At 43.3% G+C, this 1120110-nt stretch overlaps 16 protein-coding genes, 7 long non-coding RNA genes and 2 other non-coding genes across 41 annotated transcripts; 14 read left to right on the forward strand and 11 right to left on the reverse strand.

The window, feature by feature from the left end:
- Positions 1–132324: 132324 nt before the first annotated feature.
- Positions 132325–164840, forward strand: LOC134158915 (uncharacterized). The gene is made up of 3 exons (XR_009962951.1): positions 132325–132545; positions 162604–162665; positions 163197–164840. It is a non-coding gene; the product is annotated as an uncharacterized LOC134158915 (long non-coding RNA).
- Positions 164841–169145: 4305 nt separating this feature from the next.
- On the forward strand, positions 169146–178865 carry LOC134158916 (uncharacterized). Its single transcript, XR_009962952.1, has 3 exons — positions 169146–169266; positions 176015–176158; positions 178789–178865. It is a non-coding gene; the product is annotated as an uncharacterized LOC134158916 (long non-coding RNA).
- A 7751-nt stretch (positions 178866–186616) lies between these two features.
- LOC134158940 (uncharacterized) lies at positions 186617–189426 on the forward strand. Its single transcript, XR_009962962.1, has 2 exons — positions 186617–186707; positions 188134–189426. It is a non-coding gene; the product is annotated as an uncharacterized LOC134158940 (long non-coding RNA).
- A 3549-nt stretch (positions 189427–192975) lies between these two features.
- LOC134158941 (uncharacterized) lies at positions 192976–216109 on the forward strand. Its single transcript, XR_009962963.1, has 3 exons — positions 192976–194706; positions 195311–195455; positions 215066–216109. It is a non-coding gene; the product is annotated as an uncharacterized LOC134158941 (long non-coding RNA).
- Positions 216110–251948: 35839 nt separating this feature from the next.
- IGF2 (insulin like growth factor 2) lies at positions 251949–269318 on the reverse strand. The gene is made up of 4 exons (XM_062609385.1): positions 268765–269318; positions 260941–261103; positions 253889–254055; positions 251949–253454 (listed from the first exon to the last, which is right to left on the reverse strand). Exons 1-4 carry the CDS (start codon positions 268867–268869, stop codon positions 253212–253214), a joined length of 678 nt encoding a protein of 225 aa, XP_062465369.1. The 5' UTR covers positions 268870–269318; the 3' UTR covers positions 251949–253211.
- A 20157-nt stretch (positions 269319–289475) lies between these two features.
- On the reverse strand, positions 289476–293272 carry INS (insulin). The gene is made up of 3 exons (XM_062609339.1): positions 293172–293272; positions 292423–292626; positions 289476–289715 (listed from the first exon to the last, which is right to left on the reverse strand). Exons 2-3 carry the CDS (start codon positions 292607–292609, stop codon positions 289579–289581), a joined length of 324 nt encoding a protein of 107 aa, XP_062465323.1. The 5' UTR covers positions 292610–292626; positions 293172–293272; the 3' UTR covers positions 289476–289578.
- Positions 293273–309411: 16139 nt separating this feature from the next.
- TH (tyrosine hydroxylase) lies at positions 309412–327059 on the reverse strand. The gene is made up of 13 exons (XM_062609386.1): positions 326914–327059; positions 322162–322365; positions 318514–318688; positions 317647–317735; positions 317373–317440; positions 315632–315682; positions 314630–314775; positions 314078–314213; positions 313875–313944; positions 313476–313532; positions 312794–312889; positions 312492–312625; positions 309412–309634 (listed from the first exon to the last, which is right to left on the reverse strand). The coding sequence occupies exons 1-13, from the start codon at positions 327001–327003 to the stop codon at positions 309475–309477; spliced, it is 1476 nt and encodes a 491-aa protein (XP_062465370.1). The 5' UTR covers positions 327004–327059; the 3' UTR covers positions 309412–309474.
- Positions 327060–385488: 58429 nt separating this feature from the next.
- On the reverse strand, positions 385489–387202 carry ASCL2 (achaete-scute family bHLH transcription factor 2). Its single transcript, XM_062609340.1, has 2 exons — positions 386391–387202; positions 385489–386283 (listed from the first exon to the last, which is right to left on the reverse strand). Exon 1 carries the CDS (start codon positions 386930–386932, stop codon positions 386402–386404), a length of 531 nt encoding a protein of 176 aa, XP_062465324.1. The 5' UTR covers positions 386933–387202; the 3' UTR covers positions 385489–386283; positions 386391–386401.
- A 6790-nt stretch (positions 387203–393992) lies between these two features.
- Positions 393993–429249, forward strand: TSPAN32 (tetraspanin 32). 2 transcript variants are annotated; one of them, XM_062609387.1, is made up of 9 exons: positions 393993–394131; positions 396244–396358; positions 397661–397758; positions 406324–406398; positions 419500–419601; positions 421034–421126; positions 422702–422785; positions 425005–425096; positions 428873–429249. In XM_062609387.1, exons 1-9 carry the CDS (start codon positions 394066–394068, stop codon positions 428892–428894), a joined length of 747 nt encoding a protein of 248 aa, XP_062465371.1. In that variant the 5' UTR covers positions 393993–394065; the 3' UTR covers positions 428895–429249. The 2 variants fall into 2 exon arrangements, with proteins under 2 accessions (XP_062465371.1, XP_062465374.1); XM_062609390.1 differs by lacking the exon at positions 428873–429249 and having other exon boundaries at positions 425005–428698.
- A 6411-nt stretch (positions 429250–435660) lies between these two features.
- CD81 (CD81 molecule) lies at positions 435661–469210 on the forward strand. The gene is made up of 8 exons (XM_062609391.1): positions 435661–435804; positions 445954–446068; positions 457995–458092; positions 461010–461084; positions 463565–463672; positions 464591–464689; positions 465021–465110; positions 465777–469210. Exons 1-8 carry the CDS (start codon positions 435739–435741, stop codon positions 465837–465839), a joined length of 714 nt encoding a protein of 237 aa, XP_062465375.1. The 5' UTR covers positions 435661–435738; the 3' UTR covers positions 465840–469210.
- A 6545-nt stretch (positions 469211–475755) lies between these two features.
- On the forward strand, positions 475756–479961 carry TSSC4 (tumor suppressing subtransferable candidate 4). 3 transcript variants are annotated; one of them, XM_062609398.1, is made up of 4 exons: positions 475756–475841; positions 476286–476412; positions 477243–477315; positions 478362–479961. In XM_062609398.1, the coding sequence occupies exon 4, from the start codon at positions 478450–478452 to the stop codon at positions 479473–479475; it is 1026 nt and encodes a 341-aa protein (XP_062465382.1). In that variant the 5' UTR covers positions 475756–475841; positions 476286–476412; positions 477243–477315; positions 478362–478449; the 3' UTR covers positions 479476–479961. The 3 variants fall into 3 exon arrangements, with proteins under 3 accessions (XP_062465382.1, XP_062465384.1, XP_062465385.1); XM_062609401.1 differs by lacking the exon at positions 475756–475841 and adding an exon at positions 475863–475965; XM_062609400.1 differs by lacking the exon at positions 477243–477315.
- Positions 479962–482755: 2794 nt separating this feature from the next.
- Positions 482756–524086, reverse strand: TRPM5 (transient receptor potential cation channel subfamily M member 5). Its single transcript, XM_062609402.1, has 24 exons — positions 523944–524086; positions 522775–522955; positions 521061–521227; positions 517958–518138; positions 514386–514450; positions 512354–512545; positions 510939–511041; positions 510018–510136; positions 509046–509396; positions 506568–506699; positions 505325–505448; positions 503194–503339; positions 502336–502448; positions 500979–501074; positions 496724–496982; positions 495234–495352; positions 495025–495157; positions 492549–492723; positions 489937–490105; positions 489086–489264; positions 487237–487369; positions 485534–485606; positions 484485–484575; positions 482756–482929 (listed from the first exon to the last, which is right to left on the reverse strand). Exons 1-24 carry the CDS (start codon positions 524058–524060, stop codon positions 482829–482831), a joined length of 3519 nt encoding a protein of 1172 aa, XP_062465386.1. The 5' UTR covers positions 524061–524086; the 3' UTR covers positions 482756–482828.
- KCNQ1 (potassium voltage-gated channel subfamily Q member 1) lies at positions 505800–902562 on the forward strand. Of its 6 annotated transcripts, none has more exons than XM_062609397.1 (18): positions 505800–506674; positions 590505–590595; positions 632767–632893; positions 634652–634730; positions 635690–635786; positions 636423–636563; positions 645252–645362; positions 648801–648896; positions 651703–651825; positions 652940–653081; positions 654383–654409; positions 656265–656330; positions 659596–659716; positions 785193–785268; positions 792131–792225; positions 792874–792920; positions 793743–793804; positions 902067–902562. In XM_062609397.1, the coding sequence occupies exons 2-18, from the start codon at positions 590593–590595 to the stop codon at positions 902265–902267; spliced, it is 1614 nt and encodes a 537-aa protein (XP_062465381.1). In that variant the 5' UTR covers positions 505800–506674; positions 590505–590592; the 3' UTR covers positions 902268–902562. The 6 variants fall into 6 exon arrangements, with proteins under 6 accessions (XP_062465381.1, XP_062465376.1, XP_062465378.1 ...); XM_062609392.1 differs by lacking the exon at positions 505800–506674 and adding an exon at positions 547780–548307; XM_062609394.1 differs by lacking the exons at positions 505800–506674; positions 656265–656330 and adding an exon at positions 547780–548307.
- A 24720-nt stretch (positions 902563–927282) lies between these two features.
- Positions 927283–928543, forward strand: LOC134158919 (uncharacterized). Its single transcript, XR_009962953.1, has 2 exons — positions 927283–927387; positions 927769–928543. It is a non-coding gene; the product is annotated as an uncharacterized LOC134158919 (long non-coding RNA).
- A 7159-nt stretch (positions 928544–935702) lies between these two features.
- On the reverse strand, positions 935703–937225 carry CDKN1C (cyclin dependent kinase inhibitor 1C). Its single transcript, XM_062609403.1, has 3 exons — positions 936702–937225; positions 936478–936604; positions 935703–936366 (listed from the first exon to the last, which is right to left on the reverse strand). Exons 1-2 carry the CDS (start codon positions 937171–937173, stop codon positions 936483–936485), a joined length of 594 nt encoding a protein of 197 aa, XP_062465387.1. The 5' UTR covers positions 937174–937225; the 3' UTR covers positions 935703–936366; positions 936478–936482.
- An 11207-nt stretch (positions 937226–948432) lies between these two features.
- On the forward strand, positions 948433–1021015 carry SLC22A18 (solute carrier family 22 member 18). 2 transcript variants are annotated; one of them, XM_062609404.1, is made up of 10 exons: positions 948433–948601; positions 956023–956120; positions 958681–958826; positions 959553–959685; positions 996224–996339; positions 996819–996929; positions 1002139–1002239; positions 1011782–1011883; positions 1015501–1015621; positions 1020728–1021015. In XM_062609404.1, the coding sequence occupies exons 1-10, from the start codon at positions 948533–948535 to the stop codon at positions 1020913–1020915; spliced, it is 1185 nt and encodes a 394-aa protein (XP_062465388.1). In that variant the 5' UTR covers positions 948433–948532; the 3' UTR covers positions 1020916–1021015. The 2 variants fall into 2 exon arrangements, with proteins under 2 accessions (XP_062465388.1, XP_062465389.1); XM_062609405.1 differs by lacking the exon at positions 948433–948601 and adding an exon at positions 953822–954408.
- On the forward strand, positions 1006878–1008655 carry LOC134158951 (uncharacterized). Its single transcript, XR_009962964.1, has 2 exons — positions 1006878–1006974; positions 1007198–1008655. It is a non-coding gene; the product is annotated as an uncharacterized LOC134158951 (long non-coding RNA).
- A 1460-nt stretch (positions 1021016–1022475) lies between the features above and the next one.
- PHLDA2 (pleckstrin homology like domain family A member 2) lies at positions 1022476–1023941 on the reverse strand. Its single transcript, XM_062609406.1, has 2 exons — positions 1023397–1023941; positions 1022476–1022911 (listed from the first exon to the last, which is right to left on the reverse strand). The coding sequence occupies exon 1, from the start codon at positions 1023829–1023831 to the stop codon at positions 1023433–1023435; it is 399 nt and encodes a 132-aa protein (XP_062465390.1). The 5' UTR covers positions 1023832–1023941; the 3' UTR covers positions 1022476–1022911; positions 1023397–1023432.
- Positions 1023942–1043433: 19492 nt separating this feature from the next.
- Positions 1043434–1071460, reverse strand: NAP1L4 (nucleosome assembly protein 1 like 4). Of its 5 annotated transcripts, XM_062609408.1 has the most exons (16): positions 1071328–1071460; positions 1069427–1069467; positions 1067545–1067576; positions 1065618–1065679; positions 1064048–1064147; positions 1062857–1062998; positions 1062665–1062751; positions 1061005–1061124; positions 1060186–1060257; positions 1056451–1056590; positions 1055054–1055199; positions 1053700–1053722; positions 1052966–1053085; positions 1052653–1052682; positions 1051443–1051499; positions 1043434–1044701 (listed from the first exon to the last, which is right to left on the reverse strand). In XM_062609408.1, exons 3-16 carry the CDS (start codon positions 1067556–1067558, stop codon positions 1044663–1044665), a joined length of 1152 nt encoding a protein of 383 aa, XP_062465392.1. In that variant the 5' UTR covers positions 1067559–1067576; positions 1069427–1069467; positions 1071328–1071460; the 3' UTR covers positions 1043434–1044662. The 5 variants fall into 5 exon arrangements, 3 of the variants coding, with proteins under 3 accessions (XP_062465392.1, XP_062465393.1, XP_062465394.1); XR_009962965.1 differs by lacking the exons at positions 1069427–1069467; positions 1071328–1071460 and adding an exon at positions 1050294–1050331 and having other exon boundaries at positions 1051443–1051520; XM_062609409.1 differs by lacking the exons at positions 1069427–1069467; positions 1071328–1071460 and adding an exon at positions 1050294–1050331.
- On the reverse strand, positions 1058983–1059102 carry LOC134158963 (small nucleolar RNA SNORA54). The gene has a single exon (XR_009962969.1). It is a non-coding gene; the product is annotated as a small nucleolar RNA SNORA54 (small nucleolar RNA).
- Positions 1062320–1062447, reverse strand: LOC134158962 (small nucleolar RNA SNORA54). Its single transcript, XR_009962968.1, has one exon. It is a non-coding gene; the product is annotated as a small nucleolar RNA SNORA54 (small nucleolar RNA).
- A 3588-nt stretch (positions 1071461–1075048) lies between the features above and the next one.
- Positions 1075049–1076757, reverse strand: LOC134158955 (uncharacterized). The gene is made up of 2 exons (XR_009962967.1): positions 1076503–1076757; positions 1075049–1076455 (listed from the first exon to the last, which is right to left on the reverse strand). It is a non-coding gene; the product is annotated as an uncharacterized LOC134158955 (long non-coding RNA).
- A 644-nt stretch (positions 1076758–1077401) lies between these two features.
- On the forward strand, positions 1077402–1083562 carry LOC134158956 (glutamine-rich protein 2-like). Of its 4 annotated transcripts, none has more exons than XM_062609411.1 (14): positions 1077402–1077489; positions 1077684–1078518; positions 1078656–1078792; positions 1078920–1079011; positions 1079163–1079277; positions 1079446–1079634; positions 1079885–1080010; positions 1080186–1080260; positions 1080588–1080752; positions 1080909–1081030; positions 1081353–1081418; positions 1081713–1081802; positions 1082067–1082220; positions 1082398–1083562. In XM_062609411.1, the coding sequence occupies exons 2-14, from the start codon at positions 1077687–1077689 to the stop codon at positions 1082638–1082640; spliced, it is 2406 nt and encodes an 801-aa protein (XP_062465395.1). In that variant the 5' UTR covers positions 1077402–1077489; positions 1077684–1077686; the 3' UTR covers positions 1082641–1083562. The 4 variants fall into 4 exon arrangements, with proteins under 4 accessions (XP_062465395.1, XP_062465397.1, XP_062465396.1 ...); XM_062609413.1 differs by having other exon boundaries at positions 1082401–1083562; XM_062609412.1 differs by having other exon boundaries at positions 1079888–1080010.
- A 12024-nt stretch (positions 1083563–1095586) lies between these two features.
- Positions 1095587–1108055, forward strand: LOC134158960 (glutamine-rich protein 2-like). Its single transcript, XM_062609419.1, has 11 exons — positions 1095587–1096004; positions 1104908–1105023; positions 1105151–1105242; positions 1105397–1105511; positions 1105678–1105866; positions 1106143–1106265; positions 1106441–1106515; positions 1106849–1107012; positions 1107169–1107290; positions 1107613–1107678; positions 1107973–1108055. Exons 1-8 carry the CDS (start codon positions 1095587–1095589, stop codon positions 1106915–1106917), a joined length of 1197 nt encoding a protein of 398 aa, XP_062465403.1. The 3' UTR covers positions 1106918–1107012; positions 1107169–1107290; positions 1107613–1107678; positions 1107973–1108055.
- A 2322-nt stretch (positions 1108056–1110377) lies between these two features.
- LOC134158961 (uncharacterized) lies at positions 1110378–1119964 on the forward strand (the record flags this gene model as incomplete). Its single annotated transcript, XM_062609420.1, has 13 exons — positions 1110378–1110516; positions 1110632–1110985; positions 1111232–1111336; positions 1112076–1113060; positions 1113198–1113313; positions 1113441–1113532; positions 1113687–1113801; positions 1113968–1114156; positions 1114438–1114560; positions 1114736–1114810; positions 1115140–1115304; positions 1115461–1115582; positions 1119841–1119964. Coding segments are annotated over exons 1-13 (2640 nt in total), but the record flags the coding sequence as incomplete, so codon positions are not given.
- Positions 1119965–1120110: the final 146 nt, after the last annotated feature.

Below are 1120110 nucleotides of genomic sequence, written 5' to 3' on the forward strand. Positions count from 1 at the left end.
AGCCCATGTCTTGAACACTTCTACCCGGGTGCTCTCCTTTGTTGTTCTGTGTCTGAACTTCTTGTTTGGACAGCTAGCAAGATGTTTACAAGGAAACAGCTGTTCCCCAGAGAGGCAATCCAAGTAGGATTTTACGTACCCCGTTCTGTTCATTAGTTACCTCTTTCCCCCTGCTATTTCCCTCCTGCATGACAGTCCATCTCCTTCTGTGGTTTGTGCTTACAACCCCAGTGATGCTCCCACCCCCTTTTTTGTCCAGTTTCCAAGGGGGATCATGCATGATCAGAGTTAGCCAATGCTTAAACAGAGAGATGCTGTTGGAGAGGAGGGAGATAAGGGAGGATTTGCTACTCCCAGCCTGCCAGCGGAGTTACAATAAGTAGATGTGGAAAAACACTGAGTTCACTGAAAACAGTTCATATGTTTGCCATACCTGCAAAGCCAACACTTCCAGAGTTTTGTAGTGACATGTGTAACTCCATGTTAAATTAGGAGCTGGCCTGCAGTTTTAAAGTAGGACGACTGAATTTGTCTTAAGTGCAAGGTTTCTCCTCTGTGGTACACATCCTTCTTTGCTTCCCCTCATTTTTTAATATGTATTTTTTTTAAAGGGGCTGTTTCCCAAACTTCCAGATCAGTGTGAAGCTGATCGATCCAAAATCCTGGGCTTCAGTCCTACAATATAATATGGAGTTTACTATTTTTTCTTCACTTTCCTTAGTGTTCACCCCCAGTGTAGGTAACTTCATCCTCTTCACCATGGTGAAGATAAAATGAAAAGAATTCATTTACTGCTGCCATATATCTTCCTAACTGGCTGGTCAGCTTTGACCAAGCAAACAGTCAGGTATGTGATAGTTCTGGATAAATGAGGCCATATTCCATGTATTAGGCATATCAGCCTCTCTGCCTTCCCTGTTAACAGTCCACATGAAAGGTTGGAGTCACCAGCCTCTGTATTGGCATTGAGGACCCAAGCTGAGAGGAGTTTACTTGCAGTCCCAAATATGCTCTAGGCTGAGTGAGTATTGAAAGCCCTGGATAGGTCTGTCATGCTTTGCTATTCTGTTATTTCTCTGTGGGTTATTAATTTCTAGCTCATGTTCAAGACAGGTTTCTGCCTGGAGTGGCACAAAAGGGAACAAACAGAGATGAGTATACCCATATCTATATGAAGTTGTTGCAACCACATTCTGGCAGGTATTCAAGCTGCTTAAGAGAGCAATGTTACCAGCTACCTCTAAAATAGTACTCCTGTGAAATTAAGATTAAAAAAAGAAAACTCAAAGTCCATTATTTTGCTTTAATACTCCTGATTGCCATGAAGTGGGCTTAAAAAGGATCTTGAGTCTTTCCTAGTCCCTTGTTGGCTAGTGTTTCTGAGGAAGTGCCAGTGCTTAATATGATCTGGTGCTTCATTGCTTAACAAATCCCATCCCCCCAACTCTACAGGTAGGGTAGAAGATAACGAAGATGATACTTGAATATGAAAGGAAAAGGTTGTTCATGTACCTGAGAGAAGTACAGCGAGTGGGAAAACTAGGATGAGGACTCAGAATTATGTAGTTTTCTTCACTAAGTTGTGCTCCTTCCAGCACATCCTGATTGATTATTTTGGTTGACACAAGGGATCAGCAGATCCTATGAGGTCACATCTAGCCCTGCTACCAGAGGTGTCGAGCTGTCCTTGGCCATGTCAGCAGTCATACCTGTGGGCCAAGGGTTGGATATATGTGTAAATAACTTCTCCAAGGACCAAAGTAACGATGTGGTGAAGAGGCTGATGTTCGCTGTGGTGCAGGAGAAGCCACGTCCTGCACTTGGCGTGCACAGCTCTGCAGCTGCCGGCTTCTTTGACGTGCAGGGGAGACAGTGACGCAGTTTCTTTCCCCTCTGAACATGTGCAACCCCCCGAAGACAGTAATGTGCTGGAACAGTTAGCTGATGCGCAACTGACTGTGTTGGCCACTCTGGCAGAGAGAGGCGTCCGGCTGCAGTGAGTGTTGTCCCAGCAATACCAGTGCACTCCAGAGGGAGCATGCAGTTGCTTTTTTATTTGTCCATGTTTCTTATTTTTAAAACAAACCTGAATGAATTGCATAGACAGTGAAGTGACTGAGCCAGTGGCTCTTCCAACTACATCTTTGAAATGAGTTTTGTATTGTAGGCTATGCTCATTTGGGTGCTACAGACAGGTTCTTTGAAGTGGATCACATAAGAGTCTGTGGGTGTCTGCAGGTGACTAAATTACCGTGTCTTGTAACCACTTGTCACCTGATCTTTGCTACATGACCTCAGAGGGTGCAAATGTTTGTCTCCACAGTTTGCTTGAAGTAGGAAGGCACATAGTGCAGCTCAGCTGGTGAAGTAGTTAGATGCAAAGCTGTGGTGGCTTCACCTGTATGTTAGCCACATTCATCAGTGGCCAGTTGTATAGTCCTGTGCACCATCCAGAGGCTACTGGTGGTTAAATGAGAAAAGGCTAAATAAAATACATTGTAGACTGGAATGGAATGTGGTGGATTCCAGTAAAGAGATATGCTATTCCATTTAGTGAGTATTCCTTACGTGAGCAAAGGAAAGCCAAATCACAGGGAAGGTAGGTGGCTTGCCTTCGTGGCTGAACATGCCTGAGAATAGGTAATCCAGAGTTTCTGGTACTTGCTTCCATACAGGGACCCCCAAATTATGCAGCTGGTGACAGAAGGGGGTATTTAACAATTTGATCCACTGTTGACCACTGTTGTTGGCACTTCTGAATAAATGAAACAGTAGGAAAATTTTGCTTACTTTATTCAAGACCATCTTGGTGTAGGAAATGTCTTCATGGCTGGGGAGTTCCCACTCCATCCAAGTTATTCTAATTACATCAAAGTTAAGGGTTTTTTATTTCAGGAAAGTTATTTCACTTACTTGAGCTTTTAGGTTGTAGGACAGACTATTGCTTCTTCAGCTCTAGTGTGTTTGTGGAAGGGCTTGCAGAGAGTGGTAAAGGTTGGATAGAGGACGTCTGCTTAATGTGTGAAACAGGGAGAGGTACACAAAGCAAGTACTATTTTTGCTAGGAGGAGTGAAAGCTGTAAAACTGTTATCTTGACAATAAAATGCTGCTTTCTCCTGAAGTAGAGTTCAAGGACTGCTCAGAGTCCAATTTAAAACAGTTGTCTGAGAATGGCTTTCCAGGGTGGCTTATATGCCAAGGCTCATAGGTACCACAGCTAAAAAGGAACATTGTGATAATCCCTTTCGACCTCCTGAGTAACACAGATCATAAAATTTCATGCCGTAGTTTCTGTGTGTAGGCCAGAAGCTTGTGGTTGAATATTACATGGGATGGTTTTCAAGGCTTGAACCTGACAAGCGTTGCAGGAAGCAGTAAGTTTCCTTGAGTAAGTAGGGCCCAAATAGCATGAACGTCAGCAACATGTTGTCATCTGTCCTGTGTATTTATTAAAGTGGTTGTAATGGGGAAAACCAAGCATTGCTATTTAGGAATTGTGTGTTTGTAGAGAAGAGAGGTAATTCTCATAAACATTATTTTCTTTAAATGCAAAAGGTTTTAGACTAGCTAAGAAGACATCCTGGTTGAGCCATTTCTCACGGAGTGATTTATGGCTGTTTAGACAGAATTTGGCTCTTTGTGTATATTGTTGGCTTATCAAAGTGTGCGCTGCTGCTGTGGACACACCCAGCTTGCAAAAGTCAGGAGATGTATCACTCTGTAACTAGGACCTGGTGCAAAACTAATTGCTCTTAATTACAAACCAGTGCTAATCATCAGTCTCTTAACTTTTTGTGCCTTTAGTAAATGCTGGAAATGAAAATCGATTAAAATTTCAGAGAATTTGTGCAGTGCAGAATTAGGCACTGCATTTTCTTCTGTGGTGAATGAGACTTAGGAGAGCATTTTGAGGTCACACATGGTATTCTAGGTAGGTAAGTATATCATGCCTAGGATCTGGCCCTTGGTGCTATCTACATTTCATTTTCCAAAGTTCTTGGTTTAGGAGTTAGATCAGTGTCAGTGATTCAAGGCTTGGAAAACCTCCTTTCCTGAAAAATAAAGGCTTGGGAAACTCCCTCTGTTGAATCAGCACGGTTTAGAAAGTATTTTGACTGACTGTCTGTATGGACATACCTGGAAAATTAAAACTTGGAGGGAGAGCATAGTTTAATGCAGCTGAGCAAGTGACATGAGCTGACTAGAAAGGGAGTGGCTGTGGAGTGGGCTGGTGATACCCTCTTTAGTGTTGGGATTGGCCAGGGAGTTGTTCTGGATCATCTGGCACATTTCCCTTAAGCCTGTGCTGAAAACATTGAACTGCTGAAGGCCTCTTAAGTCATGTAGTCTGCGTCCTCAAATGAAGAGAGCCTGCTGCAGATTGAGCCATGCCAGTGCTTACATACATGGCAGACCCAGTGTGTGGTGTGTCACAACAGCTGTCAAAGACTGATCATCATACCCAGAGTCTCTAAACATCCTGTTTATCCTTGCAAGGAGGAACACTTGATTGAAAGATAAATACCAAAAAAAAACCCAGCCCAACCCCAAGACTGGTGCTAGGGACAATATTTGCCCTTGGGCTAACAAACCTGAAAACAAAAGAAAATAAACATGGAATGGAGGCAAACACATTTCCACACGGGGCCAGATTCTAATAGGGATTTAGGAGCTTAGCTTGTTTTGGCATGCTTGAAAAAGAAAAAGCCGTCTGGGTGCCAGGATTCTTAGGGCTCCGTATGTGTGCGCGTGCATCAGGGGAAGAGTGTGGGGGAAGATGGGGTGTCTGTGGTGATGTGCAGGGGGAATGGTTAGGACGTTGGAGCTGCCAGAAAGCTTTGTGCAGGGTCACCCTTGGGGCAAAGCTTGCACATTTTAACTTTTTGTTTTAAAAATCAAGCATGCTGAAAAAAAAATTCTTCAAGTTGGCAGCAAGATTTTTTTCTTTTTTTTCCTTCCCCCTCTGTTTGTTGTTCATTTGTTGCTGCACGGGAGGTCTGTTTACTTTGCTCAAGAGAATGAGGGACCCAAGAGACACTGCTCTGCATGCAAAGCTTTTATGGAAGGGGCTAGGGGAAGAGAAGGGGAGGAACTTCCAAGCCTTTTGAAACAGAGGTGAAAGAGTTTGCAAGATATTTCTTTTGCTTCTTTGCCCAATGCTTGTTGGACCTGATGTTGCTACTGGTTATGCAGACATAGCTGGCCCGTGGACTTCAAAGATGGGTCCTGCTTTTAAGGGCTGATCTGGCAAATCTCTACAGGGTGAGCATGAGGAGGTCTGAGAAACCCTAAGACTTGATGTTGAGGCTCTTGAGTAGCCATCTAAAGCAGCAGTGGCAGCCAGTTTGCCTGTGGGATCTCTCTGGTTGCTTTCAAACCAGAGATGTTGCTACTCTCTCCACCACCTCTCTGTTAACCCTTCTGAACAAGCTGTCCCTGAAGTTTGGGATGATTTCGTCCATGCCGTTAAGATACTCTAATGATGAGCCAATGCAGTCCTTCATTCCAGGGATTTAGTGTTTTAAAGGGGACTTTTCCAGAGCTGTGTGGCAGCATGCTGCTGCTGATCTTTGTTGCTTTAGATGACTCAGTCAGCTTCTGAATGCTGCAGTTTCCCCAGCTGTCCTTAATAGTGATTGCGACCCAACTGGATGTCCAGCAGAAGGAGAGGTAGATCTGCATTACTTCTGCTTGCTGGCATCTGAGTGGATGAGGCAACTTTGTCCAGCTGTATCCTCCTCATGTCTTATAATGCTGAAACAAATAGAAAAGGACAGTAGGGAGAAAACTAAGGGTGCTGTGCAAGGGTGGGTGAATGTCTCTAGATTTAACAGATGACCACATCTCTTGCGATACTTCTTTCAATAGTATTCCTCTAGGTTCTGGGCAGTGAGAGTGGTGCACGTGATGTGGTATGCATCATACTCAAGTGTGAGGGAGGTCAAGGGAATAGTTGATGGGTAATTCAACTAGAGCAGACTTTGGAGCTGTGTGGTGTTCTGTCATTTGGAGTTTTCCTTTTGAGTGGTTACAGAGGACAGGAACTGATGGGTCTCGCGTATACCCTCAGTCTTGTATTGGAAGCTGCTATTTTCTACTAAGTCAGTTCTGTACTCCTGTAATGCAGAACAGAGAAATTTCAATTGGCAGAGAGAACTGCCTCCCTTTATCTCTTTACTTCCTGTTTTAACTGACAGGAAAGCTGCTCAGCAGTCCCAGGACATTTTTCTATGTTGTAAAGGTTCCCTTAAATACTGGGAGATACCATGTTTTGGCCATTTTGTCTCCAAGAGAAAGGGGAGTTCAAGAGCCAGCTGTGATTTTAGTTAAGGAAACAAAAAAAGACCTCTTGTGAAAAGAGATTGAAAAGCCTATAAATACTAATTCTAAAGAAGGGAGAAGCGAGGGGCAGCCTGATTAGAGATGGGCTACCCAGAAGTACATCCTGTTATGATATATGTGAGTGGGGACTGTCAGTGAAATGAAAAAGAGAGCAAGATAGAAACTGACACAGAAATATTTTCACTCGACGTTGGGTTAGATTAGTGTTGTGCAATTCCTTGCCACAGAACGTCAGGGCCAAGAACTTTGCTGGATGCAGACACACTTTGGCTGTTTCTGTGGATAACCAAGATATCAAAGAGCTAATGGTAATATTACAAGACCAAGAGTTTTGGGAAGTTGTCAGTGCCACATGCGTCAAGGCACAAGCTGACTCCAGCAGATGGAGGTGGGGATAGGAAGAGACTTTTTTCCTTAGGAAGCAAAATAGCCTGCAAGCTGTCTCTTGTAGGGTTTCTTATTCTGAACCCTGGATCAACCTCTGTTGTGTTGCAGAATCCCAGCCGAGATGAAGCTTGGAAAGATGGCAAGCTTGGCAGCTGTTTCAGCTACAGTACGTCTAGTTGCGTGTTAGACCTGGTGTGAAGGTAGAGCATCTTCCGCATCCTTCAGCCACGTGTTGTGAAAGACTTGCATTCTCCCCTGCCTCATGAAGAAAGGTCAGTAATGTGGCCTGGGAATTAGGAGAGTGAACTTTACTTCCAAACTGTATTCAGCTAAGCTTGGGTCATTCCTTAACCTCTGTTTCTGCCTTTGTTTTGTGTCACAGAAATAATCTAGGGCTGGTCCTTTTCCTCTGCCCCAACTTGTCTTTCTGGCTAACATCTCAGGGTCCTTAGTGAAAAGTGCCCCCTCCATTTCTTCTGTGGTTGAGTATGACACATTACACACAATATTGACATACTGAGGTTGAAGGCTGATTTCATAATTTGTTGTGGATTTTTCAATCACTCTTTTAACTGTCTGGGAAAAGTAGTAAGGGTGCTTTGAACACCTTAGCTGTAGAGCCATGGCTGTTCAGTAACAATGCCTCAGTAAAAGAGCTGCTGATTTTTATTGTATTTTGTTTTAACTGCTTTTAATAGCTATAAACAACCTCTCTTTGGAGTGTCTTGCAACTTGTGACCAGCTGGGTAAGGGGCCTTCATGTCAGTTTCAAGCCTGTGGAGAGGAGAGCATAACAGGTCCCTGGCTGCTCCAGCCACTTCCTGCCTGCCAAGGAATCCTGGAAACAGAGGTCCTTATTGCACAAGTAATTAAGGGTTCATCAGCTCTACCCCTCCGATTGCTTAACGCCATTGTAGTAAGGGACAAATACTCCTGCTTGCTCACTGTTATTTGTTTTCTGCTTGCTCTGTTTTTCTTGGCTTGAGAGGAGGAATTATGAAGATTGTTGAGCAGGATCTGGGAGTGCTGCAGTCTAATGGGTTTGGCTGTGGCCCTGGGTGTGTTGTGGAACACTCTAGTACTGAGACGTGGAGTGTCTTCAGGGCCCCCTCTCTTCCTGCTTCTCTCCCAAATCCAGACACTAGAGAGATGGTTCTCAAAAAGCAGGTCGTAGTTGCCCAGACCTTGTCAGGGGGTGGGCAAAGAAGACAGACAGGGTTGTCTGTAGAGCTGTGCCTCTGAATGGTTGAAGTGCCTTCTGCCCTCCCATTAACAGATACAGGGATTTTACTACAGCTGAGCTGGACTCCAAAAATGTGAGACTAGATTATAATGCGAGGGTTTCCTGCAGATTTTCTTAAAAGGACTCGTTTCTCTTTCTGTGGTTTAAACTCAGAAGTTCAGATTTTTCTGTTTTCTCTCCATTATCGTATGCAAAAAATGACTGTCTTTTAAATAGACACTGAGACTCACATATGGGCAGGGGCCTTCAGATAAAAAAAAAAAAGTACCAAATATTGTGAATCCTTGACAGAATCACAAGAGCAGGGCAGACAGGGTGAGCCACCCACCCATTAACCATCTGTCCCTTGAGATCTGAAAGTCTTTTAACACTGGGGAGCACAACCCCTAGACAAGGGAAGTCATGTTGCTGTACTCCAGTTTTTCCTTTTGTGGATGCATGTTCATCAGCACAACCACCAAAGAAACAAGCCCCCATTGCACTGACTCTCCTTGTGCTTCAAGAGCAGTGGAAGAAACACCTGAGAAGAGAACTGGCTTTGAGCCTTGATGGTCCAGTAACATCATAAGTGAGCCTCACAGTACAGGTGGTACAAGGTGGGCATTTTCTTCCCTTCTGGGAATGTGAAAGGGGACAGAGCTTGGACTATGCTTGTCGCCTGCAATCCAAAAGCCTCCTCATTGCTGAAGATGTTTTGCCTGGGAGAGGCTGGCTGCAGGGGCTTGGCTGTAGCTCAGGAACAGCTTGAAGGGCACATGTTAGGTAGGCAGATGGAGCGGGTGATGGAGATGATCTGCTGAAGAAGGGGAAGTGTGGAGTGAGAAGGGGAATGATAAAAGGGCAGCCATGTGGGCGACCCTGTGGGAGCAGAGGAGGGCAATAACTCATCTTGAAAGGAGCAGGGGGCCAGCAGCAAATTTGCCTGGAATAAGCAGCTGAGGCAGAAAAGGGCTGGTGGAATGATTAGGTCTGGCAGACTTGAGGCTGTTCTGTGTGTGTCTGCAGGGTTGTTGAATAACTTCTTGGTTAGTCTGCAGAGTCTGTCTAATCAATGGCCCCAGTGCTGGTCACAGCTCAGGATGCTCCAAGGTAACACTAACCTTGCCGCAGAGCAGAGGGGTTTCACCAGAGGTCCCAGGAGCACTGCATCTTGACACGTGAATGCAGCCCCCAGCGCAGCAGCCTTACAACAGACACTGCGTAATGGCCTGTTTTGAATTTGTATTTCATTTGCCTCCCATATGGGATCATTTTTTCCCTTTATTTTTTTTAATAGCGTTTTTCCTAGTCATAATAATCAGTGTTTCCCTGCCTTGCACTGCCCCCCCCCCCCGCCTTCATTTTTCACAGCTGGCTTTGATTGGTTTCAGTCCTGCAGATGCTCCTTCGGACCAAGAAGAAGGGGCAAAGGTTCCCTTCCTTTTCAGTGTGAGGCAGACAGCCTTGCTGGAGGGGTGGGAGAGGCTGGCGTGCTCCTGGACTGTCCGTTTCTTTGCTGCTGCCCCCGCCAGCCTCTTGTGCATCTGGTGAGGTTTGCCAAATTGCGAGATAATTTCTCTGCTGAAGGCCTGGAGAACATCACAAGTTGTTGATGATGTGCATGCCCCTTCTCTTGCTCTGTGCAAAACCAACTGTGCTTGTGAGCGGAAGGGGTAGATCACCAGTGGCTTGTGCTCGCAGGGTGTGGGTACAAAGGGCCAGGGTGCATCTGTGGTCTGCAAAGAGCATGCTGAGACTGACTCAGACTTCTGTGTCTATGTGCTGTCAGGCTTATGGCAACCACAGCCCCTCGTATGTGACTGTGCCAGGTATGTGGTCCTCTCTACAGGGCATAGTTAACCTTGCAACTCTGTGTAGCGCACCACCAAAAGGAGCTGGCAGATGCACCAGTGGCAAGCACCCCAAGTGCTTGAATTGGCATGGGAAAAAATAAGTATCGGATGGAGAAGCAGGCTTCCCTGCTTTTTAGGGCATGATCTGAACACAAATCGCATGGCAGAAAGGAGAAGCTTCCTTCAGGCAATGTAATCCGCAATTGCCCGATGTGGGGTTTCTAGCAACTTCCCTTGAAGCAGCTTGTGCTGGTCACTGTCAGAGATGGACAGTTGAGTCGACAGTTGCCTGGCCAATGTGTTATGGCTATTCCTGCATTCCAGGCACCATCCAAGAGAATGAGACATAGCATTGCACAAGACCAAAAGAAAGTAAATGTTTACAGGCACAACGCACATTTCAGCTTGTTACATGTTCCTGAGCAGTGAAAGAAATGAAACAATAATTAAAACAGGTCCCAAGTCTCAGTGTGTATCTTGGCTCGCAGTGCAGTCATCTTGGAGGGCTGCCTCTGAGTCTCTCAGATCCCAGCCTGAGCAGTACCACTGGGCCGTTGCATCCAGGTCAAGGTCTTTCCAGTTAATCCAAGTACATTGTCTTTCTGAGAACTATGAAAGCCTTTTGGAGAGGTGGCTTTATAGCTTGTGATGGATTTTGGTGCATGACGTTTTCCTCTTGTATGGTAGCTGTCATGCAGGTATCTCCCAAGCTGACTAGGAAGTGTTTGTCTTGGGTATCCCAAGTGTCAGTGTAGGGGAAATTATAGATGGGTTTATTCCCATGAGGGGAAGGTGGAGAAAGTAGAAGAGCAGAAGAGAAGTGGATGGACATTTGAACTGTTTCTTCCCTGAATTATCCCTTTTTAATAGTCTAGTTTGTGTGTGTTTGGGAATTAGAGTGCAACAAAGCAGATGTAGTGAAGGGCTATGTCAGCACACCTGACAGCTGAGCCAGGAAGCAAGCATGAGTAGCTACCTCTGCTCTCCTGCTCTGAGCACAAGGTTGGTCATAGCACAGCTTGAAGGCTGGAATGTCTCCCTGCAGTAGCCAGGTGGATGGAGGACAGAAGAGGGCCTCTGCTCTGGCTGCTCTGCCCCTCTTTTTCCTAAGGAGAAAAGTGGAGGGCTGTGGTGGGGGGATTGTTTTGCATGAAAGGATGAAGCAATGGAGTAATAGGAAGAGAGTGGTGAGGCGACTGAAACACCCTCTCCCCAGAGGTGCTTTGTGGGTAAAGGTACCTCCTCCCAAGCTATGAAGCTCTTGCAGCGTTGTCTTGGCCTTTACACCAAGAGGAGAACTGAAGCCACCCTGAAGGTTAGTCCTTGGCAAGGAGGATGGCCTTTTTAGCAGTGATCAGCCCACTGTGTGCATGGCACAGGAAGACAGACCTCAGTGTATTCATTATGCTGGTCTCAGATGTAAACTTAATACCCACTTATGAGCAATAGCCCTAGTTGCTGACTCACGCACATCGCTTTTCTCAATTGTCTCATTTGAGCAGTGAGCTGGCCAGATATTGTTCATTTTACTTGAAATAATAACTGAGAAGCCTGCTGAAGGTATAAATGTCTAGGCTTCCTCTCAGAAACAGTGAAATCTGAAAAGCACACAGTAACTTGTGCAACACACTGTCTATGAAAGCACACCTACAGCACTGGCAAGTGCCTGTGTTATCAGGTGGGACAAATGTTCACAGCCACTTCTGAGTCTGCGAATAGGTTGGATTTGGTTTTTAGTTTGTAATATAAAGGATACTTTGAAGAGTTGGCAGCTACATGCTCTTAAGTGACAGAGTTATTTAAAGATCTTGTTATGAAGAAATGCTGACTTTTCTATAAGGCAAGTTGCAACCTGCTTCTATGCAATATTTCGTTACAGCTTTTCTCTATCCCAGGGAAAACCAGGTTTGGGTTGGGACTTGCTAGAATATTCTGAAAGCAAATGATAATGTTTGAAAGAAGTCAGGGGAGGAAAAAGTTGGCCAATGTGCTTGTCAGTCACAAAGTTATGAAAACTTATTTTGATCTAAGAATTTGATATTTGTGTTCCTTCTGCTCAGGAACAACTTGTCACCAGCTCCTCAAAGTTTTTGTGGCGCTAAATATTCTTAATAACTTGGATAAAAGCTATCGTTGAGGAAAACGCAAAAAACCTGAGCACTGTTAAAAACACTTACTGTTGTAGAATGTGCAGGAAGTCTAGCCTGGGAGTTAGGGTCACAAAACTAGTCCCATCGCTGATGATGGGAAGTTGTTTTGTCCTCTCTTTTCCATTGAGGTTTCCATGGCTATAGTATACAGAAAAACAGATGGCCATGATGACATTTCTCTAGCTGAGAACTATGAAAAATCTTCCTGTAAAGATTATCTGCTTTGGTCTTCTTGGGGTAGTAAAGGCTTGTGTTTGTAAAGCGGAAGAGTCAGCTTTTCAGAAGTCATTTTTTACAGAGTGCTTGACACAAAAGCCATAATTCTGGGATTCTGGTTCCCTTGTTAAGTCCTCAAGCTTTCAAATTCTTGGAGCTAATTTTCATTGACAATAGGAACATTCCTTGAAAAATGCTGATGTAATGAAGTACGTGCTACTTGAGATTAAAAGATTTATTCAGTGACTCCTTTTTGAAACTTTTGCAAAGTGTCTTAACATTTTTATGTTTCTCCAACTGCCAACAAAATCACATTGCACCACACAGTTTGCAACATTAGTCAGATTTTGACATTGGCTCACGCAAGACGCAGTTTTCACAGTCAGGAATCATAAAATGTTACAGAAATTGCCATTATTTGAGAACTAGACACAGTTCAGTGAAGCAGATGGACTTGCTAACAGTGACTTAGGAGGTCTGTAGCACAGCTGTGTTGACACGGATTATAGACAATCAAAATTGTATATAAAGTGCATGCCATAGTTTTAGTTTTAAGCATATTGCTAACATTTAATGTGAAGTGTGTAACCTTATATGGTTTATGTATTTTTGTACTGTAGCTGCAAGTTATGCTAAGGCCTTGACTAAACCTTCCCAGAAATCTCTATTGCTATTTGTAATGTGGGCACACAGACTGAGAGTGCCAATAAGCCTTTGACTGAATCTTGATTAATGTAAATACTTTAAGCCTGTAGGTGCCATTCCAGCCTAGGGAGCTTCTTACAGCTTTTAACCATGTCCATATCAGAGTTAGTGCCCCTTGCTTCAGGTGATTTCCAAAGACCAACTGGAGAATGTTTGGACTCACTTGTGAAGGATAAAGGATAGAGACATTTCCTGAAGCCCCCAGCTGGCTTGTTTGCAACACCATTCCAATAAAAATTAAGCCCTCAGACACAAACTTAGGGAAGGAAGGAAGAAAACAGAATTCTGATATGTTTCACAACCATACTCTGATCCCAGGAGAAAGGTTGGGTAAGAAATGCTGTGATCTTTCTTACATGTCTGTCTTCAGAATTTTCAGTTAGTTCTCTTTTATTAGTCAGGTCTCTGGGGTTAGGTGAACAAGTTGCCAGATTGTGTGTTGCTTTAACTAATCTGTTCCTTATCTAAACTAGCAGAGAAGGGATGCGGGAGCAGAGCATGTAATCACGCAGAAAATGGGATGTGTGGTGAGGGGAGGAAGACATTGTGAAGCACAGTGTGTTGCAGTGGGATCTAGATGGGCGAGATGGATCCAAACACCGAGTTCTCCTGACTCTGGTGCATGGTAACTAACATCTGGTACCTTAGTACCTCTTTTGGTGGCAAAATTTCCGGACTTCAGTTTGCCAAGAACATGTGATGAACATGGTAGTCCCCATGTGGAATGGGACAGGCAATTCCAGTGTGGAGTCTAGCTTCTTTCAAAGAAATCCTTGTGTGAATAACCCTCCTGTTCTACATCACTGACAGTACTTGCTAGAAATTCTGCCACTGAGCAAACAGTAACTGCAAAGGCATGTGATGAGAAAGGAGGAACAACAAAAAGAAAACATCCCCAATGGTTTTTCTTATTCCTGTTATGGTAATGCTCTGCAGTGTCTTCTCCTTGTAGATGGCTTCTTCAAAGTAAAGGTAGTGGACATAATTCTGCTGGCTGGACCTATATGCAAAATGAATTTTATTTCCTCCCACACCATTCTGTCTAGACTCCATATGTTACAGATAGCCACAAGGCTAGTAGTACTGCTGCTATTAGGAGTTTGCCCTTATCGTGAGGGGAAGGATTTTAATCTGTCATTCCCCAATTTTTACCTGTGGACAATTCCACGTCTTAATGTAGTGTCTTGTGAGGTGTTAATAGCGAAATGCTTATTTCCAGTCCACTCAAGCTTGCCCTTTCCCCAATATACTTCATGTCTTTATTCAGTGAGCTTCATCAGAGCTTTCCATCTCCTCCTTTTGCCTGTTGGCTCTGTGTCTGAATGCTACCATGGTTCTTGGTACCTCCTTGGCTCAAGTATCTTTTCACAGCAACAACAGAGAAGAGGGGCTGATATCCTGGCTTGTGTTTCAGGCTGGCAGGCATTTGGCTCCTGCTGCAGCTCAGCTTTTGGTGGACCTCTTGTCCTCCTCGTCCACACTCTACACAGGGAAGCACTTTCCAAAGCCCTGTGCTGTTCTGCAGATGCATGATCTTTTCCACCTCCTGTCTGCTCCAGGTGTGTTTCAGTGTCCTCTGGTTTAGCATTCCCTGTGCCTTTCTCTATGCCATATTTTGTATTTTCTATCATCATGTCAGCAGTGTCTGAGCATTCTCCATCTGCCATAAAGTTTGTGCTGGGCTAGCTGGCTGCTAACTGCTTTACCAGGGTGCTTTTCTCTGCTTTTTCTGGTGCAGTCATGGTCTGCACCATTCTTAGGGGCTTAAGTCTCAGTATTGCAAGCTGAGTGGTTTAAAGAACTGACTTCCTCTTGATTTGCATGAATGAGCAGATCCTCAGGAAAGCCTTGTCTAAATCTCAGTTTTTCCAGAAGGCTTTTTTAACCTATTTCCTCCAGTCTTCCCTTCTGTATATCTTAGCTTTGTTTCAGCTATCCTATCACGTGTTGTTCAGTGTTACTTGGAGGCCAGGAGCCAGGGAGAACCTACTTCACTGCTTGACTTCTCAAGAACTCCAGAATATGCCTGTGCAACATGAATCTCTATATTTTTAATGGGGCCTGTCCAAGGTATGGTTTCCTATCGTCATCTGGCCTAACTGGGTTACTGTTAAACCTACTGCTATAACAGTACTGCAAACACTTGTAGACTGATGCCACTACTGCATGATGACATTTCCCTGGCTGTCCAAATATTTCCTCTGACTTGTATTTTCTGTAACGTATTTTTTCTCCTGTTTTCTATGGCTTACTGAACCTTTCTCTGCTTTCTTTTCCTTTTTTCCCTATACTCCAGCTATTCTTGCAACACATGCAAAAAAAGTGCACAACTATCCAATAATATTTGACTGTAACTACCTATCTGTTTTGCTGCAAATGTGAAAGTTCTCTTCACTTGCCTTTTCAAAACAAAACTATTTGAGCATAGAAGAAGTCATACTAAAAAAAAAAGTGATCCAGTCAGCCTTTAAAACACTCAGGACCTTGATTTGTGGTTCCCATAAAATTGCGCATCTTCAGGCAGATTTAAGAGATGAATTATTGCCTTAAGTGGCAGAAGAAATGAAAAATAGAGGAACCTTGTCTTCCACCAACACATGTTCTGGGGGTTACCAATGATGTCATACCTACGCCTGTGCCCCCGTGGTCCCAGCTCTTTGTTTTTAAGCAGAAATATTATTTCCTAATCTCAGTAAAACAATCCAGACAGTGTGCTGTGGTATAATTACTGTATCCTTCCCTTGGCTGCAGTTGCTGGGGTTCTGGCTCTGCACATTGGAGGACCATCTAGGCTGTTTTACACTTGCTTGGTTATGCGCTGCCAGTTCATCCGCTGTACATCACAGAGATAGCTTGTCACCATGCCTATGCAGGATGATGTATTTGCCTACTGATGCTAATGCAGATGTGTCTTTTTTGTTCTGGGGGGTGAAAATCACAGGTACCAACAGCTTTAGACTGTTGCAGAGCTGCTGCTGCTGCAGCTGGAAAGGTATCTGATCATGCTTGATCTTGCTTGGTCTAATAGCCTAGCAGAGTTCACTCAGCATACCTTAGCTCCTCCCAGATATTTGCTCCACGACATGATGTAGGCCAGGCAACAGTGCTTTTGGAGCCCTCCTGTGCAATAGCATTGTAACCTGTACCATTAAGAGCACCATTAAGATTCCATTAAGGGATTATTCTTAATGAGTATCAGAGATGAGATTCATCTCTGGATCAGGTAGATTAGAATGGTAAGACACAAATTAGCAGAGTATTGATGAGCTGAATCATCTTGCATGTGATCTGTTCTTTGCCTTTTCTGCCTGTTCAGCAAAACTTGAGAATTTGATCTGATCTCCTCTGTGGCCTGTAAAATCATAATAAGAGCTTTAGTGACACCTCTCTAATTAAAGTTGAATTTAATTTTGCACTTCAAGCATGACTTAAACATTTATTGCTCATGAAAAATTATACCATATCCTTCCCAGTTTACGCCAAGCATTCTTTGAGTATCAAATGATATTTCTGTGAGATACTTCTTGTTGCTTTTGCAAATAGGAATTAAACAGGGATCTGCTACGCAATCCATGCATACAGGGGCAAATTTTGAGTGAGTTTGCCTTACCTCACTAAGAACATGCATCTCCTCTCGCTGTGGTATCTGTCAGCTTCCTGGATTTACTTCAAAGTTTGTTAATCATAATGGAAAGACTACCAGTTACTTCACTAACTTTTGGTTAGGAATTCTTTTGCATTGTCCTTTTAGCATTCAGCTTTCCTTTGTTGAAAGGAATGAAAATTTTGATGTGTAAGGATCTACTCTTATTTCCTAGATGAAGACCAACTTTTGTCTTCAGTTTAGATTAAAATTGCTGTGTGAGAGCCTATACTCATTAGAAGTACACAATGGGAGGCTGGAGAACCAAGCAGCTTGATTCAGAGATGGACAGTGATAGGGCTGGCAATAGACACGAATTCCAAAAAGGGAAAATTCTATTAGATATGAGGAAAAAACCCAAAACAGAATCCTTGAGGATTGTGGAACACATGAATAATGGCCCTGTGGGTGTTGCGGGATTGATATCCTTGGGCATATTCAGAACTTGAATTGACATGCTCCAGAGCAACATGCCCCGAGCTGACCCTGCTCCAAGCAGGAGGTGGGACTAGATGATTTCCAGAGGTCCTTTGTGACTTGGAATAGTCTCCGATACCAAGGTGTACCTATTTTTGAGGTGTAGGGGGAGAACATGATCTTGTTAGGTGAGGCTCTTCCATACTTCTTAATATTTATCTTACTGGTGAAACTCAACTGTGATTCCGTTCAGGTATCACCTTGCCAGTGGGGAAGTATGAAAGGAACTTCTCTGGCAGGGCCAGGTGGACCTGGATGCACAGGAGAACCAGGTTATTAAAATACAGATTAATTGAGCATAGCTCACAAACTTCAGGGTTTGCCTGCAAACCTTGAAGGATAAATTTCTTCTCATTATTTTGGTTATTTCACTTTATTCTCATTGTGTGCCTTTCTTGTATTTGGTCTCTCCTTTAAAAAAAAAAAGAAAACCGACTTGTAAACTTGTCTAGTTATGTGGAAGGTTTTTTTTTCATAGAATCATAGAACAGTTAGGGTTGGAAAGGCCCTTAAGATCATCTAGTTCCAACCCCCCTGCCATGGGCAGGGACACCTCACACTAAACCATGCCACCCAAAGCTTTGTCCAACCTGGCCTTGTACACTGCCATGGATGGAACATTCACAACTTCCCTGGCAACCTATTCCAGTGCCTCACCACCCTTACAATAAAGAATCTCTTCCTTATATCCAATCTAAACTTCCCCTGTTTAAGTTTTAACCCGTTACCCCTTGTCCTGTCACTACAGTCCCTAATGAAGAGTCCATCCCCAGCATCCTTGTAGGCCCCCTTCAGATACTGGAAGGCTGCTATGAGGTCTCCACGCAGCCTTCTCTTCTCCAGTCTTAACAGCCCCAACTTTCTCAGCCTCTCTTCATACAGGAGGTGCTCCAGTCCCCTGATCATCCTCGTGGCCCTCCTCTGGACCTGCGCCAACAGTTCCATGTTCTTTTTATGTTGAGGACACCAGAACTGCACACAATACTCCAGGTGAGGTCTCACAAGAGCAGAGTAGAGGGGCAGGATCACCTCCTTCGACCTTCTGGTCACGCTCCTTTTGATGCAGCCCAGGATACGGTTGGCTTTCTGGGCTGCGAGCACACACTGAAGCCGGCTCATGTTCATTTTCTCATCAACCAACACCCCCAAGTCCTTCTCTGCAGGGCTGCTCTGAATCTCTTCTCTGCCCAACCTGCAGCTGTGCCTGGGATTTCTCCGACCCAGGTGTAGGACCTTGCACTTGGCATGGTTAAACTTCATGAGGTTGGCATCAGCCCACCTCACAAGCATGTTGAGGTCCCTCTGAATGGCATTCCTTTCCTCCAGTGTATCAACTGAACCACACAGCTTGGTGTCATTGTCCCAACAAAGATATTGTACAAGACCAGTCCCAATACCAATTCCCTGAGGGACACCACTCATTACTGGTCTCCAGTTGGGCATTGAGCTGTTGACCACAACTCTTTGCATGTGGCCATCCAGCCAGTTCTTTATCCACTGAGTGGTCCACCTATCAAATTGATGTCTCTCCAATTTAGAGACAAGGATGTCGTATGGGACAGTGCCAAATGCTTTGCACAAGTCCAGGTAGATGACATCAACTGCTCTACCCCTGTCCATCAGTTCTGTAGCTCCACCATAGAAGGCCACCAAATTGATCAGGCAGGATTTCCCCTTAGTGAAGCTGTGCTTTTTCCTTTTTATTTTTTTATTTTAAATAAATAGTCTGCAGAATAATCTTCTCTCCTAGGCAAACAAATGTCTTCTTCAGAATTAAACATGTATACACAAGAAAATTCCACTGAAGGGGATAAAACCCCATTCTTGGCTTGTGCCTCTCTCCAGGGCCCAATCTGATATACATTGTTATGTTATCCTTAGGTGGTCTGCTGTTGTCTTCCTCCTCCTGAGCAATGTGCCAGCAACCATACGTGTGTAAGTAGCTTCAACTGTATATTGAACTCTCTGCTGGCAGACTGACAGCGTGGTCAAGGGGACAGCAGGCTTGAGCTGGGTGTAGTACCTGGCTCTGTGGCTGGCCAGTTGTGTAACCTCAGTCAAGTGACTCCATGTCTATCTTCCCTTTGCTGTCCTTGATCTGTTACACTGTGGATCCCTCTGAGCGCCTCTACCCTGTATGATGCATGCTGTGGAGATGTCCAAGGTAGCTCTGGTGCTTGGAGGGATGTAGTTGTCTCGATGTGATACTGCAGCTGAGTCAAGTGTGGCTGGCTGGGCTTGGCCATGGACCATACCACTGTGGCTTTTCTTCCTCTTAAGAATAATCTAGTCTCTCTGTATGGGCCTCCATCACACTGGGTGGATGTCCCAGCTTGTTTGGAATCAGCTCAGGATACCTCTGTGAGGAAGTGTTGCTCCTGTGACCTAAGCATATGAATCCCTGGTGTCCAGAAGTTGATTCTCCTGGGCTGACAATTTCTCAGCTCAGCCTTCCAGGCTCGTGCATGTGTTAGAGTTGGTGCACCTGGCTCGTTTTTGCCATATCTGCATAGCATAAGGCAAAATTAGAAGAGAATGTCAATTCCGTTTACCCTCATGATAACCATAAATCATGCTCGGATTTTCTCTGTATGCCTACCTTGAAAACTTTGGTTAAATCTAGGGCAACTACTTTTATAGGATACAGGCAGCTACATAAAAACGTGTGCAGTTCTGGTGTCCTCGACATAAGAAGGACATGGAGCAGCCTGGAGAAGAGAAGGCTACATGGAGACCTCATAGCAGCCTTCCATTATCTGAAGGGACCTACATGGATGCTGGAGAGGGACGGTTCATCAGAGACTGGAGTGATAGGATGACAGATAATGGGTTCAAACTTAAACAGGGGAAGTTTAGATTAGATATAAGGAAGAAGTTCTTTACTGTGAGGGTGGTGAGGCACTGGAACACGTTGCCCAAAGAAGTGGTAAATGCTCCATCCCTGGCAGTGTTCAAGGCCAAGTTGGGCAGAGCCTTGGGTGACGTGGTTTATGGTGAGACATCCCTGCCCATAGCAGGAAAGTTGGAACTAGATGATATTAAGGTCTTTTCCAACCCTAACTGTTCTATGATTCTGTGTATTGATGGTTAGTGGAGATCAGCACCAAAGATGGTAGAATATCACCAACTGGTCCTAGTTGGACATTTGGTAAAAATCATGTGTTAAATTGAGATTGGAAGAAGCATAGCTACTGTTACCTAAAATCTTCTAAAAATTGTTTTGCCTTTATTTCCATGATGTCCCTGCAAGATGATTAATAACAAGCAGGAGTGTTTAGTATTTTGTGTTGAGCCTGCTTCTTCATCAATGTAACTTAATGTGATGATCAAGTAACACCACAATCTCACTGAGAATATAGTCATGATCTGTGTGCGCTCAGGATGCTGTCTTTATACTAGAAATACATCTACATCATGTGTATGCAATGTGCAGAAATCTTTCCAGTCCAGATCAAGCACTGGTTAGGATTGACCAATACACAGATTTACATATGTCAAGTGGAAGTTCTCAAAGAACTCAGTTAAATCCATTTCTAACACTCTGTAGGTTAATTAGGAAGCGGTTCAGGACAAGCTAACCCCGTTCGAATAGTTCTTTGCCCTGGTGCAACTGAATCAATGTAAAATTCTCCATTAAGTGATGCTGAAATTAATGGGTAGACCAGAATATGGGTGACCAGGTCTGAATTTGCCTGGAAAAACAATGGAGATAACAAAGCACTGTATGAAATCTCAAAGGTTTTTGACCCATTTAGTTTTGTACCCATGTTGTTCTTGCATTGTGCCATGACTCAGTGGGGTTGGCTTTGCTTTGGAGCGAGAGAGGTGGTTAAAATATGTCTGTAATGTGTGTGCTGGGGCTGTGACTTCTAGCATTCCACATGAGCAAGAGATGCCAGGCAAAGCTGTGAGCAGATTTGCGCAGTTCAGTGAGGACAGAGATGATCTGGGCAGGAGTGGTCACCATTTTTGGTATGCCGGAAATGTGAGGGAAGAGCCCTCTGTGGCAGAATTCCATCTGCTTTTACTTATTGTTCCCTTTCATATTCTATGGGGTTTTGGTTGCTGTTTATTGTTTCTTGGCGTCTAGACCCTCCTCTAGGCTTTGTAAGCACTGAAGACACCCCTCCCTTGGTGTTTGGAGACGCTTCTATGCCTCCAGCTTTGACCGTGGCATGCTCCATCTGCTGTGACTGGGGGTGGAACACACAGCTCTGCCAGGGATTGGCCTTTCATTCTTTTCCTCGGGGAACAGCCATGATGTCTCCGTATCTCAGTGTGTTCGGGGAGGAGAGATCACTCCCAAACCCACAGAGAGGTGCAGCTTGGTCTTGTTCTGCATGATTACGGTCCAGTATAACGCTCTTCCACTTGTATTTCAAGGTTTTCCCCCTATTCTCAAATCCAGTCAGTCACTTGTGCAAGCTGTGGGTTCCTCATATTTCGTTATCATTGTTCTGGGGTTCAGGTCCCACTGAAACTGGTGGAGCGCTTTCCATCAATGGAAGCCTTTTCCACTGACAGCAGTAGGAGTTGAGTCAGGCATTTGAGTGCCAGAGCTAGTCAAGGGTGAGCTGGTGGATGCTTCTGAGAAATAAGATTGTCTGCATACTTCGGTTTAGTGATGAGAGACCAATGATAGGGTGGATACATATTTGTAATGAGTGCTGAAGGTCTTCCCCAGACACCAGCTCCCTCATCTGGGATGAGGAGACCATCTAGGAATGAGGAAGTTCCCAGACACCACCAGAACCAGAGCTGAAATGTGAAGATCAGCCTGTTTCCAATCAGTCTCACACGCACTCCATCCCGACTGCTCTTGCAGAGAGTGCCTTCCACTGTGATGTCTTTTGGGTGGGTTGTTGGAGGCAAAAGTTATCAGTAGCTCTGCTCTTGGTGAGCAGCAGCCAAAAGTTCTTGCTTACACTGTGGTCTCCACTGAGCCACCCTCAATCCTGCAGTGTGCTTTCCTAAAGTATGTATTGATTACCTGTTGTGTATTTTTGAGGTGGAAATTGTCCAGTGACCGGGCTTAGAAAGGCATGTGAGACTTTCAGTAGTCGTCTTGTGTCCTGTCTCCTGATGAGTTTCTCTTTTATGATGGACAACCCCAGATTGTTCAAAGCTCTCCTAGTGAGTGGGGTTTGCTTAAACCTTTGATTGTGCCCATTGCTTTCTCTAGTCTGTTCCCAGTCAGTGCACATCTTTTCTGAAGTTTGCTGAAGTAAGACTAGATGAGAAGCTCTGGCTAAGGCCTTGCCGTGCTGACCAGAGCAGAAGGATTACTCCATATGGTTTACAGGCTGGACTCATGTTTGTACAACCCAGGACAACATTTGTCCTTTGTTCGTAGCAGTGAGATGTAGCTGACTCATGTTAAGCTTGCAGTCCAACTTCCTCTGTAATTTTCTCAGGATTTGTGGACAGTTTTTCCCCATCCTTATCTCTATTGAATGGGATCCAGTACTTTTTCAGATGTTTTCCCCACTGCCAAAATCAGAATTCAAACCTGTTTCAGGCAGTCCTTCCCAGCTACATAGCAGCTGTGTATTTTAATATCTAGTGGCCAAGGCTGTTAAAGAAAACTCTGAATAAATCTGATTTATAAGAAACCCCTGGGTTAATCCCCCCATTTTGACAGTGACCCATTGGTAGAGTCCAAGTATTTCCTGTCACTTTTGCATCTGCTATGTGAAAGTTTATTTGAGACCATTTATTTGATGTCTTAAGAGGATGTTATGCATCTGAAGCTTTACAAGTCGAGGCATGTAACATCAGCATGTAACGTCAACAGCCTCTCTGCTATACATGTGGCCTGTCATAAGAGAGAAATTAGCTTGGCTGGATGCAATTTATTTCTGATTAAATCCATATTAGCCAAGAATTTACCTTGTTATCTTCTGTACTTATGAATAGTTTGTGGTATTTATTTATTATTTATATATGTTTCGGACTTCTTTTTCGGGAATTGTGGCTAACCTGACTTTTCCTCCTTCTGCAGTTCCCAAGCTCATTTAATTTAGGGGATGAAGTTTGCTTTGTTCTCTCTGTTGTGCACCGTGGCCATACTTGACAAGAGATGCATAGGTAATTAATTGCCAATTGTTTCAGCCAGTTCTCTAAACCCTGTGAGTCAAAGTTTGTCAGGTCCTGCTCCTTCCCCATTTTAAGTTGAGGTACTACCTGTCTGCCATTGTTTTTAGCTGTGCTTCTTGTATCTGTTTATCCATAGCTGCTGCTGGAATTCTGTTTCAGCCCCTCACTAGTGCGCATGGGGACAAAGTTGCATAAAAAGTAGCATAGAGATGGTGCAGTGCAGCTCCTTGTCACAGTATGGAAGTCAGGCAACAGTAACAGACTGGAAATCCTCTTTTGGAGCAAAGTGTATATAAACAGGGAGTTGCAGGCTCTTCTTCCAAGTTGGAATGCAATTAAGTAAACAAGGGAAATGCAGGTTGCAGGGAGAACCTGTAGTAGCCTTTTAGCTGAAGGTGCTTATACATGGTAATGGCCTGGGAGTCTGAACAGGGCTCTTACACCAGTCCGGAGAGGAAAGTTGCGGCCTGAGAGTTCAGACTGGGGGATAGACAAACAGAGGTGGCCCCAGTATCTCTTGGAGTAAAGTGGTCCTGTCTTTTCTGAAACTGAAAAGTGGCCAGGTTTTGGTCTGCCTGGCCACTTTTATGATTGCTGCAGTGATCAGATGTCTTATCTACCACGGACATCTTGATCAGAGAGCCCTTGGTGGGAAGGGGTTGTTAACCACTGGGGCAGCAAAGAGCACCTCCTTTGACTTGTCTTGCTGACTGAATTGGTCTGCAGTTCCCCACCTCCTTTGTTTTCCAGGTCATGGTAGCTGGAGCCAGGCCTTTATTCAAGAGGGAATATTTGCAGGACTGAAAACTGGATCTAAAAGAGGTGAAGAGACATCTATAGATCTCCAGGTCAGAAGATTGTCTTGGGGTTTGCACCACACCCACTCTTTTAGGAGCCGGAATAACATATACCTGGGCAGGCTGTAAATCAAAATCCTGCACAGAAAGGATCCTACCATGTGCTGTCTGTAGGTGCAAGGATTTTTGGCCTCTTTCTTGCCTGCCTGCACTTATTGTTCTGGGTAGTTGGTGATTTATGGCCTTCCTCTTTGCCTCCACTGCCACATCCAAAAGCCATCACTACCTTTGCTACAGCCAAGCAGAGAAAGCTCCAGTGGTAAGGTGTAGAGTGGTTTTTCTGGCTTTTACTAGCCCTTCTTGTGAGTTTGAGACCCATCCCCAGTCTCAATTCCAGTTTTTGGCCTGGCTGCAAAGCCCATGTGGAGGGGCCAGAAATGTAGTTGTTGCAAGCTCTGGGCCTGATAAGCCAAATAAAAAGAGCAATTTAGCTAAAAAATAAATAGAAAACAACTCAGTCCCCTGATTAATTTTGCTCTGGGAATCCCCATAGTGTTAGGTTTCTATACCTGGCCTTGTTTCCACTTCATCCTCCCTCTCTGAAGAGCCTTTTTGTCCTTAATTGCAACTATAAATAAATCATCGTAGCCAGAAGTAGTATTTTTCCAAGTCTACAACTCCAGTGTCCAAACTCTTCAGTTTCCAGGAATTCACTTCACCTTACCCAGAACTTGGGACAAAGAAGTGAAAACTGCATTCAGCCTCTATAGTGCTAGCTCCAGGCCTGAGAAGTTTTCCTCCAGGTATTTATGTGCTAGATCCAGACCTAACCTGCAAAATAGAGTGAAGACCAGTGCATCAGCAAGCCGCCTGTCTCCCTGGGCCATCTGTTCCCAAACTGCTCCTAGGCAGCCCTGTGTTTTCAGGTCTCTCTGCACCTCATCCCTGTGAGTGTATCCTCAGGAAGAAAACAAACACTGACCATGGGGAACAGATCACAGCAAATCAACTGAGCTGAGGAAGGACTTTGACCTTCTGCCACCTGCGTCTGGGCACATGGGCTCCTGGTAAATTCAGTTTCTCACCCATTGTTAATTAAGCTGATAATGGGGAAAGCACTGACAGAGAGAGAAGATGCAGTCACAGCCCGGGTGCAAAAATCTCCAGATGGCCTTGGTTATGTCCTGGGTAGCACATGCTGGTCTGCCCTGCTCTTGTTATCTGCACTGGCTCAAGTGAGTCATGATTTGTCAGTGCAGTGCAGGGTGCTCTGGGCTGTTGCAGAAGTCGGCGGACTTCAAGGAACTTGTTCCAGAGGGGACAAACCACCCTACTTTGGGACTGAGTCAAAAAAGGGTTTTGTTGGAGCTCATAGTAGTCTTCAGTGCATGAAAGTCAGTTAAGAGATCTAGGACCTGCTCTTGCAATGCTGCTGATGCTCTGCTCCTAGCTTAGCCGTGCCCATCCCAGAGGAGAATGGAGGGTATGTACTGTGGGCCACACAGCCCAGCTGTGCTGGGATCTGGGGAGGGGACCAAAACCCCGTTCAGATATCTCCAGGATATAGAATAAGCTGGATACTGGTCATAAGTTTGTAATGTGCTTTCTTTTCTGCTGTTGAAATACCTGATTGACTCATGAAATTTGCCTGCTTGTGCAAGTAGGTCTTTAAGTACAGGGGGGAGCAAACTGGGAATGAAAACTGCTTTGTAAGGATAACATATTAGTCTTTGTTTAAGCCTAATTCCCTCATTGTCACAGAAACATGTGTGATGCTGGTAGTCATCCTTGTGGATTGTCCTCTTGTTCTTCAAAGATCATTAAACACAATTACAGGAAAAGAGATCTTTGTTTCTGAGCAATTCAGCTTTTATATAAGTGTTCCACATTTTCTTCAAAATGCTTTACCAATTGCAGCTAATTTTAACCGTTTGGTTAGAATGAATATAAGCCAGCCTTTTCTGCTTACTGATTCCCCTTTTCTGCTTACTGATTCCTGTTTGTTTTCATGGGAATCGAATATCTGGATCCTTAAGTTACCTTTAAATATACCAGCTTCAGATCACATTTGTTTCATATGGCTTTCTCACTGCTTAGTGTCTCATGGTGAAAAACCTCCCATTTTGGACCATGATGGTAAATTCCTAGAGGCCTCTGTGAGGGCTGAATTTCACATGTCTAAATGCAAAGAGGGTTTGTATTAATGAAACAAATCTTCTTTCTCCAGCTCTGCTGCTGGTCTCCTGCTTGTTTCTAGATGAGTAGTTGCCCCTCCTCATGGAGGGGCTGGCTTGCGAGTGAAGGGGAGTGGGACTGCCTTTCTCTGCAAAGGGGTTTTCAGGGCCAAGGAGGAGAGGTGTTTGGGGAAGAACTGAACTTGGTGCCACAATAAAGGGAAGAAGTTTCACAGCCAGTGGCAGAGGGAGGGATGGTCCAGGCAGGGACTGGATGAGCGGAGTCAGCAGCAGCTAAGGTCTAACTTGGATTTGGTCCTGCAGCTTATGTATGTCAAGGCCTGTGTTTGTTTGTAAAGTACCTTTCTGATCAACAGGGTTTTAGTGATGGTAGTATTGTCCAACAAAGGCCTCTATTTAGAAGATGTGGGCTTTCTGAGACGGTAGAGGCTATGAAAATATAATAGTGAAAGGTATTAAAAAACCTTGTAAGGAAAAGAGAGGAAGGGCAGAACTGGTTGGAAAGTGGAAAATATTTCCCATGATGAATTATAAATGAAAAGAAACGTATTCCTGTACTTTGAAATTTCTGCAGCATTTTTTTCCCCATCAGAAATGCTAAAACCTAAGAGAAATTAAGTTAAAAAGAAATAAGTAAGATCTTAAGCAGCTCCTCCCTCCAGGAAATGAGCTCCTCCATCTCCATTTTCTAAGAAAATATATATTTAGAAAATAAACTGGTTTTCTGTTTGAAAATAAAACAAACTATCAAATATAAAAGGTTGACCAGCTCTAGGAAAGTCTGGTCTTACCCTTAATGCACTGATTTTGGACTGAGAGACCTGGGTTTAATTTCCACTTCTGCTACAAACTTTTCTTGCATGACCTTGGGCTAATCCTTTAATCTTGCCTTGCCTCTGTTCCTCATCTGTCAGATGAGGCTATGACTTCCCCACCTCACAGTGGTGTTATGAGAGTAAACACATCCTCTGTGCCCTGCACCTCACCTTCCAGCCTGCTCCTCTCCTGGGGCAGGGGGAAGGGAAGGGTATGATCTGCCCTTTGGAAGCCACTGACTTTGCTCCCCCCATGGCCATTGATAGACTGGTGAAGGCAAGGCTGAGTATGACACCCTGCAGGTTCTAAGTGTCCTTGGGGAGCAAGGAACAAGGGAAGAGAAATGTTAAGCACGTGTGAACTGTAGGGAGGACAGATTTGTTGTCTGCCTTGTTTTATTTTTGTTTTGTGTTTTTTTTTTTCCCTGTAAATTTTCCCAGTGCTTTTTACTATCCCTCAGCCTAGCACTCATGAAGCATCCATAGCGCTCTAAAGGCATAAGAACCAGCCCCGTTTAGGGCTGGCTGCTTCCTGAATTAGCCTACATTTGCAGCAATTACCTTCTTTCCTTTCTAGCCAAATGTTCCTCTGAGCCTAAGGCCCAGCTAATTTTTTCTTTCTGTCATCTCTGGTTGTGCTGGGCAGCCCTCCCTTCCATACGGGAAATACAGAGATGCCATTCAGGCACCTCTAATCCCGCTTTCACTGCTGCACTCATTAAAACATTCCTTTATTTACTTTAATTTTATTCTCTCCTCCCCACCACCTTTTCTAAACAACCACTTGTATTATGCTTTTAATTGCCTTTAGATTTCCCTTGTGGAACTTCTCCGGCGTCCGCATAGCCGTAGGCAGAGTGTGCAGTGCTGGGAGCCTTGCACATGGTCTGTGGGCTCACTATTGACTCAGTGGCATGCTGTGAATGAGTCAAAGATCTGTGGGGATCGCTGGGGGTGGACAAAAGGGTGGGAGGATCGAAAGCAGGGGTGGACAAGAAGGAAAAGCCAGTGAAACAAACATGCTCCACCCTCCTTGTGTGTCAGTGGAGCATCTTCCCTCAGAGCAAGGAGAACAACTGGAGCTGAGGACTGGAAAGCTAGGCTACCCTGCCATGGTTGGGAGCCTGCATCATGGCTCTGTGAGCACGAGCCGTAATATGGCCACATACAGGCATGACTTCATCTGTTTCCATAAGATTGCTTTCTCCCTCTCCCTTTCTTTGGCTGGTAATTGAGAAACTCATGAGCTCACCTCCTAGGAGCGGGAAATAAGAACCGCAAGAGGAAACGAGCTGGAAAGTATACACGGGGCTGAAAAAAAAATATAGATTAGGTCGAGGTGGTGGTGGAGCAGGGGGGGAGTCAGAGATTATATGGAGAAGAAAAGGGATTCCTCTTGTGTGGGGCCATTGCCTTGCAGGGCTTGGAGCACCTACCTTTGAATTGCAGGCAAGGGCAGGGCTGGGGCAGCCCTGCTGACACCTGTGTAACCATGCTTCAGCTTTGAAGGGAACCCCTGGGCACAAAGGTCGATGAGCCAGGGTGAAAGGAGAGTAAACATGGTGGTGTCTAATCTGAAGTTTCTTGATGAAAGCGCATCCCATTTCTTCTTCTGGGTGCAGCCTGTGGGACCTGCTGGTGAGGAGGGGCATAGCCCAGGTGTAAATGGAAGCAGAGGATGAATCCACCCAGGATGTGAGGCTTTCAAGGGCTTGGGGGAGGATGGGAGAGGTAGGAGTGGTGGGTTAAGTGGAGTTATCATCTGAGTGAGGTCTTCCCTGGGCTGGCGGATCTTACAGTGATGGCTGCTGTTTGGTCTGGCCTTGGATCATGGTTACAGGTAGGTAAACAGCACCTATTGCCAGCCCCCCATCTCTCTCCCTTGTCTCTGTTTTTACCTAAAATGACCTTTCAGATGAGGAGAAAGAGAATGCTTCTGGAGGTAGGCTATTCTGGTTGGCTTCCACCTGGTTGCTTGATGTTTTGTGGCTTTTGAAATGGAGATGTGTGATAGACGGGGTGTTTTGATGTGATCAGTTTGCTGAGGAGAGCCTTGTTCCTGCAGTGCTTTAAGTTTCTTCCTTGGCACTCACTTTTCTCTTTCACTATGTGTCCTCTGCTTGTTTCTACTCCTTACCTTAAGGATGTCTGACATCTTTTCCTGCTGCTGCTTTTGAGGTGCAGTTTGGGACCAGCTCTCTTCCCTGAATAGAGTTGGCTTTTGAACCTGAAGGCCTTATTCTTTAGCTGATGGGTACTGATATGATGTTGCCTTTTAGTTGTCACTCAAACACAGATTACTGCAGCCAAGACACAGCAGAAGGTAAAGAGGGATGTACAAATAAATGGTGCTAATTATCTCCAGAAAGCTGGGCTCTTGGGGGCCCTACATGCAGGTGAGTGCAGCTGACAGTTGGAGGAAGCTAATGAACCAGCTTCAGAATCTGTGGAGAGTTTGCAGCATGTCCTTTTGATGGAGAGGGCTGCTGCGATTCACCCAAGGTAGTCTGAGGGGCTTGGAGCTTTGCAAATTAGCTCTCTATTCTGATCTTGCTTTAAAGTCTAAATGAAGACAGGTCAGGATTTAGGACCAGCTGTCCTTGGCGTGTGTATCCGTGTCTCTTGACCTGTTTCACCTCTGTATGGTGATCCAGGATCTTTTTATTTAAGTTTTGTAAAGTATTTTAATGGAACCCCTGGCTGAAGGGAAGCCTATGCAACGTGTTAGGGCTTAGAAGTCCTGTGCTGGCACAAGTGGGTGCCCCATATACGTTATACGCTATTTATGTTTCCACTGCATTTTTTCCCCTTCTCTTCACCTTTCTCTCTCTCTTTCTCTCTCTCTCTCTTTCTCTCTCTCTTTCTCTCTCTCTTTCTCTCTCTCTTTCTCTCTCTCTTTCTCTCTCTCTTTCTCTCACATTTATTCCTAAGTGAAACACTAATACAGTAATGTTCAAACCCACAATGTTTGAATGGCCTCTAAATTAGGCAAAACAAGCTTGCCCAACCCTAGTCAAACAGACTGGGCTCATTTCCTAATTCATACGCTCTCTGTTCATTTCTGTCCTAGTCTAGGAGCACTGGGGACCTTGGAAAGTTTGATGTTAGCAGAAGAAGGGTAGGTGATGAGGGGAGAGGAGGAGGCTGGATCAGTATCTAGATGCTTAATAAGCAAAGCCGTTTATCCTAAACAGGTGCTGCATGTGAAGAAGCTCATGTTGGAAATGCAGCAGGAACCAAGTTCTTTGGATGCCACTCTTGGTTTTCAAGGGTTTCTCTTTCACTGGAGAAACCTGGAAAGTACTGAAACTACAGTTAATGAGCAGCAGAGCAGCTTGGTGTGTTTCCAAGAACTCACTGAAAATGGGTTGGATTTGACCCAATTATGGGTCTCAGAGCACAGGTCTAGTTTGCATTGGACCTGATTACTTTTATTCTTAATGTAGAGTACCTAAACACCAACAAACTTGTTCCGTGCAGTGCACACCACTCTTCCTGTAAGGACTGAATGGTTTTTGTTAAGTGGAGTTTCTTGGGATTCTGAAAAGGATGGAGTATATGGACTGCTATTACTTCCCCTAAATATGGGCACAATTGTAATAAGGCTTACAGCTGTGGCTTGCAGGCATGTCTGATCTTAGAAGAGGCTAATTTCCCTGACAAAGCTTGGCATCCCTGTCCATATGTGTGTACCTAAACTGACCTATGGATGCCAGTAGAACTTTTTCCATCTGCTGTTCTGTTTCCTGCAGATTGCTTGGAGTTTGGGAAGGCCTGTGGCCCAGGCCTTGCAGTCCTCTTTCCTGCTGTTAGCTTGGGAGTGGGCCATGAAAAAGACAAATTATTCTGGCACTGAGAGTTCCCTTCTAACTGACATCTATCCCAGGGAGAGAGCAGGCTATGCATCTGGCGTGTTACAGAAGTGCCGTGGGTTCATATATACACCAACTGATCTGACTGTATAGTGTATTTAATCCCATTACAGAACCACAGGGGGGCTGTGGTATGCACCAGTTTTCTGCCATGGGGAGAAATTATATGCTTCACCTAACCCAAAGGGTTCAGCCCTGATAGCAAGTGTTTTTTAGGGCGTAGATGCTTTAATTCTAGATTTCCAGTACTCTAGGGAGGAAACTAAAGGGCTCTGTCTCCCTTGGAACCTTTAACACTAGTTGGATATTGCTGTGCAGCTTTTTATCCAGTGACTTGTTTGTGGGGCTCTTGCTGGAGGCAGTATGTTGGTGTGTTCTCAAAGCTGGTCATGGAAAGCAGTTTCACTCCAGAGCAGTTTAATCCAGTGGCCTCCCCAGCAAGCAAACATGGCTTTAGAGTAGGGCACAGATCTGTGGTGTAGTCACGACTTGGTGTTACCAGGTCTAGACTGATGATGAACCTATTTGCCTCTGTCTGGGCTCATAGTGAACACCCAACCTTCTCTGTGCAGCACACCAAATGATAGCATGGCCTAAGATAAATATTTATTTCTGCCTTCTGTTCCTGTTCACCTTGCCTTTCTACCTTCAGGCTGTAGGGTATGAATCAGAACCTGTTTGCCTGGCATTTTAAGTCTTTGCATTTCTAACCAATGTCTCAATACCTTTGCTTTTGCCTTGCTTTCCTCCTTGCCCCAGCCTGGCATGTCTCCTTGTTTCTTGTCACGCCCTTTGCCTGGAAAAAGTAGGCACACCTGCCTACTTTTAGGCAGGTTATAACCAAGAGCGTTATCCACTCTGGTATTTTAATTTCTTTTTCATTGGCCCATTGCATGCGTGTTGATCGCCTTTGCAGCTGAGGTCAAGGAATTTCCATGTCGTACTTGGAGAGAGGGTTTCCCCTTCACAGTCTCTGCCTCAATCAGGCGCTGGTTCATGTAGAAATAGCTTGGCTGCTCTTGGAAATAGGTCTGTGTGAAATAATATTATCTCTTTGAGGTCAGGAGAAAAAAAAGTCCTTCTATACAGTCATGCCTACACTCTTAAAAAGAATTCCACAAAGCTTGGTCTGTTTCCCCCCCTTACACTCTCCTCCCACCCTACCTTTTTCCTAAAACACTGGAGAATTCAGCCTTGGAGTCTGACGGCACCGAGCATACAGCATGTACTGTGCCTTTTGAAACGCTGGCTGCACATAAAAGCCCTGCTTCACACTGGACTCTGTTGCTTTATTATGTTGTGTGCACAGTTTGTTGTTGTTGGGGTTTCCCACTGGCAGATCCATGGTGAGGAAGGAGTGCAGGTGGGATTAGGAATAGGAGGTGTGGAGAAGAGCAGCTTGGGCAGTGAGTGTTGTGTGCTGTAGGTTGCTGTACTGGGGCTCCCACTTCCCAGACTGGGAGAGGAACCTGGGAGCAGCTTGCTGTTGAATGTTGTGCAAGTAACCATGAGATTATCTGGGGGGTCTGCATCGTTGTTATTGGGTTTTCTTCTTGTGATGATCTGTACTTCCTGGGAGAAGGGTAGGTGGAGGTGAACACATGGGAATGGAAGGAGGGAAAAACATCCCACTGTCCCTGGACAAAAGGGCAAGTTAGACATGGGTGCTGGCGTTTGGAGTGTTGCATGGCAGCGTTGAATGAGGCAGCTCTGTCATGGTTTGGTTGCTCTGTCTAGAGCCAACTGTGGTTGTAAACATTCACCTGTGGTCAGCATCCACCATCCTTCCTTTTATCCAGATGACTGGTGTACATGCTCAGGCACAGCCTAGCAGCATTGTAATTTCCCCTTTGTCATGTGGAGAATGAAGGAGAAAACCCCACGAAACACCTCCCTGACCTCTTTCCAGATTGTTACAAGTTTTTTATCTCCCATTTTCCTCTTCCAGGTGGCTTTTTCTCCTTCATCCTCTCTCTGCAGTTCCACCAGTATCGGGTTCCTCCCTGGCTTTTTTCATTGCCTGTGGTTACCCTTAAGTCTTTTCCTAGCCCCAGGAGTTCAGTGGCTGCCCAGACACATGAGGCAGCAGGCATGTATGTATCTTATACATTTAATTCATTCAATCTTGTGTGATGGCAGTGTGGAGAGAGAAGGCGTAGCCCTCTCTTGATACTAGCTTAACTCAACCTGGCACCTTGTGTCAGCAAACACCATGTGTTAACTAGGCAATCTGCAAAATGTTGGCGAGCTTTCTTTTTCCTGTTGTAATGATATTTTTTGAGTGTTGTAGGTGGTCACTTTTTCCTTAGTGTAAGAAAAGACAAATGGGAAAACCTTCATTGCCTCACTCATCATTTTATACACTTTTAGTGCAAGCTATTCTGAACCATTTGGACCTTAATTTCTCCTCCTGATGACCTTGGAAACCTTTCTGTGCCCTTAACAATTTTTTGGCATCCTTCTCTAGCCTCCGTTCCTGCTATCCCTGCTCTGAAACGGGGCGAGTAGACTTCAGCTCACTTCTCAAAGCATGAACGTGTCATTGATTTATGTGGTGGCATTTATAACATTTTTGGTATTGTTCTTTATCCTATTCAACCTAACATTTTTTTGTTCTTTTATTTTTTTGATGGCCTCTGTGCATGGAGCAGATGTTTTCATTGAGCTGTCCGCAGTGACGCCTGGATCTTTTTCCTGAGTGGTTACAGTTAATTTAAAACCCATCAGTGTATTACCTCAGCAATCCCTTGATGTCACTGGTTAGAAGATCCCAGCTGGCTGCTGCTCTTAATTCTATTGCCTGTCTGTTTCCTATTATTTTTTATTATGCTTACGTTTACTTGCATGCTGTGCCAGTTTTTAAAGTGAGGTGGGCACAGTCATTTACAAGTGGCTAACACAGGCTCTCAAATTCTTCTGTTCATGTACCTAAAGTTAATGTTGTGTTTTCACAGAATGTAAATGCTTTTCCCATAGCAGATACTACTGAGTAATGCTAGTACAAGAAGACAAAGAAAGATGGGCATGTGTTTGCACATGCCCATCTTTGAAAGCTCTCCTCGCTTGCAACAGAGAAATATGGATCCCTGCATGAAAAAGCAGCTTGTATAGCATGTCCTTCGGGATCGTGCCAACGAGCAGTTCATGCTGAGCAGCCCTGAATATTTGGCGCTACTCTCTTTCACATAAAATTGTGTGGCTTCAATAAACTAACAGGGAAGGGGAGGAATCCTGGATGCACGGCAAGTTGAAAACCATCGACACAGGTTTATGCAACATAACGGTGCCCTTTGAGGTCTCTGCCTATGTGTGGTTTCATTGTGTATCTGTTGCACGGTTTTGGAGACCTTTAAAACATGACATAATACTTTCCAATGTGTGAGATAACCTTAATAATGCACGGAGTCCTACAGTGCTAAAAGCAGAACACTGAGGGGGGTTCTGTGGTCTGCTGTGGCCTCCAGTGAAGTCACGTAGCCTGGAATAGGGCATGCAGGGACATTGCACCAGGTTTACATTAGAAAGCTCCATCCTGGAAGCCAGTGCAATTTCACTCTTGACTCCCAGAAGAGCAGTAGTAAACTGGTGTTAATGAGAGATACTGGGAGGCTGCAGGAAGGAGCCAAGTGCTGTAATTCTGCTTACTGATTGGAAACTCTGTGAACTCCATTCTTGCTTTGAATAGCTTTGCAAACAACCTTTGGCAACATTTTACCTCTTGTTTTGGAAGCCATGTACCTCAGCTACTGTGCCACTGAGGACATAGTCGCAGGAAGATGGGATGGTTTACACAGGAAAACAGAAAGACAGCTGCAGTATGGCCAGTTTCCTACTGTGAGGAAGATGAAACCAAGCTAATTTTGCTGAACTATGATTCAGTTCAATCCAGAGATTCCAATACTATGCAGTAAATATCATAAGCTCCTTTGAGGTAGGAAAAAAATCCCTGTGATTCAAAGGCATGGGGAGGAAGTGCCCAGCAAGAGACAGAGGTAAAATGGCCAGTAATGATGGATGAGGAAAGGCCAGTTGGGTATTGCTGAGCAGGACCTAAGAGCAAAAGAGATGAATGGCTCTTGGTGATCAGGCTCTACTAAAGTCTGTGCGATGCGAGTAAGAACAAAAGCCAGCCACACTTGGCTCTGTGACACGGAGAGGGAATGATGACGCACTGTTGTCTCACTCTGCATTGCTCCTGGGAGGGTGATGGATGGTGTTCTCAAAGGATGAAGCTGCAGTTGAGACTTCGGTTCCTGAAAGAAAAATTCAGCTGGTCCCTCCCTGCAAAGGGCAGGTGGCTTGTCTGGCTGCATCGGTGCAGCTCATGCCGAAAAGTAATTGTGAGCAGTGTGCTACGCCCATTAACCTCGGTGGAGAATCACTCCCATTAATCTTAAGGTAGAGAAAGAGCAACACATCTGATAAGCCAGTGTGCAGGAGAGATGGGCTAACTGAGTGCATAATCCCAAAGAAATGCTTGTGTTGCCACTGACATTTTGAATGTAATGGGGCTAAGCAGCCTGGGAACAGAAGCAGATGCAAAGGCTTTTTGTAAACACTTCAGTCCTTGATGTGCTCCAGCATGTTGCTGGTGACCATGGCAAGTTTTGCTGATTCATAAGAGCAACCCAGAAGAGTGGGAAATGCTCTCCCAATGCATTTATATGCTGGTAAACTTGACAAGTGTGTCTGTGGTGAATGCAGTGAGGACATACAGAAACCTATTGCCTGAGCCAGGTTGCCAAAAAGCTGGAAATGGAAGTGAGGGAATACTCCTGCTTAAGGTTTTCTGAAGTATTACTGATGGGCCAAGAATGTCACTGAAGAGCTATGTGTTACAGAGGTTGAAATAACCTGGTTATCTTCAATGAAGGAACAAGAGTGACTCTGCCCAACAGGTGAAAGATGGAGGAAGCCTGACTCTGTCAGCAAAGAGCACAGGACTGGTCAGAATAAATCCTCTTGCTTTTCTTTTACAATCACATTTCCAACTTTTTCACTGCCCAAGGACAACTAGGCTGAGGCTGCAGTGGCCTGAGCAAGCCAGGCTATCTGTCAATGGGAACACGGGAGGAACAGATCTGCAATAAGGCCAATTGTACGGGGGAAGATAAAAGTGTGGAAACCTGGAGGCAGTGTTGCTTGTAACTGCACTGGAGGAAATAAATTGGCTTCCCTGTTGAAAAAAAGGCCTATAGCAAACCAAGCAAACCTATGCAAGAGATGTCAGACCAGCCCTGGCAGTGAGGAGGCTGAACTACGCGGACTTGAAAAGCAACTGAAATGCTCACGCAGTCCTAGAATGTGTGATGGGAAGCACGCTCCTCAATTCCAGTTTTTAGTCTCTGTTGTTACTGGAATAAACTGATAGTCCTTTATCAGCTTCCTTTTCCCATAGACATAGCTGATTTTGCTGGAGCAGTTCTTTTGCAGATATTGCTCTACCACAGCATGGTTTCCAGTTCCCTCTATTAAAACACAGGCTCATTTCTCTGTGAATCAGCTCTTTGCTAACTTATTTGTAAACCATAACAGAGCAGAATATTCCTAGTGCAGAGCCAGACTCCTCATGCAGTCGTCTGGTTGATGACCAAATTCAGAGGTTATTTCTTTCTGCAGAAACTGATCTCTGTGACATCCTGATATTTATTGCTGGGTTGTATTTTTTTTTTGCTGGGGAGCTGCTTGCTGGTCTGTTTGGGGTTGGCAGCAGCCATTTTCAGCCTGCCTCAGAAAGGTAACATAATGGAAGGCCTGCTGCACTACTGATTGGCACAATTGGCCTCTTCAGTATTTCTTTGTGAGCCCAAATCCACAGGAACCTCTTTTCCTCCCACACCTTTGTCTGCCTACTTGGTAGGAGCCCTCAACCCCAGAACTCTGTGTGTGTGTACTTGCTTAGTAAATGAGGACTTACAGATGCAATGCCACAGGGAACGATGTGAACCAGGAATGTACTGAAGCCAGAGGCATTGTAACCTAGAGCTGCTCTGAACAATGTGGAAGAAATGCTGTCAAAGCTGTGTCTGTGTGAGCTATTATATCCCCAGCTAGCCCCTCTCCAAAAGTTTGCTCAGCATGCTGACTTTCCAGGAGCTTTCTTAGTGCTTGGAAAAAGTTAGCTATCTCCTGCCAGAATCGAGAGAGGAACACGACTGGCTGACAAATACCATATGTTCCAGGCTGGCCAAAGGAAACCTAATTGTATTTTGTTTAGCTTGTCTACTTAACTGGGTTTCTGTAACAGGACTCAGTTAGCTGGGTTTGGTTTTTTCTTTCTCTCTCTCCCTTGTCCCCAAACAAATGGGTCCACTCCCTTCTACACAGGAACTGTCCTGGGACAGTTCTATATTTTGTCCTGAAAATGTGAGACACAGCCTTCTGCCACTTCCCTAATGGAAGAAATCAGTTGAGAGCCAAGTAAAGGGAAAGGCAGTTGCCAACAGGAGTGATCAGCAATTGCAGGGCTAAAATCTTATTCTAGGCAAGGAGCATCCAGTTCTGAGAATGCAACAGAAATGCTTATGCTGACCAAAAGATTCTCCCTCTTTTGTTGATTGTTAGTGTATCAAAATGGGAAAAGTGTGTGTTTGTAATCTGGAGGTGGGAGCACAGAACTGTGGATGTCTAATCTAAATGTAGATTTTAACTCTTTAAAGTGGCTTAAAATTAAGAGCTGAATCAGGCTGTAGAAGCTAAAGACTGATCTCTGTTCTGAGACCACGGGGGCTGAGTAATGTCCCCGAAGGGTACAGATCATAGTTTGCAAAAGTTGTGGTTGGGCTGATGCTGAGCAAGGTTCAGTTCCTGGAGACACTGAGCCCTGAATCGAGCTAGAACAGACTAGTTCCCTTTTGTCCCCTCTGTTCCACTACACTACATCATTTGAGTTGGTCACTTCTCCCTGACATGTTTCATTGACTCTAGCCAGCCTAAATGCTTAGGAGGAGGCACCATCTTACATTGCATGATTATGCAGCATCTAGCCAAACCTCCACATGATGAGACAGAGTGGAGATTGCTGGATGTTGTGATGTTGCAGAGCTTTGGCTTTGCTAGGTGAGCTTTGGCTCACCTAGGACAAGGATCTAGCTGGAAACCTCATACCCAGTCTTCAGGTTGTTGGAGCATGTAGACATGTTCTCCGCAGTTTCCTGAACAGCCTCAGCAGTAGTGCTAACAGGGATGTGCAGCAAGATTTGCATCAGATAGGAAAGAGTTGTAAGTGGTAAGTATATGATGTTTTGGCAGGGCAGCAGGAAAGCATGGGGGCCTTCATTTCTGGCTGAGCAGAAGAGGGGAAATGGAGCTAAAAAGCAACTGCCACTTTAAATAGATCTTTCTTCCCCATCTCCTATTTATCTCATGCCTTCCTGTTTACAGCATCATTTCCCACAGCTCCCATTCTGCTCATTTAGAGATCAGGTCAACCTAAGGTCTGCCCCATTTCTGAGCACCAAATCAGTGCAAGTGCCTCCATTTGATGCCACCCAGGAGATATGGGCTATTGGTCACTTCCCTCTCCATTGGCTGTGTGCTGTCATGCCACATGCAAAGTGATGGCATGTCCCAGTTTTAATGGAAGACAGAAGTTGGCATGGTTCTTGTTCCTCTGAACAAGTCTCTTGCCCTACTGTGTCCTTTCACTTCTGACACACTTGTTTATCCACAGGCTGCCCCGTTGTTCTGCCATGTGCTTTGCTGCCCACACAAGCACACTCAGCTGCGTGCTCAGCGACCCACCTATCTAGATATTCATACATGCTGAATCACCCTTCAATGTACACTCATAGCCATGCTCGCAGATGGACTCTGATTCTTGTGAGCCAGACTGAAGTTCTCTTTCAATCTGCCGCCCCTTTGTTCTCAAGACAGGGGATGTTCTTTCCTCCTGGATGACACATAGGCCTTTGTAGTGTGTTTGCTAAACCACCTGTTTACACTCAGGACCATGGGGGAAAGCTGATGGTGCCTCCAGCCATGTGGAGGGAAAGGATGAATTTTGGCATCTTATTTCTCCAGCCTATCCATGCTCCCAGATCTGCTCTTGAAGGATGCCAGCATGGTTAACTCTAGAGCCTCCTTTTGCTGGGATGAAAGACTGTCTCACTGCCATTTCATGTCTGAATTTCCAGTATCCATCCTTGGCCTGGTCCCACAGTCTATAATCCTAAGCTTGTGATGACCACAACTTGTGATGAGAAATTTCAAGGCTAAGCCCTTGCTGGAGGCTTTCTGTCCCACACACGTGCTAGGACCATGCGCAGTCCCGCTGGTGCTACAATGTGCGTATGTTGGATAAGATGATCTTCAAAACATTCAAAACGAATGTCCCCTCTGACCACCCTATTCACTGTGCAGCATGTTAGCTCCCTTTCCCTCCCTCCTGATTCCTCTACCCACGTTGGACCATTTAAGAACTAATGAAGGCCAGATGCATGTTCTGCAAATGTAGGATCACTGAATTTTAAAGTAGATGCTGGCTCGATGCCTTCTTGTCCTTCAAATCCTCAGTACAACTAATAACAACCAGAGGCAGCCTTCCTCCGTCTGACTTAGAGCCCACCTCAGCAATGACGTCCCTGTGACCGCAAAGGATTTCTCAGGGACCTGGAGAGGGACCAGCTTTTGGCTGTGGAGCCCCAGGATCTGGTTTCATCTCTCACCAGCATTGGTGGGATGAACTCATTGTGATTGAGCTGTCCAGCAGTGAGGTGGCGGACCAGTCCAGTGCTAGATTTCTAAGGGAGAAGGAAGGATTTTGATGTGTTTTGGTGCATGTAAAACTAAGGGATGGATCGTTCTAGTGGGAGCTGTCCATGCATTGAGATAACAGAGCAGATGTGCTGCATGACTATTGCAGCCTTGTACTACAAGGTCTCTCCTGAACTGCTAACCCTTCAGGCAAGGATGGGTCAAGGCAAGATGGAACACTGTTTTTCAGACTCAGATCTGACCTGCTGAAATGCCATTGCCACATCAGCTGTGCTTCTTTGCTGCACAAGCAGAGATTTTCTTCTCATGAAGTGTCTCTTAGCCATCCCTGCTGGCCAATAGATCCAGGAGGTTGTTGCAGGGCTGTTCTTTGTCCATCTTCATGCAAACACATGGTGTAAGCTGGGGGTTGTCTATCTTAATGTGGGTGTCTCTGTGCAAGTGTATGTGAGAGGGTATTAAAAAGAAGGGGATTTCTACAGCTTGCAAAACTGATTTTATTGCTTCTTGGAGGGAGAGAGCCTGTACACCAAGTATTTAGGCCTAAAAATCATGCAATTTATTTGTGGAACAACACAAGGTTTTGCACACAACTGTTACTCAGTGTTGCCCCTTGGCAGGAGGCTGGAGGTTGGTGGGCATAGATAACCTGCAACAAGGTGTGGTGCTGCATGACTTCATTCACCGCAGCTCTGCCATTAGCATGCACAAATAATTGGACTGTGACCTTGTTCTATCTTAATGACCCTAATTTGAGTCTGTAGTGATTTATGGGAAGGCTCTGTGGCTACTTGCTGCAACTCATGACAGATATTTCCACCACCCATCAGTCTCTGGCTTTCTGGGACTTGTGCAGCTCCCTAGTAGTGGGTGAGATTTCCTCAGAAAAAAAAACCTTATCCCAAAACAAGCCCAAACTTCTTACATATTCAGCACAGAACCTTCTCTCTCTTTCCCTTCTCTCCCCATCCCCTTCAAACATACCTGTGGGTAGAGGTGGTGTTATTGGAGCAGCCTGTTTGACTGCTATAATTTTTTCCACTCAGATCCATTGACTTCTATTTCATGTTTTTGTTGGATCAACACCTTTTGCGAGCAGTTAAAGTTGCTTGTATTTGAATAGTTGGAGACAGTGTGTCACCCTGCTATCTTTTCTTGGTTTCACCTCTAGAAGGCAGCGATGATATGTCTATATACAGTCACCCAACTGAAATACCTCTCTATGTCCCTCTCAGTGGGGGTCCTTTATCTGTAAGCTCCTGTATAGTGCCAAATGTGCCCAGAAGTAAAATAACATGATTTTAGAGTGTGCTTAGGGCAAATGTATAAGAGCGGTAGGAATTGCCATTTTTCTAAGTCCTTTTCTCATCTGAGCGAATTTTTGCTGCTCTGATGACAGAAACAAAGGAAGGTCATTGGTCAAAAAGTGGGCTGTTTTGGGGTATTGTTCTCCCTTTTTCTCCCCTTTTTCTTTATGACAGTCTGGCAAAAACAAACAAACAAACAAACAAACAAACAAAACAACCAAAAAACAAATCAAAACCCAAATGACAAAAACCCAGAGAAAAGAGGGGGGCAAAATTAAAAAAAAGATCTACTGTGCAGGGCTAATAGCCCTGATGCTTCCTACTAAACCCACACTCTTGGTTTGAGCCCCAAAGGTGGTATTGAGCCTGCAGTTCCTCCCTCTCAGGGTCTCTCAATTTCCAAGAGTCTGCCCTCCAGTCCCCTGTTGCTATATCCACTGTTGGCTGGCTTAAGAGAGAGCAACCTAGGGACACACACAAGAGCTGACTGAGCAGTAATACATTAACAGAGGGGATGAATGTAGGACTCTTGATGCAGATTTTCTCATTAAGACCATTACTTGTTTTTTTTTGTCTTCTGTTGAACTGTTGTTTTTCATGGGATCTCCAGGACTGAAGAATTTTAAAAGCAATTGGCATATAGATAGGATTACACCCTCTGTTGTATGGTAAGAATTCATTTAGTTTGCCTGGAAATAAAGTACCTATAGAAAGAGAAACATAGGCATAGAATCTGAGGTGTGAAAAGGAAATAGAACCAAATCCAGTGAAGTGAGAACAATCATTTCATGCTTCTGAACATTTGCAACTCTTGTTGAATATCATCGTGAAGCTTGTGATGTTTGTGTATTTTGTTTGAGACTTGTGGTCTTTATTTGAGCTCCCGGAATCAAGAGGCTGAATGAGATTCTCAGCTTTCTATTTATTTTTATTTTTTTTTAAACTAGCATTTCCAGTTCTCTTGATCCTAGAAGAAAGCAACTTCACTTGAAAATATGAAGCCTCAAGGGTCCAAATGAGAAAACAAACGAAAAATACTCGAAATACTTTTGGGTTGGTTAAGTCTTATTATTTTGAAGCCTGTATCATTCTGCTCTGGGGCCACACACAACATTTCTGAAAGCTGGCAGCACTCATACTTTTTATCCAAAGGGTTTTACAAAGTGTGTGAAAGTTAGCGGCTATGGTGAGTGTGGGTCTGCAGAGGTGATATTGCAAGCAGCACCTCACAGGCCTGTGGGCTCCTTGTGCATGGCAACATGCAGTCCCTGCCTTGCCAAGTTCATGAACTAGTCAAGGTAAGCAAGGGTGTCTGAAGTGCTGTTTTCCTCTCTCCTGTTTTCAGTTATCTATCTATAAGGAGGCAGTAAGAGAACTGCCCGTGAAGCTGAGGAGAGAGGTAGGAATGTAAATCCAATTTGCTGCAGTTAGTTATGTGGTCCACGACAAAGCAGTGCTGTGGTTGTGGGAAGCGAGAGGAAGGTGCTGAACAGCAGGATGGTGCCTTGTTGTGCCCTGGGTGGGATGAGGGGATGAACATTGTGCAGGGCAGAGCAAGGGCAAGAACAGCTCCCGCAAATGGAGAAAAACAGGGGCTGCACAGTGCCAATTGCAGACACTCCTCCTCACCACGGTGGTTGCTGTTGTTGTTGTTGTTTCTGCTTTTAAAACAATATGCAAGGAACCATCCAATATCCCAGGGCTTTTGTTTATCTAGATTTTTATGAGGAAAAAAAAAGAAGAGGAGAAGAAGAAATGAGAGGGGAAACACATGCATTCCTTCCAACCGAAAAGTCATGAGTTTTGATTCAGTCTAATTACACAAGTGATATTTTTATAACCTCTGTGAAGTCTCCTTGCTTTCTTGGTGTGTCTCCATTGTTTATGTGAGAGTGGCCAGGTAGCCAAAGCAAAGTAGTGCTGCAAGAAAAATTCCCTTGGCTTTGGAATATGCTTCACTCTCTTTTTGGCTTCATAAACAGACCTGTTTTCAGACCTCTCTTAGGTTCTTTTGTTGCCTCTTCCTCTGAACCAGGGTTACTCATATTCTGCCCAGCCCTGGACCATGTTGACAGCTTCATAGCATCCCTTAAATATGAACAAACTAGCACATAATATGGTCAGATCTACAGTAAATTAAGTCACTGCTGCTCTCCCGTGTCTCCTTGTTTGCCATGGTGAAACATAGCCCATGTGGACCCCTCCCCTGGCTGGTAAGGGAAGCCCCAGCCCAGCCATCGTTTTCCCAGTGCATGCATACTGATTCCTTGTGTAGGCAGGGCAAGGCTATTTGGGAGTCTGTGGGGTGGAGGGAAGGTGTGAGGTGGATGAAACCACTGTGCTCTGTGGTGGCATATCTTTCTGAGCAACAAGGATGTAATCAAAAGGTAGTGTCCAGCTTCTGCTCTATCCATCCTGAGCATGCATTTGAAATGCACAGTATCCTAGTTTGCATAGTAGCCAGATGAGTCCTTTATACAGAGACCACCATCAGGAGGTGAGGGAAGAGAACATCTGCCTCAGGATTTCCAGGCTATTATGTGTCTGTGTCTGCTCTGCCTATCTGCTCAGGAATGTGAAAGTTTTTGCGGCAGGACACATCCATGGTGTGGTACAAGAGTAGTGCTGCTCTCTAGAAAGGAGGCATGCAGTTCACTGGTCAGTTATATCATATTAGAAAGGAAGATCCCTCTTTAGCTTCAGCTGGCAGTCAAAGTACTCTGCAGCCAAATGCAACTGGTACACCCTGCTTAGTCTTACATGACCATATGCACTTCTTGGTCTGGTTGAAAACTGGCCCTCCCTTTCACAGGCAATGGCTGGGCTTCATGTATGTCTCTCTGTGCTCCTATTAATTGTGATTGCTAATTATTTTTGACTCATTTTAAGCTATATTGACTCAGCCAAAATCCTGAAGCAGTGATTTTTCACAGGTTTGTCAGGCCAGGTCTTGAGGCTGACACCTGTTGCATGAATGCTCTTCGAAACTTGTGCCATTAGTCCCATGGATATGTAGCCTTTCTAGGGCAGCCTGGGTTCTTAGTGCTTGAACCCACGTGCAGTATGATTATGTGCTCTCTCTTCTCCATTTACCTTTGCAGACTGCAAGCCATTTGAAGAATGCTTCAAAAAAACTGGCCCTAGTTTTGGTTGTTCAGTTATATATAATACCGGAACTAAATCGCAGATGCTTGTTTCCTCATCTTGTTGCTTTTGAGATATCACCCGTTACCCTGTTACAAAAGACCTCACTCAGAGATCTAGCCTTGTTTAGTTCTTCCCTCAAGTATTTGGGCACCATGGTCACTTTAATGGTGGGCTGCTTAGACCTCCCTGTTGCTGCTGAGATTTGGAGAGTCTGGACTCTCCAAATCTCACAGTTCATTATATCGTATCAAAATCTCGTATAGAAATCGTATCGAAATCTCACAGTTTCAGTATATCGTATCTTACTTGATAATTGCTAACCCCACAGCAGAGGGATCTTCTGAGAGTCTGGACTCTCCAAATGGACTGTTTCTGTGTATGGGTCTGCATGGTTGCTCTGATAACACTACTACGCACCAACTTCACAGCAAGCCTCTCTGCACCTTCTATCCCTCATGAAAAAATGAAGCTGAGGTCTCAGCTGGTGAGTGATTAGCACTGGTCTCTTGCAAGGAGGCTGTCAGGTCCAGCCTAACATTGCAAGGTCTTTCCACATCTACTGATGTCACTCTGTTTTTTATGATGGGCTGCCATCCATACATTGCATGTTTGGAACAAGAGGTACTAACTCTCCTCTTGGGTGGTGGTTTGGAAGATGTGGAAATAAGTGGATCTTCTCCAAGTGTAATTTTTCAGGGGACTGCCTGAAGAATGACCTGAAACTTTTAGCGGAGGCATGGGAGGCAGTGGTGGGTGGGCTCAGGAAAGACAGGAACACAAAGAAGACAGGTGAAAATAGATGGGTAGAACTTCAAAGTTGGCACTTGGATTCCTTGGCTTTCATGTGAGTTGAAGGCATGTGTGAAGGAAGGTGAAGACTTACACAGGAATATGGGAGAAGGAGGTGATTCACCTGGGAGAGGGAGTGCTCACCTTGAGGAGCCCACAAATAGGAAGGTTTGAGACAAGCCATGGTGGGAAGAGATGGCAAGATGGTATGAGGTGAGAGGAGCCAAATTCAGTGCTTCTTTTAAGCAGAGAATGCTCTGCTGACATCTTATAACTTCAGGCAAGTACCAGCAAAAACATCTGGGCTGGATCTTGAGCAGTATAAATCTGCTTGGGGGCCATTGACTTCAATGACGCCACACCGATTTATGCACGTGAAAGGTTTGGCCCTCTGCTTTCAGTCCTCCCTGCTTTTGGGGTCCTGGGGAGCTTTCCGGCTGAATTTGTAGGGGTCAGTGCAGAGGGTTTCCTAGTAAATGAGAAAAACACTGTCCTTCCACCCCACTTCATCTGCCTGGGATTTCCGACTGAAAGGCACTGACTAATTCCATTTGGCAGGCTGACCATGCTTCAAAGACTGCAGATCCTGAGACTTTTAACTTACAAACAAAACCATGTATTAAAAAAAAAAAAAAAAAAAGAAAAAAAACGGAGTTAAAGAGAAAAAGAAAAGACAGCTCTCCCTAGGGACAATCTCTGTGAAATCCAAAACAAGGTCTCCGCGCCTGCCCTGGTGCTCTGGCTGACGCCAGTGTTTTTTTCTGTCCCTTTTAAAGCCGAGGTGGTGTGTTCCCGACTCCTCCAGTCGACACCTCTGGCTCCCTTATTCCCCTCGGTGAGTGGCAGGGGGTGGGGGGCGGGGGAGGAGGAGGCTGGAAGGGAAAGGCCAGAGCAGAGGAGGAAAGAAATGCCTGGTATTGATCCGCCATTGCTGGCCAGACTGCAAGAAATTCCGGTTTGTGAAAAATGTTGTGGTTTAGAGCATTTGTTTTTGTTCCCCAGTAGGATGAAACCAAGACTTTCTGGAAGGGGGGAGGGGGGGGGGGGTGGTGAAAAAGAAGAAAAATGACTTTTTTTTTTTGTTGGTTGGTTGTTGTTGAGGAGGGACAGCCTTCCTGATGTATAGATGCCCACACTTTAGGGCTGGGGAGGCAGTCCTCTCTTTACAGCCTCTCATCATTTGCAGCCTGTGCTCCTCTAGTAGGATAGGTCAAGGACTGGGAATGAAGGGAGACCTCCTTCTGCCTCCAACTTATCATACGCTCTTGATGGAAAAGAACCAAGGGGTAATCTTCAGGACAGCAACCTGACCCTGTGACACTTGTGATGGAGTTTGGCAACAAAACTCAGTGAGTGCCCACCCTTTGTGACAGTTCTGCCCTTGCAGAGTTTTTGTCTGCTCAGCTGGGTGCGTTTCCCCAATGTGGGTGTGAGGAGCAGGCTTCACAGCTCCTGGGAAGTGAAGAGGGTCCCCTGACTTCACGAATGTGAAGTAGGAGGCACTGAAGCAGAGTTCATACAAAGGAGAGTTTGGAACCATTACACACCCCCCCCCCCCCCCCCCCAAAAAAAAAAAAGAAAAAAATAAAAAAAAAAAATACACTTAAAGATGCTACTCTTTCCTTTTTTTTCCACAGCCCCCTGGTCTTGGGTAACGGCAATTCTTTGCAGGGAAGAGTAGGAGGAGGTGAAAAACAGAGAAGAGCCAGAACTGGAAGGCTTGAAGATGTCAAATAGTAGGACATAGGCAAAGCATGCAGCTCTTGTGCCTTTCAGGCAATTCGTACAGCATGGTGAAGGGAGATCTGAGTTTACGTTTAGGTGAGTAAAGAGTGTCTTTGAGCAAGGTAGTAGATCTAGCCCTTCTGCATCTCTCCTAGAAGCAGAAAGCAAATTGGCCAGCAGAGCTGGGAAGGGGATGGGACAGTGCTGCCCTGGAGGGTGCTGTGAAAGCTGCGATTCAGAGGTACCATCTTTGCTGTGCCTGTGCAGTGTTGGTCAGCTCCCAGACCCCACCATGTGCACTTGAATGTGCCTCCCAGGCACCTCCTGAGAGAGCTCACCCCACTGTCTGAACAGCTGCCATAGTATCCTAGCCCCTGATTTCCACCCTATCCCCACACCCCCCAAGAAACCATCCCAAGCTGTGTCACCAGTTGACAAGCTGGGAATGGCAAATCATCCCATGCTTGCAGCTGGCAGCCCTTGCTTGCGAGCTGCTTGCCTGTAAAAACTGTTTTCTGAATGTCAGCATGCAAACTATGCAAGCAAAAAGAGAGGGCAGGGGGAAATGTCTGCTGTGAGTCAGAGGGCTCCTCTGAGGGCTGTGGAATTGTGGGGAAGGGGGTGAAGTGGAGGACTGTGGCTGCTATAGGCACACCTATGTACCACCAAGCCACAGGCATGAGATCTTGATGCTCATAAGCCTGGGAGGGCTTGCAATAAAACCTGAAGTGTCTGGTATTTTGACTGTCAAAAGCCACATCTTTCAAGGTGAACGCTTCGGAGCAGCCACAGAGGGTAGAGCTGAAGTTACTAGGTGAAGGCTACTAACAGAACAGATTTATTCCTCCAAAAGGGATTTCTTGGCAGTGGCAATATCCAAAGCTTTTTCACTAGTTTTGAGCTTGTTTTGCTGGTGGGTCCCTCCACTTCTTGGCATCTACCTCTTTCACCCAACACAGCTCTTGGGACCTTCAGCCACACAGATGTTGACCTTGCTTTGTTATTGTGAAGGAAAAGAGTCTGAAACCTGCTGTGAGCCAGTGTCTAAACATTTCCTGGCCTCTTCAATTTCCCCTGTAATGGTGTTGTGTGTCTCTTCTTATAGAGGAGGGCTTCCTACTGAATGAGACGAGTTGATGCTGTTGGGATAAGAAGGCTGGGAGATGAGTCTTGGCTGCCAGAGCAGCTTGTAGGCAGCTGCTCTTGAAGATCAAGGCTGTCTCAACTTGGTGAGGCATGTGTAAAGCTGTCCAGTAGCATCTAGAAGTGCCCAACATGTTGTGGACTTCCCAGGTTCTGTAAGTTGCTCTCTTCCATTTCCTACTGGTAACAAGAGATGAATACCCAGTGAACATCTGGACGGGACTCACCACCATGGCTGGGTGTTTTACTGGGGTATTCTTGCTGCCATCTATATGTGCAGAATAGTGCCAAAGTAGGCTTTTTCTCTTTTGCTGCATTGACTCTTGCAGTAGGTTTTGATATGGCTTCACCTCATCAGCCTGTGTTGCTGATGAGCCAAAGTGCTGTGTAGTAATGCTGAGTACCTGGTAAACCTGTTAACACTGAAGTACCTAAGGTTAAAGCTGGAAGTCCTCTCCCAGTAAAGCTGAAGGCTAAGGTGAGTCTGGAACACTGCATTTCATTACTTGTACAGACTTAGCTCAGAAGAGAGTATGAGCAAAAAGGGAGTAGGGAGAGTAGGGAAAAAAGCTCACTTCTTTCTCCATGCCGAAGTACACAGTTGTGCTGTGCACCTCTGCAGGCTGCATTGGAAAAAGTCAATGTGATCTGTTTTTAACACTTGATAGCCCCCTCGTTAATTGTTGGAAAGCCTGCCCCATAATGCAGATCCTGCACAATGTTACTGTGAGTGATACATATCTGTGTATCATATAGCACTGCAAGAACTGTTGAATCCTGTGAAACTCATTTAAAGGAAGATACAACCATCTTTCTTCATGCCATGTTCTCCTCTCTGAAAAGAAAATGTAGTGGCATACTATGCATTGAAGAAAAACTTCAAGTCAAGGCAAAGGAGAGTTTCTTCCTTGTATCCTACCTGAGGTGTAGACGTCCCTTGTATCTCTTGGGAAGTTGTTCAATGCTTCCTATCATAAGACCCTGTATTCAGTTTCTTATGCCTTTGCTGATCTCTGACTGTTCTCACTGGCATTTTTTGGTGCCATGCATGCATCTGAGGCTGGATTTTTCTCAGGATGGTGTCATTTCAAAAGTTTCAGCCATTTCCAAGAACAAGATGAGAAAAACCAAGTTATTTTCACCTTTGAGAAAAGATAAGAAGCAGGATTTTTTTTTCTTTTTGTGTTGTCATTTCACTGAGGTGCTTTCCTGATTCCCCCCTCATGAATGAGAGGCTAAGATGTCACTGAGGAACCTCATTTTTAATGCTGACTGTTTGCTAGACATGCATTCCAGGTAATTTGTCTGAGCTGAGCTTCCTCCATCCTCTCTGGAGAAAGATGGGGGTGTTCAATCAGCCCATCTGAAAGGAGGTACCTAATAGAAGTGAAATGAATTGCACCCTGAGGGTTAATGACAGAGATAGTTTAGAAAAATTGTTTCAAGTAGACTCAATTTTAGACAGATGAGTTCAACCCTGTGAGGTTGAGGAAGAGCCTGCTGTTGTTCTTGTGAAAAGCTGATTCTTTTCAGCTGTGTTATCTTTTTGCTTTTCTCCAAAACATATATCTCAGTTTGCTTGCGGTAGTGAGAGTCTGGTAAATGCTTTGATGAGTTCACTTGAATAATGCATTGTTGTGGCACTCATCCCAAAAGCAAGGGAGTGTATTTCATCTGTGAACCTTCTTAATGATTCTCATGGCACCATGATACTAGGGAAAAGGTGAAAAAGCTGTTTGTCTCTACTATGATCTTGGTGACTTCAGTTATGTTGGTGTCTAGGAGGCAGGGAGGAGGCGTGCAACCAGACCTCAAATGCAGAGGGTATGCTGGGATCTGAACATGGTGGAGAAAGCAGCAAAGGGAGCAGCTAGACACACAAAGCCTGGCACAGGAAGACAAAGGGGAAAGTGAGGACTGGCAGGAGGTCTGGGACTTGAAATGCTACTGAAAGCCAGCCGGGAAGAGGAGGCTGTTACCCAGAAAGGAGCTAGAAGGATGGAAAGACAAAATAAGACTGAGGGATGGGGAGAGCACATATGAGAATAGAAAAGGTTGTTGATGGGGCAGGGAATGTCAGGGTGGTAAGCAGAGGTTCAAAATTCAAGAAAGGTCAAATCCAAGAGGGTAAGAAATGTGGTTGTGTAGGCAGCAGCACAGAAAGAGGCAGAACAAGGACAGGCTGTGGGAGACAGGCAGAAAAATTCAGGCTTGGATGGAGACCAGGGAAGAATGATTTGGGATGTTCTGTGGAAAAAAACTGTGTCACAATGACCATGTTCAGAGGAACCAGTTACTGCTGCATGAATAACCTGGATTTTGGCATTTATAGGGCTTGTAGCTGCTGGCATATACCAACCTTTGTGGCTATAATACTGAACAGACTGAATGTATTTTTTCATCTGTATTTTTCTCTCTGCTCTATTTCTTGTGCTAACCTTTCCTTAGTGTTTTTCTCTACTGATTTTTCCAGCCTTTCATGTGCAAACTTTGGGCCCAAGCAGGTTTATTCTGAACTGTCAAACATATGCTGCTCAAGTGGTTTGAAACATTGAGTGAAGTGTGTTCATCTTTCACTAGCTGGAGTAAACACATGTAAGAAAATGGTTTCCAGGAAAAATACCCTTGGAATTCTGAGGAAGAGCCTATCATCTGTTTACTCGGATGTAGTCATTTTCTTCTGGCTGTCACGCGTGTGTGTATTGGGTATCTGTATTATGCCTGGATCTTTGTCTAAATGATAATAGAGCAAATAGTTAAAATCAAGGGGATGTAATTTGCAGAAGACCTGGCCCTGATCTTTCAGCTCAATAAGACCAAAAGGAGCCTGTTACAAGGTCCAAGGTACAGCTTGACTTTAACACCTGCTGAAGTGCTTTCAGTTGCTGGGATTCCTGGGTGGCAATCTGTAGTTCATGCCCTTGCAAGGGGTCAGCAGAAATGGGCATTGTGCTTCTCCTAGCCTTAGAGTCTGTAAGTTGATCTTGGTCTCTGCCTGGCAGCGCATTTCAAACCCTGGCTGAAATTGCGTGTACTTCTTGGACAATCTTGCCTTTTTACGTACTTGCTGTTCCATGACCCTCTGGCAGAATCACTTGCCCCCATTATTCATACTGACGTGGTTCGTAATGCACAGAGCCAGCCTGTGGCATCCAGCCTGCAGATTTCTCTAAGGCTGCAGAAGGAAAAAAAATACAAGTGCAAGCATAAGCACATGTGTGCAAACACACTTTTCATGTGTTTTCATATACTGGATGTGCAGGCATATATTTATGCATACTTGTCTGCACACACACATGCATTTTTTTGAATGCTTGTTTTGTGTCCTACTGGATGAAAATATGAGAATAGAAAACGTGTCAATAAACACAATGGAGCTTTTCAGAGTGTTTTATTTGAAGCTGCAGCTTACAGCTGCTTTCCAGTGTTAGGATAGGGAGAGGAAAAAGAGGTAAGAAGGGAAGGGAAAAGGGAAAGCAAAAGGAAAAAGGGAAGTGGAAAAAGGAATAGACTGGAGAGAAAAAGCAGAAGGGGGAGAGGACAGGAGAGAAAAAAAGGAGGAAAAGAAAGTAGAAGAAAATGTGCAGATAGCAATGCTTGCCAAAGTTTGTATACCTTAAAATCTGAGAGGTCCAAAAGTTGTTGACCTACATTCCCTGTTTAAGAAGCATAGTACAATAACACACCATGGTTTGTTTAAAACATGGCAACTTGACTTGAAGCTTATGTTTTGGAGAAAGATTTCGCAATGGTGCTGAGGAAAGAAAGTGAAAAGATTTAGCTGTTCCCCTTTACTATCTCCCTCCCTCTGCCTTTTGGCATGTTTGGAATCAAACCCACTTGCCTCTGAACTATTGTAACATCGCTGTTTTGATGGAGCTAGGCTTGAATTAAAACTTAAAAAAAAAAAAAAGTAAGAAAATTCCTCAAATCCACTGGGACAGGATGTTAGCATTTATAATAAAGTGGGTTTATAGACTGAATGGTTTGACATCCGATATGCAGACTGGTGCAAGTTCATGATGCAGAGTGGTCTGCAAGGGGACAGCCATCACGTGTTGTTCTGACTCATTCAGATGGATTTTTATTTCTGTTTGATTTTTTTCATTCTTTCATTTAATTTTGAGGGAGCAGAGTCAAGTGTTCCAGTGCAGGGCCTGGTGCATTAACGGTATAAACAGTATTGTGGACATGTTGGCAAACTCTCAGTTTGACTTGGCCTTGCTGGTCTCTAAAGAGTTATATTATTGGTTATTTATGAGTATATGGATGACCTTTGGGCAGTGGGGAAAATGTTTATGAATCTAAAAGGCTTCACAAACTTCAGCACAAAAGCTTGTTTGGTCCAAAAAAATGTGAACTGTAAGTGACTTCTTCCTCATTCAGCCTTGCTTGTTCTCTTACTTTAAAAGCCTTTGGTCACCCAGACAAGCTGTAGAATCAAACCACGTAGCACAGATGAGCAGTCACATGTCCTGAATAGCAAAAGGAGAAAATCCAAGTGGAAAGCATGTGAGTAACTCCAAGAGAGCAGCTGGTTTTGTTCAATGGTCTGGTGAAGGCTGAGTTATTCAAAGAAGTCAAAGGGATTTGGGTACTGCTGACCCATTACGTTTGTGGACTTCCTAACCCGCAGGGGTATACTTCTGAAAGTTGTAGATTCACTTGGGAAAAATTAGGATCAGTTTGTGGATAATTTGTAAGTGGAAGAAAAAGCCAACCCAACGGCTGAATTTCTAATCACTCTTACTGATAATTAATAACTTCTGCAGTTATGCTTTCTGAAAAAAATCCTGGATTGTCTGTTTCTTCACATGTAATTTCAGGAAACTGAAAATACATGGGGGAAAAAAACCTACATGCTCTTTTTTTTGAAAGTCATCACAGTTACTAAGGATTTTCTATTCATTTTTCAGGTGTTTTTTATTTTTCTGTTGTATGTTGTGTATTTGTGCTTGGGATTGCCTTAATCCAGGTGCAGGACCTTGCACTTGACCTTGTTGAACTTCATAGACCCACCTCTCAAGCCCGCCAAGGTCCCTCTAGATGGCATCCATTCCTTCCACTGTGTCATTGGTACCACACAGCTTGCTGTTGTTGGCAAACTTGCTGAGGGTGTGCTCAATCCCACTGTCTAGGTGCCAATGAAGATGTACAGTGCCGGTCCCAAAACCAACCCCCGAGGAACCACTGGTCTTTCACATGGGCATTAAGCCCTTGACTGCAACTACAAAGGGCAGTTCTCATTCTCCCAGTCCCTGCCTTTCCTTTCTGTGACTTGAGCGATTTGTCAGAAGCACTTGCTGGTGAAGACCCAGACAAAAAGTCATTGAGTACCATGGCCTTTTCCATATCCCAGGTAACAAAGTCTCCCATTGTCTTCCAGAGAGAACCTATGTTTTTCCTTCCCTTCCTTTTGTCACCAATGTACCTATAGAAGCTTTCCTTTTTGTCCTTGACATCCCTGGCCAGATTTAATTCTATGAGAGCTTTAGCTTTTCTAACTTGATCCCTGGTTCCTCAAACAATTCCTCTATATTTCTACCAGGCTACCTGTCCATGCTTCCACCTTCTGAAGGCTTTCTTTTTGTGTTGGAGGTTCTTGTTCATCCATGCAGGCTTCCCAGCAATCTTGACTGACTTCCTCTTTGTTGGGAGCCATCGCTCCTGAGCTTGGAGGATCTGTGAATATTAACCAGCCTTCTTGGGCTCCTCTTCCCTCCATGGCTTTATCCCATGGTACACTACCACACAGATCCCTGAAAAGTCCAAAATCTGCTCTCCTGAAGTCCAGGGTAGGAGGTTGCTCTGCACCCTCTTTTCTGCCTTAAGGATCTTAACTCCACCATTTCATGGTCACTGCAGCCAAGGCTGCCCTAGAGCTTCCCATGGTGCGGTTTGAAACAGCAGGAGAGATACAGTTTTGGGTGAACATTTCGACTTTGTTGTTCTAATAGATGTACATGAGTGTCCCTCTTCAAAACCTTGTCCCAAATGCTTTTCCCTTTGAAATAGCTGTGGCCATATGATTAGAGCAACCTGTGACCTGCTGTGAGAAAGGTACAAAATAATTTATTGGGAAGGAAGCTAGCAACCAGATTTGTCAATTCTGGGGCAATCTTCCTGTATTTGGTGTTTTTTCTTCTCCAAAGACTAAGCTCCTGGAGTCATGGGATTTATAAGACCTGTAAGTTTGAGTTCGGAAAAAGCCCAACCAAACTTTGCCCTTATACATGCAGTGTTTGAAGCCATAAATCTTAAAAACTCAGAAAAACAGATGTCAGAGAAAGCAAGGTCTGTCTTTGGGGGTTTTAAATAATAAAGGGCTTGTGATTATTTAAAGCTGGTTTCTCAGTGTTCTGAATGTGTCTTGTGATGTATGGAGCTGGCGACACCAACCAGGTACTAATAAAATGCCTAGATTTCTCCTTAAAACACTCTTTATTATAGACAATATAATAAAACCAGGGTATAACCCTCACCTATGTTTCATAGCTAGATTAAAACACCTCTCGAAAGAGATCCCTTCCTATTATGTTCAGTCGTGCTTTCCATGAAGGGAATCTTGCCATGGAGCTATCCAAGTGTTGGTATGGCTTGTTTTCCCTCTTTTTTTCTTAACAAACCATCCCCTGACTTCTAAATACCAGAGCAAGGAAAATCAGTCTGGGAGATGAAAGAGAGGGGAGACCTCATATTTCCACCTGCTTGGAGAAGAGGGTGCTGGAAAGGAAAAACACTCTTTGCAGCATGCCTCAGGACTCGTCCCAAAGAAGAGGCAGCTTGCTGGATGGAGGCCTTTGATCAGATATGCTTGACTGCTGAGATATGCTTGCTGGCATGGAGGGAGAAGGAGTGGAGGAAGAGTAGCCAGAAATGCTGGGATGGAGGAGAGAACTGTGCCAGGTTTCTCCTAACAGCCTCTAAGGTGGGGGTGCCCCAACCTTCCTCCCCTACCTCCAGCTGGCTATGGTTGTGCTGTGCCCACAGTGGGACTGAGGTCCAGGGAAAGGGAGGTGGATCAGAGCAAACTGCCCTATGTGTCTTTATTTTATGCTGATTTAGGGGGTGCCTATTGCTGCCTTTATTGTGCACACAAGCTGATGCCCCTTCTGTCCACTGTCCTCACCTCTATGTGATGGCCAGCTACTACTCTGCTGGTTGCATGAGGGATAAGGAGCTGCAGGCTGCACTGATTTAGAGGACATGGCTCCTGTGAGTCTGTCTCTGTGCCATGCAGATGGTGTTTATTCCTGGAGCATCTCTCCTGCAGTGCTGAAGCAGCTCTAGCCCCATTAATTACTGGAGAGAACAAACTGCTTTGGGCTGGCAGTGGCACTTGGCAGCATGCACAGCTTGTAGCCCTCACCTTTCCCTCTGCCTGGCTGGGGTGGGAGCACCCATTGTCCTGCCAAGTTTTCCTGCTGCTTACTGCTGCCTGTGTGGGTATTCTTTGCAAGGAAAGTCTCATGCCACTTGGCTGTTCTGCTCCATGTTCGTGTCCTATTGTGTTATGAATAATTTGGAAGCTGTTCTCTGCCTCATCAATTCCCTGCCATGCATTATAGCCACTGAGTTTGGATTCAGTGGCATTCACTCCTCTCTTCTACTCCCTGGCAGATGATGCTGAATGGTTTTCAGAAGTTATACCCTGGACTGTAAACTTGCAACATGGTGGATATGGCTAATGTCAAGGCTTTATCTCTCTGACTCCTTTTTGCTTTTCTGCTAGTAGTTACTCAGGAGAACCCTAGAGGAAGCCATGCCTCACTTTCCACCTCTTTGTAATTCTTTGTATATTAAATGTGTTAAATAGCTGGTGTCTGAGAAGCATGGCATTTTAAGTGCTTAACTAAGCTTGCTTCAAAAGATGGCAAGGTCTTGCTGTGCCATTTGGGGCATTGCCTAATACCAGGCTGACTCTGCCAGGTGTCGCATGGATGTCACTGACCCTACTTGGTCCTACCTATGTGGTCATTCAGGCAAAGACCATTAAAATGTTAGTCTGAAATTAAAACCCCTGGCATTCATGGAGATCTTTCACAGACCAGTAGGTGTCAGGACTTTGGATTTGCACAGGCAGGTAGCTTGGCAAGCCTGCCCTGTCAGATCACCTTGTGCACAGCACTAAAACCCCAGAAGAGAGATGTTTCTTCCACAGCAGCCTGAAATTCACATACAGCAGCTGAGAAAGAGATTTGTCTTGTTTACAGGCAAGCAAGGATTTTGTATATGCATGTGTCTGACTGACAGCTGGTGAATGCACCTATCTGACTGTTTCATGGGTCCATCTTTGTGCAACATGCTTTTCAGGCATAATTCTTCTTTTTATTAGAGCAAGCTGGCAGTGAAGGAAATGGGAATGGTGTTACGTGGTAAGGGGGCAAGGGAAGGAAACTGGTGGTAATTCCTTCTTTAATCAAAACCAGTTTCAGAATAAACAGAAAAGACCTTGATAAACCTTTCTTTCCTGCAGAGGACTCTGTACAGCCTTCCTCTTGGATCCAACCCCAGCTTTTGTCGCAGTTGAGTTTTGGAGGCTGTTTTCTCCTGCATCCACCAGGTAGCTAGTCACTCTCCACCATGGGGAACAGTGCTGAGGAAAATTTTGTCTAGCCCTACCTTTGCTATTTGAGCTTCAGAGCTCAGGGTTTGTTATTTTAGTATTTCTGGTTTTCTGCTTTTGAAGTTTCAGAGGATTGCAAGTCTGGTATCTTCAGGCAAATGTTTTGTGAGCTTTCTGCATGGACTCTCATCGCTACTCTCTGTGCTGAGATCTTTATGGCAGAAGCAACCAAGAGAGTCATTTAGTCTGACATAGTGCAGCACCGATAACAGGGCAAGGCACATTTGTGCTGGGGTCAGGCAATCTCCTCTCTGTTCCTACGTTTGTCCTGGGCATCTGCACAGCTAGGCCAGACAGAAGGCTTTTCAAACAGCACGGTTTGGGATCTTGGGTGAAGGATGCTGTGCTGTTGTAAGGTAAAGGGAGATGTGGCTGGGCAGGTTACTGCTGCAGAGGCATTGAGATGAATCTGGGGAAGGCAGGCACCGCTGTGCTAAGCGTCTGGCTGACAAGGCTGGCTGCTGGTAGGGCTGCCTCTCCCTGCATCTGCAGGCTCATTTCTTAACCTGCTGTCAAAGACACTGCCTTTTCCTTTCTTCCCTTCCCCTCCCTGGGAGCCCAGTACAGCTTAGGAACTGGTGTAGCAACTGTGCCGTTTTCCTGAGCTCAGACAGGCAGTACCTGGAGCAGGCAGGTGAGCTGCAGAAGGTGTGATAAGAGTTGTTTAGTCTGGGATGCTATTAGCAGAGGCAAGCAGCAACCGGAGTGCTCAGGGGCTGAGGGAGGGAAAACATCTGTTTTAAGATGGAACAGCTTGAGAAAAGGAGTGGGACCGATTCTCCCCTAACTCCCCACCAAGAAGGAAAGTAGAAACAGGAGTGGGGTTGTTTGTCACCTGTCTACCACTCCCTAGGGTAAACTCTGTGTCTGCAGTACGTCGGAGGGATTAGGAGCTGGGAGGAAGGAAGCTAGCTCTTTTTTCAGGAGGGAAGAAGGAAAAGGAGGATTTATTTATTTATTTATTTATTTTCCCTGGGAGGGAACTGGAGATAAAGGGTCTCTGAGGAAAGCTGTTAGTGGAGAAGGGAAAAGTGGGGGAAAATTGCCTCCTGCAGAGAAGGGGAGGCAAGCTCCCATCCAGCTGCCATAGAGCTATTTGTGTTGCTTTTGCCTCATTTACTCCAGTGGGAAATCAGGGTTAACTGCAGACACAGCGCAGAGGGGGACAGCCCATTTGATGGAGTGGAGACACTCATCCAAACCTGACAGCTGCCTAAAAGGCATTGTAGGAAGCTTGTTCAGTAAAGACAGCCGGGTGGAGAGAAGCACATTCAAGCAGGAAAAGGACTGCATGGCTGGAGTTTGGGAGGGGAGAAGTTGGAAAAGCTGAGCACTAACACCAGCTTCACCACTGGCTGCCCATGGGATACTGGGTAAGTCACCTGACTCCCTTCCTAGTCTCTTCTTCATTGCCTGTCCAGAGAACACATCCAACTCTCAGTTTTGTTGGGTGACTAGGTGTAGCAAGGTGTTTTGTTTGGGCTTCTCTGTGCAGTGGTACTTAAGCACTGCGTCTGCAAATGCTTGTCTGCACGGGGGTTTTTGGCACCACCACAATACAGTTAGCTACAACGGTACCTTCCTGCCCTCCGTCACATGAATGCAAGCTTCTAGAGATGTTTGGCTGGAGAGCTCTGAGAGGAGAGGGAGGGCACAGTTAGTGCAGATTCAAAACTAACTTTGTGCCCTGAGATTCAGGGTCACTTGAGGGATAATTAGTTATAATTGACAAGGATTCATTTCATTGCAGTACCATTTCACCTGCTCCTGCATCTCAACTCTCTCTACAAGAGCAGATTAAATGCAAGTTTTGGCCACTTTCTTAAGTGCAATCTTGCTCTGTGCCGATGCTGCAGCTGTGAAAGGGAAACACAGGGACATGGGGTACCGTGAAGTTGGCTGGAGAGGTGTGCCTCAGGAGACAGGGGCATGTCCTGAGCTGGAGTAAGTCCATATGTTGCTCTTTCCTTACCCTCTCTCCTCCACGTCTGTTGTTGGTCACCATGGAAGCTGGGTATGGAGGCAGATGGACCTTTGCTCTGTCCTTATGCCGTTAACATATTGATGCAATTATAAAAGGCCTGAGCACCTTGGCCATGTATGTCCCAAATCTCTCAAAGGGAGCCTGCATCCATTAGACAACAAAAGAGTTCTGGCAGTCTCACATGGAAGTGTGGGATTTCATATCGAAAGCTGTGAGTTGCACAGCTCACCTGCTTTCCAAGAGCCCTGTTAACCCTACTGATGGGCTCGCCCACAAACCCCCCCCCCCACCAGCCAACCTGAACTGGCCATCCGTATTCCAAAGAGATTTTTCATGCTCATCTTCCCTTCCCTGAACTTGCAGAGTCCATGCTGACCTTACCAAGGGTGCTGTGCATGGGTAGGGCTCTCCAGCTGCCCAAGGGCAGTTTGGAAGAGGATCCTTTTGAGAATCAAGTCCCACGTCTGAAAAGGGTTTGCTGCCCCCCTATGGATTTGACGGGCGCGGCTTGGGCCAGGGCACCAGGGTGGAGCAGGTGGTGGCTGGTGGAGCCAACTCCACAGTGGAGTCCTGTGTCCTCCTTGCCCGGGCTCCCCCTGTGCTCTTGACCAGCTGCTAGGCTGGAGTCTGGGCTCCCATTCAACCGATTGCATAAACGTAGGAGAACGACAAGGTTTCCCCCAAGCAGCTCCATCTGTGCAGGGCACTTGTTAAGACTTCCTTGGTTGTGCTGTGCTTTGCTGGAGTTTATGCCAAACCCAATACCTGCGGTTTGAAAATAACATTTGGGTGTGACAGCTCCATTATTTACCTAGGAGCCAAGATTGTCTGGTAGGTAGAGCCAAACGGTTGGAAGTCTGGGGCAAGACATTCTTTTCTCATCTACCACTGTGTTGTGCATTACGTCCTGCTGCCTCAGTTTCCCTGCTGGTGAATCAGGGATAATGAAAACCAGCTCAAGATAGCTTCTGCAAAGCTTAGATACTTCAAGGATCTCAGTTAGGATTCCTCCAGAATCATGAGCATTATAATGGGAGGCAGAATGAATAATTGCATCTCCTTGTTGGTGACCAAGCTTTGAAAGAAGCTATTGACACAGAAACATGTAATAAAAAGCATCCTGAAATACCCAAGACAGTGGCATTGATATGTTGCTGGCTTGCCCTTTATTCTTGAAAGAGAATCATTGCATCCTCTATTCCGCTTAATTTCCAGCATTGGTGGCTTACTCTGCTTTTCACTTCAATGACAGCTAAGTGCCAGGCATCGTTTCTTCCTGACTGTCTACATTAATCATGTCTTAACCTATGCAAACAACTATAACATACATGGAGAGTCACCTTGTATAGTTGGCTGCTTTTGGTTTGTGGTTGTTTTTTTAAAAAGTCATACCTTAGAGATTTTCTTCAGCGTCTGAAAATCCTCATTCATATGATCCTGTCCACTGTGGACAAATGTGGAGAAGAGTCTTGTGACAGCCTCATCTGGGACAGCACAAGCTTCAGGAGGTGGGAAAAAGTTCACATCAAAATGCTTTGTCCTCTGCTGAAAGTGGAAGCAATGTGGTGTGATGGACCACTGTCCTGGCTTAAAAATAGCTGTTTCCAAAGCCTTGCCTTTCCTCTCCACATTGCCCTTAAGGGAATGTTTAATACTGTGGGCAAAGACTGTTTGATAGACCCTCAACTGATGCAACTGATGCAAGAATGGAACTTGTGTATTTCTTTTCTCCCTTATGATGTACAAAGAAATGTCCTGAAAATTGGGGTTTTCAGACTCCCTGAAGATCATCTATTTGCTGTGTGCTTGAGCCACGCCAAGCACAATAGCAGTTGGGTTCCCAGATGATGGCAACCGAGCCATAGAGGTGTCAGTAATTTCAGTTTCCTGGAAGACTTCTTGGAGTTCTCTCATGGGTACTGGGAATGCCCTCCCACTGTAATCTAAAGGCATAGAGCTATTGCATCTAAATACATGTCAAGTTTTCTGTCAGTTGTTCATTAAACCCTGGAGTGCCACGATTTTGTTTTGAAGAAGGCTACATTCTTGAGTAGTGTGAATCCAGGTGGTTTTGCTGACTGTCTTGCAGCTAAGCTAGATTTCTGCCAGCTGGGAAACAATCCTGAAGAGCTTAAAGCAACCTGCCTAGAATTTACTCCCAGCTCCCCCTAGCTTGTGATGACAGGTTTCTATGCCCATTTCCATCCTGCAGGTGGCCAGCAATTTCTGGGCCAGACAAAACTGGAATTTTTAGGATAGTTCAGATCAAACCTTGTCTTGGAGCTAAACTCTGAAGATGTCTGGGGCTTCAGTTTGGGCCATCCAGTAACAGGTCTACCTACTGAATCTGGAGCGAGCAGCAATGTTTGAAGAGGTTCCCCATGAGACACCTGGTGGGCATCTAGTAGGAGACAAGACCATCTTGCCTCACCCAATGACTCTATGGTTGCAGAGCTGGGCAGGTCCCTGATGCAGGATGAAGGATTCTTGATGGATTATTGTTTTTCTCTTTTTCTTTGCCGCCTTCCCCCTTTGTTTTATATGTTACTGAGGCAGGGAGGACAAAAAAAAAGAAAAATGGAATTCCAGAGTGAGCAGGAGACAGGAACTAAAATTAGCCAAAGAGCTTCCAAACAAATACATGGCTTATACTTAGGAGATCTTGGTTTTGTTTACTATTTGAATTTCCACTCTTTGTCCTCAGATCAAGCTTCAGGAGAGCGGGGAGCATCGAAGGAGGCCTCAGATGTCTGTGCAAATCTTAAAGGCTGTGAAAGGAACCCTGATGAAAGGTTAAGGCAGTGGGATGGATGACACCCAACAAGAGGCACGTACAGCACTTTAGATGGCTTTTTGCTGTAGAATCCTTGTTTCCAGAGAATTTAACCCTCCTTGCAATGGCTAAGAGAGGCAATCACAAGGGGAAGGCCAATCTCTGTGTTTCCCCAGTGGTGATTGTTACCTGCACCATGAGACAGTCTAAAGCCTGGTCCAAGCAGGTCAGACATACCTATCTGGATGTCATATGAGAGGATCCCTTTTCTAGCAGATACACAAGAAGCCCAAGACACCCAGAGAAAATACATGCGTTCTCTCACTTCTGTTAAGCAAAATCCAGCCTAGATGATTTCTAAGACATGAACTGGTAAACTTTTAACACATTAATGATCCCACTAGAGCATATGGGCTGCATATGTAGGATTAAGCATAAGCTTAATAAATGCTTAATGCATTAAAGTTAAATGCTTTGCTAGGCTGAGTGAGGAATTCTGGTATCTTAAGGTAGAAGCTAACTTTGAGAAGTCTTTGAGAAGTCTGAGTGGGTAAAGTTTCTTATTGACTACCATAAAAGAGAATTTTTGCATCCTGTTTGTTTACAGACTGCTTAGTTTCCAGTTCTGGTGACTGCTGAAACAGGTTCCTCATGTAGATCGCTCCCTGGTTTGAAGCCATGTAGTTGTTCCACTGTTCTCCATCCTGTAAACATCTCCTAGAACATGGCACACTGCTTCATTTGTCTCTTGTTAAGTAGAGAATGTGATTATTATTATGCACGAAGTTGTCAAACCAATCTCCAGTCTCCAGACTTCACCAGGGATCAGGCAGCTTCACCGAGATGCCGTCGTCTCCTTGACAGCTGACACAGAGAAAGCTAAGAAACATTTAAAAAAATAAAAGTTAAATATACTGTACACCAGCAAAAGTGCCAAAATGCAGGCGGAGTGCATGTCAGGGAGTTATTTATAGTGGCTGAAGTCTGAAATCTACTGAGGCTGAAGTTAAAATATCAGCTGGGATCCCAGCCCAAGGTTGGTCACAAATGGAACGCGTCAAAAAGTGCTCAGGAAATGAGTAGAGGCCCTGCTAAGCAGAGCCAGCTCTTCTGTGGCTGCTCCTTCCCGCCTGGAGCTCCAGCAGAGAAAGAAAAGCCCTGCTAGGAGAATGCGAGCAGCTGAAGGGAACAAGTGTCATTGCAGTGCAATGTCCTCTGGAAAGCCAGGGAGGAGCTACACAAGTATGCTTCAGGCACTGATGCCCTGGGGAGCTGAGGGCCCTCATAGCAGAGGCAGGGAGGAAATATGTGGCAGACCTAATGTCTATCTCGCAGTTATTGTGGGTAGTAATAAGACCAGAGTGCATTAAAACATCAGGCTATCTTCAGCTGATAGATCGGTGTTTCTGCACTGACTGTGATAATTCTGTGGTGGGAGAGACTGGACGAGTGCCTGGTTTGTTGGCAGCAACCTGTAGAGTAGCTTAGACCAGGTGGGACCCTCGTCTGAGCACAGACAATGCAGGATCAGGGCTGAGAAGGGTGTGCCATCTCAGTAGCCAGGCCTTTGGCAGTAGACAGTGAACGACAGGTAAGAGTAGCTTTACAAAGGCAGGGAATAGGCATACACTGCTGGTGTAGCTCATATGGGTGTCACCAAACCAAGCAGGAGATATTTGTAACTACTGCTTCATGCTTGCACACACTACATGTGTAAGAGCATGAAGCAAAGGGAGCGTAAGTAGAAAGAGGGTTAGCTTTGTGGGACACCTGCCTGTTGTTAAATTCCCACAAACACACACACACAGACTTATTGGTCGTCTCAGGACAGGCACACTTCCCCTTCCATTTCTCAGCTCTTTGGTGTGTCTCCTGAGACAGGCAACAGCAACATCTTGTGCTTGTATGCTGCCGCTGCCTGGGCTTCTAGTGTCATCCTCCCTACAGGTGGATCCACCTAACGCTGAAAGAAAGGTGGAGATTGATACAGATCATGGATTGACACTTATTCCTCATGGTGGAAAGAAGAGTGGGACTCATCTGTCTTCTGTGATCACAGCATGTCTATGATAGGACCTTTCCTTCTGAAGTGTTAGGTCAGACTTGTGTAAAGTGTCCTTCATGTGCAGCTGCTTGAGCTCAACTCCTGCTGGGTCTGGGTAAGTTCCTTTGGGGTTAGCCATGACCAAGGGAGGGACTCGCTCCATTTGCTAGTCCACTCTTTTTCCCAGCACCCCTACAACATCTTTAACTGACCTGATTCTCACAGACTTAATTGTGAATGCCGATGCCTTTCAACCTGCTAGTCCTAGTTCGAACCCAGATACAGTTAGCAAAATCTCTGAACTGTACCACAGCTTCTCTGATCTATCCTGTGGCCTCTCTTTCATTGTTCCTCACCTGGAGCTGGAGAATGCTCGCTGTGCAGGAGAACACACACCCACCCTGGGAGATTCCTCCCCACCGACAAGCGTGGTGCCCACCTGAGAGTGCGAGGAGGGAGGCTGTGGAGAGTAATGCTGTGTGATCTGGTGTGGAGCACCGCAAGCTAAATGAAGTGTTTCTCCTCCCTGGGGAACACTCACATGCTCTGAACAGCAGTAGCAGCAGCGTGAGGATAACCCCAGCGTGGGATGGGGGCTGACTCATCTCTCCAGAAGAGCAACAGTGTTTATTAATCACTGCTCCTTTGAAGTGGAAAAATGGAGAAAACCTCTCATGGCCAACGTTGTCATTAACCACCTAATTGTTCTGCTGGTATCTTGCTTAAGGGGTTTCCTTTGGTCTGTGTACATTAAGAAATAGTTTCTCATCCTACCGTTGTTGCACCCAGATGATAGTCATTAGCAATGTACCATGCAAACCCATTGTATATGCTTGTCTTGATGCCTTTCTTTTTCCTTTTTTTTTTTTTTTAACCCTTGTGTTCATCTCTGCTGAAGTGACTTCATCGTTGGCAGGAGAATGACAGCTCTTTGGGTTAAAGTCCTCTGTTTTTCCCAAATCATGCACATGGTGAACTTTGAAATAGCACATGTTTCCTTACCCAAAACATGCAGTGAGTCTCTTCATGAAACAGAGTAAGTTCCTTGTTAACAGATCCTTCAGTTATCTTTTCCATCGTAGGAAATAGTGCCACAGATGATGAAGAGCTGGACACACACTCTGCCTCAACATCCTTTTCTGGGAGAAGACCCATGTCGTGGTTTAAACCCTAGCCAGACAGCTTGTTCACTCACTCCCAGTGAGTAGTGCCAGGCTGGAAGAAATTGAGACCCCCTGCCCCGTGCTCTCCCCTTCCCCACTCCCATGGGTTGAGACAAGAGCAGTCCAGCAACCAATGTACAACACAAATCACCACCGCTACCACCAATGACAACAATGATAAGAGAAAATAACAAGGGAAGAGAATACAATACCACCCGCCAAGAAACGAGTGCAACCAGAAGCCTGTGTCCTTCTGGGTAACTCCCTGTTACCCCCCACCCCGGGCATAACGTGCTGTGGTATGGAATACCCCTTTGGCTAGCTTGGGTCAGGTGTCCTGTCTCTGCTTCCTCCCAGCTTCCTCTCCTCCCTGGCAGAGCATGAGCCTCACAAAGTCCTTGGTCAGGGTAAACATCACTTAGCAACAACCAAAAACATCGGTATCACCAGCACTGTTCCCAGGCTGGAAGTCAAAACACAGCACTGCACCAGCTAACACGAAGGAGAAAAATGACTGCTACTGCTGAACCCAGGACATTATCCACCCCTTATTCCATACCATTCATGTCATGCTCAGATCCCACATTTTCAATACACCATCTCTTTCCCACATATATACATCCATATACACACAGACCAAGAGAAAGAGATCATTTTCTTAGTGCATGGACCAATCCCTATAATGCTGCCGAGTCCATTCGGTCCATGATGTCAGGTTCCATCTCTTGTAACAATCTTTCAGGGCAGGAGAGGCTGTGTGCAGTATTGGATCATTGCCTGATGATGCTGGTCGTTCCTTTACTGCGGAACTCATCCGGTTCTATCAAAGTTCATTCTCTGTTGGGATGATGGTTGGAGGGAAGTCAGGGCCAGTCGCTGGTGACCTGAAGACATCTAGTTGATGGGCTATAAAAGTATTACACAGCAGGCAACAGCATACAATTGAGTTCACTGGCTGTTTTCCCCTAAAATCAAATCCCCTTGAGGTATACATTGGACTTCCCCATCTTCCCTCATTACCCACCAAGTATATCCAGATCCCTGAGCAAAAGCAATCCCACGAGTGGGTTTGCCTTTACCTGAAGCAGGAATAACCCAGACTGTCTTCCCCAGCAAATTCTTTATGTGCACCACAGGAACTTTGTCCCCCTCTACAATATGTAAAAGTTCTGACTGGGCTGGGCCAGCCCTGTTGGCAGATCCTCTGGTGTTGACCAACCAGGTGGCCTTTGGTAAGTGTGTATCCCAATGCTTGAAAGTTCCCCCACCCATTGCTCTCAGTGTAGTTTTTAACAGCCCATTGTACCGTTCGATTTTCCCAGAGGCTGGTGCATGGTAGGGGATGTGATATACCCACTCAATGCCATGATCTTTGCCCCAAGTGTCTATAAGGTTATTCCGGAATTGAGTTCCATTGTTGAGAAACAGATTTTGTGGCGACATGGCACCCCAGAGAGAATTGAGTCAGACATAATCTAAACATTACTTAGCAACAACTGAAAACATTGGTATTATCAGCACTGTTCCCAGGCTGAAAGTCAAAACACAGTGCTGCACCAGCTACGGAGAAGGAGAAAAATTGACTGCTACTACTGAACCCAGGACAACCCATCAAACTGGTTTGCAGGCACTTGGTGGGTACTCAGCCTCAGCTGAATTACAGAATCACAGCCCCTCCCACCAGCTTTGAGCATGCATATCCCAGATACAGCTGGTGGTGGGTTGAAGATTTTGGAGGCAGCTGGCACACCTAGCCCTAGTTATGGACATGTCTACTCTTCAGTACACACAGATTTACACAAGGGCTTAAACTTTGTTGGTGCTCTGTGCCTCCTAGACTTTGCTTGTCTTTGCTCAAAATACTAGACTGGCTTTAAGTCCTGTGACTTGGCAGAGGATATATGGGTAAGCTTTAATTTGATCTGCAGTATGAGTAAGAAATATCACTTTGTATTTGTCTGTCTTGATATCTATGTGTCTGTGAATATGGCAGAGTGGTAGTGTATCTCGGTGAGTAAAACATGGTATCAGTGGAGGGCAACTAGTTCTGGAAATTTTTGTTTAACCATTCATCCCAGGCCAGGTCCAGCTAAATGTTCAGTTTCAGGTACAGATCTCACAAAAATACATTTCAGTAACATTTCAAGATATTTCTTACTGTAGCTAACAAAACAAAAAGAAGTTTTGAAATGACAAGTAGCTTAATGCCAAGAAAGACATGTTCAGTCTCACTGGCATTGCTGCTCCCTTCTATGCCACAGTGCACACTGTGAGCTTTGCAAAAGCACGTATTTCCTTAACCCTATTCCTGTGGAAGTCCATACAAGTGTTAGTGTGTTTGTCACCAGACCCCAGAATATCTTGCATTGTGCATAATGCAGTAGCTCGATTCAGAAAGGTATTTCCATGCCCTGAGCAACTGTGTTGTAGCTGGAGTGCAGAGAGTGGCTCCTGCTCTGTTCGGTGCTGCAAGGCTGTGCACTGCAGCTAGAGGGGGTGAGCAGGCAGAAGATAGTTCGAGCTAAAATTTCACATTTGAAACTTTGATCTTGCCTCTCTCTTCCCTCCTTCCCCTGATCTCAGTGGCACCTGCCTTAATTGCAGACATACCTGTCTCCGGTAGGCTTCCATGTGCATGTGTGTTCCTAATACACATGCAGATATACATACTATGTGTGTCTCCATATATACATATGTATGTGTGTGTCTATGCATGCACAGCATATCTGACAATTACCATTAGCAGCTATGATTCATGGTGAGACATAATGTGAGGTCTCAACTGGTGGCTGAGGTTGGAGTGCATGAAGTGCTGTGCACACGTCATGAAATGGCCCTTTCTCCAAAGATCTTGCAGTCCAAGTATATGATTAGGAACAACAGATGGATACCACAAACAGACAGGCGGCGTGGGTGGGGGAGGAGCACAAAATACCACTGAGATAATTAAGATGAATGATTAATGACTCGAATGGGTAAGAAGGGGCCAAAACATGCTAGCTGAATATTCACTGGTGATGCTTCACAGGAACCTCAGTAGAGATGGACAACAGATATATTGTATTTTGGACTTGTTCATCATCCAGACTGCTAAATTTTTCTCAGTCCATGTTTGTAGCTGTTCAGCTCTAACGTGATGCTGTAGCTACACTGTAAGGATGGTGTAACTACAGTGTATTCTGTATGGAATGCAAACCCAACCACACTGAAACACTAGTCCTTACAGGAATTTTGATCTCATAGGATCTGATCCAACACCCACTGGAGTCAGTGAGCTCTTGACCTGTATGGGGTTTGGGATAGTCCCCGAATATCCAAGTGGGCTCCAAACTGGGCAAAACGATTGGGATGTGTATTTAAAATGATAAGAAGAAACGCTTTGTGTGAAATGCATTTAATAGATTACTGTTTGCATGTACACATTTTTAGTGTGTGAAATCAGACTGGTTTTATATCTGCTGCATCTATCTTAACATGTGGTGTATGTTACAGAGGACTGATCAGTTACATGATTAAAATACATGGAAAACAGATTCACAGCATGCTTAACACTAGCAGTTTCATGTTTTTGAAGTGATTTTTAACCTCAGTCTTTTTGGTTTTATTGTTGCTTGTTTATTTTCCCTTGAGATATTGTCTATTGATTTCCTAAGTGGGTTTGGTTTGTCTCATGAAGCTCCTTCAATTGTTTTTATGGTAGTTGAGTGGCCTGCTAATCCTAGAGGTCACCCTGCTTTCTCCTCACTTCGACAGATTGGATGTTGGTAGAAGAGGATCACGTGCAGCATCTCCCCTTGGCATGGACAAACACAGAATGTCAGTGCTGCTGGGCTGGCAGGTTCCACCACCACAGCATTCAGTAAGAAGCAAATTCAGGGCAGCAAAGGATGCAGAAGGTGTCAAGGAAAGATTTATTGCCTCATCACACAGAATTTGGTTGTGTCTCTGGTGTGCCTAAAAGCTTGTGCAGAGAGGCGAGAGGTGGCCAGGTGGTTTTTAAGATCATTCAGCTCCCCTCTGGAGAGGGTTCCATGTGCACAACATTGGTCCGTTTCTCTGAGTAAGCTCAAATAATTGCAAAGTCATTTCCAGTAAGTCCCTACCTCTAAGGCCAGGGTTGCTTTGACAACACTCTGGGTGGATCATCTGTGGGAACTGAACCTGGAGCCTCTGGAAGATAAAGGACAAGTCTCTATTGTTAGAGCTAGAAGCTGAAATCCTTTTCTATGACAGCAGGAGCAGCCTCATTTGTGCATCCCTCTGCACTCAGAAAGATGAAAGCTCCACCTGGGGAGCACAAGTTATGCTGTGACAGAGGTCACAGGGGCTGGGCCCAGCCTGGTGTCCACAAATGTTGCATGTGTGCTCATTGTTTGGACTGCCAGTTGTATCTGAGGTGGAAGGCCCATGTGTAAATGGGTACATGTCTTCACAAGGAGGTACTATGGACTTGCATGCTTTCCTCAGTATGTAGGTGTTTGTTGTATCTATTAGCATGGGTTTTATCTAATATATATGGAGCATGGATTTGTGTGCATGTAATGGACCAAAGGGAAATATTTGCAGGTGTTGTCATATGTATGTGAAAAAATCTTACGCTCCTTTTCAAGCAGAGCTTTTCAGACAGCCAGTCTCAGTGTGAGGATTCAGAGAAGGATGCTGGCTCTGATGCCAAACTTGTGGTTTCCTTTAACTCATTTTGCAGGGCCTCCTTTTGCTGCCTAGAAAGCCTTCACTTGAAATGCAATTACCCAGATGTAGAGAACAAAACAGGCATAGCACAGCCATACCAGAAAAGAGGAAATTTCCTCAGACTGCCCCTTCATCATCAACAGTGCCACATTTTCTACACTTTCCAGATAAAGAGGGAGAGACTTGTGCTGGATCCTTGTGTAAATGCACAGCGGCACAGCCGCACAGCCCTATTCACTTCAACAGAGCTTTGCCAGTAAACCTTAAATCATAAGGCAGGGTCGGTAGCTATAAGGTCAGATATAATCTCTTCAGAAATGTAAATTAGTAGTTCTATTGGAATCAATGGAGCAATATCAGTGGAGAATCTGACACTTTGTATGCACCCAACTGATGGCAACATTGTATTGAACTTCCTCCTGAAACCTGCCTTGCTTTTGCGAACTCTTACATCCATTCTGATCTGCCATCCTTGAAAAAACGTATTTATTTTTCATGATTCATGGAGAGGCTGGTCTCTGACATTTTCAGCATTTCTGGTTCTCTCTTGCATCCTTTCCGTTCATTCAGTTTGCCAACCTGTGTTGCCTCCTCTTCATTTTCTCCCTGCTTCTTCTCGACCTCTTTATTCTTTCTCTGCATTCAGCAGTGCAAGATGCTGGGCTTAACTGAACTAAAATATTCCTATAGAGTGGATTGGCACACTTGTTCACATCATTCTTCCTCTACGATTCCTTTCTGGATCTTCACACAGCAATGGACTCAGTGGTTACTTCTTCACTGGGGCTTCCTAAGAGCCTGTCAGTTCTGAATCAAGTCACTGCTCAGAAGGGAGCTGCTGACAGTGGTGGTCCATGCCAGGTATTTGGAGCTCAGGTATCTGCTTTCTCCTTTATCTCCAGCTATAAGAAGTACTGACTGTGATGACAGTATTACATTTTGAATATGAGTCAAGAAGACCATGGTGGTTCAAAGGCTGGTGGGGCACAGGAGTGTGACTGGAGGAAGGTGCTGTGAATGGGTATTATCCTTCTGAGAGTTTCTGTCAGAGACCATGTGTGCCTGGAACAGCTGAAGTGCATGAGAAAGAAGATTTGAAGGAGCTGCAGCTGAGACCGCTTGTCTTCAGCTGATATGCTAGAGAGGCAAGGAGGTTACTGGTGTGATGGAGTTCTAATAAGCAGGAGACCACAAAGGGCAGGTGTCCATTCAACATGAAGGACCTGTGTTTGTCTGATACGAGGGTAGAATGGAAGAAGGGGATTAGTAGTACTTCAGACCTAAAAGTAAAGGTTGGTTTTGCTGAAAAGGTGAAAGAAACAAAAGAGATGTCAGTAAAGAACAGAAAAGCAACTAGCCCCTCGAGAAGAGAGGTGTAGTCCACAGTGACAGAGCTTAAAAAGGAACAAGAACATAGAGAAACTAGGATGTTGAAGACAGAAAAGAATATCTATAGCTCTAGGAAAGAGAATCAGGTAAATAAGCATGTGGTGATGGATAAATATCAGTGTGTTGGTGGGTGTGCAGATGAGAGAAAGACAGTGTGGGTGGTATGTTAGTGGTAAGATAGTGCCTAATTTTTTTAGAGTATGGAGTCAGATCAATAAGAGACAGCTAAAATATATCTGTGTCAAATGTTGTAAGTCTGGGCAACAAAATGTAGGAACTTGAATTAATCATACTGGGTGCGAAAGTGAGCATCTTGGAGTAAATGAAAGGATAGTGAAACATAAATATTGTTGATTGTGATTGGCTGCTCAGCAAAGATAGAGATGGAATATAACCTTATCCATGAATGTAGAAATACTGTGATATTTTATTTTTTCTGCGAAGAAATGAGTAAGGGTACCATGGATGGAAACTGGATGTGTGTGGGTCAAAATAATTTTGGCTATGAGTTTCTAGCACTGAGACCCTTTCATAGGCCCAAGACTCATTTGATGTGTTTGGCTTATATGGCAGTTGGTTCATACAATAAGACTGAATTTACTGACCCAAGAGTGGGATTAAGATGAAGAGATGTTTGGAAATACGCAAGTTGTATGGTAAAGGAAGGAGACAATGTTCAAGCTGGTGTGTATGAGCAGGGAGATGAAATCAGGGATGCATAAATAAAATCTGTTGGGTGTGGGGGGGGAGGTGTTGGCTGAAGATTGATGCAATCATCCCCTAACCTTGGGCAGCAAGGCAGGCTCAGAAATCTCCCTGGTTAGCAGCCATTTTATAAAAATGTGGGGCCATCACCTCTAGCTGCATAGAAAAATTGTACTCAATCCCCTGTTTGTATGTGTTTGCCCAGTACCCCACATCTGAAAAGGGTGTAAGTTCTCCATACACTCCAGCTGTTTGAAGTCAGATGACCTCATCAGGTTGTACGAAGATGAAAGCACTTCTTACAGAGAGATGTTTGTTCCCACAATGGGACCCTCCCTCTGGGAGGGGGTCTAGATAGCGGTCCACACTGGCCTCCTGTGAGGAACAGATGATGAGGTGTCTCCTATGTATCACTGCAAAGTGGCAGTTGTGGCATCTTCTGAGTTTTATTGAGGAAGGTCTTGATGCAACATGATGCATAATGTGAAGAGGCTGAATTCTAGAAGGAGCCATTAATCAGTCACTGTTTGGTCTTGTGGTCCCTGTTGTTGTCATTGTTTATTCACGTATCAACTTATTTTGGGTGAAGAAAGATCTAACTCGTGAGTGCAGCATGCACCAACAGAGGAGCAGAAGTCTGCTGTGCGTTTCTGTTGTGTTTGCATTTTAGCTTCTTGTACTAATCTTTCTTAGGAGGTTTCTATTGTTTTCTACTCTGTTTTCCTGTTCCTCGAGGAACTGCTTTAATAAAATACCCAGACTCAGTCCTAGATGGAAAGCAGCCAGAGAGTCATTCTATTAAGATTTTAATTTCTCATGAACTGTTAGCAAGGAAGTGTGACAAAGCCATCTGTCACAGTGGACTGGTCTACTTTTGGCAGATGGTGACTGCCATGGCTTGGATCAAGTACATGTTCCTCTGACTTGTGCATCCATGTCTATTGTACATGTCTTCTGCATACCTAATTGATAGTCAAACTGCTCATTAACATGTTGCAAAGAATTATGAGAAGAAGGAGGCATTTCTTGGGAGAATCCATCTTTTTTTTTCTTTTCTTGAGCTCAGCTCATAGTGTTTCATCTCTTCTGATTGTTTTCATAGATTGGTTTGGGTTGGAAGGGACCTTAAAGATCATCTAGCTCCGACACTCCTGCCATGGGCAGGGACACCTTCCCCTAGACTAGGTCTTGTAGCATTATTACATAGCTGTGTTTATTCATCAGGATAGGTCTTGGTGTGAGCACATGTTGTTTCATGCTGCAGCTTCTCTGATGCTGGAAACCGTTTTGAAGTTGAACAGGGAGCATGCACCAAGTACCCAACTGTATCTGAGTCTATCACTGATGGGGAGAATGGCTGGTGTGAAACTTTCCTACTGAAAAAAACTTAAAGCTGTTGCGGATTTCTGGCTTAGCTTCAAGCGAGGTAGGTGTTAAATCACGTGCATTGAGCTCCAAATCGGTAGGACCTGCTGCCTTTAAATATGCACAAAGTTCCCCTGTACCAAATAACTGAGCAGATGCAACAGAAAACATGCTACTCTACAAGCTGGTTCAGCTAACATCTGTGACTGCTGTGTTACCTATAAGTAGGTCATGAATACATCTGCTTGAAGCCTCCAGGGAACTTAAATTTTTGTGCCACTAGTCTTCAAAGAGGTGAGGTAATGTACCCTACTTGTGTCAGTCACTGCTTGTTTGTAATGCACGTTACATTGCTGAAGTCCAGGTGTTCTGTTCTGGAATTGAAAACCCTTTGCTCTTCGAAAGGTTGGTAGCATACAAGTCACAGACATACAGTTCTGATCCTTGTTTTGTGCACAGAGAAGGGTGTTGCTAACACTCAATTGATTTAGGCATTCTCCTGGGTCACTACAGGCTGCTTTTGCTGCAACTCTCTTCCTTGATCTTCACCTTTGGCTTTGAATAACATCAGGTTTGCAGTTTTGCCAGCCTTCACCTCAGTGCTTTACAGGGTGTCACTTTAATGCTTGGCTCTTTTAAAATAAAAAATAAAAAGTCCCTTAGTGTTTGGGTTTTTTCTCATTAATTGAGTTTTAACTGAAAGTCAGCAACTGAAAAAAAAATATGGGTATGTGTGCTAAGGCAAAAGACAGCAAGGAAATAGTTACTGATAGGTTTGGTAACTGTCCTCCTCATGTTGAGGTTGCATTAGCAATACTCTGTATCTTTAAATCAATGATGGAGTTGAATATGTAGTCCCAGAACAAGCCTGTATTCTCCTGCCAAAACACTGAAATGTAGAATCTGCTTCTGCCAGTTACTTAAAACATACAGTATTTCTTTCTTTGAGCATTATACTATCACTTATTGTCACGATATGGCATCCTATTCAATCCCAAATAATTTGGCAGGCTTGGAATCACTGGCTTTTCCTCCCTCTTGGATTATAGTGATGTTGCTTGGAGAATGTGTAATGTCTAGGAAAGTCATCTACTCCCTCGTTTTAGTCTGTCTCCAGTTACGATAAGAGATGCTTTCCTTTTACGTTCCTGCTTAATGAAGCCCTTCTGTTGTGGTGGTGCGGGGGATGCCACTGAAAGAGTTAAATAGCTTTGAGGATTTGCCGAGTTCCCAATTCTAGGTTGTTCTAAGTCACGAATTCTGGGTCACTAACAATGGGAATTGTTCTGAATAATCTGATAATGTTCTCCTCAGTTGTGTTGCTTTGTTTCAGGGTGTTGTCACTTCATATCTGTCTGGAAGTGAGTTAGTGGAAGGAGTTCTGGAATAATTCAAAACTTTTCCTTTGCTTTTTATCTGAAGTCTCTGGCCTGTGTGGATATGAGCTGGGATGCCCAGCCCTCCTGAAATGCAATGGAAATTCATTCTTCTCTCTCCCCCCACAAAAACTCAGGCATCTAAGTCTGGGAGTTAGATTTTTATTGAACTTTCTTTTTATTTGCAGATATCTGGCCTGTCAGAGTAGGCCCAGCAGCAGAGAATGACATGTTCTTAATGCCAGAGAAACATCATCTTTGGGAAGGAACATAAAGCATGTGGTGAATGCCACAAACATCTAGTAGATCAGACGGTTCATATGGCATTCCCTTAGGAAATACTTCTCATAACTCGATTCAAAAGGATATGTCTTTGTTACTTGGAGCCATCCAGTATCTCCTCTGATCCAATGATTGTTTTCAACTTTAAAAGCTCTCGTATTCCACCTGTACATGAGGGATGGGAGTTTGTTAACTCTTTTTGCTTTATGCAGCATTTAAGCACGGTCGGAATGTTTCCTCTGTAACCTCTCTCTGAAACCACTGGCTCCACCAGACACACCTCAAGTCTTCTATTTATTTATATTTCATGCGCCCCTGGGGTCTGATGGCTTCACAACAGTCAAAAGTTTTGGAGTTCAAAAGGCGGACCTATGTCTAGGAAACAAACTCATCAGCTGGAGGCCAGATTTTTCCCCTGCCTTAGATCAGTTTTGCACAGTAGTCACTCACCATGAATTTACACTGAAGGGTTGGACCTGAGGCAAACTCTTGGCTGTTGCACTCAGATTGCTGAGAGTTTTTGCAGCCCTTCATGGAGCGTTTTTAGGATATATAACCATTTGTTGGTGTTCTTATCTGGGTGTGCAACTGAGACACAGTATCAGTTTTCCTAGGAGGCGGAAATATAGGAGGAATAATCTGATTTACAGGTGAACTTTGTTCTTCTGGATATGCCTTTTGAGTGTATTGTAGTTACTGCATCTGAATGCTTTATTGCCTGTCAGCTGAGCAAAGGTAACTGAACCCCAGTTGCGAGGCTATGTGCGTTAACTCAGCTCTCACCAAAGCCCCTTTCCTTGTAGTCCTCCTGTGTTAGGAGCTCTAAATCTTTACTGGTGTATCTGCACACCCCTGCCCCACTCTATGGGACTCAAAACCAAATTCTGCCCTTGATGCTACATGTGAGCTCACTGCAAACCTGAGTTTCTCTTAGCTTTGCTGGCTGAAAGCAAAGGCAGTCTGCAACCTGCCAAGAGAAACTATGAACCATCTTCAAAGTTTAGGTCATGCTTCTCCTCACCCAGGAAAACATGCAGTATAGGGAGACATGGATCTTATAAAATATATCTCCCCTTTGGCTGGGATTATAATAACAAAATGTCTGAGTCACCACATGGTACACTGATATGAAGCAACTGCCTGCAGGAAAACCAAGCCATGCATTTTTCTGAAAAACTAGGGGGAAAGAAGAACAAAAAAAACATTTATTTTCATTCTTTTGGCTAGCCTAATTTTCTTCTATTTCTCATTAACCTTTAGAAAATAAAGCTAGCTTTCCTGAGGGGAAAATAGCACTTATTTGCCTCACCCCACTAGAGCTACCCTTCAGAAGCCAAATTTAGCTAAAGGCATGCAGTGGTTTCTTGGCCTACTGAGTTGAATCTTACTTCTGGTCTGCAGGGGACCTGCTTTTAAGCCCCAGAAAAGCTATTGCTGAGACTACGGAAAATTGTCCATCGCTTGGGCCAGATGCAAAGTCCCCTGGAGGCTGCTATAGCCACTAGGAGTGCTGATGAGTTTCTTGTTTATCCTGATTGCTGTTCAGACCCCAATACCACAAAGAGGTGCCATATCCCTTTCAAAGTTTGAAGCATGGAATTCCTCTCTGACCAAAACATCTGAAGCTGCTTATCTAGGCATTCTACCCTCTAAGGAGAAGCACCTCCAGAGGTTGGTTTGTCTTAACTTGCATGAAGAGCCCAAGATAACTTCCTGTGTATGACTTCATTTCTCCAGAGATTGTAACAGGAGACTAGCTAACTAGCATAGATATATATTTTTGTCAGCTAGAAATAGATGTGATAAATACCATACAAATTTGGTAGCTTCTGTATGTGGTTTCTCTTGTCACAGGTCTTCTTATCCTATATATTCACAGAGGAATATTTTGAAACTCTGATTTCTTCATCTCCAGATTTGTGTAATAGGTTGCTTGGTTTTCATTCTGTATTATGTAAAATCATCATAGAATAGAATCATAGAAACATTTAGGTTGGGAAAGATCCTTAAGGTCATAAAGTTCAGCTGTTAATATAACACTGCCAAGTCCACCACTGACCCATGTCCCTAAGCACCACATCTACAGGTCTTTTAAATACCTCCGGGGATGGTGACTCCACCACTTCCCTGGCAGTCTGTTCCAAGGCTTGTCAACCCTTTCAGTAAGGAATTTTTCCTAATATCCAGTCTAAACCTCCCCTGGCACAGTTGGAGGTTGTTTCCTCTTATCCTATTGCTTGTTATCTGGAAGAAAAAAATGATGCCCACTTCACTCCATCATCCTTTCAGGTAGTTGTAGGGAGCCATAAAGTTTCTCCTGACACCCCTTTAGTCCAGGCTAAAGCACTCCAGTGACCTCAGCTCCTCCTCCTAACACTTGTTCTGTAGACCCTTCACCAGCTTTGTTGCTATGCTGCTCTTTGGACATGCTCCAGCATGTCAATGTCTCTCTTGAAGTGAGGGACCCAGAACTGAACCCAGGATTCAAGGTGCGGCCTCACCAGTACTGTATATAGGGAGATGATCACTGCCCTGTCCCTGCTGGCCACACTGATACAGGCCAGGATGCTGTTTGCTTTCTTGGCGGCCTGGGCACACTGCCAGCTCAACTGATGCCAGCTACTTACATTAAGGCTTCCAGTATGCCTAGACCTTTAAAGGGTGTCATTAGAAATTTGAAGCATAACTGGGTTTGTGTACAGAAGTGTGTAAAAGTCTGTAACTCTTGCTTGAGATTGTGTGGAGAATTTCTCTTCTCCCTAGAGCGAAGTAGCATATGTTTTGACAGCCTGGAGAATTGGGAACATGACCCAAAGGTGTACCAAAATTGCACTCTAGAGGTGTGATTTGGTGCTGATACTAGACCATTGTATTGGCTTGGTGAAAACTTGGAGGGCTGCTTCTGTGGAATACCTGGAAGATGCAGGCTAGAACTAAACTGTGTCCTCTGTTAGCTTCGAATCTGGCATGGCTGGTGGCATTCAGTGACACTTGAGTGGTTAACCCATGTGCAGGTAGTACTTCATCTCTTTATGTTTCTCTGGAGTAAATGGTTATGTGACATTTTAAGGATGATCTATGTGGCCTAGCACAAAGACTTGAAGAAACACTAGGAGCATCAAAGTCATGTTAGTGTGATACATTCCCTGGGCCAGGTACAGCTTTAGGGAAGTACCTGTAGTGATGACTCTCTGCATCTTTTCCCAAAGAATCACAGAATCCTAGAACAAGGAGTAGAGTTTGTCAGGACTATTAGAGTGAAACAACTGTTTTGTCAGATGTTGCAGATCTGTACTTCCCTTAGGGAGAATTTCAGAAATATTTCAACCTGAATGATTTCCAGTGAGGCAAATGGAAAAGAGTTGGCATAGTCTATCCCATGCGCTGCTCCCAAGCCAAGCTTTCCAGAGGCATACATGCTTGCTGGGTAATTGGTTTTCCAGGCTGTGGGATTTCATAAATAGGATTCATCCTATCTGCCTTCCCTGAGCAAAAGGATGGGATGCATCAACCTCTGTATCTGACTCCTGGAACTGCTGTTGGAACTTGCCTAATTTACCTAACTTCTGGGCCTTAAAGTAAGTCACAGATCCCTTACCATGCATCTAAATCCTATGTAGGGAAGATGCAGAAAAGGAAAGCATGATAGGAAGAGTCTATGTTTGATTGCAGGGAGGGATGAACATCAGTTTTCAGTGGATCAGAAACTTGTCCATACCTGTGGTTTTGTAGGTGCCTAACTTGCTTAAGGGCCAAATGCAAGAATCATTTGTTATATGTTGCAACAACAACTTTATTGGTCAACAAGCTTGCAAACACATGACAGACGGTATCTTCCCTGTAAGCCACTAGATGGTGATCTTTATACTTGTTAGCCACGTGCCCAGGTAGGTGAAGACACTGCTTTTTCTAGAAAAGGTGGCTTTTTTTTTAACCCCACAAAGAGACCTGACTGCATTTCCAGCAGGGAGAGTGAACATGGGCCCACTTGCCTGAAACCAAAACAATTTGCTCTGATTGTGAGAATGGAGAGTGAGATTGGTTTTGGCCAAGGTTTGGATGGAGAAGAGGCTGGTGCCGCCTCCTGTCCTTGCTCTGCAAACCAGGCTCTGGCCATTTAGGGTAGCAGAGTCACCTCAAATGTGCTAGTGCTGGGCTGCTGGGTTCAGCCATCTGGACTCCTCCTTTGTAGGGTGCACATGCAATTGGGCTACACGATACAGTAGCTGTGGGCTCACATGCTAACCACCTGGAGGTTGATAGGATAGGCACTCCTATCTTATTTCAGCTCAATGGTGTAGTTCCTCTTGGGAAGCAGACAAGTAGCAAGGAGTTTATTTTAATCAAAAGGTAACCACGGCAATATTTGTATTGGAAACCACACAACAGGATGCCTCCATGATGATGTCTGTACTTGAATGTGAGGTACAGTATTCATCTTGTGCAGGTTCTGATGTGGCCTTCCTGATCACAGACTAATATAGGTTGGAAAGGACCTTCAGAAGACATCCTGCTCAGGACCTTACAGAGCAGGGCCAAATTAGTTCAGGTTGCTCAGGGCCTCGCCCAGCCCAATTTTGAACCTCTCTGAGGATGGAGGTGCCACAGTCTCTCTGAAAAACCTGTTCTAGGGCTTCACTAAATATGAATCCTTTTTTCTTAATATCTAAGTAGATTTCTTGAAATTGGCATTATTTAAGCACAAAACTATCTGTAAGTGACCAGTGCATAACTGCACAGTCACTGTGGTGGAACAAAATGATATTTCAGTCACTTAGGTCTACAAGGAATGTTAAACTATTGGCCATTCCCAATGGGATGCTAAGGATCTAATTTATCATCACCCTGTACATTGAAGCATCATTTGTAGCAGCTGAAACTTTTTATGATAGCAGATTTTTAAAGGCACCTTCGGTCAAGGAGGTGGGGCAAGAAGCCCTTGGAGAAGCTGCCAGATCAGCTGTATCCGTACCAAATCTTCATAAAGACTTGAGGTGGGGGGAACTGACTAATCTTTTGTAGAGTGCAGTGCTGTTTGCTGTATTTATCAGTGATGTCTGCTTTGTCTGGTTCTGGTCCAGGCCATATGTAGAAATTGCCAAGTTGGCACTGTTAGGATTTGTCTTCTGTCCTCAAACTGGTGACAGACAGTAAAGGGTTAACTGCCAGTCAGAGAAGAGCTGTGCCATATAGTCTTGATGCACAGGAGACCAGTGAGATTAGCAGAAGAGTTTGCTTGGGGAGGCCTTTAATTCAAAGCAACAACACACTAATTAGTAAGCACTTGGAGTTCATGGCACTTGACCAATCTGTCCTATGAAGTACCACCAAGGGTGCTGAAGCTTGGCCAGAACTGTAGCTGCATCACTGTTCTCCCATGTGAGACGAAAGCCATGGTTTGCTGGGGCTTGCAGCTGTTGCTTTAAGATTTATGTCTTTTCTTGGAGGAGAGGGCAATTGTTGGAGTGCTTTAGAGGACACATCAACCTGCAGGATTCTTGGCTCCTCCTGCTGTGAAAGGTAGCAGAAATCTGGATGGGCAACCTGAAGAACAGGCTGGCCTGGTCCTTTTAAGGTACACTGTCTCTCCAGAGGTTTTCCAACTGCATTTCTGCTGAGGTCCACATATAGATGTCTATAAAGGAAGGCTTGTTAGTCTTTCCCAGGCAGATAGATGTTCCAAAAAAGCTTGCCTCTCCCTCCGCCTGTGCTGACTAACCTCATTCCAGTGAGATTACAGTCAGTGTGACCAGAGAAGATCTAACACAGACAGACCTATTCTGGAAGGTGAGCCTCAGCCAGTATCCAGGACCAGTCTGTGCGAAGAATGCTTGTACAGGCTTGGACTAAACTGCATCTAGTTTGTGCCTTGTGCAGGGCACAAAACCAGCAAACACCAGTTGTTTTTGGAGCTCCAGAGCACCACCTGGGCATGACTATGTGTCTTCTCCCATACTGTAAAAGCAAATTGCTTGAGAAAGGCAGTAGCTTAATATGAAACTGCCTCGAGCAGAGTAGGAGTGTGATTCCCAGAGCCAGATGAAAGACAAGCATAGCCTGAGTCTGCGTTGTGCCAACTGGGATAGCATCAGTCACTAGATCTCAGTCTGGACCAGCTTGCCACTTTCTTGTTCTTCCTGGTTTTGAGGATGTCAGCAGGTGACAAGGCTGGGACTGTTGCTTATAGACTCTGTGGTTTTCCTTCTGTCATTCTTGAGAGAGGTGAGCAGTTATGATTTGCCAGCTTGATTAGAAATGCTCATAGATATATTTACAGTGGGGATGATGACTATGGCCCTGAAATCTCCCCCTGCAAGCTGTTCTGCTCTGTGATGGACCCCCAGGGATGGCTCCCAAAACCTTGGCTTGCAACCTCATCCCTTCCTTTCCTTGCTCTTGCCTCGCTTCGCGCTCTCTCACACACACTGTGTGTCCACACACACCCCTCTCTGTTTTTCTTTCCTGTTTGGCTTCCTCTCGTTGTATTGTTTTAAGTTGGTGGCTGGGCTGATAGCCAGTCTAAATTTCATCTGCCTCTCTTCTCCTTCTCTTCCTCTGCCCCCTCCTCCTCTCCCCCTCCATCCCCAGAAGTGATACTGTTTACTTTCTCTGCTGCTTTCTCAATGTCTTTGTATGCACTGCAAGGGATATAATCACCAGCTGTGGAAAGCTTTCTGAAACTCGAACTTATTCCTCAGTGCCCCAGGGCTAGAGACCTCACCATTATAAATAAATAAATAAATAAATAAATAAAACAGTGCTGTCTTTAAAGACAAGAAAATGCATTTTTCACATCCCGGGCTGGATCTTGAATAATCATGCCTGCTTTCTTCCTCTGTCATGGGGCTATTCTATAGATGGATAGATAGCCGGGGGAAGAAAACAAACAAAGAAAAAAAGCCCTCCAACCTCCCCACAAAACAGCAACCAACCAAAATCCCCAACCCAAAATCAAAAAGAGAAAGGCCACGCTGAAGAGCAGCTTTTTTTTTTTCTTTTTCTTTTTTTTTTAAATTTTTTGGGGGGAGGGTTGGGGAGGCGGGTAAAGGGGAACTTCTGTTTTGTAGTGCTGCTGTTTTGCTTTATTTCCTCCTTGCACAGGAGGAAGAGTCCAGCATGGAAGTGTCAGACTTCGAAGGGCACTTTGTCTGCTGGACAAAGCCTCTGCAGCACTAAGGTGAAGAAAGATTAGAGGATAAAAGTGTTTGCCAGGATCTCGTCTTCCTTTTCTTCCTCTGTGTGTGTGTGTGTGTGTCTGTGTCTCTCCCTTTCAGGGAGGAGGTGAAAGGGAGGTCAAACTGTGCCTACTGACCTCTGCCCCTTGCCCCCTGTGAACCAGAGGGAAGCCTTTGAAGTTGTAAAGTGTCCACAAAAACAGCAAACCAAACATGCCGCTGGCTTTTCCCTCCCCTTCTCCTGGCCGCCAGCTGCTTAATGGAAGGTGACAGTGCAGAGGCAGCACAGACAGGGGCTCCATGCACTAAACCTCCACACTGGCCCCAGCATGCACCTAATTGGCACTGTAAAAAGGCCACACACCCAGCACTGAGGAGAGGGGGCACCAGTGAAGGGTGAAAACAAGCCCTTGCCCATCCCTCCTGGTTGCCCTGCCATGCATCATTCTGGGGAGCTGTGATGTGGCTCGGGGAGACCCTCTTCCTGGGAGTGTTGGACTGAGGTGACTGCAGCAGGCCAGATAGAAGGTCTCTGTGGTGGCCAGAAAGAGGTGGGAGAGGTTCCCCGGGTCCTAGCTGGCAACTCTGAGGCTCTTGCTGGCACATTTCATGGGCAACCCAGGCAGCGCCCTTGTGGGGTCCCTCCTTCCTCTGCTCCTTCTGCTGTCACAGGCACAACAGGATGGTCAGGGTCTGCTGCTCCATGAGAAACAGGCAGAAGAAACTGGAAAAGTACTTGCCTTTCTTTCTGTTGACATTTGGACCATTTTCAAAAGCAGCCCCAAAAGCAACGGCAGGTTGAAGTTTGTTGCACATTGTCTCATGTGGCAATAGATAGGGCCGCCCAAGCAGCTAGCATATTAACATTGAATGAGGGATGGGGTATTTTACTCTAATATAGCATGATATCTGTTTTATTTTTACCATTGTCTTTGAGATCTGTGTCTTACCACTGAAAAATGCAACCTGCAGCATTTTGGATGCCCTCAAAGGACATGAAGGTTGTTCTCCTTCTTCATGTGTGAACTCCTCTGTTTCCCGGTGGCTGAGGGCTGTCTCTGGCAACGAGCAGGGTGGCAGAGCCCCAGCTTCTGGGTGATGCTGCGAGCCTCTGCCTGAAGGAGACCAAGTCCTGCACAGTTTGCCATGAGCCCTAGTTTTCCTTGCAGCAAACTGGTGCTTTATGTAAGATGCCAGGCTATTGCTTTGGTAGATTGCTGCTTGTTTTGTGTTTTTTTTTCTTATTTTTCTGCTGGTCCAACAGCTCTTTCCTCTTAGTATATCACTGGGACTTGATGCTGCCCCCACTTGCATCTCATAGGGTTCCTGCCCCATGAGCTGGAAAGCCCTAGGTCAACTGAGAGCTTCCTCTGACAGCAGGCAAGCTGTTAAACTTTGTCGATTTGTGGGTCAGACACATCCTTTTATAACAAAATTGACCCTTAATCCCCCCCCAAACCCTGACCCTAAAACCTTAGAAAACAAACCTTGGTGCTAGGTGAGGAATAAGAAACTCCAAACCAGCTGCTTTTCCCCTCTAATGCAGGTAGGTTCACACTGGCCTGAGAACAAGTGCAGCCAGGAGCAATGCATGGCTTCAGTAGTTTCTGCTGCCTTTTTCCTGTGCTTAGTGTGGGTTTTACCCTTAGATGCTGGGCAGGAAATCCCAGCCCAAATGAAGTCAAACTGAGATTTGTCATTGACTTAGTGGAACCTGGGACTTTGCTCCTTATCTACAGTGGCAGCATTCAGGGATTCATATAGAATAAAACTCCTCTGGCTCTCATTCTTCCTATGCTTCTGAGTCCCCAGATAAGCCCTGTGGGTTCCAGCTGGCATTTCTGATCTCATGCATCTGGGGCCTGATAAGGTGTTACAATATCCAATGTACAAAATCCTTTTCAATTTTACCTTCTCTCTTCCTGTATATGTGGGTTTTTCATGCTTGAAGAGAATGTCGCGTTCTTGACTGATAACCTGTCAAGAGCACAATAGTTAACTACAACTAAATAATTAGTGTGCTGTGTGGTGATGCCGACTAGTGCCTAATGCATCCAGAGCTGAAACAGCTTTTTTAAAATTCAAATTCAGCCACACATTCATGACTACTACTACTGTTTCTATGGATTTAGTCTTTCTGAGCTCAGTAAAAGAGTGTTTCTTGTTTCCAGTTATTATATGGTTCTCTCTGTAGCACCTCTATAGGAGATCTGATTTTATCATCTGGTCTAGCTGAGATTTTTCTCTCTCCCATTGAGAACAGGACTGTTTTTAAGCACGTCTGCTGATGGGCTAACTTGATTCTCCTTCTATCTTCAGCATGTGCCAGACTTCATAAAAGTTCTAAAATATATAATAAAGAAAAGTAGCATTTGTCACAGCTCTGCCATTCTAGCTACAAGGCAGCATCAGGTTGCCCATCTCAGATTCTCCATCACTTCCCTCTGGGCTCATAGTATGCTTGCCATGTACAGAAGTTTTCAGGAATTCGCTGTCATTGTGTAATATTGGCCACTTAGTGTAGGAGACCAAGTCAGGTTGCCTAAACAATGAGTATGGACTAAGAAGAGGGGAAGGCACCTCTGGGGTTGGTTTGGACCACATAAGTAGAACAGGAGCTAGGTTCCTACCCTCTGGGCTCTGAATCACATTCGAAAAATGTCTGCCTCTCTCTGTGAACTTGCAGGGAGTCTTAGTTTCTAATTCGGACATCTCAGCAAGGTTCACATGGTGAAATAGTGTGAGGACCCCCCTACGTGTTTACTTGAACATCCATTGGAATAGGTCTGTGCTCACAGTGTCCTGAGGCTCCTCTTTGAGGGCAGCTTCTCTAGGAATGACTGCTTGTTACTGTATTTTTCATCTCAAGGTCAAACTTCAAAGTAGGACCTGCTTTCAACAGATGTATTTATGTATGTATTTATTTGTTTCAGGGGTAGCTCTTTTCTATCTCTGCTTCAGGCTCGGGTGTCCTTGCATATGTTGAAGAACGTTTTTTATTTTCCTGAGTGTGTCACTGCCATGGTTTCTGTAACTGCCCACTTGTTGCAGTATTGCAAGGAGCCTTTTGTCTCTGTGGGTCCCTGCTCTGGGTTTGCACTTGTGTAAAATCTGACATTGTGCCCTAGAGAAACATGCCTCGTGCTTTAGTGCTAACTGTGCTTGAGTTTGTTCCCTGCTTGCCAACACCTTTACTTAAGGAGGGTACACAGTGGTGGCCCTCGAATGGTTCTATCCATTGGGAAGACAAGTCTGTCTTCTCCGGTAACCTGGTTTTAGCCTGACTTTGTGTTACAGCACAAGTTTCTGTCTTCCTAGAGAGTCTGAGTATTACTACCACTGTGGAACACCAGATTTGTGGCCGAGGATGCCAGGGGACTGAATAGCCACATTTTGCTCCTTGATCAGATCATCAAAGCTCCTCCATGCTTGGCTCTATTGCTGACTTCTCTGGGTGCACTTAGGTACAGTAAATTCACCTCTGCCTGTCTCTCTGTGGCTGTCTGCAGTGCCAAACAAAGCAACTTTGGAAAATTCTTCATGGGTTATAGTAATGTAAGGGTTTTCCCTTTAAAGAGTTTTCTTAGTGTTATTTCCTAGTTTTGCCTGCTGTGTCCACATTCGAAAGTGAGCTCTCCTGTGAGTGGGCTAACCCCACATCAGGAAAATGGACCTTCTCCAGCATGGCTGGAAGCTTTTCCAAATGTCTTTCTTTGGCAGCTTGTGGTCCTCTCAACATTCCCAGTGCATGGGCACCTCTTCTGTCTTGAGGCTTAGCACCTATATCAGTTTCAGTCTATGCGGTTTCATTCTCCTACTTGCTGCCCTTTTGCCACTCAGGTGTTTAGGCAGCTTTCCTTGTTCCCTTTTTGTCAAGCACTGATTTCATCTTGATAGCCCACATAATAAGTGTTGCAAGTGACCTGCCTTTGTGGGGCTTTTTTTTTTTTGATGAAGCACTAAGCTACAGGTTATTAATCTTAGCTAAAATCTCCAAAGCATCCTGTTGATGCAATGGTCAGCATCTGATTCCAAAAGACTCTGTATAATTTTTCTCTACTTTGATATGTTTGAAGACTTTGGGAGATGAAAGAAAACTGCCAAAGCCTCCTCTTTGTTTATTAGTTTCTTCAGTTGCCTCTTCCACTGCCATAAAGATGATGATAAGCTCAGCAAAATGTTCTAAGATCATCCAAAACCATGAAGGCCACATGGTTGCACAGACTGAATGCTGAGCTGTCATGCAAAGGCATTTTGTCAGGATATTACTCTAGCAGGTGTTTTTCAGCTGCTTGCCGCTTATCATTATGTACAGTGTCATGAGAACCTAACTGGTGAGATAATATTGTTAATGCATAGCATGAATGCAAAATCTTCAAACTCTCTCAGTGGAGCAGTGTGACCTCAGGTAAACAAAGGTCTGGTAATCTGTTTTCCCTGCCTGGTACTCCAGTCTTCAAGGGAAAGTCTGTTGCAGCCTATGTGGCATGAGACTCAGTGTTGTCATGCTACTGTGTGATTTGTTTACCACTAAGTTTTCAGCTGGAATCCAAACCAGAAAAGCAGACTTAATCTCTGCCTTGGATTTTTTTCCCCATGGATGACATTGAAATCACAATTGCCAGCCTTTGAGGAATGGGTTTTTTAGTCACCATATTTCTCTCTCTTCTCAATTTGTATCACCATCATAAGGTAGACAACAGGGGTTGTAACCCTGGCAGAGAGCGAGCTTATATTTCAGTATCTAGCACGTGAATTCTTGTGCACCAGCAACCAGTGTGAGCTCCAGGACCCGCTAAAACAAGCACAGTTCTGGGAAGCATTGACTGCACCATTATTAGTGTCCCTGTATTTAAAGGGCAGGTTGATTTCTGCTGCTAGGCACCTATGAACACATAATATGGTCAACCCGTTCTTTTCTGAAATGTACATTTTCATTTCAGGTCTTCACTCAATCCAACTTTAGGATACACAGACATAACAATGGGTTCAGTGCTGCACATGGCCCCCATGATGTGCCATGTGGGACTTTCACTGGGCATGAAGCTTTAACTCGCCTTCTAGGGGGAACCTAAGTAAGCCAAAGCCCTGTTGTTGCCCAGGCATTCACACACACAGACTGAAACAAGCCATCAAGGATTATTCCTGGAGTGATTAGGGGCAAGTTCAAACAAGCCTTCATAATAACGCAGACTATTTAAAGCTTCTGAGGGTTGGGATCATATGACAAAGGGCAGGGTAAATGAAAACAGGGTAATTTCTGATGCCATGAACATGCTAAAATGGGAGGTGGGGAATGTCTGTGGGTCTGTGGGGGGAGTTGACTGGAAGGAGGGGAACATTATAATAATAGTTAGCATTTATGTAACGGTTCACATATTTAAAACACTGTACAAACACTGACTGGGGAGGAACTGGAATGCACTGCCTGATACCCAAGGAAGAGTTTTTTGTTTTTTTTTGGTATAGAGCTAGGGTAACAAGTAGCTTCAACTAGGGCAGAAGCAGCATGACTTGTCTGGCACGTGCATGGGTGTCACTTATTGCAGCAGGGCCAGAGGGATGCAGGAAGAAATGAGCATGGCTCTGGTGAGTAGAATATTCTTTGGGGACAGTGGGGAGATCTGGCTCTGTCATGCTTTCCCTTGTGTCCTTATAAAGGTCTGAGGGCCTACAAGTGCCATTTATGGCTCCTTGAAGTGACCACATATTGCTTGGCAAAATGTGAACAAATAGGTGTTGTGATCAGCATCTGTGATTTCTTTCCCTGTGGGGTCAAGCAGCTTGGAAGGGTTTGAAGTCAACAGAAAAAGACATTTCCCTGTATCTACACAGTGATGAAGTGAGGACAAATATAATAGCCTACCAGTAGCAGGCCTATGAAGGAGCATCAGAATCCTTGGATATCCTTGCTTAGGAGATGCATGTCCTTCATCAGGTTGTCCTTCCTGCATTGCTGGAGATCATCTGAGATATAACCAGAACAGCAGCAAATCCTGCCATCTGCAGCAGACCTTACTTGTGCTTATCCTCCTAGCATTGACCCTGGGATTCACAGAGGACCTGGCGCTACCTGCAGTCTTTTACCTGTTGCTGGAAGTTTTTATGGTGTGGTTGAGAGACTCTTGTGGGTGCCTCAGTTCAGGATGCCTGTGAAGCAAGTGACTCCTCTTTATACATGACTGGGGTTGGGTTGAGTGGATGACTGAAATGGCAAGGAAGATGGGAGGCATCCAGAACTTTTTTTGTGGCTTCCTTGCTCAGCTAAAAACTTTGTTTTGAGTTAAAACCTCTTTTGTTTCCATGTTGAATGAAACACTCAAGACTCTGGAGTAGACAACACCACAAAAAGAGTGTATATCAAGATAGAATCTTATTTCAAATGGAAAATTCAGGTTTTCTTCAGCAAAACAAACATTTTTATTTTTTTTTTTACCCACTCATGCTTATCTTCTTCCAAAAAGAACTAAATCACAGATTCCAGTAGGAGTGTGATGATTGTTTTCACCTACTGTATAAAACCGTTGCTCAGTGAAAACATATCCCTGAAACATTTCCCTTAGTGCTCTCTCTGAACATCTCTCTGTGCGTCATTGTTTCTTCATGCAGGAGGCATGACTGGGCTCATGCTACACTCTACTTCTGAAATCCTTCTTCTGTGTTTTGATTTTTAGTTAAAGACTTAATAAAAGACTGCAGAAGAAGTTGGGAAAACAGATCAACACCTTCTCAGTCCCAGTTCCTCCAATAGAGAGAAGAAAGCATCTCTCAAATTTTCTGCTTACAACTCCCATTTCCCAAGAGCCAAGCAGCAGAAAACAGCTCTGAGAGCTTCCAGTTTTGAAAGATATCAATGAACATATTTTGTTAGTTCAAGTGTTTTTCATTTCCCCCCTGACCTTCTCATCATGTGAGTCTTCAGGGTGGAAATGGCTTGAGAGAGCTGCTTTGCTGTCTGGCCCTTGTTGGAGGTTCCCATATCCCATGTGCCTGGGTTTACAGTGTATAGAATTATAGAATTATAGAATAGTTAGGGTTGGAAAGGACCTTAAGATCATCTAGTTCCAACCCCCCCGCCATGGGCAGGGACACCTCACACTAAACCATCTCACCCAAGGCTTCATCCAGCCTGGCCCTTAACACCACCAGGGAGGGAGCATCCACAGCCTCCCTGGGCAATTCCAGTGCCTCACCACCCTAACAGGAAAGAATTTCCTCCTTATATCCAATCTAAACTTCCCCTGTTTAAGTTGTAACCCGTTACCCCTTGTCCTGTCACTACAGTCCCTGATGAAGAGTCCCTCCCCAGCATCCCTCTAGGCCCCCTTCAGGTACTGGAAGGCTGCTATGAGGTCTCCACACAGCCTTCTCTTCTCCAAGCTGAAAAGCCCCAACTTTCTTGCTTATTCTTCATGTGTGACATCTGAGTACTATTTTGCCTGTTTTCTTTTCTATTCAGGCTGCTCTGCAGCACTTTGCTATCTCTGTTGTCCCTCTGATTCTGAAATACCTTCTTCTCTCTACATGGAAAGACCTGTCTTGGTTTTTGAGAGCTTGCTGAGCTGTTTCTTCAAGTGCTGTGCAGGGTTCCTCTGTTTTCCTTGCTTATGTCATCAAGATGCACTATATGTATTGCACTTCTCAGTACTGTCAGTATTTTCTTATGCCGATGTATTCAGCCATTGTATATATGAACCGAGTATTTGAGGGCTACATTTTCCTGCCTTCTCTTGTGTGCTCGATTGTTCAATACCCAACCTTATGGCTTGGAAACCTCACAAGAAGTGCCTTTGTCTTACTGACAGACTTGGCCCGGCTTGCAAATGTCAACCCAAGGTGTCAAAGTGAGTCACTGCGCACACACGTGTCTAGAGAGGATTTTCCATGCAACATGATGAAGTCATTGACAGCGGTGTTGTGCAATTGTTGGTTATGAATCACGGAGATTACTGGCTGAGGAAGGCTCAGGCTGTGGAACCAACTCATGTAATTACCTATAATGACATGAACAGCCTGGAGAAGAGAAGGCTGTGTGGAGACCTCATAGCAGCCTTCCAGTACCTGAAGGGGGCCTATAAGGATGCTGGGGAGGGACTATTCATTAGGGACTGTAGTGACAGGACAAGGGGTAACGGGTTCAAACTTGAACAGGGGAAGTTTAGATTGGATATAAGGAGGAAGTTCTTTACTGTAAGGGTGGTGAGGCACTGGAATGGGTTGCACAGGGAGGTTGTGAATGCTCCATCCCTGGTGGTGTTCAAGGCCAGGTTGGACGGAGCCTTGGGTGGACGTGGTTTAGTGTGAGGTGTCCCTGCCCATGGCAGGGGGGTTGGAACTAGATCATCTTAGGGTCCTTTCCAGCCCTAACTATTCTATGATTCTATGAATATAGAACAAATTAATCAATAACTGACATATTCTTTCCATTCACTTGGTCCCAGTTGTCCCATTGGGCAGCCTAAGGCTTTGCACATGCTGTTGGCAGCCTGTGTGAGTAATCCACTGCTTTTGCAGGGGAAGGGTATGAATCTCTGTCATGTAAGTGAGATGTCAATGAATCTGGTTACTGGCAGGTAAATAGGGAGCAGTAAGACTTCCTGGTGTGAACTCTTTTCTTTGTCCTCCCCTCTTCCCCCTTGCTTATCTTTTTTTTTTACTTTTTGGGCTCTTTTGTGTGTTTGTTGGGTTTATTTTTTCCCCAGTTTCTTAATCCCTATTCCTCTCTCTGCTTTTCTGTCCTCTTTCTTTCACCCTCCCCTCACTCCCCTGCTTTTCCTCCTCTGTTTCCTCTCCCCTTTGTTCTGCACAGAAAACACTTGTGACAGATACTTTTCACATTTGCCAGCCAAAATTCTGTGCTCTTTTCCTGTAAATATTTCAATTTCATCATGAGACAGCATTAGGTTGTTAGCTTTTTCTTTTTTTTTTTTTTGACTGAATGGGCAGCATATTCTTCTTATGTTTGTTTCTTCTGGGAGATTTTTCTTGGTGTTTTTTAGTGTCTTAGGTTTTTATTAGTGTTTCCTCTTGCCAATGTTTTGCTGCAGAGTGCTGCCTAGTCTTACTATGAATGTTTTGGTATGAGGCAAAGAGAATTCATATTTCTGGGAGATTCATTCCCTTGGTATGTGCTTTGGGCAAGACCCTCTCTTTATGATGTGCCGAAGGCAAAAAATAATTCTCATGGATTCCTGTGAGGAGCAGGACTGGGTCCTGCTTTAGCACCAATGGAGGATTGCTCTACCCCACACATGTTCTCTAGGGAGAGGGCTGACTTGGATAAGAGTGAGTGAGATGGGACTTGAGTCTGCTGTCTCTACAGGACAGTATTCTGCCGAGTATTCTTTAGTGTGAGGTGTCCCTGCCCATGGCAGGGGGGGGTTGGAACTTGATGATCTTAAGGTCCTTTCCAACCCTCACAATTCTATGAGATGCACAACAGGCTTGCTCTCAGTGCTCAAAGGCATCAGTGTCACAAGCTCGAGTCCCCACTTCCCTTTCAGTAAATTGTTGAAACCTCTCAAAGCTCACAGTCAGTACTGCCAGCCTCAGCAGCAGTCAAAAACCATGAGTCAAGTCTTGACAAACCATGCCATTGGATGAAAAGCCATGAGGTTCGAATATGTACCTACTTCTTTACTGCCTGCTTAGTGAGCCTGAAAGGACATCAGAAGTGATCTCTGAGTTTTCATGTGCAAGCAAGAAGGCCAGAAAAATTTTTTATTAATAAAAATTATATATTTCACCTAATTGCAATAACTGAAGTGTGGGAAACTGATTGACTGGTGAAATATCTGGGGTAAAATTGAGACTGCTGCCATTTGCCAAGGTGAGCTAGCAGCCTGGGAGGGACACAGGTAGCGCAGGGAGGTGATGGTGAGATTCAAGACCTTGTCATCAACTAATTAACGTAGGTCTTTGGGCTGGAAACCAGGGGGCTGAGTATGTGTTTCTGCTGCTCATAAATGAGAGAATTGATGGCTTTAGAGAGAAGGAGGCTGCAGACTGCAGGGGCCTGAGGCTGAGTGTATGCTCTGTGGAAGTTGCATTGTTTTGGGCAGGGTAGCTACAACAGAAGTAGGTCTGTTAATGGGTGGTTGCAGTCCTGTGTTACAGAGCCTGATGGCTGCTCTGAGATCCGACATTAAAATGCTTCACAGAAAAATAGCGTGTGGTATCCAGTGAGCTGAGCCACTGGACCACATCTGGGCTGTGTTTGAGAGCCAGGTATATCTGCAGATAGCAAGAACGTTTCTTGCATGGATAGTGTGTGTTAAGGGAGGCAGAAGCAATACATATGGTCTCCTAATAGCGTTTCCTGCAAGTGTTTTTGAGCATCTCTCAGAAACAAAGTTCCATTTTCTGATTTGACAGTAAAATGCAAGCAAGGCAAAAATTGGACACCATTTCAGAAAAGCAGCAGAAAACAGCTCTGAGAACTTCCAGTTTTTAGAGATAAAAATGAAAATATTTTATTAGCTTAAGTATTCTTTATTTCTCCCCCTCATATTACCATCATCTTTTATTCTGTTTTGCTGTGAAAAGGGAGGCAACAGAGGAAGACTGAAGAAAAACAAGGCTGAGAAAGTTTCTTGTTTTTGTGTTTTACTGAAAAATTAGAAATATTTGATGGAGGGGAGAAGAAAATGCTCATAAATTAATTTTCTTTTGAAGAGAAACCACTGTTCATTTAAAAAAAAATAAATAAATTGACCAATTCTGTTTGAGCAATTCCATGCATGGACAAAGAAGATTGGTTTTAAAATTCAAGTTCTGGACTCAGAATCCATGGTTCCTTTTAAATATAAATGTAGGTAAATATGTATGAGGTAGAACAGTTCCTGTAGAATAATGAGGCTATTTATTTGGAATAGCCCTTCCCCCACCCCTTATGTTCTGTTTGGATTTCAGTGACTAACTGGAATGATGATTAAAACCTCTGTGTGTGGACAGCAGCCGCTTGTCTTCAAGGGTAGTCCAACTTCCATCTCTACCATAAATAGTTAACTATATACAGTTTGCCATGTTTCTTTGAAGAAGTTTTTTGGACAATTTTAACCTGATTTTCCAGGAATCTCCTCTCCCTTGTACTTGGAAAGTGCTATTAAGTAGTGCTTTTCTCTTTCCATCCCTGTAGCACATCCCAAGGGTCTGGATAAAAGGCAAAGTCCAATGATTCAACACTGAACATAAGCACAGCTAAGAAAAGAGAGGAGGGAGGAGAGGGTTTATGACCAGGAGACTGTTGAACAATGTGGCCTCCTTCATATGCATGCAGTTGTGGTGTCTCTTCCTAGATCACCCTGGCTTGGAGCTAAAGGACAAAGCCATGCTGTACATGAGCCCTGTCTTTTGATGCAGTGCCAGTGTGTTGGGCTGTCATTCAGGAAAGCCAAGGTGGAGACGGAAGCTGAAGTACTCGTGGCTCTTGAGCATATCTGTGTATGATCAAGCAGGTCAGAGAAGCATCTTCTTTTGAAGCCCTCAGATAATCATCCTCTCCTCAACAATTCTCAATGCTTTTTCTTTTTCAATGCTTTTCTTTCTGTCCCAGTGGGGTACACTGCCATTTCTCAACAATGAATGTATTTTCTTTCCATTGAAATGCTATGGGGTTACAGTTTTTCAAATTAAAAACTGAATGTTTTTGAAAGTTTATTTCCCACATGGACATTTCTGTTGACTTGCAAAATCCTTTTCTGTTCAAAGTGTCAGTAGTAGATTTTTAACCCGTTCTAAGAAACTTCCTTCTGTTAAAAATGATGGATGTCCTAAGCTCTCTTAGCAACTGTTTGTCTCTATTTCCCTTGCTGGAAAAATGATTTCTAAAATTGGTTTTCTTCCCTTTTCTCCCCTTAGCACTCTCTTTGTGTCTCCATAATTTTCCCCTTCCCTGCACGGCACTAAACTTTGGTAAAAGTGATATTTCTGAACATGGAAAGTAAGAGAAATAGCACAGTAATTTAGCTGGGATTATAGAAGTGATTTAAGCCAAGCCTGATCTATAAGGAAAAGTTTTCTGGAACCAAAAACTGTCATGCTCCTGCAGTTTTTTCAAGCTTAATAGCTTTGTAAGTCCAATGTACTGTTCTACAAGAACTTCTGAATGGATCTTGTTTGCTAATAAATTCCAAATAATTCTTGCCGACTCTTGGGCTTCTTCTCTACTAGATTTTATTATAAGACTTTTTACATAATGGGACAATACAAACAGGAGACTTGGAGCCACAATTGCAGAGCTCTTTGTTCTGGGGTTGGGAAATCAGTTTCCAGATGTGGACCCTGTTGGCAGTTTTTTTCCTTTATTCTCCTCCGCTCCCTCCCCCCCTTTCTTTTGTGTGTATGTATGTGTGTGTATGATTTCTTTCTCTCTTGGCCAGGAGTGAGAGGGGGAAATTAAGATGATGAATGAAATAATGAAAATAATAAAATAACAATGGTCAAAATCCCCTTTGTTCATGAGTCATGACTCAGTTGAGGGCAGCAGCAGGAGTACTGCTGTGGGTCTGCTCTGATACCAACAGCAGATACCGCTATAGGGACACATTTAGGTACTTTGGGTGGAAAAGGTGGAGTCTGGGGAATGCATGGAGAAATCTGCAAAAGACTTAGAAGGATTCTTAGGTCCATGTTCTCTCCCACGCTCCGATTTGTTTGCACCACTCTGGAAAGACAACAGATCTCCCCAGCTGAGGGTTTTCCCAGCATGGGGTAGTCCACAGATGGCAAGCTGGCTTCTAAATTATCTTCCCACAGCACAGGGTGTGGATGGGGTGGGCTGTCCCCAGCTGATGGAGGAGAGAGTTGCTCTGAAAATGGCTCCCCAAAGCAGGGATCAGTAGCAAATGCTCCAGGTGTTGGTGTGAGTCAGGGTGTTTCCTTTCTCCCTTCTGATTCTGTCCTCTCCAAGCGAAAATTAAAAGCCTATGGTACCACATAGAAGTGATGTTGTGTGCCTGCCCACCACAATCCCCATGACTGGCCACCAAAAGGGACCCACTGTCTGACTACTGGAGAAAGACCCAGGGCTGGAGATGTCTGCAAGACAGGGCCTTTTGCCAGGATTGCATGAGCGAGGACAGTAGGATTAAGATATATTAGCGTTGTACGTGCTCTTTTATCTACTGAGGCAATGAAGTCCTAGTAAGTGCTATAACTTCCATTGTTCTGCAGGCATTTGTTTCATTCCATTGTGGGGAAGGACACCAAAATGGTTTCTTGTTAGATATCTTGTAGCAGAGCTTTAGCCAAAGATCTCTAGGAGTGAATTCTGAGACAGGGAGCTGAGAGCAAGGCTTTAAGTATAATGGGAAGAGGAGGAGTTGCATTCTCTCCACATGCAGACACTTCTGTGGTGCATTATCGAGTCCCCCTAGAACCATTCAGTGTTGCCTGCATAAGATAAGCTGGACAGATGCTGAAGGAAAGGGAGGGGAAGAGGAACTGAGCTCCAATAGCTCTAAAGTTGTGGGTTTGTTTTTTTTTTTACCTCTGAAATCACTGCTTTCAAGTTGTGGAGACATCTGGAAGTAACAGCATACATGTGTAGACTGTGGTTTTGAAGGAGAGAAGATGAGATTCATATGCAAAGGGAATATGCAGTCCCTGTCCTGACAGCATGACCTTGGAGGCAATTGAAGACAAACTGGAGGTAGAGGAAGAACTCCCCAGATCAAAGAGAGAGATCCATCTATCTCTGACATTCCTTTTGAGGGAGCTGGGAGGTTATTCTTGAATGTAATGGACATGCACACAAGTTGTAACACATGACTCACTCTGGTGGTTATAATGAGATTTGCACCCTCTACTTGGGTGACATGAGGCACCATTCTCAAGTCAGGTGAGTGATGGATGCCTAAAATAATCCTGACTGTGTCTTTACAGCTTTGGTTGCAGCTGGACGTGTAAGAGTGTGGCCACAAAGAAAGTACAGCTCTGAGCCCCTTCACTGGCTGTAAAGATTGTTGAGGTAGAAAGCTTGGGAGGTATCATGTAGCTTTGATATATCATTAGGGTTTTTTTCTTTATTCCTTTGCAGTTTTGGGTTTCCAGCGGTTTAACCAGATTTTGATCATGAATCACACTGCTGCTTTATCTACCTTTCCATTAGTTTTACCCTACTATCCATCTTTATGTCATGTGAAATGTTTTCATTCTCATCATTGGGAGGGTCCATGGAGTCCCTTGTCTGGTCCTGCTTTTGGGGATTTCAAACTCTGTTTTGGATATAGTTTTATTATTAGGCTTTTTTTCTTTTCTTTTTAAGATCTACTAATATTCTGTTTATGTTCTGTATAGATAGGTTTATTTCAGGAGGCCTCTCTAAGATTGTCTGGCATTTTTGGGGAGAAAGGGAGAGTTTGAGTAGGATATCCTTGTTCTTACAAAAAAAGTTTTATTCAACAACAAAGTTTTTTTGATGTTTCCTCTCAATTACTGAATCAGAGGGGCCACTGTGATGGGGTAACAAGTGAAAGAGAAGGTAGCGTTTGATCTTTCTGTCACAATCTTTTCTCTGATGGGACTACATGCTGTCTCATGATACGATGGACAAGTATTGTAGAATGGAGTAAAAATTTTCCATTAAATGTTTGTATTGAAATCTCAAACCCAAAAGCATACCCTTGCTATCTTAGTATCTTAGGGGACAAGGAGGAACCTGATTTTTGCAGTGTCAATGTCTGTGGTTTTTTTTGAGTGTTGTTTCCTTTTATGTTGTTTCCTTTTGACTTTCCAACGCTGTGAGAGAAGTCAAAATAGCAAGAGAAGCAGAAGTGGCAGTTCACGAAATTGCCGCTGGTTGCCAGCTAAATCTCAGCCTGGTATTTCTTACTTCACAGGCACTTCCGAAGAGCTGGTGCCAGCAAATGGGAAACTGCATCCATGCAGTTTGGCAACATGTAGGCAGGCTGAATCTGCATTTTCATTTGAGCTGACTCCTGGAACTGGGTTACTGTGACTTTCAAAGATTCTTGACAGAATCAGACCTTGGAAACAAGAAGGATAAGGATGCCTGGTTTCCTTCACTGTCCATCTTGGTGGTGCAGTAGTCAGATGAAACATGAGTGATGCTTGCAAATGTGAGCAGGTAGGAACAACACTTGGGTTGGAAGAAACCAGAAGTTAGCTGACCAAAGATATCCATGCTGTATTGGCCTCCTTGGAACTGTAACCAAAAGGGAATCATCTGCATTTCATTTTTCTCATTTGTATCAAATCGGGGCATATTTCCTGAGGATCTGAATGGAGAATAATTTCTCACAGGAGCTTACTATTCCCTAAGTCATATAAAACAGGACACAGTGTCCATGTCGATGAGCAACTCAGCTTGGTCTTTAAGCATTTTCATGAATCCTTTTTATCTTTGATTTGAATAGCTTCAATTGCAGGGCAAGATGGAATGCTAGAAAGAATTAAGAGGAAAAAGGAGAAACAATAACCTAAACCAAGCACTTATATTGAAAACAGGACCCAGGAAAGAGCAAGTAACTGCTGACTCTGTAGGCCAGCTCGCTCTCCTGCAGATTTCTTTCATCAATGAGACAATATAGTAAGAAAACAGGCGCATGTTTCATATTGCAGAGAGCATCTTGGCAGATGAATGGACATAAGTATCAGAGATGATCTGACTGACCTTAGCCTACAAATGTTACCCCAGCCTTGTATTCATAAGTGGACTTCTGGTAGTTTGGTCAAGCAATGAAGGTGCAATCACTCTGCCAAGCATAACATTTGTGCAGGGCTTGCACAGGGTAATTGTCCTAGCACACAAACCCTAGATGCTGTCAAAACCCTCTGTTACCCAGCAGGAAAACTGGAGCAGTTTCTTTAAGCACTGCTTAAAGAAACCAACCAACCAACAAAAAAATAAATTAAAAAAAAAAAAGAAGAAAACCCCAAGAACAAATAACTGTCTTTGAAAAGATAATTACTTTTGATGTCTGCATGGCCAGCTGTGACATCCATCTGCTTTTCTTCTTCACAGCATGTCCAGTGCTGCTGAAGGTATGGGTGAGAAATCCATGTGGTGGTTTAAAATTCAGCGTTTGCCTTGAAATGAGAACTTCAGGCAATATCAATGCGGTTGTAGAAGCATCGTTTCTTTAGCCTCAATAATGGGAAGACAAAAACCTCAGTCCATGTGTTTCAGTAACCAATTGTTAGTTAGCAGCTACTCACAGTCTTATTTAATCCTTGAGTGCTAATAGAGGAGTAGCAACATGATTGTTTAAAAATGCAGTCTTTAATTAAAAAACTTTTCTGAGGTTTATTAGTTAAGAAACAAATGTATCTAATAGGTCATAAATAATATATCTGTCAGACAACATAAAAATAAAAGCGATGCATGGGCCAAATACTACCTCTGGTTACATTGTATAACCCAATGGAGAAGATAAGTGTAAATTAGAACAAGACTCAGTCTTATAATTGTAACTACATAGATTAATAGACAGCTTTGACCACAAAAATGTAACTGAAACTGTCAAACTTCTGACTCTGTGCCAGGTACCTCAGGGCTGAATTTTACATCCACTGTAATGTGTTGTTTAGGGAGAGGACTCAAAGGAAGAAACATACCTCTGTCCTGAAAACCCCCATCTTGAACTGGGACAGCTGCCCAAAAGTGGTGTGCTGTATCACAGCATCTCTCTCTATCCATCACATTTGTCCTCCTGTGGTTTTTATTGATGCTTTGCCCTTTTTCTTCCTTCCTTCCTTCCCTCAGTGCCTCAGTCTTGAACCTAATAAGAGGTGGCATTGCCGCCTTTGAAGTTGAACCTAGTCCTCCCAGCTGTTAATACTGGCATTTTGTGCACAAGGCAGCCATGGGTTTCATGCCAGTCCTGAGCTGCAAGCTCTTCCTCTGCCCATTAGGACACTCAGTTTGGATCCCTGAAGCTACAGCCTTTGCTCATTTGGCTCGGTACAGTGGTAGGAAAAAATCAGTGGTACTACTCCCTTGAAGGCTGATTCTGGCAATGAAAGGAAATTCCTGGATTTGAATGCTTGTCTGTTTACTTATTTATTTACTTTCGTGTTCAACAGTGGGAAAATATTTTCATCTTCCTCCTTGTCAAACCACTTTATTCATCGCAGCGGGCACAAGAGTGCAAAACTGGACTGTAAGAATTTCTCCTCATCCTGGATCTCTCTTGAGCCTCAGAGAAATGCTGCGAGGCTGGGAGAAGACCTGCCAGGGATTTGCCAGGAAGAAACAGCCACCCTCATTCTCCAAGGCCACCACAACCTCCCCCTGTAGCCTTGGGATATGGGGTGCTCCGCGCCCCACAATGCTGGTCTGCAACACATCATTGGCAGAACTGCCAGAGCTTGCCTTGCCTCGTTGAACGGTGAGCATGCCCTGCCACTCCGTCTGCTCGCCTTGCTTTCTGCTTTATCCTGTCTGTGAACTCCTGACCTTGATTGCTCCCTCTCCTCGCCCATGCTCCCTTCCCTATTCCAAGCTCCAAGACGGTCTCGTGTTTCTTGGAATCCGGCAGCACGAGGGCTTCTTGTTGATTGGTATAAACAATCTTAAAGGTCACATTCCCCCCCCCCCCCCCCGCAGAGGGAGTTGGGGGGGTTGTGTGTCTAAAATAAAAGGCTTCTCTCAAATTAACAACCACAAGGATGTAAACATGGAAGCCAAAGGGAGCTGCTCACCAGCAGTGTGAGCTGTGCCAGAGAAGGCCCTCGGGGTTTTCTTAGGAAAGAAAATGTGGGCACAAGATGCAGCATGCTCTTGCAGCTGGCTGGGAGGAAGAGGTCACAATGCCAGGGGATGGTGGCAATCATGCCCTGCATGAATGGTGACATTGGATTTGAGCAGCTGTGTTTGTGCCAGGGTCACCTCGCTAAACTGGGGGGGAATGCAGAAGTCCTGGTGGCTTTGAGCTGTGGGGGCAGGAGGCCTGGAGCTGTGAGACAGTGGACAGCATTTCACTCAGCCAGGTGCTGGGTGCCATCCAGCTCCTAAAGCCAGTCCGCTGCCTTTGTGGATTTCAGTGGGAATTGGGTCAGAGCCCTGACTGGGGAGAGGCTTGTGGAAAAAACAAGCAGAAAGCAAACGTAGGTGCTCAGTTGCCTGCTCAGAGCTCACGTATGCTTTTTGGCTGAATCACAGCCAGGTCTCCACATGACTCACTTGGTTACATGAGTTCAAATATGGCAGGGAACTGCAGTCTCAACCAGCTTGGCTGTGCCAGGAAAACTCTTTGTAGGTGCAGCCTGTCCTGGGATCAGAATCTCTTAACCAGTTTAGTTTACATAATCCAGGGAGAGAGTTTAAATGTAAAAGAGCAAGACCTCTTCTTATCTTCATAATTTGCCTAGTGTTAGAAAGACTTTGTAGGTTTAATTCTTCCTATACCAACCTAGTTTGAGGCTTGTTAACACTGCTCTGCACTGTGCTGCCCATGAGTTGTTCCCCCCTGCTGCACTGCAGGAGAGCAGGAGCCATTTGGGATGTGGCATGGCAGCTGCAGGGTTCTTGCCAAGGCTTCAGAAGTGAGCAAGCTGAAAAGGTATGTTTCAGAAACATGTCTTCAGCAAACCCAGCAGAACTTTGTACCCCAGCAAGCTTCTCCAAATTAAAAATTTATGTAAAGTTTGAAGGAAGAATTTTCTTGAAGAGAAATCCATAGACATTGCTAAGTGTGTGGTGACTGCATTCTTCTGAAGAATTTGCTGAATTGAAGAGGACACTGGACAGAAGTATCAAATATGTCTGCCGAACCGTACTCCTCCTTGGGTGTCTATTGTGGCCAGTGCTAGAGACAAGATACTGATCTTTCAGTCAGCCTTAGTAAGGCCAGTCTTTATTTGTCTGCCTCAGCTTTCTGTGGCCTGAACCCCTCTCAGAAGGAGAGGCACAGCTTAATGCAGTGTGCGTTAGTGAGTACCTTCATAACCCTGCTGCTTTGGCTGGTGGATGTAGGCGAACCAGGCCAGATGTAATACCAGAATCCAAGAGATGAGAAAGTTTTACTAGCCATTCTCCTAAAGAAGTAAGCTCTTTGTGAATGTATTTTGCGCATGAAGCTGTGTTCCTTCTTGTCCCTCCATCTCCTTCTTTAGACTCTTCAGCTGGTTTCAACCTAACATAGGAAGGGGGTAGAGATCTCAATGATAATCTAGTGTTTACAAATATAAGGAAATTCACAGCTGGTGAGGAGGCAAGTCCCACTAATGGATGGAAATTTCAGCATTTAATCAGACATGAAAAACCACACAGGGTGAAAAAAACCCAGCCATGGGAAAATCTTCCTGGGCCCAGCAAATATGTTGGACACCAAGGTTCATTAGTTCTACTGCTATTTTTTTGTATTTGTGTTATTTCCCTGGATCTCTACTTATCCAGATTCAAGCCCTGAATGGAAGCAGAGTCTCAGAAACAGCAGGAAAACAATTAATTTTTTTTTTTTTATTTGTATTACAATAGATCTTAGATGCCCAAACAGAGATCAGGATCCCTTTGTTCTTGGGTACTTTCCATCTCATACACAATAACAGACAATCCCTGGTCTGAAGTGCTTAAAAGCATCAAATGCAGGCTGAGGAGTGAAACTGGGTCACCAGATCAGCTCACCTCACACATCAGGTTTGCATCCAGGATCTGGGACTTTGAACTTGCTTTCTCCTGAGCAAGAGCCCTTGGGGCCACATGGTTCCAGCTGCCCTGGTAAGAACTGTCCAAAGGCTTGCTCAGATTAAAGCTGAGCTTATTAAGATGTTGATAATGCTCTCCTGCAGTTAATGCTTGAAAAATTAGGTGCCGAGTATTTGCCTCCATGTCTAAACCAAAACCGACTGCCTGCGTCCCTCCACTTGCTTCACAGAACTTTTATTAGATGCCAAACAGTCCATTTCTATCTTCTGTGGAGTGGGAAATGAAGGGAGGTGGCAGGTCTGAGAAGATATGTTTGTGTTTCAAATGGTATGGGTATTTTAACTATTGTCTGCTTTGTTGGTCTGTTGCTAAAGGGCAACAAACACCATTCCTGTTCCCAAATGTTGAGTGTCTGGGAGATGAGATCACACTGTCTGAGGGTTATTTGCTGATACATCACCTTTGTTTAAATTCCTACCATATTATGTTTTCTAACCAAAAAAGTGCCTGAAAAAAATTACTGGTGGCCCAGAGTGACTGTAAATGTTTAGTTTGTCTCAACACAAGTTTGAAAACTGGGGGAAAACTCCTCAAATTTAAAGTTTTATTATGATTTCAGATGAAGACTTTGGGGAGGTTCGTTGAATACTTAGTGAATGGTTAGAGAGGGAGGGCTCCAAAACAACTAAGAAAGAAATGAGTTATTTAATAGCCTGGCCTTCAGTGCTACAGTGGACAATTCCAAACTATTCTTGCTGAAAGCAGCAGTTTTATTTAAATTGAACACTTCAAGGAGAATTACATGTTTCATGAACAATAAACTGTTGGAGGAGCTGCAATACTAACCCTGGTCACATAAGCACTTCTCAAAATTTGATATAGTTTTAGCCAAGAATTCTGAAGGGCTTTTAATGCTTTCTGAAGCAAGTGCTTGTAAGATGCTCCAAAGTGAGATCCATAAAACTATAATTTTCCATGAAAAAAAAGAGGGGAATGGAGAAAAAAGGCCAAAGACTGCTTTTGTGAAGCACCAGTATCTTTTAAGAGATATGCAGTGAGGAGGGCTAGTCTGGGATCTTCCTTCTAAAAGAGATTTGGACTCTGTAGAGGAAAGAAGGGAAAAACTTCTTGCCCAGAGGATATGAACCATTGTGGGGATTTTGCTCTTATCTGAATCTTCAGTTTCAAGCAGTCAGGAGAGCTGATACTTTCTGTGACACATCTCATCTCATCAAGCACTTTATTTTCTTCCTGTTGAAGATTTCCACAGGAAATCTCCAGCCAATCATAATATTAGGCGTGATTCTTCCTTCATTTCCACTGCACTAACAAGGTCAGAGTGGCAGAGGTAGATCTATTCTTGCTAAAAACTGAGGCTGTCTAGAACTGGTCCTTCTGCTGGAGTGGAGTGGGAAGCAGTTTGGAGAAGTCTGCATGCATATTTTCGTTAGAGTTGTCACGCTCAGGGGGAAGTTTGGATCCACAGGATACGGAGGCAAAGCAGCCCACTTCCCCCATGGCAAAGCTTCTCTTTTTTTCAGAAAGCATCCCTCCCTTATGTCTTGGCAGGACTTGGGTCATGCTCCAAATTCCACCCTGTCCCTCTGCTTCCTGTCCTTTTACCCATCACCAGAGTGATAAAATAACCATCCAAAGGCATTGCAGAACTGATTGCTCTGCTATACTTCTGGAAATTAAAAGTAATGTTGCAAAAGCCGTTTTTGTGGGAATTTCAAAGGGACCTTATTGGTGTGAGCTGCCCTGTGTCTCAAGAGTTTCAGTGTTCGAAATCTTTTATGCTCTGATGAAAACCCCAGCCTTAATGCTTAGATTTAGATTTTGCATAGATTGCTGTTTAGCAACACGAGAAGTGGTCTGGCCTGTCATGTTTGCACCGACAAAGATGTCCCTTAAGAAATGGATCCTTTACATTCGGGGTTTTGGATTGATAGGCTCAAGCTGAGAAGTTGGACTGCTGGCTTCACAGGAGCAGAGGAAACTGCCCCTAGGAACAGATCACCACCCAGATACAAAAGAAAATCCACCCAAATGTGGATTTTCTGGCATTTTTGAAGCATCTGATCTTGGTCACTGTTGGAGGTAGGATACTGGATTAGAGAGAGTGGTTTTCTCCAGTTTGGTTGTTTTTCTGTTTCTCTAAATCCATGGCTCCACGATAGAGCTCTCAGTAGGAAAAGCTGGCTTCTGCAATATTTCACAGTGAGCTGTGGGACTACTTTGATAAACCAAGCTGTCCTAGAAGTGTCATTGTAGCTGTGATTGTCTATGATCATAAGCAGAGAGGTTTATAGCAAGGTCAGCAGTATCAGTTGGTGCAATAAAAGACAATACCTTTGCCTTCAAACCTTGCCTTACTTAAACTAAGGTATTTGCTAGGGCAAGTTAAAGAAAAAATAATTCCAAGCCTGGAAGAAACAGCTTGGTGTACATGTTTCAGCTCACATAAAGAAAAACCTACTGTTTGAGATGCCGAATGCTGCAGAGTGAAGGAAACTGGCTATCCTGATGGGAAGGTCTGGTGATCTTGAGAGTAAGGATGCTGATTTGAAGAGCAAGTTTTTAATCAGCAAAGGAGGAATGAAGTAATGTGCAAAGGCACATTTGCTGGTTGCTTTCCCCACATTGACACCCTCCCCAGCCTAGCCCATGTTTTTTTCCTGGTGCGTCCTTAAGGTTGTGCTTTAGAGGTTGGAAAGCTAAAGATTTAGAGAGGAAACAAACGAGGGATCTCATGAGATGATAAAGGTGGTTGAAATGTCAAGATGGGGTTTAGAAATGTGCTTGTGTTCTATCTCTGGTACCCTTAAGAGCAGGTTATGGAGAACTTTTTCTTTTTTACTTCTTCCATGCTCTTGAGACAAGTGGCAGTGTCCTTGATTCCCTGAGGTGATAGATACTGCACAAGTGTCTCATGGACATTGAAAGTCTCCTGGATTTATTCTGTTTTTTTGAGACACTTGAGCACATTGAAGAACTTTCTCTTGAAGTTCATTATATCATCCTGGGCAACCTGCTCTAGGTGACTCTGCTTGAGCATGGCAGATTACATGACCTCAAGAGGTCCTTTTCTACCTCAGCTATGGTGTGATTCAGCCTCTTGGAGTGTCTTTCTAACTCTGCAATGGATTAATCTGGATACTGGAAGCAGCATATTTCCAACAGTATAGCAGAATTACCTTGTATTAATCTTTTCTATGTTCTACCTAGCTTATTTGTAACTTCCATGTTCTCTCACACTACGCTTCAGTTGAGACCAACTTGTAGGTAGCAAATAAGGGTTAGGAGGTGATGTTCTGCAGACACAGCTGGCAGCCACCCCACCCAGGTCATTTCTTCAGAGTACCTCTTGCCCATTTCTCAGTGCCTCCCAGCACCTTGCCATCCTGTCTGTGGCCCTGGCTGGGCTCAGCATGCCAGAGGAGACAAAGCTTCCTCCCGCATAGCTTGGGCATAGCTCAGCTACATTCTTCGATGACTGTTTTTCCCCAGTGACCTTACTCTACAGCTCTGGTGGTCAGTTGACTATTATGCTGTGAGCTTGCCCACATTCCTCCACCCACACAGGCAAGCACTGCCCCCTGGGAAGGGGCGGCGAGGCATGGAGGAATCTGGCTGTCTGGGGACTTATTCAAGGGAAACAGAAATTCCAGGCCTTTGGGACTGTTTTGCCCACCACTGCTGCAGCAACTGGGTGGTTGGAGCTGCTGCTTGAAGAGGGTCTGACCGCTGCAGTTGCCACACACCCTGCAGTGACAGGCATTCCCATAGCAAGCCAGGAGGCTCCCCTTATTGCCACGTTACTTGGTCCTTTTCTCACATTGAGAGGAAACCCTAAAGAAAACAGTGTGAAGAAACCTTCACAGAGTGGTGGCTGGTTGTCATGTTTGTGGGAGCCTTACAGTAACAGGTTTAGCTCCCCAGATTCCCTCTTTGAAGCCTGGGAAGGTGCTAAGCTAAGGATCTTTAAACACTGTAAATCATACAGCTTTCTGGGTTTGAGAGCCTTTTAATTTTGACCATTTAATGTGCAGCTTCTAAAATAACAGTTTTATTTCCCTATATATGTGCAAGAGAGGCTAGACATGAGATAGATAGGGAGTTGCAATTCAGATGATTGTTCAGCTCCGGAGCCAGCTCAGACAGATTTCAGTGGAGAAGGGTTTGTACAGTAACGGGAGAAGGTTAGAATCCTGCTATTTTATTATTGCCATGGTTAGATTAGAAATGTTACAAATTTGTAAAGAAATGGCTAAGTCAGGAAAATTTATGATTCTCAAAGCTCACTCAGGCACTTACACATACTGTGTATTTTCTGACATACTCCCACCAGCATAAATATTAATAGAGTAATACTGACATTTAGGGCCTGATCCAAGTCTTATTAAATTCAGTGGAAACACTCCCATTGTCTTCAGTGGAAGACGTATCACGGTCTTGAAAAGAAACAAAGGAAGAGAAAATACCAAGTGGGCTTCATGGGGCTAAATAATGTTGTTATCGAATCAGAACTCCTCAGCTTCCTGAGTCTGAGCATTTCACTCTGTGACCTTTAACGTTAAATTATTGCCAAAACAGGAAGACAAAATTAAGGCTTGATAAGGGTTGAGATGGTCACAGATTATACCAGCCTAACTGATGGAATGTGACAATTTCTTCAATGGGAATGACTTGGGCTTGAATTGTTCATTGGTCGTTTCGATTTATTCAACCTCTCAGCCCCATAGTTTGCAGTGGCAGGGATTACTAGAAACTCTGCAAAAGAAATTCTTTCTCCCACTTAGTTTATAACCTCTGCAGGTGCATGAAGTGTTACAGAGAGAGGATTAACTATTGTGAAATGGCTCCATTTAATTCATGGAAGAGATAGCCCAGAATCGGCTATGTGGATACCATGTGAGGGTCTATTGCAAAAGCTTTTTTGGCATCAAAATTTCTCTCTCCTTTTCTAGATCAAAATCTTTTCCCCAAACCTTTCTGCACAGCAATCAGTTACAGCTGTGTTTTGCAAAGCCAGCGAGGGAATTTGGATGTCCAGTTCCCATAAAGTTTAATGTGAATTAGGTTTCCAAGCAGCCTTGAAAGTTCAGCTGAGTTGGGGCTGGAACCTCCTAGTTTTGATACAGTTCTGTACATGGAACCCCTGCATCTCTGGATTAAAAAAATAACAAAAAGGGAAATAGAGGCAGAGCACAGGCCTTGATGAAACACCTGAATCAGAGCTCACAGCAACTGCAAAAGCCACACTTTATGTCAAAAGAAGCAAAAAGTATTTTTTCCAGCATTTTCCAATAATTTTAGGACCAGGTTTCCAAGAGAGTCCCTCTTTGCACCCAAAGGTGCACAGGTCAGGTATTCAAAGGGCCCCTTTATGAAGACAAAAATGCTGCACCTCAGTGCACTGACTTCTGAAAATCTGGCCAAGGGTGGAGTGATCACAGAAGACCCTATACTCAGGAGTACCTGGCAAGCTGCAGGCCAGAACAAGCTGTAGTGTACGTTTCCCTGGAGAGGTTATCAGTGAATGTGTGAACTTTCTCAGCTGTGGCCACCAACAGAATTTCCAGTTCCTCCTCTTGTCAATTAGGAGGTTCGTGTCTAACCTGTGGAGCACAGGTACTTGCAGGCAGCTTGTCGTCTCTACTGCTAGAAGAAAACTATGCTGGGAGTAACAACTGGAAGAGCCAAATGAAACAGCTCAAGAATTGCAAGAGCAAAATCTGGGTTTAGACTTTGGCTCCACCACACGACAGTCTCCTAGCTACCAGTATCTACAGAGGTGATACCTTCACTGTGTTCAAAATATGTCTGAAGAGAACAGAGTTGGAGAGAAGGAAAAGGAGAGAGAAAGCACTTTAGTGCAACTAACTGATGTAGAAGCCTCGAGGAAAGAGGTGGTTATTTAAGCTGCAGACTTCTCAGAAAAAGACACTTTAGAAATACTTCCTTTAGCTACACCAGGGGTCTACACATCTTAGCCAACAATCTGGAGCCACAATGGTGAACAAACGTATACTGAAAGTAAAAAAGGGACTTTGAGAAACAGGGTCAAGGCAACTTAGATGATTAGCTTTCAAGTGCTAGTACTCAGTGGCCACAAGAGCAACAAACTGAAAAGATTTCCATCTTAGTAAAAAACAGAAGCAATTGTTTACGATGAGTCCTGCTTGGAGCCTCCAACATTGTAAAACTAAACCTGTAGTGACCTGAGTGAACATAAAGGTTTTACAGGGCCAGAAGGCATATGCATGTTTGCAGTGTTGTAATAGAGAGGCGAATGCAACTGGAGTACTTGAACCAGTCTCCCCATATCTTATGTTTTAAAGCTGTGCTGCACATTAGCCCGCAAGTGACAGGAATGTTATGCTGCACTATTTGAACTTTTGTCTTACCATTTGCAATATTTGTCTGCCTGGCCTTTTACTGTTCTGCATCTCTAGCACCTTAGCTCTGGGGAGTTCATGGGGTTCCTCAGCTGCTGAAATTAGCAGGTACTGAAGGAAATGGTGTTGGGTGCTCAGGGGTGGCTTTCTACCCAGGCATGACCTGAGTAAAGGTTTCTATGCTGCTGGTTGATCAGATGAAGTATACCAGAAATAGGAGAAGTTCTTGGTCTTCCATTCTAGGTGTTCTTGATGACACCAAGCTCAGTGGTGCTGATACTCTGGAAGGAATGAATGCCAACCTTGACAGGTTAAAGAGGTGGGCCCTCATGAACCTTATCGAGGTTCAACAAGGTCAGGTGTAAGATTCTGCATCTGGGTCAGGACAATCCCAAGTACAAATACAGGTTTGGTGATGAGTGGATTCAGAGAAGCTCTTAGGGATATTGGTGGATGAAAAACTAAATATGACCTGGCAGCGTGCACTTGCAGCTGAGAATGCCTATAGTATCCTGGGCTGCATCAAAAGAAATGTGACCCGAAGGTCGAGGGAGGTGATTGCCCCCTTTATTCTGCTCTTGGGAGACCCCACCTGGAGTAGCTGTGCTCACCTCTGGGACCCCCAAGATAAGAAAGACATGGACCTGCTTGAGCAGGTCCAGAAGAGGGCCATGAAGGTGATCAGGGGGCTGTAGAACCTCCTGTATGAGGACAAGCTGAGAGAGCTGGGGTTGCTCAGCCTAGGGGAAAAAAAGATAAGGCTCTAGGGAGACATTATAGCAGCCTTCCAGTACTTAAAGCAGGCCTACAAGAAAGATGGGGAGCGATTCTGTATCAGAAAGTGTTATGAGGGGTAACAATTTTAAACTGAAAGAAGGTAGATTTAGATTAGACATTAAGAAATTCTTCCCTGTGAGGTTGCTGAGGCACTGGTACAGGTTGCCCAGAGAAACTGTGTCTGCCCCATCTCTGGTAGTGGTCAAGGTCAGGCTGGGTGGGGCTTTGAGCAACCTGGTCTAGTGGAAGGTGTCTCTGCAGGTGGGTTGGAATGAGATGATCTTTATGGTCCTTTCCAACCCAAACCGTTCTGTGATTCTGATGGTGTCAGATAAATAATGATGATGGGTAGATACTGTAGGTGAAATTCTACCTTTGTTACTCATGTTACCGAATATTGACTTACCCTTTCGCTACAAAATGATGTCTTTTTGTCACCTGCATTTTTTTTTGCTTTTTTTTTTTTTATTTCCAAAAAACTTTTTCAGAAATTTATATCATAAAGTGCTGCTTGATGTGATCTGGACATTGTCAGATGGGTGTAGGTGCTTGTAAGCCTTAACCTACTGCAGGAAAAAAGATCAGTGTGGCTTAGGTAGATGCCTGTGCATTGTAGATTCAGTGCTTGGTGGCTTTTTGTTCAGCTTTACTCAACTAGGAAAACTCCTTTAATCCTTAGAAAGCTAGAATGGAAAAAAGAAGTGAATTAGTCTGACTGAAAGGTTCTCACTCTGTGAAGGCGAAGTGCAGCACTGCCCAGTGCAGAGATGAGCTGTGGCTTCATTTGTCCTGCAGCCCTTTTTCTCCACATGTAATAAAAGTTCCTTCTCCCCACTCCCCTTTGCATTGTTTCTTCTCCTCTCTTTTTTTTTTTTTTCCTCTTCCCGTCAAATATTTAAGCAGAGATTTCCTTTCTGATGGTGTGCCAAGCGGCATTCCAGCTCTGCCCCCTTCAAAAATGAAAAGGCTGACCCCCATTTCCATAACCAAGGAAGGGACAGGTAGCCTTTGTTTGTGTTCCAGAGCATGACTGTTTTTCTTAGGTTCACACCAAAAGAAGAGAAATGATGTTGTTATTCAAAGGAGGAATTAGCCAGTGACCCTAGCAAATGAAGTAGCAGCAGCAGTGAAATGGGTGGTATGAGCCAAATGCTTTTTGGTGATGAACCTTTGGCTTCAGCCAATTTCTTTCCTTATCCTCTTCCTCTCTCTTCTTTCCCCACAAGATTTCCCTTTTTTCTTGTGTTTGAGGCACGTCAAACCCTGGAATAGCCCTCACAGGCATTAGTCACCAGTGATTAAAATAGCCACTAAGCAAGCAAGAGCCTGCAATGATTTGTGCTAAATTGGGTGTATCTCTGTTTGTAGCAAGGGTTGCTAATTTGCAAACCTCCCTTGTTATTATCATTGTTTTTGTTAATAGAGCCAAGGGCCTCCAGCTGACATTAAAAGTTTCATTTCATCCATTGCTCTACAAAAGGAGGGAAGGGGAAAGTTTATCATCTGGATGGGCACTGTAAAAGTCGGGAGAAATGAAGGGCTCTTTGGTCCATATAGCTGAAGCACAGAGGTCCCATCAGTGAACACCCAGGAAGGGTAAAGAGCAGACCTGAAAAATGGGTTCAGGTCCCCCCAGCTCTGAGCAGATTCTCAGTCAGGAGACTGCTCATCACCTCCCTTCTGACAGCAGGGGACTCAGTGGCTTGGTGCAGGCAGGGCTGATGCCAAGATGTGTGCTGTGCTGGGGGTGAAGGTGGGAAGAACAGATTGTGCAAGCTGAGAAGAAATCAAAAACACCAAACCAAAAGGCCACACTGCTGGGGTTTTGTGACAATAAACTCATCTGAAAGGGTGAAAATTACAGAAACTGTAATTGCAGATGTGTACTTGCCTTTCCTCACCTATAAGATGGAGACAGTAGTGTGACCTCACAGAGACCACAAGTGGTTTAAGGGTCCAGCTTTATGCATATACATGACCTTGGACCACTATCAGTGACCCGAATGAAAAGCATGTTCATTAGTAAGTATGACTAATGTAATCTAGTGGCTGAATCTATTAGCAAAATACATCAGGTTTCCTTATAGTCATTATATTAGTGGTTTTAATTTTATTTCTAACACCTAGAGAACTGTAAGGATTTACCCCATTTTTACCCCTTAACTCCAATAGCAAAAAAAAAAAAAACCTGTGGTTTTATTGCTCAAAGTCTTGGGTTCTGTCCCTGCTGATGGCTCATACATAATACATGTCTTTGATGCAGAACAGAAATTGGAAATCTTATAAGAACAACTTAGATCAGGCTGCAAGTGTATCAGAGGGTTTTTTCCCTCTGTGTATCTGCTTCCAGCTGAGAGGAAATAGCAAAGAATGTGTTTAAAAGCAATGGAATTAGTTGAACTTCTTTGACTCATAATAAAGATTTTGATTTTTTTTTGAGATTTTAAGTGAAGTTTTGTCTCTGATTTTGTTTTGTCTGTAGTACTTCACATATCTCTAACTGTATAACAAACTACAAGGTCTGAACAGGATTGCTAGAGGTCTGTGTTGCTCTGCAGTGAGCATCACTCCTGCTGCTCACACTGACAGTAATAGTGGTGGATTTACAGAGAGGGCACATTTTAAGTATTGGCTGTTAATTTGTGTCTTAATGTGTGGTGAATTGAGCTAAGCAGAGGAATAAATATGCAGTCAGTTTAAATACAGCAGTACATAATTTGAGGCATCTGTCACCAGACTGAAACTGCGAGCACTTTGCTCAGTGAAGGGGATCCCTGATTCAGGAATGCTGAATAAAGAATAAAAAATGAAGATTTGAACGATCAGATGTGATTAGTGTCCTTGCCATTGACAGAGCTCAAGCATGGGCTTCAAACAAAGTATGTTTTCGGACTGCAGGGAGAGTGTGTGGGAAATGTACCAAGCCACGAGTGCGGAGAGCCGAGGAAGTTGAGTGATGAGACTTGGGAAGGCTTCAGAGTGGCTGTGAATGGATATGCAGGGGAAGGGCAAAGCAAGCGTGAGCTGTGAAAATTAGTCAAAATGTCTCTTCAAACAATTTATTTCAGTTCTCCTGTGAAAATGTCATGGGGATGGAGAATAGACTTTTGGCTACTGGCTTCTCCAACAAGCAGCATGGAGGTTTGCATTTGGTAATGCTGTGAATCCAGAGGTGAAAGTAGAGATGGTGGGTTCCACTCCTCCCAGCTGCAGGATTCAGGGGGCTGTGCCTGTCAGGGCACTACCCTGGTGTGCTGACAATGAGCATCTAATAGAATGTGTGCTATTATAACCTGGATTGTCTCTTTGGGGTTTTATCCTGCCCAGTGTTTTTTAGTTCTCACTTGATTACTGAGAGGCAAAGATGCAAAGCAGTGAAGCAGCAAAGCAGCAAAGCTACCTTTTCGTTATACAGTTCCAAAGAGACAACCTCAAAATATTCTCAGAATCTACCTCAGGGGAAGGAAGTCTCCAAACTGCCTATTAAGATATCACCACAGCACCTCATCTTTTTGAGCTAAAAGCTTTCAGGAGATGCTTCCCAAGCCACATCCCAGCTACAGACTTTCTTCCTCAAATACCCTAGATGGGGGTGTAGGGAGGGGGGTGAGAGGAGAGGGGAAAAGAAAAAAAATAAACAAAAGAAATCAAAACCCCAACCCATCCCACTATCCAAATGCTGTTCTGTCTGCACTGATTATATAAGGTGATAAAGTGAGGAGTGAGCTGAGGTCAGAGCCTCAGGACACTGTCTTCCTGTGCCATGAAGGAGCTTTTTGTGTGTATGTGCATGAGGGATGATGGTTACACTTGGTTCTTGAAAAGCCCTCAGACACTCTCCAAAGAATACAAAATTTAAAGCAGCGTAAAGTGCTCCATCAAACATGTTTTACAGTCTTGACATCACTGCCTGTTAAATGTACCCCAGTGGCTGCTTCTGAGAGCTTTTGCTTTTTTCTTGCTGCTGGACAGAGTATTCATGGAAAATGGGGACAGTTGTTTTATAATCCTGTCTAGGTGGGGGAACCTTGGAGAAGGCTGCTTCACCCAAGGTCACTCAAAACATGTAAAATATATTCTGCCTCCAAAAATAAACAAGATAAATAAATACACTTGGGCCAGGGTGTGAAGCAGGAGTTAATAAGGCATCTGGGACCAAGGACTTACTTTCAAACTGAAAGCATTGTGGTCAGATAGAGGTGTTTTCCTGAAGCTTTTAGTGTTTCTCGACAGTGCCCATGGGTGGGACCAGGCATGGTGGAAGCCAAAAGAGAGATTTCTATTGGAGATCAGATGGGAAATCAATATCCTGGCTGAGGCTGGATGGCCTCAGAATTGGTGAGTTCCCAGGGGCAGCAACCATGATGTTAGCTTGCATGAAGGTACTACATCCTGATCCCTTGCTGACGATCTGCTTGTTGATGTAGTAAAAGAACTCTCTGCTGGTCTATTTAGGGCATCTCCATTGTATTTCAAGCATTTACTCACTTATATTTCATCTTGTATGAAGTACCCAAGACTAGGGCTTTCAAGTCTGTCCAAAAGACTGGGGAGCTTGAGTGCCACTGGCTGACTGGGTTTAGGTGTGGTACTGGTGCAGCAGACATAAAATGCACTGTGACAGGACATGATTTCAGCTGTCATTGTGCCCTGACATGAAAAGGAATATCTCAGATTTGTCTCAGTAGTTGCTTTCCAGCAATATCTCAACTCTGCCTTAGCCTTTGCACAGCAGTATGAGATTATTAGCCTGTGGCATTTCTTCCTTTCTACAGATAAACAGAATGGAGGAGAGAGGAAGAATGACTAAATGCTATAATGTTAGGAGCAATAGGACAAAATAAGACAGGGCAAAATTGCAGTTCAGTCTGAAGGAAAAAGATTTATGACGTGTAATGCTTCAGCCGTAGCTAGGACTTGAGTATGGTGGGTCTGAGCGCATAGTCAGTTCTGCCTTGAATCTGTTTACAGTCCAGAGAGATGACAAGTGAGATATGACAAGTACTGTAATCTTTTCTCTTTGGAGGGTGAATATGGATATAGAGGGTTAAATTTTTGTCTTTGTGTGTCAGCAGGACCTTTGCTGCAGACAGGAGTAGAGTTTCACTGTAAGCCATTTGGCCAAAGTGTGTGTAGTGAGTCCCCCTCAGTGCCTTACACATCCTTTTGCATGCAGTCCAGTTTTCACCTCTAAAACGTGAAGGATCATTGTAAAGTACTCATTTTAGAGGTAACCCGGGCTTGTGCATGAGTGTTGTGCCTAATCTTGTGCATTTCCTTGTTGTCCCTTGTCCCTCTGTGTGCTCAAGCATGGTCATATGCATGCCACTGCAGGCCAAAATCTGTGGATAGTCTGTACTATAGCTGGCAACAGATTTTCCCTCCTGAGATGTCACTCCTGAGCAGTCACCCCAAGCCATGATCAGCTCTGATGAGCAGAACATGCTCTGGAAACACATGTGAAATGTGGGTGCAAACAGAAGGATGGCTCTTACATTCAGAGCCCATTTGACCCTGCAATGTGAATGCAATCAAGTCCTTTTGCCAGCAAGCAAGCCTGAGCAATGCAGCTGTTATCCAGGTAGTCTGGGACATTTTCACAGAGATGTGTCTAGTGGGGATATGGAAACTCAGATGTTTCCTTTCAGCACTGATGCTCGCTCCTGAGTTAGCTAGTTCGAGGTTGGAGCCAGGCTGCAATCACTCAAGTTATTTCTGCAATGAGGAATATGTGCAGAGTCAAGCAAAACACATCTTGGAAGAAATGAATTACCAGCCAAATATAGATTATTTCATTTTGAGGGACATTATCCAGTCTACTTAACTTCTCAGTCATTCAGCAACTTTTAATGTGCATTAATGCCTGTATTTATTGTAACCACACATACTAAAAGTCCAGCCTTTATTACGTCTTTCTTGCTTGTTACTGCATATAATGTTAGAGAGGACAATGCCTTTTCTGTTTTCTGAGACACTGAATGTACAAACTCCTTATGTTGTTAAGTGTTCTCCCATGGATTTTATCCCCTTTTTGTGTAGTAATAGGCAGGAGAGGGTAGAGACAGAGTGGTGTAATTTTCATGGAGGGCTAGTTTCTTTTAAATGAATCTTCTGGCACTGATTCAAACTGTATAGATACTTGTGATAGCTTTGATGTGATTTAAGCAGGTGCTGAAACTTAAAGGTAAGCTTTGTGTTTTGCAGAATAATTGTCCTAATGCCTTATTTGAGGATGGAACTGTCAAACTGCTCAGTTGTGCAATCTGCCTGAGCCAGAGTAGTATGGCAGGCAAAGACAGCTCAATCCAGTTAATGACAAGGCCAGCGTAAGTACAGCAAAACTCAGAGACTCGCTAATAAGCTTCTTAGAAACCTTGTTGAAAATTGGTAGTCACCAAGTGATAAAATATGGAAACTTTTTGTCTGATAAAGCTAAGAAGTGGTGATCTTTCCTCTGAAATACTGCAGCAGAAGCACTAATGAGATAAATGTATTTATGCCATGAACAAAATGCCTGATGAAAACTAATCCGAGAGACGGAATAAGTGATTGAAATGGGCCAGAATTGTCAGTACGCTCCATCTGCTTTGCATCATTGGACCGGGCAAAACATCAGACCATATTGGTGTATCTGGCAGATGTCATGTTATTTTTATGTCATCCTTATTCTTCCAGGGCCTGATCCAAGCCCCACTGAAGTCCATAGAAATGAGTGGACTTTCCTTTACATCAGCAAGCTTTGAACTGGTTCCTTCCTTGCTCACTAGTAGCGTCAGGAGTCCACGGTGGGTGTTGGGGGCATTTTGATAGAGCAGTTGGACACAACTGTGCTTTTGCCTTTTTATGATTTTGTTACTGATGTATGGTGGTGGCTGGAGTCCAGAGATGTAACGAAATGGGGAACATAACAAACTACAAAATGCATAGTAATTTACCAGCTAATAAGACTGCTCACAGAAGCACTGAAATTCAATGAGATTTAGAATCCCAAGGACCCTATTATTTTGGAAAATGAACCATATGCTTTCAAGGCGTTTGGGCAGCTCTGAAAACTTCATCACTTCTATGAAGAGCAGCACAGACCTTATGTAATATCACAGGCAGCAGCCAGAACTGTTAAAAGTAAAACCCCCAAAATGGCCTGATTTTCTATTGTTTCTGAAGATGCAAATTCCTCTTTTCCTGATGTTAAGTAACTTTTGGGTGTTGTCCTCTGTTAAAAAAGGAGTCTGCCGTATGTTGCGAAAAGATGTTTTTAAATTCCCTCACATGCCTGTCAATCCAGACATCCCTCCTTATTCCTGTTATGTTTATTTATATAGACACATATAAACCCAAAAATCTTGTACTTATTAATCAAGGTGATTCAGCCCATGCCTCCCACTGTCTTTCTTTGATTCCAATCTTATTCCAAAAAACAGCCCTAAATATCACTGAAGTTACTCATAAAACATGGTACTGCTCTGCATGAGTAAGATTATTTGAATCTGGCCTGGAGTAAAGTTACTAATTCTCAGTGAGAAGCAGAGCTAGACAAAGATTGCAAAACACTGTCCATTAATCTGTTCTTGAATTTTTAAACATATTTTTTGGTCTCTGCGCACTCGTGGATCTCTGAGCTAATGAACTTGTTGACAGGAATGTTCACCATAACAACCCATTTACAGCAAATATTGCAAGATCTTTGCACTCTTTCCTTCATTCAAAATAATACCAATCTCCTTCCCCAAGAAATGACCTTCCTGTTTTAGAATTTTGTCATTAATTGTGAATATTTACATTGGTAAGATGTTTTGTTTATTTTTATGAATCCTCCTACAGCAAGAAAACAGAATTAAACCACTTGAACTAGAATTTAACAAAGAAAGACGTTAGAGGTCCAATGCCAAGAGAAAGAATGGCCCAGAGGTTGGAGCTGTGGTGGAAGATGTGGAAGTCAGTCCTCTGTCCACCAAAGTCTTGGCTGCGTCAGAAATCAGCAGTGCTGCACCTCAACTCCCCATGTAGGAACACTCTACCTTGAAGGGCACTGAAAGGTTAACAGCTTTCAGGATCTCAGGTACACTGAGGTATGCATGAAGGATACATAATACTGACAAATCATTTGCTTGTGACCCAGCTATATAAAAAACAAGAAAAGAAGTGTAGAAATGACTTAATTACAAATTCCTTTACCTAAAGATGTCCTTTGTCGACTGGTGGATATTTTCTTTGAGGAGATTATTCATGGAGCAAGGTTCTAAAATAAAAATTGAGGAGGATGGAGCAAAGCTGGGCTTTGGTGAATACATCTAAACCCTAGACACATTGCAAACAATCTGAGCCTGTTCCCAGGCAACTCCCAAGCAGAAAATAGTCACAACTGCTCTGAACGCTTTCTCTATGATTTGTTTGCATACCTGTACGGTATTCTTCAGAGCCAGGGGGCACAGTTGTTAACCTCAGTTTGCTTTGGATCTGGCCTGTAATGAGAGCTATACCCACACCAAGCTTCAAATTTCAAGTAGTTTGATGTGGCCTTTTACAAAGAAAAAAAAATGGTTAGAATTTTTATTACAGTAAGAAAATGTAATTTTTCATTCTCTCCTCATTTCATGAGGTCTGAGGGGATTTTACTCTCTACCTTCAGGCAGAGACCAAATCTGAGAAATTGCAGACCAATTCTGGAAAGTTCTCAGGATGTGCAAATTAGGGACTCATGATAGAATCATAGAATCATAGAATGGTTCAGGTTGGAAAGGACTTTAAGATCATCTAGTTCCCATCCCCCTGCCATGGGCAGGGACACCTCACACTAAACCATCTCACCCAAGGATTTGTCCAACCTGGCCTTGAACACTTCCAGGGATGGAGCAGTTACCACTTCTTTAGGTAATTCGTTCCAGTGCCTCACCACCATTACAACAAAGAACTTCTTCCTTACATCCAATCTAAACTTCCCCTGTTTAAGTTTGAACCCATTACCCCTTGTCCTATTACTACAGTCCCTGATGAAGAGTCCCTTCCCAGCATCCTTACAGGCCCCCTTCAGATACTGGAAGGCTGCTATGAGGTCTCCACACAGCCTTCTCTTCTCCAGGCTGAACAGCCCCAACTTCCTCAGCCTATCTTCATACGGGAGGTGCTCCAGTCCCCTGATCATCCTCATGGCCCTCCTCTGGACCTGTGCCAACAGTTCCGTGTCCTTTTTATGTTGAGGACACCAGAACTGCACACAATACTCCAAGTGAGGTTTCACGAGAGAAGAGTAGAGGGGCAGGATCACCTCCTTCGACCTGCTGGTCATGCTCCTTTTGATGCAGCCCAGGATACACTTCCCTGCTCAAACTGTAGCTGTGCCTGGGATTGCTCCAACCCAGGTGTAGGACCTTGCACTTGGCATGGTTAAACTTCATCAGGTTGGCATCAGCCCACCTCACAAGCTTGTCAAGGTCCCTCTGGATGGCATTCCTTCCCTCCAGGGTATCAACCAAACCACAGAGCTTGGTGTCATTGGCAAATGTTCTGAGGGTGCACTCAATCCCAGTTTTCATGTTGCCAACAAAGATGTTTAACAGGATTGGTCCCAGCACTGACCACTGAGGGACACCACTCGTTACTCATCTCCAGTTGGGAAGCTGCTGTTCAATGTACCTTGTTACATGTGCTTCTGGGAATCTACTTCAGACCAGGTGCCCCCTTCAGCCCTGCTTTTTTCTGATTTATAACCTTCAATCAGAAGAAGTGTCTGATTAAAATGATGGGAGGTTTTTCCCTGTTGGGACCAGGATGGCTAGAAGGTAGTCAAGATACGGCCTTGCATAGCTGAGAACTATCTGCCAACTTCTGGAGTGTGGCATCCAGTAGAAAAATGGTTCCCAAAGCCTGAGAAAGTCCAGCAGGGTCTTGCTGTTTACTCAGAGGGCTTTGCCACTGAACCTATCAGCCCCAGATGCATGGCGACTCAGGGAGGAGGAGAGGAATGGCAGCTGAATTCAGGGGTGCTCTCTTTTGGCAATGTCCTGAAAACTAGGACAGACTATAGCCTGGGCTTTTGATGATGCAAGATTTTTATTGATCAAGAGTTAGCACTGATCTGCTTTTGCAATGTTCAGTGTTCAGAAGAGTGTGGTGTGCCCTTACCAAGAGCAAATGTGAGCCTTATCTGAATGCAGCTGGTATTATTTTCAAGCCCAAATTAGATGCTGTGTTAGACATTCTGGCAAAATACACCAGCAGGATAGAAAAAAGTCCATAGAACTGAAAAAAATTGCTGTGAATTTGCTATTGTTACATCCACCGATTTAGGAAAAAAATCAGTGTGAAGGCACAATCCCTAAAATAAAAGAAAGAAAATGTCTTGTATCCACTGGCAGGCACTGGAGCTCCCCAGCAGAGGCAGAGGCTGCCTGGGAGCAACAGAAACAACTGCACACAGCTTCTTAGCCACAGTAAACAGCAGCGCAGCATTCGCCCATCCGAGGGAGAGATGTGCACTTTGCCATAGGTGTAGGTGGCTGACGCTTCTGTCTCTTCCTTGGCTATAGACACCTACCCCTAATTTGAGATCCTGCACTGCTCCAGGCAGAGCTGGAGGAGACAGAAGGCGTGAATGGACAGCCAAGACCAAGCACAGCCAAGGGACTGGCTTGGCTCTGGAAGGCAAAATGCAAGCTGAGCCATTGGAGCCGGCTGTACACAGATGAGAAGGAAAATGCACAAAGTGATAAATAACTTTGCTTGGGCCGCCAGGAAGGGCTGCCAGAACATTCTCGCTTGGCTATGCTGTGACTTGGCTCGCCTGCTGCCGCCGCCCCCCCTCCTGCACAGACGAAGTGCCGGGCCAGAGCCATGCATGCATCTCTGGGCTGGCTCACCCTGTCCCCTCACTACCCAGCCTGCCCCTCACACTGCTCCCCTCCAGAGCCCACCCTCCATCCGGATGGGCATCCCAGAGGTACACCCAGCAAGAAGGTGTGGAGATATAAAAGTCAGGAGGCTTTCCATTAGCTCGGGTTGTTTTTGGAGGAGCCAACTCTCCCGTTGCTCCCCCAGCAATCTGGACAGCATCTGCCTTAAGCGGCACTATACTGTACTGCGTCCCTGGGTGGCTAAAAAACCCTTTCCAAGGGTCAGCTCTGCACCCTTCCTTACAAAGGCAAGTAGCGTATACAAGTGGTCTGGATGGTTTTAGCAGAGGTGGATAGCTGCTTTCTCACCTGTGAGTACCTGGCAGTTGGCAGAGCAGGGATAGATGCCTGGAGTCACAGCATGGGGTGTGCAGAATGGGAATGCGCTGCCAGTGCCATTCGTGGCAGCATGGAAATCAAAGCAGTGTTTCCTCCAGCACCCTGTGGTGCTACCAACTTGGTGCCTAAGTAGAATGGATCTTATAGAGGATTTGTCAGGGAAAAAGAAATGTCTGCATTTCTCAGTTTCAGCTGGCAGCTCCAACTTGAGAAAAGCTATTGTTACAGGATTTCCAGCTTCTCATTGCCTGTGATGCACATTGAACATATGTCTTTGTTTAGTTGCCCATTATTTAATCTAGATTTTTACCCCCTTGGGAGACTATAGTGAATTCAGGGCAGGGCACATGAATGGTTTAATTTATCATTTTCCAATATAGACTGTCTTGCACTTCTGTATAGTGAAAATAATTTGTTGTCAGGTTATCCAGTTACCACCTCATTTTATATGCTCCATAATAAGCATAAGTAATGATCCATACTCGTAAGAAGTCTAAATAATCCAAACATTGCCATCTCATAGCAGATAATTACTAAATATTTCCAACAGCACTGAATCATCCTAATCCCTGGGAGAGCAATGTACACATTTTCAGAGAAATGGTTTGCCACTAGAAAATCCCTTTTCGGGAGTACATGGTTTGCTTTTGAAACCCTATAGACTTTGGAAAAATTCAGTTTGAGGGGAGATACACTATTTTATTGGAATTTTGTTGTTGTTGTTGTTGTTCTAAGTTGCATCTCTTTTCCCTTTTTCCTCTTACTCTCACGCATTCCTTTTGCAGTGGATGTGTCTTTCCAGAGGACATGGCTCATTGCAGTAGTACGTTGAAGATTATGGGCATGTCCTTACGTTTAACCACAAGTAATTTTTCCAACATATTCAAATGCCTAGAGTACTCTGATTAGTTCACATTCACCTCAGATTTGTCCTGCATGCCACAAAATGCCCAAGGATCCCCATAGTCACTGAAAAGAGAGGAGTGCTCTTGGAAAGTGTTTCATCCCCCCCAGGATCTAGATGATCCTTGGCTGTAGCTGTCTCACCTCCTGACAGCTGAGGTGGTATATTATTCTCCTAGTTAAATGGGGTCCTCAATTAGACAGATGAGTTAGGTGCCTAAAATGGCTCAAGCTGAGCCTTGGCAGAAGCACTTCTTTTGTTCTTCCACTGTTTGGTGTTAAAACTTTTTACTCCTGTGCAAGCAGGAGACCCCAGTACCATTCCTTACACTTTAGTGTCTGTTTTCTAATCAGCCAGTCTGATGGGGTAGCTGCCCTTAGGGATTTAAAACCTAAGTTACTTCTACTGTTTTTTTATGGCATGACTTGGCATGATGTGACATCCCTGTTTGTCTTGAATGAGGGACTGACCAGTGACTCGGACTGCCTGACAGACTATAGTCAGAGACTAATGACTGCCTGCACACTGCTAGGAGGAACCCCCTGGGGTGGCAGGGGGACCACTGCCAGCTCTGCTCTGAATTAACATCTTCACTAAGGAGCAGGCAGGGAGATTAGGAAGCCATGGACAGAAAGACAAGCTATACCAAACCCCGCAGTGTTCTAGCTGCTGAGAAGTCAGCCTTTTGAAAATAGCCTGAGTAGGTTGTTCAGGTCAATCAAGCAGATAAGTAATCAGGAACCCACACTATTCCCCAGTGAGCTTTAACATTTCAGATGGATATAAACATAGGAACTTATCGGGGAAACTGCAATAGCTGAAACTGAACTGAAATTGTTTGTACACAGAAATGATCTTAAGCCATACACTTATTATATTGTGATTTCCTAAAAGAAATTGTAAGCTTAGGTAGAAAAATCACTGCCGTACATATCCTCAAGCTGCTAAAGCAAGGCTGTAGAATAAATGGGGTTCCCTGCAGTGATTTTTTTCAGAGAAAAAATTTGCAGAATAAAAACAGGGGTTTTTGAGAGCTGCTTTGAAGCACCTCTCTGAAGGAGAAACACCTCAGGAAAACTCTCAGGTGACAAAAGAGGAAGAAATTAACAAAATAAACTCTAAACTTGAGTCTTTCTCTTTTTCTAGCTCTTCTTTACAACTGTATTTCTAATCTTGTAATAATAATAATTTTAAAAAAAGTATTGCTTTGTTCAATTAGAATAACATTGTTTTCTTCTTTAACCTTAAGTAGACTTTTGAAGGAATTCAGATAACTCTGGAAAGCACCAGGCTCACTGGGTTTTTTAAAATATTTCTGAAACCAAGAGCGCTTTAAAGGGTTTGACTTTGCAGAATACATCATTATTCAGTTCTCTGACAAATGGATCTGGTTCCTCCTCTTTTGAACTTGCTGTTGTCTGTTGTTGGGGTTTTGTTTGGCTTTTGTTTCATTTGTTTTGATTTTTTTTTACTTTTTTGGTCACAGAAGGCCCAGATATTATAGTCAAATTATGTAATTTGACACTGGAGTGGGACACCTCCCCAAAGGTTTGTTCTGGCAAACCTGATCTACATTTTTAAAGAGCAGTGAATGGCAGTACAAATGGATATAGGAGACAAACCAATTAGCTCCTGTTGTTTAATCAGCTGTGCAGGCTGGGCATGAAACTCCAGCTCAGGAGTGCTGTAGCTCTCTAGGGCATTAGTGCCATCAGACAGGAAAGCAGACTGGTTGGAAACATCACCAAGAAGTGATGTGTAGAAGCCTCTTAGATTTGCTGTCTTGCTTCAATATAGGAGACTGCTAGGCCTATAGCAGATCAGTGCTGAGCCATTGCACAATGGTGTTCTGGAAACTTGGGGTCTTTTTGACATTTTGTTCCTGATCTCTTCTCTGTTCATGGTCAAGTGGCCATCAGCTATGGCCATGGTTACCTCTGTCCTTTATTTGCAGTCAGTCTCACCAGGAAGAGTTCCTAAACTAAATGTTTGTTCAGGGCTGGTAGCATTTTGTAACTTCTCTAAATTATGTACATCAAATTACGATATTTTTAAAAAGGTGGTGTTGGGGCTGACAGAGGAGCCACAGACCTCTTCTGATGCTCCTCATCTTGTTGGGCAATATTCTTGCTGGCTATTCACATGTTACGCCCTGTCCTGGGTTCAGCAGTAGCAGTCATTTTTCCCCTTCTTGGTAGCTGGTGCAGTGCAGTGTTTTGACTTTCAGCTTGGGAACAGAGCTGATAGTGATGTTTAGGTTTGGCCAAGGACTTTGTGAGCCTCATGCTCTGCCAGGGAGGAGGGGAAGCCAGGAGGAAGTACAGACAGGACACCTGACCCAAACTGACCAAAGAGGTATTCCATACCACAGCACGCCATGCCCAGGATGTAACTGGGAGTTAGCCGGAAGGGCTGGGAGACTGCAGGGTTGGAGGAGGTATCGGTCGGAGCTTGGTCGGGCTGAGGGGGGGCAAGTTATCGGTCGGCTGGTGCTGAGGTGTTGTATTCTCTTCCCTTGTTATTTCCTGTATCATTATTATCATTGGTGGTAGCAGTAGTGATCTGTGTTATACCTTAGTTACTAAACTGTTCTTATCTCAACCCGTGGGAGTTGCATTCTTTCCGATTCTCCTCTCCGTCCCTCCGAGAGCAGGGGGAGGGCAAGAAAAGGGGGGGAAGTGAGCGAACGAATTACCTGACTGGGTTTAAACCACGACAGCCCTCACCCAGGGAATCTCTCCTTCCATGGTACATGAGAGATGTGGGGTTAAAGATGCTGTAGTTCCGACTTTCTTCTCAAGACCTTCTTTAGGAGGATACGTACTGCAGGTGAGATAAAGGATACAAGTCATAAAGCTTTTCTGTACCTACAGACTACAGCCCATATCTGTGTATTTATTTTAAAAATGTGACATTGTTTTAGGTTGACTTCTCTACATTTTCAGGCAGAGGTGCAGTTAACATGACCTCTGTTCAAACGAATGTGGGTGTTATTCATATATCAAATTGCACTCTCTTAATGAAGTCACTATGAAATAATGTCTTGAGTGATAGCGATATGAACTGGGGTAGCCCCAAAGTGATGTGAAATAACCATAACGATAGTTAAGCTTTCTGGGCTGTTGCTGTGGCTACTAGCCTATTTGACTTGCCATTGAAGTGGAAGAATATTAGCCAGGAGACAACTCATTTCTGAGACTCCCACATGACAATAGTACTTTCTGCCAAACCTCCCTCCTCCCAACAGAACTGAAACAAGACAGACGTCAAACTGTTACTGTTGTCGACTCCTGCAACGTGTCCCAAATGGGAAATTAGATTTCAAATGTCATTAGAAGGGGTATTTTAAAACATATTTAAAAGTTTTCACATAGGCTTCTAAAAAAAAAAAAAAACCACCAAAACCCAAAACCCCAAAATTGTCATGTTTCTACAGAAATTCTTTGTATTTTTCAAAAGATAAACTGTACTAAACTGAAGTATTTCAACCAAAACCCTTAGTATATGTTCTGCAAAACAGTACTGTGGTGCCCTTTAGGAGTTCAGTCTGAATGTTCCCCTTATCTCACATGGATCAGAGGGGGTGATCTGAGAAGCTCTCTAAATGTGTACCGAGATCCAGTGATCCAATATTCACGCTGTAAAATGGCTCCTGTTGACTTACACCCTGGAAAAAACGTACAGTCTGCTCTTGTCCTTCAGGAGTCCTTATTCTTCTGGTAGATTTTTCCACTCCTTCTTCCAGACACCTAGGAGGGAAGCTGTTAGCAGGAAGGCACTCTTAGCATAACCTGAAAATAAAGCCCTTCGGATGTTCTCACCTTGGATGTATAAGAGGGAACCTGCTCATATCAGTACCTGCTCTTCAAAGTCCAGACCAGTGTGTTCTGCTGCATGTCTGAAAGGACTTCCCTTCCAAGAACAAGTCAGCAATGCTTTGGACAATAGCTATGAGGATGTTCTCACATGATATTTGTAGAGATGACGTTGAATGTATGTAGTTAACAGAGCAGTGTTTTTTCAGCTGAAAATCATGTGCATGATTGTAGCTATAAAGCCTCACGAAATCTCAGGGTTGCAGTTCTCAACAGCAGCATTTTAGAGATTCAAAGGAAGGGTGAGAACAGCAAAGTGTCCCAGTATCCTAAACATTTCACCACAGATGAGTGTCATGCTTTAGATGTTTTGTTTGGCCTAGTTTGTGAAATATAGGTATACAACCAGAGCTCTGCATCCCAGCACTGAGAGGGCTGGGGTTTGTACAGACATGCCACCAGGTCATGGTCATCTCCAGAGCAGTTATTGGAAAGGACAATGGTCTTCAGCTTTCGTTTCTCTGACTGCTCCTGCCGTGGAAACTTGTAGCAGTGGTGCTCCTTGAGCGAGGCTGAAGTGGATATCTGGAATGGAGGCAGCAGCAGAAAGGCTACAAGAAAGTCCCTCAATTAGCAGGCCATCAGGATCTCAGCACATCTAGATGCTATTTCTCAGGGTGCCCAAATAGGGAGACAAAGCATGGTGAGTAAATTTGTATGACTCATCAAGGTGGGACAGGATAGAGAAGCTAATCCCTGTCAGCTCCTAAAGAGTACAAAAAAGCAGATCCAAAACAAGCACATCATCACCAATCTCCAGAGAGTCCAGGAGACATGAGAAGATCATGATAGCTGGTGTCTCTCATCCTCCATATCCTTGCAAGGGATCCTGGGCTGGCCACTTAGAGACAAGCGTCTTGGTGCCAGCTTGATGGACTGGCTGCTTGGATATGTCTTGGTGCCAGTGACTATGTGAGTGTGAGGGAAACTGGTCTTATTTTAAGAACATCCCCCCTCCTCGAAGATCCTGCAATGATCTTTGCTGCATTGTTGCAACATTATTTCCTACATTCATTTAAAGAGGAAAAAATAGCTCAAGACCCCACTTTCATCCCAACGTGAGTCAGTCCTCATAACTGCACATAACAGTGTGCAGCCTTGGTCACTCCCAGCAGTGAATCCACATCGGCACTTGGGGCACTTGAAGTAAGGGTGTGTTTCAAGAAGGAGTTGAGAAGAAAGAATCTGGCAGGAAAAGGACAAAGCTGCTTGCAGCTATCAAAGTGGCTGCAAGGAGGTGTAGACGTGGGAGATGCTTAAGAGCCAGTGTTCAGTGCTCTGTCCCAGGGATGGCTGGAGAAAACCCAGATGCTAGGGGTGGTCTCTGCTGCAGCAAAGTGCGTATCTGGAGCCTGCTAAGGAGGAAAGGCAGTTTGAACACAGATTCGTGTTGTTGTATAGTTGAATCAAAGCATAACGCAGCTCCCCCCTCGTCCTGCCTCTCCTCCTCTTTTCATGTCCCTTAATACATAAAAATAAATATCCTTTATGTGAATAAAAGTAGAAGGCGCCTCCCCTAAGCATGTTTTAAAATAAGCCAAAAATAGTCCCAAAGTCTCAACCAAAAGTGAGCATAGCCAGGATTTCTGTGGAAAATATCTGTAGCTGGAGGGGGGCAGGGGGAAGGCATTCAGGCAGGGTCTGCCTGGGCATTTCTCCTTGCCCCCAGCCCAGCTGCCTGCTATCCGCCTGCCACCCTGCTGCTGTGGGGAGGTGACCCAGCCACAGATCTGGGGCTGGGTTGCTGGCCGGGCAGCTGGCCTCCCTGGGAGGCATCAGAGCCTCCGCTGTGGGCTTCCCTGTCCTTCGTCTGACAGTTCTTGGCAGCTCTGGCGCAATGTGTTGTTAACAGCAGTCCTAATTAATGGGGAACATGTGTGTGTTGCAGAAACCTTTTTGTTTTTTTTTCTTCTTCTTCTGTTTGGTGGAAATACCATAAAACTGTTATATGTGCTGTAAAAGGGACAGGAGGGGGTTTACTATCTTCCTATCCCAAAGGTTTCCTTTACCTCAGATCAACCCATTTTGGGAACAGGCACTTCCCTAATCCCTGGGTGTCTTTTCCTAAATGCTTTCACACATCTGCACCCCTCTGTCCTGCATTCCTGCCATACCATCATCTTGTCCTAACGAAAAATAGCAGCCTTCGGCCCTGCCAAGTCCTTCTTTTTTTTTAAGGCAAAATCCTGTTTATCAAAAAGAATTTCAGAAGTTTGTTGACTTTTTCCATTCATTAACTTAAATTTTTGCAAAAAATGAAGAAACTTTTGCTTTCCCAACTGTTTTCCCTTCTTGAGTAATAAGAAAACAAATGTTTATATACCATCTGCCACCAGCATGTTTTACAGATGATCTGGCAGTTCACCTCTAGCTCAAATAAGGGTCCCGTGTCGTAGGTGACTTGTTCTCCAGCACAAAGAGTGTTTTGGTTGGCTTGGGAATAAACACAGGGAGAAGAGAGCAAGGGGATGCATAGATCTGTCCTCAGCTGGTGCTGAGCACCAAGAGAACAACTGAGCCCAGTGCAATGCAGAAGGTCTCCAGTCTCCCGTGAACATGCCAGGACCCAGGGAATAGAGGTACAGTGGTGCAGGGCTGTGCTGAGATAATATATTCTGAGTCAGTTGGATGTTTGCAGTCCTTTGTGGTGTCCTGTTGTGCAGAACACACATACTCACACTGTTCATTGCAGTCAGCCCTTGACCAACAGCAACTTTGAGACCTCCTAGGGCAAATAATGATAAGATAGGACATACCTATAAAGCTGTGCATGGTCTTTCCTTGAGCACCAAGCTGTAGTGATACCTGTACAAATCCTTTCACAGGGGCATGATTAAGACTTAAGACATGGGAAGAGAGCCCTAATTAATCTGGTCTCCTTAAAGGGAGGGAAATACTCCTGTTTCTATTTTATAAACGCTGAAGTAGAGGGTAAGACAAACAAAGAAAAGCAGTGCTGGTGGAAGGTGGGGAAGAAAGCCATAATGCACACCTGCCCTTTGAAGTTTCCTACTGCCAGGATGAGGAGAAACAGCTGATTGCATTCTGGATTTCCCTAAGATCTGTAGAGACTTTCACAGCTCTGGTACTGGAGCATCCTCCGTTGGCGGGTTCTCCTGAAGCCAGATATATATGGTGGGTTGCAGGCTTGACAAACAGCACAAGGGCTATGGAGTTGTGCTTTGGACTTCAGGTTGCATGCACACACTGGTAACTTGGAAAAAACCTGTCACATCCTGACAAGTCTGGCAGGAAATACTATCCTCGCCTGTATCCAGGTTCCTGGATGTGTTTGCTGAAGGTCCTGGGAGACTGGATATCAACAAAGAACAGCTGTCCAGTCTCTTCTGGAGAAGGACATTTCTGAACACAGATGTGGGGAGTGCCTGTTTTGGAAGGTGTGGCTTCACCCAGCTACTCCTTGAGCCTTGATTGCCATGGTAAGGCTTTCGGACATGTATAGTGTACATAGGAGGGGAGCATAATGATGAATAGCAATCAGTATGCAGTTTTGGCTTAGGGGGAAGTTAAATCTTACATTTTCCAGGAGAATGTTATTTCTGGTGGTTTTGGTGTTTTGCATTAATGAACAAGTTCTGAAATTCCACAGATAACACATTTTCCTATATTTGCCCCAAAGGGGGGGGGGGGGGGGGGGGAGAGAAAGCCATTCATGAAACATTGCCCTTTGTTTCTTGTGGAAGACAGCAGAAAATTTGAGACCAGAGCATCAAATGTTTCACTTCTCATCAAACCCATGGAAATGTCATTTTTTCCAGGTTTACCAGAGCTGCAAGTATGTTCACATAAGCTGATACTACCAGTATGGCTAATGGACTAGATCCACAGCCAGCACTAGCTGGCATTGCCCTGCGGTATACTTGTTACCTTAGCAGCTTGCCAACCATGGTATCATTTTCCAGATGATTTGCATTGAACTATGACGATTTATATTCACTGAGGATTTGGCCAACTGACACCCACCCAGAAGGACTTTGTTTTATGGAGCTTTACCCATATCTTACAAACCAACCTGATTAAAATGCCCCACCTTTATGTCAGGTCATCAGTACCATGATGACATTTCTTCCATGGCAATGCATTGTGTGACTTTGTGACATATCTGGCAAAGCTCCACTGAGAAGGTCCAGTCTTGGTAAATACAAAAAGGAAGAGAAGCGAGCAAATGGATGAAACCAGTGAAATCCCTAAGATTAAAGAAGAGATGGGGTCATTTCTGAATGACTAAAACACACTTCGGCTGAGGTTACTGGTCTATGGCAACCTTGAAATCTTATAGACACTGTGTTTTTTCCCCACAGCCTGCCAAGACCTTGCTGACACATCCAGCATAAAAAAAGAATCAGCGTACACTATATCCTGAAAGGTTTCTGGGTTATCCTCCTCTAACATATTTAATGCTTGAGCACGCAGAAGCAGAGGGCTCCATCTTTTTTATTTTTTTTTAGTTTTTGTATTTGAGAAGATAGTTCTCTTCCCTTCTATTCCCTTCTATTCACTTCTATTCCCTGTTTGGTTCCCAGATTGAACCTGTCCAGTTCCCATCCTTTGTGCTTTCAGGAAAGGGAAGCTTTTCTAAGTGTCTTATTTATGATGCCTTCAGAGCTCATCCATCCTCTATTTGGGCTTTTTTATTTACTGAAGACAAGTCTCAACTTTTTCCTTCATTTCTTTGATGCTCTCTCATCAAGGGCATGACAAGCACCCAGTCCTTCAGTGAGCACTCCCTTCCCTACAGTTTGTAATTACATATGCATTTAATCTACATGCAGCTTTAAAAGAAATACACTTAACAACAGACACTGCTCTTTTCTGGACACTGATGTCTGAGCAAATAGCACTGCAAACTTCAGGCGACACAACCCCATTTGCTTTTAGAAGTGTAAGCTAGTGGTCTGCTGTAAAGCTGGGAATTAGAGTCCAAAAGATAGGGAAAGGTACCACTGGCAGACTGGGAATTAGAGTGCAAAAGATAAGGAAAAGTACCACTGGCAGGCTTAGAAAGAGGTAAAAAAACAAAACAGGTGGATTTGGGGAGGTTTACCCAAAGAAAAGAACAAACCCACCCATTCTGGATTTTCCCAAGATCGGGAGAGTGTCAAACAACGTACATCAACTGGGTGCGTAGCTGGCTTCTCATCACCACCCCACCAAGCCTGCCTGTCTCCCCTAGCACTTCCCTCCGCTGGCAAAGTACCTCTGCTGCAGCCAGGGAGGAACTTGTTGGGCTAAGGGAGCTGCTGTCCACATTGAGTACACACAGCAGGAGTTATGCTGCAGCATTTTCCCACCAAGTGTCTTTCCTGGCTTGTTTTGGCTCTGTTTGTAGCTATACATACTATTTTTTTTTTCTGGATGCTGGCTTTGAAATCCACATTGCCTTTTTCTTCAATTCTCTTGACAAATGGCTCTGTTTAATCTAGGCCTCCCCATATTTCCCCTCTATTTCTCTTTCTCTTGAGTCTCAACCACAACTGGGGCTGCAACCAAGGACTTTGACAGACATTTTCAAAGCAATCTGTTTCAGTCTTCAGTTCAAGACCAGTTGTAAGTTATTCTGTGGCCAGCCTTTTTTTGTTTGTTTGTTTTTTTTTGTGCAATCTCTGCTTTAGAGCATATTATTTATGTTTCTTCTTTGTGGGTAGAGAAAAAGGCATTCCTCTGATTTCTGGCCTGTGGTATCACAGATAGCTTTTCTCCTTGCCAAGTAGATCAGGCACCTCAGGACTAGCAGATGTCAGACATAAGCTGCCTATCTGACTCGTCCCACAGCAATCCTATAGCTTTCTAGGTACAGCATGGAGTACTGTAAAAGCTTTCCATATATTTAGTACTTCAGCCTTTGTAAAATACTCAGCTACTTGTTTCAGCTGCTGACTGTGGACTTTTTTTCTTATTCTGGTGTTCAGTAACCACCCAGGGCTTGCATAGTTTTTTAGATAGACCTGGTTCAGCTACGTCTCCTTCCAACAGTAACAACAGCCCCTGACAAAGGCAGCTTGCCCTTTATAAGGTAGTGCAGGGCCCCTTTGAGATCCTGGCACATCCCCCCAGGACCTGATTTGTGTGGTGGGAAGGGGTGGAACCTGAAGTTAAGAAAAGGTGAAAGAGGCAATGAGAAAGGACATTTGGATGTCTTCATGTCTATAAAGGAAGGAGTTAGGAATTGGGATAGAGGAAGAAAACAAACAATGTGTTTTCTGGGGAAAGAACAGGAGATGGTGTTGTGGCAGAGATGCTTTTCTGAAAGTTTCCATAAATCAGGGATGAAGACAACTATGGCTGGTAGAAATATTGATATTGTCTTCCTAAGCTGGTATAGGCACAGACAGATGAGGAAAAGTAGGGGTGAGATCTTCAGAAAGATGCTTGTCTGTCTGCCTCTATCATGAGAGAAAATATATAGGGAGACTGTATGGTGCAAAGAATTTAAAGTAAGTAGGGGCTTTTCCATTCTGTCTCTTATGCCAGTCCACAAGGTGAAGGCCAGCAAGCTGAGCCACAGAAGGCAATCTCTAGCCGAAGTACTTCACAAAATTGTTGTGCGGGAGAGCTGAAGTGGCTAATGGCGCAAGAGGCTGCAGAAGAATCATAGAATCATAAAATAGTTAGGGTTGGAAAGGACCTTAAGATCATCAAGTTCCAACCCCCATTTAAGGGACACCTCCTACTAAGCCTCCCAAGGCTCTGTCCAACCTGGCCTTGAACACCACCAGGGATGGAGCATTCACAACCTCCCTGGGCAACCCATTCCAGTGCCTCACCACCCTAACAGTAAACAACTTCTTCCTTATATCCAATCTAAACTTACCCTATATAAGTTTGAACCCATTACCCCTTGTCCTATCACTACAGTCCCTAATGAATCCCTGTAGCCCCCCTTCAGATACTGGAAGGCTGCTAAAGAATCTGGGTGATGACAGGAGATGTGAGAAAAGTGCTACGTGTACCTCAATGCACTGCAATTAGGAGTTAGGTAATACGAGGAGCTATATCTACCTGAGGCACCATGTTGTTGGGAGCGGGTTGTCAGTGCTTCGCAACAGCCCAGGAGTAAATCAAACTTGATTCCCCGCATTTAGTGAAAACTTGACAGGTGGGCAGGAGGGTTGAGAATGCAGCAATTCCACAGGTTTTGGGAAACAAGTGATCTGGGAGAAGATGGGAGAAAGCAAACTTCTAAACCTCTAAAACCACATGGGATTGCTGATTCTCCTCCATAAGACTGATTCAGATCTGCTTGAACTGTGTTAGCTCTTATTTGTAGGCTGTAGTTTGGCTTATCAAAAAAAAAAAAAAAAAGAAGAGAGGGAAAAAATAGACCCCAAACCAGAAACAAACGAGAAGGGGAGCAGACCCAAATCCACACCACATTGAGCGGCTGTGTAATAGCACCTTGCAAATGGGTTCACCATGGGATTGCAGATGACTTAATAGTATATAACGGACCACAATGCTCAAGTGACTCATTGCTTTTGCTATATCTGTTCAAGATCACCATATTTAGTAAGAGAGATTTGCCATCACAAAACTTCTAATAAATTCTGTTGCTTCGCAATATCCATGGTGCTTTTGAGAAAAATATGGCATACCTCGTGCTCTGAGAATGTCTCAACCCACTCTGCACATGTGAACCATCGCTATCATCCAGCCTCTTCCCATGAGGGGCTGATACTCCACTGCATTTGCATTGTGTGTTGCTTCATTATGTTGGACTTCCACTTCAGTAGGTTGAGAATGCTCCATCCCTGGAAGCATTCAAGGCCAGGTTGGATGGGATTTTGAGCAACCTAGTCTAGTGGAAGGTGTCCTTTCCATTGGATGGTGGGGTTGGAACTAGATGATTTTAAGGTCCTTTCTGACCTAAACCATTTTATGATTCTATGAAACAAACCACTTCAAACTAAGGTCCTAAATTCCCTACCTTCCCCTCTACCTCTTAACTCCATTTACCCGTATTTCTTAAATGTATAGCAGCAGCTTATTTATTAGCGCTCTTCAGAAAATAATTGCACTGGTGACATTAGTGCAAAGAGTGCCAGTCATATCAAAGGCCTTCTGTACACAGCATCACATACACATGCACAAGAAGTAGGAATGCTCTGATCTACAAACTCTTGGCTGTGCAAACAAACTTTCTAAAATCACTTTTATATGTAATGTTTTATTTTTACATTTCAGCCCAGACTAAGCTCTGTCAGCTTGCCTTTCTCCAGAAAATTCTTTAGATGCTCAGCTGAATTCATTGTCACAGCTGACCTCAGGTTCTTAATTTTCACTAATTACTAATATTGGCAATTTCCCTCTGATGTCAGGATAGGCCTTGCTTGAGGAATGACTAAACAAGACCCTCAGGGTAAAGTGCTCCATATGTTTTAGGAGAGGGGTTTTTTTTTGTGTTGCTTTAGTGAGAATGTGGGAGAGGGTTTTAGAAAACTTTCTAGCTCAGCTTTCTTGGGTTACTTTTTCCATGAAAGGTAACAGATGCTCACTGTGACGTGAACGTTATTTCCATGCTTACAGAGAAGAAATAAGGATCAGTGTGATCGAGACTTAAAGGTTAGTTTATTTCAAATTATTTTGTGACGTCAATAGGCAATGATATATATAGCATAATATTTTCCCTCCTTACCACAGGGCCTTTAAAAGTATATCTTTGTTGACTTAGTTGCCATAGCAGTGACTAACATGGATATATATATATGTATGCACGTGCATATATGTGAGGAGGGATTCCCCAGCCCTAGGGTTGATTGTGTTGGCTTCTGTGGTTGTATTTCCTTTTTCTTCCCCTGCTCGAGGTGCTAAAAGACAGCTTGTGAAGCATCCTGGAGTTGGGAAATCAATCTTTTCAGTCAACCATCTTGAAGCGTGGGCCTTATTGTGTTTTGCAGGGCACTGGTATTTAGTGCTTATCTCCTAAAACAGGTAGCAATGTGTGGGCAGAGCAAAGCTCCCACATTACCCCCTCAGTGCCAGGATGATTCGTGTGGAAGCAGATGATGGAGATTTGCAAGGAGATGGGGCTCCACAAATAAATTAGGAGGCTATTAGTAGTAAATGTGCTGTTTACTATTTAGATGGTTTCACATGTGCTCAGATTGTGCTGAAAGGCCTTTGACATATTTAGTTTATCCTTACCTTAGAATAGATTTTTATCTCTGTGCTCATGTTTCAAACTGTTTCTCCCTTTCAGCAGCCTACTAACGTATTTCAGAGATCTTCTTGTCTGTGGTGTCTGTTAGGGTCGTTGCCTGCATTTTCTCTGCCCTGAGCTCTGCACCCTGTAAATAGCAGGAGTGTGATCCAGGCCTGGAATCGCCCCTGAGTTCAGCCCTTGGGAAGCAAAACACTTTCAGAGGGTTTCTTGATCTCTTTTTGGTGGAGCTCAGTAGTCACCTAAATCTGAGCCCCAGTGAGTGGAGGCACACTGGGTGGTTTGGGTGCAGGGGTGAAGCTGCCTAATTGCTCTGTGCTGCAGTCATGTCTCCAGTGTCACCATCCTGATGTCTCTCCCACCTCTTCTCCTCTCCTGCAGTCAGAAGGCAGCAAACTCTGAGCAGGTAGCTGCAGAGAGGGAGTGAATGTGGCTTCCTTTACTCTCTGAATATCTTTTGCTTCTCAAGTGACAACAAACCTCAGGGCAGTCCTGGATGTGATGTGGATGTAAGCTCCCTCCTTGTGGCTTTTGGGGGCTGGCAGGAGTAAAAGGGGTGGGAAAGGTTAATCACTATCTGAGAACAAATCATAGAATCATAGAACAGTTAGGGCTGGAAAGGACCTTAAGATGATCTAGTTCCAACCCCCCTGCCACGGGCAAGGACACCTCACACTAAAACATCTCACCCAAGGCTCTGTCCAACCTGGCCTTGAACACTTCCAGGGATGGAGCATTCACAACTTCCCTGGGCAGCCCATTCCAGTGCCTCACCACCCTAACAGTAAAGAACTTCCTCCTTACATCCAATCCAAACTTCCCCTGTTTAAGTTTCAACCCGTTACCCCTTGTCCTGTCACCACAGTCCCTAATGAACAGTCCCTCCCCAGCATCCCTCGAGGACCCCCCAGATACTGGAAGGCTGCTATGAGGTCTCCACACAGCCTTCTCTTCTCCAGGCTGAACAGCCCCAACTTCCTCAGCCTGTCTTCATACAGGAGGTGCTCCAGTCCCCTGATCATCCTCGTGGCCCTCCTCTGGACCTGCGCCAACAGTTCCATGTCCTTTTTATGTTGAGGACACCAGCACTGCACACAATACTCCAAGTGAGGTTTCACGAGAGCAGAGTAGAGGGGCAGGATCACCCCCTTCGACCTGCTGGTCATGCTCCTTTTGATGCAGCCCAGGATACAGTTGGCTTTCTGGGCTGTGAGTGCACACTGCTGGCTCATGTTCATTTTCTCATTAACCAACACCCCCAGGTCCTTCTCTGCAGGGCTGCTCTGAATCTCTTCTCTGCCCAATCTGTAGCTGCACCTGGGATGGGTGAAAATCTTCAAAACTACTGGCAAGTCCCATATATTTGTTGGAGCTGCAGTCAAACTGGACTTGGCCATGTGCTGAAGGAAGAGCGCTTATACATAACACCATCCCAAAGAGCAGAAAGAGGGGAATCTGAGAACCTGAACCAACCTATGGTTTTGTGTTTAAACTCTTGCATTCTTAATGCATCTTTCCCCCCAGTGTTTTTTTTTATTGTGGCTTTTTCATTTTACCTATCCAAACCTATGCTTCTACATCTCCGCAGCCAGCCAAAATTCAATTTTTCCATTTTTGCTTGTGTGTGTTGCTACCAGCAAGTAAGATGTTGGAATGAGAATTTGGCTGGTCAGTGTGTTGATGACAAATGAAAGGGAAGCAAACACAGCTTGCTTGTCTGCAGCTACAGTGGTTCAGCAGGGCTGGCAGTAGTAAAGACATGTTATTTGTTGATAAAATACATGAAGCCAAGCTCTGAGAAGGAGCTGACACGGTGCTATCATCTGCCTGTTCCATCTGCACCTTCAGAAATCCTAGCTTGTTGTGCTGGCTTAACCTGGAGGAGTTGGAATGGTGCATAGCTCCTGCTGGGTAAGATCAGGAGGGATGATCCTGGAGGGGCTGTGAGCACTTCACAGGTAGCCCAGAAAAAATCGCAATGTGCCACTTGCAGAGGTGATATGCATGTGCACGCATATTTACTCTTTGCCAACATAGCATGCGTGTCTATGTGCTTAGTCTTTATACATATTTACATATAATGTATATACACATACATATATACATTATACATATATGTGTATGTTGATATACATGCATTGAAGTGCCACGTAAAGGAGTGAAGGCAGCATACGCCAGCATGCAGGACAGCTAACTGGTGCTCTCTGACTTTTAATCCCACCCCCACCAGTTCCCTTCAGGGTTATCTCAATAATACTGTTTAATGTCTTTCCTTTTGTGTCACTGCTCTGTTGAGACTGAAAGGTCTTCATGCAGGGACTGTCCCTTCGTGTTTGCATGCCCAGTACCCAGTATGGGAGGCCTTGTCCCTAGCTAGGACTTCTGTAATACCAGATAAGCACAGCTACTGAGCATACTGCTGCCTTAAGGCATCTTGAGGAACGGCTCCCAGAGACATTTTGAAGCAGAAGGAGGACTTGTTCTCTTAGTCGTGTAGTGGCTCCTAAGTTAAGGATCCTTGGTGCAAAACAGTGAAGAAAAAGGTATCACTACTTTGTTGCAGAAGTCCTGCCTCTAGCAGAGCAAAGATGTAGCCCAGTAAAAATGATGCTAGTGTCTTCCCAGACTCTCTCTTGATGCTTTGGGCTACACTGCTCAGTCAAGAAAGGATCCCGTAAGTGCATGCAACACAGTACCACTTGCAAAAGGATGCATGCATGGCAGGCTGTAGGAACCAAGGAATTTCCAGAAAGCTCAGCAGCTCTCCAAGCCCTTGACTTACAGCGTGTATCAAATCCTCATAATTATGGTGGTAGCCAGAACAGTAAGAGGCAAACCTTGGACCATAAAGCTGGCATCCTAAATAGCCAAGAGGTGCAGGATGGCAAAGAAAGTGCAGCCATGGAGGGGAGACATGACTTTCCAAGGTTAGATGGTGGGGTGGCAGGGTAGCCAAGAACAATGGCCTGGGAGTCAGGTCTTAGCAACATGACCACATTCCCTGCAGTAATAAGAGTCATAATGAACCTTTGCCAAGAACCAGCTTGGCTCTACTCTGAATGGTCACCATTTCTGAGGTTTTTTGGGGGGAAAGAATAGCAGTTCAACAGCAAATAAACCCATTCTTTTCTAGTCCTAGAGGTACTAAAAGCAGTAATAATGGGGAACCAACAGTATTGTTGATTTTCTTCATTGCCCCAAACCTACCAGGAGGCAGAAAATCTTCACCTCTGTTTGTATCTTTCAAAACAAATGTCCTTCTAAATCTGCTGCTGCATCTCCTTTGACGCATCCCAAGTAATGGGTGCTTCTACAAGACTTCTGAGCTTTGCATATTATGGACACCATGGTGGGGAAACAGGACCATAACAAATCTGGCTTCTCACCGATTTAAAAGGTTGCTCTGGTAAGTCAAAGCCCTTTGGTATGGAATGTAGTCCTCATCCATTCATACATCTAATTTTAATTATATGATATACTGATAATACACAGCAACAGCCTCTCCCTTGAAAATAAAGCGTCTGACCCTCAGCTACTTTCTACACAAACAGATTGGTGTGGAGTCTATGGATGTTAGGGACACTGGTCCAGACTCTAAACAACAGAGCCCATTTAATTTCAAGAGCTGAATCTCCACAAAATGTTCACAGCAAAGCCCCAAACTAGGTGCAATAAATCTAACACCAGCCAAGTTTGCAAACCCAGGCTGAATTGCAGGAAAGCCCTGGGCCAGGTTTGTAAGAAGCCCTGGGCCAGGTTTCCAGTTAGCTTTGAAGACACATTTTAAAGAGGCTCCTGATCAGGATTTTGATCTTCCCACAGGCTATGCTTCAAGGTATTTCCACCAGCCAGGATTTGAGCTCGCTGCTGCCAAATTCCATACCTGCTTGGGGCAGAGCAGCAGCAATGTCCAGAGGCAGGTTTCAGCTGTGCCTAGCTCCCCTTCCCGAGCAGCACTGGTGCCCCAGGGAAGGTGCTCTCAGCCCAGCCGGCAGCACAGGCAGGGCTGAGTGGCAGGCAGCTTCCCCTATAGATTGCAGCTGTTTCGTTTTCATCGGGTTTCAGCACTTGGCATTTTGGGCTGAATTTCACGCCAAGTATTCAAATCCAAGAGGCCCACAGGCCTTGTGGACATGCAAAACCACCAATGTAATGAAAATTGGTTTAAAATTGATTTACTTAAAAAAAAAAAAAAAAAATTCAAGCCACCATGTGGAAACATTTAGAAGAGTCAGTTATGAAGTTTAACTAAATGGAAGTAAATGCCTTTGAATGTGTCCATACAAAGCACTGCACTGGTGAAAGTCAATCTATTTACTGTGAATTTTAATTAAACCAGTTGCTCTCTTATTTAATAACCAGCAGGGAGTAAAGTTGCCAATCACCGATCACCCTGCTTAGACTCCCAGGTGTGGACAGAGTCTCCCAGTCACCTTTGTAAACTTTCCCGACACTTAACTTTTTCCTTTTTTGGGAAGGTGTGTGTGGAAAATCCATGTTCCCGTCCAGAACCTTAAAGATGCTTATTAAAATGTCTAAGCACCACTGATTTCAAAGAGGTTCTAATGCCTTTGAGGATCTTGGTTCACAGACTTCATTCCTATTAACCTGACAGGAGGTTTCTGTTCTTCTTGGTCAGCTGAATAACTTGGAGCTGTAGGATCCTAAATGATTTAAATCCAGTAGCGGTTTATGATATCTTTTAGGTTTCAAGGCTATGGAGTACTGTAACTGAAAAACATATGGTAGGGAGATGCTCCGTAACCCCAAACTCTTCAGTCTCTCGTGGACTTGTGGAAATCACCTCTATGCACAGTAGTGCTTGCTTGATGCCAAACCTCTTTGGTTAACACAGCCCATCAGGTTGTGTGATTGCGCTTATTTTGGGTTGTTTCTGTGTCACCTGGGCAACTGCCCATTGAACAAAAACCTCTTGCTAGTCCTTCCACTAGGTTTAAATGGGGCAAAGAGTTGTCTTCAGTTTCCAGGTAGCTCCATCCTGACAGTAGTGTGGAAGAGATTTGCAGCTGATGTTGCAGCTGATATTGCTGAGCTCTCACAGTAGCACCAGTGATCTTTGTCTCATGGTTATTTCATTCTGTTTGTTTTTTTTTTTTTGTCTCTGGGGTTGGTTTTTTGTTGTTGTTCTTCTTATTTTTGGTGTTTGTTTGCATTTTTTTGCTTGCTGGTGGTGTTCCACAAACCCTACCTGTAGTGCCATGAGCACAGGATGTCTCTGCTGCCCATCTTTCCCTTGCACATCTACATGCATGCACAGCTATGCATATAAACACAGCAGCCTCAAAAGTGATGTGATCAAAAGGTTTCAGAAAAGCTCTGCATTTTATGAAATGTTTTGAGGCTCAAAGCCCAAAGGGGGAACTCCATCATGAACTCCCCATGTATAACCGATCTGGGGAAAGGGATTAAAATGGGACAGAGCCTCTTGCTTTTTCTCCCCCCTCCTCCATGGCCCCTTTCAGAAAATTAGGGGCCCCTCTCTGAGGAGAAACTGTTGAAAATTGCACACTGCTTTCCCTTCCCTTTCCTCCTGAACATAGCCAGAACAGCAATATACATTTCTGAGGTTTGGCAGCAGCATCTGAAAGCATGATTTTTTTGCAAGAGAAGGACTGGCTGATGGGGTCCTAAATGCATGTGGACTTGGGGGATGCTTGGAGAAGGGAAGGCACCTGTACCCTCTCTTCCTGCCACTGCTATTAGAGATCTTGTTCCCATTGTTTCCAGGTTTATTCCCGGGGTTGTGATTATTGATGATCACATTTATTCCCTGGGTTGTATCATCATGGAACGAGACCTGTCAGCTGATATTTGTGTCTGAACCTTGGTTTCATAACAAAAGCAGAGACAGTTGCTCTTGCAACAGACCTCTTTTGGACTGAACAAAAGCATGTACAACCCATGCGCGGTCCATGCAGTCAAGAAATACAATGTTAGCTAAGCTAGTCTGGAGCTAGCGATGATATTGTTTTATGTGAAGTTTTCCTCCACTGTAAGATCACTGCCTTCCTTCTCCCAGACTTGTCTCTGTCCACCTCTTGCCTGACATGCCACCAGCCCCCTTAGCTTGCTGAAAGCCCCCTTAGTCAGCTTTGGTTCTTGTTACTGTGATATCCAGACTGCTATCTTGCACCACAGCATGCACGCATGTTTTTAGGACCATGATGAAGTCTAGTGATGTTGTCTCTTACGACTCAGAGGAAGAAATTTCCATTCCATTTCAGAATTATCATGGAAAGATTTGAAAAGCTTGGGGGATGGGAAGGGAAAGTTTTGTTGCCCAATGAATCTGAAACTCAAAGTATTTTCATGGCTTGCAAGCTGAAAAGCCTTTCCTGCATTTCTTCCTCTGCACCTTTCTTTCCTGTAAAAGGAGAAGAGGAAAAAAGAGGACAAAAAAGGGTATTCTTTCCCCTCCTGGAAAAGGGTTGCAAAATGTCAACCTACAAATGAAATTTTGTCCAGAAATTTGCTAGACCTACATCCAAAGCTGATATTTTGTTAGAAAGAAACCTTTATTTAACAAAAAATCCAGACTAGTTCCCATTATGTTTGTGCTCATAAATGAACATTTTTATGTGTTTTTTTTGCCCATGTTTGAACAGCATCTAGGACGCGGAGGTTCCAGGGCACGCCTGAAGCCTCTGAGTGCTGCAGCAGCTTGTGTGATGTGCCTCAGTGTTAGCTTACAAATATTTCCTCATTGTCTAATGCAGAGCATAAACACATACATTTAGCTTGTTGCCTTCCTCAGCTTGGGATGCAAGGAGGCATTCATTATCCAGCAAGGGACTGCCCTGTGATTAAATTTCCTCCACAAGCCCATGGCAGCAAGGTAGATGGAGCTATTCCTGCTGCCCCCGAAGTTCAAACCCCCATCAGAGGGGCTGCAGCCATCAGCGTGGGAGAGAAGGGCTGCTGTTATTCATGTTTTTACATGGCTGGGTTCCACTTTGGCAGACGGGAGAGACTGCAGTCTGAAAGCCGTGGGCTGATAAGTGGTTTTTGAGAGATAAGATATGAAAGACTCTGTAATTCTGGATGTGAGTGTTGAGTAGTTTATTTGTGTAAGTCCAGATGTTCAGTAGAAAGAGCTGTTCCAGCCCTTCAGCTGCATATGTCTGCATGCACGTGTATGGTCTGGTGTGCTCGTGGCACTGGCAAAGCAATGGTCCCTGGGTGCAGTGAATGAGGCACTGTTTCCTGTGGGATTCAAGGGAACCAGAGGGCTAACATTCAGGCAGCGCTCTATTTCCATTTTGCTTTGACACAGCCATATTTCACCCACAGGATGAGAATGCTTTCTGATCATGGAAGCTCCGTCCAAATATACAGCCCAAATTGGCAAGGCAGGGGAAGCCCCAGAGCATCTGCACCCTGAAGGCACTGCAACTCAGGCACGTTTCTTGGTCACAGGGGCTGCCTGCTTTGCTAATCCCATGAGACAGTAGTTTATTACTGGCCTACTAAATGCTAGTGCTGGTGTGGATATCTAAGGCATCCAGAGCCCAGAGAGGCTCAGTTATAGCCTCCCTGCTTTCTCCCTCAACTCCCACATGAGTAAGGAGCAAGCAAAGCTGCATGTGTACACCTGTTCCAGAAAGTGCTTTTCTTACAGAGGGCAGGCTTGTGTCCAGATCAGCTGCATCAGTTAACTGCTCTTAACCATGAATCATCACGGAAGGAGAGCTGTGCCTAACTAGAAGTGTATCTTATCAGCCGCCTATGTCTCAAACATACAGTTGTGGGCTAAGAACTGTTTTAGTAAGAGGCAGATTCAGGGCTGGGTTCCCAGCATCTGTCAATTTGGGGTAGCTTCCCTAAAATGGATGTAGCTATATTGATTTAAATAGGGTGGGAATTTAGCCCTGGATATTGTGCAAGTACATGAACTGTCAATGGCCAGGATTTTTCCAAGGAGACACACAATTTTTTATTGTGAGCAAGATCACTGCAGACAAAGAAATAGATAAGCAGTTGGATTTTTCTTTGGGCTGCAATTTTTTGGGGTAGATGCATTAGTTCAATTAACATAAACTTGTTTAGTTGGTGTTCGAAAATAAACAGGTAAACATCTGTACTTTTCAGCCTTTTCTGAACCAAACTTTCCATAATTTTCGTGTTTGTCTCTAAAAGCAGGCTGTATGTGGGACTCTTGGATATTTTGATTGGCAAGCATCACCAGGATTTTCAGGTGTGCCCAAGAGCAGGTTGTTACAGACCTAGGAGTGAGGTCATAGAGACCCCTTTCAAGTCTGCAGGGTGGGTTGTCCCCCAAGAAGGCCTTTTAGAGCCTCGCAGGCCACTTGTGCATGCGTACCTTCTTGACTGCCTTCCACCCTGGCAGGATGATGACCCCAGGATGGGGGTACGCCAGGCAGTGGGTGGTAATAGCTTCTTGAGCATCCACTGTTCAAACCAGTGCAGTTTGTGTGCTGGAGACTCACATATCATATAGTGGCTAATACTTGCCAGTAGGAGTGCCCTGCTGAGAACCAAGAGAGGCATGGTAGGCTCATGTGGGAAACATGATTTTGTTTGCAAAGAGCTAAGATAGGAGCAAAGGTGGGGAAAAGACTGTTAGGCACAGGAATGACCTGGTGGCTGGCAGCATAGAATCATAGAACAGTTAGGGTTGGAAAGGACCTTAAGATCATCTAGTTCCAACCCCCATGCCATGGGCAGGGACACCTCACACTAAAACATGTCATCCAAGGATTTGTCCAACCTGGTCTTGAACACTGCCAGGGATGGAGCATTCACAACTTCCATGGGCAACGCATTCCAGTGCCTCACCACCCTAACAGGAAAGAACTTCCTCCTTATATCCAATCTAAACTTCCCCTGTTTAAGTTTTAACCTATTACCCCTTGTCCTATCACTGCAGTCCCTAATGAACAGTCCCTCCCCAGCATCCTCATAGGCCCCCTTCAGATACTGGAAGGCTGCTATGAGGTCTCCACGCAGCCTTCTCTTCTCCAGGCTGAACAGCCCCAACTTTCTCAGCCTATCTTCATATGGGAGGTGCTCCAGTCCCCTGATCATCCTCATGGCCCTCCTCTGGGCTTGTTCCAACAGTTCCATGCTCTTTTTATGTTGAGGACACCAGAACTGCACACAATACTCCAAGTGAGGTCTGACGAGAGCAGAGTAGAGGGGCAGGATCACCTCCTCTCCTTTTGATGCATCCCAGGATACAGTTGGCTTTCTGGGCTGCAAGCGCACACTGCTGGCTCATGTTCATTTTCTCATCCACCAACACCCCCAAGTCCTCCTCCACAGGGCTGCTCTGAATCTCTTCTCTGCCCAACCTGTAGCTATGCCTGGGATTGCTCCGACCCAGCTGCAGGACCTTGCACTTGGCATGGTTAAACTTCATGAGGTTGGCATCAGCCCACCTCACAAGCTTGTCAAGGTCCCTCTGGATGGCATTTCTTCCCTCCAGCGTATCAACCGAACCACACAGCTTGGTGTCATCAGCAACCTTGCTGAGGGCGCACTCAATCCCACTGTTCATGTCACCAACAAAGATGTTGAACACGACTGGTCCCAACACTGATTCCCGAGAGACACCACTCGTTACTGGTCTCCAGCCAGATGTTGAGCCATTGACCACAACTCTTTGCATGCGGCCATCCAGACAGTTCTTTATCCACTGAGTGGTCCATCCATCAAATTGATGTCTCTCCAATTTAGAGACAAGGATGTCATGAGGGACAGTGTCAAACTCTTTGCACAAGTCCAGGTAGATGACATCAACTGCTCTACCCCTGTCCATCAGTTCTGTAGCCTCATCATAGAAGGCCACCAAATTGGTCAGGCAGGATTTCCCTTTAGTGAAGCCATGCTGGCTGTCACCAAGCACCTTGTTGATTTTCATGTGCCTTAGCATGCCATCCAGGAGAATCTGCTCCAAGATTTTGCCAGGCACAGAGGTGAGACTGACTGGTCTGTAATTCCCTGGGTCATCCATTTTCCCCTTCTTGAAAATGGGGGTTATATTTCCCTTTTTCCAGTCATCGGGAACTTCACCTGACTGCCATGATTTCTCAAATATGATGGCCAGTGGTTTCGCAACTTCATTCGCCAGCTCACTCAGGACCTGCGGATGGATTTCATCAGGTCCCATGGACTTGTGCATGTTCAGGTTTTTAAGATGGTCTTGAACCAGTTCCTCTCCTACAGTGGGCCCAAGGTCTTCATTCTCACAGTCCCTGCATCTGCCTTCCAAGACTTGGGTGGTTTGGTCAGAGCCTTTGCCAGTGAAGACCAAGGCAAAGAAGTCATTCAGAACCTCAGCCTTCTCCAAATCCTGTGTAGCCAGTTCTCCCAAGAGCTTCCTGAGGGGGCATACATTCTCCCTTGTCTGTTTTTTATTTGCTATGTACCTGTAGAATCCCTTCATGTTATCCTTAACGTCCCTAGCCAAGTTTAATTCTAACTGGGCCTTAGCTTTCCTAACCTGGTCCCTATCTTCCCGGACAACATCCCTGTACTCTTCCCATGCCACCTGTCCTTGCTTCCACCTTTTATAAGCCTCTTTTTTCATTTGAATTTTCCTCAGCAGCATCTTATCCATCCAAGGAGGTCTCATGGCCCTCCTGCTGCACTTCCTTCTAGTTGGGATGCAACACTCCTGAGCTTGTAGCAGGTGATCCTTGAATATCAACCAAGAGCCTTGCCCCCCCTGCCCTCTAGGGCTATATCCCATGGAACCTTACTAAGCAGGTTCCTGAAGAGGCCGAAGTCTGCTCTTTTGAAGTCCTGGGCAGTGAGCTTGCTTCACGCTCTTCTCACTGTCCTGAGGATCTCAAATTTGACTATTTTGTGATCGCTGCAACCAAGGCTGCCCTGGAGAGTCACATTTCCAAGGAGCCCTTCCCTGTTGGTGAGCACAAGGTCAAGCATGGCACCTCTCCTTGTCGGCTCCTCTATTACTTGCAGAAGTGTCCTGGGTTCAGCAGTAGCAGTCATGTTTCTCCTTCTTGGTAGCTGGTGCAGTGCAGTGTTTTGACTTTCAGCCTGGGAACAGGGCTGATAGCGATGTTTTGGTTTGGCCAAGGACTTTGTGAGCCTCATGCTCTGCCAGGGAGGAGGGGAAGCCAGGAGGAAGCAGAGACAGGACACCTGACCCAAACTGACCAAAGAGGTATTCCATATCACAGCACGTCATGCCCAGGATGTAACTGGGAGTTAGCCGGAAGGGCTGGGAGACTGCAGGGTTGGAGGAGGTATCGGTCGGTGCTTGGTTGGGCTGAGGGGGGCGAATTATCGGTCAGCTGGTGCTGAGGTGTTGTATTCTCTTCCCTTGTTATTTCCTTTATCATTATTATTATTGGTGGTAGCAGTAGTGATTTGTGTTATACCTTAGTTACTAAACTGTTCTTATATCAACCCGTGGGAGTTTCATTCTTTTTGATTCTCCTCTCTGTCCCTCCGGGAGCAGGGGGAGGGCAAGAAAGGGGGGGAAGTGAGCGAACGAATTACCTGACTGGGTTTAAACCACGACAAGAAGAAAGTTGTCTTCCACACAATCGAGGAACCTCCTGGATTGCTTGTGCCGGGCCGTACTGTCCTTCCAACAGATGTCAGGGTGGTTGAAGTCACCCATGAGAACAAGGGCCTGTGAATGTGAGGTTTTTCCCATCTGTCTATAGAGTGCTTCATGTAGCAGATCCCCATAGTAATGTCTCCCATAGCTGTTTTCCCTTTAACCCTGACCCACAAACTCTCTGTTAACTGCTCACCTGTCCCCAGACAGAATTTTCCCCAGGCAGAGCATGACCAGCTCATGGTGCTGTGTCAGTGTGCCCCCACTCTGCCGGTACTCTATCTCCCCAGGTCCTCCTCACTCACTGCAGTATTTCAGACATCATCATCAGCTTCTGCTGGCTGCAGCCCCAGAGAAGCACTACCACAGTGCTATTCTGTTCCACATTACAGCCTGGGATTCACCTCTTGCCATTAGTACACGTTCCTTGATCTGATTCACAGTGGCATCTCACTCTGCTTCTTATTCATTACCCAAACATCTTGGCAAGCAGGGGCCTGTTAGTGGCTTTGGCCACTTGGCACAAACAGCAGATTCTTATGGTAAACCCAGAGACACTTTATGGAGGTGTAATATCTTGGGTTTGGTTACCATTGCATTTTTGTAGTGCAGAGGCCAAAAACACATCAAAGAAGTGAGTCTGGCAGCGAGCACCAACCCTAAATTCATTACACTCCAATTAGGCTGTTAAGAAGAGATAAAAGAAGCAGCAAAACTGTATGTCTTCCTCAACTGCTGTTTGCTGAGGCTCCTTCTCTCTTGTGGCCTGGGTCCCTGGGTATCTCAGTCCATCAGCATCAGCAGTGTTGTGTGCTTGGGGACAGCTGAGGCATCCTTTTCATCAGAGCCATGATTGGATCAAAGGGGTTTAGCCAGTCCCTGTGGAAGAGCAAAGGGATTTTTTTGTGCATCTCCCTTTGTAACTAACTGCTTTTTCACCATTTTGCCTCATTGATCTGCTCCCCTTCTATCTGCAGTTGTGGGTTAAAGAGCAAATGTATTTCTGACATGTGGATTCTGGTGTGCAGGGATGACCTCTGTGTCAGTGCCAAGGCTGGAGAAAGGCACCTTAGAGCTCCATTCCTCCTCCTTGAGGAGAGAGTAAGGTACAAAAAAAGGGACTGATTTCTCCCTTGGTTGACTTGAGATAGGACAAGTATCTCAGGTGGGACAGGAGCATGCTAGTCAGCACTTTTGTTTTTGCTGAACAGCAAATAGAGGGGAGAAGAGTGAGATAACTTACTGGCTGTTTTTGGTTGTGCCTAAGGTTCCATGATGTGTTGGGATCCAAATGTATAGACTACTCCCTCATGCCCCAATCTTTAGTGGCTAATAGTGTTCAGGGAAAGGAGATCTGGTGGGAACAGGTACCAGAATGTGCTCTGGATGGCTGGGGGCATTTCCTGGCCATTTGCTCTGTCTGGCTCTCTGAAGGCCTGCAAGATCACCCCATCTAGGAAATAACTTCCCTCCCTCACCCTATTATAATTCTGTCTTTGAAGGTTTCACAGTTTTAGTTGTTTGAAAACCTTGTCTCTCAGGGTTCCCCTTCCACATTCACACAAATGATTGATAAAAAGACTTCCAGAAGAAATTTGGTTTTGGCTGAAAATCGCATCCAAAACCTCTCCCTGTGGAGGAAGACAAAAAGATCACTGCAGGAAGTTTTCAGCTCTTCTGCCAGGAGCTGCAGTTCTTTGGAACTACTTAGGTGACCCATCAGCTGGCAGAATGGCTTCTTATATTCTCTGCTCAATCCATGTGACTGTTTTCCAGCTAACAGGCAAACAGTGCTCCAAGAAAGTGTTGTCAGCTGAGTTACAGCAATGTCAGGAACTAAGGACAACCCTTTATTGGTAAGGCATTTTGAAATCAGTGCCTCATATGATGATTATCAGAAGCTTCCTGATGCATCCTGGGTGCAGCATGTGCCTTCACGTGGTCATGCCTGCTGTTGGGGAGAGGAGTATCAGGGCATTTCCTGCCCTGCCAACAGCAGCCAGAGTTTTAGCCTCAGCAATGCAATTATTAAGCAGGTGGAAGCCTTGTTGTTTCCCGTTTGCAATGTCTATGCTAGAATATTTTATTAATGAAATCACTGATGTTTATTACCCCCTAAATGATCTCTTTCTCCAGCAATCTTTGAGGGTTATTACCACGAACACTTGCACAACAGATGTTAAAAGCCATCAGTTTAAATCAACATATACTTTTACTAAAACCAAAACCGAATGGTTGTTTTTTCTAATCCCTGCATTCCAGTCACTAAAGCTGAGATAATCTTCTGGAGAAGCTAATGGATATTGTTAATAGCTGAATTGAATTTATAAAGAGCTGTGAGAGAACAAATAGGAGAGCAGAGGCAACCTTCAGCAGCAGTAATGAAGGCAATCTGTTGTGCTTTGCTAGCAGCTTTATTCACACCAGCCATTTCAGCCGTTCAAGATGATGCACAAGATGAAATTAGATATTTCTAATTATTCCTTGCATTTTTCTTCTGACTTAGGATCCCAGGTTTAAAGGGTTCAGCAACTATAATATTATGAGTGTGTATTTGTTGTCAGTCATCTTTTCATTCATTGTGGTTTGCTACAGAATTCTAGACAGGCTATTGTCTCTGGTCAGTTTATTGCAATGTGATACTTTCATAAAGGTGACTAAGGATCTGATATCTCCAGACAAAACTTATTTGTTTTTTCCCCGCTCATGGATGGAGCTAAGTCCAAGCAAGAACACATAGCCTAGGTTCAAGTCTTTCTAATGTACCAATGACTGCTGAGGGTGAAGGAGTTGCTTAATTACATGAGTGATGCAAGGATCAGGTGAAAAAGTTTGCATCCTGATCGTATTGAGTGAACCCTGCAGTTGGTATGGTCCTTAGTGAGTTCTAAGAAACTAGCGATACCTCACAAGATTGAAACATTTACACTTCACAGTGCCATTGGTCAGATATAGTCCATACTAAAGCGCATAGTGACACAAGATAAGGAAGGCAACATAAATGATGGTCCCAGTGTGGACTTGCTTTCTGTTTTCCACCAAAAGCAGATTTCCAGTTCAGGCTTATTTATATATATGATCTTCTCAGAACATCTCCTGTGAGTTGACATGTTTCCAGCTGATCTAAACTCAGAAATCAATTCTAGCATGCAGACTTTATTGGAAAATTGTGTAATAAAACACGTCTTGTGACATTTCATCAGGTACTAGAGAAGGGCTTTCTCCAAGAGACTATTTCCCTGATACTTTTTTTTTTTCCTCACTTTGGATAATTTTGTTTTAAGACCTGCTGTGAGTCATGGACATCGTAGTGGATTAGGAATGGTGCCTTTGGCATGTTTCAGAGTACTTGGTTTGGAAATAACCATTATGGTTTCTGCAAACAGCATAAACTGAAGATATGCAGTGTGCTCATTCCTAGAGCTTCAGAGTGCGCTAAAGGATGGCAGGGCTGGCAAATGTGCCTCCCTGATTTCAAAGAAGGGAGGAGGCAATCTAAAAATAGGGTGCTCCCACCCCAATATCCATCTGTAATCATCTCCCTCTATGGCTGCCTACCATTTGCAATAGGTATCCAGTATGCCTCTAAAGGACATCCCTCAATGTCTTCACCTTTCTTGGGTGAAACAGTGAGTGGGAACCCCTGTTTTCCTCTTTTCTTTGTTTTCTTCCCTTTCCCCCTTCTCTGTTTCTTAGTACTGCAGAGCCTGATGTCACTCTTTCGACAGATATGCAGGAGGTTCTCGCTGGGATTTTCCTCCCTGGGATAACGCACAGTGTTTACTGTCTGTTGCCTTTCTGGTGGTCTCCCAGCCTCCAGGAATGGGAGTCATGAGGTCCCTTTTACCCCCAATTCCATGGTCTGCGGTATCTGTTGTTTTCCAAGTGCTGGAATCTTTGTCCCTGTTACGTAGCCCCAAACCTGACCTTGTCGGAGACCACACACGGGTGTCTCTGGATGAGAGGGGAATGTATGGAATGTTTTTCAACGAGCAGTTTATGAAATTCCTTTCCTATATGTTTCAGAAATTCTTTACGTTAAAGAGCACAAACATTTCTCCAAGGAAACTAGAGTTCGCAGCAGCTCAAATACAGGCACTTGTTTTTAAAAACATTCTTTATTAAGAAAGAGGAAAATAAAGGAGGGGGTGGGGAAAATAAAAAGATGAGATGTAAACAAGGAAGCCCAATTCCCTGCTCAATATATTCACAGGCAGGCATAACAGCACAGTGGGGCTGCACAACTCCAAGGCTTGGCAGCAGGCTGTATACTCTTCCCAGGGTTGCCAGCTAGCAAAAGTGATAGAGAGCTGTATTGACCCTGTGTCTCTCATAGGGTGCAAGGGTTGAGACTCAAAGAGCCTCACTCACCCTGAAGCACTGAACCAGGGGTCTGAGCCCCCTCTTAGAAAACGTGGGGAGATAGAAAATGGAAAAGCAAATACTGATTGTGGAGATGCTTGAGACAGGCAAAAGGGGATGCTGAGGGCAAAGGGATGTCTTAAATCAAAAAACCTCTCATAAAGAGAAAGCATATGGCTTTTGTGTCTGTTTTCTCTCTGACAGTACTTTATATATTCACACATTGAAAATAACGAGATCAGGTATTTAAGCAAAACTTGGCAGAGGAAACTAGGTCCAAGAACATAATTTTTAAATGCGACTGAAGTGCTGGGAGAAGAGGAGGGAGGGCTCCAGACTGTGCACCCTCTGTGGCACAGGGCTGAGTCCTCTCAGGCAAGCAGGAGAGGAAAACCAGTTCTGCTTGGGTGTGTGCTACAAGCACTGAGCTATTGTATGATAAGGTGGTACCACCTCTTCCTCTATTTGTGTTTTGAAAGAAAGTGGAGTTGCTGTTGTGTGTTTGAAGGGCCCTGGTGTTGGTGGGCACAATCCAGGGGAACCTGGGAAGGTCTGGCTGGAGCTGAAGAGGGGAGGTGGGCATGGAACTGCCTATCAAAGTGGAGGTGGTTTGGGGCATGCTTCATAGCAGAATTATTAATTTTGAAACTCTTTGGTTTCCAGGGACTGAGGACCTTTGTCTGGGACTTGCATACCTCAGTCCCACTTTAAGCGCCTAGGTCCTTCTTTGGATCTAGGCCTAATCTGCTAATTCAGATCCAGCTTGCATGCGTCAGAACTGTAAGCCAATATAGAGCTGGCAGGAAACAGCTTTCCTATCCTGTGAACATTTTCAGGATTTTTTTTATTTCTTTTTAACCAAACCTGGGTTTAAAACATGGGCCAACAGCCAGAATTCTGAAGAATTTTGCAAAATGAAAACCCAAGTTCTGAATCCTTTTCCTCTAACATCAGCTAAAACATTTGATTTCAATACTGACTTCTTCTTTGTGTTTTACTCTTTTATTACCAGTGGTTTAATTTTAAAAACAAAAGTGGAATTTAAAACTGGAGGCAGTTGGTTGAACTCTTTCCCCCCATCAAAAGTCTTGGGTTTGATGGATTGGCATATTCTGATCTGAAAAGCACTTCATCAAGAAGCAACCGTAGGCCAATGAACTACAGCTGTTGGCATCTGATGGCAGTGGTCTGTTAAATAAGTATGTCAGTGTAGCAGGACAGATGAAAAACACAGCAGCTGGCACACACTGGCTGTCTCAGCAGAGATATTACCACCTCATAGGCACAGGAGATGATTATTCTTCTTCTGAGGCATGGTTTCTTACCTCCTGGTTTAGGAACATGTGCTAGGACTTGTAGTAGCAGGGGGCAAACTATGGTGCCAGAGAAGGTCTGGATCTGGGACCTTTTACTGCTGCAGACTGTTTGAGCAATATGTCCAAAACAGTATCTTTTAACAATTTGCAGTATGGCTAAGACTTCTCCCACTGTGTATAATTTTTAATTTGAACTGTCTTTTTTGTGCTGTCTTTTATGTTGCCCTCTATGCCCAGCAGTAGTTCTTCCCTGCTCTGGTTCTGATCCAAAGATCATTGGCATCAACCAAAGTCATTCCACCAGTTTCACTGGGTTTTGGAGCAAATCTCCTGCATGCTAAACAACCCCTATCTCATCTTTCAAGTACTTCCTGCAAAATATGCTTCTTTCACAAAGCTCTTAAGCACAGCTTATCCCATGTAACATTTGTATTGCTTTGAGATAGACTTTCAGCCAGTGAACTGTACATGGGTCAATTAAACAAGATTCACTGATCTGTTTTGCTTGGTGTTTGCTCTAGAAGACCATGAAAGCAAAAAAACGCATTGTTTATTAGTACTGAGGATGAGTTTAAAAGTGTGATATATACCATCTAGAAACAGGTTTTGTGTCATAACTCTTTCCCTGTCCTATAATATTCTTGAAGTGATTTGTAGTATGTTCCCACATAGATATGATTTTTGGAAACAGAGTGTGGAAATGTAATGAACATGTGTGGGTGTGAAGTGGCTCACTTCAGTGTCTTCTTGATTCCTGTGGTCAATAAAAAAGACACATCTAGCAATGTGAAAGGCCCTCTGAGCAGCAAAAGCCCAAGAGGTGTCAGATCTATATTATTCCATCATCCCAGGTGTCATCTTTCCTTGGAAGATAGTGATTGCTGTTGACTGGTCATACAGCAACACTTACCACACAGTATCACAGTATGCTAGAGATTGGAAGGGACCTCAAAAGATCATCTAGTCCAATCCCCCTGCCGGAGCAGGAACACCTAGATAATGTTACACAGGAATGTGTCCAGGCGAGTTTTGAATGTCTCCAGGGAAGGAGACTCCACAACCTCCCTGGGCAGCCTGTTCCAGTGTTCCATCACCCTCACTGAGAAGAAGTTCCTTCTCAAGTTTAAGTGGAACCTCTTGTGTTCCAGTTTGCACCCATTACCCCTTGTCCTATCACTGTTTGCCACTGAGTAGAGCCTGGCTCCATCCTCGTGACACTCCCCCTTTATATATTTATATACACTAATAAGGTCACCCCTCAGTCTCCTCTTCTCTAAACTATAGAGACCCAGCTCCCTCAGTCTTTCCTCATAAGGGAGATGCTCCACTCCCTTAATCATCTTAGTTGCCCTGCGCTGGACTCTCTCCAGCAGGTCCCTGTCCTTCTTGAACTGAGGGGCCCAGAACTGGACACAATATTCCAGATGGGGTCTCACCAGGGCAGAGTAGAGGGGAAGGAGGACCTCTCTCGACCTACTAACCACCCCCCTTCTAATACACCCCAGGATGCCATTGGCCTTCTTAGCCACAAGGGCACAGTATTGGCTCATGGTCATCCTGTCGTCCACTAGGACCCCCAGGTCCCTCTCCCCTACACTGCTCTCTAACAGGTCGTTTCCCAACCTATACTGGAACCTGGGGTTGTTCCTGCCCAGATGCAGGACTCTACACTTTCCCTTGTTATATTTCATCCAGTTATTCCCTGCCCAACTCTCCAGCCTGTCCAGGTCTCTCTGGATGGCAGCACAGCCTTGTGGCGTGTCAGCCACTCCTCCCAGCTTAGTGTCATCAGCAAACTTGCTGATAGTACACTCAATTCCCTCATCTAAATCGTTGATGAATATATTAAATAATACTGGTCCCAGTACTGACCCTTGAGGCACTCCACTAGTTACAGGCCTCCAACTAGACTCCGCCCCATAGACTACAACTCTGGCTTCTCTCCTTCAGCCAGTTCACAGTCCACCTCACTACCTGATCATCCAGACCACACTTCCTCAATTTAGCTGTGAGGATGCTGTGGGAAACTGTGTCAAATGCTTTGCTGAAGTCAAGGTAGACCACATCCACCGCTCTGCCATCATCCATCCACCGTGGTATTTCCTCATAAAAGGCTAAGAGATTGGTCAAGCATGATTTCCCCTTGGTGAAGCCATGTTGACTGCCCCTCATAACCCTCTTATCCTTGATATGCCTTAAGATGGCACCAAGGATAAGGTGTTCCATCACTTTCCCAGGGATGGAGGTGAGGCTGACCGGTCTATAGTTACCCGGGTCCTCCTTCTTGCCCTTTTTGAAGACTGGAGTGACATTTGCTTTCCTCCAGTCCTCAGGCACCTCTCCCGTTACCCAAGACTTGGTAAAGATGATGGAGAGTGGTCTAGCAATGACTTCCACCAGTTCCCTCAGCACCCACGGGTGCATCCCATCTGGATTTATGGATGTCCAGATTGCTCAACTGGTCTCTAACCCATTCCTCATCGACTAAGGCAAACCGCTCCGTTGACCTGACTTCATCTAAGGTCTCAGGGGTACAGGGCTCTTCAGGACTGCCTGCAGCAGAGTAGACAGAGACAAAGAAGGCATTCAGTAACTCTGCCATCTCTGTATCTTCTGTCACCAGGGCACCCATCCCGTTCATCAGTGGGCCTACATTGCCTCTGGTGTTAGTTTTATCTGCCATGTATTTGAAAAAGCTCTTTTTGCTGTCCCTGTGTGACAGACACTGTAAATAGACCCATTCAGGCTGTGCTGAGAGAATTTTCCATCATCCCTTGCCATTATTCTCCACTCTTGTCCATTCTTCATGCCACAGACTCATGTTACCTGTGCTGTTTTTGTTCTCTCTCCTCTTCTTTGTCCCTCCCATTTCCATGATGAATGCTAGTACTACACTGACATTTACTGGCCCAGAGCTACTTTTTGGGTAGCACAGGTGACATGCAAGCACAAAATAATAGCCAGCCCTTTCCCTGAAAAGATTAGAAAGGGGGAGAAGATGCACTGGATTCAGAAAGGTGCTAGCCCAGGACTGAATGCAGGTTGAATGAAGAGAGATACCAAAACCAATAATATGGTCACCTTCTCTCCTTATCGCAAGAGCTAAACTGCATAATCCTTCTTTCTTCTCAGTCCCCTTGTTTTACTGTTACCCAAGCAGTGGTTCACCCTTACTGTGGTATGTAGAAATATGAATCTAACAGATCCTTACCCCTGGGGCCAACATCTTGCACCTTCATGGTGTGTTGAGCATATATGTGAATCTGATATTCCTGCCTTGAGTAGCTTGTGATCTTGTCAGGTTGAGCCACATACACTGAGGTGGGAAGCAGGGCAGTCTCCAAGAGCATGAAAGAGCAGGCAGCTGTTGGTAGTATTATGAATGGTTAGGGTTAATTGTTCCTTCAATCAAAATTGTAGGGATCTGTTGATGAGGAGGTGGGCAAGGGAAGCTGTGGAGAAAAATGGTTATTTGGAGTTACTGCAAAAAATGGGGCTGTTAGGAGGACATGTAGGAGTGATAGGAGGCTATGAAGAGGGCAAGTAATCTGACCAAGTTTACAGAAGTAATGGAAGGGGCAGAGAACAGAGACTGACAACATCTGGGACCCTGGTGTGATTAAGTCTTAAGATCAAAGCAGAACATGCTGGAACTATTGAAATAAAGTACTGCAAATGATCTAACTAGAGTATACTGGTTTCAAAAATGTTTGGAGATTTAGCAATTCTCTCTACTGGGGAAAAAAAAAAATAAAAATCAGAGAGACTGAAGAAGAAAAAACTCTCTGATCTCAGGGGATACCATAATTTTTTAAGCTGAAAGAAATCTTTGCTCTCACTGAGCTCCCACTCTCCTAAACCTGTGGACATTTCAAGAGCAGGAAATACATTGAAAAAACTCTGTTCATACTTGCCTCTCCTCCCCTTACTAACTTGCTTCCAGATCCAGACCGCTATATCCGGAGTACAACCTATGTTGCTGGAGTGGGGTTTTTGCTGTACAGTGAAGTTGCGAACATGAAGACAGTTTTCCAACAGAAAAGAGAACAAACAATGAAACCCCTCAGCCTATCTAAAAGAAGTGAACACAACTTCACTTTTAAAGCCATCTGTCAAACAGCTGGCTTCAGAAGAAAAAATTACAAAGCAGGAGTGTGGAGGAACTCAGGGTTGTTGGGTTATTTCCTTCTTCGTTTCATCTGGCTAGGATTAAGTATTTTGTTTTTATCTTCTAAATGCATCAAAATGCCACCATAGGACTGTATGACTTCATATGCAGATAAAAAAAAAAAAAACAAGATAAGAGAGTTACTAGTGCTCAATTGAAACCTCAGCTGGTTTGAGCTCGGGGCTGAAGCAGAGGTGAGAGGAGCACAGCACTGACTCCTAGGCAGGGGGGAGAAGCCATCAACTTTCTCTGTTTGTTGGGGAAAGATGTAAAATTCTGGGTTATTCCAGATGTCCAAGGGTAAATTTAGAGAAGAGTTAGAGAATAGGGAAGGTAAATTTCACTGGCTGATTCAAGGTTGGTGTATTACAAAATCAGGGGAATCAGAGCTAGAAAAGAAAACATGTTGTATTAAGTCATCTTATCCGGTCCCTGCAACCAACCAGTGTATGCTTCCTCCCATGGGCTTTCCAGACAAGATTAACCCTTATTGAATAATGAATGATCATTGCTGAATACAAAATGAAACTGGCTTCTGGATCTGGACCCATTTCCTCCCAATCCCTTTCCAGCTCTACCCCCCAAAAAGGCATCTTTTCCTCCTCCTGATTCACATCTCCTCTGTCTTTCACACCCTGCTGTGATCCCCAGACAGATATCTTCTTCCAACTCAAAAAGCAGGACAAGAAATGTCAGTATCAGGAAAGACAAAGATTTAGGAGGAGACTTCAAAAGTGGGTGTTCAGAGAAGTTCTTAATCCCTTAGGAGAGATATTTCTTTCTTTTCCTGCTCTAAAGAAACCTCCTTCCTTCCCCCCATCTGCCTTTGCAAATGCTCAGCAAAGACGATGATTTACCAGTTGTTATCTAACTTGGAGCTGTTGATTTCCTGAGGATGAAGGCCCAGTGTACAATATGACAACAAGGTCTTACATTTAACTGCAAAGTCCCTTGACACTGCAGCATTCCAGCACAGCAGGCTGGAAAATGTGTTGCAGCTCCGTATAAATTGAAGGGGGGAAGAAATAAAAAAGGGGGGAGGGCGGAGGAGAAACATAATGAATTAAATATGGAAATGAATAATATATTCAAGGACAGGCATCTCCTCTGTGTCAACTTAGTATTCAATTCCATTTATTTTATGTTGTCCCCGCATGATCAACTTGCAGAGTTGCACAGATTTATGTGTAGTGAACGTGGAACTGTTTTGTTGAGATTATCTGAAAAAGGCTGGAGGCTCAGCCATGAAGGAAGAGAATAGGAAGGGCTTGTAGGGCTTGGGGGGCTTAAAAAGCAGCCTATGAAAAGAGGGAAGTGTGTGAAACTGGCATTTGTTGCTGGTTTAACTGTAAGGACATGACAACTGCCATTGAAATTAAATTTAGCCTTAGGTTTTCCAGACCATTGGCTCAAACAAAGGAGAGTTTCCATCCATCAGAGCTGCTTCTTCAGGCAGACATTATTTTAGTGTTTATGAGGATGTCTAAGACTACAAAATGAAGTTGGGTATCCCAGGAGGGTTTTTCAAGAGACTGGGGAGCTACTTTAGTGCAGAAGACTAAGTCTGAAATGATGGAGCTGTCCACCCTCACTTTCCAGAAGTGACTTCTACTGCTTTGATATAAATATGTACAGCTTGGGTTTTTTTTTTCTAATATCCCATAATTTCTAATGCAGGCTTCTATTCCTTTGCTCTCTAGGTAAGAATAGACTGTGTGCCTCTATATTTTTCTCCTGGAGTGTAGATCAATTGCAGATTTTTTTTGTAGGAGCTGCAGTGAATATTTTATGAAGTATATTGAACCAAGAATGAGTTACCTTAAGTTGATTAACTACCATATATCAGCTGCTCTGCAGTAATTGTCCAAACACATGCTCTTAAACTTAAGTGAAACTTAAAACATGCTCTTAAGTACTCCCATGTAATCATATGTGTCAAAGTGCTAAAATGTCCATTTGCATCTGACAAACTCCAAATGGCTTGTGATTTCATTACATCTCTAATATTAAACTACCTGCACAGCAAGGAAATCATATCCTGCTTCAGAGTTGCATTTGTCTAACATCAGCCTGAATTTTTTCTGAATCCTTTTAGGTCTCTGGCTGAAAAATTTGAAAGGTTGGTAAGGTGTCTTTTGCATGCAAAAGTACCTACATATAAAAATATCAGGTCACTTTTTGACTAATCACAGTAGATTAAAGTTACATACTCATTGCATTGCAAGACTTGTTTTCTCTAGCAAGATCATGTTTTGTGGCTTTAGCTTGACCTCTGAGATCTTTCCTGAACTGGGAATGCCAAGACTGAAGATACAATTCTTCCAACGGGTTTAACAGTGGCCAACCCATGGACAAAACCACTTCCCTTTTCATATGTGAGAATCCCTTTTTGATACACCTAAGTATCACATAAGTCATCAAACTCTGCAACAAAATCTCATGCTGAGGTAGTTAATTTTTATGTTCTTTATGCACAGCTTTGCAGGACAGAGGTCTGCCCCCCTGTAGGGGCTTGGCTTCAGCCCTCCTAACTTCAGCCAGATTTCCACCCACCCCTAACCCCCAGAGTGCCATTTTTTCTCCATTGACTGTAGAGGAAGGCTAGGCCAGTTAGGCTCTTAGTTTGTATGTCTCTATATGGGCAGGAGATGGGTGGGGTTGACTCTCAGCCTTTATTGTCAGGTGTGATATGTTTCACTTGCCTCTAGTAAGATGCACATATTGAATTGTGATAATTTAAGCAGGTAATTCTTGTAACCCCCTAATTAAGCCTGCTCTCTTCTTTACTATCTCAGCAACTTTTATACTTTCTGCAAATCCCACTACCACAGATTTTGTATTATCTAGATTATTGCTGAAAATTCCAACCTTATTGGACTAACCACTTTTCTAAAGCATCTTGCTAATTATGGTCCCATTCATTATATTGCTTCCCCATTAATAACTATGTGTTAAAAGTTGTCGCTGAAACATGTTGGTAAGTCTAATACATGCCTTATAATATCTACACAGTGCAAAGTATTTGTTTCTTAACTAAGATCTCATGAGATATCAAATCATATGCCTTGGAGAAAACCAAACACACTCTGCTAGTGTCTTTGCCTTTATCAACATAGGCCTTTGTCCAAAGAAAGGCAACAATCTGTGCTTCTCCTAAGTACCAAAGCAATTTCACGTCTCTGTAGGTCTGTTTCTAACAGAAGCTGAATTTACTGGCAGCTGGAGCTTAGCAAAAGTCCCATCACAAACCTCTGGAGCTCAAATTTACTGCCTTTATTCCCATCAAGAGATGTCAGCATTCATGTCCTGTTGTTGTTGGCCAGCATCTCCATAGTTGTCCATATCTTGCATTTCAAAGAGTGTGATCCTTTCTTTGAGGAGGTATCAGATTTCCTTGAAATCAAAGACTCTTTCCCTCTCAAGTTCTTGAAAACTTCAGCCTACGCTTCAGATACTTCTAAGGGTGATCTGCCATGTTCCCCAAATCTGAGGGATTTGCTTATTTACTTCCAGATGTTCAATATAGGATGGGCTGGCAGTGGAAAACCTGGTAGGACAGCTGGCACTGTTCTCCAACATGATGCATAGGCAATAAAGACTTATCCACGTGTCACACTTTTCATATATTGCTGCTCTTGGAACCCATCGTCTCAGGGTTTGCCTGTCTTGCTCTGTCATGATTAATTTCTCTTGCTAAGGGCCTTGGGGCAGGTACCTGTGATTTCAGGTTTTGCCCTTTTTTTCCTCATTGTAATTGTAAAGGGCCCACAAAGTCACAGACATCCTCTAGTACTGAATAAATAATTAACAATGCTAATTATTTTCACTCCAAAACTTAGTCTGCAGATTCTTAAGAGAGAGAATGGTGTCAATGCAATCGCAAAAGTGCACATCATCGCCAGATGGAAATCAATACATGGCATCACTGTAAGACTCCACATGGTAGCACTTGTCAGTAATTCTCTTCCAGTCTGTCAACGCAGTACTCCATCACACAAACAGGAGGAGCATGTTGTGGGTTTGTATATTTGAACCTCTCTGGGGACACCACTAATATAAAAAGCATTGCCACCAGAGGCTTTTTCTGCACTTAACGAAAGGAAATACATTTTCCTTCATTCTCTTCTCAAGCTTGTAGAGGCCTGGACTCAGATTGCTTAGCTATGCTCTTCTTTTGTGGACAGCAGCACTGCTATCCACAAAAGCTAGTGGCAACTGTGATGACATGGGCTTCTACGCCCTGAAAGCTGACCTAGGACCAGACTTGTTACACTTTGGCTGCATCTACACAAAACTTTAGTATCAAGTCTGAAAATCTAGGCATGAAAGCAATGGGTTGATGTTGCCCATACATAGGACCTACAGGCCTTGCATGGAGCTGCCATGCCTTGTCACTTGGAGGAGAAGTAACAGCAATGTGTAGTGGCCCATACAGTCACTGCAAGGGTACAAGTGCTTAGCCAGCCGTGGGCATGCAACAAGGGGGAGATGTTCTTGGGGCATGTGACAGTCCACAGCTCGTTAGTCAGCCATCTTTCTTCATTCATCTCCACTGGGAGCTCTCCACAAGGTGGCAACGTAACACCACACATTCCACCATTTCCTCTGGCAGATGTCCTCTGATTGAAGTTTCCCTCATCCCAAGAGTGGTGGCCTTGGTTATGTGCGCCCATTGCAGGCATGAATGCAGGCAAAGCCTGGCTCAAATTGAAATAAATGCAGCTGGTTGGCCTGATGGTTCTCTGCCAAGTCTTCAGAGATAAAGAACAAAGTCCAACTTACACAGCTTCGCCACTAGTTGTTGACCATGGTAAAAGATGAGGCATGAGAGTATAGTCACCAAGCCAGAGCAGGATCGTGGTGTCTTTAAGGAAAATGGCAGACTTTTAAGAGACCAAATCTGATATCATTGCAATACTAAATTTTGCTTTATTAAAAAAAAATACTCCTGCTCCAGAGTGTAGGATAGGTGTTGAAGCACAAGACCACTGTGACATGAATGAGCAAGCCAAAAACTGTCTGCACTAGGTTATACCTGCTTCCCATTAATTTAAAAACAGCCAGGAAAGATGTTAGCTGAAAATGAGATGTGATCATTGATAGATTGCTTATATCAGTTTAAATCTAGCAGCAATAACAAAAGAAGTACAAATGATGGATATATAACACTAGTTTCTTTCTACACCACAGATCAGGATTTTGTGAATTATCCCCAGATTTCAGTACCTCCCCTCCAGCTTCTGTTCTGTCTCTTACAATAAAGATTTGCTTGCCAACTTCTTTGAACGGGGAAAGCAAGCCAAGTCAGTCCTGGAAGGGGTTGAGCTGTGTTTGTTTTGCTGTGTTTTGGGAAGCCCTCTTTTGAGATGTTTCAATGTGCTTGGTCCCCCTTAAGTCTCTTTATCTTTGTAGGGGGTCTCTGCCCTTTAGTTGATTCCTTGAGTAACCCTCCCAGAAGATCTGGGGCAGTTCAGGATGAAAGTGGAAAGGATCCTTTAGCAGCTTCTCACCCATTCAGAGAAGGGACTCTGTCTAAAGCTGGTGTTCTGCTGCAACTACAAAGTTGCGTTGTTTTCTGAAGTACCAGGTATTGATCATGGCTGGAAAGAGAAGAGCAGATTAAATGGATCCAATGAACTGATCTGGTACAGCAGGCTTTAAGCTCTTTGAAGCCTACGAGGGCATTTCCATTTCCAAACCACAAATTATTTCCAGAAACTGGGAAACAAGAGGAGGGAAACAAGAGGAAGGAAAGCTTGCACATGGCAAGCTCAACAGAGAAGAAAAATCCTTTGCAATGAAGTCATTGGACAGAAAGTAAACTGCCCACAAGCCCTTTTACCAGAAAAGTTTGGATCAAGAGTCCGATGAATAGGGGAATTATACATAACATGTAGTATATGAACAGTCAGGGCAATAAAGAGGCATTATCCATGGGCTGGTCTCAAAACTTCCACTGAACCCGTTAGTGCATGAGTCAGTCACAGAGAAGATGGGTCTATGTGGTCCCTGTTCCAGAGCTAGGTTAGAGGAAAGGTGGAACTTTTCACAGAAAATAGTTAACGCTTTGCTTTATCAGGCTTGCTAAACTTTGCTTAACTTGTGCAATGATTCCTGGCTCTTCCGTATGGCCTTCACCTTTGAGTACTACTGATTAACTAGTACCTAGTTTGCATACGATCTGAGTTCCTCTTACACTTTTCTCCTCTTTATCTAACGGAGTTGGTTATTTTAACCCTTTGACTGGGGACTTGGTGGCTGGTACCTTCTCTGAAAAGCTTTTTGCTAAGGAAGCAGGCAAGAGAGACTGAAGATCCTGGGGGTGAAAACCAAGTTCTTTTAAACTGTTAAGGCTCTGAATTCTTTGTGTTGCAGTAGCCTCTTGTAGGCATAATCCAGCTGGGGGGGGGAGGCGGGCAACTCTATGAGGCACAGGACCAGCATGTAACGAGAGGGCTGCTCCTGCCCTAAACAACTTGCAGCCTGAATAGAAAACACAAAGAATGGGAGGAAAACTAGAGGCACAAAGAAAAGCAATGACTTGGCCAAGATTGAGCAGTAAATCAGTGGCAGAACTTCGAAGAGTTCCCTTGAGTCCTAATCTAGTGACCTTTCTAGTGGGGCAGGCTGCCTCTGGCTTTTCACTGAAGTGTGCAAAGCATTGGCTTTTGATTTGCAAATAGGTTAGAGCATACAGTATCTTATGCCAAAAACTTCAGCGCAAAGTTAACATTGCCTAATGGTGTCTCATATTGTTCCAGAATGCATAGTGGATAAATCCTCAGCAGGATATGAAAAATTAATGCAAATTTAAACTTCTGAAAAGTAGGAAGTTTAAAGGTTTGTGCTATACTGTCAAAATAACCTTAACTCTGTTCTCTTCCAGAATTACTGCTATACATGCTCATGCAGAGTGAATCTCAGAGGAAAATTCAAGAAACAAGGCACATGAAAACATGCAGTACAGACTAATCTTGTCTTACAGCAAGAGAGATGGAACAGACAGCAGTGTCTGTTCATACAGCTTCCTATAAGTTCCTAGGCTTTAAAGCCAGTAAGCCTTTGCTAGACTGTCTGACCTTATACCAACCTTTAGACTTTTTTTAAATCGCGTGTATTGAGCCAGATACACTGAGGTTGCCCACAGCATCTTCAACAAAGGCACAAGTTCAGATCCTGAGTGCAGTAGTTTCAGACAGACAAACTATTGTCCGGTTGTTTTCAGGGGGTCTTGGCTCTGGTCCTCCCCTGCACGAACTGGCTTGCTAACCTTGGCATGCTCAACAGCGAAGATGCATTTTGGGATTCCGAAGCATGCTGGTTTAGAAGTACTTAGAATAGTCCACCTAAAACCAGAAAGTGATGCTTGGTATTATCTATAGCTGAGCTGAGATTCCTCTAATATCTGGATGACTCTAATGCCCATTTTACTTTGGGGGAAAAGGGTCTAGCAGTGCCACAAATTGGTTGCAGTTTAGAGAATAGTTTGCCTTTTCAGGCATTATGCTCCCTCCCCATCTATCAGCAAGGTGTTTACCAAAACCAAATCACTATATATATTTAGTCATGATGATTTCCCATGGACAGAAAGGGCTAGCAGGGGTCTTTAGACCCAGCAGCACCTGCAGGGATGTTCTCAGTAGATGGCTGCAGGGCGGTGCGGAACTGGGTGGAGGGCTCTCACGTGTCCCTTGGACTTTGCTGAAAGCACTGAAGCATGTGCCTCAGCTCTTCGCTTGGCAACTTTGCCTCTCTTATTCTGCTTGTAAGCAGTTTGGGCATGGTCTGGTGCTACAGGTAAGAGTAAGATGCTGAAGTGTAATATGATAGTAGAAGCCCTGTTTCCTGGTTTTACTGAGTTAGGTCTAGAAGGATGAAAATTCTGTTTTTCCATCTGCAGCACATCTAACTTGTTATCAGCTAAGAAATGGGCTGGGTAGGGAGAGCTCAGGCTTTTGTGTTACTTAATCACGTTTGATACTACAGCTAGGTGAGATGTCGGCAGGGAATTTATTACATGTCTTTTCCCTGTATGTATTCAGGTGCTTTGAGGAACTTCCCAAATTTACCCACCACGCGTCACTCAGTTGAATCATTCCTCCAGGTGAATTTCAGCCCCAGATTAATAACAACTTGAGTGCAAACATGATTCACTCATTTTGACTGCATGCCAAAAGCCTTGTGTCCTTCTCTTGCCTGGAGGAGGGCAGCTGTTTTTATCTTTCTTAAAAAGAAGAGTGAGTAAGGGAAAGGAAATAACGTACAGTGTATGGCAATTGTGAGTTACTTGTGTAATGAACAATGTCTTTGCAATGCTACCAAGTCACTGGGACTAAAACCCAGGCGCCAAAGGGAAAGTGACTGAAAGGGGACACCCACACAGCCTACCCATCTGGAACTGCCCCATCTAGTCCTCATCCTTTGCATCTCAGGACTTTTCAGTCATGACATGGTTTCATTGTCTCCATCCCGTGGTGATGCAACATGTCTATCTCTTAGTGGGAACTGAGGCACAGGCTAGATGAATGTCTTGCCCCGTATTTAGCTGGAGCCAGGCTCCAAGTCATTTATAATGTTTTCTTCACTGCCACTAGGCACATTTCCCTGAGTAACTTTTTTTTTTCTCTCTCTCCAGGGTAGGAGGAGGCTTCCTAATGTGTCGCGGTATCTGTAAGGGATACGGATACCCATTTCTGCTTGGTCCCCATACTGTTATTTCCTAGAAGCTAAATATCTGTCTATGCCCTATTCTTTGCATTCTTCCCTACATACCCGCTGCCAGCTACTGTCAGACCCAAAATACTGCACTGCTTGGACATTTGGTCTTATGTAATATGGCATTTATGTTCTTATGAAGTTTGGGAGGTTTCCTGTTTTTCATTATGGTCTCCACTGAGCAGGCAACATGCAAAATGATCCCAGCAAATTTGGTGGGTTTGCTGAATGTCTCTTAAACGCTTTCTCCTACATGCAGTCCTGCCTTCAGTGAGGCTGACAGTTGACTGAGCTCTCTACCACCCACCCAAAAGGTCTTTACCTTTCGTATGTTGCATGTTCACCATAAGGCTACTAGTCCCACTAGTGTAAGTAAGGGTTGTGCAAGTGAACCATGTCAGACCCTGAAATCCTGATTGTTTTTAATGGCCAAAGGAGCTGCTGCAATAAGAACCTGATCTTCCATGTAAGACGGGCCTCAAAATTTCTTCTGCTAATTGTTGCTTCTGTCCCAGCCACTTTTAGTTGTGGTTGAGAAGGTATGTGGATACCTCCTCAGCAATGGCCAGAAGGGTTGATATGGGCCTTTATCACAGAAAAGGGTAGTGAAGGGAAGAGGCATGCAGTGAAGCTGAAGTGATGCAGCAGTGGCCTTTTGACAGGGATGCGGTTTTCAGAATGTCTCCTTCTATTTCTGGCAGAAGATGTCAGGGCAAATGAATCCTGGAAGCCCTCAAGTGCAAGTCTGGATATGTTCTGTCTCCATTTACCAGCTCTGCTGAAGGAGAAATGACTGCCATGCCACTGTCCCATCACTCAGCAGCTATCTGGCAAACTCTCCCTTACATCAGCACTGCAGCTGCCTTGCGTGCTATCTGTTGACTATTTTCTTTTCCTCAACCTTTATGCCCTGAACTGACCAGTTTTTAGAATTTACAGGGTAAGTGTCAGACATCCCATTGAGAACTGAACACTGATGAAAAAATGCTGGAAAGCTGATGGAAATTGCTAGAAAGCAGCATTATTTATCCACTGGAAAAGTATACTACATACATTGTCAGAGCAAGCACCACATCTCCTGGCTTCCCTATTGTCCTCCAAGCCTCTGCTGAATTTGATGCTTGTTCAAGGTCAACCAGCCACTTTTGTCTCCTGGCTCTGTGCTGTATCCTCTTGCTTTTGGAGATTTTCTGCAGCAGGACCAGCCAGCTTCAGGAAAGAAGGGATAAACCTCCCTTGTTGGCACAATTGTTTTTGCTCAGGTTCAGTTCAAATCTTCTCTCTTTCCCCCATCAACACTCTTGGGCTCACCAGTTTCTTTGGGGTAACTGACACCCTCAAGTCCAACCAGTTTGAGGGATGAGCAAGGTCAGAATTTTATTTTAGTGCATCTCTCACCTTGAAAAGTGTTAAAAAATCATGAAATAATTGCTAGAGTTGGTTGGAAAATTTATTTTACATGTTTTTTTTCTGCCACAAAGGCAAATATGTTCAAACTGAAATGGTGGGAAATGGGATGGTTTCACCTGATTTTCCAGCTTACACAAAGGTTATAAGTCTTCTAAAACCACCCCACCCCACCCCCCCCCGCTTTTATTTTTAATGATTAGAGGTTTGATGTTATTTTACATTAAAATAACATTAACCAAACCTAATTTTTACTAGATAAAAGAAATTAAACAAAGAGAAAAAGGTCAAAATCAAATATTTGAAGATTATTTTTATGTATGCCAATTTTTGTTTTGCTTTGATTTATTTTTGTTTTTTTTTCTGGTGGTCTGTGAACATTTTTGAGATTTTCTTCCAGTTTTATTTCTGATGTAGAGAGGAAAATCAGTTGAAATTTCAAAAGCTTTTATGAGAAGGGGAAAGTCTTCCCTGCCAAGCTCTAGCTGTGGCTTGAATACATCTTAAAACACTGACTGTAAAAAACTGTGATCTGATTTACCAGAGAGGGTTTTCTTATGTTGCTGCACCTCTGTGTAACCTCTGAAGAGTAAATAGCAGGCAGCTATTGCTGATGGTTTCCACTTGCACCAGCTCTTAAACTTCTCTAAGATAGAGTATATTGTATTTTGGAGATGGAGATGTGTTAGAGTCAGCCAGGAGGATTTGTAAACAGAATTATGAGAAATGGGAGTCAATGAATAGGAATGATGATATGTAGGAAAGGATTGGGAAATACGAAGTTAGGGATGACTCAGTGTGAAGGTCCGCACCAAGCAATCGCCTGTGACGAGCAGCAAATGTACATGAGAGCTTCAAAGCAGAGGAGCACTGAGTCTCCAATGCAGACTGTGTGAAAACCTCTAGAGGTTTGTAGCTCAGGGACTTTTTGAACCAGGAGCTTCACCTTTTTGTTTAAAGACATGGCTAGGAAATATCAAAATGCAGTGTGAATACAAATAAGAATCTAATAATTGTGACTTTTTCAAAAGCAAGTGGAACTGCTCACTGGGGCTAATGGAAAAGATCATGTAGCACTTTGGTTTTTAGACCATCTTTCTTTTCACCACCTTTTCCTAGCCACAGTTTTCCCTCTCGACCAAGCATGCCAGACCTGTAGTTTTGAATTTTGTCTGAAAAATGGGTTGTTTTGAGTAAACCTTCACCCCTTCTTCCACTGAAGTTTCTATGAAAAAATATAAATCTCAAACTGCAGCTAAAATCTTTTATTCTGCCCCGCTTTTAACCTTATCTCTACTCTCTTTCTAGCGGGTAGGTAATCAGAGAGATGAAACACAGCGTGGCTTTGTCCCTGAAGAACATCATCTGCTCTTTCTTCTCCCGCACATAAATCTCACTGGTGTACCTTGCCCTTTACGATGTGGTAAGACTGAGTGACCAGCATACACTTAGCAGAGGAGATGGCGAGGTTTTAAGTACAGATAGTTTCCAAATGACCCCAGAGAAGTGCACATATCATGTTGTTAACAACCATATTCTGCATGGCAGTGATCCAGGGCCCTGTAATTAGATATGAATATTACAGTTGGCTTCAAAACACTATAGAAATTAGAAATTGCTGTCTGTTGGGGAATTAGAGCATCATTTTATTGGACAGGGGAGAGCAGATTGGTGGTGGGCTCGTTTCATGTTTTTGTATTTCAGGCAGTTTGCCTGCTTGAGAGGAAGCTATTTATTGATCCCTGCCTGCGAGGGTTAATAAATCTCTGTTCAGATTGGTTCAAACTCTGGCCAGGTCAATCTGAGGCAGATAACTGCTTCTTAACTAGAGGCACTCTGCGAACCAGCTGGGGGAAGCTGCCCAGCTTCTATTGGTCTGCAATAAGAAACTGGGGGTGTGCAGACCCTTGACCTTCTTTCGAGCCTCTGGTGTTTGGGTAGTTTGGATTTAATGTATAGAGAGTCCTTTTTTTTTTTTTATGATATGGCATTGAGGTCAGCAGCATTTTTTCCCATCCCTTCACATTTCCCATTATTCATGCATGCCACCTTCAGTGGGGGGAAGCGTCTGCTTGGCAAACAGGCTGGTTTCATTACCCAGTCTCCTCCCCTTGCCTCCTGAAGGACATCTTCATTAGGAGCCTCTGTGTGTGGAAATCGGCTTATGCTCCACACAATATGCAAAAGCCCCCTGGAAGGATTTTATGAGAGGTCACACGCTCAAGCCTGTCTGTCACTGGCCACCCAGGGGTGGCCACCCCACCCTCTTGCCTCCCTGGGACTTGCCCTTTGATTCCTCACCCTGAGCAGCAAATGCCTCTGCTTCAATAGATGTAATTTCCAATTGTCTCCATGAGCTTTGGAAGTCTCTCTATCACACCCTGAACAAATATGCCTTTTTTTTTCTTTTTTATTTGTTCTCTGAACTCGCTGCTGAATAATCGGTTCTTTCCCCACTGCCATGCTTCTGCTCTAATCAAGGACAGATTCTTGTGAAAATAGATTGGTCTTTCCCCCACCCACTGTGTGTGTACGTCTGTTTTTTTAAAAAATAATTTCCTAGAACTGGTAGATCTGGCTGGCCCCTGGGTCTCTGCTGGTGCAGGAGGGTTAAAGGGAGAGCTGGGTGGCCTGTTTGCTCTCAATTTTAACCATTTCATCATTTGCAGTGAAAACCCTTTCCCCTACTCCCATTCCTCAAAAGGGTCACTCTCGGTGCACGTGGTGTAGAAAGCTCCACTGAAACGTAATCAGCAGCACTGGGCTTAGGTAATGCCTCCTATCAGCCCTGTCAGGCAGCCCTGGACTGTGGGTGGATCCCAAGAGATGCTGGATGCATCCTGTTGGGTGCTGAGTGCCCTGAGCTCTCACTGGTGATCCCAGGTCTTGAGGTTCTAGGTTGTGTGCACACCCCGAAGGCCTGAAGCTCCTGATGATGCGTTTCATCATTGAGGACATCACCTTCCCTGGGCTTCTCAGGTTCCCTAGCTTCTTGCTACGTGCAGAAAGGACCAATTCTCACCTTCCCGCAAGGGTCCTGGGTGCCTGGCAGTGAGACAGCAGGGCCAGATGCAAACCTCACATCCAGAGGAAGGTGAACTGCAAAACCTGAGGAGGGCACTAGAGAAGTGCAGAAACGTCGAGCAGCCAGTGCATGTGGCTGCCATCTGCAGAGCCCCCAGTTCCTGGTGCTGGGCTTTTCCTCGGAGAGTGAGGTGAAAGGGGGGGGGGGGGGGTCTCAGACTCCTTTTTGAGCAGCTAAGGTCTTATCAACACTTTCCTCCCCGTCTGATCCATGATTACTGAGCCTTCATGTGTACACACTGGATGTATGTGCATATAAAAATATATGGCTGTATAATTAGAACCAGCCAAGAATATTTGGTTGAAATGGTGGTGGAGAGGGGGATTCAGGGGTGTCCAAATATACTGATCCGTTAAGAGCCAGAGCTCTTCATGGAAAGTGTCAGGTTTGATGAATTTCCCACAGAAAAAAAAAAGGAAAAAGAAAAAGAAGAGGTTTTGACATATTTTAAACATTCCAATGCAGCATTTTTAAACCATCACCTCCCAGTCTCACTTTTTCTCTGCTCACAGAGCTTTTTGAGATCATTCTGAACCAGGAAGAACAGGGATTTGAAGTATGGCCAATGTCCTAAACACCAGCTAAACAGCATCATTCAGTCCCTCTCTCTCCTTTCTCCCAAGAAATGCTTCCTGATAAAAGCAGTTGAAGACGAAATGTTCCATGTTTCGGGGCAGGGACATGTCAGCTTCAGGCAAATGGTATATTTGACTAAAGGAGGCAACAGCCACCCATAATTAAAATGTTTCCATTGCATGTGCACTTCAATGACTCTTCCCATCCCCAAGATGCACCTATCATCCTGCCTTAGAGCAGCTCTTTGGTTGAGTCCCTTCACTGAACTGGTCTTTCCTTAGTTTCTGCATTTCCCTGCATCTTTCTGTCTTCCCAGAAAGCTCCCTGCCTTTCTTAGTGGCACAGAACCTCAGCCTTGCCATGGGAAAAGGAGGCTGGAGGGATGACTGAGCTCGCAAAGGCAGAGATGAGCAAACAGTAGGAAATGTGGCAAACCCATGCAGTTTCAAGAATCTTTTGGGAATTAGGACCCACTTGCCTGGAGCATCTAAGCCATTTATTAGGACCATATCCATTTTGGGGAGGGGGGGTGGTGGGTAGTGTCAGCCACGTGGCTGGCGCTTTTGCCCAAGCTATTATTCATGCTTGTCTAGGTAGAAAGCCTTTGTGTGGGAGCACAGATCCTCAAAGGTTTGGCTTGACTGGAGAATCAAATGCCTAAATACCTTTGAGGATAGCAGCCTTAGTCATTACGTCCACTACATCCACAGCCAGCTTTAAATCCACTCTGGAGAGCTTACAAATGCTTCTTTATAAGCTTTTCAAGCTGGATTTTGACCCCAGCTGGCTTCCTCCTGTGTCGGCAGCACCCTTCTTCCTCCAAACCTTGGAGCAAAGTGCTCACCTGAGCTGCTGTTTCAGTGGGTCATTGCAGGATGGGCTAAGTGGAGGTCGGCAGTGTGAGCTACAGCTGAATGAAAAGGTAATGTAAATGTCTATTCATATATAAACAATACATCGATAGCTTTATATGTTTCTATATGTTTAAATATGCATGCTATTCTCATCCTGGTGTTCCTATACCTTGAACTAGTTCACAGCTGGACTGAAGATAGGGGGAGAAATGATCCATTCCTGGTGTCAATCTGAGCTGGGTGACAGCACCTTGTCACTGTACCAACAACTACATCTGGGATCAGTGGGATGGAAACAGAACATCAATGTTTGCTCCCTTGGGACCTAGGAAAAGGCTTTCTCCTGTACATCACACAGGAGCTTCCATCTGCAAGGCCTCCTGCACCTTCTTTCCCACTGTCAGGTACAAGCTTCTGCTTAAGAACTCCAGATTTGATGCAGCCTGAATACATATTACTGTTCTTCTTTTTATTGTCCATCCATGTCCCCCTCAAAGCAAATAATAGCAAAAAAAGAAACAAAAATTCATGTAACAGATTCACTGTTAAAAGGAACTTATACTGTAGAGTATTCAGATACTAATGGAATACCTGTAAATGTTGATAATATTTCTCCAGTCTTTGGGGTATTTGGGATCAATGTTTGAATTTCTCTTTTTTATATATTGTGACAAATCTAAACCCAGAAGGAGGTCTGAGAATTGTTCTCGGTCATTCAAACAAGAACAAATCAAAGCACCCCATGAGGGTGCTTAGCTGAACCCCAGCAGAGCAGAACTTACCCCACCAGAGTGCAAACAGTGGTGACACTTCCAGAGGAGCCCAATCATTTAACTTCTGGTGGTTCCACGGCCCGGGGAGGCTCAGCATTGCAATGCCATCTAGTTGTGCCTCCACGCATCCCCCAGAACATCATCATTCCCTGTCCTACTTTTTTCTCCAACAAAACCTTTTCTATTCTTATTTTTCCTGCTCCTTGTCCTGGTTTTCTGCTTGCCTCTACATGTACATTCAGGGCTTATAGCTTTTTCTGGATGTTTTCTTGTAAACATATTTTTTGGCTGCAACCCACCCATTACGCACCCAAAGGATGATTGATTGGCAAATGTCTTCAAATCAACAGAAAAATCGACTGCTCTACTCTTTTATTTTCCTCTCCAGCAATCCCCCTGGACTTCCTTCTCTGCTGAGCCAGTGCTCAGGCTTGCCTGCTCCCCAGGGACACTTAGGGAAGCTTTAAGGATTCCCTGTATTGATTTTTAGGTCCCAGGAAGCCCTGGGAAGAAGAGGACTGTCGAAGTGCATTGCGCCTTATGGTGGGGCCATGCATTACTGCCCCAGAGCTCTCACGCGAGGTCCACGATGGAGCTGGCCATACCAAGGGCTGCGCAGCCATGCTGGTGACATGCACACAGGCATGCCAAAGAAACGTGCCATGACCACCTCTGTCTCCAAAGCAGGAGAGCATCCCCTGAGCCAGCAGGGGCAGCAGCTCCTGGCTGCTCAGGCAGCTGCACGAGCTGCACAGACCCTAATGCTTCTCATTTATTCACCTGCTTTTTTTTTTCCCTTTTCCTCCCTCCACCCTCTCGCAGACAGATTTCCCTCAGACAGGACCTCCCTGTGGCCGCCTCTGAGGGTGTTGTTCCCTCTGATGAGCTCTAGGCACAGCATAGGGGTGGGCTGGGGGCTGAGTCTGCCGGAAGGGCATTGCTTTGTACCTACCAGATGTGCTGAATTTCTCCCTCTGGCTCCTTCTGAGCAGCCCCCTGCTTCCTCTTGACCTTGCTGTAATTTAGATTCTCAGCCTTTTGCCAGTCCCTGCAGCTGATTTATTCTCCTGATGTTTAATGTTGGATTTGCCTCCTTGGAGGAAGGTTGTATCCACCTTGGAAATATTTGCAGAGCAGAACTTGTCTTTTTTTATTATTATTATTTATTTTTTGCTCACTCCTTGAGAGCAAACTTGTGTTATGGTATGTGGCTAGCCTGCAGTTCCTCAGCTAGCAAATTCTCTGATGGTCTTGTGTCTATGCGAGCATTTGCGTTCTGTCATTAAGCCTTTAGAGATCTTGCCAGCCATTGGTTTGGCACCCAGTCATTCTCAGCAGGACTGGTTGCCTGTATCCTGTATTTAGCTAATGCTCTGTCAACCACAGGGTGAAACTCAGCCAACAAGATCTCTATCAGCCTTTCAAGGACCAACAGTTCTGCCATGTGGACTGGAGTCCTGCACCCTGGGCTGATCTATTTATTAAAGCGCTCTGCCAATCAGTAGACCTTGTCAAAAATAATGTTTCCCCTTCTCCTCTCCCTCCTCCCTGGAAAATGTTGATGTGAGTGACAAAATGTTTGTTTTCATTGACTTATTCCATGGAAATTTACAGGTTCCATTGGAAAATGAAAGATATGTTTTCAGCTGTGGAAGATGTTTCACTTTAAGTCTTTTCAAATTTCCAATAAAAGGAAAAGAATTGAAAATTTTCAAGGAAAGGCATTAATCACATGGGTTTCACTGAAAGCAGAGCTTTCCAGCAAGACTGCTGTTTGCTTACTTTCACAGTGACTGAATGGTTTTCCTACCTCAAAGGTGCTCCTGCAGGATGGCTATAAGGTTTGCTGTGGCATACATTGCCATCTGCTTTCCTGGACAGTGTTGGTTGCAACAAAGCCAATCAGTTAATACAGATGTCCAGTCTTGCATTTTGACCACAATATCATCCTTTCTTGCTCATCTGAGCACATCTGGTCCTGCCTACCCCTTCCACCAAATCTTTCCTCATGTTACCCTTCTAGCCCTAAACACGCACATAGGAGAATGTCTTTATTTTCATCCAGGCCATGGGCTTCCCACTTTATGGACCAGAAACTGAGGCATTGAGTCATACCCAGCTCATTAGGTTCTGCTCTGCTGTACAAGCATGAGGGAAGGTGGAGAGGGTTGATCAGATAAAGCCTGGAAGCACTCCATTAGTGAGATGTGCTCACAAAGCCACTGTGATCACTGGAATTAAGCTTTAAAATATTCTGAGCAAATATTGTCTCAGTTCTGAGAATTGCCTTTGTGTGTGTGGGCATGCGTGCAAGTGCATGCGCCTGTTTTAGCCAGATGCTCTGGCTCAGCCTCCTTGAGTTTGGCAGAGGCTTCTTGGACCCTGTGGCTTCAGCAGAAGCTTGGACCTGTGGCCTCAGCACCTAGTGGCTTCCTCTGAGATGGTCTCCAGCTTGATGGGAGATATCAGGAAGTCATTTAATCATGCGGATGCTCTGGGAGCAGCTGCACTGGTAGGAGAAAGCTTTGGAAACCAAAGAGCCTTCCCCATACCTGTCAGCTGTGGGAGAGGCATGCTGCCTCTTGCCTGCCCTGCCCTGGAGGCACAAGTCTCCAGGACCAAATACCTCTTTCCTGGTTGTGTGTGATGCATGGCCTTTTGGCCACTGGGCTTCTTGTTGTCCCTTTAGGGCATATCCATCAGCTGTCTTCTGTCTTCCAGTACCTCTCTGAAGTAGCTTGACTCAAGAGACTGATCTTTACAAACCTGGGAGGAGAGGAACATGTACAGGCATTTCTGCTCCACGCTCATTTTATCCCAGCCCTGTACGAGCTGCCTTTGTGAGGGAAAGCAGTGGCATTCAGAATACCATCTGAAGCAGTAAGAGAACAGTAAAGACAGCACCTCTCACTGCATCTCTTTGTGCCTGACCACCCTCTTCTGTCTTTGCTGGCTGGTAACTTCGGGATTCATAACAAGGCAGCAGAGGTAGAGTGAGACACTGCAGACTGATGTCTGGGCAGAGCATGATACTGCAAACCCCCAGCCATCATACTGAACCAACAGGGAGAGAGCCACAGGGTCCGTAAAACAGACAATGACAACCAAATAGGCCAGAAGTAGAGCTGACCAAGCACATCTTCAGATTTCTACATCCTCTTCCAGTCTCATGTGACCATGTCCTTGTGACTGGTGCTGGGAAGGGGACACGAGAGTTGGGTTTTGTTAGTGCAAACCTTGGGGCAGTTGGTAGTTCACTTCAACACTTCTGTTGTGTCATGCACATAATTGCCAAAGAGCTGGTAGGGGAAATGCGCGAAGAGTGGGTTTTCTTTTAGAGAGTGCAGTCCTGTCAAAACTCCAAATGTCTTGAAACGTTTTTAGGATGAAAAGTTATGTTTCTTTTTTTAATCCTGAAATAACTTTTTATAATGTGGTGCATTACGTAATAAAAAATATAAAGTAAATACGTTCAACCAGACCTGACCTGATAAGAAAGCTTGGTGTGTTTTTTTCCCCCACAGAGATTTAAGTCATATTCAGGTTTTATCTGGTATTGAAGAGAAAATCCTTCTGATCTTCAGTGACTCCAGATTACAGTTCCTCACTTCCTTTTCTTGTGAAACTAAGTCTTGGTCCACCATGGAACTTAACTTAGTAGAAACGTTTTGTTTTAGGATGAAACCCTATTAATGCTGCATAACCATTCAGTTGGAGTCCTCTTACAAAAGCCTCAGTCCCCCAGCTGGAAAATAGGAAAAGTGCCATGCAGCTGACATGACTGATCACGCTCATGCAGGCCAAATCAAGCGTCATATCAGTGAGGAAGAGGAACAACCCTGTGCCTAGGGCAGCAGTCTGGGACATGAGATCTGGATTCTCTGTTTCCTGCAAACTATTCCTGTGGCCATGGCCCCATCACCTGAGATCATCCTCATTACATAGAAGTCCCCCATGGCCATTACTGCCTTGGTAATGGCTGTCAATGTGCTATTAGTACTGATTAATTGCACTATGTGCGCAAAACCCCAACCTGATGACGAAGGTAGGCAGAAGTGATGGAGGTGACTTGGTATTGCATACCAGCTCCTCAACAACAAGGAAATATGCAAGCCTGTTTCCTCTTGTATCCTATTTCATTATGAAAGCTCTGGGGGGAGCTAGGAGAAATGCAACGGTTGGAAGTCTGCAGGAAGCTCACCAGTCGAGGGGCTGGTGGGACACTAGACCTGGTGGACTTGGGAGTGAACAGGAGTAAACCCAGCAAGGGTTAGGTGAGGTGAGCAACTTTTATTTTTGAAGCAGCACAGAGAGAGGGGAAGAGGAAAGGACAGAACAGCTGTAAGGACATATTTGTTGCTGACTGGTCCAAAGGAATGTGTATAAACAGCTTTAGATGTATTTTCCTGAGCATGCTAAGTGTACTTGCTGCCTCCTCTAATTGGTCCTGCCTCAAGTTAGCCAGGACTAAGAGTTCCCATGGGAAGTACGCTTCACTGACTCAAACGGTCTGACAACTGGTGTCCCCAGTGCAACCTGTGTTACTGATTGCCCCCGAGCTGTCCTTTCTCACAGCCTCCTGCCAGAGTGCCCAGGGCAAGCTCATATTTGGCCCTGCCTTAGGGTCCACTGGCTAGATAGCTTTACCGCAGGGCAGCAGCAGGGCCTGGCTGGTACCAGCACTGGATCTGGCAGCACAGGTGTAAAAGGCTGCATCTCCCTCTGGGGAAGGCTGGTCCGTGTGGCTGAGGATGCTTGAATTTATTTCCTGAGCTGGTCACAAGCTCCTTGACTCAACCTGAGGAAGTTGCAGACAGAGGCTCCCGGAGCAGGGGCTGCACTTTCCTGATGGGCTGGTTCCTGCGCAGGCACCGACAACTGACACCAGCAAAGATGGTTTTGCATGTGCAAATGCGCCTGCACACAAAGTGATTGTTCCCAATATGCAGCCACTTTTTCTGAAGAGTTCAGTGCAAGCAGTCAGCAAAAGGAGGGAAAAAAAAAGAATAAACCAGTTTCTCATGGCAAAATGTCATTTTGATGGAACTGACATTTTTTGCAAAGCCAGTATAAATTTCAATGTTTTGTTTTGTTTGTTTAAAAAAAACAAACACAGAAAATGTCCAAATACGTAATATTGACATTTTCAGAACCAAATGTTTTGCTACTCCATCCTGGCACAGTTCTTAAAATTTGAATGAACTTTTTCATAAAAATACTACAAAGAGACTAAAGGAAATAACGATTTTTACATTCCTCTAAAGTACTGGGTCTTCCACAGATTTTATCTTTTTGCTCTGACTCAAGACTTGAGCCCATCCATCAAAGAGAAAATGAGTTGCCATTTTTGGGGAAATGCATGGTTTACTCCACTGGCTAAGCCAGTTAGTTGTGAAAATGTTTCCAAAGAGCCATACCTGTGTTTGGTGATCTTTCAGGCAGCCAGCATCCTCCTGCAAGCTGAGCTGTGCATAAGCCTGTAAAATGCATCCTTGATAGGGTATCGGCACTGTTGGCCTCCCTCACAGGGAGCATCAAGGCAGAGGCGGGGTACAACACAGGTTATCACCTCACGTCCAAAGGCAAGATAAAGTGAAAATTGAATCAAGCCACTGGACTTTTAAGAATTGCTCTCTTTGAAGGTGCTCAAGTGCAGGAAATGTTGTGGAAGGGAGGAATTAGGGGGGAGCTGCTGGATGCAGAGTGGTACAAAAGCATAGCATGGGGTCTGCTGCTGCCTTGCATGCTGCCAGACTGTGGGGCCAGCAGAAAGTGCTGATAGGAAGCACTGGTATGACTCTGACCGGTTTTGAACTCCTGTGTTAATACTGACTATAAGTATTGATTAGGATTGCAATTCTCCATCATCCATTATATTGCTTTGCATATACAAATAGAACCAAGAGGGAGTGAAAAACTGAGCAGTGGGTTTGCATTTGGTGACCCTAATTAAGCTGGGTTTGGGAGCTCCAGCAAGGCTTGGTTCGCAGTCGTGCTGATCCTCTGGTTTTCCTTCTGTTTCACTCCCATCTTTCCTTCAAAGCTCTCTTTCCTTCAGTGTTTTCTGAGTCCCACCAGCCTCTGACGTGTCAAACACAGCTCTCAGGACCTGGCGGCAGAGCCTCCCCACGTGCCCAGGAGCTGATGCAAGTCACACCCGTCATTCGGCAGAAAATGTTGCAATAGGGTAATGAGGAAATTTACGCAGGACCACTGAAGGGAATCAGTGACAAAGAAAGGCAGAAAAATCAGCCCCAGAAGAGATCAGGTTATCTCCCACCAGAAAGGTTGACCTTCAGGAAGCGTGGTGGGTCGAGCACCAGGAAGACACAGTGTCACACATGACACATGTGCTGACCCTCCAAGAGCTGTTTTTATTTCATGTGGTGCTCTGAGCCCTGAAGACCCCCTGTTTGGTCCCTCAGGGCACGTTAGCAGGGGTTGCTGCCACAGTTCCAAAGAAGTCAGATTTTAAAGCTGGCTGACGGGACTACAAAAGCCTTGAGTATAGTCATCTGCTTTTGATTTCTTCTTCCTTGAGCTATTCCCCACAATGCTTTTTTCTCCCTTTCTATCCATCCCATGACATCTCTCCCCCCTCTCCTCCTGAGGCCCCCACCAGCCCCAACTCCACCCATTCTCTGAGTGTCCCAGTTAGGAAGCAAAGAGGTAACTACGTGCCAGCTAGTACCTTCTTATCTAGTCACAGTATGTTCCCCTAAGAGAATTTTTGGCCTGGGATTGTGTGTGTGTGTGTTTTTATATGCTTTATTTTTATCACAGAAGGGATAGACAGTACATTATGTCTTCAGTCCAGGAGGTTACACATTAGATAACAGACAGGCAGATATACTACAACTGCTCCAGCCTGTGGAGTTATGTTCCTGAGATAGTACAGGGAATGTAACAGGTAAACTGCTTCCAACCCCCCACATTCAGGCAGTGGATTTTCTGTCAACAAAACCAGATCCAAGCAGAGATTTCAATGTTGATGCTCCTGCAGCCAGAGAATAAAGTCCACAGTGCTCCCTCCATCTCGGTCATGCTTGTACCTCCTCACCAGTCCCAGCCTCCCATCTCCGCTGTCCCATCTGCTCTTCCTCTGGCTTCATCCTCATGTTTCTCTGTCAGTTTCTGATCTGGACACGTGGTACAGTTCAGCGATCATCTTGGACTCCTCCAAGAATACAGCTAGATTCAAAAGAGAATGGGGGGGAGGAGGGAATGCAGGAAACGGTGGCATCAACAACTTCATGATAGGAAATGCTAACTAAAGTGGGGAAAGGGGAATTTTAAAATATTATATTAACAGCTAGGATTGGAGATGGTTTATCTGTGGCTGCTGCTTGCACCTTTCTTAAACTGTCTGGGCTAGTTATAATGCTGTAGACTGAATGATAGTTTTTAAAGGGTTAAGGGTGAGGCACAGTATGGTGATTCCTTTTTTTCTGCCATTGCAAGAACAGTGTCCTTACCACACTGTGTCAGGCTCCAGCAAGCATCCAGGATCTGGTTCACCAGTCTCACCACCCATCACAAAGCTCAGAGGCACCTGGCCACTTCCAGCATCTTTAGTCTGGTAAGGGAGATGTTGCAGAGCCTTTGAATCATCCGGCAAATTTGTGCCTGCCCTCACCTCCCTTCAGACCTTTGTCTCACATTGTGAAGATTAACAGCATATTGCAGCATCACCATGCTGCTGTGGGGATGGTGGTGCTGGGTTTATTTTCTCAGGAGAAACAGATAAAGGTGGCACCAGCTACTACCCAGCACTAAAGCTAAATCAGTAAATTTATTATTCTTTTAAACCTGACAGACGTGACAGGGGATGTTTGGGGTTTTGATCCAAAGCTTAGCAAAGCCCGTGACCTCTGTATCAGCCTGACAATGAGCAATTGTGGCTGTGCTGCTCCAGCATCCATCAAATGCAATGATTAAGTGGTTGATGGCACCTGAGAGATAAAAGTCACTGTAACTAAACATTGTCACAAGATTTATGTCTCCCACTTAGAGAATATTGTCTTAACTTAGGCTTTAGTTTTTGGGTGTTTCCATGGTGGTCTCAACCTAGTGTCTGCATCCTTTGCAAGTATTACCCAGACTTTAATATATCTTTCTGGCTTACCTGTGAGATAAAAGCAAGCTATCATCCTAATTTCATAGTGGGGGAAATAAAGTACCAAGAGATTATCCATAAAGCATAATCACTCATTTTGATACCTAGCATGAGTCATGTAAATCTCCAGTGCTCTGCGTAATGGGGCTGGAGGACACCTTTGCATTTGCTTTTACAGAGATACTGCCTTGGAGGTCATGCCGGCAAGCCTAGCTCTGGTTGCCTGGGATTATTCATGTTGCCTGGACAAAATGGTCCTTTCCCTTTGGTACAAGAGGCACTTCAGTAATGAAAAGCCTTGCCCATTCCCAAATGAGCTAGCTGCTTGAGCTCAGAGACCAAGAGTACGTTATTAGCAAAGAAATGTCAAAATTGGCGTGGTCTGGAGCAACAAAAGACATGTGAAGCCTCAGAAAGCTTGGCTTGCACATGTAAGAAAGAGGTAGCATTGGGTCTGGTAAATCCAAATGATCCCTCTCATCCTAGGGAGATCAGCTCTGCATACTGAGTGTGTGCTGAGAAGTTGCTGCAGTGAAAACAGAGCTGGTGTTCCCAGGGCTGGGGACAGAAATGCTGGAGCTGCCTGGGGTGAATGGTTCCCAGAAGGTTTTGGTGAATGCTGAAGGGGCCCACAACCCATCAAGAGGTAGATGGGAAAGACAGACAAACAAACTGATCTTTTTGATGCCCCCTTACTGCAGAAATCCCCTTTTCTGGCTCAGCTTTTGGCATGGCTTCTTGCTGACTGATGAGCAGCTTGGACACCAGAACATATTCATGGCAAAAATGAAGTTCTCAGCAATGACTTCTGCCACTCTTAAGGCCCGATAACTAGTCAGAAGTTGAGATCATGCAAGTCCCCCAGCCCCCCCAAACCTTCCCCTCTCCCGGGCTGGCTCCTCCCCATGCACAGTGCAGGAAGTTGCTGGGACAGCACCCATGCTGCCCGTACGCTCTTCCCCTCCTGTGCTTTGCAGCACTAGGACTGTCAAAGTCGGCACATTTCTGAGGCTGAGCTTCTCACAGTGGCTTTGGGAGCAGGTTATTCTGCCTGCCTTTAGCTTGCTTTTTTATTTTCCATGTCTCCCAGCTGCTCTGCATGGCCAGGAGCAGGGCTGGGATGTGCTTCTCCCAGTGGGCATGGTGGGCATGGGTCCCTGCTCTGCTGTACAAGCAATAATTAATTGCTGTCCTCAGTGAGGAGTCCCTGTGCCAGCAGTAATCAGCACAGGCCTGGAAGTGAGTGGCAGAGAGCTGCATACTCCGCACTGGCACAACTGTGTCAACAAAGTTATGGCATTGACCATGGCTTTAGTACATGGGTGTTGGGAAGCAGATAGTCTCTGCGATTAGGGTTCCACACAGGTTTTTGTACCCCCATCATTGCAGGGCTGACCGGGTGTGTGCTTGGGCAGGGGTCTGTGACCCAGAGGGTGCTCCCCTCAACTGGGGTGTCAGGCAGGGTAGCAGAAGTGCTTTTGTTCCAGCTAAGCTGTATCGGAAATTTGTTTTCTTTTCATCCTCTGTCTAGTTTTTGGCTCTGAACTCAGTGCCCAAGACACACAAGTCAAAAGTCCAGCGGGCCAAGATAGCTGTGTCTTTATGGGAACTGTGCAAACAGGAGCAGGTGGGGAGGGAAGAGGAGCCAAACAGTGGGGTCTCCCCTCTTGCTGCCCAATATTTTTGGTGATCTTTATGTGCCTGTCCCTGACTACTTTCAGTGATGTCCATGGTTGCTAGGGCTGAGCTGCAGCTCCCTTGTTTAAGCCAGATCTCCTCTATCCACTCCATTTGACTAATTCTCCACTTGATAAATCCATCATTTGCAGTGACAGAAGACAGGCCAGGGAGCATCACTGTGGTCTGCGATGCAGCACACTCCTGCATGTTTCCAGGCTAAGGTAATGTCACTACATCTCCCAGCATCTGTGCAGCAAATGGAATCAGAGTCCTCTGAGGGGATGGGCTGAGGAGACAGCCTGCCCACCAACTCAGCCCTGCAACAGAATGCAGTCCCAGGACCAGCTGCAACCACACAAATAAAAACCCAAAGACTGATAAAGATTTTGCAGACAGAAGACATTTGGAAATTCTGATGAAAAAAGCATTTGACAGTTTGCAAGTTAGAGGTAGTAATTATCTATTTTGCCTGTGTGACTTTTTCAGCAAGATGGGCAATGATATCACATGACTGATGGGATTTTCGCACTCTGTCCCATGCTCTTATTTTCACCATCTCCCACCTCTTATCCCAGTCACTCAGGAGCTGCTCCAGTGTTCACATGTTTAAATGGACAAGAATACAGATCAGTTGGACCTGGAAAATCAAGCCTTTTGTGTTTAATATATTTCCACCTCTGAGGCAAGGCATTGATACTGGCTGAAAGCAAATGCTTCCAAATGGTGTCTCATCACTTACACTTCTCCAAAGAGTCTCCTACCCCCTGTCTTAGTGCTTTGTGTGTCTGGACTTACTTCAGGTACCGAGCAGAGATTGAACTTGCAGCAGTGCACAAAGTATTACATTCAGTGAACCAGAAATAAAACCGAAAAAACATTCTGAGAAGTTCCCTGAACATTCTTAAAATAGATTTTTCCATCTTTTAGGGTCGCATACAGAACCCTGCTTGATTAGGTCTGGGAATCTGTTGTTAATTTGCTCATTAGAAGGTGTTTTTAAAGTGGCTTTCAGCACTCATGAGTTTTGTGCTCTTTCTAAAACTCTCACTAAACTTCCAGTAGCAAACTCCAGGAGAGGGGAATCAAGCACTTGGTATGTCCCCTCAATCCCCTAAAATCAACCCTAACCTTCCCCAGCTCCCTTCTCTCAATATCGTGCCAAGGCAAAGATCAAACATGTGCATCCCCAAATCGGCCATGATTGAGAAGCCCTGGGTGGAATAGATCTGAATGACTTTTACTTATCTATCCCGGGAATGTATCCTACTGCCTCTGACAGTTTGCATGAGCACCAGCAAAGAGTCCTATGCAAGTGACGCATGCAGAGGAGCAATGTGGCTGGGAGTGCAGTGGGGAATGCCAAGGATGCCACAACAGGAAGCATGGAGACATAACAGATCCAAGTGGGGTAACTGAGTCAGATGGAGCAGGAATGTGATTAAATTACCCCTGCGGGATTTGGCTGAGATGCCAAGGCATGCTGAGCTCATTCCCCATCAGAGGGAGGAAGTGAGCAGAGCAGGTCTAGCTGTTTATGTTTTGTTTTATCAGATAGGACCAAGCAGCAGCAGCAGCAGCAAATGTTGCGGTTTGGGGAAAGACGTATTTCAGCTCATTTCCCAGTTCCTTCTGTGTCCCAAAGTACAGCTAGTGGAGGAAGAGCGAGCAAATGAAAGTCTCACTGGGTCTGCTAGTGTAGGAGATTGAGCCACCTGCAGAGTTTTGCCAGGAAGCCAGCAAACACTGGAGGGGCAGATCCTGTGCATCCCAAAGCAGTGGCCATTGCCTTGCCAGGTGCACATGGAGCCACCTCTGAAGGAGCTGCATATGGCTTTAGGTTTGCATATGCTTGCCCCTCTGCGACACAAAACCTGTCTGCTCTGGCTGACAAATGGGTCCCAAATCCCTGATCTGCATCCACGAGGGTCTTGAGTAAGACATGGGGATGATGACAACGTGCATCAAGTGGCTCCTCTACAGCTGGTCTGAGCTCTACAAGCTTGGTCCTGCCCAAGAGAGTGGGTTGAGGGAAACCTTTGCAGGCTAATTCAGTGTGCAAGCTACAGTGCCTTGTTTGGTCTCCTTCTTCATTGTGGTCAGGAGTTTTTTCTTTTAAAGATTTTCACCTGAAAATGCAATTTAATCCAAAGTAAAACTATCTGCAGAGAAAGAGCAGCTTTGATATAAGCAAATGCGCACAGTCTCTTGTCAGTAGTTTCAGGTCTGGGGAATTCTGCACCAAAATTTTTTTAGGTTCAATTAAAGTATTACAAATGCAGTGAACATGGAGTAAAAAAGTTGGGAAAGGTCAACACTGAAATGTTTTCCTGCCATTGACCTTCTCTCAATATATTCCTTGTAACTCAGGCTTCAGTAAAGTTTCCCAACTTTTGGGTTTTACTGATTCAGGAAAGAGAAAAAACATTTTGAGCATTGGGAAAGAGTTTCCCACTTAGTCTGTTGGTTATTCCCTAAGTATCAAGGCTCTTTGCTCTTGTGCTGTGCTACATAGCAAATATGCACATACTAAATCAGAGATACAGCTTATCCTAATATCCAGCTGCTAAGCAGGCTGAGACCTGTGTGACAGAAATAGGGCATGTTTTCAGATGCCACTTGGGAAATACTAGATTTTACACAAGGCATGAAGATTGTCTCCATGCTGGTAAGTGTTTCTAAAATGCAATCATATTTTGGGGGGGTGGTGGTGATGAGAAGAGCTTGAGATTCTCTTCTGCATTAGTAAGTCCTCTGAGTGTTCCTTTCTCAGGTTTTGCATGGGCCTTAAGTGCCTTATATGAGGCTCTGAGAAAGCAAGACCACCAGTCCATTGATATAGTGTGGCTTGTTCCCTTTTCTTTCTGAGTCCAATTTGGGATTATTCCTACCAGGCCGTTTGCACTTTAAGCACAGCTTCACAGAATCACAGAATCCTAAGGGTTGGAAGGGACCTCAAAAGATCATCTAGTCCAACCCTCCTGCAAGAGCAGGGTAACCTAGAGTACATCACACAGGAACTTGTCCAGGCGGGCCTTGAACATCTCCAATGTAGGAGACTCCACAACCCCCCTGGGCAACCTGTTCCGGTGCTCTGTCACTCTCACAGTAAAGAAATTTTTCCTGATGTTCACATGGAACCTCCTGTGCTCCAGTTTACACCCATTGCCCCTTGTCATATCACTGGACATCACTGAGAAAAACCTAGCTCCATCATCCTGACACTCACCCTTTATATATTTGTAAACATTGATGAGGTCACCCCTCAGTCTCCTCCAAGCTAAAGAGTCCCAGCTCCCTCAGCCTCTCCTCATAAGGGAGATGTTCCACTCCCTTAATCATCTTTGTAGCTCTGCGCTGGACTCTCTCCAGCAGTTCCCTGTCCTTCTTGAACTGAGGGGCCCAGAACTGGACACAATATTCCAGATGCGGCCTCACCAAGGCAGAGTAGAGGGGGAGGAGAACCTCTCTCGACCTACTAACCACACCCTTTCTAATGCACCCTAGGATGCCATTGGCCTTCTTGGCCACAAGGGCACATTGCTGGCTCATGGTCACCCTCCTATCCACCAGGACCCCCAGGTCCCTTTCCCCTTCACTACTGTCCAGCAGGTCAACCCCCAACCTGTACTGGTACATGGGGTTGTTCTTCCCCAGATGCAGGACTCTACACTTGCCCTTGTTGAATTTCATCAAGTTCCTCTCCGCCCAACTCTCCAGCCTGTCCAGGCCTCGCTGAATGGCAACACAGCCCTCTGGTGTGTCAGCCACTCCTCCCAGTTTAGTATCATCAGCAAACTTGCTGAGGGTACACTCAATTCCCTCATCTAAATCATTGATGAATATATTAAACAGCTTCCCAAGTTCCATCACTTACTTAGGACACAGTCATGTCCAGCAACACCAACAAGAGCGGAAGCAGATCTGTGGCTCATACAAAAGCTGGAAATGAGTTTTTCAAGAATTTGGAAAGCAATTTCTGTAAGAACTGGTTTGGGCCAATAACCGAGGCATCCCTCATCACAGATCAAAATCTGTAAAAAGGACCTCAGCAAAACTGCTTTACCTCCCAAATACATTTCCTTTGAATGACTCCTGTCTTTACCAGGTTTCACACTGTTTATAGGTTAAACCAAGGCAGTTTTTCCCCCTATCTGGCAACATTGCAAGTCTTGCACAGTATCTGAGCAAGAAGTGAGGTTGCTTCCAGTCTTCTATGCAAGTCAGGGTGTTTATTTAAAAGTTTCCAGATACATGGGCTGTGACAGAGCTCTGACCTTCACTGTAATTTCTGAAATGGTTTCTTAAGGGTTTCAGTTCACATCTGAGAAGAGGATTCAGGTGGCTCTTGGTACATTCATATCCCTGTGCTTGTATTTCCTTGTTTTAAGCTGTTCCCTACCACATACATGCTGAGGTCAGGATTCAGCTGGTGGCCTTGCTGGTGGGAGAAGCAAAAACTGGCCTGCAGTTCCCTCTCTTAGTTTTGCACTAACTTGGGAGTGCTGACTTTGGTGAAAACTTGGTTTTGTCAGTGTTCAAAGCTGCTTGCATGTTACTCAAGAGGCAGAGAGGCAGTAGACCCGAACTGGTTAAAGTCACTTCTCTGACAGCAAACTTTGCCCTCTCCCCAAAATGCTAATTTCTAGTGCCAGCCCCAGAAAAGCTGCCCAACTTCTCCCCACACACACACACACAATCCTGCTTTCTGACAGGCATTAGATGTTGTGGCACTTTTTTCTTTCCTCAATTGAGAAACACATCAGAGCACCTTTTTAATACTTCTTTCACTAACAAGCTGAGGATGCTAAACAGGCAGCTGAAGAGCAACCACGGTTTTAGTGCCAACAGGTGTTGCTGTATGGATCTTGGGATGTTTGTGAGCAGGTTTCTTTGAGAAATGGGGCAAGTCCTAGGGGTGGTTTTGCCATGATCAGCTTTGCCGGCTGTCCTTCCACGTAGTGACAGCCAGGCAGCCAAAGGATCAGCCATTCCTGTGCCACGAGTACTTGTGAGTCCCTCTGATCAGGAGGGACTGATCCAGATGACGGCAAAGGATGGGAGTAGAGGCTGAAAGGACCTATGCCCCCCAGCAGCCTTCAGCTGAGCTCAGGTGTGGCAGCTGGATGTACATCACAGTAGCCCTTAAAAGTCTCTTTCTTATGACAGCTGAAACTGATGTTGCTTTAGGTCAGACGTTGCCTCTGAACCAGCACCATTCAGTTTGGCCTGGATCTAAAACATGCTCTTCCCTGGGGACCTGTTGAGAGGAGAACCAGAGCTGCTCCGAGCTGTTCAGCCCTTTGGCAAAGAGCCATCATTTACAGCCCTGATCACAGCCATGCTACTGCGCATGGTAGCCAAGAAGACCTGCAAGAACTGTAGGCTTGAAACATGCCCATGAGCCATAGATGACTCTCCTTTGGTTCATTAACTCCCGAAAAGACTTTAGCCAGGACCAGCTTGCTGAAAACACCCTCAAAACTCAATGACACAGAGACAAGAAGGTGGCTGGTTAGGTATAACTACTTAGCTACCTTCCTAACCATTGTTGACCCTTATTAATGGTTAAACTCTCGCTGTGTCATAGCTTGCTGTTCCTGGCCAATTCAGACTCTTTCAGGTGGAAGGAAGGGTGAAGAGTGGAGGAAAATCAACACCAAAGACCTGTTTGTATTCCTCAAGACACCCATGTAAACAGCACCTCAGGTTACCTGTAAGTGGCATTTGCTTTCCCGTTAAGGGATATTTATTGAATTCAGAACTGCATGAATGAGTAGGGCCTTAGCCTTGTCTTGAAATGGGCGAACATGTATGTGTGCTTAACTCCCATTCTTTGTATTTACATGGCATCCTTCCCTCATCTCCACAGTACCACAGAGCCTCAGCTTTATGCTTATTTATCTCCATGGTCTCTTGAGGACTTCTTAAAAAAATGAGGTATGGCTGATTTACCCAAAATCAGAAAAAAAAACCTGGTGTCAGCACAGAGGATTGAGTTGAGTATTTGTCAGCATGGCAAGTGGATCCTTCTACTGTACCTCAAATCTCACGGCAGCCCTTTGGCCTTGGGCACCTGCCCTTCTTTTTTTGTGGGGGAGGGTGATGAAGCTGTGCCAGGCTCATGCTCTCATGGGGCTATGTGCCTCATGGGCGCCCATGCATGGCACACATGGAGTCACAGGGGCTTTGCCTGGCCACGAGGCTATGGGCAGGTAACTCATGCCCCTGCTTGGACACTGACAATCTCAAACCTTTACTGACCTGAAACTGCTAACAGTAATAGATTTGCTAAACCACATGTTTTTCCTGTTGCAGTCATATGCTCAATGAGAATTAAGCTGAGTCTGCTTCCTTACTCTTTCTCTTGCCCAGTGGCCATGACGTGATGTTTGAACCATGTATGTGTGAACCTGGGTACAGGTCTTTGCCTATCAAAAAAGATAGACAAAGACCTGTACCCAGCCTTTGCCTGAGACTTGAACCAAACTACACTTGGCCCTTCTGTCAGTTTGAAAAGTTCAATCAACCGTTTTTTCAACTTTCACATTCCTCTGCCCTCTTTGGGATTTGACTGAAGCCAAAGGCACCAAAATACCCTGAGAAATGCTGTCTTGTCATAATTTCTGACCTGCTAAAACCAATTTTTCTGATTCTGATAAATTCTTACAACTTCCAGGCCAAAAAACGATTTGGGCAAGGTTCAAGCTGACATCCAGGCCAACACTTTCAAGTACTCTTATTGACAGGTAATCAGTCAAAAATCTCTCTCCTGAGTTTGGTGGCACCAACATGAAAGGTGCATCAACATGAAAGGTACACCAACAGAAGATTTGAAGTCAGTATTTGCCATTTCAAAGCCTGATGAAGGATGGAATGAGCAGAACCTGACAGTTTTCACTGCCTGTGTTTAGCAGAGGACAAAGGTTTTGCTTTACCAGAGGTGAGGATATGTTGGACAGCTGTGGCAGCCCCTCATTCAGATGTGCCACTTGATAACCTGACCTCAGGGTCAGGTTATGCTGAGATTTTCTGGGAGCCCACTACTAAACTGTCATGTTACTTAATTAGCTTTATGCTTTCCTTTTTTTTAGTTCTTCTCATTCTTTTATCTGGCAGGCATGTTGGTTCACAGCATGCTGGGAAGTTGGGCCAGTGCAAGTGCTTTTCCATGCAAAGACATCCCGTATGGGCAAGAATGGGGTCTCTTGGGCTGTCCTCCCTATTCCAACCCTGATCTACTGCCATATGCTCCTGCAGATGCTATTGTGGTCTTTGTCTTTTCCTGAAAAATGACTTGAGCCTCAGATGGAATGAGGGAGGTTTGAGGGCACATGCCCATAGAGCACTCAAGCAGCTGAGCAAAAAGCATTATGCAGGAGATAATGAACTTTTTTAGATAACTAACAAACAACGTCAGCCAGTTACATTTCAGCTTCCACCTACCTAGCCCTGCCATCAAGATCAGGCATTCCTTGCCTTGCAAGAAAATTAACTGAGGGAAAAGAGGGAAGTGGAGGTGGAAGTTCTTCTGTTTTACAGCTGTTAATGAAATATCATCTAATCACCTGCAAAAACAAGAATAGTCACTTCTCCTGCTTCCCAAACACTTGTCCACATGATGCTGCAGCTCGTCTCAGAATTTTGCCCCCTAAAGGATGACACTGACGGGAAGGGGGAGCAGTTTAGTTTCAGGAAGGTTATTGCCTCATAGCACAGGGGAGACAAGGGCTTGAGGGCTTGAGTCTGAGCTTGACAGCCTCTCAGTTGCACATCAGGTATCTTAGTCAAGCAACCGGCCTTCCCTCCCTACCACAACAGTATGCAAACAAACCAGCCAGAGTTTAAAAGTTATAAAACAAATCAAAACCATGTAAGTATGTAAGTATTATACTAGTACCCTGTTGCCTAAAGAAGTAAAGGCAGAACTGGTCAATACCATTTTGATGGTGAGGTACATGCATCTGTATGGATGCTGTGTACAGCAGGACCCTGTTTCCTGAGGAACAGCTGAAAGATGAATAAAGCACTAATGCCTCTAGTGGGATCAAGAGAGCACCAGATTCAGCAGCTCTGCCTCAGGCAAAGAACAGGTGAGTCCCTGAGGATGTAGGTTTGCTTCCTTGTTGGCTTTTCCTCCTCCTCAGGAGAGACAGGGTGAGTCCCAAGATTATCATCCTCCCACAAGCAGCAGTCACACCACCTCGACCATGCTCTGAAACCAGAATGAGATGGTCCTTTGCCTGGTCACACTCACTGGGGCCTCATCAGCTGCTTCATCTCCCTCCGGAGGGAAATCATGAGGAGGCACAGCTGGTTCCTTACTTCATCTCAACTCTCTACTTTTTCTCCCTTTTCTCTCTCTGCAGCTGCTCAGGCTGTTTGTCACCACATCCAACATACTCAGTGTCAGTGTGCAGTGGGAAAGGATCTCATCTCCAAGCTATGATGGCTTAGCGGCTGGAAGCCAGCACCTTTCTTCCACCAGATACCGTCCAACCTTGAATCCCACCATCCAGATTTGCAGAACAGTGGCCCGAAGCAAAGCTCTTCCTTGACTCTGATACTTCTATCCAGATGATGGGTTAGTTTAGACAGTAAAGAATTTTTCTAACATTACTAATGTGAAGAAATAAAGAGCTATCAAACCAAAATGTAACTGACGCCCAGTTGCCTTTTATCTGGCTGTGCTTTATTTGCACAAGCTGAAGAACTTCATGGTGCCAGGAGGAATGTGATAGAAGTTCTTTGTCTCATAAATTATTTTGGCCCAGTCTTCCCCAGGGATATAGGGCATGAGAGCAAGAGCTGGCAGCATGGGTTCTGCTCCCAGCTTTGGCACTGACCTGCTGCATAACCTTGGACAACTCACTTCACCTCCCCTGAGCTTCTGTTTCCCATCCTCTCTTTTGTCTGCCTTGTTTATTTGGAGTGTCAACTCCTAGAGAAAGGAATTCAGCCTCCCTGGCTGCTTGCAGATTGCATAGCATGAGGGAAGCTCAATCAGACTTGTTCCTGGGAGGTATTACAGTAAAAAAATTCATTATGATGACTGAAAACTAGCATTTGCTAAACAATTAAATGGGCGGTTTCAATTATTAAGTGGCATACATGAATTAACAGGACATCTCTGGCACTTCCCAGTGTTTGTCCACGGGTGGCGACTGCTGCATCTTTCCTTTTCTGTGGCTACACCAAAGGCCACAGTCCCATAAATTCTGACATCTTCTCCCTGTCCCAGCTGCACAGTGGGAGGAGTGGAAAGCATCTGTTGGAGAAGAGGAAGAGTTCATTGGAGGTAATGAAGAAGGCTACTCTCGGAGTCCTCCCTTTGTGAACATCTGGGCAGATAACAGTTCTTCTGAGAAAGATTGAAAGAGCCAGTGAGGCCTCCTGGAAAGGGCAGGGAAACCATCTGCCTCAGAGCTGATCAGGGTCAAGGGCAGAAAGGCCAAGAGAGGCTGTGCGGTCTAATGCAGACCCTGTCACCTAGAGGTTGTAAGTGAAACAGATTAAACCAAGGCTACCAAAGACTATCTTTGAGTGAAACCGTGAGATCCTTGATCCCAGAATATACCTCTTTTAGGCAAGTACTGCAGCCTTGAAATACATTTAACCATATGGATGGTATCAAGAGATGTAATAAAAGGCTTGCCATTGCATCCATGGCTCTGGAGGAGACTACGTGCTTACCCACTGGTTTCGCCTCTATTCAGCAAGTCCCCCTGGCAGTGCCACCACTGTCTTACAGCCAAGAGCATGCCCTCCTCTTGCCACAGAGTGACCCATGATGGACACACAAGGACATCACCAGATGACAAGAATCACATAATTTGCTCTATTGGCTACTCCACAGCAATAGCTAAGAGCAGGTTAACTGGTGATTCACAGGACCTGTGTACAGGTTGCCCAAAGAAGTGGTGAATGTTCCACCCCTGGCACAGACAATCTAAGAGAATAGGCTCCACCTGGTCTTAATTCCCTTATCACCACTGCAATAGGAGCTCAGGAAACTCCACAGATGGATGAACACATGTAGAAAAGCAATGCTAAGGTGCAGGGCGAGTGTGAGTGAGGATTACCTTGTGCATTGCCATCAAGGGTGTTTACAGATCTGTGTTTTGCCACTAGATCCAGCTTGCTACGCACCCTGATGACTTCAACGCATAAAGCAGGCAAAGGGCAGTGGTTGCATATTTTAAAAAATATAATAAAAGAAGGGGGGAAAATATCTGTTTTTCAGAGCTCGCATGTTGCTGTTAAGCAGCTACTCCTTTCCATGACAGACACTGCGGCTCAGAGACCACTGCAGACATGCAGTTGCCAGGGTCTGAAGGGCAAAATTCCTGTGTCTCAGTCTCCAAATTCCTCAAATAAGTCCCTCCAATTTTTATGTTTTCATAAAGACATGGCCTGCTGCCGGGTGACCTGGAAGAGGCATCGCAGTGCTTTGTCAGCACACTCGCCTCACTGCAGAAGCTAAGGACCAAGTTGTCTTATTAATCATTTTAAAAAACGATGAGGAAAAAGAAAGGCACAGTTCTGGCTAATTGGGGGGGGGTTGGGGCGGGGAATGAGGTCAGAGTTCATTTTTCTCTCCGCTGCTGATTCACAGTTCACTGGCTGACAAGGAAAGAAAGATAACAAGAGACTGGAGATAGTTTAGGGAACAACCTCCCTCTTCCAAGGAGAGGTGGGGGAGTTCAGGTTTCTGACATGGATGGAGAGGCAGCTGTGCTGGCTGCCAAGCTACAGTACTTGGAGGGCATTCCGTGAGCTACTCCATGAGGGGGTGGAGAGTTTTGGCCCCAGCACACGTGGAGCAAGGGGGGAGACTGTCTTGATTTTTGCCACCCCATAAATATGCTGACATTGGTGCTGGTCTCAGGGAAGTCTGAGCTGGGAGGAATCAGGAGCCTTCTATCATCAGTGGCCATGCAGGAATTCAAGCGGATGTATTTGATTCAATCTCACCCTCAGGGTTTATCCACTCTCTGTTTTTTTGTTTCTTTTTAATTTAACATCTATGCAAAAGTATATGTTGGAGGGGAGAGCAGAGTCCTGGTGCTCCTTCCACTCTAGCACAGGGGTGACGATATGACAAAGCCTGCCAAACCACCCTTCCCTCCTTCCATCCCCTACAGTCACTCCCGCTACGAGCGGCGATTGCTGGAGTAACTGAGACCTCCTCAGGAGCGTGAGATCCAGAATCATTCATTTTATGGGGCCCTCCTGCAAGAGCAAGGGATTTGTTACCCTGATTCCTGCTGGGGAAGCGCTCCCACAGCCAGAATGTGAAACACAATACAGCGCGGGCTCTGACATTCAAGCTGGGTTATTTGAGGCGAGTTTGTTATACGGGGCCTACGCAGCACAATTCCAGCAGTAATTATACAGGCTCCTTGCACCACTCTGACTAGTTAAATGCTAACTCTAGCCTGAAATCACAAAGCCACCAAGTGAAGCCAATGTGCTGTGGCTGGGTTTAGGGGTAAAGGGGGAGGAAGGGGGTCAGGAGAAGGAATCGTAACCAAGAGGTGGTTGTTTAGTGGAGATCCCTGCGCTGGAGGGCATACGCTACTATGGGAAATTTGCTTCTGTGAGCATGAGCAATGGATTATGGCAGGTGGCTTGGGACCTTCTTCAGCACTGGCATTTGTGGTAATTCCAGTGTTAATGCTAGTGTTAAACTTTCTGCTACAGAAAACGAAGTGACAGCTGAAGCCCCTAGGTCAACAACGCAACATGCACTAAAATCACTAGGGTTGTGCTAACAAGGCAGGAAAGTTTCAAGAGGATGTGAGCAAATAGTGTCAGAAAAAGCCATCACAGAAATAATGTCAAGATTGCTCAAGGCAGATAAACCTGTTTGATTCTGGATTCACACAGGTGGTTCTTCCTGATGTTCTTGCCCATTATAAGACTTATGGCTGCAGTTCACTTCTGGTTTTGAACTCATTTCCACTATAATTATGATCCAGAACTGGGAAACACAACATCAGGCATCCTCTACTCATCTCGCCTCACTTCAGCTGTCTGTAGTGTAGGTCTTCACAAGTGACCTGGGCATCCAAACTCGCGTTATAGTCACGTGTAGTCTAGTCAACACAGAGAAGTTTGCAGTGTTTCATGTCATCCTAAAGTGGACACCTACACCTGTTTGGAGGAACTGTCCCACAGCTTCATAGAAAATAACAGCTGAGAGGCTGTGGCTCTGTAATCACCACTGTTAGATTTGACCAAAACAAGAGCAATGTCTCACATTGTAAGTACAGGGGCTGTGTTCAGAAACAGAAGCTATCTCCTGAGGCAGAGTCTGCTGGACAATGAAAGAAGATCTCACTCTTGGGCCATGGGGAGTCTCCAGGTAGCATCTGAATTTCTTCTGTGACATTTTTAGTAGCACATTCAAAAACAAGGACATGCACACTGGACAACAAGCACAGCTGCTGAGAACAGAAGTCCATAGAAGGAACGGGAGCCCTTTGTAAAACATCTTCCATTTGAAGGATTCAGAGATGTCTTGGCAGACACGTATAATCATAGAATAGTTAGGGTTGGAAAGGACCTTAAGATCATCAAGTTCCAACCCCCCTGCCATGGGCAGGGACACCTCCCACTAAACTAAATGGGAAAATCCTCCATCAAGCAAATTGTTTTTAATATCTGTATAAACACACCTTCTTAAAATCAAATTCCAGATACCAATGATCTCTGTCTGTTTACTTTAACTACATAGTTAATATTTCAAAGTTCTCTGACTTAACAGGCATCATCTGGGCATCTAATTGCCGGCTTCTGGCTACCCTAGAGCTATGGACACTATGTGGTATCTGGAACTCCTATGGATGTCACAAAAGCAAGGCAGAGCTACCCTGCTGCTACCAGACTTAACACACACTGATTTAATCGGCACATGCTCAGAATCATAGAATAGCTAGGGTTGGAAAGGACCTTTGGATCATCCAGTTCCAACCCCCCTACCATGGGCAGGGACATCTCACACTAAACCATGTCACCCAAGGCTCTGTCCAGCCTGGCTTTGAACACTGCCAGGGATGGAGCATTTACCACTTCTTCAGGCAACCTGTTCAGTGTCTCAGCACCCTCACAGTAAAGAACTTTTTCCGTATATATAATCTGAATTTCCCCTGTTGAAGTTTAAACCCTTACCCTTTGTCCTATCACTACAGTCCCTCTTCAGCATCCTACAGAGCTAAAACGTTTCTTCCAATGAAATGAGGAGCTAAGCTGACTCTTCTGAACATGATCCCTGGTGAGTTGTACACAGGTGTTGGCCCAGCTTTGGGAAAGCTCTGATGAGGAGGAGAGTGGGAGGTCCATCACTTCCACAAACCCATCTTCCTCCATCTTTGCTCTTCTCTTTATCCTCAATCTGATATGTAGTAAGAGGGAAGGAAGTGTGGGAGACTAGTCAAAGTGTAGATCCGAAGTGTTTGCTGAGAACATTTGACTTGGAGCTCTATCTGAGGTGAGATCAAGGCAGTGTGGGTGAACAGAACAAGGGTTACAAGCTGTTTGTATCTGTTTGGATGCCAGCAGTTATTCAATAGCCTGTACTACAAAGGTCAGGCCAGGTGATCACAACAGGCTGTGAGTCTGTATCAAACACAGGGCTAGTCAGCCTAGGCAGAGCTGTCTGGAAGGTGTTGCCTAAAGGTAGGATCAAAACCAAAGTCCTGAAAGACTTCTTTTCCTCAATCGGGCATGGCAGAGCAGGCACAGGTTGCAGGGGTGTGTGTGAGGGTAGAAAGATGTTGTTAAGCCCCTGTGAGAAGGTAGCCTGTTTCCTGAAGGCTGCACAAGTCCCCACCAGCATCACTGGTGGTGCAGAAGCACCAGCGGCTGAGCAGGTAAAAGGTGGGTGGGCCATTCAGGCCAGACACTAGCTAAAGGCTCCATCATGCTCAGAACCACAAAACTAACCTGAAATGCTAAGACATGTGAAAAGGAACAGCAGATAACGAGGGCTGAGCAGAGGGTTATAGTCATCTCCAAAGACTGTGTCCCCCACCCCCTGCAGACAGACCACCCATCCCTTTCCTTCCCAATCCTATTTTCTCTTAATGCAAGATAATTCCTAATAGCTTTTGCTATGGACATAACAATGTGTTGTCTTCCCCCCCCCCTTTTTTTTTCTGGTTGGGACATCAATAAGGACCCTTCTGCATTTAGACATGAAGGAAGAGAAGGAAAACAGTCTTGTTTTCAATAAGACAGGGTCTCTTCCTCCATTGCTCAACTGCCCATTTGCACAAGGCTTTCTGGCCCCATAGTAGACTGTTTCCCTGGAGAGTGCCGCCGACAAGGGGAGGCGAGGCGGTGTTGGAAGGTAGCCTGAGGATAATAGGCGTTATAAAGAGGAATTTTTTTTCCTGCTGTTTTTGTTTGTTTTACCACAGAGGCTCAGAGGAGCTGGCCAAGAGCCTCACACAGCAGGTGCTGCCTGGGAATGTAAGGGGAGCAAAATTCCTACTAAATGGAAGCATTATTTGACACCACTGCCTTTCGCAATCTTTTTCTTTTGTTTCAGACAAACTCCAAGGCCTCCTGGGCTTTGTGGTCAAAGCTGAGTTGGAGTCTTCTGCAGGGGAGGAAAGGGAAGTAGTAAAGGGTGTCCCCAAACATGCCAAAGACTTGGGTGACAGAGACCAACCCTTCTGGAAACAATACTGCTGGGTTCCCACAGAAGTAGCAAGAGAGCCAAGAAAAAAATAAAAATCCCCTTTGGCTCCCCCACAGCAGTTTTATTTTTTTTCTTTTTTTTCTTTTTATTTAGTGAAGAAGAGGTTGAGCCTGCACACCCACACCGAAATGGTCTCACCATTTGGAGACCTCTGAGCCTGGATCCACAGGAGCAGATCGCAGCTTTGCCCAGCTTGGTTATTTCTCTCCTATGGCTGTTGCAAGACTGGGAAAGAGTAAGTGTGGTTGGGGGAAAGCAGGCTAACTCCTCCTTCAGCAGAGGTTTCCCCTGTGGCTCAATCCTTCAGCTCCTCTCATTTTCTTCTGTCACTCAGCTCCTCGCCTGTAAAACTGGTAGGAGCTATGTGGGGATCATATATTGACAGCATGGGATGTAGAACTATTTCATAAGTGATGGATCTGTAGGAATATCCAGAAAGAAGGAAATCAGGATTTTCCAGAAATGACAGGCTTTGCCACAGACTTTACATCCTTTTTTATTTTTTTCACAAGCACGCAAGCTGCCCCTGTCTGAATGCTTTCCTCCTACCAGCAAAGACTCAGTTTTCATAGCCTTGTGTTTGGATGCCCCGGTTGATGAAATTAACCTGCAGAAGGGCCTGGTGATAGTTTGTTTCCATAAGCCTATGAACATGCCATTAACTGGCTGTGCCTGCAGTATTCAGGTACATCTGTCTCATGATTGTCCTTGAGCAAAAGGACAGTGCTGTTTTCTCCATGCCTACTTGCTGGGGTCATGCTCACTGGTGGAGCCCTAGGGTGATCCTTCAAGGCTGGTGCTATTAATATTAATGATTTTCTTCTCCTTGCACACTCTAGTTCTTGGGAAGCCAACGGTCCCTCCTGCGCCAGCCTGGATGCTTTTATGCCACGTTCCTTAGCTACAATCACGTGCCTGCTCTCCAAAACAAGTACAAAGCATGACTCCCAGTTAAATGGATGACATGGTTCTTCAGGCCCAGAGGTAAAATCTAGGAGCAGAAACATGACATCGTGTACTGCAAAAGATAGAGAAATATCAATGTGAGACAATAATAATCTGATTCTTCCAAGCACTTCCACTGCTCTTTATTAAGTACACTAAAAATAATGAAAGCCAATGACATTTGGATGGAGGGCAGAAAGTCATAGAGTTCAGAAAATGAAACTGAAATTGAAATGAGCCTTTTTCAGAAGGCCGTTCATGTAGCATTGAAATTTCTGCCCACTCAGAAAGTAGAAGGAAGGATAATACTGAAAAAAAAACACCAACTTTAAAGCTTCTGGTGTAAACTGGCACGGGTGAAAAAAGTCTGCACTTGACAAACTGCAAGAATGATCAAGCCCTTCAGGATCAGGAGTCCTGGTGAACGGTATACCTACTGAAAAACAGCAAGGTTGCAGAGTAAGATTGCACAACTAATTTCAAAGCTGCCAAATATGACCTGGTGGTATGAGAGACAGGTTTATCCCCATCTCCATGTCAAAAGGGGATGGAGAGAGAGTAATAATGTGCAACACATCTGTCCAGGGAGATGGGTGAGGTGTTCAAAAGCCCTTTGGCAAGGCTGGACATGGCTGTTGTTTCAGCAAAAAACATTAGTTTGGTTCTTGCATCAGCAAGCTCAATTTCTGTTCATTCTTCTAAATGAAGGCATTTTGAAAAATATTTTTCAAATATTCCAAATAAGTATTCTCTGTATTAAGTAAGAACAAATAATAGTGCTAGCAACACTGCAAATTTATTTTTTTTTTAATAGCCAAAGCTGCAGTAGAGTCACAAACACTTATGATACATCAGCATTTTATCCAGATGTCAGGCAAATAAAAACAAACTCCAGAGTTTGAAAAATGTAGCTTGCCAGGCAATGCTGCTTAGTTACAAAGCAGAGAAAGGTGCAAAACAGACAGCTAGATGTGAAGCCAAACAAATGCAGATTAGAAACAAAGCATGTTTTTTAATTCATGTGAGCTTCAAAATCAAGGTGGTGAATCTCCAACTTCTGATGTGTTCGCATTCTCATATCTTGTTGTGTCCGGAGCTGGATGCTTTTCTGGAAGATGCAGCAAAGCTACTGGGCTCAGTACTGGGCTAATTGGCTGCAACTGAATGGCTTTGAAATATAGGAAGTCATACCAGATGTTCTCATAGTTCCTTCTGGCCTTAAACCCTGTGAATCTATGAATGAGTTTCTGAATCTGTGAAATCCCAAGTCCTAAGAATACAAACATATGAGTAGAGTTATATTTCTGGCCTCCAGATCAGAAGAAAGATATTGAATGTGCATTGTTGCGATAAATCAAAGAAGCAGCTAAATTGGAGCTGTAATAAAAGTCAACTGCAGATCTTTGTGCAAAAATTGGTCATATGTCATATGAGGACAAGGTTCAGAGAAGCTATTTCTCAACATCCAAAATGATTGCTTTTTGGAGAAGCCCTTTCCAAACACTGTGGTGGAGATCCTCCTCCAGACTTGGACCTCGATGCCATACAGGAGCTCATTTGACAAGTGATGATCAATGTGGCACTGAACACTGTTGACCACAGTGTAATTGAGGTGGGCATCCCTGCCATGAAAACCATCAGTGAGACATTCAAGTCCAGAGAAAGGGCATTTGTTTTGTTGGACTTCCTTAAGGGGAAGCTTGTCAAAACTTAGTAAATTGAAAGGAAAAGTCAGCAAGAGAGCTACTCAGCCATGGTTGAAGCACAATCACACCAAGCACATATCCACCCACTTCCCTCGTCTGAAAAAAGAAGAGCAGCAAGAACAGCAACAATAACATTAAAAAAACAACAACTAAACCACCAAACAAAAGAACTGTGATACTTCTGAATGTTTTAATAGCACTTTTTAATTTCATTTGTTTGGGGAGGAAATCTTCTATATGCCCCATAACTGGACTCAGGCGACCAAGGTTTGAGTCTCACCACTGAAATACTTTCTTGCCAAGCTCTGAGCATCTGTTTCCTGTCCTTTACCATCTCTCTCAGCTACGTCTTTGGCTGGAGAAAGGATAGGAGCAGGTGGAAGCCAGCTGGGACCTAGTGTGCCTCATCAGCACAACTTGGGGTGATTCCTAAGATGGATGGTTGGCAACCATGATGGAAATCTCCCTTCTCCATGCATGAGGATGGGCATGTTTATATGGCTGCTTTAAAGAAAACCTTCAAGAAATGAAGATCTCACTTGAAGGAAACTCTCAGAGAAAAAGCATGTGCTACCAAAATTCTCTAGTGAAGCACCTTTATTATATAATACCAGACTACATGTGTCGTGCAAAGTACTGTATGTCATTTTCAGAGGGCCCGTTGATACTCTAAAGTCACCACCAATGTCACGCAACACTGGATGAAGCCACAAGGATGGCAGTATCACCAAGAAGTACATAATGCCAATGACAGTGGAACTAATGTGGAAGCGATTATCCTTACATTATTCAACACTTCCAATTGCTCTCTGGTTTAAGTGGCTATATGATGTAATAATATATAAATACTGTAATGAAGGGTTTATATATAGCCACCCTCAGTGTTACCAGTGAAAGTATTAATGCATTTTTCCCACACTATGTTCATTGACTGCAGCAGAGCAACCAATTTTCAGGGACTGTCTCAAAAGAGTGTTTAAGCCATTCCTCAGTCACAGGAACGGGTGAATGTCTAATGCAGCAGGGAAAGTAATAAGTTTTAAATATGGGGATTAAAAAAAAAGCAAAGGCAAAAAAATAAAGGTGAAGAGAGAACATGACTCAAATGGAAAAATGTTAAAAAGTCTCTAAAGGTGGCAACTACTTTCCAGCCTGGGGACCAAAGGACTCCCTGGAGCAGTAGAAGCTTGCACCCAGCTCTGATTTGAGACACGAGCATTGAGGGAGAAGTGATCAGACCTCGGGGCTGTGCCAAAAACAGGACCAAAAGCAGCTTCAGGTCTCAGAAATCGGGAGTGAAGCCATTCACACCACCAGTCACACTCAATTTCTAACAGTGTTTGCCTTAACTGATCTGGTGTTCCTGCCTGATCCTCCATGTAGCTTTCCAAAGCACCCTGGAGGCACCAATAGCTTCCAGATGTTTCTCCTCCCTAAGGGTATTATGGAGAGGAAAATGGCAGTTCTTGAATGGTTGAAGATGCAGGCTTTCAGAAGGACTATGTGGCATTTGCAAAGACACTGCAACACTCCCATTCCTACGCTCCATCTGTAAAGAGAGTTCCCTTTCACTCTGAACACAGTGAAAATAGGAAAAGGCAAAAAGAAAAATACTCCCTTTTCCCTTGTGGGAGAAAAGTGTGATTTCATCATTGTGAAGTGTGGGTTTCTTGGGTGCACAGGAGAAGCTACAATTACCTGGAAAGACAAAGCGGTGGAGATGGGATTTCTGGCTTTCTGGTCCACCTTCCTGCTGTGCTGCACTAGGTCCTGCCCCACTCCTGATCCTCTCATGTCCCACAGCTTTATGCTGGTCCAGGAAGAGCCGCTTTACAGAAATTTACCTGCTACCTTCATTTCCCCTACTTGGCAATGAGCTTTCCTTGCCTTTAAATCTACTAATTTATGTGACACATAATTCCTTACAGAGTGCAAAATGTCTTTCCAGTTATGGCTTTTTGAGCGGTAAAGACATGGCAAGATTTGTAGAGAAAATGTCAAAAATTCTCTAACCAGTTTAGGACTTTCCCATTCATCTTTCTGACAATATGCCACTCTGAGAGCATGAAAATCATGTGTATCCGTGTGGGCTTTCAGTGTGAAGCAGAGCAAGAACTGGGGCATCGGCTTTTCGTGCAAGAGTGACAGCAGGAGGGGATGTAGCTTCCTCCACCGCATTGGCATGCTGCCTGCAAGTGCAAGAAACTGCCTTTTTTCCCTGTTTCACAACAAACAGAGCTGTGCTGTAAACAGCATTCATCACAGAGGGAGTTTCACTGCGAACTGGATGAATGCTAGAAAAATACTATTTACAAGTCCTCCCTCAAATAAAAACCATGTGTTTATTTTGGCACTGACTGTGATTTTCCTAGTGATTGCTTCTGGCAAGTGATCAGGCAGGTACAACAGCACTTGCTGAAATATTCAGAGGATCGGGGCCTGTTGCAGCTACTTGTGTAAATACAGATCATTGAGCAAACACTTGTGCAAATCTGTGTTCACACAAGTCTGTATAGAGAGGGGTTTGCATAACTGGTTTTGAGAGCTGCTTGTGGGTTTGGGACTCCTGGAGTCAAAGCGGAGAAGCTCTGCAATGTGACGGAGGTAAACAGGGACACACGCATAAACTCACCAAGGAGAGTGCAAATGAAAAAAAATAGGGCATATAACAAATAGTTGAACTGCAGTCAGGCTGCAGAGTTTACAAGCAACCCAGAGACTGAGAAATGGCCAGAGAAACCATTCACGTAAGAACAGCGTGTCAGACACATCTGTGAAGTTCCTGCAGCCTTTGCAAACAGAGGCCTGAGTTCAACAGGATTTACTTGGAGCAGTTCATACAATTACAATTAGGCAAGCGTGTAAATATCTTACTGGAACAGGGCCAGAAGACAGGACTACAGTTGCATGGTTAATTGAGTTTGGCAAGTAGTCGTCCAGCTATATTTCCTCCAGGATCAACGCATGGAGCAGATTGATTGGTACTGGAAGAATTAAGTATGGGAATTGCAGGAAAAGAGCAATGGGAGAGCTGACTGAGCTGGCTAGCAGAGATGGGCAGAGGGGCTGATGTTCAGTCCCCTTAGAGCAGGGACCCAAGGCAGGTGTCACTTTGCACAAACATGTCTCCTGATGCTGTTGGAGACTTAACTGTATGCTGGCTGTAACTGATGTGTCCGCATGTGAAAGCAATTGCGATGGCTGGAAAGGCTTGGGTTCTGTCTTGTTTGTGTTGTTCATTTCCTACAAATGCAATTACCAAGGGATAAATTAAATTAGGTTGTAACATTATTTTGAACATCTTTTTTGGTTTGCTTTATTTCAGATTTTCTGAGAGGCCAGTGTTTACTGTTAAAAGTACAACTTGGCAGATGTACAATCAGGAGTGAGCAACACGTACCACAAACAAAACCATTAAGACCATTTAGAAAATCTTTCCAAAAGACAATCAAGTGTTAGGGACTAATTTCCCACATGGTTATCACAATTTTATGTCAACGTTAACACCACTGAGTTCAGCTGAGCCCTACAGGCACAAAGCTTGTGTGATGGGTTGGAAAACTGTCCCAGTTTAGCATTATGTATACCGTATTATTTAAAAGACAAAGAAGCAAGTCCCAAGAGTGTGCAAGTACCCTGAAATCTCTGAACTCAGCCATTTTCCCACTGAAATCAAAGCCAGACCATCTGTGTACTGGGAGGGGCTAGAATCAGGTGTCCCTTAACTGCCCCTTGGAAGGCATGGCCACCAACACTGCACTTTTTGGGCTTGATGTGACAGGATGGATGCTCCAGAGAATGGAGAGAAGAAATCCCCTCTCAACCACCAATACCTTCTTATTTCTGATTACTTCATGTTTCTCCATTTTTAGAACAATATTTCAATTATTCCTGGCAGAGTAGGAACTATTTTAAAAGCTTCTTAAATCAGCCAGTTCAATTTTTTGTTCTTGTCTATATGTGTATGGATAGAGAGACGTGTATATCCAAAAAAAAAAGATGGGAGGTGGTTTTTACCTGGTTGATCACTGCAGGTGGGGGTGGGTGTGTGTGGGGGGGGGTGTGTGTGTTCATTTTTAGGTCTTTTGTAACAGCAATTATACTAGACACGCTGGGCTGGCCACTGGGATGAGTAAAACAGTTTGGGAGAGGAAAAGGTTTGTGAATATTTCAGGGTAATTACTCGCAGTTAGTTCCAGAACCAGAAGAAAAAAAAAAAAAAATAAATGAAAAAACACAAACAAAAAAAGGCAATGAAAAAGAGAGAACAGCTTTTGCCTGTTACTGATTTCCTTTTTGGTTTCAGGGGCCATTGTTTGTTTTAATGACAGGAAAAGAGAGCTGTCAGAAGACATTTGCATAGTGCAAATAGGGTCACAAATCAGAGGGACTGCATAGATCATTTAGCAGCAAGCCAGCAGCCATTGGTGTGCAACTGCAAGAACAAGATTGTTTTCTGGAATATGGGGAAAAGCTGATAGTTTTTCCACATGCAACTGAGTGCTAGAGTAAATTTGGGGGAAAAAAGCTTCCTTCTTGCAGTGGGGTCTGCTGGGCTCTAGTGAAGGTGTAGCTGTTTGTTTATTTTCCTAGCTGCATGCTTAAGACGCGTTCTTTGAAAATGTAGCTGATGGGTCTGTTTGTATGGACTGCACTGCTGGTGACTTAGACCAGGGGTTTGTGTTCATTTGGGAAAAGAGAAAGAATCCTGGCCATCAGAAATGTTTACTATATCAGGAAATGAATTCACTACTTGAGGGTTCCAGTGGATATAAAACAAAAATTAAAACAAGAGCCTTGTATAAACCCACTTTGTATTGTCTCCTCCATAAACAGCCCCATACGTGACAAAGCTCAGAGTGAGTGAGAGAGGTAGTTTTATTGGGGCATGTGGAGGGGAGTTAATTGCTGTTGTGTTTTGATTTTTTTTTTGCATATGTTGGTGAGTTTGAAGCAAAATCTGGTCTCTTCTTCCTCCCGTTCCAGGGAGAGCTGAGCCTTTGCTGAGAAATAACACTAGGCAAAATGACTTCAAGCTGTCACCATTACACAACCTAAACTTTATTTCTTCATTAATGCATTACAGAGCAAAAAAACAATGAGAGCATTCCTCTGGAATGTGTGTTTACCGAGCACAAAATGATATGTTTACTGAAATAGCAGTTGCTGCCGGGTTACCCAGTGGGAGAGAGCTTTCTCTTTCCGCAGCAGTACGAGATCCCGATGCTGCTCTGCTCTATAGCCCTTGGTGCCTGTGATTTTTCCCCCTCCACCCCATTCCCTGTGCAAGGCAGAGGGGGTCCTGAGGGGAGAAGCAGTTATAGTGCAACCCAAGCTGAGGTTCAGCATCATCCAGCAGCACCTTTCCGGTGCCTCTGGCACATCCTGGAGAAAAGGAGAAAAAGGAGGGAGATTTCGAGACATCCCTTCCTGGAAGAAGCATGAGTCAGAGGAGAAGGGGCTAAGCCCGGAATTTTGGGGTGGGTGGCAGCCCACCTCCTGTCGTGGGAGCACGAGATATACTCGGGGTGGAGACAGGCACCAGTGGCCTGTGGGTGAAGGGTCCCTCTCCAGAGAGCGGGCAGACACAGTGGCTGGGGCCTGGCAGAGCTGCTCCTGGGTACAGCTGCTCTGAGGGAATGCACTGCAGGAGGAAGGGTCAGAGGGCACGCAATGTCCTTTGTGGTCACAGTAATGAAAACATCATTCCTGATGTTTGGGATGTGATGGGCACATTGCAAATGCCTCAAACAAAAACAGCCAGGGGAGGGAAGAAAGGGAGTCAGATAGACAAAGGAAAATAAAAACCATGATGGAGTTTTTCTGCTTTATCCCAAGTGTCAAAGCAAACTACATGTGTACACATGCAGGTGCACACAGACACACACCCTCCTATGCACACAGTCTCATCAATTTAAAGGTGACTGGGTATTTTTTCCTCTTTATTCCACCAAGATTCAGACAACAAAACCAATAATTAAGCTTTTGCTCAGTACAACTGCCAAGCAGACATTAGGTTGGCTGCAGCTCTGTTTCGTGTGGATATAGCTCTCCAGTGATTCATAACCAGCCCAATCGGAACAGGGTTCATCAGTGCCCCAACCAGCAAAAACACAACTACACTGTTTTCTCTTCATTCCCTTCTCCTTTAAAGAGAAATATACACACATGTGTGTGGAGGAAAAACAAAAGCAGAGAATGCTTTCTAACCTGGTACAGCATATTACACTAATTAAGGGATGCTGTTATTCATGCATCATTCATGACCCTGCCAAAACTGGGAACAAACAGTCCCTACAATCTGGGTAGGACTGTCTGAGCTGAGCTTCACAGAGTTTTCTGATCTGTAAAGCCCAAATAGGAAACATTCTTTGCCACTGGTAACTCCCTGTGGTTGGCAGTATCCTGTGGGATATGTATACTGAGTATACGGGGCAGTATACTTGCCCTGTTCTGCTTCTTTGTGATCACACATTGATGTTCTTGTCCAGCAGTGACCGCAGGGCGCGTGAAAGGACCCACACCATGTCATGTGCTGTCATCTTTATGCTGGGTTGCAGTAAAGACCTTGGAGGCTCTGTGCTGAGTCAGTGCCTGCCATGGTGGGAATGTCCCTGGAAGCCTGGAGGAAGTTGCACCTGAGCATCACCTTCACCCTGAATGTAAAAGCATCTCCTTGCTGAGATGCCCTTTGTCCTGGTGCTGCAGTGGTGTGGACTTTTTGCTGTCCCATATGACACCATGGGGACATGGAGGCACTGCTGCCCAGAGAGACAGAGGTATTGTCCCTCCCAGTCCTTCTTGCTGAGGTGTGGAGGAGTACTGGGGAAGTCCTTTGAAATGTCTCCAGCCATGGCTGAGGAAACTAGGGAAGCATGCTATTTGTGTACATGCCATGTATGCGTCTCAGCACCGTGTTGAGAAGGATTGACAGGAGCTGCAGAAAGGCTGAGTAAAATTTTCCAAAATACCTTAATGATGTAGAAGCCTCCTGTCCTATTTTTAAAATATGACTGGAGCACGTGAGGCCCAGAGCTTTAACGGTACCTCTGCAAATAGATCCTTTAGAGCCAGGCACCTAGAAGAGCTGAGCACCTCCATCCCACTGCCCTGGTGATCCATCCTCCCTGCTGGTCTGGGGTCCCCTCTGCTCTCAGTCATGTCAGTTCTGCCAGATATCAAACAGGTTGCCTCTTCTGCAAGTCCAGCAGGGAACTGCATAGACCGCTGTCAAATATCTGTTCCCCCAGCAGACATCCCCTCTTTACCCTTTCACCAGTTCCACCAGAGCTGCTTCATACTTGGCTTTTGCTCCCAGCCATGCTGCCGCTGGTTTTCCCTCCTTCCTTTCTTTGCTGATCCAGAAGTCTCTTCTGAGTAGTAACTCCTCCCCAGCACAGCCAGCTTCCAGCGGGACATCCCCAACCCTCCCAGCTGCTGTACGCAGGCATGTTGCTCTAAGCAGACCAGAATGGGTGGCAAGGTGACTTTAGTGGTGTCTTTTCTTGCTGGCCAGCAGGCTCTGCTAGCTCCAGCCTGGCTGTCTAGGCCCAAAATATCTCAGGCTCCTTCCGCAGCAATGAAATGTCGCCTATTTATTGCTGCTGATTATTGCTAATGACAAAGGCAGGTGGCTGGGGCAGGCAAGAGGAGAACAGCAAGGCTCAGAGAGATTGGAGAAGATAAAAAGGTCAAAAAGCAATTACTTCAGCTGCCAGCTTTCTGCAACTTTGGAAGCAGAGCATTGTTTACGTTAGATGTAGCAAGCACAGGTTTCAACTGCAACAGCACACTCTTCCCACTCTGTGTTTTTGCAAAACTTTCTGCCTATTTGTAGCACCTCTTGCTGTATTGCTCACACCAGCCCTTGCTCAAGAAAGATACTGGAGCCATACATCGGAGCCGTATGTTTCATCAGCACAAGTGAGGCTTGAGCAGAAGCTATTGCCAGAGGCAGAAATACTCTCATGGATGCAGCCAGTAGAATAGGTGGAAATTTTCCAAATTTCTTTTTGCAGAGGGAACATTTTTCCCCATGAAGAATGTGAAAGCAATAAAGAGAAGGCTTAATAATGACTTTTATGACATGTCCTTTTCCATGTCTAACTTCTTATAATTGTCTTCTCTGTCTTATGATGCCCTTGTGGAGGCCTGACTCTCTTGCTGATGTCAAGGCAGGGATAATGAGGAAAGAAATATTGTCACTCAAGCTGTGATGCTGAAAGCACCTTCTTGTCAGCGCTCTGATACAAATAACCATATAGATACCAGGACATGCTCCTGAAGTTTCTGTGGTTGCGCAAGAGCCCTTCTTGCCTCTCAGCTGCTGTGTCGGTGCAGTGCTCTTGACTTTCCTATGTCTCTCCCAAGAAAATCCTTCCCCTGTGGACCAGAAAATGGCACTGAGGGTGCTGCTTTGTAATGGTGCTGTGGTTGGTGAGCACAGAATGAGAGGCAGGTACGAGAAGACAAGGGTTTGTAAAACACCAGTGAGAGGCAGGCTGGGTGCTGGGAGGGAGCACAAGCACCATTGGGCTGAAGTGACCCCCATGCTGCATGCGCTTTGTGAGAGGAAACACTAAACTACCCAATACTGCAGCAGGATCCCTAATGTGGTAGGGGAAGAAACCTGTTAATAGCAGGATGTCAGCATAATGCAGCAAGCAGCCCAGGAGCTCGTAGTGATGCAAGCATCTACAGCATGAACAGGTCCAGAAGAAGGATGAACTTCTGAATGCCCTCCAAACACCAGCCCTACAGTACAAATTCACCTAACTTTTAAATGCCAGGATGTCTAATTTGCTTTTCTTTGAAGTTGTAAGATGATGGAAGAGCGTCGGTGATATGTGAGCTTGTCTTTGCAGCCAGTCACCTGCTGAACCCAAGCGACACATCCTTTGCATACAACAGTTACATCCCTGCCAGTGTGTTGCAGTGCCATCCCCCACACCAGGGAGCTGTGGCCAAGGGGAAGCCATGACAGCTTAGATGAATGCCTTTGATAAATGGCCACCCTCCCACTTCCCTGCTGCATGGACCAGATAGCTGCAAGCCAAGGCCATTACTCAGCGTATCATCAGGTGTGTAGCTGTGTCCTGTGCACTCCAAATTGGCAGGGAGATGACTATTGGAAGGAAGCTGAAGCCAAAAGGGCTGTGGCATCTGGCCAAATCCACTGTCGATTTTAAAACTGATTCCGCTGCTCCTCCTGTGGAGCAAAACAACCATATTTTTCATTTTGCAAAGGACAAAGCTCAACAGGACTTGATGGAGTTTTTTCTTTTTTTGGCTTTTTTTTTTTTTTTTTTAATTGCGTTTGCTAGGAATTATTCTACATTATTCTTCTTGCTGTCAGGAAACAGGCTGACTCCCCTCCCAAGTGGCGAAGTTTGGCTCCTGAGCAATCAAGCTGCATAGGGCTTTTTGGTCACTGGTGAGGCTACTGTCTTACATGGTGGCCCATGAACATTCTTCAAACACTTGGCATTGAAGAGCTTTGCAGTCTGCCTCTGCAAGCTCCCCTGTCAATGGCCGGTAAGTGGGTAGCACACAGAATCATAGAATAATTAGGGTTGGAAAGGACCCCAAGATCATCTAGTTCCAAACCCCCTGCCGTGGGCAGGGACACCTTACGCTAAGTCATATCACCCAAGGCCTCGTCCAAACTGGTCTTGAACACTGCCAGGGATGGAGCATTCACAGCTTCCCTGGGCAACGCATTCCAGTGCCTCACCACCCTAACAGGAAAAAATTTCCTCTGTATATCCAATCTAAACTTCCCCTGTTTAAGTTTTAACCTGTTACCCCTTGTCCTATCACTACAGTCCCTGATGAAGAGTCCCTCCCCAGCATTCCTATAGGCCCCCTTCAGATACTGGAAGGCTGCTATGAGGTCTCCACGCAGCCTTCTCTTCTCCAGGCTGAACAGCCCCAACTTTCTCAGCCTATCTTCATACAGGAGGTGCTCCAGTCCCCTGATCATCCTCATGGGCCTCCTCTGGGCTTGTTCCAACAGTTCCATGTCCTTTTTATGTTGAGGACACCAGAACTGCACACAATACTCCAAGTGAGGTCTGACGAGAGCAGAGTAGAGGGGCAGGATCACCTCCTTCGACCTGCTGGTCACGCTCCTTTTGATGCAGCCCAGGATACGGTTGGCTTTCTGGGCTGCAAGTGCACACTGCCTGCTCATGTTCATTTTCTCATCAACCAACACCCCCAAGTCCTTCTCTGCAGGGCTGCTCTGAATCTCTTCTCTGCCCAACCTATAGCTATGCCTGGGATTGCTCCAACTCAGGTGTAGGACCTTGCACTTGGCATGGTTAAACTTCATGAGGTTGGCATCAGCTCACCTCACAAGTGTGTCAAGGTCCCTCTGGATGGCATTTCTTCCCTCCAGCATATCAACCGAACCACACAACTTGGTGTCATCGGCAAACTTGCTGAGGGCGCACTCAATCCCACTGTCCATGTCAGCGACAAAGATGTTAAACAAGACTGGTCCCAACACCGATCCCTGAGGGACACCACTTGTTACTGGTGTCCAACTGGACATTGAACCATTGACCACAACTCTGTGTGCGGCCATCCAGCCAGTTCTTTATCCACTGAGTGGTCCATCCATCAAATTGATGTCTCTCCAATTTAGAGACAAGGATGTTGTGTGGGACAGTGTCGAACACTTCGCACAAGTCCAGGTAGATGACATCAACTGCTCTACCCTTGTCCATCAGCTCTGTAGTCCCATCATAGAAGGCCACCAAATTGGTCAGGCAGGATTTCCCCTTAGTGAAGCCATGCTGGCTGTCACCAAGAACCTTGTTGATTTTCATGGGCTTTAGCATGCCTTCCAGGAGAATCTACTCCAAGATTTTGCCAGGCACAGAGGTGAGACTGACTGGTCTGTAGTTCCCCGGGTCATCCATTTTCGCCTTCTTGAAAATGTGGGTTATATTTCCCTTTTTCCAGTCATCGGGAACTTCACCTGACTGCAATGATTTCTCAAATATGATGGCAAGAGGCTTCGCAACTTCATTCGCCAGCTCACTCAGGACCTGCTGATGGATTTCATCGGGTCCAATGGACCTGTGCATGTTCAGGTTTTTAAGATGGTCTTGAACCAGATCCTCTCCTACAGTGGGCCCAGGGTCTTCATTCTCACAGTCCCTGCATCTGCCTTCCAAGACTTGGGTGGTTTGGTCAGAGCCTTTGCCAGTGAAGACCAAGGCAAAGAAGTCATTCAGACCCTCAGCCTTCTCCAAATCCTGTGTAGCTAGTTCTCCCAAGAGCTTCCTGAGGGGACATACATTCTCCCTTGTCTGTTTTTTATTTGGTATGTACTTGTAGAATCCCTTCCTGTTATCTTTAATACCTCTAGCTAAGTTTAATTCTAACTGGGCCTTAGCTTTCCTAACCTGGTCCCTAGTTTCCCGGACAACATCCCTGTACTTTTCCCATGCCACCCATCCTTTCTTCCACCTTTTATAAGCCTCTTTTTTCATTTGAATTTTCCTCAGCAGCTCCTTATCCATCCAAGGAGGTCTCCTGGCCCTCCTGTTGCACTTCCTTCTAGTTGGGATGCAACACTCTTGAGCTTGTAGCAGGTGATCCTTGAATATCAACCAAGAGTCTTGGGCCCCCCTGCCCTCTAGGGCTGTATCCCATGGAACCTTACTAAGCAGGTTCTTGAAGAGGCCAAAGTCTGCTCTTTTGAAGTCCTGGGCAGTGAGCTTGCTGCACGCTCTTCTCACTGTCCTGAGGATCTCAAATTCAAGCATCTCGTGATCACTTCATCCAAAGCTGCCCTGGAGCGTCACATTTCCAAGGAGCCCTTCCCTGTTGGTGAGCACGAGGTCAAGCACGGCACCTCTCCTTGTCGGCTCCTCTATTACTTGCAGAAGGAAGTTGTCTTCCACACAATCAAGGAACCTCCTGGATTGCTTGTGCCGGGCCAGACCGTCCTTCCAACAGATGTCAGGGTGGTTGAATTCACCCATGAGAACAAGGGCCTGTGAGAGTGTGGCTTTTCCTATCTGTCTATGGAGTGCTTCATCCGCAGGTTCTCCTTGATCTGGCGGTCTGTAACAGATCCCCACAGTAATGTCTCCCATAGCTATATTCCCTTTAACCCTGACCCCCAAACTCTCTGTGGACTGCTCACCTGTCCCCAGACAGAGTTCCATACTCTCCAGCCTATCCCTAAGATAAAGGGCAACTGCACCTCCCCGCCTGCCAGGCCTGTCTTTCCTAAAGAGCCTGTAACCTTCCATTCCAACATTCCAGTCATAGGAGCCATCCCACCATGTTTCTGTGGTGCAGAATGATCATACCCCCATAGACGTGCACACGTCTCTAATTCCTCTTGTTTGTTCCCCATGCTACGGGCATTTGTACAGAGGCATCTGAGCCAAGCTATGAATGAAGCCGGCTCATTGGCTGGAGCAGCTGGGATATCTCTACATTGCTCCAAGCATTTATTATAGGTTCTGGCAACTGACTGGATGTGTTGGAATGGAATGATGCCCCCCTCCCCCAACACATCTAGTTTAAAGCCTCCTTGACCAGTCTGGCAAGCCTCCTACCAAAACTGCTCTTTCCCTTCTTTATCAGACCAGCTCCACCAGCCCCCACTAGACCTGGCCTACAAGCTTGGGTCCCGTGTTCAAGACACCCAAACCCCTGACTATGACACCACCCTTTTAACCAGTTATTAACCTGGCCAATCCTCCTAGCTTTTTTTAGGTCCTCCCCTGTACCCTGGAGAATTGATGAAAAGACCACCTGAGCTCCAGAGCCCCTAACCACCTCTCCCAGGGCTCTGTAGTCCTTCTTTATGTTCCCCAGGCTACTACTATCTATATCCCTAGCACCCACATGTATCACCAGGAGTGGGTAATAGTCCGTGGGACTTACTAGAGCAGGCAGCCTCTCTGCCACATCCCTGATCCATGCCCCCGGTAGGCAACACACCTCCCTTGAGACGGGGTCTGGCCGGCAGATGAGTGCTTCTGTCCCTTTCAGTGTAGAGTCCCCTACTACTACGACCCGCCGCTTTTTCCTAGTAGCACCAGTAGAGATCTTTAGCAGTGCATCAGCCGGCTGTTTCTGGCTCGAGTGCGCTTCCTCATTAGCCCCCTGCAGGACAGTAAAGCGGGTCTGAGTGGGGACAACAGATTTAGGGGGAAGCCCCTCGCTTTTGGTTGTCCTTTTCCTTCTTTTTTTTGTTTTTTTTTTGGTCACTAATTCCCAGCTACCCGGGTTAACAGCCTCCTTCTGTCCTTCATGAGGTAGAGGTGAAGCTCGAGGCCCCTGCACAGTTTGGGCGTGGAGCAAGCATTCCTGCTTCCTCTCAACTTCCCTGACATCTCGCAGCCTATTAACAGCATCCCGCAGCTCAGCCCCTGCTGCAGGAGGACCTCCACCAGGGAGCACCGAGTGCAGCCCTGCCCATTGTGCACCCTCCCCTCACCAGACCAGTGCAGGCACTCTCCTCTCTACACCTCGAGCTCTGCCCTGCAGCCTCCCCTCTCATCGGCTCTGTCTGGGTGCCTACGCTGGCCACTGCCGGGGCAGAAAGAGCAGAGCTCCCGGACCGGGCCCTGATCATACGACGAGTGCTCACCACTGTGCTCACCACTGTGCTCACCTGCCCGCTCACCTGCCCGCGCGAACTCCCTCACCGCGCTCCTGGTCGCTCTCGCTCCCTGGGTCAGGTTTTCACCCAGCCAGGGCTGGTGCCGCTGCTCCTGGCTCCGCCCCGTGTGAGTCAGCTGCTCGCTCTCGTCAGCTGAGCTGCCGGCTCCTGGGCAGGTCCTGTCGAGGACTTGAGGCTCCCTCGGTGGCTCTCGTCGCTCTGAGCTGAGGCTCCTGGACGCTGAGCTCCCCCCGGCTCCGGTGTTGAAGGCGTCCTCTCTCTCGCTACTCACCTCAGCAGTTGACACCTCTTGGGCCTGAAGAGAGCAAAACCCTGCTACCATAAAATCTCTAATAAAGCTTCTGGTTTGGTTTGTACTTTATATGTGCCGCATTTCATCCCACGAGAGCGGCTCCAAGATGCTCAGGACATGTGCTGAATGGTCCGGGGTTGCTGGGGAAGGTCCCCTGCTCCCCAGCATCTGCCAGGGAGATCATCATGCCAGTCCTGCATACTGAGAAATACACAGTCCTGCAATGGGAAACTCGTAAATCTGTAACCTCCTTCTCTATTGCTTCAGTGGAAAGTACAGGAGGAAGCATCCCACAGTATGTTTTTTCTGGTGGGGCTGAGTGGCAGAAAAGGGTTGCGAGAAGGGATGGTAGCATGAACGGAGCAGGAATCGGCACTTTTCTTATGCCCCCTCCTCCCCCTTATCCATTGTGATTATGCACCTGACCCATCCACCTTCATCTATACTGAAAATATGGTGCTTGGCCAACCTCCAGCCATCCTCTTTCTGTGCTGGAGCAGGTCTCATTTGGAGGAAATTTCTCCTGCCATGGAGAAACCAGAGCAAGAAGCAGTTTCCAGGTGTTCATTCCATTATTCATTGTTATCCTCCCCTTGGGCCGCCCTGAACAATTTCCTTCCCATGCCCTCCATGTACATCCTTCAAATGGTTTTAGGATATGGCGCTGAAAAGTAAAATTTCAAAACACCAAAAACCCAAAGCATTGAAAACATTTAAATATCTTGCTCAGCTCTTTCCTCCCAGTACCATTGTCTTAGGAGGGCTGGCATGGGACCAGACTTCTTTCTTATTACCAATCTTAACTACTCCACTGGGCATCGAAAAATAAAGCCCTATAAAAGTCACTAATTAAATAAGTTCTCCCATCTGACCTAATACAAGCAACATGGGAGGTTGCATGTTTTTTATTTTTTTTAGGGGTTGTTTTTTTTTTTTCCTCTTCTCTTTTTCCCTCTCTTTTGTAGAGCCCACTTTTCTGATGGGGATTTGTTGTTTTTCTGGTAAGGGAGAGGGATTTCAAGGTCATGGAATGAATAAATGATGATAATGCGCGTCTGTGGGGGGAAGCGAGCACAGTGAGTGCATGGTGAGTGAGCGTGGCAGCAGCTGAGGTGCTAGCTCGGGGGTAACAGGGCTGGGGTTGTCCCTCCCCATGGCAGCTGTGTGGATGCTCAGCATCCCCGCTATTGTTTGCTAGGGCACCGCTCCTTGTTTTTAATGTTCATTTTTATTTTCTTCTCTCACAACCCAGGAGTGCATGAATATCTCGCCTGAATGTCCCCCACCCCAAGGCTCAGCAATGGGCCTTGTGGGGTGTGTGCATGCCCCAAAGCAAGCAAGACTGAAGATTAGTGGCTGGATTTCCTGTTATTCTTGGGAATTTCAGATGGATTTGTGTAGCTAAATATTCACCATGCTTGGCTGTGGTGGCTCCAGCACTGTGCTCCTGCTCTTTCTCCACTCTTCCTCCATGCTCCCTGGTCATGAGCCCACAGCTGAGGTGAGCTGGGTGGTCTCAGCCCACCGTGCCGCTGTCAGGGCTTCACAGGGTAATGTTCTTTTCTTTTCTCCTGACTCACTCACTAACAAGCTCACCTCTTGCAAGAGCATCCCGAGGTTTTCTAATAACAGGAAGCCTGCCCCAGGGTCCAGCTGCATGTGGGAAGAGGTCTGGCTGCTTCCAATTTCGAGAAACAGAAGTGTCATGAGTGGCTCCCATCTCAGCATGCTTACTCCCTGGTATCCTCCATGCTACCTCCAGCACTACTGTAATTTTTTTCACTTTCTACCTGAATAACCCAAGGGATTGCAACTGGGATTGACCACTGCAGAGACAGACATCTCAGGGGGGGAAGGCTGCAGCTCCTGCAAGGTGACAGGTAGGGGTAGGGATGATGAGCCCAGGGAGATGTGCATCTCCACTGTGGCTGCCCTGCTTCAGGTCACCAGAAGTCCCAAAGTTGGTGCTGCAGTGAAGTGGACACTCAAGTGTTTGAGCACACACCACCAGAGGATTTCCCATATCTCCCTCCCTTCTTTAATGCAGAACTATGGGCAGTGAAAGGTCATGCCCTTTAACAAAGTGAGGGATAGGATCTGCCCAGCTAGACAAGCTCTTTGGCTGCTCCTCCTGCCTCTTTTCACACCTGGAGAGCCAAGCAGTGCAGACCCCCAGGGATGTCTCACAACAGCCCTGATTTAGCTTATTCTAGGCCATGCTGAGAATTATTAGCTGCAGGAGTCCGTCTGTCTCCCTTCCTCATTGAGGCTAGTTTTTTTTTTTATTATTATTTTAGCTTGGTGCTTCATTTCCCTCCCTACCTGATCTATTTATCCCATAGTTTTTACTCTACAGCTAGAATAAATAAAGAGCATCTGAGAGGGGGCTACAGCTATCAGGGAGGACAGGGATTGGTGCACAGGGCTAGAAGAAGGTGACGGGAGCCTTGCCTGGTGCTGGGCACTTTCCTAATGCAAACTCACAGAGTATTATCCCTGGGGCCAGGACCATAAGGAAGCCATGTAGCATCCACACAGCTTTATTGCCATGGCTCTTGTGGTTGAGTGCCGCTGTTGGTTTCCAGCACAAGGCGCTGCCGGACAGTGCAACCTTTCTGCAAACCTGCACAACAGCAAAGCAACCTACAGCAGCTTCACGGAACCAGCAGGCTCATTGCTTAACCCATGGGAAGGTTTCACATGATTTCTCTGTGACTGGTCACTTCAAATCTTCCAGGAAATGCCCTCTGGCTATTAGTGTTACATGAATATTCCTGCATACTCATTTATTAATGAGAGGCCTGTGGAAATTACAAACCCTAAACAAATGCAGGAGACTGTTCATAGAACAATTAAATTTGCTCTGTACCAGCTTGCGGCCTGGAAAATCATCCCTGAATTGGGCTCATGTCAATCTAGTAATGAGACAAATATGCTGTGTGACTCAAATGGCAGGGTTCTCCTCTGGCTTTCTGAGCTGTGGTGAGTGCTTTTGGTTAGGGGCTGTGACCCTGCAAATTTCAATTCAGTTGATACTTCATGAAAATTGCATTATTTTTCTGTGCATCACCTATAATCTCAAAAGGCTCCCTGCCTCATGGATCTTGTGCTAAATATGTGGCAGAAAATATCAGAGATACCTGCACAGGCCTCTTATTAGGAGACAATTTCCAGAAATGAAGAACAAATAAGCTGCACACCAAAAGCCAGGATAAGAAGGGCATGAGCACAGCTGTGATGGAGTGAGCTTTTCTCCAAGCTTCGTAAAACACCCTGGCCAAAGAGTTAGCAGGACCTAACTGGCTTCTTACTCTGCAACTCAAGGAGGAAACACTTTGAATTTCTATGTTCTTTATATATTAAAAATATAAGACACATACACTGTCACTAATTTATTGCCTGAGCAAAATTTGATTAGGAGAGAAGCCAAGTCTTGAGTGCAGAAAGTGCAGAAAGAAACTGTCCTCCAGCAATAGAAATGATCGCTGAATATTTAATATGATGTAGAGCATCACAGCACACCTCAAATAGGAAGATTAGGAGACTTGGCTCTCCCTCTGGTGACTTTGTCTGGACCACTGAGCTCTCTTGTTGCCATCCTGCATTGCAAGCATCCTTTGCGATGCCTGTGTGCTCCTTCAGGCTACACAGTGGGGATGTCTTTCATTTTAATGTGGGTAAAGACTGACAGTAATTACAGGTGTTTGGGGGCTGCTCTGGGAAAAGCAGGAGATGAGTCACGTTGCTTCTTCAACCAAGAAAGGCTGTGGATAAAATATAATCATTTAGCCTTCTGCAGGTGTTTTCACTGGGAGGCATTGCGTGTCTCCTGCAACCTCTTGTGCTTTACAGTCAATGCAGTTCAAGCTAAAAATGTTTTTAGTAGGGAACTTGGCACTGGATGGGGTGGTAAGAATCAGGAGAGAGCTGCGGAGCTTGGGGTAAATACATGAACCATTTGTTACTGAGCAGTAAAGGAAACCTGCTTTTTCTGCAGGAAAATGCTGTCGGCTCATAATGGACGGCCAGGTTTAAGGCAACAGGGAAACAAAATGGATTGTAAATATATTATAGCTTAGCCTCCAACAACAAACCTACAGAAAGAGCTTTTGGTTGGTTGGTGCGTAGGGATTTTAAAAGGAAAAATAAGCAAGATCTGCTCTACAGAGAGGGTGCGAATGGGTCAAAGTACAACACAATCTTGTTGAAAGAAATTAATATAAAATACAGAATACAGGCATATTATCTGGCATTCACACATAGCTTAAATACAGTGCCTCAGTTCAGCTGTATATTTGCATCAGAATAAATCTATAATTGAAGGCTTGGTAAAAAAGACTAGTCTTTTTTTTTTTTCTATTTTTTGTAATATTTCAATGGAAATATCCCCATGTTCCTAGCTTGTTAGGGTGCAGTCATGGAGGGAATAACCCATTACATACTTCATTATTTTCCAGATAGCAGCGGAAATCTCCTAGGAATATTTGAAATGTGAAGGGTATTATAATATCTAAAATCAAGTGACATGAATTTTGATGATGTGTCAGCATTTACAACTGGTAATGCTAATGCTGATTTTTGGGGAGCCATTATTCAATTTGCACCTCAACAGCACGTATGGTGAGTATTCCCTTACAAGCAGGTGCTCTGATCATTTTATAAATAATACAACAAAATAAAGCATAGACCCCTATTTTTTTACCTTTCCTTATTTGCAAACCAAAGCTTCAAGATTACCCCTGATATTTTGTAACATCAGCCTCTGAGACACAGAAATGTTGAAGCAAATCCCCACATGTTCAGAACTGCAAGCAGTATTCAGTGAGATAAAATATTCTTTATGACAGTCTAAAAATCTGAATTACCCAGTCTAGTACATGCTGAAATCTACCATGGTGCGTTAAAGCTATGACAAACAACCTCTGACAAATAATTTGGTCATAATTCCTAGTTTAGCACGCGTCATGGCAAAACAGTGCAATTGGAAAGGGGTGCTGTTGGGCAGCAGCAGATGCTACTTTTTAGTGTCAGACTAAGTTTGATTTCATGCAAACCTACTTTATCCATTTTTCTCTGACCCCCCCCCCAAAAAAAAAACAACAAAAAAAAAACAAAAAAAACAAACCCCCACCACTTTGCTTTTTCTAGAAATTCTCTTGATTTTATAGAATGTTTGAAACTTGAGAAGAGACTGGATATGCTTTGTCTCCATGAGAACTACATCCTGATAGATTTAGTGGAGAATGTGTCTGTGCTCCATGAATCTTCCCCTTGCAAATAGCCTAATGTATTGTTTCCAAATACTAATTCTCTCAACTTCTTAAAATCCCTTGGCACTTATTGTATTCATTCCTCGCAAGCAGTAGTGAAAACAAATGTTCTCTGTGTAAACAGACTTTGACAGAATGTGGGAACTTAAATAAATATGGTTATAATATGGTATAAAAATCAGCTTCAAATCTGAAGCAAACTGAAAGTGCATGGGTAAAGAGTCTTGTCACTCAACTTCAAAGTAAATTCCCAAGTATATACTGAGATGTATTAAGACAGGTAAATACCAACTCTGAGGCTCCTAACTGCGTCATATGTTTGAAGACACTAGAATTGTGTAAATATACAACGTTAAGTAAAACAGTTGCTCTAAAACGTCCTTTTGCATAAAACATGCTCTCATATCTGTTTTTCTCCTTCGAGAAAAATGAGCATCCTACTGCAGCTGTTTTCCTCAGCTGGCCAGAGACACAGGGTGTAGCTCTTCATTGGGGTGAGCAATGACGTCATAGGAATGATGGCAACCAAAGATATTTTGAAGGGTTTACATGGCTTATTTAACTTGGGGGAGGGAGGAGGGAAGTTCTTACTCCAGAAAGCACAACTGGCCACAAAGTCTTCCTATCTGGTACCCTGGGTGGTTTTCTGAGGCATGAGGCCAAAGGCCAAAAAAGCAAAACCACCCAAAAAGTGTAATAATTACTGTTCGGGGCAATGGCTGCATGAAATGGAACTTATGAATAAAGACAAGGAAAACCCATTAAGTAATACTACTGACATGCGTCTGACATCGCCAATAGCCAACCAGCGCTCGCCACTTATGCTCTGGATTTCTGAAATCATTTCTTAGTGGAATAAGGAGTTTCTAATTCATAATGTCTTTCTACAGATGCTGGAGGATACAGGTTTGCCAGCCATTCATGTTCCCAGCCCGTGTGCTGTTAATAAAGCCAAGGTTTAGTTGAAGCACAGTAGTGGTCCTCTGTTGTATCTGTACTGGAAACAAGTTTCAGATTCATGCAATAATATAAATTTGCCGTATACGAGCATCTCTTAAACACCTGTCCCTGACAGTGCCAAGCTACTCTGAGAATTACAGGGGGAAGAAATGAGAGAAACCATTTTCCACACAAGATGTAGCGCTGCAGTGGCAAATACACTTTTTGATTACATAGTGCAGACTTCAGTGCCAATTTCAGAGGCAAAATAAAGGAAAATAGGGTTCAAATGATGCTACAAGCCTGGAAAATGTGTCTGGACCACATAAGAAAAGCATAAATGGAAGATTTGTGACTTGAGGTTTTAAGTCTTAAGGTCCAAACAGCTGCTTTGCTTTCATAGTTTAATAGCAAAGCAGTTTTAAGGTGAAATGAAATCAGAGCTGAGAGGATCAGCTGAATAATGCAGCTGCAGGATGAAAGCTGGATACCTGCTTTCTAGAGGGTGATACTGTGGTCATGAAGATGGGGATAGTCCTGCAACCAGGCAATATCTCCCCTCCAAAAGCCTGCAGCCCTTGTCCTCACCTGTGTTACGGTATTGACAGTTTCTATTGGGTGTGAAGAAGACACTTTTCTAGATGAAGGCATTATCACTGCCTGACCTTAGGGTGAAAATGGACTCTCCTCTCTCTCTGTAGGTACAGTGCGGTGTGAACATACTAATGGCTCTAAAGAGTCGATCCTTTTTTTTGCAAGATTATAACTCTGTGACTCTAAAAGTGTTTCTTTTCACTGCTGAGGTCCAATATGCAATTAAAGAAGCTGCCCCTGCTTTTGAGGAGCAACATAGTATTTTGACAGTTAAAGAAGAAGTCATTAGCAAAATTCAGATATTAATCATAGCTAAAAGAGGCACTTTAGAAAGTGCCTGGTTGTTAACTGGTTTTTACTCTTTTGGAGGTGTTTTCAATGTAGAAGTAATTGTACATCAGCTGTGTGAGTTGTACTTGAGTACAACTGTATATTGGAATGGATGCTATTTCTGAGACTTCAAGAGCCCCCACATGCTTTTATTTAGCCTTCCTTATACAGATGCTGTACCCATCTTGGCACATGTTGTGGTGGTATTTCCACGCCCCTTTGATCGCTGAACCAGGCTGCACGATGTGATGATGCCTTACACACCAGGAGCAGGCAAAACGCAACCTTTCTGTCTTGCCTGTACAGGTGCAGATGGTGAAATGGCTGAAGACTGAGTTGGATGAGGTCTGGCATGTTCGTGGGAGTTTCTACTCTGCTCCATGCCAAGTAAGCTTAGCTTAGGTCTCCTCCATGCAATCAGGCATGCGAGGCACCAAGGAGCAGCACAGCCCTGCAGAGCAAAGTGGATGGGGTTGTGTGGCCCCCTGTTTCCTCCATGGGGATGCACCAAGCCCAGCCCCGCATGCCAAGACCCTTCTGCACTCTGTGGAGGGATGCCCAGTGAAGAGTGGCAGTTGCTTGCTCGTCAATATCTCAAAGCCATGCTTCCCCAGGGGTTCACAGTGGGAAGGGTCCATTGAAGGAGAAGGCTGGGGCTGCCTGGTGAGGTGAAGAAAGCCAGCTCTTGGACCACCCCATGGTGGGAGGTGGACTTGTTTATCAGCACAGCTTGCCTGGTGCCACCCCTTTTCATTTTAGACTGAGTCAACCCTCCAAACACTAATGAATGTGCTCTTGTAAACAAACACCATGGGTTGTTCTTTTTTTTGCTGTTGCTGCTGCTGCTGGGTGGTTTTCTTTTTTTTCCAGATAAAACTGCTTTGCCTTCAGAAAGCAAGGAAATGTAACCTTTGCAGACTCTTGAGCAATTTTTGAATAGTCCCTCTTGGGATGGAAGCCTTTGCTTTCCTGGAGAAAGAGGCACAACCATGGGCTGTAAACAGCTCAGAGACAGTGGTGAGGGCACAGTGCAGGTAGGAGGGCTGCCCAGGGCTGCACCCCAGTCCTATTCTGCAAACCATGGCATTGCTGAGCCTGGTTCAGGGGTATACCCAATGAGGGTGCAACTGCAGCATCAGATGGTGTTGACAATGACAGCACTCAAAGGAAGGCAAAGGTTTCACAAAGAGCAGGAGAGCATCAGGAGCATTAAAAATACAAAGAGAGAATCAAAACTTTTCCTTGACCTCACCATCATTGGTGGCATGTAGAAAGAGATGTGGCAGGGATGGGCAGTGGAGTCTACAGCAGCTTGTCTGTCTATTTGGTGTTTCTCATCTGTTTCCCTCTTTGTTAAATACCTATTTTTATTTTTTTTTTTTTTAATTCTGCTCTTTTCATGCTTGTGTAGCTCTGTTGAGTGATTCCCTTTGCCCTGACTGAGCATTAGAGCGTATCCCAACAGCTGGCACCTGGTTAGCCCTGGAACCTACTGATGGCTGTGGAAGGATGCAGTGATCCCTTCCCTGCCTCTAGAAGGGATAGGATGCCTCTGATAGCAATGCCAGTTTTCCCATTTTCTCCTTTCCTGTCCCCTCTGTCAGGTCTGTTAGCCCAGCAAAAGCACTTAGATGCTTGCACATCCCTGTTTGTTGCTTGAGTGCTGCTCTGCATGGGAAGAAACTTTGCTCTTTCTTGAAAATGCCTCTAAATGTCCTTTGTTTGTGTGGCCACAGAGCAAATTAGAAGTGGTGAGACCACCTCAAAACTCAGAGGGGATTCTGCCTCTGTACATCACAGTTTGGAGGTTGAATGTTATGAATGTTATGAAACTGAAGATGACTAATCTCACTGGGACATTTCCTAAGGATGCTGCCTTCCCTTGGGTGAGCATGATCTCCAGGGTTTCTTTCATTCATTCATTAAGCTGAGTGACTTAAGTATTGTCAACTGTAAAAAAAAACCAGTTTTTCTGTGCTTACTACAATAGTCCAACCACGAAGTGGGAGTGTTGGTAAAGAAGGAATTATACTTTGTGTTAGAATCAGCCAGAAAAGTTACTTTGCCACCAGCTTTTCTCCCTTCTTTCAGTTTTATCCCTTTGAAGGTGTTAGAGACCAGTAACCCCACTTCACACTGTACTTTTGGAGTCAGTGGTCTCCTCCTTGACATGCATAGAGCAAGCTTGCAGCAGCACAGCATCTCTGCATCCCAACTTAACTACATGTGACAGCATAGGAACACCAAGGAAAGCAAGCTGCAAGTTCTTCTCCCTTGCCTCACCTCTCCTGCCACTGCAAGACGTAGAAGTTGAAAGTTAAACTTTTGAGTTACAAGTGATTTCCACTTTGGTGAATTATTTGCTTTCCTGCAGTGCTTTTATAAGCCTGTTTATAATACAATAGACAATGGGAGAAGTTGCTGGGGCTCCCAGTGGACGCATGTTGACAATAAACCCCTGTAACAGAGGTCAAATGTGTGTTCCCAGAATAGTAGAGAACTCGCTGCTTGAGGAGCATAACACTGAAAATGAGCCGATACAGAAGAGATGTCTTATTGTCCAAGCCATTGAGTCAGCTTGGCCCAAGAAGACTAATTTTCCAGAAGATCTGATCTCTTTACTTACTGCAAGGATATGACAACATGTCTCTTCCACTGGTAATGCTTATGTCTGTGTGAAGGTCCCTGCAGTCATAGATGTAAAGCTATTTGAAAAGATTCAAAAAGTGCAAAGAGGCAACACCACCCTGAATGTCATGTTCTTGACCAGGTGCCCCCTTTGGGGGAAAGCCTTTCTCTCCAAGTGAGACACAAGAGTGAGTCAGACAGGGTGGGGTGGCTTTGCACGGTAAGGGGGGGGGAGGAAAAAATTATAAAATGCTATTCCTATTTTTAAGAAGTTGTAACTTGGCTTTACTTTTCCCTCTCATGAAGCCTCCTTAGGCAGGAAAGCATTTTTAACACGTTTGCAAAAAAGAAAAAAAAAAAAAAGAAAAGAGAATACTGACCAAGTAGCGTTTTCTTCTTTCACTGGTCACTTTTCAGATCTTTGTGGATGCCTAAAAGAATTAAGAGTGTCTTCTTTTCATGTATGGTTGCAGATATATTGATTGTGCTCTGATGGCCAGAGGATGACAGGATGACTGTCTGAATTAGAACAACCCATGGCTGTTTGTGTCAAAGATGAACTGCTGGCAGACAGACCACTCATGATGAGCTTCATGGTTGAAAGCCTGTCATACCAAGCTCTCCTTGGTGCTGTGTTGACTTCAAGGTGGTATGAATAGCAATGTGAGCATGTATGTGAGCTCCTAGGTTGACAGGAAGATTTGCACAGGCTCCAAAAGCATTTTGGCAAGCAAAAACTCTCTCCTCGAAAAAGCATGTGTATCACTCCACCTACAAATTGATCCAAGAACGGCTGTGGGACAGCCCAAGTCTCCTCCATGCGCCATCTCCAAAGCAGCAGGGAGGCAAGATTGCCATCATGCAATGGCAACTGTCCTATGTTTAATGCCTATTTTTACCATTCTTGCCTCCATTTTTCCTGGCACACGAAGGGCTGGAAGCAAAGGCACCCCACCCTGGAGTGGTGGGGGATATTACAGCGGGATTGCGGTGCCAAAATTATGGTTAAATCCTAGGCTCCCCTCAGTTGGCATCACAACAGTTTTATGACTTTGTCTTATGACTACCCAAAACTCTGGGCTAAGAGACAGGTAAGCTGTTTTTTTTTCATTTTGGAGCCCATTAGTGAGCAGTCAGCTGTGGAGACAGGAAGCAGCTGCTCCATAAAGATCAGATTGGTGGGCTAAATACCTTTTCTTTTGCAGAATACCATGCCACCAAAGCCAGTGGAGTTACTTAAAGACTTTGAGACACCCAAACAATGACCGCACAACCAACCTAGCACGGGACTTTCCACCCTGGCCAACCCATCATGCTGTTGCACAGCTGTGTCTCATCCAACCTCCAGTTCAAATGAGTGTAGACTGGGGTGTGGAGGGTGAGAGGGTTAATAGCACCCCACAGAAAAACTGGATGTCTAGTGTTTCCAACCAAACCAGAGACTTGAGTATTTCCCAACCAAAATATTGTTTCTTCTTGGTTACTGAACTTCTACAGCCAAATTCACAGATCACGCATCCAGCCCAGTGCATTGACGTCTTTGAAGCAACTGGCTCATTTTGAGCAAAGTTCCTTGAGGGTTTGTTTTATTATTTTCAACTGTCTGGCCTAGAATATATAGGAGGTAAGATAATTAATAGGTATCCCTGGAAATATACATATGTTCCTGGAAATCCTCTTTTACCTTCATGAATTCCATTGCTAGCAGCAAATTTTGCCTGAAGAAAGGAAGCTAGCAGTGACAATTCATGATTCACACACCCTTTTGCTAGTATAGTCTTGTTCAAGTAACTATTCGTTTTGCTCTTTTAAATTATGTGCAGGTTGGTTTGATGGGGACATTCACGTTCTTAAAGTCTTCACTGTCCAGCCACATAAGGCCTTTCTTCACTTGTGCATACCATGGGAGGGGAAAACCCTTATGATTGATGGCTTGACTTGGCGAGAGAAGATTTGGGAAGGGCTTTAACCACGCTTCCTACAAGCACGATGACCAAGGGCATGTGGGATGTGCAAATCTGGTTGGAAAAAAGGGTGCTTAGGCAATCAGGAAGTGTCCAACCAGGACATCTCCTGAGTGATCTTGAGCTACCCATGCGCTGATCCCCCCACATGCAAGGTTGGATCTGCAGCTTCCCATGCACCTTGTCACCTGCCATTTCGACCCTTGCCTGTCCATACAGACAAGTGAAAGTGAGCCCTTCCAGCCTGCACAGTGGATTTTTTAGGTGAAGCGCAGCTTGCGCAGAACTAGCCCCACCCTTTACACCTGAGGTTTAACTGCCATGGCCTAGCTAGCTAGGATGGAGACAGCAAAGTCCACAGGTCCTAGGTTTTGTAAGAGTGTCCTTCTCTTTGATGGAAGACCATACAAGGCTAGATGAGCTCCATCAGCCCAGGCTTGAAGATAAGAGTTTTCCTTCTCCTATCCTTCTCTAATGAAGATTCGGGAAGACCTTCACCCACACATTCTGATCAAGACTGTCATTTCCTGGGTCAATCACAAGTGACCAATGACGCAATCAGTCTAGTACTAGAAGATTGATGATAAGTCTTCACATCCTTCCTGGTTTCTGTGTCAAAACCTTCATGTAACCAGAATTCTAGGAGGAGGGGGAAAATCTTGTTAGAAGCTGTCCTGGGTTCAGCAGTAGCAGTCATTTTTCTCCTTCGTGGCAGCTGGTGCAGTGCTGTGTTTTGACTTCCAGCCTGGGAACAGTGCTGGTGATACCGATGTTTTTGGTTGTTGCTAAGTGATGTTTACCCTGACCAAGGACTTTGTGAGGCTCATGCTCTGCCAGGGAGGAGGGGAAGCCGGGAGGAAGTGGAGACAGGACTCCTGACCCAGGCTAGCCAGGGAGGTATTCCATACCACAGCACGTCATGCCCAGGGTGGGGGATAACTGGGAGTTACCCAGAAGGACACGGGCTTCCGGGTGGGACTCGTTTCTTGGCCAGTGGTATTGTATTCTCTTCCCTTGTTATTTTCTCATATCATTGTTGTCGTTGGTGGTAGCGGTGGTGATTTGTGTTGTACATTGGTTGTTGGACTGTTCTTGTCTCAACCCCTGGGAGTTGCACTCTTTCGATCCTCCTCCCCATTCCTCCGGGAGCGGGGAAGGGGAGAGCCCCAGGGCGGAGGGGGGCTCGATTGCTCTCAGCCCGGCACCACTCACTGGGAGTGAGTGAACAAGCTGTCTGGCTAGGGTTTAAACCACGACAGTTCTTTTGGCTCCCAACATGGGGCACGAGGGGTTGAGATAACGGCAGATCTGACCGGGTTAATAGTCACTCGTCACAATGCTGATTTATTGGCTCTCAAGGTTGTTCCTCTTGATCTCACAGTTTCAGTATATTGTACCTTACTTCCACCCGGTATTTACTGTATTAGTATTTTTCAAGTGTGGGGCTTGGGCTAAGGTTTTTGCCTCATTGTACTTTATGGTAATGACTTGTAATACAATAGAATCATTGATCATGAAACTGATCTGGCTTATGTTCCCGGTGTGGTCACCACCTTTATACTTTGGGAGGTATATAATAGAAGTGCTTAGCAATTACACATCTTTTTTCTCCTTCTCAGGTGCTCAACCTGTGAAGGAGACATCCTTTTACCCTCCCAGTCCTCCCCCCCCAGACCATTTACATTTGAGAGTTTTGAAGTTTTTGAATGGCCTTTTAATGCTGTTGAGACTTGTTTGCTGATGGTGATGGGAATCACCATGCTAGCACGCATACAGAGTGTGTTTTGCCCATGACTGATTTCAAGAGTTAAGCAGAGTCAGGTCTGGGTCTTGTCTGGGGTCAAACGACGATGTAGGAGGACCAAGAGATTTTCCCTGAGGCTGGAGAGTCATGAGTGGCAGGGTGTGTGGGATAGTATGGGCAAGTATCTAGGTCAGTGGGCCCCTCCAGTACTTTGGAATTTCACTACCAAACAACTGCAAAATCCAGAAGAATTAGTAAAACACTTAAATGAGGTGTGTGGTCATTCTGGCCATACCAGAGATGGACAAATCATGGCAACGTGCTGGGGCTTGGCCTATGCTTACAGGGCCTTGTTCAACACTATCCAGCACCTTCAAAAACAAAAGAATGTTGGCGGATCTGAGGGCAAAGCAACAGACAACGCAGCTACTCCAGCTCCTAGCACAGCAGCTACACCACCCCCAGCGACAAGTACAGTCGCTACTCAAACTTTGGCTGCAATGAACAGCGCAGCTACTTCAGTAGCAAGTACAGCAGCTGCTCAAACTTTGACTGCAACAGACAGCGTGGTTACCCCAGCTCCAAGCACAGCAGCTGCACCATCCCCAGCAACAAGTACAGTCGCTACTCAAAACACAGTGATAATCACTGCAGCCAAACCAGAGGACCAATTCGTACCAATATCAGTTGCCCCTGTACACAAGAGAACAAGCAAAAAAGAGGTAAGAAGGGTGAAGCAAGATGAAGAAACAATGAATTCACCACCCGGTCCAGCATCTGATCAGGAGTCATCATCACATGACGAAGAAGAAGAAGAAGAGGTAACTTCTTGACCTCGGACCTCAACCGAGCTGCGGAATATGCGAAAAGATTTTACCCGTCAACCAGGGGAGCACATCATCACCTGGTTACTCCGATGCTGGGACAATGGGGCCGATGGTCACTAACTAGAAGGTACAGAAGCCAAGCAGCTGGGATCACTTGCTAGAGAAGGGGGAATTGACAAAGCAATTGCAAGAGAGAAAAAGTCCCTCAGCCTTTGGAGGCGGCTCTTGGCAGCTGTGAAAGAAAGGTTTCCGTACAAGGACGATGTTACGAGTCGTTCGGCCAAGTGGACTACTATAGACAAAGGCATCCAGTCTCTGAGGGAATCAGCCATCATAGAGATGATCTATCACATCAAGCCGAATAAAGGGGATACACCCATAGATACAGATGAAGTTGAATGTACACGACCCATGTGGCGAAAACTTACACAGAATGCACTGTCATCATATGCCCATTCATTGGCAGCAGTAACCTGGAATGACATAGTACCACTAACAGTGGATGAAATGATTCATAAACTCTGAGAGTTCAAAGACAATCTCACCCCTTCCATCATCTCAGCTGTGGAAAAACTGTCCCAGGACCTCAAACAATTGAGGGACGATCTATCTGATTTATCCAGCTCCTCACGTGTACCAACACACGTCTCAGCTATTAACAAAAGGCATCCTATTGTTTGAGAGAGGAGATACAGGAGGTATACGCCACGGGCTACCCTATGGTTTTACCTGCGGGATCACGGAGAAGACATGACAAAGTGGGATGGAAAACCTACTTCAGCTTTGGAGGAACGGGTGAGTGAACTGAAGAGGGGAGCAAGGGTCAAGACTGATCATCCCATGAGAGCTATGGCTTCAGTCTCTGGTGAGCAGTTTCCCAGATGGAGTGGAAGAGCTGATTTTACTCCAGCTCCTGTGGTAACGAAGAACAATCCCTTTTACCACGACTTAAGTTTCCAACGCTGTGATGACCATTAGAGGAGCCCTGCCTCCAGCCAGGTGGAGGTAGGGGACAATCGGATTTACTGGACTGTGTGGATCAGATGGCCTGGCACATCAGTCCCACAGAAGTATAAGGCTCTAGTAGATACCAGTGCACAGTGTACCCTGATGCCATCAAGCTGTCAAGGGGTGGAACCCATCTATATTTCTGGAGTGACAGGAGGATCCCAAGAGTTGACTGTGCTGGAGGCTGAAATCAGCCTGACTGGGAGGGAATGGCAAAAGCATCCTATTGCGACTGGTCCAGAGGCTCCATGTATCCTCTGCATAGACTTCCTCAAGGGAGGGTACTTCAAAGACCCAAAAGGGTACCGATGGGCTTTTGGTATTGCTGATTTGGAGACAAAGGAAATTGAGCAGCTGTCCACCTTGCCTGGTCTCTCAGAGGACCCTTCTGTTGTGTGGTTGCTGAAAGTCGAAGAACAACAAGTGCCAATTGCGACCACAACAGTGCACCGGCGGCAATATCGCACCAACCGAGACTCCCTGATTCCCATCCATCAGCTGATCCATAGACTGGAGAGTCAGGGAGTGATCAGCAGGACCCGCTCGCCCTTTAATAGCCCCATATGGCCAGTGCGAAAGTCTAATGGAGAATGGAGACTAACAGTAGACTATCGTGGCCTGAATGAAGTCACACCACCCTTGAGTGCTGCTGTACTGGACATGCTAGAACTTCAGTATGAACTGGAGTCAAAGGCAGCCAAGAGGTATGCCACGATTGATATTGCCAATGCATTTTTCTCAATCCCTTTGGCAGCAGAGTGCAGGCCACAGTTTGCTTTTACTTGGAGGGGTGTCCAGTTCACTTGGAACTGATCGCCCCAGGCGTGGAAACACAGCCCTACCATTTGCCATGGACTGATCCAGACTGCACTGGAACAGGGGCAAGCTCCAGAACACCTGCAATACATTGATGACATTATTGTGTGGGGCGATACAGTGGAAGAAGTCTTTGAGAAAGGGAAGAAAATAATCCAAATCCTGCTGAAAGCCGGTTTTGCCATAAAACGGAGTAAGGTCAAGGGACCTGCAGAGGAGATTCAATTTTTGGGAATAAAATGGGAAGACAGACATAGACAGATCCCCACAGATGTGATCAGCAAGATAACAGCAATATCTCCACCAACTAATAAGAAAGAAACACAAGCTTTCTTGGGTGCTGTGGGGTTCTGGAGAATGCACATCCCAAATTACAGTTCGATTGTAAGCCCTCTCTATCATGTGACCCGGAAGAAGAATGATTTTAAATGGGGCCCTGAGCAGCAACAAGCCTTTGAGCAAATTAAACGCGAGATAGTTCATGCAGTAGCCCTTGGACCTGTCCGGACCGGACCAGATGTAAAAAATGTGCTGTACACTGCAGCTGGGGAGAACGGTCCTACCTGGAGCCTCTGGCAGAAAGCTCCAGGGGAGACTCCAGGTCGACCCCTTGGCTTTTGGAGTCGGGGATACAAAGGATCTGAGGCCAGCTATACCCCAACTGAGAAAGAGATACTGGCAGCCTATGAAGGGGTTCGAGCTGCTTCAGAAGTGATTGGCACTGAAGCACAGCTCCTCCTGGCACCCCGGTTGCCCGTGCTGGGCTGGATGTTCAAAGGCAGGGTCTCCTCTACACATCATGCAACCGATGCTACATGGAGTAAATGGGCTGCACTAATTACACAACAAACAATAGGAAATCTCAGTCGTCCAGGCATTCTAGAAGTCATCATGGACTGGCCAGAGGGCAAAGATTTCGGAATGTCACCAGAGGAGGAGGTGATGCGTGCTGAAGAGGCCCCACCATATAATAAACTGTCAGAAAGTGAAAAGCAGTATGCCTTGTTTACTGATGGGTCTTGCTGTACTGTGGGAAAGCCTCGGAGATGGAAGGCAGCTGTATGGAGTCCTGGACGACAAGTTGCAGAAACTGCTGAAGGAGAGGGTGAATCGCATCAGTTTGCCGAGGTGAAAGCCATCCAGCTGGCCCTGGACACTGCTGAATGAGAAAAGTGGCCAGCACTTTACCTCTATACTGACTCATGGGTGGTGGCAAATGCCCTGTGGGGGTGGTTGAAGCAATGGAAGCAGAGCAACTGGCAATGCAGAGGTAAACCCATCTGGGCTGCTGCACTGTGGAAAGATACTGCTGCCCAGGTGCAGAACCTGGTGGTGAAGGTACACCATGTAGATGCCCATGTACCCAAGAGTCGGGCCACTGAGGAACACCAGAACAACCAACAAGTGGATAAACTGCTAAGATTGAAGTGGCTCAGATGGACTTAGATTAGCAACATAAAGAATTATTTTTGGCCCTGTGGGCCCATGACACTTCAGGCCATCAGGGCAGAGATGCAACATGCAGATGGGCCTGTGATCGAGGGGTGGACTTAACAATGGACACTATTGCCCAGGTTATTCATGAGTGTGAAACATGTGCTGCAATTAAATAAGCCAAGCGGTTAAAGCCTCTTTGGTATGGAGGACGATGGTTGAAGTATAAATATGGGGAGGCCTGGCAGATTGACTATATCACACTGCCGACAACCCACCCAGGCAAGCGCCATGTGCTTACCATGGTGGAAGCAACCACCGGGTGGCTGGAAACATACGCTGTGCCCCATGCCACTGCCCGGAACACTATCCTGGGCCTTGAGAAACAGATTTTGTGGTGACACGGCACCCCAGAGAGAACTGAGTCAGACAATGGGACTCATTTCCCAAATAACCTTATAGATATTTGGGCCAAAGAGCATGGCATTGAGTGGGTATATCACATCCCGTACCATGCACCAGCCTCTGGGAAAATCGAACGGTACAATGGGCTGTTAAAAACTACACTGAGAGCAATGGGTGGGGGAACTTTCAAGCATTGGGATACACACTTACCAAAGGCCACCTGGTTGGTCAACACCAGAGGATCTGCCAACAGGGCTGGCCCAGCCCAGTCAGAACTTTTACATATTGTAGAGGGGGACAAAGTTCCTGTGGTGCATATGAAGAATTTGCTGGGGAAGACAGTGTGGGTTATTCCTGCTTCAGGTAAAGGCAAACCCACTCGTGGGATTGCTTTTGCTCAGGGATCTGGATATACTTGGTGGGCAATGCAGGAAGATGGGGAAGTCCGATGTATACCTCAAGGGGATTTGATGTTAGGGGAAAACAGCCAATGGACTTAATTGTATGCTGTTGCCTGCTGTGAAATTCTTTTATAGCCCATCAACTAGATGTCTTCAGATCACCAGAGACTAGCCCTGACTTCCCTCCAACCATCATCCCAACAGAGAACGAACTTTGATAGAACCGGATGAGTTCTGCAGTAAAGGAACGACCAGCATCATCAGGCAACGATCCAATACTGCACACAGCCTTTCCTGCCCTGAAAGATTGTTACAAGAGATGGAACCTGACATCATGGACCGAATGGACTCGGCAGCATTATAGGGATTGGTCCATGCACTAAGAAAATAATTTTTTTCTCTTGGTCTGTGTGTATATGGATGTATATATGTGGGAAAGCGACGGTGTATTGAAAATGTGGGATCTGAGCATGACGTGAATGGTATGGAATAAGGGGTGGATAATGTCCTGGGTTCAGCAGTAGCAGTCATTTTTCTCCTTCGTGGCAGCTGGTGCAGTGCTGTGTTTTGACTTCCAGCCTGGGAACAGTGCTGGTGATACCGATGTTTTTGGTTGCTGCTAAGTGATGTTTACCCTGATGGAGGACTTTGTGAGGCTCATGCTCTGCCAGGGAGGAGGGGAAGCCGGGAGGAAGTGGAGACAGGACTCCTGACCCAGGCTAGCCAGGGAGGTATTCCATACCACAGCATGTCATGCCCGGGGTGGGGGGTAACTGGGAGTTACCTGGAAGGACACGGGCTTCTGGGTGGGACTCGTTTCTCTGCCAGTGGTATTGTATTCTCTTCCCTTGTTATTTTCTCATATCATTGCTGTCGTTGGTGGTAGCGGTGGTGATTTGTGTTGTACATTGGTTGCTGGACTGTTCTTGTCTCAACTCATGGGAGTTGCACTCTTTTGATGCCAGCGGGGGGGGGGGCCTCGATTGCTCTCAGCCCGGCACCACTCACTGGGAGTGAGTGAACAAGCTGTCTGGCTAGGGTTTAAACCACGACAGAAGCTCAAACAACGTAAACAAGTAAGAGTAGAAGATAATCTGCAGACCCAACTAATCAATGTTCTCCATAGGGGATACTCAACTTCATGTTGTCTGATTTGGAAATAAGCTTGAATTGTTTTTTCTCCAGTTCCTAGTAAACAGGTAGCAATGAAAATGTTTGGCAGCTATGTAGACATTAATAACCTAAGGAGTTCGGAATTTCTTTGCAACCAACTTGGAGGGAAGAGGGGGAAGAAGATAAACCAATCAGTAAAGTTGGTATTGTATCATCATCTTCAGCCACAAGCATTACAGTGCACTCACAGCTCTTTCTTCTCATTTCCAAAATGGACCCTAGAGATATTTTTATTTCTGGGACACCACTATGGGCAGCGGGTGTCCCACCAAAGCCACTGATTCACTTGCCTTATTGACTAAACTGTTCTGTAAGTAAGAAAAGCAAAATCTTCCCCTACCCCACCAATGCTTTACAAAGTTGCTCAGGAAAATTTGCAATGCATGAAGCAGCAACAGTGCCATATTAACTCGCAGACTTCAGATGTTGTGCAACCTGAAGCTTTCCTAATTGTACTGTCCTCAACAATTCCAGCCTATATGCACACATCCCCACACTCAATCAAACATGTGCAAAATCCAGGGTGATTTAACCTTTACTTTATCAAAACTAAACATTTGATTTGCAATCAGCCAAGAAAAAAAAAATAGTAGTTCCTGACCTTAGCAATGCAATTCCTTCAAATCCAGATCATAGGACTTTGACATTTGGCATCAGCATCTTGGAGAAGAGGAACAGGGACCTGGTGCTACTGGACACCTTGCTGAAAGCCACCTTTGTCCACCACTGGACAAGAGTCAAGGTAAGGGTGCCACTCAGCAGTGACCAGTGATCACACATTCAGCTGTCTATTTGAATTCTGCTCAAGAAAGTAATCGTTGGCTTACTCAGCTTGAATGCTCCAAGTGCAACTGCTGCAACTGTGTGAACTGAAATGAGTGTTTCCTTATTCACTCTGATGAAAATTATTTTTAACATAGCTTAACTGGTTTGTACCCATCTATGCGGGGGAAACTACTGTTTTCCCAAAGCCTCTGTAGCTGGTCATGATAAGGCAGTCCCCCAACTGATTAGACTATGCAGTTCTTTCCTTCTCTAGGAGTTGTAGAGAAAGTGTGGAAGAGGATGGGTAAAGCTTTCTTGCACTGATCAAGCAAACATGAAATATTATTTTTCAAGAAGTTTTACAGCTGTGTTGAGCCTCCCAAGTTCTGACCTAAGGTGGTTCTGCAGTGTAGCTAAACCTTGGTTTAAGCAGGTTCTCCTTTCAGGAAACTGAGCAACCAGCAGGGTTTCCACAGATGGAAAGTGGAATGCTTCATGGTCCATGAGCTGTGAGATATTTGGGTGAACTGGTTCCTACTGGTTCTTCTGCTGCTGCCTCAAAATCATCTAGTTGCCTGCTGTGTTACTCACTTTCTGGCTGAAGGCATCAACCCCTCTATTCTGTCCTTACCTGCATCTCACCATTGTCTGTTGGAAGTTACTATCTTTTTTGATATTCTGTCTGAACTGCCTGGGCGGTTGCTTTCTAAGCAACTTTCAGTGTGCTGCCAACCAATCTGGAGGGGCAGTATCCTGCAGCAGGAGAGTGGTTGAAGATAGTAAGTTGTCCAGCTGGCTCAGTTGCTTTTGGAAGATGTGTGATCAAGCTGTAAATAGAACCATTTCCTGTTCTCTTCTTCCCAGGCTTTATCTTGTTTATTCATATGAATGGTACCTGGGGAATAGCTGTGCCTGGCCTTGGTTTTAATTTGTATTTCAGCAGCATCAGGTCATTACATTGGTGCAATACCAGATTTGGAAGGAATTCATGCGGATGGCCTATTCTTGATAGCCCTTTAACTATGGCCAGATGGAGCATGAGCCGCTTGTGGCCACACACTGCATGGTGAGGAGAACATGTTAGCGTACACTGCTGGGAAGACGTCAGAGCTCTCATTGCAGCTCATTTGATAGATGGTTTGACTCCACAAAATATAAGCCAGAACAACCAGATAAAAAGGTGTAGGGTGTTTCTTGGAGGTCTCTAGTGTCCAAGATAGGTGAACAGCTTTTTTCTGCCTCCATCCTTCCAGAGACATTTAGGGACAGTGGGGTGGGGGTGGGAAGCACCAAGAAGCTTTGGGCTAAGCAGATGATGTGGAAAAAGAACCCTTTACAGCAGTGGGTTCAGCATGCCTCCATGGGATATCCCACTCATTGTGGCTTTGAAAAACTGCTTTTCACTGTGCCAGTTCCCCACATCACCCGTAACTCTTGTAGCATACAGTAAGCCTTAATTGCTAAGCCATACACTTTGTTAGCATCTTTCCTGCAAGGATCTCAAAATACTTAATACAGGGAAATATTTCTCTCAGTTTTTACCAAAAGGGTACCTAAAGCCAAAGGATAAAGTCACCTTCACAGGAATGCTTTCAAACCCAGCTTCCTGACTGCTTTTCCAGGAGCTGTTAAAGATTAGCACTTTCATCCATCAGCTGGATTTAGTTCTGATTCCTGTGGCCAATAAAATCTTTTCAACTTCCCTCTCAATGCATCATTGAGGGCTCTCCACTTTAGGACTTAGGGGGACACTTAACTCCATCACTTAACTCCATCATTTCTTCCATGGTTTAACCCCTTTGTGTCATCATTAGACTCAGGCTGAGCAGGAAGAAAGAGGTCTGAGCCACTCAGAGGTGAGGGTTAAGCTTCACTAAATATTTAGCTAGGGCAATCCAAAGAGCCAAAGAACAGCCACCACCTGCTTTGGGAGGCAGCAGTAGGGGGGTAAAATGCTTGGGGTTGCTGAAGGGTGCCCCAGTGTTGAGGCACAAAGGGATGCCTTCTCTTCCAAAGCTGGAGACAGGGTTGGAAGCAGGATGGTTGGTGTCCATGAGAGCATGAGGCATGAGGTAGCCTCTGGGCATTGTTTCCCATTTCATTACCATATGACAGAAAATGTTTTTAAAGGAAACCTTGTGTATTTCACTGCCATTTAATAAAACTGTAGAAAGGAAGAGTGAGTCCAGCAGCACGTTGGGGAGATGGGGTTAGCTGATAGCCACTCCAGCAATGCGATTGGCTCAACACCCCTCACAGCTTTACGTGATCTCTGGGGCCTTAGGGTCTCCTGCAGCTGGGCCCATCTCAGCAGTACATCCCAGGTGATCGTAGCAAAACAAAACCTCACTTTCTAGGATTAAACTCCAGGATTTCCTTGCTCTTAAGCAACCTTCAGCTCTCTGGAGTCAACAGCAACTTGGCCAGATCCTGCTTTCAATTACATACAGATGTAAAACACAGGGTAACGCAGTGCTCTGCTTTCCCCCCTGGGCTGAGCTACTCCACTGGATGCTGTACCTTCCTCCACCCATTGGGAGGCCAGAGGGATCCCCTCAAAACAGTGCAGTGACCCACTCCCCAAAGTTGCACTGGGACGTCACATGCCTCCATACTGTCTGGCTCCTCTGTGGCTGGGAAGGGGTTTGGATGCGATTCATTCATTGCAATCAAAACCCAGCAAGTACTGGAAGAAAGTTCAAATGTATGTGAAATAACTTGTCCAAAAAGCTGGCAAAGGCAGCTTATTTTTCCTGTCTTACAAGAAGTTATGCAATCAAGTGATTAATTACCCATGGCACAGTCTGAGGGGTGAAAGATTAATATTCCTGGAGACTGCTGCTGTTGACCTTGTGTTATACCCAGGATGGGAATAGTCTGAGCTTCCCAGAAGAATAAACCTTGCCCAATGGTGAGACTGTCTTCTCCATAGCTGAGTGAAGAGGTTAAAGTTCTATTTTTCTTCTTAATTCTGTCCCTCCAGCAGGAAATAGTACCATCAAAAGACTCCCTCCCATCTCCCAGATAAAAAGGAAGTTCAAGTTTCTTACAATTCTAGGGCTCTACCTCACGCAGCTGCGGAAGTGGGAACCCAGCCTCTCACACAGGCACTGCTGTGAAATGGCTTAGCAGCATTGCATGTGTTAACTGGTGGGGCGCAAGCCATGACCCAGCGCCGGCTGCAGACAAAGCTGGAAACCATCTTAACTGGTTGCAGTTAGCCCTGGGAGGGGTGAACCTCAAATTCAGTCACAACTTTAAACGACGGTTCTTGCCTGCCTCCACTGAGTGCTCATTAACGCACATTGTAATATTATTTCTTTCCCGGGGAAAGAACTATTTCCTGGGATGTGACAGAAATTAATCCTGTGTGTGGTTGCAGTGCTCATTCATTCATTCTGCTGATCATGTGCAGCTGAAGGGTGTCACGTTTCTATGGTGTAGGAGGACATGCCTTCTCAAGCACATTGCTCACCCTACCTTTCTCTCTCTCTACACAAGACCCATGGTGTGCAGGAATCACTTTCTGCTGAAAATCCTGCAGCAGTTTGCTGTCAGCAACGTTAGCTTAGACCAAAAGTTATCTGGTACTTTTGTTAAAAGTCTGCTTTTTAGTAGTTTCTAACTTTGCCAAACCAAGTGTTCACTTCAGAATGAAGTTATTTTCCAAGAGAATGATGCAGCAAACCATCAGTCATTTCAGTCATTGGATGTGCAAGGAATAATGTGTAGATTTCCCTATATATAAAAACTTGCCCAGTTTGTTGTTAAGCCATTACAACCCTGTTCTTTGGAGTATGTCTTAGCATATCCTACCTCTCATGGCTGAATTTGTAGTGCAAATACTCTTTTAAGGAAACAAATGCTTATTATTCGATTTTAAGCTATACTTAGTATATGAAGAGTGAGTAGAAGACTTGTACAATTTTTCTTTCTCAAGTTTAATGGTTTCAATCAAAGCCACTTGGCATGTAAAAGCTCCTAGTGAAGGAGAGAACAAACCATAAGAAAGGAAACCAGGAAAAACAGGGCAGGGGGCAAGGGGTTACTTCATGTGCAATAAATAAAACCTCCCATAATCTTTGGTCTTGTGAAAAGGTCAACAGTACTGGTGCCAAATAACTCCTTGCAGCAGGAAGACTGGGCAGCAGTGAGGTTGCTGGGGCCAGTGGGCACCTCTGAGCTGAAATGGAATGGAAAGGATGAGACTGCTGAAACAATGAGACATTGAACAGCGGCTCAGTGGAGGGCTTGGAAATGGATGGTGTTAATAGCCTTCAAAAATTCTGTAACAGACCTGACCAGGGGCAAGGTGGAGCTTTGCCCAGTGGTGGCATCAGGGGGTATGACTTGTGTCTCATCACTGGTCTGGAAGAGGTGTAGCTCCTCATTTGCTCCTGGTCCTCTTGTTAGTCTTGGGTTCACATAATCACAGAGTAGCTGAGGTTGGAAGGTATCTCATGAGATCATATACTCCAAGTGCCCAGCTCAAGCAGGGTCATCTAGAGCAGGCCCAAAACCCTGACCATTTGTGGTTTGAGTATCTCCAAGAATGGAGACTCCACAACCTGTCTGGACAACATGTGCCAGTGTACAACCACCCTCACAGCTAGAGAAAAAAATAAATTTCATATTCAAATGGGATTTCCTTTCTTTCAGCTTGTGCTCGTGGTGTTTCTTCCTGACACTGGGCATCACTGGGAGGAGTCTCTCTCTGTCTTTCTTTCCCCCGATCAGATATTTATACATGATGATAAGATCCCCCTTGAGCCTTCTCTTTTCCAAGCTGAGCAGTCCCAGCTCTCTCTGCCCCTCCTTGTATGACAGACACTGTGATAAACTTTGGGGCTCTTTGCTGGACTTGTTCCAGTAGATCCATGGTTTGTTTTGGGGCACCCAGAACTGAATCCAGCTTACAAATGCTAGAACATCTCCCTCAACTTGCTGGCAGTGTACTTCCTAATGCAACCCAGGATGCTCTCAGCATATTTGCCATGAGGCCATATCGACTGTTTCACGGTCAGCTTATTGTGCATCAGGACCTTAAGGTCATTTTCTGCAGAGCTGCTTTCCAGCTAGCTGGTCAGCCCCCAGCTCATATTAGTCTGTGTGGTTATTCCCCTACCCATTTCCCTATGAACACTGTGAGATTCCTGATGACCCTTACCTCCAGCCCCTTGAAGTCCCTCTGAATGGCACCACAACCATCTGCTCTATCAATCATTCCTCCTATTTCTGTATCACCTGCATACTTGTTAAGGGTGTCCTCTGTCCCATCACCCAGGTAATTGATGAAGATGTTACACAGTGCTGGCCCTTGAGTGCACCACTAGTGACTGGTCTCCAGAGGGGCATCATGCTACTGATCACAGTCCTGACAGTTCAGCCAGCTTTCAAGCCACCTCACATATTTCATCAGTTTGTCTATAAGGATGTTTCAGGAGCCTCATTAAAACTCGCATAAACAACACCCTCTGCACACCCCTCATCCACAGAGCCACTCATCTTATTGTAGAAGGTTATCACAATGGCCAGGCATGATTTCAGCATATCAGATTCACCAGAGTGTGAGGTTTTGAGAAACTGGAGAAAGGGAACCGCACCTCTTCTCCCTCCGGCCTTGGTTTTCATAATAGTTGGAGGGAAACTGGTGTTTTAGCTTTTGTTGTAACTAAGAATGCCTGTCTCCCTTCTGAGGAGTTATGTAGGAAAGGCAGAATTTACTGTAAAAGCTTAGTTACATGTGCTAGAATTTTAGTCTCTGTTTTGGCATGGACTTAGAAAAATAATAATCATTTAAAAATAAACCTAGCTATTGTATTTAACCTTGGCCCATGCAGCCAGTGATATTTTGTGAGACGTTCCAGCTATCCACAGATTCTTTTCACCAAAGCTTCCCTTCAGGAAACAAAATAAATTAATCATACAAACAGGAAGCAGCTGTCTTTTCCTAAATAATAATTAAAATGGGTCCCCTTAGCAGAAAGGGGAATAAAGGGGAGGGAAAGGACCCAAAATATTGGCTGTTTAATTTTGACCAGCCTGCAGAGGACAGGCTTAGAATAGCAACACAACCTGCCAGGCTAGGAGGACTTACCTTCTTATGAGCCATTTTTAAAATCAAAAACACAGAGTAAGGTCTGCATGAGGGGCAGATGAGCAAGACAAAGAAATGTTGCTCTCTCAAGGCACACAATCTCTCCTCATTTGGTAATATTCATATGGAAAGAGACATTAATCATCGTAATCATTGATGCTGCTCTTCATTGGCTTTCATCTGCTATCAGCAATCACTAGGAAGTTCCAGGATGTTCCTGATGGCTATTTTTTCTGTGGGTTTTGGTTTTTGTTTTTTTTTTGGTGTGTGCATGGTTTTGTTGGTTTTTTTTTTGGTGTGGGTTTTTTTTGGGGGTGGGGGTCCTAGACTGTTAGCTTGACACAGTTCCTTGAAATTCCACTTTAAAAAGGAAGTACAGGAGAGTTGGAAACTCTGGGCTCCTTCCAGCCGGCTGGGAGGAGGAGGTGGTGGCAATGAGTATGGTACCACGAAGGAGGTCCTGCTGCAGACCCAGGGCTTAAGGCTTTCAGAGGGACCTTTCCTCTGTGGGCTTAGAAGCTGAGCCTGTGGGTGGCCACAAAAATATATTGGTCAGAGGCAAGGAAACTAGTGGAGCAGCACAAGAGCTAGGAGTTTTTCTCTTTTATTATGACAGGATGAAGCAGTAAGTTGATGCAGCGTAGCAGTGCACTGGGGAAGGTGCATTTCTTAACAGCACAAGATAACACTTTATAAAGAATAAAGTTTGAGTTTGTTAATCTCAGAAGACAATGTCAATACATAACTGTACAACACGGCCCTGAGAGAAGACTCGGGGTGCACCTTTAGTTGGTGCTCTGTCATTCGCAGGTGGTACTGGGTGACTGGTGGCACTAATCATAACAGGATTAGCTTAATGGATTTTTTTATAACTGCAACCAGAGAACCAACACAGAAAAACCTGTTCCATAAACCCAGTAGGTTAATCAGTGCCTCCTCCCAAAATACAAAGCTGGTGGGATAACTGAGGTTTATCCCACCCCAAAAAATGAGGTTTTACTTATAAGATTTCAGGACTCTGTCTGGCAGGAAAAGAGCCTTCTATCCACTCCCAGACATATTACTGAGTTGCTGAATATGGCAGGGGTTTACAGGTGAAAAAGGAGATGGCAGAAAAAAAATGGTGAAAAGCCTTATGACTCCTTCTGGTATTTGAAGATATTGTCAGACTACCAGTTTCTATATCCTTTGAGATGTAGAAACTACAGAACGACCTCATGCAGTAGAGTCATGTCTATGCATCAGAGTTGACACCAATTTTGATTGAAAATTTTCTAGAACCGGTTATTTTTAAGATGTGAAAGCAATCTTAAGGTGGACCTGAAGATGATTTTGACACCGTCCCTTTACTCTGACAACCCTATTATCCATACATTTCTTCCATCTTTTCCTCATTATATTGTGTGCTACAAGTTCAAATTGGTATCCTCTGAATGAAGCAAGAACTAATACATGTTCATTTTTAACTGGGCACTTTAGTCTCCTTACAGTCCTATATCTGTAAAACTAAAGGGACAGAGCTAATCTCATGGTAAAACTGCAAAACTTTTTTTAGCAAGACAAAGCTTAAAAGTGTAAGGAAGCTCAGATTGTCCAAAATGCTTAGCAGCCTTCACCAGGTGGCATGGAAAACTTTTCCAAAACTCAAGTTTATCTTGAGTTACCTTCAGATAAAGATGGTGTCTTCATAGGCACCATGGAAATTCCCACCCACATTGCCTCTGTGAGAAGGAAACTTGTTACGGGTCTCTGAAGAAAAACATAACATTTCAACACGAGGATTTTGTAATTCCCTGCTGGAAGTACAGTTTTGTCCTGGCTTCATTTGCCTGTTCTCACCCAGGATCTCTGCTGTAATATCCATTAGTAGATAAGATGTAGGGTCTGCATCTTTCCTGCCATGAGGCACAATAAAAGGGTAACATGAGCCAGGGTATTCTCCTTCAGATGCTCAGAGGGAAGTCAGGAGAGCTGATGGGGCCAGCACAGCTATTAAGGCAGAAAACTTCAAGGACGACAAATGAAAGAGTTAATATTTCGCCAGTGGTACAGAAATGCCTTCATGGGGTCCCAAGAAGCTGAGCAGATGGCAGCGTGGACATCACCTTGGGGATGCATGCACTTGCATGCAATCAGTGGGGTTGCTTGTAATGGTAAACTTTAAAAATTTTGGAGAAAACACATTTTATTCAGCGTTTAGACTCACCAAGCACATACAGAAAAAAGGATTAAAAGGGAAACGTCATTTGAGGCCCCTTGGCTCCCAACAGTACTTGTGCCCTCATTTTTAGTTCAAACTAAATTAATCTATTAAGGTACAGGAAACCTAATTTCACTCTGGCTCTTCTCAGGCAGATCCTGGAATACCAAAAAAGGCAGCTAGTTTTTTATCACAATGTACAATTCAAGGGAAGTGAGAGGTATTATTCATGTGGGTGTGACCTGATGGCCATGCTGATTCACTCTTCCACTCCAAAGCCCTCCCTGTCCTTCCTAAGCCCTGCAGCACTCAGGGCTGCCTTTACAAGGGTCCTTATTTGGTGAAGAGGGCTACATATTTTGGCCTACCCTCTTTCCTCCCTGCTACAAGTTATTGTGGAAATGGCTCACAGAGGGGTGTTTTGGTTGTTTGGATTTTTCTTTTCTTAAAGATTAGGCTCCCCATGGCTAAGAATAGCTCCTGCCATTATGTGAGCAGCAGCAAAAAGTAAAAAGCATATGAACAATGCGAATACTACCGGAGGCAGAAATCCCACTCCACCCGTCACAACAGCAGTCCACTACTGGAGATCTCTGGGTGGCACTTGGCTAATTTTGAAGCTCCCTCAAGTGGGATCCACAGTTGGTGTGACAAAAGGGGTAGCAAAGTTAGGGCAATTGATGCGCACCATGTAATCCCTGCAGTATTGCAAACATGCTGACAATCAGACATCGCCAACCCCAGCGAGTTTTGAACTGTGATAGAGCTAGATTTTCTGTTTCCACAACAGATGGCTTGCTATGAAGCCCCCAAAATCTTGAACTGATGTATTTATCTCAGAAGACAGCTTTCAGTGTAGCTTGCTTTGCCTTCTAGTTGTTTGAAAGAAAGAACAGGATCTATGGGCTCAAAGTATATATCTTTTCTCCTTTTTTTTTTTTTTTGTTTTCCAAAACCATTTTTTCTTAATTCCCTGTCAGGGGTCCCTGCCATCCTGATTACTCCTGGTTTGCAGCAGTTTCTCAAAGAGACCTAGGACAGAAGACCTCAAAGGAGCAACTGGGAAGATGTGAAGGGAAGGCTAACAAGGCTGCTCAGTTTTTATTCAAAGACTTACCTTTCAAATACTATTTTTCAGGGAAGAGAGGGGTGAAAAAGGCTCTGACTGTTGTAGCTACAAATAAAGCCTTCAAAACATATCCCAAGTAGGATGAATAAAGTCCCAAAGCAGTTCATCTGAGACATGCACTGTGTCGGCAGCTTCAGCATGTTTTAACACAGATGCCAAAAAAGGAATTAATTTCCATAGCCAAACTAGGAATAAAGTGGGCAAACTGGTGACTAGAGTGAAATTATAATTTATTGCACACTGTTGAGTTCACAACAGTTTCGACAGTGTTTGCTGAGATAGGGACAAATGGGACAACAAGGAGGAAAGAGAGGTAACAGTGTCCAGCATAAATATTATTGCCAAACACTTGATAACATCAGACCCCAGAGTGATGGCCTTCTTGGGGATGATGCATATAGCAGGCATCACAAACCTTCAGTTATTCAACAGATTTGTCTACCAGCAGGCAGGATCTTATAAGCTGCTCTATCAACTGCAACCTGGAAAAAGGTGTGTGTGGTGCCTGAACTGCAGTGAATGTAGAGTAGATGAGGATGCTTGAAGATGGTGACCTTTTGGAAGTAACCATGCAACATGATAAAGCCATCCCTCATGAATATGTAGGTACATAAGGACATAAAAAAGGCTCCACCAGGTCAGACCAGAGGTCTGTCTAACCTAACATCAGGACCCCAACAGAGGCCATGAGTGGAAGCCTAGGGAGAAGTCAGAAAAAGGGCAAACATATACAATACTTCCCCTCAGTGCTCTCCCAGCCTCCAACTATTTTCAGCTCAGGAACTTCCTGAGCCAGATACAGTTTCTATGTATTTAGTAACCCTCAATGGATTTCTCTTCTGTGAACTCTCCTTGAATCCATATAAACTTCTTATATCCACAACACCCTTTGGTAAGAAGATCCACAGATCTACCTGTTGCATGAAAAGCCATCTCCTTCTGTTTGTTTTTCATTCTGCCTCTTAACTTCATGTAAATCTGCCTGCTCATGTACAGGAAGACAGCAAAGCCTACCCCATTCCGGCTCCCATGCCACTCACAAGCTCAGAAACCTCTCTCATATACCTTCCAGACATTTCTTTTTTCTACCTGAAGATACCTGTTTGAGTTGATAAGAAAACTAATCCATAAGGCGGAATTTGCAAAGGACTTGGGCTATTTTTATATATGGCTTCACTTGTCTTCAGACTCCAAAGGGTCTTGTCGTGTCTGTGATTAGTGGAGTCCCTCAGGGGTCAGTGCTGGGACCAGTGCTGTTTAATATTTTCATCAACGACCTGGATGAGGGAACCGAGTGTACCCTCAGCAAGTTTGCTGATGATACTAAACTGGGAGGAGTGGGTGACACACCAGAGGGCTGTGTTGCCATTCAGCGAGGCCTGGACAGGATGGAGAGTTGGGAGGGGAGAGACTTGATGAAATTCAACAAGGGCAAGTGTAGAGTCCTGCATCTGGGGAAGAACAACCCCATGTACCAGTACAGGTTGGGGGTTGACCTGCTGGACAGTAGTGAAGGGGAAAGGGACCTGGGGGTCCTGGTGGATAGGAGGGTGACCATGAGCCAGCAATGTGCCCTTGTGGCCAAGAAGGCCAATGGCATCCTAGGGTGCATTAGAAAGGGTGTGGGTAGTAGGTCAAGAGAGGTTCTCCTCCCCCTCTACTCTGCCTTGGTGAGGCCGCATCTGGAATATTGTGTCCAGTTCTGGGCCCCTCAGTTCAAGAAGGACAGGGAACTGCTTGAAAGAGTCCAGCGCAGAGCTACAGAGATGATTAAGGGAGTGGAACATCTCCCTTATGAGGAGAGGCTGAGGGCGCTGGGACTCTTTAGCTTGGAGGAGACTGAGGGGTGACCTCATCAATGTTTACAAATATATAAAGGGTGAGTGTCAGCATGATGGAGCTAGGGTTTTTTTCAGTGATGTCCAGTGATAGGACAAGGGGCAATGGGTGTAAACTGGAGCACAGGAGGTTCCATGTGAACATCAGGAAAAATTTCTTTACTGTGAGAGTGACAGAGCACCGGAACAGGTTGCCCAGGGGGGTTGTGGAGTCTCCTATGTTGGAGATGTTCAAGGCCCGCCTGGACAAGTTCCTGTGTGTTGTACTCTAGATTACCCTGCTTTTGCGGGGGGGGGTGGACTAGATGATCTTTTGAGGTCCCTTCCAACCCTTGGGATTCTGTGATTCTGTGTCTTGCAGTTGTGACTGAAAACCTCCAGCTTGCTCAGAGCTTGAGTTCCAGCTCTAATGCTGTAAGTGTCATGTGTTGGGCAGAGCTATGGGAATATAATTAATGGCCTGCACTAAATTCCAGGGAGGAACAGTTCCTAACTGTTCTGTACGGGTGCATGAGCCGTTACTAGAAGCATCTTCACCCTCCCTCACACCTCCCCAGCTTTGCCAGTAACCAATGTTCCCAGATTTACTTCCAGGGGTCTTATGATGTTATTCAGGCATACAAGCTGCATTTTGTAGACAAATTTACAAAGTTTCTAGCAGTGACCAGCATCTTAGCCTTTTCTCTCATTGTGTTAGCATGTAAATCTATTGTAAGTGCCCAAGGAAACCAAGAGCCTGCTACCTGCATAAACATCTCTGAGTACATACCAAAGGCATAGCATGCTCTCTGCTCTGTGTGTGTGTGTGTGTGTGTGTGTCACAGTAATCTCTGATCACGCCATCTAAAATAACCCCATGCATGGAACCAGGAATAGAAAGGGAGGAAGGATGCATTTTATGTAAATGTAGTCAGAAAGTCTGCAAGATAAATTGCTTCAAGTGGTTCTAAAGATGAAGAAATATGACTCACTTCCAGAGGGAACTGTTTTTGCTGGACTGGGCTGAGGGTGGTATTGTGTGTTAGGCAAGTACATGATTGCCATTAGTGTTTCACTGAGATACGTGTGGATGGGTCGAACATCCAGTAAACGGTATGTTGGGCATTCAGAGTGGGTGTGCTTCATGAACACTGAAGAAGCTCTTCAGGCAGAGGATGCACCTGTATTTTTGCAGTGCAGATACTTATACATAGCTTTTGCAACCAGTGTCACTACCATAAGGATGCTTGCCATGCTCTTGACAGAAAAAAGTCTATGGGCACCTTTGTCCAGGCAAGTAGGAACCTCTTGACTGGTTGAGAGCAGTGGTGCATTTAATTAAACACTCCACTTCCCAGAAAACCAGTGGCAACAAACACTGCAGAGGACAAGGTAAAAGTGCTCAGTGTGGGCTGCAGTGCTCTAGCAAGCTGCCAGCAGAAGTCTCCTCTGCCCCAGGGCTATCAGCACTCAGTTCCTCTGAAGCATGAGGGTTTAGTGATGTTTATCAACACTTCCCTGTAAAATGCAGCTACGTGTACCCTTATTCATCAGAGAGATAGCCATTCTTTCCCAGTGTTTTTCTTTCGCTAACTCCTCGCAGCAACTAGCAATTTCACTGAATTAATCTGTATCTGTTGACGACATCAGATATTTTATTTCTGACCATCTTTTCTCTCCATGTGTTATTGCCTGCTGAAACTAGGGCCGCTGTTGCATGTAGGAGATCTGAGGGATGCCTTCCATATGCAGCTCCGTGGCATGTCCCAGCCCTATGATGCCAATGGGACAGCAGTGGCAGGTCCCTGCCCCTTAGCCAGGTATGTAGTTTTGGTAGCATAACCCTACTAGAAACATATTGTGGCTCGGGTGTGTTTCTGAGCAGGACCCAGCTATCATTCATCAACGGTTGCATTGCAGCAGTCCAGACTCTGAATTTTCCAAAGCCCTGCTCCCATCCACATCCATTGAGGAGAGGAATGCAAGTTCACCCGGAAACCACCTTTCCCTTTCCACCCGCGCATTTCTGAGCGGGTTTGGTATTTCCCATCTCTAGATACCACATTTTTTCCACTGACTCTGCAGGCAGTGCCAGGACTTTCAGCGAGAGCCTAAATCTGTCAGCGTACCAGGAAGCGCAGGAAGTCAGACACTGAAACTTCCCATCCCGTTTTCAGCAGAGGGGTCAGCGCCGTCTCTGCCCTGCAGCACAACGACCAATTTACCGTCATCCCTTCACTGCTGGGACAGGAAAGTGCTTGCAGACAGACTCCATCCCTAGCGCCCCCAGCCCTCTGCAGAGATCCCTGCCAGGGTGCAGGGGTACCCACGGACGTGTGAGTGCTGCCTCTCTGCAGCCAGGGGCTTTTCCTTTCCCTCCGCACCTTTTCCTCCGAAGATGACGGGTGAGCCAGGCTCGCTTGCACATGCTGGGGCTGGTGGCAGGGTGGCACAAAGCCTGCATTGTGCACGCTGGCTGCCCTGAAAGGCAATCTGATTGTCTTCCCTGGCTCGGAGCAACAATTTGCTGGCAGTCGGGCTTGTGCCATTATATAACTGGAGATAGTCTGACTTGTTAAACAGATCTCCAGAACATGTCTCTCTTCCCTTATTTTGAAGAAACAATAAGCTTAGAGCTGGCTGACACCTTGACGCTGTTTGCAAGGGTATGAACAGAGCCTTTGCAGGAAGGAATTCACCCAGGGCATCACCTCCTCTTTGTGCATGGTAATGCGAAGTCAGCAAGGGAATCCCAGGAAAGGCAGAGACAACAAACTTGGGCTCCTTCAGCTGCACATCATGCTGTGTAACAGGCTTTCCTCCAGCTGGGAGAGGAGCTGTACAGAGAAGGCTTTTCAGCAATAAGCCTGGAAGAGCCCACAGGGTTAAACAGAGGGAATTTGATTTCCATGTTCACTTTGCCTCCTGCAGCTGCCCAGACCTACCTATGTTTACTAGCTGGTGAGGCAAAGGCAAAAGTTGTCCTTCTCAACTTCCATCCCTGAAAGAGTGCATATGCATGCATGACTTCCAGGCTGGTGAGGGATGCCCAAAGGCACTTTCCCCCAACACCTGCAAGAGCTGAAGGTGAAGGCATTATGTTGTCATGGTCATCTGTGCACCTCAAGCTCCTCAAGATTTCCTTCCCAGTCTGGGTGCTCTCACTGGGGCTTGTAATCTTCTTGGGAAAGAAAAAAAACTGCTCTTCTGAGCTTCATCTTTCTATGCTTCTGCATATGGTAACATCAATGGACAAACTGTTTCTCACTGACTGCAGGGAATAATTTAATCATGTTAACTTCGGTACAGGGCTTCCCAGACAGCTGTTTTGCTGCCTGAGTGTGAAACAGGGAGCAAGAATGGGTCAGCAAAAGGAGAAATGATTTGTTTGGCTGGAATTTCCCACTAGTTTTTAAATACCGATTTGTAAATACCAATGAGGTTGAGAGGAAAGAGCTTCTAGAGCCTGGTCAGAACCCGCCTGAAGGCAAGTGTCTGCAGTGCAAACCTCTCTGCACAAGCACTGAACCTAAATATCCCAGAACCAGAAACAGGCTATTTATCTTGTTCAGCTCCTCCCCTTTCCACACCTTTGATCTCAATGCTAAGCCTGCCTTTTCTGTTCCTCTTTTCTGTCTCACTTTCCCTGGGCCTCTGAAGCTCTGGGCACTGCATCCCTCCTCCAGAAAGAGGGTAGAAAAATATTGGGAGGTTGCTGCTCTATTATAACTTGGCAGCTGCTAGCTCTGCATGTCCATCTTCCTCCACTCCTCTCTCCCCCACTGTTAGATTCGATTTCATAAATAAATACCCTGCGTATTGACGTCAGTGTAGGCCTTGAGAAATAATACTCCTGCCGCTTTCTTTGCTAAGCATGGGGAACAGAGGGGAGCGGGAGGAGGAACAGAAGCAACAATGTCTTGGAAGATGAAGTCTTAATATTCTCTTAATTGCCTCCCTTCCTTTGCAGCTATGCCCCAGCTGTGAAGAAAACAAAGATTACCATTATCAGTGTGCCCTTCTGGCTTGAGAGGGGAAAACCAAGTATCCAATATTCCTGTTTCTGGTGATTTTTAAATTTATTTTTTTTTCTTTTTTATGAGGGGGGGATGATGGGGAGATACTTTGTCCTAGAAGTTGGAGGGGCACCGTCAGAGGTCCCTGTTCTTCTCACATGGAGCTGAAGAAAATTATATCCAAAATACTGGCTGAGCTTGGCATAGCACCTTGGTGAAATGAAGGCAATGGTTCTTTCACCTATGGAGAGAAGACAAAAGACAGGGCTGACATTAGACCAGATATCATCAGGATGGCTTCATCTGGTGGTCAGGAGATGGTTTCTAGCCACCAGATGTGATAAGACACCATTGGCTTGCCAGTAGAGGCAGTAAGCCAAGAAACCTGGGTGCTTTGGGAAAGATCTCTATTATTACATTATTAATTTCTTTAATAATATTTGTTTCCAATAACAAGCTTTGTAGCAAGATCCCCAGGTCTTGACTGCCTTCCTAAATCAGTTCCTTTCAACTCTAACACAGCTGAAGCTTGTGGTCTTTTACAGCATGGCCTTCATCTAAACAAACTGGTAGGAGGACAGAGAGGCACAGAGATTGTCCCAGCACTTCTCCCACAGAAAAGCATGAAAATACTTTATTATTTCATCTTACTGTCCCAAATTGTAGGCTCTGCTCCTCCTAAAGCTGGCCAGCAAAGAAGCACAAACATGTTCATGAAATAGATGTGAGAGCTCTGAAAATCAGTACAAGCCGAATTTATCTCTAGTAATTTTGTAAAGTGAAAGAGGTGATCTATTGCCGGTGACAGGGTGTAAGTTCAGCATGTGTCTCTTGCTGCTATCTGTCAACTACTCAGATACTTTAAATAGTGTCTTTTTTCCATCTGAAACTGTGTTATGCTTAATTCTTTCCAGCCAATGCTGCTTGCCATGTTGCTCTTTGGAGAGCACACATGGGAATGGATGCTCTACAGTGGATTGCTCAACTCCAGTCACTGCTGCACACTCTGCCTGTCCTGGAAACCCAAACCCAGGGATGCAAACAGCCAGATTAAGATAAGAACAGCCCATTTTGAGTGTCAAGTTTGACCTCCCATGCTGCCCAACCCAAAAACCGCTCTAGTTCAGAAATTTCCTGCCTCCAGGCTATTGCTTGCTGCTGAGCCAGAGCCTGGCAGGTTGGAAACCTCAACTATCAGTCCACTCTTGGCTCTGGCAGGGCTCTCTGCAAATGCTGACATGATTTGAATGAACATTCCTTGGGACATGCGCAGCTGGGTGTGTAGCAGGGAAGTGGGCCCCAAGATTACTGCGAGGACCTGTGCCTTTCTGCGAGGTTGAAGTTGTGTCTCCCACAGCACGCTGCCCATTGACAGCCAGAGAATCCTCGGTGCCCTGAAGGGGTGAGAGCCACTCCCAGCCCCTCAGTGGCAATGACAGGCAGGACACGGGGTCTGTTTGTCTTTGCAAACCGGGGCTCTCCCATTGCCTGCACTGGGAGCTGTGGAATTGCTGTGCTATCCCAGCCTCAAGGTGTTTTACAGCTCTCTTGTTCTTAAAGTGGGGGAAAAAAAAAAGAAGATACCAGATGTCAGAAGGTTGTTTTAGCTGCTTTGCTTTATTGATAGATACTGCATTACAAATGAGAAGTGCAATACATGCAAAAACCATCTGAATCTTGTCTACTGTTGAGTAAACGCAGGCGAAATAACCCCCAATACATTCATGCCTTTCCCAGGCCTCCCCACAGCCACGTAAACATCAGTGGACAATAATACATGCAACAAGGAAATCAGGTGTATTTAAAAAAACAAACATGGTTCTTCCCTTCATTTAGTGCAAGTACATCACTGAAAAAACAATGTTTTGAGAGAAGGTGGAACGAAAGGGAGAAAGCTGCTATGAGATACCAAGATAGAGGAACCAATTTGGAGGCTCAGTCCATCCTGATGGCACTAGTATAACTCACTGAAAGCTGGGAAAACAGCTCAGCTGATTTCTGGAATATAAAATAAAATAAAATAAAATAAAATAAAATAAAATAAAATAAAATAAAATAAAATAAAATAAAATAAAATAATGCTAAAAAATACTGTAGAAGGCAAAAAGAAGGGAAAAGTGTGCATTGGTTAGTGGAGTTTTTCCCCCTGTATCTGCCCCTACCCAGAGACACTGATTTACAGATCTTGAAAAGACTCTGTCCACTTCATTACAGCAAGTTGCACTTTCCCTCTTTCCCACCATCCCTGTGTGTATCATACTGGGAAAATGCCCTCTGAAGAGATGCTTTATGACAAAAAATTTGGCCTTTGCTCCCTGCAGAGCTACATGATAATACTGAGATCCAGATCTAGGGCTGGGCTAGGATGAGGGGCTGACTTTCACAGTCTTTTCTGGGACTCTAATATGTCATTTTAGGACTTCTCTGCTGAAATTATCCTTTGCCTACCCACCTTCTTGTATATCAGCAGAGCATTATGTGGAAGTCCTTGGACCAGCTGGGCTGAATGTGGAAGTGTGTTGACTGTCCAGACCTTCCAGGTGTCCATCCCCAGGCATCACTGCTGGCCGCTGCTGCAGCCTCCCATGCTTCTGCGACCCAGCAGCTAATCGGTTGGAGCTGTATCTGTGTGTAGAGGCATCATAACAAAGATCAGAGTCAATTCTGCCCAGCCATCTGAGCAAACATGGTATCTTGGGTTTGTTCTCAAGCCTGCAGCCTGAGGTTTTCAAGCTAAGACCATGATTTATCTGCCAACCTACAAAAAGATTTTGCAGGCAACAGGATAAACTTGAGCTGAAGCCAAGGTCGTTTCAACCTATTTTCCACCCACTGGCCAGGACCAGGCTCAGAGGTCCGTGTGGCTGCTTCAGTCTTTCCTTGCAAGTGAAGGCAGTCCCTGCCAAGCCAAAAGGCAGGATGGCATATTTTGAACAGTCTCCTGGTATCAAAAAAGAAATGAGCTGCTCTGATCTGGCCCCATGGTGACCCACAACAGGATAAGACAGAAAGCAATGTTAAAGATGAGCTGCGCTTGGAAACAGCATCATCACCCTTATGCTGCTTCCAGCATTGCTGCTTTGCTCTGTGGGGTATGCAGGCAAGAGATTTAGCTGAAGTTTTGCTTGGTTTTATCATCTCTAAATGTCCCCCACGATAGCTGTTTACACAGCAAAGAAAAGTTCCAAAGGCAAACTTTCCAGCAGTGGCTACCAGAAGCTGTGATGAATTCAGTCCTCACCCTTCACAGGGACACCTTTCAGTGCAAAGAAAACCAGATGTCTGCAGTAGATGACGGGACAGGGACAGGAAGGCAGTCCTTTCTCCACCTGCAATGAAACACATGTCCAAAGGAAGAAGCAAGCCCTGCATCTGTGCAAAAACCCTCCTGACCAGCCACAAAAATTCCAAATTCTGAGAAAAAAAGATTGTTTTGCTTACTGTGATATTTTTAAAGGAAACTGGTATAAACCATTTATTTTTAAATGCCTAAATCAGCAACTCCACTTCTGAGCTGGAAAAGTCATCTGAGGCAGGAGCCTGGGCTTGGTGAAGTCCTTACTCATGTTCCTTACCCCACAGTGACACTTGGGGTCTTGGCCATGCCAGACGGACTGTCCCAATTTGGGAGATTAGGGATGCTTGGGCACTGTTTTGCCCATCAGTTTTTCTACTACCAGCCTGGAACGTTAGTATTTTACCTCCTATTTGTGCATGATGGTTGCATGTGATAAAAAGCAGCACATGAGGATCCCTGAAAACTTAAGAGAGGCTTATATTGACTCCAAGAAACCAGAGAAGCACTGTCTACTATGAAACCCAACTAGATACAACATTCTTTTTCTTTTATTTGTCTTTGGGACATCTTCAGCTCCTGTCCGGCTTTAGGGTATCTGGGAACAGCCTAAACCAGTAAAAGCTAAGCAAATACCAACAACCACTGGGAAACATACCCTAAATCTCACGAAGAATCACCAAGCGCTTATTTATCTCAGTGGGTTCAGAGGGACATCTGCTATGGGATTGAGGTTTCATGGCTGTTTCTAAGGGCATATCACCCTCTGTTTCAGGTTTGAGCCCTGAAAAAGAGAAGCTGCCACACACTCTGCTCCTCCACAAAGAGCGGCACTCAGCGTGGCCTTCTTCCCACCCAACTCTCACCCCAGGAGCAAAAATAAATGAAAAGCAAAAGAAAAAGTCAGGCTTCATATTCTGGATGGATATTTATTTGCTTAAACAGATTTTGTTGGGGTTTTTTTCTTTTTTTTTTTCTTTTTTGGTACAAAGCATCCAGGAAAGCTTTTACTTCTCTTTTTAAAAAATAAAAACTAGGTTTCTTTTAAAAAAAGACACATGAAAAGAAAAAAAAAAGAAGTCAATCATTTGCAATTGCTCTGTTTTTTCTGCCTTCCCCACCCACTCCCCTTCCCCCCCCCCCCTTTTAATTTGGACCGATTTTCATTCTTTCCATATATATTTAATAAAATAAATAAAGGATTTTCTTTGTCGTGTATTGCAGTGCCATATTTTTTTAAAACAAAGGCTTCATGGCTCAACATTGCAAGGTAATAACAAACAAAAGGATTACACATTAAAATCCTCCCCCTCTCAAGACTCCCCCTAGCCCTCCCCTCCAAACCACGAAATAGAATACAATTCAAGTAGTCTTTTTTTTTTTTATGTTTTAAATGTATGGATATATAAGACAAAGCAAGTACAGAACTGGTTAACAGAGTGTCCCCATTTTATTAGCAAGTGAGAATATATTAGGGAGATGTAATTGATTCCCCCCTTTTTATGGTTCCTAGACAGATAATATATATTATTTTAAAGCCAACCTATTTTACAGCCCTCGACCACCTCTCAAACCCATCCACTCACTGAGTCCCAGGCCTCAAGCCAGAGACTTGCCTTTCCCCTCATCCCATGCAGCGGTCCCAGCCCTGCAGCCACCCGGTGCAGCCCTCCTCTTCTGCAGCCCTGGGGGGGGGGGGGGGGCACAAGGAGAAGGGTGGGGGGCATGGGGCAGGAAGGGCGGGTCCGGCGAGAAGGATGCAAGGGGCAAGAGAAGGAAAAGGAGATGGTGGGGCATGGAGCTGGTGGTTCTGCAGGGCCTGACGGTGGTGGCCGCTGTCCCACCCGCTCACAGGAGCACTGCAGGGTGGGGAGGAAAGTGGTAGGTCCCCTGTGGCTCTGGAAGCCAAGCTCTGCTGGGGGTCCATGCAGAAGCAGGGCCTTGAGTTGTAACTGGCGATACCTTCACCATTCAAAATAGTTTGCCTCTAGAACAGTTCCCTTTTAGTCTAAATTGTGGTGGTTTTGGTTGTTTTGTTTTTTTTTTTTATTTTTTTTTTTTTTAAAAAAGGATGCGTGTCGGTGTATTTCTGTGTGTGCGTGCATCTGTGTACATGAGTAACAGCCAACTAGCTCATATGGTCATGACCAAGCTATATTTCAGAAGAGAAAAGAAACACATTTATCACACTTTTCCTAAAACGAAAAGCTAAAATTTCAAGTTCAGTATTCGCTATCTTGTCCTTCCCTCCCCACCCTCCCTTGCTATTTCTGGGTTTTTTCTCTTCCAACTTACTTTAGCACCATAACACATTTTAAACATTACAATCCTTCTTCAGATACTACACAAAATGTCCCATAAAAATAGTGCTTTTTTGCCAAAAAAGTTATATAATATATTATATATATAAATCAACTAAATCCGTGGCAAATGTGCAATGCAGACGCCTCCTCCATTTAAAGTGAGCAACAGCTCACTTTTTTTTCTTCTTTCTCCTTTCCTTTTTCTTCTGTCTTTCTCGCTTTCTCTCTCCTCTTCCTCTCCTTCTCACGATGATTTCAAAAAGGTGCAAGTCGATTTGGAATCTTGTAATGAAGCACACACACAAAAATGCAGATGGGGGCTCCTTGGAACATCTTCTCAGGTATGTTTTTCTTTTAAAGGTGCAAAAGAAAGTTATAAAAATAAGACAACCAAAGGAAAAAAAAAAAAAAAAGGAAAAAAGTGGGGTGGGAATGAGGCAAAAAAATTCTATCCCTCAGTATTTCTTCCCATTTTACTGTATTTTTTCACTTTATTGTCAAGAAAGACACGGAATGGATTCTTCTTCTCGAGAAAAAACAAAAAAAAAAACAAAAAAAAGATTTTAAAAGATATTTTAACTTCAAATCCTTTTTCCCTCTTGCTCTTTCTTTTGTCTTCTGGCGTTGGCACCGGGGATGTCACGCAGCGCCCGGCAGCAAAAAGTTCAAGTGCCAAACTGTCCCTTTGCAAGTACAGGCTTGGAAATACTGGGGGCGCGGGGGAACGAAACAGGCCTGGGAAACAAAACAACCCTCCCCCCCCACCCCGAAAGGACGATGCTGCGGGAGCTGCTCGCCGCCGCTGCCGCTGCCGCCATCCCCTCCTTGCTGTGTCAGTTGTTTGGTTGGGGCCGGAGCGGCGTGAGGGTGCTTCACCACCCCGCTCTTCGGCTCGGCGGCCCCGGGGACGGAGGGGCTCGGGGGCCGGGTCTCGCCAGTCCTCCCGCCCTTCCCCGGGAGATCAAAAATCGAGACGGCTGATCAGGGTTCATTTCTGGGGGCCGGCCGTCTCCGGGGAGGCTCGCGCCGCAGGGGGCCTCTGGCTGGGCACGAAGATGAGGGGACGGTGCAGAGCCTTGGCTTCCTCCGCCGCTTGCAGGCCCTCCGCCTGCCACCGGTACTGGCGAGCCCGCAGGATGCCGGGCACCTCCCGCTGCAGCCGCTGGGAGCTCTTCTTCTGCCACACATCGTACTTGGAGTACTTGGCATGCGAGGGCTTCTGGAAGCTCTCCTGCAAGAGGATGAGGTAGCAGTGTTAGCCTCTCTGCAAGCCCTCCAGATGGGCCTCCCCTCTTTAAACTCCATCCATCCCATGGAAACACTGTCCCATTCCCGGAAATACTCAAGGTCAGTCTGGACAGGGCTTTGAGCAACCTGGTCTAGCTGAAAATGTCCCTGCTCATTGCAGGGGATTTGGACCAGATGACATTAAAAGGTTCTTTCCAACCCAAACTATTCCATGATTTGTCCCACCTCTGGCCCCCCACCTCATTAAAGCTGACTTTCCACAGGGTTTTTAGCATGAGTTGCCAACGGTGACCATCTCAAAGGCTCTGCAGGAGCAAGACTTTGCATCTGGGGTTTGTCGTCTCCCATCCACGGCCTTCACATCTTTTCTCTTGCTGTCTATGTTGGAGAAGCATTGCCATTCGGGCACAGACCTACCTTGTTGAGTGCCGGCAGGCCCGCCAGAGAGGTGGCAGAGAGGTCACGCTCGGACTTGACAGACTTGGCGCAGTAGGTTTCCAGCAGAGCCAGGTCGCAGCTCCGAAAGCAGCACTCCTCCACGATCCCGCGGTTGATCCGCCGGTTATTTCGCCCCACTGGTCTACCTGCAACAGCAGAGACCCCAGTGTTAGCTGCCAACCTGGACTGGACCCTCTACCCACCTCAACAGCAAAAACATCCCCTTGCGGGCATCCCTCCACCAGCAATCAGAGACTGGTGGGTCCACACTTCAAAACCAGCAGCGCTTCTCCCAAACCAGCCGACATGTGCCTGCAAACCAGACGATTTTCACATTAAGACTGTCCCAGACTAATGCTGTTAATGCCAACAGGGCTCCCCACGTGCGCGCAGCACTAATTAAAGGCACTTTCTACGGTGGTGATTTATTCCCCTCATATACCTTCAGCACAGGCAGCCTTTCTGGGCGCAGCTAAAGCAAGGAAGCCCAAGCCCAGCCGCCAGCACTGCGCCGATTACTGTGACCGTCTCCGATGTTGATCCTGGCAAGCGAGTTTTATTAGAAAGAGGCAGCACGGCATTGCAGCTGCCAACCTCCCTCCGCCGGGTTGACACTCAGGCAGGTGAAGCGAACCAAGGCGGCTAAATTTTACCAGATGGGACAGCTCTGAGACAGCTGCAGAAAGAATACAGGCTCCCGCACCTGCCAAGAATAGCTATTAAACTTAATCTTTTAATAAGGGTTCCTCTCCCATTTCTGCCTGAAGAAGGATGAGTAAGCCCGTGTCCAGTGCAGCAACAACCGTATGCATTTCGTATAACTGCTTAATGATGGCCAAAGCACTTCGGAGGAAAATCTTACATCAGTTTTACTGGTCTTCCTTCCACTCTCAAAATAAAAGACATGGGCAAATTTGAATTTCTCATGCAAAACAAATTTGCTTGGGAATTGTGACTTCCAAAACACAAACTGGCCCAAAACAAAGGGATTTTCTCTGCACTTCTGTGCACGATAAGTTATGTGCTTGTGCTGTTCTGGGGTTTGCAGCCAGGGCTCCACACACTGCCATCAGCACCTTCTCCCAGCACAAGGTGCTCCAAGGGAGAGGAGCAGAGCTGTCATCAGCAGGGCTTGCAAGCAGGATCCTGTACCACATTCCATCCAGGAGAATTTGGGCGTGGGAAAAACTGAGAGCAAGTAGTGGAAATGCAATGCCTAATGCTGCTCACCATGCCATGCTGAGCCCCTACCTCCCTGCAGGAACAAACGAAATGGTCCATGCTGGCCCTGTCCACAACCTGTAATCCACTCCTGCACCATTAATGAAGCAGGCACTCAAGTATTTGGCCTGGTTGAACGTTCTGGGGCCCTAGCTTGCAATTACCCTGAGGAAAATTTCCATCTGGGTGCCCACCCAAAGTGCCTCAGGACAAAGTACAAAGCACAGGAGTTTTCTGTGTATGCAGTGCAACCCTACATGTGAAAAGCAGCCCTGTATGTGCAATATAAACATGCATGTGCAATGCTGACCTGCATGTTCAGTGCAGTCCTGCATGTACAATGCACCCAATGTGTGCAATTCTGGCATGCAAAACCCCACAACCATACTTCACCATGGACTCTGCAAGAGCAAAGCCCCCGGTGGCGGAACACCTGCTCTACCTGCTCTGTTACAATCATTTGTGGCCCCATCCACAGGGAGCCCTCTGCTCCATGCCCATGCATTGCCACTGCATTCATAGGTCATGAGAGCAAGTGCAGCATCAGGGCGCAGGGTGATGGGGCAGCTGACCCATACATGCAGTGCATCTCCGGCAGTCGTGTCAAATGTTTTGCTTTTCATATTCATCTCCCCTGAGCCACCACCCTCATTTTCTTTTTTCTTAGGGAAAAAACTCAGACATGACCTTTAGCCAGCCCTACAGGAAGGTGAAAAGAACAGTTCCCTCTTGGTAAAGGCTCAGCAAAGGGAGCACTCTGAGGAGTTTAACTTTCTCTCTGTAAATGCTTGTGGCCAACAAGCACACTGAATTAGTCCCTCCCTTTAAAGGCAGGGCAGGTGTGTTGGGTGCCTACAGCTGTATGAATGATACCAGTGAAGGCAATCCAGGTTGCAATGCCCAAGGAAGATGGGAGAGAGGAATCAGATTAGGGGCAGGTGCATGTATTCTTCTATATGCATGCAATGCCCAGCAAGATGTATGGGAGACTTATGCTGCTGCTGCTGCATCCCGCAACACATATGGCCCCCAGTCATCACCTACCGACCCCACTGCCAAACCTGCATGTGTGGCAGGTTGCTGAAGCATTAGGTTGCTCCAGAAAGGCATCCTGAGCATGGGCAGAAGGAGAGGTTGGAAGGAAAAGAGAAAAAAATCAAGTCACCCCCTCTTGCTAGCACATCCCCACAGGGCTGCCTTCACACTCCCGCTGAACAGAATGTTGCACAAGTGACAACACGCACAGTTTGGGGAGAATTTGAGGTTTTGAAAGGTTACACGTCTCCTCTCAAAAACAGAAATTGCCCGCTTGCAGCTATGTGTTTGTTTGGAAAGAAGAGGGTGGAAAAAAAAAACAAGGAAATCGGGACCATTTCACCACCTTGCCAACATGAGCACTTTGTGGCATGGGAGCACGTGGGAAGATCACAGCAGCATGCTTGCAAACACCCTGGTGTGGCACCACCAGGCTGAGCTCCCGGCAGGGACCACCGTGGTGGCATGGCTCTTTTCTCCCCACTCACTGCCCCTGTCAGATCTGTGGGCACACGCACAGCCACTAGCCCCATGGCTGCCCTTTCTCTTGCATGAAGCCACTGCATGCTGCTCCCCTTGCTGGCACTGCTGCCAGCTCCACCGCGATGGTCTGATAGGGCACATTTTCCATTACATAATTGTTGGTACAGACCTCGCCAAATGCCAATATGGTCCTCTGTGGGAGAGTTACTTTAGGAAAAAAAAACAGGCAAACAAAACAAACAGGGATTTAGTCCCTGAACGTACCTGGAGACAACAACCCCAGGAAGAGATGCCAGGTCATTGGTGGTTAACACCAGTATCGCTGCTGACCTGGACTGGGAAAAATGTTTGTTCCATAACACAATTTACGCACGGACTAAAGGTTGAATTTCCTGGCTTCTGCCCATGGGCGGCATCTTGCTTTACTGCCACTGCCAAATCCAGGGAAGGATTTGCTCCTTTGTCCCCTGCCCACATGGGAGAGCTGGGCGGGCAGCAGTCTGCATTGCCACATGAGCCACTTCCCACTGCAGCAATGACCACCTCCTCCTGAGGAAGTGCACTTCCTCTTGGCCTTCAGTGAATGGCTATGCCCTCTTTTCTCCAAGTTGCGCTTCACTACAACCTCCCACAGCTCTGCTGAGGGGCCGAGCCCTGCAGTGCAAAGCCCAGTGATGCTAAGTCCAATGATTCAAAGCCCTCTGGCTGCCCAGGGTTATTCCCATCTGGCAGCAGGCTATTCTGACAGAGAGCTGAGCATCCCAGTGGGAGCACAAAGCCAAACCCATTCCTGGGAGAACCCAGTGGCCATGTACCTGCAGCACAGCTATTCCTCTGCACTGGAGTGGGACAGGAGAGTTCCTTCCCTGGCATCACCACCCTGCTGCTCCAGGCTCCCCACTCTCACCAGGGCCGCAGGGAAGGGTGCGCGGTGCCAGTGCCACCCTGGCCGGGTCCCCTCTTGTCCGGTCAATCAGGCCGCAAGCCGAGTGGAAGGGGACTTTGGGTGTAAACAGCCCCTGCGCCCCTGTTGCAGGAATGTTGGGAGCAACAAGGGGGCCTTTGTCCGGCACCAGGCCCCGTCCCAGTGCCCCTGGTCTGTCCCTCCCCCACCCCAGCACCACACTTTCCCCCCTGCTTTTTCCTAGTATTATTCAGAGGAGCGGCGGGTGCGCAAGAATGTGCCCTGTCAGCACAAGCGGCTGCAAAGAGCTAAATTCTTATCAGCTGTTGGAAAGGAGGAAACGGGAGCTGTTGTTTACAGAGAAGTCCGATGCCTCTCCCCCTGCAGCCCCTTCTCCCCTCCCTGCCAGCACTGCATGACAGCAATTCCGTGGCCAGGGCTTCCTCTAGGTCTGCCCCACTTTCTTCACTCAGAGCTGCACTCAGCATCCCTCAGTGGGCCATGCTGCCATTGCCAGGACGGGTGCTAGTGAGCACGGACAGGGGGTCCCAACAGAGCAGAGCCACAGTGGGATATCACCACCTTGCTGGCACCTGCAGATCAGGTGCCCAAAAGCCTTAAAAGTCACAGAGGGGAGGAATCACAACTGGGGCAGAGAACAATGCATGTATGGCTCCAGCTGCAGCTTGCCCAGGCACCCCTGGGATGTGGCACAGGGCTGGAGTGGTGCACACTGCCATGCTCACCCTGCATCCCATGGCAAGAAACACTGGTGCTGCTGGCTTCTTCCCCTCCTGGTGTAGCTCTTTTGCAGCCCCAGCTCTTAGAGTCAGCTTCAACATCTTCAGCCCTGAGCACTAGCCAGCCATGGTACCTCCAAGGGCACCTGGGGGCTGAGACTTGCTCCCCAAGCCAGCAGACAGATGGGCACCCCCATTATGAGGGGGTGCACCCTCCTCAGTCTGGGCTGCATACTACCCCATCGCCAGATGCCAGGAGAATGGCACACTATCAGCACATTGTATTCCCCTGCATGGGTGCAAACAGTGCTGCATTTCAGAGGTAGCTTCGCTAGCTAAGTGTTCTCTTGTAAGAATGTAGAGCATCGGTTAAGATCTTAAATCACTGCTGCAGCAGAAAACCAATAATGCATTTTTGTATCATTTTTGGGGTTTATTTCCAAAATTACCAGTTGGATACTTGCAACAAGCCCCATCCAGCAGGGCTCACCTGTACTTGCAGGACAAGGCTGCCCACGTAATTTACCTCCTGTACAAATGAGTATGAGCAGCCTGTGCTAACACAAGGTCACATGTCCCGTGCTTGAAGTATTCATGACAAACCCAGGTCCAGTTTTAAGATGTAAACCCATGATCATGTAATATAACCAATGCCCTACTGAGCCTACATGGTGATAATAGTGCAGCCATGAGGGTTTAGGAGCAAAGATGAGTATGGTCAGGAGAATGAATCACTTTATGAGGACAACAGATGGAGGTAGAGGGGAAAAAGTGAAGCAAGATGTGGATATCCAAACCCTTTGTCAAAGAGAGCCATCACCCAAATGTCTTCAGCCCTGCACAGCACATGCTGGACAGATGCTGAAGTGGTTAAAATGGGACTTTGTTTCATCCCCCAGCACCTGAGCTGTGCAGAAATACTCAGAAAGAAAAAGGGGGGACAGGAGAGGACAAAAAAAAAGAAAAGGCAAGAATTCCCTTGCAAGCATCAGATTGGCCACTTGGCACCAAGCAACTTCTCTGCCTTCAAAAGTGTTTTTATTTTGGCCTGGACTGCTGGGTTACTTGAGGTGAAAGGAGGTCAGTTTGTCCGTAAAACAAAAGCCCCATTCCCTTTCATCCCCAGAGAGGGGGAGGAGGGAAGAGAAACCATGGGATGGAGATGGGCTCTCCTCTATATATCGGAGGGAGAGGAAGAGGTGTTACAGCAGGACAGCAGCTTGCCTCCTTGACGCACCAGTAAGGCCAGTCCTGGACTCACTGCCTTGTCTAAGCTACGGCGCAGGGCTCGCTGGGAGAGGAAAGGTGGAAGGGAGAGATGAGAAGAGGAAGGGGAGCTGACATGCAAACCCTTGCCACCCAGCAAGAGGAAGGAAGTGTCCCCAGGGTGTTCCCAAAAGCACCACCTTCCCGCAACACCCTGAGCATGGTACAAACATCTGCTGCTCAGCTGGGATAGGGCAGGGTGATCACCCCAGTGAGCTGCAAAGCCACCTGCGGCCCGACCACCTGCCCAAAGTTACACAGCTGCTGCTGGATGGAGGATTCCTGCACTTCTCCCTGCCCAACCTCAGCCAAGTCTGGCTGAAGACCTAAGTTGGGAAGGGACATCCAGGGTAGTCTCCTGCAGCACCCTGTTCTCTGCACAGGCACACTGGAACAAGAGGGAGGCTGGCTCTCAACTCCACTACTCCAAAACCACCCTGTTACGTGAAAATGATTTTTTATTTCATTTTCCCAAGGCAGAGGCAAGACTGCCAAGTGCATGGCACCATGTACATCTGGTATCACCTTCCTCTTCCCCCTGCTTCATTTGCATCTTTCCTGTAGTCAGTCACTCTTCGGCTCAGTTCACAGAAGGTGGCAAGACACAGGGTCTTCCCTCTACCAAGATGAGCAGAGGACCAAAACACCAGAACAAGGCATGAAACTCAAGACACCTTTGCAGATAGATTACCGAGTGTCCATTGCTAGTGATTTTCTCTTCCTCCCTGTTTGCCAGCTAAGCCATTGTATTGCTAATGCCAACAGTCCAAACCCCCAAGCATCATGGTGGAAAGCCCATTCCAGCCAACTGTCCTGAAGTCACCTGCACTCTGTGGATGACTGAAACACTGCATTTTTTTGCACAAGATGTGCTGCAAAAATGGTAAGACATCACTTTTCAGCGACAAGTTCACCACTGGGTATCCAGCAGGCCACAAAGCGTGTTTTGGGAGCAGCCTAGAAACTGCTGTCATTCCCAAACAAAGCCTGCACAGAAAGGTGGAGTGCCCAGATCCATGCCTGCTCTCAGGTGCAGCACGTAGGCAGCAAGGTTTAAAAATAAGCCAGGGCCCAAGCTCAGCAGAGAGCTGGCTGCAGACATCCTTATTATTTTAACACCCTTGGTGAGCCAACCACCTATGGCTCCCCAGCGATATTTGATTTTCCCAAGCATCAAATGCTGGACCCACTTTCCTCATGGGACTGAGCATATTCCTTTTCTCATTCATTTCCAGGCCTACCGCCATGCAGAAGGAAACCACAAAAAGCCTTCCCAGCCAGACTGGGAAACCCTTCCTTTCCCTCTCATCCCAGCTCCACTGAAGCAAGACATGGGGTGGGAGCAGCATCCTGCCCGCTGACAACAGCGGCCCAGCACTTACTGAAGTAGAAGCCCCTGTCCCCGCAGACGAACTGCAGCGTGTCCACCAGCTCCCCGCCACACAGGGTCTCCGCCGTGCCATACGCTGCAGCTGAATCCAGCGCATAGGCCAGGAAAGCCAGCAGAAGCAGCAGCATCCTCCTCGCTGCACACATCCTCTGCACCTGGGGACAAAGGCACAGTGTTAACGTGGCACGAGACACCCCTCTCTGCCACCTACCCTAGGCAAAGCCCCTCACCACAGCATGCCTGGGGTTTGATGCCCAGACATGTCAGGATGCTGCAGAGCAGGACCTGCAGCCCTGAGCTGGCCACTGGTGCAAGGCTGGCTCCCTGCTCTCACCCCACCAGCCAGCTGCTCTGATCAGACAAAGTTTGGATTGAAGCAGTTTTTTCCATTGTAAAATCCCACTTCAGCCTACCTCTGAAAGGCTTTTATTCCCCCTGCTCTTTCAACAGCATGATTTTTTATTTTACACCCCTTTTGCATGAGAGATCATCCAAATGATTATTGGAAGGCATTTCTTTTTCATTTCTGATTATAGGTTTTCATGACCCACATGAACACATGTTCACCCAAAGCAGAATCAAATGAAGTTTCAACCTGTCCTAGAGCTGCTTTTGAGAAAAGCTGGGTTTTGCCAAGGAGCGGCCTTTGCCCCGAGCGTGTGAGAGACTTGTACAGCCGAGGCTCAGGCAATCGAGGGGCTGATTGAACAACCTGTGTTTGCTGATGAGAGCTGGGACCAAGAAGACATCCCTCAGAATCAAAGCAGTCCCACAGAAAAGCTGCCTGAGGCATCACCAAGGAGGGCCAAGGGGGTATTAGCTGGTGTGAAGGATTAAAAAAAAAAACTCCCTGGATATTTCCTAACTAACCCAAAGATTTCCCCTGACTCAGCTCCAGCAAACAGTTTTACCTCCATGTCAGATTCTGCAGGTGTAAAGAGAGGGTACTATAGCCTCACTGGATGAGGCAAAACCCCTGGATGCTTCAAGGCATTACAGTCCCTCAGTGATGACCATTACTGTATATATACAGCCAAATGACGATGGTGGCCAGACAGGTGAACACAAAATGAAAAGGGGAAGCATGGCAAGACAGCAGCTGGCATGGGGTAATGCTAAATCTCAAGCAGAGCATCCCCGCTCCCTGCTAACACTCAGACAAGATGCTGGGTTTCACATCCAGCCTTCATCACCATAACATCTGAGCAACTTGAGAATATTATCAGTTAATGAATATTACCTCACTGCCACCACCACCCCCCCCCACCACCCCCCCCCCCCGGGATGCTCAGAGATGGAGCCGAAGCCCAGGATAGATTGAATGACTTGCCCAAGGTCACAGGGGAAGTCTGCAGTGCAGCCAGGAAATTAGCCCAGCTCCCCCAGGGCACCGCTACAGTCCTGCCAGCAATAAAGCCACCCTTGCTACCAATTTTTTACTAGCACATAGCTCAAATTGTCGCTGATAGAAATGCGCTGTGCTTACAAGTCATAAACTCTTCTGAGCAGCGAAATGACAGGAATCAGCATTCAGAAAAGCCAAAACAGAGGTTTCGTCCGAGTGGGCTGAGGGGGGCATCCTCCCTGCACATGCTTCAATGCCCATCGTATTGCTCAGCCTGCGCTGGCAGAGACCCGCAAGGCTGTCAAAATCCCTCCAGGGCTCTGGACAAGAGAGGCAGCAGCCCTAGGAACAAACTGGGCTCAAACCGGCAAGTGATGGGACCTGGACCGGCTTTTCCAGTAGCACCAGTCCCCAGAGCATGCTGAGGGGGCTTTGATCTCTATTATATAGGAGCAGAGGGATAGCACTAGGCTGTGCTTGCACCACACTTCCTAGCTGCAGTGTTTTGCCACCAACACATTTTCACCTTGATTTTTTTACCAAGCGGCCAGCCAACAAGTGTATATTGGGCCTCCCCAGCATGACCACAGCATCATCTTCACTGCTTGAGCCATGCCCCTGATGCGGCAGAATTGGCAGCCAGATCTCCAGCTGACAAGAGCCCAATGATGCTTTTCTTTTCCCCCTTTTTTTTACATGCAGCTCCTGATTGCTGGTGTCCCCAGGGTGCAGGAAGCACTGGCAGCTCATTGCTGGGGCAGCAGATGTGTGCCAGCCAGTGCTGCTGTTGAAGCTGCTGACATGGGACTTCAGGACACCCAAATAATCCCTCATCCCCAATTAGGCTCATGCGGGCTGTGAGCACAGTGGCTAACAAGCAGTCTGCCTGCTGGCCTTCCCCAAGCCAGACACAGCCCCCCAGAAGGGGCTTGCTTGGTGGCATGGGTGACAAAGGCATTTTTTCCTCCACATTCAGTCTAAAGAAAGGGGTGAGATGCTCTGAAGCAAGGGGAGAGCAAGTTTTTGTCAGCGGGGCGATATCTGATGCTAGGGAGACCTGATACCTTCTCTGGAAAAAAATACTGTGCTCCTTGGAAAATACCCACTCCTGCACAACCTGCACCACAAGCAGCCTTCTCTGCCTCCACTGCGAGCTCTGTTAGGGTGACCATGCATCTTGTAACCCTGGCCAAGAAGTTCGCCCAAAGCCATGAGGACAGTTAGGGCCCCAACACTGTCATCCAGAGCCAGGCCAATGTGGAGGTGTGTGACGCACTGATGTCCCCCTTTGCCCATGCGTCAACTTCCAGTCCTTTTCATCGCTGTCACCTTGGCGTCTCCTCCCTCCCTCCAGCAGCTGTGTAACAAGAAACTGGGCAGCAAATCAAAAAGCATCTTTATTTACTACCCAGTGCTGCAGTTTCTCTCCAGCTTGATGGAACTGCAACCCAACCCCATAAGCACTTCCCTCTTGCTTTGGACCTACAGAAGAAAAGGCCCCAGGGTTCACCCAAAAAGGCTAGACAGTCTCCCACAGTGCCATCACCAGCTCAGTGCATCCTGATGACCTTTCAATTGATCTTTTCCCACTCCTGCTCCTCCTTAGCAAGCATGAGCAGCATCCCACTCACAAAAGCTTGTACCCACCCTGCCACGGCTGCTGGAGCAGGCGCTGCTCCCCAAAACAAGGTGGCACGGCACGGCTGGGTACCTGCAGCCTGTGATCTGGTGCAAACACCATGCCAGCTGCACAGGTTGCATGCGGCTTCTGTTGTCATGGCCAAATCCTGCTCAGCACAATGAAGCAAAGCCCTGTGAAACCATCCAAGCTTTCATTCTCCACTGGAAATGGGAGACAGCACTGCATTTGGATTCTAGTCCAAGCGTTCGGTCAGGGACAGCCCTCTCAGCTGTGGGACAGGGTAAATGCACACCAATGGCTGGAAAACCCGTCAATTTTTATCAGAATGCCTCTCTCATGTAAGACATAACAGGAATAAGGCAGCAGGGTGCTTTCCAAAAGAACAAGGTCCCATCTCTGCTAGGAGAGAGGCTACACCCACCAAAGTTTCATCCTTGCCAAAATGGGTTGAATCAGCAGGGCCAGCTGCCATTCCACCTCACATGCGCGTGGAGAGCTCAAACGTTTCAGGATCCAGTTTTAACCATGGGCAGTGGGAATGGCAGTGCAAGATATGCCGGATCCCCAGCAACCTCAGTGCTGAATTCCCCCTAACGAAGTCTCAAACCCCATGCAGTGTGCCAGAGGGTGATGCAAGAGGAATTTCTTGGTTGCACAGGTGTCCTTTACCATCCTGGGAATTGCAACTAAAGCTCCTCTGAACAACACGTGTCTGAGAGTAGCCATCTTGTTGCCAAAGAGGCTAAGACAAGCCATTGGAGCACACCACTCACCTCTCCTTGCCTGGAGCAGATCGGCTTTGCTCTTCATCTTTTGTGTCTCTCTCCCGCCTTCTCCCATGTCCCCAAGTCCCCACATGACCCCAGGCTGCCACGTGAGCCAGCTCAGAGCTGAGCTGCCATACCCGGGATGATGCTGCTGCCTTGACTCCTGTGTATTTCCCCCCTTGCAGCACACACTGCTGCACCCATGGCTGGAGACCCCCAAACACCTCTCAGCAGCCATCCAGCCAGCAGGAACACTCCAACAGAGAGGGTCTTCTTGAAGTGGCTGTGGCATGCCTGAAGTGAGCCCAAGGGGCAGTTCTGCAGCAGAGCCCCCCTTCCACCTGAGGCTGTTAAAGGATTTTTTCAGGATTTGCTGCAGAATCAGCTGGATCTGCGATTTCTGTCCAGCTGCTGGGGAGTAGGGGCCAAGAGGCCACAATGTGCTAAAAGGCCCAGTTGCCAAATCTCAGAGGACAGCTCAGGCATCCCTTGCATCCAGGCTTGTCCTGAGCCAACCAAACCACGATGCCTCTCTTGGGCAACAAACATCTCCCCAAAAACAGAGACTAAACCTCCTGTCTGACCTAATTCCTTCTTCAGTCTGGCCTTCATTACAATTTAATATGAACAGAACAACGTAGGAGGGAATTGACAGATGGCCCAGTCTGCAAAATTTGGATTTGGACAGCAAAAAAGAAAAAAGAATCTCACTTCTCTGTAGAGCAGTGCAGTGTTTATAAGGGAGCACAGCTAAAAGTCATCAGCCCGAACCCAGTGGTGTGTGCAGGAGGGGAAAACCCCAGGCTGCACATCCCAGCCTCCATCAGCCTCCACCCCTCTAAGACAAAGCAGGCAGACTGAGGTTGTGCTCTTCTGATGACTGCCTGTGAAAGACATTGAGCATCTATCTCTCTGTGCTACTCCTCTTGGTGGGCAGCTTCAGCAGAGCAGGCAGCTGACCCGGTTTTGAGCGCAGGTCTCCTGGAGGGGCTGGACAGGGGTACATGCCAACCTCACACGTGCCAAGTGAATGCCACGCCTGCCCACAGGCAACCTCATGCATGGCACCAGGCCACAACACCCCAAGGTGCCAAGTAGCAAACAGCTGTTGGAAGCCAGCGGGGAGAGTCAGGTGTCCTGGCAGCTGAAAAACACCCAGGGGCTGCATCTTGGGCAGAGGCACAAGGAACAGGTACCCAGAGGGACAGGAGCTACTGTGTGCTGTGCTGCAGAAGAGCATTCCTTTCCATCTAAAAGAGAAAGGAGGACATTTCCAACCCACAACTTGGAAGAAGCAAGCTTCAAAACACAAAACTTTCAACCATGGAGCTGTCAGACAAACAAAACCAACCTAGGACCAGAGGTTTTGCTCAGACTTGAAAAAAATAAAAACCTCACGATCCTTGGCACCTGGCTCACATGACATTCATATGGCTGAGGTTGGCAATGCTGCCACTATTTTTAGCCCTCACTTTTTTGTCTTCACTGCTCATCCCCATCAGCAGCGACCCCACATCAGGGGTCACCTTCCTGCCTCCAGAGCCTCTCTCCAGGCAACTGGGGAGGGGCACCTGCCTCCTCTGCCTGGGGACAGGGGAGCGCTGCCCACACCCCGTGTCTATACGTGCCTCAGCAAGAACTACCATAGCTATGGAAAAATCAAGCTGAAAAAGGTGAATGGGGTATTCAGTACCATTTACTCACCCCACTGGGGAGTAAGGCTGTATTGCACAAATTTTGGTATGCAGCCCAGAAACATTTGATTTATTGCATTAAAAAAAAAAGGAAACACAATCTTGCTTAACTCTTCTAAAGACAGCTGGCAGGACCCAGTGAAGGGATTTAAGTCCATTTTAGTAGCCTCACTTAACTCCTTTCTTTATTGTTCCTCTCTCCTTTCTGCATTCCCATCTAAAACCTGGAGTATATCAGGGAAAGTTAACAGCAAGTTAAGCTGTTAAATCAGAAGTTGTGGTGACTGGAGTCTGTTGGCAAGTGATATTCCCACAACACGTTGAACTTGCTTTATGCCTTGGCAGAGCGGCTTTAACCCTTTCAGAGCTGGGCTGCAACCTCAAGGCAGATTTCTTCCCCTGGTGCCCCCACCTCTCCTGACACCTTACCCAAATGCGTTGAGGGACACCGGTATCTCTTTGCCCCATTTAAGACACACAGCAGCCTCTAAAAGCAAAGGCATCCAAAGAAGGGTCGGAAAGGTCAGTCCCAGGACACGAGCAGGGAGAGGGTGGGCCACTTACAGTGCTCGTATGCACTGCTGGAAACACACCAGCTCCTTGGTCCCTCTAAAAATAAGACCTCACCTGCTGTGTTTGCTTTATTTAAAAAAAAAGAAAAGTACAGAAATGCTTTTCTCTGGTGTTCTGTGAGGAAAGCCGGGCTCACGCTGAAGCCCATAGGAATCAATGGGAAGACACGCACTGACACCTCCGGGTTGCCTGGTCAAAGCAGCAGCCCTCCAGCCAGACTGCAAAAAGGATCACCTGTCAGAAAAAACGCTGGGACACAGACGCAGACACATTTTGGCTCTCAAATTTCATGAGGCGGTGGGAGGGGACCCACGGTGTCAAATCTTTTATCCCTTAATGAATTTTCACAGGAGCCGGGATAGCCCCTTTGAAAGGCTGAGTGAACTTGTGTGGGTGTTGACAACATGAAACAAGATTTACAGCTCTGACCCATTCACCCCCACCAAAATTGTCAAGTTGGGTCCAGAACAGCTCAGTGAAGCTCAAATCAGAAGTGTCAGTCAGTTTTATTCCTCCAGATGTCCTTAGCACAAAGTCACCCTCACAAAAGCACGCGACCCAGGCTCCTCAACTCCCCTCTAAATCAAGGCAAGACGAGGAATAAAAAAAAAACAACACGCTGAACCCTGCGAAGTGAAAGGGAAAACCACACACACACACTCACACACAACCTGACAACAAATAAACCCAAAGAAAACCAGGCCTCAGCCTCCCAAGCATATCCCAGCATATGGAAGAGAACGACAGACTTTGTATAGGAAGCCTCGGCTCAAGGGTTGAGAGCAGCGGTTCTCCCGAGGTGCCTATTTAAAACCACCCCCACAACCCTTGTTTTTACACTTGATTGCTCCACACTGCCGGTGTGAGCCCTGGGTCACTAGAAACCCTGCTAAAGTACCACTGGCTCAAGGCAAGGCAGCCACATCTGCTGGTACGGTTACGCTAAATCCGAGTTTCCTCATGTGCCCCAGTTCCCTACTGCTCAACAGAGTGCTAAAACCTTTCCAAGTTGTGCTCTTAAAACAATTACTGTAGGGAAACGCAATTGGGCAGGAAGAAGAAGAAGAAAAAAATAAAAATCACACAAAGTCGAAGGCTGCATGCCAACCATTAACTCTCACTCCATTTTGGCTTCGCTTTCGTGTTTTTCCTCTCTGTATTTTTATCCCTCCGAGACCCAACACACCGCAGTGTTTTGCAGAAGAGAGTTTAACAATCTCCCCGGCCTCCGAGGCCGGAGAACTGTCTGTCCCTGCCCGGGACCGCGCCGCTACGACCACCTCCCGCTCCCCACACCGTCCAGCGAGCGGCGGGACCGCCACGGGCGCCTGGGCCCGCGCAGCCCCGCCTGACCTCGCGTAGCCCCGGCCCCGCACGCCCCTCCGCGCCTCCCCACGCGGGGCTGCCCCGCGCTGGCACGCCGCAGCTGCTCGGGTGCGCAAACGGTGCGCTGCTAACGCCTCCCTCCCCCACAACCCGCTCCGGGCGTGGAGCCGAGGCGCAGACTGTCCTCGCCGCCGCCGCCGCCGCCGCCGGCTGCTCCCCGGGGATGCCCCGCGCACCCACCGCAGCGGGCCGCCCCGCCAGCCCGCGCCTCGGCCGGCTCTCGGGGTCCCTCTAGCGACACGCGTGGGGACGGCGGGCAGCGGGGACGGCGCAGCTCGGCATGGCACGGCGCGGCATGGCACGGCACGGCACGGCACGGGTCTGCCCGGCATGGCGCGCGCAGGGGTGCCCTCCTGCCCCTGCCCGCGGGGAAGCTGTGAGGAGCCGCGCGGAGCGGAGCGGCGCTTACCTTGGAGATGCCGCTGCTACTCTCAACTTCTGGCGGCGGCGGCGGGCCGGGGAGGAAGGCAGGCTGCCGGCAGCGCTCATCCGTGTGTGCCCCGGCGCTTGACATGCTGCTGCTCTCCTGCCCTGGCAGTGATCGCGGCTTTGGCTCGCCTTCCCGCGCCCTGGCTCGCTCTCCTCGTCGTGCCTTTTGGTATGTCAAGTCCCTGCTTGATTTTGTCTGAAGGATGTTATTTTGTTACGATCAGGTATCTTGTTATTCTAGAGAGCGAGCGAGCGCTTTCCTTTTCTTTCCGGTTTCTTTTTTTTTTTTTTCCCTCCTTTTTTTTCTTTTTTTTCCTGTTTTCCCCCTCCTTTTTTTTTTTTCCTTTTTTTTTCCTTTTTTTTTTTTTTTTTTTTCCCTTCTCTTTCTCTCTTCCTGCTTTGGCTGCCCCTTGGGTGGCTCTCACTTTTGTGTTTACTGACTACGTCCCCCTGGCTGGGGCGGAGGGGCTGGCTGCCTGACTGACCGCTGCTCCCAGCTGGCTGCCCCACGAGCGAGGAGACAGGCAGGGCGCTTCGTCTGCCCCCCTTTTATACCCCCCCAATGGGCATGCTCTATCGTCCCCAGCGAGCACCAGCCCGGCCACGCAGCCAATAATGTTGCAGAGCGGTCTAACCCCCTCTCTTCCCTCCCTCCCTTCCTTTCTTCCCTCCTTCTCCCTCGTAACCCTCCGGAGTCCAGCTCGGGGAGGGAAGAGGGGACAGAAAGTTTCTGCCGCACGGTTTCTCCGCGGGTTGCTCCCGAGTGGGGGCTTTGACCCACCCCGGCTGGTCCCGGAGGGTGGAAGGGCGGGGGGAGGCTGAGAGCATCCCCCGCCATCCCCGCAGGTGAGGGGAGGAGGTGAGGGGCTGCGCTCCGAGCCCATGCCCCAGATGCTGGGGGGTACCCTCTGAGCGCCTCTCGCTGCCGAGCAGCGAGCCCCAAGCCCTGGGAGGGAGATGAGAGGGTACAGCAGGGGACTGCTCTGCCTATCCCGCTCCCGGGGCTCTGCCTAGGTGCGTACAGGGCACAGGTGTCCGCACCCTCCGTCCTGCCCCGCACTCGCCCCGAGCTGCTCCGAAGGGCTCCCCGGTGAACGCACAGCCATTCAGGGGTGCCGGCAGCAGGGTTCCCCTAGGCTTGCACGCCTGTCCCGCGCTAAGTGTCCCAGTGCAGGAAGGAAGTGGCAGCAGCAAGCGCCTGCATCCACCCGGGTGCGTCCTTGTGGACAGCATAGAAACTGCCCCCCCACAGGGCAGCAGAACTCGGGTTTGCACCCCTCAGAGCACCTTAGCGGGAGAGGTTCCTGTTCACTTGGTCACCTCTGCTTTCCGCGGGCTTCTGCAAGCGAGCACAGTTGCCTTTAAGGCAAAGGGACTTTTCCCAGGCTTCACCGTGCGTGTACAGCAGCGCGCGGGCTGAACGCGCTCCCACTGCTCTCTCTGCCCGTGCTGCATGTCAGTCACATTGTGCTGCATTAATCAAAACTCACCTTCTCGCAAAGACCTGCCCTCCAAGTCTGCCCCACTGGGTCAGCAGGTGTTCCAAGGGAAGGGACCACACTCACAGCCCTGGCCAGCACCCAAGTGCCCACAGCCTCACCACTGCTTGGTGGGTGCTCCTCTGCAGGGGCGCATACTATCCTTGATGTGGAGAGGAGCGGAGCTGCCTGAAACTGAGCAGCAGGTTGGTCCATCTCGGGCAGCACTTGCCATAGTTAGTGGCGTGAAAGGGCAAGGATACTGCAGGCAGTGAAATAAAGAAAACATTTTTTATCTTCTTTTTCAAGTTTGCACTTTTTTCTGTCACAGATGGGGGCTTGGTGCATCTCTGAACATGTCCAAACATGAATTGCCCTAAACATGCCCGAGAAAATGTGTGCAGGACATGTCCTTTCTCACTAGGCTTTGGACATCCTTCCTTCCCCAGCATCCTTCTGTTCTCTGATCTGTCCTCTGGGCTCTGCTTCTCCAGGCTGTCGCTGGGCATCGTACCCAGCAGACCTGGTCCCACGGCTGCTGGCTTTGACCGAAACATCGACACACCTGGGAGAGAGAGGTGATGCTGAGGAAGCGATTCTGTGCACACCACATTCAAACAAGCATCGAGTCTCAGTTCCTACACTGATATTTAAGCATGTAAAGAAGTGGCCTGGCCATCAAGGAGACTGAGCATCTGCTGGCATGTGTGGGGGCTCTAGACTTTTCCTGAAAAGAGGCATCTCCATCAATGCTTACCTTGGGCTTTAGGAGTTTCTCCTAGATGCCCAGCACTTAGTAAACCCTGATAGTGGGTCCTCAAACCGCTCAGCAGAGCTGGTCTCCTTAACAAAGATTAACCACCTTTCCTCAGTGCAAAAGCAAAACCCCATCAAAGGGAAGGACCCAACCTTGGCAGGGGGGTAAGCAGGGCTGTAAGCTACTGTTAATAGCTAAGGAGCCCAGCTCCTTTCCCTTCCCCCAGCTCACCACAAGGACCTCCTGAAAGAAGACAAAAGAAAGCTTGGAGGGTTAATCTCCCTGAGAAAAACAGCTGATTTTCCAGTAAACAACTGCAATAGCAAACAATGGGGGTGAAAAATAGCGATCATAAAAAAGTCGCCTTGGAGGAAGAGAGAGGTGTCTCTCCGGCTGGGCGAAAAACAAGGCAGCAGTTTGGTGAAGCTGCTGCAGCAACTGCAGCAGCAAAATAAACCCCACAAGTTGCCACTGGGTCTACTTGTGTTTGTGCCTTTTGATCTTTTAATTGCTTCTTAGTTATCCTTCAGTGCAAATAAATAGTGCATTGTGTCAAGAAAGAGGAGGGGGGCAGGGAAGGGAAGAAAGAGACACAAAAGAAAGAGCTGTGGCCCACAAGAGAAAAGGAACAGGTTCTTTCCTCTCGCCTTTAAAGGAGTGAATATATCTGTATTTGGCTGGGAGAAGGGTGAGAAGGGGATAGGATTAGAAATCAAAGCAAAATTGGAGAGAAGCGCATTAAGCCTCGGGCATCCTTACAGTAGGAAGAGGGAGGTGGTAAAACCCTCTGGGAGTTTATTCGGTGAGTTATGAGAGGATCCACGAGTGTAATATTGTTAAAGGTCAGCCTAAACCTAATTTAAGCTAGGGACGTGTGACCTCCGCCCTTCATTTAATACAGTCATAAGGAACATTACACTGCAGATAGCTGGAACAATAGCTGCCTCCACCCCGAACTCCAGCCCCTGGCACTGCCTGCAAGGAAGACTTGTGAAGGAAAGAAGGAGTTACCAGGAAAGCCAAAGACATGGCTAACCTAAGGACAGAAAGGCAGAAAGAAGGAGAGCAAGGCCTCTGGATCACAGCACTGACAACCAGGGGCTTGCCAAAACACAGCACCCCAGGAAGCATTTTGGTTTGAAAGTAGATGGGCTGTAGCAAAGCATCACCTGAAAACATTGGAAATGCAACAAAAATAGCCCACCATGTCTTGCAGTTGTCAGACCTCCATGGTCATCAGCACAGTCTGGGAGAGAAATTGTAGAGAAACCATGGTTGTGGGTTCCCATTAAATTCACAAGGAGTAAGGACAGCATTTACAAAGCAAAGTCAGCCAAAGCAAGCCTAAACTAAATGGAACTTAAGCAGGAGCTGGAACAAAAGCGACATCTGAAAGGTGCCCTAAACCAACCAGGGGATGCCTGGGACTTGGAGAGAAAGCCTTTGCTGCTGCAGCGGTTGTGGAAGTGTCCAGACAGACTGCAAAGGCCCCTGATGGCACTGCCCATCTGAGCTGATCAAAGCAGATCGTGGGTGGCCACCAACATACAGAAGTGAGCCGGAAAGCTTTCCAGGGAAAGGGGGAAGAACAGGAAGGCTTGGGCCAGCCCAGACCTTGCAGGCAGGGATGTGAGCTTCAGCAAAGGCAGAGGAATGTAAATAGCTACAGAATTGCAGTGGTTGTGGGCCAGGGTGGATGTTAGCAATCCAGGCAGATGTCTTCAGGGATGGGGACATTTACATGACTTTTTCTTTTTTCTCCACCTATAATCCAAAGAGGGAAGAGGTCACCTAATCCCAGCCCAACCAACACACCCTGTGGTTCTCATTTGGTTTATTTCACAATTATACCACAGATGTCAGGGTGAGATGAATGGAGATTTGAGGTGCGTGGTTCAGGTACCTACAGTATTACAAAGGTACCCCAGTTTGTAAAGCACCTTATATTCTCATATGTCAAGAGTGAGGATAATCAGGAGAAATTAGACTGCTTTGCTGGTGTGTCCAACAGATCTGGGCACTGCAGGTTGAGACGTCAAAGACAAGACAAAAGGAGGGTGAGGGTGGTCCCTTGGGTTTGGGTCTCCTGTCATTGAAGACTAGGAGAAAAATTCATCCCTAGTGAGAATGGAGAGTGATTAGGCAGAGTCCTATATACAGCTGTTTAGTGGCAGAGGAACAATTGTACTTGGCCCAGAGGATTTTTCAGTGGCATTAAGAAAGTGATACCTTTTGTTTTGTACAACTCAGGAACCTGGCAATAACACCGTGTCCTTGCATGCTGCTAAAATATATTGATTCTGGGCACACTAAACTGTTGGAACAGGAGAGATTCATTGGCAAAAGGGGATGTGATATATAGAAGGTCCCTGTGTGAAACTGAAGTCAAAGAACTAGGTGTGGGAGAAATAATTCACCTGGGCCCCTGGTCAACAAGGAGCAGACAAGAGCAGAGTCTGGGCAGGTCTGCTCAGGGCTTCTGTCACCCTTGGGTAGGGAGAGCATTCTGGGGCCATGCTTGTAACCCAGAGGGTCTCTGCTGCAGGACTGTGGGCAGGGGAAACGCATCGGCAGAAGATGTTTCTTTGGCATGTTCAGAGTGAAAGAGGGATTCTTGTTGCAACTCCTGCCCAGGTCTAACAATTCCTTGGAGCACTTGTTAGACTTAGGTGTTCAGGAGGGGTGTTGGCAGATGCATCCCGAGGACCTGGCAGGTGCTGAGCATAGCACAAATGAAGTTATTCCAAGGTAAGTTATTACACCATGCCAGAGGAATTTGTGACAGTGGTAAAAGGCACAAGTGTTTTCACCCCTGTTTATGTGGAAGACAAACTATGCATTTTTGTGGGCTAGACAGACTTGGTATTCTTGTAGCATCTTTTAAAATTCAACCTCCCTAGCAATCAGAGAAAAGCTCCAGGCTGAGCAGCCTCACTTGGCTCAAGAGGCTCAAGAGGTAGGGTGGTGTCATGGTGTCCAAGTGTTAGGTAAGAACCGCACAAGCAAGAATGACATTCAGCAAGTGAAATGTGGTGGGTTTGCTTGTCGGGGTGCTGTTTGCAGCATTTCCCAAAAGAAGAAGGCCAAGGGGTCCCAGGGTCAGATGATCCCAGAATGGGAGAGAAGTGTCACCTTTCTCCCCATGACCTGTGCAACAACGAACAACTCTGGGTCATCCTTGGTTGCCAAAGTTTACTCCGGTTCAGCTAACAGCTTTTCAGAAGGGTTGTTGGAGAAAGGTGGAATAGGGTAGATAAGGAATGCCCACCCTCCTCCCAACTTCTCATTGCAGAGGGAGCCTGGAAGGCTCCAAGTTTTGTCTGATTTTTTGTGTCAAAAATGTGCAACAAATACAGTAGCAAAGAAGGAAGATGGGTCTGTGCCTATATTAACAGCTAAGTACATCACCATTTCCTGGTTTTGTTATTTTTTTAAAAGCATTTCCATGAAAATACTTATTGGAATGTCACGGGGAAGAAGAGGTCCAAGCTTGTTTAAGGACCAATAAAATCTCCAGCAGGTACAATTAGTTCTTCCAAGCACCGGGAGATGAAGTTAGCTCTTTATAGCATTGTACAAATATGTGTCTGTCTACGGAGCAAGCTCTGAGCCAAAACAGCTTGTGAATGAAATGCATTGTGGGAGGCAGTGGGAAACCTTTCTGACTAGAATCAATTTTGGGGTGAAGGCTGTGCGGCATAGCTGTCCCCCTGCAAGGACAGCCTAATAAGTATTCTCTAGTATGGCAGTGCTAGCAGGCATCATCATGTCCCCCAGGGAGGAGCTGAGCAGTGGAAAGGTGGGCTGCAGGGATTCCACCCGCCTCTGAGTGGGAGCACACCATGCCAGCTAAGGGTAGCACAGCACCTTGTTGTAGTTTAATCCCAGCTGGCAACTAAGTACCACTCAGCCACTCACTCCCACCACCACCCTCACATACTGCTTTGCCCTCACTCGCAAAAACACAGGGTTCACTCTTAAAACTGTTTCATCCTGCTCCCAGGAGTATCAGTATGAACCAGTCAGTCTGGCCGCGTGTTGCTGGATTCAGAAGCAAAGGCAGGTGAGCTCTTAATAAATTCTCCTTCCTCAAAAAAAAGGAGACACAGCAATTGTTGCTGAGGTCCTCTCCAGCAGCTTCAACAGAGCAGCCACCTCTGAGTGGCCGGTGGAAATGCCTGTGATGGGCCATGCTGGAGAAGGATGAAGTCCTTACACTGATTTTAACTTGGTAAAGCTTCTTGGAGAGCTTCCTGTTATGATTGCCTCGTCATTCAGTCGGCTCAGTCATCAAAGCTGCGCAGGTGAGCAGGATGGTATTTCCAACCCTCTGCTGTGTCCCCTGGCATTTGCTACTGATGCAGCTCATGTATTCCAGATGCAGCCTTTGGAGGTGCACGCTTTGAGCACCTATTCAAGACTCTGCAGAAAATCAGATGGAAGAGCCAGCTGGAAATATCACCTTCTGGTGGGCTGTTTTTCCAAGAGCCTGAGAGAGGCAATGGCACTGAGCACAGAGGGTGATGCATTTTAGGGAATGTACATGGGGCCCTTATTTGCTGTGGAGAGGTGGAGTGGTGTAGATATGTCTCTGTTGTGTAATTAATGGCTTTGAAAAAAAACCCTGAGCCTGTTGGCTAAGCCCAAATACCTCTGAGGGGTTCAGGAATCCCAGCTATGTATCTTTCAGGCGTTTCTTCCTGTTTTTTTTGTTGTTTTTTTTTCTTCTTCTTCTTTTTTGCATTGCTGCTGTACTTCAGAGCAGGTCTTTGTTCACAGCTCTCATTGTCTTTGGGCAGAAGGTTAGGTGGCAGCATCTACCCCAGGCCAGGGCTTCACCCTTTATCAGGACCCCTGTCTTCACCTCTGATTGCCCACTGTGGTGGGAGTCACCCCCTCATTCCTTCAGGCCAGGAGCTTTTGGGGCAGGATAAATGGGCTATGAGGCCCAGCCACTGGTGCTCAGCAGTCTGAGCTGAGCAATGAAGTCCTCAGAAGGGCTGGGGTCCCACAGGAAGCTGGCTGTGCATGTGCAGAGAAGGGACAGTGTGGACTCACCCAAGGCTCCCGTGCCCCAGGTGTAGCCTTCCTCTGCCACTGCATCCATATATCATCTTAATTTCCCTCTGGTTTGCATCCCCCATCATCAGCTCAGGACAGGAATAAATCTGTCCCACTGCTGATTCATTCCCTCAGGGGCTGGGACTTTCAATACCTGTGGCTGGCAGTGGGTGTACAGGAGTCTGCAATAACGTCCCCACTCTTTGTGCCCTCCGCTCTTTCCCATTCCTGAAACAGGTGACACAGGGACACACTGTGCCCACCAGTGCTGCCAGCATCCCCTCCAGACCACGTTCTTGCCATGGGTGATGGATGCCCACGGGGATGTAGGATGTGTAGGCAATTTGTTTTCTTGCTTAAACAAAACACTCTCTTGTAATCATAACGAAGGAAGGGAGGCAACAGCACTTGGCAAAGCAACTTACATTAAGTGCACTTCACTAGAAATGTTTATACTGCGCTGCTGAAAAATCCACCGAGCGCGGCGATAGTGCGGCATGGTGCTGGCAGAGCACAGGCAGCTGAGCTGGGGATTGCACCCCAAGCCAGGCCCCAGCCACAGTGGGCTTGGGGCACAATCCTGGCAGAAGGCTTCCAGGGTCTCTCACATGGGGACAGCAGGTGGAGGGTTGGGGGTTGGGTTGGGGGAAAGTGCATGGGGACTGCTTTGGGCTTCCTGCTTCTTGCCTGTGGTTCCACCTGGGATCACACACCCTTGGAAGCCTCATCTCTGTCTCCTTTCAGCCATGGGAGCTATTTAACCTCCAAAGACAGGTGTATAGATGGGGTTGGCATCTCCAAGTAGTGCTGCAGGGCAAATAAGTACAGTGCAATTTGGGGTAGGGTGGGGAGAGAGAAGGTGTTTTGCGGTTGTGCTGTAGAAAGGGTCTGGTAGGAGAAGCAAAGGTTTTGTAGAGATCCCAGTGCTCCTGGAGCAGGAGACCTGAGAGGATAGGATCCTTTGGACTACTGAGCTAATGACTAATTACTAGGAAGGTAACCCCCACCAAAAGAAATGCATGTATCTTTTCAAAACAGCAGGTGGTATGCCTGCATAGCATGTGCAGGCGTGTGTGTGCACACATGTATTTTTGTGCTGAGGGGGAAGAGTGCTTGGCTAAGTAGGTAGAGCCAAATGGCAGGTGATTCAGATGCTACCCCCTATTTCTGGCACCACTTTGGTGGTGCCACTTGAGTCCCTGCCTGTTCATCAGCTGAAGATAGCAAGCTCCAAACAGGACCTCTATGAAGCCTCTGTGCAAGCTCCAAAGTCAAGAGGCAAAGGGTTAACTGAATTCCCAAGGCAGGTGGGAGCGCGAGTAAGACTGGGTGATATTGCAGACATGTTATTTGAAAAGCTAAGAAATTGTGGAATTCCTCACCTAATTCAACTTCCCCACAGTTTAAAGAAATCTGCAAAGCAAGATATCACTACAGGGAAGGGAGACCCCCCACGAACGTTTCCCTGCATAATCCATACGTGGATATACACACCGTCAGCCACCTCCCATGACGCTAGGCTTCTAACCCCTGGTAAAGCTCATGGGATGCAGCCCCTACAATCAACCCCCTAATGCCTTGACCCATATGAGCTGAAGGTGGCTCCTCCATCCCTGTGACATTGCGTGTGTACAATGCATGGCCCTTCCTCACCCTGGAACAGACCCTCCGCCTTTATCTGGGCTGAGTGCAAGGACATGCTGCTTATGCCATGGTAGCCAGAGAGTAATGAAAACACCTGAATGAACAAATGTTTGATGAAACAACACAAAAATGAGTGGAAATAATGCTCTTGACCTGGTAGGCCCCAGTTTATGGCACCCCTAGTTATGAGAGGTGGCTGCAGTGAGCCTCTGTAGCTACACAAATACCTGGACATGACTGATGATTAGTAAGGGTAATTACAGCAATGCAAATTGCATCCCTGGTTCAAATGTGCCTGCCAGTCCTCCTTTTATTTTTCCAAGTGGGTCTTTTGCTGAGGCATTTCAGTCCACCAGGTAGATCTTCTTCAGGCAGAAGGTTATTTTTGGGGGGATGGGGGTTTGCTTGGAAGTACAGTGAGTAGATTTTTGTTTAGATTTCTTTTATTTTTATTTGCATTAAAGGCAACCATTTCAAATATGTACAGATCACACGGGTGTTTTTTAGTCAAAACAAGCACAGTAACCACAAGAGGTGCCAGACTGGAACAACCTCTTCCCCACTAACCTAATCCAAAGGAGAAAAAAAATGAAAAAGAAAAAGATGTTTTCCATAGATAGGGTGAATTCCTTTGTCTCTGTGTCTGATATAAGGAGAGAGAAAAATCTAACAATAAACAGCAGACATCCCTAAAAGGGATGTTTAGAGGAAAGCTGCTTTTCTTCCAAGAAACCTTAGTGTCGAAGCTGGGGAATTATTTCAGGCCAGACCTGCTGGATCCCACTCCACACCTCCTGTCATTAGAGGTGATGAGTGCCTGCAACTGCTGTTTCTTAAAACTGTTTCACTGTCCCTTTCTGGGTGAACCTCAGTTTCCAGGGAGTCAGCCCAGGGGCTTCAGGCTCAACTGGGCAGGCTGAGTACTGCCCTTGCTCCCTAATTGACTTGCCTGGACATCATCTCCTGTTTGCTTGAGTCACTGGGGTGCTTCAAGAGCTCCCATCCTAATCCCTGGTGGAGACCCCACTCGTGCAGGTTGTGCCCCAAGCCAGAGCCATCTTGGAGAGGGCAATGTATCTGGAGATGCCTCACTGGTGTGTCATCCCCCCTCCCAGCAATGCAATTAGGGCATAAAACCCCTCCACGTGGCTGATGCCTTTTCCACAGCCTCTTTTCCCACCCACAACCACCCTCACCGTTCCTGGAGACCCACATGAAAGCAGTAATAGCGCTGTCAGGGTATACAAAGTAAAAGATGACTCACTGTGAAGTCTTTGCTCCCACCTTCGGGAGGCAACCAGATAGGGAGCAATCTCCTGGGGAAACAGGGTGGAATTTAAGTCAGACTGATTTTTTTTATGAAAACCTTTCATTTAGTCCAAACAACCGGCTTGGGATGTTGCCACTTGGCTTTTAAATTAAGCATAATTTTCTGGGCATGATTCTGCCAGGATAGCAACTGCTGGAGACAGGTTCTCATCTTGGGAGTCAAAATAGCCCCAGATTCCCACAATAAAATGGGAAACCAGCCCTTGAGCTTCACTAATTGCTTTGGAGGGTCTGCCCTGGCTGATGGGTAATTCATGGGGAGGCGAGAGCCAGGGAACATGAATAGTTTGAAAGCAGGCTTTGCATGAGGCCACTGCAGAAGCCTGGGACAAAAGAAATAACTTCCACCACGTTCAGAGGGTTTTGGTGGTTTTCCCCACCTTCTAGGCTTGCCACTGACACATGGCCTCTGGGTACGAAACATGCCATCCCCTGTGACCTACCTCACTCTGCCCACCAGTTTCCAGCACCAGGATTGATCCTGTGATGCTTTCAAAAGACCGTGTGCTATAGGGAGAGCATTGTGACCTCTTTAGCCCAGAGGGAGCCTGGAGCTCCCTTGCAGACAGCAGCATCCCTACATCTCCATCTCTGAGACAAAGTCAGGGACCTGCAGCCTCGCAAGAGGTTTCCTGCAGGACCTTTGCTGGTGTGTTGAACCTCACTGTGCCCTGGTGAGTCCTCAGGCAGGGTGCCCATATCTCTACTGGGCTGCCCAGAGGGTACACAATTTGGTGATCAGAAATAGTTGGATAGAGTGGTTTGCAGCACAGGCTTTGTTACAGGGGCACTATGTGGTAGCCAAGGGGAAAGACATCATCCCACTCCCGCAGGCCTGGGAGGTGAAGTCTTCTCTTACTTCTGCACCAGGCACTGGGTGTTGTCAAAAAGGGAATGTGTATTAGCACATGTGGAGGATACTATAGAGCAGGACTGATTTTGGAGGAGTGCTCATATCTAAAATGGATTTGCTAACAATTTGTTTGTCTTTCTGAGTTGAAGCTAACTGTAACAAAAGTCAAAAAAATCACAATTTGAGCCTTGTTGCACTGATTATTTTTTTTTTCTCTATTTCTTTACTGAACTCATTGCAGCTTTCGCCATCCCATGTTTCTGAAGGCCTCCCAGTCCCTGTTTGCTGTGAGCGAGACAGGCTCAGGTTTTGAAGAAATCACCCATATCACAAGCAAGTGCTGGCTCTCTCCCCTCAGATTTGATGAGTAGCTATAAACTGGAAATACCAGGCTGCCCTGGGTCAAAGCATCACCACCTAAAAGCTGGGACCAGCACACGATATAGTTGGTAAGGCAGAGAGTGTCTTCTGCTGCAGAGCTGCATGAGATTTCTCCTGAAACAGGAGGAAGATTAATGAGAAAGCAAGTGAAGGGAGCTTTTTCTTTCCCTGGGGTTTATTCTCCTCATTTGATCCTGGCTAAGGAAACCAAATAGTAACATCAGGTTTTGAGTGGAGAAAGGGGGATCTTCCACATGCCATGGCCAGAAGATTGTACCCAGCTGCTCCCAGAGCAAGGACCTGATGCTGGGGTGAGCAACCAGTTTTCACTGAACAAGCTTCATCTTCCATGGAGTCAAGGAGTACAAATCTTTCACGTTGACAACTGAATTATCCCACTGAGTAGTTGCCTCTTGCCCACCAAACACTATTCCAATCAAAATGGGCTTAACTTCACCTTCCAGACATTTAATGTTGCAAGGCATTTGGCCACTGTGCATCATGAGGACTCTTTTCAAACCCACCATCTTGTGGCAAAGTCTCTCTCAACCTGTTTTTGATGAGTAGAGTGAGCTTCTTTGCTCTCCAGAAGAAAGGGAGGTTTTAGGCAGGTCAGGTCATTCCCACTGCTCTTTTCTGCTTCTTTTCCCAGCTTTCTTTCATCCCTGATGTATTTAGCAGTGAAAATGTGGCCCATTGTCTTTTATCAGGCTTGCAATAAGCTTCGAAAGGGGTGTTAATCATCCCATGGTTGTGCTTACTATACACAACATCTTCCCAACACTCAGCACTCTGCTTTTCCTAGGTAACCTCACTCTACAAGTGATTTACTGACATATTTATCTCATCCGGGATTCCCTCCCGGGCTTGTCCTGGCTCAATCCTAGAGACACCTGACTTAGTTACATTACTGATCTTAGAGACAAGTGGAAAAATCACCCATTGGTTTTTGAAGAGTCTTCATTTAAAAACCTGGGGGATCCCCACAGTTAGAAGGGGACTGGGCACAAGTCTTTGCCAACGTGCACTTGGGTAACTAATTGTATTTCTATTACTGTATGTGAGTCTAGAGGTCCCAAGACCACTGAGGCATTTCATGAAGAATAATTTAGACCCTTTTCCTAAGATAAGGGGCTGTTAAAGAGGCTGCCAGGTGTGAAGTATTTAATTCACCAAAGTAGTACAAATCAGCTGTGTGTTGCTCTGTTTGGCCTAAATTCAAATGAAGCTCTACCTAAAGCATTCAGGTGGTGGGTAGAGCTGAGCCCAAGCTTCTTCAACTGCCAGCCCAACACAGCCCTCCTGGCTCTGACATCAACATGAGGCACAAGGACTGAGCTGGTGTTGGGGTGGAGGTATGATTCCTTTGGAAGTACAATGCTATAGGAATAATTCTTTGATAATTCATTCGCAGGAACACCTTCTGTTGGAAAGCAACTGTGAGAACCCAAAGCCAGAACTGAATTAATAGGGGAATTTCACTTGACAGCTTGGAGCAGGCACTGCAAAATGACTGAAGTCTAATTGTCTCCAGCATATCCCTTGGTGGGGATCCTTATCTCTGGGTCACCTGCTACCCGGGGTCTCCAGGGGAATTTGTGGCAGATCCATTCCCTCATCCTCTCGCAACTGAGCATCACCAGGCAGGTGGCTGAGCTAGGGCAAACCTTTTTTTCAGCTCCCGATCGCTCCAGCCAGGGTTTAACACGTCCCAGCGCTATCCAAGCCGTCCCAGCGCTCGGCTGAAACTCAGAGCGCTCCCTCTGCTGGCTACAGCATCAGTTCATAATTCACACCCCCTCGTTAGGGCCTCATCCCCACTGGGGAGAGCTGCTGGCAGGGGTAATGCCTATCCCAACGATCAGAACAGCAGATCAGTGCTGTGTCACTGCTGAGGAGGAGGACCACGATCCCATGAAATGCCCTGTGAGCTGGGCAGAAGTAAGGATCTGAGCACCAGTGGTAATGCTGGGTGGAGAGACATTCCAGATTTCTTTGAAATATTAATATTTTTATTCAGGAGATATATTTATGCTTTGGCAGTCCTTCAGTGCCAGGGAAAGGCAGAAGAGCTCAGGGTTTTGTTGCACAACACAAGCTCTTTGGGGCAGGAGATTATTGTAGACTTAAACCTAAGTCTACTCAGAAGGGGATTTCTGACATGAAAACAGCTGTTCATCCATCCCAAACACTCTATGGGTACATGCTGCATCAGGGGAAATATTGGGCAGGTAAAGCTTCTCCAGGGTACATGGCGGAGAGGTGCACTGCAGGCTGGCAAGTGAACAGGGGTGAGGGTACCCTGGGATGTGAGACCCACACTCACAGTCTCAGCTTCAAGAGCCCAAAGGTTCAGAAAGGCAACCAAAATCATTGCTGGAGAAATGCAACCTTAAACAAAGACCAGAGCAAGAGGAACAGCAACCCAAGTCATCATTGCTCCAAGTCACTGGCCATGACAGTAAGGGCTATTGTCATTGTCAGGAGCCACATGTGGGTCAATGGGCAGTCTGTTTGCATTGCTCCAGCTATCATCTTGCTGCCCCAGATCAATTAGTCCCACAGCATTGGTGCAAACTCTTACTCTGGCATCCCATCTCCAGTGGTTTTTCCTCCAACACCCTGCATGGTTTATATTTATTAATCTTTCCCCCCCTATTATTTGGGGTCCCTGGTGCCATGCCACCTTGCCTTGCCCTAGGCAGTGCAGACAGCTACAGGCAGGGGTGCCGGATCCAGCTGTGGGCCACCCTGCACTCCATCCCCTGGTAGCAGCTGGGACTGCAGGAGAAGGAAAAGCCGTCATAGGAATCTGGCTTTTACAGATTCCCAACATTTCTGTGGTGCCCTATTTCAGTGGCAGAGCCATGGATACTCGCTTTGCTCTGAACAGATATGTGAAACCTCAGGATCTTTTCCAGGTTGTGAAGACTGTGAAGCCCAACAAGAGAGGATGAATTCCTCAGGAAAGGTTCCAGAAACTAAAACTGCAAACAGGCTAAAGGAAGAAATCAGGATGTAAAAAGCCTTTTTGGAGATGAAGAAGTCACAGTGATGCGAGGTTAGAGAGGGCCAAGGTGAATGGCTTGAAAGTCACTCCCAGTCCTATGTTCTTAAATGGGATGAACAGAGAAATGGGGTAGTCAAAGCAACAGCTCCACGGGGTGAAGATTAAAGTCAAGCATCTTGAGAATGACATTGAGGCTCTGTAGTCAAAACCATAAAGGAAAACTGGGCAAGATGTCATTGCTAGGTGCAGCTCAATGTCCCCATGGTGAGGTCAGTAATCTTGCAGGAGCAAAGCAGCAACTGCAGGGATGCTTTCTGAGAGACACTTCAGCCTTTGATAGGGTTCCCACCTCCTTGGCATAAGCCTGGCTGAGCCAGGTGCCCCCTCCCCACCCTGGCTGCATGCCACCAGTTCCTCACCACTGACAAAGACCCGTGCTTCGGTCAGCCAAAATTCACCTGGGTGCACACTGATGCACTTTGGACACCGGCCTTGTAATATCTGTTCTGGGACTAGGACTGAAAAATAACTCTCTGCATTTCATCGAAATTTTGTGAGGTCAGGTTTTTTCCTCGTTTGAGGTGGAAAGTCATTATTTCAGGACAGGATGTCAGCATTCATTAAAATGTGGCCAGTTTTAGGTTGCAGATGTTTAAAAAGTTACCAAAAAAGCAATTTCAAAGGCAGGAGAGGAGCAGGCTGCAGTTTGCATCCTTGGTCAGGTCTTGAGCTGTTTCACTATGATTTCTCTCTTGCCACCGGAATCAGCAGAAGCCCAAGGGCCAGGAGAGAATTTATTAAGAATAAGTCTTAAAAATCCCACAAATGTTCCCACACCAGGAAAAGCTGGAAACTTGAGTCTGCTGACAAGCATGTCTGCAGAGCCAGGACCCTGCTGGGTCCCAGCCTCCAATCTGGAGGTTTCTGATAAGTGGAAAAGAAAGAATAGAAACATCCACAGAATGCTTTATCATCAGTGCAGGGCTGGTGGTGTCATTTGTATTTGATTTTCCATTTTATGATTAGAAAAGAGGAAGCTGTGTTATTTTCTGATGAAAAGTTGCATTTCAGAAGTTGGTGGTTCTGTATATCCCTAAAATCCAGCGTTACAAAGCCCAAATGACAACAACCTGAACATCAAAAGCCAAATATATATGTGTCATTCATTTTCTTCCAAAATCTGAAAACATGTAGTAGGAAATTTCAGTGTGAACAACTACACACATCCCGGAAATCCTGGCATTTACCAAGCAGAAAAAAAAAAAAAGGCCATATTTTGGCCAATTCCTTCTGCAACAGAAAGGAGGTTGGAGGAGCCCAAATGGTTTGTTCACCTCTCACTGCTGCTCCTGAAGTTGGCTGGGGATGGAGGGAAAGGATTGAGTCTCAGATCATTTCCTTGTGTGCTCCTACGGGCTTGCTTTGCTTCCCGTTATTGTCCCGGACCTGCTCCCACCCTCTCTGCCCAACAGGACTGGGGGGGGGGGCGAAGGCTAGAGCCAGCCTGGCACTGGACTTGGAAAAAAAACCGCCTCCTTCCTCCCTGCGGCATGCAGGAATAATTTAACCAGAGACAATGTGCTGGTGGTGACTTCCCAGATCAATTTATAGCCTGACTTGAAGCTTTCTTCCTGCCCAGGGTGAAAGGAGAAGGAGGAAAGGCTATTTTTTGTTCAGAATAGGTGTCTTTGGTGAGGTCAGTCTGAATCAGAGGGAATTTGGGTTGTTACACTGAATGTGCTCAGTACATGCTTTCCAAGTCAAGTCATTACTGCAAGCCAGTTATTAAGGCATCATGCTGCAGATAAGGAGAGGGGCTGTAAGCAGGTTTAAAATTTCCTAAAAAGCTCATCAGATGGTTAGGAAAGAAAAAAAAAAGAGAAAAGAAAAAAACCCCAGAGTATAGTCTGGCTAATTCTTACATAAAGTGAATCTGTGTGTTCCCAAGGTAATAGACAGCATTCTTCTATCTGTGGCTTCCAGGAAAAGGAAATAATACAGTCAGATTAGCTCTGGGAAAGTGAAAGACTTCCCTTCCTCTCCAGATAAACTGGAGCAGCACAGCCCATCCAGCAACCTGGAGGACATGATCTGTCACCCAACCACCAGTGACCCTGCTGGTCCGTGCTCCACAGTGTCTCCCCTCCATTGCCATTTCTGTGCTTGTCACTCCCCTTTCCTCAAAACTGGAGTGGAGCCCTTTTGGTAAGTGTTCACGCACACAGGAAACGGGCAACTTTGGTCCTTTCTTTTCTAGCAGTGTTAACAACTCATCAGTCCAAAGAATTTGTCTTGCAAACTCCTCTCTGGCTCAGCTTTCTACTCTCTATTCAAGCAGCATGAATGAACTGAAACCTTTATTTGCATTCTCTTCAAATTGCCCTCCACCACTAGCATGAGACCTTTGGAAGTTTGTTGCGAGAGTAGCAGAGCCAAGGTATTTTAGCCGGGCATGATGCCCCACTGCTACCGCAAAGATCACTTCAAAGCAACTGCTGAGTCAGAATAAAGGGGGCTGGATGCATTTGCGTCCCAAAGATCACAATGCAAAGCCCGGCAGGAAGAGGAGTGGGGAGGGAGGTCAATGGATGCAACATTCCCTGTCCCTGAGTCACTTCTGTAGGAATTCATAAGATCTGGCATCTCCCAAGCATATCTGAGACCAGAAAAGGGCCTGAGCAAAGGCACAGGGGTCTGAGGGGGGTGTTATAACGAAACCCCATCCCTGACTACCATTAAGGACATCCTGGGCTGTTGCTCATCCTCAGGTTGGGTGGGCAGGGGACTAAGGCTGCCCTCCCAGCTGCAGCTCCGGGCCAGTGAACTGGTAGCACCGTGTTTGCAAACTGAGGAGCAGTGGTGCTCCAGTGTGGAAAGGGTGAAGGGTTTCCTTCAGGCTTCCTTCCCTGGGGTCTCAATAAAAAGAGAAAAAAGTACCTTTGTTCTCCCTTGGCCTTCACGTTGCTGCACCTTTTAGAAAGTGAAGAGCTGTCCCTTTATGTTGTTTTCAGTTCTGGAAAGTGAAGTGTATTTGTAAGGACTTTTTTATGATTATTATTTGTATGTTTCCTACAGCTTTTAAATTGATGCAGTGTTTTCTCCTGGGGCTCCCAGAGAGTGGTGTAGCTCACCCTATGCTTCCTGGAGAGCTCTTGCTTTGGGGAGGAAGGGAGCAATGGCATCTGCATGTGCTTTGCAGAGTCAGACTGTCTGTGTCCCCAAAGTGGATGTGGGGCCATGTCTCCCTCCCTGACCCTAGGTGGTTACCACTCCATCCTCTACCTTCTCTACCAAAGGACCTGCTGACTACTTTTCACAGGAGGCACAAAGACAGGTTGGGAATGTTCATAAGAGCCTCTTTCTGCTCCTCTCTTCTGCTCCAGACCCAGGTAATCACCAGCTGGGCTTCTGATGTGTCCAGACCTCCATCTCACCTAGCATCCAAATCTGCCAAGAAAATATAGGACTACTTCTTGAGCTGGGTAGGAGAGGATGGTCCTTCCCCATCTTGAGGTTTCAAAACAATTCCCACTCTGCATTTGCTAAAACCTACTGGAATTTTTCAGCAGAAGAAGAGTCCACCCCAGGGTAGACCAAAGCCTGGTGGTTAGTATGTGGTCTTGGGCAATCAGGCACAAAGGATGAAATCCCTGCTTTGATGCCTGCAGCGCAGGCACCTGAACTCCCATGTCCCTTCATCCCTTCAAATCCTACCTTGCTGAAACCAGTCTGGTCCTGTGGGAAGTCCTGATTTTGATGAATCAACATTTTCCAGGAAAAAGAAATGTGGCATTTACACTTTCCCAACCAGTCCTAATTGAGAGCATTCAGAAAAAGCAAACGAGCAAACCAAACAATAACACAGAGCAGGAAATGCACTGGGCATCTGCGAACCACTTTCCTTGCCTAGCATCACTGCCAGGGCAGGAGTGCCAGTAGATAAACAGCTCTGGCATTGACGCAAGAGCCACCATGCTCTGCTGTGGGAGCTTGACCTCACTGCAAGTGGGTGCTGGTCTCTTTGGTGCTGAACACATGTAGGCCATCTCTGTAACGCAAAATGCAGCTCTGATACGATGAATTAGGACTCTAGACAGCTCCACACTGTGCCTGTCCTTGGCATGACCTGTGCTCCCCATTCCTGGAGAAGCCAGAGGTATCTCCACAGATTTGGCTATATCCATTGTCTTCTAGCTTTTTCCATCACCACTACGCAGCACTCGGAGAAGTGCTAGTACCAGTATGGCAGTCAGGCATGTAAGGCTGCTCCTGGTGTAGGAGCAATCTTCATACTTCCAACCTTTCTCATCAGCAGATCTGTACAATTTTGTTAGGTATGTATGGATGGAAATCTCAGATTTGCACTAGAAACTCTCCGTCTTGTCTCAGAATAGCTTCTCTGCTCCCTTGCTTTCCATGGACCCCTAATGCTGAGTGCAGGTTCTTGGTCCTAGGTGAGGCAGGACAAGTGTGGGTGACTCCAACAAGTCTTGAGTTTTCAGCTGTGGAGGGGAGCATTTTTCTTAGATGTGCTTTCCCTTCAGGCCATGCAAGTGAACCTGACGTTCTGCCCTTGGGATCAGAGTGGCATCTCCTTGCAGTGGACAGATGTAGGGGATTGCTGGAACTCTGCTACACGTTGAATATGATGGTGGTCTTACCATGAGCATTGTCTCCGCTATTCTCACTGCAGTAATACACCAGCAACACAATGATCTCATGGGGCACCAGGGCAGGTAGGAGAATTGGTTCTAGGGAGCCCCATTTAGAAACCGCCAGAACTGCATGCTGTGAGTCTCACTCGGTGGGAGCCAAGTACCTCAGAAACAGCAAGTGTCTTGCCATCTTTCATAACCACAAGATTTTGGCCCAAGGCTGCCTGTCATAGTTGCAAGCTGTGCTGCTGGGAATATTTGGCAGGGCCCAGAAGAAGGGACAATGGAGAGAGGTGGAAGGGTGGTCAAAAGGAAGGAGCACTGGCAGAGCAACACTGGTGTGGCAGCTGCAGGAGGGGGCCCTTGTCACAGACTGTTGGATGCACTAAGGGAGCCCATATGAAGGGTCACCACTGTTGGTGCTTTCTAATTTCCTACCTATTTTATGTATATGTCTTCTCAACAGCTCTTCCAGCTGCTCTTCCACTTTGCAGTGGTTTTGTCAGTTTTGTGCTCATAATAGGAGCAGAAGCAACGCATCCTGGGAGGATGAGGTGGCAGCTTCCTTTTGCACAGCTCCAATAGGGGCAGTCAGGTCTAGCCTGGGAATAGAGGCTGTCAAAATCATAGCCTCCTCTGAGATCATCTTTCAAAATCTGCCACCAGCAAAATGCAGCCCTGGTCACTGCTGCCACCTCTGCCAGACTGCACCCATCCCACAGGGACCTCCTGCGTGGCTTCCACTACACTGGCCCAGGAGTCCCTCAGCAGAGGGGACATGGCCCTTCCCCACACATTCTGCCCCCACAGCCAGGTGGCATTCCATGGCAGCTTTCCCTCTCAGAAAGCAGAGATTCTGGGGGCAGTTACTTGAAAGAAGTTTGCATCAACAGAAGCAGGGATGCTGCCCCAGTTCTTGACCAATACACTCAAAACTCCTTTTGGGTTAAGTTGGCTTTCTGCATGTGACTTGTCAAATACTTGTGAATGACAAGCACGTCCTGCAGCAGGGAGTCTGCCTGGGCCTGCCACAAGAAGAAGGGGGAACTGGACACACTTTCTAAATTGGTCATGGCGTTCATCCATGATTTTTCTGGGTACAATTTATAGGTGACTTCATTCTTTGCTTAATCTGAACTGTTTCCATTACGCGGTTGAGGAAGTTTGGTCTCCCAGCTGCCTGGTTATATTTGGGCTGCAAACTGCAGGAAGTTCGTCAGCATGATATTGCCACAGATATTCCCCTGTAGCATTTTCCTGGAAAGAGAAACCTCTTTGCCCTCTCCTCCTTGTATCCCCAGGATTAGGGGTTCTGGGTGCAATGTGTACCCACTCTAGTGCTATGTAATCCTCCTCCTTTCCTCCCTCCCAGGGAGTTCATTTGAATGGCGGACGGATAGTGTGAAATGATGGATGGCTCCAGTACCTTTTAAAACTGCCTAATCCAAACACAGAGGACAACACCCTAAATTAAACATCAGTTTCCCCACCCCAAGACCCAGACACATGAATTGGCACAGTCCTTCAAATAGATCCACAACATTTATTCAATTGCTTTGAAGGTGCAGTAGCACAAGTGCATGTTTCTACCTGTGGCCTGCAAGCTCCCTGCCACTGGCCTTGCTGCTAGTTGCAGTAGTTTTCCAGTTGGTAGAGGGAGCAGGTGTTGTGGCAGCATTGCTCAACAATCCCTCGCTTCACTTTCTGAAATTCCTCTGGCTGGAAGGGCAGGTCTCCTACTTCACCGTGCAAAGGACCGCTCACTGACGGGGAAAAAAAGGGTAAGCCATGGGACATCACAAAACATCATCTCTGGATGCTGAGTCCTGCAGACACCCCCATTTGAAGACACCAGATTTTTAAGCCAGAGTTAGCTGGAAAAGCAAAGTTGCAAGTTTCCTTGGGTTGATGCTGCTGTAGCACCTTCAGGCTCTGTGTTTCCTCTCCCAGAATAATCCTATGGTGCCCAGAATCCTATGGAGTGGATAGCAGCATGAGGTACAAAGGGATACAGGGGCTTTACTGAGGAATCTGTGTGGAGAAGAGAAACCCTACACCCTCCCTGGGGTAAGCAGCAAGTAAGTAAGGTGATAAAATGGGCCATTCTGCTCCAGATAGATGAGTTGCTTGGGACTGCATCCCCATCTCAGCCAGTTACCCACTCTTCAGGGAGCCAAGGCAAACAACTGGGATGTCCCTGGGATTGCAAGGACAGGCCAGTCCTGGGTCTGGATGCATTTCCCAGCTGGTCCTGAACAGCCTGTTCCTGTTGGCTGTCTGGATGTAGCCTCAAGCTGATGGCAAAAGAATTTGTGTATGCCCATTTTGTCAGCTGGGGACAAAGTTTTAGAAGGAATGGTAAATTGGGGTATCTGGAAATAGACAAAACTCAACAAAATGCCTCGTTTGCTGGTGGGAGCTGAAAAACTTATGAACAGAACTGTTCAGGTTTTAGTTGTCCAATGAAAATACGGAAAATGGCAAATAAACCAGTGATTTTTCCTGTAGGGAGAGAAGACACCATAACAAAAAAAAAGAAGAATATGCATGGAAAGGAAGAATGAGACATGGTTTCTAGAGCAATATGAAAATACAGCACAACATGCAAAATCCCCAAGCCCCCAGAGCATGATGCAAGGAACGAGGCACAAGAGTAACAAGAAATCATTGTGCTAGTGTGCAAGGGGGAAGATTCAGGAAAGATTTTGCCCAACATTAAGTAGAAGAGGAAATAGCTAGTCAATGTTTTGTGATTTACTTGTCTTCATCCTTCAAGCTGGTTGTGAGCAGACTAAACATAACCAGCTTCTGTGACAAAGAAGTGGTGGCTCAGGCAAAAGTCCTGGAAACAAACCCAGAGAGTCCTCAAACACTTTCAAACTGGTTGGCCTTAATTAAATTCTCCATACAGTATTTAGAGAATTTGGATAACAAAATTTCCAACCCACTCATGGTGGTCTTCAGAAACAAATAATCAGAGAAGGGAGCAACTAACAGCCCAGCCGGCTATTCAAAACGAATCATGAAAAACTCTTGTGCTTGTTGGGTTCTTAGAGGAGCCAAAGCTGAAAGGAGCTGTGATGTCCATTTCTAGGAGAGACATTATCCTTGCTTTACAGCTGGAGCATTACAGGTCCTAGTCCCACTTAGATACAAACACCTTATTGAAGGGGAGCTCTCTGGGCTGCCTCATCCTACCTGTGTTTTCTCACAGACACAAAGTGCTGAACCAGAGGCAGTGACCCAACACCACAGGGTGTGCAGTCATGTCTGTCATCTCCTCCTGCCTCCTGGCTCACACTTGTCAGTGGTCCAGGAGTCCTAAAAAGGGGAACCAAAGCAGCTCCAGCAGCATTTCACCACCATAAAATAAGAGATGATATAAAGCTGTGAGGGCTGCAAGCCTCTTGAAGAGCAAGATGAGTACTAAAAATTACCTTAAAAACTGTAAAAGCACTGAAAAGACAGAATGCTGTTCAGTAAGAAATGGGAAAGATGCTAAAGGTAGGCAGGTCATTCAGGATGAAGGTTTGACTGCGGTAGCTGTCCTTCAAGGACTGCTGATCCACCTGAAGTCAGGCTAGGGCATCCAAGGGAGGCAGTGATCACTGTCAATCAACAGTGCAGTGCTGCTTTGAAAAAAGCAAGCTGTCTGTGTAGACAGTAACGTGGTGTGAAAAACATGCAATATTGTTCTTCCAGTTTTCTCTACTTGGCAATAACAAGGCCTCAGCTGGAATCCTGTGGGCTTCTCTAGGCATCATCACCACTCAGTAAGGATGTGGATCAAGTGCAGAACAATTCGCATGGACAGAAATCTAGAAAATGTGACCTCAGAAGGTAGTGGGAGTGTGTAGATGGGATTTAGCTGAAAGCAGGTTAAAACAAGACATGGGGGCATCTTCAAATATTTTGAAAAGCAGCCATAAAGAAGAAATGAGTAGACTCTTCTGCATGTCCACTATGGAGAGGACAAGAAACTATTTACAGTAAGGGATGATCAGGTTGATACTGGGAAGAAACACTCAAGAAGAAGGTCAGTTAAACATGGGAACAGGTGGTTTCAGAACGCAGAAGAAGCTTTCTCACTGAAAGTTTTTATGAACACACTAGACAGGCACGGATCAGAAATAGGATAGGGACAACTGATCCTGTCTTGGTTCAGAAAGAGGCTCCCTGAGTTCCTTCCACCTTCATCTTCTATGAATGCTCCCAGGCCAGTGTAACGGCCACACAAAGAAATAGATGAGTTTGGGCTTTCAGGCACAATTCCTTTTGCCTCATAAATCTTTCCCTGCCTGCCTTCCCATCTGCCTTTTTAACCTGAAGAGCTTTTCATTGGCAGTGTGATGCTGTTGGTATGCTAAAGGTATTCCTGGAATTCCGCATCAAGGACATTCCTGCTGTCACTGTCAAAGACAGGCAGTTGTTATATTTTGCATCACATAACATACAACCGTGTTCACTTACCTAGAGGCTGCTTAACATCCCGTCGGGCTTTGGGGGAGTAGAAGAACCCCCTCTCTCCACACACCAGGTAGAGAGCCTCCACCAAGTGGGAGCCGCAGAGGTGCTGGGTGGCAGCTGCCTGGCTGGTCCCCGCGCCAGAAAGAGCAAGAAGGGCCAGGAGAGGCAGTGATAGGATCCAGAGAGCCATGGCTAGCAGGGTGACGCCTAAGGTTAAGAAGCAGAAGAGACACTGGGAGGTGTAGGAGGAAGAAATTGGTTGTCATCAAGCAAATTATGTCCTTCAACTCCTTGGGCAGGAAAATGAGACCAAAGTAGCAGATGGACCTTATAAAGATGCCCTAGTTTGAGGGGAAAGGAAAGCTTTCTGCATCAGGCTTTACAAGTCACAGTGACTAATGATCATAACCAGAAGCCCACCTCTATCCACATGCTCATGTACGTCAGTCCTGTCCTCCCTGCTGTTTTTCCCCAAAAGGCCAAACTGGACTGGAAAAGCCATCCCACCAAGTCCTGTAGCACACGTGCTCAGGAGAGCCGAGATAAGCAGAGACCTTCAGAGGAAAAACCCTCTCTGACAAGTCATAAAGGCCTGTTACTTATGATGATGGCCCAAGAACAGCCCAATGTGCTCAAAGACCTGAGGAGACTTGATCTAACAAGCTAGCAGGTGTCACCACCACAGCTACATCAGCTTAAGAAAACAGCTCTAAGAAACAGGTAGAAGCTAAAAGGGTGGCAATCAGACTTACCTGAAGAAGTGGCTGCAAGAGATGGAGAGAAGTTCGCTCTGAGAGGTGAAGAGTGGTTGGTTGGTAGTAATATGCCTATTGTCTCTTTCCCATATTTATATGCTTTACATTGGCCCAAATAACACAAGAGCTAGTGCGAGCCCCACCTCCTCAATGACACTCTAGCCAATTTTTTTGCTGCTTGTGCGCATTAATTTCCCTCCAGGTAGCATCCACAGATCCTTATGCAAGTTAAGATAGAAGCAACAGTGCAGTTTCCATCTCATTTCATCTGACCTGTTTTTGCTTCCCTGAAGCTCTGTCCTGAGCCATCAGTGACCCTTTTAGCGGGAGATAATGGTGCTATTACAGCCACAATGATTACTAATGACACTAATGCTGGCAATAGGCACTGCTGGCATTGAGGTAGCTCAACAGCTGTTTCTAAAATGTAAAATTAAAGGCAAACATGTTAATATGTTTGACTTATATCACCTTGGAAAGTATGCAGCGATGGGACCAAGTTGTCGTGAGACCATGCCACTGTCAGGTGTTAGAAGAAGGGAAAACACATTATTGTGCTGAGGCTATCTGCAGCCCCACTCACTGGCCACGTGGTGCACAGTGAGAGACACGCGTCCACAGCTTGGGCTGGGGGAGAAATAACATCTGCATTTAGCAGGAGACGTTTGGGTGCTCATTTTATCTCAACATGGTGCCATAGTTAGAGCATTTGAAGTTTTGTATGTGAAAAAAAATATGTCTTTCTCCCTCCACCCACTGAAAGACAGGTCCCCTCCATCTGCCAGGTGCCCCTGCCAATTCCTGTTTGGGATTAAGCAGAGCAGAGATTGAGTATCTGCCATTTGCAAGTGAGAGCTCAGCTTTTCTTTCTGGGGCTCTGCCTGAAACTGTGTCTTCAACACCAAGAAACATTTTTGGTAAATTCCAGTGAAAGCCAGGAGATAGCCGATTATCTCCGTTCTGGCTGGTAAGTTCACTTTTAAGAGGAAGCAATGAACCAGCCTGGTCCACTGCTTTCACAGGTCTGATTCTGGCAACAGATCTAGGTTTCTCTCTCTCTTTCACAGCATGACCCCATTTTTCTTTTGATGTCTCCGTGACTTTTCTGTCACCAATATGCTTGTTCATTTTTGTGCTTAAAGTATGCTTGTTTGTGGGTTGTTTTGGGTTGTTTTGGTTTGGGTTTGGTTTTGTTTTTCCCAGCCTGAAAAGGACTATTTTAAGTGCTGGGGATGGGATGATCTTCAAACTTTCCCTCTAGATTTTGAGACTACAAGTGCTCAGCACACCTGAAAAGGAGACATTTTCATCTGCTTGATCTCTGCTGCTTGTTTAACTTAGTATAGGCCTGATTCCTCATAAACAGTATAAATTAGAAGGAAGTTCACTAAAATCAGCAGAATGCCTTGGGACTTAAACCAGACCCTTGATTTGTTGAGTAGCCAAAGCAACTCCATCCATCAGCATCTAGGAGGCAAGAAGTCCCATATGTCCCTGTCATGGTTTTAAGTGTGAAATATCATATGGTTGCTAAATGACTGTGATTGCAAAAAAGGCTCATGAAAGGTGCTAAATCTCTGATGAGCATACAGGGAGGGGATTCATTTGCTCAAACGGATGCGAGACAAGGTTATCAGTTACATCCCCTGGCATGTAGGTCTTTTGGCCTCCTGCTAATAAAGCCAGGTTGTGATGCTCAACTGGAGTTAATAGCATTTCTGCACTATGTGTAACATTATCTCTGTCTCCCCCTCAAAAAAGATATTGGATGTACTTGAATGACCTAGTGGTATACCCACGAAGAGGGTCTTGGGTTTCAGCAAGATGTGAGTACAGGGAATTCACTTACTCAGACTTTCTACCAGAAGAAGATGGGGAATTAGCAGCCACACAAGATAAAGCCTGGCATTTTACCCCAATTGAAGTAGGTTGTCAAGGCCAGGAGCAAAAGCCTTGTGCTACTCACATTTCCTCCAGAGCAAAGATCCCCCACCCAGCATCTCACATGAAGGGAACAACTTAGAGAATCACCCCACAGATGCCCGTAGCAGACATTTTCTTGTGGTCACCACACTGCGTGAGGTCCAATAGACCTCTGTCCAGTGGTGAACTTGGAAAGCCTCCAGGGCAGGATGTTCCCAAGTTAATCACACACTGAGATATGTCCTTCAAGGTTTCCCTTCTTGGACTTCTGAACATTACCTGAGCTCACATGAACTCATGTTTTATTAACAGTAGGACTCTGTCCACTATCTTCTCCTTTCTGGGCAGCTTCACTGCTAGTCTTTCCCGTTCCCTGGGGCTTACCCCACTGTTGTCACAAAAATGGCTATTTTATTTTGTGTTAGAAGTGCCAAGTCTTGTGCTTCTCTTACTCTTGGCTAACTAAATACTGGAGGTAGCTTTGAAAAGCTCATGGCATTTCTGCAGCATGGCCCAGCAGGGGAAGGGCTGACTGTACCCAAGCATTCAGGAATTCCTCTTGGCTCGCTGTACTTTGGGTGCAGAAATAAGCCAGAATATTTACTGTAAGGAAAAAAGTTATCACACTGGCTCTAAGTTTAGCAAGAACTATTCTGGGTTTTTTTTAAGAAGTTTCCTACTATGATTTTTTTCCCCCTTCAAAAATACAATCACTTTGATTATTTATTGGAAACTGTATTTTCCTACCATAAATGGTCCTTTGGAATATGAAAAATGTTGTCAGTGATATAAATGGATATAAAACGGATATAAACTGTGGAAAAGTTTTTCTTAGAGGGGAAACCTCCCATGTCAGCAGCGAACTGAGAGAGAAGGCCAACAGGGGAGCCTGTTTCTTGATGGAAAAGCTTTTCCTACAGAAAAATCTCAGCTCACTCCTTCTAGGCTGGGCTTCCTTATGGGTTTCATGTGGTTAGGCAGTGACCAGCTAAACACTCATGCATTGTTTCAGCTATGCATGCCTCCCGTGACACCCCCCCCCCCCCCCCCCCCCGGATGGTTCCTGATGGGCTCACTTGGCCAAAGGGTGGGAGAGGCTGGGTAGGAATGGGTTGCTCCTGACTCCTGCCCTTCATGCTAAACCACCTCCAGACGTGACTCGAAGCCACCTCCTTCACTCACACCCCTCCAATCCCGAGTGGTTGCACCAGTGGGAACGAGGTTTAGGCAATCCCCAGTGTCATGTAATCAAGTTTTACAGTCCGTTGCCAGCACAATAAAATCTTTACTACTGTAGATGTCTAGCATTTTCGAACCCTGTCCTGAAAAAATAACAAGTCCACTACAGGGGAACTAGTTAACAATTACAAGTTTGTGCAAGTTTTACTGACAGCAAAGGTCAGGTCTGGAGGCAAGCAAGTTCTTGGAAGGACCCAGGAACCCCAAAATTCCACTGGCACCCCCTGCCACTGCTCTCACACTCTGCAGCCACCACTGAGGCTGCTCTGCCCATCCCCAGATGTGTGCTGCCGGGAAAGCAGAGCAGAGAGCAACACAGCAGTGACCGCCTGCCTCCTTTTCTCCGCAGGGCAAGTTTGGTGACTTGTGAAACAAATATTCCCAGAGGACACACCAAGGAGGCACTTCCTGCCAATACACCCCTGTGTTGCACCAGCAGCCTGAGACACCCAGAGGAGTCTGCATGCCCAAGAGCAGCTTTCAGGGGTTACCAGCGCCTGGGAGGTGCCACCAATAGCTGGGGATGTGTAGTTGGGACAGTGTATTCAAGCATATGGGCTGTTTGAGCATACGGGCTGTTTGAGAAGTGTAGGTTTTCACATGGCACAGGGAATTGGGGACCCATCAATTGTTGCCTCCAGGGTTTGCTCTGCTCAGAGCTGGCAGCATGGCATGGAGTGGGGAAGTCGGCATCCTTGGTGCTCCTTGTCTCTGTGTGGCTTCCAGCAGCTGTGCTCCCCTTGGCATGTCCAAGCACCCATGGCGTGGCAGCATGTGACCACCCCACCAGTGGCAGTGGTCCAAGTTGAAGGGCAAGGATATGAACCTGGCACCAAAGAGGGTCCATAATCATGGGAATACTTACAACCAAATCCTGTGAAGCTTGCAAAGATATGTGGCAGGTGGGGCAGCTGCCATGCCTCCGGAGGGAGAGGGGGCTGCTATTGCAAAGGGTGAGGCTCTGTGGCTTATCTGGAGGCACACAATGAGAGATGCCCTTGCTTAAAAGGGGCATTGTGCAAGCAGAGAAGGGGGCCACTCACTGGGATACAAGTAATCTCAGCTTCTTCTACAAACTAATCCGGGTGGCCGCCTGGGTGCAGGGCATGTGAGCTGGCCCCATCGCATTGCCAGACATCAGGCACAAGGGAAACACTCCTGCCAGACTGTGGATTTCACAGTTTTCCAGGCTCTTCCAGGCCAGGGACATTATCTTGTCACTTAGAGCACAAAGGGTTGATTCATAAAATGGAGGGTGTAATCCAAAACCCAGTGTAACCAACCAGGTCTGACCCACTTCGGATTAGCTGCTAACAGCAAAGAGGTCCTGAGTACATCCACATCTCTGGAGTTGCAGCTGACTGGTAGAAGTTGCTCCAGGGAGCAACTCCAAAGAGTCAGTAGCTTTCAAGTGCGCTATGGTTCTGAGAACAGCCTCCTGTGACCCAAGCCCTCTGGGTACCCCTCCTGAGCACATCACACCTCTTGGCAGGTAAATGCTGACCTTCTCCAGCCCAGATCACTGGGGACTGTGGAACATGCAAATTGGTTTGGCTGTACCTTGCTCGGGCCTCCCAGGCTTCTGCAGGCTCAAATAGCTATATAAGTACAGCTACCCAAGCAAAATGGACCAAATTTAATGACCTCTAGAGTAAAGCTCCCAAAAATTTTTCCCATCCACCTCTGGAAAAGCATATGCAAGGTTATAAATATAGATGGAAAAAACACGTATGCTTCTTTTAACACTGTTAAAATATTACTGGCTGCATATTTTCTGAGAAGGTAGAGGAGAAAATAGCACCTAAGAGCTGCTAATAGTTCCTAGACACAGCTATTAGCAGACTCAGCAGAACAAATCAGTTTGTTTATCAATGAGGAGAAGATGAAATCTGTGGCTATTAATGGCCCAAAAGTAATCCTTGGCATAGATAGAGAAACATTAGAAGAGGTGGTGAAACACTGCTAGAGGACAAGTAACGAACAACAAAAGTAACAAATAACTTTTGGAGTGGAGCAGTGCTGGAAAAGTAACTTGATCAGCACCAATTAAAAAATACACATTTTCAGCACTGATACCATATCTGTCCTTCTTCATGTCATGGAAGTCCAGAACCAAACAGGCTCTTGACCTGGCCCTCAGGAACAACCATGAGAGGGGCCGTTAGTCCCTCAGGGTGCTTTTTCCAGCGTCCATAACTGTAGGCACTAAAATCTCATGGTGTCACCACCATGGCTTCCACAGCAGGTGGCATCATAGGCACCACTTGGAAAACAAAGTCACAGATGACCTAGATAAGCCTTTGGTAAAATAGGGAAGGAGACCTGGTCTTCGGTCATGATGCTGGAAAGCATGGGCAGGCCACCAGAGAGCAGCAGACATAGCAGAAAGTGATGGGTGCTAAAACCAGCCGAGGCAGCAAAGAGATAAAGAGAGAAATGCCAGAAAATGGATGAATAGTTTTCAGTGGCTCAGACTGGATTTGTTCCCTACTGTAAAGTGGTCTCAGGAATTGAAAATAAATGGTCATGTTGCTTCCGTGTTTTCTGCCACTGCTCATCTCCACAGCTGTGGATGTACTGCGGACATCTGCCACAGTTTCCCAATGATAAAATTGGGGTCTGGAAGTGATACTATAACAGGACATTGTGGAATAATGTACTCGTTCTTGCACCACACTTCATGTCAAGTTTAAACATGAGACCCTGTTTTCTGGAATAAACTTAACTTTAAAAACCCTTGTTTTGCTATGAAGATGCATTTGGAGATTTTGGCTAACACTGCCCTGATGCCACTGTCCCCAGGTGTCACTTTTCTCCAGGACATGTGGCTTGGAGGTGTCTTTCACTCCTTTTCTTTCGCAGAGTGGTCTGAGCTTCAGCACTTTGGATGCCTCCAGCTGGGTTGGCACCTGAGACAGGAGTTGTGATTTCTTCCTCCTTCCCCCTCACTCCCACAGCATCACCCACATGGGAACTGGTGTTTGCTGACCAGCACAGCTCTGTGCCAAAGGGCCTTTCTGAATACAGCATTCAGCAGCGAATAAAACCCAACCCACTGCTGCTCTTGTGAGCAGTGGCTGCTCTCAGGTATCCATCTTCCTGGTGTTATCACTAGCTACACTGATGATTCCTAGCTCCTGGGATGCTCCTTCAGAGCTGGGAGGTGCTGAGGACTTGCAAAAGGGTTGACACCCTTCCTGCTCATGGTTGGCTGGACCCCACAGTAGAGTGCTGTGATCTCCCCTGCCAAGGCATGGGGACTCCCAAGTTCGATATCATAAATTATCACCGGGTAAGTGGATTGTTTTGAGCACTTAAAGCTACTTTAAGGATTTGGATGCACACTGGTAACTGGTCTGTAGGCTTGCCTAGGGGTTCCTAGACAAGAAGGTGTAAATCCTACTGATAAGGCTTGTTAGTATTAAGGGGCTTTGGAGGGGAAGGCTGGGGGTGTTTGGAGCCAGGCACAGGGATCTCCAGGGGCTGGGAGGGGTGAGCCCACCGCTGCAGCCTCCTTCTTCTGCTGGGGAGCCCCTGGCTGGGGGTAGGCACTGGGGTGCCGTGGGCAGTCGGGGTCAGGCTGATTTACAGCAGTGGAAGAGCCGGGGCTGTTAATTCAAAGTTGCCGCTTATCGGCGTTTAGAATGTAAACTCCGATCTGTTGGTTAGCGATTTGGCCTTTGCTGTAAATAGAGGGGCCCCGTGCTTTGCTCTGACATTTTTGTCTTTATTATCTTGTCTCAGCCTCCAGGGGAGGTGGGAGAGTTATTTAAGGCTGACCTTAGTGGAAGGAAAATGAACAACTCCCTTACCCCACCCTGTTTTTCTCTCCATAACAACTGTTGCATTGAACGATCTGTGTGAGATACTTAATCCTCCACCATCCCTGCAAATATTTTGTAGATCAATTCACCCTGCTGTGCCTAGAGAAAATAATGGCAAAAAGACCAAGTAGTACTATTGTTAGGAGTGAAAAAACAGATGTTTGCATCGTTATCTCTCCCGGAAAATCAGTGAGGATGGGCCTTGACCCTGTCAAATGCTGGAGCTCACCACTGAGCCTGTCTTGCATCGCTGTGGTTCAGGTCTAATTCAAACCTACATTTCACATGAGCTTCAAAGCCAGTTGCTCCACTCCAAGCAAAACCTCTGAACGTCACGTACAGAAACACATGATAGTGGCTGTTTTGTGCTGGAGGGAGTATTTTGGATTTGGGGAAATTTAGATCAGGACCCAAACCCTCTACAGTTCTGGAGGAGAGGATATAGGGGATGCACAAAAAGTCTGGGTGGGCCCCACCGCTTTGGGACATACAGGGTTTGGGGAGGCTTGAAGTATAGAGATCAGCATGTGCATGTGCTCAAGCTGCGCCAGGGTGATATACACCATGTACAAGATGGTTTAAGTGAATTAATTAACAGAGACATCAAGAAACCCTCATTCATTTGAAAGACACACTTGGAAGTCTGAAAAATGTCTAATCTCCAGACACTCATTTTACTGACCTGCCACCACCAACGCTACCAGCTGCACAATGAGAGTGCTGCAAGGATATGGTAGCTCATCTGGCATGCAGCCACATAGGGTTTTAAATCCCTTACCTAATTTCTGCAAACCTCTCTATTCATTTAAAAAAAAAAAAAAAAAGGGCACACACACACACACACACACACACACACACCCCTGCCGATCAGTTTTTAAGGCATTTCAGATATTTTCTGCTTTCAGTCATGTCAGAAAAATGTCAGAGGTCCTCTTTTCCCTAGAAAACCTGTATTTTCCCAAAACACCTTAATGAACAAGTGTAGGAAAACTGAAAACAAATTCTTTGCAGTGGAAAGAGCAGTACCTTTTCTGGTCCCTGGGGGTAAAAACAAGTCTGATTTGAGCTGGATTAGAAGTACAAATGACAGCTCAGGTCAGCCACAGCCTCATCCGAATCAATTCGTTTCCGGGGGGGTAGTGCGTGTGTGTGCACATACCTGTGGCTACAGGATCTGTAAATAATTGAGTTCTTCTGATCCTTACCATCACAGCACAAGAAGAAAGATTTGGTCCTGAGGGGGCTGACAGAGGTTCAAGCCCCAGATCTGCCACTTAGACGCTTCTTCCCAAAGCTGTTTAGGCATGTAATTACTTTTCAGGCTCTGCGCCTGGTCTGAGTCTCTCTGATTCTCTGCCTTCTTTTATCTGTCAGCCTTTTACAGGGACAGGAGTACTCCTCTACTTCCCAAGCATATAATGAAGATGAATTCATTACAGCTGTAACACTTCAACAACACTGTGAAGATACAGGGTATCAGTACAAGTCCTAAATTAGGAAACTCCCTCTCAGAGGGTGTTGGGGTGCCTGCATGCATGGTCCGGACCTGTGCAGGCAATGCATTAATCTACTTCTGTCCATGATTTTGGAAGGGATTTAACCAGAGAAAGAGTATGACTTTCATGTTAAAGCCAAGTTAGCAGCAGTGACTGGAATTAGTTCCCTGAAACATAATGATAACTCTGGAGTAGCAAATACTTCTGTGGCCTTGGGCATCTCTTCTGGTCTCCGGGGGTGCATTCCACTTCCTGGGCATCCTGTATGCCATCCACCACTCCCACATGGATGCAGCAGATGCCTTGGGTCATCTAAAATAGTCCTTATGCTTAAGCAAGCAGGGTTACTCCAAGAATGGTGTTCAACACATTTAGGATTGGGATTGCATAGCCTGGTTACATGCAAACCAGACCATGTTACCAGGCACAGTGCACACACCGGTGTTCCTACATGGCCAGCATTACTGGAACTGAACAGAAATAGTGAGAAATGCTGGGAGAGAAAGCATGTAGCGAAGGCAAACCCCCTGGTGTGTTACTATTTAAAAGAGACCTCCCAACTACTATTCCATGCATAGTTGTGCAATTGGTAATATCTTGGCAAAGAAAGGCTTAGATCAGCTCATCTGCAAACAAGGGACCATTTTCCATGTCCAAAAGTTAACATTTTGCATGAGTTCAAGCTGGGGCTCTCCTGCTGTAACAGGCCGCAGGTTGGATTTTGTGTACGGCCTGCAGGCAAGACAGCTGACTTGATTCTGGACAGCAGAAAGATGCAACAAGCCAAACTCAGGATGCTAGACCAGAAATATATCTTTTTTATTCTTAATATCATGTCAGCAGCAGCACGATTCCAAAATGAAAAATAATTCTGTTTCATATTTCTTTACACAGAGAGACAGACAGATCCACCCACAGCAGCAGCAGCGACAACAGCAAGAGACTGCTCAGCAAGGCACTGGGACACGCAGATACCAGAGGGTACAGTGGGGACTGGCTCCAAGGAAGGCTTTTCTCTTTTCTTCCTCCCTCACCGGCCCATGCTCCATCTATGGGAGGGTTTAACCTGAGCTGACCCATCACCTTGGCTTTCTCCAGGTCATTTTTTATAGAGTTTACAGCCACATTTGGTGAGGTCTAGGGAAATGGCATAAAGGCTTCCATGACCCACCCAAAGGACACAAACTCGTGCTTAGCTCTAAGCAGGCACATAATACTACAAATCTGCTCCACTGTCAGGTAAAGGGAATTTATAGCATCTTTTGGTGGAGGGTGGGACTGGATAGATCCTCAGTCTTTTCCTCTGAGCAATCTCATTCAGGGCAACTCTATGAATCTGACCAGCTTTGTGCACAATACTTAGGGGATGCCTTAAGATGAAATTGAAAGCATGGGAAAAAAACCTAAGATGACTGAGGAAAAAGCCTAAAAACAGAAATAGTGGAGGGCTACAGGAAATCCCAACAATATCAGAGATTACAGCAGGGGCTGTGGGCACCTCTCCAGCCCACAGGAAACTGATGGGTGATAGAGACCAAATGTTCCCTGATACGGGAGAGTGGATGAAGGGAAACTTGAGGATACGGTGCTTCTAGTAGTGGGACTGGTATGGGAAGCAACAATAATCTGTGTCTAGTGAGCCAGGGCAACATCAGAATATCAGCTGCTTCAAGGGAAAATTGTGTTTTAAAAGACTCTATCAAGTGACTTGAAATAAGTTTGTCTTTAGAAAAGGAATACCATCTAGCGGCCCAAAAAGGCAATAAGGAAGTGCAATGGCAATTAGAGAATCAGATTAATTTAGAAAATGAGAAGGAAAAAACAGATGAAGTAAGGAGAGGGATTAACATATATAGTGCAGTGATTCACCCTGGAGCAAGGAAGAGCTCAAAAGGGACCTGATCGTAGCAAAAGCAAAACTAAAATTAGACACTTGCAAAAGCAGATTGGGATGCAAAACTTAAAAATAACTGCTGTAGCTGAAGGAAGTGGTGGAGATAACTGGATTGGGAGCCATCAGAGGAAGATGATTTCAAGGATGATATGGGAAAATGAGAGAAGAAAGAGAGGTTGAGAATAGCAGCATATCCCACAGAGACTACAAGTGCTGCCCCAGGGCAGACAGGTATGGCAGATCAAACTGCTGTAGCTTTCAAAATGGAAAAAAATATTGCCCAGGTAGGTGCAAATACGAAGCCACTGACAGAAAGTACAATAGAGGAGTGTAGAAATTAGAGAAACTGCTACAGATTTTGGATTAAATGCAGATTCAGTGGTAAATTGTTTAAAGCATGTGCTCCAACAGCTTCATTGCACATTGGGCACTTCCTTGGTGAATATTTAATTATGTCATCATGGGCATTTAATCAAATTGCCCCACAGAGTGGTAAGACAAGGATGTATCTGGCAGCATTAGCATCACTCCATAAGCTCGAGGAAGAGGGACTGTCTTTAATGAACTGATGGGGAGCTGCTCACATGTCAGCAGGACATTATACCATTTACCAGCCACCCACTCCAATTGAGCACAGGTATCTCCATTGTCCCTTGGCAGCCCCAGGGCTGAGTCAGACTCCTTGGACACTGGATGAATTAGGAGAGCTAGCGGCACAAAAGCACACCCACAATTTACAGCAAATGCCCATATGGCAAAATACAGGGGAAGAAGCAGTTTACAGAGTTGCTTTCACGTTAAGAGATAAACGAAATACTTCTACACATATCCCACAGGGCCAAGCACCTGCCCTGCTGCACATGCTTGTGTTAGGAAAGTGTTTGAATGATGATATCCTGAGGACAAAGAAAAGAAATAGTCTTATGTAGATGATATTTGGGGGACTGCAGCTACAGAAGAAAGAGGCACAACAAGGAAGTAGCTGAGTTTTAAAATTAATAGACCAAATGATATTTAAAATCAATTTGAATGCCACACAATTAACGCAACCCCAGGTTAACTATTTGGGAATTGGAACTGGTGAAACAAGAAGATGGATAGATGCTACAAAGGTTAAGCCTTCTGTGAAATAAACACATTAATCAGCCCCAACACTGAAGAGTGTTGGGAAGATTCAATTTCTTATGGCAACATATCTATAACTGTGTTAGTACCTTGTGGTAGTATATTCATCTTTGCTAGTACTAGCAGAGCATCATGGAAACGACAGAAAAAAATTCAGGAAGGGAGCTGGAGCAAAGAGCAGGACAAAGATTTATCTAACATGAAAGAAGCTGCTTGAAAAGCTCCTGCATTAAAATTCCCAGTCAAAGGAAAGTTATTTGTAGTAAGAATTTCAACATAAGCTGATTCTGTGGGAGCAGTACTGTTACAGAAAATAGTGAAGGAAAATGGATACCAGTAGCATATGAGTCCTGCCCTCTCCCAAGGCCAGACCAAAATTTCTCTGGTTATGAGAAAACCTGGTTAGAGGCAGTCTTCGCTGTGATGATCTTTGAGGCTTTCCCCTCAATAGTCCAGTTGTACCCTAGTCTACTCATACTCTGCTCTTAAGCAGAAAGAAAAGAAATGGGTCTTAATGGGGATATCCTTTTAAAGGAAGCCAGTAATAAACCATGTGCACTTATGGGAGTGCTAAATTTGAACAAGGAGGAAAATAATCCAAGATACTACTATTAGTGAAATGAGGAAACAAATAGTGGGGAAACTAGAGAAAGGATCATGCCAAGGAGCTTACAGACTGTTGATAACAGACAAACCCCTCTACACAGTACCTCTACAGAAAGCTACTATGCTGATAATAGAATAAAATACTGGGTGGCTGATAGGGAGAAAGGCAACGGCAAGCACTTAATGGGACACCTATGAATAAAACAGGAGGTTTATTTTGCAAGCTTAGAGGGAGAGTGGTAATAAAATATAGGTAAAGGAAGTTGAAGTACATGGAAAGACAAACAAAATACTGAGAAAAATTTCGTGAACAAACAGATAAATTGATTCAGAGTTTGTTTACTGCAGCTCCAACCAGGAATCAGCTAAAAGAGAAGATGGGATGGATAACGTGGTGGGCTCAAAAAGAGCAAGTTCTCTTGGACTGTTGTAATAAATTATGTAAAGAAGTACAGGGTACTCTAGAAAGACTGGAAAGAATTTGCATTTAGCTCCAAATGCAGCAAGAAAGAAGACAGAAAAACCCATGCATGAGCTGTGCAATGATACAAAAGTGGACTACTAGTGGAAAGGTGTCAACTGCATTAGCTAAACCAAGGACCTTGGCAAATACTGCAAAGGGATCATCCAGATAAATTGTCAAAAACTAAAGAAGGGCATCAGTATCTGTTCCTGTGAATATCTTTTCAGGATGGGTTGATGTGTTCTTCCTGAAAGGAGTACAGTGGCTGGAACTGTTAAAGCTGTTAAAGAAAATTGCCCATAGGTACGGAACAACAGCTGAGACAGGATGACAAGAAGAGTTGTAAGTGAAGTAACTCAAGCCTTAATGAGTAACATGGGAATTAAGCGAGGACTGCATATATCCTACCACTTGCAATCCTCCCAACTGGTAGAAAGAAATGAGTCAGACTATTAAAAATAGACTAAAGAAAATTGTATGACAATATCAAAGAATTATAGGGTGAAAACTCAAGCTCAATATTAGCAGCTTTAGGAAGCAGTGACAGATTATGCACTGGCTTATGATCCTACCATATTTTGTTTGTCCCAGAATACTATGGTAGGATAAAGAAAAAAACAAGGCTCAAGTAGAAGAAGCAACATGAGAAAAACAGGTAAAATGAGAAAGGACAAATCCAATTTATATATGGCTTATGAAATAAGGGGCCAAGAAATGTATTTGAAATCAGATAAAAAGAAACAAGCCTTAGAGACAAAACAGAAAGGGACCTATTAAGTTACTAATAGGATAAGTCCTCTAAGATATTAAATAGATGAGGGCAACGGTAAAGACAAATGGGTTCATGTTTCTCAGATGTCCCCCTAAGGGGCCAAAAAATTCTGGAATCTGTCATTAATTTGTCAAGAACACAGACACAGAAAATGCCCCAACTAGGAACCTCCGGCGCCTGCTCAGCCTAAGCCCCAGCACTTAGAGCATGCCCCAGCACAACCTCATCTCTCGGAAGCAAGGGAGCGCAGCCTGTGTGGTGTTTACCTCCTGTGTGGCGACAGCAGATCTGTTTATGTGCTTGCATACTAACGGGGCTGGCTTATGCTTTGAGTTTTGCTTATTTTCTATTTTTGTAGGGCAACAGATTTTACTACAGCTCCTTGAACAAGCAACAGCTGACAGAGTGATGGAGTAGCTATGCAAACTCTGAGGCAAAGCGGAGGAGCTGAGGGCTCCTGCAGTTGCAAGGATTTTTAACTTGGTTTTTCATTCCATATTAATAGCTTTGGTCTTTTTACAAATTACATTAATTTTAGACATTTAACAAGGCAGATAATGACTGTGAAGTGCTTTGGAGAACTAGAGGCAACCACCATCAGACCTTTTTGGCCAGATCAGAAAGCAAAAACCTCCATGGAGGCTCCCTACTCAGTCCTGTCCAGGGGCCTGGTATCACTGCAGGGTTTGCAGCATGCTTGCTGCACTCATGGGCAGTAATCCAGGAGCTGGAGACTACTAAAGGAGAGAAGAAACAGCGACCTGCAGGCCAGTAACATGGCATTGCTATTGTTAACAAAATCATAAGCTGTGCATTAACTGGACAGGCTTCATTGTTACATCTCGCCTCTTTGAAGGTTTATTTTCTTTATTTTAGTCTGTTTTACTGGAGCCACCTATAAGATTTTCATGCCTAGATAGGTAACTTATGACCTAACTGCCTTAGTCTTGCATAGCTTGTTCCAACTACTTAATCTAATAGTAATAACTTAAGACCCCAAATTAAAAATTGTTACAGCTCTTAAGGGAGCATTGAGAGTTACATCTTAAGATCTGGATCCACCCAGATTGGGAAATCATAGCTGAAGCTTTGGAAAAAGTGCTCTAAAATTACAATAACTGAATGAACTCAGTAATTTTATTCATTTACAGGACAATCCTCTGAGGAGGAGCAACTTGAGGAGAGCAGCTAGCCCTAGTGTTGAACTGCTGATTTCAGTAATAGCCTTTTAAGCAATTTAGGAGAAATTTAGGAGGGGGTTCAAATAAGAAAGGAAACAGAAAGGAGGTATTGAAGCAGATGGGAGACTAAGCGCTGTCAGTAGCTAAGTAGTTAAAATTTGAGAGAACTGGGGTTAAGCATGCGTATGTGAAGGTCTGAAAGGGGATAAAATGTAATGGATTGTAAACTATTAATGACTGAGTCACAGTAGAAGTAACACTGGAAAGAAACAATATATTTAAGTATTGGAGGATACTTATCCTTCATAGTCAAAACTTAACTGTTAAACCTTGCATTTATCTTAAAGAGGAAACTATAAAAATCATATATAGTGGATAAGGATGGTAAAAGTCTATATAGAAATGTTATAACTGATCATGAAAACAACTAAGTGTAATTCTCCCCTTCACTGTCCCCCACAGCTGTTCAGCTGCCTCCATGCATCCCAAGCCCAGCTCTGATACTGCACAGTTGCATAACCTTGGGCCAAACTTCTGAGCAAACTGCTAAGTTATGAGACAGCCTGAAAGAAGATAAGAAAGGGAAAAGCAGGGGGAGGAAAACTGAGAGCTTTGGGTCAGATCAAGCCATTAATATCTACAGTGAAAGCTGAATGAAACTGGGTTTGAGCATCCTAACCACATGTTACCTTCCTCAGAAATGGCTAGCAATAACATTAGTCATACACCTGAGCTACAGCAGGTGACAGTGATACTGGGATAGCTAAGAACAAGGTAATGCTGTACGTGTCTGTGTAATAGACTGGAAAAGTGAAAGCATGTGAAATCCTCCCAAGGACTGGAAAACTTGGGACACCAATGGCCTCACTCAATCTGCAATAACCAATAAACTCAGGGACACCAAAAGGCTGATGAGGCTACTCAGGGCCACCAGCACACAATCACACCAATAGCTGTGACTGCTATCTGCTATGAAGGATTGCAGCTGGACTCTTGAATACTCTCTGTAGTAGGGGTGCCCATGCTCTGGTCTGGCCAGGACTTGCTCTGTGGTGCTTCTGCTGGGGAGGATGCCGGTAGATAAGGACTGCTGTATGCCAGACAGGCAACTCCTGGCTTAGGTCAGTTTAGAGGTACAGAGCAGCTTATTGCAGCCTGAAGGGGTGGTACAGCTCAGGGTTTCTTGCCGAAGCATTCCCCTGTGTGAGAAGCTGAGGGGAGGCTGGGAGCTGGAATTTTAAACATAGGGTTGGTTCAGGCAGTAAAGCTTCTCAAGCAGCTTTGCATTTCCTGACTGTGCGAGGCTGTAAGAGGCAGGACACGGTGGGGACTGAGGGTCCCTCCTGAAGTTGCTACAGGATTTGCTTTGGGGCTAAAAAAAGCAGAAAAGCAGATTAATTTATTCCCTCAAACTGCAAAAAAAATAGGTTCTCTCTCTCTCTGATAAAGAAGCTTTTCTCCTCTTCCTTGCACCCAGGAGCCTAGCACACAGTTCTTGACCTCAGCTTTGTAGCTTGGCCATACCTTTGGTCTGTGCTAAGCCTCTTCCAGCAGTCAATAGAACAGCTACACCAAAAAGCCGGCAGCCCTTCGGTATGTCTGCCTACCCTCCTCTGAGCTGGCCCTACGTACAAAACTGGAAAGCTCTTGGGGTTGCGTGATGACAGGCAGCAGTGCGAATGTTTGGAGAAGACGGGCAAGAGTTGTCAGGCAAGGGCAGAGCAGGAGGTTTTGGGGTTGCGAGGGAAGAGGAGAAGGAAAGAGCCCAGTTCTCATATTAACTGATAACATTGAGTGCATTAATCAGCGAGTGGAGCTCATCCCTTACGCTCTCCAGGGAGTGACAGATCATCTGAGGGCTATCCAGGAGCTCAATGCTGTGGGTGTAGGGCTCATATTTCACTGAGAAGGGCCGCTTGATGTGTGCTGCGTAGCTCCTGTAAAGAAAGGGTGCAGATGGTTGGTACAAGAGATGGGTCCCGAGTCTCCCCATAGCCAGTAACATTCACTCAGATTGAAACAGGTTAGTGCCTCCTTTAGACTGTTTCTAGACAAAAGCTCTGGTTTCCCACCTCTCCAGCTCCACAGGGCTACTGCAGTAGTTGAGATCTCTCCTGTTAAGCAAGGAAGACGGCAAGTTTGACTGCAGGTTTCAGTGGGCTGAACACATGGGTTTGCATCAAACTGGAGAGTACACTGCACTGGTGAGCTCCATGGCCATTGCCAGGCATCCTCTAATGCAATTTATTTTATTTCTGTTTCAAAAATGCCAAGGAGATTTAGAAGCTAACTGCAAGAAAAAAACATAGCATTATAGTATTATATCCCTAAATCCTTTCTGACATTCATTTATTGACTAATCTCTCCTAGGGGAGGGAGGAACTAGCTGCAAACTGTATTAAGAATAGATCTGACAAGCAGTGGCTCAGGCCTGGGTGAGAGTATGTGCATAGCATTACCAGAGCCATATGCTTGAGCAAAGTGGTATTACTGAACCCAAAGCCAACTGGAGTTTAGATCTCAGTGATGAGCATGACTTTACTTGACAGCTCTCAAGAACAAGACCTTGCTGCTACCTTTCTAATGAAGAACTACATGCTCAGGTGAAAACAAATCAAGGGTAAGTTTTCTCCAAAATTGCTTATGTTCACCTCAGATTTGTACACTTGACAAGGTAGGGTGTTTTTTTTTTCTTTCGTGGATGTGTAAATATGGAGCTGGGGATCTATATTTAGGCTACAGTCTCACGCTGGAAAGGCCTGGGAAGATGAGGGGATGAACAACACTAGCAACAGGCATGCTCCTCGCCTTTACTGAGGCTTCACCCTTTCGCTTCTGAATTGCTTAGCTTAGGGTACCCTCTTGTGGCTACCGTGGGTGTGCTCTGGCGGTGGACTCTGGGAAGCGTATCCATTTCTTAGATGCTCTGGCTGGTATTGCAGGAAAGCCTAGTCCTGAATTGTCGGATTTTGAGGGAAAACGCCAGACAGTGTCAAAGGGCAACATGGTCAAAGCGGCAGGCTGGTGCTTGCAGGGAAACCAAAACAAGTGCAAAGGAAGGGGGTTTCTGCATGCTCACATTGACCACCTCCTAAAGGTGTGGCTTATCTCAGTTCTAGCAAGTGAGATCTTGTTCACTCCCCTTATTAATGCTATCAGCCACAGGGATGACTAGTAGCACAGCTGCTAATTGTTAGAAACTTGCCCTCCACGGGTGTGTTCACTTGATGCCTTTTTGAAACATGCAAGTATGACATGGGTGCTTGGAATGATACTGAGGGTGTGTGTCCATGCTAGAAAACTGCTGGGAAGTTTCCTTTTGGGGAAAAGAGGCTTTTCTTGAGGGATAACACTGAAAATCAGGTCTATGGTGGCAGCTGCCAGTAATGCAAAAAAAATATAGATGTTTTAATTTTTTTGCCTCATAGAGTAACATCTGTGTGGTCTCTGAGCTCTTTCAAGAGGATTATTTACAGTGCTTGTCACTATCAAACCCCTCTAGTCTAATCTTGGCTGTGTATGGGTTGCATTTTTCCTTTTTAGATGCAAGTAAATGACTCATAAGGCAACAGTTGAGGATTTTTGTTGTTTTAAAGCAGCCTAGCATGTATGAGAGGACAGACTTCCCCAAGTGCTTGCTTTTGAGCAGCTGGACTCCAGGTTGTATGAACAGTACAAGTGAGGGCAATAAAAGCAGAAGCTGAAATATAGCAGTCCTCACCACATCATTTCTGTGATATACCCCACTTGCAAGAACTGCAAAGTCATGTATATTGTGCAACACTTTGTCTCATCCTTTCCTAAGCTAAGACAAAATGGTAAAGGCAAAGTTTTCCTCTGTCAGTCAAATGTTAAGGGATTGAGCTTTTCTCCTTGAGCGATTCAGGATACAACCAAGAAAATGCTTTTCTGAACAAATAACCATGTGTAGAGCTGCCACTCTCCATCCTGTTTGCAGCCCCATGGAACAGGGAAACCCAGTTATGCTGCTAGGATGCTTTCTGGGGTCTGCTAACCCATGCTAATCAGCCTAGGAGACAAAAGTTCCTTTTTATCCATGCATAAATCTATCTGCATAAAGCAAATCTTTCTTGTTTGTATATGAACTACTAATTATACCTGGAGGTTTTTTTGCCAGTTGACTGATAAATGAGCAAGTTGCCCAGCAGCTGCTCAGAAAGCGTTTTCCTGCATCCTTAATTCAGAGAATGACACAATTTTGAGCAGTTCTTCACCCCTCTCCTAAAATTTGTACCCACAGAGCAAACTTTAACATGATGCAGAAGCCTGTTTTCAGAAAGACACATACTGGTGAGATGCTCCCAGACAGTACCTGACCTCTATCACTTGGCCCTTCTACAGCAAGGAAGCAGAGGGGATCCTGGTGTGTGGTTTGGGTCTCCAATTTCTGGACCACCTTTTATGTTGCTTGGACTCCCTTAGGAACTGGAGATAGTCTGTAACTTCTTCCTATGAGAACTAAGCATACAAGCTAGATTTTTCCCTTCTCTTGCACTCTCAGTTCTGCTACCAAGAATTCCTCCCACTCCATCACACTCCTTCACACCCATGCTGTTGAGTCCGGCATATTTTTGGGGGGCTCTTGGGCAAATCTAAGGGATGAAGTTGGAGTCTGTGCAAACTGGAATATCACTTTACTTTAAAAGACCTGATATCAGTTTCCAGAGTGCTTCTGAGACCTGGAACTGAAAGCAGACATGGTTTCAAGCCCTGTTTCAGTATTTTATAGCTTAATTGCCTTCTGTTTGTGTCTCTTTCACTGTCCAGTCCTACCTCAGTTTACTTTTGGCATCGCTGAAGCTCTCAGACACAAAATATACGGACTGGTAGTTCTGGTCCTGGTAGGGTTGAACAGCAGCAGCATCGGGGTCAAAGTCCCGCACCTCTGGTTCATCTGACAAGGAATGCTATGGACACAGCAGAAAAATGCTGTCATGAAATTAAAGGGATCTGAGAGCACATGTGATAAACAGAGATGGAGAACAGATTTGGTTTAGTCATTTGAATTATGCAAAAGAAGAAGGTGTTTTGCTTATAGGATCTAGGGCAGAGAGGCAAGTTATGCTGGGACTTACTATGAGCTCCCCATAGGAAGACAGGAGCCCAGCTCCATAGGCTTTGACTATCCCATTCTGTCTGCAGAGCCCAAACTCCACCGTAAACCAGTAAAGCTGTGAAAGGAGAAAGAAAAATGCATAGGAGACGCAGCTCATCCACTTCATCTCCCTGCCACTTCAGAGCCCTTGCATCGTGGCCAGGATCTGGGGTTGTTTAAAATGAAAAGGAGCCTGTCACTTTGTCCCTTCTCCTTACCTTGCACCCATCACTGCCAGAGCAAAGTGCTAAACTAAGCTGCTGCTACACTGGGACAGATGGAAAATGTGTCCCTGGGCTGGTCCCCTGAGTACCCAGCTGCTGTTTAGTGCCCTTAGAGCAGGACAGGTCACCTTGCTGAGGGAGAGGCAAAGGAAGTGGATGTCATCTAATCCCATCCCAAAGAGTCCCAGCAGTGCTGTCATTAGAAATATGATGCTTGGTGATACCCTGCAGCCCAAGAAAATTGGGTTAATGTGGAAGCTGTCTGTCTCCACTCACTGTCTCCACTCACTGTCACTGCGAAAGAGTAGCTCTGGGGCAGCTCAGGTATGGGCTCTGAGCCTGCAAATCTGGGAAGGCCAGGCTGGCCCACTCCCCTTGATACCACAGAAATGCTGCTGAAGGGGTTGGGGCCCCCATCCAGCAAAGAAGAAAACTTACTGTCGAAAGTTTCTCAATTTCTTCATCAGTTGCTCCCAGAGATGCCAGCCCAATGTCCTGGGAAGAGAAGGGAAGGGGCCAGCATCAGGACAGATTCAGTCCTACGGACTTATGCTTGGATGCTGTTCTTACTGCCTTGAGACAAAATATATTGTTGCCCTGCACTGCTATGTATCTGCTGGGGCTTCATCATGCTCAGACTAAAAACAGTTTACTGCAGAGCCTGATATTTTCACTCTGTGTTAGGGTTCTCAGTCCTTCACTAGGGCTCCTGAATATTGTGTTTAGTATAAATAAATCCTAGTACAAGAAGCACTTAAGTGGTGAGACTGGGTTTGGTTTGGGTTCCCACATTGTGCCTTGTCCTCTCAGGGACAAGGGAACAGATGACCACCTTACCTGAGAGAACTGGGCAAACGTCTTGTCAGCCAGCATCGGGACATGCCCCAGCAGCTCGTGACAGCAATCCCTGCCAATGCCCAGGGGGAAAGGAGGAAAACACAGTCAGCAGCAGACAGAGTTTGTCCATTAGGGGAAAAGTTAACTGTTGGGCAGGTGGGATGTCTGGGCAGGGGAGGCCACTGTGACTGGGTGATACTCACGGCTCAGGGGAGTGCATGGGAGAGGATGCGTGGCGGATGTACTGTGTGCACTGGAAGACACGGAAGGCCAGACTGGCGAGGAAGTCCCGCGCCGACAGCAAGCCAGCCACTGGCCGTAGCTGGAAGCCGGTCCTCTCTGAAACAACACATACTGTCTCTGGGGAAGCGCGTGGTCTATGTGCTGTGCTGGTGTCCCACATTCCCAGCACAAACAGCAAAAAGATCAGTGTTGGAAACTAAAGGGCTTCTGCTGTGCCAAGTATAATCTTTTTGCTCCTACTAGGGAGTAACATCTGCTCTTTAGGTGTTCATTGGGACCATTTGACTACAGGCTTGACCTTCAGTTGCAGCTCACTGTGTTTGGCTACAGTCCCCACTGCCTGGGGTCTCCCACTGTTCCCTGTGTGCAACATAAGAAGCTGTCACCAGCCCTCCTCCCAAATCTTAGCTCGCATGTTTCTCCTTCGAGTTTGAGTTTCCCAGCTGTTTCTGCCACCACCATGCTGGAGCCATGGCAGACCCTTTACCTGAGTCCCCCAGACTCATACCTACCTTTCAGGAAGCAGGAGACCTCCTCCAGCTGAGGGATGTTATTCTCATTGTAGCCACAGTATTTCTCCAGTAGGTTAAAAGCTTCAAGATATTCCTTGCAGGCATGGGTGGGATACAAGCTCTTCAGGGTGCTGTACACCTCCTTCCTTCAGGAGGAGAGGTGGCAGACGTTTAGTGGCTTGATATGTTTAGTCCTCTCCTGTCTTCTGGTTATATGCTATCAAAAACTTATACCTCTATTTTTCTTGTCCTTACACCTTTCTCCTCCACTAAGTCTGTGTGTGCACACTGATAGGGGTATATAAACATACAGATGCACATTCAAATGAGCCTGAGTAGTTGTATCTGCACAGACCTGTTTCTTACCTTGAAGTTCAGAAGATTGTATAAAAGGTATTAACTGGAATGAAAATATTCCCTGTAGGTTAGCTCCTACAGTTGCCCTAGGAAGACAGTCACTATAACCAGGAGATTACCTTGTTTAGGAGCCTGTGTACTCACTGATATGAGCTGCCTTTCTTTTCAGTGATATTCCTGGGAATAGTCATGTTCAAAGGAAGCATTTTCTTAAGTGAGGTACAATGAAGATATTCACCCCAGCACTCATATTTCTTTCTGCAGCTATGATAAGCACCCTTTGGAGGCCGCTACTAAGCCAGGTCCCCTTAGAGAAGTGGGACTCCAAATTATCTACCTTCCTCTCCTTTGGGACAGGTTTCTTCAGAGGAAATTCCTGGGGACTGCAGCATGAAAGTGCTCTCTCTGCAGCCCCAAGGGAGGAAGAGACAGAGCATCACTGTTGTGGAGGTAGCTTGCTTTCCTGGATGCAGTGCCTAACATAAAATGCTGTACAATAAGTACCGAGTTTCATAACAAGCCATTAAGTAGGGTGCTTGCACTGCTGATGCATTTTTCAAGAGGTCACTCCCTAACCATTTAGGTTTTGATTCCCAGCTTCTAGTGGTGAAGACAATAAAGGTGACAGATTAAAGCAGTGCTCACCAAGTAGCAATCTCCTCTGCCGTGTACTCCACTTGAGGGATCGGATCCCCACTGCAAAGCAAATGCACCATTACTGACAGCAGCAGGGCACAAGCCAGGCTCCTCTTCCCTTTGAGAAGGAAGCACTTCAGAGAAGCTCTGGTCTGAAATTCAACAGTCTTCTTTAAACCAAACAAGAGGGCAGCAGGAAAGACAAAGCCTTAGTACTGCATCATTCGTACCCATGCAACAAATACACAGACAAAGAGAAAAGCGTTAGTCTAGCCAGAGGTTGTAAATGAACAAGAGATGAGCAAAAGCTTGAAGGCATAATATTTTTCAGGGGGGAAAAAAAATCGTTTTCACTAGAAAAAAAAAAAAGAGAGAAATTTTGTGTGAAAACAAATTAATTTCATGTCCCTGAACTTCATGAGCCTGATGACTCCAAGAATGAATCAGTGGCTGAGAAATAAAAGCAGCTAATGAGAAAAACTAAATGCATTTGAACTGCAGTTCAAATTTACTGACAAGTTTGATAGTAACATTCATATAAATAGGAACTAAAGAAGACTGACACTTTTGCCTTTCCTCCATCATAATTACCAATTGCTTTTTCTAAATCCTTCTGCTCTGTATTTGAACAAATGAGATATTCACATATTACAGTCATAAAGCATAGTTCCTTTTCCATTAACAGCCTAAAGGGGTGCTATGCAGAGGCTCATAAATGCTAACCTGCAGATGAGATGTGAGAGAAGACACCTGAAGTGGGTGCATCATCTTAGGACAGTATTTATTTTTGTGTCCCTCAGTGACTTTCTGTGCATTTAGTATTAGCAAAGGATAAAAACATCAATGTCTGTATTCTGGGCTTCAAATCTGCAAAGAACATGAAACCTAACAGAGCAGAAAGCAGTGCTGGGATCACATTGGTTGCAGGGGTAGCTCAAGAAGGTGACCCATATAATTTCCATAGCCTGCCTTCAGCACAGCTTGCTACAGAAATCTACATTTAAAGTCATGCTCAGAGAGGGAGATGCTGCAGTGAAAGACAGTGTTACCAAATAGGACCTACAAAATATTTTAGAAAACCACCTGAGTATTAGAGCTGTGTTTGATGCTGTAGCAAAGATGTTGAGTGCTATCACTGCATTTATCAGAACAGAATTATGAAGTAGGAGTACAAGAGATAGTCTTAAATCTATATATGACAATGATGAGACCATTACTGGAATCTATTTAATTTATTGCAGAGAGTTAGGAGGTGAACCATTTAGTCTATAAATACCTTCATAGCAAAAAGAAAAATAAAATCTGATAGCAGAATTCAGTCTAACAGATGAAAAGCATATATGATCCATTGGGTGAAAGCTAAAGCTACTGAAGTTCAGTTTAGAAATAAACTCCACATTTTTTCACAGCCAGGATAATGAACCATTGGAACAAGTTTTCTGGGCATGTGGCAGCTTTTTAGGTACTTGAAACAGTGAACTCAAAACTAGATGTCATTCTAAAAGAGACACTATATTTCAAAATGAAGTTTGAGGTCTGAAGGAATTATATATGGCTTTTTCATGCACAAGATTTATTCTTATTAATTTAGGAATTAATCACTATAGACATTTTCTAATAAGAAGAGACTGGAATACATAGAGAAAAGACAGACACAAAACATAATAGAAAAGAAGATAGTACAATGACTTCCCAACAGGTTGCATTGACATGGCATTCTCCTTGTATGAATGTTAACAAAGGGACTTACTGCTTATAATGAAAAGCGATTTCCGCTATTGATTTCCTTCTCCGGCGATATACTTGGTCAGAGTAGCCCTGTGATGATAAATAGGAACAGAGACAGGATTTTTAATTACTGAAATTTCTCACCCAGCAAAGTTCAGCACTGACTGAAGAAACTTCTCTCATGGTGGTGATTGCACTACCACTCCCTGATCAGCTGCACAAAGCAGTGTTGTCCAGCTAGCTGCTTCTGAGGGAAGGCTCAGGACAGGAGAATGTGCCCACACAGACTAACTTACTGGGTGATCCAGATCCAAGTCAGGGTCAAACTTGGTGACCAAATGGTGGCACTTGTCCAGTTCACAGATTTTTCTGGGAAACCAGTGAACTGTGGGTAGAGAGAAAGAGAAAAACTGGTTGTGGAAGTGAAGATGGAGCATCCCCTGCTGAGAAGCGGTTGTGAGGTTTAATAAGATACATCTGACATGATGTACCGAATGCAGACACACAACAAACACATGACACAGTTGCACCTTCTGGGCAGTAGATCCACACTCCCAATGCTCTTGTTCTACACTCAGGTCTAATGCCATGATCTGTACCTCATGACTTCCCTGCCCATCTCTCAGTGGAATATCTTATGACAAAAGTAAACAAGAAGATAAAAATTGGATTTCACTTAAAGATTCTAGACTTCACATTAAAAACAAATCCAGAGATCCAACTGGTGGTAGGGCAATCACTGCAGATCTTTTACAATAAGAATAACCCTGTCTTCAGAACAGGATGGCATGGGAGTGTCTCGTAGTTTAGTGCTGGATCTATACACAGTTCTTGACACATAGGTAGGAAACTACTTCACATTTATAATATAAAACACTGGAGTAGGAATGGAGAACTGTATAGGAGAGGTGTGAACAAAGGATGAAATTTCATCTTCTATTTCTGTTTTTCCAGTCTGCACCACAAGAATGGGCTATGGACTCTGGAGTCTATTGAGAAATGGACAAGGGGGGAAATGGCTTTCAGGATTCAGGTGTGCCAGAGGCAGTCTTTTCAGCTTTGTTCAAATTCAGCATACAATAGCCCATCACCTTTTCTGGGAACAACCCTGTTTCTACAGCCCAGCCCCTCTGCAAAAGTGAAACGGTTTGTAAGTTCCTTACATTTGTCTTCCTTAGTGGTCCTCACATCTTCTGTTACCCTCTTGATGGAGCTAATGAAAGTATTGAGATCAGAGCTATGGACTTCACAGCGCACAAAGTATTCCAGTTCAGCAGACCCTTCTCGGGGCTTTCGGCTAAGCCTGGTCTCCAGGTGGTGAATTTTAGCTTCAAATGTCTTTTGGGACATGGAAAAGGAGAACAAAAGCATTAAACAGCACTTGAAATACCTGCTGGTACTTCCCAAAGATGTCTATATGAATGCATCTGGGAGGGAGTCCCCTTGTCTTTTTCTTCCTTTTTTCCCCTCACTGGGATAAACATATTTATCCATCAGTTCCACAGTTTTCCTTCTGACCAGTAGGGCTGGTCAATAACTATCGTAGAATCAGAATCATAGAATGGGTTGGGTCGGAAGGGACCTTAAAGACCATCCAGTTTCAACCCTCCTGCCACAGGCAGGGACACCTTCCACTAGACCAGGTTGCTCAAACCCCCATCCAGCCTAGCCTTGAACAATTCCAGGGATGGATCATCCAAAGTTTCTCAGGGCAACCTGCTCCAGTGCCTGTCATCACAGTAAAGAATTTCTTCCTAATGTCTAATCTAAATCTACCCCCTTTCAGTTTAAAGCCATTACCTCTTGTCCTATCACTACTCTTATAAAAGTCCTTCTCCAGTTTTCTTGTAGGCCCCTATGGGTACTGGTAAAGAAGATCATATCAATAGTGGAAACTGATGCCGTGAAGTAACTTCGCCTATGGCTTCCTTTCCTTCAAACTCCTACTGAAGGCAGACGTGCTTTTTTGCTGGTGGGGGATAAGGAAGGGGTTGGCGATTGCGTAGCAGGGGCTGGCGCTGCCGGGGCTGGGGCTGGCCGTGGTCCTGAAACGGCGCAGCTTAGCCGTACCCAGCCCTCAGTAGAGTTGATTTGGGGCTCCCTAGCAGAACTGATATAATTTGGACTCATTGTCACAACTGGCCTCCCCCAAAGAACAGAGAGCAAAAAAAAAAGGATTCTGTTCTGGTAGATTCTGAATATTTTCTTTAGTCAGTGAAAGCTGGTAGTACAAAGCCAAGTCCCTGGGCAATGACGCAATCTCCCCAAACTCTCTGCAACTCTCTTCCTTGGTAGAGGAAGAGAGATGATCTCTTTTATTAATCAGAGGCAGAATGATGAGAAGGAACAGATGCAATGCCACAGGTAAATTAAATAAGGAATGTGTTTTTTAATGTACCTACCAACTTCACTATTATATTGTCCCCTCAACAATCAATACCTTTGCATTAATCTGACAGCTGTGATTGCATTACCTATGCTTTGGCTTCTTGTAGCACATACAGAAGAGTGAAACCAGTTTCCCTGAAGCCTGATTCACGATGAGGCAAATGTCATTATGCCCGTCTGCTTTCGTATCCTGTACCTGCATTGCCAGAGGGATCTGGGAAATGAATCTTCCTCTGTTGTGGCTTGACATGCTTGTCTTTTTATTATATTTAAAGCTCTCTCTGTGAAAAGCTCGAAGAGCTTTTTACTAGGAAATCTTTTGATGCAGCATGTAAATTGCTCCAGGAAGAAACAAATAGTATTTGACCATAAGCTGCCCTAGCTTCTTGCTCGATGTTTTAAAAATTGTTTAAATTATAGACTTTAAATACATTGTAACATAAAATCTGCCAAGTACCAGAGGCTGCACTTCTATGTTTCATACCTTCTAAGCAGTCTGTTGCATTTGAAATGTTACACTGATGGATTTTTCATGCCTTATCTGGCATCTGTGCACTTCTAGGAAGGAGATCCCAACCATGGCAATACCAAGACTTGTTTGACAAGCTTGTCTTAGAGATTCTTTCAGTCTTGAGACAAGAAAACAAATTTTCCTGCAACAATCCTTTGAGGAAATGCAAGAGGTTTTATAATTGCTCAAGATCTTATCACTTTCTGTATGATTATCAGAGATAGTACTACATGGGCAATGAACAGTTAGATTGCCCTACAATTTCAGGGAAATACTTATACCCCAAATGCACCTTTTGTATGTTTACAGCTGTTAGGTAGGTTTTTTGTTGTATAGTGTTGCTGGTGATCTGTTTTTACACCAGAAGAGGTTGATTTCATGCAAAAGAAAGGGCTATGTAATTATGTGAATTAACACGTGAGCTAGTAGCATGCCCTTGTGACAAGAAAGGCCAACCATGTACTGAATTATAGAAGCAAGACTGTAGACAATAAGGTCAAAGGAAGTGATTTCTCCTCTGTCTGGGATGAGTGAGACTACATCTGTAGCACCTTGTCCCATAAGATGGAAGGCATTAATGTACTTTATGCTACTCACTATAGCATAGTGGAGAGCTGCCAAGAAGTTCAGGGGGCTGGAGCAAAATCTTATATGAAGAAAGACCAAGGGAACTGTTTTTTTTCAGCTTTAAGAAGTGAAGGAGCAGGGGATATTGGTTCACTGCCTAGTACCTGTAAAGCAGACAGAGTCAGGCTTATCTGAAAAGTACACATTGGGAGGACTAGAGCTGGAAGCAAGGACATTAAAGAGGAAAAGAAAAGAGATAAAGCTTTTTACCATGAAGAAAGTCAAACACTGCCAAGGGGTCCAAGGAGACTGTGGGTTCTCTACCTTGGTGATATTCAAAATGCAACAAGAACAATCCTGATCAACCTGCTGTGACCGAATCTGCTCTGAGCAGGAGGTTGGACTAGAGACCTCCAGAAGCCCCTTACAACCCACATGACTGATTAATAGGAACAAATTGTTCTTTCCTCTCACTGCTGAAGTCAATGAAATTAAACTATTGTAGATAAAACACATCTCAGAGCCTCAGTTTGCAAAACACTTTTGAATCCTTCTGGATGAAAATGTACTACATAATGCAAGTTGTCATGTTTTGATTACTGTTTAAATAGGCAGCACTTATCTCAGTCTTTCCATTCATGGTACTGAGATCCTAGATAATGCAACATTATATTGCTGGCTAGAGGGAAAAATCTCAATTAGTTACCAGTTTCCCTTGGTATTAAAGCCATCTACAGAGCACATCTCCAGGGAACAAACAGAACCCTTAACATATGAATCAAATTCATCCCTGAAGTAGGGAGGTGGTTTTGAAATCAATATGCCAGTTTTATATTCAGGGTGAAGTTTTTCCTGTAACTATTTGACCAAGGGACAATATGGCAACAGCACTCAGAGGCTGACAAAGCCTTGACCCACAAGTTAGGTGGGTTTGGTCTATAGCCAGGCAGGGCACAGATCTTGCTTTGAATGGGTGATCAGAGCCTTGCGCATGAAGTTGAAGTGATGAGCAGTGGAGGGGGCTGTCAGGGAATGCTACAAGACACATGGGTGTGGATTGTAGGTGTGAAACTGTGTGGTTTTATCCAGAAATGAAACAAAGTTAAGCCCAGAGCTTAGCAGCACTACCAGATAAAGGTATGGCTCATTCTGAGTGATGAAAAATAAGGGCATGCTAGGCATGAACAAAGCATGACTGTAGGGATATCAGAAAATTAACTTATAATTTGCAGTAGGAAGGCATAGTCTGAGTTTTATTTAGTAGACTCAAATGATACGTCTCACAGAATAGCCATGAAACCTGTAGTGTGTTCCTTGAGTCCCCTACAACAGGTTAGGTACTCACCTCAAATACCTTAAGTGCACGGGACAGTGGTGAAGTCTTGGCTCCCTTGAGCATGAAGAAGAGGTTCAGCATTGCTCTCCCATCCTTCTCCTCAAAGACAATGGTCTCCGTAGACTCTGCAGCATCAGTGGCTGCAGCTGCAGCCTCTCTTTCCTTCCTGGCATCTTCAATGAGACTTTGACGCCTACCAATGAACCGTGGAGACTAATGGCAGAAAGAAATAATTAATACTTCTGATAGAGCTGTATGGGAGGTCAGAGGCTTCACTGGTAGCTGGGTGAGATATGACGTGTGTCTCACAGAAGGTAGAAGGGGAAGGTTAGACTGACTTGCCTGACTTTGTAGAGGAAAATATAGTGATAAGGACTGAGGTCTTAGAATTGAACTTTTGGAAAAGTGGAGCTTTAGGAAAAATCTGTGTAAAATACCCTTGTAGCGTGACTGGACAGTGGGCTTCCCTCTTCACCTTCCCTAGCGACAGTTTCCAATATCCTTCAAAAAAATAAGAATCAGAAACAATCTTATGCAGATCTCAGGTGTCTGATAAACTCAAATGGAGAGATGTTAGGTAAATTTGAAGTCATCTGAGAAAAGATAACTATGAGGGACAGCTGTAGCCCACAGCTGTGGCATGGCCTGGCCAGGAAAAATTAACTGTTTGCAGGTGTATTAAAAGGGCAGCTTAGCTAAACTGCTCCCAAGATCCAACATAACATTTTCATTTGGCATCAAGTGGATGCTTGCCCATTGAAATGTAGTTGGAACCACATCCGTATACCCCAGAAAATAAATTCCTCCCACTGATCTATAGATTTGGTTTGTCCCAACAAACTCCTGCAGATTTCTGTTGCTTGGAATTGCACCTAAAATGCCGTAACTCTGTGCCTGGAGTCATATTAGGTCACTCATTTATATTTATAGTGAGCGACAAACTATTTCAGTCACTGCTGTTTCTTTTGTTATACAAATAGCTCACATACTAACTTATTTGTTCATGGTACTTCACAACCAGTTTTTCTTTTAAAGCCAGCTCAGCTGGTTCCAATTTTCTGTGTTCAAAACCCAAGCCAGCTGACAAAGCCCCAGAACATGCTAAAAGAAACCTCAGCAGCACTAAAAAAAAGGACGTAAAGACATCCAACACTTGCATATAGAGTGGGATTGGCTGCATTTTTCCCTCTGATTACATTGAAAATAACTGGAAAAAGAGATGCTAATCAAGCAGCACCTTCCCTACCTTGTGACAAATTGGAGAATGTTTTCTTCTTATAAAGACAGTCCACTCAACTACTAAGCCCTTTTTCTCTCTGATTTTCAAAGCCCACCATTAGCAACTAATGCTTCCTGAGAAAATCCTCTTGGATGCTTCAGCGGTGTAACACTGACATTTAAAATTCAGCCTGAGAAATGCAGCACATCTAGGTGCCAGCCTACGCACTTCTATTCGGTCCTTTCTTCAATAAAGATACCCCTCTGAAATGATATTTGCTGATCCTCAACCCTTTTATTCCTTCTGGCACAGAAAAAACACCTTCTAACAAATAAGCACATACCACTGCTTGTCTAAACTGATGGTATTCACCCCCAAAGAGAGAAGATGTCTAATAAATATCCTCATCTGTAACTCTTACAGTCTCATGAAAGCATTCAGCTTTAAGCATGTGTTTTATATCACTACTGTGCTTAAAGCTAAGCTGGTGTTTACTTTAAGGTGCCTGCAATAAGCAGGGCAAACAACCTTTTGCTAACCACCATAACAGGGCTGTGCAGCAGTCCCAAGCCAGGCAGTGTGTTAGCTAAGGATGTTTTATCACACTGTGCCCAGAGGAACAGAGGTGCAGCAAGATTTTACTTGTGGGGTAGAGCGGGGGAGAGAAGGGAAAACAGGCCCCCATGTTTACACTGTAAATCAGGTTAAAATCTGTCTGTGAAGAGTTCAAATAGCAAGAAGACTTGTTTGATTGGAAAGCCACATGAGAGAGGTAGCCTTGACCAGTCAGATCCATGTGCTGCAACTGGGTGGCCCGTGGCAGTCAGGAGTGAGGGGTCCTGGAAGCTTCTTAGCTCTATGGTGGCATATTTGGGGCAGGTAAATTTAAAAATAAGAAAAAAAAAAAAAGACATTTCTGGGGAAGAAGAAGTCTAGGAGGGGTCAGCCCTCCTGCTGCCTCCTCTGCCAGGTAGAAGCTGCCTGGCTGGATGCCCCCCATTTCATCATCCTCTTCTCTGCCCCTCATAATTTACATTCCTTTTGCTGGAAATTAGGAATTTGGCGTATAAACTAACCAAACTGATATCTCACGACAAATGCCTGCCTTTCTTCAGAAGGCACCCTCACATGGTATTTCCAAATTGCCTTGCAGACAAGCTCTCTGAGTGCATATCTAGCTACAGTGAGAACTTTAATGCAGTTTTGCAGAGCATTTATTTGCCTCACTGAGGCTGGAGTCTGATATGGTTATGCACCTCTTATGAAGGGTTAGTTTGCAGATCTTCTGAAGGATTAGTTCATTTTTCCTTCCTTGAATTTGCTGCAAATCAGAGTCCCTTACCTGAGTAGTCTCATTAAAAATACTGTGTTAGGAGTTAAAGTACTGTGGCTTTTTATTCCTGGTACATTATTTGCAGAAAGCAGGATGGATTGCAGAGGCTATTTCCCACCCAGCAGCATGGGGACATTAATGTCATACCCTTGCTTTCCTGGGCGCTCCTTCCTGCTGGTTTGCCTCCAACTGCTGTGTTGTGTCTGGCTCCACTTGTGTGCTCTGTAATCAAATCCTGCTCCAGCTACACTCCAAGGGTGTCTTGTAAAAACTACTAGCAGCAGAAAAACTAAATACATGACAAGAGATTTTTCCATGGTGTGAGTTTGATGTTTGGCTGGCCCAGGTGACATGTAAAATACCTGCCTGTGTAAATGAGTTCTAGGATTGTAAAGGTCATTTTCCCACCTGGGTGCTAGTCCCTGGGGTTTAATGGCACGGAAACACCTCAGACCTGCTGGAGCTGGTGCAGTGGTGGGCAGGGGCTGGGCGGCCGATCACCCATGACCACACAGACACCACACACACACAGACACTGGGTGGCCAATCACCACACATGGCCACACAGCCACACAAAACATCCCTGACATACAGATGCAGTCACACCTTTTGCCTGGTAGAACCCAGTAAAATAAGTGATGTGGTTTTCAAGATCTGTGCTAGGTGAGAGCAAAGGGCAAAGCCTTTCATGCAACCTGCTCTCAAAGTGATCCTTACAATACTAAGTTGGTTTTTTTTTATTTTTCTGAGAAATTCCATTCAAAGAAGGGATACAAAGATGGGCTGAGGTTATCCCTGGAGGACAGAGGAGGAACCACTCATCCAAAGCAGGTTGTTATACTCCTGCCAGTATACCTCGTGAACCCAAATTCCTCTGGCCCCTTTGTTCAGTGGCCTGTTTCCCATCAAACATGAAGCAGCACCCCCAGAGTGTGTAATAACATGACACTCTCCCCTTCTCCAGAGAGCAATGAGCATCTCAAATACTTATTTGATGAGCAGCCTGGAAAATACCAGGCTTTCAAGAACCACTTAAGTGTTCATTACTCTGACAGAATGAAAACAGTTGTGTGAGAGGGAAGCCTTCCCTGATTTCCATTTGTTTTAGAAAGCAAGTTTACCTCCTTGTTTCCTAAATATTTCCCTTCTTTTACAGCATGCTCCACTCTCCAAAACACCTCTTGCTGCCTATGCAATGGCTGATTTTACCAAGTCAGAGCACCACACAAGGTAAGGAGAGTGGGTGAAAAAGACAGCGGGCATAGTGGAGGGAAATGAGGAGCTCTATAACCAACCTGCTGGAGTTACCCTGAAGACTTCTGCCAAACATATCTGCTCCCTAACCTGTCTCGGTTCCCGCATTTCCTTCTGTGAAGCATCCTGAGGGGGTCCCTTCCTGGTGCACCCACTGCTACGGTCTGCTCTGGCTCCTCCTGGTCATATCCGTGACCCACAGGACGGTTCTGTTCTGGGAGCCTCAGGCTCCTCCTGCCTGCCCTGGCATTTGGGTTAGGAGGTGAAATGTCCCTGTCCCTATAGACAGTCCAATGGTTTGTCCAGACTTGGCTTTCTAAAGGCACTTGACAGATCAGCAGGAAGTTTTCATCTCCTTTCCCTGACACATACAGATCTGCTGTGTGCAGAAGCATCCCACCAGCTAAACCGAAGGCTGAGTCCCCATCAGGGAGGACTGGGAACAGAAAAAGGGGGAAGGATGTGCTGGGAGAGAGCGTAACTGTGGATGCAGCAGCAGTGAACAAACTGATTAAACTGCCTGTGCCTCATATGTTGTCTGAAATAACAGCCACAGTTTTACATTATGCTAGAACGAGTGAAATCACTACAGTTTATTGCCTTGAAACCAGGAAAACATTCAGATTTTCAAATTGCCTTTCACGCTGTGGATTCAGTGTTATTCCTGCCTTAATTCTATGGGTTATTTACCCTGCTTTTGGTTGGGGGATGGTGGAGGTTGAATTAGTTCAAGATTTCATCCCCTAAATGTTTGCATTTCACATGTACCTGTATGTAGAGAGAACTGTTCAAGTAATTTCCCTTTGCCAGCCTGAAGCCCAGAGGTGCACATGTGGGGGAACTCCCACAAAGACAGTGTTGGTCCATCTGTCCCTGCCTGCCTCTTCCTATAGCTTAAAGGAGAGGCTGCGGTTTTCAGAGGGGGAGGGAAAGAAGTGGGGTAGGGTTGTCTTACCATGATGGCCTCAGCTTGCTTGGAGTCCAGCTCTGACACTGCCCTGCGGAAGCCTTTGGCTGCAGAGGTGGAGATGTTCGGGGTTGGCATCTTTGCTCTTCTGTGAGCTCTGCTGTCTGCTTTCCAGCTCCTTGCCAGCTCTTTATAGGGCAGGGCTGACGTCAAAGACTCTTTCAAACCTTTTCTCCCTCCGCCACCTCCCCATCACCACCTCCCTCCTTTCTCCCCCTCAGGCTGAGAGGAGGAGGGGACATGAAGGAGAGAAACGTTTCTGTCCCATTAAATCTAATTGCTACAAAGATTGCAGACACCCTGCCTTTGGAGACCAGACACTCCCCCCGCCTGTTTGTCTGTGCCTAAAAGATTTCTATTCTGTTTTTTTTCCCCCTTTCTTGATGGAGTTAATTCTTGTGCTGTGTTTCAGTCCACATTTGCTTTCCCAACTTGAAAGTTGCGTGAAAGGATTTTGATCTGCAAAAGGACAAAATAGAAGGCAGGAAAAGATTCAACCCTCTCTAGCACTTTTTTTCCACTTATTTGCCTTGTCATTGAGGCAGTAAAGAAATAAGAAAATAACACTGATTCCCCCAAGGCAACCGTGGGACTGGATGCTTCTCTCACGTATGCACCTTCTGATGCCTGTCTCCTGAAAGCTCCATACATTTCAGTGGTCTTCCACCACCTCATGTCTTGGTTTGGCCACGTAGCACTAACAGCAGGATGGCAGAATCAGGCCCATTGAGCCTTCAGAGATGAAAAAGGCTATAGAGAAAATAACCTGGAAAAACCCTTTCAGTCCTGCCCTCTCAAGGGCTTTGCTGCTCTTGAAGTAACTCATAAGAAAAAAATGCCTGCAGACAGCTGGGGCTGTGACAGTGGGTGGCAGCTCAGGACCCATCCCAGGACTCTGCTTTGCTGTGAGTAAACATGGCCTTTTCCTCCCTGGGGATTTGCAGCAGCTCTCCTATCCCAGACAAGTGCTGTGGGAACCCACAGTCTTGCTTTGTGTGAGCTGCTGCCACACTGAGGACAGGACATGGGCTGGCACAAACCCCTGCAAGCAGGAAAGCTGGTGGCCTTTCACCAACTGTCTGCTGGAGAGCTCACCCACAACCTTGCTGATCACGGCATTGCTTTGGAAGACCTCTGCTGAAGACACCCAGTTAGGGTGGATGGCTCATTCTTCCCATGTGGGACAGCCAAGTTCGTGACAGTGTGCTGATGATTTTTGCAGTGACAAAAGCCCTGGAAGATCCCATTGACCTCCTCAGGGCTGCAAACCTCCTGACATTTGCCATCTGCAAACACCAGGATCAGATAGTGTGATCAATGCTGCCAGCCCCACCAAGGCAGTTCGGGTTAGGGTTAGGGTTAGCTTGGGAAGCTCTTGCTGGCTAGAGGTTAGTGGAAGCTGAAATAAGCAGCGAGCAGCAGCTAAAGATTTGGTCCAGTAGTGAGCCAAAAATAACTTTAAGTCAAGTGGAGCAGCTTCTCTTATTACAGGTGCTGAGGACACCCTGCTGTTTGGCACAGCGGAAACCAAAAGAAGGAGTTAATCAGACATCAAGGCTCCTCTCCCTCTGCATCCTCCCATGTGGTACCACCTCGCACACTAAGAACCATCCTTGCTTTTTCTTTAATTTCATCCCTAATCCCCTCCAAGTCTCCTAAACCTTCTGTTTGTCCTCTGCTAAACCCTGAATGCTCAAAACACAAAATAAAAACCCACCAAACTGATGGAGGGTAATGCTGCCTGGTGTTTCAGCATCTTCTCAGAAGATATTTTGGGGCAGATCCCGAATTGCCCCCACTGCCCAGCTCCAGTGAAGGAGAAGCATGGCAGGCCCAGTTACCTCCTAACTGCTAGGGTGGCTTTGAGGACCCCCTTACTGGGGGGATACGAATTAACACAATCCTATGGTTGATCTTTTTTCTGCCACTGCCTGAGGGGGACCATGGTAGCTGGACGAGCTGGGGTGCTGGCAACACCGTACTGAAATACCAGCACTCAATTCCAAGCTGCTGCCCAAGCCAGACATCCTTGTCCTGTCTGTGCTCACTGTAGGCTGCACCTTTTCACAATCGTTTTGAGCCTGATATTTCCAACAGGTGCACAGAACAGAAAATCTTCAGCATTGCTTTGTGTTGCCACTGTAAGACCACTGTCACCTAAGGAGTGATGGCTGGCATTGACAGCCTGGTTCAATGCCCTGCTCAGGAATTCATTGCCTCCTGGCTAAGAGAAGGAAGGCTTTTGGGGATGACTGTGGGACAGCATTAATATGAAACATTGCTTAGCTCCTGCCAGAGTTAATCTTTCCAGGACACTTAAAAAGATTAGGATCTCATGCAGATTGCCACCCATGCTCTCTTATGTTTCCATGTTATGTCCTGACTTTTTAGAAGCAAGGCTTTTCTGAGGGACCTCACAGACAGGATTTTCAAGCGGCATGATGCTCATTTTCATGCTATCTTACCCCAATCACATCCAGAGTGTGAAGAGGGATGCCACCCAGGCAATCCTGCAGAAGTCAATCATAGACATTTATCCTGGATTTTACCCCACAAGAGATCTCATCCTCTCCAGATACCAAATTTTTTTTTTAAGTTTATCTTCAGTATCTTTTCTGGTATAGGGGGAACTAAAGTCAAGCAGACTGTCAGAAACAGCTGCCTCAAACAAACAGGTATCTATCGTAGGTTGCACCAGTGTCTTGCCTTAGATAGATTGAATCCACTCAGCTGTTAGGGCTTCTTAGTAAGCAGGAAGTAGATCCCATAGGGAAACTCATACAAAACTCTCATATGAGTTAAAAGCAAACTAAGACCATATTGGTCATCTGAAGATAATATATGAAGAGTGGCCACAAAATTAAGCTTGTGTATCAAGCTTAATACATCAACGAAGAGTCCTCACTGGGCTTTCTGTAAGTCCGTTAATGCCAGTAAGGTAATCGTATAAAGAAAGTAAAGATGTCTCTTGCAGCCATCTCCTGTTTGCTTTGCCAAAGAAGTTGTCCTTCAGCGTTGTCAATGAGAAACAAAGAAACTTATAATTCTGTGTGAACTCTTCTGGATTGCACTACCTTTAAAACACCATATGAATTAATATGAATATGAAATTTTGGCATTTTTTGTTTGAGGTTCAGTTTGATTTTAGGACAAAGAAACATTTCAAATTACTTAATGAATTTCATCCCTTTTTCTGCATACTGCTTTCTTACCTTAAAATCAGAAAGATAAGTCTTTTTGCTAGCCCTTTTTGTTTTGGTAACTGACTTATTTTAAAGGTCTCTTTAGAACAGCGTGTGCCAGGGATTACAAACCTAAAATCAGCCATCAAAGCAAGTTTTAGTTATCCAAATTTGTAATCAGTTTGCTGAAAGGATAGCCTTAAAATGTCAGTTCATGCAAAGAATTGAGAAAATTGGTAAAGTACTTTAATAAATATGGGAACACAGAGTCACTCAGCCTCCCTGCAGGGTGTAACATATTCAGAGATCACATATGAAGGCTCTTTGACAAACAGTAGCTTTAAAAAGTGCTGATAACATTGGAAAAGTTTTCAAGACTATTGTATGAATAGATGAAATTTCTTTGAATATATTTTCTCTTTTCCTTCATCTCACTACATATTGTCTCTCTCCTTGTGAAATCTAGCACTTTATTTAAGATTATCAGTTCTTCTACTTAGTTATCTTATCCCAAAGTCCCTGATTTTTAATTCCTCGTCTTTATGTATAAAATGAATTAGGCATACAACTTTTTTCTTCTTTAAACCCTGCTAATCTGTCCCCTGCCATCCTTGTCTGGTGATGAGAGTCCTGCATTGTACAGGAACACTTCCCAGCATGGAGGCTCCACGTAGCCAGTGAAGTCCTGCTTTCTATGCAATCAAGGACATAACTTCCAGGTTGCCATGAGTGACAGTAAGACTTTATCCCTCTGATAAAGTGGAAAAATCAAATTGGTTCTCTTGCCCTAGAGGAGTTGACAGAGGAGGTGAGCTGGGAGAACCACGTGGCAGCAAGTTCTTCTTTGAGCAGAAAGGTGTGCAGCAAGTGGACATCATTCACTGCAGTGTTATAAGCAAAGCTCCAAAAGGATAGGCATTGCTTTTTCCCAGCTAGTCCAGTGCAAAGCTCCTTAACACATTTTCCACTTGTGTCCTTCCCAGGCAAAGTCCCACTTTTTGGAGAGCACCCACAGCTTGGACATTTCCAGATTTTTGTGTGCCTGCTTCTTTATAAACCACCTGTTTGGGTCCATGTTTAAGTTCTGCTGCTATCAGACATGACTTCCGCAAGGGGTTGGGGAGGAGGTGTGAGCCTGTTTGGTTAAACAAAGCCACGCTTGTCTCAGCTTCTGTCATGTTTGACTAACTACTAGATTTGCTAATGAGGAAGAGGAGCCTTTAGGAGCCCTTATGAAGGAAATACAACAGATGCATGGATCTTCATCATGCTTTGTTTCTCACACCCTGACTACACAACCACCCTTGAATGTGTGTGGGTGTCATGTGTATCCAGCTGTGTGTTTTAAGGGATTAATCTGACATAAAGCAGAAACAGCAAACACTGTTGGACACTACTTCACTGCACCAGCCCCCTGACAGAAAAGACCATAAATTGTGCCTCCCTCAAAGGTAACGCAGACCCAGAAAGACTCCAGAAATGGCATTAAGGTACAGAGTGCTGTTAATCCTTGGGAGGCTCATTTCACTTTCCACTGGATGCAGGATTGGCAGTGCAGAGAGAATCCACTTTGACTGCATCCATGTGGTCATTTTTTGCATCCTCAAGCATTGTTTGCAATAATCACCATTCCTGAGTACCTAGGGTATGGGGATCAAGAGGAAAAACCCTATCTGCCAAGTTACTGTTCTTCATCATCCAAGTTGGAGACATCTTCATGAAGCAGCCTGTGGTCTTGATACAAGTCCAAGGGTGAATCAGTGGCAAAGGCACTTACAGTCTAGCCTGGCAAGGGTGGGGGTCTGTCCTGTGGCCCAAGGAGCTGCAGGGACAGGATTTGTGCTGTGAGAGTGCCCTACCATGAGTCAAAGAAAGGGACAGTGTATGCTGATGTGAGAATGAGCTGCCTTTTCCCATCACAATCAATGCAACCCTGATGGCTTTGTGGGGTTCCCAGGCCCCCTTGTTGCTTTTTCTTCCTCTTCCCCACCACAGCATGAATAATTACAGTCTGCCACATGAAGCAATTACAGGGAGGGTTAGACAGTTCCATCAAGAGATGTTTTCTTCTCTTCTCCTTTCACAGCTCCATTCAACATCCCCTAGTGCTACAAAGGAGTTTAATAGCCCATAATGACACCTCAGACCTTCACATCATTTCAGCCTCCCTTGGACTGGAGCAGCAGCAGGAGGTAAAAAAAGATAATCAAAATCCTCATCTCCCTCTTAAGTTTGCAGCCTCCTATTATCTAGAAAACACCGACTTCAGTGCTCACATTCTCTCACAACTGATGAGCCCAGGGGAAAAAAGGCTGCCAGCAGCAGAGATGACCTAACCTTTTAGTAAGGGCAGTGAGATGTCTTCTGCCACCCTCGGAGAAAAGCTCAGCCAGATCAGACAGTCCTGGTCTTTCATTCCCCTTTGTAGAGTTGACCACTGGGACAAGAAGAGGCCTGATGAAGGCATCATTCTTCCAGCCAGTGGGTAAATCCCAAGGCAAAATAAGAAAGCCAACTACATTACAGAAAAAATGGCAGAAGATACAGTTTTCCTGAAGATGAGAAGATGGAGTAGGGGTGTGCAACCTCCTCCGGTGCCTTTCTGCCTCAGTATGTGTCAGTACCTTTTCACAGTGTAGTGTACAGGATAGATATGCCTCACAGACACAAACCAACGACTTACAAATCATGACCAGTACCTTCAGCAGCTAAATGCATACCTCTATGTCCAAGACCTCACATTTCAGAAGGCCAGATTAGTCTTTAGCTAAATCTGAGACTATTACTATTACCCCCCAAAATACCCTCCCACCTGCAGTTCTGAAGCATGGGGCTGCCTGGTCTCAAAACTGTTTTCATCTCCACATTCAGATCAAATTTTTCCCCAAATTTTGCCTCAATTCTGCTCAAATTTTGCCACAAAACTCATTGAATCTCCTTTTGTTCGTCAACAATGAAAGTGCAATTCTGGGAAGTTTTTACAGCAATCAATGTTTCAGAGGAAATTAACCTTATTTCCATAAAAATAGTAAATGGTTTGTGGAAAGGGTTTTCAGAGGGAAGGGAAGTTGCTTAGATGGAGGAAAACACTTAACATTTACCCAGAAACAGAGAATTAAGCCTGGAGTCTTCAGAAACAAAAGCGGCAGCAATCTCTCTGTATTTCAGGAAATGGACCTGGAAGAGGAGAGTGAAAATTCAGAAATATTGTACTGATGATTCATCCACTGCTGCAGAATCCAAACCAACCATCTTGTCTCAGATCAACGGGGAAGCACTTAGGAGCAATTTCCCCTTGGAAATGTGGGCAGCAAGCAGACAGACAGGAGCAGCTGGAGGTAAAAAATGCAGTATCTCTTGGAGCATGCATTTTGTGGGGTTGTAAAATTAATTGCTGACGCCTCTAACTCACAGTATTTCAACTCGTAGACAACTTCTTTAACAAGGTCATCAGAGAATGTCGCCTTTATGCAGAAAGGCAGCCTATGTGCATTGCAACAGGTCTCCTCCTGCACTACCAGTCCTCATGATTTTAATTTATGTTTGTGATACCAAATAACTTACTCCCAGTTCCTGAAGTCAGCTTTCTTTAATCACAAATAAAATGCAGACCCTTTGAGAAGGGACAAAAGGTTGAAGAGGAGCCTAGGAGCTACCAGAGAGGTAGAAAACCCTCCAGGAAAAGTAATTATATGGAGATCTGGCACAGAATTTTTGAACATTGAGCTTGATAAATTTGCTCTTCTGGGAAAAACAAAGCAAAACAAAAAAAGGTTGAGCAGGTAAACAATTCCCTGAAAGTATCAGAAACATTCTGACAAGACAAATCAAATGTCCAGCACTAATCCTATTGCCAAAAACATAGAACTACCTTTCTGACTGCTCACTGCGTGGCTGTGGGCAAGTCATTTAACTCATTGCTTTAGTTTCCTGCCTTCTGCCTCAAGGCTTGTAATCACTGTAACCTTCAGCTGTGAAAAAAACAGTTAATAGTGGACAATAGATGCAGAAATCAATGAAAATATTTGGCTCTTGCCTCCTTTCAGTCCTCTTACCTGCAGTCTGGTTGCCCATCAGGCCTTTGCATTGCTGAATACATGAGGAAAAGGGACTCATGCTACTGCTTATTTTTGATCCAGAACCTTGGAAGTCTCAGCTCTATGAAGTTTGAGCAACCTGAATCTTCCAACTCTTTCTCTAGGCAAAGAGAGAAAGTTGAGGGCATGTCTCCATTTTACTTAAAAGTTCATTAAGTCCCCATCCTACTCCGTTAAGTAACTCTTGAAAGGGGTCTTGAAAGGGGTCTTTTAACCTCTTCATGGCTAATGACAGCGGTGCCTGGCCTTATGTGTTTAACCTTCTTGCTCATCCCCACACCAGGGAGTAAAACAATTTATGTAACACATGGTGGTATCAGAACAGAGAGACAAGTCATGACGAAGGACCCATAGCAAGTTCCGGTTCCCTTCTCAGAAGGACTGGAAATAACTCATGATACTGTGTGTTGGTGTGGTCTTAGCATGGTCAAAGCTGATGGCATGGGACCAGAAGGGACTTCAACCCACTGCCACCAGTCACCAGCCCACTGTTGGGACCTGCACTGCAAGGCTGCAAAACATGGCTGCGATGGGTCTGGACCCCACATCTGTTCTTGGGCCATTCCTCTGAGTGTTGTTTTCCTCTCAGTTTTCCAATCACCCACCCTCACTGCTCTAGCCATGGAAGCAAATGATTCTAGAAGCAGCCAAGGAGTTTCCATCAGTGGTTTGTCAGTGTTTGCCCAACACCCTCCTTTTACATGAACATGTCACTTCTTTGACGTAGACAAATCTCCTTCCCCCCTTCCCATCTTCCATAACAGCAGCTCCAGGTCAGCAAGGTGGACCAGAGAAATCCAGCTCAGTGCTACTTCCGCATGAACAGAATTGCTGACTTCTTACCCATTTGGTTCCCTCTCTCCTCCGGCACTGGAAGATAAAAACCATCCACCTGTCAAACAAAAGGTCTGATGTGTTCTTTAGCATTAGGAGTCACACAAGGGGTCTCAGACCTATGAAAATGTCACCATACTGACTTCATACAAATGTTTATTCATCATCTGTTTATAGGCAGAAAGGCATTTTGCATTCAGCATCAAGTGGTTGAGATCTATTATGGAAACACAACCAGTTCGGAATTAGAAATTGTCACCAGCATTTCACAGTGAAATCAATGCTTTCCTACTGATTCACATCTGCTCAGGATCTCATCTGTTATTCCTAACAGGTAGTCATCAAGTAAATACATAGGAAAGAGCATGAGAAAATATTTTTCTTTCCTTTTTAGAGGATGAACGTAAATGTATTACCCATGGCAAGGTTCATTCTACCTAGCAGGCTTAAGAGGATGACTCATCAAAGCCCTGTGCTTCTCTTCTGGATTTTCAAGGTGTATCAACAATGTTTTATTGATCCACAGTAAAGAAAGGAAAGAGTTTGAGATCCATACTGGTACAATATGCCAAACTTCAGTAATTCTGCTATTAAGCTACTGGGATGACATGATGGAAAAGTAGGGTAAGCAAGATTACATTTCCTATCAACCCAATCATAGGACTGTCCTCTTCACATACAAATCCTTTAATCTAGTGGAGAAGAGAACATAAAGATCAGTAACAAAGTTAAAGAAGAAAAGTTCAAGTCAGTAGGAAGGTATACACTTTTAATAGTAATGGTAAGCAAGCCTGATGGGCACTGGGAAAGCCATGTTCCCCTGAACTTGAAGTGTCCTAACTAGAACAAGTACTTCACCTGAAGATTGTGTTCATCAGACAAAGAGACAGGACAAGGTAAGACTAAAGGGGATGGCACAACCTGTGTGTTGTGCAGGAGGAAATACAGCTGTCATGACCCATCACCACAAAACACAAAGCTGGGATCAGGGGTACCTGTCCCCAGCCAAGAAGACAGGGCAGACCCCTACCAACTCCTGCCAGCACAACATGACAAAGGTGCTTCTGCCTTGCACCATGCCAAGACTGGTCTTGGAAATCTCACTTTTTTAGTGAGAAAAGACAGGTAAGAATACATCATCCCTGCAGAGGAAATCTTTAGCCTTCCCACATGTACCAGTTGGGAAAATGCGTGTCTCTGCATCACTTAATGAGGTGGAAATGATGTGTTTCTAGTGCTCATCCTTCCCCCTTACCCTGTTGGTGAAGGCACTGCCTGCCTCAGGAGAGTTAATAGTACTTTCACTTATTTAATTTGCATCAGGGACGTGCTAGATGGCAACGAGGTGTGCTGGTACGGGAGGAAAAGTACCACAGAGAAGAAGAGGTTAAAAACTCCCCAGATCTTCATTGTTCTGTCTCCCTTTTCATTCCTACCCCAAAAAAAACCATCACCAGAAGCAAATAAATGCCTTTTCTGGGGGGAGCCAATATGTGCTTTTCTCCAGCAATCTCCTTTTGCTTATATTGCTTCCTTGCCTCTCCTGTGGGTTTGGCTTCCCTCAGCTCTCTGACCCTTCCTTCCTGCCTATGTCTCACCAGCGCAGTGACAGAAGCCTGGCCATAGCCTAAAGGGATTTGTCTTGTGCCTTTAGTTCGGTTTCCCTTATCTGTCCCTGGTAGGGCCATGTGTTTTGTCTCTACTCCCCCTCCCTGCAGATGCGTGGTTGAGGGCAGTGAGAGACAAGGGGTCCTTGTAAGTGCCTTATGATAATTTCAGAGCAGCAACTGCCCTGAAAATCTAAATTCCTCGCTGACATTTCCAGTCTAAAGCTCCCACTGACTCAGCTGCTGCTTGTGATATTTAAACAAGGATTATCTCCTTTTTTATTCTTTTCTTTTTTGATAATGGGATGGCAGAAGGTTAGTTTAACACTTTCATATGGTTTGTTTGGCTGCAACAGATCCAGTGCTCTTCAGGAGCACCAAATCTACACTTCCCAAGTCACTCATTTGGCATGACTGAGATAAATAACAGCTTCCATGATAAAAAAACAAGGATCTTCCCCTGGATTGTCATGTTTTCTAAATTTTTCTTCAACATGAGCTTTAGTATACAGGGAAACTTACTTCTTTGGGTGTAAAAGGTTATCCCATTGGCTCCAGTACAACCACATTCGACTTACCCCTCAGCAGCACTCAGGGAGAACATACACTAATCAAAGCTCTCCGTCAATTCAGAAACTACCTGGCAGGGAAGAAACAGCACAGCTAGTGTTGTTTCCAGACACCCCATTTCAGTGCTTCAAAAGGGCATCCAAAATGCATAAAGTCAGTCCCCCTCATGACAACACAAAAGTGACACCCAGCCCCAAGCCTTAGATCATACCAAGAAAGGCCTCCATGCCCCAAAAGAGGACAGCCCTAGGACACACAGACTCTGGGAGGCTACCATCTAGCTCAGTCTCTGGGGCTGTGGGATGCTGCAGCCTCCTTCCTAGCTCTCAGAAATGGGAGCGGGATCGATGCGCCTGATAACCTGTCATTACGACACATGCTGAGCCAGATCAGTTCTTCTAGTCCCCTTCCATTAACCAGCCATTTATTCCTGAAATTGGCCAAGAAATTGCTGAGGATGGGACAAGGGAGAGATGAAGGAGAAACCGAGGGGGCCGAGGCTGGGGTAGAACCCCAGCACTGCATGAGGGACCAGTTTCTTACCCTGGCACTGGGGCTTTGCTAATGACTGAACAAAATATGACTATTTCTCTCTGCTTTTCAGAGAGATGGAGGGATTAGGATGTGGTAAGGGTACTTTCCCATACCCCATGGTGGAGGTTAGATTGTGGTAGACTAGACAAATTTAAGCAGTGCAAACACATTTGAAAGCATGAAGAAGGCAAGCACACGGCCATGGGCTGGATCCAGTGAAAGTCTGGGATGGGAGCAACAGTCTGCCTGTGCGCATGGGTGTCAATGGAGGAGTGGCAGGGGGCCCCATGTCTCACCGCAGCCCCTATCACACTGCTACAGTTGGGCAAAGCAAACACATTCCTAAGCGGAGACACTCCCACTGCCCTGCCGATAAGAAGTACAGGGCAGGTGCAGAGCCAGCTGCCTGTTTTTCCCTATGTCCTGTGATGCAGGGCTGCTTTTCAGTTCCGGCAGTGGCTGGAGAAGGCCTCCATCACTGTCTGGACTGCATCACTCCTGGGGGAGGCCAGCACCTTTGGACACCTTAAATGAGCAAATGATGCACAGCTGGTGTGTCCCCACTGTCTGTTTTGGGTCACCATCCCACCCTTCACATCTCCATTCCCAGTGCCAGATCTTCCTCATGTGGCAGCCCATGGTCTCAGGAATATCATCCAGGGCAAAGGCAATACAGGTCACACCAGACCTCAGTTGGGCGTATAACCTGGTCTTCATCTTGTGATGCCCTCCAACTTGGGGCATGTGTTTGCACTCCTGGCATGTCCCCATGGCAATCAAAGCTGCCAGGCAGTGAACATCTGAGGCTGAAGTGCAGTGCTGCTCACTGTTTTACTACTGGAGAAGAAAGCTCCAGAGAAAGAGCATACGTTTCTCTTCCAGCACAACTCAGGCAGCTGGAAGTGGCATATGACACTGGCTGTGTGCAGGACCTCCTGACACTATTCTCTCTCCTAGATTGCAGCAAGCAGCCACCAATGCATGGTCAAAGCAGTGCAGCTTGGGCACAGTGATAATAGTGGCTTGGGTGAAAGGGTGAGACCAGTTATACTTAGAGTATCTTTCCTAGCTTCTTCTTTTCCCAAATTAACATCTCCCACCTTGGTTCAGATCTATTTGAAAGGCCTTCTGTGCAAGAAGCTCTTACAGTATGTTTGGGGCTAGTCAGGTGAGAATGTGTTTTGAATTGCTCTATCAGGGAAGTCCATGTCCCAAGATGGAAAACACCTCGCATATAGTTTCCACAGGTTTCCTTTTGGACTTTAGTCCCAGCCCCAGAAAGGACTAAGGATTCTCTGCATGCTCAGGAAAAGCTTAAAGGTTAGACTTGACTTGAGGTTAGTCTCCATTCCCCAGATGGAGACTGGACATGACACACCGGATGGCCAGATGGCCATGGTACCCTTTGGAGGGACCTTGGCAGGCTCAAGAAGTAGTGAGATGGGAACCTCAGCAAGTGACAATGCAAAGTCCTGCCCCTGAAGGGGAATAATCTCACACACCACCACATACTGGAGGCCAACTGGCTGGAAAGCAGCTTTGCCTGAAAGGCCCTATGGTTAGGGGTTAGGGCTAGGTCCTGGTGGACTTAGTTAGACCTAGCCCCATGCAGCTGCCCTGCCTGAACAGGGGGCTGGACCAGGCAACCTGGAGATCCCCTCTCACCTCAACCACTCTGCTGTTCTGGGGTCATCAATGAAGAGAAAAGAAAAGAAAAAGAAATAAAAGAGCAGAACTTGGAAATGGTCCTCATGAAAAGCCCCCCTGATAAAAACCCCAAATAAATAAATAAATAAATAAGAGGAAAACATAAATTTAAAAAAAGTCTCCCTCCAGCTGTTAGCTATTCAATGCACTTTGCAGTTTGCTGAGAGAATTTTTATGCAAGGACCACTTTATGCTCCTGTTAATAACATGACACTTCACTGCCTTGTAATTGACATGACATATCTGGTTGCTACTGGATCAGCCACAGGACTCATTGCTTGGTGCCATCGGGTCCCCAGTGCCTGCAGGGCAGCCAAGAGCCATAAGGACAGAGCAATGGCTTGGCCAAGCGATCATGGAAACAGACTGTACTTGTGACGTGCCTGGTGACCTGTCACCTCCACTGGAGATGGCATGGAGTGACTCAGTGCTCCAGGCTGTGCCCCACACTGAGTCATGGCCCAGGAGCCTCCCCCCCACCCCATACTCCAGCCATTGCTGGCAGAGGTGCAGCAGGAGAAATGATGGCTCATGTGGCTGATGCTACCATAGGAGAAGGCTCCTCCTCTCCTTCCAGAGCCCCCAGAAGATGGGAATTATTTGTCCATCTCTGCAAGGTGCTTTGGAGGTCCTAGAACAGGAAGATGCTGCATTTCTGTTCAATTGTGGCATGAAAAGTCATATTCATGACCTTTTAAGGATCTTCTGTAATTATGACAGCATGTGCTGCTCCCCTCCCTGTCTCCCATAATGGTTACCCCATCAGGCCTCTGACATGCAATAAGCAAAACAGGCTGTGTTACCCACAGGTGCCTCACCAGGTCTCACCATCTCTCCGTTATTCTCCCATCTTGCTGTAGGTGGTAGAATTGACCATAGGTAGGTCGGTCTCTGGGCTTCTGTTCATGCTAGCAACACCTGAAAAGCAGATCCCCTTCTAGAGTCTGCAGCTGTGCAGGACACATCTGCACGAACATGGCTGGAAGAAACTTGGTCATAAATGTGTCTGATGTTGCAAGTCTCTCCTTACCCTTCCTCGGGAGCCTTTCCTCTACCCCAGCACAGGTTGCTGGTGATCAGCCAGGGGTTGAACCAGAAGGCAGAAAACTGGAGCTGCTCTTGTGGGTCCTCATGCCAGGCAAGCTCTGCTCTCTGTGGGCATGTTAAAGGAGGATTGCAAAACCTCAGCAGCTCTCAGGGTTTCTCCTCTCTGCTTGACAGCCACTTCTACTGGGAGATGTCCATAAGGAAGAAGTAGTTTCCTGAAAAGAGGGGTTTGGAAAAGCTCTCTTCCTTTCAGTAAACACTCATTCATTTAATGGGTGGAGAAGGGCATGAGGGAGCCTGAAATCTTATTCCCCTGCCGATTCTGCAGGAAGCTAAGCCTGCTGACTCCAGCTGGACACACAGCCCCAGCCTGTAGAAGCCTCCTGTCTCTCATCTGCTCCTGACAGTGGGTTCACTTGCCCTCTTTCTCTCTTGTTTTTACCCCCTTGTTTGGATCCTGCTTCAGTTCAGGGTGACTGTCGATAATCTCTGCAGATGGGCCTTTCTCTCCCCATCAGCCCCACCTATGTCACAGCATCAGATAGAAAACCATTCCAAAGACAAGTGTTGCCTCATGGATTGCAGCCTCTCTGCTCCCTTTCTCCATGGCCAAAACCCAGGACAGCCAAAAATGCTTCAGTTCAGACATCTGCATTGAAGTGACTGCTGTGAGCCTGATTTTGGGAAAAGATGGATGCTTAGGTAACTCCTGAAAAGTTGTCTGTCTGCTGTGAATAATGGGGCCACAGGCTTCACCTGAAACTGGTTTTGAAAAGTCTTAAACCCCCTGATCCTATTAGTGTATTTTTTAAAACCTGCTTTTTCCTTTCTTCCCTGTTGTCCCTATTTTCCTTATGACTGGAGCCATGGGGCAGTTTTCCTTCACCACATTTCTTTTCAGCATTTAATAGTTACTTCCTGAAGTGGCTCAGAGATGTGCTGGCATTTTGCAGCCTTTTATTAGGCAGTGGTCCGCTTCCAGTTCCTGAAGAGGTCTTAATCACTGTGGTTGTCAGGAGGCAGGGAGAGGCAGGGAAGAGTAATTGAGGGTTTAGACAGTGCTGCACTTTGTGAGACACCTACCATCAAAATCAGGCAGGTCTATTGATCGGCATCTCAAGTGGTCTGCCTCTCCTATTAGCGGTTTCCTGGGCAATGCACGGGATATTGAAGAAGTATAGATTTTTGGTTGCACTTTGCAGTGACACTGGAGGCAGCTGGAATTGGGAGGTGCAGAAAAACAGGAAGACATGATCTCCTTATGGGAAAGGGGAGGGTTGCTGCCCCAGTGCAAGGGCAGGCCTTCATGGCACCATCAGCCTGTGGGGGCTGTGCATCTGATCTGGTCTGGGACATGGAAAATCCCTTTCAAATAATCATAGCATCATAGAATGGTTTGGGTTGGAAGGGATCTTAAAGATCATCTAGTTCCAACCCCCCCTGTCATGGCCAGGGACACCTTCCACTGGACCAGATTGCCCAATGTAGGCTTAATTTAAGGTACCCCAAATGACAGGATGAAATCTTTTCTGTTTAGTGAGAAGTTAAAATGCAAAGAAAAGTTAGTATAAAAAACCATGAAGAACTAGGTCCCTTTTACTTGGCAAAATATTTACTATTTACATGGTAAATAGGAGGATGGCTTCTTCCCTGGCCAAAGCTGTATGGTATCTTAACCAGTGGTCTGAAAGAAAAATAGAGTGGCTGGTAACCTTTGCAGACAGGGAATGAACAGGTGGTGCAGTGAGTACTAGGACATCTGTAGTTTTCTTTGTTGTGTGTTTTAAGATGAAAAATGGATTAAACAGATGACCCTTGCAAGATAGGGACGATCTCTGCATGTCTGAGACTATCAGGAGGGCATTGCTTGTGATGGAGTGACTTCCTAGCAGGGTGCAGCATGAGGGGCTGTGAAGTGCAGAGCAAGGAGCAAAGGTTGGAAGGTGCCATCCCATCAGTGGGGAGACCTTTACTATAATCCTTGTGCTTCTATGGGCCACTTCCCGTGGCAGGTATCCCCAGCCTGTTGCAAAGCCGGGGCTGCTATGCACAAAGTGGTCTGTGCTCTGCTTCAGGGCTCCACCACCAGCACTGGACCTGACACCCGTTGCCCAGGTAGAGCTGGATAAAGGCGGGGGGGGGGGGGGGGGGGGGGGGGGCTTGTGACAGAGGGCACATAGGTAGGAGGAATATGTTGGGGCACAAAGGGGAGATGTCATCATCTTGTGGTCTCATCCCATCTCTCAGGACGGGTGAACTGTGTCCTGTGTGCGTAAATATCCCCACAGCAGAGACGATCCTGCTGTTCTGCTCCGACAAAGGCCCTGGGGAAGGTGAAGGCGGGGACCGGAGTGAGGGGACGTGCGGTCCCCGAGGCTTCCCGTGCTCCCCGCGCCCAGCGCGGAGGAGGGGGACGGCAGCAGTACGTCCATAGCGCACCGGGCGGCGCTGCGGACACGCTGGCAGGCTGGAGCCCTGCTCCCTCACATCCCTTCTGCAGCTCCCCCGTGCTTTAGGAGCTGCGGGTCGGCCCAGGGAGGAAGGAGAGCACAGCTGCCCCGGGCACTCAGCCTTGCAAATGGCAAACACACGAGGAGCCTCCCTGTGCAATACATCACGCTAGAGCTAGGGACAGGCCCGGTGACAACATCTGGGTCTCCCTATTTGGAGACTACAGCTGTTCTTGCTGTTGCTGTTAAGTGTCCAGCTGCAAAGCCCCTCTCCAGGTCCACACCAGACTACATCCAAAGTTTTTCATGGTTTACTACAAGATATAAAGTCAGTGGGTTGTTGGGTTGTTTGTTTGTTTGTGGTTTGGGTTTTTTTGCTTGAATTTACATGCTGCAAATGCCCTAGGACACAGCTTGCGCTTGCAGGATTATTTCCGCATGGAAAATAACCCATGGGGTGAGTTTCTCACTTGAAGAGTGACAGACTTCTAAAATATAATAGAAAGTATTGTTAATCCTATGGCAGTCTCCTGAGGTTGACAGTGATCTCCAGTTTGTGACAATCTGCCTTCTAGTCTCTGACAAATTTTGATCTGAATCCAGTTTAATCAAAATTCAGACAGCTCTCGTTCTGCTTTCCCCATATTGCATGCCATTGCTGGGCTCACATTGTTTCTGACCAATGGGGACCTGCAGATAGATGGGTGGTACACAGGTGACACATTTTTCAGAAAGGAGGTTGGGTAATGATTTACGGCAGTCCTTCCCCCAGTGCCCAGTGACCCCTCCATTAGCCCTGAAATAGCAAATAGGCTTTTTGGCACTGAACAAATCCCGTCGCAGCATCTTGGCTCCCTCCCTTCCCTTGGGGCACATGGCTCTGGGGGACCGAGCTATGACAGTCAGCAGTTCAGGCTCTTAGGAGGTGGGACCCTTGTCTACATCTCAGACACCCATTAATCCCTTCCTGTTAGCTGTTACAGCAAAGTCCCCTGAGTAAGGCTGTCACTACTGTTTTGATACTGGTTTAACACAGCCTTGATAAGGCCAGCTACCTTACCCTTGACTGGCCACAGGAGAGCAGTCCCCACCAAAAGGCAATTTAGTGACAACTGTGAGCCATGCCTAGTGCTATATTTCTTCTGTTGATGTTCCCAGCCCTTCACAACCCACTTTTCTATACTCTAAACCACAAGAAAGAGCAGCCTTTGCTTGAAACATGGATATTCCCTGTTTTTGCTCTCCTTGGGGCTGCACGGCATCAGCAGCTCCCTCTGCCAACCCAGCAGGACTGGCTGGTGCTTTGTAAACATGCTGGGCAGACGCACCCACCCAAGAGGGCACATTTTCTGCCAGGATGCTGGCAGAGCACCAGGGCTAGTATTGGCTTCAAAGTTTTGGGTGCTTCTTAAAGATGCTTCAAAGTTTTCAAGGCTGTCATAGGTTTGGATTTCAATTCCAGCAGCCAGCTCTAACTCTGTTTCTAGTCTGTCCCACACTGTTGTCACCACTGCAGGATCTGAGCCCTCCTCATTCACTAATGTGTTTCTCAGCCCCTGCTATAGTGTCATGCAGCCCTGTTCTGTGCTGGTTGCAGCATTTTGCAGGATCAGTCTAAGTGCTTGAAGGATTGTAAGAAACTTCACCATCATTTCTGGCAGACAGACAGGCTTACCGGGCTGTGGCAGGCAAAGGCTGCTTTTCCATGTCTTACAGCATTTCTTCTGCTGATGCTAATGGAGGGAGCATAGCCCACTTGTGAGATGTGATGTTCAGGAAGGGGGGAAGGAAGCTGGGGAATCAAGAAAGGGAAAACTGCATCAAGCTTGTCAAGAATGTGATGGTTGTCTTTTCTGCCAAGCAGAAGGCCTGCTGGGAAGCTTGTAGGTCCTTTGTCACATGCCTATGAGAAGGGACAAATGGTCACCTGCAGCACTGGCTCTGGCTGATGAATGTGCATCTTCTTGGAAAGGTGTAGCTGGGGGTCTCCACCACACACACCACTCCCCCCATCCACCCCCGCACCCCCTCCCTGTCCCCAGCACAAGCTCTGTCCTTTTACCTGCTCTACAGGAGAGCAAATAGCTCAGGTGCTGAAATAGAAAAGGCTGGGGTCCAAAGATAGCTATTGCCCTCGCTCTGCTCATGCTGTATGCATTTGCGCATAGTATGTTTCCATCCCAGCAGTGCTTTCTTTGGATGACCAGAACAAGACCAGAATAAACAGGTTTGGAAACTCTCAGGCAAGCATTGACAAGGTCTTCTTATCTGTGACTCATTCAAGGAAGTGGGAAACAGAATCTGAAAAGAGGAACATGTTCATAAAGCTGTGTTCACCAACAGTTTTTTTTTACCAAATTGGCACCTGTAATCAACCAGAAGCATGACTGGCACATTTCCAAGTCAAGGAAGATATACAACACTGGCTATCAAGTCTGCAGGTCAGAGCCTGTCCTATCTTGTGTGTTTAGCCATCATCTCCTCTAATACATCCCTCGAAGGCAGATTCTAGGTAGCCCTGTAATAAAAGTAATAGCATTAATTATCATAATGAAGAGTAAACAGGACCTGTTCACTTTAGAGTCAGAGAGGCAGGCAAAGTTCTCAGGTTCACAGAGAAGCATGTGGGACACAACTAAAAGAAAGGGGTATGCAGCAGACCTGCAGTGATGCTGCATATATGGCACTTTGGGGGTCCAGGCTTATGTCCCAGCCCTGACACTGCTCTGAGCAAGGATGCAATCCAGCTACATTTTACAAAGCCAGACATATGTGCATCTTGCAGAGCTGTAGGGTGGGATCTGCCACAGGGTGAATTCCTGCCCTGTGAGGGAGAACATTATTAATGTAACTACTAACCCAGTAAACTCATCCTGGATCTCGCAGGAGTTTTTTACAGGCAATTGCCAGTAGCAGGTCTCCCACAGCACTGATACACCACCTTTCTCATCACCTCCTGCCATTGTTTATACCACAGCAACACACTCATCCTCACTATCTGCCCCTGCTTATGGTTATGTAAGCCCACTGACTGATCCATAAAATGGGTTGAAACCCAAAGGTGTTGGGGAGCAACAAAATGATTAAACATCACTGCTGCCACAGCCAGTGGACAGCACTTTGACTGGCAGATGTAGCAGGACCACTTGTTTCAGAGGCACCCCTTTGCAGAGACCACTCTGCAGAGGAGACCTGTAGCTGCAAGAAGGGGCGGGTGAGAGCAGGAGGAAGGTGAGGGAGGTACAAATCTCACCAGATCCCTCTGAGACACTGTAGCAGCTCCCTTGAAGTCCCTGGAAGCCCTCTTTCTGCAGCATACAAATGCATTAATGTGAGCACTGCTGTGTGGGATGCTCGGCTTCCCAGCAGCTCCAGATGTGCTTTCCCTGCTTCCTTAACACCCACTGACAAGGGTCCATAAGGATACACAAAGGGGTGGTGGGAGGTCCTACCAGCCACTTACTTACACAAAAGGCTAGGGCACCAGGACCACCTCCGTACCTGCTTTCCATCCGGGAAGAGGCAGTTCTTCCAGAATTTAAAAATATCTCCCTGCTAGAATCTACTTGGCACTTGCAAATTTGCCAGCACAGCTGACTGCCACTCCAGGGGATCGCTCAAGCAGATGCTGTGTGTAAAAAGCATCTTCTGGGTTAAAATAGTATCCTGTGTCCTTGCCCTAGGCTTGTTGGGAAGGGCTCATACTTCCAGGTAATCCGGCAGACCTTTGGGCTTCAAGAATTTCTGCTGGGAATGTACAGCTTGCACCAGAGCAAACCCATCTGAAAGAGCGCAGGGATGCCAGGAGCTGGGTACCTCTTGGGGCTTCTGGTAACTGCTGCCTGCCAAACGGAAAATCTGTGTTACTGAAACTGTTCTAACCTTCTAAAGCTAAAACACCACCATTTCACCTCTTTGACCCCCTTTGGAGAGCTGCTGAGAACAGCAAAGATTCGAGAATATTTAGACTTTACTTCCCTTGGCCCTGGATCTGAGCTAAACCAGCAGTCACAAAGAGGTTTCCTTGAGGACTGCCATTCCTTTCTTCTCCAAATGCCCTCCCTGATACTTCATAGGGATCTTGCTGCAAATAAATGGCAACTGTATCACCAGTTCCAGCAGCCTCTGAAAGGGAGGTGAAAGTGGGAATGTATCCATCCTCCAGAAAGGAGAAAAGCATCTCAGCATGTCTTTCAGGCTGTAAATAGTTAAATGTTGAGAGAGCTTGGAAGCAGCTTGCAGACTCGCCTAGAGAGCAGCACAGACACAAAATGATTAAGAGAGCAAAATGGCAGCTTGGCACTGGAGGGTTTCAGGAGCTAGAAGAAATTAACAAAAACAAAATCAAGGTCTATGAGGAAGTTCCCACAATGGCTGGGAGTGAAAGCCTGATCTGCTTGCAGATGTGGGGGTTCCCAGCTGCTGTCATCTCCATCCTGCCCCCTCTCCATCCTCACCCTCTGCCCTGAGCCTGTTTCTCTCCCTCCCTCCCACGGGGTGCTGTGGCTGTGGTGGTGCCCTTCAAAGCACCATAAGGGACAGGGAGCCTGGGGGCTCCTTGGCTGTGCTGAGAAGTGACACTTGGAGACAGAAGGAGAAGGGAAAATGACAGGATGCCATCCTCCCAGGATCCGGGAATCAGTCAACCAGGGAACACGGGCAGTGGAGGGAGCTTGAGCAGGGTGGCAGCTTTCTCTCTGCTTGCCCTTTCCACAGCCACAGCGCAAGCGGAGCTGCAGCTGCTCAGGATGCTCAGCTGGTACACACACAGCATCCCATGCTCAGGGACGGCCGAGCTGAGCCAAGGGATACCATGCACAGCACTCCCCTCCCACCACACCAACTCCTGGCTAAAAAATGCTGTTTTGCCGCCCAGCATAGGAGACCTCATGGAGCTGTGTCAGAGCTGGAAGGAAGGCTAGGCCCAAGGCCAGCCTCTGGGGCTCCCCTTAGAAGTCCCTAGGGTTTTCCTACTCTACACCCTGTGCTCTGAGCACCAAATAGCCCAGGCCAGGCACACCAGTTACTTTCCTGATGCCACCCACCTTTGTACCATAAACCGGTAGAAAAATCGTGTTCTCTGGTAAAATTATGTTAAGTCCCACAGGAAACCTCCTGATATTTTTAAGGAAACAAAGTACAGCACCAGCGCTGCTAGAGTGTAACAAGTACTTCTTGCGGCCTGCAAAACATGTATGCTGAGTGGTTACTCTTGTCCCTAAAACATGCTTCCTTCCCTCTCCCTTGCTTGCAGGCAGCGCAGTCAGTTCCGAGCCACTGTCTGTGCGCTATCAGCAGCTGGCTGCTATTCCCAGAGGGTCTTCTAGAGGGTGTTCTGGACCCCAAAGAGGTCCTTCCCATTACAGTAACTTTTAGGTATGTTGCTCAATCTGTAGTTCGGTTTATATCTCACAAGCAACTTTTCCAAGTTTTCCAGAGCCCTTCTTATCTTCTGGCAAGCGTGTGCTTCTTTTTCAGATTGCTCTGGGTTGCTGGAGCAGGCACAGTGATGTACCATGCAGAAAGATGGGTGCATTGGTACTCAGGGCCTGCTTGCTTGCCCTGCCAGGGCAGCTCTGTACTATAGTGGTGGGTGCTGCCCTGGGGTCATGGGGCAAACTGATTTTGTAAGTGCACCCCTTTGCTCCAGCCACCACAGCAAGGAGTCAAAGGCACGAGCTGAGGGGCTCCTCAGGCCAGGGGGCAGCCAAAAAATAGTTTTCCTCTCACCCTGTCTAAACTGCTGGTTGTGCAAGGATCTCAGAGCATGGCAGGGAAGAGATATTACACTCAGGGGCAAGAGCTTTCCTCCCTGCCTCCCAGGGCATGTGCTTTGTCCTTGATTCATTCAAACCCTGTCATCTCTCAGCCCCATGGGTTGCCCACAACCCTCCCACACCAATAGCTGGTTGGAGTAATAAACCCAAGACCCATTTGTGCCCATTAGCTTCCAGCATCACTTCCACAGTGGTGATGGGAACAGCAGACACCTGACCAGCAGCATCTCCACAGGCCCTTGGTTTAAGTCTATCCATCTTTGGGTATGTTTGTGCTGTTTCAGATGATGCTCAGGGAGGGTGGTGCAGTTTCTCCTCACAGCTGGCTGGCAGCTGGATGCTCAAGCATTCCCCAGTCGAGTGCATGAAGCCTGGCCCAGGGCTGGAGCGTGCTGCGCCAGCCAGGGCTGCTGGGATCCAGGTGAGATACAGCCTCACTCAGGGTGATGTGTTTTCAAACCTCTGCCTGCCAAGGTACAGTGCTTGCAAGAGCTACCAGAGGAGAGAGGTGGGTGGTGAGAGCAGGTTTGGGTTTATTCTGAGCCAGCTCTGATTTTGGAAAAGTTGTATCTCCATTTCAAACCTGAAAGCATCCCTGCCCCTTCTCCAGGGGCCTGGAGTGCCCTTGCATTAACCTCTCCCATGCAAGGAACCCCTCCAGGTTTTGAAACTTGGATGTCATAACCTGTTTGTCCTGTTTAAAGCATAGGGTAGGGCTGGGGAGCTGACAGATCCTGAGCAAGCTATACCTCCAGCTATCCTGTGTCCCCATGGCTCAGCAAGGGAGAGAGAGGGGGAAAAACAACCCTTAGAGCCTCACATTTTTCTGTCCCAGGGTTGGGTTGTTTTTTTTTCCCTTCAAAAATAGAAGTGAGCTGGCATTTGGATGCAGGTCTGAGCTCTGAGAGGGCAATTCAGTGGTGTGTTGAGCAGTGTGTTCACCTGAAAGGTTTGCTCCCAGACACAAGCCCATGTGTGAAGGCTGCTGACAGCGATCCCTAAAACAAAAACGTTCCTTCCCTATCTCCAAAATCAGGCTGGCATCTCTCATCCTGACAGACACTGGCAACTTCTGCATGCAAAGCCATGGGTTTGCAAGTGCTCAGGCATACCTGCAGCCCGGCTGCTCAGACCATACCTGCAGCCCGGCTGCTCAGACCAGCATGCCTGCCTGGGCAGAGCCACAGGCCAGTGGTTAGGGCTGGATACCGAAAATCCCCTCCTTGCTTCACCATCTGGCTTTGCATGCCCCGGCCACTGCTCATCCCCAGGCAGACCCCACTGAAGAGCTTAAAGCATGTCAGTTTTTGTGCTCATGCATACTGCAATGCCCTCAATGGCAATGCACCAGACACATACACATTCTGTGTTGCTTTGCTGGGGGATGTGAAGCTTTGCTGGTTAGCCAAACATACACCTGGAAGCATGTGCTCTTTCCATATGCCATGTATCTATACTCCTTTGATGCAGGCATGGCATGCTTAATGAGGGAGGTAAGCAGTACATGGATGTGACGCTGTTGGTATCCACAAGATAAGCAGTTGAAAGGGAGATTTTTACATGTCAGCAGCATTTTACATGTCAACAGCACTGTATCCAGCACATGTCTTCTCTGGGACTTCTACCACTTCAGATCTCTGAGATGTCTGATGCAACTTACCACTTGAAAAAAGGATAGGGCTTCAAACCTTTCTTTAAAAAAAAATAAAATTTTCATCTGTTTAAGGCATGGCAGAATTGTCAAAATTGCCCTTAAATACTTGGGATCCTACGTATTTGTAATACATTTGTAGAAATAAGAGATTTATGTTTGTTCTGTTCTTTAACGATGAAGATAGTACCAGTCTATTGGTTTGTACCTCGATGTGATAAAACCTGTGCTGTGCTCAGACCCAAATGCATTCAGCAGTGGGCCAGGCTGCAGAAGTTGGTAAGCCCACAGGTAAGGTCAAGCGTAATCCCTGTTTACTGGTCAGGATCTGGCCCCTGCCTGGTATGAGTAAGATGTCTGAGCAGTTGGCCAGAAAATACTTAAAAACCCACTTGAAGTGGCAGTGGGCAGTTACATGTTACCACACCTTGTTTTCTTCCGTGATTCTGTACTGCTCCCCTTGGAAACGTGGTTTTATCCCACGTACAGATACAAAAGTCCTCCCTCACGCACACAGGCACGTAGAGAGGTGAAGCTGTAGGACTTGGCACCCCTGGGGAGGCAGCATGCAAGGCCTAGTGGCTTAACACATGCCCAAAACAGTGCCAAGTGCCATCACCTTTTGGTAGCGGCAAACAGAAAGCCAAGCACCCTGACCACCCAACAGGAAACATCTGCAATCACTGAATCATAAAGCAAGCCGGTTGTGTTTTATCTCCTTTCTTTTTTTTTTTTTTTTTTAATTTTTATGAAAAAAATAAAATGGTAAGTTCACTTTGAAACTCATTCTTGACTTTAGCAGGTAGGAACTTAAAACAAACTTGTTTATGCGTTTATGCCCCCCCCCCCCCGATATCTCTTTTTGCAGGTGGCAGAGGCAGGCTCAGCCTGATAAGATTATCGATACAGGGGCAATGCAGTACTGAGCAAATGTGGTCATTAAGCAGGAATCTTAAGAAGTTGCTGATATTTGCCTAATGCCCTCCTCCTCCTCCTTCCCCTCCCAGTGGTCTCAGGGGCCAGGCAGTGGCCAGTCACACAGGGAGGGAAGCAGAGGGGCCTGGGGCAGAGTCAAGCTTGGCCAAAACTCAAGCAGACACAAGGGGAGCAAGATTCAACTGGTTCCTTGTCATCAGGATTGCAGCCTGGGCTGGATGCAGGCCCCAAAACGTCTTCAGGGCTGTCTGGTGAGCACCTACATTAGGCTGGCTTTGGGACTGCGGGTCTAAAGAGACTACTGCAGAGTACTTCCAGATTTAGGGTCATTGTTATTGCTCATTGAGAGCAATAACTTTCACTGGGGGTAGCGCATGATAAAAGTCTTCGCCATCAGGAGCAAAGATAGGGGAACAGGCATGCAACAAGCACGGCTCTGTTCCACCTTTATTTGAAGACAAGCGGTTAGTCAACCAACTTTTGTTGGCCTTTTTAGTGGTTTAGTGGTTGCATTAGACAAGTTTCGCTCTTGCCTTTTTTCTTTTCAGGAGGGGACAAAACTGCCACTGTGAAAGGAAACCAGTTCTTCAAACTCTTTCTGTTTTCTGCTTTTTGGCCAAGCATTTTTATGTGTCTGGATTCAGAATTTCCTTCTTCCTTATTTATTTTTAATTAAAATAATAGTAACTGCCAGTTGTTGGGGTGGAAATAAGGGGGGAGAGGCTTAGAATGAGGGAAGGGATGTCCTCTCCCTCCTTGGTCTGCTCCTTTCCTCCTCTGGTGGAGCAGGTGGGATAGCCAAGTACACCAGGGCTCCAGGGCTCCTTTACCTTCTTCAGTTTGGGGTTGGAGTTTTACATGACATTGGTGATATATAGCGCTAAAGAGCATAAATGTGGAAGGTTTCAGCTGAGCTAAAAGATGGTGGGGAGAACATCTCCAGGTGAGAGAGGGCACAGATTTGGGAAACTCAAAGTCCTTCATGAAAGGATTTCTGGTGTCTGTAAGAGTCTGTTCACTATCTAGCAGCAGTAGCACCACCAGGAGAGAGGCATCTGGAAATGTAAAGTGGGACTGCTATAATTTGGTATATCTATAATTTAGTTTGGTTATATTTCTCAGCTTGGCTCTAAACTTCCTTTAGGAGCTTAATGAAGGGTGAGGATAGGTCTCAGTCTCCATGGCTGCACCCACCTGCATGCAGCATGTCCTCTTTCCGGGGAAGCCTTCTCTTGCCTCATCTCATCTGGCAGGACCATTGCAATTACTTAGGGCAAATGCAAACACGTTAGTATTCAAAGCACCCTGCAATATCAGCTCGTGTAACCACTATATAACAAAACACAAAAACCGCAGATTACAGCCCATGACACAGGGCATTGCCCAGCCCTGTGACTTGCCCAGGGAAGAAATACCAGATGTAAACATGAAGGCACCACAATCTCTTTTGCATGTTAACTGAGCAGTCAGGGCAATCATGGACATGGCATGCCAGCTCAGTTTCAGTCAGCTTCCTGATTTGATCCCGTGGCCTGTACTGGGAGATGTTTCACCTCTGTGTCCTCCAGACCTGGGAGGCTTATCCTCATACTGGCTCAGGTACTTCTTCTCCTTCACCTGCACAATCAAAACTACCAAGATTTTCCCCATCACCAATTTCTTGGTGAAATGCATGGCAAAACTCACCTCCACTAGCAAGACATGGCTTGAGTGCACAGGGAGGAGATCTTCATGGACTCTTTACCAAAAAAAGAGTGACACCTCTTTATATGCCATGCTGAGGGTTGCACAACTGTGTTGCAGGTGACAAGGCAAGTTGCCATCTATCATATTTAAGCACAATCCTGCAAAGATGTGAAGCAAACAGGGAAGGATGTATAGAAACAGAGAGTGCAAGTGAAGGATGAGAAAAGGAGTTGGTGTGGCCTGCAGGGATGGAGGACCAGATGAAATTGGTCAGGGAGCACAAGGCAAGACAGGACAGGAAATGCAAGGAGGAATGAACAGCACAGACTGGCTTCTTCCCTTGCTAGAGACTTGATTGCTGCCTCCACATACGTGGGCTGGCGGGGAAAGTGCAGCAGCGGAGATGTGGCAGAGAGCACTGCAGAAGCAGACCTCTTTTGCTCAAAAGAGCACAGTGTGCTAGCCATAAGCAGGGTATCATTTGGTCCCTTCTAGAAAACAAACAAAAAAACACCCCAAATGAAACTCTCTGACATTCCAGAAATAACAAATCTGCATCCCTCAGTGTCTAAATCACACAGGCAGAAGCTCAAGCTGGAACATGCTGGCTGTTTTCTGCCCTGCGCTGCATTTTAGCCAGCTCTCCAAAGCAAACTGAAAGCCATGGCTCCTCCTCCCAGGGAGCTGAACAGCCAGCAATAAAGAAAGACGCCCTAAATTACTGCGAGCAGAAGAAGTCTTGCTCAAGGCTGTGCGGTGCCTCGGCGGGGATCCATGTAAAGCAGCCGGCATGAGAGGACGTGACACGACCTGCCACAGGAATTGTACTGAAACTCGGAGCGTGTCAGAGCAGGAGAGCATCAGGGTAATGACTGACGAAGATTAGCCTAGATAGCGAGGAGGAATGGTATGTCAAAGAAGGAGGGGGGAACCGATACGGCTATGGGGATGAGAAGACAGGGTGGAGCCAGTGACTTGGGCTGTTGCCCTGCCAAGGTACATATATGTTATTTGGGCAGTCCTGTTCCTCCTCTTCCCTGGCAGGTAACAAAAGGCATGCACACCTCTATGGAAAGGTTGGATGAGGAATGCTCCACTGGCAGCGTGGAGCTGGTCCCCAGTAAAGCCCCCACCAGAGAGGATCCCTCCACCCCAGGCAAGGGTTCATTGCAGATGCTGCCAAACCATAAGGGGAGTTTCCTAGAGTAAAAAAACAAAAAATTAAAAATAAAATAAACAAAAAATACAATACAATTAAATACAATTGGGTGATATGATTTAGCGTAAGGTGTCCCTGCCCACAGCAGGGGTGTTGGAACTAGATGATCTTAAGGTCCTTTCCAACCCTAACGATTCTATGATTCTATGATACTATAAAATAAAAAAAAAAAAATTAAAAATATTAAAAAAAATTAAAAAAGGCTGGTAATCCAACAGCAGGTGTATATGAGAAGGATATTATCCCTCCAAAGCTAGTCGTGGAGGGATGGAGGTGGAAGGGCTCACAGGGGTTTCTGGGTTGCTGAGGATGAGGGAGCTGGCCAAGCAGTCACACTGCATCAAGGACAGGCTGGCTGCCCTCTCAGCTAGGGCCACTGCTTCACCCAGACACCTTTACACCCACAACTGTTCCCATCACTGTTGCACAGCAGGACCCTGTCATCCTCCTCTGTGGTGGCCTTCAGCTGTAGAGCTGCTGTCTCCACGTATTAGATTTGGCTCTCCAGTCCAACATCTGCACCAAGCAATGAGTATAACTGTAATTTTTATGGCATAGAAGAGGAGCTCAGGAACATGCCCTCTCTAAGTAGAAGCTGTGCTCTGCTGCACCAGCAGGCTCAGTGCTGCATTCTGGTATAAGGAGTATTATCCTGCCAGTGCAGCTTGATTTACCAGGCTGCAACACTCCTGTTACATACCTTTCTCTGTAGGTTGGCTGCTGATATGTAGAAATAAAGCAAAGCTGCTTGAATATCCCTAATAAGTGAGAAAAAGCAAAGGAAAGGGCAGGGAAGGAAAAGGAAGGGAAGGCTAGAGAATCATGATCTAAAGTTAGGATTTTATCAAAACCAGGACAGGCCATTGCAATTCCTGATGCTTACCACCTACAAATCACCTAAGCAGCCAAACCAGACTCACAAGCCAGCACATAAAAGGTAGTGAGGGAACCCTTTCTTGCCTTCATAACTTCTGTGTCTCCCCACATACTCAAATGTTCTTTTCAAAGTCTTTCTTCCTGATCATCATGTCTTGAGCAGGTCTTCACATGGCACCTAAATTTGCCAAACTCCTGGCAGGAAGATGTCAGAACAGACCAACACCTCTCTACCACAAAGATGCAGTGTTGGTGCCCTTTAGGACCCAGGCTGTCCTCCCAGAAGTAGCTTAGGTCTAGGAGTATCCTTGAAGGGCTCTCACAGAGTGCAGCAGCACATAAGTCACATTGTCAGTTCTTCCTTAGGCCAGCACTTTTTCTTGGTGCTGTTGGCATTGTTAGGTTTGTTTTCTTATAGCAAACCCCAGTGACACCATTAGGATGCTAAGAAGAACTTACCACTCCAAACCAGTGAAGAGAAGGGTATTAATTTGCTGTGTTGCTTGCCCACAGCCCACACATCACTGCTGATCCTTTCTGATAGAAACCCAGGACTGGGGGCCATAGAGCAACCAGGGGAAGGCTTCTGCTAGACAGCAGCCCTGCCTGCAGGAGGAATGAGGCTGGGGCCAGCCGATGGGTTAGTGAGCATAGGATGAACCCGCAGGACCACTGCTGCTGATCACAGAAACATGCCACAAAGCACAAATTAATCCCAAGTAGCAGAGGTTCAGGTAGCAGCTCATTCTCCATCTTTCCTGGGAATTCTGCAGGGTGTCTGCAAGCTCTAATCAGCTTTAAAAAGCACTTACCAAATAGGGAGCACTTGTACCTCTCCACACAAGTATATATTCCTGACAAGGGGGCTCTAGGAGACTCACTGCCTTTTTGTGCTGCCAGGAAGCACTGGGATGGCTTTCAGGGACAGGGAACGATGCATCAGGCTCAGACTCTGCTTTGTTGTTGTCCCTCGCTTAAGGAGGGTTAAAATACGATTAGGGCACCCAGAAATAAGGAATCTGCAGGTTTGCACTGCTCCATTCCTAGAAACAGTGTAAATCACTACTTTGCTGGTGCCTGGCATGGGAAGAGTGACATGTGTAATGCACTGAGCAGGGCTGCCCTAGACCAAGTGGCATCCCAGGCTGGAAGCTCCCTGACAATGGTGAGATACCAGTGTGGTCCCTAGTCCCATCTCTCACCCTGTGGGAGTATAGACTACCACCAACTCACTTGCATGCAGTGCAATACTTGGGGTTGCCAGCAGGTCATCCACTTGCCACTGTGCCACTGTCCTTTCATCAAAGCACTGTGATCTGTGATGTCCCGGCATGCAAAATGTACCTTTTGCACATGCAGTGCAATACTTGGGGTTGCCAGCAGGTCATCCATAGGTTATAATCTACAGGTACCTTTGCATGTTTCAGCAAACATCACTTTGTCCTTCTGTGAAACATCCATAAAGACATAGCTGACACCCAGCATTTGCATGGATTTGATTATATGGAAGAGTAGCCTCAAGCCTTTCTGTTGAGAAGCCATACGGAGGACATCTCATTTGCCTTCTCCTGTTCACTTCCTGACTCCGTGCAAACAAAGGTTTTGACTGATGGTGCAATGAAAGACCCCCTTGGCAAAGCATAGGTCAGAAAGATGGCAGACCAGGGGAGATCACAGGATTGCCATTCATGACATTTCCTCACCATGTCATGTTGTGCACAGACTCCTAGGTGCGCAAGGCAGCTGGCAGTCCAAGTTTGCAGGGTCCGTGCTCAGCCACCAACATTTCTGCATTATCCTGACCCAAAAGCAAAATGGTAGTGATGACTTGCCAAGAAGTAATTGCATGAATTTTCATGAGCCCCATTTTCTTTCCATTTCTGCCTATCTCCACTGTGCCTTGGGGAAAAGGCATAAATGAAGATCCCTTAGATAGGTCTGTCACACTGATGGATCTATTTTGCCATTTGAATGCGGAAAAAAAAATGGTGTTTTCACATTAATGGGGTGAAAGATGCTCTGTTCTTTGAAGATTGATGCAAGAGCAAAGCCTCTGAGCTTTCTGCTTTCAACAGCTACACAATGCCAAGATAAAGTGTAACTGACCCTCAATGCAAATTATGTGATACTGGAAGAACAGAAACACTTCTACAAGAAAGACTTTTGTTATAAGTAGGAGAGAGCCTTGCTTGCTGGGTGGAAAGCATGCATATGAGAAATCAGGTGTAGTGCTTAAGCACCATGTATATATTCAAGTCTTGCTTTGGTTTGATGCTACCTCTGCTTTTGCTGTCTGAACCTCTGACTTCCCACATTCACATCTCTCTGTTTTGTTTTCAGCTGAGATGAACAACAGCAAATGGTCATAAACAAGCAAGATGGGAGGGGAGAGAGGACATGCACACTCATGGGTAGTGAAACAGTGTTAGCATGAAGGGGAGTGCAAAAGGCACCACTGCAGACCTGGTAGAGGGAAATCATATGCTGGGACCTGTTTAGGCTTAGAGAGTTGTTTTTAGCATCAGTGCCATTATTAGTCCCACATGCCCCATAAACAGAAATAATGTGGAGCAAGATGTTAGCAGGTCACCACTGGGGGGGGGGGGGGGGGAAATGCATCAGGACAAATGGCAGTCATCTTCATCTAGGGACATAAACAGGCAAGTCATCCATACAGCGAGTGCAATAGAGACACAGAATCAGTGAGAGAGCCATTTGATCACTTATTAAAGTAATATTCAGTCAAATTGTATGAAGCTGAATTTCAAAAGGTAACTTAAGTGGCACCAGACTTTGGGCAGTCAAAATATGTACTGTTCAAGCAATGTGGGCAGTGTGTGCACGGGGCCCAGTGCTTGCAGCTCATCTCTCTTTCAGGATATGCATGTTTTGTGATCATATTTGAGGCACCTGTTTTTGACAACATAGCCCCAGGGCTTTATTTTATAGCTGCCTTCAATGATAAACACTACCTTCAACCAGCTGAAGAATGCAGCTACAAGCATGGCCAGCTGCAAGCAGAGCAATAGCTCATGAAGTCTTTCGTATTTTGCAAAAAGATATGAACCCCATCATCTCTGTTGGTATAAAAAAAGCCAAGGCAAGGTGGAGTCCCAGAGATTGTGCAATTAATCAGTGGTGTAGTGTGGCACCTCGGTTGCAGGCATTTGGTACACCACTGATGTGTTTGCAGAAAAGGTCTCAGGAGCCACTCATAGGGCTAGATATTTCACATTGTGGTTTAAACCCCAACTGGCAACTAAGCACCACATAGCTGCTCACTCCTCGCTCAGTGGGATGGGAGGAAGAGAATTGGAAGGGTAAAGGTGAGAAAATTTGTGGCTTGAGATAAGAACAGTTTAATAACTGAAATGAAAACCAATTATAATGATTATGATAATGATGAATTGTAATGAAAAGGAAAATAACAAAGAGAGAAATAAAACCCGAGAAAGACAAGTGATGTAAATGAAAACAATTGCTCACCACCAACCAGCAGATGCCTAGCCAGTCCCCAAGCAACAGCCCCACTACCAACTTTCCCCCTACTGTTATTGCTGAGCGTGACATCATATGGTCTGGAATATCCCTTTGGTCGGCTGGGATAAACTCCGTGTGCACCCTCAGCAGGATTACTGTTGTGGTGATATGAGGAGCAGAAACTACCTTGACTCTGTGTGAACACTGCTCAACAAAAAGCAAAATATTCCTGTATTATCGGTAGTTTCCAGCATAAATCCAAAACACAGTCCCATACCAACTAATGTGAAAAAATTAACCCCAGCTAAAACCAGCATAGCAGCAGAGCAAGCACAGGGATCTTTCCAAAACTATCCCGTTAGGAAGGCTTGAGTGCATTTATGATACAGTTCCTCAGCACCCCTGTAGATGAGGTTTCATTCACTAAATTGCACCAGCCTAACCAAGCAGCTGGGGCCTTTCTTTAATAGACTTAATTCTCTGAAGGAGGGAGCAGAACTGGAGCTGCACCGAGGCAGGCAGCACTGCTGCCCCCCAGCCCTCTGCCCTGGGATACTTCTGATGCCTCTTTAGCCCAGCAGGACACGTGTGCAATGGGAAATTGCCTGGGTTTGGGGTTAATAGGAGGGACATTGTTTTAAAGGACTTCTTAAAATTATAAAACTGAGTCGTATGGTAAACTTTGTATATGCACACATACAGCAAAAAAGACTTTAGAAGTCTTTGGAGGATTCAAAAGAGGTTTAAGGGCTGAAGTATTGACCCAGGTGCCTAAAGACACAAACAAGTCAGTACCTAAAAATGTAGATTATAATCTAGTAGGCTTCTGAAAAGCTCAGTAGGTGCTCAGCAATATGGGCCTGAATCAGTTAGCAAACCCAGCCCTTGGTCAGCATTGCTAATATGCACTTAGCCAATATAACATGTCTGAAGAAACATTTTCTCCATGTTATACTCAGCAAAATTTTACAGCATCAGTATAGCTCCTTTGAAGAGATCCTTTAAGCACACAAGCAGCATGGAAGCAGAAAACATAACATTGCAGAAGCTAAAAAGGACAGGCTCTTGTCCTCTGCTGTGAAAATGAACTACAGCTGGGGGTGACAGATATTTCTTCTCTGAATCAGTCGTGGGTCAGGTTTGCTGAGATCCCAAATCAGAGAAGCAGAAACTCCCCATGGTGACATTCCTCCCACTTCTTTGATTTTGCTTCACTCATACAACCTTTCACAATCAAAACTTCAGCTTCTACTCAGCAATGCTCTGAAATGCTGCCCTGGAAGAGCAGAACTTTGAAGTGTTTCTTGTGAGTAAGCTTTATCTACTTAGGCAATGGGGATGAAAAGTATGATTATTCTGGTCTAAGTGTAGTCTAAACTGAATACTAATTTCACAGACCAGTTATTATGGTAGATTTGTAAATGCAGTGGATCAAGATGTTTTGAATGAGTGGCTTATGGTATTCATGCTCTCAATAGGGCTTTCCCCTTATGTTTCCAAAGAAAGCTCTCAAGATTGGTTAAGGTCTGGGCATTTTGGGGTTCAGCCTTCATCCTTTCTCGCAGAGGTTGGCACCAGGCTTGTAACAAGCCATGTTGCACAGGTGAAGCAAATTATGAACATCTTCACCGACAATTGATGGGACCACAGTGGTCCAACACCACTCCAGCAGGACACAGCTGAAGGAAGAAAGACCTCTGAGACAGCAGGACAGGGCTTAGCCTTCCCATTGAAGAGTGGATTGCATTGTGTGGTTCAGGGGTGACAAGCAGCATGTCCCTGAGGGAGAGCTTGCAGTACCGTGTGCCAACATTGTAACCCATCCTCCTCCTGAACAGGATGGAGGGGACCTATGAAGCCTGGAGACACCTGCAAACTCAAGGAAGTGGTGAGGAATGTGGGGACACCAAAGACCACATCCCCTCACCTGGGCCAGGAAGGATGAGTGGTCAGGAGGGGCACTAGTAAGGAGGGCCAGCCAAATACATCAAAACCACGCATGCTCTCCACAGTCTGACTCGTGTTTCCTGGAAGAAGTTTTATTGCCACTGAAATGCTTCATGTTCTGTGAAGCCTTTGCCAGCTGGAATCGTCTCTTTGCACCTGTCTTTTTGTTTACACAAATCCCTTCCCTAATAGAGCTAATCACTTTGCTTTGATAAATCTGCCAGGCCCCCGATATGAGCTCCCTTGGCACTGAACAAACAGACCATTGTCTCGCCAGGGCCAGCCAGCCTGTTAATGGTTAAACTGGGAGCTGCCGGGATGAGGGGAAAGAGGCATTGGCCACAGGCAGGCTTTTTTTTTTCTTCCCCACCCTCAAATCTGCAGGTTTCCCTATCCTTTACTGGGGCTCACAGCTCTGCATGAGTCCCTGCTGCCAGCTAGTGGTCCTAAGTGTGGTCTCTAACTTGGGGAATGCGCAATTCATTGGGAGCACCTAGTGCCACACTATGGTGTAGGATGGCCATCCCTGAAAGAGGAGTGATGGGGCAGGGAGAGGTGCTTTAGGTTGTGCAGAGGGGGACATTAAGCAGGAGACAAAAATTTACGACAGACTGAGGACCAGACCAAGAAAATGAGGTCTAAGAGTGTACCAAGTAGGGATGGGTGACTGTCAAGAGGAGAAAGTTGGACATAGGAAGCTGAAAGCTTGGGCATAAAATAACAAAACCCAGCTCTGAAGCAAGGGACAGGATGCTTTTGACTTTAGTAATGCTTCTCTCCAGCAGCACTTTCCTTCAGCAGCTCTCCTGCAGCTTTGTAGACATAATCAATGCTGAAACCTCCAACTAAACAGAGCACTGCTTTGTCCCCAGTGCTCTGCTGCACCCGCATATTCCTAGTTTAAGGTAGGTGATACCACCATGAATACAATTTTGCTGCAGATTTTGCTCCCCTGAGGATGCACTACAAGAAGTGCTCCTCATCACAGGGCCTTGGCTGATCATGTCTCAGCTTGTGCTGCCAAAGCAGTCTTTTTGGACAGTTAGCCAACCAACTACCCAGACTTTCTACATGCAAATGATCAAATGAAGCAGTTTTGATGTGCTGTTTTATGTAAGACATGCAAGACAAAATTTGGTCTTGCAGTCCTTCTCCAAGGTAGAGTAGTAAACAAGCATTAGCCACCAGCCCTTGCTGGTATTAGCTGCATCTGTAGGAATATCTTTGAATGTAACAACCAGGAAAGCTCTTTAGCAAGTTGTAATCAGCCCCGTGATATTCACATGAAACCAATATACCCTTTACACCAGCTAACAAATCCATCAGCACCAGCAGATGATTTCTTGATTGCTTTGCTTGGGCCTGTTGTGTGCCTCAGGCAAGCCTTATTTGTTTAAGCAGGAAGACAGGAGATGCCCTGGAGGCAGCTCTGGCAGCCTTAGCTACACACCAAGCACCGGACAATTCAGCCTCTGTCCCATCTGCATCCTTTCCAGCACACTCGCAGCCCCGCTGCTATCACCTAACCCTGTGTGCCTTGATGTCTTTCCTGGCTAAAAGGGAAGAAGTAGCTCCCAGGCTATTGCTGCTCGGAGATGCTGTGTATAACTGGTGCCCTTAGGGTCTCAACCTACTACATGCATTGGTGCATCAGTACTGAAGGTCCTTGGAGCCACGCACATGAGAGGCAGAGAGTTTTTCAGCCGAGGCTGGCACAGGTTTCAGGCTGGAAAGGGGGAAGGGAAATGACGCCAGAGTTGCCACAGCATCATCTGCCCCTGAGCCCCTGCAATCACTGGTGCTGCTCATTGGAGATGCTGTTCATTTGAGACCCAGAGAGAAACTCCCTGCCAGGAGGGGTGAGGTGGATTGCCAAACCATATGATTAGGGACTTGTTCATGCACAACCTAATCCTTCACCACTGCTTGTGTGGGTGCAGGAACCTTCCAGCTCCTTAATACCCACCCCCAGGACAGGACAAAACTTGTGCCTGAGGAGCTCAGCGATGCAGGAGAGCGGCGAGGTCAGAAGCCTGGCATCACCCAGCAGGGATTACACACGGTACACAGAGAGAAAACAATAGCAGGAACCGAGTGATACAAGACACTAGGAGGTTTAAACCACCAAAAGCTTTAGAAAGCATGCAGGTCCTTCCTCATGCATCGCTCAGGAATGAAGCAGTAGGGGGAAGGTGGAGCAGATGCAGGACTGGCTCCCCGAGGGTTTGGGTGCAAGAGCTGGCTTTGCCACAGCTGCCACAGTCGCTCCATACCCTGCACCCAAGGATCGCATCCCCTCCGGCCACCGCAGGCACGCAGCACCCACCACGACACAGCCCCAGCCGGCTCGGCTCCCTGGCTGCTTGGGGCGCAGGCACACGGCCACACACGCGGCAAGAGGAGTTCTTTTTCTTCTCCTTCCCCAAACAATTAATGTCAATGCGGAGAGGCAGGTGCTCCTGGCGCGATGCCCTCCGTTTTGTTTACAGAACACTCCTTGAAGATTATTTGTGTTGAAATCGTTCAGCTTTTTTTCTCTCCCTCTTCTTTTTCCCCTCCTGTTTCCCTCCCCCTGTCTTGTTAACATTCTCCCAGCCAGTTTTCGTGCCCTACGGGCCCTGGGCCACAAGCCCTGCTGCAGCCTGCAAAGTGGTGGGGAGCCCTGGCAGGGCTCAGCCCCTCGCTCTGCCCCAGCCTGGGGGAAAGCGGAGAGGGTGTCCCGGCAGCGTCCCCCCATTTCTTTGTGGCTGCGGGGAGCAGAGCAAAGGGGCCATTGTCCAAGGGCTGCTGCTGACCCCACTATTTCCATCTGAAAAGCCGCTTGTGAAAGGGGCAGCTTCACCTCCTCTCCACCCCCTCTGCTTCGCTGCAGACCCCCTCTTTACCCACTGGACCCCTTCCACACTCCTCTGTCTCACTGTGCATTCAGACAGCCTGCACCTTCCTCATCCCTCCTGCCCGTCCTCCTCTCCTCTTCCTCTAGCCTCACCCTGAACCAGCATCCTCCTCCTCTCCCCCTCTTCCTCCAGCGCAAGGGGGATTGGGACAGCCTGTCTCCAGTGAAGAAGACAAGGAGGTAAGAGCAAGTAGGGCAGCTCCATCCAAAGCCCTAGGGGGGATGCAAAATGCTCGTCTTGCCCTGGAGCATGAAAAATCCCAGCTGTGGCTCTGAAGAGCCTTTCACTTGCCTTTGTTGCCCATCTGAGCCATAGAAATCTTTCAGCAATGTTTATAAAAGGATAGCACGGGGTCAATGGAATAAGCACAGCCTCCTTTCTTCAACCCTCTCAAAAAAACATGCCTTTTTAATGGTAAAATGCATGAAAACTTAGGGAACTGGCTGTATCATCTTCCTGAGAGGTATGTATAGCAAAACCAAAGATTAGAAAAAAATAATCACTCAAGTTCCTGCATTAAAAGCCTTTATTGCCTTTCAAATCCATTCACTTGGGTGCACATTTCTACCCATCACTCCCACCATATGCCAGGTGGATGGGGGAGAGGCTTTGGGAACATCCCTCACTCCTATCTGCCACTGCCTCATCCTTGCTTGGAGTCCTGCTCAGGGACCGCAGAGCCACTGTCACAGGCTTGTGGCATTTTGGAGTGAGTCACCCAGGTGAGACAGACAGATTATAGAGAGCATTATGATCATCTTCTCACCATTTCAAAACAGAAAGGATCCAAAACAGGTTTGAGGCAGTGTTTGAAGGTTGCAAAAGATTGAGACAAAAAGAAACAGTGCACTCATTTTTGTTTCAACAAGGAAAGAAGAAGTTGGCAGCACTGGAATCTGTCATAAAAAATCACATTGACTTCACTCCCACCAAAATTTTGCCCCACATGCTGGGGATGGCTCTGCTCAGCAGCAGCCCGTGCTCCTCCCTGCAGTACAGAGCAGGGGTTCCAGCAGCTCACTGCCTGAAAGAGCCCATTGCAAAATGCAGCGAGAGCATCCCTTATTACCCACTCAGAGGGAGAAGGTGACCTTGAGCGGCATCTGCATCCACTCAGCTCCTCCTTCAGGCTCCCAAGCAGCAGTGACTGGGCTGAACTCTGTTCCACCCAGTCGCTGAGTTCTGGTAAACAATGAAGGATGCTCTGGGTAAACTGTTGCAGTAGTATAGTTCATCCAAATATTTCTCTGCCTGTAAAATAAGCAAACAAACTACAATTTAAGTTGATTGGTAAGAAAAAATGGCACATTGCAGAATAAACTCCCCAGGCATTAAGAAACCACACAGAGGAACTGCCCAGCACAAATTGAGGCATGAAAGTTTTTATGCTTTTGCAATGTATAGCCACCAAGTTAGCGGGACATCTGGGTGTAATGGCAGTGGAGAAGAGATTTACACAGACTGATGTGCTATTTCCAGCTGGGTCTTTAACAAGAGAGATGTTTAAATCTTCATCTCAGAATGACAAGCCCAATTACTTGCTGTCACTTCTGTATGGTCATGTCGCTGTTTCTGTTGCTGCTGTTGGTCATAGCCCTGCAGCAAGCACTTCTGCTGATGAAAATAAGTCCAGCTATGTTGGTTTTGGTAGTGCTTTGTCCCATTTACAGTGACTAGGGTCAACATCTCTGGAAGGTTTATCATAGCAGAAATAGTCCAATCAGCTGGGCAGTGAGGACAAATGCCCGACAAGCCCCTGGACAGTCACCCAGCAGCTAAGGCAGCCAGCAAAGAGCAGCCCGGCAACCTGGAAGTGGCTCCTCCACTTGGCAGAGGCTCTCAGCTGGCCTTGCAGGCAGGGAAAGAGCTCTCAAGCCACCAGCAGCTCCTGGAGCCATGGTTTCCCCCTGCTAACACCAGGCAGCACCTGAACCCACGGTTCCAGGGGTCAGATTGTTTCTTTTATTTTTAGCTTCAAGTTTCTTTTGTTACTTGTCCTGGAGTAACATGGGCTCTGTCTTTGTGGGGGATTACTACTCAGTTTAGATGATCAAAGTCACTCCGTCCAGGGTAGCATGAAACCCTGGCAGCAGCATGCTGCTTGTCAGGTTGCATTGCTCACACAAAGCACACAGTGCTTCCCCTCACCACCACCACTTTTACACCAGCAAAGGCAGCACTGCTCTACCACACTGCACAGCCACAGCATCTCTCCTCATGCCAGAGCCAGTGGTGCCTGTCCATCATTTATGTAACATTCCTCTTGCAATCCTCACCATAGTGCTCACTAAGGCTGCACCCCACAGGCTTTAACCCTGTCCTGGGCCAGACAGTTGGGCAAGTTGGATCTATGCTTTCAAGGAGCCATCCTGCATCTTCCTTCTTCAGGTGTCTCCATCCAGCACGAGGACAGGGCAAGAGAGATTCGCATTACAAGGCTGTCAACAACCAGGAAAGCAACTGAAGTGTTTCAATAGTGGCTTCCTTCTGAAACCAGAATAAAAGCCAGCAAGCAGTTTCAGCTAATCCTTCCCTCGGCGCGTACGTTGTTTGTGTACATCACGGCTGGCTGGCTCTCCATGTATGCACAGGGTAATGTTAACCCCCCGCCAAAAAAGAAGAAAGCAAGGCAGAAAACCAGTCCCCCAAGAAACGATAGAAATCAGTGGATGGGTTTTAGCTGTGCATTCTTCTTACCCAAGAAAAGCGGCTTTGCAAAGGACTTTCTAACTCATCGTCTGGCCCAAGACTTCCTTGTAAAAGGTTGTTGGGCTTGTTGCAACATATTCCAGGTGTGTAAGTGATGCCCTGCCTTGCGCCTTTCACAGCACAGAGCCCGGGGCCTCGAACTGAGCAGGGAGGAGGAGGGAGGGAGAGGTGCGTGTGTTCAAATTAAATGAAGCAGAAAGAGAAAGCTGGAACCCGCAGCGCCTGGGGCACCACTAATTGAACAGGTTGAACCTGACAGCAGTGCAAAGGAGGCAGCAGGAGGGATCTTCCAGCTCCTGGCTGGTGTTGCAGAGTTGGGCATGGTTCAAGAAGCCAAGCTTTTGAAGCTGAGGTGGTGAGAGAGGGGGGACAAGGTGAGGATCCCATTTATTTGGGGCTGGAGGAAGGAGACTTCAAAAGAAAATACAGATTATTCATTAACATGACAAAGGGAGGCAAATGAGAGACAGGGCAGGAATGCTCTTACTCTGCTTCCTCCTGAAATCCCTAGCTATTGCTCAGGACTGGAAAAAGGGAAATATAACCCCCATTTTCAAGAAGGGGAAAATGGATGACCCAAGGAATTACAGACCAGTCAGTCTCACCTCTGTGCCTGGCAAAATCTTGGAGCAGATTCTCCTGGAAGGCATGCTAGGGCACATGAAAATCAACAAGGTGTTTGGTGACAGCCAGCATGGCTTCACTAAGGGGAAATCCTGCCTGACCAATTCAGTGGTCTTCTGTGATGGGGCTGCGGAACTGATGGAAAGGGGTAGAGCAGTTGACATCATCTACTTGTGCAAAGTGTTCGACACTGTCCCACACGACATCCTTGTCTCTAAATTGGAGAGACATCAATTTGATGGATGGACCACTCAGTGGATAAAGAACTGGTTGGATGGCCGCACACAAAGAGTTGTGGTCAATGGCTCAATGTCCAGTTGGAGACCAGTAACAAGTGGTGACCCCCAGGGATCGGTGTTGGGACTGGTCTTGTTCAACATCTTTGTCAGTGACATGGACAGTGGGATTGAGTGCGCCCTCAGCAAGTTTGCTGATGACACCAAGTTGTGTGGTTCGGTTGATACGCTGGAGGGAAGGAATGCCATCCAGAGGGACCTTGACACGCTTGTGAGGTGGGCTGATGCCAACCTCATGAAGTTTAACCATGCCAAGTGCAAGGTCCTACACCTGGGTTGGAGCAATCCCAGGCACAGCTACAGGTTGGGCAGAGAAGAGATTCAGAGCAGCCCTGCGGAGAAGGACTTGGGGGTGTTGGTCAATGAGAAAATGAACATGAGCCAGCTTCAGTGTGCACTCGCAGCCCAGAAAGCCAACCATATCCTGGGCTGCATCAAAAGGAGCGTGACCAGCAGGTCGAAGGGGGTGATCCTGCCTCTCTACTCTGTTCTCGTGAGACCTCACCTGGAGTATTGTGTGTAGTTCTGGTGTCCTCAGCAAAAAAAGGACATGGAACTGTTGAAACAAGTCCAGAGAAGGGCCACGAGGATGATCAGGGGACTGGAGCACCTCCCGTATGAAGACAGGCTGAGCAAGTTGGGGCTGTTCAGCCTGCAGAAGAGAAGGCTGTGTGGAGACCTCATAGCAGCCTTCCAGTATCTGAAGGGGGCCTATAGGGATGCTGGGGATGGACTCTTCATCAGGGACTGTAGTGATAGGACAAGGGGTAATGGGTTAAAACTGAAGCAGGGGAAGTTCAGATTGGATGTAAGGAGGAAGTTCTTTTCTGTGAGGGTGGTGAGGCACTGGAATGGGTTGCCCAAGGAAGCTGTGAATGCTCCATCCCTGGCAGTGTTCAAGGCCAGGTTGGCCAGAGGCTTGGGTGACATGGTTTACTGGGAGGTCTCCCTGCCCATGGCAGGGGGGTGGAACTAGATGATCTTAAGGTCCTTTCCAACCCTAACTATTCTATGATTCTATGACTTACTGGGTGCCCTCTTGCTAGGATGAGCTCTGTCCCACCAGGTACCTGGGGAGGCAGAGATGTTTGGTGAATGAGCAGAGAGCCACTCAGAGTTCCAGTGGTCTGCGGATCTGGGGGCTCCTCCCAGGCCTCATTCTTCACAGATCCCAGCTAACAATACCTGCAGAATCCACTCCCCTTCCTTTGCCAGCAGTGCCCCAGCTGCAAGGATGTCATTCATAAGCAAGGGAACAGGGACAGCTGTATTCTCCTTTAAAGTCTTAAATTAAATTAAAAAAAAAACTCCAAAACCCTAGAAAATTCCCATTTTCAGGCTTTTTTTCAAGACAGCCTCACTAGACAGCTGCATGAGGTTTGCCAGCTATTCATTCTGGAGAGACTGAAGAAAGAGGCTGATAACGTTTTTGTCCCAACTCTGATTTGAAGAGGCAGAGAGGTCCTAGAACATGAGGGCTTGCCTTGGAAGATAGGGAAAGGTGGGGAGGGCAGTGGCAGCAGGACTTGCAGATGTCTGCAGAGCCCAAGTGCTGAGAGCAGCCAGTGCTCTCCACATCCCTCTGCCGTCCTGGGCAAGCCACGAAGGCTGTCGCCTGCTTTTTAAATAGTGTCAGCTCACTGGGAAGTGGGCTGACAAGGGGAGAGGTGGTCAGAAATGCAGAAACTTTCGAATTCAACAGCAGTTCTCCACCACTGCTCAAAGGTGCCAGGCAAGGGCTTGCTTGACTTTGCAGCAGTGGTGGACAGCAGCTGGAGGAAACATCCCCGTTTAAGTAGTGATGCCCAGGAAATTAGAGAGCCGCAGGAGCTCTGGTCTTTGCCATCTCCCAGGCTCTGGGATTGCTATTTCAACCACCAGAGGCTGCAGGAGCCGTCACCCATTGCCACTGTCCAGGGCTACAAGCCACAGGCTGTGGGGCTTCACTTGCTCATCCCCTGGCTGCTTCCTGCCCTGCACAAGAGCCACATTGCCATTCTCACTAGCAAGGTGCTTCCTCTCACCCTGTCCTACATGGGAACCAGTGGTGATTGGGGGCTGCAGAGGACTGTGCCCACACTGCCATTATGTCCTTGCATCCACTTCCACTTTCTGCTCCTGTCTCAGCCCTGTTTGGAAAGAGAAAAAGCTCCCTTGTTGGGAGAGAAATGGTTCCTAACTGCAATGCTTGCAGGGCCTAGAGGGCCATGCCTCTGGTTTTGCCTTTTTCTTTTTGCTTGTTTTTTGGTTTTTGTTTTTTTTTCTTTTCCTGCTCCTCCTCTCTGTGGCCTCTACATCACAACCCAGTAAAAAACAGCCAGAGGGGAGAAACATTGCATTGAGGAGACAAACCCTTTGCTACTAATGACTTCAGCAAAAATAGGTGATGGGTAATTCATTGTCCTTTCTGGACTTGATTCCAAGCTGCTTTATGAGCTCTGCAGGTCTCCCCACCCTGGGTCCCCATGGCAGAAGTGGTCCTGCGTGGTCCTCAGGACAAAGTCCACTGACATATCTCTGTCCCCTGCTACCTAAAACAGGGCAGTGGGATGCACCCCAAAGTGCAAAGAATTGTTTCATTGGGACTTGGGCTGAAAAGCTTGGATGAGCTTGTGGATGATCTCTTCAGGGCAGGGACTCTGTCCACCTGGATGCTTGCTCACTGGAGAGTACACTAATTCAGACCTGTAGGCATTACTGCAATATAAATTGCAAATAGTCATAATAATAATTAATAAACATGCTGAAACAAAACTGTTCTCCTTGTTTAATTAGCATCGGACTCCAGCAGCTTTATCTTGAGGTGAGTGGCTACTTGGTTGGTGCTCTGCCTTCGCACTGTGCCTTGCCCTCCATGGCTAGGGCAGGCAAGTCTTTGCTGTGCAAGTGGGAAGGTCTCTTTTTCACACAAGCTCCTGCTGAATGACTTTGAACCAGCACCTTGTGGACTGCCTCTCACCTGAGACAAAGGCTACAGCAAGAGAAATTGCAGCTGTAGAAGCCCAGTAGCTATCTTCACCTTGATGGGAAAAGAGACTGAACCCATTCAGGGGCAAGCATTAAGAACCAAAAGGAAAATAAGAAGTGGAAAGCTTTTGGGTGAGCAGGCTTAGAAAGAGGCTCATGCATGGCTTGAAGTGAGAAACTGGCGGTTCCCTGGAGCAAGGGACACATGTTTGTACACAGTACATGGTTCCCTTAAGGAGCACAGTGCTGCTGGGAGGCATTGCAGGCTCAGGAGCAGAGGGATTACCTGGGGGCTGCAGAGCCTCCTTAGCACAAACCAAGCACTGGCAGGTGACATCCAAAAAACCTTCAGATAGAGCTGGGGAGCTACAAGCATTGGGTATCGAGTCCTCACCCTGAGGTGACAGCCAGGTCTCTGAGAGCACTGAGCAGCACTTTGGGTGAAGTCTCTGGAGCATGAGACCTGCTTCCAGCTACCCCATGCAAACATATTCCTGGCCGGAGACATGGAGCTAGCTGCACTGAACACCAAGCAGGAAGGCAGCTGGAAGCAGGCAATGAGCTCCGGCCTTGCTCATGACTTCCTCCCACCCCACTTATTGGGGGGGCTAAAGGCTCAGCCCTTGACCCCTCACAAGCAGATGAGGCAGAAAGGCATCCCTGAGGGCTCGTGCAGCCTGGGTGGGAGTAGAGTGAGCATCCTCTGGCCCACACTTCAGTCTCTGCAGCTTTGAAGAAGCGGATCTGTAATCTTTATGAGACCTTGGAGATAGGAGCACCCTGGCTACATGCTAAAACACACCAGCCATCTGCTCCACTCTCCCTCTGCCTTCCCCCCAAATCCATCCCTGCTGACCCAATCTGAGCCACAGCTATTGCCATCACAGTGAAGATTTGTAGGGCTGTACCTGCCAACAGTGAGCCAGGTAAATTCATGGTCCTGGGCTCCTTTCTAAGGCAATTAGGAAGGAGGTAATGGAGGAATGGCTGTGCCAGGAGCCCAAGCAGCATCCAAGCTGAAAGGGTGGAAGGACAAACAGACAAGCAAGGCCGCTGCCATCACCCTAATACTTTGCACCTCCAAGAAATGCCCTGCTCAGCAGTGGGGCTTATTGGGGAAGTATGGACTGGGGAGGCCATCAGAGCTAGTGCCAGGGTCCAAGAAAGCATCTAATTCCCAGGATCCTGTTGCTGCCTGTTCAAAAAGGGATATAAAATGTTCACAGCATGCGTTGTGGAGGGCAAAGTGGGGAATATAACGAAAAGTATCTTTTGATTCCTGAGCTGCCTGGCCATATTGGGCTCCTCTTAAAAGCCAGACACTGCTGTGGCCCCAGAGCATTTCTGAGCAGAGCTCACTCTGGACAGCCTGAAGAGTTTGGGCTTGACAAAACAGGACTGAGCCGGGGGTACTGTGGACCAGCGTGGTTCAGGGAAGCTCCATTGGTCCACTGGCCATGCCCCTCTGTTGAGATGCAGGAGATAGGGCTGTAGCTCACCCAGCTGCCTGGATACACTGGGGATGCAGACATACACGCAGGCTCTTGCAGGCTCAGGCTTCCTGATGGGGATCTGCTGTCCTCCTGTTTTTTTTAATGAGAACATCTTGTAATCAACCCTGTAAAATTCAGGGTGGGGAGCTGTTACTTATTAACGTCCATTGTCTCCAGGGAAAGTGGGACTCCAGGGATCTGCTGGCAAAATCAGAGTCAGATGAGCTGCAGCATGGTATAGTATGGCAGAGAGTTATGCACACTGCATATGCATGTACCCACATGCACACACGTTCATCCTCTGGCTATCTCGCACAGGATGCCATCACAACCCTCCTCTGCCACCATGTCCTTGGGTCTCTGCAGGTCCTCAAAGTTCTTTGCAGCAGCCTGCAAAGCCGGAATGATAGCAGAGGTGCAAAAGTCCTTTCTGGTGATTAATACTTCATGTGTACAAAGAAGGTCTGTGGTGAACGGAGGCTGGAGCCGGGATTAATTGCATACCTTGAAGTGGAGAGATTTATGTAAGGAAACAGACTTGGCAGGCTGCCCCACTCCAGGCTGTGTTTACCTGCCTGCACCTCCACACCTGTCATGCTGCAGCAGCAAAATATTATTTAATAACATTTGAAGGCACATCTTAATAGCTGAGCACCCTCCCCACCTTGCCCCACCTCCCTGGGTGCCGTTGAGAAGCTCTGCCTCACTCTTCCAGACTCTTCAGCAGGCTCCTTGGGCCTGGAGTCAGCCCACTCCCCCCCCCCAGCACTCACCTGCAAGGAGCAGCTCCGTGACACAGTTCAAGTGCCCATGATCCAGGGTGAGGAGGGATGGGTGGAAGATGAAACAGACTAATGCTGGAGGCTGACTCCTGAACTGATGCTAGCTCAAGTTGCTTCCACAAAAATCCATAAGCAAAGAGAGCTTTCCTCCTCCTGAACTTGAAAACACCAACTGGACACACAAGTATTTGCATGCATGCAGGACTGCAAGTGTGGTTTATTCATATGTATATATACGAACAACACATTTCAAAATGTTCATAATGTCCATTCAAATAAGAGACAAATGTCGGATAAAATCCCACTCAGAAATGCTTGAGCTTGAGGCTGTTTCTTGAAAGGGATTTGGCTATTGATTGCAGTTTGTTTGTTAATTTGCATACTTATCAGCAAGTGCAAGACCAGAAAGTGCCCCATGAGCCTTTCATGGGAGCATGCACAGCTTTATTTCTTACCAACAAAGCCTCTTGTTGATTATAAGCAAATGAGGGATCACTATGGGCTCTTGAAGAAGGGAAAGGAGAAGTGCATCCCACCTGCTGGAACACAGTCTCTCCCACCAGAGCTTCCCTACTGGGATTACTGGGGTGGTCTCTACGGAAGGTGCTGGCTGTTTCACATACTCCCCTGCTGCAGCAGCCAGTGCATGTCCCATTGGGTGCTCACCCCAACCCAATGGCCTTGTCTGCCTGAGAAATGCCAACCCCGGCAACGAGCCACCAGTACACAGGCAGGCAGGCCATCAAACACTCTCACCCAGAGGAGTAAACTTTGGCTTTGAACACCTTCAAGTAGAAAATACCCTGCATTACCATGCAGCACGGCCGTGAAACGCCGAGTGTTAAGTGCAGGTGTAGTTCAAACAGTCTTGTCGGCTTTTCCTCCTCAGCCTGCTGCAGCGTGCCAAACCACAGTGCCTGGGAGCCCCATGCACCCTGCTAAAGCTGATCCCAGCTCAAGGCAGCAGCTTCATCTTAACCAGAAACCTGAAAAAAAATCACAGGAGGCTTGTTTTCATATCGATACAGTACTTCTGTAGCGCAGGCATGCAAGGTGCACAGTGCCGCATCGGGGCAAGCCACACTTGCAAGGATGTCAGTCTAGGTTCAGCTGAGCAACCCTGAATACAAGCATTTGGCATAGGCAGAAATGGGAGCACCTTCCCTTTCCACCCTGCTTCAGTGCAGGGATGAACAATCCCAGCAGAAGCAAATGAATAATATTGTAATACACTAAGAAATCATTGCCATCACTTCTTGAAAGCAAGGACTATATTTCATCTGTGCTGGTACAGCACTACCAGAACCAGAGTTGCCTGACCCTACCCAGACAGGAGGCAAAATGGGGAGAGGTCAAATGAAACTCTGTCCAAATGACAATTGCTCCACAGTTTTACACTTTCTCTTCCTGCAAGACAGTTCCTTTCAGCACTGTCGTTGCCACTAACCCTGACTGTCCCAGTCCTGGTTCCCTCCTGCATTATTGAAGGAAAACACTGGGGTTTGGGGATTTTTTTTTACCCCTGCAGAGCAAACTTCAAAGCAGCGATTGAGACCTTGCCATTTCAATATGAAAAGACCAGGAGACCTGTTCTCCAGGGTCCCCCATACATACGCATCCTGCTTCATGTCATCCGATAATCTCAGCAGGGGGCTCCGGAGGGGGATGGCTGCAGGAGCAGGGGGACAAGGTTCCCAAGGTTAATCGAAAACTGCCTGCCCCATTCATCACAGCAGCTCCTGATTGATGGACACCATTAATCACTGCCCAGAGAGGCTGGAGGTAAGGCAGGAGCACTGGGGGGGCTGTGGGGACAGGGAAAGGGTGCCAGGATGGGAGGACTGACACCCTGACTGTGCAGACTGGGAGACACGCAGCTGCATATCTGCTTGCCTATGGAAAATATATATGATAGGGTTCCTTTAAAGTCAGAGAAGTGTATCTGTCCCTTCACTCACTGCAGTATATACATGCTCTCCTGCAATGCAAAGGGCAGAAGCAGAGGCAAAGAGAAGGTCTTTCCAGCTCTTTGAAATTGCCTGTGGCTTTCAGTTTGGGGTAGGATTTGGGATTCTAGCAAAGAGGAGGGCTCAGGACAAGGTAGGGGTGGACTTGTCTCACAGCTGTAAGGCAGTTAATAGAGTTTCCCTTTTCTTTATGGACTGAAATCTGCCTAAGTTTTACAGGAACAATGAAGGCAGTAAAGCCACCCAAGTGGGGTCAGATAAGGAGCTAGTGTGGGCAAGTGACTACATTTAGAGAGAGGATACCAGCATGTTCATTTTCTACCAATCCTGATAATTTAACACACTTTTTCTTTCACACTGGTCTTCCTGATGCTCGCATTTCAAGACAGGCTGAGGCTCTGCCTATAGTAAGTTAGTGTTAACTACCTGGCTGCAAGTGATAGCAAGGGCTTGCAATAGGGCTTGACACACTGCAATGGAACCTGCTGTTACCCAAGCATGGCATGCTTTCTGCTGCAGAGGTATAAGCCATGCCCGGCCAGCGGCGCCAGGAGGCTTCCGGTGATTTGCTTGTCCCACTGCCGTTGCTTCTGACAGGCTGAAGAACAACTCATGTTGATCTGACATTTCTCAGTTGTCTTCTTCATCCCACCTCCTGCTGTTCCTTGTGTTGGCCGCAGTAGTTAGTGCCTCAAGAACATGTGCACACACCACTCGTTCCCCTGAGACTCTTGTTCAAAGCAACAAGAGAAGTGTGGTTTCTAATAGAAATATCCTGCAAGCTCACTTTTGAAACTTTTTACATTAAACAGCTGTGTGACATTTTCAAGTTTTGGTCTTGCAATGTCAAAGGCAGAGGCATTTGAATTCCATACAACTGCTAGGACAGGAAAAACATATTATCCAGCTTTTGCGGGATGCAGTTAGTGTCACTTACAAAATGAAGACTTGATGGCCAGTGGAGGAGGCTATGGGCTTTTTCAGTCTTATCTATGTATCAGATCAGGTATGGTTACCACCAGCAGTAAAGCGGGATACATTTCTGATACTGCCTCAGATAGTACAGACATGATGCAAAGGCCACTGAAAGCTACAGCAACCTGGACTGCAGTGATGAATTCATTTGGGATAAATAGGTGCTACTTCGGAGATGACTTCTTAGACGGGTGGAAGTGCTTCAGCCCCCATGAGCACTCAAGTATATAGGGCAGGAGGCAACTCGTCTACCTGTGATCACTTAAACCTGGCTATGACTGATGCATCTACTCAACCACAGACCCACCTACAGCTATCAGAAGGAACAGGCATCACCCAGGGGCGGCTGATTGCATGTCAAATAGTCATCCTACAGCAAGTAGAATGAATTACTTTCAGAAAATGCTTCTGTCTTTGTGGGCTATTAACACAGATGACTAGTCAAATGACTAACTTAAGGCAGACACCACAGTCCTAGATGGCCGAAGGGAGATATTTGGGTCGGATTTTTATCCTCTCCCACTGCACCCAAGGATGCCTCTTTCACCACAGGCTGTTGACTTTCAAATAGAGTTTCTGCAACATCCCCTGGCAGAGAAGAAATCATCATAAAATGTTGTTTTCTTTGATTTTTTTTCTTTCTATAACTAAAGTGGTCAGGCTTGTGGACACAGTCACTATTTTAAGTATAGCTATTTCGGATCCCCAGGTAGGACTCTGTAATTCAGGAGTTATGCTGAATTAACTTACTCTACATCAGTTATCTCCTCCCAGAAGCACTTCTTCCTTTCTTTTTGTTCCTGGCCATAACTACATTTAGTTCTTTCACAAAGAGCATCTTTTAGCATGAGAATTTCTCCCCAGAGAGCTAATAATCAGCAGGTACCTTATCTTAAGCCCCTATTTTAATCTGAATTACATTCCCTGTGTAGACTAGCATTTTATATATATATATATATATATATACATATAAAAATCGGTGTAAAAGTGAGTGTCATCATTACCCAGTCGCAGTGTGTCTGGGCATTTCCAGCATGGTCCACGGCTCTTTGGGTGTCTATGGAAAAATTCAGCTCCATTGGGAGCCTGCACTTGCTCACCAGCTTTGGCAGCCTGGGTGAACTGACATTTTCTACCATCACGTTATCACTATTTTACCCCTGCCTTACAAAATCTGCCTGTTGAACTGCATCAACAGGGATGAGGGTGGGCTGGACATCTTGTAGCATGCAGCTTCTTTGCATGAAGGGAGGCATGGTCCTTGGGCCTGGAAACATCTCTAAGTCATGGTTGTTTTGCCATCCTGGGTGCATGTTTCAACGGCAACATTATTGTAAAACAGCTTTGTGTTTACCTTGTGTACTGAAAAGATAAAATCAGCATTTATATGCAAACATGAACCAACAAGGAATTTCAAAATCCTGCCATTTCACTCCTCTGAGAAGGAGAGCCAGGGTTATTGTGTAACCAGACACATCTGAAAGCTGGGGATTTTCTGGGTCTAAATTCAATTTAGATTATAAAAGACTAATTTAGTATCTGACTGTATCACCTTGGGCAGCCAAAATAGGATCTGAAACACGTGGAGACAAGGACTTTGGGGTGGAGAGCTCTCTGTTTCAGACAACCTGGGGCACCACATGGATCTGAGCTCTCCCTGTTCATATAAAGACCGTGAAGTAACATGGGACAGACTCTCAGCCAGGATGAGCCACTCAAGCCCACTCTGATTTCCCCATCTGCCCCAGGGGATGAGGGGTGTTCATGCTCCTGCCCCAGCCCTGCCTTTCCAAGGCAGCCAGAGTGCACAGCTGGAGCAGAGCTCAACAGAGGTGCGGCTGCTTGAATGTCAAGGCCTGAAAGCATCAAACATGCAGAATAAGGGATTTTATTGGGATTTCATAGCTGGAGTGCTGTATCATGCCTCCGTGCATTTATGATTGCTCAGGAACACATGCCAGGCTGGGGGGAGGGGGTGGTGGTGAAGGAAGGGCAGCTGGGAAATAGGGGGCTCATGGCAGAGAGCTGCTCATGGTTTTCTAAAAGAAAATAGCCACTGTAAAAACTTCAGGGCACAGGTGTATCCATCTCTTGGAGATCTTGATGGTTTTCAAGTACCCCAGAGAAAAAGGCTGACTCCATTTAACACAGAGCTTTAGCCCTAGATATGCAGCCTCAGCAGTGGGGAGCATGGCCCTGTCACTGGCTGATCAGAGGCATGTGCCTCTTGCTCCTCCAGTGCAGCCACACCAGGCCCAGGGCATCATTTCTAAATACCTTTACTGGCTGTACAGATTATATGTAATGAGAGCCCAACGCAATAGATGCTTGCTTTCAATGAATAAAATGACCCCATGGGAAACACTTGTGAACATGACCACCTTCCTCATAACACCCAACACTGTGCCACTGGTCCCAGCGGTGGGTTCCCATGGTCCCAGCAGTGCTCGCCACACAGGAGCACAGCTCCAGCAGGTAACTTAGCTCTGTCAAAGCAAGCAAAGACTAATAAAGATTGATTAACCAGCAGGAACTGAAGGGAAACAAATGGAGGCGGGAGAAAAGCAACCCACAGGCACAACAGGACAAGCTGCGGGTAGGCTTTTGTTGCACCCAGACCAGCATATGCTTGTTTCCTCCCCTAGCCAACATCCCTGGTGCAGGCTGTGGCTGGATATTTGCCCCTGAAAGGCCCCTGTGCCCATGCCTGAGTGCCTTCAGCCACCTCAACCCAAACCTGGCTCTTTCCCCTCCCACAGGGCTGGCGGCTATTGACATTTATATAAGGTGGAAAAGAGGACATACTCTCTTGGGGACAAATCTGCAAAACTTCTCTGCAACTCCACCTTGCTGCAGGTTGCTGGACAGATTGATCTACCCTGTAATAACTTCCCCGTGCTCATGCTTCTGGTGCTATACCTGCCTTGAAGGGGCTAGTGGGGATGTAAAACGGAGTATCTGCCCAAGGGCCAGCACTCTCCCTCCTAGCTTCCACCCTTCCCTCACCGCGGGGTTTATTTACCCGGGGGCACGAGGATAAATGGGGATAAGGAGGTAGAAAAGGTCGCCTGGGTGGCGGCCACAAAAGGGGACATTGTGCCTCTAGGGAGGGGGCGGAAAGTCCCGAGGAGCCGGGAGCACTTTGTTGCAGTCTGGATGAAAGCCGGGAGAGGTGAAGGGAGTGAGGAGGGGGAGCAAACAGGGGGAGGGGATAACACCAAAACCCAAAAGGCAACAAAGCCTCTTCCAGCTGGGATGCAAGGTAGGACAGTCCCTTTATTTAGATGAATAGAGCTGGGCACAATGCGGGGTGGCCGGGGGCCACCCTGCCCCTGTACCCCACCAACTCTTTCAAGCCTTCCCTGCTTCCCTCCCTCCTCAGCATCTTACTTTACTCCATTTTTCCCATTTGCTTTCTTTGAAAGAGGGCCACGGCTAATCCAGCTGCGCAGCATGGCTTCATAGCAGAACGTAGCCTACACTGAGCTCCTTCAGTGCTGTGGAAACTTTGGCATCTCTGTATCAAGTGCCCTCCTCAGTGGCTGAAGAGAGCCCCCGCAAGACCTGGTTATTGTAACTTGTACAAGGATACAGTGATGATGCTACTTCATTGAGTCAAGGCTGACAGTGGTGAGAAGCTGGGATGGGAAGGAAGCAGCACGATGCAGGTGGCTGTTTGGTTCGCTTACAAGGAATAGTCCCAGTCCTGTCCCCCTAAATGCAGCAGAAGCAAACAATTTGCAGGCAGCTTGTCTTGCCTCCTGCCCCAGCCCATTGTCCCCAGCAGCCCAAAAAGCTCTCTTCCTCTGTTCCCTACCCAGCTCTCTTCTCCTTCTCTGATTTCTGCTATGAACACATCAAGTGCAGCCCTTGTCCTACACCCCAGGTCCTACCAAGGGTCCTGTCCATGTAGGTCAGGCCCAAATGGCTATCGGATGTGCAAGACACGGACACTGCCTTTGCTTTCTCCAGCAGGTTTTACTGCACAGAGGGAATTAGTTATGATTTCTGCTGGGCCCAACAGAGTGCTCAGAGGTCCCTTTAATACATTCCGTACTTCTGTTTAATGACAAGTCTTGCCTGCCAGCAGCCATTAGCTCTCTTCAGCATCATAAACAGAGTCAAGTTCAGCACTACACCAGGTCTGAACTTGGCTTAAGCACCAGTTTTTCTGCCAGTATATCACTGTTTTCAACTCCAGTCAGCACTGGTTTGAAGTTATTACTGTCTGGTGGCTGGGTTTTTTTGGGTGGTGTATGCATCCTAAATGAGCTTTGTGGTCTCCCCACTTCAAAAGCGTCTCTGCTCTCACCTCTCTTTACTGGCTGTCCGCTAGCAAGACCAAAGACCAAAGGGCTATGAACTACCTCAGCAGCATCCCAGGTCCCTGCAGCATGCAGGGGATACAACCTGCAGGACAGTCATATGGGCTGCTGGACAGGGGTTTGGGGAGAGTCAGGCAAGGAGACTGTGCAGAGCTGTGCTGCCAGGGAGCACCCAGACCTGGTCCCCATCCTTGCCTCCATGCAAATCAGACCGCAACACATTGTGCACTGCAAACTTCAAGCTTCTTGAAGTAGGTTTCACTCTTTCTCTCTGCTGGCCAGTTTGCTCTGATGCCAGGTGCTCTAGGTAAGGAGAAGCAATGATGGCCATGCTTCTGCTGACACAAAATGGCTTCCCTTCATTAGGAGTAAATCCATTCTGCAAGTAGACTGGTGTTAGGGATGTGGGAGCTGGGAGCCTGTGAGGAGGGTTTTGCAGGTCCTGTGCTGGTAAGAGGATGTTGGTATTTACTAATACTTCTACACTAGATTTTTATTTACATAGTGGGTTTCACCTGCTCTTTCTGCAGGTTTATGGTTCTGCTAAAGGGACTGTGGCTCCTTTGTGAAGCCTTGAAGGAACTCTGTGTGGGATACAGAGAGAAAGGGAAAATGTGTTGCAGTATTGCAACACTTCCTACTAGTATTTAATATCCTGACAAAATTCACAATTAAAAAAAAAAAATCTCGAAGTGCTTTACTCAAGGGAAAGATATTTACTGTGTTGTAAAAGTGTCAACATTTCATTTACAAATTGGTCATTCTTTTGGCAGTGACTTTAACAGAAAATTCCCCTTGGGCTATCCTGCCTCTCTATTGGTTTTTCTTCCCCTTTTAAGAAAAAACACCAAAACAAACAACTTAAAAAGCAAGCACAATTTACTGAGTCTGGTGACTGGGTAACTATTGTACTGCAGGCTTCAAGTGGTGGGGCTGAGAGCAGGAGATGAAAGGAGATCAAGATGGGAGGGAGAGACCTGAGGCTTCTTCAGCAGTAAGGTGGATGCTCAAAGGTCAAAGCTTGAAGTACTGCTCCAGTCTCTGCAGCCAAACAACTGCCTTACCAGAAGTTTCTCCTTCTCTAGTGTTTATATCTCTGATCTTCCTAACATCTAACCATAAACAGAAGCATTTATAGAGTTGGGGGGAGGGGCTCACAGCCTAGGACTTGAAGTCATTTCTCCATGATTCTTGCTCTGATTTACTGTGCTATACCTTCCACTCCTGACAGCTTTCTTGAGATTGTTTCTCCTTTTCATTTATGTTCCTCTACATGACTGCTTATTCCCCCTCTATTGTAAAACAACACCAATAACTTGGGCAGATATTAAATGTCTGTCTTGGCTTCGCTTTTCCCTGCTCATTGTGTGTGGATGCTAGTATTGGAGCCTACCATGCAGTTGGGGTTTCTCTAAGGATCTCCCTCCTGGCTCACCTGTGTGTAGCACAGCCATGTTAGGACTAGTGTGGGTCACTTCACATCCTTTTGCCACCTTGTTGTGCCCTGGGCCAAAAGAGATGTAGCAATGGGAGTAAGGGGGCAGGCAGCACTCTGCTGAAACTGAGGATTTATTCATCCTGACCTAAACAGCGATCTGTTACTGTAGTTTCTCAAGAACAGGGGAGAATCTCCATTTAAAATGCAGTGGAAATCCCAATCTTCAATGGTTTTGACACACTTTCCCTAAGCTAAGGATGCTGATTTCCCCTTCAATTTTCCACTCCTGATGAGTGACAGCAGAGATGCAAAGCAGCCCTTCTTACGGGGAAGTGCCCTAGCTATGTCACTTCTTCCATTCTTATACTAGCTTTAGCCTCTTCCTCACTAGGTTTTTATTATGGGAAAATAATGGATGGAAGAAATTATTTGGGTATAATAAAAAGACTGAGCACTGGTAATTGTGAAACCTCTCCATTCCCTCAGACTCAGACACAGGAGTCTACTTGCTTCTCCAAAGAGCAAGCCCCAGAGACCAGCTTGAGAAGACCTGTGGTGAGCTCCCAAGGTATGCTCTGAAAGAGCCTGACACAGCTCCTCTGTTCATGTGTGCCAGGGTGTGCCCAGATCTCAAAAGGAGCTGGGAATTTAAGCCATTTGTTATACTGCTAAATAGCCTCTAAAGGGTGCAACATTATTTGTGATTACAGCTGGTGTTTTTTGTTTTTATTGATAGTCCCATTATTCCCAGGTATACTTTTGGCTACTGCTTCATAGATGGTAGTTTCTGGGAAGAAAACCAAACCCCTGTTGGCTGATGCCCAAAGTGAGCAAAGCCAGGCCAGCTCTGTCTGCCATTGACTGGGCTGCCTTTCTCTCTTAACTCCTCACACCCCCAGGCTCTTGGCCCACATCCCATCCAGGTAGGAAAGGACTGTTAGCCAGCTATATTGTGACCTACATGAAAAGAGTGAAATGACCTGGGACTAGTCTTAGCACACAGCCGTCTGCCCACAAATCATGGCAGGTGAAGAGCCTTGGTATGCAAACCAAAGGCTCATGGCTGATCCCCACAGACTGGAGGGGAGGCAGGAGCAAGCTAATACACAGCAGCTCACCTCACTGCCTGCTGTGCTTGGTCTGTAATGGGATCATTACAAGGTGTTAATGTAAAAGTGAGCGATTGTGAACTGAAACCAGCTGTTGACCGTACTCTGCAGAAGGATCTGCGGTAAAGCTGGTATTCACTGGTGATATTATGTGGTGGTAGGAAGAGGAGAAAGCCCTCTTTCCTTGGACTTTTCTCTCTCAATGGGCTCAGAGGCAGTGCTCTCCTGGAGACCCCTGTGGTTCTGCAGTCACTTGCCCTGCAAGGAGGACCAGCAATGCCATCCTGCCATGGAGATGCTGCTGGGCACCCTCTTGCCTGCTTCCTAGCACTTCTTATGGTGCACAAGCCTCCAAGCAGGCTGCATAGCTGTTTCCTACAAAACTACTCTTTTTAATATCACATGAAGGAATTTGGAAGGAGTGTAGCCATGGAGCTGAACTTGAGGTTGCCCATGCAGAGTGACAGCATCATTTAAACACTACAGTGCAATAATGCATGGTTCATTGCAAGGAACCACGTGCTGGGCTTTATGTGCTTTGGGTAACAAGAATAGCTTCAGCCTGGTCAACTCAAAATGCCAAAGGAATGGACCATCGTTGAAAATTGGAGAGTTTTTTCAGCCCAGGGAGGGGGGCAGCTAATCCTGCCACGATCCTGAAACTCATTTCTGCTTCATTAGACATATCTGTGACCTGTGGAACGCTGCTGAAGACTCATCAGTGGATGCAGATATGATTGGTTTGCCGAAGTGTGTTTTGTAGCTGCACATTGACAAGCCTGTGCCTCCCGGCTTGCTGCTGCCGCCTTCCCCCTGCCTCCCCTTCCCCCTTAATTCTCAGAATTCCTCAGCATATTTCTTCTGCCTGAATCTGACTCTCCTGAAGCCCTGTACCTTACGGCTGGGTTTGTGTCTTCCTGGGGAGCTGCAGTTTACATTTTTGGCATGAATTTCTAGCTACACATGTAAAGAAAAATGATGTGCTCATCACAGATGTTCACTATCCCTGCTGCTGGTGTTTTGGCACCCAGGGTTCCTGGAAGCCCTCACAGCAGTCCTCGGTTGCTGACAGCTAACATGGACCTGAAGGTCACATGAAGGTGACTGCTCCAAGCTGAGAAGGCAGATCTAGCGTTATTCTTGCTGCTTAGAGGTGACTCTTATGGTCAAAGGGCTTTCCTCTCCAAGTCTTTGCTTTGGCACTATTTTGCATAAATGAAGTAGAGAGATCCAGGGGGTGAGCTTTTAGAGTTGGGCAGTCTTCTCAACATGGATTGAGCAGTCTTCAGGCAGCTGCTGAACAGAGCGGGAGTGAGATGGACAGGTTGAAGGTATCTGCTGTCTCTGCAACCAAAGAACCTATCTTGCATCCTCCTTAATGCTTTCTTTAAAGGGCAAAATGATTCAATACCGTTCTCTCTGGTTTAGCCTCTTCAGCAGCTTGATCTCCTAACCTACTAGTGACTTGTGGTTACCACAGCTGGGGAAAGAAGTCGTTTTGTCCATCTTGTGTTTCTAAAACAGGCACACATCCTTCTCTCTGCACCCTTTTTCCCTTCAAGTGCTTTGAAGACTCATGACCACCTGTATTTTTTTCCAAAGTAAATTGTACATTCCTGATTTTCCTCTATTTATTTTTTACTGAAACACTGGCTGACAGCATTAAGGTAACTTGCGATGCTGACTAAGCTTTTTTTTTTTCTTAATATTGCTGAAATGAAAACTGTTCACAGCTAATTCCTTGCCTCTACAGATACACTTGATGCTGCTTTAATGTTGCCGCAACAGTGATCTGATGAATGTAGCAACGATGCTGGGAGTTACTTGACTGAGAGACAAATATTGCTTTTGGAAATATGAAAATGATTGGTGTTGCTACAGAAGGAAAACAAACACGCTGCCAAACAGTAGTAAAATGTTCTAAACAAATCCATTCTGCCGTAATGGGATGCTTGTGCAGATAAATGCAGCAGTCTTGATTTCTAAATTGCTTGGAAAGGATTGCATGTTGTTGCTTTAGGCTGATAATAAGTATGAGGGAATCTGCATGGGTTTATGCCTGAATGAATTTTTGGAGGTCATCTGTGAGGATGAGGCCCCAAAGCCCTCACTGGGAAAGGTATCATGTCACCTACCTCACCAGCTTCTGCTGCTGCCAAGCATAGCAGATCATTTAACACCCAGGTCAGCTCACAGCTCTTGCTCCTACCTGTGGGGCTGTTGAAGAGACACACAGGACACAACCTCTGCAAGCAATTTATTAAGCATTTGAATTCCCAGGGCTTTTCAAATACACCATTTATTGAAGCAACTTTGATTAGGGAATGAACTTGAAGCACCACAAGGATTGCTCTTTTTTACAGGCTGCTGAATGTTACTTGCTGTTAGAGCCTGCATTTTCCCATGGGGATTTTTTGCTCTTCAAATGGAATCATGTATGTGGAATACTCTTGTAAATCTGGATTACAAAGCACTCACTACTATTACTGAATTTTGGACTGCTGAGTGATAAACTCCTGGAAACTTCTCTTTGCTGTGTTAGTACTGGGAAAGTAGATTATACACACAGTCTCTGTAAAGTAGGTCAATTTTAATAACCCTTTCTCCTATGTGCTCATTTATCATATTCTATGGGCCAGCCCATTTTGCTCCATTCAGCTATTAACATTCACTAGAGCTATTTAAGGGAAGTAACAGCCTCTGCTGTAGTTTTTCATGCCACCGTCACTGACCTGTTTTACAGCTATCTTGCTTCAGCATGAGCCCAAAGTAAGGGACAGAGCTTAGGAGTCTCTGACAGCCGTTTCTGAGGAGCAATTCGTGTTTGCTTATTGCCTTTAGACAAAGTACATGTACAGTCAGCTGAAATTAGAGCAGGTTAGAGTGAGATGCTATTGGTTACATGTGTTTTTTTGAATGACAATGCTCTTCTCAAAGATGCTGCTCCCTTGAATAAAGGCACCCTAACCTAATGCCTGAGAGGCTGGCAGGATGAACAGATTTCAGATACCCACTCCCCCTTAACCTTCCCATGACTTTCCCACTGCTGTAGGCCAGGGCAGCACAGTCTGCAGCACATTCTGCATGTCCAGGAGACAAGTTTCCACCCCTGAAGTTGCCTTGCCTCCTATACACATTTACATCTCCCCATACATCATCTCTGAGGTACTTGCATCCAATACCGAGTTCATAAAACTTGAAAGGGGGAGGAAAGCAGGCCTGGAGGTTATGCTGTGCTGCATCTTATTCCCTTCTGCACATAAAACATGGTCCAGCAGAACTGTCTCTCTTCTCTGTCACTTATTACTCCCTCCTCCCACCCTCTCAGCCTGAAATTACCTTGGACATTTCTGTCCAATACATGCATCTTACAGCCCCAAAGCCATTTATAAATAGATTTTTATTTATAAAGTCAATTTACATAAAATACGATACTCTCTTAAAAACTGCGTATATACAACTTAAGAAATCATAGCAAGTGCATACAAAAATGCCTTCAACACATTTTTTTTAAAAAACCCAAACTTCAGTTTTCAGAGAAGTGTACCTTCACACCAGGCAAACTCGGACACCACGTTAAGACACAACGGAAATTTACAGTCTTTTACTAAAGTGTTCAGAGAGAAAAAACAAACCAACAAAACAAAACACCTTTTTATCTAAACCGTGTATGCTTCCAAAACATTCTAGCTGGTAGTGTTCAAGAACAAGGGAATAGGACTTGCTAAAAAATAGAACCATCTCACCCCTTTTCTCTAAAGTTTCTTGTACAAAAATAAGTCTTCATACACCAGTGTTCCCATAGACAGTTCAAGTTACATGTAAAATAGAATCTGACATGATAAAAAATTCCCTCCCCCTCCAGAAACAAGGAAGCATCAAGTGGTTTTAATTTCTTTTTTTCCACCGCTCCAAAGCGTCACCAGAGACCAGCCGTGGGGGGAAGCGGGGTCGCAAAGGCCCCCTTCTCCGTCGGCCGCTCCCGGCGGGCAGACAGAGCAGCTGCCCGGAGCCGGTGGCAGAGTCCCGCAGTCATTTACACCATTGCACTTTCCACAGCCCGAAGACGACGGGTGAACCCGGCGAGAAAAGCAGCCAGCAGGGAGTGAGTATTTTGAGGAGGATGCTGACTGCTCCCGAGAGCGAGGGCGCCGAGTCACTGCTGGCTGAGAGCGGCTGCGGAGAGATGTACAGAGAACCCCGATGGGTGCGTGCCTCGCTGCCCCGTGCGCAGGGAACGGTAGAAGCGGCCCCCGTCCCGCCGCCCTCCGGAGCCCCCTCACCTGCAGCCGGGTCAGTAGCTCCCGAGCCAGCTGGTGAAGTCCAGCAGCTCCCGCTCCTCGGGGCTCAGCGCCGCGTCGTAGCCGCTCTCGTCGGAGGAACAAGGCGAGCCGGGCACGGAGGAGGCGAAGGAGGGCGAGGCAGAGGAGTAGCCGCCGCCGCAGCCGCCTTCCCCGACGGCCGCCCTCCCGCGGCCGTCGGGGAAGGCGGCTGAAGCGGCGTCGTGCTCATCGAGGAGCCGCTGCAAGGCGCGGATGTATTCGACGGCGGACCGGAGGGTCTCCACTTTGCTCATCTTCTTGCTGGCGGCGCTGTGCGGGACGTGCTGCCGGAGAGCGGCGAAACCCAAGTTGACGAGCCGCACGCGGTTGCGCTCCCGCTCATTCCGACGGGCCACGGCGGCCGCCGCAGCCGCCCCGGTACCCGGCAGGGCGGCAAAGGCCAGGCGGCGCTTGCAGCGCAAGAGCTCGGGGGACGGGGGCCGCCGGCGGCCGCGGGGGGCGGCTGGGGGCAGGGGCGGCAGCGGCAGGGCCCCGCCGTTCATCGCCGGGCGGCCACGGCGGCGGCTGGCGGGGAGCGCGGAGTGGAGAAGAGAAAAAAAAAAAAAAAAAAAAAAAAAGCTTTAAACCCCCGAAATTTAACGGGGAGAGGGGGCCTGGGCACCGGAGTTTGTTTATTCCTACACACAACAGCTCCCCCGCGTCCCGTCCGCTCCCAGCGCCGCTCCCGCTCCTCTGCGGTGGCCGCCGCCGCCGGGACGGCCCTTATCAACGCGCCGCCGCTCGCGAGCCCCAGCCGGCCGCACGCGCCGCGCACGCCGCGCCACGCGCGCCCGCCGCCGCCGCGCCACCCCCTCCCGCCCGCCCCCGCGCGAGCCCCCGCCCCCGCGCGCGCCCGGCGCGTGGAGCCGCTAGCCCCGGCTAAACCCCAGCGCTGCCCTCCGGCCCGCCGCATCTCGCCCCTGTTCCGTGGCCCGGGGGTGCGCTCACACCCCCACGCACACTTTGGAACGTTCTCCTTTTCTCGCCCCGTCTGGTTTTTGCGTTTTTAATATTTTGTTGTAATTTTCATTATTTACGGAGGGAGGGGCTCCCCTGAGGTGTTCCCCCTGCCTCGGTGGGGTGCCAGCTCTGGGTCCAGACCCGTCCAATGCGCCGTTTCCCCCCCCAAACCAGACGGCGCACTCGGAGGGGCGCCAGCGCCGTGGGAGGCGGGGAGCGGCCGCGGAGCGGCGGAGTGAGCAGCCCTACCGTCGGACACGGGTTGGTTTGCTTTGCAAAGCGACGGGATACGCCGGGGCTCGGCTTTGTACCAAACAAAACTGAATACAAACGTACAGCAGTTGCGTGAGTCACCTCGCCAAAGCCGTTCTCTGCAAGACGACTTTCAAGGCTTAAACAAGAGTTTCAAGGATAAAGGTGCGGAGAGAAGTAAAATGCAAAACTTTCGTGGCTCGGGGTCTACAGCCGGGCTCCCCTCTGCCGTGGCCAGCAGTCCTTCCCGCTGTCCCCCAAGCCAGCGATGCTTCCATCTCTGGGCGGAACAGCAATAGGGTGCAGTGCTTGTGGGGAGATGAATTTATGGGGAGGACAAAGGTGCTGCTTCTTCATATCCTGGGAGCTTATGGTGAGAAATAAATTGCAGGGTGTTTTGCTAATTAAATAGGGTGGGTGAAGGGGGTGCTATGCACACCTGCTGCCCAGGGGTTGCAGACCACTCTCGGCTTCAGCACAGTTTGTCAGATGTTCTACCCCTGGGTCTTTGCTGCTGCCCAGCCTTAAGACAACACCAACCAAAACCAGTGTGATGCTAAAACATCCCCAACAGACCCTCTCCGACAGACAGTGAGGCTCTGCAGCATGATTCAGGTATCAAAGTAAGGATCTGTACCCCCGTGGCTACCCTGACCCACTCTGGTGATGCTCCTAGGGTGTATCCAAGCCAAAAATAGTAATCCTTGATTTCTCGATGTGACATAGAGGGGACTTTTTTCTACCTGCATGGGTATTCAAGGAGCAGTATGGCTCCACTGCATTGGAAGAGGGATATTTTTCCTGGGGATCGATTGCAATGGCAGCAGGTTGATGGAGGAGTGAGCCCTGCTGCAGCATCAGAGGCAGCTGGGCTGAAATTCCTGGAAGTGACATGAAGGAGCCTGCAAGTGCTTTGCATTTTTGACAATTCCACTCAAGCGTACATCAGCCTTAGCGCCCAAATTCAGTGGCTTTTGAGACATTTTTGGGCTTGCCATAGACCTGGAAGGGAAAACTGTAAGCCGCCACATGGAGCCTCTGAAGGGTTTGGTGCAGGTGGGAGCGTTTTGCCTGTCGGGTTCCTGGGAAACTGTCGTGGTTTAAACCCAGTCAGGCAACTTGTTCCCTCACTCCCCCCTTTCTTTCCCTCCCCCTACTCCCAGAGGGATGGAGAGGAGAATCGAAAAGAATGCAACTCCCACAGGTTGAGATAAGAACAGTTTAGTAACTAAGGTATAACACAGATCACTACTGCTACCACCAATAATAACAATGATAAAGGAAACAACAAGGGAAGAGAATACATCTCAGCACCAGCTGACCGATAACTCGCCCCCCCAGCCCGACCAAGCTCTGACCAATACCTCCTCCAACCCCGCAGTCCCAGCCCTTCCGGCTCACTCCCAGTTACATACTGGGCATGACGTGCTGTGGTATGGAATACCTCTTTGGTCAGTTTGGGTCAGGTGTCCTGTCTCTGCTTCCTCCCGGCTTCCCCTCCTCCCTGGCAGAGCATGAGGCCCACAGAGTCCTTGGCCAAACCAAAACATCCTTGTTATCAGCTGTGTTCCCAGGCTGAAAGTCAAAACACTGCACTGCACCAGCTAGCAAGAAGGAGCAAAATGGCTGCTACTGCTGAACCCAGGACAGAAGCACAGTCTAAACATGGTTGTGTGCTTGATCATCTCCTCAGCTCAAGCCATGGTGCTTGTCTTCAGCACCTGCAAAGCTGTTCTGGCTGGCACAGGGGCTTCCCTTGTGCCCATCACCTGCCACAAGTGAGAGTAAAATGCAATTGATTTCGGGTGTCATGGCACATTTGGCACAGGTGTCATCAGGACCACAGCAGACAGATGCTGGGTCAGTGCCACTGTGACCTACATGTTACAGGCAGCTGAGGGGAGATTTTAAATTCTTTTTTACCAAAACTTTCTGGACATCAGTGGAAAGCAATAGAAGTCCTGTTGCAGTAAGGCTTGAGGAGTGAATGCCAGAAATAAATGGCAATGGGCAGTTGAGCAGCCCTGTGCTTGGTGAGAAGGCAAGTCCCTTTTTGCCAGGCTGGGCTCTGCTCACATTGGTTTTGCTGGGAGCAGGGCTAGAACTGTGTTATCAGGGCCACCATTTGCACAGCTGGCTCCTCAGCAATTAGAAACACAAAATCATAGGATGGTTTGGGTTGGAAGGGACCTTAGAGATCATCTCGTTCCAACCCTCCTGCTTGACCAGGTTGCTCAAACCTTCCACTTGACCAGGTTGCTCAAAGCCCCATCCTACCTGGCCTTGAACACTGCCAGGGATGGGGCAGCCACAGCTTCTTTGGGCAACCTGTTCCAGTGCCTCACCACCCTCACAGTAAAGACTTCTTCCTAATATCTACCCTAAATTCCCCCATTTAAGTTATGGTTTACAATTAGATACTGTGTGGAAAAGAAAAAAAGAATTAATTCTAAGTAGGAAGGTGTGCTTTAGAGGTATGAGTACAGTTGTTTCACTTTTGAGGAGGGGGGAAGAAGTTTACTTGAGTTTATTTTTGTCAGGAACTCCCTGTCCTCAGCATATGCTCTTTTCAAATGTAAACTTTCCTGGGCTTGCTGAACTTCATTTAATAACTCTTCTGACAATTTTTTTTTCACCTGTAATTAATTTCAAAATGCCTGGGAATCACTGGAGGATTTATGGAAATAATAATTAAAAAAAAACATCATTTGGAGGTGGTATGATTTCTCTCTGGTTTTGTTTCTTCCAAGGAAGCCTCCAGCCAGCCTTGTTTTCATTCACAGCAGAGTTGTATGGTGCATCTGAAGCTTAGCAAAGCCGAGCACCTCCCCCTTTTCTCCTCTCCTTCCCTCCTTGAAAAGAGATAGCCCGGGTTTAAAAGTTGATTTTTAGCTTTGATTGTGCGTATGTGCTATATGAATGCTAAGCAGCCTTCACAATGCATCCTTATGATGCACCCAGAAAGGCAGACACAGGCTGTGAGGTCTCCCTGGTTTCCCATCATTCATATAGCTTCAGTGTAGCTTGATATGGACGTGTTTTATTTATGAGTGAGCTCTAGGGTGAATATAGGTGTCTCACGGGCAGTAGCTGAGGGACTGAATGGCCTGAGCCATGACACTTGTAAATCTGCCACAGCTGGAGCTATTTTCTGCTGTGGAGGAGAGCTACTTTCCCTAACACAGGTGTAGGCTGGCAAAGGAGGAGGCTCCTGAGAGGCAGGAGGGGCCTGGCATGGATGTGTCCTGCCTGGACAATGGGTGTAGCTTTGCTTCTTGGGGCAGGTTCCTCTCCCCTGCCTCCAGCCTATCCTCCCATACAGGAGCATGAGTAGCAACACCCCAAAGCCAAGGGAGAGGTTTCTCTTACCTGCAGCCTTGCTGGGGTTCAAGCAGCTGGGGCTGGGATGCTGCTGTTACATCACTGGTGTCTGCGTTGACAGAGCGAGAGCCAGAAAAGTGGATGGTGAGAAAGCACTAGCATGAATACAGCCTCTTCTCCTCCATTTGTGCTTAGTCTTCCAGGTTCACCTCATGCAGTATTAACACATTAAATCCCTTGGCTCTTTTAGGACATCCATCTGATAGTGTGAGCAACAATTCCCTCCAGCTCAGAAGAAGGCTGGATGTGTTAGCTCTGCAAAATATAGGTGTGGCTTTGTTCCTCTTTTTAAATCAATCCTTTCCTCCTGGATGAGGTGGCATGTACTTCTGACACCCACGCAGCTGCGGATGCTGGTGTGTATTTTCACAGCCTAACAGAAGGCTGCAAACAGCCACAAGACTGGAGGAGAAGGGCACCTGGGCTCGCCTGGGTATTTTTAGCCTTGCTACCCTCTTTCTGTGCTCTGGCTGATAACCAGAGATAAGGGAGGAAGCCACAGGTAGGAGCTGTAGTCACCTTCAGTTTTTGCACTGGCTTTGAGGGTGATAAGTTGTGCTCTTGCAAAGGGAACCAACTGATAAAACCCAGCAGGGCGGCTAGGAGGCCGAGTCTTGCCAGAAAAGCCACACTGCCATCCCACCCATGCAGTGGCTGCAAGGGTGGTTCCCTGGCATGCTGGCAGCCCTGCTGCTCTTCCCGCTGGGATGGGGCTAGGGGAACACTATATTCACACTGGAGATGTGAGAAGCATCAGAGGACATGGGACAACTACTCAGGAATAAGCAACCGTACCAGACAACCAGAAACCATACCAGAGAAACATCAGTTTAAACCCAGGTGTTTAACGTTACAATCTGCTCTGAGAGCTTGGTGAAGGTTCAGGGAAGGTGCCTGTTTTTACGGCTGGAGAAAAAGAGGTAGAGCATCTGTTGTGAAGAGACTAGGAGCCCTTCCAAGGGATGTAGATGATGGTTCTGTGACCTCTCAGGTGAGGTGCGAGGCTTCTGCAGGGGCAGATGAGACCTTTGTGAAACTGGGAATGGAACCTCTCATCTCTTCCCTTCAAAAGTCCACTTGCATCACCCAGGCCTTCAGGAAGGGTTTCTGCTGGCCTGTGGGGACCTCTAGCGTGGGATTCGGCTTTGCACAGGCCTCCCCGGTGGCATCGTTTAGGGCTGGTTAAGAAAACCGGGCTGCAGGGGAAAATGAAGATGGGCCGTAAGGTTTTTCTCTTGTCACTCGCTGTGAAACAGGCTCCAGGTGTGTTCACGGTAGGTGGCAAGGCTGTCCCTCGCTTCTAGCCGACCACTGCTCTTGGCTGGGCTTCCCTAGCTGATTTTACACACAGAGCTGTGCTTTGTACCTTCTTGCAGCCCTTCCAGATTTAACCTGCAACTCCACCTGTGGACCAGCCCTACTGCTTTTGTACCACTGGTTATTTCCCTTGAAAATGCAGGTAACAATGCAACCATCTGTTCCATAGTGCCAGAAGAAGTGACCGGTGCTAACAGCTCTGTGTTCAGACGCAGTCCTGACTCCACCCCAATGTTTTATAAGACGCTTTCCCAACTTGCCTGTCCCCAGGGGACCTGCTTCTGGACACGGGTGTATGGGCATCAGCTGCATCACCAGCCTGTTACCCTCTCTCTGTAGTCCTCCCTCTACTGCTCTCCTTCCCCACTGTCTATTCGGTGGTCTTTCTCAGGTGATTTCCAGCTGGTGGCTGGAGGAGGAAGGTCTCTATGTGTACGTGGGTACATCAGCATCCCCTGCTGCACATCAGAGATCCTCACCAGGGTAGAGACCCATGAGCCATAGGGGATGCCTGATTTTGGAAAGAGCTGTGGCAGCTCTCATTGCTGTCTCAGGAGGCTGCAACCAAGATGTTTTGCAAGAAAGCTTACACGAAAACTAGCGATGTAGTCAGAAAATCATTACATGCTTTTTCCTGTTTACATGGTTTTGTGCAACACACTTTCTCTTGCTCCCATTTGCTCTCCAAAATGCATCTTCCTTCCTTTTTTCACTCCCCTCCACCACCTTCTATATCATTTTCCTGTAGCTACAATTACTGATGTGGGATGGTTTTACTTTTTCTCCCCCTTTCTTTGCCACATAGGGAGGGTGCCACTATTTTCCACTTGTCTAGCTCTGAAAGTAAGGATGATTAAGACATTCAGCCATCAAGCCTCCCTTTGGACAGATTGTTCTTGAGGCTTTTCTGCAATTTACTTTCAGGAAATATGCATGCAGCAGGTAGCTGGTTTTGAACACCAGAAGTCACCTGAGTCTTCTGTAGCTGTGGGTCAATGGGCTCTTCAGTGCTACGAGAGGGGAAAGAACAGAGTCAAAATGTCCGTGGACAGTGAAGGTCTCCTGAGAAGGGGGTTATATTTATGTATTGACATTTTCCTGAATAAAATGCTACCAACGGGATTTTTATCTATCATCTGCAAATAAAAATTTTAGTAGGGTCTCAGCCAAAGGTTATTGCCATGTGGTGATTTCTAAACAGAGAGGGAATACTTTCATGCAGATCCTGCTTGGGGGTTTTGATCTCTTTTTTAAACAACAGGTTGGGGCTGAGTTTTTTTTTTTCTAATGTTTTCCTAAACTTTTTCCCAAGATAGTATTTAAACAGATTAAAGGAAAAAAAAAAAAAAAGTTAGTGACAGTGTTCATTAAAGCAAAACTGCCTCCCGGTGACAGTGCCAAAAGGAGCATTTCAATACTGATTCACGACTGAAGAGTTTCAGAAATTGTTTTAAGAACCATTGCTCCAAACTAAATGAAAGGCTGATTTTTCTTATGCTTTTCCTCCTTTCCCAGCTGGCTACATGTTGGAGCTGATAGCAGCCCACCAAAAGCCCAGGCAGAAGGCAGCTGCTCTAACCAGGATTTAACTAGTCGGGCAGGAGGAAGTGCAGCAGCACGTGGTGGGGACTACACTTCCCGAGAGGCCCTGCTGTGGCCATGCCTCCCTTTGGGGAAACCCAGGCTTTATCAAGGGCTGGAGGGACGACTCTGGGGACAAGCAGCCATGGGACTGAGATGCGGGACGAAGGCCACCAAGTGCCAGCTGCTGGTGACCAGCCTCTGTGTCATGGTGAGCAGGCAGGTTTGGGGCGATCTCTGCAGAACTGAGGTGAACCATTGCTTTTCCTGTCCCTGGTCAGGGAGAGTCAGGCTTTCCCATGCTGTTTTTCACGGGTGGAGGGCAAGCAAAGCTAACTGCCCGAGTTATCGTTGCGCCCAGCACGGTTATCGCTGGCTGCCATTATCGTGGTCCCTACCCCCCCCTTTCCCCCGCTGATAGACTTCTGGTTTCTCACGGCTGTCGTGCCGCTGCAGCTTTCACAAGCCAGTGGCCACCTCGAAGGAGAAAGCAAAGGTCGCTGCTGGCAGAATGGGTGGTCTTCAGCAAAAAGGTATTTGCTCCTGTCTCCCTGGGGCAAAAGAGGGAGGATGGACCTGCTGCAGTCACACTTGCTGCTGGGAGGATCGTAAGCTGCAGGTGGAATTGGCCAGGATATGAAACCACAAGGCTTCAGTGGAGGTATATGTGAGAGGTCTGTGGGTCTGTACTACAAAGTGAAAGCAATTCTAGGGATCCTTTTTATCAGCTTTTGAAGCAAGTTCAAGGGGAGCTTCTCAACATTTGCTGTTACAGCTGATGTGAGACAGTGGAAACTGAGAAATGCTTCTCCTGGATGTTGAGTTGTGTGTGTTTGTTGACTTTTCACTTCATCAAAAGGCTTAAAAAAATAATAAAAAGAAAAACAAGCTTAAAGAAAAAAATAATCTGTATTTAGTTCAAAGAGGGTTGGTGGCTTGGAAAGAGTGTAATTTAAAGGTAATAGTTTATTTTGGGCCATACATGAAATGTAGTTTGTCCAAATTTCAAGTCTGTTGGCTGTAGTGACTATACATCATTCTCTCTTCCAAATAAAAAATATGTCATTTGGAGGAAATCAAAGGAGGATTGCTACCAAGCATGTTCGGAGGAGATATTAAGGCACAGCTGCCCTGGATAGCTAGGATCACATTATTGCGGTTGGGAGGATTTTAGAGTGTTGTTTCTCAGATATCTAAGGTAACCGGTGTTGCACTTGGCGTTTTGCTGGGTGTGGGTTGAGATATGCAATAATGCGCAGCATGGAGGATGAGTGGCTGCCAAAAATTAAGTTATTTATAAGGAGAAAATGCTAAATTTTTGATTTATTTAGTCTCCAAAGCTGTAAGTCTCCAGCAAAAGCTACTAGAAAAGGTCATACAGAGGGGATTATGTTGACACCGGACTCTCATATCTGACACAGGGATAGCTGCCTTGTGTTTTCGTATTGTAAAAGCAAAAAATAATGAAAGCTTATCTTAGGAGCTAGGAGTGGCCTCAAATCTTGTATTTTCCAGGTTCATTACACTAAAGTTGGAGGTGTTTTTAACTGTGCTGCTGTTGGTGCCTCCTTCTCAGCTCTGCCACTGGTTGTGCTGCAAGGCACATGTGCCATCAGAAGGCAGGTGCATCAGAAATGTTCCCTCTCTATTGCCTGGACCAGCTCTGGGCAACACAAAGGGTAACATGCTGGTGGTTACCCTGTGCCTTAGTCATGCCAGTGCTCTCAGGGATGGGACAGAAACATGAGTGGCCCAGCACCACATTGTGGAGACAAAAGCCAGCACAGATTACTTAAGAGTACTACAAGACTCAGCTTTTTGCTGAGTATGTGGTGCGTTTTACAAATACACAAATATGTATATACAAAATATTGTATATTTTACAATAGGAAATAACAGCTAACAGCAGGCAATGGGACTAGCATTGCAAAGAACAATGCAGAGAACATCACCTCTGCCCAAAAGCACTATTGAAGCTGGCAGCCCTTAAAACTGCATGTGCATACTCTGCAGAGCCGATGAGACTGCACAAGTGTGCTGCAAGAACATCAATCCTCTGGGTTTTCTTCACATGGTGGGAATTTCATTCAATGACACTGGCCAAGAGACTGTGGGCTGTGCAGTGTCACGTGCACTCATTATGCAACAGATAAAATGTGCTTTAGTATGTTTAAGTGTCTGGGGCTTGTCCTTTTATGTGTATTTTGGGGTACATTTGGATGATCAGGCTTCCTGAATCTGCATGGAGCCCAGGAGTATCCAGATACACCTCACAGTAGGAACTGCTGCCTGTAAATCCTTTCCTAAAAACCTTCTTTTCCAGCTGCTGGGGTTGTCCATTGCCACGCTGAGCACAGTCACCCACTATGGGCCACATTTCACCCTCATCAGAGACATCTCCCTGGAGAGCAACTCTTACAGAGTCATCCACCACACAGGTATGTCACGGTCACATCCCAGTAAGACCTTTGGTAAACATGGGAGCTGAAAGATCCCCTAAGGCAGATTAAGGAAATGCAGAGGTATCACAGAAAGAGGCAGAGGCTGCCTTTTGGAGGATGCATCAGGGCTGACACAGTCCCACAGGCACTTTTTTTCTTTATCAGATCTGTACACCTGGCACCAAAAGTGCTGCTGCATTTGCTCCTGTCCCTCTATTCATTGTCTCCCCAGCTTTCCAATGTGCTGCAGTGAAAGCTCAGGGGGAGCTCAGCCACAGATGGACCTAAAGGTGCTGTGGGGCTGGAAGGGCCCTGGGGACATGGGGAGGGGGACTCTTACAGGAGTTGAAGTAGAGCTGAAGATTGAAGCTGGGAGCCAAAATGCATGGGAAAACCTGTTTTTGTTTTGAGGAAATGTAGGGGGTTTTCCCTACAGAAGGGAGAAATATGAATTGAGTCTCGGGTACAAGGCTAGAGCAAAGAAATGAGAACAGCCCAGATGCTAAAATGCCCTGCTCGTCTCTGCTGCACTTGCATCTGCTGCTTTTCCTGAGCTGTACTGTGGGCTTAAACATATATGGGCATATACCCTCTCTAGATCCTGGTTTTCAATTTCAGTTTAACATGGCAGGTGTTAAAAAAACAGTGTTAGCCCAAAGCTTAGGTATAGCCTTCCCCCTTCCCTACACATAGCAGATTATATAGACTGGCACTTAATGCAGCCTCACAGGTTCTCTCTTCCTGGCTACCCCTCTCTAGCAATGCTTCCACTTGCTTTGCTTGCAAGCACTAATTCTTTGCAGTTAGCTCTGAGTGAGGGTTGCAAAGCCCTCTGCAGTGCTGTGGCCCCTGGGGTACCAGCTGTGACCCTGCCTTAGCAGGGAGGAAACCAGAGGGCAAGTGTTGCACCAGATTAGCAGCACACAAAGTCCTGATAGGGTCCATGGGACAGCTGCTGCACAGCAGCACCCCACATTCAGGGGATCCTTATCACAGTTCTGAAATAATTGACAGCTTGTGGTCTGTTGGGTGGACCAACACCCTTTTAGGGTGCTTCCCTCTGCTGAAGCTGTGGGAACTGCTCAGGGGTTTGCAGCCCTGCTAGGCAACTACAGCACACACAGATGGGGGGCACTGAATAAACCAGAAAACATTCCAGTTCTGCAGCCTGGTCCCCTTGGACCAGCTCCCCAACATTCACTTTCTGCTCCCTCCTTGGGTGAAAGCATTGGACAAGGTCTCTCTTAGCCCTGAAGTCTTTGTGTCTGACCACAGCTCCCACGTCTGACTTCCTTCCAGCTTTCTACTTTGGGATCTGCATCAGCATGACCCTGATCCTCGCAGCCCTGCTGGGCTCTGTCGCCATGGTGCGGGAATCGCAAAGCCTCACTGCCATGGTGCGTATCGAGTGGGGCTTTTTGTAACCTTGGGCTGGTACCGTTAAAATGTGGGGGGTTAAAATGGGGTTCTGCCAGGGAGTGTGCACGCCTGAGGAAGGACATCCTATTGCTCCACCCTGTGCTGCAAGGGCGCGCTTCTGTAAAAGGCATGACCTCTTCCAGCTGAGGATTGCATCCTTCTGTTCCTTGTTTCTTTTGCCAAGATGCATGTATGCAGCTTTCAGAGCAGGGTCAAAGGCATGTGCTTCTCTGCCAAAGCAATTGCAGTGATGATGATTCCCACTGTATTTTCTTTCTCAGCAACTCAACACGTGGCTTGTGTGGGGAAACCTTAACAATGCCATTTTGAGTACCAAGTTGTTCCTCTGATTTGTGACATCAAAGTCAGCTTCCCTCCTTCCTCCCTCCACCAGTGGGTGGTGTGAGGCATACAGAGCATGGCAGCAGGGACAGGGGCTTTGGGCTGGACCCTCAGTTTCAGCCTCAAAGGAGAAGGTGAAGGGGTACCAAAAGAACTGAAATGGCACCTTTCTGTTCTCCGTCATCCACAGAGTGCCTGTTTGGGCCTGGACCATGCCAGGATTAGTGAGCTCAGCTCCATTTAAAAACACAGCTTGCACACAGGGCTTGGTCTGAATGGAACAGCTTCCAGCCTCAGGGCTGGAGGGATGAGCAGAAAAGCACTGCTCACTGCATGTTTGCCCATACTACGTGAAAGGCAGGAGTTAACAGGTAGGTTGCTGTGCATGAAGCCATACTTAATATAAAATAATTGCACTGCTGTCATACATAAACTAGCTTTGGGGAGATTTATTTAATCTATCTAATTGGGAAAAATTATACTGATGGCAGAAATGAAAAGCTGGCAACTTAAAACTTGGTGCAAGGCAGCTACTGAAGTTAATGTTCTCACCTTCTCAATATGCAGTCTTCCTTTCTCTGTTTGAGATGTTCAAAGGGGCCTGAGTGACACAGTTCCCATGAATATGGCTAGCAGAGTATATATAATTTCCCCCTATTTTGCTGACATATACTTTAACGTCTGCCTGCAATTACCACATCTAAAACAACAGATGAGTATGCATGGGCCAGTGAAGATTGTCACAGCTGCCTGAAAATACAGTTGAACTTCTCTATAATGTTTATTTGCTTGCCTTATTCTCTGTGTGGTATGGTTTGGGACATGCCACTATGTAAAACATGCTGTTAAAGTTATAGCTGTTTCCTGAACAGTTAAATTAAAACATAGCAGCAAACTCCACAGTTGCTGTCCTCTTGAGGGCACCTGATGCTTCTTTCCCTTCCCCCTGCCATGGGGATGAGGACCCGAATGTCCTTTACTCCAGATACCCATCGACTCCCCCAGACTGACTGGTTTGGTGTAACACAGCCAAGAAACCTCCGGCTGGCAGAACTGCCAACCTAGCCATTTACTTTTGTGCTTCCTGGCATGTCCTGTTCGCTTTGCTTTAGCATGCACATTTTGCATCCTTTGGGAGAGTTGGCTGTCTTCATTTTGGATGTCTGATGATGATACCATTGCAGTGAGGACACAACATCATTGCCTTGTGGGAAGAGGAGGAAAGTGCAAGTGCTTTCCCGCGGCCATGGCAATGAGGCATCCCACTCTGCCCGCAGTAGGGGATAATGGGATGCCCCTTGGTTGCTTTTAAGCTCCGTTTCAGCCGTCTTCGACAGCGTGAGGGTCCCCAGTGCGAGTGAAGATGGCAGGGCCCAGTGCCAAGGCAGCGGTGCCAGCCCGCTTCCGGCGAAGGGGGCCCTGCACCACCGCGTTTCCCGGGAGCTGCCGGCCGGCTGCAGCTCCGGCTCCGCCGCTGGAGGGGGCCGCGGCCCCGCCGAGCTCCGCTGTCCCCGCCCCGCGCTTGGCACCTGAAGATGGCGGGAAAACGCAGGGAGGAGGGTTGCTACAGGCAGTGCGGCGGTGGCAGAGTGTCCCCAGCTCTCCAGAATCTAGCAGGGGACCTGGCAGATACCAGGTCACCAGCAACCTTATTCTCTCCTCCTGTTCAAACTGCTCATCAGCATCGTAAATAGGGGAGCTTTGCTTATTCCTTTAAATTGCAAGCCGTCTACTGCCGTTGTCTTACAGCAAGGGCCAGCCCATTGCTCGTTTTCCCACAAGGTCCTATCCCCTCCCAAGGCTCGTGTTTAATCTCTGATCTGGAAGCAAGACATGCAGGCAGGGAGAGCCAGCTCGATGGCTGTGGTGAGATGTAATCACAGGCAGGAGTGGGGTTCAGCCCTGGGGGGGCTCTGAAACTTGCCGTTGGTGTCACAGCCTGCCCTGTTGATCCCCACTGGGCTGTAGCTCACAGAAGTAATTGCCACCCCCAGCCTGTAGCTTTTTTCCCACTTAATAGGATTTTTAACCTTCCCCCACTTGATTGTAAAGGATTTTCCCTCTCCTGCAAAGTGTGTGTCTTAGAATCATAGAATCGTTAGGGTTGGAAAGGACCTTAAGATCATCTAGTTCCTATCCCCCTGCCATGGGCAGGGAGACCTTACGCTAAATCATATCACTCGAGGCCTTGTCCAGCCTGGTCTTGAACGCTGCCAGGGATGGAGCATTCACAACCTCCCTGGGCAACCCATTCCAGTGCCTCACCACCCTAACAGGAAAGAATTTCCTTCTTATATCCAATCTAAACTTCCCCTGTTTAAGTTTTAACCCATTACTCCTTGTCCTGTCACTACAGTCCCTAATGAAGAGTCTCTCCCCAGCATCCTTACAGGCCCCCTTCAGATACTGGAAGGCTGCTATGAGGTCTCCACGCAGCCTTCTCTTCTCCAGACTGAACAGCCCCAACTTCCTCAGCCTGTCTTCATTCAGGAGGTGCTCCAGTCCCCTGATCATCCTCGTGGCCCTTCTCTGGACTTGTTCCAACAGTTCCATGTCCTTTTTATGTTGAGGACACCAGAACTGCACACAATACTCCAGGTGAGGTCTCACAAGAGCAGAGTAGAGGGGCAGGATCACCTTTGACCTGCTGGTCATGCTCCTTTTGAAGCAGCCCAGGATATGGTTGGCTTTCTGGGCTGCAGGCACACACTGCCTGCTCATGTTCATTTTCTCATCCACCAACACCCCCAAGTCCTTCTCCGCAGGGCTGCTCTGAATCTCTTCTCTGCCCAACCTGTAGCTGTGCCTGGGATTGCTCTGGCCCAGGTGTAGGACCTTGCACTTGGCATGGTTAAACTTCATGAGGTTGGCATCAGCCCACCTCACAAGCGTGTCAAGGTCTCTCTGGATGGCATTTCTTCCCTCCAGCATATCAACCGAACCACACAGCTTGGTGTCATCAGCAAACTTGCTGAGGGCGCACTCAATCCCATTGTCCATGTCAGCGACGAAGATGTTAAACAAGACTGGTCCCAACACCAATCCCTGAGGGACGCCACTCGTTACTGGTCTCCAGCTGGACATTGAGCCATTGACCACAACTCTTTGGTTGTGCGGCCATCCAGCCAGTTCTTTATCCATCGAGTGGTCCATCCATCAAATTGATGTCGCTCCAATTTAGAGACAAGGATGTCATGTGGGACAGTGTTGAACGCTTTACACAAGTCCAGGTAGATGACATCAACTGCTCTACCCCTGTCCATCAGTTCTGTAGCCCCATCATAGAAGGCCACCAAATTGGTCAGGCAGGATTTCCCCTTAGTGAAGCCATGCTGGCTGTCACCAAGCACCTTGTTGATTTTCATGTGCCTTAGCATGCCTTCCAGGAGAATCTGCTCCAAGATTTTGCCAGGCACAGAGGTGAGATTGACTGGTCTGTAATTCCCCGGGTCATCCATTTTCGCCTTCTTGAAAATGGGGGTTATATTTCCCTTTTTCCAGTCATTGGGAACTTCACCTGACTGCCATGATTTCTCAAATATGATGGCCAGCGGATTCGCAACTTCATTCGCCAGCTCCTGCAGGACCCACAGATGGATTTCATCAGGACCCATGGACTTGTGCACGTTCAGATTTTTAAGATGGTCTCGAAACCAGATCCTCTCCTACAGTGGGCCCAGGGTCTTCATTCTCACAGTCCCTGCATCTGCCTTCCAAGACTTGGGTGGTTTGGTCAGAGCCTTTGCCAGTGAAGACCGAACCAAAGAAGTCATTCAGAACCTCAGCCTTCTTCAAATCCTGTGTAGCCAGTTCTCACGAGAGCTTCCTGAGGGGGCATACTTTCTCCCTAGTCTGTTTTTTATTTGCTATGTACCTGTAGAATCCCTTCCTGTTATCTTTAATACCTCTAGCTAAGTTTAATTCTAACTGGGCCTCTCTTGTGTAGAAGACCATTTAATTCAGTCTTTAATCAAGGAGAGGAGACACCAGTGTATCGGTGCCTGACATCTGTGGCTGTATAGGAAACCAAGCTGCGCTCTGGGGAAGCCTGCATAGCTGTGGGTAATCCACCACAACGCCGCTTGGTAAACCAGCTACCCTGGGGAGACACCAGCAAGGATGCAAATGGGCTTAGAGGAGCATTGCCCTGGTCACTGACCTGTTGGGTTGATCCCACCTCCTCCTTGTGTCTCAATTTCCCTACTGGCCTTTTTTCCCCCCCCTTCTATTTAAATTATAAATGCTCACCCTGCCTGCCTATCTGAAGGTTTGTGACTATGCAAAGGAGGGGCCTCAGTCTTTGCAGGCCTTAATGGTGCTGTCCTAATAACAACAGTTGGGTGCACAGTGGTTGGAAACCAGAACAGGTCAAACTGACTAAAGCACTCATATTTTAGGAGCTTGTCTTGCTGCTGCATTAGCAGCACCAACAGACCAGACGGACACTGCTGCGCATTCACTGATGCTTGTGAGGTTTCTAGAGAGTAACTGAGAACTTAAGGATAAAAATTATGTTCTAAAACCTGCATATTATCGCTAAAGCTCCTCTTAGGGAGAGTGGTGACAGGCTTATTGACTGTCCTCAAGTTCTGGCAAACCCTGCTGTTTAGTGATCCATGGTCCATCATGTAGTCAGTCCTGAATGTAAACATCCTGCAGCTCTCAGGGCCCCTGAAGGCCATGTTGCTATTGAAGGGGAGGAGAAGGAAGGAAAACTGCAGTTTTGCTAGTACTGCTTGTACAAAGAAAAGACTCTGCCTCCAGTGGGGTTTAAGGAACAGTGTGCTGTTATCTGGTCAGATGGAGACAGGGGAGATAAAAAAAAAACAGGGAGCAACTAGAATATCCCTATAAGAATAAAATTCTTATACCTGAAGTTTCCAGCCTAAAACCCCCTCTGTACAGCAAAATTCATGTTCAGGATGGAGTAGCTATTCCACATACCAGGTCAAAATAATTTCTGTGGCAAAAAGGCCTTAATGAATGCCTGATAGAGCCGAGTTTTTCACCCAGAATGATGTCAGTAGGGCCAGCGTACAGCACAAGCTGTTTGCTTTACTGTGCCCAGGTGTATCATTGCAGACAAGTGTGTAGAGAGTCCTTAATAACACTGCAGCTCACTTCAGCATCTTGCTTGCACAATGAATATGTCTCGTGTGCAACCCCTCTTGGTTCAGCACTCCCAAGCAAGGCATCCAGTGGTCCAGTGGAAGCAGGCATAGGCAGAGACAATGTGTCTAGCTAGAGCTGAAAACAGATTCCTCTTTTGGACTGTCTCATGTTTGCTGCATGGAAAGGCAAAACCAGTGTGTGTTCTTAGATGAACTGGGTCAGGAAGAGAGGGATACAACCGGATGGGTGCGATCTGAAATTAGCTCCCATCTTCCTTGACCCTGGGCTGTGAAGTCTGGCAGGGAGCTGACCCTTGCAGTGGCCACAGCAGCTGGAGCTGAACAGAACACAACACAAGTCGGCTCCTTCCCTGGGAGGGCAGGGGTCTGGTAGAGCTGCTGAACCCAGTCTGAGATTAAGGGACCCCCTTAACTGTCAGGGCAGCTCCAGAAAGGTGAATTAAAAGATACACCAACCAACAGAGAAGGCTGTGCATTCTGTCAAGTCTCTCAAAGACAAATTGTTTCTTGTAGCAAGGATGGAAACAAGGTCATCCATAAAAGAATAATTGATGCCTGGCTGGTGACAGCCCTCCACAGGGTGATGTGGCTGCCTCCTGCAAAGGGAACAAGCAGCAGTCTGCAGCCAGCTCTGAGGAGCTCCAGGAGTCTGGGAGATGGTGAACCAGCCTTGACCCTTCCACATTTTGTATGCGAACTATGCGATGCCTTTTCCTTTTTTCTTTTGAATGTCTTCTAATGTAATTAGAAAGTTGCTTTTACAAAAGCCTTTAGGCTGGGAGGAGAAAAAGCAGCCTATAATTCATTTATAAGATGTTCTTGGAGACGTGTAATTGCTCTGCACTGGCTGGTTGGAGCAGGTTCCCAAGGGGCTGCCTCTTGGTATTCCCAGAGAAGCTAGACAGAAATAAAGGGAGAGCTGATGCTGGAGGTGAAGGACTGAGGTGTGGGGTGGAGCTGAGGAAGGGAAGATGAGAAGGGAGATCTTAATCTGCTGGGGTTTTGGCCCCAGAGAGATGTTGTAAGAGCTGATGGGGGAAGGAAGGGAAAGCATGGGCAGAAAACTGGGTGGTGCCACTGACACACTTCTCAGTGTTCTCAGTCTCCAGGTTCATGGTGGGTCCCCTCAATTAAACACTTACTGGAATGATGTGTGTAAGAGCTTTCATATTGCTGTCAGTGCTGCTTTTTTTCTGCTATTGTTTTCTCTCTTTTTTTTTTTTCTTGTCTTTGAGCTTGATTTTGGTGAAAACATTGACTTCTTATGCCTTTTGTTTGGGGTGAGATTGCAGGAAGAGGTGCAAAATGCAGGGTATGGTCCTAGTGAGGAGCAACCTGAAATGCTCCTGCAGTCTCACCTCCTCCATTCAGTTTGTGCTGTACCTTCAGAGGTTAAACCACCTACCTTGGCTGGGTTTGGGCTTGGTTGTGACCTGCTTTGGTCCATGCCATCTCACCCTGCATGCTCTTCCCCATCTTCACTACTTGTATCCCCCTTGTCATGTCAGTGTTCGATCAGACTTTCATCTCCTTTGGGGTCTTGTGTTATCCTATCTCAGCTCCTGGCAAGGCTGTGAGTGATCTCACCACCTATATGGCCAGACAGCTGCCAAAAATTAAAAGGAAAGACTGGACGTACATAATTTATGCTTTTCTTAAGAGCAGTTCCAAGGTTTCCCCCAGCGTTTGATGCAGAGCCTGAAACAAGGCAGCCACAAAAAAGTGGAGTAATGCCAATGGCAGTCTTGTTGCTGGAGCAATGCCCCTGGGCCGGGCATTGTCCTGCCAAGCAGAGAAATGCAGCAGGCAGCTCATGGACAAGAACCAACAAAAAGCAATTTACTGGCATGTTCTCATTCATTTCCAGGATTTGATTTAATACATTTTCCTTTTGTCCTGCATATGGAGGAATTTGGGAGTTTTGAGAGTTATCGGAGTTTGTTTGGGCTTTAAGCAAAAGGTTTTTGTTGAAACAGGATTGGCAGCAGCAATGTTCTTCTTCCTCTCCTTAAGCTTGAATTTGGTAAACTTTCATGAAAGATTTAATCTTTTTAAAATCATACTATTAAAAAACTCATAGAAAAAAAATAGAAACCAAAATAATCTGTAGTCAGTTGGATAATTTTTCCCTGCTACATAACTTCATAACTTTGTGTTGGAAGAGGAACTGTTTCATGGAAAAACTTGTAAGGACAATAATTTTTGACTGGTGCTTATTCATCATTTTTTGCCATTCCAAGACTAAGCTCTGGATTCATATTTGGTGAGCCCATTTGGCCTTCAAATGCTTTACAAGCACTCTTTTTCTCCATTTTTTTAATGTGAATGAGATCCTCTGGTGCAGCTGTCACAACAGGCAAAGGCTGTTTACATCGGGGTGGGTTTTTTTTTTGACCAGATTTGTTCAGATAAAGAGACAATGCCCATAACTTCCAGCTCTGGAAGCCTAGGGAAGAAGACAAAAGTCAAGCCACCTCCTCCATTATTTCCATTGTTGTTTAGACTCTTCAAGGTCATTTGCTAGCCTTGATTATATTTCTGTCATTCTTTTGTCTAACTAGGATGGTGCTGGTTTAAGGAAGGGTACTCACTTCTTCATGGACTATCCGTGTGGGTTTTCCTCCTTTGAAATTGGTAGCCAGGTTTTAAACATTGGGGATTCAATCCTGTGAGTAAGAAGATGCTATTCTGGAGTATGGTCCTTCTGCAGAAGAGGAACATACTATAACTATAATGTTTGTCTCTCTTTTTTTTTTTTTAATCTTTCCAAGGAGAATTTGGGCAGAATAGGTTAACTGCTCTGCAGGAAAATGGGTGCTTTTTTTGGTCAACCTCTTCAAATGACCACAGGTTAATTAGAAGGCTCCTGATGGAGAATCACATTATTGTCCATCTAATTTCTTTTAAGTAACCAGCATTATGAGGAATATTAAAAGAAAGTGATGTTTAGCTCTAACTTTTAACTAAACTTCTTCAAACAAGTGTATTAAATACATCCTGATGGTGTTTTCAGATGGGTATTTTTTCCCCCATCCTTTAACTGATGGTATTTTCCCTCTTCATCCTCAGGGATTTTTCTGTTTTGCTCTGGCCTTCTGCGGATTGGTCCCAGCTGCCTGCTGGAGATACACGCACAGCACGGAGGTAAGCATCAGCTGCTAGGAAATACCACCAGCATCTCATCAGATAGGGATTTTTTTTTGTAGCAACTTTCTCCCATAAAAGGGACATCTGGTGTTAATTAAGACATCTAAGCCAAGACCTATCAGATGCATGCTGTGTTCCACCCATCTCTTACAAGAACAGGGCTGCCTTTATCAGCTGCCTCTCCAATGGGGTCACTGAAGGGAGAAGCCATGGAAACCCTCACAGAGGGCAAACACTTTGTCCTGAAGGCAAAACAAAATGCAAGTCTTGTTTTAAATAGCTTTGGGATTTTTTTTCCAAGGGTTGTTTTGGTTTGTTTCAAATGAAATGCTTGCCTTTTGAAAAGTCATTTCCAGCCAGCTCTAATTCCTGATAATGCCACTTGGGAGCCTCTATTCAAAGGTCGTGGTGGATTGTGACGGTTCAGGTTGTCTCTGGCAATATCCAGGGTATGAGTTCATTAACTGGCAGCAGTGGTACAGTAAAAACTCTAGTGTGAAAAATGGTGTTTGGGCTGTTGTCATGCTGGACCAGAAAGATAAGATTGTATGAAGCCAAATATGCAAGAAAGTTGGGGTTTGAATTGTTACCCCTGAGCTTGCTGGTGCTGTAGTAGATGGGTGGTGTAGGAGATGAAGGTTCCAAGGAAGCTGAGTTGAGGCACACAGAGTTGCTTAGGGTCAGCCCTGGGCATTGCAGTGGGTATCCGTATCCAGGGGCTGGGATATCCCTGGGGCCACGGTAGGAGGCTGCTGGGGAGAGCAGAAATTGATCTTCATATTTAGTAGCCAAAATTCTCTGTTTCCTAAATCCAGAGAGAAACAGGGAATATAAATGAGGAAAGATTTAATTAGGCATGTCACTTACAAAACACACGGAGATTCGGTTTTGCTTGAAAGGTAACTTGTCTCACCAGTGATAGAAGTGCAGATGTGAGAGAGAAATGCAGATCTGACTGTCCCTCCAGGACAAAGACAGGTAGTACAGTGCTCCACAGAACTGATGGGAGCAGGGGGAAGACTCCTGAAGTCTCATTATAGAGCTATTTATTTGTCTGACTTTCTCAAAGTAAAGAGCAAACTTAAAGCAGGTGCTCTCGCCAGCCCCCTCCTTCTGACAGTACTGTCAGAAATAGTTACTTGTGGTAGTACAAGGGAAAAAAACCAAACCTGGCCAAATTGACAGTTGTCTTGAAAGCCTGATGGGATTCATGCAGCTACCAAAAAAGGAAGAGAATGTGGGGATGTAAAACTGAATGTGGATGAATATGCCCATTTCACGTGCCTGAATCAGTGCTTCTGAAAGCAACAAGGGGCTACTGTCCCCATGTTCATAGCTAAAACAAATTTGCATTTTCCCATGAAAAACACTTAGACTTTCCAGTGAAAAGAAAATCAGACTGTTCAGTTTGGAAATGCCAGCTCGGAGCTGGCATTGGTAGATCCCTTCGTCTCCCTGCACATGGGTGAGGTGATGAATTTAGGTAGTGCTGAAAGCAGAGCCTTCCCCTCCTTCTGCAAGCAGGGAGATGGGATATGGGAGGTCCCTCCTACACCAAGCCACCACAGATACTCTCAATGGTTTATTCCTCTTGATAACCAAAATTATAAAAATATTTAAATTTTCCACTTCCTTCGAAAGCAGACCCCTCTTACAGAAAATCACCCGAAGTGGAAAAGCCATTTGAAAATTTGTTTTGATGGTTATTTTCAAGAGGCAGTAGATAGAAATGTTACTTGAACATGATGAAAGAAAGATGCCATTTTTGATCTGTGGCTGTTTCAGAGCCCTGCTTACAGCACTTCTGACAGAGCAACTATGCAGGACAGGGAAAAAGGACAAAAAAAAATAAAAAGAGTTATTTTTAAATATTTGATATCCTCAGACCTGGCACTGTAAACAAAGTGTGAATCTTCTCATTTCCCATTCTTTTCTGCTTTTGTGACCTTCTGTAGCTCCTTCAGAATTCTTTCAGACAGATGCCACTTGTTTAAATCTCAAGTTACCTGCATTCAGATAGACTTGGTGTTACATAGTCTTTATTCTGAAAATAACATATACCAGACATGCAGCAGTAAGTAACTAATCTGACATTTATCATGCTTTATCCTAAAATGTTCTCTGTTCAGTATTGTAATTACTCCTCCTCTGTCAACCCATACATGTGGCCAGTGAACGGGTTTTGTGAGATCTAGGTCTCCTCTGTACTGTCTTCTCAGGCTGCTTTGCTTGAAACTTTCTTCAGAGGAACCTGTTTGCTCTTCCCTTCTCCTGCTGGAAGAGGACATTAATCTTTTATGCTTTGTTAGTGAGCAAGGGGATATCTTCTGAGATGGTGATTTTCTAACAGGGCCTGGGGTGCAAAGCTGGAATTAGCAGTTGCAGCTATTTAATAACAACCACTGCTACACTTGAGGCTTTTTCTTGAAAAGAGCAGCTTTCCTGCTCCCTTCCCTGCATATGGGATCAGCGCACTTCTCCTGTCTCAGGATCTTCCTTCTAATGAGCACCTTTGCAAAGCCAGGAGCAGCATTGCCTGGGTCTTCAGGAGGCAAATCCTATCTTTGCATGCACAAAAGCAGCATGTGCATCTCTAGTTTCTGCAGATATGAAAGGAGTGACCCAGCACTTCCCAGTAATTTCTTAAGTGGGATTCTAGAGATCCTTCTAGTGGCAAACCAAGCCTGTGGTTTCTTCAGGGTGTGTTTGTGTCTGTAACTGCTGCCACTGCTGTGTGTAGGAGCAAACTTGTGCAGAGTCCAGTCTGTCTCATCTGAAGTCAATGCTTAAATGCTGGCTTAAGTCATAAAGACTTTAATGGGACTTGAATACGAACTGAAGGTGCATTCAGGTGTTTCCTGAAAGCAGACCCAAAGCATACAGATAGTTTTCCTTTGGTTTACAATTCAGTGGTGCTGGATCAGAATTGTGGCCACTAATGGGGGTCTTATTTTCAAAAAGCTGTGATTTGGCTGTGCTAACACTGTGAATAATCTGATATCCTCCTTGCTCTTGCTGTTATTCTGCCAGGCACAATCACTTTAAGGGAAGCAGAAAGCTTTGTCCAGTCTCTGAAGTCCATGGGAAAGAAAAAGAGAGGGGGAAACCCCTCCCCCTTCCATAGGGTTTTTAAATATTGTGAGTCTTTCCTGGTGTTTATGTTCTCATCACACAGTAACAGCCCACTCCCCCCAGTGAGACACTGCTCGCTTTTGTCTGAGGCGCCACTCAGGCATTTGTACTCATGGGTTTATAATTTATCACTGCCCTGACGCTGAACCCGCATGGCCCCATTTCTGCTGCTTTCTGTGGCACAGTGTTAGCTGGAGGTTCTGTCTCCAGCAGCGTCAGCCCGCAGTACCTGAGACCACTCGGATGGTCACCATCACCATGGCACTGTCCAACCTTCACGCTGCTGTTAGGATGCTTATCACAGCAGAGCAGCCAGCACCAGCTGGAAGGTGACAGTGCTCCCCGAGGGCTAGCTCTGTTGCTGATACAACTGGGTTTTTTAAGCTAAAACTATTTTCAATATCTTTCAGTACTTCCTGTTGGGAAGCGGTCTAAAGTGGCACTGGTTTCAAGTACTGTGGGTGAGAGAATAAGGATTACTGGGATAATTTTCTACGATGTTGGGAGGTTCATAAATTGCTATGTTGTTCATCTTGAATGACAATAGCATAAAGGGTCAGTGTGGGCCCTTTGCAGCCTGTTGGTTTTGCAGTTTTAAAATGGACACCTTCCATATGAAGGCAGGCTAAGAAAATCGGAGCTATTCAGCCTGGAGAAGAGAAGGCTGTGTGGAGACCTCATAGCAGCCCTCCAGTATCTGAAGGGGGCCTACAAGGGTGGTGGAGAGGGACTCTTCGTCAGGGTTTATAGTGATAGGACAAGGGGTCATGGGTTCAAACTTAAACAGGGGAAGTTCAGGTTGGATATAAGGAAGAAGTTCTTTACTGTGAGAGTGGTGAGGCACTGGAACAGGTTGCCCAAAGAAGTGGCAAATGCTCTATCCTTCGCAGTGTTCAAGGCCAGGCTAGACAGAGCCTTGGGCAACATGGTCTAGTGTGTGGTGTCCCTGCCTATGGCTGGGGGGTTGGAGCTAGATGATCATCAGGTCCTTTCCAACCCTAACTATTCTATGATTCTGTGAAATACTTAGTTTGTTAAAAAAAATAATAATAATAAAAAAAAATCCAACAACAAAAAGGCAAACAATTCCTCCCCTCATGCCCAAACCAAAAAAAACAGGAGGACCTTGATATACTGAGGCTGGTGTCGCTTGCAAGGGGTGCAGCCATAGATCTGGAAGATTTAGTGAGAAAAACTCATGAGGGTTGATTAACTTCCTGCCTGGCTTTTCTATACTTCCCTGTAAAGTATTTGGTGCTCTGCCAAAATCACAAAGTGACGCTCCTGGCTGAATCCAGGTATCACAGAGATGGCTCTGATGCACCCCTGCCCACTGTCTGAGTGGGATGTATAGCACCCATGCAGCTAGAATTTTGCTGTTCTTTTTGAGACCTGGAGATGGGAAGTGAGGAGGAGGTGAGAGTGTAATAGCTCAGCACTTTCCTTGTTTTAAATATTTTGTGCAAGGGCCTGATGGAAGTGCTAGGATCAGAAGTAAACAGATTTGTAAGGCTTTTCTTTTCCTGAATTTTTTGTTCTGTGATGGTATTTCTCCTTCCATGTATTCCCTCAGTGACAGACCATAAGATGGTCACGGTTTGCATGGTCCTCTTTCAAAACCAGACAGTGGGGGAAGTCCATATATATATAAAAATGTTTACATATCTATATATAGATATATAATCTTTAGATAGATATTGAAAAGAAAAAGTGAAAACCATTTTGCTAAAGGCCTCATCTGGGTCTTCTCGCTTGAGCAGTTCAATGACCACCACCAGTCGGGGGGAGCAGCACCTTCTTATCTTGTGCAGTTTTCCATGGAAGGCCTCAAAGGCCGCTCGGGTTTGCAGCACTGGGTGTATTTCTGCCGCTGGGATTGATTGGCTTGAGGAAGGCTGGAGAGGAGGGAGCTGTGAAGGAAGTATACAGCTGCAGCAAGCTGTAGTGACTGCGTTGGATAAGGCAATGATGTCCTGGTTGAGCAGGGTGTGGGGAGGAGCCCATCTTACCATGTGCTCACTCCAAGTGGTGGGAGTTGCTCTACTGCTTGGCGAAAGTGCCCAGCGCAATTTTACCTCCTCTATTTCACTGCAGTTGCACCATTGCTTTATTGAAACCCAAGCAGTTGCATCTTCCTCCTTTAACCCCATTTCTGACATGCTGTGAAGGTGTTCATTTCTGCCTGCCAGGGAGGAAAGGGAAGACAGAGTAGCAAAATGTAGACATGTGGTGGGTGTTTTTTTACTGCAGCAAGGAAGGATTTTGAGTGAATCAACCACTTTGTTCCATTTTCCCATCTTAACTGACTAACTTGATGTTTATAGCTAAGCAAGGGAGTCTGCAGTAGCCACTGCTGAAGGGGTATTCCTGAGTGATGCTAGTCAGTATATCCGTCGTGGTGACACTGAAAGAACATGAATTGCTGAGGTTGCCATTTTTTCTGAGGCTGCAGCACATATGCTTGGTTTGGTACCTCAAAGGCATGAAGAACAACAGGAGAGGAGTTTCCCCCTCTTGCTTACTGTGCTGCTCTTCCTGCTCTGCTTTGTCGAGGGTGTTCCTGTTAAGCAGACAGGCTTGTCTCTGAGATAATCCTGACATCTCCTTTCACTGTATTGTCCTTGAGCTCCAGCTTTGCAGAGGGAGTTTTGGCTGCTGACTGTTTCAAAGATGTTTCACTGAGTAAGTCTCAGTCCGTTGTTCTTGACATCAGTCCAGTCTACATTAGTCTTCTAATGTACATCTAAGTGACTAGCTCGGGTTGCTTAGGCACAGGCATTTGCTGGCAGCAGGATTCATTGATATTCTGGTTTGCAAAGCGATCAGGAACTGAAGGCTGACCTCCTTGTCTGATGTTTCTGTTCCAAATCCAGTTACAGGTAAAAATTATCCTTGATAAATAACCTGAGTCAAGAATGTCAATTTTCCTTCTGAAGGAGGTAAGACTGAAATTTGCTTTAGTTTCTAATAGCCAAGGGTAAGAACACTAATGGTTTAGAGTAAATGCCTTCCTGCAGGCATAAATTCTGCTTCTTGGGGGATAAAGGATTTAGAGGATGATAAACAATCTCAAAATTCCTTCTTCCTTTTTTTTTTTTTTTTACTTTAAGTGAAAAAAACGACTGCACTGAAACAGTCTCATCAATCTTGGTGGTGATTTTCCATTTGTTGTATCCAGCAACCCATTGATATAATCCCTAAATGAGTGTTTCATTAAGGAACGCAGGCAGAAATGGGAGGCAGCAATTATTTTACTAATTTAGGGCTGGAACATTTCACCCATCTTCTTCCAGGAAAAGAATTGTTCTCAGGTGCTCCATACTGCTTCACCTGGAGTTTTTTCTTAAGCTAGAATCCAGCTGATGCTTCATCTTCAGCTCTTGGTATTTTTCACTGACGAGAATCTTCCAAGGGAGAGCTTTGTCCAGTAATACTCCTCCAGTCACAACATGTCACTAGGAACAGGAAAATCCACTTAACCATAATGACCCTTATGTGTGTGTGGAGTGTAAGACCTTCTAGAAAGAAGCTCAGTCTTTCTCTTCCCCAGCTGTATTGGTCCATTATGTGCTAACTAAGGTCTGAATTAAGGGATGGGGTACAGCTGTGTTTTTCTTAAAGCATGTTATTAACAGAATTGGCATAACCACTGAAACTCAAAAAGCATCCTGTTGCCTAGCCATGAAGAAAGCACCCCAATTTTTTTTTTTTTTTCTCCAATACCTGACATAAGAAACACAAAAAAAGAAAATAATTTTGAGGGAATGGACTCAAAGTAGCCCATCAGTTGAGTGTGCAATGGGAATCTGTTGTGGGTAGTAACTGAGTACAAAGGAGTGCTACAGGCCAGCTCTCCACTATGTTATGTCCCAGAGCAAGGGGAAATGCAGGGATGAGCTTACATCTGCTGGATAAAACAATATTGCAGATAAGGATAGGTTGTGAAACTGTCTGGTGACTGTCTTATGCTTTCAGGTTTTATTTTTTTATCTCGTAAGGCATGCATGAGTTAGCCTGCATTTAGGCCTGGATAGATGCTGCCGTGTGTGACCACTGCTTCAGAGCTCAGCTACAGCTCTGAGTATATACATCCCAGGCAGAAAAGTTGCTAAGGTGATGGTTCATTAGTGCAATCTTTTGCTCTTGTATGTCTCTTCTCATTAAAGCAGACCTCTTGTATGTTCTGTGGCACAGTCTCCTGCATAGAAGGAAACAGCCAGTGATAAATACTGAGATTTAGTACTTTATGCCTACATCTGAAACATTTAAATGAGAAAGATCCCTGCAGTACTCTTTGAAAACAGACCTCTGTGTTGTATGAAGACAGCAATTTTCCCCTTCAAAATCAAGTGATCCTAGCAAACATCAGAAAGATGATGTAGAGAAACTACAGTCAATTCGCTCCTTTAAAAAATGGCTTTGTAGTTTGGTATTCCCTTACTAACATCTAATCAGCAAATTGTACTTTTAGGCTTGTCCAGACACGCATTCCAAGAGAAAATTACTGCTACAAACGTTTTCCATTTAATCCTTTGTGCCATCAGTTCTTTTAGGCTGCTTTACAAAATGGAGAAAAAGACCAGTAAATAACTGAGAAGCCAACTCACAATCAAGCTCAGAAATAGGGTGCAAGTGAAGTCTTTAGCAGTCACTATGTACCTGGAGATAACCATCATCATCATCGAATAATTAGAATTGGAAAGGACTTTAAGATCATCTAGTTCCATCCCCCATGCCCTGGGCAGGGACACCTCACACTAAACCATGTCACCCAAGCCTCTGGCCAACCTGGCCTTGAACACCGCCAGGGATGGAGCATTCACAGCTTCCTTGGGCAACCCATTCCAGTGCCTCACCACCCTCACAGTAAAGAACTTCCTCCTTATATCTAATCTGAACTTCCCCTGTTTAAGTTTTAATCCGTTACCCCTTGTCCTAGCACTACAGTCTCTAATGAAGAGTCCCTCCCCAGCATCCCTATAGGCCCCCTTCAGATACTGGAAGGCTGCTACGAGGTCTCCACGCAGCCTTCTCTTCTCCAGGCTGAACAGCCCCAACTTTCTCAGTCTGTCCTTATACTGGAGGTGCTCCAGCTCCCTGATCATTCTCGTGACCCTCCTCTGGACTTGTTCCAACAGTTCACACAGTATCACAGTATGCTAGAGATTGGAAGGGACCTCGAAAGATCATCTAGTCCAATCCCCCTGCCGGAGCAGGAACACCTAGATAATGTTACACAGGAATGTGTCCAGGCGGGTTTTGAATGTCTCCAGGGAAGGAGACTCCACAACCTCCCTGGGCAGCCTGTTCCAGTGTTCCGTCACCCTCACTGAGAAGAAGTTTCTTCTCAAGTTTAAGTGGAACCTCTTGTGTTCCAGTTTGCACCCATTACCCCTTGTCCTATCATTGTTTGCCACTGAGTAGAGCCTGGCTCCATCCTCGTGACACTCCCCCTTTATATACTTATAGACACTTATAAGGTCACCCCTCAGTCTCCTCTTCTCCAAACTATAGAGACCCAGCTCCCTCAACCTCATGTCACTGACAAAGATGTTGAACAAGACCAGTCCCAGCACAGATCCCCAAGGGACACCCCTTGTTACTGGTCTCCAACTGGACATTGAGCCGTTGACCACAACTCTTTGTGTGCGGCCATCCAGCCAGTTCTTAATCCACCGAGTGGTCCATCCATCAAATTGATGTCGCTCCAATTTAGAGACAAGGATGTCATGGGGGACAGTGTTGAACACTTTGCACAAGTCCAGGTAGATGACATCAACTGCTCTACCCCTGTGCATCAGTTCTGTAGCCCCATCATAGAAGGCCACCAAATTGGTCAGGCAGGATTTCCCCTTAGTGAAGCCATGCTGGCTGTCACCAAGCACCTTGTTGATTTTCATGTGCCTTAGCATGCCTTCCAGGAGAATCTGCTCCAAGATTTTGCCAGGCACAGAGGTGAGACTGACTGGTCTGTAATTCCCCCGGTCATCCATTTTCCCCTTCCTGAAAATGGGGGTTATATTTCCCTTTTTCCAGTCATCGGGAACTTCACCTGACTGCCATGATTTCTCAAATATAATGGCCAGTGGCTTAGCAACTTCATTCACCAGCTCCTCCAGGACCTGCGGGTGGATTTCATCAGGTCCCATGGACTTGTGCGCGTTCAGGTTCTTAAGATGGTCTTGAACAGGCTCCTCTCCTACAGTGGGCCTAGGGTCTTCATTCTTCCAGTTCCTGCCTCTGCCTTCCAAGACTTGGGTGGTTTGGTCAGAGCCTTTGCCAGTGAAGACCGAGGCAAAGAAGTCATTCAGAACCTCAGCCTTCTCCAAATCCTGTGTAGCCAGTTCTCCCGAGAGCTTCCAGAGAAGGTCCACGTTGTCGTTAGTCTGTCTTTTATTCACTATGTACCTATAGAATCCCTTCCTCTTATCTTTCACATCCCTAGCCAAGTTTAATTCTAACTGGGCCTTAGCTTTCCTAACCTGGTCCCTAGCTTCCCGGACAACATCCCTGTATTCTTTCCAGGCTGCCTGTCCTTGCTTCCACCTTTTATAAGCCTCTTTTTTTCCCTCTAAGTTTCCTCAGCAATATCTTATCTATCCACGGAGGTCTCCTGGCCCTCCTGCTGCAGTTCCTTCTAGTTGGGACACAACACTCCTGAGCTTGTAGCAGGTGATCCTTGAATATCAACCAAGAGCCTTGGCCCCCCCTGCCCTGAAGCATCACATTTCCAGCCAGCCCCTCCCTGTTGGTGATCATGAGGTCAAGCATGGCACCTCTCCTTGTCTCTATTACTTGCAGAAGGAAGTTGTCTTTCCATAGTCTTCAGCCTCTCCCTAACATAAATAGCAACTCTCCTCCCCGTCTGCTGGGCCTGTCTTTCCTAAAGAGCCTGTAACCTTCCATTCCAACACTCCAGTCATAGGAGCCATCCTGCCATGTTTCTGTGATACCAACTATATCATGTCCCCGTAGACGTGCACACATCTCTAATTCCTCTTGTTTGTTCCCCATACTACAGGCATTTGTATAGAGGCATCTTAGCCGAGCTCCAACTGAAGCCGACTCATTGGCTGGAGTGGCTGGGTTATCTCTACATTGCTATGAGCATTTATTATAGGTGCTGGCAACTGACTGGTTGTGTTGAGATGGCATGATGCCCCCTTCCCCCAATACATCTAGTTTAAAGCTTTCTTGACCAGCCTGGCAAGCTTGCTACCAAAACTGCTCTTCCCCCGTCAGCTACACCAGGCTCCAGGAGACCTGGCCTCCCAAATCCGAGTCCCATCATCATCACCATCACTGTAGTAGAGCTGGTGACTGCTCATGGTTTCTTCCCTTATTGTTCCAACAGCTGGAGCAATTTTATGCCATAGCTTTGTTATGGGTGAATTGTTCTTTCAGTTCTTTCCTATTCACTCTTATCCTTCAAACAGGTTTAGTCTCAGTGTTTTATGTCCTTGCACAGTACAAGGAGGAAGGTTCAAGCATGCACCACTGCTTCAGGCAGGACCTCTCAAGATCAAATCGATACTCTCATGGTTTTATGCAGTTGGCAGGAGCTCGCCAGTCTGGCAGCTGCCAACATCTGGGCAGCTCACCTGCCTTCCTCCCAGGTTGCTTTGTGCAGCACAACCACCAGAGAAGCTGCTGAGGAGGACATAAGCCTCAGGTGGGCCCTGGGTTTTGTTATCAGCGCAAAACACATAATGAGCATTGACCTCCCTGCATAGTGGATTGGTTCTGGTGGCATTGTCAGAGCCTGCTTTGCTGCTAGGGAGCCTGTGACTACCATTGCAGATGAAACATCACTGGACAAAGTCTCATCTTCCCTTGCTTTAAGTTGAATATGACTGTAAAGTAAGCAGCCAGATCCAGCCCAAAACTCACTGCAATTGAGCATCTTTAACAGTTTTTATGAGGTTTTGGGGAATGAGTCCAGCCAAGGCAGAAGGCTTAAAACTACCTATCCCAACATTTCTTGGCCCAGAGTTTAGTAGATCTGTAGAAGTGGTTAAACTTCTGGATTGCCTTCCACACTTGAACCCTTGCCTGAGTCTAGCAAGTTGACTGAAGCCTTTCTTAATTTTTAGTTTTTTAAGTCATCTACATGTAGACCTTTTGTAGGTAAGGTCAGCATCCTGAGCCTAATGATAAATATAAAAATGAGAAAATTGCATATGCAACACCACTACCTTACGGAGACCTATTTGTATGTTGCCATGACATAAAATAGTCTTTATTCCTGCATCTTAAACTGGGGTTGGGATATTTGAAATATAATAATTTCTTGGGTTAGGGAGACAGCTGCTCTGTTCTTCCTTCCTTAGCAACACGAGGCCACAGGAGGAGGTCAAAAGATTATTCTTTTTTCATTATTCTTTATTCAATTCTTCAGTGGAAATGGACAGTCTTTTTATTGAATCCATGTATTTCATAGCTGCTGATGGGAAGCTGGTTTGTGTCCCACAAGGAGTTAGAGAACTTTGGATGTTCTCCTTTTTACTGGAGTTTAAGGCTTCCTCAGGGGAAGGATGGTGCACAAGTCTGCTAGAGATCCTTTCTTACTGCTGCAGACTCCACTCGATGTACTTCGATACATGGGGGTGACAGAATGAGCATCCTCCATCCTTACCTGCATGGGAAAGCTCAGCACAGTGCATCTTGCTGGGAAGGATTTTTTCCTTGGCTCAGAATATCTGTGGTACCTCCATCACTGGACCTCTTGTTTAAGCTGGATTGCTTCTGCTTCACCTACAAATTGCACTGTGACAAGTGATGGAGCATCCTGGAGCAGTGGCAGTTTTGCTGCAGATAAATGCTGAGAAACTCCCAAGCCACTCAATTTCTATGCCATGATAGCTGTGGAACATTTTCTGATGTAAGCTTTTAAACTCTACCTGGTGGCAGGGAGATGAGTTGGATACAAGTAATCTCAACCTGTCTCTCTCTGGTTATCAGCCTCTGTCAGTTGATTGCATTTTGGACAGCCGAGCGGGGTAGAGCAGTATTGCAGTGATGGCTGTAATCACCTTGAATGACCCTGGTTTCACCCCTGAGGAGACAGTGTTCTGTTTTTCTTTTCCCCTAGAGCAGTTTCCAAGTTCAGCCCCTTAAGACTGAGCTGAAAAGCCTCACTTTCAGGAGAGATGGCTCTGCTCCTGGGGTGCCCGTCCCTCTCTGTGTGGCCACTCACTCCATCTGTCTCATCAATAGATTTTCCCTCCTGGAAGCCAAATGCTGCCTGCAGGCCCCCTCAGATCGCTGCTGCTGTGCAAATGAGGGAAAATGAAAGCAAGAAACAGAGGTTTGACTCCAGGCACTGAAGGCAATTGTCATATTTTTTTCTTCAACACCCGAGTGGGAGTTGGCTGGGATCTGTCAAGCTGCAAGTTCTCACACATTGGGTAAATATTTGTGGTCTGATTCACCACTGAATCACTCCGTTATTTTTTTGGCCCTGTTCAGGGAAACTGCTTTGTCACTGGGATAACACCAGCTCTCTGAGGCCCTCTCACCTTCATATTTTAGCACCTCATTGTCATGTGTGCCTGTCCTCACAGTGACATCAGGATGGGGAGATGGTGTTGTCCCTTCCTGGCAGAGGAAATCAGAGGCACACTGGTCACAGGCACCTGAGTTTTCTCTGACACTAAACCCAAAACTGGTGGAAAGCTCCAGCTGTCAGCTGGTGAGACCTCAGTGTGATGCTAAAGTGTCCATGCATAGCATAAGGTGGTACACATGCAGTATCACACCCTCTCTCATGCGATTTGCCATGTTTTAGGTGCCCCTTGGTGAATGGAGGTCATAACCAGCTCCTGCTGCTACATGGTAGTCATACAATAGCTGCACTGCTTGTCTTGCTATACCTGGAAGAGCTTCTGGGGGAACGCAAGAGTGTTTTTCCCTCCAGAGACAACTGTGCCAGTGTTTTGTGTGTACAGATCTCTTCTTTCATTGCAGGTGGAAGAGAGCATGATGGATGTGTATGATCTTGTGTATGAGGAGGTGAGGAGGAATGCCTCCAGCTTCAGGAGGCACGAGCTGACTGCCATCCACAAAGCAGTAAGTTGTCTTTCTCAGCCTTAGCAGAAAACCTTGCCCTAGGGTATCTTCCCAAGGTTTCAGCAGGCTGAGTCTGATGCCTGTGCTCTGCCTCATGGATGCTGCAGTCTCATTTTCCCTCAGGAGTAGAGTACTCCAGCCTGCTAAGAAGTCTGCTCCTCCCTTCCTACTCTTCCTCTCCAAGGTCTGACCAACCAGATTACCAACAGGAGGAGAGGGCCACCTCCCTGAGCATCATTCATATGTGAGATCATCAGCACTTCTGCACAGTAGCTGTTACACATATTGTCTGTCTAAGCAGGCCCTCTGCTGTGTTCCCTATCTGTAGTACAAGAAAGTGGACATACACCTCTTGTGTCCCTGGACAGGCAAAGAGAGGGAGAGAATTCCACATTGTGTAGCAGAAGTATTTGGACTTGGTTATTTCTGTTTATCCTTGAGCCTATGACTGAGGAGTACTGGAGGCTACCAGGCCTCTTGCAATCCTGGAGACTGCTAGCAAGCTCCCAAAACCTACCACCCAGGATGCTGTTGGGGCAGGGGACTTCTCTTTAGCTTGGTAGGTGGGCAAGGGTGGTGACCCAGATCACAGGGAGGACGTTTGCCCTCAAAGCCACAGGAAATGAGGGTGTCCCCCGTGGTGAGAAACTCCTGAGTTCCTGCTGAGTAAAGGAGATGCTGTTCCATCCACCTCCCACTCAACTCCCTTTATCCTCCTGTGTTTTATTAAATCATTGTAACAAGTACTTTCTGAAGCTGTTTTCATCCATGCTTCTCAAAACACAGAAAAGGGCAAATGTTTCTCATTGCGATGATGGTGGTGGCCCTCAGCCATGACCAGCCAGAGTGGTGCTTGCTCTGCAGACTTTTGGAGCAATACACCTAGAGTCCTGCTTGTCAAGGAGAACCAGGCACAATACCCAGCTTTATCAGTTCATCAGTTGCTCATTTTAGCTACTTTAATTGATGGAGAAACAGTCCCTCTACTTCCATGGGCATCCCCTTGCTAGAGCTCCAAGCTGGCCAGTTCACCCCAGCTATAGGAAGCCATTTCCATAGTGGGTGTTGCTGGGGATCCTCCCAGCCCATAACAAACACTGGGGTCCTTGCATCCCTGGGTTTTCCAGACTAGACACTGTGAGAGCTGGTGTGACCGTGGAGGGAGGGCTTGGCCACAGCCTCAGGCAGCAGTCCTGGAAAAGCACAGGCAAATTTGGGGCAAGATCCATGTGCGTCCTCTGAATTTAACCTCCATTGGTGTAGTTGTTGATTGCATACCTACATGCTTCGCTCCTTGCAGCCCTGCTTGTGTAGCCCTGCCTGTGGCAGCAGGGGGGAAGCGTGGCCCATCACTGATGCCTTCTGCTGTGTCAGCTGGTGGCAAGGAGAGAGCTCCGGTGTGTGGCTGGCAGATCTCTCCATCTTTTTCCAGTTCCTGTGCTGTGGGAAGCATTCTCCGTTTGGGGACACAACCAACATTGACAGCAAGACATGCCCACCTGGCCAGGCAAATGATGCCGGACAGGTAAGGGAAAGGTTTCCTCATCCACACAGTGGGGCTGTGCTGCTACTCAGTAACTGTTAATGACAACTGTGGCTTTTCCACAGTTTGGGGTTACTTTGGTTGGGGGTTAGTTGTGGTGGGGTTTTGTTGTTTCAGTAAGGAGGAGCCCCAGTGGATCACAGGTGTCAGACTCACAGATGTGATTTCTTTTGCAGCTCTAGAAACCCTTCAAAATGCCTGTGTTTACAGCCTGTCACCTCCCTTCAGCTTTCTCTTCATCTCCTGCATATGCAGAGTGTGAGATATCATGGCATGTCTGAGCTCACATGTTGGACTTTTCCACTTGACACTACTTTCTGAGGCTTCAGAAGTGTCACACTAACAATAAATGTGGAATTTTCTGTAATTGCTTTTTCCCAGGGCATTAAATAAGTACTAAAATGAGCACCTCATGAAGCAGAGTGATGATGCCCAGCAGTAGCGTCATCAAGTATATTTCATTCCTCCTCTTTTCAGTAGCTCAGTGAGGTTGATGGAGAAGCCACCAGTATTAGACTGCCTCTGTGCTGAAGCCGTAACATAGACTTCATACTCTCTGAGCAAAGTTCATCATCTCTGATGTTTTTTCTTCCACAGGAGTAGCCAAATCAGCTGAAGTAGCTGAAGTTTCCAGCATCAATATGTGTGTTGATGGAAAACAAAACCGTTTTGCTACAGCTATACAAAAACTTTGTTAGGCAAAGATGTCACACGCTAACAGGACACCATGATGCGCAGGCACGCATCAGCCAGTGGCGCAGCCTCTCAAAGCACTGCATCCAGGAAGCAGGGGCAGAATAGACCAAAGAGCTCAAAGAGCAGAAAGGGAGGGAAGAGTTAAACCAGGCACTATGTGGGTGACTGTTCGCCTCCTTCCCCCCCCCCAGGTTTTGTGTTCCCTCTGGTAGCGAGCCGGGGGAGGTGGGCTAGGGGGATGCATTTTGCAACCCAGAGAACCACAGTGCTTGGTAGCTGCGCTGCATTCACTCCTGGCTTTGCGTGCTCTTACTTCACTCTGCAAATCACTTAATCAAGGGCAGGCTCTTGCGTTTTTTAAATGGCTCTCTTAGCTAACACCTCCTGGATTTCCGTGGGGCTGCTGGCATGCTTAAAGCTAATGTATATTAATACTTGCGAAACCTTGCAAAACTGAGCAGTTCATTAGTGTCTTTGAGGAATGTATTTAGCATTACAGTGTGCTCTGCTTTTCTGTCTTGTCTTTTCCCTCTTTTCATTTTCCAGTGGTTGGAAACAAAAGGAAGTTTGCATGACCACACTTACCCGTACATGCACAAATCCCCCACAGTCTGAAACACATCATACCAAGGAAATTGTAGGTGTATTGTAGCAATAGGAAATACACTGCAGATGATTGTCTTCCCATGTTGCAGCCAGCAGCAGGATAAAGGAGAGCTGATCACACAGCAGCCCATTTGTGCAATGCTGCATCCTCCTCTTGTTTCCTTTTCTATCCTGGCTTGTGGCAAGTGTTCTTTGCAGGGACAAAGCCCCACAGCTGAGCTGCTGCTGCACTGCAAAGGGTCTCTCTCTCCCTAGGACTGCCTCCGAGAGATCCAGTTCTTCCTGAAGAAGCACATGGACTTTGTCACCACACTCCTGGGCATCACCATTGGCTTCACGGTATCTGTTTGTTCCTTCTCACTTTGGCCCCAGGAGGCAGGCTCCAGCATGGAAACATATCCTAAATTAGCCCCCAGAAGCTAGAATTTTGGGTAATTTTGGAGACTGGGGTAGAGAAACAAGCAGTGGTGGACTGCCCTGTGGAAATTATGAAAGGGCCAGGACCTGTCTTATTCAGGCTGATGGATGGAGGTTTTCTCCTGCAGGAATAGCCTTGCTGCCTGTTTTTTCTGACCAAACCAGGCATGACAGGTGGGACTGGGGAGCAGCGGGAGCTGGCATTTCACCCACCCAGGTTTGCCTGTGCATCCTCTCCTGCAAGTGAGATGCTGTGTCACCTGGCACAGGGCTTGCAGATGAGGTTGGAAGCCAGCAGTAGTTATGGAAAAGGAGATGCAGTAAAAGCTCTGTATTAGGAAACTTGCTGCCTCTCCTTGCCCAGCACTCACTGGCTGCCTCCCAGCTCAGCTCGGGAAGTCACTTTGTTTGACCAGAGCTGGAAGGTCTTTAAAGCTACTGAGCACCAATAGCGGAGCTGGAGAGTTGTGTGGGAAGGGAAGGTCTCATCCTCTTAATGACCACTAATTAGCCCAGGAAGGTGCATCTTGGGCAGTGGGTGGTTAAAGCACAGGCTTGTAAGGAGCAGAGGAGAGTAGCATGTTGCCTGGGCTCCCAGGTACCGTCTTTGAAATAGGATCTTGCAGAGGAGGGGTAGGATGATTTGGGTAGAAAGGGTCTGTACTGAATTTCTGAGTCTTATTTGGGGGAAGACAAAAGGAAAAATGAGATACTGCAAGAGGAACATGTCCTTAGGTGGTGAGGGAGCTCGATGGCCGCATGGGGAACGTCCCTTCAGAGCTGGAGAGTGCTAATTAAAACAAGTTTGCTTGCATGCTTGGCAGAGGTGTATTGCTGCAATTACCTCTACACAGGGGCCCTGCATGTGTGTTGAAGCACACCAGAAAAAAGTACATACCAAGAGATTTGTTTCTTCACTAAGAAGGGAGATTCGGGCTGCTGTGGTATCTCCATGCTGCTCTCCAGCTGGGGCAGCCTTTCCTGCCTGATTTAATTCCTTCTGTCTGCCTTGGCACAATTATGAGTTAGAAGACTTTTCTTCATCTAAATAAAGCCCAGAGGAACAAGCACTTTTGTGTTTTATACTCCTAGTAGTAAATTAGGAAAACCATCAGGCATTGCTATGGCTCTATAAATGTAAAGTCATGTGTGAATACATGGTGTCACTTTCTAATTTTTCTCAGGTATAGGAGGAATTTCACTGCAGCTATATTCAGACAAAAGTGGGAGCGGGTTTTATTATATATATCTCTTTTTCACAGCTTGATGCCATAGCCATATAAGGCAGCTCTCTTTAAAGTGTGTCCTAGAGGAAGTCTCACTGCACAGTTCACTATTGTGATGGCAGGATGCAAGGGAGGCATGCAACAAGGACTATAACTGCTCTGATGTCACTGTTCCTCAGCCAACAATGCATACGTGGCCCCATATCAATCCACAAGCAAAGGCACTTGCATGTTAAGGCAGAGGCTTTGGGGGAAAAGCACATTGTTTATCCTTCCGACAGCAGCCTTACCTTTGATATGTTGCCTGTGTAATCCTGGTTTGTGATATATTAGGGAGAATGTTAAAATACAGAGGAAATGTACTGTCCTTTGCCTTCTCAAGTGTGCACGTGCATGGGGTGGGGGTTGGACTTTAAGGTTTTTTGTTTGTTTTGTTTTGTTGGGATTTTTTTACTCCAAACAATACATGAGGATTGTTTGGGTTTTTTGTTATGGTTTGGTTTGGTTTGGTTGTTTCTCCCTATGTTCTCTTTACAAAAGGATGTTATTAAGAGAGAGATCTGTTTGTTTGCAGAGAGAAATGTTTTGTGGTTAGAATTTGAAATCTGAATTTCCTGGTTTCATCTCATTTCTTGGTATTTTCAGGGCCAGGTTTGAGCCTTACTGTGCTAATTCTTATCAGATGCTTTTTAGCCACATGTTGGTCTTTATTTTTTTTCTTCCTCTTCCCCTCCAATTGGTGCTCACCGTTCTACCAGAAAACAGCTCTCAAGAAAAATGTTACATCCCAATACATAAATTCAGAAGTGCCAGGTGGACTAATAGGCAGCACTTATGATAGCTTATTTGCACAAGTAGAACATCATAATCAGTTCAGCATTTAATTGTGTGCCCATCTCATGTGTTTCCTTTTAGGTTTATGGAATGATCTTGACTTCATTCCTCTGGTTCTCCATCCACTTCAGCAGCAACCTGGATAGGAAAGGAAAATACATTCTGCGAGAGAGGTAGAAACCCATCACCTGGGCATCCCCACCAGGCAGAGCCAGATTTTGCACAGGAAGATGTCTGAAGTCACACACAGAATCCCCTGGGAAGGCTTTACATGGGTTCAGGCAGTGGGGTGTGTGTGTCATGCATTTCCCCTTCCTGCACTACTAGCTGTTGTGTGTTTCTGAGCTGGTCAGAGCAGATGGTGCTCTGAGGAGGGGCAGTGCCACACCTTCACCAAAAATGAACAAGGCCTGAGACACACTGGAGGACTGAGAAACTGGAGCAGGTTGCCCAGAGAAGCTGTGGCTGCCCCATCCCTGGCAGTGTTCAAGGCCAGGTTGGATGGGGCTTGGTGCAACCTGGTCAAGTGGAAGGTGTCCCTGCCAGTGGCAGCGTGGTTAGAACGAGATGAACTTTAAGGTCACTTCCAACCCAGACTGTTCTGTGATTCTATGATGCACCTAGGCTTGGAGATGCAGATCAGCTCACCAGGAGACATAGGGGCTGTAGCTCCACAAACAGGACACAAAGAGCTCCTTAAGACAAAGATGGAGAGAAAAGCCCAGCAAAAATCACAGCATTAAACCAAACTTCTCTTGTGCTGTCATCTGAGCATTCCCTGTGACCCCCAAAGATGTGATATTTCTAGGAAGATGGCTTTGGATCACAGCCTGGGATAATCTTGGACTATTGGCAAATATATGGACACAAGGTGTGTCACTGGTGATGGGAAATGTGTTCTTGTAGCTTGGATGCTCATATTGATTGACTTTGGGCATGTTTCTGAGCATGCTCAAGTATGTAGGAAGCCAATGACTGTCAGCTGTTTTTCCCCTGTTTTCAAATATTGCCAGACTTACACCAGCTACCAGCTTTTGGTAGAGATCAGGAAAAAAATCAGAAAAACAGTGCATGAGCTTTGAAACAAATAACCAGCAAACAGACACTCTTATTCCTCTTTATTAATGCAATACACCATGATTTTTTAATTCCTAGCACGTAGTCAACCTCCTAGAGCTTGATGCCACACTGTTTTCACAGGGGCTTGTTCAACTTCTATCCTTAGCTCTGTGTTTATCTAGCTTCACTAACCCACAACACTGCTGTGCAATACAAAAGGACTTTGATATTACACATACATGCAGGTCTGAAGTTTAAATCTATAAAAGAACAGGACTGATCTTCAGCCAGGTCAAACAATACAATGTCCAACTCCATGTCCTCTCTTTACATCATCACCTTATCAATAATAAACAGAAATTTTAAAAGCCTCCATCAGCACTCAGTCTAGCTCAAGTGGTGGCTCCCTGGTGTGCTTTGCCCTCATTGCAAGGAGGCAGAGCCACCTCTGAGCTGAAACTCATCATTGCAATAGATTTAGCACGTGCTGGAAAACCTGCTGTAAACTGTATGGCTATGTGCAATGTCTTGAACCAACAACAGCTTTCACCCCTCTCCTTTGTTGTGGCTTTTAGCCATGAGAAACAGTAAGTAGCAATTGTTTATTGAGATAAATGTGGAAATCCCTGTGATGGAGTTCAGGACAGGTCCTGTCCCTCAGGCAGGAGCTGCTACACATACAAGAATAGCAGTACAGCGTACAGCACCGGGCTAGTATTTTAACATGGCTGCAATTACCTTGTGTTGGAAGGAATTGTGCTGGGGGGGAGGCTATCATTCCTTGTTCCGCTCTTCTGGAACCAGTGGAGCTTCACCGTTGACTTCACTGTAAAAAGCATCAAGTTCAAACTGCTCCAGAATGTTACTCAAACTACCTTGTAGCAGTCACCAACACACCCCAGTCTAGCAGGGACTTAGAGGTTATATACACTTGCCAACATACCCACATTCTATTTTATTTCTCTCCAGTGCCAGACAATCTCCCTTGTGAGCTCCAGCTGCTATTGTCCAGGCCACCACTATTGTTATTCCTTAGCCCAGCTGGCAGCTTGTGTGACTCATGGTTGCTTCAATAAAGATGAATTTCTTGCAGAAGGCCATCATTCCTTCTCTTTTTCTGCTGTGCACGAGGCTGCCTGCATTGCTCAGGGTTTGCGTCATGCAGAGCCCTCAGTAATTCTTTCAGTGCTGGGAAGAGATATTCCCCAGGCAGCTGGTGCTCGCCTGCCCCAGCAGCATGCCTTAGCACCCAAGAGCGAGAGGATGGCATTGGTCCTTTGGAGGAAAATGAGCTCTTCACCAGCCTGATCCTGCCCTTGGCTAGCTGCTGGCGCAGCAGGCAGGTGCTTTATGAGGACTAATGCAAGCAGAGGCAGGAAAAAAGCTTAAGGACCCAAGCAATTGAGACTGGAGTATTTATATAAAAGAAATCTCTACAGTTTCACCTTTTTAAACACTGTGTAGTCAGCTCTTGCTCATCACTCTGTGTTGGCTGGACACCTGATGATATTCTACACTGGAAATCAAGCAAATCAGTGTAGTCTGTGTTACTGGTGTGGGTTACCTGCTTAAGCCGTATCAACAAGGAGAAGAAATCTTTGTTAAAGCTTCACCACCAGGTCTGCCAAAAGCTTTAGGTGTTGAGATCACTATAGACAGGCATAGCATACATATGATAAAGTAAACCTGGAAGGCTATTGTATCCCCCTCCCTCAGCTCTCTCTTCCCTTGAATTGTTTATGATCAGTAAAATGTCACCAGAAGCAGCAGACAGACACCTCTCTAGCAGTGACCATGTAATGGTGTGTGTGCATAGCTGCTGTTTTTACACCTCTGTAATGATTTCTGGTGCTTGCGGCAGGGATGAGAACGCAACCTGCACCAAACCATCTCACAAAGGGAATAATGAACCTGGAGAGTTGTTGGTTCTTCTTCCCAGGCATCAGCAGACTGGGAGCATGCAATTTTTGTCCCAGGGAGCTGGAAGTTCCCTTTCTTCTTCTGACACCCAACTAGCTGGCCATCTCATGATCTCTATTGCCATTCCACCCACCACTGGAGTTCCCTAGCAAGGAGCAGCGCTTTTAATGAGCAGCCACCTGGCCAGACACACTCTCCTACCAGAGCTCGTGCTGTGTGTAGCACAGAAAATGGCATCCTGCTGTCGTTTTAAGGAGCAGGAATGTGGATATCTTCAACTTCTTTGTTTTTAGAAACCTAGTGCAGAAGAGTGCAGTTACCCTTTTGTTTGCAGCTGTAGAAATGGCAGCACCCATGGGATGGCTGGAGGGGTGCTGCGAAGCTGGGGTGAGGGGAGGGGGAGTTGAACAGGTTTCTTTACACCTCTGCCAACAAAAAATCCCTGTCCTGCAGTCAATGTGCTTGCACTCTTTAGTCCTTAAATTGCTGCTTGCTATGGGCAAATTATAGCTCTTGTGCAGCCAGAGCAAAACTCCAGGAACCTCTTGGTAAGTATTGCCGAGATTGACCCAGTGTTGAGAAGAGTGAGAGAGGTTTTACTGGGATAAGGGCTTGGAAGCAAGCAGAGGGGATGCAAAGCCAGCAGCCAGGCTAGGAAACACCTGCAGAGCCAGTGAGCCTTACTAGGGCTTGCAGAAGCAGAAGCTGGTTGTTACAAGCATGTCAACACTCAAACTCTGGTAGGGAAAAAATCCCTATTTATGTAGGCATATGCAGGAAGAGAAAAAAAAAACAACCTGGAGACCAAAGGTGCAAAGTTAAATATTTAACTGTGAATTGGCTCCAATTAATTGTCAGTTAAGCCCCAACAATCATCTACTGGTTCCACCAAGTTTACCTGAGCAGCTGCAGTTTGGCCTCTGTATAGGTAGGCATTACCTTGTGTGCATGAGTTATTCTCTTGTTTTAGACAAACCCCCAGCTGTAGCTGAGGACTTGGGAAGAGGAAGCAGACTAAGGGCAGGCAATTACCTACAGGGCTGGGGAACATCAGCCATGGCAGTGGTAAGAAGCCTTTTGTGCTGCTTTCCAACCTTGCTGCCCATGCACCACTCCAGTCCTGCTCTGCCAGCATGAGCATTAACTTCCCCTGGGGCTTTACATGGGGCTTACTGCATGCCCATGGGTGGCCTGACCACAGCTTGCCTATGAGACAGAGGACCTCTCTCAGAGCCTGCTCCGACAGCAGCAGATGCTGTTTTCCAAGGTACTGCTCATGGAGAACTGCAGGTGAGCATGGTGCAGCTTTACGCAGCAGCAAAGGATGCTCAGCACTTCTGCAAAGCAGATGTTTCAGTACCTGACAAAACCTTGTGAAAAGCAAAGATTAAGCAGTTTACTGACTCTCTAGAGGGATTTGATGGTAAGGAGAGTGGGAATCGTTCAGCCTCACGGTGCGCTGTCTTGGCTCCAAAATGTTTTGCTATTTTCTGCCATACTGTCTGTGTGTGTCAACTGCCAGTTCCACTGCTATCAAGATACAACCTTCTCATGCAACAGTCCCTTTGCGGCACAACTCTCATGTCTGCAGCAAGCTCCTAAAGGAGATGCCACTGAGCAAGTTCTGTGTAAGTAAGCATTGTAGGTTGGCAAACTTGGGTGGATCTTTGCTGTGCTGGGGTGGTGAGGAAACCATCTCCAGCCAAGGTAACGCTGCATTTCCGAGCTGCAGATATACAGGATATTTTCTAAAAAAAAAAAGAGTTGCTAGATATGTATTTTCAACAGGTGCAGAAGCAATTTGTTTGCAAAAGCAGCTGGCTATAATTCTGCTCCAAAATTACAGCCAGAAGTGATAGATGCTGCACACATGAGAACTCCACCAGCACAGCTGAAGGCAGATGAGGTCAGAAGCTGCTTTGAATACACGGTTGCATCACACGTGACGTGTCATTGCAATTCTCTTTGAGTAAAATGCTGTAGTAGGGTGAAAAGAGATTTTTCTTTTCCTTACCTGTGTAGTTCCTCTTCTGGGGGAGTGAGCAACCGGCACCGAGCATCAACCTTGTCCACTGGGAAATGTAGCAGTGGGTGGGATGAAGGGGGAGATTGCAGGAGAGGAGGGGGAACCCCAGAGCAGCCTCCGAGGCGGTTTTGCTAGAACGCAGGCAGTGTGTGTTTTGCAGCTTTCAGCCTCAGCTGCCGAACCGGTGACTGGCTGCAGGCCTGACGGTGGTGAGGCTGCTCCACTGCACTCCATGCCGAACATCTCACCCCCACCACAAACCCAGTGCTATCTTTAGTCACGTGGCATTTTGGGGGTCCACCATATACATTAGTGCCTGGAGGCAATCTGCATATCTACCCCTGCTTGGAGGGTAGTGATGAAAAAGAAACCCATCTCTTTATGTGGAAGACATACAGGGCTGTTGCTCAGCTTGTAAGGAATCATCAGCACATCTTGGAAGAAATACTTTCACACGAGCCAAGAGGTGCTTACCCACAGCTAATACCCTTCCGTCTAAGCAGATGCCATTCCCTTAGGCTTCAGCAAGTGAAAAGGAAAGATCCTTCCCGACATTCTTGCCAGGAAGATGCATATCCCTGTGTCACTCTCCCTGGAGTCACTGGCAGCCATCTGGCTGGGTTGTTTATGTTATCCCAAGGCAAAATCCCCCCTTTCTCCCTTCAGCATCACCCAGTGCTATTGTTTACCCCCCATGTGCACCAGCGTGCTCATGGATGGGCTCACTTTCTTTTTAGCCCTGTTGGATCAGCAATAAGCTATTCCAGTCTTTATTCACCTACTAATGAATTATACATTGATTATACAATAGAAGCTCTCTACATCGATGGGCTGGGCTCTTGTTCTCCCACATGGCATCTTGCAAAGCGCAGCTAAGCCCAGCTGCAGGTCAGCCCTCTCTGATGCCCTGAGAAAAATGAATGTTCACTGAGCGGGCTCATGAGCTGAGGAGATTGAGTGTGTCTGCACAGGATAAACTCATTTGGGTTTGCCCTTCCTCTGCCGTAACTCCAGTGGGAGTCAATGCTGTTCTTCCTCACCACCCTCCCCTTCCTTGTCCTCCTTATATAACCTAACCCATCACCATAGATACGTTGACATAAATATTTAAAGATGGCAGAGAGACAGACCATGCAGACAAGAGCCATTTGTTGAGTTTATTAGAAGCAGTAACTTCAGGCACTGCTACAGGTTTCTGCTTGTTTCACTGCCTCCCAAAGGCTGCCAGGCAGATACAACCTCCCCAGGCTATCACCGTGCTTCAGCTGAATTTGCAGAACAGGGCACAAGGAGTTTTGGATGAGCAGGTGCCAGCTGCTCCTGCTGGGGTACAGAAAAGGTCTTCTGGAGATGTCCCCCTAGATACACAGATGAGATTCTTGACATGATTTTTCCTACTCAAAATGAGGCCATTGGCTGGCTGCCCAAGGCAAGCCTCTTCTGGGGTGATGGAGATCCACCTTCCCACTGCCATGCCCTTTTTCAGGTCTCTGCTTTGAAAATAAGTATGGCAGGGTGTCGGCTGCCTCCAAAGTTACTCTTACATGCTCTGGGACTATTATCCTCCTGCAGGATGAATTTCTGAGGTTCTTTCACGTACCTCCAAATGTCCTATTTAAGGATTTTTGGTGATGCTGCTGTTGTTTCAGAGTTTTTTTTTTACCAGCACAGGTAAATTGTAAATCTAGGCTATTTCTGTCTTATTTGCCACAGAAAATAAGATGCAGTGGTTAAAAGCTAACTAGGACCTCACCCACAAAATTACATGTGTTTTATTCTCATGGTTTGTACATCATTTTTGTGCTGGCTGTGAGGAGGGCAGGGGGATTGCCATGCAACCAGATTACCACATCAGCAGCCATCCCGCAATCCTCAGTGGATGAGGGACTCCCGTCTACTTTACAAAATCTCCTGGAGACGCTGGGTGTTAGGTGTTTAGAGCCTGCTTCCATGCTAATCCTTCCACAGCCTCGTTACCAGCTCCCCAGGTACTCATGCGAGGTGGGGAGGATGTGGGTCTGTTCTCTCCCCTCATCCCCCTCCATCACTTTTATACAACACAAAGTTCTTTTGTGGAATGGAGCTGCTGGAAGGCTGCAGGCATCTCCCTGGGAGAAGCAGGATCAAAATACCAGGGACTGAGTTTGCAGAGTCCTGCTGGTAAGGGGCAGCCTGCTAAATCCAGGGCTGGGAGGAGGCTCAAGCCACCTGCTTTAACAGACCCTGGTGACTCCTGCCCATAGGGTCAGCTATCCCCAAACCCACAGGCATCACAACTGACCTATAAACAAGTTCACAAAAACACCAACAACACAAGCCCAACAGACAGAGGAAAACCACTGCAAGCACCTCCATTTTCTGCTGCTTCACTGTCTGCAAACCCAATTGCAAAAGCAAATTCAAATGGGCAGAGGAATTCTATTTGGGGTATGGGGTTTTGTTTTGTTTCTTACTTTTTTAGTGTTTATTTTTCAGCACACAAGTCTTGCAGGTAGGTAACTTTTTCACAGACCTGCCTGCAGCTGCCTGCTCTGCAAAGAATTGTGCATTAGCATGGTGCATTGCTGAGCCCTTGAACCAAGCCCATCCTCCCAAAGATGGAAGTCATCAGCCCTATTCATAGCGCTTACACTTGATACCCGCGTGTGACATCGATACCTGAACTGAATGTGTGCAAATTAGTTTTACTTATTTATACAGCAGCATTTTATAAAGAGCTGATAAAGCCACTGAGAGTCTTTGAAATGCAGTTTTGGTACTTTATGGACTGTACAGCAAGTAGTACAGCATGAGAAATGAAAATACAACACCTGAAATCACACATAATCTGGGGAAACAGTATGTATTATCTTGACACTGTTATCACAGTGGTGGTTATTTTCTTCCTGTACATTGAGGTCAAAGTTTTCAAAGGTACCCAGCTGAGCTCCTAAAATAAATAAATAATAATAAAAACAACCCTAAACAAAGCAAACAAAAAGATGTTTGGACAAATCTTGAAATCCTTTTCCACTTCCAAGTTTTGGAGAGGACTTCCTTTGTACAGCCAGATGCGTGAGCCCAGTTTATACCCAGTAAGTTTTAGCCTGTAACTGGGAGCTTTTTGATGCAGGAGATGGTGGGGCTGTGCCCCTGCTCTCCCTGTCAGAGCCACATCCGTGCCTCAGCTCTGCGCAGGATGGGATCCAACATAGCCCAAAGGAAAGTCCCAGAAACAAGACTGTGTTAACTCCAAACCAGATTGTTTGCTAATACAGTTTTTGGAGGGTATGAAAATGTTTATTTCTTGGTTTCCATTTTCCTTCATTTCCCAGCATAAGAGAAAAAAAGGCAGAAAGCAGGAAAAGAGAAGCAACAGTGACAAAAAAGAAACAACAATGAAGCAATCCCAAGCTCCCCAGAAGCAGATTCAATGCCAAATTCGTGGCAGTGATTGCATCTGGGGTTGCCTGCTCTCCAGTGCACAGAAGTTGATTTGAGTCATATTCCTTCACAGCCGTGGGGCTGCTGCTGCTGAAGGTCTTATCGGTTTGCAGCTGGTTCCTTCCTCTCCCTCACACAGACTCTCCAAGCAGTGCCTCTGAGAGTTTTCCTGGAAACTAATGCATGACGGGCTCTGTGATTCATGCAGCCACCTATCTTCAGTGTCTGTGTAGGGTTGGGGGGTATTTTCATTTTGATATTTATAGCTGGACAGGATGAAGATGCAGAAAAGAAAATGTTGTGGGATGCTATGATGTAGCAAGTGAGCAACTTCAGGATCCTGCTGTTACCCTTTGGATCAATGAGCAGGAGACACACAGGATTGTGGCTATTGCCACAACCAGATGGGTCGTACTGATAATTTGGAGTAGCAGTTACATGCATAAATAGCCTCATGAGCCTCCAACTTCTTTGGTAAGGCTGGATGAGTGAATGTGGCTTAGAGACAAAGGGTTTATGCATCCATGGCAAGCCCGCAATCCAGAATGCACTCAGCATAAGTAATTGGAGAATGGGGCCAACTTCTATTCATTCCTGGTCCTTGCCACCATGGAGCATCGTGGGCTGTTACTGCAGGGGCAAAGAAGGGTTTGATGAACATGACAGAGCTCTGGACCAACTCATCCTTAAGGACAATGGGAAGATTTCGGAACAAGTTGACTCATTTTCAGCATACATGTGTAGGAAATGCGTGCTTAGCTAACAGCACATTCCTGCCTATGGGATGCATGGCAGGGAAGACTCCATCGTGTGTGAAAATGTTTGGCTCAGAAGCTTTCACTAGAGGCACGTGCCCAGGCAGAAAGAGGGCAGGTTTCCACACATAGCACTGCAGGCAGGCACTGAGTTCATATTTAGCACGGTAAGGTCCTGAGCTTTGATGGAGGTGCGAGCTGCTGCCTTTACCAGAACTCCTCTTACACTCTGATTATGTGACTTAACTAGCCTGCCCCTCCCTGAAAGAAGTGAATGTACTTGCTGGGATGATAGTAGTTTATATTTTGAGGGATGAGCAAGTGGGTCAAGGTAGGTTTTGGCCAAAAGCTTGGGAAATTTCATCATGTTGCTGTTGCACAACTTTGTTTTTTTCTTAACTAAAATCTAAGATTTCTAAGCCATAATGTGAGGCTTACTTGCACTATTGACATGTGTGACCTCTTTGCTGGGCAGCCCTGAAGCCCCCAGATGCTCAAGTGATCCAGTAATCAATAGATAGCATCCTGAGTGGTTCTACTGAACCTGAAGCAATTATTTGCAGTAATATATCCAAAAGCTCAGGCAAAAAGTGTTTGGCAGATCAGAGCTTAGGATAAAATAGGTGGGGGGAATGAAGGTACAAAAGTAATGTTAAAATGTAAAAATCTTTTTCTTTTTTTTTTTTTGAAGGAGGTCCCCTCATGGTTGCATCCCAAAAATTCTGTATACAGAAATACAAATCCTGCTGCACCCTGCACTCATTCATGGTACCCTAGGCTTTACCCTAGGCTGCCTGGTGAGGTTAGGGGACGACACTAACGTTTGAGGGATGGCGGACAGGTTTGGGAGATGCTCAACAGAAAAAAAAAAAAAAAAAAGGAGAGGAAGAAAAGAAAAAAGGCAAAAAAGAAAAAAAAAAAGGGAGTTGGGGAAGACAGGCTGAGAATATGGGCTTGTTCAGCTTGGACAAGGGAAGAGTCCAGGGAGACACTAGAGCGGCTTCCAGTGCCTAAAGTGGCTGACAAGAAATCTGGAGAGGGGCTTTTTACAAGGGCACGTAGTGATAGGACAAGGGGGAATGGCTTCAAGCTGGAAGAGGTTAGATTTAGATCAGACATAAGGAAGAAATTCTTTACTGTGAGGGTGGTGAGGCACTGGAACAGGTTGCCCAGAGAAGCTGTGGCTGCCCCATCCCTGGCAGCGTTCACAGAGCTTTGAACAACCTGGTCTAGTGGAAGGTGTCCCTGCCTATGGCAGAGGGGTTGGAATGAGATGATCTTTACGGTCCCTTCAAACCCAAACGATTCTGTGATTCTGTGAAGACAATAGAAAAAAATTAAAAGGGAAAAGGGCAAAACAAGAAAAGGGAAAAGATGAGAAGGAAAAGAGGAAAAGGAAAAAAAGGTGCAAAAGGTAAGGAGAGAAGGGGGAGGAAACCGAGACAAATAAAAACTGCGTGCGCGGAAGAACTGAGCCCCATGTTTCGGGAAGGGGGGTGTCAGTGCGCGCTGAGCCGTCACCCCCGAGGGGCGGGAGGCGGGGCGTATGGGGGGCGTGCCCGGGGGTGGGGTATTCTCTTCTCCCGCTCCGCAGCCGCCTGCGCCTGGCCGTAGAGATTGAGAGCGGCCGCCATGGGGGTGGAAGGTTGCACCAAGTGTATCAAATACCTCCTCTTCGTCTTCAACTTCATCTTCTGGGTGAGCGCCGGGGCGGTGGCTGAGCCGCCGCAGAGCTTGCAATAGCGGGGCTCCAATATGGCTTTTCTGCCTGCGCTTGGTTTTACCCTCTATCCCGCTCCCCCACCATTAAGGCTTACTGCCTGGGATATATCTTAAGGGTTGCTTTTTCGGGGAGTGGGGTGTGTGTGTGTTTTTATTTTTTGCTTTTTTTAATGCACGTGTATATATATATTTATTTGCACATGTTTATCTATGTGTTTTTTCTATATAGGTACATATATAGGTATAGAATCATAGAATCTTTAAGGTGCTCGGGTCCAGCCGTTAGATGTGTTTGTACGCATCCGTTCGGAGCGGAAGGGTGGGGGGTGCTGCGCGGGGACCGAGCTGGGGTGGGGCGGGTTGGAGCGGAGCGGGGGGGTGCAGCGGGCCAACAACCCCCTAGGTCCGCTGGTCCCAGGCTCCTCTGGCTGGGAGCTGCGGTGGGAAAGCCGGGATGCAGCGGTGGAGACAGGGATGGGCAGGATGGATACTGCCAGGCGGAGGGAGGGGAGGCGCTGGCCCAGTCTTGCCTGCAGAGGAGCCGGAGAGGAGAAGGTGTTCCGAAACCACGGGGCTGGTTTTACTCCCCCCGGCCCGAGAGCTGGCAGGGAGTGTATCGGGGTAGGTGGTCCTGGCACCGTGTTGGGAGCTGGCTTTGACACCCGCGTGTGGATGGTGCCCAAGCTGGGGACTGCTGCCCCTGCGGCCTGGGAAGTTATTTTAGGGTGCAGATTTTGCCCAGGCTGGAGAGCTGTCCTTCACTGAGAAAGTTTCTAATGAAATAATCCATCCAGACATGCGGGTGATTTAGCAAAAAGCAGCATACCCCCGTTTTCTCGCAAACCAGGTTTTCCCTGGTTAGAAAAACCCTCCGGCAGCCGGGGCTGGCGTGGCAAGAAACGCTCCGTGCCTGCTCCAGCGCCCGCAGCAGCACAGTGTGCCCAAGCAGGCTGCTTTTTTCTGTTTCTGGGTGGTTTTGTTGTTTTTTTTTCTGGATAGGCTGTTTTCCATTCCCCAAAATGCTGTTTTTCTTGCAAGCAAGCCCAGCCCCACCTCACGGACGCAAGGCACAGCTTGCTGAGCGCTGGCTGCGTGGTCAGGATGTGGCCCGTGTCAACACCCTTCTTTGTCGAGAGGGAATTTGGATGTTTTCTTAATCTTTGCTCGCAGCAGTGAAGACAGAGAGGAGGGCTGGAGAGGTGGGGATAGGATCAGTGCCTTCCAGAGCAAGCCGTCCCTTAGCATGGGGAGTACTGTGCCCAGCGGGAGCCTCTGCCTGTTGCCTTCTTCCCGGGGTGCACGGTGAAGCTGTTGGGTGGTTCCCACCTGTGGGAGGTGCAGGGCTTAACTACTGTATGGGAGTGAGTACTGCCAAATCTGGCCTGATTTCAGGCCTCCTCGCCTTGTTTCTGGGTATAGTGCTGACCAGGGGAGAGATGACGAGCTCTGACGACGGTGGTGTTAATTGATACCTGATGCATTGCCAGCTGCAAGATGAATGTGGGACAGACCTGGGAGTTTATTTTAACCTTTTCCTCCACCTTTAAAATGGCAGGATGGAGGTGGGTAGGCTTTTCTCTGAAGTGTTGTACCTTCTGAGTTACCATTCTTATCCTGGGGATTCTTCTTCTCTTCTGGACCCAGTTTCCTGCCATTCTTGTTGCTGAAGCTGCCGGGTGGGTATGCGAGGGAGGAAGGGTCTCCTGGGTGGCAGGAAGGATGCTGGGGGCTCTGTACAGCTGCTGTTCCTGAGCAAGCTCACTTGCTCACCACAGTCTGTATTGACAAAACACCTTATCTTTCATAAATGGGCATCCTGCTTCCAACAGGAACAGCTGAGCTGTTTAAGTTCCCAGTTAGGACTTCTGGTGCCGTGCCCTACCCCTTGAAGGGAGCCTGATGCCTGTGGAAAGATGCTCCAGCTCCTCCCAAGGAGGGGTGCCTGTGAGCTGAGATCCACCAGCTCCCTAAACCACTCCCAGCACCGGGCTCCTCCATGGCCAGTCCCCCTTGGACCACCTCCTGTGCAATAAGAAACCTGGGCTTCATTTGAATTAAAAGTGCTTTCTGCAGGGCTGGCCATCTGAAGGGTGGTTGAACACCCGGTCTTAGGGTTTTCAAGCCCTTCTGTGGTGTTTTGTAAGCCAGTAGTTGAGTAGTTTACCACGAAGGGCACACGGTTAGCAGCCAACCTTGTGTGCCTGGGTCTGGAGGGATGCCTTGGTTGCCACCAAAGCGTGAATGTCCTTTTCACAGGATGGGATTTACAGGCTGGACATGGTCCTGAGCACCCTTGATGCAGGGTGGCTGTGGCAGGACGCCAGCAAGGTGCATGACTGGGCACTCGCAGCCCTGTGGCCTTGCCAACTGGCTAGCATGCAGAGGCTGCTGGGCATCACACACGCATGAGCTTATCGCATGCCTTGTGTCCAGTCAAGGTCGGGCACTGTTGATGAAAACAAGTGGGAGGCAGAGCCCAAAGTTTGGCAGGCATCACATCTGTGCTGCAGGGGACCTTGCTGCCGCACCCAAGAGGAAGAAAGGAAGCAATTCCCAGCCTTAACGGTGTTAACAAATAAGGCAGAAACTCTGATAACTTTTTAAAGTAGCCCTGCTGTCTTGCTGGACTGTAAATAAACTGACACCCCTCTGGTTTCCTCGCAGTCCTTCCTCTGTCAGCACAGGGGGTTTCACAAAACTGCTGTGTTGAAAAGCAAGAGGAAAAGGCAGCCCTGCTGCCAGCTCCCCAGGGCACCTTGGCAGCCCTCTCTGCCTGGGATGGTTTGGGTTTACTTTATTCTTTGGGGTTGTTTTTCCTTTGTGCATGCATTTTTGAGTAGAAGATGCCATGTGCTTGGTCCATAGTGGCTCTCGAGGAGGGAGCTGTACAGACCACACATACAGATGGGTGCGCATCCCAGGAGTGGATGTGGCCAAAGCAGGGCTGGGCTGGGAATGTGGCAAGTGGAGCTGCTTCTCCATCCCACACTTGGTAGACAGATGAACTTTTACTGCTTTTCTGAATTATCCAGGTCTGATGGCAGAGCTCAGTGCATGGGGCTGGACTGACCACTGCTGCAAAGAGTCCCTGGGGAGGATGAAGGAAGCCAGAGAGCTATTTTAAAATTTAATTAAGCATAACCAAGGAGAAATTGGCTTGCTCGGAGAAGGATCACCCAACTTATCGGCTAATACAGCCTATGGCAGCCTTCCAGCTCTAGAGCACTGCTGACTGCCCTACTAGAGAGGTGCCTAATTAAAAGGAAGAGCTTGCTCCTAATGCCATTTTCCAGGCACCACCTAACTCTTTTCTCTTGCTTGTATTGAGGGGATGTGGTGCAGTTGGGATGCAAAGAGGAGGAAGGGCAAGAGCAAAAGCAAGGTGGAAGTGAAAGTCTGTCTGGACAGTGGTGGTTGGAAGGGAAGGGATGGCAGGCTTGAATACTTTGTGGTACAACACTGGAAAATCTCTTGGCTATCCCTTGGAGTCCACAAAGCGTGCTAAAAGAAACTTGGCCCTAGTGATGAGAGGTGAGGGTGGAGGGAGGTGGCGGCTCTCTGTGGTGGTGGTGGTCCCGTGGTGACAATGCTGCTGAGTGGCTCTTGACCGTTCCAGTGTGATGAGGAGGGCAGCTGCGTACTGCTGTATGCAGGTTTAAACAGGGAATGGTGATTGATGTGGCATGCAGCTCTGAAGCAAATTAGCCTGCGTTTTGTTCTGGGTGCAGGCTTGTACTGAGCGCTGCTGATAGTGATAGTGGCTACCAGGAGGCTCCACTGCAGAGTATGGGGCTTCTTTTTTGATTATTGGTCTCCCTGGGAATCGCAGTGCTTGGTGAGTGTCAAAGGTGTGATGCCAGCCCAGCATCTTCTTCCACGAACTTTGGGTTCAACATCCTGGGATGATGTACAAACAAGAATACTTCCACATATGCTTCACCTGGCAGCTATTTAATATCTGTCTTTGAAGGGCAAAGGAGAGGTTTTCTTTGCAGGCTGTCTACCTGGACCCAAGTTGAAAGAGCTGATGGCTCTCTGGGATTTTAGCAGGTCTTTTGAAGGGACCAGTGCCCTGGCCTGTGGGGGTACTCTTATTTCCGTTAATGGGCTGGGCTGCCACTGGGAGGAGGGAAGATCGCTGGTGGGGGGAGATTGTTCTGTTTTCCTGAGGTTATTCTTCTGTCAACCACCCTAGTGCTTATCTCCTGCAAGAGCGTTAACCCATGTGCAGTGCCTTGAGAAACACTTTGATCCTGTACTGAGCAAGTGTATCGTTAAAAAGAGGAAGCAGTTGTATTACCCTTGTAGTTAAATGCATATGTATTGGGCCAAATTGATTTTGAAGCAACACCTGAAACTGTTTTCCTCTCTGCTGAGAGCAATTAAAACCTGCTGGTAGATGTCAGCGTATAGCGATACTCCTGTCCACAGAAGGAATCAGGCTGTGGCAGGCAGGGAGCAGTCTGCAGGCTCACTGGAGGACCCCACTCCTGGAATTTGGTTCCAGATTCCTGCTCTCCTCCCATCCATCAAGCTGTACTTGGCCTTTGGTGTGCTGCTCCTCGGGGAGTGTTCCTCTGGAGCTTGTTTTGAAAAGCCCCACAGTGTTGTGGGGCTGTTAACTTAGGCACCAGCAGAGAATTTCCCCCTGGCCAGCAGCTCTATTAATAGCCACTACTGAGAGGTGGTGGTGGCTGTGCTGCTGGGAGCAGAACCTTCCTCCTCCTGCCTGCAGAATACAGGTTTTTTCCCAAATGCCCATTCTGCGGTTCCTGGCCAGGCCTTGCCTGCAGACTTTCAGCCTGACTTTTTGTGGCCATCCAGTGCAGTTGCTGTGGAAGGCAGCAGAAATGATGCGCCTGCACTTCCCAAGAAGAGCCCTGTCTGTTGGTGCAGATGGAGAGTGCTTGTGCCGAGCTTGGTGGAAAAGGTTTTATCTTGTGTGGCTGTCAAAGTACAACTGCTTTTGTCTGATTTAAGTCACTTCTGCTTTCACCCCTCCAAGACATCTTGCTGGGGATCCAGACATGTTGGTGCTCCAGGGTATCCCACAATCCATCCTGACAAGCAGCAGGGACCATCTGTAGCGCTTCTCACCTTAAAATTGTAAGTGAATTTTTGGTATGAAGTCCTGCTGTCATAACACGAAGACCATCCCAGCATCAAGCCAAAGTTCTCAGGTTTGTGGGCTGCCATTCAGCTTTCAGCTGCACCCCGAGCCTTTTCAGTGCTTCCTCAGGGTACCTCTATGTGCAATAGAAAAGAAGTTCAACTAGTGTTTTCTAGGAAGGGTGCTGGCAGGTTTAGTGCTGCCTGTATTTGTGTGCCTGCCAGCAGTAGTCGTGTGCTCCTCCCCTGCCTGCCTTGCTCTTCGAGGTGGTGGTGCAGAGCATGTAAGGCCCTAGCATGCATCTTGCCAGAGTGCATATTGCTCTTCCAAAGATAATTTCCATCAAGTTACGAATTTCTAGCTTCTTGCATTCAAACCCAAATTAGCAGTTCATTCCTGGCTGTGCAAGTGGCTTCTTGCATGGCAAGATACTTCAGCCTTGGCAAGCCATTTTGTCCTTCTGTGTCCCACTTCCCCACACTTAAACGGAGGAGAATTCAGTTATACTACATCTCAGTTGCTTTGCAGGTTGTGCTGGAGAGGAGCTATGGGGGGCCTTGAGTAGGATCCAGGTGCTGCTGCTGCCTACCAAAGGGCTCAGCTTTGAGGCCGTGTAAGGGAAGCTGCAAGCCTGTGTGTGTCAAAACTTGTTGAAAATCTCTGATCATCTACCCAAATCATAAACCAGCCTAAATCTGATGAGCTTCATTGGCAGCATCTGGCTTCTTGTTAGTAACTGTGCTGCCCCATCCCTGGCAGTGTTCAAGGCCAGGTTGGATGGGGCTTTGAGCAACCTGGTCTAGTGGAAGGTGTCCTTGCCCATGGCAGGGGATGGGAACCAAATGATCTTAAGCTCCTTTCCAACCCAAACCACCCTATGATTTCACAGTTATAGTGGTGTGGGCTCTGCCAGTGGCGTTTCTGCAGCAGGGCAGGAGGTTCTTCCGGCCCTGTGGCTCATGCGGTTTGGGAAGCAGCGTCTCAGCAGCAGGACTGGCCATGGCTGCGGGAAGCGGCACTGCTAAAAATACAGCATTGTGAAACTGCTGGCACCTCCACTTCCCTCCTCCATGGCTTGAGCTGCAGGATGTCTGTGTCTCTTTGACACTTCCAGCAAGCCACCCTATAGCCGGGACTACCTCTTCCTCCTGCCCCCCTGCCAGGAAACCTATTTTGGAGAGGGGCAGAGGAAAGGGAGCAGGAGGAAAAGGGCTGGGGGTAGCGGAAGGGACAAGGGGGCGATGCGCATCCTGGCATGAGTGTCTGGGCAGTAACAGGCCAAGGTGGGAGCAGCTTGGACATGGGGTGCCCCATGTTAAAGGGGGAACAGGGCTATTCCATGCACCACTAAACTATGGAGGGGAGGAGTGACAACCCTGAAAGATGGGCTTGTTCCCTTGCCCCGCAGCTGGATATAGGAAATTTTAGGGTAAGCATATTGGTCAATGAGGCTTAATCCAGGAGGGAGTCCTGCTATGTGCATGGTGGATGGGGCAGCAAATTAGGGCTGTGCACCTGCCATCGTCATGACGCTCAGACAGTGGTACACTAACCCCTTAGGGGGCTGCTTTTCCCCTCCCCTACACAGCATCCCATGGGGGCTTTTCCCTGCCGTGCCAAATGGAAACAGTGTCCCTGCAAAAAGCAAGCCTTGGGAAGGCAGGATCCAGCTGGAAAAGTCTGGCAGTCTGTGGAAGAAGCAATAAATCTCTGGAAGCTGGAAAATAGCAGTAAAGAGGAAAGGCTGGAGCCTGCTGCGCCACCTCTGCTGTGCTGGAGGGCTGCTGGGGCGCCATCTCCATGGCCAGCCGCATCCTGGGAAGCACTGGGGATGCACCTCTGACAGTGCTTTTGTCTTGGCAGAGGAACGGCCAGCTAGGGAGTTTGGCTTGTGGAACACAGGTCTCAAAGTGCTGGTGTTGCTGAAGTTGCACATCTTAGAGTGTTGCTTTTATTGAAGCAGTCCCCAAAAATGTAACTGGAAAGCTTGGGGTACACCTGTGACAAGTGATGGCCCCATCCTCCAACACTGCCATGTGACAAGCTGGGCACACAAAAACCAGTGGTATCCTGCATGAGATCACAGATACCTACAGCAGAAAAAAACCGCAGGAATATTTAATGTATGAGGGAATGCAGCCTAGAGATGAGCATGATGCTGCCATCGGTGATTTGAGCTGTTATGGCTCGTATGGTCAAACAGCAGTGGTTGTCAGATGGGGAGGGAAGAAAATACCAAGCTTATATCTGGAACAAGTTGTATTAAAATGAGATTATCCCAAGCAAGGTGCAGTGGAAGGCAGGGTTACTGTAGCGAGCTGATAAGGTTTTCTCCCTTCTGTCTGCTTTCCTTTGGGAAGAAAGATGCCTTAATTATTCCCTGTGCTTCTTGGTGGTGGAAGGTTGTATGGATTTAATGGAAAAAGTTATTCACCATAGCTTAAACCCTGTTTTCATTAGTAAGTGAATGTCATTTTCTCTTAAGAAATCCAGCTGCTGTTGGATTAAAACTTCCATTTGGAGGTCCTCTGTGCTCTCTTAAAAAAGCAAATGGAGTCAGGCAGAGTGGGAGAGATGTGGGATGTTCCTAGGGCGCATTCGGGATGAAACTGGGAACATCTGGAGATGGTTCAGCTGGCTGCCATCAGCAGACTTCACCACTGGGCTAGGTTTGATGAGTCTGAAGAGCCCTTCAGCTGATGCTGCTGAATGATTGAGAAGTATCTTGAGGGTAGCTTGCAGGCTGCTTTCCGTTCTGTGTCAGATGCTTTAGGGCAAATTTGATCAGAAAGCAGCTACTACTCCTTGTGTTGGTGTTGCCCCAACCTCTCCATGGGTGGCAGGGGGTGCTGGGGTGGGTACTGCTGGGTGCAGAGGACAGCATGCCAGGGCAGAGCAGTGTTTCCTTGCACAGGGAAAAACAAACCCAAGAAGAGCTGCTGCCTTTTCTTCATCTCTCCCAACCAGCACAAACCCCCAAAGCTTCCTTGGGATCTCTTCTCCCCTGGGAGCCCCTGAGAGACCTTTTCTTTAAGAGTGGCACTGATTAATTTGGGGACATTCTTCTTCTCCCGAGAGGATAAACACTGACTTCGTTATGCCCTCAGACAATGAACGAGCCATGCCAGGCTGGATTTGGGTAACTTTCTGCAAAGCCACAAGCTGCCTTATTTGGAGTTGGATTTGAGCACATGCCGGCTGTCATGACTTTTCTCCATAGCCAGTGTTTGGAGAACCTCGGGCTCTCCCAAGTGCAAGAGGGGTGATGGACAGTGCCAGTGGGGAAGTTGCATTGGTTGCTGTGGGAGAAGTGTTAAAAGCTGATTGTTTTGGAAGCAAACTGGGGAAAGATTTCTAAAATCTTCCCTCCTGCTCCAGGGTGCTGAGCAGGGATTTTCTCCCTCTGGTCCATAGAAAATCCCCAGGGTCGGCTTGCCCTGTGAGTTTTGCATTAGTTGTGTGGCTCTGCCTGGCTTCTGTGGCACCCCTGTAAAAATCCCTTGGCTGGGACTTGCAGAAATGATCAAGGAGGAGAACCACCAGCTGACCTCCTGACAGCCTGTCTTGCACATCCCAGTCCCTGTGTGTTCACTGTGGCTCTGTTGTGCCTCACAACTGAGGACTTTGCACTTTCACTGAACAAACTCTTTTTGTGCTTTTTCTCAATGTGACTGTCATGGGGCCTCTCATGCCCATCGCCAACCTGGCTCTGACCCTGTTGAAAGAAATCATGTTTGCACTTCTCCAATCTTTGGTAGTTAACTTCCCTTTATTGAGTGGCTTCTAGGGTTTAGGACTCTCAAGATTACATCATCATTTGAACAGGGGCTTCCAGCCTTTCATAGAAGTGATATTACATTCTTAAGGGTTTGTTGTTTGGGGTTTTTTACATGTGTTTATATTCCCCTCCCCTCGTGGTTTTAAATGGAAGAGGGGATGGGTGGCATGGAGAACACAGGGAGTCCTGCTGGAACTCTGGCTGGACTTCCTCTCAGTGACACCTTCCCTGCTGCAGTGCCCCCACTCTGCTTCCCAATCCTCCCCTGCCGTTCCCAGCCCCGCCCTGAAAGAGAAAACAGTCATCTAACTTCACATAACTTGGACATAAGTATTCCAGTGGTAAGATGGGTCGATGCTCCAAGCACAGAACATCTCCTGTGTTGGATGTGTTTTTGCCCTTGCCCTGGGGGCTTCCATGTGTGTGTGAGTGCTCTGCTCTTCTGCTGGAGCACAACAGCAGGCAAGGCAGCAGTTTCAGCCTTGTTGACTTGCAGAGCTGCTCAGCTCTGTTGAGCATCTTCGTGGTAGCCTCCAAAAGCGGTGTGGTTGTGCCTTGGCCTGTACTGAGGCTTTGCTCTGCTTCAATCCCTGTATTAGGATGTTAAGGAAAGCCTTACCTGCCAGAGGAGCACTAGGTCTGCTCAGAGTGGAAGCCTGACCATGAATGGAAAGTAATGGGCACATGAGACTGGAGGCTGAGGGGAAAAAGCTCCTGCTTTCTAAGCCACAATCTCCTCATCCTTTCTACCAAGTTCTCAGCAGATAAAACAAAACCCTCTTTGTACATCACAGAGAAATGAAATGGGGTGATGACAGCCTGTTGGGAAAAGGGTCTAGTTGGGGCTCATCCTAAGTTCTGTTAAAAATCTCTCCTAAAAGCCTGAGTTGCATGTGTCGTGCTTCTTGGGTAAGGCTGAGCCTTCCATTTTAATTAACAGAAGTGCTTTTAGAAAAGAAATCACCTGCAGGAACTGGAAGGGGCTTTGCACATCCCCAGAATGAGGGATCTTTTCACAAAGCAGGGAAGATTGTGTGGCTCATGTGGTATGGGGCACAAAGCACGTTGCAGGGGTAGGACAGTGGTTGAGAAGGATGCTCTCATACGTGAAAAGAGTAAATAAGACTTTGCAGAAAGATGAAAAGCAAGCCTTCTGCTCCCACCTGAAAACTGCTGCTTGGGGTCTGGTGCTGCTGGAGCAGTAGGTAACATCTGCTTCCCTCTGCTTTCTCCCCAGCTGGCAGGAGGCATCATCCTGGGAGTGGCCCTGTGGCTCCGGCATGACTCGCAGACGACGAATATCCTCTACCTGCATCTGGGCGAGAAGCAGGCCCCTAACACCTTCTACGTCGGTAAGTAGGTGTGAGCATGCTGGCATCATATCCATGCATGGGTATCGTGCCCCAGGGGGAACTGCAGTGTGCCCAAAAGCAGGGCGGAAAGCTCCAGGTGAGCAGCAAGAAGGTCAGACTGAAATTACCTCCTGCTGCCCCTCTACTGCCCAAAACATCTCCTGCCATGCCAGTCAAAGCATATGTTGAATGTTGGCTGCGGCCCAAGCACAGAACCCGAAGTCACAACAATTGAAAGCACAAAAGACGAATTGCAGCATAGCAGGTTCTCCCGCTGTTCTCTGCTGCTGTCCCCAGAGCACGTTTGGGAAGAGGGGGGACTTCTTGGAAGCGTATCTCATTTCCTATCCAAAGGGATATAAAAGTAGCTGATGGAGCCCCTGGCAACGGAAAGTGAAGCTCGGTGAGCTCATGACTCATATTCTCCAGGAGGGGCAGGTGGAGCCTCTGTGTGTTATGGTTAAGCTTAGCACATTTTTTATTAATTTGACAGCATGCTGGCTTGCTGGGAGATTAAATCCCCTATTTTTGCCCTGTGCTCCAACGATCCCTCACAGACGAGGGGGAGACGCTTGCAGGACGGGCTGGCTGCCAGGCTGGAGCTGGCTTGGAGCGCAAGCTGCTGGGGCTGGGGACAGGACCCGTCTGATCCAATGTCCTGTTCTCACCTAAGGCTGAAATTACCTTCTGGAAAGGATTCTCCTTTGGTTTTCCCTGCTTGCCTACAAAACTGCATGCCTGAGCCCGCTCCCTGACTGTGCCTCGTTACAGGCCTGCTGTAAATAGCAGTGGGTTTCCCTCTCTTGTTGTCTCCCCTCTCCTGCTGCACACCCAGAGCTGTGTTTGCAGCATTTCCCTTTTGTAGATTTCAATTAACAAAAAAAAAAAAGGAACTCTTAAGAAGTTAAGCTCCTTTCCAGGAACCAGACCAAACATCTCCTTCCTTCCGGAGGCCAGCAACTGATGTCTCCCTAGTTAACACATTTCTCCCAAAACCTGGGGGACCTGGAATGCAGGAGCCAAGTCCTTCTGTCCCACCTGTTGTGCATCTGTTGCTCTTCCACCTCTTTCTGTTTTGTCTTTGTTCTCGGCTTTTGCTATTTAGAAGGCAGTGGGGAGCAGAGTACGGGTCCCACCACTGTGTTGGCCTTGTGACACCCAGGAATGGCCCATGTTTTGAGGCTGGATGTCTTTTTAAAGTTATATTCAGCAACAGATTGGCCTGGATTCCTTCTGGCGGCTGTAATTTCCATGCAGTAATAACAGCAGAGCATTTCTTTCAGCTGCTGCCTTTCCCAGCCAGCCCTCTGGAGTCTGAAAGATGGGATTTCTTTTTGCTTTTTCTTTTTTTACCCCTTCCCCCTCTTCCCCCCCTCAACTGATACTCCTCCGTCTTTCCTCTGGCATCCAGTGTACACATGCACATGATATTTCAGCTCTGGGAGTGGAATCCTCTGTGGAGTTGGCCTCCAGAGCTGGGGCTTTTGGGGGATTTTGTTTTTTCTTCCTTTTTCTTCTTGCAAACCATTTTTTTGTGTCTGGCGCAGGGCCCTGGTCCTGGGATCTGTCAGGAGGCTTTTAAAAGCCAGCCAGGCTTTGCTGCAGGACAGGGGGAAGCAATAAATACTGTCAGAGGAGGAAAACTTCTACCGTAGGGTTTGTACTTAGTGAGGAGGGGGAGCGGGAAAGCAGTGCTTTGGTGTCTCCTAATTTCTCTCTGTGTCCTTTCCCCTGCCCCAAACTTGGAGCTGTTTTGTTAAAAGCTGTTTTCTCAGGTTGTCTACAGGAGAAAACAGATAATTAACACAGCTGGTCAGTGCATGGGAATTGATGGCAATGGGGAACTGGGAGAAGGAGGATTTAGGGAGCAGGGCAGTTACTAGGGTACTACATGTGGTGCTTATCTGCCTTCAGCCTGCTATGGGAGCAGGAGGAGAGGAGCAGTCCCTGCTCTCAGCTTCCCTTCCAGCCAGACTGGACCACTGTGGCAGCTGCTCTTGCAGCCCCATGCGCACAGGCAACTGTTCCCCACTCACTTATCCATCCACAAGGAGGGAGCTCCTGGGGTTGGGGTTGCCCACAAGCAGTATTTCCCCTCCATTCACACTCTTCCCCTCAGCACCTTGGCACTGCATCCAGGGAGTTGTTTTGTGTGCTGGCTTGAGAGGTTATTAAATGAGCTCTTGTTCATGGGCTTTTCCTCAGCACGGCTCGCGAATCCTCTGATCCTTAACCACTTGTTGCAGTCTTGGCTTTTGGCACTTCCATTCTGGCTGTGGACCCAATGCTCCAGCAGATGGCAAGTTAACTGCTTCAGTGCTGTCAAGACTAAGTGCTACCGCAGATGGGGATAGCTGGAGCACCACACTTTCATGCTTTTGTGATAACGAGAAATACTTGCTCTTCCTCTGAGCTAGGCTTATGGTCTAATATGCATTTATTTGCTTTATTTGTAGATGAAAACCTAAAATCCTTCTTGCCCTTGTGTACGACTGCTCCTGAAGTGCTCTGTGTGTCTGGGCAAGGTGTTGATAGCAGGTCAGAAAACATTCTTCAAGTTAGCTAGAGGCATTAATAAGTTGGATGCTGACAACTGGTGAACCACATCTTAGGTGTTTATTGACCGTACACTTAAAGTAACATTTAAAAACAAAACAAAACTGTGATTCAGTTGGTTATGAGAGCCCGTGGGAAAAGGCTGAGCTAGTCCATCTCTGTGCAGATACCAGTACAAGCTGGAGCAGTCTGACCTCTCTGCAGCAAGTTGGTTGCTTTAAGAGCCCTTGGGGATCTTGAAGAGGGAAGTGACACTGACCTTCCTGCTTTTGCCCTATCTCAGTGGGATAATAGTGAAGATAATGGATTTGGTTATGTCATGCCCAGAGATGGCCACTGCAGGCAAAATGCTTTCAGGAAGATAGGGACAAAAGCCCTGGCTCTTGTCTGCCTCACCGTTGGGTTTCACACTTCCCCATTTCTAGAGTGCCTGTGTGCTGGGAGCATCACTGGGCACTCATCCCTGCTGCCTGCCCTTCCCGTGCTTTCCCTGACACTGCCCGGCGAGGAATGGAGCACGGCAGCCAGATGGTCTCAGCTTTGCTCTTGCCTGCCAGATCCAAAATAGGAAATCTGCCTCCAGCTACTCCCAGCAAGTGACAGGGTGACACAACCCATGGCTCCAATTAGCTCGGTCCTGGGAGTAGGGCCAGAGGTGAGGAAGAGTACCAAGGCATCCAGAACTGGGGTGTGTTTTTCTGTGTAGCTCTGGGGGTGAGGAGGGGCACTGGGTTTGCTTCTGTTTAGCGTTTTTGTGTTTTACTAGTAAATCGTCTCGTGAGTGGTATCCCAGAGCAGGGCAGCACTGGCAGTCCTTGGGAGGCGTGCAGTGGTGGGTTAAGCTTTGCTGCTGCCACCACTCCCCTTTGCTTACCATCCTGCTGGGTATTGCTGCCTCAACAGAAAGGCAACAGGGTTTTTTATCTTTTTATGTTTGGGTCTTTTTCCCTAGCAACCAGCCTGATGATTGTGGATCTGGCTGCCAAGCAGGTCAGGCAGCAGCAAAGCATGTGGAAGACAGCAATGGCTTTGGGCTGATTTGAAGGCAGTGAGTGTGCCCACAAAGCGGTGTGCTGCGGTAGCACTGGAGGGGAAACCAGCTAACAGAAATGCAGGCTCTCTAGCAAGGTGAATCATAGATTCCCTTCACTGTCCTGCTTTGTACAAATACAGTCTAGGATAATGATTTCTGTCCTGGAAATGAGTTTGAGCTGCTTTTCATGTAGAGTGGGCTTGAAGAAATGGGCCAGAAGGCAAAGGAGATGCTTTGAAGTCTTCCTTGCACATTGGTACACATGTGAGTTGAACCGCAGTTGCATCTGCACACTTGTCCTTGAAGTCAGCATGACATCCATTGCTGACAAGCATTTGTGGGTGTCCTCAGGGTTTTTGGAATTGCTGTCCTGAGGCTTTGCTGGCCTCGGGGGGGGTCTGACCCTTGCAGAGAGGAGGGACTGCTGAGCAGCAGTGCATACATGGATAGGGGTTGGAATGCCTGCCTAAGCTTCCCCAGGCCTTGCCTGCTGCCCTTACAGCTTGGGAGGATGCTCTGGCCACTCTTGCTGTGGGTCCCAGATGTGGCCATTGGTGCAGAGCATCCCAACAATCATCTAAATAGACTTGTGTGGGCTAAATGGTCATGAAGGAGCTGTCTCTTCTATCCATAATAGCTTTTTTTCCCTTAATTAGCCTTAATTGCCTCAGTGAAAAAACAGTGATTTCCAGGGTTTCAAATAGGTTTTTCATTGCAGAGAGAGTTGCACTTCAGCTCTGGTGTGTTGCTAACACTCTGGAAGCCAGCAGTTCTACAGTGAGTGTGGACCTGATGTGAGCAATGGGAAGTTCTTTGTTTCTCTTCATGCTCCTATCCTTGTTCCCATCCCTCCTTAAAATATTAAGCATCTTTTAAAGGTGGTGCCAGCTTCTGTATATTGTGAGGTTAGATGCAACAGCAAATCTTTTGCTAGAATTGTTGTGAAGGGGATAGAGAAGAGCCCAATAGTCTTGGTCTCTAGGTCCCATAATAATTGCTAGCAAAATAACACCTTCAGTTTTGAGGTGCTGCAGTAATCCCTCTGGATGCACACAGCTGGATCAGCACTGGTTCTTCTATCACCCTTTTGTGCTCAACTTTTCCAAGGCTTGGCATGTAACTGGCTTGCCAGTAGAGACATGAACTGCAGCTTATGTGCTTGGCAATGGAAACCACAGCCTTGAACCACAGTGAGCAAAATGTATTATTTAAAAAATAATACGTATATGGATTTTTTTTTTAAATGGGAATACTTGCCTTTTTTCTAGTTGGAAATAAACTTTTTTACCATTAAGGGCAATTTAATTATTTAGTCGCATAAAGAATAAAAAACAACTGAGATTTAGTGGGTCTGGATTTTTTCTCTAATCACTGTCAGATCAACTGGATGTTTTCTGACCTGCTTCAATAGTACTGGAATTCTTTTTAAGATAGTTTTGAGGCAGAACACTTTGTCAGCCGTCCCTTCTTAAGTATCTGGCTTACCCCTTATATGTGATAACACAAACTATCCTTTTTTTGTGTGTATTCTTATGGCAGAATTCAATTTCTATTAAAGAAAACAACTTGTATTTAATTGCATGTTGGTCTACCTTTGTTGTGACTAACTCCTGTGATTTATTTACTCTGCAGACTAAAATTGGTTAAGATTTAAGGTCATAAATTGATACCACTGGGTTATTTTGGGTTTGGATCCATCCAACTACAAATAATGTAGCTGTCCTCCTTCTTTGTCCCCTCCCATTGGCCCATTGTGCCAAAGGTGGCTTCTTGCTCTTCAGAGCTGTTTAAACCTGTATCTCTGACAGTTTCCCTTTGAAAATCTGCCATATGTTTAGGCATGCAAAGCCCACAAGAAATCCTCCAGCAGGATTTGGGCTCCGTCAGCAGCTGAGACCTCAGGACAGTTAGAGATGTCCAGAAGTGTGTTATAGGCTGGGGCAGCAGAGGATGGGCCAGTTTGTTCCAGTCTGGATCTTCTGTGCTGCATCACCATCATCCATCCAAGTCCTGGAGATGCACAGTAGATCTCCTAGCTCTCACAAGCATGCTGTTGTTTCAAAACTCGAGTCTCCTTCCAGTGTTTCCTGGGTAGGCAGAAGAAATCTGACTGTCGCTTTGGGTACAAGAGGACATTGTCTGAGTCTTTCCCCATGTCCCCCTTGCTTTTGTGGTAGTGGTGTGTCCTTTGCTTCCTTCTTGCCTTCTTCTTGCAGACAAGGGCAGCATGTGAAGTCTTTCATCTCTCTGTGTGAGCCACGCCGCCCCAGAAGAGCTCTCCATACTTTGTGACCCCATTGCTCCATCTGGAAGTCATTAGCAGCCACAGAGCAGCAATGTTTTTCTTGGGAAAGAGGGTGGATGGGAACGGAGGGGCTTCCCTGTTGTCATCGTCCAGAAAACCTTTTCTTTTTCCACCCCCTCTCTCTTGCCCCACTTCTAAGACAGCACTGTTGGCTCTGCTGGGCAAATTTCACTGGGCATCTGGACAAAATGGCTGGGAGACCCTCCTTCGCTAGCTGCTGGTGCAACCACCCTTACCCCATCTTGGAGGCACTTTCTGCTCCCTGCCTCTGTCTCGCCCCCAGGTTGCAAGGAAGCATGTCATGGTGGTTTTCTTAAGCTATGGAGAGTGTGTTCTTCCAGGATGGGTGGTGTGGGGTAGTATGGAGTCTCCTTTCCACCACCATCTGATGGTCCCACCCTTCACTGCAGCAGGAGTGATGCGAGCCCTGTGCTGTTCTGCATCTCCAGGCCAGGAGCCATGGCACGGTAGGCATTGCAGCCTGCCCTCCCTCCGTCCCTCTGAGGCTTGCAAAACTCTGGGATGTGCAGTCTCCTCCCTGGGAGCCTAACTATTGGGGAAATAAACATGAAAATCTTTCTTTCCTTTGCTCTCAGCCCCTTTTTAAAGCACATCCTGTGGGGAGGGCAGGCATGGCTTGGAGAGCTGCCCAGGCTTGGTGTGATGCTGGGGGGATCGTCTTTGTTTTGTTTTGTTTTTTGTCTTTTGGAAACATTGTCATGGTGACCTGGGGAAGAGACTGGCTTCCATTAGCTTAATGACTTAAAGCTGCTGGGAGAGGATCAAAATGGAGGGAGAGGTAGGTTGCTGCCTTGGAAAGTCCATGCCTGGAGCTGCACAGCATCTCTGATGGGGATGATAGGGCACAGAAGGAGGGCTGGTTGGGGGTGGCCTGCTCCCTGCTTATTTTAGAGGGACTCTGCTGTGCTTGTTCTCCCTTTTATTTGTTTTCTTATCATGTTCTTTTTTAAGGTCTGTTATTTTTCTGCTTGTTTTTTTCTTTTTACTTCTCAGCAGGGACAGGACATAGTTTTTACAACCCTCCAGGCACCAGCTATGTTGCTTTAATGCCAGAGCAAGTACTGCCGTACTGTCCCTTCCATTGTCCCAGAACTGAGCATCCCACTTCCTACCTGGTCTAGAGGCAAAGGGCCTTCCAGGGAAATACCATCTGTGTTGGCTGGGAACTAAGCTGGCCTCTTGGCTGTTTTGTTTTTCTTTTCACCCTAGCCCCATCCAGAGAGAAGTGCTCAGTTACTGTCAGTCCCTGGGTCTCATATTTGGGGGCTTTCTTCATGGCTAAAAATTCAGGAGGTCCCTGCAGCCCAAAGCGGCACATGCCCTGGTTGTATCAAGGCGGGGGGGGATGATGATGATGATGTTTGGTCCATTGCTTTTGCTTATTCTGATGCATCATGTCCTGATGCTCTTGAGCGAAGAGACAGTTGCTGTGCTATTGCTTTGAATTCAGACAGGATTCTGAGTCTCTCTGTAATAGAGGTGAAGCAAAGACTGGTTGGCCCTTTTTCCTAAAGCTTTCTGTTTTAAGGCTCCATCTCAAAAGGAGGTAAGGGGACTCCAGGCACTGCTTGTCTGTGCAAATCCTTCTGACTTCCCAGCCCCAAGGTACAGGTTCTGTGCCTCATGGTGTGCTTTGGTGGGTGGCTGGTTGTGCATGGCAGCTTTAGTAGTCTTGCTTACTGCTGCCTTATTGGAGAAATGTGTCACAGGGCAGAAATCACACTGTAGTGTTGCTCAAGAATTTGAGGCACGTTGGTACTGTGAACCTAGATATCATTTGCTTACTGTGCCTGTTGCTGCAGCTCCGGCTATTCCCAGGATTACCTATTGCTGCTTTGGAGGGAACTGCATGACTGCAGGCACTGCAGTTTGCATCTTATACCTCTCTAATTCTGTTTGTTTATGGCCAGCAGCATTTCTTGTTTGAAAACCCCTGAGAAAGCTGCAATACAAATGAGCTGAGAAGTGGCGTGTAAAAGGCAGATGACGCCTTGCTCATGCAAAGTTGTGCCGGTTTGGGTGGAGCCCTGAAGGGATGAATACCGCTTTGGTGAAGAGTTTCTCACCCAGGACAGGCTAGCAGCAGTTAATCTTATGTAGTGGGGACGCTTGTGCTGGAGGGAGGCTGCTCTGACTTTAAGGAGGATAATGTGCCATTCAGGGTGGGGATGACAGGTGCTTTGCTCACAGATGTGGAGCCCAAAACCACACTCTCCGTCATGCTTACTGTCTGCCAGAAATGAAAGCTAAGATGTGTCAGGCTTATTTCTGGGAAGAGGGCTTGGTCGTTCCCATCTGGACTGTGATTGCTGTGAAATAGCCCTCAGCTGCCTGGCACCCAGTCTGGAGCAGAGACACCCCCCTCAGTCCCATCCCTTGAGGAGAAAGAGGGTTGTGGGAAAACAAACACCACCCAAAGTGTGTGGTTGGGTGCTTTGGTTGCTTTTGGTTGCTTTTGCAGTCTTCAGCGTGGCATTTCTGTGGAGAAACACTGCTAGCTTTCATTGTACAAGATGCTATTGTTGCATTACATATTTTGTGCTTGTTTTTAAATAAACTCCGGAGCAGAGTCCTGCTCCATTGCCTCCCAGAAGGCTGTCGTGCTCTGGTAGTACTCATGAACAAAAGGCAACTCCGTAACGGCCACTTGTTTGTGCCTAGGAATGAAGCTGACCCTTATCCCAAAAGTCTTCCATTTTTTTTTTTTTTTTGTGGTTTTCTGAGTGCAGGCCAGTCATTGCTGCATGCTCCCCTGCCTGGCTGCACATTCCTGCTGCTCCCACCCCTCCAGTCGTATCCGCTGGCCTCTGCTCAGGAAGCTGCACATGGTGCACGTCTTCTTCCCTTCCCTCCTTTACTTCTTGTTGTTTGCTTGCTAGACAGCAGTGCTGGCTCTGGCGAGGAGTTGACAAAACATGAGCTGGGAGGGGAGTGGGAAGCCAGGATGTCACTTGTCTGTCTGAGGTCTGCATAGACTGTCTGGGGTGGGAGTTCAGCAGGTCGGGTTTTGTTTTGTGTTATTGAAGCTGCACAAAAACCAGCAAGAAGCAAGTACAGAGGCCTCTGGAAGACTGCTATAGAATGGCAAATGTCTCTGTTCCTTCTTGGTCTCTTCCATCAGTTGAGGTTCTCGCTGGGCTTTTATCTCCTACTTTTCAGAGCAAAACTTTTCCAGCCACCAGTGGCTCCTGCATTTTCCTGATGATCTCTATATAAGACAGACATTCAATGGAACAACCTCTGCAGGGCCATGGTAGAGTCCATCACTGGAGGCTTTGGGGATATAATTGGTCAGGGGGCTGGATAGTCTCATTTAAGCTCCTTTTCTCACAAAAGGTTTGACCAGGTGGTCTTTCAAGGTGCCTTCCAACCAGGGTAGCTCTATGACTCTGTGATCTCCTGGCTATATTTGTTCAGCCTGGAAGTTGCTTTTGTTGTTTATTGTGCTGAATCTGAGAATAAAATCTTCTCCGTGGGAGTGACCTGGTTGTTGGTGTCCCTGCAGCATCATGCTGCTTGGTCTCCAGATGCGCTACATCTGCTTGTTGTCCACCTACAAGGGTGGTTAGCATAAATACTGGCTTCTCAGATGTTGAAATTATTTGCCCCCAGCTCAGCTTTGTCTCCTCTCTGTTGGCCTAACAAGGGGAGAAGTCAGAAGCTGCTGCACTCAGGGATGAGAAAAGTTGGTTTTCCCAGAGCAACTTGGTATGAAGACTCTCCTGTGGAGCCACCCAGTGCTGTAAGATGGAGAAACCTGATGCAGTTTGGGTTGAAAACCCAGACCAGCAGCATCCCTGGTACAAGCTGGAGTGGTGAAGGCTGGTTCTTGGGCATTATCAGGTTCTGGTGACAACAAGCAGACCTCTCTTTTTTAGAGACCACTACCAATAGGTTGTTTTTGAAATAGCAGTTACATAGCATCCAAAAATCTCCATTGGTCTCTCTGGGGCTTGGCAGGCATCCAGCACACAGCCTTCATTTCACAGGATGTGTTCATGTCTTCCCATCACTCCCAGCCCCTTTGGGGCCCTCTGCCGCACTGCTCACCACTCTGGCTCTCTGCCTGGCTGCCACCACCGCTCCACCTCACATCATGTCCAGCCACTGGGATAAAATCACCCAGTTCTCCTTCAGGCAGGCCCATAAAACTCCAACTGCTGGCCTGTCCTTTCCAAGAAACTCTCCTGGGAGGTGTCTTCTGCTTGTGTTTTCCTTCTCTTCACACCTTCAGGTAAGGAGGTGTCTCATCCCCACTTGAGGTTCTTCAACAACCCAATTGCCTGTTGGGTTTTTGGGGCTACTGGGTGCTGCTGAAGCCTGTTGAGTAGACATCCCTGCCCTTCTGCTAGCAGTGTTGCTGTGAGGATGTTGGTGTCGGCGGCCACAGATGCTGTCAGGTTTTGTGAAGAGGGGCTTCCTGCAGGGTCAGCACATTCCATTGTGCTGGCGCTTCCCCTGCAGATGGCTTCCTCCCTCCTGTGGCACCTAAATATAGCGCGAGGCATTGTGCAAGCATGGTGCTGGTGAGAAAGGTCATCAGGAGGGTCCCAGCCAGAGCTGCTGGGGTGGTGGTTCCATCACCACCTCTCACCACATTGCTCCTTGCGTTGGCAATTGGATTGTTTCGGTGCTGGTGACTTTTTTTTTTAAAGAGGGAAGAAACGGGAGTCAAAATTCACCCTTTGCCAAGTTTGACATATCCATGAGGGGGTTTTAAACAAGTCAAGGCTGTTGTTACGTATCTGGTTTTTTTTAGAGAAGGATTTAACTTGGCTTAACTCTGCTCTCAGCACGTGCCCTTTAGACTTTGCACTTCAATTATCAGAGATTGTTTAAAAGGTAGAAAGATAAGAAAAACCTTAAACATGAAGGGCATGTACAGGCAGTTTTAATCCTGACCTCTGTTTATACTTCAGTGCTGTTCCTAAGGGGGAGTTGACAGACTGATTAATAATTATGAAAGCATTTTGACTCATAGCAGAAGAAAACATTTCATTGGAGGGACATGTCTCCCAAGCACCAGCAAGATTCAGTGTTGTTGCTGTTACCTCTGGATGCCCCGTATATGTTTATTCTTATTATGAGTTCTCCTTTTTCCCTCACTGTCAGTTAAAAATGGTGACTGCAGTCTTGCCTCATTTGTAATTATTTCTTTATTTTTTTGTATGTGTCAAATTGCTTTTGGATGGAAAGTAGGATTCACTTACAGAGTAGTGGAACCGCAATACTCGAGAGTATTAATTAATGTCATGGTTGGTGAGACCGTGGTGATTACTTGCAGTAGCAGAGCTGAGCCTTGAGCTGAGCTCTTGTTTCCTGAATCAATAAACTTTCATTCCTATGTTTTTCGAGCTCCCACACCCAGTGCCTTGTTTCCAAGCTTTGAAGTAGTTGTGGAGTAAGATGGCTGTGCAGATTTAAGAAGTTGAAGTGAAATACATCATCTTCTCTGTAGAAGAATTTACAACAAACAAAAAGCCAGATAATATTAAATTAAGAAGAGATGCTTAAGCAGTGCTTTTCTCTTAGTTTTGTGGCTCGTCTGTCTTTAAAATGCTAGTTGGATAAATTTGTATGATGTTTAATAGAAATAAACCATATGCCTTATTGTTTATTTTAAAGATATGCTAACTAATCATTTTCATCTCCTCTGCTTAAATATTTAAAACAGTATGCTATGGGAACTCGCATACTACAGGTTTGAGGAAAGCCTTGTCTTGCCTGCTGCATCCTCTGCCTATTACTACTTGAGTCTTCTGTTTCCTGATGGGATGTGGGCTTTTTAAAGTTTTGTTGCTAGCAGCCTCACACAGTTTCAGACCTGATCTGTGTTGTGTTATGTTGTGTTGTTCTACTATGTCTGCTGCCACCTCTGCTCCTATCTCCCAGTCTTTAATTCTGCACACATATAATTAGGCTGCCCCGGGGCCAGAATGGCCATCCAGGAGCTGGGATACTGCTGTACAAAGCTTTACAGTAACGCTTCTGCTTCTCACTCTCACTTGCAGGAATCTACATCCTGATCGCAGTTGGAGCTGTGATGATGTTTGTGGGGTTCCTGGGATGCTATGGTGCTATTCAGGAGTCTCAGTGCCTTCTGGGAACGGTAAGAGTGCAAAGCTTTGGATGCTGCTTGGCAGCTTGGTGTCCTGCCAGGCAGTACGTGGCCATGCATCCCTTGCTGGAGAATCTTCCAACACACAGGGCTGGGAAGATGCATGAGGACAGAGACGGAAATAGCTGATCTCTGCAAGGGGCATGGCAGTGCTGCTTGGCTGAGGGCATCTCTGCCCAGCCCGCTGAGCTCTGCCTCAGCTGGCAGGCATGCTGCAAGCTCCTGCTTGTGCCTGGCTGCAGTAAGGAGGCTGAAGCCAGCAGCATAGCAGAAGAGGTGCAAACAGCAAGAGCCAAGATTAATTTTCTCTGTTATGTGTGAACCACCCCCCCTGCATTTATTCCCCCCTGCACAGTCTGGCTGTCCGACCAAGCACCTACCAACCCTTTTTTCTTACCTGCTGTCCCCTACAGCTTCTCCTTTCGCTCTGTTTTAAGGCTGCCTGTGACAATTCCAGTTCTTTTAAGGAGTTATCCACTATTTTTATCTGTTTGGATGAGAACACAGCAAAGATTTCCCACAATATCTTAGTGAGGATGTCCTGGAAGATCCATTACTGAAGTGCTGCAGGCGTCCTTGGTGTGAGGCAGCAGCTCAGGATTCCTGGCATGGGATGAGCTTAATTGTGTAAACTGTAGCCACACCAAAAGCCTTTGCCTTGGGGGTAGGTAAGGGAGACCTATTTATTTAAAGCAAGTTCTGATATGTAGTTCAGCTTTAAACTCAATTTAAAAAAAAAAAGAAAAAGAAAAAGGGGTAAAACAAACAAAAAAAGCCCACAAACAACAACAACAGCTGGGAGGGATTTTCCAGCGCTTGGCTTTGTTGGGCTGGAAGATTCTTGGTGGTGGTGTAGTGACCCATGGGTGTGGACACAGCTGGGACAAAGGGAAATGGAGCTACTTTGCCTCGCTTTCACAGCTGACTTCACCTCTGGTTGCTTGTTTCCCAATAAGAAGGGGGTGCTTCTCCCCAGCTTTTATAAAGCACTTCTGAACACTGGTGGATGAGAGCTGCATTAGGAGTTTGCAGGCATTATCACTGAGCTGAGAAGAGGAGGAGCAAGTGCACAAATCCGACAGGGGTGGTTGTAGTAAGGTCTGGCAGCTTTGGATTATCATTTTTGTTAGCACAAGTGATTACAGAACCTGAATTACCCCTCACTCCCTCCTGAAGTTGGAAAGAGGATTAGAAGGGCAGATGGTACAACATAGCCGAGGTCTAACAGGGAAACCGGCTGCTTTGGCTGAAATTAGCAGCTCTGGCCACTGTGTGCTTGCCTGTGTTTGATCGCACCTTGGCCTGACAAGAGAAGGCTGGAGATACCTCATGGTGACGCTTTCCACTGTCCAAGGCTCCCACCACGCTCCAAGAACATTTCCAGGCAGTGTCCTCAGGGTGTTGCAGGGAAACAGCCACTTCCCCTCTCCTGCAGCCAGCCAAGGAAGTGACTGTAGCCTTGCTGCAAAAGGGAAAAGTACCAGGAAGTTCCATGCCATTAAAATCCTGTGCCAAAGGCAGCATGAAAGCTGAGCAGCAAGACCCAGGGAAGGCAGAAGGGAGCCACTCGATATGGAGGGCATATATGACCGCTTGGGCAGGAACACAGCTGTATTCACATGGTGGCAAGCTGCACCTCTGGTGCTTTGCAGCCACCTTCCAGAACTTCTGCAGGAAGTTGTACCTCCAGATCTGGGGTAAAGGAGACATCCTTCACAAGAGTGAGCCCTAGTGCTTAACCAGAGAATTACAGTGGCACTGTGCCCACAATTTAGGGTGATATGGCTTCTTGGGGGAATGTGGGATCCAGTCCCTCAAAGATGGTCCAGAAGATTCAGGGATATGTAGGTATTTAAATAGGAGTTGTTTATTTGGGGACTGGATACGGATGTTGGAAGTTTTTTCCTACTGTCAGGTCAATAGTCCTGTTTCCATTTTGCTGCTAATCCTTTGCTTTTGCATGTGAGAGCCAGGTCACAGCATCATTCTGGAAACTCCCATTTACTCTGTGAAGAAAATGTGTGTGAAACAGAGACTTCCCAGGAGTCAGGGGCTGTTGTCCCACCGCATAATGTGCTTTTGTCTTCCCCTAACTGCATTCATCTCTTTTGCCTTTTTACTTCCATGGCAGTTCTCCCAGTTTGGGGCTTTTCCCAGGAAAAGTCACCGAGGGTCATGTTATCATGGAGGTAATGTTGCTGCGTGTGGAGCGTGCCTCTCAGTGCCTTCTCACTTGACTCTGATGTATGAGCTTTATGGCTTCCCATTCCCAGTCTAACAGACTGACTGTCACAAGGTGTTCCTGAGATCTGAACAAAATGATGGCGGGAGGCTTTGGGGGAATGGCAGGGAGGAGTGTTGGAATTGCACAAACGGGGTGGGACTGTGGGAAAACATCAGTGTTAGTATTTCTGCAAAAAACTACAGTAGCCTTGCAGGGTAGTGGATGCCAAGAGAAGCTGGCCATAAATCACACCCTGATACCATGCAGCTCCTCAGCAGCTGAAATGTTGCTTTTAACCCTGCACTAGCAATTCCCATCCTTGGGGCATCTGTAGCAGAGCAGGAAGCTTCTCTGGATGGTCCTGCAGGTTCACGAAGAGGAGAGATGTGTCTTGCGGTGCACAGAGCATCCTCATCCATGCCAGTCCCTGTGTGGGAAGGGCTCTGGTAGTTCCTGCTCAGGCATCCCACTGGGAAGTCTGGGCGTGGGGTGGCATCTGGTTTGTTATAGGAAAATATGTTTGGGCTAAGCATGTTTATGAGTGATAAAAAGGTCTGAAGTCAGGCGACACCTTGTTCCTGTCTCTGTCAGTAGAAGTGCCACTCCACACCTCTACCCACCTAATGGTTGTTTTTGCCTGTAGCCAGTTATGTTAAATGTTCCTCTCTTGATTTGTCTTTGCAGTTCTTCACTTGCCTGGTGATCCTGTTTGCCTGCGAAGTTGCAGCTGGAATTTGGGGATTTGTCAACAAAGACCAAGTAAGACACCTTCAGAGCCTGCATTTGTGGGACTGGGAGGCTGGAGCAGAACCACAGCAGATCCCAGCACAAGCTGTTTTGCTCATGAGCTGCTCCCAGACTGAGTCACAGGGACTTGGATTAGCTGCAAGACCTGGGCAGGTCACCTAACTCCTCATGGCCAGGCTGATGAACTTTAAATGTGAGCAGCTGCCCCTTACAGCATGTAGTGCAATGTCTGGAGTAAAAATAGCCCTTTCTCACTTGGGTCTCCTCCTTGCTGCCACACTGTCAGTCACAGAGTGAGTTGATTCACGTATGAAGTCATGAAGGAAAGCCATCTGCACATACTAAATGCCAGAGAGCAAAGAGCAAACCCAGCTACCTGTCCCCGAAGGGAGGGAATGCCGTAAGGAGGGAGCCTGCATCTGTGTTAACAGGGTTGCTTGGTGCTTCCTGCTCTTTGCCAGTATCACATAACCCACGTCTGGCTGTTGGTCAGCCAGGACTGAGATTGCTTCTGGTTAGTAATGCTGATCACTGCATGCATGAGGGGCAGAAGTTTCTGTCCCAGGCACCCTCCAAGGGACTGCTCAGATGAGGTCCTCTGGCCAGAAGGGGGGTATAGCTAAAGGGTAGGACTTAAATTGCAGCTTTACACCTTCTCTTCACTGCAGTCTCATGTGCTCACACATACTGAGTTTGGTCTTGAAGAGCAAAACAATCAGTGTATGAGAGCTGTCGCCATGTTGTTGGCTGGGTGTTGATCCCTCAGCCATTAAGGCTTTGCACAGAACACAGGATAGACTCTCTGGCACAGCAGGAAATGAGTTTACTAGGAGATGTAAACTAGACATGTAAGTAGGTGGTGGCCTGCTCAGCTTTCACGTGCATGTAGGCTGCAGATGACCAGCTCAGCCATGAGTGGGAACACCCTTGTAGTCATTCACCAGAGAGTGCATGACTTCACCGGAATAAACTCTTCCATGGCTAAACATATTATGCAGGCAGGGTATGTTTCCTAGCAGAAACTAATTGGTGAACTAATTAACCTTTGCAGAGGCGCTGTGTTTCATGGAGATGTTAGTTTGTGAATCCTGAAGAGTCCAAGATGTGCAACAGCAAAAAAAGCAGAGCCTGAGTAAGGAGGCAACACCCCCCCAATGTATGTTGCTTTCCATCCTGGGGAGAAGGTGCTTGGCCATCAGAGCATAAAGCTGAGAAATTTAGGAGTTGCCAATATAAGAGCGATGACTTCAGTCCCTAAAATTAATTTTGCAGTTTAAAATGAACAGTGGCAGTCTGTTGGCGTCAGCTGCTTTCACAGCCTGTGTGATGAATGGGGCTGGTTAGAAGTCCCTGCTCACAAGGCAGGCGGCTTGCTTCACCTGACTTTGGCCAGAGTCGTCTGGGGAGCAACACCTGCTGGAGGGAAGTGCTGTGATCTGGCCACCAAGAGCTGCTCCCAGCAGGGGCTTCATTCCACCTGGGTTTGCAGCCCCTGGGGGGACAGTCATCTCCTCTCACACAGGCACAGGGTTGCTCTTCCACAGACACTTTACGTACAGGATGGGGAGGCAAGAAATAGGATTATTAGTTTATATTTTTCATGTACCAGAATCAAATACTTTGATTGGAGAACATTGCCCTCCAAAGCAAACTTTCTTGAGCAATGACAAAGAAATGCTGGGATAATTGATTGAAATTGTGCTCCTTCTTGCTGCTGTTTCTTTTTTTGCTAATCCAGCCTGCACTGCCAAGAGAAAGCATTTTCCCTTCCGTACTTGCTCCTATTTTTTTTTTTTTTGTTTTGCTTCTCTTGCCATGTCCTCTTTTCATCTTTCTCTCCCAAATTATTGGAGGGTGTTAGAAGAGAAGCCACAAGGCCAGTTTCCCTGAAAATGAACCACCCAAATGAGGCTTTAGTGTCCAATACCCCCCAAATTCCTGCCAGACAGTAAGCCTAGGTGCCCATATCTACTGCAGCTTTGCTTGCACACCCCACCTCCTCCTAACTTCATCAGCATGTCCTGCCTGCTTCTGAAGCCTCAGTGGGACATGTGTTACCTGCTTCCTTTGTCTCCATGTGTCGGGTGTTTCAGAACAAGCTGTTTCTGAGCCAAACAGCAAATCCACATGGGCTGAAGGCTATCTCAGATCTTGTGGTTCACCCTCTGGGCCTTGTCTGTCTTTGCCTGATAGAGAATGCTTGTGGAGCACTTGGATAGCATTTTCTGGAACCTGCTGAGTGGTGGATCAGGTTCTTAATATCTGCTGCTCTTAACACCCTGAGGCTGGAGGGACTTAGGCCCTGTGAAAGACAGGGCTATTTTCATCACACACCTGTGCAAATAAAAGGGGTGCAAATCTATTTAAAAACTGCTCTTCTACCTGTGTGTGCCATTGGAGGGAACCTTTCCCTTTCAGACACCGAACCCATCCACTGGATGGGTTTCCTTCTCCTCTGCCTGAAAGGGAGTTTTTCCTCCTGTCTTTCCTAGATAGCCAAAGATGTGAAGCAGTTCTACGATCAAGCATTTCAACAGGCACTCATGGCAGAGTCAGACGCAAACAACGGCAAAGCTGTGGTGAAGACCTTTCATGAAACGGTAGGATGTCAGCAGTCTTGCTGCATACTCTGCTCAGGCCACATGCAGTTGGCCAAAGCACCTGCTGATAGATAGGATCTTGCATGCTGTGAATGACACCCAGTTAACTTCTGCATGTGGTTTGTCAGTGGTGAGCAATGGCTGTCTCTGCGCACAGACTGATCGTCCGCACTGAGGCAGAAGCAGTAAGTTGAGCTACAAGTCCTTGGGCGGGGAGTGAAGGCAACACTGGATTTTTTGATGCTTAGGAAGTGGATCAAATGTGTTTGTGTTCTCAGCACTGGGATTTTGCTGCCTGCTTACCAAGTAGAAATCTCCCCTCCATAGCAGTTTCTTGCAGCCAGAGGAAATGAGAATGTGGGAGGAAGGAGGATTAAAAACAGGGGTCAGGAAAATGAATAGGAAAAGCAGGGTCTAAAGCAGATGGTCCTACATGCCTGTCAAGTTTGCTGTTCTTACATGTCAAGAAGGAGAGTTGTGCCCTCTTCAGTATTCTGCCCTTCACACTGTGCTGGGAAGTCTGCCTCAAGCTCTAATTAAGTTGCTTTTCATTTACCTCAGTACCCCTGATTTAAGTAAAATAAAATGGAAGAAAAATATTGCTCTAAGGAACTATTCCCAATACTTCCTCTGCTCAGCAGGAAGCAAAATCTCTGGAGAGAGCTGGGTTCACTCTCCAGGATACCAACATCAGCTCTGTCTGCCACTATTGCAGGAAGCAGCTGCATTTCATGGAAAGAAAAAATTAATTTGGAGAGTTATTCCCCCTCCCTTGTTTTCCCCTCCAAGATGCTCCCTCAGTTGTGGGTAGCTTCAAGGATGTTTAATGGTGGGGAGAGCACTGCATGAGTGTTTGCTTCTCCTAATGATGTTTTTTTGTTGGGTTGTTTGGGGTTTTTTTCCCCTCTCTACATACAGCTGGACTGCTGTGGTCCTGATAATGTAATAGGAGCTACCGCTCCCCTGTGGAGAGAAGACCTCTGCTCAAGAAAGGACTCCATCCTGAAAACCTTTGAGGTAGGCATGGTTGCTTTTTGCTCAGTGCAGCCCATGTGAGGAAACCTGGCTGCCAGGGAAATTTGGGGATTTACTGGGAATTAGGTTAAAGGGTAGAGATTTAATTTGTTTGGTGATGGTGTAGAGGGATGTTGGAGGTTCCTGTCAGTTCTTTCTTTGCTGTTCCTGCTTGAGGGGCTGACAGGCACAGAAGGGTGAAGTCTGGTGGGAAGTCCTAGAGTCATGACCCAGGAACATAAGTGGGACTGGAGAAAGCAGACTTGCATCTCTGGGTACCAGGGGCAGGCAAGGGGAGAGCAGGCTCTCTGACCAGCATGCTTTTCTGCTTCAGACCGTCAACTGCCACAAAAAAATTGATGAGCTGTTCTCCGGGAAGCTGTATGTGATCGGTATTGTTGCCATCGTGGTCGCTGTGATCATGGTAAGTGTGACTGTGTGGTGCCCTGCTGTTGTGAGATGGGAAAAAGCCACCTCAGGATGCCCTCATCCTGTTCCAGCTAGGCTGGATCCATCCCTCTCCTCCACATGCCCCTGAGGCTCAACAGCAGTGGCAGCCCTTTGCACGCCAGCTGCTCTGGGATGTGGCAAGACAGAGGGCTTCGTCACCCCTCTGTGGGGTTGGGATGTTAGAGCAGGCTTCTGGTGAGCACCTGCAACCCCATCCAGAAGGGCAGAGCACCAGTGAGCCTCTTCTCTGCCTCCAAACCCCCTTGTTTCTCAGGCTGCCATGCTTTGTCGCTGCAGTCTGCAGTGGGAGGGGATTTGCATTCTTTGACGTGGTGGGATTGCTCCCCAGTGAGTGGTGGGTGGCATGGGCTGGTAACCCAGTTCGTGCGCAGAGGCTGGGCTGTAATACCTGGGGGGATCTTGAAGCATTTGCTGCATAGCTGCCATGCTTGCAAAGTAACCACCACTGCTGCCAGCTAGAGGGGAGAACACATCTTATCTCGAATGACCAACTGCTAATGAAAACTGAAGACACAGGACCTCCGCCCTTGTCTTTGGCATGAGGGTGTTCATATGGCACGGGGGAGCTCCTGCATTGTTCTGATTGGTGCCTCACTGGTGCTCCTATGTCTCCCAACAGATCTTTGAAATGATCCTGAGCATGGTGCTGTGCTGTGGCATAAGGAACAGCTCCGTCTACTGAGCCGTGAGAGATGGGGAGGGGAAGGGGGGAGCAGGGCAGATGGCGCTAGAGGGGACCCCAAGTGCCACCAAGTGACCATGAGACATTTCAACAAAAGACAACTATGTATATAAATACTTCAATATCACCGTACAGTACTCACCATTTTTATTTTGAAGTACTTTTTTTTTAATAAATGAAACTCTCCCATATCCTTGTGGCTGAATTAGTTACACATCAGTTTTGTGTGATGGGGAAAGTAGCTGTAGCAGGAGATGAGTCTTTCCTCCCTCTTCCCCACCCTCTGTAATTCAGAAATAACGCTGGCAGAAGATGTACAGGGGAGAAAGCTGCAGCCTGTTATCAGAAAACTTTGCCTTGATTTTTACTCTGTTTTTCAATTCCAACTGTTTTTATACACATAATTGGATGCTGAAGCAGAATTTAGCTTTTTTTTGTTCATTTGTACTCATCTTTTCCTAGCATTGCCCCACCTCCCTAGGAGAGTGGAGAACAAATAGCCCCTGTCGCCTTGGTGCGACATGTTCCAGGGTAAATGCAGATATATTGTTCCTCTCCAACCTGTTTGCATCAGTATGCCAATTCTTAACAGAAGTTATTCTTAAATTTTACTCTCTGATGAGTGGGAATGTCTTTGGCTTTTGGGGTTTTTTATTGGTTTTTGGTTTGGTTTTTTTTTTGGTTCAGCTGTAACTTTATAAATTGGCTCATTTTCATTGATTCACTATATTAAAGGGTCAGTGTCTGGGGGTGAATTTTAGTTCTAGTTTTTCAAATATAAAAAAAAATTGGGTCACTTTTAACCTTCTTCGGTGTTATTTTATAAACATGTTTTGGGAAGAGTCTGGTTGTGTACTAAGTTTCTGCTGTTAGGCTAATTCTTGCATAAAAATGATATTGGATAAAAGAGGAAATTTTTTTTTTAAAAAAAGAAGTCCTCAACCTTAGAAATCCTGCATTTATGTATTGCAGGATGATGCTTGGGGGTTCCCAGCCATATGCATATGTGTTTAAACTATCATCTTTGCATCACTCTCTTGTGTAGTTTTCCTTACTTGTATTGTTGCACACTGTAATATTGCTGGGAAATTGTCATAACCTGACCTGGGGAGAAAATAAAACAGTTTATTTTTAAGACCTTCCATTTACATCAACGGCAGGAGATAAGCTTATCAAAGCAAGGGAATTGAGGATTTTAGATTGTACCAGGTGAAACACTTTCTTGTAGCCTGGTAAGCTTTGATTGCCAATTCGATGTACGTGGCTTCTGTTGTATGCCACTCCACTACCACGTAGATAGAGGGGGAGAATAACCCAGAAGCTATGTAATAAAATCAGAGTGTCTCTAAAAAGATGATCTATATGTATAGTTCTATAGATATATATTTTTAAGCAAAGCCTTTTCCTTAGCCATACAAGCACTTGAGCTAGAAATTATAGTATCTCTCAGCTCTCTGCCACCTTGAAGCAGATAAGGGGAGGAAATGAAACCACTGCTCACCATCCCCACTTCAGGAATATTTCTATTTCTGAAAGTATTTCACTCACCCCCTTCATTGCAAGAAAGAGCTTTAGACAGGATAGGGAGCGAGACCTGTGATTATTTTAAATGAATATCTTATCCACTGCATATGGCTGCCATGGCCTTTGCCACTACAGGATAGGAAATTCCTGCGCTGGGGTAAACTGATCCATTCGGAGGCTTCCCTCCCCTTCTACTCCCCCCTTTCCTCTTCCTACCTTTTAGTATACAGGGCCTTTAAAAAGTATATAGGTGAAAATAAATATATATATATATATATATATCAAGTTGTGCTGGATAAGAGGAGGAAGTGCTTTAGCATTACTTCAGATTGAGGGGTTGGACATAAAAAGATTCAGCCTTAGAAATAGCCTTAAAGCAACACTGCCCTGAATGTCCACACTGTGCACATCAAGAATGAGACAAGTTTTGCAGTAGGTAACACCTTCCTGGTTCCCCAGTGTAGCTCCTTCAGGTCATGTACTCTGTTCTGTGGCTGTATGTATATGCATCAACCAAGCATGGGTGTTTACATATATGTGCATTGGGATTGTTAGCATACAGAATGGATGTGTAACTTGCTGCCTTTTTTGTTGAGTGTTGATAAATGATATAAATATGCCATTAAGCATTTCAATTTGTTTCCTTATACCGTATTTTTTATATTGTTCAGTATTCAGTTGATGCTGCATATGTAGCTGGAGCTCTGTTTGAAGATGGACTGGGTCTCGGTGCAGGTTAGGTGTGTCCTTGGACATTGTAGCTTTAGGAGTCTGGGTTGTTCCAAGCAGGAGCAGTAGGGAGAAAGTGGTACTTGGAGAGAGAGAGTCTGAGAGCTGTGGGAGAAAGAGTAGCAGGAAGTTAACCTCAGACAGTGTTCCACCTGGACTTCAGTTTGCTTGCAGTCTTATTTCAGAGGCTGTTTGTCGCTGTGGGGAGCTCTAGAGGCAGCTCCCTTGGCCACCTCCTGTCTCTGGCTGCTGCAGGAAAGGTGCTGTGGGAGGGGAACAGCCAGTGGCTGGGAAGGTCATGGGAAAGGGCAGAGGGGTTTTGCAGGGAGAGGGTAATGCTTTCCATAGAGTTACGAGTGGAGAGTCCCCATGTTCAGTGGTCATCAGCTGTAGCAGGAGGGGTCAGCCCTGGGAGAAGAGGGACAGAGAGGACCTATCATGCTTAAGAACTGAAGTAGCTGAGAAACCCTCACAGAAAAACACTGCTCACTTGGGTCTCCACTAGTCTGGCCTTCTGTGAAGCTGGACTCGTGTTAAAACGAGCTAGAGAGGGAGCTGTGAAGGGCTGAGGGGACTCGCCCTGTTGGAAGCACTCAGGATCCAAAAGAGACAGGGCTCTCCTGCCAGTTGGTCAGTCCCAAAGCTGGCTGAGGTGAAGAGGGAAAAAACAGTAGGTAGGACCCCTGCCCTGCTTTAGACCCTCTCCTGCATACCTGCACATTTGTGTGCGCAACATGGGGCGTTGTTCTGCTCCCCTCTATGCTCCTAAAAAACAAGCTGTGGATGAAATTGTGGGCTGTAAATGCAAACCCCTCCCTCTCCAGGGAAGCATCCTCCTGGACCTAGCGACAGCTGAGAAAATGGCTGTGAGCTGAGGCAGGGAGGAGGAGAGAGACTGATGGGGGAGAGTTGAGTCAACTGTCCAGGTCTGAATTGAAAGACCACGTCGAAAAGTCAAACAGAGCCGCTTATAGCTTAACTGAATGCTTGGGATTTTTTCATACTGTGGAGCATGCCACAAAGCAGTGTGTTTAACTTCTTTCTGCCTTTTTTTCTTTTTTTTTTTTTTTTTAAGAAATGAAACAAAAATCAATTTAATAAATATTTCTCATAGTGTGCATTGTGTGATGAACCACTGTGGTTTTACAACCAGTTAACCTTAACACCAGGATGCTTTATGAACCAGGCTTCAACAGCATGGGTTATTCCAGCCTCTGTGAGGGGGGCGTGCAAGCAGGCTGGGGATGCATCCAGAATGGTGCTGAGGGAAGGCAAAAAGGTTGCTTGCTGGCAGCGGTGGCTGCTGCAATTGTGCCTTCCTTTAAGGGAAGGGAGGGCACAGCTGTGGAGGAGTTACTGTGGATTGCAAAAATAGGGTGACTGTGTTGAAAGAGGGCTGCAGTGGCAGTACTGCACACACTCCAGGTCTCCTGAAGTGACCCCAAATGGCCCAAAATGCCCTCTGCTGCCAGCCAGTTGGGGGCTGGTCTGATTTTCATGGATGGTTTGGTAATGCCACCATTGCTGCCACCACCCATCCCTCTGAACCACTAGGGGAAAGCCCGGCTGAGAGCCAGGGGAGAGGCCAAGTGCTGTGATCCCACAGCTGCCTGCCTTTCTCTGCCCTCGCTTGGACTTCTTGCTGTGTTTGAAGCAGGAGTGTCCCACAGCAGCTGCCAGCCATTGCCCATGGTGGTATGGAGAGGGAGGGAGAGCAATGTCCAGCTGCTGCAAAGAAAAGCAAGAGCTGCTCCCAGCAGCTGTGCATGTGCTACAAGATCATGCCCATCTGTTGTTCTTTCACTTGTTTACCTGAATGTTAATGGAGTCGGACATAATGACTTCTGGAAAGAAAAAAAGTTGTATTTAAAAACAATAAAAAAAAGAAACAAAGCAAACCCCTTGTTACTGGATTTTTAATGATGTGTTGTCAGATCTTGTTTCTTTCCATCACACACAGATTTGTGTCATGTCTCCCAGAGGAACAGGCTTGTCTCGTTCTTGTATTCGTGCAAAATTTGGGCTACAGGCAATGCAGTCCTTAGCTGACCCTTCTAGGTGATTTCCTGTGAATGTGATTCTCTTTCCTTCATGCCTTAAAACATTTGGATTGTGGTGTTCTGTTGTTGCTCCAGATGGGGATAAATTATTCCTGCCTCTGGAGCTAGAATTAAGTTGATATGAGTCACTGTCAGGTTTGGGATGGTGTTCAACAGGGGGAGAAACAACCGTGGAAACGAACAGGCAAAGCACAGCATGTATTTGGCATCCAAGGCGTGTGCCTTGGAACCTCTGCCTGGAAGCATAGCTGGGATCTTAAGCTTCCCTGGCTGAATGCAGTCTCCTCTGTTTGCACTTCAGGTCTGAATATTAACAGTGGCGTACTAGGAACAGATGAGCTGTACATGATGCTTGAGCTGAGATGCTGGGAGAGGACTGGGCATACCAGGCCCCTTTAAGAGACTGTTAAGTGAAGACATGGGTTATTCTTGGAAAACAGCAGTCCTGCTGTGTAGGAGCATGTGAGGCCACATGGATAAACCACTGTGAGGGGAAGGGGTGGGTGGAATGTTTGCAGCCTACTTGTTCTCATATTGCACTGACAACACTGGCTGAAACTTCCCTGAAATATTCTTCTCCAAAGGTCTGAAAGACTTGGAAACTCACTGGAGACCTTACTGTGGACTTCTGATTCCTAGGAATACTTTTTTTTTTTTTTTTTTTTTTTTTTGAAACAAGAATTTTCACCAAAAACAAACAAAAACACCAAAAAAAAAACAAACCAAGCATGAATTTTTGTAAACTAGACGTAAGTTGGGATTTTTTTCCAACAGAATTATTTTCCTCCCCACTCCCAAACTGTTTCTTGGAAAAAAAACAACCTCTAGACTGTTTCTAATTAGAAGTTTTGGAGGTTATTTTTTGCTTTTGTGAGCTCTGTTTCTTACGCTGCTTCTGGGCTATTTGTGTTGTAAGTAGCAACGTGCCTGATTGTTTCCTAGGAAGACAACTGTGACCAATATGTATCAACTGGTTATGTCCCTTCCCTAGTAAGAGGCTGTCTATGCTCTAACCAAGATTTGCAGTGTTCCCACAGGAGGGAAAAAACCCCAGCCAGCTCTCAGCAAGCACTGATTATGGTGCAGGTTTCTGTAGAGGAAAGCACTCTCCCTGTGCCTGCCAGCTACCCTTGCCTGGCTCTGATGAAGGATGTGCTCTGACCTGGTATTTCCCTTGCTGGGCATGGCAGCGTGGCCCTTCCTGTCAGGAGAAAGGAGGGAGTTTCAGCTCCAGAGCAAGCTGCTGACAACAGAGGAGACTGTTCTGAGAAAAAAAAAAAAAAAAAAAAAGGTGAGTGTTTTAACAACTTCATTTGCTGGCAGGGCTGAAACTGGCTGCACCAGAGAAGATTCAGGAGGCAAGCAAGAGTGGAAATATGGCCCAGCGAAAGAACATCTGCCATCAGTGGGTGCCAGAGCACAGAGTGAACTAACAAACTACCTGACCAAGTCATGATTAAGTGAATAAAGCCACAGGCTAGAACCCCCAAATCCCAGCTGTACCATGCTGTGCAGTTGAACTAGAGGCTGTGTATTGTTGTCCGACTCCCAGCCTGGGAGCATCAAGTTACCTTGCACTGGGCATAACCAAAGCAGGAGGGCACAGAAGTGCTGTTCTAGTGCGAGCTCTTGAGGCAGCTTCTGGCAGCTTGTCTGAAGCACGGGCAGCTTGATGCTTTTGCTTCAGAGCTTAGGGACTTGGAGCAAACAGAAAACAACTCCCAGCGCTGAGACTGCTGCATAACTGAAACCCATGATGTTTTCACACTTGCAGATACACTATAGGGTACACAGACTTTACAGCCAGGTGTACTAGTGTGGACTGCCTGGCATTTCTCCCTGGGTTTTAATGACCCAGTGCCAGTGGTTGCAAGTAACATTTCTAATTAATCACACCTTTTCTTAAAATAAAGAAAACATGTTTCTTGGCCCTGCTCTGCTAGGGCATTCCATCATATTGGAACACAGCTTTGCTAAGTACCAAAGAGGTGTTGGTGTTAGGCCAGGGGAGACGGTGTGCACACAGTCCCTCCCTGCCGGCTGTGAGGAAACTGCTAAGATTTCTTCGAGCAAGGGTTAGTGGTGGTAAACCCAAAACCCTGTGTTGGCTACAAAGTTGTGTTGGTTAACAAACTCCTACAGATCATGTTCTAACAAGAGGACTAGGGAGTTCTAGGGTTTTGTGGTTTGGGGGTTTTTGCTTTATGTTAATTTCAAGGCCCTCAGCTGGTTCTAAGGACCTCTCTGAGCCCTTCACTACTGTTACTAGAATGAGGCATGCTGGGGCCAGTGGTAGGAAAGAGAAAAAAAAAGAAACCAGAATTAGGAGAAGGTTGGGGTTTTTTTTTAGTACAAATACTCTGTAGCTAAATCAAAATTAACAGAGACCCCCAACTGGTTTTGTCTCTTTGTAAAATTTCAGTAATTGCCGAGAGTATTAATTTTGCTCTTGACTTCAGTTCCCTCCCACACAGGCAATGTGTCTAGCAGAAAAAGGGTTGTAGGCTCTCCCTGCAGATCCTCTCCAGACCAGCCACAACATTGTTATTGTGAAGAATCAAGCTGATAAAAACCTTTATAGTGACTGTCCACATTAAAACTTGCTCCACAGGAACCAATTTTATGTAGTTATCTTAGTGGGAGAAAGCACCAACATGAACAGCACTGGAATAAATCAAACCTGCTTGCAGGTTAGCCAGAAGCAAATGCAAGCACAAGGGTAAGCAAAGCTTGGTGTAGAAGAGGCAGTGTCGAGCACTCAATCCTGGAAACGCACCCTATGGGGGATTTCAAGGCCATCTGTAGGCTTTCCTTCCTGCAAACGATTTCCCAGCAGAGAAGGATGTGGTGGGTACTACTGTGCCTTTTGCTTTTTTGTCTGCAGGAAAATACTCCTTCCCCTCCCCATTTCTCCTCAGGAGTCAGAGCACCAGCTGCATGTGGCAATACCAGATTAACTTCCACAGTCCTTGTGGACATAGGAGATGGTGAAAATGCATCTAAACGCTCTGTCTGGCTTGCAGGATCTGGGCGACTGCTAGGAATGGCCTGCCACTTTCCCTATAGCTGTGAGGAGAGGAGCCAGGCGCCTATCCCAGGCTCTGAGCAAAGAGCAGCGGAAATACTTACCAGATGGGGGCCAAATGACAGATTTATTTGCAAGGACGGAGCATGAGGTTCCCAGTACCAGGGCTGATACTGGTATGTATCTGTACACACTGCTCCTGCATGCAGGGACGCAGTGGCTTCCTTCAGACACATGGGGCCATCTCTGTGAAGGAGCTGGACCCTCAGAGCCCACGCACCAGATGCAGCCCACTCGCTTGGATCATGTCCTGCACTGCAGCTCCGATCCAGCCCCTATCCCTTGTCAAGCCACCTTAGTTCATGCCGGCGAGGGGAAAACGCTTCACCATCTGTTCGTTTTCAGTCTGACTCATTATTTTTATTTCAGCTGTCGCCAAGCAATAGCAAAAATCCCAACACATAAGCATATCGACTGCTGCAGACTGTCTTGTCCTCAGCCACCAGAGAAAAAGCAGCTCATCCCCAGTTCTCTGCAGTGTGTGATAGTAAATTTTCTGCAAAAAGGCAGGAAAGAGGAAAAGGGTACAGTCAGCTTCCAAAGGTGACCTTAATCATCAACATACACAGCATTCAGACAAAAGACAGGAACTTGTAGCCTCTGGAAACAGAGGAATGGGGCTTGTCTCTGAAGGCACCCGCATCCACAGATGATGGAGACAGTGGACGTGATGTTGCCCAATTCTGCCCCTCTAGCCCCTAATCTAGCACTGAACCAGGGCTCTAAACAGAAGAGCACCACTGTTTGCACCAGTCTATGGTGTACCCCGTTTGACTCTAGCCTCACAAAAAGTGACATGCCACAGTTCACATCCTTTTCTTGCCTGCTCAGAGGCTCACTCCTGTGTGTGACTGACACCCCAGACAGTGCTATGCAGCACCAGCAGGCTTCACCCATAGGTTACTCTTGGCTCCCTTTGTCTGTTTACCACCCTCCTCCTATCCATTCCTCCTCGCCTACCAGAAGACTTGTGTTTTCCCTTCTTCCTCCCTCCAGCTGGGAACGCACTTGTATGCCTGTAACCATACTACCATATGTGTATACATTAAAAAAAAATAGGATCACCAAATGGGGAAACACCTCTCGAGCTGTTGTTTTAAAACTAGAGCATGACTCCAGCTAGACAGAAGACATTGTATGCTAACTTCATCATTGCTGCCAAATGTATTCCAAACACAGCCCTCATAAATTACAGTAGTTAGCAACAGTCCAGCAGGCAAAAGTATGTATTTAAAGACTTTCAATACAAGTGAAGTGGCTACAGTTTATATTATGGGTGAGTCACAGTGAGGCCCCAATTGAAGGGATCCAGTGAAGTCTCCTTGGCCACAGCCACAGCATTACCTCTAGAACACCCACCAGCAAAGCAACCAGTGTTGAGGGGAAATTAGTGCCACTCGAATCAAAGCAAGACTACAAGGTAATTTCTTTTGTTGCAGAATGACAGCATAGATGAGCTTTGCAAATGGCCTATAGAAAATCCTTCAGAATGGAGTGACCTGAAGGTATGACATTACAGGCTCACAGCCTTTACAGGAACTAACTTAATGATGAAGCCACAGGGTCAGGCAAGGCAGTTAAGAGAGCAGCAGCCAGGAAAAGGGTGGAGATGAGTCCTGCAAGGTGCAGGGCCACGTCCTGGCACAGTTTGCAGGCACTGCAAACCTGATCTTTTTAACACATGCTAAATACTGCAACCGCTTGGGAAATGTATTTCCATTGAAAATGTGAACTTTTTGTGAAACAAGAAAAAAAAAAATAAATCAGCATCAGGCATCACTGGCCAACACCAATAAAACATTTTCAGCCACGATTCCACTTCTTGACACATGCACAAAAAATGTGCTTGTGGGATAGAAAATGGAAATTTTTTTTTTAATTGATGGGTTTTATGGTTTTATGCCCCGAGTGACTTGGGGTTTTCTGGTTAGAAAATAAATACATTAAAAATGAAAAAAACAACCCAACAGTAAAACCAGACACTTCCCTGAAATTTTCATTGTGGCCAAACCCTGCTTTCCTGATGAGAAAAACGCTCTGCTTGACACGTTTCTTTCCAGACCGCTCAGGGAGGGCTGCCGAGCCCACCCCGCGGCGTTCGTGCCTCAGCCACCGCAGCAGCGGACCCAGCACGCCAGGCTCTCCGGAGTGCACCGCTGAGGCCCCAAGCGCGTCCCTGCGCAAGCGGCAGCGCCCTCCTCTCCTCACGGGCTGCAAAATGGCGGCCGGCGCGGTACGCCTTGGGAGCTGTAGTCCACCCCCACGGTGGCGGAGCAGAGCGCTCAGCCCCGTTTTCATGATGTTTTACCCACGCCCGGCTCTCAAAATGTCCCCCGCGGGGGTAGAGGCGGGCGACTACCGCTTCCAGGACGCAAAGGAGAGACGCGCTGCGGGAAGCGGCCTCTGTCTCCTGTTCCCCCCCCCCTCTTCCGGGACGCTTTGCATGCTGAGAGTTATAGTCTTCTCGCCGCACACGAGAAGTCCTGTGGCGGCCGGTAGGGACTCAGTGTTCCAGCGTGCCCCGCTGCCGTGGGCGGACGTGTGGGGAGCGGCGGGAAAGGCGGGCTGGCGCTGTAAGGAGGCTTCGGGCCGCGTCGCGTCCGGGTATGGGGCACTTCGCCGCCGGTTCTGGGTGTGTGTTTGCGGGTGGCGGCGGGTTGGCGGCCTCCTTGCGCAGCGCTGAGCGGGAGCGCGGGGCTGCAGGCGCCCCGGTGTCGTGAGGAGAAAGGTGTGGGGGCTGTGTCAGCCCTGGCGTGCAGAGAGGACTGGATCGCGGCCCGGGGAAGGGAGCCGGGCTGTGGGCTGCACCTGTGCCGCTGCGCTAGGTCCCGGGCTCTGTCGTTTTCCTTTGCCTGCTGGAGGTGTGAGCCAGGGCCTGGGACTGCTGCCTCCTTCCTCGTTGTGGCGGCCTGTGCCAGCACCGTCCCGAAGGTCCGTGCTGTTGTCGATGCGAGGCTGGTGGCAGGCTTTGCTGCAGCGCTGCCTCTGCAGTCAGAGCAGACTCGTGGCCATGGCTTGGAGTGACAAGGGTCTCTCTTTTCCTCACAGATTGCACAAAGACACACAGAGACTGTTTGAGTAAGACCAGGATGGAAGAGTTTGGTGGGGACCCTCTTATCCAGAGAGATGCTGTCCTGCCTGAGTTGTGCTGTGATTACTTCACCATAACAAACTTGTGAGTCTGTCTCGTGTGCTGTAAGAGCCAGTATGTTTGGCTGCTAACACGTTCAAGGCTCACATGCCTCCTTAGGAGCAGTTTTGTTGTTTCTGCCCAACTGTCCTCAGCCAAGAAATAACCAGGAGCATGTGATGAACACTTCTGTTGCCATCTGCAATAGCTATTTTAGCCAGTTTTGTGCTTCGATGTCTCTTGAGTACTAATCATTATTTTTCATGTGTTACAAAACTAAACAAAGGAACTAATCAGATTATTAGATCCTATTTAGGGGTTACACTGAAGGCAGGGTTTTCCAAAGCAGTCATCACATCCCTTTGGTCACAGAACACAGCATTTGGTCTGTTGAATTCTTCAGAAGTTTCTCTGTGTTTAATGCCTCTGACCCTAACTGTGAATACAACCTTTCTTTGAAAACAGAACTCTGTGGTAGCCACGGTGTTAGTACTTAAAAGTACTTAATACATGTGATGCATCACTATTATTTATATATTTTTGTAGCTGCATTTAATACTGTACATTTTGTAGTGGTTTACTGTACATGCAAATTACAATTTTTGGTTTTTAAAACCTCTCTTCTGTTCTACAGAATAAGGTTGGCAGTGTGAATGTGGAGGTTGAGTAAATATAGTGGTGCTGCCTTATTAAGCTGTGTGGTGTTGTTTTGCCAAAAATCCAGGAATATCTACAGATTTTTATACCAGCATGAGTTTGTGTCAGATTTAGAACTGAGTTCTGCAGCTTTTGATGACTCAGGGGGAAGGAATTATTTTTAGAACTCATTTTAAAACTACATTTCCAGTATCTTGATGGAAATGTTTGTTTTCTAGGGTGGAAGTGCTGAGATCTTTGGTGGCTTTAACTGACCCTCAGGAGGGGAAGCTGACTCAGTCTCAAGAGAAAGTGAGTGACTAACAGACTTGCCATGTCTGTTTACTGCATCTTTTCAGAAGAACCTATAATTAGGTAGTTGAGCTTATTCTAATAATATATTAGGTCTGTTTCTGTAACTCACATTTTTGTGAGTTGAGCTGAAGTGTATGTTTGCCAACACTGATTGCCTGGCCAGTGGTAGTGTGATTATCAATGCCTCTGTTCTGCAAGTTTCCCTTCAAGCAGGTGGCAGAATGAATCAGTATTCCAACCACTACTTGAGTCAGGCTTTAAATCACACTGTATTTTTGCTGACTGAAGGGCCAGCTTTTGCAAACCTTTGGTTGCACCTTCCCCTTGTTTCCATGCCCAAGCATGGCATGTGTGATTATTTGTCTTAATCTAGTGGGATTGATTTCTGGACGTGGCTCATTTTCTGGTTCCAGCAATCTCATAATAACATGAGAGTTCAGACCTAAGGAAGAAGTGGAGCTTGTACTTTATATCACTTTACAGCAGTCTTGAAACTTTAGCCCTGGTATATCGTGGCTTCTGTACCACTGACCTTGACAAGTGATAGTGTCCTTTATAACAGGCAGAATGTAATGATTACTGAGAGAGGAGGTGCAGTGGCTAATGCAATAAATGATCACAATGGCCAAAAAATGTGAGAGATTAGGATATGTTTTATGGATTTATACAGTATGATTAAAACAGGGTATAATTTGTAGAGGTCATTCCTGTCTCTTGGAAGATATATAAGACAGTTATGGGGTATTTGGATTTGCTCATCTTTATGCTCATCTTTTAGTAATTGGACTTGCTGTAACCTTTAATGAAATTTGGTGGGCAGCACTGTTTTTAATTACTTCAAATTCTTGTATTGAGTATTGTGTAACTCTTAATGTGCATCAATTCCTTAAATAATGTTTTTATTTGAAGGAAATTGCCTAGGAGTCCCTGAAGTGCAGCTGCCTGTTGTATTGCAGTAGTAATTGTTTTGCACAGCACAAATTGATAGTCTCATACTTGGTTCTCATTTCACAGTTGAATTCTTATGCTTCTTTGTATTCTAGGCACTAAACTCGCTGGTCATTTTGAAACCTGTATTTGCAACTGTTCCTGGGCCTACATCAAAGACCTCAGTGGAGTGGCGGCTTGAAGATGGGAGATCAGGATGCAGGTGAACCGTTTCTGGGGATAGCGGCTGGTGGGGCCAAAGACCACGAAGGAGCTGTACCCTCAGACACAGTGTCCCTCAGCGATTCTGATTCCGATGATTTGGGGTTAGCAGATGAAGCAGAAGTTGATACAATATCTCCTGAGGAGCCGTCTGTAGATGATGGGGATTACAGATCAGATGACTCTTCAAACAGCAGTCACAGATCTCCTGTCCAGCCATTCCATCTGAGGGGCATGAGTTCTACGTTCTCCCTCCGTAGCCAGAGCATTTTTGATTGCCTGGAGGAGGCAGCCAAGTTGTCTGTGCCCTCAATGCCTGAAGATAATGTTGTTGATGGGAGGTTTAAACGTCCATTGTCTCCAACCACAGCTGCAGGTAGCATGGTTCTAGAGAGCCTGGGAAAGCAAGTCAAAGCAGTGCAGGCTCCCAAAACCTCTCCTGCAGTGCCTGACTATGTGGCACACCCAGAGCGCTGGACCAAATACAGCCTAGATGGAGTTTCAGAGTCTAGTGACAAGACTAACAGGGCAGTGGCCATGGAATTTCTAGAAGGTCTGAAGAAAAGAGGGAAGGAACAAAGCTCAGCTACCCAAGATAGCTACACCCCATACTTCAACCAGGACCCTTCCAGCTGTGGAGCTGGGAGGATTGTCTTCTCCAAACCAGCAAAAAGGGGTGTGGAAAAGAAAACATCAGCAGCAGGGGAAGATTATAAGAAATACATGAAAGTGGATATGAAAGGAAAATCTCTTAGGAAGACTGATGATTTGAGGGAAGAAGATAAGGTAGAGCTGGGACACATAGATAGTGGAAGTGGTAAGGCAACAGAGGAGGAGGAGTGCATGATGGCAGGGGACCTGAATGCAGAAGGTAATCTTAGTGCAAAGTTTAGTGGTGCAGGTGAAGAGCCGTGGGTGGGAACAGTTGGATTCCACTGCAGTAAGAAAAAGAATAGGAAAAATTTCCGACCTAAAGCGGATGATGAAGGGGAGGAGGAAGAGTCCTGAAGAATGGAGTTCACTGGAAACATCCAAGGACTTGTATTTGGATATGTCTGGTTTTTTTTTTCTCTTTTTTTTTTTTTTTTTTCTGGTCTGGAAACCACATGATAGCTTTTTGTCCAACAGTTTGCATTGTGGCCACCAAGAACATTTTATGCTGTTAGAAATTAAGCTCCCTAAAACAAACTCTTCAGACTTCATGTTCATGAGAAGTCTGTGGGCACAGGGTAGTTGCAGGAGTGAATAAGGTGTGCTTTGTTTGCTTGAGCAGCTCCCTGGGGATTGTGCTGGAACTGAAGTAGCCAAAGAAAGGTGTGTTAGCTGAAAGGCTTCCTACTAACACCCACATTCAGAGCGGTTCCCAAATCCTGGAACAATGACAATGAGTTTGTGATACAGAGATTTTTAAACAATGAAAATAAAAACCTAGTCTTCCACTGGATGTGCTTTATTGTGTCCCCGTCCCAGGGAGGAACACCTTTACAACCTTTTAACCTTTGTTTCTGTTATTTGTTTTTCTCCCCCTTCAATACATTGTTCTCTCATTGCCATTGAGAGTGAAAGCACAGCAGCACCCAGTCATGAGTTTGGAGGGACTGGTGGGAACTGGCAAACCCAGTTTTTTGGGGGGTTTAATATTTACCTTATTTAGTGTTAAATGATAAAGATTTAGAAAACCACAATGTTTCCTTTGGAGAAGTACAGCTGGATACACCCTGCTGAAGACATGCTCAGGATGGCTTCAGCGAAGTCTCCCTATGTTGAGTGTAGGTCAGAATTTGCAGTAGCTTCAGTTGTGAGGTTGGGCAGCAGCTTTTCCCCTTGATGATGATCATGGTATGATGCCGTGATTCTTAGCCTGCAGGTTTGTATGTCCTTTCCAGATGGCACTGCTTCCACACTGATAATGTGTGTTCATTTGGTGGGAATGAGGTATTTATACCAGAACCAAATACTCTTTTATTCTTTGGGATTCAGTAAATTTTCAGTGGTAACTGGATTGTCATCTCTTTGAGCCATGCTGATTAATACAGCTGTAGGAGTTTTAACAAATACTCAGTTTATTTGATTTTAGAATTCTCTTGAAAATCTAGAATGTTACAGTAATGTAACATCTTGTAACTTCTCCCTTAAGTCTTAGTTTAAATTCCAAAATTGACATTTTTAATATTTTCAATCATTTGACAATATATAGTGAATCACCTCATAGGATGAGTCACCTTATACAATGAGTCACATTGTAATGAATGTCAAATATAGTAGTTTTTCAAACAAAATGTTAATAAATTTTATAAATAAGGTTGGAAGATTAAACTCCCCCAAAGGCTGTATGATTTGAAACTCAAATTAGTTCAGGTCAGTTTGGACTGACATTTTTTTTGCCAATATTCTGAATTAACCAAACCCAAAGTTGTGTAGTGAAAGAGTACTTCTTTGGAATTCGTGATCTCCTTGTTAAACTGCTTGCTTAAACTGTGAAGGATCTTTGAAGAAGTTACTTCTTGGGGGGGGGGAGGTGTCATCATCTTACCAATAGTTGACTGGTAGGCCCAAGTGATTTACATCTTTGTGTTTGAACAGATGCATCATTTGCCAGCACAAGCAGAAAACAATGCAAAATAAGTAATATTGTTCCATCTTCTGAAATTTGCCTTTTAATTTTAAAAGCAGAATGTATTTTCTCATGAGTATACAGTTTGATGCATGTTCATTAATGGATCATTGCTAAATACATCAGTTGTTACAGTGCATGTGTGTGGGACATAGCAGCAATTCCAAACGGATTTTGATTTTTAGTGGATAATTAATGTGGCTGATGACAATTAAAATAGTAGTTGTTTCAGAATGGAAGCTGCTGCCAAGAGCAGGGCATGCTGGTTGCAAGATAGGTGTTATTTCCTAACAAAAAAAGCAGCCCAGTACAAACTTACTGGGTTTATGACTAATGCTTGCCTGGGGCGAAGAACAGGTAGGACAATACCAAGATTTTGTCACTGTTGATGGCGTCACTGAGGTCTGCGGCACAGCTGAATAAACCAGACAAATGCCTGTTTTATGATGACCTTGTAACAAGACTATTACCTATTAATAAAGGATTTATGCTGGAAAGGTATTTTTATCAGATCTGAGATCTTCCCCAACCTCTGGTAATAGAGAAAGCTTTTGCACAAGCTACATTCATGTTGCATAGAAGCAGTGTTACATGCATGATGAAATGAAGTTCAGTTGAAGCTTATCAGTGTAAGAAAAACCACAACCCAATGCTTCCCACTTCTGATGTTGTTGATATTATTCCAAAGAAATTTCCTTTTAAAGGACAGTAATGACATTCATTTTATTGGTGTATCTTTTCATACAAAATTCTATTAAAGACAGCTTTTTTTATGTTGAAGCTGTACATGCCAGTTTAATGAAAAAAATGACACAGCCCAAATTCATAGTCTGTAGGAAAATTCTTGCTACATATTGCTGCTTTAAAGACTCCCAAGTCATTTTTTTTTCCGCCCTCATCTTTGAGAGAGAAAATTAAAGTGAAATCAGAAAATGGTTTAGCTGCAGATGCAGTGTTCCATGCGGTATGACATGTAAAGGGAAAGGCCTTTAGCAGCACCAAGCTGACAGCAGCTAGGATCTGACATTGGAACAGAACAGCAAGCAGCAGAGGCTGGGGTCAGCCTGCGGGAGGGTCACCTGCTTTGTGTTTGGAAAGTGATTGCAAGCCAGGGCACACTTGAGGACCGTGTGATGAGATTCCAGTTTCTGGAGATGAGGCAGGAGGCCTCAATAAGGAATACTAGCAAAGAAGTATCTCGCAGAAGCCAGCATGGGAAGAGAAGGCGGTGAGTGCAATCGTTCAAGGGTTGTAAGAACTACAGGAACTGTATGAATTGTAATGGTTCAATGTCCCAGGCCCTTTCCTGTGGAAACTATTACTTGATTTCCTTTCTAAGCAACTCAAATACAAGCTTGCTTTCTTGGCCAAGGAAGTGGCTTTCTTTTTAGTGTGTAAATGATCACCCTTCCAAAGGGAGGTGTGTGGAAATGAGCAATGATGACAATGGATTGAGGGTGAGGTGTTTGGAGAATAGAAAGCTGATCATATATAGAAAATAAGATGTTAGAGTCATGCTGGAGGAGAAAGTTTTTTGTGTGATCTGTGGAATGGAGTTTTGGACTGAGCAATATAGAATCAGGAGGGAAGAAAGCTCAAGCAACTGGAGGAGGAAGACCAAGAAGCCCTCTGACAGTGGATTGCTGTAAAGGCTTTGAAAGCCGAGCCTTAGGCTTTCATGAGATTAGGATTTTACTGCTAAATAGAGTAGGACAAAAGGCTTAATCTGAAGAGATGAGAATAAAATCTAATTATCAATGTATGTGATGTCAGCCTCAGACTGATCTGCACACTCTTCTCTTTCACTTCTTTCTGGCAAATGCACTTCTGTGTCGGCAGTCATCACACCTAGCGGGATCATAAAAATCATATGCTTGCTTAAAAGCCTTAAGAAAGGGGCACATGATAGTAATTGCTTAAGAATCTTCAAAATGTTGAAGATAATCCACAATAAAAAGATCCCATAGGTTCTATTACTTTGCGCTTGCTCAGTAAATGATGAACGTAGGTTTCTTCTTTATTTTTCAGCTATTGAAGTTTCTCGTATTTACATAGCTATGGTATTAACATGCCTGTGGAACATGCTGTAGGATGTTTTTTCTTACTGAAATATTGATAGTGAAGCAATTTACATATGTGTTTTATAAGCTTCTAAGAAAAGTCAAGTTTGAGGTTTAGTTTGAGTCTGAGTGATGTGAGGTCTTGTCATAGAATCATAGAATCATAGAATCGTTAGGGTTGGAAAGGACCTTAAGATCCTCAAGTTCCAACCCCCCTGCCATGGGCAGGGACAGCTCACACTCAACCATATCACCCAAGGCCTCGTCCAACCTGGCCTTGAACACTGCCAGGGATGGAGCATTCACAACCTCCCTGGGCAACCCATTCCAGTGCCTCACCACCCTAACAGGAAAGAATTTCCTCCTTATATCCAATCTAAACTTCCCCTGTTTAAGTTTTACCCCGTTACCCCTTGTCGTATCACTACAGTCCCTAATGAACAGTCCCTCCCCAGCATCCCTATAGGCCCACTTCAGATACTTGTCATGTCACAACAGAGTTGCCAGCTACTTCTTTTTCTCATGAAGTATGTACATGTTCAGTTTATGTTTTTTGGAGGGCTTTTTGTATAATAGACAGTAATAGGTAGATATTGAAATAGATCATTAAGAAGAATATCCAAAGTCTTTATTGTGTTGGATATCCTGTGGTGCTGAGAAAAAGTCTGTCTCTAGTATTTTTAAACTCCAAACAGTGGAGCCCTGGGTCACCAGATAAGATTCTTAACTGACAGGAGCAGTTGCAGCTCTGAAGGCAAATGAGCTGTATTAATTACAATAAAGTAGGTGGTTTCCTTGATTTTCTTTTTAACTATTATCATTATCTACATATTAAAAGTTTTGGTAATACTTCACACTATTTAATTAGCTCAAGAAAAGCCCAAGACAATCCTCTCAGAAATCATGTAGCAAACAAATACTTACTAACATGCTCAAAGTTGGGTGAGATCATTCTAACTCACACTAAGCACTTGGCCAAAAGCTTTTAAATATATTTTGCAAACAGTATTTTTTTTTTTCGTTCTGAATTACAAATATTCTGTTCCTTGTTAGGTCTGTTATCAACAAAACCAGATGAAGCAGAGCTTGGAAACAGCGTAACCTTTTGTGTATGTTCACCCAAATTGCCTTAAGCAATTCTCAGCTGCTTCCTCAGTTCAGAAAGGCTTTAAAACCATCTTTAGTTCCAGACTAGGTTTAGTTTAACTTTCATTTACATAGAAATTTTGAAAACCTTCACCATATGTTACTTCAAAGTTCTCAATCTGTATAGAGGCCCTTTCATTTTTTAACTAAATTGTTCAGTAGTCATTAGCTTCTCCATAATTGTTTTCAATACTTACATGTATAGTTTGGAACTGGTTGGTTGCACAAGAGGTTGGTTTTGATTAAAGCCTCTACCATTGAGGAGATAACAGCTGTACAGTGGCAAATCTACAAAATAGGTAGTGGTTTCTACATCAGCTCATTTTTGTACTACTTTACCTATTCTTAAATTTGTAAGAATGATAATCCAGGCAGCACATTGAAGCAGCTTCAGAGAGACCACATTATATACATATATTTAAGAAACAGTTGAACTGTCCTGAAGGAAGATTTATATTAAATATGTTCCCTTTTTTGTGAGTATATTGCATTATCTCGAGCTGGCACAAACTTATTAAAGCATTTCTTTTGTGTTCCTGTTGGACCAGTATTTGGTGTCAACATTGTTCATTGAATAGCAGGCTTTTTTTCAGCAAGCCATAAAATGGATGAAAAAGGGCGGGGAAGCAGCGATGGGAATATTAAGATAAAGAACTTCCAGCAAGGCCACAGTTACACTGGAGAGTTGTAGGGACAAAGAAAACAATAACAGTTGTGCTACTTAGCACATGGTAATGTTCTTTTAAAAAAAGTTTGTTTATATTTCAAGGGTTTGTCATCAAAGTTTCCTTCTGTTGTTTGTGCTTCACATTTGTATCTTAGACACTTTCCTTTAAGATGCTGATATCTACAAAAATTAGAAAAACTGATGTCCAAGATCAGTCTAGGTCAGATCATACTGAATATATGTATTTTCCAAGTTGACAACTTTAGAGACAGAAAAGGTTGTGAGAAGGAGGAGAATGGAGGGGGGAAGGTGGAGCGTTTCATTCCAGAAGCATCATTAACAAAGGAAATAAACTCTTCTGAAGTAGGCTAGCAAAAAGCAAGAAATGCCCCTTTCTCCTTTCCACCAGAGGCTGGAAATGTTTCTTTACAGAGCAAAAACTATAAGGTAAGTGAAACTATAATACAGATCCATTTCTCCTTCCCATTATTCCAAAATAGGGTCTGCCAAACCACTGTTAAATGAGAAACATGGTGAAATCCTAAAGTTAATATAAATACCCATAAAACTGTTGCTTACCTGGGCTTCTATAGCTTTAAACCGCTTTTCTTGTTCTTTCAATCCACTAAAATATTTAGACAAATTGTCCACTCTGTGGAAACAAAGCAGACATGCTGAGCAAAATGGAAAGGCCTCAGAAGAAATCCTAAAACGCAAAACCCATGTGACTTACTAGAGCCATGGGCTCTCGCTGGACTGTGTAGAGAACTTCTATATAGTGCCTCCAAATCATTATACTGTCCATATGCTTTCTGCATACTTCACCTCTCCCATCAGTTCCTTATTCTTAGCAGCTGATAATCTACAGGATCCTCCAATCCCTCTCTGCTTTGTCCTAACAGCTATTTCAAAGCTTCCTTCCAACAGATTATATTCTGTTCAGGTCTGTGTGAAAAAGCTGCCACTGGATGGGTCTAATGCATTTTGGGATGAGTTCATTGCAAAGTTCAAAGAATCACTTTCTGAGAGTTCCATAGTATCTCAGATAGACACTGCTGCCACCTAAGAGCAAAGATAAAAAGTCACAGGTTTAGCAGTGTTCATCTGAACATTTTCCTGTCTCTGGCTCTGAAATACTGTGAAGCCAGACTCATTCTTTTCCCCTCCAAGCAGTAGCTTAATCTAGAATGTACTATCTATAAAGTGTCCTAGTTTTAAAGCTAGAAAGAATATAACTGTCCCCTTTGGAAGCAGCTACACACATATTTATTACTTGGCCTCAACAATTGAGCTCTCCTTCCTGGGGTTTGTCAGTGATCTACTTATGAGAATAAAGTTTAAACCAACAAAATATTTCTACATTACGAAGAAGTAGGAGTCTGTATAGATTAGAGGGAGAAGAGTATTTTCCCAGAACGTACTCAAGTACATTGTTCTGGTTGCCAGCTGTTAAGATGAGTTAGACAGATGGTGTTTGTTTTGAAAGAGAGCATGGAAAGGAAACAGCACAAGAACGTTTCTATGGAACTTTCTTATGACAGCTTTCACACCTATCGTGTCTGTATTTGAAGTCAGTTTTATCATCAGAGGAAAAAGCTGAAACAGGTATTAAAAGCTGCTTTAAATAATGCTTTGCTGTCTGATTTTCAGTATTACCTTAGATGTTTCTGTTTTCCCTGCAGGTAACTACGTAGTGTCTCACTTAAAGGAGTAAACCTCTGAATAATAATTTAGGAATTTACTTTAGAATACTAAGCCAATTTAAGTGATATTCTTAGTGAGGAGATATTTTAGAGAAGTATTTAAATAGAGACTCAATTAAATACAATTTTAAAGCCAATACCATTTATTTCTTGTGGAAAACTAGTCTCATGCCATAAAGCTGTAAACAGCTGTTCTGCATCTGTGGGCTGGGGGATAATTCAAGATATCTCAAATTTCCATTCAAAAGTCTAATTCAAAAATTTATGTTGTATTCCTACAGGGGATGGAAGTACGTGCACTACAGTATAGCGAAGGAAGTATTTTTCCACCATTTCTTCATGAATATGATGTTCATTGAGCTTGACTGCAGATTTGGCTGGAGCTTACAGGTCTGTAATTGTACATACCAAAAAATACCATGCCAAAAAATCTTCTGATATTGTAGTGATGCTGGCTTCGCACATTTTTCCATGGACTGCATATTTCCTAACTGCATTTTAGTACAAGCACCTGAATGCTTATCTCATTCAAAGCTGAAGACTTGCAACGTACATTTATTGAGAGTCAGAATAACATACTTATTAGATGTGGCCTTCAGCCTTTCTTCATTGCTTTCTTTCCTTTCTTGTTCAAGGTTTACAAGATAATTTTCTTTTTGCACCAGCTCCCATGTTACGATTTTTTGATCTAGGCCAACTGGAAGATCTCTTTCTGTAGGAAGAAAAAAAACCCCAAATATTGTACTCTCTTTCTTTTACACTGGTAATAGAAGGCTGCTATGCTAAAGAAAAAGGCCCTTTGCCATTGCAGGAGTGTCATGTTATGAAAATACAGTGTAAAATAAGTATTTTCTACCCTTTTTTTCTCTTGTGATGGAAGGCAATAGACTTTTTTGCAGTTGGATATGACTCCTGAGTTTTCTAAAGAACAGCATGGACCAATTTCTGTTGTTCCATTTCAACTCATTTACAATCTTGTTGGACTTTTGACGTATTTTGGCCTCTAAGTATTAAATGAGCAAAGCTTCATCATGTAAACATCTTTATTAGAACAGTTATAAATAGGAAGGATAAACTGAATAAATTCCTCCACCTTGAAATATAAAGCCTGTTGTTGTTGTCAACTATCCAAGCAAACAACAGACCTCAATTTCACTGGCATATTTTGAATGTAACATACTAGTTTTGTATCTTCCTAAAGACTGGTAAAAGGGTATACTTGCTGCATGCTCCAAACACTACTGAATCTATAATCTGAGCAGTCAGGTATTTCCTTTCTTTTGGGAAAAAAAATATTTTTTATTAAGAATCTTCAGCAGTATGCTTTGATAGCTAGAAGGGGTGTGTCTGAAAGGGAGCTTAGTCAAAGGGTTGTGAATTGGTCCAGTCTGACTTACAGCTGGGCTACAAAGCCCATTAATCAGCCTGTGCATGAGGAGTAAATCGTTTGCGACCACTATAGAAAGCCCCCAGATGCCTTCTATAATTAGGTGTTCATGTGCCTTTTGAATTATAACTTTTAAGGAACCATGATTTCTCTAAGCATGTTCTCTCTCTCAATTTGTGTCTCTGTACTGGGAAATTCCACTGATCCTAGTAGATTTTTAGACTTGGTATTTGGGTTTTGGTTTTGTTTTGTTCATACTTAATAATTACCAAAACTCAGGAACAAATGAAGTAACTATTTATTAAACCTATCCATTGTTATATCTTCAGAAATCAAATAATAGAATCATTTAGGCTGGAAAAGACCCTTAATATCATTGAGTCCAACCATAAACCCAACACTGCCTAGTCTACAACTAGCGTCCCTGAGTGCCACTTACATGTCTTTTAAATACATCTAGGGGTGGTGACTCAACCACTTCCTTGGACAGCCTGTTGCAGTGCTTGATAGCCCTTTTGGTGAAGAAATGTTTCCTAGTATCCAATCTAAACCACTCCTGGTGCAACTTAAGACCGTTTCGTATTATTATATCACTTGTTACCTGGAAAAAGAGACTGACCCACTTTGATACTCTCTACAACCTCCTTTCAGGTAGCTGTAGAGAGTGACAATGCATCCCCTCAGCCTCCTTTATCTCCAGACTGAACAACACAGTTCTCTCAGCCACTCCTCACAGGACTTGTGCTCTAGACCTTTCACCAGCTTTGTTGCTCTTCTTTGGGCACACTCCAGCTCTTTAACTGTTGTATATCAACACTTTTGCTGTAATAACTATGGTGCATAGAGAAGTGCATTGTGAGAAACTCTATAACATACAATATAAGCCTTATTTTTTCATTTGTAGTCTTGTGGCACTCTCTGTTAAAAATAAATTGTGACTCTTGTCTTACGGAATCTTAACTGCTCTTCTGTTTTGTCTATGCAGTATGTCCTAGAAGAGTGTCAGGGTCTCCAGTTGCTAGATGGTTGTTATCAACTTACCCAGATGTTCCTTTTTATGTTCCTTTTTGTCGAAGATTCTTCTGAGAACCAGAGTTATGTGGTTAATAATGATAAATGGTGGTGCTAAGGCAGGCCGGCCATGATACTCAACAATCAGGTTGTAGCGCTGAATTTTCCAGAAGGTGTCTGTATTGCCCTGAACAACTTGAAAAGTGTAACTGTAATTTGGGGGAGGGGGAGGGGAGGAGGGGAAGGGGAAAGATATATAATTGGTTTTTACTGCAACATGCTAAATCTTATTGTTAGAAAACCTAGTCACACTTTTACTTTAAAAAAGGAACAGAAAGCTCAGCAAGTAGTGTTAATTTAATCTAAAGTTTGTGCAAATGCTTAGATGTTAAAATAATTGCAGTTGCAGTCTTCAAATATTAACAAATACATTAGGTTTTGGGGCTTTTTTTAAAGAAAGGCAGTTCCACCCAAACACTCTGTGTCAGTTCTTCAACCCAATGAATCATTATTAGCAGTGTTGACATCAAGCATTTCCTCTATGTGCAGATCACCCACTATTAAATCTGCCAAGTTTAGAGCTGCTTTGCACCTGCAGACTGGTGCTGCAGCACAGCCAGGGATCCAGGACCTTCTGTGCATATTTAATTGAATTTTTAGCAGTAAAAGAGGCTTCTTGTCATCTTTACTGTGGCTTGAATGAGGATGATAACTTAAGAACTATATGATCACAGAAGTCTACCTATCAATCCCCAAATAACATTAATTAGGAAAATTACTAGTGTACTCCAAAGTGAATAGCCAACAGCAATGTAGTAAATGTGGGCATTCAGTTAAACCTTTACAGCCTTTGTCCTGATACTTACTGAACTCACTCTTACCTGAACATAGCAATCAGGAGATTCATAAGGAGAACATTTGTGACGAGTAGGAAGATGACCAACAGAAGTATGACAAGCCAGTTGGCATAGCTATTAGGACATGATGGCAAGTTCTTGTGCAGAATCTCCAGTGGATTAAATGTACAGTTCCTGGGATACATTCGTGATGCTGCAAAGGATGATAGAGAAATAAAAGAATAGTTTTGACAAATCCTATAGACACGTGTGAGTAAAGACAAAAGCTTTGCATTTTGGAAAAAAATAATAATCTGACTTTCAACAAAGAATGGCAAGAATCACAAATTGTTCCTGAGGTTTGAAGTAACATATTTCATAGCTTTTTCAATGAAAACAAAGACTGAATTAATAACTCTAACCATGTCTTTTCTTAAGAACCAGCAACGTGAGTAGATGCATGTATTTAGTACCTTTACTGTTAAGATACAAATTAAGGACAGTGATAATAATGATTACTAGAATGAGATTTAATCTTGGCTGCATATAAACAGCAGCATAATTTTTTTTTTAATATTTACAGTCATTAAAATCTTAAAGCCAATATTGTGGTAGTATTTTTGTGCTGCCTTTGTTGACTATTAACAGGACTCTAAATACGAGACTCTTAAACCCTAAAAGAAGAGTTCTTTAACTGCTTGAGCTACTGAGCTAATTCTGCAGTTGAAAGATCACTTATGTGAACTAATATCCAGTGTCTTAAACCTGTGAAAATGTTATGTACATGAAGAGACATTGTTTTAATGTGCAAGAGATTTGCACTGGAACTTGGCTGCTCATCAGTGGCAAGATGGTTGTCACAGCTGCTTTTTTAGTAACATTCAGCAGAGGGGGGTTGTATTGACAAGGCTGTAACTGTCTTCTTAGTAACATTCGTCAAAGGAGGATTGTATTGAAAAGGCTGCATCCTTTTTAGACTAGTTTTGAGTTCCCAAAGTCAAACCACCTCTGAGTATCAAACAGTTGTGTTCACCCACATACTTGTGTCTTCTCAGTCCTTATGCTAGTATGAAGGTTAGAGGAGAAAACACAGTAAAAGCTGGGATGGGATTCTTCGTTCTAAATTTAAACTACTTTTTATGTCTGGACTTGCAGTCAAGTATGTCTGGGCTTGCAGTCAAGGTTAGTAAGAATGATTCTACTGCATCAGACTACAGGTCTAGTCCTGTATCCTGTCTCCAGCTATGAATTAAATCCACAAATTTAGAGCAGCATAATGATATTTATTTTTTTGTTCTCCATATTTTCCCTAATAATTTTTTTCCCTACTGCCATAGATAACACCACAATCATATTCCTTAGAGCAGACAGTTATATCAAAGCTCACAACAGCTGGGACTGCTTTCACCAAGTGCATTATCTTGTATTTATCTACAATGTGTTTCATTTGATGATTTAGCACTTGTGAGGCTCCTCTGCAACTCTAAGGTGTCAATTTTAGGTTTTTACTACCCAGTAATTCAGTTTTGCCAGCAAATTTTGTCCCCCTCATTACCCATCTCCTTTTCTGTTTCATAAAGATGCTAAATAGAATAAGCCCTAGAGGGCCCTAGGACAAATGACTCCCTTCTGAAGTTGCCCGTGTAATTAATTATATTTTTTTCATTGTCTTTTAACCATTTATTTATCCAGGTGAAGACACCCCTTTGGCGTCTCAATGGAGAGAAACACATGTTTCTGGGGAATCCTACCTCTGACCTATGTCCAAATAAGATTAATCCAATTCCAAAAATATTTGTTTCTCTCCAATTACTTTAATGGGAATAAGAGTGACTGGTTGTGCTGTACATGCTTGCACTGTAGGCATTTAAAGTTAAGTGAGATGAATCACACCTCTGCTCTCGTCTCACTTAGATGTTTTTGAGTTTTGTAAGACTGCTTTTTCTTATTAAGCAGAGTGAACATAAAAGAATGCTTACTGGTTTGCTTATGTCTGTGGGATTTTTTTTTTGTTCCTTCTATATTACCTCAAGTTTGAATCCTACTTCAGTATTGCCACTGACATTTAGCACTGTTATTCCGGCATAATGCTGTGGCATTACTTCAGACTTTTTGGGGGGATGACCTATTCTGTATTTTACCTGCTTACCTATCAGAAATGTTGACTTTGAACTTTTATGTCCAAGTATTTCTGTGTCTTGTGATTAATTTTTATGTTGTTTTGTTTGAAATATTGCACATGTGCAATTACTAGCTTTACTTGATCTGGGAAGCTTTACCTCCAGAGTCAATAAAAGCTTCAGAAGAATATTTATTCTAAAACATAAGTGTTTGCTTATGGTCAGAGCTGTACTGCTTTAATACTGTCATGTTAAGCTACTGCCAAAATTTATGGAGGGTGCTATTATTTCAGAATGTATGCCAGCATTTAAAACTGCAAATCCTTATGTGAATATTCCAGATAGCTTGTCTAACTGTTCTGTAATGTAATTCCACAATGCTCGTTATCTCTTTGCAAATACACTGTTTATATCGTGGTAGTGTGAAAACTTTGGCCTGCAGGACAAGGACTTGAACAACACTGGGAAGGAATTCCATGCTCTAATCAGAAGTGTGCAGTCAAAAATGGCCAAGTCAGGGTAGAAAGAAATCCTCACTGTCTATTTCATCCAGTGGAATCTGGCCAAATATCTGAAGGTAGGGACGATAAAGCACCCTTCTGAATATCCATTCCACTTGTCTGTCATCAGGATGGAGTAGAGCTTGAGTCGTCACACCATAGGCAATGAGCCACACACTCAAGAAAAACAGAAAGAAGAAAACATCTTTCATCTGAAAAAGGAGAGGGGAAGGGGAAAAAAGGAGAGGTGACTGTAATAGCAATGTCGAAGAACAGTAGTCTTTCTATATGGAAACGGCTCATAATTCTGTTTCTTTACAAGCTTGTTTGGGTTAAAGGAGGTGGAATAGGATACAGTTGCATGCACAGAATTCCTTTTTTGGTCTTAATGTTATATTGTTCTTGGCCTGTAGCAGCATTTTACTTTGACAGCTTATTAGATAAAGACATGTTTTAAATTTCAAGCTTGCTTTTGAATCATCTAAAATTTAATGTTGAAACACACATCTTTTAGGTGAATCTCATTGTACCTTTTAGATGCAGATTTTCTGTCAGATCTCACAGTACCATTGACTGCTTCACTGTGAATTACTGGAGTTCTGCTGCAGCAGTGAATCGTGGTTACACTCAGTACTCAGTGACAAACACTGAACCATTGACACAGCAGACACTGAAGGCTGCAAGGATCGGGTAGCTTCTGTCCTGTGTTCTCAAACTAAGTAAGTAATGCATCTGAGGGATTGTTTTCAAGACTTCCTGCTTTTAAACATTGTGTTTCTCTACAGAAGCAAAAGTAATTGAATCCTAAAACACTTACTTGAAAAAAATAAATCTAACATGCATTTTGAGTGCAATAACTTTTCCCTGGTGGAACACTTCATCCTCTTCCCATCTAATCTGACAGAGTTCATTAGAGTCTGTAGATTAATTTCAATTAGATTATTGGATTATGTGGTCACCCAAAAGCATAGGCATTTGAGAGCTCCAGGATGTTACTTGGAGTTCTGTTAAGGAGCACGGTATCTAAGAGAGAGCAGTGGCAAGTCTGGAAATCTGTTTTTTCCAGTCTGCAGTCTCTCTGTGAACAGGCCTTGTTCTAGCATTGAACTGCAGTTTTAGCAGCTACCAGACTTGTTTCAGCCATTCTGTAGCAAGGTTAAAAAAGGAGAAAGACAATGAGAGACAATCTTGGATTGCTTCTCTGTTTAAGTAAAGGAAATGATTTTGCTTGAACCCACTTGATGAACCTCTCAAGAAGGGTATCATTTACTGAAGTAACTTTCAGTGTTATTTCATTTGATGTAAGGTTTAACACTGAACTACCAAAGCTAAAGCATTGTGATGGCTTGGACTGGGGGAAGATGAAGGGTCCCATTTCATGGTTTTGTTTAGGCTGCTGTTTATGTTCTTATTTCCATCTTCTTCATCTGTGTGTTACCTTATAAGACTTCAGATACCAACATAGTAGACATACTACAATGTTTATTCAGAGCCTAGGTTTAGCTTGGTATGCAGCAAGGAAGGGTCAGGAGCCGTAGATCTGACTTGTTCTCTTACAATAAAAGTCTGCTAATGCTGTAAGCTAGATAATGTTCAAGAACAAATATTTATTTGCCATTTACCCTTTTGCTCCTCCAAGCAAATGTCATGTTAGAGTGACAGTTACTGCATTTGTAGACAAATCCAAATAGCTTGGTAGTTATGTTTATTCAATGTACAGGTTTGTTTAGACTGTAGGGCTTTTACTGAGCTCTGCTATGAGTCACAAATCAAATATTTGTAGATTCTATAATAGCACTTACAATCAGATGAACTATTAGTCAGTGCAGCATGAGTTAATTGGCTGACAAGATGAACATACCTAATAAAAAGCTACTTCAGCATACCAATGCATAGCCAAACACAGTAACTCTGCTCCTAATGTCTCACTTCCTGCAGGAGAGTTGTAATAAATAAAAATCTTTTATCAACATCTTCCAACATATGCTGACAAAGTACTAACATATTTTCATTGTAACTTGGAGCTACAAAGTACATGCAATAACAACTCCTGTGGGAAACTTGCAACTATCCTTTTTTCAGAGTTTTTTCACACTTCTTGCAAGTAACAGTCTGTTTCCCCAAGCAGAGCAGAGTCATTCGGTAAATGGTCTGCCGTTCCATACAAGGCCTGTTTTCTGTCTGAATTCACACAGCTTATGAAGTAGGAGGAATAGCAGTAAGTTAAAGACACTCTACTCTTCATTTGCCAGATCTGAGGATAAATGATTAGGTAAGATACAAGAATTAATAAATTGGAACCAATGTGTTACACTACAGAGCTTTTTAGAAAGATCTGTTTCAAATTTACCGCATCTAATACTCATGATAAATAAGGGAACATATGCAAAATGACAAGCCCTAAAAATAAAAAATAAAGACAGATTGTAAACTGATTTCCTCTGGAAAAAGATTTTCTGCTCTCCATTATTTAGAAAGCACAAGTATTTATCTGGGGCAGACTACACACTTACCATCCTTTCCACAATTATGATTTTTGGTCCAAGTTGTTTGTGAATTGCAAAAATATGTATAAGTCTAAGTGTAAACACCATAAAATCAATGGCAAGTATTGTACGTCCAGCTTGAAAAGTAGAGTTCAGCATCCTGCAGAGCACATGAAATAATCAGATCTCAGCAAGTATTACTGATGCTGATCACATCACATGGAACAGATATATACCTGCAGGTTACCCCAATTATGAAGAGGAAGATAGTCACCATATCACATTTATTCCAGTTATCCTCCACATACAGTTTACATTTTTTAATTAAGTTTGTGTCTTCATCTGTATAGAAACTCTGAAAAAGAGAAATAACCATTGGTATTGATCTGTTTCCAGTTTCACTATTTCATTCTGAGGTTTAACGTAATACCTGTTTCCTTTTTCTCTTTCGTTACAAAGTGCAAAACTAAATTCCTACTGTAATAAGAAAAAAGCTTGTAAACATAAGCTTGATTTACCATCTTAAAACAGAAAAGTGGGCTGAAAAAGAAAAAAAATAAACCTTTTTTTTTTATTGTGACATTAGCCTTAAGAATTTTTGAGGCCTGATTTAAGATATTGTCAGCATTCAGGCTGTTAAATAATACAACTTTCAGTCAAAATGTAGTTTCTAGACACTACTATGTAAACAGCATGGACAGATTCGGCATTTGTATACTGGAATTGTCAGTGAGTGCACATTTGATTATCTAGGCAAAGAGCTGGGTTTCTTAGCTGTGTTTTAGCCTGGCACTCTTCATGTTTTACAGGTTTATAATGAAATGTTCTTTGATCCAAGTATTTTCCATGTCTTCCTCTGGTTATAGCATTGTGGCATAATGTCAAATAAATTGTAACAAACTGGGATCCCCTTCACTGTCCCTATCACTTAAATAATGAATACTTATTTGTTATTTCAGAGTTAAATGTTTATAACCGCTTTTTCATGTCTAAAGCACAGCTTTATGCACCCATAGTTGGCAACACACTAGCACAATTGCTCACACATTATTTCAGTTGTTGAGCTGAGGACATTCCAAAGCCAGTTATTGGGAGAGTAATTGAGAAGTTTTTGTTTGTTTTTATTTGTGGGTTGTTTTTGTTTGTTTGTTTGTTTGTTTGGGGTTTTTTTAGGGTTTTGTTTTTTTTTTTTAAGTTTTTGTTTGTTTAAGTTAAGAAAAGCAAACCAGAAGTTATCTGCTAATCTTTCAAGTTGAGAAGCATTTTAGGAAAGACACAAATAATCTGAATTCATTTGCTTATGTTTTTTAAACAGTCCCCAGTGGGGAAGAATCTCTTAAAAGGATGCAGGGTTGGCTGCTGTGTTTCCAGGTGCAGAATATAATTTCCAACTTGCATTATTTGTGGTGGGAAAGCCTAGTTCTGGGGAGTGAGATCAGAGATACTTTGTGAAATGAAGGACACCTGAATCATAGCAGCCCACTTGACTTGGCTGTGCCTGGAGAAAAATGGAAGAGCAAAGGTGGAGCTACAGATTTATATGGTGGAGGAAGAACTTACTCTGATAGAGAGAGGTGGAGTATTTTGGGTAAGGTAAGTTTTGTATCGCTCTTCTGTACGAAACTACACCTGATACTTGAAGTCTTCAAGCTTGTACAGTTATGCAGATTGCAATGTGCAAATATGCAAACAATAGCTGCAAGTTTCACTATCATATGTTACTGACCTGTCGGATTTCTTCCAAGACCAGGGTAAAAACCCAGAAGTAAAGTATAATTTCTGTAGCAGATGGTCCCTCAGGTGGAGGTGGTTTAAAGTCCAGTAAAAGGACATAAGTAAATAGAAACAGAAAAGCAAAGTACATTATAACATTCCCCATAAATACAGTTACAGGGGCAGTCCAGAATTTTCTCCATCGGGTAAACATGAATGTCACCCATGCTGTGTTTTCGGGAGGATTCTGCTTCTCCAATTTACCACTTTCTCTGCAAAACAAGAAGAATACAGGCTTGGTGATGATTTCCTCGAATTAGTTCATTGGAATAAGCTCAGTGTTATTCTGTATCAAGATTCTTGTAAGATACTAACAGGCAGATGCTGGGGGTGGCAAGGTGTAAGGCTGCAGAAGTCAGAAGAATCACATTACGATAGCAGAAATATTTAAGGCTAGAAAGAAGATTTTGAAAAACAAAGTCAACCACACTTAAATTCATATTCTTGTGATTTCAGTTTTTCTGTGTTACTTTTATTTTAACTTCATTTTGTTCCTGCACATAGTACAAATGCTGTGCAAATGCACGAGGAGGGGGAACTGAGCTGGTTTCTTTTCACAATAGAATCCTAGAAGGGTTTGGGTTGGAAAGGACCTTAAGATCATCTAGTTCCAACACCCCTGCCATGGACAGGGACACGTCACACTAAACCATGTCACCCAAGGCTCTGTCCAGCCTGGCCTCGAACACTGCCAGGGATGGAGCATTCACAGCTTCCTTGGGCAACCCATTCCAGCGCCTCACCACCCTCACAGAAAAGAACTTCCTCCTTATATCTAATCTGAACTTCCCCTGCTTCAGTTTTAACCCATTACCCCTTGTCCTATCACTACAGTCCCTAATGAAGAGTCCCTCCGCAGCATCCTCATAGGCCCCCTTCAGATACTGGAAGGCTGCTATGAGGTCTCCACGCAGCCTTCTCTTCTCCACGCTGAACAACCCCAACTTTCTCAGTCTGTCCTTATACTGGAGGTGCTCCAGTCCCCTGATCATTCTTGTGGCCCTTCTCTGGACTTGTTCCAACAGTTCCATGTCCTTTTTTTTCTGAGGACACCAGAACTGCACACAATACTCCAAGTGAGGTCTCATGAGGGTAGAGCAGAGGAGCAGGATCACCTCCTTCGACCTGATGGTCATGCTCCTTTTGATGCAGCCCAGGATACGGTTGACTTTCTGGGCTGCGAGTGCACACTGCTGGCTCATGTTCATTTTCTCATTGACCAACACTCCCAAGTCCTTCGCCACAGGGCTGCTCTGAATCTCTTCTCTGCCCAACCTGTAGCTGTGCCTGGGAATGCTCTGACCGAGGTGTAGGACCTTGCACTTAGCATGGTTAAACTTCATGAGGCTGGCATCAGCCCACCTCACAAGTGTGTCAAGGTCTCTCTGGATGGCATTCCTTCCCTCCACCGTATCAACTGAACCACACAGCTTGGTGTCATCGGCAAACTTGCTGAGGGTGCACTCAATCCCACTGTTCATGTCACTGACAAAGATGTTGAACAGGACCAGTCCCAACACCAATCTCTGAGGGACACCACTCTTTACCGGCCTCCAACGGGACATTGAGCCGTTGACCACAACTCTTTGTGTGCGGCCATCCAGCCAGTTCTTTATCCACTGAGTGGTCCATCCATCAAATTGATGTCTCTCCAATTTAGAGACAAGGATGTTGTGTGGGACAGTGTTGAACGCTTTACACAAGTCCAGGTAGATGACATCAACTGCTCTACCCCTGTCCATCAGCTCTGTAGCCCCATCACAGAAGGCCACCAAATTGGTCAGGCAGGATTTCCCCTTAGTGAAGCCATGCTGGCTGTCACCAAGCACCTTGTTGTTTTTCATGTGCCTTAGCATGCCTTCCAGGAGAATCTGCTCCAAGATTTTGCCAGGCACAGAGGTGAGACTGACTGGTCTGTAATTCCTCGGGTCATCCATTTTCCCCTTCTTGAAAACGGGGGTTATATTTCCCTTTTTCCAGTCATTGGGAACTTCACCTGACTGCCATGATTTTTTAAATACGATGGCCAGCGGCTTAGCAACTTCATTCACCAGCTCCTCCACAACCCGCAGTGGATTTCATCAGGTCCCATGGACTTGTGCACGTTCAGGTTCTTAAGACGGTCTTGAACAGGATCCTCTCCTACAGTGGGCCTAGGGTCTTCATTCTCACAGTCCCTGCATCTGCCTTCCAAGACTTGGGTGGTGCAGTCAGAGCCTTTGCCAGTGAAGACCGAGGCAAAGAAGTCATTCAGAACCTCAGCCTTCTCCAAATCCAGCACAGCCAGCTCTCCCAGTTGATAGCTTCCAGAGAGGGCCCACATTGTCCTTAGTCTGTCTGTTATTCACGATGTACCTATAGAATCTCTTCCTGTTTTCTTTCACATCCCTAGCCAAGTTTAATTCTAACTGGGCCATCCTATATAATAAGGAGGAAAAGCAAATGGCCAACGGAGTTTGCAAGTCAGTTAATTACTTTAGCTCTAAATATTTCTTGGAGAGCTTGTATGCAGAAATTCTTGTTGTTGCTCTGACTTTAAACAATTCCTTTTTTATAACTCAGTCTCAATCCAACCTTGCTATACTTGCAATTATGCAAGTATTTTGGTAACTGAATGGAAACTTGACCTCTATACTTGGTTTTGCTGTGTTTTGGAACATGAAGTGCTATCTATTGGCAATGGAAATTATCCTGTGGAGAAAATGCAAGTTCCCTGTATTTGATAGCAATCTCATCTTAGTGTGAGGTTTTGTTTCTGCAGAAATTGCTCTCCTATGTAAGCTAAGGATGCTATTGGATCTTTAATTTTGTGATTCTGACTCTGAGAGGTGTGATCTCTAACAAAGGATATGCACACTAGGGTGTGTCTTCAGTTTCACCTCACAAAAAATACACAATGACTTTGCACTGGTTTTTCATTTCCCCTGACATTCTTGGTAATTATTAAATATATTTGTTACAAGGAAAAGTTTCTCCTCACAGCCAGTCTTTTCTATGTGTCTGATTCTGTACTATCTCTCAATTTATGGCATCTTAAGACACATCTCCATGGTAACAGGATAATATAAACATAATTGCAGCTTTACTGTTGAAATAGATATTGAAATAGATCTGGGAGGGGGACAGCCTCTGTTAAAATAAATTACGAAGATAATAGCAATTGGAATGCACAATGTAATGACCAAACCACACTTCAAGCAGGATATGGAAGTGCTTTGACATTGCTTACAAATAGCTCCCAAGTGGCAGATGCTTTTATGCCTATTTTATAGGTTAGGGAGGACAGAGAAGAGCTAATGATTTTCTCCAACATACTGGCAGTTTAATGCCAGAGCTCAAAATGGAACTCAGTAACTCTGACTTGATAAAGCACTTCATGTTGTGGATGATACTTCCTCACTACACATTGTTCATGTATTTCTGAAGTTCTCTTTTAAGTTGTTGAAAAACATATGCTTAATACAAGTGGCTATTTAGCCATTACGAGGACTTTGTGCTAATCAAAAGACAGCCTACCCCGACTTAGGTCCTCCTGGTCTCAGTGTGTGGCACATGTAGGTGTGATTCATAAGTTCTGAATCGCAGATCTGTGACCAAAAGCAACTGACAAAAATCTTTGTGCCCAGTTACCCATTTGTGTAATGCTCCCCCTAATTCGTAAGTTTGTTGTACTTCAGATTCCTTAGGGCTAATCTTTCAAAACACAAATGAAGAGCACTAGTATGGTGGGTAACTGACCTTATATAAAATTTCCAGGTACTGTTGTTTGCAAATAACTTCTGTTGATTCCTCTGTAGGAAAGTATGTAGTGATGCATTCAAATAATGTGAGGTTTTGCTGGGAACCTTCTTTCTGTTCAGCTCCATAATTGGATAGGGATTTAATTCCTAAATCCAATGTATATCAGCCATCATGAGCTGGAGGGAATCTCAGGAAACGTTTTCTGATTCCCTAAGTATTAAGTAGATTCCTCGTTCTGTAGAAATTACCTTCTTGGAACAAGGAAAGTCATGTCTCCAGGAATATCTTCTATATTGCTTTTAGAGAGCAACAACAGCAGTAATCAAAGGCACAGCACTTTCTGAGTACTAATGAATTGTTTGGTCCTTCAGCTGTTCTAATTAGTAACTGGTCATTAATCCATGAGAAGTGTCTTGTTCTCTGATTGCTGTCACAAGAGTCATATTAACTAATGGTTTTAAACTTACCTATCATCTCCCCTGGAAAAAAGCAGTGTCCTCTCTGTATCTAAAGCGTCCGGCTCTCTAAAGGGCTCTGGCTCGTTCTTGGATTGTTTTTCCTCACTGTAAGAAAATAAACTCATTAGATGATGGTTAGCAATTGGCATTCATACAGAACTGCTAGCATGTACTTAGCTTGGACTTGCTTCACTGAGAAGCTATCATCAAATAATGCATAATCTTTACCTCTGCAAAGTCTCTGTTTATTTGTAATGAGAAGGCTGAAGTCACTCACAAGACTCAGAGAAGTGATAACTGGCATGCTTCACAAAAACGAAGCAGGATGCTAAGTTTCCTCAAATTACTTAGGATTTAGCAGAAATAAACCCCTCAGTCCTAGAAGTCAATACCCCAACGCTCCACTCCTAGTTACTCTTAGGAGCAATTAAGACAGTAAATGCCAGAAACAGCAGGGAACATGGTGTCAACATTTGCATTTCCAGGGAAAGAAGGCAAAAAGTATCCTCAACAGAGCAAATTTGGAAAGGCTTACTTTGATTATGAATTATGATTTAAACATTTCTGGGAAAATTCTGCCAAAATTTCACATTAAATTACTTGATTTTGTGAGTCTGGCAGCCACTACGACAAGGTGGTCGTCTTTAGTCATACCGACAGAAGCAAAGTCTTAAATCAGCAGCACCAAACAAGTTTTCCTCTTGCTTTTCTAGTAGGTTAACAGTTAAGAAACATATATTTCATATCCACATGCTGATTCTAATGATATATATATGATTCTCACAATATTAGGAGGTTTTCAGCATCTTCGCTCTGACAAAAAGCTGAAAACTATGAATTCCAAAGCTATGCCTGCCGCAGATTAACAAAGAGATCTCATAAGACATTGAATTTGAAAATCTGTATTGATTTCACATCAGTTCTGTGGGTTTTGTTAAGCTTGAGTTATGCTTATGGCTGATAATCCTGCTTTAGGATCGCTGTTTAAATAGGTAAGATACTGAGGTTTAAAGCAGGTATCTCCAAAACTAGAAAGAGACGGTGCTATAGCTGGAGAGAGTTTGCACATTACTTTGTAGAATCTGGAGCTGACAGAATTCCAACAGGCTTGTCTGTGGATTGTGCAAGATAGAAGTGATCTATGTGAAACCATTTCATTGCTCTTTTAAGTATTAGAATAGGCACTAATACAAATCGCTCAACCCAATAGAAAACTGATTAGGTCGATAACGATGCAGTCCTCCTGTTGACAGTTTGAAATGATCTTACTGTTTTTATCACTAGGTGAGAAACCTTGAGTCTGGATGGTTTTTTATGCCTTATTTTTCATCCCTTCTCTCTTGCATCCAAATAGTTACATTTGTACCTGAATGCTATTAAGTTTGTGAAGATCAGAAAAGGACAATAGAATCCACAGATTAACTTCAGGATTTGTGTGTTTGTAGACATGTCTCCCCACCATATTTTTGTCAGGAAGGCCTGAAAGTCAACAAAACAAGAGATGGCTTTAACATAACAAAACACACATGCAGGTGAAGTGCACCTATGTTCTGTGGCTCCTAAGACAGTGAATGTTCTGGATACCTTAAGAACAGGCAGACCTTCAGAGCAAACAGGTGCTCTGTGTGTCCTTCTGCAGATGTTCTTAAGCATGCAGAGAGTTATGAAGAGGATAGTGGAAAGAATAGAAAGTCAAGTGGAATTAAGCAAAATCCATAGTAGTAAAAAAGTGCAAGTCAGACACTGGGAGCTAAAAGTACCATCAGTCTTAATTTAGCTTTGTGGAGAGAAGTTGGGTTGTGAGGGCAAAGCTAAATAGTAATTTAATTTAACTTTCATCAGGGAGCTCTTCCTTGAATCTGAACATAGAGTTACCTCATATCTTGGAACAGCTTCATTATGCCTCAGGCGTAAAGTGCTTTCCTGATGCTTCTCTATGAGCAAGGATGGAATAAAGGCTAAACCTTCTCAGTGAACTGGTCTGTTGGCCATAAGGATGAAAGGGAGGAGAAAAGAGGAACTGTGTTGCTTTGTCAAGGATGCAGTATAACGTACTCTTAGTATGACGCCAGGGAGAGGGAAGAGACCCCTTTCTGAAGAATATCTCTTCAGGGAATGCATTTCATGGGGTTGTTCAGTTGCTGTTCTACCCTTTTCTGTATCCAACATCATGTTTAAAAGCCCTGGGGGTAAAGGTGGTGAGGGAAGGGGCTGTAAAACTTACCTGGACACCATCATGTGCAAAGAAAGACTTTGCATCTGCTTCTGTAGCCAGCTGAAGGCAGGTGATTCTGTTCCAGTAATGATTTTTTCTCACCAACAGAGCAAATGCTCTCTCCTCACTGTTGTGGTAGCATTCACTAAATAGTTCTGTCAAATGAAGGAAACATAAACAAACAGATCTTGTAATTAAAAAAAAAAAGTAAGGCAAGATAGTGATGTGTGTAGGGTGCAGCATGGTGGCAGCAAAGCCTGGGCACTGCCATATGTTCTTGCTGCACCAGAGATTTCTGCCAGGCTGAAATAGCTGAAAAGAGCCTGTGAGAGATAAGAGGAGGTGTGAGGGAGAGAGGAATGATGCTGGACACAAGAGTAAGTCCCTATGGCTTTATGCACGTGTGTACAGATGAAATAGATTCACCTTGGTGGAAAAAAATCACTGTAATTTTGAAATTCCCACTATTTGCAGATAGGTATGGGGTAAATCTATCACCTCTTTTTATCTGCTTCCTTCTCAGCCTGGGGCCTCTAACAGGTTTGGGTTTTGGGTGTGTGTGTGGCGGTGGTGGGGGAGTGTTGGGCAGTTTTTTGGTGTTTTTTTTTCCCTATTGTCGTTTGAGATTAGAAGAAATTTTTCTTTGACAAGAAATTCTTGGTAGCATGACAGTATTTGTTATAGTCTCTCATCTGTAGCTGCCTCACGTGGAGCTTTAGGCAATATCAAGCAAAACTGTATCTCTTGGGTGATCCTCTTAGACTTTGAAGGATGAGTTGCCACCTTGTCCCCAGTCTCCTGAATAGACTAAACAAAAGGAACAGCTCATCTTTGGCTAGTAGCCAAAAAATCCTTGGGTTTAAGACATAGCTATCTGACATAAAATAATACTAGACTTGGTAGAATGTTGTGGTTATAGTTGTTTCCAGAGAAGGTGGTCTTGGAGCTCAGAAATTAAGATAAACAGTACAGACAGTCAAAGTTTCCTCATTAGATAAGATCTGACTTCTTGTGTTTGTTTCATTCTGCTCATTCACTTGATTGTCTCAGTACCTTACCTAGGATAGCCCTACACACTGTGAGGGCTGGGGAAAGGATCATGTTCATATAAAATAAGCCGATATACAGACTTCTGTGACAGTTGATGTGGTATTTATAATTTTTAAAGAATGTTCATTTTATGTAATATCGACCTGTCATGCAGGCAGGAAATTAACTGAGCATCTGATCTAACACTTACCAAAGCCAAGGAGCAGACTTCTGTGTATTGGATTAGGCCCTGTAATTCTATGACTAAATTACTTGAGCCTCATGATTATATGAGAATCTGCCTTTTATTTTTTGTAAATAATAAAGGCCCTGTGAGAAGAGGAGAAAATGTGATCTATGTATAAATAATGTAGCAATATCTGAATTAGCCTTCAGCTGCTTGATATACTAGCTCTAAGGGGAAAGAAAGCCTCTGTGTTTCCATGTGTGGCATACTTTAAAACCCTCTGTTCGCAGCACTGCTACCTTCAAGTATGGATTGGATTGCCGTCAGACCAGCAGAGAAGCTTGTGTGCAGGCATCTGTTATAAAACCAGGCAAAGGTGAGAGGGCTTGATATTCAGGCACCTGCAATGCCTGAATGCTTACTTTTGTAGGGAGGGGAGGCTTGCCTGCGGAGAAACCAGTCTGAGCCTCGCTGCAGTTTTGTTGTGCAGTTAGACCTCTTCTGGATGAAGTAATGTTGAATTATTTTTAGCAACAAAGACCTTAAAACTTGTTGCTCTAGTGGCTCTTAGAGAGCAAGCTTGATATTGCAGGAAAACCAGGCTGCTGTGAGGCTGGAAGCATTTCAGTTATTGTCTTGCCCATTGCTGGAATGCGTCTTGTAAATTCAGGCACTTAAAACCAACATGCAGCAGAAGAGTAATTTCTTCCATGAATCCCAGGAACCAGTCTTGGATTGCTGATTTTCCCCAGATGATTGTTTTTTAAGTCCTTCTAATGTTTGGGACTGCCTGTGCTACAAGGCTCTTAAATTTTTCATGACAGTTGACCTTTTACAACTGAGAGTATCTTTTTCATTTGCTTGCCTTTAAATGGTAGTTACTTCTTAAATTTTTGATGCAGTTACACAGGGGCTGTTACTTACCAACAGCGAGCTGCTCATACTTGGCCTCTTTCATTATACGTTCTACTTCAGTCTCTGTCTCCAGGCGGGACATCTCTTTAAGGATCTTGCAGGCTGCCAAAGCTGAAGCTACACCTTCCTGACCCTGTAGAATTGAAAGGGGTACTGCTGTTACCATCCACTGGAGGGCATTTCTGAACTGGGGAGAGGAAGACTTCTCTAAGGAACACACCTAATAACAACAAAAAAATCATGCATGTCTCCCTTCAAAGAATCTTCCCTCAAATACGAACTTGAAAATCCAAAATGTTGATCAAAACAACAGTTTCAGTGGTATTTTAGAATTGTAAACCACATATTGGTAGTTCTTATGCCCATAAAGCTGGAGACTTCAGGGTTTAATTGATCTTGGAAGAGTCTGATTTGGGCATTCTTCGCTTTTCAGTTCAAAGACTGAAAGAAGAATGCATTGTGGAAATAGAGCAAACCAGTCTCACAGTTACCTTGCTGAGAAGCTCCATAAGGATATATGGGAAAGGCTGGCAGTGGCACACAGCAGAAAAACGTGACTTCTGGTAATAGAGCTCCACAAGTACAAAGCCCTGCAAGGTGCAGATGTGTCTGTGTGCACACACACTCAGTGGCTGAAGAGCTGTATGCAGTTTGTCCTTCCCCATGACCTCCTGCCCTGTGCCAGCTGCAGCTGTCTGGAAGCTCAGGGATGGAGTCTTGATAACTGTGTTTGACTCTGTGGGGATGCACTCCAGATGCATGAGACAGGGCCTTGGTTGTGGAGGATTGTAAAACAGGAGCCAATTATGCCAGCCTGAAGCTCAGCCTTTGAGAGTGTGATGCTGTTGTTCCCTACGCATACAGCACGTAAGCTAAAGATGCTGGATTGCACTGTCTTCCCTCTGGACCACAAGGACCCAAACAATTGATCTATTGTAGAAGGAACAAAACCTGAGACTGAAAGTGGTGAGTCATCTGCTGCAAGGCAGAGGAGGGTCAGCTCTGCAGCTGAAGTAAATTAGCAGTGTTTCAGGCTGTGCTTATTTACACCTGCTGCTGCTCTGCCTTCTTCGTCAGGCCCTCTGGCATCTGCTGAACCACATGGAGATGAAAAGACCTATAAATGCCACATCATTTCATATTTTAGAAACAAACCTGTCTGTTGTGTGAGCTGTAAGGCTGAGCAGAAAACTTCTCATATACTTGAAATATACCGACATTTCACCTGAAGCAGCTACAGCTCAAAGCTTACCATAGCCCAGAAATAGTTCGCCATCTTGTGCCGGTTTTGAAGTACTGCCCAGACGAATAAATCCCTCCAAGGATTTTCGGTCTTCTGGTTCATATCCAAGTGCCCAGGTAATGGCTTTGTATTCATTTTATCCTGAAATATGGTTTATAGAAATTAAAACCTGCTTTGCAGTCTCATTCTATGCAAATGACATGATCTAAGCTGCTCTTAGCCTTGCCACCTACTTCATATTCTTTTCATTTTTCTTTTCTGTAGGACTGAGAGGTAATCAGTTCATTCTGTACTGAATCAAAGGACCCTCGTGTCCCCAATATAACTCAATATGTGTGAGAACATTCTGGATGAAACCACGACCCTATTGAAGTTGATGGTAAAGCTCTCGTTGACTTTATTAAGGCCAGGGTTTCACTGCTGGTGTGTAATACCATACAAAACAAACCTGTGATTAACTATCTGAGGTTGCCTTCAGGTCTGTTGGATTCTGCTCAGCTGCCACAGAGGACATGGTTTCAGAGAAGAGGGAACAAAAGGCATTTTATTTCAACAGAAATAAACCTCACCAAGGTCCTATACAGGACAAGAATAGAGTATGTCAATGCCCTCTTTTTAGTCCTTTATTTGAGAAGCCTCTCCCCCATGTGGGGAATATTTTAAGTAGAGCACTGCTTATTCCTTTAGCATTTGATGAAAAAACTCTCAAGAGGAAGTGTGGCAGCTGAGGTCAAGTTCTGAAAATTAAGTGTATTTAAAACCTGCCTTTACATCTATTGTGTAAATTAGAAGCAGCTGGAGTAGATTTTTTTTTTTTAATAGAAAGGTTTTGTGAGGATATATTTCTTCATTGCTTAAACTTTAACAGAATCACATAGTTTAATGGCATTTTTGGAGGGGTGTTTGTGGCTTGGTTTGGTTTTTGTTTGTTGTTGGGTTTTGTTGGTTTTTGGTTTTGTTTTTTTTGTTTGTTTGTTTGTTTGGGTTGGTTTTTTTGTTTGTTTTTTGGTTTTGTTTTTTTTTTCTAAACACTTCAGTTTGTAGTGGGCTATTTAATCAAATAAACTGTATTGAAATCCTTGCAGGAGTCAAAGATATCCCAAAAGTCACATGAGTCTTTGTAATCACTAGTTCCTTTCTGCTCTCAGTGGTAACAGGATTGAGCCACTGGTGGCAACCATTGAAAGAAGCTTCAAAACTAAACCAGCTAGTAGGCAGGGTGATCTAGTATCTGAATTGGGCCTTATTTATAGCACTTGGATTTAGGTCACTTACTGCCCAAGCCACACAGGTCAGTCAGATTTTGGGAGCAAACTTTTATTCCTGTAGAATTTGTGAGTCTGCTTAATGACTTCAAAGGTATTGCCCCAAATTCTGAGCAAAGAAATCCTGACTAGATTCAAAGTTAGCTTTTCTCATTGATTTAGCTAGGCTTTATCAAAGCAAAAGTGAGTGAAGCTCTTGAGTGAGAATTTTTTTAAAACTTATTTTTTTAATTTAACCAGTTTTAAGATTGAGCTAGAACTTGACAAATACCCAAAGGTTTAATTGTTTAGTTTGTTTAGAACTCTGGTCTTAATGAGATTTCTCTACATGTTTCTGTTTTTAAATCATTTGCCCAAACTGATTTCCAATGATCTTGCAAAAACTTTGGTGCTTAAGAGTTTCAATGTTAAGTACACTGTCAAAATGCAAAAACGGTAAAACTGTTGCACAGTTGTGGACAGTGTACCATCCCTTTCTACAGTGCTATCCACCACGTTATCCTTGTCATGTGTTGGCCAGGGTGCTGATCAGGGTGCTTGCCAGGGCCATTTCACACAATTGTACTTATTTTTGGCTATGTGTTATGTTACTCAATAATGAAGCTATAATAATCTAAAGGCAAATATCACGTACTGCATAGTCTATTCCTGCTTGTCTTTTTCCTAGAAAATGCTGTCTTTCAGATACGTCTGCTTGAGGTTCTGTATGAGAAATCTGCCATTTTAAGGTCCAATTACTTCTTAGTAAATGTAACTGTCGTTTTGTATTCCCCATATATCTTTCATTGAAACTGTTCTTATGTATGTGGGAGTTGTAAGATCAACAAAATTCTCCACATGCAAGGTGTTAGAATGATGAACCGTCTGTGGAAGTTGTACTAGAAGAGCGTGAGATACAGGTGCCTCTGCAGATCCTGAAACAGAGACTGTATCTCAGCACTAGTTTAAGGTACAGAAAAACCTTGCATAAAATCCCACTTGCAAAGGAGGAGAAAGAGGAATCACAGGCTTGCAGATTACTTTCTTTTCCTTTTAAATTTTGCAAAGAAAAAGATCATACCATTTTAGTTGTAATAATAATGAGCTGAAAAAGGAATGAGAAAAAGTGCCGGATTGTCTCATCTTCCCTTTCCTTCCCTACCCACAAAGGCCTGACCTAGCTAAAACTTTTCAAGTTGTAATTGCAGAGGATCAGGCCTATGATAGAAAGTTGTAACTTTACCGATTTCTTCTTGCCTCCATATCTGGGGTCTTGATAGAAACCTTTGCATGCATCATGAAGAAAATCCTTGAGAACTCTAGAGACTTCGCTGAGAGTGAAGAGTGGGCAGTTCTCCCTCTGCTCCTTATGATGTTGGCCAGTGAGGCCTGTCAAGGTCAGCTTGCTTTCTTCATGTTTCTTTAGGAGAAGTTCATAGAGGAGACATTTCTGAGAAATGGAACAGTAGAGCCTCTGCAGACGACTATATGTCAGGAATTCGGATATGTTAGCCCCATTCTCAATAAATAATTTTACAAATTCTGGTTTGTCATTGACCAGAGCATCCATCATCACTTCTTCCAGGTCACAGGACTAGATTGAGGAAGGGGAAAAATAAAAAAGGTTTTTTTGGATAATCATGGATGGAAGAGGAGGGAGGTAAGATTCAACATGAGGACATGTACATGTTGTCTTCCACCAGTCAGCAGTGGGTAGAAGAAGAGAGGTAAAACTCTCTTATTTCTCTGTGACAAAATGTCTGTGTAAGCATTAATGTTAAAACTTGAACACAAATAGCATGCTGTGAGAGTTGTGGTGATCTTAGGTATTAACTGCTCTGGGTATTTATACAGCAGCTGGAAACAGTGATGTTCTTCCTACCATCTTCTAACAGTAATATCTGCATGTTGCTTTTACTTTGCAAACTCAGGTTTGTTTGATTTAAACATTTGTACAGAAGAGGTGGGAGGGAGATTCTTGCCCCCAAAGTGTTCAAGAAAGGGACCATGTCCACTGAATTATTTCTCTGTCTTTAGCCATTTTCATATAAAGGACCAGAAAGACAAACAGCCTAAGAAAGCATACTACCACTGCTGAATCTTTTCATGGAGAATGCAGGTAGTGTTAAAAACTGAAGCTTCCTATTAGGATGTTTGTGTCCTGTACACATTGGATTATACACTGTTTGTCCTCTAAGACAATAAAACCTGGTACCTTCCACTCCATGTCACCATTGAATATTTCACTTTTAGCAATGTCCACTCTATTCCAGGCCACTGCCAGCTTCAATTCATCCAGGTACTCCTGAGGCTCCTGACTGTGACTTTTACAGGCTGGCAAAAATAGAAAATGCAAATAAACTCAGTACTTTACAGCAGTTCTGTTTAATTTAATATAGCATTGGTAATTTGATTAGCAATACAAGCTCTCCTTCAGCTACGGTTGCCTAAACAGGAACTCTTCACAGCATTTCCCCCAACTTAAGAAATATTAATATTAAAAATATTAATTTTTGCTAGATTAATTCTCCATTAAAACACTAAATATTTTTAGGATTTTGAGAGCGATCCAGGCCTGCAGAACCTGCAGAAAGTGTGGGAACAGGACTGGCTATTGGTTTTGTCTTGTTTCAGTTAGGACATTTGGAATAGAATGTCACCATTGGTTCCTTCCCTCCCCCACTTAAATTTAGGGGAAATGGATTGTTTCTGGAACTAAGGTCACTGAAGTATATTTGCTTTTTTTTTTTTTTTTTTGAGGAGGAGGGTTGGGGCAGTAGGGGAGGTTGTAGCTTTTGCGTTGTTTTTTTTTTTGAGGGGGAGGTTGGGGAGGTGTTTTGGTGGGCTTTTTCTTTGGGGGGGGGGTGTTTTTCAGTGGTTCAGCTCTTCTGGAACCTCTACTACTAAGAGAAGCAAGTAGCAGTAGCATGAGATTAAAATGTGAGCACTGTTTTAAAGCAAACTTACAGAGAGCTATGGTAACCATCCCAATTAATCTGTCAATAAGCAAACAGAAGAACTCTGCATCAGAAATTAATTCTGATCCAACAGCCAACTGAACTTGCTCTAGACATGAAAAATATTTATGGTATAGAAAAAGACAAGTATTACACTCTGCTGTGTCTATTGTTCTTACCTTTTACTAAAGCTTTCAAAATGACCGTGTCTAGTTCTTCTGAACCATCTTGCTCAAAGTTGTGCAAAGTTAAAAGATTTTGGTGGGAAATAATGTTCTGAATCTACTGGGAGATGAAAAAAATACTTTTATGCGTTGTCCTACTTCTGTATATTAACGCCTAAGAGCCCATACGGTATTTCACAAAAACTTATATTCTAATTGTAATGCTGAGGTTTGGCAAGAAGACAAGCATTATTAGTTTCCTATTTATAAATAATTCCCAGGGCAAGAAGAAGTAATTGACTTTTCCAAAATGACCTAGCAGGATGGGAGGAACCAAACTTGGGTATACTGAGAACCAGAGCAGTTCTTTAATTAAAAGATCCTTCCTTAACTCACATTCTTATTTGACTCATAGTCATCCTGTGGCCAGCCTACCACTACTTTTGTTTTACCTTTTCCTGCTTTGACATTTAAGTTTTGCTTTCAGAGTTGTTTATTTAAAAGCATAGTCTCCAAATCTTCTTTGAGTAAGTCATCAAATATTGATATATACAATACTCTTTTTCTTCTGCTTCTCTATTTATCGAGTTTTCTTTCTCGCAGTGCAGCTGCACTGAGACTTTGTGAGCATCTGGCAATATTGCTTCTAGGTGCCCTTCCACCCTCTTGCGTTAGTAATTTGGAAAAGTGCTCCCTAATGGAATTAATATGTGCAGCTTTTAGAGTTCAGATTTATGGCAGGAATTGCAAAGAATAAGTAGTGGATCAGGTGAAGTGGACTTGGTTTATCTCAGAGACACAGAGAGCTCTTTAATTTTCACATACAGACAATCTCAAAGTGGTGGTAGTGTTGGGCTTTTTTGTTTCCTAAACACTTGCTGGTTCAAGTCTAGCAAGTGTGCCTCAAGACAGAGAGTTAGGAAAAATCTGTGAATCTGGGTGTTCTTTCTTTTCTTTAAGAACATGCATAACTGCCAATAGATGGGATAATTTCTAAACACCCTTCATTCATTTTAATCTATTAGTGCTTATCCACAATTAAGTTTCCATTTAACAGCTGTAAATCATGAATTAGGTCTCTTCTGTTACAGCTGCACAAGCTCCACAGCTGTGGAGTATAAATAATGCTTCATGTCCTCCAGGACTGTGGGGCTCCTCGGTGCTGGCTATGACTTGAGGAAATAACTAAGGAAGGACAGAGCCCTATGTGTTCAGCTGAATCATTAGAACAAAGTAGTTTCTACAATCAGCTGAGCACTTGCTTTTCATGTTAGAGAGGTATTCTATGACACTAGTGTCAAAGCACTGAAGTCCTCCAAACTTCTGGGCAGCTAATTGTCAAACCTGCACTGAATGGACTCCTGAACCTAGAAATGGTTAGAGAGAACTTGTGAACATGATGTACATAATTATCAAACATATGAGCTCACTGTTGCAGTCCATTGGAGAATGTCCTTCCACAGGAAGCTTTTTGAAGGGAATTTCTCCTTAAATTGCTTTTCAACAGCTTTTGGCATGACAAGCTGTGGGTCATTCATGAATGCAGCTAAGATGTCAGCTGTACCTCCAGACCCAGTTAAGATAAGCCAGGGAGCAGAATTTTCCAGACTGCTGCACATTCTCTGTAGTTTAAAAAGTACATTTTTAGAATTCATATATGGAAAGAAAACGTTATTAAAAATAAGGATTTCTTGCACACTAAGAATAAATGCATACCTAGACCAGGTTCACTATGGCATCACTCCAGACTCTCTAAGCTATCAGGAGTTTTCTAACTCTGTAGCAGGTCGTCCATGGCTATACTGCTTTTGTGACACAACTGAGTGGCTAAACAACCTGATTTGGACAAACAGTACATAAAACTTCCTTATCCTTGACTTCTTCCCTTCCTCCCTCTCCCCTACAGTTTGCGTTTCAGCATAGTCAAGAGGAGCACTACACAGATATCCTCCAGCAGGCTCTTCTGACTGCTTAACCTGGTTATACATTCTAAAAATTGGGAATTTGCCTGTGTGAATACAACACTGAGCCACAGAAAAAAAAGCACGGAAGCACAGCAGCTGCAAGAGTTAAAGGCTGATAACTTTATTGCTTGTGCAATTAGAAGGAGTCAGGCAGGTTGCAGAGAGGGAAGCAGAGGCCGTGGTATCATAATTGCAACAATGAGTATTGCTGCCAATTTCATAACTCTGGAGTATTTTTTACTCCAGAATTATGCAAGAAGTTAATGAGAGTTTAAGAATCTAATTATTGACTTTCTTGTTGTATAGGGTTTGTTTGTTCTAGTGTTTTGTTCTTAACAGCTGTTGTAGTCCTTGATGTGTATTATCCAATTTCTATTTAAGAAATTGATATCCTAAAAAAGTGCAATCGGTTATCCATTCCCAGCATGTGTAAATTCTGGGCTCCAGCCAGTCACCTTTGGTTTCCAAGTCACTTTCATTGTTCTTTACAACTTTGAAGAGAAGATTATAGCTTGTGATATGTGATTTTTCAACACCCAAAATACAGAAAACACTGCTGTATTTAGCTTAGAAGAAAAGCTCAAGATAACATAATCTTTGTGTAAACAGTGAGATTCCTAATACCAGTGTATGTTTCAGTCAAGCTGACAAAGATCTGACAAGATACAGGACCGGAAACTGAAACTAGGAAACATCAGCAGAAATCAGTCATTCTGAAAGAGGTTACCAGCTTGCGTTGCAGAGTCTCATCATTTGGAAAGTTTAAATTATGGTTAAACATCTCTCTGAAGGTACTGTATTCCTTTTCATCTGAGAATATCATCTAAAAAAAGCTATGTGGATGTACAAGCTGCTACAAAGGAGTAAAATAAAATACCAGTAAGAATGAAATAGAAATCAAAGAGTATTTCCTAGTTAATAGGTTCTTTATGTTGTAGAACTACTCGGAAAAAAATCAAAACTGATCCTTCACTGGAGAAGGTATAGAATTGTTAACAGGTATCACTTGAGTCTTCTATCCTGCAATGTACTTTTGCTCAGTGGAACTAGGATACTATAGTTTTAAATGGCATATCTGGCAAATGTGGTCTTATACTTCGTCTGTGCTCTGTGACAGTGGTCTCACTGTTGCTGGACATCAGTGAATGATTAATCTTTTTTTTGTAGGTGATCTTGAGTAATAGCACAGTGTTTCTCTCTCACTAAATCTGGATATGGCTTCTGTGGGTTTGTTTTGGTTTTAGATTTCTTATTTTCACTGTATAAGCTGGCAATGGAAGCTTTAATGGTCAGCTGGTGCCTATTTGAAAAGAAGTATTTATCCCAAACAAACGCTGGCAAATTTAATATTAACAGAACTCAGCTCACAATGGTGTACAGATTTGAATTTTGACTTTATGGAAAGTGCCAGTACATGTGTTTGTTATCCATCAAAATTTCCTGTTAATTAGTCAGCACAAGTTAATTTATTTTTCTAAAGTTACAAATGGCTACTTACCTTGAGTGTGCCTGGTCCTCCGTTTACCAGTAAGCAAAGCACAGGAATCTCAATACTACCTGTTCCTGTAAAACAGATGGTTTAATTTTTAAAAGGTTAACAACTTTAACAAAACTATTGTGGTTTTGCTGACCCTTTGAAAGTATTTCTCTTGTTATATGCTGTTCTGGCACCTACCAGAACATGAGCCTGCAGAAGGCAGGCAACTGCAGAAGCAAGTAGCAAAGGAAGAGAATAAATAACACTATGATTTAGCAGATCAAGTCCTAGTCTAAGATTCAGGACATAGGCACCTTCTTTGCCTTGGATGTCTTGCATGATTCCTTGCAAGCAGACCATTCAGTTCTCAACTCAGTACACTTGAGCTGCAAAATAGAGATACTGGCACTTCTGCGTGTCATAGCACTGTTGACTTCTTTGTTTATTTACCGCAAGGTGATCAATAGTGGAATAATGGAGCTGCATTAGGGTGCAAGATAAGATTGTTAAGTCTTCAGAAAGGCAGCTACCATTATTAATATTAAGATATGTTTAGAGGTAAAAAGCTGTCAGTTTGTCCCAGATGTAATGCATGTGCCTTGCATGTGCAGCAAGGTGTAGTGAAATCTGGGAGAAAAGCCTGATAAAAGGAGGATTTAAAAAATTGAAGAGGCTGATTATGTAGACCAGTTAGGATGAGATGAGTCAGATACAGAGTACGTGTTTCCTATCAACTCTTATTACTCTGCTTAAACAGTTTATAATTTCATTCAGCACAGTCTAATGTGGTCATTATTAATAACAATCTTATACATTGAAAAGAAACGCTAATGAAATATTTAACATGTCATGGCAGCAGGGGAAGAAACAACATAAACATCCCTGTGCTTAACCACACACAGGGACCCACTAAATGGTTTGTACTGTAAATGCTGAACTCTGTAACCTGAAGGTGACTACAGATTGGCCTAAAAGAGCTCAATCAAAATGGCAGCATTATGAAATGAATGCTGCTTTCAGTTGGAAGATAAATGGCATTTGGTTCAAACAATTTTTTGATGTTTCCCTTTGTTGGTCCCTTTGTAGAGCACTGTACAGATTGACACTTACTATTTGTATCTGTTGTGGGATGACTACAGAGATAAGGTAATGCCTTCTTTGTCTCTGTCTACTCTGCTGAAGGCGATCCTGAAGAGTCCTGTACCCCTGAGACCTTAGATGAAGTCAGGTCGACGGAGCGGTTTGCCTTAGCTGATGAGGAATGGGTTAGAGACCAGTTGAGCAATCTGGACATCCATAAATCCATGGGTCCAGATGGGATGCACCCGCGGGTGCTGAGGGAACTGGCGGAAGTCATTGCTAGACCACTCTCCATCATCTTTACCAAGTCTTGGGAAACGGGAGAGGTGCCTGAGGACTGGAGGAAAGCAAATGTCACTCCAGTCTTCAAAAAGGGCAAGAAGGAGGACCTGGGTAACTATAGACCGGTCAGCCTCACCTCCATCCCTGGGAAAGTGATGGAACACCTTGTCCTTGGTGCCATCTTAAGGCATATCAAGGATAAGAGGATTATGAGGGGCAGTCAACAGGGGGAAATCATGTTTGACCAATCTCTTAGCCTTTTATGAGGAAATAACACGGTGGATGGATGATGGCAGAGCGGTGGATGTGGTCTACCTTGACTTCAGCAAAGCATTTGACACAGTCTCCCACAGCATCCTCACAGCTAAATTGAGGAAGTGTGGACTGGATGATCAGGTAGTGAGGTGGACTGTGAACTGGCTGAAGGAGAGAAGCCAGAGAGTTGCGGTCTATGGGGCTGAGTCTAGTTGGAGGCCTGTAACTAGTGGAGTGCCTCAAGGGTCAGTACTGGGACTGGTATTATTTAATATATTCATCAGTGATTTAGATGAGGGAATTGAGTGTACTAGCAGCAAGTTTGCTGATGACACTAAGCTGGGAGGAGTGGCTGACACGCCAGAAGGCTGTGCTGCCATCCAGCGAGACCTGGACAGGCTGGAGAGTTGGGCAGGGAATAACTTGATGAAATATAACAAGGGAAAGTGTAGAGTCCTGCATCTGGGCAGGAACAACCCCAGGTTCCAGTATAGGTTGGGAAATGACCTGTTAGAGAGCAGTGTAGGGGAGAGGGACCTGGGGGTCCTAGTGGACGACAGGATGACCATGAGCCAACACTGTGCCCTTGTGGCCAAGAAGGCCAATGTCATCCTGGGGTGTATTAGAAGGGGGGTGGTTAGTAGGTCGGGAAAGGTCCTCCTTCCCCTCTACTCTGCCCTGGTGAGACCGCATCTGGAATATTGTGTCCAGTTCTGGGCCCCTCAGTTCAAGAAGGACAGGGAGCTGCTGGAGAGAGTCCAGCGCAGGGCAACCAAGATGATTAAGGGAGTGGAGCATCTCCCTTATGAGGAAAGACTGAGGGAGCTGGGTCTCTATAGTTTAGAGAAGAGGAGACTGAGGGGTGACCTTATTAGTGTCTATAAATATATAAAGGGGGAGTGTCACGAGGATGGAGCCAGGCTCTACTCAGTGGCAAACAATGATAGGACAAGGGGTAACGGGTACAAACTGGAACACAAGAGGTTCCATTTAAACTTGAGAAGAAACTTCTTCTCAGTGAGGGTGATGGAACACTGGAACAGGCTGCCCAGGGAGGTTGTGGAGTCTCCTTCCCTGGAGACATTCAAAACCCGCCTGGACACATTCCTGTGTAACATTATCTAGGTGTTCCTGCTCTGGCAGGGGGATTGGACTAGATGATCTTTCGAGGTCCCTTCCAATCTCTAGCATACTGTGATACTGTGATAAGGTAGAACTGAGCTATAGCCAGGACATGATTGGCAAGTAAATTAATTGTTTTAGTGAATGGCATAGCAGTGCCATTTCTCAGTAAGGTGATGTTCTAGTTTGAAGAGTGACCTCTATGACAATAGGTTTCTCCAGATGTTTATGGCTTCAGATATTCTTCATTTACCATAAAGTTAGATAAAATTTAGCTGGAGGAGGGGTAGGGGGTGTGGATTCTGACTTTATGGTGGGAAGGTGGGAAGTCCTTAATTGCAAAGAATATTCAGCATATCAAATATTTCCTCTGAATAACCTCTTGGTATTCTTTGAAATAGGGAAATTCTACTTGACCTTATTAAAGTGTTTTACTTCAGCAAAGTCACATAGCTTTGCTGAGCTTTAATATAAATGAGCTTAAGTCAACGACTTTTGTGTATATAAGATACCACCAAATTTAGTATGTTCCAGAGGAATATTTGTCAAATGAATCAGCATTTTCTGACAGAAAATTGTTCCACTGAGACTTGTTCAGTCAGATTTGGTTTGCAAGCACAATGAGGCTACTTTCTAATTCTCAGGATTTTTGGTTTAAAAAGCAGCTTTCTCAACTTCAGAAGTCACTTTAGTTCCGCCTCTTACATAATGACAAATGTGTTTACTTGATCTTATCTATGTAGATGATTGTCTAATTTCAGAATTGGTTTTGCCTTTGTTAAGGTTGAGGCCCACAAGTATAACTGTAACATCAGTATTATTCAAGTTAGCACAACTATATAGAGTCTACTTACCACCATACCCAGTACGCTGCTCTGAAATATGTTTTTCCAAGGTGAGACGTAGCTGAGTAGTTGCATCTGGCTCATCTGGTATTGTGTGATCCACCAAAATAAAATGGGAATGGTTGTGGTCCAGGGAATACAATGGGCCTTGGATATTATCATCTGATTGGTAGAGTACAAGACTCTCATTCTAGAGAGAGGAGGAGAGATGTTAGTGTTCCCTGCAAAATACAGTCCATAGTTTTATGTGCTTTATCTCCATTTTTGTGTTGTGCGTGTCAGGAGACAGCACACCATCTTTGAGACACTTGACTCTTGAAAAGGGTAAAAAAGAAGAATGTGTTCCTTCTGAAAGGTGACAGGACTGAAAGCTGAATTCCTTGAAGTTTGCCTTTTGGGCTCTGCAAAATACAGTGATATTGGTCATCATCTCTGGAGCACAGACATTCATCCAGAGGTTTTGGAAATGTTTGTTGGACAAATGGAAAGGGGCATGTGACCCCACAACTGTGGATGAGGCTGTAATGCCTCTGAGGGCTAAAGTCTCAGCTGGTATAAACAGGGCAGACCTACTCATTTCAGTAGCCCAGTAGGTAAGTTAGCCTGCTGTGTGTCCGTATGAATTTCAATGCAGCTTTATTTAACTGACAAATCTAAGTTACACTTTGGAAATTGCATCCTAAAAAAGTGAGTGACAGGAAGACATTAGGAAAGTGCAGTCTTACTATTTTTTTTATTTTGGGTGAGGGGTGTTACATCTTGAAATAATTTATTCATTAATTTTTGCATAACATCACGGTCTGGGTAAAACAGAACCTCTGTTGTAGTCTTCTAAGGATTATGCTACATATGATTTTAGGATTGTGCTACACACACCATTTTCAAGCTCCTCTTACTTCTGTGATAATCTTTCTGTCCCACTGTTGCATGTTCACTTTGATATACCATTCCTAACAGCAAGCCAGGCTGTACATGCCTTGTTGTTATTCTTTTTCATCTTCATGTCCTGTTGCAAGTAAGCCAAATTAAAGCAATTGTTTAAAATCTGCATTTCCTTCTATTATGCTTCTTTTCCGACTCCTGCAGCCTTTGGGTTATCCAGGTTCTTCTCCACAGCCAAGGCTAAGGCTGATGTTGGAGCGGAAATAAATATATCACCAGGAGCTCATAGCAGCACTAATAATGCACAAAACCATAAAGTAACCCAGCGGGACAAGTTCCTTCATGCTGTGGGTGGAAGAGTTGAGCATGCTGCATAGCATGCCCCTAAGTGGCTTTCTGAAATGAAGCTGCGTATAGTCATGCTGGAGAAGGGAAGTATCCTTCAAAGCAACATGAAAAAGGCTATAATCAGGCATGTTCTTTATGGCTTCTTTCCTTGTCAGCAGTTCTGGGAAAAGTGTGGCCATCAGAAGCTGTCCCAGGAAAAAAAGCAGTAAATTTCATGTCCTTTACAAACAGCAAGTGCCACAGATTTCTTTTACCTTCTTTCTCTGTTTCTCGTTTGTTAGGGCAAGCTTCTTGACTATTTGTCTTCAGGTTTTGTTTTGACAGAGGGTGTGCATATATGTTGCTGCCTTGTAAAATAAAGCCTACTTGACAAAGATCTGGCCTTTGATTAGGACCTGGAGGTATAACAGCTGTTTAACAAAGGCCCTCAGGGATTTTCATGTTTATTCTCTGAAAATGTGGAAGTGATTTTTCAATGTTTAAAGTATACCATTAACACAGAAGAGATGTGAAGGATATGCTGACTTCAGGGCTTGTTCTTCTCCTTGGTAGTGTGGATTGTTAGCTCTATTTTATAAAACAAGCTGCTTGTGTTAATGCCAAGTATGAAGACAAGTGGGTTTAGATCAACATCCTTGTCTATAGTTCCTTTGTCTTAAGGTTACTGACTAAAATCAGAATTTCTTTGGGTGGAAGCAGTGCCAGAAGTCACAGTGTTCTACATGAAATATTCCTTGACAAAGAATTTGGCCTTTAGCTAAAGGAGTGAAAATGCAATATAAAGATTGGTGCACTTGCTTTGTAGCTGCTGATTTGGAAAGATCCAGGTACATTTCAACCACTTAGCCTGGGAAACAGGTGAAATAGTTTGCATTTGCCAAAGCAACTGAACAAAACTCATGAATGTAACAAACCAAAACCTCTCCTCTGTGGTCCTTTTGGACTAGTTCAGCCTCACAAATAGGTTAAAGTCTTCCAGCTACAGAGTCCCACCTGCTAAAGCACAGAAGCTGTCCTCGGCAAAAAGAATGGAGAAAGGGGAAACCAAGTGACTATTAATAAATTGCTGATAGTATCTGGCAGTCTCCCATCTGCTACCTGGTACTTGCTAGCCTGTCTGAGAGAAGAACCAGGTGCAAGTTTAAAGGCCTGTGTGTGTCATTTGTTTCTTAGTTTCTGCAGGGAAGTAAAACAGCACAGAGGAACTATCATTCATTGCCGTTACACACCTACTTCATTGTTATAATATTCTGCTTAGGACAAACTTAGGAGGTTTGTTATTTGTGTGCTTGCTCTCAGCTTTTTTTGTCACCCTGAACTTAGATTGCTTTCACATGAATTGTGAAGTCCCTAGAGTTCCCAATAATTAGATTAAATCCTCCATGACTAGCAGTTCTGGCCTGGTGTGTTGAACAAGTTTTTGCATATTAGATACCAGTTCAATGGCTAGTTAAGAAAATTTGGTCTTGTAATATTTATGGCTTGTATTCTGTAGCAGAAAATATACTTTTTACAGTATTTATGAAGCTTGGAGTAAGTGCTTCTGTGGTAAGTGGACAAGGGAAAAAATATTAAAGGTGCCCTATGATGCATGATGTTTTTCCTGTCATTAATCCTTGCTCTCGTGGCTGAGCTTGTATCTAATACTGTCACCTACTGGATACTTGCAGAATTGCTGCGAAGTATACTGAGCGGAGAGCGCACAGAAGACTTTTAACTGCTCTTCTTCCTCTTTTTCTCTTTTCCCGCCAAACACACTCTAAACCTCCACTTTTGTTTTTAAGTTAGATCAATGTTGTTCTGCCTATTACTTCCACATTTTTTGAAGGTGCTGCTTACTTCTGGACAGTCCTGTCTCATGAGTAGAATAAGTGAAAAATACCTTTGTGTTGTCCAGAATTTCTCTGTGCTGAATTTTTCTCAGTGAAGTTATTCCTATGGCAATCACTCTGGCTTTGGATGAAGTACTGGCCAGTGCATGATCTCGGACTGCTTGCACTAGGTGTCTTGTTATTCCTACACGTAAAGCATTGGTAAAAATCCAGGCACCTGAAATCAAAAATGGTTAGATACTTTCTTTAAAATACAACATGTTTGTGTGTCAAGTAACATTAATTGGAGTAATGGATTTAAGGTTTTTTTTCCAGGTAAATAAACTGTAGACAGGTCTTGATGGACTGTAACTTCTGGAATTAAATACATAAAAAGTATGTAAGACTCTAAAAAGGAAAATAAGATATTATATGCCCAAGCAAACATGCTTCACATATCATGTGATACAACATTGCCATCTTTACTCCGATGTCAGTGTGGCACCAAGAATGCTGCGTCTGGTCTAGTGTCACTTACTGTCTAAATCTGAGCAGAAATATCACTACACAAAGCAGGTCTGCTTGTTGCATAAGGAACATCAAAGGGACAGGATAGAGGAAGCTGTTGGCTTGAACTGAGGACTCAGTCCCAGTAGTAGAACTGGTAGCAGAAGAGCTTGTCTATAACCTGTCTAAAATGGTGTTCTCATTTTCTTCTTTTTGTGTGTTGGACAGTGAATTCAATAGAATTATTCTGCAGAATTTACAACAGTATTGTTATGGTGACAAAGAATTTTGGAGAACCCTATGTAAATAGCTAACCAACCTCTTTCAGATGTGTAAGGAACTGGAGATCTTGATGCTGTCCAGTCTTAAGTCTTGAAGGCAAATGGAGATAGAGAATATCTGTATGGTACAGAAGTACCAAAAAGGGCTTTAGTGCTAGGCTGTTTCATTACAAAAAGTGAAACAGTCTTATCTGGACCAGTGAAGCTGAACCAAGAGCTTGTTGTAAAATTATTACAGATATTTTTACTTAATTTTGCAGATAATTTTTTTGTTCTAATTTTACAGGGAAAAAAAGATGTAATCTTAAATGAAAGCACTTCTGTGCATGTGCCCAGACATTAATTGTCTTCGTTTTGGTTTTAAATGTTTTTCACTACTCTTCTAATTTTTGTGAACAGCCAGGGAGAAAGTGAGCTGGTTTGTTTTATGTTATGTATTACCAAAGTCTTTTTGTTTAATCTTGAGTCTAATCTTACACTATTTTACTAATGAAGTTTGTTCAACTCTTAGATTTTTAAGAAAATAATCTTCAAAAAAACCTGTTGTAACATGATTTTGACTGGTACCTAAAAAGTGAGAATGGGGAAAACAAGAATTATTATTTTTGACTTAAATTCACTCTTGTTGAAGTCAAATTGCTATGTGTTCTTAAGACTTATTTTGCTATGGCACCAAAGAGGGACAACATACTTGGTCCTATCTCATGCTGTCTTTCTAGTGTCATATCTGAAGGAAAACACTGTTCAGTAATTCTACACTTCAGAAATGGTTGCTTAAAGTAATTTTGTTTGAAATAACTTGCTTTTGCTATTTCTAATACAATAGTTTTCATTTTAAAAGCTATTCTAATACAGGTTGTAGGTTGAATTCAGCAAAGCCTCAAACTCCTAAAAATAATCATGTAAGAAGGCTGACTGACATTAAAAGATCACCACATGCTAGGTGTGAGACTCCAACAGGAATATAAATTGCTTCTTTAAAGTCTAAAGCACTAACCTGTGCTTTGAGCTGCCTTTATAAGTCCTTTTTTAAAGGTGTCCCATAGCCAAGGCTTCACCTGGAAATTTTCTTCTTCCCCTGCTAAAGAGATGACCAAATTGGGAGCAGGTAGTTTCCATTTGTTGAGCATAACTTCGAATATAATTCCAGGATGAATGGTATTTGGGACCTTAATAAACTTCAATAAACAAAACAAAAAACACTGAGTAACAATGGGACAGACAGTAGGATACAGTAGAGGTATTGTTCATACTGAATGCAGAGGGAAATTTAAAATCAACTTGATTATTTAAGGAAAATTTGAGCAATTTATTTGGACATGACCTGACAGAGAAATAAATACTAGGATGAATTTAGCAGGCTTCTGTACAAATCCACTAATTTGGACAGTTTGATGGGTTAATTCCCTGTTGCAGACTGACAAATTGCACTCTCCTTTAATGCTGCTATTCCTCTTGAACTGCTTTCAGTTCCATGGCAGCCTAGCAAAGCCAAAAAATTTCTTGCGTGTTTCTTGTTGCTGCACTAGCTGAAATATTTGCCTGATTTCATGTCTGTTTTCCAAGGACATGTTACGTGAATCTGTTGCTTCTACCTGTTTTGTAAATATTTCAGCTTTGTGCTTAAGACTTTATAATGAAAAAATTCTTCAGGTAGATTTCTAATCCTACAAAATTCTTCTGCTCTAGCATCTAATGTATACAAGGAACCAGCAAGGAGGTGGGTCTGTCCATGTAAATTCGTTTTTGCATACTAGCAGAACAGAGAGGAAGACCTTTAAGGAGAGTCTTGAAACAGCTCAAAAGTATGCTTAAAATATTGAAATCCATAGGGATTAATTTGGCGAAAGAGATTAAAACAAGGAAATAACGCAAAATGAAGGAAGCTGAGCACATAATTGATTTGTTTGGATTTTGTTAAAGAAGGAAGTGATCAACTGTACTTGTAGCATGTCAGTGCAAGTCAAGTAATTGGTTTCTGTATACTAATAGGCCGTATTTGAAATAACATTCATGGTCAGGAAGTTATGGTCCCTACTTTGAATATGATGTGCCTCACACGGTGGCACATTGACCCTCACTGTTACACTTTCTTCATTTAATGCCAAGAATTAACAGCTGAACAACAGCAATAGTATAAAGGGTTAAAACTTCTCAGTGCTGTACCTTTCCACGTTTTTTCCCAGAAGCTGTGAAGTCTATTTCTCCTGTGCAGTATGGTGGTTCTCTTTTGAAAGCTTCCTCTTTGTCACTGCTGCAGAGCTTGGTTTCCATTTCCTCCATTGAATTAGTAAGGTGGTTACCAGTAGACCAAGATGTTCACTGAGATGACAGACAACTGGAAAATGAGGAGCTGCTCAAACTTAAGAGGCCACAAAAATTCATTAATTTACATTTAGTTGTTTTCAGACAAATATTTCATTCTTCTACTATTATGCTTATAAGGCTCAGCTGAAATTGGTGGTGTTTGTAGCAAATGTTGAACTTTATATAAAGGAGGAAGCAGATTCCACACCAAAGCTATGTAAAATAGGTTATGAAAAGGCATGAAGGGGTAAGGCTCAACTCTCATTTAGCAGACAGAAAGCTGAGTTGAAAGATCCTTCAATCCCTCCAAAGTCATGTGGGGTGTCTCAGAGCCCAAAGGTGATCTTATTTCTACAAGAAAGAAAGAGAAGCCTTAGCGACAAGCTATGCAAACAAGAATAGGTCTGTGTTAGAGTCTGAATCATAGTTTCTTAGTGTGTTTATGCATCATGCTATTATGACTTACATTGTCCAACGTGGACGCTAAATAACTAAGTGGTGAGATTGTATTTCTCTGAAAATACTTTAGAAGCAATTTACTCCCCATCTGCTGTAGGAATAGGCTATTTATTCATAAGCCAAAGTATCTAAGGCCAAGCTGTACTCAACAAGAACATACAGTTCAAGAAGGAAGGTGGTTTTCTCTCTATGTGGTTTAGGAATGATGGTGAGTAATCTGTCCTAGAGCAAAGGTCATACAGCAAGAGCTGTGCTTCTGCATTACATAAGACTGGGAAAAGCTCTTCTTTCTTCTCCTATATTCCACTTTGACTGAACTGATATGATTTGAAAAATACAGGTTTCAACTTGTATGCTTTATTTAGTTTCTTTTCTAAAGAAAAGCAATGAAACAGCTCTCCCTTCTGTCTTCATCAGCATATTCAAGTACTTAGTTCTTTAACAAATCCTTGTGATAGTAAACCAGCAATGGTTATTAATACTGCATTAATCTTTATTTCCTAATCTAAGAGATTTAATGTGGATTTAAAGTGGGTCAAACCAGCAAGTCTTTTTGTGGGTCTATCAGGATGCTCCAGCAGAGGGAGCAAACCCTCTCTTGGGAGCCTGTATCCTGCTGCTTCAGCACCTGCTGCCTCTATGATCTTCTCTCTTTTGGGTTTTTTTTTGTTTTCTGTGGAAAAAGTTGTTTGGAGTTGCTATGGACTCTCACTCATAATTTGTTTCCTCTACAGCTTTCCCACACCTCTGTATCCATCCCGAAACTTCTGTCATGCCAGTCACTTCTGGAGACAACTGAGTGTTTATTCTGAACACTGAGACTAATTCAGTTAAGAGTCTTACCTAAAAGAACTTTTGGATTTTCAGCAACAGTGGTCAGAGCAAAACCCACCTCTTTTTTGAGTCCTCTTTTCCACTGAGGATACAGCTTTATCTCCTAAGAGCACAGAGACAGTATTCTGGGGAAAAAAAGAGTTAATACAGAGTTATAACAACATATTTTGATTATTCTGAAGCACATAAATCACTTCCTGGGAGTCGCTGACAGAACAAAGATTTTGATTAGAAAAAAGTATTCAGTTCTGAATTTTCAGAGTATATTTAGTCCATTTAGTCACCATTCATCACTGCCCCAGATAGCGCACATTTATTTCTATCTACACACAAGCAACAAACTTGGAATAGGAAGTCATTTACAAAGTAATCTGATGGTTAATTTGACCTCATAGATAGGCCCCAAGTGGTTCATTTTAAGTCTAGCTCTAGACCTAAGCTTGCAAAATTTCATGATGTGGTTATCCATGACTTCTATTTTGGAATAAAGACACTGAGCTGCTGAGATTTATAAGGAAGATTCTCACATTTGGATTTTTTTTTTTTCCCCCGGAAATAACATGTTACTTGATTTTTAGTTTAGGATTTCTGTTGTTCACTACCATTGAGAATCAATATGAAGTGAAGGAGACAAAAACAGATGAGATGCAGAAACACAAGCTTTGTTCACAAGTTTTTTGTAAGACTGGAAAGTGAAGAAGGCAGCTGGTAACTGGCACTGCACAGTGCACTACTATTTTCTTTTAATCAAGCAGTGAACCATGACAGTAGAGACTGTGAGCTTACTTTTGGGAAGTATTATTTCATCTTTCCATCCTGTTCTTATACCACTTTTGCATCCCACAGCAAGGTGCTGTCTGTGATGGGATACAGAGCTAAAGGGAATTAGTTATGAATTTCTACTACTTGGCCTTGTGTTCATATTCCAAGCCAGGACATCTTTCAGCATCAAGAGTAGAAAAGCAATACTGACAGAATGGCAAAACAAACCCCAAAATTGTGCAAGATTCTGAATTGTATCCATGTAAGACTATAATGTATCCCTATATGGAGCTGAGAATCTACACTAGAGATTGTGGACTATTGTGGAATGATATTATCTAAGTTTCTGCATGCAGCTTTCAGGAGCTTTTACAGACAAAGGCAATGAGCAATGCCAAGTAGCTTGCTTGCTTTGGTTTGGCTTCAGTTTTAGTAAGATTTGACACGGACAGTTTTTCTTGCTTTATCTTCTACCTCTTGTTTGACTTCCAAGGAATAAATATGGTGACTTACAGTATGATTGCACTAACATACAGGTGAGACCTTCCACGTCAGTGCAATGTTCCACCTAATGGTGCTAACAGAGCAAGGAAATATTGCTTTGGTATTTAAAGGGGCGGGGAAGAAGATTTTAAAGGTTGTTTTATAGATAATGTGCAGGCAGGGGAAAAAAAAAACAAAACCCAACAAAAAAAAAACCAACAACAAACCAAAAAACCCTCAAACAAAGCCAGAAGTTGCTTATATTCTGAATGTTGCAACATTGAGGAAAAAAAACTGCTGGATAAGATTTGCAGATGTAGTTCTAAGCACAAAGGATGACCATATTAAATGTTTCCTTACTTTCCTTTACAGCTGTATCAGCTATTGCAGTGTAACTCCTTGCTCTCATGGTCAGAATTGCAGAACACTGAATGGACCTGTTCAAGTACTGCACACCACCTAACTACCAGTTTGCGCTGCAGTGGAGCTTTGCTACATATTGATCAGTCAGCACACGGGCTGCATTATGTCCCTAATATTTGAATATATATTCAGAATAGGATATAGTTGGCTTTGTTATTTCCTCCTGGATTGTTAAAATTTCCATTTTTTAAAAGTATGTGGGCATCTCGCCTAGTGTCCTCTAACAAGCAAAGTAAGCAGGTAGTAACAAACTATGTAATATAATCACAGGTTTTTGGAGTGCCTTTCTCCCAGGTTTAATTCAGTCTTGTTCTGCTTGGTTCCAGCTTTCACATAAGTCTCTGGTGGTTTCAGCGGCTACTGCTTTGAGACTTCAGGCTGCACTACATTGTGAGCGTGTCAGGTCACAGTAATCGGGTCAACTCATTGTGGTCAAAGTCATGACATGCCACTGCAGTCAGCTTAGCTGTGGTCAGTTTCATCACTGCAACATAACAGAGTATATTTTAATTACAAGGGTCTGGAATAAGTCCATGCCTTAGGAAAGAATAAGCAGATACCCAGAAAGAGGAACATGGTCTAAAAGCTTTTTGGATGAGAGGAAAAGTAGGGAGGAAAGCAAAGGAGAGACAAAGGCTATAAATACAGCTGGATGAAAACCCAATGACCAGTACTTCACAAATTTTTCCCTTTCCAGATGCTACTTTCTGTTAAACTACTTTTAAAAAATCCAACCTATTTTTAATCCCAATATTTAAATTTTTTTCCTCTCCATTATCTGAAAGAATTCCATTGTTTTAAATCTGATAAAAAGATTACTTGGACAAGCAATCAGAACTACTTAAGGGGGAGAGGAAAGCTACAAAAATCTTGCCTGCTGTAATATGTGCATTCATATTTTAAATTTTGTGTACACACACACATACATATTGAAAAATCTGATTTTAGTTCTGGGTCAGACTTAAGTACAGATTTTTCTATCTAGGCTGCTGCTACTTATTTAAATTTGTAGGTCAAATTCTGCCCTAGATGTTCCCATTGACTACAAACATCTATGGAAAGAATGTACCTTTAATGATTACCAGATTTGAAGTATAACCTAGAAATCCATTCCTAACAAGCAAAGCAAGTTAAGATAATTATAAGGAAAAGACAACTGCCAGTTCCACCTACCTCTGGAAATGTGAGTCAATGTCATTTGCATTAGGGATGGCCTGATTAAATCATTCCAGGTGTCAGCCAGTCTCATGAATCATTATTTCTTTAACCTCATAAATAGGGAGCTGTTAGAATTGTACCACTGTACAAGCAGCACTTGTGGCACTGGAGCTTGCAGGTCCTAATACTGTTTAGTCCTTTATTTGGATGGTCCTAACTTCTTATTTGGACATCCTAGATTTCTGGGATGTAGAAAACTGTCAGGGAGGTATAACTTCAGGGGAACAGTTGTGATGGCTGTAGGGAAACTCCAAAGTGGATTGCTGCAGGGGTGCTTTCCTAAGGGATTTATCCAGGAAAAATGATATCAGAATTGCAAAGAAACATTTTGAGAGCTATGTACATCTCTTTCAGGACTGTTTTTCCTCCTGGCTCTTCTTCCTGACTTTTCTGCCATTCCTTCTCTCTCCAGCCTCCTTTTCCCTTACTTCTCTCCATGTTTCCTCCAGCTTTCCATGGGTTCTTTCTAGCTATTGTTGCTGCCACTTAGCCCACTGTGAATGTGTAGCTCTTCCATGTGTGGTAAGAAATAACAGATGTTGCACCTCCAGATATATGACAAGGGCATGGGTCCACTTCAGCCTTCTTTTAGATTTTAACCAGGATCAGTCTGTGTCAATGGAAGGAAGAAAGGTCAATCTAAGCCTTTCAAACATACATTGTGAAAATGGGTGCAGTCAAGGGATGGCTTGACCTCAATTGTTATCTTCAAGGGTAATGGTTCGATTAAGAGAGTAGGCGTATGGTAATCATTAGTTCTCAGGACTTGGCACCAGTAAGAAATCTCCATATTAGTATGCTGATCAGGGACACACCCTGGCTTTTAATTACTAGCAGATTCCTCCACCCACTCAAGGAGTACATTGGAATATGTAGGTGAAATGATTAAATGCAGTAATAAAAGTAGTCCCAGTATTGCTGATGTTAAAACAGTCACAAAGCCCACCCTTAGCTACAGTGGCCGATGGAGCAAATCCATTGGTTTATAAACATTGAAGGAAGCTTTCATGTGGAGCAGAAGAAGACAGTGCCAGTTACTGTGCCCTTGCTGGTGCAGGATAGGATAAGCTACAAATCCTAATGAAAAGTGTACCTTAACTATTGGTCAGAAAAAGAGGGGGCTCACAATAATAATGCAGGTGAATAGTAAGGGGGAAACTGCAACAGCAGCATACAACAGACTTCACTTGAGCAGGAAAAATTATCTATTAAGACATGTAATGAGATACCACTGGCTAAACTGCAGTCCTTTGAAAGAAGCTAAGGGTTACAGACAGAGCAAAGGTAAGTGAGCAATATTATGCTGTTGTTACAAAAGAAAAATGCTGTTAGGACAGTGTAAACAGGATAGCCTTCATGAAGTCAGCATTAGCTGCACTATTCTGTCTGGTTTTGGATGCGAGATTTCAAGGGAATTACGAACCAGCCGGAGAAGGTTTGAGCAAGAGAAGTAGCAAGGACAGAAACCTTGCACTAAAAGATAAGGAAAGCTTGAGCAAATCAGAATTGTGTAACCAAAAGCAGAGAAGATTGCAGGAAGGGAAAAGGAGAATGTAATAGCCTACCACTGCAAAAGGATGATGAGAAAGATCATTTATATTTGTGGCTAGCACAACAAGTAATGGGTTCAAGAGAAGAACAGTAACAAGGCTTCCCAGAGATAAAATAGTAGCCACACTCAGAGAAATACTTCCTTGGAAAGAATTAAACCCTATACCACTGGTTAGGGAGCAAGCAGAACAGCCAGTACAAAATCCCCAGTTGTGTATTCTGTATATTGTGTAGTCTGTAAATTGTGACCCAAAGAGCTTGACCTTAACTTACATGTTATTGCAACCCTGAGAGCTGGAGATGCATCCATAGCTCTGATCCTCAAGATACACATATGCTTATGCACATATGCTTATGCAACTGCTCCTACTGACTTTAGTGCAAGTACTCATTCCAGGAAAATTCCATCAGTGAGTTTACTGGGCCATTGCCAGCAACAGTGTAATGGAATTATTTGCTTTCAATAGTTGCCATGTTTTCTTTCCTGTTTTGAATTAAAACATAATAAATATGAAGAACAAAGCAGGTGCAGGGGATCAGGATAAAGAAAACCAGAAAAATGAAGGGCAGAGTAAGGACTGCAAAACTCATGTTCAATTTCAGCATGTGCTCCAAAAATGAAGTGGATGGACTCTAACTCATGAGTACGTTTAAGTGTGAAGAAACAATATTTCAATCACAATGGATGCAACAGAAAAGAGGAGGTATAAGAAGGCATTAACTAGAATCCAGGAAAGGAACCTGCCATGGAAATATGTTTATATGACGTGAGACAAAAGGAAATATTTGTTAGGGAAAATAAATGTACGTGTATCTGTGTGAAAGACTGACGTATGTACCTCTATGTGCAGTTATATACATTATCTTGCTTATATTTATGCTGCAGGTTTGGAAAATGTTTGTTGGGAATTGGTACATTCAAATGTACTAATGATGATGCATGAAATGTTTCTGCTTCACAGCCTAATGACAAAGCAGAACCATCTGCCATGATTGCCAAGGAATTGCTAAATAAAGCATGTTGTTTCACCTAGGCATGGTGAAATACACCAGCAGAAATCATGGCCAGCTGTCCTGCACAAGGCTTTGTCATGCCTGTAGCAAATAAATCTTTGAGACCTGAAGAAATAGAAAAAAGGAAACAAAGAAATGATTGCCACAAGTGCAACTGGAACTATAGTACACTACACATCCCTCATGCTTCCTTCCTCAAGGAAGCATAGAAGTGACCTAGTAAAATAGAAGTTTAAGTTTCCAGATATATTTATGTGAATTGGCCCCATCAGATTTCAGAAACATCAGTGTTATCAGTTTCCTTGCTAGCACAGCCGTTGTTATAGAATGTTATTTCAAGTAAGTCCTCTTTACTGTATCTGTGCAGTCAGAGGAGGAATAATATTTTGAAATGTCATCAACAACAGCAAGCTATGAAAAGATGTGTGGGAGGAGAGCCTTGTCACTGAACTAGTGTAGGCTTTCTAAGGTATGCCTCTTGAGCCTGATCCTTCTTGTAATTGCTAGGAAGGACACAAGGGTGCAAGGCAAATCAGGTATTCACAGGAGTTTTCCTACAATTTTCTAGGAGAGTGGATTGTGCTTTGGTTTGGCTGGGGTCAGCAACAAACCTTTAACAAATGAATGTGCAAAATGCTAATGCAAATATAGGTACTTTGTCTTTTTTGTTTCCATCTTCATTTGGTTTACACAGTAAAGAGCATCAGAGGCTATTTGAATAATGTGCTTTTAGTGAGTTTGCCGAAATTTGCATACAGATGTCAGTGAATTTCATAGAAGAGGATTTATTCTGGGGAGAAAACCTGAGAAGGTAGGGAGCTGATAAAAGGGAAATAAACAATGGAAGGTGCAGATGGAACAGACGAGAGAAAACACATAGCAACACTGCTTGATTAAAATAAAGGAATTGGCTGTGCTTACATAGCATGTTGTGTATAGGGTGTGGGGGGAGGCTGACAATAGCTTCAAATACTCCTGGACCTTCACTGCTCTGTTCCCATAGCATAGCATGCCACTTTGAAGCTGTGCCAACAAATGTTTTTGTGTGGCCTCACAATGAATCAGACTGAGTTCACTTGAACTCATTTTTATCGGGTCATTTTTCATCAGGATCGGCTTACTAATGTGGTATATAGTGTGATACACAAAGTCCTGAAAATAATGTATTGCGAAACCACAACTGTAGTTCATGCTGAAAGAAGAAGAATGTGGAAGTAGTTCCAATTCTAGACAAGTGCTTCAGGAGGGACAATATACAGGTAAGGCAGACAAAACCATACCTGAACATTTTAGTTGAATATGGACTCTATGTGGACACTGGTGAATGAGTACTATTGAAAACAAAGGACACAATAAACACTACTGCAAGCAGAAGTATTAAAATAAAAAGGACCAATGCTTGGGAACTGGAAAGGCTTGAAATAATTCAATGTGGTTTTGCTGAGATCAGCTAGTATTTTTCATTTGTGAAGATCATAATATACCATACTTGTAGAACCTGAAAAAGTTCACAAATGTTTCCCTTGATGCCAACAGCTGACTTCACGAATTTAGCCCCTAGCATTAAGTACCAATCTTTACAAATTCCGTAAGTTGTGCTAAAATAATCTTTACCTATTTTCAAGCTTGTCATGTGTACAGTATTTTTTTTTCTTTCAATTTCATGCCTGTAGCCACACATTTTTTATGGAACAGAGCAATTTTTATGGGGGGTGGAGGGGAAACCTTCACTGTGTTTCCTTGTGGGACTGCTTTCATCATCTCCTGTTTATAAGAGCTTGTTCAATACTTTAGGCAAATTTTGAGAGCTGAAAAGGGAAGTGTATTCAAAACCAAGACTCCATTGCATAAACCATATACACAGTGTACTTGGAGAATTCCAGACCTTAGGAAAACATTGTAGTCTGTTTTGTTTCTTAAATATAACAAAGCTGTGGACACAATTTTGACCATACTGAATGTTCTGCAAAAATGGTAATGGCAAAATTGTTCATCAATGGTTCTATGCTTTTTTTTTTCCCTTGATAAGACATGAATCTCTACCTTTTTCAAATAACTCCAAAATTTGTGTTGCATTTGGATGTGGTGGTGAATTTCAGGAAGTCTCATGCTCAAGCACCCCTGAGGTCACTGGGCTGTGTTGCACATTTAGAAATTGAACCCACTGAATGCACTATAATGTGTATTTTAATTCTTTTCCATAAATATGGATGTAGTATCTTGTATATAGCAAGGCCTGCCAGCCCTAGATTTTAAATATATGCTTGTTGCCCACTGCTAGGAAGCCTAGCCTTTCTTTTTTTCTTCTGTATAGTATCGATTTTTAACCCACATTTGCAGCAAATCATAGCCAATTTGCCCTTTGGCACTCTTTCTTGGGTTACATATCAGATAGGTTCAGATCAGGTCCAAATGAATAAGGATATTATAAAAATGCAGGGCACAGAAGAAAGTGTCTGAATGTGACATACAGATGACCTAAGGTTGTTAAGGACTGCTTTACTGTATAGGAGAAAGAGGTACCTCACATATATGTTTGGGATACTCAAGATCATCTCTGCTTGTAGACGGACAAGAGGCATGTGCTGGCACAGCGATTCCCAGCATGTCAAATTCACTGTACTAAAAGCATCTGTTGCTTCCCCATATACACATGCTTTCCCTGTGTCTTAACAGTTCTGTTGGCAGGTGTACTCATGGCAATAACCAGTTATAAACAGGAGGTAAATCTTCAAAGGTGGTCAATTCTGTGCTTGGCAGAGGTTAACGTGCTGTAGGAGATAAGTAGAATAACAGATGTTTTCCTTCACTTGATGTTTATAGACATTCAAAGCCTTTCTGAGCTGTGTTAAGCTGTCTTCTGCCTCAGTCAGCATAATTTCGTCCTGAAAAGAGCAATTACAGAACAAACCCTACCTCCTCCACCTCTTTTCTACAGTGTATAATACAATATTGGGGGTGCTGTGTGGTACAATACTTATAGATCTAAGGTGCTGTGATAAGAGGGAAAAAACCCAAAACAGATCCCATTGCTTCCATAAGCACAAGGTCCTGCTTTACTGTAGTAGCAATGTAGCTACACATATCAAATACATGATGGGACAAGTTATGTAGTGCTCTAGGATACCACAACTTACTGGGATGACTTAGTATTACACTTGCCATACAGTCAAGCATAGGTAGTGTAAAATGGTAAATAATACTAAATGTGAAACTGAAGCAGGGTACATATTAATACGAGGTGAAATAATTAGCAGACATTCAGTTTACTTCTATGAAGGTCTTAAAAAGCCTATTTTGAAGGTAATAGACCTAGTGCCTTGAGAATGTGTACCTAGTTTTATTTACATGAGCAGTTCTCTTGAGCTATTCATTAGAATAAAGAGCATTATATACCAAAGACAAGGATGACTTTCACCTTTCTTGATTTTAGTTTTTTAACCCACTAGGAGAAGATGCTTTCCCAGATGAAGAGTTAATAAAATTAGCCAGACTCTGACTTGACAGCATTTCTGTCTGTGTCCTCTGTGGCGCTGTCTGAATGTAGGGTCTTTAGAGGTAGTTAACTGCCTTTTATCAGAAAACTTCAAATAAAAAGGGCTTTTTCTGCCTTAACTCTGCCACCTAACATTCAGATACTCGGTTGTTCCCAATGCAATCTTGTAAAATAAAAATTACCTTAAAAGTTTAAAAGAAATTAAAATCAAAATAGAGTTGAAGACATCATCTGTGCCCCAAGATAGTGTTGGGAATTGTCTTCAAGGGCTAAGGATGAGTGGACAGTAAACACATGAAAAAGAGTAGAACAGTGTATAGTTATATTCGTGCATGCTCATGTCTTAAACTCATGGGGCTGGCAGAAGAATCCGACAGCGTAGAACCCTTACAATGCAGGAGTGTAGAAGTCATGGACCTATCTCTGTATGTTGCTGTCTCAGAAACAGCTGTATAGTAGACAACTGCTTTACTGTAACAGTTATGCTGTCTGCTTATATTAGGCCAAAACCATAGCCATATATATAGCCATAGACTCTAGATACAAGAATCTGTGAAACTTGATATTCCTAGTGCAAGCTAAAAGGTTGTCTTAACAGTGAAGAGCTCAACAGTAGAACATTGTTGATGCTGAATTGCAGAATGGGACAAATGCAGTAATGTAGCTACTATTTGGTACTACTTTGTAAGGTACTTTACTACTTTAGTAAGGTACTACTTTGGTAAGACAACCAAAGTACTGAACAGAAAAAAAACTACAGAAAGCAATCAAGAATATAAACAAAGGACAGCAACAAGTAGCTTGTGAAATTCCTGATATGGAAAATCTGGAAATTTTACATATACTTTATTATTCAAAAGGAAGAAAGAATAGCAGTGACTGTTTTATATCACTGCTGATTACTCACAGACCATGAAGGGGAAAAAAAAATTGAAGTAATGATCTCTTCTTGGATGAATCACAAACATCTTTTAATATACATAGTATAGTTAGTGATCCTACCTGCTGGCTGTCTTTTGCAACAGGCGTGCACATCCATCTGAAGTGCTGAAGGTGGCTATTGTTATCAACACTGTTTGCTGCCACTCCCTTTTTCTAGTTGGGAAGAGGAAGGTGTTACCAGATTACCTGGCGCACCAGTCCTATGACAATAAAAGTAAACATTGCTAGTGTATAATGATACTGATAGCTCTTCCCTGGGATGAAAATAAGCCCTGTGCAACAGATGAAGATGCAAATAAGAAGTATTTCTCTGTAGCAGTAGTGGAGCATGGAGCTATCAGAAACAGACAACAAACAGGAATGTACTTTAGCTGTGAATGTATTTTTTAAATTAACTTTTCAAATTATTGCAATGACTTGGTAGTTGAGTAACTGCATTGGTAACTAATCCTATATTCCCTTTGAGAAGAGTCACGCGCTTTCCCCAGCTACAGAAATCTTTAACAAATTTCCGAGAGCACATGTGTGTTCAGTCTAAGTGCTCTCTTAATGATTAAGGTTTCCAAACAAACACTGTCCAGTTGTCTTCACTGATAACTTAAAATTTTGGTGCATAGCATGTGAATCTTGACAGTGAATCCATTTAAAGGATTTATTCTGTATTTAGAACACAAATGTTGCATTATCATGCTTCCTTAGGTAACTTGCCTATGGGGCTTTCTTGATACATAACAGACCTCATTTGGTATGAACTATTGCAGCTCAGTTAACTGCTCTAAATCAAAGCTACTTTGAAGAAGCCAAATATATGGCCAAGCTTTTCAACTTTCTTATTATCATGTTAATGTGTTTCTTCAAAAACTTTTTGTCCTTCACTATCAAAATAAGTGGTATGATTCCTATATATTTGTACTGCGGCTTTGTTTTTTTTGGCATAAGTTGATGTATGTCATAAATATTCAGTGTCCTCAAGACAGATTTTGCTATTTTTATAGGCTTTAAACTCTCCTTTCTTCTGCAAGTCTGGATTCCTCTACACTTTTTATTGTAAAACCTTTAGAAAAATGTATCTCTGATGCATCACTTTGATTACAATATAAACCGACATAAAACAGTCTGATATCTAAATTCTGTCTGTTCAGAAGAACAGCAGATTTTTTTTCTCTTATGATAACCCATGTAATTATTCTGGATTGCTTTAAAATTTCCTTTATATATTAATATGCCACATTTTTTTTAACTATCCATATTTCTATTAATGCTTTTATTTCTAGGAGTACAATTGTGTTAAATTCCATTACATATGAGTAGTAAAAAGTGCTTTATCTTCCATCTTTGTTACAACAGTGATACTTGCTTGAAGTATAAACCTCTGAAACTAAGCAGAACCTTAATCAAGAAATGTTCTCTGAAAGCTGAACCAGATTGTAACATACGGTGTTGAAGGCACTGGCTATTTTTGTCCAGGTTTGACTACTGATTTGACAGAAAGCATTAGGTGCTGAGACTGTGAAAGTCGTAGCCCAAACAGGAGTTCTTCTCTAAAGTAGAACTGAGTGGTTTGCTTAGTTTAATCTACAATTAAAGAGTAATACTGGGTCTGAAACAAAACTCTTCATTTACAAGACCCTGAGTGAGACTCAGTCCCTCCTAGACTATACTTCTGTCTTCTCTGTTGAAATCCTGTATTTTTTTTATCTATCTATTTAAACTGCAGTATTCTGTCAGGCAAACTTTTTTTTTTTTTTTCCCCTTCCTTCATGTTCTCCCTGTGCTCAGAAGCAGATGTATTTATTATGAACCAATTTCCTGGACAGTTTCATTACCTTTTCTGGGGAGTTCTAATATGGCTTGCTGGCTGTTCTGTCCATTATTCATATTTGTGCATCTGTCTCCCTTCCAGGCAGCTTTCCAGGTTTCATGTCAATCTGCTAAGAGGGAAATAATGCTTGAGTATGGAGATTCATAATTGATTACTATCTGACAGGTGCCTGAGAGTAAAAGTTTTGTAAGCTGCTGAATGCACCTGCTATACTGCAAATTCATAACACTTTATTCAGCTCTTCCCACTGCCTTGTTCAGGCTGTGTATGTGCAATGATTTATTACTTACATTCCTTGGCCTCGTAAGGTGAAATTTTCATTTGAATGTTCATTGAATTAAACTGTGTCTTATAACATTTCATAGAATCATCGAATGGTTCAGGTTGGACCTAAAGATCATCAAGTTCTACCCGCCTGTCACGGCCAAGGATACCAGCTTTCTCACAGCCCCATCCAGCCTGGCCTTGAACACTTCCAGGAATGGAGCAGCCACAGCTTCTCTTAGTAACCTGTTCCAGTGCCCCATCATCCTCACAGTAAAGAACTGCTTCTTAATATCTAATCTAAATCTGCCTTATTTCAGTTTAAAGTCATAACCCCTTGTTCTTTCACTACATGCCCTTGTAAAATGCCCCTCTCCAGACTTCCTACAGGGCCCCCCTTTAGGTATTGGAAGGCTGCTATAAGGTCTCCCCAGACCCTTCTCCAGGCTGAACAAGCCCAGATCTCTCAGCCTGTCTTCATAGAAGAGGTTCTCCAGCCCTCTGATCATCTTTGCGGCCCTCCTCTGGATTTGTTCTAACAGGTCTATGTCCTTCTTATGTTGGGGGCCTGAGCTGCTCAATCCTCAACAGATTCCCATTGCTCCCCCTTCAATTATTAATTGCAGCCCCTGATGTGCTGATGGGCTGCATTTGTTTTTCCTTTGTACAGCGGTTGGGCTGTAACTTAGAAGATCAGTGTTACTGGTGACAATTAAGTCTGTTACTATGTGTCTGATAAGTCTATTTCTGTGTTTGTTCACATGGTGAATTTTCACAGCAATGGCAAATGCAATAAAAAGGAAGAATCCCTATAGTATCAGCAGCAGTTAAAGCATTCATTGAAGTTTGTGTTTCTATTCAAAATACAGTGTCTTGATTTAAAATCCCAGTGTTATTAGATCTGTCTGCACACCATAATTTTGTAAGATGTTCCAAGGCACCCCTACCTTTATACTGACTAATCCTGTTTCTTTTCTTCCCCAGAAAATCTGGATACTTAACATGCAACCACATTTAGTATTACAGCCACAAAGGAGGACAGGGCTATTATCCCATTTACAAATAAAGAACCTGAGGCACAAATAAGAACAATGACACACCAGAGGTTATACAGGAAGTCTGTGGGAGAACTGAGAGCTGAGCTCTGGTCATTCAAGTCTGAGGTTAAAGACTGGAACTTTCCTCTTTGATGGAGGACTGAAAATACTTTCTTGAATTCAATATGCTTGCAGGAATTTGGGGCTGTCTGATAATTTCTTCTTATTTATTTTGCAAATCTGGATAACAGATCAAGTAAAAGCCCAGTCTATTTCTTTGTTGTTGTTTTTTTTTTGTTGTTGTTTTTGTTTGTTTTTTTTGGTTGTGTTTTGTTTGGGGTTTTTTCTGCATTGACAGCTACCCATCAAACTACTAAGTTTATTAGGGTTTAATTTCATGTATCATTCCTTGTAATGGTAAATGTCAAATATTCTGCTGTTCTCTTTCAAATATTTTCTTAGATTATTGTTGGAGCAAGTCCAGAGGAGAGCCACAAAGATAATCAGAGGGCTAGAGCACCTCTCCTATGAAGACAGGCTGAGAGAGCTGGGCTTATTCAGCCTGGAGAAGAGAAGGCTCTGGGGAGAGCTTGTAACAGTCTTCCAAAACCTAAAGAGGGCCTACAAAAAAACTAGTGAGGGGCTTTTTGCAAGGGCATGTAGTGATAGGACAAGGGGGAATGGCTTTAAACTGAAAGGGTAGATTTAGATTAGCTATAAGGGAGAAGTTCTTTACTGTGAGACGGTTTTGAGGCACTGGAACAGATTTCTTAGAGAGTTCTCTTTAAAAATGTATGTACCCTAAAAATGTTTACACATCAGAATATTCTATCTTCATATCTGAGCAAGACAGGCCTCTCAAGTAAAAGACTTACTGTGTCAGAGAACATTCTGATAATAAGTTATTGCTTCTCCTTGTCTTAAAACAGACCTGTAAAAGGCAAAATACCTCAAAATCAGCTGTGAATGTGGTTGAATGGCAAAGTTGAGCAGGCTTGTAAGCAGTAACATAATTTTCTAACTGTGTGAAATAGTTTTCTTGTTCTTAAAGTGACAATTACTTTTCCTTTTTCTTAATGTTAAAAACATTTTTTATTTCTCAGTTTATTTAGAAGGAGGGATTGTAAATGTTAAGAAATCATTTATGTCTATTATGAAAACATCTGAAGAAAAAAATCCGAACTCAAACCAAATGCAAAACACCTGTAGCCTACAAACTTGATACTTTAGCCACTAGAGGGACCTCGAGGAATAGAATATACAAAAACATTTGCAAAGGTTATTTTGAAGTACTACGTGTCTTTTGAAGAAGAGCGAAAAAGCTTTGCAGGTCAAACGAACTGCCTTTTTTTTTTCTTTATAATGAGTTATATATTTCTAACATATATTTATACTCATAATGAGTCTGAAACAATGGGAAATATGAATTAACTACCTACCTCATAGCCTTTGTCAAGAAAAAGCAATTATTTTTCACCTGGTGGGGTATGACTTTGGAGGATTGTTTCCTCTTCACTGAATTAATGTGGTTAGTACATCTGCTTTCAAGAGACTTGTAATTTAGCAGTAAGTTTATGTTGTGTTGCTCTTCTGACTAGCACAAAGTAAATAAAGTTATTATCTATTCAGAGTGTCTAAAAATAGGATTTGGATGTGGTGCAGAGAGTCTGAAATCAGTAAGCTTATTTTCTCACTGAATGGTACTTTAGCAGAGCCCTGAACTTACTTAAAATTTCAATAGAGCTTTAATAGCCCCATTTAAAAATGTTAGTGCCTCACCATGCATGCAAGTGCTTTCCAAAAAGTAGTTATGCTAGCAGTTGGATCACTGGATTTGTAATTAGCAATCACAGAGATGCCAAAGGTACTCTAATGTTTTACACTTCTGCAATACTATACGATACTGTAGAAGAAGCGTTGGTGTTCTTCACACACAAGATTTTGGGGCTCTGCAGAGCAAAAATCAGCAAGTTTTAGCTTTAATGTAGCTACTGTAAAACATGAAATCCTGCTAATGTAACTGACTAGGCTTCTGAGACACTGAAGATGAGGACACAAAGAAAAGAAGATGAGGACACAAAGAAAAGAACTGCAATTAACCCAATTAGCAAAATGTCAGGGATGAGACTAGAATTTGGCATCAAATCCCAATTATGGAACAGGTTTAAAGATTTTTTTGCAAGACTGTGTTGCATTGTTTAGCTTTACTTGTTATAATGGTACTAGTGAAACGAAAACTCTTATTTTGTGAAACAACCTGAAAGTCCAGTTTCTCATAACTGACTGTTGTGGTCTATCCACTGCATTTTATAGTTTGCAATTTGTTTACATTCAGAGGTTACTTGCTGAGAAAAAGTGTAAAGGCAGTGGAAGAGACGTTGCTAGTACCTTTTCTACTATTCTTTACTGCTTTTTTTTTTTGAGGGCTTGGGGCATTAGAAGGCTCGTTGCTGAATTATTGTTTGAAAAATTTTCATTTCTACCAGAGTTAGCATTCTGTTTCTTGCATTGCATGTGTATAACCTCCCACTGGTTTTGTAGTAAACTACCTGTAATTAAAAGATACACTGAACCACAATTAAGCTTAACTGGTAGACTGATGGTTCCTGACATCAAAAGTGGATTGCCAAGTGGATCCTACTGAAGAATGATTATCTATCCATGTCATTCCATACGTGTGAAGTGGATGTTATGTATGTTACAGATTAACACAATCACAAGCAGGAAGTGTTCCTTGACCAGGAAGAGATTTAGTGATAACTAGTGATTTCTTTCTCAGCTGTATGAGTGAAACCCTCCCTGAAATACCACAACATCCTTTTATTAAGCACAGTCACTTCTGTAAGTATAGAACAAAAATTTGGGGGGGCATTTCAGAGGTTCAGTTAATTTATTTGGAGTTTATTCAGCAGTGTTGTTTGATACTGACTTTAGTCTAACCAAGAGAGGGTTTGTGACTAATGCAAGGAGGAGAATTTTCTTTTCTTGCGAGAAGATGATGGAACAGTCTTTCCATTTGAAGAATGCCATTAGTCACTCTGACCTTGAATACCTCTGCATGTGCAAGAATGTGCATACAGTATCCTGTATGGCATTACATGAGTAATCAAATGCCTGTTGAAACTAACATGCTTCTGAGATTAAAATATACCACATCTGCCTTAATGATGAAAATGAATGTTGCAGTGTTTTGTCAGCCTCTTTAGTTTTCTACTTTGGAGTGATACTTAGAAAAGAACGTTTTTTCAATTATGAAAATTGTTGAATGATTAACCACATCAAAGAATTGGGGATGATAGGACACTACAGGCAGCTGCTGAAACAGACTGGAGAGAATACATATGCATGTGTGTACCAGTGTGTCTGGCCAAGATTTCATAAAGGTATCCCCTCTTAGTTTTACCATGCTTTAAAAAGTTTCAGATTTTTATTTTTCCTACTGACAATTTATTCAAGTTTTGCAAGTAGTTTGGCAGCAGGAGAAAAGTGTTAAGAGGGATGTTTATAACATGTGAATCACCAAAGCAGTTAGCTTCTAGCTCTGTTTTTTTTCATCCTAACTGCTAGTGAGCCCTTCAAGGACTCTGCCCTGAAGTCCTGCTCATAAAGAAGTAAACTTTTAGGACCTGAATCCTTCAGAATCACTTATACTTGGAATCTTTTTGTCAAGCAGCAACAAATCAAATAGAACAGGCTAACACTGATTGTGGAAAAAATATTTATATTTATTGACACAAACCAAAATTCCAATTGGCTGGTACTGGCATTTCATATAAATGAATGTTCATTAACAAGAAAAACTGAGAGTCTACCAAGTATTGTTGCAGACATATGCTTGCTCAGTCTTACCTGGAAGAGGTCTTACTTTTAATTTTTGAACTAATTTTTTGTTGTTGTTGAAGACAAAGAATACTGTTCTAAATAGCAGGGCTAATCCTATGGACTTCATTTTCGACCACGAATCCCATGCAAACAAAACAATAAAAAATAGTTTGTGTGCCAAAACTCTAAATATATGCTCAGCACCTTTCTTGAAACTTCAAGACTTAAAACCTGAGCATTGGTAGAGCATAGCATTCACTCAGAACAGCACCGATATTGTTTAAAAACCTATGAAACAATGTAAAAAATGATTACAAATGTAGATACAGCCGTGCAGTAAGACAGTGTTCAAACAGACAGTGTTAATCAGGATTGTCAGCTGCTGCACTGGATAACCTCCAAACTCCAGATATCTGGTGCGTACCACTATCTTCTGCAATGTTGCTTCTCTCTGCTAACTAAACTAACTGCATCCACAGTTAAAAATAACCCAACCAACAGAAAGGGGTGAAAATTAAAAGCCAGTTTAAACTTTCTGAATAGAAAGTTATCTGCTATTTTCTGTCTGTCCCATTTGTCTTGAAAGAGACTGATAGAAGAGCAGATTGCATAAACACCTTTTAAAAGTTTGTCTTTTTTTGACAGTGATTAGCCCTTTTTGTGAAGTGATTTCATTAATGTGGTCTCTGACTTCATGACTGAATCAACTTCTGAATTGTTAGGTTGCTCCTGCAGTGTTAATATAATTCAAGAGGAGGAACATGTGTTTCTTTTTGTTTGTCCATGTTTTGTTTGTCCTGTTCTATCTGTAGACAGACACTTCAGATGCCACTGAAGACAGCATTTCAGGAGGGATATAGCTATATTGTCCAGTTTTCAGGAAATAATTGGAGTGTATGGTCTGGGACGTGTTTTGCCTGTCAACTAGGCTGCTGTAATCTTTAATTCTGAAGGATGAACATCTCCTGTGTCTTTCTATGTAGCAGTTGTCCCAGTCAGTAGCACCGTACTGTTGCGCTTTTTGTGCTTTTGAATGTGTGTCAAAGGTGTCGCTTTCTCTAGACTTTCTTACTGCGGAAGTTCTTGATGGTGCTACTGCTTTTGTTGACTCAGAGAAAGCCTAAACAGCAATGGCTAATAGATGCCTAAATTGCAGGTAGAGCAATGACAAAGTAACTGTGGATCTTCCTGACCAAGGAAGCAGGAATAAATTCACTTGAAGGAAAAGGTGAGCAGAACTAACCTGAGGATTCTCCCTAGCCATACAGCTATAGGAGGGCAAGGCACTAATGGAGAAGGACAAAGTTATTACTGCACATTGTAAGTATTCTATCTTAATGGTCAGGCTTTTGGGGCATACTGCAATTTCAAGTACATTGCACTCTCCATATCTGGAGTTTCTACTGGTGTGCTAACTTTTGACGAGCAAGGTCTGTTATCACGGTAAATCTGCTGGATTTATACAAAAGAAGCATAAATGTATTCAAGAGCCCGGAACAAAGATTTTGCTTAAATTTAAAACCTAAAGTTATGCTGGCATCATAAAAGCATAACCATTGTTTATTAACAGATTGTGATCAGCTAAAGACTGGAAAATAAGATTACCAAGGTGTCCAGTGAAAAATACATCTAGGTACTCAGAAAACTGTTCTTAATTGCAATGTGATGATATATATCTCCCTGCCTTGCCACTTAAATGGCTAAGCCATGGTCTTCCTAGGATTTAAAAATGAAGCAAAAAAAAATAATCTCTTTCCACTTTCCTTGTCTCTGCTTTGAACCATAAGCCTGAGGTTTATTTGTTTGACATGTTATTGTGTTTTCAAGCTTTTCTTTGTGTCTGAGGTTGAGTTACTCAGTTGCTTTGCATCTTATTGATCTGCAGTTTTTAATAGGAATATTTTTAATGTAATAACATGCCTCTGTGAATAGGACTTTTTAATTGATTGTGACTAAAAAAATTATTGTCATACAGTTACTGCTATATGAATATGTATAAAAAATCTAGGACTTTATTCTCAGTTCAGGACTGAACTGCATTTACTTTCAGCACTGGCTGTATTTTTAAAATGAACTACTGACTTGATTAAACTGTGGACTCTTCAGTAAACAGAATGCAACAAAATATTTGCTCTGATTCAAGAAAAATAATAAAAAAATCAAGACAAAACAACTCTTTCTAACCCTTCCTTGAAAAAAGTTCTTCAACATGTTGCCTACTATAGCTGGACAGAAGTGGAAAGTGACATTTAAAAAACAAAACAAACAAAAACCATCCCCCAAAGCAAACAGCAAACAAGTTGATTTCCATGCCAGTGCAGAACTCCTGCAACCTGTAGTTATAAGTGTTAAAGGCCTTCAGAAGACAGAGAACACTCAGATACTTACTGTTTGTTTGAGTCTTAGCTTCCACAGGGAAGCAAATCACATGTAAGATCAAGGTGTCTCTTTATAACTATCTGCAGCAATTCCAGCTTGTAAACATTCAGAGGTGGTTTAGCAGTACGATCTTACATGATACTATAGCAGGCACATAAAATACAACACATAATGAGCATATCTGACAATGCATGCATAATATTGGTCATAATTTGGTACCAGACAAGAGAAACACAGCTCCGAACTGGTACAAACATTTCTGATCTACTGAAGCCCAATGGCAGAAATGCTTTACTAGTCCAGCTCCGATTAAATTACTAGAATTGGAAGCTTTAGCAGCAGCTTTGTTGGCATGTTACCATTATACTTTAGTGACTTATGACATCTCACTTCTAGAATCAAAATCCTCTTAAAGACATAAAAATTTAAAACAGTACTTTTAACTGTGAAATAACAAATATCACTGTTGTTATCAATTTTGCTACAGTTCTGTATATACTCAAAATAGACCAAATTATTATTGTTCTAAGGAACAATTCAGTGTAGTAGTTCCATCTTAATATTTTAAACCTATATACTCTTTATTCAACATATTTTCCTACTCCCTTCACTGTCAAAGCCTGGCTACATGGCTCCATAAACATATTTTAACACTCATCTGCCTCCTTTTCCCATTTTTAGCTCTTCCATGTATACACTGTAATCTCTGTTTTTTTTTTTTTTCTATTCTTCGACTTAAATTGTTGTTTGTAAAATGAACATGATTGATATGAAGACATGGCTACTTACGAAGGGAAAAACCAGAAATTGCCATTACTATGCTGTATTCATCTTGAAAATGTTGCAAATTATTATACAGTTTTGATAACTTAGTATATATTAAAGATAATTATTCCCTGGATTCTCATCACTAAGTACCATTATTTGACACTTAAGTATGCTCTTGCCTTCACCTGTGCCAGACAGATGTTTTAGTATTCTTTAAAATGAACTAGCTGTGAAGCCTCTAACAAAATTATTTTTCTTACATAAAATAAATGTCATCATTCATCAGTAACAAACTAAAAAAGGAATTTTTAAATTCCTACATTTGTGATGATTCTTTGAAACATTTATTCAGTGTTAGAGGTCCAGACCAAAAAATTATGAAAATATTTCTGACCTGAAAAGTGGTTCAATATATTGGACTATGGAATAGATTTGAGAATTAATTTGCAGTGAGAAAATTGTTGAAAGAAACTTGGGTTTCTTGGAACAGTTTCTCATTGAACACTGAGAATCAAATTTAATACTTAACAATTTTCTTCCCTGGTTAGCTATTTAAGTACCTAACACCTCTTTAACTTTTGTTTTGGAAGGAAGTTGCATAAGTACTTCAAAATTTTAATTTTCTTAGGTTCAGATATATTGGGGTTTCTGGTCTTTGTTAATCAATGGATAAATAACAACATAATGCCACAATATTTTTTTAAAGCCTCTGAAAACAGTTTTTGAAGAACAACATAAAGTACATATGAACATCCAGCCTCTTGTTTTGCTGAAGTCTGTAAATTATGTTTTGCAACTGGCTTCAGAATAAAGTCCTATATAATCCAGACAACATGTTGGTCTTTAAAACAAAGTGGAACACTTACATAAAGAAACACATTTGTTAATTTTTATATCAAGACCTTATCATACTAGTCCTCAAAACAGGGAGCCTTCAAGGATAGCAATGACATTCTTTCTTCTATTAGCCATTTTTCTTGCAGGCTTATTGCAAGCAATAACGGTTTCTTGAAATAGAGAATCCTGACTCTATTTTGAATAGATGCAGGAAAAGTTCCCTTACAAATGCTGGTTTTATTAAGCTAGCTTATTCTTGCTCTGGTGGAGGGGGGATAAAGCCAAGTTTTTATGTTGCTGGTTTAGAAACAAGTTTTGCAAATTCTCTTCTTAACAGTTCTGATTTTGTATTCCTAATGAAGGAGCCAGGTCCTTCACAGGTGTAGTGAAGTAGTTTACAAGAGCCCACAGTCTTGCTTGTTTACACTACTGAAGGAGCTTGCCCAGTTCCCCAAATGTATGTGCAGCCTGACATTCGAATGGAACTGCAATTAGCAGGGTTGTTTTTGTTTAACTTTATTTAGCACCACCTTATCTTCCCACAGCATTCTTGTTCAAGTACCAGTATCAACCATGAACTCAACACAGCTCTTACTAGTTCTTTTCTATTTTGGGCTAGAAGAAAAAAAAAACAACAACAAACCAGCACTCCAGATCAAAGAGCACCCTCTTTGCGAAATTAACTGGTGCAAAACCCTATGACAAATCGATTCACACCACAGTTAAGTCACTCATAAGTTACTCCGCTACACAGGAAAGTTATCCAAAGCCCTCAAAATACCTTGTTATTAATAGTCAAGCACACACACCCTTCCACAAAAACAGAATGTTTTTGTTGTTGATGAGACCAGGCTTGTAGAAGATGCAAGTCTGCAGAACTATGTTTACTGTGTTCTAGTTTGTCCAATTACTCATCTATCTGCTGCGTTATGTTACAGTAACACCAGGAACTGCAGCGCCTGTTGGCAAGGCCCTTACTGTTACGCATGTTAAAAAGAGCCTCCTGGAGGATCCCAAGTCCCATATGCTGAAATTCTGTAAAAAGCGACAGAGCAGCCAGCCCTGAAAGCTTTGGTGGTCCTAAATCTGAGAGAAGGGGTTGTACCCTAGGAGCTCAAGCCTCTGCCAGGACACAGGCCCAGGCAACACTTACTGGAGCACTTGCTTCCCACAGCTTCCAAGTGGACTGAGAAGGCGGGAAACCTAGACGGGCTTCTGGGGAGCTGGTGTGCTCCCCCCGGTCCCTGCTCTATCACCTTCTGCAGCTCAGGCAACCTCCACGTAGCCATGTTGGTGACAGGGGGACAAGTGAAACACGTCGCAGCCAGCAATGAGGAGAGAGGCCTGACACGCAGAGGGTATCTAGCTTTCATCAGGGCTCGCTGTCCGGCCCGCGCTGTCCCTCCCGCGCTCTCCGGGGCTGGGGCAGGTGCGTCCCCAAAAGCTCTATACCGAGTCCGAAGCTGAGGGGACGCCCACCTCCCGCGCTGAGGTAGCATCGCGCCCGCAGCGCCTCCCGGCGGGCAGCATGCCGAGTCGGTCTGGCCGCTCAGCAGCTTCCCCTCACCTTTCCCGGCTAGGAGCCGCCCCGGAGGGGGCGGGCTAGCGGCGGCGGCGGGAGAGGGTGCCCAGAGCCGGTCCGCAGCTCCCTGGGGCAGCGCAGCACTGCACTGAAACCGCCGTGCACACCCGGTTTCCCTGAGCTGCCCCAGCTATGTCCTCCAGCTCTCCCCCGGGCGAGCAGAAAAGCCGGAGCCTGGGCCGGCTATCGCTGCCCAGGAAAGGCAGTATGACACTCAGCAAGAAGTCCTCGGCACTGGAGCTGGCCGAGAGCACCTCTAACGCCCACTACGCCCCGCTCTCCGCCGCCCAGGGCGGACAGCCACCGGCGGGCTGCAGCTCGGAGCTGGAGCGGGAGCGACCGCTGCGCCTGAGGAGCGAGGTGGTGGTGCTGAGCGCCGACTGCCCCCGGCCGCCTGTCAGCCTCGACCCCCGCGTCTCCATCTACAGTCTCCGCAAGCCCCTGCTGAGCCGCAGCAGTATCCAGGGCAGGGTCTACAACTTCTTGGAGCGGCCCACGGGCTGGAAGTGCTTCGTGTACCACTTCACCGTGTGAGTACTCTTCCCCTCTCCCCGCCGGGCCCACCTGCTCCATGCCGTGCTCCCGTTATAGCGGCTAGTTCCGTCAGCCGCGGCTGCCCGGAGCGGGGAATCCGCGTTCTGGCACGGCCATCGGTGCGAGAGGCTCTCGGGGTGCGAGGTCACCGCTGCCGCCGTTCGCCTTCCTTCTAACCCCCTTGGGGTTGGTAGCCCCGGCGGTCCCTTCAGCCGCAGAGGAGCAGCACGGTGCTCGAGGCTCTGAAAATTTGGCAGATACAGTCCTCTGAGGTGATTTTTTTTTTTTTCACAGAAGTGAAGCACAAGAACAGAAGGTCACACTCTGAGGGAAAGTTTATCTTATTTTAAACAGAAATGCTGTATTTCAGTTCAGGAACTCTTCGGTATATCAGGTAAAGCAGGAGCTGGCTTCAGGAAATTTTCTTAAGAAAGTTAGCCTGAGAATTGAAATAAATTGTTAAGCCTGAGTGTGGAAACAGTAGGTAACTGTTTCTGTTCTTTAGTAATTTTTACTGCAGTGACTCCCAATTTTTCAGCTTACTGCACAGCATCTGTTTCTGACTGAATAGGTGTAGTGTATACAGTGTTGCAGCCCTATTGGAAGAGCTCAAGAGACAGGTGAAGCTCCTTTTCCTTGTCTTTTTTATTGTGCCTTGTTCAAACTCCTTGTCCTATTGGGTACGAATGCCATCACTGTTATTTTTAAACAGGAAGGAGGATGACAACGTTTGGAGGTTGTTAAAGCCACATTGGCTGCGGGCAGTGAAACTACTTTGAAATTAAAAACTACTTTGGGTATAATATTCTCTATGGAGGGCTGTGGACACCCTGAGCCAGCATGTGATAGATCTCTGTTGCACAAGGATCTCTCCACGTGTGTCTCTGAGAGAAATCTGTACTTCTTAATCAGGATGTTGTGGAAGGCCTGCATGACCTTTGAGCAATTTGCATATGTTAAAGTAGGTAATAAGGTCAGGGAGGGTGGTGATGTCTCTTTATTGTGTGCATGCACAAATATATGTGAATATTTATGCACAATTTTTTATATTTATACACTACATATACATGTTTATTACAACAGCTGGAGGTAAAGACACTTTATAGTTAAAATCCTAAGACAAAAGACTTTGATAAAAAACAGTTTTCATGATCTAATTATTGTAGTATGATTTTAAATTCTAAGTACTATTTTAAGTTAATTCAGGATTGTATGCTTATATTCCACATTTAAGGATTCTGGAGTCTGTAGGTAGTCAGGTAAGTGGTGCCAACATAATTTTAGTGGAGGGAAAACATCTGAATATATTTAATTGTGAGATGACTGTGTGCAGCTGCTGAGATAATTGTGGGCTCCATTTTCTTTAGTGTTATGACAATGCCATTGGATGACAAAACAGTTAATGGCCATAATGATAAAGTGTCTAATAGTTGTGGTTAAACAACGTAAACCACTTTTAGGAATAGGAGGTTTTTGTTGTTGGTGGTGTTTTTTGTTGTTTTTTTTTTTTTTTTTTTACCCTCTAAGAAGGTGTTTAGGCAGACATCTTTCAGGTGTCTCAAATTATGTATAAAAGAGACAGTAAATTTCATTCAGTATCTTAACACTGGCCCTAGGAAAATCCTAGAAAAAGAGCTGCTAGGTCTCTAGCTAAGAGTCTAGCCTGAATTTTAACTTCTTCCCTCCCCAGATATTAGCAGCGCAAGAATTAAGGTTTTGTAGTTCTACTTTAGGAGAGAGATTGTACAGGAAGTCATAGCCTGTCTCTCCCACCAGTACGCACTTATGTATGGTGTAAGTATTAGCCCCAGCATTTCCCCTCTTTCCAGAAGAGCTGTTGTGATGCAATGGTGAATGACAGTGGCAGTAAATATTCTCAAGCCTCCTACTAAGCATTGTGCAAATTCCTTCTCTTAGGACTCTGAAGAGACAGAAGAGGGTACTAACACCCTTATGTTTCTTGCAAGGCAATCTGCAAGTACTCTGTGTGTGTTTTTAGGCAGCCCCACTCTGATTTCCACCAGCAGAGGGAATTGAGTCTCTATTGCTCTTAGCCATCCCAACTTCTCCTTATTTCTGTGCTAGATAAGCCTGCACTTTTTTGCCTGTTAATTATTTTAGGTTTCTGATCTTTGGTCCATACCTCTCCAACTGTTTTGTTTCTGAGCTCCCAAAGCAACTTCTTAGGATCCTTACTTTCTGCTGCACCAAAGAATACTGTCTTTGAGTCCAGCCCCTGCTAGCCAGACGCTGAGTACTGGTAGATAAATAGTTGTTACAAAGCAGAAGTTTGTTATGAAAATGAACTGACAAGCCAGACAGTTTGTCTGATTCAGAGAAGCTGCTGTATCTTAGCTTCTACTCTGGAGGAGGCATGGGACCTGATTTTTGTCTGTGGTTTGCTAGCTTTTTGGAAGGAGTTGGTTACAGGTGACCAGCTGCAGAGCTAAAAAGACTCAGAGTTGTTAAGACACCGTCTCATGCACTTCTCTCCCACTGGAGGAAGTAACTTGATTCTTTTATTGTCAATATACAAACAAACATTCATAGAGATCTAAGCTGGGTTTTACCTTGTCACGAGCAAAGACCTTGATGGTTCTCTCCTGCCAAAATGAGCTAGTATCGTTTGCCTGTTGCCTGCTTATGACTCCCTCTGCTGGCTACCTCGTGCTTTATTCCGGGGGCTTTCAGCTGCCTGGGAGGTCGCAATCGCTGTTTTAGATGCTGAGGGGAAGGAAAGGGAACAGGAGTGGTGCTAAATCAGGGTATAAAGACTAAAGCCGAGTACAGGGTCCTGACCAAGATCTAGTCCAAAGATGGGAGCAACAAGCACTACTGGCTTCTTCATGTTCTATCCCACTGTTCTAGGTTGTGTGAAGTGTGTGGCTATGTTCTTAATTATACTCTGAAATGATTAAATTTAGGAACAACTCTTGGTATAATCAGTGTTACTTATTCTGGACCTGTATCTCTGGCTGGTTGTTGAAACACTCTTTATCGAGCGATAAGAGCTACATCTACTGATTGCCTGTCACACTCTTTTCCTGCTCAGGAATCTTAGCCAGTGGTATCTTGAATACTAATAGCTAATAACTGATATTCAGAACTGATTTTCCTTAGTTTTGTATTATAATGCTTAGAAAAGGGGATTTGAATACCTAGCTTTAATTCACAGATTCTACACTGTTATCTTTGTTTCATATTGTTTAGATTGCTGTGTGTTTTGGTCTGCTGCAAAGCTCCTTGTGGATCATTTGATCTAAAGGATGGAATCTGGTTATCTTGTACAGCAATATAAAAATGTATATGCTTTCACTCTTGTTGATGTTTTTAATCTTCCAGGATAATTGTATATCACAGTTGCTGATTAAATCAATTGAACTCTGTGTAGGTCTTTTCTGACATTTGTCTTATTTGCTCAGACCCAGAACAGAAACATCTCAAGTGAGTAGAATAAGAAATGAATTGTACCTCATTATATTAGATATTTATAGGCTGTGAAAATAGTCTCTGTGGTGAGAAGGAATGAGGAATTGGTTATTAATTCACCACTCAAAAAACAGTGTTGTATTAAACTTCATTATATGAAGTATATGGTATATGTACAACTAATTCTACCAGTGCAAGTGAATTATGCTAAATAGCTGAAGATTTACATGTGTGGCTTCTGCAAACACAACTGGTGGTTGCTTGGAAACTTGTATTTTTCAGGCAAGAGATCGCCCTGTGATATGGCTGCATGTATGGTAATGTACTGTGAGAGCCACCAAACCCCCCCTTGGCTGTCAGAGGTGAGGAAGTGACTGAGTGCCACTGTTCTCAATGACCTTCGGAGCTAGGGCATCTTATCACACTTATCATGGTAGTGCACCTTGGCATAGTGGCTTTGAGAGGTGAAATGTTCTGTGGCCTTAACAAGTCAAGTTTTAAGGCTATGTGAAGAGAGGTTGGAGGCACAAAAGAAGTTGAATTTTTAACTCATAGTGGTCTGCTGAAATCCTGAGGCTCTGTCCCAGTGTGGAAAATGGCTGTAAAGAATAAGTGAAGTCTTTAGACATTAAAAAAAAAAAAATTAGATTTAATTGCATGAGGGAGGAGCTTCTTATCACCCCCTTTAACAAGTTTAAAACATCTTAAAATGTGCCTGAAGAAACTTAAGTTATGAGCTTTCTGGTGATTTCTCTTGTTCTCAGTATGGCAAATAATGATTTCTGGCAGCATACACTGCATGTTGTTCTTTGAAGTCTTGGTCATTACTGGAAGGAACAATTTGGAAACTGATGGAGCCTTGGTCTGTTCCGATATGGCAGCTTTCCTTTGTTGCCATGCAGGATAATCAGCCTCTATCTTATCTTTGCATGCGTGTACCTGGTTCAATTTACTTTGCCTTTGTATACGTTTGGTTTAATCAGCAATGATTGTCATTAAGTTTGTTTGAACCCCAAGATGTTTACATAAGCTTGGAGTGGCTAGTGTTTCAGATTTGGGAGACTGGTCTCTAGAAGCAGGCAAACCCTCAGAAGTGTGGCTTTGTATGTACACATGCAAAGAGGTAGATAGAATATTCTAGTTGCTTGTGTATCAGGACTTAGAGTAATCAATTATTAAAGGCAACGTGGTGTTTACATAATGCTGTTTACATGGAATAGTACGAGGAAGATGCATAACTCAAATTTAAGATCCCATTTTTGTCATGTTTTCAAATGTACTGCAAATATCCTTCCAAACCTGCTGGTATGTACTTGGTGTATAAACTGTTGAGGAAGGAAAAAGATCCGTAAAATAATTACTGTGTGCTTGTGCTCACACGTGACAAAGTATTCTTTCAGTCTGAGTAAACTGAGTGGAAAAAAAAAAGAAAAAGAAAAGAAGTAAAACATACAGAGTACTAAATTTTGGATACAAACATTGGGGTGTTGAGAGATCTTTGTGGCTTGGAGCTAGACTTTTGGATTATTACTTCTGTTTTAAAAAGGATATTTAAATCTTCCAAAATAAGCATGGCTTTTCTAAGTGGAAGGAAAGAAAAATAATTTGATACAGTCATATTCTTTCTGCTGTAGTCACTTGCAGGATGATCCAGGTTTATCTTTGGCCTGTCAAGACAGAGGGAGTTCAGTTGAGGTTGAATTGACCCCCTTATTTTGGCATGTTTGAGAGAGAGATTTTGCTGCTTGTCATGCAGAGGCTGATATAAACAAATGTTTGTTTTATTTCTATATGACTTTTGTCTCTGAGCTCCTATTGCTTGCAACCAGCATTTAGTGAGTTTTTTTGTATTATTGTATTCTGGTATTCTCATCTGTTCGTGCTAGATACAATTGCAATACCAGGAATCTGCCACTTTGTCACTTCACATGTTCAAGAGCATGGTGTGTTACATCTGTGCAGTGCTGTATATAAAATTTATATAGATCTTTGAGGTTGCACACATGCTCAGGAACTACAATTGGGAAAAATTAAGTGGAAATAAGATGATATTTGTAGCTTCCCTCCCACCCCCTGGTCCTACTCCACAGCCTAGCGTTTTGATTTGCAGCAAAGTGGACATGTTTGCAACCTAGCACTGTGTATGGATTACTGGTTTTGGTAAGAATTTTATCTGAGATAAAAACTGATTAGAAAGCAAACTTTACATATGCCCAGGGAGGAGGGAAGACCTTTTGCCTGTCCCATTATTGTAGCTAGTTGTACATGTAAGATAGTGTGCTAATGTTTAGAAGTTGCTGTTGCAGGGTCAGCCCTGTTTGCTGATCAGCCAGACATAGGAGTTTTGAGTCTTGTCAAATTTGGGATGCAGGTAAGATGGAGAAGTGATTTAAAGGTTTTGCTGCTTCATCCTTCCCTGCTGCATGCCACAGTGCAGCCCTTAAGCTACAATATTGCATGAAGGTGCATATCTGGGACTTGTGTGATTGAGATAGTATTTGGGTTGGCTAGTATACAGCTTTTCACTCTTGCCTTGTGCCACGTTTCCCTACCTGTAACTTGACAGAAGTGTCATTTTTGTTGAGGACTGTCTGGCTGTTCTGTGCATGAGACCTATTTAAATCTGTGCCAAGATTCCAGGAGTGACAGCATAGTTACAGCTCAGGAGGAGTACCCATTTCTCTCTCCAAGTGTAGGCAGTAGGTAATGCCTGGAAGTCACTTTGACTAAACAGTCATCTTTACATCATTCATCCCATTAAATGATTGCTGCATGACAATGATTGTGGAAACGTGTTTTTATTGTTGAAAGGGAATGAAGGTGTAAAGCTGGGTATCTTCTAATTAAAATGCCTTTTGAAGGCACACAACATCTCTAGCAGTAATTCCAAAAATTGATTTCTGTTCTGAAATTTATAGCACTATATGGTTGGATACTTGGAAAAAACTTGAGTGTCATCTTGACCTAAGGTCTGCAGGCAGGCACAAAAGCTCCATAAAGGGAGGAAATTCTGTGGGGGCAAAGAGACTTTGTGATTATACTGATGTTTAGGTTTCCAAATGACTGATGGAAGTAGAAGGCTGTAAACTTCTGGACATTAATGCTTAGTGAAGATGGGTTGTGTGCAGTGGAGAAACAACTCAATGGAATGCACACGTAAAAGTTACAAATGTATTAAATTTGGGCAGCTTTTCCTGAGGGTAGGCCTTTTCTCTTTTCCTATCATTCTTCCAGTATAACATTTCAAGTCCTTCTCTGGTGTTTGCTTTCCTCCAGGAAAAGAATTATTCCACCTTTAAAAGTTGCACATGAATGAACTTAAGAAAACCAGTAAGTGCAGTATTCACGTCTCTGTGTGTCTGTCAAATGGTTGGTTGGGCAATTCTGGCACACTTCCTTGCCCTGGCTCTTCAAGTGCCAGGGTAAAAACATGCAAGGCTGTGTAGATAGGCCTCTTTCAAAACTTTAATTGCTGCTGAATCAAGGCTAGAGTTGAGATTCAATTGCAGTGAATTAATTAGGCTCCAAATGCCTGAGCGCTGGACGTATTACAAATAATGATGCCAACATATGCTGTAGGGAGCTGTGCGCAGGCACAGTGCTTTGCTGACTTTAAGCTTGGCAGTACCTCATTAATTTTGTGTGTTAATAGTTTAATGTGCATTAGTTGCTGAACACAAAAGCTGTGAACACTTGCTCATTCGATTCCAGATGGAAAATAGTGTCTTGTTGGGGGCAAGGTGTTTTATGTCTGCCACCAGGAGGTCCAGACAAATTTCAAATGTGTTGGAAAGTTGCCAGTTACAAATAAACTTGATGGGTAGGCCGAGTTACAGAAGATGAATGTGCAGATCAGTGAGTTTTTAGGTAAGGTACTTGGTCTCCTCATACAGTCATGCATTCTGGCATAATGGCCTGTGAGAACCATTGTAACGCCAGTAATGATAATGGGAGAGCACATGTATTTGCAAGCTTCTATTATGATAGTAGCTACTGTATTTTACCTCCTACAAGAAAGATATATGTGTGTTTGTGTACATATTTTTTTTTTTTTTAATAACACAGGAAGTGTTAAATGCTTTAGTAGTCAAACTTAATGTTATTTTAAATCTTTAGTGTGATTTTTTTTTTCTTTTTTTTTTCAAATAAATAGGAAGTTCTAAAGCTGCTCTAAATCAAGTAATTTTCTTTGGCCATCAGTTAGTGCACATCTAGAGGACTAGATAGGTGCTTGGTATGAACTTTTCCCTTGTCTGGCATGATCAGTTTTTGAAGACACATGGATTTTCATCTTCTATTTTCCCCTACTTAATGGTACAGAATAGTAAAGTAACAGCTGTTTTCTATGTTCAGAGAGCTGTAAGAAATTGCACAGAATGCAAAGCACGTTATAGTGTGCAGGTATCATGTACGTGCTTAAAAAAAAAAAAAATCCATGCCCCCCCCCCCCCCGAAAAAAAGGTGAACAAAAAAAAAGGCAAACAAAAAAAAAAGCCAAGAATAACCATGAAAAAACCTATAAACCCCCAAAGGCCTGTCCCACACTTCTTAAATGTCAGTTTCCTCCCATAACACCCTCACTTTACAACAGAAAACTTGGAACCTGGAAAAATTACGGTAAAAACTAGGCAAGCATAGGGGAGTCAGTAATTTCTTACAGCTTAGGAAAACCATTATGGCAAAAGCAAGTTTTTATTTTGAACTGCTTTAGTGTCAGAACTGAAAGTGGTGTAATTAACACATTTTCTCAAAACTAGCTGAATTCTCTTTTGAGTTTAAAAAAAGAATGTGTCTTTGTGTGGGAGGTCATACAGGGAATGCATCAAGCACTTAAACTGCAGCCTTGGAATTTTATCATTTTTATCATTTTGAAACCTATAAACTACTGAAAATAAGGAACTATACCGCAGCTTGTTAGATGACCTTTATGTATCTTTAGCATTGTGCCTAGAGAAGGTCTGTATAGTTTTTCTCATATATTCTTCAGAATCAACATGATGTTTTAGTATTTTATGAAGAATGTTAACTAAAGCCAAAATAAATCCAGGACAGGATTTCTGCATCCTTTAAAGTTTCTACTGCTTATGCTATTAGGACAATTAAAATTACTTGCCAGATGAATGTTTGCTTTGTCCGTATGGCTGTTGTCTCTTTCCTGTAGTAAATATGTTAAGTTACATAACATATTTACCCAGATATTGCACCTTATCACCAACAGTTTTTTTATAGATTTCTAAAAATAAATGGTATGTCTTTCCTTACTTGCGTGTGTTCTAGGCTGGGCAAGAGCACAGGCTCGTCCCCTCTGTTTAGACCATAGAGTGGTCACGCTTGCAATAGGCTGCTCACTGCCAGGCAGCATTCTTCAACTGGCACAGGAAGATTTCCCCTAGGTTGGATATGTGTATCTCTAGTGGTCAGAAGTCACTAGTTCCCTCTGCAAATGTACTTCTTCAAGTCTTGGGGGTATAATTAACTTTTTTCATTTTTTAATGGTATTTTTTTCATTGCAATGTTAATATTACATAATTTTATACGGGTTTGATAGGGAAGAAAATTGGCTTACAGTTTGAGAACAGAGTATAAATCATCATGTTGCTTCCCTGGAGTCTCTCCAGGCACTAGGTTTAATAGCAGAGTTCATGGTACTGCTTGGAAAGATTACAGAACCCTTGCTCATCCCTAGTCCAACAAGGGCTGCAGCCTTTGTAGTGAAAGTATCTTCCTTCTGAAAAGTAAGGAATTACCTTCAAAGAATGTTTGTTCCTGCAGCAGCTATACCCTTCCCAGAAAACTGCATTGTCTGATGGGCTGGAATTGGCTAGACTCTTTCAAAATATAACCCTTGAGGGCACCACAGTCCCACTAAGAGCTGAAGGAGAACAGATGTGGGAAATAGGTGCTGCTGCTAATTTCATTTTTACACCCTTCAAGTGCCTCTGTCCAATTATCTGTACAAGGCAAAGAAGATAGGGGACAGAGACAAGAGAAAAGATCTTTCACCCTATAGCTTCAAAAAAAGAGACTGCCCTGTGCTGATCATGTTAAGAATCAGTGGTGTTCATATTCTATAGCATGAAGGTTTTATCAGTCCTTTAAAAACTTTGGCAGCTAGTTTATAATTATTTTTTCCCACAATGTTATTCTGAGTACATCTAGTTGAGGTTATTTGATTTGTTTGGTTCTCACTCCTGTCTTAGAAGACACTGAAATACAGTCAAACCTGACAATGAGTAAATAAATAGATGTGTACTGCTATATCTGTAGTGTGAGTAAACTTGTATGCTGTTATCTTATCTGTGACCCAGAAAGTATTGATAATGAACTATCTCAGCACTTCACACAAAATAAACCTGCTTACTTGATGTTTTCTATGTCAGCAGGTCACTCAGCATCCAAGCACTAAACAGTTTGAGCTCCCAGTTTCAACAGTATGTAAAGCATGACAGGCACAGACATCTGGCTCTTCAACAATTATGTTCGTTGTATGCCTTCATAGTTCTGTTCATTCAAGACACCTTTTTGTAGCTTTTATTTACTATAATGACATGGTCTAATTTGGACAACTATGTATTTGAACCATAAAAATGAGAAAAATGCTATAAGAATGGGGGAGAAAACAAGGCTTTCAGATTCTGCAGGTTTTGCAGCAATACAAGGTTGTAGCTGTACTGTGTTAATGCTTGCTGGTTTTGAGCATGTGAATTGCTTGTTGCACTCTGTCAAACAATGAGGTTATTTCTTGATGACTTTGTGGCAGGGTTTCTTTTGTGTGGCTTTAATATAAAAAATTATACATCAAGTTTCACTCTCTTGCCTACTTTCCCACAAGAATTTGTTTGCACTGCATTCTGTGTTTGATAAGGAGCTGGAAGAAAAGATAAATCTTTCATCAGATATACTTGTGTCTTGAGTAGAGGTAACACCACATGGGTTCACTTGACAAATATGACAAAGTGGCAGTGTTACACAGCTTATGATGGGATGCTTGTGTATCTACAGTGGTTGGATTGTATGTGTAATTTCTGTTTCTAAAAGCTCTGATTACTGCTTAGTAACCTCTTTTCTGTGTATTTTTTGGGGGGGGAAACAATCCACAATTGTATGTTCTATTTTCTTTTCCTGATTTAAAGAAAAAATATAAAAATTAAGAGCATTAATTTGATTTTAACTTTGTCATTCTCCTTCCCCATGCTGAAGCTTTATTTTTTTTTTAAACTAGTGCTTGCCTATGTTGAATTGATAGTTTTACCGATAAAAGCCTAAGGCTCTTTGTCAGGTAAATCTCTGATGTGCAATTAAGCTACATGATGTTCCAGACTGCGTGCTAATATGTGCACCTAGGTGTGCATATATATATGTGCACAACTCTTGAGTGTTACCAAGCTGTTTGCAAAAGTCATTGTAATGGAGATTGAGGCCATCATTGTGTCCTTTTTTACTAATAGGAACTCAAAGCATGAGATTAAACTCAAGTTTTGCCCTTAGCTGATCTTATGTTTTAGAAGAATTGATTAGTCATGCCTCCTGTTTGTTTAAATCATAGTCATAGATCAATTATATGTCCTCTATTAAAAGGGATGTTTTTATGAGCCCCTCATGTTTCAATTGCCACCTGTTTAGAGGAAGAAAAAAAAATCAATACAGCTTCATTTAAAATTGTTTACTTAATGATCCAAAACTCAGTAATAGGGAGCTTGATCCAATCCATCAATTGCCACTAGCTGTGAGTGTACTGGTTGCACCTGGCTTCAGGATGAATGCAGTTTCAGAAGGAAAGGAGAAAAGCAGTCTTGCAGTGTTAGGAAAATAACAGCCATGTGTATCTTTGGTTTCACCTGCCCCCATAACAAATGCAATCTGATGATGCTTCTTGCTAAAATTAAGTGCTCTGTGTGTTCATTAGAATTGTGGTCTCCTGAACACCACATCTATTTGTTAAGCAGACTTCATTGTCATTGTCCCTTTTATATGGTGCTTCTTCTTGCCTCCTCCCATCCCTCCCAAATATTCAAGCCATATGGTACGTAGAAGATACTTTGTCTTCTGAATTTTAGCGACCAGTGGCTGTGGAATACCACAACCACAGGAAAATTGTAAGTTTAGGACAGGAACTGAAGGCAGAAATTAAATCAACTGGAGTAAAGTGCCGCATAGGCAGCAAATGATTAACCAGAGTAAAATTTGGATCTCATATGATCACTGAGATTAGCCTTTACATTACCTTTTACCTTGTGAAAAAAAAAATGGTATTACAGGGCATGTTTTCTTTTAAAAGGTATTTAGTAATTGAGCTCTCCTTTGAATAAGTGGATTTCCTCTATAGTTAAGAGAGGCCATGGTGGTCGAAAGTTTCTTCACTTTTCCATCTTTTATGTATCTTATGAGAAATACAGGAAAGAATAAAGTTGGCTGCTTTTTTTTTTTTTTTTTTTTCAGGATACTATTGTGATTCAAGGAAGACAAATAGCCATGGGAAAGTCAGACAATGTATGCTTTCATTCTCAATGTGTAAACATGACTGCTTTGTATTAATGAGCTGAAATGATTGAACATGTGAAATGAAATAGAGAAAAATAGCATAGACACTAAGGAAGAAGGACTGCCTGTAAATTTACTTCTTCCTTACAACTCTTCTGAGTCAGCTTTATTAGCTGCTTTTGTATCACTTTGTTTACAGAAGAGGAGAGGAAGAGACTAGCTGTAACACCCCATGGACCTGAATGAAACAATGAGATTTGCTGGTTGTAGCTTTCTCTCCACTTTGTATCTCCAAGAAATTTGATACTAGTCCAGATAGTTTTAAAAGTTGTCTCCACTGCTCTCCTAGACCTAAAAGTCAATTGTAATTGAGCTGTGACTGCTAGATCAGGCTGGATAAAGCTGTGTTAAGCATGAGGGTACAGGGAACATATATGCAAACTCTGTACTTGTGCCAACTGGCAGGGCATGAGTTGGTTCTGGCCCAAAAGCTAGCTGCACAGTGTAGGGTTGTGCCTGCGCTAGCAAAGTGTCTGAGCAGGGCTTGTTAGCGGAGGTAGGCGCTAGCAGTTCTAGCTGGTGTTGAGACCAAAGTTGGTGCTGAGCCTGACAGAGGTAGTCACTACACCTAACTGGGTAGGCACCGCCACTATGTATTATAATCTTCTAGGGCAGGGATCTTAATGCCTTGTAGGTGTTTACAGCCTCTACTGCTGCGGTAATATTCATGGCTCTGAGGTAAAGTGATAATACAAAGAGGTAGCCAGTCTGTACTTCTGAGTTTACCCTGCTCTAATATTGCGCTATATACTATATATATACTTTGCTTTCAGTACCCCAGGATATCTCTTTAATGCAATAGCATCACAGACTGACTGACAACTGTATTATAGATAAGGTTCGATTCTTCTTCCTCCCTGACCCACAAGTTAAAGTGAAGTTGTAGGCTGTTTGTTCTAACTGTTGTGAATAACAGTTGACTACTCTCTCCCCTGGCATCCAAATCTAAAGCTGTTATCAGCACTGCTGTAGCTCTGTGAAGTCACAGTGGTGTTTAATTTAAGGGGAAATTGACACCTCTCTGGCAAGTGCTGGAATGTTCCAGTCTGTCCTTGGGGTGCTGTTGGCATCTTTCACAGCAATAAACCCCCAGTCAACAGTCCTGATCATGGGCAAACACCAGCCAAGTGCACAAAAGTGCTTATCTCCTGTTAGGCCAGGCATTCATAAAAAGCAAAGTCATAAAAACCTTCAGTGGCTGGCAATTCCAGAGCTTACTGTTAGACTTGAAAAGTCCTGAAAAACACAGGCTTCTTATCAGTTTTAATTGCTGGGCAGTGGAGAGTTGCCATTTGTTTAATGTCATCCAGTGTTAGCAACTCTGTTTTACACTGTGTGTTAGAGAGATGTTCCTAGCAAGCAATATCCTGCTCAATGTAAAATTAAATTCAGTGCAAATACTTTGTTTTCAGGAAAAACTTGGGTTGAACAACTGAATTCAACAGGTAAAGAAATGCAAAATGGAGTCTTAAGAATAACTGGAGATGCTTAGTGCAATGTTAAGATTTTGGATTTTAGACAGTAGGGTTTTTTTTTCTGAGCTACAGATGCTGCTATATTGCAATTATTTTGCATTGCTGCTGAAACTAACTTCTGTATTACATAATCTTTTTAGATTGCATTTTTAAACATGTGTTCATGCTTATTCATTTATGTAAAAACAGAAATTTCAAAGTTAGTGACCACCAAATGCTGGATTTGAGCAGGTGTCAAATTCCACATGGATCTGCAACTGGATCAGTAGCAACTGATAGATGTGCAGGTTTTTGAAATGCCAAGCAAGTGTTTTCAATGCAATTAAAAGTGCATCTGACCTACTTTTAAACAAAAGAGTAATAAGACCTCCCCTTTGATTTTAGTTTGAAAATTAATCTGGAACAAAAACTTTCATGGAAGAAGCTGATACGGAAAAACTGTGTACTTCATTGCAGCTGCTAAGGAGCAGATTGACAGCAGTTAGTGAGGAGTATCTGCAATGGAAGCCACTTCTCTGATCTCAGCTTTACCCCTTAAATAGCAGCTGTGTCCCAGGGTAGTCAGTGTGGTACGTAGGTGGGATTTTCATGCATGGCTAGGGAAGATATGTTGGAATGTTCCTCACTGACTTCAAATGAGAGCTGTGTTGACTCAGTCTCTAGCAACTTTGAAAGTCTTTAAATGAGACTTGACCAGGAGTGTGGGTGTGGCTGTTCGTGTTTAATACTTCATCCTTTTTGTTGAGGTGGTCAAGGAAGATGGTTGTTTTGATGGGCAAGTTTTTTACAGCTGACTGTTGGCAAAAGACGTAGGTGAATTGGGGAAGGGGAAGAAAATAATGTGTAGAACATTCCTGCTGGCACCTAAAAGTTGAAAACAGGGGCATCTGTATTTTGGTGCAACACACATACATCTAGATGCCACACATGTACGTCTGGGGAATAGATACCATTACCTTTCCTACAAATGTGTATGTCTGTTAATGTGCTGTTTTGATGTCTGTTATTTAAAGTAGCACACATCATTTCTCTTTTTCCTTATGTATACCTTTTTAATTTGAAATTATTCTTCCTTCAGCATTTTTTTTTTCCTCCTTTTTTGTGTGTATATGTTTCTAAACTTCTTTGGACTGGTGGGAGAGAAGTTGTATGTTAGGTTAGAAAAAGCAGCAGTGAGAAATTACAGCAGTTGCTTACTTGCTGTGTTAAACTCTGTCCATGCTTGAAGTGGAAGGAAACTGCTTTTCCTTGTGACTGCCAGTTGCCAGGATTTTAATGTTGGGTTTTTCTTTTTTTGTTTGGGTTTTATTTTGTTGTTTGTTTTTTTTTTTTTTGTTGCTCTGACTGGAATAATACATAGCCAAGCTATTACTGCCTGTCTACCTGTACATGACTAAACAGAAGCAGGAGGCGGAATCAGTCAGTTTTCAAATGGTTATCAGTTCAAGTCTGTTAGCTCAGAGTACCCTGGCAGCATTACTATATTGTTGCCTTTGTTTAAATGGATAGGTGTGTATTTTTTCACTGCTCATTTAATTTTTCTTTCACTGTTTCCTTGTATTTGTTAGCTTTTATTTCTCTGACATGAAATAGAAAATGTTTACCTTTTGAGCAAAATCTTTCTAAGCATTCACAATTCTAGTCAGGGGATTGATTTGCATTTTTGTTTGGAGTAAGCAGTTCCTGTTACTCAGGAATGGGAGTGGCTTTTTAATAAAGATACCAGATCTCTGCTATGTAGTTACCAAAAAATACCCAGTACAGCAGTTCTGTAGTGTCAGCAGCTTGAGAACCAAATGATTTCTGAACTGCTTGTAAGCTCTGGTGTTGAAATAAACTCTGAAAAGCAAACTTGAATGCTTAATACATGTGCTATTTCTAGATTGGTCAATCTCTCCCTAACATAGTATATAATACAAATGCATCTAGATACCCAGTCTTGTTAGCCAGGAGACTTCTTGGGAGTTCAAGGAATATGAGTTCTGCAGAAGGTATCATACATGTAGCTGTTAATAACAGAGTGTATATTCTGAAGATTTATTGGCTCAGTGTAGGCATTTTTTGAAAGGCACAAAGTCTTTACTTTCTCAGGCCTGTGCTGATATTAGGTGTTCTGTAATCTGGTTTGAGCACAGCTAGTCTTTTAAACTGCAGTCAGACTGTCGTCTTTTCAAGTTTTATTTATTTTTTGATTTTTTTTTTTTGTGTGTGAGTGCGCGCGCGATTTTTACCACCAAACCACTTGCTTCATGGTAGAGGTTACTAGATGCAATGAAAGCAATAAATAGTGGGGATCATGATGGAGTCTTCTGATGAAGTGTATCATGGGATGGCCTCCACAACAATTTTCCTTTTTTGCAGCTGTCTTCTCTAAGGCTGGGACACATCCTGTTTAAAGCAGAGTGCAGTGCATGGAATGAAAAGTGCCGTAAGCAACCAGAAGGTTAGTGGCAGATGTTTATGAAAGGGACCTTGCCTGGAGCCAGCCCAGTGAGCTGAAGGCTGCCTTCTAGGGCAGGTGGAGCCCTACAGGCCAGCCAGCAGGATGGAGCTTCCGGGCTACTGAACAAATCAGTCTGAGTTCTGCCGGGGTGTAACAATCTGTTCTTTCTTCTTTCAGTGGTTTTAGGGTTTTTTGGTTTTGTTTTGTTTTTTGTGGTAACTTCTGTTTTAGTTCTTCTGTGTAGGTCAGACTCTTGCTTATTTCAGTGTGGTAGAATATTTGAAATGCTGAGTTAAAAAAAAGTAATCGAAAGGCACTGCTTAAACGTTCATTCAGAAAGTACTCAAACATACGTTATCCTCTGTTGACGTGCACTCTCATTTGTTTTCGGTCATCTTAATCTGTGGGTCTTCTGTGTGGGCCTGCTAAAGGCATGTTTGCTCTGATTGTATGATGTATATCTTAGGAAAAATAAGAGAAAATAGAAAGCCAGGGAGAAATGCGGAGTGAAGAAGGGGCAGAAGTTCATATAATACCAGCTAAAGCAGCAAAATTAAACAGGTAAGTTTTCAGTGTGGTGGCACAGTTAACCCAACAGGAAGGTTATTAAGTCTGGATATCCTTGTTTGAAGAGCACTTCAAAATTCCTTAAATACTGTTGGCCAGATAAGTGCAGTAACACACTGGGGGTACTTGTTTATCCCTCTTCCTTTGCCATCTTGTTATGTGTTTCCATAGCACAGAAATTCTGTTCTAGTATGTGGCTAGAGGCTGAGGCATAAAAGCTTGGAAAGCCTCTTTGGTGTTTGCTGAATGAAGCTACCACACCTGAAGACTGCTTTCTGCATTCTTTTATAATCCTCTAGCTCTCAAGCTGTTTAAAAGCGTGAATGCAGGTGTGTGACAAAGGCTTTTATGAATCCACCATTACTATGTGGTTTTCAGGCAGCTGGCAGGAGCCATCTCTCTAGTAATTCTAAAGTTCAGTAAATAAGAGGCCACAAATACAAACTGACCCCTCCTCCAAGAAAAATATTCCTCCAGGGTTAATCTTAAAGAAGGCCAGAACCCATCATTAATTTTTGCTTATACATTCTCTCATATCTCTTTAAAACACGTGAGTTCCTATAATGTAGTAACTGTTTATTTACTTGGTGGTGATTGGGTATTGTGTATGCTCTGCTGCAGTGTTTGTATTGTGTATGTAGAAGCTGGCATGGGTAGGCATATGGCGAAATTCTTGCTGACAGGCATGGTTTCCTCAACTCAACTTGAATTTAGTGCTGTAAATTTCTGTGCTGCCTGGCAAATAGATTCCCATACACGTGCAACTTTCAACTAATTGCAGTGAAACTCTAAAAGAGGTTAATCATCTTATTCCCCTCTCTCCTGTTACACACATTTGGAAGCATACTAAGCTGAAATATACTTTGCTGTCTGCATCACTGCATCTTAAAATCCAAAGGCATCTTTATTCCAAATTCTTGAAGTACTTGAATGAGAACTGTAGATCTCACTTGTGGATTATTGCAGTGCTATACTACAGTTGCAGAGCCTCAGACTACATCACCTATCAGTGTATGAACCTCCTAAACACTGGTAATACTATCATCAGTTTCCTCGTGCATGTAAACAGTGTTTGAGTCCCTGCGTGAACCTGTCCTTTGCTTTGTTTGAAAGAAAGTGCCCAGAAACAAAAGAAAATAATGTGCTTCCTTTTGAGTCAAACTAAAAATGGTTTGTTGTGCTGTTAACTCAGTGATATTTTCCAAATATTTCACTTTAGGATGTATTAACTGAGGCAAAGGTAAGGTTGAGGAATCTGTCCTTCTCAAGGCTGTATCCTTTGAAGTGCCTGATGCAAACAGGGACCAGTGAACCCGGCTGGCCAAAGGTTCATTTTCTGATATGCTTTTGTATCAGCAAAGCTTCAGGCAGTGATAGCAAATGAACTTTTAAGTAATTTCATTTGCTACAGGAAGCTGTACTTTTGTATTTAGAGTATAAATAATACAGTGTTTAATGGACAGTTTTTTAAAAGATTTTTTTTTGAGGTGTGGATGCCATTTTTATTGCTGCTTAGACAAGAGTTCTTTTTATTTTTCCTATTCGTTTGGGGTGATAGGAAACAGTTATGTTAAAATCTAGTTTCCGGGTCTACAATAGCTGTGGTAACAATAGTTGGAGAAGGAAGAAAACTTACGTTGAAATAATCTAGTCTGAATAGCTATGGTTATGTATATTTCAGGTACTCTAGAACTAGCACACCTTATTGAGTCTCTTGTAAAGACAATCTTCTGATAGTGAAAATTGACTCAAAATTTTTCAAAGTTTTTTTTTCTTTTTTTTTTTTTTTCTAAAGTAACTTAAAATCAGGGCCAGTGAAACTAAATTATGTTTGGCCTACATTTTGTTCTCTCATTTTTCTTTTAGTGGGAGGATACTTTGGAAGAGAAAAGGGAAAGCAAGTAGAAATGCTAGCAACCTGTGTCTCGTTATCAGACCTCCAAGCATATTGTTATGCTCAGTTCAAGCAATTGTAAACTTTTCCCTATATTAATGAAACAAGTGACACTTTTAAAAGGAGGATTGAAAAAAGGTCAAGAATAATAACAGATAGAATAATAGAATAGTTAGGGTTGGAAAGGACCTTAAGATCATCTAATTCCAACACCCCTGCCATGGGCAGGGAGACCTCACACTAAATCATATCACCTAAGGCCTTGTCCAACCTGGTCTTGAACACTGCCAGGGATGGAGCATTCACAACCTCCCTGGGCAACCCATTCCAGTGCCTCACCACCCTAACAGGAAACAATTTCCTCCTTATATCCAATCTAAACTTCCCCTGTTTAAGTTTTACCCCGTTACCCCTTGTCCTGTCACTACAGTCCCTAATGAAGAGTCCCTCCCCAGCAACCCTATAGGCCCCCTTCAGATACTGGAAGGCTGCTACGAGGTCTCCACGCAGCCTTCTCTTCTCCAGGCTGAACAGCCCCAACTTTCTCAACCTGTCTTCATACGGGAGGTGCTCCAGTCCCCTGATCATCCTTGTGGCCCTCCTCTGGACTTGTTCCAACAGTTCCATGTCCTTTTTATGTTGAGGACACCAGAACTGCACACAATACTCCAAGTGAGGTCTCACAAGAGCAGAGTAGAGGGGCAGGATCACCTTTGACCTGCTGGTCATGCTCCTTTTGATGCAGCCCAGGATACGGTTGGCTTTCTGGGCTGCAGGCACACACTGCTGGCTCATGTTCATTTTCTCATCAACCAGCACCCCCAAGTCCTTCTGCGCAGGGCTGCTCTGAATCTCTTCTCTGCCCAACCTGTAGCTGTGCCTGGGATTGCTCCGACCCAGGTGTAGGACCTTGCACTTGTCATAGTTAAACTTCATAAGATTGGCATCTGCCCACCTCACAAGCATGTCAAGGTCCCTCTGGATGGCATTCCTTCCCTCCAGGTTATCAACTGAACCACACAGCTTGGTGTCATTGGCAAACTTGCTGTAGGCGCACTCAATCCCACTGTCCATGTCAGCGACGAAGATGTTAAACAAGACCGGTCCCAACACTGATCCCTGAGGGACACCACTTGTTACTGGTCTCCAGCTGGACATTGAGCCATTGACCACAACTCTTTGTGTGTGGCCATCCAGCCGGTTCTTTATCCATTGAGTGGTCCATCCATCAAATTAATAGAAGTATATGTGAGGCAAATGAGAAATTAATTAGTATTTAATGATTAATTAAACCCCTAATTTGTAATGAGAAACTTTTTTCTTCAGAACTGTCAATTTACCTTCAAAATAAATGCATGCTAATGATTGAAAATTCAAAGGAAAAAATTCAACAGCGTGAATAAAGCGAAAATATCCTTAGGTAAGCTGTACACACTTGTATTCCTCTCTTTGAAGAACTTTGAGTATGCGTTCAAGTTAAACTCTTGTATCTTTCAGCTAATGAACAAAAAAATCCCCCAAACCCCAGTCATCAAGAAAGACTAAAAAACTATTGAAAGACTTTCTAGGTTTTATTTGTTTGGTTTTAAAATATACTTGCAACGTTTTTGAGGGGGAAGAACAGATAATCAATTCTCATAGCTTCTCTGAAGTGGGATGTTAGATGTATTCTTCCCAAGGCTACCTTGTTGTTCAAGTCCCTTGTTATGTCTTTTGTCCTGTGATGCTTAGAAGAGTACTTGATTGACACATAGTAGAAAGCCCTCCAGTCCCTAGCAAATATTGTGGTGTTGCTTTTTAGTCCGCTACTTGCCTGTTTTTTTGTAGTTTTGTTTCTTTTCTTAGACTTCAGATTTCCTCAGAGGAGAGAGTATCTTTATATTCTGGGGATGCCTGTAGGATGTCTAGCTCAGTGGAGTCCCTGTGCTTCCTTATTGTCCCTTGTGACTGCAAATAGTTTTCTAAGTGTCTTTTCAAGTGAAAACAGTGAGCTGGTGTATTGGAAAAGCTGCTACATGAGCAACTGATAAACTATCCTTCAGAAAGATTTTGCTTTCTTCTGCTTGGCTTGGCATATCTGTTGTTCAGAATAACCTGTTCATAACATTTTTAGTTTAACAGATGTTATGCAGAAATGACAACAAAGCATAGCCTTCATTATCCATCTTGTGTTAAACATGATATTCCAGGAATATCGAAAAATGCAGCATGCAGATAACAGACACATTGGAAGTTTCAGATGTCCTTTTCCTCTTTGTTTTGAAATATTTTTTTTGTGATGTCTTCTAGGGCCATTGATTGTTTGCACCCCAGTTGTACTTAAAAAAAAAAAGGGGGGCAAAAGATGTCTAAGAACAGTTAGAGCTAGCTGCAATTTCTGGCTAAGTGGACTGCGTTAATAAGCTTGGCACTCATCTTTTTATGGGTGTATTTTATTGTTTCTACATGTGCATTTGATTACCCAGAAGACCTTTAGCTTCCTGTCCTCTCAAGGTGGGAAACTGCAACAGTTAAAACCATCAGTGCAATCTGGCATGCAAACAGTGACCTTGAACGTGTTGGACTTGCTTCCCTGCCTTATTTGGGAACTGCTGGTAAAAAGCCATTCAGATAAAACACAAGTTTGAAAGCGGCACCTTTGTAACAGCAGCATAGTGGTCTAGGGGAAACAATGTTAGGAGCTGCACTTTAAATATTTAGGGTTAATGAGTTAATGTTACAAATCTTTTGCAGACGAAACAAAGGCTGTTTGCGTCAAGAGTTTCCATGTTGAGTATTTAAATGGCATTAGTAAGAACTCTTGTGTGTGAACAATAGCACATGATGATAGGATGGGTTGTTCATCTGGTGTGTGCTCATATAAACTGGATTGTTACTGAGTGCTGTCAACATTACCTGGGAGAAGTAAACGTATGTGGCATTCTGCAGATGGATATGCTCTTGCATTGTGGGCTTGGAAGGTTTTTTTTTCCTACTTTGCCCTCTGTAAGTACAGCGTGCCCTTAACTGTTTGTCATTTGCATCTGCAAACCTAAGAGCCTACTGTAGCTGCCAGTATTTAGTGGAGTAGTCCATGGCTGCTGTCTTTCCCCATCTGCGACTATCATGTATCTGTGTGTACTTCAGCTTGTTCTTCTCTGAGCCACTCTGCGTGTGGTGTCTTCGCAGCTGGTAGTGTAAAAGTGGAACTCTCTTTGAAATAATGAATTCACTTGAGTATTTGGTTATCTATTTCAAGTAGAATCAAAAGTGCGAAGAAGTTAATTTACTTTGAGAGACTGAATAAACAACAGCAGTGAAAGAACCAAAACTAAATTGGATGGATGTGGTTCTGAGCAACCTGATCTAGTTGAAGATGTCCCTGCTCACTGATGCGGGTTTGAACTAGATGACCGTTGAAGGTCCCTTCCAACCCAAACTATTCTATGATTCTGTCATACTAAATGAACTGATTTCTTGATTACCTGAAAGTTCCATTAATTTCCCAGAAATACTGGATACTGTCTCCAGAAATACCAAACAATGAACATCTGAGGGCACCCTTTTGGACTATATCTCCACTTCTTTTAACCTGGCTTGAAGACTTCCTAACTCTAAAAAATACCATTAAGAAGCTAATTAAAATTCAAATCATATTACAAACCTCCAGATATCCCCATGTTGAGCATTTTCTTTCTAAAAATTTCTGCTTCTCTGTTTACTTTTAAATTACTGAAAGTGGGCCATGAAGAATATCTTCTTGCTTGTTACCTTTGCTGCAGTAACAGAGCAGGAGAACAGAAGCAAAAAAAGTGAGTTTAGAGGAATGGAAAATGGGGAGAAAAGAAAATTATCAAGTGTTTCCACCTAAAGTCATGACAGAGACGGAGTTTACATCCCACAGCTTGTTGGGAAATGTCTGAAATCTCTTTGGTAAGATTTGGTCGGTGTATGGTGAGCAGCTCAAAACATGATAGAGGTAGTCCTTAGAAGCCTACCATTTAAGACCTTTTGGTAACTTCTGCTGCTAAAAGAGTGTGTTTGAATGTTTATGACCTGACAGGTCACCAAGCTGATCTCAGGAAGAGTAACTGGTAGTTAGGAAATCCTTGATGCAAATTTTTAACCTCTGCATGCTACCTGACAAGTCTATTCTCTTTACCCTTAAGGCACCCCTTAAGGCACTTTGTGAGGACCGCTGCTTAAAGCACATTATGTTGACTCTTTTTTTTTTTTTTTTCCCCTCTGAAGCTTCAGTGTAGCTGCTGTTGTGGCAGGTTGCCATCAACAAATGAAACTTTAAAAAAAAAATAAAAATCAAACCATTTCCTAAAAAAAAAATGCATATTTTTCTTTTCTCATTCCTGTGAGGGCTGAAAAATACTGTTTCACACAGGAAGATCAGGGGAGTGACTATCACTTCCTGCTATATTTGTGTTGGGCTCATGGACAGAGGTAAAAGCACCAGTGGCTTTATTCTTATACTAAATCTATTGGACTCATGTAAGGTGGAAAGTCATTCTGCTGGTGGAAACAAAAGTCACTTTTCCAACTCAAAAAACTTATGGGAAAAGATTGTTAGGACTTCGTGCAACTTTACTAGCATCATGAGTCTTGCGCCATGATTTCTCTGTGTCTTTCATGTTAAAAAGGGTTGAAAGTTGCAAATGCCAGCAGGCTTCCTGATTCCATGCTGGGTAATAAGTTGCTCATAATACTCCCCCAAAATTCTGATTTGAAGGGAGTAGCTGTTGCATCTTTCTCCCTGATTTTAGGGTTCTTGGAGTTCTGTTCATCTTATCACCCCCAAGATACGAAATGGCAGAATTTAATCCTTTTGGAAATAGGTAGATTGACTGGGACTGGTTGGAGAAGGATGAGGAAGGGACTTCTGTCTTGATGAGGAAGGGGCTGTCTGTCTTAACGTGGAAAATTTTTACCCGTCACTTAAATCTCCCTCTGAACTACATCGAACCAGAGAAGGATGTTCAAGTCTATTCTGGGTCAAAGCCCAGGAAACTTGTGAATCTTTTTTGCTTGAATTCCTTTAGAAAGTATGCTATGAACTTTATATCCTGAAGAGTCAGTTTCCAGATGGTTTCAGACAGATGAATCTTGTGATGCAAGGGATTTCCTTTTTCCTGATTGCTCCATTCTTGGCTTCATGCCCTTGTGTCTGTGGCTCAGTGGATATCACTTTTGAGGGTGAACTTCCAGTAGAGCTGAATGAGAGTGCTTACAGTTTGTGGCAGTCTTAGCCACAGCAGGACACTGAAAATGGCTGTGTAGGCTTTAACTTTCTCAGCTCTGTTGCATAGAGAAAAGTCTCTGCTGTTACCTTTTTTTTTTTTTTTGGCTGTTTTGAAGATGTGTGGAAGATTAACCTTTCTCCACTTATTAGGGGACCCTTTACCCCACCTTTGTTACCCTCAGAAGGACAAATCATGGTGACATAGTCCAGCTCTCTCAGCATTTTCAGATGTAACATGTCTGGTCCCATGGCCTTGTATAGGATGAGTTCTTACAAGTCACCATTAACTCAATCCCAATTAGTTGATTGATCCTGGTAGCTGATCTCCTCCTTGAGCCTTGCATCTTAGCAGAAGGGTCAGTGAGACTAAGGCAAAGAGGGCACTGAATGCCTCTGTCTCTGTTGCCCCTAAATCACCCACTCCATTCAGCAGTAAGCATATAGCAGTAGAAGCTCTTCTAGATGCTCTTGACATTTCATCCAGTTTCAAGTACATCAGGTGGTGACTCCAGCCAAGCTTTGGGAACCTATGGCACGTGGTATTCACATGCTGTCTCCTGCCGAAGCAGTAACAGGGCCTGACCCTGTCTAGTTTGATGGGTAATGTAAAATGTGTTCAGGGTGATGTGGTGATGTGATGATAGACCACAAGAAATAAAACTTTTAAGAGCAATCTGCAATTTCAGAGAGTAAGATGATCTCTCAGCTTCTAAAGGAAATGTGATATAAAATGTTAGTATGTGCCTGCATATGGGTATGCTGTGGTTTCCCTTTTAGGCTCTATGCAGTTCCAGCAGCCAAGCTGTCTTTTACCTTCCAAGCATGTAGCTGAGGACAGATAAATTTTGTCTGATCACCTAACCCTAAACATTGGTTTATGGAACTGAGACAAGTTGACTTTAACATAATTTGAACTATGATTTTAGAGGTATACAGTAATTTCCTATAAAGCTTAATCTTTGATGGAGCAAATGGTATGGCTAAAGTCTTTAATCCTGCTTTCCTTCTGTCCTTAAACACAAAACAAATCTAAGCCTTAAACTACATTCTGAGTGAAGGCAAGACAGTGGCTAATCATCCTGTATTGGTACTGCATGATATTGTAACACTTTAGAATGCTGTATTATGATACACTGATACAACTGCAAGTCAGCCCCTCTCTTGATGTATGATGTGCACAAATACCGGTATATTTGTATTCCTGTTACTTTGGGTTAGATATGGCTTTATTGCTGTCAGCAATTTCTATTAAATTGGATGATTTAATTTCCTCTAAATTGGATGATTTTGTCCTGTCACTGTTCTGCTAGCATTACCAGTGGTGTCTCCCTTTTAATTTGTATCGGGTATAAACTCTGTGGCTTAACTTTGTTTTTCGGACACCTTCAGCTTACCCACTCTGTATCATTTTCTCAGTGTCATAAGGTCAGTTTAGGGACTTTTATCAACTTTTGTGTTCTGCTTTCTTTCCTTTGAGTGAAGTTATCAAGCAAATACTTTCTACCATGCTTTATGAGGAACTCTCTGAAAGCCTCTTCTTCCGAAGGGTGTAAATATCTTACTATTTAAACACATAGCTTGTCAAATTTCTTCCTAGTTGTCATAACAAAGTAGTTAAGCTGTTTCTGATGGGAGACAACAGCCTATAATCAGTGTTGCATTGTGGGGGTGTCAGTGGTGTTTACTGTAGGAATAGAAAATACAGAGATTGATGTTAAAAATGAGGGTGGGAACCTTTAGTCCTTATGTTCCTACACCCTACATACCCTCAGGCAGGATGTCTCACTTATGCTGAGGGTGAATGTAGGGGTTGCCCTCCCTATATGGACTCCTTCTCTAGAAGACCGGGAGGAGAGGGTACCAGGGGTATATAAGGAATGGATCAGGATCTTTCTTGAGTTATGTCCCAGTTTTTCAGGCTTTCCCACTTGACAGTACTTATCAGCAGCGTGCTTAGCATTGGCCACCAGGGTAGATGGCTAGCAAGCTGGTGGGTGTGCTGGACCTCCTGGGATACAGCTGCCTTTGTCTCTGCTGAGCTGGCAAGGAACATCTCCCGTGATGTCTGCACCCAGGCTTGGTGGTGCCTGCACTTGCATCAGTGAATGGCTGGAGGCTCCTCTCTCCCTGCCTGATGGCTTCTTTGATGAGAAAAGCTGGCCAAGCCAGCATGTGGAAATCTTAACTGTAAGAGGCTCACTGTTAGAAGCCAGGGCCTTGGGGATCAATCTTCAGCTCTGCATTAGACTTGCTTTATGACCTTGTATAAGTTACTTAATCTTTCTGCTCTTCATTTTTTTCTTTGTTAGCAAATGAAGACAATAATTGCTACATAGGTCACAGAGGTGGAAGTTTGCATGTACTTAGAAAGCAGCTAGTATCCATTTTCAGTATTTTTTCTAGGCTTAATCTGTTCAAACAAGTTCTCTGTGCCTACAAACCTGTGATATATATAGTATGCAATATGCTTTTAGTAAATGTCAGTCTGTAAGAACAAGGGAACTACCTGAGATTAGGAAGTATATTGGGGTAGAAGTTGTGTAGAACTTCAGTTTCTTGGTTTGTAATGTATTTTTTGAGTATCTGATTTTAATGCATGACTAGTTGATAGTTGGCAAATAAGAAGGTGGTGGAATTTTAGGAAAAAGTATAGTAAGAGAACAGGATACAAGTGAATTTCTTTAAAGTACTAAGTGGGGAAGACCGTGGAATAGGAGATCTCAATGCAAATTAAGAGATCTAGAAGTAGACTTATCTTGTCACGGTGTATGGAAAAGATGGCCATCCTTAATTTGTTAATTGCTTTGGTAGCTCTGAGGTTCTCCATAATCATTATGTATGTGTATTATTGTATATGTAGGTTTACCATGGATAGAGTGTTAATCTGTAAATATGCCTTCATGAATAGATTTTGTCACTTCTAATGAACTGCAGGCTGATTGTTAATAATGGAAACAAAATTCTCTTCCAAACCTTCTCATTTCTCATGGTGCAGTAATAATAAAACAAATCCTTCTCATCCCCACCCCAAAAATCAGCTTTCCAAGACTTCTAAACACTTTTTATGGACAGTGTTTTAACTGGTGCAGTTGTCCCTGTACAGTGTTATTGTTTACCCTGTGACAGACTCTTCTGCCTAAAGGATATATATGTGGGGAACCAGACAATGTGCTAGCATCTGCTGCTCTTTATCCCATTGTCACATTAAAAAAATAAAATACAAAAATTGGAAACTTCTTTCTTTTTAAACCTTTTATTTTCTAAGACAGCAAGTTCATTAATCAGCATGGCTGTGCTGGAGCCAAGCATGCTTTCCTGAGCACAGAAGGCCAGTTTGGTTTTCAGCTGTGATTAATGAAAAAAACTCTCTGGAGGGATAGACTTAAGTAGGACATTTTCATGGGACACTTGAAAGTCCCATTTCAGAATGCAGTAATTTTTAACCAGAATGCATTGCTTTTGAGCATGTGCCTTTTAGATGTTCTTGTAGGAGAAACCATTCCTAAGTTTCTTAAAAGAGCTTTGACGCAAGTAACCTTGGCAGTGTGTGACTAATGACATATAATGAGATATGTGCAGTACCCTCTTTCTGACCTGTTATTACTGGAAAATGTCTGCCTAAAATGCTTTCTACAATGAATTGAAGTTTTAAAATCACAATGGAAGAAGCTTTTAAAAAGCTGTGCAACACTGTAACCTTGTGATTTTTGTCACATTGAAATGATATTTAATGACTTATGAAGGGCAGGATCAGGATATCCATTGAAAAAAATTTCAATATAAAAGGACTTGTCTTAAAAGAAAACTTACTGTAGACAATTCTATTTTTTTTCTGAAATGTAAAATTTCCATTTTTATGGGAAAAAGGGAAGGGGAAAAGGCTTTTTTTTTTCTTTTTTTCTTTTCTAAGACAATTAGTGTCTTGTCTTTTATTGTCTAAGCCAGAGAGAAGAAAAGATAAAAATAGACAACGTTCTTAGAAAATCTGAATTTAAAGATTAATGTCTGTTCAAGTGCTGATGACTTTTGACCAGATTTAGTTTTGTGTATTAATTTATGTTCTGAGAAACTAAATACATAAATAAAGCAAAGCTTTCACTCATTTTTAGTGAAAGAGTGTCTCTCTAGTTCATCAGTGACAGCAAACAGGACTAGAGCTGGGACTTCAGCTTGCCTTTGCCGAAAAGTCCTGGAAGTGGCACTTATTTTCAATTACATGTTCTGAGAAGACTTAGTGCTGCTTTGGGGCCATCTGCTGGAGTCTCCCCTGAGGAGCCGCCTTCTTCCTCCCATGCCTATGTTACTCCAGACTGTCTTCATTTGTTTCTTCACTGAGCCCTTTTGACCCTGACTGTCATGAATGCTCTACTTCTGGTGGTTTCTATCCCCCAAACTGTTCCTCTGCGTTTCTCTTACTCATGAAAGGGAACAGCAACAATTTGTCTGACTATTTTCCCTTATTTAGAGGAGTCAGTGTCTGAAAAAAATATCTTTTGAACATGTGATTTTTGTTAGTTAAGAAGAAGCCTGTTTCTTCTTTACTGTGGGAGTGATTTTAAGTTACGCTTAAGTGGGCATGTGTCTGTGCCAGTGTGGGCAAGGCACAAAAACATCATGAATCGCATTTAAAAGTTCAGGGATTGTTGCTCTGGCTAAAGGAGCTTCTCACTGTAAAGTATAATTGGGCTTTTTTATTAAAGGAGTTCATGACTTCATGCTGAGGGAGTTCATGACTTCATGGCTCAGAAATTAAATGTTTTGTTTGCTAATGTGCCCTACATTTCTTTATCTGAAGTGCTAGGGTTTTCTGAGCTGAAATGTAGGTCTGGAGCCAGAATTCCGCTGAAAAGAATAAATTTCCATTACAAAGTACGGTTCTTCCATGAATCTGTGTCAGAGGTGGGTGATACGAAATTGACCCTTATTCGCAATTAAGAATTCACATCAATGGATTTTGTTAGGATACCTCACAGTAACATGACTTTCTTATGATGATCTCACTTGGTATGTATTGAGTAATGAGAAACGGTATGTGAAAGGAAATCTGGAAATGTGAAGTTTTACAAATGAGTTGTCCTTAGGTTCTTTTTTTGAGACCGTTTGTAATACCCCCTTTTCTAAAAGTGATTATTTTATGGAGGAGACACCTTGGGCATAAGAACTTGGTATTTATTTATTCACTTATAATTTTTAATGGTTGTGGCCATTTGAGCAGCAGATAGTCAAAATCTGTACCACCATCTACAGTACTTATTGAATAAAAATTAAGGAAAATATAAATAATATATAAGAAATGTAAAAGTCAGAGGTTTGCACTGGTAACCAGCTTCTGGCACTCAGTGTTGCTTCATGTGGTAGTTGCACACAGACGGCCTAGAGCAGGAATCTAACCAGGCAGTTGCTTGGAGAAGAAAAAAGGGAGTACATAGACTAAGAAAGTTCCCTTCTACTTTTTTTTTTGGTTTTAATTAAGCATATCCTGTTGGCTGGTCAAGAAATTAATTCTGTTCCATCAGATTATGAAACAAATGTTATGTGCTACGCACATTAGAGATACTTTGTTATTTTCCCAAATCTGCTGCCAAAGTCTTTCCAAGTAGAACAATGCTTTTGTTTGTACTGAGGAATGTGAAACTGCATAGGAAAGTATTCTCCAATGGCACAGGTGCCATTTCAATGATGTCCGTAATCAAACCATGTCCTTCAGGCTTACCCTGTACTCCTGGCTTCTCTTCTAATGCTGTTTGGTGTTACTGGTGTTCCTCAGCCTTCTGCAGATTTTGAAGTGCTTTGTGTCTTTAAAAACAATGTTAATTATTGCAGGTTGGTTTTGAGATTGTTGATGAAGAGTAATTCCTCCATCATCTGCCTTGAAATTCTGAACTCTATTGGACCTTCTTAGCCCATTCTGAAAAAAACACAAACCAGCATTAAAAATTAAGTTGGGCAAGCCTGTTGCTAAAATAATTTGGAAATAAGAAATAAATATTTCATTAAACTTGCAGTTTAAATAGGAAGATCAACAATTTTTGTCCTTTGTAATTTTGTCTTGTGACTTGCAAGGTGACCAATGTGCTGAATATCATAATTTTTACCTCCTCTTAGTTATTCTAAAATTTATTGATTAGCACAGAACAAGATCATGAATCTTCTACCTGACTGTGGTTTTATTAAATTCAATAAAGATGGAGTGGTCAAAAGCAATTAGCATGTGTAACTGGAGCTATGTGTTCAAAAGGTGTTTTAAGTTGAAAATCTAATCAAAAGAATGATGGCTGAGCTCCTGCATGATGAACTTACATGGAAATCTGGTCCATAGTTTAATTATGATGCACTTCCAGAAGTGCCTTCAAAACATTAGACTGCTTTTAATAACTTTCATTATAACCACACAAATCCTTGTTTGTTGAAAAGCAAAGCAAAAACTTTCATGTTCTTGACAGGCTATTCTGTGGTACCGTTTTTCGCTCTTCAGCTTTCATCTCTGCTTTTTTAACTCTCAGTGCATTGCTGCCAGAATCTATAGGATGTAGTTTTAAACAATAAATTCCCCTAATTGAAAACTGAACAAGTAGAATTAATAGATACCATGAAATGAATGGCTTCTAGAGAGTATCTTACTTAATATTGTGACTGGCATCCAGTTATGCGCATGGAAAGATGCGCATTTGCTGCAGTCGCATAGGTGGGTAAACTTGACTCTGCAGTTTTCTTTTGTATGCTGTTGTTTAAAATGTCTACTAGTTTAGGGCCAAGAATAGTATCTTAAAGCATAATTTTGCCATGAGGTCATACATTACTCAAATGGATGTTCTTAATATGTTGGCAGACCATATCAATACGCTTTACTGACGCTTTCTAAACATACACTTGAAATGGCAGCTTAATATCAAGGGCACTGGACTTTGACAAAAAAATCATCATTTTATATTTCCTGGCAGTTTAGCCATGAAACAGTGACTTCCCAGAGAGAGCTCTTCAAGGTCTGCCTCTAATAAAGGCTTGCAATCTTGTACTTAGTTTTGTGTGTTATGAATTTATGTTTATGATTATTCATTGTAGAGTTCCACATAAAAAAACTAAGTACATACTAGAAATATTTGCACTTTAAAAAGAAATATGCAGTATGAAATAATACGTACTATGGTTTAATACCCCAATGCTTCTGGTATTTATAAAGCTTAAATGAGGTGGAATTCTTTTGAGATGTAAGTAATTTAGTATTTTTGACATCTTAAATTTGGAGATGTACTGCATGCTTGCCTCCATGCAATTTAAAGAAGTTCATATTCAAACATCTGTTTATAATGTCAGGCCTTGAAATGATAACATTTAACTGAAATTTTGTTTATTATTCAAGTCAATTAATGTGCCATAGAATTTAAACATTTTTTTTGCCTTTTTCCAAATTGTATCACTGTTTTCAGAAACGTATTCCATGCTGTTAGCAAGCACTTGTTAGGCATAGTTTGAAAGCCTTAGTAAGAGCTTGGACAGAAATCTGTGGCTTATGTCTGTGTTAACACAGGAATAGTAAACTGTGAAGTGTGCTGTCTCCCATGCACTGCGCCGTTGCTTCCTCATACTGCCTTGCAATGATACATCAGAAGTATAAGAAATATTGGAAGATCTTAATAATGCTAAACTAAATTTCATAGCTAAGTTTTCCCTGCTGTTTCCACTGATATTACACTTTTGAGCTGGAATCTGCCCTGAGTGAAACCCAATTTCAGCAAGCATTTATTCAAGTGCTCAATGTCCAGTTGAATTCAAATGAGATTAACTACATGTTAAAGGATAGTGTCAAATTACAGCCTTAAATGATGAAGATTAGGAACAATTCTTTTTACGTTCAGGGAGATAGACAAGCATAACAATGTTCAGAGGGAGTTTTCATCCAAGGCTTTCTTTGCTCTGTTCTTTTCCTTGCTTCAAAGCTAGTGTGATGGACAGCCTAAGCAGCTGGTCTACACGAGTACACTGACCTTTCCCAGCACAGTTGCTGCTAGTCCTGAGACCTTCAGAATTGGGAATCTTAAGAAAATACATAAAATCTGTCAATTGGAATACTGAACCTGAGATCTCATTCGCAAGTGGAAAATAACATTTACACATATATCAAAGTATTTGCCAGCTCCTTATGGAGATAAGTTGGTGTTGTACACCTGACTTTAAAGGCACTGGTGCTAGCTTTCCCTTCCTAAGGCTGTGGGCCACAAAATGCTGCCATCTCTCAGGCCTCGTTCTCATAAATGAATTTTGAGAAATCATTGCTCCTGAAGTTACATGACTGAGAATTTAAGATTCTTCTACAGAATAAATAGGGTTTCTTTATTCTGCAGCTTCAAAAGAGCTCTCAGAAATGTTTAGATGCTGCATGTTTTTTTGAGTGGAAGCATCATGTTTGAGTAGCTGAAGTTGACAACGGCAATAGGTACTCACATGCTAATGCATTTTTTCTTGTATAATGTTATACCAAGTATGCTTTTATTTAGTGCTGGTTGGGGATAACACTGTAAATCAATATACTAAAGTTTATAATATAAACTACTATTTTTATAGCTAAATGTTGTGATCATTATAAGTGGGCAAGTCTTTTAAAATTCTAATTACAGAAAAATCTGTGGAGAGGAAAAATAAAGGGCATGTCTGGCAGCTTCAGCAGTGAGACCATTACTGTGCCTACAGCAAGGTTGTGTGGCCACTTAATAGCTGAATTTTTGTTACTTATGTAGAGCCACTGTATTGCTGAATAAAGGCCCTTCCTGTAAAGTTAGTGCATAAAGCATCTTACACCTTTGATTACTTCATCTTAACTTTTCTTACAAGGAAGCTCTTTGGTAGTTGAGTGTACAAGTTTGAAGTCCTATCTGAAGTATTTTGGACAGTAAATCATTGTATAATTTAATGTGGAGGCCTCAGAGCTGACTATGATAATCTTGAACACTTTTTTTTCAATGCTACTTTGTTTTCTTTGGGGCAGAGGATTTTACTTTTTTTCTTTCTTAATTGTATTGCTTTCCTTTAGTATCCTATTAGGATTTCATCCATTTTTTTCTGTTTGGTACATTGGCTGACAGGTATGGCTGGAAAAGGCAAGTAAGTTTAAAGTCAAGCGAGTATTCCACTTAATGCTTCAGAGTTTGCCTAATTTCCTTCCACCTTTATTAGTTCATTTTAAAAGATGCTAATTTTCCCTGTGAATCTGGGTTCACTCATATCCTCAGTTTTCTATGGTCACACCACCTACAGCTGCTGCTGTACACTGGTAAACAGATTGCTGTTGGAGGAATGCTACTGATACACTGAAATATTAACTTTCTTATAAAATGAGTATTGAGCATTTCTGTATTTTTTGGCATTTATTTATAGAGACTTGTATTTACAGAAAAATTCTGTTGCTGTTAATGTAAAAACTGCCTGTCACTTTCTAGACTCTTTTCATTCTCTTCCTCCAGGGGCACTTGAAAATTTCCATCACGCTTAAAGCAAACTGATATGGTCAAGTTGCCATAGCTTCCAAGCAGTATGTCTCTCCTCCATCAAACACTTTCTCCTCTCTGGAAATGGAAATGTCTATCTGCTGAATTCTTCTGCTTTCACCCTAGAAACGTTAATGCGTCATATAGCTTCTCTTCCTTTCTTCAAAGCTGTGATGCATTAAGCGTGCCATGGTTCTCCCCTAGAAAGGTACAGGAGAGAACTGAATGTGGAAAAGCTCAAAATAAGGTGGCAATACTGATTTCTATGAAAGCATCTGTCAACTTTAGATACCTTTAGATAATTAAGGCAGAGGATCGTAATGGAAACGGTGGCGAGAGTACTTATCCCAGCTTCAGATCTTTCTCACAGTCTTCATCTTACTTGCCAGCACTGATGAAAGTACCTTTCAGACACAGTTGTTTCAAAAGAAAGGAACACAAAAAGGCATTTGGGGATCAGGTGAGGGAGTAGGCCAGAGTTGCTCGGGTCTGATGTCACTTCAGTAATATCTAGAATAAATCAAATTAAGCATCTATCCAGGTCAAAAACTCAAGTTATGATTACTTCTGCCCCATTTATATGCTTATGTATCTGTGGCTTTTTAGTCCCCATCACTGTTTCACTCTATTCGCAACTAAAGATAAAGGATACTGCCAAGAATGTCAGTATTATCTTCCTCTTCTGGTGGTTTTTTAGTGAGCTAGCAGTATGGTTTGTCTTTATAGAACATACAGAAGAGTAAGTCCTGATTTGTACTGCAATAAAATTAGTATATGAGTTTATGTGCACTATTAAATAAGTTGTAGAACATTGTGGGGTAGTGCCACTCTCCTTGGGTGGGAAGACAATGTTTCCTTTCTTCTGCCTTGGTTTACTTCTTTGGTGTAGGATAGGGTTCTTACTTGGTGTAATGGTTTAACCCCAGCCAGCAACTAAGTACCACACTTGGCTATGTGCCATACCAGAAGCTGGTTACTAAGCAATCATTCTGTGAGCTGAAAAGCTGACCGAGTCTAGTTTTTCTGCAGTATGATGGGATGCATATACTTTAGGAGGCATAATACAGTGTCCTTTGGGCTTTAACTGGGGAGGAAAAGTGATTTTTAGCGGTACTGCTGTGATGAAAGCAAACAGGAAAACAAACAAAAAAAAGGAGTAATAGATACAGCTCTTGAAAATGCTCTGCCAGATGGAACTATCAAAATAGTCTATCCAGCCCAAACAAGAGAAGCTGTAAGAAGCTGTGTTGCTTGTTTAGAGAAGTATTGTGTATTTAAGGAAAGTAATTTCAAGTTCATTTAAGGAAAAAAGGTACAGATTTTATTTAGAAAAATTTATTTAATTTAGGTTTGATAACAGCAAAGCAGTGCAGTAATCTAAGCTTGGCAATTTTTCAAACACTGGGTTTTACAAAGTCTCAAAACTTTTAGTATTTTTCTTTTAATATTTGGATACTAAATTATTTTGAACTCTGCTGCCTTGAATCTGCTTTTGCAAGAAAAGTGGAATAGTGATGTAGTGAGCCCTCAGATGAGCTGTATAAAACTTCATCTAGAAAACAACTACTGCTTCTATTGTGGCGCTCGGTTTCTAGAACATACCTATCTCCTGTATTTTTTCCCCTCTCATTAAAATGAAAATTTATCTAATGAAAAAGAAAATCCTCCATTACAATAAGAACAAACCATTTGATTTCAGTTGTGGTATGTGACTGATGAATTGTCCTGAGCCCCTGTTTGCAACTTGTGTTTGGTTTTGCCTAAATCTGTCTATTGTGTAAAATAAGGCAGATGTCCACCCTCACTGTGACAATAGCACAGCATGAGGGTAGTTTAGCCTCGGATCCTTTGGGGGCCTTTTGAGGGATGTTACCTGTTCTTTTGCTGGTACTGCAACCACCAAGTGACTTGGCCTTGGCAGCTGAAAAGCTGTGGTTCAGTTCTGCTTATTGCTTGTATGTAGGATTAAACCAAGTGTAGGCTGTATCTGGCACTGACGTGCACCTTGAGATGCATCCTGTGGTGCGTTAGAGCTGCAGGCAATGAGTGAAGTCTTTTGGAATATGCTGCTGGATGATGCACTTTGCTTTGCATGATGCTGCAGGACTGGAGCAAACCTGAATGTGGAACTGAGAGAATGAGGACAGCACACAGGATTGTACTGGTTTCCTAAAGGTATTTTAGAGTCATAAAAAGTGAAGATCAGATGTTGCAAACAAAACAAGCTCTAAAAATTACATCTCCTTGTTTGTGTGTTTCATCAAACCACCAATAGTAAGAGGAAATCTTTGTTTTATAGTATATTCATTGCATCTTTCTAAAGTAAGAGCACTAATGAAAATCCTCTTGCTGAGTCTGAAGTGCGTGTGAAAAGAACTGCAAAAGTTCTTTTGGTTTGTAGCACTGGGTGAATTCCCCATTCCTTTCCCCACTGTGCGTGTGCACTTACTCCTTCCATGGCTGCCATGTTGCTGTGTTGGGATTTCATGTTAATGATCAGACACATTCGAAGCTCATTATGAATGATTTGAGGAGCCCTGATAAATTTTCTGCAGTCCAGTGGTTCAAATCTCTTGGGTCATGAGCTTGTTTCAAATGTAGCATATACTTTTTCCAGTTTCTTACACAGTACCTATCATCTTTTTCCTGTTCAACAATGCCTATTCTCAAAGGAACTAATACGTCGTTGCAGGATGCAATAACATTACTTTTTGTAAGCAGTTAACCTTTCCTCTTGAAGCATCTTGACGTCTGGTTTGCATTTCTTCTGCAATCATACCCTTTGCCAAGACCTTAAATGCCTTTCCTGCAATAATTCTAATGCTGTATCCTAAATGATTTTTGATTCATTGTGTGTTTTGGTACACTGCCCATAATTTAAATTATTTTTACAGACTCTAATCTTCCAGAAGAGCCACATAAGTGTGACAGAAGCCTTGCTTATCTAGCTGTACAGCTAACCTGTTTTTCTTGGTGTCAGACTGCCCTGTATTATGTATGATCTTTCTTGTACAGTAAAACTGCTTTCTCAGATGAGAGCTAGAAGACAGAATTTCTTTGACAAGGAGTGAAGGAGCTGGTTAAAAATTATGCCATTGTTTCCTTCAGGAAGCACCAACTATACTTTGCCTCGTGGTTGGAACAAATACATATTAACAGGAAGCTTGATCTGATAGACCTAAAACTAATGCAAACAGAGCATTCACACTTTGTTACAGTTTTTTGATGGCAAGTGACAACTGAGAATAGTGATCTGCCTACTAGCTTGGCCTGTGTAGGACATAGCAGAGAGAAAGCATGCATTGTACAGGAAGCTCTTGTAGACAGCTCCTGGAGGGAATCATGCTTCTCTGCATGAATGCAAATATACTTCCCCTTCTGCTGGGCATCTTCATGCCACAGGCAGGCTGGAAGATGGGAAGGGGCTGTACTCTTCCTTCCTTCCTCTGCCTTAAAAACAAAGCAGAAAAAGATAAGACAGATCCTTAGAGGAAAACCATGCAAAAAGGCTGAGATACATGGCTAGAGATTTAAACCCCCACCTTTCTTTTTTTGTTATCAGGACTAAATTACTTATAGGTTGCTGATCTCTTCTAACTCCATGGTACAGTAATTATTTTATTTATTTATATATATTTTTTTTCTTTCATACTTTGGCCTGTTTAATGGATCTAGACCCAAATTAAAGTTTATATATTTTCAGAAGTTAAATGATTCTCTCCTAAGCAAGTTAGCTGAGCTGGTTAGGCAACACAGCTAATGCAGTTTTTAAACAATTTTCATTCAAGCATTAGAGAGCTCACAGACATATTCTGGAAGAAAAATACGTGAGTTTCAAGAAGTTTCAAAGTTGGACCAAGGTATGGGCAAAGATGAACTGAAGTATAGAGCTCCTTCATTCTAATCAGGGACTCCCTCATTCTAATCAGGGACCTTCACCAGAACATTCTCTTAAAAACACTCTTTTTTTTTTTTTTTTTAATGGGGGAAGTGACAGAGGACTCTGACGTCCACCACTTGTATAATTGAATGCTCATTAGTCTTGTATTAGTAGACTGGCCCTGTGCTCTGATAGTCTGTAGTCATGACAGAATAAGTGTCTTTCCAGTGTTCAGTTCAGACTTGATAAAGAGTTCAGCATAAGACTTATGCATACAGGTTATTTGTATGTGTGAATTTCATTTAGGGTAAAAGTTTTCTCTGCATGGTGAAATCCCATTTCCTTTTTAAAAAAAAAAAACAACCCTATCTGAGTTTCTCACTTCTAAAACACATTTTTACTTGACACTACACCTTCATGATGATCCCATAAGCCAAATTCTTCTCCTGTATTACCTTCCTGGCAATGCTGTTTATCATCTAGAGTCCTGTCCTCTCTCACCTGTCCTCCTCCACAAATTCTACCTATTCCAATTTTCACTATTCCCCCCCAAGCAATCCCCAAATGCCTTGAATGAAAGAACAAGAAAGAACTGGAGCCTAGCTGCAGTATGAAATTACTTGATATGGATTAGTATGAATGTTTACCTAGCTGCACTGTGGAAGTGACTGTGTAGTACTGTGTAAGGTGGTTAGGGATTTATGTTGACTTGTAGTAATATTAAACCTGTTGGGTTTTTAATCAGGATTTTCTTGTTGAAAATTAAGTAAGAATAATTTATCTGGCCTAGAATGGAACAGAATATATGACAAAGTGAAAAAGTGATCTCCTGTCTTCTTTGTGTGTCTTACCTGAAGTTGTCAGTCTAAGTGCTCACCTCAGTAATTATTTTTGTTGCCTGGAAAGCTGCATGAAAATGTCCTGTTATGGTATCATTGACTTTTGTGTTCACCACCTGAGAAGTAAGTGTCAGTATGCGTTAGCTATGAAGATGAAATATGAATAATGGTGCTGTTATATGTTTTAATGAACTAACATGAACTGGATATGTAGCAGCATTATAGTTTGAAAACTGTGATGATCGAGATAAGAATCTGCCCATATTTAATCTGCACACTCACATTGTTCATTCTCAATGTCATCCTTCCAGCTCCTCAAAGCTGTATGCTTAGAGGAGGCTATTTTTTTTTTGTGTGTGTGTACAACTGTCTTTACCTATGAAACCCATCACAGTTAAAAGCTGAATAGCAAAAAAGTTATTTACTCTGTAAAAAACAAACAAAATCCCACAAAAATACAACCAACCCACCCCATGAATTACAGGTTTAGTAAAGAAGTTGCACAGTTGGTGACTAATCAAGTCTGTGACTGAACAAAGCTGTGCTTTCAAAGAGAGGCAATCCAGTTGCCCAAAAGTAAGGTGCAGACAGAGATTCAAGAAGGAGGCTTAGGTAGAATGGTACCAAATACATAGAAGAAATGAAAATATTTTTTTTTTTATTTTCAGAGTTTTTGTTTTTTAAGCGTCTGTCATTTTCTCCAGTAGCCAGAGAGGATGAACTGCAACTAGGCACTGACCTCAGGCCAAAAATAAAAGAGCACAGATCCAGAAGGTATAAGCTAAAATAGTATTCCCTGTATGCAAGGGCACTAATAGTTGGATACCTTCAAGATTAATAGCTGTAATGAATAAAAGGTGTTTGAAAGTGAAGAGCAGACTTGAGCAAGCTCTTATGTGACATTGGACAAGGAAAAAATTGCTTGCAACATTCTTGCTGTTAAAAGAAATATAGAACTGTTAGACATGAGTTAACTACAAAGCTAAGTGGTTTTGAGTGAATCTAGTGATGCAGTATCTATGACTTATCTATAAGCAGGCAGATGCTACTTTGTAACCTGGGACAGGAAATATGAAAGACTTCACATGGTATCACCTCATCTCTAGTGCTTACTTGGCCCCACAATGTAGGAGTTAGATTAGAGTTGATGACTGCCAGAACTCACCACTTTGCTTCCTTTCTTGAAGATGGTCTCAATTTACACATGGAGGATAAACAATCAATGAGTTTCAGGAGATAAAAGATTGTTGTTTTCCAAGAGACTCAGCCTATCTGACTAAGCAATATCTGACTAAACACCTTCATTTTGATGGGGATAATGTTATTTGTGGGTATGAAGGTGTCTTATGCTTCAGCCTGGAAAGAGCACAACAATAAATTTCAAGAGTTTTTCTGGGGGTGGAAAAAAAAATTAGTAAAATTAGTAAGCCTGAAACAGGTCCATGTGCATGAAAACCCATGAAAGTAAGTAGTGCGGTTACTGGCTCTTGATGCAGTTCCTATGTCAGCCTTCAGTTTCACTAATAGTAACAAGCAAAGAGATTTGGCAAACAATTTACCCTAAGTTTATTTACCTGTCACTTAGGCACACAGACTTCAATCCTTATTAGGTTCTCTCGCACACCTTCAGTCCTTATTAGGTTCTCTTCAGTTGTGTTTGTTTAGGAAAAGCATAGAAATGGGATAGTCTTTGTTTTGGTGCCCTCTTGTGGGTTCATATATTGGATATACTGGCCAAGTTACACTTCTAACAAGTTTACTATTATTAAGGGATATAACAAATATTAACTGTTACTGCTCAAGGTGTGTTCAGACAGCTTGTACGATCCCATGCAACTTGTTCTTTGCTTTGAACTGACACTTAGAATCATAGAATCATAGAATAGTTAGGGTTGGAAAGGACCTTAAGATCATCTAGTTCCAACACCCCTGCCATGGGCAGGGACACCTCACACTAAACCATGCCACCCAAGGCTTTGTCCAGCCTGGCCTTGAACACCACCAGGGATGGAGCATTCACAACCTCCCTGGGCAACCCATCCCAGTGTCTCACTACCCTAACAGTAAAGAATTTCTTCCTTATGTCCAATCTGAACTTCCCCTGTTTAAATTTTAACCCGTTATCCCTTGTCTTGTCACTACAGTCCCTAATGAAGAGACCCTCCCCAGCATCCCTGCATAGTCCCTCCCAGCATACTTCCATGCATACTTCCATGTATGTTGGACCTTTTGTACAGAGAACATTAGCTGCCTCTATGTAACTGAACCCATGTTATGTTCATGTTGTCATGTGTACTGGTCTTAAGCAATTGTGGGAATATTGCAGATGGAAGGGCTGGACACTTGGGTAACATTTATGTTATGGTTCATGTGACTGGCTCATCTTTGCATACCCCTGTCTGCACACCTCCCTTCTATTTAAGAATAGCTGAAGTTAAGAGATAGAAGCTAAAATGAGAGGATTTTAGAGATAAATTGGAAACACTCACATATTCATACTTTGCCTAGGTAGAGGTATATTATCACATGTGTGTTTGTGTTGATATATGATAATCTCTTCCCTAACTTCAGTTCATTATCACTTACAAATTTGATTTTTGTACCTAATTACCTCCAAACCTCCCCTCCACAATTTTGTAATGTTTACAGTATCAATTGTCTCTGTGTGCACTGGACTCCCATGGCCTTTCAAAAGATTCACCCAATCAAGTTCTCACTTATATGAAAAAGATAAAGGCTCTGCCAGTTTGCAGCCACTGGTGGTTGGTTTTAGTATTTCTCCTCTTGAGCTCAGTTTTATTTATTACATCTTTTTTTGTTGCTGTTTTTTCTAAGGGGCAGAAAAACCACCCCTGATTAACCATTTTGGAGATCTGTTACAGGGGACACACAATGATTTAGTTGCTGGATTTTGCAGCAGGTTTCTGTCAAGTCCAAAGGATGGGTATTGCTTGTCTCAACAGAATTGTGAAAAATATCCCTAACAACTAGCTCTGTGTTTAATAAGTGAATGTTTTAAGTCTTGTTCATCTCTCTGGTTGTGTTTTAAAAAGAAACACGCAGTTTTTTGGGAACAGGAAGCTGCCTATGCCAGTGTATAGTGGATTCCATCCAGTTCAAGTGTTAAATGTTTTGCTTCCCAAATGCCTTATGTTCCTTTATGGCAAGCAGCAGTCCTGTGGGGTGGTGGGTACAGCTGAAGCTGCTCAGGGAAGGGGTTTGAAGGCAGAGGCTGTGGGGCTGGGCAACCTTGCTTTCCATCTGGAGGAAGAGGCTTTCTGGGGGCTACAGGCAGTTGGGCTGAGTTTGCTGCAACTCCCCAGCAGTCCAGAATCTTACAGAATCACAGAACCATTATAGGTTTGGTGGGACCTCTGGAGATCATCTAGTCCAACCCCACTGCCAAGGCAGGGCCACCTACAGCAGGTTACTCAGGAACGTGTCCAGGTGGGTTTTGAATATCTCCAGAGCTTCTTTCAGTGCTCTGCCACCCTCAACGTAAAGTAGTTCTTTCTCATGTTGAGGTGAAACCTACTGTGTTTTAGTTTATGGCCATTGCTCCTTGCCCTGTCATTGGGCACCACTGAGAAGAGTCTGGCACCATCCTCCTGGCAACCACCTTTGAGATATTTATATGCACTAATGAGATCCCCCCTCAGTCTCCTCTTCTCTAGACTAAACAGGCCAGGCTCCTGCAACCCCTCCTCATGAGAGGATCAGATTACTGATCCTCTCTGTGGTCCTCCACTGGACACTCTCCAGAGAACCAGGACCCTCTCATTAAGGACTCACCTGGGAAGGGGGAACCAGGGAACAAACCCTTGTGTTTAGTCCCTATCTCTCTCTGATAGTTAGTTAGAAGTTTTTTTTATTTAAAAATGGAATCACACCTAGGTTGTATTTCAGATGCCAAATGCTAGATTTTATTTATCTGGGGCCTTTTGGGATTGGTTATAAAACACAGTGTGGGCAGAGGCTGTTAAATTCTGGCTTAGTTGTTTTTTCTTTTGCAGTTTATTAGAATTTGGAACAGCAAAAATGCAAGTATTTGAAATATGTTGGGGGTGGGGTGGTGATTCAGCTGTAGTAGTCCCTGCAATGGGAAAGAGCAAGGAATGTTGTTTTCTGGACGGGCTAGGAAGCAGCAAGGTTTAGAAGTAGGCTAAAGCTAATAATGTGCTGTGGTTTCATTTGTTAATGTCCAACCGAAAAATTTAGTGTCTGAAGAGAAAGTTGCCAACATGAAGCAGGATCACTCAAACTTACCAGCTGTGTTTTAAGATAATCCAATACAAATGACTTGTGTGTGTGTACAGATAATTTGTAATGATGTAATTATCTGACAACCCTCTAGGTTCCTATTAGACTGTTACATAAGTTTTTTTTAATTTTATTTATTTATTTTATTTACAGCTTCCTTATTGTGCTGATATGCCTTATCTTCAGCGTGCTTTCTACAATTGAACAGTATGCAGCTCTTGCTACAGGGACGTTATTTTGGATGGTATGTATGTAGATGTTAAATCCATTGATGTACGTTTGATCTTAATGCGCAAATTCTGATCTGATGAGTTAGTACCATATCTAGCAGAATGTTCCTTATGGTTGAATTGACAAGAGGCTTTTCTGCTTTTCCCTAACAAGTCTGTTAAGCCAAAGAAATAACCAGAAGTTAGGGTAGCACAAAACTGTTGTATGGCATATACTGAAGGGATCTGTGTGGTGTCTAACTCACATGGCTGTTCTAATTAAACTTGAATCCCTTATATTGCTCTGGTTAATCCATTTTTTCAGCCATACTGAAGGCCAGACACCTCACCATAGAGGGGGAAAAAACTAAGTGGAAGTCCTGTTTTTTAGCTGATGTCAGATTTGTCTTTTTTTTCACAAGTGGAAAACTCATGTATTTTCATTGACTTTAGGGTTAAGACAACTTGCGCCACCTGTCACACTCAGTTTGCCTTTACTAGAGAAAGCATGGTTACCTTTTGTTTATAGTACAATAGTGCTACAACAGATATGTGGCAAGAAATGTTCTGAGAGTATTATTGTTCTGCCAGCTTAGATTTCATTGAAGAGTTTTAGTTTTGAATTTTGAGAAGCATGGTTTTAAATATACAGAAAATTTATGTATTTGTTCTCAGTGTATGTCCGTGGTAGGGTACTCCCTGCTAAATCATTGATTTCCCTGCATTTGTAAATAAGTGACCATTATTTTACTTGTGAAAACAGTGACTGTATTGAGGAAATGCTTACTAGCAATTTAAATGTTTGTTCAACATTCTTTTAGCAGTGCACCAGTAATAAATTATTATGTATGATATCATTATTAGCAGGCAAAAAATAACTTTAAAACCACATAAATTATTATAATTTTTGCCATTTTATCTATTCAGTATACTAAGGTTTTATACTTAATATGAATAATGTAAGAATAAGAATATATATTAATTTGTCAGTCATACTATTTCTATTTAAGGTACCTTCATGCCTGGTATATTACTTTTAACTGACTTGGAAGTTATTTGAACTCATAGGTGTAACTTTATAATTAATTGCCAGGTAAGAGAGTCAATACAAGCATTTCTTTTATTGTTTTGTTTGTTTGGCTTTTTTTTTTAATTATTTTTTTTATCCATAACTATTAGCTATGGATACTTCTACCAATTTCTGTGATGAATTTCACTTGTGATGATATCTCATTTATCTTTGCAATATATCATAATGTTTTACATGTGTGGGGTTTTTTCAGTGAAATAAATTCCAGTGACAGCATCACCGGTGATGTTTTCTTTTTTCTTTGAAATCATAGAATCATAGAATAGTTAGGGTTGGAAAGGACCTTAAGATCATCTAGTTCCAACACCCCTGCCATGGGCAGGGACACCTTACGCCAAATCGTATCACCCAAGGCCTCGTCCAATCTGGTCGTGAACACTGCCAGGGATGGAGCATTCACAACCTCCCTGGGCAACCCATTCCAGTGCCTCACCACCCTAACAGGAAACAATTTCCTCCTTATAGCCAATCTAAACTTCCCCTGTTTAAGTTTTACCCCGTTACCCCTTGTCCTATCACTACAGTCTCTAATGAAGAGTCCCTCCCCAGCATCCCTATAGGCCCCCTTCAGATACTGGAAGGCTGCTATGAGGTCTCCACACAGCCTTCTCTTCTCCAGGCTGAGCAGCCCCAACTTTTTCTCAGCCTGTCTTCATATGGGAGGTGCTCCAGTCCCCTGATCATCCTTGTGGCCCTCCTCTGGACTTGTTCCAACAGTTCCATGTCCTTTTTATGTTGAGGACACCAGCACTGCACACAATGCTCCAAGTGAGGTCTGACGAGAGCAGAGTAGAGGGGCAGGATCACCTTTGACCTGCTGGTCATGCTCCTTTTGATGCAGCCCAGGATACAGTTGGCTTTCTGGGCTGCAAGTGCACACTGAAGCCGGCTCATGTTCATTTTCTCATTGACCAGCACCCCCAAGTCCTTCTGCGCAGGGCTGCTCTGAATCTCTTCTCTGCCCAACCTGTAGCTGTGCCTGGGATTGCTCCGACCCAGGTGTAGGACCTTGCAATCAGTTTTGTATGTTCATACTGTACGCAGTATATATTGTCTGCATGTGTATAACACATTCAGTGTTAATATTAATACATACATATTAATATATGAAGTGCATTCAGATTACATGCAACATATGTATTATGTATCCATTATGTATTGGTTTTCTGTTTTATCTTTCTAAGTAGTGTGAATCAGTGTTCCTGTTCTGTATCATGAGAAAAACTATGGTCAACTTTTAACATTGAAGTTCTACTATAATGATTTCTTGGGAATTCAGCAGTTATTTGTTTGTTCAGTAATGGCATATTCTGGTATTGTTTTCTTAAAGGATTAACTGTGGTAATTTTCAAGAAAATTAAGGGGCTTATGGCGACCCATCTGTCCACAGCAGTAGATGGGCCAGTGCGTTCTCTGCTCTGTCCAGTTTTGGGGGACTTTCAAAGGAGTTGTGGCACCTTGCAACACAAATATAAATGTCAGAATCTGGTTCTTGTTAGTGTCTACCTCGTAAAATTTCCTATTTTTGTTCTTAAGATTTTACTTTCACTTCTAATGTATCTTTACAAGCAGTAAAAATGAGATGTAACTGAATTGTTGAAGGGGGGAGTTAATTACAGATGACTGGTTGAAAAGAAACTGTAAATTGCAAAGGAAGTGTAACAGCATAGAGGGATTAAAAAGCAAAACAGGAAAACCCACAGCTCAAGCTTCTAACCCAAATAGTGATGTAAGGAGACATATTAAAGCTTAGGAGAGCACTCTTTCTACTGCTTTGCAGTAGGAATTAATTTCTCTTTTTTGTTTGTAGAGGGCCTTTTAGTTATACCACAGTAATAGTTTTAAGGAGCCAGACAATGGAAGTAGGTAACACTGACAGTGTAGGTGAGCTAAGAAGGGCAAACAAATACTGAGAGAGATCTCAAAGAAGCAGCAGTGTAGCAATCAACCTACCAGAAGGAGTATGGGACTCTTGAGGAAGGCTTTTCTGCTTGGGTTTAACTGGGACAGTGTGAAGGAGGGAACCTTTGACCATATAGAATTTTAAGTTTCTAAGACCACAAATCATTCCATGAAACTTGAGTTATGTTGTCTGAGTATAAGCTCTGTGAGATTAAAATAATTAAAGTAGCACAGATCTGTAGCAATTTCTTTTGAAGATTATAAAATTGAGAACCTTTCCTTACATGCATTCCAAAGGGAAAATTACTGAAGCTTTCTCAAGAACAGACTGCCTTTTATTTTTGACATAATTTCTTATGTAGAGTAGAATTATCTCTAAATGAATTATACTTTGTAGTGCATCAAATATAAGGCCGAAGTACTTAGTGGTATCAAATGTGTATTGTCATGCTTTGAAATTTTGCCTATTCCAGGTTTGTGGATTTCTTGTAATTTGGTGGGAGGGGGAGACTTTGACCAGGTAGCCATAGGCTTAGAAATGCAAGAAGTGACTACTGTGCTGAATGTCTGGAAATGAGTGCTCAGAGTTAGCATGTGGGTATGCTGAGCTGAATAGCCCCACAGAGCAAATCTGATTAGATGAGCTTACTGCATGGGCACTGGAAATCTAATTCATCTTGAAAATGAAGTGGAATTACTGTAAAAACATGTGTGTGTTATAAGCAAACTGCTGTTGTTACAAAACCTGTTCTACAGCTCACTTCTGAGTTGCATAGCATTAAAATGCATGTTGGGAAAAGTACAGAATCTGTTCCCCTGACTGAAAAAAATACTTGGACAAGACCCTTGAAAACACAATTAAGAGCTATACTGCTTTATATCCTGCATGTAGCCTAAGTATATTGCTCTGACCCTGTGAAAGATCTAAGCACCTACACAAAGTCTTTTTGAAACCAAGTATACTGGTCACATTAAAGATGGAAGCTGTGTGCCCATTTTCATGAACAAGAATCTTATGCTTCAATAATATAGTCATATAAGATATTACAATTACATGAAAATAAGAGCTAAAAAAGTTGTTAAGATTATATTATTTATTTTTTATTTTGCTTGTTTTATAATAGTGCCTCCCACTACTAGAGGAGAAAATAGAAGATATGTTATCAATAATTTTACAGCATTTTAAAATGCTTCTATTTTTCATAACAAGAAAAATGCAAGTTTAACATTGGAAAAATAAACAAGGGAAAGTTTATGTGCGTTGCAAGTGGTGTTCCAGTTTTAGACAAAAAGCTTACAATTAGCTCCTGAATCTTTCTCTGCTTGTCCCCTCACTTCACAAGGCAAAGAGCCTTGATGAAAGCTGTACCTAAATGCAGTTGTAATGGGAGATTAGAAGAGAGTTGGCCTTCTGTTAGTTTCCAGAAAGTAGGCAAAACTTTAAATTTGCATGTGTTTATTTTATCTTTTTTTCACTAGATGGTGCTGTTGGAGGGGTTTGACTCCAGTTACTCGTTGGCACTTGCCCAGCGTGAGCTGGAGTCTGAGCCAAGACAGAGAAAGTATTATCATTTTGAAGGGTATATGTACACTTGGCCCATTTAAAATACTGGTGCGGGAGAGCTTTAGCCATGACTCATAAAGAGAATGTGGTGTATCTGTGTAAAAATTGATTTTGAGACTATATTTAAACTACGGAAAAAAGTAATTCAGGGATGTATGCTCCCAGAGAGGCCATATTTTTCTTTTATTTTCATAAGCAAGGATTTTATGGTGCCAGAACACAGCAGAATGCTGTTATCTCAGCATGATCTAAGAAAATCCAAGTGCCTGATCCAAGGGAATTAAATATTCTGCTGAACCAAGGGATATTTAGTGTGTCTGAAAAAGCTATTTTCTGGTAGGAATCTCATTTCAATATTGATTTCAACAAAGAAAAAAAAAAGGAAGGTTATGTTTTTATAATGAAAATATAAGCTCTTTCCAGCTTTCTGTTTCCTTTTCTACTTTTAGTGTACTTCTTACTGAAGATATTAAACAATTTTTAAACATTAAAAGACTATCAATTAAGATAAATGGTAACAGTTTTGGGTGATCAAAATTTACATTATTGGCACTGAAATTATTCCTGCTGTTAAGAGAAAGTGGCATAAAGTCTAGGCCTACAAGAAATCTAGATTTTATTTCTTTTTTAATATAATCTTTAGTTCTGAGTATAAGCCTTTGGTTTTATTTTCTGGAGTGTTGTGGGGATCTTGTGAGAAAGAAAGAGAAAAATACCTACAGCTTTTGATCCTGAAGATGGTCTTCACAGAGAACAAATGGTTCAAATAGTTTAAAAGTGGCTCCAGCATTTTATTCTTTTTTGTACTGATTATCTTCTTTGATTGAGAAGGCCAAGGCAGAGACTTACGATCTGGACAATGGTGTTTTTTTATGCTTTTAAAAAATTAAATGGGATTAATATCTGTAAAGTATGCCCAGTGATAGCTTTACAGACTGATCTAGTCTACAGGCTCTCTCTACAGAACAACTGTAACTGAGAAAGTGAAAATTTGTCTTTGCAGCCTCTGTCTGACCCAGAGTGAGGTCAGCTGGTGTAGAAGACGTATGTGGTGGACTTTAATCCTTTTCATTTGCTGGACCTGCAGATAGATCTGTCAGGGGGTCGCGCCATTGATGGCTGAAGCTGAGGATCGCAGCTTTCATTTAGTGTCAGCTTCTCTACATTTTAGTTTATAGTAAACTGGCCAAATGTGATTCGAAGGTTCAGGAAATATGAATAGAAATTAAAATCTCCCTTCCCCATTTTAATTAGGGGTTAGTACAGTTAGTAGCTGAAACAAGGAGCTTCCTCTCTATCTGAACCCGGGTGCTTCAGTCTGTGGTTCTGATGTTTGTAGCTGTGCTGGCACATAATATGAGTGCTTCTAATCTGCTTCTTTGCAAAATCATCTGTGATGGTTTTAAATGCTGCTGGTAGTAACATCTTAAATAGTTCCAGCTGTTTCCAAAGCAATCCCTTGTCAACTCCCCTGTTCTGTATAGGAGAATTATGTGTTTAATGTAAATGTGATGTTAAAGAGATATAATTACAGAATCACAGAATCATTAGGATTGGAAGGGACCTCTGGAGGTCATCTAGTCCAAACTCCCCTGGCCAAGGCAGGGCCACCAAGAGCCGGTTGCACAGGAACACATCCAGGCTGGTTTTGAATGCCTCTAGAGAGGGAGACTCCATGACACCCTGGGCAGCCTGTTCAAGTGCTCTGGCACCCTCAACGTAAAGAAGGTCTTCCTGAGGTTGAGGTGAAGCTTCTTCTGTTCTGGTTTATGGCTATTGGTCCTCATCCTGTCACTGAGCACCACTGATAAAAGGAGATGTGAAATGAGTCACTCACGTAAAATGTCTATATAGCATAAATGTACTTATTCAGTTGTTTCATTATCCAGTCAAGACAAGTTCCAACAGAAACAGAAGTTCATTAGATAGGACTTAGAGGCTGATTCAGATGACCAGTTCCAGAGCAATACAGTTTGTAGGGCAAAAATAATGTCATTCTAGAAGTGGCCAAAAGTGACAGGATATTACAAAAGGCTAATTAATTTGGTTCAGAAGGTTGTGTGAACATGCTTTTTAGTCCAGCTTAAATTCTGCTTTATGTCCATTCTGGAGAGGTTTGAGGAGCCAAATCAGATGCTTCTGAAGTGGAAATAATACTGGCTGGTCTGTTAGGGACAGCTGAACCAATTTAATGAAATGGGCTTAAAAAAAAACAAAACCAAACAAGAAAAACAAACCCCAATCAAACAAAAAAACACCCCAAAAACCACCCAAAAACCCACCAAACAAATAATCTGCCCCCACCCCCCCCAACTAACCAACCAACCAAAAGAAAAAGGCAAGCCAAGCCTGTAGTTGTTGTTTGGTGCAGATGAAGCCTGACCTGAAAAAGAATGCCGGGAAGGAATGAGGAGGAGATATGGAAGAAAACTATGCTAGGACTGGTAAGTGAAAGATGAGCTGGTTTTTGTTTTCACATGTGCTGAAAACGCAACACTTGTAGAAGGGAGCTCTTTTCCTTTTAAGTCTGTAGAGGGTAGCATTGGACCACACTGTGTCCCATCAGGGGTGGCTGGATTCAGACTTTGGATGGTGTCCTGAAGTAGGTTAAAAATATATTTTGGAAGAACTATTAATAAAGAGATGTTTTTTTCACATGGGCTTGGTGTATTTTATATGAGTAGTCAACAAAAATAACTCTGGGAGAGGGAGGTGGAAGAAAAGGGCTGTGTAGCTGCCAGGGACAGCTCTCGCCGCTTTGTGATTGTAGCCACAAAATTCATGCTGTTTGGCCTTACCTGATTTCTCATCATGTGGATGGCTTTTAGAAAAAAACGTGAGAACAATTAAGGCTTTCAGTGAAGTGAACTGGCAAGTATTTGCATGGAGGAGAAAAAAAATAGATACTAAACATGTTAACACACTGAAAAATTTCCAGTATGTTATGTCCTCCCAGGTATGCTTTTGCTATTGGCTTAGGTGCTTCCTTTTCGGGGGAGAAGTTAAAAAAGATAAAAAGATAAACCTAGATGCAGAAAACTGGTTATTTCCATTTCTGCCTTTTCTAAGAACTATGAGGGGAAAAAAAAAAACAACAAACATCCTCTTCTTGGATTTCTATACCTGGAGTTCTGTGGTGGCCTACCTGAAAGTGAAGTCTGCAAATACATCACTGTAAGTAAAGGAGTTGGAATTTAGTATTTATCCCCATGGTACATTGGGATGAGATAGCTGTGAAGCATGAAGCATTTATCGAGACTCAAACTCTGAAGATTAAGAGAGACTCTGGGAAGAGTCTTCCTGAAGCTCAGGGTGGAGCTGGTGACAGATTGCAGGCCAGCATGAATCACTGGTAGTAGATTGATGCCTTCTGCTGGCTGCTTGGTGGCCTACATGATCTGACATGGTGATCTGCCTCACTGGCAGCGAGACTTAAATGAGCACAGTGTCCACTTGTCTTTTTATGCTAAGCAAGCTTCACAGCTTTTCATATGTGAACTACAGTAGCATGACAGTTTTCAGAAATGATTACAATTACTATCAATACAATTACAATTCTTACAGTAATTACAATCTATATTGCATGTAGTGTTTTGAATATGTGCACCAGAGTTGTTAGTAGTTCACCTGTTCTGAAGAGCTTGTGTTTCCTCTCATGGATCACATAGCATACTGGTGTTTTGTTTGTTTCTTTTTAGTATAGCTGCATTTAATAAAATCTGTTCAAAGGTGTGTCTAAGAAAATGTCACCACTGAAAAAAGTGTATTTCATTCACTGTTACATCTGTTGTTCACTTTTGCCAAGCTTTCTACTTACGGGTTAAATTTTGACTAAACATCTCTAGGGTGTAAATCCATGTCAAACAGAACCTTTGCTGGGTAAACTCTAGAAGAAACATGGTAAGCATATTTTCTTTGAAATGATGCACATTTTTCACTATTTAATATTTTAATAAACAAGCAAGGTACTATAAATTCCATCTTGGAAAAACAAATTTAAAACATTAAACTTGTGAAATACTGGTGCATAGTATGGAGCCAAGCAGTGAAAAGAAAGATTTTTAAATTTAGGGTTTATCTGGATTAGTGTGTAATGTTTGCAGTGACAGGTGTTTCCTTTATGCTTTGCCCAAATGTCTGGAAAGTAGTTTGTCATTAAGTGCTACATTCAGTGTGTATCTCAATTTCAGTATAACTGGAGGGTCTCTGGCTTTGTTAGGTCCTTGTTTTCACATCTGACCTCAGCCAGCTGGAGTCTATTGTTTTAAGCGTAATGTAACAGCTGACATAACATAACGGATATCAAGCTGAAAAACTGAAACAGTGCAGTGAACTGATGCAAAGAGAGGGGAAGGGGAGGAGTTGGGGAGGAGAGACAGGGCAAAACTAGCTTCATGATTCAAAGTGGAAACTTGCTGGCTTGTTTTCCCAGGGGGAATTAGCTAGGAAATAATGGGATGAGTCTGTTGAAGTTCTATTTGCAATTGATTACATATGATAGACTACTGAGACAGGTTTGAATTTGCCAGCTGTCACTAGCTGGTGGCTCTTGAATGGCTTTAAGTGGCCCTTGGTAGGCAAAACTGGAATAAACTCTGCAGGTGTGGTGTAATTGTAGTGCAGCAGAGCAGTGAGTGTCAATGCCTTAGAAGAAAGGAGGTTTCAGGAGTTAGTAGAGAGAAAATAAATTGAATGCATGAAGAATTTTACTTTCCTACGTTGGATTAAGTGGTTCAATTAACTGGCTAAAAAAAAATTAAAAGCAACTGGACTTCTTGGTGGCTTTCTTTTTCTTGGAAGTTTCTAAAGTTAAGTGTCTATGAATTCACTTTCTAAAAGCTTCATTATTTCATTTCTTGACTTCTACGTTTGATGGTAGGAAAGTGTATCTCAGCCCTAAGCCCTAGCTACTCTTGAAAGGGAATGAGTAAATGAATCCTCTTAGAAACTTGCCACACTGCAAAAAAAGTATCAAATACCTGTCTGTGCATAGAGAAGGGAAAAGATGGTGTAGAGCTCACCCTGTTATTTCTTCATATATATTTATGTATATGATTGTTTACATATATATATGTAATTCTAGCTATAGAACATATTTCTGGTTTCAGCAATGATTAGAAAAAATACTACTAGCTGGATTTCATTTGTATTGGGCACAGTCTCTGTTAACTCCACCCTACTGAGAGTTTATTCCATGGTTTTAGGAGAGAGGAGAAAAAAAGTAAAGAGTTTATATGCTGTTTTTTTATGTCTGTGGTATAGGCGACCAAATTAGGTTCTACATTTATAAGTGAAGTTTTTATGGCATGAGACTTGCAGTTGTACAGTATGTTTAACTGTGCATATGAGTAGTCATCATGACTTCAGCACAGCTTCCTGTGTGCATAAATACTAACAGGATTGGGGTGTAATAGGAAGGGTTTTTTTGAACAGTGTCTGATTGTACTTAGGTATAACATAGGAAGCATGAGGGTTTGATTTATGTAACTGCAAGCTGTATTTATCTCACATTTAGTGTTTTAAATTTATTTTTATCAAATTTATTTTGTAGTATGAAAAATGTCAGCATAACCGAAGCTTCAGTTCTGTTAAACTTGTCTTGCAAAAACGGTTTCTGGGACTATTCCTGTTGTAATATGGGGCCCAATCCTATTTCATCTCAGTATTTGGAAAGGTCACATGAAAGAGGTTATTAGAGCTATCTATTGAGTGGCTAGTAATACATAGAATGGCATTTGTTTGTTATCTCAGCTTATAAAATAAATTAATCCTGTTGTAGAGTTTAGAAATTGGTGCATGTACTGAGCTGTTGGAGAAGTTATGATAACCCAGAGAGCTGCAACATTTCTGTTATGTCCTGTGTGTTGTTTACAAACAAGGACAGCGGCCCAGGTGCCTTGCTAGTAACAGCATCAGAGGCTGTGCAACAGAGCAGGTTCTGTTGGTGTCTCTGAGTTGCCTTTAGGGACCTAACATTGAAACAGATGCTCTAAAACTTCTGCACTGCTCAGCTATCCGAATTGTTCATTGATTTCGGGGACCTGTATCTTTGTGTGTTCTTTACATCAGGTATTTCTATCTAAGCCATAGAACATGGGCGTATTTTCAAGATGATAGAGAATCAAGACTCAGGAACAGCAGGACTTTGAAGGAATAACAAAATAACCAAAATGCCTGTTTTCACACCCAATCTGTGAAAGCAAGCTATGTACTGCCTCACTTTGATGGTTTCCCTTATGCTAATGACACCAAGGCTGACCTTTTTTTCCCTCCAGTATGCTGTTAACATCCTTATTAAGGTACCTTTCAGAAACACTCCTTTCACTGTTGATTTTGTCAGCTTGACAGGATGTGTTTACATGGGAATGAATGCAAAAGCAGCTGATTTACTTGTACTTTATCCCTCTGCATCTGTTGCCCAGATCAAGGTGAGAAAGGAGGTTTGCTGTAGAGGTAAATTGACTATTCCATGTTCCCTGCAGCAGGGTGGATACAACATATTTCAGTGGTGTTTTGGCTGCAACGTTGCAAACTGTTTTAAATCATAATACGTGCATATGATGACTAACCTCCATCTGGCCTATAGGCAGGGAGCTTGACAGCTACCTTCTAGGAGCTCCCCAAAGTCATTGATTTAGTCTGTGAAATTTGGAATGAGTTATACTTAGTGTCCAGGGCAGGGGAAAAGGGAGGAGAGAAAATTAAATATTTTAATCTGTCTTCTGTAATGCCTTATGAACAAGTACCAAAGGTACTTAACTTTGAAGCATTCTTGGGAAGCGAGTATTAGCAGTTTTATGAGTAAAATTGGGTGACCTGTAGCTCTTCCACCCTTACTTGGCTTTGTGAGATAAATCCTTCAGAGAAGCTGGGCTGCACTTTCAAGAATTTTGCCTGCATAAATTGGCACTGCCACCTGAAGAAATGGTCCTGCTGCTCCATTCTTTGTGCCAAATTTTTTTTTTTTTTTTGGCCAGATGACATTGTTTCTTTTGGCAGCAGTGTTGGCTTAAAGTGTTTGTTAGTTAAGAGTTAAGATTTGTTAGCTTTTTATAGTTAAAAGTGTGATGGAAACTTTATCTGCAACAAAATTTACAAGCTGGTTTGTGTGTTTATTTTTCTTGTTTACAGCCCATTCAAAGGGCTCTGCCTGTAAGATCAAGTACAGCACCTAGTTAGATTGAGGGCCCACATGTTCTAAAAGATTCCAAAGTTCCTACCCTTGTAGACCTTGCAGTCTGAAGAGATAAGGTGGTGTAAAGGTGAGCAGAAGGAAGTGTGAGGAGCCTCTTGCGCAGCCAGGCACAGAAGCAGAGTGAGAACATGACTTAAAGAAGTCCCAGTTTTGGCCTGCTGCATGCCTTTGTGTCCAGTGATGGGCCTTAGTGATCTTAACCCTGAAAAGAGAAATATATCTTAATTTTTTGTATTTTTTTTTTTTTTTAATTTAAAACTTTGAAAGCTTTTTTTACCCATGAAAGCTGAGATTCTGGACCTTATTTTACATACTGCCTCTCTTGTATTGATGTGGCTGAATAATGAATTAAGTATTTTAAGTAGCATTTTACGTTTGCTTTACAACTGTTTTGCTGCAGGACAGCAGGATATCAGCCTGATAGCTGATTGAGACCAACTTGACTGAAATTAGTTTTATCCTACAGGTCTAGGCATGCTTACTATAATTCAGAGCCAGTTATTGAATTCAAATTGGCAGCTAAGCAGTCTCTACAAACAAAAGCTGTTTTGTTCAAATTCTGTTAGGACAGGAAGAGTGTAGATAGGGTTGCAGAAGCATGTCTCTCTGGAAAAGCTTAAGAAGCAGTCATCTGATAGATTAGTCATCTTCGCTGCTGCCCCTGAACAGATTTTTACTCTGCCCAGATTGCACTGCATTTGCTTTCATAGTCTGTTGCAGTGCCTAACTGCCCCAGAAAGCTTTCTTTGGTTTTAACCACCTTTGGTGGTAATTTGGTTGAATCGAATAGGGCTGAGCACTTCCACAATGGGTTACTGTTGTTCAGCTTTGTGGGTGGTAATCTCAAAGATGAGAGGTGCTGTAAGGAGGAGTTGGGTATGGTAATATCTTCGATCTCTTGCTGCCTTTGAAGTGATCATGAATGAGCACGTGGTTGAACACGTCAGTGTAGCCTAGTCCCATAGGGTATAATTGTACTATTATGTCATCATTATTACTAATACAATAACAGGAATATTTGGGTTTGAATTACTGCAACTATTTTGATAAAAAGGAAAAAGAAAAAATAAAACCATAGCCAAGCTCCTACTCCCACATATCTCTACACAGAATGCCAGTACTAAATGTGTGTGTAGACTAGTCCTGACATAGCAACTTGCCTTACAGATTCCTTGTGTGTGTGTATGTATGTAAAAATAAAAAAAGCTGCTTGGATATGAGTAGGATTTTTCAGACATAATGACATGTGCTTCTATACTTGCATGTTAGGATTCAGCTCATTAGTAAAATAGTTAAATATTTTACCACTATGAGTCATGCACCTTTTTAAAGCAAGCACAGTTAAAAAGGATGTAAAGAAAAAAATTCTTCCCTTACTTTCAGTTGTGAACTGGAAGCTTCGTGAGTTGCTATCTCATCTGCAAGGAAAAAGTACCCCAAGAAAATTAGGGACTGTCGACTGACTATATTGAAGTCAAACTGTCCACTGGTGTGTACTTACATTTGTGATACAGTGAGTAAGGTGGAGGGAATAGATCTATGTTGTAGACCTTGAAAGCAGAACAAGATTTGTAGCAGTAATCAAAGTGAGCAACTTTCTAAACAAAGACCTGTTTTTATATTTTGAGAACAAAACTGGGATAGTCCATGTTAAAAAGTTGGAAAAATGCTTTCAAGTGGTATAGCGATAACATGAAATTTTCTTTTCTCAACTGACTTTGTCAGGGTAATAGCCAATGAGAGTCAGAGGTGAGAAGCTCAGCCATGCATCAAGTGGCACAAAAATGCACTCTGTAGCCATTCTGTCAAATGACAAATCCCAAACCAAACAGGCAGCCTGTCAATCTTTGCTTTCTCAAGGTCAACAAACACTCTGAAATGCTAGTGAAGACATTAAGAGAAAGCTCTTTCAGGAGTTGATTCTACTTCTGGAAAGCATCTGAACTCTGGTTTCTAAATGTGTGGACACAAGGGACCGTTAGATTTCACATCTCAGGCAGCTTCGTTTTGTTTCATAATTTATGTGAAGGGATGTTTCTCTCTTTGAAACCAAATGCTATCTTCATAGATATGTAATGAGCTCTGTGATCTGTATCTAAATTCTGATTTCTTCTGATTTTGTATCTGCAATTAGCTTTTATTTAGAAAGAAGAGACTAGGGTTTGTAAGTGCGTGGGGTAAGGCGTTTTCTTTTGGTCCTTTTCTCACAGAAGTCTTGCTTGTGCTCTTTGCTAGGGAGAGGGAATCAGCGCTAATCCAGACAAATATCCTCTTGCAACAGAGTCAGGTAACAGATTTTAAAGTCTTTCTAATATAAGAACTCCTCAGCACTATGTTTCCTGTAGATTTCCCACAAATGTGTAGGTTATTGCTACTTGCATCCGGTAGGGTGATCATCTGGAAAACAGCAGATGAGAAGTGAGAGATTCTGCTGCTACAGCACTTTGAACATAGAATAGCATAAAAATGCAGGGCACCCTCATGACTAGCTTTAGTCTTACATATCCATTTGTTATGGAGAGAACAAGGAGACAAGCAGGAGAAACATCTCTTATTTCCAATGACCATTACCTCTCTCTGAGTTGTCTCTTCCTTGAAACAGCCGTCTCCTCCTTGCTTTTAAATTTGGTTTGGCATTGACAAAGTTGCTAATAGGTCTTTCTTTTTTTTCATAATATTTAAAGTAAATGTTGAGCTAGACCTTCACTTACAAAGACTAGTTGCTTTAGAGAGTCGGAGTAAGATGATGGAGACTGTCAGTGAACCCTTTTGTGTGAAGATATAAAAGGTGGAGGAGGAAATGCTAAGTGGCTTGGATGAGGGATGAAGCTCACAATCAGATACTTGCCATTTCTATGTTTCTGTCATTTCTTGAAACAGGGACTTCTAGAGTATTGTAACTCCTGAATAAATAACAAATGTTACTCATCTGTGACATTTGGAATTGTATCTTCTGTCATTCCTTCCTTAGCTTGAACTTAAAAATTGTTACTGACTGAAGCAGTCTACCAGGCATGGAGAATTCAAATACGCAGAAAGACAATGTCGATTAAAATTTGTGTGTGTATGCTTCTGCCCTTTTAGAGTTGTGAGTGACTCACATTGCCTTTCTGAATGTGCATTTAGGCTTTCATGGACGGTATCACTCTGCTTGCATGTCAGCTTTTCAAAATTAAAATATCTTTTAGTCACTTTTATATAAATATTAATCCCTGCCTCTATCCTGAGAGGCTTCAGGACCAAAAGAATAGTGAACATTTTAAAACAAAAATGAAAATTGAACTGGTATAGTGCATCCGTTAAAACTGTTACTCTTTTTCTTGTTTATGCTTACTCTTGGGTGGAAGGCTGAAAACAAACAGTAAAAATATTTTCCAAAGGTTTGTGTTTCTCTCTTTTAATTTTGTTTTATTTCCCAGTAAGGTAACTTTCGTGTGCTGTGGGATCAAGAGCAAAAACAACGGCATCAGACTGACCAGCATAGTGCAAGTGATATACAGAACAAAGAAGGCTTTTTATATGTAATCTCTTAGGTTTTTATTCATCTCAGTTCCCAACATGGGAAATCAGTAATTTTCAGTCACTTTGGTAAAGTAGTATTAGGTCAAAATCAAGCAGTCTTTTTAACGAATGAGTTTACTGTAATGTTCCTGCCTCTAAGGTTATAGTTTCAAAGCAGCGTGCTTTTTACTTTGATTTATTTATTGTCAGTAGTTTATCAGGCCTTTGTTTGAGTTAGGAGCCATTGTGGGAAGCCAGAAATTGAACTTTATGTAATATAATCTATCTGTCACTTAGTATCAGTTCCCGAACAATGATGCTAACGCATTCGGACTTCAGCATCTGGAGCTCACACTTGAGTTTTCAGCCACTAGGTAGGGTCTAATGTTTCAGTGCTTGCATGTAGTTCTTTCCTAGCTATTTCCCATCTGTGTGTGATTGTCCCACTTACATAGGGGTCAGTGACCAGTGTTGCCAGTGTCACCAGACAAGCTTTTTCCCAAGAGAAACTTTTTTTTAACTGTATCACTTATAAACTGGAGTAGACTCAGAGTCATTGTCTTCCCCTCAAAAGCCAGAAAATTCATAATAAAGGAGAAAGCTGTGGGATTACTCTATAGCTTTTTATTTCATGGCCCAAATCTAAAAAAAAAAATGGTTCTTCATTCTCCATTAACATATTACAAAATGAAGGCTAATGTTTCCATGAAATGATAAGATGTGATTGCAGGGAAGACTAAGAAAAACTGTTAGAATCTACAGCTGGGTACTCAACCTCACTGAGAAAATCAATTATTGAAAGAAAAATCTGTAATAGCGAATGTACTAAATGCTGTTAAAATTTGTGATCTACCTTCCAGCTCTTCTAGTACCTTTATGGCTGTCAGACTTTCCTGGGAATATTCTATGCCTTCCTAGCTGATGAAGACCTTGGAGGAGAGCAGGCAAGCTTGTCATTGAGCAAGAGCAAAATTTAGCAATCTGTACCCTTGGCTTCCTTTGAGCTTCCAAGAATGTGCCTCTGTGATTGCTGCTGCAATTTTGCATGCTACTTGTGGTGCCTGAGAGTTGGCTGTCAATGAGGGCCCCTTTGTGCTTTGGGCCCAAGCGTAATATTGAGACTTAAACATTGAAGAATAAAAGCAGCAGGTGGGCTGGACTGAAGGACACTTCCCCAGACCTGTGCTCTGTTTTTGTAAGTAGCAAAGTACCTGTTAGTACTAACTGCAGAGGTCTGAACCATCAAGTAAATAGGGTATCTTTTGTCATATATTGTCTCTCTGTTTTCTTCTGTGAGCTGGCTTCTTATTTTAGGTATTAATAAACAAGTTGGAAAGCTTGACTAGAGCTGATGAGGGGGGAATTCAGTGTGGAGCAGTACCTCTTCTGTCTCTTGAGCAAGCATCAGTGAGGGAATGAAGCTTCCCTCAAAACATCTGGCTGAGCTGTGCCAGTATATCCACCCCCAAAGGAAGATGCCTGACTCCAAGGTGGGGCCAGACCAAAAGGAAGGTGCAGGAAAACGGAAACAGGGCTGAAAAACAAATGCCAAGATGTTTAAAATACAGCTGCTGCATCTGTCCAGTGGTCTAGCTCCTGTTTATGGACTAAATTTTATGAAAGATGCACTTATTTATGCTAGCCTGTGATGTGCAGGTCTAGACCAACTGGCATGTTTTAAGAATTTGGTAAAGAAAGTGCTTGCACTTTTTGCTTTAAGGTAATTTAGTCTAAAAATCTTTGAAGTAAAATAAACATTGTATTTTAAGTAGCTGAAGGCATTTACTGTGTTCACAAAGACCTTTCCTCTTTGCAGACTGGTTTGAGGAGATTTATTTTTTGTCTAGAAGAAACAAAAATATTTGTAAGCTTGGTTTTGACTCATTGCCAGGAGTCCTCTTCTGTCTGAAGTGGAATTGTACAAAACATCATTTTAGTATGAGTGCAAAAGAGAGAGACATTGCTGGTGCAGCGACCTAGAACACCTTCATTAAGATCTTTCTTTCGGTGGCTGCTTTCCAGAATCATGGTTTGTATTTGTTTCAGTTTCCTTAACTGAAGTGCTGCTGTTAGGGTTGGCATTTACAGCAGTTCTGATGTAGGTGCTGCTTAGAGAGGTTACCCTCAGGAGCCTGAAGAGGTAACTATTGCTGCAGGTTGAGAACTGTGCCTGACAGCCTCCTGCATGTTTTTTACCACCTGAAATTTGGGTCACCTTTCCAAGTTTTGAAATGGTCAGTGGTCCTTCACTGTAAAATCCGCCTTCACCAGTGTAACTGATTCAGCTAGCAGGGACAGATTTATTATTAGCAATGGAAACCCTGTGAAACGTGACAAGCCTTCACATAAGAAGTAGTATTTTCAGCTGCATTTTGCTTTGATCCTCCCTGCCAGCTGCACTGTGAATAAATACGGACCAAACCTGGAAACAGTTTTTTAAGCCCAAAATATTAATGCCTGCAGTGCTGCTGTTAAGCTTTATTAGATACAAAGGTTGCACTTGTAATTTAAAATGGTGAGCTGCAGATGCTTAACCCCTCTTCATTCATGAGTGGGATTTTAGATTCAGGTTTGGTGCCTACCTGTTATATTTTTCAGTGCACTTGATTTCAAGTTGTGGCCTTTTGCGGAGTTTTGGATTTCAGAGAAGTATCACCACTGTTTGATTCAGAGTGGCATTACTGCCAATTCAGAGTAAATAAATACGTTTACATCTTTCCACAAAATAAGCGTGTAAAAAGACTGTCCTATAACCTAGTAATTTGCTGGAAGTGTTAATCTTTGCCCTTCAGTTTAGGTGCACAGAACAGTCTATTTATGAATATGCTTTGTTAAATCACATGTGATTCTTATTCTGCAGTCGTTTATGTTAGTGTACCCTACAGTCTAGAAAGAACAGTTAAGAGCAATTGAGATCATGGAGTGTAGAAAGATATTATATTCTAACCAATGTGTCTGAATCAATGACCATTATAAAATGAAATTATGACAATTAATTACTGGTGTATTGGGTTTGCGTGGCAAGGTTTTGATAGTGGGGGCATATGGGAATGGCGTTTCTGGGAAGCTTCTAGCAGCTTCTCCTATGTCAAATAGGGCCAAGGCCAGCCAGCTCCAAGAAGGAGCTGCCGCTGGCCAAGCCTGAATCCATCTATGACAGAGGTAGCGCTTGTAGAATAACATATTTAAGGAGAAAAAAAACCCCAAACCTGTGCAACTGCAGCTGGAGGGGGGAGTGAGAACAGGAGAGAGAAGTAGCTTTGCAGACAGCAAGGTCAGTGCAGAAGGGCAGGAGGTGCTCCATGCACTGGAGCAAATATTATCCTGCAGCTCATGGTGCAGACCAGGGTGAGGCAGGGTGTCCCTTTGCAGCACATGTCGGTCCATTGTGGAGCAGATCTCCACCTGCAGCCTGTGGTGGACCCCACACCAGAGCAGGGGGATTTCCACAGGAGGCTGTGACTTCGTGGGAAGCCCACACTGAAGCAGGGTCCTGGCAGGATCTGGAAAGAGGAGCCCAGGCTTGAGAAGGTTTTCTGGCAGGACTTGTGACCCCACAGGGGTCCCATGTTGGAACAGTTTGTTCCTGAAGGACTGCACCCCATGGAAGGGACCCACGCTGAAGCAGTTCATGAAGAACTGTAACCTGTGGGGAAAGACTGACGTTGGAAAAGTTTGTGGAGGACTGTCTTCTGTGGGAGGGACCCTGCGCTGGAGGAGGGGAAAAGTATGAGGAGTCCTTCCTCTGAGGAGGAAGGAGCAGCAGAGACATGGGGTGAACTGACTGCAACCCCCATTCCTTGTCCCCCTGTGCTGCTGCAGGGAGGAGGTAGAGAATTCAGGATTGAAGTTGAGCCTGGGAAGAAGGGAAGGGGGGAGCGGGGAAGTGTAAGAGAGGTTTTTAAGACCTTGGTTTGTTTCTCATTACCATATGCCAATTTGTTTCATAATAAATGAAACTAAATTTCTGTTTTGCCTGTGATGGCAACTGGGGAATGATCTCCCTGTCCTTATCTCGATCCAGGAGCCTTTGGTTATATGTTTTTCTCCCCAGTCTGGCTGAGGAGCAGAGTGGTAAGGTGGCTTTAGTGGGCTCCTGGCAACCACACACCGCACTGTTTATGTCGCAAAGTGAGAAAATGCCAAGTGTGAGAATGTGATTCTGGTAAACAGATAAACACACCAGACTAAACGACAAACCAAACCCTCAAGACTTGACCTAAAGAAAGCAAGCCACATAGAAGTCAGTGAAATGCTTAATTTTCTGGTTACCAAAATACTAAAGTAAAACTCCTGAGTTTGTTCAAATAGCTCTTGTAATAGCAACAGCCATGCATGAATTTCTCTACTGTCTTCTGAAATATTTATAAGGAAAACAACCTAAATCCTGTTTTTGCCACTAAATATTTTGAAAAAGAAAAAAACTACACAGGAAAGGTTTGTGTATGTGACAGAATTTTGCTTGCTTATGTTGTTAGAACTTGATTTCCCTCTTTGAATATAAGGTTATGTTTAAAAGCTACATTCTTCTGGCATCTGCCCAGGTTATGTTCTTCAGAACTCTAATATGGGTTAGAGTAAGCAGTAGTAGTAGTTAAACAAATATGGCACAGTCAAAGCAAATGCTTTGATCAGGTATCCTTGATGAATGTACTGTTATGGAAAGCTTTAAATAACGTGTTTTATTTCTGTCTTGCATTAGATGAATCAAAACAGGTGGACTGTAGAAGTTACATATCTATCTGTTTTAGAAATTTATATGATTAATTAAGAATTATAATAGTGCAATGTGCATGTCTTTAAATGTATTTAAAAACACATCTGGCAGTTGTAATTTAGTTACATAACCAAATGATTAACAAAAAGGTGAAAAGAAATGCCGATGTTGTCTAACCTTTCATTTGTATATTGAACCTAGGTACTTATTCCTGTTTGGACAGATTTCAGCTTTTGATAGTGTTTATACTGCCTCGAGCACCTATGCTTTGCAACTTTCTGGAGGGAAAGATGGCAGTTACAAGAGCCTTGTACCTTGTGATGTCCCCTTAGTATTTGTGAGATACTGTCATGTTGCTTATTACTTCTTTAACACTTGTAGGGTCTACAGCAATTGTGATTCAAAACTGTCTCTTTTGTGGTAGAGACATTAGCTGTTGATTTTAAACAGAAAACTTTGCCTGTTGTATTTTTATGTTAAGGAGCTTTCTTGTGCCAAAAACTTAAAGCTATGATCTACTAGATACAAACTGATTGATAAATTGGCAAGATAAGAGACAAGCTAGCAGTGGCAGCTTTTTCGATATGCATTGCTCAACAAAAACATAATGTCTAAAATTGAAGTCTGTCTCCTGGGGCTTTTTTAGGCGTTGAGGATCTGAGCTGCATAAATAAGAAGGAACTGTAAGATGCTGTGTTGCATGGAGATGGTTCTGCCTAAAAAAGCTTTGAGCCAGTATCTATGCAACAGTTTCAGTTGAGTTTAATATCAATGGATAAAAAAATTCATCTGCCCATTCCCCTGGGTGGGAGTCATTCCCATAAGAGATGGGAGACAGCGACATCTGCAGTGGCTTCCTCCTTTGCTGTTGCAGTAGTTCAGTTTGTGTCATTGGTTTAAACTTTTGTTGGTCTCAGATTAAATTAATACAATAGAATAGAGAATTTTATGGCCTACTGAAGAGGTGGCATTCACTTTTTATCCCTGCTGTTGGATCTAGCAGAAAACCATTGCAATCACCTCTCTGTCGAACATCAAAACTTCTTTTTATTATTTGGGTGCTTTTTTTTGCTTGCACTTCATAGCTTTCAGGAACCTGAGTGCTGCTTTTGCTTGAGGCTCAAGTACCAACACTTGCCATCTAATCGTAGGCAGCTGAGGTTGCGCCTCCACACTTAAGGTGTAATCTCAAGGTAGAGCCTCAGCATGTTTCTGTAGGTGCCCTTCTGCACAAATTCATTGGTGGGCCTATCGGTTTTCCAGCTAAGAGCAGAAAGTGAGGTGGGAGGAATGCAGGCCTAATTGCATTTGTGAAATGAAATATAAGCTTCTAAAGTCTCTAAAAAGCATGGGTGAATCTTTCTGATGGTGAAGTTGACAGGTGTTCTCTCTCTGGCACAGTTTATGCTTAAAGAATCCAGCTTTTGTTACAGGTGTGCAAATCTTGTCCCTAGTGCTTACATCACTTTGGAAGGTATTATAAGGGTTAATAAACCACTGAAACACTTGTGAAGACTTTGTCTCAGGATGTAATGCATATTTAGAGCTGTTGTGTAGCTCTATCAACCAAAAATGTGCCTTGTGATGTGCCCCTGGTTTCAGGGTCCTCTATGTTCTCAGGAGAGCTAATGAGCTTGTTTGGTTTTCTGATTGAAAGCATAAGGACTTTGTTTAAAAGCATGGAGAAGCAAAAAAACTTTATACCTAATTTCCTTTTTTTTGGATGCAGTTGTATTTTGTCAAAAATACACAGTTCTATATTGCTGTTGCAGTACAATGTGTGTTGTATGCTTTGAAGGAATGGTAGGGATTCTTGTGATACAATGTTCAAATACCATTTCATGGTGTGATTTTTCTAGCAAAATCATTTTTAAAATAGAACAAAAAAGCATTCCTTTGCTTCTGGAATAAAACTGTCCTGATCATTTCTGGAACAACTAGTATTCTTTGGAGTTAATATGAATGGGAAAGGTCCCTGGTCTTGTTGCATCAGTGTTGTATTGAGATACTCATTGAAAGTTTTTTCTTGCATGATACAGACTGACTGCTCTCACTTCTTCACTGCTTTACGTTTTATCAGACCTTAAGTGATCTTTAGTCTCAAGCATCTGTAATCCTTTGCTGTGGCAGGGCTGTAAGGGTAAGTACCTGAATGTAATGAACAAACTCACCATGAAGTGGAAATGGCCACATCAATAAGGTCTAGGGAACTGGGTTTAAATGAAGAAAGCAGTAAGAGATGTAATCTCCCAGGATATCTGAAAGGCAATCTGATTGCCTTGGCTGATTTAGAGAGGAAACACTTATTTTTCACTGATGTAGTTTATCCAGCTTATATACTTGTCTTACATATCAGCATACAACCATTGTGGTCTACAACTGCAGTACAGGAGAAAAAAAGATGTGTACATTTTCTTTGTCGATAATGCCCCATATATAAACCCCTAAGTGCTTAGAAGGTCTTCATTATAGCCCTTTAACAGTGCAAGCCACATGGCGGCTGTTAAACTGATCAGTCAAACTTGTGAAACATTCCTCTTACAGTGCCCAGCTCTAGAGACTGTCTCTGCTTCTTGCTATGGAAGTTTTCCCCATTTGTAATTTTAAAGGAGAAAGTGATCAGTGCTGTTCTTCAGTATAGTACAAAGGGAAGTGTTCGTGGAGATTGTGCAGGCAGCATGAAATTTTGTAGTTTTTTTCCACCTTGGCTCACTTTGGAGGGCCAATAATGGCTGCCCCCTCATCTGTAGCTCCTTTGCTGTCATAGAATCATAGAATAGTTAGGGTTGGAAAGGACCTTAAGATCATCTAGTTCCAACACCCCTGCCATGGGCAAGGACACCTTCCATTAAACCATGCCACCCAAGGCTATGTCCAAACTGGCCTTAAACACCGCCAGGGATGGAGCATTCACCACTTCCCTGGGCAACCCATTTCAGCGTCTCACCACTCTTACAGTAAAGAGCTTTCTCCTCCTTATATCCAATCATCTAAACTTCCCCTGTTTAAGTTTTAACCCGTTACCCCTTGTCCTATCACTACAGTCCCTAATGAATAGCCCATCCCCAGCATCCCTATAGCCCCCCTTCAAATACTGGAAGGCTGCTATGAGGTCTCCATGCAGCCTTCTCTTTTCCAAGCTGAACAGCCCCAACTTTCTCAGCCTGTCTTCATACGGGAGGTGCTCCAGTCCCCTGATCATCCTCATGGCCCTTCTCTGGACTTGTTCCAACAGTTCCGTGTCCTTTTTATGTTGAGGACACCAGAACTGCACACAATACTCCAAATGAGGTCTCACGAGGGCTGAGCAGAGGGGCAGGATCACCTCCTTCGACCTGCTGGTCACGCTTCTTTTGATGCAGCCCAGGATACGGTTGGCTTTCTGGGCTGTGAGCTCACACTGCCTGCTCATGTTCATTTTCACATCAACCATGACTGTCCTGATTCCTTGCTTAACCTTTATCAGCAGGTCAATGCCTTTCACTTTCATCCTTGTCTGATACCTACGGGGGGACACAAAAAGCCCTTTGCAAAATATGTCCAGTGATTCTGGCTACCAGCATTGCTGTAAAATGAAAGTGAGGTGGAGCCCGAATGCTTACTCTATGTGTCTGTGTGCTTCCCTAGGCCAAGCATGCCCTTACTGTTATTTCTGGATGTGCTGATTCAGCATTGTAATGGTGTGTAATATATACAAAATATGAGTGGCTACATATGTCAGGTTAAAAAGTAAACAGATCAGAGTGCGTCCTCTGTGTATTTATAGCTCATTGACATCAGCAGGAGCTACATACATTTTAAGGCAAATTCAGCCTGTGTGATAAGTGGGGAAAAAAGTACTCATTAAGCAAAAGGAGCAGAGGCTGCATGTCACACATTTAAGTGAGCATCACTTATAGCTGTCTTAATATGTACTCTACTTACATTGTATATCTAACCTTAGCGATTAGCACCTATTAGGTATAAATGTGGTGACAAGCTGTACCTTTCTGTAGTTGCTTAAAAGTTCGAAATAGGCATGACTGAGTAGTTGAAGGACATTGAATTAAACATGCTTGAATTAATAGGGTAATGATTGGTGCTGCTCAGAGCTATAAAATAAACACTAGCTACAGCTCTGTGCTATGTGGCAACCAGATCAAGCCATGGGGTTGCTGGAAGTATTCTAAAATGAGTTAACTTTGTTGTTAAGTGAGAGAGATAATCCTAAAAAAGCCCTCTACACAGGCTCCCTGTGCAGTTAATGTTTTAAACCCCCCTTTGGCTTGTTGTTATGACTTCAAAGATACTCTAAAGCCTTTGTTAAATTGATCATTAACTCTGCAATGTTATAATTAGACATTTGAACTTGGCGGCATTCAAAAAGAAAACACAAGAATGAAAATCCTAACCAGTGTTGTTTCTCTGCAGCTCATCAGCATGGTTAGAAAAGGATTAAAGTTCCACAGGAGTTAAAAACCAATGGGAATTGAAGGCAGCCTTGCAGTAAGGATACGGAGCCATTAATCCACAAAATTTTTCTTTGAAAGTATGGAGCGAGAATAATTTCAGGAACCTGAAATGGGTTACTGCTGGAGATTTAGATTTAAGCTCATAAAACCATTTAGATGGGAGTGTTGGGCTATAGAAGCATGAGTTGGGGAAGCCTTAAGTTTCCAGCCCAGCAATTGAACATGTTATACCAAGTGGTTGTTGCTGCCACTGACCTATTACAAGTCTGTAAAACCAGCAGAGAAAGCACTGTAAGGCAGCTTTAAACAATAGCAACAAGCTCAAGCAGCGGCTAAGAAGATTGAGGGTTGGATGCTGTGGTTAAAGTTTATGAGGTCTGGAGCGGGAGGGGGAAGAAGCTCAGCCCTATATCTCACACTTTCTTTCCTCAGTCTCTCCTGAGGGAGTATGGGTCGAGACAACAGCTGGCAGCTACTATATGCTCGGCTGCATAGTGGATGGGAAAACCCATTTCCATAGTAACAGAGAAGGCATTACATGTGCTGCTCTGGCTTGATCTGGGGAATAGCTGGCTAAAGACATCTGGTCAGTGTAGCTAATTCTCAGGGGAAATTAGCTCATTTCGTCTGATAGTAACCCCAGAAACTTTTGACTTAGTTTAATAGTATGGTGCTAAACATGAGATAGAACTGCCTGGTTCAGCAGTTTAAAAAGTCAAAGATTATCTAACTACTTTCAGATAAATACTTTTTTAAGGAAGGCTATTTCTTGTGCTCATTACCCCCCCCCCCCCCCCCCCCCCCCCAGTTCTTCCCCATGGTAATGTTTCTGTGTAGTATGATGGCCATTCTTCAGTGTGCTGTAGGTTTTAGGAATTTAAAGGCAGTTTTTTCTTTGTAAATATTTATTTCTTTTGCTTACACAAACTCTTATTATGCAGTGAAGTCTCTCTTGTGGAGCTCTCTATAGTCTGAGGTGCTGTGTTAACATTCTCTAGAAAGTTCACTCCCCACATCCAAAATCTTGAGTCAGTTAACTCTTAATTATTTTCAAAAGGAATACTCTGAACAGCTCACACGGCTACAAATAAATCTCAGACTAACTGGTGAATATGTGTAAAAGTCTTGAGCTGTTTAAGTTCAATGAAATAAATTACAGATCATATTTTTGTGTACAATATAGGAAAATTTCTAATGATTTTGCAGAACAAATTCTGCATCCAGTATGCAGAGATTATACTGAGGTGGTAGTTGGGTATGCTGTTGTGTTTTTTAATTAACCAGACAAATTTACCAGCTCATACTATCCTGTGAAACATTTAGAATTTTGGGGGAAATTAAGGAGTACAAACTTTTTTCCATTTGCACGTAAGGACATCAGTATGTATTTTTTATGTGCCAATAAAAGGATGTAGTAGACAACAGCTCTTCTATATATATAATGCTTCCAGAAAAGTGTCTTACAAGAAGCCCAAGAGCAACATTCTAATTGTGTAGCGCACAAACAAATGCTTGACCTTCCACCACCTCCCACCCACTATTGACACCTACTTCTGATTGTATATATTTGACCTCAGTGGGTTGTTGTGACCATGGTGAGCTGGAAAATGAAAATGCATGGACAGGCCTAAGCCTGGACTGTGTATCTCCTTTTTATTTATTTGATAGCAGAGCTGTCAGTCTTTGAGAAGCCCTACCTGTGATTTCTGTTTCAGCATGTGTGGTTGAATGAGAAGTGTATTCAGCTCTGCTGGGTAACAGCAATAAATGATTATATTCAGAGTAAGAGCTGTTAGCTGCTGTAGTTCTTAAGAAGGATCAGGGTAACCTAAAGATCCTAACAGAAATCTGAGAAATGCTTATAATAAACAAAGGGGCCTGAGCTTCCTAAGACAAGTCAGACAAGTGCAGCAGATGTTTGAGGGCCCCAGATGGGTTGTATAGATGTTAATAAACCAGATGAGCTGAAATCAGTTAATGAAAGAAATTTAATCAATCTGAGTTGATTCAAGAGGTGACTACATGATGGATACATATTCCTTATTGAATGACAATTTATTGGTTTGCTTTCTCTGCTGAGCTCATGCTCTGATGAATCGAGTTACATCTCTCTGTGGAGTTAAACCATTCAAACTAGGTGTCAAGATTTTTTTTTTCCCCAAAACGATTCTCTTTTCTACTTGGAAACAGTCATGTAACGATGTGAAGAAGTATGTGGGTGGGTGGTGGTAAGGTTGTCTTTCCTGTTCCACTCTTAACTTCACACTGAGTTTCATGCCAAGTGAACTGCCCTTGAAACTGAAAAATAAACCTCTTGGTTTTGTAGTTTAAAAAAGTTCTTTCTGAAAGCGATTTGCATTTAGTCTTTTTTTTGTTTTGTTTTGTTTTGTTAATGTAGGTTACAAAAATCAATAGAAAAATTATACATAATCATAGAAAACTGATGCTATTATAGAAAAAAATACGATGCTAGGGGGCTTTGGGCATCTTGAGGTGGTTGGTTGGTTGTCTTTCTATTGGGGTTGTTTGTTTGTGAAGCTGAATGGCTTTGGTTGAAACTGTCTTCCTGAAGCTGGACCTTGACAAAAATTAGAGAATCCCAATGACTGTGATTATTAGCATGAACTCTTTTTTCTCAGAGTGTAGAAATGGTATTTCTTTTCTGCTGGGCTTCTTATTTTGGCAACACTTACAGGAAATTGAAATCTCCTCTGACATGCCTGACCTTTTGATCTGTCAAGATCAAACAGTGGATTTGGGAGTTTTGAGAGGGAAGCTGGAGGTGGACAAGGTAATCACATAGACCTCTCTAGGGAGACAGGCCTCAGAACTGAAAGCCTTCATAAACCTCTCATTCAAGTGAGAACTGATAGTAAGCATCCTCTGCTATTTATACCATTGCTCCAAGCTGAGAATACTTCACTGGATAATTTAAAGCAGTTCTTCTAGGCTGACTCTGATGAATTTTATTTTTTTATTTTTTTTTTAGCTTTTAGCTGTCTAGAAGTTAGGTTAGGTAGTATAAGCCAATCACATAGGCTTTCACTTCCTGGAAAGAGGTACTCCAGAAAGTGTCGTGTATTACATCTTAAGGTACTTAGGACACTTGACATTAATTTCCCTTTGTATGTGCCTATTTCTCTCTGTTAATTATAGAAAAAGCCATGCATGTTTATCCTATACAAATACTTGGAGTTTTTATTCTCCATGAAGTCACTTTCTAGCCAGGGAGTTCATACTAACTTAGTTAATCAGTATTAATATTGATATTGTTTGTACAATTGTTTTGTAGTTACAAGCATGCTTGAAATACATCACATGTGGTCACAGAGTTTTTTAAGTTTAGCTGGTATTTCTAATATGGTACAATTACATTTCTGATGCTTGAATACGTGCTGGCTTTTATTTGTGTTTCCCTTTCAGGAAGCATAAATCATTATGTGCCTCAGTACTCAGATATATGTAGTGTAAGGGTGTTATCTTCCCTTTTCAACAGATAGGTTCAGCTATGCTTGTTATGGATTGCAGCTTGTTTCAAGGGTCATCCCATTGACTGAGATGGGAATATACAGCGGAAGAGGTACTAGAAGTCAGCTCTCGGTGATGTACAGGCAGCTTAGTGTTAAAGTCCCTAACTGAAGTCTAATCCTGTGATCCAGATGAAACAAAATGTCAGAATTATTCTTCCTGCCAAAACTCTGAATAGCTTCATTTATTGTTGAGTCCTATGATTGTGTTGGCTCACAGGCAGAATTGCACAATAGACTGAGCAGCACTAAGAGGTACAACCTGAGCAAAAGAGGAGCTTCTTGGCTTTTAAAGAGGAATAGATACTTCAGTGGGGTTCCTTTAAGCCTGAATTCTGACTGACTTATTTCACTCAGTCAGAATTCATAATTTATTTTATTTAACAGTAAAACAAGATTGAAAAAGCCCTACTTTTCCTGCTTTAAAGAGCAGAAAGAAGTACAGAACATGAAGTAAAGTTAAAAGAAACTTCTTAAATGTTGTTAATGATCCCAAAAGTAGGTTTTAATTACGGCCAAAACTAATGCAGCTGGAATTTCCATAGAAAACATCAGTGCAATAGCCAGTTAGTATAAAGATACCTCCAGTTTACAATAGGTCCCCCCATCCTCCTCAAAGCTTGTTCACCTTGTCCTCCATGTAAAAAAAAATAATTATACATGTTTAACACTATGTTTCAGATTGAAACAAACATGACTTTTTGTAGGTCTTAAGAGTCACATGGTGGAAACTGCTTGGTGTTGCACTAAGAAGTGATTGCTTATTGTATAACGACTATTGTTTGCTATCTTTTTAAACAGAAAATACTCAAAGTCATTTCAGGTAATTCTCACAGCCTTCAAATAATTCACAAAGTGTTTAAAAGAGAGCTTCCATAGTGTTTTTCAGAGTGATTTAGCACCTGAGATGAACACATTTCATGTCTTTATAGCGTGAAATAGTCATTACTGTTTCTCAAAAGGTGTGAAACCACAGATAGTATTACCAAAGAGTTTCTACCACCTTTTGAGTACCGTAAAACATGATGTTTAAATAGACACAGTGTTTTTGGCCTTAGCAGTTTGCCATTTGGGACAAGTAATCTGGTTCATGATAACAGAATTTTCTGAAGTAACATGCTAGGGGCAGATTTCTGATGAGGAAAGCTTTATTGATGAACTTACTAAAACACACATTCATGTCATCAGCTTTGGTATCTCAAATGTAATAGCTTATAAATATTCAAATACCCAGTTATGGGACACAGCCTTACCATACTTTTATGTCTGGAAGGTTTCCTTTGGCCATCGAGCTGACAAGGAAATGTACACAAAGCAGTCCCTTATGCGCTTTTCTAGTGTAATGTAATTGTTATTAATTATACCCTGGACAGTACTAGCAATTGACACTTCTTTTCAAGTCTAAATGTGCAATGTGTTATGTGTTTGGGAAAGGGGAAACACGAGGTTGTCATTAAAGCCATTTTTAGTAGAGCTAGAAATAGGATGCAGATCTAAGCGTGGCAGGCCACTTATTTCATCTACTAAGAAGGCACTTTTCAAATGGATGAATTTGATTTTGCTGCCTTGCTCCCTTCAGCAGAGGAGGACAGGCCTCTGACCCTGGTTTCCTTACTTTAGCCACATTTACTGATGCTTTAAGATAACTGGGAAATTATCCAAACTGAATTACAGTTCAAGTAGGCTCTTCTTCCTCTATGATCTGTAAGGTTGACCCAAACCTTTGACATTCTGTCACATCTAGAAGTCTTGGCCACTTGAGGCATTACTTCTTTTGTACAGCCATTAAAAAAAGGATATAACCCAAGTGCTTCACATGCACTATTTATGTGCCAGTATTTGGTTGTTGTGTGTCAAGACTCCCTTTCTTCCTTTCCCTCAGCCCTAGAAAAGAACTTAGCCTGGTAATTATTTATTATGCATACTGAGAAAATACTGCTTTAAAATAATGATTTACAGTGGAAATAACATTATTATCTCTCAGTAGTGACATGATGTGAAAAGTCATGTTTCAGTTGTTTGTCACATAGAGTGGTGGCTTGAATATTGGATTAGTAAATACTAAGGCTGAGTAGCTTTAAAGCAAGGAGTTACCTTTCTTTATGGTAACCTCTTGCTTCATTTCTGTTAAGACAACTTGTACAAGTGTTGGTTCTTACGAGTTCCTCCATTGCTGAACAAGTATCTTTTTTGGGTGGGCTGAGCATTTTTGGTTCCAGTAGGTAATTATAGATCTCTGATTTGGCACCAAGACCTTGCTGTCTAGCCTAGACTTACAGTTTTTTATAATATCATATCTAGCACAGTCAGATCTTGAGAGGCTTAAGCAGGACAGGTATACTAAAATCAACTTTTTGAAACAACGGATACTGAGAACTGAAGAGAAAGGTATAAAGGGAAGGGTAAAAAATGAAATGATCTTTTGGCATTTTAAAAAACCCCAAACAAAACAGTTTTTATAATTACTGCCAGAAGTTGTCTAGCTGGGGAGTCAGACTGCCATTTGCTTAATTATGTAAGGTATTGGAAAATCTGTTTGGAAAGTAGGCATTTCCAAAGATATGTTTAGGTTAATTGCTAATTTCAGCAATGGTAAATCACACATCAAAGAGAAGGACCTAGAAAATTCAGCTATTTCTAGAAAAAATTGTACCATGAATCACCTGCAAGTACAGCTTGCATCAAGAGCAGATACGCCTCAAGCCTTAGAAAAATGAATGCAGTAGGAATGAGATAATACAAACTCCTGCTCCACTGCTACCAGCTGGATATTTTGGTATGTTAATGAATTTAAAATGCATAACCAGTGCTTTGGCTGTTCTAATAATGTGTATTTTAAAGTGGGTTCAAAATCTGTCCTGCATTGCCCAATGTTTCAGCATAAAAAAAAAGATACTCTGTCTCTAAACCATGCCACTTGTGTCCCTTCCTTTAAGTTGCAGTTGTTTTTTTCCTTTTCTAGTACTACTCGACAGAGGGGATTCTTCTGGTTGGGTGGCTTTTGCTTGCTACATCAGCTGCCTGCTAACCTATTTACTGTTGCATAGTCTTTAGTTTGTTCTTGACATGTCCTAGGCATTGTTTTTATACTTTTATACTCTCCTTTTCCAAAATGTATTGGAGTACAGTGTTGCTGAATTCTGCCAAATATCAGTTAAATTCATTCCATATAATGCTTATTAGTTTCCTGAGGTATTTGATGTCTTGAAGCTCAGACCAGCTGCTACTAAGAAGGCCATGGCTTTTAAGTTTGTTTTTTTTTTTTTTTCCTTCCAGCAATGAATAGTGCACTTGTCCTTCATTTGTAAAGGGAGCAGGGGAAGGGTGATAGTGAGCGAAGGGTGTTTCACAAAGCTGGAGTTCTCCTTTCGTAACTTTGAATTCTGCAAAGAGCTGCTTCTGCACCATTTATTTATGTTGGACCCAACACTAATAGAAACATGAATCCAAGTAAAAATATAAGTCTGTGCACAGAACGGTAGCTTGGTTAATGGGCTATGCAGCTTCAGAGAGATCTGGTTTATATCTTCATTTGCAAATGTAAGTTTAGTTTGGTCCATTTGGAACATTATCAAAGTTCTAGAGAGAATTTGCACCGAGTTAATCACGTGCTTTGGTTGGTATGAATTAACTTCTCATTTTAGTATGCCATAATCCCGATGTGCTGAATGATAGCCGCAACTGTTTAAAGCTTGTTGATTGCAATGACCGCAGGAAATTGGTGTGAGAAGGAAACTACTTGCCTTCAGTATGTGAAATGTATTTGCCACTTAGCTGAAAATGCTGACTTTGTTGCTTTCAGTTAAGTTTATTTTGCATGTGGAATAGTTCTTCTCCTTCACAAATTTTAGAGGCAACTGTAAAATGCTGACTGAATGGGCTGTGTACATATGGCATCTGGGAGGTTTTTATTAGCTGAAACTAGCATGTGTTTTCCTGTGAGGAGCATTAAGTGCCTGGACTACAAGTTTAGTGTGTGACTGTTTTTGCAGCTGTGTGGAAGAGCATGATGCGTATTCCCTGGAGCAGGCCTGAGAGAGAGCTCAAGTATGTTGAGGCAAAAGCAGGTTGTGTTTATGGGAATGTCAAACAGAAATATGGCACTTGAACTCTTATCAACGCTGAGCCTGATACTGGTAACTGAGCGGCTGTCAGGTGCGTGAAATGAATGCCCTGCTTCTAGCCATGCAGGATTTTGTTTCAGAACTTGACAGCTTTATCCTACAACTCTGTCCTTCCAGTCTGCAAAAGATTTTCTTTTTCTTTTGTTATCTGTGGGTGGTTGAAACCAGTGTTTAGTCCATTTAAAATTTAGTTCTTGTTAAACTGTTTTTGAAGAGCATGGTCATTGCTCAGGCCAGAAATCTTGTTTTTGGAGGATAAATCTTGAAAACACTGCGTCTAGAAAAAGAGGATGTCATGAGTATATGTAGAGAGGGGTAATGTCCTCCTTTTGGTGACCTGTCACTCATCTGGAAATGTCTTACTTGTGGAACATATATTGCATCCCAGAGAGGATTCCATAAAGCTGAAAACCATGTAGAGGAGGTGGAAGGGTAGAGCTGAAATCCTGAAGCAAGGCTGTGTAGCACTCAGTACCATTTTGTACCTCCCTTCTCAGGGGGAGAGCAGGGCTGGGAGGGGATGTCTTGTCTACACAGGAGGAGTACGAAGTTAGAACTTAATCTAAAAGAGTTCCTATTTGATGTACTCTGTACCAGCTTTTGCAGGAGCAAGTTGTTGAAATAGCTTATAGTAGCTCGTGGGGTTTAGATGGGAGGGCTTCATGATGTTACTCTGCATATCCAGGTGTACTTCCATCCACAGTGCTACAATCTCATTTTGGAGCATGTGTGTGGGAGAGGATGGTGAGAAGAGTGGGTTTCTCTGATTTGGAACAGAGTTAAAGACTGCACATTTTTTTGCTCAAAGCTGCATGAGAAACCTGTAGCTGAATAGCAAGTCCAGCTCTGAGCTCCTGTCTTCTAAGCCTCCCCGACTCCTGCTTACTCATGGAATGAAGAGGGGCATTGTACAGCTTGCAGGTGTGTTTTATCTTTGGGCTTTAGACAGTGCCTTTGAATTGAGAAACTGTGATAGGTGAGAATGTCTGGACTGTGGGTAAGGGTGAGATGGTGCACGTACAGTACTGTCAATTTAGGAGGAATGACACACTCAAAGAACTAACAGAACTTTGGAGGTCAGGTTTACTGCAGAGAGGAAATGTAGATATTCTTGGTCAATTGGTGACTTAAGAGGGGGGAGAGCAGCAATAAAAAAGTAAAATTAATGTCATTAAAGCTCATTTTCTTACAGTTTTTGTTTTGCAAGTTTCTAGACAGAAAAACGTTGCTCTGAAATGTGTTATTTCATAATGAAAAAGTGTTCCCTTTCATGCCTTAAATATACAGATGATTCTGCAGAAGTACATCTTGTCTTTAAAACCTCCATACATTTAAGAAAAAAATCACTGAAATGTAAATATGAAATGAAACCTGGTTTCTCTAAAATATGACTCTGTTGAAAACTACAATTTTTTCAAGAGCAAACATTGATTTAATGTAAAAGATAATTGAAAACTAGTTCTCACTTCCCATCTGTACCAGTGTTTTTCCTCTTCTTCCCTTTTCTAATAGAATGGAGAGATGAGTAAGGAGGAAAAATGAATATTCATAGAAAGCTTAAAATTATTTTCCACTTCTTAAAAGTAGTGGAACACAAATAGTTTTTTTCATCAGTAATCTCTCTACTTTCTGTTTTAAAATGTATTGCTGCTGCCTGGCTGCTATCACAGTATGGCATCAAACAAACAAAAACTGTGCATTAGTATGTCTGATACCACTGGATTTCAAGTGTTGATGTTACCATATTCTATAACAGGTAACCATTACCATTACGCCCCCTTTTAAGTACATAAAGTGAAGCTAGTGCATCTTAAGCTGGGCTGATAATGGCTGGATTCTCTTCTTTTGTGGCTCTGCTTTCAGATAAGAGATGTTGTCCTTTTCTCTCAGAAAGGATAGTGTTGTAGCTGTGATAGTCTAAGGCTATAAGAGAAATATGGCTTGCTGGAAGACACAACAGCTCTTACTGCCCTGTCATTTGTACCTGGAGAAAAACAGGCATGAAGTGTCTTCATGAGGTCCCCCAGTAAATTCACTGTTAGCTGTGGAGCAAAGTAAAGAGTTATGAACTGCTCAGTGTAGGACATGGTGGATATGAGGTAGCTTTTCTAAAAATAACTAAGAATAGCATACAACGACATACTTGATAGGACAAAAATAATCATATCAAGTAAAGTAGCCACTGTGTAAATAGTGTTAATATGAAAAGTTGTCTGTAACATAAAAATGTAGAGCACTTGGCTTAGATTGTTTTTTTTTTTTAATATTCTGTAGCAGTTCCTTTCTACCCTTATTAGCATACTGTATTTACTAGTCAATGGGTATGCATCTCTGTGAACTGTGTGTATGTGCGCTTAATCTGAAGTAGGTGAATAGTTCTTTTGAACTCAGTGAGTTATAAAATTAAGCATATGCTGCACTGGGCAGAAGCCAGAGCATTTTTCACTTTGAAGGAGATGGTCCTGTATGAATTCCTTTTAGAGACTTTGATGAAGGCCTGAGTAAGAGGTTCATGAAATAAACAGAAAGGAGTGGGGTCTTTTAATCATTTTTGCACCAGTGTGAGCATGTTGGCACTTCCATATGACTCTTGCCATACACCATATATATACGTTGGGTTTGAAGTTTGAAGTCTAATTCTTGAGCATACTTTGTAGTGGGGGAGAACTCCACACTAAAACAAATATCGTAAACCAAATGTGTAAGCCCAGCTTAATTTACTTCTGTAAATTCGTGGTGGATATCATCAGCAACTAAGTTCAAATGCTAAAGATGAAGCATTATGACGAGACTTGTGCAGGGTGATGGTGTGGAAAGTTGTTCTAACGCAGCTGTGCTCTGAGACCATGCCTTCACGTGCAGTTATACCACTGACATCTGCGGCCTTTTGTAGTTGGTGGAAAAAATTCAAGTGTCTGTGTTTGGATTTGGCTGAAGCCAAAGCGAGAAGAGAGCTAAGGAAATCAGTGAAAGGCTTTTTAAATGCACCTAAGGGAGTTAGGTGCCCGACTCCTATTGAAATTCAATCGGATTTAGTTGCATGGAGGCTTTGGAAAAACTCAACCTAAAATTACAGGCCTGCAGTATTCTTTATTGGTCACAGTCTTATTGTTCTGTGCTCTCAGCACTGATAAAGGGAAAATAGAAAAGGTTCAGCACAATCAACTCTTCTAACTCTTGTCTCATAGTAAGCATGCGTTTTTTCCTCAGAGCATGCACACTCACGTAAATATTATTTCATCTTAATTAAAGACATTAAATAAGGGTTCTGTAATGGTCTTCAGTAACTTCTTGGGATTACTTATGGACCTCTGAAGATAGAAATGTGATACTGATTCTGTGTTTTTGTTTTCTGTTGTCTGTTAAATCATTTGGTGCCAAATATGCTAGATAAAGAATTTTAGCAAGTGATGCTAGGTTTTTTGAAAGGAAGGAATACCAAGTGTTTTGGCTCTAAACATTTTTTTAAACATAGTATTATTGGTTTTCACTTGAAGATGCAATTTACAAAATCTTTGGGAGTATGGAGATAAAGTAAGGGGAGAAAAATCCCCAGTCCTAAATAGCGCTTTTGGCACTTGCTGATGTTCAATAAATCTTAATATATATATGAAAAACCATGTATCTTTTTATTTTTGATCAGTACTTCATCAAATTGGGATTTTTACTTCATTGAGCTTGGTATTTGTCTGTTTGCCTGGGCCATCTGATTTTGCTGTTCTGTGTCTCTTAGAAAACACAGTACAGCTTTCAGGAAAAAATCCTGCCTTTTTCAACAGAACAAAGAGGGGCCTCTCTATACAACGTGAGTGAGATTAGAAGAAACAGTTGCATTTGCTGCTGTTAATTTGCATACCCTGCTTGGGCTATATGCAAGTGCTGTCTGAAGCATTTTGAAAGCCCTGATGTGTCAGGTGAGCAGTGTGCTGTGAAGTGGACTCTAGCGCTCTCTGAACTAACCTGTAGCCTGCAGTGTTTGTTTTTTGCGTGCTGCCTTCATCTGAGTGTATATGTAACTTATTGGTCTACATAAGAGACACATTCCTGCTTTTTTTAATCTTTTGGTAGCTGTAGAGGGTATGCTGCGTCCTGCTTGTGAAGATGCTGAGCATGTTTCTCTGTTGCCCAATGCAGCTCTACAGCCCTTGGCTGACGGCAAGTGCCCCATTCTTCATTTTGCATTAGCATCAGCAGATCTATTGTCCCCTCTCTTGGCTCCTTCAGAGTCCTTGTCACAACTTCTGAACAAAACTTGGCAGTGTCCTGCCTCCATTACTGATGCCTGAGATTGCAAGGAGGTTACTGGTCCACCTTACTGTTGGCACACAAGCTTTGTAGCAGATCTTTTCTTTTGCCTTGGCTTACAAATAGGTATCAGTGCAAGTAGTGCCACAGGCATCTTATAGATGAGGTAATGCTGCTTGGAATGCAATCACTATATAAGCTATGGAGAGCTTATTTTCTTGTTTAAAGGAGTTAATGGGAACTTTATCGTCCTTGAAGCTAAGAAGCCAAATTTGAAAGAATTGTGGGAATAATGTTGAAACCTCCGATGGGGATAATGTGTTAGAGCTTACATATCTTATGGCAGAGATGGGTAGGAGTCGTATTCTCAGTGGAAATTAGGGTGGGAGGAAATTCTTACAGTACAGGAAGTATGTACTTCTGAGGCTTGGAAGTCATCCCCCTCATCAATGTCTCTTGTTTTCTTGTGCTTGTTACCTCCTTTTCCTTTTAGGGTAGCCACCTCTATGGCAGATAAAATAAGCTGTATATTATCTTTGATTTTTTTTTTGTTATTGTTGTCAGTAGCCAGTTGATATAATATGGTGATACGCATTGCCTCCTTGCTCCTAAAACATGTTGTGTTTATGGAGCTCGTTGAAAAAGTCTATATTCAGAGTAAAGGCATTCTTGTTCATAACAGGTTTCAGATGACCTCATAGTCCTCCCACATCAAATGATTGCATGAACTTCTGTGGCGCTCCATGAGCAGTTACAGCTTTGAGATCTACAGGCAGAGCCTCAGGCAGTATGTTCTCTATGCAGAAGCTTTCTCAGCCTCCAGAGACAATTTCTTTATCTGTTACATAGTTGGTTTTATGGTGTCATGATCCATTCTATATCAGGGTTTTAATCTAAGCTATTAATCTATTTGCTTAAAAACATCTCCTTCAGCTAAGTTTAGGGACTCTGTCCTTTGTTTTGGAGTTGCTACTGCACTTTATCTCACAGTGTGGATGTTGGATGCCTCCCAATGTTGGATTGCAGCTCTTACAATCCAGTGGGGGTGGAGTAGTAAAGGAAGGGCTTTTCAAAATGCATTTAAGTAGCAAAATAAACCAGATAGTTGCTTTGCTAATGTAATTGTATGCATTTGTTTTCATAGATCTGACTCTCCAGTCACACAGCTGATGAGTCTGGTTCCTCCTCCACTTCAGGCGCAGTCCTTTTCATAAGTAACTTTTCCCTATTGCCCTCTGGTGGAAGAGGCTTTCTTGTTCTTTTGCCTAGTGGCATCTGGAAGTTTGTCAAGGTGATAAAGTGTCCTTACCCATAGCAGGTCCAGTTCTTCTGTGTAAGTCAAACCTAATACATGGGCTTTTCATCACAGCAGTTTTTTGAGGCCTTCTCTGTGTCTTCCATGTGTGGGCTTATTATGAAACCGTGATTAATCCATGGGAACTGTGGAGATGTGGGCTGTAATGACAGATAGCATGGATATACTTCTCAGGGGACTGTGGTTTTCTGGATCCTGCTTAAGTTCCTTCGTCAGGTGATGACAGCTGTGCTTTAGCCAAGTGATTAAGTTATGACATATCTATCTCAGGCTGAGGATAATTTTTATGTTTTGGTGGCTGTTTTATTATACTTGAAGCAATTCCCAAAGCCAATCACATAGTACCGGATCAACTCAAAGGAACTTCTGTTTCCATGTCAGAATTTTAAGTGAGTAGTGAGATGCACTGAAAAATCTCTTGTTTTCTTCTTCTGAGACTTCTGAAATGGATCCCTAATGCTGGTCACACTCTTGCACCAATGCATCAGTGAGCACTTAAGCTCCTTTACTGGTTTTTATGAGAAATATTTCATTCTCTGTCATGTGCTAAATGGCTACCCAGAGACCTGTTGTACTTTACCAAGCACTGTACCACAGTAGAAATACTCAAGACTTGTTACACTAGAGTTACATGTGCCTTTTAATTGAAAATGTTTTGAGTTTACATGTTAGAAATTGTTTGCAGCTGGAGACTTACTGACATGGGATTCTTCAAGAAAAGCAATCCACACGTGTATCTCATGTTCATCTCTACCTTTTCATCCAGAGTTAATCTGATACTTGGCTGTGTTGGATTGTGTGGCTGAGAAAGCATGAAGATGGCATTAAGCGTATGCCTGGGCTGAGCAGGAGGAATGGTAGAAGTGAGGGTACCATGTACAAAACAATAATTTAAAGGAAAAAAATTCTCTTAAGCAAGAAAGCTCTTAAGCAGGAAGGTACTCAACTGTCACATCTTACAGGGATCTCTTTACCATGCAAGTGTATGCTTTTTGTCTTGGTGTTGTAGTTTTGTTTTCTCCTTGTAGAAAGGAGATCACTATTAAATTGATTAGGATTTAATGGTACCTTGCACAGTGCAGTTCTTTTGTGTCTGTAATTTTAACCAAGAAAACTCCTCTACTGCACTTTAATCTCCACCCCCACTAGTGTTTTGCAGGCAGTTATTTTTCTCTGTATTTTTTCCACAGTGCTAAATGTTCCTTTGTTTCTTATTTCACTCATTCTTCACATCCTGTCTGTCTGCTCAGCCTTTTATCCTTCTATTTTCCTGTATCAGCTTCTCAAAGCCATGTTTCAGGCTAGCTCATTCGTTGTGAGAAGCACAAACTTTTATACAGTGCACTTAGATATGTGTTAAACGAGCAATGAGGTGAAAGTATGGAAGTGCTTTCAGTGCACTGAATTAATCTGTGGTGCATCTCAGATTTGCTGAAGTTCTCAGGTGTGAGGCATTGCTGCTGTCTGCCAGGGTAACTCTTATTAGAGTAACCTGGAATTAGCCCTGATTAGCATAAATGAACTATGGCCATCAGGTCAGCAAGCTTCTAGTTAGTGTAAAGTTTCGTGTTAAGCTTTTAATCAGGAAAATATAGGCAATATTTTAGTAGCTCAGGAAAGCATAGTTTTCTGTGTTTTTTCTTGTCTGCAGGTGTCTGGCCACTAATATAAGTGTGTAATTACTTATTACTTAGAAATTCATCATCCTCTCCCACCCCCAGGAGATTACTTATTAGATTTATGCAACACAAGATATTAAAAACGCTTTTGTCTGTCACACAGCCATGGGCAGGGGAGGGGAATTTGCCAGTTGCTAATGGATACCTGGACGTTTTGTGTATGACCATGAAGAACAGCTTGTGCACTTTCACCCCTGATGTTCGCTGAATACCTTGGGTCTCATTTAGGTCAATAAGCCTTTATCAAAACGTCAGGAGTGAAAAATGTGTCTTGGTGTAAGCCGACTGGTTGTTCTCTCCAGTCACCAGGGTCTATAGGACAATCAATGTTCTCTAAGCTTGTCTGCATGTCATGCAAGGAGCTGGATGACAGTAACCATTGACTGCGTGTCTGTCTCATTGTCTTTGGGACAGCCCCCATTTGCATACTTGCCAGTGTGCCTGTTATCCAATGAACCATAGAGGGCCTTTAAAAAACGTACGCGCACAACTTCAATGCAAATTTCCTATGCGGAGAATACGTCCTTCTTTAAAGCACAATCCAGGCTTTCACTTTCTACCTTCTTGCCATAAAACTGAAGCTGTGATCCTGACAAGGCTACAGTGCATGGTCCGAGTGCTGCTCGTAGTTTCACTGTGCTAAAACATGAACTTTCCTCTGGGTTTTAATTTGCCTACCAAGAAATTTTTCTTGTTGTTCTTTTACTTTTGGTAATTGCTTTTGGGGATATCTGAACAGCATTATCTGTGCTATCACAGACTATGTGAGGCCATACATCCCTTCCTCAAATTAGTTATTTTGGGTGAAGGACAGTTTTTACTCCCTGTATGGTTGCTATTGTCTCTTGTTATGGGAGTTTCCTCTATGGTAGTGATAAAAGGAGACATGCTAGCCTTCTGCATACAGAAGACTACGTGGATGTTAAGAGTTTATTGACCGTGTCTGTGAAACGAATGTAATCACCTGATCCAAAAATGCAGCCTCTCAAGCTTTATGTTGCTGTGACAAATCAACAACACCTCATGTAAAGCTGAGCTTATAATTTTGCCATTCACTATAGGTTTATAAATGACATTAGGTGAAATTGGACAAAGGAAGAGTTTCATTGTTTTTGAAGTTTCTGTCATAAGACACAGGCTTTCCTTAAAATGTCTGCTGCAGATGCTGTTTCTTTAGATTTATGAAGTTCATTATGACTTTATTTTATTAAAAATATTTAATAATAGTCCCATTAAAAAAAATGTTCTGGTGGATCATTTAAAAATGAAACTGTAGCAGAGATTCTTGGATGTGTTGAAAGGTCCAACCAACAATCTGGACAGTTTCATTATATCTTGAAAATCTGTCTGCAATACAAGTGACTATAAGCAATTGTGATGAATTTTCTGCTGCATCAGACATCTCACACAGACTATGAGATTGCCAAAACTAAAGGAAAGAGTCCTGGCTAATGTTCACCTAGCTTTTCTGGAAGTGTCACAGAGCTGGACTTCAACACTGTAGTGCCCTGAGATTAACAGTTTGTTATGCCATCAGAAGAGTAGCTTTTTAGAGCCACAAAAAGGTAATAATGAATTAGACCAATGCATAACATTTTCCCCCCTCTTTTTGTTGTACACAGACCTATGATTTTACTCAGTATTCAGGGCAATGTCCCATGGATTTTTGAAGCTAATACTAATATGACTCCCATTCATCTTGACTAGACTAGGATTGTATCCTGGTTATTTTAGTTAATTTAGAAAACAATCATAGGTGCCATCTTGATTCCCATTTGCCAGTCTGCTATGAAAAACAGTGGTGAACCACGTGGCAATGTCAGAAGGCTGGATAAAAAGTTCATCACCATGTCACCTTCTCTGCAGTTGCTCTTTATATTAAATGACTTCATGAAATAAGTGTCTTGGTTTTATAATCTGCATTATCCTATATAAGTGTGATATTTTATGATTGTTTTTTCTGCTTTACACTTTCCATATGCCATGTGTCATGTGCTTTCAATTACAAGCCACTGTTCCTGTTCCAATTAGTAGATTCTGCTGTAGGCTCTGATAGAGAATGTGACCAGTTATTAATCAAGTTGTCCAGTAAAGACTTATTGCAGCTCCCTGATACTCAAGGAAACCATGCTGTGTATGCTGTGCACAACCAGTCTGTAGAAAAGCAAGGTTTATCTGCACTTTAGTAAGTTCCAAATATGTCATAATTGTTCCCCTGTCTAATCAACAAGAACGCCAGATGTCTATCACCTATCACTTTGCAGGCATTTCCAAAGTCATACCTTAGCATGAGTCTGTGGCTAACACATAGCTTGATACCAGCAGTGTGTCAGGACTAGACCTCTGTTTCTGCTGAAGTCTCTATTTGTTGACAGGAGGATGGGAAAGGCATGCTATGTTTTCAGTGCACCTGAAGGCTGACATATTGGTAATGGGTACTAGAAATCTGCCTTCAATCCATGTGAGATAAAAGGAAGACTGAAAAAGTATAAGTGGGAGGTTAAGCTGATACAGTGAATGGAATATGAAGCACACCTCTTCCAAAGTGAAATATGTGACTAAAAATATTCATTTTTTGCATATAGATTCTACTTGTTTTCTTTGGCTCAGTCAGGGAACCTTTTGTTTGAATTAGACCAAGTGAATTGCAGAGAATGCTTTTCAGTTTTAATATGTGTAGACAAGCCAAATAGCATGTAATGAAATATTGAAACTTGCTTTTAGTCTTTTCTTTCTTTACTCTTGCAGGTTTTTCTGTGTTACTTTAGACCATTTCAATATATTTGACATTTTTGTCACCTTGCAAATTTTATTTTAGTGTTTCTTAGTACACTCTGAAAAAAGATGAAAGTTGTAAAGTAGAGAATTAATCTAGTTCTCTCTCTGTTTCTTTTAGGAAATTGTATTAGTAGTATTCTTCGGAACAGAATATGTGGTTCGGTTATGGTCAGCAGGATGCCGCAGTAAATATGTTGGAATATGGGGAAGGCTTCGTTTTGCTAGGAAGCCTATTTCAATCATTGGTGAGTATGCACAGCTTGCAAAGTTGATGTAAACAATGAGTAAAACTTGTTCTTGAAAGTTTCGAGGAGTGGAATTCCTACAGTAGTTGAAGCCAAGTTAGAGTAAGAGCTCTTGTCATTAGTGTTAGTGTAGATCCGAATTTCCTTTCAGGAATCTGTGGCACTGTCATTTGAGAACAAATGTTGCTTGGTTTGTTTTTCTGGAAGAGCAGAGTGGTTTTTTTTCACAAGTGATCTGAAGTTGTGCCAGAAATAAGTTGGCCATAGTCCTGTCCCCTGTGACCTCAGGATCCCAGGCACTGTACAATAGCTACAACTGCATAATTTTAAATATACTGAACAGCTTTTATTTTTTTTTCTGTTGTCCCCCCCCAGCAGCCATTTAAATAGTTTATTGTGAGTTCATTTTGCACTCTGAGCTACGTCCTGCATGATGGAGCATGGTAGATGCACTGTAATTACTTTGTGTGGTTTTTGGATTAAAATACGGTTTTCAGTGATGCATTTGGAACTGGGCACCTGACTTCCCTTGATACTCACTGCAGTTCACCTCTTAATGCAACTTCCACGTTCTTAGAAATTACATCCATATATTCCATATATGTCACAAAACATTTTTTTTTTTTTAGAATGCTCATCATGTGTTTAACAATTTCACTGAAAGATACGTAATAATCCACAATCAGTCTGTATTTTGTTAGCCAATATTGAGAGAACTATATAAGATCCTTGCCCTGAAGCACTTAAAATATAAATAGATTAAACAAACCAGAGGAGTATTGTTACAGAAGCATAGTAATTCTTGTTCTGTGACATATTTTTTTCCACTACTCAGAAACATTATTTGTTGTTGAGCAGAGGAAATACTTTTTCATAAATTACTTACAATTTTGCTGAATATAGAATACAAAGGTTTGTACCTCGGTATTTTTACAATTATAAAATAGTTCAGTTTAGCTTCTCTGTGCATATATATATATATACATGTATATAAGCAAAAACTGTATCTCAGGTGTGACTGTAACTATAAAGTGGTTTTGACTGCATCTCTACACTCTTTCCGCAATCCATTTCTCTTGAGACCTAGAACAGTAGGGGTTCTGAAACATCATCCAGTTTATTTCAGCTTGGAAAGCAAAACAAAGTTCCGCTTTCCCAGATATGTTTCAAGGAGTATTTCTTTCTTCAAAATAAAGAGTTCCTTTCCAAATTAACTAAGCCTGAGGCACAGAGAGAGTACAGTCCTAGGGTAATGACTGACTTAAACTAAATTAGACTTATATGCTAATTCTCATTTTTCTCTCCCTTTTAGACTTTTAGGAGAGATGAAATAATTGTAGGGCAGTTTTCTTATATATGAAATAAATCCCAAAACCTCTGTCAATGAATAAAACACTGTCTAAACCAGCAGAGAAAATAAGATACACAGAAGAGATAATAGGTAGAAGCTGCTGAAATTTCTCATGGGTTATAGCTAGCAAGGATTACAGGCTGCTGAGGCTGCTTTACAGTATCCTATATCACAGTTGTCATTCATCCAGATTGTGGCCATCTTGGACAATCTCAGTATAACCTTTCTAGCATATCACATAGTTACATTTTCTTTATATGTTACAGCAGAGATCTTTTGAGATATATAAAATCTTAATTTGGGGTGACTGTTCAAATTGTTACAGTAATATTGACATTGGTTCTAGTCTTGCAGAAGTATTGCAAGATGCTGCTAACTCATTTTCTTAACTGACTTTTATTTTCCAGATTTAATTGTAGTTATTGCTTCCATGATAGTTCTTTGTGTGGGCTCTAAAGGTCAAGTCTTTGCAACCTCGGCTATCAGGTAATTATATGCAATAAATGAGAATAGTGCTGAGTAAGGTGGTTTGTTTTTTTTTTCTCTCTCTCTTTTTTTTTTTTTTTTTTTTAACCTTTTGTTCTAATTCTTGTGGGAGAAAATGAGTCACTGCTCAGTCAGGTAACGGATCACCAATCATGTAAAGGTGTGAAAACAGTGATCCCATTAAGTGTAAAGGAAATACAATTTTTCACATGTTGTCTGGTCATAATGCATTTATGTCAGGTGGGGAAAGAACCCCTGCTCCATTTCCCCAGCAAAGTGGGCGCTACCCAAATCCTATTTTAGTTTCTTAGCTAAGTTTTATAACAACTCTTTTGTGCTTCATGTCTCTGTCTTCAAGCTGTTTCTTCATAAAATGGCTGGTGCTTGTGACTTTCTGATGGACTGAATTTGCCTTATGCTCAGAAAAGTCACACCACTTGGTTTTCTTGAATGTCATTACAGTACATGGCAGTGTACTGTGTTCTGCACACTAGCTGCAGTGGTGCTTTAGGATTGCAGTGACTCTCATAAGAAGAGGATTTTAAAATATTATTTGACTGTTCAAAGTGCCTATGAAATTCGTCAGAGGTGAAGAAATCAGCTCTTTAGTTAGCTGTTTCTGTATGTTGTTACCCATCCTGGCAAAGAGGTGAAATACGAGCTGAATGATTTCTAGAAGCATTCACAGTTTGTGTCCAAAGTTCTTGAATCCTTGAATTATCCTTACCAGCCATGTGTACAAAGGTCTGTCCCTCTCATACAATCTCCCCATGCTGTCTTTGTAACAAACAAGAGGAAAGATGGGTGAATGGAGTGAAAAGAGACAAGCTGATAAGTCTAAAATAAAGTACTATGTCTCTCTCTAAACAGTTCTTTGGAAGAGACAGACTTCCTGTCTCTGCCTCCATTTCTTCTCTTGTCTCTTTGGTCTCTTCATTCATTTAAGAATTGTGTTCCAGGGGCATCCGCTTTCTGCAGATATTGCGAATGCTACATGTTGACCGTCAGGGTGGTACATGGAGACTGCTGGGATCAGTAGTGTTCATACACAGACAAGTAAGTTGGGGCACTCTGAGGAATGCTGTAATAATTAATGCAGAAGTCGTTACATTAAGAGCAACATGTATGCAGACATGCTGATGACGTCAAATATATTTATTGTGGAGGCAGGCAGTCATTTATTTTAACCAAGTGTGATGGTTCTGCCTTGTTCAAGGGACAGAAAGTTCCTAAAAGATTAAAAATATTTACCTCCACTTTGGCAAACTTTTGACTTGTAGTTGAGCATAACCACAGGAAATGAGACTTCTGAAAGGTAGTCTGAGTATTTCTAAAAATACCTATCCTATTCCAGAGTTGTTTTCAATGTGGCACTGCCTGAAAAAATTACCCAACTACTTTTTGTTGAACAAAAGGGTAATGAATCATGCTTGCAGGTGGGAAGATTGTTTTGACTGTGTGAGCTCAGTGGATTTTTGTTAATTGGTGCAGCCAACAATTGCTGTCAATGTTTATTAAGTGCTGAAATGACATTCTTCTGTTCCATTATCTTTTAAAAACCATCACTGATAGGTAATATAAGTGTCTCAATAATATTATAAAATGGTAGAATAGTTAGGGTTGGAAAGGACCTTAAGATCATCAAGTTCCAACCCCTCTGCCATAGTGCTGTTATTTTGATTTTCTTTTCAGGAACTGATAACTACACTCTACATTGGATTTCTGGGCCTGATTTTTTCCTCTTATTTTGTATACCTGGCTGAAAAAGATGCTGTAAATGATTCTGGAGAAACAGAGTTTGGCAGCTATGCAGATGCGCTGTGGTGGGGAGTAGTAAGTATAACAATTTCGAATGTTGTAAACACAGCTGACACCTTCAAATGGGAAGTAAAGTTCAAGGAAGCAGCACTTGAAATGGCCTCTTCTGCACTTCAGTACACTTTCTGGTTTTGTAATTTGTGAAAATAAGAAAATTCTACTGATGATCAGTGGTTTTATTTGGTAGTTACAGTCTTATGTAATCGAAAGTGATCAACTTTTGTATACAAGGTGTAGAAACATGTAGTCTTATTTCTTTATAGTCTTCCCTTCTGTTATAGTGATTATTTCTTCCTTTCTCACTGTAGGGTTCAGCCTTCTAAGGCGATAAGTCTTGCTGAATCAGGGCTAGTGTTTTGGGGTAATTTTGAGTGTGTGTTTGTTTTTCTGGGGAGGAGGTTTCTTTTTTTCTTTTTTTTTTTTTTTTACCCAATATCTATGGTTTGCAGTTTGGTCTGGGACAGTGATTCCCTATTTATTCAGAACAGACTAAGTCCAGAACAAGGAGCATCTGAGATACTTGAGGAATCCAGGGACAGGACTGTTTTAAAGTGATCATATTGCTTTGGAATCCACTAAGTATCCTTATATGGCATTTGTCTGTGCTATGTCAATGTATAATCTTGCTCAGAGATTTCTCGGGTTTCTTTAGGATGCTGCCATGGTTTGTTGTGAATGTATCTTTAATTCTGCTGATAAATTTCAACTTTCTTGCTGTTGCTAGTGACAGTTGTCTTCTCTTTTTGTTTACTATAGGTACTTACTAGTTTGGCTGCTGTATTCTGGGACTATATTTGAGTAAATATTTTAATTTTGTTGCTTTTGCTAGTAACAATTCCCTCTTTCTTTTCTCATGATATGCAAATATTAGGTTGGCTGCTCTGCACTGCAATTGTTTTCCCTTTCCTTTTCCTATTACAATTCAAAAAAAGATACTTTTTGGAAGCTGTTTTTTTATATTATTGCCATTCAAGCAGTGGCCTGGTTTTATGCGCTTTAGCTGTAGGTAGCTTAATAAAACAAACTGTCATCATTGAGTGCTGCAGGTCTTAAGGATGCATGGACATCAACTAATGATTCCATGCTTACATTTTCAAAATGTGCTGATCTTCTGTCGTCTTCTCGTTGATGGTTTAAATCAAAAGGCACTGTTCCTTTTTTTGTTAAGAATGAGACTACTAGTAAGTATATGTGCAAGAAAGACAGGCCTAACACCTCTTTCACTAATAAAACATTTTTTTAAAGATTTTTTTTAAATAAACCTCTTCATGTGCATGTGCTTTTATAGTCTTCTGCCTACAAACAGTACCACTTGCTGTTTCAGGAAGGAAAGATCTATTGATAAGCAAGTCTATTGCAGGTCTCCTGGTGCTAAGATACATATGTAGCCATTTTTTAATACAGTGGGTTTTGTTTAGGTTACTACTAAGATTTGCTCAGAATTGTTTCCTCTTGCTGACTGCCACAGTTAAATACAGCCTCTTTTAGGATCAGAAAACTTACTATGTAGGACAAGGAAGTGGCTTTCTGGCAAGTAGTTTTTTCAATGCTTTAATGTCATCACAGCATTTTTATTTTCCAATACAGTGGTCAGATGACACAGTAACTAACAGTGGCAGATATAGCTGCATTTAAAAACACATGCTGTCATTGGTGTTGGCATTAAAAATCAAGTATGTGACAAATTGGCTTACTGAAAATACAGTAAAGCCTTCCATAGAAGCAGTATGATCTGTCAGGATATTGAAATATTGTCCTTTCAGGGAATTATTAGTCACTTAATAGGCATGCCAGTTATTTTGTCTGATTACAGTGAGCTTATTTAATCAATAAATTTATTTGTGGTAATATTCTTTCTCCATTATAACTTCTATTATGTTGCAGCAGGCCACTTGAAGTGTGAGACTGCATTCAATGAACACAGATGAACACGGTCATGTAATTTCTCTGATATTAGAAGTAGAATTTGATGCTCTTGTTCTGCTCTAAACATAGATGCTATACTTAGCAAACAAAACTGAACTGGATTCAGGTCCATCCATTTCTCATCTTTTGATAATATTCTTCATGTTTTCTGCTAAGAAAAAGCCCTGTAAAATTAGGACAATAGCTTGGAGGTGTATCAGGATGCTTCTCAAACTCCAAAACCTCAAAGTGTTAGGTCTCAAAAGTTTCGACTTTGCTTTAGCCCGAATTTTCAGAATAGCTTAAATACCACAAATTCTGGTCACTGAAAACTTGTCTCAGTCTGTTTTGAACTGGACACAAAGAAGAGGATACTTCATAGGTCCTGTCTCAAACACTGTCGTTGATAATTGACCTGTATGGCAATGTATCTGATCATACTTCTCTGAAAGTGCATTTACCTTACATAGAGAATGCTTCTAGAAGTACATAATAATGTTTTTACATCCCCTTTCTCACTCTACAACATTGCACTTTTTTTATCAGTGGATCTGCAATGCTAAACAAGTTCCTTGGGTAGCAACAGTAGGATATGTAGCATAGCATAAAGTAAACCATATTAAAGTTCTCTGTTACCACAATTCAGCTGCATCTGGAATTGGGTACTTTTATATTACTGTGCTTTGCTGACTGCAGGCATACCCATAGGGTGCATAACTTTTAATTACATGTTCTTCGTTGTTGTTATTTATAAATCTATATTGCTTTTTTATTTCCATATGTAAATTGGCCTCCTGGGCTTTATTTGAATTTCCTTGAGAACCCTGGGATCTAGCCTATTCACTGTTCCAGTTTATGAGCTTCTTGAAGAAACCCAAGGTTACCTTATGGCATAAAGTAAAGACTTGTCTGTTGTTATTGCTGGGTTTGAATGCAGCACATGTTCTATAAATAATTCTGCCAATGGCTGCATATCTGAATGTCTTTCAAAAGACTAGTTGAACTTTTGCAAGTAAAACACAAGTAACTGATGCATCTTTCAGCTCCCCAATATCAGTATTCAAAATTAGTGTGCTTATGTTGACCTTCACGTCCAGACTAACAGTCTTAAACACTTAGGATAGAGTCTGGACAAAAACCCCACAATAATAAGTAAATAAATAACAGATGCTAAGAAATTAAAAATAGTGTACTTCATGTTCTTGCCAAATCTGCCAAATGTGACCACTGTCAGGCACTGTTATTGCCTCAGGCAGACTGAGGGAAGCTGTCGTTTTGATATCCACTGAATAATACACAATTTCTAACCTTCGCAGCTGAAAAAAACGTCCTCCGAGAAAACTGTTATGTGGATTGTGCTAACAGTCTCTTTGATCATGAAGACTGTTTGCCACAAGCAATGATTAAATATAGCCATGCATGGATATTATGCTGTTCCTGTTCTTTGAATTGCATCAAGCAACTGTCTGCAAGTACCAGCTTTAGCCAAGAGTTTCTTTTTCATTTATTTCATCAATATATGATTTCTCACCAAGGACTGAATTCAACAAAACATCGATAAGTCTGCTTGCTTCTAAGCATACAGAAAGCCATGTTCCTATTTATCAGTATGTGCTTCATGTAAATAGAAAGTCAAAACTGTGGGAAAGCTTTGCTGAAAAGTTGCAGGAAATAACACCTGAAACTACACGTGCATAGAATTTTTGCTAAATTAGAACAGTTCTGATCTAATTTATAAATAGTTGAACATAAATATTGAAAAAATGTTGCATGAAAGGAATCTCGTGTTATTCAGAACCCTTTTTTTCCCCCCTTATAAATAAAAAAGCTGCTGAGGAATGTACACTGACTTCAGTGTTAGACAGAAGGTGACACTTATTCTTTCTGTGGTTCACATGTCAAGAATTCCAACTATAGAGCTGTCATATCCTTTTTAATTTTTATTTTTCTAATTTTTTGGGAGGATGTGTTTTGGATTTTTGGGGGAGGGTTGTTTATCTTATGAATTTTTTGAGTGTTAGTCAGAAGATATGAGGGTTATTATTTATGAATGCAATCTCTGCATCTCACAAGTGCCTTCTCATCTCTGAGCTTCAGCTCCATGAGCAGTTCCAACTACATTTTGTCCTCATTTAATGGAAATCTGTGGGGTGGATGTAGAGATACCCTTTTAAATTCCTAGTCACAAATCACAGATGTAGATGTTCTTCCATCTTGTGTCCATGTATATGTTTGCTACTGAGTTCAGATCTAAAATTGTCTGTTCACTCCAAGTAAAAACGATCATCATAAGGATGAAATGAAAATGATCAAATAACCATCCTTCTGGGAGGTTTTAAGTCTTTTTACTGTACTACGTTTTCCTAATTTAGTTATCATTTTATTTTTGTAGGGGTGCTTAGGGTGGGGAGGGAAGCTCAGATGAACCCCAACACTGCCTATACCTTCACTAATAATGAACAATTCTCCCTATTTTAGTGTAAGTTCTGTACCTTGTCCTTCTTGATTACTACTGCCAGAATGATTCAGGGAATGAATAAGCTATTTTAAAAGAGCAAGTGAAAACAGCTTTTATTTGTGAGTCGAAACATCCTGAGAGGGATTCAGCAGCCTTTGGAGTGTGATGTGTTGAAGGTGTGTGTACTGCAGGAGTGAGACAACAGAAGAGGGGAGAGGCATAAACTGAGCCATGAAACGATGGAACAGATAAACAAGGCTGGAAAAACATCTTTCTGAAATGAAGACGGGAGCTTACAAGAATGTCTGGTACCATCAGAAGCATGAGGTTCTGACAGAACGTCCCAACAGGAACAGTAAGGGGAAAGCCAGTCCATTTTCAGATGATCTAGGGTGGCCAGTAATTTGGTCAGAACTGATGGCTGAAAATTACACCTTGAGGGGTATTAAACTAAGATTTAAGAGTTATGGCTAAGTAGCATTAAAAGGATCTGTAATTTATGAGACATGACACTGAAAACATATTCTGTTTGTTGGTTTTGCAGTTGGATGTGTACTTCCATTTCGTTTTGTATCCTAAGTTATTAGAAGTGTTTCAGTGTCCTTCAGATGTAGTTGTGTCTTTAGTTATGTACTCAGTTGCATTGAGAATGGTGGTTTGAGCCTGCAATGACAGCTGCATGAAGTGACTGAATTTTTAAGTAGAAAAAGAATCCAAATATCCCCTTTAAATGTTTGTAATAGTAGTGACCAGGAAGTTCTTTCTTCAGCTTTGGATTACGATTTTAATTTCAGTGTTTCAAAACATTTGTGTCCTGTATAATGCAGTTTCTTAAGCTGTTCATCTGAAGGATGTAACTTGATTCTTTTCAGAGTGCTGCAATGTACAGAGAGGGGATGGGGAGCAGAAAGTGAAATTTCTGTCGTGTGAGTCAGTTCTTATTGCTAACATCTTTATATGCACAAGGAAGAAAAATACTGTAATTTTGGAAATGAATAGCAAAAGATCACACTAGGGTATTTTTGTGGGTTTTTTTTTCTTTTTTTTGGCTTTATACAGAGCATACTTCACAGTAAAATAAAATCGTGAGTGTCTAATCTGTTTGCACTTGTGCTATATGGATTTCAGCAACTTGGAAAAAATTCACTTTGTATTCAGCTTGCATAAATGCAGCTACTGAGTAAGATGTCGAGCAGTAAGGCTTCTAATGTGTTCATTACATGTAGGTTTACAGGAGAGTATTCCAACCATCTGGCAATTTACTATACCTCAGTTATAAAGAAGTCAAGGAATAGGTTGATGTTGCTGATATTCTTATATTACTTGATTTAATCAGGATGGGTATTGTGAGTGGGTCAGAAAATTCTGAGTGTTATTTGATATGCAAAACAATACATAGTGCAATTGATGTTGACATTGCAGCACTGCAAATTTAAAAACAAAGTAGCTAAGGTATTTTCTGTAAGCTTGGCTTATATGCTTGGCTTTTTAGCTTGTGTTTGCTCCCTGAGTCCTGCTTTTTTAATGCCTCTGAGTCATGCATTCTTGTATTTTGTACATATTTAACTATCTAAATTTTTCAAGGTGCACAGCAAGGATTTTGTTAACAGATCATTGTTACTCACCTGATTAGATTGCTGTCTTGCTTTAGCCTTGAATCAAAGCTCCTTCTTATTCAGTGGTGACAAACATTACTGTTTCTTCTTTGCTGTGTAGATTTTTGCTTCATATTTCCTCCTTCAGACTACTGATGCATATTTAATAGGAACAAGATTAGTCTTAATACCAAAGCCTGTGGTGAAGTATATCAGATAAAAGTTCTGAAATAGTGAATGGATGAATAAGATTTTGTTCCTAATTAAAACAATTAGTTCTACATGTGACTTTTCAATGAAAATTTAATGTGTGAGCTCTTGTATAAATTTAATTTCATTATGGTAACATATTTACTATGCTAGAGTAGAAGTTGAGTCAGTATTTCCATTATAAGATCGTATTTTACAACTGTAAAATTAGTATTGTACTCTTTAGGGGGTTATAATCATCTGACTGTAAAAATTCATTTAGGGCAGAAACTTGGCATGTAAGGTTTCAACAGCATACATCTTGGGGAAAAAAGAAAACGTAATTTTAGGATACAGTGCATTTGTTGATGGATTAGAGTTATGAGGGCAGAGAAAAATGTTAACTTAAATGCACACTTTGTTTTGGAATCCGATTTGCAAAATATTTTATTAAGAAAATTCTAAACAAACAGAACAGAGAATACTTTTCTTGTGTCACTGGTGCTTCATATAGACCAATTGAGAAATGATGGGTAGGGGGGTGATGGGAAAGTGGAGACAAGTACTTCTTAGTTGCATATGAATTTTTCTTCTGTTATAATTCAGTCAGCTCAAATGCACCTATTTCTTTTCATGTTTCTACTTAATGTATATATTTTGATATGATGTTAAGATTTTAACACAGAGTAGTTGATAAAGCTTGTCAGTGACAAGCATTTGTAAATATTTTCAAAAACTGAGGCATAAACCACTATCTTCTCTCATAATATTTTTCTTAAGAAGATATCAGAGGCCATTACTTTTCCTGTAGTTGTATTTCCTGTTTTATACTGCATTTTTTTAACAGGAAATTTTAATTTGAATGTAGGATATTTATTTTTTTTAAATTGATCCTCTTATGTAGGTAGGAGGTAGTTATCCCTTCAGTTCCTTATCAGGCCCTGAATTAGGATGGTATTTCGACAACACTTTCAGGAATGCAGGCAAAAAGGTACTTGGGTACTTAACTTGCCTTACTAATTCTTAAAATGCTTTTGTATGATATGAAACAGTTTTGGAAATAAGCCACATCTTAAAAACTTGTGCTAAAAAATTAAATGCTAATACTTGAATATTTTGCATATCAGCTGCAATAAACATTTCACATTACCACCTCAAGCAGTTAGTGCTTTGTTGTGTGTTTAACAGCCACGTAATGATGTTGTTTAGAAGGTGGACAGTTTGACTATGGATAGCTTACTTTGTGTGTTTCTGAGCTACAGCTCAGGTCAGAAATTACATCCATATGTTTTCTGTTTGCTATCTCATGTCGTACTAGGATTGGACAGTTATTAAAGTGGTCAACTGCCACACTTTTACTGAAGCACTTGTCATAACCTTTTACACCCCCAAACCCAGGTTCTCTGTCCCTTCATCCCCTTAACATACATCTTGCCTCTGTAACTCTGCCCCTCCCTTCTCTCCTCCCCTAGAGATGCTGCCCTGGGCATTGCCTGCACTTCTGCAGTTGCTGGGTTGTATGCATTACAGCAGACAGGTGAAGTAGGAGCAACTGCAGGACAAGGTGGGGATAGCCCGTGTCTATTACCATCTGGGACTAACATCCTCTGTGTCCTGGGCACCTGAAGACCATGCTTTCAGAAAAAAATCTGGACTGCCAGCAATTGAGGTGTGCTTCAACTGCTTGAGGACTTCATGTGGTTTCACATGCACTGATCTGGTTAGACTGTTCAAAGTTACAGATAAAATCTCTCTAATTTCCAAATTCGAAAATAGCTTGTGTCATAGGTGAATTTAAATTGCTTGCAGATGCCAGATGTATCCTTCTACTTCAAACAAATCCATTCTTTCCTTGAGCTCATGCAAATAATGACTTATTAAGCCTTGTTATGCTACATCACTGTGGTGGTAATCTTTGCTTCAGTGTTTTGAAACCCAAACTCAACAGATGTTTCCTGCATGTGTGCATTAAATTGTCTGTTCTTACTCTCTATGTATTACATGAATTAGTGATTCGTTAGACTATGTTTTCTGGATCTTTACTGCATGGAAATTTTTCGGCTATGCTATTTATACCAATATTATTCTCTGGAGTACTTCATGTCTGACCCCAGTCTGTGGTTAGAGTATTTATATGTTTTTTCTGTGCAAAAGCCCTGGAATGCTCTCAGCAAATATCTCCTGCCCTTAAAGAAAAGAACTGTTGGCAGTGTACCCCTAAGGAAAGTGTATGACACAGGCAGGCAACCCATTTCCTAGTAACTTCATATGCTGTAAAGGTGACTCAGCCATGAAGACTTAAAGGGTTTACTTTAGGAGATTTTAAAAAAGTATTTTATTGTAATTCAATTTCCTATACCTTTTTCCATCTATTGTAGGTGGGATCGTAAACCTGAAGGGGAGAGTTACGTTCATTAATGTCACACAGCCTGTCATTAGAAGAGTTGGGAATGCAGTTAATGTTTCTTTAAAATAAATAAAAAAGGAAGAAAGACTAACAACTCAAACTTGCCACATTAGTACTTGCTGTAATGCTTTATGTATTTCTCTTTACAGGTGACTGTTACAACTATTGGCTATGGAGATAAAGTGCCTCAGACTTGGATAGGAAAGACCATTGCATCTTGTTTTTCAGTATTTGCAATTTCATTTTTTGCACTACCTGCGGTAGGTTATCTTGTGCTTTTGCTGGCAATTTGGTGTTGACTTATTAGTTGTCAGAGGAAATTTTGTTATTGTTATACAGTGTTTATTGTATGCCTCACTAGATTTGGTATATACTTGAGAAGGATGTTTAATTCAAATTACTTTTTCTGCCCATCCCGGAAGTGAAAGATGCGGAAATTATTTCTCATGCTAATAAGAAATTGGGATTAAGTGGGCCCTACAGTGGGACTGAGTGTGCCCTCAGCAAATTTGCTGATGACACCAAGCTGTGTGGCTCGGTTGATACGCTGGAGGGAAAGGAATGCCATCCAGAGGGACCTCGACACTCTTGTGAGGTGGGCTGATGCCAACCTCATGAAGTTTAACCATGCCAAGTGCAAGGTCCTACACCTGGGTTGGAGCAATCCCAGGCACAGCTACAGGTTGGGCAGAGAAGAGATTCAGAGCAGCCCTGCGCAGAAGGACTTGGGGGTGCTGGTTGATGAGAAAATGAACATGAGCAGGCAGCGTGAGCTCGCAGCCCAGAAAGCCAACTGTATCCTGGGCTGCATCAAAAGGAGCATGACCAGCAGGTCAAAGGAGGTGATCCTGCCCCTCTGCTCTGCTCTTGTGAGACCTCACCTGGAGTATTGTGTGCAGTTCTGGTGTCCTCAACATAAAAAGGACATGGAACTGTTGGAACAAGTCCAGAGGAGGGCCACGAGAATGATCAGGGGACTGGAGCACCTCCCATATGAAGACAGGCTGAGAAAGTTGGGGCTGTTCAGTCTGGAGAAGAGAAGGCTGCGTGGAGACCTCATAGCAGCCTTCCAGTACCTGAAGGGGGCCTATAAGGATGCTGGGGAGGGTCTCTTCATTAGGGCCTGTAGTGATAGGACAAGGGATAACAGGTTCAAACTTAAACAGGGGAAGTTTAGATTGGATATAAGGAGGAAATTCTTTCCTGTTAGAGTGGTGAGGTACTGGAATGGGTTGCCCAGGAAGGTTGTGAATGCTCCATCCCTGGCAGTGTTCAAGGCCAGGTTGGACGAAGCCTTGGGTGAGATGGTTTAGTGTGAGGTCTCCCTCCCCATGTCAGGGGTGTTAGAACTAGATGATCTCAAGGTCCTTTCCAACCCTAACTATTCTATGAGTCTATGATTCTAATTATTTCTGGAATCAGCGACTTAGTGGTGTTTTAGCTTTTTAAGGCATTCACTCATAGCTTATTCAACTGATTAAGTTCAGGGTGAACTGCAGAGTTCTCATCCACATCCTTCTTCTAGCAAAGCTGCTGGAAAGGTGTCTCTGTTAGAGAGACAACAATAAATAACCAAGGACACTGATGGAGCTCTTTGCCAGATTAGCATCTGTCCACGGCCAAAGTCCTATTTTCAAAAGTGACCTAGGGCTGAGATTTTAAAGGTGTAATAGCACTTTGCACTGAGAACAAGTTCCAAAGTAGTTTCTAACAAGAAACAAGGCATTTGAGTACCAAGGGTAAATTCAAAATTGGTGAAACCTGGACTGTGGTTTAAAAACTGAAATGTTCAGTGCCAAGGCTAGTTAAGGGTTTGGGAGTGGGGTTTCTCTGTGGTGTTTTTGTGTTTTTGGTTTCTCCACCCCTGCCACTCCACCCTCCAATTTAGCAATACCCCTGAATTGTGCTGTTAAATTTTTTTGCACAATCTGAACTGTGCTGTTAAAATGTTCATTTTTCAACAAGTGTTTCAGTTCAGTGTCATGAACAATTGTGTTTTCAGAGGCTTGTGTAGTTGTGGTAGGGAAGTGGTGGGGTTAAATACAGGATGGATGAGAAGAATATTTTTATACCAGTGTGGTCACAAAAATTCTTTGCAACATGAACTGGTAGCGTTTTAAACTTTGTTGGCTTTTTAAAATTAGTCAGTTACTTTAGAGGCACACAGCCTTTTGCAGAGGAGTGTAATTAAATGTAAATTTTTAGACTCTCCAACATAAGTTTGCCTTTAAAGCATATTCTTTCTCCCTCCTCACTGTAATCTCTATCACATTTATTCCTTGTTTAGAAGAGAGATCTGGTAAATGAAATGATCTGTAAGAAAAATGCTGGAAGATCCCATTTTGACCAAAGAGTTGTGGGGTTTATTTGTGTTTGCTTCTGTTTGGTTGGTTGGTTTAGTTTGTTTTGTTTAATTTTTATTTTTTTCCCCTCAGACTTGAGTGCCAGTAAAGATGTTTTATAAATAAGGTGTAGCAGCCCCACCTTCACAGAGCTGCTTTTATGTTTACCTATGAGATTTCCCTAGTCATTTATAGAAGTGAAACAACAGCAAACACCCTTTTATCAATGTGTGATTATTACTGAATTAAATTGTTCTTGTGAGTAGGCCCAAAGAGAAATTTAGGGTTTGAAGCTCTAGCAGTAAATAGTTGATAGGGGGTAATTATTGCACGCTGCCTTGTTGCCTTTTTAAATATGAGGAGCTGGCTGAAGTAATTGTTGTGGCCAAACACAACGAGCATGGGTTCTTAATTTAGCAAAGGTCCTTCATTTCTAAGATCTAAGTGATCTTAGAGAAACATTAGCTCTTTGGTCTTTACTAAATAAACACAATAGGAAGGGCCTTTCCTCTTCCTTTCAAAGCACTTGAGTAGTACATTTCTTAAAGGTTGAGCCATGATCCCTGTCTGCTCTGACACCTTGACTACCATAAGTAAAGAATGAATTATGCTTTTGTTGGGTAGGTGTAGTCATGTAAGCTGATTTATAGAAGATCTTATTTTTATCTCTTTTATTAAACCTCTGTTAAATATGTCTATAGCTATGCAAATGACTATATAAATGACTTGCACTACACTCAATTTTGGACTTAATATTTGTACTGTGTTTGGAGGGTATTTTGGGTTGTACACCATCCAGTGCCATTAGTCCATGTCCCTTGTCCTGAGGGTGAATTAGATAGCCTTGTGTTGAACTCACTGAAGTCCTGACCATTATTTTGTAGTATTTCTTTCCCTCTTCTTTGTCCTCTTCTCCCAGCATGGCTTACCATACTACAGTTAAAAGGTCTTTCTTGTGACCTGAACAGTGCCATGGCAAAGCTTTACTTTTCATAAAAATGAAGTTAGGCACATCAGTTAATATTTCTCCTTATTCTTTCATTCCCCTGGACAAGCATTTATAAGGCTTTTAGAGGGTATGAAGTATCCTTTCTGCTCACTCTTTAGTATTTGAGTCCAGTTGACTTAAATAGGCTTTGGATCAGGGCATGACAGCATTCATAGTTTGTTTCAACAAGTAATACTAACTCAGTCTAAAAACTTAACAGCATTAAGTCATTTCCTCTAAAAAATTATTTGGGTTTTATGATGCTGAATGGAAGTTTATTAATGCAACAGAATTTGGTAAGATTATGTGTGTTTTTCTCCCCTTCCCTTAAAAAAAAAATTAGATCTGTGTTTTCTTTCTTCCCACAGGGAATTCTTGGTTCAGGCTTTGCCCTAAAGGTACAACAGAAACAAAGACAGAAGCATTTCAACCGTCAAATTCCAGCTGCTGCTTCTCTCATACAGGTACTGACTTCTTGCATTTTGATTACTATAGCTTATTTCCATTTATAGTTTTTTGTGGCTTTTTTTTTTTTTTTCCTAAACTGTTGGCAGTATTTTCATGCCTGATTCCCCCTAGAAATTGAACAGGAGTTACAGATGTCGTGGTTTAAAACCAGGCAGATAACTCATTCACTCACTCTCCCCCTTCTTTCCCTTCCCCTACTCCCGGAGGGATGGAGAGGAGAATCAAAAAGAATGCAACTCCCACAGGTTGAGATAAGAACAGTTTAGTAACTAAGGTATAACACAAATCACTACTGCTACCACCAATAATAATAATGATAAAGGAAATAACAAGGGAAGAGAATACAACATCTCACCACCAGCCAACTGATAACTCGGCCCCCCAGCCCGACCAAGCTCTGACCAATACCTCCTCCAACCCCGCAGTCTCCCAGCCCTTCCGGCTAACTCCCAGTTACATCCTGGGCATGGCGTGCTGTGGTATGGAATACCTCTTTGGTCAGTTTGGGTCAGGTGTCCTGTCTCTGCTTCCTCCTGGCTCCCCCTCCTCCCTGGCAGAGCATGAGGACCACAGAGTCCTTGGCCAAACCAAAACATCCTTGTTATCAGCTCTGTTCCCAGGCCGAAAGTCAAAACACTGCACTGCACCAGCTACCAAGAAGGAGAAACATGACTGCTACTGCTGAACCCAGGATAGTCTTCTAAATGGTTTTGGAAATCTGACCTTTAATGTGAACTATAGAGCAGAAAAATTCACTTCCAAATCGATGCAACTGTTTAATTCAGCTGTTTAAAATCAAAACTGAAGCCTATCTTGTAGTTATTGAACAATTTACCTGGAGAAAACGTTATGGAAATGCTATGCTTGCAGTAGTGAAAGACAGAGGAGGCTTCACATGAATTTGTAGTTTTAAAGTACATCGTTCCTTATAAAAAGTCAGATAATCTTCATTTTCCATGGGACAAATAAATTCTTAAAAATATCAAATTTAGGAGAATTAAGTCAGAATGTTAAATGGGAAGATCTTGTCTGAACTTTTCAGCTCCAGGGTATGTGGCTGGGAACAACTGGAGTTCAGCAAAATCAGCCTTTTCTTGTAGGATACAGGCAGAAAAATTTTGATCCTCTCTGTTAAAAATACAGTTGCATCAGAAAGGTCAATGAGATTTTATCCTTTACTTCAGTGGAGCCAGCAATTCACCCTGGGGAAGTATTAATATTGTTTTATTCTAGGTTTTATCAGCTTTTCCTCCCTTACTCAGTATCTGCCTGTAGCTTTAGAAGCACAGGGATCAAATTTAAAAGAAATCTAGATGTGCATCTAAGCCGCATCATTTTTGCGTTCTCTTATTTCTCTAGCTTCATGAGTGAATGTGGATTTCTAGGTCAGGCTCTTTATGGAAACAGTAGCTAACTGTTAAAGGTTATGCTTGAAACTAAACAGTCCCAGAGTTAATGTGAAAAAGGTTTAAATTTAGGGCTCTGGTTAGAGGCAGAAATTAGCCAAGAATTTTCAGACACAGTGTGTTTCGTTTGGATTGCATGGTCAGAAAAGGTATGGGTTTGTAAAGAATAATTTTTTAGTGTTCCCACTGATTCTTTTGGGAAATGAACCCCAAATTAGAGGAAGCCAGAGACTTCATGTCCAGAGTGTTGTACTTGGCTCCATCAGAAATGTTGAGAAGGAGTAGAGGATAGACAATGAGTTGCTGATTACCTGTTCTCAATAGTGGTAATTATGATTTACTAATAGTCTCAGACTTCTAAAGACCCAATTTAATAAGTGCTCTACAAATAACTTACAAAAAGATTATTTTTAAGCCAAAAGGTTTATGAAGTAAGTACAAGACAGCCGCTGAAATGAGTGATACATTTTATTTTTTGTTTTCCTGTATTCCTTCTATTTTCTTCTGGAGGACTGTTGTTTCTTTTGTATGTTATTAACCATGATGAGAACTACATGGCGACTATCTGATCCTTTACTTTCCAACTGCTTCTGTTTTCCTGTGTCATTCTGCCTTGCTCTGGTTTTTTTCATCTTGTATTTTCTGGACTTTGCCACTTTAAATTTGTGCCACTTTAAATTTGTGTATGTTTATATGTCCTTTTTTCATGTAGTGTGTGATTATTAACCAACTCTGATATATTTACACATTTAAGAGAGAATGCAGTCATGTTTTGTCCCTGATTGGTCTTCTTTCCCAGTGCTGTTTTTCCTCCTTTTTGTCTTAGAACATAGTACTTTACTCATTGGTGGTTGGCAGAAGGGACAATTGGTTTGCGGTTTTGGCTCCTGGTTAACCATTGCTGATCTTCCCTCATGCCCTCAATCTTACTTCTTTGTATGAATATAGCCCTACTGACCGTGTCACAATGGCTTTTTTTCTGATAGTGTTCTGTGAGTCAGGGAAGAATAATTTTTGTTTTCTGAGTAGAAGCCTGAAATATAGGATGCAATAGGCAAAATGCTCAAAGTCAGAGAGGGAAACTGGGGCTGTGCAAGAAATTCAACCCCAATCTTTTGAGTGCAGTCTGGAATTCTCTCTTGTTACTTGTGGCTAATGTGAACAAAAGTTGCACTTGAAAAGACTGACCTTCCCTTCTGGTTTCCCCAATTCAAACTATGTGGTTTCTGTTTACTAAATAAAGATTCTAAACTACGCTGAGTTCAGGTTTCCAGTGGGGAAATTCAATACTATTAAATAAAAATGACTAACATGCTACTTGGAAGTTCCTTTGTACTACAGATAGCTACAAATCTGATTGCATTCATTGTTTTGTTGCTTAAAACATTTGTTCTAGACTGCATGGCGATGCTACGCAGCAGAAAACCCAGACTCTTCTACATGGAAAATATATATTAGAAAACCTGCCAGAAATTATCATTTGCTGTCACCCAGCCCAAAACCGAAGAAATCAGTGATGGTACCAGTAACTAACATTTCCTATTATAGTAATTTAAAACTTCTTAGTTAGCTTGAATTTATTTATTCTCTAGAGGCTATGTTGTGTTTGTGTTACAGATTATTACTTGATTTCAAAGTTTCATTTTCATTTCAGTTTTGAGATTTTCAGTATATAAACATTTTAAACTGTAACTTAATTTCCTTCTGTTCTCAAGGTTGACTTTTTTAATGGATCTGTGGGTTTGGAAAAGAGCAATAATGACCTAACTCAAGCACATCAATCAGTAACTTATTGTTGCTACTGTTTCCAAAACAGTAACTCTTAATTGGGTAAAAAAAACAAAACAAAACAAAAACAAAACACCAACCCAACCAAAAACCCCCCAAAACAACAAAACCACCAACAAAAAAAAACCAAACCAGCAACAAAAAATCCCACCCCCAAAACCACAGAACAACAAAAAAAAAAAACAACTGCTGCTTCTCTTGATTATTAATTTTGTGGCTTTCTAAGCTTCTATGGTAAAGGCATCTTGTGCCTATGTAAGATAATATTTTGGTATAAACCAATTCCATAATTTGAGATCGATTTTTTTTTTTTTTTTTTTTTTTTATTTTTGCTTAAAGAACAGCAACAAAATGCATTTTTCAGAATCTTTAGATTATGTAATAATTCATCCTCACTATTGTAAAAGTATTGCAGAGTAGTCTCAGGTTTGAAGGAGAGGATGGTGTGCAAAAATCTTCCCTAGAAACCCAGGCTCGTCTAAGCTCAGTGACAATATATCCCTTTGCTTTTTGTTGAAGGTATTATTTATTGCACCCATAAAATGGTAAAGATATTCTAGAATAATTTTATTTAGATAAACTGTCACAGAGGTAGCAGATTTTTTTTTCTGCAGGCAAGGGATTTGCTAATGATAATGTGCAGAACTCTAATGATTAGCCAGTTTTGGTGGGATGGGGTCAATCGTGCTGAGAAATGTGTGGTATACCATCATGAAAATGCAATTCATCAGGCACTCTTTTGTCTGGTTATAGTTCACTGGGGACTGCATTATTATTGAAGACATTGCTGAAGAGACATTTAAATTTGTCTTGGCTTGGGTAATCTAGTTTATGTGTGTTTTTAGGTTAAAAGGAAGAAATTTAAATTAGACAAAGACAATGGGCCTTCTTCTCCAGATAGGACATTAACTGTTCCACACATAACTTATGACCACGTGATGGAGGACAGGAAACCTGATTTCAGTTTTGAAGCATATGAAAATCCTGGTAAGAATGTCCATTATAAAATGTTGGTATCTGTAATGCCTTCTATTAATGATTTACACAGAGGTCCTCTTTAATTTCTGAAGGAGAAAGAATGAGGACAGAATACACTCGTCATTCTAAAGCACAAGCACTTTTATTTTGGACTTTGATTGCTATCTTGTCTGTTAAGATTCAGCCATTCCTTTAATGAGCATACTCCACTGCAGGCAAACTAAGATTGTCATTTTTACTTGCTAGAAGAGCTACTGTCTCTAAGGCTGGTGCATACATTCACCAATTCTGCACTTGTCTGAAACTACAGGAATTAGCTGACAGCCTTTCCACATGAAATTTACTGAGAGGTGTTACTATTGTGCTTGTACTTCAATCAAAAAGGATTCACATGTCTTGGCTGCACTGAACAGTCTGCTACATGAAACCATCATGTGCTCCTGCCATCTGCTCAGTGGAGTAGGCTGTGACTCAAATTTTGAAGTTAGATGTACTTAGGATAAATGTGGATCCACCTGTATTAACTGACACTGTACAAAATGGTATAGTATTGGGGAAAGAAAGAAAGAACTTTAATAGTCACCTTTCAATTAATGGCTTAGTTATAGTTAATTTAGCTGTAATGAACTTCCAAAATAACTCTGAATTTACAATGTGGCTTTTTTACAGATGTACTTTTATTAGAAGTTCTACTATGTATTGCTCAAATTTTGGCAACAAGAATGAGCTTTAATTTTTAGGTGTGTTTTATTGCTACTTTAAGTACTTATTTGTTTTCTCCTCAAAATTTTGTCTGACCTGATTAAGCCTAATGTCCTTTAAAATAAGATAGCAATGTGGGCTGGCACCAGGCATATTTTAATTCAACCAGAAAGTCTCATCTTCAGTATCCTTTTTTCCATACGCTTCTGTCTTGTCGTGTTTTGTAACACCGATGCTTCGCCACTTTTTCTCTGCCTCTGTTTAGGAATGACTGTTAATTGCATCTGTTGGTAGAAATGACATAGCTGTTAAAAGGTGCACAAGTACTAAGTTTAGTCTGTTCTCAGACTTTCACTACAGATATCTTCCTTCAAAACAATCCAATCAATGAATTGTACAACTGCTTAGATTTGTAGAGTTCCACCTTTTATCACTAAGTTTCTAAGTTGATTGAAGGACAATATGATTTGCAGGCAGCCTACTATTGCCACTTCAAAAATCAGCTGTGTAGCTTTCAATTAAAGGATTTTCTCTTAATTTCTTCTGACACGTATCTTTTTTCTTTTTCATCTGTATTCTGCTCTCTCTAAATATTTACAAGTATACAGGACAAGCAGGAATGTTAAAATTGCTTGGTAAGTTGAGGAAAATAATTTTATCTATGGCATGCCAGCTTATAACAATGTAATGTTTGCTGTGCATTTCATGTGTGTCTGGTGCCATATAGTTTCCAAGAAATCTTTTGCAGCCAAGGAGATCTAGACAGACAAAAATGTACATTCTCACATTTGTTGTCACAATTGCACCCACAGTTCCATTACAAAGAGAAAAGTGGACACTCATTTACATAAGTAGATGATCTGTTTCTCTCCTTTTTTTATTAAGAAAAGTTGCTTATAACCAACAGAAAAAGATAATTGACATATAAATAAATTATAATTCATCCAGTAGTTAAATTATCTGAGCATATAGCTGAGAATAAATTTCTAAGCAAATAGATTGGGATGGAAAAATTTCCAGATTTAACCTCCAATATTGTGCATTCTGGAGTATACACGTCTGTTCCTATAAAAATGTGCTGTAGCTATTTGTGAACAGATGGGGACCCATAAATTAAATCATTTATTTTACTGTTTGTCTGGATTCTGGGATCATTTAAGCAGCCATGTAGTCCTGTGACATTTCTAATGTGCTTTCTTAGGCACTTTCTTAACAATTGAGTGTTCCCCAAAGACTCTAGGGTTAGAGCTAGGTCTGGGCAAAACCCCTCTGATTTAGTGAAAGTGCTGTGAGCCACCTGTAAGTTGTCTTAGTTGTCATCCATTAAAGACAATGGAGGCTTCTTTTCAGCAATAGAATGCAAGGATGCTCAGGCTTGGATTAAATCATCTGAAAATACAAGGTTCAGTTTTTGTCCTCAGAACCCATGTGGAACACAGGTGCAATCAAGGTGGTAAAATAGCAGAAAAGAAACTGAAGCTCCTTGGCTACCCCTGACCAAATCTTGATTTGCCAATTTTCCGATTCCACTTTTCTCCTATATTTCAAGTGGTGCATCTCCACTGGGGATCAAGCTCAGAAGAGCAGCAAGAGCTGCTGAAGTCACCTGTTTTACATGAACAAGAAGTTCTTTCATCTGAGGGAAATATCAGAGGAGCTTTGCCAGCCACCCATAGGTTCAGCTTCAATTTCCTAGCCAGGCAGCATGAGCTCAGTGGACCTGAGAGGGTTACCTAACACTGTTCTCACAGTGACTTCAAGAAATGTTGTCCCAGTGTGTGAGTCCAAAGGCATTTCTTAATGAAATAGTTATTAAAAGGATAATACTATTCAAAATAAGTAAGCATGGCATGAACGTTACATTTTGCTGAGTCTCTTTCTCATCATCGACTCCTCTTTCTTGCCTGAAACTTTTCCCCAAGAAATTCAGCTTGAGGCAGTCTCACTTGGCGTAGATGGTTCTAGTGGGCAGCTTCAAATGGTCTGTATGGGGTGCATCAGGCAGCTCAAAACATGGAGTGGCAGTACTGGTCTCACCACCTGGTAGCACCGAAGTCTGACTAGAAACTGGCTACACCATGAATGGTATGAACCGGAGCAAGAGGGTTCTGACCTGTAGAAGGTTGTACACTTTGGAAAGGGAGATGCTAGAAGAAACACTAAAGTCAAGAAGGAAGGGACAAACATACAGATTACCTTTCTCAAAATACAACTTGCATGTAGGGAGAAATGTCCTGCAGCAGGTGACACTGTCATGAAGAATGGGCTGACTCCCCTGGTGGCAATTTCATGTTCTGCTAAGGTGTAATGCACACTAAGAGTTTCATACAAACTCTTTTCCACAGTATTTTTTTATTTTGTGTTTAAAGATGTCAGGTACAGCATACTATATTTTAGGTATGTCTGCATCTCCTCAGCTGCCTGCCTGGAGCTTTTTTCTCCCCCCCACCCCTCCACCTCTGTTTTATGTGCGTCTTTACTCTAACTCAGATTGTCAGCGCTCCTGGCCATCCTTTTCTGCAGACCAGCAGTCTTCCAGTGCTCCTTCCTCTCCAGGTAAAGCTCATAATATTTCATTGCTCTGTCACCTTTGTTAATTACTAAATCCTTGCAATTCTTTGTCTGGAGTTATCTGGTGTGGCACAGAAAATTATATAGATGATTTTTAAAGGAAGAAGGCCTGTCAGTATTTTGAGTTTGGAAAGTTGCTCAGGTTGTGAAGTGCAAATGTTTAAATGAAATAAATCTTTTGTAGAACAGAAGTATTTTCTAAATGCACTAATTGAAACTCAGATTTTCCATGAAAAGTGCTGTGAAGTGTTTAAATTTATTGTCTGTGCTTGCAAAAAAGGAAGTGTAAAATATTTTCTGTCCTACCAGCCAAATATGCCACTACCAGAAAAACATCTGCATACATGTCATATTGTATATAAAATTGTTGTGTTGGTAGTATAGAAAACACATCAGTAATTTCTTGTTATTGTGTTTATAATCCTTCATTCAAGGTTCATAGAATCATTGAATAGCTTGGGTTGGAAGGGACCTTTTAAAGGTCATCTAGTCCAACCCTCCTGCAATCAGCAGGGACAACTCGGGTTTCTCAGAGCCCTGTCCAACCTCACCTTGAATGTTTCTGAAGGTTCACAATTTCTGTTCTAAAGCAGGGGTTCTTATTGTGGGGCGTGTATTTTCTGCCGTTTCAAAATAGGGCTTGGCTCAACATTATCACATGGATAGTTGTGCCTGTTACCATAGCTGCTGCTGCTGCTGTTCATCAGAAATTGAGAAAATAAAGCTTGGAGCCCCCTGAATGATAGTAAATGTCCCTTGTGACAGCTATTTCCTGTTTTATATTCACTCATTATTATGCATTGAAAATGAGTTCCTAAAGCTTCATTTTTTTATTCCTTTAGCCTGCTTATTTAGAAATCTGGTGTCGTGTCTTTTTCTTTTTTTTTAAACACTGTTCTGTGACAGACTCCGCAAAATTCCAGTAGCTATGAATTAATTTTTATAAATTAAAAAAATATGCTGCAACAGCATGTGCTCCCTGGTGCTCTGCTTGAGCCTTGTCTCAAGGCACTTTGTGACAGGGGAGCTCTCATTTATGCCACGTTCTTTCCTTGGTTCCTCGTTTCTGTCTAAGCAGGTTGCATGGTTGTGGTTTGGAGTGGTTCCTCCTTCGTTTGGAAGCAGCAACATAGATTTAAGAATGAGAGCATAAAGAGCAGAGGGCTGGACTGGTCAGCAGAACAGACTGATCATAGTTACATTCTTGTTAGGAATAAAAAGAGGAAGGGAGATACCATGTTTGCCTCCTATAAAGCAGCTCTTCAACTCTATTCTCAGATAACAGCACTTTCAGATAGTCTGAGGTACGGGGTTGGCTTCTTGTTCCTTTTTCATGGTGCCACACCTCCTCTCCCCTCCCATGAAGCTGAAAAGGGGAGTCTTGAGTGATCCAAGAATAGCCATTTCTACAAATCCACATGTGTACTGTGTGTATTGTATCTCTCATAAGCAGTTTAGTGAGTGTTCAGCAAACACTTCACATGGTTTTAAGTTCAGCAGTTTTCTGACTTGTCATCAGCAAAACTGAAAAAGCTGTTTTCTTCTTGCCCAGAAACTAGGAAAGTTTCATTTGTATCTTGTAAAAATGAAAACAGAAAATTACTTTAGTGAAAGCCAAGATGAATCTGTTTGACAAGACATTTTGCTGCATATCTGAACCAGGAACTGTTTTGCTTGTTTCACAGCCACTATCTTGGATGAAAGCTACATCAAAGTGATTAAATAATATGGTACTAAAACTGAAAACAAGAAAGCTAACATTTGCTAAAACTTACTGTATAATTCTAGTTTTTAAGTGCTGCAAGTGGCTCCTGTTTTTAAGAAGTTTATCTCTTAGCACTTGTGTCTCCCATTTTTTAATGTGATTTCAGAGGGTTTCCTTTCCTATTACAATTTTTTGGGAGCAGACTTTAGTATTGTAATTTTAAATGGCCATGTGTGTGATGATATAACATTTTCTCTTCTGATTATTTGTAAACATTCAAAACCATTTCTGCTATATATCTACTTACTTGAGTAAAATGGTTGCATTTAAAAAGAAAATCTTTTCCATGATATCCCCATTTCTTTTCTTACTAGATTCAGCTTCCTTTAAGTTAACTATTTCTGTGGCATTCCATTTAGTTTTCATGTAGCATTTGGGCAGGGCATTCTTCACTGTTATAATATAAAGTATTTTATTTAATACAGTAAATTCATAAATTACAACACTGTTACAATGTCAGTGAACAAGCCGGCCAGTTAAAGATTTCTGTGGAGGTGTCACAATTTACCAATTATTTCTACATAATTTTCCTTGGTTTTTTATTCTCTATAGAATTCATATAGAGTATGAATTCCTATAGAGAATGAATACATATAGACATGTATAAATATCATAGTGATTTATTTATAGTTAAATTTTGTATTTCTGTAAGAAAAGTTAGAGCCATGCTGGAAAAAGCACTTAGTGTTCTTAATGTTAGAGTCTGGAAGAATCCTAGAGCCTGAATTTAAAAATGAAATCTGTAATACTCTGCCTAATTTCCTGGATGTGTATTAAGTGTTGGTATACAAGTAACTTTGCCCCTAAAAATTTGCACTATCTGAAGTTTTTTGAAGTTGCCTTCATAACAAGGACCTCCTATTGGTTACCTGAGTATCTTGACACCTGCTTCATGTCTCGGCTCAAAGATGAGGCATCCTTGTGCCTAAAGTGTGAGAGGGATTGGGAACCAGTAGACCAACTCTGTGTGTGACAGGAGCTGACTGCTCACTGTGAAAATGCCTTGGCTCCTTTGTTGATGTAGGTCTGATTTCTTCATCCAGAAACTGGTATTATAAACTAAAACATGAAGTAGAGTTGATGTAAACAGGAACTGGTCTTGTCATTGTCTGGCACTTACGCACTATTGCCATAGTGTGGTGGTTCATGGTATGGCTGAGTATTGTACAGTAAGTTTTAATGCATGATGCAGCCTGTGGTATAAATACTCTAGATTGTAGTGTATAAGGATTATGAACAACAACAGCAAAAAGGAAACAAATGCTCATTTTAAGCCTTCGGTGGAAGTTGAAATTATTTGGGTAGAAGAGTTAAAGTTTTGCTTTTCATGAACTCTGCAGTATATACATTTTTTTGGTAGCAACTTCCTTTTTCAATATTGTGTTAAAACATACACAGTATTAAAGAGATCCAAATGATGCGTAGACCTTTCTTGAACAAAACTAATGCTATTGCTTTAACTGTTATCTACATGTTTCCTCGCAGTGAAAAAAAGCCCGACTTTTTTAGATGTGAGCACAGGACACTTCATCAGGACCAGCAGTTTTGCCGATGAGCTTGATCTGGAGGGTGAGACACTGTTGACCCCAATAACTCACATCTCACAGTAAGTCAAGGCTATTGAATTGTGCATTAGTTGACTTAGACAAGAGAAGCCAGTTCAGGTGGGAGGAGCTGAAATGTGGAGCTGATAGGGCTATCTCAGATATTTGCGTCAAACTTTTTACCTTGAAGTTGGTGTACACTGTTCTGAGTGCCAGTAAATCTTCATGTTGACCTAAAGAAGAGTTCACTTGGCTGTGAAACAAGGCTTTCGGTTTTAGCTAATGGCAGCTAGTGGCTGATAGCCTCAAGATTTTCACATGGAGACAATGTGTGGGAGTACTTGCCTGTTGAAAATTATATTACTCCCTCCACCATTTCCCTGTGGAACAGCTGTAAAGTGCAAATTTTAAAATACTACTGTTGTGAAATAAGCCTTTTATTTCAACAGCACCTTCTCTAATGGTCAAGTGATGATCTGCATTGGAAAATAAGATCTGTTTTCATCTTTATTACTGCTTTGTGGCATGCAAAAGTTATCTGAAATAAGCCTATATATTTTTATTCTTTGTTGTTTTCCACATCTTTTATGCTAAAATGTTATCACCAGTTTCTCAAATTATTCTAAAAAAAATGAGAATTACAAAGGGTTTTTATTCAAATGGCTTTAAAAAACATAATTTCTGTCATTGTTTAATTCAGAGTCCTGACAATTGCTTATTATTTACCATAGCTGATATGTGACAGCACATCATCTAGCAGAGGAATGAGACAATTCTTTCACTTCCTAGTCTTAGAAATCTGAAGATTTCTTCAGTGAAACCACAAAAGAAAATTCTTGGTATACTTGTATTTCTGACATACAAAACATGCAGAAATGCCTGCTGCCAATTTTCAGGCCTTCTTTCTCTCTAGTATAAATAGCAGAGAACCACAAATGTACTTTTATAACCGCTTTAAAAGGACCTTTCTTTTTTTGTGTTGTGTTTTTTTTTTTTTTATTGTAGGTTTAGGGGGCATCTTCCCTGCCCCCAAGCAAAAGGACTTGCATTTTCAGCTAAATCACCTGAATGTAATACAGTTGTAGGCAGAGGATTTAGAGACTTGTATTCTGGATTTCTTAGTGGTACAAGCAGGAGGAGGAGGAAGTAATAAATTTCCTTAAGCCTGAGACAAGAATAACAGAGCTGCAAAACCAGACTTAGAAGTTTGTTTTGCATAGCTTTTTTTCTTTAAACTTTAATTTACCGCAACATTGCAGGCTTTCCTTAAGAGAAAGAAGCTTTGGTGCTAGGAGTTTTCAGTATCCTTTTTTGGATTTGGGAATGATTTAGTTATTTCTCATTATCACTTCCATTGATACAATTCGAATAACAAGGTGCTCTATCACTTTAAAGTCCAACTTGTGTAGCTGCTGAGATTTTTTTTCCTATAAACTACTGTGGAAGACCTTAGGATATAGGTAATGTGTATCAGTTGAAGAACCTTACCATATTAACATCCTAGTCTTTTAGCAACTTGTGTGTTTCTCTTTTATTTCCTGAATTTTTAGTTGTAACCTTTGTTGAAATCTCCCTAGGTTGCTCTAGGTCATGAGTGACGGGGTGGTACAAATCATGTCCCCATATATGGCTTGAATTGAGTCTGTGCTAGGGTGGAAGAAAATGAAAGTTGTGTTTCTTTTAAGACTTTGGTTTTAAATTCAAACCTGGATAAATTGGATTAAATGTTAAACTGGGTAAAATAATAATTGAAATGTCTCTTTGAAGCAGTGCATTTTCTTTGTATGCAGTTTAATAAAAGGCCTGAAACAATGCCAGGTCATGGATATAAGGGTTTGGCAAAAAGTTAGAAAAAACCCTGTGTTTTGTGATGTCAGTTATAGTATTGGCATTGCTTGCATTTCAGGCAGTTGAAAAGCAAGTTCCTGTTGCGTGTTTCACTGGATAGCCAGGTTGCTGGATGGTGAAGACCAGTCAATTTTCCTGAATTATTTAGACAAATGTTTTTCATTCTTCATTTCAAAGTCCTAGGGAACAAATATTTATGATCTGCTTACACGTTAGTAGGACCTGCATGCTAAACATGTGGGCATAGAATTAAGGATCGAATTTAGAATTGTCCATTAGGTAGATCTCTGTGCAAAGCCACGTACTAATTTTCTGTGTAGTAAAAGTGGTTAGTCATTTCAGATCCATGTCTGTGTGTATGTTTAATTCAGGCTTGAAAGTCATGCTGTGCCTGAGAGAATCTAGGATGAATTCCTTTGTTCTGATGGCCCCAGTTGCAAAACATTTTATTTCCTTAAAGACATCATATATACGGTATGATTGCTCCAGATTTGTTGGTAAGGAAATGAGCAACCTATGCAAATCTAAACCCAAATACTTAACAAAAATACAGGACCAGCTATGAAAACAAAATAGTATGGAGAAGTCGAATTAAGCACAAATATCTCTAGTTTCAGGTCTTAAAAGTAATTCATACTCTTATCAAAGGAACAGAACCATGAAGACAGTTTCAGAAGTGGAAGCATAATGTAAAGCACTCGATCCAAGATGCTTGGATTTGGGATTCATAGAACTACTATATATTTATTGCAATATATGAATTACCTTTCTGTGGTTTAATGTTAAGCTCATTCCAGAATAAACATGAAGTTTTGAAAGTCCTAAATATCTGGGTAAATATTACTCAGCTAATAGAGACATGCAACTGGAAAGTGACTTTTAGTTGAAAGTATGAAAAATATTTCCTTTGACAGGCAGTGTAAGTCTGGCAAGAGTGTAGGTTACCTACTATGTTACTGACAGCAAACACTTGGCATCATTGATGCTTAAAAAGAATGAAGCTAAACTTGCCTTAGGCCACAGAAAGAATGCCATCTTTCAGCCTTTTTGACAATGAGCTTTAGGCTTTAAAGACCCCATTAAATCGAAGTCAGTGCCCAACTTGTTTGTGCAAAAACTGTTCTCTTTTTGTAAATGTAGGTGCATATTCCCACTGAATGCAATAGGACTGGTTTTGTGTCTAATTATAAAAATGCAGGTGTGGTTGTTTTTGTTGTGTTTTGTTTTGGTTTTTTTTGCAGGACATACTTCCAGCTGTATTTGAAATTGGTTTTGAAATGAATATTCTACTAAAGGTAGCCCTATTTCTGTGTAATTAGAAACAGGAAATCTTTCACATAGAAAAGGTTACTGTACCAGTTAATCATTTGTCACTACCACTTTGAGGAAACAAAAGTAATAATAGAAGCACTTTCAGACCTGATGTTGAAGCAGGAAAGTCAGTAAAATGTCATAGAACAAACCAGATTGCAGCAGGTGCAAGCAGAAATACAGAATAAGATAGCAGTGAATGGAAGAGTGACTGTTTTTCCTTCTATTTGAGAAGTCTAATAAGCAGAAGATTCAGATTCAAGCAGAGCAATCTGTGTAATTAGCTATTATGAATCTCACCTATAAAATTAACTGTAAGAGTTTGAAGAATGCATTACACTGTGTTGTTTGAGATAAGACTTGGCTTTTCAGTGGCTTGTTTAAATGATTGTTATGGTCTGTTCTGCCGTAAAAGTGAAATAGGGAACTGGGCTGTAGCAATACCACACCTCTCCTTTAGACTTTCCACTGGTTTTTTTCTCTCTAATCAGTGTGTTTGGTATTGCCACCCTTTCCCTGTTTCACTTTTTTTGGTATTTTTTTCTGTTTGCATTTTGAAGCACTGGAAAATTGTTACTACTTGTAGCTAAGCCTCAGCTACCAATAGGTTCTCTCCCTGTGTTCGTATAATTGTTTAGTTTCAGCACCTTTTTTTTATCTTTACATCTGGCATTAGCTGAAGTAGCAAAATAAATTAATCAAGTTTCTAAGCATATAAATGGGAGGGAGAAGAAGTGGGTGAAATTGAGCTGAAAAAGGAAAGAAGAAAATAATGAACTCTCAATCTAATACATTTTTATGTAAATATTTCTTATCTCTTTAAAGAAGTTTAAAAAGAGCTCTGCATCTTCTGAGTCTTTCAGAAATGCTACTGAGTCAAAACCAAGTTCATGCGTGCTATTTCTGTAGATTTCCATTCTTGGGGTTCAGCTTATTAGACAGCAATTTCTTTAATCAGTTTTGATATATAGGTGTTTGGTATTTCTATATGCTTCTTAGTAAGAGTAATTTTTTAGGGAAATATATGTGTAAATATATTGTAACTTTACTGCAGAAATTGAAATATAAATACTGTACTTAAATACTTTTTAAAAATTTTTGATACATAACCCCCCTTCTTTGTTAAACAGTACAATAGAGGGAATAATTAAGCAGAGAGATTTAGTGCATTTTAATAGTTTTCAGATTAAGAGGAAATGATAACGGATTTTTCTGAGTGATTGAAATGAATGCCTTTCTAACACTTTGACATATAACTAAAATAATCAAAATAAAGTGTGCTGATAAACACCAAGTTCAGTGTCCATGGTGCTGCAGTTACCACTGTTTTTTCTTGGAAATAATGTTTTATTTCTATTTTCTTTAAGATTTATATTGAGCGTTCTATGTTTTAATTACCATCATATAATCTGTTGGCATAAGACATAATCACGTGGCCTAGAACAAGCAGTGCTGAATGTGTTTTATAATTGTCTCTTTTCTGTTAGGTTATCGGTGAGTGGAATCCCTATTTGCTTTGATTTGCTAATTCATATTGTAAAAGATTCCTGCTTTTATCTTCCTCTTCGATACCAAAATGACCCTCTGAAGCCTGAAAAAATATTTCTTTTTCACTCTTGAGTGGCCAAATGTAATGCCGGACTTCTGCCACCACAAGAATTCTCTCTGAAATGCTGCTAACAATATTTAAACTGTGACTTGCGTGGGGTACATTTTATCAGTAATGACAGGGTATGTTAGAAGAACAGAAGTGATAGTAACTGTATGTAAGAAAGTGGTTAAGAGCAGAGCTTAATATTCAGACATCACTGGTTACTCTTATGTGCTGGAGTCATTTACTTGACTTGCAACAGAAAAAACTTCAGTGCTTGCTGTATGCTGGGCAGCATCCTATTTCATTCTGCATGTTTCAGTATGTCACCAAACTCACTTAGGAATGTTGCTTACAATTTCTGCTGGTTTAATAGTTTGCTAAAAGGAGGAGGACTGGTTCCCAGAGTTACTCTTTTTGGTATCAAAAAGCATTGTTATATCCAGTACTTTCATTATAAATTGACTGTAAAATTGGCCACAGAAATCAACCCTAGAACTTTGGACATATTGGGCATCTGATTTTTCTCATCTATTTAGCTGCTTTGAGCCACTTGAGGGTAGGAAGTGACCCTGAAGCTGGTTTGACAAGCAATCAGGAAAGTTCCTGTTTTCAGAAGAACCTCCAGAATGGTGGTAAATGCGATTTCAGCGTCATCATCCCACTCTGGTTTCTCGTTGCAGATTACATGGGAGGGGAAAAGAGCTGTGACAATCCAATCTTAAATATATCTAATCCCTTAAGTAAACAACGATCAACCCAGTATCATAACCTAAAAGGACTCAAGGTGATTTAAGATAAGGAATCAGTAGTTTGCTAGGTAGTCCCAATTTTAGGGGGCTACAAAGCTTGTCTGCAACAACTAGGTGGTTGTAGTAGAGCAGGACATAAGCAAACTGGTCTCTTCAATGCTGAAAGGCGAATGGGTATCTTAGCACATTTGTCATACTTTATAGGAAATTTATTTCTGGCTTATGAGTATTGATACCAGCTAGAAGCACTGCCAAAACAGGTATGGCATTCCCACTGTAGTAATGAGCAATTAATACCAGCGTTGTGCATTTTTGTGTGCAGCTGCATACACACACACACACACACACACACACATATACACACACACACAAAATCACTGTAAAGCCTTCCCTGCACCTGAAGAATGCTGTAGACACTGCTGTGATGCAAATGTGATACCTTCTTTCCAAGTGCTATTGCATCTATCTGTCTCTATATATTTAATGTCATCCTATGCCTAGACTGCAAGATCTTTGAGTTGGGGATTGTTGTTCTATGTTTACATATCTAATAGGTGGGATCCCTGCACATGAACTGGGTCTGTGTTCTGTGTCGGATGTTTGCTAAAGAGTTGACTAAAGTTGACTGATTGTGTCTTCCATGATGGAGGCAGTTATTTATAATCTTGTTTTTTTATAGAGGATTACCTGAGATGTGCTGAAGACTTGGGCAAATCTTCACAGTGTCTTATTTCCCCCTCAACACTATAGCAACTGAGCTGCTTCTGACATGGCAATAAGTAATGTGGCTGACATCTGTCCCATGTGGTTACTCATTTCTTTTATTTTAGGGAGAAGTTCTTGTGTACTGTGGTGGGTGTTTGCTTTTTTTCATAGATTAGATACAGTGTGTAGTTTACATCTATAGATCTGAAGACCAGAAGGGATAATTAGATCCTTTGATCTCGTAAACGACTGGCAGTAGTGCTCAATTGAGTTGAATACAACATTGCTGTGTTTTTAATATTAGCAAACACACAATAAAAGAATTGTGTTTCACAGGCTTGGAGAATGAACAGGTGAAAAAGGCAGGAACCTAGAGTGTGCAATTTAATCTCTCCTTTTTCTTTTAACTATTTATTTATTGAAGAGAGGAGTGCTGCAATATACTGCTGCTGCTGTTTGCCAGAAGGCAGTACCAGATGAGTATGTTTTGCGTTAACGGTTACAAGCCTTTATAAAATAATATTTTTATGATCTTTTGTCACTTACTACAAATTGTCAGTTATGAATTCAAGTATGGTGTGAACTTACTATTTGGTTATTTTATGTTACTGACACAGTATAAAAGTAATGTATTGACTTTTCCTAGTGTACAAACTGTCTAGGCAGAAGCTAAGATAGCTTAGCTATTTCTTTTGTGTTTCAGATGAATGTTGCATTCCTTGGTCTCCAACTGCTGGTTTACATCTTGATTGATGTTAAGTGATTAAACCAGCCTCCAGCTGCTTAGTGATTCAGAAGTACAGGGCTCCTATGCTGTAAAACCAGCAAGCAACTCCCCACTTACTAACTTTAAACATGGTTTACTTTGGGCACCTTGCAGAATAATAAGTGCAAAAACTTTTTTTTTTTTCAGAGGAGGGGAGACAATAAAAATGTCCCACTTTTATCTAGCAATTTACAAAGTTAAATTTATGAGGATCTTGAGTTAACTTCAGACTTAAAATTCAAAGCATAAGTATTTTCTTTGTTTTGAGGATGGAGGATGGCTTTACTTTTTGTTTAGATGTGATGGATATGCCAGAAGAAGTTAAAACTTGAGTAGTTTGTGATATTCATGTTTCTTTTGTTGGGAGTTACTTGATAAAATAAATGGGATAGAATTTTTTTTTTTAGTGATTTACTAGTAATATGATAAATAATAGTTTTAAACTGATGTGGTAACAAATATTCATTATGAATTCATATTCAATATGTAAAATTTAACATTTTCAAATAGCAGTTATATTAGCATGCTTCAAAATCTACAGGCAGCATTACGCCCACGCATGCGGCACATACTGTGCTAAATCAGTGTAGCAAACATACCTGGGTTTGGCATTGCTGCTCCCTAGCAGGAGCCAGTCTGGTATCAATATAGGAATGCCTCTCAAGATTGGTATGTGCCAATCAAGAGGCATAGCTGGCCACTGAGATTTATTCCATGTGCAGGTACAAAAAATGAGCATTTATAGCAATATTATAATTCTAATATCAGTCAAAATGTTAACATTTGTAAACATTTTTTTTTGTTAGTGAAATGATGGCTGTGGATATGAGTGTAGTTATGGATGTCTGTATTCGGGGCAGAAAAAGCTGGAAACCAACAGAGCATAACAAGGAAATAATTGTCTCATGTTTTTTACCTGTTCATCGAATTCCAGGCTCAACTATCAGTTCCAGGCTCAATTATCAAATCTAGGCATGCAACAATATTAAAAACAAATAGCAGGTGTGACCCAAGGGACCTCTGTTTTCATACTTGGGTAACTATTTCTAGTAAGGTCTTGTGAGGGACGTCTTTTGCAGTAAAGTGCATTATGCTGGAAAAATGGAAATCAGCAGCTGGTTTAAATATTGCTGAATAGTGCAACAGGACAGCAATGCTGAAGGAAAATACCTTTTTGTAACAGTATTAACACAGAGGGAAATAATTCCAAGAGGTGTAAATGGTTAGTTTACCTGCTATAATACAATAATTGTTCAGGAAGTTGCATGCTGTACAGTAAAAGTGATCTGAAAATTGTTTGAACATATTACGAGTGCAAGTTGATTTTTCCTATTAACTTCATTCCACAGTGTTTTACAAAGATAAATATTGCAGTTGCAGATTTTTTTTTCACAAAACTAATGCTGCCCCCAGTATGACCAGGACCCAGTTCAGAATTAATGTAGCATTTTCCTCTTTCTGTACTTTTGTGGAAATCCTTTTAAAGCACTGACACATTGAAGACTTTCTTCTGCAGCTGCTGTTTCTAATCACTATTAATGATTTCTTTTTCCAAAGTTAAAAACATAGTCAGCTATGTTTAACATCCCACTGACAGAGCAAAGAAGGCTGTGTTGGAAAGTTTTGTTTGGAATGTTTGCCAAATACAACACAAAGCTGTAAAGTAGGGATCTCTACACATCATCTCATACGCTGGATGTGTGAAGCACAGCATGCCTGGTTTTGAGTTTTTGCCCTGGATAGAGAGCCAGTGAGAGGTCATGGAGCTGTTGACTGAAATTTACTTTATGTGACTGCAAAGACTGAAAATAGCTGTGTCTCAGGGACTTTCTGTCATTCTCATGTGTAGAACTGCATGTTTTGTTCTACTCACTGCAGGAAGTTAAACTGGGAAAAGTTAAAGCATTATTGTATTGTAGACAAAATATCTTAAATGCCTTACAGTAGTTGCCAGCCTGTTACCAAACAAAAGCTAAGCACCTGACCTGTTGCTCATGCTTGTGTTTTAGTCTGTGTTTTTCTCAGGTTCCTGTATCACACCCATTTCTGTGGTTACTGAGAGCCTCTTGGGATAAAAGTAAATACAGAAGCTAGTTGTCTGTATGTCCGGTTACTGCTCGATGTCCCTTTCCCAAGGAAAACTGATGTTTGTGTTCAGGTTTTCTCCTTTTTCTCTGCATGTAAAATGTGTAAATATAATGTCAAAAGGGAAATGGATCAGGAAGTGGTAACTGGTGTTGTTACTGGTCTGTCTTCATATCCTTTTGGTCAGGGCCCTGCCCCACAACTGAGTCCCATCTCCTGTGCAGTCAAGTATCATTGGTATACAAATGTCACTGTTCCTGAAAAGGGAGTTATTGGGAGTGGTGGGGACTTGATCTTTTAGGAATTTGGGGTTCCATAAGAATTACAGCCTTGAAAATAAATGCAGGAGATGCAATGTGTGACAAAGAGCAAATGAAGCGAGCAGAGCACAGCAGAAACATAGCACTCATTACATGATTCTTGGTTTACAAGAGGTTGTCATGTTGCATTTTGTAGGTGCAATGGGGTTTTGAGGGATGGTACTTTCAGGCAGGCTAGATCCATAATATGTATGAAAACATGTATGGAAGGAAAATAAAAGGGGATGCCAGAAGTTTAGTTTACATGCAGGAATATGAAGGACAGTGAACAGAACTGTATGTTGCTGGATCTCACATTTGGAAATCTCTTGTTTGTCTGTATTTGACAGTAAGTTCATTTTGACAAAACCTTTAACATACAGGCGGTGAAATTGATTCAAATTATTCCCACTATTTTTTTTTTCCTATAGTGCAGCTATCACAACATTCCTTAAAATTGTGTAAAGTACTAATTAAGTCCCAGGGCAACTAGTTTATACTCATGTTTACTATACAGGTTTTCTGCATGCAAGTTAGCCTCTGGTGACTTGAGACTGGTGAGCCCTATGTTGCTTGTTTAAAACCATTCTGAAGCCGTAGGTTTGGTATGGTGAACTCCACAGGTGTTAGGCAGTGGTGATTGGTTTGAAAATCCTCACAACCCATTGTTTTAAAGTTGTTTTAGCACAAAATGGAAGTTTGTCTTGGTCTGTCCCTCAGATGGTGGGACATGCAGGACAGCACCAGAGCAGAGTAGATGTCAGTTTTCCTTTTGCTAGTGGCATGAGTTGGCAGCAGTGCTTAGATGAGCACAGTTTAGTTTGAAAAACTGAAGAAACAAGCTTCGTATGATTACTCACCTAGATTTGCAAGTCAGGGTCAATTTCCTCCACTGTTGAATGTGAAATATTCAAGAGCTTTGTGTTAGGGGCATAGGGAGGTCACAGAGGTGAAATGCATCCTTTTCCCGTCCTACCTAAAGTCTGGGATGCTGAGCTGCCACATGTCTGTGCTTTTTTGGTATTTTTTTTCCAGAAATGCTACTATAAATGTAGAGTCCTGCTGTGGTTGGCAGTATGCATACAAGCAACAAAAATGAGTCCTGTCTGGAGATGTTATGCTGTACCTGTTCCTTCTGAAATGGGACTGAGACAGAAAGCTCTGTTTGAAAGTACTATTCTGTTTTATACACTATTGAGGAAAGTATGGCCAACTGGGATTAATAGACTGTATTTGCTGCTGTGCTATACTCATCAGTTTTTAAAAAAGAAATCATTCTGATACTGAGAAATGCTGGTTCAGCAGCACAAATACAAATTCTGCTCTTTCTTCTCTTTCCACCTATACTCATAGCTATTTGCACACTGTGCAACATGTAATGGTTCTTGTTATTACCTGCTATATAGAGTAAGTAAGGCAGGGTAAATACAAAGTCAGGTGTATAATTAAAAAAGATTTTGTAAAACTTTGTCCATGTTCTAACTGTGATAAATACATTAAAGAGTTGATAGTTTTTATTCTTCTTCTTGTTTAATTACTTAGTACCTCAAAATGTTTAGGCTTTGTGAGAAAAGTCTTTAGTAGAAGGAAAGATAAAGATTTGCATATATGTTTTGTCTGAAACGGTTTGCACTGTGCTTGCTGGACTATATAGAGCCTGTGCTGAGATCAGTGTATGTGAAAAGTACTGTACAAGAAATAGCTGTGTTTGAGTCCTAAAGTGGCTGCTAGGATCATAAATAATGGAGGGATGCAACCACACTGTATTTGTTATTTAGTGAATTTATTAAGTGTTCTTAGTCATCTGCTTTTTATTTTAGAAACGTAATCCAGTCCTGTCTGTAAAATTTTCAGATACTAATTTGGAATGCATTCTTATCCACACCCTCTGTTACACTCTGGAATCTTGATCTTTTATATTTTGGGTCTATTAAAAAGAAAAAAAAAAAAGGCTGCTATTTGCAGTCTTTGGTTTGCTTTTTTTAGGCCACCCACCTGGGGGCACCTGCCAGGTCTTCGGGGGTACTTCCTTTACTCTGCAGGACTCCAAGGTTTTCTGTAAATGTGTGCACTGAGTCTCCTCCATTCATCCTTATTACATCTTAATGTAAGGCTCAGGTTTGCTAAATTATGTTAAATCACTTCCATATTGAAACACATGAATAATTTTAAATCACGGCGTGCCGCAAACTGCAGAATCGGATTGTTAGAGCTCCTAATTGTTTTTGTCTTTTTGTTTGAAGGCTTTTGGTCTTTTGCTCTAAATTATGAATTGCCAAATAATGTATACTATAGGCCTTGAAGCATTACCAGCAGTGGCATATTTCAGACACAGTACATCTTGGAACTCTCCTTTTCTCAGGGAAGTACAGTTTAAAAGTATGAACTGCTCAAAAAGCAGATTCAATATAAATCATACCTAATGAACTGTAGACACTACAGTTTGTAGATCCCCTGAAAGAAGAATGAATTATTAGGAATATTTGGATGACTGGAATCTTTCATTTGTTAATGACTTCTTTTATGCATGCAAGATGTCCCTGTGTCAGAAAGAACTGAAAAAAGCCGGGGGGGGTGGAGGGGAAGGATAAAAGCAAGCCAGGAGTCTGAAGTCTATCAATATTCACAACTGAATTTCAAGCTATTGAGTTCAGTTCCTCGCTGATTCATCAGGGCATTTGTGTAGAACACAGAACATATAAAACATGCAGTAGAGAAATGAGATCAATAGCTGTATGGAGTTACATGTGATGGAGAAAACTGAATTCAAAGTGCATGTGGTCGTAGTGACAGATCTTGCACAGAGGCTGACAAAAGTGAAAAATAATTTTGATAGTAGAAAAGCAAAATGAGTTTGAAAGTTGTACCTTAATTACTGGTTACCCTTGTCCCATCTGTACTTCCTCTAGTCAGCTCAATGAAATGCTAGAGCATTACAGATAACTAAATAAATTTTTTTTGTGGGAGGGTTGGAGAGGAAGAGGCAAATTTTGGAGAGGCTGTGATGAAGTAGATGGGTTTCAGAAGGAGAGAGGAGGAAAGAGAGTAATTGAAGGATGTAAGCTTCAGTGAACAGAAAGGATAGTTGTATCAGCAGCGACAGAAGGAGGAAATGAACTGAGGACATGGGAGAAAAGTTGGCTGATCTTGATGATACCATCGGACACATCTATGCTTGGAATGTGATGCCTCCAATTCTGTTAGCATTGGTATATTTCAGATTCAGGTTATTATAGTTGGCTTGATGACTTCATATTTTTTCAGATACTGAATTTGTGACACTGTATTCTAGACACCTTGGTACTTGGTACTTCTGTAGGAACTGTGGTTGTTTGTTCAGCAGATGCAACTTCTAGGAAATTAACTTTGTCATATTTTCCTCCTGTGTTTCTATTCAGAAGCTTTCAGTTTCCTGATATGGATGGAACTGAGAGATCTGCTGTAAACAATACCGTGATCTTCTAGAATATGTTACTTGTTTCCATCAGTTCCAACTCATTTCTTATCTACTTAATTTCAGTTCTTCACTTTTCCACCTCAGTGTTTCCCTTTTTCAAGGTTCAGTGGAACACCTTAATCCAGCATATCTCCCTCCACCAGTGCTTCATCCTGCCTCCAGACTTCTATGTAGGGAAGACACTGGAGTTCTGCAGACAGGAAATGATTTGTTTCTTCCCTGTTTATCTTGCCTGCTGTGACTCCTAACCTAGCGTGTTTGGTCACACAGGGCATGTGACAGTAAGACAGAGAGATGGCTGCTTCCTTAGAAGAAAGGAGGTGAGTCCCTGATGGCTCCACAAACTTTAGAGAGCACTGAGGGAAAATTGAAGAGCTGACGTCAGTGCTGAAGGCCAAAGGGAAAGCAGTCTGGTAGTTTGGATAACAATTCATGTACCAGTGCTTTTTATTTTAGCTTTGCCAAAGACCGATAGGTGGGTGAAATGGCGAAGTTCTAGTTAAGTCTTCTGACTCTCTTTTCATGCTGCTTTGCAAAGATTGTCTTCCTTGGCCAGAAGGCTTCTCTTATCTGTTTATTTAAATTGCCTTTACTGTAGTCATGAAAGGCACCCTGTTCTTCACTTGGTTCTTGATGGCAAACAGTGGACTGCCTGCCATCTGCCAGCATCATCAACAGCCTCTTACCGGCATCTACCCTAATGGCTTAAAAAAAAAGATGACCCCCAAGAGGCAGAAAAAGGCATATAAATCTGTCCGTGTTTCCTTGCTCTCCTATCTGGCCTGCGTCCAGAGCCTTATTAGCTGTGCCACACGGGTTACTGATGCCTCCATAAACTCCACATACCTATCTTAGCCCCGATACTGAAGGATAGATTGTAACATTTCATAACACATTTGAAATAACTTTTACCTTTCCAAACACATGCATAGTGTGTTAGTATATGTAAATTATGCATGGACCAAATTCTCATTAGAAAAATATAACAGCCTTTATGAATCCCTCAGAACTTGCAAACTGAATGTGTTCGGCAAAGGTGGTGTTTTGTTTGAGCAAATAGTTATAAATGTAAGCATATAGGCTGTATATGTCTATGTGCCCAATTTGGCCTCTGATGTCTTTTGCAAAATTTCCCTTTTCAGTATAGTACATTGCACAAGTTAGCGATGGCTTCTGTATTCAGAGCTACTAGTGAATTACACCCTATGTCTAAATTGGTGCAGCTAGTTAACAATCTTGCTAGATGATTTCATATAATCAGTTTTATAACTGACCTATAAGAAAACAGGAATTATGTAAAGAAAACAGCCTTTGAGAGGGAAACAGATTTTTCCTCTTTTTTTTGTTATTAATAAACCTGTTGAACATCTAGGATTGTATAAATTTGGAAATGTGTTTCAATTTTTCACATTGCTTCCTATCATCCATACCTTACATTTTGTTTTGTTATAGTTTCAAGAACTGTAGAGCCCTAGTTTCATACTCAAGAAGCTAGTTTGATATTCTTTTTTTTTTTTCATATTAAGAAAATAAAAGTAAGTTAAAGATGGTGTGAGAAATCCCCTTGCTAAAGAAAGGGGATCTAGTTTGACACAAGGGGGCAGTCGCGTTATATATGAAATTATGCTTACTTTTGAGTTACTCGACCATGGGTTAATAGTCAACTTCGTAGCAAAAATAGCGTTGTAGGGTGGCATGAGTGCAGTCTTATATTTCAGCAGGATTCACTGATGCTCCAAGTAGAATGGCTGCCAGAATTTTAGAAAAGATTTATATGAAATCTTTTTTTGAAGAAAGTCTATGTGTATATGTTTAACTGTTTTTTTCTTAAAGGTTAAATATATATATAAAAATGCATGTATATGATAATGGGAATTGTTAGATGAGATGACTGCAGTATTTTCCACATGTCACTGACAGGCATCTCACTCAAGTGCTAATATTGTCTCAGCGCTGGGGAATAAGAGGAAATCTAAACATAATATATCTTTTAAAACTCTGGATACGAAGGATTTTTGTTGGAAAGTGGATTTCACTTAAAGATTGTTGATTCTTTAAGAAGAATTAAGTAGGAAATCTCTCCCAACTTGTTTTGGACAGGAGATAGGCTAGAGCCTGAGAAGCCTCATTTTTCTTTCGCATCGCTGCTTATTACATTCCTGGAAAGACCAGTTGAGTGATGTTCAGTAGAGTTAGTGAAGAGTCAGTGCAATAACTCTGTTCAGTCCTTGTTGGGAAGCATTAAAATTTAAAGTTGGCAGCTAGTGATAGTGTTTTACCTGGGTTATGGTCCTCCTCTGTTTTTTGGTTGAAAGGTCCAAGTACACTCAACATGAAAGTGAATATGCTTGATTTGTCTTGTAGGTCAGGTTGCATGAACACAGAGTTTCAGAACTGTTGTTTTAAAATAAAATGATTTTAATCCTAATATGTCATGGCACATCATGAATAAGTCTTGCAGCATAGGTCTCAAACATAGCCTTGCACACAAGTTTCAGACATAGGTCTGTGATGAGAATAGATCTCAAAAGAAAAGCAGGTAGGGAAAACAGTTAGCAGTTTAGCATGCTATCTAACTCTAAGTTTGGAACCTGTTTCCTGTTAGGAGATATCATATATTTAAAAGCTGATAGACCTGATCATTAGTTGCTGTAGTATTTTGCTGCTGAACAAGGCTACTTATAGCATTATATCACTTTAGTATGTCAGAAATCTCCCTGGATTTTGGAAACTATTGATAGAAGCAGGAAAAAGCCTTGAAAGATGAGACAAAATAGTATAGATAATGCTGGAACCACTGAACCTTCAACTAGATGTAAACAGGGTAAAAGTGACTTGGATGATAATCCTAAAGTTTATATTGCCATCTCCAGCATGTCTTGTGTGAGCTTGTTATTATAGCATGTGGGCTTTTACTCGGAGAACTATGGTACTTGGGAAGTTGTATTTTTTAAATGGTTTCTTTGTTGTGGCTGACAGCATTTTGTTATATATATTTGGTGGGGTTGAGTATCAGTTTCATCATATATTTGCTGTCATGAAAGAAAGAAAAGATTCAGATTATTTCTCCTTCATGAGATCCCGGAGTTTAACCTTCTTAGCCAGGTAATATTAACAAGATACAAATATGCAGACATGCATGAATCCTATATTTTGTTGTTTTTTGTTTCTCAAGGATTCAAGGCTAATGTGATTTTTGTCTGTGTGTCACCAGTCACCAATAGCTTTCGAACATGTTGTTTGGTCTTACCTTAATTTCACAGGAGTTAAGTCTAAATGATACTCAGTTCCATTAAATGAGCAGTTTGCAGGAGAGGAGGAAGAGGGAAAGCTCACAGGTGGTTTCTCAACTGAAATGAAAGGTTTTAGTCTGCATTCAGTCTTACTCTTAGATGAGGCACAATCCACACAGAGAAACCAAGTTTTGTAAAATCTCCTGTCCACACAACTATTTCTTCTATTAAAGAGAAGATGTGATGATACCTAAGCTTGAAAGTTGAGAAATGCCTAAATTTAATGAAGTGAATCCGTACAGTAAGTTCATGTGTATATCACATAAGCAACAAATTATTAGGGAAGATTGCAGCGATATGCTGTTTTCTCAACTATGTTTACACTTCTTGTAGAAAGCCAGTGTCTTAACAGATGTTAAATGGCTGACACCTGGGGACAACCGCTGTTCCCCCTCCCCACCCTCCTAATTTTCTGTTCTTGACAAGTCAATTCAGATTGATTTAATATGACACTGTGATGGATGTTTCAATGCAATGAATAAGTATTTCACTCTCACTCAGGGCCTAACTACTGAGATTACACTAACCTTGAACTAAGTATTTTCACTGCAAGCATTTGTCTGCTCCACATGTGAAATTGTGTATATTCTACTCCACATTGTAGAGGAAAAACTAGGTATAACAGCTCTGTTTGGAACCAATGAAAAGAAAGATGCTGCAGTAGTTCTTTGACAATGTAAGACTTAGCGTGCCAGTCAAAGTAATTAATATTTTTATTTAAGTAAAATGTATCAGTATGTTTTACTTATCTCCATGAAAGGACAAAAAGCTGGTGTATATCCATATTCTGTGATAGGGCTTGAATAGTTTTCTTTTTCTTAGTTACATCTTGAGGATTGTGTAGGAGTCCATCACTGCTTCTTCTTCAGTACTTGTTCCACTAAGCTCTTGCACCTTAACCCCTGTTTTGATGCATTCATGAGATGGAAAGTGCTGATGCATTATGGGCAGGGAAGTAAGCTATAGAGTGTATTAGTTAGTCTTGGTTAATTAAAAGTAGGTGAATATATTCTTATGGTCCATCCTATAAGATTGTTAAACTACAGTTTTTTATCAAATGTAGATAATGTTATTGATTTGTTTATCAGCTTGTCATGGGTGTCGGCAAATCTATGGATAAATCAGTAGCTGGTTTCCTTTGTCCTTTTGTCCCTTCTTTTCACTGGAAAGACAAAGTACATAATTTCATAATCTGTCTTGTGGAGTTAAATGATTTTTAAAAATACCTTTTTCTCTTGTAAATCTTTGCCATAGAATAAAAGTTGTCAGTATATGAAGTGTGAAATTCAAAGTGGTAGCATGTATATTTTTGGAAGTTCAGTTATAACTTTGGGCAGAGGCTCATTTATAATCCCCATTGGACAATGCGTTTGTTCTCTTCGACAGTTGAATAAGGGGAAAAGACATGTTGAAAAATGTGTTCCTGTCCTCTTTTTCTGTGTGCTTTTCTCTACATCTGTGCTTAGCAGAATCCCTCAGGGTATCCTGGATTGTATTTACCAGGAAGAAAGAATACCTGACTAGACTAGCATTGCTCCTCATGATTATGGTGTCATCAATTAACTTCTATGACTCAAAAGTGAAGCTTGCCAGTCATTTTAAAGCTTTGGATAATGAAACTCAGGAAGTTTGTTCCTACGGCAAATTTCTTTAACCTTTGTTTAGAATAACTTCCTTTAATTGTGGAAATATACTGTTGGCAAAAGGAAAGGGCAAACTATAACTCCTTAAACATTAGAAAATATGAGTCCATCATATCTGACAGGTTAGAACTGGTTTCTCTCTCTGCACATCCAATAGTCGACAAATAGTAACTGTAATAATTAAAGCTTAATCCATGTAGTCATAAGCTATTATAAGTAATTGCGACTTACGAGTTTTGCTTTTTTTATCTTTCAGAGTGGGATTTTTTTTCCCTCTCCCTTCCCTCCTTAAAGAGGGGGAAATGCTTCAGTGCTGTTGAAGAGCTGGTAGGACAGCTTGACAGTTATGTAAGCAGCTGTCTGCAGAAATTCATTAAATGTCTGATTGTGCATAGCCATGTCTGACCCTTGGTGCTCATGCTGAGCTTTTCCCCTGCCAGCTACCTTTTTGTCTCTGGTTGATAGTGTGGGTATTCATTTGCAGGGATGCAGACTTCAGTGGTCCTCCTCGCAGTAAAGAATGCCATCATCCCTTTAACTTTATAGGCAGCGATTCACGTTTTTGTGACTTGCAAAAGGAATTTGGTCTCTGAATGGTGTGGCTTCACAGAAGAATGAATAAGGTCCCATACACTTGCTTATGCTTGCTGTCTAAGTACTTCCTGTAGTTAGACACATACTTGCTTCTTGCTACTCTTCTATTTAATTGTTTGAAGCACTTCCATTTACTTAGGTGGGAGCTTTTTAGAGTCCAACTGGACCTGATTCTGTTCTTGAAAATACTGGTGTTTACTGGCCTACTACATACCCCACCATATCAATGAGGGGATCAATGAGCAATTCTAACATTGAAGGAAAGGGGTGCTCAACAGCTTGTGTTTTTGGAATTTGTGACCTTATATCTTGAGCTCTTTCTATTCTATCACTTTATCTCCTGTATTCACATTTTTAAAGTTTCAACATTGTAATTCTATTTAGTTTTCTTCTTTAATGAAATTTCATCAAGATTTCTGGAAGATCTCACAGCTCATGTATTTCTTAGCTCTACCTATGTGATAATGCTACCACATTTATAGCCAAAGAATCTTAAGCTCAATGTAGGATTCCTTCTGGCTTCTGTTAAGATTATGAGCAGTTTGTGTTCTTACGGTTTTTTTTTTCCCCACTTGTTGAAGCCAGGATGTGGCAGGACTAAATTATGCCATGACTGAAGCCTTGGCAGGGTTAGTGAATAACCAGAAAATATGCTATAACTGAAAGTTTTGGGAAAAATATTTCTTAGACAAGGTATGGTGGAACTAAAAGGGTTCTTCTAAGGTTGCAGAAAGTTGTCAGGCTGTGCTTTCTGCTGCTTCTGCCCTAGTAGCTGCGCTGATAACTTTGTTTATTGCTACAACTAAATATTGCAGCATGCATTTTATTTCATGGTAATTCTGGTATTGACCATTCCATGCTTCCCACAAAGCACCAAACGCGCTCAGCTGAGTTGGTAATGAAGCCAAAGGAAAAATACACACTTCTGGGAGTTGTCTTGTGAACATGTAGACTCTAATTTAGGTAATTGGTTAAGCCTGCACTTTGACTGCTTTCTGAGTCTTCATAGCTTCAATGGAGGTAACGTTTTGTTTAATATACAGCATGTGCCTGCATGTGTTGCTGAATCAGATCCAGCTGAATTCCTGTAAGAGATCAGGGTTTAGAACTGTGATTCTCCAGTTCTCTTGTTTGGACTGTGTCTGCCAGCTACAAGCCAGGTTGAGTGATCATAAAACACTGCCAGCCTTGAAAAGGTCATAGATTGTGAGTTAGGCCCTGCTGAATCGCAAGACTTAAGGAATTAGTAGCATCTGTTTTTAACCTTTGGTTTTCTTAACACTTCTGCCACACAACCTCTTGTGTAAAGCTAGAAATGCACTTAAAAAATTGAAAATTCCCATAAATCCATGAAGTTTAAATCCATCAGGCTTAAATCCTTCAGGAATTCAGTTTATTTTCTTGAATTCTTTTTCTTGATCTGTACATCATCTTTCTCACACACATACATCATATGTCTTTGTTTACTTTCTTCACCCAGAGAGGGGACACCAGATAAGTTGATGGCTTTTGAGAGGGAGGTTATGGCATCCTGGAAGATTCTCATCTATAAAGAAAATAGCCTAAAGATGGTAAAGAAACTGAGGCACAGGGAAAAGTAAATCTCTATTATTTCACTAGTTAAAACAACTTTTACTATGATTTTGTGTCTGATTTGGTTAGTAGATATCTAGAATTTTAAATCTAGAATGTTTCTGAGCTTGACCTGTGAGAAATATGTCCTGAATCAACAGTGGGTTTTTTTATTGCCTAGGATAGCTGAGTAAAAGGCTTCTATTTGGTCAACAGTGTAGTAGTAAATCTACAGCAGAAGTCAAGGAAAACCCCAGCACCTTGGCCCTTTGAACTGGGGAAAACTAGAGAACATCTGAGCTCAGTCTTGACAAAACCCATCAGCCTGAACTATGTCCATTGAGGACGTTTTAGGCTGATGTTGTGGAAACCTGTGTGTGTGTATGCATGTATGTATGTGTGTGTAGGTTCATTTACAAACTCATTAATTCAAGTGAGCACTTCCCTTTTTCTACACCATTTATTCCTCTCTGCCTTTAAGCTGATTTGTGCTACTTAATTGCTCTTGTACTTTTGGCAGCTGAGGTGCCTTTTGTGCAGGGAAACCTGATTCTGTTTTCTATCTAATCTACGACTTGGTTTGCATTTTGTTAATATTATGAACAAATTCTCTGCTATTTTTGCCTCTTCCCCCTGCGTTTTATATCTCTGAAGTTTTCTGCCAATATCCACATTCTTCAAGAAAATTAACATGTTTCTCCAGTAGGGTTATCCTTCTTTTCTACTCGGCTGACAATACAAGCAATAGGAGATGTGTATTCTGTACTGTTGCTGTAAATTGTGATTATCAACAATCTCTACTTAAAATCTTTGCACTTGCATGCATTCTCACAAACATGCTTGCTTGGGTCTCATCAGGAAGTATAAAATGCATTTATGAAATCAGAGCTTGTGAACTCAACCCAAAAGTAGGCAGTGGGGAGCTCATTTCCCGCCAAATCTCAAGGTTTTCTCTGCATTCCAGTGCTGTGCTGTGTATTTGTCGTCCAAGCGCAGACACATGTTCAGTCTAGCAGCTCCTCTTTCAGCCAGTGTTTGAGCAGCAGTAAAAAGAAGATGCACTCATGTGGAAAATCCTGGCAGCAGGCACCCTGGATTGTGTTTCAGCAGCTGTCCTCAATGGGAAGGCATTGATGTTTACAGTGTGTGTTTTTCCATGGAATTTTGTTTGTCTGTTGTATATATATACAACACAGGCTATTCTTCTCTGTGATGTGTTTTTCAGTGCTTTATATGCAAAGTATTTTCTGTAGTAATATTTATATATTAAATGAAAATGCAGATGTAAGGCAGATACTGGTTTGAAAGCATTTGCAATCTAGAAGTTTGATATGTAGTAATTTAGTTTAATCAGCATCTTTGAAACAAATAGAAAAGGGGGCAGAGAAAAGCCTTACTGATGTGAAACATACAATCTTGCTTCAGCATACATATTAAAAAATCTGGGGAAGAATAAGAAATGCTTTTTTGGAGAACTTATTTATCAGCACATTAATTAATAAATTCTTTTTCATAGGTAAGTTTTTTTCTTTATTTGCATGGAGCCTTGAGGTGGGGTTGTAATCTGAATTGCCAGTGATTAACTGTTAATAACAATGTTGGATGTCTTGATGTAGGAAGAAAACCAGGTTTTTGCACTATTTTTTCCAGCATCTCAGTGTAATGCAGTATCACTTCTTCATGGCTATTTTTAGTGGACTCATGATTTTAGCAAATAGGCCATAACTGGCACAAGTGTATGATGATGTCATTCATGCCTCTGTCATACTTCCATTTATTTTTTTTGGGGGGAGGAAATTTTTTCTTGTGTTATTTTTCACTTTGCTGAGGTCACCCCAGTGGAATTCAGTGGGTCTTGCATTGTTTTCCAAAACCACAGTTCAGCAAAATGCTTTGACAGGCTTGTCATTAGTCAGTAGTCAGCAATAGTTAGTCAGCTATTGGCTGACTAACCCTAGTAGATTTAGGGTAGGATTTAAGCACTGTCTTAACTTCTTTTTGGAGCATCAAGTGATCTGTACCTTATGGGTAAGCATATGCTATTTTAATTGCTCCCGGGCTCACACCTATAACGTGTTGGATATGAATTATGTCAAAAGCCATTTTCACATCTGTGTGACACCCCTGGATCATTCCAAGATCTGCCTGTCCTAGCAGCACCACTGTGCAGTGCAGCAAGGTGTGAAGAGAGTGCCTCAAGGCAATCAGGCCCTAATCTTTTTGGATACTTTGTGAATAAAAAGAAGCAGCCTAATGTGTGTATGAAATTGAATGGGCATCCTTCCTGAACCCTGTGTATTATACCTGAATATGTTTCTGTGATCTCAAGAAACGTCTACCTTTGAGTTGGATCACTTGCTGTTTCATCTTTGTGATAGGATTGTGATTTCCATTGTGATGGAAAGCTGAAGTCAAGTACTCTAGCCACTCTTTGGCAATTGCATGCCCAGAAAAAAATGCAGAACAGAGTTTTAAGAAGCCTTTGGATGACCGTGTGCAGTACTAGACATGCTGTTGTCTTAGGCTTACAGAAAGTAGTGTGTTTGTGTATAGGTCAGCCAGCCTGTGTAGTCTTCCCAGAGACATACAAAATCACATCTGAGACTTGCGGTCTAGCATAATTAACAAACATCAGCAGAAAACCCACCCAAATGGCACACAGGATTTGTGAAATAGTTTGCTTTGACTTTTCCTAAGAAGTTGGTGTTCAGTACTGGGACTGTAGTCCATATGCTGAGGTGGTGCATCGCTGTGTTACACAGTGAAAGTCGCTACCCATCACAAGGAGCTTGAGTTTCCATCATTCCTAGCTTCTGTCTTCATATGCTGGAAAAAAAAAAATCAGCTTTTAATTGTGCACAAAACTGTTATTTTCAATGAAAGACTGTACAAGTGTAGCAATGTCAGCCTCCACATCAAGTCCAAATTTTTATCAAAGACACATATGTCAGTAGGAGGCTCTTTCTGCAGTGCGGCTGCAAACAAAACCCAAAATAACACAAGTGGAAGGTGCACAAGGCTGCAGTTCAGGCAGTCTTAGGCATCAAAAATAATCTTATTTTTACTAGTACCTCACACAGTCAAGCAGTCGTAGTTGTTGTCAGCCAGGTCTTACTCCTCTTTGATCATTATGCTGCCTGCTATTATAAGATACTGAATTATCACCACCTCCCTCAGGCTCTCTCAGAAGTTTACAGAAGCAAACTTTCTAATCAAACAGTTTGTGTTCAGCTAGTTTCCACTTACTCCCTACCACTGCAAACAAGCCAAAGTGAAGTTCATAAAAGAGAAAAACAGTAGTGTAAAACACTTAATAAATTATTGTCCACTTCATTTTAAAGTAATGTTGTTTCCTCTTTAATATGAAGCTATGATGAAAGCAAAGTCACTTTGCAATGTGCATTTCGGGTAGCGCATTTGTATATTGGCACTGCTAACAACGATGGTTTTCTTTAAAGAATTCACAATAATTAACTGGTGTGTTTATGGTTTTGTTTGTGTGCATGTGTAGCTGTGCCTTGTGCCATAAGCTTTGGCTGAAGCACTAGCTCAACAACGGCAACACTTTGTGGGAAATCAGACCTATGTGGAATTGCATATCAACATTTTCACCCAATTACTTCGTTTTTTTCCTTCTGTCACGAGAATTATTAAGGATGTAACCACAGAGCCCCTTTTACAAAGTGCAGATCCACAATGCTGTCAGTTTTCATTGCATTTCATGAACATGTTGTGGCCTTGAAAGCAATTTTACTATAAATAGTGCAACTCCATTTGGGAGTTTAGTAAAGAAATGTAAGAATCTTTTAATTTTCTTTTCAGAGGGAGAAGTTGTCACCTTTTCCATTCCTTTGTCAGGCATTCAAAACAAACTCAAGTAGTACTTTGAAAGCTTTTTAATGCCACAAATGTGTTTTCCATTACCAATGACACTTCTAAACTCTGTTGCTAAGTCCTCTAATCTTTAAGATTCTGTGAGTACAGCAACCGTCAGGGAAGCTGCATGATTTAGTAGTGAAGTCATGCCTGATTCATTGACCGTTATTTATTATGCAATTATTTTTGTAGTTCCTAAAGATGATAATCCTGGTGGTGAACACTGATGGGGAGTCAGAAGTCTTGGACCAGGAATGAGATGATCAGCATTACATACTAGAGCAAAATATAGTAGAAGTCATTCGATTGAGAAATACTGCCTTTAACACTGACTACTTAGAAAAAGAGCTTGAAGAGCTTTTTAAGCATTTTACCAATTTATTCTAAAAAAATGTGTGATATGTTTTTGATTGTCTTTTCTTGGTTTTCTCCTTACTCTCCTCAGCTTTTCTTATGTTGGTTCATAAATTTAATTGAAAGATGTTCAGGAAATTCCAAGTGTGGTGCGGGTGGCTGGTATGAGCTTCCCACACTTCGCTTTTCTGTATCTTGGTAGTGTAACCTGTGTATTCCTGTCCTTGAACTCTTCTAGCTGGTAGTCAGTGGCTCCATGTAGTAACAATCTGTATTGTGGTTCTGAGAAGATGACAAGTGGCAGCTGGAGACAGGTTTGAGAACAGCTGCATTTATTTTCATTTGAAACATAATCTGTGCCTCCTCCCCCTTTCCTTCCCCAGTGTTTGAATAGAGTACTCTGGGAAGGGGAGGAGAAAAGGAAAGTTTGGCTGACAGTTGTTTACCTTGGGTTTTGTTCAACAGAATCAGTGGCCTCAGCAGACTGGGCAGCCCTGGGAGTTGGTAGCTTGGTGCTGCAAAGCAGTAATGTGTGTTTTGCATGCTGCACTAAAATGGCCACAGCAGTGCAGGCAGCATTTAAATTCATATTTAATGGTATCATTTCTTTGTTGTGAGATATGAGCTAGGTAGTTCCTGGCTTCATGGAAGCCAGAGAGAGTTTTGCCAGAAATTTGAGCAGGCCTTAGACTTTATCCATAGTTTTCAGTGTTGTTTTGTTTCCAGGATTTGTCCCAAACTATAACCCTGTGTGCCAGGGCTGTCTTTAGGAGCCGCTTTGTGCAGTGTGTGGTTGGCATGATTGAAATACTTAGTGCTCATCTAAGGGTCTTGGACACTGCTGGTGTTAAACTAAGTAGGATCTGTGTGCTTGTGATTATGTTTTTTAAACTGACCTAAAAGCTGTATACTGAAGCTGAAGTTGGACTGTTCAGTACTGAAGCTGGACTTGAAGTTAAATGTACCAGAAAACAACCCAAAAGCTGTCAGGAGATAATGAATGGTGCTGCAGGAATGGAAAGGGCTGATTAGCAGTGCAGGTAGAAGTGCAGGTAAGCATGATGGATGGGCTTCTTAGAACCCAGCCTGCAGAAAGCTGCATATAAAGATACAGACCAAAGTAAATAACTTTCTGTGCTCTCCTCAGGGACGTTAGAAACTTCTAACACATCCAGTTTTCTAAATCACTTGGCACAGTGTGATTCCATGCAGGGCAGACGCATGCTTGAGTGCATAGAAGCATCAGAACAAAGCAGTTTAAAGATACAAGTGTCTATTCAACAAAGCACCAATAAAGTAAGCACTTCATGCTAAACTAGGAACATACATGAACTAAGAAACAAGGTACAAGTTTTATTCTTAGTAATTCTGACAGTACTGGTTTGCCACAATTTATTTGCAATTTACAGCAGTCATAGTTTCATTGGTTGTCATAAGTAAACAGTAGCCAAAGCTAATAATAGATTTAAATTGAAAAAAAAAAAAAAGAAAAAGAAAAAAATGCTTCTTTATAGGGGAGACTTGGTAAATGATATATGCTAAACACAAAGCTGTATGAAAAGTTTGCACTGCAGTACTGACCATACATAGAGTGATCATTCCAGTTGCTAGGCAATGCAGAGCTTTCTAGCACTTAAGAATGAAGATATAAAATTAAACTCTAATTGAAGAAATTTAATATAACCATCTATTTGGAATATGTGCAAAAGGTAATCAGGATAATGATGAAAAAGAAATTGGTTTTAGCCTTTTGGTTAAAATCTTAATTTAGCAATGTTAGAATAAGCTTTTAAGAGACATTTAATTGAAATTTCCCTTAGAAACTATAGAATGAAAGCCTTGGGATAGTGTCGTGGTTTAGTAGGAAATTGTGACTGATGCCCTGGGCTGATTTTTAAGGTGAGTATCCTCTTTTACTATCCTCTTATGTTCAGCTAGTGAAAAATATTGTACAGGTTACTGAAGTATGTTAAACCCTGAGAAGGAGCTGACAGCCAAGCTGAAAACTTATCCTGAACTGTTTTACTGTGTGCTTTGATGAATGATGTTTGATGTTTACCGTTTGTTTTGTAATATAATTATAATTTGTGGCCTCAGGCAGAGAACTGTACCTGAACTGCTTTACTGTTTCTCTCTCTTTGAGTATAAAAGAATTGTTGAGTCATCTGTGCCTCCTCCAGTGTCTGAACTTTTTCTACATCTGCAAGAGCCTTTCAAGCAGCAGCCTCAAGTAAAGTAGGAATGGACTTTATTTTGAAAATCATATTTCTATGAAAAGGTTTACTCTGTGGCATCTTTACATACTTTTGCTAGTGTTTACCACCATCTTGCTTTCTGGGTAAATTTCTGAAGTGGTACATGCATTTCGTAGGACATATAGGTATATGCTTAAGGTTAAACACGTTGCAGATTACATCGTTACTGAGCAAACAACTTATGCATCTCCTTAAGGCTAATTAAAGTTAATAGAATTGTTGTTATGATTAGAATTAAGCAAATTCTTTAATATTTTTCTGAACTGAGATTTTACTCCTTTGGATTAGTATTTTCGTCAGTTCTGTAAGCAGAATGGAATAAACAAGTTGTTGCTGTAAATGTCTCGTAACCATGCTAAACCCTTCTGCATGAAGGAGATTGATGAACAGTGTGTACCTGGTTTAGTAGAGATTAAGAATGTTTGGGTTTGTTGGGTTTTCTCTCTTTTTTTTTGTTTTGTTTTGTTTTGGTTTTGTTTTGGTTTTTGTTTTTTGGGGTTTTTTTTAAAGATAAAAATTTAGGTTTAATTCAAATGCTGACTCAAAATCAACAAATAAAGTCCAGGATGCTTGTGAAATTATTAACTTATACTGTGAACTAGTGCACTGGTAGTTTGCAGTCTGAGCAGTTCAGAAATAGTGCCCTGACTGTTGAATTGAAGACAAGCAAATCAAAGCTGCTTGTCATACATACTTGTGTTAATCCTACTACAAGAGATGAAGCAGAGACACAGTAGGTGTTAATAATTATTGAACAGTTCAAAGTGTGCATACTCAGTAGGATGCAGTGACTCCAGGGTGCATGGGCTTTGAAAGGGTGATGTTGCAGCCTTGCAGAAAGGCTCTGTTCCGTTTGGACTGGCTAAAAGATACTGTTATATTTGGTAGGAAGAAGGCTGTGGAAAGCTGGAAAGGAACAACTGGTAGCCGATGTGGGGCGGGGGGGGGTGTCCCAAATACTTTAACATATTCCACTGCAGTCAGATTATGAACAATTCACACTTCACAGAAATCAAAGAAGGAAGAAAACCATTTAGATCATCTCGGCTAAAACTTTTTCTAGTGCAGGATTGTGTCCTACTGTATTTTCCTCTGGTGTTAGACTGGCCATTTTTATCTCACTCAAGTGATAATGTGATTCCTAAGAGACTGTTTCACAGTCTAGTAGATCTTACTGTTAGGAAATTCCTGTTGCTCTGTAAACTAAGTTTAACTTTGTTTAAATTCAGGCCATTAGTGTGAGACGAATCTCCAGGAACTTAAGCTAAGTAATTCCCGTCTCTGCCCGTGGCAGCTTACACCATTCAGGCACCTTTATGTCTAATAATTCTGCTATTAAAGAAACAATGTTATTATGTATTTTTTTTTTTTTCACTGGGAAAAAAAAAAAACAAAACAACCCCCTAGATATCATTTAAGTGTTCATCAACCTGGTGTTTGTCCACTGTTTGTATGTATTTATGTAAAGTTTGTGGTGAAATTCAGCCCCATGTTTATAGCAGCACTTGTGGCTCAGCTATGTAGCCTGTGATGTATATTTGGCTTAAAAGTGACAGTGTACACAGAGACAGAAATATAAAAGACATGAAGTTGCATGCACAGGTGGCTTGGTCTGTGTAGGGATTTTTTGGTATTTTGGGTTGGTGTTTTTTTCTTTTGGTGTTTTGGGGTTTTTGGTGTTGTTTTTTTTTTTTTTTTTTTGAGCCACATTGAACTGCTTAGTTTTGATCCAGATGTTAAAAGGAATTACAGCCCTTTTACAACAGCCTGCGAAACTTAAAAGAGCCATAAAACTGATTGTTTGGCCCATTCCCAGTTTAGATAGGTGTACGTAGACTCTGCAGCACCTCTGACCTGTATGGAGAGAAGAAGTGTAGAAAGAAGGGGCAAAACAAAGAGTTGTTGATATTGCTACCAACACAGTGGAAATCCAGCAGATATCCTTGAGCTGTCAGCCTTGCCAAGGACACAGGGATACATGGACAAAGAGGCAAAAGAGCAGTTCCCTGCCTGTATTAAGTTCAACCCCTAGCTGCAGGAGAATGCAAAGTGGGAAATAACTATGTGTAGTCTGACAGATCACTATGACACAGATGTAAAATCATACACAAGGGTAAGGTTTACAATGCATGCATCTGAACAAGTCTGATTTGCCTGTGCAAGTTGCATGGACTGCCACTGGAGTGGCAGCTCAGATTTTGTAGGTATCCTTTTGCACTGTGTCATGACTGTGAGTAGATAAAGGTGTCTGCAGTTATATTTCATAGCTGCTTCCTAGGAAAACTCCTCCAAAGCTTGAATACTCTTGAAACCACATCTCTGGCTTACTTTGGCTGTGGATGGTCTTTTTTAAATATATACCTCTATGTCCAATACAAACCCAGCATTGTGTTTCTCTGGTAGAGAAGGGAGAGGTGATTATTGTGGATTCAGGAAGAGAGACTTAGGGCCTAATAAGAGCCCTGGGGATGGATACCCAATGTGATAGTGTGACCTGACTGCCTCTCCTCTGAGTACTGGTTGAAATGGCTCATCTTATTTAGAAGCTTCCCAGCAGCTGTAGATAACCTTCAAGGTTGTAGTGCCTCATTTTTATTACCTTTGGCGCTCTAGTGTGTTATAAACAATGGGTCTTGTTACAAAATGAAAAGCTTTGTCTTCCAAATTTAGACTTATACAAAGTTTATGCTCCATATTCTGAAATGTATTTGGCTGAACCTTTTGCTTTCCTTTTTAATGTGTGTTTATCCAGTACTTGTGGAATTGTGCTTGATTTGGGTATTTGACTTTGCAAGAGCTGATTTATACCTGTGCTTTGCATTAATTATCTTTAAATGGAAAAAAAACTCGGTTCAGAAAGCTTCTTGCAACTGATTGAAAAGTAGAAAAACATTGCAGAATTGCTGGAATGTACTGCATGTGAGGTGCCAGAGCTAATTGTGATGCTCTGTTGTTTCTTTGGGAAGAGAACGGTTGAATCATCGCTGCAATTAAATGTAGTCTATACAGTGAGAAAACTGTGGACCTTGACTTTACAAGATGGCGTTTGTTATTGTAGTCTCCCAAAGCACTGCTGTAGTTAAGCATCTGTAAGTAACCCTTATTTTTATAGCCTTATAGCTTGACCATAGAAATTTGCCCCTGGCAAGAACTTGGCACACAGACTGCTGTTAACACAGGAGTCTATATATTTAGTATCATCATCTTAAATCTAATTAATTTTAATTAGCGATGGGCTTGTGCTGCAGAATTCAGATCCAAATCTTAAGTGCTCATCCCCCAGGTTTAGAGAATGTATAGACTTGACACTTACTTTTGGGGCAAACCTTTTGTTTTAAATCAGCTGGCAATAGCTAGGTAGTGCAGTAGTATCAGATCCTTTTACCGTTTTCTTTCAAAGAACAAAATTTTCATCACCAGTGCCCTTTCTTCTGTTTATAATGATGTCTTCATAAATACTTGATGGTTTGGGTTTTTTGGGGGGTTATTATTTTTGGGGGGTTGTTATTTTTGGGTTTTTTTTTTTGTATTATATTTTGGAAAAAGAAAATAGCTTCTAGGTTTTGTTCTGTTTGGAAACGAATGAAGAGTTGGAAGGCTGATGTTGCAACCTGATTTGGCTTCCTGAAAAAACACTAGCTTGTACTGATCACCTTATAGCTTCCTAACTCCTGGGTCTAGATAATGGCTTTTTGCTCTGATATTTGTGAAAGCAAGGTTAGACTTTGCAGTCACAAATCTGCCTCCTTGTTAATTATAGCATAATCCAAACTTTGTCTAAGTGCTAGCCCCAGTGTATGTGAAGGTGCATAACAGGCATTTAGCTAAGCGTATACTCATGTTTTTAATGAGGGAGGGAAAGATAATGATCAGAACGCATCTGCTCCCAAATCACAAATAGTAAATCCTCATTCACGCTGTCCAAGTCAGTGCTGACTTTTGTCACCATCCCTGGTTCTCAGCTGCATTTTCTACACGTGGATGTACAGAACTAGTAAAGAAACAGTGCCTACACTTTTCCAGTATTAGTTGAAAGGTGTTAACCTCTCCTTCCACTCTCAGTCAATGCATTTAATAAACTTGTGATGGTTTCAATCATCAGACTTCTGAGTACGGAAGTTTTCAAGTATCAGTCTATTTAAGTGTTCTATACAGGGATTGTGAAGCATTAGAAAGCTTCAGAAGTATCTGTAACACTCAGTCCTTTCAAACTTCCTTCCCTGTGAGAAAGATCAGGGTAAGGATAAAAGTTGTTTGTTTTTTTTTTTTATATTTTACTTTAACATGACTTGTTCTTAACCACTGAAAATTCATTTCTGGGCTTTTGAAAAGTTTGGACAGCTTTTTTTTTTCTTTTTTCATGCAGCCAGCTCCAACAGGATGCATAACATTTACTACTTTAAAAGCGAGTATGAATATTTGTCTTCTAAGGCCTCACCTCTTCAGGTGTCCTCAGCAGAACATATGCATCTTCTTTATGTCTTTGCTTTGAATCTCCATCTTCTTGAAAGAAAGAATTGCATGTTTGTCCATATCTCCTCTTTCTTATAATTCTTTAAAACAACTCTCTGAATGTCAGCTTGGGGACAGAGATGCTTGCTGATAATGTGTGATGGACAGCTGCTTTCATCTGGAGCAGCTGTTTTGTCATTGTGTGATGTGCTATTGCTAGGTACTTTGTTTTGGCTTTATGGTTTTAAGTATTGGAAGTATTTCAGAAAACATAAAAGGAGTATTTTTTGGTATAAATATATTTTTAAAAACAATTGGGATTAAAAAAAATGTGAATGGGCAATTGCAGTATTACTTTTTGTATATAACACATTTAGTTAAGCAGTGAATCATCTGAAAAGAAGGTGTCTTGTTTTACTTTAGGACTTTCAATTATTGGAATATTCACAACAGTGTCTTAGGCAGTGGCAAGGTACTCCATCTATTGTAGCACTTCACCTACTGCTTCCATCAAGGGTCGTTACACTTGCTTAACTGGCTGGTAGTCTGGAGTTCAACCATGCTCACTTTTCACCAATGCATTTGTTATCCCATTGTCCTGCCTTCCCTGTGCATTGTCTACACTGAGTGTAGCTGGTTTAGTATTAGAAGATTAATAATTGCAGTTGGAACCAGAGAGGGATTTCTTTTGCATACTAAGTCACTCTAGAAGTGCTATATCCTTGAAATATGGCCAGGAGGCTGATAATAGTGGTTTAAATCTGGCAGTAATCAGCAGTGTGCTTATTTGCTAAACTCAAACTGACTTCTCATCCTATGCTTTTCCAATTACGTATTCACATGTGTCTTCATTTTATAGATTCTTCCCTCTGCCTGCTAAGTCTCCATCCTTATTCCAGATTAATTTGGAACTGGAGGTAATTTAAAGAAAGAAATTCTCGCCTAGATATCCTGGTGATAAGGTCTGAGTTCCCGAGTTTGTTTCTTGTAGTGCAAATACTGATAGGACTTAGTACAAAACAAAGGCAGATAAAAAATTACTAATATCCTGTGTACTGAATAGCTCTTACATCTTTAATTACTGTATAATTGCTTAATTGCTGTATAAAGGGGAGTCTTCCGTAAATGTCCAGCCCTGCTTTTAGATCATGTCAGTTGGCTGCTGTGGTTATGTGACTGGGATGTCATACAATTGTGGTTTTTTGGTGTGGCCAAAGACTTTAGAATGGAGAAATTTGAAGAAAGTGAGAGACTGGTTTCCCACCATGATTCATGTTAAAGAACAAAAGATTACAAGTGCATACAGAGCCAAGTGTCTCCTAAATATTTTGGGGTTGTGTTACCGCTTTATTGCTGAAGGCTTTTAAGATTAGCTTTGCAAAATTAAGTGATCACTTTGATATGGGTGGTTGCCCTCAAAGTCACATTCCAAACCTGTTTACTCATGCATAGCACAAGCTCATGGTTTCTTCCCATATGTTCTTCTCTAATACATACTTGGTCCGTTCATACTAAGTATATCAGGGTGACCAGCACATGACATGAGAAAAGGCTTGCGATGCATGTGGCTCTTATACTGGGAATACCTGCCATTACCCGCAAAAGCAGGACCAAACCAGAGGGACTGCTGAGACTGTGCAGGATGGCATCATGGTAATGGAGCTGCAGTTATTCCCTGTATGTGAACCTTTCTTTAAGCTCTGTATATTGGCTCTCCAAAGTGTGTCATGTATCATGGGATTTTTGATCACATGAAAATTTCAGGGTCAGGAAGATGCATCTCTTTGAAAATGTCAGCGTAGTTTAGTGCCACCTACAGAGATTGTCCCATCGTTTGTGTGTCTCTTCAATATCATGTATCGTCCAGCTGTCAGTGGGTTGATCCAAAGCATTGTTTAAATTTGCTTTCAGGTGCTAATTAGAAAATTATCAGAAGACATATGATCTTTAAACCCGGAAAAACTAAACCCTCAATATGTCACGCTGACAAAATCCAGGGCAATTCATTCAAAGCTGGGGAAATAATCCAGATTTAAATCAATGTGGGAAGTAAATGGTTTTGGCCCGAAGTGTATCGGTGCAGATTAGCAAATTTAGTAATACTGCGCTTGCAACACACACTTGTAACTTAAAATGAACAGTTGTAAAATATGTTATTTTTTTTTTAATGTAAGGTAGATTAAAGTGGTTAATGTCTTAGTATTCTTTTGCTTGATATGCAAATGATATAATCAAGAATGCTAATGACATTTTGTTTGCTCAGTGCTGTACTCTACTCATGTCCATAACTAATATGTATTTTCATGAACATTGCAAACAGCTTTTCTGCTGTGGCTATAAATCACATTGTTTCCTTGACATTTTGGATGTCAATATCCAAGAGATGTACAAAACCAACCACCAGTTTGTTCATTGGTTCGAGTTTGCGCATATCTCCACTGACCTACCAGGTGTGGAGGTGAGATTATGGAAGGTGAGATGCCACGAGGTGAGATTATGGAAGGTTTTAATCTGTGATCTACAGACAAGTGATATTGATTGACAAAAGAGCAAGAAAGGTTTGCAACGGTTACATTGGCTCCTGTTACATTAGTACTGTTACCTTGGTACAGTTCAGGGCTGTACTCTGTCAACTCCATTTTGGACACTCTGCTTGGGTTAAAAAGAACTTGATTTCACTTCTGATTTCACTTGATTTCACTCTGAAGTCAGAGCTCATAACTAGCATCTTTTTGGTGTACAGCTACTGTTTTGAACACAGATGAAGCTTATCAGTGTAATAGGCATAGCTCTCTTTCAGTCAATATCTGAGTAAATTTAGGTAAAGATCTGGATCACTAGCTTTCCAGTCAAACTGCTGCTTCCTCACTGCATATTGTGTGCTCTTGTAGGGCAGTGATGGAATTCCCATTGAATGTCTAATCATCTAGTTAAAAAACCAAACCAAACCAAGAAAACATCACCTGTAGAAAACCAAGTAACTAAAAGAAGAAATAGTTAGCTTAGAAAAAGCGTGAACTTCAACTGATATTTCATGTGTTACTGTCACACAAAGGAACTGCAGCATTTTTTGAGGAAGAGGGCAGGTGAGAAAATACTTCCAGTGCTCACCAAGAACTATCCATGTGACAAATTAAATGTGATAGTGATGAAGAGCTTTGCCCAGGCTTGGTAACAAATGCTAGTTTTGGCATGTTTGTAATACCACCATGCTGCATGAAGTTCCTATATGTTGGAGTGCTATACATTTCTGTAAAGATGAAAGTTGAATCAAACTGTATATACTAAATAATTGCCAACAGTGTCCATGTAATCAAAGATGACTGGTCTTGATTTGTAATAGTGAGCTAATATTAAGGGTTGTTTTGTGTTACTTGTTCTTGTCACTCATCTTTTACAGGATGCATATTGCTCTTTGTTGTTCCTTGCAAAATATAAGATCAAGTGCCATTGGATTTTTGTATGCCTTATACGTACATATTTATTAATTTAGATCAGTCTTCTTGTGCACAAAAAATCAGCATTTTTGCATTTGTAGAGGCAGTCCAAAAGCCTAAAACTATATGTAGAGTTACCCAAAAAAGAGGCACCTGGAGCTGTGGTGCATGAAATAGCCCTAAATGCAAAAATCACTTTACAGTATTTTATTTACCTGAACAACAGAGAGCAGTGTATAGATAGATTTTGGTGTTTTATCAACTAATTGAGCTTGAACCTCATGGGATAGCTTATGTTAAAATATTTACCCTTGTCCCTTTTTCCACCCCCACCCCCTCACCCCCCCTTTAAAGACCTTTGTTTCTTCCCCCTCGGCAACACAAATATATTACTAGTGATTGTGCCTTAAAACAATGTGTAATAAAATAAATATTTAGAGACTAAATTTTAGTAATTGTAACATTATAAATAAATATTACTAGCTCTCCACGTATAGTATGTTTTTTACATTGCCTTAATATTCAGTGAATGTTGACTTGAAATATAGAGAAAAGCAAAAAAACCCACTGGGGATGTGTGACCTTGTTTCAAGTGCAACTTCACTGGAAAAGAGCAGCTGCTTCTTATGCTGCACTTTTTCACGTAGTTCCTCTGAAAGGCTGACAGAGATGTTGAATTTTAAAGCCACTGTGAGCCTGAGTTAGCAGTTCAGGGCTTTCATTTTATATAAAAGAAAAAATAATCTGTATTGTATATTTAGTATGCCTTCTCCAGATTGTAACTAGATCTAGTTTGTGATGGTTTTACTTTTTGCACAGCTGTTCTTGATGTACAGCCAAATAGTACAATCTCATGTTCATTACCAGTTTGACAGAGAGGGGGCTTACATTAAGGGATATTCATTCTATACACACAGAAGCACTTACAGTTTTGGCAGTAGCTTCTTTTACTGTACCTGAGTTTTGTAAATATTCTTTTATCTGTTCTTTTATTGAGGGGTTTATTTGTTATATTCTTGGAATGCAAGTTTATGATAGTGACTAGCAAACCAGACATGAATGGAGTGCCTTTTGGGTTTGTTGCAAAGTTTGTCTATGTTTTAATGTCTTGTGTTATAACCCCTGTTCCGCATTAGGTGAAAACTGCTAAATCACATATAGAAATGAAATGGTGGAAATGGTGATGGTGAACTCTTCACCTATGTCCTATCAAGGTGATTTTCCTTCCTGCTCATTGGCACTGTATACACATTTAAAATCCTGGAAAAGAAGGCACAAATGAACTTTTCAGAATAAATTGAATTACACCATTTTCTTCAGATTTTCCCAGTGAAAGACCATAAAATTAATTCCAATTTATTTTGGTCCTAATGATCATGATTTTGCATTAAAACGAACAGAAATTACCCTCTGCCCTGTGTTTTTTATTTTGTGTAAAAGAGATGCCAACTAAACACTACTGGGAATATTTTTAACCCCAAGGTCTATATGAATCTTTTCTTGCTAAAAGACACATTTCTGAAATATTTATCATAAACTTGCCATGCTGTTGTCACGTTTTGCCTTTCATGGTGTGAGCAGTTCTGGGACTTCTGCCAGCATTGTTCCTTCCATTCAAATAGGAAATTTGCTATGAAGTGTCTGGTTCTTGAATGAGTAGCATGTTGCTTGTTCATCAACTTGACTTTGGTGATTCATAACCCAAATGCGTGATGCCATGCAAAAAAGGAGTAGCCAGTATGTGGCCTGTCAGGTTTGCTGACATTATATTTGCAAGTATAATTTTAATTGTGTACATAGGAAGGGGGGAAGGGCTGATTATTTTAAATAGGAGTCAGATCTTTGAAATGCTAAGTTTGTGTTGCCTAATAAGCTTTACAAGTAATTAGGTAAAAAGTGAATGAGATGGAGGCTTTGATTTATAGCTTTTTGATTAAACAAAGTTGCAGCATCAGTTGTTCTGCTGTCTTTGTTTCTGAGACTGAATAAAAGAGAAGTATTTGTATATACTGGGAGAGGGTCTTGAATCTCTAAACATGCAGAATGTTTGAAATGTTTCTCCATTTTAGGGATTTCATCTAAGGTGTATTTGTTTCAGTTGGCAAGCTAAAAATAGTGTTTCTTCAAGGAATTTGTGTACAGCAGAAAAAAATCAGTTTGCATGTTGGGTTTTTCTTACATGCTTTCCAATTTTAATTAGATTATATATATAGAACAAATGACTTGAATGCATTACCCTATGTCTGTGGTTTCATTTAAAATGCAGTTCTATTTTAACTCTGAGCATTCTGGAGAGAAACACGAATAATTTGATAACACTATTCCCTTGTGAAAGCATTTAAAGTCTAATAAGTGCTTCCATTTCAGGTCTGCGAAGTACTGTCTGGATAAATTGTATGTTGGATTTGAATACATCACTTATGAGCTTCTCAAAACAGACTCTGACAACTTGTCTAAAAATATGCCAATTTGGGATATTTTTTATATGTGCTAGAATCTACCTGCAACATAGCTGATAAGTTCTCTTAAGGCATGATAATAGCTTTGGTAAAAATAAATTATTTCTGTTCATTACAATAGCCAAGTTAAAATTCCATAAATAAAAATGTCTCTATAGTAACTAAATCTTATACACATCAACGTGGAATTCAACACAAGTAACAGGGACAATAATAAGAGCTCTTTCAACTTTCAGTTCATGGTGCCACTGAAGATTTTATGGTCAAGGTGCAGTTATTAGAGACCTAGGATGCTGCTGGATCAGACTAACATATTCCATAGCATCAAAAGCAGTTTACAGAATATATGTGCTTGGGAAGAGGTAGCACTTTTATTTGAGCAAGTAGCTACAAGTCCAAGTTTCCAAGCCACTGCATTGCTACCAACTTTTTTGTAGTAGACCTCCCTCCTTAGTCTAGACCTCCTTCCGCTGTAGAGATCCTGTCCTCACGTGTCTTGTCCTAAAATATCTACAAGCCCATAACTGTGCCCTTTCTTTTCATCACTCTTACCACATCTTGCTCATGCTTCTGATCAGGATTCCAGAAGCCCAGAAAGGAAGTGTCTTTACTGAAATCTGTAAACATACAGTAGCGCTACTCCTGACAGAGGTGGAGGAACTGGCTTGGGAATAGGTGGGATCCTTCAGGGAAACCAGAGCATCTTTTACCGCTGTGTGAACCTTTAAAAAAAAAAAAAAATCAAACAACAACAGCAGCAAAAAAAACCCAACAACAAAAAACAAACCAACCAAGCAACAATTTCCCTTGATTTCTCTGTTTTTTCTTAGCTGCTAATATGTATAACAGAATATATATGGATAATTTTTTTTTTTTTTAATGGAAAGCTGATTTCTAAAGTCACTGTATAATGAATATTATACAAAGAACATCACTTAACTACCTGTTGAATTGTTTGATCTCTAAATAAATATGTATACTGAAATATTGCAAACTCATCCAGGAATCTGAGAGTCAAAAGCTTCTTCTTTGTTCCTGTGTTATTGCTGGTGATAAAAAGAAATTATAATGAGGACCTTATTTTGATGCACCAAAATACAGTTTCAGAGAGCCTGCAATAACAAGTATGTAGGTTTTGATAAATAAAACTTATCACAGTAGTAATTATTACTACAAGCTTGTAATATTTGTTAAGTTATAGATTCAGCAGAAGGTCTTAATCATTAAGGAGTATAGGCCCATTGTACCACTCCTCTGTATATTAGTTTTGGAGTCGGTATTTTGTTCTGGGTTTTGACCATCTTATTTCAAAATTCTCTAGTTAGTGGGTATTGCTTCCTGTAAGGCTACAGGAAAAGCTCAGGTCATGCTTAGGTCATTGCCAAATCTATGAGCTACTGTTCTCCAATAAAAACATTGTAAATTGTATTTTAGAAGGGAAATGTTATTAGACCCACAGTTAAATTGGATTAGCTATGCATCAGCTCTTCAGTCTGAAAGATTCACTTTCGTGCATTTCTTCTGGATAGGGGTAAACCAGAGTGGTTTGACTGCATTCAGTCTTTCATAACAGTAGTGTATCTTTGTATCAACAGTAGAGAGGTAAGATATTGTATCTGAAAATGGAAGTGCTGTTTCTGGTATGCTTAGCTGCATTTTACTTTGGAGGTTATCTGCTTTCACCAGCAGTTGTCAAGTTTTTAACACAACTGGAAGCATAACTGAAATCACAGTTAGCTGTTGCTTAACTCACATGTGTGTTTGCTGAAGTTGAAGATACTCCACTGGATGCAGCCAGCATCTGCAGGTTCAAATACAGCAGCCCTGGTTCAACAAAGCTTAAGGATCACTTAATTTCAGTGACTGTATCACTGAAATTAAGTGCAAGCTTAAATACTTTTCTGAATGTGTGAGGGCATAGAAAAAATGTATAGTAGGTCAGCTACAGTAGAATGTTACAGGGTGGATGCTCTTAAGTACAAGACACTTGTTTCAAACACATTCAAGTTGTGCTCAGAAGCTAGGAGTTCTGCTGTTAGCAAAACAATAAATAATTTTCAAGGGACAGTAAATTGGTAGAAAAAGTTGATGTACCTTAAGACCAAAGTCTAATGCAGTAAGTCCTATGCTTAAATACAAATGAATATTTATCTAGCAGCAATAATTATTTGCCATACAAATCACTTACTAGTCTCTTAAGTGTTTTTTTTCACTTTCTAATATAGGATAAACCAATTTTGCTGTTAGATATTATGTATTAAATGTTGGAATATTTTTTTAGTTGTTCTAAAATTTAAGTCACTTTAATGATCCACTTAAGGTAAACAGCTTGACTTTTTCATTATGAAGCCAGCCATGTTTTGAGATCAGTAACTTGTATTTTGATCACTAAATGATTGTATGAAAACACTTGGAGGATTTCAGGGTTTAACACTGGCGTATTCTTATGAAATTAGATACAGAAATTAAAACATGTTTTTCTGACACACTGTATTATCTGCCTATTAAGAAAGAAAAAATTTTCAGAGTAAATACTTAAACCTGCATTTATTTATCTCCTCAGCTTCTTGCTAAGCAATTCAGTGGAAAAAAAGTGTTATTTTTATCTTTCAATTTGTTGAAGTCATCATTCTATTTAGAGTCAGACAAGCCTGAGGTCTAGAGTTACATGAATTTGGTCAAACTGACCCTGAATTCTTGGCTGTAAACACCATAAATCTTCACTGCAATAATTAGTTTCACATTGTAAAGGCCATGCTGTGAAGGGTAATCCCTCATGCAACAAGTTACGTTTCTAATTTGTTTTCCATAGCACGATGGATTCCAAAAGCTTTCACCATGTTTCTAGCGAGTCATTTATCAGCTTCATAATAAAGCATAGAAGGGGCATCACAGATCATCTGCCACAGGAACCAAAATCTATATTTGCTAACAGAAAGAGTAGGCTACAGTGTGTAACATGAGAGGGGTTTATTTGCTTTCAACATTCATTTTGTTTTATAAAATTTTACACTTAAAAATCTTTCTGAAAAGTAATCAAAATCTGTAAGCTGAGCACAGAGATTGAGTTTCTCTATTAATTTTCATATAAAGAGTGTATCAAACAGACTTCAGTAACATGCCAGTCTCGTACTTCTCTACTGAAATACAACTTTGCAGTGTTGCAAAAGGCTTTACCTCTACAGGGAAACATCAACACTTTCTTTTGTTATATCATATTGGTTTTCAGAATTGGTCTAGTACAGTTTTTCCTAGTCTAGAGCATAGAATTTTGCCCATCTGTGCTTTATGGAATAATAAAATATTTAGCATAATTCATCTTCAAGTAGGTTTCAGTAATTGGTTTGACAGCAGTAACAAGCATCTCTAGAGCAGACATTTGAACTACAGCTTTTAAGTCACTGCCAAGCTCAATAATATGCTTTATCCCATCTTGATTTCAGCAGGTCCTTTTTAAATTTTTTTCAGTATTTCAGGTTCATTTGGGGTTTTGGTTATTTCATGGGAAGGTGGGCTGGGTTACACATTTTTGTATATTTCTGTTTTAAGGAAGTGGATCTGGGAGGAGAAAGCATCAAATGCTTTTGACTCAAGTGAGTGTCCCATTAAACATCATTTTGCTTCTATGGTGAAGCAGAAGTCATTTCAACCAAATAGTGAAGTCAGCAAAAGGCAACAGTAATCATGGCACACCTTTTTTATGACAATTTGTTTAGGTCAAAAAGTATCTGCCTTTCTGCTTCAGCACATGCGAATCAAGAATTCCAGACCGCAGTTCTTTTCCATCACCCTTGGAGTTTAGCTTGACAGACCACAGCATGTCAAAAATGTTTATAGGAGAATCCTGTGAATGCCAGCCAGGAACACAACTGTATAGATCATCTTTACAGTGAATGGTGACTTGCTCTATTCTGAGTTTCATTTGGGCACAAGGACCATCTCTAAGCATGTGCATCTGTACCAGATGCTCTGCTAAAAACATGTGCCTATCCCGGCATAACTTGTGTTGGAGATCATTACAGTGCTTGAACGGGCTGTTAAAGGCTTAGCTTCATTCGGTTCCTCCCTTCTCTGAAATTTTTGAAGATTGTGGAACTAAAACCTGTGTTGTGAAACAGGAAAAGGGAAAAAAATAAGCAAGCAAAAAGAGAAACAGACAAGTTGAACAAGACTAAGTATTCAAAGACAGTATACTTGACAAATGCTTCATGGATTTTAGCAGAGAATCTGCAAGCAGGCCATCTAGTGTAACAGGCCTTCCTTTGGCATTCTAGCTCAAGAGCTTTGTTTCTTGCTCAGATGTCTTGCCTGAGAAGATATACTCTTCCTAACAGTAGCATAGTGTCAATGACCATTATTTTCTTACCAGTTGTCTTTTCAAAATAGTTGTGAGAAATGGTGCTAACTGGTGAGGCACGCTGTTGAAGAAGTCATTGGTCTCATGAGTTGAATCTTAAGGGGCTAGTGGTTTTTGTGATATAATGTAGGCTGTTGTTTCAGTGGCTATATAGGGGGAGTTAGAAGGGCTGAGCTTGAGTGCAAAAGCTCCTTTAGGGCTGAGTATTGGTGATTAGGAGCTTATTTGATGTATAGATTTCAGTGCTTTTGACAGTCAGGACTTAATTAGTAGGACAGCTGCTTCATGGTGTTTATCATCAGCATTCAGTGTATACTAAAACCAGTGCATGTACTCTTGTTCTGTTTTTCAGGCCTCATCAGTGAGCACCATCCATATATTACCTGTTTATCTTCATTAATATTATCACCCTACCACGAAGACTTCTTTCAAAAATCACAGTGTATTAGTAACAAATCTAGACTTAAAATTCAAGTTCTCTTAAAGTCCATTTAGGACTCTCCCCAGATTGCACTTCCTTACTGCAAATGTTGCTACCTACAAGTCCTGTTGACTTCCACTGGAGGTCATGATAGATCCCAGGTGTCTCAATTTGTGCATCTGCAATAAAGGGCTTTAAACCAAAAATTGTATTGAAATGTTGTACTCAGTGATGTGAAGATGAAGAGGGAATTGAGTTTTCTTGGGTGAAAATATACCCTTGCCTCAAGCATAAGGCTTTCCTTTCCACTGTAATTCCCTGCCTCATTCAGTAGATAATGCTGAACAAATCTGGTGAGTTTGTGCATGGTCAAGGATTGTCCATCCCTGTGTCCTTCCTGCTACAAGTATTTTGTAGGGTGAATCAGCATAGCTGTCAACTGTTGAACCCCTAATACGTGGGATAATATTACCTGAAAGATTCTGGTAATTTCACAAGCTCTGAAGAAGATAATCCCATTGACTCTAGTCTGAAGTCTTCTCAGTATGAAGGTCTCTTTAGAAACTTTGTCAGGACTTTCCAGGAAAGAATATCTCTTTTCCTCCTGTCAATGATGATAATACCCTACTGTTCACAGAATGTCATTTAAATTACTGTGAGGCTTTTGGCTTGCTCATGGGTGACTCCTGGTGAAGATTGGCTTCAGCTATAGATTTGGGAAAAATTTCACGGGAAAGTTCAATCATTAGAAATAGTCAGCAATTTGTTTTGTATTTCTGAGGGGAGAGCTGTCAAAAAAGAAGTTTGGCTCATCTTCAAAAAAGCTTTTACAACTCAGTCTGTTTTGATCTGTGCTTCTACTCATAAAAGAAAGAAGAGGGAAAAAAAAAAAAGATCTGAGATAGTTAAAATGTCCCTGTTGACTTTTTCTTCCCCCCTTTTTTTTTTTTTTTTAAATAAAAAGGTCTTTCATGTTCAGGCAACCCTTTGTAATGAAGTACAAGCTAACCTATCTTGGAATTTGAAAACCAACTTTCAAAGTGCTTTGATTGACCAAAACTAGAGCATTGTTACATTTTTATTTGAAAATCCTCTTTTGATTCTGTTTTTTCCTCCCCCAGTCTTCTAGGGTGAGAAACATTTCTGAAATAATATATGTTTTCATAGAACAAAAAGACTCTCTTTCAATCAGCTCTTGAATCTGTTCACTAGCTAAGGATCTGCCCGTACACTTCTATGAGCCCCTTGAAGTGTTAATCTGGTATTTTGCTGAAGTGTGGGTTAGCCATATCGCTTTCAAAGGAGGTAGCAATGTAGGGTCACATTCTGATGTCCATGCTCACGCTGCAGTAGTGCCTTGTGCTGCCTAGAAGCCACGCTAATTTCACAGGAACTATTCATGGAAGAAAGTCTTCAGTATAAAAATAACCAAAAATTTTAAAAATCCTTACATATACATGATGCTTACCAGACATTTGAACAAAATGCAGAAGAAATTGCTGATATTATGCTGTTTTATTTTAAGGATTGAAAGCTGGAAGAAAATGTAGTCTTTCTCTCCACCTTCTGCTCAGCCGCACATGGTTTTTTTTTCTCCCAATGTTGTTGCTTTGGAAAGAGAGCTTATCTTGCATTTGAAAGGTTTAGTTTATTTGGAATTTAACATTTTATTGACTTTCAAATCATATTGCAAATAGGATCTTATCATTTTTTTGGATTCAGTGGCAAACACATGTATTCTGACACCTTAGAGGTTGTTTTCAAAAAACTTCTGAGTTGCAGCGGATCTCTTTTTAGTTGTGCTTTTACTGAGGACTGGTCCTTGAGGGAATAGTCCTCTTCTGCAGAGAGGACAGTAGGCAAAGTGGAGGCCTAACACTGGTAGATTTGTATATATTTTACATGCCATTGACTCACAAAACCTTGCTAAAATCCATCAGGCCTGTCATTTAAAGAAAGCTGGTATAACTGAGCTTGCTAGGGAAATTTTATGATAACTTTTTGGATATTGAGGGGTTTATGCATTGATGTATTTTGGATTCTCAAAGTCAGATGGACTGTGATTTGTTAAAATCATGCACAAAGCCTGTGTTTATAGTATGACTTAGTTCACCTTATGCTATGGATTGGATGTAATATTTCTTTGGAAGTATAGCTGGAAAAATTGAATATACTGTTGTATGTCAGCTGTTCATAATCACAGAAATATGTTTAAAAGAGTTCTAGGACCTTTAAAATATGCATGCAAATTACTTTTGGAATTGCTTTATTATATTCAGTTGTGACTGCTGTTGCTTTGGGTAACTATTCAAATCCATTGTTATGAATTAATTACAACCATAATATAGCCTTTTGATACATTTAGCTTTACGTATATCAGCTAATCAAAGCTGCATGCTTGTTATGCTGTCATAGAACATGGAATATTTAATTTTTTAATGTTATGTATATTTCTCTAGTGCATTTTTTTTCCTAAGCATAAAATGCAAACCATTTAAAAACTGAAGAGATTTGATTGGACATCAGACGTGTTTGTGTGCTTTTTGCAACAAGAACAACTAGTGAAATAGTCGAAATAAATTGGCAAACAAATGAACTTCTGGTCCGTGCACTTCAGCTCCCTTGGGAGTGTGCTGTTCATTTGTTAATACACACAACGCTTTATTTGTATGGATGATGCCAGTTCCTGCTGTGTTTCTCTGTTTTTCTTTCATATGCATGCAAACATGCAGTACTTCAGTTCTACAAATTTCACTGCTGTGATCCATTGGAAAATTTGCTGCATTTGCATGCATAAATATTCAGGAAATTTCTGACAGGAAAAAAATCATATTAAAATGTGTGTGTACATCTATATCTACTCAGTTAACATAAATATGTACATTAAAAGCCAAAAAAGCCAGAGTGAATGTATTATGCATTTCTTAGATATCTGATGCTTATCCCTGATGTGTGTGCGGTGTGGCCAAACAGGTTTAGAAACAGGGTTAGAAAGCTTCCTTGAAAACATTCTTGAACAGTTGACATCGCTGCTGCTGTTTTTATCCAAAAGTCTACCACATTTATTTTCTGGGGGTATTTTTCTAACAGGGCAGTAATCAGTCCCATGTGGTTTATACAGTGAACTGAACTGTACTCACTTCTTGCCCGTTTGTCAAGCAGAAATAGGAGAGCTGTGCTTGTAGGTGTTAGGACTTAAGCCTACAGAATATATGGAGAAAATAAACCAGTAGCTATGTTTTGATAGTAATAGCTAGGAAAAGCAACCAAAAGTGAATAAGTTTTTATAGTAAACAGGTAATAAAAAGCACAAGTGGGTGTCAGCTAGCCATGAATGTATTGAGGCTGGAAAAGGGAGGAAAAAAGAGCTGACTCCTAGAAAGTAAAGTTTTGGAGATTCCCTCAAACAGGGATTTGAACAGCAGGAACCAAACTGGTCCTTGCATAGCTCTTGAGTCATCTGACTGAGGAATTATGTGATATAGTTGCTGCAATCGTAGAAATGCCAGTGGTCCTTACCTCTGGTGTGTGCTTTACCAGACACTGCCCCCTATGTATCCCCTATGCATCCCAAAAAAGTTCAACTGGAAGTAGAAATCAAGATGAACCTTCCTGTTGGTAGCCTATGGTGGGATTAGCCATTCTTAAAGTAACAAAGATAGGAACAAAATGTTTCAAGGAATAATTTTCACTCCTTTTAAATGTGTGCACCCTTGTTCTATGTCTTACCATACCCTTCACAGAATAGGAGGTTTAACGCTGGCTACCACAGCCACCACTGCTCCCATCCTCTCAGCACGCTGCCCTGTCCTCACCTCCCTCACCCCACAGTTCTTTTTAAAATGGCAACTGTTGCTTTCTTTTCCAATGCAAAGTGTACCAAATCCAGAGCCGTATCTGATTCTTGCTATTAATCCCATCCAATTGCTATTAATCCCAGCACTGAGGTTGACATAAACTAATAACGAATTATTACAAAGAAGCTCCAGGCCTATCACATTAGTATAAGTCAAGTATGGAAAAAATAGATACAAACTTTCAAACACTGAAGCTTATTTGTTTCAGTATTAAATCCCCCAATTTAAGATTTTACATCAGAATACTATTTTAAAGGCATCAAAACTCTTTTTTTTTTTTGGAAATAACTTAATTCCAGAATTTCCCAGTGCATTTATAATGTTTCTATTTTAGATCACCTCATGATGAGTTCTTCCTTGATAGCCTTTCTTTGTTTATATTCTTTATTTTCTCCAATTTTCATACCAGGTTATGAATTTGTGACTTTTCTTTGTCCTTAGCTACTTATTCTAAATATTGTTTTGTCATCTATTTAACAGTTTCATATGATGTATATAAACCAGTTGATCAGTTTAAGATTTAAAAAGGAAAATGAACAATATATGAAAGCAAAATATATTTCTGTTCAGCAGTCTCCCCATGAATGCTGGTGTACCACCCAGGCTTAAAGGACAGCCTTGCTTATGAAAGCAAAAGCAACACAAAATCAAACAATGGTTCGATTTCATGCCTCATTTCAGATGTCATTAAACATATTTGGTTTCACCTCATCTTCATCTGGGTCCCAAAAAGAGACAAGAGCCCTGATAAATGTATATTGCAGCAAAAGAGGAAGAGGGGAAACTTCATAAATTTTTTCTTTGCTGCTTTGCCTGGTATGCAGCTTTTTATTCCTCCTTTTTTGAGATTATTCTTCCCTTGTCCTCATTCCTCTTGTTGCAGAGGACATAGTGCAATTATAAAACCCCTGGTAAAGATTAGCTTGGCCTTGCAAAACTGCCCATGGTTGTTTCTTCTACGGATTACTGTTCTCGGGAGAATTTCTGCACTGCCTGACCAACACCTTGCCACTATTCCTCTCCACTTTGTTTTACAGAAATGTTGAAGACCCCAACTAGAGTTACTGTTGAATTTTGTTTACTTTATTTTCTGCTATAGAAGAAAATATTAGCACCCTGCTTTATAGGTTCTTTTTATTGTTCTTCTCCTGTACATGTTTATAGCCAAGGAGACGAAAACCTGTTTATGCCATTCTGGCACTGTTGAACACATGGGGAAATACCTGCTGGCTGTGAGGGAGAGTGAATTTTCACTCTGTAGTTATTAAATGTGAGAAAGTCAGAACTCTGTTTTCCCCCATCATCTTTCCTTCACGAAGGTTCAGGAAGGTTCATATGGTACAAGTACTCTGTCACCATATTTGATCCAAATTAGTGATCTGCAGGCTAGAATGTCCTGTCTTAGAGGGTGGGTGGCATGATACCAGCTGCTGTAGAGATCTGTGAACATTTCTGTCATCATCAGTTGTAGGTTAAAATAAAATTGGTAAGATGGAGGAAGATAAGAGAAAAAAAAAAAACAACAAAACACCACCTTTCTAAGGTCTTGTTTATGGCTGTGGGATGTTGGCATTATTTGAGTGCCAAAAGCAAGTTTTCTTTCTGCCAAGCCATGTCCATCAGTGGTTCAGATGTGTTTATGTCCACTAAGCAGAAGGGTTCAGGGGCTAGTGAGAGCTCTTGTCTCATCACGCAGGAAGCCCCTGCGCTGGGAGAGGCAGAGATTGCAAACAGCTCTCATGGTGTCACTTTAAGCCTTCCGGATACCAAAGGGCCTGCACAGGAAATATACAGTACCTGAAGCAGTAATAAAACTGGGATACCAAGTACTGTCTGTATAAGCTACTCTGATTCATCAAAAAGGCAGTGATCCAAAGAAGAGAAGCTTTATAATTGTTAGAAATGGGCTCCTTAATTGCTGTACATAAAACTTGAGAACTTTGGTTTGTCTTCCTGTCATATTGTTCGGTTTGATGTTTTCTTTCCCTATTTCTCTTTCCCAGCTCTGCTCATTTGATGTTTTCTCCCCCTGATGAACATTTGCTCCCTTTCCTGCACCCATATTGTCACATTTTTTTCTTTCTTGGTCTGTCCTTTTCACCCACCCAGCAGCCACACTCCACATGCTGGATTAGTGTCTGCTGTGGGACCTGCTGTATCCAAGTGAAATGTCATTGTCCATTGAAACCTCATTCATGTGCACTGCAAATGAAGCCTTAAAGACCAATGGCACTGGCATACAAAAGAATAAAACAGTAACCTAGATGAAGTTTTGACCTTCGCTATTTAAAGGTGGTACAGCTAATTCAGTATCACCTGTTTCCCAATGAAATGTTTCGATGTGGTGACTTTGTGGCTTCTGAATTTTGAAACCTTTGGTGAATTTCAATTTTAAGGTAGTTTTATGTTGAACTGACCTTTGGTTTTGTTTACACAAAATCCAGAGGAAGGAGCAACAAGGACTTCTTTAAGGGACATTGTATCTAATATCAAAAACATTAGCTAAACTTGATCATTTACATAAATGCCTACAATATGTAATTTAAATGAAAGTTAGCATTTCATATTTTAAATGCAACCTTTTGCCTCTATTGTGTGGAGATTTGAAGCAAGTCTTGCAAAAATTCCTCAGCTCAGCAAGCTCACTCTGAAGTTAACAGCTAATATAGTGCAAAGATCAAAAGGGTTGGTTCAGTTGTTTTTGGAACCTGCACATTGAGATAAGATCTACATTAGACCAAGCTGAATATTTTTCACGTTACATCTGTGGTTTACCAGAAGTGACAGTATCACATAATTAGTGATGTAACTTTTGAAGCATTTAGTGAAGTCGCATGTGGATCTAATCTTTATGCCTAGTGGAGCTATTACATATTTGTATAGACTATAACTTCTTTTTTGTAATGTCTTTATATCTTGTAACTGATTAGAATAATGTCTATTCTAATAATTTTTTACCTAAGGGTAAAACTTCTTGGACATAAATGAACTAACATCTCTTGAATTCTGGTTGATCTTGCAGTAATAAAAAAAAGCTAAGATTTGTCACCTGCTAAATCACATACCTAACTCAAGTAGTTTATTTCTTTAATCTTTTAAAATTTAAATAGCAATATGTGGTCTTTTATTGGTAATCATAGTTACGTGGTATAATAACTACCATGCTATAATATTATGTGATAATTAACTAGCGAAGTCTGAAGGCTCATGGATAGTGGAATTGAATTACATTTGTAATTATTTTTCCTTACTTTAGTCTCATGTTGTAGCTACCCTGTGGCCCTTTCTGAAGCACCTGGCTTCATATTAAGAACAGAAATTTTGTTACACACCTTTCTGGGTATTTTCTGGGTTTCATTGCATGGCCAAAATAAGTCATGACTCACCAGAAGGAGAGATTCCTCTGTATTATGGTACAGGAGGGAGAAGCACCTTCTGCATTCTGTGGACAGCTTGTGAGCATGATGGAAGTACCCTCATCTCTGGCACTGCTGAGTGCGGGTGTACTGACACTTAACGCAGTGTCTGCAAGAAATCAGTGATTTGGGTTTGATCTTTTTATCTGTTCATATTTTTCTTAGATTTTCTCTTTCCCCTTTCATATTTAGCAGTTGCATGCCTTGTTATATTCTTTTTCTGGCAATATCCAAATATCCATTTTTTTTATTGGTTCCAGTTAGGATAAGACTTTTCAGTTGTAATACTAGTTTTATGTGTTATTGCCATTAAGAAATAGTGGTGGCCAACTTCCATTTGTCTTTTTGAGTAAGTGAAAGTGATGCATAATTTCTGGAAAGTTCTTTTGACCTACTGAGTTAGAGGTAAGAAATAGCCGTTTACTGTTAGCTGTCATAAGCCTGACAAACTAATGGCAGGCAGCAACCACTCACTTGGTACTTTACGTTCCTCTGTTAGTGTGTTTCCTTCAAAGGTGGCATTAGGAACATAGGCCTTTGATTAATTGTTTGCTTAATATGTATATTTCAGTGTGTAAGTGTGTGTAAAATCAGAGAAAGGAGAACACTGAATTCTCCTTCAATTTCTCATTACAATAATTCTTTAAAATATTGGAAAAGTAGCATCAATAGGGTTGGCTGTGGCATGAAACACATGAACTACTCTCAGCATTGGTGTTCTGGTCTTTCTTGAGAGAAGCCCATGCTGTGTCTTGGTTTTGTCAACCACAGTTTAACAAGGTCAAGTGCAAGGTCCTGCACCTGGGTCAGGGCAATCCCAAGCAGAACTACAGGTTGAGCAGAGTATGGATGTAGGAAAAGGAAATGCTGGTTAACAAGAAACTCAATGTGACATAGCAGCCTGCGCTTGCAGCCCAGAAAGCCAACTGTTGGCTGTACTGCATTAAAAGAAGTGGGACCAGCAGGCTGGGGGACGTGAATCTGCCCCACTGTTATACTCTCATGAGACCACACCTGGAGTAGTGTGTTCAGTTCTGGGGCACCCAGCATAAGGACACAGGCCTGTTGAAGCAAGTCCAGAGGAGGACCATGGAGATGATCAAAGGGCTGAAGCACCTCTCATTTGAAGATAGGCTGAGAGAGCTGGGGTTGTTTACCCTGGAAAAAAGCCTCCAGGGAGACCTTATAACAGTCTTCCAATACCTAAAGTGGTCCTTCAAGAAATCTGGAGAGGGACTTTTTGCAAGGGCATGTAGTAATAGGACAAGGGGTAATGGCTCTAAACTAGAAGAGGGTAGATTTAGATTAGATATTAGGAAGAAGTTCTTCACTGTGAGGGTGTTGAGGCACTGGCACAGGTTGCCCAGAGCAGCTGTGGCTGCCCCATCCCTGGAAGTGTTCAAGGCCAGGTTGGATGGGGCTTTGAGCAGTCTGGTCTAGTGGAAGGTGTCCCTGCCTGTGGCAGGGAGCCTGGCAAACTGCTGGTCCCTGCCTGTGGCAGGGAGGGTGGAACTAGATGATCTTTAAGGTTTCTTCCAACCCAAACCACTCTATGAAATATTTGCCGTTTTCTTATGTTGAAAATGCTGGCAAGATCCTTGCCTTTATTTTGCTGTGTTTTCTTCCATAAGCAGTTTGGTGCACCATGTACAATCAGTTCTCAGTTATTCTCAGAACAACTGAACAAATATTGAGGTTCATCTCATAGTATAAGTTGTCATACAGTAACAAAAGTTTACTAAAGATTTAGTTGTTCAAAGACCAGACTTTCTTTAACAACTTTTTGTTGTGAGTGTTGTCAAAGTGGCTGTAATGTTCTCTACTGCAGGAGTTTCTTTTTTAATGAATATTATAAATTGTGACATTGAGCGTGACTGCTTGTGATAATAAACTGTAGGACTCTGTGTAATAGATATTTCATGCTCTGGCCCTTACAGGTTTTTTTGCATCAGCTATTAAGAGTGTTTTATATGTGCAAGTGTCAGAGAAATTTAGCCATACTCTGTGAGTAATAATAATAAGTTTAGATATAATCAGTAAAATTTCAGCAGAATTGCATGCAAGTGAGTTTGGGTTAAATAACTCTTTTTAATTTATGATAGTTGCATGGGTATGGTCCACAGCACACAAACTCCAAGTTTTGATCTATGGAGATGTACATGATAAAAATTAAAGGATTTTTTTGTTGTTGTTATTCAGAAGTTCAGAAAGACTTTCTCATATGGGCACTTAACCTATGGAATAATCTTCCCAGATCAGTCTTCGAAATCACTGTGCTTAGAGGCTTTTAAGGCTGAACACTATGAAGTGTTCATGGATAATATACATTGAGCATTGGCTGAGAGACAGACAAAAAAGCTCAATTAAATTGATTTCCCTCACCATTATTTTTTTCAGAAAGTTGCTGCCAGTTTCTGTCTGTGCTGATGTAAATGTATCTGGACTCACTGAATCCTTCACTGCTTGAGAAATCTCAGCTAGAATGAAATGTGATGAGCAAGGCATCAAGTTTGGGGGGGAGGGGGGAAGAAAAGGCATAATTTGAATCTTCTGCAACCTGTGATTCTGGGCTAATATCTCAGAGGGAAAGAGAGAAAGAGCAGATAGAGGCTTACGCTGATAGGACAGCAAGCAAGCACCAGCGTGTTAGCTCAGGGAGATTTGTTTGTCCTGTGATGTATAATCAGCCTTATTTCCACGCTCTTTAATTAAGCAGGGTAACACTGTGTTGGTTCTTACTGTGGTTTCTAGCTCTTTTTTTAGTTATCTGGGGCTTTATGATCTGTTCTCTATGTATGTAAGCTAGCAATAAAATTTTCTATTATGAGTCTGAGTTTCAGCCTGGTTTTGCTCCTCACAGACAGGGCAGCAGTGTGAGTGCTCAGCCAAGGACCCTGGCAGTGACATTTTTCATTCCCTATCAAGTGCCAAAGATGGAGTGTTACTAGGCTTGTCACATTCTCTAGCATGCTGAGTTACATGCGAAGAGCAGATATTTCTAAAGTACTGCATTCATGGTTCATTTGGATGAGCAGGCATTTCTAATTTGGCACCAGCCTAGTGAAAAGATGCATTCCATTCCAGATTCCAGTAGCTGCAGACTTCATTGACTCCAAAGATAATGCCTTTAGTTTTGGCAGTAGAACTTAAGTGATACTTCAGCTAACTGCTTCTAAAGCCAGTGGTTATCCTTAGAAGAAAAATAATTAAACAAAGTAGTTACACTTTAAATTCACCCTTATGTTAGTTTTTTTGTTTGATTTACTAGAAAATTATAGATATATTCTAGTAGATTAAGTATTTATGGCACGTTTTATATGCCAAGAAACTCAACCCTGACAAACCCAAAGCATGTCTGACAGAAGAGGTAATGCAGAAGACTGGTTTAATATATTAATGCTAAGCAGTTTTGTTAGTAGTGGGAGTGAGTCATGTGCTTTCATTTTTGTATTTCTTTGGATTCTGAAGAGGAGAATGAAGGGTAGCAGCTGAGGTGGAAATTTTATTTTATTATATACTGGGAGGTAACTGCAGTGAATGATAGGCATAGACTTGTATGTTTGAGAAAAAATGTAAAATTTGGACATTGAATTAGATTCAAAGTTAGATAAAATATTTCATGTATATATTTCACTCTGGAATTCCTTTTCTTTTGATTTCTTTATAAATAATTTACATTGTCTACTTCCAAATTGATAGAAGAAGCCTGTTCTTGAGATAAATGTTCTTTTCCTAATTTAAATACAGAGCAGAGGAGTTCCCACTTGTGACAGTTTGATTGAAGCATTTACCTGCTGTTTCTTTTGCTTGCTCTCTTTGATTTGGCCTAAAAATCAGTGTTGAACTTAGTTGAGTAGATTAAATTGAGGGTAAATCCATTAGACTTCTGCTGACATCTGAAATTTAATTTATGCCTAATTCTGAGAGGGATGAACATGACAATAGGACAGAATGTCCTTGACCTGCCAATTTCAATTTACTGTGCTAACAAAACCTGTAACACACATAAGAAAGGTATGCCTGCTTACTAGGAAAAAAGGCAGGGGCTTTAAAAAAAGGAGGATAAGTGGTATCAACATGATAGTATTAACTTTTAAAAAGAATTTTTACAGATCTGGCTTTTCTGCACATTTAACTTGAACTTTGGAAGTCCTGTAATTCAACAAAATCCTGTTCCTTTCTGGTTTTGCACTTTTCTACTGATAGTAGAAGATTTCAAGCTTTGTAAAAGTATTGTCTGAGAACAATATAAAAAAGTTTATCCATTATAAAGGTGAGTGGAATACATTTATAGAAGGTCATGTTGTGCAGAGCTTTCCTCCCTGGAAACTGTGGAGTAAGTTGGAAATGGAACGAGAAAAAGGGACAGGTTTTGGTGGTATGGAGTGTTGATAACAAGCTGTGCCATCAATTTTTCGTAGCAATGAAGTGAGAACGGGAAGGGTCTTTTTCCTGGATGTAGTAGCATGAGAGGTGGTATAGTAATGTGAGAGGTGGGGTAGTAAGCTGCTCTTAAAAGTAATGGAGAAGAACCATAAAAGATCAGAGGATACGATGTAAGAAACATCTGGCATTGCTGGTTATTGCAGTAGGATGACATGTTTGGGTGTTCAAGGGTTAGAATTTGGAAATAGTACCTAGAGCTTCTCAGGAAATAAATGAGAGGGGCAGTGATTTCTAACCTGGAGGGTAGAGTCAGGTAATTAAACTTCTCTGCAGATACTGAATAAAAATAATCTGACTGCTAAAAGTAATCTTTTTCCTAACGCCATTAGGATTCATATCTTATTGGCTCTTAAGTTAATTGGGCTTATTTAAGACCAATCTATGAACATGGGAATTTGACTATAAGTACCCAGGCATGAGATCCTGAAATAAATTGATATTGAGATTTTTTTGCTTTTCTTTTTAGGACGATAGGTGTTATATCTTTTGATTATATTCCCTTTGTACAACTAGCATGTTTTATTTTATGACAAGCCAGGCTTCTGCGATAGACAAGCTTTCACAAATAGAATGGGCATATAAAATACAAAGGGATCTCTGTTTTTTTGTGTGTGGCCTTTTTGAGGTTTTGTCTTTAATCCTGGCTTCACTCAAGATACCAAAGTAGGGAGACTCATTTTTATTTTTTCTTAGGTTTAGCAAAGCATCCTTTGGCTTAGGTACCGCCATGCCACAGTGGCCTATGAAAGCTTTTAAGTCAAAATTACCTAACACTGATTTCTTTTCTGAATGCTGCCACAAGAAAATCTTGGCAGTTTATACAGATATTATCTCTTGGAATCTGCTCAAAGCCTAAGTTGAGGAGGTAGTTCTGATTTACAATTACGAAGCAGATAATCTAAATTCATCTCTGTTTTCATAGGCATCCATTCAGAGTAAGCACTCTGGACTGGAAATAAGAACCAACAAGTCATAAATGTAGAATCCAGACCCAGATCTCAGAAGTGGAGAGCTATAAATGTGCTTTTTAAAACACAGAAATGGCAGTTCTACTAAAAAACAAGTTAAATATCTCTGGGGGTGAATAGATTTCTTTAAACTGCAAAAGATTTTGCTTCATTTTCCAGTTAAAAAAAGCCTTGTAAATCATTAAGGTGCATTCTTTTTTTTAGTGACAGTAATGACTGAGAAGAAGATCTGGTATAGAAAGTGTTTTATACTAAGCATAGATCCAACAGTGTTTTGAAATTAGTAGCATATTAGTGGCTCTTTGCACTGCAGAAATCTGTTTTAAATGAATATCTAGATTGAATAAGTAAATACAGGCTTGCAGTTTGTGGAAATACCCTCAGTTAGTCCTTTATCTTCTTTTTTTGCTCAGCTTTCAAAAAGTGTGTATTAGTTCACAATGCTAACTAAAAAAAGTTAGTTCTATACTTGTTATTTGACACTTTCTTTATGCGATTCTTCGTAAATAGCACTTACGCTAACATCATGTTGTCCCCAGTATCTTCTTGTGTAAGCTTAGTTAACCTTTTGGAAACACCAACACTGTTTTCAGATTCTGTAACAAAACGTTGCACATGTGGCTTTTAATATTTTTGCACTCATTTTTTAATATTAGGATAATTCTAGGGTAAAAAGTTAAACACTGATATTCCAGTTTTCCAGTGTTCACTGTTTTTTGTCTCATTTCTGTAACTGAATTCTTTTGTGAGCTGAACTCTTTCAAATATAAGACACTCCTGTTTTCTGGAATGTGAGATCTAAAGTTCTGAGTTTGAGAAAGGTTGATATTGACAGTTGCAGCTGAAATCAATGGAAGCTGAACTTGACTCTGTCAACTGTTATGTGATGATAACTTCAATTAATTCTTCATTTTCACAACAAAAAATGCTGACATACTGTAAAGGTGATACTGAAAAAAATGCTGCAAAGATGTGCAAGGGACTCAGCTTAGATGTTCAGCGGGTCCTGCTGGGGACTACAGTGGAATTCTCTCGAGTATCTGCAGTTGACCTCAGGTCAGTCAGATCACAGAAACCAAGAGGTACCTTCGTTTTGAAAAATCCACCTTTTACACATGTAAAGTCAGTTGATGTTTTTGGCCATAATCACACCACTTTTCTAGTTTTGATCTGCAAAGCAAGTTGTCTTACCAGTCAGCTGGCAGCAGGGTTTTGAAGCTAAATGTAATGATATTTCTCAAGTATTTATATTCACTCATGGAAAGGACCCTGAAGTGATTAGTCATTCTGTATTCATCATAAGGGTTGGAGAATGTGAGGCAAATAAAGGAGTCTCACAATTTATGAGTAGGGGAAAACAACATGATTATAGAATGAGTGGTCCCCTCTGTGAACTCAGGTTTCAGGGCTGTTGCACAAAAGCTATGAGTAAGCTTTTAGTGGAAGTCTCAACAATAACAATAAAGGAAAGAGAACTTACATGCTTTCCAGTTTCTGAGTGCATGTCTCAGCAATAAGATATTATATGTAAGAACCCTCTATGCATATACTTCCCTGGCAGTTTCGACTGTGTACTTGCAGTAGACTTTCTCACTAAAAGTAGTAGGTAATTTTAATTTTAGATAAAATTATTGTAACGGTGACAATGTTAGAGATATATTTTTATCTTCTGCTAACTATTCCCTTATGAGATTCTCTCTTTTATTAGAGTATATTTAGGGAATGTGATGGGAAGTTTTACAAGGGCATGTAATGATAGCACAAGGGAGAATGGCTTTAAGCTGACAGAAGGGAGATTTAGATTAGACATTAGGAAAAAATTACTGTGAGGATGGTGAGACACTGGCGCAGGTTGCCCAGAGAAGTTGTGGCTGCCCTATCCCTGGCAGTGTTCAAGGCCAGGTTGGACAGGGCTTTGAACAACCTGGTCTAGTGGAAGGTGTCCCTACCTGTAGCAAGAGAGTTGGAACTATGTAATCTTTTAGGTCATTCCTAAAAGAAATTTTATTAATTTCTATGTAATGAATGTTTTTTTAGGGATGTACATTCATTTTACCGAATACAAAATTATTACCTAGTTAGACAAAACACTGGCATTATCACAGAATCACAGAACAGTTAGGGTTGGAAAGGACCTTAAGATCATCTAGTTCCAACCCCCCTGCCATGGGCAGGGACACCTCACACTAAACCGTGTCACCCAAGGATGTGGCCAACCTGGCCTTGAACACCGCCAGGGATGGAGCATTCACAGTTCCATTCCAGTGCCTCACCACCCTTACAGTAAAGAACTTCTTCCTTATATCCAATCTAAACTTCCCCTGTTTAAGTTTTAACACATTACACCTTGTTCTATCACTACAGACCCTAGCGAAGGTGAATATAAAAGATACGATTTTGTAGTTCACATCTTCAGATTGTCACAGAAAATGTTGCTAAAATGATGGCTACAGTCAACCATATTTTGTGGGAGCTTCAGGGGTGCACTGAAGTGTCTGCTTTACCTCTGATATTCTAGCAAGGGGTCTTTCCTCACCATAGGTTTCCAGTAACACCCAGCTGGGTTGTGATTTTGGTCTACTGGGTGCTGTAGAACTATCAAAATATGTTTTGCTTCTTACCACTTTGGATTTGCACTTTGGTCTTCAGAGGTAAAAGCCTAGAGGTCACTAGCACCGTATTCCAGCCAGGCCTGATGTGTTACTAATAAGTCAAATAATTATAGGTATTTGTGAAAATTTTTCACTAATAATTACACACTTTGGCAGATTTGTGCCTTACTGCAAACGTGATTTTTAGCATGTGCTGTCATTACCTTGTAATAAGTCTCTCTAACAAGATGAATAAATTCTTTATTTTATTACCTAAAAAAACCCAGAACATCTGTCTGGATGTTAATTCAGCAATTGGCCATATATGTTCCATCTCAGGAAAACCAAATCCCAATTATTTTCAGTTATCCCTAGTACCTCATAAAGATCTGGCTTTTTTTTGTGCAGGATCACTTTCCAAGAATAAATGCCATCTTTAAAGATTTGTTTGTTCAGAAAACAAAATATGCCAAAGTGTTCACTTAATCTCTATAGGGATTGTATTTGAGTGACTATATGATTGTATTCAGTTCACATTTAGCAATGAGCATTGAATTTAGACATTTTAGATATTTTCCTTGAACTGAAATAATGAAAGCAAGAGAATAAGCAGCAATACATATACCAGAAAGTGCCTTGTGTTAATTGTGATAACAGCAATAATGTGGTTGGGGATAACAGAGCTGATCCTCAGTATTTGCAAGCAATTGTCTACACGTGGAATTATTTAGGAACAGCACTTCTTGAATAACTCCACGTGTTGACACTGTTGTTTCTGTTTAGCTTAACACACTTTGATGTGCTAAATTAAACAGAAATAAGGCAACCTTATTCTGGAATAAGTGTGTCTACACATGGTGTTATTTGGGAATAGCTGTTTTTGAGCAGTTGTTACTAAATAATTCCATGTGTAGGCAGTCCTTTAATCTAGCAAATTCTTAAGTCATTTCTGAAAACATGATTTAGTTTCCTGTGTTATTAAGGGACAATCTAAATATTTTTATCAAAAGTATTGTTTTGATAAAAGCAGTTCAGTCCCAGCTAGTCTTGGAAGTTGTAGGCTTGATAAGGAGTATAATTTTTTTAATATATAGATATATATTTTTAGTTAATATGGTGCAAAGCAAGAAAAATGTGCAGCATAAGAGCAGTTTGCAATGCAATGACTCAGACAGACTAGTCTGAACAGATCTAGAGTATCTTCACTAAAAAAAATGGCTTGAGAGAGATGATAATTGCTTTAAGTTTTTTACCTATCAGTTTTGCATCTGGTTGTATATTAAAATTAAGACAAGAAATTCTAAGTTTCATTAGTGACAGAATAATATTGTAAATAATGCTGTTTGCCTTATAGTGAAAATTTGTTTTTTATAATAAGGGGATTCTTTTTTTTCCTATATTTAGTAGGTACATGGAAATATGTTACAGTCAGGAGCTTCAGGCCGGTGACATTTAGCGCTTACATTCTTCTTCACTACAAACAGTGTCTTAATACATTTATCCAATTCACTTGTATAAGTTACAAGTGGAAATCTGCATAGTTCAATCTGTGTTCAGCTTGGCTATTTGAAGAGGTGTGTTACTGCCTTGAAAATGGATTACACAAAGAGATTCAGAATTTAAAACACATGTTCTGAGAAACCTTTAGATTATAGAATTGTAGAATCATAGAATAGTTTGGGTTGTAAGGGACCTTTAAAGATCATCATGTCCAACCCCCCTTCAATGAGCAGGAACATATTCCACTAGATCAGCTCTGTCTCTCTCCAACCCGACCTTGAAAGTTTCCAGAGATGAGGCACCTACTAACCCTCTGGGCAACCTGTTCCTTGTTTCACCACCCTCGCTGTAAAAATGTCTTCCTTATATCTGCTATGTCTAAATCTACTCTCTTTTAGTTTAAAATCACTACCCTTTATTCTATCACAGCAAGCCCTGCTAAAAAGTTTTTCCTCTACTTCATTGCAAGAAACCTAGCTGATGCTGTTGTTTGCCCAGGCCCTGCTTCTGCGTGCATGCCTTAACATACTGCAGTGGCAAGTCTCTGCAGGGATCCAGATTACCAGTTTATCCATGCACAGCAATTGATGTCACTGGTAACCAGAAGCTTCCCTCCCTCCTTGTCCTACTTTGAATCCTGCCCCTAATCCCATTTCTTGGCCTGAATCTTCCCATCAGCTTCTGGGACAGGGAATCAGGTACCAAAGAAAGCATGATGACACATACAACTTTTCTATTAGAAAAATCAACAGAATGTTTTGTAGGTTGAAGAAAAATTTCAGCTACAGCCACATACCTGATTTTTCATTGATCAACCATAGCACTTTTTAGAAAGTATTGTTTGACTGCATTGGCTGAAGTGTATATATATTTTATATATATATATATATATATATATATATATATATATTATGGTGCCTGCTAGACTTTTCCTTGGTCTATGTGAGGACAGGAAACTGGCTATTACATATATTTGGAAGCCTACTTGGATTGAGCATGGCACACACAGGTTCAGTATATGTTATGAAATACCAGGGAAGTACATGGATACACAATTTAACGTAGGAAAAAATAAATTATTTCCATTCATTTTGGAAAGTTCATATCAAAAATTAAAAAAAAGATTTTGGTTTGAAATCCTATTTTTTCCCTAAGAACAATATACATGAAATTGTAAATACAATTTGAAGAAATCTTTAAATTGTGAGAAATGTAAATCCTAATTTCTTGCCCTCTCTGAAAACAAAACACCCTTTAAAAAAACAGTTTCTAGATAGACTATAATTTTTGTCCTTATTAGAAATGAATGAGCCTCAGTAACAAAATATTCAGAATTTCTTTATAAAAAGGCTTTCTGTAAAGAATGGTGCATGAAAGTAATTGGTAAGAAGTTTGGAGTTGTGTTTGTTAAAAAAACATGTTCTGGGTCAGAGGTTTTTTTGTATTCAAGAGTGTAAATATGCAGCATGGTATACTATTGTTAATTCAGAACAGTAAAACATGCACAATTCAGATGACAGAGAAATATTTAAACAAGCATCAAAAGTCTATGGCATGTGAATACTTAGTATGGACTTAATATTGTATTAATAGTGAGGGTGCTGTCGGGACAAGCTATCACTTCCTGTAGCAAATTTCCTTACAGTGTAAGTAAAGAAAAGATGTATAGCCTATTTTTTGGTTTCTTTCTCTGGTATACAAATCTCCTCTTTTCTGTGTGCACACAAAAACAGATTTTGCAGCGCTGTTTTCTCCCACTCACATGAATTGCATTCTTAACTGAAGGCAGCCAAGCTAGCATTCAATGTAAGCCTTTCTCCTAAACATCAACGTTAAAAAATTATCCTGCCATGAGATCATAGCTGACTTAATTAAAACAAGGCTAATGTGGAGCAGAATTGTACCTTATTTGCTTCTTGGTATCCTATTCTTTTCTCTCTTTATCATGATGGAATTGGCTAACAAGAATTTGACTGCAGTTTTGCTCCCATAAACAAAGAGAACTTTGGCAAGACCAAGATATACAGACAGTATTATTGCAAAGTCAGAAATGGGATTTCTGTAGATTCTCCATTACCTTTTTGCAGAATGCCGGTAGACTCCTTACTGGGCTGTGATTCTTCAGCATTGGAGACTTGATGAATGAATAAATAGTAAGCTTGTTGCTACGCTAATACTTAGGCATAGTTCTATATATTAGTGTAAAACTATGAACTATTAAATTAGCAGTGGGAAGGAATATTGAATGTGTAAAACATTGGGCAACAGTACTTCTGATACCCAACTGGTGATCAACAGCCTTTTTTGTTTGTTTAAAATCATCTTTAGTTCATTTCCCCTCATGAAGGAGCTTGAAAATCTCATAAAACTGAAATTTAGGTTAACCAAGCCAACAGGCTTGTGTTAGGCATTTCTCTTACATATCTCTGTCAAATGCACATTGATCACAGCAGTCCTATACAAGCTGTTGTTTTTTGGTGTTGACAGACATGCTCCTAGAGTGCCACAACCACACTGACAGATCTATTGATCAGTTTGCTTTCAGTCTTTTTGACAAAACAGGACAATTCTGTTAGGAAAATGAAAGAAAAATAAAAGCCCTGCCTTTAAAGTGAAGAAGTCAATGCTAGCTTTCTACCTTCTAGGGAGAGAGAAGTCTCTGTTCGGGAAACTGGTTCTTATCCCTTCTTTTTATATGGTGTCGTGGTTTAAACCCTAGCCAGACAGCTTGTTCACTCACTCCCAGTGAGTGGTGCCGGGCTGAGAGCCCCCCCCCTCCCCCCCCAGGGCTCTCCCATTCCCCGCTCCCGGAGGAACGGGGAGAAGGATCGAAAGAGTGCAACTCCCAGGGGTTGAGACAAGAACAGTCCAGCAACCAATGTACAACACAGATCACCACCGCTACCACCAACGACAACAATGATATGAGAAAATAACAAAGGAAGAGAATACAATACCACTGGCCGAGAATACAATTCCCACCCGGAAGCCCATGTCCTTCAGGGTAACTCCCAGTTACCCCCCACCCCGAGCATGACGTGCTGTGGTATGGAATACCTCTTTGGCTAGCCTGGGTCAGGCGCCCCGTCTCTGCTTCCTCCCGGCTTCCCCTCCTCCCTGGCAGAGCATGAGCCTCACAAAGTCCTTGGTCAGGGTAAACATCACTTAGCAGCAACCAAAAACATCGGCTTCACCAGCACTGTTCCCAGGCTGGAAGTCAAAACACAGCACTGCACCAGCTACCACAAAGGAGAAACATGACTGCTACTGCTGAACCCAGGACACATGGTACTTCTGAGAGGCAGACCTCTAATCTTCCACCCTCTCTCAGGCCAAGTGTTAAGATTTGCAATTTAAAGGCTGTTTAGATGTAGGCTACATCCCTTTCTGTTTGTGCACAGTTCTCATAAAAATGTCCAAGCAGCTCTACCAGACCCATGGAAGGCACCTATGAAGTACCCTTAAAATAGACACAGTTACATGTGGTTTAGTATAGCCCATGAGGGAAAAATCTCTGTTAAGCCCCATGTCAGGATTTCGTTTGAAGTCTCAGGCTTTAATAGACTTACATGAAATTGGAGATGTTCAAAACATTGTTTTGCTTTAGCCCAGATATCAGTACTGATTTAGAGGCATTCAACTTGAAAATTGCTGCAGCATGCCTTTTCTGCTCTGGGTAAACTAGCAAATTGCAATTCAGTGTTTGCTTTGGGGTTGCAGTGGTCCTTGGATTTTACACTGTCCTCCAGGACCCCTTTAGATAAGGTAGTGTTCTGGTCCATCTGTAGCTGTGTTCTGTTGGAGTAACGTGTTGCTTCTCTAAAGCCTTAGAGAAGCAAGGGACCAGGTATCAATGAAAAGTTTCTTGTGGATTCACGCTTCTTGCTTAGTTCACTCTGTAAAAGTAAGTGCTGCATTTTGTAGGTTTTGGGTTTGTTTGGTTGTGTGGTTTTTTTTTTTTTTTTTAGTATGAAGTGGGGAAAAACCCAAATACATTCCAGGTTTGTTTTTTGGTTGGGGTTTTGTTTTGGTTTTTTTTTCAGTTGGAAAGCTTGTTAAAAACCTCCTGAAGTATGTACGTTTATGTGCAAATAGACATGCATTTTGTTAGTGTGTCGGACTGACCCAACCTTTCTGTGTAAACAGGGTTAATGAACCTTGCAAGGCACAGGATTAACAAAGACGAGCTCAGGAGTAGTGATAATGGCCTCAACATCAGCTGGGGAAATGGGTTGCTCTTCAAGTATGTCCATTTGGCAGGACTTTCAGGCAAGCAAGGTGACATTTCCTGTCTCTTTTTATTTTTTTGCTTCATTTTATTCCTTGTCCCATTCTTTTCAGTCTGCCAGCTATTTGAGAAATCGACTTTATTCATATGCACAAAAGACACAGTTTGCAGATACCTCCTGATCCTTTAAGGTTATTCATTCCAGGGCAATGCAAAACTAAAATACACATTGTGTGGGTGAAAATAGGTTAAGGCCGCTACTGCTGCTAAATGATCTTTCTTGCCTAAGTCTTGTAGGCAGCCTGTATGACAAGCTGCAGCACAAACGTGTAAAAAGCCAGAATTAAGCTGCGACTTTAGTCTTTAAGAATTATTGATGGAGGTACATGTTTATGAATTGTGGTGCTGTGGGTTTACTTACTATATAAAAATTAAAACACATTGCTATTTTGAAACGAACACTATTAGTTCATGCCTACCCCTTTTTTCCCTACCCCCTATGTTTTACATTTTCTTTGCTTTAAAGGAAACCCTTTCTGATTAAGGATCATGTTGAAAACTCAGCAGTTTTTAATCCAGCTCTCTGCAGGCTGCATTTCATGCTTCATTTAACTGATCAGTTCCACTGCTACATTACTAGACAAAATCACCAGTTTGAGGAGAGAAGCAATTATAGTAAGTTATAAAAATGGAAGACCTCACATTTTAAGAAATGAAATCTAGTTTAAAAACTCTCCACTTCTCAGACAGATGATTTGGAGCGTGGTTTTGTACATGACCAAATGAATAGCACTCTTCAGTGTTTGCTACACATTGTATGAAGTGAATCCTGATCAAAATATGAAGTATGTGTTTAGCTGTTCAGCAGAGACTGTTAAAAAGATTATTCTGTATGTTCTGAAATAGCGGCATGGATGCATGTGTAAAAGTTTCAGCAAAGTAATGCATAAATGCTGCTGTGAACTCTGAGTGTCAGACTTGAACAATAATTTTTAATGTGAATCTTGGGGTTAGTGTAAGTAGGGCTTCAAATCAGCAAAACTGATGCTTGTAATTTTGTGGGGTTGCTGGAATGTAACTGTGAACAGGTGTATTGTCAGGGATAGCAAATCAGACAATGAGAGGAGATGCTGTTGGAAAACAAATTTCATGTCCTGCTAGCAAAAAAAAAAAAAAAAAGTTGTGGGACCATCTGTGGAGCCCAAAACACTCCAATGGACTCCTGCATTAGACTTGTTCATCTTACCATACTATAATCCTTGAGGAGTCCTTGCTAGCGTGTATTCTTGACCTAAATCCTCACAGGTTCAACACAATTGCAACATGTACTTTGAAGGTTCAGAAAGGTTTTATCTTTAAAGAAATGTTGCCGAAGTCACAGACTGCCTGTCCTCTCTGTGTATGGATGTGTATATAGGAATGCGTGTGCATTTGTGTAAAAGACATAGTAAGTTTTTGTTTACACTGGGTGTGTAATAATTCATTTATTTAGTTACTTTACTTTTTGCTTATACTCCCTTTTGTATGAATAGTTGTGATGACAAGTTCATATTAGCTCTTCCTTAAGCATGATACTGCTTAAATATGAAATAATTTTTGCCAGTGGAAGCTTTTTTTTTTCATCCCCTCAGTCACATTTTTCTGTGCTGTTTGAGTTTCTGTTCTTCACAAGTCCTTCCTCAAAGACTACTGACAAGACTCTTGGACTACACCACCGTATTATAGCTGAAAGTACAGTGACTTAGGACATCTTTCAACAGACACCTCAAATTTGGATAGTTGAAATACTGGGCATTTCTTATTAAAATATAAATCCACTGTATATTTGCTCAGCTATTAAACGTTTATGCTCCTCTTTTGAATAAGAAACATACTATTGTCTTGCTAGAACTTATCTTATACTGTAGATATTTAAGGCATTGTGCAGTGGTTTAGTTACATGAATCCAATAGTTGCTAATCACATGTTAAAATCCACGTTCATCATTTTCACAGTTATCATTTGCAGATACCATGTTTTATACCTGGGCATGGTATAAAACCAAGACCATGCTAGAAGTTGTAAAGTTGATCAGATACGCCTGCCTCTGAAGGCTTTTCATGGTTTCAGATTATTTTTTTCAGTATGTCAGCCCCATGAGTGTCTATTGTGACAATGCAAAAAAGCTACTTGTTTTGAGATGTTTAATCAGTGCCCTACAGGTGAAAAATGTGTTATATTATTAGATGCATTTATGGCAAATATTCCTAAAGCAATACAGCTCCTCAAATGCGGCATTATAGAATGTGACCACCGACATAAAGTTACTAAACTCATCTTGTGAGAGAAGATTCAAGTTCTTTATGTGATCGTTCTGTTGCAGCAGAGTCCACTACAAGTCATGGGGATTTTCTTTTTCCTCCAGCATTCCCGTAGGTTTATTTTCCAAAACAGTAAATTTCTCCATATAGTGTGGCCCAAATTTTTCTTTGAGCTGTACCTGCCCAGATGAAGCAAATTCACTCCCAAGTTACACCACTTTACAAGGCGTATCAGTTTCTTATAGGAGCAAACTTTTGGTCTGAACTGATGCTCTGGTTAGCACATATTTATATTTCTTTCTGTACAGTCCTACTGAAACAAAATCATGTAAGATGACAGGCCATATGACTTACTATAATGACTTAGTCATTAGAGCAAAAGACCTAAGGGTGAGATGTTTTTAGAAAGACAGAATTGGGCACATCTAAAGAAAATTCTCTTCAGTAAGCAGCACCAGTTAGCCAGAATAAGTAATATGAGTTCTCCTAAATTGCTTGTAAAATAACAGTTTCTCTCTTCTTGGTAAGAATGCACTAATTTAAGCCAGATGGGATATACTGGTGTATTGAATGCATTTTTCCGCAGATAGTGTCTGAGGCTCAATGACTTAGACATCGCTGAAAGCACAAGGTGTTTGGGGATATTTTTATATTTTTATACTGTAGGTAGGTGACAGCATGACATAGTTGATTAGGCAGATTCTGTGTTAGCATACAGCATTTCCTTTAATAGTAGCTCTACAGTCAAGGAGAGCTTACTACTAAGTCCAGGAAATATCATTTGGCCATTTAATTAATCCCCATATTTTTGAAGGCAGAGGAAGAAAATGCAATGGGTTTCTGTTTGGTTTGTGGTTTTTGTATTTATAAAAAGATGCCTTAGGTTAATCCATTTTCAATGTCAAGAGGATAAATTTGACAGGAGTCAGAAGAGCTCCAGTGGGACTAGTACTACAAGTTACAAAACAGCTAACATCATCCAAGACTAATTTCTTTCCCCTGTTTGTCCTACTGTGGAGGGAGAGTTAAAAGGCAATTCTTGGGGAGTTAAAAAGCCCCATAATAGGGCTCCTCTCTAAGGGAGTAAAACTGCTTTGTGGCCTTTGTCTTCAGGCTGCTAATAAACCATCCCATGCTGTGAAGCTTTGAGTTCACTCCTAATTCAACTTCAGTTCAGCTTCCATCAGCTTTGGTTTCCCTGTCTTTGAGAGTTGTTTTTTTCTTAAATACATGGTGTATCTAACTCACATTTGAGCTGTTTCACTCATTTCCTGAGTTTATAAATGTACCAGCTTCGTAACACCGTGCTTGGCAATTTTTGTCAAAACATAGAAATTGCCAGAAGCATTTCAGTAGCTGGGAGTTTTGATAGTTATCGCTGCATTTCTGTCTGTCTTAGTGCACTTTTTCTTTCCCTTTTAAAGTGTGTTACAGATGCGAGGATACGTTTACATGTATGAATCTGAGTCAGATCATGTGGACTGTTCATGAGGACGCATTGTTCCATGCAGTTGGGGTTTGGCTGATCTGACTCCTTTCTCCTCTTCCCTCCTCCCCCACCCCCAGTTATGTGACCAATCATTTAGTGACATACTTCTCTGCCTATTGTTTCTGCCCCTGTTTTTTCAGAGGAGACCAAAATATAGTACCTGGACTTGTAAATGCCAAGTAATTTGCAGATGGCAAATTTACAACTTTGGTAAGGAATGGTTTGGGGGGATATTCAGTTAATTTTGTGATTCATAATGTCTGTTGCTGTGGGAGCAGCTGGAATGGGCCCGTTCAAGCCCTGTCAGCCCAGCAAGGTACTGTTTACTGCCTTTGTACCTAGACAGAGCTTAGAGAATGATGGGAATAAGGGTGATCTCCGCCTTCTGGTGGGAAACAGTCATGCTTGTGATGATGGTTGGGGCTGGGCAGGCAGCACTGCCCTCCAGGCTTTGTCAGTGTGGCCAGCTCTGTTTCAGGGCTCTTTATTCGAGGTGGTGATGTTCTGTGCCCTCTGATGCTTAACCCTTAAACTGCCACTCTTGAAGGATGGCCAGCACTAAGTGATCTGGACCAGTGGATATGCACAGCCAGCGCATCTTGACCTCAGAAGGGCCATCCTGACAAATGTTGGCGTGATCATGTCTAGAGCCAGAGGGAGCTCCTAAAATAAAATTTAAAATCACAAAGCAAAGGTACCACAAAATTTGCTTTGTTTGGGGTTTTACTTGCCTAATTCATTTAAATGTCCCTGCAATCACATCTTTTTCAAGTGAGCTTAAAGTAGTTGCAGTTTCTGTTAGAAGTCATTTGAAATTAAGTGATGGTGCTGCATATCACACTGAGAATTAGCTGCATTTGTGCAGGCACATTTCCCAGTGGTAACAATACATGAAGGAAGTAGGTGAAGGTAGTATAGGGTAGGGTATTACTTAGAGAACAAGGGAAAGGTCTCATGCAGGAGAAAGGCTGGATGAGGTATGAAGTACCATCAGTTTAGTAGTGAACTGAGGCAAAATCCTGTTACTGAAGGCTTGGGCATTCTTCAGTAAAAGTACAGAAAATTGGTAGATTGGTCTCAAATAATCCAGTTTGTTACCTTTCAAGTTTGCAGGGAGAGCAGAGAAACTGTCAAGGGTTTTCACCATAATTGGTCTCATCTACTTTTCAAGAGATATATTTTCTCTGCCTTGGGTTTGGTGAGTTATATAAGCCTATAAGCACTCTATGGGTTTCGCATTTTGATAAGATCATATGTGATTAGGTCTTGCCAAGTAAAAAAGTTTGGAGTCTGATGGATATCTACTATTGCCTTCTCGAAACTAAATCTACGAGAAATCAAAACAGCATGAAAATTAAGCGTACAGTTGGAAGTTAGTTCTGTGTCCTTATAAAGGTATGAAAAGCTAATTATTTCTTGCTATTAACTTTAAGGGAAGTGAATTAGTCTTACAGCAGGTGTGGGAGAACTTACTCTTTGTTTCTGACTGAGTGCTGCTTTTGAACCTATACTCAGATGTAGGACTAGCACATATATGTACCTCAAAGGATGAACATGCTGCGTCAGAAATATGTTAGGAATTGTTGTTTGCAGTGTGTTGTGTGTATGATTGTCTGAAAAATGGACTGGGTGGGTTTTTTTTGGTTCTTGATTTGTAGCTTAATTTTTATCCAAAATGTAGCAAATCAAACTCGCTTACATTTCAGGAGGTGAAATCTGGGTAAAATTTATTTTGCTGCTAATGGATGGAATAAAGCTAAATACTCCGAGAACTGGAGGCCCAACTGGGAAGGGGTGATAGGGAATTCAGGGGGTGGGAAAAAAGAGATATGACGAAAAATGCAGCTCAAGAGAGGGAAGGAAAGGAAAAACAGGGCAGACTATGTAACAGATGGAAGATTAGATTAAGAGTTCTTTATTTTTTGAAAGAATTGAGATGCTAAAAGGGAAATAACATAAAAATAAAACCAAGCACAGGAGGAGTCATTATATGAAAACAGCACATAGCCTGAAACTAAATACTGAACCTTTATGTCAATTTGTGAGATTTTTTGAAAACAGTCGTGTAAAAAATTTAATTCTGTGCTATATCAGATTTATTTTTCTTTCTCAGTTTTGAAAAACCTGAGCTTGTTTATGATTGAGAGATATTTCTAAACAAAAATTTTCCTGCAAAACCCAAGTAATAAAACCTTAGTCGGAGGGAGAGGAAATACTATATTTTAAAATGGCATTATCTGCCACATTCCTACCATCACCCTTTGATTTTAGGACTGAAAATCGAGCTGACCTTCGCCAGCTACTCAAATGCAGCTGAGAATACATGTTGAGAGGGCAAAGGCTTGCACACGTAAATGTGATTTTGTACCCTTGGTTCATTCCAAAAGAAAGTACAATTATTCTCTACTCAAAAGTCTCAGTGGGAACCCTGGCCATTGTCAGATGGGTGCTTTGTGCACATCTGCTACATTGCCCAATGCTTGACTTGACTGCTCACCCTTTCATTGAGGATAAACAAGGAAATAGAAACTCCTGCTTGTGCAACTAAAAGGATATGAAAGGGTATGTCCTCATTTGAAGCATTCTAGCAGAGTAGCCTGGCTTAGGACAACTACAGAAGGACAAAAAATATCTGTATTTTACCAGGTCAGAATACTACTTCACACATATAGCTGTAGCACCGTGGATAAATAATTATTCTTAAGACTTTTAAAAATGTATATATATATACAAGGTCTGAAGCATTAAAAGTAGATCTCTAAACAAACATGTCAGCTGTGATTAGTGTTGTGTACAAACAGACTGTCATACAGTCCATATCTGTCTCCTATTTAAGTTGCATCCAATAAGAGACAATGTCAAATATGAGAAAAGCAGTTTTCCAAGTTTCAGTTTATTCATGCAAAATGGGGAGGAATCAACACATTTAAAAGCACTTACAGTCTGTTGTTATTAAAAGAACTTGTATTTTTCTCCCAGAAATTAGCATTTCATTAGATGCAAGTGACATTACTTAGGTATGTGTCTATCTGATGTGTGGCTCTATTCCTGGTGTAGTATTTCTCACAATAATTGTTTGCTCTGAAATTGTTTTGACCCAAGAATAACCGTAGGTTTAAAACTGGTGTAATTGTTTATGCCTTCAAAACACTCCTCACAGGAAAAGGACAAAACTGAGTAAAAAAACAGTCCCTGATCAGAGAGCAGCAGAAAGTTTTTGTAGGGTTGATAAATTATGTTTTGACAGGGTCATGCAATCATTCCAATGTGGTTTAAAGTTGTAGGAGCCTCCAGTAACCCTGCAAGGTGACACAGGCGCTTACCTTTGGAGTTCTAAATACAAACCTACTTTTCTGATCAGAGATCTTGGATAGTCTAGTCACACATCAACAGAGCCCCTGGAATGGATGGAAATTTATGTGTTACAGGAAATAAACAATCATGCAGAAGAAGAGTTGCAGAACACCTTCAGAAAAACTGCTTGGTTTCTTAACTAAACCAAAGGGAGGGCAATGCACAAGGAGGAAGCAAGGGCACATCCTCAGCTAGAACTTTGCAAGATAAAAGGTAAACAGATACTCTGCCAAAAGCTTGTGTAAGGGCAGGCCTATATAGGACACATGCTGTCAGCAGGCTCCTTTTGTATTTTTCTGCGCTGCTACACCCTTTCACTTAAACCTGATGACTTTCCCTCAGAGTAGCTCCCACCACTCTCTGACACAGTCATTCCTTACCTAGAATGTCTAGTTGCCCACTGTTTCAGGAGATCCCACTTTCTTGGCAGCTAGTGTCCTGTAATCATTTCCCAAAGAAGAGAAACTGAGCAGCATTCTGTCACACTAAAATGTGTGGGATTTGACCCTTTCGTGTGACTGTACTGATGCTAATGAGTGACTTAGCATAGTGCATAAAGCATGTATGGTTTGCGAATGAAGCCTGTGTGCTGTTTCCCTTTAGGAATAAACATTGTTTCATATTTTTCATACACTGCTACTTTAAGTCCTTCAAAATGAAGGAAGCCACCTCACTCCCACTGCTGCCGGCTGCCAGCATATTTCAGCTTCCTTCTGGGGTCAGGCCCGTTTCAATGAATTATCTGCTTCAGTCCCTGTCTCCTCTTCTCTCCCGCTGCTACGTAAGGAGAGGACTGTGTGACAGTCCATTTGCACACAACAGTAATTTTGAATTTCTCTAGCAGCAAGGTGTGATAGTTTCTGTCACTTTTCAGAGCAAAATATTTCTTCTCAGCTGTTGTGGAAGAATGAAAGTAAACATAAAGACCTCACTGCCATCATGGGAGCTAGATAATATGATGTCTTTGAATGAAGTTCTTAATATCCTGCTGGATTTAGTGGCTGACTGAGGCAAGAATTTCCATACAGACATGCTGGTAAAAATCCAAGGATTCACAGTCAAGACTCTGAGGGAGTGGAATTGATAATTTTTTTTTTTATGCTCAGTTTTAGGTAGATAACAGGTAGTATACAAGAAAACAGTTTCTAAAGTTGGAGAATGAGGGCTCAGAAAAGAAAAAGTGTACTAAATTCTTGGCAAGGCAGTGTAGTGTGTATGTGTAAGGATATGAAAAAGCCAGTGAGAAAGCTTCAGAGCTCAAACTGCCCTTATTTGCTGTCTCAACTACATGGGGCAAATGGTGGTGATGTTTTTCTTATGAATATTGATTTGGGTTAGCTACAGGAGTCAACTGATACTTCTTCCCAAAGACTGGACTAATTTTCTATTTTGTTTGACACATTTGGACTAATCAACCTAAATGACATCATGGACATCAAATTGCACTGGCATACATCCTAAAAATGATCTTTTCCAGCTAAATTTCCATCAGTGGAGAATGCAGTCTCAGCAAAAGCAAAACTTTATGTGAGACTGTGGTAAAGTTAAGGGGGTTTCTGTCAGGAAACTTAAAATATGCTGTATGGAATGGGTCTCCCATCCTACACAAGAGCCTTTTAGATTGGACAGCACTTATTTCCATCCTCCTTCTTCAGGAGGAGGAGAAAACCAAGACTTATTTCATCATAGGAAACTGTGTTAGTATTATAGTCCTTTCTGTGAAGTAGGGAGTGTCATGTCTTGTTTGGTGGATTCTTGAAAGGGTCCTGGCCTACTTTTAGCTATAAAGCTGCTATCATCTCACATAGTTTTCTAAGGCACAAAAGAAAACTTAGCAAGAAACTGATGGAGTTGGGGCTGGAGACTCTCTCGGGAGCTGTGAATGTGGGAAGGAGATGACTTTATTTTGGTTTTTTTTGTGTGTTTTTTTTTTTTTTTTTTTTAATTTAGAGAGCTTTAAAAGTTTAAGACAACTTCCAAAAAACTGGTTGTGTCCTGTAGAGCTGTTCCTTCTATTAGCCAAAATCAAATGTGGAAACTGCCTAAACCAGAAGTGTGATGGTTTGTTCTTGACAGGTTCCTTTCTTTTACAGAGTACTCCATTTCGAAGCCTTATTTTTCCTTACCATAGCAACAACTTGTCTTTAAGATTTGTCTAACAGAACTTACCTCCTGTTGTTTACAGGCCATCACTTTATATTATTTTTATCAGTGAAAACCAGTGTCAGCAAAACAGAATTATTGCTGATCGCTATCAGCTTTGTGTCTTTTGTTGTTTCCCTGCACTGTCTAATTGATGCTTATGTCATTTTTTTTCTAAGCAACTCCCTTCTTTCTGTCTTTGCATTTTGATCAGTATACTATGTACAGGAGATTAAAAAATGCCACTCATTATTCATGCCCACAGTGTATACGGTCATGTTGATAAAATGAAAAAAGCTGAATCCCCAAACCACACTTTGGAAAGAAAACTAACTGGGAGGAGTGCAATCCTAGTCAGCCCACCCTCTGCAGAGTCTGCTGAAGCACCGCAAGATAAGGATTTGGTTGCTAGTTTGTGTAGTAGCACAGAACCATTAAGTAAGCTTGTCTTTCACTTACCTAAAAATGTTAATTCCTAAGCATAAAGGACATATGTCAGAAATGGAGTATGATATGAACTGTTTTCTAATAGAAAATTTGTTCTTCCCTGGCTTAAACATTGATATAATTGTAGTCTTCAAGAATTTCATGGATTCATAGAATAGTTTGTGTTGGAAAGGACCTTAAGATCATCTAGTTACAGCCCCCCTGCCATGGGAAGGGACATCTCACACTAGACCAGGTTGCTCAAGGCCCTGTCTCATATTATTTCTTTTCCATGGGAAGGTTTGGAGAACTGCAAATAATTTCTTGTTCCATTGCTACAGGTGGATGGATTAAATATTTATTGAAGGGGTTTTGCTGCTGTTATCTCAGGAAAAGATATTTCTGAAGGAAGGCTAACCAATCTTTTCTGCAGTTGGCCTCCAGGTACCCTCAATCACAAAAAAATAACATGAATTTGTGGGGGGCTGTCACTGAGAGTTACTGATGTACAGAAACTTTTTGAGGAGAAAACTCAGTGAAATCAAGATGTCTGGATTTAACTGTGATAAAATAAAGCTTGCAGCTGCCTTCATAAGTTTGAAGTACATCCTTGGAATGATGTTAAGGAATAATTAATTATATACTGCCTTTTTTATGCAAGATTGGAGCGCTAAAGCATGTACTCTTTGACTTTTGCAAAAGTTGACTTAAGAGGAGGAAGCTGTGCTGGTGATCTCTTTTGGTTAGCCCTATGCTTATGCCTAGGAGCTAAGCAGGGCTGTTGGAAGGCAGCCTTTTTATGCCCGTCCTGCTGTGACCTCGATTCTTCAAAGTGCACTGATGACCAGCCAGGGCAAGTGAGATGCTTTTAACACAATGAGGGGCAGAGTTGGGCTGCTCTCTAATATATGTCAGCTGCTTGTAGCCTCAAGGACAGTACAGAAGCAAACATTAATAGGAACTATCACTTCACCTGTTGGAAAACACATCAGTTTGTCTGGGTGAGATGAATAACAGTACTAGGGAGAATTAACTAGTTTGGGAGTAAGTATTGATGCAACCCTTACTAATATAGAGCTATTTCTTCCTACCAATTTTGTATTGCAGTAAATGTAAAACACAAAAGCTTCTTGATACACAATAATAAAAAGACAGAGGAACAAAATTACTACTTATGAAAACAACTCTGGAAGCAGTTGGAATCAACCTTTGTGTGATCCTATTCAGGTCTACAGAAAAAAATGTAGATGGAAGCAGTATTACACAAATGTTCCTGTAAGTGAACAATCAAAGGGCAGCAAATAAGTAAGAAAAATTAAGTAGAGAATTTTTGAGTGGAGGTTATAGGAAATGTAAATTATATGCAGTGTGTGAACTATTATCAAATTTTGTGTTGTGTAGAAGAGGTTGACTTGTACTTTTAGAAGACTAGACTGTAGCATCTAAGAAGAGTATTGAGCTGAACTGGAAATATGTATCTATAAAGAGACCCTTGGAATTATAGAATCAATATTTTTCAAAACCTTAGGAGCATAATTGGTCATGCTTTAAGGAATATCAACTTGCATATACCTGTTGAGCTTGGAATATATGAGATCTTGGCAAATATTTTGTCAAAACTGACTGGAAATCAGATTTCTTTCTTTGAAGCATCAGGCCATGGCTACCCTGCAGACTAGTTTGATCCAGAATCACATCCCTCTTTCTAAAAGTAAAAGCCTCTTCACTGCTAACAAGAGAAGATTAAAATATATTTATGAATATAGTAACATGAAATAACTTGGTATACTGGTAATATAATATTGTTAGCTGCTGATACTGTTAATCAAAGGAATTCTAAAAATCTTACCTTATAAAAATGGAATTATAGTTCCATATACCACATGTTAAGAGCAGAACTGAAGATACTTTTACTGATGTATACTTTTGGTTCCTGGAATTTTCTTTTTTCTTTTTTTTTGCTCATTTGCTTACAATCTCCCTAAACTTTTTCAAATAGCTTTATGTAACATTTAATCACTAAAATAAGATTCATTGAATAAGGATATGATTGCTGATATTCAAATCTAATCTGTTATTACTCGGAAACTTTTCTGAAGTCAAGGTTTGAACTCTCAGAAGTATTTGTTTATCTTAGAGAGCATATCCCAGTGATTAATGTTAACAATAACATGTTGACTGGTGCTTGGGAGAAGCTTTTAAGAGAAACAATAGAGTATTGTATTCTACTTTAACTACCGTATAACAATATTTAAGCTTTACTCCATAGAAACAATAGTCTTATTTATACATCCCTGTCTCTAAACCAGCATTACAGTTTCTGGCTTCCTATTAGGTTGAAAGTGCCCATTAACATATTCAGTGTTTGAAGAATTCAGTGCTATACCAATATGCAGAAATAAGCAAGTGGAAATTTTCAGCACATCACCTGAAGGTTACAGTACAAAAAGATGTGCAATAGAACTGCTAGCTGTATTTTGAAAATAATTTGACAGGCATACTAAGATGTGAGGCGTAACAGGCTAAACCCTCCTTCTTCTTCAGTCTTCTTTTTCAGCCAGGCTGCGCAAGCCCTCTTTCTCTTTTTATACTGTTGCCCAGGGTAAGAGCACTTAGTGCACCAGATTTCTTGCCAATACCAAAATCACCCAAGAAGATCAAGTTCATTAGACCTCAGAATAACTGCTCTTCTCACCTATTTGGTCCCAGAAGCCTAGAAGTCAGATGTTTGGTATAGTAACTTTGTAATATTGTTGTTACACTATTTTAAGTTGAGCTGAGCACTGAAGAGCTTGCAGGTTATGAGAATATTTAGGTACTGAATGTATGAACTGAGCAGAGCATAGATTTATCTTACTGTTTTCATGCTTCAATTTAAGAATAAAGAAGAAAGGCTGAAACCCTTCCTTCCCCAGCCAGCGTCTCAATGATTATAGTTTAGCAAAACTGATTTTTAAGAGGTGGAAGTGTTTCTCACCCTATAGCTGGTGAGAAAGATGAAATTACCACAGAACCTTCACCTGAAATTCTCCTACCTCAGAACTTGGCATTTAGTTCTGGAAATAGAGAACTTTTCTACTTGAACTAAATTGGTGTTACTTGCTTATGCATAGTAAATTATTAATAATATTTTTAAGCCAAATCCATAACTATCACATTTTGCATTATTGACAAACTTTTGTCAGCTGATACATCTACAAAAGAAATATTCATTATTGATGACGTTTTGCATACTCAGACCACCTGGCATTGTATTAAAATTAGACATGAGTACGCAACTGTGTCTTTAAATAGTCCATGCACTTAGTCCTGTGTTGATCTCATCTTTGCACAGAGGTACACCATTAGAGGGAGGAAAGATGATTCCTCATGCCATGTAAAACATGCACATAAAAATGAAATGGTCTGAGTGATTTAGACTAATGATTTGTATTATGCAATATCAGTGGTATTTCATCTGATACTAGTTGCTTTATAATTACAATAATGTGGTGCAGTGACCACAATAGTTGTCTTTTTCTTTACAGACAACCCACATACCAAGCTCTAGAGGCTTCATCAGGAACAGGACCCCTTCATGTATTGTGGAGCTTGAGCTAGGCCCAGCTATTTTTAAAGTAAACCTTGGTTCTAAATAGCCTTTCTCTGTTCATTAGTAGAGCTTATCTTTTAGAACAGACTCTGCAGGGAGAAGGAAGGAAATTATCCTTATATATTGGAAAAAGCCTTCAGCTGGGACAAGGTGCATGAGAGATTCTGATAGCTATCAAGGCCTATGATTTTGGTTGCTATCAAGGCTTATGGAGGACAGTGAGCTCAAGGAATGTAAAAATTAGCATACAATATAAATACTAACCTATTTGAAGGATAAAGTTAGCATGAAAGACTGAAATTCAGACCTAGGATCAGAATTGGCAGGCTGTAGCCAACTGCAGGAGCTGCAGAAGTGAAGACTGTATAATCACAGATCTACTGAAGGGTGTACAGATATACAAGGGACAGGAATTCTGACAGTGGGAAGGGAAATCTGCAAATCTAGGCAAATTGCATGGATTTTCTTATTTGAAACAACTGATTGGGTTTTTGAGGGAGCACCAAAATAGTATGAATAGAGACAAGAGTGAAAAAACCCAAAGACAACAGCCTTGTGTTTGCTCAAGTGTAGATTGATTTTTGAGTAGCTTTGTATCATGATTTGTGGGTGTAGGGTGAGAGGGAGGACTGCCAAGAAAGGCCATTGTTATATTGGAATCTAACTCAAAAGAAGAGGATTGTTTTCGATATGCCAAAAAATGTCAGCTGAACAAAAAAGAAAAGAAAATGTAAATAAGGGTGGACCTTTATGTATGTATATATTTGAATTTATTAGCCACCAACATTGTCAAACAGAAGTGGAATTTGACATTTTGTATTCCTAGTTATACGTATTTCGCTCCTACTGTAATTCATCTGAAAGATGGTTTGTTTGAATGTTGGTCTGGCTTAATGTTTGTTTGCTTTCGGAAAGCAGAGTCTAGAGTAAAAGAAGACATTACCTCTAGCAGAGAGGGCAAGCATCCTAACAGTATCCCCAGTCAATGTTACATGAATGATTGCTAGAACCTCATGGAGACACCAGTCTGTCAGTGCCCTTACAAACTGTCGCGTTATTTAAAACTACGTTTTGGAAATAACATAGATTTTTCCATTTAGAAAAAAAAAACAAACAACAACTCTGTTACACTATCATAACTTTTCAGAAAGCAGTATTTACTGCTGTTTATTTCCATGTGCAGCTGAATCACCTTGCATCTGTTTAATAAGAACTCTGTTAAATCCATATTTCTGAAGGCTTAGTCAGGCTTTCTAAAGTCATGATATGAAGGCTCCCTTTCATGGCTTTACAGGTGCATTTCCCTGTGAAAATCCACTTTTGGAGTTCAGGAGATTTGGATGTCCTTGCAGATCTGAATTCCTGCAAAGACTTGTCATACTAGCATTCATACAGAGGCTCTTTCACAACCAAGAAGGTATTGTGGAACATATTTAAAGTCACTTTGGGTTCCACCTCATAGCACCTTACATATTTTCTGAGTCATTTTATGTGTTCTTCATCTGGGAGTACATTTTATTGTATCCTTACTCCTTCCACTTCTTTCTCTCCTTTATACTTTCCTATATTTAAAAAAAGATCGATTAGTTGATGGTTTCAGATGTTGTAATTCTGCATTTGAAGATTCTCTTCTCAAAGACTTTTTTGGCCAAAGAACTGCACTGCAATCAAACCAATTATTTGCACATTGCAGTATATTAAAACAATATGGAACTATCTCCTTAAAGCCACACAAGTCTACTATATTCAGGTTTCACTGAACTCAAATTGTTCTTTGCATATCTGATCTGTCATTACTTGGGTACCTGAAAGAGAGATCACGTCCGTTGCCCTATTTTATTTTACTTTAGGTCATTTGCCTGTATTAGAATGGATAGCTGAGATACAGCCCTTGTTCGCTGGCTTTTGGAGGTGGTGTATGCAAATCTTTTTGTGACTTTTAACACATGCTTCCTGTTGGTCATTTTTGCTGTACATGATCCATCACTGTCTTTTTCTTAGAACATATTTCTGAAGTGTTGGAGTGATGTGCTCATTTCCTGTCTTTTTAAGTTCAGGCACATTCTTTTTTATCTTTGAAACTTCATTTAGTAACTCAGGGTCTCTTAAGATCAGACAATGAAAGGCTCCACCACATTTTCTTGCTAAAGAGGTGGTGTGAGGATGACATCATTCATCTGTGCTAGACACTGACTCATAGGCATTTGACCAGAGGGTGGAATGCAGTAACAGGGGTTAACATGAAGTCATCTGTGGTTGCACAATGTGTTTCACAGTTGTTTTTCGTCTCATTTTTTAAGCCATCTAAATAATTGCAGAGTGCACAACATAACAAAGTTCAGAAATAAGGGAAAGCATTGCTTTTGGGGCTCGTCCAGGGTGCTTTGTAGACCACAAAGAAAAGAAGTAGGAAAAATTTTGTGATGGACTATTGGATTTTATGTTTGGATGTAGAAATAGCTTGTCCAGTAGCCAGAAAATATAAAGCAAATCTGTCTTAAAACCCATACAAGCATACAACCCATTGCATTAATCTTTACTGCAAAATACTAGACCTGTTTTTAGATTTGTACGGTAGTATCATATTTTTTATATGATACCTAAGGCATTGTTGACTTACTAGTATCTAAGACATGTTTTGATTTGTTATTTGTTGGTTTGGTGTTTTTTTGCGGGTTGTTTTTTTTTTTTTTCTCTCTGACCTTTTTTTGGGTGTATTTTCAGCTTGTTCACAATTACTTTTTCAGAATTCTTTGTTTCATATTCTGGCATAGGGTCTGATCTCCTTCTTGTGAAATACAGCCTGAATGTGCTGAAAGTCACCAGTGATGTAACTTGCAAGAATATCTAATATTGAGAGCTTTAGAATGAGAGTTACCTGCTGGGCTCTTCAGCTTCTTATTCTGTTTGAAACTTGGCAGAATTTGTCATGCGATAATATTTTTGGACATTAGAAAATCCAAGGCTTTCTCTTGTTTAAATCAATAAACCAGTGTTTATTTTCTGCTTTTATTGTGAACACAGAGCAGGAGCATGACTGTTTCTCTTTGTGGACCATAGGAAAACATGCCCATTCTGTCCAGCAGACATTTGGGCTGTTTCAGTAGGTTAGCTGGGGAGTGTGGCTGCTCCTTCCTCACCCTATAAGTAACACAGGGAGCCTGGCTGACCTGACTGGAGGTAATGCTATCAAGAGTACAATTCCACAGGACTAACAGTTTCCAAGGTCTCCCTTTCAGTTAGCTGAAAACTTAGAAACTGCTTTGATGTAGGCTGTTTTTATCCTTTTATGACATGGAGAAACATGCTTTTCCCTTGCTTCAAAGTCTGAGAGTGTTAAACACAGTTTATTTTTGCCTACTGGTGAGTGCTGTGTAAGTATTATAATCAAAAGAGAAACAGTTGAAGCAAAACATGAACTTCCAGTATTAGATTTTGGAAATCTTCTGAGTCTTGTAAGGCAACTTTACATTTGAGTATAACTTGGTTAGTGTAACACTTGAAATACTTTTCTATATGGTATATAATTATTTACCTAGCACTTTCCATTTCAACTCTCTGAAATCTAGCTTATAAATAGGCAGAATAAATGAAAATTTATATTTGGAAATTTGAAGATTCTATTATAGAACATTTTGTGAGAAATTATTAAAATTAGGATTGTTACTGAGGAAGAGAAATAACATGTCTAATTCTGAAAAGTACTCCTTTTCTGAAAATATTCAAATCATTTACAATGTACAAGGCTAAACCCGCACCCCCATGAATTTGAAGAGACTTACAGATCACTACTGTGTACTATTTTTAATTAGAAAATGTGTTAAGTATTTAACTTCATAGCTCGTATGGGTAGATATATTTTAGGAAACTTCTGGAGAAAATGAATAATATAGGGTTTGCTTTTAAGAAAATTTTCACTGTGTAAATGCAGTGTAGCATGCTTCACGCAGCTGATTCAGCAAAAGGATTCAGCGTGCGCTTGCTTTTGTATACATGGTTGCACTTAAAAGGTGGCTTAATTGAGGGCCTTTGTCCTTGATAGCCGATTTATGGTTGAATGAAGGACATAAAAAGTGGATCTTGACACAGATATGAATAGGTGGAATGTGATTCTGCTGCCTAACATCTTAGCGAAGGATGACATAAAGCCTTGGAGTTTGTTGATGCCTACTTCAGTGGTACATAAACAGTTTTCTATAAAAATTAATAGAGCATTATGTAGAACATGACAGAGGTGATCTATACTTGAAAATAAAACTTGGAAATATATTTTGAGTATTGAACTTCATCATAATATATGAAGAAAGTGGTCTCTCTTTTCCACTAGCATTATTGAGTTCTGATGCAAACTCGATGCAAATTACTGACCTTGGAAACACCATGGAGCAATCTTTATGTAGGCATGAACAATTTCTCCAGTGTACTAAAGCATAAACAGTCTTGTTTTTTACATCAGACATGCAAGAGTTTTGGTTTTTTTTTCAGGTTACATGTTTCCAAAGCAAATGCACTTAATAAAATCATTGGATAAAAATGATCTTTATAGTTATTCTTCACTAACCTTTTCCAAGGAGATTGTGTATCTGAAGATAGGTATGATTACAAGGTAGCTGCTTATTTTCTGAATTAATTTTTATTTGGGCACTAGAGGATGCAATTTACGTATGATTTGGTTATGGCGGCTCTTTGAAAGTTAACAGGTGTGTGTTCAATGATCCCATGAAATGAGAAATACCTATAAGCATGCAGACACCTTCTAAACATTCTTTGACCTTCCCACCTTAGATTATGTATTTAGCATCCTGCTTTTGGTCATAGAATTACGCATTTAGAAATGAGTATAATTAATCAAATAGGTATTCAAACTATTCAGTTTTAAAGTGTATATATGCTATGATTTTTTTTTTCACACTCACACACACCACCAGTGTTACAACTTCAGTGTATTCACAGGCATTCTTTTTGTTCATTAAATTGCTTATCTCCACTAATCTAGTGGAAAGTGGAAATCTTTGCTGTTGGAATTATGTGTTGGAATTATAGTCACGCTTATCTACAAGGTCTTCTCTCAAGGAAGCACAGCAACAGTAAATTTGTTGGAAAAAAAAGGGGGGGGACAGGGGGAATATACTAAATAAAAATAAAAAAAAACATATATTTTCATATCCAGAAACTGGAAACCTTGTAATCTGCAAAGCAGTTTTTGGCCTTCCAACAGGATAATGTACCACAGGATAAGGACAAAAATTTTGTTTGCCTTTCTTTGCTTCTGTGTGAAGAAACACAAATCGTTGCCCATATCCTCCAAATGTTTTAGGTTTGGTGGGGTTGCTTTGTTTTTTCAGATTTCGGCATGGAATTCTGTATTATTAAAATATAAGTTTATAAAGGAGAGTCTGTCAGTCTGAACTGCAGTGGTGCTCCTAGTGCTACTGCAGTTTTATATGTGTTTCATTATATACTGTACATAATTTCAGTATATGATGTACACATTCCTAAACATTAAGTGTATCCTATGAAATAATGGCACCTCATAAAAAGGGATCGTTTTCATACTAATGATATACTTAAGCTGTTCAGAAATGAACTGAACTCACAACCTATTTCCTGAGGCAGGATCTGGGGATATATTTAATTTAAATGGGGCAGCCACAGTGAGTTATGAATTGTGAAGTGACCACTATGTTTACTGCTTAAGAGGTGCAAAATTGTTAATTGATACATGAAGTCTCCCTTAAGAAGTAAACTCTCCCATGCTGCATATCTGTATTTTCAACAGACCCAAACATTCTGCACATGTTTAGGAACTTTTAAACATCATCACCTGAAAACTTTTTTCAGCCTTTTAAGAAGAAGCTAAGGCAGGTTTTTCCATTTAAAAGGCTCAAATTCACCCATCATTGAAAACTAATGTCTTATTTGGCTTAAGGTAAAATTTGACAGTAAAACCACTTCTTAATGTTCCTCAAATTTCTGTTTCCCTTCTTTACCTGCTTGCCTCTCTTAGAATAATGGAATTAGAAGAAGGGGAAGAATTCCAAACAAATTTTCAAGATCGTGAAAGGCTGGAGATCTCTTCTGCATGTTGCTCCACAGTCATGTGTCACTTGTTGCTTTCTTTTCTTTTTCCTCCCACTCTGTGGATGTACTGTTAAGGTGTCTTTACACTCCACATAGAAAGTTTAAGTTTGGGAAACAATGGTCTCGCCACAAAAAATACTGAAGGCTGCTGTTGTCATTGACCAGCTCTGTTAGTGTATCCACAGGTTTCAGAGCCTTTAATTTCTGTAATCTGGATGAAAGTCAGAAAATACGTGCAAGTTGCCAGGTATCCCCTGTCACATCAATATAAACAACTGAGGCTTAAAAAAAGCCTGCAAGTGTTGTCACACTTAGGTAAAGGATAAAAATGGATTTCTTTTTCTGAGAGTTTTCCTTCAGATTTGATGTACTCGATTTGCAGTGCCTGGAGATAAGAGCCTGGTGTGAGAGCAAACTATTTGACCTTCTCCATGCATGTGAAGCTTTCTTTTGCCTTTTTTTTTATTTCTGTAACTGCCATATATTTTATGGGACTGTGGACAAGAGAATTGTGAGATAGTCTGTTTCTCTGAGATAGTGTATACTGAAGAACTTATGTCTATATGAAAGCATAATAGTCAAGAAATGAAACTTACATTCTTGCACCCTTGAGATGATATAGTGAAATTTAAAATAAATGACACTGAAATAATGTTAAATCAAGGAAATTCTCAGTTAAACGTAAACCATTAGTCAGGTGTGCTGTAGTGATTGTTTTAAATATCAGATTGTCATTCATCAGAATCTGGATTTAGTGCTTTATTATTGTTGGTGGTTTTTTGCAGGGAGTCATTACTCTGCAAATCAGTACTCTTCAAAATGGTGCATTCCTTGTACTGTGGCTGAGGAACATTTGCATTTCAGACATACCTTGTAGTTTCTCAATATCTGTTCTGCTCTTCCATCCCTGTGTCTAAGGGTTCTAAGATACAGTGAGAAGCATGTTATCTTGTGCACTGCAGGATTCCTGGCTGCTTTAAATGACAGTTTTCAATTAGTGCCTCTGCTTTCATTTTACTGTGTTCCTTTCCATTGTCCATTTCAGTGGTGAAACTTGACTTCGTGTGTATTGCAGTCTAATAATGACTTGCCTTAGGAGCTGTCTGGCCTTCTGCCATGAGCAATCAATGTGTCATTACTCGACAGTAATATGTAAGTTGCCATATCTCATTGCAGCAATAAGGAAATTTCAGAGGCTGAGAAAAGAGCAGGAATAGGAATATACAGTAAGAGAGATGTGCCCTGGAAGAAAAGTAATTGTATTGCTTTTGGAATTTAGGCATATATTCCTCACATTGGACAAAAAATAGTCTGTAATAGTTCAGAAAGTTTAAAGATATAAACTTGTAATTTATCAAGCTGAGTTGAGATAATCAAGAAAGGAGGCTTTTGTTTTCATAAGTGCTATGTGCCCCTCACAGACTAAACCTTTGGGCAGAGCAGGTACTGGGAGGCTGGTCCAGCCCCAGGTAATATATTCCCATCCTGACAAGTCTCTACCTTCTTTAGCCTTGACTGTTACAGTCGGAAAATATAATGGAACACCAAACCATCATGCAGAGTGACACTAAACCTGACTGCATCAGGGAAGCACCAGAAAAAAATCAGGAATCTGGCTTGCTTAAATGGTTTTGTAAATTCTATCCCACTGTCTAATTCTGCCTCTCTAAGCATGCAGTTACTCTTATTTTTAATCTGGCTGTCAGACTACCAATTTATTTCACAATCGTATTGTGACTCACAAACATGTCTGTTTATCATGTTAAGAAGAAATATATGGGTAAGTAAATCTCTAACTCATGCAAACATGGTTTTTTTTTTTGTCTTTTGCTTCAGTAGAAAGGCTTTGCACAGCCGTAGATGAGGATACAGAGGCAGGAGCATAGAATGAGATTTCTCAGAAACTCACATTAACTAACATCATACACATTGAGTTAATGGGATCTTGTCGTCACCTGTAAAATTTCTGTCAGTAAACATCTGGGTTAGATTGAACTTCCCAATAAACTGTGTTAAAATTGACAGAGCACAAAAGGGTTTGTATGTGAAATGCTGAGATGAGAGCTCTAAGAACCATGGTGATCTGCAGAATGTCATCTCAAAGAATTAAAATATCCTCAAGAGGGAGATGGGCTCTTTCTGTAGAACTGGACTTGACTTTGGCAATTCTGCATGTTTAAAACAAAAAAAAAAACAAAAAAAAAACCTGCAGAAATGTCAAAGCCTTGATTTTGGCATAAGGGAAAGAAACTTTGTCTTCAGTTTCCATGAGCATCTACAGCATGCGGAATATAGCATGCTGAATTCATGCAGAGATATATCATTTTACACGTAGGCCTAGATCAAAAAGCAGTTAATCTGCTTGGTCTTCTGTGCTATAAACTTGCTGCTGTCTTGCAAGTTGTGAATGGATTGTTGGTCTTGGGGTCTCACTTGAGTAGCACAATGGTATTGTAGTTAAGTGATATCAGTGCACAGACCTATAGACAAATTACAAGGGGTTATTTTTCACAAGAACAATTGCCCCAGTTTGCTGTATTTTGTTGTATTTTTATGGCCATAAGTAATTGTCAAGAAAGACAGAAAATTCCATTAAAACATAAGAAAACGTGTTAGGATGCTCAAACACTGGCAGAGGTTGCCCAGGCTGGTTGTGGAGTCTTCTTCCTTGGAGATATTCCAAACCTGAGTAGGCAGAACCCTGAGCAACCTGCTCTAGTTGGCCCTGCTTTGAGCAGCAGGGTTGGACTAGAAAATCTCTAAAGGTCCCTTCCAATCTCAGCTATTCTGTGATTCTGTGAAAAGTGTACTTCAGACTTAATTTCTGAAATACTTTCTTTTAGCACTTCTGTATCCTGTAAAGTTGGTTGAGGATCTTCACTATTAAACAAATGTGGTCTCTCCAGGGATTGAGGAGTATATGTCTGCCTCCTACCATTACTGTCATGGACCCACAGGACTGTTTTATTGGGATTTGGAAAGGCACTAGGATTTAAGGGAAGGGCACAGTCTGTGAAGGACTACAGTGTGACACTGGAATGGCACTGAAACATCATGAGGATGTGAGTTGTTAATCCAGTACTATGGCCAAAATTACTTGTAAAATGAAAACATTCAAATTCCATTGAATTCCAAATCCCATCCAGTGTTCAAACATTGGTGATATTTTTCTCAGGAAAATGCTTTTTATCAACAAAAGAGGGACATAGTAGAGACTGAATGAGGTGCGAGATCTTATGTGCTATTCTGATAAAAATGGGTACATTTGATAGCTTTCAAAATAAGCTTCTGGTTATCTTTTGTTGTGTTTGCCCTACTTCAGGTGATGACATGCTTTCCATTAATTTTTAAAAAGTCTAAAGTGTTGACATGAGATGTGCTAGTTATTGATAGAGGAAGGAGGCAAAAGGTTTCGGTGTTTTAGGGATGCATAGTCCTGATATGGTCCAAACCTGATTTCCATCATTGTTTCATTGAAACGAACAAGGCTGTACTTTTTGCCAGGAAGGCCGCTTCTGTCTAAAGGCACAAATCCATGTTTTCCTCCAAATTCGACTGTTCTGGCAGGTGTGTTACAGAGGCTGTACACAGTAACTGGACCTCTACTACTTTGTGAGTGTTATATTCATTTCAAAATAATTATGTGTTTCAAAATAATAGAAGTCCTGTTTTTAAACACATTCTGTTGTCTTGTTCCACCTTGTTATATTTCAGTTTTACCTAATTTTCCTGTCATAGAGCTTCTGAGTATCTGTCTCAGTTTCTCCACTGTGTATTGACTGTACTCCTGCAGCAGTGGTCTCTGTCTCTTATCCCACAGAGATAGTAGGAGATAGTAATTAATTTCTCACTGCCCACCAGAGTCATTTGGAAGTCTTTGTCCTTGCCACCTGATTTTCCTCAAAATAACTTTCTTTACACTTAATCCTTGTCTATCCAGTTTTCTCCATGAGTTTTGACTACTAATGTTTTCCATTTCTGTAAATCATGTCATCCGATTGATCATTTATTAAAAATGGTGCAAGCCTGATGTATACTGCTCCCTCTGGGCGGAGTGGGGAATAGCATGCAGATAATATGTACCTGATAGGGTCTGCCACGTGTTAATGAATGTGAAAATTTTCTGTTCTTTGAACCTAATATGCCAGAGATAAATATCCCTACTTATTTCAGTCATTTTCAATCTACTGCATTTGAGAAACTGAGATCTTAACAATGAATTTGAAGAAGACATTTCTTATTACTTTGGTAAATGAGAGCCAACCAGTTGGCCAGCAATTGTGAATACAAATATTACTTTCTTTGAAATGCTTTCAGTCAAATAGGATGTGAGCAGCTTCTGGCTCTCCATTCCCTCCAGAGCAGAAATAGTCTTTTCCTGCTTTACTTTATCTGAAGCAGGTGTCCAGAGTGGGAGTGTTGTCTGCGCAGAACAGTGTGACCACTCTTTTAGAGCTTATTGTGTCCTTTCTCAAAAATGCACACATACCACCACCAAAAAAAAAACCAACACCAAAACACCCCAAAAACAGGTATTGTGCCATTTCTAAATGAGAGATGAAAGAACAGAGCATGGTCACTGAAAGTGAAGCAGGAAGACCTGGCGTAGCAGCTGCTGTATAACCATCAAGTTGAGGCTTTCACTGGCTTTAGTGTCTGGGACACGGGGAGGCTGCTATTCTCAGAGGTGATGATAAGGGCCAGCCTGTTTTCTGCCTTCTCTAGCCCTTCTCTTCCATTCCTCCCCACTATTTATCTAGCTATTCACTTAAGCATGCCAGTATTTAAAACTCAGTGTAGTTCTATTTTGTTTTGCAAATACCAGCTTAGACCAGGAAGGCCAGAAATTAAAGAAACAGCAGCTGCCTGTTGTAGGAGAAGGAGATATAAACATGCCTGCATAGTTCTGCAAGTTGTTTTTGCCTCCCCTCTCCTCCCCCCTGACATACTTTTTTTCAGCTCATTGAATGTCATTTGTGGTTGTGCATGGAACAGGTGTCTCTTGTGAACTCCTTAAATAAACTGATTTTTAAAAAAAAGATACTGATGTCAGTTTACACAGGTGCAGACTTCATTCAGGAGAATGCTATTTGCACACAAACACACCACTGTTTACTGTCTGCACTGCAATCAGAGCAGTGCCAGAAGGGCACTGAAGCAAGATGGAACATGGTTTTCTTTGCTGCTGCTGCTGGAAATTGATGTGAACTTTCATAAAGTTCCCTCTTCGTGGGCAGAGAGTCCTTTTTGCTCTATCAAGCATTAAAAAGTGCTCTTTCAAGGAGTGACTCAGAGGAAAGCAGAAGCCGTTACTAATCATATGTGAAATCGAAGAGAAAAAGTGTTTGTGTGACTCTTCTAGGTTTTGCTTGGTAGCTTAGCAGGAACTTTGTATTTGATTTTGCTTGGTTTTTCTTTATTGCAGCTTATCCATGGCAGCAGTTGGAATGGAACAATTCAGTTAACTTGCAGCATCTGTCAATGTGTGGTAACGCACACAGATTATCTTTGAGACAGCCCTGCCAATGCTGAAAACAGCTAATTACAGATAGCCCATGAGCAAGAGATCACAGCCCTTTTAAGCTGATCAGAGACTTACCCAGTACCTGATTTAGCAATGAGCATGGCTTAGGCATTGAAACAGGGTGAGCAAAGCTGGCCATATATAAATCACACGCTGGGCTATCACAGGGCAGGATAGCTTTATTAATACAGCTTCAGAGAATTTCATTTTCATCAGATTCCTCAGCACTACTTACTGTCCATATAGCTACCACTGTGTTCAGAGCTGCAGGATCCCTCCCCTACCTGGAATCTTTGCAGTTAACAGACCTGTTTGCCACATGCTATCTGTGGTATGTATGCAAGGAAAAAGACTGAGTATGTCCAAGATATCTTGTTCATGACATACTTAAATAAGAGCAACAGTAGCATTCCCAGCATGAACGTTTTCCTTTGTGTGTATATATTTCAACTTCTGAGTGAAGGACAGATAGACATTTATTTGGCAAGAAAGCCCACAACCTCTTAATATCAGCCAGTGTCCATTAACTAGGATTTCTGGCAAAAGACATGCGTGCCACACCCTTTTACATGCATTGGCCTGTGTCATTTTTTCACCTAAGTAGAGCTTTTAGGTGTGTTTCTTCCACTGAAAATCATGCATTAAAAAAAAGACAAAAACAAACAAACCCAACCACAAAAACAACCTTTACAAAAGCAAATTAAGAACAGATGTAGCTGAGTAATACTTTTAAACCCAGGAGTAATAAATGTTTGGAATGGACTGCTGTGAAGGTCATTAAGACTAAAACACTGGGGTCATTCAAATAAGAGTTGAGAGCATCCAAGGGGATGGAATTGGAGTAGAAAAGAAGTGGATAACTGAACATTATCCACTGTGTTCTTGATGATGCATAACACCCTGTGCACTTGTTCTATGTTGTATGACTTGAAAATCCATCTGAGTTGGTTAAACATATACTAAGGATTATGCCTTAGTAAAAGCTGTGGAAAGTTGATTGTAATAACAAATGCCAACAAGCTAGTCTCTGGACTATATCACTTGGGAAAAGTTGCCTCAGCAGAAGAGCTATTTGACTTTATGCCTCTCTGATCTTGTGGAGGACATAAACGTGACAGCTTGAAATGTTTAAAAACATTTAATTTTTATACTGGCTGCGGTTACTGTGAAGAGATTTAATATAGCATGAGGAACACTGAATTTTGAGGGAAAAGTAATGTTCTAAGTGTAGTTTTAAGTCCATATTGAACAGATCATTGTAAAGGTAGGATGCAGAGACTTGTGATGTTTGTAACTGATATAAATAAAAAGCACTACACTATGCCTGTATCTGGTATTCTGGGATTATTATCAGGTGTCTAATCAAACAGCTGGGAAAGGCACTGCTTAGCTACTTAGGCTACGCCTAAATCTTCACTGTAGTATCTTTCTTCCTCTTGGTCAGTTCTATGAAGCAGGTGGGTATTTAGTATTATTTCTCCAGATAGTACATGTGTTTTCATATAGAACTTTTTGAGAGACTTGTTATGTACTTGGTAGATATTCAAAACTCTAGTGCTTAGTGGATTGATGTCAAGTATATTGTGGCATGCACTGGCTCTTCTTTCTAGGAAGGAGGAGGAGTTCTTTTATTGAGCAAACTATTCTTTGTTTCTAAGGACATCAAACAAACTTAGAAAAAAACAATTTAAAATGTATCAAAACTTGCTAAGCTATGGTGGTTTTTAAAAAAAATAATTTAAAGCACTGTTAAAAAGCATAGTTTTCTGTTCCATCTAAGGCTGTGGTAATGCTTATATGGGCCAAAGAATTCTAGGAGGAGCTTGGAATACAAACAAGGTCAAATCAATGTTTGTCCACATTTGACTACAAGAATAAATCTAACTGTCCAGGCATTGTGAGAGCCACAGTTTTTGATTTAGAAAGGGGAAATTATCTGCACAAAATCAGTAGGTTATGAAGCGACATCCCTGAAGCTGAAAGCAGCAGTTTGGGTTTCATCTTTTTTGGGTACATGGCATGTTGCAAGGTGTTTTAGTGTGGTTGATAAGTAATACAGTTTAGTGTTCAGATTAACATCTAGAATTATTGCCTATGACTTTATAAACCAAGAGAAACTAACAAAATGGGGAACACTGTGGCTTAACTTAGTAAGTCCACAGTGGGACATTTCCAGTTTGTCTTTTTTTTAGAGGGGTTAATTTTATACTGCGAAAGATAGGGAAAAAAAAACAACAAAAAACAAACCAACCAAAACCCAATTTCCCTGTTGTACTGACTTGTCAAAAGTAACAAAATTTGCTAATTACTTATCCAGGGCTTTCACTTATCCATCTTATAGGTAGCATTCTGAGCATTAGTTAAGCCTTTCAGCACTGAGTCAGATGTTGCCTTTTACCCCTATTTTAAAGACAGTGAGACACTAAGAAACCAAGCATTATGATCTGTTTTCCTCTTCTCTAATTGTCTGTTTATCTGGGTCTATGTACAGTAGAAGAAATTAGACAAATAGTTCTTTGAACCTGAACACGTGAGAAAATTACAATTGCTTTTTAAGCAGTGTGCTCTTCTGTATGACCCTGTTGAGTACCTGACATGGATCTAAATACTCACAAGGCTCAGAAACGCTGAACAGCTTTTCCGCTGCAAACTTCATTTATCAAAGCTGTAATAAGGGCAACTTGCACAAATGACTTTAATACAATGGCAAGTCTGTAAGGTTCTATCGCTTTGATGAAGTTGTTTCTGAAGTTGTTTCTTATGTTGTTATAAAGCAAACTGTAACTTTCCCTTTTATTGTCTTTCACGGATCTGGTTGACTACTGCAGACATGAACTTTAACCTTGTAGGCTATTGTTCTTACCAAATTATAAAATATTTATGAGTGGCTACAAGACACAGCCTTTTTTGTTTTCTTGTAAGATTCTCACAGCAGAGTGATCAAATTTTTTATCCTAAATCGTGAGGGTTTATGACTTGAAACATTCTGTAGGTAGTGGTTGCACTTGTAAAAATAACAAAGGAAAAGCAGTAAAGAACAAGATTTGCAAATCACATGAGGCCTCATCAAGTAGCAAATATCTTTGCAGGCGACTTTTAGTAATGAGAGAAGTCAGAGTGCCTTGACAGCTTGTTGCCTTTGTTCCCATTACAGGACAGTCCAATGCCCATATATTAGACCTTTGTTAGCCCAGCTCTCTCTCAGATGGGTACCTTCCCACATGTGTCTTAGCCCTGGTAAAAACAAAGGCTATGTGACATGACCTCTTTTCCTGTGCACATTTTAGCCTGGAGCTATTGGTCCAGCCTGTATTAACTGACGACAGTCTTCCAGGTGCTGTTCTGATCTTAATCTTCTAGCTGAACCATAGGCCTAACATGGTAAGCTATAAATCTCCCCAGGTCACCGAGAAGTCTGCTGGTGTCATTTGTAATTGACCTCAGGGAAAAGGGACCCGCTTAGTTCATAATTTCCTAGGTTTACAGATTCACAAGCTGGGATTTCCAAGTGGTGTTGTGACTTTTTGATAATAAATTACGCTGAAAAGCCTTCAGCTACAATAATTTATGATCTTTCTGCTGCTTTTATAACACATGTTAATTGGAGGAAAAAAAAATTATTTATAGAAAGTTTTCAATGGAGTATTGGGAGAGAAAAATAGCATTGGAAAGCCAGGGTTTTCTGTGAGTAAATTCTTTTGTCTAAACGTATTTAGAATTTTCCCCACAGCAGTAAGAAAAAATTGACTGTGGTACTGGAGGAAAGAGGCAGAAGTTGCATAATGGTCTATTTTGTGGTGCTTGTTGCTGAATAGCGCTGCATTTTAATGCTGTGGGTTGAGCATGGGGGTCAGATCTTTGGTTGAACAGATCAGCCTAGCACTAACAGTTTTTGTAAGTTGTGGCAGAGCTACCTCAGCACAGAAGTTGCTCTCTAGGTGTAGTAATGTGAAAGGATATAAAGAAATACCTAAATATCCAAAAGAAAAGAAGTTCTTGGTCAGTTATATATGAAGTTGGTGTTTTGACAGAATAGGAAAATGTTTTGCTCAATCCATTATCATACTTGAAATATAATTAGGAGTTAGGAACTGATTCAAAGCTCATTGAAAGATTCCTGGTGATGTCATTGTCAGCAAAACAATGAGTTGTTTAATTGCTAAATATTATTTCAGTTGTATCATTAAGAATTTTTTGAAAAGGGAGGATACAATTAATCTCAATTATTAGCACAAATTTGCTATTAAAATTTGTGCTTTAATACAAGTCTCTCCTTTTTCCTTCTACCAACATTTTGAATGCACATGCATTTGTAGTTAAATGTTATTTTAAAGTGGAATAACCCAGTATTGTACTGAACAAAAATTTCGTAATTAGTCACAATTCATGTAATTCCTTGAAAATTTCAAAATTGTTAGCTCTGATTCTTATCAAACTAGAATTTCAGCTCACATCATGTATTGAGTAGCTTACTTTTTGCCCATTTTCCATCAGTGTTCTGGTTTTAGTTACTGCTTCAGAGTTAATCCACAATTACATTGTTTTATCATGATTCTCAAATCCTTTGGCAACTTTTCCAGAAGGCTTTTTGGGAAAGCTGTGCTGTGTAAACATTTCAGAAGTGATGCAAAAAAATTTTGTACCCATTTCTGAAGAATGAAATGCTAAGCATAACCATGGTACTTTTACCTTTCAAGTAAGAGTGAAACAATTTGGAAAGCTGCCTTTTAACTGTTCTGGTTTTCAGTATCAGCTTTATGATATCTTTAAAAAGTACTTTGGCACCTTTCAAAAATACAGCACTAATTTTCTGATACACAAATGAACTTTACTATTAGGTTTGTTTTGGGGAGAATGATTCATTTATTCAGTTCACTGCTACTGACTGGTTTCAATTTGTTATTGATTCCTTATGGATTGTCCAAGTCACAAGCTATTTCTTAAGAGTTGTGCCACTATTTATCTTGGCATTTCTGACCCAAGCTTAGCTCATAGACAAAGCTGTGGATCTAAGACACTTATATTAATCAGCGTTCAGTCTAGTCTTATACTTGTGGATTACATTTATATTCCAACAATGTTGCTGGAATGGTCTAAGAAAGACGCGAAAATGAACGCACTGAGCCATGGAAAAATAATCTTTCAGCCACCTTTCTTCTCTGTATGGTTGCCTTTCTTTTAATCAGTTAATTCTGTAACAGATTTATTCCAGAGAAATGCACAGAGAGGACAAGTCATGATGTCCCCTGGGCAGGGAGCATGATGTGGAACCAGCACATATGTGAGAATGAGGATCCATGCATGCTCTGAAGTAAAGGTCTGGTTCCTTACAAATTCGGCTCAGAGAGTTTGTTGTAACCTTCCCATGAAATATGATTTTTTCAGAGTTAATTCCCTGTAGTAATTGCTGCAAATACCTGCTTAATGTTAATATACTTACAGTCTGCGTTTAACTGAAACACAGAAGTTTATCCCACAATGTTTTATAGCCCATGTGAGGCCCTTGGTTGTATCTACTCAGACAGTTTTCCTATGATGTTCTTTGGCGCCTGGATGTTGAAGATCAAGTAACAATGCAGCAAATAATTAGGAAGATTGTAGCCAGTCACTTGCCATAACCGTCCCTTAATTTAAAATTTAGTAAGGTGATTAAGCAAAATAGAACAAAAAGAAAATGTAGTCTAGTCACATACAGAAATACTAGTAGAGGTTGAGAAGTAACACTGATCTTAATGAGCAAAATCAATAGTTAAAATATAACAAGGAGAAGGTTCTAGGATACAAGTGCTTATAGCTATTTTCCAGCTAAGAAAGCTGTTCCTTATTCCTTTATGTTTGATGATTCTCATACATTATGTGTATGTAGAAATGACACACACATCTCTACCACTACCAGCTCTAGCTCTCCTTCTCACTTTGATAATCTGTGCTTCTGCTTTTTCTGAATGTAGACAATTTCAAAGGTATTAACATGCCAAAGTAAGTGCATATTTAGTAGGATTAACAAAAATACTCAGTCTATTTAGGTAATAAGCTCACTTAGAAACAGGTCACTGGGCAGCTTTGTCCCCTACCCACACAACCTGGAATCTACCTCCTGGAGACCAACATGCCATGAATCGCAGGAGTGTGGTCTAGCAGTGTTTGCTATGGATAAATCCCAGTTAGAAAGAAGAAGATGGTTTCCCATGAAAAACATAGATGAGTGTTGGGTTAAATCACTGATGCTACTATTTAGTGCTGTCAAGGGATGCTCCAGGAAGGGCCTGAGTTTCTGTGTTATTTTGGTGACAAGATGGTTTTCCTACAGTTAAAAAAGGGAAAGTTGCTGGCATCCTCCTTGGTGTTACTTTTTATCCAAACCCACTTCAGCTGTGCAGGTTGAATTCAGGCTACAGTCCTTGAAGCCATGCATCATCCCTATCAGTGTGCTTAGCTATTCAGATGATAACACCTATGTTGGCATATGTGTACATGCATGCACAGCCAGTTAGAGGTCTGACCTCGCCTCTTACAAGATTTAAGGGCTGAGAAGAAAATTCCCTCTAAGGAATAAATGCAATGACATTTTTATCCCTTGAGAAATGCTGTCGTAACCCTGCCTAGATTCTCACACTGTTTTGAGTTTATTTTTAACTCAAGCATTCTTGAAGATTAATAAGCATGATGTTGCCGAAATTTCTCTCCCAGTGTAATGTTACCTGAAGAAAGCATGACATCGTTTAGTAATGAAGCTGAAATGATGGCCTAGGGAGAAATACATACTACAGATTTCACAATGAAAAAGGCCTATTTCAGTTTTGTTCTGCCGGTGGGCTTTTGACTTGCTATTTCACAAAACTTGCTAGCAAATGAGCCACAGGTAGGTGCTTAACAAAAATTGCATGGGGTGTTTCTGAGTAGTGGGAAAGAAAAGGGAAGTACAATAGAGGTGAATTGTAAATGCACTTCTCTGCTCATTAACAGACATATCTCTGTAGCACAAGCCCAGTATGTAAAAAAGCAAAAGCAGAAAGGCATTTATTAAAGCTAAAAGCTGAAGCTGATGCAAAAGCAGAAAAATGGTGTTTATCTCAAGGTCAGAACATGAATTCTATTTTTTTGTGAGGGCTTTTATCACTGAGTAAGTATATCGACTTACAGCAATTCTATTTAAGTCACTGGCGTTCCTCTGGATTTAAAAATTCAGGAGCACTTTAAAAGAAAACTTTTAACTATAATGTCTACTGCAGAAACTGGCAAACATTCATTCACAGGGGATATTATATCTAATAACGCTTGAAAAAAAAAAGAAGAATATCTTCACACATTGTCTAATTTGATGAAATTTTCTTTTATTCCTATCTACTTTTTTATGATGTAAAAATTGTCTCGATTTTCACTTCCTTTATTCTAAATAAGTCATGTGACATTTTTTTGTTGCTATACTGCATAGGTACACCTTTAAAAAAAAAAAGCAAAACTAGTTGTGTACAACTGAACCTGGCAATTATTTCTGACAAACTTAACGTAAGAGACTTGTTTGTAAATGTTATGAATGGTACTCAATGAAAACTTTGTTTGATTTCACTTATGTTTAGTATAATTTGTTCTGCTCTAGGGCATCCTGAGAATAGGAGATTGTACGCAAATGAATACTGAGTGAAGCAAAGATCATTAAGAGAGGAACTGGGGGGAACCACACATACTGGACACAATTATTGTGTGTGTTATATTATGCTATCTTGGACACATCAGCACTGACTGCTTTGTTCCTTAGAATGACCTTTGATCAAGAGAGACTGCATGTGTCTTTGGTCATTCCCACATCTTAGGCTACTGTAGATGAAGGGGATTTCTGTGGTGTCTTAACTATAATCTCACTGGGAGCTGCCTCATTGTGTGCAAACACTCTGGTAGATGTCTGCCTTGTTGGGAGTTTACAATTGGAGGAAAGGATGGTGGCATTACCTCAAGCATACTAGGCATTGTGCCAGTGTAACTGAGCAGATGGTGACCTGTGGGTCATGGGACTATATTTCTGAGATAGATGGGAAAGGAAATTCTACAGTTTGCAGACCAGATGGAGAGTTCTCACAGAGCTGGCTATAAGAAGTGTATCCACACATGTGTGTGTCTGTGTAAGAGAATGTTGAATCAAGGTAAAATAGTAAGTGGATATTATTAAATGTAGGAAGAAAAACTTTGCTTTTACACATGAGGATGTAAAGTAATAAACGTATTTTAAATGGCTGTTAAATGCAGCATTCACAAGTTTCCTGCTAGTTTTTGTACTTCACTCTTGTTTTCGTTACATAGCATTTGAATTACTTCTATATAAAAATCTGTAATTAAAAAGCTCTATTGTTCTATTCCAAAAAGATAAGTGATTTACTTTCTCTCTCGTATTCGCTTTATCCAGATTTTTCTTTCAAAGTGGGATTTATTTCCAGTTAAATTAGGGTGTTGTTTTTTTTTCACAGAGGGTACCGGGTGCAAAGTTTCTTTACCTAAAATGGTATGCTCTATCTGCCAGAATTGATTTCTTTCTCCATTATTATTTCCTGAAGGCTTTTTGGGGCTCTTAGTTGATTCACTTGAAGGATGTCTGCAAAGCAAAACAGATATTCCTCAACCCATAAAGAAAGCTCAGGCTGCCAAATGTCAACAGTTGTGTAGGTTTGATTTGCAGGTTGTTTGGCACTGAAAAAATTGCTGCTATGTTTATCTGAAAATACAGGAAGTATTTGATCTCTGGGAGTAGAGTATGTATTTCAGTAGAAGCACTAATAAGTGTCTTGACAGATTTTGTGTCATGAAATAATATATGCATCATAAAAACAAGGAAGAGAGGAATTTCTTTTTCTGAGAAATTTCTTTTAATTATCTTTTAATGAATCCATATGCCAGTACATAATCTCTAGGCCATTCCAGGAAGAAAAAATCAGTTGTAGGGTCTCTTTGTCAGGATAGCAATTGCATATAAATCAGCAAAAAGAACCTTCTCCTGGTCTCTCTGCAATGATTGTGGCTACAGAACAGGTAGTTATTGTGCATTGTTCAGAGTAAAAAAAAAAAAAAAAAGATAAGTCTTTAACCTTTTTTGCTTTGTTATTTTTTTCCAACTGGAATTAACTTTTAAAGAAAAGAGTTCAACAGGAGGCCACGCAACCCTTTAAAGAATGAAGAGCATAAAGTTAATAAATATCTTCAGAAACATAAACTATAGGATGGACCATAAAGTTCTGGTCGCTGTTATATTTCATCCTCAAACTAAACAGTGCAAGTAGTATTAACTGTGCTTTCAAGTCAGCAAAAAGTGTGTACAAGAACTGCAAGAACAGTATTCACAATGAGAACAACTGAAATATATTGTCCAGAGAATTTTGTGTTTCCTTCAGTTTCCTTAAAGGGCAGTATTCACTGAGAATTGGATATGCTAATACTTTTTATTTGATGAGCTTAACAATGATTTTTCACCATTGTTTTTATTTTTCTCCTGAATTTTAATGGTATTTAGACATATCTCTCAAAATTAGATCTGTGCCCTTTAAACTCAATATAGGGATTAAAAGCTTTATGAGCAGTTGTAGAACTGGAGTTGTCTCCATACAGTTCTGTTTGTGCTGAGCAAAGTTGGGGAAAGGAAGAGAGAAATTTGGTTTTCCTGTTTCCATGTGAGTGCTTTAAATACTTGACAAGTGATAGGAGTCAATGGTACCTTTTCAAAGCCAAGGTATGGGGAAGGTTTCATGCCATAGTCATGTCCTTAATACTAGACATGTTTGGAGAGGTCTATCTAAGAATTTGTAGAGCCTGCCTGTGGGACAGCATCAGGACATGCTGGCACATTCCATGGCAGGTTTTTGGGTGTCCACATGACATTTAGAGGCAGAAACTTTGGTATCTAGGTAGAGGTATCTCTGAGGTAAGAAAAACTTGTCATTATTTGGGATCAAGAGGTTCAAAGAGGTGTTGAGTACCTGTCTCTTTTTGCCTGTGTCTCTAATCCGAAGGCCCAAGTAGTGAAGCATATGCCTAACTTTTAAGCAGGAGTGGTCTCATTAACTTAAATGGGACTACTCATGTACTTGTAAGTTCAACGTATGTTAAAACACTTGGTTGAACTGAGGCCCAGATTTCTATTTTTATGGAAAACTCACATGTGCAAACAGTAATAGCATAATTAATCTCTTTTCATGAAGTGTTGGTTTTAATAATTTTACTTAGGGCTTATTGTGAATAGTATTTTCATCTTTAAGGCCTTTTACAAACACCAGTGCAGGGATTTAAATTGGGTGTATGACAGTAGGTATTGTGCAGTCTTTCATCTGACTTCGCAGTTCTTGGCAGTAGGCTCTTGCCATACAGCTGGGTTGGCTGAATCAGTAACTTTGGCTCTGTCTCCACTTAGCACCTTGGCAAATTATCTCCCAGGTGGAATTCTGGAGACTGTAAGTGGTTTCAAAGTCTTTTTCAGATCCAGATTTTCAAGCTAATGACTTCATTCACCACTGAGTGAAACAGAGGTGGTGATGTAGGCTGCATTTGGCATACTTGGCTCTTACCCCTTCCTTCCCTTCACTGCAAGCTGCTCAGAAACAGGAGAAGGACCAGAGATGCACATGGGCCAAAATTACATTTAAGATACAGGCATAATTCTTGTTGGCTTCAGAAACGCTTGATGTACGTTCTCAGGTCTCAGTGCTGCCTGGATATTGCACTGTTTATGTCGACATGTAGGATGTCAGCACCTGCTGGTTGAGGGCTAATTCCAAACACATTCCAAAGGCATCAGAAGCATTTGGGGCAAAATACTGACTGTTGATTTAACTAACATTGCTGCCATCCAGAGTATTTTACTATTGTAAAGATTGTAGAGAATCTTGAGCTTCCTTCAAAGACTGGAGGAAGCCCAGTTGCTCCGCAGTTTGCTTGGTTTGTCTGCATGGAGCAAGGTTTCTCATTCTTCCATATATATGATGAGAACCAAGCCTTACTATTGTGTGTATTGTAGTTTAACCCCAGTCAGCAAATACGCACCACACAGCTGCTTACTCACTCCTGCTACAGTGGGATGGGAGAGAGAATCAGAAAAGTAAAAGTGAGAAAACTCATTGTTTGAGATAAAGACAGTTTAACAGATAAAGGAAAAGCCGTGTGCACAAGCAAAGCAGAATAAGGAATGCATTCACCACTTCCCATCAGCAGTCAGGTGTCCAGCCATCTCCAGGAAATCAGGGCTCCATCATGTGTAATGATTGTTTGGGAAGACAAATGCCATCACTCCAAACATCACCCCTTTCTCCTCCTTCCCCCAGCTTTATATGCTGAGCACGATGCAATATGGTCTGGAATATCTCTGTGGTCTGTTAGGGTCACCTGTCGTGGCTGTGTCCTCTCCCAGCTTCTTGTGCACCCTCAGCCTCCTCGCTGGGCAGGGGGTGAGGAGCAGAAAAGACCTTGACTCTGTGTAAGCACTGCTGAGCATTAACTAAAACATCCCTGTATTATCAACACTGTTTTCACAGAGACCCAAAACACAGCCCCATTCTAACTATTATGAAGAAAATTACCTCTACGCCAGCCAAAACCAGCGCTGGGTGACCTTGTTTTCTCTTTGTAAACATCAGTAGCAATTAGGTGGGAGAGTTTACCCCCCCCCCCCCAATGAAAATTTCTGTAAAGACTTTTGTTTTACAGAGTGCTTTCAGCAAAAGGGCTCCTCCTACTGTTGTGGTTTCCCTTTCAAAGGCCAGATGCTCAAGGTGTTTACCTCTGTCCCTTTCAGAGTGAAAATTCACATCAGTTCATGTTGCAGAAGAGAAATTAGTGTCTTTTCCCATTTTCTTGTTCTTGACAGGAAAGAGGTAAGTTGTGTTTTACAGAAAAGGAGCCTTTTTTATGTGGGTGGCTCTGTAAAATGCCTGGGTGGATTGCTGTCTGTGACATTGGCCTCCTTACTGAGTTGAAGGTGGTCATTGATGGCTCCCTTGGAAGATACTGAGCTCCGGTGAAATACAGGAAAGCATTCTTTTCTGCTCAGCAGCATTCATAGGTGATGACACTGCCCTGTCCTGCTTTTTCTCTTCACCTTTCCTGGAAGTAACTAGGATGTTTAGATAGTACCATGGTCAAGTGAACACGTTTCAAATACGTGAAGTGAATCAAGATATATGAGGGAAGGGGGTAATTAGGATCCTGCAGTTACAAACATGCTGATCCTGTAAAAAGATGAACTCCAGGTTATAGGAAGTCTTGGATTTAATGGTCTTCATCACTAATGTGTGTGCTGCTGTGTTGTGCTTAAACAATATACGTGGGAACTCCTGAAAGATCCTCTTCACATAACTAATAAGGCACTAGAAATTCTTTAAAGGATCACACCCTTTAAATAGAAGTATTGCCTCATTAGGAATATCAGAAAACAGAGAGTCTGAACAGAGATGAAAATGGAGCTTGTGACTTAACAGTGGAAATGCAAATCTAATTAGTCTGATATTTTAAAGTATTAACAGGGAGCCATAAAAAAGATAGGCTGTAATGAAGAAATTTGTTGTAAAGAAAATACTGGGTAGTGACAAAAGCCCAATTTATTAACACTCCATGATGTGGAAACAATGAAAAGGGCATTAATTACTTTACCAGTACTTATTTTGCGCTGTTGCCCAAAGTAATTGCTTTATTGACCTCTCTTTAATCCTGAATACTTCTAAAAAATTAATTTCAATTATGAAAATTAAGTTCTGCGAAGGAATGAGGGGCCTATTTGTTCTCTTTTATCATACCTTGAATCTAAGTGATACATTGCTTCAAACATATCTAACTATATGTGGAGCGTAGGATATCTGTACGTTCTCTGTGTCCTAGATCTGTGTATGCAGGCATTGGTTTTCAATCAGTGTCAAATATTTTTATTTCTTTTTTAAAAAGTGGCTATAATAAGATGTATTGGTATGCTTTTCTATTCTCATTTTAATTTCAAATATCTCTAAGTACATACTCCTAATAATCCATTCCTGGAAGTTCCTCATTTATACATTTTATAAAGACTTCCCTCCACATCTCCAGATTTGTAGAAGGCAGTACGTGGAGCACTTTGAAAACACATGTATTTGACTCTAATTTGTTTTTTTTAGATATATTCCTTTTTTTTTCAATAGTTTGAATCTTTCTTACTTAGGCCATATATATTATTTATATATACATATATATATTTATTATATCATAATATATAATATATATTATTTATAAATTATTTTTTATTCTATACTATTTACAAATAGCTATCTTTAGTTATATGGAGGCAGAAAATTAAATGTCACTAAGAAAGGGATGTATGGAAGTGACTGGTATACATTAAGATTTGTTATGTGCAAAATCTATTAATTTTTTCTTCTGGGAAATTTTTTAGCAGGTGGAAGATTTTTAGGACATTTCTGTGTTTGAGGAAGAGTTGAACAAACTATTTCAGCTTAATTTTCAGCTATTTATATATAGATACATTGTATCAGCCCTGTACTGCGGAGATGTTTCGTACAGGTACCACATACCCATAGCTTACATGCCAGATGGGTATTTCTGAGTCAATAGTCTGTGTGAGTACTGTAATATCCTATTGTTTTCCCGTTGCTTACCTGGATATTGATTAGGAATTTGTGACTGAAGACCTTTTGTTTGTTTGTTTTAGAAAGTTTATCATATGAATCTTGTTTATTTGTCATTGTAATAAATGAACAAGCCAAGTCTCTATCAAATAAGTCTATATGTGCTCAAATAGTTTCCTGAATTGTTTTTCTTCAAGCAGCTTTCAGCTGTCATAGAATCATAGAATGGTTTGGGTTGGAAGGGACCTTATAGGTCACGTAGTTCTAAACCCCCTTGCCGTGGGCAGGGACACTTTCCACTAGACCAGGTTGCTCAAAGCCCCATCCAACCTCACCTTGAATGCTTGCAGGGATGGGCAGCCACAACTTTTCTGGGCAGCCTGTTCCAGTGTCTCACCATTCTCATAGTGAAGAATTGTCTTCCCCTGCTGCTTCTTTTCTCGTTTCCCTTCCTTTTGTTCCTTGTGGTTGGGCATTGGGCTCCCCCCCCTCCCCCCACCTGCAGATGAGACTATATCATTGCCTTCCCTTTTTCCTTCCAGGAAATGGTTTCACCAACCATTTACCTACATTAGGAGGCTCCTTTCAGGTATCAGTTTACTTTGTCTGGCTTACAGTATCCATATAAAACAGTGATGTAACTTTATCATGAGAAACATGAATGTTCCTCACTCCTGTCAATGTTTATAACATTCAGCTGGTTAGAAGATTTGCCTAAGTGTAATGCATAATCCATAATTGTTCAAAACAACCCTAGACTGCAAAAATCTCAAATGTTACTACATCTGGAGAAACTCGTCATATATGTTTTACATCATTTACTTTAGATGCTTAGAGAAAATTTCAGGAGGTATTTAGTGCTTCAGGTCTCTTAGGGTGTTTTTTCTGACCTGGATCCTGTCTGCATTTCTTGGATGTATTAATGAGATACGTTGTTATAAATCTGAAGTAGATCAAGTGTATAATTTTGTAATGGGAGAGAATTAAGTCTGTTTATGTACTTGAAAAGTTACAAGGGAAATAATTGTTTTCTTGCATTATTTGATGAGTAGGAGAAACTGCTTGTTTGTATTTGCTTGGGGTTGACATCTAGCATTAAATTGAAAATGTGATCAGTCTTTCTTCACTCCTTTGTGTGGGGAAAGAAAAAAAAGATTAAAACTGTTTCAAAGCTGGAGTAGGATTTTTTGGATGTTTGATCTTTAGTCTTCATGATGGTAGCTGTCAGTTCCATATGCCTCCTCTCTGGTTTCTGTCATGTAGGACACTTAGAAAAGAAACAATCAATTTTGTTTCCTATTCAAACTGAACACTTGAATAAACTATTTAGTATGATCTTCATGTATCCTTTCCTAAAGGGTAGAGAGGACTTTCTGCAAGAATGCTGTTCTTAGTGTAAGTAAATTGGTATCATGTTTCAGAGGACTAAAGCACTAAATTTTCCTAGTGAGTATTCTTCCAGAAACATTCACACACTGCATTTTGTTGTCTACAGGAGCTAAGCTGTTCTTGAATAGTATTAAAAATAAAAAGTGGTTTAGTGGTTTCAGGTTGGGTTTGGGGGAGATGTAAATAATAGTGTTAGAAGCAGAATTTCCACCCTGTGTGTGGGGGATGCAGTGAATTAGGGTTGGGTTAGTTTTTTTTTTTAGTACACCTAAGTCTTCAAATTGGCACCACAGCATCAGAACATGACTGGTTCCTACGGTCTGATATATTCCTCCCCCAGATCCCTGGTGAAAGCAGTGCATGTTGCTGCATTAATGTATTTGTTTGGTTTGTTTTTTCACATTTAGCTCTGCTGGTTGTTGGAGGCAGCCTTTTCTGTACAGATTTTAGAGCATAATAAAGCTTTCATTCATAAGGAGGGAACCTGATGTTTCCTTTTTTTGGCAGAATTCACCAATCACTCACCAGTAAATCTAAAGCAAAAGCAGACACATACCGATACTGAAGTGCCTCCTATACCCACTGTGACTGGGTGCCTGGGGAAATTGGTCATATCAAGTGTGAAGGTAGTTGGTTTCAATTTGGACTGAGTTGCTCAGAAGTAAGAGTCACTCCCATGCAATGCTGACAAGAGATCTATGTGATGTTAATCCAGTTTGCAAGGTGACAGGTGTTCTTGCCTAACTAGCTCATGGACACATACGCACCACTGCACCAGCTGCTTGGCAGAGAAGCTGAGGCCAAATACACAGAAACTGGCCTAATTTTCCCTTAAAATGTGTTCCTGAGAGACACAGGAAAAAGAATGATTAAGTAAACGGTAGAATTCCTGTTCTCATGCAGAAGAAACATGGCTTCTGCTGCTTCTTTAGTGCTCTGAATCAACACCTGTTTCAAAAACTTTACCACTGAAGAATGGACTACCCAGTTGACTTAAAAGCAGAAGTAAATGTAACTACAAATAAATAAGTAGAACCAGTTCCTGGCCATAGGGATAACTGAACTCTCTACTTGAACTTTGCAGATATCACTATGTAAGTAAGTCCCAGAATTTTGAAGTGTTTGCAATCCAGACACATGTTCTACTGTTAATTTTTGCATATATAATTTGGGGGTTGTTAGTATAAATTTAGAGGATAATCTTGTCTTTACTTGAAAGCCTGTTTACCATCTAGAAATCTGAGGTAAGAAAAATGTCCTACCATGCACACCTTGTTGTCTGAAGGGAAATTTCTCTCTGTCACATTCTTCTGAGTTTTCTCTTCTTCTAGCATCTCCTGAGTCTACTGAATTTTGCTCACTGCCCTTTTGCTGTCCTGGCTCTGGAAACATTCCATGATATTTCAGACCAAAATAATATAATACTTTTATATTAGTGAGTACAGCACAGCACATCACACTGAAACCACTGGTTTCAGAACATCTTTTAAAGAGCTTCAAAGACCCAACAAACCGAAGAATTTTCTCTCCATTAATGAGTTCAGTGGTAGCTAAGCTTGTTATGAAAACTTTTAAATGATTTTGTAAACAGTAAGGCTTTAAAAGGAAAATGTCTACAAAGCTGTTCTAGATTCCATCCAACAAAGAGACTGTATCGCTCGTTTCAAAATGTTAATGTTTTTGTCTCTTTGCCTTCGTTTTGGTCAAGCAATCCCATATAAGTCATCTCAGTGATGCCATTATTTATAGCTAATAATCTCCATTAGCTGCCAAACCGAAACTAGATCTCCCTGACTCTTGAGCTGAAAGTACTTTTCTTTCTACAATGTGCTGGAAATGTGCCAATTTACCAGTTCCTTTAAGTTAATGAGGTCTGACAGCCTGCAGCAAAATTTCTTATAATCTCTCTTGGATTTAAATTTGGTGCTGCACAAACAACTGAGTACAACGCAGTAGTTGCTTTTTAACTCTATATATTCCCAAAATTCCTTACACATCTTAAATAAAAAGTAGGCTTGAGTCTTTCTTTTTTGTGGGCAGTTTTTTAATCATGCAGCAATTATTAAATTACTGATTAACCTACTTTTTAATCTTAATCATCTGAATGCTGTATTTGCATTGACGTGTTAAACATCAGCATTAAAACAGCAAGTAATTCAAGTGATTTCAAGTGGTGGGAGAAGGATGGTATTTATTTATTTTTATAATACACCTGAATAGTTATATGAGCTGTGAGGTTATGTCATGATTTTCACAGACTAATAAATAATCGCTCTTATAAGGTCAACAGTAGTTTTAATGCAAGGTTAATCCTTAGCTTCTGTTTCCTAATACTTCCAATGATTACTGTTCACTGAAGGCTGTAGTATGTTGCTAAATTCACACGAAATGGAATAGCTTGGCAAATTAACCAGGCCAAAGTAGAAGTTTTCTTTCTCTTGCTTGAATTCTGTCTTCCTACTAGTGACAGCGATATGCTAAAGGCAAAGCTGGAAAAACACAATTATTACTCAATGTAAAAATAATGGGTTCTTGTCTGCATTTTTTTAGCACGTCAGATTTATGTAAATCTGAAAAACTACTTTAAATTTAATACCATGGCATTGTAATAGAAAATTGTCAGTGACATACTGCACTCTGAAAATGAGCCTGTAACAAAGGTTTGATCTGAATTTAAAATTAACAAGGGTATTTCCCTTCACTGTACTAATGGTTCTGCTGTGAAGTTTTCACTCATACCATCCTTTCCCCAGAAGCTGTAAAATTTTACTTGAAGTGCTTTGGACATTACAAGACCTCCGTACTTAAGGTAGAAGGTATATTGAAGAAGTCTTTGAGAGCATGTGACAAAGTGCCTCAAGTAGAAATACGCCACCTCACACTGCCTCTTTTTCTGGAGGGTGTGCTGACGTTAGCTTTGTATATTTTCTATTTTGTCATTATATTTGTAAGTATTAACTTCACTGTATAAATATTATCAGGCTGAATATTTGTACCTCAGCAGAGTCCACAGTATTTTAATTAACATCAAGTTCTGAAAATTTATCATGTTAGTCCTCTGTTAACCAGGTTTTACCTAAAACAGTCTTTGGTGAACTGTTTCTGGGTTACGAGAGAGAGAAAAACCTTGGGCGTCATCACTACAATGCCTTACAAGGCTGCTTTACCTTGCATGTGGTGCATTCAGTGGAAGTGTTCATATCCTCCTAGCAACATGGAATTGCAACTGCAAGATCTTTTTATTTAAATCAGAATGTCTTTCATTTCTGACTCCTAGAGAGACTCTGTCTCATATAAACTCATCACGTTTTTGTGTGCTCAAACTCCATGGAAAATTCGACTGACTATTGATATTTAGGTGACAAAGCAGTCCAAATGAGTTGAAGTTAAAAATTCAGCGTACACATACAACATAGTGTGGCATGAGTAGTAACATCTTGCTCTTCATACTGGAAGCTGTGTTCTAATGGAGAGAGCAAGGAAGTCACCTGTGTGCAGCCCCCCAGCTTTAATCCTGCATTTCCTCAGCCAGTGCTAAATGCGTAGCTGAAAGATAGTTTGGGACCTGTCTTTCTATCTTTAGTGTGGGTCAGCTCTCATGACTTTTTAGGACCAGTGTTATCATGTCAGTTTTGGGTCATTATGTCAGTGCAAGTCCCAGCTCCTCAAGACAATTGATTTGTAATTTCCCATGAAGAAGCAGTTAAAAGAAAACATTGAGTTTGCCCTAATTCTTTAAATGCTGGAAACACTTTTTTGTTTGTTTGTTTTCTGTAAAAGGAAGTAAATCCCATAGTATGGAGCCCTAGTGTGGTCATTTACAAAAGAGTTTTTAGTTTTGTGGTCTTCAGTTTTCCCAGCAATTTTCTTTTTCCTCTGAGGCAAGATCTTTCTGGAGTTCTGAGCATACTTGGTTGAGGTTAATGTCAAACACTACTGTGTATTTTGTTGCCATCGTGATGCCGTATGCTTCTTCAAGCAAGTGCATTATACAGTCTGGAGAAGAGGAGATTTTAGGGGTGTGGAGGAGGAGAGGCTTTGAAGCACTGAACAGTCTTGTAGCTGGGCTGGATGTTTCTTACTATATTTCTTAAAATGTTCTGTCAAATTACTCATTGTGTATTAGCTCAGATGCACTCAAGTTGCTTGAAATGGCTGCAGGTAAAGTGAAAAAAGAATGAGAACATTCTTCAGGACACAGCTTGAGACAGGCAGGTACTGTTAAGTCTACATGAATATCAACATAGCAAGAGCATGTGACTCAATAGTTTACAATGTCACCTACGTATCAGTCAATGCTACTTTGGGCTAACAGACTATACCATTAATTTATTTTTAACGTTAGCGAGCATCGTAAAACTGTGTTCCTGCCAATAACCCTGTTTTTATAAAAACAGTTATTTTTAGAAGGTGCATTGAATCCTTGCATGGAACAGCAAAATTAAATGGAAATCTGTATACTTGCAAAGCTTAGTTAAAAAAACCAGCTAATTACAAAAAGTGAGCAATGGAAGCGAAATGTGAATAGAGGTGTTAATGCAGTGGTGCACTTGGCTTTTGCGCTTTGGCTCTAACCATAAACCAGGACTTTCTTCCTATGCAGACCACTACTTCTTTATGCCTTTATAAGCACAGATGCCTGAATATGTTATGGCTGACTATATATTTTTCATAAATTAGGAAATTACCTATTCTGTATTTGTGCATGCACTCATGAACAATATTTTCCTTGCATTTCAATTCATTTTGCTTGTAGGAAACGTTGGGCTAGAAAAATGTTAGTTCACCAGGTTATACCTCTCTCTGTTTTCCTCATGTTCTTGTTCTTGATTGGTATTAAAAAAAAAAAGAGAAAGGTGTACAAATAATTTCATGGGACTCAGGATTTTTGGTTTTGCCACAGGGCTCCCTTGGACAAGTTGCTTAATATACCACATTTTGACAGGGATCTGGAAAAAAGTGTTTATGTGAAGCAAGAAAGAAAGTATTTCATTATGGGTTGGTTTTTTTTTCAAATGAGAGATCTCCATGATAAAACTACCAGACAACACAGGCACAGCAACTTCTAATGAAACTTTAATTTTTAAGGGGTTGAAATTATCCTCACAGCAGATCTGAGTATTTCTAAGAAACAGCACTTCGACACTCTAGAGACAACTTCAGCAGATGTTCAGGCAGCTATCCAGGTATCTGAAGATAATAGAAAGAATTCCAACCCACTGACATCAGTAGCAAAACTTTCATTGACTTCACCAGGCCCAGATTTTACTCCAGCACAGATCTGTGCTAACCCTTGTGAAAGAACAGCTCTCTGCAAATGGATGAAGATGAAAAGTCATTTTAGACCCCATCTCTCTGTCTTTTATGTTCTCTGCAAAAACTGGTGTGAATGCATAGTTGAACACTTAACTTCAGGATGTGTGAGAAAAACAAAGCACAAATGTTCTTTCTGACATTCCCTTGGTCCTTTAATATTTGATATTGTCATTTGATTATATATCTGATACTTCCTGAACACTGATTTGAGCACTGGTAATGACAGCATCAGTATTATAATTTCTCCATTTTAAAAGTAGATACCACTATGCTGGGTACCTTTCCTGTGCTTCCAGGAACTATTCAGTCTTCTCTAAGCACATTTTTAAAATAAAAAATTCATTGGCATTGTAAATTGTGTGGAGTCTTCAGAAAAGAGAGATTATGTTCCGGTTGAATTAAGAAAAAAAATTTGTGCTTTCAGGTCAAAATTTCTCATGTTCAGACCTCGTTGCCAATTATCTGCTTAGGCGAGAGTACATTACAAAAACTAAACAATTGTATGTTATTATATAATCCACATGCTTCTATTTAAGCCTATCTTAGTAATTGAGTAACATATATGAGTAACACATAATAGGGCAGATTTTTTATTCCAGTGGATTCATTCACTAGTTATTTTAGCTGTTTCACTTAAATTGCCACTAACTAAAGAAGATACCTGCACTTTTGTATTTCAGGCCTTTGAGTTAGATGCATATCTGCTTTGATTTTAAGTGGAAAAACACCTTGAAGCTTACACATTGGTCCTGTATATAAAATTCATGCATGAATCAACAAATTTGAGAGGGCTCGACCTCATTTACAGGATACAGTATTTCCTCCATTTTGTATTCCACTTCTTTTTCCTTCAAACCAACAGCTTTAATGTTCTCCTTACCTGAAAAAGTGAACTAAACCTGTAGTTCAGCTGAAACACTGAAACAATAATCAAACAAATATATATATATATACATACACACAGAAGGGAAGAATATAAAGCTATTTTTCTGTTAAAACTGAGGGGACTGTGCTACTGCTACTGATAAATAATTTTGTGGTGTACTGTTTAACATGAAAGGAAGTGAGATTCTGTTTTCTATCTAGAAGTTCATGTTTATGAAATTAAAAATTTAAAATAATAAAATACTATCTTTTGAAAACTAGCTAGCCTTATTAGATATACACTTATTTTGTAAGAAGTCTATATAGTAAAGGACTGTCTAGTTATAGTTTGGACATAATTTAATTTGTGATTAACTATAATTATTTAAGACATTCCCATCATTGTAACTGAAGGTAAACTTTTATAGTGCTTTGCTTTAATAATTTCCATTATTAAACTAAAAACAAACTTCGGGACAGCTCTTCGTACTATAAAAATTGTCTTTAGCCCATTAGCACTTTATCTGAATATGTATCCTAAGTTGCAAGTATTGTTCAAGGACCCTGCAGTTGCTGTTCAGTAATAAGCCTCGTAACAACATTCACTTCAGCCCAGACTGGGAAAACACTCTGATATGGAAGATTATTTATTGTATTTGGCCTTTATTTTAGGATTGACTGCAATCAAACAATTGTCCTAATAGCTTGGTATTAATGTGTCCTTGGGAAGCAGCAGTTAGTACAAGCTACTGTGTAGGAGAAAACACTTCGGGACATTCCATACCACTGGAGAAAAAGGGAATTACATTAAATAAAAAAAAAGCAACAAAAAAAAACACCAAACAAAACCAAAACAAAACAAAACCCCACACCAGCTCAAATTTGGTGTTAGTCACCTAATCACACAAATATCAATAATTTGTTTGTTGTTGCTCTGTTTTACCTGGCTTATCTATACGTACACATAGACAACACATGTAAATATTGTTCAAAAGAGCACAATATTTAAAATTAGAAAACAGACAGGAAAGTACAGGTAAGTATATTTAGACTTATTATATTTATTATTATATTAGATTTATTATATTTAGACTAGGCAGAGGCCATCTGGTAACACAACAACTTGGTAATCCATTCTAAAGAGCAGTGTCACCTTGGTCTTCTCAATAAAATTAGCAGTGGATAAACATTCAGAGATTTGCGTAAAGATTGCCTCATATGGAGTCTCTCAGACTCATCCAAATCTGAGTTTTCAAACTGGGTCATGAAAGTCTTGTGGGAAAAGAATTTGAGCTGATTTTTTTCTTGGTTTGTTTTTTCCTGTTTCCAATTCAGACTGGAAATTCTGTGAAAACATTCTTTATTGTGGCATTTCATCATCGATGCTTTAGATTTTGGCTTGCAAAAAGAAAAAAAATGGTATGAACAAAAGGTATTTAAGCCTTTTCAAATGTGAAAAGTTCACCAGTTTTCCAAAAGCCAAACCATTTGTTTCTGGTTTGGCCTGAGATTAGGTGAAATAATTTCTGGTTCAATTAAAGACCAGACTTTTATAGGTATAAGGCAACTTTGAGACGGATGGGTAATCAAAGGGATTTGCTTAAGTATTTTGTAGTTAGTTGCCTGTCTGCAACTTTAGGAATTTTGGTATGTTTAAAAAAATCCAATGTTACAAGTGTTAGAGGCTGAAATTCTCAGTTACTTGCAAAAGGCACGTTTGCCTTGCACGTTAAGCCCTGCTATTCTTAAAGAGATATAACTTTTTGTAGGTCTCACACTGGTGTTGCTACAGGGATAGATTGCCCGTATGATGAGCAGCAGTTACAGCTCCACAGAGCTGCTTACCAAAAGACATCAGGCCTAGCTCAGAAAAACATTCAGCACTGAGTCCCTGACCTCTGAAATGCACAACAGAGTCACCATGTCATGCATGCTATCATCAGGCATTTTCTGCCCACAGGGAGCTGACTGTGCCTGGCTCTGCCTTTTGCTTAAGTCAGCAAACACCAATTTTTAACAGCTTCCCATTATGGCACTCCAGGGTGGAGTCTCTCTGCCTGTAGTCACCTACTTCATTACCCAAACTTGTTTGCAATTCCTCTGGTTTTGGTTGAATTTTAAGCAATTTATCAGCTTGTTTTTCCGTGCATTCTGACCACACTGTTGTTTCACATTTAAAACAGCATTAATGACGTGACATTAATTCATATGATAACCAGGTAGCTGCTTGCTGTAGGATTATTTAATATTAATAATATTTTTTAAGTGGAATTCAGCACACATGAATTGTTTGTCAGCAAATCTCCAGGAAAATCAGTACAAACTCAAGTGCTTTGAGAGAAGGCAACTTGGATTTTCTTCAAGTGGTTGTTCTTTCTTCTGTATCCTAAAAGCCTTGCAAAACTTGAGTAATAAAAATATGTAGGGGAAAAGAAAAGGGGGAAATATTCCATGCACTTTTACTTCTGAATGTGGAAAGGCCTATATCCTCATAATTACCTTTTTGCACAAATTCCTGTGGTGTTATTCAGGCTCTCATTAAGGTCTTTGTAGGTTGATTCACTGAGAGTATGCTTTTGTAAACTGGAAAAAAAAAAGAAAATACTATGAATAAAGAGGGAATATGAGGGGGAAGAGCAAATGCAGCCTCAGAGCCTGACTTAGGTGAAACTGCACCATCCACAGGTGGAATACAACCGCTTGCTTTCTCTTTCCACCCAAGCAAAAGAGGAAGGCAGGCAGTGTTAAACCTACATGGAAGGCCGTACAGTGGACTCAGTAAGGCCATGCCTACTCCCATGCTTTTCGGTATCATTTTAAAAGCCCTGATTGTTTTTCAGTCTCCAAGTGAGGAGGGTGGTAATAATAAAATCTGAAATTAAAGATCTGAATAATGTAAACTGTCAGGTCAGCCCTCTGCTTTTCATCTGAGGGTGGCATTGTACATTAGTTTAACACAGAAGGTTCAGTTTCAAAATTAATACATGCATTAAAAACCCAATTTCATGATGTTCCTATTTAGCATCTGTGCTCATATTTCGAGGAGTATGTTCTCTAAATTTTGTCCAATTTTGAAGAGATACTGTGAGGCCAGACAATAAGGAGAAATATAAAGAAGTTATATAGCAGTATTGGTTGTTACAAAGATGGCAAGGAAGGAAATGTGGAAACATGTTTTCATGAATATTAAGAAATGGCAGGCAGAATGAAGACACCATAAGATTTGATAGAGTCACAGTATGCTATGAAGGTCTGTAAAAATGCAGATAGGTAATTTACGACTGATGTAATAGAAAGGAGGAACCATAGGACAACTGCAAAAAAAAAAGTGGAGAATAACGTATTTGCAAAGTCAGAGGAGAAGAGGGAGGCCAGGAGCTAATGTGACAAAAAGTGCCCAGAGAAGAAAGCTGGCTCACAGTGGCATGGAGAAAAAAGAGCCTGATGCAGTGCTCTTTTAATTAAGATTTTCAGGTTTGCCTATCTAATTAAATCAGTGGAGCTTTGATATGAATCAGCTGAGAGTTTGGTTAACTGCTGCTGATTTTACCTCTTTTGCAGGTAAGACACTTGAAAGTGAGAGTTCTGTGTGTGTATACAAAAGTATAAAAATAAGATATGTGTCTAATCTCTCACCCCCTAAAAGGAAATTATCACAGTAGTTTTAATGTCAAGCAAGATATTTCTTCACTTTCTTAAGCAACATTTGCTGTGTGTTTTCTGGGATGATGGATGATAATCTTCTCAGAGAGGTATAACACAAATGCTAGCTGATATTCTTAACGAAGTTCTCAACTATAAATCATTCTGTAAACATTGCCACATATTCACACAATGAGACAGGAATATTAAGCAGGATACTTTTTTCTATGTTAAGTTTTCAACTTAAGTTGAAAGGTACAACTGGCCTGTTAACTGTTTCTGAGTAGAGAAAGTAATTAAAACACATGCTGTTTTCCATATCTAACTTACTAGAGAATAACTCTGGGCCAAAAAATACATGGTTGAGCTGTTCTTGTGCTTTGAAGCCACAGAAAGAAATAGAGTTCACATACTAGAGTAGTTAGACCCAGCCAGTTTCTGTCTCCACCATACCAGCTCATAAAATTTCACCTTTTTGCAATACTAATAACATGCATAAAAGCATATGACTATTATGGTTATTGAGATTTGCTAGCATATGATTTGATGCATCAAATGTTGGTCGTAAGAGAGAATTGTGCTAATAATATAAATTCTCTGTTACACTCTGTTTTCCCCAAATCTTTCTTTGCAGGTAAAAATCACATAAAAGAGTTTTAACAAGTTATTTCAAAAGGGCTGAGATCTTTTTAGGTTGTCCCCTCTCGTTGTTGTAACCATTTCTGCCATGACTGCATTTCCTGGATGTTCCCACGACTTGCACAGTAGAAGATTGAATTCATTTTTATGCTGCATTTTCTAATGTTCTGAAGTAGCTACTTTTTCACTTGAAAAAGATTCAGGTGCCCATCATTTCCCCTTTGGAGGCGTTTTTCCTATGAATTGCAACCTTCTCAGTGAAGTAGAGAAACATCCTTGCTTTTCATCAGGAGACACAGACAAAAGTGCCACTTAGGCACTTAAGGCTGTTGGTTGATGAGAAGCTCAACATCACCAGGCAATGTGGACTTGTAGCCCAGAAAGCCAACCATATCCTGGGCTTCATCAAAAAGGGCATTGCCAACAGGTTGAGAGAGGTAATTCTCTCGCTCTCTTCTGCTCTTCTGAGGCCCCACCTGGAGTATTCAGCTGTGGGTCCCCAGTATAAGAAGGATGTGGATCTGTTGAAGTGAGTCCAGAGAAGGACCGTGAAGATAATCAGAGGACTGGAGTAGCTCTCCTGTGAAGACAGGCTGAGAGAGCTGGGGTTGTTCAGCCTGGAGAAGGGAAGAAGGCTCAGGAGAGGGCTTATAGAAGTCTTCCAGTACCTAAAGGGAGCCTACAAGAAAGCCGGAGAGGGACATTTAACAAAGAAGTGTAGTGACAGGGCAAGGGATAATGGCTTTAAGCTGGAAGAGGGTAGATTTATATTGGATAGTAGGAAGAAGTTCTTTCCTGTGAGGGGGGTGAGGCACTGGAACAGGTTGCCCAGAGAAGCTGTGGCTGCTCTGTCCCTGGCAGTGTTCAAAGCTGGGTTGGATGGGGCTTTGAGCAGCCTGGTCTAATGGAAGATGCACCTGCCCAAGCATGAGGGTTGGAACTAGACGAGTTCTAAGGCCCCTTCCAACCCAAACCACTCTATGATTCTGTGATTCACTGAACTGCAGCCATTAAGGGGACAGAGGCTGTCTTACCGCAAGCAAATACTGTGTGTGCAGGTGAGTGATCTTGCAGTAAGCTAAAACTTATCTTTCCTCTTCTCCTTTTCAACTGTCCTGAGTTGGTTGGTTTAGGGTTTGCTCTAAAATATTATGTTGGTGTAGAAAATTAACATGTACCATCATACTTTATTTCAATCCAAGCCATTTCTGGTTTTAATCATACCATTGTGTCACATATCTGAGAGAATTTCTGGAAGTCCCTGGAACTCTGACCCTGACTAGTACAGACTAATGCTTCTTGGCAATGCTGATATTCCAGTCCATTCTCTTACATTGTGTGTTGGTGTTTTTTTTAATTAAAAAAGAAAAAAAAAAGCTGCATCTGAGGGTTCAGATTTGAACTATGCTGGGTTTTCGGGGTTTTCTGTCCAATGATTCATAAGAAAGGCTAAAATGATAGAGAAAAGGTTGGGGATCTTAAAAGATAATAAATAAATGTTCTTTATATCATCTTAATACTCATATATTTCTAAAGAGAATGTATCGTTAATGTCTTAGTTCTCCTAGTGCTTGATTAAGGCATTTATGACCATACGGTGAGACAACAGGCTGCTCCTTACTTCTTTCCCAGTGAAATATAGCCTGATACTCAAAATCAGATGTCTATGTTTGCCAGTTCTTGCTAAGAGAAATCCTAATCTCAACAAGATAAACTGCTTAAATAAGAGTTGATGAAAGAGCAGTCCAAGTAGTGGATTATGCTTTAGCAGTTTTACAGTGCTTTGCTTTGGGATAGTTCTATGCTTGTGTCCTTAGGGAAGTCAGTTGAAGAGATGAAGGTTTTGGTGTTTTTACCAATCTAATTTCTGTTCAGTACTTGCATATTCATTTTCATTTTGTACTGGAAAGAAATTATGAGGAAAGGGTTAAGAGCATGCTTGCTCTCATCTGTTTTAAATCCATAAATGTGAGCCCCTGTGCTGTTTCTAGGTTTCAGATTACACTCTGTGATTTATAGAAAAAAGCTGTTCTCCACAAGCAGAAATCCCATGTGTTTCTCCACCATTGTAAAATAACAAATCCTAGAGAATGCTTCCAGTTGCAAAAATTGCAGTTTTGAACTACATTTGTAACTGCTTTTTTCTTCTGAAGTGACAGCATCAGTGTGGGAAGTGAAATCCCCATGTCCTAATGCTATCTGTTCAAGGTTTGCCATGCTTTTCATTGCAGTTCACACAAACTGTGGCAACACCCTTATGTTTATCATTTTAGTTTTGGAAGATAACACCCCCTAAAAAGTGCAGCTGTGAGCAGACATTTGTATCATTCTGTATAAGTTGCATCCAGAGCCCCTACAGAGATGGCAGGCCAGGTGCCATGGTGACCTAATGGTCCGTCAACTTCCAGTCCTTCCTAGTGTCTCATGGTGTAAATCAGCACAGAATTTGGCCTCATGTTTTTCATTTGGCGGGGGGGGGAGGGTGTGGAAGAAGTGTTGATATGGTATGATTTCAGCATATAGTACTTGGAAACACTTCACAGCAGCAATTTTCATCATTTCTTTCCCATTATCAACTGGCAGGAGAATTTGTCGATCATCTCTGTAGTAGAAAACAACATAGAAAATGTTAGGATTTCTGAAATAGTATTATCACTGATTCTGATAATGCAAATATTGCTATTCAGGTCAATGGCCTTTTCCTTTCAGATGTTTCTTCCTGCTGTAATTCCTGTCTCTGCAACAGAAGAGCTGCTTTATTTTGTCAGTCACAACTGTGTAATGACTTTCATTTATGTTAAACAGCTGAGATACTCTCTTGATTTACCTGCTTTGCCAGAATAGAATAGCCTGAACTTGTGAGGGTGCGTGAGTGAATCTAACATCTTGCCTATGATTGGTTTTACGAAGAAAAAGCTACTTTTTTTTTTTTTTCTGTCTCTATTCACCATTATTAAAAAATACACATATTACTGAGATTAGGGGAAAAACTGAAGGAGGTTCTGGCTGAAGTCATTGTGTAAGGTTAAATAAGTAGCAATGCAATATTGTTTTGACCTTCCATGGATACCTTATGAACTGCATCAGCAGTTGACCTAATAAAAGATTATTTCTGTTTTCTCAAAACAAAAGGTTAAATGGGATGTTATTAGTACTATTATGTGACGAGTCTTAATTAAGATGTGGGATACAGCATATGTTAAATTAACATGGTTAAAGTATTACATAAAGTGGGAACAAGTAATTAAGAATTCTTAATGAGTTGATCATAATGTTTTTCATGTGCTCAGTATGCTTTTTCATCACATATTTAGTATTTGATATTCTGTGTACGAGTTGTATCTGAAATGTACTCTGGACAATGCAATTTAAGCCAAGGAGAAAAGCCATACTCAGCCTTGTGTTTGCAGTGGTCTTGTAACTCCCTACAGTGAATACAACAAAGAGCTACTGTGTAGTGTTAGCAGATTCTTGAGCATAACAAAGTAGTGTAACATCAACTAGTTTAATATTCAAAAGTTATTACAATTTTAATAGGCCAACAATAGAGGCAAGTAACCATAGGCAATAGGTTATTTCTTCCTAGTGTCAGTGATTGTAGCCCTCATTTCTATGTATAATTTGGAACCATAAATTACAAGCTCTGCAAAAAATAATTGTTTAATCTGAAGAGATTGCTCTTAATCAGATGCTGCAAAATAACAATATGCATGGCTTTCCGCGTGTGCTGAGCTGCAGGTCTGTTGTGTTCTGTCTTCAACTTCTTTAGAAAAGGAGTTTAACGTGTCAGACTATGTCTGTAAGAGAGTGCCATGCATTATTATATACTTATCTGTGATCTCATTTGTGTCTAGTTACTTTCAAGTTGCCTGGCCTTGAAACCATGTAGAAAAGCAGCTGCCTTTTGACTCAACAAGATGTGGAGAGTGAAGAGCTGAATAAAGGTTCACTGTGATTTCATATGGGTATCAATATCAGTTGGTATTTGTTAATGATATCACAGAAAACAGAATTGTGAAAGTATGCAGCAGAGGCAATTTAGGATATACAGGAAATCTCGTGCTCTTTCCTGATTTCAATGCAAATTTTTATAATAAGGGTTATGTTCCTTGCTAGCACCATTGCGGGCAGATTGCATAGGAAATCTCTTGACACTACCTCTGTTTGCCCCACCATACCATTAGTTCTGAAAATGCATGCATGATCTTTATTCTAACTACAGCAATTTGTCATGGTTCTAGACATACTTATGTGTTGGACAAATCTTGAGTATTGCACTCCAAAATCCTGTGCTGTTTAGCTATTCTGGATCCTCTTAGTTTGGAAACCAATTTTTGTTTGTCAGGACATGCTGAGGAATAGAGTGAAAACTGGGAATGGAGTAGAGAGTCAGCATGCTTGAAAACTTTGTTTTTAATGATGTGTTTACCTTCTTTACCTTGTGTCCAGTCTCCCAGTATCACATAAATACTTGTAAAATGATCCACTTTGAGTTACAGCAATATAGTTGTTTTGCAGCAGTATAGATATTATAGAGTTTGTACTTGGGTGAGTTATGAAGCCAAGCCCCTTGTGAGACTTGTGTTCCCTATCAGAAAAACAGCTTCTAAAAACTTCTGCACTTCATCCCATTACTTGCTGATCCACATGACAGTTATTATTTTTATCTGTGCTAGCTAAAAGTCAGAAGAGCAATGGTTCTTTCCTTTCTCAGGCTTACATTTAAATATTCATTTCAGATTGCCTTGATAAGAATATATTTTACAGGGCTAGACTCATATGCTCTATTTTTCTGAGTCTCATATTACTCATATTGCCTGAAACAAGTCAAATCACATGAGCTTGTTTTTCCCTCTCCATATGACCCCCCCACCTGCTGCTTCCCCACCACCCTTTGGGCACCTCTCCCAGGCCACCAGTGCAAAGCTTGGGATTCTTTCTGACCTGCCAACTGTGGCTGATCAGGTTTCCCACCAGTTGCCATCACTGCATGAAGGCTCCCAAAACAAGAGAAAAGCCCCAGTGCTGTGCTGAAGATGGCATGTTTGCCTTTCTTCAGCTGTACACCAGTGTTACATCTCTGCTGAGATGCAGCTGAGAGCTGGGGAGATCACATCACACCCTGAGCTGTGGTTGCTGAGCTGCCCGCCCCATGCGGAGGCTGCACCTTTCCAACTGCTTCCCCATTTGTACACCATGCTCCAATGGCATAACTGAAAAACCTACATGATTTTTTCTTTTTTAAAGCATTTCTTATAATAGTAGGCTATTTTTATTATTAACTGAAGATGCAAAAACATCAAAATCCTCCAAAGGCAATGTTAGTTTTTAAACTTATTCTTCTTTGTATGTCTCTTAAAAATCCACAAACTAAGCTGAAAGAGACTACCTGTAGGGAGAAGAGGATTGCTGTAAGGACACAGAAGGATTTCTGAGTTAAGCCTGTGACTTTTGAGAAGGAAGATTTGCAAGCTGCTGTAAAAATAATATATAAATCTGTTGAAAGGTGACTGTGGATTTAAAATTACATATTTTAAAACGAAAAAAGACCAACCACAGGTAGTTGGGAGAATACATAGTGGGGGGAGGACCTCTGAAATATTAATTCAGCTTAAGTTAACTTCCCTGGGACTATGTTCACATTCAGTAAATAATAACCAAGATGTTTACTGGCTAAAGAGTTCACCAAAAGAGTGAATTTGATGTTACTGTGACAGAGTATTCCCACAGAGCAAATTTTTAATTTACAGTCACTACTACTCTGATGGGAAGTCATGCCCTGCATCCCTCTAGGTAGGAAACAGAAATTACATTATGAGACACATACATTTAAGTCACAGCAGCTTGTATTTTTAAAATTAAACATTCAAGGCATACTATTCTGTAGAAATTATGACTTAAATGTCTTCATAGAAATCATTGCTGATGATATTGAATTATTCAGCAATTAAATGAACAAGTGCATTTGATAAAAACTTACCTGTTCATGACCAGTTTGCAAGCATGAGTAAGAGTTTGGTAGACAAGGATATTTCATAAGCAGATTAATTGTTTACTAATAATTACAATAATGCCTTTGACTACTAAGACTAAAGAAGTTCTAAAAATCTAGCTTACCTGCTATTTGAGATTCTTCTTGTCCTACATGTATCTATTAGTCTTGTATTCCTATTGCATTTAAACCTGTGAAGACCCCAGAGGTGAGGACTGTGAGGGATGCCTGAATTCACTTCATTTGTCTTGTCACTAGTTTCTGACTTTACTTTCATGAATGGATGGGGAATCCAGAGGGCAAGGTCTAGTAAACAGTGTTTGACCAGTAAAAAAAACATGTTCATACCTTTAAAATGTTATGGGAGCATTTATGTGAACACTAAGCTTGGCTGAAACCCATTGAATAAATTTTCAGTTTTATGAAGTAATTGGTTTGCTCTTCAAGTGTCATCATGCTTTTGTAAAACTTCTGGGCAGCTTTTACTGGTTTGTCCTTAAGATGGTATTTGTGAATCATTTACAGGCCAGGGTATATTTTGAGAGCCCCCATATGAATGTACCATAATGATGGCAAACCACAGTTGCCAAGCTCTAGCAACGAATGAAAGGAAAAGCTGGGCAGCCCTCATTATTTGGAATAATCAATGATATTGGTTTTATTCCTGGGTACAGTGATCAAGCATTTGCAAAGTGAAGGTTCAAGGAGGCAAAGTGCCAGGTGTTTGGTCATTTGGGCCAAAACAACCCCATGCAACACCGCAGGCTTGGGGAAGAGTGTCTGGAAAGCTGCTTGGCAGAAAAGGACCTGGGGTCTCTGACTGACAGCCGCTGAACATGAGCCAGGTTGTGCCCAGGCAGCCGAGAAGGACAACAGCATCCTGGCCTGTATCAGAAATGGCATAGCCAGCAGGGCCAGGACAGCGATCGTCCCCCTGTACTCAGCACTGGTGAGGCCACACCTCAAATCCTGTGTTCAGTTCTGGGCCCTTCACTGCAAGGGAGACATTGAGGTGCTGGAGCGGGTCCAGAAAAGGGCAACAAAGCTGGTGAAGGGTCTGGAGAATAAATCTTATGAGGGGCAGCTGAGGGAACTGGGGGTGTTTAGTCTGGAGAAGAGGAGGCTCAGGGAGGACCTTACTGCTCTCTCTAACTACCTGAAAGGAGGTTGCACTGAGGTGGGGGTCAGTCTCTTCTCCCAAGTTACAAGCCCTAGGATAAGAAGTAACATCCTCAAGTTGTGCCAGGGGAGGTTTAGATTGGATATTAGGAAAAATCTCTTCCCTGAGAGGGTGCTCAGGCATTGGCACAGGCTGCCCAGGGCAGTGGTGGAATCACCGTCCCTGGAAGTGCTCAAAAACCGTGTAATGAGGCCCTCAGTGACATGAGTTAGTGGTGGTCCTGGCAGTCCTAGGGTAATGGTTGGACTTGGTGATCTTAAAGATCTTTTTTAACCTGGTTGATTCTATGATTTTCTATTACAGAATACACAGCAATACAACCTAATCCTTTCCAATTTACCACATCTAAAATGTTGCCCAGTATGGAGAGAATCCCATCAACTCTAATGGGCAGAGAATGACAGAATAACCTTGAGGCACAGCAAATTCTATACCAAAAGTGCCTGGAGGATTAGGGATGAAAGATTTCATTAGAGTTAAATTCACTAATGAAATGGCTTAATGTAGTTGAGTATTGTCCACGAGATCCTGTGACAAGGAATGCTTTTCAGTGCCTGAATGGAAAAAATACTTCAGTTAACATGCACAACATAGTATTAAAATGTGATGTGTTAAAGTTCATGTCTAAATAATGATTAGTGCCAAAAACTTCAGGCCAACCGACATTAGCCTTCTTTCTGAATACTTTAGCTGTCTCCTAAGTTGGAAATTTAAGATCACTGCAGAGAATTGAAATACATTTGGAAACTGAGCTTGACTTCAAATCAGTGTAAGGTTTACTGAGAAATGGGCATTTTGTAAAAGACTATATAAAACTGTGGCTCCCTTCTACTAAGTTTTCATTCTTGTTGAACTCATTCTGCATAGACAGCGTTGACCTTTTAACTTCGATAATATCAGTGTCCATGTATGCTGGGAGGTCTGTGCCAGACATTATGGTCCTGATAATAAAATGTTCTACATATGAACAAAAAAGTGTTATAAATATAAAATGAGCACCACCTTTCTTCTGTCTTGTTGCTTTAATATTTCTGTTAACACTAAACCAATATGAAGAACACCTTCCTGAGATGGAAAGGGGAACAAACTTCTAATGCCATTACTAGGGATTTGATATAAGGATAGTAAAGATCTCTAATTAGTAACTGGGTTTCCTTTCTTGTTTTTGAATGAAAGAACTGTGTTTAGAATAGGGATTGATTTAATAAAACCTCATTTTTAAAAAAATAGTTTTTATTTTTCTTGAAAAAAGATAAAATAAAGCATGCAGCTGCTTACTTCCTTTTTTGTAAATCCACATGGTTTTTGTAATCAAAAATCTTAGCCTTTGTCCCAGAAAGCTTTCTTCTGGTGTGGCCCTGCAGGTCCCCTTTCAGGAAGGAGGCAAGTGGGTGCTGGCTGAAGCTGGTGACATTCATTGTGTTTGTCAGTGAGCGCAGGACTGGGGAATGTGCCACACCTTGGGAAATGTATTGAGGTTTTCCCTAACTGTGTTGTGAAAAATGAATAATATTGCAAATAAATGTACAAATGGCCCTGTTAAAATAGTGTGGGACATTTACAAACGTTTAAAAACTTCCCAACCAAATGAGAATGTGCAAAATTGCCTAAAGTTCTTCAGCATGCTTGTTTTCCAAACTATGTGAAATTCCAATCCAGATTCTTGATGGACTAATGAAGAGATTGGATTTCCTCCAAATGACTTGTAGGTTAAGTATCGTAGTAACAAAAGGAGGCAGAAAAAAGGAATGACTTCTAGCAATTTTATTCTGTCAGGCTTTCTTTTGTAATGTGGGTGCTCAATCCATTGTATTTTGTTTTTTTTAATTCTCATTTCTGATGCATTGAGGAGTGCCTGCATCCGCAACAGGTTACTTTTTCACTGCACAAGTAAAACAAACCTAGTTTATACCTAAAAATGATGTAGGTTTGCATGAATCTATCACCACTGGGATGGTTTTCTGTTGTTGATGAGTTATTATATCCTTCTGGATCATTCCTATGATTTATGGCAATGTTGTGGCTTCACTGGCAGTTTCACTACCTAATTCTGTGAGTTTAAGTCCACAGAAAGTGTCACATGCTATGTGCTGTGTTCAAGATGATCTTTATGTCTGTTTATATCGAAAAAGACAATTGCTGGTAGCCAGTGAAAGCAATTTTTCTTTGGAGAGATGCATGCCGAGATGTTGTCTAGTATTGAAAGCAGTGATCTTTAGCTCAATTTTACAGGTATACAAACTACTTCAGTTTATTTTTGAAAGTAATATGCTGATGGTTATAGGAATCACTCAAATTATGATTGGCAAGTTTTTTTAGATGCAAGTTGCCATGACGTTAATCGGTACTGTGAGAGTGAGGCTCAAATCCCTATGAACACTCAGGAGAGGAAAATAGCTTTGGTAACAAAAGGGCAAAACCCTTGTCTGCTGCCCCTGCTGCTAATGAACTTCTCAAATAAGTTTTCTCTTGAAGTTAGGCAAAACCGAATGTGTAAAAATGAGGGACTTCAATTGCAGAGAGCATAGCTCCCACAGCCACCCTGAAGAGGGTGGCTCTCCAGAGTCCCGCCATAGTCCCCAAAACCCCCTTACACAAGGGCTGAGGGAGGCAACTGCCATCAGAGACTTGCTCTGCAGAGCAGTACTTCTCCAAAGGGTGTCTCCTGCTCGCTGTGGGGCTGCATGCACAGCCAAGGTGTGCTGTTGCGGTCTGTAAGCACTCTCAGATGATCTCATTTCCCACCACACTCCTAAAAAAAAGTATTCATGAAACTCTTGCTGTGTGGACGGTAACGTATTGAGTGGCTATCTGGCATCTAAGCATGCCATATGTCCCCAGAGGTTGCAGACAGCCATTCTGTAACCAGAATTCAGAGATGTCACAAGTGGCTGAACAAACAAATATCACTGGTTAATGGTTAAGCTCTCAATTTACTAAAGCATTTGTTACCAGTTTGCAAAAGAGATCAAACAACCATGAATCATAACCTTGGCTACTATTAAATCCTTTATTCCCTTCCCTCATCACAGAAGCATTTAATCTTGGGGAATCAGGACAGCCTGTTGTGCAGAAGTAGATTTTACAGCATAAGCAGAAACAAGTTTACTGTCAGGTTTCCTACTGGAGCTACAAACGGGAAGGAATAAAATGAGAATATTAACTTTCCCTCCTGGCATGGAAATTCATGTTAGCACTGACCAATGACTGATGTAAAATAGCTGCATTGGAAAATCATTTTGCTTGTATACTTTTGTTATTGCACTGAATGGTGAATATTACTTTCATTATCCAGCTGTCTTGCTTATAGATGAGACTTCTCATCTAGATAGAGAATGAGGGATTTGGTGTGCTTTACTAGCTGCCCCAAAATGAAGTATTTTACTTAGAAATAATGGACTGTGAAGAACACCCTAGAGGAATGAGGCACAAACAAAAATACTACAGGTAGTTGTATTGCAACTGAAATTTATTTCTATTTGTTATAAGATGTTCTTGTGTGTTGATGTATAGGATATATAGCTACATGACAGTTAAAATCTCACACTTTAGATATTTAATAGCAAATAAAGTGGTTTAACTTTTTGGCTCCCAACTCTGTGAAGCAGAACTTTGAAATCCCAAACACTTCATTTCCTTTATGTTTTGGGTAAGTCATCCTCGTCTCTAGCAGCAGTGATACAGAAAGGGCTCATGGAACAGAGACACTGAATTAGCATTAGCTAACTCTGTTCACCACAACTCAGTCCAAACAGGCAGTGATCCCAGGAGTGGATTTCCATTTTTATAACATGAACCGTGATGTTGCAGTCAGATCTGCATAAGCAGGGATCTAGAGGTTGTCTCTCTGAGAAAACTCAGTAAGGCATTATGAGGGATGGGCCTCCCTATACAGATCCAACTGCAGATTCAGGGATCGGTACATAATTATTGAGGTAAAGTCACATTATATAAATGCACTCACAGTCTTAGTGATCTGTAGACCTGTGGTGAAAAGCTGTATGTTATTAGTTTGAACAGCAACCATATTTTACGCTGTATCCAGACAAAGTAATCTTTTGTGTCATTGCTAAATCTGAACAATTTCTGTAACAGAAAGAAACCACCTGAGAGACAATATCTGCAAGTAGAAAATGAGGGCTTTTTTTGGTCCTCTTTTTGGCTTTGCAGAAAGTTATTTTCCCAGTAAAAAGTGTGAGTTTAAAAAAAAAAACACTAATGTCCCAGCTACATTTGTCATGCTGTTCAGAGGACAGACATCGCCATTTGCACAGGCAGAACTTCTGTTGGCTGGGGGAGATCTGTCCTGAGGAAATTCACAAATACTCGCCAAGTATACCAAAGGCACAGGCCTGTACAGAACTTAAATATGTCTTTTCTATCCCATAATGAGTATGACAGCTGTCAGGTTCAGTACAGACAGAAAGCACTACCTAGCGACATCTCAAGTTGCTGATCTATTACTATTACTAATAAGAATTTGATAAAGATAAAACATCTGGAATATGTAACTCTGCTTTTACTGCTGCTTCCCCAAAACCATCACTAGAAATTTGGGATGACAGATGTTTATGCATTTAAAAAGGAAATAAAGATTGTGCAATAATGTCCTGTTTTGATAAGAGTAATAGAATGAGCAAGTAGAATAAGTCATTGGCACAGCTTAAACTTTTGATTTGCTATTTTAATGATAAGGAAAATACATAATTTTGCAAGCTTTGAAAAACTTGTATTTGTTGCTCTTAATGTTCAAAAAAATGTCAGATACTATGAAAATCTTTTAAAGTACAAAGAACAGATTATTAATTTTTAATTGTGTTTTCAGTTCATATGCATGTGTATGAAAGGGAAATATGTTTGTTTAAAGACCTTTCAGATTATTTTGTCTTTATATACACTTAGAGTTCAGTTTTGGGATACATGTGTATGTAGATGTTGCATCCAGCTACCACAAGATCATTTGGATTGCTTAGCAGTCAATGACTCAAAAATCTTTTAAATGTTGTTTTAAAACAGTTTTAAAAAACAAATTCATGTAAGTGAAGAAATATATTGCACAGGACTTGGGGGGGGGGGGGAGGGGAAACACCCATAAAACCCCCCAAAACTGGATTTCTAAAGTGACTGTGTATAAAAGCTGTACATGGCTGAATATGGAGAAAATTGGTAGCTTTGGGTTTGGTGTTCTCTTGTGGAAATGAAACTGGGAAAGATGGTGGAGGTTTGCTTAGACATAGGTGGAGGTTATGTGGACACCTCTTTTTACTGTGAAATGTATGCAAACCTAGCATAGGTCAGATAAAATCCTGGATTTTTATAGCCTTCTTGAAATGTGGGGAAAGTCAACATAATAGTGTGTTGTGCTCCCAGGCTGAATTGCAACTACTTGCATTACACATTCACATGTTAGTGAAGCACTTCCTGCAGACTGTTATTGTCTGGATGGAGATGGTCTTTCACCCCACTCACCTCCCTCGTTTTTCCCACAGGCTGCGAGAACACCACCGCGCTGCAATTAAGGTGATTCGTAGGATGCAGTATTTTGTGGCAAAGAAAAAGTTTCAGGTGAGTTGTGGATAGAAAGCTCCTTTTCTAAATAAACCCTTTTATTCTCCTGATTCATTGCTTCTTTCAGAAACTTAAGAGAGACTAACATAATTCATTTCAGTAATGGTGAACTACACCCACCATTCTCTCCCTCCTTCAATAGGGTAGTTGTTTAGCAGCAGGTTAGTCAACTGTGGATGCACTGGAAGTAGGCTAAATTCCTGAAATGCGGTCTGAATTAAAATGTTGTTTTCTGCTAATGGACTTGACCCTTAACCCTCTGTTATCACTGTCTCTTTCTCTCAGTGCAAACATTCTCATATGTCTCCATTAATTCTGAGCTGTGTGTTACTGTCATGCCAAGTCAGTGGGATTAGAGATTAAAATACTACTTCAGCCTTATTTTTGTCTCTTACTCAATGATAATGAAGTCCTGATAAGAAACCAGCATGGAAATTTGTTAGCATATTAGAAGGTTTCTCCTTCCTTTTCCCTTCCCCCCTCTGCATAGAAGAAAGCTCCTTCCTAGTTTGTGAGATACTGGCTTTCCTTACTCCTCTAGCCCTTACTATCAGACATTTCCTGTGTGCCACTTCACTTCCTGTAACATTGCAATACTGTAAGCATTTAACAGTAGTTAATTAACCTTGTTGCCTGGTCTCAATGAAAAATTCTGGCTGCAAACTTTCTAAGAATGTGGTTTCTAAATCAGTTTCATTAATCCAGTAAGAAAACATGTCAACAGCCTTCAGCTTGATTTAAACCAGGTGAATATATATATGGAAGAAATATATCACTTTACTTAAAATTAATTAATAAGGGGCAATCTCTGGAGAGTTTCATGACTAAAAAATGCAAAGAAAGATAGGGGCTTAACTGCACACATCCATTTTCATATATGACCTCACCACTACTGCTTACAATAGACTAAAAAGCTTTCTACCCTTAATCTAGACCCCCCAAAAGGGAGGGTGTCCTTTTTCCTACCAACTTGAAGGGTGCAAAGTTTTAGAATCAAAAAGATGATGATGCCTAACAGTAAGAAACATCATTGTTTCTTTAAGGCTATGCTTGCTGCTACTTCAAAACCACGATTCTGACTTCCACATTGAAATTTAGAAGGGCTGCCTGAATTCTTTAGCAATTTTCTAATTTGAATGTTTTTATTTTTACTAAAATTCATGAGCTAAATAACAGCTAAGATTGCCTGAGCTTTTCAGAATTTGTTTCAGTCATGTAGATTATATTCAGACTGTCATCATTAAGGCTGAAATCTCCCATGTCCAGGCTTTTCTTGGAGAGAGAACTTTCAGAAAGTTTCTGCTGGCCCATTTAATCTGTTATTTTTATTAAAGTAAAATTAAGAAAGGCACAATACCTGGACTACTTGAAAATAATTTTTATAGTTATTTTGTCGAGAAGCTCCTTAACAGTTGCTGGCCAGCGCTTGTAACTTGGCAAGGGACGTGGCCAGTTCCAGTCATGTGTCCACTGCTGTTCAGTGAAAAACTGCCTAAATGTGCCCAGTTCCATTAAACTTTAATTTATTCTCATTCTAAGACCTGACTGTGATCTTTTGTTCCATGGTAATTACTGAATCATTCCTCTCATAAATTTAGATCATAAAATATTTGCCATGGTATTAACTAAACTGCTTAGAAACAAGAAATCTACACGTTATATATCTACCTCCCAAGTCGTATTATTCTGAAAATGCCTTAACACTGTGTGCAACATTATCCACCTGGCAAATAAATGGAACTCCCCTGCGGCAGATGATTTGATAGAAGCTGAAAAAGCATTTGACTGAATAGAATGGGACTATTCAGTTCATACTTTAAACTTGTTTGTACTTGGTATCCCAGTTGCTAATCTGGCTTCTCGGTTGTACTCTCACTTTCACATCTGCAAAAGACCTGGTCCTGGCCATCTGCAAAATCCCTCAACAAGGTTGTCTCTCATCCTTCTTTAGTAGTCTTTCTTCTTCTTCCTGTGCTATCAATATTGGCAGTTAGTAAAGAACTAAAAATGCCAGATAGGTTGAAATGGAATGTATCTCGTGTCGCTCCTGCACACAAGTGATACACTGCTGTTTCTGTCAGAAGCAGAATCTCCCAATGGGAACATATGGGGGATATGTGATACTTGTCCATAATTTCTGAATACAAGGTTATGACCAAGTTTAAAAAGTTTGGAGAGCACCAAAGTCACATTTTTCAAAAGCATGTATGCACTGCTTTTGAAAGTGCATTTTGACAATGCACAAAGTCACCTTGAAATTCAAGCCACAAGGTGCTTTTGAAAGCTTCTCCTGTAATTAAGAAATAACCACTCTCATTATTCTTTCCTCAAAAGTATGTTGTAAATCTGCTTTGTTCTATTGTATGCACATAAAGTAGTCATAAGAAATTAATATGTTTAAACATGTGCCAAGTAATGACTATACAGTTTCTAATAACCAGTCCAATGCACTATCTGAAATTAAGGTAAAGCAGAAAATGCATTTTTAAAATGTATCCTTTAGCACTGATGTGGTCTGCATTGCTGTTTTCTCCTAGATGTTTGCCTTCTAAGATTTTTGTGTTTATATAAAATGTATCTTCCTAAAAGAAAATTCAGATTTTTTTTTTTTTTTTTGTTTTCTACAACGGGGGGGGGGGGGGGGGGGGGGAGGAGCAGGAGGGAAATTCAGCTGGATTCCATTGGAATGCTTAAAATTAGCTGGAACACTAAGCAAGGCCAGCAATTAAAAGGAGTATTTTTTAGAGATGCCCCTGAAGCTTTTGGGGAGGGGAAGCATAGGAAGAAGGGAAGGAAGAGGAAAATTTTGCAAAATAGATCCCGCCATGAACCCAGCATAGTTCTTAAACTATACCAGCTATTTGCAGGATACACCTGTATGCCTAAATTTGCCTACATACACTTAAGAGCTCAGTTAATAACAGGGGATGATGGCACCACAAGGACAAAAGTCTGTTAGAAAGCAGACCCTTCCTGTTTAAAAAATAAATGAAATGAATAAAAAAAAGCTAAACACGGATACAAAGAAATTTCACAGGTTATGAAAAGCAATTCTTTGTAAAGCATCACACTTGGGCATCTTTTCCTCTTTAAAAGAACAGGAGAAATTTATGCTCTGTTTTTAAGTCCAGGTTTGAACATAGTCCATATGATGGTGCCCACGTAAGAACCAGGCATAATATAAAGGATTAATTCCTTTTTTATGGATGTGTTTATGCTCTTGTAAAGTCTGTTGAACTGTTTCAAATTGTGTGCAAAAGATTATGTTCTACTAGTAGTTAGCACAAGTACTGCGGATCGGTTAAGGTGAATGGCTCAAACCAAAGTTCAGGAAGGGTTCTGTAGATTATAGGGAAAACAGTACTCAGAAGCTAATGGTTTTCCAGGCTTTGTTTACCCCACCTACCATAAATGAATTTCACATACTAGTTGTAAATCAGATGTCTTTGGCGTAGTCTAACCTTGCAACTGAATTTCAGAAGGAAAATCACCATACTCAGTTAATTCCACTGGCTGGATTCATGAGTAAATAATCTTTGTCTTCCAATTAGGAAAGTTTCTAAATGTCTTAAGACTTACGCACATGGGTACAACTGTGATATCCATCACAGATCCAGAGACCGGTGATTTGATTTGATTTCCCATTGTCATTTAGAAATCTTTTCTTTTTTTCTTCTTTCCATGTAAATTCTTCCTGTTGAGTAAACCAGTTTCCTCCTAAAATATGTTTTTAACTTGTGGTATTTTTTCACCATGGCAAATATTCTATACATAACACAAAATAAAAAAACAGGTTGCAGTTCCACTGATGCCATGGGTAACTGTTGCCTGTTTTGCTACAATTTCACTGGAAAATCTTGCATTTAGGTCTTAAAATTCATCATCTGATGTAATTTATTTGTCATGGTATGAATCATGAATTGTATGTGTAATTTTTCTAATCTCCACACTGGGCTGTACCAAGCAATGTAGTTCAGTGTCCTGTGCTTCAAAGGATGTTCTTCCCATTTTATTTGACTGTTACTTGGTTACATTTCCCAGAAATTCCCCTTGTGTGGATTCTCCTCTCCATTTCTTGAGTCTGTCACATGCAGATGCTAGGGAACAGCAACGGCCAGTGGTGCACATTTAATATTTGGTGCTGGCTTTTGTGCTTTTTGCAAACTTTTGTATATGATGGGTGAGATTTTAACTCATTTAAGAAGATTTTTTACATGAATATTGGTTAATTAGCAGAGGGACAGAAATAAAGAAGGTGTTAAGGAAAGCTGTGGGGCTGGCTTCTATTTTTTTTCTTCAGTACTCATTGATACCTCCCTGCTGCAGGTTTTTCTTTTCTTCCTTTTACAAAAATTAACATGTTGTCAACATCAGGAGTATTTTCTCTTGAAGGATCAGATTTCAATATGAAGTAATTACAGAATAATTAGTACTGCCTGTTAAATACCCTATGTTACTCAGAAATGAAGCTTCATTCATAAATTCTGTTTATCCCAGTTTTTTAGTTCTCATTTTAAAGGGAAAAAGGCAGTTCAGTAAATGAAAAACAGGAAGGCACGTCCCTTATCTTTCTACTGTCAGACACCTGCACTGGAGTACAAGTACAGCAGGAGAAAGCTCTGAGTCTTTATTCTTACTGAATAGCTTTTCTGAACCTGGAGTTTTCAAGCTGATCTTGCAGATTTGTCTCTTGCTTATTTTTAGTGCAAAAATAATCCAAGAATTCTATTCTTTTTTTTTTTTTTTAAATATCATGTTTACAGTACTAGTCCATGGAAAGACTTACAGGCTTATGCCATCATTGAACTGTATTTCTTTCTTTGTGGATGTTAGTTATGATTCATATCTGTGTAAGCAGCCTGGATTCTTGGGAATTCTTTGTGCACTTTGGGTGAATTAAAACAATTCCCAGTCCTGTTTAGCCTTCCGCTAGAGAGCACTTCACAATCACCCAAGGTTTGCTGTCAGCTTTGGGGAGTCTGGCAGGCTGAAATTTGATGAAGCAATATTGTTAAAGTAATAATTCCTAAAATGTGGGAGCTACCTCCCAGGCAGGTGCAGGGGACTGCATGGAGGAGCCGCAGCCTTGTTTTTATATTGTATGCCTCTTTCTTTTTACTTAAAAATGAACGTATTTGTGGCATGGACTTAAGGAAAACCTGGAGCATGTGAAATAAGGTTAAGCAGTGCAGAGACATCTGCTTTTGATGTACAGGTGACAAAATATTTGAGTCCTCAAAGAGGGTATGTTAGAACCTACCACCGTAAACTCTTTTCCTTGTTCTGCAAGGGTGCAAGGAAGGAAAAATTGTAACTCAGTGCTACCAAGGCTTCTGCCAAACCTTGAAAATTATATACAAGATATCTATAGACAGCATAATGAATGAGTCAGAAATATAGAATTATCGAATGGTTTGTGTTGGAAGGGACCTTTAAAGGCCATCTGGTCCAACCCTCCAGAAATGAGCAGGGACATCTTCAACTAGAGCAGGTTGCTCAGAGCCCTGTCCAGTCTGACCTTGAATGTTTCCAGGTATGGAGCATCTGTTGCTTCTTTGGACAACCTGTTCGAGTGTTTCACCATCCTCATCATAAAAAAAGTCTTCCTTAAATGAGGTCTGAATCTCCCCTCTTTTAGTTTAAAACTATTATCCCTTGGCTTATTACAACAGGCTCTACTAAAATGTCTCTCCCCATCTTTCTTATAAGCCCCCTTTACTGAAAGGCCACAATATGGTTTCCCTGGAGTTTTCTCCAGGCTGAACAAGCCCAGCTCTCAGCCTTTCCTTAAAGGAAAGGGGCTCCAGTCCTCTGATAATTTTTTCTGTCCCTCCTTTGGACCCACTCTGGCAGGTCCTTATTTTTCCTGTGCTGAGGACCCCAGAGCTGATCACAGGACTTCAGGTGGGGTCTCACCAGAGCAGATTTGGAAAGGGAAGTCACCTCTCTCAACCAGCTGGCATGTCATTTATTGTTTCTGTATTGTTTGACTGATTTGATTAGGATATTTAAGAAAAAGGTTTCTACCAGTTCATAAGTTCAGGTGTTACTGTTTAGTCTTATGTGTGAAGTTTACATCCCACTCCTCTCTCTTGTGTAGTGTTAGAGCCTCATTGCAGCTTCTTATATGTAGCACTGGCATTGACTAGACTCTAGTTTCTAGATGTAAGATTTAGATATTTTTAATTTGCCACTGCACTGCAGTTGCTTTGCAGTTAGCTTTGGTGTTTATTAGTTAAAATTACAGTCTTTCTCTTTAATACTACACAAAAGTGATTTTATTAGTAACAGGTCAGATTAAGACTTTCCCATGTGTGAAATGCAGATTACAGACACAGGTCATTCCTTGCACCAATATTTTCACAGTATTTCCCGCTAGATCTGAAAGCCTGGTCAGTCTTTCTGGAAGAGGAAGTCACGGTCTTGCACCTCCAGCCAGGTGCAGGACTCTCCATTTAACCTTCCCATGGCAAGAGCTGAACTGAGAACTCCAGCTGTCTTGCTGCTGACTGAGAATAAGGGCTTGCATTTGTGAAAGGCCTCTTTCCTGTTTTGTGGTCAAGGAACATGAACTGTATTTCAGAAGAAACTAGAGTCACCACAAACTTCTGAGCAAAGTGCCGGCTATATTTTTTTGGCCTTGAATTCACTGGATAATCTCTGAAAGGCACGTAGACCTGCAGTTACACACAAAAATGTATGACCATGGGAACAATAAAGATATTTCGGATGTTTACACAGTGTTAAAAGGGTTTAAAAGAACTTACTGTTTACTCTTGAAAGAAAAAAATCGATGTTACCGCAACTGTTCCTACATCCTTGTGGCTTAAGGGCATGTGTTTTGGTTTTTATTTTACAGCAAGCTAGAAAGCCCTATGATGTCCGAGATGTTATTGAGCAATATTCTCAGGGTCACCTCAACCTGATGGTGCGAATCAAGGAATTACAGAGGAGGTATGTCCATGAAGTTCAGTGTCTGTACCCATAAAGACCAGCAAAAGGATGTTTGTAATAGGTCAGTGATTGGGGCTGGAGATCAAAAACTGACAGGGTTCCAGGTGCCATACCGGTAGGACTCTGCAAAGTTACAGAATACATAATGGCGTTCAACTAAATTCTTCACACAGGGAAGAAAAGAGCTTAAACATCTGATTACTGGGACTTCCAGTTTTCATTATACTTACGTGTATTGCCTCAGTCCCTCCTAGCTTTGACTGCACACTGCAATTCCTGTATCTTAGGAGCTGTACTATATATACAGAGATACTGTCACATGCTCAAGTAGAATTGCATTTAAGAGCAAACTAAGAGATGACAAGTGCAACAAGTAAACTGCAGAAGAACAAGAAAAAGAGGAAGCAGTGATGCTTGTGTGGAAAAGTAATGATGTGCTAAAAATTTGCAGTCATTAAAGACACTGAAGACCAGTCTAAGTATAACCCCATTTTGTTATTATTTTTATAATTTCTCAAAGCAACTCCTTCACTTACAGAACAAACCAGAACTCCTTGAACTTCACTTTGCTTGCTTGTGAAGAGCTAGAGAAAGTGAAGATGCTGGTTCAGGCTGATAAAAACTAAAATGATTCTTTTTGTTTTATAGGTTGGACCAATCCATAGGGAAGCCATCTCTTTTTATATCTGTGTCAGGTACATTAATATGAAGGATGTGTCTAATGTTAATCTGGTTAAGATATCATCAATAGACAATAATTGTTAAAATACTTTTTATTTTGTTGCCAGATTTTTAAACAGTGCCAACCGGTTGTGGTCTGAAGCTTAAGCAACCACAACAGTATTTAGTCATCAACACCTTTAAAATAGGCTTGTTCTTATTTAGATACTTTCAAAAGTGCACTTTCTGCTTTCACTGCACTTTTCAGAATGTTTGCTCTAATCTCTGTGAGGCTCACCATATTTTCAGTTAAATGGTGTGTTATGACTACAGAGTTCCTATGAAATCAGTAATATTCACACAGTGCTTTGATAGCTTTCAGGGAAACGCAAATAACCAAGTTTGTTTGCAACAAGTCTGGCTAATGAAAACATTCGGTTAAGTGTCATTTTCAAACTCATGTTTCTATGTAGTTTACGGGGCAAAAAAGACAAAATGTTACCAAATGCATTGTTTAACTTGAGTCTTTTGCGTAGTGGCAGATTGTTTTTAAATGGCAATTAAAACATTAACTAAATTGGGAACAGCTTTGTTCTCCTAGGTTAGAGCCTAAAACTAAGGTTGAAAGTGCCTGAAACTGAAGGGCTATTAAAAGCCATGGCTTGAGCAAATGCTATAAAAAGAAACAAAAAGCTGCTTTTAAGGAATATAACTGCTTTTAAGGAATAGAGTTATCAGCCTGGTAAAAGTGTTCAGTTACACTGTGTTGGTGGGCTAGTTAAACACAACCTGTTGTGGCTTGGTGCTATTTTGTTATACCAGCATATATTAATTTGAAAATGTTTCTTGTTCCACAGAAAAAAGCAAGGATCGAGGGAATAACACGATTGGTGCCAGGCTGAACAGAGTGGAGGACAAGGTAAACCTCAGTTAGACTGGCAGTGAATGCCACCATGGTCTGTGATTGAGCAGTGCTTGTTTCATAAGATGCGGTGAAAAATGCAGCTTAAAATAGAGTTGAATGTCTGGCTTTTCCAGGTGATGGAACACATTTTTTTGGCAGATTGTATTTTTGGTTCTCTCTTGTAATTTTAACAGAATAAGAAAAAAAAAACAACCAAGCCCACATACTTCAATTGATTTTGGTGTCTTTTGGGACTTGCTTGAGTCTTTTAATTGTGTATATTACACGTCTCGTTGCTCTGCTTCCTTCCTCCACAATAGATAAAGGGCTCTGTTCCTTTAATACCTCGGTATATTATGGTCCCTAAGATTTCCCTTTGATCATTTCTCTGTTGTTTATACAAGTCCACCTACAATTCCTTAGAGGGAGCGATAGCAAACCTTGTTCTATCTTGATTTTCATTCCTTTTGACAAATGGAGTTTCTTCTTTCAAGTGACGTGAAGCCAGAAAAAAAAATAGACTTGTTTTATAATCTCAAATTAACAGTTAAATGTCTTGTAACCCTTTACTTCAATGCTGGCTGTGCTTGAAAAATTAGATCACAGGTAGAATCTATGTCACTGTTAAAAAAAATAGATTTGCCTGTGTTGGTGTTAGGGAAAGAAAGTTAAGATAATTGGTTTGAACCCTTTACTGATCTCTTTCAGAGATTTGGTGAGGGGGTGAAAGAATTTCTTGAGCTTAGGATTGTTTCATGAATCCAAACTGTCCGTTCAGTATTAAGAAGTGAAAATTTTTCTTGAGGAAAAGAGCTTTCAGAGTTCCTCAACTGGAAGCGTGTGATAATGTCATAAAGCATTCATTCTGAAGAAATATCCAGCAAATATTCTGCAAACCAAAAGAGATGTGAGCAGCATGTCCCAAGAATGCAAACTGAGCACCCTGGGCTGTATTGATTCACTTGTGACATATCCGTTCCTTACATGTTTCTCCTTAAATACTTAAGAGAAATTTGAATGATAATACGCAGAACTGTACTTCAGTCTCTTGGAAATAAATGGCATTTCAAAAGGAACAGGTGCTTCCTGGTGTATAGGGTGATGTAGAAGATACAGAGGTACAGTGCATTTTGCAAGAAGAGGCACTGTGTAAGTGTTCTTACACATGGAAGCCTTTTCAAGAAAGTTTGGATTACATTTATTTCTTTTCTCTCTGTAATGTCAACTAAAAGTGTGGAACACTAGAAAATGTCTTGTGACAAAGAGCAATGACTTTTCAGTTTGGACAAATAATTCTCAAATGACAGCTCAACCAGCTTCTCAGTGCTATTTGCAAAATCTCTAACCAGCCTGGGAAAGCTTTGGTGTTGTACTGGCTCAGGGATAAGCTGGTTTGGGGTTATTAATTACTCTTTTTACATCCTTACAAATAAGTACACCATGAATTTATGGTGACTGTTATTTTATGTCTTGTAATGGGACTGTAAAACACTCTCTGTTTAATTTTAGTATAGCTGAGTTAAATTTTACTGTATTTTAAGAAACAGAGCCTTCTTTCTTTGCAGTTGCATGAGGCCATCTGTGGTTTCAGAGTTGTATGTAATCTGCCCTATGCAACTAGTCCTATCTGCAGGAATTTTCTCTGAAAGTAGCTGAAAGGCTAAAAATAGAGAATTTCAGTTGGACTCGGCAAACAGCAGTATACATGACAACACACTGGCAATGCTGAAATGATGTTTTTGCTGCAGCTGCAGAAGGTGGCCAAGCACAGTTTTTTGGTATTTTTCGCCCTCAGACTGGCCTTTTCTTTCTTGTAAAGTGCATGGTACATGGTATGCTTTCAGCATACAATTGAATCCTTCTTGAGCTGAGCACTATATAAAGGATAACTATATCAGCTGGTTTTTAAGGTGACTGTATATTTCAAACAGTTACATCCAGTTTGGTTTGTGAATTAGTTTTGAATCTTCTGAAGGAGAGATTTTCAGTGCTGCCGACTCGTGTTAGTACCTAACCACCTTTTGTGCGTATGAAAAATCTCCTTTAAGTCATTTTAAAATGAGCCATAGCCTGAAATTATTTGGAAACTCCTAATATGCAAGAAATTACACAGTACTTCCCATGCTACAGGAATAAGTTGAGTTCTTCTAATATATCTTTCTCAGTGATCATTAGTATTCTTCTTGCAGCAGAAGGCTGGTGTACAGTTTTCAGAAAGTTTTTGTTAAAGCAGAAAGAGAAAAAACCCTGAACTTCCAGGTTTTTAGAACTTTTGGGTTCCTCTGCCTGTGGATGTCTGCTGTCACCACATGTTCCGCTGCTTGTAGATCACTGAAGCAAAATCCAATTTATGTATATTCTTATAGGCTTTTGTGGAGGTGGATTTTAACTTGAGAAGCATTTACAAAGATAATTCTGTGTTCAAGAGTGTTTAGTTGTATTTCTGGGACATTATATCACTCTTGCAAAGCTTGTGCTTGTGGCACAAGTAGATGTTCTAGAGGCATATGTATGGCTGGCAGTACAGAGGGAAACTGGCATGTCAAAGGAACATTTTAAAATTACAATGCTTAGAGCAGTATGGCAGTATTGGCAGGAGCTATGACAGTTTATGGCACAAATCTGATTTTCCAAGTATTAAAATCAGCTAAAACAAAGCAAAAAACGTTTTCTTCTTTTAAATTTAGGAGCATGTTCATTTGAGGGAGAGAGTCCTGTAGAGTCTGTTCATCTTGTGTACTGAGTGAAACTGACCTTGTGATTTATACAGTTTGTGATAATGTAACTAAAGATTGTTTCCTAATATGCAAAAGCCAGGGGGATGAATCACACTTGCAGGAACATTCCTGCAGAGTCCTTCCCATGGAATTTTTTAATTTGGGCAAGCAGATGAAAAGGTGGTTTTGTACATGTAACTAGAAACTGCACGACCTAATAGTCCTTTGTTAAAAGAAATCACAATCCAACGTGTAATCACAGTGTATTTTGACTTTGCCCTTATTCTGCATTGCTTATAAAGCTGACGGCAGCAAATGCTCAGTTCTTCTAAACTGAGCCATATTGCCATGGCTGAGTGCAGACAGTTGCGGCACACGCTATGCCCACACCCCACTCTGTTGGGACACCAGCCAGCTTTGGTCCAGGAGGCATGTAACTGCTGTAACACAGTGCCCAGGCTGAACTCATAAACCCCGCTAAGTAGCAATGGTCCAAGAACATGCATGTAGATATGCCGATCCAGTCCCTCAGAGAATGTTGTTGAGCAGGATTACAGTGGCAAATCGATTTATTTGTGGTGACCAGCCTTTTCTCTTTTTATCTTGAAGTGTGAAGCCTACCCCCAAGAACCCTGGCCACTGCTGGCCTCTGGCCAAAGTCAAAATCAATTTTCCCAGATAGGCACAGCTGTGTGTGCACAGCACTGTTAAAGCGCACACAGGGAGCACTGCATGCCAATAGTTTAATTCTGAGTATGCCCAGCAGCTTGATCCAGGAACAAGCCCATAGCACACTCAAGAACTTCTGTGTGGTACATCTCCTCTTTTCTTTGCACTCCTTTAATTTTAGCTTAGCTATAAATGACTGTAATTCTAACTTTTTAGAGTAAATTAATCTGTTCTTTTTTTGACCTTTTGCTGACCATTAATTTAGATATAACAGGCTCAGCTTGCACTTTTCAGGTAATCATCTGGGCTTATTGCTTGGCTGCTCTAAGGTAATTAAGTCTTAAATATGGCCACCTCACAAAATCATCTGGGGCTAAAATTGGCTGTCCCTGGACAAGCTTTGGTGCCTACATACCAGGCTACCCCAGATGTCAGATGTGGACCTCCCAGAGTAGAATAACAGAACCTGGATTTACAAAATAAATTTTGAAAAGCATTCTGAGCAGTAGACATTATGCGTTGTTCTCTGTTACATCATTTTAAAAATAGGACTTAATCTTCCTCAGTGATTTGGACACTTTAAAACTTACCTTTTAAGAACAGTTATAGCAATCCAAATGAATTTTCTGGGTGTCCCTTCTATATACTCAGAACTATTCCTTTATGTGACAGTATAGTATTAAGATCAGTATTGCCAAGGTCACAACTAAAATCTTATCATGGTCTTTTTCAGTTATATAGAACATTAGAAGTAATGCTGTCTACTGCTAAATTTTAAGTTGTAGAGACTTAAATTGAAAAGATACATAGTAGTGAGACATGTGACACCTTTTAATGTGAATCCAAAAATTTTGCAAGACAGTATTCTTTCCAAGCATGTGCACCTTTTGCATGCCTATTAGCTGAAAACATGTATGCTTGTACTCTGATGAGTACTAACATAAAGAGCAACATTCAGAACTTCAAATATGCAGCACAGCACTGAACAGAAAATCATTTCACTTTTCCAAATTTAAAGCAGACAGCAACACTTTTAAAACCAATTAAAAAACAATCTATCATGTGAAAGCATTTACCCTAAAACAGATGCTAGTGTAGTGTTTGAGTTGCCTACTGGAAGTCTGAACTGATCTTGGAAAGCAAAACCAAAAGGAGTTACCTTCTTTGCACAGTTCTTCTGAGTTCTGGTTGTGGTGATTTGCTTTTCTGTCTTCCGTCTGCAGTGTCCTTGGCTGTTAAATGTACAGATCAAATGTTCAGCAAAACTGATACATTTTTCACTGTGAGTGCTGAGTATGGAACTTTAAAAGAGCTATGAGTACAAAGGCTTTATTTAAGATGGCTTTCAGAAAGTGGTGAAGACTGGTGTGTTACAGCATTTATCTATATGTGGTATGACGTTTTCTTCTGGCTAAATAATTTTTTGTAATTGTTTCACCAGAGCACTGATTCTATCCATATATATATTAGAAACCACTTTGGCTGGAACCTTTTAAATACAGTCCAGATGAGCAGAATGACCATTGATAAGTCTAAGTCCAGTTTCTGATTTTATTCTTGCTCTTTTCTGTTCTTGCTTTCTAATCAACTACTAGTTCCCCACTATTAGTGGGGCAAAAGGTTTCATGTCTAACTTATTTCTTTTGTTGATTTGCTCAGAAATATATGAACTTGATTTATATATTGAAGAGCAATTTCACTGCAGTGTTAATAAATCTGCTGTTTTATTGTAACACAGGGTAAATTGTAATCATGCCATTTCTAATAATGAACTCCCAGCCCATCAAATACAGAAAGGTTTATGATATGCTCCAGAGCCCATTAAAAGCCTATGACCTGGCAAGCTGTGAAGCAGGCCTTTTAATCAAAACATAAGGTAGCCCTGATGAGCAAACATTTCAGCTTCACTTCAGGGTACATAGAAGAATTAAGCTTTATCAAAGTTTTATGCCTTTGAGAAGATTTTTTCTTTTAGTTGTTAAGATACAATTTTGGTCTGTAACACAGATGTGTTACATGACAACATTTCTGTCATAAATGGAAGTATGGATCTGCACGTGTATGTGTCTCATTATTGGACACTCAGTCTTTACAATCCTAAGAGCATACATTAGGTAGTTCAATATTTACTTAGAAAAGTATTATCTCATCTACTTCTTCCTGGGTTCTCAAATGCAAGGCTTCATGTTCACAGCTTGTTCACCTAAAAGAATTCTTTGTGTGTGGCTAGTCTTCCAATTTTATGTGAATATCTGCAGCATCTAACATAGGATCAAACCTTGGTGGTTTTGGGTTGTTTGGTTTTTTTTTTTTTTGTCCATGTTAATAGCATTCTGTTGCCTGTGGGGACAGTTACTGTGCTTCCTAGCGTAACATACCAATTAGTGCAAACTTCAAAAAGGCCTTGACTGACGATGGCCTTCTTGCACATCAGTATGCAATGGGCAGAAACATTTTTGCTTTATTTTTAATTGAGTAACGATGCTGAAAAACTGATGGTAAAAGACTGACAGCTATCTGAAGTTCTGGTCAGTGCTAGAAAGCATGGCTAAAGCCATGAATTATCAGTTGGAAGAGATGGCTTCGGAAAGTTTCTGGCACGGTAAACTTCAGCACTTTGGAGGCTAAACATGCACTAGGCAGTTCAGGTATTTGATATTGGCAGCTTCTGCAATGGGTGTGTGAGGATTTGCCTTCCTGATACCTAAAAACAGAATTAAAAAACGTGTGTTCAGATGGAAATTTTAAAAGATATGTGAAACCAATAAAAATCAAAAGAACAACTGCCAAGCAGTTACTCATCTTCTATGTAGTTCTTGCAATAATGCAAAGTAATAACCTGGGGGATGTGGAGGAATATTAAGAGGCATATGAAAGATTAAAAATCCCTATTAATTTAATCTTTAGTCCTTTTCCAGATGCTGAAGTACAAGCATCTGGAAGCAATTCTGGTGCTGAACTTTGTGATGGAGGATGCCCATTTTCTATAAATGGTACTACAACTAAGATCATCTTTCATCAATCTAGGTCATTAGACAGCCTTACAATTTTAATACTTAATCTCTCACCAATCTGATTATATTTCAGTGGGTAAACAACGAAAAACTGCACATTTCCATCTGCAGTATTCTATGTATCCGTGTATCAGGTATACATGGTAAAAATGAAAACAAAAAATAACTATTTGTAGGATTCTCTGCTGCCAGAAGCTTTGGTAGCCAGAATAGAAACAAACTGAGAGAGAGAGGTTGGTAAAGTCATGAAGAAGGGCTCTTTGAGGATTGTTAAGCAGGGTGTGTGTATGTAAACTGCAGTTTAGCAGGCATTTTTAACAGTAGTCAGCAATGAATTGGTTAAAAAAGGAAAAGCATGATTTTATCTATAAATACTTTCTTACATTCTTCTTTTTTTTAAGACACTGCTACTAGCCTTGCACCAGAAACAAGATAACTGGCAGATAAACTTTGGTCTTGTTCAACATAGCTCTTTTTAGTCTAGGATTTTAAGCACAGCTGCTTGCTGTTGGGTTTGTTCACTCATACAGCCCCATAGAGCTGAACACCTCTGTACAGTGTCTTAGACCTGACCTGTTTAGGGAGGCTGTGGAAGCAGACCTCTGTGCCTGTCTAGAGGGCATTCATGTGAGTTTTTGCAGCGCCATACCTTGAAGACTGTAAGGTCTTTGGAACCAGAGCCTTCACTTTCATCCATTTGTTAACATTAATTTTGTCTGTTTGCAGATAGTTAGCTCCTATCACAGTAGAAATGAAAAACAATCAATTCCAGCATTAATTTTGAAATTATTTAGTATACACAGTGTTAAGAACTACCTATAACCTGTAGGATATTATATATATATTAGATATAGTTACAAACCTAATCTACAAAGCAATATTACCAGCTATTGTGATGTCTTGTCTGTTTATGAAGCGTCAGCTCTTGGATCAGAGGAAACGTAATTGTATTAAAATTGCAGATTGAGCATTGAATCTAAGTAGCCACAAGTGGAGAGTATACTGCAGCTCATTAGTTTATTTGCAGGTAATGAGAGTATGTATTTCCTCAATGCTCTCAAAGTTAAGCAAGGCAAAATATTATCTTTATTCTAGGGAAGAGTGACTGAAGGTAGTTCCAACTAGCACACAATCAATGTGCTAGTATTCAAAAGCAATGAATAATTAACCTCTGGTTATTCAGTCACATGCAGTGAACTATGATACTCCTCTACATATTTTATGAAAAGTAAAAAGGCAAAAATATGTCTAAAGAGAAGACTTCCTGTTTAAGTAAGTTGCTGTAGATTTTACCCCAAATGTGGACAGTAGTTGGGAAGCACAATGATGAAGGCAGAGTGTAAACCTGTGCAAATACAAAGTGGGGGGTTTATATATATAATTATTATTTTTAAAATCTCATTGATTTCTTCCCTATTTGGGATATGACTAATGACTTTGGAATTCTTAACACCAGCAATGGCTGCGTACTTGTGATCTGCGTAACTGTGTACTTGCTTAAGAGCAGAAATCCCAGAAACTTTTGGGTAACGTAGAATATATACTAGAAAATCTAGGAATTTGGGAGAGAAATGGAGAAATGAAATAATGTGTTACCAGCTGATAATCTTATAGACAACCTTCAGATTAGTTGCTGTTTTGAGAATCAGCTGTTTGTGTTTATAATTGGGTTGGTATGCGAGTGGATGGTTGTAAGATCTGCAAATCGAGATGACTCAGTCTTTTATTAAGCCACATACAGCCTGTTTTGTCTGGCATTCAAGGGTAAACCAAAGCAAGATTTGAAATGTAGCATCCATCATTCTTGTGCATAGACTGTTTACATTTGATGTGGAATGGAAATGCATGGTGAATATGCCAAGAGAGAATGTGGAACAGTTGTATGGACTAAATCCCCTGAAGAGTGGATCAGAGAAAAAGGATCTAAGTGAATAACACGTGTGCACAGCATGCTACACAAGACTTTTGTCTTTCTTTTAGGTTAAAGGAAAAGAAATGACTGTAAGATCACCTCTGCATTTTATGGGGTTTTTGTGCGTTGCAGATGAGCAACTGAAACGCATTCTAATAGAAGAGGCAAATTTTGGTAACGCTAGGATGAGCCTTTGCTGAAGTCAGATGCATCAAAGTTGAAATTGTTCCTTGTCAAAGGTCTGGTTTTAGAGTGATCTTGCTGGAATTAAAATGTTTTATTTTCATTTGCAGTTCAGTATCAAGGAGTAAAAGTGCATGGAATTGAAAGGACTCTATTCAGGCTGCAGTCTTTTCAGATTTGAATCTGTTCAACTCTTGGACAAGATTCAGGGTAAAGGAAGGTACACTCCATTTCTTATGCAATGTCCATACCTTCTGGCACCTTATCTGCTACACCCCCCAAATCAAAATTGCAAACCAGAAATGACCCAGTGCTGCTTAGATTACAGGAAGAGTAATAGGAGAAAGGGGCTGTTGCTGCCCGACTCCTTAGAGCTATGGAAGTCAGAAGGAAGATAAGAATGAAAACAGGCAGTAAACAAAAGTAGACCATGAACATCTGGTTCCTAGCCTTCCTAGAACTCAGGAAACCAAGGTGGCAAATATAGTTTCCTCAAATCTTTCTCTGTTCCTGCATCCTACCCACTGGGGTTGTGACAAAACCACAATTCATCTTTCCATAAGAAAATCAAGCTTTGCATCATATTTGTTCTAGATATTTACAAATGTAATGATGATAACTTTTTACACATCTTTGAAGTATTCCACTATTTCAGAGGTTAGCACAGGGCTGTGAACCTGTGTCACAGGTTTTCTTTCTATCCCAAAGTAACTGATGCTACATTTGGTAGGCCCCGGTGATCAGCCAGCAGCCCAACCTGGCAGAGTGGGACTGCGCTTGTATACCATGGGCATGATAGTCTGATGAACTGCCTCCCTTTAGGATGGACCTTCTCTGTGGTAGCTTCATTATGTTCATCATAGCATGAGAGCTCCTTCTCTGACAGATTAAACACAAAATATAGAGAAAGGGAAAAAGAAAATAATATTTACCTCTTTTACAGCTAAGGTGCAGGAAGTGAGGTATCACAGTAGCATCTGTGGCACAGTCAGGAATTTAACTTAAGCTGTGTCTGAGACTTGACCACAAATCAGCATTCCTTTTTGTTATTGTGTTTAAAAGTCCCTCTAGTTTTGAATAGTTATATTGGCCAGTGCAGTGTTCAACATAATCATAGCCCATTAATACTAAAACCGTGAAGAATATAAACACAAAAACTATGCCAACCCAGCCAATATAAATGTACTGATACTATTTTAGACAGTAGATTTTAAATCATCTAGAAATTAATCTACTAACATGATTTTGTAGCCCAGGAGCATAGGGGTGGAGAGGATTGAACATATTTACATGACACAGAAACTGTCCTATTTTTAGATAATTATTCATGTAATATTTAAAGCTAAAAAAAAATCAAATGCTATATTTGCACAGTCAATCAGAGAAAAATATTCAAGTGAGTTTAAATATTCATTTGAGTTTCTATTTTAAAAGTCTTGGATCCACTTTGCTCACCATTGACCCTTCTGCGACATCTGTTAATCTTGGGTTTATTTCAATTTCTTTCTCTCTCTTTTTTAAATAGATGACTCCACTTGAATCAACACTTAGTTACCATTAGACAGATAGAAGGTGATTCACTTAGTAACATACGCATCTTTATCTAGTTAAGTCCTAATAGCCTTAACATATCAAGGTGGTGTGGTTAACAGCAGAAAAGGCTTTGTCGGACACTTCACCTAATAAATACTGCCCTTTGTCCAACCATCGAAAAAGAGTGAATAAATACAGGGTTTTTCAAAACTGCAAATGTGTACAGATTTATATATAGTCTAAAATTATCCCTATAAAAAAATACATGTTGACAGTAGAAGCTACATCTGCATATATATCCGTATTTGTACATGTCTACCAATCCAAGGGTGGGTTGGCTCTTTGCCCTCCCTGGGCTGCCCTTTTTCTGTTTTATCATTTCATGATGGAGCCACCATTCATGTGTGGTTTTTCTCCTGTTCACTTGAGCTTTGCACAGATTCTTTGATGGTTCTTTGTCTCTGGTTTTCATAGCTTCTCTGTCCCAGAGCAGTTGGATATTTGAGTATTAGTTGTGACACTCTAGTTAATCTTGGCAACAAAGACATCTGACTTGGCTTGATTATCATGTATGATAATCCTGCCAAATGAGGCAGTCAAAACAAACCCCCCAGCAGTAAAATATATTCAAAATGCCAATTTGAATGGAGATGAGGTCCTTGCTTCATCATAGCTGAAGTTTTCTAGAAACTTTCCAGTTATGCCAGCAGTGTCTGTGATTGCATGCTGTGGTCATCAGGGTACTGAAGGAAGCCTTTATTCAACTACTCCAAGTTTCTAGAAATTTTCAGCCAAAGAAGTTTTAAAGGAGAAGACATTAGAAAGGAAATGGACAAGGATAATTTTTGCTATTTCTCAAAATTAGATGTTAGGATGATATTCTTTACTATGAGAGTGGTGAGACACTGGAACAGGTTCCCCAGAGAAGCTGTGGCTGCTTCATCCCTGGAAGTGTTTAAGGCCAGGCTGGATGGGGCTTTGAGCAACCTGTTCTAGTGGAAGGTATCCCTGCTCATGGCAGTGGGGTTGGAACAAGATGATCTTTAAGGTCACTTCCAACTCTAACCATTCTGTGATAATCATGGCTCTTCTACCTCTCTGCTTCATGTTACATAATGGAGTTTTGGTCAAGCTTTGAAGTCATATAATCAGTCCCACAGCGATGTTGCCATAAACTCTCAGCAGAATGTTGGTAGCAGAAGTGACTAGGGAGGAACACAGGGGCTTTTCACTGATGCAGTGGTTTCTGCTATAGCACCAACTTCAGACTCTTTCATCTAACATGCATGCTGCAGGCACGCTGGCCCAGGGCCCAGAGGTCCATTCAGCAGCATTTGCAGCACTGCATCCACACCTGACTTCCTAGCTTGGGCATGATACTTTGTAAAGGTCTGGATCCAGTTTTTGGTTTTAGCATGGGCAGCACTGGTTCAGCTGTCTTTGCAGCTCACTTTTAATTGTAGTTGATTTGTCACGATGCTCACAATGAATGCATCATTCGTAGGCTGCTTCAAGGTAGTGGTTGACTAAGCTGGTTTTGAATCTGAGCCCTCTGAATCTCTGTGCAGAGAAATTTCTGAATCTCACAGCAGCTAGCAAAAGACAAAAAAAAAAAAGCAGTGGACAGTGGAAAGTAATTTCCTTTGCACGGAGAAAGGGGAGGCGGAGGAGGATCCACTTGAGAATGAAAAGAGCAGTGATTCCTACCAACAGGGTCACCTTTATTTTGTTTTCTGTGCACTGGCTTTACAATTTCAGTGGAAAATCAATTACCGATCATCATACCAGACCTGAAACAGGATGAGAACTTCGTTGTTGGTTTGGAGTGGATTTTTTGGTTATGAGATGAGTACTTGTAAATCCAGAGAGCCCAGCTTGATGTATATTCTCTTGTGCCAAGTCCAAACAGTTTCCTTTTTTTCTTCTGCCCTTTGATATTTATTATCAGTGAACAATACAGGCCAGCTGGCATTCAGTCCTTAGATGGCTGCTCTGATAAGAACCTGACTAAGCACAGTGCACATGAATAGCAATTGTTTACAAATGTTTCACTGATTTTGGTAACTACAGGATTGGCATGTTTTCTTTCCAATGATGGTGGAAGGGCTGGGAGATTAAATGAGGAAAGCAGCAGCCTTTACAACTTCTTATTGTATAGCATATCTGAAGGTCTAATTAAGTTAGCACACAAGCAAATTCATTAGATACATCAGCGACTGCTACATTTATATTATTATTCAAAGAGCTACATGTTAGAGGATTGTGACTTACACTGTGAAACAAAGCCCTAAGAGCAACTGATGTTAATTTTTCTGCACTGAAGTTCCCCATCCGTGTGCTTCCCACAACCTTCCTGAAAGAGGCTTGTGCTAAATAATAACATGAAGCAAGTAAGTGTTAAACTGATAAGTGCAACAGAAAACTTGAGAGAAAAATGAATTTTTCTGTCTTCAAAGGAACAGAGATGCACTCAGGGAGTTGAAGTGCTTGGGATCTATGGCCTCTTTGCAGTGGAGAAACATGATCATGTAATGGAATTCGTCCTGCCCCCACATGATAATAATTTAAATTCATTTTTTCTCTCCAGCTCCACTGTATTTCTCCACAGCTTTGGCCTGTATTGTAACCTTGAAGAGGCATCTTCACCCCACTTGGCTTCTTCTCCTGAGTAAAGCCTGGGGTACTCATGTAAGCTGTAAGTTCTCTAAGTTCCAGCCCTGGCATGTGTTTAGATGGGACTTTTCTGATTTCCAGTGGTTCTGGAATTTGGATATTATTAATGCCAACAGTAAAACACTTTTCTAGACCAGAAGATTTGTGTATTATAGGTGCCTCGGCTTTTAAACATAAAATAAACCCAATGTAAATACAGCAGTAACAAAGCATAGGTATTTTCTTTGCTAGATAGGTTAACTACTAGATAGCTAGTAGTACTCTAAAAAAAAAACAAACAGTAAAGAACTTAAGAAATTGTCATAGAAATTTATGGATTCACCCATTTTTGTAGTATGTGAGGACAAGAAAAAAAAAAGGAAGCCAGTTACCAAGATAAATTATTAGATGTAAACTGGGTTAAATGTACGTCCAGGAAAATGCATTTGCTTACATATATGGTACTATTACAAAAGTTTTAGTGATGTTATTTTATCATTGTTTCTTCTGAAGGAAGTTATTGCTGGCCTTGGAGAAGGCAGGCAGGATCATTTTAAATTATGATTCCTTCTCGTACAAAATTCTTACAAGTCTATTACTAATTCACTATAAAAGTGAGTATTTTGAGTATTTAGATTACCTCTTTAATGACATACTTCTTCCGAGTATTTGATGTCTGCAGAATAGGGTACAAACTGGTCCCACTCAGAAATCTTTTTTTTCTAGACCATAGGTGGAATAATGTGGGAAAAGTAATGATATTTTAGTCAGCAAAGCATCCAGGAAGCCCTTGGAAGAATATGGTACACATTGGTTTAAGAGATGCTGCATGTCTTTTCAAAATGATCTAAGAAAGCAAGCTTACAGAAATTTAAGGTGGTATGAAGGTAAAGGCAGAGACTGATTTAATTGGAGCTTTAATTCAATACGTAATTGTACTAGCTAAGCTCAGCTAGCAATTATTGGGCAATAACTCATGGAATAGGGATCTCCTCCGCTTCTCCCATCATTTCAATATCCTCCTTTCACTGCTGAATAGCTCTCCTTTGCATGAAGCTGTGGGAGTTGGGGCCAGAGCATGTCTCCTCACAGTGCTAGTGAGTACTTGTGTTGAATCCCATGACATCTATGAACTTGCTGCAGCTTGAACCTTGCTTGTAACCTGGATCCCAGAGCAGCTGGAGGGCATTGTAAAGAATAAATGAATAAAAAAATACTGAAACCAAGCATTGCCAACAAATAAAAATACCTTTCCAGTTTCAAGAAAAAATGTCTGGAAAAGTGTCAGAGCACATCCAAACTCCTTGGGTGTTGTCCTGATTTTCAGCAATGCAGAAGGTAGAAGGTAACATTGGAAGCATATGAGAGAGCTGAGAGAACTCTCTGGCTGGACAATGTGTGTGCATGTATGTACAGACTCCTGATTAACAAGACTTGAGCTCAGGGAATTGTAAGCTTTCCTGACCCCTGTTTTAAACCCCAAAGAAGTTGTTTTACATTGCAAACCCCCATTCTCTTCTGCTTTACAGTAGAAAATCCCCTTCTCCATTGAAATGGAGAAGTTTGCAGTCCATAGTAAATAATAATGAGGATTATTGTGAAAGACTCGGGTTATTTATGCCCTCCTCCTAAGCTTTCTCTCATTTCATCATCAGTTTATTTTGTACCTCAATGAAGCTGCAAGATGCATGCATTGAACAGAAATCAAAGTCATGCTTTCATCACAGTCCTGAAGCTAATTGGTTGGCTTGCTGCTATAGGCATCTATCTGCAGGCACCTTGTACTAGTACAGTAGTGTGATGACTTTGGAGGCCCAGCTATTTTAAATCATAATAGTGACACAGTATGCATGCTTTCTTTCAGAAAGCCTGGGCAAGCCATGCTGAGCTGATTTTCTTGGCACACTGTGTACCTATAATTTTGTCTTAACATTTTGAGAAGTGGGTATCTAGGCATAGAATCAAAAAGCTTCACCAAATATACAAGGTGGGGTTTTTTTCCAAGAAAAATACAACAACAAACACATTCTTGGCTTTTAGATTGATAATATTCCTTTAACAGCTATAGATGTTTAAGAACAAAGAAACCTACTGGGGAAAAAAAAGGAAAAAGAAACATTACAATTGTGGGGCATGTTTTGAGGGGGTTTTGGCAAGATTATCCTAGTGTTTCGATAGTTAATTTTTTACCATGATTTTGGTGCACTGCTAGTATGCCTACAGCAAATGGGTTACTCAGGGCAGCTATAAATAAGTGATAATCTTTCATGAAAAACCTGAAAAGCCATGCATGTGTTGCAGTAGTTATCGGCTGAACTGACTTATGCTACAATTGTCTAATGGGCAGTTTATTTTGTGTTGATTTCCATTGTTCATGTTGCTTAAGGAAGATCCTGATAGGAGGATCTAGTTCTGTTGCTCCCTGTTTCATCTCCCAGTAGCCTGGTTTTAGAGGTCGTGGCAGACACTGTAGGTGCTCAACATCACTTCAAAAATCAGCCCCTACCTCTCCTCTGGAAAGGAATGTAATGCTGTACTGCACATAGTTGGAGAGACAGCTGCTTTTCACACTGATGACACTGACCATTAGAAGAGCTAAATCCACTCTTGCTAATCTCTGTGAAAACAGAAAAAAAGTTCAACAAAGTTCTCGAACTATCTGTAATTTGGGGTAATGGTGTAATTAACCTTATGATAATAGCATGAAATGGATAGCTGTTATCAGGCTCCATTCAGGTACAAACAGGAGACCCAACTTCAACTGGAAGTAGCTAAGAGGGGTATTTCTGTTACTGTTTTCTCTTCAGTGTATGAAATTGGTAAATTCTGCCTATGCTATTAGAGGTAAGGTTGAAGGAAGAGTATCTCCTGCTTTTCCTATATAGGTACAGGAAAATGCCCAAATCCAAATTTAAAGAAAAAAGTGAGTGAGGGAGAGTTGACTAATGAGGTTTTAATTGCATATTTTTTGCTAGAGATCAATCACTGTAGTATTACAATGAGAACATTTTGTGCATGAGTTTTTTGATCATTCCTAGCTACTTCCTATGCATTGAACTACTCCAAACTGCAATATTGAATGAGATTGCTGTGATCAAAAGCTTCCATTATTGTCTCAGTGATTTTTCTTTTTCTCCATTCTAAGGAAAGGCCTTTTCCTCATAATAGAGAACAGTATCACAGTATGCTAGAGATTGGAAGGGACCTCAAAAGATCATCTAGTCCAATCCCCCTGCCAGAGCAGGAACACCTAGATAATGTTACACAGGAATGTGTCCAGGCGGGTTTTGAATGTCTCCAGGGAAGGAGACTCCACAACCTCCCTGGGCAGCCTGTTCCAGTGTTCTGTCACCCTCACTGAGAAGAAGTTTCTTCTCAAGTTTAAATGGAACCTCTTGTGTTCCAGTTTGTACCCGTTACCCCTTGTCCTATCATTGTTTGCCACTGAGTAGAGCCTGGCTCCATCCTCGTGACACTCCCCCTTTATATATTTATATACACTAATAAGGTCACCCCTCAGTCTCCTCTTCTCCAAACTATAGAGACCCAGCTCCCTCAGTCGTTCCTCATAAGGGAGATGCTCCACTCCCTTAATCATCTTAGTTACCCTGTGCTGGACTCTCTCCAGCAGGTCCCTGTCCTTCTTGAACTGAGGGGCCCAGAACTGGACACAATATTCCAGATGGGGTCTCACCAGGGCAGAGTAGAGGGGAAGGAGGACCTCTCTCGACCTACTAACCACCCCCCTTCTAATACACCCCAGGATGCCATTGGCCTTCTTAGCCACAAGGGCACAGTGTTGGCTCATGGTCATCCTGTCGTCCACTAGGACCCCCAGGTCCCTCTCCCCTATACTGCTCTCTAACAGGTCGTTTCCCAACCTATACTGGAACCTGGGGTTGTTCCTGCCCAGATGCAGGACTCTACACTTTCCCTTGTTATATTTCATCAAGTTATTCCCTGCCCAACTCTCCAGCCTGTCCAGGTCTCGCTGGATGGCAGCACAGCCTTGTGGCGTGTCAGCCACACCTCCCAGCTTAGTGTCATCAGCAAACTGGCTGATAGTACACTCAATTCCCTCATCTAAATCACTGATGAATATATTAAATAATACTGGTCCCAGTACTGACCCTTGAGGCACTCCACTAGTTACAGGCCTCCAACTAGACTCCGCCCCATAGACTACAACTCTGGCTTCTCTCCTTCAGCCAGTTCACAGTCTACCTCACTACCTGATCATCCAGACCACACTTCCTCAATTTAGCTGTGAGGATGCTGTGGGAGACTGTGTCAAATACTTTGCTGAAGTCAAGGTAGACCACATCCACCGCTCTGCCATCATCCATCCACCGTGTTATTTCCTCATAAAAGGCTAAGATATTGGTCAAGCATGATTTCCCCTTGGTGAAGCCATGTTGAGTGCCCCTCATAACCCTCTTATCCTTGATATGCCTTAAGATGGCACCAAGGATAAGGTGTTCCATCACTTTCCCAGGGATGGAGGTGAGGCTCACCGGTCTATAGTTACCCAGGTCCTCCTTCTTGCCCTTTTTGAAGACTGGAGTGACATTTGCTTTCCTCCAGTCCTCAGGCACCTCTCCCGTTACCCAAGACTTGGTAAAGATGATGGCGAGTGGTCTAGCAATGACTTCCACCAGTTCCTTCAGCACCCGCGGGTGCATCCCATCTGGACCCATGGATTTATGGATGTCCAGATTGCTCAACTGTTCTCTAACCCATTTCTCATCGACTAAGGCAAACCGCTCCGTTGACCTGACTTCATCTAAGGTCTCAGGGGTACAGGGCTCTTCAGGACTGCCTGCAGCAGAGTAGACAGAGACAAAGAAGGCATTCAGTAACTCTGCCATCTCTGTATCTTCTGTCACCAGGGCACCCATCCCATTCATCAGTGGGCCTACATTGCCTCTGGTGTTAGTTTTATCTGCCATGTATTTGAAAAAGCTCTTTTTGCTGTCCTTGACCCTTCTCACCAGGTTTAATTCTAAGGAGGCCTTAGTCCTCCTAGCTGCCTTCCTACATCCTCTAGCAGCAGCCTTATATTCCTCCCAAGTGGCCAGCCCCTCCTTCCATGACCTGTAAACTCTCCTCTTCCACTTGAGCATACCCAGCAATTCCCTATTTAGCCACGCAGGTCTCCTGGCCCTCTTCCTTGACTTCCTACGTGTCGGGATGCTTTGATCTTGAGCTCGGAAAAAGCAATCCTTGAATGCCAACCAACTGTCTTGGGCCCCTTTACCTTCAAACAGCCTTGCCCATGGGATTTCCCCTAGCAAAAGTATGTTGAATCTTTTTTTTCATCTTCCTTTTTACCTCGGATTTGTCCAATCCCTATGATTGCTGGTAATGATGCTGTCCCTAACTGCTTCAGTCAAAGACTTTCTGATGTTATCCTTGTTTACCAGAGGTTGGTTTTGGTTCATGGTAGTCTGTAGACTTAAAGTTCTTCCAAAAGTGTATTCTATTTCCAGACAAGACGATTTGATTTCAGAAAATCCGTCTCTCTAGCTAGTTGTAGGGAGGCAGATTGGTTAAACTTTACAACCTCTTTTTGTTTAGCCTCTGGAACAGTGCCATGGAGTCTCAGGTTTCCTATATAAAGAGAGATCTGTATTCGGTCAGAAGGTAACCAGGCAAGGTACATGAAGGCTGCAGGGTGAATGGCCCTTTCAAAAATGAAATCAGCCTGGGGTCTTTAAGATCCCAGCCATACCTTGTCTCAAGACTGTTGAGTTGGCAAAATTCCTAAAAACTTCAGGAGGGCAAAATAACCACCCTTGGAAGAAAAAAAAAACAGACAAAACAAAATAATACTTCAGAAAATACTAAACTGGAAGAAACTCCCTGCAAATCTGATGAGCCTTATGAAGTTCCTTGGCTCTCAGGGAATCAGAAGAGGGGTGATCTACTCACATCTTCCTTTCCTTCCCAGGGAGTCCTGTGTGCTTTGATTGTCACATGCATACACATGGAGAATGGTATCTCATGCAAAATCTCATGATGCGCTGTTGTTCTGGGAGCAAATGCACTAATGTACCTTGAATCTGAAGATTAAGTATCTGAAAGAGTTATTCCTGCAGAGGATTCACCATGCTCCCTTTTCCTGAAACTGAAGGTGTAACTCTACAATTGCTAAATTATATTCATATGTTACTCCAGGGTACAGAAGCTTTGCCTCAGGCAGAATAAAAGACAGGAAGAAAAGAAACAGGCTCTTACAGACTTTGCATTCAACAATTAAACAACTTAAAGCTGCATTGGAAGAAATGCAGTAGTGAAGCTCTGTGGTTTTGTCATCTCATTTTCCTGATTACATCAAATTAGTGAGGAAATGCATCTCCTGTTTTGTTTGCTCATTTATCTGTTGGAGTATTGTAGCCTTTCAGCAACTTTGCAGTTGCATGCTATTTGATTCTTTCGTTGCAGTAATCTATTGAAAAAATTCCATTGTGAAGAAAATAAAATGCTAGGAATCTGATTTTGGCCATCTTTCCACATGGTTTGGAGAAGTTTGCAAATTGTCTCTGTGTATAAGCTCATCCTTGAATATCAGCAAAGAACTTGATTAGCACAGTTGTCTAAACTTTGCTATTTACAGTATGTTTCACTGTTCCTGATCACCATACATCTCTTCCACTATCAATTGCTCCTCAGAAAACATCACCAAATTAATGATGGTTTATTTTACAAGCTCATGAAAGCCCCAGTATTTTTGGACATTTTTTGGACCTTTTTGGAAACTTGTGTTTGGTAAAACCATGAGGCTGATACCAAAACTAATTTCATGACATTTTAGACATGTGAAACTGTAGCGCTAATTCAAGGCTGCTGCAATGTGTGTTGCTGAGCTGCAATCACCAAGCTTCCTCATGAGGTCTTAGCAATCTCTTGCTTTTAGTCATATTACAAACTGGTCCATTCTGAGCTGAATTTTTGCAGGGATATGTATAGATGGTTGGTCTTGCAATGAAACCTTTCCAGAACTAAGCATTTCTTGTGCTTTTTTCCCCTCAGTTCCCGGTTTTCTAAAAGTACATCTGAGATAAAGATGTTTGAATGTCTTTGAACAAATGTGCTGGAGAAGCCCTAGACATTGGGGAGGGTGTGTTGTATTTTTCCTGGTACTTATTGGTGCCTGGTTTGTTTTTAATTTTTATAGAACACTTATTATCTGCTTAAGCTAAGCAAGAAACAGGTATGAAATCTAGATCACTAAGTGTGCGAGGTGATGCCAAATGGTGTCAAATAGTCCTCTTCTGGCAACAGCGGGCTGTTGTTCAGTATCCTTGCACAGGTTAACCGCAGAGTTGTTCCTGAGACTCTTTCTGATTTATGATGACATTGCTGGCAACAACCAAAAGCTCTCTAGCAGTGCTTTCCACAGTGCTGTATCAGCAGTTTCTTAAATATGCGCAAACACACTCTCTTAGTATACATATTTATAGCGGAGTGTATTCTAGTATTCATCCTCTTTTTCTTTGCACTTAAGTGATGTTTATTCAGCATTAATGTATCTATCTACATCTCTGATTGCAAGTTTGGTGTCTGTAACAACTAGAAAACTACTAGTCAGAACAGCCCTGGAAAATTATTAATCTTGTGTTCAAGTGCCTTGCTGTGAGGAATTCCCTGGGATGGAAAGAGACAAGTAACTTGGTTTCTGGGATGATACAACTTGTCTTACTAAAGCACATAAAATGTTATCAGAGAATCAGCTCTGAATTCATATACACAGTAATTATAGTAGTTTAAAATATAATTTGTCATCAGAACAGTGTTTCTGCTATGTTAGAAAGATGTATGTTCCAAATTAATAATAATAATTTAAAAAAGCCTTTCATCTACATGTAGCAGAATTTGCATTAAAATGTTTGTATCTGTAATATCATTCTTGATACCTTCTTTGTACCTTTCTCTTTGTCCCTGGGGAATTAAAGAAGTTCTGCCCTGCTTGACTTGTATATAGTTTGTGCTTCATCAATTTCTTATTCCTGTTGTCTTGTTGGGCAAAGCTCCAGATAAAAAAACTACGCAAATGTATACCTCATGAGTTTTATGTGTTCAGTCTCAAGCTGAAGGTTTTGGGGGTTGTTTTTTTTTTCTGACTAATTTTGGTAGGTTCCCCTACTCTTTGGTTTGTCTAGGTCAAGGTAGAGTTTTGTCTGTTCTGAGGAAGTAGCATCACGTAATTGTAGCCCCTGAGCTGTAAATGTTGTGCCAGTATTGAGCTACATACTGTAACAATTTCTAGAAGGCAGACTGTGAGCTCTCTGCTCAGGTCCAGTTGAGATCTGGACAGTCACATAGTTCAGGCTTTTACTCCTTTCTTCCAGCTTTGTGAATTCATAGGTAAAAAGAAGTCAAAGCACATAAACCCCTCTTTTATTGTTATTATATTGGTATTCTATTTTTTTCTTGTAAGCACTGGTGCAGAATCACAAGTTTCATGAGAAAGGGTGACCAGCAGGAGGGATAAACGCACGTGATCACAAATGGGATGGAAAACATTGGTGAGGCATTCCTTCAGTGGACAGAGATGTGTGGGAATACCCAGACTATACCATGTTTAGGTTCAGATTCTTCCCTTGAGTGGAAGTCCCACAGCCTAAAACATGCAGGCAAAACAAATCTGACCTTTTCTTCTGTCACTTTCTGCTATAATATTGTCTAGCACATCAGTAGACCTTTCAAGGAAATAATTTAATACTACCTATTGAAGAAACATTTCCTTCTTATTATTGCAAAGGGAATTTTACAAAAAAGAATTCCTAAAGAATTATAATAACCTGAAGATAGTAGGTAACTAAAGAAAATAGTAACTTTACTAGGTTCTAAGAAACCTAGTAAACTCTAATTTTACTAATTAAAGAATATATATGTATATATATGTATGTACAGATACATTCATTTCTCCTTGACATCTCTGTTAGAGAAGGCAATTAATTTTCTGAAATTTCCCAAAGACTTCGAGACAGATACTCAGCATTTAAAAAATCAGGCTCATGAGTTGTACTTCAGCAGAATTACTGAAGAGTTATCATCTAACGGAAGTGTGGGATAGACTACGCAACTGCTAATATATTAGTTACAACTATTCTTATTACCTGAGTGAACATCTGACCCATTTTACAATTCTAAGCAGACATTTTGATGATGATTATGAAACCTTTTACAGTTGAGCATGTGTCAAATGCTAACTGAACAAGGACATGCAATGCCCTCTTAAGGATTTGATTTTATGACTGTAGAAACTGAGTTTTCTTGTCAGTCATCTGAAGCCTGTAATAATTTCTTCTGCCCAAATAACAGTATTGGTGAGCCAGTATTATTTATCCATGAACAAGCAATTTGCTGCATTGAATAAATAGATCTGTGGTTCCAGGAAAGCTCAAAAAATATTTGGTGAAATGAAGATTTAGCAAAGTGAAAAAATAGTTCTGTGTGTTTGTGTGTGTGTGTGCATGCATATAAATGTCTACCTGTTAATTTGGGTTTTTTAGAAGATTCTGAAACATTAGCAGTAGAAAAATAAATAAATAAATGAATATCACTGCAAGTGCCTTAAATCTGTCATGATCCTCTTTGTGTCAGGCAGCCCACCTCTGTAGTAAGCATGGCAGACTATACATAGAGTGACTCAGGGTCCTTGTACCTCCTTGCAAACAGCCAGATAGCATCTTCAAAGGAGGGTGAGCTGAAGTGGAATTAGAAAGCAAGGGGGAGCCAAGAGATAAACTTGCCCCATGCTACTGTTGTGGGTACCTTTACAACAATTTATCTGAGTAAAATTTCCAGACTCTTTCCTCAGTGTTAATGATGATGTTGCAATACACTGACGCTTAAAAACCAGCCAACCACTTCAAAGATTGGTTTCTCTCTACCTTCCTGTAAGTCCCATTAATGTAAACAGAACTGCAAGCATGCTAGAGAAAAGGGCAGTAAGTTTTTAGAGCTGGTTTTGAAAAGCACCAGGAACTTAAAGCAATAGCTGTATTTAAGCCTTAATATAATGCTGAGGTGATCTTTACATACTTCCCTGGAACATGAAAAAAATAAAATGCATGTGAATTACAAAGCATAACAGAGGTAGAGAGTAGACATTAGGATAATATGCCAAATGCTTAGCATTTGCTTGTGAGTCTGAACAAATAGTAAGTGAACAATTACACACTGGTTTAATGACACTGCTTTAACCCAACTGCTTTAACCCACTGGACTCCACTGACCTTCACTGTAGCAGGTTGCTTTCTCTGGAAGTGCTAGCTTAAGCTGTAGCACATTTTGATGTTATTTGCTCATTGTAAAAACATTTTGTTAACGTCTGTTCCCAAATTTAATGTTACACACTTGTCTTTAATTCATTAAGGTACTTAAGTACAGACCATGTGTAAGTATAAATGATTACTGTCCTCTTCAGATGAGGTACTATTACTTCAGTTCTATATTTTGCCTAAGTAGCTTGTTGAACAAAGTCCTCATTTGTAGTCAGGCTTCTTTTTCCTTTTTTCCCTAACTTAAAAAACAACTGTGACTTTACTGTTTTTAAGAAGCTTACAGCTTTTACTAGTAGAGTTGAATCACAACTGTCGTGGCCTTTTGTCTCTGTGTGTGTAAATCCCATTCAGTGTGTGAAAGCAGAGCACTCTAACCATATGCCCTAAACTCCACATATGGCTAGAAATTTTTAACTTCCTTAACTCCACAGTTAAGAACTAAACAATTTGCCAGGACAAAAACTTCAGATTCCCAAAGTTCAGATCACTGCAGTGAAATCAGCGCTATACAACTTCAGAAGATTGCTTTATGTGTTAGTAAGTCATATATTATAGTGTTGACTGCTGAAAAGCAGCAGAGTCCCATGTGTTCTATTCATTTATGCAGGACTCATGACATTTCCTTCCAGCCCTTTACTCCTTTTCACCAGTCAGCACTGTTGTATAATATTTAGGAAGTCACTGATAAATCTCACGTGGCAGTACAGAGTAGTGGAAACAGCATATGATTAGAGCTGGAAGTGCTTTTGAGGCATCTGCAAGGTAGGTCTATATGTAATTTCTATTCTATGAAACAAAAAAAATCTCATCACATCTCTAGTCATAGGAACAGGTCCGTCATAGTGAAAGTAACTGTGAAATCTTTTTAGAAAGCCATCAGTTTCAAAAAGAAGAAAGTTGCTGCTTCTTGGTTGCTTAAGGAGGAATGGTGAGTTTTAGGCATCAGGAAAGCCTGCAAGACTTGCATGGGAGCTCCTTCCCCATGGTATTTTTCACAGTAAATCAATTCTGAGCCAAATATAGGCATCTACCTATGTGTCACAAGCAGCAAGCCTTGAGATTATGTTTCCCTTCAGCCTGCTAGTGGCACACGCTCCTTAGCTCTGCTACACTTGGCTGGTTAAAACAGCTCAAAGCATTGTGTGCAGCATCCCCAATCTGAGCCAACCAGCTCTCACTGTACATTACATGAGGAGCCTAAATACTACACTCAAATCACAGGCTGTCTATGTAAAGGCTGGGGGCTCTGACACTGGGTTTGGCAAGGCCCAAGTCCACCTGCAGACTTCATGTTTTATATGCATGTGTCAAATCCCTGATTATGTAATAGGTGATGTGGTATTTTCTTCCTTTAGCTTATTGCTTGCTTTGTTTATTTTAAATCAAAAAGTTCATTGCAGCTGGCTCAGCAGCATTCAGGTCATGGCTGATAACCCTCTTTGTCCTATTGTCAGTGTAGCTGATGATATGGATAAAAATGGAAGAGAGAGGCCAAAAATCTAGTGAAGTGTTCCCATACTCCTCCCATTTAGTGAGCTGAATCTGCTGGCAGGCTTGTGCAGAGGTCTGAGAAACAGTGCAAAGCATAGAGTGTGACTTGGCGGCATCCCCAAAACACAGGTTGCGGCAGAATGTGCCCAAAGGAGAGTATGAGAACCCAGGTTGAGTGAGATGGTGGGGAAGGAGCTGGAATGGGAGAAGGTGTTGACACTGCAGGGAAGCGCGCACAGTCCAGGAAAGACTTTGTATCATAGTATTGTTTTGGGTTGGTTTTGTTTTTTTTCCCAAATGTGTTAATCAACTTGTAACCAAACAAAGTTTCAAATTCTCCACAATATGCCCATTTGGGGCATTAGGTATTTTTATTTATGTTTCCCTGTCTCGCTTCATACTTGCTGCCAGCTGGTCTCTGAATTTAATGCTGCTTACTTAAAGAGACACCTGGCTCATGGTACACCCAGCAGAGTCACAACTGTATCAAATTTGTGGAACTGTTGTACAATTAAGTTGTTTGGCTGTGTGCAATCGGTGTAACTTTACAGAAATTATGAAGAAAACCCAACAAACACATGAGCTAAATTGTTGTGAACTTTACACTTAAACATGAATATTCATTATTTTACACTGAAATTGCTATGTTACTGAAAATACAAGGTTCCTTCAGTGGCTTCTTCTGCAAGTAATAATTCACAAAGCCTTGAAAGACTAAAAAATAAGAACAGTAATAATTACTGATACAAAGTGGGAAATTCTGCACTTAATGTGATTATATCAATAGCTGTCACTTTGCCCTAAGCCAAACATGACATCTCATTCCATTGTTTTCCAATGAAAGCACTCATCTGTATGCTTGTACATAATCTGGCATTTCTCCCATCTGCTCTCTGGATAATGTGTTGGGTTGTTTTGTTTTTTTTCTAAAGTGAGTAATTACTTGTCCGTCAAAAATAGTTTGTTTAAATAAAAACTGAGGACGAGCTATGACACCAAGTATTTTCCACTGGGTATTACTACATGTATGTTTTCTTAGTGAACCCCCTGATCTTCTACCTGTTTCTAACAGCCAAAAGAGAAGAATGGGAAAGAAAATATAACTGATTTACTAACTGCTGAAAAAGTCTTCAGATATGCAGGCAATGGGAGTTGCTTCAGGAAGGGAGAATTTCCATTTTTACAGGGTGGCTCCAAGGGCAGTGCTGCTTCTGTCTTCCCCTCCCTGCAGTCACTCTGATTTAAAGGAACTTAAGTATATCCATGATTGTTTTGAGCCCCACTTCACATCAAAGTGTGTGGAAAAACTGCCAATTAACTTTAAGGTTGTAGGATCATGACCTTGCTTCTAAGATCAGAAGTAGGATCACAAGTAGCAAGTTAGGCAATATTAAACTTGAGGACAGTAGCACCTATAAAGCCAGTAAATTTCAGTGACCTGTATTCTGCTCTGAGGGGAACTGAACACTGATTATAAATGTCTCTGTGTGTTGTTATGCTTGTGAGAAGTCTCATTATATTTTTGATAATTTAAATTATTTTTACATTTGTTTTCAAAAACTGAGAATTTGGGACAAGAAAGTTTCAGTGCTGTACTTTGCTTTATCAGCAAAGAAATATTGTTGTAAAAATCCATTTTGAAATGTACATATATTCGTAGAAGTGTATTTTGGCTGAAGTACTTAAGTTTTATTTGAGGAAACAGTCTATCATTCTGATAACCAGGCAATGCTGCCTGCTGCTTAAGCACTATTTCAAACATCTCCAGAGGTCACCTAAGTGCAGGTGAGCAACTGCTTTATCTAATTGCAGTTTGGAAGACACACCTTCATTCTCCTATCTCACCAGGTTTTCTACTGGATTAAGACCCTATAAAGTTCTGTGCTTAGGCGTTTCTGTAATTTAGAGCTAGTTGGTCAGGTGTGTTAGGGTAAATGTGTTTCAACTACGGAGTACCATCTACCTGGAAGGATGGTGTGGGTTGACGTTCTGAACTGCTTTTGCTACAAGACAGCTCTGCTGCTCCAGGTGGACATCATGTAATGTCTTGCCTATCTCAGAAATAGTGTTTTGATGATGTCTGTTTTACTCAGTCAAAAATGAGTTTTGTATTCGCATACAACGCTGTGGCACTTTGTGGTTTGTACTGAGGTATGCTTTGACCATAAGATGAACAAATAGATAGTCCTTTTTCCTGTGGGAATTGTCATGAGTGGGCTCCTGGGTATTTCTGTGCAAGTGTGAGAGCTGCAAGAGTTAGTGGCAGCATTTTCAAGCTTTTATGCTGCTGTCTTGAGTACAGGCTGCTTTTAGGAGAGGAGGTTTAACACCCGTTGAAAAGTATTGGTTTCTTTAGTGATGTGCAGTGCTAACATCAAAAAGTCCCTTGCTTGGGCTTGATGTACTTTTCATTAAAGCTCATTGGAGGTCAAACAGTGCCAGACTGGGTCCCAGAGGTGCAGAGCAGAGAACAGAACTCTATCATGATCACACAACACAGAAACACTTCCTGCATATGGCTTTGCACAGAATACTCACTTTGAAATATTTTTCCTCACATAAAAATCACTAGTTTTGTTTCTTTTTTCCCAACTGCAATGACTTCTAAGGAGCTGTGTGATTTATTGTTTGTCCTGTACTTTATACATTATTTAATTAACAAAGGTCCTTCTGTTACTGTGCCTTTTGAAACAAGTTCAGGATCCCCCTGACAGCTGCCATTTTTTATACCCTGATACTATTACCTGCAGCAAATCTTCACTGCTCAAGCTTGCTTTTCACAGTATCACAGTATCACAGTATGCTAGAGATTGGAAGGGACCTCAAAAGATCATCTAGTCCAATCCCCCTGCCAGAGCAGGAACACCTAGATAATGTTACACAGGAATGTGTCCAGGCGGGTTTTGAATGTCTCCAGGGAAGGAGACTCCACAACCTCCCTGGGCAGCCTGTTCCAGTGTTCCGTCACCCTCACTGAGAAGAAGTTTCTTCTCAAGTTTAAGTGGAACCTCTTGTGTTCCAGTTTGTACCCATTACCCCTTGTCCTATCATTGTTTGCCACTGAGTAGAGCCTGGCTCCATCCTCGTGACACTCCCCCTTTATATATTTATATACACTAATAAGGTCACCCCTCAGTCTCCTCTGCTCTAAACTACAGAGACCCAGCTCCCTCAGTCTTTCCTCATAAGGGAGATGCTCCACTCCCTTAATCATCTTAGTTGCCCTGCGCTGGACTCTCTCCAGCAGGTCCCTGTCCTTCTTGAACTGAGGGGCCCAGAACTGGACACAATATTCCAGATGCGGTCTCACCAGGGCAGAGTAGAGGGGAAGGAGGACCTCTCTCGACCTACTAACCACCCCCCTTCTAATACACCCCAGGATGCCATTGGCCTTCTTAGCCACAAGGGCACAGTGTTGGCTCATGGTCATCCTGTCGTCCACTAGGACCCCCAGGTCCCTCTCCCCTACACTGCTCTCTAACAGGTCCTTCCCCAACCTATACTGGAACCTGGGGTTGTTCCTGCCCAGATGCAAGACTCTACACTTTCCCTTGTTGTATTTCATCAAGTTATTCCCTGCCCAGCTCTCCAGCCTGTCCAGGTCTCGCTGGATGGCAGCACAGCCTTCTGACGTGTCAGCCACTCCTCCCAGCTTAGTGTCATCAGCAAACTTGCTGATAGTACACTCAATTCCCTCATCTAAATCACTGATGAATATATTAAATAATACTGGTCCCAGTACTGACCCTTGAGGCACTCCACTAGTTACAGGCCTCCAACTAGACTCCGCCCCATAGACTACAACTCTCTGGCTTCTCTCCTTCAGCCAATTCACAGTCTACCTCACTACCTGATCATCCAGACCACACTTCCTCAATTTAGCTGTGAGGATGCTGTGGGAGACTGTGTCAAATGCTTTGCTGAAGTCAAGGTAGACCATATCCACCGCTCTGCCATCATCCATCCACCGTGTTATTTCCTCATAAAAGGCTGATCCTACTCAGTCACGAAAGGCAGTGGAGTCTTCCAGCCTTCTCCTTGCCTTGTCTGCTTTTATTTTTTTTGAGGAAGACAGATGGTGAATGCCACATGTAATTTGTGTCAAAACTAGTTAATATTGAACTGCTGCAGTGGGGTTTTTTAATATATGGTGGATCTCATCTCGTAATAGTTGATCTATTTCACAGATGTTTTGGTTAAAGGACAGTAAGTACTCTGAGTGGAAAAAGCAGGTACTTGGTCATGGAGACCCAATAAGACAACTCTGTTTTATGCTAGCATTATACAAATGGCATTTACCTCTCAGTATGGCTAACATTAATTCCTTTCTGTAATAGCAACACACATAATTTCCCTGAGATCTGGGAGGAGATGCCACTTCTCTCCCTGTCTGGCACCTCAGTAGATGTTCAGTTAGATGCATTGTCATCTGGTTAGCAACAGCACAGGCATAAAAGAGATTTGTTTCCATCTAACAACATATATTAGATTAAGGTTTCTCCCATTAAATCTATTCTTTGGGTCCATAGCATGATGGATGACAACTAGTTCCAGTGGAGCTGAAAAGATAATTTTAAAAGAAAGTGAACCACAACAAAGGCAAAAATGTCTATGGAATATGTGGTTCGCTTCATGGCAGAAGTTGCATAAAGAAAAAGTATATTCATACATGACAGCATCCATTTCAGAGAGAAAAGGCAGGAAGATTAAGTAGTGTGGATGTTATAACGTGTTTAATGTACTAAAGTAGGCTCCTAGCCTCAGTAACATAATACTTTGATGAGAAGAATTTGAGATCATTTCAGATGGTAGAAGGTGAAATGTTCATGGCAGAGTCTACAAAGCAGCAACATTTCTTTTGCAGGTGCTTGAGCATCAGTGTTTATCACATATGTCACAGGAAAATCCATTTTAGTAATGTAAATAACTGATTGTATGTTTACAAAAGCAGAGTTATAAAATAAAGATGCTGATTGTAATATTGCCCTGTGGTACATCTAATATACTTTCCAGTCTGAATTTGGAGGTATTGATAGCTTTTCATTTCAGTCTTATCCACACTTTATTAGATAAAACACATTACCATTTTTTGTGCAAAGTTACATCATCTGAATTACATAAAAGATTAAGAGCCTATAGATTTTTTGGGGGCTGCTGTAGATTTAAAACATTTTTCTACCACTATCTGCATTGGGGTGAATACAGCATATTAAATTAATTGGTCTTGCAAGATGACAATGATTTGTTCTCTCTGATTATTGAAAAGGTGCTTTTCTTCCTGCCTAATTTGTTTCCAGAAAAAAAGTGTATCGTTATATAGGTACAGTTGGTCACAGAAGTTGTAATGGGATTAAAAAACCCAGCTCATGGAAACCAATATGATAGCCCTGTATCACTGATAGAATAGACTCTGATACAGCCTGGGAGGGGATGGCAGGCTGCTGCCATCCTTCTAAAACTTATTATTTAAAAAGGTGTGTTATCTGCCTAAAAGATAAAAAGAAATTTGCAGTATTGATTGGTTACTGATGCTTATAAAAATAGGACTTTTAACAGTCAGTGTGTGTTTGACCTTTGACTTGCAGAAAATTCCTGGCAGCTTTGTTCAACCAAAGGACTATTTACACTGGATGTACGATGTGTTCTGAGATTCCACTGTGATACCATGAAATATCAGAAGTCACTGCATAAGTGGTTCAAAGTCAAATGAAGTAAATTAACAAAATGCCAAAGTAGACTTTAATGTCTGTAAAATCTGTAAAACCCTCTGCTGGAAGCAGGCAGTTACATCTACATCTAACTGGCAGAATCTGTGGGTACCTTTCGCTAGGATAGCTACATTTATCTGCATATATTTTTATAAAGTAGACATATTTAAAGCATATATACACATGTATATATTTATTTCAAGAATTGAATTGAGAACATTTGTGAGGGATGAAATCAGATCTTGCTTCCAAAAAATCTGTTTTTAAATCTTGCAGCTTTGTTATGGTAGTATGTTTTATGTTACATGAATTATGTCCTTTAATGTGAGTATCTGGAAGATACATTCACCATCGGATTTAGCTTGCATTTTGGAATGTCCACAGAAAAAGGATCAGTGGAACAGTAATAAAAACCAGGCATTTAGTAAATTTTTTTCTGACACATCTGTGAGCAGTAAAGAGACACAGGGTTTTACCAGCATTCAATCATAAGTGAAACTTTACAACTGCAGTAACAACAGCACTGCGAAAACATTCACTGAACTGCCACGGACTCTCTACTTACTACTGAAATTCTTAGATAAATATTGAATGAAATTCTTATAGCAAGGCATGGCAAAGGAAAACAGACACACTTTCATATCCACTTTTTTCACCTCAGAAGTACATCAGGTGACATGGAGGCATGCTAATTGAAGTTGATTTTTAAAGGCTTGATTTCAAGGCTCTGAGTTGCTACAGGTGCATCTCTTGTGGTTAATGGGAATGAAGGGCTGAGGTCGTCAACATAGCAAAAGAAATCATCATGAATATACAAAATCTGTATGTGTGGCCACATACAGCTTCTGTATTTCTCTCTGTAGCTTAGCATTTCACAAACGCTGTCAAGTTAATATAAAGATTGGGATCTGTTTTGTGTTTTGACATATTAGAAAATGATGTTTATAAGAGGAATTAAAAAGATGCAGGCATTCCCTTAGTTTGTAAGGCTTCAGTTCTGCATGCGTAGGTAAATAGGGCTTTCACTTCATGACATAAAGAATGCTGTATTATTTATCTTTGGGTGGATTTTATTTTCTGTTTGGTTGGTTGGCTTTTTCCTGTTTTATCACATCCTCTGAAAATATTTTCAGTATTTCAGAATTGCAGTGAATTTTTATCTGACACAGGATGAAAATAACATTACAAAAAAAAAGAAAAGCATGTATTGTAATACTAATATGAAAAGATTTCCTGTTTTTTGGTTGTGTTAATACCAATTGAACTTACAGAATCGAATCTGGAGTGACTGCCCCTGGAACGGTATCTATGTTCTTCAGCCTTTGTCCTTAGGAAAGCAAAAGTATAAGAAAATTACCAGAATATTGATTCTGTGCCGAGAATGCTTAAATTCACTTAATGCCAGGAAAAGCAAATATGTGCATCAGCAGTTGGTCAGATGGTAAAACAGTGAACTGTTTTTCTTGTGACACACACTGTAGAGAGTATTTTATGCAAAGATCTTTGGAAAATACCCATTCACACACAGTGTGCGGACTTCGGGGTGGAGAAGATTTTAACACGGGTTCTGTTAGGCTGGATGCAAGTCATACAATGGGCAGAAAATATGTCGGGTCAGAAACAGAAAGTCAATGAATGTTCCTCTGTATTATAGCTTGAATTTCCAAACAAGTCTAAGGGGCTCAGCTTCTTTATGGCCACTGAGAATGGGAGCCTGTAGGAGGGACAGGGGTCTGAGCACCACCTTGTAAGCCATGACAGGGTATCCCTGTTCCACATAGAAGTGCCACCTCTAAGTTCAAAATGAAGCACTGGCCTCCACAAAATTCAGTCTCTTCTAGCACTCAGCAGAAAGCCTCAGGCACATGTCCATGTTGGGCAAGCCTGAGCAGGTTGCAGAAGAGAAAAGCTGCTTCTTCGGGTGGGCCTCAGCAAATTGGTAACTGCAGTTTGAAGGGGTTGCATTTGTCCCAGTGGCAATATCATGTCATGGGCCCTGCTTGGCACATCAGGTCAGTCTGCTGCTTGCTTTCTGGAGTGATGTTGCTTGTAGCAGGGCTTGCACTTGAAGTGACTAGTAAGTAGGAATAATAGAAACCATGTCAACTTGCTTTCTGACGGAAGAGTATCTTGAGAAGTCCTTCAGTATCTCTGGGTCTTTATGAAGATCCTGGCTTAGGACATCAGCATTGTTTACTTTTGGAGCAGATAAGTAGTATGTATGCTAGAAACTGAGTTAAGCCAACACCTCTTCCACATTTAGCAACAAGTGTTGCAAAGTGGGCCAAAAGCTGTACCTGTGCCTGAAAGCTGGCATATATATGTAAGCAATGCATTCACAAAACCATCCACAATAAAGGGTTCAGCATTTATCATCATAGCAGGGGTAAAGACCAAAGGTATCATGGATTGACTAAATCAGATCCTGCTATATGAATGAGCAAGACCCAGTAAACAGGTGGGGGTTGTTGTGCTCTTCTCATTCAAGGGTGTGCTTTAGTTCTTTCATTTCTGTCCTTTGTCCTCAATACTAGTCCCTAGTTTTCACAGTCTTACCTTTCCTTAGAAAACATGATTTTTCAGGGCTCTCAAATAAGTGAAATAGCCTGTAGTTTCTTTGGCATCCTACCTATCTGCAATATACAGTTACCAGGCCCTAGATCAGGTTCTGAGTGTAGGGTCACCTGCCTCCTGAGTAGTTCCTGCTCATCTTGCACTCAAAGGATATAGCAGTCAATTGAGTAAAAGTATAATGATTTGAAAAGCAGCTTTGCATTAATATTCAAGAAAAATGAAGACCTTAAAGTGAGGTTACATTTCAATTAATTTGGATAAAGACAGCTATTCTATAATGTATTTTTTGTTGCCATTTCCATAGTAAGTCTGTCAGAGTATTAGGCTAATTCTGAAGCTTTATAAGCAATTATGTGGTGATGATAGGATGCGTGACTAAACTTGTCTGGTCAATAAAACGAGAGGATGAACTCTTCTGTTTGGCTTCCAGGTAGGTCAGGGAGAAGTAATTGCTGTGTTGCTTAAATTGGAAATCAGAATGGTTGTTTTGGTGTGTTTAACCTCAGGTATGCAGCATGTCCTCACAGTGACCTCTCCATTTGCTTATGAATAATAGCTCATCAAAGAGCCAACTGGCCACCACTTTATTCTGAATTCTTAAATATAGTACACAATTAGTAACATCAAAGCAACCACTCAAGAAACAAAGGCTAGCCCTACCAACCGCATGGAGTGGTTGTGTTTCTGGTAAACCTAGCTTCAGGTAATGATGCTGTTTTCTCCAGTGAGGATCCTGCGTCTCACAACTTCTTAGAACAGAATAATCTTTAGTTCTACAAGAGTTTTAATTTACATGGGTAATTCTTGCATGTTACTGAAGAAAGTTATTTTTATTCACTCATATTCTAGCTTGACTCAGTACACTTCCTTGTTTAAAAGGGAAAGAAAGGTGCATTATTCTGTACTTTTAGCATCCTTTTTTTCTCTTTTTAAAGAAAAGCCCTGCTGTGCAGCATACCAAGCATGTCTTGAAGGGTCTTCTGGTTCTACTGAAATCAGCAGGAACAAGGGGAGTTGTTTCTGTTGGTAACTTGGGATCATGAATAGTCAGTATAGGTTTTCATAGAAGATGCACCAAAATACCGGGCAAATGTTTGTTTTGTTAGTAGGCAGCTGAGTTGCCCCCTTACCACCCTGAAGCTTGTTTAAACCGGGCAGGGTGTCAGACTGGGCAATGTCCATGAGATTCTGCTCCAGCACTGGCTTTGTCAGGGGATGTCTAGGAGAATAACCACCTTTTTTTCAGTTTACCTGTCTGTGCAATGAAGATAATACTTTCCTTGCTTTTTTTAAAGCCCTTTTTGATCTGCAAGCTGAAATAACTACTAAGAAACCCCCTAAATACTTGCTGCTGTTCATTTTTTTTTTAAGCTAGCTTTAAATTATGCCACTACATTCATCAACAGTTCAGAGCTTTTGAAGGGAAGGCCGTTTTATGTCATGGTAATAGCGAAGAGTGGTTTTGTAATGTGTGAAAGAGTTTTATTTTTAGATTAAGAGAATATGGGTGCTGACATCTGTTAGTGTTTACTGAGAACATGAAAGAGACTAAATATTTTGTAGCTCTGCACCTATGCTTGGCAATAGCAAGCCAAAAAGAAACTTCCAAGCTGGTGAGTAACCCTCATGGAGTCCAGGCTGGCTTTAGACTTCTCTGAAGATTCAGCAGTCAGAACTCTTAAGAAGATTCAGAGGTACTCTGTATGTGTTCTCCAAAAACTTTTAGATAAACAGATAGGTGTTAAAAATCAGTGGCAAAAAGCAATACAGTGGCACTACAGGAAAACCCCTTCAGGCTACACAGATGTTGTAATGCACAGAGAACTCAGACTTTCAATAATACATGACAAAGCCATGGTTGGGCCCTGGTTGACTGACATCAGTGGCAAAATTCATGTTTAATTCTACTACCAAAAGTAGATTTCAGAGTTGAACATGAGAATTCAGGAATACTTTGGAAAAACACAATGAAAAGTACTATGTATTTACTGATCTGTCACTGTTTCTCTTTGTAATTTCTGCCTTACTGTTTTTTCCACGCTTTGATGTTCCCAGGAACAAGAAAAATCATAAAACTAACTGATAATTGTGTTAAAGCTGCACCTTTTTCCCCTGGTGCAGTCATTTCTGGATTCCCTTGCCAATGCAGTTTGCTTTGGGTATTTCTCCGTGACCTGGATTTTCTGGTTCAGAAACCATTAAAAAGGAGTGAAAACCAGTCAAAATATAAAGATACACCAGCTTTACTCACTCAGGAATGTACTTACAGACCAGCTGGTAGTCTGGGAGATGAAGGGCTCCAAGGAGAAGGCCCCCACCCTGTGGTCCTCCAGCCTCTGGTGTGGACCTGGGAACTAAACCCTTGTATAACTAGTTTTGTTACTTTTCTGAAATTTTGAATTTAAGAGGGGATTTTTGTAGAAAAGAGCTTTCTCACTCTGCCTACTAATCCTTCCAGCTTCCCAAAAGTTTAAGGTAGGATGGAGTGCCAGAAGACTCTGTTGGACACCAAACCAGTGTTACTAAGTTTGTAAAGGAAAAATAAAAGGCACCTGGCTTGAATGGATAGATCTGGGGGGAAAAACGAGAGGTGGTGGACTTACAAACTAAATGGTGGACTTACAAAGTAAATGCAGTGACCTAAATATAGGTGAGTAAATAAGTGACCTAAATATAGATGAGCATTTCATTCCCTTTTACAAACCTTGTGGAGTTGTGAAAGTTCTGAAATACTGAAGTGTTTATTTATTTAAACTTCTGTTTGCTTGGGCTCAGCCCATCCCTTTCTGCACACGGAGCCTGCCACCTTGGAGAGGGTGCTTGGCCAAGTCAGCTCCTAACCCCCAACTGGGAGCTGTCATTCCATCCAGGGTTCATAATTGCAGGAAATAAAATCAACGAATGTTACATGACTGTGTGTACATACCAGTCCTCCAAGTGATTTATTTATAATTTGAGCCTTAATGTCTGTTCATTAAAATCTCACAGAAGTCATTGTCCCCCCCATCCTGCAAGCTATAAAAGTCTGTTTAATACACTCTTTCTCAGAAATCAGCAGCTCTCCAGACCCCATTATACTAGGCGAGTTATGACAAAAAGTCAGCCTCACAGTCCTGTAGCTTGAGCTTTAGCATTATTAGTTCCCCAGCATCGCTGATGGGGATCGGGGCACAGCTCGGGGGCATTGCTTGTTTTCCATATAAGAAAATACAGTAGCATTTCATAAAACAGATTGAGCCGGGGTGACGCAGTGACGGGTTACTGGCTGAGCTGTGCAGTGCAGGCTGTAGCATTGTTAACCAAAGCACATAATACATCACTGTCCTCTTTCACAGCCAGTGAAATGTGAGGAGTGAAAGAGGAAGGATTTTAAAACATTATACTTGATTTTTGGTAGCTGTGTTCTAAAAAAAAGTAAAACGTCTGGGGCTTGGAAGGACTGAGAGGACAAAGAGTTAAAAATGGCTCTTGTTTCGGATTTTAAATTATTCAAGAAGTGGCTTGTTCTTGTCAGACAAGTACTGAGAAGTATTGAGGTGCCTAAATGCTGTTGAAGTCAGTAGTAGTGGTACACTTAAATAACTTTAGGAGGTTAGAGTTCGAGAGAAAGATATCAGAGACACTGAACTTCACCTTACCTTATTAGAGCAAATGTGTTGGAAGCTTTTGTCTTGAGGTCAGATTTAGTGATGTGTCATTATGTTCGTTCAGGTATCCAGCTCTATACTTGCACTTGGCACATGCCAAATAGGCAGTTAGCTAGTCAGGAATGGACACTGGGCTTGTGCTCCCTGTTGGGATCCCAAACTGGGATGTTCCGTCAGGAATTTTCAGCCAGGTCATGTAATACCAAGAAACACCATCACCTGTTACTTTGCCTTTCCTTGAAGGAGCAGCATTATACAAGTTTGGGAGTTTCTTTGGTTTGTTGGTTGGTTGCATTGTTTTGCTGTGGGGTTTTGGGTTTGGTTGTTTTTTTGTTTTTTTTTTTTTTTGCTGTTTTTTTTTTTGAGAAATCAGGCTAAAATGTTACTGTGTGCACACAGAAAACTCAGTTTGTGTATAGGGAACATTTTTCCTTGACTCTTAGCTTATTAATAAAATCCTTCTTGTTTTTTTTTTAACAGTGACAGGTCCTACATTTCAAGCAGGACAAATGCATCTATAATATTATCTTGGCGGCTCCCTTTTATGTTAGTTACAGTCCATACTCAAGCATTCTTTCAAGATTTTTCAAGCTTCTAAATGCCTAAAAGAGTTGCTATTAGTTTACCACAGTGCTCTGCCAGCCATCTGTTGTGGTTTATATCATTAAATATCAGTAGGGGCTATGTATTAAGGAACAGGGAGAAAAGCTCTGGCATAGTAGAACTCGTCTCCCAGAGGAAACGATGGAGAGCCAGAGGCTACATCTTTTTGGACATTTAAAAACAGCTCATACTGAAGTGTAGGAGCTTGTACCACAAGGCATTTTTGCAACCCTGTCTACACAACCATAGAGGTCTAAAGTCTTCCTGGTTCTTGAAGGGCAGAAAGCAGGGTAATATCTGTAGACCTTTCAGAGTAAGCTGCTTCTTTGTAACTTTGGAGCACAATATTTTCCCATAGTAAATTTGCATTGCAAATTAAATGACTTGAAATATGTGTCTCCAGGAGAAGTAGAAGTAATATACCTTATATGTATTTGCATTTCAATAGCACCTGAAATATGTGTTGCAGGTCTTCTGTTTGCATCTAGCTCTCTTGGATAATCAGAAGCCCAATGCCCAGAGAATTGCTTTTGAAGGGAACAGTTCACAGCTGGGTCATGAGATTATAACAGTTTCACAGGGACCAACTAATGGAAGAACTGCGGTCAGTTTGGACTCATGGAGTAGCACTGCATGTTTATATCTCTGAATGGTCTGTTCTTTTCTGTTTTACCCAAAGGAGTAACTGATGGTTACATCCTGATGGCTTTCTCTTAAACAGCACTAGCAAATACTCTATTTCTTCCACTGCGGTGCCTATGCATGCTTTACTGGGATCTGTCCTTTCTTCCCATCTTCTTCAGCTGGAACAGGGTAGCAGGTAAAGTGTGATTAACAGCAAAGTGCAATACAAAACACCTTTAGCAATTTGCAGTTAACCCACAGTATTCACCAGTGCAGACTTTTGCATTCAGCTGTGACAGCGTCCTGCAGGAACAGAGGAAAAGTGTAGCATGCAGGAAAGGAAGACGAAGATGAAATTATAGATCTCCAACTCACTGCAGTTCCTAAAGATGTGTTGAGACGAAGAAACGTGGGTTGCCAGTGGGCTTATTCATACACAAAGTTACAGAGAATTTTGTTCATACATGCCTAAGCACCTTCTCATAATGATGTATTTAATTCTAGCGAGTGTGCTCTATGCTTCTATCACACATGATATTTCATATTTAGACATGTTTTAGCTTGCTTATATTTTATATGATTTATTTTTTTTTAAGTGGCCACATAGCACAGGGAGTCCATATCTTCAGTCCAAATCCTTCCTGTCTCATTGCAAATTGTGTCACAGCTTATTTTTTTGTGAAGGAATTGTTTCTGAAATTAATAGCTTAAAATGTCAATTTCTTTTACTAATATCTGACATATATACATAAGCACTAAGTATTAAAAAATATTAGCCTTGTATTTTAGCAGCTGACAATTGTTAGGTGCACAGCATGCTCAGAAATAGTACCTATTTCTAAGACTTTCCTCAACATAGCAGGGCACGTATTACAGTGTACAGATAAACTCACATAATGCTGTGCTTCATCTCTTGGTGTAATCCATTACTACTTATTATCTGTCTTTATTTTGTTCCTGTACTTGGTTACTTCACAGATTCCTTTACTTTGTCCTCATTAGTACCCGCAAACACATCCTTCATGAGCATCGCCACTGTTCTTTGTTATCAAACACAGATGTGAAGAAACCACTGAGATTTTCTTGATTCATTTTCAGTCATTGGAAATTTCTTTGTTGTTCTCTTTGGTCCCAGTCCAACACTGTAGGAGTTGGTGATTGTCTTTCCACCAACTTCACTGGGATTTGGATCTTGTCTTTAATAGTTCCACTAAATTAATTTTCTTTTCAACCTTCAAGTACGTCTCAGAGTTATTTTGTTTTAAAATCCATTACAATTTGCTGTTTGGCCTTCATAGATTTTGTGTTTTTTTGAATAGTCTTTATATTCTGTCAGTTGCTTCTTGTAAAAGTCAAACCTCCTTGCAGTCTTTTGCCCATGTGCTCACTCTCTCACATTCTTTTTCAGAGCCCTGTTTTCACTCAGCTAACAATAAACTACTTATCATCAGTCTGTACGGGGGTTTTGTTTTAGGTTTCACTCTCCAGAAGGATGTATGTTCCTCCCAAGCAAACCCCAACACCTCTTTCAACTTCAGCAAAACTTGTATACTGTGCCTCTTTGCCAGTAAACATTGCAAATTTCTTTTATTAAAATAGATTAAATTTAATCAATTCAGGCCATGTATTCACAATCATTTCAGGCTCTGAAGAGCTTTGTTAAATTATTTTTTTCTTCCACACCTTCCTTAATCACGACCTCATTTATCGGTTGCAGCACTGCAGTGCAGGAAGGGCTGCAACCAAGATCCATGCTTGGTTGTGTTGGACTGACAGACACAAAGGGAAGGAGCAGCCCCTCTTGTAGTGTTGAACCAGACAGGACAGACATGATAAAAGCAAAGTTCCTTTTCAAACAGCTGAAGTGACTGGCCAACAGCTCAAAATAAAATCTTTAACTGTCCACCTTTCTTTTCTCGGTTAAAGTGTGTGTGTGGGTTTTGGTGCATTTTTTTTTTGTTGCTGTTGGTTTGGGGATTTTTAGTGGTTTTTATTGTTTCATTTTCTTCTTCTTGTTGTTTGGTTTGGGGTTTTGTTTTTTTTTAAATCAAACACATTGGCTTTCTTTTCTAGTATTGCAAAACTGAATTTAACCTTTCAAATCTTAAGCCTTTTTAACCTTTCAAATCTAAATTTAGCCTTTAAAAATCTAAAGCCTGCTGCTATCACTTACTTCCTTTCAGTGCTAGCATGTAGTTTTTTCTGATTGCATGTGCTTTCAGTCTTCCGAACTAGATTCTTAGCACTATAAAAATTGCCTTTCTTCATGTGCTATTAAGAGAGGTCAGTCATACTGGTGCCTTTGTAAATGTGCACCCTAAACCCTTCTGCCATCATTATCCTCTAATTTTCACATCCACAGTTTTTCTTCTGTCTTAGAAATTTTATTGGACTCAAGAGTAGTTAATGGTTATTAAAGCAGAACCTAATCAACCCAGTTAATTTCTGTAAAAACTGTTCTTTCAAGGTCCTCCTTTCAGCAGTTTTAACAAACCTTCTTGTTGGTTTGTGGTTTTGCTAAATGCTTGAAAGGAATTTGATAGTTCAGAATCTCATTAAAGGGAAATATACCCAGGTTATATAGATATATTTCCGCATTGTTGAAAAGCCAGAACTCATCAATGTCCAAGAGCAGGTGCAGAGCAAGAGTGGAGGGACAGATGCACCCTCTAATGCTAACACCAGGGAAGGGTTATTCCCCTACCTGACTCATGTCAGATGATGTCACTCATTCATGCTAGGAAGGATTGGCAAGTGTACTACTTGTTGGTTTTAGTTGGATTATTTTTTTTCTTTTCTTTGAAGGACATGGAAAGGAGCTGTGATGATACACAGGAGCTGTGATGATACACAAGAGCTGGAAGTACAGCCAGTGCCATGCCAGGTTGTAGAAAAGGCAGGGAGGCAAAGTCAGGTGTAAGATAACTAGGATCTCTCGGAAAGCATGAGCCTAGAGGAGAAATTACTGCCAGTAGCTTGGTGTTGGAGAAAAGAAATTGGCTTTATTCCCAATTCTGGTAGGCACAGCATAAACCCCACCACAATGGTTTGCAATTATTTGTACTGCTAATGCTGCCCCTAGTAAGGAGAAAAGCTGTGCAAAGGAAGTATTCACTCACTCTTCCATCCCGTGGTTAGAATGAATCAGTGAAGCCCTAAGGCTGCCGTTACCCAGGTTTTCTCTGCCTTGTGTAGAAACAGGGCAAATGATTTCATTCTCCAGTGCTTTCAGCCCTGTTCCTTCCTCAAGCAGGAAATTAATACAAAAATGGAAAGTAGTTTACCATTAACATGGCAGTGATTATCTGAGGGCCAGACTCGGCATCCATTGAAGTCAAAGGAAAAAAAAAAATTCCATCAACTTCCAAGGGCTTTGGCTCAAGGCCTAGGAGAACCTCTTCAAATTTCTGAGGATTGCTAGGCTACTGAAAAATAATGTACATACAGTGCTTCAGTGTACATATGTTGCTTTGATTATTTCATGAATATCACGTGCTTTGATGTTAGAGACTACATAAGAACAGCCAAAAAAGATCTGTTAACTAATGACTGTGTTTATGCTGTAGTAGGCAAATGCTGAAACTGAATTTGGCCTTTGTCCCCTGGGACTGAATCCAAATAAATGTCATGAAGTAACTGCACAAACAGCATTCACTGGAAAAAAAAAGGTCTTTGTTTCACTAATAAGCTCTTTTAAGGAACAATGGATACAGTTTCTCAGTTTTCTTTACATCTGACAAAATAAAGCAGGCAAAAATTCTATTTTAAGGCCATTTGAATGAAAGCAATGAAAATTGGTTTGCTTAACAAAGGTAACTTGACTGTTTGTTGTGGTTAGGAAGATGTGAGAACTCCCATGAATGCTTCTGGATTCCTGAAAGAAATGCATGGCTGTGGAGGTTTGCTTGTCTGGTGAGGGCAGTGGGGTTCCAGTACAGGGTTTAAGTGAGGCAGATTTCACAGGCCAAATACACCCCAGAACTGCAAAGTAATGGGAGAATGCTGACATTCACAACATACAAGAATGTGGCATTCAAGAGGGAAGTTACACTGTAATTTAGTTTACTTCTCACTCTTGTTGAACTACCAGTTGGGTAGCAGTTTTCTGTGATTCCTTAGCAGATTTCAGTGTCATACTGTGACTTTTGGGACAAATGCTGTTTTAATTAAATGTCTTGGAGCCAGGTTTCTCCTGAAGCCAAGCTAACTCTATATGCATCATATAATGGAGGGACTGCCATGGACAGGCTTCTCCAAAGCCAGCCATTTCACCTGAAGTTGTTACTGCCTTCAGCTACTCGCTGCTCTTCCCCTGTCAAAGGCTGCTGCCCTCTCCATCTACTCACACAGCAAATTGTGTAGTAGCTCCCTCATTTGTTTTAAGCAAAATCAAATCAATTTGTTTTGTTGGTCGTCGGTCTGCACCAAGATAACAGGCTCAGCCTGGGCCTTGTAGGAAGTGTTCATACAAACTGTTCAATGAGCACACCAGTGGGGGTGATCCTTAATGAGGAGAGTAGGGAATGGTGCTGAGCAGCTGAGAGTAGTAACCTCTTCCAATTCACAGCAGGATCCCGAAGAGGACATCTGTTCATGGCTTCTGTCTACAGCTCCTTTGTAGGTCCAACCAAAATGCTTCTGGCAAAAAAAAGCAATTCCTACAGGGGAGGAAAAGGAAAAGAAAAACAAAAAAGGTGGTTTAAACATTTTCTGCAGGGAAATGCTAATTTTAAAGAAATTCCAACAAAAAATGAAATGGTGAATCTAGGAAGGAAACTGAGGGCTTTCCACTGAGTTCAGTGGAGCTGGATTTCATACAGAAATACATGTTTCAGGATTTCTCACTATTTTCAAACTGAGATTTCAATTTGCAGATTTTTCCACCACTTTTAACAGGTACCACCATACTGCTACCAAAAAAGAAAATCCAGGAGCTCATATTGCTCCTACTCACCCTCATAAAGACTTCAAGTCCAGATCTTCATTGTAGACTCTGACCTTAGCTATCTAAATGGTAAACTACATTAAAATGGATGGGCATGACTGTAGCCACCTGTCCCAGCTTGCTATCTGTAGCAGTGGAAAACCTCATTTCCATATGGCTCATCTGCTGTAAAGCCCTTGCCATAAAAATCAGAGGCACTCAATTTGCTGCCCATTGCTTTCACTCCAGCTAGCACTTAGTGCTTCAGAGCACACAGACCTGATGCAAATGCACAAATGTATTAGCTAAATACTTCATATTTCTTAAAATGATTGCATTACAGTGGGGCAGAATTTGTTTTGCTGTTTGTGTTCAGATCAGGGCACTGTCATTTCTAAGTCCTGTGAATATGTGTATAAAAATTATGAAACTTGTAGCATACAACTTGTAGCATACATTTTAACATTAAATTTCAGTATGTACCTCTTAGCAGATATTCTATGTTAAATAATTCGACAATCTGTTGATGTAAGAATTTATCATGGGAGTTTCAGACAGTATGGAGTAGATCCCCCCAGAACTGTAGAGCTTCTCCACAATTACCCATGTATTGATTTAAAAACATTTTCAGAAAAAATTGCATATTCCATGTTTACAGTACACCATCTCTTCCTTCAGACAAGTGAAAAACATAGACCTTAATAAAGGCATAAATCTTTGGTGTTCAGTCTTTCTGAAAAAATGCACTAGTGTTTGTGCGGGGAGGAAATCATGAAAAAGTCAGTAACTAATGAAAAAACACAGAATATCTCAGTATCGCCATTTATATAAACAGTCAGAAGCTGTTTGCTGTATAGTGAAGAATACAAGGAACTGACTTTTACCTCTTCTCCCACAGTTTTCAGTAAATGGTAGTCTCAGAGAGAAATCATCTTCACAGTTAACTGGGAAACCATGCTATGATGCCGTAGTCATAGGGATGCTACCAAATTCAGTATAGCACTGCAGGATAAGCAAGAAATACTGTATAAGTAAGGCCTCTTAAAAGAGAAACAGCATAATTTAAGGATCAGGATATAAATAAGTTGTAACCCTTTTTTTTGAATCTATATTGCTTTTCCTAAACGTACTAAAACTGAAAAGTAATATCAGTGGAAAATAATAGCAGAATGATTTGTTTTCATAGTTCATTTATAGTTAATTTCCTGTACTAGTAGTACAGGGAAAATGATTTACCAGTGAGTCTAGTGTGAATTCCTTACAAGAAACCAAAAGATAAATAGCTTACTCCCTACTGCCTAAAGGTTTGAGAGTGCAGATGAACTGGATTAATAAAATCTTTGGAGTCTTTGTGTGCTCCAGTATGGAAGGCATGAGAAGTATTCCTGCACTGTGCAGTTTATTTTCTGTACTTTGACTCATAGAATAGTTAGGGTTGGAAAGGACCTTAAGATCATCTAGTTCCAATCCCCCTGCCATGGGCAGAGAAGCCACACACTAGACTATGTTCTCCAAGAAGGCAGCTTGGTGATAATACAGGACAAGTCATCTTCAGCTTTGAAAATCACATTCTGCTTTTAAGTTCTCTTCAGGCCCAGCAGAAGGTTATGAGCTTTGAACCCTCTGGCTGGGGAAAAACTGAAAGTGCCCACCCACAGCGAAGACATTTTGCAATCAGATGAATGCAGAAAGGGCTATTTGCTATGCTCTTTCTTTTCCTACAGAGACCCTTGGTGTTGTCCTCCATATACATGAGTTCAGCTGAGCTAACTTGTCCTTCCAATTTCTTCTGTGGTAGCCAAAAGGGTATCTGGGGGGGGGGGGGGGGGGCACTCCTGTGTCTCAGTGCTTGACTGCTGTTTCACTATGATTGTTTTGTGTTTCGTCTCTTGGCTGTTGCTCAGCACTAGTGTGCTGGCAGTATCCACTTGAGGGAAGGAAGAGAAGCAGGAAAGGGATGGACTTCTCAGCACAACTTGGCAGGATTTTTATTTTGGTATAATTTGACCCTTGCTTAAAAGAAACAATTTAAAATATAGTAGGGTATATAGAAATACTAAAGTACATATAGGTAGAGGGTAATAGACACAACATATCCCACTCTTTTCTCATTGGCAGAGTAACTAGACTAGCAAGTACATACTAATGGTTCATGGTTGCTTCCCACTTTTCCTGTCCTCCAGCTGTCTGCTTTTGAATAATAATTTGCATTTCCTCCCAGACCTCTTCTAATAAAAGATCTAAACCCCACTGGTCATGAGCTGGTTTTACTAGAGAGAACTGGACTGAACCTGCTGACCAGCTCTGAAAATCAAGTAAATTCGTCTCCCACTCATTTGCTTCATCAGTTACATATGAGATCCAGTACAAATGGGATGATCTCAATTATAAAGATCAGAGGAGTTACATAATTAAGCCTGCTTCTCTATTTCATTGATATAAAAAGTAAAATATGTGTTATGCTTTCTTATCTACTTCACAAAGCTTTTCCGTACTGAAATATATAAATGTGAGTTTTAATACTGAAATCATGAAGCAAGTAAATGCATCCCTGTGATAAGCTACTAAAACTTGGTCGTTCATTTTGTAGAGGATAACTTTGTTTTTTTTCTGTATTTGGCATTAAATCAGAGGCTCATTCTTGACTAACAAAATACAGTTGAAGCTATTGATAAACCAAGATGTGAACTCATAACAGAACCTTTGTTATTTGGATCTGTTCAGCTTTATCCACGTGGAAAGTAAGGATCAACCTGGTACCACAGAGGTGAAGAGTTTAACAATGCTTACAGCTTATTTAAAAAGGATACCTAATGGCGAAGTACATAGAGGGATGTCACTTGTTTTCTTGCTGTGTTGGATAATGGCCATCAGTCTAAGACAGCCTAGTACTCGCTCTCTGATTACAAAGTTGTTATAGAAGGATAAGGCTGAATGTTAAGCTAAGTAAAAACTCTGTTTCCTAGTAATATTTTCAGACACGGCAATTTGAGTTATTACCATCCAGTTTCATTGTGTAACTGTTAAGGAGATGTTGGCTTGACTGTGGAAGGAGCTGAGAGCTTTAGCTGAGCAGCTGACAGCTTTTATAGCAAAACATTTGTACTTCTATAGCATAGCTGGAAAAATTGCCTTGGAATGGAGTAGGATCATGTCCACATTCGGACGATGTTCATGTTCTTCACAGGCAGAGATATGTGAGCAGGCCAGTGAGACTCAGTGCATAGCTGGAGGGCGTTAGCAGCCAAGTGAGGAACGTGCTTATGTACCTGTTTTGATGAACTGGTATGGGAGTATTTTGCGTCTTCAGCCGTACATATATATATATATGGTCTTATTAAAAGTATGCAAGTAGTTAGACTGTGAAGATGAAGAAGTTTGTAGTGAATATGCAAATAAAAAACACTGGCTGCTTCCTTGTACAAAAACAGATGGCAATAATACTTGTAAATTAATTGATACAAGTTACTGATGACTTAACAGTGAAGTTCAAGGAAACTTAGGCAGGTTTGTATTATTCAGCTGCTGGAGAAGGCTATTTTACTTGCACTGGTTCTACACATAACTGTAAAATGACTACTGCTGAAGTCCATAGTGGCCCTGTTTGTTTATTTTAGAAGCATAAACCTGAAATTTATATTATAGTGGGAAACAATATTTTAATGACTTCCCAGCCAGGGAATATTGTAAGAGCACATGCAGGAGCCACCACTCACATGGACAAGGGTGACCTGTTTGAAATGCTCTGTATGGATTGCCAGAGGGGTTTGACAAGGTCCCTGCTAAAGGACTCTTAAATCATCTCAGAGCAGTGTCGTGGATCACCCATGTATTTTGAAGATGGGAAGCAATGGCTAGGGAGGTAATGGTGTACTCCCACAGGGATCTTGCCTGGAGCTTGAGCTGTTCAGTGTCTTCAAAATGATCTGCACAATGGTGACCTGACAGTATTTGCCAGTGACGTAAGATTTAAACGCTAACAGCATTTAAAACAAATGGTGTGGAGTTACATGACACTGACTGACTGGCAGAAATTCAGTGTAAATAAATAAAAGCAAAGTATACAGAGAGAAACATCCTTGCTATTTACAAGGCTTGCTGTGAATTAGCTGTTACCACTCAGGGAAGAAATGAGTCCCTGCAGATGAAAACTTCCATTCACTCCATAAATGCTGCATAGAGAAGAATTGCGAATGGCACAAGGAATGAAACAAACATTTTATACCCATTGTTTTATGATTTATGTATAAATAAATATCTTATTAATATAATACACAAAAATTGTAGATTTCTTAAGCAATGACGGGGCACAAGGGCACACACCCTGCTTTGTCAAGTGTTTGATTATCTGCACTGAAGGCAGATCAGGCCTTTAAGCCGCAGTGTCTGTGCTGGCAGGGAAATATCCCTGGAGTGACACGGTACTCCCTTCTGCCTTTGCTGTAAGACCAACAGTTTCACCTAGAGGGGGCACATGGGAGTAGTGTCTTTTTGTATCACTATGCAAGACTTGTCAGTAAGTTCTGTCCAGAAGGGTTTTGATGAGATGTAGGATTTGCAGTGCTTGAGTCCATTTAGATAATGGTATGTGGGGTCCTGAACATGTCTTAATTCATTATTTTAGATTAAGCATTTATGTAAGTTTAACTTTCAGACACCAGGCTTATATTGGAGTATTTTACAAATATATTTTATATGTGCATCACCTACATTTCCATTGTGTATTGAATGCAGATGATGATGGGCTTAACTGTCACAAGAAATGCTCTTACTGAGGCAGTGCACAGCACAGCACTGCCCAGGGACTTGAACAGCAGAGCAGCAAACTGCGATCTTGCAGTGTAGTCAGCAATATCCGTTTGTCTTGTGCTGGAACACCTCTGATATGGAAAACATTTTTCTCAACAAAGTTTCTCAATTGCTTCTATTTAAATCTATTTTTTTTCTGTATCTATAACCAAGAACCCTTGTGTCCTACCTGCTTGTTTGTGTAATACCATTCTGCCAGCTAAACACTCGCCTTGCAACTCAACCTAACTTTGCTTTCACTATTCGCTCATTTCTGCTTTTGTGCGCATCAATTAGCACTCCGACAACACCAGGTTTGGTGAGAGTTGACATGGTCCTTGTGTGTGTATGCATGTGAGTACATGTAGGTGTGGAGGGGAGAGGGGCCACAATTTATTCACTTAGCAGAAGTAGCTTTTGAGCATTCTAGGGGATTTCCTTCAAGCACACAGGACATGATCAGGTCCATACCTGGTAGCTACAGGAGTTTATAACATCATTGGTGTGTTTATAGTATAGCATGGAAGGTGCTATATAAATACCAGTCACTCTATTAGTACTAGTAATTAGGTTTTATACCCTAAATTCATAAGAAAATGCAACCAATGCAGACTGCAGACTACCTTAACCTTCAAGAGTCTGTGGTTCATTCCAAGGGTTAACTGTACTTGTAGTTTACTGTATTAGTCCCAGTTGTATTTGACATAAAAATGTTTTTATAGCACAACCAAATACCAGCATATTTGCGGTTGCAGTCAGATGTTTTTAACTATATTGGATATAACCCACAATGGTTTCAGAAGATATTTCCATTGTTTTAGCCAGATTTAGAGAGGATGGATTAAGCTATGGCACACCAAGCCCAGTGATGTTTACATATGTGAGTATCAGTCTTAAAGGGCAAAGAATATGATGTTCCATAAACCTTTATACAGAAATAAATACCTTGCAGCAAAAATGTTTCTCTAAGATCAGTTACTATTTCAACTATAATGACCTGCTTGGAAAAGACCAGGGGCCAAATTCTTCTCTCATTTACGCTGGCGTAAATCCACAGTAACGTAAGTGTGGGATTTGGGCTCGAGAGTGTAATACTTTGGAGTTAATTTTCCCCTGACCCACAACATTTTAATGCAATCTGTTCTGTTTGAACTGTTAGTGTAGCAAATGATTCTATGGACAAGGTCCTGATAAACTACTTAACATAATGAATTAATTCAGTCAGAGCTTCAGAGCAGAACGTAGTCCAGGGCAGTGCTTGTTTTCATCGTCTCTTTCTAAAAACAAAACCATGCCAGTGTTGATCTGCTAAAAGGCTTGTTCAGGTTGGAGTTCTTACTGCTTAAGCTGAATATATATATATCTGTTGGTAACATACTGAAGTTCTCATCCAACTTTACAAGTGTACCAGTCCCCACAAGTCCTCATAAATGCCAAAACAAACACCCCTCAGTCTTTGTCCATCTTCTTTATAGTTGAACCAAAGCTCCAGTTCATGTATGTTTCTAATTTTTGTAGTTAAGTTCCAGTTTTAAACTTTATGGGCTTTTCCCATGTCATCTTTTATTTTCAATTGCAATTAGTATTTCTGATCTTTACCACTAGCAGTGAACAGCTCACTATTGAAAGATGATTTAGTACCAATTTAAACATCAAAAACTGTTGTAATAGATACAATATAAATATGAAGGATAATTTTTTTATTACTACTACATACCTTCTCTGTGTGCAGTGCAATTCCAGTGTGTGTATACAAGGCAATCCATATTGCTCTTGAGAAAGAGTATCAAATCTTTTTTTGGCTTAAAATAGGAAGTTGTTTAATGTAGCTGAACTCAAAACCTGATTAACGGATCCTGTGTTATCAGCATCCCTTGTAGCAACTAGTTACCTGGGACTCTGGACCCCTCCCAAATTATATAGGCGTGATTTAATGTCATGATTTAATCCAGCAGGTAGCTGAACACCACATAGCCACTCACTAGCTCTCCCCCTCTCCCACCATGAGGTGGGGAAGAGAACTGGGGAAAAAAAAAAAAAAATTAAATGTGTGGGTTGAGCTAAAGATAGTTTAATGGGACAGAAACAGAAGGGAATAATAATAATAATGATAAAATAATTAGAATATTCAAAACAAGTGATGCACAATGCAGTTGCTCACCACCCACCAATACCTAGCCAGGTCCCAAATAGCAGCCCCTGGCTAGCTTTTCCCCAGTTTATATATTGAGTATAGTGTCATGTGGTATGCAATATCCCTTTGTGCAGTTTCAGACAGCTGTACTGGCTGTGTCTCCTCCCAGCTTCTTCTGCTCAGCAGCCTACTGAGCAGTGTGAGAAGCTGAAAAATCCTTGACTTAGTGTAAGCACTGTTTAGCAACAACTAAAACATCAGTGTGTTATCAATCAGCATTATTCTTACTCTAAATCCAAAACACAGCACTGTACCAGGAAGAAATTTAACTCTATCCCAGCTGAAACCAGGACAATATCCATCCCTTATTCTATACCATTTACATCATGCCCAGATCCCACACTCTCAACACATCCTTTCCTGACTTTTGGTATATATACACACATTCCCTTAGTCTATAGGCCATCGCTCATTTAACATAAGAAGGACTTGAAGCTGTTGAGGTAAGTCTAGAGAAGGAGCACGAGGATCATAAAGGGGCTAGACCACCTCCCATACAATGATAGGCTGAGAAAATTGGGGCTGTTTGGCCTGGAGAAGAGAAGGCTGCGTGGAGACCTCATAGCAGCCTTCCAGTATCTGAAGGGGGCCTACAACGATGCTGGAGAGAGACTCTTCATCAGGCACTATAGCGATAGGACAAAGGGGTAATGGTTTAAAACTTAAAAAGGGGAGGTTCAGGTTAGACATAAGGAACAAGTTCTTTACTGTGAGAGACGTGAGGCACTGGAAAAGGCTGCCCAAGAAAGTTGTGAATACCCCATCCCTGGCAGTGTTCGAAGCCAGGGTGGACAGGGCCTTGGGTGGTATGGTCTAGGCTGAGGCATCCCTGCCCATGGCAAGGGGTTGGAACTAGATGATCTTAAAGTCCTTTCCTACCCAAACCATTCTATGATTCTGTTTAGTCTGTGGCTTTGGGCTCCATCTATTGCAGTAGTCCTTCAGGGCAGGAGAGATGGTGTTTTGTGATGATTGTTGCATGCTGAAGCCAGTTCTAGTTCTATCATCTGAACACTTTACCCAGTTTTATCAAAATTGATTCTTCATTGACCTGGGCAATTTTTACCGTAATACTATTGGTATGGCATATAGTAACCATAGTGATGATAGCATACTGTATTACATAGCAATTAACATCATACAATTCAAATCATTGGCTATTCTCACCAGGAATCAAATCCCCTCAAGGTACACATCAGACTTCCCTATTCTTCCACATACCCACCATATGCATGCAGGTCCAGTTATTTAACGCAGCTGAACTAAAAAACCTGATTAACAGATCCTGTCTTATTAACATCGCTTGTAGCAACCAGTTACCTGGGACTCTGGACCCCACACAAGTTATATAGGCTACGCTACACATATACAGAAAATGAAGAGCTAGAATATTTCAAGGAACCTGTAAATTCCTCAGTATATCTTCTAACCATGGTTCTTTCTCAAATCAGTCCTGTATCTATTCATGGGAAACTGCAGAGGAACCTGAATTGGAATCCTCCTTCCAGATTTCAGATGTTTCTTCTTCTAGTAAAACACAGCTGTAATTCCTGTGTAGCCCAGCCGCTTCCTAACATTTCACCTCTCTGGTGCCAGGACTTCCATCATGAACGTGAAGGCAGTTGACTGATCATTTAAAGCCCAAAACCATATTAAGCTATCATCCTGCCTAGAAGACTTTCACATTGTGCATTTTTATGAACTCCTGCTGTTCTCCTGGACATTGGGGAGGTGATAGTCAGAAGGGCCAGTTTTGCCAGTCTCTGACCCTGAGTAATACAGATCTGGTTGAATTTCCCTGCTCAATCAATGCAGTGTATTAGTAGATAGCTTCTGTATTAAAACCTGATGTGGGTTTGGATATGCATTGGACTAGTTTCTCTCAAATAACTGTTCCCATCTAATTTGAACATTACACAAATACAGTAACAAGTGAGAGGACTTTTATTGTAGTTTTAATTCAACACAGAGCACAATATATATCACCATTGAAAACAGAACCACAATTTGACAGACTCAGATCTGTCTCTTTCCTACTCCTGTGGGCTCTGTGCAAAACCCGAATGGAAAAATACCCAGGAAAGGATGTGATGAGATGAAATCAAACTCTACAGTTGTTTGGAGATGCTGCTGTCTTTGTGGAGGACCTGAGGTGGACGTAGTACCTAGTCAAGCTTGTCCCTGAGACTGCAGGGAATCAGGACTTTCTCTGTTAGTATCTGAAGCTCCATGTTGAAAGCAGCTTTCTCATCACAGTTCCACATCCCCCATCCTGGAAGAAGAACTTCAGAGCCCTACTGCTTTTTCATGTAACTGTGCAAAAGGAAGGGGACTCCCAAGGTTTATGGTGGCATTTGTTTCACTAAGCACCAGATGGATTTCTATCCAGATGTCCTAACAGCTGCTGAAAAAGCAAGCTATAGAAAATAATTGCTTCCCAGTTACACATGTTAGAAATGACACAGAAAAGCACTGGTACACTTAGGAGTAAAAGGAAATGTGTTTTACTTGCCTCATTTCTTAACTACCATGAGAAACTTGGGGCTTTTATTCTTGTTCTTTAGTGACTTCTTTAGGTCACAATAGATTACAAAAGTCCTTATTTCTTGTTTTCCAATCCTCTATCCTAAGCCCAAGTTTGAGCTTAGATGTGGCAGGGAATGCTGTGTGTGGAACCAGCTTCTGCATTTCAGTCAGTTTCCAGGTGCTGTTTTGCAAAATGTGCCACTCTCACTTTCACACCTTTCATTTCTGTTACGCCCATTTTGTGGAAAACTGCGAGGCACAAATGTAAGTCAAATAAGTTGATGAAAAAAATCCTTTAACTTCAGTCAGACCAGGATTTTACTCTTGCCCCTTTCTCAGTAGGAATTAGATTGTGTGAGCATTAGCATCTATCACCGATCAACCAAAGCTACAGAGCACTTGGCAGACAGCGAGATATTCCCAAAGACCTGCAAAGAGTCTTCTGGTCCCCACCCAGCTGAGCCCATGTGCCAACCCTCACTGTTGCCTTCCATGGGAAAAGTTTGGAGTTTATGTATGGCATCAGAGGAGAGAATCTAATGATTCCCATCTCAAAAAAAAAAATATGGCCAGCTGGCCAATTTCAAAGTTGGCTGTCTAAAACTGTGACCTTTATGTGCAACAGTTTTCCTCTGTAATTGGTAAGATTGCTCACAGAGTAAGGTGCTTGAATTAAAAGCTCTGGTAAAGGATACTCTACCATGGTATACTAGGGAAATTGATACTGAAGGTATCTTCTTTCTGGCAAAGAAAATATTTAAGGAATGTGTTTTTAGCTGCTAACTAGATTCGAGCTGTATGTGAAATGGGCTTGAGAATAGGACTTGGTTCTATATTGCAGTGTAGTTTTGAAGCAGATCCTTGTAATAAAATAGTCACATATGTATATAGAGTTGGTTTGGGTTTTTTTTCCCTTTTTTGGGGGAGGGGGGATGAGGTGGACAGGGGGAAGACAAGAGAGGTAGGGTTTTTTTTTCTCTAGCATGCAGTCAGCATCAGGACCCCATTATATTAGGAGTTACTTTAAGTCACAGAAGGCAGCTGTCCTGCCTGAAGAAGCACAAAGAAAGCTATAGCACACAGAAAGCTGTTGTACATGGAGAAGTTCTGTTAGCACAAGAGCTTTTTGCTTTCAGAGTAAGTACTTGTTTGTTCAAAGTAGTCTGAACAAATAACCAATTACTTTTTTTAACCAAATATTCAGCTGCAATCATACCACTAAGTTATAAACTGTGTATTTTGAATTTTCCTCCTCAAAATAAGAATTAGCAGTTGTACTTAAAATGTATTCCATTCAACATGTACTGTCGTTGCTGTTGTTCACCATCACATCACGTTTTTTAAAACCATTCCAGTGAAAATTCAGCCTCTTTAGCAGCTGATATGTTTCTCTCTTGCTCCATTAGGAAGCTGATCCAGCTTCAGTTTCTGAATGTCCTAGTAGTGTCAGTGCACACGTCTTCTGTCAAGTTTGATTAAGAATAGCTCAGATAGCAGTTGAGTATTTTTCCATAACAAATCATAACTTCTTCACCTTCTCAAAACTTCTGCAGATGTTTCTGTGACGGAGTATCAGTCTGCATCTGGGCATCGTTCCCTCATTAATGTAGAATACCGTGACACTGTTTTCTTTTACATGAGAAGCTTTGTTTCATTTTCTCTGCTGTTGAGTTTAATTTTAGCGTGTGCATATGCTCAAATTTCCCATCTTGCAGCACAGCTGGCTATACCCTAGAGTGTGCAGTCTTGAGTTAAAACCAACGCTGCTGAGGGGGGTAGTGCACAGCTGAGGAAAAGGAAGGAATGCAGTAATACAATCTTAATAATTTATTTTATCATGGATCATAGATTTATTTTGTTTAGCCGTATGTATCTCAATAGCTTGGTCAGAGTAATAGGGGAAGGGTATTGGTGTATTGCAGTTAAGGTATGATTGTGCTATTTCCAGTCTGTAATTAAAACTTATTTATGAACTGCCAGACCTAACCAATTTGCTTACAGAGGCAGAAGTAGTCACACAAGTATTGTTATAGGTCAGGTATATTAACTTCTCCTGTACATTGTAATTACTCTGGGCTGCGTACTATATTTTCTGTTTATAGGTGTAATAAGTATTGATAGTAGAATCATAGAGTTGTTTAGTTTGGAAAAGACCTTTAAGATCATCAAGTCAAGCCATATATCCAACACTGCCAAGTCCATCACTAAACCATCTCCCTAAGTGCCACATCTATATGTCTTTTAAATACCTCCAGGGATGGTGACTCAACCACTTCCCTGGGCAGCCTATTCCAGCGCTTGACATTCCCATTAAACATAAATAATAAAAACTAAGGATATATAAATAAAATAAAATAAATCACTATATAGAAATAAATACATATGTAAATATATTTATACAGATAAATAACATTTATTAAATTGATAAACATAAAATTACATTTAAAATAAAATACAACTCAAATTAAAAAATAATATAAACATTACATGAAATAAAAATAAATATTAAAAGCAAAACTTCAACGTAGCTGTTGAGGATGTTGATCCTCTGTGGAGGAGGATGTTAGCAGATGGCAAATGAAAATACATCTTCTGGATTCTTCCATCATAGGATTACCCTGCATCGTATTTGGCACAATATGCTTCCTGGTGTGCATTGTTGCCATATGCCTTCTGATTTTAAGAAGGGATGCCCAAACCCTGCTTGGACGAGGGGGTGCTAGGGATTTCTAAGCACCAACTCCCAGGGACTCCTGTTGTCCCCAGCCTAATGAGTCTGATCCAAGTATCTGGGATATAGAAGCAGACAAAGACCTCTACAGAAAGACTAGTGATAAAAATGTTGATTTGGGGGAGCAACCAAAATGATATGTGGGGGCTGATCTTCAAATCTGTAAAAACACATGGAAGTCCTTTACTTTCATATACAGAAAAGACCTATGCAGTGTTTATTTCCCGCAGATTTTAAAAACAAACCCCAAAACCCTGACTGCATGTTCTGGTAACAGCCCATTTACAAGGCATTTGACCGTTTAGTCCCAGTTAAGATCTCTTTGGAATCACTGTCTAACTTTCCATTGCCTGGACTCTCTCTGAGTCCTCAGTCTCAACTGTTTATGGAGGATACAGTAAATAATGTTGGACACTTGAAAAATGCAGATTAATTGTATGAAAGAGTCACACAGGTCAAGTGAGATTGTGTTTCATGTTATTTACTGATGATACAGGGTAGCATTACCAGTGGGATTTGTACATCCTATACTCTAACATACTCATTCATTTGGCACTCCTTAATGGAAAACATGGAGCAATTATATGCAGACAATGCTGTAATGGAAAATAATTGAAGACAGCCACAGTTTGGAGTTTTGTTTTGGTTTGGTTGTTGTTGTTTTTTTTAAACAATGCATGCGAGTTCCTGCATGCAAGCATCCGTTTTTTTTTATTTTAATTTCCCCAGCATAAATGCAGCCAACACTTGAACCACGTACAAAACCACAGTTCTGGGGCTCTAACTTCACAGCCAGCTAGAAATGACCAAAACAGCATCTGCTACAGTTAGAACTGGAAATGACTTTTTCACCTTGTTGAGTTCCTTTCTCTGCTTAAGCCACCCTCAGTAGTGTTAATGTTTTGTAACCCTTTTATCTGACTAAATGGAAATCTTGCTGTTTTTCTGAATTTCAGCAAAGAATTTGTGTGAAAATTCATCACACAAAAAATGGGTAAAGTATATCTGTGCATAAATCTGTGTGTATGTAGTATCTGCAGCATTTGTTATGTCTTCCATAATGCTGTAACGTTTCAAGCAAGCTCCTTTTAAGTCAGCATACACTTAACTTTCCCTTGCTTTTTATGGTTTTAAATGTAGTGTTTACCTCTGCCTAAGTGAAACTGTCAACACAGCACTTCTAATATTAATGTGACATATATGCCTATTCTTGTTGCTTTTGTTATTATTAATAGTAACCATAATATTTGAATTATGGTAGTATCTCAAGACCTTTTGTGAGGTACAACCATAATTCTAACTTTTACAAGAAGATTGAAGAGGGAATCCTGTCCCAGGCAAAAGATAAGCTGGAAACAAGGCATGGAGAGGAGGAACAGTGAGCTTCAGGAGATCAGGAGAAGAGCTGAACTGATGGTGACAATGCCACATATGTCAGAAGAATCAGAAATAATCAAGTTTGATTGTTCTGGAGAGTTAAATTTGAATGCTCTTAAATGTGTTGTAGCAGTGTGCCTGAACCTCTGGTATTTGTATTGACCTCAGCTCAGTACCTCAGGCTTTTCAGCCACAGCCAAGAAACAATTAAGTAGGTCAGCAACTTTTAGGAGTCTCTTACATCCTCTTCCTGACTGGCAGTGAGAGCAGAGAGGACATTTCATATACAAGAGTATATGAAAAACAGAGAGATGAGTCTTAACCTCTTTTATATCGGCCTAATGAGGAGTTACTGATCACCACTGAAGATCTGATCCTGTATGTCTGACTGCAGTGACTGACACTGAATTGCTCAGTAATCTCGCTATGAGTACGGAGGACATGTGCACACTTCCCAGCCAGAGCCTGTGGCAGTGTTGATGCTGACTTTGCATCATGACTGAGGTTCCCGCTGAAACCCATCTCCCCTCCTGCTGGCAGGATGCCCTGTAGCACCCATCAACCCACCCTTGCATCTGACTTCCCACTACTGCCCTTGGAAAGACTCTGTTTTGAAAGCTTATTCGATGAAGTGCCTGCAGGTCTGGTTTGGGTTTACCAACCTGAAATAAAAAACTGCTTTAATGGATTAAGCCTCAGGCTTGAAGCATATGGTGTTGAATTCAAATCAGATGTAACTGGGGATATACTACGTACAACGAAATCTGTGTGAGGAACTGTAAGTTAGTGTTGATTTGTACACCAGAGGCAGGCAACAAGGAAATGCAATCAGCATAAAGACATAAGATGAAACAGCCCCACCTGAGTTTTTATGTCTGGATATACTGGGGCTTAGCCAATGTGACCACAAAGAATGCTCTTGCAGATTGCTTTGCTTGTGACAGCACTACCATTTACAGTGTCTTCCCAGTAAACTTGGTCCACAGAAGCCCTGAAGCCATGAGGCTGACAGAAGTAGTGAGCAAAACATGGTTTCTTATGTGTTTTACTAATCACATTTCCTAATTACATAAATATATGTAGTAGAGTGTAACAGAAATTAATTCATGTGTCAACAGTGATACATGATGCTCTTCAGCATCAGGGAAGTGAAGGTTTGAGTGGAGAGATGTTCTGTATGCAGACCTTTTTGTCTGGGAGTTGGTTCACATGACTACAAAGCTAGAAACACTCCATATTCTAAAGAGTTGGTGGATATAAGCAGGTAGGTTCTTTTAAAGCAAAAATGGTGATTTTCTTAATATTTATTTCAAGAGTGGCAAATTTTTACTTATAGGAAGTAGTTTGTACTGGATTTTATAGTGTGTAATGTTTTTACTCAGTTTATGCAGGCAAGTCTCTGTGACATTTTGCAAACTCTGTTGATAGTGGTAACCTTGTTCATGGAAGAGAAGTAAATGTTCGCATTCATGTACATCAGCCTTTCCTTCTGTATTTTAGCCATCCATGAAAGCACTCAGTCATCTTGCAGGGTCCTTTGTGGTGACTTGTAAACTCATGTTATTATGAGAAGGTTGAGAACCTGTTCTTCCAGTTACCAAAAATACAAATTTGTAAAAGGACCAGAGCAGTCAAAGACCTCTTCTGACATAAAGAAAGGCCTTAGTAGAAGCAGCTGTTGGTGTAGTTTTTCTACCTGTTTTCCATAGGTTAAATCTGTATATTCCCACTCTAGGAAGTAGCTTCAGCATTGTAAACAGTTGCCTGAAGAGTAAAACATCTGTTAAGTTATGGCTATGGGAGTGGAGTGACAGAATGGAAAGCAAAGAGCACAGGACCGATAGCTGAGATGTACTAGATTTTCTTTCTTGTACTAAGTCTTTCATTGTCATGTTGGAAAAGTTGTCACTTGGAAAAAATTCTGTGTCTTTTTCTTTATTCATGGAATATGAGTAGTTCCACGGTGGGCTCAGAAATTGTTCAAAAGGTAGAAAATGAAAGGCTTTGATGCAAGTGCTGTGTGATCACTGTGCCTTACTGCTACTGATCCTATTCTTCAAGCATGTAAAGTATACTCATATGGTCATATTTTAATTATTTGACAATTATTAATAGTATTATGCAACAAATCTGTCTGCTCTTCATTGTCATGAGATTACAGGAATTGTGAGCAAGCAGGCGTTAAGAAAACTTCAAGTACTCTACTCGCATTGTTGTATATTGGTGGAAATCAAGGCAGGAAATCCAGCCTCCTACAGTGGTAGATTAATAAATTACAGTGTAATTCCGACCTGGTGAATTTATGGATTGTTTTTTTCTCCTCAAAATCTGAGTTGCACCCAACTATTGAAGGAAAACATGCGGCTATGTCATATCTAACTGGCATAGATCCAACATGCTAATAATGCAGTTTTAAATTCTACGTAAGCCAGAGATGAAAACAAGAAAAGATGGGTTATGGTAGAAGTTTTCTGAAATAGCTGCATGTGGAAAATGTTCACAGTTTGCAATTAACTAAGGAGTGCTCTGTTCATCTGTCCTCCTTGCTGGGGTGGTAATGGAAGCGATTAGTGAATTGCCAGCATGGCAAGAAACAGCCTCCCTGGTGACATTGGCTTTGATTGATTGTATGCAGCCCTGAGAGGTTCCATGTTTCATGCCCAAAGACTCCACATCCAGGATCAGAGGTTATAGGGATGGGATGGCAGAACCAGTATGATGTCTTCATTACTCTGAGGAAAAAAGCCAAATATGCTGAACACCAGTGCTGCTCCCCTAAATGCCATTGGCATCAGCTCCTGAGACACAGGTTTGCCAAGTCTTTTGGCCGATACCTGCTGTTCTGGCAGTTGGAGCCTCTTGGCCGATATCTGCTGTTCTGACAACTGGAGCCATCAAGAAAGAGGGAAAGAAACAAAAAAATTAAAAAAAAAAAAAAAAAAAAAAAAAAAAAAAACAAAAACAAAAAACAAAGATAAAAGGAATTATAGGAGTGACAAAGTAAGACAATTTTAGGGTCTGGTTCTCCAGCTAATATCAACTCACTCTGAACAGCAATGACTTCAACACTTCACCCAGGATTATTTATGGATTGGACTCTTACAAGATAGCTTGGGAGTACATCTGTTGCTATTAAACAAATGTACATGTGGATATTTGTGTGTACATATAGGCAAATTACAACCACGGAGTGCATGGGATAACCCAAATATATAGAAAAGGAATCTCTCTGCAGTTATCATGAGGTTATAACTGTACACAGCAATGTCTGTGTGGTGTCCAGGTGTACTTCTGTGCTCATTAGGCTGAAGATAGCATCTTTCTTCCGTTTTCTCTGCCAATTCTTTCACAGTACAAATCAATGCCTCTTAGCCTATGGCTTTCTGAAACTTTTTTCTCTCTGTCCTTTCCCTACCTTGTTATTCATCCCTTCTCAAGGTTTTTGAGGACATATAAGTGATGGCTGAAACCTGCAGGAACCGTGTGTTTTCAGAGCCTTATTACAGCTGCCATACCTATATCCCTTCGTCCAAGAAACAGAGTAATCCTGAATCTGCTCAGTTTTCATTGAAATTACTTCCCTTAACAACTACTGAAAAGAGACCCTGTTCTCACTCCCTAAAAATAAGGCATTAGCACTTCTGAAGGTCTCTTTAACAGTGTAGTAAGCTTGGTACATTTCAGGCCTGGAAATTATTTACAGAATTTTTATGGGAAGCCAAATACATCAATAAACACATTGGAAATACCTACTGGGACAACAGATTATAGGGAAACTGAGACTGCTGAGCTTCACAATTATGAAAATATTTTGAACTGAGCAAATGATGAATGTGATGCCCTATTATGCAGTTTAAGGCATAAATTTATATGAGCTTATTGAATATGGTATCATTTAATACAGTATGGTGAAAATAACCAAGTAAATAATTTTGCTTTATGTAAGTGAGGGTGCTCTGTGTTATTTTCAAAGTCATGTTACCAGAGCACTTTATGAGTTGTTGATGTAAATTATTAAGGTTTAAAAATATAGTTTAAATAAGAAAAAAAACTTAAAGAGTTTAGTTTGCTAATGATATCTTCCTAATTTTTCTATGTCATTTTGATTTAAAATATTTGTTATTTTTCCTGGTAAAAATTTTCCCTTTAAAATGAAAATAAAATAAGATTTCCCCACCCCTCCCCCCCCCCTTCCTTCCTTTTTCCTTCATCTTCTTCCTGATGTAAGGGAAAATGGAGTGGAGAATAAACAGCTTTCTCATTTTCTAGGCCGCCCCTTCAAATAGCCTTAGCTAGTTGCATTTTCTTTCCCTTCACGCTGGAAAGTGAGTGTATGTTCTTTCAGCACCCAACACAGACCAGGGAAAGTGCTGGTTTCTCTGGAAGGGTTTTCTTCCTGAGTGGGATCCAGCCACCGTCTCCAGGGAGCCTTGTGCACAGGAGCTTGGGGAGCAGAGTGTCCCCCAGGACACATGTCAGTCTGAGCTCACCCTAACCCGCCTTGGCTTGGGACTGAAGGGCAGCCAAGAACAGGGTTTGAGTCAGGCAGCTCTTCGGGGATATCTCTAACCACTGCAGGATGTTTCCTGTCTCCTCTGCGAGTGGGGTGATATCATGTATTTCAAGATCTGAAGTGCCCTGCGTCATAACAAGAGCAGAAGTGTTCAGACAAACTGGAGTTGGTTCTGTGGCTGATGCTGTTTTCAAATTAGAAAACCAGTCAAGGGCTTTTGGATAAGATTTGCATGTCAAAAGGCAATAAAGAAAACAGCTAATCGCCATGCACCGCTGTGAGTGGGACTGAAAAATGTTAGCTAATATTTTAAATGTGAGTGAAGGGTCAACAGATGAACCGTTCTGTAAACATACATGTCAGCAACAGGGCAGGGTTGAAGATAAAATTAGAACCATGTGCTTCTCCATTTCTCATAAGGCACAGAGGTCATGACCCCAGTGGCTTAAAAGTCCCTCAACAGGGAAAAATATAATAATGTCATATGTCACGCAGGGAGATGCTGTGCTTATTAATTTTGTAAGGTACATACAATTGCTAAGAATAATGTTTTGTACTGTGAAGGAGAGAGTCTCTTTTAAGAACATCTGGTTTTTATCAAATAAAACTACTCTTGAATCAGGTCTTAACACAATACATGGAAATACAGTTAGAACTTACAATGAACTGTAACTAATCCCACAAACTGAAGAATCAGCACAAATCACTAAATACAATATTTAGAGCAAATGAATACAGTCGTCTGATAAACTTTGCAACTGCCTCATTACTGCTATTTACTCAGTCATTAAAAAGCTGTACCCAAATTAGCATCTACCCTATTTCCACCCTAATACCTGAGGAAGGTACAGTCTTTTGCTTTCTTTTTTCTTTTCCCATTAATAAATTCTAGATGTTCCTTTCTATGGTGCAGTTATGTGGACATTGTATTGTTTTTTAAGTTCAAAGGGGAAGCACAAAGGAAGGACTGGCTCCTGCACCCAGCCCAATCTCCCTCAACTAAAGACAAGGATGACAGGGTGGTGCTTTGAAAGAGAAGGCACTATTGTATATATTATGGCAGCTCCAAAGATGGTTTAGTGATGGCAATGGCATCATGCTGTTACAGAGACGTAAAACCTCATATCGCCTACCCAGGGCTTCAGCAAGTTCTCATGCCAAAGCAGCATATGCGCGTGCGGCAGAAATCATTCAGGAGTGATACTTCCCCAGAATACCAGGTGTTTTTTGAGTCTCATCTCTGAAAAGAAAAAAAGGAAAAGGTGTTTATTTAGCATTTACTGTGCATTTGCATATACCTGTTTCAAAGCATATCTCTGAATATAAACTAGCTGCAGCTGCTCTGGTTCTTTGAAGATCCGGAAGCCACAGAGGTGATGTGCCTCTCTTGTGTAGTATAGGCACATAACAAAATGCCAGGGTCCTCCTGGGATTTCCATTCCTTGGGGACTGCAGTTCCAACCTCAGTCTTCTCTTCCCAAGCCAGACTTCCCTTTTTCGACTTCCTATCACTGTTCCACTTGTTGTACTTCTTGCCTGCCAGATAGCTATTTTATCTCCCTTTATGTACATTTCAGAGCTGAGGCCCTGAAATGTCTGGGATGAAAACTGACCTCAGATGGGCCAAAATGAAGAAGGAACCAGATGTTCTATTTACTTTAGATGAATCCATGCTAAACTGGTTTTCAGCTGCTTTCTCAAATGCAATTATTGAATGCCACCCAAGCCAAAAAGACTTGTCCATTGACTTTTTACCAGTCCCTGTGTTCATGCATACGAGGGTCTTTTATAAGTTTTTAATGGTATTCAGGAACATTAGGCTGCAAAGAGCAACCTACTGCATTTGAGGCTAACCCGCCACAGTTGCAACCATGAGAAAGATGTCCCCTTCAGGAGTGCACAGACTCTCTGTTACTGTAATCATAGCACACAAAATACTTAAAATTAGCCTCTAAAAATAAAGTTTTATAGCGGAAGGTCAAAAGCCATGCTATTGGAGCGTAACAGGAGCGATCAAGGGCATTGCAAAATGAGATTGTGTGTGAAATGCAACTCCCAGGTGACAAAAAAGATGACTAATAACCTTTGCTACTGAGGAAAGAGGGAAACCCAGTAGGGTGCGTGCGAGTATGACCTGAAGGAAAAATCTGTGCTGTTTTGTGAGTGCCAGTGTGATGTGCCAATTAGATACTGAAGGGAATGTAATGGTATGAAACATTAGTGTGTCTGCATCTCTTACTGCAAGTCTCCAATTGTTCAGTGGATGGAGGAAAATATCAGAAACAAGGGCAGGAGGGTGAATAATTCTTTATGGTTACCATAAGGTATGAAAGCTTTAAGTTAATTTGGATAAATACGCTATAGAGATACATTCCCCTTTCAAATTCCTTTGTCTGTACCAATACAGTGGATACCTACAGATGGCATCAGAAACACGTTTTCTGGGAATTTTTCTCTATAAATTAATCAGCCCCTTCCCTAATCCCCTTGAAATCCATCTGAAAGCCTTTTAAGGCATCCTATCACCACAGGGCTCATACGGAAGCAGCTTACAGAATTTCACTCTTCCGACAGCTAAACCTTTTTTTCTAGCTTTAACTACATTTATTCATGACCAGTTTATTACAGTTTGATCTTATTCTCTATGGACTTAGTTATATAGGTCCACAATACCTTTTCTCTGCCTTTGCTTTATGAGGCTGAACATGCTAATTTCTATTTTCTTAGCACAAGATGCACCCTCTCTCCCTTAATAATCTCTGTGATCCCTTTTTGAAACATGGTTTCTTCTAAAATGCTGTTGATTGTCCTTAAGAAAAAGAGTATCTGGGAAACTTGAGACTATGAATATTCAGTATGTTGTGTGTGTACAGGTGTTAAGACATATATGATGCACTCATATCTACAAATGTATTTTAAAATAGAAGTGCCAAGGTTCAGGGTCTTGCCAAGCTCTCACGCCTGTACTTGGGCTAGACAGACCTTTTGGAGTCCCTGTTTTCTCAGTTTAAGTAGCAAGATGGAAGGTGCCACACAAAGACAATCAGCACAGATCTAAGTACAATAAACAATAACTACCTTCTCTTCTGAGAATTGTGCAACCTGACCTAGTTGCATTTTAGAAAGTTGGTATGTGCCCCTACATGTATAGCTTCCAGCATAAAGAAAAACCCTAGAACCAGGCATGTTGTTATCATGTCACTTTTCATACTCCAGTCATCTTAAGGGATTTCATAAATCGTAGGGATCTTATTAATATTTTAAACATTCTCAAAAACACTAAACTGTTAATGCCATTCTAGTTTTAATTTTCCTTATTTAAGCCTCTTATAAGTTCATACAGCTTAAATGCTCATATAGTTGTCAGTACTTTCCCCTGATTTCATTACCTGCAAATTCTTGACAGAAAGCTGTGCACTGAAACTACTATGTTGTGGAAGACTTAAAATGGTATTTTGCATGGCTCCTCCTGGGTGACCTTGTTGAGACAGTCAGGACCAGTCTTGTATTTTAAAAAATGTCACTGTATTCTGTTCACTGTGTACTTAAAGGCTATCCAAATTCTGGGCCTGATTCTGCAGTCACAGCTGCATAGGCCTAGATGTTTACATATGCAGAGCATCATTAACTCTAGCAGTGCTTTGAGCAAGCAACAGTTCTATAACCTTGATTAAACTTAATAGCCAAAAGAAGAGGCTAACCACAAATCAGTGACGGTGAAATATAAACGTTGCCCACCCCACAGAAATAAGAGGGTTCTGTGTTCTTGTACCCTACCCCAATCATACTTAGATCTGTTTGAAAGCCAAACCAAATTGTAAATGAATCCAAAACCAAGCCACAAATTGTCTTCTGGCACTTTAGATACTTCTATTTAGATACAGAGGCTCCACAAAACCAAACTGGTGTTATTATCATCATTTCTTCTTCTTCTAAGATGGCTTCTGGCACCATCTAGGGCAATCTGAAGCATAATTAACAGACTGAAAAGCAATGAAATTTTGTTTGAAAATGGTCTATTATTGTGATCCTATAGCTTCTCTTTCCTGCATAGTACAACAAACCTTTTCAGTAGAAAACCATTTTTATTTCTTCAGACTGTCTTTAGTTTTTTTTCATTGGACAACACTCTTCGAAATTTTTTTATGCTCAACCCCCATCCACATAAGCTTTGATAATGAAATTTGAGGAGAATAAGAAATAGTATTTTTGATTTAAGAGAAAATACTATGTCTTCATTGTTTTGTGGAAGGCTGTTACAAAAATGGCTCTGCTTTGAAAGTTCACATTTCCTTCTTTCACCGCTGATTTTAAGATGTCCCAGTTACAGCACTACCAAAATCCAGATTCTTGTAGATAATAGAAAGTTGTGTTGGTGAATGTTCCTGTAATAGTGAAGGAAAAGGATGAGTACTGCAAGCTCCCTGCACGTGCAGTTCCAGGTGAGGTGTAAAGATTTGGATTATTGGTGTTGGGAGCTGTGACCAGCTTTAACCTGGGCACTGACTCTATTCTAGCCTTTCTCGCAGCTCCAGGTCTGTAGGAACCACTGCCTTAGCCAAGGCTAGTTATTATTGCTAGCAGGTTGTCCCTGTTCCCACTAGGCTTTAGACAACATGCTTAGCTTCTAAACTGGAAACGGCTATTCCCACAGCCTCAAAAGGTTGTTGTCTTTTGGCCTATTGACTGTGATATGGCATGGTATGACAGTGTGGCTGAAACACAGACAGAACAATGATAAGTGAGATTCTGGTTTCACCGAAGTCAATGGCTGAACCTTATTCACTGCAGCAGGGCAAAGGTTTCAACCCAGAGGGAGGGTGATTCATCTTGTCTCTCTGGGTATTTTACTCTAAGTGTTGACCTCTGATCTGTAAGTCTAGACTAAATGACCAGGGGAAAGAAAAAGGCATATCTAGAGCGTGATGCATCTCATCCTAAAGTAGACATCTAAAATAAATTGTGTAGCCTACAACCTAGCTACCCGTCTCTGTCTGCTGACTATAGAAAACATCAGTATGACTAGTTCCAAAACAAAAATCTGTATTGGTACCTTCACAAAGATCATTTGCTGGAGAGGACTAAAATGATATAGTAAAAAAAGTCCCACCATGTTATTTAAGTGGAAAGTCACCCTATCAGTGTTGTTACATTATGGAGAAAAATACAGTATATATAGTGATATTCAGCAGCATTCCTCAATGTGAGACTCAGGAGTGACTCAGGGATCAGGATTGTTTGTTTGTGGTTTCTATCCCCACCATGCACGCTCCCCTGTGCCTATGAGGGGGAGAAGATGGGAATGAGGAAAGCATGTTGAACTGGTCTTTGTGCTTCTTCCTTTGTTCTAGCTGTTTGTTTTTATTTAACACTTATCTTAATTTTGTGTTTCCCCATTTTCAAATGTTTATAATTTAACACTGCAGCTTCCACTAAAGGTGTCATTCCCTTTCTCAATTCTAAATAAATTAATGAAAAAAAATCACTAATCTATATGTAACGTGCAGAATACCTGTTAAGTTGTACTAGAGTATCTACTTGGACATTCATTTTTTGACAGTTTTAAACAAGTGCTTTTAGGTGCCATGGTTTTACAGTGACAGACTTTTGTACAGAATCTCATGACTCATGAAAATAGTGTTTTTCACATTTCTAATTCTGTTTGCTCATCTTTTTAGAAACACTGTTTTTTCTGTGTGTGAGATGAAAAGTTGATACTAGTTTACCATCCTGAAGGCTTTAGAAGAGATCAGGATATTTCAGTGAATTGCTGCCTATGGATGCAGAGAGGCACTTGGTTGTTATCTAGCTGTCCCCAGTTTCTGAGACATTCTGGGTCACAAGAAGTACTTGTCACAGCACCATCAGGTGCCCTGCAAGTTTTACCTCTAATTTCTGATGTCTCTTTATGTGAGGCATCTCCATTAAAATAAAAATAAAAAACCCCACACCAAAACCAAACTTTTCATTCTGAGATCTCTTATGGCATGAGGGAGGATGATACCTGTTTTTCTGTCTGCTCTGCATGGCATCCTTTGGGGGGTTATTGCCAGATTCAGCATACTTAAAGACTGTGCATAGCAATTGTACTGCTAAAACTTGCTCTGCATTTGGAGAGTGAATATTTGCAAAGGCAAACTGACATAAAAGACATTTTTAAAGTAAATAAAGGAGTGATTTAATTTTTACGAAAGTATAGTCTGCAACAGAATTTTTGCTTTCTCTGTGCATTTTCAAAAGCTCAAGGCTGCTGTATTTCTAGTGCACTGCACCCAGGCTTCATTGCTGGTAAGCAGAGAGTTTATTTTCTGGGTTTCATTTTCAAACCATAGTGAAACTGAAAAAGCAACAAGAGCTGGATGTGAGTGCAGATTATGAAGACCAGAAAATACTCCCAGCAGACAGAGCTCTGTACGGCAGAACTGATGGTTCACATCACTTGGTAAATACCTAGTACTAGCACTACAAAACAAACACTGGGATTAATCGTAAGAAAAGTCCACAGGTTCAAAACCTTGAATGAGCAACTGCAGAAGGATTTTTCAGAACCGCTGCAGTCTGTTGATGTATCTTACCATAAAATCTTTCCATATTCATATTTGGTTTTTGGCTGAAGAAGTTAAACAGTGGTCTGGCTGTTAGAACAAAGTGTTCTGTCTCCCTTCCCCTCCTGCCTTCCTGTATTGCCATGGCTCCAAAGTGAGGGAGGAGTTCAGAGACTGAGCAGAATCAAATGCAGGTGGGGATTGTGTGCTAGCCAGCCAAGACAAACAGTGCTCATGCTGTCTTCTATCTCTTTCTCTCTCTTTTTTTTTTTCCTTTCCCCTCAACTGTGCTGTATGTGAAGCTATCAGCCTGTTTGTAGCTGCTAGTGCATGCAATGGTACTGATTGCTGCAGCATTGCATCTCCCTGCCGCAGGCAAATGTGCACTCTTTCCTCTGTTACATTCTCCTCCCTCAACCCCATTCCCAACCAAACCTTTTTCCTCCCATGATTCAGTTTTAAAAGAAAAGGAAAAAAAAAAAAAAGAAAAAGCTGTGAGCAATGGATCTATGCAAAAAGCCTGGTAACAAAGCCAGGAGAAACTTGGCCGGCTTTCAGCTTTGTTACAGTCTCAAAGCTCAGTCCAGGTGTGTGGAAAATTTTGCGACTGTTCTCCAGACTGCTCAGCAAAACTGGGCCCTCTTGCACTCAGACTGTAGCTGTTTTCACATGGCAGCATGAGGAAAATCCAGTTCCCACATGGTTTGTGGGTCAAAACCTCAAATTGAAACCAAGGGACACCTAGCCCTCAGCCTACAAACCAAGGGACACCTAGCCCACAGCCTACACAAAGGCTGTGCCCCATGGTATTTGATAGATCACCAAGAGTTTTCCCTTTAAGCCTAATGTTTAATTATAAAAATCTGATTATTAAATTTCTTGTCAGAAAATTATACTGAAATTTTGCACCTGAGATACAGTTATTCTCTCTTACCTCATCTGAAGACATATGGCAAAAAAGTTATATTGTAGTAGAAGAAACTAAAACTAATCTCATCTTCTCTTGGCTAATTTGTTCCTTTAGGCAGCATTTTGCCACCTGATCTTTCTCTTGAGTCCAGCTCTGCCTGTTCAAGGCCTGTGTTTCTGGTTATTGAGTATAACCACGCACTGCAGAAAGTAGTTTCCAGCAGTGAACACAGAAGTACAGCTCCTAGAGTGGTCTGTGTTCATGGTAACAAATCCAACCCTGCAGTCACTTTATATGCAATAATATAAAGGTCAGCCAGTCCCTCAGGTATTCTCTAAGGCAGCACAAGGTGGCTGCTGTTGAAGAGACTTGTCATACTTTTGTCGTGAAGGATGCTTATTCCTCATTTCTTTGTTGCCTCCTTAAATTTAAAATTCATAAATTCTGAAAATATAAAATCCATACTGGCAGATTCCTTGTTCCAGTGGCACAGGATGGAAGTAAAGTCACTCGGACATGGGCTGTGAGTGGTACCTCCCATCTGACATCCTGCCCACCCATCTTCTCCCTGCTCCCACTCACAGGAGCTCCACACAGCTCCCTACCAGCTCACTGTGGTATCTTGTTAACTCCCCAAACAAGATTACATGAAGCTGAGGATCACCTTAGAGAAACAGAAGGCATTATCAGTTTGTGTTGTTTATTCCTCTGATCCTCAAAAAGCCTCACAGGCTTCCTTGTCATCAACTGGGAAGAAAATCTTTCTGCCATCCGTATGTACTCATTGAGAGGTGATAGAGGATTTAACTTGTCTGAGTGCAGAGGAAAGCTTTTGCCAGCACTGATCAACATCCAGCTCCCATGCCAGCAAGAAACCACTCCCCAAAGCCAGCATCCACAATCTGCTCAACTTTTCTTGCTGCGACTCAGATCCCAGGTGCCTTTAGGGCTGCAGGCAGTTATGGAATATGGTAGTTCCTCCCACTTTTCTCTTAGCTGCATAATGATTTATAGATCAAAATCTGTATCTTTAACAGTTCTGTCTATGAAATACTACTCAATGTACAACCAGTGCAAACCAGTAATTTTCCGCATTACTAGAGGTATCCAGGTTCTTAAAAAGTGCATCCCTAGTGAAGCACAGAGTGAATACCCAGCCTGAAAGGACAGCAGTTGCGCTACATATATGGTAATGTCCTAACACAAAGCGAAGGGTCTTACTGCCTTCTAGCCAAGTGCCAGAAACAGTCATTTTTGATCCTTCTGCTTCAGGAATGTCTACTGGTAGCCTAATATGCTGCAAGGATGTAACACTAACTAGCAAAGAGTAGAAGAAAAAAAAAATACTGTTAACTGAGAGAGCCAAAGTTTCTTCTGTGAATTCTTACTGTTGCTTTTGCCATGCTCACTGGGACATTAGAATGGGCAGTTGAGTGTGTATGGTGACACAGAGACATAAACTTCCCAATGAGAGCTGCTACCAGAATCCATCGCTAAAATAATTTTTAGTATGACTATCAAGACTTCTTTTAAGCACTTTTTTTTGCTTATCATATCCTGGGTGAATACACTTGTTCCAAACCTTGTTTAACTTTGTTCTGCTTGCTCAGTTTGGGAGAATTTAGCTTGTCAGACTTCGTTATAGTGAAGATCCTCTTTCCTGCTTCACAATTTAGCGCAGTGGGATTGCAAAAGTTCTAGGGGAAAAATCAATTAAATGAGCAATGGAAACACTTCTAAGGATATTAATAATTTGCATTTTGTTTTCTTTTTGTTTTTAACAAAACCTAATGTCAATTTTAGTGCTAAATAAATAGATGTTGTTTGGTTTTAACCTATTAATGGTAGTCTAGATCTCACCGGCTGCCTTGGTGCTTTAGCTCAGAGCAGGAATGCACTTCTGAAGTAATCATCTGGCAACCTCATTTATTACAGTTTTGTTTTTGTTGAAAACAGTCTCAGAACATGAGAGAGTTATGAATGAAATCAAACCCTCCATATGCTCCAGGAGTGCACCTACTCCTACCCCAAAGGGCATTCCCTCCCCAGGTCCAGGCTAGAGGTGGTCTGGAGCAAGCCCACCTCCAGGGGCATGTGGTAGTGATGAAGGATCTACCACACCAGCTGCTCTGCTGCAGGGAACCCCCTGCCCCCCCCCCGCACTGCTTTGCCTGCTGGTGCAGAGAGCTGCTGGTTCCCAAACTCAGAAAACTCTCTCCCCTTATCTTTTGTTCTGCACCAAATGGGAATGCCCATTCTGAAAGATAAGAGGAAGAGAGTGCGCATATCCATGACTTGTTTTGTGATTATGCTTTATTTAGTTATTATTCTTAGCTCTGTGGTTAGAACTCCTTGGATTTGGCTGGCCTTAATTCAGGGTTTAATCTTTTTTTTCCCTGCATTATTTTAAACAGAGCTGTACAGTCATACAGTCTGGACTCATTCCGTATGAGTTTACCCTCCTGTCACATAAAATCCTATAGAAATAGGGATCTTCAGAGTGTGTTGTATTTGCTATACTGAAAATCTAAAGCAATTCCACTTCTGACATAAAGTACTTCTGGGTAGGATGAGTCCAGGCCTTGGTGCCATCATTCCTCAGGTGCCTATTTCTCATGAGACATGAGAGGACGTGTATTGATCAGACGGGAAATCCACCTAGCTGACTGTCCTGCCCATGACGGGGAACAGCATGGAACAGAGCAAGCCTACAGTGAAACAATTGAACTACATTTGAACTTGTCAGAATATATGTAATTTTTCATGAGGTTCTGGGAAAGCAGTTGTAAATTGGCCTCTACTAAAATTCTTGTAAAAAAATCATGGTTTCTGCTAGCCTGAGTAGAACACACATATTGTGGAATACAGCAAGCATCCTTGCAGTTCGGTGGCTATGTCCTCTATCAGATTATATTTCAGTTATTTTGAATGAAAAATAATGCCTTCATTGTAAGACAGTTCTTTAACCTGTAAAAGACAAAAACTTTACACACAAGCTTCTGCATCTGCTGGGTATTTTAAGGAATGCATGATAAAAAAGGGATTAAAGTGCATTTGGCTTCTCCAGTGAACCTGGTATAAGAGCAAAACACTGGAGGGCAAAGGGTGCTTCAGCCTTTGGCTACTCAAGTTTATGTGGTATTTGGGATATACTGGAAGCAAACTTTTTCTCTAGTCCTTGGCGCCAGTGTATTTTAATGTAACTTTCTGCATAAACCTGCTCTGATGTGAAAATCCCTCTTTGCACAGCACTTTGGTACTGCACACCCCATGTTCTGAGATGGACTGTGTCCCTGGGGAGTACAGCAACGATGACACCCATCTTTGTTGTGCTGGTGAATTTCTCCCTACTGTCTTTGTAGGAAAAAATACACAGGGTAGTTATGAAGTGGTGAGTTGCATTAAAGTTCTTGGAGGCTTAGTGTGTGATTTAATGGTCACAGCTGTTTGTTTGCAGAGGGGGTGCTGGACAAGTGGAAATATACTGACCTGTGATCTGAGACCTATTCCTAACTCTGCAAGCTCTTCCTATGTGACCTTGGGCAAATCACTTCTCTGCTTTTCCTCCTTCCTTTATCTGTCTTGTCTCTTTAGTCTCTCAGGAAGTCCTTAAGAGCAGAGACTGTATCTAACTCTCTGTTTGTACAGTGCCTAACTTAACAGGGCCCCATGCTTCCTGAAGTCCCAAGGATGCTGTTGCAATGCAAGTCATAAATGTTAAAGAGGTGTAAGTATCTGGCCCTGCTCACCGCCATAACCATCTGTTTTTCTATGACAAATTAGTAGTATGAAAGCACGTAACTGAGTGATTAGGGCTGTGACCGTTCACTAGACTCCCTAGGCTCTGCTCCTGGGTTTGGCACCACCATGCTTTGTAACAAGAGCTGTTTAAAACTTTTCCAGCAGCATGCTGTTGGTTTTTCTTCCTTAGAGAGTGTCAAATTAGTAAAAACTGAAAATAAGGAGGGGAAAAAAAAATCAAGAGCATGCCAGTTTCAACAAAGCTATAGTGGGAAGATGATTCAGGGGCCCATGCTGGAATTCCTGGAAAACCAGAAAACAAGTGACCACCTCTTTTTGCCTCTTCTAGAGGAGCCAGTAGTGTTCACATGTGCTGGAGGAGGCTGTGATTGAAATATCTGCTCCAGTGAATGTTTTGCATGAAGCTGTGGGACTTGGTAATGTCATAGTGGTTGGGGTCATAAGCTGGGGTGCAGAAGGCTGGTTCTTAGTTTGAATTGCACAAAGCACAGATGTGGGCCTGCCTTTCCCCCCTTCCCAATAACTTCCTCACCACTAGACTCTGCTGTCCCAGGGAGGAAGGAGTTCAGATTGTCTCTGTGTCTTTACACTTACAGATTTGTGAGGTTTTGATATTTTCCCCAGTGGAAAGGGAAAAATAAAAATCATTTTATGTGTTGAACACATAGGGAAGCCATTTTCTACCCAGCTCCTGGTTAAAGGAACTTGATTTCTTATTGTCATTGTGTCCTTTAGTAAGTGAGTACGCTGGTGCTTTAAAATAACTTTTGCAACATGCTTTGTGATGTTTGACTAGCATTATCACTTCTCCTTTGGGGATGGTACTTCATCTGATCTGGTGAGAAGTGTGGAAAGGGAGCTTTAAATAGGTGATCTGTGCCCTAGGTCTTGGGCATTAAGTGGAGCAGGCTCCGGGCAGTTGTCATCTGACTTCAGCTGCAACATGAGCAAAGGAGCTTTTTGCTCCACAAATAATTGTTAGCTTTTGGTCATGCTTCCTTCACACAGCACTTCCCTTTAGTGATATAATCAGTTAATGCTTTCTCCACCACCCTGGACTGTCCTGGAGAAAGGGAATCCTGAGCCCGGACAGGAATGCAAGCAGCAAGCAAGTATGCACTGCTGCTCCAGAATTTAACTCTGTCAGAATGAACTATTAAATTCTTAAATCTTATGAATTTGATTAATTCTTTGCACTGGAAATTTTAAAATATACCCTGCTTTAGGTCAAATTATTCTTGGCTTCTTTTTAGTAATTCCCTTTTATTTGTTGGAAATTATGTCATCCAAAGGACAAATAGATCATGGGAAGTCTACTTTTAGCCATGTTTGAGCTTCTGTCTGATGTACTGAATGAGGCAATGACTGGTGGTGATACTTGTTGTGTAAATCAAGCCATTGAATTACTAAATCATTTCTATGTTTTTATTTTACTTTTCTTGGAAGAAGCTTCCTTGACAAGCAGGTGTTTCTTTCCAAGATCATAATCAGTTCAGAAACACAGGGTAGCTCAGAGCTGCCATATTTCCACCAAAAGTATTTAATTACTATTATGTTTATGTCTGCATCCACTTAATGAGATTTCTATAGATCATGAGACCCACTTAGTATGTCCTTAACCCCATAATGATAGGAAATGGTGCTCTTGACTGCTAATCTGATTTCCCTCATGAGGGTTATAACATTAAAATTTCCTTTCCAAAACTAAGAGCCGTATGTTGCCACATGGAACCACCATCAGTTGCTTGAATGAGTCAGCGCTCTGAATTTTATGACAACTGGAATGACCACTGTGGTTGAAATGAAACTTTTCAACTTCAGGTGTTCCAATCACAAAGGAGTTTAGTGTCTGAAGTGAAATGGAGCATGCCAGTGCAGAAGTGAGCTCATTTCCTAGCTTGGATCTGTCATTTCTTCAGAAGCAGAAGGAAGAGGATTTTGCATCTGTTCCTTCTTGCCTAGAGGAAAGCATGCTTATTAACTCTTTGACAAAAGACTTGGAACCCTCGAGCTCCAATGGTGTCCGAGTCACATTAGCCAAGGAATCTTGCAAGATGCAGGTTAATAAAACCTGCAGGGAGACAAAAGAAAAAAAATTATTCATGAAAGAGATCTATCTCCCTTTATTTGCATTATTATCAAACTGAGGTATTTCAGGATGAGGCAAAGATTGGGGAATTGTTTGTTATGGTTTTCATTTTGATTTTTATCTCTCCAGGGTCAGGCAGTTTTGTGAGCCTGTAGCTGTAACTCCAGGAAGAAACAGGTGAAATGAAGAGTAACTTGTTAGGTAATATAAAGTTAACAGAGCGCTGTTTCTCCAGCCCCAAAGCAGAAATCTTGAAAGACAGCTGAACAGGAAAGAAGTTTTCCAAAATAAGTTACAGTGCCTGTCTGTTGTGGTGTAATTGACTTGTGATATATTCATATGAGGTGTAGGAAAGCATTTGGTATGTTTTTGCCAATAAAAGGATTAATGATGTAGATCTCAATTTTCCAGTAATTAATTGCAACTGTTCCTGCCCTGGTATGTTTATAAGGCTTAACTGAAATTCCAAGCAAGGCAGAGAAGTTTAGCACAAAACAAGACTGAAAGAAAGTCAGTTTAGAAAAAAAAACAAAACAACACAAGAACAAAAAAACAAAACCAAAACCAGGGTCTTGGTTTGAGACATCTAACATGATGGGTTGGGTAGCGGCTTTGTTACATGAAGATGATACAGTCCTGACTTGAGCTATTTTACATCAGAAACTCAGTTCATTTGTATTGAATGATTGCCAAATCCAGCTTTCTGTAGATTCCAAAAATAAAATGAAGCATGAAAAGGGAACCCAATTTTCAAGAATCATGGAATCATAGAATCATAGAATGTGAATATATAACTTTAAAGCCATTCTAAGTAGACACTAACTTTCAGAGCCCACTCTTAAAACAGTATTTCTTCATGTTGCCCAAGGAAGTTGTGAATGCTCCATCCCTGGCGGTGTTCAAGGCCAGGTTTTACAGAGCCTTGGGTGAGATGGTTTAGTGTGAGGTGTCCCTACCCATGGCAGGGGGGTTGGAACTAGATGATCTTAAGGTCCTTTCCAACCCTAACTATTCTATGATTCTATGTATTTTATGAATCCTATTGGAGGGTTTTGTGTCCCTTCTCCTCTCCCACCTCCCAGTCTCTCTCTTATTCTAACATTCAAGGGATCTGCAATACCAAAAACAAATATGTTGCTGGCTTGTGCATGTCATAGCTCTTAATCTGAGGGCCGTGAACTCGGCAAGTGTTTCTCTTCAAACATAAGAGGACACAAAGAGGTAAGAACTTGTATCGCCTCTGAAGTGAGCTTTGTGGAGTCATGCCAGTGTTCTGTGAAACAGAGATCTGTACTGCAAAAATGTATTCCTGCAGGTGTTTTTGTGATTAGGGGGAAGACCAGAGATTGATGGATTATGGGTCTGACTCCAAATTCATTGAAATCAAAGAAGAGATCTTCAATTATTTTAATAAATGTTATTTTAAAAGTATGAATTGATGATAAGCCAGTACTTGGGTTTGAACTCTCAGAATTTGGGAAAGAGTGAAGATATGATGTAGTTAAGATCTGTTAGCTTTGACTCTAGAGCCCTAACTTCAAGAAATTCCTGTTTTGCTGAGTTTCAGTTGCTTTAAAGTTTCTGGTGTAAAAATCTATGACATTTTACACTGATAATTCCTAATTTTACAGTAGAAATTTGAAGGATGTGTAATAATCAATTTCTTTCCACTGGAAAAGGATCGAGACATAAACTGTAGGCTGGATTTCCTAGTTGACATGGTATATAATTATGCAAATTTTCCGTATAAATGCCCAACTATTGTTACATGTAAACATGTAAGGCATGTAAAATTAGTATAGCTTATTCAAAAATGGTGTGTTTCCCACTGGTGGTCTTACCATGTAAGTAGTCATGCAGTGTATCAAAGCCTCATCTACTGTGCTGCTGCTAATTTTCCATGTGAGCAATAGCAGCTAACATGGCTGGAAATGCTGTCTTGTAAAAGGAATAGAGGTTACCTCAAGGTAATCTCCATTTTAAAACAAGGTTCACCCACCAACAAATTGCATAGCTTTTATCAGAAGTGATAATATTCACTTTTTTTTTATTTAACTTAGATTATAGAACTTTATGCTCTTTAAAGTTGAATTATTGAGAGATAAGTTATTCTCCAGTTTGTCTTGGCGAATCATCCTCTTCATTAAACACCTTTGCCAGTAATCTAGATCACTAATATAGCATTGCTCCAGAGGTGCTGGATTGTGTTATATTCAGAACAAATTCATACTGTGCCAAGTAGAAGCCACCACATTTCTATTTGGTTGATGAATCTTTCCGTGTTCTCAGCAGTGTTAAGACAAAATAATTTCCTAAAGGCATGGACTGTGCAGCATTTAGAAGTGCAGATTTGTTACTATATGTTTTAAATATGTAGTACTTATTAATACATGTAAAAAAGGTACACAAAATCTCTGTGGAAGATTTTGTTAAGCTTTTGAGTATGTTGAACAGCTAGTGTTTCTTACAAATTAAAAGGAAGGCTTTATGGGATGTGTAAGTCTCCCTAACATATGTGCTAGTTTGTAAAGTTTGAATGGGTGAAGTTAGTTCTAAATTTCAAAAGCCTCGTGTTTTGGCTTTTAATAGCCATTTCATCAGTGCAGCTGTCTCATGTAACTGGTTTTGATTATTGGGTTTTTCTAAGTATGAAAATTATACATTTTGTCTTTTTTAACATAAAATAGATGTTTCTTAAAATATATATTTGTATGCTGACACAAACGTTTATTAAAACATACCTGTAAAAGCTAATACTAACTGTCATGCATTAATTCCAGTGTTTCTTATGGAATATGCTGTACAGATGGTACAGATGGTTTCAAAGTCTGTACTAAACCTGACACAAAGCACAAATCATGAATTTCCGAGGGACCCTGACATGCTTGTGAGGCGGGCTGATGCCAGTCTCATGAAGTTTAACCATGACAGGTGCAAGGTCCTACACCTGGGTCAGAGCAATCCCAGGCACAGCTACAGGTTGGGCAGGGAAGGGATTCAGAGCAGCCCTGAGGAGAAGGACTTGGAGGTGTTGGTTGATGAGAAAATGAACATGAGCCGGCTTCAGTGTGCGCTTGCAGCCCAGAAAGCCAACTGTATCCTGGGCTGCATCAAAAGGAGCGTGACCAGCAGGTCAAAGGAGGTGATCCTGCCCCTCTACTCTGCTCTCGTGAGACCTCACCTGGAGTATTGTGTGCAGTTCTGGTGTCCTCAACATAAAAAGGACATGGAACTGTTGGAACAAGTCCAGAGGAGGGCCACGAGGATGATCAGGGGACTGGAGCACCTCCCGTATGAAGACAGGCTGAGAAAGTTGGGGCTGTTCAGCCTGCAGAAGAGAAGGCTGTGTGGAGACCTCATAGCAGCCTTCCAGTACCTGAAGGGGGCCTATAGGGATGCTGGAGATGAACTCTTCATTAGGGACTGTAGTGACAGGACAAGGGGTAACGGGTTAAAACTTAAACAGGGGAAGTTTAGATTGGATATAAGGAAGAAATTCTTTACTGTAAGGGTGGTGAGGCACTGAACAGGTTGCCTGAAGAAGTGGTAGATGCTCCATCCCTGGTGGTGTTCAAGGCCAGGTAGGACAGAGCCTTGGGTGATATGGTTTAGTCTGAGGTCTCCCTGCCCATGGTAGGGGGGTTGGAACTAGATGATCTTGGGGTCCTTTCCAACCCTAACTGTTCCATTCTATGAAGATGATGGTGAGCTCCAAATGTTTTTCAACGGAGATTCCAGTTGCCAGGGAATACCTATGCCATCCCATATTAAAATCCAGTTCACTATAAAGAATCCATGGGTTATTCTTTCATGCTTTCATCTGCCTTTGTAATAGCCATCACAAACTGGATAAACTACAGATGATGAAAATTTTATTTTTCTTCCTACTTCTTATTGTCAGTGCTAGCATAAATCAGCTTCACTGTAAGGGGGAAGGAAAGAAGAGAAGTAAATACAGCTGTAATTGTAAACATTTGTAACATGAGTTATGGACGTGGGATGCCAGAATTTGTAATCTTTAAAGAGTATGTTTTTATAGTTGAGAATTTAATACCACAAAACTGAGTAATAGCATAGAAACTCATATAACTTATCTTCAGTGATGTTAAAAGCATTCTCAACCTGTCCTTTTCCAAGCAAGACAGAGTAACTTCTTCAGATACTTGATACATTTTTTAAAATGTTTGAATTTGGCTTTAAGCTGAAAGAGGGTAGATTTAGATTAGGTTTTAGAAAGTTCTTCACTGTGAGGGTGGTGAGACACTGGAACAGAGAAGCTGTGGCTTCCTCATCCCTGTTGTCCCAGTTGTCAAGGCCAGGTTAGACAGGGCTTGGAGCAGCCTGGTCTAGTGAAAGGTGTCCCTGCCAATGGCAGAGGGATTTGAACTAGATGGGTACCTTCCATCCCAAACCGTTCTAGGATTCTATGACCTCCTTGTTGAATTGTGAGGACATAGGTATTTAGCTGGCATAAACTGCTGTAACATTTACTCAGTGGAAATAGCAATTTATCTGAAAGTCCAGCCTAAATTGTCTAGCATTTTGATTTCAGTTGGGTTGCACCGTATTAATTACTATTGTTAATTAATCCTAAGACTTCTATAGGCTGTTGCCATTGAAATTTTAGTTATTGTAATATTATTTTATCTGATGTTAAAAGAAATAATTTCACCCTGTCTTAATTCATGAAAGCATCTGTTGCGGTTTCCAGGTCCACAGTTTTGCTGTGTCATCCTTCTCTTTGCATCTTTCTAACTTCTTCTCCATCATCCTGGGCATAAGGCATTTAAATTGATTTTCAAGACCATTCATAATCTATCTCCTTCCTGTGTCACCATGCCTTTGGTTCATCGCTCACACCAGCTTGCATCAACCTACTTGCTAAATCATTAGAGGAGCCATTTGTATTTTGTCTCATATAGATACATATATACACACATATATACACGTATCTGCTCAGAGTCAGTCTCCATCAATAACTTAAATTCTGCTTTTTCGGATCCTGTAAAACTTGTGCCAGTATAAACTGCCTATCATGCTGCCTATTATGTCCTTATTGCCCCCCCATTTATTTGTGTCACTGTTTGATAGTTGGGCTAGAAGATGTAGGAAGCAGGAACTAGCTTTACCCTTGTTCTCTTTCTTTTTATAATGTGAAATCTAGCGCATTTTAAGGCCTAGTCAGATTAGTCTTTCCTAGAACTATGAAAATAAATACATAACACAAATGGTCATAGTGGTTGTTATTGTTCATGTATGTGCTATAAGTGTGTAAAAGACTCCTCTGGTGTACAGTCACACTGCATTTTTAAATTGTGCTTTTTCTGTGGCTTCTTCAGCTTCTTCAGGTTTACTGTTGTTGAGAACAGTCCTGCTAACTTCCAAGTAAGTTTGGGGTTCATTGCATTCATAGGCAACTAAGTTCAACAAAGGGCCAGGTTAGACACTGACATGTATTCATACTTGTGAAATTAACTTTTAAGAAAGTGTTTGAAATGGAAAATGTTTGTCACTGCAAGCAACTTGTAATTATTCACTTATGATTGAGAAGGGACTTTCCTCTGTCTTTTAACTGCAGATGAAAGTAAACCTACCTTTGGTTTAAGCTGTCATGTAAAACCAGAACAATTTCTGAACTTGCCTCTGTGTCCTTTAGAAATTATATACATTGTTGTATGTGCCTGTTGCCTTGCTTAATGTGTGTACTCACTGTAATGTTTTCTGCCTAGAGAATAATTTCAGATTATTTTCATTTTCTTCTCTAAGTACTGTAAGGACATAACTGAATTGACATTGCCTTCATTGGAAGCTGGATCAGACCCCTTATAATGATCAGTTAAGGGTTCTTTGATAAAAGGAAAAAAAAAATTACTGTCAGACAAGTTGAAGATATAAGTGGAAGGGACAGCTGGCTCAGGCTTGCCTTCTGTATGGTTTCAGGAAAATATTAGCTGAAGGCTATTGCTTATCTGAATAACTCCCTTCACAAAGTCTAGCCGTTAGCTATGTGAGCCAGGAACTTCCAGTGTTATTTCCCGATGTTGTATTTAGTTAATGCAAAAATTTGCACTCTTCAAGCACTGGTTTACAAAGGGGTTCGTTCATCACATATAAGTACATTGAAGGTAGTATTTAATGGGAAATTCATGAGTGTTGTTTAGGACTGTATACAGTACATAAGCCTCAGGACTCAGGTGCTGTATCAGTCACTTCTCTGCTCCTGGAGCAACAGCATTTTCTTATGCTCTTGTCCTATGCCATGATTAAACAGGAATCTTTTTACTGAAGGATTTCTACAGCTGTAAAACTAAGCAGAACATGTGTCCAGAGAAGTGAACAGCACATCATAAAGAACAGTTTATTCACAGTCTCTCCAGCAGCTGATGAACCTGTCAAGCACAGTAGGGCTTTCAGAACACAAAGCTTATGTGAAGGACAGAAGCTTGGGATCAATGATTTATCATTGACTGTTGTGTAAAAACAGCAGTGTGCTGACCTATCTGCAGAGCTGAATATATGAAGTTGTACAATTTGCCCAAGAAAACTTTAGAATAAAAAATATTGATCTCTAGTTGAGTTCTGCTGGCCTCCGAATCGCATCTAGGTAAGAGAAAAGTCTCCTGGGCCGAGAGGTGTCACAAGAGGGAGGTCTGGTCTGAAGCCAGGACCCTGGGCTGTGTGAGGAAACAAAAGCAATCTTCTCTGCCCTCAAGAAATATTTGTCATCTACATACTACCTGACCTGCCTATTGGGTCAGTGTAAAGTAAAGGGACATTATTCCTCTCCCGTGTCCTTCACAGAAGTTTTGAAGAGGGAACTTATGCATGCTTTTGGCTTCATTAGGGCCAAAGGTTCATGTTACTGTCACTCTGTGTGTTTGTGAAGAAAGATCTGTGTGCATCAGATGTCTAAAAAAAGTCCTGAAGTTATGTGTGGCTATTCCTTAAAAAAATAAAAAAATTTAAAAAAAAATAAAGCATGCTAAAATTATAATAATTTTGAAGAAATTGAGTTTCCATATGTCCCTATTGACTACTGAGACATGCTTTTTAAAGGAAGAATATACCGAGTTTCTTCATGATGTGGTAGATACTTTTGTCTACATGAGCCCCTACCTCAGCTTGCCTATTTTTCCTTATGTTACTAATCCATAAAAGTAACTGACTAATTTCATTAGGATAGGTGAGAGAAGTATCCTCTAAGCATATTTTTCTCCCAACCATATGAGTAAAGCTGAAGACTGCCTCATACCTGGTTTTAACCATGCAGAAAGGCAAAACTCTATCCTTGAGGTAGAAAGGAAGGAAAGTCTAAATGTTTTCCTTTTCAAAGTTAGTACAGGCAGGTTTGACATCACTGGAGATGAACTCCAGCCAATTCAAGCCTCTTCCACATATTTTAGCAGAGTTCATCAGTCCAGAACTACATGTCCAAGCTTCAGCTGAACATAAGCTCAGCTGCTAACACCCAGGCAAGGGAAATGTGCACTGAGACTTCAAACTCCTGTAGGTGTTAAGGCTTGTCAGGGAAGAACAATTGGGTCAATACTGCCTAGCACTGGGTTCAGACAAGCACTCTGAAGGTGAAGAGGTTTCCACAGCCTTTAGGAAACAAGCCATCCTGCCTTTCTGAAGGACATCATTCACCTGGGCCAGAGAGACAGAGTAACACACATGCAGTGAATTTTCATTTTAAACGGTGAGACAGAGAGTTGAAACTGGAAGAGGCTTGGTGAAATGATGATGTTCATGGCACAAACATCTTATGCTTATTGGCTGCACATCCATTTAAAGTAGAAAATACCCTTTCCCCAAGCTAACTGATTTTTCCTTTGTTCATTCCTGTTTGCTTCTTCTGCTATGTTCTTAAGAGAAAAGAAACCTGGCCTAACAAATTAGCCTCAATTAGCAGGATGCAGATAAACAGCATGTTTAAAACTTGGAGTTTAGGTACATACTTTTTGTCTGAAAAATGGCTAAAGTGGTGTATGAACAGACTCAGGGCTTGTTATGAAAGGATTAGGTACAGCTCTTTTCTAGAAGAAACTTGAACAAAGGCCAATCTGTTTTGTTCATCTTTCATAAAAAGATTTAGCAGACTGATTTATTATGTATTACAGTACTCACACTCCAGAAAATTCTTTCCAAAGCAAAGGTGCTTTTTAATTGAATAAAGAAAAGGAAAGGAAAGGAAAGAAAAGAGAAAAGGAAAGAAAAGAGAAAAGAAAAGAAAAGAAAAGAAAAGAAAAGAAAAGAAAAGAAAAGAAAAGAAAAGAAAAGAAAGAGAAAAGAAAAGAGAGGAAGAGAGGAGAGGAGAGGAGAGGAGAGGAGAGGAGAGGAGAGGAGAGGAGAGGAGAGGAGAGGAGAGGAGAGGAGAGGAGAGGAGAGGAGAGGAGAGGAGAGGAGAGGAGAGGAGAGGAGAGGAGAGGAGAGGAGAGGAGAGGAGAGGAGAGGAGAGGAGAGGAGAGGAGAGGAAAGAAAGGAAAGAAGGAAAGAAAACGAAACTTGTAAACAGGAATGGACAGGAACTCCTATGTTCCTGGGCTGATCCAGTGTGAACACGTTACCCTTCAGTGGCTGGCAACTTTTTGGCAGGAATATTATTTATTTAATTGGTGTAGAAAGAACTGTTTGGCTCATTTTACAGCTCTTCCTACAATCAGAAGCTTTTGCCTGTTGGATGCTCCACCACTTCTTATATACCACTTTTGCAACCTACTCCCTTCTCACTTATGCATGATACTTTTACTTCAATTTTGTGAATGAAATTGAATTAGCAGCAAGTTAACTCTCTCTGACTCTCAAATGCTCTATCAGATCACATGGTTTTATTGTTTAACCATTAAGAGGTTTTTATTTTTTCAAGTATACCTTCTCTGGGCTGGTTTTTGGCCAGCAGCAGTTTCTCTAGCTTGTAAGTTTCAGACTCTGGATGGAAGAGAGCCTCCAAATAAGCACTAGCCCTTCCATCTGGAAGCCACACACACCATCAGCTTTGAACACAATAGCATGATCAGCAGACATTGTCAGATACATTGGCACACTCTATCAGTTCAATGTGGAGACATGGGAAGTACCTGGTAGTTTGGGGGAGCATTACGGGGACAAGGTTTTTGTTGGAGTCAATTATCTTAAAGGTCTTTTCCAACATAAATAATTCTATGATTCTATCAAAACCTAAAAAATACATATGTACTAAATTTATTCCTCTCCACTGAGGTAGGGGAAGGTCTTCTCTTCAAGACTTACCTCATTCCTAATGGGCACCAGGAGCAGAGGAGAGTGCTCAGAGGGTAGGCACAGCAAGCAGAAGGAAATCATTATGTTGGCTTTTTTCTTATCAGTTCTGCAACTTAAAACTACCCTGAAGAGACATGTTTCGACAGAGCCCTTCACACTTCCAAACGAAAGAGCTTTTCTCTCTTCCTTCCTCCCTCTCCCTTCCCCCAGCTTGGATGTATGGCTGTAGAAAAATTATTGCAGGCATTGTCTGGCAGCAGCAACCACAGAGTCTCTTCTGGAAACAAGTTGGGTCAGGTTCATGAGTGCACACAGAAAGAAGGAGAGAAAGGGGGAGGAAAGAGGGAGAGACGGGGAAGAGAAAGCTCCCTGGCCAGATAAATAGCTCACTGTTGGAAGATGCTTCACCAGTGTTCCTGCTGTTCTATAATAGCCTCAGCCAAGGTCCAGCTCTGTCAGTTGTTTAGTCACTGGTACTGGGAGAGGTGATATGCTAACAAAAGTATGCAGTAAAAGCATATAAAATGTCATGTTTTATTAGTTTTGCAGTAAATACAGGGAAGATACAACTAATTTCTGCTCTTGCTGCAATTCATGTTGTGAACATGAAAATGAGTAGATAATTAATTTCTCAGTGGCAGGATCCTGTCACTGACCCTATGCATGTTTGCATTTAAACAAAAGGAACTAAATTTCTGCCCACAGGTTTCTGGGAAAAAAAGCAATCTATAGTTTTTTTCTCGATATGGAGACAAAGGGGTTTAATGTGACTTAAATGAATAATTTGAGTATAAAATGGAGAGCTGATTAGAGCAGTAAAATAATCTGATGTAGAAGGAGCAAATACAGTGTAACTGCTAAAAGCCCGGGAGTGGGAATCAGGCCAGCTGGGGCTCTGCTTCCATTCAGGCATGCTGTGCAACTCTAAGTAAGTCAATAAACCTTGCACTGTTTCAGTTCGACCATCTGTAGAATGGGAATAATAAAAATATTATTCCCTGTCTCCCCAAACTGCAGTGAGCCATTGAGATGAGTATTGAGTCAGAGTGCTGTGAGTTGAGAAAAGACAGATTTAAACTTTCCCAAAGTTCAGAAGTTTTCTTCCAGTCCCAATTTTTATTTGGGAGTCTCAACTCCACCTTTGCAATTGTAAATCTGTTCTCCTCCCACCTCTGTAGCAGGTAGGCATCTATTGGCCTAATGTGAACACTCAGCAGACAAGGTGCATTTATGTCCACCATAGTTTACTTATGAGCCAAAGAAGTATGTTACACTTTGGGAGCTGTGGCAACAGGGGAAAGCATGCACAGCTGACGATGGGAAACTGAAGTGAAACCATGGGGCTAGTAGTTAAATTCTTTACATACTCTAAAACAATCCATGGTCCTCTAAAAGTCAGGATCCTAATAACCCAAATCTCATGAGCCCACACTGTATGCTTTTAATTATGACAGCATCTTTCTTCTTTAGGCTGTTTCGCAGCTCTCAGATGAAGCATGCTCTAGAGCCCAGGCATCACCAAGACATACCTTTGCACTTATATCTCTCTGCACCCTGAGAAATACCATTGAAGTGGATGAGGAATATTCTCAGTGCACATAGTTTTCACATTCGTAAGTCTTGTTTAGGGCTTAAGCATACACAGCAAAGGGACAGTTGGGACACATTAAATACTATACAATTTAGCCTTTCTAAATTATCTTTGAATTGATTCTAGCTATAAATTGTTTTTCCTGTTAATTTTCATCTCCGATTCCTGGTTGTAGTTAGAAACAGAAGTGCTGAAATACAAATCCAGGCTTCCTGATGTATTTAGCTCACCATTGGAGTCTCCAGAGATTGAGATAAATTCCAGATTACTCCAATGGTTTGTTTGCTCATTGAAAGTAATTTCCAGATCTCAGAGTAGTTCAGAAGGTGAAACAATCAATTAAATACACTCATGTGCATACACAGAGTATCACCAAAGTAGTTAATGGGGCAGAATGTTTAAAAGGTACCAGGAGCCTAGTTCAGGAAAGGTGCAAAGACAACAGCAGTTTGGACATCCAGTGTCTTCATAGGCTGTTAACTAAAATTTTTCTGTGTTACATGCAAGCCAAAAGCAAGTGAAAGAGCAGCACAATTGTTTTATGACCGTAAAATGTACCTTTTCTCAGAATATAAATTCTTTCGTTTTGCACTCGAAAGTATCTGTAAAAAGAAATATACACGTACAGAATGTTTTACTTTTTCCTGGTTTTGGTTAACAGTGAGGGTTTTTTCACACAGGTCTCACTAAAAGCCTGCCTTATGGGAAGGGCTTACATGGTGTTGTAAACAGCAGGTTCAAATCAAGGCTAAACCGGTCCTGTCAGTCCAGCCAAAGCCACAGTGTGCCTGAGACTCCAATCTATTGCAATATTGGAAGCAAACTACTGTGCAGTAAATTCTGAAATCTATTTTTTCATGTTGCCACTCTTGTATGAATTCATCTTCTTTCAGCTACAAAATAGGGTAAAAAATATCTGTGACAAAAGGAGGAAGAAAAAATCTTTTCAGTTACAGAATGACCTTTTTCACGGTCTTAAGCTCATGATGCTGCAAATAGAGTGAATTTAAAGACGTTTTAAACGAAGTAAAAAGTTGAGAAGATTGTTTCTTTACACACCTAAAATTCTTTACTTCTTGACATATATTTTGTTTTATTACAAGATTTAACCCTGCATGCATATTCTGTAACACTCAGTAAAATCTTCAGGAATTCTTCATGTATTAAGTTTCCCATGAAGTTCTGAAAGCAGAGTTTTGCCTTTCTTATCATTTTGTCAAACAATTAAATACATTTTTATTATTATTTTATTTTTAAGGCTGTAGGAGTTTAACACCCAGTCATCTGTGTGCCAATAAAGTTAGGAAATATTAAGACTCACGGTTTAGTCTTAGACATTATCTTTTCTGTTTTAGATTGACAAGATTTAGCTACCACCTCATTGACTGTTTTTCAGTATATGCCTTGGTCACCAGCAGAGATCCATGCTTCCTGTGTATTACAGTGGCAGGACTCCAAGGCAGTATTTGGCTATCAGTTTATTCACTAGATTTTTCATTCAAAATCCCTCTTGAGCTTCTGAGTATGGCTCAAATAAATTATTAGTTGGCTTAGAGTGCTGGCTGTAAATGTTTGGGCCTTTATTTGTGCATTAAAAAAGGCCTGGGAACTATTTCAGGAAAAGTTTTATTAACAAATTCTATGTGATAAAAGTCTACTATTTGTTTTGGTTTTCAACCGGGATATTTTATTTTGGGGGAAAGGCAGGGAGGAGCAAGGAGAACCATTTATATCAGAAACAATGTCATAATTACACAGTGTAAAGAGCCTGTCTTGAAAACAGGATTTAAAAAATTATATAGAAACCTCTATAGCCAAACAGGGAGATCCCTAAGGATTAGCAGAGAAGGGTCTCCTGCAGCTGAGTCAGAGGCCTGGTACAAGAGTGCTATGAGAAGCAGAGGTAAAGGTTTCATTAAGAAAGCATTTCAGTCAGCAGGCACACCCTGATTTTCAGGAAACTGGTGTTATCCTTATTAACTCCTTGAATACAAATCAAGGCACAAGCATTTCTGGGAAGAGGACAGAACATACTGGAGTCCTTGAGCAAGGTTCCTTCAAAGAGCAATGCCCCTTAAGTTTTACTGACGTGCCCTTTGCAACTGGATTTTCCATTCAGTGATCCTCAGCGTCTTCCTTTTCTACATTAAATTTCCTCTACACAGTGTTTCTGGTGGTAGATTACTCTCATCAGGTGAGGTTGATAGTCTCCATTGGTATTGTCGGTTGCACCATAGAGCTCAGTATTATCCCGTGCAGCTTACAGATCATAGAATCTTAGAATACCAGGTTGGAAGGGACCTCAAGGATCGTCTGGTCCAACCTTTCTAGGCAAAGCATGACCTAAACTACATGTCCCAGCAGCCTGTCCAGCCAAATCTTCAAAGTGTTCAGTGCTGGGGAATCCACCACTTACCTGGGGAGATTATTCCAATGGCTGACTGTTATTGTGAAAAATTTTCCTCTTGTGTCCAGATGGAATGCAATAATAACTTGTGCCCATCACCCTTCATCTTTTCCATGTGACTCCTTGTAGAAAAGGAGTCTCCATCTTCTCTGTAGCCACCCATTAGGTACTGGAACATGGTGATAAGATCTCTCCTGAACCTTCTTTTCTCAAGGCTGAACAAACTCGGTTCTCTCAGCCTTTCCTCATGTGACAGGCTTCCCAGTTCTCTGATCATAGAATCATAGAATAGAATCATAGAATAGTTAGGGTTGGAAAGGACCTTAAGATCATCTAGTTTCACTCCCCCTGCCGTGGGCAGGGACACCTTATGCTAAATCATATCACCCAAGGCCTCATCCAACCTGGTCTTGAACACTGCCAGGGATGGAGCATTCACAATCTCCCTGGGCAACCCATTCCAGTGCCTCACCACCCTAACAGGAAAGAATTTCCTCCTTATATCCAATCTAAACTTCCCCTGTTTAAGTTTTAACCCGTTACCCCTTGTCCTATCACTACAGTCCCTAACGAAGAGTCCCTCTCCAGCATCCCTATAGCCCCCCTTCAGAAACTGGAAGGCTGCTATGAGGTCTCCATGCAGCCTTCTCTTCTCCAGGCTGAACAGCCCCAACTTCCTCAGCCTGTCTTCATACAGGAGGTGCTCCAGTCCCCTGATCATCCTCGTGACCCTTCTCTGGACTTGTTCCAACAGTTCCATGTCCTTTTTATGTTGAGGACACCAGAACTGCACACAATACTCCAAGTGAGGTCTCACAAGAGCAGAGTAGAGGGGCAGGATCACCTCCTTCAACCTGCTGGTCACGCTCCTTTTGATGCAGCCCAGGATACGGTTGGCGTTCTGGACTGCAAGCGCACATTGCCGGCCCATGTTCATTTTCTCATCGACCAACACCCCCAAGTCCTCCTCCGCAGGGCTGCTCTGAATCTCTTCTCTGCCCAACCTGTAGCTGTGCCTGGGATTGCTCCGGCCCAGGTGTAGGACCTTGCACTTGGCATGGTTAAACTTCATGAGGTTGGCATCAGCTCACCTCACAAGCGTGTCAAGGTCCCTCTGGATGGCATTCCTTCCCTCCAGCGTATCAACCGAACCACACAGCTTGGTGTCATGGGCAGACTTGCTGAGGGTGCACTCAATCCCACTGTCCATGTCAGTGACGAAGATGTTAAACAAGACCACTCCCAACACCAATCCCCGAGGGACACCACTCGTTACTGGTCTCCAGCCAGATGTTGAGCCATTGACCACAACTCTTTGTGTGCGGCCATCCAGCCAGTTCTTTATCCACTGAGTGGTCCACCCATCAAATTGATGTCTCTCCAATTTAGAGACAAGGATGTCATGGGGGGACAGTGTCGAACGCTTTACACAAGTCCAGGTAGATGACATCAACTGCTCTACCCCTGGCCATCAGTTCTGTAGCCCCATCACAGAAGGCCACCAAATTGGTCAGGCAGGATTTCCCCTTAGTGAAGCCATGCTGGCTGTCACCAAGCACCTTGTTGATTTTCATGTGCCTTAGCATGCCATCCAGGAGAATCTGCTCCAAGATTTTGCCAGGCACAGAGGTGAGACTGACTGGTCTGTAATTCCCTCGGTCATCCATTTTCCCCTTCTTGAAAATGGGGGTTATATTTCCCTTTTTCCAGTCATTGGGAACTTCACCTGACTGCAATGATTTCTCAAATATGATGGCCAGTGGCTTCGCAACTTCATTCACCAGCTCCTTCATGACCCACGGATGGCTCTCATCGGGTCCCATGGACTTGTGCACGTTCAGATTTTTAAGATGGTCTCGAACCAGATCCTCTCCTACAGTGGGCCCAAGGTCTTCATTCTTACAGTCCCTGCATCTGCCTTCCAAGACTTGGGTGGTTTGGTCAGAGCCTTTGCCAGTGAAGACCGAGGCAAAGAAGTCATTCAGAACCTCAGCCTTCTCCAAATCCTGTGTAGCCAGTTCTCCCGAGAGCTTCCTGAGGGGGCCTACATTCTTCCTACTCTGTTTTTTATTTGCTATGTACCTGTAGAATCCCTTCCTGTTATCTTTAATACCTCTAGTTAAGTTTAATTCTAACTGGGCCTTAGCTTTCCTAACCTGGTCCCTAGCTTCCTGGACAACATCCCATGCTGTTTAGTTTCTGCCCCAAGCAGTAGAAAATTATTATATTCCCCCCTTAGGGTTATGTTGTGTAATTAGTACATTCCTTTCCTTACTATCATTTCCCTTCTCTTCAGCTCATTTCTTAAGGTAGGATGGGTCTGGTACTAGCTTTCATAACCTGGTCCCTAGCTTCCCAGACAACATCCCTGTACTCTTCCCATGCCACCTGTACTTGCTTCCGCTTATTATAAGCCTCTTTTTTCATTTGAATTTTCCTCAGGAGCTCCTTATCCATCCAAGGAGGTCTCCTGGCCCTCCTGCTGCACTTCCTTCTAGTTGGGATGCAACACTCTTGAGCTTGTAGCAGGTGATCCTTGAATATCAACCAAGAGTCTTGGGCCCCCCTGCCCTCTAGGGCTGTATCCCATGGAACCTTACTAAGCAGGTTCCTGAAGAGGCCAAAGTCTGCTCTTTTGAAGTCCAGGGCAGTGAGCTTGCTGCACGCTCTTCTCACTGTCCTGAGGATCTCAAATTCGAGCATCTCATGATCATCTTTGTGGCCCTTTTCTGGACCCTCTCAAGACCAGGGATATTCTTTGTAAACCCAAGTTAAATACAGTCCTCAAGAGACAACTGGGGATAATATTTTTGGCCCGTGTCTCATAAAACCACATGACCAGCCCTTACTGTTTTCTTTCCTCTCTGTATTTTCCCTGGTAATCAGATCAATGTGTACAAGACTGGCTTAACAAATTGGGCTATAGGATCAAGGTGGGTTTTTTGTATCACTGAGACTGAACACCACCAGATTTTAATGGAAAATTTTCACCTTAAATGATTGGATGGGTTTATATTTTGCATCCATTTCCACAACTAAAAGGCTTGGAGAGACTTTTCTATCAAATTTAGAAAAAATAAACTAGCATTGACACTAATTGACCCTTACAGATTGAAGCACTTCCAGGGCCAGCCCTGACCTGAATACTCCTGAGACAAATCCTAAAGTAAATAAAGTTGATAAAAAATAATTATTCTCAGCTCTGCTTCTACTCCTTTTAAAGTCAATGTCAAAGGTCCCACTGGCTTTAGAGGACACCCATCTATCGTACTTTTACACAGTAATCCCAGTACACAGTCTGCTTTGGAAGGTTCCCAGGCAGGACTTGCTACGTGCTCACCTTGGACAAAGCTGGAGGTGGAAAGGTACACTTCAGCCATCTGGGGACCATACAAAGTTTTTTTGACAGCCCTGTTAGTTTACAACATTAGCAGTTGCCATTCTGTACAGGGAAAAGTGATTTGCATCTCCAGGGATTTCTGCTGGAAAAAAAAGCTAGTTAGAGCCACTTACTGAAACAGGAAATTCTGCAGTTTTGTAAATGATTTTAGAACTGATAGTCCTCATGACATCCTCTTCAGAAGCCTGCTCCAAAGAGCTTCTGCAGTGAGCAGGCACTTGTGTCAACATCTCAGGAGGGCATGCTAACAGCAAAGAAGGACTGAGAAATGGTCAGGTTTTGTCAGGGGATGTTACTCAAAAAGTAAGATGTCCTAAGAGCCTTATTTTAGATAGAGCAGGCAAAAATTAGTCTTTTGGGAAAAAAAACAGAAGTCCCCTTAGAAACTTTTGTGTTGTCACAGTGAACAAGTCTACCTGGGTAACATTTTCAGTCAAACCTTCTTGGAATCATTGATTTAGACTTTTTCATTGTGATCCAAAGACATTGAAACGCTGCTCTTGGTCTGGTTTTTTATTCCTTTTAGACACTTTGGGATAGTGATAAGTTTTTTACTGGTTTAATTGGATGTTTCAGTGCTATCAACATTCATTTTTAAGTTAAAGCCATTTATTTGTTTCCAAATTAAAATACTTTGCAATTTCCAGTCCTTGAAATATCTCAATATTTTGAGAGGTTAATAAAATTGTTACATGCCATGATTTTCTGTACAACACAAACTCTATTTACTGATCAAGGCAAGTAACGGCAGTCCCCTTTTCTGTAAAAGTAACCAAAAGTGTGGTATTGAGGCCAAGTAATGAAGCACAGTTTGTCTCCCTTGTAAACATATTTTGGGATTTATTATGAGTACTCACCTGCTTGTTCTTGGGCAGTGGGAGTGCTTCGGAGCATAAGACATTTCCCGCTGTAAGTCTTGGTTCACTTATGTGCAGCTTTAACTATCTGACCTGAAATTTTCCATTGTGGGTATTTCAGACCAAAATTTTTGGGAATGTTTCAGCTGAAAAGCTTTTCCCAGAAAGTGAGGAAGAGATGCATAATGTTGCCCATATTGTTGTGATTATCTGTATGTCTTCTAAGTGTTTTGAGATGCTCTCCTACATCCATAAGTTGGAATGGAGACTTGAGATTAATTTGACTGGAAGTTGTCCTAATTTCAGGTACATTTATTCTTTATCTTCAGGGAAAAAGAGAAACTGAACAAACAAACAAACCCACGAACAACAAAACAAACCTCTAAAATCACATATTCTTAGGGCAGGAGGTGGGGGTAGAAGGGAAGGTGCTTATCCCCTCTCTCTGCTGACCAGTGATAGGACACAAGAAAATGGAAAGAAGCTGCATCAGGGGAAGTTCAGGTTGGGTATTAGGAAAAGGTTCTTCACTGAGAGGTTGGTCAGTCAAAGGAGCAAGCTTCTGAGGGAAGTGGTCATGGCACCAAACCTGTCAAGAGTCCAAGGAGCATCTGGACAATGCTCTTAGTCATGTGTTTTAGTTTTAGGTAGTCTGAAAGGAGCAGAGAGTTGGACTCGGTGATCCTTATGGGTCCCTTCTAAATTGAGACATCCTATGATTCCAAATAGCAACTTATAAGTAAGTAAAATGCTTGATTTTCAGAAGGAAAGTACTCCTGAAGTAGGAAGCTACTTGGGTTTTTTTCAGAAGGCAAAAGTCTCCTGAAGACAAAGTAATATAATAGTTCTTTACTAAAACATGTATAACTACTCTTTTTTTCCTTTTTTTTTTTTTTTCAGTAAGAATGTGTGAACTGCAGGTCAGATGTTCAGAGAAACCCATTAAGTGATTATTTACTTTTTTCCTGAAGCATGGCAGTTTGTTGTTTCTGTGTTTGCTTGCACAGAGGACTCTGCAGAGAAATAGCAGAATCCAGACTTCCTTCACCAAATAGGAGATCAAAATATGGGACTTTATTTCCTAAGTTTGATTTTTGTAAAGCTTCAAGAAGCAAAGCCACAAGTAACTATTGCTATGTTAACATAAATATTCTTGTAAGAGATTAGAGGCATGTTGCTCCCCTTTGCTAGGCATGTGCTTAGGTCTTGTATATCCCAAAGCTGAATGTGGGTCTGATGTCTCACCTTATAAATACAGATTTGAATACAGTCTTGTAGTTAGTAAGAATAGGGTTAATGAAAAAAGACAAAGTTGATTTAAACTTGAAAACTTTGGTTAAATTCCTAGCTTTTACCCCAGATATTTTTTGTGTGAGCACAGGAAGGACATTTAATCTCTCCATCTCTCAGTTGCATATGTATAACAGAAGAATCAAAATATGATCTTTGTCCCACCCTTTTTTTATTTTTTAAGGCAATGGTTATTTCTATCTATCTGTATGGAAATCTCAAAGCCCATCAGAGCTCTGATCTCAGACAAGGCCCTTAAGTGCTATTAGTATGTAGTAGGAGTAATAATAATAATAATAACAACAACAGATGGAGTTCAAGTTCTGACAGACAGCTATGAGCCATTACACATTTGGGAGTATGAATACGGTCAAGCCTAAGACAGCTATTTTCATCAGAGACACAAGTTAACAGTTTGGCAGGGCAGCCGAATTTGGCATTATGTAAGCTGGGCTTTGAGACTTCAAACTGTCATTTTATAAATGTTTGGTTTTTTTCTTCATCTCCATTTGGTTTGGTCTGCAACTGGCACTGGTTTAGAGCTGGCTCATTGTGGGATCTACCCTGCTGCAAACAACATTTGGAAATCTGAAAAGGTTTCTTTAATTAACTGAAAACCAGAGCCCATAGTCTACTTGATACGAAAAATAGACCAAATTATAGTGGTATTCATAGTCTGCTGGAATGGTTGGTTGTTTTGGAAAAAAAAATGTTTTTGAAGACAGCTTGCCAAGAAACTGTTCTCTCAGGAAATGATAAATGGCAGTTTGGAGACTTGAGTGGCCTCTACTGTATGTATGTGTCTTGGTAACTGCTGACTCAATTGTGTGTGCTCCTGATGGCTCCCACATTCACAGCACAGGGAATTTACAGTGCTGATTCACAAACTCATTACTGTCCTGCAGTTCAGGACTTTTACGCATAGCCTTGGGATTTTTTATCTGAAAACAATGAAAACACATTTCTTTAAATTACACTTCAGATAACCTTTTGGTTATCATTACTTTTACAGTGTATGCTAAAAACCTTGCGATTTCTTTCCAAAACTGTAGCTTATCTGAATATACCCTGCTAGGTTTGGTGTTTTCTGTGTTTTGTTTTGTTTTTTTCTTTTATAGTATATTTCCTATGAAGTTATGAAGTTTTAGGAGATTTAATAGCAGAAGAATGAAGATGTGGCTAGAATTTGCATGACAGGGTTGTTACTTTAAAATAACAGGAAGTTCTGTCTCTGTGCACTGAAGAAAGATCTGCTTTAAACAATGCACCATTTAGTTGTATGAGATCTTTGTAGTGGTATGTGCTATTTACTATATGGGATATGTTGTATGCAAGTGGACAAGCCTTTGTAGTGTACTCTTCTGAGTGCTAACAGTGATCTGTGTTTTCAGGCCATTTATATTGCCTTAATCCCATTGACATCAATAAATTTACTCCTCATTTATTCTGGGCTGAAAGAGAAGTGAATTGGGATTATTGGATGTTTAGGAGACATTGTTGCAAAACATGCCCTGTTCCTGAGTCACAGTGGAGGGGGAGAGAGGTTCATGGTGTACACAAAGCTCAAGGAATTATTGGTTTTTTTTCACGTTGGCTAATGAATCTAACTGAAAAGGGTAACAGGACTGGTAGAAAAAATTTGCACCTATGTGTCCGTGAAAATTTTACTGTGTGCTTGTAAACTACAAGATAAAGTTCAGATTAAAGAGTTTGGAGATAATTTGATGGAAAAAATAATCAATTCATTGCCTTTAGCTTGAATGTTAGAGTTCCTAGGTGCCTTATGAAGAATTTGTGTATCTGATCATTTGCATCCTTGAAAACCTTTTTAGCATTCACATAGGAGGCAGTTGTGAAAACACTGAATGCTTCAAAGATCTGTTCTCTGCCTTTGCTCCATTATTTTTCTTGCTCCTTGCTCCTGTTCTTTGCTGTTTCTGAACAAATTCTTGCCTCTTTACCCCTCTGTATGGTGCTACATTGTAGAGCAGCTGTAACCACCTCTGTGGAGAACCCTGCCCACACCTTCATGCTCCTTGCCTTTGCAGAAATGATGCTACTTTTCTATTGAGGACAACATGACCTCTTGGAGGAAGGAAGCACCTACCTAAATTAATTTTCTCGACTGTGATTTCAAAGTAAGAAATCTGCTGATGGGTTTTAAATGCAGTCTGACAGATTAGGAGGAGTGTAAAATGCAGGCATCTCTGCCCCCTCTGACCAGTTAGATTCTGTTTTTCATGTTATATACCATTAATTCTCCACATTTTGCATACCAAGCTAGGAAGTACCAGCACTGACTAGCACCAGTGTGAACAGGTGCCATCTGGGGAGAACTACAGATGACTTCAACTGGGGAACTACATCAGCAAAAAAAATGAATGCTGACCTCGTCATTTGAATTCCAGCATAATTTTAGCTACCATTTAGTTATGGTAACTAACAGATACCATATGGTAACATCCAGTTAGTTATTTGAGTTATAATGAATAGCACCTGTTAATTACAAAGTGAATAAGATGAAATTATTTGACATTTCTCACATCCTTAAAAGTATTGCTGGGTCAGGTACTGGTATACAATGAGAGATGAAGAAAGCCATTTACATGAAAGTCAGAAAAATGTCCACTTAACTCTAAAACTAAAACTTAAACATCAGATTTCAGCAACAGTGTCTGATTACTCTCTTAATATTTTGTGTTCATTCAAATGTTCTGGACTGTCTTCTTGTTCCCAGCAACAGGGTATTACAGACTTTCACCTTCATGGACTCCAGAGTGTGAGTATATAGAATCATAGAATAGTTAGGGTTGGAAAGGACCTTAAGATCATCTAGTTCCAACCCCCCCTGCCATGGGCAGGGAGACCTCACACTAAACCATGTCACCCAAGGCCTCGTCCAACTTGAACACTGCCAGGAATGGAGCATTCACAACCTCCCTGGGCAACCCATTCCAGTGCCTCACCACCCTAACAGGAAAGAATTTCCTCCTTATATCCAGTCTAAACTTCCCCTGTTTAAGTTTTAACCCATTACCCCTTGTCCTATCACTACAGTCCCTAATGAAGAGTCCATCCCCAGCATCCCTATAGGCCCCCTTCAGATACTGGAAGGCTGCTAGGAGGTCTCCACGCAGCCTTCTCTTCTCCAGGCTGAACAGCCCCAACTTCCTCAGCCTGTCTTCATACGGGAGGTGCTCCAGTCCCCTGATCATCCCCATGGCCCTCCTCTGGACTTGTTCCAACAGTTCCATGTCCTTTTTATGTTGAGGACACCAGCACTGCACACAATACTCCAGGTGAGGTCTTACAAGAGCAGAGTAGAGGGGCAGGATCACCTCCTTCGACCTGCTGGTCACGCTCCTTTTGATGCAGCCCAGGATATGGTTGGCGTTCTGGGCTGCAGGTGCACACTGCCTGCTCATGTTCATTTTCTCATTGACCAACACCCCGAAGTCTTTCTCCTCAGGGCTGCTCTGAATCTCTTCTCTGCCCAACCTGTAGCTGTGCCTGGGATTGCTCCGACCCAGGTGTAGGACCTTGCACTTGGCATGGTTAAACTTCATGAGGTTGGCTTCAGCCCACCTCACAAGCATGTCAAGGTCCCTCTGGATGGCATTCCTATTTTCAGGGTTGCCTAGTTTGGCAGCATCAGAAAGACTGCTCTAGAAATATAATGATGTCTGTCTCCTGGGGTGGCTGATTTAAAACCTTTGCCATTAGCAATGACCTCTGAGTAAGTGAAGTGTGCAATTAATACAGGTGTTCATTGTACTAACAAAAGCATTTTTAGCCTCTGGGACTGTCTCCTAAGATTGAGTTCCTGTCATTTTCTACACAGAGCAAGATCATTTGTCCAGCACAGATATCCAAGCCCTAAATGAACTGTAGAATTATAAATTGGCCATACTTACAATACATGAGGAAAGAAACCTCATTTTGACCTCTTGTATTGTGCAGTCACTGTTACAGAAAGTTACACATTGCATGTTTCACAGATCTTCCTCACTGAAATGCTCACTGGGATTCGAGGACACTCAGATAGTAAGGAAAGTGTTGAGCACCTTGCATCACTGTATCACAAATGGGTTTGACAAACTTTGACCTATGTGAAATAATCATATAGAAATGTTTCCCTGGAAAATTACACTTATTTCTATGCATCCATTGAATGTGAAGAAATGCTGTGATTTAAACAAGCTGCTTCTTTAGCCAGAGGCTTATTTCACCATTGTACTAAGTGCTATGTACACTGTAGTGCAGCAGGAAAGAAAAAAAAAAAAAGAGTCAAAGTGATATTTGTGATGATGTGTCTGCATGTCTGCACATCATCTGCAGGCTGTGGATTTGTTAGTTTTTCAGTCAGTAGAACCGTGATATAAATAATGCATATCAGAGCTGGTCACACATGGTCTTCTCACTTGCACATGTACACTGTGAGTACTAAGCCAGAGAGGAATAAGTGCAACCAGACCTCCTCTGCCTTCTCTGTAAATCAGTTTCTAAAAAGCAGTGTCAGACGCTTGTGTTGTCATGACAGTCCATGTCCCATCTAGAAAGATCAGCGTGGTTATTGTGAGGTTTTCAGGTGGCGTGGGTGATGTTCCTGTCTCAGACATCATCTTCTGCAGGACTTGAGGCAAGTCATTCCACCTTCTGTGGTTTCTATTTCCTCAGCCAGGAAGAATGAACTGTAGCTTGCTTCAGAAAGCAAGGTGCTGATTTTCTGGTGTTCCCTTCCTGGAATGCCACTGTCAGTAAGGTCCTTCCTTACTGATACCCAAGACGTACTTGATCCCTCTGTGGAGGACAGTCCTTTAGATGACAGATCTCTCATCACCTGCAGCCACTGAACATCCTGTCTGTCTTTGGCAGGGTTGGGTGGCTTCTTTCTGCTACCATGATATTCTCCTCATCTTTCCTATCTGTAAAAACTGTGGAGTGTTACCATGTGATGTGAAACAGATGCTGCCTTCCATCATAGAGAAGCTACATTTTGTTACTGATTTAACAGGGGCTAGTGCAGCCATTAATGGCAGGGGCTTGAGGGGAAAGATCCAGCTACATGTTCATACTCCTCCTTTGTGCAGTTGATAACAGTTCTGTAGGAGGTGGGAGTGGAGAAGGGAAACATCACAAAGCTTTATGTGCACGACTGTCACCACCGCTGATGGAAGGATCCTCCAGTATTTCATCACGTCTAGACTATATGTACTGTGTTATTTTGTTTAGAAGCCTCCTTTATCACAGGATAAAATTACAAAGTCCAAATCTTTTTTTTTTTTTTTTGTTTTGAACAGTAATGGTCATAATTATCTTAAGGATGAACAAGACAGGCTGCTGCTTATGAACCAGAATAACAAGAGGTGGATACACACCTAACATCTGGAGCTGAGCAGATCATTTAGTCTTCAAGCCTGTCATGATGATTAATCAGCTAGGAAACACTGTGAACCTTTTGCTTCCACCACTGAGCATTTGCTTACACTGCCAATAGATCCACTTTCTGAGCCACAGTTTACCAGCCCAAATAAATGCCCAGCTTGGCTATATTCCTAGAAGAAATTATTGACAAAGAAAAACATTAAGGATTTTTTGTTATCGTTGTCATCCATTAGATTTTTCAAACACATTATTTTTTCTGAAACAGTTGTTTACTTTTGAATCATTATAGCTTAAAATGTTATGGAGACAAGCCTTGATATTTTAAGTGACTCAAAACCAGACAGAAACCTGCAATGGAACCAACTTGGAAAGTTAACCCATGCAGAGCTTGTTACCAGCAGCAGCTAAATGATCTGTCCCTCTTTTTTCAAAATAAGTCAAGTCCCCAAAGTGTTAGGAAATTTGCTTAAAGCCATAAGGTTGTATTTAAGCAAAAATAAACCAGAGTCTATAAAATCTAGTTTCTGAGACCTTGGTGTACACAGAAGACCTCTTTTGAAGGTTGCCTCTGCAGTAATGTTGCTTATAGACTAACTCTGGAAATTGAAGCTGTTATCCTTGCATAGCTGATTGCCACCAGAGCTTGGAATTTAGAGAAAAAAGTCTAAAACTACAAAATGCATTACAAAATAATCACTTCATTTCACCCGAATTCAACTGGCAAAGCTGTTGAACTCCTGCAGGCATGGTAATGACTTTGTATGACCCATGAAATTTGACTGAAAACCCTTCTTCATTAGCAGTTGGTTGCCTTTGTTGTAGTTTTGCTCCTGGTATCCATAAGATTCACTAGTTTGCCTTTATGAATAATACCATGACAGCCAACAAGCAGTTTCTTTTCCTTTTCAACATGGGTTTCCACTGGCAAATATATTAGCTACTAGTTCACTTGTTGGTTATTTGCTGGCTTGTGATTGATTGTATCTGCCTCCACTTTTTGGAGCAGTCAGTAAACTTCAGTAAATGAAATGCATTTTTGGTGTGTCTAAGGCAGCTTGATTTTAGAGGGTGCAGAGCACCTGCATCTTCTCTGGATTTCAGTGGGATTTTTTTTATTATTATTTATAAAGCAATTTTATTTTTAGAGCATTCTGAAGGAGGTGTTTCAGGATATGATTTCAGCAAAATCAAATGGCGGTTGGAAAGTCTGGGGGAGTAGAGTGGGCTCACAGACTTTTTATCACCAATAAATTTCACCTCTGATCTCTGTGTAGCCCCTGGGAATGAAAAGTGCCTTTGGAACTGTGTGTGGTTTTCTTTCGTTCCACTGAGCTTTCCCACTGAAATTTTCTGTCTTGCATCTGTGTCTCTGTAAAGCTTAATGCAATGGCAAAACAAGAGGTCGCCTCCTTTCTGAGGAGCAGACTCAAGCATACAAGAATACAGCTCTGGTTTTGTGTATTCAGAATGGGTGCAAACTTGGCACCTTATTTATCACCAGGATTTCTAACCTTAATGCCATGGCCCATAAATGACTTCTCCATAATAATATTTATCAAAGTATTTCTGGTCTAATTATTCATGCTGAGCTGCTTATCTAAAAATTTTGCTTGAAAGAATCTTTTTAAAGACTTTTCTTCTGAAAACAAATTCAGAACCACATCAAACAGAGATTCATGTTGCCGTTGGTTTAATTACCAGAAACCCTCAGGGAATCTCAAAACTCACTGTTCTTTTAATTGCTTCTCTCTTCCCTGCTCTTTTTCCCCTTCCAGGTTTGATTGCTGCAGAAGTCATTTATATGGTTATTAATTTTTAAACTCATTTAAGATACAAAGGAAGTTATGTCCTTTTTTGCCTGTATAGTAACTATCAAATCATAATTAATGAGTAGATTATAAATGATAAAAAAGGAACTGACCAAAAATATTAATTTAAAAAAAAAACACAAACAAACTTACGAAGTCATCTTGGTTTTAACGTTATGAGCATAAAGCAGATAGTGTTGCCCTTCCCTACTCATGTCATGCCATAAAATCAGATCCATAACTTGTGGATGTGTCTCATTTTCTATTCCAACCAGAAAACCTGGTACACATAGTCTGGCTTTATTCCCTTTGAAAAGCAGTATGGATGCCTCAGTTGGGTGAAGTGTGAAACACAATATAAGCAATGCTAACCTAACTCGATGTGATACATGGCATATTTGCTTTAGAAAGAGCAGCAGCCTCAAATCTGTTTTGAATTAGGAAAAGAGTTTGAGAGAAAGAGAGGAAAAAGGGAACCGTTTCATAGCAGGCATCTGAAAAATAACAGTTTGGAGGAAGGAGGGAAAATTGTCAGGCAAAACCTAACAGTTAAAGCTGAAAAACGTATTTCTAACACTGGGGATTATGAATGTATATCTTATTCTTTGGGTTTTTTTTTTAAATAAAGTCTTGGCAACTTAAGTGCATACTATGATGATCCAGAACAAGAACAGCTACTCCATGGTGAAATTATCAGCAGTACTCTGGCAAGACGTTATTAGTCATAGTCCCAGTATCATACGAGAGCCAGAGCCAAGGATTCAAGAAGCAAAACATTCCCCTTTGGAGAGAGGGCAAGATTAGTCACCTTTGTTTTCTTTAATTGGTGAGGGTGGTAGGGAGGGCCTGTGGTTTATTTCGTTATGAACGAGAGTTTGGGCCATGTTTTTATGCTAGTTGGGTCTTTTACTGTTTTTATTAACCCTTAAAGTCTTGTAAATATGCCACTGTTCCACACTGGAAATGAGAATCTACAGCTAGGAGAAAGCTGTTGTCTGACAGCCAAACTTCTGACAACAAAAATATGGAGTGATATTCAGAGGCTGTACTGCTGTGATGAAACCAGCAGAAACAGTCCTCCAGAGGAAAGTACCATGGGGAATTTTCTTCACATCTGTGGAACTGCAGCATCTGAAATACAAGAGTTTTTCTTTCCTCTGCAGATAGGTATTGGAGTGCTCAAGCAGAAGGACCCAACATGGGAATGTTTTGCTGACCAAGAATGTGATGGAAAATGAAAAAGCAATCGGTTTTCCAACTTTCTGTCTCACTAAAAAACAGAAAAGTGCTTTGAAGTTTTCTTTGAGATCTGAGGATCTGCTTAGGACAGGGAAAAGATTTTTAAGGTTTTGCTAGAGCTCTTCTTTCCAAGTTGAAGCTGTTTATTGTATCTGAAGGTAGGCCATTAACTTTACTACCTCAGTTTTCCCCACTTTGTACTAGTAATGATGGTAGATATCTACTGCAGTGTTCTACTGTATCAGTGCACAAAGATTCACACAGTGCTTTGGATATAAGATGCACTAATGACTGCCATTTATTCCATAATCATAACAAAACTATTGCGTAAAAATAAGGGGCTTATTTTTTTCCCCTGTTTTTTTTGATCAATAATTCCTTTATATTTCTTGTTATCTCAAGCCTGTTTGACATCTTCCATACAGCTGGATTTCAATTTAAGCATAATTTGGGATGCTGTTTATGATGATGGTGCTAGATAGATGTCCAGTAATACTTGTGGATACATAAACTTCTCATACTTTTAGTATCATTGATTCACTTGTAAGGAAAGAATCCCTCTCTTCTTGCCAATTTATGTCTTATTTTAAAATGGAGATGGAAGACAGCTGTGTCTGGTCAAAGAGATATTATTTCCTGAAGGGGGGGCTATAGTAAATGAAGATAAGCAAATTCTTGAAAAATCCAGAGTATTCAGTTAATAGGATAGGGGGATTTTATCTTCTTTAGTGGCTTCTGATAAAAGTTATATTTGGAGAAAAGACCCTAAACTTCACTTTCCTGGCTTCATGCAAGGAGAGAAAAACATTCCAAGCTCCCTTGTTCATCTACTGATACTCTGTTAATTTAGAGGAAAGGGTTAAAAAAAAGAGAAATCTGACCTTTGTAATACTAAAAGAAAAAAATAAATGCTGTATCCTGAGGCACTGCTGGGCCAAAGACTGTAGATTTTGGACACTGTCCTAACTTGAAAATTTCCATGTGTTTTAAGTCTTGTCTCATTTATCTAAAGAGTCAACCACAAATTTTAATTGCTTGGCTATAGCCCTCTGGATGCCAGACAGATCTGTGAGTGTTGCACACATCTGGGCATGCATTCCGTACTGAGAGGCCAACAGGACAGGCCTAGGAGCTTAGGGAGCAGTGAGCTAGCAGAGGGGCTTCATGGCCCAAATCTACACCTACAGCTAAAGAAAGTTTCTCAGGAAGAGCAGATTTCCAATTGCTTGTGTGTTTTATATAAGCCAAATATTTTTTTTCCAAGAAATTGTTAATAGCAGCAACAAAAGCACTGAACTGAGGCCACCATTCTCAGCTCTCTCTTCAAAACTAGCAGCCATATCCAGTCTCTGCTTCTTACCATTTCCTCCAGCCATATCCATCATGGTCCTCATTTCTGTCTTGACTAGCAACACTTTAGATCATCCCTTTCCAACCGTTTTTTTACCCTCAGGCCTTTTTGAAATGTCTCCACTTCCAAAGTAAGCACTGCCCCAAAAGCTTTCCACCTTTTGAGGTCTTATACTCTTTAACAATCCATAACTAAGTGTATTTCACTCTCCCATAAGTTAATTCTCCCATCTGCCAGCATTCTGCTGACCTTCTTGCTAGAAGGAGAGGTATATATTCATCTTATCTTGCTTTCTTTAGTCAAGCAGCAAGTTACAGCCAGATAAATTTATGAAGGTGACATGTAAAAACTGAATCAACTTGTGTGCTTGTAACTTTTCTATTTATATTTCTTTATTTTTAAGATCTTAAAGGAACTCCTCTCTTATATAAACACAACATCGGTTGTTGCCACTTGTTTCTTTGTAGGTCTCATTTAATAGTTCCTTTTGTAACTGAAGTTTTACCGGCTGCTGATCTGCAGCATTTACTTCCATAGGGATTATGTTTATAGGTTGTAAGTAAGTGGCTGGAAATAGTCAAAGGTAGCTGTGAAGATTTCTGTTTTATTGTGTAACATCTTCTTCAGCTACTGCTGCTCCTGAAGGCTGTATCTGCATTTTCGTTTGGGGAAAAAAAATGGCAGTATTCTAAAAGTGACAGTTATAAAAACATGCTGCCAATATTCTGTGTTTGGTAACATATATGCTGTATTTCATATTATTTATTTAATCACGTATTACTGAAGTAGCGCTTTCATATCAGTTTTTCATGTTTTGGCCTGTCAGAACATGTCTCTTACTATTGTTGTTTTCAACAAGGGAGATGTCTAATCTGAAAAATGGCATTATAATTGTAATCTACAAATTTCTAATTATCATGGAAATCCACATGAAAGAAGTGAAGCTGAGTGGATAGTTAACCAAAGATGTCGTATTTCCAGAAACTTTGAGAAAGCTTTTTAAAAAAATATGTTTTTCTTTGGGGAAAGGGACATTTGAAAAGGAAATGTCCCTTTCTATAACTACACTGCAAAGAACTACAATTCTCTGTGGAATAGTTACTTGCTTACCTGAATTTCTTTCCCAATTCTAGTGAAAAGAAAGAATTCATATATCAACCCTGCCATTTCTTCTATTTCCTATAGTTTGAGCACCCGGTACCCTAGAGCTTCTACTGCACAATCAGGACAAAATTCTTCAGACAAACAAAAATGACTTTAAAATGCCACAAGTGTTACAGTCAGTAATCAAATGGCCACATGCTGGTGTTATCAGTTTGTTTTACTTCCCAAAATAATTTTAAAAAAAAGTGTAACAAAACTGAGTTTCTATATGGTGCATTAGGAATTTACTATGCCAAGTCAAGCCCTCTTTAACAGCAGTTCACTGATACGAATGTAACTTCTTGGAGAAACAGAGCCAGTGACTAGCTTAAAAATCATGGTTTTTTTCTGAAATCTGACCCTGACTCAACAACTCAGAATTTTCTTCTCAGACCCAGGTCATCGCCCTCTGTTTAAAGCGCAAGCAGCATACCCTCAGTCAAGGTGAATTATCAGCAGCCATTTAAGGGTTACTACCATAAAAAAATAAAGAGGTTTTTTTACACTTTTGAGAACTGTAGAATAAATATTTACTATAAAAATACCAAAGAAGATGACACAAGCAACAGTCTCAGTTTACTGAAAAAACAAAACCATTTTTAGTATCTCAAAGTGAAGACGGGTTTGGCACTGATAGCTTTATGCAAGAGAGATGATTTTAGGACACAGTGAGTAGCAAGTGCCTTTCTTTCCAAAGATGCTTTTTGTCTCAGTGTTATCCATTTTATTTGTCAGTTGAGACAGTGGTTACAGTGTTCATATATTTTCATTGACTAGAAAGTGACTCGTCACATGCAACCCTCAAAGCCCATTAATTTTGTTCCTCGGGAACTCAGCCTTTATAGTTTTCTAACAGTGAGTAATCATATAGTAGAGGAGAGTGTTTTCTTACTGGCTCCCCTTCCTCTATCTTTCCCCCAGACACCACACACATACTCCCTTCTTTGACCAACTCTCAAGAGAAAGTACAGACAGTCTGGAGAACAAATCTTCCTTAATGCAGATTACATTCGCCTATAAACAGCTCAGCAACTGGTATATGACCTCCACCAAGACTGCTGCCTAATCTCTGGCAACAAAATAAACAAATCCAAGCCAGAAGCTCTGATAAGGGGATTTGCAAGAATCTGGGATCTTGGATACTGTAAATGGAAGGAAGAGCTTTTTCATGATTTTTGAAGAATCATGTACCTGGAGAAATTTTCCTTAATAATACTGATATTGTTGGTGTGTCGTCCCCCCTCCCCCCCCGGTCACTATTACAGAGAAATGTTTAAATTAAATCTTCTATGAAAATTCCCACACCCATCCCTGAGCTTCTCTAGAAAGCCCCTTCTAACATCGTATTTGTTCCTGTCTACAGGGGCCCTCAAAACTAAGGCATTAACTATTAGAAGTATTGAGATACCAAATTGTGTAGGAACTGAGAAAGAAGAAAAGCCAGGGAAGCTGCCTTTGAAGCTCCCTCAAATGTTCTCAAGATTTAAAAGGAAAGGTCTCACCAAAGAAAAATGTGATTTATAAAAACACCCTCACTTGCAGAACAGTTCAAGCACCACTTGACTGTGACACCTTCCTTCTTGTACATCAGAGGCCTGTAATGACAATAGAAGTTGTGTTCTTGTGGCTTTTGCTTCTCCCTTTAAAATGTCTCATACTTTAAGCAGACACCCCTTTGGCAGAACTGAGGATGGGGACCCATTGTCCCATCGCCATTTGCAAATGTCATCTTTTCTGATCCCATCCACAATTAGCACAAGCAGAGCAATGTACAGAAATCCAGACTGCTCCTTCTTTTGTAATATCCAAAGAATATGTTACTATTTGGGATAGACAAATCAGTCAAATATTGATCCAGAGCCTGCTGAAGTCACTGGAAGTCTGTGATTGCCAAAACTACCACTGACTTCAGTGTGTCTTGGAGCAAGCCCTTCATGGGCAGAGAACTTCCTGGGAAATGGCTTGCTTTATTGGAAATCAGAACTGATTAAATAACAGTCAAACACAACCAGCTACCTGGACCTCCCTCCACAAAAGCTTTGTGGCTTTAGAGCCCTACCCTAACATGGAAAGAACATGGAAGACAAAGATCTTTACTTTTTATCTCATATGGCCCAACTAAATAGCAGTCAGCTTCTGCCTCTGCTTCTGTGGGCCTCCTGCACTCCACAGCTGCAGCAGCCAAACCTTGTTCCCTAGAAAAAATTAGACAATTATTCCTGGGAATATATTTCCCAGCAAGAATATTCATATCTCACTTCTCTCCAGTACTTCATCACCAAGATGAGCAGCTGCTGAAGGACTATCCAGATCTCAGTCCAATCTACTGTCATGTTCAATAGCTCATCACTCCGAAAGTTTCATGAATGCACATTTTCCAGATATATCTTTGGTCTGTGTTTCCTCTGGTAATCCCTGCCTGGAATCACAAATTCAAAAGTATGTATATATAAATCCCCTAGTTAGTTTAGAATAATTAGCAAAAAGATGTTTCTTGTTAAGGAAAAGTTGCCCTTTGGACTCTGAAGGGAGCTATTTGTCTGCGGTCCTCCAATACAGTCCTTCCAGCACAGCTGTCTCGGAAAGCAAGTGGTACCTGCACAGTGGAGGATGGAGGAATGAGATATTTTTGCAGGCTTCACTAGCACTGATTTGTACTGTTACATGTGGATGATCATGAGTTAGCCATCTGTGATGGGCACTATTTGGGCAAAGCATGCCTTTTTAAAAGAGAGTGAACAAATAGTGATGAAAAGAAAACCTGATGATATGCTCAATTTTCCATCTGTATTTCCTTCTAGAAATCTTGAACTTACATGTTCTTCAGCTTCCTCATTTGAAGAATCTCATCTTTCAACAGCCATTTCCACCCAGAATTACTAGTGTTTCATGTACCATCTAGGGTGCTTTGTCTCATGTTTTCAAAACCAGATGCAAAGTATAAATCTCTGGCACCTCATATTTTTAAATCACTGTATCTGCTTCCCTGCCCATTGTATAGTGTTTGAAAAAAAACTCAGCAATTTCTCTATTGTGGAAAAACACTTCAGTCTCTGCTGAAATCCTCCAGGTTTGCTGATGTTCTGCTCAGCCTTACTGTCTTTTACTATCCTGTGTGATACTTGGATGATAGCCAGGCACATATAAATCGCTCCCACTCATGCTCTTTCTGGCAGTTTTATGTGCCTTTAACTACTTTCTAGCAGATATTTTAAGCAGCAATTTATTCCTATCACAGTTTTTTTGCCCTCTTACTTGTTTTCCCTTTTTAAAACATATCTTTTTGCCTAGAATTTGCTTAGTGTTTTGGGATCTCTGTGGATTGACGGGGCATAGACTACGACAGCAAAATTGAGGCTTTCTCATTATACTTGTAGAAGGGAGCAGAAGACCATAGGGCAGACTCCTACTGTGCAATTTCAAGATGTGCTATGGCAAGGGGCAGAGAGTGGGCAGGACTTCAAAGCTGGAGGTACCCATCTTCCCTTCAAGACAGCTCTCTCAGTATATTGGAGTCAGCAGAGAAAGGAGGCTTCCCATGCCAGATAAGAGGGGTGATACAGATTACTCCTTGAGTGGAAACTGCAAGAAGCCAGAGACTGAATCTGTGGTGCTCCTAGAAATATTTCATTCTTGATTTTCTTCTGAATACCATAAATGTACACCAAATAGAATCTAAATTTTGGACAAATCCATAACCTAGCCTCTGTTAGATATCCTGACTTTTCATTATACTTTCTTGTAAAGATTAAAAGAAAGAGCAGGAAAAGGAAAAAAAAAAGAGTAATTAAATAGTTTAAGGAGCTTCTGTCTCAAGGCAGAAGAAAATGAGCATTACGGATTCAGGCTTAACCTTCCCCTGCAGCACCCCAGTTGGAAAATTAGCTTTAACCCATCTTAGAAGAGTTTCTTGTCTTGCTGTGAGTCATGTCATTCAAATGGCAGTCCTAGTGAATGCTGTCATTGACAAGGTGAGAGCATAAAACTGAACCATGCCCCACTTCCAGCCCTTGCCACAGACCCCAGCTTCTATACACTCACAGTAGCAAAAATATCTGTGGGCATTTTGTGGCCTGAGTTGGTAATTGGGCCCAAATGTAACAAAAAGCATCAGTCAGTCCTAGCTTAGAATGGATTAGATCACTGCAACTAGAGCAGATACTAGAACATACTGATATTATTAAGGCATATAAGCATGTTAGAAGTTTATCATGTTGAAGCAAAAAAAAAAAAAAATATGTCCAGAATAATAACAAAAAACCCTCACAGAAACTCAGTTATGGGACTTGGTTCTCTATCACAGCACATCTCTTTAAATGTTCATTTGTCATGTGTTCATCCAGGTATAAAATGAGTCTCAAAGCACATACCAGAGGTGAGTATTAACAGGCCTGTCCTCAACCAACTCTGACCTGTTGCATTAATTTTCTGATGATGTTTGCTGAACTGTGAATCTGTGGTGTCTTCATAGAGGTTGTTCGGATCCTCATTAAGAAAACTGTCATTTTAATATTGTATTTGTATCTCATGGTTTGTTGCAATTTTCTTACTTGCTGCTACTAAACGAATCTTTCCTTTTCCTTCCTAGGTTACACAAATGGACCAGAAACTGAACCTCATTACAGATATGCTGCATCATCTGATTTCCTGTCAGCAAGGGGACCAAGGAAACAACAGAACATCTCAGAGAGGCAACAATGTCAATTCAGATCTTTTCCTCCCTAATAACACCCTGCCAACCTACGATCAACTGACGGTACCGAGGGAAAATGAAGATGATATATCCTGATGCAGTATAAGTCTGGGGTGGGTTCTTCCCACCTTTCTCCTTTAAATGGGACTGAATGTTGACAACCTGGAAGGAATTAGGTTTATCAGCCATTTGAGAAAACACACAACTACTGTATCTATACCACTAGTCTCAAATACCCTCTTCTAAAGCCACTCATAATAGTGAAAGGATTGCCAGGCTGTCTTCTACCAGGCAAAACTTACTGAAACTCCACATTTATTTTGTTCATGAACAAATGATCACAGCTCATTATTTCTTAGAAAGAAAAAAAAAAAAAAAAAAAAAAACCACCACCAAAAAAAACAACCAAAAAACCAGGCCAAATGACAAGGATTATCTTTAATAATAATAATAGTGATAATGGTATTCTAATAATACTTGAACTTAGATGGAAAAAGTGCATTCTGTTTATGAATCTGCAAATAGCAATATATTTCTACTAATGTTTTTTGAACAAACTACGGTAACTTATGTTGGTTTTATTGTAGAAATGTACACTAACATTCTAGAGAATGAGAAACCACATACTGAATGATTTTCTTTTTCTGTTTTATTTTAACATTGCTACATAAACAGTTATCAGATAATGACCAGATTTTTTAAATCTGTTTTTCTTCAGGGAGGAACTAATCCTTAATCTGGAACAATACTATTTATAGTGGAAAGAGCTATAGATTTTTTAAGATACCAGTTTTTCATGGGGAGACGATAAAGTATTACATAGAAAAAAAATCTTTCTGCTCTCTAGAAAATTGTTGCCAAAGGATTTATATATAAATAAATAACACAGTGGTCTGAATGTACTTGTCCTGAAATAGCTTCTTAAAAAGAAGGCTACTACTTCTTCAATCTACTGGGTTTTAGCTTACAGTCACAAAGAATAGTACAAGAAACTTAAGTGACTGGACTTTGCCAGTCAAGTGCTTGGGCTGGCCACTTACTGAGCATCCATAATCCTCTCAGGAATCAAGGCCCCAGTTCAGGAAAGCATCTTTCACCCAGACGGCATCTATGATAATTTGAACAGTTTCCTGAATAATGTCTTGAGAAATTCATCTCCCTACAAGAGTCATTTGGTATTGAAGAGTGCCAGCTCTAACTCAGAGGACCAAGAGCCCCAGCTACAACCCACAGGGCTGAACCACATTAACCTACATGATAGTTAAAATAAAGTCAGCAGTGTTTGGGTCAATGTGATATTTCACATACATAATGTGCAGGATTTGGGATTTTATTACAAAGGTTGAAATCCAGCCCTTGCAAATAGTCAGCACCAGTATCCTATCAGCCCTGCTTTGAATGTGGAACATCCTTAAAGCTGACAAAGTATCAGGAAAATGTTTAGTCTAGTGTGGTGGTGGAAGTAGCCCATACTGCTGGTGAAAGAGGGAGATGTAAACAGATTTATCAGCTCTTGCACTTTGAGCATCATATGCATCCAGTGCACCCTATTCCCCTCACTGCAGAGCCTTTACCCCACAGCAATCTCTCTCCCTCTCCTGGAAAAATTACACCCTAAAGCCTCATAATTTTGCACAGCAGTTAACATCACCTGTCTTTAGTATCTTTGAGCAGTCTGAAATACTGATATGTAATGAACTGGGACAGCAGGGAACCTTCTCATTCTGCTGCTCATATTCTGGGCTTTCTTCTCAAGATTTAATCTCTTTCCCTTGGACTGCAGAGGAAAGTATACTGCATTTAACTTTACAGATTATGTTATAATTATCCAGCCTCACTGCTGTACAGCAGGTAAATGTTAAGGGTGTAGAAATTTACAGGCATAAACAGGAATTGTATCTGGGCATTATGTTTTATAAAAATCAAAATTATTCTCATGATTTTGAAAATTTTTTAAATGAGATTCACTGTAATTTCATGTTTTCAATCAGCCTGTTAATTTCATAATAAAATACGGGACAAAAGTGCCATGTCTTTTGGTTATTCTAAAATCCAGACACTTGATACACACAGAAAAGCTGATGTCTTTGCATTTCTAGGGGTGCTGTGTTAACCAGAAAATGCATCCATTCCTGTCTGCTTCTTCTCAAGACAATACCTACATTTTCTGTTTGGCAGCTAACCTCGGTAATAACAGACAGGCTGAGTAAATGTTTCATGCAAAAAGTAATTTCACTTTCTGGATGTGTCACTTGGTCTATACCCATCTGGAAAGCACTGTTACCAGCATCCTGGTATATCCAGGTTTAACCAGATTTTACAGATTCTCAATGCTGGAAGTCTCGTCATGAAGTCAGTGATTCTCACCTGGGCCCAGCTGATCGTTTCAGAAATAGCACTAGCTCTGAGACTTGTTACTTCAACTCTGACAATCCACCTCACCCAAAGAAAAAGAAGATGATCCATTTTCCCATCTGAAGAGGAATGTCATAAAATGAGCCACCCAATTTTGCCATGCAGCTGACTGGAGCTAGCCATCCCCAAGTGCTCACCAGAGATAGGTCTGACCTCTCTGCCTGGAGGGCTGGACTGGACTTATCTTTCCTGCTGAGATTTCATACCTCAATGACTTCTCCTGGAAGTAAGTACCTCAGCATCTTTCTTTCACAGAGCATTGTGGAACAGCAACATCAGGAAGATGAGCTGAACAGTTTTACACTGGACCAGCCTGAAGTAAGCAGCATGCAATGAGTATGTGTTTCTGCTGAAACCTTATCTGCTGGTGTCTGCTCTTCATCCAAACGGTCCAGACAGGGTTTCTTCAAGGAAAATGTTTGTAAATAGCTTGAAGGGGAGCAAAGAAACTTTAAGATAGGCAAAGCCTTGACTTCATAATTTTCTACCCTGTTTTTGTAAACTGTTAAAATAAGGTGTCTGACACTGCAGAAACGAGACACTTAGAGCAGCTGAATAGCAGTTTGCATTTCAAGAATGGTGTGAGCTGTGCCTGGATCCCCATCCCTGCCTAAAAACAATAAAGGTCAGCTAAAAAAAAGTGGTCTAAAAAACTGTGAGCAGCCTCAGCTTCCCCAGCCTCTGGGTGCTACGCCAGATATGGAAGGTAGGAAGCCAGTAAATAGGAGAGGAGGAGAAACATGGGCTGCCCAGCTGAAGGTGGTGAGGAAAGCTCACTCCATGGCAGCCAACCATGAAAGTCTGCAAAAAAAAAAGATTAATGGGGAGACAGGGGGAGATGTGTGCAAGAGGGGAGGTTTAGGAGATGAGCAAAAGTGTGGGCTCCTGGAAAGGGACTGTGCTAGGATTCACGAGACAGAAGCACAGTGCCTGGCATTAGCATTAAGCTACAGTTTGACCTCAGGGAGGGTCATTTCACCTGTTTGGCTGCATCTGCTGCCTGCTCGCTTCCACTCAGTCTACTTGTCTATCTAGACCGCAAATTCCCTGGGACAGGGAAGGCCTCTTTCTGTATGTTAGCTCAGTACCTATCACAAACGGACCTTCAGTCTGGGACTTGAGGTACCACTCTCATATAAATAATTACTCAGGAGGTAAAAGCCACCCAGGGCCCCCGCTATATTCAAAACCTTTACTATTCTGAGCCCAAGGAGTTTCAGAGTTTCAAGTGTGCCTGATGCCGAGCTGACAATTAGAGGATGTCAAAGGTTTAGATCCCCTTTGACATAGTATGTTACAGAACACCAGAAGTCTGGCCATCACTCATTTTCACCATTTTATATTAAAGGAGGTTGATTTCAAATAATGCAATGGGCCAGAGCTATGCTTAAATACTAGCTGAGGCAGAAATCTTTGGATGTCAGTGGATTAAATAGCCATCTTACTGCAGCAAGTTAAGGGCTGTTGTTAACTAGCAGACACTTCTGGACTGATATATAACCCATCAGTTCTGAGGAAGGTGAAGTCGGTGAGGGGGCTGAACTGAAAAGGTCTGGGCAAGAAACAAATTGCCTTTTGAAATATAAAAAAGGAAAATACAGGAAGATTTTCTGTTCTGGGAGTTTAAAGGAGAAAAGGTAAAAACAATTTTAAGCTAATCCTTGTGTACCCTGCTGAGCTGGATGTTACTGTTCTCATTTTACTGATGGGGTGGGGGCTTGGGAAGAGAAGGGGCATTGAGAAGAAAAAGAAAAAGATTAAAAGTATGATGCAAGTCTCATTTATGTTGTACTCCTGTGAAAATGTATTTGTGTGCTTATTTATGTGCAGGAGTTGGTCTATTGCTTGCGATGGGACTACTCTGTGCATGTGGGTCAGTGTAAGGGTTTGCAAGTTCAAAATGTATAGTAAAGACATTGTTCCATGGTCCTTCAGTGAAAGCTGAGCTCAGTTGTGTATGCAGCATTGCTTTCCTTGTGGTCAGACAGCCATGTGGATTCACAAGTTTCTGTTTCCCATTTCTGTTTTCAAATCACTGGTTTATAATAATACTCTTGCATGCCTTTTGCATTTTCAAGCTGCAACAATCAGAGGTATTTCTTTTCACTTCAGCAATACGAATTTCTTTACCTACCACACTTGAACACATGCAATATAATGTTTCTTCACACTGAGGAAAGGCTTTCTAAATGCCCTCCAATTTCGTTTAAAAACGAGCCTGTGTATTATTTTGTACCCTGGTCTTCCTGAGTAGCAGCAGCTGTGATGAAAGTGCATGAAAGGCAGTGAGCTGTTAACACCAGTGCCATGTGGAGGTGATGCTTAGCTATGTCCTCAGAAGGATGCAATAACCAGAAGTGGTTCAGTTCAAATGGAAAACAGCAAGTAATTTTGTGAATGCTGGCTTTTTTTGTTTTGTCCATGGGCTGACTATAATTTCTAAGAAGTGCAAGTTTCAGTTGAAGCTTTTGGGTTTTTTTGTGGCTATGACATAGAGCAGGTTTGTTTTCTTTGTTATTCCCCTTGTGCCCACTGAGATAAGCATGAGCACTCAGCCCTTCCTTGGCGAGGAAGTTGATACCAGGCCCCTCTCTCTTCCACCTCAGTGCCTATTTTCACAGAATTTATAAGAACTGAATTATTTTGTAGAGATCTATCCTGTCAAGTTGAACAAGGCCAACAGGTTCAAAAGTTATTAGGGGGAGGCAAAACAAACACAGCATGGGTGCATTAACCTTGTTTCTACAGGAACTTTGTTGAAAGTCCTCACTTCCCCCCCTCCCCAAGCCCAGAAGTCTGGAAGAGATGTAACGCCTCACCTGGGAGCAGAAAACAGCCTCTAACTCCTGGAGTGAAGAGGAGACTTGCAGAAAGCATATTCCTGGGAGATGATGGTTCCTGCAAGGCTTGGTGCACATTGCCTTTAGATCAGCTATTAAAAGAAGCTATAAAATAGAATTTTTCTTATATTGCTTCCAATGACAGTCGCCTAAAAGCTAATATGACAAAATGCTTGGCACTGCAACAAAGAAAATGCAGGTGCCAGATAGGCATATTTTGAAACACTATTGTAATACAGCATGGTGCCTGATGAAAAGATGTCTACATCGCTGGTGAGGGACCACTGCCGGGGAAGGGCTGGCCCAAAAGAAATGGCATTGTCCAAATTCAGATTGCTCCTTCATGGGCTGGCAACTGCTCCCTGTGGGGAGAGGCTTCCTGGGGGGGCCTGACATGAGGCATTATGCTCTCTGCCCGTGGATTTGCACCTAAGAACTGATCTATAAAGCCATTCTTGAAACCATCTTGGAGCTGTGTTTGCTTCAGAACTAGCATTGCTCTGGCAAGCTGCCCAGTGATTTAGTCTTGGTTAATCCAAGCTTGGCTCTCCATGGCAGACACCCATGGAACAAAGGAAATAAAGCTTCCACAACTCTGCTGAGTTGCTGGTCAGTCACTCAGCCAGGTGCAGCAAGTGGGCTAGGCAGCCTTCAGCGAGGTCTCTCAGATCAGAGAGGGGCAAATCCTTGGTGGGGGTGAGCAGATGAATCTTTAGAGGTTTTCTTGCCATAATTTCCCAAGTCTGGGAGTGTCTGGCTCTGAGCCCTCAGTGCCTGTGCATTTCACACAAACTTTAAAGCCAGCTGTGCTGAAGTGTTAATCACTGCTGCTTTCTGTGCTGGCAATCTTAAAGGGAAATGGAGGGGGAAAAAAGAAGCCAAAGAAGAAACTAAAATCAGTCTTCAGTTCTGCTGCATGTTTTATTCTTAAGAGTATATTGATCATTAATTTGTAAAAATTATCATGTTACACAGAGTTGTTACAAGCACTTCTAGTGCTGTAAGGATGATAAGCACATATGAAGTATTAGGATTACAAGCAGCTCATAAGATGCTATCATCTGCAACTGTTGTTTAAGCATTGCCTAACAATTTGTTAGTTCTAATAATTGCCTAATGGGGTTATAAACTGAGCTCAATCCAAAACTGGCAGAAGTCAGCAAGGCTTGCAGTTGGCTCCAGTGGTGCCTGGGACAGGCTCCTGGGATGTTTCCTGGTGCCTGCAGCTCGCAGTCACGTTAGTCACTGCTCCTTGGCATCGCATAGCCTGTGATTAATGTTTCCTCACTTCACCAGCCCTTCAGACTGCCGCTTTGACTCTGACTTCTTGTTTTCCTCCTTCCTCCTTCACTGTCAAAGGGAAGAACAATTCTAGAAAAGAAAAATGCTCTTTCCCTCACATTGCCGAAACCTTTGCTGAGAGCTTTGTGGAGGGGAAAGGAGACTTTGGAGAACATATGGCTAAAAGTGTTTGGGGTTTTCAGATGGTAAATGACCGATGAGGTCTCAAAAGGGTTTTATTTATAAATGATAGACTCCTGAGAGAGAAATAATTGCTGCTCTCCCAGGCGTAAAAAAGCAATTCACCTGACAAAAAACCCAGGGATAAAATTAGCTAAATGAAAGCTAGATATGGCAACTGTATTAAGCTTTTTTTTTTTTTCCCTGCTGAATAGTGAATCATTTTAATTTTGTTTTCCCCTCCTTTCTTGGAAGGAGAAAAAAAAACCCAAAGCCAAAGCAGTGCCTTGGGTCTGAAAGAACAGATGGTGCCCTGGGCGGCCCTCCGGAGCGCTCTGCGGCTTGCATTCCTCCACTCCGCCACTCAGATAACTGAGTTATACAGCACACGACCATCTGGTGTATGACACATCTTGTGTCCCCCGGACAATGCCCGAGCAAACCTCTTCAGGGGAGAGGTTAGTTTCTAGGGTAACAGCAGCATGTGCAGCTCCAGGCCTTATTGAGATTCAGGGCTCCTCACTTGTCCCTATTCTTCTCCTCACTATTGTTGTCACTTGAGCTTTTGCTGCTTGGTTACACCGAGACTGACAATATCCATCAGTATTTTGTCCCCGGCCCAGAAGCCATTGTCTCCAAATTTTGTTTCATTATTTATGTTTTCAATATCCAATGCTTGGCTGAAGCATCTGCTGTGGAGTGATAAGGCAAGTGCCTATTGAGGAGGACTGGGCTGCTGCCTGACAACGATAGTTTGAATTATTTAGGTTGTGGCTGCACAAGCCTTTGCAAAAGCCAGGGTATCTGTGAAGCAGTGAGGTGACTTTATTTATTTTTCTACTTCAGTCTTTTTAGGTGCTTGCATCTTTTGATCCAGACCCAAAAAAATCTAAAACCTCCATAGATAAGTCAGCTCTTGAAGAAGTAGGTCTGCTTATTGTCTGCTCATTGACTAGAGGTCTCTGAATTTTTCCTTGCTGGGAACTATGCAAAGAAAAAAAAAGAGGTGTTTGCTTTCCTTTTGGCTTTCTAAGGGTTTTTTCCAAAAGTGACTTTGTTATTTTGGTGCTGACAGTCTCTACTTGCTTAAAGAGCCAAGGCCTGGGCTATAACCATGATCAAGCACAAGACTGTTTTAAATATTCTAATGAATTTCAGTTTTAGCAATCTAAGTCAGAAAGTTTGATCAGCAAACAAAAGTAGTAGGTGTTTACTGAAAAAAAGATATATGTCCCATTGAATCATTTACTCTGTTGCAGGACAATTATACTAGCAGTGTTACCTTCCTCAGATATGTGTAATTGTCACAGCCAGCCAGAAGCCCCCAAAAAGCATGAGGTTTAAATATTAAAAACACAACTAAGGAAATACCAGTGATGGCTAAGCACAAATGTGCTGAACTGCAAGCCTCAGACAAGGTGTAAGTAACTTTAAAATACTGCATTGTGTCTCAGGTTAAGGTCAGGTATTAGAGAACCAGCAATAACAGTTAAGAAAGGTTCTGTATCTATGTATCAAATAATAATAACATACCTGTATTGATATTGTGATACATTTGCTATAATGTCAAGTCTGATTCATTATTTTCGGTCATTTATAGCTTTCTGGAGATTTTGCTTCCAGAGTAACACTTTTAAAATACAGATATATGATCTAAAGGCAATTTAAAAAAAGATTTTCCTAGAATGTTTCAGATCTGCCATGAGGAAAAGAGGAAAAAACTTTTAGGGTTTTCACAGCATGAAACGACCTTTGATTTTTTAGAGCTCAGAGCTGGTGGCAGAAAATGACAATGAGGTGTATCCTTGAGTGAGAAGACTGGTTTTAAATATTCTAATTAAATTCAGTTTTGAGTTGTAGCATGTTTTGCCCTGACCTGTTCATTAGGTGTGCCATGGTAGTAAGTGTATTTATTTCATCACATGCTTAAGATGGCATGTGATTATAAAAGTAGAGACCACTGTAGAATGCATATGAGAAAGGAGATAGAGCTGCTCATGGGCAAGGCTTGCTTAGCTGTGTTTTGCTTGGCAGCTTCCAATAGCAAGAAGGAGGGGCTGGAAATATCCTCGCTTTGTTACAAATTTGGACAGAGTTCCTATTTTTCTATTAAACTATTGAAAATTATCAGCAATGTGCTTCACAAGAACCTCTGTGTTATCTTCATAGGTGTGAAGCCCTCCATCCTGGCCAACAGAGTGGGGCCAGCTGGGGAGGTATAGGTAAAGCACCTGGGCTTGTGGTATTTGTGAGAGCACAAGAAAGATCCATACGTTGATATATCATAGACTGGAAACTGGGTCTCAGTCATGCAGTCCTTCTCCCTGTCTCACAGCCCTCCCTACCTCCCATCTTCCAACCTTAGAGATGGGGGGCTGCAGCCCTGAGATCCCTCAGCATCTCTCCAGCTTCAGAGCATGAGAACAACTGAAACTAAACCAGAGCAGGCAGTCTCCCCCTGCAAAATGTACTCTTGGTCTCAGAATAGTATTAGGTGAGGTATTTCTTTGGAAATTGTAGAAGCTGCATGCAGTGCTGAGCCCTCAGCTGGAGTGCTGTGTAGCAGTCTAGTTCCTTGAGCTGGATGAGTCTTTTCTGAAAAGTAGCATGGAGCAGAAGAAGGGTCAGAGGAATTGAGAGCCTGTATTGGGAGTTTCTCTGTCTAACCTAGCAAAGCAAAAGGCTAAGGTTGCTCTCCATCAATACGTACAGGAAAGAGAAATGCTGTTTCACCCAAAGGACGGTGTTATTGCAAGAGCAAATATGTAAGTTGTCCACAAATACATTCCTGTGGGTTTCTAAAAATCAGAGAAGTAACTTTCTACAACAGCACTCCAGTGTAAATATGGGGGGAGGGGTGTCAAAACACCCAGCTTTAAGATAACGCTTGATTAATTTGTGAAAGAGATCATAGGCTACAATTGCCTTCAAAAGCAGGAAACTGGTCCAAGTGACGTGGGACATCCCTGCTGCTCCAGTATTTCACAGGTTTTAAAGGCAGAAGAAACCATCAGATCATCTGGTCTGAACTTCCATATGACACAAGCCATAGATCTCACCCGGTTACTCTTTGCTGAGCCCAGAATTCTGTCTTAATATAAAGACAGCAAGACTCACTTCCTTCCCTGAGGTTTGTCACAGCCTTAATGTCCCCGTTATTAAAACGGACATATTTTCTTGGTTTGGTCTGAATTTGTTCACCAGTATCTATAATTCTTATGAGACTTTCCACAGGGAAATTAAAAAGCTTTCTAGCATTGGAAATGATCCTGCCTTTGCACAGATTACAATAAGCCTGTTCTGTGAGTGAAGACTAGGGTAAATATACTAACTGACCCGGAAAAGTTGAAGAGTTTAGCCATATCTTCGATGCTATACCTTCCATATTTAGACATCTTTCTAATGTTATACCTCGGCAATTTAGAAGCTTGTTGGAAAGTGATAAAATTGCCTCGGTGCCTTGTTGCAGCAGAATCACTTGATTTTGCCTTGGTGACTGTGGGGTTTGAACATTCCAGTGATAAGGCTTTAGGATCCTTAAATATTCTTCACATGCATTGTGGGTGCAGTGGAAAGGGAGGGGAAGGTAGAGGACGACATACTGCAGTATCTTTGAACATGCCAGCTGCCCCAGGTATCTGCAGGCAGTGACCAGAGGACCTCAGTTACGATGGCTGTCAGTCCGTACTTACAACAGCTCAGAGTGTGTTTGGAATTGTTTTCAAAATACTTAGGAAAAGAAGATATTCAGGACAGTAAGACATAGAGTTGGACTGAATGAGGGTGGCTAAACTACAACTTTTTGCAGAAAAACAAATGGAGCTATTTATAGTCCAAAGGAGGTATTTTTATTCCTGTTGTTGAAAAAAAAGGAGCTACCATTTTCTTGCCTATGATAAATCCAAAGCGAAAATGTACTTCAGGCAGACACTGCATCTGGCAATATCCCTATCTTTACTGCCCTGTCATTTCAGGGCAGCTAATTAGGAGCAAATGGGGTTGAAAGGAGCCATGATTGTAGGTCTCCATCTGTGAAAGCAAAGTCTGTTTATGGGAAAAAAATGAATCAGGAGGTAATGACCATCTTTCTCATTTTACAGAGAGGAAAGACAAGCCACAGAGGATGAAGCTGTGATCAGTTTCATGATGAGGCAATCATTTTGCTAGGTTTGTACTAAGACATCTCTGTACTGTATGAAGGCCACACTCGACCACACTTTATGCCTTTGTCCTGATTTCTGAGACCCAGATGAAGCCGACCAGTTGTTCATAACATCTGCTTCTTTTGAGAGCACAGCAAATGACTTCTTAGCAAAGAGGCTTCTCTTTGAAAGGATTACTGAAGAGTCAGAAAGGCAAATTAAATTAGGAAACATAAAGCAAAGTGCCATGAGCAGAGGGCAGAAGAATATGCTGCTATTCACACGTGAAGTAGATCACTTACTAGGAAGTCAAATGTACTCAGTTTTTTCAGGAACATCTGAATATTTTTATGCTTAAGAAAAATAATGGCCTGATCTGTTTAGAGGGAAAAGCAAGAACAAAATAAGTGGGACCACAAGACATGATATGATTTGCATCTAAATATGTTTTAGAGATAAGAACATGTTCAGAAGAAAACAGTACTGCCAGTTCACAAGACTTACTTTCTGGTATCTTTGTGGGAACCAAATGAACTGCAAAACATCTGGAAGGTCCACAGTGTCAATTATGCCTTTATGTACGTGGAGGAAATGTCACACGATGGAGGCAGTCATTGGACATGGTCAGTTGTAGGGTTTTCTCATTTGCTTAGCCTTAAAGACTCAACAGTCAGGTTAGACAATGGCACTGTCAAAGAGGGAGATGGATCAGTTTGGCCACTCGGAGTTGCTTATCAGTTCAGAAAGTGTCCCTGGCCTCGGACAGCGCTGACATTTCCTTTGCAAAGCCTGGCTCAGGTCTGCTTTGAGCAAGTCTGTTTCCAGATTTGTGCATCTAGAAGCAGCCAAACAAACAAAAAAAAAAACAAAAACAAAAACAAAAAAACACCTGAACACAAAGCATGGATAGCAACTAGGATTTGCAAAAGTAATCATGCAAATTAAGTGGGTTTCCAAAGTTTCCCTTAGACCAGATCTGCATTTCTTACTCAGATTTATTCTCCACAATTTTTTTTAAAAGACCAACTTTGCAGAAGCATCTCACAGGAACATATAAAAGGAGGTTGTGCATCATTCAAGGACCACAGGAGCTGCCAGCCCAGAAGAATGGTTTTCAGAGGCCCATAGGTGTGACTGCAAATGTCAAATATCTTCATTTTAGCAGCTTGCATGTTACAGTTTATATTGAGCACTGCAACAAGTCCCAACAATATTCTTTCTGGATTTGCAAACTTGCATTACTTCTCCAGGAAAATTTTAAATCCAGCAACATTTGTAATATACAATTTGAGGGTGGTTTACTGCATTCAGTGTCTGCAACACAGCAGCATCTATAGTCTGTAAAATTGCACAGAAATGCCACTGGTGCCATTTCCAGCTGTGCTCCACGCTAGGTTCTGATCTCCAGTCTTTAGTTGCACTCTGGCCAACTCCAGCAGCGACACAGATCCTTTAAAGCTCACACAGATGTTATCAGAAACTGTGTGCAACACTAATCTGTAAGAGGGGAGCTGTAGGTGACATTTTTGTGTCAGTTAGAATCATAGAATAATTAGGGTTGGAAAGGACCTTAAGGTCATCTAGTTCCTATCCCCCTGCCATGGGCAGGGACACCTCACACTAAACCATCTCACCCAAGGCTTTGTCCAACCTGGCCTTGAACACTGCGGGGGGTGGAGCATTCACAACCTCCCTGGGCAACCCATTCCAGTGCCTCACCACCCTAACAGGAAAGAATTTCCTCCTTATATCCAATCTAAACTTCCCCTGTTTAAGCTTTAACCCATTACCTCTTGTCCTATCACTACAGTCCCTAATGAAGAGTCCCTCTCCAGCATCCCTATAGGCCCCCTTCAGATACTGGAAAGCTGCTATGAGGTCTCCACGCAGCCTTCTCTTCTCCAGGCTGAACAGCCCCAACTTCCTCAGCCTGTCTTCATACAGGAGGTGCTTCAGTCCCCTGATCATCCTCGTGGCCCTCCTCTGGACTTGTTGTCTGTGACTGGGTGAAAGTGTCTGGATTCTTCCAAGCGGGTGTCCCACCAAATGAGATGCCATTTTCAAGATATGTATTCTCCAGGCTGGATAAGAAAATGAGCAGCAAATGGGAGGAAGGGAGAGTCAGGGGGAGGAAGTGTTTAATAACTAGTAACTAACTCTTTATGACTATGTGCACTGCTGCTGTCAGACTATGGTGTCATTGATGTTGACATTGTATAACACAGCCTTATAAAACAGAGGGAAAAAGCCAAGACCTCAGGTTATGTCATTTGTAAACAGCCTGGTGCATCGTTTCGGTTTGAATTTTCCTCATTAGACACTGAGTGGTCGCCACATCACACCAGTCTGTGTGCTCATACGTGGCATCTCCCAGTGGTACTGTGAGTGCATGATAATACCAACATTAATGATTCCGAGGCCAATCATAATGCCAAGATTGCCCAACTAGTACACTTGTGACTCAAGCCCTGGGCTTCTTCACATGCCCCAACAGTCCCTGCTCAGTCACCTGGACTTAAAGTGCCTGTTCTGTCTAAAATACTGGTCAAAAACCTGCCCTTAATTAATATACCCCAAAACTGAGAATGACAGGGTTTTTCTGGTTGTGGTTAGTTGTCATAACCAACAAGTTACGACAAGGTAACTCATACATTTAAAGAAGAAAAACAACTGAAAAAGGAATGAGATTTGCTCTGTTGTGGAGGAGTAAGTTGCCTAGGAACCCAAATGAAGGTATTTATTTAAATTGTTGGATAAGCCTACCAATACAGGTATTCCAGGAAACAATGGAGTTTGTTTCAAATTCCAGGAATGGAAAGGGGTTTTATGAAGTGAGCGGATGTGCATCATGTTCATTTAGAGATAAACTCACTGGGCAGATCTGAAATACAACATGGATTGGGATGGCTTACATTGACATGAGTTTGGCTCCGTATTTTGTAGGGGAGCATAAGGAAGAGAGTTATACAAGATTGTTCTAGCAGTAAAATTACTTGAAAGGATGATTCCTGGAAACTGTTTTTAGTCTGAATTTTAGGGCAACTGTTTCACTGTGCCAGTAAAGCTTGCGCAAGTAACAGCTCTGAAAAAGAAAACATTTAATACAGTGTAAAATCCAGCAGCCAATGGTGAGTGATCAGTCTCCAGAATGTAAAACCTCTCTATAGAAAAACAGTAATCACCAGGAGGGGTCAAACTGTTGTCCATCATCTCTGCAGGAGACAATGGCTTATATTTAGGAAAAAAAGTCATACAAACCCCTAAAGTTTCTGACTGGAGAATAAGGTAACTGTAAGATTTTGTTCCTTCTGTATTGGTTAACGTCCTTCCACATGTTTTGAAGAATTATCTGCCTACTGAGCTGCAACTTAAAATAACAGCGTCCAGTTCCTCCTCTTCTAAGCTCTTGTCATCAGAAAAAAAAGTTACCCTTCCTTAAAGGTTAGGACAGAACACTACCAACATGTTGGTAGTACATGTTAGATAATGTGCTTTCTGCAAAACATGCTGTTTACAAAACAAAAAAGACCATTTCTCCTCCAGTTGCCTTGTGCCTCCTCTATGACAAATTCATTGCTCACAGGTAAAATATAAAGGAGTTTTCTGCTGTCATGGCAATGGGGATTCATTGAGATTGCATAAATGCACTGTTCCTCCAGGCCTGATGTACCTGCTGCTGGAACTGGTGAAAATACTGTAAGGGGATGCAGTCAGAGCTGAGCCAGGCTTAGCATTCTTCCAGTTACACAAATCATAGGGTGAAGGTTGATGTCTCCCAGGAAAACAGCCTGCTGCACTAATTTACTGCTGGATTATCATGCTACGGTTTGAAATTAATGGTACTTAGGCTACCAACAGGGAAGACATAACTACTTAAAATGGCAGCATTGCCCTTACTTGTGACCAATGATCATCTGGTGATTTGTCTTCTGGGAGACACAGCTTCTGAACTCATAGGAGTACATGAAAGCCTTAGTTATTTTGTCACAAAAAGGAGCTGCTTAAGCTCTATATTGGGGTGGGAGGGAAGGCTAGGAAGTGTGATCAGATTCAAAAGCATCCTGAAGGCCAGAAAAACCTGATTTGTATGCACCATAATTGACTTCAGCTTGCAGCCTCTGAGCACTGCTGTGCCCTTGGCTAGATCCAGGACGCTTGCAGAAGTGGGATGGTCAGCAACTTGAAAAGCAGGAATAGCTCCAGGAATAAAGCTCCCTTTCTCACTACTGACCCTTTGCTGACACTGCTTACCTAATTCCCTCTGCAGGGAGGCTTGGACAAGGCCATGTTCTAGGTGAGAAGCACCACTGAGCTATTCCTAAGGAGAACGGAGGGATACCTATGGAGGGGGTGGGGTTATTGCTTTAATCTTTCTGTATTTACTTATCTAGAGTCTATAAAACACCTCATCAGATTCTTTTTTTGTTAAACACAAGTAAGGAAAGTTTAGGGTAGTGTTTTCATTGTCAGGTTATTTTGGAGTCATTAGCTAAGAAGCTTTGCCCCTAGTTGAGAAACCTATCTCGTGTTTATCAAGCAAAGATCAAGAGCAAAAAACATGCACTAAACTGTTAAAAAAGCTCCATCATCTCTGATGTTGCAGATCAGATTGGGTCAGTTTTACTTCACAGTGCAATGACTTGATCCCAAATTTATACACTTCTAACCAACCTGCCCCTTCAGATCAAGGCTCCCCACATACCCTGGGGCTGCTGCCTCTCCCACAGCCGCAATTCCATTTGCTTATTCTTCCTCCCTTTCCATATTCAACAGCACAAAACCAAGTTAAGGCAAGTTTTGCATACGTAATCATCAATGTTAATTCCCTGTGTTTCAATGAACCCACTCTGAACACTCTTGAAGATGGATTTTGGACAGAGCAAAGCACTAGCCATCTGAAAATCAGGACCAGTTGAGATCCCCTTGATGCTGCACCCAGATTTTCCACAGTCACAGTCCTGCCCTTTAGTTCTTAACCACTTTTATTAAACCATTTTTTTTTCTTAACACTCCTAGTGCTGGTGTCACTAGCTGTTTTACATTTTTTTAGATCCCTAGTACATTTATTCAAACAGCTTTTGTTAGGGTTTTAGCTGTCTCTTCCCTGTTTGAATATTCCTTCCACCTCTCTTTTCTACATTTGCCAGTCTGGAATCTGTATGTTTTGTTACCTCTTTCTTTTTCTAAATATTCCTCTTAAAAAATACTGCATTTGATTTTGTGTATTGGTAGGTTTGCTCCTGGAACAACTCCGCCACGTTTCTTTGGCCAAATTGCATGTACATCAGTTCTTATTAATGAAACATTATCTAACACGACACTTGCAGTATTTAGAATCTATCCAAAAATCAATGTTTAAATGCTTTCATTTTGCCGTCACTCACCTAGCTACTGTGAAATAGCATTATCCTAATTTTAAAATCACTTCAGGTGTTTGTGCTAATAGAATTAAGCTCATCTTAAAACAGAAAATCATCAAAGTTAGTCATCGTGTTCTCTGTATTATCATTAGAGATTTAAGTGTGCCATGTACTCTGTGGCAAATTAACACTCACTCCTCTGATTTCTACTCTAATTGCAGCAGTTGGATTAGAGTGTGGGTTTAGGATGAGTGGAGCAAGTGGGAAGTGGGATGGCAACAGTGGCAAAAGTTTATGTTTATTCCCACATAAGGACAAGAATGCTTTTCAGTGAAACAGAAATAAAACTTTAAGAAACTGAAGCTTCTAGCCCAACCACACAGGTAAACATCTTAAATATCAAATGAGTTGGAACATCTCTATTATTGCCTTCATTAGTCTGAGAAGATGGACAAAACTGTCAAAGTTTTGAAAGTGAACCTGAGGATCTCAACTGGTAATGTTAATACTGATGCAATGTGATCCCTTTATCTCAGAGACACGGTAATTCTAAAGTGCTGCATTAAAAAGATAACACTGGATATCAACTGTTGCAGTGCCATACATCTTGGCTGAAAAATTCAACTATTGGGGGAACAGGAGCAGTACAAACATTTAGACTTTCACTCTCCTGTGTACTAGCTCTTCCCTTAGCATCTTGTAGCTCTCACTAAAATCTCTGGTTCACGCTCAGCACTGACACTGGAGTTGCATCTCACTCGGGTTGAGCAAGCCACTCTCACTCCTGGTGTGTGGCTTTGGATGGGTGTCTCAGTCCCAAAACAGACTTGCTTTGTTTTTCTTTTTCACCTGTTACTGTTATAGCTTAGAGACAGCATGGGTTGTCTTTGCAGCCTAGCTTAGCTAGTCTGGAGTCAGAGCTTCATTTCCCTAGAATAAGTTTGCTGAGGGGGAGGGAAAGGGGGCCGGGGCAGAATGTGTGTGTTGGGGGCAAGGTGTTATTTATTTTGTTAGTTTTCTTACGGGGTTTTGCTCGTTTCTTTGCCTTTGTTTGGTGTTTTTTATTGCGGCGTTTGCCGTCAGCCGCGCCGCCGCCGCGCAGGGCGGCTGGGAGCCCGTTGGGACGGCAATACCTCTTTCCCCCGTCCCCGCGGGCGCGGAGTGGCGCGGAAGGGCGCGGTGCTGCAGTGGGGCCAGCAGAGGGAGCGCATGCGACGCGGTGCTGTTGCGGGGCCCCGGCCCCGCTCCCGACGGGAGCTGAGTGCATTTGGGGAAAACGGAGGTATTTCCGAATCCGCCCGTTTTGCCCTTTCCCCATCCCGTCTGCAGCCTGCGAGAGTGTTGGTTTCCATCATTTTACCTTGCTATGTGATTCAGGCCGTTCCTGCTGCAGGGATGAGTCCTCGTGCTAAGAACAGTAAGGCTTTGCTTGGCCCTTCAGAGCATCTCTTCTTTAACCATAGTACAATATCCATAGAGCCACCTTCCTTTTTAAGCAGATACTGTTTCTCTGAATGCCTTCACCAGTACAGCATTGATGCTTGAAGTGGTGACCATCACCTCTTCAGTCACTGTTAACATCTGTGCCTGCAAATGCTGAAGCTCAGATGTGGTACAGGGCCCAGAGAGTGCTAATAACTGTTCTCAGTCATGAACTCTAGTGGCCCTTGATGCAGGAGTGCTCTGAATAAGTCTTGGGAATAAAAATTATGCAAATTTTAAGAGAAAAAGGTCATACAAAGAAAAAAATTATCCTGACAAGATTTGTGCATTGAAAAAACTGATTTCTGCATCTGCCACTCAGAAAGGACCAGCTGCTTTTTAGAGCGAATACACCCCAAAGAGCCTGTGCTCTGAGACCCCAGACTCACAAACCAATGCTGGGTGGGAAACTCCTTCTGCAGAGAAACCCACTGGCTTCAGGGGAGTCTGCACAAGTCATTTTGCAGGAATAGACCTGAACTCAACAACAAAGATAAGAGACGCGACATCAGTTTGTCCGTTGCCCTTGATTATATTCTAAGCACATCCTCCTGCCCTAGCTAATCTTTATTTTCTATGTACAATAAGGGAAAATGGCTATTTCAGATGCCTCTAAGCTCTGCTTAAAAGCCATTAACAGACACCTCTTTCTAGAGGACTGTGCTAACTGTGGGAGTTAGTAGTGGATCTATATACTACTTATCATCTATTTTGATGTTTCTACCAATGAAAGGTCCAGAGTTGTCTAATCCACTTTCAAGTCAATCACCAAGACAAACAATAACAAGGATGATGAAGAAGGAAAAAAATGCAAATGTTGGAAGGATCTGGATATTTTTGAGGAGTACAAGTAAACAAGTTTGGATCTGCAGAGCTTACTGCTTCCCACACACCTCCTGACAAGCCCAAATCACTCCTTGGCCCATGAGTGCTTCCTCTCCACTACTTCTGTGTTCTTACTGTCTTTTTCCGACCTCTTTAGGACTTTACTTGCAGCTGCCAAAGTCCCCCTCTATCCAAGCTGTAAGTTTGTAGGTTGTTTCATTCCCAAATGGCCTCCACCTCTACCTTCTGAATTTGGAGAGAATGCAAAGGAGGTTAAAGGAATGGTTTCTGAACTGCAGAAGTCCACGGTGTTTTGTAAGGTGGAAAAAGCTTCTAACACAGAGATTTCTTCTACCACTTCCTCTTTCTCAGAAAAAAGTTAAGGGAATCCATGTGGAGGGGAAAGGAAGGAACTTTCATTGCTGCTTCCCCTTCCAGAAACCTGGGATGCTTTGGAGGCTGTCACAAGGCAAACATGAAACAGGCTTGTCTCAGAGGAGTCTGTGATTGCCAACACAGGTCCTGCTGCTATGCCATCCTGGGTAATATTCTCCTGCTGCAGCTGAAGCGTTCCATACACCCAGCCAGGAGTTGCTGATGGTCCCAACCACACTCTGTGTTGTGGCTGGGGCCAGCAACACAAGAGGCATTGCAGTGGCAGTAGAAATTTATTCCACTAAGCTCTGTGTAATAATCTCCTACTTCATCAGAAAGGCAGAAAGATGTATGCTGGGCTTTCTAGCCTGTGCTAAGACTGGAGGAGAAACAAAAACCTTTGAGGCTAATTCCAATCCATATTCTTCTCCTTTAGAGTTTGCAGTAGACAAGGCTGCCTCAGGACACAAGTCAGGCAATTACTTAAAGCAGTAGACTGCTCAAGACCACAAACTGGCCTGCAGTCTGCTTTGCCTATGCCAGAGCACTGTGGTCAAGGCTGGGATACAGGAGTAGGCATCAGGGAAGAGCATTGCCTTGCAGAGATGGCACTGCATCTTCTGAGCTTGTCCTGCTTCCCATCAGGTGTTGGCAGGTTTGTGTACCACCTGTGGAGCAGCAAAATTGAGTCTTGCCTGCACTGACCAAGATCTTCCAGCTGGTTCTGCCTTTAGCCTGTTGCTTAACCCAGGTAGAACAATGAACCGCACAAAATCATACACAGAAATAAACATGCACACACATGCAGATATAAATATATACTATCTATGCACTGAACATAAACAAAATAGCTTCCTCTTGTATATTTTGAGAACTTCTACTTTGGTTATTATCCAACCAAGCATCTTTGTTGGTGAACTTTTCAGCTTTTTTTTTTCCTACAGAGGTCACAGATTTATCCATGCCTAAGTTTCCAAACAACGCATATGTCAGATTTACCTTGCTCCCTCCTAAAGATCCCACTATTTAGTAAGGCATAGAAATTTGTAATTTTGTTTTTAATGTCTTCAATACAACCAACTTGTAGGCTATAGAACTGGCACCTTACCTAAGAGATGAGTCTATGGCAGGTCTATGGCATCTGAGGCAGCTGGTTTTGGTTGGTTTGTTGTTTGGTGGTTGTTGTTTTGGTGTTTTTTTTTCTTGTTGCTGGTACAGGTTTTTTTAATCCTATTCATATCTGACATAAATGATGTTAAGGGCTGCAGCACTCTGATCCATGTTTGATAGCAGGTTCTGAAGTGGTTGTTGCTAGGGCAGCCAGAGGACTGAAGCTGCTGCCTTCAATAAGATGGCCCACTTGGGTAGGGGTGCTACTGTTCTATTCAATAACCTTTACAATGTTATTTTCTAATCACTATGTATTTTCCGATTCCTTCAAAGCTCTTTCAGGAAACAATCTTTATTTTCAGGCATCCTGTTGTGTACCCTTGCTCAGGCACCTAACTTTTATCTCCTTCAAGAATCAAACTCAACCTTAGCAGCTAATAAAGTCATTTGAGGGACTACAGAACATTAACATGAGGTAATTATAAGGCAAAGACGCAAACTTAGTTTCCATGCCACCTGCGTGACCAGGATCTATCCAGCTGTGGAGTATTCTTATTTTACAGAAAGTAGCATCCGCTTAAAATACACATTGAGGGTACAGCAGAGACTGTAACACATTTGTACCATGGTGCTGAACTGTGCGCCTGCCCCAGACGTTGCAACGAGGGATGGTTGTTGCTAACAGCTTCAAGTGCAGCACGAAAGGACCTAAGAAAGAGGGGAAAAAAACAGGAAAGAGCTTATGCTTGGATGTCTAGGGCCATCTGCCACTGCAGAAGTACAATACTGGATTCTTGAAATGTAAAAATAGATCTCAAAAGAGACATGTTTTAATGAACTGAACACAAAGAAACATGGTCGAAATAAACTGAAAACAGAAGCAAGGTTCAAGGATCTGTTTGTTAAATGAACACCCAAAGCCAGAATATGTTTTTAGTGCTGGAGAATGCTGGCTGTCTGGTTTCTGCTAAAGCTTCCGTTCTCTCTTTGGGATGCATGTGGGAGAAGGAGGGGGTGAATGGAAGCCCTTGTTTGTCCTCTCTTGAGGAATCTAATTATGTATCAATTGATTTCAAAGCCTGGAATAGTAACTCTCTAGAAAACACTCGCTCGGAGACATTGTTCCAATTTTCGTCTGTTCATAATTTATTCACCTCCACTTTCAATAGAAAGGGCTCTTTCTCAGACTGATTCGCCCCCCGCAAGTTGCACAGAAAATCACAAGTTTGTGGACTTTAAAAAAACCCCAACAAAACCAAACAAAACGCGCACACACAGAGCAGCGCTGCGAGGCGAGGGAAGGAACAAAACCCGGCTCCTCCATCGCAGGGCTCACACACGCCGCTGCTGCAGCAGGCAGCCCCACCATACCAGCTGGGAACCGACTTTTTCCCCTCCCAGCCAGGGAAATAACCTTCTGCGGCAAGGAGAGCTGTGCACCCCACACCACCATTGCCCCTCTCTATGGCACTGCAGTGCGCTGAGGAACAGGGGCACACAGTATGGGGGGTGATGGACCAGACCCAGCACCCTTGTAGCCCAAAGGCAGTGTATGCGTATTTGGGGTTGGGATCCTGTCTGCTTGCAGAGGGAGGCGCATGGTGCCCTGTGTCCAGCACCACCGCCCCGCCACACCCCCCCACACCCCTCCCCCCCCCAAAAAAATAAAAAAAAAGAAGCAACGGCAGCGGGTCGGGCGGCTTGAATCCATCCCTCCCCCGTCCCCGAAAGCAGCCGAGCCACGAGTCTCCTGTCATTCAGCCTTCTGCCCGGCTGATCACTATGAAAAGAGCCGCCCCGGTGACAGAAACACATGAATATTGACTGCAAACAAACCCCGGGGGAGCGGCACCTGGGGGGCTGCGAGCACTGGACTCCCCCAGCCCAGAGCCCGCGGGGGACCGCACCCGCGTACGCGCATCCCCACCCGCACACTCACTGCCCCCGCCCCGAGCGAGGTTCTCCCTAGGCTTTGCAAAGCCCAGCCCAGCCAAGGCGGAGGGGGGGGGATGTCCGGCTGCCTACAGCCCCCTGGCTCTCCTCCCCCCCGTGTACCTGCCGCAGGCCGGGGAGGCGGCAGCTGAGTCTATATAGCTGGTGGGTTATAATGGGGCTGTCCCCCGGCGGGGGGGACCATAAAAGAAACACGTTTCATTTACAAGTTTCCCCCAGCTGGCCCCCGACTTTAGTCCTTATTCCCTTTCTGGAAAGAGGATGGAGGGTGATGTCTTCTACACCACCCCCCCACCCCCACCCCCACCCCCCCCATGTATGTACCCCAGGCCAAAATCTTCGCTTTCACTTCAAAATCCCAGTTTAAAGGCAAGAGTCATGGGGGAAGGGGGTAGGAAACAAAAGCTCTAACCCTCACGGTTTTCCATCTCTTTTTGGGCCATAGCACCCCTGATAATCCCTTTCCTCTCTACCATCCCCAGAGAAAAAAGTCATTAATATTTGCTTTAGAAATACACTTTCAAAGAAACCTGTCCGTCCTCCCCCCCCCCCCGGAATTAAATAAACAGCATCTGGAAGCTAATATATCACCAAAGGCCCCCCTCCTTTTATTTTTTTTCCTTCCCTATTGTTTAGGGCTAGGGCTATAAATAACGTTTCAGTTGGGTTTTATGGACGAGACACGTTTCTACGGTGTCTCCCCGGCCCGTCCGCCCCCCTTATGCCTCCAGAGTGGGGTGCTGGGCAGGGGGTGCACGGGGGCCGCCCCCCGCCAAGCCCCTATTAACCGCTTATTACAGGGGGTGGGGGCGGGGAAGGTGCAGATTTAAATGGTGCGTCGTCGTCCCCCCCTTCAAACGCAGACAATTTTGATGAGTGGGTTTTTGTCCGGATGGTTTGTAATGGTGCCTGTTTTGGGGTGTCCCGGGGGGTCCGGGAAGCTTTAATTCGCTCACAAAGGCTCATTTGCAGGTCAATGCCATGGCACACTCGCCTCTCCCCTTTGCCTAAATCTCCTTTTGTTCCTCATCGCCTGCTCCTCATGCCAGATGGCCGCGGAAAATGCTAATTTTCTCTCTCTCTCCCCACTCCTACCCCGCCTTCCCCCCCCCCCCCCCTTTTTTTTTTCCCTCGCATTTAATTGCGGCCCTTTGCAGATGGGGGCTGCGGAGTGTGTGCTTCATTCAAATGAGGTTTGCTTTTTGGTTTCCAGGCACGTTTCTAAAAGTCCGATCTGAGTCAGGCAGGGATTAGTTTGACAGGGAAGTGATCAGATTAAAATCCGTGCGTGAGCTCGGCCTCCTCGCTCCCTCCCTTTAAAGCTCTTCTTCCCTGCCTTGCCTACCGCTTTCCTCCGAGGAAAAAGGCAAATTTTTCTTTTTCCTGAACTGGCGCGAGCGATTTGGGATGGGAGGCAGGGCCGATTTTGCCTGGATCAGACAGGATTCCACGGAAAACTCATTTTCTTGGGGCAGTGGGAAAATAAGCTTTCCTTAGCTAGCATCTTGCCATCACTAGGGTCATAAAGCTGGATTTGGCATGAAAATAAGGGATCTCTCTGTTTTAAAAACTTCTTCTTGAAAAGGCAGGTGTTAGTGTTGATGGGAAGAGGGGAGTGGGTAGCACCATAGGTCTCAGGATCTGAGGGTGGGGAGGGGGACCAGGTTGTACAAAAGGGGGCACCTGTGGGTAGCTTTAACATGCAAAACCCCAGAGGGGATCCAGCCAGCTCCGAAGGTGTGGCAGTGAGGAAGAGCCACCAAAACAGATTTGGAAAAGATGCTGAGGTGTGCCTTCCTCCCCAGTGTCTCCGGGGTTTCACTGGGTTTTAGCAAGATGAGCTTGTCCTGAAATGGGGTCTGTGGTTTTAGAAATGCTCAAAGGTGATCACACTGAAATGCTTTATCTCAACAAGGAAAAAAGTGCCAAAAAGAGCAAAAATGGTGGGATTTTTTTCCTTCTTTAAAGCCAGTTTAGGCAGTGCTTGCAGCAATTGTATGGGATGGAACTCAGACTCCTTCCACCTTCTTTTTATTGGCGCAAATTATTAATGTGTCTCACTGCATGCTGGCAACCCAGTGCTGCAGCTCAGCTCTGCAGGGGTAACCTTGGGGCAAAGCTGTGAGCTCAGGCTGCCCTTCTCTACACTCAAGGCTTTGTAATTTGAGGGGAGGAGAGGAGGCTGTGCTCCCCTTCTTCACCCAGTGGCAGGATGATTTTGACCCTGGGGTAGGAGGTGTGGGTTTGGATCCTGGGTTTTCAGCTAGAAAGAGGTTATTCAAGGCAGGTCAGCCAGGTAAGCATCCCCACTGCTGTGCTGCTAATGCAGCAAGCAAACTGCTTAATTCCTTTCCTCTCAGCCATATTTTAAGGCACTTCTGCATTTTGTTGTCACTGGGTTCAAAAGTGCTCTCTAGAGCAAATCCCATAGCAGTAGGAAAGGCCCAAGGATCTGCCCCAGTTGCCAGTGGGGCTGGACATGGATTAGCCACCACCAAGCTCTTCAACCGGACTAAGGCTGGGGGCTCTGGGGTGGGTGCAGAGGCAGAGCTGTAAGGTGGCTTCTTGTGAAATCAGAGGTGGCAATTTTACAAAGCAGTGGTAGGGAAGAGTTGCAGTCTGGGCTCACAGAGGTACACAGGCCTCTTAAAAAATGCTGAAGTCTTATTACGGGGGAACAGGAAAAGTATATTAGTGTTAGAAAAACCCTTAAAACTATTTAACAGTGAGAGACAAACTTATCAGACAGCATATCAGTTTCTATCCAGTTGCAAATCTACACTTTCTTTTTCCTGTATGGCTTTTATTAAAGCAAGCTGCTGATGTTTTCTTGCTGATTTTAGAGCGTATCAGCCAACTGCTTTGCCTGAATTTTCCTTAGTTTTCTGGCTTAATTAAAACCAGCCTGCAAACAGTGACCCAGGTGTTAGGCATCCTGGCAAATTGCTGACAGAGACACCTGGATCCTTGTCTGCAGGCTAGGGGAGCTGCTCCCAAGCAAGGGTTGTTTGTCAGGCAGTAAAAAAAAAAAAATTATATAAGTATGTATTTTTATATACATATGTATATACATATACATTTAAAACTTTTGGTTTTGAATGATCTGTATGTTGTGATTTTTGGAACATAAGAAAAACACCATGAAAAAAATCATCATGCACTGTGATTTGATTGTGCCTTAAGAGAGAAATTGCAAGCTTCAGCTTTGGGACTCAGGGGTGAGGAGGAATCAAGCAATGCCTTTGCCTACCAGGTAAGACTCTGAACTGGGGTATGTGTATGTGAATGCAGTCTGCTTTTCGCCTCTCCTTGGGGAATCAGAGTTCTGGATTGAATTGATCTATTAAAAAATGAACCACTGCATTACACTGAGTGTTAGGGCTTAATAACTCATTCTCAATAATGTCTAATGTAGAACAACCATTCCCTTTGGGACAACTAGCAAAAAAAAAAAAAAGGCAAAATTACAGTAGACAAATATTTAACCCTACTTTGCCTTAAAGCTTCAGTAACTGTTTCTCTCACTTGTTCTTTTTATTTTTAATTTGGGGAAGGGCACATCCCATATATTCGGGATTTTTGTTTAAGTTACGTTTGTTTCTTTAAGAATTGAAGAACATTTATTTGCTTAAAGGCTTGCCAGTAAAAAGGCCCCAGGTCTAATCCCTTTCTGCTACACACCAACGAAACTTAGGAAACTCTTTGACTATTGACTTTTTCACGTGGAAACTGATCTGCTGAAAGTGAAAAGAAACCATTTCTTGGAGGGGGGAAAAAAAACCTCTGTGAAACTCTGTTTTGAAAAAGTTGTCGTCCTTGGCCTGTGGAGTAGCAGCAGAAGCAAAGGCTTTTTGATCCTCAGATTTGTAAACTTGTAGACATAATAATGCCATTTCTCTAGTGTTAGCAGGTGTCCTGTCTGGAAGTTGCTGCCTCAGCCTCCAGCAGAGCTGGGAATTAGAAAATTGTCTGCCTTTCCTGAACCGTGAAGTGCTGCTCTTAAATAAAGGCCAGGTCAGATGTTAAAGGGACATTCTTGTCTCCTGAAGCTGAAATAATCTACAGTCACATCGAGAAATGAAGGCATCCTCCTCCCAAAATGGTCAATCTCTTTATCTCTCATTATAGTCCACAGGGTCAAGAAAAAAAAAAAAACCACTTCTGAGCTGATGTTTTGCAGTATTTCTCCTCAGTCTGTAATTATCCTGGTTCTGTATAGTTGAATTTCAGGGAAATATGGTAGTTAGGAAAGTTTTATTCTTTCCTTTTTTTTTTTTCCTCCCCCGTTGTCCTTCCTCTGATGGAACAGTTCAGTGAGCACAGAGGAAGCTACAAATATAAATTCAGTATTTGGTCTCTGCTTCTTAATAGCTCTCAAATTAAATTAAGATTTTAAAGTTATTATTTAATATGGTTAAAGAGATTTTTTGCACCAACTCCTTGAAATCCTGCAGACAGGCACAAACCCAAAACCAATGAGCACATCTTGTAATTTGCAGCTAATTCCCTCTGATAAGGTGTCTTTGCAGGCTGTGGTTTATGGATGTTTGGTAACAGTGATTATTATGGAAATTACCCCTGAATCTCCTCCTGTATGCCCCTGCTGCTGCTTGGAGCTGTGCTGTCCTGTGTTGCACACATGCTAGCAAATGCAAACTGCTGCTTTTATTTATGCTATAGAAAGGCTGTGCCTGGCCAGAGGAGCAGCCCAGCACAGGAGTTGTACTGACAGGGAAAAGGGGCTCCTGCTAGCAGCTGTGGGGTGTCCTCGCTGTCCCTACCATGTCCTGCTGCCCTGCTTGTACTCATTGGTGCCTCTTGCCATCCCAGCGCAAGTTAAACACATGTTCCCCCACCAATTCCCAACCCCTGTAACATCCAGTAACCTGCTGCGCTCCTGGGCTCCTCATCGGTGCAGCACAGGACAGCAGTCCTGCCTGGCGGCCAGAGGAGAGGAGGGATGAATCTGGGAGTGCTGAAGTGGGTTTCAGGTACCACCACATCCTCTCCAAGCAGAAAAGCCTGGTCGTATAGGCTGCAAAGTTTTGGTCTTGGCAGAAAAGGTGGACATTTTCCTCTGGAGGGGTATGCATACCGACTCCGTTAGTTAGTGGGATGAAGAAACAGGTTTGGCCTAATGTGGTGCAGAAGAAAACAGAGAACCAGGTGCCAGTATTTCCAGTCCTGCTTACTCATCTGGGTGAGAGCAAAACCTGGAAAAAAAAAAAGAAAGATCCAAAACTTTGGGTGCCACCAGCCAGCAGATGAGATGTTGTACAGCACCAGCAAAACTGAAGTTACGTAAACTAGAGCCACATTAGAAAATGCCTTGAATGAAGGTCTTAGGAAAAGCAAGCTTTGCGGAACCAATTATCCTAGCATGTATGAAAACAATTCATGCCCATTGTTTTCTAGATTAAACTGATGGCAATCTTGGGTCCCAGTATGTCTCAAGCTTCTTGATCTGACCCAAACAGGGAGTTTTCCTCTGTTTTTGTGTAAAAACAGATGCAATAGTGGTGGTGTATTCTTGGGGAGGGTGGTTTGGTTTTGTTTGTTTGTTTGTTTTTCGGGTGGTTTGGTTTTGTTTGTCTGTTTGTTTTTCAGGTGGCTGGTTTTCACATGCACTGGCAGCAGCCTTCACAAAGAGTGGTGTGCGAGCGGAGCTGTGTGATCCCATCCCTCTAATCCAGCATCGCTCAGAAATAGCCCTGATCAAAGCATCTTCCAGTTCTGAAAAACTCTTCTCCTTTCCTCTGCCATGTAGCCAGGCACAGGGGTGACTTCCTAGGCTTGCTGTGATGGCAAAGCAGTGGCGATCATGGTCTGTAGTCGAGATGCTGTGCTTGCAGGAGTCTGGGAGGTCATCTTGTCTCCCCAGTCATGGAGAGTAGGCAGTGTGAGGGTGGGACTGATGTGTGACAAGGAGTGGGAAAAAATGCGGTGAGGTGAAAAGACTTATCAAAGCTCAAGTAGTGAGCATTCTGTTAGCGTAGGGGCTTGAAAAAGCTGATTTTGAATGTTTTTTAGGTTCCTATTGTAGGTTATATCCAACAAATAGTCTAGTGTGTTTGATGAGGAGCAGGTGAGGATGAGGAAAGTCAGGGCTGCGGCTCTGCCCCCTTGTGTCTGCGCACGATGATGAAATCTTTTAATTAAATGATCGCACTGAGTGCACAGAGTGAACGGTGCTCGCTTAATGAGCAGTTGCTCAATTTTTTTTTTCTCACTGCTCAATAGACAGTGCTGTGTCTTATTAACTATGCACTATTCGAACCCTGCTCAAAGACATTATTAATTTTCCCACTGGGTTTATACAGTGCTGCTCACAGTAGTATCTGAAAGCTTTCCAAACATTAATGGATTAAAATATAAATGACAAGCGTTATTACCCCTGTTTAATGATGGTGGCCAACATGAAAAGCGATGAGAGCTAATAATTAATTCTAAGTGCTGGTCCAAGGTACCCCTAGCCATCCTGTTCCAAGCCCTGGGCTTTGTCTGGCTGAAACCACATGCAGAGCCTGATGCTCAGTGACCCTGACTGCAGCTGTGGATGCTCAGCACCTTCTTTGCGAGTTGGACCCAAGCATCTCCTATTAGATACCCAACAAAGATGAGCACAATTAGTAGCTGCTCACAAAAACTTCAAGCACCTTGCCCAGAACTGCACAAAGCTTCTGTTGCAGGAACAGGTCAGGAGGAGTCAGTTGACCTCCAAAGAATAAAATCCTGCATCCAGGAGTTGGCATTGGATTAAGCACAAAAGCAGCCTGCAGGCCCTTGCTTTACTTTCTCAGCTTCTCTGGACATTTTCCCCAGCAATTTCCCCTTTGCCACACAGCTCAGATTCATTCTGCAAGTGAAAGTGCCTGCATGAAGTGGGTAGAGTGTGCCCTGAGGCAAGAAATTGTGAGCATGCCTGTGAAAATGCACTGTGAGCAAAGGATCTGGGCTGAAATTGTACAGACAGCTCAGGCACCTCTGAAACTTGAGTGTTTCCTTCCCAGCCCTCATTCTGCATGTAATAAAAGTGTAGTGCTGTGCAGGAGAGAGCATCAAGTATGTACTGCAAATCTGGTAGAGGAAAGTGAGTAATCCTGGGGTGATGTGAAGCCTAGTAACTCCTCATCAAGGCTGGGGCATTTCAGATCCCACATTGACCTGGCCCACAGGGATAATACATAACAGATTATCATTAGTACCCATATGTAGGTGAGTTGAGGGAGGGATGGGACGTTATCAGATGAGTTTCATGGGTGTTTGATGGCAGGAGAGATGTGTTGGGGCCAGGCAGCCTCTGAAGGAACGTGCAGAATATAAATAAATATATAATGCAGAATATAAATGTCATGACCTGTTCCCTTCTGTCCCTCCCCTTGCACACAGTGTGATGCTCTCTGCCCAGCCTCTCCCAGTATACCCCAGCTTCAAATGTGCTTCTGTTTCACCTGTACACTGTTAGCCCCATCCTCTGTGTTTTGTAGTGCTGCCCCCAAGTCCATGCCTCCTGTTCCCTTCCCCTGCATCCCTGTCTCCATTGTATAGATTGGGACCCAGTAACACCACAGATGCAGATGCGAGGCTGCACAACCACCACTGGCCATTGGTTTTCCTGCAGCAGAGACTCGTCTGTGCAGACTGGGGAAAGTGGTTCCAAAATTTAGTTTGTCCTATGTTTAAAAACAAAATTGAGGTATTTTTTTTCTTATCTCATAGCAGGGCCTGCTTCTGGGTTTTTACATTCTGTGCAGCTTATCTAATAGTTTAGCATCTTTCTTCCCCTTTCTCCCCCCAAAATCTGTCTAAGCAAAAGTTTCTTGGAGATATAGGGCTAAAAATACCCCTTGATTTTAAAAAGCAAACAAACAAAAACATCTAGTTCTTTTTGTTGAGAATTTCACCACTGACACCAAAAGAGACTGCATCATCTTTACCACTCTACATGCTATGTGATATAAGAGGAAGATACTTAGTTCTCCTCCTTTGTCTGTAAATCAGAATAACAGGTATAATCCTACCCTTTCATCTTACAAAGACTTTCGATTTTCAGTTAGTGTTCAGGCCTGCTTTGTTCCAAAGTCTTCTCAACATTTCTGAGAGGCTACATGCTAGTGGAGGGGAAAGCATTGGAAAACCGTTTATTCTGTAGCAATAGATGATGAAATGGCTAAAAAACCCTCTAGCTCCCTGATTAATTATTTTATACTCCCTGATTAGTTATTTCATGCATATATGTGTGTGGGTTTGTGTATATGGATGCATTCTTCCTCTTCACATCTATTTCTCTGCTTAAACATGGTCAATTCAATTTCTGTCTCCCTGCGTGCATTCTTCGCATGGATCTTCGGGTGTAGCCATCCTACCAAGCAATCACAACTCTTTGCAAATGAATTGGGCATGTAGTGAACATACTTTATTTTGGTACTCAAACATAGGAAATTATTCTTTAAAAATGATGGGGTTTTTTCCCCATCCTGTTGCCTACATCTCCTGCTCATTAGCAACAAATATTTGCTCAAGAAGTGGAAAGCAGCTTTTTGTTTATTTTAAGCTATAACAGAACAAGTTTTGGCCTGGAAAGAAAAGTTGAGGCTGGGGAGGAGAATGATTCCCAGTGTCAACCATATGTTGCATTCATCTAACTGAAGTGGCTTAATTACTGGTAGATGTTGCTGTGCTCATAAAGATAGCGCTAACCGTTGTGCCAAGACTGTTTGCTGATAATTGCACTTCCTAAAAAAAAAGGGGGGGGGGAGGGGAGAAAAAAAAGAAAAAATCTGGAAGATTTCCTCCTGTCAAGCTTCCCTTCCAGTCTTCCTGCAGTGCCCTTTCCTTTTAGGAACCCACTGCAGGATTCGAAAGATGCTTGTTTGAAATGAAACTTTGTAGGTTTGGCAATGTTAATGCTCCCATCTCTATCACTCTCGGGGCAGGGGAGGAACTGCAGTAACCATCCCTCAAACTCACAGCTCTTGCTTCTCAGTAGATGGAGAGGTGGTGATTTGACGTAGATTATTCCTCTAATTGCATGGCTGGCTTTAGCCTGGGATTAAGGTGGCTCAAATAATGACCTGACTTTTTGTAGCTGTAATGAGCTGCAAGGTCAGTCCTTCAAGATCTCTGATATTTTGAATCCTTTCCAAAAATATTCCTGTCCTCAAATCTGAAGTGGAATTTGAGATTTACCACTAAGGGGTAAGTGGGTTAGTGGTAACAACCGGCAGCCTTCCTCTTCTTCTGCCTATGCATTCTCATGATAAAGGGCACTTTAAAGCCCCTCTGACTATGAATGAGTCCTAGTTAAATATTTCAAGAACTTCTTTACATGGTTTCCTCTGATGCATGTACTGTTGAGACATCTGTCTTCCTTACTAATAAAGTAGTCTAGATTTAAAATGAACTTCAGTGGATTGCTTTGAAACTATAGGCACATATGGTTCATAATTAGCTGGATATCTCTTATAGTTAAATGATTTTTTTCTCTCTCTCCCTCTCTCTGTTGCCCATTCGCATCAATAATAGAAGCAAACAAAGTTCCAATTGTTCCCTGTTGCGGGACATTATGTGCCTGAATAAATGGATGTTGGCTGTGTCTACATGGATTTGCCATATGGCTACAAAGGCCGAAAGAATAGGGGCAGTGTGCTTTGTGCCGGGGTGAGGAGGGCCGGCCAGGCAGGGTGCGGCAGGGCGCAGGCGGCCGCACACCTTCCCGCACCCCAGGGCCCTCTGAGAGAGTGGAGCTCAGGGTGAGCGGGACACAGCCCTCCCCACATCAGCATGGAAACCTGCTGGCTCCTCTTGGGAGATGCTCAAGAGCGGGAATTATTTGCTTTAATAGAATCCCATGCCTAAACTCTTCCCGGGGTTAGGACTTTCCTCCCGAGCTGGCTGGGCGCACCTCGGGGCAGGCGGCAGCTCCTCCCGAGCTGGCTGGGCACACCTCGGGGCAGGCGGCAGCTCCTCTGGCTGAGGTATTTGGGAGCTCAGAGCAGGGATCTTTCATTGCAGAAAGTCCTATTATTAGTTGGGGGCTGGGACAATGGAGGTCCCAAAGGCACCTGCTTTCATGAAAGCGAGAGAAAAGCCCATAAATCCTGGAGGATCCAGCTGCCTCACTCCGGGTATTGTTGGCTTTCATAAGGAAAGGGAAAAGCTATTTTTCTTTTCAAAGGGGGAGGGGGAAATCATATTGAGACAGCAGCCACTGATGCAGGCATGTAAAATAATCCTGTTCTGATTAAGCGATCATGGAGCTGGAGGTAATCAATGCTACTTTTACAGCCAGCGTTTGGTGGCCGTGACAGGGTGGCAGAGAGGAGCCCTGCAGGGTCCAGGGGAAGATGATGCGGATAAACCCTGAGCCTTATTCTCCTGGCTCCCTCCCTTCTCCATGAAAGATCATTGTTGCAGAGCTCATAGGGCTGGGGAGTGCTGCCCTTGTCCCTCCCCACCTGATGGGTCCTGCATGGTGGTGCAACACTCCGAAGAGGTGATACAGTGTGGAGTGGGGTCTGAAAAGGACAAGTCTGACCAGCTGGTCCTCATGCCTCTAGGACCCCCATCCCCCTCCCACATCCCTGCTCCCCATCTGTACTCTCCAGTTTCCCAATCCTTGCACCATTTACACCAAGGACCAGACTTGGTCTGTTCCCCACTCTTTGGGCAGTACAGCGTTTGGGACCCTGAGAGGGGTGTGTGCCCTGACTCCATGAGGCTGTGTGCAGATCCCATTGCTTTAACCTGCTCCTCAACCAAGGGGACAGGGTGACCCACAAACTGCCTTGGGTGCCTGGTTGTGACAGCACTGCCACCCCCAAGCATTAACGCCAAAATGCTGGGTATTTTGTCTGTTTGTTGTTTCCCCCCTTCCCCCCCCCCCCCCCCCTTTTATGGGAGCTGAAATTGCTGCCTTTCCTAGCACTGTTACATGTTTGCCCTGTAAATCATTGCTGAGCTTGGGCAAGAGGTACCAGGAAGTGTTTCCTTGGATAGCCACATCTTAGAGCTCCAGGTCAGGGTTTGAATGCTGGAAGACACCGGGGACAATCTCCCCCTCACCCCCAAGGCAGGGGTGTCCAACCAGTGCTGAGCCCACCGAGGGTACTGTGCGGCTGTGGTCACCCCCACAGGCAGTCCCGAAGCAAAAGCTGCAGCAGCCGTAGCCCTGATGGGGTGCTGCCGCACTCAGCATAGTCAGGCCCTCAAGGAGGGGCCAGATACAGCTTCGGTAAGAAAACAACTGAAAACAAATAAAACCTCAGAAAACGTGCTGAAAGGATAAATTTGCGGCGTGAAGAAGAGCGTGTGCTGCCGAACTTCATCAATACTCAAAACCACTTATTTTTAGAGCTGGGAAGGGTGGAAAACAAACCCGTTCCCTTCGGAATTGCACACCAGCTCCACACCGCAGGGCGTCGAGGTGAACGCGCCGTCCCCGCATCCCTCCCCTCTTCCCGCCTCAAATACATAGACCTGAGCTTGCCTCCCCAGCCCCAGCTTCCCCCCCCGCCCCGCATTTCCCCTCTCCACCCGAGGACGCCGGCACAGCACACACCAAGTAGCTTTGCTGGGGTTTCCTGGCTTCTTTATTTAGTGTTTCTGAAGTTGTGGCATTATTTGCAATGGCAGTGGTACAGACCGGCTCAGGAACCACTGAAACAGATTTGCCTTCAAGTCTAGTAAATATTTTGATTCATAGCTACATCTTGTGAATGCAAAAAAAATCCCACTATAAAAATAAATTTACATTTTGTAAATAACAAAAGCAAATATAGTGCCCTTTGGCTTAACCAAAAAAAAAACAAAACGAAAGGCTATGGGATGTCAAAGTTATCCACATTTCTGACATAAATAGAAAATATAAGTTAGTATAGCTCTTAAAAAAGTTCTGTACAAATATACACTCGCTTTTTTTTTTTTTTTTTGCACTGATAGCTCAGCAGAGATTAAGCATTTCATATAAATGACTTTTAAAGCTTTACACTTCTGGCCAGTGTACTCACATTAGGCATAATACATTTCTATACAAAACGTAATACATTGCACAGTTGTACGTTAATACTGCTCCGGCCGCGACCGGCTGGGAAGCGCTCCGACTTCGTCTCCCGGTCCCATTCCCGGTGAGGGCGGGCCCAGGGGGAGTCCCTGCTCACCGCACCGCCCGCCCCGGCCCCCCGCGCCTCCGGGGGGCGGTGCGCCTCCCCCGTGGGTGCCGTAGTGCAAAAGTCTGGGGAGGAACAAGAAGGAGAAAAAATAATCAGGGAAAAAGAAAAAAAAATAATTAAAAAAATAGGGCAATAAAACAGCGACGCCCAGCCACCCCCGGGGCGCTCCTCACCTGGCTCACCGGAGCCGCTTGCGGGGAGCCTGCTCAGCCGTAGCGGCGCCGGGGGGCTGCGGGCAGACGGCGGGACGCTCCGTCGCCGCCTTGGACTCCGCTGGCCTTTTCCTCCTCGCGAAGAAATCTAGATGGGGGACGCAGAGGAACGGGGGGATCCGTCAGCCGCTGCGGCGGGGCACCCACCGCCCACAGACACCCCCCCCCCCAGCGCCTCCACGCACCTGTGATGCGGGCCGTCGGGCCCCGCCGGCAGAGCCGCATGCCACGGCAGCAGGGCGCGGCGCGGTTCTCCCGGCTCAGGCGCCCTCCGGGCCCTTTGCTGGCGACGGCGGCTGCGGGGGGCGGCGGTGACGGCGGCGGGGAGGGGGGTGCCCGCAGGAGCGGGACGCGGCACCGCCCCACCTGCAGCGTCTCCCGGTAGAAAGCGGGCACAGCGCCGCCTTCCACCTCCTCCCAGCGCAGGCGGCCGGGCCCTGGCAGCGGTGTGTCGGTGTGGAAGTTGTAGTCCCAGCGACGCTGGTCATCCTCCCCGATCTCCCGCAGGCGGCTCCGCAGCTCCCGGCCCAGCTCCTCATGGTCCACCGGCCCGAAGAGGCTCCTGCAGACGGGGCTGCGGCCGTGCCCGCCTAGGGCCCGCCGGACGGACAAGCGCTCCAGGGCGGCGGCGGCAGCGGAGAGGTGCACGTTTGGCATCGCCGCTGGCGAGAACGCGGGATGGGTGGGAGGGATGGGGCGCGGTGGGTGCCCCCCCGTCGCTCCTCGCCTCCCGCCCCGCCTGCTATCCTGTCGGCCCTGCCTTTCGCCTCTAAGCCGCTACCCCTGGCCGCCTGGCTTTTAAACCCCACTCCCCGCGAATGCGAGCAAAACAACTATTAGCATAATAGTATTTCCCTACCATCGGCCCGCCGCGATTGGCGGGTCCCCCCCCGCTACCCCCCGGCCCCCGGCGGCAGCCCTCCTGCTCGCGCCCTCCATTGGCTGCGGTGGGCAGCGCCGCGCCGCCGCCGGCCGCATTGGCGCGGCCCAGCCCGGCCCCACCGGGGACCGGGGGGACGTTCCCCAGCGCTGGCCCGGCCTTCGGGGGTGGTGTGGCGCTCCTCGCCCGCCGCCGGCTCCACTCCCTTTGTCTGCTGGTGACCTAGGCTCCTCCGGAGGTTCGTCTCCGGCGTCTTTCGGGGCTGTTTTCCCCCCTCCGTGTTGCCGTTTCAGCGTGTAGGGGGTGTGCGTGTGTCTGTTATCATTTTTATTGCTGTTATTATTTTATCCGAGGGTTGTCGTCAGGTTTTCCAGCATCCGCGGGGCGCAGGGGTTTGGGGAGGGGGAGGTGATGCGTGTGGAGGAAAACGGGATCGTTTCTGGCTCGGGTTTTTATTGCACTGCTGCAGAACAAAGCGAGATGTTTGCAGATTTCAAAACAAGCTGAAGGCTATTTTTAAAAACAGGGCTTCTCAGCTGCATGGAAGTAATAAGTTGCAGCCTTACTGAATAGAAATACATTAAAACCACAGCATTTTCCTCTCCTAACTTTAAAACCCACATAATACATGTTTGTTCACTGCAGATGAACTAATCTTGCTATTGTGTTGCCAGGGATCAGCTGGCTTGTGCTTTACATTTTCTGCAGGTCACTGCAATTGTTGCCTTTTGTTGTTTTGGGATGGAGGAGTTTGAAGCGGGGGGGGGGGGCGGCGTAGTTGACACGGTGCTAAAATTGGGTCCAGAACATCACTGTAATTTTGACTCGTGCCTCAGAGGCTTGTTACCACAGTGAGCTTTTCATCTGCAAACAAAAAAGGAAAAGGTGGACTTGTATCACTCTTTGAGCATTTGGGGACACTCTGACTCTCTGTGTATGTACAGCTCTTGCTGCTGGGAAACGTGAGCCCTTGAGCAAAGACAACATTGATGGTTTCATTCCCTAGAGGGAATAAAATTCATTTTAATCCCTAGGGTGATGCTGGCTGTGCACAGCCTGCTTAGGTGCAAGCTTACTACAGGGCTGGAGAGGTCACAGCTTTAGGCTGCTTGGGGCAATGGTGACTGCAGGAAAGTGTCAGCTTCAAGAAGAGGGGTAATGGTCCTTGCACTTATGGAAAGCCCTTTCTCATTCCCCAGTTGGGCTAAAGTAAGTAATCTTCCTCCATGCTGTTTTCACAGTCAACCCATGTCTGTGACAGAGCAGCCCCCCAGCACTGCTGTGGGCACTGGCTCCTGCCCTTGCCATACTGGTGAGGAGTGCAAAGCAGCCAGGACAGCTGCTGTAGGCCTCGAGGTATGATATTTTCATAGAGTCACAGAGTTGTTTGGGTTGAAAGGGACCTAATCATCTCATTCCAACCTTCCTGCTGTGGGCAGGGACACCTTCTGCTAGACCAGGTTGCTCAAAGCCCTGTCTGTCCTGGCCTTGAACACTGCCAGAAATGAGGCATCCACAGCTTCTCTGGACAACCTGTGCCAGTGTTTCACTCCCCTCCAGGTAAAGAGCTTCATCCTAATGTCTAATCTAAATCTATTTTTTTTTCAGTTTAAAGCTCCTTGTCCTGTCCCTACTTTCCTCATGAAGTCCCTCTCCAGCTTTCTTGTAGGCCCCCTCTAGGTACTGGAAGCTGCTCTAAGGTCTCCCTGGAGCTTTTTCTTCCCCAGGCTCATCAACCCCAGGTGTCTAAGCCTGTCATCATAGGAGAGATGCTACAGCCCTCTGGTCATCTGCACTTTCAGTGGTACTCCCAAAGATTGCCCATGCCAGGAGAAACCAGCAGCACCTATGGTTTTGAACCCGTGGACCTGGGGTTGGCCAGAGAGGGGGTTGCAGCCTGCCTCACTGCACAGGAAGGGTCTTTTCGTGCTCAGACTGATGAGCAGTGAAATGGTGTGGCAGGTTTGATCTCCTGAAATAATTTTCTGATGTCTGCGGGTGAAGGGTGAAGGTGGGCTGTTTAGTTGGAAAGGTCTGTAGCTTTGCAGTCAAGAGAAGATGCAGCAAACGTCTTCAGGGTGCAGATGCTGCTTGCTTCCTGGGTAGGTGTAGAGTCACGCCTGACAGATGACTGCTGACCGATGGTACAGACAGACTACTCTCATTTCACAATAGTGGTAGCACAGGAAGTTTAGATAAATATTCCCAAAATGGCTCTTGAGGGTAGCCATGAACAGGTCTCCTGGCCCAAAGGGTGTGATTCAGGGAGCAGGTCATGCGTGCCCTCATGGTTCCTCATCACTGAAAACACATCATCTTAAAAAGCAGGAGGTGAGCATCAGTTAATAAGGGTTTGGCCAGGGAGAGAAAGAGTGGGTCCTGAGCCAAGCTGGGGTGGGAGGGGAACATGTTGAGCATGGCACAGTGTTCAGCTGGGACTTTTCTCAGCAGCCATCAGACAAACCTCTCAGGATGTAGGATGGGATGTTTTTAGAAATAGATGTGCTATGCAGAGAAAATGCATCGAGTTGCTCGAGAAACCTGCTGAAAAAGTGCCCTCTATTCAAGACACGAGCCAAATGGCAATGCTGGGTCCCCACAGACAGGGGCTCTTTGTGAGGAGTCCCTGTGAACCTGCTGCCATCCTCTCCCAGTGCTGGGAGAGGCCAGTGACCGCCTTTCCTGTTTTCTGCCTCCTTGGTTTTATGCATTCCTGCGCCGCAAGCCAAGTGAGCAAACTTCCCTGCTATTTGCAAGATGTGGGCGTGCCCTCTGCAAAATCCACATCGTGGTCCTCCCAGACCGTTTTCAGAGGTTAGCCAATATTTACACAGTAATTGAGGGATGCTAGGAACTATGGTTTGAACAGGGAAGTTATTTTCAGGGGTTGCCTTGTGTTCAAGGCTGCTTCACCTTCCAGCTCACCTGGGAGTTAAAGCAGCGCATGTTTGAGGTTTTCTTTTTTTTCATCTTCCTCACTGCCAGTGTTCTCCATCTCTTTAAATTCTATTTTTGTCCCATTATACACTTACGTTTTAAGCTGGTAGTCATAGACTTGGGGACTTTCAGCTCACAGTCGCCAGTTCTAGCAGTGTCTGTGCCTTTCTTCTGTGTGGAGACAGAGCATCTCCAGCCCATTTAAGGAGGAAATACTGTCTGCACAGGGAGATGTTTTTAATTAGTGAATCCATGAACTCTAAGGCCAGAGGGGTATGTTATGATCCTCTAAACCAGCAGTTTGCCTAACATAAGCCACAAAATCTTACCCAAGAACTCCCACCACCAAGCCCATTATCTTCTTTAGAAATTCCTGCTTCAGAATACTGAGCAGAGTAATTACCACTATGGTTAGAACAATGCCCCATAAGAATGAAACATTTTTGCTCATAATATCCAAGTCATATCTGCTTATGTCAGAAAAAACAATTACTTTAACTAGTGTGTATTTCTGCTGGCTGCTCTGTTTCAAAAGGGGGAGGAAAAGAATACTGCTTTATGGCTTGTGCATCATTGCAAAGGGATTGTGATTGCAGGAGGTTTATTGCATTTGACTATTCCTGTTTGAAAACAGTCCAGGTTGATGATCAGAGCCAGTGTTAAGCCTGATAGCTTGGCAGATAGTGGAAGGGAGGTCCTTTCACCGTAAACTGAGCAAGGAATAACCAAGGAAATTTGATAAGAACACATGAACGTAACAAAAGAGAGAGCCTTAGCACTGTCATTCTGATGGGGCTGGTTGTTGCAGGGTTTCTGTGACATGGCACCATGGAGGAGCCCTCCTCCATCTTCTGGAGAGTCTGCTGGTGAACATCTCCTGCAGGAATTGTCCTCAGCATGTTGCCAGACAAGCAAACTATTGTTGGGCCTGTGAAGCTTGAAGGTTTGTGCTTTGCTTCCTTCTCATTTCCTTTGATACACCATTGCCGTTTATACGGTCAACAATGTTTAACTCAGGATTCTTCAAATGCATGTGATTGCTTCACTTTAGAACATGCTATATTCCATAATTGCTTTGTCTGAGATACAGACCAGTAAACATCAGTACTTTATCTCCCATGTACTGTACTTCTCTTTTACTATGCATGTGATCACAAGCAATTTGCAAATTTGCAGTTTTGCATTTATACCAGTGGCAATTTTGCTTGGTACTTTGGAGTCCTGCTTAAATAAATTGATTGCAATTAAAGTTCAAGTTAGCACAGTCTGCCCAAACTTCTCATCGAGGCTTTTTTCACCAGCAAAGTGATGCTTTGAATTATTCAAGCTGGTGTAGTTTCAGAATTTTCCATTTCCTGACATGGTCATAAAAAAAAAAAAAAAAATCAAATTATGAGGTGTGATAGCTAGGCAAAGCTACACTAACTCAGGGGTTAAAATGGGAAAAGATGATCTGAACAGAACCCTGAAAAAAACCCTGGTAGTTTAAATTCAATTGAAATTGTTTTTTTATGCGTTCTAAAAAATATGCAAAAGCTAACATCTCAGGAAAATGCTTTATTTCGTTCATTTTCCTATTTTAAAAAATTATTATACTTTCTGTCTTTGGTTGTTAAAAGAAGAGCTAGCCTTGCAGCCCAGCTGTTGCGCATCATTAGGGTAGCACAAAGGTAGCAATGAATTTATCCTAATCTATTGATGGACCTGCCAGTGCACCCGGGGCGATCGCATTCTCTTTTCACACTCTTTTTTTTGCTCTTTCCAGCATGTTGTTTTACTAGATGAAGTCCACTCACCATCTGGCCCCTTGTGACTGACTGGAAGCCTGACTCGTTTGTGGGATTCTCTCCATAACGGCAGTGTAGAGAGCCTTACCAACACTGTGCTGTTAGCTTGGAAACCAGGCTGGGAATGGTGGGTACCAAACAGCATTTTGAGCTCTCAGTAGGTACCCATGGAGGGTGGCTCTTTTTTTGCTGACTGACTGTGTAGTTATATTTGAGCAGCAGTTAATTACTCCACTTATTTATATTCCCTGCTTTTCTGTTAGTATTGTTTCTGTGAAAGTCATGCTCTATGCTCATACCTACTGTTTGTTGCCACTCTTTGTCTTAAATGACAGGTTTGCGTTTTTCTTGTTTTGACATTCCTCTTGCCTTTCCTTTTGACCCATAGTAATATTAGTTTTGGAGTAGCTTTTCATAGGTTATTTTTGCCTTCTGTAGGGGGTAGTGGTGAAGAGGCCATTACACAGGTCTTATTTTCGGTTTCATATTTCTTAAGTAAATGGGTCTTTTTTAGTGCTGATAGTCTTGCACGAGTCCTGAAGGAGGTTGTCATGGCCTGGGCTGTTGCAGAGGGGAGGTGCCTCCTCCGAAACCAAGCCCAAGAGCAGCGGTAAGTGCATCAGCATACCTTCAGATGGATCCCAGCTCACACCTAGTAAGTACACAATCGGCATGCCCCTGGCCCCTGGTCCGGACGTTGGCTGCGCGGCCCCAGGCCGTCCCCGGTGTGCGGGGCAATGGTGCCCTCTAATGTCGGCTGCTCCGGGAGACACGGGAGCTCGCCTTGCTTCTCCCGCTCGACTCTGGGAGCGCGGCCTCTCACGGTGAGTCCACAGCACGGTGAGTGTCGTTTTCCCCCTTCCCCTCTGCTGCCGGTTGTCCTCCCGCATCTCGGAGCTCCCATGACTTCTTGGTGTATTCTCCCGTGATCCAGCTCCCTGGGATGGCATCACAGGAGCTCTTGGCTGGGATGTACCTGACAACATGCTCCCACTTTCCCGCAAGTTGCCAAGAGACCTCTGGGTAAGGTTTGCTAGAGGACACTGCTCTCCATGCCACCAGCCTGCAGACAGCCCTTTGCTGTCCATACGATTCTTTGACAAGCTTTACGAATAGGATAATGCATTCAATTTATTCTGTGAAAATTCTGTTAAGTGGGATCTTGGCAGTCACAGAATCATAGAATGGTTTGGGCTGCAAGGGACCTAAGAGATCATGTTGTTCCACGCCTCCTGACGTGGGTGGTTGCTCAAAGCCCAACCAACTCCACCCTGGCCTTGAACACTTCCAGGGATGGGCTATCCACAACTTCTCTGGGCAACCTGTCCCAGTATCTCACCACCCTCACACCAAAGAATTTCGTCCTAATATCTAATGTAAATCTTTCAGTTTAAAACTTACCACTCTTCCTATCACTACACTCCCTGATAAACAGTCCTTCCCCATCTTTCTATCCAGTACCTTTAGGTACTGAAAGGCTGTTCTAAGGTCTCCCTGGAGACTTTTCTTCTTCAGGCTCAACAACCCCAACTCTCTCAGCCTGTCTTTATAGGTGATCCAGCCTTATGATCATCATCATGGCTCTCCTCTGGACTCTTAACAGGTCCATGTCTTTCTTTTGTTGGGGGCCCTAGAGCTGAACACAGTGGGGTCTCAACTGAGCCTGAACTCCAGGTAAGGTCTCAAAAGAGCAAAGTAGAGGGCGAGAATCACCTCACTCGACCTGCTGGCCATGCTCTTTTTGAGGTAGCCCAGGATACGGTTGATTTTCTGGGCTGCAAGTGTACATTGCCAGGTCATACTCAGTTTTTCATCCACTCACCACCGAGCCTGTGTTCACATTTGGGATTGCCCCAACCCAAGTGTGGGAATTTGCACTCGGCCTTGTTGAGCTTCATGAGGTTCACACAGGCCCACCTCTTAAGCCTGTCCCTCTTGATGGCATCCCTTCTTTCCAGCATGTCAACCACACTGCTCAGCTTGGTATCATCTGTAAACCTGCGAGGCTGTACTCAGTCCCGCTGTCCAGATCCCTGACAAAGATGTTAAATCGTACTGGTCCCCAGAGGGACAACACTCATTATTGGTCTCCACCTGGACATAGAGATGTTGACTGCAACCCTGAGTTTGACTACCCTGCCAATTTCTTATCGAGTGGTCCATTCATCAAATCCATGTCTCCCCCTTTTAGAGACAGATGTTGTTCAGGATAGTATCAAATCTTTTGCACAAGTCCAAGTAGATGATGTCAGTCACTCTTCCCTTATCCATCAATGTTGTAACCTCTTTGTAGAAGACCATCAGATTTGTCTGGCACAATTTGCCCTCAGTTAAGCTATGTTGGCTGCCACCAATCACCTGTCTGTTTTCCATATGCCTTAGCATAGTTTCCAGGATGAACTGCTCCATGATCTTGCCAGGCACAGAGGTGAGACTCGCTGGCCTGTATCTTCTCTTTTGTGCTTTTAAAAAATGGGCATTTTGTTTCCCCTTTTCCAGTCATGGGGACCTTCACCTGTCTGCCTCAGCTTCTCAGATATGATGGATAGTGGCTTAGCTCAATGGTAGCTCAAACTCTGGAAATCCAAGAGAAGGAGATGCAGTTGTAGGGGATTCAGACCTCAAGATACATACTTGTTTTCATGCAGGACTGGCATGCCATGGGGAGCCCCAAGAGCTCTGTCTCCTCTACATCTTTCTGTGGCTGGTTCCCTGGATTGTCTTGTCTTATTTGCCTCCCGCAGGGCTTGCTCCCTCCTTTCCCTGTGATGGGGTGTTTAGATATCACACCATGATGCAGCATGATGAGATAATTTCTCCCCTCTCATCACCCCCTGGCTTCTTGTTTGTATTCTTTAATTAATTTATCTTCTTGCCTACAGCTTTAAATTTGCTTTTAGCATAGTAACTTTCTGAAGACACAGCACTAAAATTTTATTTGCTCTCTATCTTGAAATGCAATAATCTTATAATCTCCCTGCTAAATTCATAGCATTAATTTTGCTGTGGACCAAACATAACCCAGCCAGTGGTGAACATACAAAGGGAGAGGTTAAATGAGCTCCTTGGGTGTCCATCACATTCATTTTACAGTAGTTTAACTATGGTAAGGCTGCCCTGCCTGCAGTGCGGTATGTATTCCTACAGAGTGGGGAGTTAATTGTACCTGGATCCAGCAGCATGCTATAAACACATTTATGTCATGTAGAACAATTAGTGCTGTGACTCATTGCTGGGAGCTCAGCCTATGTTTTTGTGTGGAGTAGCATTCAAGCATCTGTATGTGTTTTCTGCAACAGCAGTTGGCACAAATCCCACTAGTGTTCAGCATCCCTCAGATCCAAAGAGAAAGCAAATGCCATATCCCCTAACTGAGCAAATGAGGTGGAAGACCATAGATAACACTGGCTTAAAGGGTTTTTTAATGGTTTGCATTATATCCACTGACATAGCTATTTCTTAATGAGCCAGTTCTCAGGTTTTGAATTGAAGCTGAACCTGCTACCTTGGGCCATGGTCAGGAGTGTTGCTAAATATTTCATGTGGTTGTAATGTCCTTTGGTAGATGGTGGAGGCCAGGTGAAAGCTATATTTTTTCCTGTGCTGTGCCCAGGTTGAAAAACAATCAGGTCATTCTGTAGCCTTAGAAATTACCCTTAGCCACTGCTCTGCCACTTCTTGTAGGTGCTATTGCTAAAATAAGTTTGTATGGCAGCAAGCTTCAGTTTCAATTAGGTTGAGTTTTGGACTGAGTGAGAAGAGGATTGGGTACAAATTGAGGCACTTGTACCTGACTCTTGATTAACCTCTAACTTTATAAAAGTGCAGTTAAAGCCAAACCCTGATGTTGTGCAGGATAGCAGGTATCTCGCTGTCCCCTGGCAAGCATGTAGTCACACACAAAGGCATTTCAAAATGACACGGTACAAAGTCTTCTAGTGTGAATCATGAGCCACATTCTCAAACATAGTTGTGACCAAAGGAGTCCGAAACAAATGTTTTCTTAACAGTAAAAGCATAAGAGGAGCTGGATGAAAGACCTGGAGATTAAATCCTGGCAGCATGGAAATCAGAGGCAAAATTCCCAGTGAATTGGGGTCAGGGTTTCAGCCTCAAGCCAACTAATCCAAATCTTGCAGCTCTTCTCAAAGTAAAAATGAGTCAGCTGGTCATCATTAATATTCAAAGGAAAAATATAAACCAGGTGAAATCATTTAAGCTGACAGTGGCCAAGTAGTAGTGAGTTTGCTCTGGAAGGAAAAAAGTGTATCTGGAGATGCTGTGTTTATGCAGTCTCATTGTTCTCTAGATCAAATGCACTTGCTTTGTATATGGGAGAATGTATATGGGAGAATGGCTTTTTTTTTCTTAAGTGGCAGCTTACAAATTTAATCTAGAACCTTTCCTTTTCATGCACCACAAACATTTTTCCATTGACCAACAAGGTCCTCAATCCGTCTGCAGTCCCACAGTTTCCAAGGGTGCCTCTAGTGGAATTGAAGGTGGTTGTCATGTCACCTGTGCAGACCCAGCTGAATTTGGCAAATTATTTAATTGCTGAGGCTCGGGACAAATATAACCCACCACGACACAGGCTGTACTGGGCTTCAACTTGAAGGTAGCAAGGAGGGGGTCTGGACAGAGCTGCTGAGTAGATTGGTGTCAGTTTTAATAGGAATCTCGAGGATCCACCTGCTGTAGGAAGCCAGTGCCTTCCTTAGGGCAGCTAATCATATTGCTCTCTGGTAGGGCATTAGGAAAATTAGCTGGGATAGACCCCCTTTTTCTAGCGGCATTTTTTCCTTGTTTCAAATATCCTAAGTGTTTGCAAAGTGCTCAAGTCCCATTGTTGCCTTGGCAGGGCTGGTTCTCTACTGTTTGGGCTGAAAATTTGCAGGATTTCTTGAAAAGCCAGGTGATGGATCCTGGCTTTAGTGCATGAAGACTTTGATATATAGAGTTGTGTGTTCCAGAAATGGAACACATGAACTGGGTAGTAGTGCTCAAAATGAGCTTTTCTTTGTTTATTTCTACCCTCTCTAGAGTGCGAAAAGATTAAGTGCCAAAGACTGACAGTGACAAGTCCAGCCCAAAACTATGCAGGCATTGCTGGTTTATGCCAGCCTTGCATTTGGCCTTAGGAATGGGTTAGAATTAGACAGGAATATCAAAGAAAAAAGCCTCGAAAATAAATATTGCAACAGAAAATTTTTATTCATCATCCAGCTCTCCCATGAGCAGCAGCTACCTCTGGCTGGGGCTGACAAATACTTATTCTTTGGCATGTTTGGAAGCACTAAATCCCTTTCTGTGCTCTTTTCATGGCATAAATGGTTTTGGTACTCCTTTCAGAAGGGGATCTCTCTCCTTTTCTGGTGGCAAGTCCATGGCAAGTGCTAATATCTTTGCTCAGTGACAAAGTGTAATGGGGTTGCAATTCTGTGATCATTGTGGAAACAAGCTTTATAAATTATTTTAAAATAAAAAAAAAAGTAGCTCTTAGTAGTTTGCTCTTAGGAAAATTTCTGTTTGTCCATCTCTTGGCTATCTATCTATGCTAGAGCTGTATTCAGCTTAATTACCTTGAAAATTTTCCCTGAACTGCTGTGAAGATTCATGATATCCTGCTTGAGAGCCATTAGTGGGCTCCCCCTGCAACCTCAGTGCTAAGGATCCCCTAAGGAAATTCCACCTCCAGCAAAGGAGATTTGATTTCTTTCTGTCTCAGGTGAATTCAAGTGGAGGGCAAATGCGAAGGTTAGGATAAAGCGTTGAAAGGTCTCCAAAGCCTTCTGGTGGTTTGAACAAAAAACCATTAGTCTTGGATTTTTCTTTGTTTCCTCTTGTATTCCTAACTAAAATCAAGACTCTAATTGTTCTCCCCAGGTAGACCTGGCTACAGCTTTTATTGCTGATGCAGGGGATGCAGACCTGGCTGGCAGAGTGGATACTTTTACGGGCTGGTGTCTTCTTGAGCTTTAAAAAGTTTGCTTTTCCTGGGTGAGTGGGATGACAGGCAGCAGTGTGTGCTCTGCTCCAACTTTTAACAGTGCAAATTTTGGGGGTTCACTCTGGCTTTACATGTCCCAGTCAAGCCTTCAGCTGAAATTAGGTGTTTGCTTAGAGGCAGAAAAGTAAAGACCTGGTGTGAGGCTTTGGAAGGCGTTTAGAGTTCCAGATACATGAAGAGGGGTCTAGCCATATCTGTGCATTTCGCCACTTCTGAGCTGCTGATAAACACAGCCCTGTGTGACTATAGATGCCTTCATCCCACCTCTGCCATCCACAGGAAGCGATTATCTGCAATATAGGGTTGTCCCTTAACCAAGTAGTGGATGGAGCCAGCTGGGCACAGCGGCAGCTGTCTCTTTTTCTCCACATCCCTTTTGGGCTCCATGCAGGTCCCAAGTCCATGTGGAGAAACTGGCCAGCCAAGTGGAGCAAGGCTGGGAGGGGGCATGTGCCCCCTGGCCCTGAGCAGGTAAGATTTTGTCTGAGGATGTAACACAGACCCTCCTCTGTGTGGGGAGGCTGTATCTGGAATGTGCAGGGATTTACAGATGCATGCTTTGCCCTTCTCTAATTGCTTTATGCAGAAACATACATTAGCAGAAACACTGAATTAACACCCACATTTTGTTTGTGCTGTGTATAGCTTTGCTGGAAGGCTAAAAAACAGAGATTCTTGTAACACTTGTTGTGGTCTCTTGAATGCTTGAGAGTTACAAATTAGGCAGTTGTTTGATTGTGACACAGGAAAATGTTTTGGTAAATGCAGGAGGCTCAAGACTGGCTGAAAATGTCTGGGGCTCTCATTGTGTGCAGAATGTAATGTGTGCAGAGGAAATCTGCAGCATTCCTATGGCAGACCACAACAAGAAGCTCCATACAGCCCCAGCAGTTACAATTCTCATATAAATTATAATGGCTTAAATGTTATTTAAATGATAAACAGCTTTTACATTCCAGACATAGCTGTGATTCCAGAAGGTGGCTGTATAATACCAGTTGAATGAAATACTGCATTTTGCAGGCTAAGTATGAGGCTTTATTTGTGTGTGTGTATCCGGTTTTGTCACATCTAGCATATTCTTTGGCTATAAACCTTGGACTTCAAGTGCACTGTGTGTATCTTGGAGACAAGGGCTTCATCCATTATCCAACAGTGAGTCGCCTGGAGTTCAATCACGTCAACATGCCAGTAAGCTGAAGACACAACCACAGAGGCGGCAGAAGTATCCACTGCTTTTGGGCTTAATTGCTTATTAGCCTGTGCAGTTTTGCATGGACCCTGCCCAGAAGCCAATGATACAACCACTCCTTTAATCAGTTTTCTACATATATGGCTGTATCATGTTTGCTTACAACAAGTGTGGCTTGAGCATTAGGAAGAATGGCGAGTCTGGGGGAGATCGTCCGTTGCCCAGGAGAGTTTACACAGCAGACCTGGGCTTTCACTAAGGGAAGAGACATTTTTTTCTTGCCGATTCTTTAATGTCCTAGCATAGTGGGCCAATAGAGGCTGATGTCATTTGATATCTTGGCTTGAAGGAGAAGGTCAGGGCCAGCCCAGCAGCCCTTCTCCACTGCATGGCAGCTGTTCATCGAACCTTGAGGAGCTTCTGTTTGCTCAGGAGAGATTTTGGGGTAGAGGTAGGCCACAGCCATAGCAGCACCTGGGCTATGACTCCAAAGGTGTGTCCTCTGGCTGAGCTGAGGTCAGCCTAAGCTAGGTGCCACTCAGTGTGAGCAGGTATGAGAGTCTCCTTCCCTGACAAGATCCTGCTGGAGCCAATGAGACTGGATGGGCACAAAGAACTAAGTTTTCTCTTCCTATTTGGGCATGTTATTCTTGGTGTAACTCTCCTGAATTTGGGCCACAGGTTTTTTCCAAAACTCTTATACAATTGACACAGTCTGTGCCCCATCTGCATATTTTGTTGTCAAATTCCAGCGTCCAGAAATGTTCTCTTTTGGTTTAATTTTTCCAGAATATTAGAGAGGAGAAACTGCCCTATGGTTAAACAATGGGACTGGCATCCAAGGGATGATATAGTCTGACTCCAGCCTCCTCCACAGACTTCCTCTGTGATTTCAGGGAGGTCATTAAACCCCTCTGTTAGGGTCCCATCTGCAAGACAAAGAGGATCTAATTCTTTTCCCCCATCTGAGTCTCAACCTATTTTTTGTTTGCAGAGCATGAAAAGGGGCCTTGATATTAGCTGGAGCTTTGGGACTTTACCATTTAAAAAGTTAATAACAACCAGCCATATTTCAGATAAAATGTCATTTTCAGTTTAATATGCTAAGTAACAAAGACTTTACCAAAAGAATGAACAATAGCCTTTTCCATTTCACAAAATAATTCGCCAGGCAGAATAAGCGCACAAGCATTTTTAGAAAAACAAATTATAAATAATTGCTTTTTGTAATTTAATACACACATAGAAAAAGCCAAAAGTTCAGCAGCCACCGGGAATCTGATTTCATTGCCGATTTGGACTGTCTCTGTTATTTTTTATGAAAATCCCCCAAAGACTGTGCTATTTTGTAAACTAAACATGGCTCTTTCTTGCTGGCCATATGGAGTCTTTTTCCATTCATTAGTGAGCTGCTTTCACAATTAGACAAAGGAATAAATCAGTCAACAAATATGGGAAATAATTTTGGTATTACCAGGCCGTCTATGCTCTTATTTGCTTAACTGTATAAATCTTTCACCAGACTACAAATGAGGCTGGTTCCCTCAGTGTCAGGGTCAAGGGAAGAGAAGCATTAGGGCTGGATCCTGTGGATTTGATGGCTCCCACCAACCACGGCTGGTGTTAAGCAGTTTCCCTCATTGTGGCAATTCAGCATTCCCACTGTTGGGGAATTGTTTTGAGATAGTTCTTCCATTTCCTCTCTTGTATTGTAAATCTTAAGAAACATCACCAGAATGATAGCTCCCTAAGGGCTGTGTATCCATAAAGGCTTTACATGTCTCTCGTTGAGTATCTGCACACCTTACCGGTTATGGTGGGGTTCTCTTGCAAGGAAGGGAAGGGTTATCATTGCTTCTTCTTGGGCAGGAAGATGAGGTATACTTGTAACTACTCCTCTTGCACCTTGTGTCCCTCCTGGCACACTCCCAGAACACAGCCCATAGAAATACAATTTCTCTTTGCAAAGGGAAATGAGGGCTCTGCTGTATCCAAGAAGCAGTGATTCTTTCTCTGGCATTTCCAGCCAGCTCTCACACTTGCCACAGGTATGGGTGCATACCCTAAATCTGGTGATCATAGCTCGTTCTCCATGGTCACCTCCACAGCAGGCATTGAGCTTAGGTCCCTGTCTTTCAGAACTGTGGCTTTTACCCCTGAGGCTGAAAATTGAACTCCAGGTTTTTTTTTTTATTCTATTTCCCTTGTCAATGCCAGTAAAAACCAGCTAAATCTGAGTGGTTAGCTGTCTGCACTGCATGCCCTGGGCAGGATGAGGCTCGATCTGGTGGCGAGTGGCTGCATCTGCAAGTCATTGTTTCCCTCTGTAGCCTTGCTGGGATCTGTTTCCAGTTGCTGCTGAGACAAACTCACCAGTCAAAACATTGATGCTTTTCAAGTCCAAGTCAGCAATGTTTCCTGTAAGCAGTGTTTTACATTGCATTTGCATGAGTTGCTTTTTTGGTTGTCTCAAAACCCTCATAAACAGAGTTCTGTCATTAATTTGACTCTTCTATTCAATGTTGGTAATTTGTAAATCATGCTTGTCCAGCACAAACCAGAGAGTGATGATGTTGGTGATGTGCTGCAGGGTGTTCAAGTGCAGGCAAATCCATCTCAGGCACACTGAGATGAACCAAATGTTGAGCACTGATCCTTTGCTAAGTTGGGATACACACTGGGTAATCTTCCTTCTTCAGCAGCAGGTACAATTTCTAGGGCATTGTTTGTTGGGTCTGTTTGAGTGCTGGTATCCATGTAGGAAAGTCATTCTTTAAAGGTGCTTTTTTATTAATGCACTGGCTGAGATTGCAAAAGTTTTTTTCTGTTCAGCCTCCAGAGGTATGGTACCCACCCCTGGTGAAACATTAAACCTTTGGTCATCTTCCTCCTTCGCCAGGAGGGCCTGGCAGCCCTCACCAAATCCTGGATCTCTGTGGTGACATGTGTTGAATAACAAGGTGTGCCCAGAGATCTTATAGTTCCCTCTCCCAGGGCTTCATCAGAAGCGTGAGGGCCCTGACAACCGCACTGGACCCAAGCCAACAAATGTCTGTGTTGTGTCCCTGTGTTGATGTGCCCATGTCAGCCTTCACAGTGAGTTGGCCCTCCATTTCTGAGCAGAGGTGTTACTAAATCAGAGGGACTGGCTGATATGGTCAGTACTGGAGAGTCCGCTTGAAGTGTCACAGCTGAATCAACCAAAACCTCAGGGTTTTCATCAAGTTGAAATCGGGGACAATTTGCCCTAAGCCTGGGGCAGAATATCCACCTGCATCAATGACAGCTGGAGACCAACTGGACGTGTAGCAATCCCAGCATGAAGACCATGGGTGGCGGTGATGCTGTGTGAATCAATAGTGCATGCTCATCAGGAGTAAGGCAAAGTATGTAATGGGCCATCTGAGGAAGAACATGGTCAGAACATCCAGGGAAGTTGTTAGTCTTCCTTTGCTTGGTGCTGTTGAGGCTGACCCAGTGTTGGGCCTCCCAGTTCAAGAGAGTTGTGGACAAACTGGGTTGGACCCATTGAAGGGCTACTAGGAAGATCAGGGATCTAGAGTATGTAGTCTTTGAAACAGGTGGAGGGAATTTGGCTTGTTCAGTCTGGCAAAGGAGATTGGGGTGACCTAACAGCCACCTGCAACTGCTTGAAGGACAGCTCCAGAGATGATGCAGACAGACTCCTCTTGGTAGTGGCAGTTGGTACAATGAGAGACAATGGCCACAAACCACAGCTTGAAAAATTCAGATTGCACATTAGGAAAACCTTCTTCCCACACACTCGGTGAGGGGCAGATCTCTTTTCTTGGAGATTTGCAAAGCTTATCTAGAAAAAGCCACAGCTCAGCTGATATATTCAAGCAGGAGAGCAGATGAGATCTCCTGAGATCCCTTACTACCAAAAGTCCTGTAATTCTACAAAATCAGAGCATTGAGACCTCTGCTTTTTTCTTCTCTTTAAAATAAAGACAATGCTCAACCAGAATTCAATAAGTAAGAAACCAGGATTCAACAAGTAAGAAAACAAAGAAACCCCTAAGCAAGTAAACAAGCAAGCAGACAAACAAAACCCTAAGTAAACAAGCAAGCAAACAAATAAAACCCCCAAATGACAAATGAGTTGTGTTTATTTAATTCCCCACTTTGCAGTCAGCCTCATGATTTGTGTGGATTTAATGCTTTATTTTTATTTTTATTTTTTTCTGGCATTGGCTGGTAATTTGTATTCTGAGTGAAATCACATGTGAACATTTGCTAGCTCAGTCTCTAATAAATTTGCAGCACCTGGTGAAAGAGGGAAAACGGCTCAAGTAGAGATGTTGATGAGAGCACCTCTAACTGCATGTAAGATCTGTGTTTGTTCTAGGATCTGTGTAAATCTGCTGCAAGAAGCAAGAGGACTTAGAAATAGCTATTCTATTGTAAGCTTCACTTGCATCTCCAAAAATAAAACCAAAGTGCCTTTTGTGAAGAACTGCAACAGTCATCTCTTCTGAGCCACCAGAGGAAATAAAAGTGAAAGAAGTTAAACAGTTAAAGAGTTGAAGATTTTGTCACGTGTTCTTGTCTGGGTCAATGTCCGCTTTCACTCTGCTGGGACTCTCAAGCTGGTCTTAGTTTAGATGGTACTTGAAGCAATGAGCCCACCTGGGACAAAGCTGAAGAACGAGATCTGTGGTTTGATGCATGGCTACCTTTAATCCTGCCTGGCAAGAAAGCAAGGGGAGGGAAGAAACAAAGAAAGAATGAATAAATCCCTGTCATGCTGACTCACTACCTTTTGAACTGTAAGCTTTGAACTGCATGCAACAGTTTCTGTGCCTTACTGACGCTTCATGTTCCCAGCTTGAAATCACCTTTGTGTCATTTCTCAGCCCATCAGCCTGCAGTAAATTGTTCCATGAGCACTATAAATGTGAAAGTCAGCTCTGGAGGTGAGGAAGAAGCCTCGGGAATGAGGAGTAAGACCCTGGGGGAGAGCAGCCGCTCAGGAGACATCAAAAAGGGACAAGTGATCCTTGCTGCCTATGTGATTGTAACCATAGAGCTGACCTTCATCTTCATGCAGATGGGAGTCATGCCTGTGAGTATGGGTTATCTTGTTTCACAGCACGCCTTGCCTTCAAGTGCTAGGCTATGTAATTTTCCAGGAAAGCTATCTAGAGATTTTCTAGCAAGAGAGAGGAAAGTGTTTTCCTACCTAGCTGTGACTGTGTTCAGTATATGCCCAGGCAGTAAAAGCGAGTTTATTATTTGTACTGTAGTAACACCTAGAGACCTTTCCTGGCCTGATGGCTCTGGGTGGAACTAATGTGCTTTGTATCTTCTTGCTTGTAGTGGGAGGGTGACCCAAGGAGCAGGCAGCAGAAAGCATTGGTTTGAGAGCAGAGGTGGGTTTTTTTTGAGAGTGTAATAAACCAGCCATGAGTAGGATTCATTTCTTTTCGCTGGACTTTTCTGCCTGTGTCATGGTTTAAACAAAGTCAGCCATGAATCACACAGTTGCTCTCTCACTCCCCCCCCCGCCTTTTTGCCCTTCCCTTGCTCCCAGAAGGATGGGAAGGAGAATCAAAAGAATGCAACTCCCACAGGTTGAGATAAGAACAGTTTAGTAACTAAAGTATAACACAAATCACTACTGCTACCACCAATAATAATAATGATAAAGGAAATAACAAAGGAAGAGAATTACAACACCTCAGCACTCGCCAACCAATAACTTGCCCCACCCCACCCGACCGAGCACCGACCGATACCTTGTCCAACCACACAGTCCTAGCCCTTCTGGGTAACTCTCAGTTACATCCTGGGCATGACGTGCTGTGGTATGGAATACCTCTTTGGTCAGTTTAGGTCAGGTGTCCTGTCTCTGCTTCCTCCTGGCTCCCCTCCTCCCTGGCAGAGCATGAGACTCAGAAAGTCCTTGGCCAGACCAAACGTTTGAGCAGTAACTAAAAACATTGGTGCTATCATCACCGTTCCCAGGCCAAAAGTCAAAAACACAGCACTGCACCAGCTACCAAGAAGGAGAAAAAATGACTGCTACTGCTGAACCCAGGGCAGCCTGGTTTTGTAGAATCATAGAATCATTTAGATTGAAAAGACCCTTAAGATCACCGAGTTCAACCATAAACCACACACTGCCAAGTCCACCACCAAACCATGTTCCTAAGTGCCACATTTATACATCTTCTAAATACTTCCAGGGATGGTGACTCAGCACTTCCTTGTGCAGCCTGTTCCAGTGCTTGACAACCTTTTGGTGAAGAAATTGTTCCTAATACCCAACCTGAACCTCCCCTGGCACAACTTGAGGCTGTTACCTCTTGTCCTATTGCTTCTTACTTGGCAGAAGAGATTGACACGCACCTTGCTTCATCTTCCTTTCTGGTAGTTGTAGAGAGAAATAGGATCTCTGCTCAGCCTCTTATCCTCCAGGCTGAGCAGCCCCAGTTCCCTCAGCTGCTCCTCATGCAACTTATGCTCTACACACTTCACTAACTTTGTTGCTCTTCGTTGGATGTGCAGCCGGTGTCTGACCCAGTGAAGATTTCATCTGTAGGTATGGGGAACTGCAGGAAGTGCTTGTTTGGAGCTGTAGTTCTCTCAACCAAAACAGTAAGGTCTTTATTCAGAAATATAGCATACCTCGTTTCCTCTGACCTATTGATTTTGTTGTTTGTTTTTTCTTTTTTAGTACTTGGCCAAGAGCATAGGTTTGGATTCAGTGGGTTTTGGCTACCTCCAGACAACCTTTGGTGTCCTCCAGCTTGTGGGAGGTTCCATTTTTGGGAGGTAAGAGAGAACAATTCTCATGGCCTTTTACCTAGCTGAAAAAGGCCAGACATTTTTTACTATAGTAAAAAGTCATATTGTTCTGGTTCTTGGTCCTGTTGAAATGTTTGAAGATTTTATAAATGGGTGAGGGGAGAATAAATACTATAGTTAGAAATACTGCAACATAGAAGCAGCCTTTTTATTAACTTAGCTGTGTTTTAATGACACACATATAAGTGTAACAATACACTGGGAGCAGGCTTAAACTATCAGTCTTCAGAGCCCAGCTCTTAACAGCTTAATCCTGCGAATGTTTTATAGCTATGTATAATCTAAGAAATGTCTTGTGACTGGGAAACCTAAAAAAAAAAGGAGGGTATTTATTGATGTTAAGTAGAGCCATCAGTGAAAATAATTGAGGGTCATGTTGTTTCTACAGCTGAATCTCACTGCAAGCTAGACTTGCATCAATTTTTAAGAATGGATATATCTGTAAGTTCATCTATAAAAATAAGAAGAGTGGAAGGGACTCAGGGTTTCTGCCTCTCTACCCCATGGGACACATGCTTCTGTTCCTAATAAAATGTAAGCAGCCCCCAAAAAATTGTGAGATGGGGGAATACATTCCCAAAAAGCAGAAAAAAATTGAAAGAGCAGTGTAATCCAGATTCAGAAAACTAAAGTGAGGATGAGAAAATCTACCTTTTCTTCTCAGTCTTGTTACTGGTCAACAAAGTAATAAATGGATATGGATATGGAGCTGTTGTGTGCCTCAGTGCTCTACAAGATCCTCTAGTAGATGGTGTGTAGCACTTCAAGGATCTGATCTCTAAAAGCCCTTCAATGCTAACATAATAACACATTTTAAAGTTAATAGCATCAAATTTTCCAGTGCAGTTTGGAAGAAAATGCATTCCTAAGAATGAAGATGGTATAGTGCAAGGGGCCAATTTGAATGCTTTTTCTATTAATATACAAATCTAGAGTAATATTTCTGGTCTGGATCTGGTGCCATCTGAAATCTGATTTTCCTCTGCACATGTCATTCAATAATGTCTAGAGGGGATGCTGAAGGGAAGAAAAAGGTAAACCGGTAAACCTGAATCCGTCCAGGTCTAGGTTCCCACTGGTGTAGGTGGGACTGAAGGTGTATACTGCCAGATTGAAGCCAAAATTTGCAATGTAGGTTTGAGATAAAAAGGATTTTCCTAGATGTGAGGCTGCTTTGACCTCAGTATGAAGGTAGATAAAGAGAAAATGGGAAGGAGGGGGATAAGAGACATAAAAATGTGTAGCTTAGGTCTGTTTTTCTTGTTCTTCTTGCTTGATGCTCCTAAACAGCCAGGAGAAGATGAAGCACTGAATTTACTCTTCAGTAACAAAACAAAAAGAAAACAACCCTGGACTATGTAGTGAGCCAAGGTCTTTAAGTTACAAACAGCTAATATAAACTTCCCTGGCATTCATGTAAACAGTGAAGTTTTGACCTGTACCTCTTTCTCAGTGTGAAGCCCTTTAATTACTTATGCTTAACTTTGTAGACTAGGCTTGGCATTCTTGGGGGGGTTGTTTCTTTTGGCGTAATCACAACTAATAGCAGATGAACGTTACCTTGCATAGCAAACTGTAATATACAACTTCAACAAAATGAAGAAAGGAGGAATTGTAGTGGAAAAAAGCTGTCTAGAGCCTGTTTTAGCCCCAGTTGCTCAGAACCCTTTCTGTGGTACTCTCAGACTTTGTCTGACTTAGCTTTTCAAAATAACTTGGAGTTGAATAAAACCTGAACCAAAACCTGATTCAGCTGGTTTGTTGTTTTGGGTTTTTTTCTCAAACAGAAAAAAAAAAATTGAGTCACTATTAAGTCTTTATTGAACATAAATAGAAAACTTCCCCTTTGTTTTATTTTTTTTAAGTGATGCTGAAAGAGAAATGTTGCTCTGACCATCATCTGGAAAGAAATTGAAATAACTTCACTTACCTCTGAACCTGAACCAAAAAAATTAGCTAGCCTGATTCCCTGGTCTGAACCAACTCTGAGATTCACAAAGTAAAATTTGAGGGCACCGTATGCTCTGAAAAGATAATATTGAATGAGTTGCTGAGCTGTTATAATTGCCTCTGCCTGTGGCTGGTGTTTAGCAGCCACATTTATTCACTGGAATGCCAGAGCAGGAGGCTTAAGCAAGCACATTATCTTGCGCTTATGAAGGGTCTGGAAATAGGCTAAGAGATGGCAGTTGCTGGTGTATTCCCCCATTGTTTCAAAGTGTATGTCCCTGAATTCCCGGGTGGGCAGCTGGTGCTTCAGCAGCGGTCCTTGCAGTCCTCCTCCAGGCAAGGGTGGGGGGCTTGTTTTGGTTTTTCATTTGTTGGGTTTTTTTGCTTGTTTTGTTTTGTATTATCGTCTCTGAATATCTAGTCCTCTTGGGAACTGAGCACTTCTGAGAATCTGACCAGTGCTTCCCATGGTGAATGAGAGTGAGGTGGCCATGCAACTCCATCCATCTGGGTGCATCACTCTTGCAATGACCTGCATAGTCCCACTTGTGACAGCCTTGTATCATTTCTGTACTAGGTTTGCAGATAAATTTGGTGCCCGAGCAGCCTTAATTCTTTCCTGTGCATCTGGAAGTGCCTTCTTCCTGCTTATGTCCATCTCCACGAGCGTCCCCCTCCTCTTCCTCTCCAGGCTGCCAGCAGTGTTCATGCATGGGCTACCAGGTAATGTAGATCAGGGCTGAGGGGCTTTCCAAATTGCTTTTATTGCCAGAGTCGTCGCTCCTTGCTCACATTGCTCAAGTCAACAGGCTCAACAGCATGAAGGAAGGCAGGAGGAGCATTTGATGGTTATCAGGGGTGAAACGGTAAGAACATGAAGGAACAGGTTTATTAGTTTATGGAAAGCAGGGCTATTAGCCTTTAGTCCCAGGTCCATCCTCCTGTATGATCTTGTGCAAATTGCTTGGACTTCACCATTCAGACCCAGGTGACAATCACTTGTTGGCAGCAGTGCTGTCCCAAACTTCTCAGCTGCCTTCTTGCAACCATGATATTTTATAGGAAAGCTTTTCCTTTTCTCATGGTAAAGTGAGTGTATTGTTCAAAATGAAACATGATTGCCAAAAATACCTTCAGTTACCCACTAAACTGTTCTGATTTTGTTGATCTTTCCTAGATGTTTCTAGTAAAAACCATAAACCTTTAGCTACTAGAAGTCTCTGAACTCACACAAGAGGACAGGTTGATAGCATGTTAAGACTCTTCTTGCCTTTTGTGAAGTGGCTTGGGTGATTTTGTTTCCTATGACTGACAAGCTGAACCAATTCCACACCAACAGTGTGCAAGGACAGTTCTGTGGCAGGTGCTGTTTCTGTGTCCTAAAAATTTGTGTGTTTGCTGCTCAGACCCTGTGGCAAGCTTCTTCTAGGGATTTGTTTTTCTCCGCAGGTGCTCAGAAGGTTATTACAGACATGACTACTCCTTCCCAACGTGCTGATGCTTTGGGGAAGCTGGGTCTTTGCTTTGGAATAGGCATCATCATTGGCTCTGTCCTAGGAGGTGTCCTCTCCACCAAATTCGGGTGAGTGCCCCACTTGTTCAGTGTTGGCCTTGTTGCAACCATTGAAGGAGCTGCTAAGGGGTATTTTGCTCCTTCCTCAGCTTTTGATGATATCTTACTGCTGGTGGCAGTGGAGGATCATACCAGAACTCAAAATTTTGCTTTTGGTACTGCTGCAAAGAACTTCCATGGTTTTTAAGGAGACCTTGTTGAAAATCTCATCTTCTGTCTACTTAAATTGATTTAAAAACAAGTTGGATTGGGAAATGGAGTCTGTCTGTCTCCTGGTTGTTCTCTTTGGGGCTGAGTGTGCTGGAAAGCAGCACGTACTACATAGCCTGCTTTTAAGAAACAGTGTTGTACAGCTGAGAAATGGAAATAAGGAGCAGTGTGAAACTTGTGGGGAAATTGGTGCACTTGGGGGATGCTTGGGAAATGGGAAAACAAGCCTGGGACAGCGGGAGAAAAGAGTGAGGAGGTCTAGCCCTGTCACAGCAAGATGAAGCCCATGCCTGCCATTTCCCTGTTTGCTTTGCGCAGTCTGGCACATTGTAGCAGGCTGACACCTTCTCTTATGTGCTGCAACAGGAAAGAAATGCTTGATCTTACTGAATGTACCAGTATCTGTTCATTATTAGTAGAGGAAGCACAAAACGTGTAGTGTGTCAGAGAACTTTGCAGGCAGGGTAGTACACGTGGCTATAACCTTCCTGGAAGATTACCCAGCATCTCACTAGTGGGGAACAAAAAAAGACCTAACAAAAACCCATGTGAATTTTTGAGCATTTTTTTGCTCTGCTTCTTTTATTATGGACACTTGCTTCTGCAGAATCAGGTGAGCATGGAAATAACTTTTTTCGAACTTTGTGAGCATTAGAGCTGTGCTACAGTGTAGAATAGTGGTTGAAAATCACTAGGAGAATCTCTGGGTTTAGTGAATCTGCCTTGTCACTGGCAAGCGTCGGTCAGTGTTCCTGGCAGGGGTCAGTGTCCACTAGATATCATTGTGGGCTTGCCCACCAGTGTTCCTGACACTGCCTCTCACCATCATGGTGATCCAGGGCCACCTTACCAGCCTATGTCCCACCTCCCTTCCTTTGTACTGCAATGCCATCTTGTTAAAAATCAACTTTCATGAACTCCAGGATGTGAAGTTAAATGTCATTGATTTTTTTTGTGTGTGTGTTTTTTTTCTCATGATCTTTGTCCTAGTGCCATAAGCACCATGGACTGTATGAGGTGATACGTGCTTAGGGCATGCTCCATTATGGTGTTAGGCATCGCACATTGCTCTCTGAACCCTGTTGTGTGTCCACATGCATTCAGGTGCTGCAGCAATACTACTTTGCGTCTCAAATCTTTGCAAAGGTTAATGATTAGAATACTTTAACCTTGCTTCTTTAGGGAGTAGCCCCTGAAAACTCTGTTTGCTGCTGTACCTTGGCAGCATTGGGTCAAATTAATTGCTGCAGACAATCTCAGGAGTTTTCTTCATCTCACTTGAAACCTGAAAGGTTTTCTTTAATTATTTTGTGATTGGTGCTTGTTCTGTGTTTGTGAATTGACACAAGGCTGGCTAGGAGGATTCATTTTGTAGTTGAATATAGTGCACAAAATGAAAATTGGGGATGTACATAACAAATAATTCAGGATTTTAAAGTTTTTATAGCTGTTGATGCTTGGATACGGTTTTAATTAGTATTATTTTTAATTGAATACAGTGATTGTGTCCCTTTGTGCATGTCAACTGTCTGAAAATAAAGGTTACTTCAGTTCCCACCTTAATCTGTGATTATATGCCCATATTTAAGAATTGTTATCTAGCAAAAAATTATGGGGTTTTACTTTCCAGCGTGTGCATCAGTTGCTGGTGTATGGAAAAATCAGTAATAGTAGAGAATCCCCTGTTTCAATTCACTATTTAGGGATAGTTGAATGCATTCCAGCATTTGAATGTTGGGACTTGATGCTGTCAGACGACAGAACGCTTCCAGACTCCCCTTATTTTGGAAGCTTCTGGCCTTTACATTAGTGCCTGCAACATAACACTGAGGAAAGTGAATGTTAGTGGTCATTACAGAAAAGTAAGGGACCTGCGCTTGGAGAAGTACGTAGCTTTTGACTTTCCCATCACAGTGGGTTATTTCCCTTGCATCCGGCGGAGGGCAGCTTCGGCTCGCAGTTCATGCCTCACTGCCGAAGTACCCATCCCATCGCAGAGATTTCGGGGCTGGCTCTTCTGTCCTGTAGAAGTACTACGGAAAGCAGCCTGTCTGCAGGCAGCATTTCGTTTTCTGCATGAAGATCTGTGCATCCTCGTGGAAGGATGGTAGGAATTTCCATTAAAAAGGGACAAAGTCCAACGCACTGGCAGGATCCTTCTTGACCACCCTGACATGCAGAGGGCTGATTGGATTTTATAAACAACAGCTTGAGGCTGAGAAGATCACTCTGGGTGTTTGGTAGAACCTTTGCTGCAATCAGATCCCACCTTCCCTCTGACACTGTGCTTAGTTCCTCTGCCAGATTTCTGTGCAAAGAAAAGGAGGAGCAACCTACTGATTTTTAGCCTTTTGGCTGATGCTGTTGGTGAGTTGGCAGGTGAAGACAGCTCCATGCCACCAAACAGCCTCCAGAGCATCCCCAGCACCTCTGACTGTGTCTGAAGCACTAACCTGGAGGGAAAGCAGTGGGTGTTGCATTATGGTCATACCCGGGGCTCCTTGACCTTGTTGCCATATCCCACAGATCAGCTGTTAATCATCCCTCTCTGCCACATTTTAAAAGGAAGGCTCCAGCTGTACTTGGAGCTGCATAATTACTTCCATCTTTTTCACAGAAGAATGGCCCATTCTCCTTCCTCTGAAAATAAGGATTTCTGCTATGTCATGGAAGAGCAAAGCTGGAGACTTCTGTCCAGTCTGTTCTTTGCTTTCCCTTGCCACAAAGCTGGCCAGCTTTTCCTGTCTGTTGACAGCCTTATTCATACCTTAGCAGTGGTTTGTGTACAAGAGACAGGGCAGAAACCAGTCTCAGTTCCTCAGCTGATGTCATTTTGGTATTATGCAACTGTATTGTATTTACCATTGATGCATTTGACCTAAGGAGCCAGTCTGTTGTTGTTTTTATTGTTGGAATAATATTTGTCAACTGTTATTTATTAAAGGAGCCCCAGGGAAGTTGAATGGCTTGTTTTGATTCGCATAGGATTTTTTTGGATGTTGGGTCCTGACCTCCACTCCTAAGCTGTAGCCACTGTCTGCAGCCCTTCTCTCTCTGAAGTACTATACTTTTTCCCCATGTTTTCCAAAACTTTGGATGAACGTGTAGCAAAGGAATTGTGACTTTTAGACTGGATATGTTTCATCTATAGAGCGTGGCTTTTCCTTTTGCAGTTAAAGGAGCTGCTTGCCATCTGGCTTCAACTTACTGAATTTAACTGCTGGAGACCTTGCTGTTAATATATAGCTCTGTCCACTTGCCTCTGTACAGACAGTGCATACAGCTGTGAAGAACACACTTTTTATGGGTAGAGTGATGGTCAGGCAAATTTACACCACATGAGGATGAGGTTTAAACCAATTTATTAACACAAGCAGTTGCAATATTAACCATTTGGAAAGTGTTTTCATGTTTCTGTGCTGTTGTTTTTTTTTGGGGGGGGGTCTTGTTTGCTTTTTAAATAAATAAATAAATAAAAATTAGTGTTTTCTGGTCATTGGATTGGATTGTAAATATAAAATACCTAGCTTGAAAATAATGCCTGTAGACCAGCCAAGGTCCCCAGGTTCTTGGATAGTCTGAAAACACCATGCCAGCTCATGCACAAAAGGTGACTAAGAAAAGGAGCTCTGTTTGCTCCCTACAAATGTTCCCCCCTCCCTGTACATTTATTGCAAAGCTGTTAGGGGACCACAGGCTGCAGGTGAGTGTGAGTGTGTACCCCTGAAGAGAACTGATTTGGTATTTGCAGTAGACTTTCAAGGCAGGTGAAAGAAGAAGGCTGGATTAGTCTTTAAAAGTGGAAAGATGAGCCTAGGTAGCTAATTACAGAGATTTCATCCTTTCTTCTGGGACTATGATTAATTGCATTTGGCTTATTTCTTCTTTCTTTCTAACAAGGACATACAGAAGCTTTGCTGCATGACCGAAGATTTGTTTGCTTTCTATGGCCAAGGAGAGGTTTCTTCGGTTTAGTGACTCAGCTGTAGGCTTAAATCTCTTGGAGCAATTATTCTTTTGAACTTGGGATTTTCCTGGTCAAACCCCTTCAGTTTCTTATTTAATATTATTACAGCAGGCTTTGGGGATAGTCTTTTTTTCCCTGGCTGTGCTATTATCCTTCTTCCTCAAGGGGAAAAGAAGGAGCTTTTTCACCTGGAGTAGGGAGTTGCGTTTCTTTTCAATAACCCATTTGAACAATGTCCTCTGGCAGGGGATTTCTCATCGCTTCACAGAACAGTGGAAAAAACTGTGGGTGTTAAAGGGCTGAAGGCTGGGAGCCAGGAAGGCGGGTGGGAATACGGCAAAGGGTGAGAGGGCTGTGCTCAATTTCGGGACAAAGCAGGGCATTCCGCTGCTGAGAGCTGCTCCTGCTGCCTTCAGTAGAAACTGTGGTATGTCTCTGCCTGGGATGATGTTGATCAGCCAAGCAGCATGGATCGGTGACACTTGTACAGTCATTGCTTTTTCCTTTGTATCAAGGGACATTGGAGAAAGGGAGGTGGTGTCTGTCATCCACAAGCTGCAGTGTGGTCTATTACTGTTGGTAGAGCTGTGTGGTGTCTTGGGAGAGAATAGCAAACGGGCTGTTTGTCAAGGAGCTGGTGGTATGGGGAAGTCACAGAGGACCACAGTTGTGCCCTTCCGGATCCAGAGATTCTTTTTTAACTTTACCCTGCATGACAACAATTATAATTTTGGAATCCATGGTCCCAAAAATCGTCTGTATGGTCTATGTTAGCCAGGTCTGGATAGAGGATCGTGCACATCATCCCTCCACATCTTGTTGGTTGAGGGTTCAGGCCTAAGGCTTCTCTTTCTCCTCTGTTCCCATCACCAGAGCTTTCTAGTTCTGATGACTTGTTTAATCTATTCTTGAACCTGTGAAATGCCTCAGTGCATAAAGGCCTTTGGGTGGAGTTCACCTAATCTTAGATATCTACAGTGGAGACAGTTATACCTAAATTTGCTGTTCAGACTCCATGTGGTTGATGGACAGACACAGGCACTTCTACAGCACCATTTACCTCCTCGTGAAGCAGGCCTGAAACAACTCAGGGAAGCAGCCTGCTTCACAAGATTTCTACCTGCTTAATACCAAAACACTAGCTCTGGCCATCAGCACATTGTGCCTGTGCTCACAGTTCTGGAGTTTGATACTGGTTTGTGAGCATACCAGAAGTCACCAGGATATAGGTCCTGAACAGTATCCCCCGTCTGTGCTGCCTTCATGCAACACAAAGGACTGCATGAAGCTCAACCCCAGCCCTTCCTTCCTGCAAACCTCTACACCACCTACCACTTCTAGGGCACCAGTTTTAGATTTGGGTCCACTAGCTTTCTCCTATTTACCCATTGGAAGATCACAGTAATACTGCAAAGGTGCCCTCATTCCTCCTTTGCAGACCTTCAGGAAACCTGGTTCTTCCATGTTCTCCCTATAACCCATTGTCTGAACTTCAGTGGCATGATGATGGGGCTAAGAGCTCCTCTTTGGTTCTTCACCTATAGGTGGGGCCCTTTCCCAAGGGAGGAAGTGGAGTTCTGGGTAGGAACCAGCAGCTCATGGGTGGGAGAGCCCATGCCTTGTGTCTGCACTTAAGGGTATTGGGGTATGACTGAGGAGGGCTGAGCTTCGATTGAGCTAATCACTTGTTGCTTGGCAGCCCATTCCTCAGGATTTTCAGAAGCTCCCCATTTTCTTTCAAAACCCACTTAGTTTTCTTCAGGTATTTAGTGGGAAGGTTGTGAGTGTGGCTATGCCAGCTCACAGGGCACGTCATGGAATCGTAGAACAGTTTGGGTTGGAAGGGACCTTTAAAAGTCATCTAGTCCAACCTTCCTGCAATAAGCAGGGACATCTTCAACTACAGCAGGTTGCTCAGAGCACTGTCCAACCTGATCTTAAATGTCCACCTGCCTCTTCTCCCCACAGCACTCTCCTTCCTCCTAAGCATCTCTGACCTTTTGGGTTAGCTGCTTCATCTTCCCAAGGAAACCATGATGAAAAGGCATTTAAAGAAAAAGAAATAATAAGAAGAAAAGGAGAACTTCCTCATGTGGCTGGTTTGTGCTGCTTAGACAGAGGGCTGAGGTGCGGGGGCTTGCACCAGAAGCATGGGAAGAAAGAGCAATTTGTGGCATGGGTTGACAGTGGTTACCCCAGCAGATGGACAGTTAGGAAGTGAAGGGAGGGAGGAGGGGAATACATATGGGAGAGCCAAGGAAGTTTCCCGACTGCCTTCTCCATCTTCCATCACTCGTGTGTGCCGGGGAGGCTGCCCTGCCTCACTGCCTCATGCCTGGAGTCAGAAAGTGAGTGGGTGGCGGGTGAGCGAAACCCTGCTTTATGCGTGGTGGCTAGATCACAATCAAAAGCTTGTGTGTTTGTGAAGTGAGCTCTGCTAAACAGTTACGGATGTTTGAATGCCACTCCCCTCAGCCGGTGCTTGGAAAGCCATGGGTTTCTGTGCAGTGCCGTGCCCTGCCTGGTGGGTTGTTAGCTGTGATTCTGTGAAGGTTGCATTGAGGTGGTGGCCAATTTTTCTTGTCAAGCCTGGCTTAACAATCTCAAGTGTAAAACATAAAGAAAAATTAAAAAATCCGAAATGTGGAATTTTATGGAAGGGCACAAGGTATTTTGAGTCTGGCCTTGCTAGCAGAGGCGGTGTCAGAGAGCTGAACATGACCATCACTGCACAAGTTGCACAATAAGGCAGTGTCTGCTCATGACTGACTCACTGGACCTTCATCTGCTTTTCTGAATCCTTGAATATTTCATGACTGGGCAGCAAATCCAGCAGTATCACTGGGTATTGAAATCTACGGAAATGGAATCATAGAATCATAGAACAGTTAGGGTTGGAAAGGACCTTAAGATCATCAAGTTCCACCCCCCCTGCCATGGGCAGGGACACCTCACATTAAACCATGTCACCCAAGGCCTCATCCAATCTGGTCTTGAACACTGCCAGGGATGGAGCATTCACAACCTCCCTGGGCAACCCATCCCAGTGCCTCACCACCCTAACAGGAAAGAATTTCCTCCTTATATCCAATCTAAACTTCCCCTGTTTAAGTTTTAACCTGTTACCCCTTGTCCTATCACTGCAGCGTTTTCTTTATTAACAGAAAATAGAAAACTCAGAAGAGGCTGTGGTTAATCCCTGAATTGGGATTTGGGGCTTGGCTCTGCTGTGATTTTCCTATGATGCAAGTAAGTCTTCCCATCCCTCTGCACTGGTGTTCCTCATGCATAATTTGGGGCAATGAGATTTTTTTCCTCCCCTCTCCCAATATATTTGCAATATTGCTATTTAGATTAAAAGGGAAAAAAAAGAAGACTTGGGGAACTACAGGATGATCAGTCTCACTTCTGTGCCAGGCAAGATCACGGAGCAGTTCTTCCTAGAAACTATGCTAAAATAATGGAAAAGTGGTGATTGATGGCAGCCAAGATGGCTTCACTAAGGGAAAATCATGCCTGACAAATTTGGTGGCCTTTTACAATGCAGTTACAGCTTTGGTGGGTAAGGGAAGAGCGGCTGATGTTATCTGCCTGGACTTGTAAAAAGCATTTGATACGGTCCAGCACAACATCCTTGTCTCTGAACTGGAGAGGCATGGATTTGGTGGATGGACCACTCAGTGGATAAGGAATTGGCTGGATGGTCACATTCACAGAGTTAAGGTCAATGGCTTGATGTCCAAGTGGAGACCAGTGACGAGTGATGCTCCTGATGGGTCAGTATTTGGACTAATACTGTTCAACATGGAGAGTGGGACTGATTGCACCCTCAGTAAGTTTGCTGATAACACTAAGTTATGTGGTTCAGTTGGTATGCTGGAGGGAAGGAATGCCATCCAGAGGGACCTTGGCAAGCTTGCGAGGTGGGCCAGTGTGAACCTTATGAAGTTCAGCAAAGCTAAGTGCAAGGTCCTTCACCTGGGTTGGAGCAATTGCAAGCACAAATACAGGCTGGCCAGAGAATGAATTGAGAGCAGCACCAAGAAGAAGGACTTGGGAGTGTTGGTTTATGAGAAGCTCAACATGACCCAGCAGTGTGTGCTTGCAGGCCAGAAAGCCAACTGTATCCTGGGCTGCATCAGAAGAATTACGACCAGCCGGTCAAGGGAGGTGAATCTCCCCCTCTGATCCCCACCTGGAGTACTATGTTCAGCTCTGGGACTTCCCACATAAGAAAGATGTGGGCCTGTTAGAGTGAGTCCAGAGGAGGGCCATGAAGATGATCAGAGGGCTGAAGCACGTCGCCAGTGAAGACAGGCTGAGAGAGTTGGGGCTTGCTGAGCCTGGAGAAGAAAAGGCTACAGGGACACCTTAGATCAGCCTTCCAGTACATAAAGGGTGCCTACAAGAAATCTGGGGAGGGATCTTTTATAAGAGCATGGATTGAAATGGCAAGAGATAATGGTGTTAAACTGAAAGAGGGTAGATTTAGATTAGGTATTAGGAAGAAGGTCTTTGCTATGAGGGTGGTGAGACACTGGAACACGTTACCCAGAGAAGTTGTGGCTACCCCATCCCTGGAAGTGTTCAAGGCCAAGTTGGATGCGGCGTTGAGCAACCTGGTCTAGTGGAAGGTGTCCCTGCCCATGGCAAGGAATTTGGAACTTGATGATCTTTAAGGCCCCTTCCAACCAAAACCATTCTATGATTCTACAGCCTTTGAGACACAGACTCTCTGTCACTGCTCATGCAAATTGGGGGAACACATTGGGGGAACACATCCAGTTTTCCAGGATGTATCCTCTTCTTCATCCCCTGGTGATCTGGGCAGGCAGAGCCTTTGTGACCCCAGCTACCATGCCTTTTTTTGAGCTTGTTTCTTTTTTTAAATTGTTTATCAAACACAAGTGCTACACTTTGGCTGTTTCAGAAAAGTGGAAGAAAAAAACAAGCTCAGCCAGCCATAGAGCACAGTACCGGGGAGTCCCAGAGGCTGGGGGCTGAAGTGGAAGGCTGCAGAGCTGAGCCCAACAAGAGATTGCAGAGGGACCTGGAGGGCAATGTGGGGTGTCACAGTCTTCCTCTGTTTTTGCATGTTAGTATGGACAGTTCTCTTCTTCATCTCCTAATCATTTAGATTCAAAAGGTTGTGTTTACTTTTCATTCTGATCTGCTTTGGTGAACAAACCCAGCCTCGTGGTGAGGTTGGGGCAGGAAGGATGTGGTGCTTATGTGGGAAAGACTATCAGACAAGGGAGAGAGGGAAGGTTAGGATGAACGGAAATGTGTGGATTTGGCATGTGAAGGGTGGTCTGGGAGGAGTTACGACTTGGGGAATTGAGTGAAGCTGTGCAGGAGAAACGCTTAGTGCTTTAGATGTATTGGGTTAGCTGGGGGTTTAAGGTTGGGGTATCAGCAGGCTTGGGCTAGAAGGAAGTAGTAGTTCCAAAATGGGCTTTGATTTGCCATGGTGAAAGAAAGTGGACAATACATCCACTGCTTCTCCCCCCTGTTTTCCTCCTGCCTGAAATATTCCTGCTGCTAGAAAGGATGGGTGGAAAAGCAGCCCTTTTGGAGGAGTTTGGGGTTGCGTATTAAACTCTTGCTGTTGTTTCTCTTGGCTGTTACTGCCAGACTGATGGATAAGCAGGAGGCTGCCAGGTGGATGGGAGGAGGTGCAACACCCAGTTGTCCATGCCAGTTAACCGTGGCCTGGGTTAAGGCCAGGCTGCTCAAATGGGGTGCTCAGAGGCAAATAAAAAGGGTGTGACCTTTGCATGAACTACATCAGCTTCTGAGGCCCCACGAAAGGTTTTGTTTCCTTGCAGTCTCTTTATGAAACACCATTCACAACCACTCTACCAGCCTTCCAGAGCTAAAGATACGTGAAGCATTAAGGCAGTGAAAGCAGCCACATGGCAAAGGGGAGTTTCTGAATGGCCATGTCCAGGCTAACCCCAGCACTTACTGGGGCTCATCCTTTTAACCTGAAAAAATGATGGGTTATCGCAGCCACAGGAGAAGGTATTTCCAGGATCAGAAACGTTCTTTGTAGCAGTCAGATTGCAAGCTTCTGACCCCTCGGGCTGAGGCTTGAGCTGTGCCAACTGGTGCACCAACTGCCCTTGAGCACCACTGGCGAGCAGAGATGCTGATTCAAGAGGAGGGCAATGATACTGGTGTGGTCTGAGACACTGGACACCATGGTGTGGGTCCATCAGTGCATCAGAGAATAGCACCATGTGTTGAGCCAGCAGTGGGTCTGCACTAAAGCACATGCAGAAGCACTCTCGGTTTGCTCAGCCAGTATTTGCAGGAGGCAGGGCAACATGCCCTATAGGGTTATGCCCTATTTTGGGGGATACAGAGCAGCAGCTTTCTACGAATAGCACATCTCGTTGTATTTTACTATTGCTTGGGAGGTGGCTTTGGTGGCCTGGGAGAGACGTAGACCTTATTTTTTCATTAGAGTAATATGCTTCATTTACAAATGCATAAGGGGCTCTGCTCTCATCTCCAACTGCCCTCTAAAGCAGAAGTGCAATGATCAGGCTTTCCAGAAATGACTATGGTTTTCTTTCAGTCTCCCACTTGGGGATGTCTAATGCGGATTTTCAGAGGATAGAAATTTAGCACTTTTGGAAATCTGGTCTGTTTAAGGTAGTTCAGGATCTGAAAACTTTAAATATTTTTGAGCACCTGAGGTTTTCTTGTTTACTTGTTATTACAGCAACCGTTGCTTCAGTTTTCATTTATTTTTATTGGTGGAGAGGAGATCATAATCCTTTGTAGTCTGTATGCAGTATAAACTTTCTCAGTCTCACTAAATGCTCCTTTATTCCACGATATTCTAGGCTGAAACTTTTGGACTAGTTACCTTTTCACAGAACTTCACTGGGAATCCTTTTGAAATCTGCACCATTTTTGTTTTTACAGGATTTGGTTTGTTTTTTTTTTTACCCCAGGGTATGTGATATTGAAGTAATTGGAAATGTTTCCTTTGAGTTAGGTTTTAAATCAAGACCTGGATGAAGAAATCTTTAGAGGAAGGAAAGAAATCTCCAGAAAGCAGAAAGATTCCTGCAGGATATTTCTTTTGAAAACCCAAATAATTAGAAATCCCCTTGGAAAAGCCATCTGGGGAGCATCTGAGCAATGCTTAAAGGAGGCCAGAGTTTTAAATGCTGTTCTCAGACTTTAAAAAATGGGAGGATGAAAGACAGTAATGGTTATTAAAGGTGAGGATGTTCATATATCAGATGTTTAAATTTACTTCCTACAGAAGCTATATCAGGCTCTTTCCTGATATAAAGCTGCATAACAGATTATCTGTTATTGTGTGTGATGGGGTTTCTTTCCTTTCCCTTTCTGACTGTCCAGACACAGTTGGATATGAGACAGATGACAGATCAGTTCTTCTGGCTGATATTTTCCAGTGTAGTCCTGGATGTTTCCCAGTCCTTCAGTAATTGCTTTTCATGGCAGAAAGAGGCCTACTTCTATACAGACCTACTGATTTGGGGAAATTTTGAAACCATTTGCTGAAGAACTCCTTCAGGGTAACCAGAGGAGCCTGTGGTTGGTGACACCAGGCTCACGCCTCGTACTACACCCACACGTGTTCCCGTTGCATGCGATTACAGGGTCTGGGATGTGTAATTGCCTGACTGTAATCTGTCCACCTTACCAAAAGTTGCATCACTTTGCTTTTGCCTGGGTGCTGTGTGGCAAGCACTTTTCAGATGGAGTCTCTTAGCCCTTGAAGGATTCATAAAGCTTTTCCTGTGCTTTTGCATAAAGCCTGATTATTATTTTTTTAATTGTTTTGTTTCTTAGGGATGGAAATTCAGCTGTGGCAGGGAAGGATTTGCAATAGATAGAAAAGTACATCTGTGGCGCAAAACTCCTCTGAACAGCAGTAGAGCTAAATTGTTCTAAAGGTTTCCAAAACACGAATGCTCTCTTGACTGTTAAAGCATCCAGTGTAAGCAAATGTCATTTGTCCTTCTCCAGCTGTGCCAATTCATCCCATTCTGTACTGGTGAGAGGCCAGGTGCCCACCAGTAAAGCAATCAAGCGCTATGTGCATTAGTCACCTGCCTTTGCCTAAATAGGACCTGAAATCAGATGATGCAAAAAGAACTGCCAAATACCTACCAAGAATGATCCAGCTAGGAAGTAAGGCCTCACCTATCTGCAGGTCTACCCTGAGAGCGGGACACAGCAGTGAGCTTGGCGCTGGGCAGCAGCAGCACCCTGTGAGGAGGAAAGTGCAGGAATGCAAATGGCATGGGCACAGAAGCCATCTGATGCCACACCCAGGCACTCTTTATTGTGAAAGAGGATCTATTTCTGGACTCTGGAAATGAGCCATCCAAAAGTAAATGTTTAGTCAGCCTTGCAAGCTGTCTGAAATGCATGACGTGCAAGCTGTCTGAAATGCAAATCTGCCTGTGACAGGGCAGATTTGTATGGATGGGGCTGACCTTTCTTTGCCAAACATGATTCTGCTGTAACAAAAATTTATATTCAAAAGACAGTAAGGTGTGGGTGAAGTTTGGTTTTCTGTACTAGAGAAATGAGTTGTCAGGGAGAAAAGGGAGTCTGCCCCTTCAGCAAGGGCTCATAAAGAACATGGGGTGGAGGGCTTCCCTGCCATGAACGCTGTGCCCTTTAAGAAAAGCCTTGGTTCTGTGGCTTTGGCACAAAACTGGGGGTTGCTGTCAATATTTGACTCATAAGCATGAATGGAGCCATTTGGCTTTGTGTTGGGCAGGCTTCTTGCTTTGGCTAGGAGCTGCAGATATAGCCTGCGAAGGCAGGGAAAAGGCAGTGCAGTGACAAGTAGAGCTTGGTCACAGTGCTGGGGATGCCTGGGCCCCTGAAGTAGATGGGGACATCCTGTCTGACACTTAATGGACATCTCCACCTTGAGTCAGTGGTCCAGGGGCACACTGCCAAGGAGCAGCAGCAAGCACTCAAGTGGAGCAGAGTGGGCCCATGGCTGGTCAGTGTGGGGCGAGAGGGACGGAGGGCACCAGCAGCCAAGCACAATGGATTGGCCAAAACCCACTTGATTTAGCCATATGTCCAGGTTTTTAGGTGTTGGAGACCTGCAGCTCAGACTTCATGATGATTGGGTCTCAAGCTACATTTTAGGTCTTTTGGGAGAGGAGTGAGTTACAAAAATGTGGATCTGGGTTCAGGTTACAATTCTGCTCCCCAGGGCTATTCCAGGTGTTCAAGCACGAGCTCTTGGACCAGGCCCATCTCTAATTAGGCATGTTCTTTAAAAATATTTTCCTTCCTCGGCTCCTGTTCTCTTGGCTTGTTTCCACTAGCCCTCTTTGCTGCACTAGAGCACAGTTTGCTGGGTATGTTAATTGAACTGTTTACACACCTGGTTTCCTGCAAGAATAGACACCTAGCTCCTTCTTTTGAAAAGTCTAGCCCAGAGGCTGTAAACAGGAATTGTGCTATGTCTGGAAAAGCTGAACTACTTCTTATCTGTACTCCCTCAGGCTGTGGGAGAAGCAGCTGCAGACATGGGTCAGTTGAGCATGAAAACCAGCTTGCACACTCTTCCCACAAGTCCTGTTCTCCCACCCAGCTCAGGTCCTCCAGCAGCTGAGGAGCCACCTTCTTCACAGGGTTATTCCTTTTCACTGTGGTGGTGACAGGAGGAGCCCCACATGGCATTTGGGTCAGCTCAGATGTATATTTTGCCACATGTATGAGAGTCGAGTGTGTCATTTTCAAGCTATGTTCTGTGCAAGACTGCTGATGGGACCTTTCCTGTCTTTTCATGGCTTTGCCTTCCAAAGTTAGTTTCTGTCCAAGCTCCCCAAAAGCATGGCGAGTTCATCACTCCCTATACTCTTCTAGACGTGGCTGAGGAGCATCTTTTCATATGCCATTGTGTGGCTCAAAGAATGACTGTGGAAATACAAAATTGGTAATGCTTGTCTGGTGTGGAGCTCTTTGGGCTTAAAATGTATAAGCATAAACAAGTGCTATTGCACAACTTTAATTTCAAGGTATAAGAGAAGCAGAAAGGCAACACAAACTTACTGCACAACTTACTTAACACAACTGTTTCTGCTGTTGAGCCAGGTAGTATTGGAAAACCCTATAGAGCTTCCTCAGATGACAAAACAGACCTTCTGACCCTGCTGGGGAGTCACCTCTCACACCAGCGTGCACTCTACTGCCTTAAAATACACTGATCTTGTGGACATGTTATCAGCTTCTGAATCCCACTTTGCAGCTGTTGTCTTACTGGGGTGACATTAAGTTTTACTTTGCTGCTTCATTTCTTTGCTGACCGTAATTTAACTTCATCTGGAAGATACCAGGTAACCTTTGTAAGGCCATGAGTTGGGAGAGTTGGTTGTACTGTGCTGTTGGTTGTTCACAGGCTATGGAGTGTGATGCTGATGTGCTGGGCCTTGGTATCTTAAACTTTCTGGGCTTCTTGAGATTTCTGAAAGCACTGTTGGTGAAGGCCCCTGGAAGAGTCCCCACTGGGTAGGCCCTTGGGAAGGGGCATGCAGATGCCTGGGCTGGGAATAAGAAACAGGAAATCAGATGCACCTTAGGGCTAAATTTGCTATCCAAATTCCAGTCCAGGTAGGAATGGAAAGTGCTGCTGTTCCCAAAGCACTGGGCTGGACTGAGATTACTCCAACAAGCTTCTAAAGGGGACACAAAGTCATCTGGTGGGGAATGAAAGAAAGCATGAAATAGCTTTTGGGTGCACATGCCATAGGGAGCTCCAGCAACTCTCTCTGGGACCGGCACAGCTCCTAATCACCCAGCAAGCAATGACTTTGTTGTTGAACTTTATGTTGGTGCTGATTCCTGCTTGGCTGCTGAGTGTTGGTTATATGCCATAAGCGTTACAAGCTGTAAGGGCTGGGAAATCTCAGCTCTGGAAAGAGGCCCAGAAGAATGAAGGTGGCAGGTACTGTTGTCCAGGCTTGTGTCAAAACCCTTTGTGCAGGAATAGGAGAGGGCTTACACTATCACCCCGATTACCTTTTCCTCCTGTGTAATCATGCCCCTCTTCCAAAAATCAGAAAGCAGGGCTTTTGCTAGAAACCAGTGGCTAGCTAGATCCAGCATGAAGCGGCATGACCATTCATGCTGTGCTCTGTGTGCCTGCTAATAGTACCAATCAAGCAGGAAATTATTTTTGGAGCAGCAAAGCATGTTGAAACTCAGCAGAAGGCAGCTGTTTGCGTAACCGGGGTTGTGGGAGAGCTGCCTCCCTTGTTGCCAAGCGCTTGACTTCCTACACTGGTGAGAAACAGTTTCCTCGCTGCCGGCAGTGTGAGCAAATCCCCTTAGGCTTGGGAGGCTGGGCTTGGTCCAGCATCCGTCACTCCTGTAGCTCCTGCTTCACTGCTCGGAAAGTCCTGGGACACTTTTCTGCAGGGGTCTGAATTACTTGATTTTGACTCCTTAGATCACTGTTCAGCCTCTCCTTAGAAGCAAATGACCTGCAAAATAAAGGGGTTTGTCCAGAGTTTCAGATGCATTTTGGTTACCTTCCAGCAGAGGTCCACATCTGGCAAGTAGCCCATGCTGGAAGTGAAACATCAGTTCTGCCTCATTCTGATCATCTGTACTGTGTTTTTACACCCTGGATGGGTTTTCAGCACCAGTTCAGAGCCCCAGAGGTACCTGCAGTGCTTGGACTGTTTTTGCAAGGATGTGTCCTGGCTCCTTTTCAATTTGGCTGTTTCAGCAGCTCCCAAGTGTCTAAGAGGGGCTCGATAATTTTTTTTGGGGGGTGGGTGAATAACTTGGCATATTCCTGCTTTTTGACTCTCTGGCAATGCCATTTCTACCTTTTCTTTCTGCTGCTTTAGTACAAGCTGGTAGGGTCCAAACCCTGGCCTTGCCTCTTGGAGGGGGTTCCAGCTATATGTTGATGGATCACATATAGAATCATAGAATCGTTAGGGTTGGAAAAGACCTTAAGATCATCTAGTTCCAACCCCCCTGCCATGGGCAGGGACACCTTACGCTAAACCATATCACCCAAGGCCTCGTCCAACCTGGTCTTGAACACTGCCAGGGATGGAGCATTCACAACCTCCCTGGACAGCCCATTCCAGTGCCTCACCACCCTAACAGGAAAGAATTTCCTTCTTATACCCAACCTAAACTTCCCCTGTTTGAGTTTTAACCCGTTACCCCTTGTCCTATCACTACAGTCCCTAATGAAGAATCCCTCTCCAGCATCCCTATAGGCCCCCTTCAGATACTGGAATGCTGCTAGGAGGTCTCCACACAGCCTTCTCTTCTCCAGGCTGAACAGCCCCAACTTCCTCAGCCTGTCTTCATACGGGAGGTGCTCCAGTCCCCTGATCATCCTCGTGGCCCTTCTCTGGACTTGTTCCAACAGTTCCATGTCCTTTTTATATTGAGGACACCAGCACTGCACACAATACTCCAGGTGAGGTCTCACAAGAGCAGAGTAGAGGGGCAGGATCACCTCCTTTGACCTGCTGGTCATGCTCCTTTTGATGCAGCCCAGGATACGGTTGGCGTTCTGGGCTGCGAGCTCACACTGCGGGCTCATGTTCATTTTCTCATCAACCAACACCCCCAAGTCCTTCTCCGCAGGGCTACTGTGAATCTCTTCTCTGCCCAACCTGTACCGGTGCCTGGGATTGCTCTGACCCAGGTTTAGGACCTTGCACTTGGCATGGTTAAACTTCATGAGGCTGGCATCAGACCACCTCACAAGCGTGTCAAGGTCCCTCTGGATGGCATTCCTTCCCTCCAGCATATCAACCAAACCACACAGCTTGGTGTCATCGGCAAACTTGCTGAGGGTGCACTCAATCCCACTGTCCATGTCAGCGACGAAGATGTTGAACAAGACCACTCCCAACACCAATCCCTGAGGGACACCACTCGTTACCGGTCTCCAGCTGGACATTGAGCCATTGACCACAACTCTTTGTGTGCAGCCATCCAGCCAGTTCTTTATCCACTCGAGTGGTCCATCCATCAAATTGATGTCTCTCCAATTTAGAGACAAGGATGTCATGTGGGACAGTGTCAAACGCTTTACACAAGTCCAGGTAGATGACATCAACTGCTCTACCCCTGTCCATCAGTTCTGTAGCCCCATCACAGAAGGCCACCAAATTGGTCAGGCAGGATTTCCCCTTAGTGAAGCCATGCTGGCTGTCACCAAGCACCTTGTTGATTTTCATGTGCCTTAGCATGCCATCCAGGAGAATCTGCTCCAAGATTTTGCCAGGCACAGAGGTGAGACTGACTGGTCTGTAATTCCCCGGATCATCCATTTTCCCCTTCTTGAAAATGGGGGTTATATTTCCCTTTTTCCAGTCGTCAGGAACTTCACCTGACTGCCATGATTTTTCAAATATGATGGCCAGTGGCTTCGCAACTTCATTTGCCAGCTCCTTCAGGACCCACGAATGGATTTCATTGGGTCCCATGGACTTGTGCACGTTCAGATTTTTAAGATGGTCTCGAACCAGTTCCTCTCCTACAGTGGGCCCAGGGTCTTCATTCTCACAGTCCCTGCATCTGCCTTCCAAGACTTGGGTGGTTTGGTCAGAGCCTTTGCCAGTGAAGACCAAGGCAAAGAAGTCATTCAGAACCTCAGCCTTCTCCAAATCCTGTGTAACCAGTTCTCCCGAGAGCTTCCTGAGGGGGCCTACTTTCTCCCTAGTCTGTTTTTTATTTGCTATGTACCTGTAGAATCCCTTCCTGTTATCTTTAATACCCCTAGCTAAGTTTAATTCTAACTGGGCCTTAGCTTTCCTAACCTAGTCCCTATCTTCCTGGACAACATCCCTGTACTCTTCCCAGGCCGCCTGTCCTTGCTTCCACTTACTATAAGCCTCTTTTTTCATTTGAATTTTCCTCAGGAGCTCCTTATCCACCCAAGGAGGTCTCCTGGCCCTCCTGTTGCACTTCCTTCTGGTTGGGATGCAACACTCCTGAGCTTGTAGCAGGTGATCCTTGAATATCAACCAACGATCTTGGCCCCCCCTGCCCTCTAGGGCTGTATCCCATGGAACCTTCCGAAGCCGGTTCCTGAAGAGGCCAAAGTCTGCTCTCTTGAAGTCCAGGGCAGTGAGCTTGCTGCACGCTCTTCTCGCTGTCCTGAGGATCTCAAATTCAAGCATCTCGTGATCACTTCATCCAAAGCTGCCCTGGAGCGTCACATTTCCAAGGAGCCCTTCCCTGTTGGTGAGCACGAGGTCAAGCACGGCACCTCTCCTTGTTGGCTCCGCTATTACTTGCAGAAGGAAGTTGTCTTCCACACAATCGAGGAACCTCCTGGATTGCTTGTGCCAGGCCAGACCGTCCTTCCAACAGAAGTCAGGGTGGTTGAAGTCACCCATAAGAACAAGGGCCTGTGAGCGTGTGGCTTTTCCTATCTATCTATGGAGTGCTTCATCCGCAGGTTCTCCTTGATCAGGCGGTCTGTAACAGATCCCCACAGTAATGTCTCCCATAGCTATATTCCCTTTAACCCTGACCCACAAACTCTCTGTGGACTGCTCACCTGTCCCCAGACAGAGTTCCATACTCTCCAGCCTATCCCTAACATAAAGGGCAACTCCCCCTCCCCGCCTGCCAGGCCTGTCCTTCCTAAAGAGCCTGTAACCTTCCATTCCAACACTCCAGTCATAGGAGCCATCCCACCATGTTTCTGTGGTGCAGAATGATCATACCCCCATAGACGTGCACACGTCTCTAATTCCTCTTGTTTGTTCCCCATGCTATGGGCATTTGTATAGAGGCATCTGAGCCAAGCTATGAATGAAGCCGGCTCATTGGCTGGAGCAGCTGGGATATCTCTGCATTGCTCCAAGCATTTATTATAGGTTCTGGCAACTGACTGGATGTGTTGGAATGGAATGATGCCCCCCTCCCCCAACACATCTAGTTTAAAGCCTCCTTGACCAGTCTGGCAAGCCTCCTACCAAAACTGCTCTTTCCCTTCTTTATCAGACCAGCTCCACCAGCCCCCACTAGACCTGGCCTACAAGCTTGGGTCCCGTGTTCAAGACACCCAAACCCCTGACTATGACACCACCCTTTTAACCAGTTATTAACCTGGCCAATCCTCCTAGCTTTTTTTAGGTCCTCCCCTGTACCCTGGAGAACTGATGAAAAGACCACCTGATCTCCAGAGCCCCTGACCACCTCCCCCAGGGCTCTGTAGTCCTTCTTTATGTTCCCCAGGCTACTACTATCTATATCCCTAGCACCCACATGTATCACCAGGAGTGGGTAATAGTCCGTGGGACTTACTAGAGCAGGCAGCCTCTCTGCCACATCCCTGATCCGTGCCCCCGGTAGGCAACACACCTCCCTTGAGACGTGTTTGTCACCCTGATCTCTGCTTGGCTTTCATACCTTCATGCCAGAGCAGAAATAAATCCTTTCAGTCCTACAGTGAAACATTGTGCCCTGTGAAACAGCATTGTTAACATGGGTCATAGGATTGCGTTAGCCAGAAAAAATGAGATAAAACCATGGCTGCAAAGACGGCAATTGACCTGGTGTAAAGGGGGCTTAAATTCCTGCCCCCCCAAAATGTGATGCTTCTGCACAGAAGGGAAGGACCAAGCCAGTGCAGAGAAGTTTTGAAAGCTGCCATGGGGGTATAAAGCCTTTTCTGTTTGCAGTTTTATTATGTCATCCCTCAGTCATGCGAATGTTGCCCCAGAAGAAAGACTTTTTGACATTACTGCCTTGTTCTGGAAAAGTCCCTGCCTGATTATTCATGACTGCTGACTCCTTCAGCCATGTGCCACTTTCCTAAGGACTGTAGGGTGAAAAGAACTTCCCTGACGCAGTGAAAGGCAGCAAAAAAATCCAGTGTACCCAAACTGAGTCACCCTGAAGTATTTATGGCTTTCCAGTTTGGTAAAGTTGTCATGAAGCCTGGTTATAGTTAGAAATGGTGTCTGTCCTTTGCCAGGTTGAAGTTTCTTACTGTTACATGAATGTACGTCAGCAATGAAGCCCCAGAGCTGGGGTGATGAGCAGGGCAATTTCCATACTGTGAACTTTTAAAAAAGCTGTTATTTCACTTTATAGTAACCTTTCAATATAAGCACTGATGGTTTCTGGGTGGTTTGGTAATACATGATAGGCCTTTTTATTTCTTCCTGTCCCATCTATGTCTAGGATTGCAGCTGTCAAATATTTCACTGTCTAGGGCTGTTTAGTGTCTTGTGGGTTTAGTTGCAAATCCAATTATTTTTCCCTTGCCACTTAACTGTTCCCTGTGGCATTGTTATGCCTGTGCTTTTGGACATGCTCATTTTGTTTGGGAAGGAGATAGGATGGGGTGGGTGCACCCTTGGAGACCTCCCAGGTCCATCCCAAGTGTGCTTCCTGCCCTGCCTTTCAGTAATGTTTCTTTTTTTTTGTTGTTGCACTAAACTGACCTTCTGTTGGCCTATGTCTTTTGTGCCCAAGTGAGGGGGTTAAAGGAAAGTGGTGGAAACCCGTTTGGTGGCTGCTTTAGCTGGTCCCTCATGATTTGCCTGCTCTAAAGCCCTGTTGCAGTCTTCAGCCAGTATTTCTTGGGACCTAAACTGAGACATTTATATATATGTAAAAGTTGTACCCCCAAAGGGAATCACATTTCCTGACAAAAAAATAGTATCCATTCCATAAAATTAAGTTAGTATGAGCCTCAGCAGCTAATATTCCTGCAATGCAAGGGAAGGAAGCAACTGCACAGTTGAGGAGCAATATACTAAATTATTCTGTTTGAAAACACTAAGGTAAGTCCTATTTCCTGAGATGAATGCCACAGTTATGTCTTAAGCAGTGCCTCCCTCTCTTTGCTGATATTTTACCAAAGGGTAGCTGTAGGGAAGGGTTTAATTTCTTTTGTCACCTTATCTCTGGGAACCACTTCAGTTCCATTTCAGTGACATTCCTGCAAAGCATAAGACTAGAAAAGGGTTTATTGTCTCTTTGAACTGCCTTTCATTCTGAGGAATAAGGGTATAATTGTAATGTAGGAAGGACAAACCGAACATGTTCAGGCTTGTCCTGCCTGATCTTTCCCTGTTTTTTTCCCCCCACCCCTTTGCAGCTAGCACTCATGATTAGGATTTTCCAACTGATAAAGTCTTGACTAGCCTAGGGGCTAATATGCTCTTAGCTAAACAAGCTCGCTGGACCGTTGGATATGTGATTTCTTTAGATGCCAGCCAAGACCAGCATTTGCCACTTTATTTGTGTTCACCACCAAAGCATCAATCCCTCACTGTTTATGTCTATGGGATGAGTGCTGGGGGAGTCTTAGACAGATGGCTTTTCATATTCCCTCTGGGATAATTTTTTCCACGTGTTTGGTGATCTTCTGGTGCTCTTTTCTCTCAGTCATGTCTGGATTTTACAAGAAATAGGTCTGTGGAAGACATTAAAGGCAAATGTTGAACAGACTTAAAAAAACTCCAAAAGAACATCCCTAAAGCCTTAAAATCTCATGGTGTTTTGCTTTTAGGTTATCTCATTATCAGTGTAGTTGAAATACAGAGTTTGTTGGCTGTATCTGTCAATACAGTAAGTTGTGCTTAGTTTGTGTCATTTAATAATAAAAAATGTCCTTAAGCCCGGTTTAACTACTATCTGTTATCTGATAACTTACTGAAGAGCAATGAATTTTAAATCCTTTCCTGCTGCTAATCCATATCTCTGCTCTATGGCTGAGTTCTTTGTACTGGGTGATGCTGTTTTGATGGGGATTGGCAGCCATCATATCTACATTGCTGATGTTGGGCCTGATCCTGTAAACAATTTTTAGCTTTTACTGACTTCACATCTTTTCCATGATGTCTCCAGTTGATCTTTTCCAGTCCTTTTCCCACGATGCCTCTGGTGCAGCCAGGGTTGCAGCATTTCTCGATAATTCCTCAGGATCTGAGTGGCTTGTTTTACTTTGACCCTGTGGGTTTTACTCAGTTCTTCCTCAGACAAGTTTCCACTGACTCAAATTCTTGCTTTAATTGAGTCAGGGCTCCAGTATACGTCCCTGAGGCGAAGTCTGTTTCTGAGGGAGCTAGATCCTATGGAGCTGGGTCAGTCAACACTGGCATGCAATGGCAAGGCTCCTTAGGATAAATTCTTGAAACAGTAATAGGGATGTCACACACTTCCAAAATCTACATATGTGTGCTTCTCCCATCAATAGTGCTATAATATGCATTGCTGGTGTTGCGTTGGCAGGATGTTGCGAGACGCAGCAGGTTTTGGGTTCTCATTGCATTGGTGGTGTGGCTGGGGCAACAGAAAAGACTTTTGGGGGATCCATGGAAAAGGAAGAGGAGAGGAAAAGTGTGGCCCACTTGTCTGAGCACTAAACATGGCATGTGAGGCACCTGATTTTTAAGGCTCTTCTTCCACCATGATCTTTATGGAACCTTAAACATAGGTTTCTGTGCTTCATTTCTCTGTGAGTACATACGGGGTGTTTGTACCACCACCCCCCACAGGTATGTTATAAATTATGAGATTTAAGGTGTGAGTCTTTCAGCTGCTACTGCATTAGGTCTGTCTCTGTATGTAAGAAAGGAAAACCTTATATAAAGACTATTATGAAGACTTGATGTGGACCCCAGTCTGGAGATCCTTGTACTTTGGACACCCCAACATTTCCCTGGTGCTGTACAGATGTACCTCTAACAGGCTTGGCAGCATCTTGAAGTCCATGTTTTCATAGTTTTGCCTTGTTGAAGGTAAAGAATTGTGTGGTTTCATTTCACTTCTTCGCTGTTGCACTGAAAAGAGAAAAAACAACCAACCACTAGTCACCTCAAAAGGCAGATAATTTCCTCATCAGCCAGTTTGTCTGTTGATGTGGACCTCTTTGGCGTGCTGAAAGCAGCCAGCTTCTCCAAGGATCCAGGATATCACAAGTGCCAGTCTAAAACCATTGTCACTGTCAGACACTAAGGAACGTGGCCCATTGCTGCCTTGAGTTACCTGGTTGTAGCATCTAAAATACAGGTGTTCCTTAAGATCCCTGCCAAAGTGTGTGGCCTCTGGCTCCTGCAATACGAGATGGCTTGAAATGTAAATCTCTTAGGTACAGCAAACCCCAAGCATGCAGTGGGCCAGAGTTTTGCTCATTGGAGTTACAGAAATGTATTGTTGAGGTTTCCAAATTCTTGGTTTGGATACAGCTCCTGGTCTGCAGACAGCTGGTGGCTCACACACTGCTCACCCCAATTTGTTTCCAGCTGCTAATCTGCAATTAAACACAACTGAAAATAGAGTAAACACTTGGCTTTCAATTCTCCTTGCGAGTCTGTCAGGTAGCTTGCAATTTCTGTGCTCCACTGGTGGTGAATGGAGCAAGCTTCTGCTGTAAGCATGTGGCTGGGTGGAGAGGTTGCCCATGAGGCTGCCTAAGATGTGGTTCCCACCAAGTGCTCCTGTAAATACCAGTTCAGCATAATGCAGCTGATACTAACTAGCATCCCTGTAGGTGGTCCCAGTATTGGGGCCAAGATGAAATGTGGTGAGAACAAGGAACGAAGCGCTGTTTCTCCCTAAGGGGAGTGCATCTAACTGAGAGCAAAGGTGTGTTAGGCAGAGCTCAAAGTGCAACCGTTTCACTAAGTCTGGATGTTCTCATTCAGGGCTTTGGCGATGCTGGAATCCACTGAAATATGGAAGGTGCATAGAAGACCCTGCAATTACATTTAATTGGTATGAAGTGTATTAAATCTGTTTTTAATTCATTGCTCCAAAAAGTGCAAGCAACTTCAGTTAATATTGAATGTGCTTTTTAACCCAAATAAATTATATTCTACTGTGCTTAACAAAGTAGTTGTTTGCATCTTTCAGTGCAAAGTTTCCTAGCTGTTCCTTGACTAGTGTTTGTCCTACAAAATGGTATAGGGGATAAAACTACTACAGTTTGCAAATATGCAACACAGAACAACCTCTTTTCTGAATATATTTAACACGCAGAATCCATTGTCGTTATGGGAGGAGGAAAACAAAATACTTAATTGGGGGAGTTCAGTAAATACAGTAAGTGAGATCGCTCCAGGTTTGAGCATATGAAGCCCGTCCAAGCAAACGAACTGTGCACCTTTAATTATCGAAGTGGAATGACTCACTCTTCTCATGCAGATGCCTCTTTCTGGGGTCAAACTCTTCATGAAGTCAAATCAGCTGCACCACAGCCCTCAGGCTCTGTCTTTGCTGGAGAAAGGGTTGTTTTCAAGAGGCCTGTTGTGCAACCAAAGAGGTTGGAGTGGTATGCTGGAAAGTCTTCCCCCTGATGTGTGAAATGTTTTATTTGTGACTTTTGGGTATTAGTGTTTCAACATTGCTTCCCCTACAAAATTAGCCCTAATGTGTCCTATTTCATTAGAAGGTCTTACTAGACAAAAGGTGCTGGAGCCCTTGATGCAGCATGGCAAGATTTTTCACACCTGAAGGTAGGAGGTGTTGGCTGCCACTACTTGTTCCAAGGCAAGATCAGTCCACGTCATACCTCTGGTAGGATGCTGTTACAGTTACTTACCTCAAGGTAAAGAAGTAACTTGTTTTGCCAGGGATTACATAGCTTAAAAATGTTATTAACATGAATGTGGTCCTGGTAAGAGATGAAATTTAAGTGTCAGACTTGGCTAGTCAATGACTTTGCTATCTAGCTTGTCAGCCTTTGGGTGTGGGCTGTGGAGGGAGCCTTGCCTTTTGCATGACACAGGGATTGCGCTATTGGATCATTGCAGTAGCCTCACCAGTGCCCTGCTTGCAAAAGGGACTGGCAGCTTGAGTCCTTTGGTGGGCTGATGCTGGGACACCTCCAAGCACTGGCAAAATAGGTAGTTGCCTGCGGTATTGGACTGTCTGCCCACAGTCCTGTTGTCTACTTGCCTGTGCCAAAGTGGCAAGATGACATGCTCATTGAGGAAAGCCAGAGGATCTGGCATCAGTGTCTTGAAGCGCAAGAGGTCCTCTTGGAAGTAGCAGTCACCGCCTGTCTCCCTAGCATCAGCAAAGGCAGTGGTCCTGGCTTGCCAGAGCTCTCTTTGTGCTTTCTTTCCCAGCCAAATCCTACCTCTTTCCCCTGCAGGAACTACCCAGACCCCACCCGTCATCCTTGGGCAGCAAAATTTCAACTCTGCCCCCGCGTTGTTTTGAGCCAGCTCTGGGTGAGTGAGTGCATCACAATTGGTGAGACAATTCCAGACGATGCCAAACTTGCGGATACTCGAAAACCACTGCCGTGGGCCGAGACCTGGCATGCTGGGAGTGCAGCCCAGATTACTACAGCAAATCCTCAACAGTTTCCTGCCCAGCTGAGTCTTTTGGAGTCTGTAACATTGTAACCTCATAAAAGCTAGAAAAGCTTGAACTCATTCAAAGATTATTTCACACCACCTACAGTACTCTATGAAGTCAGACATGCTGTAACATATGATTAATGATGTGTTTGGTGATGAGTCACCAGGTAGTCTAGCAAGCACTGCTCACCTTCTAACCAGTGTGTGTGTGGGAGTCCTTACCCAGAGGCACACCCAAGCTGAGCGTTTTAATAATTTACCACATTCTGAGCTTAGAAGAGCAGTTTTTGTTGCTTAATTAAAAAAAATAAATAAAAATACTTAAAGGCTTTGCCACCATTAGGGAACAAACCTCCATCAGGAAGAAGGGGGAGACACAGAAAACTATTATTACTTTGTGTGGTTTGAGTGTCCAAGAAAGACTGGGGAAATCCATGTTTAAGAGATGGGAGATTGCATCTTTGTGTTGCATTAAACAGTCAATTGATAAGACAGGTGAACATTTCTTGACCCAAAACGTAGCACTACCCTTTCCTAACTGAGTGTCCCAGCACAAAGTGAGAGTTGTGGTTATTCTTATTTGTTATCTGAAATGTTTAAGGATTGTAGAAACCCCCATCATTTTCCAGGGAATGAGCAAAAAGGGTCTGTCTGTTTTGTGAAATGGTGGTGAGAGACATGGTTTTGGTTCAGGCTACAAAGAAGGAAATAGCGCTTGCATCCCCAACATGATCTGGTATCCTTCATAGTAAGAAGCCTAGGGAAGAGAAAGAGTGGGACAAACTTGCACAATACTTCACTGATTACTTTTCCAGCCTCCAACTGTTCTCAGCTCAGGGGATTTCCTGACATGAATGAATGTGGTTCGTGACTCCTTGGTAACCCTCAGTAGATCATTCTTCCAAGTGCTGATCTAGCCTCACCTTCCGCCTGTCTAAACCTTTTGTTTCCACAATGCCAGTAGCTACAAACTCCACTGACCTTCTACATGCTGTGGGAATAATTAGGCCTTTCTCTTCATTTGAAGCAGTCCTTGTCAGCTTTGTTTGGTGCTTTCCAGTTCTTGTGGTGGAAATGACCACGTCAGTCACTTCCTAGCCCCCTGCTCCAGCTCCCTCACAAACGTGAACCTTTATTAGATATCATTTGTCTGCAGCCTTCTCAGGCATAAAACCAGACACCATGAATCGTCCTCATTGCTGTCCTCTTAGCCTGTCCCATTTCTTAGATACCTTTTTGTGGAGAGGGGACCAGAACTGCATGCACTTGTCGAAGTATTGCTGAACCAGGAGTTTATACAGTAGTCTAATGAGGTTCTCTGTTCACTTGCTGTTTCTTTCATAGTAATCCCCAATGTTTAGTTAGCTGACCACTGAGCCAGTGATTTTGGATTTTGTGAAATAGTCTATGATAGTTCAAAGGTCTTACTCCTCAGTAATGATAAGCAGCTCATAAACCATCATTTCATACATGAATTTAAGACTTTTTTCCCTTCAGGCATCACTTCAAATTTAATTTCCACTGACTTTCAGCTGCCACATTATTGCCTAATCCCTCAGCCCTGTAAGGGGCATATGCAATTCCCCAGTGACTGTTCTTTCCCCCAGCACTCTTTATAGCTGTATATCCTCAGCGAACTTTCTTACCTCACTGCTGCTTCAGATTGTTCACAGATAGATTGAACAGCACATGTCCTGGCCTCACCTTTGGGATGCCTCTGTTGTGAGAACTGACCACTTACACCTACTTTCTGATACCTATCTTGACCTGCCACAGCTCATCCAGTATTAGTGCTGCTGGGATCAAAGCCAAATGTTGCAAGCCCCTGTTCACGGAGTGCAGCTCATACCTGGTCCTTGCCTAGACTTCTCCATTTCTAGGCATAGAGGGTGATACCATGGAGCATGAGGCAAGCAACACCTCAGCCAGCCAGCTGGCTAAAATCTTTTGGGGAGTGCATCTTATTCCCCCATTTGTTATAAATGCATTAAATGTGCAGGTGTTTGATGCCTGTCTACAGGGGCTGTCTACACCGTGCAATAGGGAAAAGCGACAATCACACAAATAAGTGCAAGCTTTGAATTAGCAAAGTGCAGTATTATTGAAACGGCATATTTTGCCAGAAAAGAGCATACGAGAATAAATGATACTTGAAATTAGTGGTGGATTATGGGCAAAGCATGCAAATCTGCCCACATCTAATTGAGGCGTAACTGATGTGCCTCTTCCAGCAATTAGCCGAGTTCCTTGGAAGAGCACTGTCTTGGATCAGGCAGCAGGACAGGCTGGCGTAGGCAGCCTGCTCCAGCTGCCGGGGAATTATCATCCTGCGCAACCATCCCCTTCTCACCCAGGCAGCAGGATCCACTGTGATTGAGCTGGGGCTGCGGCAGGGGCCAGTTAGTTTGAGCTGCTTTTCTTTGCTGCGATTTTCTCTGCGGCGCGCGCTCATGGGGTCAGACAGCTTTGTTGCTGCGAAGTCCATGATGGGCAACCAGCCTTATCCATTCACACAGAGCACTGCTTGCATAGTGAGCTCTGCCAAAGGAGGATTTTCCCTATGGAAGAAATCCAAGTGTTTTTATTCTGTGCCCAGCACTGACCTAAAGTGTTTTTTCTGCAAGGTTGGGTGTCAAGTCCCACCAGCAACCCTCCTTGTGCTGGGTCAGTGACGCACACAGGAGTGAATGTCCCTTAGAGAAAGTTAAGCCACACATAGCTCAAATGACTTTGGGGATGCCTGTAGACTCCTGGCCCTGTCCCACATCTGGTGTTGCCAGCACACAACGGTTCCGACATGCCTCTGCCATCGCACTCCTGGCTTTTTGCGCTGCTAATGCACCAGTTCCAGTTACTAGCATTCCTTCCTCACCCAGTTCTGACAGAAACAGGTGATGTAGGATGCCGATACCTCCCCCTTCATCTTTTTTCGTTTTCCCGCCACCCAAATTTTCCAGATGTTTCTGCCACTACAAATAAGCAGTTGAATGAGCACTTCTCTGTGTGTGACTCATTCTCACCCTTTGAGTGGCTCTGTGGAGGGTGTGGACACGAAGTCTCACCATCTCCTTGGTGTCAAATTCACTGGACTGAATAAGAAATAAGAACCTTCTGCTCTCCCCAGAGCAGCAGCAGCCGACTTCTGCTGCTCCTCATCTAAAACACATGTGGCAAAAAGGGCACCCTGGTCATGGTTTCCAGTTTTATCACAGCAGCGAACTGCCTCCTTTTCCTGCTAGCATATGGGTGGTGTTGGGTATCTGCTCAGGTTTTATGTTCTGTCTCTAGAGAAATCCCAGACTCACAGTGAAATAACAGGAAAATTGAAACCAAAGGAGTCCCACTGAGGGACTACAGCAAAATACGGGTGATTTGTCTTAGGCGATTTGTCCTGCCTCTGTGAAGTACCTTCTACCTGACCATGAGGAAGCAAGGAAGAAAGGGTACCTTTCTCTGGCACATGTCCCTTGGAGGCGGCATTTGTTCCCACCTGGGATTTAACACTCCTTCAGCTGGCATTAACCTGTACTCTTTGCTTCACATGTTTTCACATGAGCATTTGCTTGGACAGGAGGGCCAGAGGAAAAGATTCATGCCATGCTTATTCATGCCTTTGTGCTGTTTTTTCTATGAGGACAGGGAATAGGAACAGTGGAGAGGAAGGTTTGAGGCTTTTTTTGTTTTCCTCTCAAAGACACAGATAATGTGATTCATGGTACTGGCTGCCCTTTACTAGCAGGCCTGCTTTGAGCACTGGGCTATTTGGGTTTGTGTTACTGTGTAGTTTGTCGCCCTAGGCTGTGGAAGCTGGACTGTCTCTGTATATTTGCATGAATGTGCTAGGAAATGTGAAATTTTTTTGAGGCTCAATCTATTTTTGATTGAGGTTTTTGTGGTTTTGTTTCTTTAAGAATCTTTGGGGAAATGTTGTGCTTACTTCTTTAGTCTTTAGGAGGAATCTCAACAACCTAGCCCAGACCACAGTGGGTCAAAGATGAAATGTTTTCAGCAAGCATTGTAGCTATAAAACAGAGTTCCTTGAATGAAACCATCACTAATTTACAATAATCTATGCACAAAGTTTATGTTAGTTATCAGGAGCAACACAGTGACTGCTGCTCACCTCCTTATGAACCTAGAGCTGTTTACTGGACAGAATGGTTTGGTTTATTGGTTTCACTTGAACTTTAATTTTTCCACCTCAGTTTTTTGCTTTTCTTTTCTTTTTAACTTACCAACTATTTCTCACCCACAGCCACCCTTCTAAGTGTGTGAGTGGATGAGTGGATAGTGTAGCCAGACTGCAATCAAAGAAATATTTTGAGAGTCCTTTCAGAGCTCTGGGCCGGCTATGAATGCCTGCTTTATGCAGCACTGTTTTGAAGTAGCAGTGAGTCACTAAAAAACAATTTGTGCTCTCTCCATGTTCAACTTTGACTTTATTAAGAAAAAGACAAAGAAAACAAACGCAATCCCATTCACTGCTGAAATACACATTGATCCTTTAATGCTCAGGGAATCGTTCGGAACTGCTTCCTCCTCAAAAGAATTGCTGTATTGATGCAACATTTAACTGTGCAATTACACATGCGTGTTTTTCTCCTGGGCTTTGCAGAGCAGGATTCTATGGCTGGAATGCTAATCAGAAAGCAATTGATACCATCTCGTGATACATACAGCCTGAATGCAGCCCCTCCCAGGTACCTTTGAGGGTCTGTCCCAGCCTTTTCAGGCAGGAAACCAAAGATGGAAATTACAGCCAGCAAGGTCAGAGCAAGAACTGAAATCTGGGCTGGAGCGCAATGCTGTATCCCATATTGGTTTGTTGTAGCCTTCCTTGGTAGAAGTGGGAGGCTCTGGTACCCATACCTCCTTGGCACTGCCTGGAGGCTGTAGCTGGCAGGTGCCAGCAGGGAGTCTGTTCAAATGCCTTCATCTGTGAGCTGAAAATATTACCTGCCTGAAAATGCCTGGTCAGTGGGCTCGCTAATGCTCCTCAGCCACTGCCTGATCTCTGCATGGTGCAACTCCACACCTTTGGGATTGAATTTTTCATGGAGGTTTTGCAGGAATGCGTTACTTGCTTCAAAGCTACTGTACTGGGAAGTGCTCTGCACATATGTTTGTACATACATCTGTATGTACGTAGACCCACGCATACTTGTTTGGCTAGGCTCTGCTTTCCAAGAGCTGCATTTGCTGTAAACTTTGCCAGATTTTTCTGATGCTTCACATGTGCCGCCTCTGACTTCAGGGGCATGTGACACTTAGGGCAGAGCCACAGAAAAGACATTTCCAGGATCTGGGGAGCCTTTGGGAGCCCCTGCTGTCACCTGTGTTACTGTGTTATATCATGATTCAGAAGCTGAACCCTGCTTGCACTCGTTTTCCTCATACTATTTGACCCTGATGGGTTCTAGAGTAATATAGAGTGTGTCCTTGTTTCCCCTTACCTGAAAAGCATGCTGCACATTGGGATTTACAGTTATCTACAGGGAAACATAGAGGCTGGCTGGAAGAAATGCAACCATTCTCCAGCTTGCTTTGAATGCTAATATTTTATTTGGATTTAATTGGTTTGCCATGACATTACTATTAATGGTTTTATTATCAGTTCTTCTTTCCCAGCAGCATTAAAGACGGAGTTTCCAGATGGGCAATCCTAGCTACCAGCCACTTGTCTCTTATTCATGGCCACAGGCTACCAAGTGAGCCTTTTACCTTGTCCTGTGGCAAGCGTGCCCAGGGCTGGACATCCCACTTCTTGAAACCCTTTAAAACTCTTCTAAAGAATGCTTTTAATGCATCCACCACACTTGCCTAATGGTCTCAGGAAGATGAAAAGGAGAGGTTTTCGTTATGTCATTAAGCAGTGTTTGGCTGATGTTACATGCTCCTGGCTCTAGGTCCCTCTGCTCATGTTTTCTTCCTATTTTTCTAAAAGCTTTAGGTTGGGGCAAGCTGCAGCTGCTCCTGTTGGCAAAAACTAGCAAAAACTAGTCCTCCTCTGAGTTCAAGCGTTTGCTCCCTGCAGCTGATTGCTTTATACCCTCCTGGCAGCAGAACCTTGGGGCATGTCAGTCCCATGTAGGACAGGACAATGCATTTTGTTCCTCCCTTTCATGGCAAGGCTGAAAACACACAAACAGCAGGCAGCTGTGGTCTTAGCTGACAACCTGAGAGGAGCTTCGCTACCAGAAAACCCCAAGGGAAAGCAAGGAAGGCTGCTAACAAAAAGTCAGCAGGGGACTCTCTCTCTAGATGCAAAAGAAGCAAAGGAAATATAAGTAATGTGCTGAAGTATGCAGATAAAGTTATTCAAGTTATTTTGACCATAAAGCCTAGGACAGTAAAGGCTCTTAACCTCCATTAATCAGCAAGAAGCTGGAAGAGGCCACACAATAATTTTAGCTGCCAAAGCTGCTGTGTCCTTTTGCTCCCTTTAATTTAATTGTATTAGTCCTGTCTGCATCCTTTATTCTTCTGCTCCACTCAGGAAATCTGCTGCTGGTTTTGGCACAGCTTGCTCTGGCTTCATATGGCTGGTTTGTGGACAGCCAGGAGGGACAAGAGGGAGGGCAGGAAGGGAAAGAGAATGGGAAAAGGTCCTGTGGGAGCAACCTGCTTAATGTGCCTCATTTTTCTTAATAATGACACCATGTCCCTTCCTGGCAAAACTTCCTCCTGATCAGCCAGGCAGGTAAAACTGATTGCAGAAGGACTCATACTGGTATCAGCACAGATGAGATTTCATGTTTAAATCTTTTAAAAAAAGAAGAAAAAAAAAAGTGTGCCCACAAGCCAGGTCTTGCACAGCAGGAATTGTCAACCCAGCAATCATTCTAACACCTAGGCTTTGGCTCCGCTGAGGGGTTGGAGTGTCTCACCTTTAGCTTTGCTGTTCTGTTTTGTGCCACCTGTTCCTCATCAGACCAGTAAGAAATAAGAGCAACAGTTTAGCCCCAGGTTCTGCTCTTGCTTAGAATGTAGAAAATGGTCCAGCAAGCAAAGCAGAGGGATTATCAGTGATAACCTCCAGCTGTTTTCTCTGCCACTGGCAATAGCATCACTGTTTCCCCTTGCCAAAGCACTGTTCCTTGAGGCTGTTATGTGGTGCAGACCCCCCCCCTGCCCTCCTGCTACTTGCTGGACTCCTCCAAACCACTACCACCTCCGTCCCATCCACCTCTGCAGAACTGCATCTCCCCTCCCAGGGGCATGTGGGTAGTTTTCCCTGTCAGTGGCAGTGACATGGAGCAGCTCTAGTTGAGGATCCAGCAGCATCATTGCAACTTCACCAGTTTCCCCAGCAAATGCATTGGCCTCCAGTCTCCTGTCAGCACTGTTGCAAGAATACTGTTAGCTCAACCCACTGACATTTGTCTTCGTTGCTGCCAGAAATAATATTTCAGTACATGCACACTGGTTTTAGCATTTTTGTCTTTTTACATGACAATGTAAATATTTATGTGCCTTTGTGTAACAGGAAAAGACAATATGTGCAGTCCCTCACCTACCCAAGCCCCAGAGCAATCCTACAGGGGATTCAGAAGTGATGATGTGTCAAGAAAGCTGCTGTTGTGGTTTAAAAACAGTCAGGCAGCTCGTTCACTCACTCCCCCTCTTCTTTCCCTCCCCCTACTCCTGGAGGGACGGAGAGGAGAACTGAAAAGAATGCAACTCCCACAGGTTGAGATAAGAACAGTTTAGTAACTAAGTAACAAATCACTACTGCTACCACTAATAATAATAATAATAAGAGAAATAACAAGGGAAGAGAATACAATACCTCACAACCCGCCGACCGATAACTCGCCCCCCTGCAGCCTGACCAAGCACCGACCGATACCTCCTCCAACCCCACAGTCCACTAGCCCTCCCAGGTAACTCCCAGTTACATCCTGGGCATGACGTGCTGTGGTATGGAATACCTCTTTGGCTAGCCTGGGTCAGGTGTCCTGTCTCTGCTTCCTCCCGGCTTCTTCTCCTCCCTGGCAGAGCATGATGCTCGGAAAGTCCTTGGCCAGACCAAAACATTTGAGCGGTAACTAAAAACATTGGTGCTATCAGCACCATTCCCAGGCTGAAAGTCCACAACACAGCACTGCACCAGCTACTAAGAAAGAGAAAAAAATGACTGCTACTGCTGAACCCAGGACAGCTGCTGCTTTGTAGAACAGTTGCTCTTTACTATAGGAGTGGGAGGATGTGTCCCATTGATTATGTACGTGAGGGGTGGCACAGGAGGTGTCATCATGAGTAACTCATTGGTTGTAATGGAAACATCAGAAAAAAAAGAAGTTAAGCTCCATCAGGGAAAAAAATTGATGACCTGCTGTGTTGATAAGCCATTTTTATAACCCTTGGTTTCACTTCATCTTTCTGAAATGAGCAAACAAAGAAATGCAAGGAGTGGGTTCCTGGGGACAGATATGTCCTCTCCAATTCCTGAGTTCATCCCTGCCAAAGGACAAGATAGTAGAGAAGCTAATCTGAGTGTGCACCTTCATCACCTTTCCCTCTAGGAATGCTACTGTTTAATATGTGGAAAAAGATGAAGTGCTTACAGAAAGCTGTGGTTAAGAAAAGGGGTTTTCAGATGATTTTGAACACTTCAGGCCTGTCTGGGAAATACAGTTTTGGGCTTGATATTTTACTGGATTTCTCTGATTTCAGAGTCCAGCCATACAAAATGCCACAAATCCATTACAGTAAGACCAGGTTTTCCCAAATAGGTAAATTGTCAAGGTTCTTCTCTCACTTCACAGCAATGAATTATCAGTGGTACGCTTGTAGTGAAGCAGTGCATTTTTTGCTTTCTAATTCTATAGGGGGATCCTTTTCTCATTGTTTGCTATAATTCTTCTTGCATCTGAAGGATAAAATATATTTATATTGGCATGTGGGATTCTGAAAACCTCAGGAAAAAACAGGACTCTGAAGAAAGTTTTTCTGTCCAATGAAGATTTTTGGATGCATTTTTTCCATATCAGAAGGAAAGCTTGAAATAGAGAAGCCCTAAAAACCACTAAACCAGCTGCAGCTACTTATTTTGATTATTTCATCCCTTCTTTTTTTTTTTTGTTAGCAAATTTATTACTGTATGTTGCAATGCAAAGTAGAAATTCCACATTTCTTGGATAAAAATTTGGGTCCACAAAGTTAATTTCAGTAGTTTGGGTACTGCTTGACAGATAATTTTAAATCAAGAAGTGTCAATCTGCTGCACTAAAAATAAAAACTAACGATCTAGTAAATGACTAATTTTGTGGTCTGGGGTAATTAGCAGAACAGCTTGGTGGATGGAAGGCAGCAGGTCTAAATTACTGTACTAAGTGCATTTGCAGGAAGATATTATCTGGCTTTGTTGTTATTAAGAATAATTAATGAGAATGAAAATATTCAGCTGGGATTTCTGCTGTTGCTATTAGTGAGAATAAGTGTGTATATGTATGTATTTGCTCTTTAATGCTTTTCTCAGTTGTTTGCATCTCAATCCTTGCCTGTCTTGCTCTGGGACTTTAATAATACTCTATAAATTATTCAGCCCATACCTTTGTCTAGCACAGAGGAAACTTGAGGCTTCTACAATTACTGCTGCTAGTTATTCATGAAAAACATACAATGGTCTGAAAAGGAAACAGCAGTAAAAGGTCAGTCAATAAGCTGCTCTGTATCAGCAGGCTCACAGGGAGCATTGGTTGGCTGCTCAAAACTCTCTTTTGCATCTTGTTTTTACAACACAGGTTGCTGGGGATGGCGTGGTCACCTCGGAGTCTGCATAGACCCACATGGCTGTTGAAACACATGAATTAGTTTGCTGAAGCCAGGGTGTTTAAATTTCGATGCCCTCAAAACAACATGATGTTCACTTAGTCTTGTGCCTTCTGTGACGCCGCCCTTTGGTGTTTCCGCTGGGCATTCCCATCCCAAACCTGTGTCCTGCAGTAGGTTTTAAGCAAATGCTTTATGAAACCCTTCAACTAACAGGGTTCCCATGATAGGGGAGGCTTTTAGTGAACTGGTTTAGTGGATAATTGCTCTCACTGTTAAGAACAAAACAAGTTTATCCCTTTGTTTTCAGCTTGACTCTCCTGAGTTTCAGTCTTACAGCCCTGGACTTCGCTCTACATGTGTTTGGCAGAGTTAAAGCCCTTCAGAGTCTGAAATTTTCCTACATGGTCTTAAATACTAGGAGTCATTTCCTAATTTTCTCTTTTAAGAGGACAGTGATAATTGAGGATTTATTATTGATTCTAATGCCTTTTATGTGGTTTGTGTTTGTTTTTTTTAGTTAAGTTGAAATTGTTCCTTTTTATCATTGTTTAACTACTGTTAATAATATCTGTTCACTGTGTCTGCATCTAAGGATGTGGCTCTACTTCTGTTAAAGATCCAGCTTTTGGGGCTGTGAAGGACAGTTGAAGCAGTGTTGATTTGATTTTAGGCACCTCCGGAGGTGCATCAATCGAAGTGCTGTTTACTCACCTCCTCAGAAGGTTTTGTAAATCATGACTGTTACTTTTAGCAGCTCCTTGTTTTTTTCACTTCTGGTTGTAGGCTGGGCTGTATTCTACCATCCTTAATCATCTTGAGTACTTTCTTCACTTTCCTTAAATTCATTGGATTGCACTGAGAAATTTCAAGGACTGAGATGATACTTAGATGAATGAAATTGCGGATTAGATGGGGGATTAGATGGATCCTAACAAGCAGATGCTGTGCTTTCAATGGAAAGATTTGTAAGCTTCATTAAACCAAGAAGAGCTCTTTTTGCATGACACAATTTTAAAGCATTTTATTATACCCTATTATTCATACAAACAATAACTGATCTTTATGCCAATAGTAATTTTTGCTGAAATTTCAAACTGTGGTCATATCCAAAACCTCCATGACAGAATGTGTGCTCTTTTATCGCCTTATGTACTATGACTTCAAGAGGATTGTTCCTCATCCAAATGCCCGAGCCTTTTGCAGAATGGGGGTAAAAATGTCTTGTTTATATTCATCCACTTACTTGTTTTTTTTCTGTTTGCAGCATTTTTGCTCCTATATATGTCGGTCTGGTGGGAAATCTCATAAATACCATGATAGCAATGTTTTGGATCCCTTTGCAGGCTAAACCAAAACCAGACCATCATTTGACAGAGCACAGTAAGTATTTAGTGTTTCTGATAAACAGCATGTGAATAGGGACACAGGATTGACATGCTGTAGAGACTGCTAAAAGACTTGGGCGTTTCTTTTAAGGCAAAAAGGTGCCAACCTTGAAATGCTGACACTTCAATGCTTAAAAGAGTATTATTCTCTACCTGTTAACCACTCTGCCATGCAGATTTGCAGGCTTTCCCAGCCCAGTGCTTGCTGTGCATCTCAGAAAAAGGTGAATGTGAACCCCTTGCTGGGGTTAGTTTGGCCTGGCATAGGAGGCAGTCCTGCTGTCTCACAGCAGCCCTCTGCATGCAGACCTAGTACCAGCTCCCAACCTCCTGCCATTGGCACAAAGCTGATGCTACAGAGACATGCCTTTTCAGAAAGCTGGTGATGAACCTCAGCAGACAGTCACAGAGTTTCTTGCTTTCTGCCTCCAACCTATATATACAGATTATTAATCAATGTGTCATCTTCTGTAGGCACATCACAGTCTGGCAGTCTGTTCAGCATCAGAGAAATACTACGCCTGATGAGGTTTCCGGGAGTAATGGAAGTTTTCATAGTCAAAGTCTTTGCTGGACTTCCCATAGGTAAATCTAACTCATTACTTGTAATTGCTGATGTATTTAAAATAAGGTGACATACACTGTAGGCCAGGCTTGTCTCAAGTTACTGAAAGGACATTGCATTAGATCATGGAGCAGTGAGGGTTCAGTTCCTAACTCGATGATGGATGCTTTCAAATGCTCTGAAGGTACATAGGGCCAAAACCCTGGGACTTAATGTAAAACAGACTACTTGTCACAGGCTGCTTCTGTGACTTTTGGCAAATCACTTAATCTCTCCACTCCATCCCCCTGTAAATGCTTTTTCCTCTTGACTGCCATTTGTTTAGGCTGTAACCTCTTCAGAGCAGAAGGAAATCATTTGTCCTCTGACAGAAGTTCTGAGGTTCTTCCCGATTTACTTGGTGATTTTAAGGGGTATGTGTATCCTAAGCTTTTCCCCAGCAACTAAAAACTATTGCTGGACAAGAAGCTGTGGCTGTTCTGTTAGCTGCAAGAAGGGAAGCCACAGCATGTTTCTTCCCTTGCATGTCGATGGTGGCGCCTGTTCTTCTCCATATATTCCACTTGGGGTTTTGTGTCATGGTGGGAACCAGCTGCTACTTCAAACCCATCCCAACCCTGCCTGTTTCCCTGCTCCCTTTGAGTCTGTTGCTGTCCTGGCATGGTCCATGTCTCCCAGTTTGTCTGGTTATACATATCCTTGGCCAGAATTTAGTAATCTTTAATTTTGTCTGCCTTTCCCCCTGCTTGTTTAAAGACAAGCCAGCTCATCATCCTTGTTAGTGGTGGTGTTCTCTGCCCTTATGCACATTTTCATGGCTTTTTTCCCAGTCAAACTTAAAAATGCAGTTTGTCTAGATTATGGTTTCCAGGATTGAATTTTGTGCATATCAAAACACGTGCACATCATACATCTGAACAAACTTCCCTTCCAAGCAGGGATCCTAAGATAGGATTTAAGACACCTTAGCTTTTATACTTTAAGTGTTTTTCCACTTCATCTACATCTGGAAAAGCCCATGAAGTTTAAATAAAGTGAAACATTATTTACAAATTAAATTCTAATTTGTAAACTGGAAATTCAGTTTACAAATGAAAGTAGGTTTGGTTGTGGAGAGTGGCTGAATCAGAAAGGGATGGCATTTCTGGCCTTGGTCAGGTTCTTCTGTTATTCTTTGCTAAGGTTCTGGGGGAACAAGTCTGACTGGAGCTGTAGAATAACACTCAGGGAAGTAAAGGATTTCTGGGTTTGGTTTTTGGGTTTGTTGTTGGGTTTTGTTTGGGTTTTTTTTCCTCTTTCTTTTTGTGTGTAGTTGGCACTGGCTGGATCAGCAATAGCAGTTGGTCCTCCCCCACCACTGGAGACAGGATACAGTCTGAATGGACTGGTTGGCTTGCCCTCACAGTGCACTTTTTTGGTTCTTATGAGACTAAACTTTTAAAACTTTATTTAAAATAGTTTTTATAAAATGACAGCATTTCACAGAACGAGACAAGTGATTTTTTTAAGAGGGTTTTCTTTGCTGATTCTGGCTCATTTCTCAGCTTTAAGTAGCATTCATTTCTCTGTTTAAAAATGCCTGAGACCACATCAATATGGAATCTGCACTGTAATTTCCTGTGCAGCCTCCTTTTTCCAAAGGCCAGGCAACATGCACTTTGTTTTAGTCATCCCTGCTGAAATGCAAATTCCTCCCTGTTGCAGAAGACGTTTTTCCTGTGCACAGCAAATACATATGCAACCAAAATAAGCATCTCCTGCCCAAAACTGCAATGGAACTTCTAGGCAAAGAGGATGAAAACAGTGAAGCTGAGATGTAAGGCAGGACTAGGGCTAATAGTCTGTCACTGAAATGTCTCGGATTATTTCCATAAGAGTAGGTATGTGTTCAGTTGAGGCACTCCTGCTACAAGTATAGTGCTTACACTTCAGTGAGGAATTACCAAAATTCTAAAGACTTCTCTTTGAAGGTCTCTCTTCAGGTGATTGACCATACATGATGGCAGCTGAAAGGGGATTCGGCCATCACCTAGTTCGCTGCAGCTCACAACTGGAGGCTGAGCTCCTCATGAGTACATTTGCCTTTCATCTCCAGGCTGCAACTGTATAATTAATTAGATTAACCAAATTACAGACTGTTCTCCATTTACCTTGTAAACAAGTTTGTGATATACACAGAAGAAAACCTTCTGTTCCTTATGAATCTCACTGTTGTCTAAAATTAGCTTGTTTGAGACCAAAAGGGCCTCCCCAGCAGGGCTGCAGGGCTGGGAACCTCCTCCCTGTGCTGCATAAAAGCAGAGACACGGGCTCTGTGCCTCTTGCAGGAGGGTAGCTGCCAGAGGATGGACACTACAGCACGGCCAAATTATGTTCGCAACTTACCTGGGAAAAAAGAACTTCATTGCAATGCAGTAGATAAGAGACAGAAAAGAAAACGCAAGGATAAAAACATAGAACCAGGACCTTGAAAATACTGATAAAAAGCTGCCTAATCCCTTTGATTTTAACATGATTGCTTTAGCACCTGCATCCCATTTTTAAAAGGACTTTTTTTTTCACATGTGGAACCGGATTTTGCAGTGAGTCCCAGGGCTCTGCATCCCATCACATTTACAGTCCAGTGTAGGAGGGCTGAGACAGGCTCCAAGAGGCGGTGCTTGCCTTCTCACACTGGCTCTCAGTAGAGATTGCTAAACTGGCCTGCCAGTTTAGTTTTAGTTTTCTAAAGGCTGGCTGCCTTTAGAAATGTCGTGTCATTTTTTCGAAAATACAGTTTGCATTCCTGTGTCTCCTTGTGCTTTTCCTTGTCTTTATCACATCTCACAAGCCATTTATCTGCCTTCTGCTGTGTAGCCCTAGTTATTCATCCCACTGGTGCCAAGTTTCCTAAGGAGTTCACCCCTTATTTATACCCCCTCAAAAGAAAGCCAAGTTTCTGAGGATATCTTTTGCTAATTTCCATCTCTTTTCCAGTTGAAAACCTGAGCCTTGCAGCATGGATTAAGGCCTACCTGGGCAGCTCCTCCATGGGCTTTGAGTGTTCCCAGAAGAGCCTGGGCACACACTACTCTAGGAAGCCCACCCCAGGATGGGTACATTACTCATGTGGCTGCACTCAGCTGACCTGCAGCCTACCCAGATGGGATCTTTGTAAGAAATGCTTGTTCCTATGAGCATGAAATGTTTTGAGTTCAGTCTGGGGCTCGCCTTATGGGTTTCACGAAGAAATGTGTGGCCAGTGGGAGAGACACACCTACTTGCTGAAAGAAGACAGGGAGAAGGGGGTTTTGCTTGTCCAGGTAGCTTTAAATGACCATGTGAGCACAGGGCGTGACACCCATCTAAGGAAGAGATCTTCGCATCTCCAGGAGATACATTCAATGTGTAACCCTAATTAGAAAGCACAGCCTCCAAAAGAAATCAGCTCATTGGAAGGAAAGATCAAAATCTGCCTGAACTCCATGAGTGACTTGAAAGGATAGAGGAGCTGTAGAAGCTGGTGTGTGGTAGTAGGAGGAAGCATCATGTATGTAGGAAGGCTGAGCCTCTCCTAGGTGGTACCTGCAGCACGCTAGCAGGATGAAGGGGGAGCTCCCGCTTCTGTCTAATCTTTCTGCAAGTGAAACGAAGTGTGGGTTTTCTTTCATTTCTTCACGTGTGCCTTTTATAAACATGTACAACCCTGTTGCCTGGTTTGGGCGTTGTGAGTAAATACTGTTATTTGCATGTTACCTTCAGCTGGCTTGAGCTGAGAGTGATTTCAAAGTAACTGGATAATGACGGGGTGCCCTCTGCAGAGGGGTGTGGTGAAGCCATAAATCTTCATGAGCCCCAGCTCCCCAGCACTTTCTCCAAGTATCTGGAGAGCGGCAGAATAGGGCAGAACTTCCTGCCCCCATCCTCTCCCCCTGTGCCATGAGGCCAGTTGGGGTTCAACTATCCCCTTTATGGCAGGAAAAGGTGTCTCCAGTGGGGTTCAGGAAGGCTTTGTGGGAGGGTGGCAGCCCCTCCAGGCAAAGGCTTGGGATGCTTGGAGGGAGGTCCTCATTGCTGCAGGTCCTCCACTGGTAGCAGCGCCTCTGGGGTGCTGAAATGCAGTGGAGTTGCGCTGGTTTGTTAGGGTGCAAGTCTTCCACAGCATTTCAATCAGCAATTTGGGATAGCTCTTCTCACACTTCCAGGAAATGCCAGCAAATCCTTCCCATGCCACAGGGCTAGTGATTCATTTTTCCAGGCTACAAGCTGTCTTCTTAGTCCTCCTGGGGTCTGTTTTCTTCAGGAACAAGAGGACCACAGCTCCCTATTTACCCAGTCATTGTACCTCAGAGGATCCTACAAGGAAGGGTAGGACCCCTAAAGGCCATCTGCTCTCTTCTTCTCTCCCCAGTAGAATCAGTGCTCTCCAACGGGCACATTGTGTGGTTGTTCACATGCAGAGAGCCCCAGTTTCCTACTGTCTTGGTCCATCTGAGGTACACAAGACATGAGGGGAGGCAGCATCCTCCTTCCCTATACCACTCCTTGAGAGCAATATTTTGTCATAATATTTGTAACTTGATGGGAGCATGGGTATGCATAATTGTGTATGTTTGGTGGTGGTGGAAATGCACACTATTGTATTTTCATGTGAGATTAAGCAAGTGGGCATTTTCTGTTACACTTTCCAGAAATTACCTTAACTGAAAAGCAAACCCAACCTGTGCTGCTTCTGTGAGTACTTTCCTGACTGCTTGTGTCGACACTGCTGTCGGTCCAAGCGAGAGATATTTCACCATTGCCGAGGTGTGCAGTGAAATCTCTGTATTTAGTCTGATGTCATTGGGTTGTTCCCCATGGTGAAAATCTAAAGCCAGGTAAAAGAAGTGGGGCATCCAATCAGATTATTTTAATGGTTACAGTCTTGTCTGAACAAATGCTTTCTTGCTGTCTTAATGGTTAGCCTGGCTTCGATGATACAAATATTTACCAGTTTATAATAAACAGCTGAATCTACAGCCTACATAGTTACATTATTTAAAGATGAAAGTAAGGGGGATAAAAAAGTTAACATTTAAAGATTAAATTACTACAATGACTTTGAATAGTATTCTGCTTGTGTTTATATCCAGTCCTGGCAATCCCAGGGAGAGCTACTGACTCATATTGGGGGTGATTGGGAGCAGGGTCTGGGCCACTATATGCAGTGCAAGAATATTTATGTATGCCTTTCATTAACCCCTCCTCTAGGTTTGTTCCTGATTATGTTTTCAATCATCTCTATGGATTTTTTTGGCTTGGAAGCAGTGGAGTCTGGATACCTGATGTCATACTTCGGTGTTCTTCAAATGGTAAGTGAAGTGGAAGTACACCTCTTGCCACACCACTATCTAAAGTACTACCTTTTTGACATATGTTCTTCCAAATCCAGGTATAATATTGACAGTCAAATCCTGCGTGCTGTACTTGGCTGCCAAAACAGAAGTGACTCCACGTTTATTCTGTTCCTTGTAATGGGAAGAAATAAGGACAAGGAGAGTTCTGAAAGCTTTCTTGCCACTGTCTCTCCTTGCAGATCTTTAAGCTGTGGAGCTAAAATTTCACCGGACTGACAGATTGTCCTGATTTTTGTAACAAAACTTACATTGAAGCTGAAGTGCCTTGACTAAGGTTTTCCTGGTGGAGCTTAGCTAATTTACATTTACCTAGTAGCACCCTGTAAATTTATGTAAGTAGATGATCTTACTGGCATTTTCACAGATCCCTTCAGTGTAGAGGAAGGACTCGTTTCTGCTGCATGGAGACAAGCACAACAAGCTTGTACTTTACTGAAAAATTAAAAAAGGCAGGAAAAAGAACATGGAGACTACCAAAATGGGTGAAAGGGAAAGGTCAGCTGAATTAGGCAGTAGTAGGGCCAAAACCAAAAGATGTTGTGTTATAGCAGAATGATCCTTTTGGAGGAAGAGGCTAATAATTTTACAGAAAAAGCAACAGATGGTTACAAGTAAGCCTCAAGGTAGGAATGCAAGTTAAGCAATATCCTGAAGGAGGGTGGTCTTGTTATTAAATCCGCCTTAATTTCCTGGACATTGTTCAGAGTTCCTGTGCAATGTGGAGGAGCTTCTCATCTGGGAAATGGCAACTTTACTTCCATGTGATTTGGATTTGGCAGGGTGTTGCCTTGGTCTCACCAAATCTGGGTACTTGATGAATAGGGCTGTACATCAGCAAGTGTAGTCTACAGAGTAAACTGGCTGGAGCTAAAGAGCTGGTGCCTTTGCCATGTCTGTTCTGGGAGGGTGGCTTTGGACTAGCTGTCTCTTGGTCCTGTGAGTTCAACACCTGCTGCCAGGTGGATACATCCTCTCATCCAGTCTCATTGGAAAACAACCCTGTTTGCTGTTACACAGCACGGAACACAGCGTGACAACTGGGGTGATCAGTAGCTGCTCTCCCAAGTATGCTTCTAACCCAAATGCCTCTGCTAACAGAGGCTTTCCCTGTGTTAGCCTTTGCATGCTGTCTCCTAGACCAGAATCTACAGGAATTACTCAGGTTTTAGAGGGGCCAAGTCACCTTCTGTTATATTTTTCCCCCTTTGAATGTAGAGGAGCTCCCCAGCAACTATGCTCTTGAATTAGACATACCAGTTAAATCCCTGTTACATATATTTACAATCTATTCTGATTTGCCACATGGCTATGGTGTGCTTGTTTCAAGCTGGGTAACATGGGCAGTAATAGCACTTGTACAGCTGCAGCAGGAGTGGCTTTGCATAGTAGAAGGTGTAGTAGTAGGTGGAGCTTGGACACTGCTATTGGATCCAGGATATCTGTCTTTAGGACACTGCTGTTATGTCTGGGATATCTGTCTCTCTTCACAGCTGTTGTTTCCCAGGTTAGTTTGGTTGAAACTGCTATAGATAAGGTTACCTCCACTGCCATGCCAGTGTACCCAACATAACAGATACAGCCTTGAAGATATGGGAATTATAACATTCACCGTGCTCCCTAACAAATAATCAGATGTTAGTGCTAACCAGAGACCCAATCCTTCCCACAGTCAGAAGGTTTCATCGCACAGAGGCCCATCATGCTTATTACCATGATCTAACCCACAAGCGGCCTACAGGCTCAGGTGCAGCATCTGCCTTGCTGGGGAGTCTGCCTCGGGGCATTTAACACAGAAACTAGTTTTTGTCAGCCAGGCAGTTTTCTTTCATCTGTCTGTGCAGTTTCTGTCCATGTTGATACTAATATTCTACAGTGCAAAACTCTGGACATCAGAAACATAGGAGTAAAGTGGTCATAAGATGCAAACCTCTCCTCTTCATGATGGGGCATTGGGGTTTGCAGTCACAATGCCAAAAAAGAAAGGGAAAAATTGCTAATTCCTGGTGGCAGTAAAGCCATCTCACCTGAGAGCTTGCAAAGCACTGCTTTCTGCTTTGTCACCTGTTCTTTCCACTTTATCATTGGCTGTTCCAAGGTCTGATCTGGTTTATGCAGGACCAGATCCTCAACTGGTGCAAACAATATTCTCACCATCTGGCTTTTCAATTATTGTAAAACGTTAGAATTTATGTCTTTACTTTCAGGCCAGGTCTCTGGCTAGAACCACCCAAAAATATCTCTTGCAAACAGTGACTAGGCTAATGTTTTATGGCTGCTTTCTGTTGGGGTTCCTCCAGTGTATGATGTATGCAGGGAATGCAATGTGTGCTAGCGCTGTCATGCCTAGCCACAGAACTGCTTGTGTGCCTTCATGCCTAAGTGGGTGTTTCAGATGCATTTGTTTCTGCTGTATAGTGAATTGATACTGCTGGAGATATAAATGCAGATTAAGGTGCAAGCAAATTCCACCAGTCTGGATGGGTGAAAGTTGATTAATATCTGCTGATTCGCTTCTCCACTAAGTAAATTATAGCTTTATTCATAAGGAATATAATGTCCTTTTCAATGAATTTCATCAACCAGATCCTCAGCTTTGATTTCTTATTCCTTTGTTTGCCTGTCAATAAAACATTGTGAGGGTTTTCTCGTTCTCCTGGACTTTCTCTGAGCCCTACTATTAGAGGAAACCTATCTCCCCTATTTGCATCTCTCCCTGCACCTGAAAATGGGTCAAGTTTAAGGACTTTTATAGATGGGAGCTGACATCACAGACATGAAGGGCAAAATAAGAATTGAACCCTGTCCCGTTTACTTTTAACCTCCTTGTAGACATCAAACACAGTGCCTGGGAGGTTGCACAGCACAACCAGTACCATATCCCAGGGTCTCGTTCACTCCTAGCACACTTTACACGCACTAACCAGCTTCAGAGATACACAGGGAACAGCACAGCGAACAAGACTTAGCTGAGCCCGTTACTCAGCTCTTCCCCAGAGGTCTTATGCTGACAAAAGCATTGCCTGCTCTGCCAATTCCTGGTAAATTTTACTAATATTTTTTTGTGTGTGTGTTACTGTAGTTTCTATTTTTTTAATGAAATCTCAAAACTAACATCTTCCACTTGCACAAGAGGTAAAGTTGTAGCCCTGTTTCCCAGCCTGATCAGCACTCCCAGGGTGACTCAAATAGCAATGGTCTCTTCCCGCTTTCCTCTCCTACCGAGAGGATATTGCCCTCCAATAACTTAGCCTAATTTTTCAGCTTCTCAGCCTCATTTTACTTACTGTGGTGAGAAGTGGCCAATGAACTATAAACATCTCTGTCTCACCACTCATCCCATTCAAGATAGCTGCAAAGCACCTAGAGAGGAGATTTTGAATGGCTCTGGGTCAGTCTACCTCATTTTAAATAGGCAACTCAAAACAAACTCAATCAGCTCTTTGCATGGGGAGATTAGCACAGAAACACCAACCCTGAAGGAGGCAAAGCATTTACCACATTTGCAGATGGAGGATGTTAGTCGCCCTGCTAATTCAGGCAGCCTTCCTGAGGGATCCCATCCAAAGCCCCTCAGCCTCACTTCATCATGCTTAGTCCTGTCTTGTTACTTTATGATCCACAGAACTCCAAAGTTTATGGGGTGTACCATGCCTGAGAAGATTCTTACAGGTTTCGAAGATGAATTCAGGCTGTCTTTTGGAGCCTGGCAACCTCATAGGTTTTGGCTGGCTATTCCCCACAGCACCTGTCTTGGTTCCCCCTTTGTTAAGCATCAGCTCTGCCCATATTGGAATGGTTCATGGCACTTGCTAGCAGTGAAGTGGCTCAGCTGGTGCTAGTAGTGGCTCGCAATGCTGTGTATTGCCAGTGGCTACCACTCATGGCACAGGGCATGCTTGGTACCCTCTTCCCTTTGCCAAGATGACTTTCCACAGCATGGTCTCCCTTCACCCTACTGGTACATCTTCTGACTGCCACTTGTTTGGCATGGAGGGACATAGTTTGTCTTGCTGCTGCTCCCAGTATGTCTTAAGGAGACCTGAGTGGCCCAAAGTAATACACCTGGTGATGCACTGTTGTAAAAGCTCCTGTGGTAGTACCTGTCCATAGGGAACAAGGGCTTCCTGGCTCTCTGGATGAAGCACTGGCCCAGGAACTGGCACAAATTTACCATTTGTGGTTAGGCAAAGAGAATCATCTAATAGCAGAGGATATTGAAAAGTGTGGAGCAGACTTAAGTGCAGTGAAGGTGGAAAAGGGGCTCAGTTTTGGATCTGGACAGAGCCAAACGAGGTCACAAAGGGTGTGCAGGAAAGGCGGTATCATAGCACTGTGACAAAGAGCTGTCTGATGAAGAAACAAAGTTGTTGCTTAGAAAATGGAATATTTCTAAGACTAGAATGGGCTGATGGGAAAGTGAAAATAGCAAGTGGAGGGTAATTCAAACAATCTGGGGCTCTGAAGTAATACTTGAAGCACCCTCGTTAGCACGGGGCTGTCTGATGAGCTGGGACTGTGCCAGCATAAGTCAAGGGGAGGAGTTGGGTGGGAGATAACAAAACAAGGTGGGGAAGGCAGACAGTGAGAGGAGTACTTCTGCACTGGGCATCTTGCACTGCAGAGATTCCCTTACTCATTGCATGTTTGAAGCATCTTTATCTGATTGCTGGTGGGTCTCCAGGCAAGAAGTGTGAGAGCCCATCAGGGACGCAATCCCTCTGTCCTCTGGGGCTGGGCTTCTAGAGTCCTCTCATTTCAGAAGCCGTGTGAATGAAATTGCCCTCATAGTGAATGCCTGGCGGTGTGAAATGCCACTCAGTCTCCCTCCAGAGAATAACTAATTTCATAATAACTTAAAATAATTTAACTGCATAATGGGCAGAAACAGGCTAGGCTCTGGCTTTTCTTTTCAGGAGTTGCAAGTGCAATTGCATGGAGAACTTCCAGGTGTAGTATCTGGCTTGGAAAATGCTGCCAGAGGATTAGGCAAGTGAAATACCTGGAGTCCCTGGTTGGTATCTAAAATCACATCTGATGCTTAGATGAGTGAGGGGGTGGAGAAAGCTTTCCTTTAAGAACTTTTTCTCACAAAAAAAAAAACAAAGCAAAATGCACAAAACAAAAACTCTGGGTGGGACGAAGGGGTAGATATTTATAACCCTGAGGATCAAGAAATCATAAGACATCTGTTCTATTTACTGCATTTAAATTTGTATTGTTATACAAACTCCACCTCTAGCTGTGCAGCTTCTGGAGGGACAAGTTGGTACAAAGTGATCCTGAAAAGATGAGAGAGATTCCTGGAGGAGAGATTTACATTGCATATCATCTTATCACCAGTCTGTCCCTCTTGCTTTTTTTCTTATCCCTGCACAGCAAAAGAGATGATTAAAGAGCCGAGGATTTAATTACATCCAGGTATGACTAGGGGGAAAACCCACTCTGTGAAAGGACCTTGCAACAACAAACAGAAAGTTCTCCACTTTCCTGGCTTTGAAGGATTTAAATCTGTGGAAGGGGGTGGGTTGGAGGGGGAAAGAAAGTGGTTAGGCTGGAGTTTGCAAAACATACCATCCTCTTCCCCCTGCTCAGCAAAGTGCTGCCTTCAGCAGTTTGGTCCTCACCGTCAGCTTTCCTCCCAGTCCCACTGCCCTTCTGCTCCTCTGCAAGACCTGAACTACTTCTCAAGCGCTTTCTGGCATCCCTGTGTCAGTAAATTACCTCCCTTTACCCTCCCACAGTTTTGCACAGTCTTCAACCTGTGTAGAAAAGCCTTATGATTTCTGGTGCCCACTGTGGTCTGCCCCACTGGTGCCCACCCGCGCGTCCCAGCCCAGCCAGCACTGCGCTCGGCCTGTGAACTGCTAGACAGGCACAGTTTCAAAGGCAAGAGATACAGGTCCACTGTGTGGGAGGCTGCCTCTGATGTGAATCATGCTATCTGCGCTAGGGATGGGGCCCTGCATCTTCTCTGCTTGGCTGTACCAGCTTATCTGCACCTGCTTCTCCAACCTTTGCATGTCTTTTCGTTTCCAAAATGTAGGGTGAAAGGGTATCTATTTTATTGCTGGTTTCTGTCAAGCTTTTGATCAGTGCTGATGGAAGAATCTGTAGAAACAGTCTTGTGCCTGCTGAGCACACAGGACCATGCAATCATCTGCCTAACTCCTCTAACCCCCACTGGTGAGGTTAGCTACATGTGGGTGCCAGTCCTGCTCAGCAGTAGCTCCGTGCAGCAAGACTTCACTGTTCAAAAGTCTTCCAAAAACTAGCACCTTAAGCCTTCAAACAGCAACAGCCTTTTCCATCCTGCAAGGGATTCCTGAAATTTGTTAATGAGGTTAACAATAAAGTGGATAATTGGCTCTTCTGGGCAAACTGGAGCTGCTGTCTTCACAGAAATCAAATGTGGTGATAGAGGTAAAGAGTATTTTTATACATGATCAGGTGAACTAGTGTAATGAGCTCCCAGGTTGGTGAATCCAGCATAACAACAAGGAGATTTGGCTGTTCCTATGCATTTATTGGGAGACTTATTTGCCTTTAAAGAAGGAGGGGGGGAATTAAAAAAGACGAGTTGGTTTTTCCTGTGACATGTGTACACAGCCACAGGCAGTGCCTGTTATTTCACTTGCAAACAATTTCCTCTCTCTTTTGTTTATTGATGACAGAAGGCATTCCAGCCAGGTACACTGTACCACGACTTCAAAGGAGCTCAAGTTACAAAGGCAAGCACAGTCCAAGCAAAATGAAATGCAGGAGGGGAAAGCCCATCACAAGTCAATCTCAAGGGGGGCTTAAGTGCAAGCCTAGAATGCAGGAGCAGTAATTAAAAAAAGGATGAATCCCTGCATCATCAGTGCAACCAGGGCTTGTCCATGGGAGCAGTGGTGGATAAGTCATCTCAGATGCCCCCACTACTCCCTGGCAAAATCCCTGTCAGATTGAAAACCTTACATGGGAGAATGCGCATGAACTACCTTTTGCTTCCTCCTTCCTAAATGTACCTGTGCAGGTGGCTTCTGCTCATGCAAACCCAGGGACTGTGCACCCAGGGAAAATTGCAGGCTGGAAATAATGGGTTTTCAGGTCTAAATTCAGACTGGAAGTGAGGTCAGACATTCTGGTGACTGGAAACATTATCCAGTGCCAAAGTCAAAATGCAGTGTCCAAACTCAAGCTCATGGCTGGATTGGCAGTGACCATGCTGGGGAGGGAGTCAGGCAACCCATATAACTAGAAGGGAGGCTGCAATCTTTATAACCCAAGGATGGCTGTTTCCCCAGAGGGAAAGCAGGTGACTTGGGCTGACACTTGCCTTTGGAAAAAGTCCCATCACTGAGCTGGTTTGCTCAGCAGTGATGGGGAAGCCTGTGCTTGAAAGCCAGCCTTGGAAAAAAGACTGTCCCTCTGCCCTGCTCACTCTGGGGACAGCTTGGTGGTCTACATGTCTCCAGGTCCTGACAGCTCAGAGCCTAGCTTTGCTGCAGTCTTGCTTGTTGCCAGGGCTTAGGTGTTCACGTGTAGTGACGGAGATGTTTTTGGGTACACCGCTCCCATGGCCATCAGACTGGGCTGCTCTGGGACATTGCTAATGATATACCCAGTGACTCAAGGAAGGGCAGGGACTGGGCTGTGCCTGCATGGTGTGTCCCAATTAAATATACTATTCAAGTCTGGGCAAATTGAGAAACATTTCCTTTCTCCAGTAGCTCAGCAGTCAAACTGAGGTTCGGGTGATGCCACCGCTGAGTCAAGCCTTGCCCTGTGACAGGGCTCAGCCCCCATCCCATGTGACTCAGCACAGCCTTGACTGGGGCAAGGCAGCAGGAGGGACTGGGAAGTTGCAAAAAGTTAATGATGATTCCTTTTTTTAGGAGCACTGAGCTTAATGAAGCGTTACTCAGTGGCTTCTCCACCCACCCCCGAGTAGGAGCTGCTGGGGCCGGTATCAGCCTTCTCTGGTCTTCATGGCAAAGCTTTCAGCAGGGATGACTCGTGTCACCCCATGCATCACCCAACCACCACACCACAGCAGGTCTGCCAGTGTCCCCAAGGCCACTTGGCATGTGACACAACCCCGAAGAGACATACGGGCCCTGTGCCAATGTCGCAGGGTGGCGAAGCACACGTGAGCTGAGCTCTCAAGCCCTGCCTGAAGGTGGGGATGGGGCCAGAAAAGCAGCAGGAAATGCATTTACTGGGAACCAAAATGTCTGCTTGGTGCAGTGTGCCCTTGTATCAAAAATCAGTTGTGCTCTGAAGCGAAGTGAAGGGTCAAATTTTGATATTTTCCATTAAATTGTAGTCTGTTGGAAATATATTGAATTTGCAGCTATTGTTCTCTATGTCAGCTTTATTTTCACTCTATTTCCATTTACTCTTTACTTTTTTTTAAATTTTAGTAAATTGCTTTTTCTGGACTGCTTGTCATAGATTAATGTTTCCTTTCTTTTTAGTAACTTCTTATTTATTTTGCACTCCTTTCAGTTGAGTTTGGGTTTCACCCTTAGGACTGGCACAGTAAGGTTGAGCATGGTGTAGCATCATTTCAGGTCCAAGCAGAGCACCAAGGTTTTCTCCAGGATGGACTGCCATTGAAACGAAACCATCCCACCAATGAAAGCATTTTGAACTAGAGCTCTTCTTTCAAGTCGGAGGGGTTTTTGCTTGGATCAGACAAACTCTTTCAAGACAGGGCTAGGTTCTTCCCCTGAAATGCAGCCAATCAGGCTTCATTTTCACAGTGATCTCTGTCCTCTCAAGTCCACTTGACTATGAGAGGACAGCATCACTGAAATATGGGAGATGCTGAACAAAGAAATAAAAAAGGAATCTCTGCTTGGCAACATGCTGGAAAAGCCAAATAATTCCTGGGATTTAAACTTTTTTGCTCCTCCTTCCCTCCCCCTTTGCCCCATTTTTTATTTAAAATCTGTAAAACTCGTTCCCCGTCCCTTATATCTGCACATACTGCTGGGACTGGGTATTAGCATCTCTGTCATACTCGTTTCCTGCCACAAAATTATGAACCACCCAATTTGTGTACTTGCAGTTTAAAATAACGGCAAGTGAATGTACAGGAAAGGAGGCGTTTTCTTTCTCTGCATACAAATTTACATTTTTTTCTTTGGAAGGACTTGCCAAGGATGAAGACCTTGGTGTTAACTGTATTCCACAAAAATATTGTGACTTAGAAAAATTCATTTGTATCTGCAAGTGTCTAGAAAGTTTCAGTCAGCTCTGGTGAACAGGCAGCGATGGCAAACTCAGACATGCACCCTGGACTTTAAGCTGATGGGATGGATCTACTCCTAGGATGCAAAATGCTTGAAATAATGGATTGTATCTTCCAGCCACTTACCGTGACAGCCAGGTCCCTGGGAATAACCCATTTGCCAGCTTTCTTTTGCTTAAAGCACTGTAGCAGTTCTCTTTTGAGTTTGTTTGAATTGTTATATGTTGGGCTTTATGGTGCTCGTGTGCTTCTTTCCCAGGTTGTCCAGGGTCTGGTCATTGGAAAACTCACTAGCCGCTGCACAGAGATGACCCTGCTCAAGCTCAGTGTCTTCGTCTTTGCTGTCGTGGGCCTTGGCATGGTAAGGCTGAGTGTGAAATCATCCATGATGCTTTTTAGTAATGCAGTGGCACAAGGTCCATGAGACCTGGCTGCAAGTTCTGCCCCTTGAAATGCCACCACTGGCCTTGCTGGGTGGTCCTCAGGTGAAAACCAGCTCCCCTGGACCTCTGTGTAAACAGAGCCGTGATCAGCATATGCACCACTCAAAAGAACAATAAAGAGCCACGTAAGTAATAGTTATGGGGGTTAAAAAAATTATTAATCTCACACAAAAACTTGTTAAGTCCCTCCTGAGTCACTGCTTTGCATAGAGATACTGCCCCTGGTCTTGTCAGCAGCTGCGTTTCCTGAACTACACAGAAAGTAAACTAAGATGGGGGGGGGGGAGGGGTCGGCCGGGAAATCATTGCGGTTGTATGCTGCTGTGAGACAACGGAGGTTGTGTGTTTTACTTCTGGGGCCTTATTTTTGCCTAACTCCCCCAGGCTGAGAGTATTTGGGAAAGGAGGTAGCAAGGCAATAATTTTGATCCTCTGTTTTGAGGTAAGTGATGTTACCTGTCACTGGTTGTGTCTGCATAGGCAATAGTTGATGCCAATCTCAACTGGTAATTGGAAAAACGAGTTTATGTAGGTAGCTCTGCCAGTAGTTGTGTTTGCTCAGATAAGTCACATTCAGAGAATCGATAGCTCTGCCCAGCCATGGCAATGGAGGAAAGGTGTGCGCTGGTTCCCAGCAGTGAGATGGGTCAAAAGGATGGTTGAGCTGCGTCAGCCTTTAGACATTCCCTGCAGGATTTGGCCTTGAGCCTTGCTGCTAGGGCACTGGTGCTCTCACTGGCGTGGGTAAGATGGATGCCATTCCCACAGCTGTGCCACAGCCATAGGGAAGTCAGGGACAAGACCTGGAGGGTATTGAACTTCATGGTTCCCAGCTAGATAGATGAGATGAAGCACCTATGCACCTTAATTAATCTGAGGCTAAACCGCATGTGTGAGATGAGGCTGGGAAGGCAGGATGGATGCAGACGAAGGGATTGCTCTGCAGGTGGAGCGCAGTCACCTCTCTGGGATTTCAGAGCTCACAGAGATGCTGCCAGCAGGTAGGACACTCAGAACGTGTCCCTCCTGACTGGTGTCACACAGTTTTGGTTGGTATTGACATGTCACCTTAGCATGGGACATCTGTGCAGTGCTTGGTGCTCCTGAACATAGTGCAGGAAGGGTGTTGAGGTCTCACCGAGAGGGAAGGCTGGAGTTAATTGGAGGTAGGAAAGTAAACCTTGATAGCAGTGGAGTGGCACACAGGGTGGCTAATGCCCCAGTGCGAGGAGGCTGACATCAGCTGCACAGGGAGGGGAGCCAGGAAAGGAAATAGTTTTAAAGTTGGCAATTATGCTGAGCACAGAAGGCTGTGGACAGCCTGACATCACAGGCCTGGGGACAAGGGTCAGCAATGACTTCCCACAAGAACTATTCATAGGCAAATGCAGCTGTGATTCTCTTTGGCGGGGATGCTTTATTAAAAAGCACTCTGTTCAAGCGGCTGCTAAGAAAACATCCATTTGTAGGGTGGCTTTCCGTCTCAGTGGGGATGAGTACCGTCACAGCAGCAGGCCCCAAATGCAGAGGCTGATGTGTTAAGCTTTTAATCCCACACAACTGCTGGTAGAGAAGCATCCCGCCTGCTGTGCCTTTGCTGTACATGGACTTCAAACAAAGCAGATCCTCTCCCCAAAGGACGGAAGTGAGGAAAAGGCCTAGCTGTTAATAAAAGACACTCTGAAACCCATCTTCATATCACTGAAAGGTGGGCTAAAGGGTTTATGGGATACTGGCACCAGTGGCAGTAGACAGACAGACAGCAGTCCAGGTGGGAAAAGACTGCAGGATGTTCCCAGCAATCTACAGCTGGAGAAGGGAAGGGGTGGGCTGGGAGCTCGGCAATACAGTAACACCTGGAAAAAGCGAGAAGGGGAGAGCCTCAGAGAGCCCCAGAGAGCAGTGTCTGATCCGCAGATGCAATCCAGGAGCATGTGGGCAGGGGTGTAGGAGGACTTGGCTCTTGTGACAGGGAAGTTCTTCTCTTTGTGTGAAGGTATAGCTGTGCCTCATCCTGCTTCGCTGCCCGCATTTCCCAGGCATGTACTTTCTGGGTCTGTCTGCTGAAACTCCTGATCCTGCCTCCCTCCCCTGAAAAATGCCTTCAGATCTGTTCAGGGCAAAAAGAGTGCTACCTACTCAGCGGCTGAGGAGCAGAAGAGACTGGGGTCTGCCTGGCTCAGATCTTTCCAAGTCCCAGGGGGGCAAAGAGCAATTTCCCCTGGTTTTACAGAAGGACAGACCTTGCTCTGGTCTTTTCTGCCCACTTGCTTCAGCCTATGAGGGAATTCATACAAAGCAGGATTGGGTTAAAGCTGTTTTGGTTTTTTTTCTGAGCTCTGCAATGTTGTCCTGCAATGACATTTGCCCTAGCAAGGAGTTATTTTCTCTGTGTCTGAATGTTGATAAACCAAATACCTGTTCCTCTGTCTTTGTTCTCTGGTTCCTTAATCAGAGGTGCCTAGATCTTAACCAAAATGTAGGCAAACAGCCCCTCCAAGGAGAGAAATCTGGCTGTGTGCGAGTCTGGAGGGGAGCTAGGAATAAACCTCAGTATTTCCAAGTCATTAACGAACAATGTCTCTGGGCTTCTCCATCTTCTATAGCCAAGAGGCAGGGACCAGATCTTGAGAGAGAGAACTCCAGAAAAGGAAACTTCTGGCTAAACCAGTGACAAAAATGTTTTGCAGCCACAATAACACACCTTGAGACACAGGTGAGGGCAGGAGACTTGCAAGAAAGGGGGAATTTCCTTTCCATGCCCCAGAGAAATCCATTCATTTGACCAGCAGGATTTGTGAATGAGCCACTCTAGCCCCACGGCTTAAGGGAGCCTCAGCACTTTTGTTTCAGTATTAGACCAGCTGGAGGGATGTCTCCACTGAGAATATGTGCAATAACAAAATCATTACTCTACCTAATTATGCTTGCTAATGTGCACTTATGGCCAGGAGACCTATTCCAGATTAGTGAATTTGGTGAATTTATTAGAGAGAAAGCAGCAGAACAGGATTAGAAATCCCAAAGGTACGATGTTACATAATGCACAGCACTCATTTATTTTGACAAACTCAGTTTAGTTTTAATTATTTATGATAATGAACTGAAATGCCTTCTCTAGGCTGTTTTGTGTAAGTAATGGAGGCTTCCTGAAGTACACCACATGCATCTGCTATTCAGCATTTCCTCAGGAGTTGGACAAGAGACGGAAGATGGGGGGAAGGGCAAAGGGACGTCACTAATTCCCAGATGCTAAAAATACCCACAGCAGTGCCAGAGAAACGTGCTGCCAGATTGTAGGGTATCATCTGCTACTTGCTCCGCATGCTTGGAATACTTCACTGCAGACAAATGGTGGGCTATGAAAGACCCTGCAACAGCCAAAGCCACGCCATCATGTATCACTTGTGGCTCCCACAATTTACCTAAGTAAATCATGGGTTTGACTCCTTATGTTTGTCTAGGTTGTTTCTTGCCACAAAGTCAACACTTGTTCTCTCTAATGATCCTTGGTCCATTGTGTCCTGTCCCTTAGGCCCTGATGAGGACTGTGTGGCACTACTGCATCATTGCGGTGCCACTGGTGTTTGCCTTCAGCACGCTGGGCACCATCACCGACAGCATCCTCACCAAGGCTGTCCCCTCCTCTGATACTGGTAAGGCTAATCCAAAATAATCAGACCGGTCTTTTCTTGTTTTTTGAGTCCATCAGATGCTTCCTAGCTCACACTACCAATATCAAGCGCTAGGGCACATTCATGACCAATGCCTAATTCCCCAGCAGATCTGGCTTGGCAGTTGTATGCACTGGGTGTCAGCAGAGCAGCTGAATGGGGACCACTGGTGTTAATACAGGATGAGCTTGAACAACATCGCACCCCAGTGCTCCTGGTCCTGTGCTGCCTGCTGACATCCATAGAGGTAGGTGTTGTAAAGGAAGGCTTTCCCACCCAAATTCTGCTCTCCATGGGAAGCCAAGGTATGTTAGAAAAAAAAAACAAAAACAAACAAAAAACAAACAAACAAAAAAAAAAAAACAAAAAAAAAAAACAAAAAAAAAAAGCTATGAGGATGCCTGAGAGGGCTGCTTGTTCACACCTTTTAATTTAGGGTGTCTCCAGAAGGTATTCTTGATTGCCCTTTGGAAACATGCTTTGCCCAATGCAGTAATTGCCCCCTCTTCTACATTTTGGCCATCTTTCAGTCAGAGTTACTGTATTTACCTGTACAAGCAGGCTGAAATGCAGTGGTAGACACACAAATCTTCATACCTGTGTTTTTAGTTCTGACAGTGAAGGAAATATGCCTATATTATTGTCATGAGAGCCTTGCTGAGTTTGTCCCAGGATGGAGCTTGGTTAACCTGGTTTGATGTCTTTTGCTCAGGCTGTTTCAGTGTTTTCTCACAGAGTTGCATTCACCAGGTACCCAAGTCTCTTTGCTTTAGCTGGGCTTTTCTAGGATGCTAGGCCTGCACCCTTCATCTTCCTCAGCAGCTGTCTAAGCAAATGCTTCTGCACAGACCCGATCAAGAATGGAAGTTATAGTTTGCACAGCCCATTAGTGCAAAGTTTATAAAGCAATTTTGAGATGTTTTTGGATGAAGAGCTTTTCTGAATGTCACTTCAGTAGTTTATTTGTAGAGCTGACCACCGCATCTCCTACAAATGCTGGGAGCCTGTGATTTCCAAGTGCAATATTTCTACCTGGGAGGACCACTTAGCTCCCAGAGATGTGTGGACTGGGGGCATCTCAGGCCCTCCACTTGGCCAGGAAGAAAATATGCTGTTTCATGAGTTGGAGCAATGTTCATGTGAGGAGGGACAGCCAAGGGGGAAGGGCACCAAATGGCTTTGGGATGTAGAGCCAAACTGGAATTCATCCAGGCTCTTCTCAAAGGGGCTTTGTGAGGAAAACTGGAGCACTGCTTGGCTTTTAAAGCCCAAAGGCCTGAAGGCAAGCTTTGGTCAGAGAGGGAAATGGGCTTAGTTGACTCACCCTGCTCCCTACTTTCTTATGTTGTCAGGTCAGCCTGCATCTTGGTGGGATGGAGCGTCTGCATGGCAGGATGGCATGGCAGGATGGAGGCATCCCAAGGGGTGGTGCAGATGGTTGAGAGGGGATTGCAGGGCACTGGGAGAGCTATCCAGCACTTTTTTCTGACTGTCCTTCCTGGGCTGATGCCATGCCACGTGGTACTACAAATTCCAGTTACAGCTGGCTTGAAACTGGGCATGCTGAGGAGGGATGCTGCTGGGGGAAAACCTTGTCTCTGACACTCCTCCCTGACCTTCACCTTTCAAACTGTGCTTTCATCTTGCAGCATTTCTGAGGGAAGCGGCGTAGGATGGTTTTGTGCTTGTTCTGGACACACCGGGGCAGGGGCCAGGGTGAAGGCAGGAATGCCTGACGCAGCAGAGCTGTGAGCTGCCTCTCCGCAGCAGCTGCGGCAGTGACAGTGTGGGTGTCCTGCAGTGAAATGCAGCTATTAAAATGCTTGCTATCCCTCCTCTGGCTGTGGGTGACACCCCACAACGCCTGCTCCACCCATGCAGCAGCTGAAAGGCTGTTCCTGCCTATGCGAGCCCGCGACCGGCTCTGCACAGTGAGCATTTTGGTGGCGCATTAGAAATCCCTGCTTTTCTAACAGCTTGGAAATATGGATTTATGAAAAAGCCTCACTGTCGCAGCATCAAAAACCTGAATGCTAGCTTGCAACAACTTCTAGTTAAAGCAAGGAAATCCAAGTTGAGAATTTGCCTTTGGAAACATCACTTTTGAGACTTTCTCCTGTCTTTTCCTGATGTTTTTGATAGCCTTGGACTGGTAGAGCTTCTAAAGATTTTTCTTTGGGCCAGGGTGAGGCTTTCTGAGGCTGAGCTCAGTTGTCCACCTCATCACAAGGCTGGAGCGGATGGGGCATTGCAGAAGGATAACCTGTCCGTCCTTGCTAGACACTGAGTCACCCACCCTGGCCTTTTAAATAGGTGTCTCAGAAAGGCAACACTGGGATGCAGGATGGCACCATCCCTCGCTTCCACCATCCTGCTTTTAGGTCTGATCCAAGGTCACTTCCTATCAATGCTGATGAGTTTGCCACTTACTCTTTGCCTATGGCTGGGGCTTTGCATTGAAGCAAAGATAGCGAAAATGATTTCATTCATTTCCCTTTGATATTATTTTTTTCCCCTCTCCTCATCTTCAAAGGCAGGAAGGGAACATTATGCCCCACACACACGTGTTGTTCAGCTGGGCATGTGAGCTGGTGGGATGGCAGCCCTGAACCCAGGGGGGCTTGCGTCTGCACAAGCACCCCTTGTCAACCCCAGTCCCTCCCCAAGAATGGAGGTCTTGTTTCTGCACAGACTCCCCCACCCTCGGGGGAGGGAGGAAGCCCAGCAGAGCCTCCCTGCATGATGGGGCCCATGTTTCATGATTTATTTGCACATCAGATGCAAAACCTTAGGGGGAGAGCTTGCAGCCAGGCACGGCTCAGCACACTGAAACCCCCAGCTTTGCTTGGGCTTTGCTGGTTCGAAGGTGGCTACTGGTAGAGATGACCTAATCCTTAAATTAGGCCCTGTGACTGCCCCGCAGGCATGTGGCTGATCTGGGCCAGCACCATCATCTAAGCGTGGCAACAGGATGTGAGCTGGAAAGGAGGGTGAGCCAGGGCACCCAGCATAGCAGAGGGTGGGAGGAGGGACGGAGCCGCCCGGCTTCAGGAGCCGCCAGCACCCAACCCTGAAACCTTCGGGAGGAGAGGAGGGCTGGGGCAGGAGGGGAGGATGGGCTCCCAGCCGGTATGAGTCATGCCAGGTATGGGAAAAGGGGAGGAAAAAGCTGGGGAGAAAGAAAAAGGGGCACGGAAGGTGCAGAAAGTGGGATAGTCATGAGAAAGAAGGTGAGCATGTGCATTGGCAGAGCTGTACAAAACACAGGAACTTTTCTGCTGACGTGGTGACTTGTCCCAGTTAAAGGTCTTGCCTTAAATGAGATCCATAACACCTGCATCTTTGCAACAGAGCTAGGGCCACGCTGCAGAGCTGAGATTTACAATGTCCCAAAGCTCGAGGGCATCTGACACGAGGGATCTAATTTAAGCCCATTAAACAGAAATTATCTTTCTCAGCAACATGTTGGAGAAGTCCAGAGGGAGGGCCCAACCTTTTAAGAAGACAGATTTCTGCTCCAGAAAAAAAAAAAATGGAAAGGGGAAAAAAGACTCCTCAATCATAAGAGCCAGTTTGGCAATCGTATGTAGTAATTAGTTTAATTCAGATAGCTAGAGGGGGAAAAATAATTGCAAAACCTGCCCAGAAAGTTTGGTGGTTGTGGGATGGTTCCCATTGGCAAAGGGTCAAGGCGAGGTCCCACCCATTGCCTTTGTGTTCCCATGCGCGGGAGGAGCGCTCTGCAGCGCTTCCCGGGAGATTTCCCTCTCCGCGCAGCTACACCCTTGGCTCAGGCTCATTGCACAAATATTTTAAGCATGCTGATAAAAGCCCAGCAGTCGCTGGCCGGTACTACACGAGCACCTGGCTGCCTTTTCTCTCTCAGAGCTGGTGATCATTTCCCTGTGGCTACCCACATTAAATATCACACTTGACTCCACATCTTCTCACACGCAGGACAGCATCCTCCTCATCCTTCCCAGATGCTGCTGGCCTTGTGCGGCAGCAAAGCCTCAATGCATGTCTTGGTGGAAAACTGATGCTAACAGTCTAAATAATTGTACTGATATTAAAAAAATATAATTGCAAACATAGTTTCAGAGCAGGGCACAAGTTCCTTGCATATGCTGACAACTTGCCCTTCCTCCTGGTGCTGGGGACTAATGATTTTCTGGCTGGTTGGGTATTTTCTGCTCCCCTGACTGTGATAGGTGTCCTGCATGAAGACTGCATGGTGAAGACCACACTGAGTGTGTGGGGGCCAGTTTTGCGTTCCATGGGATGACCTGGCCATCTGTCTGTGTGTGGAAAAAAACCTTCCTTTGGCAAACTAGAGGTGCTTCCCCATCAACTGGGTTCCTGTTAAGGATGCAAATGGAGAGCTGCAAGAAGGGGGAACCAGACCAGCCAGACGAAGGGCTCGCATTTCCATCCAAATGGAAATATCCGTTCTTTTTGCAAAGCTGGGGGGGAGGAGGAGTATTTCAAGGGGGGTTTCAGTCTTTATCTGTGGTTTTATTTATTTATTCTTAAATACCTAGTTAGACCTAAGCTTCTCACAACTGCTAAGCCCTCAAGAGCTGTTCTGTCTTACACTAGAGAATAACTGGCAATAGCAGCTTGGGCAGAACAGGGCGCTCTAGGGTATTAGGCTACTGGAAGAATCTGTGTGATTTGCTTGGAAGTCTCAACCACAACCCTAGAAATTACCTGTCCATCCCTAAACCTATGCAGTAGTTACCAGTCCTGCTGGGTGCAAGGTTCAAAAGCATCTTCTGGAGCTAAAGGCATCCTTGGGTCCTGGTGAAGGCAGCAGTAAGTACTGGCTTGCCTTTTGGGCAGTGTTACAGTTGTCTGGAATGCTCAGTAAGGAGCTGACCTGGCTCATGGTGGAAACTAGTCCCCATGCCTCCTGGAATCCTTAGCCTTAACAAACCCAATTGGACCTCTGTAAATTAATGTAAGATTCGCTACTACTGCAGGAGAGCACCATCAGGGATGAAGGGGATCCTGCACGCTCTTCTCCACTTCTCCATCCCAAGACTTGCTCTCACCCTAACATCTGTGTGTCTCTGCCATCTCTCCTAGGTACCATGCTTGGGATTTGTGCCTCAGTGCAACCCTTGACCAGGACAGTGGGCCCAACCATCGGTGGAGTTTTATACAAACATTTTGGCGTCTCCTCCTTTGGCTATTTACAGCTAATTGTTAATATAGGTTTATTTGTTTACCTCTTGAAGAGTAATATCCCACTGGCAGAGATGAAAAACCAATAACACAATTGCAGAAAAGTAACTCCCTTTTTCCACAGAAATAAAGATGTCTTGAGTTTTATTTTTGATTCCACATACCTGGAATAAACTCACTTGAACAATACCTTCATTTCATCAGCATTTGCTTTTAGAGTAAGGGACAGATGGGTTTGAGAAGGCCTTAAAGCCATGCTGGAGTAACTGGTAGCCATGGGACCTTGGGAGCTATCAGGTTCCTCCCTCAGTGGCCATCATTGCAGTCAATAGCTCTAGATCCTAAGCTGTTGTCAGTCAGCATTCCTGCTTGGATTCACAGAAACTAAGGGGATTAGGAGCCAGTGCCTCTGCTCTGGTTTGGCCTTCTATTTCACCCCCTGCAATGGTACCAAGGAAAGTCAGGAGTATAATACATCTCCGTTTGAGTGTCATTTTGCTGCATTAAATGCACATCTGGCATTCTAGTGCTAGAGGGGATCAAGGCCAAAGGTTTTCAAATGCTGTGGGCAATGATTTGCTACATCCACAGCTCAATCATGTGCAACCCTGCCTCTGCAGGAGCCCAGCAGGGTATGCAAGGAGATGCAAAGCCCTGATGGAGCATGCTACAGTGCCAGTCTCTCTGCTGCTTCCGGAAACGGAAGCCAACCCTCCTTCTAGGTTTTTTTTCCTTGTTACCTATACTGAGTCTCCTTTGCTCTTACTACAGGCTGTTTGTAATTACAGACTTTGCAACTTCCTCCAGTACAAAGTCTCCTGCAAGAATTGTACTGATCTTGGGAGGGGGAAATTACCTGACTGAGACTACCAAATTTGGAGCATTAGCAGCAAGTACTTTGCCTGCTAAGCTTGTAGTCCTTACTGCAAGAGCAGAGTCATGTGCTGCAGTGTTGCTCCCAAGGAAGCCCAGGTTACTTAGTAATAGTTGAGCCTCACAAGATAAAACTTCAGTGCTTTTATCCAGAAAATTAGCTGCTTTTTTTTTTTTCCTCCAAGCTTCTTGGTCCAGGTGCTATAGGAAAAAAAAAAGACCATCACCTCCATTCTTCCCAGTCATCCTGTAGAAATTTAACTCAATCTAAAGACTGAAGAGGTAGAGGAAGAGGACAGAGCAAGGCATTCAGCTTGCTTTGCTGCTAAGCTAAGGAATCCCATAGATTGTCAGCAGTGTTATTCCAAAATAAAGAATCCAGTTTCCTGCCTTAGCACAGCACTAAGCTACAGGGGCCAGGGGAAGGACAGAGGGCATTAGGAAAGAGCAGCATTTTACTGTTGCAGGGAGTTCTTGCACCTTCTCTAGCCACCATTACCCAATTATATGGGAAAGCACTTCGAAAGGAGCACTTACCCAAGCTGTGGTAAGCTTTCTTATTTCCACCACTGACCAGAATCGGACCTCAACACACTTTCTGTCCCTGCTCAAGGTTTTATGAGGTCAAACGCAAATAGGCTATCTGGGCTTTCTCCACCTCCCACTGCCCAGTCCAGGGCACCAAGAAGCTGAGCTTACCCACTCTTTTAAAGCCACCACACCACTGTCCACTCCACAAATAAATATACATCAACAAAAGTTACTACAGCCCAGAGTACAGTAATAAAAAGTGAACATTTCAAGTAATTTATTCAGAATGGACATATTAATGCAAAAGCAATATTAAGACCAGTAACTGCTGAAATACATTCTTCAAAATAAATACAAATATAGATACTACAAATAATTTAAATTGCGTTTAACACCATCAGTCAGTGTTGAATCTTCCTCATGTCTCATAAATAGAAGATAATCGTTCACAAAGTCGTGCCACTTAAAACACGTGGACACTTTGCTAGAAGTCCTTTATGAAAGTCTTTGGTTTTTCTTTAAATGCATCTCGGGCAAAGCTCAGGGCTCTTTGCTCGGCAGCCTCAACAGGCTTGGAGAAAACCAAGCTGCTTCCAGCTCACTTCTTCGCTTTCCTTCATTGGTACCCTGTCCCATTTCAGTCCAAGACACTTGATCTGGTTTATCATCCAGTGGTATGCTCTAAAGGCAACAAGAGAAAGCAGGTTAGTTAAACAGACAGGATAAAAAAAAAAAAAAAAAAAAAAACAACCACAAAGAAGAGGGGCTTTAAAGGAAGAGTAAGTGGTCAGCATTAACTTTTGCAGATACCGTATTTTTAGGTAATTCTGCCAGGAAAGCACTGCCAGCTGCCATTTCTTACCCCCCACCATCCCCATAGCCGTACTTCTCAGTGCCCCGCATGAGGCCAGCTCCCACCAGAAATTCCCAGCAATGCATCGGGAGTGGGATGTGAGCAAGCCCCGCAGCCAGGCAGCACGGCCCGGTTTCGGAGTGAGGCAGGGCACCTCCGCGGGTCGGCGGCAGCTCCGGCTCGAAGATGAGGTGAGCGGTGCGGGCGGAATGAAGTCCCCACGGCCGGAGCAGGTGTGTGAAGGGGATGGGGCAGCAATTCATTTAACAAATAAATCAAACGAGGAGAGCGGCAGCACCGCGCTGGGGCTCACCTCGGGGCCGGGCCGGCCGGGGCGGGCGGCGGCGGCTCAGGGCGCCCGGGCCAGCCGCCGTTCCTGGGCACCCGCCGCCTGCTCCATCTCCTGGCGGCTCTTGAAGTCCTGGATGGCCCGCTTGTTCTGGAAGTCGATGAGGGCCATGGTGATTGAGGCGTTCCAGCAGCTTTGGTCCGGGCACCGAAAGTCAATCTCCTTGCGGTCCTTAGTAACGATGGTGAAGTAGATGTACTTGCCCGTGCGCTCCACGCAGTCCACCTTGAGGATGGAGCCGAAGCCCAGCTCCTTGCCCTTGGCCCGCTTGTGTCCGTCGGGGAAGAGGCTGAGGCTGTCCTTGGTTAGCACCACCAGCTTCTTCTTCCACAACTGGAAAAGGCTGTCGCTCCGCTTCTCCAGCTCGCCCTCGCGGATCACCTCGGCTTGCATCTTCATCCTCTCGCTCCGGTGGCTCAGGCTCCTCTCCGGCTCCTGCTGCAGCTCCGGCTCAAGCGGCGATGACCAAGCCTCGCCGCGACGGGAACAATTTATTGCAGTGAATCAGCGCTGGGCGCCTTCCGGTGCCTCCCCCAGGGAGCCCGGCTCACCGCCCCCTGGCCGCCCCGCCTCCCGCCCCCCCCCCTCCCCCGCCGCCCTGCCCGCCCGCCGGAGGCTGTCGGCTGGGGCAGCGGGGGTCCCCGGGACCGAAGGGGAGGGCGCTGAGTGCCCTGGCTCTGCCCTCCTCCGTTTCCTCTGCCCAGCAGGGATCGAGCCAGTGTGACCTGATGCACCCCCATCTTGCCCCTCTAACATTCCCTGCCGCTTCTCAGGTCCACACTGGGTTACATGATGCTCCCAAAACTTGTGGTCCTGGACCTGGGCATCTCTGCCCCATTGGGCCTGCACTGGCACCATCTTTACCTGGCACTAAGGGGTCCATGCCCCACATGTGGTGGGCCAGTGCCACCTCCCATGGTCATTTGACTTAAGCCAGTCATGCCAAGAGGCTCAGCCAGGACCTGGCCAAGCCTACCAACTTCATTTGAGGCCCTACATCCAGGCAGCTCTGACCTTCCACCACCACCATCATCAGCCTTCCCTGAGTCCTTTCCTTGGGGCACCCCACTTCTCCAGTTTTGCATTAACACTGCTCCCCCTTACCTTTTTTGTTTTCCCTTGCAATCACTGGGTTTATCCCATCTTCTTTTCCCCAGCTCACTCCCTCCTCCCAGAAAGACACCACAGTTCATTATGGTCTGGCTAGTGCCCAGTAGCATGGGGAAGTCAGTAAAGGCTGTGATGGTAGGAGGTGATATTTAAGAAGCATGTGCAAGCCTGAAGCCTCTTCCTCTTGTACACCATTCATTTTGTCACCCTTTTACAATAGTTGACACAAGGCTGATCCAGCTTCCGAACCGCTGCCTTGATGCTGCTGCTGAGGGCAGGGCTGCCCTGAATGAACTTACTCATGCTGTTTCTAAAGCAGTATTTGCTCAGCTACACACTTTGTGCAGCATCACCCTTTGGACTTTGAGCCCTATTCACCTCCATCATTTTTCTTGAATGACCAACACTGCTATAGGTGTTTGCAAGCCAAACACCAGAGGTGAGCTTACAAAGCGAGGCCTGGCCCCTTTGAAGAGCTTGGCAGTGTTACCAGGGACTTCAGCAGGATCAGAAACTCATTCCCGGGGACAAATCAGAGCTAGAGCCAAACTCGTTTCCGCTGCAAATCACTCAGCAGCTGGAGCATACGGCTGCGCTTTGATAACTCACAGCAGAGTGCACATATGTGGGGAGGGCCAGAACAAAGGGGGAGCTGAGCAATGCTCCCAGGATTGACAAATGAGGTGGGAATGGTTTGGCTGAGCTTCTCAGGGTGGGATGGGCTGGGATCACTCCGGGAAGACCATGCTGGCCATCACTGCTCGTGGGGTGAGGGAGCGGCTGTAGACCATATATGTAGCACAGGAAGAGCTGCAGGCTTTTCCTTAAAAGTCAGCACTGTAGTTCACTTTTTAGTGTGGTTTAAGCTTGTTTCAGGGAAGAGAACTAACCAGATTGACTTAAAATTAGGCTGCACATCTCCATTTTCTGGACAATATTATGATCTGCCTTGTAAAACAAGTCCCTGCCCAAAAGGTGCCACAAGAATAAGGGAGTAGGAGCCGGCCAAGGGCAGAGATGGATCGTACACAGAAGTCAGACGATATTTTTAATTGGTCTCCAAAATACAACAAGGAATAGTCTTTGTGCACAGGAAATGGGACACCACTTCAAAAAGAGCAAAAAAAAAAACAAGGCAGCAAGTCAGGAGCATAGAAGGAACATCTGGAGGAAGGCTCCCGGTGTGGAAAGGCTGCAGGACTTGGCATGTTTGTACACACCTTGCTTCAAAAGGTCCAGTAAAAAAAACTGAATTTGCTTTTAAATGAAACTCCCATCTGTGGATGCAGGGTCAGCAGCCCACTTTGGTCTCTGTCTTTCTGCTTTTGCTTTCATCTGAGTGATTTTTCTTATGCATTTATCCATCATTTTCAAAAGTTCAAAGCCTCCCGCAGTTGTCACCGCAGTCACCTTGTCTTAGCACCACTCCAAAACGGCTAGAAAAATAAAAGTTTATTAGGAAAAAAAACCATGAAAAAATTGCTCACACTGTAGAAAAAGGTAGGTTCTTGCAGAACTGGGACACTGGCTTCCAATGTATGCCCCCTGTAGGAAAGCTCCACTTTTTTACATAGCATGGGCTTGTTAAGTGGACAAACCACATGAAAGAAAAATTCAATGTGTTGAAATACTATCATTTTAGGTCTCTAGCATTGCAACAGCGCAAAAATTCCATAAAGTAGGCTTTAAAGCCTATTTACCAGAGAGGAAGTCACAGTGACTCTAACTGAACTGAAAGTGGTATCATGGGCAGTCTCCTATGGGAACATGTCTTGGGAAAGACTGGAGAGCTTCAAGGAGCTTGTGCAATTTGAGCTGGGAAACATGTGGCAATTACTTACAAGTAGCACAGCCCCAGTCCTAGTGGATGCCGTGGTAGCTGGTTGGTACTGTTACAAGTATACAGCAATAGCTTTGCTTGGAAAAAGGAAAAAATATGGCTGATGCTTTATTTTTTAAATGATAAGGGTTGATAACTTAGGTGAGGAGCTGACAGCAGAGTGCTAATTTCATCTCCAGTGCACCTGGGGAGAGGGATAAGAGATGCAGTGCAGCCCTGCACCATATCCTGACATGGAAGCTTTTGACAATCATGGGCCAAGTGTCACTGGGTGGTCTGAGTGTAGGTAGTGAATGGCAGTTAAGGGCCATGACCCAGCTTTAGCTAATAGGAGCTCTGGGTGATTGCAGTTCAGGTGACTGCTGCTGTCTCTGCCCAGACTGGGGCTAGTGGCTCAGAGAAACCTGTTGCTGCCTTTAGTTCAGCTTTAGTTCGGTTTACCTGTGTTACCAGCTTAGCAGCAAGAGCAAGTGATGTTTTTAACTTGAAATACCCACATCATCATGCCTGTGGTGGCACTAAAAAAGGTCAGTCAGCACCAGCCCTTCATTACCTACCAAATACAGGTTTGCAGGAATTTGAAAATTTAGGAATTTTTCTCTCTTCTTAGAAAGGGAGTGGAGGGGAAATGACGCAATGGGGAGTGTAGGGCGAGGATATAGGAAATACACTAACATTCATACACTGGACCCTCATCCCATGTGGCTGTCTCCCCCTTCCCACACTCCTCAGGGATGCTGGTACCACACTCTGCTTCCCCCCAAAGCAATTTCTGTTCAAGTAAGGGCATTTTTAAAAGTCTGTGTGGCAATCTGGCATGTTAGAGGGACTCATCCCTCTCCCAGGTGAAGGGAATAACGTTAGGGTCACTGTGGGGGGATGCTTGTATTTGTGTGTGTTGTGTACAGGGATTCTTTTATGGGTGTGGGATGAGGTGGCCACACACAACCTTGATAGACGGGCTGGTGGTGCCAGCTTTTGTAGGCTGGGTCACTGGCTCTGCCATGGCACATGCCTCTTCAATGCGTGCCTGCTCCAGAGAAGGATTTGATCATCATTTCAGAGTCTGAGCCGTCATCTAGATTGCTGCTGGCAACATCGGGTTGCCTTAGCTACGTGAGTCATGGTAACATAGCACAGCAGCCACACACGTGCTGCCAGGAGGAGCCGTTGGTCTGACTGAGGTCAAGGCTGCAGATGGGTTGGGCTCACACAAAGGAAACATGGAAAAAAAAGGTGTTTGGGCGATTCACCTCCTCTGCAGCATTCCCCACATGCCATCAGCAGGAACTGCTAGCTTTCCTACAGGATTTGGCAGTACATTTAGCCTGCCCAGGTCTCTGGCTGGCCGCAGCATTGCGTCTTCCTCTGAAAAGATGTCGGAGATCATGCTGCAGCTATCAGCCATTGTAGGGTACCAACATTCCTGCTGTCACCATGTTTTTATTCCCATTGTTGCTCTCTAACTCCAGAGATGTGCATCTTCTCTCTCAGGGGTCTGTCCCTGGAGAGAGACCCTTAATTTCGCTGGCATTATACTGGCATGTTCAGTAGCAGAGAAAAGTGGATGCTCAAGGCCATGGAGCTTCTTTTATTGTATTGACTTAAATATGACATTTGTGAAGAAAAATCTGGTTTACAGGATTGGCATTGTAATCCTGCCATCTGAAGTTGGTTTGTAACAGAAACATATGCTTTTACATTGTAAATTGCTGGCCTCTAAGTTTATATGAGGGTATTGCTGTATACATAGGCATGTATAGCTAGAGCTCAGCGTAGGGACCACTGGGTCTCCTGGAAAATCCGTTCTGAAAACCCACCTAAATAGCCATAAGTGTGTGGGTTGCTACTGTGGAAAGGTTATGAGGAGCAGTGTTTTATTCACACTTTTCATATATTTTTTTGCATTTTCAGACTCCTTAAAAAGTTGCTTTTTTTTTTTTTTTCCTATTAGACTACTCCAGAATATCTCTGGGAACTTTTTGGTTATAGTTCCTTATTATTCTCCTCTTTCAGAAATGTCCTGGGAGGAACTTGTGCCACTGGGTCACCCCGAAAGCTATGGTCAAGTGGTGGGTGCCAGTCCCCCTGCAGGCAGGACCTCCTGCAGGGATGTGGACCACATCAGTGGCAACTGCCCAAGATGGAGCCACCCTGTGGAGGGGCTCAGTCTCGCTTTGGGGGTGTTCTGATCTTTCCATGAGCACAAAGGGAGCTCAGGTAATCACTCGAAGATGGCTAAGTTCAGGTGAAGAAGCCCTTCTCGTAGGCATAGTTCACTTAGAACTGTCAAAGCCAGGGAGATGAAGGCCACCAAGGTTGTTTGTTTGATGATTACAGCAAATGAAACACAGCAAGGCTGGAGCTTTTGGGTTAATTTAAACAAGGGAAGCAGAGGAAGCATCTTTGCTCTATCTGTGAGAATTTTTACTGTAGCATACGTAAGCCATGCATTAATCAGCAATATCACGTAGCACTGCTTTCTCAATTTACTAATATTTATCTGACTAAGGCTCTTTTTTTCCTAAGCAGCTTGAAATGTCTCATCCCACTGACTCAGTGTGTTACCATTACATGTTGTAAACTGCTGAAGACAGTCATGGAGCAGATGTGAGGGGCTGGGGAAAAAAAGATGTAATTTCCAGTAAGCCAGTCCTTGGTTGTGCTCTGAAGGAGACAGCCAAATAAGGGTGGGTGTGTGCCAGCTCAAGCCTGCCTAGGAGGGCTTCAGGCACTTCAGTTCAATACTGGGATTAAAAAATGGAGAGGGGGAGCCTGTCCTCTGTCTCTCTCCAGCAGCTTGGGCATGACCATGTGTGTCGTATGTTCCCCACTCTTGGACACTGCATAGCGGCTTAGTCTGGGTACCAAAAAAATAAACCAACAACAACAAAAAAAAAGAGACTTGTGTAATCTGGTCTGGTCCTTCACCTAATACATGTATTTTTGAGCCTCTTGACCCAATTTCAAGCCCATATGGCAGGATTACAACAGGTGGAAAGTTGCTAAAAGGTCCGTGTGTAGCTAGGCACAGTTCCCCGCTCGGAAGTCTTGGAGACACCCAGATGTATCCTTACAGGGGCAAGGAGGGTATTGACCCAACAAACTGGGTTTGATTCAGGGCTTCTGTCTGAATGCTGGCAGACCTGCATATAGCCTGTTCTCAGGATCACCTTCACAAAACATCTTGCTGAGCATCACAGGAGGAACCACGAATGCCTTGAGACTTATGTCAGCGGAGAGAAGAAAGCCCTATCTTGTGGCTGCCGTGGGACCCATGGTGACTCAGTACTTCCCTCTCAATAAGATTTCTGCTGAGAGCATGGGAAAACCAGCAGCTTGCCAAGTGCTACCCTGAATTATGTGGTTATTTACTGGTCCCTTTGAACACCATCAACATTTTTTCACGTCTAATGACCTCAGGACATGGCTTAGGCTACAGCTGATGATTTTTAAATGATTGGACATTCCCCCTCCAAAGTGCTCAATTTCCCAAACCAAGTCTGTTGGGATAAATATTTGGGATTTTTATTTTGCAGCAGCAATAATAAATGCCTGAGACCTCAGCCCGGACTGATGCTCATGCGCTCTTTGCATGTGAAGTCTCCGGTGATTACAACTCATGCCATTCAGCCTGACATCGCCTGCCTGTTACCGGCCAGCCTTTTATTACTGTGATGTGCTACAGCAATAACATTTACCAGAGATTATGGAGGGCCAGGCCTTGTAGTAACATGATGACACCACACATCAAAATGAAGGTCACCGCTCCAGATAACCTGCCCTTTTGAAATCTGTGCAGATCAGTGAAGTGGCTTTTAACCAACTTTTTCCTACTTTCATCTATGAGGGGGCAAACAGGACATACAAAGCAGGATATCCTGCATCACAATCAGGTGCATCACTGGATTGTGCTGCCTGGCGTCAGCATGGTACGTGTCCTGGTGTTCCGTCCTGGCTGTCCTGTAGGCAGATGATTGAGCTCTCTCCTTGGCACATCCTCCTGCTTTTTGCCTTGCTTTATTTTTGAATTCACAGTGTGTAACTTTACGAGTAAACACTGAAAGGCGTTGCAGGACCACCTAACCACAACATCAGCAAACTTGAGGGAGCTGGGGGAGAAGATGAGGTCATAGTGCTGTCCAGACTTGGAATGTTTCCTGTCTCTGGGTGGGCTGGACAGCTGTCACAAACAAAACCCTTCAGGGCATCATTCCCAGCAGTGGCCAGGGCCAGGCTGTGGGGAGGAGATGGAGGAGGAAGAACATCCTTTCCCTCCTGGACAGCTGGCATGCATGGCAGGACATGTGGCAGCATTGATGTCATGTTTCACATCACCATCCTTTGGCCACCAGATTTTCTTTCTGAAGCTGGAACGCTGCATCATACAGGTGTGGAGGGAAGAAGATTTTGGTGCCAGCTGTCCTCTCCCAAGGCCTTCCACCTCCTTGTCAGTGTTCCCACTGCTGTGACCTTTGTCTGCTACCATTACCCTGCTGCTCCCCACTATAAACCCACACCGCAGCCAGCAGGACCTGAGGATGCCACATTGCCTTGCAGGCAGTGCCTGGAAGGCTGGGTGGAAACGGGCGTCTGATAAGGTGGATTAAAAACTAGAACTAGCCTCCATGCATCAGCTTCAGGTACTCCAATGAAATCTCAAAACCATGAAAGAGAAAAAGAAAAACTTCTAGAACTATGGGATCAAAAGGAGAAGGGGAATCAGCAGTGTGTATTTTCCAGTTTTGATTTACTTTCCCACATCTAATTTGTCACTGACTTATTTCCCCACTCCAATCACCAAATAAAGGGGCATGAGTTCAATATGGAGTTGAACTCATCAAGGGAGTGAGTTCAACAGCCATGAGCTGTAGAATTTGGTGTGTATAAACTCTAGGTGCCACCCAATCTGTGCCTGTCCTTTGCCTTTTGAGTCATACAGCGGGGGATAGCGGCAGCCCACTTGCTCTGCAGTGCCTGAGTTAATGTTTGCTTATGGGACTAGCATGTAAGAGCCAAACTTTCTTTTTCTCCTGACGGTTACTCAGCCCGTCTCATGTTCAGTCACCCAGCCCCACCTCAGCAAACATTTGCAATAAGTAGCTCAGGGCATGTCCCAGCCCTGGGTCCTGGGGCCAAGCCCAGCTGTGCTGCCATAAGGCGGAATGGGCTGAGGGCTGGGGCTGGGGCAAGCAGCCAGTGCCAGTGATGCCGTTATTCTCTTCCTGACAGTCCCTGTGCTGTTTGGCTGAACCAGGAGGTGGGAAAGGGAAATCCTAGTCATAAGAAGCTGAGGATCTGTTTTTTTCTGCCCTGTTAAAGAAGCCACAGTTTGGTGGCGGGGAGAAATGGGTTTGCAGAAATCTCTGTGTGTTTTGTGAAGAGAGCAAAAGCCCACACTTTGGAGATGGGCATGAGCCTACTGGCCCAGTGGCCTGGTGGCCTAGGGGCAGCCAGTGCCACTGGACGCACCAGTGATGTCATCCTTTAAGAGTGGAAAAAAAGATGAAGTGAGAAAGTTTGTGATAAAGCAGGGAGGCAGTCAAGGGGAGGAAATGAGGGCACCTGGCACATAACCTCGGCCAGGCTCAGCTCCCCAGGGATAAGCCAAAAATAGACCTCCCTAGAACCAGGGCAGGCATAGCACAGGTTAAAATCCCTGTGCAATGAGCAGGGAGAGGAAGCAGCCATGAACATGCACATGGGATCGGGGGACAGAGATGTACTGCTTGGCGGAGGCTATTCCACAGCTCTACTGGGGGCAGCTTTGTCCCCCTTTCCTGGGGGTTTCTCTGGGAAACTGACACCCACACTTTCCCCTTCCACCAGCTCAGTGAGACTCCAGGCCAGTGCCTGGTACAGCTGTGGGAGGAGCTGAAAACACAGGAATGCTCCTAATGCTGTATAAGCCTCTAAGCTACTAGCTTAAAATACAGAAACCCCCTTATCATGACGTAATTGCTGAGTGCTCGTTGGGCCGAGTGTCATAAAAGAGTAGCTATGAACTGGTGTCCTTTTGAAGAGGGATCCCTTATGCGAGCAAAGACAGTTAACACTGACTGGCATTTACCGCCCTGGCATGGGTTTATCTGACCTTTTCTAGAAGTGTTGTAGCCAGAAGGGTTGGTACAGCAGGAATAAAACACTCTCAATTCCTTGCTTCCTCAATCTATATATTGACTATTGGATATTCAAAGTACTGAATCCTGCTGGCCAGACAGCCTTGGGAGCCAGGAAATAACCTCCAAATGGAGCAAAATGAGTTAAATGCCTTGGCAGGCGGCCGGGATGACTAAGTCATTCTTCCAGTCTTACTGGGGCAGGAGTCAAAGTCACAGGGCTGGACTCATTCCCCATAACTGGAAACCCTCAGCCAGAACTGCAAGATCTGGGATTACAGCAAAAGCTGTGGTGGGCTTCAAGCAGCCAGAAGGGCCATGGGCAGGGCAGCTTCAGAAGGCAGATGCACATCTGTGAGTGTGTGTGCTTTGTAAAAATGAAACCAATAAACAGAAATAGCAAATTACTCACTTGGCCAAAATAGAAGGAAATGAGGCTGGAGTTTCCAACACAGACACTGTCAGCCCAGTTTTTCTGCGAAGGTCTTCCTAAGGCCTCTTTGGGCTCACACAGCACCTCTCCATCCTTGACTTGTATTATAAGACCCTGAAATACAAAGCTACGTGAAAGCAAGAGAAATGCTTGATCTTGATGAGTCCATCTGCTTTCTTCTTTCTCCTCTTCTGGCTATGGGGGAGGGATGCTGTGGTCTCTGTTACTTGCCTGACCATTGCCAGGATCACTCATTCCTTTCCTTTCCCTTCCAGAAGGGGCTTATCTGTAGCCACTCCAGCAATGCCTGACAACAGCCAAGCACCCTGCAGAGAGCCCTTGCAGATCCTTCACCACCCACCACTTATTTAACTGCCATATTGGTGCCACTTGGCTCTCAGCACCACCAAACCCCACCATCATCATCGTCATCATCACCATAAACTGCTGGGAAATGGGCAAGGGAAGAAGAAAACTGGGGTTTTGCCCCCGGCACAACCCAGGCCAGTCCCCTGGGCAGACATCTCCCCGGCACTGGTATTTTGGCTCCCTCTGAGCACATTTCTTTGCCGCACTCTGAGCGTGCAGCTTGGCCTCTCCCTGTGGCTGATAAGAGAAGGAGCTTGACCTTTATCTTTGTTGACTCATGGCTGCTCCTGCTTCACTTGCTGTCAAGGGCCAGTTGCCTACTCCATGAGAAAGCTCATAAGTGTTGAGCTGGGGCAGGAGGAACACAACCACACCTGCATACAGAAATCCCCTTTAGCTGTAATCATTCAAACACTCACCACCCTGTGGTGCCTCACTTGCTGCCTCTGCCTGTTCCTCTCACAGCGTAAAGGAAAGGCTGTAGTGGTAGTGTCCCGGGACAGTTTGCTTTACCCTGTTCAGAACTGAATGGTGATTGCATTAGCATGATTATTAATTAAAAATAAAGATCCTCTATTATTTATAATAAAGGTCATTGCCAGGCAATGAAGGTGTTGGGTGGCCCAAGTCACTGCATCTTTCCCAATCCCCAAAAGGCATCTCTGGGTGTCCACACTGCCCCCAATTCAGGAAGGGGAACACCTGGACACGCCACCCAGCTGTGTGGCTCTGGGGACTTTGGGCATTTTCCAGCTGAGGGAAGGGAGATCTCCTGATTGGGAAGGGATGGACGGGGAGCACCCCTGGTGGGAGGATGCTCAGGAACACTCCCAAATGGGAGGTGTGGGGTGTTTTGTTGCCATAGAGGAGAAAGACCCTCCCAGTGATTCTGTGCCCACACTGTCACCACAGTGGGTAGCAGAGTGAGATACTATATTTCACCCAAGGTTTCTCATAGCCATGTGTTCTCCCAAAAGCCATTTATTTCTGTGCACACACAGGCTGTAGATGCTCAGAGACCAGCACTGTCACATGGGGTACCAAGGCAGGAGCCCAGGACTCCCTTGCTTACCCTTGGCTACACCAGCACACTGGTGGTGATGAGGATAAGGAAGGGGCTGCCCCGAGAGCAGATGCTCAGCACTGCTGACACACAGCACTCTGCTCCCCAGCCTGAAATGCAGGAGAGTGGTTTTATTTCCATTCTCCACAAGAAGTTGCTGCTAGTTATCTTGAATTGTAAATTATTTCACATCCAACAGCAATGAAAGAAAGGGAAAAAGGTCTGATCTTGTAAGAAAGCTGGCAACTGGGATGGGGACACTGTTGTCCCTGCAGGACTGCATTTCTCTAGGAGAAAACAGGTTGTGGGTCCCTGCAAAGGAGTTCCCTCTGCAAAGACAGGCTGTGATCAACAATTGCTTCAGGTGTCCAGGTTGATGAGCTTTTGTTGAGCATCTGGGACTCTGGGGGCAAAAGGGGTGGGAAGGCAGGGAGGAGACAAGTGTTTGTGTGGGGCTGTCAGGGAACCTGGATTGGGATCCCAGCCCCAACTTTCAAAGGGAGGAGGCTGCTGGCTTGGCACTGACTGATGGACACGTCCCAGCTCTTGCATGTAGCTTCCATGTGCGCATTTAAAAAAGCAGGTTTCACTTCCCTTTGGTGAAAGGCAGCCTTGTTCTTCCATGTGGCAGCCAGGGTGACTCAGCCTGCCCACACAGCAGCCTGCCCTCCACATCCAGCCCCAGGTATATTTGTCAAGCAGATGAATCAATCATTGCACAGAAAGACCTTGGACCTTGACTTCTTTCCCTTTTTTGTCCCCCCGCCCCCCCGAACTGCACTGCCTCAAGTGGCACCTGGCCAGGTGGCAGCCCTGTCTCCCTGCCTGCTCTGTGGGGCAGTGAAGCGTTGGCCACCCAGCCGGGCAGCTTAGGGGTCACATGGGTGCCTGCCCCTGAAAGCCAAGGTAAGCCCAGCAGTGCTGGCCAGGGATGGAGGAAACGCTGTGGGCACAGCGCAGCCACAAAGCCACTGGGTGCTTTTCTTAATAATTCTTTTATCTCTGTCAGGAGGAAGTCATAAAGTGATTACATTTCATTGAAACACGAGGAGGAAGAACATCCCAGCACAGAGGACCAAGCTAGGGCCAAATCTCTGGCCTCCTGGCTGCCAGAGAGAGCAATAAAACATAAAGGCACTGTGGGACTAAGCCAGCAGTTCATCCCCAATTATCACCATTTCCCAAGGGAGATTTCTACCACATGCCTCCGGTTTTCCCTCTCTGGTCACTCGTTAGGACAGACAGGCAATGTGGTGCCTACAGGAAAAGTGCACACGTGGTCTGGGTGCATTAGTCCCACCTTGGTTCTCACCATGAGGGTGTTTCTATCAGAGGACAGCTGCCCATTGCTTGGCATTAGTTAGAATAGAACAGAACTGAATAGGTTAAAATGACTTTTTGAGCTCCTAACTGTGGTTCCACTCTAGCTTCAAACACCTCTCCCGCCCCAGCAGCTCCTCCTCCTGCCAACAACCACCCAGTACTTTATCCAGGAGGCATTTCTGGCTGGTACTGTGTGGGACGGGCTTGGTTTGGCATCAGAGGTCTTTTGGGGGTTGGGTTTTTTTAAAGCTGTTCTCTGCCCCTTTGATGTGCTGGCTCCAACACCAAAAAATGCTGATTGTATCTTGCCTGGGGGTGCTGGAGCGGGATTTGAAATTGCCAACAGCATGGCCGGGAGGCAGACAGCTTCAATCTGTCACTCCGGAGCCCCCCACAAAGCCCTGCCAGCCCAGTGGGATGATGGGGGAGCCTCCCCCCAAACCCTACTACAAACCATGCACAAGGATCTCCTGTGGTGCCACAGTGTGTTACTCGAAGGGGGCTGGTCCCCCCCTCCCATGCATTGCCACCCCCTTTAATTAGAACTTGAAATCATGTAATTGCCTCTTCATTAAAGCCAATTAAAGCCCGGCTGACAAGGGAGGAGGCAGGACATTTTGCAATTTGCCACGGAGATGAGAAAGCACACACTGCAATTACAGTGTCTGTTTGCTTTGCCTTCATCCAATGTCTTCATCAGGGCTGGCTTTGAAATCAGACCCGGGTGAAACGGTGCTGGCGGGCTCCTCGAGCACAGCAAGCCCAGCGTATTGATGGGGCTGGGTGCTGGAGAGGCTGCTGCATGTCATGGTGGGAAACGGAGACCAGGCTGCCTCCTCTTCCTCCTTCTTCTGTCCTGCACCTGAAGGCAGGGCCAAGCGCAGAGGAGAGATGCTCAAGGATGGAGAACAAGACTGGGGGCAGCGCTCCCCATGCTGGCCAAAGAGGTCTCGCACCAGGGGCTAACTGGCCTGGAGCTGGGACAGCTACTGCAGCTCTGCCTCTTGGCCTCCCTCTCTCAGGGAAGCTTCAAAGCTGGTGGTTGCTCTTTGCCAGGGCTAGGAGCACCCACATGGGCAGTCCCACACTTGCTTGGCTCTGGGAACCACACTGACCTCACTCTGCAAGGTGGGGGTGCATGTTCAGAGTGAGTGACTTTTGTTGTCCCTAGCCATAAAAGTAATGAGAGGGCAGGGGTTCAGTCTGAAATGAACCAGGGCATTTGCAGCCTCTTCGGCCTCACTTTGGGAAACAGATTGAAATTCCTGGTTCCTAGAAGGCACAGGATGAAGCTGGGGATGGCAGGAGGGAGGGCTCTATCCCCTCTTCTCCTTGGCCAGGAGATCCCGACACAAACCAAGCCATTTCCATAACTGCAGGAACTTCCAGCCAAAGAAGCTCTACCAAGTCCTCAAGCACAGAGTTGAATACGCATGAAGTGTTCCTGCATGAGATGCTGGCTCAGTGATTTACCCTCTTGCTGCTCAGCTTTGAAACTCCTGAGCAAGCAGCCCTAACTAAGGCTTTGTTGCACACACCGCACTTGCCTATGTTTCGACCTGAGTTGTGCTTATTAACCTCTTTTTCTTATTATTTTTTTTTTAATAATAACAGTCCAGTGTTCTTTGTAGGTGATCTCTACCTTCAAAGATCTCCTTTTTGATCTTTTCATAGTCTAAGCAACAATTCATCCTATATAAATCTCAGATTGAAAGTACATTATTTGTTTTTCCCTGCTTTTTTGAAGCGGTAAGAGATGAAACAGCTCAGGGGAATATCAGCAGCAGTTATATCTTAATTGGTTTTTCTCTGCATCAAAACGCCTTGAACTATTCACTTGTGTGCAGCAGCTCTACATGACCTTTACAGCAAGTGTTGTAACTCCCCTAACAAGTTATATCCCATTGCCAACTTCAGGAGCTTGCTTTGGTAGTAGCTCCAATAATAATTTTGTGCCCAACCCTCCTTCTCTCGCTGTCTTTCTGTCCAGGTAAATTAAAGAGTTTGAAATGTGCCTTAAGTCAGGGGCATGAAGAGGAAGAAGGAAGATTAGATAATTGGGTGAAATAAAAAATAATATTCGAAAAGCAAAAAAAGTCCCAAACCCTTCCTAAGTGTGCCCTTACCACTGCTGGGGAGGTATTAATGCTAAAGCACTGGGACAAGTTCCTCCTTTACCTCTAAAAGGTGGCTGAACATGGACTCAAAAACTGCCAAAGTGAATTTGCTTTGTGAAAAGATCAGTTTAACAGCTCACAAGGAATATTTGCACGGTGCCAAGATTTCCATCAGTGATAGCCCAGTGTCCCCTCTTTTCCAGCATAGAATCATAGAATAATTAGGCTTGGAAAGGACCTTAAGATCATCAGGTTCCAACCCCCCTGCCATGGGCAGGGACACCTTACGCTAAATCATATCACCCAAGGCCTCGTCCAACCTGGTCTTGAACACTGCCAGGGATGGAGCATTCACAACCTCCCTGGACAACCCATTCCAGTGCCTCACCACCCTAACAGGAAAGAATTTCCTTCTTATATCCAATCTGAACTTTCCCTGTTTAAGTTTTAACCCGTTACCCCTTGTCCTAGCACTACAGTCCCTAATGAAGAATCCCTCTCCAGCATCCCTATAGGCTCCCTTCAGATACTGGAAAGCTGCTATGAGGTCTCCACGCAGCCTTCTCTTCTCCAGGCTGAACAGCCCCAACTTCCTCAGCCTGTCTTCATACGGGAGGTGCTCCAGTCCCCTGATCATCCTCGTGGCCCTTCTCTGGACTTGTTCCAACAGTTCCATGTCCTTTTTATATTGAGGACACCAGCACTGCACACAATACTCCAGGTGAGGTCTCACAAGAGCAGAGCAGAGGGGCAGGATCACCTCCTTCAACCTGCTGGTCACGCTCCTTTTGATGCAGCCCAGGATATGGTTGGCTTTCTGGGCTGCAGGCGCACACTGCCTGCTCATGTTCATTTCCTCATCAACCAACACCCCCAAGTCCTTCTCCGCAGGGCTGCTCTGAATCTCTTCTCTGCCAACCCTGTAGCTGCGCCTGGGATTGCTCTGACCCAGGTGTAGGACCTTGCACTTGGCATGGTTAAACTTCATAAGGTTGGCATCAGCCCACCTCACAAGCATGTCAAGGTCCCTCTGGATGGCATTTCTTCCCTCCAGCATATCAACCAAACCACACAGCTTGGTGTCATCGGCAAACTTGCTGAGGGCGCACTCAATCCCATTGTCCATGTCAGCGACAAAGATGTTAAACAAGACCACTCCCAACACCGATCCCCGAGGGACACCACTCGTTACTGGTCTCCAGCCAGATGTTGAGCCATTGACCACAACTCTTTGTGTGCGACCACCTAACCAGTTCTTTATCCACTGAGTGGTCCACCCATCAAATTGATGTCTCTCCAATTTAGAGACAAGGATGTCGTGTGGGACAGTGTCAAACACTTTACACAAGTCCAGGTAGATGACATCAACTGCTCTACCCCTGTCCGTCAGTTCTGTAGCCCCATCACAGAAGGCCACCAAATTGGTCAGGCAGGATTTCCCCTTCGTGAAGCCATGCTGGCTGTCACCAAGCACCTTGTTGATTTTCATGTGCCCTAGCATGCCTTCCAGGAGAATCTGCTCCAAGATTTTGCCAGGCACAGAGGTGAGATTGACTGGTCTGTAATTCCCCGGGTCATCCATTTTCCCCTTCTTGAAAATGGGGGTTATATTTCCCTTTTTCCAGTCGTTGGGAACTTCACCTGACTGCCATGATTTCTCAAATATGATGGCCAGTGGTTTCGCAACTTCATTCACCAGCTCCTTCAGGACCCACGAATGGATTTCATCAGGTCCCATGGACTTGTGTACGTTCAGTTTTTTAAGATGGTCTCGAACCAGTTCCTCTCCTACCGTGGGCGCAAGGTCTTCATTCTCACAGTCCCTGCATCTGCCTTTCAAGACTTGGGTGGTTTGGTCAGAGCCTTTGCCAGTGAAGACAGAGGCAAAGAAGTCATTCAGAACCTCAGCCTTCTCCAAATCCTGTGTAGCCAGTTCTCCCGAGAGCTTCCTGAGGGGGCCTACATTCTTCCTAGTCTGTTTTTTATTTGCTATGTACTTGTAGAATCCCTTCCTGTTATCTTTAATACCTCTAGCTAAGTTTAATTCTAACTGGGCCTTAGCTTTCCTAACCTAGTCCCTAGCTTCGCGGACAACATCCCATGCTATTTAGTTTCTGCCCGAAGTAGTAGAAAATTATTATATTCCCCCCTCAGGGTCATGTTGTGTAATTAGTACATTCCTTTCCTTACCACCATTTCCCTTCTCTTCAGCTCATTTCTTAAGCTAGGATGGGTCTGGTACTGGTTACGTTTACCTTGCAGATATGGGGGCAAGCACCGAGGCAGGGGCAAGGCAACAAGAGGTCACTGCATCACTCACAATGGCTCTTTTGGAAAGGGGAATTTGGTAGAAGGGGCTTTTGGCAGCACAGGACTGTTACTAGGAAGGTTTGTACAAGCCAGGGAGCTGCGCAGAGCTACACAGGCACCTGGAGCAGGTGCTTGCTGGGTTGTATTAACCTGGTTTGGCATTCCCACAAAGTGTCCGAATTCGCACAGTAAAAACTGGAGGCAAGGCAGCTTGTGCAAGAGGAGTGCACTGCTGGGTGGAGCGTGTGTTTTTGCTTGTGTAATGGTGAGGTGAACAAGCAGAGAGGGAAACCGGTGTGGAAACAAAGGCTGGCACTTCGCGAGCAGCTCAGCTTCATTAACAGCACACAGGCTTGGATTTTTGTTGTTTCCATTTTTTCTCTTTTTCTTGGACACTTGTCAAACTGGAGTGACTTACAGCTTTTACTGTTTGGGCTTCCTGGCCCGCAAGAGGCTGGAGGTATTTAGGACAGCAATATGAGCATATGGGAAAAAATATCTCTACCTGCCATTAGCGTGATGACTATAAACTGTTTGGGAAAGGGAGGATGAAGGTTCTTCCATGCACAGGCTACAGTGATAGATCTCTGCACAATGATTATAGTGAAAAACACAAGCAACAAAGGCAGAAAATGTGATGACTTCAGCTTCAGGGGAGGATTCCTGAGCAGATACTATATTGACACTAAATCAATGCCTCCCAGACTTTATTTGGGAAATAATAATGGTATTTATCTGTGGGAAGAGGCAGAGGATAAAGAAGCATAAATGCAGCACTTTATTTGTTTAATACATTGCCATTTACAGCAATGTATCAAGAGGAGATTTGCAGGAGCCTGAAGTAAACTTCACGTTTTTTCCAAAAGTCATACCTTGGTAGACAAAAAAAGTCATGGGACCAGGCAAAGTTTAGCAATAGCAAGGCTTTGGGGCACATAATACATGCTCTATCAGCAGGGGAAGCAAGTCCCCTACCTGCCTGCATAATCCACTACTTGTCCTTACAGGCTCAACTAGAAAGGATGTTTCTTCTGCTTTCTGGGTGAGCTGCGATTGCTTCCAAAAAGGCTCAAGCTAAGATGCTTCAGAAGTTGCAGATTTCAAGCCAAGTTCATAAGGTTATGTGCTGCCTCAGTGTAACGTCAGGCAACTGGGGCGTGTCTCACAGTTTTAAACTCACCTCCCGAATCACCAAGCTCGCAAGGAGCGAGCAATTTCCTCATGCCATAACCAGTCTGACCTCTTCTGAAGCGCTCCTCTCCAGCAGCGCAGGCTTCCTCCAGACTGCATTGTGCTGAGCTGGCTTCCTCCATGAGACCTCATTAGCTTGAGGAACTGCCATCAAGGCAGCATTTAACTGAGGATGAATTTATTACAGGTCTCCTTTATTTTAAAACAGGAAAAGCCTGTTTAATAAGGAGAGTGGAAACACGCAGAGACCATTTTTATTTTTCCAGCTACTACAAATCCTAACTAGATAGCAAACCCCAGATAACTGAAGATGCTGAAATTGGACTGAAAGCTCTCAGTTACCCCAAAGTTCCCAGGAAGATACCCTAATGCTGTGCGAAAGACCTCTGAGAAACTGTCCCTAATTTTCAGCTGAAAGCAGAAATTTGCTTTTCATTTCTGCACCAGATAGGGCAGCAGGACAGTACCTCCAAGGCTTTCTTCCTAGACAATCAAGGCGCTGAGAAGCTATTCATCACACTGCAGCCCAAGCAGGTGACACACCAAATTAATCTTGCTTGGAGCACCTCCAGCTGCTTCAGCTTTCAGACCCAGAAATGGAGGGGGTGTCGCCCCATCCCCCCCCCCCCCCAAATGAGATGCTACTGCCATAAAGACTGCACCAAGTCTTTCTTTTATCAGGTTGCTGGTAATCAGGTATGTGTGCAAGCAGACTTTTTCAGGATCACCTCACCATTTTTAAGACTTCCCACCTTCAGTTTGCACAGGGCCCTCAGTTTGTTGTAAGGCACAGTTTTCAGAGAACACAAATGTTGATTCTTTTTTAATTCTCTTTTCCAACAGTTAATGACTCTCGTCTCTTTTTGCACACCCACACTCCCTGTATTTAACATCTAGCTTTGGTTTGTCCAGCTGTGACATCCTGATAACCAACCCATCAGTTCTTCATAGTCTTTTATGCTAAAGGAACAAGCTGAGCTGTTCAAATACCTGTTACTTTTCCTGCAGACAAAGCCTATAAATACCTGAAAACAGAGAATTCTATGAAAGGCTCATCTTTACCATTATCAGGTAGATCTGTAATGGCAAGAGCATGGCTGGGTTTTGACAAGATCTGTTTCCCATTAGGCTGTGTCAACTGGTGTTAACTCTGCCCTAATGAACCCCAGCTCAGAGCTCCCATTGCTTCCGAAGACTAACATCTAGGCAGCTTCATTAGCCACCCATCTCATCTGTGCTCCCTGAATGTTGGCACATTTGCTCTCTGTGTTCTGGAATTTCCCGTTTTCTCAAAATTAAAGTTAAGCCTTTTGGGATTCATGCACATAAATTACTTCAGTGTGCTAGTTTACAGATGTTTATCTCCGAGTAGCAGCATTCCTCTTTAACCATGCAGTGGAAAGTATTCTTTAGGATGGAGGAACTATACTTCAATTTCTTTTGATCTAAAAACAAAAGGCTGGTCAGATACCTCTATTTGATGTGTCTGGCATCACTGGAATTGTTATTAACCAGATTGCAAGTGAGCAAACTCCACTAATTATCCCTCCCTTTGTCCGACATGCCTTTATGCTGTTCCCTGTGCCTGCCATAACACAGTACAGTCGAGTGACTGGTTATGGAAACTCACTTTTTAAGTCCAGAACCATTCCCACTCTCTTTTCCCTTCCCTCATTCCTGCCTTAACACTATGTCACCTGACCAGTAGCACTATGAATTTTCTGACTGCAAGATATTGATACAAGGGTATCTTAACATGTCATAAACCAGTTTACACCACCCAGCACCTCACTTCAGCCATGATCAAACTAGAGTTCACTTGGAATATTTAATTATGACACGACCTTCAAAAAATCCCAAATCCTATAAAACATTCCAGTCCATTTACTTACAGACGGAGCAAGTTTATCTGATTTACATCAAAGAACTCCGCAATGCAGTATTTACAAGGGCTCCTTTTCTTAGGCATTTGACAACCAACAGATGTAGGAGGATGTTCAGACAAAAGCTGTAAGAGGCCAAACAGCTGGCACAGCCCTTTGTCGAACACTGCAGTGTTCACTACCAAAGTCAAAGGGATGTTCATTTAACCTAGGAAGTATTATGGACCAGACAGGCACCAATAATCATATTTCACAACTTTAATAGAATATTCTATCTATTCTGTACAAATTGAAAACACTGTATTAAGTTACAAATGTGTAAAGTAAGGCTGGAGCACTCTACATGCCTGGTCACAGTGTTGATACAGGTGCTATTCAACTGCTGCCAGAGGTTGGCAACGGATGCTGAAACTAGAAACATGTACCTGAAGTGCCACACAACAACAAAAGGTAGTTCTGAAGACTTCAGAGCTTTAAAGAAAAACTGTGTAATGGAATAATTTCAGTGTTGCAAGTAAGACACCAAGATTTCAAATTTATTGAACTGAAATTTGATAAATTTCTGTGTTCATAGTGAAAGGTCCTTCCATGCTGGACACTAAGCAACAAGACTACCGGAAATTTTCTTTGGCTGCAACCCACTTCCATCAACAGAAAGAGTTTGGCCTTTGCGTTCTGATCTTCATCCAGAAGAGCTGTCATTTTGATGCAAGTTCATTTCTTCTGTCTAGACTACTACAATGAGACCAATTATTTGTTTTACAAGTAACCATATTGTATGCAAAAGATGAAGATTTCAAGTATATTAAAAACTATTAAAAAGCACTAATTCTGTCAAAGTACTTACAAACATGAATAAATAAATAGTAAGATGAACAACTAAGTCTCAAATATGACACCCCCTTCAATGAAGTAAAGTTACTTCAATTCAACTGGTTTTACTGAGATAATAAATATGACATTTAAAGCTGCTCAAGCACTAGTTCAATTTGTAGGTTGCAAGTAACACTAAAAAAGTGGGGAGGGAGCTAGCAAAAAAAAAGTCATATTGCTCTATCTGTTTCATCTATCAGACATGTAATCCATTTACTTTAACTTCTCAGTATGTTGCTATTCTGCAATTTTCAATGTTTGACAAGAAAATGGATAATCTGCACTTGGTAGTCTGGACTATTCCCCTATGCAAAGGGCAAAAGGCTCTAACGGCCTATTGACATACGTAGCTACAGTGTACCAACAGCTGTAGAGCGTGCTTTATTTAAACCTCCTATTTCCCAAATGCATTGAAGTTGCCACTGTACATGTTAAGCAATAAAGAAAAGTTAGTGAAAATCATGCATTTTAAAACAAATTAATTTTAAGCGTTGTTAATAAGATTGTGCTGCAGCAATGGAATATCCTGAACTGCAGGCCAGGTATCCAAATATTTGTTACGAGTTGTTCAACTATCGCTTCCAAGTGGCATTTCCTTATTACTGTTGTTTGCATTCAGCAGGTTGGCTGGAATCTTTCTGTATAAAGGGAAAAAGACAACAAGACAGTCAAAAATTAAGGTGGCATACAAGAAAACCCTTCAACAAATAAAATAATTGTCTACGCAGTTTTGAATTAGCTAGAGCTTTCATTAGCATGTATAAAAAAAGCTATATGTAAACTTGAGCTACACCATAGAGGTCTGAAGAGCAGTCACCATGTATACTGGATTTTCCCTTGCCCCCAACTGCTTGGGGCCCCGTAATATTTTTAATCTACATTTGCATTCTTTATGCTCCACCCAACAGGCCAAGGTTCAGACAAACAAGAAAGCAAATCACCTTCTACTCCCCCCAGCCAGAAGCTCAGTTTGACTTTCAGTTCCTATTGAACAGTAACAATAAAAGGCCATCTCCTCACCAACTCCAAAGAGAGAGTAAGGCAGGGAGGGCAACTGGTTATTCTGCAGCACATTTTTTTTTTTTTTTTTGGTAGAAGCCTTACCCTTTAAACTAAGGTGATAAAAATTTCTGCATCACCAGCAGGTAGCTATTCAACAATGTAACACTAGGCAAGAAGTCCACATGTTAATCTGAATATGTAAAAGTAGAAACCCCTTCATTAGGTAGTAAAACAACTTCCCCTCTGGCAAAGGAAGTGTATTTGGGAAAGAGAACAAGTGCTCCAACAGCTAAGAACTTAAGGTTTTACACTGCACTTCTTGCTTTTTTGGTTGTAAAACAGGATTCTTAGAAAGCAGGATAATTTATTCGGTGTATTTCTAGTTTGCTTCTCTTACCATTCTTAATATAGTTTATTATGAACAAACAGCAGTCACAGAAACCTGCTGAGTTCTAGTAAAGAAAAATACACATGTAAAAAAATGACACCTTGAATGTCACTCGCCACAAAATAAAGTGCTTCTTAGTAACTATCCTAAAAAGCTTCATGTGTTGTAAAAGAAGTAAACACCCAAGAGCTCATTACATGTAAAGTAGCCAAGAGCTAAGACAACTTAAGCTTTTTGCCTGCAGTGAGGAAGAACAGGTGCAACTGCAATTCCTTATCATAAGTTCTGCTGTTGATACTCTGCACTAAATGCAGACTATTTTTCTTTTCACCTTAAATGCTTTAAGCTTACAGTGGTCACTATTATCCCTACTGGAAGTCTGGATTAAAGCCGAACAGTTTCTTCTGCACAGATGTGCCAAAGGCCTTTCAGACTTTTCTTCCTTGTGGTTCTCCTCCCCTAGCACATCTGGCTAACTTCAACTTCGTGCGCTCTCATCTGCCTGGGGTTCCAAATACCACTGATGTGAATTCATTTTCTCTGATCCGAGACTTAATACGGCACAAATTCCCTCTTAATAAGAGGAATATGTTTACATAGAACACAATTACCATTCTCTCTCAAAAAAATTAGTGACAGCCACTGGTAGTATGTTGCATGCTATTCCTTTTCACTTAGACGCAGACAAAGAACAACATTTTTATCAAAAAGCTTTCCAAAAGTATCTGTTTTTCTTGTAACTGCTTTGTATCTGAACATGGCTGCAGAGTAGTACACAGCATCACTTCCTCTCCCCCATGCTTTCTGGGTAAGAGCCATAATCAAGTAACAAACCCATTATTTAGAAAGTACTTAAAAATCTTTCCATCTCCTTTCTTGCTTCCTATTCACCTGCTATGTTTATATCACACATTTACGTTGACCACTGCAACCATTCCAGACAAATTTTAACGATCAACTAAAACCATAGTTGTATTTTCTGATAAACTTCATTATCTTTTCTTTATACTTGCCTTTGTTTCTATAAACATTCACATCACATTACTGCATATAAATCTTTGTCCTGTAAAAACTGAGTCACTGAGATTACAAAGTTCCTTTTTAAGGACCTTTCAGTTTTTGCTCTCAGACAAAAAAGTAAGTCTGTTTAAGGGTTCCTTAGATATGAGTAAGTTCTTGGAGAACTCTGAGAGAAATACTGCTGGTTTATTTTTAGCTTAGAGTTGAGGGCATATCTATCTTGAGCACATGTATGAAAGCAGGCCATAAAGTAACAAGGCAGTATCTCAGATCCAGATTCCAACAAAATCAAATTTCTTCAAATTTCACAGCACAGCATGGCTCCTCTTGCTGACAAGCCAGCACAAGAACTCCATATTGCCTTCAGCTACCCACCAGACTCAAGCACAGATAGACAAGTACAATTTTTCCAGTTACTGCTGCTCATCAGGTACATGTATGCTGAAACTCATCTTTGGTCTCTACTGACCCCTCTAAGATCAGAGACCAGACCACAAACTGCAAGTGTGATTGAGATACCACATCTGTACTCCCTCAGGCAAGGCTATTAAGCTTGAGCATGCTCTTCCCAAAGTGCCCAGACTCCTGGTGACATTTGGTCAGCCAACCACTACCAGTCCATTCACTGACCTTAGATATACCCTGCACTATTCATCTTCCCTTTCTAGCAAGACTTTCATTCACACCGTTTTTCCCTAAATTAACTTCCCAAGATATCTTGGAAAGGTGGTAAAGTACATTGGCCAGGCAATAGAGACCAAACAGAAAGACTTTAACTGGTAAACGTAAGGAAGAATTGTATCTTATTTTAAAGTAAATTTAGACGCAAACACACACTGAAGCTCACTATGAGCAACACAGACAAGTAAGAATTCTTGTTGTAAAAGGGATTCTCTGTAGTATTCAGGACCAATGACTTAAGTTCATAGGAAAAGAGGTAGGATTTATTTATTTATTTATTTATTACATCTTTAAAGTTATTTCACAGTATTTACTTATTCTGTGCAAGGAGCTTAAACACTCTAAGCCTTTGATTCCACTGTCCCAGTGGAGATATATAAGCTAAATATTTTAGCTTTTCTTCTTTTGCTAACAAGCATCAATATACAGCTTTTTTTTGCCACCTACTTTTACTTACTGCGTTACTTGCTCAGAATTAAACCCAACCCACTTTTCCTACAACAGACACGAACATTTTTCTTCTGGCATTTGATTACCCAGGAGAACAACATAAGAAGCTAAAGCTAATTAGCTTACATACAGACCACTTGCTCAGACATCAGCTACACTTAATCACATGCTCATGGACAGAGGACATACATCCAATTTAAAGAGGAAATTCCACCACCTAAAAGTTTTGAGGATCATAGGGCTAGAATGGATAATTACAGCAAGTCTGTAGTAATACTGCTTTCATGACTTTCATGCACACTGCCGACACTGTCTACTCATCCAACTGATGCGGTATCCTAGAGGATGGGGACATAAGACCAAAGTATCCATGCCATTCACCTTAGCAATTTAATCCTTTCAAACCAGATTTTTTTTTCACATAAAGTTACTGCTGAAAGAGACATTGAGCTTCTATTAATCTCCAAGGTTTAAACAGACGAGGCAAGACACATTCCTAGGTGATTCAAAGAACAATTGAGCCTTTACCTACTTATTTGGGAAGCTTCCCATCTGCTAAAGAAGCCTGCAGGCAAAGGCAACCCATCAAGATCTCATCTAATTCCCATAGAGAGTTGGCTGCCAACAGTGGGATCAATGCAGGCAGAAGGCACTAAAGCTGACATCCTTTTCAGCAAATACAGAAAGCCCTTCCATAATTCAAATGTCCTGCCATGAGCTGGTCAAGTTAGGGGTCCTAAAGCTAAAACTTACTTTTGTTCATTTTCTAATCCACGTTATTGAATGAGAAAAAGCAAGGATATCAAATATATACTCAGGTAGTAAACCCAGTCTGAACTGCCTCCTCCACAACTAGGAAGAATGTTTCAAAGGTTCTGACTAGGAATTTGCTGCTAACAGGCCCTTCTACCACTGTTACTTAGAAGATAGGCCAAGCATCTCGAAGCACACACAGTCTCTCCCTACAGCAGCTTTTTAGTTCATAATTCTAAACAGCATTCTACATTACGTCAGCTGCTTCTCAACTCAAGCAGAGCATCAGCAAGGTGAAACAGAAGCAGCTAAAGAAACAGGGTATGCAAACACACAGAAAAATATACTAAATGAAGTACATTTATCTAGTTTTGTAGCATCTTCTGAAGCTACTTAAACTTACTGCTTAGTTTTCCAAAGCCACAACTTACATGAAGCGTAAGATCTGGTACTAACTGAAATAAGTCAAATGTATTGAAAACTGACAGGAGTGAAAGGAAGGAAGGAAGAAAAGTTAAAGCAAACAGTGTCGACATGTACATAGGAAATGTAGTGCAACTATGAAAGAGGGGGTAATACGGAAATGACCGAAGAGGAGAAAGAGGGTTTGAAAGGAAACAGACCAAACAACAATTACTTTTTGTGCACATGAAATCTATTCTAGATATAAAAAAGATGAGGGTGGGAGGTGGGGTAGGAGAGAGGGGAAAGAGTGAAAGGCAAAGAGGGGCAAGGGACAGGGAGAAACAGGACCAGAAAATAGGATGAACAGAAGAAATGGAAAACAGGATTAGCGCTATAAGCCTTAGAAGACAAAAACCAGAATTCCAAGTTGACTTTAAAAAAGAACAAAAAAACAAAAAAACAACCAAAAAACCACCCAACTGTCAACCACTGGCTTCAGTTTAATTGTAAGAAGGAAAGACAGCTGTGTAACAGTTTGGAGCTGGATGACATCTAAGCTGTTGCGACAAACAGATGTTCTGCTACTGTTGTGAATAAAGAGTACAAGTACATTGAAGCAGGGTGTCTGGCTTCTCAAAATGTATCAGATCAGAAACAAAACAACAAAAAAAGAATCCACTACAAAACACAAAACCACTGCTCAAGTTTAACAAAGAGAGAAGGACACCATCTATGCATAGAGGGAATGAGTTGGAAAGACTACAGCTTCTCCTAAGTAACCAAAGTGGGGAAAAAAAAAAAAAGAAAAAGATAGAAACAAGCATAAAATGGGGGGGGGGGGGCAGAATACAGAGCCTGTTGCAGGCATTGTTCTCTATGAGACATGGAATTAAAGGTGAAAGATGACAGTATACAATAGAAAGAACTTTCATTTTCTTCTTTTAAATAAAAAGACAGATGAGCAATAAGAAGATCAATACCTGTCCAGAATCGTAAGTGTTCAGGAAAAGGCCTGTAAGAGTGACCGACTGGCTTTGTCAGGCCACATATATAAGAGTTATGTTAGAAAAGACACACTAAGCAAACTGATGACTTACAAGAGTTCAAGAAGAGCAAAACACACGTTTAAAAAATAACTATACCAGAAACAGTAAAAAGATGCAACATCAAATCAGAAACAATGAAAAAATAAAGTCTGACAAGTTCCAGTATCTTCTATTGTGTGTATATAAAACACAGTTTGACTCCTACAAAGGCAAAGTAGAAGTTGTGCCAGGAAGGCAGAGAGGTCATTCTGAAAAATGTAATTTAATTATATGACTTACAGGCATTCATTTCTATACACATTTATTTCTAGCTTTTACTAATAAAATCTAAAGTCTGAAGTCACCATACCCCCTTTTCTTTTTCCCCATACAAGGAAAAAACAAACAAAACCAAACCCAAACCAGAAGACCCTAGAAAACAAACCACATTGCATGGCTAAAAATGGGACTCTTGGAAGTTAGTTATGAATGGAATTCCACCTTACCTATAAATGTATGAATGATAAACAGACTTAAATTACACCTAAATGGGAAAAAATTGAAAGGAACTGTCAGCATAAATGAAAAGTGAAATGTACAGAATAATACAGGAGGCAACAACCATAACCTTCCAAGATACCTTAAGCTTTTTTTCTACAGAAAACCAAATCCCTTAAAAGGATATTTGATACTTAGCACAAACATACTCTGACTTAGAACTAATATTCTGTTTCTCAACTGTCCCAATACTGCATTTTGATCCTGCAGAGCAGACTGAGAATACTCATTTCTGCTACTCTAATCCCATTTAGCCAATCTTTCCACAAGAAAGGCTTTCTTTAGTATACAGAAAGCCAAGCTCAACTCTTGGTGACAAAAGCACTGACTAGTGACATGATGAGGTATATAAAATTATGTCAGAAGAGTGAGATGGTAAGCTGCTAAGACTTTCACCCAAAGATCAAGCAGTTTTGCATGCCCTTCACTTCCTCATCTGTGCCTTTTATAAAAAATTAAAAGCTGGTGTTTTAAGAACTAAATGAATGCAAGTGCGTCATCACTGTCCCAGCTTCACTGAATGTCAAGCATTAACTTTACCATGACTGAAGGACTGAAAAACACTTATCAGAAGGAACAGTAACCCTTAAGTCTGAATCCTAAACCAGGTCTCAAAATTAAAAATTCAAAGTTGGGGACTAACTTTTTTTTGGTTTCTAGTGATTACAGACATGTGGAGTCTAAATTGCAGCTATCATGACAACCAAAAAGAACAATTTAAGAAAAATAAACAAGCTAGTTGAGATTTATCAGGTATAACTCTAAGTTGAAGTCCAGCTACAAAATACTTGAATATGACCTTTCTAAATAAAAAGTATGTACTACACAGAGATACCATTAGGAGGTAAAGGCACATAGTTTGGAAATTTTTCTTGGTGCATGTTGGAAGATGAAACCCTCATTTTCTCAGTTCAGGGAAACACTTAACTTTTCATTTAAGAGCAATTTTGAGGCTGAAGAAGATTAAAACATTGCAGTCAGAAAATAGGGTGGGTTTTGGTTTAATTTATCAATCTTTTCACAAACTATTACAACCTTAGTTACACTGCTTACAATTAAAGTCTGCATTATGACTTAAGTACACAGAAAAATTTTACCTTAGGATCACTCTCTGCATCCTCCTCCTCTTCTCCCTCCTCTTCCCCCTCCAACTCCTATGACAAAATAGAGATAAACTAACAGAAATTAAAACAGGTTAAAAGTGCAACTTTTTGTAATGGAGAAAAAAAAATAGTAAATGATAGTACCACAATATTCCATAGTGTTTTGGATGTCAACATTAAAACTACTTGGGTTGACTTAAAAGAATTTTGCATCTTTAAAATCTTAAAGCAAAATATTTAAAAGAAGTTTTAAAACACAGATTTAAGAGATTCACCATGGCTTAAGTCAACCTTCCTACTGCAGTTTCCAAGCAACTTTTTAACTTTTACCTGACATTATTTGGAATTTTACAGTTCTGGCAGTAAGTATATATGTCTAATTTTGTTCTTTGGTTTTTTTTTTACCTCCTTCTAAAGGGCCTGTTTATTTGGATTACTACAGCCAAGCTACATACTTCTGCACAGGATTTTTGCACTCTGTTGTACATACACCTAAATACAGCAGGCAGATTAAGAACACACTTCTATCAAGGCCCAGTAAGAAAGTGTTTAGTCACTCAAGAGCCCAAGCCCAGCAGTCTGTATCACAACTTGCAAAGAGATAAAAGAGACTGCATACTGAAGGCTGTCAGCTTACATTAGACCCCCAGCTCGGTAACTTCTGATGTACTTTAACCAATGAGCAAGAACACTACAGTAGAAGCAGTAAAACAAAAACATAATTACCTGTAAAGGGTATTAGTTCATTTAAGCATGGTATCATTTAGTGGCTTTGTGCAAAGCCTTTTAACAGTATAGTGTTTGTATTCGGACAACACTACTGTGAACAGATCAAAGGTTCAGGTATATGAGAAATTCCAGCCTAAAATAAACCTTTACCCTGAGCAGTTGCATGCTTTTCTTTTTCTACTTTACATTTAGCAAGGCCCAGTCTTTCCAAGTTTATAACAACTAAAAGCTGACAGCCAAATTCCACTACTGCCTTAGTAACAGGTATTTTAAAATACCAGAAAAATCTGGATAAATGTTCTTGTGGAAAGCACAAAACAGTCATAGATTTTGTAAGTCATGAACTCTCTTGGAAAGAAGTATCATACACAAGAGGATTTATGAACAACTATTTTCTGTTCTATGCAAGACTATTTATGGAAGGAAAATACAGTAGGTAATTAGTTATCTATAAAAGATACAGTATGCATCTCACCTCCTCTTCACCTTCTTCATCTTCTTCAAACTGAAAGACAAATCCAAGGTTTTATTAGCCCTGCTAATATTCGAATAAAATTTTCTGCAGTAATAGCATATTCAAACACAGTAACTGAAACTAAGCCACTTCCAGAAGCACAGATTAATAATTCACAGCAAGTTGAGTGACTCTTTCCTGTTCCTTAGTAACAGGAATCTCTTCAGGATCTTTGCTATTCTCATGTAATTAATACTACACACTAACCAGAAAAGAAGGATAGTGTTTCTATCTACACAGTGACTAATAAGCAAAATGCTGATAGCATACATACATTATCATCATCCTCTATAGCTTCCCCAGTGAAATAAAGCACAGCACGAGGGACTATCCTTTCACGGAAGAAGTGTCCAATTTCAAAATCTGCCGCTAAAGTAAACTCTGAATCTTCATCCTGTAAAGCAAGACAGTTTTTCTACTAAAAATTTGTTTGCTCCTCTGTAGCAGATCACAAGTATTTCAAAGTTACAGATTTGAGAAACATCATACTGCCAACAACATCAACCTTCAGGTCACGTGTACTTTCAGTATACTGGGCTTCAAAACAATAAAAGAAATAAGGCAAGTCTAAACGCACTTTCCTACTTTCTATATGCAAGCTACTGACCTGCCAAAACACCTTCTATTGAAGAGGCTCCTATACACTTCGCTGTTTCTGACACACGACATTACAGAATCATTCAGAATGCTTCAGACTGCTTTTTTCTTTTTAAAGCTAGATTCTAGCCACACAGTAGTACTGAGTGGCTAGAGAGAATAACTACTTCCCAGCAGTGATTATTACAGATGTATTGGATTAGCAAGATTTGTAACAGCAATATAGCAACACATTAAGACGTCAACAATATATTTCATTTTCACAAGGCAAAGCTCAGCTTTTGCAAAAGCAAAAATGATAATATAAACACAAAGAGTTTAACAGAAGAAGCCAACAGTGTCACCATAGAGATATTCAGCAAAAAAGGTATGGCAAAGCGCAACTGTGCAATTTCATAAATGTAACCTTACCAGTGCCTCTCCATCAGCAGATACTGTAAAAAGAAAAGACAGTAAATTTTAAAATAGTTTATATAATCTACCCCACCTCAATATTAAAAACAACAAAATACAGTGTAAAGACTCTCATACTAGAAAATACTGGAGTTATAAAGTCCTTCAGAAGCTATTTAACCTTTAATACAATTCCAATTTATTTAAAACCCTCAATAAATGCACTTGTTTGAGAAGATGCCTGGTACTGTAGCCAGTACAGAAGAGGGTAGTTTTTTGTTTAAAAACAAATGGAAAAAAAAAAAAAAAACAAAAACCCCAAACCAACAGCTCACAACCAAAACCGTATTCTCCTCCTCTACTCAGGTGCCATCTCAGAATCTACTCTCATCCTACTGTGAAAGTTATAATCTGGCTCAGTCTGTTCTCAAATTGAAAATGCAAGCATCAACTGCTGACAGAAATTCATAGTCTTTATATAGCTTATAGCTTTCTTATACAGCTACTGCCAAAGTATGCGAAGTATTAAAAAAAAAAAAAAACAACCAATACAAAACAATCATGGGGCAAGCAACTCTCCAAACCTTTCTGAAAGCAGCAACTACTTGTAACAAAAATAAATAATAAAGTTAAAAGGTATTTCTGTAGCAAGCAAACTCCAACATCAGAAACACTTATCACTTGTTTCTTATCCCCGTGGGCAAAGCCATTTGCATCAGCATTTACAAGGGACACATAGCTCATAATAGCCCATGACTGAATCAACAACTAATGTCCATTTTGTTCAGTACATCTGTGAAGTCCACAAAGTAAACTGCTTCTTCCATTCACGTTTGGGAAAAGAGTACAATGGGATATGTATCATGAAGTGTTTTTTGAATCCACCTGAATTATTTTAAGCATGTGAGTACACATCTAATATTAGGTAACTAAGAAAATTAGGAGGGTACATATGGAGCACTAGGAATCACTTAACACAGAAGAAATCACAGGAAGTTCTGTCACTTAACATGGAAGTTTAAATGAAACTCATATGTTATAACTTGACCAACACTGTAAGATTTCTTTTACATGTTAAAAATTTCAAATTGATGCATGGAGCCATTATGTGGTAAAAACAAATCAACTTCTTCAGGAGATTCTACATGAGACTCTTTTTATACTATGAATCCTGTTCACAGAGCACACCTAATGGCCAAATTCTAGAGAACAACATCAGAACAAAATTATCTGTTTGGATGGGCTGCAGCTTGCTACCTTACCATAGTTAGAAGAAAACATACAATGCAGCAACATAAATCGTTTATAGGCTTAAGTTGTATAAACAAGAATACATCAAAATAAATCCTGAATTCTCAGTTTCCAAGCTTACCCTTTATTGGGCTGAAGAAGTTAAAAAAAGAATCATTGGGTACTTGTTTAGTAATTGTTCGAACTGTGCCTCGACCCTTGTGTTTCTGTTTTTTCTTGATTGTTTTAACTGTAACATTTTTTCCTTTCTTCCAGTCAATAGTACACCTAGAGGCAACATGTGGAAACAGCATTTCAACAAAGGACATAGGTGAAAATAAAGAACTGAGCATTAGAGCAACAAGCATCAAGACTTGTAAGACTGCTTATTCTTTAGAAAAAGCCAGTTTTACACACTAGTAACTGAATCTACTTGAGAAGATGTAGGTTAGAGACTATGCGTATGTTGGATATAGGAAACATTTCCCCTAAATGAAAAAGCTAGTTTGCCTTCACAGGGTAATCACTGCCCCCAGTCTACACTTTAATACATCTTTGCCCCAATTACTGGAGTTTTGTAACTAAGGACGTATTTTAGGCTATTCCTGAAAAAATCTCATCAGTTGAGAATTATTCTTCCAACACTTGGACCAGCAGAAAACAATACATTACGTCCTCTCACTACAGACCCAAGGCAGCATCCAGTCACCCTAAAAATAAAACAAGAGTGGACAGGGAGAGGCACATTTCAGCTCTCCAAAGCACAGCACTAAGACTGACTCAGCAGTCACGTATAGCAAGCTAGAAAGAGCTTACTTTCCAGTTCCTTTCTGCTATTGTGCAAACTGACACCTTTATCCAAATTAAAAGTCCCTCTCCATCCACCTATCGTTTAACCCAAAACTGCATACTGTAAAGAATGAGTTGTGAACAGAGACAGCTCTCTTCTAATGGAAATAATGGTGTCACAGCAACCCTCATGCGACTCAAAATATCTTGTCCTACAGACAAATAGTCAAAGTCAACAGAAACAAAAAACAGTCAAAAAACCAACCCCCAAAAAACAAACAAAAAAAACAAATTAAAACACCCCAAAAACCCCCCACCAAGAAAGGAAAGAGAGGGAGGAAAAGGAAAGAGGGAAGAAAAGGAAAGAGAGGGAGGAAAAGAACCCACCAAAACTCTACACACCCAAAAGTCCTTCACTCCTAACCTCACCCCAAACTCCTCAGAATTCTAAACACAACAACAAAAAAAACCTCCCACCAAACCCCAGAAACATACCCTTGAAGGGGTTAAAAACCCAAACAAAAAACACACCCAAAAGCATCAGAGAAAACATCAAGGAAGCTAAGAAAATGAACATTCAAAACAATTTTTCAGTTGTCTCAGCTCTGCTGCAGCACTGAACACTGATTACAGACCAGAGAAAGGGTTAGGTTGGACAGAACAGTATTTTACCCAAATAAAACCCATGTGGTGCCCAACTCACTAGACTTCCAGAAGAGACATGAGAATTAAATATCAAGTTTTCCTTACCCCTCACAATCAACTATTTCAGGTCCTTCAAATGAAAAGGGATCCGTCTTGTCTGGCTCTGACTTCATCTTGTATGTTTTTGTCAGGACTGAATTAGAAAAGTAGTCATTGGGCCCAAAGTGGAACTCTAATGAGAAAGACTAGAAGAAAGTTCCATTATAATGTTACCACTAATATTTATTTTTGAAAGTGCATCAGCAGAATTACCATTAAACTCTGAATACAGGAGAAAGTAAGAATTTGATGGCAAACCTATCTTTTGAACTACAGTAGAAGCAGGAAATGAAACATGTTAACAAATTCTGAACATGCAGGAAGCTAGAACAACCTTGGCTTGTATTAAACATTCAAATTACAATCAGATAATTGCTACATTTAATTCATCTTTACATACAGAACTGCTGTCTTAAAAGCAATTTTAGAAATAAATACTTTGAGAAAAGTCTTGGTATCATCTTCTGTGGAAGCCCAGACATCTTCCTTTGACTATGGTGATGAAGTTCTTGAAGTCATTCTGACATCAGACTTAACACCATCACATTCTGCTACTCTGCACTCTGATCATTCAATGTCATGATCTTAAGAAACTGAAAGAGACTTTATTTCTAATTTAAAAAAAAAAAATTTAGAATGCAGGAGTCTGTAAACAGAGCACTCCACCATGAGCCAGACTTTTCTTTTTTTTCCATTTGATAATAGAAAATCCCACAGACAAACACTGACTTTCTAAACCGAAGCCTAAGATTATACATGTCTTGACAGGTTACAGCCTGAAGCAGGTGTTTCTGCTTATGTTTGAACCTCCTGTGGTACCTGAAAATTGGCTGCAGAAATTCAGTTTCTTACATGAGAACAAAAGGTTCCAGCTACGGAAAACTGCAGCATACACAATGCATAAATTTTCTAATCTGTAAAGCTTTCAAAACCGCTTACACAATGCTACATATGCCCACTTTGCACTCAGGATCAACTATGAACTATTTAAAAGTAAAACAAAACTAGAATTGCCTTGGAACAGGGGAAACAAAGCTTTTCAGCAGCATTGCTTTAGTTTCTTGGAAAGAGGAAAATAACCCGGGCGACTTCAACATCAACAAAGAGCAACTGGAAGTCAACTCCCCCTCCCCAACATCACCATACCTACTGCACAGCCACAGCATGCAGAACATTAAGTATCTTATTTACTCCTCCAACAACATGCCATAGGAACTAGACCTAGTGTGCATACATAACACATGAGTGCCAAAAACACTGGCCTTGAATATACTTCCCCAGGCATTCTTCAGACTCTGGCCAGAAAACAGTCTGTTATCACCCAAGTCTGTCTTGCCATACTCTCTCTGCCCACCATGTGGGGACAGGTTAACTAAATCCAGGGAGAACAGCCTATTCATCAAAGATATTTATCCTTCACTCATTACCCAAAGACCCTTAAGTCTAAGACCCCATGAAATCAACTCATACGACTGAAATCTGAAAAGACAGTGGTTAAGGAGTGATGGAGACTGGAACTAGATGTGTACTGGAGTATCTGTTGGCTTCACATAGCCTATTTCAGCTTCACTTCCATTTTAAAGCAATTCAAGACAGCTAGTATGGTTTGGTAAGCGCCTTCAGCTAAGGCAAATCTCTCTGGCAAACATGCTCAGGGGAAGACTTACAAACTCAGCTCAACTGCCACCACAGCTACCACTTGTACCCAAATAACCCCACAAATCATCAGTGGGGTTATAAACAGGTAACCAGTGGCACTACCTAGCATGTAGGATCCCAAGGACTAGCAGGACAAAAATGTCTGCAGAGACTGCATTTCAGTATTTAATGCTATCCCTGCTAATTAGGAGACATTTCCAGTAGTCTTTATTTGGACATCTTTCCTTTTGATACCAGCTTACCTTTGTAGCATGTATTTCTCTATTTTCCCTGTAGTGTGAGATATTCTTATTAAGTTAAACAAAACAAAAAAACGAAACCCACAAAAAAAACTCCAAAAAAAACCAACACTCCCAAAACCAGAGAACTTTCTTACTTCAAGCTAGTAAGTTATACCCAGATGCATCATCCATGTCTGAGCATGCTAGCTAACAATCCCAATGTCCAAATACATACAATGAGAAATTACACTTATACAAACATATGTACATTTATTCACAAAATTACAAATAAATAAAAAATAGCAAGGGAATTACTTACATTTCATGCAGTTAAAAGTTTATATATAGGCTACAGCAAACAGAACTTTTAAGCATCATAACTGTAGCCAGGTAAATCTACCTTTGAAGGTCCATTAACTACAGTTCATCACTTTGGGTCAACAGTAAATCAAAGAATTCCTAACTATCACGTATATTTTCTAGTGGCAAAGCCCAATCCCAAGTAGAATTAGTGTATTTGTTGCACACTGGTATGTGAACTTCTTACAGTACAAAGCTACCATTGGTGCACCAATTTTCAACAGCCAGAGCATTTCAGACAAGACAGTCACACACAAACTGGACAACAGGTTTTATTCAAGCAGTTAGGAATGCATCCTTTTGTCTCCAAATACAGAAGGGACATGGAGTTTGTCAGCCTTCCATTACTGGATTTCATATAGCACTGGAATGGAACCTATTCACAGAAACATGCTGTCAGAGGCTATGAACAGTGCAAGACAAGATAAAACCACTGATGTTTTAAGAGCAGTTCTTCAACTTAAGGTACTGTAAAACAAAGCTGAATAAGAACATAAAAATGTTGTAGGCAAAAAAAACTATCCCCAAATCACCCAAACACCCACAGATACGCTTCAAGAGAAAAATGACCAACTTCTCAGAATACAGTGTTCTCAGAATACTTTACTTTGCTCTCTTCTCTGTCCATACCACTTCTTTTACCTATTATTAAAGTGTATTACTTGGTACTAACAACAGAAAAACAAGGACAAACAATAAAAAAACCCCAAACCAAACACTTTCAGCTATTATCAACTTTTATAATACTTAAAGGTACTTAGGAAAAAAAAAAAAAAATCTTCTTTATACTATCAGAAAACTCTAACTCCACAAGACAAAACAAAAAAAACCAAACATAAGGAGAAAGCCACAATGATAAAGTTTAAAGAAAGAAAGGTGGGATTTGAGCTTACACATCCTCCCTGCCTCCCCCTCCAAAGGAGTTCAAGAACAGTCTGCATGAACTAAATAAGCAAAAGAACAGCTTCTTTTCAAACATAGTATCTGTTTCTGTACTCTGAAATTAAACAGAAAAACAATTTTGGGAAAAAAAAAAAAAAACAACAAAAAAGCGAAGTTGCACTTTTAAAATTACCCACTAGGTACACTTTCAAAAGACTAGTATTTTCCTACCCTTTCCAATAGGCATAGCATTCATCATCACTGGTTTTGATTAAGTCATGTAGCTACACTATATTCAGTATAGCAAGTAGCATCTAGATTTTTTTCTGCAATTCATTTTCAGATCAAAAGCAGCCATGTAGCTTTATTAGTAACTCATTTGAAATTTAAGAGAGAAGAAGAAAATAAAAACTAGATGGAATTCAGCTAGAATTTTGATCTAGAAACTACAATGATACCAAGTTAAGAATGAAAGAGTAAAGGTTCAGGAAAGCATGAAGATATTAGCCTACAAAGAAGCTCCACACACACACCAGCCAAAAATAGTGGAATAAGAATTTTGAAATGCTGTTCACTTCGTAACTACAATCTTCATAAGAAACAACTAGAGAAAACTCACCATAGGCTGTCCAGGTTCAGAAAACTTAACTTTAATATCTTGCAGATGTTTCAAGATAGGTTCATCATACTCCTAAGGAAAAAAAAAAAAAATTGAAAATCCTATTCAGCAGGCAATATTCAGAAGAACAAAATTTTAACCTAGCTACCTATCTTGCTTGTTCAACCTGTTCTTAAGAAAAAAAAAGAATAAACCAACCTTGTAATTATTCAACAAAGTTCAGATTTTGATCCAGATTTCTTAATTGCAGATGCAAACACCCTGTGCCAAATTCTCAGTTGTTAGGTCTCATCTTCAACAAATAAAGCTGCTACCATGCTAGGCTGCACGAACACAACTGAAAATAAAATTCCTTCAGGATATTTATGGCTGGTGAGACTCTTAGAAAGATTCACTTCAGGGAATTCTTCCTCAACAGTACTATAAGCATTAACGTAACTGAGGGCAAAACCACATAGGCTATTTAACATTAATTCAACCAATCCATGTGTATGCTTATAATATCTGTGCAAAATAAGCCTTTACAACTAAATTAACAAAACTACAGGGGAATGGCTGTTGTAAGTAACACATAAACTTGCATTTTATTACCAAACAAATGCTGTTAAAAGATCTTAAACATCCACACAGTGTTTTGCACTTTGGGTCAGCTGTTTTTCTTGTCCCTCATTAACCTTTCAAGCATCTTTAGGAATAAGATTAGGGATTCTGAAGACACAAAGATCTGGTGTCTCACACACATTCCACAAGCACTTACTATTAATTATCAATTTGTTTAAAGACAGAACAAAAATTATTCATTTCAGAGGAAAAACTTACTTGTACTAATTCACTTAGCATATCTACATTCCTAAAGATGGTAAACCAGAAGTCTGGAATTCCTTTGACATTTGCCTCTTCTGCTTTTTCTTCTATTACCACTACATTTTTCAGGTCTCCCTGGGAAACAAATACAAAAAAATTAAAAAAATTAAAAATTCTCAATATATTTAACAGAGGTAGATGTACAAAACATTTGCCATATAAGAAGCTGTGTTTAAGGAACATTTAAAATTTACTTTTTTTTTTCTATAAATTAAGAGACACGAGGTTTATTTACGCAACCGAACATACATACATTTAATTCAGATTTACTTTCAACCTATTTGGAATTCTTCTGTACCAAAACTAAATAGCCCTAGTAACAGTTTCAATGACTTGACAAACAAAGAATTAAAAAATATTTCTATCATTATCCAAACAGGAAAATATAAATACATTCCTACTTTTCTATTAATGTAATTCCTATATCTTCACATGCCACTGTTTCATCTAAAACCTTAAATTTTAACCTTTGCCCCTCTGAAGTACCATTCTGGCTTCCCAATTTTGCAGAATAGTAGGTAAGATTCAGTTTCATGGTTATTTTTCATCATTACAGTGTCTTTAATTAGCAATATTTGCAACACAGGATCCCCTACACATAACTGATATCAAGTATTATAGAGAAGAAAAATGACTAAGTCGCTTCTCCATCCCTCCAAAACCTGGAAATTGGCAGTTTGAACTACTTGTATTGCACCTTTCCTTTCACGCCACTAGACAGCAGCAAACATGCAAGCTCATCTTAACAGAAGCTACTGGGGTTATGACTAGCCAAGAATGCGAAACAGCATTTTAACTTGCTACCTAGACATGGTTCTTATCCTATAATTGCATGGAAAATGGCTTGTCAATGCTGTATTTACACAAAGACTAACAAACTTTTTTTGCTTATGCATATGGAGTACCATGTCATGCTAAATCTCTTGAGATCAGTAAAAAACAAAGAACAATTTGCTTTGTATACAGAACAGTATCCAAAGGAAACTGAAGGAAAACATGCCAAGGAAAAAAATGCAAAAAAAAGCCTGACAGAATGGCAAACTCAGCACTCTAAGCAGGTTGCTTCTCCAAGACAGAGAAGCCATGAATATACACCTCAAAAAAAGACGATAGGAGAGCAAAAGGCAGCCTACAAATATTGTCCCTCCTAAATCTAGCTCCTACTCAACAGGCAAGTAAGAATCCACCAGCCAGAATGCATTTTATTAGGTCAACTTAATTTTATGACTAGGTGATGTGCTTAATCTGTATTTATGGAAAAGCAAGCTAATTATGTCTCCCAAAATAAAGCAGTCAGGCAGACAAACAGCCAGCCTTTTATTACTTTGGGGTATCATGTAGCACTGGAATGGAACCCATTATCAGAAAGATACTGCTAACAGGTTACGAACAGTGCAAACAAAGGCAAGTTTTCAATTCACCCAAGTTACAAATGCGAAAAAAAAAGGCTAAACTTTTAAAAGCTTTCACTGGACATAGCAGTGACTCATCACAAGGGCACATTAATTATAAGACCTTTATTTCCAAAAGATGACTCTTTCAATGGAAAACACTGTACAGAAATTAATTCTCACAATGTGATATATCTGTAGTTCATTACTCAACTTGTACTCACAGCTAGTTTATCTTCTTCCTCATTTTCACTGTGCCATTCTGACTCTGCATCTGTAGGTTCAGCTTCCCCATTAATAAACTCTCTTCTCTGTATTGGAAAAACCAGGAATGTAGTTGACAATGTGGAATTACATATATGCAAACAGAAATGACTCAGCTAGAAGGAGACAGATTATATACATGGTCTTCCCACCTTATCAAAAAGGGGTTGATAGAGTGCTGCATATTTTCTCTCTAAATCATGTACTTCTTCATAGAATCTAGCTTCTATATGGGCACATTTCACCTGTAGCTGTTTCAAGGCATCAATTCTTCTTTTCACTGCTTTTGGTAAACTAAAAAGCAAAAAAAATTCTTAAGATTAAAAGACAGTTGCCTCAGCATTATTTAACAAATTACTGTGAAATAAGCTTGTAACTGAGTGCAATCTTTAAATAAAAGGCTTGCATCAAATATAAGCATTTCTTCAAACCCTATCTCAAAAAGTTTGAAGTATCCTCTCCTATCCAAGTTGTTCTTAAAGGCGTTTTCTGTTCCACTCCCTGTGGCCACCACCCTTCCTGTGTAGTTCACAGATCTGAAATTAATACCTTGGTTTACACTTAAGCTTTGAGACCAAGTTATGCAGATCTATCCATGACAAATAAGAACTGTGGATTCCACAAGGGAAAGTTCTGATTCATGGATCATACTCAGAAGTACACATTCCCCATCTGTATTTTAAGTTATTAAATAGTCAGGTAAAAAGAAATTTTATACCAGTTTTTTGGGTTGTTTTTTTTTTTTTGTGTGTGTGTTTTGTTTGGGGATTTTTTATTTTAACACACCCCCCCCCCAAAAAAAAAAAAAAAAAAAGAGGTCTATCAGCTATTCCCAGTCAAGAAATAAAAGCACAAATATCTGCTAAAGGCAAGAGTTTATACATCTACAGTTAACAGGAAACTAAGCCTCAAACTAGGGATTTACAGGTCCAGAACTTTCCACTACATGTTGAAGAAGAACCAATGTCGTGCATGCCCTGACAGAATACAGGTCACAGAAGGCAAATAGGGAAGAGGAGAGAGTGGAACAGACTACACATATTTCTAAGGGGGGGGGTGTGGAACCAAAACAAAACACAAACCAACCACAAAAAAAAAAAAAAAAACACACAAAAAGACAACAGTGATAGCCAAGAAAAATACTGAACCAGAAAAATTGTTTGCAATTTTGTGTAACTGAAACTTAACTCTTCCTTCCAGAAGTAGGCCACCATGAATCATGATTTAAATCAACCATTCTTCTTAAGTAAATAATTTGGTCTAATTTCCTAACTTAATTACACAGTAATAATATTCTACTATGCTTTCAGCCATTCAAGACTTTTGTTATGCCCTGTACTTACGTTTCAATGTAACTTGAAGGAGTAAGCACTGTGTTGTCAAGACGGTCCTGCAGAGCTGCCAGGACCTGTGGATTTTGCATCACTTGGTCTGACAGCTTTTCTATGAAGACAGAAAACCACTTTTAAAACAAATCTGAATATATTTGTAGTACTTTTGTCATAATATGCATCTTAGTGTAGTCACAGTAAAAATACTATTTTCAGGATCTCAAACAGCACCACTATTGTTAACCAATAACTCAAGCAAAATTACCTCAGGATGAGATTTCAGAAAGATAAAATTAGATAGTGATATAAAATGTGCCTTTTTGCGAATATGTCAAATCTTTGCTTTCAGAAGCAAGCTGCACATTGATGATGAGCAAATTTCATGTAAGAAAATGCAAAATAGGAGTTTCTCTATTCTCTATATTAGCCGTAGCTTATCAACCACACATAAATTTGCAAGAAAATTACTGAATTATACTTCCAAAGTGTTTTCCAGTTAGACCAACTTCTGAAAAAAATTATGAAAACTGTGCACTGTACAACACAGCAGGATAGCACTATGACTGTTTCCTTAATAACTACTTTTTTACATCAGGATACTTCTAAAACCTGCAAGACTCCTCAATCATCACAATAGTTCACAGAAGGCCATTTCTATGGGAGGTCAGATCTAAAATACCTCTGGTTAAGAGTTAAAAATCCTTACTAATAACCACACAGATGGGCACAGTGGGAAGACGTTTGCTTTTTAAATCTTTCCATTCTTTCTCACTGTTCTTCTCCCCAGACATTAAAAACCGATAAAACGCACAGCACACTAACTTGATGAAGCTTTTATATAGTTGGGTTTGTGTGTTGTTTTATTGTTTGTTGGGGCTGTTGTTTTTTCTGAATGTAACTTGACTATAAGAATTACTCAATGGTGTCTACCAGTTCACATGTCATTTCCAATTGCCAGTCACAAAGGCTAATTTTTTTTACTGAGACCTAAACAACATTTGATGACTACATATGTGAAATGTATTTCATTATAACTTGTAAATTTGAGCATCTGAGTTAATAGCAATGGGACTGTAGCTTTTCCACACACAGGTTTATCTGAAAAAACATTATTCAATAGCTATCTGCAGACCTTCCAAACAAAGAATAAAAACCTCAGGAAGACATATTATGAAAATGTGTTTTCCTACATACAAGATAGTAAAGAGTTAGCACAGATATGGACTGCTTATTTTAATAATTATGCTGATAAAGATTACATGTTGTTAAAAGCTAGTCTATACAGCCTTATTTGCATGAAAACTTATCAGACACTTGCATAGAGAAGCATCCTAGCCACAACATAGACAAAAATACTTTCGCTGTCACTAAAACATAGCCTCTATTTTGCTCTTGGCTGCAACAAACATGGAAAACATGAGAAAGTGAACAGCTACACTAGAAGCCATTGCTTTGCTTTCAATAGGGAACACATGTAGTTTTGACTATAAAGATTTTGGAACTGTGGATAAAGAAGCTTCAATATACAAAGCAGCAGTACACAACACATTTGTAATGTCACCTACTACTATGCAGTTTTTACCTTTTTTGTTGCTTGCATTTTTAGCAGCCTCCACAGAATCTGAAGGAGTATCTTCCGTTTTACTAAAAGAATTAAAACCATAATGTTAAAAAGGCATCCCTTTATAAAAATTTTAGCATTTAAGAACAAAAGTATTCTCAATTTTTTCAGTGTTTACTACAGGACAAGTATTAGTACCATACACATTTATAGAAGATATGTATTTATGTCTACAAGCTTCTCAGAACTAGGATATTTGGATATGAAACTAGTTCTCCTCAGATGAACAGGATGCAAAAGGAGAAAAAAAAGAAAAGAAACGAAACAAAACACAAAACACACAAAAAAAGGCCCAAAACCAAACCACACTTGACAGATAAATTAATCTAATTAAGTGAATGCCTGGCTGACTATTCTTCTGTACTAGGTCACTCTGAACAGGAAGATGTCATTACTCACAAATGAAAAATACAAGACACCCTTTTAGTGTAAGTGATGAAGGAAAACATGAGAAGGGATTCAGGTGAGAAAGGAAGATTAAAAAAAAAAAAAAAAAAAATCAAAACTCTGTAGCAAGTGTTTTGATTAACATTAAAAACATTTGCTTCTACTCTAAGAAAATACCCTGTCCTCCCCACCTCTCTGCCTTAATGTCTTCAATGAAACTTCCTGTGCTGAAGAAAGACAGGGCCCAGAACGGGTCAACTCCCACCAAGCTTTCCGTGTTTTCCCTGTTAATTTGTAGGTTGCAAAACGCAGAATGGGTATTGCCGAAATTAACCTTAATTCAAACACAAAAGGAGCAAAGATACAATATAGGCAAAATGGGTATTTGGGTATTATTAGTTACCAGATAGACTAGCTTATCCAGCTTACCCCCGAAAGGCCAGCATCACATACATATGCATTTATACCAGTTTAACACCACTGTTACTTATTCCAAAAATGCAATTAAGACTAGAAAACAGAACACTGCCTTCTGCATGCTTAAATCATACAGATTATAGAAACACTGAGGACTAAATTCTCTGAGGGCTTGAAGAGACACTGAATATGAATGCTGAAAACTTTATTAAGACAACACAAATTATGTTAATCCAAGAACAGAGGAATTCTGTATTTGATACACTACAATCTCAGCTTCTCCTGTAAGTATGAAGCAAGCATTTTGTACTTGCTGTAAGGAAACACAGTCTAGTTAGAAAAAAAATATTGCCATTTAATTCCTGTAAGACTATGTTATTCTGGGCTGCATCAGAAGCATGACCAGCAGGTTGAAGAATGTGATCATGCCCCTCTATTCTGATCTTGTGAGACCCCACTTGGGTAACATGTACAGTTCTGGTATCCTCAACATAAGGACATGGAGCTATAGGAGCAAGTACAGAGGAGGGTCACAAGGATGATAAGGGGGGTAGAGCACCTCCCGTTTGAAGATAGGCTGAGAAAACTGGGGCTGTTCAGCCTGGAGAAGAGAAGGCTGCTTGGAGACCTCATAGCAGCCTTCCAGTACCTGAAGGGGGGCTACAAGGATGCTGGAGAGGGACTCTTCATCAGAGACTGTAGTGATAGGTCAAGGGGTGATGGGTTCAAACTTTAACAGAGGAAGTTCAAGTTAGATACAAGGAAGAAGTTCTTTACTGTGAGGCTGGGGAGGCACTGGAATAGGTTTCCCAAAGAAGTGGTAAATGCTCCATCCACGGCAGTGTTCAAGGCCAGGCTGGACAGAGTCTTGGGCAACATGGTCTACTGTGAGGCATCACTGCCCATGGCAGGGAGCTGGAACTAGATCGATCTTACGGTCCTTTCCAGCCTGAACCATTCCATGATTCTATGATTATCCAAGTTAGGTAATCCATTCTTCATAGGTAGAACAAATACTCTCCCTCAGAAGACCAGATACAGTTGGCTCCAACTACCTTGAATTAACTCCAACAGACCAACATACCTGTTATCTGCCATCTGTTTGTCTGTATCCACCTGCAAGTTGAAATACATTGTTTAAAAATACTTTGATGGTAATTTGTTTACCTCAATAGCAGATGAAAATAGAACACGTCATCGTTTAAAACCTCAATATTAATTAACAGCTGCTGTTTTTTTCTAAGAAATTCATCATGCATCATATCTTACAGGAAAGTGAATGTCTACCATAACACCCAATCCCAACTGGAACTTGCTCGTAGTTTTAAAAAGTCTGTCAGGTGCTTTCACTTAACAGAAAAAGAAAAATCCACTTCTACCAGGTCATAAGTCTTCAGTCTGAGGATAAGTACCACAGTCTGAACACAATTATCACTAGTGCTGCATTCTGTTAGCTAAAAAAAAAAAAATAAATTTAAAATAAAAATAATAAAAAAAACAAGCCAAGGAGGAAGATATAATTCCTTGACAGTACCACAGTAAATAATGAATTTTTAATCTCTGCATATGCTCTATTACTATGCCTAATCTGACAACAATGGAACTTCAAATTAATTATAACTTCAGAATGACTTTTTACTTATGTGACCTGAGCAGACAAATACACCTCACCTGCCTGTCTAATCAAGGCTATTTTTGTGAATAGCTGCTTCTGCTGCACTATACTGAATAACAAGCTAAAACTAGTGCTAGATAAAGAGAAGCAGAACACTGGATGAAAGAAAACTATTTACCAAAAAAAAAAAAAAAAAAAAAAAAAAAGGCTTTTGACAGCAGCTACATAGGCAGATACCCCTGTGTAAAGATTTGCCTTGAACTTATTTATCAGGAGTGAGGAAAAAAAAAGAGGAACCACAGAAGCTGAAGTCTTGGTACGAGCAATGACTGGAACCAAGTTTAGCAGAGCTACCCCAGCCCCCAGGACTTAAATTAGCTCCCCTAAGAAACCAGAGGGAGACAGATTGCCTAATTTATATCACTATTACTTCTTTACTGGGGTGAAAATCCAAGCCTGTACATCTATTTTAGTAATACAGGTTGGTTATTTTTCCACACACACCCTCCCCCCCCATTCTAAACAGTTCATCACAAATCCAAGTAATCACTACACACCATACACAGGAAGCACAGGTGATACTTTCCACTATCAAGCTTGCAAGAAAGTAGATGTTGGTCTGCAAGTCAAATTTAGAAAAAAAAGAACCTCCCATCATTCATGAGAGTTGACAGGGCTGATTTCTGAGGTTTTACAAATGCCAAGCAGGCTGATCTTTAGGCCAGCTTCCAATACAGGGCTACCAAAGAAGAAGTTAAGTGTTAATGAGACCTTGAGTGGCAGCCAGAGCAGGGGGCCCAGAGATCACATGCACTCTCCCATCTGGAAACACCCATTCCTGCTCCAAACTGGAAAAGCAACACTTTCACAACAACTTTAAACAGAGTTGAAAAGGTTTGTTAATTTACAAAAGTACTAAAATTATACCTTGGATTATTTCACAGCAAGTAAATTTACTTAACATCTACCAAAAAAAGCATGAGCCCACACCACAAATCAACTCCAGGAACAAACAAGGCTTCTTGTAGACCAGGTGTGTTTCACTCCTCATACAAATGATTCTGCTCAGTTGTTTGTGCTGTATTTCCTAAAGGGAATTACTTCTCAGCCCTATGAGGGAAGACAAGATCCACATGCCATCCTTATCCGTCTTTGGAACAGATGGAATAAAGCTCCCGTAACTTGAATATATTCATTTTTAATTCTCCACAGGAACACTCGTGAATTGGGCATCTTCTGACAAAATCCACTCACCTGAATACCAAGGGGGGAGAAAAAATAAAAATCCAAACCAAAAAAAAGCCAACCCCCCAAAAGCCCCAAACCAACATTCCCTGGTGCAAATACATACTTTAATTCTTGTTTTGCTCCTCAAAGCTGCTCCTTCAGCAACTAAGAAGTAAAAAGAAGTACATAAATATGTCAGCAGCTTTCTTACAAAACAGCTTGTGATTCCAAGTTGCATTACAGATGTCTTCCAATGACTTCACCACCACAGTCACTAAGAAGACTGGTAAACGCTGGTGAGAGCAGGGGAGGACAGAGGAGGGTGATTTTAAAGAGACAAAGTTAAATGCACACCTTGTTGAAAATGTACATCAGCAAAGCACTGAGCCTTCACATTTACTGCCTTAGTTACTTTCTAAGCAAGTGAGCTCAATTTGCAGACATTCAAGAAAAAAAAACAATAAAACTACCAGAACTCCAAGAAAATAATAGCATAGTATTATTATTGCTACCACCACCAATAAAAGGGCAGATTTATAGCTTTATTTCTTCTGGACAGTTAACTGTTTTCATATGCCTAATGCAGACATGAAGCTTTGGGAAACAGGGGACTACATTAACCACTTGCCCCACAAAGCAGGCCACTGCAATTTGCCTAGCACAAATGTTGCACACAATTAGTCACTTAAAACAGCAAGAAAATGTAAACTCGATGCTCACCAAGACAGATGATGCAAACTAGATGATATCAGTTCCAAACTAAGATAGCAAAAGTTCATTATAAGCACATGCAGTATCCTGAAGGATGCCACTTTAAAGGAGAAGTCAGTACATTTAGTGGCAAGGCATATTCATAAACAGAAGTGCATACAGAGTTAAGCTTTCCCTACTAAAAAAGCTCACATCTTGTTTTACAAACCTCCTAAATACAACCAGAACATGAAGCCCAAAACTAACAGCCTCCTGAGCTCACAGGAAGGCTTATACCCACAACTGTTACTGTTTATTTGTAACTACAACAAATAAGAAGGGAAAGTTATGGCTTCTGATTTAGAGCGACAGGGATGCAGCAACCCTGTGGGAAGCCACAAACATAATAGTCTGATACTTCCTCTTTCTTTTTAAAAAATTAGAAGCAATTATGAAAAACAAAAAAGTCTAGAGAAAGAAACTCATTAACCAGTTCCACGAACTCTGAATGTCAGCAACACTTAAGCTCCCCTTAGAAGTTTTCTTCAGGATATACGATTTTGGTTAGAGACAGCTTTATAAAAAATTGCCTCATGGTTCTCCTTCCACCTATAACTCACATACCTGTCTCTCCACCTTTTGATTTTGAAGCTTTGTAAGCACATGTTACAGGAACGGAGCCAGAGAAATCCTACAAACGCTGGTGTTACATACGGTAAACAACCGCCGGGGACCTCGAAATGAAAAACTGAATCCCCAGAATCCCTCACTGCGCTAAGGTAACACATGATCGTGGATGAAGTGGAACAACAGAACTGCACCTCACCTAAGCGGCTACGGGTTTGACTCAAACCGAGCACCACGGAGAGACAAACCGTTCACAACAAACAGCCCTCCCACCGTCTTCCTCCCCGCTTCCCCGGGAAGGCGGAGAAATGAGGGCTCACTGCCAGGCTCCACAGGGCGGGCCATAGCGGCTATACGTGTGGCCGGGATCGATGTGTCCCTTTCCGTCCGACCCAGGGTAACACAGGCTTCCCTTTCCGTCCGACCCAGGGTAACACAGGCTTCCCTTTCAGTCCAAACTTCCCAAGCCAACCTTAAAATGGTGCCTTGCCAGGCCGAGCCGGGCCGTGCCCGCCCTTCCGGCCAGGCGGCTCCGGCCGACACCAAGCTCCACCCCAGAGCAGGCCCTAAAGGCCGTCGCACGCACGCCCGCCCCGTCCCGTCCCCGCGCTGCGATCACAGCGGCCGGGGCGGGCCGCCCGACAATCCCACCGCGCTCCCGCACCCGGAGGCCGGGAGTGCAGCGCAGCGACCCCGCCACGCCCTCACCTGCCGGCGTCCCCCCGCACCCGCTGAAACAGCAGCGCCAGCCGCCAGGCTCCTCGCAGGCTCACAGGGGCTGCGCCACAGATAACAAAGCCCCCTCCCATTGGCCGAAGAGCGGGCGCCTCCCCCAGCAAAGGCGTCGCCGATTGGTAGTAGCAACGCTACAGCCGCCACGCCGCACGCGGGCCATGTTGACTATCCAACTGCGCAGCCCTCAGCCAATCAGGGAGAGGACGGGGGTGCGCGCGGGGCTTGCGGCGAGCGGGTGGAGCGCGTGATGCGGGGCGGGGTTTAGCGGCTGTTACACGCCATGGACCGCGCTCCCGACACGCGCGGGAAAGGCCCCTTGTGGGAGGAGGGGGAGAGCTGTCGGAGGGGTGGCCTCCCGCTGTGTCGTTTAACCACCCCGGGCGGCTGCGGGCCGCGCCTTGGCGGGGACCCGCGGCAGGGTTGAGGGCCGGGGATCGGTGCCCGGGCGCTGGCGGTTCGGTGCGCGTTGAGGCTTGGGAGGAGGTGGAGGGCTGAACGCGCATTAGAGTGCCGAGGAGCGATGACCCTGGCATTTCCCGCCGCCTTTGCCAGGCCCTCTGTGGTTACGACAGGCTGTGCTGAGGGCTGGGAAATGCAGTTTCCGAGGCGCTTAAAATGCCGTGCTGCTTTCCAAAGAGGGACTGAGCAGTGCCAGCGTTGTGTTCGGTCGCCTGCCTGCACCGCGAGGTTTACAGTCTTAGCACATACACGTGCATGTATTTGAACGGGTACGGTTTGGTTACATTAATAATGTGACCATGGTTTTAAGAAAGTTTCTCTGCATATCATCTGTGTGAGAAAAATGTAGGAGGCTTTGTTATGAGTGAGCTATAGGCAGAACGGAAGGTCTGTAGGGCACGGAGTTCCAGCTTGTGGGCCCCAGCCAGGGGAGCTTGTGGTCGGTGATAGGAATATCTGTACACAATACAGATAAGGAGTTTATGTAACTGCAGGGCTTGAAAGCATGCACAAGTTTAGAAGTTGATTTGTGAGGAGGACTCGGAGCCTTCCTCCCTACGACCACCAGAGACCCTCCGAGAGCCACCAGAGGGGAGGGGTTTGGGTTTGTGGAAAATTTAAATCATCTCTCGGAAGAGGGGAGGCATAATCAGGAGACACACCTAGAAAGGTATATAAACTGTGAATACCCGTTGAGTGGGAGTGCTCATCTGTCTGTGGATGATGCACCCAGCATGTTGCTATTGAAAAGCTGTTTGCTTCACAATTCCCGGCTGTGAAATTTTGATTGCTAAGCAGGTTTCTCACAATCTGCATGGCTAAGACTTAAACTTCCGCAGCTAAAAGGTGACTCGGAGCTGAGTGTTTACTGTTAAAAACAAACAAAACCAAGCACAGAAACAACAACAGAAAAAACCCACAGTTTTTGCTGTGTCACATGGAGCTCCTTGGTGAAAATGCAGCTGTTAGGCTTTCCAGTGTTATTTCCTCATCTAGAGACAGCTAGAATTTCCTCTTCAAGAAAAAAGAAACCCAGCAAAACTTCCCTAACAGCTTGGCTGCTGTTCATATGGCAACTTGCAAGCAGCAGATGCTGTGTAGCCCGATTATCCCAATGCTGTGTAGCCCAATATCCCTTAAAATTGGAGGATCAAAGGGAATTAAAAAAAAATTATACATTTTAAAATATAGGTTATTAATTCAATGTGAATTGGAATATAATACTGCTGTCTTGACAGTAAAGAAATAAAGTTGGAGGTTGGTTCAAGATCTCAGAGCAATCAACAAATTTGCAGAGGATATTAATCCAGTAGTAGCTAATCTGTATACCTTATTGACTAAATTGAATAATAACCAGAGATGGTTTGCCGTCTTGGATTTAAAGGACGCTTTCTTGTGTTTACCATTGGCCAAAGGAAACCAGAATTTATTTGTTTTTGAAGGGGAAAATCCTGTATTTCCAGTAAGAAAAACCTGATTAACTTGGACAGTTAACCCCTCAAGGGTTTAAAATCAATCTAACGATTTTTGGAAATCAGTTAGCACTGGAACTAGAATCATGGAAACCACCCACTCAGTCGTGGACTCTTACAATCTGTGGATGACCTATTAATTGCCACAGAAACAAAGGAAGAATGTGTCCACTGAAGGGTGGGATTATTGAATTTCCTGGGACTGAATGGTTATTTGGTATCCAGACAAAAGGCCCAACTAATACAAACCCAAGTTTCCTACCTAGGATATGAAATAACAGGAGGGCAGAGAGAACTTGGAACCACTAGAAAAGAAGCTATTTGTCAAACTCCACGACAGTCGACCGTCAAGGAGCTCCAGACGTTCCTGGGAATGACTGGATGATGCATAGTTATGGTGTTCTGGTAAAACGACTATATGAACTGTTAAAGGGAAGTAATCTGGTTTTGGAATGGACTGATTCAGCAGAGGAGGGCTTTTAGAAATTTAAAACAGCTAATGAGAGCTGCAGCTCTGTGACTTCTAGATGTGACTAAATCCACTTGGCTATATTCCTAGGAAGAACAGGGAATAGCTTTGGGGGTCCTTGCTCAGAAACTAGAACCCTATAGGAGGGCAGTGATGTATTTTTCAAAACAGCTGGATGAAGCAAGAAAAGGATGGCCCAGATGCCTAAGGGCTGTAGCGGCAGTTGTCATGAATACTGAAGAGGCTCGCAAATTTACCTTGGGACAAAAGATTACTGTGCTAATGTCCCATGTTATACCAGCAGTCCTGGAACAGAAAGGAGCCCACTGGTTATCTCCTTCACATTTTTTAAAATACCAGGTCACCCTTGTGGAGCATGATCATATAGAAATTGTGTCACTAGTGTTATGGATCCAGCATCCTTTTTTGCAGGAACAACCGACAGAACTAAAACACAACTGCTTGGCCACTATAAAGACAGTATATTTGAGCCCACCAGATTTGAAAGAAAAACCTCTGGAACATGCTGAACAAGAGCCCTGGAATTGGCTAAAGACAAAAGGATAAATATTTGGACTGATTCTAAATACTCTTTTGGTGGGGTCCATGTACATGGTGCCATCTGGAAAGAACAAGGACTTTTGAACACACAGGGGAAACAGATTAAACATGCTGCAGATATTCTACAACGACTGGAAGCTGTTCAGCTACCTGAGGAAGTAGCTATTATGTACTGTAGAGAGCATCAACAAGGTGACTCTCATCAGGATACTGGAAATAATTTGACTGATTTTGAAGCCAAACAAGAAGCTGAACAATCTAAAATTATTCCCTTAATCCCTGATGGCAAACTAACAATTGAGAAAGCTAATCCTAGATATTGAAAAGAGGATAGAAAGTTGATTGAAGATCTGAAAGGACAGGAAAACAAAGAGGGTTGGGTTCAGATACCTGATGGGTGAATTGTAATTCCCTATAATTAACTCTGGAAGCTAGTCAGGAGGAACATAATAAAACTCATTGGGTTAGCAACTCTTTGTATAGATACTTAGACAAACAAATTGTAGGAAGGAATCTATATACCATAGTTCAATTAGTGACAATGTGAGCTCTATCTCAAGAATAATCCTAAAATTGGCAATAGAAATCAAATTGGGACAATTGGGAGAGGAAGTAACAGTTTTTTCTGAATTACTGAGAAAAGAAGGTTATTGATATTTGTTGGTGTTGATGGATACTTTTTCAGGGTGGCCAGAAGCATTCCCTTGTAGAATAAATAATGCAAGACAAGTAATTAAAACATTATTAAATGATACAATACCTTGTTTTGGAGTACCAGTGGCAATTTCTTCCGACTGAGGCTCACACTTTAGTGCAAAATTGTTACAAGAAATTAGCAAAAAATTAGAAATTGATTAGCAACTATGTGTTCCATACAGGCCTCAGGCCAGTGGGCAAGTACAAAAGATGAACCATCTGATCAAACAACAGATTAGTAAAATATGTCAGGAAGCGAATTTATATTGGTACCAAGCCTTACCACTGGCTCTATTAAGAATTCAAACTAAACCTCAGTCGAAAGAGACTAGGCCATGTAAAATTTTATATGGAAGACCATATCAGTTCCAGTTTAAAGGAGAAAGTCTTCTGGAAGTGGGAGAAGGCTATCTCTGAGAGTTTCTGGTCAATCTGGGAAAACAATAAGAAGAAATAAATAAGAGAATATTAGGGACAAGAGCAAGAAGCTTGGATTATCCGATTCACCCTTTTAGATCTGGAGACTAGGTTTATGTTAAGAATTTTTCAGGAGAGCCTCTAGAGGAGAAGTGGAGCAGACCGTACCAGATATTACTGACCACCTTTACATCAGTGAAGGTAAAGGAACAACCTGCTTCGATACATTATCCAAGAATAAAGCAAGCACCAGAACCAGAGAAGGCATGGTGGATCGAACCTTTAGGACCCTTAAGTATGAAATTGCATTGGTCATAATTAGGATTTATATGATAACTGGTGTACAAGCTTGGGACCAAAACTTAAACCTGAAATTAATGCAGAATGTTACTAAGGTTTTTAATCATAGTGACTGTTGGGTGTGTGCACAGTTGCCTAAATCAGGAGAAAATCCAGACCTACCTGGCATTCCAATTCCCAACACTATCTCATGGACTAATTTCTGGGTGAACACTGGCAACCTATATCCAAGGGAAAGGTTAAAATTTGGGATAGTTAATCCTAATCCAATTAAAGAATATTATACCTGTATAAAAAAATGCATTACACCAGGAACCAGAGTATGAGATTGTTTGTTTAAATGCCACAGGTGTAGGTCACTATTCAGATTGCAATCACACTATTAATATAGATGGTATAATGGTTCAGTGGTGGCCTGTTCCTGAAGGGAAAGGATGGTATTGATTATGTGGAGAAAATGCTTATAAGACCCTACCCCCCAAATGGAAAGGGGTATGAACTTTAGGTGCTATGATACCCAATCTTACTATTATTGACATATATCCTTCTGGAACCTGGGATAGAACTTTTGCTAAACTGATTAAGCAAGGACTTAACCCTATTGCTGAATGGAACACCGCATTTCATAGTTTTGTGAGATGGCTAATTCCATCTCTGGGAGTAAGTGAATTAGAGAAAGCAATCGTAAATATCTCAGCAGCCATAGAGGAAATAGAAAATAAAACCACTGATATAATCCAAGCAGAACAAGAAGAGATAATTAGCTTATCTAACGTGGCATTACAAAGCCAAATGGCTCTAGATATGTTATTGGCTTCACAAGGAGGGGTTTGTTCCATAATCAGTTAAAGTTGCTGTTCCTACGTCGATCAAAGTGGCAGAATTGAAACAGATCTGGAGGAAATTTGGAAACAAAATATTTAATGAAATGGCCAAGGATGATACCTCCTGGGGGTTTGAAGAAATATGGAAAAAGTTAACTTCATGTTTTCATAATCTCTCCTGGTTGAGGCAACTAGTTGCAGGAATAGTAATATTGTTTTGAATTAATTACTTGTGATATTATACAATTGCTTCTGGTATTGTAAGCAGGTGAGCAGCTCCCTGCGAAGGACCTGCTGCAGGACACCAACTCTGGCTCCGAAACTGCTGTGGCTGCCGATATGGGGTAGCTGGTGGAGAGGGTGGAAACCGACGAGAGCAGCAGCTCTGAGGTAGAGGCTCTCACCAGTCTCCTGGGTGCTCCCCCATTAAGGAGCCTCCTCCTCCACGGGTGGCTCTTTGCCATTGCCGTAAGCTTCACCGCTCCTGCACAGAGCTCAGCACAGGCAGGCAGGGCTGCATCCAGCCCTGCTGACATGGGTTTGTGTGATGGCTTCCATTGGGGCAGGGTGAGGACCAACTTCCTGGTCTGTACGGACTCTCCCATGGGGCTCATACTTTGAGCTGCTGGCAGAGGTAACTGTGTGTGTCCACCCAAGTGGCGCTAAGACGCTGCTTAACTAAACACCCATGAAAGTACCATGGGTGCTGGGAAGGGGGGTCAAGATGTACTGGTAGAATACAGCAGCAGCCCCCCGGCACAAGCCTGCCCAGCGCCCATCTGTCTAGCGCCCAAGTTAATTTGCAGGTGCTTCTGTTCAGTCCTGCTCCTGTGTCCTGACTGCCGTCCCTCTCCTCGCCCCACTTTAGGGGAACCTCCAGGATGCTGCCGGCCGGCTGCCAGGCCTCGGCAACCTAAGGACTCTGGCCAGTGATGTGGTATGTTTACGAGCACGCCGGATCCCGCTACAGGACAGGAGATGGCTGCATCCCTGGGGGACCAGTGCAGGTGGTCCCTCTGCACTAGGGCATGGTCCCCAGCAGTGCTGGGTGTGAGGGGGAGTGCTGGGGTGGGCCCCACCATGCCCCTGGCTGCATGGCTGGGGTAAGCCCTTGAACCCTTCCTTCCCCAGCAAATGCTGAAGAAAAGGCTGGGCCTGTACCCGAACCCAGAGGAGGTCAACAACATGGTGCACTGGGACGTGCTGGAGGATTGCCTGGTGGGCAGCAAAAGAGAACGAGGTAGAGATGGAGGAAGACCCAGAGGAGAACAAGAAGGAGACCAGTCTGCCACCAGCAGGTCTCCCACTTCAGATGTGGACACCCCACAAGGGGCAAGCTCAGTGCTGGGATCTAGAGAGAGCTCAGTGGGGCTGAAGGATCCAGGGACAGCTGTAACGGCCCCTAAGCAGCTGGCAGGAGTTCCCTCACATCGGAGGAGGGATGCTAGCACCAGTGTGATGATGCAGACAGCGTCTCAGGACGTGCAGACCACCAGCCTGGGGACACAGCCACCACAGCTGGAGTCCACGGGCACGCAGACCAGCAGCCTGGGGACACAGCCAGCACAGCCGGAGTCCACGGGCGCGCAGACCAGCAGCCTGGGGACACAGCCGGAGTCCACCGTCCCTCAGACCACCATCTCAGGGGAGCGGCTCAGCACACAGCTTCACCAGGCTGGCCCCCTGGCAGCAGGGACTCTCTTGCCGACAGCCCAGGGATTTGAGATCCCACTGGATGCTGATACCAGGGCCACGTCCCACGTGCAAGAGCTGGCCTTGCCCTCGAGCTCCAGCAGTGCCTACCACAATGCCTATAAGTGCTACGTGGAGACGGTGGAGGCTCTCAAGCAGATTGGGCAGCTGAGACACCTCTACGCTGCCCTGAAGGAGCAGGTGGCCCAGATAGAAGCCACCAGGTTGGAGCAGACTGAACTGGAGAAGCTGCGCCTGCTCCTCCAGAAGGGAGGTGGGAGCTCTGGCTGGGAGGCTTGTGGTGGGGGGGTGTTTGAAATGCTGGGTCTGGAGCTGGTTGTGCTCAGAGCCTGGCGCGTAGGGTGAGACCCCTTCACTGACAGTGTGTCCCCTTGTACCATGTTCTTCTAGGCCAGGAGAGCGTTGCCGATGTGCTGGGTGACCTCCAGGCCCAGGTGTCATCCCTGCAGGGCCTGGCCAGTGACCTGCAGGGCTTGTCCAGGGAGCTGCAGGGGGTGGCCAGGGAGCTGCAGGGAGAGAAGGGGAAGGTAAGGAGGCCCCGAGGGAGATGCAGGGGTGCTGGCAGAGTTGGGCACGGAGGAGGCAGCTGAAGAGCCCCTGTGCTGGGATGACACAGGGGCCATGCCCTGACTCTGCCCCCACTGCCATTCCCAGATCAGGAAGCTGGAGAGTGCCCTTGGCAAACTGGAGGCGGCCAGAGCCAGCTGGCAAATGGATCTCGGCGACCAACTCAGCCTGCCACTGGGGTAAAAGGACAGGAGGGGGTTTCGTTTCCTGTGGGGCTGCCAGGGAGCCCCGGAGGGCTGGGAGCATTCCATGCTGGGTGTTGAGGGATGCCCCCTGAGCAGCTAAGCTTGTGAAGACTAAGCCTGCCTGTGCCCCCGTCTCGCTGGCCAGGTCCACACCGCAGGAGGTAAAGCGGGACATGAAGGACCTGCCAGAGCATCATCAAATAAGCAAGGCTGCACTGGATCAGTTGGTGACCCAGATGGGCGAGGAGGGGCAGGAGCAGGTGAGGCGTGGGGGGGAGCTCCCACCACCCGCTGGCTCTTTGAGGTGGTGCCGGTGGGATTCCCAGCCGCATCCCGTGGCTGGCTGGGGCCACGGAGCCTCCATGGCACCTGGGATTGTTGGCTGCATCTGTCCCGTCTCAGAGGTGACTCCTCTTCCCCTTCTGCAGCTGGAAGAGGTGAGAGCGATGGCGAGCACGGGGCAGGAGGAAGCAGTATGCCCCACGTGCAGCAGCGACACCAGCATGCGTTTGGGGAAGCTTCTGCGGAGCTATGAGAAGCTGCAGAGGCTGGTGGACTCCCTCATGTCGAGGAAGAAGACGGGCAAGGTGGTGCAGCAGCTGCCAGGGAAGAGCCAGGTAGGGAGATGGCAGCATGGGGGACTTGGGAGGGGGCTGCCGGACCCATGCCCAGCTGTTTGTGCTTTGGTGTTATGTGGGGGAGTTCCTTGCTGCATATGTCTGCAGCATAGAGGGAGATTCAGGCCGTGCTGCAAATGTCCTGCTGGCACTGAGAGCCTATGTCCACTGGCCCGGTAAGCCAGGTCTGTCCCCGTGGGGCAGCCTCCCCACCTTGCCTGGCACTACCTTGTTATTTTCCTCCCTGGAGCAGGACCAGGAGGTGCTGAAGCGCATCCAGGCTGCCGTCCTGCAGATGCAAGGGGAGTATGAAAAGCTCAACTCTGTCATGGGGAGCCTCCTGGATGACAGTCGCCAGCAGCAGAAAGATATCGAGGTAGATGGCTGAAAGCCCCATGGGCTTAGAGCATCCTCCAGGCAGAGCCCAGGCTGGGGACCACAGGCGATTTGCCCTGTGGAGATTAAGAGTACCTTTCCCAGAGGATTCTTGCGGGGGGTAGAAGCAGGGGTGCTCCTGCCACGATATCATAGGATGCTTTCTGTGTTGGAAGGGTCTGTTGCAGTCCATGGAGAGGCTGGAGAAGGAGAAGGCAGACAAGGACGACCTGGAGCTGGGAATGGATGAGGTACAACCTCAAGGGGCCTAAGCAGCAGCCAGGGGGGTCCTGGGCAGGGAGACAAATGCCCCTTCTTCCCTGGGAGGTTGGTGGGAGAGCTGGCCCGGGGGAGGGAGGATTTCTAGCCCAGCTGCAGGTCCCTCTGTCTCCCCCCATGTCCCTTGGGCTGGTAGGACCGACCCCCTGGGGGTGACGGGGCGAGTGGGGCCACACAGCCGTGGGAGGAACACAGTGGTCCTGCAGGAGTGCTTTTGCCTCTGCCCCTGCAATGAGCTGACCCTGGCTGTTGCACCTCCATCCTTTCCCCACCGTTCTCCTGCCTTTCCCTGTTGCTAGAAAGCAGACAAAGACGCCTTGGAAAGCAAAGTCAGCCGCACCCAATTTGAGGCGAGCCTGGAGCTGCTGAACAAGAGAAACCAGGAGGTGCTGAGCCGGGTGACAGGCCAGGAGCAGGGGCTGCACGAGGTCCAGCAGCAGCTGCGGGAGGAGATGGCCTCCAAGGTGAGGGGCGGCTCATCACCGCTGGGCAAAAATGGCACCTTCGGGGCTTGGTGGCCCAAGGCAGCATCCTCCTGAGGATTCCTGCTCCTGGCTTTTCTGTGAGGATGCAGCGTCCCATCCCGGGGCGGCTGGCTGAGGGAGTGTGTCTGTCTGCAGCTGGATCGCCTGGAGCTGGGGCCATTCCAGCAACAGCTGGATGGACGCTGGAAGGGCAGCCTCGAGCAGCTCAAGGAAATGGCACCACCAATGGAAGCTGACGATGCAGCTGGGATTAGGAAGTGAGTGCAATAGGGACAGCACTCGCCTTGTTCCCGCCTTGTCCTTGCCTGCATCCCCTGTTCCCACGGTGCTCTGGGTGCCTGTGGCAGTGGTTCCCATGGCTTTGGAGGTTCTTGGGCGCTCCCTTCTGCGGATACTCCTGTGCCTAAGATGAGGTGGAGGTTTTTCCCAGGCGGGAGCCCACAACCAACCACTTTCCCTCATCCTATCCCCTTTCTTCTGTAAGCAGTCAGCAGGTTGGGACCTTGTTGGTGTTGGGGGGGATAAACCAGGCTCAAAACCGGGTTTCCCAACTCACCCGGCCCTTTCTCCCCTCCCCAGGCAGCTGCTGGTGGATTTCCAGTGCCTGTCTTGTGACAGGCAACTCAGCATGCGGATGCCTAGCTCGTGAGTACCACCCAGCACAGGCGCATCAGGAGTCTGCATGGGTGGGATGGGGGGAGGTGGGTGCTGGTGATGCTCCAGACGAGGCATGGGGTTCGGGGTGTCTGCCTGCGAGGGTCCGGTGGTGCCCAGCACCCTCCACAGGCCTGCCCGTCAGCGGGAGGATTAGGACCCCTCCCTGAGGGCAGCGGGCAGGGGATGCCGTGAGGTACAAGCCTGTGGCGGTTGGGGTGCTGCCACGAGCCCAGGTGGGTCATTTGTCCCCTATCACCCCCTGATGGCTCTTGCCCTCCCCAGGCCTATCCCGCCCATCCCGTCCTTTCCACCGCTGGTCCCTCACGTCACTGGGCAGTCCCACCCCATTCGGAAGACAGAGCAAATCCACAGGTAGGGGACACGGACCCATCCCCATCCCTGGGGTGCACGATGGCCCTGCCCCAGCAAGGGAGAGTCCTTCCCTGCGTCGGGGTAAAGGGCTCTGCTCCCTGGGCAGGGCAGGGGAGCAGAGATGTGCCACAGAGGCTCAGCTGTGCTTGCCCCAGGCCTGGGGTTTTACAGCCTCGCCACTGTGCTGCCCCGTCTCTCTCTCAGTGGCGCTGAAGCCGCATGTGCTGAGTTGTGTGTTGAGTGTTCCCATACCCTATCGCGCAGGGAGCGGATGGCTGCATGCAGGTACCCCACCGTGCCACGGCAGTGTGGGGGCCAGCGTACCCTCACACACCCGCTGCAGCGCAGCCTGCGCCTCCAGCCGGTCCAGCCCAGCACCCCACAGACACTCCAGCCACCCACCCTGCTCCCCAGCAAGGTAGAGATGAAGAAAGAAGGGATCTGGTGCGGGTGACTGAGGCTGGGAGGGTGATGCTGAGCGTTTGGGAGGGGGAGGGGATCCATGCCTCAGTTTCCCTAGGAGAGACGGGTATAGAGGGTTGCTTGGGGATGCTGAATTCAGCCCCAAGCTTTAGCCAACCCATTCTCTCCCCAGCAGGACAACATAGAGCTGTTGGGGCAGGGCAGCCGCAGGGCTGGCCCCTGCCCCTCAGACCCAGGCCCCACTGGCCCACTGGAACACAGGTCAGCTTCATTCCACAGCCACCTCCTCCAGGTACACCAGCCCCAGCCGCCCCTCCAGCCCCGCAGGACGGATGCAGCATCCCGGCAGCCGGGCAGGACTTGGGGTCACCGGCTGAATCCCAGTGCCCCGGCACCCCAGCAGGCAAGGAAGTAGCTGCCAGCAGCAGCAATAAATGGTGATGCTCAGCAAAGCGCCTGTGTGGCCTGAGTGGGGGAACCCTGGCTTGGGATCTGCCCTTGGCCTGTGGCCACGTGTCACTGAAGGAGCTGAAAACAGCCCCTGGCCACCCTCCCTGCTCCTCATCCCCAGGGTCTGGGCAGCCCGAGCTTCTGCGCTCCCCCTGGCTCCTCCATGATCCCTGTGTGGCCCCGATGGCCCCTGCTAGGGGAGCCTGTGGCCCCACAGTGGGGCTGGGGGAGCTGAGCAGTGCCAGCAGCAGCAGGAGGAGGAGGATGCTCAGTGGCTGCTGAAGGTGACAGCAAATTGGCACCTGGGTGGGAAGGGCGGTGGTGGCAGCACACGGTGAGGGACAGCTCTCAACTCCCTGCTAAAAGCAGGGAATTTGCCCGTATTGTTGCCCTTGTTTTCTGATTGTGAGTATTGCAGTGGTATTGGTGAAGAGCACAGCGCAGGAAGGGGCTTCAGGGCTTCATGCTAGGGTTGGCTTCCTTGGTGTTCTTGTCAAGGAAGGCAACATGTGTGGCTGTACTGCTTCTGGCATCCAACTTCGATCATACCCAGCCCTTAATTCATCAATAAGCCATGACATCAGCTAGCTGGGGCCAGCCAAGACGGTGGAGATTTGGTGCCTTAAATTGCCCAGGAGAGCTAACTCCCACCACAACTAGGCTGTGTGGACTTCTGAGGCTAGGGCTCAACTCCCCTGCCTTCACAAGTCTACAGAATAAAAGCTTAACACTGTGTCCCATTGAAGCCAAAGGACTGTAGTCATCCGCCCATGTGTGGCTGTTAAGAGACTGTGCTGTTGACTTCACTGTCTGTGTGGACCGTGCAAGCAACAGCCTTCAATCCAAGACTGTAGACCCTTGAACTGTCCTGGAAGCCCTGGTATCAAGCTTAGATGTAGAAACATACACAGCAGTTACCTATAGTTAGGTGAGAGGAATGCCAGTACAGGTGTCTATGGGACTGTAAGATGCCTGTGATGAAGCGAGCTACTGCAGAGGATCAAGAGATGAGACAGAGGTTTGTGCTCAATGCACCAGGCTGCATTAACCAAATGCCTCAGTGCTGGGCCAGTGCCTGTGACAGGCACAGCCGTCACGATAACACGTAAGTGGCAGTGTAAGGTCACAAGTGCTCTGTTTGTGTAAGTCCCTTATACCCACGTGGACCTCAACAGGGCTTGAAAAGAGGATGTGCACCATCTCGGCGTGGTCTGTTGAGGCACCACTTGGGTGGGTAGGAGCAGTGTTAGCATAAGAACTGACACATAACCACCGGAATGGTTATATGAGGTGCTTTATTGAGGCGCCGGGAACCAGGGGTACGCACCCAAATCTGGTTCCAACTCCCGTCACATCGCGTTCACAATTTATACACTAAAAATTTCGTAACTAATACATATTCAACACAGACATCATTGACTAATACATATGCATCAAGGATTGCTACTTCAGTCTATTACGACATCAGCTTCCTTTGCGCTTGCGCAGCCCCCTCTGGTGGTCGCCCTGATGAAGTAAGAAGTCTTCCTCAGGTTGTCCTCTTCACCTTTGCTCTACTTGGCTAGGTCCCAATCGTCTTGTGGACGTTAGCATTCTCTTGTCTTCACCAGGATGTTTCTGGTATGCCCTTTTTGGCTATCTTAAACTTAGGTTCTGCTTGGGTAGAGTTTTACAATACATACACCCATACTCCCCTCCCCATATACAGTTATGTTAGCTCTTGCTACCAAGACTACCATTGTATCATTTAGTTACAGAGTAACTGATACAAAACGGCAAAGTTACGATGTCTTCTAATATACAAAGCCTCACTATTGCTTTATAAATTTCTCAAATATAATCATTTTACTATCTTACATGATTATTTTATTGTAAAAACCTCACCCTAACATTTCCCCCCTTTGAAAATACTTCATTCAACTTAAGCAAGTATTTTCATTCTCTTAGGTAGCTGTCTCCTGATAGGTAGGTAGAGGTGTGGGGTACTTTGGATGTTCCCTAGTTACTGCTCCTATGATTCGATGAGTCCATGCACTGTTGCGAGTCATTTCCCTTTATAAGTGTTGGTCCCATCAGAATGGTTTCCGTGAACTTGCCGGTCAGAATGGCATCTTGTTTTAAGTTTTGTCAAACCATTTTTCTGAGAAATTCCTCTCTTTTAATGGTTCCTCATTCCAATTTCGGATGTATACTTGATCTCCTGGCTGAATGTCATGCACTGGATTTTCCAAGGACAATGGCCTGTTCCACACCAGGGTGCTTCTCAGTCTGGTTAGGGTTTTACCTAGAGATAGCCCATAACTGTAAACATCCTGATTCCCTTTAATGTGGGTATTGGGATTAGGTTCTGGTGCTTCATATGGTTTTCCATAGAGGATTTCATAGGGGCTTATTGACATTCCACTTCTCGGTTTTATTCTGATTCGCAACAAGGCTATGGGCAGTGCCTGTGGCCACTTTATTTTGGCCTCTTGGCATATTTTACTGATTTGCCTTTTTATTGTCTGATTCATCTTTTCCACCTGCCCACTAGATTGAGGTCTCCAGGGAGTATGTAGATTCCATGATATTCCTAACAGTTTACTTATCTTCTGTACTACTGTTATGATAAAGTGTGGGCCTCTGTCTGATGATATTCCTAAAGGACCACCAAATCGTGGAATAATTTCTCTGAGCAACCACTTTACTGTCTCTTTTGCCTGATTGGTGCGACAGGGAAGGGCCTCCGGCCATCCAGAAAAGGTGTCAACCCCTACTAATAAGTATTTGTACCCTTGTGTCTTTGGTAATTCCACAAAATCAATTTGCCAATAATCTCCTGGTTCCATCCCTACTCTGATCCTTCCCATTTCAACCTGTTTCCTCACTATTGGGTTATTTTTCAAACAAATTTCACATTTTGACCCTACTGATTTTGCCATGGTTAACATCTGTGTGGAAATTATTCCTCGCTTTAAATAAGTCACCAATGCTTCTGCACCCCAATGACATTTCTGATGTTCGTTCTGTAGAATTTTTCGCATTATAGCTGGTGGCACTATTATTTGTCCAGTTACTGTTGTATACCATCCTTCAGAATTCTTTTGAGCCTTTAAAAGTCCTGCCAATCTCTCATCTTCCTTTGAATAGTTTGGATCTTGTAAGAGATAGGTATGGAGTGGGCTTACCTTGAGAGGTATCAGTGCCATTATATTCCATACCTTCCGGGCCACCTGTCGAGCTGTCCGGTCTGCCAATGTATTTCCTTCAGCTATCTTTGAAGTTCCTCCTTGATACGCTTTGCAATGCATGATGGCCACCTGTTTGGGCTTTTGCACAGCAATTATTAATTCCAAAATTTCTTTTTGATATTTTATATTAGTCCCTTGAGAAGATAGAAGCCCTCGTTCTTTCCATAACGCTCCATGTATATGTGCTACGCCGAACGCGTACTTGGAATCTGTCCAGATATTTACCTTTTTGTTGTTACTCGGTTCCAGTGCTCTCATAAGAGCTATGAGTTCAGCCCGTTGTGCTGATGTTCCAGGAGGTAGCGCTTTTGCTTCAATTATCTTTTGCTGTGTTGTTACAGCATACCCTGCATATTGTGTTCCATTTTCCACAAAGCTGCTACCATCTGTGAAAAGTTTCCAGTCAGGTTGTTCAAGAGGTTCATCCTTTAAATCTGTTCTAGTCGCATATGTATGCTCGATGACCTCTATACAGTTGTGTTTCAGCGTCCCTCCTTCTAGGTCCGTTCCTAGAAAGGCTGCTGGATTTAACAGGTTAGTAGTCTTTAAGCTTACATCATCTTGTTCTGTTAAAATTGCTTGATATTTCATCATCCTGCTAGGAGATAAGCAGTACCCCCCTTTTTGTTCCAAGACGATTGTCACCATATGTGGCACAAACACTTCCATGCGTTTTCCCAAAGTCAGTTTTCTGGCCTCCTGTATTAGAACAATAGTCGCTGCTACTGCTCTCAAACATACAGGCCATCCCGCACTTACCGGGTCCAGCTGTTTTGAGAAATATCCTACTGGTCTCTTCCAGCTTCCAAGTTTCTGAGTTAACACTCCCAGCGCTAATCTCTGTCTCTCGTGGACAAATAACTGAAAGTCCTGTGTCAGATCTGGGAGTCCCAAAGCCGGAGATTTCATTAACGCCTCTTCCTGTGGTTTATTCCAAACAAAAACAGGTGATTTTTGGGCCTCATACAGGGGTTTAGCAATGAGTCCATAGTCCATTATCCATAATCTGCACCACCCTGCCATACCCAAAAATGTTCCTAACTCGTGTAGGTTCCGCGGTTCGGGAATGGCACAAATTGCCTCTATGCGATTTATTCCCAGCTTTCACTGCCCTTGTGAAATTTCACATCCTAAGTACAACAGAGTCGTGCACGCAATTTGCGCCTTTTGAGACCTTATACCCATTCAGGCCTAGTTGGTTTAAGATTTCAATAGTCACCTTTATGCATAACGATTTTTGTTCTGTTGCAATAAGGATGTCATCTACGTATTGCAATAAGAGATATTGTGATCTCGGTACCTGTACCTTTCCTTGAGTGGTCCATGCCTCCAGTTCCTTAGCCAATTGGTTTCCAAATAGGGTTGCACTGTTCTTGAATCCTTGTGGAAGTCTGGTCCATGTCAATTGTGTTTTCCGTCCATTGTGTGGGTTTTCCCATTCAAATGCAAACAGTTTCCTGCTACTTTTGTCAAGAGGAATGCAGAAAAAGGCGTCTTTTAAATCAATCACTGTAAACCATTTATACTTCACAGATGTTAACAATGTGTAAGGGTTTGCAACCACTGGGTGGGTATCTTTTGTTATCTCATTTATGGCCCTCAGATCCTGGACGAACCTGTATTCACCATTTGGTTTTCTTACTGAAAAAAAATGGAGTGTTATATTCTGATTCACATTCTTCCAAAATTCGATATTTTCAAAATTTCTCAATTGTTTTTAAAATCCCGTATCTTGCTTCTAGCTTCAATGGATATTGTTTAATTCTTACTGGCCTAACCCCATCCTTTAGCTCCACTATTACTGGTTGAGTTGCTTTTGATTTTCCTGGGATTTCTGTTTCCCAAACTACCGGTATTGCAGCCTCTTCTACCTCCTTTGGGATTTGAGCAATAGGCTTTTCTTTAAGAACCAAAATCTGTCCTGCTTTTGATTCAGGGATTTGCATTATTAATTCACCATTCTCAAAAATGATCATTGCATCCAATTTGGCCAATAAGTCCCGTCCTAAAAGGGGAATGGGGCATTCAGCTACATATAGAAATTCATGTGTTAATTCCTTCCCTCTAAATCGCAGATCTAGGGGCTGCAAGAATGGCTGTATTTCCTCCTTCCCTGTGGCTTCCACAATTGTCGTAGTTCTTTCCCCTAACTTCCCGTGTAAATCATTTAAAACTGAATAGGTAGCCCCTGTGCCTATTAAAAACTTCACTTCTTTTTCTCCCAATTGGATTTTGAGTTTTCATAATCATTTTCATTACACGGGCTACTTTATCAGGGTTTTCTCTATATGTTCCTGCTGATTGTTTGCAGATGATTAAATCTCCAGGCAAGAAAGGTACCTTAACATACACCAGGCCCTCAGCTCCCACCCCCTGTCTTAAAGGTGCCAGCACTGCTTTAGGTACCTGGATTCACATTTTTCCTTCCCGACTTCCCCTCCAGCGAGTTCTGTGTGAAACCAGAGTAGTGGGGAGGGTTGCCCTCTGATCTTTCCTACACTGGCAACTTCCCCTGCTTTCAAAATCACTATCACTCTCTTCCTCACTGTCATCTTCTCCCCCCCCCCCCTTCCTCCATTTGAAGCCGGTGGGGCTGATGGGGTCACTACTAAATCCAGACTTTCAATGTCCCTCTGGTGTTGTAAACTATTGTCTACAGCAAGGCATTGCGTATACCTTTTTGGTAACACATCCCTTATACTGTTGATTAGCATTTACCTTCACATCCATTGTTCCACAGGATTTTTTTTTTATTTTTTTTTTTTTTGCCACTCATCATTATTTCTTAAAGCAAAGAATAGATAAACATATGGTACCTCATCCCATTTTCTTTCCCTTTTACAAAACAACATCAGCTGCAAAACAACATCAGCTGCAAAACAACTGCAGAGTCCCATTTTCAGGCCACTTTTCCTGATCCCCTAGTTCATACTGTGTCCACCAAACGTTACAATAATCAATCAATTTACTTTTCCGCATACTTTGCCCAAATCCCCCTTCCTTCCAATGGCTTAGCAGACAGCCTAGTGGAGAGGACTTGGGAATCGGCGGCATCTTGTGAGTACAAAGGAGTTTCCTTTTGTACCACAAATCCTAAGGAAAACTGGTTTCCTTTACACCACTAAGTTACAACACTTATTTACACCGATGCTGTTCCTGCAGCATAAATACCAATACCGAACCACGTTTGCCGAACCTGCAGAGCTTTCGCTACTGTCTAACGGACGGCGCCTAGGCTTTTACCCCGAGAGTTCTCTAGCCCCAACCAAGCGCAGCTTTCGCCACGTCTAACAGGCAGGCTTTACTACTAGCCCAGCCAAACACAGCTTTTTGCTGCGTATAACAGGCAGGCTTTTACCAGACCTTTACCAAAGGTCAATACCATACATTTACTAGAAATCGGTACCGTAACCCAAACCAAAAGCACCTTTCTTACCGTATCAGAGGTCCGTCATGAGCAGCGGAGGTCGGTCGTGGTCGATGGCTCCCCGAGAATCTCTCGGTGCCGGCTGGAGCAGGATCGAAACGCAATCCGCCTCAGCAATGCCCGCGAGGTCCCATCTGGGGTGCCAAAATGTTAGCATAAGAACTGACACATAACCACCGGAATGGTTATATGAGGTGCTTTATTGAGGAGCCGGGAGCCAGGGGTACGCACCCAAATCTGGTTCCTTCTCCCGTCACATCGCGTTCACAATTTATACACTAAAAATTTCGTAACTAATACATATTCAACACAGACATCATTGACTAATACATATGCATCAAGGATTGCTACTTCAGTCTATTACGACATCAGCTTCCTTTGCGCTTGCGCAGCCCCCTCTGGTGGTCACCCTGATGAAGTAAGGAGTCTTCCTCAGATGAAGTAAGAAGTCTTCCTCAGGTGAAGTAAGAAGTCTTCCTCAGGTTGTCCTCTTCACCTTTGCTCTACTTGGCTAGGTCCCAATCGTCTTGTGGACGTTAGCATTCTCTTATCTTCACCAGGATGTTTCTGGTATGCCCTTTTTGGCTATCTTAAACTTAGGTTCTGCTTGGGTAGAGTTTTACAATACATACACCCATACTCCCCTCCCCATATACAGTTATGTTAGCTCTTGCTACCAAGACTACCATTGTATCATTTAGTTACAGAGTAACTGATACAAAACGGCAAAGTTACGACGTCTTCTAATATACAAAGCCTCACTATTGCTTTATAAATTTCTCAAATATAATCATTTTACTATCTTATATGATTATATTATTGTAAAAACTTCACCTTCTCTAACAGCAGTAGTGGCACTTGATCAACATTTGGTTAGATCATTATATTCCTAAGCTTTATTTCCTGCTACTTATGCCTGACGGCATAAATTCTTGAACAGCAAAGGCCATCCAAGGCTCCCAGCTTCTCGCTGCTCGAATACAGAGAAGATCTATCAGAATATAGAGAGGTGACGCGGGGATTTTCTGTGTGCATGCGATACGTTTTTTCTCTGTTTGCGGAACCAGCTGATCAGGAGAGCAGTGTGACTTCCGACAAGGGAATTATTCTTGGTGCAGCAGAGGAATAAAAACCCATGGGTTGTTTCTTACTGTTGAGAGCCCTTGAATAATTAGGCTTTTGAACATAGTGAAATATTTAGTGAAGATGACAAGAGTTCAAGCAAATGCAGATGCAAGCACATGCGCAGGAGAACAGCACAGCCGGAAGATTCCCCTTATTTATTCCTTTCTGCCATGTGTTCGCACCTACAAAGCTAAAATACTTCTTGTAGCAGGTCTTTCTTTGGTTATCTTTTAGTTTTGCTCCTGATACCGGTAGTGAATTCCTGTAGAACACAGAAAGTGTGCAGGATAAGGAATGCACCAATATGTCATCATCTGGCACAGGAAGCAGCAGGGCAGGACCTGGAAGAGATTCACAGTTGGGGACGAGATTCAAATGACATTTCTGAGCTTGACGCATGACGCGTGCAGAAATTAGTCCAGCACTGTGCTGCCAAGCACCCCAGCTCTGCTTGGGCTGCCGCCTAATGCTGAACACAAATGCACTCTGCAGGTACTTCATTTCTCTTTGCCCGAGAGATGCGATCTGCACCTGCATGTGCCCACATCAGTCCTGTGGGAGAACTCAAGTCCACCCGGACTCCTGAGCCTCTGGATCTCCAGAGATGTTCTGTTAGGTCCTTGGAGCATATTTCATCCGCACTTGCATGTGTTTCTCCACCTGCAGTGGTTCAGGGTGGTACCCACTCTTATCGTAATACTCCAGTTGATGGAGCACTCTCCTGGCATATCGACGGTCTTGGGTTTACTTCTCAGTCTGTTTTGCAAGGGTGAGGGGTTGGATCCACATCTTCCTGATTTCAGAAGAGCCAGAGCCATGAACAAGGAGCAGCATTGGGTCTGGGAAGCAGGTTTCCTTGAGGCTGTTATGAAGGCGCTGTGTCTCTTGGCTGCTGAATCCACTCCATGAGAGATGAGCCTTCCCAAATGCAGATAAAGTGACAGCCACGTCATGAAGGAAATGACAAGAATTCCCTTCATGAAGGAAATTCAAGAACTCACAAGAATTGCCTTTGGACCAGATGTCACAGTGGCAGTGGCTCCCGAAACACGGGGTTGTCTGTGGTGCTTGCTGATGGAAGGGATCAAGCCTTGGAAATGGCATAGCACACAGGGAACTGACATTAGTGGACTCCAGTATGCACATGCCAGCTACGTGGAACCGGGCTGGCTTGTAGCTGCGTAACTACATAGAGACCTGCCAGCCAGCCTCTGCACAGGCAAAGCTCAGCCTGTCCTCCCTCAGTTCTTCCCTGCCTTCCTGCTGCTCTCTGCAAGCATTCTCAACCTTTGAATAGAGCTGATCCTACAGTTCTCTGAGCATGCCCTTTCTCTGTAAAATTCAAACGTCTCCTCCTCTGAAAATAACCTCTCCCCAGTTGCTCATTATCTGCCTGTGAATGCTGGAGATACCACTCAATATCCTGCCGTTTTATTGGCAGGTAAATAGTTCCGGGTTCCTGGGCCGTTAATTGGAACACCCTCATTCGGCCCTTTTGGACCAACTGTGCTAAATTTTCTATTTTCTGTTGAATAGTAGTTTTGGGCCAGACAGCAGTAAAAAGCCACTCCAATATCTTCACCTCCTCCCCCCTTTTCTTTTTGCACTGTGTCAGTGCACCCAAGAGTTGCTTACGGCCTTGTAGTATTGTAAGTTCTACGGGAAGGTCTGGGTCTCTACGGTCGACCCATCTCTGTACGATTTGTGTGCTGATGCGCTGAATGGTTAGCCGCTGTTCCGACGTGGGTCGCACCGGTCGTGCTGGGTCGGTGCCTTGCAACAGGGGTCTCAAAGTGTTAGCATCATCGTTTGAAATGCCCGCAACAGGAGGCAGCCATTGTATATCTCCAGGTAAGCTCTGTGCGTCATGTAGGGTTGAAATTTGAATGTGAAGTTGCAGCTTCTGTGGTCGTACCTGGCCCTCTGTAATATGCCAACCTAAATATTTCCAAGCAGGGCCGCGCTGAATTTTCTCAGCCGCGATAACAAGTCCTTGTTTGCTCAGTTCCTGCTCCAGTAGTGTCTCTTGGTCCGTGGTGAAGGGTTGATTTTGGGCAAATAGAATATCGTCCATGTAATGATAAATTAATGTTCCTGGCCATATCCGGCGAAGGGGCTGGAGCGCATTGGCCACAAACAGTTGACACAGGGCAGGGCTATTTTTCATGCCCTGTGGCAGTACAATCCATTCAAAACGGCGAAAAGGTGCTGCTTTATTTGGCATTGGCAAGGTGAGAGCGAATCGTGCGGTATCTAGTGGATGCAGCTTAATTGTGAAAAAACAGTCTTTAAGATCAATAACCAGCAGGTGCCAACCCTCTGGGAGCATAGCAGGGTTGGGCAATCCTGGTTGCAAGGCACCCATCGCTTGTATCTGTGCATTCACAGCTCTCAAGTCCTGTAGCAGTCTATATTTTCCTGATTTCTTTTTTATAACAAAAATTGCCGTATTCCAGGGGCTCATGGAAGGTCGTAGATGTCCCTGTTGTAATTGTTCCTGCACTAAAAGCTGCGCTTGCTCTAGACTTTCCTTTTTCAGCGGCCACTGCTCGACCCACACCGGAGTGTTAGTAGTCCATGTGAGCTGGATCGGGAAAGTCCATTGTGCAGCGACCGCTCCTAAAAATGCTGGTTAGTCAGCACCAGTCCCAGCTGGTCTAGCACATCTCGGCCGATTAGGGCATTCACCCCAGTGGGCAACGGCATAATGGTTGCATAGATAGAAGCAACCTGACCTTCGACGGCCACCTGTATTAAATCAGAGCTGCGTTGCACAGAAGCAGTACCACCAATGCCTTCAACCCCGCCAAGGGTGGGGTGGCACGGCCACCAGTGTGGCCACTTGTCAGTGTTTATTATGGTGATATCTGCTCCAGTGTCCAGTAATGCCGGTAAATTTAGACGCTCGTTCCCTCGAGACCATGTGGAGTCCACTACGGGTCTGGTGGTCATTGGGACAGTTAGCATAACAAGGCCTCCCGTGGAGCCAAATCCTTGGGACCCACGCTTGGCCAATGAACCAGTATCTTGCATTGCAGCAGTTAATTGTGGCAAGGGGACTAGCTGGGCAATCTTGCTCCCTACAGGGATATGAATCGGAGGAAATGGTGTTTGAGCTACAATGCAAATTTCTCCAGTAAAGTCTGCATCAATCAGTCCAGGTAATATAAACAGACCCTTCGGTCCACTGGAGGATCGCCCAAGCAGCAGTGCTCCATGGGCTTGTCCATTTATCATTAGTGGTCCCCGTACTGCTGTGGGGATCTTACACGGCCGTTGGTCAATGAGGGTCGCATCTACTGCGGTTGCCAGGTCCAAGCCGAGGCTCCCTCTAGTAGCGGGCTGCAGGTCGGCTGCGGGCCGCAGCTCCCGGCTGATGGTGTCGCGCTTGGCGCTGGCCACTGGGCGGCAGCCGATGGTGTCGCACTTGGCGCTGGCCACTGGGTGGCGGCCTGAGCAGGGGCCGCAATTGTTATCTGCGCGCGGCGGCCATTCGCGCTCATCTGTCCGTTTCCCGAGCAGCTGCAGGCTTCTGTGCTGTGGCTGTTTCGGTGACAATTAGAGCACCAAACAGTCCTTCTGCAGTACCGTTTCAAATGTCTTCCGCCACATCTGTAGCAACGAATCTGCGGCTTGCATTCACGTCTTGGTTGTGCCGGCACTCCGTTGTTGGACCGGAGAGGACCCAGCGCTGCAAAAGCCTGTACCTGAGCCTGCGCTGCCTCCCTCTGTGCCTGAGCCATCTCTTTTCCCATTTCCCTAACAGTTTCTACAAGTAGTGCCTGAGCTCCTACTGGCACCCTGCTCATGCGTTCTAACATAAGTTCTGTGGTGGCATCTGCGGGTAGGGTGACTAAAATACCTTTTGTATAAGTGTTGCTATTTTCCATGACACACTGGCGCAGCAGCGGACCCCTCACATAAGCTGGAGTATCCGCTAAACCGATGGCTGTGGTTAGTCTATCCGCAAAATCAGCAAATGTTTCATCTTTTCCCTGTTTACTGAGCATGTAGGAGGGGGTGGGGGGCGCCGTGCGCACTCTCTGCATGGCTTGCCGGGCAGTACGCGTGGATTCCAGACAGACGCCTGGCCCCATTTGCACTTGAATGTCTGCACTAGCAAGTCGCCCAGTTCCCATCAATTGTTCTGTTGTAACGCCAAACAACGGGTCGGTTTGGCCTCTGGGCAGGTTTGATGATCTATCACAGAGCTGTTGCCAATGCGCCTGCCACAATAGCTGCTGCGCTTGTGTCATGATCATTCTAATTATTCCCTTAATATCTTCAGGGCATAAAACTGTACCGCTCCAAATATAACCTAACATCTGTTTAGTGGGCTCACCGTGCAATCCTGATTCATTCACCCTACTTCGTAACTGAGTTAAAAATTTCCAATCTAGGGCATAATGGGTTCCCTGTGTTCCTCCCAGTCCATCTGGTTCGTACCGGACTGGGAAGGCTCGCAGGTCTTCCAGATCTCTCGTTAGGGCGTAGTCTTTATTTTCTACTGCGTGTTTCAAAATGGCGCCCCAATCGATCCGGCACCGAGGCACCGCCCTCTTTCTTTCGGATTCCTCGACATTTATCATGCGTATGCCTTCTAACACACTCTCTCTGTCCTTTTCAAAGTCCCTGCTCTCGGAATCCCTCTGCTTTTCAGAGCTCGACTTGGGGGGGGGGGGGGGCAGGGAGTTGCGCATCCTCCGCTGCACCTTCTGATGAGGAGGAAGGGGGAGAAAGGGAGGGGGAAAAACCCTGCGCTCCGAGCACAGGGAGCGCCCCGCAAGTTGGGGGAAACGAGTTATAATCTTCCCCCGGCCTTAACCGACCGGGGACGTCTGTTCCTAGTTTCTCTGTTGCTACAGCGGCGATTTTCTTTTCCGCCTTGTATTTTTTTATGCAATTTAAGGCTTACCAAATTTCCTTGCCGTTTTATCATCATCAAGCATCGAGTCAAATAACTCATCACCAAACTTTCGCCACTCACTCTCCTCAAATACTGTATTAGGAGCTACAAAAAGTCCCTTAGCCTCCCCTACAGAAGGGGATAACTGCTTCAGTTTTCTGAGAGGGATATGTACAGTGTAAGTTAATATTCAGGGATCTTTCTACGGTGCCTAGAAAGAGAAATGCACATTGGAGGAGGGATTCCAGAGTCCACGGGCACGCAGATCACCAGCCCTGGGACAGAGCCGGAGTCCACCGTCCCTCAGGCCACCATCTCAGGGGAGCGGCTCAGCACACAGCTTCACCGGGCTGGCCCCCTGGCAGCAGGGACTCTCTTGCCGACAGCCCAGGGATTTGAGATCCCACTCGATGCTGATCCCAGGGCCACGTCCCACGTGCAAGAGCTGGCCTTGCCCTCGAGCTCCAGCAGTGCCTACCACAATGCCTATAAGTGCTACGTGGAGACGGTGGAGGCTCTCAAGCTGATTGGACAGCTGAGACACCTCTACGCTGCCCTGAAGGAGCAGGTGGCCCAGATAGAAGCCACCAGGTTGGAGCAGACTGAAATGGAGAAGCTGCGTCTGCTCCTCCAGGAGGGAGGTGGGAGCTCTGGCTGGGAGGCTTGGGGAGGGGGTGTTTGAAATGCTGGGTCTGCAGCTGGTAGGGAGATGGCAGAGTGGGGAACTTGGGAGGGGGCTGCCAGAACCATGCCCGGCTGTTTGTGCTTCGATGTTGTGTGGGGGAGTTCCTTGCTGCCCCCCATATTGTCTTGTAAAGTCTGCAGCATAGAGGGAGATTCAGGCCGTGCTGCAAATGCCCTGCTGGCACTGAGAGCCTATGGCCACTGGCCCAGTAAGCCAGGTCTGTCCCCGTGGGGCAGCCTCCCCACCTTGCCTGGCACTACCTTGTTACTTTCCTCCCTGGAGCAGGACCAGGACCAGGAGGTGCTGAAGCGCATCCAGGCTGCCATCCTGCAGATGCAAGGGGAGTATGAAAAGCTCAACTCTGTCATGGGGAGCCTCCTGGATGACAGTCGCCAGCAGCAGAAAGATATCGAGGTAGATGGCTGAAAGCCCCATGGGCTTAGGGCATCCTCCAGGCAGAACCCAGGCTGAGGACCACAGGCGATTTGCCCTGTGGAGATTAAGAGTACCTTTCCCAGAGGATTCTTGCGGGGAGTAGAAGCAGGGGTGCTCCTGCCACGATGTCATAGGATGCTTTCTGTGTTGGAAGGGTCTGTTGCGGTCCATAGAGAGGCTGGAGAAGGAGAAGGCAGACAAGGACGACCTGGAGCTGGGAATGGATGAGGTACAACCTCAAAGGGCCTAAGCAGCAGCCAGGGGGGTCCTGGGCAGGGAGACAAATGCCCCTTCTTCCCTGGGAGGTTGGTGGGAGAGCTGGCCCGGGGAAGGGAGGATTTCTAGCCCAGCTGCAGGTCCCTCCGTCTCCCCCCATGTCCCTTGGGCTGGTAGGACCGACCCCCTGGGGGTGTGACGGGGCGAGTGGGGCCACACAGCCGTGGGAGGAACACAGTGGTCCTGCAGGAGTGCTTTTGCCTCTGCCCCTGCAATGAGCTGACCCTGGCTGTTGCACCTCCATCCTTTCCCCACCGTTCTCCTGCCTTTCCCTGTTGCTAGAAAGCAGACAAAGACGCCTTGGAAAGCAAAGTCAGCCGCACCCAATTTGAGGCGAGCCTGGAGCTGCTGAACAAGAGAAACCAGGAGGTGCTGAGCCGGGTGACAGGCCAGGAGCAGGGGCTGCACGAGGTCCAGCAGCAGCTGCGGGAGGAGATGGCCTCCAAGGTGAGGGGCGGCTCATCACCGCTGGGCAAAAATGGCACCTTCGGGGCTTGGTGGCCCAAGGCAGCATCCTCCTGAGGATTCCTGCTCCTGGCTTTTCTGTGAGGATGCAGCGTCCCATCCCGGGGCGGCTGGCTGAGGGAGTGTGTCTGTCTGCAGCTGGATCGCCTGGAGCTGGGGCCATTCCAGCAACAGCTGGATGAATGCTGGAAGGGCAGCCTCGAGCAGCTCAAGGAAATGGCACCACCAATGGAAACTGACGATGCAGCTGGGATTAGGAAGTGAGTGCAATAGGGACAGCACTCACCTTGTTCCCGCCTTGTCCTTGCCTGCATCCCCTGTTCCCACGGTGCTCTGGGTGCCTGTGGCAGTGGTTCCCATGGCTTTGGAGGTTCTTGGGCGCTCCCCTCTGCGGATACTCCTGTGCCTAAGATGAGGTGGAGCTTTTTCCCAGGCGGGAGCCCACAACCAACCACTCTCCCTCCTCCTATCCCCTTTCTTCTGTAACCAGCCAGCAGGCTGGGACCTTGTTGGTGTTGGGGGGGATAAACCAGGCTCAAAACCGGGTTTCCCAACTCACCCGGCCCTTTCTCCCCTCCCCAGGCAGCTGCTGGTGGATTTCCAGTGCCTGTCTTGTGACAGGCAACTCAGCATGCGGATGCCTGGCTCGTGAGTACCACCCAGCACAGGCGCATCAGGAGTCTGCATGGGTGGGATGGGGGGAGGTGGGTGCTGGTGGTGCTCCAGACGAGGCATGGGGTTCGTGGTGTCTGCCTGCGAGGGTCCGATCGTGCCCAGCACCCTCCACAGGCCTGCCCGTCAGCGGGAGGATTAGGACCCCTCCCTGAGGGCAGCAGGCAGGGGATGCCGTGAGGTACAAGCCTGTGGCGGTTGGGGTGCTGCCACGAGCCCGGGTGGGTCATTTGTCCCCTATCACCCGCTGATGGCTCTTGCCCTCCCCAGGCCTATCCCGCCCATCCCGTCCTTTCCACCGCTGGTCCCTCACGTCACTGGGCAGTCCCACCCCATTCGGAAGACGGAGGAAATCCACAGGTAGGGGACACGAACCCATCCCCATCCCTGGGGTGCACGATGGCCCTGCCCCAGCAAGGGAGAGTCCTTCCCTGCGTCGGGGTAAAGGGCTCTGCTCCCTGGGCAGGGCAGGGGAGCAGAGATGTGCCACAGAGGCTCAGCTGTGCTTGCCCCAGGCCTGGGGCTTTTACAGCCTGGCCAATGTGCTGCCCCGCCTCTCTCTCAGTGGCGCTGAAGCCGCATGTGCTGAGTTGTGTGTTGAGTGTTCCCATACCCTATCCTGCAGGGAGCAGATGGCTGCATGCCGGTACCCCACCGTGCCACGGCAGTGTGGGGGCCAGCGTACCCTCACACACCCGCTGCAGCGCAGCCTGCGCCTCCAGCCGGTCCACCCCAGCACCCCACAGACACTCCAGCCACCCACCCTGCTCCCCAGCAAGGTAGAGATGAAGAAAGAAGGGATCTGGTGCGGGTGACTGAGGTTGGGAGGGTGATGCTGTGTAACGTTATCTAGGTGCCTGCTCTGGAAAACATCTCCAGCATACTGTGTGATACTGTGTGAATATAATATAATATAATATAGTATAATATAATGTAATATAATATAATATAATATAATATAGAGGCAGAGAGTTGACCAATGTACAGGGGGGTTGTACAGGGGGGTTGTACAGGGGGGTTGTACAAGGGGGTTAGAGGAGTTTCCTTGCTTAAACAAAAGTATTGTCTGTTGTAAATGCCTGCTAAGCAGAACAAAGGCACGTGGTCCTATTGGTAAGGAAAAGCAGACACTTGGTCCTATTGATAAGCAGCTATTGATAAGGAAATGCAGACATTTGATCCTATTGATAAGCAGCTATTGATAAGGAAAAGCAGAGGCCTGAATCTACTGATAAGGGGGAGAAGCAGATGGTTTATGGCTGGGATACCGACCAAACCCTAAGGCCATATGTGAAGACTGAAAGGTGAAAAGTGCAAGAAGAGGAAGACTCATTTACTTCATCTTGAAGACCCCTACCCACAGGAGGAAGACTCATTTACTTCATCTTGAGACCCCTGCCCATGACCAGAGGGGGCACTGCGCAGGTGCAGAGGACCTTCTGGCTCATTATTAATACGAAGTGGGGATAGGACATGAATATGTCTAGGCGTGTTGTGCAACCTTACGAATATATATATAACTTTAGAGAATAAATGTAGAGGGAAACAACACTGAGGTACGCATGACTTTGAGGAATTATCCCCGTGCGTCCCAGCGCTGAATAAAAAGCATACCTACTTTACAACTTTAACGAGTTGTGGAGTCAATCCGCGCATCAATTTGGCGAGCCAGGCAGGAGGTCTCTGTTCGGCTGCAGGATCGGCTGAAGGGCGGACATCCTAGGCGCCCCAGGCCGCTTGCCTGGAGGAGCTCTGCTCCTCGTCCGCTCACTGCAAGGACAGACAACAAGGAAACTTAGGGGGCCGCTTGCCTAAGGCGCGAGGAGCTCTGCGCACTAGTTCCCCTAGGCAGGTAGGGCTTGCAAGCAGGGGACTCGCCGACCGGTAGAGCGGCCGCTAGCGATCCTGAGGGTGGATCGGGTGAGTTCGGGCTCAGGAAGGATCTGCTAATGACCGTAGTGGAAGCAGGTGAAGGGGTAGGCGAACCCACCAGGTCTCCGCTGCATCTCAAATTCTGGGAACCAGGACAGACCTGCTACCATAAGAAGCAAGAGAAGGGTAAGGCGGAACCACGGTGTGAGTGTGTGGGATCCCATGTGTGTTTGTGTTTCTTATGATCTAACAACAGGGGAACTGATCTGCAGAACCCAGAGATATTATTTTACGGAACCCCTGAGAATATCATAAAACTTGTGTGTAGGTGCTCTCATTTTTAAGTGCATTTGCAGAGCACTAGGAAAGAGAAGCTATAGATTTGTAAAAGATTGTTTGAAATGGGAGCCGGTCGAAATAAGGGAACTCTGAAGAAAAGCCCATTGGGTTACATTTTGGCACATTGGAAAGAACTGGGAGGGTCTTGTGGGGGTTCGGTAAACAAGAAAACGTTGATAAAATGTTGTAACCAATATCTGTTTTAGTTAGACTGTTGCCAACTTAAAAGTTAAAATTCTCCATTCCTGTAATTTTGCATGATGTCCACCCCTGTTATTTTTAACTTGTAAAATTTGATAGGAAACTTCTGTGGATAAAGTTGAGTACTTGATGCATACGTATGGAATATCAGGTCTTGTGTGCAGGTACATCTTTTTATGAAGACTGTGATGTTCCTATCTGTAAAAATATTGTGAGTGTAAAAAGCTTACTTTTGAAAAATTCATTGCCAAGCTTGTGATTGTTTATGAGATTGGGAAAGTATTAATTGGGATTTTGGTGTGAAGTCCCTGAAGTTGAGTACCAGAGGACAAGTACTAGCCCCCTATTTATTATATGCTTATCTGTAAAAAAACATTCAGGAATGATATGGAAAGAGAACAGTGTGTCAATGAAATGACTCTTTCCCATGGTCATCATCTATATGTGTTTGATTTGCCTTTCCAGACTTGGATTGCTCTGGAGACTGCTAAGCATTTTTCCAGTTTGATATGGAATTTTCCCTGACTTGGATTCCTCCTTCTGTCTGTCGTGTGTTAGGGTTTGATAGCAGTTCTTTAAGGATGTTTGATGCCTAAGGCAGAGGATCCTCTATGGCAGTGTGTACATGTATAATTTATTTATTTTAAATTTATCAGATCAGAAAATGGGGCTACAGCTCCCATTGTCTGGTAACTCGTAGTGAATTTAATCATATAAAGCAATGAAAATGGTTAAATTATAGGAGAGAGATTTAAAAAAAAAAAAAAAAAGTCACCACATTTTAATCTCATGTCTCAAGCTGGGCATGGGGAGGCTTAGTCTGGGTATTAGGAAAAATTTCTTCACCAAAAGGTGATCAAGCATTGGAACAGGTGGCCCAGGGAAGTGGTGGAATATGTGTCCCTGGAAGCGTTCAAAAAAACCATTGAGATGAGGCCTTTAATGGCATGGCTTAGTGGTGGTTTTGGCAGTCCTGGGGTAATTGTTGGACTTTATGATCTTAAAGGTCTTTTCCAACCCGGTTAATTCTACAATTCTGTGATCAGGAGAAATGGCCTAAAAATGGAACTTTGAATTATAATACATTGCTACAATTAATGTTGGTTTTGAGGTGGCCAGGAAAATGGGATGAAGTACTATATACAGATAGGGATCTGGCAGAGCTATGTTAATTTCACATCCTGTCTGCCACTCCGGGTGGTTTCTTAAAGTGAAAAACCTAATTTTGGCTTTGGAAAAGGACAGAGAAAACCAGAAAGCTAAGCTGAAGAGATGTTGTTCAGCCTGTGATATTGGGAGAATGATGTTTAAAAGTTGAATCAGGAAAATAAGTAGAAAAATTATATATCACAGATACCTCTGAGAGGAGCATCCTCTATACCTGTCCTATCAGATATTGATAAGGAGGAGGAGATTCTGTCACTGGCAACAAGCAACAAAACCAGAAGTGCTGTTGCAGAGGCAGGCATCTGTAACCCCTGCAGAGCAGGGTGAGCAGCTGTGAGAAGAAAAAAAAAAGCAAAAAAAAAGGGAAAACCAAAGGGGAAAGGAGGGGAGCTCGAGCAGCTCCTGTGTTTGAGCACGGAATGAGTGCTGGGGCAGGCAAACAAGTGGGAACAGACATGTTGATAGACGGGACTGAGGGGTTGTTGAATGTTTTGAAACTGGTGGAGGAGGAATGTCGGGCAAAGGTGGGGGAAGTGGGTTTTTCTCCTATGGGACCGGGTGCTGTGGAGAGTTTTTGCCCTGGGGGAAGAATGCCATGGACAAAGGACCTGGGGAATCTGCCCTAGTAGATCCACTGATTAAATTAAAACTAGAGACCAGAGGAAATAAAGTGGAATTTTAGTGGATACAGGAGCAACTTATTCGGCGCTAATTCAGAGGGAAAAGAATTTGTTACAGATGTGGGAGCTACTGGCCACCAAGGAAAAGAAAAGAAAAAAACCAAAACCAAAAAAATAAAAGGCAAAAGGCACAAATTGGAAAAAAGCAACATTTAAAGAAGGCAAATGGAATTAAAGAGTTAAAATCAATTAATTGCATCCTTATTAGGACAAGAAGCAACATTTGCAAAATGGAATTAAAGAGTTAAAAATTTTGAGTTTATCTTTAATTCAACAGAAAAAGCAAACAGGAGGACCTCCCTGAAATAGAAGAAATCCTTAATGCAGGTGTACCTGGGAATACGGACATCTGAAGTTCCAGGTAAAGCGAAAAATGCTTTGCCTGTTAAAGCAGAAATAAAAAAGGGGGCCTGCCCAATTAGAATAAAACAATAGCCCCTAAAATTGCAGGAAAGGGAATTAAAAAAAAAAAAAAAAAAAAATCATGAATGTGAATTGGAATATAATACTCCTATCTTGCCAGTAAAGAAAAGTTGCAGATTGGTTCAAGATCTCAGAAATCAACAAATTTGTAGAGGATATTCAGTAATAACTAAACCGTATTGAGTAAATCGAATCAGAAATGGTTTGCCGTCTTGGATTTAAAGGACTCTTTCTTTTGTTTACCATTCAGAATTTATTTGCTTCCGAATGGGAACATCCTGACACAGTAAGGAAAACCCAATTAACGTGGACAGCATTATCTCAAATCAGTTAACACTGGAATTAGGATCATGAAACCACCCACTCAGACAGGGACTCTGTTACAATATGTGGATGACCTATTGCCACAGAAACAAAGGAAAAATGTGTCCAGTGAATGGTGGAATTATTGAATTTTCTGGGACTGAATGGTTATTGGGTAACCAGACAAAAGGCCCAACTAATCCAAACCCGAGTTTCCTACCTAGGATGACAGAGAAAACTTGGAACTGCTAGAAAAGAAGCCATTTGTCAAGCTCCACGACTGACAACCATCAAGGAGCTCCAGACGTTCCTGGGAATGACTGGATGATGCAGACTTTGGATGCATGATTATGGTGTTCTGGTAAGACCCCTATATGAACTGTTAAAAGAAACCCCTCTCTCTTTGGAATGGACTGATTCAGCAGAGGAGGGCTTTAGAAATTTAAAAGCAGAGCTAATGAGAGCTGCAGCTCTGACTTCTGGATGTGACTAAACCCTTTTGGCTATATTCCTATGAAGAACAGGGAATAGCTTTGGTGGTCCTTACTCAGAAACTGGGACCCTGTAAGAGAACAGTAGTGTAATATTCAAAACAGCTGAATGAAGTGAGCAAAGGATGGCCCGGATGCCTACGAGCTGTGACAGCAGTTGTCATGAATATTGAAGAGGCCCGCTTATTTACCTTGGGACAAAAATTACTGTACTAGTGTCCTGTGTTGTATCAGCATTCCTGGAACAGAAAGAAGCCCACTGGTTCTAAATATGCATTTGGTGTGGTCCATGCACATGGTGCCATCTGGAAAGAACGAGGACCTTTGAACACACAGACGACTACTGAGAGCTGTTCAGCTACCTGAGGAAGTAGCTATTATGTGTTGTCAAGGATATCAACAAGATGAAATTTGGCTGATTTTAACAATCTAAACTCATTCCCTTAATCCCTGATGGCAAACTAAGAACTGAGAAATCTAAACCTAGAAAATCAAAGGAGGGTAGAAAATTTATTGAAGATCTCAGAGGAGGAGAGGAAAACAAAGAAGATTGGGTTCAGATACCTGATGGGTGAATTATAATCCCCTATAACCAACTCTGGACGGTAGTTCAGGAGGAACATAATAAAACTCATTGAGATGAAGGAAGGAGATAGCAAGTCTTTATATCATATGAACAAATTGAAGGAAGGAATTATATATCATAGCTCAATTAGACAAATAATTTTTTTTTACCAATATTTGTTGGTGTTAACGAATACTTTTTTTGGGTGGCCAGAAGCATTCCCTTGTAGGTTTTGGAGTACCAGAGGCTATCCTATGTAAAAGTTTTATGTGGAAGACCATATCGGTCCCAGTTTAAAGGAGAAAGTCTTCTGGAAGTGGGAGAAGTTTATCTCCTAAAATTTCTGGTCAATCTGGGAAAACAACCTGCTTGCAAGAATAAAGAAAGCACCAGAACCAGAGAACACATGGCGGATTGAACCTTCAGGACCCTCGCATATGAAATTATATCAGTCATAATTTGGATTTATGTGATAACTGACATACCATCTTGGGTCTAATACTTATACCTGAAATTAATGCAGAATGTTACTAAAGTTGTTAATTGTAGTGACTGTTGGGTGTGTGCACAGTTGCCTGAATCAGAAGAAGATCAGGGCCTTCCTGAAACAGATAAATATGTATTACACCAGGATGTTTATTTAAATACCACAGGTGTAAGTCACTATTCAAATTGTATAGATGGTATCGTGGTTCAGTGATAGCTTGATTCCTGAAGGGAAAGGATGGTAGCAGGCCCTGAAGGAGCCCTGAAGGAGCAGGTGGCCCAGACAGAAGCCACCAGGTTGGAGCAGACTGAACTGGAGAAGCTGCGCCTGCTCCTCCAGAAGGGAGGTGGGAGCTCTGGCTGGGAGGCTTGTGGTGGGGGGGTGTTTGAAATGCTGGGTCTGGAGCTGGTTGTGCTCAGAGCCTGGCGCGTAGGGTGAGACCCTTTCACTGACAGTGTGTCCCCTTGTACCATGTTCTTCTAGGCCAGGAGAGCGTTGCCGATGTGCTGGGTGACCTCCAGGCCCAGGTGTCATCCCTGCAGGGCCTGGCCAGTGACCTGCAGGGCTTGTCCAGGGAGCTGCAGGGAGAGAAGGGGAAGGTAAGGAGGCCCCGAGGGAGATGCAGGGGTGCTGGCAGAGTTGGGCACGGCGGAGGCGGCTGAAGAGCCCCTGTGCTGGGATGACACAGGGGCCATGCCCTGACTCTGCCCCCACTGCCGTTCCCAGATCAGGAAGCTGGAGAGTGCCCTTGGTAAACTGGAGGCGGCCAGAGCCAGCTGGCAAATGGATCTCGGCGACCAACTCAGCCTGCCATTGGGGTAAAAGGACAGGAGGGGATTTCGTTCCCTGTGGGGCTGCAAGGGAGCCCAGGAGGGCTGGGAGCATCCCCTGCTGGGGGGGGTGAGGGATGCCCCCTGAACAACTAAAGCTTGTGAAGACTAAGCCTGCCTGTGCCCCCATCTCGCTGGCCAGGTCCACACTGCAGGAGGTAAAGCAGGACATGAAGGACCTGGCAGAGCATCAGCAAATAAGCAAGGCTGCACTGGATCAGTTGGTGACCCAGATGGGCGAGGAGGGGCAGGAGCAGGTGAGGCGTGGGGGGAGCTCCCACCACCCACTGGCTTTTTGAGGAGGTCCTGGTGGGATTCCCAGACGCATCCCGTGGCTGGCTGGGCCACGGAGCCTCCATGGCACTTGGGATTGTTGGCTGCATCTGTCCCGTCTCAGAGGTGACTCCTCTTCCCCTTCTGCAGCTGGAAGAGGTGAGAGCGATGGCGAGCACGGGGCAGGAGGAAGCAGTATGCCCCACGTGCAGCAGCGACACCAGCATGCGTTTGGCGAAGCTTCTGTGGTGCTATGAGAAGCTGCAGGGTCTGGTGGACTCCCTCATGTCGAGGAAGAAGACGGGCAAGGTGATGCGGCAGCTGCCAGGGAAGAGCCAGGTAGGGAGATGGCAACATGGGGGACTTGGGGAGGGGGCTGCCAGAAGCATGCCCGGCTGTTTGTGCTTCGGTGTTATGTGGGGGAGTTCCTTGCTGCCCCCCATATTATCTTGTAAAGTCTGCAGCACAGAGGGAGATTCAGGCCGTGCTGCAAATGTCCTGCTGGCACTGAGAGCCTATGGCCACTGGCCCAGTAAGCCAGGTCTGTCCCCGTGGGGCAGCCTCCCCACCTTGCCTGCCACTACCTTGTTATTTTCCTCCCTGGAGCAGGACCAGGACCAGGAGGTGCTGAAGCATATCCAGGCTGCCGTCCTGCAGATGCAAGGGGAGTATGAAAAGCTCAACTCTGTCATGGGGAGCCTCCTGGATGACAGTCGCCAGCAGCAGAAAGATATCGAGGTAGATGGCTGAAAGCCCCATGGGCTTAGGGCATCCTCCAGGCAGAGCCCAGGCTGGGGACCACAGGCGATTTGCCCTGTGGAGATTAAGAGTACCTTTCCCAGAGGATTCTTGCGGGGAGTAGAAGCAGGGGTGCTCCTGCCACGATGTCATAGGATGCTTTCTGTGTTGGAAGGGTCTGTTGCGGTCCATAGAGAGGCTGGAGAAGGAGAAGGCAGACAAGGATGACCTGGAGCTGGGAATGGATGAGGTACAACCTCAAGGGGCCTAAGCAGCAGCCGGGGGGGGGGGTCTTGGGCAGGGAGACAAATGCCCCTTCTTCCCTGGGAGGTTGGTGGGAGAGCTGGCCCGGGGAAGGGAGGATTTCTAGCCCAGCTGCAGGTCCCTCTGTCTCCCCCCATGTCCCTTGGGCTGGTAGGACCGACCCCCTGGGGGTGTGATGGGGCGAGTGGGGCCACACAGCCGTGGGAGGAACACAGTGGTCCTGCAGGAGTGCTTTTGCCTCTGCCCCTGCAATGAGCTGACCCTGGCTGTTGCACCTCCATCCTTTCCCCACCGTTCTCCTGCCTTTCCCTGTTGCTAGAAAGCAGACAAAGGCGCCTTGAAAGCAAAGTCAGCCGCACCCAATTTGAGGCGAGCCTGGAGCTGCTGAACAAGAGAAACCAGGAGGTGCTGAGCCGGGTGACAGGCCAGGAGCAGGGGCTGCACGAGGTCCAGCAGCAGCTGCGGGAGGAGATGGCCTCCAAGGTGAGGGGCGGCTCATCACCGCTGGGCAAAAATGGCACCTTCGGGGCTTGGTGGCCCAAGGCAGCATCCTCCTGAGGATTCCTGCTCCTGGCTTTTCTGTGAGGATGCAGTGTCCCATCCCGGGGCGGCTGGCTGAGGGAGTGTGTCTGTCTGCAGCTGGATCGCCTGGAGCTGGGGCCATTCCAGCAACAGCTGGATGAATGCTGGAAGGGCAGCCTCAAGCAGCTCAAGGAAATGGCACCACCAATGGAAGCTGACGATGCAGCTGGGATTAGGAAGTGAGTGCAATAGAGACAGCACTCGCCTTGTTCCCGCTTTGTCCTTGACTGCATCCCCTGTTCCCACGGTGCTCTGGGTGCCTGTGGCAGTGGTTCCCATGGCTTTGGAGGTTCTTGGGCGCTCCCCTCTGCGGATACTCCTGTGCCCAAGATGAGGTGGAGCTTTTTCCCAGGCGGGAGCCCACAACCAACCACTCTCCCTCATCCTATCCCCTTTCTTCTGTAACCAGCCAGCAGGCTGGGACCTTGTTGGTGTTGCGGGGGATAAACCAGGCTCAAAACCGGGTTTCCCAACTCACCCGGCCCTTTCTCCCCTCCCCAGGCAGCTGCTGTTGGATTTCCAGTGCCTGTCTTGTGACAGGCAACTCAGCATGCGGATGCCTGGCTCGTGAGTACCACCCAGCACAGGCACATCAGGAGTCTGCATGTGTGGGATGGGGGGAGGTGGGTGCTAGTGATGCTCCAGACGAGGCATGGGGTTCGGGGTGTCTGCCTGCGAGGGTCCGGTGGTGCCCAGCACCCTCCACAGGCCTGCCCATCAGCGGGAGGATTAGGACCCCTCCCTGAGGGCAGCGGTCAGGGGATGCCGTGAGGTACAAACCTGAGGCGGTTGGGGTGCTGCCACGAGCCCAGGTGGGTCATTTGTCCCCTATCACCCGCTGATGGCTCTTGCCCTCCCCAGGCCTATCCCGCCCATCCCGTCCTTTCCACCGCTGGTCCCTCACGTCACTGGGCAGTCCCACCCCATTCGGAAGACGGAGGAAAATCCACAGGTAGGGGACACGGACCCATCCCCATCCCTGGGGTGCACGATGGCCCTGCCCCAGCAAGGGAGAGTCCTTCCCTGCGTCGGGGTAAAGGGCTTTGCTCCCTGGGCAGGGCAGGGGAGCAGAGATGTGCCACAGAGGCTCAGCCGTGCTTGCCCCAGGCCTGGGGCTTTTACAGCCTCGCCACTGTGCCGCCCTGTCTCTCTCTCAGTGGCGCTGAAGCCGCATGTGCTGAGTTGTGTGTTGAGTGTTCCCATACCCTATCCCGCAGGGAGCAGATGGCTGCATGCAGGTACCCCACCGTGCCACGGCAGTGTGGGGGCCAGCGTACCCTCACACACCCGCTGCAGCGCAGCCTGTGCCTCCAGCCGGTCCACCCCAGCACCCCACAGACACTCCAGCCACTCACCCTGCTCCCCAGCAAGGCAGAGATGAAGAAAGAAGGGATCTGGTGCAGGTGACTGAGATTGGGAGGGTGATGCTGAGCATCTGGGGGGGGGGGGGGGTCCATGCCTCAGTTTCCCTAGGAGAGCTGGGTATAGAGGGTTGCTTGGGGATGCTGAATTCAGCCCCAAGCTTTAGCCAACCCATTCTCTCCTCCCCAGCACGACAAGATGGCTGGCCCCTGTCCCTCAGACCCAGGCTCCACTGGCCCACTGGAACACACGTCAGCTTCAATCCACAGCCACCTTCTCCAGGTACACCAGCCCCAGCCGCCCCTCCAGCCCCGCAGGACGGATGCAGCATCTCGGCACTGCTTCAGTTTTCTGAGAGGGATATGTACAGTGTAAGTTAATATTCAGGGATCTTTCTACGGTGCCTGGAAGGAGAAATGCACATTGGAGGAGGGATTCCTCCGCCAAAAATATAAAAAAATATAATAATATAATATAATATAATATAATATAATATAATATAATATAATATAATATAATATAAATAGTGCCGGAGAGTAGGGGCTAACAATCTATTTCCTGGAGGTATCCTGAGCAATTTCTCAAGTGTTGGCTGGCTCAGCCCTCATCATGTCTCCACACACAAGTGCATTCACATGACTCTGACACTGGTCAGCAGCGGCATGTACGGGAGGAAAAATTCCAGCTGTCCTCTTGCTTTGCAGCTTTCATACCACTGAAAGGTTCACGGGGGCAAGTGCCTTCCTGATCTTCAAATACATGGGCAAAATGTGGGGTACACTCCATTGAAACTTGGAGCTGGAGGAAGGCTGAACAGCCACTGGCATCTGCTCTCAGCGAGGCCGGATGCGTGAGAGTTGCAGCGTGTTCTCTAGCCCTAGAGCTGCTCTGTAACCGTACATTTGGGAAGTGGGAGGAGCTCCTTCATGTCCATGGGCCCGTATGTCACTGTCACTCTCCATGTCACTGTCACTCTCCATTTTAACTTCTCAGGTTGCACAGCTATCTCCCAGTCTCGATTCCTGCATTTATCTCTGCAGCACGAATGCGCTCTAGGAGCCAAATTAATATCCTTGCTCTTGTATCCTTGCTCTTCTCTCTTCCTTCTCATTTTCTTTGCTCTCAAAGAAGGGATCCCTCTGTTCTCTACTACCGATTCTCAGGTGCCGATCACTGGTCAGATGGTGCTGCCACTGCATGGGCAAATACGAAAAATGGGTGGCAGGAGATTTCTTCCACTGAGGTCTGTTCGGGCCTGCAGGGAGATGCATTGTCCTGGGAAACATGTTCACACTGTCGTGCCCAACAGACGGTCCAGCTGGTCCCTCCCCAGCCTCCACCTGCCCCTTCAATGGCCTCCTGAAGTGAGCCCCTTCTTACTTGCTAGGTGTCTTCTGCTTAGAGTCGTGCTCTGGCCAGTTCAGCTATTTGAGATCCTGCAAGATCCTGCAACTTCTCCTGAATGACCTAGTGTCTTATTAGGTGTATCTGCCTCTGTGCTTCTTTTATAGGGTGTCTTACTTAACTTTCTAGATGATGAGGTGTTTTAGTCTACATGCCATGTCTTGCTGCTTTAAGCAGCCCTGCAGGAGGGAGGTGTCGGTTCTCTGGCATGGTCGGACCTGGAGGTTTCTGCGGGAAAAGATGTTCTTGAGGATTCTTTCTGTCAGTACTTGTCTGATGGGTGACTCTGCTTCCAAGATGTTTTGGAGTCCTCTCCTTCCTCGGGTTGTGTGGAAGCTTGTGTCTGCCTGTGCTGCTTTTTCCTGCTTGTGCAGCTCTTTGTTTGCTCAAAATGGGTGTGGTGATGCTGAGCAGAGGTGCTCAAAATGGCTTTTGCGTAGCTCTGCCGTCCTGATGCTGTCTGGCAAGGAGAACTGCGGGACGGGAGAGGGTCGCGGGGCGTCGCCTGGCAACGGGTGTTTTCGTCAGCGGTGCCCTCTGTGAGTTCAGGAACGGGCTCGGCCAATGGGCATCGAGGAGCGGGCGGTGGTGGTCGGTAAAGAGGCGCGGCAGGGCGGGGGGCAGGGTCAGCTGCTGCAGGTACGGGGCCGGGGGCTCGGGGGGGCGGCGGCGGGGAAGGGGCCGGGGCCGCCACATCCCTGAGGGAGCAGGAGGCAGGCTGCCGGCTGCCCGCTGTCTCTCCTCCCGCCAGCAGGTCAGACTCGTGTTGTCGGCCATAGCGGCAGCCATGGCTCTGCTGAGCTTGACGCAGCTGCTGGACGCCGCCATCGGGACGCCCGATGTCGCGGCCGTGAACTTCCGAGAGCTGCGCAACCTGCTGCAGGCCATGCTGGCGCACCTGGGCCTGCAGGACCGCTCCAGCCGGGGCTCGCAGCAGCCTGCCGAGCGGGACAGGGCAAGGACCCCGGCCGCGGGGCAGCAGCCGGGTGAGCAGCTGCCTGCGAAGGACCCGCTGCAGGACACCACCTGCGGCTCCGAAACTGCTGTGGCTGCCGACGTGGGGCAGCTGGTGGAGAGGGTGGAAACCGACGAGAGCAGCAGCTCTGAGGTAGAGGCTCTTCCCAGTCCCCTGGGTGCTCCCCCGGTGAGGCGCCTCGTCCTCCACGGGTGGCTCTTTGCCCTTGGCATCAGCTTCAGCGCTCCTGCACAGAGCTCGGCACGGGCAGGCAGGGCTGCATCCAGCCCTGCTGACATGGGTTTGTGTGATGGCTTCCATTGGGGCAGGGTGGGGACCAAGTTCCTGGTCTGTAGGGACCCTCCCGTGGGGCTCATGCCTGCCACCCTCCTCTCCTAGGACACGTCTGCCTACCAGGATCTCTCTGAGGAGATCAGCCAGGTGAAGGAGGCGCAGTCCCGCATGCAAGGAGAAATCCGCATGATCCAGGAGGCGCTTGGCTTGGTGAGCTGCTGCTGGTATCCCCAGGAGGGAGCTGGCCTCTTGTTCCCCTGCCTGCATCACCCCACATCTCCCTGCGGACCCGGTCCTCCGGCCTCGGATGTCACCCAGTGTGAAGGGCACTGGGAGGGAAGAGTGGGAAGGGTGCCCCAAGAGGGAAGCATGGGAGCTCCGCCCACCCTACCTGGAGCCCCGGGGAGGGCAGAAATGGGCAGCACTGCCTGCAGCTCAAGCTGCTGGCAGAGGTAACTGTGTGTGTCCACCCTAGTGGCGCTAAGGTGCTTCTTAACTAAACACCCATGAAAGTACCATGGGTGCTGGGAAAGAGGGTCAAGATCTAATGGTACAATACAGCAGCAGCCCCCCGGCACAAGCCTGCCCAGCGCCCGTCTGTCTAGCGCCCAAGTTAATTTGCAGGTGCTACTGTTCAGTCCTGCTCCTGTGTCCTGACTGCCGTGCCTCTCTTCGCCCCACTGTGGGGGAACCTCCAGGATGCTGCCGGCCGGCTGCCAGGCCTCGGCAACCTAAGGGCTCTGGCCAGTAATGTGGTATGTTTATGAGCACGCCGGATCCCGCTACAGGACAGGAGATGGCTGCATCCCTGGGGGACCAGTGCAGGCGGTCCCTCTGCACTAGGGCATGGTCCCCAGCAGTGCTGGGTGTGAGGGGGAGTGCTGGGGTGGGCCCCACCATGCCCCTGGCTGCATGGCTGGGGTAAGCCCTTGAACCCTTCATTCCCCAGCAAATGCTGAAGAAAAGGCTGGGCCTGTACCCGAACCCAGAGGAGGTCAACAGCATGGTGCACTGGGACGTGCTGGAGGATTGCCTGGTGGGCAGCAAAAGAGAACGAGGTAGAGATGGAGGAAGACCCAGAGGAAAACAAGGAAACCAGTCTGCCACCACCAGGTCTCCCACTTCAGATGTGGATACCCCAGAAGGGGCAAGCTCAGTGCTGGGATCTAGAGAGAGCTCAGTGGGGCTGAAGGATCCAGGGACAGCTGTAACGGCCCCTAAGCAGCTGGCAGGAGTTCCCTCACATCAGAGGAGGGATGCTAGCACCAGTGTGATGACGCAGACAGCGTCTCAGGACATGCAGACCACCGGCCTGGGGACACAGCCAGCACAGCCGGAGTCCACGGGCACGCAGACCAGCAGCCTGGGGACACAGCCAGCACAGCCAGAGTCCACGGGCACGCAGACCAGCAGCCTGGGGACACAGCCAGCACAGCCGGAGTCCACGGGCACGCAGACCAGCAGCCTGGGGACACAGCCAGCACAGCCGGAGTCCACGGGCACACAGACCAGCAGCCTGGGGACACAGCCAACACAGCCAGAGTCCACGGGCACGCAGATCACCAGCCCTGGGACACAGCTGGAGTCCACCGTCCCTCAGACCACCATCTCAGGGGAGCGGCTCAACACACAGCTTCACCAGGCTGGCCCCCTGGCAGCAGGGACTCTCTTGCCGACAGCCCAGGGATTTGAGATCCCACTCGATGCTGATCCCAGGGCCACGTCCCACGTGCAAGAGCTGGCCTTGCCCTCGGGCTCCAGCAGTGCCTACCACAATGCCTGTAAGTGCTACGTGGAGACGGTGGAGGCTCTCAAGCAGATTGGGCAGCTGAGACACCTCTACGCTGCCCTGAAGGAGCAGGTGGCCCAGATAGAAGCCACCAGGTTGGAGCAGACTGAACTGGAGAAGCTGCGCCTGCTCCTCCAGAAGGGAGGTGGGAGCTCTGGCTGGGAGGCTTGTGGTGGGGGGGTGTTTGAAATGCTGGGTCTGGAGCTGGTTGTGCTCAGAGCCTGGCGCGTAGGGTGAGACCCTTTCACTGACAGTGTGTCCCCTTGTACCATGTTCTTCTAGGCCAGGAGAGCGTTGCCGATGTGCTGGGTGACCTCCAGGCCCAGGTGTCATCCCTGCAGGGCCTGGCCAGTGACCTGCAGGGCTTGTCCAGGGAGCTGCAGGGAGAGAAGGGGAAGGTAAGGAGGCCCCGAGGGAGATGCAGGGGTGCTGGCAGAGTTGGGCACGGCGGAGGCAGCTGAAGAGCCCCTGTGCTGGGATGACACAGGGGCCATGCCCTGACTCTGCCCCCACTGCCGTTCCCAGATCAGGAAGCTGGAGAGTGCCCTTGGTAAACTGGAGGCGGCCAGAGCCAGCTGGCAAATGGATCTCGGCGACCAACTCAGCCTGCCATTGGGGTAAAAGGACAGGAGGGGATTTCGTTCCCTGTGGGGCTGCAAGGGAGCCCAGGAGGGCTGGGAGCATCCCCTGCTGGGGGGGGTGAGGGATGCCCCCTGAACAACTAAAGCTTGTGAAGACTAAGCCTGCCTGTGCCCCCATCTCGCTGGCCAGGTCCACACTGCAGGAGGTAAAGCAGGACATGAAGGACCTGGCAGAGCATCAGCAAATAAGCAAGGCTGCACTGGATCAGTTGGTGACCCAGATGGGCGAGGAGGGGCAGGAGCAGGTGAGGCGTGGGGGGAGCTCCCACCACCCGCTGGCTCTTTGAGGAGGTCCTGGTGGGATTCCCAGACGCATCCCGTGGCTGGCTGGGCCACGGAGCCTCCATGGCACTTGGGATTGTTGGCTGCATCTGTCCCGTCTCAGAGGTGACTCCTCTTCCCCTTCTGCAGCTGGAAGAGGTGAGAGCGATGGCGAGCACGGGGCAGGAGGAAGCAGTATGCCCCACGTGCAGCAGCGACACCAGCATGCGTTTGGCGAAGCTTCTGTGGTGCTATGAGAAGCTGCAGGGTCTGGTGGACTCCCTCATGTCGAGGAAGAAGACGGGCAAGGTGATGTGGCAGCTGCCAGGGAAGAGCCAGGTAGGGAGATGGCAACATGGGGGACTTGGGAGGGGGCTGCCAGAAGCATGCCCGGCTGTTTGTGCTTTGGTGTTATGTGGGGGAGTTCCTTGCTGCCCCCCATATTATCTTGTAAAGACTGCAGCATAGAGGGAGATTCAGGCCGTGCTGCAAATGTCCTGCTGGCACTGAGAGCCTATGGCCACTGGCCCAGTAAGCCAGGTCTGTCCCCGTGGGGCAGCCTCCCCACCTTGCCTGCCACTACCTTGTTATTTTCCTCCCTGGAGCAGGACCAGGACCAGGACCAGGAGGTCCTGAAGCACATCCAGGCTGCCATCCTGCAGATGCAAGGGGAGTATGAAAAGCTCAACTCTGTCATGGGGAGCCTTCTGGATGACAGTCGCCAGCAGCAGAAAGGTATTGAGGTAGATGGCTGAAAGCCCCATGGGCTTAGAGCATCCTCCAGGCAGAGCCCAGGCTGGGGACCACAGGCGATTTGCCCTGTGGAGATTAAGAGTACCTTTCCCAGAGGATTCTTGCAGGGGGTAGAAGCAGGGGTGCTCCTGCCACGATATCATAGGATGCTTTCTGTGTTGGAAGGGTCTGTTGCAGTCCATGGAGAGGCTGGAGAAGGAGAAGGCAGACAAGGACGACCTGGAGCTGGGAATGGATGAGGTACAACCTCAAGGGGCCTAAGCAGCAGCCAGGGGGGTCCTGGGCAGGGAGACAAATGCCCCTTCTTCCCTGGGAGGTTGGTGGGAGAACTGGCCCGGGGGAGGGAGGATTTCTAGCCCAGCTGCAGGTCCCTCCGTCTCCCCCCATGTCCCTTGGGCTGGTAGGACCGACCCCCTGGGGGTGTGACGGGGCGAGTGGGGCCACACAGCCGTGGGAGGAACACAGTGGTCCTGCAGGAGTGCTTTTGCCTCTGCCCCTGCAATGAGCTGACCCTGGCTGTTGCACCTCCGTCCTTTCCCCACCGTTCTCCTGCCTTTCCCTGTTGCTAGAAAGCAGACAAAGACGCCTTGGAAAGCAAAGTCAGCCGCACCCAATTTGAGGCGAGCCTGGAGCTGCTGAACAAGAGAAACCAGGAGGTGCTGAGCCGGGTGACAGGCCAGGAGCAGGGGCTGCACGAGGTCCAGCAGCAGCTGCGGGAGGAGATGGCCTCCAAGGTGAGGGGCGGCTCATCACCGCTGGGCAAAAATGGCACCTTCGGGGCTTGGTGGCCCAAGGCAGCATCCTCCTGAGGATTCCTGCTCCTGGCTTTTCTGTGAGGATGCAGCGTCCCATCCCGGGGCGGCTGGCTGAGGGAGTGTGTCTGTCTGCAGCTGGATCGCCTGGAGCTGGGGCCATTCCAGCAACAGCTGGATGAATGCTGGAAGGGCAGCCTCGAGCAGCTCAAGGAAATGGCACCACCAATGGAAGCTGATGATGCAGCTGGGATTAGGAAGTGAGTGCAATAGGGACAAACCAAAAATTGTCTTCGATGTAGTATTTGTCTGCTTAGCAACTCAGCCCGCTTTGTTGAGCCAAGGCCCCGGCTTAAGCACTTACAGTGATTTAGCGTATTATGATTGGATACATGTTTTGAAGACCCTTAGTGACTAACATATAATTGGTTAAAGACTCGTGTGAGAACTCTACCTTGAAAGCTTGCCAACAGTCCACAGTTCTTATTAACTTGGTGAATTCCAGCCTCTTATCTTGCTTGCTTAAGCTTCTTCAGGCCTCCCATGGCCTTGCTGTATCTTTCAGGACTATTCAAGGTTTATGTACCAATTATGCATTCTCCCGTGAGAACACGGTCTCCACATCTCCCCCCTTTTGTTTTATCCAGTAGCAAGTCGCTACTACAGCAAGGCACACACACATTTACATTAGCAGAGTAACTATTACAGGGTGCAGCAGCATGTTGAAGATGCTGATGGCAGTGAGGGACTAGCCAAAGAAATTTCTTACCAGTGGAATTCTCCCCCCCTCTTAATTTGTTCTATCACCTGCTTTATAACACTACCATTGTATTAAAATCTTTCTAGCTTTTGCCTTAGCATCTTCTAGCAGCTACTGCAAATTTCCATACTCTAACATCTCTTTTACAAGTGACAAATCTATACAAGGTGCAGTTTCTTACTGGCAACTAGCTAGTAAATACAGGTGGTTTTATACACAAAATCACCATCTCTAATAATAGCTACTTTACAAGCACACATATTCCGGATGTTACTTTTCAGTTGTCCCCAAGTGATGTTTTGCAGTTAATCGTTTTTTCTCTTCCTCTATCTCATTCTGCCTGGGGTATTCACGGTCAGCTCCTGTAGCTGAGGCATCAGATTTTTCCATTCGTCTGTCCAGCTCATGGCAAAGCTTCACAAACTTTGCAGACAGTCGCCATGGACCTGTAGGCAGTCGGACACAAATATACCCCCTCCCCCAGGTTATCAGTTCTTCAGTTCTTGAGAAGTAGACAGGTTAAATGCAGCATCATTACTCTCTCGCCCCCCCCCCCCCCCGTTTTTTTTTTTCATCCCTGCAAAAGCCGTCCTGCTGGGCAGCAACTATAGGGGCCTGCCTGCTTCAGCAGCAACCATAAATACCCGCCGGCAACCGCACCTTTACGTTAACCCTTTCATGCCCGAAACGTTAAACAGCTACCCGTTGAAAGCTTTTACATGAACCCAACAATACACAGAACACCGTCTGCCCTCAGCACACACACACACACGTATGGGATCCCACAAGCACACGCCACACAACTACAATGTTTGAAGCACAAAATCCAGACAATCATTACTCCCACTACAGTTCCACGTACAGAATGTGGCACAAGGACCCTGTGGAGACTAACAGCAAACCAGCTCCGAGAAGCATCATTGCAGTGCGAGGTGGCAGGCTCAACCTTAGCAGGCGTCCCCGCAGAGGCTCTGCCTCCCCCACATTGTATGAGGCTTGGGCTTTTATACTGACCAAAATGCACACTCATTCTGACACAGGTGGCCAGCCTGTGCTAGAAGAAGTGACCAGCAGTATCTACAAAGGTCTCCAAGGTTTGATAGAAACCTGGACATACTTACATTTACCAACTTCTACTACATGAGTATCACAGAAACTGTATGGGCTCCCCCTGTCAATTGCAAGAAAAAATCATACAGCTTGAGTGTAAGAGCATTTTAACGCATACGTGGTCACTGTTTGCCAGGCCTCCTTAACTATTTTGAGATCAAGAGCTTCCCACTCTTTAGCCCCCTGCTGTGTAGTAAACACAGGATATGCAAAGATGCCCATTGTAGAAAATTCCCCAGTAATGATCACGTATTTGGTTACCCATTGTTACAACTGAGCGTCTCCAGGGCCAGTGAGTCTGAGCAGACCGACCCGGGAGACGAAGAGTCAGAGTGTGGAAGCAGATATAAATCTGGCTCGGATTCAGGGGATTCGGGGGCTGATGCTGGGTCGAACTCAGGGTCTCCGTTGCTCGCAGCTGTGTCTTTCTTATCAGATGTCTCTCGTTCGGTATGTAGCCATCTGCAGACCTGGCTCCTGCGTAACTGAGTTAAAAATTTCCACTCTAGGGCATAGTGGGTTGGAGAGGCTCGCGGTTCCTTTAAATCTCCCGCTAGCGCATGATCTCTATTTTCTACTGCGTGCTTCAAAATGGCGCCGCAATCGATCCGGCGCCGAAGCACCGCCCTCTTTTTTTCGGGTTCCTCAACATCTATCATGCGTATCCCTTCTAATATGCTTTCTCTGTCCTTTTTAAAGTCCCTACTTTCGGAACTGGGGTGGTGGGGGAGCAGGGGGTTACACCTCCTCCGCGGCATCTTCTGATGGAGGGGGAGAAATGGGGGGGAACCCTGTGCTCCCGCAAGTTGGGGGAAACGAGTTATAATCTTCCCCCGGTTTCAACCGACGGGGGACGTCTGTTCCTAGTTTCTCCGTTGCTACCGCGGCAGTTTTCCGCCTTGTATCTTTTTATACAGTTTATTACTTCTCTCCGTGGTTTACAGAGTTTCTTTGCCGTTTTATCATCATTAAGCATTGAGTCAAATAGTTCATCGTTATCAATAGTGTAGCCGATTTTGGTTTAAAGTTTTATTAAACTGAGTAAGCGATAGCAGATAAAACAGCGCCGGGTGCACCTGTGAGTCCTCTGCTCCGCCCAAGACGCGCACAGGCGGTCCCTGGGAGGTGGTCCTTTATCTTTTTCGGTTCAAGGTCCCAGCCAATCCTGTCGCCCCTCCTCACTCGGATGTTGACATGGCTCTTCCCCATTGGTTCCCTTTGTTGCGGGGGGGGGGGGGGGGTCTCATTACCGAGAAGCTCCCAGAGGCTTCGAGAAGCGTCCACTGCCAGCCTCCTCCCCGTCACAGCCCCCTCCCCTCAGGCGTTGCAGCAAGACCCCACTTCGAGCCACCCAGCCCTCTTTTCTCTCTCACAATCCTGTGCAGCAATACAACTGCCCCCCCCCCCCCCATTACTTACAGAGTACAACAGTTACAGAGTCAAAAAGGAGTATTGTTTCACATAATGACAGCCACAGAGAGCCTTCCTCCCCCCAAACTTCTTGATGAACAAACCCCACACATTACAATTCCCCCCTTTTTCTTTTCATCATTTTTGTTCATCAAATCGTTGTAACGCATCTTGGCTTAACAGCAATGAATTTTCTTGTTCTACAGGTTCATATTTCGTTCCTATCAGCATTAGGTGAGCTGCTTCGAGTCTCCCTCGTGCAATTTCTAATATTTTATTAAAAATACGTGGTCCAAATGTTAATCCCAATATAATTGATATCAGGGTGATGCGCGGATTGACTCCACAACTCATTAAAAGTTGTAAAGTAGGTATGCTTTTTATTCAGCGCTGAGACACACGGGGATAATTCCTCAAAGTCATGTGTACCTCAGTGTTGTTTCCCTCTACGTTTATTCTCTAAAGTTATATATATTCATAAGGTTGCACAACACACCTATACATATTCATGTCCTATATCCGCTTCGTATTATAATGAGCCAGAAGGTCTTCTGCGCCTGCACAGTGCCCCCTCTGGTCATGGGCAGGGGTCTCAAGATGAAGTAAATGAGCCTTCCTCCTGTGGGTAGGGGTCTTCAAGATGAAGTAAATGAGTCTTCCTCTTCTTGCACTTTTCACCTTTTTTAGTCTTTACGTGTGGCCTTAGAGTTTGGTCAGTGTCCCAGCTGTAAATCCTCTGCTTCTCCCCTTTATCAGTAGATTCAGGCGTCTGCTTATCAACAGGACCGGAGGTCTCTGTTCTGCTTAGCAGGCATTTACAACAGATAGTCTTTTTGTTTAAACAAGCAAATTCCTCTAACCCCCTTGTACAACCCCCTTGTACAACTCCCTGTACTACCCCCCCTGTACATTGGTCAACCCTCTGTATCAAGGGGACCTGCTATTGTTGGCAGTAAGGTTGTAAGCCAGGAGGATTGACTAAACCAAGATTCATACCAGCTGCGTTGTGCCTCTCGTTCTTTTCGTCTTTTTTCCAATCCTTCTCGTAATTTGGTCATAGTATCCCGTACCACCCCTGTGTGATCTGCGTATACACAGCACTCTTTCTTAAGTGCTGCACATACCCCTCCTTGTTGTAAATACATTAAATCTAGTCCTCTTCGGTTTTGTAAGACCACTTCTGACAGCGATCTAACGGATTTTTCTAAGGCCGTTATTGATTGTTCAATTCTTACCAGGTCCTCGTCTACTGCTATCCTCAGTGCTTTAAATTCTTGGCTTTGTTGTATCAATGAGGTTACTCCTGTGCCTACTCCCATGCCCCCCAAGATCATTAAAGTGGCTATTGTTAATGCCGCGAATGTATGCATCATAAATAAAGTTCTCAGGGTGATAAAAAATTTTAGGGACTATTGTTACGTGAATACAAAAGTCTGAGGAGTCATTAAAATGTTTTAACGACAGGCAAGGTGTAACTCCTATAGCAGAGCAAACCCACTTGGTGTTAT

The sequence above is a fragment of the Pezoporus occidentalis genome, unplaced genomic scaffold (assembly GCF_034315485.1).
Source record: "Pezoporus occidentalis ecotype Australia unplaced genomic scaffold, CSIRO_AGI_Poc_V1 ctg137, whole genome shotgun sequence".
In the NCBI taxonomy this organism is placed as follows: domain Eukaryota; kingdom Metazoa; phylum Chordata; class Aves; order Psittaciformes; family Psittacidae; genus Pezoporus; species Pezoporus occidentalis.

Coding starts and splice junctions, on each gene's coding strand:
- NAP1L4 (XM_062609408.1), bottom strand. Junction 1,055,200..1,056,450: donor GAAATAGTTGATTGTGAGGG/GTAAGGAAAACT, acceptor TGTTGCCTCTAG/GTGTACTATTGACTGGAAGA. Junction 1,053,086..1,053,699: donor CTGCTGATGGAGAGGCACTG/GTAAGGTTACAT, acceptor CTTGCTTTACAG/GATGAAGATTCAGAGTTTAC.
- TSPAN32 (XM_062609387.1), top strand. CDS start 394,066: ATGGGACTGAGATGCGGGACGAAGGCCACCAAGTGCCAGCTGCTGGTG. Junction 397,759..406,323: donor CGCAAAGCCTCACTGCCATG/GTGCGTATCGAG, acceptor CTTCATCCTCAG/GGATTTTTCTGTTTTGCTCT. Junction 406,399..419,499: donor GATACACGCACAGCACGGAG/GTAAGCATCAGC, acceptor CTTTCATTGCAG/GTGGAAGAGAGCATGATGGA.
- INS (XM_062609339.1), bottom strand. CDS start 292,609: ATGGCTCTCTGGATCCTATCACTGCCTCTCCTGGCCCTTCTTGCTCTT. Junction 289,716..292,422: donor GGATGTTAAGCAGCCTCTAG/GTAAGTGAACAC, acceptor TTTCCCCGTCAG/TGAGCGGTCCTTTGCACGGT.
- LOC134158960 (XM_062609419.1), top strand. CDS start 1,095,587: ATGCACATTGGAGGAGGGATTCCAGAGTCCACGGGCACGCAGATCACC. Junction 1,105,243..1,105,396: donor CAACTCAGCCTGCCATTGGG/GTAAAAGGACAG, acceptor CTCGCTGGCCAG/GTCCACACTGCAGGAGGTAA. Junction 1,106,266..1,106,440: donor AGCAGCAGAAAGATATCGAG/GTAGATGGCTGA, acceptor CTGTGTTGGAAG/GGTCTGTTGCGGTCCATAGA.
- TSSC4 (XM_062609398.1), top strand. CDS start 478,450: ATGGGAGATCAGGATGCAGGTGAACCGTTTCTGGGGATAGCGGCTGGT.
- SLC22A18 (XM_062609405.1), top strand. CDS start 954,226: ATGAGCACTATAAATGTGAAAGTCAGCTCTGGAGGTGAGGAAGAAGCC. Junction 1,002,240..1,011,781: donor ACTTCGGTGTTCTTCAAATG/GTAAGTGAAGTG, acceptor CTTCTTTCCCAG/GTTGTCCAGGGTCTGGTCAT. Junction 1,011,884..1,015,500: donor CTGTCGTGGGCCTTGGCATG/GTAAGGCTGAGT, acceptor CCTGTCCCTTAG/GCCCTGATGAGGACTGTGTG.
- CDKN1C (XM_062609403.1), bottom strand. CDS start 937,173: ATGCCAAACGTGCACCTCTCCGCTGCCGCCGCCGCCCTGGAGCGCTTG. Junction 936,605..936,701: donor CCCGACGGCCCGCATCACAG/GTGCGTGGAGGC, acceptor TCCCCCATCTAG/ATTTCTTCGCGAGGAGGAAA.
- TH (XM_062609386.1), bottom strand. CDS start 327,003: ATGCCAACCCCGAACATCTCCACCTCTGCAGCCAAAGGCTTCCGCAGG. Junction 322,366..326,913: donor AGCAAGCTGAGGCCATCATG/GTAAGACAACCC, acceptor TTCTGCCATTAG/TCTCCACGGTTCATTGGTAG. Junction 314,214..314,629: donor GGTCTCCTGCTTCCTGAAAG/GTAGGTATGAGT, acceptor GTGTTGTTTCAG/AGAGGACCGGCTTCCAGCTA.
- CD81 (XM_062609391.1), top strand. CDS start 435,739: ATGGGGGTGGAAGGTTGCACCAAGTGTATCAAATACCTCCTCTTCGTC. Junction 464,690..465,020: donor CCATCCTGAAAACCTTTGAG/GTAGGCATGGTT, acceptor TTTCTGCTTCAG/ACCGTCAACTGCCACAAAAA. Junction 465,111..465,776: donor TCGTGGTCGCTGTGATCATG/GTAAGTGTGACT, acceptor GTCTCCCAACAG/ATCTTTGAAATGATCCTGAG.
- LOC134158956 (XM_062609411.1), top strand. CDS start 1,077,687: ATGCTGAAGAAAAGGCTGGGCCTGTACCCGAACCCAGAGGAGGTCAAC. Junction 1,079,635..1,079,884: donor AGCTGCCAGGGAAGAGCCAG/GTAGGGAGATGG, acceptor TCCTCCCTGGAG/CAGGACCAGGAGGTGCTGAA. Junction 1,082,221..1,082,397: donor CCACCCTGCTCCCCAGCAAG/GTAGAGATGAAG, acceptor TTCTCTCCCCAG/CAGGACAACATAGAGCTGTT.
- PHLDA2 (XM_062609406.1), bottom strand. CDS start 1,023,831: ATGAAGATGCAAGCCGAGGTGATCCGCGAGGGCGAGCTGGAGAAGCGG.
- ASCL2 (XM_062609340.1), bottom strand. CDS start 386,932: ATGAACGGCGGGGCCCTGCCGCTGCCGCCCCTGCCCCCAGCCGCCCCC.
- IGF2 (XM_062609385.1), bottom strand. CDS start 268,869: ATGTCAAGCGCCGGGGCACACACGGATGAGCGCTGCCGGCAGCCTGCC. Junction 261,104..268,764: donor GTAGCAGCGGCATCTCCAAG/GTAAGCGCCGCT, acceptor CTTTGTCCCCAG/GTGCAGAGGATGTGTGCAGC. Junction 253,455..253,888: donor GCCTGCCGGCACTCAACAAG/GTAGGTCTGTGC, acceptor ATCCTCTTGCAG/GAGAGCTTCCAGAAGCCCTC.
- TRPM5 (XM_062609402.1), bottom strand. CDS start 524,060: ATGGAGGAAATGGAAACCAAGCTCTGCAGCAGTGACAAAGAGGAAGCT. Junction 518,139..521,060: donor AAATTCTGGACAACACAAAG/GTATTTTTCACT, acceptor TCCTCTCTCTAG/AATGAGAGTCTTGTACTCTA. Junction 511,042..512,353: donor TTCTCCAATGGACTGCAACA/GTGAGCTCATAT, acceptor ATCTCCCAGTAG/ATTCAGAACATTATTTCCCA.
- KCNQ1 (XM_062609392.1), top strand. CDS start 547,910: ATGTCCTCCAGCTCTCCCCCGGGCGAGCAGAAAAGCCGGAGCCTGGGC. Junction 648,897..651,702: donor CTGCTGCTTCTCTCATACAG/GTACTGACTTCT, acceptor CATTTGTTCTAG/ACTGCATGGCGATGCTACGC. Junction 792,226..792,873: donor ATCAAGGAATTACAGAGGAG/GTATGTCCATGA, acceptor TTTGTTTTATAG/GTTGGACCAATCCATAGGGA.